This window comes from Castor canadensis, chromosome 13 (genome assembly GCF_047511655.1).
Source record: "Castor canadensis chromosome 13, mCasCan1.hap1v2, whole genome shotgun sequence".
NCBI classification, from domain to species: domain Eukaryota; kingdom Metazoa; phylum Chordata; class Mammalia; order Rodentia; family Castoridae; genus Castor; species Castor canadensis.
The window spans coordinates 72,679,847-73,833,279 of record NC_133398.1 but is presented as its reverse complement, the minus strand read 5'-3'; the positions used below and the strand labels follow the sequence as shown (position 1 = coordinate 73,833,279).

Below are 1,153,433 nucleotides of genomic sequence, written 5' to 3'. Positions count from 1 at the left end.
AATTTGCATTTCCTTTATTGCTAGAGATGGTGAGCATTTTATCATGTGTTTTTTGGCCATTTGAATTTCTTCTTTTGAGAAAGTTCTATTTAGTTCACTTGCCCATTTCTTTATTGGTTCATTAGTTTTGGGAGAATTTAGTTTTTTAAGTTCCCTGTATATTCTGGTTATCAGTCCTTTGTCTGATGTACAGCTGGCAAATATTTTCTCCCACTCTGTGGGTGTTCTCTTCAGTTTAGAGACCATTTGTTTTGATGAACAGAAGCTTTTTAGTTTTATGAGGTCCCATTTATCTATGCTGTCTCTTAGTTGCTGTGCTGCTGGGGTTCCATTGAGAAAGTTCTTACCTATATCTACTAACTCCAGAGTATTTCCTTCTCTTTCCTGTATCAACTTCAGAGTTTGTGGTCTGATATTAAGATCCTTGATCCATTTTGAGTTAATATTGGTATAGGGTGATATACACGGATCTAGTTTCAGTTTTTTGCAGACTGCTAATCAGTTTTCCCAGCAGTTTTTGTTGAAGAGGCTGCTATTTCTCCATCGTATATTTTTAGCACCTTTGTCAAAGACAAGTTTGGTTATAGTTGTGTGGCTTCATATCTGGATCCTCTATTCTGTTCCACTGGTCTTCATGTCTGTTTTTGTGCCAGTACCATGCTGTTTTTATTGTTATTGCTTTGTAATATAGTTTGAAGTCAGGTATCGTGATACCTCCAGCATTGTTCTTTTGACTGAGTATTGCCTTGGCTATTCGTGGCCTCTTGTGTTTCCATATAAATTTCACGGTAGATTTTTCGATCTCTTTAATGAATGTCATTGGAATTTTGATGGGAATTGCATTAAACATGTAGATTACTTTTGGGAGTATCGACATTTTTACTATGTTGATTCTACCAATCCATGAGCATGGGAGATTTCTCCACTTTCTATAGTCTTCCTCAATCTCTTTCTTCAGAAGTTTAGTTTTCCTTGTAGAGGTCTTTCACATCTTTTGTTAGGTTTACACCTAGGTATTTGATTTTGTTTGAGGCTATTGTAAATGGAATTGTTTTCATACATTCTTTTTCGGTTTGCTCATTGTTAGTGTATAGAAATGCTAATGATTTTTTTATGTTGATTAATAATCTTTCATCTTAAAAAAATCCCCCATGATTCTCTATCACCCTCTCATTTTTATTACATCCATTTTTCCCATAACAACCTCAATTCATTTTTGGAAATTGCTAAATTAAAAGCCATTAAATAAAACAATTCCATTTTAATGGAAAATTTATGATAAATTCCATCTAAACCCACAACACTCAACCTTCATAGATAGTAAATATATATATTTAATGATGAAAGTAAGTTTATTTTTCTTTTTGTAGTGCTGGGATCGAACCCACAGCCTCACACATGTAAGGCGACTGCTCTACCACTGTGCTACATTCCCAATTCCCAAAACAAGTTTTTCTAAGTGATAAATAACATCTTGAAAGTCAATAATCTGTGCATTGCGTGTGATATGATAAAAATTTGTTAAGTTAAATATTTTTCTTTACAATATTTTCTTCAACAATTTTTTAACCTGTTTGAGTCTCATGGTATCTCCACACAAATTACTGTGAATGGCATAGCACAGAAACCCACTTTAATACAGAATAAAATGTAGACAGAGAGTGTTCAGAAATGTGGAAATGGTCTATATGAAAAAAAGAGTCTTAAAAAGTGCCATCTTCTAGCTGGGCATCAGTGGCTCACACCAGTAACCTTAGCTACTTGGGATATTGAGATCAGGAAGATTGTGGTTCAAGACCAACCAGGGCAAAAAGTTTGTAAGACTCCTATCTCGACTGATAGCTGGGCATGGCGGCACATGCCTGTCATCCCAGTGATGGTGGGAAGTGTAAATAGAAGGCTCATGATCCAGACTGGCCTGGGCAAAAAAGTGAGTCCCATCTCCAGAATAAACAGGAAAAAATGCCTACAGGCAAGGCTCAAGTGATAGAGCACCTGCCTAGCAAGTGTGAAACCATGAGTTCAAACCCCAGTTCTGCCAAAAAAAAAAAAAGTGCCATCTCCTTAACCTCTTTCTAGTCATATGCAAGGTGAATCATTTGGATTTGGGGCTTTTTTTTTTTTTTCTTGCGGTCCTGGAGTTTGAACTCAGGGCTTCATACTCTACCACTTGAGCTGCACCTCCAATCTCATTTGGGTTTGTATAAACTTGAGTGTAATTCAAATTTATATGACAGTATCTTGACAAGAAGCTGTTGGATCAAATTGGTGAGAGTCACTTTTTCTGGACTCAAAATGTCACTTCTTATACAGGATGTGTTTAGTGTTTTAGGTTGAAAAAGTCAGTTTAGTAAAACATAAGGAATTGCCTTCAAAGTGATATAATTTTTCAAGAACCATCATGTGAAAATCCTTGCCTATTAGTTATTATATGGGGTAACATAACTTTTCATTGCTAAACTTCTTTTTTTTTGCAGTGCTGGGATTTGAACTCAGGGCGTACACTTTGAGCCACTCTACCAGCCCCCCCCCTTTTTTTGTGATTGGTTTTTTTGAGATAGGATTTCAAGTACTATTTGCCCAAGCTGACTTTGAACCCTGGCCTCCTGATCTCTGCCTCCTGCGTAGCTAGGATTTCAGGCATGAGTCACTGGTGCCTGGCTACTGCTAAATGTCTTAAAACAGAAATGTAATTTAACTTTTCTCCCTTCTCAACCTACTTCTGTGGTTTCTTGGTTTCTGCTTCTCTTAGTTCACTAAATTCTCTAGTCAAGAACAATTGGCCATCTTGTTTTTAAGTACAATGTTTTGACTTGGCTTCTGGGAAATAATTCATACAACCAATCATTTTTTTCTTCTTTGAATGCCTTTCCTTTCTTCTATTTTGTTGAATAAGCATTTGCTGATGAACTATGCTAGAAATACAGGGATGTGTAAAACTTGGGCTCTGCCTTTGACAGTTTTACAGACTGATACTTAAGGATGGAGAGGAAACAGGTAAGTATGACTTCAGTAGAATGTCATGGTTTCTGGGCTATTACTATGCTTAAGAGCAAAAAGTAAAAAGCAGTTTGATGTGGTGGCATAAGGAGAGACCTAGACAAAGCTATTCTGGAGAAAGTGGTATCTGAACTGAGTATTAATCCTAAGTACTAATCTGGTTGTCAACTGATTATAGATTCTTTCTAGCTCATTGGCTTTTTCTTTTTGCTATTTTTGTTTTTGTACTTAAGTTCTCCAACCTTCTGTCATTGACTCTTTATTCTACTCTCTTTTTACATGTATCTTTAGTGTTGACTTCTCCAGGTATCTGCCTTTATCCACCTCTGAAACTCCCACTAGATCTATTGCATCACTCTTGATCACTTCTAGATATTTCAAAGGCAATGCAAGTTAAGGCATCGAGAACGGATAACACTTTAACACCTCTGTTCTTCATCCTGTGTGTTCTGTCAGCGAATGCCACCATTGTCCATCTAGATGCCCAGGTCAACTATTTGGGAGTTGACTCTACTTTTCCTTATATATCATATCTATTCGCTCACCAAGAGCTATAGCTTTTGATATTCTGTATCTCTTGGAAATATCTACTTATCAAAATTTCCTTTGCTCCATTCTTAATTTAGTCCTTCCTCATTTTTTGCCTTTTGCATCCACTAGTTTGTATCTTCATCTTCAGGCTTTCTCCCTTTTTAGACTTTCCATCTCACTATAGCAGTGACATATCAAAACACAAATTGGGTCTCTTCACTATTCCGATTTAAAACCTCTGACTATTCTCCTCTAATATCAGAAAGTAAGGTAAGCAGGTTGACTAGCACATGTGGCCTCTTTTCTGGAACCTCCCTACCATCTTTATGATTTCTAATAAGTAAGACTATGTATGGCTGCCAGTAGAGCAGGCAAATGCATACATTGTTCTATCTGGCTGGGATTTCTTTGTCTCCTTTCTTAGTTGGCTATAACTCAATCTTCCCTCTCCCAATTTATCTTACTTTGACCCCGGGATCCCATAACCTTGAATAAATTCTTGGATTTAGCATTTATCACACTATCTTGTGCATTACTTGTCTGTGTTTTCCATTCAGTCTCTGGGGTCATTGAACCCAGAAACTGTGTTTTTGCTGTCTGTGGCCTCAGCTCTTAGGGTAATCTCTACTTCAGCATGCAATTTGTTCTCCACAAATGTGTGTGGAATGAATAAATGCATCCGGCCTTCCCTAAGAACTCTCCCCATGGCCATGAGCCCAGCACTGATTCCTTTTCAGGCTGCATTGCAAAAATCAAGAGAATGAAATAGAAAGAAGATAAAAAGATTTCTCAATAAATACTAAACACATATCTGCTGAGCAAATGAATCCTATGTAAGGCCTTTTGTAAAAGTCTAACTTGTTAAATAAAGTAAAATCACACAGAAACTTTCCTATCAAGCAAGGTGACATAAAGAATTACAAAAGATCTTTTGGACACATGAAAATTATCCACACAATGAAAGAAGTCCTAAATACTGAGTTTGAGATTTAGTGAAGGATACATGATTTAAGAAAGACAAACATCAGGTTTCTCAAAGACTGGAAAGAAATCCTTAGGCTGATATACTCTGTGGTAATTATTTTAGCTAAAATAAGCACCATAGTGGGTATTTTACAAGCATTATGTGCATTAATGTTACATAATATTGGAGCATTTATAATTAATACATACTGAATGCTGATAAGGAAACTGAACACTTTGTATCAGGGTCAGCTGAATGGAAACCCAGCACCTTCTGCTTTCTAATTAGGAGGTTTCTCCTCAGGGTACATAGCCCACCTCTCCAGGTCCTGCACAGGACTGTCCTCCATGGGCCACAGCAGCGCTTGGACAAGCCAGAGTCACACTCACGGCCCATTTCCATCTTGTCTTTCTGGTTACTTTTTGTAGACTTCCCTGTGTGGGAGCCTCAGGAGAGAGAGATTGGCAGGGTCACATATAACAGTGGATCAGAGGCTATGGAGGAAGCTGAACATTTTTACTTAAGGACACCTTTCATTTACCTGTGTGGTGTGTGGCTGTGAGTGTGAGAATGCACTTCTCCTGCAGAATGAGGAAGTAGCAGGGCTAAGTGCCAGATTAATGGATGACAACTCCCTAAGGAAGTGGGGCTAAAGTAAGAGACAGAGCCTGTACCACCGGACACACAGTGGCTTAAAATGGACATGTGTGTGAGAAAGGAGTGAGAGATAGGAAATGCAATCTTGTGAATGAATTACATAGAGAGCAAGTACATAACCTGTCTTCATTTATCTGGAGGTGTTTTAAAATCTCAAATTCAGAACTCAGCTCACAATAGATGCCCAATGGATATCCTCAATGACATTGGAAGATTTTATGAACTAAATATTATTAGATTTAACCAGTATAAATTTGTTTCATTATATGTTTTTGATCCTTTTATAAATATGAAAATATGGAGACAAAGAGAAGCTGAATATCTTGTTCAAGGTCACTCCGAAAATAATCAGTGGACCTTGAGTTCCAGAGAAGCAGCTTTACTGGAGACAGGCTAAAAAGCATGGCTTCTGCTATCTTTTATTAGTTCACAAGAGTCCAATGCAAAATAGGTAGGAGTCCTCCAGTTGGTTACCACTGGTGGCTTGAAATCAGCATGAAATCTCAGCTGAGCAGCAAAGTGTTAACAAAGCCTACCTTGCATCTTGCCAGAGCAAAGAGAAATTCTGGTTAGTTTTCAATCTTAAACTTGTATACATACAAAAACATAAAAGCTATGGTGCTAGATAAATTGAGAGGGAGAGAAGAAAGAAAAGATGGAAGGAAAGGAGGGAGTGATGAAAAGAAATTTGAGGGAAGGGAAGAAGGGAAGGAGGTAGGAAGGACTGGAAGAAAAAGTAAAGTGAAGTAAGATGAAAGAGGAGAGAAAGGAGGAATGGGAAGAAGAAGGAATGAGGGAAGAGAGAACATAGAAAGGACAGAAGCAGACTAAGAGAGAGGGAAGGAGGGATGAATGAAGGAAGAATGGGGAGGGAAAGAGGGGGCAAAGGAAGGAAAGAAAGGGAACACCATAGGCAAAACATGAATAGCTCAGTCCACATTTCCATGGGTGCTTTGGGTCATAAAAGAATTGTGAACAAGAATTCCTTATTAAGAACAGATATGTATAAAATAAGAACACAAAGAGAGAATTGTAAAAACAAAAACAACAGAACAAAATGAAAAATGAGCCTTCAGAGCTAAGGGAACAACTTAAGAAACAAAACAATGTCATTATAAAACTTAATTAGAAACAACAGAAAAGAGAGTACACACAGCTGAAAATCAAATTATTCACATAGAGGAAATGCTGAAGATAACATAGTGAACAGAGAGGGAAAATGCAAGGGTTGAAAGCAATTAGAATTCAGGGTCACCACTACTGGTTTCCTGGCTCACTCTCAGGTCCCCACCCTATCAATTCTTCTGCTTCATTGGGATTTACAGTTTATGGTCATTACTACTTTTCACTATTCATCAAACTTTCTAGCCTCACTCTGTCTTTATTCAGCTTAGGCAAAAACACTTCTTGAAAATCTGAATGGTACTTTTTATTTTGTTTTTGCTTTTGCAAAAACACGCAAATGCTACCTTGAGCAATAGTTTTTCTGGTATGGACGCGTTTGATTCAGAGCAGAAAATTTTCTGCACTTAAGGCAGAAAATGGTCCATCGTCCAGGGTAATCAACCCCTGAGAAACTAGGAGGTTTAATTTAACTTGCTTTCCCCTTCATTGTACTTGGCAAAACAAATGCACAAACAAAAACTAAAGCCCCAAATAAAAGCACAACAATGTTTTTGAAGCAAGATTATTTGAAGCAACCGAATGGGGTTGGAATAACTAATACAAAAGGAGTTTCTAATCCCACTTTAAATTTAAGCCCATAATTTCCAAGGGTATTTGATACTTCCTGACTTTCCTTGTATGTTGCTTTCCTCTGGGTCTTCAAAATGATATTTTCATACTTTCTCTTTTCTTGGCTTTACGCATTACTTTCCCTACATTGATAATTTCCTTTCATATGGCAAAGCAAACAGTTGGTAAACTTGATTAACTTCCTTCTCTGTGTTGCCATTACTTGGCCCTCATCTTTCTTAATAACTGCAGCAAAGTGACCTCTCCATTCTTCACCAAACACTTTCTTGTCTTGAGTTTTAGAATAGCTGAGGATGACTTTCCTACTTCTTCTTCTGCTTCCTTGGTTACTTCTTTTTGGCTTTTTTACTTGATTCTCCTCTTTATGACCTCTACATATAAAACAAAGTCAATCTACTAACCAGCCAACCAACCAACCAACCAACCAAATACACACTAAGATTTGCCCTTGGTTCCATTTTTTCATCTCAAACTGTTAGCAAGTCCCATACATTCTTGTTATGCATAGTCCAATTTTGTTATTCTGTATCCTTACTGTTTTCCCTCTAGTCCAAGATACCATCATCTCTTGCTTGCATTACTTCAATAATGTCCTAAACAGACTGACTTCCTGCTTCTAGTTTTTCACTCTAACATCTCTTTTAACTCATTTTTTACACAGGAGTCCATGTGGTCATCTACAAATGTAAATTACTACATATTCCTCTGTCCCTTCTTACCTACATTGACTCTGTATTGCTGTTGAATAAGGTCACAATTCCATGTCTTGGCCCGGAATTCCCTGTGTGAGATGACTTCTGTCTACCTCTATAATCACTTATCTTCTCTCTACTCACCTGCTGAGCTCAGACATGTTCTTTTATTCAAACCATTCAAGTTCATTTCTGCCTTAAGCATCTTCTATGCCTTGTATGTAGAATATCCCCCTTCTCCCCACAAAACCTTTTCTTGACTGGCTCTTTTAAATCCTTCAGGACTCAGCCCACATGTTATATCAAAAGAGAAGTCTTGACTAAAATAGCCTTTTCTCACCATAGTCACCATGTGTCCTTATACAGACGGTAGTTACCACACACAGTATAAACTTTATCTTGACTTCTCTTCTTTATTTTCTTTCTCCTCCTCTAGAATGTACACTCCATGAACACAAGGACGTTACCTGTTTTTTTTTTTTCATACTCCTGTCCAGTGTCTAGATGCTCTAATATAATCATTAAATTGGCTCAGGAATGGAAAACCTATGGTAACAATGGTCAGTGTTCAGCATTAGATACATTTAAGTAGTGATCTAGGGCTAAATACTGTAGGATTGCCATTACAATTTTTAATAGATGATAACTATTAAAAATCTTGACACAGTTCAAATAGCAATGTAACAAAAAAATGTGAAAAGTTGGGAACCAGTGGGTCACACCTGTAATCCTAGCTACTCAGGAGGCAGAGATCAGGAGGACCATGGTTTAAAGCCAGACCATGGGCAAATAAATCTTGAGACCCTATCTTGAAAAAAACCCAGCAAAAATGGGCTGGTGGAGTGTCTCAAGGTGTAGGCCCCGAATTCAAGCCCCAGTATCGAGAGAGAGAGAGAGAGAGAGAGAAGAATGTGAAAAGAATTCTAATTTTCTTGTTGTTCAGAGGAAGTAGTTGTATCCTAATTTGACTTTTCAAACTTCTACTGTTAAATTCAAGTATACATTGTATGCACATATGAATAAAAAATTCAAGTATAATTAAGTTTTATGTTTAAAAACATAGCATGTAGAGTAATATCTTATTTTCCATTTTTCTCTTCATCTACTCATCTTGCTTTTGGTATATATTAATAGAAAAAGAGATGTTATATAAAGTGAAAAGAGATGACTATTTCTGGTGGTATTTTTCTTCATTTAATCTTTTTTTCTATTGCTTAAATTAGAAAAGAAAGAGCATATGACAATTTATAAAAACAAATGAAGTAAGAAAAATAGTAAATGGAAGATGAAAAAATAAAGATCACATGTATAAGGAGCACACTCTTCCAAGAAGCTACTGTGAAGGAGAGAGGTGCAAAAGAAAAAGTTTTCCCTGAAGTTTTGCTTGTTTGCTTCTTTCTTTAGAAAGGAGGTAGCAGGATACAAGTGGCTGCTGATGAAATAGATCTGGATGTAAGGATGTGTGCATGGGCATATTTAGAAAGCGAGTACATGATCCATGGAGCAAAATCCTTTCCTGAGACAAGACAGTAGATAGTTTCACAGGATCTGTTATAAACTGACTTTTGCCAGGAGGTGGGTATTTTATCTATTGTGAGAGGGTAGAAAGGAAAAGATGGGTGCAGGCTGATGCAAGAGGGTATTTAGACTTAGTACCAGTCAAGGGAAGTTGAAGAGTTTAATAGCTAATTACTTTTATTATCTCTGGAGTTACAGACAAGTCATTAATTGAGAACTGGTGGTGGGAATTTTAACAACATGGGAAAAGGAATAAAATCGTGGAAAAGCTACTACTAGAGAAAAACAGTAGGATCATTGGGCTGCCAAGGGCTCATGGAAGTCACTGATAGTGAAGTGAAGTGAAAGCAATTTGTGTGGTTGAATGACTTTGCTCCAGCATGGTTCAGCTGTTGGGTACAGATATGAAGAAATGGGTGGGTGACTTTATTCATGGTGGGTGCTTACTTTGCTCAGGGTGTGTAGCACAGTGAGAAAAGGGTTCGTGGGGAGTTCAGGGACTTGCAGGATGAAAATTGCAATGGAATCTGGGATGGATGGGAAGAGAAGTGAGGAGGCTCTGAAGAATGAGAAATTGGTGGGACCTAGGCTGATGAGGACGACAAATACCCTGGGGTATTTGAGCAGCCAGTCTTCCTTTCCTGCCCAGAGGAAGGAGACTAGTGGGAGGGTTAATAGTAAGCATCTAGTTCCAGTTCCTCTGAGGTATGGCTTTGTGGTTTGGTACAAGCCACTTACTTGAGACTCACTTTTCTGGAAACAGAAGGATTGAACTAGATCAATGTATCTCAAAACTTGAGCATGCATGTGAATTATTGAGGATCTTGTTAAAATGCAGAGGTTTTGTATTAGTACCAAGCTCCCAAGTCATTCCAATACTTCTGGCCCATAAACTGTACTTTGATGGACAAGGAAGAGATGGATTCTACAGATTTCAACATTCTGCTTGTGAAATATGTTTCCTCTTCCTTCTCATCTTCTTTTCTCTGAGATTTGCTAAATCATCTTAAAACCAAATCTTTGGACATTCTGTAGATTTCCCTTAACTGGAAGGAAGTAAATACAGAAAGATGCAAACCCTGCAGAATGAAAAACCCCCAGCAACGGAAACAGAGAAGGTTCTGATGACGTCTTATAGCTTGTGCTTGCCTGGGTGGCGGTAAGTGATACTGACTTTTCCCAGGAATGGTGTGTCAGACAGGAATGATTATCGTGCAGGAAATGGCTCCAATACAAACAGGGACACCAGAGATCAGGGTTGGATGAAAACTCTGATCATAGCAAGTGGCATGTTACTGACACTCAGATCAATTTCCTTCCTTTGTTGTGTCAAAAGGTTTCTCTGTGTCAAGCTTCCTTTGGTTAAAAAACATATGTTCCCAATCTAATACATTTGATGCTGACCACCACAAATCCTTTTTTACTCAGTCAACTTTAGGTTTCATTTTGTCGTAAGGCCAAAGACTACCAGAAGATCATTTGGTACTGACTTAGAGAAACCTACTTAAACTGTTTCTATATTGTTTGTTTCCCATATGTAAACTTTTACATTTCAAAAGGTCCCAACTACAAAGATGTGTTTTTCTGACCTGAACATGTTTTTCACAGGGAATAAATACATGTTTCAATTATTAGACAAATAATAAGTGCTTTATAAGGCTGGATCTGATATATTAAATCCAAAGGGCAAATTTGTTATGAAGAGAAATAAATGAAAGAAGGGAGCATAAAATTTCTGTAACAGTTATAAGTGTCTGCGGCTGTTTTCATTTAATGCGATGTGTGTTGGTGATGGTTAGGAAATGCTGATATGAGTATTTGGAGTCAACGCTTCCTTTCAGGATGTTTCAATGGAGGAGGAAATCATTCCGAGAACTACTTATTGGCTTGATATTGCACTTGAAAATGCCTACAGGCCAAGTTGAGAAAAAACTGTCAAAGACCCAGGGTCTGAATGCTAGCCCTAGTTTTTCATCCTGTGGGTACCCCACTTTTTTAAAGACAGAGCTTTACCACCCTAAAGAAAGGGTTGGTATTACCTAATGGCTCCCTCTTGCTTTCTGAGGTCAGTTGACCCCATGGTTAAGAATGGCAAATAACTAAATAAATAAATAAAAGAAAAAGAGCTATTTTATCTAAGGCCTGTATGCTAGGTTTTCTTTAAATATCCTGACTCCATCTAAGAAATGTCTTGGAATATGTTTTTCATTGTGTTGTAATCTAAGCCATCTTTTATCTCCAGGAAGTGGTAGTTGGGTCTCACAAATGAAAGTAAGTGTGTTTATTGATAGCAGCCATTTGCAATAGAACAAGCAATTTACCAAACTATGAAAAGAGCAGTTGCAAAAACTCACTTGCACAGGAAAAGAACACTGTATGCAATAAACACAAACGAACTCAATAAACACAAGTGAACTCCCTGCTTGCTCTCCTCCCCAATCTCATACTGTGCCTTCATACAGATTTGGATCCACCGGCCATGAAACAGATGACAGCATTGATTAATTAAGCCAAAGAATCATCCAAGGTCACTTTAATTATAAAGCCAGAGCTCACCAATGGAAGAAACAAGGAAGAAGCAACTGGAATAAACTTGCTTGAAATTCACTTAGCTTCCATTTTCCAAAGTCATGAAATTCTAAGCATTGTGGAAAAATTATTCTCCAAAGGGGCTGTATAGGGGGTGTGAACAGATTGTAAGACTACAAGTTGCTTTGAATAAAGGACAGATGTTTTTGTGGAAGGAGTTTCTACTATGTGTAGCAAGTTAGACTCCAGATGTTCATCACTACAAAATCTCTACCAGATGTCCAGACTCATGGTGGCTAGGGATCTTTATTGCAAGTGTGGCATTCAGTACCTGTTCTTCAGAGACCTCCCTCTTGCCTTTTCATCTGTACTAGCATGTTAATCATGCAGGAGTGATAAAATATTTAGGCATTATTTGATAATTAAGGAGACAAGGAAAAAGTTTAAATGGCTAATTACTCTAAAGGCCAGTTAAGTAAATGACTATAGTGCACCTGTTGGGACATTTTTGAAGACTTCAAAATCTGGGATCCGATTTTGGAAGCTAATTCAAAGTAGAAAAAAAAAAGACTTCAGGTCAAATAATTCATCTCAAAGGACAGACATTGACATTTGGTGTAGCTTCCTCATTTAAAAAACAAAAGCAATTGCTGCTATAGAATAACGCATTTGCTAAAGATTCATTTACAATAGCGTGTCGCTTTTATAAAACTTTGCTTCTTTCTTTTCTCCTACACAGAGCAGATGAACACTGCATCCCTGGCACTTTGCCAATCACCAGGACAGGACCTTTCCTTTAAGCAAGCTACTTCTCCCTTTGGTGCTACATTTCAGACCAAATATTGGTTTGACTTCTACAGTTTGGGATATATGTTAAAAAAAGAGTTAAGAAAAAAAATTTTTTTTTTCATTTACAAAATTGGAGAACAGGAGAGCAGAAGAGGTCTGACCTGAGGGGTTGGTGCCAGTGGGAGGGGGGATGAAGGGCATGGGAGGGTGAATATAGTACAAGTATTATGTACACATGTTTGTAAATGGAAAAATGATACCTGTTGAAACTATTCCAGGAATGGTGGGAGGGGTGATAAAGGAGGATAGTGGAGGGAGTGAATTCAAATATGATATATTTGATATATTGTAAGAACATTTGTAAATGCCACAATGTAACCCCACCCAGCACAACAAGAAAAATAAATAAAGACTGAGACTTAAAAAAAAAGAGTTAAGATTGCAGTCATTGCTACTTTTGACTGAATGCTTCAATTTCCACTAAATCAATGAGAATTGAACTAGTTTCTGGCATATGTAACGATAGTAACTGTCTCTGTAGCTTACTGGTAGGTAGGAAAGTTGCCAAGAGGAAGGAAACAATGTGACTTTTTTTTTTTTTTTGCGGTACTGGGGTTTGAACTCAAGGTTTACACCTTGAGCCACTCTATCAGCCCTTTTTTGTGAAGGATTTTTTTTTGAGATAGGGTCTTGTGAACTATTTGCCCAGGCTGGCCTTCAAACCGCAATCCTCCTGATCTCTGCTTCCTGAGTAGCTAGGATTATAGGTGTGAGCCACTGTGCCTAGCCAATGTGATTTTCTTTGAAGCTCATGCTACCATAGTACCCATCACAGACACATCGCCTCTTACTATTTATGGGCTGTTTGGATGGAAAGATAAGTCATTCGCCTTCTGAGGTCTGCTCTTATGATGGACTTAATCTAAATAAAAAATATTTTAAAATCCTGTTTTTCAGAGAAATGTAAGGTTAATAGCAAACTTAATCAGAAGGTCCAGGATCCCATGTGCTTCTGTTTCCACACATGCATAGACACCCCCTATCATGCCCCATAAATGTTTTGCACTAAGGTGGATGTTTGTTACAATAGATGAACCTACACTGACACATTGTTGTCACCTAATGCTGTGTCCCTGGAGTTTGCATCAGAGTTCATTCTTGCAATTATACATTCGGTAGGTTTTACAAATGCATAATAATATGTGTTTAGTTTCATAGTTTCACGCAGAAAACCCCTGTGTTTCTGTCTATTCATTCCTCTGTCCCTCTTAATCCTTGACCTTTTTATGTGACCATGGTTTTGCATTTTTCAGAACATTATTAATAGTTGTATTCATATGGTCTCTAGCCTTTTCAGATTGCCTTCTTTCACTTAGCAATGCACATTTAAATTTCCTCTATCTTTTCTTTCTTTTTTTAATTATTTTTTTATTCATATTTGCATACAATGTTTGGGTCATTTCTCCCCCTTCCCCTCCGCCCACTAACCATCTCCCACCTTCCCCCACCCCCTTGCTACCGGGCAGAAACTATTTTGCCCTTATCTCTAATTTTGTTGGTGAGAGAGTATAAGCAATAATAGGAAGGAACAAGGGTTTTTGCTGGTTGAGGTAAGGACAGCTATATAGGGCATTGACTCACATTAATTTCCTGTGCGTGTGTGATACCTTCTAGGTTAATTCTTTTTGATCTAACCTTTTCTCTAGTTCCTGGTCCCTTTCTCCTATTGGCCTCAGTTGCTTTTAAGGTATGTGCTTTAGTTTCTCAGGGTTGAGGACAACAAAAGCTAACTAATTTTTTAGGTGTCTTACCTATCCTCATATCTCCCTTGTGTGCTCTCTCTTTTATCATGTGCTCAAAGTCCAATACCATTGTTGTGTTTGCCCTTGATCTAATGTCCACATATGAGGGAGAACATACGATTTTTGGTCTTTTGGGCCAGGCTAACCTCACTCAGAATGATGTTCTCCAATTCCATCCATTTACCAGCGAATGATAACATTTCGTTCTTCTTCATGGCTGCATAAAATTCCATTGTGTATAGATACCACATTTTCTAGATCCATTCGTCAGTGGTGGGGCATCTTGGCTGTTTCCATAACTTGGCTATTGTGAATAGTGCTGCAGTAAACATGGATGTGCAGGTGCCTCTGGAGTAACCTGTGTCACAGTCTTTTGGGTATATCCCCAAGAGTGGTATTGCCGGATCATATGGTAGATCAATGTTTAGCTTTTTAAGTAGCCTCCACATTTTTTCCAGAGTTGTTGTACTAGTTTACATTCCCACCAACAGTGTAAGAGGGTTCCTTTTTCCCCGCATCCTCGCCAACACCTGTTGTTGGTGGTGTTGCTGATGATGGCTATTCTAACAGGGGTAAGGGGGAATCTTAGTGTGGTCTCTTCAGTTTAGAGACCATTTCTTTTGTTGAGCAGAAGCTTTTTAGTTTTATGAAGTCCCATTTATCTATGCTATCTCTTAGTTGTTGTGCTGCTGGGGTTCCATTGAGAAAGTTCCTGCCTATACCTACTAATTCCAGAGTGTTTCCTACTCTTTCCCGTATCAACTTAAGAGTTTGTGGTCTGATATTAAGATCCTTGATCCATTTTGAGTGAATATTGGTATATGGTGATATACATGGATCTAGTTTCAGTTTTTTGCAGACTGCTAACCAGTTTTCCCAGCAGTTTTTGTTGAAGAGGCTGCTTTTTCTCTATCGTGTATTTTTAACGCCTTTGTCAAAGACAAGTTTGGTTATAGTTGTGTGGTTTCATATCTGGGTCCTCTATTCTGTTCCACTGGTCTTCATGTCTGTTTTTGTGCCAGTACCATGCTGTTTTTATTGTTATTGCTTTGTAATATAGTTTTAAGTCAGGTATCGTGATACCTCCAGCATTATTCTTTTGACTGAGTATTGCCTTGGCTATTTGTGGCCTCTTGTGTTTCCATATAAATTTAATGGTAGATATTTCAATCTCTTTAATGAATGTCATTGGAATTTTGATGGGAATTGCATTAAACATGTAGATTACTTTGGGGAGTATCGACATTTTTACTATGTTGATTCTACCAATCCATGAGCATGGGAGATCTCTCCACTTTCTATAGTCTTCCTCAATCTCTTTCTTCAGAAGTGTATAGTTTTCCTTGTAGAGGTCTTTCACATCTTTTGTTAGGTTTACACCTAGGTATTTGATTTTGTTTGAGGCTATTGTAAATGGAATTGTTTTCATACATTCTTTTTCAGTTTGCTCATTGTTAGTGTATAGAAATGCTAATGACTTTTCTATGTTGATTTTATATCCTGCTACCTTGCTATAGCTATTGATGATGTCTAGAAGCTTCTGAGTAGAGTTTTTTGGGTCTTTAAGGTATAGGATCATGTCGTCTGCAAATAGGGATATTTTGACAGTTTCTTTACCTATTTGTATTCCTTTTATTCCTTCTTCTTGCCTAATTGCTCTGGCTAGGAATTCCAGTACTATGTTGAATAGGAGTGGAGATAGGGGGCATCCTTGTCTAGTTCCTGATTTTAGAGGGAATGGTTTCAGTTTTTCTCCATTAAGTATAATGCTGGCTGTAGGTTTGTCATATATAGCTTTTATAATGTTGAGGTACTTTCCTTCTATTCCTAGTTTTCTTAGAGCTTTTATCATGAAATGGTGTTGGATCTTATCAAAGGCTTTTTCTGCATCTGTTGAGATGATGAAGTGGTTTTTGTCTTTGCTTCCTTTAATGTGGTTTATTACGTTTATTGATTTTCTTATGTTGAACCACCCCTGCATTCCTGGGATGAAGCCAACTTGGCCGTGGTGAATGATGTTTTTGATGTGTTGTTGAATTAGGGTTGCCATTATTTTATTGAGGATTTTTGCATCAATGTTCATTAAGGAGATTGGCCTATAGTTCTCCTTTTTGGAGGTGTCTTTGCCTGGTTTGGGGATAAGTGTAATACTGGCTTCATAAAATGTGTTAGACAGTTTTCCTACCCTTTCTATTTTGTGGAACAGTTTAAGGAGGGTTGGTGTCAGTTCTTCTTTAAAGGTCTGATAGATTCAGCAGAGAATCCATCAGGTCCTGGACTTTTCTTTTTGGGGAGACTCTTGATTGCTGCTTCAATTTCATTTTGTGTTATAGATCTATTCAGGTGATTAATTTCCTCTTGGTTCAGTTTTGGATGATCATATGTATCTAGAAATCTGTCTATTTCTTTAAGATTTTCAAATTTATTTGAATATAGGTTTTCAAAGTAGTCTCTGATAATTTCCTGGACTTCCATGGTGTTTGTTACCTCCCCTTTTGCATTTCTGATTCTACTAATTTGGGTTTTTTCTCTCCTCATTTTAGTCAGGTTTGCTAGGGATCTGTCGATCTTCCTTATTTTTTCAAAGAACCAACTTTTTGTTTCATTAATTCTTTGTATGGTTTTTTTGGTTTCTATTTCATTGATTGCAGCTCTTATTTTTATTATTTCCTTCTATTTGTTTTGGGATTTGCTTGTTCTTATTTTTCTAGGAGTTTGAGATGTATCATTAGATCATTGATTTGGGATCTTTCATTCTTTTTAATATATGCCCTCATGGCTATAAACTTTCCTCTCAGGACTGCCTTTCCTGTGTCCCAAAGGTTCCAGTAGGTTGTGTTTTCATTTTCATTGACTTCCAGGAACTTTTCAATTTTCTCTTTATTTCATCAATGACCCATTGTTCATTAAGCAATGAGTTATTCAGTTTCCAGTTGTTTGCATGTTTTTTGTCTTTACTTTTGTTGTTGAGTTCTACTTTTATTGCATTGTGATCAGATAGAATGCATGGTATAATTTCTATATTCTTATATTTGCTTATGCTTGCTTTGTTCCCTAGGATATGATGTATTTTGGAGAAGGTTCTGTGAGCTGCTGAGAAGAATGCATATTGTGTAGAAGTTGGATGAAATGTTCTGTAGACATCAAGTATGTCCATTTGATCTATTGTATATTTTAGGTTTAGGATTTCTTTATTGATTTTTTTGTTTATGACCTATCTATTGATGATAATGGGGTGTTAAAGTCTCCCACAACCACTGTGTTGGAGTTAATATATGCTTTTAGGTCCTTCAGGGTATGTTTGATGAAATTGGATGCATTGACATTGGGTGCATACAGGTTGATAATTGTTATTTCCTTTTGGTCTATTTCCCCTTTTATTAGTATGGAGTGTCCTTCTTTATCTCATTTGATCAATGTAGGTTTGAAGTCTACTTTGTCAGAGATAAGTATTGCTACTCCTGCCTGTTTTCAGGGGCCATTGGCTTGGTAAATCTTCTTCCAGCCTTTCATCCTAAGCCTATGTTTGTTTCTGTCAGTGAGATGGGTCTCCTGTAAGCAACAAATTGTTGGATCTTCCTTTTTAATCCATTTCATCAAACAGTCCCTTTTGATGGGTGAATTAAGTCCATTAACATTAAGTGTTAGTACTGATAGGTATGTGGTGATTCCTGTCATTTAGTTGTCTTAGTTGTTTGAAGGTTTGATTGTGTGTACCTAACTTGATGTTACTCTCTACTGTGTTGCTTTTTCTTTTCCTGTAGTTTGGTGCTGCCTGCCCTTTCATGGTTATGTTGGGTTTCACTTTCTGTGTGCAGAATCCCTTGCAGAATCTTTTGTAGTGGTGGCTTTGTGGTCACATATCGTTTTAGTTTCTGCTTATCATGGAAGACTTTTATTGCTGCATCTATTTTGAATGATAGTTTTGCTGGGTAGAGTATCCTAGGGTTGAAGTTATTTTCATTCAGTTCCTGGAACATCTCACCCCAAGCTCTTCTTGCTTTTAATGTTTCTGTTGAGAAGTCTACTGTGATTTTGATGGATTTACTTTTGTATGTTATTTTTTTTCTCTCTTATAGCCTTCAATATTCTTTCCCTAGTTTCTGAACTTGTTGTTTTAATGATGATATGCCATGGGGTAGTTCTATTTTGATTTGGCCTGTTTGGTGTTCTGGAGGCCTCTTGCATCTTTATGGGAATATCTTTCTCTAGATTTGGGAAATTTTTTGTTATTATTTTTTTGAATATATTATGCATTCCCTTTGCTTGCACCTCTTCTCCTTCTTTAATGCCCATGATTCTCAGGTTTGGTCTTGTGATGGAATCGGTGAGTTCTTGCATTTTCTTTTTACAGGTCTTGAGTTGTTTAACTAATTGTTCTTCGGTTTTTCCTTTAATTACCATTTCATCTTCAAGTTCTGAGATTCTGTCTTCTGTTTGCTCTATTCTGCTGGATTGGCCTTCCATTTTGTTTTGCAATTCTGTTTTGTTCTTTTTTCTGAGGTTTTCTATATCCTGAGTCATTTACTCTTTAATGTTGTCTATTTTTGTCCTGAGTTCATTTATCTCTTTATTAATTGTATTCTTTGTTTCACTTTGGTGTTTATACAGTGCTTCTATGGTTTCTTTTATTTCTTCTTGTGCTTTTTTAAATTCTCTATTTTTGTCATCTTGGAATTTCTTGAGTGTCTCCTGTACATTTTGATTGACTATACCCAGTATCATCTGTATAAAATTCTCATTGATTACCCGTAGTATTTCTTCTTTTCGATTATTCTTGTGAACTTCATTGGGTTCTCTGTCATAGTTTATCTTCATTTTGTTGGAGTCTGGATCTGAGTATCTGTTTTCTTCATTTCCCTCTGGTTCCTGTACTAATTTTTTGCTGTGTGGAAACTGGTTTCCCTGTTTTATCTGTCTTCCCGTCATTGCCCTTGGTGTTGTTATTGTCCCTGTACTGTGTGCAATTAAGTATTTTCTAGCTTGTAATAATAATAGTGGTGATATTTAGAATGGAAGGGTGAGAGGAGATGGAAAGCAAAGAAGTTAAAGAAACAGGGAAAGACAAAGAAACAAATTAAAAAACAAAACAAAGAAAGAAACAAAAAAGTTTCAAAGATATAAGCAGGGAGAGATAGTGTACTAATCAACAGTAAGCTGAACAGGCATTAGAGACAGAGAGAGGATTGAAAAAAAAATAAATGAAAAAAAACCCTCCAAGTTCAAATGCAATAAAGTTTCAGTCTTAATAATTTTGTTGTTCGTCCCTCAGCCTCCAATCCTGGAGATGGTGTCTCAGAAGTAGTTCTGTCGTTGTCTAATGAAAGGGGAAAAAAACCAAACCAAACAAAACAACACAAAACAAAAAAAGCACCACAAAGTGTCCCAAGTTCAAATGCAATACGGTTTCAGTAAGTTTTTCAGCATGCAGGTGTAGTTTGATTGTTGTCTCATCAAAGGGAGAAAGAAAAAAAAGAGTCTGGAGACAGTTATGTGAATGGCTATCTGAGGTTGTGGCTCACCTGCCTGCTGCTGTCAGCCTGATGTTGTTGGAGGCTTTATTTATGGAGATCTCAGGAGTGAGCTTAGCACTCACCTGGCCCCACAGACTTTGTTTACTTAGAGTTCTCCTGGGCGAGACCACCACTGCTACAAGCTTTCCCCTTTCCAAGCACACTGGGGGAGTGACACTGCACCTGCTTTCTCAGGCCTGCGTGTTTATTTACAGTTCACATGGGAAGTAGATCTTCACCCCTCTCCTGTGGAGTTTTCCTCCCACTGCCACTTTTACAAGCTCTCCCGCTCCTGGTTGCTGGGCATGTGCTGCTGCTCCTGCCTTCTCCAGCCAGCTTGTTGCAAGGGATTTCCCCTCCCCACCTTCGGCACTCAGGGTGCCCCGCCCTCTTTGCTACATGTCTCCTATGTTGTTATTGCTTATTATTCAGTTTTTTTGTTTCTTTTTTCCCTGGGTGGGGGTTGGTCTGTCCAGGGGGCTGTGCTGATCTGGCCCAGGGTTGTCTGTGGGAGTACCACGTACCACTTAGCTCACCTTGTGGTCCACGTTCCCAAGCCGTCTGGGTGCTGCAGTCTGGTGGCGGCGTGGGAGCCCTCCTGGTTTCTCCGTTTGATGTGAAGTGGAGATTCTATGCGCAGGCTGGAGGTGTGGAGGGGTCAAAGTTTTGCCTCTTCTCAGTGGTTTTTCCTGAAAGCTGTATCTCCAGCGTCTCTCCAAGATTTTACTTTAGGAGGCATGCTTTCTGCTTCCTCCCTCTAGTCACCATCTTGGAATTCCCTCTCCTCTATCTTTTCATCACTGAATTTCTTTTTACAAACAAAAAAAGTTGAGATGAAGAGAGTGAAAGTAGGTAGTACCTTGCCAAGAGTTGAGTTCCAGTGTGTGGTCTTTCTATGATAAGGCCCCAGGCTAACATACCTTGGCTTTCAATACCCACCAATGTATCTGGAAAGTTTTTATCTGCTAGTTACTGTAAACCAGTTTTACCATTTCCATGTTCACATCTATTTGATGTTCCCCTCTTCTTTATTGCTTTCCATCTCAGAAAACTTGAGAATCTAATGAGGTTTTTGGTGGGTCATTGTTACAAAAGGAGAATATTTATTCATTTCTACAAATAACGAAGTATGGAGAAAGTGTGTTTCTGTTTTTCTACTCAGGCTAGCTTTTTCTTCTAATTCTGGCTTCCTGTTTCAGTAGAGGGCACTCCGACCTTACCTAGAGCTAGTGTTTTTTCATTTGACCAGTTGTGGAAAGTAGCTAGCTTGTCATAATCATACTTCAGTTTTACAGTGAACAGTGGGGACACAGTTGACATAGAAACCAGATGAGCCAAACCAGGGCTTAGTCCTACCCACAAAGGGCATGATCCTGAAGCTCTTTGTTCATCTCTTCTCTACAATGCCTACTGTTCTCTGTTGTAACTCATGCACTTACGCATAGCCTTTCTGACCAGTCTCTGAACTCTTTGGGGGTAGGATATATGTGTTTCACTCTTAGGGTGTAGCACAATTCCTGACACAGGTTGCATGCTCAAGGAATACCTGTTGATTGAAAAGAGAAAAAATGATAGCATCTGATCCGACTGTAACACACAAAGGGAAGCGAGATTTTGCCTTGTAGACTCAATAGTGTTTTGGTTGAGGTTATCCCCATGCTCCTCCGTATTACTATACATCCAGGGGCAAAAATGGCATCTGTCTTAGGTCCAGTCTGGCTGAAAGAGCCCACTGTGGTACCCCATTTCGCATGGGATTATGTTTGATGTTCATGATGGCCTGTCAGCCATGTAGCAATAAGTACTACCTTTCTTAGCAGAATTTAGGCCTACAGAAATACAAGAAAATCTAGCATGCTAATTTGCATCTCCCTTTTCCTCATTCTTAAAGCCCCATTCTTCATCTCTGAATCTCAAAATCTTAATAAACATTCAATTACTAGTTCACATGTCACCTCTTTCATAAAGGTCTGCCACAAGCCACCAATAACCTTTCTTTCAGGCCTAATGGAGAGATATGGAGAGATCACACCTTTGAAAAATTAATGGCACTTTTCAAATTCTCATTTCTTCTTCTTCTTTCTTCTTTCTTCTTCTTCTTCTTCTTCTTCTTCTTCTTCTTCTTCTTCTTCTTCTTCTTCTTCTCCTCCTCCTCCTCCTGCTCCTCTTCCTTCTTTTCTCTCTCTCTCTCTCTCTCTCTCTCTCACTCTCTGGCAGGGTATTACAAAAATCAGTCTGGCCTTGAACTTTCCATGTAGCCCAGGGCAGCCTTGAACTCATGATCCCCCTGCCTCTGCTTCCCTAGTGCCAGGGAGGAGGGGATTGCAGGTATGTGTTACCATGCTTAGCCTCATGTATCTTACCTTTTCTTCTGAGATTTTTGCTCCTTTAGGAAGGAACTTGTCATGTTTTGAATAGCTATTGCATGTTTTATTACATGTTATCCTTACAACATTTCATCTTGCTGACAGGAGACTGGAGCTCAGAGAAGTAAAATATCTTGACTATTATCACCCAGTTAGCAAAAAAGATTGTAGCAGATTTTAAAATCACAGTTTGGCCTGAAGCCAAAGCTCTCATTCTCTCTATTAGATTATGCTGCCTAAGAACAGGATCCCCTGTGCTGCTGAGAAGGTTGAGTCTTAAGCAAGTTGGGAAAACAGAGCCCATTTACTTTCTGTGTTTGTAGGCTTCCATTGTTATGTTTTTCTTGTTTAACTGCCTATCAACCTGCTCATGGAAGGGAATCTATGAGCCAGTAATTCACATTATAATATTAAAAAGTTTAAATTGATATACAATGCACATGCAGTAAAATACCAAAATCTAGTATATAGCTTTGTGAAGTTTTATGTATTGTGAAAAGTTAAAATGGCAGTCCTGACTGCTATCATTAGAGAAATTTGCTTGCAAGGTTGGCCCTTGGCCTATGTGTGGGAACTTGAATTTCAGGAGGGTTCCCAGCAAACCTCTGATAAGAACGGCTCATTTTGTATTCATGCCAACAATATGTTTTATACTGAACACTAGCTTTCAGTCTGGGAATCTGAAATTTTGGAACATTCTAGGCAGAGGCTGCCTACTTGACTGGCTTTCAATAAAAACCCTGGCATTGGGTCTGTAGCAAATTTGCCTGGGAGACAACATTTTTCAATGTTGTTACAATTCCTTGCTATAGGAATTAACACCCTGTGTGGGTTCATTGGGAGAGGATACTTGGAATCTTGCACCTGGTTTACTCGAAACTTGGCCCCAAGCACTTTTCTCTTTGCTGATTTTACTTTGCATTTCTTTTTTTTTTTAACAGTTAATCATAAATCATGCCATGTGTATGACTGTACACAAACATGTGAGTCCTCTGAGCCAACTATCAGACCTGGGAGAAATCTGGTATATTCCTGATATGGTTTGAATATGGTTTTCTCCTTAGAAACTCACATTGGAATTTAATCCTCATGGTGAGGTATTAAGAGGGTAGAAATTTAATCTGACTATGATGTTTAGAAATGGGGCTTTGGGGCAGGCTCCAGTAGCCCACACCTATAATTCTAGCAACTTGGGAGACTGATATTAGGAGGATAATGGTTCCAGATCAGACCAAAAAAAAAAAAAAAGCTTGGGAGACCCCATCTCAGTGGAAAAAAAGCTGTGTGTGTGCCTGTCATCACAGCAATGGTTAGAAGCAAAAAATAGGAGGCTCACAATCCAAAATGGTGTGGGCAAAAAAGCAAAACCCTGCCTCCAAAATAACCAGAGCAAAAAAGAGTTGGAAGTGCAGCTCAAGTGGTAGAGCACCTGCCTAACAAATTCAAAGCCTTGAGTTCAAACCCCTGTACCACCAAGGAAAAAAAAAAGTGAGGCCTTGGAATGTGGTTATGACTAGATAAGGCTATTAGAGTGGAGCCCTGTGATTGAATTCTGGTGGCTTTATAAAAAGAGGGAGTGAGACCAGAAGTCATATATAGATGTGTAGGTTCCCTGTTCTTCACCATGTGGTAAACTTACGCTGCTTGTGGATCTGCCAGCAAGGGGGCCATCACAAGATGTAGCCTCCTGAACTTTGACCAGAACTGTGAGCCAGACAGGAAGTGAGATAATAGAATCCCCAACACATATAAGTATACAACTGTGTAACCTCCAAGCAGATCTGGGTGTAGAACAATTCTGCTGTTCCAGGAAGTTCCATGAACTGGAGGTGAAGCTCAAGTGGTAGAGTACCTGCTTTGTGAGTTGAGTGTGAAGCCCTCCAGTTGCATCAAAATCAAAATAAAAATAAATAAAAGGACTGGAAAGTTCTTTTATGCTTCTTTTCAGTAAATAGTCTTATCTCCAAAGGAAGTTACTATTATTCAGACTTCTATTGCCAAAGAGTTTTTGTTTGTTTTTTTAATTTGTAGCCCAAACTGGCCCCCAATTCCTGATCTTCCTGAGTCAGCCTCCTGGGTACTAGGATTATGGAGTCTGTTGTCATGCTTGGTTCAAAGACCCCTTCTCCTTTTGTTGTGTGCTGGGGATTGAACCTAGGGACTTATGTATATGAGGTAAGTGCTCTGTCATGGAACTACACCCAACCCCCAAGAGATTGGGTTTTCCTGTTTTTGAATTTCAAATCAGTAGACTCATAAAAGTATCTTGTGTCTGATTTCTTTCACTCAACATATTTTAAAGATTAATCTGCATTATAGTATATCAGAAACTCATAAATATACAGAATTTATCTTTTCATTTCTTGATAGACATCCATTATGAATTATAGCTATAATGAGCATTCTTGTACAAACTTTTGCAAGGTCATATGCTCATTTCTCTGGAAAAATATCCAGAAGCCAAACTGTTGTATCATAAGGAAGATATGTTTACCTATATTAGAAACTGCCAGTTTTCTAACACAACCGTACCATTTTACATCCCCAACAGCAGTGTATAAGAGTTCCCATTGCTCATTAAACTTGCATATCCTTGTCATCAGTCTTTTCAACTTTTGCTGTTATATAGCAACAACACATGTGGTTAAGTTTTGTCCTTCTGATAATTACTGACATTCAACTCCTTTCTACATTCTTATTAATCATTTAAATATTTTCTTTCGTAAAGTAATTCATGTTATACTTTTAAATGACTTTTTTGAAAGATTTCTAACTTTGGCCTTAGTTTACTTCATGTCAGAATTTTTCTAATTCTGATTTATTTTGATCTTTCACATAATTTACCATTTAAAATTTCCATTAGTTTAAAAAAATATTAGGTTGCAATTTTCTTCTGTTCTGTGATCATTATTCTGGGGTACTGTCATTTTCTATACAGATATTTTCCTGTGCCTTGTTTTCTATTTTCTTAAAAAAAAAAACTCTTTAGAATTCAACTTCTTTTTCCCTTTAATTTCAGGAGGAAGAAATTGGTCACAATAGCATTTCTATCTATATGACTGTATAGTTCTGTCTTGGTTGTTTTACTGTTTTTGTTCAAAAACACGATCTCATACTTTCGGAGTTCTCCTGGTGTTGTTATTTTATCTGGATCTTCTCTTTCTTTTTCCTTGGTTGGTCAGTTTGAATCCTATTCCCTGAAGTTTTTCCCTAGCATAGGACTTTTTCCTGAAAGGACACTTGGGCAAATTTGTTTTCACAGCTCATAAGTCTCAGATTCAATCTGTTTCTTGAAATCTTACTGCCATACCATTATACTCACCTGCAAAAACCCTTCCAATTCAGCTGCTGTCTTCACATTGGTTGACCATATTTTCCAGCCAATACATTTTGTAGTTTTCTCATTTCTAGGTCTGTTAAGTGCCCCTGGCTTCCCTCAGTTTCCTCCTCTATAGATAGATGTTGATAATACATGGGTTTTGATGATTTGACCCACCTGCTCTTCTTCTGTGGCTTTTTGGTTTGGCTCTTTATGTTTTACAGACTACTTTAGAGAGATTAAAAAAAACTACACACTTTTACCACCATCTTTCCATACTATATTAAAAAAAAATAAATCAATATATCTTCCCCCCAAGAGTATTTATATTGTAAATATGATTTAAATAGGAGAATGCATCTTAAGGTTAGGAACTCTTAGGGAACAGATGCCTGAAGTCATACTCGGGTACCCTCTGGGCCATTGTACCAGGTTGTCTTGCGAGGAGGGGTACTATGGTTTGAGTATGGTTTGCCACTTCTGAAACTCATAGTTTATTCCTCATTATGAGACATTAAGAGGTGGATCCAGGTAGAAACTTTAATAGTTTATTATGTCTCTATCCTCATGGACCACGCACAGAATAATGGATTTTCAGAATAATTAGTGGATTAATGGATTAGTGGGTTAATGAATTAATGGGTTATCTTGAGAGTGGGTTTGCTATGAAAGCCAGTTTGACTAGGTCCTTTGTTCATTTTCCATCTCTCAACTTGTGATGTCTTTCACTGTCCCAGGACTGCCAGCAACAGGTCGTTGCCAGATGCAGCTCCTCCATTTTGGACCATAATTGTGAGCCAAAATAAATCTCTTTTTCAATCTGTGGCCTTGCATTATTACCAACAGGAAAGGACTGAGACAACGAGCAGGGAAAGAATATATAACTCTATGTTTAGTTCTTTTTCTCCCCTAAAAACAACTCCCCTTCTCCTCTGCTTGCTTTCTTTCTCCTAATTTAAATTCCTAAGAGTCTATTTTAATGGTTTCTTATGTAAGGAGTAGTTTAACAAAAAATACTTCTTAAACTCTTTTCCTACTTCCCAAAACAACTATTGACAAAGATTTAGCTCTCAGTCCAAACATACAGTGGAACTCAGGAGACTGGAATCTTTGCACAATGAAATTTTTCCATGGGATTCTTGCCTTCTTCCCTATCTTCTTAGGAGTCTTTCCCTACTGGATTTAGATAGTGAGCCTTCTGGGTAGAGATTTTTTCTTTTCCTTTTCTTTTTTGTTTCAGGTTTCATTATTTTAGTTATCTCCATGAAGGACATCCTAAATACTAGATTGAGACACAACAGAATATTTTTTCATCCAATATTAAAAAAATAATATCCAAAAACATTTTTAAGAAGCTCTTCTACATAATCTGGATGGTGATCTGGAATGAAAAACATCTCTAAGTAATCATGTTCTTGATGCAGATCATTTATAGTAAAATCACTTTCTGGCTATGATAAACATTGTATACAGGCTTTAAAAATGTCCCTAGATACCTAAATACACATTCATTAAAAAATCAGTCCAGTCAAACTTTTTTTTCTTAGATTTTGGTCAGAAACAATAATCCTGAAAGCTCCTGCAAAAATGCCAGTAAAAAGGTAAATACCTAGATTCTACAAATGTCTCAGAATTTGTCTTTAAATGGGAAAAATTCTGAAAGAACACATGGAGTTTTGTTTTTTTTTTTTTTAAAGATCTTTAAGAAGCTAACTTGGAATCTTGATTCAAAAATATAAGTTCATGTACTAAAATACTAAAATAAGTGTTTCAATGCAGCTCCAAAAATAAATACAGTGGTTTGGTAGGATGATCCTGTATCAGAAGTGTTAGTCCTTATGTATCTACATTATGTGCACATCTCATCTCATTTGCTGTAATTGTCTCTATAATTTCCTTAAGAGTAGCAATCATAACCACATTAGCTTCTGTCACTGTAGTCTCTGGACCACCCACATCCATATCTGTATCCTCCAGGTCAACTGTCACACTTGATGCTCTCATATCCTTGGTCCCCACCACCTATAGAGTAGCTATGACCATGCCCATGAGCCCTTCTAGTGCCCTAGACAGACTTGCCTGCATGGTCCACACTGATATAGTGACCATCCAGGGTCTTTCCATTCGTGGCTGTCATGTCATCTGAGACCTGCTCTGGGTTGGTGAAGGTGATGAACCAAAACCTCTGATTTTTGAGTCTCCAGGACCTTGACAACAACCACCTTAGAGATAGACCCAAAGCTGCTGAAGGGGTTGTCAAATGCCAGCTCATTGGTGCTGAAGTTCAGCCTTCCTGTGAAGAATTTCCCTTCTTCAGAAGATAGGATGGTGAATTTGAGTCTTGGAAATTTAAAGGTAAGAAGGCTGGAGAGATGACAAGATCTGAGGAGCAAGGAGAATAGGATAGGATTTTTTTTTTCCATTCTGTGGTTAGTGGCCACTTTTAGAGTGTCACAAATTTGGGCAATCACACAATACAGTGGTTCTCTAATTTGGTCTTTATAAAAATGACCTAGAATTTCTGGGTGCTACAAACCACAGATTAGGATTCAATATCTTAGAGAAGGTCTGAGAATCTGCACAGGATAGGTATATGTAGCTATATATATATAATTTATATGAATATGTATATATATATACATATATATAATCTATGCATATGATGCCAATGGTTGGTCCAGGAATCACACAGAAACATTAGCAAGTGACAAAAGTATTTTCAGAGACCAAAGAAAAATTAACTTTGATGGCTGCATTGTCTAAAATTGGCACTGAGGTTTCAGAAAGAAATTCTTTATTATGGACATTCATTCAGTTTTTTTCAGTTAACTTATTCAATTATCATTATGTGTCTGGACCTGTGCTTGGTACTGGAATTCTGAGCTGAATGAGGGGCTGGCCTAGATGTTATGGTTAATGAGACTAACATGCAAAGGAATTAATGCCAAAATAGTGAAAAAGGCAAAAGTACTGACCTTTGACATTTTCAAAGGAAACATCTGTAGCTTTCCAGTTTGCTATATTCTGCTTTCTACAATATGTTTGTAATCAAGAATGAAGAGCATCAGTTTCAGCAAGATTCAGAGTCTGGGCTGTTACATTGATTATTTCCTACTAAGTGACCCCTCCAGGATCTGTTCCAATGTTGTGCAGTAAAATTATAACTACTTGTTATTATTTTCTTCTACTTTGTTAAGATTGTTAAATTCACAATTGTCAAAGACTATCTGCAATTAAACTATTATAGACTAGTGCTTCTCAAACATTAGTAAGTTTATTAAAATCCAGGTACCAGGCACTAATACTATATTTCAAGTAGGTCAGGAGTAGGGCCTGTAAATGCTGATTTTTTTTCCAAGCAGTGCTAATGCTTTAAGGACCACAGTTTGGATAAAACAGTTTTAGAGGAGCTTGAGTGCTTTTCTAGCACTCAAGACCTAGAAAATTAATAACCTAGATTGAGAAGTGACTGGATAGGGAAATGAAGAGGTTTTTCACAAAGGACCATGGGGACTGGAGGTTAATGTGGGAAAGGGTGAATCATAGGTAGGGACAGGATATCTGGCAGATGGAGTTATATGAGCAAAGATAGAGCAGCAAAGACAGCACAGTGTGTACAATCTAGAAGTGTATGCTGAATCTGGAGACAATGGAAAACAGCTAAACTCCTACATGAGCAGCAGAGGAAATGAACACATTGGAAAAGCTCAGCTGTGATTGAGCCATGAAGGAAATGAAGACAATGGTATTTGAGCCTTAAGGAAGCAAATTGTGCCAGGAGATAGCAGGATGCACTGGTGATACAATGTCTCCTTCAGATAATTCTGAGAAAAGTTGGGTGGCTGGCTTCCAGGGATGAATTAAGCACAGTTATTCTTGCATAGGGCAGATAATGTTTAGCACTCCCATCCAATTCTCTGATTCTGTGATATTAAAAATATTTAGAATTTGGGGCATGGAAAGAAAAATACTTTATCTACATATATAAAATGTGTTTGGTTACACTTGAAACATAAAAAAGGTAGAATGCTAATTTTTGTGAGAGAGAAAACCAATCCGTTCAAAGTTCTCATAATAGCCCTGAAAAAATTCATTTGTAGCTGCAAGTTCAATTGAGGCCACAACTCCTCAAATGTATTCCTTGGCAAAGAATCCACGACCAGCCAGCTTTATTAAGAATGAGCTGCCAGGGAATGTAGTGCATTGGGCAGCAAAGAGCGGTGCTCCCAGTCAGGAGCTGTAATAATTGGGCATTCTCATTAGTGGTGTCTGGAGTTCACAGAAAGAAAACACACATGAGAAAGAACATCAGTGACTTTCATGTCACTGGGTCTTCATTTCTTTCCCCAGGAGGATTGATTTGCCTTTTATAAGATGAAATGACAAATAAGCCTAACAAAACCAAACAGCCTGTGTGTGTGTTTCTAAAGAGAAAAACAATATCCACTTTTACCACAAAATTTGTTTTTCTGATGACAGAAAAGTGAATGTTCTTATTATCCCCTCTCACAGCTGCTATATAATTCTGGATTCTGAAGTATTTTCGCGCTAGTAAAAAATTGAACCTTACCTCTCAGCAGTAGCTAATAGCAGAGTGTATGTAGTCAAATGTGAATAGCCTAACATACTCTCTGGTTGGTTCTTCAATAGTCACCACCCAGATCCACAGGCAAACTAGCACTGCAGGTTCAGTTGCAGAACAGAAGTCAGGGGCTCTTTATTTGCTACTTATTGGCTTGGTAAATTAATCTGCGACAGAAATCCTCTCTGAAAAGAACAACCCAAGTCTGTTGGCTTTTATTTATTTTTGGATTTGATGCTAGTTCTTGTTGAGAGACCACTGACAGCTCATGTATTCAGTCATTTATTCATTTATGAACAGATTGAACGTCTGCATGTACCAACTGCCATGCCAGGTACCTACTGTGAGCAGTAAGACATGGCTTTAAAACTTTCCTTCTGAAAGGGGAGTTAGAGAAGTAAGCTACTTTTCCCATTGTCTTGAGATGGAGGAGTATACTGGGGGAAGAACCACCAGTGGTGCAACATAGAAGCTGACTTCTTTGTTTACCTCACAGGTAAAGCGTTGTTGGTTAGGGTCAGGGGATGGTTCTGGGAAGGGGACTTTGGCATGCATAATAGCAAATGTAAAATCACACAAACTCTGTGGTCTTTGGAAAAGCATAGGGAATTTGGATTGAGTTTGGATTGGTTGAGATGGTGCCAGGAGTTGAAGATGGAGATGCAGGAGGGATCACACAGTAACCAATTTAATAAATGGTGTAAGAAAAAAATTATGGTGTGTCTTAAGGGTTTGGATCTATGTATGTGTCTTATGTAGTCCACATACCTCATCTGCATAATGAAATAAAGATTGTGCTTATATCACAGTATTGCTGTGAATATCAAATGAAGTAGCATGCATCCAGTTCTTAGCCTGCTTACTGGAAGTTTTTTGTTCTTTGTGAATTGTGGTACTATAGTAGCAGTTGCAATAGTGACAGGGCTGTTCTTGTTGGTTATGCAGATCATAACATTTCTGTAGAGACTCTTCCATCTAGGTCTGTGAACTGTCAAGAATCTGAAAAGGAAACATTAGAGAGCCTGTCGTCATCCTTCTGGGGCTGGAGTGGTAGATAAGGTACTGCTTGAAGAAAGCCAGAGAGTCCTGTGTTCCCTCCCTGAGTAAAGCTTGTGGAGAAGTTGGGAATAGCTCTGCATCTTTAGCTGAAGATGAACAAAACCTTGATCAGAACAGTGAGGATGAAAGGGTGAGTTTAGTAATAAATGTGTCCAAATCTCTACCCCAACTAGACTCTGCTCAACTTGATGCTGCTCTGATGGTGCTCTCTAGTGGCCCATCAGAAGAGAACATTTGCTATCAGCAAAGTAGGAAACAGGAACTTACACAATACATGTGCACCATAGAATACTATGCAGCTGTTGAAAAGAATCAACTAGAGTGATGCCAGTGAAGTTGGAGGAATTTCTATGAGGGGTTAAGGGAAAAAAGCAGCATGCAGAAAAGCATAAATAACAGGAACTTTCTTTGTAAGACAATGACTAAAAAAAGCTGATTTTATAATATGTAAATGTGTGTGCGGTGGTATAGGATTAAATTAAATGTATTATTCTGTGAACATAAATAATACATGTTAAAATGGATTCCCTTGGAGTGGGAGTAATGGCTGGTCTATGCATAAGGAAAATAAGAAATTGCAGATCCAACACCACTTCATGATAAAAGCTCTAAGAAAACTAGGACTAGAAGGAATGTACCTCAACATTGTAAAGGCTATATATGACAAACCTACAGCCAACATCATACTTAATGGAGAAAAACTGAAACCACTTCCCCTAAAATCAAGAATGACACAAGGGTGCCCACTACCCCCCTCTGGAATTCCTAGCCAGAGCAATTAGACAAGAAGAAGAAATAAAAGGAATACAAATAGGTAAAGAAACTGTCAAAATATCCCTATTTGCAGACGACATGATCCTATACCTGAAGACCCAAAAACTCTACCCCAAAACTCCTAGACACCATAAACAGCTACAGCAAGGTGGCAGGATTCAAAATCAATTTATAAAAATCATTAGATTTTCTATACACCAATAACAAACAAACTGAGAAACAATATATGGAAACAATTCCATTTACAATACCCTCAAAAAAAATCAAATACCTAGTAGTAAATTTAACAAAGGATGTGAATGATCTCTACAAGGAGAACTACAAACCCTTGAAGAAAGAGATCGAGGAAGACTACAGAAGATGAAAAGATCTCCCATGCTCATGGATTGGTAGAATCAACATAGTAAAAATGGCTATACTACCAAAAGCAATCTAAATGTTTAATGTGATTCCCATCAAAATCCCAATGACATTCATCACAGAGATTGAAAAAATCTATCCTAAAGTTCATTTAGAAACACAAGAAATCGTGAATAGCCAAGACAATACTCAGCAAAAAGAGCAATTGGAGGTATCCCAATACCTGACTTCAAACTATATTACAAAGCAATAGCAATAAAAACAGCATGGCACTGGTACAAAAACAGACATGAAGACCAGTGGAACAGAATAGAGGACCCAGATGTGAATCCACACAACTATGTCCACTTCATTTTTGACAAAGGTGCCAAAAACATACGATGGAGAAAAGACAGAGTCTTCAACAAATGTTGCTGGGAAAAGTGGTTATATGCCTGCAGAAAACCGAGAGTAGACCCATGTTTATCATCCTCTACTAGTATCAACTCACAATGGATCAAGGACCTTAGTATCAGACCCGAAACTGTGAAGTTAGTACAGGAAAGAGCAGGGAACACTCTGGAAGTAAAAGGTATAGGCAAGGACTTCCTCAGCAGAACCCCAGTAGCCCAGCAACTAAGAGAAAGGATGGACAAATGGGACCTTATAAAATTAAAAAGTTTCTGCACAACAAAAGAAATGGTCTCTAAACTGAAAAGACCACCCACAGAGTAGGAGAAAATATTTGCCAGGTATACATCAGACAAAGGACTGATGACCAGAATATACAGGGAACTTAAAAAACTAAACTCTCCCAAAATCAATGAACCAATAAAGAAATAAGCAACTGAACTAAACAGAACTTTCTCAAAAGAAGAAATTCAAATGACCAAAAAAACACATGAAAAAATGCTCACCATCTCTAGCCGTAAAGGAAATGCAAATCAAAACCACACTAAGAGTCCACTTCACCCCCATTAGAAAAGCTATCATCAAAAACACCACCAGCAACAGGTGTTGGTAAGGATGTGGGGAAAAAGGAACCCTGTACACTGCTGGTGGGAATGCAAGCTGGTGCAACCATGCTGGAAAATAATTTGGAGGCTTCTTAAAAATCTAAACATAGATCTACCATATGATCCAGCAATCCCGCTCCTGGGGATATACCCAAAGAAATGTGACTCAGGTTACTCCATAGGCACCTGAACACCCATGTTTATTGCAGTGCTATTCACAATAGCCAAGTTATGGAAAAAGCCAAGACGCCCCACTACTGACAAATGGATTAAGAAAATGTGCTATTTATACACAGTGGAATTTTACTTAGTCATGAAAAAGAATGAAATCTTATCATTCTCAAGTAAATGGATGGAACTAGAGAACATCATTCTGAGTGAGGTTAGTCAGGCTCAGAAGACCAAAAATCGTATGTTCTCCCTCATATGCAGACTTTAGATCTAGGGCAAATGCAGCAATGTTGTTGGATTTGGATCACGCGCTAAGGGGAGAGCAATATGGGAGGAATGGGGATAGGTAGGAAACCCAAAACTTGAAAGTATTTGATGTTCCCACTGTAGAGGAACTAATACAGAAACCTTAAAGCAACAGAGGTCAATATGGGAAGGGGGACTAGGGACTAGTGAAAAGATCAGGTAGAGGGAATCAATTCAGGTTGTAATACACTTGTGCATGGAAGCAATGCTAGGAATCTCTCTGTATAGCTATCCCTATCTCAACTAATAAAAATGCTTTGTCTTTCTTATTATTGCTTATGTCTACTCTTCAACAAAATTGGAGAAAAGGGCAGAACAGGCTCTGCCTGGAAGTGAGGTGGAGTGGGGGGGAGATGGAGGTGGTGGGGGCAGGGGGGAGAAATGGCCCAAACAATGTATGAACATGTGAATAAATGAACAAAGAAAAAAAAGAAAAGAAGAAAAGTTCCACATTTATGCATTTATGTAAATTATGCCTGAATATATATATATGTTTAAAAATAAAAGTCAATTTACAAGTAAGATAATCCAGATGATGAAATTTATGAAAAATTTTCTCAGAAAAGTAAAATCGTATGAAAGGCAATCTGTGAATATATTCTAGTTTTTAAGTGATTTTTTTCAAATACCTAAAATGACTACTTTGAAAAGTTACGGTATTAAAGAGTTCAGTGTGTATAGCAGGATTTATTGAGCCGTTTGTAAAGCTCTTAAGTGCAAAGGCTGTTTTCTGAATTCCCAGCTTTTGCTTCTTACCACAGAAGTGTGAAAAGAATCTCAAATCTACCCTGACACTGTGCTTCCTTCTATTTGTAGCAGCCATCAAACGTGGTCAAACTGTTTGTGAATGTTTGCTTGTCTTGCAGTGATTTCATGTTGTTCTTCAATGTTATGGAAGGACGATGAAAATCTGTCTGAGGATACTCACTGAAACATACAATGTCATGTTAGTCTGTTTTCTGTTGCCATAAATACCTGAGGCTGGATAATGTGTAATGAAAAGAGGTTTTTGTTTGTTTGTTTGTTTGTTTTTGTTTATTCAGCTCACAGTTCTGGACAGTTCAAGATCAGGCAGCCCTATTGTTCTGGTCTTTGGTGAGGGCCATCTGGCTACATCATAACATAGTGGACTGCATCACAGTGGGAGCACATGGGACAGGGAGAGGGCAGTCACATGTGGTGAGAAAGGAAGCAAGACAGACTCAGGAGTCATGCCTGTTCCTTTTATAAAAATTCCCTGTCAAGAGAACCAACTCACTCCAGGAGACCAGTATTAATCTCTTCCAAGAATGACGCCCCCATGACCTAATTACCTTGTGCTAGGCTCAGCCTCCTAAATGTTTCAGTACCACCACACCGGGGAGGAAGATTCCAAACCCTGAACCTTTGAGAGACACACTTAACCAATATCCAAACCATAGCACATGGTGATATGGTGCAGAGGACAGAACCCAGACTTGGATCTCAGTGCTGTCACTCACTAGGCATGTGTGTCTCGGCAGGCTGTTCTATTTCTGCTCTTCAGTTTCCTCACTTGCAAAGGGGAGATAAAAATAGCACATGACTCAGGTCTGTTGTGGGGATTGAAGAAGATCAAGTGCTTAGCACGATTGGAGGTAAGTTGTGTTCACTCGTTTACTCATTTCTTCATTCAAAAAAAGTTTATTGCGTTTCTGTGCTGGGCATAGGGGATAAGAAGGAGCAGATCTATATGGTCTCAGTTACCTGCAAGCTAGCAGGGGAGACAAAAACTTAAAGGCAATGCAATGAGTCGTTGAGAACTGTGATACATGCTGAGACCTCCTGATGTGGTTGGGAGTCAGGGATAGTTTCTCTGAGTAAGCAGTGTTTGGGCTGAGATCTAAAGGATGAGTAAATAGTAATTAGTTGAAATGGAGAATGCAGACTATTCTAAGCAGAGGAAGAGCTTGTGCAAAGCTTGAGGCAATAGGGAGAAGGATGTGTTCTAGGAATGGCATTTCAATAATGTTTATGGCTAATTGCTTAACCAGCTCCATTCTTCGGTTCTCAACAATGCCAACTTAATGGAATATGAATGCTCAATTATATCTACTTACTGATGTTATGCGAATTAAATAAGAACACATGTTTTTTATACATAGTAGGCACACAAGTAATGTTCTCCAATATATAGGCTTTGAAATTGAGATATTTAATGTAAATTAGCTGTCATTTTTTTTTTTTTTTTGGTGGTACTGGGGTTTGAACTAGAGCTTTGCTCTTTCTAGACAGGCACTGTACAAACTGAGTCATACTTCCAGCCCTTTCCGTTCTGGTTATTTCTGAGATAGGGTCTTGCTTTTTGCCCAGGCCAGCCTGGACCACGATCACCTATTTTACACTTCCTGCCATAGCTGAGATGACAGGCATGTACCACCATGCCCAGCTTTTTTTCCCACTGAGATGGGGTCTTACAAACTTTTTGCCTGGGCTGGCCTGGAACTACTGTGCTCTTAGTCTCAGTCTCTCAAGTAGCTAGGATTACAGGTGTGAATCACCAGAACATCTAAGTTAAGTATTTAATTATTAATGTAAATCAATTATTTCCAGTATCAGCCACTGTGTGAGTATCAGCCCTACCTCTGGCAACTGGCTTTGTTTGTGAAAGGTAAAATTTTCCACCAGTGAAATCTGCGTCTTCCCTTTTTGAGTTTCATTTCAAAAGCTATTTTACTATTAGCGTCCCTTGATCAAGTCCCCAAAGTTGGCTGGTATGGGGAAAAGAAAATTGTTATGATGACTATAGCATTCTCTAGCCATATATGCTTCAGGTAATAATCCACTCTATGTACGATAATAACAGGGCACTAATTTCAATTCACTGAAATTTAACATATGCTAACTCTGTACTAGATATTAAACTAGTTGCTGGGTAATCAAGAATTATTAAAACAGAGTCTGCATTCAGAAAGGGAGACTTTTATATAATAAAATGAGTGCTTATTGGTATTCTCATCTCCTTAAGGGCAGCAGTGTAGCCTGGATTGGCCCCCTATTCCCGGGCCAAGATGGATCCAGTGTAATTGCCCTCTGGTGTTGCTTTCTGCTCAACTCTAATAATATTAGGTACCATACAGAAAAGCTCTACCAGTTGAGCCCACTGCACTTGCCTAGCTGGCCACTGCCCTTAAGGAGTGATCTTCCCGCTTTATTTACTTCTCCTTTCAGGTTCTGTACAAATGTGTCTTCTTGGTGGAACATGGGTCACATGTGAAACCCCAGTTGGAAGGATTACTTCAAAATGAATTTTAACTTTTTAGCTTTTAGCTAAAAAGGGGTTTGGGTTACCTTCCACAGTCCACCTTTTTGACTGGATCTGCAAAAACCTATAATTAAAATTCAAAGCAACAATGGCAACAGAAACATTTTTCCTGCAAAATAAAGTTCAACTACCCCTCACTTTCTTTCAAGGGAAGAATCAACATCTCGACAGTCACTAAAACTTTCTTAGCTACATTTATCCTTTAATTTAGGAGTTAGCAAGCTACAGTTTCCAGGCCAAATCCAGCCTATAACCCATTTTTGAAGAATAAAATTTTATTGGAGCATAGCTATGCTAGTTTGTTTACATGTTGTCTTTGGCAGCTTTTGTAGCCCAATGACAGAGTTGAGTGATTGATACATATAGTATAGGACACACAAAGCCAAAAATATCCACCAATTGAGCTTTTTACAGAAAATGTTCACTGACCCCTATTCTGGTTAATCATAATTATGCCTTGATAGCCTACAAATAAACCTTTTTGTTAATCGCCATTAATATACTATGTAGGAAATAATGAGAAGCAAGGATTTTTTTTTTTGGCAATACTGGTAGTTGAACTTAGGGCCATGTTTTCTAGGTAGGTGCTCTACCACTTGAGCCATTCCAACAGCTTTTTGTGTTGATTATTTTTGAGAAAGGTCTCACTTTGTGCTTAGGCTGGCCTGGACTATGATAGTCCTATTTGTACTTTCTTGCATATAGTCATCGGTTGAGATGGGGTCTCGTGAACTTTTTGCCCAGGATGGCCTGGAACTGCTATCCACCCAATCTCCACCTCCCAAGTAGCTAGGATTATAGTCCCTGGAGCTACCATGCCCTGACAGGGACTTTTTCTTTTTTTTTAAAGAAAAGGTTAATACATTTCAATAATGAATAAATATGATTATACATTATGATAATTCTTTCTGCATTTGTGTCACTCCCCATTGAAGGTTCCCTTTCCCCTCTGTCAGGTTATAATATTCCTGGTAAGATAACCCAATTACTATAGTTTGAATATTGAGTGTTCCCCCAAAAGTCCATGTGTTTAAACCCTTGGTCCTTATGGTGGCACTTTTGGGAGGCAGTGAAATCTTTAGGAGGTGGGACCTAGTGGGAGAGCCTCAGGTCATTGGATGTCTGATCTAGAAGAGGGCTTTGTTTTCTTGCTCTCTTTGCTTCTTGGCTCATGATATAAGTATTTTTTTCTCTGTCATGCTCTCTTGTCATGGTGTGCTGCCTTGCCAGAGGCCCAAAGCAATAGGATATTTGATCATGGACAAGAATTCCCAGAACTGTAAACCAAAATAACCTTTTCCTTTTTATAAGTGAATTGCCTCAGGAATTTGAGTATAATGACAAAAAGCTGACTAATACACCACACTTTCACTCTTCTGTATCTGAGACTCGTAGTCCTGCCTTTGTGTGGTTGCTGCAGTTGCTAATTGACCATGACCTTGAATACGGCAGTACTAGGAGATGATCCACAGAAAGAATTGGCTTCCAGACATGTGATGTGCTCCTCTGCTCACTCTGTGGAGTTCAGACCTCTTTCTTCTTGATGGTTGTGATTAGGGCTGGAGTGTGACTCAAGTGGCAGAGTGCTTGTTTCTGTCCACATTTCCTCCTCTCATAACATTAGTCATATTGAACTAGTGTCCATCTTAATAACTTCATGTTAACTTGATTACCCTTATAAAGGCTTTATTTCCAAATATAGCCACATTCTGAAGTACTGGGACTTAAGGCTTCATCAAATGGGGGAAGAGTGTAATTCAGCCTGTAACAAGGCCCAAGAGGTGGGAATTGAAATGGCTTTTCTCAATAATACCATTAGTAAACTTTTTTTCAAGTTCTCTATTTCCATTCTGAGTACCTAATTTTTTCCTCTATTGTTATGATGGGTGGGGGTACATTGTGGCATTTACACAGGTTCTTTTTTTCTTAATTTTTATTTTTTTATTATTCATATGTGCATACAATTCTTGGGTCATTTCTCCCCCCTGCCCCCACCCCCTCCCTTACCACCCACTCCGCCCCCTCCCTCTGCCCCCCACCCCTAGATACCCGGCAGAAACTATTTTGCCCTTATCTCTAATTTTGTTGTAGAGAGAGTATAAGCAATAATCGGAAGGAACAAGGGTTTTTGCTAGTTGAGATAAGGATAGCTATACAGGGCATTGACTCACATTAATTTCCTGTGCGTGGGTGTTACCTTCTAGGTTAATTCTTTTTGATCTAACCTTTTCTCTAGTTCCTGGTCCCCTTTTCCTATTGGCCTCAGTTGCTTTTGAGGTATCTGCTTTAGTTTCTCTGCATTGGGGGCAACAAATGCTAGCTAATATTTTAGGTGTCTTACCTATCCTCATATCTCCCTTGTGTGTACTTGCTTTTATCTTGTGATCAAAGTTCAATCCCCTTGTTGTGTTTGCCCTTGATCTAATGTCCGCATATGAGGGAGAACATACGATTTTTGGTCTTTTGGGCCAGGCTAACCTCACTTAGAATGATGTTCTCCAATTCCATCCATTTACCAGCGAATGATAACATTTCGTTCTTCTTCATGGCTGCATAAAATTCCATTGTGTAAGATACCATGTTTTCTTGATCCATTCATCAGTAGTGAGGCATCTTGGCTGTTTCCATAACTTGGCTATTTACACAGGTTCTTAACAGTGTATCATATATGAAGTCATCTCAACTTCATCCCGCCTCCCAATTCCTGGAGTAGTTTCAACAGGTATCATTTTTGCACTTACTTTCATGTGTACACATTTTTTTGTGCCATATTAACGCTACTACACCCATTCCCCAATGCTTCCACCTTCCCAGTGGTGCCATCCCTCCCCAATGGCAGGACTTGTTCTGCCCTTCTGTTCTCTGATTTTGTAGAAGAAAAAGAGAAAAGAGAAAATGAACAACATAACATTTTAGCTTGTTTGAGATAAAGATAGCTACACAGTTTTCTTGTGCTATTTCCATGCATATGTGTATTATAACCCCAAATTGATTTATCTCTTCTAATTTTCTTCATTCTGTCTTAGTCCCTTTCTTATGGTAGTTTCAGTTGGTTTAAGATTTCTATATTCGTTCTTATATAGTTTCCCTACTTCTCCTGTGTGTGACCTCCCCTTAGTGTGACCAGTGTTTCATAATATTGCTGTATTTATATTGTCTATATTCTACATATGAGAGAGAATATGTGGCTTTTGGCCTTCTCAGCCTGGCTAATTTCACTTAAGATGATGTTCTCCAGTTTCATCCATTTACCTGCAAATGGCAAAATTTCATTTTTCTTTGTGGCTGAGTAAAATTCCATTGGATATAAATACCACATTACCTTAATCCATTTGTCAGTAGTGGGGCATCCTGGCTGTTTCCATAAGTTAGCTATTGTGAACAGTGTTGTAATAAATATCTACAGGTGCTTTTGTTGAAAGCTGACTACAATCCTTCAGATAGATCCCTAGGAGTGGGATTGCTGGGTCATATGGAAGATCCACGTGTAGTTTTTTAAGGAGCCTCCATACTACAGTGGTTGTACTAGCTTACATTCCCACCAGCAGTGTATGAAGGTTTCTTTTCCTTGTTATCCTTGCCAACATTTGTTGTCATTTGCATTCTTGATGGTAGCTATTCTAACAGGAGTAAAGTGGAATCTTAATATGGTTTTGATTTGCATTTTCTTTATGGCCAGGAATGCATTTTTTTAGTCATTTGGACTTCTTTCTTTGAAAAGGCTCTGTTCAGTTCATTTATCCATTCCTTCATTGGGTCATTGATTTTATTTTTGCATTTAGTTTTTTGAGCTCCCTGTATATTCTGGTTATGAACCCCTTGTAAAATGTATAGCTGGCAAAGATTTTCTCCCATTCTGTGGACACACTTTTCAATTTAGAGACCATTTCTTTTGTTGTGCAGAAGCTTTTTAATTTCATGTAGTCCCATTTGTCCATCCTTTCTCTTAGTTGCTGAGCTGCTTGAGTTTTACTGAGGAAGTCCTTGCCTATGCCTATTGCCTCCGGTGTATTCCAGCCTCTTTCCTGGACTAGCTTTAAGGTTTCAGGTCTTATATTAAGGTCTTCAATCCACTTTGAGTTGATACTTGTGCAGGGTGATAAACATGGATCTAGTTTTAGTTTTTTGCAGGCAGATATCCAGTTTTCCCAAAAACATTTGTTGAAGAGTCTGTCTTCTCTCCATCCTATGTTCTTGGTACCTTTGTCAAAAATCAGGTAGTATATAGCTGCATGGATTCATATCTGGGTCTTCTATTCTGTTCCACTAGTCTTCATATCTTTTTCTGTGTCAGTACCATGCTGTAGTAAACTGTTTTTGTTGTTGCTTTGTTTTATTTTATTTGTTTTGAGCCAGGGTCTGTCTATATAGCCCAGGCGGATCTTGAATACATTATGTAACACACGCCTGCCTCAGCCTCTTGAGTGCTAGGATCACAAATGTGTACACTACCACATCAGGCTATCACTGAAAACTCTTGACAATATTTTTATTTTCCATTCTGTTTGGGCTCTGTTTATTTAGAGCACTTACGGAAAGGAAAACTTGGCTGACAGAATAAAAGTTCCATTGATCTAGAAGATTAGAATGTATTGGGCACCGGTGGCTTACGCCTGTAACCTTAGGTATTTGGGAGACTGAGAGTGGGAGGATCACAGTTAGAGGCCAGCACCAGCAAATAGCTCTTGGGACCTATCTCCAAAATAACCAGAGCAAAGTAGACTAGAGTTGTGGCTAAAACCATAGAGTTCTTGCTTTGCAAATACAAAGCCCTGAGTTCAAACTCGAGTCCCACCAAAAAAACAGAAAACCCCCCAAAAGATTAGAATGCTACCTGATCATTTTGAGGTCTTTAACATCTTGAACATGTTGGTAATACAGGGGATGAAGTAATGCTTGAGGAGTTTAGGTGACTGATCATCTGATCATCATAATCTTTTTTCTCTTTTTAATGGTATTAGGGTTTGAACTCAGGGCCTTGCCTATGCAGAGGGAAGATGATATACAAACCAGTGAGTAGGCCTGGTGTAGAGACTTCTCTTATAGCCTTCAGAGGAAACCAACCCTGCTGACACCTTGCTTTTGGAAGTCTAGCCTCCAGAACTGTGAGAAAATAAATTTATACTGATTAAGCCATCCAGTTTTTTATTATGGCAGAAAACTATAGTCTTGGACCATATGTTTTGGCTATAGGAGAAACAGCACCATGTATTGTTACTTATTTAAGCAAATTATACAACAATCCAGATTTTCAGTTAAGCTTATGAGTTTTTAATAGGCAATTCCACTATTCAATAAAGTCAGCTGCTTTTGAGCAGTAGAACATATCCTAAGATCAGTGTCTTCTGTGAGTGGTCCCTAGTGCTTTAGTCAAGAGTAATATTTTGTGGCTTATGATAATGAGACTCCAAAGATGTAGATGGTATAAGCATGCCTGGCAGGATAGGCAAATCCATATCTGGGGTAAATGTCTATTCCAAAGAAGAAAACTTGTTTCATTGCTGGCTGATTTCAGTGGTGTGTGCTAACCACTGGTTTTTTGAGGTTGGAAATTTGGGCAGCCAACAATGGAATTATCTAGATAAGCCTTGGCACCATTATTCCAGTGCATACTTTCAATCCTGTTACTATTGTCACTTGATAAACAATTCCATTGAGAAATCCTTAATGTCTGGATAAAGATACCCAAATGACATCCACAAAATATGTCATCTCATCCACGTGATTATTGCTTAACGCTCTCAGGAGAACAGTTTGGATGAGTATTAGTATACAAATGTATTAATATTTGATTCATTCTGAAAAATTCACAAACTTATGTCTTCTCCAATATCTTGTCATAAATCCAAGTCCATGACCATCCAGACAAAGCACTAACCACTACCTTCTGTGAGTGATTGTAGCTGGGATTCTCTTGTCATTTTGCCCTTTGATATTTTCCTCTTGTTCTCCATATTGGTCACCCCAATTAAGGCTGTAATTATACAGTCATGTATTTAGTCTGTTACTGGTATTTAATACTTTCTCTCTATTTAATTGTATTCTAAAACATGACTTCCCATCAGGTCATATAAACAGAAATACAGAAGTAGAGATATAGGAGTATGTATATAATAGTGTATGTTCATGTAACTTATTTGTGCTTTTAGGTCTGAACTGAGCCTTATATTAAATATAAAACTTCCCTGGCTGCTGAGCACACTCTTGTTTAAGGTTTTGTGGATAAATAATCCCAGTTTATCATATGACCCTCAGATGTCATGTTACTTTGTATGCCATTGTCTGTCTTCTCAGGACAAGTTAGAAACTAATTTTTAGAAGAACAATGTTTTGCCAAGGAGGTTAGGGTTGTTTTCCAAATTCCAAAGAGCTTATTCTGTAATCCTACTATTTAGACTTGCTACAATGACCATAGAGTATCATGATTTGTGACAGATGTTTTAGACACCATTGAATTTGTTGGGTCATAAAGGTCAATTGGCAGAATTGTTTGTTTTGCAACTAGAGAGCTGGGAGCCTTCTCTCTCTGCTCATTATTTAAAGCAGACATCCTTATACATTACTCAAATGAACATAAGAAACATATCTAAATGAGGTATTGTTAACCCATCAGAAATTTTAACAAAGTGGCAAATAACTGCATATCCGTGCAGTTTATCTCCAACATTCTAGCATTTATATGTCTTATGGCATCTAATGTACCCTTTGTTTATAACATGCCATTGTCATGTCATCCAAGTAGTGCACCACTGTGATATTCTATAAAATAAGACAGTTAAAATCCCTGCAGAATAAATTACAACAAAACCCAGAGGTTAGACAAAAATCTATGGCAAAAGAATGCAGGCAATCTGTTGACCATATTTGGTGAAAACAAACTGCTTCTGGAGTTTTATAAAGAATGAAATAGAAAAAAAAAGAAAAAAGCATTTCCCAGGTAAATAGCTGCATATCACCTGCCATGTGCTGTGTGAGCATTCCAGTTAATAGTCTAAAGTGGAAACAGCAGCAATTTAAAAGTCATTGTTATTCGTCAAAAAAAAGAACCATGTTCTATGCAAGTTAGCCATGTTAAATAGAGATGCAATGATATTATCATCTTTATACATATAGTAAATTTTAAGTTTATTAGCAGGAGTTCTTTACTCAGTAAATCAGGAAGCCAATGTGAGGTGGTATATGTCCATTTCCAAATAAATTTATTTCAATTGTAAACTCAAGGATCATGGAAATGATGACAAAGTAGATTTAAAGATCCTTTGAGCCAACTCTGGCTTGCGTCAACACAAAATGAGTTTATCATCTGATCCACAGGGCCTCCCACAGTGGCAAGTAGATGATAGTACTATCCAGGACCTTCAGAGATCAGAATTACCATTATTTATTCCTCACAGTGTCAGAGTATGTGTCTTTCCACAGTGTACAGTTACTCTGATAGATGGCAACTGTCAATGTATCTTTGAGGGTTCATCAAGAGTACCAACTTCCTCTGCATCAAGGGGCCCTATGGTCATGAATGACATGAATTTAGGAATGGTTGATGGACCATAACTTTCTATTGTCAGACTGATAGCTTTTTGTTATACAGCTATATAAAATTAGTATACTGCCAATTTTATTAGCATACATTAATAGTACAATGGGGTTTCATTGTGATAATTCCACAGATGTTTATAGTATACTTTGAACAAGTTCACCCCTTGATTATATTCCCTTAACCCTCTCTCTACCTCCCCTCTTTTCAAAAAGTGTTAGATGAGATTTGTTATGTTATCTTTACACACACACACATATGTAACATACTTTGATCCTCTTCACCCCCTAGTCACATTTTTGTGAGTAAAATGGGAGAGTTTATTGAGATAGAAAAATAGAAGTCATCGAATGAAAGTCGCAGACCATGAGGTGAGCAAAAGAGCAGGTTTATTAAGTAGAGAGGAAAAATAGAACGTAGATCCTCAAATGGGGATCTCAGAAAGACTGAGTCCCTTTAGTCACATTTTTTTTTAGCTACTTTTTAATTGTTGTGCTGGCTGGGGTGGCATTTACAAAGGTTCTTACAATATATCAAATATATCATACTTGAATTCACCCCCTCCACCATTCTTCTTTATCCCCCCTCCCCTTTCCTGGAGTAGTTTCAACAGGTATCATTTTTCCATTTACATACATGCGTACACAGTATTTGCACCACATTCACCCGTCTTCCTCCCTGCTTCCACTGGTTTCAATCCCCCGCCTCCCCATCCCCGTCCCATGCAGGGCATGGCTGCCCTCCTCTTCTCCAATTTTTAATTTTAATTTTTATTTATTTATGTATTTTTGTTCATTTGTTCACACATGCATACATTGTTTGGGTCATTTCTCCACCCTGCCCCCCTCCCCAACTGACCCCCATCCCCCACTCAGTTCCAGGCAGGTCCTGTTCTGCCCTTATCACTAATTTTGTTGAAGAAAAGACATAAGCATAATAAAGAAAACAAAGCATTTTTGTTAGTTGAGTTAAGGATAGTTATACAGAGAGATTCCTACCATTGCTTTTGTGTACCCATATGTTATGACCCATGTTGATTCAACTCTAACTGATCTTTACATTGGTTCCTGATCCCCTGCTCCTGATAACCTTCATTTTAAGGTTTCTGTATTAGTTCCTCTGGAGTGGGGGCATCAAAGGCTTTCATGTTTTGGTTTTTCTACCTATTCCTGTATCTCCCATATGTGCTCTCCCCTTGTCATGTGATCCAAGTCCAACCACATTGCTGCATTTGTCCTAGATAAAGTCCGCATATGAGGGAGAACATACGATTTTTGGTCTTCTGAGCCTGGCTGACCTCGCTCAGAATGATGTTCTCCAGTTCCATCCATTTACCTGCAAGTGATAAGATTTCATTTTTCTTGGCTGAGTAAAATTACATTGTGTACAAGTACCACATTTTCTTGATCCATTCCTCAGTAGTGGAACATCTTGGTTGACTCCATAACTTGGCTATTATGAATAGTGCTGCAATAAACATGGGTGTGCAGGTGCCTCTGGAGTAACCTGAGTTGCATTCCTTTGGGTATATCCCCAGGAGTGGGATTGCTGGATCATATGGCAGGTCTGTGTTTAGATTTTTAAGAAGTCTCCAATTTTTTTTCCAGAGTGGTTGCACCAGCTTGCATTCCCACTGGCAGTGGTTATCTATTACTCCCTTGTCAGACATCACTTTTTAATCTGAGACTACAAGACTTGTAAATCAATGTCAGTGATCCTTGCAGATTATATGGTTCAGATGATCACTTAAGGCTTACTATCGATTACAGTAACCACTCTTACTGTGTTTCTTCTATATAGTTGGATGATGTTACTTGGCATTTGCTTCCCAGGAATTAGAAAAGATATTCTAATAGTCATTTCTGAACTATTGAAGACAGGTACTTTTTCATTGGTTGGTGAGTAGGCAACACCTAATAAATCCATTTTAACATTTCTATATCCTTGGATTCTTAAAATTTTTGTTTGTTTGTTTCAAGGTCTTGCTATGTGTCCCTGGCTGGCCTGGGACTCACTATGCTTCCCAGGCTGGCCTCAAACTTACAATCCTGCCTCTGCCTTTTAAGTACAGGAATTACAGGTGTTTACCACCATGCCTGGCAAGATTCTTTCATCAACATTTTAATAAGGAATTTCTGCCACCTCAACTTCAGTTCAGCCCAATTAAGGCTGAATTTTATCAATTAGTTAAACATTCAGAACCATTACTAATGTCAATCATCACTGTGAATCTGAAATCTTTTAAGTGCATTCATACAAAATCATCAGCATGATCTTCAATTACCTTTTCCTTAACACTGTTTATTATCCTCAGATTCAATTTCCATCCATAAACCTGAGTATATGTGGTATAAGTTTGTATTATCTTGTAGTTCTATTGGTATGTCAGGCTTTTCCTCCTGAAGCATGCTGGGATCTGACTTTGGTTATAAGTTTGGACATAATAAGGAGATGATGGGTAATAAAGAAGAGGAACTGACAGCTCTTTTGAAGTAACAATACCATGTCTTCAAGTGAGGCAGCAAAAGTCTTATTAAAGAGGGTGGCAAAGGTTACTCTTGCTAATAAGGGAGGTTCAGTAGATTTCAAGAGTAATTTGAAGTTTTCCAAATTCTACTAGTTTCCCTAATGCTATTTCCACTCTTTCCAAATTAATGTCCCATCTCTTAGTCAAAACTCTTAAACGGGACTAGAATTCAACTTATATGGTAACTTAGCAACCCATAAGACAAGACTCTGCAGAGATGTGTTATTAGAAAAGTCATGGTTCTCTAACTGCACCATTGGCCAAGAATTTAAAACCCCCAAGCTTGTCATTTTCTTTATTAAATCTCTCTAGCACTGTTAGAAGTAGGTACCCCCCTCCCACATAACCATTGCATTCTCCATGTTCTTCAAAATAGCTTTTCACAGCAGTAACTTGGTCCACAGAAGCCTTTATTCAAGGTCACAATAATTGAAATTTGACACTGAGCACCATGGAAATTTATTAAAGTCTTAGTGCCCCAAAATCTAGTGCTAACCTTCTCTGACTGCCTTCACACTCAGCCAGGATCTATAGCTGTATGGGCTCAATGTTTTGTGTCCCCCAAAATTTACATGTCGAAAACCTAACTTTTAATATGATAGCATTTGAAGGTTAGCCTTTAGAGATGGGTGATAATTAGGCTTAGATGAGGTTCCATGATGCATTCAGTGACCTTATAAGAAGAAGAGACAATGGAACTTCATCCCTCCAACAGGTGAGGCACAAGCCTACCATTGCAAGCCAGGAAGAGACAGGGTCCTTGCAAGTCACTGAATCTGCTGTCACCTCGATTTTGGCTTCAAATTGTGCAAATGAAAGACCAATGGGAGGTATTTTATTATAGAAGCCTGATCAGACCAATTTCAAGAATCAGCATTAAATTTCCATCTCCTAAAAGGGTGCAACTTTCACAAGCATTTCTGGTACAAATTCCTACATGGGCCAGGATTTTTAGTTGCAGACAACAGAATCTATTTCAGGTAGTCTGAGCATGAAGTGATTCATTTCAGGGTACTCAGTAGTAGAGTAAGTTTCCAGGAGGACTACAGAGTCAAGCTTGGATGCTATGCAACCAGAAATAACACAGTATAGAGAAAATTTAGATGCCCATGGAATTGTTTCAACAGACATGAGAGTAGAACCTCAGCCATAGTTGCCCCAGAAGATCCATACCTCTTCTTGTAAGAAAATCTGGGACAGGGAATATAGCTCAGTGGTAGAGTATGTGCTTAGCATACATGAGGCCCTGGGTTGAATTCTCTGTACTGGAACAAAATAAGATGTGATTTCTTCAGGTAGCTGCCACCTCTCATTATTTGGTTATGCATTACACATCTCTAGAAAGTATGTGTACAAGAGACCTAGAGTGTAGATATTAGCCTTTTAGTACAGGATGGCACACACTAGAGAGGGTCTGAAATAGGGTGTGAGTGAATCAATATGCATTATCCATCTCAACTTCCAAGGAGGCTAAATATTTGTGAAGACATCAATGCGGAAGATTCTCAGTCTGCTATTTTGTTATCTAGTGTAAATATTCAAGCTCACCATCTATTTTGGGAATGTAATCTACAGTTATTAACTGAGTCTCTGTTGGGAAACCACCCATCATTGCAATTCCATTTTATGGGAGACAAGGCACAAAAATGTATCATCCTACTGTTTTAATGAGCAGCCCATTAGAACCATGTTATTGGACCTGGATGCCTCATTTCCTGACTAAGTATAGCTGGCCTTTGTAAGGATGCTTTAGGGAAAACTGGCCATGGGGGAGAAAAGCAAGTTGAAACTCTAGCTCTTTTTTTATTTTTCAAGTATTATTTCCCATTCAAAGTCCAGCATGTGTACATTTCAACACTTCAGGTCTTTATTGTTGTTTTCACAGCAAGGAAAAAATCTTAACATAGATTGACAGGCTATGGACCACCTTTTCCCTCTGGGGTCCTCTTGGATTTTGCTCTTCCAATGGTATGTTGATTCCTTTTTAATCATCCTAACAATGTAGTATTCTTAGCAGAACATGCTGTTTCCTAGTATTCTTTCATCTGTGAAAAAGCAATTTGTCTTCTCAAAGAAACTACAGGAACTTATGCTCCAACATGTCATTTTCTCACATTCTTCTAAGGTCTGAGTGTTGAAAAAAAATCTATAATATTTCTATAAAAATACTACACAATGCATCTTTGAGAACATTTGTGTCTCTAATAGGAGCAGTGTGGCCGTTGGCTAAGGGCAGGAGCTAATGGGAGACTGGATAGTTCTAAGAGAACTTTTTGGGGGGTATGAAAAAGAAACATATATATATGTTATAAATATATATATATTTATATATATATTTAAAATATATATACTTTTATATATATATTTAAAATATATATATAAAACCCACTCAGGATACTTGTTCAGAAAGTGAAGAAAAACTGAATTCTATTGTAATGAGCAACACATTCTGCCTGAGAGAAATATTTGGGCCAAAACTGCTAAGAGGACAAGAGTAGTCAGGTTCACTTTACTAAGGAATGGAGTATGCATTCTTTTTTGAAAGGAAAAGAAATGGTCTTAGAAGAAAGAATTTTAGAACAAAGTCTTTTGAAGTGAGTCAGACCGAATCCAAGTTCTAGCTATTCCCCTTACTACCCATGTAAGTCTGGACAAACTTTCTCTTTGAAACTTAAGTTTTCATGTCAATATAGTGGGTATAAATAATATAAATAATAATAGTTGCTTATAGGAGTATTGTGAGGATTAAATGTAATAACGTATAAACAGTTTAGTGCCTGGACATGTGCAGTAGCTATTATTATTACTGGTGATTTTATAGGCATCATAAACAATCTAAGATGACATGGGAGTTTTCAACTGGTTTCAGGGCAAAATCTATCTACCTGCAGTTTTTGGTACATATATTTGATCTTTTAGTTAAGTTCATTTGCAAAGAATGATAACTCACATTTATTCAATCTTTATATAGCAGACACTACTTGTTGTCTGTACCATATCTTTTCTGCCATTTTTCCTAAGAAAAGCCTAAAGTGCCCAGTTAAAAAGTAGCATTTTTGCAGTAAGAAGTTGTTATGTGACACATTTTGTTTTTTTTTTTTCATTTTTCTTTTATTATTCATATGTGCATACAAGGCTTGGTTCATTTCTCCCCCCTGCCCCCACCCCCTCCCTTACCACCCACTCCACCCCCTCCCGCTCCCCCCCTCAATACCCAGCAGAAACTATTTTGCCCTTATCTCTAATTTTGTTGTAGAGAGAGTATAAGCAATAATAGGAAGGAACAAGGGGTTTTGCTGGTTGAGATAAGGATAGCTATACAGGGCATTGACTCACATTGATTTCCTGTGCGTGGGTGTTACCTTCTAGGTTAATTCTTTTTGATCTAACCTTTTCTCTAGTTCCTGGTCCCCTTTTCCTATTGGCCTCAGTTGCTTTAAGGTATCTGCTTTAGTTTCTCTGCGTTAAGGGCAACAAATGCTAGCTAGTTTTTTAGTGCCCAGTTAAAAAGTAGCATTTTTGCAGTAAGAAGTTGTTATGTGACACATTTTGACCAAGGAATAGAAAGCAGAAGTCCACTCATGATTTCTGGAAATTTTCCTAACAGCAGTGCTTGCTGTTCCTCCTTGTCACTTCCTTGTTCTTCTTGACTGGAAAATTAAGATGAGGAAAAAAGGAAGGTTTCCATTTGAGATGACACAAAGATACCATGAAAGTGCAGCACTATACCCTGCTTGACGTATTTTTGGTGTCTTGAGGTTACTTGTATTGGGGATTTAACCCAGGGCTTCACACATGCTAGGCAAGTGCTCTACAACTTGGTGCCTGCTCTCAGCCCTTTTGTTTGTATTTTGTTTTTGAGATAGGTTTCATTAACTTTGACCAGGCTCACCTCAAACTCATGAACCTCCTGCATCCTCTCCTGAGTAGGAGTGATTACAGGTACACGCCATCATGGCTGGCTTTTATTTTTATTAGTGTAAATTAGTTGTACAAAGGAGTTCCACTGTGTATTTCCATACATGTGTAAATTGTGTTCTATCAGATTATTTTTTAGAGTAGTTTCAGTTCACAGAAAAATTAAGCAGGTGTACAAAGGGTTCACATATACCTCATATCATCACACATGTACATCCTCCTCCATTATCAATATCCCTCACCAGTGGTTCATTGGTTACAATGAGTCTACACTGCCACATCGTCATTATCACCCTACATCCATGGTTTACATTAGAGTTTACTTTTGGTGATGTACATTCTATGGGTTTTGACAAATGTAAGTTGACATATATCCATCATTGTAATTTACAGAATAGTTTCATAACCTTAAAAATCCTTTGTGTTCCACCAACTTATCATTCCATCTTCCACTGGCCCATGGATACTCTCTCTATACTTTTGCCTTTTCCTGGATGTCATATAGCTATATACAGTGTAGCTTGCTAGGCAGGCACTCTGAAACTTGAGCCACACCTCCAGAACTTTTTGCTTTAGTTATTTTTGGAATAGGACCAGCCTGGACTGTGATCCTCCTATTTTAAAAAAATAATTCATTTATTCACACGTGCATACATTGTTTGGGTCATTTCTCCCCCCTGCCCCCCTTCCCCACCTTCTCCCCACCATTCCCCCTCAGTTACAGGCAGGTCCTGTTCTGCATTTATCACTAATTTTGTTGAAGAAAAGACACAAGCATAATAAGGAAGACAAAGCATTTTTGTTAGTTGAGTTGAGGACAGCTATCCAGAAATATTCCTAGCATTGCTTTCATGTACACATGTGTTATGACCCATGTTGATTCATCTCTAACTGACCTTTACACTGGTTACTGATCCCCTTCTCATGATAACCTCTGTCGCTTTAAGGTTTCTGTATTAGCTCCTCTGGAGTGGGGACATCAAATGCTTTCATGTTTTGGGTTTTCTACCTATTCCTGTATCTCCCATATGTGCTCTCCCCTTGTCATGTGATCCAAGTCCAACTACATTGCTGCATTTGCCCTAGATCTAAAGTCCGCATATGAGGGAGAACATATAATTCTTCTGAGCCTGGCTAACCTCACTCAGGATGATGTTCTCCAGTTCCATCCATTTAATTGCAAATGATAAGATTTCATTCTTCTTCATGACTGAGTAAAATTCCATTGTGTATAAATACCACATTTTCTTGATCCATTCTGAGGTAGTGGGACATCTTGGTTGATTCCATAACTTGGCTATTGTGAATTTGTGTTGCAATAAACATGGGTGTGCAGGTGCCTCTGGAGTAACCTGTATTGCATTCCTTTGGGTATATCCCCAAGAGTGGGATTGCTGGATCATATGGCAGGTCTATGTTTAGATTTTTAAGAAGTTTCCAAATTTTTTTCCAGAGTGGTTGCACTAGCTTGCATTCCCACCAGCAATGTACCAGGGTTCCTTTTTCCCCACATCCTTGCCAACACATGTTGGTGGTGGTGTTTTTGATGATGGTTATTCTAATGGGGGTGAGGTAGAATCTTAATGTGGTTTTGATTTGCATTTCCTTTATGGCTAGAGATGGCGAGCATTTTTTCGTGTGCTTTTTTTGCCATTTGAATTTCTTCTTTTGAGAAAGTTCTGTTTAGTTCAGTTTCCCATTTCTTTATTGGTTCATTGATTTTAGGAGAGTTTAGTTTCTTAAGTTCCCTGTATATTCTGGTTATCAGTCCCTTGTCTGATGTATAGTGGGAGAAAAATATTTTCTCCCACTCTGTGGGTAGTCTCTTCAGTTTAGAGACCATTTCTTTTGTTGTGCAGAAGCTTTTTAATTTTATGAAGTCCCATTTGTCCATCCTTTCTCTTAGTTGCTGGGCTGTTAGGTTCTATTGAGGAAGTCATTGCCTATACCTATTAGTTCCAGAATGTTTTCTGCTCCTTCCTATAGTAACCTCAGAGTATCAGGTCTGATATTTAGGTTCTTGATCCATTTTGAGTTGATACTAGTACAGGGTGATAGACATGGATCTAGTTTCAGTTTCTTGCAGATGGGTAACCACTTTTCCCAGCAACATTTGTTGAGGAGGCTGTCTTCTCTACATCGTATATTTTTGGCACCTTTGTCCAAAATTAGGTGGGCATAGTTGTGTGGCTTCATATCTGGGTCCTCTATTCTGTTCCACTGGTCTTCATGTCTGTTTTTGTGCCAGTACCATGCTGTTTTTATTGCTATGTCTCTGTAGCATTGTTTGAAGTAGGGCATTGTGATACCTCCAGTGTTGGTGCTTGGCTATTTGTGGTCTCTTGTGTTTCCAAATGAACTTTAGGGTAGATTTCTCAATCTCTGTGATGAATATCATTATAATTTTGATAAGAATTGCATTAAACATGTAGGTTGCTTTTGATAGTATAGCCATTTTTACTATGTTGAGTCTACTGATCCATGAGCATGGGAGATCCTTCCATCTTCTGTAGTCTTCTTCAATCTCTTTCTTCAGGAGTTTGTAATTCTCCTTGTAGAGGTTATTCACATCCTTTGTTAAATTTACTCCTAGGTATTTAATTTTTTTGCAGGCTATTGTGAATGGAATTGTTTCCATATATTCCTTCTCAGTTTGTTCATTGTTGGTGTATAGAAAAGCTAATGATTTTTGTAAGTTGATTTTGTATCCTGCCACCTTACTGTAGCTATTTATGGTGTCTAAGAGTTTTTGGGTAGAGTTTTTTGGGTCTTTAAGTTATAGGATCATATCATCTGCAAATAAGGATATTTTGACAGTTTCTTTACCTATTTGTATTCCTTTTATTTCTCTTCTTGCCTAATTGTTCTGGCTAGAAATTCCAGTATTTTGTTGAATAGGAGTGGGGATAGTGGGTGCCCTTGTCTCATTCCTGATTTTAGGGGAAATGGTTTCAGTTTTTCACCGTTAAGTATGATGTTGGCTGTAGGTTTGTCATATATAGCCTTTACAATGTTGAGGTACATTCCTAGTTTTCTTAGAGCTTTTATCATGAAGTGGTGTTGGATCTTGTCAAAGACTTTTTCTGCATCTATTGAAATGATCAAGTGGTTTTTGTCTTTGGTTCTATTGATGTGCTGTATTACATTTATAGATTTGCATATGTTGAACCACTCCTGCCTCCCTGGGATGAAGCTGACTTGGTCATGGTGTATGACCTTTCTGATGTGTTATTGGATTTGATTTGCCATTGTTTTATTAAGGATTTTTGCATCAATATTCATTAAGGAAATTGGCCTATAATTCTCCATTTTGGAGGTGTCTTTGTCTGGTTTTGGGAAGAAAGTAATATTGGCTTCATAAAATGAGTTAGGCAGTGTTCCTTCCCTTTCTATTTTGTGGAACAGTTTAAGGAAGGTTGGTATTAGTTCTTCTTTAAAAGTCTGATAGAATTCAGCAGTGAATCCATCAGGTCCTGGACTTTTCTTTCTTGGGAGACTCTTGATTTCTGCTTCAATTTCTTTTTGTGTTATAGATCTATTCAGGTGATTAATATCCTCTTGGTTCAGTTTTGGATGGTCATAAGTATCTAGAAATCTATCCATTTTTTTCAAGATTTCCAAATTTTTTTGAGTATAGGCACTTAATAGTCTCTGATGATTTCGTGGATTTCTGTGGTGTTTGTTGCTATCTTTTGCATTTCGGATTTTACTGATTTGGGTTTTTTCTCTCCTCATTTTAGTCAGGTTTGCCCCGGTTCTGTTAATCTTATTTATTTTTTCAAAGAACCAACTTTTTGTTTCATTGATTCTTTGTATTTTTTTTTGTTTCTATTTCATTGATTTCAGCCCTTATTTTAATTATTTCTTTCCTTCTGCTTATTTTGGGATTTGCTTGTTCTTATTTTTCTAGGAGTTTAGCTGTAGTATTAGGTCATTGATTTGAGATCTTTCTGTCCTTTTAATATATGCACTCATGGCTAAAAAACTTTCCTCTTAGGACTGCCTTTGCTGTGTCCCATAGGTTCTGGTAGGTCGTGTTTTCATTTTCATTAACTTCCAAGAAACTTTTAATTTTCTCTTTTATTTTATCAATGACACATTGATTATTGAGCAATGTATTGTTCAGCTTCCAATTGTTTGCATGTTTTTTACTGCTGTTTTTGTTGTTGATTTCTAGTTTTAATGCATTGTGGTTGGATAGAATGCATGGGATTATTCCTATTTTCTTATATTTGCTGAGGCTTGCTTTGTGCCCTAAGATACGATCAATTTTGGAGAAAGTTCCATGGGTTGCTGACAAGAATGTATATTGTGCAGAAGCTGGAATAAATATTTTGTAGACATCAGCTAGGTCCATTTGATCTATGGTGTGATTTATTTCTAGGATTCTTTACTGATTTTTTGTTTGGATGACCTATCTATTGGTGATAGGGGAGTATTAAGTTCTCCCTCTATCACTGTGTTGGAGTTTATATATGTTTTTAGGTCCTTCAGAGTATGTTTGATGAAATTGGGTGCATTGACATTGGGTGCATATAGGTTGATAATTATTATTTCCTTTTGGTGTACTTCCCCTTTTATTAGTATGGAGTGTCCATCTTTATCTTGTTTAATCAATGTAGGCTTGAAGTCTACCTTGTCTGAGATAAATATTGCTACCCTTGCCTATTTTGGGGGACCTTCAGCTTGGTAAATCTTCTTCTAGCCTTTCACTCTCAGCCAGTGCTTATTTCTGTCAGTGAGGTGGGTCTCCTTAGGCAGCAGATTGTTGGATCTTCCTTTTTAATCCAGTTTGCCAATTGGTGTCTTTTAATGGGGGAATTTAGTCCATTAACATTCAGTGTTAGTGTTGATAGGTGTGTGGTGATCCCTGTCATGTAGTTGTCTTTGTTGATTAAGGGTTTGATTGTGTGCAGCTGAATCAGTGTTACTCTTTGCTTTCTTGCCTTTTCTTCTCCTGTGGTTTGGTATTGTCTTCCCTTTCATGGTTTTGTTTGCTTTCATTTTCTGTGTGCAGAATTTCTTGGAGAATCTTTTGTAGTGGTGGCTTGGTGGTCATATATTGTTTTAGTTTCTGCTTATCATGGAAGACTTTTATTGTTCCATCTGTTTTGAATGATAGTTTTGCTGGGTAGAGTATTGTAGGATTGAAGTTATTTTCATGCAGTGCCTGGAAGACCTCACTCCATGTTCTTCTTGCTTTTAAGGCTTCCATTGAGAAATCTGCTGTGATTTTGATGGGTTCACCTTTGTATGTTATTTATTTTTTCTCTCTTACAACCTTCAATATTCTTTGTCTATTCTCTGTGCTTGTTGTTTTAATGATACTATGTCATGGGGTAGTTCTATTTTGGTCAGGACTGTTTCATGTTTTGGAGGTTTCCTGTACCTGAATTGCAGTCTTAGTTGTTCTGTTGTTACTCCTTTGGCATCCAGTCCTGTCTGTGTGTGTCTCTTAGGCAGGTTTGGAGCCCTCTAGTGGCAGCCCGAGCAGGAGCCTGGTGGAGTGGTTATCTGGAAAGCCTATAGAGCTGGGGCCAGCTATGCCTGAGGGGCGGGGATCCTGGCAGAGTGTGGGGATTGTGGCGGGGCATGGATTCATTCATCCCACACAGAGCTGGGGCCCAGCAGGGCCTGAGGGGTGGGGAGCTTGAGGGGCAGGGTTCCCAGTGGTGCATGGATCCAGTGAGGCCCAGGAGTTGGGGATCCCGGTGGTGCATGGATCTGGTGTGGAGCTGTGGCCCGGCACAGCTTGAGGGGCGGAGAGCCCAGCGGAGCAGAGCAGCAGTTCTGCGAGCCTATAGGGCGGGGACTTGGCAGGCCGGCTGTTCTTTTATTAGATTGTGGTGTGGAGAATCCTTCCAAGATCTAAGGGTTTAAAGTGCTGTATTTTTGACTCTCCCTTGTGCTTTACCTCAGCCAAGTGTTTCTCCAGCATTTCAACAGGGTCCCTGGTTCAGGAGCTCATGAGGACTGCAGCTCTGTCCCAGTTGCCATCTTGGATCTCCTCCTTGGGAGTTCTGGCCCTCCTATTTAGACTTCCTACAGAGATGGGATGACAGGCACATGCCACCATGTCCAGTTTTAATGGTTGAGATGCCCCCCATCTCAACCTTTTGCCTGGGTTGCTCAAAGTGTGATCCTTCTGATCTCCGCCTCCCAAGTAGCTGGGATTACAGGTGTGAGCCACCAATCCTGGCCTTTCAAGATTTGTTTCTTTTCCTTATTAATGTACATTTAATTTTCCTCTATGTATTTTTAAGGCTGAATAATATTTCATTATCTTGATGTGCTGCAGTTTTTTTTTTCCTACTTTCTCCTACTGAAGTACATCTCAGTTGTTCCAAGTTTTGGAGATTTCAGAGAGTTGTTGTAAACATTTATATGCAGTTTTCGCTTTACTGGTTTTCAGTTCATTTGGGTAAATACCAAAATATGATTGTTGGATCATATGGTAGGGGAATGTTTAGATTTGTAAGAAATTGCCTTGCTGTCTTCCAAAGTCAATATATCATATTGCATTCCTACCAGCAATGAATGAGGAGTCTTGCCTCATATTGGTGTTACCAATATTTCAAAGTTGGTCATTCTAATAGGATATAGTGGTATTTTGTTTGTTTGGCTTACAATTTGCTGATAACATGTGTTGAACATTTTTTCACGTGCTTACTTTTCATCTGTATATCTTCTTTGGTGAGATAGCTGTAAGACCACTTCCCATTTTCATTTTCTTGTTAATGTTTAAGAGGTTTTTGTCTTTTATTAAGTGTGTCTTTTGCAAGTATTTTCTTTCATTTTGTGGCTTGTCTTCTCATTCTCTTGACATTGTTTTCCACTTTGATGAGGTCCAGCTTGTCAATGACTTCTTTCCTGGATTATGCCTTTGGTGTTGTATCATGGCCTTATATGGAGTCACTCAAAATTTCTCCCACTTTATCTTTTAAAAGTTTCAAGTTTTGTGTTTTAGTCTACAATCTATTTCAAGTTAAGTCTCTTGAAGAATGTAAAGATCTGTGCCTTCATTCTTTCTTTTCACATAAATTTCTAGTTGTTTCACCATCATTTGTTGCGTCATTATATTGCCTTTGCTCTTTTATCAAGTATGAGTTGACTGTATGTTTTAATCTATTTCTCAGCTCTCAATTCTCCATTAGTCTCTTTATCTGTTCTTTTGAAAATATATCGTTTTCATTACCATAGCTTTATGGAAATTCTAAAAGTCAGGAGATAGCTGAGTTGGCTACTCTGAGAATTTTGCCTTTCCATATAAACTTTAGAATCAATATTCTAAAGTTTGTGAATATCCTTGTCAATATTCACAAGTTAAATTGCTGGGATTTGGTTGGGGTTGTCTTGAATCTATCAATCAAGTTTAGAAGAATGATATTTTGAAAATATGGAGTCTACATATCAATTAGTATGAAATAACATCCCCATTTATTTAGTTCTACTTTGGTTTTTTTTCAGACTTTTGAAGTTTTTCCCATGTAGATTATGTGTGTGTGTGTGTGTATAGGTATGTATATATATATATATGTATATATATGTGTGCATTTTACTTTTGTAGTTACTAATACAAACAGAAATGTGTTTTTAAATTTCAAAATACACTTGTTAATTACTGATATTTAGTAAAGCCATTGACTTTTTTATGTTACCTTCGTATACTAAAACCTTGCCATAGTGGTTTATTAGTTCCAGGATTGTTTTGTTGATTCTTTCAGATTTTCTACATAGATCATTTCATCTGTGAATAAAGGAAGTTTTTATTTCATCCTCCCTAATCAGCATATTTTTTATTTCTTGTTCTTATTGCATTAGCTAGGATTGCCAATACAAGGCTGAAGTGAGGAGAAGGGGCATCTTTGCTTTGTTCCTAATTTTAACAGGGAAATTGAGTTTTTCGCCATTAAATATGATATTACCAGTAGAATTTTTGCAGATATTCTTAGAGTCAAGAAAGTTCCCTTCTATTCCTAGTTTTCTGACAGTTTTAATGAAGACTAAGTGTTTGATATTATCAAACGCTTGTCCTGAATCAACTGATATGATCATATCATTTTTCTTCTTTGGGCTGTAGATGTGATATATTAAATGAATTGACAGCAAATGTAAAACCAGAGTTGCATATCTGGATAAAATCTACTTGGTCATGATGTACATATATAAATATAAATATATATATGTACAATGTTGTGTTTGAAAATATTTTGTTGAGGATTTTTATACTTATGTTCATGAGAGATATTAGTCTGTAGTTTTTCTTTCTGGTAATGTCTTTAGTTTTAGTAGTTGAGTAATGTTAGTTTCATAGAATTTTAGGAAGCATTTTCTCTGCTTCCATCTTCTGAAAGAGATTATAAAGAATTGGTATAATTTCTTCCTTGGATGTATGATAAAAGTCACTAGTCAACCCATCTAGGTCTAGTGTTTCCTTTGAAAGGTTATTGATTATTGTTTCGGTTAGGGCTAATTGTTTATTTCTTATCATGCAAGTTTTGACAGATTGTGTCGTTCATTGAATTGGGATATTTCATTTAGGTCAAATTGGCTAATAGTGTTAATATCTTCTGTAATCTTACTGACTTTTTTTTGTGGTACTGGGATTTGAACTCAGGATCTATACCTTGAGCCAGTCCACTAGACCATTTATGTGATAGTTTTTTTTTTGAGATAGGATCTCAAAAAAAGCCAGCCTGGGCTGGCTTTGAACTGTGATCCTCCTGATCTCTGCCTCCTGAATAGCTAGGATTACAGATGTGAACCACTGGCTTCTGGCTCTTACTGACTTTTTATCTTCTTATTCTCTCAATTATTGAGGGATAAATGGAAAGTCACCATCTGTGACTGTGGATATGTCTTTTGTTCCTTTTAATTTCATCAAGTTTTGTTATCTTCTTGGTGGATTGACCTGTTATTATTATGAAATTTCCATTTTTTATAGTTTCTTTCTCCTTTTCCTTCCTTCCTTCTTTCCTTCCTTCCTTTCTTCTTAAAGTTTACTTTGTCTAATATTAGTATCTGTTTGAGCTTTTATTGGTTAACATTTTTACAGTATGTCTTTTGTGTTTTATCTACATTCTTTAGTTAAGGTTTTTATTGAAAATAATGTAGTTAGGGCTTGGTTTATAACTAGACTAACAACTTTGAAATTTAATTGGATATACAGTTTGGTTTAAATCTATAATATTTTTTTCTTTTTCAGTCTGGGTTTTGCTGTACAGCCCAGGATGTCCTCAAATTCATGATTTTCCTGTCCGAGCCTCACAAGTGCTGGGATTGCAGTCATGAACCACCATGCCCTGTTTAAGTCTACAATCTTATCATCAATTTTTAAAATTTATCCTGCCATTGTACATTTCTTTTTCTCTTCTTTCTTTCCTTCTTTTGGGTTAATTAATATTTTTTATTGTCACATTTATCCTGTACTTTCTTCTTAGTAATATAGTCCTCTATTCTTAAAAGTTATCTCTAGATGATAACATGTGTTATTACATTCTAAAATAAACTATTACTTTTAATATATCCAGGAGAATGCAAGAAACATAGAAGACCTACTTCGTATTCTTTCCACCCAATGTTGGGCTGAAGCTGCCTTGTACCTTCTCCTGAAGTTTGTAAATTTTCAGAAATTTTTTAATTTTTATAACTTGTTTTTGATTCACCCAGAAGAAGCTTCTTCTTTTTTAACTTAAGAAGAGGTGTTTTACTATATTGACAAAGACATTTACCAATTCTTTTGTTCTACCTTCTCTCCTGAAATTTTGTCTCCATCTTTTATCATTTGTACCATTGTACTACATTACCTGTTGATGCTATTTTAAGAAAGGGAATGGGGTAGAAGGGAGAATAATGGAGGAGGTGAATCAAATCTGGTTATAATTATGTATATATGGAGATGTCACAACAAAATCCTATGTATAACTATCATATAATAATAGGATGTTTAAGAAAAAGAAAGAAGATCTATGTAGGTAAGATGATAAACCAAAAAAAAAAGAAAGTGGCTATGGTGGGAGTATTTTTACTAGAGAAACTGAAGATAATCAAAGGATATTTTTAAGTTTTTTGTGAACATGTTAAACATTTAGTGGCATATTGCTTGTCACCATCTCCATGTATGTTTCTGTTTTCATACAATATATATTTCAGACTTCACATACTTTATTAATATTATATTGTAGTTAGTAATCATATACAAATGGAATCAAAGATCTCTGACAAAACTGCCTAAGCACATGGCTTCTTTAAGATTAGCATGCATTCCTTATTATAGAGGATTGAAGTGCAAAGGAATATTTATTTAACCGGTGGAATTAAAATGCTTAAATTATAAGCACAGGCTTTGCCTGATTTTAACTTCCTTTCACATCAGCAAATTGAGTAATATTTTGATAGATGTCAGCTATCTTCTTAGACTCAATCTAGTGTTTGTTGAATAAATGCAAAAAATTAATAAACATGATATATAACTTTTTAGATAATATTATTTTTGATATTACTGTGATTGCTATTAGTAAAACAAAATTCAGGAGATTCCTTTCACTAGACACAGTGTGCATTCAATAAGCATTTGTGGAATTGGCAAATGAGTAGTAATAAGCCACAACCAAGCACCTACCCCCACCAACATAATCTTCTTTAAAACTGGGAAAGTTATTCGGGTTGATCTTGAAAATTCTGTTCATTTCAGGTTTCAGACGTCTCGATAGAAAGCTTTTCCTAGTTGTCCAAGTTCAAATCAGGTATCCATTTATGCCCCTATAGTATCCTGGGTTTCCTCTGTGTGCTGTATTGAAAATGCATTGCAATTGATTGTTTAATTATTGATCATTTGCATCATTTTTGTGCTCTGTGAAGGCAAGAGACATGGCTGTTTTCATATCATAAATACCATGTACATTTAGCTCAAATGCATGAATGGCAGATTTCCAAGGGCAGGTGGTAATTGCATCTACTTGTTATTACTTTACTTGCAGGCATAGTACTCCATTGCTACATGGTTTTTAATTAATACTTCTTATTTGAAACTAGTACTCCCCTTTAAATCATGAGCTCGGAGAATTGAATCTGCTTTTAATATTAACTTGAACAACACATAGAAAACTAAGCCTGGCTGAAACAGTTACATAATAATACCTGAAGTTATTTTCCATTTTAGCTTTCCAACTTTTGCTCAACTCCAACAATGTAGATGACTAAGCCCTGTTAGTATTTCAGAAAAGGGAAAATAGAGGAACCGAACACCTTAATTGGAGGATTCCCAATCACTTAAAATAATATTAGGTGGTGATATTTAGTCAAGCATAAGTAAGAATGAGTCAAATATGATATCAGAATTGAAGTCCAGAGTCTTGATTCCCAGTTTCATGGTTACATAACTTTGCTCATTTGCGTAGTAGACAGAATGCTGTAGAAATTATTGTGCCCTTTATAGTACTTGGGTCCATGTGTCCTACCCAAGCATTTAGAATCTACATATTTTGATCCAGACATCATTCTTCCGCAACCCTTGGGCTTCAAAGAATAATTACTTTAACCAGAATAAAAATTCTCTGTGTCTTTCCACTGTCACCACATGTTGTGAAAGCTTAAAATTATGCATTTGGCACTGCAGGAAGTTTACAGAACTCCCTGGATGTGGCCTTCGGCTCAGAACCAATTGGCAACACCAGCTGGTTAGAAGGGTCAATTACATTAGTAAAGGTTTTAGTTCTTAGAAAATCATATTCTAGGAATAATCAGAAAAACCCCCAAAACTCTCTGAGTTGGCTGGGATGAGGCTGATCGTGTCATTTGTCCTAAATTTAAATGTGTTGGGACTGAAGAAGACACAAGTTCTTTTAAAAATGATTATGGGTCATGATTTCCATCTCCTGACTGCCTTTGGCAACTTATTATTGTGTTAAATAGTACGTACAGTTTTCAAATCCAAATCATGAGATTTTCATCTTTTTTCTTTTTTTCTTTAGTTACTAATCACAGCCTGCTTTTTCTAGATCTTCTCTTTGGCTGCACTATTAGAGAATACTGATCAGAATTTCCATAGGGAAGATCTTTCTTTGGGCTCGTCACAGCACACATGTTTTCCTACTTACCAGGCCATGTTTGGTGAATAATTGAAAAACCAGTAGATGGGCTATTGTCTCATATAATTCAATTTCTCTTAGCAAAATATGGCCATGGCATTAAAGGGAGGATGGAGCCTCTACCTACTATGGGGGGAGAAGGAAGATTTCCTGCTAGATTAAGTTGGAAGAATGACTGCCATAAGTCACATGCCATGTCATTTATCTAATGTCTACTACTCTCACTTTTGCTGAGCAAGTGCTATTAACCCCCACCCCACACACACATGTGTGCACACACAACAATTGAGCGTTTGTGTGTATAGTGTATGGATACAATTGAGGAACATATATCTTTTACAACAGTGTGTTTACTTCCCATGCAGTACGTATTAAATCCAGAGAAAAACTGAGTAGTCAAGATTTTTAAAGGAAGCAGGGAAAAGTCCCTCTTCAGCATTCCCTTCAATTTACGTAGCAGACAGGGTCCCACTTTCTCACCTCCGAGTCACCAGCTGTGAGAGTCGAGGTCCTGGTAAACCTGAATTCTCTACCTTGTTTTCCTTTGGCTTCCTTTAACCACTGTTCTGAAAGGAGCAGCCTCCAGCTGGATTTATGCTATTGAAAGCAGTGTCCAGTCTCCATTCTGACTGAACCCATTAAAGACTCCTTAAGACCTTCCAACATGGATCTTGATACTGGAGACACAGGATGACTTGGACTATGGATTACTGAGAATGAAAATACAGATTTAATTAATCCCTCCTCCTCAAAAATAAAACTCATTGCATATATTATAAAACAGGGGCCATAATCAAATATTTTGTAAAATAAAAAAAATCATAGTCATCTTTCTATACCTCACATATAGATTTATCTTTTTAAAAACTCAACTCCATGTGTTCCACCATAGTTTATTTGACTTTCCTTTGCTAAATTAAAAAAAAAACTTAAATAGAACTCTTTTGTAGTAATTGTTGATCTCTTTCAGAACAAAAATGGTGCTACTTTTGTACTTTAGAATATTTCGTTCCAAGCAAATTAAAAAAATATTTCCAAGACTCTTAAGGTTTTTATTTTTTTTTTAAAAAATTCTAAATTTGATGCTCATATGAGCTGGTAAGAGTTCAATAATTGCTGATGAGACTTAAACTCCTACATAGATTAAAATGAATTTCAGAAAAATTCTCTAATTTTCAAGACCTGTTGATTAACAGAGCTTAGACACATATTTCTGACTCTAGCTGAGCCTAGGTCCTAGGAACATATGTAGCCCATTGTTATTCATGTGCTGTAGGAAGTGACTTTCTGCCTCAACATAGTTTGTTAACATTTGAATACTTTGATAGCTCACAATAACCTCATTATTTCATTTCATATTTTGATCCCATGGCATGAATTTTGTTGCTGTTGGAATACTTTATACTGTGGTATGAATGACTTTCAGAAGCCTGTTTTTTCCCTTTTTCTCAGCTCCCTTCTTGAAAAAAAAAATGAGAAGGAAAGAGAATAGGCATACGATATCTAGTACAGAAAAAGGGACTGATGTTTGCAGGGTTGAAGAGGGATGGGCTGGAACGTTCATGAACTTGGGGTTTGCAGGGCAGTTTGCCCAATCATACTTTTGCCCAGGACAATTTCTGGTGAGAGAATAGATGACAGTATAAATTTTGGGTCTCATGAGAACCCAAAGATAAAAGACCAGTTTCAGAAACTTGCAATGAGGAGAGATTCTTTTTATCATTCGACACAAGGCATAGGAACCAAACCAAGAGAGCCTGAAGATGACATGCAGGTCCTAATTTCCTGTCAGCATGGTGCCCCCTAGAGGATAGCAGGTAGAGAAGGAAGATGGTCCAAGTCCTGGAGGTTTGCCCACTTTTCACTTTTGGACAATTTGTAGGGGCAATGCTTGATGCTACTTGAGAATTAAAAGCTTTGAGACTCATAGTTATTCATAAAGGATCAATAATATTTCCTGCTATATTTATGTTCTGTGAATGTGAGAATCAAAGTAAGAGGCAGACTGTATAAATCATGAGTTGCCACATGGAAACTTACAGTAATCATTGTTACTATGACTGTTCCCTATAAGGCTGCCTGAGATCTTATTTCTCATAAACTGTAAGAAGAGGAGAGGGAAAGTATTTGAAATTTCCAAAATGGAAACTGCTTTGTTCTTGTCTGATTACAAAAAATGCCTATGTAGAATATAAGAAAAAAACATAAATATAACGAAGAAAAGGAAATACATCTTTAAAATCTTGATACATATCCTTCAAAAAAGATTTGATCAATAGTTATACTTACTAGAAGTGCGTGAGGGCTGCCCATTGCTTGCACACTTACAAATGCTGTTTTGCTCATCTTTTAAATCAGGGCCAATCTGTTGTTTATTTGCATTTCTTTGATTGCTAGTGAGGCTGAACATCTGTTCATATATTTACTGGTCCTATTTCTTTTTGAATTGTTTATGCATTCCCTTTACTCATTTTTCTCTTTTGTGCTGGTTTATAAGAATGTAATGTACTATAGATATTTACTCTTTTCTTAGCACATATGTTGCAAATCTTTTTCTCCAGGTGTTTTTTTAAACCTTAATTGTAATATTTTTGTTATTTTGAGAAAAGCTTTATATTTTATGTAGTTGAATACATGAATATTTTCATTTATGGTTTCTGGCTTTAGCATCATGCATAGAAAAACTTTCCTTTTCTAAAGATATAAAATTATTCACCAATATTGTCTCTGAAAATAGCAATTATTGAATATTTACATTGTAGAAGCTGAGTTTGGGTTATTATATGTAAGATTTCATTAAATTTTCACCAGTCTTATGATATAGATAGATGGTATATACCCTCCATTTTGCAAATAAAAACATTATGTGGCTGAGAACATAATTTATTCATTGTCACTTGGCTGAGAAATGGCCAGGTCTCTAATTGTTTAGAATATAAACTTTTCAGGTTTTCATACTGAAGAGATAACACTGTCTGCTGATATTTAATTTGAATAAACTCATAAATTAAGAGGCAATCTATTACAAATACTTTCCTCAGAAAAAAACCCAATCCTAAGAAGAATCATTTTAATAGCTTTATGCAGGTCAGATAATTTTTTTAAAAAAGTGTGAAATATGGCTGAGAATGTCAACCACTAGTTTTTAGAGCAAAATTTATTAATTTCCATGAGACACATGGATGGAATATTTTGGTTATTCAAATTTCTTAGTTAAAATAAAATGAAAAGCAATATCACCATGACCCACAGGATGAAGAGTCTGAGGTCCTTTGTGGGTCCTTTTCTAACAATCAGGAAAAAATGAATTAGGCCAGGTGAAGTGGCTCACACCTATAATCCAGCTACTCAGGAAGTGAAGATTGGGAGGGCTGCAGTTCAAGGTCATCCCAGGCACAAAAGGAAGCAAGATTCTATCTCAACAAAAAAGCTGGGCATGGTGGGATAAGCCTGTCATCCCAGCAACATAAGAAGTGTGAATAGAAGGATTGTGGTTTAGGCTATGTTGGGCAAAGATGTGAGACCCTATCTCCAAAATAACTAGAGCAAAAAGAGATGGGGACAGAGCTTAAGTGGTAGAACATCTGCCCAGCAAGTGTAAGATCCTGAGTTCACAAACCCAGTATTTCCAAAAAAAGAAAAGAAAAGAAAAGGAAAAGGAAAAAACAAAGAAAGAAAGAACAAAAGAAAAGAAGAGAAAATGAATGAACATTATGACTTCTTCTACAATAGTTGCTTACTAGGGACATTTTATTTCTACCTTCTTTGTGCATTTCATGTTTTAATTTATTTTTACAGTCTGGCCTTAGTTTTATATCTCTCACTTTCAATTTAGATCTTCTTCAGTGCCTTACATAATTATTTGCTTTGCATTCTGTGTTATATTATACATTTGTGAACCACTCGTAGCAAAATCAAACTGGTATACTACAATCAGCCTATGAGTGAGCTAGCCTGGCCTTGCTGGGGTGAGAACTGATTGACAAATTTAAAGAAAACATGAATAAAGAATGCTGAAGACATCACTGTTAATATGGAGCTCTCCTACTGATACTAAGAGTTTTTGCTAGTTTCATAGGATTTGTAGAGGAAATGAGATTTTTAAAAAAAATTGTATAGAAAGAAGTTAATATTCCTTTGAGAATTTCATACCATAGTCAAAATAGTACTTTTTCTTAATTGATAATTCAGTAGTTGAGGATGATTTCCAGTGCTCTAAGGCCAAGAAAAAAAATACATTGGATAAGTAGGCAAAAGGAAATAGTTTCAACTACTGTAATATTAGAAAGGGTTGCAGAAATACATTTTAATTTGCTTCTGAAATGAAGTGTGTGTAAGAAGTAATATGCAAAGAGAATTTTGTTGTTTTTCTGAAGGGGGGGGGTCTCGGGTTATAGTTTTAAAAAGGTAATTTCAAATATTTGGATTAATGATTTAAAAGTGTGAATCCGTAAGATGTGAAGAAAAAGGTTTGCAGACTGATATAGTGAAGGCAGTATATAAGAAGTGAGTCCAAAAGTTGTTCTTGGACATCAAAAGGCTAGATACATTCCATAGAATAAGCCAAAATTTCTCCTATTTCTCTTTAGAAATGAGAAAGGGCAGAGAGAAGGGGAGAGGGAAAAAAAGGAAGGCTCTGACTACTGAGTAATAAATCAATTTTCTTCTGGTGTGGTCCACACCTAGTGGAGGGAGAGGTATGCAGAGTTGGAAGAATACCATGACATGAGTAACAACATGGTTAATGGCTCAATTTACTATGATGGGAAATAGAAAGCAAGCCAAGAGAGAAGTGGAAATAGTAGATCTGGAGTTTGTGACAAGACTTTGGCTCTAGATTAGAGATACAGATCTGGAATTCAAAATTCATTTATGTAGCCTCTTTTGACTACAGAGTCAAAGTGAAAGAATCAGATAACACAGGAGAGATTATATTCTGAGGAGAGAAGAGAAGAAGAACTATCAGGATCATGGAAGAGGTGGCAGAACAGCAGAAAAGCATGGGGAAATAGAGATAATGGAGAAAAGCAGCAAACAGTTCCAAGCTTGTCCTGGTTCCTCAGGATGGGGAGAGGAAGCTGCAGATGTATTCACAAGGTAAAGCCAGATGACCCTGGTGACATACTGGCATTTCTCGCTGCAGGATAAGCCCACACCTCCTGTAAGCCTTAAGCACAGTGCAGGGATTTGGCAGACAGTGACTGAACTGGTATGGAAGGTGAGCCTCGGTGAAGAAAGATATTTTGTCACTCCACTTATTGCAGAGAGCTATAGTAAGGCACCATCTTGAGAGAAGGCCTGTTGTTTGAGACTGAGATGTTATGGGTGCTTGAAAATAAGGAACAATAGCAGCTTGGGACACCCTACCACAGTGTCTGGGTGGGAGATGGCTGTGAGAGGTGGTCAAGGAGAGGGAGATGGTCCGACATTGTCTTGCAGAGAAGTTCATGCAGCGAGGAGCTAAGGCAGCAAGGGCATGGTGATCAGAGGCTCCACACTCCCTCACAAGGAGAGAGGTCCTTCATCTGAGCCTTGCAGTGGAAACATAGCACCTAGCCTGTGGCTGCCTGGTATTGGGAATCAGGGCCTACCTCCAGGCTGTGTGTTCACTTGGCACTAAGTGGTTCACAGATTCCCCAGCTCAAGTCTGCTGAATCATATGATTTCTATAGTCTCTTCTTCCCAGCAGGGAGGTAAACTTCTAGACAGGGTCTGAAAGCACTGAGGGCCAAATCTAGGAAATGTATCCCAGTGTGCTCTTCCGGCCAGGCTTGTCTGAGGGCTCTAACTTCAGGCCTTCTGAATCACATGATTTACACAGCCCCCCCCAACCCAAGCCCCTCAGAGGTGAACTGATAGGCAGTCTCTACAAGCACTGAGGCCTACCTCTGGGAACTGCACCCCAGCATATGTTTGATGCCAAGCTGGTCTAAGAGCTCCCCAGCCTAGGCTTGCTGAATTACATGACTTTCATAGCCTCCTCCTCACCCCCATAGGGAGGTGAGCTGCTGGGTGGGTTCTGAAAGTACTGAAGCCAATGCCCAGGAATGGGATCCTGGTGTGTATTAGCTGTCAGGCTAGTCTGAGGTCCCCCCTACCCAAGCTCAGACCATCAAAATCATGTGACTTTACAGACTTCTCCCCCATACAAGGAGGGGAAATGCTGGGCAGGGTCTGTAAGCATGAAGACCAGCAGACAGAGTGACTAGGTCCCTCAGTTCTCCAGTGCAGAACTCAGTGTTCTGTTTGGTCCCCCAACTCTGATGCATTCAGGGATCACTCTAAGACTTGTACACTTGCTGCACCTGGGAACACAAACTGGGAGAGGGCTTATAGAGCAAATGAAAACCTTCCGAGCCCACAGGCTATAAAACTCCTGTTGCCACAGCAGGTCCCAGCACACAAAGATGGGAAGCTTCTGTAGTGAAAGCAGCCAGAAGCAGCCAATCAACCCTTCTATGAGAGACTTCAGCTAGTTGACCTCAATCTGAGCGAAGATGGAGATCAGGACCTGTGTCCTGAGGACATGGATTAAATCTAGATTATTGAGCCATACCCCTAGTTTAGTGGTGAGAAATAGCACCTCAACCCAGCTACTACATTGTCCTGCCTGATCATCAAGACTATTTCACTGGAAAGACTACAGGTGGTTAAAATTTCCAACCAACAACTTGGCTTCATCTTTGTAAATCCCAATGTAGAAACACAAGAAATATGAAACAAACAAACAAACCCGGAGTAACATTACTCCTCCAAAACTCAATAACTCCACAGTGACAAACACTAATAGTGGCGAAATGAATTAAATCTCAAAGAATTAAAAAAATGATGGTGAGAATGATCAATGAAATCACCGAGGATGTGAATAAATGCCTGAATGAAATCCAACAAAACTCAAATAAAAATCAAATGAAACAAAGAAGACAATGCAGGTCATGAAAGAGCAATTAAATAAATATATAGAAATTCTGAAAAAATATCAGGTTAAGATTCTAAAAATAAAAAACTCAATAAATAAAATAAAAAATACAGTTGAAATCTCTCCAGTAGGCTGGGTTAAATTGAAGATGGAATATCAGGGCTTGAAGACAAGGCATATGTGTTAGAACATGCAGATGAAGCTAGAGAAAACATTTAAGAGGTACAAATGAAACATTCATTGCCTATGGAACGCCATTAAAAGACCAAACCAAACTTATGAATCATGGGCATAGAAGAAGAAGCGATGCAAGCTAAAGGCACTGAAAACATATGCAATAAAATAGCAGTAAACCTCCCAAATTTTGGGAAAGAGATGGTAGTCCAGGTACAGAGACTTTTACGACTTCAAATAGACAAGACCAGAAGAGAATAGCCTCATGTCATATTGTAGTTAAAACATTGGACATAGAGAACAAAGAAAGAATACTCAAAGCTTTAAGAGAGAAGTACCAAGTAACATATAAAAGCAAACCCATGAGAATAATAACAGATTTGTCAACAGAAACTCTAAAAGCAAGAAGGGTGTGGGATGATGCGTAATAACTGCCAACCTAGATTACTATATCCAGAAAAGCTATCCTTCATGATTGAAGGAGAAATAAAAACCTTCCAGGATAAACAAAATTAAAGCAATTCATGACCACTAAACCAACACTACAGAAGATACTTAAAGGAATTCTACACACAAAAGAGGAAGAGAAATTCAACCATAAAAAACAGAAAAGAGTAAATCCATTAGATGACTAGATGAGCAAATGAGGAGTAAAGAAGAATCAAACACTACATAACCAATAAAGTGGCAGAAATTACTGCATACCTTTTAACAATAACTGTGTGTTCATGTTTTCAATTCTCCAATCAAAAGACACAGACTGGTGGATTGGATTATAAAACAAGACCCAGTCATTTGTTCCTACAAGAAACACTTCACTGGCAAAGATACACATAGGCTTACAGTCAAAGGTTGGCAAAAGATTTCCCAAGCAAATGGAGCTTGAAAGCAGACTGATGTATCTATATTCATATCAGACAAAGCATACTTCAAACCAAAATTAGTCAGAAGAAACAAAGAGGTCACTATATATTGACAAAGAAACAATCCAGCAGGAGGAGCTAACAATTGTAAACCTATGGTACTGAATGATAGCACACCCAGTTTCAGAAAGCAAACACTATAAGACATAAAAGCAGAGAGTGACCCAATACAATATAGTGGATGACTTTAATATCCCACTCTCACCAATACACAGATTTTCCAGAAAAAAATCAACAAGGAATCTTTAGAATTAAACAGCACCATAAACCAAATGGACTTCCACCCAACAGCTGCAAAATACACATTCTTCTCAACAGCCCAGAGAACTTTCTCCATAATATATCCTATCTTAGGATATAAAGCAAGTCTTAGCAAATACAAGAAAATTGAAATAAATTCTAGTATTTTATCAGACAAGAATGGAATAAAACTAGATCACAAGAGAAACTATAGGAAATATTCAAACAAAGGGAGACTGAACAGTTCACTCTTGAGTGGTCAGTGGGTCATCAAAAAGAAAAAGGGAAATCAGAAAATTCATTGAATCAAATGAAAGTGAAAACACAACTTAGCAGAACTTATGGGACACCACAAAAGCAGTGCTAACAGGGAAATTTATACCTATAAGTACCTTCATTAAAAAATAATCAGAGACATCAATAAGCAACCTAACAGTATATCTCAAACTCTCAGAAAACAAAAATGATTCAACAGTAGATGGGAAGAAATAATAAAAATCAGGGGACAAATGAGTGAAATGGAATTTAAAAAAAATACAATCAATGAAAAAAAATTGTTTCTTTGAAAAGATAAACAAGATTGACAAACCCTTAGCCAAACTAACCAAAAGAAAGAGGGAGAAGACCCAATTTACTAAAAGGGGATACCACAAAAAATCAATAAAATTCAGAAGATCATTAGGGATTACTTCAAAAGTTAATATTTTAATAAATTGGAAAATCTAGAAGAAATAAATTTCTACATATATACAACCTACCAAAATTGAATCAGGTGGATATATACCATCTAAAGAGTTTTATAACAAGCAATGACATTGAAGCACTAACAAAGAGTCTCCCAACAAAAAAAAGCCCAGGACCAAATGGATTCACTTTTAAATTCTACCAGATCTTTAAAGAACTAAGGTAGAAAGGGCAGGAATGCCATCAAATTCATTTTATTAATCCAATATTATCTTAATAATAATAATGTCCAGATAAGGACATGACAAAAAGGAAAATTACAGACCAATATTCTTGATGAACCCAGGTGCATAAATTTTCAATAAATACCTGTAAACCAAATTCAACAACACATTAAAAATATCATAAACCATGATCAAATTGGTTTCATTCCAGTGATGCAAGGATGATTCAGCATATGCAAATTAATAAACATAATACAGCAAGTAAATTGAATAAAGGATAATAATCACATGATCTTTACAATAGATGCAGAAAAGGCCTTCAACAAAATTCAACATCCTTTTATGAAAAGAGCTCTGAAGAAACTAGGAATAGACAGAACATACTTCAACATAGTAAAGGCTATATATGACAAACCTATAGCCAACATTGTACTAAATGTGGAAAAACTGAAGTCATTTCCACTAATGTCAGGAATGAGACAAGGATGTCTGTTCTCCCTACTCTTCTTCATGTAGTGCATGAATTCCTAGCTACATCAGTAAGACAAGAGAAAGAAATAAAATGTCTATAAATAGGAAAGGAAAAAAGTCAAATTGTCCCTATTTGCAGATGATATTATACTTAAAAGACCTAAAGAATCCCCAAAACTCTTAGATCTAATAAGCATTTTTGGCAAAGTAACAGGACACAAAATTAGCATATAAAAATCTGTAGCTTTTCTATATACCAATAATGAACAGGCTGAGAAAGAAATCCAGAAAATCTCATTCATAATAACCTTAAAAATTTAAACACCTAGGATGTAAACCTAACAAAAGATGTGAAAGACCTCTACAAGGAAAACTATACACTTCTGAAGAACGAGATTGAGGAAGACCATAGAAAGTGGAGAGATCTCCCATGCTCATGGATTGGTAAAATCAACATAGTAAAAATGTTGATACTCCCAAAAGTAATCTACATGTTTAATGCAATTCCCATCAAAATTCCAATGACATTCATTAAAGAGGTTGAAAAATCTACTGTTAAATTTATATGGAAACACAAGAGGCCACGAATAGCCAAGGCAATACTCAGTCAAAAGAACAATGCAGGAGGTATCACAATACCTGACTTCAAACTATATTACAAAGCAATAACAATAAAAACAGCATGGTACTGGCACAAAAACAGACATGAAGACCAGTGGAACAGAATAGAGGACCCAGATATAAAGCCACACAACTATAACCAACTTATCTTTGACAAAGGAGCTAAAAATGTACGATGGAGAAATAGCAGCCTCTTCAACAAAAACTGCTGGGAAAACTGGTTAGCAGTCTGCAAAAAACTGAAACTAGATCCATGTATATCACCCTATACCAAGATTACCTCAAAATGGATCAAGTATCTTAATATCAGACCCCAAACTCTTAAGTTGATACAAGAAAGAGTAGGAAATACTCTGAAGTTAGTAGGTATGGGTAAGAACTTTTTCAACGAAATCCCAGCAGCACAGCAACTAAGAGATAGCATAGATAAATGGGACCTCATAAAACTAAAAAGCTTCTGTTCATCAAAAGAAATGGTCTCTAAACTGAAGAGAACACCCACAGAGTGGGAGAAAATATTTGCCAACTATACATCAGACAAAGGACTGATAACCAGAATATACAGGGAACTTAAAAAACTAAATTCTCCCAAAACTAATGAACCAATAAAGAAATGGGCAAGTGAACTAAACAGAACTTTCTCAAAAGAAGAAATTCAAATGGCCAGAAGACACATGAAAAAATGCTCACCATCTCTAGCAATAAAGGAAATGCAAATTAAAACCACGCTAAGATTCCACCTCACCCCTGTTAGAATAGCCATCATCAGCAACACCACCAACAACAGGTGTTGGTGAGGATGTGGGGAAAAAGGAACCCTCTTACACTGTTGGTGGGAATGTAGACTAGTACAACCACTCTGGAAAAAAATTTGGAGGCTACTTAAAAAGCTGGACATCAATCTACCATTTGATCCAGCAATACCACTCTTGGGGATATACCCAAAAGACTGTTACTCCAGAGGCACCTGCACATCCATGTTTATTGCGGCACTATTCACAATAGCCAAGTTATGGAAACAGCCAAGATGCCCCACCACTGACGAATGGATTAAGAAAATGTGGTATCTATACACAATGGAATTCTATGCAGCCATGAAGAAGAACGAAATGTTATCATTCGCTGGTAAATGGATGGAATTGGAGAACATCATTCTGAGTGAGGTTAGCCTGGCCCAAAAGACCAAAAATCATATGTTCTCCCTCATATGTGGACATTAGATCAAGGGCAAACACAACAAGGGGATTGGACTATGAGCACATGATAAAAGCGAGAGCACACAAGGGAGGGGTGAGGATAGGTAAGACACCTAAAAAACTAGCTAGCAATTGTTGCCCTTAACGCAGAGAAACTAAAGCAGATACCTTAAAGCAACTGAGGCCAATAGGAAAAGGGGAGCAGGTACTAGAGAAAAGGTTAGATCAAAAAGAATTAACCAAGAAGGTAACACCCACACACAGGAAATCAATGTGAGTCAATGCCCTGTATAGCTATCCTTATCTCAACCAGCAAAAACCCTTGTTCCTTCCTCTTATTGCTCATACTCTCTCTACAACAAAATTAGAGATAAGGGCAAAATAGTTTCTGCTGGGTATTGGGGGGGGGGAGAGGGAGGGGGCGGTGTGGGTGGTAAGGGAGGGGTTGGGGGCAGGGGGGAGAAATGAACCAAGCCTTGTATGCACATATGAATAATAAAAGAAAAATGAAAAAAAAATTTAAACACCTAGGAATAAGCTTAACTGACGAGGTGAAAGATCTCTACAATAAAAACTATAAAATCTTGAAGAAAGAGATTGAAGAAGACACTTGAAGATTGAAAGTCCTTTCATGTTTATGAATTAGCAGAAATAATATTGTGAAAATGAATATATTACCAAAAGCAATCCACATATTCAGTGTAATTCCCATCAAAATCCTAATGTCATTCTTCACAGAAATAGAAAAATCAATTCTAAAATTCATATGAAAGAACAACAAAAGATCTCAATTAGCCAAAACAATCCTGAGCAAAAAGAGCAATAGTGGAGGTATCACAATAACTGACTTCAAATTATACTACAGAACCATAGTAGTAAAAACAGCTTGGTACTGGCCCCAAAACAGACATGTAATCTAATGGCATAGAATAGAAGATTCAGAAATAAGCCCACACAGTTAGAGCCATCTGATTTTTGACAACAGTGCCAAAAGATGTACATTGGAGAAAAGACACACTCTTCAAAAACTGGTGTTGGAAAAAGTGGACATCCACATATAGAAGACTGAATCTAGATTGTATAAAATTAAGCTATTAGAAGCCATTAGAAGAAAACATATAGAAGCTATTAGGGGAAAACATATAGAAGAGCTTTAAAAATACAGGCATAAGTAATGCCTTTCCAAATAAGACACAAATTGCTCAGGAAATAAGAGCAAGAATTGACAAGTGAGATTGTATCAAATTAAAAGTTTCTGTACAGCAAAGAAAACAATTACCAAAATCAAGAGACAATCTACAGAATGGGAGAAAATCTTTGCAAGCTATTTATCAGATAAAGCATTAATATCTAGAATATATAAAGAGCTCTAAAAACTAAACACCAAAAGAACAAAAAGTACAATTACTAAATGGGTAAATGAATTGAACCCATTTATTTTTGCAAAATAAATACAAATGGCCAATAAATACTTGAAGTGTTCAACATCCTTAGTATTGAAGGAATTACAAATCAAAAGTGCACCAAGATTCCATTCCACCCCAGTCAGAATGGGTATACTCAAGAAACTAGACAACAAATGTTCACAGAGATGCAAAGGGGAAAAGGAACCCTTATTTGCAGGAAAATGGATGGAACTGGAAATCATCATATTAAGTGAAATAAGATTAAGAAATACAAACATCTTATGTTCTCTCTCATATGCAGAATCTAGACCTAAAAAAATAGAACATGAATGCAAAATGGGGTAGGGAATAATTGGACTGAGAGCCAGTGGGAAAGGGGAGGGTGAAAGGAGAAGGTAAAGTGGGTTGTATATGCATGTATGGAAATAGAATAATGAAACCTATTAACATTGCTTTAAAAGAAAAGGATAACAAAGCGTAATGGAGTGAATTTGATCAAAGTACCACAATAGGACCCCTTTGTACAATTCATAGAAACTAATAAAAAAGAAAAATTTCTGTATTCACTCAATAAATAACTGTGGATTATCTATTGTTAACTCACATTGGGAAGTAGTATTCTTTCACTGCAGCTGTAACCCTTAGACAATTAGAGCAATTGGGGGATTGCTAAGGCTGGTGTGCTGTCTCTTCTCTCCATCCCCTCATTTTCTTCTTGCGAAGGGATGGAGACAAGGTTAATCAGTAGCCCAGAATCAAAATTAATGTGTTGCATTTTACTGTGTGCAAGGCTACCGTGTTAACTGTGAATGTCACATTAATGGCATGTCCTCTTTTTTAATTCCATTTTCCAGACCATACTGCTGGCAGGTTAAAAAGTCATGGTTATTTCTTTTCTTTGCTCTGTCTTCCTTGGTGGGTCGAACTGGCCCAGCCAGCTGGAGGCTGCAAAGCAAGTTCAGCTGGGAGCACAGCTTTGGAGGTAAGCCTTTCTCTGAGCTGGCTGCCTTTGTTGCTCTCTCTTGGCTGACCAGGCAGCCTTCTGGTTCTTGTCCATGTGTGTTGTTGCGTGGATGTGGGATTGCCCGTGCAGTGCTGGCCTTACTCTAGGTCTACTCAAGGCCCAAGACTGGGAATCTGGAAGTTCCACCATGACCTCAAGTCTAAGTTGTTTTTTTCAACCTAACCTTTATCAGAGTTCTGCTCTGCTAATGCCATTAATAAACAGTGCACTTTGTTTGGTGATATTATGTGCATACTCCATTGGCTATGGTATTGGAGTGGGTGAAGGGAAAATGGTTCAAACCTCCAAGGGCACTTAAATAACATGTAGGACACCTGAGGCCTTGGAGGTAAATGTGATATCCCAGGGAGAGTGTGTAAAATGAGAAAATAGGGAAAAGTATGACAGAATCCCCAGGGTTGGGGGGCGAAATTAACATTGAACAGGCAGGTATGGCATTATATGACTATACTGTGGAAGAAAAGGTAGAGTAAAAAGTCAGATGGAAACATACTAACTGTGACCATGAGGCCATTGACACTGTGGGAGATTGAATTATTCCTTTTGTTTTCAGTTTTATATCTTAAAATATTTTTATTAACAATGAGCAATAGCTACTTTATAATAATAGTTTTTTAATGTAGGAAAAATATAGAGGTTAGCAACATGAATTAGACAGAAAAAAACCCTTTTAGAATACTAAAGATTTAAGATGTTAAGCCAACTCTAAAATAATGCCATCACCTATGGCTTCAAGGAAAGAGATATCTTTCTTCCTCTTGGGTTGCAACAAACACACCCACTCCTTAACTGTATGCGTATCATAAGTGTACATCTCTGGCAGTTAACACATGTGTTGGATTTTTTGTTGTTGTGACAAGATGCCTAGCATAAACAACGTGAGAGGGGGAGGGCTTATTTCATCATGGTGGGGAGGTTGTAGCAGAGCAAGCAGGGAAGCTCACATCATGACTAACAGTGAGGGAGGGGGATGGGGTGGAGGAGGAGGAGGAGGAGGGGGGGAGAGAGAGAGAGAGAGAGAGAGAGAGAGAGAGAGAGAGAGAGAGAGAGAGAAAGAGAGAGAGAAAGAGAACCTGTACTGGCATGCTAGCATTCTAGCAAGCTTTCTCCTTTTTCCTTTAATTCCATCTGAGCCCCCAGGATGGTACTGACCACATTCAGAGCAGATCTTCTCTGGAAACACCCTTACAGACACTCCCACAGGTATGCTTTACTAATCTCCTAGGTATCTTAATCCAATCAAGTTGACAATCAAAATTAACCCTCACACAAGTATGAAACAAATACTGATTTTTAAGAACAATTCATGTTGTGAGGAACCAAAAACCATCCTATTCTCACTCATGTGAGAAATTGAGGCCAGAACAGGGCTGAGGGAGCCGGGTGCTAAGGGAAAGAAATAACCTGTCTGAATGAGAGTAGAAGAAAATTTATTTATCTACTCAGCAAATCCTCACAGAATGCCTATTAGGTGTGAAATTCCATATGAGCTATGGGAATCCCATGGTCAACCATGTCCTCACCAACCTTCCATGTTAGGGAGGAGACAGGCCAGTAAGAAGGGAGTTGCAACAGAGTGATAAATGCTGTGATAGGCCATTGGTACAGGGACACATGCAGGAGTCTGATACAGACCTTGATGAGAGATGAGGAGGTGGTGGTGTTGCAGGAGGACTCACACAGAGACTGAGAGGACACCAAAGCTTTCAGGAAGCAAGTTTATTAAGCAAGTCAGCATCGATTTAGCGAACTCATGTCCAAAGGCTGAGCCCCGAGAACAAAGGGGGCTTTTCTTATATACTATTTAGAACAGGTTACAGAAATGGGGGGGTACAGCTTGTCCCATACATAATGACATGCTATTTCATTGGTTGTTCTAACCTCTGGGGCGAGGTGACCCTTCTCTGGTCTCCAGGTAACATTTCTCAACTCTAGCTTTTCTTTGTTTCAGTGTAGCACTCATTAATCTCTCTTTCCCCACCGTCCTTCCTGCCACAGTGGCGGGGAGGTAGTGTGGAGGTGCGCATAGAACCTGGCTGTAGTCCTATACTCTTCCTAATGTGTAGTTAGAGGGCCCCTCTTGAACAAGAAAGTACATTTCCCCTTAATTACTGTGCATACAAAGTTTTAATGCTTTAGCATGTATGTGTAGATGTTTCTACAACTGCATAAAGATGTGACTACTGATCATTGCATCTGAATATGCTTTTTAGTTCTTCCTGGGAAGCCTCTTTCACTTCAGAAGCCATCTGGTTTCTATACCTAAACCCAGCTGAAAAGCTAATTTATGAACAGAAAATAGCGAAAATCAGAACAGACAGGCTGCTCAGTGGCAGCTGTAGCAGATTACAGCCTGCTAAGTTTATAAAGACACCTGTCATTGTGCCATGCTGCTTTCTGGAATGTTTGGGTCAGGTTTTCCCAAGGTTTCATCTCTGTGGTGCTGTGACACATTGATGTGCAAGAGGCAGGAACATCAGAACTGTATCTCCTACGTTTAAAATAGGGGGAAATTGCACAAGCAGGAAATTGAAACAGGTACTGAGAATAAAGTAAGTTGCCCAATGGTTTTGTTGCTATATGGCTCCAAGCCAAAGATCTGCCAAAAATTTCAATCCAATTTTTTGTAAGTTTTTCTTTAGTTAAATGTGCAATTGATGGGTATAAAATAACCAGGCTAGCTACTTGCAGGTTCCCCTCTGCTGTTTGGGTTTAGAGATTATGTTAGTTTTTTTGTCACTGTGACTAAAGTATCTGAGGTAATCAACTTTGTAAGAAGGAAAGGTTTATTTTGGTTTAGAGTTTTGGATATTTTTGTCCATGGCTGCTTGTCCCTGTTGACTTTGGGCCTGGGGTGAGGCAGAGGAAACTGCTCATCCCATGGTAGTCAAGAAGTCAAGAAAGAGAGGAAGGGGTCAGGCTTCCAATATTCTCATCAAGGATATGCCCCCAGTGATCTAACTTCCTCCCCCTTAGGCTGCCACCTCTCAAATGTACCACCATCTCCCAATAGTGCCAAATCTTTAATATATACTTTTGGAAGACACTTATCCAAACCGTAGCAGAGATGCAGGGAAGCTTATGGGAGAACAGAATGTGAGGCCTTAATCTGGGCCAGGTGGTATGAGAAGATGCTGGAACTGTGGAGCTGGGAGGATTTAATGAAAGAATGCTCATGAAAGCACTTAGAATATATAAAAAAGCACTCAATTAAAAATATTCTTTTCTTTTCCTTTCCTAAAATCCCTCTCCTCATCCTCTTGGCCCTCAGATGTGTCCAATTGTTCTGGAAACTTACTGGGGAACATGAAAGAACAAGCTCTGTGGAAATAGGATTGTGGTAACAGGACTACCATTTCTATTCTAGTGATCAGGGCAAGAACATAGTTTTCTCAGCCTAACTGATGGTTCTGGACTATCCTTCACCTTGAATAGAAGGATCTTCCAGGTAAGTTCAACTCTCACTTCGCATTTGGTCACCCTTTCAGGAACTGAAGACAGATAATTAGAATGGTGAGTGCAAAAGAGCAAGGCACTCATTCATTACAGAGTCTTCTTTCCCTCCTTCCTTCCTCTGTCCCTCCCTCCCTCCCTCCCTCCCTCCCTTCCTTCCTTCCTTCCTTCCTCCCACATCTGCTTGAATGCTGAGAATTAATTATACCTTGAAATGGATCTGCAGCTCTGGCATAATACAGATATGGTGTGTGCCAGGAAAATTTGCATTCTTATTGACAACATGATCTTACTGTAACCACAGGCTCATTCCACTGAGAGGCTCATACATTACTGTGGTTTGCACTGTGCTAGGTGTTCTCACAGGTCTCAAAACCTCACAGAGTCTTACATGGTATCTGCCACTTCCGATGCTCTTGCTCCTGGGTGCAAGGAGCTGCCCCAGCGAAGACTTTCTCAACCTGACCCCTTTTGCATCCTTTTAAGAACACAGAAAAATCTCTCACAACACTGTGGGCCTGTGCATAAATCTTAGGAAATAGCAATAGACTCTTTCTGGGAAATAGGTAGTGTCTTTTCTGCATTCAAAGCCCCACTGCAGTATGGAAGTTCACTCCCCCTCTCCTGAGACTTGTCCCAGGAGATGTGGACACTTAGCAGGACCTATCTTTCCAACTCTTCCTTTGCCCTTTTCAGCAAGTCTTAGGTCTCTGGATGGATCTTAAGTCATCTATTATTTAAAATAATAAATAAATATAATATAAATAAATATACACTTTATGAACTTTGTTTTTGGGTACCTAAAACTCAATTTTTGAGACTCAGAGATATTTTTTCTCAAGGTAGTACTCCTGCTGCAGGTTTCAGAATTCTGCATTCACAAAGCTGAGAAAGGACTGTTCTTTGTTGTTCTTCTGTGGTCTTTCTTCCCCAAGACATGAGGCAGAGTGCTCAATTGCAGCCTGCAAAGGAAGATACTAGTCACATGATGCACAGCACTGTGACCTGTTAACACTGTTAGAGAGAATGCTGAAGCTCAGACAGGAGATTGAAGGTGCTCTACATTCACACAGTTACACACCACACACGCACACACCATACACTGTACTCCCCACATGCACACTAACACACACCACACTCATAGAGATAGAACACTCACACTACATACACACCACACTTACAGAAAGAGAACACACACACACCACACACCACACACAAACCACATATGCCCATCCCTTCACAGACACACACACATACCACAGAGAGATAGAGAACATACACAGCACAGACAACCCCCCACATATACACTCACACCTACCACAGACACACATCACACATGCATATACCACACACACTCACACTCATATACATACAACACACAGAGAGAGAACACATGCAGAGAACATACACACCACTCATAAACACACCGCACATGCATACATATACCATACATACATACCACACACACCACATGCACACACGAACATATACTACAGAGAAAGGGAGAACACCCCCCCCCCACACACACATGCAACACATGAAAGAGAAAGGAAACAGTGTGAGGAAATGGATATAAACTTTCTTGACTGTAGTAATCATTTCACCATGTATATGAGTATCAATACATCATGTGTTACCTTAAATATATACAATAAAAAAAGTTTTAGCTGGGCACTGGTGGCTCACACCTATAATCCTAGCTACTCAGGAGGCAGAGATAAGGAGGATCGAAGTTTGAAGCCAATCTGGGCAAATAGTTTGTGAGACCCTATCTTGAAAAAAAAAACCTTAATTAAAAAGGGCTGGTGGAGTGGCTCAAGGTGTAGGCCATGAGTTCAAACCCCAATACCATACACAAAAAAAGTTTTACAAGCTCAATATAGGCTGGGCACAGTGGCTCACAACTGTAATCTTTGTTACTCAGGAAGCTGAGGTCAGAGGATCATGGTTTGAGGCCAATCCTGGACAAAAAGGTTGCAAGGCCCCATGTTAACCTATAAAAAGCTTGGCAGCAATCCTAAATAGGAGCTCACTGTCCAGGGTAGACCAGGCAAAACTTGAGACCTTATCCCAAAAAATTCTAAAGCAGAAAGGGCTGAGTGCATGGCTCAGTGGTAGACTATCTTCCTAACAAATGCCAGGCTCTGAGTTCAAACACCAGAATCTCCCAAAATAAATAAAGTAAATGAAAAAGCCCAAAGCAATTAATGAAAATATTGTCTGATACTTGTTAGGATGAAGACAAGATATGGACTGGGCTGGGCATGAGCAGATGGAGAGCAGGCCCGTGATCACCCACCATTAATAAACACTGAGCCCAGAAAATCGCCCCTGGACTTAGTGTGGGTAAAGAAATGGACTCCACACAAGGTCTAGGAAGAAGCTATCAGTACAAGAGAGGCAGTCACATCTGGCTGACTCAGAAGCAGGGCAGAACTGTGGAAAGTAACCTACTGTAGTATCCAGAGAAGAACTGTCCTCTTGACGAGAGTACGTGGAGAGTAAATACACCTTAAGTGGACAAGATCTCCAAGAGTCTTTCCCCTACCTAATCCTAGTTGAGGAAGGAGGTGGTGTGGATGGCCTCGGCTCCGTTCTGTGCAGTTGGGTGTCTCTTTATCCATCTTAGTGCCACAGCGGGATGGCAGTCAGTGTTTGGTTCTCTTCGCCGCCTCCAGAATTCTCTCTGCTTCTAGATACTGAGATGATTTTTGATATATTTTATTAACTGTGTAGATAATGCAAATATCTCTCAGACTTGGAGAAGCATTATATCAGAGTTAGATTTTAGAAATGGATTATGTTTTTATCTTTTCCTACTGCCAATAAAATTTTGTTGAAAAACTTGGGGCTGCCATCTGAAACTGGAGGCTCCATCCTAAATTTTTTTTTCTTTTCATTTTTTTATTAGGATATATTCATTGTACAGGGGGGATTCATCATGCTAATTCCAAGTAGGCTTATGTTGTACATTGGTTAGATCACCTCCACCATCTCTCTTCCCCTCAGCTCCCTCCCTGCCCCACTTGAAGCAAGTGCAGTTTTCATCTTTCTATTCCTTATACGTATATGAAGTCCATTAACCATATTCCCTCACCTTCATCTTCATTTACTCTCTCCCTCCCACAAATACCCCCCAACCCACACTATACCTATTTTACAGTCTCGTCTTTAGTTATTTGTTCCTAACTCAATGTTCAAAGGGGTTTCTCGATGTATCCCCACTCTGCATGTCCTTTATTTTGGTCCATTCAACTCCTTCCATTAACATTTAAGAATAGCAAAAATATTTTGTTGATAATTATCAAAGGCATTTAAAATATGTAAAAACAAATTAGTTGTTTTTATGGGCCAGTCATTAACATTGTTGGAGTTCAGTATCTCCCAATTTAGCATTTGGCTTAAAAATAGTTGAAGGTGAGAAAGAAAATGAAAATATGAACAATGAAAGACAAACCTACAATACCGCTGTGTATACTGTAGTTCACATAACTGTATGGGATGAATGGTGCTTTTGGAGTAGATTAACTCAACAGCTTTGATCAGACTAAAATCAACTCCACCATTTTGTAAATGCCATAAGATCATTAAAAGCTGAAGTTTGTCACAAGGGGATTGGACTTTGATCACATGATAAAGCGAGAGCACACAAGGGAGGTATGAGGATAGGTAAGACATCTAAAAAACTAGCTAGCATTTGTTGCCCTCAATGCAGAGAAACTAAAGCAGATACTTTAAAGCAACTGAGGCCAATAGGAGAAGGGGACCAGGAACTAGAGAAAAGGTTAGATCAAGAAGAATTAACCTAGAAGTTAACAGACATGCACAGGAAATCAATGCGAGTGAACTCCCTGTATAGCTATCCTTATCTCAACTAGCAAAAACCCTTGGTCCTTCCTATTATTGCTTATACTCTCTCTTCAACAAAATTAGAGATAAGGGCAAAATAGTTTCTGCCTGGTAGCAAGGGGTAATGGGGAGTAAGGCGGGGGTGGTGGGGAAAGGGAGGGGGTGGGGGGAAGGGGGGAGAAATGACCCAAGCATTGTAATGCACATATGAATAAAATAAAAATTAAAAAAAAGCTGAAGTTTGTATCAAATGTTGACATCCAAAGTCATATTTGATAAAAATATAAAGCAGGATTTGGCAAATAATTATTTTCATATGACTTACACTTGACAGTGGCTTCCTTAAGCCCTGTGTTAAAAAGAATTCTGATAGTATATCTAATCCCAGTGGAAAAAGGTGTTGGGACCCATTGTTTATGATTGTTCTAAGCATTGATAGAAGAGTAGCAATGCCTGTGCCATATCTTTATTATCTTTTGTATAAAATATGAGAAAAATACAAGTAAAGAAAAAGAAATTACAAGAACTTATGGATTCATTTTTTAAAAGTCAAAGATGATATTCTTCAATTTGATGTGTTAACAGTCTAACAGTGTGTGCAAAGCCCTATACTATGAGCTAAGGAGACAGAAAGCTATTAGATGCAGCTGAGAATAATTCAGACCTATGTCCACCCATGTCTGGAGCCTGAGTGCCACACTTTGACTTCTGTGCAAGCAGAAGAATATTGACGGTGTCCTAATGGGTATCTTGTACTGTGTTAAGTCCAGGTAACCTCATAATGATAAAAAAGGAAATTTCTACTGTTGGGTTCATTTAAAAAATGCTTTCTTCCATATTTGTTTAATGATTGTATTATTCTGCTTTCGTTGCCGTAACAAATTATCACAGGATGAGTGGCTTAAACAAATTAAATTTCCCATAGTTTTGAAGGTTGGAAGTCTGGAAGTCCAATATAAAGGTTGGTTTCTGGTACGGTTTTTATTTTCAGCTTGTAGATGGTAACTTCTTGCCTTGTCCTCCCATGGCCTTTTCTCTGTGCATGTGTGTTAATAGAGAGCCCTCTGGTGTCTCTTCCTCTTCTTATATAGGACTAGGGCTCTACCCTTAGGATCTGATTTAACCTTGATTATTTCCTGAAAGGCCCTATCTCCAAATACAGCCACTTTGGGAAGCACAGCTTAATGTGAATTTTGGGGGACTCCAATTCAGTCTACAACATTGATCCTCTGCCTTCAGCTGCATATGATTTCTTGGAGTGGATAGGCACATTGACTACCTCCCAGAGGACAGAAAGTGATCACCGAGATAAGGAAGAAAGGAAGTGGTCACGGAGAGTTAAGAGGCTACAGAAAGTAACAGCCACAGCCTTCTGCAATAGCTGAAGAGTTAGCTATTTCTCCCTAAACATCAATTCAATCTGTACCAACGGTGTTTACAAACTATTCTACAAAGCCTTAGTGTCTCATTGTTATATTTTAATGATTCTTTAAGTGTGTGGTTCAGATTTTGTTTAAAAATACATTTAAACTATTAAAGCTATAATAACCAACAGGATACATGAAATAACTCGTGTATTACATAACAAATTTTGACATAATTGTGTTACTTTTATGATTATTTAGGGTGTCAGGTTATCTTGATTTCCTGTAGACCCTGGCATAATATCTTTACCATTTCTGCCTAATTAAAGAATGGCTTTAGAACTCAGGCTAATCTGTGAAACCCATTTATCTGTACAAACAAACACAAAGTTATGGAAATAAATTGAATGCTGAAGTTACTGTATAATTCTTATTTAAATCTCTGATTTCTTTAATTTTCCTTTTCACAAAAACAAATTTGTTAACTTAATAAAATTGTTACATATATGAACTTATAAATTAAATTTACTCTAATAAATTTATGCTAGTAATAATGTCCTTTAAACCCGTTTATTTTAAAAGTTCACTTGAAGGTAGTGTAGTTGCTTAAGCAAGTTTGAAAGCCAGTTGTTTTTTTGCTTACAGGTATTGTGTGTTGCAGGTGCTATTAAACAGCTAAAAATTCCTTGTGCTGATTATATGGTGCAAACCAAGAAGTGAAGTATGTAATAAACCACCCAGTACAGATCGGGCACATGAAAGTCTAGGTGGGCAGAAGTACATGTCATTTAAGTGTCCTTGAATCATTGGTTTTACAGCCTGACAGTGAGTAGTCATTCATTATAAATCATTAGAATTTTAATTTAAAAAATTAGTGTAGGGAGCTGAGTTGGGGAGGGACATTAATATGAGTGTTTGGTATTAAGATGAGAGCAGCCCAGTAGGAAACTTCCTAATGGAAATGTCACTGATAGTAATTACCCCTTTCCAGTCAAGCAACTCTTTGATTTTCCTCCAGCATTAGGGGACCAGGCAGGCTGACAGATCCAGTGAAACAAGAGGGTGATTTAGAAAGCAGGAGAATCTGGAAAGCTGGCTAGGGAATTTAGAGCCATCCACATAATTTGATATTTGCATCATTTGAAGGGTACCTTGAGACACACTGTTTAATCACTAAACATAAATTCAATAGGGGAAAAATGGGTATGGAATGGGAGAAGTGGAGGCATGGAGAATCTCAGGAAGCAGACGCATAGATTGTATTGAGGGGTAGAAGACTGCAAGTTCACACTAGCTCTTTCAGTTCTCCCATGGTATTCTTCTAGTGCCCCCAAGGCCTAAGGGTGGTGTCAATGTCCCTTGGAAGAGTTTTTGGAAGATGTATAGTATCATCTTTCCTGGTTTATCATCAATCAGTGCTTATGAAATTTTATGTTAATTAAAATGAATATACAAAAGCCTCTAAATATAGTCCATGCACTAAAGTAGCTTTCTTTAGGTCTTCTCTTAAATAGTTCTAGAACTCCTTACACCTAGAATCAGCAACAGCCTCCTTCCAAAGTTGATGGGTGAAATTGCTGATGATTACATAGTCTCTTGCCAATAGATAAATGTGTTCGCTTATCACTCTTTGGTTTCTAGTGTTATTATTATCCCCTGTACTTCTATGATTTTCTCTGCCATAAGAAACAGCTTTGTAATCTCAAAATGAAGAGATTGAATTGAACACTGATCCTGGATATTTTTTTCCTACTTCAATGATGGAAAGTTTGTTTATGAAGAATGATGTCAGAGGGCTTACATTATCTATATTTGTACACGATGAGTTAATAATACTGAGTTCTCCTGCCTTCCTCTGGAATAAGCCTAATTTTTCTGAGAATCTATAACATACACAGAGAAATACACCTATGGTAGTATGTAAATATGGCAAATATACTTCAAGATTTCCATAGGTGAAGCTAAACAAATGCTTTTGATACACAAATTTTTGTTTCTCAATAAAGGAAATACTGCAGCTGTAAAGCTAGCCTGGCTGTCTGAGTTAACTGGCTGATGTAATGTTCAGAGTCTTTTTTGGTTGATTTCCTAGCAATCAGAGATAACATGGCGATTCACCCTGTTTGGTTTTTGTGGGTTGATAATGGTTCAAACGCATGGGAGTAATTCAAAGCTTTGCTTTTGCAAGTTCAATAATTCCATCTCCACTTAGAAATGAAATGATAGATTTTTTTAAAGCAACTAAATAATGCATGGTGTGATGGGATGAGGAGAGTATTGCTAAAATTCACATCAAAAAGCATACTCTATCACACCGCCAGTTCTCAGAGCTGTTCCATTAGTGCTCCTTTAACATGTAATATTTCCCAATTAACTGTGTTGGTAAGAATTATTCATTTTAATAATTAAAGAGCTTCCCTAGCTCCCTGAAGAGCGTTACCATGGAGGTCCAGCTCCACTGCTGGGAATAATCACAGCATGTTGATGTAAGGAGAGGGTGACAGTTGAAAGGTAGTCTTGCCAATGAGTGAGACTAACTTGAGGCTCCTTCTGATGGCTAGGCCTTGGGACACCCATGAAGTGACCTTTTACTGTACCAGGTTGTGATGTGTGTTAGTTTTGTGGCTATTGTTTAGCAAACAATTTATCAAACATTATGCATTGTCTATGTCTTGAAACACTCTAGGATGGCATGAGAAGGCTTTTGGCTGTCTTAATAATTTTTAACAAATAGGCAGTGATTCCCTTGGTTGGGTTTTGTGATGGCTTAGCACTGTCATGAAATTCTCCAAATTTTCTTACACTTTAAGTCAAAATAAATGCATGGCCTTGGAGCTTTTAAGAGGTGCTGATGTGAAAGGAAACTTTAAGAAGTGGCCATCACCAAATACAACAGTAATCACTGTTCTGTTGGCAACAGTTTTGTTGAATATGGGGCTGTGGGTGGTAGTAAGAGTGCCTTGTTGGGATAAAATGCTGGTAACTATAACCGCATCATTAGGGGACTGATAATTCCCAAACACTTAAGTTCGATTATAAGACAGTTATTATAGTATAATAAGACCAAAACCCCTACACCATTGCTGAAAATAATGGCAAGAATAAGGTAACAATACACTACCACTATTACCACTACCACTGTACTCCTCTTGGTCACCATCATCTAATAAAACAGCCCTTGCTTAGAGATTAATTTTCAAGGAGCACTGTTCTAAGTGCATTGGATAAATTGACTCATTTAACTATGATTGACAAAGATCAGGTCCTAGATTCAGATACTTTACTAACTATGTCAATGGCTATCATTATGTTGACAAACATTGGTATTATCCTTGTGATGATAATGCTTTGTGACTATTTAGTGCTACACACTTCAAACTGCTCTCATATTTATTCATTTGATCACTACAACAAACCACTGAGATAAATAAAGCTATTAGATATTAACTATAGAACTTTATGAGATTTTCCAATTTCTACAGCTCATCTCGAATTCCTAGAAGTTTTCTAATTCCAAGTATTTTAAAGGATATATATATATATATGTATTTTGCTGCTGCTGCTGCTGAGAAAACTGAATTACAGAGAGGTTTATGGTGTGCTTGGTCTTCAAAACTATCCTTCTTTAGCTGTCTTTGATAAGAGGCAGCTTTGCCTAAAGGTTAATAATCCAAGGAAAACAGCAGGGACAAAGTGGTCTCTCTAAAGCGTTTTCATTGCTTTCCATCTTGGGTTAACCTAGAAAATGAAAACAATGAAAAATAATAGAAAAGGGTTTGAAAACTGAAGGGAGGAATAGATGGCCTGTTGTTGTTTCTAATACCTTGCCTGGGACATGATAGAATGGAGTATTGTCTGTGTTCACAGGCAATGAGTGGACTAGTTGATGTACCCCACAAGACTCTGACCCATTTTGGGGTGGTTTGCTCAGAGTTTTTCATCCACACTTGGGAGTAATCATGTAGTTCTGATGTGTGAAAGGATGGCCAGAATCCTGGGCGATGGGAAGCAGATGCCCACTGCTACTCCCAGAGCAGATCTGATTCTCCATCTGTCAGCAGTCTTTGCCACCACCTTCTACACAATTCAGAGCCTATCTTGACAGATGGTTCTTACGTGGTACTATAATTGTTTTTGTTTTTCAGGAAGCTTTCTAGTCCCTCAACATATAGTTAACATTTTAGCTAAATCATTCTCTATTATTGTGATTCAATAAGAAATATGTGTTTGGTATTTGCTTTAGTTCCTGGCATAAAGATGCTAAACTCCTTGCAGTTTCTTGACTAATAGTATATCTTTTGTTGTTCTTAAGCCCCTTTCAACCATACTTGAGTTTATGCTTCTGAGATGACGTTTAGTAGATCCCAAGACAGGTTCAGAATGATGGCTAGTAGCCCGAGGAACCAACCATGCAATTAGAGGATTGGATCTTTCAGGTACCCTCCCCCCCAATCCCCTGACCTCTAAGGTTGGGGGAGGGGTTAGGGATTGAATTCATCACCAGTGTCAACGATTTATTCAACTATGCCTAAGTTATGGAGCCTCTGAAGCCCCCTTAAATGATGGATTTCAGAGAGCTTCTGGGTTGGTGAGTAAATCCACTGAGGTGGATAGCATACCCAGACTGGACATGGACTCTGCTTGCTCTTCTTCTATAACCTTGTCCAATGCATGATTTCCATTTGGTTGTTCCTGGGTTGTGTTCTTTATATTAAAAAGGCCAGTAAATGTATGTAATGTGTTTTCCTGAGTTTTTGAGTTACTGAAACAAATCATCAGATCTGAGGAGGAGGTCAGATTGGGAAGCTGTAACTTAGCCAATTGGTCAGAAGTATGAGTGGTTTGGATTTGTGGCTGGCTTCTAAAGTAGGCATAGTCTTGTGGGATTGAGCCCTTAATCTGTGAGGTCTGTACTAACTTTAGGTATTTAGTGTTAGAATTGAATTGAATTGGAGATATCCAATTGGTATCCAGAGAGTTGAATACTGATTAGTGTGGGGGAAAAACACCCACACATATTTGGTGTCAGAAGTGGAATTGAGAAACTAAAATCAGACCATAGTAATAGTCATATAGGCAGTATATAGACATAATCTAATGATTTTCATATGCAGAGTAGAAAAAATAACATTAATTAATAACTTTCAATGGGACAGCACATACTTAATGTTTGTAATACCCTGGACTGCAGGTAGAGTCACTCCTAAGTAGTAGAAAGGGAGAAGGATGCGTCTCATGGTTTGTCCCTTATGTCCCTCTGTGTCCCAGTCATGCTGCTTTTTATGAATCCTAGATAATTATATATTTTTTATTTATCTGGATAACTCGATCAGGACACATTTGGTTGTAAGGAATGAAATTATTTCTGAAATGAATAAAGCTTTAGCAAAAGTATGACTCATTTTAAGGATAAAATGAGGAAGGTCAAGGCAACTCACAGATAGGAAATGAAGTATAGCCTCTTCTCATGGGAATGAAACTTGGAAATATTAAGTCAGGTTATGGACACACTTACCTTTTCTTTACTGAGTTTCTTATATTTGGTGCTTGTTTTTCATGGCGCCTCTGTAGAATATCTCTTGCTACTGGCATGGCAAGTAGCATTTTCCCAAATTTCCCCTATCATATGGTTTGATTCTAGCAGTCAACTGACTTAGACTCTCAGTTTTTCTTATTAGTTGTAAAAAAACAGAAACTACCATTGCTAATTAGACACACAAGAAACCTACTAGAAGATATTGGCAAGTGCATAGAATTGTTGAAAAGTCTTGGAAAATAGGCAGAAAATAAAGGAAACTGCCCAACCAGAAGCACAGCCAAGGTCACAACACAAGGCTGGTCCTCTGAGGACTCACTCTTGATGAGTATTAGGGATCTACTGGACTCTGCTACTGATGCTTCCACCACAGTCCACTTCAATACTATTGAAATACACCTCTCTAGTGTCCTGACCACTGTGCATCACCAGGTTCCAATCTGAAGTCCAGGGCAGGTATTTCTGATTGGTCAAGGTGAGGTCATGTGCCACTTCCTTGGCTGCATAGGGTTCTGGAAAAGCAATTATTAAGCACTTTCATGTTCTATAGTGTAATGAGGAATATTTTTCTCACCAGGTCTCATGAGGTAAGAAATTCCTGAAAACTAAGAAGGGAAATTAGACTTTGAGTAGCCAAAAAACAACCAACTAACCAACCAACCAAACAAGCAGACAGACAAACAACTTCAAGCCCCAAAACAAACCAAAACCAGAACTCCAAAGTAAAAACAAGTGACTTTTAGATTCAGTGTCTTGTTTCCTAAAGACACTGTTTCCACAGTCCAATTGACTGTGGCACGTGTGGAAAAATGCCTTTCTTGATAGCGATGAGCTTTCTTGGATTGTAGATAGGTAAATTCTTCTCTAAGAAGTGGAATGTGTGAAATATGGCCAGGCAATCCTACTTGTTTTTATGATACCAGATTATAGTTGGTATCTGGAAGTGATACAGGTGCCTGTGGGTTCCTTCCGTGACTTGTATCCTATGCTACCCATATCATATTACTTGCTAACTTGACTTGATTCCATTAATAAATTTATATGTTTATATGCCTTCCTGGGACATCAGTGATTATTTTGAGCCATTTGGTAGCTCCATGACTGAGGTTTAATCCCTTTTCCTACTTAGATAATGGACATATTCAAGTCTACTCCTTAGCTGGACATCTGAAACTACAGTTTTTAATTGACCAAATTGTGCCCAATGAAACAACACTTTGGGGCTTTGACAAAGATCTGGAAAGTACAATCTTTGAGAACATTTACCCAGGTATCTCTGATAGGTACAATTTGAAAATAGGAGAAAGGCTTTGGAAAGTTAAAATACCACTGTGTTAGGTTTTCATTGCTGTGTCAAATACCTGAGAGGAACAATTTAAAAGAGGAAAGATTTATTGTGGCTCATACTTTCAGAGCTTTCAGTCCACGTCAGCTGGCCCTGTTGTTCCTGGGCCTGTGATGAGACAGGGCATTGTGGCAGAAAGGTATGATGGAGTAGAGCTCCTCATCTCATAATGACCAGGAAGCAGAGAGAGACAGAAAGAGGCTGGGGTGAAGGTGTATCTTTCCATGGCATGGACCCCTTCCCCAGTGACTCACTTCCTCCAACTATACCCCATCTCTAAAAGTTTCCATCACCTCCCAATAATGCCATCAAATTACATATCCCTCATGAATTAATCTATAGATTAGTTCAGAGCCATCATGATCTAATCACCTCTTAATTAGTGGATCCATTACCTGGGGACCAAGTCTTCAACATATGAGCCTTCTGGGGTCACTTCATGTTCAAACCATAGCAATCATCAATAATAATTTATCATAATTTCTTTTGCTCATTCAAACATGCATATATATGTTTTGGGATGCTAGGCACAGTGCTCATGGCTGTAATCATAGTTACTTGAGAGGCAGAGATCAGGATGATTGCAGTGTGAGGTCAGCCTGGGCAGAAAGTTTTTGAGACTTCATCTCAACCAATAAAAACTGGACATGGTGGAATGTGCCTGTCATCTCAGTAGGCAGGAAGAATAAATAGAAGGATTCCAGTATAGGCCGGCCCCTGGACCTGAACATGAGACCCTATTAGAAAAATCGCTAAAGTGATAGGGCTCAGGTTGTAGCTCAAGTATACAGTGTCTGCTTAACAAGCACAAGGCCCTGAGTCCACCCCCTCGTACTACAAAAACAAAACAAGGTTTTGTTTATATAGTTTCTATTATATGATCAGCACTGTATCAAATATCATCAAAGTTAGTTTTCTTAAAAATAAATCTCTCTCACTGGGAGACAAATAAATAACCAATAAAAACCATGCATGACAAAAGCCATAGATAGTTTATAGTTTTATAATTAGATAAAGAATATTTGAGATTCAAGTATAAGGATACTGGATATCTAGACCAAAATCGTAACCTATACCCCAAGAGTTAATTTTTTAAAAATTCATGAAGGATTCTGAAACTCTTCATGGAGTTTTTGTTTTGGCCTGAATTTTAACGAGCACAACTGTGTATTTGTTCTGAATTAAATAAATGGAACCAGGAGCAAAATTATCTTTAATGTTACTGTTATTTGAGCTTTAGAGGGGGAAAAAGAAAGCTCCTGGGAAATACCAAAGTTGATAGGGAATAAAAGGAAGTCTATAAGAAACAAAACACAAGCAAAAATGGATATTATATAAAAAAATGGATATTATATGGAAACCCCATCATGGTGAGGCGAGACTGCAGAAGGATTTTTTTAATTACATGCAGTCATATTTAAAAATTATGATGGTAGAATATTAGAAGTATTTGGACTTTGGAAGGAGAATACACAAGTTCAAACATGGTTGCAATTAGGTAAAGAGTTATTACTCATTTAGTCCATCATCATCTATTTTACTAATTCTTATGACCTGTGTCCACATGGACTCTCTTCTTCTGAAAGTCTGCTGAATATTAAAAAGATGTCGGACTAAGGTTGGTGATGTAACTCGGTGGTAGAGCACTTTCCCAGCGTGTGTGAGGTCCTGGATTCACTTTCCAGCACTGCCAAAAATGCTGAAATTGTTTGAAAAGTAGTGACATAATTGTGGCATGGAACAGATTTCTGGGGAGTTTGTTTGACAATGTGGTTGTATATGAGAAGTATCAAAATAAACCAAGCTCCTTTACTCCATGTAATAAAGAGGAAAAATGATCTAGTAATTTGTATACACGGTAGGACTAAAACAATTCACTATAAAATAATCTCATGAGATTTTAGGGGGACTGAGTTTTCTTCATAAGGGCAAATATACAGACAGAAATAGACATCACTGTAACTTGGAGCCACATATGTGGAATAGTGCATTATTCTGGAATAAAATCCTCCTGTAACCATTCATTTTTGACAAGAGGATACTGATGGATAAGGGAGGACCTTAATACATTGTAGGATTGAAATAAAGCAAACTTTTCCAATGGAATATTCAAAAGTAAAGATTGTCCAACTTTCCAAAAAGGCTAGAGAGTGAATCCTTTGGGCTCTGTGGGTGCAAACTCTGCTATCACAACTACTCACCTCTGCCTTTGGAGCTCAAAAGTATCCAAGAAAATGAAAGAATGTGACCGTGTTCACAAAAAATTTTGTTTATAGGTGTTGAAATTCAAATTCATGTAATTTCAAGTGTCACAAATATCATTTCTCTTTTGATTTTTTTTTCAGACACAAAAAAATATAAAACCCATTCCTAGATTTATGGGCTATACAAAAACAGGTGGTGGTCCAAATTTGGCGTGACTTACCAACTTGCTTTAAAGTTTCCTATGCTTTTCCTTCTTTCATAGTTCTCAAACTAATTAGGGTTAAATATATGTTTCATGGGGCATGTCACATCTTCTATTGCATCACAATTTTTCTTTAAGATTTTATGGTCTAATCTTTCACACCTCTTCCCCATTCAGGGGCCATGATCTCCAATTTGTAGTGTTAAGAATATGATATGCAGATAAGACTGGTCAGAGTTATAGATTCAGTACTTAACTATTCCCTTCTGCATTATTTAATTCTTCTTTTCCCAGTTTTGAAACATAATTCCTAATCCTTTCCTTTCCCTTTTCATTTCAAATCTAATTTGTATGTGACATATATAATCTTCTTTGGAAAATATATTTGCCATGACTCAAATAATTTCTCTGTTTGCTCTTGGTTTCTTACTCTTGAAATGAGAAAACATACATTTAGTCCCAGATGAATAAGAAGAAAAAAAAATAAATGGAGTTGATCATTAGCCAAAATACAGGCTTTGCATAAGATGCCCAACTAATTTCCTCTCACTTTGTTCGCTCTATTAATTTTCTGCCAGTTGCTTGTTTTCTCATAGATCTTACACATCCTCTACATGCAAAAGCAAGAGCAATGAAATTTGAACTAGATAAGCAGAAAGAACTCAGCTATTCTGACTATTGTAATAAAAAAGCATTTTCAATTAATTTTAACCAATAATGAGGGTATGTGCTTGCTTTTCCATAGACAGTGCTGTACACTCCAGGGAGTTTGCAATTAAAAAACACTCTCAAATACATTTAAATAAAGAATAATAAATATGCCTCCCTACCTGGCCTAGAGACAACACTGGTAGATAAAAATATCCTATATGCCTCTTTTATTTTTCTCCCTACTGCCCCCACCCCCTCCCTTACCACCCACTCCCCCTCCACCCCCTCAATACCCAGCAGAAACTATTTTGCCCTTATCTCTAATTTTGTTGTAGAGAGAGTATAAGCAATAATAGGAAGGAAAAAGGGTTTTTGCTGGTTGAGATAAGGATAGCTATACAGGGCATTGACTCACATTGATTTCCTGTGCGTGGGTGTTACCTTCTAGGTTAATTCTTCTTGAACTAACCTTTTCTCTAGTACCTGTTCCCCTTTTCCTATTGGCCTCAGTTGCTTTTAAGGTATCTGCTTTAGTTTCTCTGCGTTGAGGGCAACAAATGCTGGCTAATTTTTTAGGTGTCTTGCCTATCCTCACCCCTCCCTTGTGTGCTCTCACTTTTATCATGTGCTCATAGTCCAATCCCCTTGTTGTGTTTACCCTTGATCTAATGTCCACATATGAGGGAGAACATACGATTTTTGGTCTTTTGGGCCAGGCTAACCTCACTCAGAATGATGTTCTCCAATTCCATCCATTTACCAGCGAATGATAACATTTCGTTCTTCTTCATGGCTGCATAGAATTCCATCGTGTATAGATACCACATTTTCTTAATCCATTCGTCAGTGGTGGGGCATCTTGGCTGTTTCCATAACTTGGCTATTGTGAATAGTGCCGCAATAAACATGGGTGTGCAGGTGCCTCTGGAGTAACAGTCTTTTGGGTATATCCCCAAGAGTGGTATTACTGGATCAAATGGTAGATCGATGTCTAGCTTTTTAAGTAGCCTCCAAATTTTTTTCCAGAGTGGTTGTACTAGTCTACATTCCCACCAACAGTGTAAGAGGGTTTCTTTTTCCCCGCATCCTCGCCAACACCTGTTGTTGGTGGTGTTGCTGATGATGGCTATTCTAAGAGGGGTGAGGTGGAATCTTAGTGTGGTTTTAATTTGCATTTCCTTTATTGCTAGAGATGGTGAGCATTTTTTCATGTGTTTTCTGGCCATTTGAATTTCTTCTTTTGAGAAAGTTCTGTTTAGTTCAGCTGCCCATTTCTTTATTGTTTCATTAATTTTGGGAGAATTAGTTTTTTAAGTTCCCTATATATTCTGGTTATCAGCCCTTTGTCTGATGTATAGCTGGCAAATATTTTCTCCCACTCTGTGGGTGTTCTCTTCAGTTTAGAGACCATTTCTTTTGTTGAGCAGAAGCTTTTTAGTTTTATGAAGTCCCATTTGTCTATACTTTCTCTTAGTTGCTGAGCTGCTGAGGTTCCATTGAAGGAGTCCTTACCTATACCTATTAATTTGCCACATTTTTATTATCTTTTGCAAAGCAGTTTCTTTTTTACTCAAAGGTTTTTTTTATTAAATATATGATGCCATTCTTTTATTTTTTAAAAATGTTTATTGCAGCCCATTTCTTACCTTAGGACTCAGAAATTGATCTTTAGAGACTGTACTATGAATAATTTGAGGGTCATATACCAACATAAAATCATCTATTCCCTCTATAAAAATTTGACTTTGAAGCAAGCATATGCACCTTGATCCTCCCTTCTCTTATCACGAATTACTTTCCTTCACCTTTCACAAATACTCATTTATCTAGATTCTGGGCCAGACATACCCCATAAGACTCACTAAAGTGATCAGTGTCCACACATAGCTCAGGCTGCCATTCTGGGGCCCATGCAAACAGACACACTTAATAGTCTCATAGAGTTAGACAAATGACAGCAGTTGTAGAGAAGGGTTCACAGAAAAAACATGTTTATATGTGAGTTTTCAGACAAAAAGTCTAGAGGATCTAGGATTTGAAAAATGGATGTTCAATGTCTTTCTCCATTAGTGATCTGATGTACTTTTTAGGAGTTTAGTGTCCAAGGGTAGAGCTCATCTGGTTAGACCAATCATCAGGAGATAGATAATAGAACAGATGTTTCAAAAAAAAAACCATGAAGTAAATGAGTAAACAAATGTTTAGAAGTTGGTAGAGAAAGTCATTTCTTACATGTTAGCTGATGCATTTTAGGCTACATGTCAGAGTGTATACAATGCCCTATAGCATGTTTCAATTACATGTATATAAAATATGAGGGAATATGTTATGTGAAATGCTTCATGGAAAACACTGGGGTTTGAGAAGTTTCTGAGCACTTCACTGAAGGCTTAAAAGTCTCTAACCAGTTTAATTCATAATATTTGCAGGATAAAATTTCTTGAAACACCACGAAGACTAAACTTGGTGAATTTTTTTTGCCTTTGCTTTAACAGCTTTATATTAAGTGGAGTGTTTATATCCATCAGATGAGTTGGGTTTTTTGACTGAAAAAGAACATTCAAGACTGTGGTTTTCTAAAGTAGGAAAAATGGAGTACAAGTAATTTAATTCTTTGGTTATGATTTTCATAGTTAACTTTGTATTAAGCCAAAGACAAAGAAGGGACAGTGATTACATGTGGCAGAAGGAGAATTAGTAAGACTGGAAACTATAAAGGAGGTTACAGTTGCTCTTAAAGAAGGCTTGACTCAAGATCTTGTACCTCCTTGTGGTATGTGATACTTGTGATGTATGTCTCCCTGCCCCATTCATATGTTTAATCCCTAATCCTCATTATGATGGTATTTGGAGAAGGGATCTTTGGGAGATAGGTTTAGAAGAAGTTATGAAGATGTAGTCCTCATTATGGAATTAGTGTCCTCATAAGAAGAGGAGGAAACTGCAGAATTCCCTCCTTCTCTCTTCCATGTGAGGGCATTGTGGGAAAGTGACTGTAAAATAGAAAGAGCCCCTCACCAATATCTGAATTTCCCAGAGCCTTCATCTTGGACTTCTGGCTTCCAGAACTGTAGGAAATAAGTGTCTGCTATCTGAGCCACCCAGGCTCAGATATAGCAGGCTTAGTTATAGCAGTCTGCTTTGGTTTGAATGTCTGCTCATTTTCGTTGATTTCACAACAGTATGAAGAAATGGGATCTTTAGGCTTTGCCCTTATGAATGGATTAATGCTATTATCATGGGAGTGGGTTAATTATCATTGGAATGGGTTCTAGATTTTTGACATTTTTTTCTTCTCCCTCTCCCTCTTCTCGCCTTCCTCCTTCCCTCCTTTCCTTTCTTCCTTCCCTCTTTCCCTCCCTCCCTTCTTTCCTTCCTTCCTTCCTTTTGTTTTGATACAGGGTCTTACTACTTAGCCCAGGTTGGGCTCAACCTACAATCCTCCTGCTTTAGCCACCACTCCTGGCTGGGTTCAGCCTGTGTCACGTGAGCTTACTTGCCTTTCTGCCATGTTATAAAATAATATGAAGTCTTGCACTAGATACTGTCAACATGTTCTTGGACTGTCCACCTAAACTTCTATTGTCTATAAATTTCTCAGTCTATAGCAATGTTTTTAGTTGTAGAAACTAGACTAACACATAAAACTGGTACTGATAGTATTGAATACCAAACTATTGTTATATATAATATCTTTGAAAGATTTCAAGGACATTATGCTGAGTAAAAGAAAGCCAACCTCAAAAGGTGACATACTGTACGATTTTATTCACATAACATTCTGGAAACAACAAAATTATAGAGATGGAGAACTGACTAATGCCTGCAGGAGTTAGGGACAGAGGTGGGAGGGAATGAATATGGCTATAAAGGGGTTAATGAGAGGTTTGTAGTGATGGAATAGTCCCAGGCTGGCTTTGAACCAAACTCTTCCTGATCTCTGCCTCCTGAGTAGCCAGGATCACAGGTGCGAATCACCAGTGCCCTGCTAACCTATGACTTTTAAGCATAGTGTTTGTATTCCTTTCCTTTCTCCTCCCCTTCTATAATTCCCCTTACACATATTTGGCACACTGGCAGTGCCTTACAGGTTACTGAGATGCTGTTCATTTTTCTTCAGATTGGGTAATTTTCATGAACCAATCTGTAAATTCACTGAGTTTTTTCTTCTGACATCTCAGATATTTTCTTGAGCCTATTTACTAAGTGGTTAATTTTGGTCATTGTTCATTTCCACTCTAAAATCTCTATTTGTTTCTTTTTAATTGTTTCTACTTTTATACGGAGATTTCCTATATGTTGAGTTATTCTCATCATATTTTCCTTCAATTTTAAAAGCATTTTTTAACACTTTGAACATAATTAAAAGCTGCTTTGAAGTCTTAGTCTGCTAAATCTGATACCTGCCTCACTGACACTTAGTTTCTTTTGATTGTTCTTCATCTGTCTTGAGTATGGCTCACACTTTTCTGGGGTTTTGCATGTGTTTTATTTTGTTGAGAACTAGACACTTTAGATTATATATTATAATACATCTGGATTTTCTTTTTTTATTTTGATGGTTTTGTTTTATATCTTGTAATGATTTGGACTTGATCTGTAAAATCTCTGCTGCTGTTGGTGGCTACAATGCTTCTACTCAGTGTTTCAATGGTAAAACTATTATTTTGCCTTGGCTCTTATTTCCATCAGGCACCTCAAATTTCCCTTGCACATGTGTATAGTTTACCAGTTATACAGGGATATGTAGATCGTCTATCCAGCACTTATAAGGCTCTCTCATTTCCAGAATGTCCCTGTTAACTTTCTGGTTCATCCACTAGTTGTCCCAACTAGCACTCTGATCTCAAGGTAACAAAACTATGGATCTTCTGCATTCATTTTCTACTGAGTTTGCCTCTTTTACTGGCAACCTCACTGTGCGTGGCTCTTTATCTCCTGCTCCAAGTCTGTGTCTTCTGGCAGAAGACTGCTGGTTTTCATGGTCAACACTGCGTCTCATAGAAAACAACTTCCCTGACAAACTGTGAACAAGAAGTGTCCTGGGCAAAAGAGCATAGAATTCCACAGTTCTTACCCAAAGTCAATCTGATTTACATGAATAAGTGCTTCTCACTTTGTTGTCCATCTTTGGATGATTTTCAAAACCCTAAAGGTATTAGTTTGAACAATTTTGTCCATTTAAAAATTTTTTGGGGGAAGGAAGAGGAGTTGTGAAAGGATTTTTAACTTCTTATGATCCCATAGATGATTATATGTTTGTTTTAAAAAAATTTTATTAGAATATAATAGCTGTTATGATATTTATATATGTGCTTACAATACACCTTAGTTAGATTTACTCCCTCCATCATTTCCCTTTTTCTCCCTTGTCCCCTTCTTAAAAAAATTTCATTCTTCTATTTTCTTTTCTTTTTAAAATTAATTAATTTATTTACTCACATGTGCATACATTGTTTGGGCCACTCCTCTCCCCTACCCCCCCCAAAATATATCCACCGTATTCACTCTCATTCCCCCTTTCCTGTGCCCACCTGGTTCCCACTGGTATCCACCCCCAGAAAGGACTATTTTTCCCTCCTGCCCTTCATTTTCTTTTAAAAGTATGTTGATGGTCCAAGGAGGTTTTGACTTGTTACTTCAGGCCTGTATATATCGTGCTTTAATAAATTTACCCCCTCCATTACTTACTCTTTCTCTATCACCATGCTCCCCTAATATTCAAAAGCTTACACTGCATTATATTATATTCACATATAGATGGATGTTCTAAAGCATAAAGAATGCAGGTGTTTTATTTCCAAATCCAGTTTATGACCAGAGAGGAAAGAATCTGCTTCCCCAGGCAAATAGTTCCTCCTTGTCAGAAGTATCACATTAGAAGTGGTAATTTTGGTGACACAAAACTGAATCAATTTTTAAATGCAGTTTCTTTTTTCAGCAGTAATGAGGATGAGCATTCAACTCAGGGCTTTGCACATGCTAGTCAGGTGCTCTATCTACCATTTGAGCCATGCCTCCAGTCACAGGATCTATTTTTAAATGGAAAGAACCTGTGGATTTAATTTAATTCTTCCTCTTATCGTATGTGAGTGACTGTGTCTTATTAAATGTAAGACCATTTGTTTAGGAGGTTTGACTTGGTTAATACAATCCACAAAACTATTGATGAACAGGATGTATATTATTAAGTTCCTTATTTCAAAAAGGGATTTTAAAAATTGGACTTATTTTAAATCCAAACAAGATTTGAAAATTGCAAGCTCTTTGCAAATTTATAGATACTATAATTATCTATGTTAATGGAAATGAGCAAAAATGTGATGATATCCAAATATTGGGCAAAATGACAATCATATATGCTATTGTGGATTTTTGTATTTATATTTGAAAATAATCTTTGGTGGACAAACAGTAGGTGTTAGCTACCAAGTTTATACACTGTGAATGTATGCTTTAATTTAGTTTTGAAATTCCTTGAGTGGATTATATTACTACCATTTTACAGGTACTGAAACTGTGGCTAAGAGAAGTTGCTTGGGACAGACATATAAAAATTGATGTAATACAGATTAGAAACCCAGATGGTTTGACCCCCAAGACCATGTCATATGGTATGCTGCAAATTCACAGCATTATTTTCCATTAGAGGAATATGAATTTTTAAGGTGAGATTTCTTCATTTCCTTCGTTTCCTTTCCTGTTGAACTTGTAGCATTGCTCCTGAGACTGATTAAAAAAAAAAGTCCACTTTTAGCAGTTTTAACCTCTTCCACTTTGCTGGCCTACAGCATCCCTATAACAATATGGTAATTACTTTTAAATACTTTATAGCTCTTGCTTTACTTGAAAAGACAAAATATATATGCACAATTGAGCTTAAGTACAGGTAATCTTCTCTTTGCCTTCCAAATATCGGAACAGCTTAGGGAAATATCTACAATCTTAAACTTAGCTTTTTTAAAATTCATAACTTTTTCACTTCATATATTAACCCAGGATGATGCTCCTAATTTGGTGTGTTCTCTCTCTCCTTTATTATATATAGAATGTGTGATGATAATATGAAGAACATAAATGTAAACGTTATTTTTCCCTCTAGTAAAACTATTTGTAATAAACAAAGAAGTTATATATTACCCTTGAGTTTCGTTTATTTATTCCCAGGGTAAGATTCCCCCTTAAGATCACTCTTGAGTTCTATACTTGGAAAACACATGTTGCGTTTGAGTGGCATCTCAGACATACGTGAGCCTACTTTTTGCTAAAAATTCACTAAATATTTTTTTGAGAGTACCTGTGAAGATTGGACAGGGTGATCCGTAGCCTCTTTAGGAGGTGACCTGGAATGACACATGGGAAATGGACTGAGAATGCTAACTCTCAAAGAATGAATGTGACCCAAATAATTTTATTTATATTTGTTTGTTTATTTTTATTTGTTTTAAAAAATAACAGGTTATTAAGATATAATTCACATACTATAAATTTACCCTTTTAAAGTATGCAACTTAATGGCTTTTAGGATATTCACAGAATTTGGTGAATAGAGACTATTTTCATTGCCTTCGCCAAAGAAATCCCATACCTTTTAGCCCTTCCCTCCAAACCTTAGCTTTAGATAACTGCTATGTGTTTTCTATCTCTATATCTTTGCTCATGCTGGACATTTCATGAAAATGGAATCATAGAATATGTAGCCTTTTTATTAAATTAGGTTATAGCCATTGTACAGGAGGGATTCCTTGTGACAGTTCTGAATAGGCTTACACTGTACATTGGTTAGCTCACCCCTCCCTGTCCCACTTAAAGCATTTGGGTTTCATCATTCCATTTCGTACATGTGTGTGAAGCACATCAACCATATTCCCTCACCTTCTTCTCCTCTATTCACCTTCCCCCTCCATTAGTCGCCCTCACACACTGTACCTATTTGTCATTCCTGTTTTCATTATTAATTCTAAAGTCAGTGTTCAAAGGGGTTTCTGCTATGAGTATTCTTCACTTTGGTCAATTTAGCCCCTTCCAATACTCTCCTTTCCTCTCCCCATTATTCAACAGCTTTCAATTTATTTATTTATTTATTTTTGTGGTAGTGGAGATCAAACCCAAAAATTCCTGCATACCAGCCAAACACGCAACCACTGAGCTACATCTATAGCCCTCCAAGTAATTTTAATCTCTGATGTTTACAAAAGTGATGGAAAAGGTTTCATGAACAAGAAACATAAACTTCACCTTTGCAGAGGATGTTCTGAGTGTAGAGGGTGATTCTGAGTCCCAGGGAACAGAGGCACACATATAGCACTAGAAGCCAGACTCAGTGAAAGACGAGGAACTCATTTTTCCTTGCTGTTTTTCTTGAGGTTTTAATCAAGTTCACATCACTAGAGGTGATTTTTGCTCACAGCTTTACTTGCTCTTAGGTAGCTCAGCACTTGAACATATCAGAGCATTACTTTGCATTCACTGTGACTTAGGTTGATTTTTATATGGAGAAGAAAGCTCTAGAAGGTCCTTTGCTACTGAGGTTTGCCTGCAAATACCCTACACTTGTGGATAATCTCAGAACCCTGCGATGTGTTCATTTTTCTTAAAAAATCACCACCACAAGTATCTCATAAACCCCAGAATCCTCCTTTCCATATATCCTATCAAACATACAGTTTTAACCAACTACTACATACAGACCCATGGAATCAATGTAGTCCAGTGGTTTCTAATTATGAAATGCAAATGGTAATGGATGAATTAGGTCTTAACAGGAAAAATTATGCATTCAATGCTTCTGTAAACTTTTCTGTAAACACAGTTTCAGTGTGCCTCTCCAGGGAAATTGGGTTTTAAAACAAGACTGCAGGAAATTGCTTGAAAACACTAGGCATTTAAAGACTTTGTGATAAGAAGGAACATTCAAGGAAACGTTCTAACTGTGGCTATTGAATGCATAATAAAATATTCAGATTCCTATTTAGATGGCCTAGGATGTTAAGCAGCTAGGCTTGAGGCCCTGGGAAATGAACAAGAATGATTATGGCCAGGTAAGTAGCCTTTAGAAACACTCTGTATTTCAAATCAGTTGTAAGCCGGTTCAACTCCTAGTCTAGAAAATAAAGGAGTACTTTTTGGCATTAAGATGTAATTTTTCCATGAAGCTCCTTGGAATTCAGAATTGACTTGGTAGAATGTCAGCTATTGTTTATGATTATATATAAGTGTGACAATACAGTTTATTATATTATTTATATAATAAACATTTGCTTCCTTTTCTGAGTTTGGGATGCTGGAATGATCTTAGAAATAAGTGACTCCTATTGGGTGTTATTTGAAGATCTTTCTAAGCAATCAAGTTGGAAGTCAATATTTCTCACCATGAAGCACTAAATTCATGCTACTGGCTACAAGAAAGAAAAAAACTGACTTGCTATATTCTGATTTATTTGGAGGGTTCTTTACAATTCTTAGATGAAGCTTACATGTATGTACATAAAATACATGTAGATATTGTTTACCAACTATATCATTCCTGTGCTTGAGAGTGTATGATAATTGTATGTGAGTAGCAGGCACCCTCCAAATAGAAACTCCATTGGGTTTAAAACAGAGGAGATTAAATACCAGATTAGGTACACAGATGATTAAAAAAAAAACCCTAAGAAATCAAAAAGGGATATTGTAAGGATTAATAACAGCAGGAATCCACCCTGTATCAGTTATATAATGCTGTATAAAAATGTCCAAAACTTATTGGTTTAAAACAACAAAATATTATTCTATCACACAGAGTCTGAGGGTCAAGAATGTGGATATGGATCCTATGGACTCCTCTGGCTCAAAGTCTCTTACTAGTATTGACTGGTGCTGCAGCCTCACTTGTGGGTGCTTGTCTAGGGTAAAGGCTCCTTTTCCAAATTCATTCAGGTGATGATTGGTAGGTGCTGGTCCCTTGTCATTTGGTCTCTTGCCATGGGTAGCATTGTGTCATGGCAGCTCCAGAATCTAAGAGAGTGAGAGATGCTCAAAACAGACATTCATCTTTTTATATCTGAAGTGATGTCCTTCCACTTCTGCCATTTTGTTTATATTATAATAAGTTACTAAATCCAGCTCAAGGGAAGTGAATTACACAAGATGTACAAGAAGGCCATGAATATTACCTTTCTAAGGCTGCAGTAGCAAAGTACCACAGGCTGGGTGATTTAGGAGAAAGTTATTGTCTTAATTTTGGAGTTTACACGTTCAAGAGAAATATATTATAAGGATTATTTCCTTCCATTTGGTATGAGAGAGAATCTGTTCTGTGCCTTGCTCATAGCTTCTGGTGATTTACTGATAATATATTCCATGGTTTAGAGATACATTGCCCCAGTTTTTGTCCTCATCATCACACGGTATTCTCCCTGAATGTATATATGTTCTGTGTCTACATTACCCTGTATATGGATGGTAGTCTTATTGGATTAGAACCCATCCTAATGATCTTGCCTTGATTATATCTGCGAAGAGCCTATTTTCAAATCAGGTCACCTTCACAGACTCTGAAGGGGTTAGGAAATTAGGACTTCAGCATACATTTTGCTGCGAATTAGGACTTCAAAATATCTTTTTGGTGGCTGACAACTCAATCCATAACCACGAGCAGTATTGGAAGTCATCTTAGAGGATGGTGTCCATACACCATTAATCCGAAAGACAATGAGAGGAGATAGCATCTCCTGATGGAAAAGGCCATGGTAGGCTGCTGGCAGGAGATAGAGTCATAGAGAAGACTCAGTTGTTAAAAATGCTACATGAACAGAGAGTGAATGGGAGAATAACCTGGAATCCTTATTCCTCCACACCCCAAAGCACACAGTCCAATTTCCCTTGCTGGAAGTCATTCCCCCTACATAACTGGACAGAGCAGGGAAAAGTCAAGCAATGCATCTGAGGCCAAATGGAACCCAGGCTGAGACACATGCATTGCATAAGTTCTGCAGCAAAAAAGTCCTAGAGTGCTACAATGAACTTTCAGAGATACCACTAGTATTTTAAATTTTTTGAGGTTAACACAGTAATACTTTTTTAAAATTCATTTATTCACACGTGCATACATTGTTTGGGTCATTTCTCCCCGCTGCCCCCCCCCCCCCCCCCCCCCCCCGCCGTCCCTATCCTCTCTCCCCTTCCCCCACTCGCTTCCAGGCAGAACCCGTTCTGCCCCAATCTCTAATTTTGTTGAAGAGAAGACATAAGCATAATAAGGAAGACAAAATATTTTTGCTAGTTGAGTTAAAGATAGCTATACAGAGAGATTCCTAGCATTGCTTCCATGAACAAATGTATTACAACCCAAGTTGATTTCATCTCTAACTCATCTTTACACTGGTTCCTGATCCCCTTCTCATGTTGACCTCTGTTGCTGTAAGGTTTTTGTATTAATTCCTCTGGAGTGGGGACATCAAATGCTTTCATGTTTTGGGTTTACTAATTATCCCCATACCTCCCATATGTGCTCTACCCTTGTCATGTGACCCAAGTCCAACCACATTGCTGTATTAGCCCTAGATCTAAAGTCCACATATGAGGGAAAGCATACGATTTTGGTCTTCTGAGCCTGGCTAACCTCGCTCAAAATGATGTTCTCCAGTTCCATCCATTTACTTGTGAATGATAAGATTTCATTCGTCTTCATGGCTGAGTAAAATTCCACTGTGTATAAACACCACATTTTCTTGATCCATTTGTCAGCAATGGGGCATCTTGGTTGTTTCCATAACTTGGCTATTATGAATAGTGCTACAATAAACATGGGTGTGCAGGTGCCTCTGGAGTAATCTGTGTTGCATTCCTTTGGCTACATCCCCAGGAGTGGGATTGCTGGATCATATGGCAGATCTATGTTTAGATTTTTAAGAAGCCTCCAAATTATTTTCCAGAGTGGTTGCACTAGTTTGCATCCCCACCAGCAGTGTATAAGAGTTCCTTTTTCTCCACATCCTCACCAACACCTGTTGTTGGTGTTTTTGATGATGGCTATTCTAACAGGGGTGAGGTGGAATCTTAGTGTGGTTTTGATTTGCATTTCCTTTATGGCCAGAGATGGTGAGCATTTTTTCATGTGTTTTTGGCCATCTGAATTTCTTCTTTTGAGAAAGTTCTGTTTAGTTCAGTTGCCCATTTTCTTATTGGTTCATTGATTTTGGGAGAGTTTAGTTTCTTAAGTGCCCTATATATTCTGGTTATCAGTCCTTTGTCTGATGTGTAGCTGGCAAATATTTTCTCCACTTTTGTGGGTAGTCTTTTCAGTTTAGAGACCATTTCTTTTGTTGTACAGAAGCTTTTTAATTTTATGAAGTCCCATTTGTTCATTCTTTCTCTTAGTTGCTGAGCTCCTGGGGTTCTATTAAGGAAGTCCTTGCCTATACCTATTACTTCCAGAGTGTTTCCTACTCCATTCTGTACAAACTTCAGAGTTTTGGGAATGATATTAAGGTCTTTGATCCGTTTTGGAATGGTACTAGTACAGGGTGATAAACATGGATCTAGTTTCAGTCTCTTGCAGATGGATAGCCACTTTTCCCAACAACTTTTGTTGAAGAGGCTGTCTTTTCTCCATTGTATATTTTTGGTGCTTTTGTCAAAAATAAGGTGAATATAGTTGCGTGAATTCATATCTGGGTCCTCTATTCTATTCCACTGGTCTTCATGTCTGTTTTTGTGCCAGTACCATGCTGTTTTTATTGCTGTTGCTTGTAATATAGCTTGAAGTCAGGTATTGGGATACCTCCAGCATTGCTCTTTTTGCTGAGTATTTCCTTGGCTATTCACATTCTCTTGTGTTTCCAAATGAACTTTAGGGTAGATTTTTCAATCTCTGTGATGAAAATCATTGGGATTTTGATGAGAATTGCATTAAACATGAAGATTACTTTTGGTAGTATAGACATTTTTACTATGTTGATTCTACCAATCACCATGAGCACAGGAGATCTTTCCATCTTCTGTAGTTGTCCAAGATCTCTTTCTTGGGGGTTTTTAGTTCTCCTTGTAGAAGTCATTCACGTCCTTTGTTAAGTTTACTCCTAAGTATTGATTTTTTTGAGGCTATTGTGAATGGAATTGTTTCCATATATTCCTTCTTAGTTTGTTCGTTATTGGTGTATAGAAAAGCTAACGATTTTTGTAAGTTGATTTTGTATCCTTCCCCCTTGCTGTAGTTGTTTATGGTGTCTAGGAATTTTGGGGTAGAGTTTTTTGGGTCTTTAAGGTATAGGATCATATTGTGTGCAAATAAGGATATTTTGACAGTTTCTGTACCTATTTGTATTCCTTTTATTTCTCTTCTTGCCTAAATGCTCTGGCTAGGAATTCCATTACTTTGTTGAATAGGAGTGGGGATAGTGGGTGCCCTTGTCTCATTCTTGATTTTAGGGGAAATGGTTTCAGTTTTTCACCGTTAAGTATGATGTTGGCTGTAGGTTTGTCATATATAGCCTTTACAATGTTGAGGTACATTCCTAGTTTTCTTAGAGCTTTTATCATGAAGTGGTGTTGGATCTTGTCAAAGACTTTTTCTGCATCCATTGAGATGATCAAGTGGTTTTTGTCTTTGCTTCTATTAACGTGCTGTATTACATTTATGGATTTGCATATGTTGAACCACCCTGCATCCCTGTGATGAGCTGACTTGGTCCTGGTGTATGAGCTTTCTGATGTGTTTTTGGATTCTATTTGCATTATTTTATTGAGGATTTTTGCATTGATGTTCATTAAGGAAATTGGCCTATAGTTCTTTTTGGAGGTGTCTTTGTCTGGTTTAGGATGAGAGTAATATTGGCTTCATAAAATGAGTTAGGCAGTGTTCCTTCCATTTTTATTTTGTGGAACAGTTTAAGGAGTGTTGGTATTAGTTCTTCTTTAAAAGTCTGATAGAATTCAGCAGTGAATCCATCAGGTCCTGGACTTTTCTTTCTTGGGAGACTCTTTATTGCTACTTGAATTTCATTTTGTGTTATAGATCTACTCAGGTAATTAATAACCTCTGGGTTCAGTTTTGGATGGTCGTAAGTATCTAGAAATCTGTCCATTTCTTCAAGATTTTCAAATTTATTACAATGTAGGTTCTCAAAGTAGTCGCTGATGATTTCCTGGATTTCCATGGTGTTTGTTGTTATCTCCCCTTTTGCATTTCAGATTTTACTGATTTGGATTTTTTCTCTTCTCATTTTAGTCAGGTTTGCCAGAGGTCTGTCAATCTTTTTATTTTTTTCCAAGAATCAGCTTTTTGTTTCATTGATTCTTTGTATTTTTTTTGTTTTTATTTCATTGATTTCAGCCCTTATTTTAATTATTTCTCTTCTTCTGCTTGATTTGGGATTTTTTTGTTCTTGTTTTTCTAGGAGTTTGAGATGGAGCATTATGTCAGTGATTTGAGATCTTTCTGACCTTTTAATATATACACTCATAGCTATAAACTTTCCTCTTAGGACTGCCTTTGCTGTGTCCCATAGGTTCTGATAGGTCGTTTTCATTTTCATTAACATCCAGGAACCTTTCAATTCCCTTTTATTATATCAGTGACACATTGATCATTGAGCAATGTGTTGTTCAGCTTCCAATTGTATGCATGTTTTTTTACTGTTGTTTTTGTTGTGGATTTCTAGTTTTCATATGTGTGATCAGATAGAATGCATGGGATTATTTCTACTTTCTTATGTTTGCTGAAGCTTGCTTTGTGCCCTAAGATATTATCAGTTTTGGAGAAGGTTCCATGAGCTGCTGAGAAGAATGTATATTGTACAGAAGTTGGATGAAATATTCTGTAGACATCTGCTAGGTCCATTTGATCTATGGTGTGGTTTAGTTCTAGAATTTTTTTATGTATTTTTTTGTTTGGATGACCTATCTATTGGTGTTGGGAGGTATTAAAGTCTACCACTACCACTGTGTTGGAGTCGATATATATTTTTAGGTCCTTCAGAGTATGTTTGATGAAATTAGATGTATTGATGTTTGGTGCATATAGGTTGATAATTATTATTTCCTTTTGGTGTATTTCCCCTTTTATTAGTATGGAGTGTCCTTCTTTATCTCATTTGATCAATGTAAGTTTGAAGTCTATTTTGTCCAAGATAAGTATTGCTACCCCTGCCTGTTTTCGGGGGCCATTGGCTTGGTAAATCTTCCAGCCTTTCACCCTTAGCTAGTGCTTGTTTCTGTCAATGAGATAGTCTCCTGTAGGCAGCAGATTGTTGGATCTTGCTTTTTCATCCTATTTACCAAGTGGTGTCTTTTGATGAAGGAGTTGAGTCTGTTAACATTTAGTGTTAATATTGATAGGTATGTGGTGATTCCTGTCATTTAGTTGTTTTTGTTGTTTAAGTGTTTGATTGTTGCAACTGAATCAATGCTACTCTCTGATTCCTTGTCCTTTCTTCTCCTGTGGTTTGATACTGCCAGTCCTCTTGTGGTTTTGTTTGCTTTCATTTTCTGTGTGCAGAATTCCTAGGGCAATCTTTTATAGAGGTGGCTTGGTGGTTATATTTTGTTTTAGTTTCTGCTTATCATGGAAGGCTTTTATTGCTCCATCTACTTTGAATGATAGTTTTGCTGGGTAGAGTATCCTAGGGTTGAAATTATTTTCATTCAGTGCCTGGTAGACCTCACTCCATGCTCTTCTTGCTTTTAATGTTTCTGTTGAGAAATCTGCTGTGATTTTGATGGGTTTACCTATTTTGGTCAAGTCTGTTTGTCCTGGAGGCTTCTTGTACCTGAATGAGCATAGTTTTCTCTAGATTTGGGAAATTTTCTATTATTATTTTGTTGAATATATTACTAATTTGCTTGTACCTCTTCTCCTCTTCAATGCTCATGATTCTCAGGTTTGATCTTTTGATGGAGTCAGTGAGTTCTTGCATATTCCTTTCACAGGACTTGAGTTGTCTGACTAATAGTTCTTCAGTTTTTCCTTTAATTACTGTTTCATCTTCAAGTCTGAGATTCTATCTTCTGCTTGTTCTAGTCTGCTGGAGTGGCCTTTCCATTTTGTTTTGTATTTCTGTTTCATTCTTTTTTCTGAGGTTTCCATATCATGGGTCACTTCCTTTAATATTGTCAATTTTTGTCCTTAATTCATTTATGTCTCTATTTATGGTGTTTTCTGTTTCACTTTGTTGTTTATTTAGGGCCCCTATGATTTCATTTATTTGTTTTTGTGTTTTCTCATATTCTTTATTTTTGTTGTCTTGGAAATTGTTGAGTGCCTCCTGTACATTTTGGTTGACCATTGTCTAGTAACACCTCTTTGAAATTCTCACTGATTACTTGCAAAATTTCTTCTTTCAGAGTGTTCTCGTGGACTTTGTTGGGTTTCTTGGCATAGTTTATCTTTGTTTTGTTGGAGTCTGGATCTGGGTATCTGTTTTGTTCATTTCCCTCTGAATCCTGTACTAATTTATTTTTCATCTCTCCCTGGTGCTTTACCTCAGCCAAGCATGTCTCCAGTGTCTCAGAAAGGTCCTTGATTATTGTAGCTCACACAGTCTGCTTCTGTGTTGCCATTTTGGATCCTCACAGAGTAATACTTGATATCTGTTGGAAACCACATGAAATATGAGCTCAAGGTGGGTTGCAGATTTACTATTAGACTGTGGTACATTCTTTTTTGATATCTTGCAGTTTCTTTGACCTATCTACTTTAGTAAATGGAATTGGAGGGTATATCTATATCTGGTGGAGTATGGAAAATTTTCTATGACACTAAGTGAACTGAGAAAATTTGAAATTAAACATTATTTGTATTATTACTCAACACAGTCATATTTTTAGCGTATGCTGAGTAGGCTATTTTTTTTTTTTTTTGGTGGTACTGGGGTTATAGCTTAGGGTCTTATGGTTGCTAGTCAGGTGGTCTACCACTTGAGCCACATTCCCAGTCCTGTTTGCTTTACTTTATTTTTTCAGATAGGGTCTCATGCTTTTTGGTTGGGCCAGTCTCAGACCATAATCCTCCTACCTATGCTTCCTGTATGGCTGGGATCACAGGCACATGTATCATACCAGCCTTGTTGGTTAAGATGGGGATCTTGCTAACTTTTTGCCCCGGTGGGCTCCAACAACAATCCTCCCAATCTCTGCCTCCAGATCTCTGTCTCTTGAGTCTGAGTGTAATTCTTAAATGCCTTGGCAGCAAATGTCTATCTATTTTTCTGAGAAATACAAAATAACATTTGCATATCCTAGAAAGTGGCACTTCCTGGTTTTAGTGATTCATTGTAAAGGCAGCTATCCAAAAGGAAGGAAAATATGGAGGAGTAGATATGTATTGTTGGAGCCAAGCTAAACAGCTCTCAGCTCCTTACACATTGCACATTCATGGATAGCTCCAGCCTTTGCACCTGCCAACCTCACTGCCAAACAGATTTCCTCACCTCTCTACCTGTCTACCTCCACCGAGGGCTGATATTCCCTCAGGGCTTGGCCAAAGGCTCACTTCCTCCAGGAAGATTTCTTGTGTCCACGAGACAAGTTTGATGACCTTTCTTTGTTTCTTTAGCTGCTGTTGCCTTCCCATTACACTTACTGCACTGGACCGCAAATCATCTCTATGTCTCTTCTTCATTGCTTTGTAAGCTCTGTGAGAGAAGTGATGATTGCTGTCAATCACCACTGTATCTCCATGACCTACTACAGAGCCTGATGTATAGGGGCTCAGTAAATATTTAAAGGATAGTTGTGTGTTTATGAATCAGATTTAAAAAACAGAAGTCACTGCCTTAGGCAAATACTTCCATTATGACAAAATCCTTTGTTTATTCCTGAAAGACACTTCTACAGGACATGGTCTTTAATAGGAAAACAAGGTTAATAAGACACACATATGCACATTATGATTCAAATATGTTCAAGTAAAACTTTATTTGTAGAATACTGTTGCACCCTTACTTGTCTTTTCAAGGCCACTCAGCAGTTTCAAGTTTACAGCTTGGTCTCTTCCATGTTAACACTGTCTCTTTGGAGGGTAGTAAGGCTTTTCTTCTCCATGGAGTGGGCTGTTGAAGGTGGAGTGGTTGAAGTGTCTGTTGCCACAAGGAGGGGAGCACCTTTCCTGTGGCCATCATCTGACTCTGGTCATTGGACAGTAGTAGCTCTGGTGATGTCTGGGTGCTGCCACAACCTGTGGCTTGCAGACCTTACATTGTGCATGGCTGTCATGTCAAATGTGAGTCTCTCTGGCTCACAAAATCGGTTAGCCTCTAGAAAGGCCAAGAATTTTCAGCTGCCTCATCTGCACCATCTCAGAGTGTGTTTCTGAGCCTGTCAGGGCTGTTGCTGTCACCTAAACACTATGCCAGGTGCCCTTGGGGCAGCTCATGATCATTCCAGAATATTTCCTGGAAAACCAAGCCAAGCTTACTTTCTGTGTCATTCCGTCAAGCCCCAGAGAAATGGGGCTTGGAGCCTGTCTCAGTGACCCAGCTAGCAAGCTAACCTGGTCTCACACTCTCAAATTTCTTCTCTAGGACTTAATTTTATAAATTCACCCAACCCAGTCCTCTAAACTTAGTTATTTTGTGTGTGTGTGTGTGTGTGTGTGTGTGTGTGTGTGTGTGTGTGTGTAATACTGGAATTTGAACTCAGGGCCTCATGCTTGCAAGACAAGCACCCTATCACTTGAGCCACACACCCAGCCCTTTTTTGTGTTAGTTATTTTTCAGATAGGGTCTTGTGTTTTTGGCCAAGGCTAGCCTCTGATCTCAATCCTCCTATCTAGGTCTCCTGAGTAGTTGGGACTACAGACATGTAACACTATGCCTGGCTTATTTGTTGAAATGGGATCACGCTAATTTTTTGTTTGGGCTGGCCTTGAACTGTGATCTTCCAGATCTCTGCTTCCCAAGTAGATGGAATTATAGGGATAAGTCATGGCACAAGGTCCTTTCTTTTTGGAATTCAAAATATAATCCTCTTTCACCTTAGTGCCTACCTCTGACTAATCAAATGTGATTTGGCTTTTGGAGGATTATTTTTCCTCAGTGTATAAAAACATTGTATTTGAAACTCAAAGCTAAGCAATGACTTCTTTGTTTGGAAAGTATCTGCCCTTTACTTATTCAGGAAAGTGAGCTTCACAGTCATGGCCCATTTTTCCTGTTGGGAAGGACAACAAGTTCAAAACAGAGTGGTAGGTGAGGGCAGGTGGGGGAAAGCACATTTAATAGACTTTGGAGTAATAATTTATATTTGTGTTATATCTATAGAAGGTTCTATAATGTAGAAAACTTTAGCACATATTGTCTTAAAGCTGTATAGAATGATGGTTAGAAGCCCAAACTTTAGACCTGGGCTTTAATCATGACGTAGCTACACATTGGTGATGTGATGTTGGATGAGATCATTTAACTTTCCTTGCCTGTAAAATACAGATAAAGGGACCTAACATCAGAAGCATATTTATAAGTCTTCTATCGACATGAAATCAAGACCTCATCTATGTGAGGAATTTAGGATTGACACATGGCATTTGTTGTCATGACTTTGTTTCTTTCTTTCTTTTTGAGACAGGGTTTCCCTCTGTAGCCCAGGCTGGCCTCAAGCTTATCTCCTGAGTTCTAGGATTGCAAGTGTGCACCACCCCACCAGGCAGAAATGAAAACCTTTAACTGCTTAACTGCTAAAATATTTGAGAATTCATGTGAGCCACTATCCGTATGGTCATTCTTCATGGTGGGGATTTTGCTGACTCATGCTGAGATCATGGGAGTCTCCACCCCAGTTCTCAAGTCAGGGCAGGGAGTAGGGAGAGCTTCCAGCCTTCACCAAACCTTTAGGACTAGAGAAGCCTCTGTGCTCCACCTGCCACTCACTCCCACTCCTTCCTTCCCTCTCTGCCACCTACTATAACTTCCACAAGTAGTTCACACTTCAGAAGCAAAAGCCAGGAAGGAGCTTGCTAACTGGAGCATTACGTTCTGTGGTGTACTTCCTGTGTTAAGCAAAGCATGCCCTAATATCGCAATACCTTCTCCTGGTATTCACTGAATCAATGGGAGCTGTTATGATAATTATGTCATAATACAATGGAAAGGTAAAAAATTTTGAATTACACTTTATCATTTAGTCTAAAGCCAATGAAAGAGTTTTAGGAATGAATATTTTGGTATTAAAAATGAGCACAAACATCAAACTTAACCAGATTGTAATGTTTCTTAAAAAAAAAAATCAATCCCATGGAATACTTGGATGGTTTTAGGAATTTCACAAGTAATTATAGAATGAACTTAGAAATCTGAAGCTGGAATGACTCTAGAATTTGACATTATGTTTCTGCATCATTAAAGATAGAAATGCAAATAAATATGTCAACAAAAATTTGCAAGAAATCCTAGACAGTGTGTGGAGGTAGAGAACTTTATAATCCAAACTGGAAACTTAGAACCTTTAAATGAAACATAAAGATACATTTATTAAAAGTTAAAAATAATTATGATATGTAATATCTTAAAGTAAAAAATAAACGATAGATTTGAGAAAGGTTTTTAATACAAATGACGGGATTTATATGCATAGTCATACATAGAGCTCTTAAAATTGAAAAAGGCAAATAAGGCAGCACAAAATGGGAAAAATATATGCTCAATAAACACATGAAAAGTTGACAAGATAGGTCAATTTACTAACATTAGACTAATAAAATTAAAACAGACCTTTAACAAGCATAAAAGACTGTTGTGGGGAATACACGCATAAGTAAGTACCTTCAAACACCTACAATAGGTTTTGTTAGGTACATTTAGAAAGAGAAGTGGCAATGTTGACCTAATAATTTTACTTACACATATACTGTAGAAATAAAAAATCAACTGGAAATGCATACAAGAATATTTATTACCATATTGTCCTTGATGTTAAATAAATTGTGACACATGCACAGTATGGAAAGTTATAATCTCTTAAAAGGAATTAATTAGAGCTATATTAATCATCTAAAGTGATTTCCAAGAAATAATATTGAGTAGGCAAACAAAGATTTGGAAAAATGTATGTAATAAGATCCAATTTTTTTAAACAACAGCAACTCTTCCATATCAGTGTGTGTGTGTGTGTGTGTGTGTGTGTGTGTGTGTGTGTTAGTGAGATTAGAGAATAACATATGCTAACTTTAACATGGGTTACCTGGGGGTGATAGTCATATCACATGGATTACCTAGTGGTGAGAGCAAAGGAAATATGATAGATGGAAAGTAAGAAAAAAACAATTTGGATTAAAAAGCAGATATACAGTTAACAAATAAAAATACACACATACAAATTAGGGAAAAAAGATAAATGTGGTTTTATGTATGTCCATCTATATGAATGGCCCATTCATTGTCAAGTTTCAGTTTACAGAGTAAACTGTAATTTGTATAGTATGATAATCACTTAGATATCAAATATAGATTTGTATACATCTGCTTGTATAACTATATAGACATATATAACTATATAACATATATAGACATAATAACTATATAAACATATATAACTATGCACACACATAAGAGTAAGAGCAAGGATGTATAAACATGCACAATAGACTGGATATTGCATATTTTAGGCAGTAAGAATGGAGCAAGGACAGATGGCACCTGGGAGGGTTAATCATGATTTTCAACTTGATTGAATTAAGATGTGCCTAGGGGATTACACACCTCTAGGTGTGTTTGTGACAGCATTTGCAGAGGGGGATTAACTAAGGGAGAAGATGTACTCTGACTCTGTGTGACACCATCCTATAGACTGGGGTCTAGAAGGAATAAAAGGTTAAAAGGAAAAAGCCCACTAGCACAAGCATGGTCTCTCTGCTTCTTGACTGCTATGCTGTAAGCTGCTCTGCTCTGACACATCCTGCCCACCACGATGGACTGAAACCAATGAAACCATGAGCTTAAATAAATCCTTCTTTCTTGTCAATTGTTTCTTTCAGCAAAAGGACCATGACTAACATAGCATCTTTATTTTTTGTTATGCTTTGTCTTACTTGTTTATTAAATTCATATGGATTTCTACTATCCACAATAAATTTATTTACTTATTTATTTTTCATGGTACTGAAGTTTGAACTTAGGGCCTTGTGCTTGCTGGGCAAGGGCTCTGCCACTTCAGTCTTTCCTCCAACTCTTCACCAATACATTTAAATAATATTACCTTATAGATGTTCTGCTAGTCAGACTTTTCATTGTTGTGACAAGTACCTTAGAGAAACTATAGCAAGGAGGAGGGCCAAAAAAAGAAGCAAGCAAGTCTGTATTCTGATAATGTAGCAAGGGGAAGGGATGGCATAGCAGAGAGATAAAACTTAAAGAATCTAAACATGAAGAAGGTCACATAACATTGGGGGTGAAGTAGCCAATAGAGTTGCATGCAACCATATATAGGTTAAATCTTGCTTTTTGCTTCTGTAACCTGCTTGCAAGGGTATATAAAGTGAGACCCCTTTGTTCTTGGGGTGCAGCCTTTGGATATGAATCTGCTGAGCCACTGCCTACACACTAATAAATACTGCTTCCTGAAAAGCCATGGTGTCCCCTCTCTCTGTTCAAGATTCCCATAGTATTTCTGGGGGCTTGTCTGGGACTCAGAGATGGTGTTTTCTCATTGTCACTGGAACTCAGCATCCCTGGCTTGTCAGGAGAGCATCCCACCAGGCACCAGCAGACCTGTTGATTGGAAGGTGGGATCCCAGCATGCTGGAGAGCAAGTCTCAGTTCCACAAAGAAACCTGGAGAAGACTCAGGAACCAATTGGGTCTCAGTCAGTCTTACCCATCAGACTGGTAAGAACCAGTTGGAATAATAGGCCTGCCTTTAGGAGACAGAAGGTGAGCCTGATCACCTCCCAGCAGATACCCTAGTAACCCTGTCTGCAGTGAAACCAGGTCTCTCAAGTTTAGGGAGCAGGACAAAAGTGTGTGAGACACCTCTGCAAATTAGGGAGGTTGAGCACCTACTGGGTTTTCTCACTAGCAAGATAGACCAGGATAGGGAACAACACAAGTAAAAAGAAATCACTTTGGGTAAAATGCAAAAAACCTCCAATACTGGGGGGCAGGGGGTTTGAGCTTTTCCTGGGAAACAGCCACAGCTGAGGTTAAGGGATGGGTAACAAAAATTCAGTTCCAAAGAGGGAGACATGCAAGAGAACAGATGCATCATTCACCAGTCCACCAGATAGCCCTCTGGGTATAATTTAAAAGTTTTTTTTGAAAGTGCACTCTAATTTTTGTATGTGTGGTGTGTGTGAATTTGTTTAAAGCATCTGGCAAAATGTAATTTGCTCCTGGAATTCCAGTTCATCTTTTGCGTGCTTAATTTATAAAACATGTGTGTATGTGTGTGTGTGTATGTGTATGTATAAGCATCTTCAAAATGGTTCTTAAACTGCTGTTATAAAGTTAATGAGATAGTCAAGGTAACAAAAAACAAGGGAGTTTGTTTTAAAGATCTTTGTTATAAACTGCTTAAGCTGTTTACATATGAATATGTAAACAACTTGAGGATGGTTCTTATTATAGAGTCAATGTAAAAAAATTGTTATTCTGTTCTACTGCTACTTTAAAAAAAACAGTTTTTAATCAGGTCTCACTAGGATGCAGGCATTCAGAGGTTAACAGTCTGACTCAGACCAGAGGAGAAAAAAAAGGGGGGGGGGAGGGGCCACAGCCTACAGCAGGAATTTTAAGATTTGGGTAGTTAAAAAAATGACCTTAGCCTGTTTCATTCTGTAGTAAATAAACCTGGGATTTAATTCTCTTTTATAATACATGGGTCTATTAACAAATGGGATTTCTGTAAATTTTTTTATAAAAAAAATTTTAAGGTTGCTTTCTTTCTGATTTTTTCATGCAAACATAAAGCTCTAAGTTAAAAGGTTTTATGAGTTATTTTCAACTATATATATATATATATATATATGCACACACATGTAGTATTAAGGATATGTTTTTTTTTTTTAAATAAAAGGTTAACACTCTTGGGGATATACCCAAAAGACTGTTACTCCAGAGGCACCTGCACATCCATGTTTATTGCAGCACTATTCACAATAGCCAAGTTATGGAAACAGCCAAGATGCCCCACCACTGACGAATGGATTAAGAAAATGTGGTATCTATACACAATGGAATTCTATGCAGCCATGAAGAAGAACGAAATGTTATCATTTGCTGGTAAATGGATGGAATTGGAGAACATCATTCTGAGTGAGGTTAGCCTGGCCCAAAAGACCAAAAATCGTATGTTCTCCCTCATATGTGGACATTAGATCAAGGGCAAACACAACAAGGGGATTGGACTATGAGCACATGATAAAAGTGAGAGCACACAAGGAAGGGATGAGGATAGGTAAGACACCTAAAAAACTAGCTAGCATTTGTTGCCCTTAACGCAGAGAAACTAAAGCAGATACCTTAAAGCAACTGAGGCCAATAGGAAAAGGGGACCAGGTAGTAGAGAAAAGGTTAGATCAAAAAGAATTAACCTAGAAGGTAACACCCACGCACAGGAAATCAATGTGAGTCAATGCCCTGTATAGCTATCCTTATCTCAACCAGCAAAAACCCTTGTTCCTTCCTATTATTGCTTATACTCTCTCTACAACAAAATTAGAAATAAGGGCAAAATAGTTTCTGCTGGGTATTGGGGTGGGGAGAGGGAGGGGGCGGAGTGGGTGGTAAGGGAGGGGTTGGGAGCAGGGGTGAGAAATGAACCAAGCCTTGTATGCACAAATGAATAATAAAAGAAAAATGAAAATAAAATAAAATAAAAGGTTAAAAAATACTTTTAAATTAAAAAAAGGACAAAGACAAGCTCCCCCAGTGGATACAGAATAAGTTATCATAGAGGTACAGAGTAAGTTGTCATAAAAAGATGGAGCTTTTAAATGCTTATATAAGTGATTGAATTGATTAAAATCCAGTTACATTAAAGGTTTTGTAAGGCCAAAATTTAATGTACTGATGTTAAACTAAAATTACTTCTCCAAGCTCATAACAACAAGGCTATCTTAAAAGTATTGTATTTTTCTTGATAACATTTACAAAAAAACTGTGTGAAAATGGTTTTTGTTTTGTGAAGATAACTGTCAGGAATTTTGGTGCTACAGGTTAATCCATTAATTTATTAAGATATCAAGACTTTATTAAAACACAGAGAGGCAAGAGGCAGCTGAGCACAGGGAGTGCGGCTGCACTGATATGAGGATTGAGACAGATTTACTTATGTAAAGCAAAGCAAAAAAAAAAAGCCAAGTGCACCCTCCAGATAGGATAAAGAAAAAAAAAAAACCCCAAAAACTCAAAAAGGAACACTACACTGGAGTTCAAGACCTCCAGTTTTTATTGGAGTCAACAGAGGGGAGATGTTAGTCCTACTTCTTCCACATGTCAGGCAGAGGGAATTTTTGGCCTGGGATGGCCAGATTGGGCCTGTTATTTTAGGGGGCTCCATTGACTACAGATTGGTGGGATCCTGCTGTATGTCATGAGCCATCTGTTAAAGTCAACAATCTGGGATATGATCCCTTATCAACATCTAAGTCATGATTCTTGGTCATTAGATTTCCTAACTCCACACTTAGTCTAAATAAAAATTTACCTGTGTTCTCTGGTGATTTTCATAAGGGTTTTGACAACTAAGGTAACTAAGTCATAACTAAATAAAAGCTCTTTTAAGAGTTGGTTTATGTAAAATTTTCTAGATAACCTTATGGTTAAACAACTGTTGTCTTGGGTAATTCTAATGCAGCCAGTATCCTATGTGTCTGTGACTGGACTATTTAGGGTCACTGACACTGTTCTCACCCCTCCCCAACTGATGAGAAAAATCTCAGATTTTACTTCAAGAGCAACAACTAAACTAATATGTATATATAACCTCTATACAGCTGTGATGCTGTTACTGGTTCCTATATATTAAATATATTTATGTTTTTCAAGTATATTAGGCCTTCTAAAATACAAAATTTGACAAACATGGTAACAAAAAGTTAATGGTATACTGATGTACTGTTTTGTTAGATGCTAAATTGCCCATTAGAATTTTAAGCATGGCTCTTTTAAGTTTTTGTCATTACAATTCTGATCCTTCTGGGCATTTACAATCAAATCCATAAAAATGACTCTAATAAGTACTTATGTGTCAGGCAGGTTAGCTTTTTGGATGTCTGCTTTTGTTGAATTTTGTTTTGTATTGTTCTGGTCTAGAAGCCCACTGCCTAAGAGCCACTCCTTCTAAGCCTCTTTGTTGCTTAAATTTGGCCAAAAGGCTCTAGTTGGCATTGATTCCCATTTGATCTGCTTGTTACTTCCCCACTGATGTAAGACCAAAACCAAACAACAAACAAAAATCCAGGAAAGAGCAAATTCTCTTGATGAGAGGAAAAAATGACCAATTAAGAAAGTTCTTCAGTCTGTGGTTATGTCACCCTGAATGTGCCCAATCTCCTGGTCTCAGAGGCTAAGCAAGTTCGGGCCTGGTTAGTACTTGTATGGGAGAAAAATCTTCCAAAGAGACTGCTCAGAGGCAAGCACTTTGGAGACAAGCAGAGAATTCTGTCAAAGTTCAAATAGAGTTGCTTGTGCCAGACCTCTCAGAAATAACCAAGGCATAGAGGATTGAGGAAATGGTTCTTACACATTGGTGGCTATCTGGCATTAAATCCCTTCCAGACACAAACTCATATTTTTTAAACAGGGTCTTCTACTTAAATAGAGACAAAATGACTATTTTTACTGGCCTAAACATGTCCTTTGATAATTAAAGATGGTGTTTTTAACTTTTTTTAAACAATGCATTTTCTTGGACATATATACGGATAATATATTGTTGCCATGGTAATTCTACTCAGTAAAAACAAAACCCAGAAGGTACTGTCTGGGTAAAAGAATAAAATGTCCAACCACTAAAACCACATTCAAGGGGCACTTTTGTTGTTATCTTGTCTATCTCCACTGCAGTTAAAATTCAAAAATTGCTCCCTGGATCCACCACAGCCAAGTAAAGGCAGCGGCAGTACTTCCCTGACCCAGCCTCACCATGCAAGATCATCCTCCTGAACACCTGTGCCCTTGCTTGGCAGGACCCTGCTTCTCAGTAGACAACAGGGGACCATGAACAACTGGACCACAGCCCTGCTGTAGTCACTCTGGAATCTGACTAGTCTATGCATGGTGGAAGCTCCAACATGGGACGTACCCCTGTTCTCCTCTACACACTTGGACTCTTACCTTTTGGGTTGCCCCTTACAAGGTTTCCCCCATGTGCTGAATGTCATAAGAGAGCTGTTGTTGGGACCTCCGCACAGCCATACTTTGTATCAGGCACCCACCAACAGGTTGGGTGTTACATCGGCTCATATACTCCCCGGGTTTGTGAGGTTGCTGGTAAGTGATCCTAAAAGTCCCAGAGTAAAGAAAACAATGCAGGCTACATTTGTCGTGGAAAGCAGGGTGATGGGTCTTATATTGGAAACATGTTTGATGATACTCTGCCTGGTTCCCTTGGTATTGTGGTTCATCAGGACCATTACAGAGGCCACTACAGAGAGAAAAACAGCCACCCATGTAATGATGCTATGAAAATACAAGTCCCTAAATAAAATGATGCTCTTTGACCCTAGGTGAGTCTCTGAGCATCAAAGGGTGGAATAATATAACAGGGAGGAGGGCCAAAAAAAGAAACAGGCAAGACTGTGTTCTGATAATGTAGCAGGGGGAGGGGATGGCATAGCAGGGAGATAAAACTTAAAAAATCTAAACTTGAAGAAGGTCATGTAGCACGGGGGGGTGAAGTAGCCAATAGAGTTGCATGCAACTATATATGAGTTAAACCTTGCTTTTTGCTTCTGTAACCTGCTTGCAAGGGTATATAAGGTGAGACCCCCTTTGTTCTTGGGGCTCAGCCTTTGGGTATGAATCTGCTGAGCCACTGCTGGCATGCTAATAAATACTGCTTCCTGAAAAGCCTTGGTGTTCCGTGTCTCTGTTCCCATCACAAAACAATTTAAAAGGAGAAAAGATGTATTTCAGCTCATAGTGTCAGAGGTTTCAGTCTGTCGTTGGCTAGCTCCATTATTTCTGGGATGTGGTGGTACAGAACATCATGTTGGTGGGTGTGTGGTGGAGGAGGCTGCACAACTTTAACTCATAGCAGCAGGAAGGAAAGAGAGGAGACAAACAGGAGTGGGCCAGGCCAAGATGCCCTTCAAAGACATGTCCCTAGTGACCTATTTCTCCAAGCAGACCGTACCTACTACAGTTCTACCAGCTCCCAATGGTCTATACAAATTTTGAATCCATCAGTGGATTAATTCATTGATGAAGGCAATCATTTCCCCAAAGCTACACCTCTGAACACTGCTTGCATCAATGACCAAGCCTTCAACACATGAGTCTTTTGGGGGAACATGTCATATCTAAACTATAACATATGCAGAACTTATAGATTATACAAATATGTTGGATCAATCAAATCACATCAATCCTGGCCTTGAACAACATCACCTAAGACAAATTATGATCTTGTTCCAAGTGAAATTTACTCTCCTTACATTTAGAGGTTGGTAAGATGCATTGACCTGTACATTTATCTTATCTACTTCTTGCCAGCAGCCCAGAAGTTGTTATTAATCCCCTATTTACCTATATGAAAGAGGGAATCACAGGGCTTAAGTGAATTGCCAAAGTTCATAAGGATAAATCTCTATCTCCAAATTTCATGGTTTTCCTGTTATATCACAAATGCTGCTGCTAAGCAAGTGCTTTTCTACCTCCATCTAAAAACTCAACAAGCAACCACAGATGAACATGGTGGACACAGTGTTGCTCAAGCCACACAGTGAAATTTTCCACTCTGGTTGCCATTTATTTTCTCCCATCTCCAATGCCTTCTCTTATTTCTGCTTGACTAAATCCTAGCCATTTGTGAAAGCATTTGGGCACCTCTGTTGCGTGGCATCAAAAGAAGGCTCATGTAAGCTGCCGTCTGTTTCAGGCAAAATAGCTTGGTGGTTAGGCTAAACCACAGCCAAGGTTTTCTTGGCCGGAGTGCTAAAGAGATAAACAAAACAAAACCAATGGAGGTCTCATAGCTTCAGGCTACTAAAAAGAGGAAAATTAAACAACAACAAAAAAAGAACCAAAATAAAAGGTGTAACCATTAAAGAGAAACAACCGATTTGATTAGTCTTTGAGCAATTGGCTATGGAGAAGTGGTGGGACCTTTGTAATTTTATTTCTTAAATTGTACTTGTGGTATGACTGTTCATGGCCCTGAATGTAGGCAAAACTTGGGACTTGCTTCTCCTGTATAGAATATGGAGAAGGTGATGTTATAGTGAAACCCTAGATGGAATTATTGTGTGTAAGACTATTTTTAGCAGGGTAGAGAAAGAGATTCTCTTGCTGGCCTGGGTGAGAGGATCACATGGCAAGGAACCTCTAGGTGGCCTCTAGGACCAAGAGTAGTTCCTGACTGACAGCCAACAAGAAAAACAAGACCTCAGTCCTACAGCCCCAAAGAGAGTTTGGGAGAAGACCTTGAGCTCCATAGAGGATTATAGCTTGGCCAACAACTTCACTGTAGTCTTGTGAGGCTCTGAGTGGGACCCACATAGGCCATGCCTGTACTCTGACTCACTAAAAGTGAAATAAGAAATATGTGTTGTTTTAAGGAACTGAGTTTGTGGTAATTTATTATTCAGCATTAGAAAATAAATATAATAAATAATAAGAAGCAGGATGTCATGGAAAGAACACAGTTCTGGAACATAGGAGGCTTGAATTTTTTTCCTGTGTCTCAGTGAAAGTGCATCAAGCAAGTCACAAAACCTGTGGGAACACCAGTGACTTAATATGTGAGACAAGAACCTTTTCAAGATCTCTCCTTTTTATTAGCATTGTGATATTTCCATATGTGCTCATATATACTTAGATTGAATTTGCCCCCTCTATTGCTTCTTCTTGTCCACCCTCCGTACCCACTTTTAACCATTTTAATGGATTTCGTTATTCTGTTTTCATATAAGCATATAAAGTACTTCAATAACGATCACCCTTTCCTTTAGCCTTTCCCCCTCCTGAAGTTCCCCTCCGCCAAAAGTCCCTGTTTTACACATCACTTATTCCTCTGGTCTTGATTCTGCATATGAGAGAGAACATCCAAAATTTGTCTTTCTCAATCTGGCTTATTTTGCTTAACATGATGCTCTCTTTAAGATTTTGTTACTAACACTTTCTGATAATAGTGACATTGAATGTTATAGGACTTTTAGACATATCAGATATATTGTGATTTATTCTTATATATTTTAAACTAGCCAGACATTTTATCTATTTATTGTCATGATTCTCCAACCTTCCAACAAATTTAAAAGTCTGTTAAAGTCAGCATCTTCATGTTTTGACTGAACAGGCAGGAAAAGATATAAGGGCCAGATCAGAAAGATGCTTAAGAAAAAAAAATGTGTGACGCTCACCCTCACCTGCTGGAAATATCATTGTAAAAGTGAGAAGACAGACATAACTAAGATCAGTAGAAGAAGAAATGGGAATTTTACTTTCTGGAACATTTTTAGGAATGTGAAAGATGGTTTGCATGGGATCCTAGCCCTATTTCTGGAACATTACACAATGAAGGAAAACAGCAACCCTCTGTCATCTCTGGAGAGGACCATACACATTCCCAAGGTGAGGACTCTATGTCAGAGGCAGCGCCTTTGCATCACCATCAGGAGCTGGCTGTGCAGCTGATCAATCTTAACTGGTTCACTCACTGTGAAAAAACAAGCAAAGGAACCCACAATGGAGCCACCTTTGCTTCATTATATTTTGTCAGCCTTATGAAACATCATGTTTCATATTTAGTGTAGCAAGTCTCTGAGAGGCAAAGCCCCACGCTGTGCAGAGTAAATGGTATATTCCCTCTGGATCCCACGAGGGAGCTGTAAACAAAGGAGACTTTGGTTATAAATAGAACCTGGGTCAGGAAATGTTTCATGTAAGTATTAATAATCAATGCACTACCCAGACAGTGTAAGGTGAAGATTGGGGTAATTATCATCCAGTTAGAAAATCAATGAAATGTGGAAGAAATGAAGAGATGACTGACTTCCTTTTGGGTGGCAGTTGGTGTGACTGGGTGAAAAATTCACTATTAATTTAATTTTCCCCATTTGGGTTGATTTAACTCCACAGTTGACACAGAGGCACTGGGGCTTACTCTAAGAGTGAGCCAGCTTGGGGAGCACAGGAGTTAGCCATCATTTGCTAACTCACCACCAACTGGAGGCAAAGCTAGAAGACAGCTGCCAAAGCCAATCGCTGTAACCTGTGGCAGGTCCCCTGCCTGGTCTCTCTCTCTCTGCCCTGAGAGCAGGTGCCCTCCCCCTCAGTCCTGCTGGACTGCTCGGCTGGCTGCTGCTCCCCCTCACACCTGTCGCACCTCCGGGTTTTGGGGTTTTGGCAGAATGAAGTGAGGAGACAGCTGGAGTCATTAGAGTTCATCTGTTTGAAGATTGCCCAAATGAAAAACAAACAAACAAATCTGGTGAGTTTCTCGTTTCTTTTAAGTGTACAGCAATGCAGCTGTTAAGTTGTGTAGGAGATCAAAGGAGCCTTTTAAATTCAGGACACCAAAGTATTCTTTCTGGCTTGATCCTGGATGGAGATTTGTTAGCAGACTTTAGAAGGAAGTTGTAGAAGAGGATTAGGTCTAGTACACTGATTTGAATTGTGAAAAGTTCTTTGTAAAACTCATTAAGTGTTCTTGTCACTGATTTCTCTGGAGAATGTGACAGTGTAGTGCGCCCTGAGGTTGTATTTTGGGATCCTGGAGTCACAAGCATAGTTGAAAACATTTACTTAATAGAGTGAAGAGGTAATAGGATTGATTGTCTATGAATTGTCAGTTTCTTAGAGAAGGACAATGCTAACACATTCAATACTTTCAGCACTTGAGTGAAATGAAGTTTAATCTGAGCTCCCAAAATTGAAATTGTCTCTTAAAAATATTAAGGCATTATATAGACAAAATAACTGGCATCTTGTTTTTAATGTGATATTTTAAATAGATTTGGACTCCAACTGACTGTATCAAAGAAAACTTCTCTTAACATAAAAAATCTTGAACATTGTATATTTTAAAGTTATAATTTCAGTTTTATTTTGATCCAAATTGGTTACTAGACTAATTTGTACATGGTTCACACTTTAAAGTCATTTAAAAAATTTCAACTTGCTTTAATCTTGATCTACCTCTTTTACTTAGTAGTAGCAATTTAAGATGATTTTTTTTGGTGAGGCAGCACTGGGATTTGAACTCAGAGCCTCACACTTGCTAGGCAAGTGCTCTTACCACTTCAGCACTCAATCAGCCCAGCAGCAGTAATTTAAAAAATGCTACGTGAATAGAACTAACCCAATAAATGTGCCTTCTAACACATTTTGTTATTGTTCATGATATTTGTATGTCTGATAAAAACCAATCTTTGTTATTCTGTGATTTTTTTCTATTTGTCCCCCCAGTTCAGTTGCTTTCAGCTAGCTTTTTTTCCTAGCTGAAAAAATATATCTAAACAATTAATTTTGACCCAGTATTGTTTTAATCCACAATTCCTTTGAAAACTGTTTAATACCTACTTATTTGGTCAATTTTAAATCTTATTTTGACAGAGTTTAGGAAGCTTTCAAAGTGGAGAGAGAAAGTGAGTGTAAAGAGGCTCTTGAATTAAAAACGTATAAAGGTTAAACATCAAACGTGACTGCAATCATCATAATTCTAAATTACAGCTGATCATGGATAACTCATCTTTCCCTCCAATAAATTCTAACCTCCTTAATGCATTTTTCCCCTGTTGACATAATTTGCATTTTCTTAGCTTCTGGAACATTATTTTCATAAAAAGGTAGGTTTGTGAACACGATCTCCAAAAGGTAGGTTTTCCTTTTAGATCCATGCCAGACACCTTGCTGAATTCTTTATGGGGTGCTGGTTGAGGTACATGGCCCTGTCTCAAGGTTATCTCATCAAATTACTGAACTACTGCATTGGTTGGTTCTCAGATGGGGGACATACTAGTTTGTAAACTGTGTATGTAGAGTTTCTGTAAATGAAACTTTAAAAACAGTCTATAGTCATTCTTCAAAAAAGCTCTTTTAATTTGCTTCCCCCCAAATTTGAAAAGTAACTTGCAAACATTTTAATTTAGTGATGGGTTGTTTGATTATTGGAAAGGAACCCTGATTTTTCTGCTTTCTATGTAAAATGTTCCCAATTTTATTATTTTGGTATAACTTTAAGTTTTAATTTTTAAGTTTTTTAAATAACCACCATGTCTAAAATCCTTTAATATTTGTAGATTGACTTCACTAAGCATTTGACTATGGTTTGTGTTTCACAAGATACATGGGAGTTGAAAAGTAACTATATATTACTGAAAAAAATGAAATGTACATTGTAGATAAGTTAGAAGATACAGAAATGGTTATAAAAAAACCACTCAGTCCCAACAGACAGAGGCAGCTATTAATACCATGGTGTATTTGTTATTATGAATTACATATACTTTTTAAAAAAATTGGCATCATACAGTGTACAAACAAGGTTCTACTTTTAGTCACTAAAAGGTACTCTTTTAATGACTGTATACTGTTGTATTAAAGGAATAATCTATATTCTTTTAAATATTCATCCATATGTGTTTGTTTTGTCTTGCTTTGATTTTTGAGACAGGGTCTTGCTATGCAATCCAGGCTAGCCTCAAACTTACAATCAATCCTCTGACTGCAGCCTCCTGAGTGCTGTAATTACATATATGCACCATGCCACCATGCTTTTTATATTTTATATAAAATAGGTACAAGATATGCTTAGCACAATGTATTGTAGATGTTTAAAACACTGGTTCTTCCCTATTCACCAAAACTGGATGTATTCACTACCCCAGAATGGAATACCTCACTACAGTAATGGAGAAAGGAAGCTCTTCAAGGGATTTCTACATCTTTACTTTAATTTTAATGATAAACATTGCAAGCATCTTTCATTATAGTTAATGTTGGCTGAGTTTGACAGAGATTCATTTAAAAGGACTTAATAGGCCATGAATACATCAAGGGAACCAAAATAGGAATTTTGGCTTTATTAAAATTCTCAAGGTAATGTTGATACTACTACCTCTAGTATAACGGCGGTAGTGTCAACTGAGGACTGTAGTTTCAAGTTGGTTATAAAATTGGTAGGGCATTTGACTAGCTGTCCCCATCTCCTCAGTCTCCCACTTTAGGAGGGTGTTTTCAATTTGTAATACTTCCAAAGACCCCATAATATCATCCTTTTGCCAGTACCTGAGATATACTCACTGGTTTAGCATATAGCAGTGATTTAAGGTTCAATGTGATTAAAAAAAATAGGAAGAAATCCACTTTATACCTTTTCTTGTGCTAACTCTGAATCCAAATCCTTGCAGTCTATATTGAAAAGGGAACTGGAATTCTATCCCTTTACCTGGTCTGCTTTGAGGAGGTCCAAGTACTGTCTTTCTAGTACCTTCTAGACATAGCAGTCCTGTTCTGAAAGTGTCCAAGGTGGTAGACCACATATCCAACCTTGGAGGAAGACAAAGTGTACCTGAGTTAGGGCTCATTAGTTTGTGTTTTGTGCCAGATGAACAGGATAGCTGGGGCTGTTGCAAAGAGGAATAATGTCTTTTTGAAGTTGTGTGTGTGTCTCACACAAAGTCATTGCATATACTAGTGGTGACCTTGTTTTTAGAGTATGAGAAACCCAGACCAGACAGTGTAGGTAAGAGAAATACTCACCAAGGTCAAGGCCAGCAGACCATGGTATAAGTACTTCCTTCTAGACCCTAAGAATTGGTACTGCAGCTGTGCAGATCAGTCTACCAGCCAGTAGCATATCTGAGAAGGGAATGTGACCAGCAGCCAATGTGATGAAGAAGAGGCCAAGGGATATTCTCAATACCTCCGTTTGATGGCTAATACAGGGCTGAGCTTTTTTTAAATTTTGAAATCTAGTACAAGTCCATTAAAGAACAGACACATTTAAAAAATACTGGAGGAAGATAATATGGCTATCCTCTGAGACACTGGAGAATTATGAATGATTTTAATTGTACTTGTTTTTATTTTCAAAAATAATCTGAAGACAACATTTTAGTTTCAGATACATGAAGGTATGTGATATTCTTAACTAAGAAAAGAAAAACCACTAAAATAAGTTTTATATTTGTGTACTAATAATGTAATGGGAATTTTTCTTACCTCTCTTTTCACTTTTTTGAAATTTGTGAGGTGTCTAATAAGAGACATCAACATTTGTAATCCTTTTGAATTGAACACTCAGTGACAGTCACCTTTTGGCTTGTCACACACAAGCTGTTTAGGTACAATGGTGGGGGTGAGGTGGGGAGGACTGCTTGGTCATTCAGATTTTCTCCCTTCCTGGAGCAGCAACACCAGAAGCCACACCTGAAACAACTCTTTTCATCTCAACAATGACCCCCTTGCTCTTGTCAGAGAATGTCAGGGTGTGCTGGGCAACCCAGGTTATGTGATCTGGTGGGCCAGATCCAATTAATGTTTTTAATAGTGTTTTCAAGATGTAACACACCCAGGGAGATTTGTTCCAGATGGATGCAGTACGAGATGAAAAATAAAATAAAACCCCCTCCAAGCACAATATTGTTCTAAATATTTCTTTGAGGCATCAGCAGCTTTTAAATCATTGGAAGATAGACTGAAGGCATTCTCTACATCATTGTGCCTTTCCCAGTTATTTGAAATAATAGTTAATTTCAAAGGCTTTTCTGTGTAACTTTATTTTTGACCTGTCTTTGGAAATCTGACCCATTTATTAAAAAAACAGTATCAGGAAAAGATACATGACAAGTCATGATGTGAATAACAGTGACTTTTAAAAGTGTTTTGTGACACATCCAAAATTACTCTTGGTGCAAAAGAATTTCTGTGTGTGTTTATTGTATGCTTTAAAAGGTCAAAGTCAAAAGCTTTGTCTAAAAACCATTAAGAATGAAATGTGTATATAAATAGAGCAAAACAATTTTTTAGAGGCTAATGAAACAAATATATCTGACAGTATATATATATATATATGTATATATACACATACACACACACACATATATATATATATATATATATATACATAAGAGTTAGGCTATTTAACAATATTAAATCAGGAAATTTAATTAGGTGGTGATTTCTAAAAGTTATTAGGTTTCTTGTTTGATACAGCTTATAAAATAGAACTGAATAGTATATCATATGTCCCTTAAAGTTTGTAAACAAAAACAAATTTGGGAGGAGGATATTTTTGAAAGTCAAAAACTGGGACTTTGGTCAGTAAAGATACACACACATTGAGCTAACAAATTGGTTAGTTTCATCTTGATATTCTGGGTGAAATAACTAGTTTTACAATTTACAACTAAGTAAATATCTTTGCTTACTAACCTAAGGATTTTATTTCTTTTCAAGTGTACATTAACTTGTATTCTCTTCAAATTTAAGCAGCACCTTAGAAAAAGGTAAAAATCTTTAAACTCTCCCTTACAATTTAGAAAGAAGAAAAGGAATTCATCATAATCAGAGGTGTTAGGTGTTTGAGGAAGAAAACCTTGTTTGGAAAATTGGTTTAATGTTAAATAAGTAGAAAATTAATTGGGTTGCACATGGACTGTAGGATGTCCCTGCTCTGGATCAGCTAGTGGGAAAAGCTGCATCCACATACAAGGTGAAAACTTAAATCATAGATTTAACAGGTGCCCGCTAATAAACCTCAGGCAACTCACAGCAGGTCTCTGCGGTATGAAGCTGTACTGTTAGGTAATCAGAGAAGCAGTTTGCATGAAATCCTTCCTGCTAGAGATTCCATACTCTCTGAAACAAAAGAAATATTTCAAATGTTCGGGCTATTCACTAATTTTGAGGCTTTATTCCCAATTGAGGAATTTATAAAATTAACATAACAAACTTATAAAGATGTGAGCATGTTTGGTTAAATACCGCCACTATTCGAGCCTGGTGGGAGCAGTTGGCTTGATTATTGTGAACTCTTTGGCAGGAGAACAATTGACAGTGGCCTGCGGTAAGTGTGAGAGACCTCTGCAGCCTGGGCACTGACCCTCAGTCTTGTTGTAATAGCCACATTCCTCCTAACAGCCCCAAGGTTTGGGGGTACTGTTTCTTTACCTGGAATTCCTGAAGATCTCTCTGAAATCAACTTTTGCAGATGTGCATGTATTCAAAGAACAGGTATTTAAAAGCAATGATTCTTCAGGAAGCTAATAAATAGGAACTGTTTTAAATGCAATCTACATGTAGGGGCTAAAATGACAATTGAGTTTGGTTAGTACAGGATAATAAAACAATAAGCCATCTTTTCATTTTAAATTAGTGTTCAAAGGACTGGGTAAAACTTCCCAATGTACATTATTGAGAGGATTTAAGTTGTGTAGAGAAACCTCAGATTATGTACAGAGTTGAGGTGAAAATTTTGAGGGAATAGCTCTTTTCTCATTCCTGGATCAATGTTAGTCTGTTTGGACACAGTAGATGTATGTTGAGATTCACCAGAAAAAATCTTTCCCTGTAAATAGTGGGAGATCTTGCCAGTTTTAAACTGACAATTTGACAACTTCCCGAGATACCATAGAAAGGCTAATATTTCACAGGCAAACTATTTTCTGGGTGCCATTTGATCTGGTGATTTTTGAAGATATAATCCCTTTGGGATTATTAATTTACAGCAGAAACTGTTGGATGGGTGACATGTGATCTGACAAACTATGGATTCTGTTTTCTCCATACCCACTTTTCAGCCCTGGCTTTCCCTTTTAGAGAATTCATACCAAACAGGAAAGCTGAAGTCGAATATGGAACCGAAATACCTTTTCACATTTTTTTTTTTGTAAGGTGGCCATTTAGATTGATTTAAGTTTGTGATTTATGTAGGCTTCCTGTGACTCTCATTTCATTTTACAGCCTGTGCTGTCAGTGTTTATCAAAATGGGAGCAACATCATCATTTTTAGCCAGCATCCTCAGGTAAACTTTGTCATTGTGTGAGGTGTGTCAGGAGTCATCACTTCCTATTTTGGATTCCATGAAAGGAAGTGAAATATTCCCCTTTCTCACCCACCCAGCTCAATACACATTACACACCAGGGTTTTTAAACCTCACATTTGACCAAACTTTTCATGAGAAAGAAATTAACTCAGGTGGCTAAAATTAGATTACCAAGATTTTAGTTTACCCAGTATCCCCCAGACTCATGCAAAGTTGACATGCAGTATAACTTGTTTAAGTTAAGTGATTATAGGTATTTAATAGCTATGGAGGAAAATAATTCTCAGGATATCTCCAGAGATTTAAAAACAAAAGGTCAAGTCTTCAATATTATTGTCATCACTGTCATCATTAGCAATGACAGTTTTATTTATTTATTTTGCCTTTCTAGGGATTGAACCCTAGGCACCCCTGCCCTCATCCCCAGTCCAGAAATGGTAATTTAAAGAATTCTGCTTTTAGAGTTGATCTGAGAGGTCTGAAAGGTTTCCACAGGGTGGGGAAGACCATGACTCAAAGCCAATCATTTGTAGCAAAGAAATATACATATGTAAATGAGTCAGTGCTAAAACCTGGTCATATGAAATTTAGTCATTTGTGTCAATGTTGATTTTTTTTCACCTAAAGTTTTGGTTACTTAAATGTTGGCTTAAGAGGTACCATTGATTTTGTTTTTTTGAGACAGGAGCTCACCATGTGGCCCAACTTTGTCTAAAACTTGCTCTGTAGTCTGGAGTGGCCTCAAACTCATAAATCCTCCTGCTTCCACCTCTCCAGTACTGGGATTAACAAGTGTGTCACCATGCCTGGTGACTCACAAGCCAAGAGTCTCTTCACAAGCCCACAAGCCGAATGGATGTTTAAATATATATACATTCAAAAAGTAAACATAGCATCCGTCATCTTGATATGCTATTGAAGACAATAAAATGAGAAAAGCAATCTCTTGAAAGAAAGGCATAAACTACTAAAATCTATAGATTAGAGGCTTTAAAAAATAAGTAAGCCAAGTGTGGTGGCACACATCTGTAATCCTAATACTCAGGAAGTGAAGCAGGAGGATTTTGAGTTTGAAGTTAGCCTGGGCTACACAGTACAAGAGGTAAATAAATAAAATAAGTACATACATAAATTTATTAGTAAAATCATCTGTATGACTTAAAGCATATGTAGTTAGAGTGGTCATGATCTTGGGTTTCTTAATATCCAATTGCTCATAACTACAAGTAACTGCCCAGTTACAGCACCATGAGAAATGCCTTTTTATACACACAGATGTGGTACAAGAGAAGGAAGGCAGAGATCTTAACTTTGCCTGAGGAGGTTGTGGAAGCATTAGCAACTGATGACTCTTGAGTTGCTTAATGATACTACGTGCCCAGGAAATATTAGCACAACATCATTATTTTGGTGCTTATGGTAATTGATCTGGATGTCAGGATGTTTTAGGTGGTGTTCTCACTGGATTAAATTTAACCTTACTCTGTGGATTTGGATATCTTGATTTTCCATGTTCCTGCAAAATGCTAGAGAAGTAGCAGTGAAATCAATTTGGGGCTTTGATCAGAGGCCTCGAATTCTGTTCAACATGACCAGCTTCAGTCTTGAAATTCAGGGCCTTTAAGCAAGTAGCTGTGGAATTGGTGTTGAGTTCAGTCTCTTGGGAATGGGAAAGCCTGTCACAGAAGCGCTTAAAGGATCGTTTGGATTTTAAAACAAGTGGAATAGAGAAGGGGTATGTCTGCTAGCAAAGCTGTGCATCTTTCTATTAAGGAAAGCTAGTGGTGGTACTGAGGGGGCTTTGGTTGGGTCCTCTTACATTGTTTTCCTCATAGCCATTTCTTCTTCTGTAACTGAAAAAACAGTTCATAGAGGAAAGATAAGATGTTATATTTTAAGTAAATAACTTCAGTGAGGTGTATAGACATGTAGTTGATAATAGAAAGCTGGCTTACAATGGGAAGCAGCTTGAGGACAACCTGACGTTAAACCACACTGAAGCTTAGGGTAGGCCTCCTAGAAGAACATTTCCTGAGAGCTACAAACAGTTTGGGGGTGTGGTCAAAGGGAGTCTTATGAAAAACATATAGTTAACATCTTTAAAATTTGTTTTCTAACATAAACCTTAAAAATGATGCTCACTTAAGGAATAAATTTATTTAAATGTGTCAAATTTTACACTGTAAAAGTAGAAAGCCCTATGATTTTAAGAGGTAGATCTGTGTAGAATCTCCCACATCTGAGATGGAACACTTAGTATATAATTTGAATTGTGTGATGAGACAGCCCATCCACCTAATGTTGTCTCTTATATGTATGTGTGTGTATGTATACACATTATACACACACATACACACACACAATCTTCCTCAGGCATGAGAGGCATACACTCTATCACTGAGTTACAAACCCAGATTAATGTTATATTAAAATTGCAAATTTAATTTCAGTCGAAATGGGGTAAGAACTAAAAAATGCTAGATAACAAAAAAATTCCACAGTAGAGAAGTGACAGGAAATATTCCAATGTTATTTTTCCTTGAAAGATTCTATACAAGGCCAATGGTGAAAAATATCTTAAGTGGCTGGAAAGCAGGAGCTAGAAAATAACCACTTAATGGGCAAAATGTCTCCACCACTGAAGGAAGCTTCCTATTTTATGTAGAGCATTGAGCACTAAAAATTAAATGTCTCTCTTGAAAGTTAATTTGAGTGGAACTCAGTCAAAGCATTGCATGTGACATTTATTCATTCCTTCACAGGAAAAAAGAGATTGCTGATCACCTTCCTGTCAGTCACTGGAACAAAAATTTCTATATTTATCAATGATATGCCTTTCATACAACCACAAGAAGGCTGCTGACATTCTCAGCATAGGGGTGTATGACATGAGTCATATACTTTAGCAAGATATGAGTAATCCATATGACTATCTTCTGCATGCCCTTGCTTGGTCTTTCTTGCTGTTACTACTATTAGTGCATGTTTCCCTTCTAAGTTATTTTTATCATTAAAGATGGAATTTCTTTAAAAATGTTTTTTTACTTCATTTGTTTGCATTAATATCTGACAGTATTTTGGTCAATTTTCAGATTTCTCTTATCCAGTTTTAGATTTTGCCAAATTGCTTTTGCAATCAAAATAATTTTATTGCTTGGCTAAGGTATTCTACCTCACAGAACAGCCTAAAAATATTTTTTTATTAAATGAGTGTTGTAATTCTTATGCATAAGAATTAAATATTCCTACTTTCACTAATGCATTTGTAGTATTTGTTTTTTTCAGATTTTAAAATTTCATTATTTTTACATTTACTTACATGTGTATACATTGTTTGGGCCACCCCCCCACCCCTCCCACAATTGCCCCTGCCCCTCTGCTTTTGGGCAGAATCTGTTCTTCCCTCTTCTCTGATTTTGTTGAAGAGAAAACATAGGAGATAATAGGAAAGACATAGCATTTTTGCTAGTTTGAGGTAAAGATAGCTATACAGAGAGATTCCCAGCATTGCTTCCATGTACTTGTGTATTACAACCCACATTGGTTCATCTCTGCCAGACCTCTTCACTACTTCCTGGTCCCTTTCCCATAGTAGTCTCTGCCAGTTTAAGATTACTATATTCAGTTTTCTACAGTGAGCACATCAACCACATTCAAGTTTTAGCTTTCTTTCCATTTCCCTATTCTTTCCATGCACATTCTCCCCTTAGTGTGTGACCCATGTCCAATAATATTACTGCATTTGTTTTAGGTCTGTAATCCACACATGAGGGAGAACAAGTGATTTTTGGCCTTCTGAGTCTAGCTGACTTCACTTAAGGTGATGTTCTCCAGTTCCATCCATTTACTTGTGAATGGCAAAATTTCATTCTTCTTTGTGGCTGATTAAACTTCCATTGTGTATAAATACAATATTTTCTTAATCCACTCATTGGTGGTGGGGCATCTTGACTGTTTCCATAGCTTAGCTATTGTGAATAGTGCTGTAATAAACATGGGTGTGCAGGTGCCTTTGGAGTAACTTGAGTCGCATTCCTTCGGGTATATCCTTAGGAGTGGTATTGCTGGGCCATATAGCAGATCTATGTTTAGTTTTTAAAGAAGCCTCTATATTTTGTTTTCCAAAGTGGTTGTACTAGCTTACATTCCCACCAGCAGTGTATGAGGGTTCTTTTTTCCCGCAGCCTCACCATTTGTTGTTGATGGTGTTCTTGATGCTAGCTATTCTAATAGGAGTGAGTTGGAATCTTACTGTGGTCTTGATTTGCATTTCCTTTATGGCCAATGATGGTGAGCATTTTTTTCATGTGTTTTTTGGCCATTTGGACTTCTTCTTTTGAAAAAGTTCTGTTTAGTTCAGTTGCCTACTTCTTTATTGGGTCATTGATTTTTAGGAAGTTTAGTTTTTTGAGCTCCCTGTATATTCTGGTTATCAGTCCTTTGTCTGATGTATAGCTAACAAATATTTTCTCCTACTCTGTGAGTAGTCTCTTCAATTTAAAGACCAATTCTTTTGTTGTGCAGAAGCTTTTTAATTTCATGTAAGAATGGAATTTCTAATCAGCCAGACATAGCATCAGAATTGAAGATTAATTGTTGCTTTGACATCATGCTTATAGAAACTAAATTTCCTATAATTGACTTCAAGTATCCCCATAATTTGTTCCATTCATAAATCAAGTATTTTAGCAATCAAGTCATAAAATAACATAATCCTGTTGTCTTTCTGACTTATCTCATTATAAGAATTCCTTAATGAATTGAATGGGCTAGGAGGTATATTGTAGAAAAAATATTTTTGAGGGGTAAGCAAATAATTGCACCCTGAACTTTAGACATGTTGTTAGTGATTGATTGCTCCAGAATAATAAGAAACACTAGTTAAGAGTTGTCTTGTGTATATTTCAGGTACAGCCAATCCCTCCCATCATTTTCACAACTGAATCTTTTCACAGAAGTTCACCCTGGTAGGTTCTGCCTAGAGGTATTTTAGTGATGATTTTTAAACTTGTTCTGGTAGTAGAGAAGCTGAATATTAGAAAGTTCTTTGTGATATAGCATAATAATTATATAATAAGCTGAAAACTATGAAATACACATTTGGAACTCAATTATACATCATCCCATGCTAGATTCTGTTTCTTTATCCCATAAGCCAACCTTCCAAGATATATTTGTTACCTTGCCTCTTGTTGGCCTATTATGTGCCTTAATTCCTTTAAACCTGGATAGGTAGCATTGCCTAATGGACTGACTATAGGCAGTGAAGTCAGGCAGACTTTGTTAAAATTTTAACTCAACCACTAACATTTTGATACTTGACATGTTAAAGTTTGTTTCCTCATGTATATAGTGGGAGTTAAGTCAGTCATTGTATGTAAATCATACCTGCTGATTTATGTTATTCTTCATACCTTTGATCCACACTCACTTTTTAAATTTTTATTATTCATGTGTGCATACAATGCTTGGGTCATTTCTCCCCCCTGCCCCCACCCCCTCCCTTACCACCCACTCCGCCCCCTCCCTCTCCCCCCCACCCCCTCGATACCCGGCAGAAACTATTTTGCCCTTATCTCTAATTTTGTTGAAGAGAGAGTATAAGCAGAAATAGGAAGGAACAAGTGTTTTTGTTGGTTGAGATAAGGATAGGTATACAGGGAGTTGACTCACATTAATTTCCTGTGCATGCCACATTCACTTCTATATAGCAATAACAAGTACTAGTAGATATGTCATATTGCAAATATGTTTGCTTCATGATTGGTGGGACTGGAGATATGGCTGAAGTGGTAGAGCACCTGCTTTGCAATCCTGAAGCCTTGAGTTCAAACTCCAGTCCCACCAAAAAAAATTACACATGTGTTTGTAGTCTGGTCTCCAGCTACACACACACACACACACACACACACACACACACACACACACACAAACACACACAACCAGGGATTTCATTTCTTGGCCATTCCAATCCTCTTTTTATTGAATCTAACCCCAATGTTATGTATATTCCAATCTTTATACTGCTTATATTGCTATTTTCTTTCCTGATTTCAAAATGCTATAGACTTTCTAATGTAAATATTGAAATAAAATCACATGGAATTAAGTCTTCAGTAATGCAATTAATAAGCAGCATGGAGACAAATGGAAGACGTTTGAAATATAACATTTTGTAATAATTGTTTGATATCAAGTAAAAATCACCATTTTCCACCAAGATGCAGGCATAAAATGATTTTTTCATGTAAAACACATTTTCATTAATAATCAGAGGATGTATAATTATGTAAATGCATGCACACAATCAGAGAGTGTGTCAAGAATGATCAGCAGACAATTTTCATTTATTACTTCTTTCTAATGTAAAATTGGTTTCTGTGATATTTTTCTTTGAGCACGAATATGGCTTTGATTATATCTGGGGACTGCATCTTACTGGCCTCCAAGCTTTCACACTGTGATGGTAAGAGCAGATGGGAAAAGGTGCTATAATATTACAATACAATTCTGCAAATGGTGTGAAGAATCAAACTCCTAAAATTTCACAGGCTTGTGCTTCTGATGGCTGCACTTGTATGTTTGGTGCAAATTTGTAGTATAATGAACATTACTCCTATAGAGGCAGTCTTCCTTCCTTCCTTCCTTCCTTTCCTTCTTTCTTTCTTTTGTCCTTTCCCTTTGCCTTCCCTTCTCTTCCTTTCCCTTTCCCTTCCTTTTCTCTCTTCCCTTCCTTCTTTCCTTCCTTCCTTCCTTTCTTCTTTCCTTCTTTCCTTCCTTCCTTCCTTCTTGTTTCTTATCATAATGCTTTATTTGGGGTCTTGTCTATGGGATTGGGACAGATAGGAAGATGGCTCATGAAGTTGGGAGTAGGAGGGGCCTGAGGTTTTTTTAGTTGAGGCTGTGGTAACTTGCTGTGTGCTTTAGACTGAGGATGATGAGCTAAAATGTGTTGGGGAAGAAGAAAGGCAAGAGTACAAAATATATGTCCAACAATCAGTTTATTAAAATTAAAAACATTTGAGTGAGCCCATTGCCAGTGGCTCACACCTGTAATCCTAGCTACTCAGGAGGCAGAGATGAGGAGGATCACATTTTGAAGCCAGCCCTGGTCAAATAGTTTATGAGCTCCTACCTCAAAAAAACCCATCACACATATACACACACAAAAGGGCTGGTGGAATGGCTCATGCTGTAAGAGCATCTGCCTAACAAGAATGAAATCCTAAGTTCAAACTCCAGTGCCTCCCTCAAACAAACACATTTGAATGAATAAACAGGACCTTCATCATGTGTGCCAGATACAACCACTACACAAGCTCTAGAACTGTGCAGTGCATAACATGGACAACTATATCTGGTGGTCCAGAATATGTGATCTACTCTTCTTTTAAACAATACCTGAAGTTCAGAAAATATAGGTACAAAATTATGAAGGTTTCTCATTATTCAATACCAAGTCAGAGGGGTATGTGCAGTCATTTTTTAGGAAAAGCAGCAACTAGATAGCCATTCCTAGTATGTCGCTATCTCAACCCTGTTATGTTTGATGACCTCTGACCTTTCAGTAAGCACAAGATTGTGGCTTGACTTTTCCCCTCATGTGCTGCATTCTTACCGTAACTGATTTCAGCCACTCACCTGAAGTACGCGTTTCGGGGTGTCTATTTTAAGTGGCCATTTCTCAAAAGCAGTTTATCACCAAATTGCCTTGCATTAGGAATAAAGGGAGTATCTGTAAATTGTACAGATTCCTCATCTCCATTTCATGTTTCTAGAATAAAAAATTCTAAGGTAGAGCCTGGGATTTTAAAAAAACCCATCATAAGAGCATCTCCTGCTCAACCTCTGTGTTGACCAAGCTTGTAGCCTAAGCCAAGGTGCTGGGCCATGGATCTCCTTGCAGGGTCCTCACACCCGCACAGGTAGTGAAGGTTCTCATGGGCTGTTTGCAGATTATTCCATGGTATCATGTTCTTCAGTCTATCCTGTTTTGGTTACAGTTGTTCTAAAACACAAAGTCATACTCTAGCTAACAAAGAGGTCAGCAGCTGACTGGTGCCTGCCTGTCATTCTTCGAAGACAGGGCTTAGCACTTTTCCATGAAAGGAGTCATTGACATGAGTGAGAAGCTCCCTGCATTTCTGCCACCCTGCTGAGGCTGCAGAGTATTTGCCTGTGCGTTGTTTGATGGAAGCCACTCACCCCATGAAGTGAGCATAATATTATTAATGAGGAAACTAATAGTCAGGGAATCTGACTCAGTTTCTCAAGTCCACATAACCAGCAAGAGCTCCATTTTTCTGGGACTCCAGTTGAATAGTGTGTTTGCTTTCTTTTCTCTCCCTCCTTCCCTCTCTTCATTCCTTCCTTCCTTCACAACACTGCAGCACTCTTCTGTGAAGTATATGTCTTTTGGCAGTGGACTTCACCTAGCAGGAGTTGAAAAGCACATGTGTAGGGAATGCCTGTTTAACCATTATAGGTAATACTAATGGATGAATGGTATTTATGTTTTGAAAGACCCTGTGAATCTTGGATTCTGGCAAACATCTTTGGGTATTCTTTCATCACAGAGATGACAGCTCTAAGTTTTTTGAAACCCCCTCCTAATGATTCTAAATAAATAATTGACTGTGACATTTGCTTAGGTCATAGTTGTGCCACATCTGTAATTTTAGGCCCTGTGAAGGAAAGTTTCAAAGAAAAAGTTGTGATCAGGTACAATAATATTCAAAGGCATCTATCTTCACAGAAGGGCTAACACAAACACTGGAGGTACCTGAAGACGTCCCGTACTCTTAACATGTATATGTATCTTTCCCTTAAGCTGATGTACCCAAGGTCTGCTGTTTTCCATCCTTGATTGACTCTCTCTTGAAATGCTTTATTATTTATCATACAACTGCACCACTTGAAAGAGTAAATGATGATACTATTAATAATTATGCAAAGGCAACAGATGTAAACTGAGACTGTATTAAAGAAAACTACATTATATAGTTACCTTATACTTCTACTTTTACAAAAAGAAGGCAAACATTTTCTGCATCCTAAATTTTGTCATGATGAATGATCCTAATTGGGCAAACTTCTAGATGTCCAAAAAGGGACAATTGAAAATATATAACTCCTTAGGAATAACTAGCAATAGCAAGGTGAAGGAGGTTTTGATAAGAGCTATTGATGGGAGTGCATCGTAGGTCAACCATGCCATAAACTACTTGTGAGACCCTGTAACTTTTTTCTTCCTTTCTATCTTAGAATCAGAATTTACAAGTGAAATGGTTGTCACAGGAGTATAAATTATCACATTTATTTAAGATGAGACATGAAATCTGGCTTTTGGGAATGGAACATAAATTTGATTTGGTCAATGGGCTTAACAAGCACCAGTGTTACAAGTCAGGTTATATGACAGATATCTTTTCCAAATCCCAGAAGTAAAATGTTCAGGTATAGGGTTTTGAAAAAAATGTTTTTAGACTCATAAAATGTTTAACTTATACCTATAGTAGCTATCAAACATATAATTTTGAGTGTAAAATTTCTATGGGTGACACAGTCTTCCACAATTCTTTATCAAAAGTCATTGAAAACTATATAAAATACTTGCCCTGAAGCAGTCATGGTGTTTACTGGCCTCAAAGTGATAGTGACAACCACAACAGGGCCTAAAAATTTCTAAGTGCCACCCCCATTTCCAGAAACATGTAGAACCACTGTGGTTCTAGTCACTCCTCAAATGGATGATGAACTCCCATGCTGAGAAGATGGTCACATTGTGTGATCACACAGCTCAAATGTCCTGGTCTGGACACTTCATTTGTAATGGGGTCTGTCGAGGTATAAGTATGGTTATCACTGGGAACCTCATTAGAGTCAATTTATTCCAAAACATGTATACTTTTCTGTACTATTTGGCAACCATGAGGTAAATTTGTATTCACAGTGTACCAGAACATATACCAAGGTAATGATTTTCAATCTAATTAGCTCTTTATCAGACTGGCATTTTTTCCCCTTATACCCAATGAACTGTCATGTTGTCTTATTTTGTTCTTCAAGGGATCTTAGATAAGAATAGAAGCAAAAGGAACGTAATTGAAAAATTCTTTGAAGAAATTGGACAGTAGTCTCGTTGGTCCATGCATAAGGGTTGGGACAGTTATGGGAGAAGTTCCTGAAAAGGTGATACAATCATGTTTACACAGAAGAAAAAAAAATGATTGGAATGATCCCTTTATCTTTCTTTGTAAAACTTTAACTCAAATTAGATAAAATGGGATTGTTCACTTTTTCTAGTCCTGCCCAAGAGCATGGTGATAAAAATGCAGAAAAGGCTCAACTTTTCCTTGGAACAGGAGAGAGTAAAGAGGGCTTAATATGGAGCTTGCTGGCTTGCACAAGGACAATTATAAACAGCAGAATTACAAAAATATGGAGTCAGGATTGTTGGTGGGCAAATTGGTGTTCTTATAATTCTTAGTCTGCATCTCTGGATTGTTCTGAAAAAATCAGCTCTCTTCAAACAGCTCAGAAATATCAATGTACTTGTAGTATTGATCTACAAAAAGAAGTTTGTTTTTTAGATTCTTAGAATACCTACTCCATTCTGCTTGGCTTCGATACACGTGAGGCTGGTGCTCGTGATAAGGAAGACCACACTTCGAGCACTCTTGCAAGGCTGCAGGATCTATAAAAAGCATTTTCCAGAGCTGTTCGGTGCTGCTTGTATAAACTTTCTTCACATCGGCAAATTAGCCTGTGAAATAGTTGACTCATGCCTAATTAAAGAATGTCTCCTTATCCAAGATGAAAACAATTAAATGAGTAATTTACAAAATTATTTTTTAACATTTGACAGATCTAATTATGCCAACACTGCAACTGTAGGTAACCCAAAACTAACTGCATTGTAATTACAATGTATTTCACTTGCAAAGATCTAACCCGTGGCTTCCGGCTTCAAAGATTTTCTTTCTTTTGCTCCTAAACTAGCAATTTTCACAAAAGTCCATAAAACCTTCAAAATAATATATCATTAGAAAGCACTGGGTACAGTAAGTTCATGTTAGAAGACACAAATTACCACAATTTTGCTTGCTGTCAAGGCGTGAATAGTGTAAACAGTGTGATTCAATTGAAACAGAGAGATGAGCTGTAAATCAAAGATGAGTTGCCATATTGAATACTAACATTTGTGTAGTATTTCTTATTTGTTATTTTTATCTACCTATCTGATTTTTTTTGCTGTCAAGCAATTTAATAGTTAATCTTAATGGTTGGGATAAGGTTTTAACATACCGTATATCTCTCATGAAATCCTTAGTAAACTAAAATACTAGTCTAATATGTACAGAAGAAAATCATAGAAGATTGTTTTAACCATAACTCTTATTCCAAGTTTTCTTCCTATTTCTACTACCACCAGCCAGACTCCTATGCTTATTTCCTGCTTGAACTATTGTAATAGCATGTTAAGCTGTCTGTCTTCCTTTGTGTCTCTTCCATACACTTTTTTCTGCTCATATGGATTAATTGTCTTTGAATATCTTCTTTTTGTTTTTTCATTTTTCTTTTATTATTCATATGTGCATGAATATCTTCTTGATTATCTGTACCACTTCTATCACATCTGTATTGGAACAAGACACAATGAAACACACTGAAAATTGTTGAATAACACAGGATGGAGGAAAAGGGTGAGGAAGTACAGTGGAGAAGGATTAGATTGACTTATGCACAATACATTTATAGGTAAAATACCCAGGCAAAAATCCCACTGAACTGTGACCAGACAATGAAAGGCAAGAATGTAAAACAAGTCATGTTGAGGGGAGGGCCATAACTGGAGGGGTAGGATAAATGACAATGGTAAAAAGTGAATATGGTTGATCACTTTCCACATAAGTCTGAATATGGAACATTCAAACCTGTTGAAATCACCATAAGAAGGGGACTAAGGTGGAAAGAATAAATGGAGGGGATGAGCCAATTAGGGTATAATCACAGACATATATTTTTACAAATTAAAATGGTATCAACCTTTTTCTTTAAAAAATGAAATAAAATATATGGTGCTTGTAACAAGAAAGTAGTTACCATTTATTCAATATTTTAACAGATACTATGACCTATATCTGTACATTATGCTATTTAATCTTTACAACAAACCTGTTGATGTTAACCTTGTCCTTGTTTTTATAGATAAGGAAAGAGAAGCTCAGAGAGTTTGAGAAATGTTATCAAGATCACACAGCTCGTTAAATGGTGGAGCTAGCATTTAAACCTGGTCTACCTGATTCCAGTCATTAGTTTAATTTCCAGGCTAGACTTCCTCTAAAGAGATTCTAAAATATAAAAAATATAATCTTAGTTTACCTCTGAGCCTTAATGGCATGGTGTAGTAGCATATGAAATAGCATTTATTAATTATAATATTTAGGAAGCATCTACCATATGCTAGGATACTTCAGTTGGTAAGGAACCGTGCATGGTTTTGTAATGATGTTTGTGCTCCAGGGAACCTGATTAAATCCCTTTCCCTCTTCCATGGCATTTTTCCCTTCTTCCCTCCCTCCTTCCCTTTATTCTCCCTCCCTCCCTCCCTTCCTTCCTTGGACTGGGAACTGTACTTAGGGCATTTGCTAGGCAAGCACTCTACCATTTGAGTCACACTCTCAATTCTTTTGTTTTCCATCATCCTCTTACTTTGTCCTCCTGAGTAGCTGGAGCCATAGGCCTGCACCACCGTATCCAGCTTCCATGCTATTTTCTAATGCCTTCTTGGCAGATTCTGCTGTTCATTGGAGAGATATCTCATGTTTTCCCCTTTGGGTGTTTTCTAAACCACTCAAACCAGTGGGGATTTCTCTTTTCTCTGAATTTACAGCTCATGCTCTTTCTGTATATTCAAATACTAACTCTGTGAACTATGGAAAGATACTGTTCTGCACTTCAGTTTCCTCACCTATAAAATGGAATAATAATTGTATTTATTCTATAGAGTTGTGAGAATTTAGTGAACTTATTTATGTAAAGCACTAAGAACAGTAGCTGACACATGGTGTATGTTGCGTTAATAAAATTACTACATTACTATCTATTCTATTTAAAGAATGACATGATATTTCTGGTATGTGTGCAACTAATATTATATACTTTTATTATTATTTTAAACTGTTCATAGTTTTTTTTATAGTTCTATGATATTTACCAGAGTTCTTTGTCTTGCTTTAATTTTGTTCTTTTTCTTTGTAAGAGAATTTTCTTTTAGAAGGAACTCACTTTAATATTACTCTTATTTCTAACAATAATATTGCAAGGAATAAAACAATGGTGTTGTATTGAGGTCCAAATATTGGGTTGCTATTGTGAGTTAGCTTTTTTTAATGTTCTTATATTTTACTCAGAAATATAAATAAATCCAACATTTTCTGATGATTGCATGACTTTCTATTTTTGTATAATATACTTGTCTTAAAAATGAAGACTGGACTATTCCTAGTACTTTACATAAATAAGTTCACTTAATCATCAGGGTAACTCCATGGGATAGATACAGGACTGTCAAATATGTTTGGAAGATTTTTTGTACCTGTGTATATTAATTGTTGCTCAATCCTAGATTTTGCAACTATAAGTACGTATGGAACTTGTATCTCATTTACTTCAGGACAACAGCTATACAAATAATCTGACCAGAAAAATGCCTTTTTGGATCAAAGAAGTACTTGAAAAATTTGAAAAGTTAGAGGAAAACATGCATTATTGCTGTGAAAATGTGAAAGAGCATTTTGTTCAAGGACAGAATAGTCAGTTTTGTGCAGAATTCAGCTGATCATGTCCAAATGAAATCTACGTGAAATTCTGATGGAGTCAGAATTTATCACAAGCACGTAGATTTCATTTGGACATGATTGGCTGAATCCTACACAAAATTCCTAGAGAGAGGTGGGACTCCCCTTTAAAAATAATTTATTTTTGTTGTTTGTTGTTTTGCTTTGTGCACAAGAGAGTTATAAGCACAGGTATGTTATTGACAAAAGGATACCCTTAAGTTGAAAGAAAAGCAGACCTTTGGATTGTGGGGTTGGAGGAAGAAACTAATATAAGGTTCAGAAACTCTAGGCCAGATATTTTGTAGTTGTATTAGTCTTATTTTATTAGAATATACAATAGATTTTTTTTCTGGTAGCAGGTAACAAGAACCCAAACCACCTTAGTCTAAGCAAAAATGCGTGTGTATGTAGTGTGTCTTACTACGTAAGTAAGAAATCCAAGACGGAGGCTCAGTGGATTCAGTGATGCCACTGATGCCAGTAAAAAGTGGCCTCTCTTAGCTCTCTTTCCTCTGTGTTGGCTTCTTGTTCAAGAAGATGCTTGCCATGTAGATGCAATGGTGGCCACTGGTTGATCTAGTGTAAGTTAAGCAAACTTTAGTGTGGGAACTCTGATCACCATTATCTGGGTTTTGTGTTCATCCTTGAACAGTCATTTTGCCTATGGGGAGGGGTTAGATGATCCAACTGGCCAGACTGGGTCACATGTTTGCCCTCTTATGGGGGAAGCAAGGCCTTGTGACTTAGAGGACAAGCAATTTTCAAAATGTGAAAATAATAATGAACACACCAAAATAGAAATAAAAACATTAATGATATTCTGGGCTAAGAGGAATGGGAATGGTGAATGTTTGTAAAACAAACAATGATAAAGCTGTAGTGTCCTTTTTATCTCTCTGTTCTTAAATCCATCAAGCCTGGGAGGTTGACAACCTTTGGTGACATTTTTAAGTATGTCCCACTTAGGCTTTATATAGTAGATCTTGTCTTAGTCTTAGAAAGGTGAGGGTCACACAGGGAGCCTGGGTGGTTAATGTAGCAGCACGGCATCAAGTCAGTCTTCTCTCAGCCTCACTCAAAACTTGGCAGCCTAATTACCTGCATTTTAGTTTCCGGCTATGACTGCTGGGATGACTACTGGATTCACTTAGGAACAAATCCTTGCCTAGCTCTCCAGGGTGACATCAACCTGACCACTTGTAACGTTGTGCCACTTCCCTTTATTCCTGAGTTTCATGATGTCATTGTTAGACTGAATCCCTGTCTATTGTCCCAGCTCTGCCAAGGACTGGATTTTCTTTGCAAACTCTCCCATCGCAGAATTAGTTCCCAGTACTGGTTTCTTGATCTTTCTTGTCTGTGTTGTTTGCCATCTCACTGCAGAACTTCTTCCATTTTCTTTTCCTTTGGATTCAACCATTTATTTATCACCAACCTTTTCCATCCTTTAAAAAAAGTTACTTTTTTTCTTGATAAACATTAAGGTGGATCTGTTAGGTGCTTACTTCTGATTTAGAGCTAGAGGGAAAAAAAAGATGAATGCTTCCTACCTTTAAGATTTTGAGTTTAGTGGGAAAAGATTTTCAAGTAATCTCCAAATTTTAGAGAGCAGTTGGGGACTAATACACAAAAGCCAGACTTGGAAGGAAAATAGGATCAGGAAGGCCTTTCTGTGAATGTGTCTTATCTTTAAAAGTATGTTTATATTTAAAAGAAGTAGAGTTTTATGCATGGGTATTTTTATGGGGCCTGGGGCTATATCCTGTGTTTAAAGCCTTCAGTTCCTTCTGTACATGGGATGTCAACAATGCTGACCTCTGCCACATTCTAGAATGGCCTCAATTGCTGCTGGTTTTCTTTCAGGGCTCTATTAATGGAGGAGAAATAGTATTTAAAACAAATTGTGAATGCAACTATGTATATTTCTTATACTTTCCTGTTGGTTAACTCATCAAAGTTGCTTTCTATGTCAGGTAAATTGAGGAACTCTGTGAAGCTGAGTTTGTGCCATATGTTCTCTTCCATCAAAGGCTACATGGCTGAACTCATTATTCTTAAGGGTTATGGTTTTGGATAAAGAACTGGTCCCAAGAAAGCTATGTTAAATGAAATCTATACAGCTGTTACATCTGGGAAGAGTAATATGTGGTAAGGAGGACAAATACAAGATATGGTTGCTACTCAACTTCCACTACAGTGGCAGCCACTCCAAATCAACCATGGCACACTTTGCCACTGATTCTAAATAGGGTCTTAGAATCCTTGACAGTACAGGCCCAGGAGGCATGCTCATCAACTAGGCTTGGTACCTGGGATGAAATCAGCTTGCTCTCCATGCATGAATTGAGTAGCCTATAAAGTCGATGTAGTACATGCGCCTTTCAGTAAAGGGAGGGACTTCAAGAATGAGGGTGTTTCCCTAACTACAAAAGTGAAATGTTAAAAAAAAATTGATACATCATAAATGAGTATTGGGACAGTGGCAGACTTCATAATCTGCCTATTCACAAGTACCTTGTATTTTTCTATGCTCTAATTCCAATAGGAAGGGGAGCTGAAGGGTTATGCAATAACATTAATTAAAACTATTCACCACATTAGCTTCCAGTATTCTCTCACATTTTGGCTATATGGAAGTACTTTCTCGGTAGAACACTGGCATTTAAAAAATTCACATTGGAACTCTTAGTATCATGACTTCTGAATATACATACTGTTTAGAAAAATATCTATTTTTTGAGTTTCTCTGATCATCACTCTTTATAATCATTCCTAAGATATTTTAAAGGTTACCATTTCCTGTTTCTACCCTCTTGATGAGAGTTTCCAAGTGGGTGACCTCATTTCATCCAAAGAAAGTTTCTGTTAAGTAGAATGTTTTCATTTTCTCTCTTAGGTAAAAAGTGGTACACACAGTATACCAAAATATATCTTTCTAATTTAAAAGTGCATCTCTGTCACTTATAGATATATATCTGAATGGTTCAATCGGGTAACTCTTAGGGAGTTTAGCTCTGGAAAAATGTATTCAGAGAAATTAATAATTGTTGTCTGAGTGTCAAATAGATCCTGAGAAAACTGTTCAAAAGGAAGGTCCTGGAATCTAACCCATTTAATGTTTCCATATTGGCCCTGTCTCTTTGGACTGACTTGATGATTGAAGACTGTGATCTTGGGCAATTTTTGGATTGCTTTTTCTTTTGTTTTGCATCTATTGGACCTGTTTTGAAAGCTTTATACAATATACTTCATATATATATAATTCTTCTGAGTAATCTTTTCCCATGCTATTGTTCATATCTATGGCCTTGCCAAAAAGAACATAGGCTTCAAATTAATTTTTTCTACCCATCCTATTTTGTTTGTGCTCTGTTTTTATTTTTGGTTGTTGTAAGGTCACTAATTTTGTTTTCCCTTTGGTATCCAATATTCTTGGACAATTTTCTGTAGCCTCAGAGAGACTCAGAGGGAACAGATGTTGTATAAACTGTTTCCCCCGCATGTTTTCCTACTTATATTTTCCTTTTGAAAGAAACAAACCAGGATAGATGATGCATAGAACATTTCTTAAGTGCTCAGAAAGTATTTATTAAATCTATCCCACCCCTATTGTGGAAAAGAATGCTTCTTTTTGAATGAAATAACCAGTGAACTTTTCCAGCTGCTCAGACAAGTTAAGGGACATTTTCTAACAGCATCTATCACTCTAGATAACATATATAAGCAACTGGTTTACTTATTTTTTAATCCCCTTATGAGGAGATCTTTTCAAACACATATTAAGTTCCAGAAAAGTTATCTAGTCTAAGACCATAAGACAAAAATTTCAGCAGAGACTTACCACCCTATTTGGTTGAAAGACAAAGGTAATTTCAGTATTTGTGAACTTTAATATTTGGATGTTATTTCCAAGGGCTTGTTCAAATTTGCCAAATCAAATCAGAAATCCACGTCACAATTTTCATCCTTTTTCTCTGTGTAAATTTTGTGCCCCCTCCCCTGCAAATGTTTGAAATAAGCTGAATAAACAGAACACAGTGGGTAACCCAGGGAGTGTTCTAATCAGAAATATTTTCACTCATGGGGTAAGGCTTTACATAAGCCACTAAGAGCTGTGATTTGAACCACCCATTGCAAGTTAATAAAGCATCAAAATGAGAACATATTTTAGTCAGGTCTCCAGATCCATATTTATTTTTTCTCTCTCAACTGCTCATATAAAACTTCATCACGAATTGCACAACTGCATATATATAACCACCTATTGGACAGTGCATTCAAATGTCAACTTGTAGTCTCAGTTAATATTTTCTGTTATGTATTTTGCCTTTTGTCTTCCAAGTGTCAGAGATAATATAAAACCAGAAATCAGTGAAGACACTAATGCAAAATGAAATCTGCTCCTACACATCACACATTTCAATTTAGGTAGCTAACTTCAGCACACCACTGTGTACCAATCTAGCATTTTCTAAATAGTAATTTATTTCTACACAATCAACACATGAAGAAGACTTTATTTAGCTTTATAAAAACATGTTTTTCTATTAAGTGTAACCTATAAAGTTTGCATAATGTTTATGCGTAACATGTACAGCTTAGACTAATAATACATTGAACACCTGTGCATTCACCAAATAGATTTCTCTTCAAGACCATTGAGTGTCCTGCCCTTAATTCTATCCCTATCTGTCTACTCAGAGATAATTATTTGATTATCACCCTGAAAGTTATTAACATCCTTTGCTTTTCTTTAAAGTTTTACTTTATGTTTCCAGAAGTCATTCTTTAGCATATAGGATGCAAACTTTATACAAATCAACCTCCTTCCTCCCAGAGGGACTCAATGTTGAACTAAAACACTGTCCACAGAGGGTAGCTGTGACCTGACCATTGCCATCTAAAATAGGCAATAGATGGATCTAGGTTGCCACCTTTATAATAGCTGTCAATATGCTATGTTTTGTTTCTATGGTTGCTGCGTGTTTTCAGTACATTAAATTTGTAAACTTTACATTTCCTTTATGTTTTTATGATTCTTCTTAAATCCTATTAGCTTATCCATATATAGGAAACACTTTAAAAAGATGATTTTTAAAAACCAGTTTCTCTTTTGACTTCTCTTTCAGTAAAAGAATAATTTGATGTCTTTTGATCCTGATCTTGACAGCCTGTCAACTAAATTTCCTGCCAAATGAATTTCCCATGTCACCTCTTAATTAAGATAGGGAAACAACTTTTTGGTTCCCTTGTTAAATAGGGTTAACACAAATTTCAGTTTAGAAGCAGCTACAGAAAATGAACAATCAACCCTCAGCATTCCTTTTAAGATTCAAAGGGACCAAAGTCATTTAGGGGGATTGAGGAAAGATAGATGAGGATATAGGGAAATTAAAGTTAATAAATTTTAAAAGGGCCAGACTCAGACAGCAGTATCAGGAAATAAAAACTGAAAAACCAGAACAGCAAACTCCCCTCCCACTTCCTTTTAGAAGTTAAGTTACAAGAATAGCAGCTATCTTGAATCTCTCTTCTCCTTTGAGATGTTAAAATGATGCAAACTCTTCCACCAATGGGTAAAGAGACAAAAATCATGGCTAGACAAAAAAGAAAGCATGTCTGGTAACAGTCCTAAAATCGTACTTATTGTTCCTGTTTTTTGGGTAGGCCCACATCTCATCTGAAGGTTTTAGAATAATAGACAGCACCCATCTGAGTCACCCAGAACTATTGTCTAATGATTAGGGGCTTCAAGACCACATGACCACGTGTGTGCTCCCTGCTCACAAAGTAGAAAGACCACAGATGAGAACCGCTGCTTTACTCCCATTTCTTGTGTGGAGAGCAGGAAATGTTACTCTGTTCCCCAGTTCTTCTTATTTTTGTTTTATTTTCCTAAAATAAATCCTTTCTAAAACTTCAAAAAATGAATTATAGTTTGTTGTTTTGTTCAACATTATACTTTTAAGATCCATCTGTGTTAATGTATGTAGCTATAGTTTGGCTATTTTCACTACTCCATAATATCCCATATCAAAGCAAAAAAGACCCCTTACTCTTTATGTAGCCAGTCTCTTGTCAAGAGACATTTTGGGTTGGTCCTGACATTTTCCTTTTGCAAATTTCTAGTAGTTTTGGTGCTTCTATCTTTCCTCCTGCTCTGATCATCTGCAATTAGACTAGCCAAGGTTCCTTTCCCTAATTGGTGTGATACATGTTCCTTTGCTTACCCCTCCCTAAGGTCTTTTTCATTCATAATAGGATGAATCATCTTCCTTCCCATCTATAACTCTAGAGGCCTTTGATTGTTTTATCTGACTATGATCTTGTTCTTCTGAGAATAGTACTACCTCTTTTTAAATTAAAAAATTTTTTTTTGAATTTTAGTAAGAGGAAAAGCACAAGACCCTATCTGAAAAACAAACTAAATGCAAAAGGACTGAGGTTGTGGTTCAAGTGGCAGAGTGAAAACATTTATTTTCTTGCTATCTTCCTCTCTCTCTTTGTAGCTTCTCTTTTTTCTTTCTTTTTTTTCTTCTTTCTTTTAGTTTTGATAGTACTAGGGATTAAACTCAGAGCCTTTTGGTTGCTTTTAGTTTGTTTTTCAGATAAAGTCTTATACTTTGCCCCAGAGGGATAGTATTGTGAGAACTGCCTACATCTGGGAGTGTGTCAGATGTGTGCTTTAGCAACTGTGACAGGACATGCTTGAAAACTGACAATTACTAGACTATAAACTGTGTGTGGACTTGTGTTTTTCTCATTCCCCATTGTATGCTCAACAAGTAGCTTGGTTCCTGCTGGAAAATCAGTAAATATTGAGAGGTGACACTCTAAGAGACCACAGATAATCTGCTTATGGCATAGATACTACCATTTCATTCATGTACCAAGTAGGAAAGAATGTCTTTTGCTTACTTTTGTTTAGGCGTAAAAGATGATGCCCACATAGTTGTGGCCGATTTAAGTGTTAGAGTTGCTAAGTTGTTCTTTTGAGGCTTTATAGACAGTTTTGAACACAGAGGTGTTTATTACAGAGCCTATAATTACAAGGTGCTTCCTAATCTGTGCATTCTATGCCATGAGAGATTTATTTGATGCATTAAAGAAAATAATTTATTGAAAGAATATAAAAACCTCAGTGTAGAAGATGGTTCTGAGAATCTAAACCTTAGAAGTCTTCCTTTGTCTTGAAGAAAAAATAAAACTGGGTAAAATTATTAAACTACCCTGGTAAAAACATTAGGGATGAAAATTAAATTTCTCTAAGAATAAGATATAGAAGATGATGGTCAACCTATAAGTGGATCAGAAAATGAGATAAATGGCTATAATCAACTACTTTGGTTTTCAAATATTATTTCAGTTTTTAAAAGTTGGTAACAAATAGTAAAGTGATTTCCTGCGGTGTTGGCAGAGTGGGTGTTGGGGAAGAGAACAATTGCTCCTTTGAGGGAGCTTGTTGGGTGCTTGCCTCCTGCAGTTAGATATTTCTATTTAAGAGAGCCATCTGCTTCATTAAACTTTCCAAGATCAGGCATTATCTACAGGGAGTTCCACAGCATCTTAAACTGAGAACTGCAGTAAAGTTTTAAGTTAATGCCAGAAAACCAGATGTTAACCAGATTGTCAAGTTCTTTTTTTCCTTCCAGAACCAAAGATTTCAAGAGAGATTGAGTTAATGCAGATGTTGGATAACTCTTTGGGTGAGACTTTGGAGTCAACATGGATCTCTTATAGCCTCTGTTCATGGAACTCCTCTAAAGTTGGTCAAAGAGCTCTGTTTATGGTTTTAAATCCCTATAAACAAAAGGGAGAGAAATTCTGGCCTTCCACACTCCTTGTGCACATTCCTTACTGAAAAGATTGCACACACTACATGCTGGGGAAGTTAATAGATATCCCCAGTGCTGTTTTCTTTATCCAGCATGCATTTATTCACATTTTGGATAGGTTTGCATTTCTGATTATACCCTACAGACAGACTGCTGATCTCAAAAAAATAGTTGACTGAAGGAAAAAATATGCAATGGAAACTGAAAATGAAAATGACTTATTTCCATCTCCTCCAAGAGCTCACATTTGACTATCTGAATTATTTGGACTGGGACTCTTAGTAGAGATTTAGAGACACAAAAATAGGTATGCCATTTCTGGAAGTGCAGCGGGAAGCTGTGTGTCAAATGCTCTGATGGTAGAAGAGCAAAGCCTCCATTTTTGTTTTGACAAGTGCTAATTTATTCCCTGAGATTAAGGGGGTCAGAGGTTTTCCTAGTGCCATCAAACAAGGCAGTATTCATTGTTTTCAGGGACTCAAAACTCACATTTTTTCCTTTTAACCTCTTTTTAAATTATAGCAAATCAAAACAACCAAACACATAAACAACAACAAAACAAAACAAAACACAATCGTTTCTTGTCTCTAATTGGAGTTAACATTTTAAAAGTGCAGCAAATAAGTTTTAGGTGGAATCTAATATCATTAACCATTATTCTCTCATTTTATGAGACTAAAGTTAGGAAAATGCCATTATGTTTATAGGTTTTGTTTTTCTACCATGCATGACTTTCTACTTTAAAAAATTGTGTGGTCTAGTTAAGTAATGCTTATGAAAACCCACATGTCAACAGTGTTAAGTGAATTGAAATAGACTTGATATGCCAAATGTATAGGTGTTCCATGTGCACACCTAGGGTGCTTTTTGACCCATAAGTGGGACACCTGATCACTGTAAACAAGAAACATGGTTTCTCTTCTGTGACAAAGGCATGATTTTGCAGTCATAATTTGCAATCATATATGGAAAAATTCTTTAGACACGCATAGAGTTATGCTTTATATTGTGCAAGAATGTTTTAATCTATTTGCTCATTTCTGTCAGTAGAATTGTAAATATTTACACTGAAGTAGTGTTGTCAGGCAGTCCCGATAACAAAAGGAGAAACTGGCTTAACATGTCTCATAGATGTGCATATTCCACTTCTTAGTGACTCTTATTATTTTAAAATGTTTAGTATTCTGGTTTTTAATTGGCATATAATAAGTGTACATATTTGTGGGATACCATACAACAATTTAATATAATGTCTAATGATCACATCAGGGTAACTGGCATATCCATCACCTCAAATATTTACCACCTCTTTTTGTTGGGTATGTTTAAAATCCTCTTTGTGAGCTATTTGAAATATACATTTAAGGGATGTCAGTCATAGTTATCCCACTAAGCTGTAGAACACCAGAAATTATTCCTCCTATCCAACCACACTCCTGAACATGTTAAACTCTTCTCTCCAACTCTCTCTCCTCTCACCCTTCCCAGCCTCTGGTAAACACCATTGAACTCTCTAAGTGATCATCTCTTTTAGTTTCTGCATATAAGTTAGAACATGCAGTATTTGTCTCTATGCCTGACTTACTCTTCATCCACACCATACTCTCACCTCTGCTCATCCTCCTTGAGATGCCTGAGAGAGAATTGCATAAAATTGTCTCCCCCTTCCTAAGGAAATAAAAGCCTACCTTTCTTAATATCACCTCTCAACTCTGTAGGATTCTCCCTAGCTGCTTTTGTGAAAGCTATGGTATTTCACACCTTTCTCTCTTTAGCAAATATTATCCGATCAAATCAACATAGCTTTCTGTGGCCTTAGTGAGCAGCTGCTGCAGTAGAATTGTCTCTTGCAGTAACAGTAGTTAAAGGCTTTGCTGGCATGTGAATTTTTGATGTTTTGGTGGTGCTGGGGTTGGATCTCAGGGCCTTGTGCTTGCTAGGCAGGTGGTCTACCACTTGAGCCATAACCCCAGTCCAGCATGTGAGGTCCTATTAACACTGCAAAGAAGAAAACTCCTCATCTAGGTTGCACAACTCTTTAACTATATTTCCTTCTCCCAAAGTAGCAAATGTATTACTCTTTTACTCCCTAGAAACTACTAGGTTTCTGCTAGTGTAACAGAGAAAATCTAGATAGCTTTCTTAACAAATGAACTATGGGTTTTAAAACTGCCAGTTCAAAGCCATTTATAAGGTTTCAGTTGAAAAATGGAGGTATCTTCTCAAAGAATATTTTTAAACTAAAAAGTAGTCATAAAAATGTAATCATTATAATCCCTTTTCAAGAATCTCTTCACCCCTAGAATCTCCAAATGATGTGCACCAGATTTTCTTTACAAATCTAAAAGCAGTCTCATAGACTGTCTTTGGGTTTTGCGAACATGAGAGAGACTCCTTGGCTTTTTGCCTGTGTTCAGCAGCTTCTGCATTAGAAAACTGAGTTTATACCAATTTTATGCCAAGGCTGATCAGAGAGGAGGAGGACATGCAGAGATTTTAGCAACTAAATAGCAGCTTTTGGACCTTTGAAGGCTAAAACTAAATGTCTAGTTCCATTTTGGCAGAAACCATGCCTCCTGGTGTCATTGTGTGTCTCCAATTCTGTCTCACAAATTGACCATGTAGTAGATGCTCAATAAATACTGTGGGTAATTATGACTGCTTGCCAGTTCAAACCCAAGCTTATTAAACAACTTTAAGAAAAATGTAGGAAGAAGAAAAAACTCACAATCTCACAACCCAGATGGCAGTACAGTTAGGATTTAGGAAATATGTAGTTTGAGGCAGTTTGAAGTAAGACCTTTGTTGACTATGCTGTACCCAACTGTCAGTTCATTAGTCCAACCCACTCTTTCTCACTCCCTATACCCTAAAAATAGTTCTTAAATACCCTTATGTCTGGAAAATTCCCATCTGCCTCACCCACTATCATAGCTGGCAGAATGAAGATATCACATTCCTTCTAGTATACTCCTCTTGTAGTGTTTAAGGAAATTCAGGATTCTACAGACAGCAAATACCATCTGACTCTTCTTGTCCATCAATCCACTTATTTACCCATTCATTAGCTCAACAGATTCTAGCTCAGGGTTCAATATGGATCTGACTACTGCTGTAGTCTGAGAAAATAATGTGAACAAAACAGACCTGATGCCTTCTTGTCCTAGACCTTGCAGTCTAGTGGGAGAGAAAGGTAACGAACAGTAAGCAAGAAAGTGAGTAAATGTGGAATCCTCAGAAAACTGTAAAGCTAAGAGGAATAGATAAGAAGAAAAAAGTAGTTTATATAGCCAAATGCTTTTTTTTTTTTTTTTTTTTTTTTAGATTTTGGGGTTTGAACTAAGGGCTTCATGCTTGCTAGTCAATTGCTGTGACACTTGAGCCATACCTCCAGCCCTTTTTGCTCTGGTTAATTGAGATAGGGTCTCACTTTTTGCCCCAAGATCTGGACCAAGATCCTCTTATTTTAGTCGTCCCCCTGTAGTAGGGATGAGAGGGGCATGCCACCCAGCTGTTGGATGAGATGAGGACTTGTGAACTTTTTGCCCCGGCCTGGCCTTGAGTCACAATCTGTCACATTTCAGCCTCCTGAGTAGCTAGGATTACAATCATGAGCCACCAGTGTCCAAAAAACAGATGCTGTTTTCACTTAGCATATTTGAGTCTCAGTTCAACTATTCAGTGGTTATGCCAAAAAAAAAAAGTCACATAAAAGAAAAACAAGGATGCTTTGAAGCAAACTACTGTCAAGAGAGGCCTGCCTTCAAGTTGGATTAGAGAAGTATGAAACCAAAACCTAAAACCAAACAAATAAGACAAGCTGTATTAAATTTCATGTAGATTATATGCAGTAGATAAGTCATAAAGATGGAATATGGTACTTGATGTGTTTCAGAGACAAAAGGTGATGAAGATAAAAGGGAGCTTAATGCTGGTCCTAGAAGTACCCTGAACTTTTGGACAGTCAGAACTCTGGAGTGTTCCAGATTCTCTTTACCCCAGCTTTACCGTGTTCTGCATAATTTCTTCAAATCTTGCTTTAAACGGGGATTGTTGATGGGGAGCTGATGAATGAATAACACTTGTGTAGATGGAAAGGCAGGAGGGAGGTGGTTGGGAGTGGTGCTACATTATAGTTATTTTCTTTCTGTACTTAAAGTCTCATATACTATACTTGCAAAGGCACATTGATAGGAGTTGGGTCTCTATCTCTTTGTTTTTTATTTCAGTAGGGTTTTTTTTTTTGTGATTTCTTAATTCCTAAAGTTTTCCTTTGGACAAACTACCTACACATGTGCAGGTAGGAAGAAATAGATGTATGTTATGCATTTGAAAGTCATTAGCATCTTTCCACAATGCAAATGTAATTATTACTCATATTCTCTGAGCAAATTGGATCATGACCAAAAAGGACCTAAATATAGAATAGTTTTACTTCCCTTCAATTATGTGTATGATAAAGAACATTTCTAACAATAGGTAGCAATTTTCATACTATTTGAATGAAAAATCGTGGAAAAATTGGTCTAAATCTTAATTTGCATACTTATTAACAATATGATCTTCTGCATATTAACATCTCTGGAACTCAGTTTGCTCATCCATAAAATGGAGAAAATTCCTGCTTCATAGTTTTATTAAAAATATTGTATAAAATAAAGTATATGAAATTTTATGCCCAGAGCCTGGCATTTAATAGACATTCAATAAGTGTAAGCACTCTCATTCATTATGCATGATTGCAAGAACTTGTGCATTATTCAGTGTCTGGAATCTAAGAAGAATTTGAAAGGTTCCCTTTCAGCTCAAACACCACAGTTTGTTTTTTTTTTTAAGGATGTTAGATGGATATGAAGAACTTAACAACTTATACTTTAAGACTATTCAGAGATATAAATCCTACAGATCAGTAAAAAATAATAACAGTACAATAACAATAATAAAAACAAAAATAACAGCTAAAATTGGCGTGAGCATATTTTGTTCACAGAGACCAAGGTCTCATTTACTCTTGATTAAACACTAGGGTCTTATTCCCATCTTATGGACATGGATACTGAAACACAGAGAGGTTAAGTGAATTGTTGAAGGTCATATAAGTAGTAAGAAGAAGATCCAGAGCTGGGAATGTTTCTGTCTTAATTCAAAAGGGAGGAGGAGATAAAGAGAATGATGGAGGGGGTGAATCCAACTATGATATATTGTATCATATGTACCCCCAGTACAGCAATAATAGAAATAAACACACACACACAAATAAAATGTAATTCATATGTCAACTACAGAAGAATAGTAAAATCTCTGAATTTATTAAAAAAAAAAACCCAAGGCACTCTGCAACTTGTTCCATTTAATTTCTACCTAAAGGGACCCTCATCTTTTACCTTGTAGTTAAAAAGATTTATTCTGGTCCTCCTCTGATTTTGTCCTTTCCCAAGAGGCACAAGGAGTCATGCTCACCCAGAGCCTGTGACTCCTTCTGGACCACAGTTGGGGTGCTCATGGCCTTGGGGTTTCCTGCACTAAAATTTCCCCAGCAAGCTTCCCAGGCTTGCACTGATTTCCTCCCAGAGCGCCTTCCCGAGTATGAACCATCACAGTAGGTAGACTGGCAAGCTGACTGGTCTGCACTGGTACTGACTGGGTACCTAGAAGAATGCGATGAAATTGAGGGTGATAGGGAAGGAGCTTGCAAGAACATAGCCAAGAGCTGCCAGACTCCCCCAGCACTATCAATTCTAGTTTAGAACTTCAAGGAGTTCAAGAACTGGGCTTTTAAAATTTATTTTTAATTTAAAAATAAATGTTTCATATGCTTATGGTGTACAGTGTTTTGAGGTATGTTTATATTGCAAAATGGTTAAATCAAGCTAATTAACATATGCTTTACCTCACATGCTTATTTTTTGGGTATATATTTGGTGAGAACAAAATCTATTCAGTAATTTCAAGTATACAACATGTTATTATTATCTATAATAACTGTGTTGTAGAGTAGTTCTCCTGAACTTTTTCTTCCTTCAATTGAAATTTTTATATTCTTTAGCCAACATATCTCAAAATACTTCCCGGCTAACAACCAGCCCGTAGGAACCACCATTCTATTTTCTGCTTCTATGAATTTAATTTTTTTATATTCTACATAACTTGTGTGGTATTTGTTGTTCTGTGCGTAGCTTATTTCACTTAGCAGAATGTCCTTCAGTCTCATATTTCAGATCATGAATGACAAGATTTCCTTCTTTTTTTTTTTCCTTTTTCTTTTATTATTCATATGTGCATACAAGGCTTGGTTCATTTCTCCCCCCTGCCCCCACCCCCAGATTTCCTTCTTTTTAAGGCTAAACAATATTCTGTGTATATGTACCACATTATTTTTACTCTTTCATCCTTTGTTGGACATGTACATTGATACCATATCTTGGTTACTGTGAATAATGCTGCAATAAATATGGAAGTACAAATATCTCTTTGAGATACAGATTTCACCTCGTTTGGGTATATACCCAGTAGTGGGATAGCCAGATCAGATGGTAGTTACATTTTTAATTTTTTAAGGAAGACTCATGCTGTTTTCCACAATGTATATGATGTTCCAGTAATATGCGTGAATTTCCTTTCAAGAACTCTAAGTTTGAATCTGGCTTTTCAAGTCATTGTGAAGGCATTTTTTTGTCCTTAAGGCATGAGTATATATTTTATTTAAGTGTTTACTGATGTGATTTATGACTTGTAACTATGAAGCCTTTGAGGAGCTGCTTTAAAGTCTCTTTTTTGCTAAACTTAATATCTGGATTATTTAGAAATCAGTTTCAAGTGATTACTTTTTTCCTTGAATACGGGTCACATTTTTTGATTCTTCATATGTTTAGTAATTATGGATTATAAACTGATATGATTATGCATTGTAGAAACTGCACTGGGTTCTGCTTTGATGCAGCCTCCCCACCATTTTGTTTTAGCATGCAGTTAAATGAACCGAATTTAAACTCTCAATTCAAACCAATTAAAACTGTCAGTTTCCATCAGTCAACATGGTAATGGAAGGGCCTTGCCTTTACCTTAAAGACCTTCAAAAATCAGGAACTCCTATGTACTTTCCTTCTTGAAAGTGTTCATCCTCAACCTTTGCCCCAAGGTCTACTTTCATTTGTTATATACACAGGTGATTACTGAGTTCTTTGTCAATACTATTGTATTGTTAATTATTTTAGTATGACTTTTTTCCCTTGGTCATGAAAACTGCTCATTTTCAGATGACAAAATAGAATTTCATTTTATTTATAATATTTTGAGTCAGGGTCTGGTTCTGTAGTCCAGGATGGCCTTAAACTCATGATCTTCCTGCTTTAACCTCTGGAGTACTGGAATTATAGACGTGTGTCACCCTGCCCAGTTTAGTAAATTTTAATACTAAGGAAAAATAAGAAATAATTGAGTCTTGGCTATTTGGGTTTTCCTTTATTATTTTTCTCTTCTACCTAGGTATATATCTTACCAATAATGAATAGTAAAAGTCATTGTAATGTGTATATTACTTAGATAAATTTAATTTTTTAATGAAACAGGTATCTATTTGTTGATGGCAAGATTACACCATCATTTTTCATTTTGGTATAGCATTTTCACATTGGCACTTGAGCTTAAGTGACTCACAGAACATATTTTCCTTACTATTTTAATCTATTAAAATATAGTAGCATTCCACTTCCAGACTTAGCACATTCATGACCAAGTTTACCAGCTGCTTTTTGAATTAGAGAAAGTTCTTTTGGAGCCATCTAGGCAGTTGCAACAAGGTGTAGTAAAGAACAATAACAGAGATTCAGTATTTAAGGATCTTGCTAATAAAATATAATCCAAGTAGGGAAAAAAATCATAAAAATATTGTTTTTCATTCAATGTGCTACTTTTAAATTGACTAAGTAGAGCACACATTTGAATAGAAGATGGCTGAGCACTTGTTAAAACCAAGAATTTTTCATTTCAAAGAAAAGTTTTGAATGCATGCAATCCTTTATACCAAAATATACCAATATTGAATAATGAATGAAAGGGACTCAACTCTGGAGATACTGCTGCTTGTTTCTAATGAGCCAACACATCAGAGCAGATGAATTCTCTGCACTAGAGTCCGCAGTGATGAATGTTCCACATAATTTTCCTAAGTAGATGGGATTTGTATCTTTGGCTTATGTCTAAGTTAGCTTGTTCTATTTCCTGTAACCAAGGTGATGATTCAGGGCAATAATAAAAATGTCATTTGTACAAATGAGCTATTTTTGTTATTTGTCAGTACTATTGTTTGTCTCATTTCTCTGTCCCCCAAAATATATTTTATTAATTAATGTGAGACTATATATAGCAATTTCTCTGGAATGACATGGCTAAAAATATAAGTGGCTCTGCCACTCAAATACCTAGATTAATGGAACATATGTTATTCCAATTGGCTGCTCTTTGATGATTTGGAAGATAATTCAAAATGTCTATGTTTTCATGTCATTGCTATCATAAGCACCATTCTATCTATTCATTATCTTTTTCTAATGATTATTTGTTGATTGCTTTCAGCGTGCTGTGTTTTATATATATGTATAGAAATGTCCATCCCAATAACTGCCAGAAATCTGATTGGAACTCAAACATAAATATATCTACCTAAATTTGGGAGCATAAATCACACTTTGTTTAGTTTTTAAATCATTTTGTGTGTGTATGTGTGTGTATGTGTGTGTGTGTGTGTGTGTGTGTGTGTGTTTGACAAGATGGAAATCCCAAACAAAGATAAACAATGAACACTGTCTCCTGTTAAAATCTGCTGATGTGATTAAGATTTAGCATGCCTGGCCTTGATGTTTTCATCTCTGATGGAAAGGGTGTTTTGATGTTCCTCCTCTAAAATTATGTTCCTATTGGGAAAGACCCCTTCATCTGCCTATCTTTTTCTTTTCTTATTTTTTTAAAGCCCTTAATCTGTGAGTCAGAGATCTAGCAGGAAACATATGTAGGGCTCAAACTGAGTAATTGAAGGGCATTTAATAAAAGGAAAAGGTGTGGAAAGAGTTGGGGGAAAAATTAGGGGCCTTTATCTTCCCTAGAACTGAAGGAGCAATGAAGAGAGCATTTAATTGCTACCCAGACAAAGAAGCAATTTAGAGAGGGCTGGAACTGTGATCTCCAGAGGAGGGATACATTTAACCTTTGCCAGTGTACACAAGAAGGAGCCAGGGTGAGAAATTCCCTGACCTCACTTTCTTCCTATTTTTTATATATTTTCAATTGACTGAACCCAACCAGCAGCCAGAAGAAATGAAGCTTCCAAGGGCATAGAATAAACAGAAAAGTGCATTAATTGGATCTGAAGACACAGAAGAAAAATATTCAGCATGTTCTGCATTGTCTATTGTCAACTCAGTTATTACTATCACTTCCTTCTAGATACAGGGAGCCATGTTTCCCAGAACTCCTTCCCTGTAGTGTTCATACTTAGCATCAACCAAGAAGAGCCATTGAGAGACTTAGAAGACAGAGATGAGGAGAAACCATTATTTTCCTTAAGCAAGAGCAGACAAGCAGTTCAAAACAGCTTCCAGGAAAATCCTTGAGAAGCATCCATTTCACATATCCATTCAGCAACCTCCCTTTCTCTCTGTCCATCACATGTAATTAGTAGATGAAAATGGTTGAAGCCAAATCCCATTGTGCCTCTGCCTCAGGTAAAAGCCCATATTGTACACTTCTTACACTATCAAAATTCTGTATTTGTGCTGCATTTGCAAAGAATATAGGGGTTTCCTAATTTTTGCCTTTGCCTAGGATGTTCCTTTATCCTAAAACAGACTTTATCCAACCTATAATTATGAATTACCCACTGAACAGTTTTCAGTCTCATATATCTACTCCTTTTCAATTATTTGTGGTTGATCCAAACCATAGTCCATAAAAAGAATTCAACTTAAGTTTATTAACTTAGTCCACTTATTGTGTCTTAGACACAATTAATATGAAATATATCAATTAAAGCATAATTCACAAACCCACCGCCAACTTAATAGAAAGAACCTTCTTGATATTGTTGCATCTCTGGGTTCCTCCCTCTCCTGACTGCTCTGACCAAGGGTAAATGGTATTTAGAAATTTGTATTTATTATTTCATTACTTTTAAAATACAGTTTTATTTGATATACATAAACACACACATATATACTTCTCTACACTGTACATTGTGTAGCTTAATGGCATCTGTGCTTTGAAGATTGCATAATGTAAAAATCATCTGCAAGTTGCCTTTCTCGCTTAAGAATATATTTCTAAGATTCATTTGCATTATTGTGTATAGCTTTATTTCACTTATTTCTCATTGTGTTATTATGTTCTCTTTATTACAATTGATGCAGCTGTGAACCTTCTCCACAGGTCTCCAATTGTACTCTCCAAGAGAGCCTCTAGGTGGTATACTTTGGAATCTGATGGGTAGCAGGATATATGAACATTCAACTTTAAAAGATTATTGCCACCATATTTTCTAAAGGAACTAGCAATTTACACTCCCACCAGCAGACTGAAAGAATTGCTTTTACTAAATTTTTATTAACATCATGTGTTGCTTTGTCTAGTGGCTATAAAATTAGATCTCAATGTGATCTTATTTTGTATTGTTCAGGATACAAATAAGCCTGGGTAATATTTTTTAATTTTTAATCACTATTTTCCTTCTTTTGAGAAGTTCCAGGTTGGATTACACACAAATCACATTGGGATGGAATGAAATGAAACTCTATTTTATTTACGAGAAATCATTTTACCTACTAATATTAGCATAAGAGAAGTAATCTAGAAACAAAAAAATCCTTTAATACTAGGGATGCTTTTAGTAAACTTCACAAATGCAATGATGATATGTTTATAAAAGGCTGTGTGAGATCATAGTTAAAAATTGAAGTATGAGGAAGGTGTGAGACATCAGGGGACATCTAGTATAAATGGGTACAATGGGTACCTTGCATGAATTTTGGACAATTGTATTATTTGTGCATAGCAAGACCTTCTTCTGGGAGAAATAAAGGATCTGGAATGGATTTTATCCAGAGCATTAGGGAAGGGACATTGTTAGAAGGCCTCCTAGTTACTGGTCCCTATTTAATATGGCAAATTTTGCATTATGGCTCCTGATAGACCCAATGCCTAATATCCTGCCAAAATCTCTGCAAAATGGAAATGTTAGTCTACCTGCAATGAACATTTACCATGGCCTCTTTGTTTCAAAAAGTACTTTACAAAAGCATAGTAAGGAGTAATTACCATTGCACATACATTAAACAAAGTTTTCCCAAAATTAACCAGAATGGTCCTAAATGTAAAAGAAAATCATCCAATGAAATGAGTGGTCTTTTAACATTTCAACTGCAGAAGGGACCATTACAAAATTGAAACGTTTTAACTGCATACCAGAAAGGACAATTACAATGGAAGGAATTCATTTTCCTTTACTTGCTTTTGCCTTATTAATGTGCATTGGTATACATTTATTACTATTGTAATAAGAACTGATACACTTTTGTAAGCTATTTTGAAATTGCCTAGAAGATCTTTGTGTTTACACAAACATCTTTCAAAATCTGTAGGCTATTTCCAAAGCTTCTTATAAATAATTTTATAATTAATATTCTATTATTATTTGATCAATTGCATTACTATTTCAGTCTTCATAGATATTTTTTAAAAGGCTATTTTTTTCTAGGGCAATTTTAGGTTCACAGAAAAACTTAGAAGAAGGTACGGAGATTTCACATATACTCTGCCTGTACCTACACTTGCATAGCTTTCTTCATTATTTGTATCCCCTACCAGATTACTTCAGTTGTTACAACTGACAGCCAACATTGGCACATCAGTCATCACCCAAAGTCCAAAGTTTAATTAGGATTCACTCTTGGTGTTGTACATCCTGAGGTTTGGGCATTATAGTATACTGCAGAGTAGATTCACAGCCCTAAAATTCTTCTATATTCTGTCTATTCACTAGTCCCGGATCCTCCAATCCCTGACAACTACTAATCTCTTTACTATCTCCACAATTTTGCCCTTTCCAGAATAATATAATTGGAATCATATAGTCTGTATCCCTTTTTTAGACTGGCTTCTTTTACTTAGTAGTATGCATTTAAGGTTCTCTCTTTCATGGTTTGAGTGTTCATTTCTTTAGCATTGAATAATATTCCATTTTTTGTATATACCATCTTCTATCAATTTACCTACTGAAGAATATTTTGGGTTCTTCCACATTTTGGAAATTTGGAATAAGCTATCAATATATGTGGGAAAACTTTTTGTGTGGCCATAAATTTTCAATTCATTTTGGGCAAACACTCAGGAGTATAATTGTTTCATTGTATGTTAAGAGTATGTTTAGTTTTCTAGTACACTGCCACCTGGTCCTCCAAAGTAGCTGTACTGTTTTCTATTCTCACAGCAATGAATGAGAGTTCCTGTTGCCCCATATCCTAGTCAGTATTTGAAGTTATCAATGTTCTCTGGATTTTGGTCATTTTAATAGATGTGTAGTGATATCTCATAGTCGTTTTAGTTTGCATTTCTCTGATAATGTGGTATGGAGCATCTTTTCATGCATTTATTTGCTATTTGCAATTCTCTTTGGTGAGATGTCTGTTTAGGTTTTTTGTCCATTTTTAATTGGGTTTTTCATTTTCTTATCACTGATTTTTAAGAGTGGCTTTTGTATTTTAAATATTAGTTCTTTATCAGATATGTCTTTGCAAATATTTTCTCCCTGTCTATGACTGGAATTCTCATTCTCTTGACATTGTCTTTCACAAAGCAGAAAATTTTAATTTGAATGAAATTCAGTTTATTAGTTATTTCTGTCATGGATTGTGTCTTTGGTATTTGATCTAAGAAAGTCTTTGTTATAAAAAAGCCATCTGGATTTTCCCCTATCTTATTTTCTATGAGTTTTATAGTTGTATTTTATATTTCAGTCTATGATTAATTTTGGATTAATTATTATGAAAAGTGTAAAATCTGTCCTCAGATTCATTTTTTTGTTCTGCAGATGTTGGATTGTCCCAACACCATTTTTGAAAACTATTTTTCCAATCATTGTATTGCCTTTGATCCTTTGACAAAAATTAGTGTCATTGATCTAATTTTTATGTATAAGCATATATTAGCATATATATATATAAAACATATATAAGCATACATAGTTGAATACATTGTTGCTATTTTTGTTTTGTTTTGCTATGCTTTGAGACAGAGTCTCCTTGAAGTAGCTCAGACTGTCCTGGAATTAGCAATCCTCCTGCCCCTGACTCCTGTTATTGTCATTTTAAATAAACCATTATCTTTTAGATCAATTAAAAAGAGAAAAATTAATTTTACTCTTACTTATTTTTTCTTCAACAATTTTCCTTTCTTTGTTAAGTTTTGAGTTTCTGAACTATATTATTTTTCCTCTTTCTAAATCACTTATTTTTAACATTTCTTAGGGCTGGGAATGTAGCTCAGTAGCAGAGATTTGCCTAGTATGCATGAGTCCCTGGGTCAATCCCCAGCACTGAAAGAAAAAGTAACATTTCTTGCATGGTAGAACTACTGGCAACAAATTTCCTCAATCTTTGTTTGTAAGAGGAAATATTTCTATTTCAGTTTTGGAGGATAATCTCACAGGTACATAATTCTAGAATGATTTGTTTTCTCTGAACACTTTATTTAATTCTGTTCTTTTTGGTTGAATGGTTTTGGAGAAGTCAGATTAATTCTTATTTGCATTTGTTCCTTTATAGGTTGGGTGTTACTTTTCCTTTGGTTTCTTTTAGGACTTTTTCTGTGTTTATGTTTTCCCTAGTTTGAAAGTGATATGCCTAGATATAGTTTTTGGCTTTCATTTTGCTTAGTGTTCTCTGAACTTCCTGGATCTGTGGTTTGATGTCTGGCATTAATTTAGGGAAATTCTCAAGTCATTATTTTTTTCAAATACTTCTTCTGTCCCTCTTCATTTATTTTTTAATTTTATTTAATTATTTTTGCATTTACTTACATGTGTTTACATTACTTGGGCCACCCCACCCACCCCCACCAATTTCTGGGCAGAACTTGTTCCACCCTCTTTTTCTTTGATTTCTTTTTATCCCTTTTACATTTATTCACATGTGTATACATTGTTTGGGCCACCTCTCCCCCACCCCACTTCTGGGCAGAACCTGTTCTTCCCTCTTATTCTCCGATGTTGAAGAGAAAACAAGAGATCAGAAAGACATAGTGTTTTGCTAGTTTGAGATACAGATAGCTATGCAGAGAGTTCTTAGCATTGCTTCCATGCACATGTGTTTTGCAACCCACATTGGTTCATCTCTACCAGACCTCTTTACTACTTCCTGGTCCCCTTCCCATAGTGGCCTCTGCCAGTTTAAGATTACTATATTTGCTCCTTTACAGTAAGTGCATCAACTGCATTCAAGTTTTAGGTTTCCTTCCCTTTCCCTATTCCTCCTGTGTGCATTCTCCCCTTAATGTGTGACCCATGTCCAATAATATTTGTTTTAGGTCTATAATCTGCGTATGAAGGAGAACATGAGATTTTTGGCCTTCTGAGCCTAGCTAACTTCACTTAAGATGATGTTCTTCAGTTTCATTCATTTACTTGTGAATGACAAAATTTCATTCTTCTTTGTGACTGAAAAAAATTCCATTGTGCATAAATACCACATTTTCTTAATCCATTCATCAGTAGTGGGGCATCTTGGCTCTTTCCATAGCTTGGTTATTGTGAATAGTGCTGCAATAAAGATGGGTGTGCACCTGCCCTTGTAATAACCTGAGTCACATTCCTTTGGTTATATCCCTAGGAGTGGTATTGTTGGATCATATGGCAGATCTACCTTTAGTTTTTTAAGAAGCTTCCATATGTTTTTCAAAGTGGTTGTACTAGCTTGCATTCCCACCAGCAGTGTATGAGGGTTGCTTTTTCCCTGGATCCTCGTCAACATTTAATGATGTTGGTGTTCTTGATGCTAGCTATTCTAACAGGAGTGAGGTAAAATCTTAGTGTGGTTTTTGATTTGCATTTCCTTTATGGCCAGGGATGGCAAGAATTTTTTCATGTGTTTTTTGGCCATTTGGACTTCTTCATTTGAAAAAGTTCTGTTTAGTTCTCTAGCCCATTTCTTTATTGGGTCATTGATTTTGGGGGGAGTTTAGTTTTTTGAGCTCCCTGTATATTCTGGTTATCAGTCCTTTGATGTATAGCTAGCAAATATTTTCTCCTACTCTGTGGGTGGTCTCTTCAATTTAGAGACCATTTCTTTTGTTGTGCAGAAGCTTTTTAATTTCATGTAGTCCCATTTGTCCATCCTTTTTCTTAGTTACTGGGCTGCTGGAGTTCTACTAAGGAAGTCCTTTTCTCTCCCTATTGCTTCCAGTGTATTCCCCCTGCTCTTTCCTGTACTAACTGCAAGGTTTCTGGTCTGATATTAAGGTTCTTAATCCACTTTGACTTGATACTCTTACAGGATGACAGTCATGGATCCAGTTTCTGTTTTCTGCAGGCAGATAACCACTTTCCCCAGCAACATTTGTTGAAGAGGCTGTCTATTCTCCATCATATGTTTTTGGCACCATTGTCAAAAATAAAGTGGGTGTAGCTGTGTGGATTTATATCCAGATCTTCTGTTCCACTGGTCTTCATATCTGTTTTTGTGCCAGTACCATGCTGTTTTTACTGCTATTGCTTTGTAATATAGTTTGAAGTCAGTTATTGTGGTACTGCCAGCATTGCTCTTTTTGCTCAGTATTGCTTTGGCTATTTGCAGTCTTTTGTGTTTCCATATGAACTTTAGGGTAGATTTTTCAATTTCTCTGATGAATGTCATTGGGATTTTGATAGGAATTGCATTGAACATGAAGATTGCTTTTCGCAGTATAGCCATTGTTACTATGTTGATTCTGCCAATCCATGAGCACAGGAGATCTCTCCACCTTCTGTAGTCTTCCTCAATCTCTTTCTTCAGGGGTTTGTAGTTCTCCTTGTAGAGAGAGGTCATTCACATCCTTTGTTAAGTTTATTCCTAGGTATTTGATTTTTCGAGGCTATTGTTAATAGAATTGTTTCCATATATTCTTTCTCAATTTGCTCATTGTTGGTGTATAGAAAGGCTACTGATCATTACAAGCTGATTTTGTATCTTGCTACATTGCTAATGCTATTTATGGTCTCTAGGAGTTTTTGGGTGGAGTTTTTTGGGTCTTTGAAGTATAGGATCATGTCATCTGCAAATAGAGATACTTTGACTATTTCTTTACCTGTTTGTATTCTTTTTATTTCTTCTTCTTGCCTTATTGCTCTGTCTAGGAATTCCAGGACTATGTTGAATAGAAGTGGGGAGAGTGGGCATCCTTGTCTCAGTCCTGATTTTAGGGGAAATGGTTTCAGTTTTTCTCCATTAAGTATGATGTTGGCTCTAGGTTTTTCATATATAGCCTTTATAATGTTGAGGTACATTCCTTCTCTTCCTAGTTTTCTTAGAGCTTTTATCATGAAGTGGTGTTGAATCTTATCAAAAGCTTTTTCTGCATCTATTGAGATGATCAAATGGGTTTTGTCTTTGCTTCTAATAATGTGCTGTGTTACATTTATTGATTTGCATATGTTGAACCACCCCTGCATCCTAGGATGAAGTCAACTTGGTCATGGTGAATGATCTTTCTGATGTGTTGTTGGATTCAGTTTGCCATTATTTTATTGAGGATTTTTCATCAATGTTCATTAAAGAGATTGGCCTGTAGTTCTCCTTTTTTTACATGTGTCCTTGTCTAATTTTGGCATGAGTATAATACTGGCTTCATAGAATGAGTTAGGCAGTGTTCTTTCCCTTTCTATTCTGTGGAAGAGTTTAAGGAGTGTTGGTGTTAGTTCTTCTTTAAAGGTCTGGTAGAATTCAGTAGAGAGTCTGTCAGGTCCTGGACTTTTCTTTTCTGGGATACTATTGTTACTTCAGTTTTATTATGTGTTATAGATCTGTTTAGGTGGCTAATATCTTTCTGGTTTAGTTTAGGGTGGTCATAAGTATCTAGAAATTTGTCCATTTCTTGAAGATTTTTCAATTTATTGGAATATAGGCTCTCAAAGTAGTTTCTGATGATTTCCTTGGTATTTATTGTTATCTCCCCTTTTGCACTTCTGATTTTACTGATTTAGGTTTTTTCTCTCCTCATTTTAGTCAGATTTGCCAATGGCTTGTCAATCTTTTATTTTTCGAAAGAACCAGCTTTTTGTTTCATTGATTCTTTGTACGTTTTTTTGGTCTCTGTTTCATTAATTTCAGCTCTTATTTTTATTATGTCTCTCCTTCTGCTTGTTTTGGGTTCTGCTTGTTCTTGTTTTTCTAAGAATTTGAGATGTAGCATTACATCATTTATTTGAGATCTTTCTGCCCTTTTAATAGATACACTTATGGCTATAAAATTCCTCTTAGGACTGCCTTTGCTGTGTCCCACAGATTCTGATAGGTTGTGTTTTCATTTAATTCCAGGAAACTTTTGATTTCCTCTCTTATTTCATCTATGACCTACTGATCATTGAACAATGTGTTATTCAACCTCCAATTATTTGTGTATTTTCTACTGTTGCTTTTGTTGTTGGGTTCTAGTTTTAATGCATTGTAATCAGACAGAATGCAGGGGATTATTTTTGTTTCTTTTATTTGTTGAGGCTTGCTTTGTGCCCTCAGATATGATCTATTTTGGAGAAAATTCTATGGGCTGTGGAGAAGCATGTATATTGTGCTGTTGCCAGATGAAATATTCTGTAGGCATCTGTTAAGTCCATTTGATCTATGGTGTGATTTAGGTCTAGGATTTTTTATTGATTTTTTGTCTGGATGAACTATCTATTGATGATAGAGTGGTATTAAAGTCTCCTATTACCACTGAGTTGGAGTCGATATATGGTTTTAAGTCCTTTAGTGTATGTTTGATGAAATTATGTACATTGAATTTGGGTGCCTATACGTTGATAATTGTTATTTTTTTGATGTATTGCCTCTTTTATTAGTATGAAGTGTCCTTCTTTGTCTTATTTGACCAATGTAAGTTTGAAGTCTACTTTGTGTGGTATAAGCATTTCTACTCCTGCCTTTTTTCAGGGACCATTAACTTGGTAAATCTTTTTCCAGCCTTTCACCCTAAGCCAATATTTATTTCTTTCAATAAGGTAGGTCTCTTGTAAACAACAGATTGTTGGATCTTCCTTTGTAATACAGTTTGCCAAATGGTATCTTTTGATAGGGGAATTAAGTCCGTTAACATTTAGCGTTAGTATTGATAGGTATGTGGTGATTCCTGTCATTTAGTTGTCTTTATTGTTTAAGAGTTTGAACCAATGTTACTTTCTACCCTCTTGTCTTTTCTTCTCCTGTGTACTTCCTGTCCTCTCATGGTTTTGTTTGCTTTCATCTTATGTGTGCAGAATTCCTTGTAGAATCTTCTGTAGTGGTGGTTTGGTGGTCACATATTGTTTTAGTTTCTGTTTATTATGAAAGACTTTTATTCCTCCATCAATTTTGAATAGTAGTTTTGCTGGGTAGAATATCCTAGGGCTGAAGTTATTTTCATTCAGTGCCCAGTATACTTCACTCCATGCCATTCTTGCTTTTAAAGTTTCTGTTGAGAAATTTTCTGTTATTTTTATGGGTTTACCTTTATACATTATTTGTTTTTTCTCTCTTACAGCCTTCAATATTCTTTCTCTGTTCTCTGTGCTTGTTTTAATGATAATATGCCATGGAGAGGTTCTATTCTGGTCAAGTCTGTTTGGTGTCCTCAGGATTCCCATACCTGAATGGGCTGCTGGGTTTTGTGGCCCTTATGTGTGTTAGGATGTATTTCCACTGTTATAATAGAAGGTGCTTTTGTCAGGGATTGCAGGGGGTTGTGGGTGTGTACAGTTAGTACAGTAGGCTAGTCAGTGAATGGTGAGTATGTAGGGGAGTAATGTGGTGATAGGTTGGGGATGGATGGAGGGGGAGGGAAAGACAGGGGGAGAGAGTGGATGAGAAGAGGTAGAAAGAGTAGTAGGGAGGGAGAACAATGGATTGTAGAATAAGAAAAGAGGATAAAGTGAAGGTGGTAAGAATAGGGATAAGAAAATAGTGATGGTAAAGTTAATAATACAAAAAAAAAAACCCACAAAGTGCAGCAACAACAAAAATTTCAGTCTGCTTGGTAAATGTTCTGGAGTTATTCCTTCAGTGTCTAATCCTGGTATTGGTGCTTGGTATTCTGGGCTTTGTGGGGAATTGTGCTGCCTCTCTTGTTGGATAGCTTGGGGTGGAGATGGTGGGATTTTTTTTTCTTTTTTTCTGCTTTCCTTGGTCTCATAGGGTGTCTGTTACAAGTGGGAGCTCTGATGTGGTCTCAGCAGGTGACTGACTTGTGAATATTATTTGGTTCCTTCCGTCCACAGGGCAGTTTGCATTTGGAGACTGAGGTAACTCACTGCCAGTTCGTGCAAGGTATTCAGAGGTGTTTTTCACCAGGTGGCAGCTGTGTTGCCCTACAGCTGCAACTCTGTTGGGTCAGCTCCTCTCCCTGCAAGGTGGGGCAATTCAGTTTTGAGTATTGCCTTCAGTCCCAGGAGATCAGCTCAGGGATTCACCACTGGCCCTGCTTTGGAAGGTTGGCTTGTTGCTCCACCCCTGGTCTCAGCCTTTGCTCCTTTTCCCTCCTTTGTTCACTGAGAGTTTGGCTCCTCGCCCCACCCCCATTCTCCAGGGGTAGGTTTAGCATTCCAACCCACCCTCACCTGTCGGTAGGTGTTAGATTGCAATTCAATGTCTATGCTTTTCAGTTTTGTTGGGGTGGTGTATTCAATCTGCCCAGGGGCTGCACTGAGTAATGTTCCTAGTGGGTAAGTAGGGGAGTTGTGTGTGGTGTGTGTTGCTCACCTGTTCCTTCTGTGTTTATGCAAGCAACTTTGGAACCAGCTGGCGGGGAGAAACGGCGTGCAGCATGGCAGGGTGTAAGGAGGCTTTCCATGGTTTAGGGGTCCAGGATTTTGCAGAGTTTGAATCTGATTGATGTTCTGTCTTCCAAGTATAGCTCCCATGTCTCAAGGTGGTTTCTGGAGTCACAGAGGTCAGGAATTCTGATTCCCCTCTCTAACTGCTATCTTGGATCTCTCCATTCCATCTTTATTTTGTAGTACTATGATTAGGTCTCAATCTTTTCATGACTCTGCCTCTGGACTGTGAATTAGCTTCACATGTGCTTCTTCACTTTTGCAGGTCTCTGATAAAACGTTATCAGGTCTCTCTCTTTTTCTCTCTCTCCCTTTCTCTTAGTCCTATGTAATGTCAACATGGCTAAGTGCACCAACGAGGTCAGAATTGGTAACCATGGGGAACCACTATAAAGCTTCTCTTCAGAAAATGATTAAAGCCAAAATCAGACAGCATACCAAATACACTTGGTTCTTGTGCAGCAAAATCAAGACAAAGAGATGCACTGTGGGGATCCAGCACTGCGGTTCCTGCATGGAGGCCAAACCTGGCAGTGCCTGGACCTCTCCCACCATTTCTGCTGGAGAGCCAAGGAGACCAATGGAACTGCAAGACAAATAGATATTCTTGATATGCTTGAGACATCATTAGCTTACAATTCATGAGTTAACTTATTTAACAAAATTGCCTTATGGTATTTTTTGTTCATTTTATTGAAGTGCTGGGGATTAAATCCATGACCTTGTGCATGCTGGGCAAATGCTGTTCCCATGAGTTACATCCCTATCCCTTGGTTTCATGTTAATTGTATTAACTGGAAGACCAATGTATCGGAATAGAAGATCCAGACATAAGCCCATGCATCTATAGCCAGCTGATCTTCAAGAAAGGAGCCCAAACACATGATAGAGAAAAGACAGCCTCTTCAACAAATGCTGCTGGGAAATCTGGATATCCACATGCAGAAGACTGAAACTAGATCCCTGTAATTCACCCTCTACCAAAATCAATTCAAAGTGGATCAAAGACTTTAATATAAGTCCTGAAACTTTGAAACAACTCCAAGAAGCAGTAGGAAATACCCTAGAATAGATAGGTATAGGAAACGACTTCCTAAACAGAACTCCAAAGAGAGAAACAATCAACAAATCAGACTGCATTAAACTAAAGAGCTTCTGCGCAGCAAAAGAAACAATCACCAGACTGAAGAGACAGCCCACAGTATGGGAGAAAATCTTTGCCAGCTACTCATTTGACAAGGGTCTAATATCCAAAATTTACAGGGAACTCAAAAAACTCAGTCCCCAAAGAATCAACACCCCAGTGAAGAAATGGGCACATGAATTAAATAGGGAATTCTCAAATGAAAAGGTACAAATGGCCAGTAAATACACGAAGAAGTGTTCAAGTTCCCTGGTTATAAAAGAGATGCAAATCAAAATAACACTTAGATTTCATCTCACCCTAGTTAGAATGGCCAGAATCAAGAGTAATAACAACAACAAATGCTGATGAGGATGTAGCAAAACAGAAACCCGTTTTCACTGCTGGTGGGAATGCAAGTTAGCATAACCACTATGGAAAGCAGTGTGGAGATTCCTCAAAAAACTAGAGATAGAACTGCCATACGATCCAGTGACACCACTCCTGGGCATCTACCCAAAAGAATGTAAGACAGGATACAGAAGAAACAATGTACATCTATGTTCATTGCAGCTCTATTCACAATAGCTAAGCTCTGGAAAATACCCAGGTGCCCTACAAATGATGAATGGATCATGAAATTGTGGTATATATATACCATGGCATTCTAATCAGTCATAAGAAATAATTACATGGGGTTTGAAGGTAAATGGATACATTGGAGGTCATCATGTTAAGTAAAGTTAGCTAGGATCAGAAACACAAAACACATGTTTTCTCTCATACATTTACAATAAAGTAAAAGATAAACATATACACAAAAACAAACATGATCATATTCAAACTCAGTTGTAGAACATATTTGTAACAGTGTAACTATTCTATGGAACTCTGGGAAAGAGAAAAAAGGAAAGAGAATGATAGAGCAACAGTAATATTGCATACCACGAGATGTGAAGGTAGAGGATATGAGAATATGCATTGAAAGATGTTGAAAACGCGGGGGTGGGTGGGAGGTAAAGGGATAAGGGAGAGTATTCTAAGGGATTGAACAAACCAAAGAAAAGCACACCCACAGAGGGTATACATTGAGACACCCCTCTGAACGTCAACTCAATTATTATGAAAACCAAGACTGTAAAATAGGCATAGTGTGTGTGGAGGGGGGTTGATAATAGTGGGAGGGGAGAGGGTGAACTAAGGAGATTAAGGTAACAGTTATGGTAGATGGACTTCATATACCTGTATGAAACAGAACTAGAAAACCTCTTGCATTGCTTTAAGTGGGGTGGGGAGGGGGTTGAGAGGGAGATGTGATGGGGGCAATGCAACTAATGTACAATACAAGTCTAATTGGAATTGTCACTATGAACCCCTCTGTATTATGAATAAATCCTAACAAAAATTTATAAAAATTGTATTAACTGGGCATTTTGAGTTTTCATTACATTGATACTACTTTTTCAAAAAAGACTTAGAAATTGGAGTCCTTACTAAACTCTTATGTAATGGGTTGTAATAATCCGCTCTTTTTTTTGTAGTCAAATGATATGATATTACAGAAGAATATAAACCTTGAAGGCTAGGTATACATCTTAGCTTTTTATTAGTGTGTTCTTGCTGGTTTGACATTTAAGAGATACATTGATACAAATTTTGATTTTTAAAATCACAGCCAATATTTCTTAAAAATATTTCTAAAAGTAGAGATATACTAAAGGATAAAGTAAACAAAGTAGATATACTGTCTAAAAGCAAAACAACAACAAAAACTTCAGCAGATTAGGGACTGGTTAGTTTCCTCTAAAGGCAGCCTTTATTTAGGACAAAGTACTCTGTTTTATTTCAAGATGTTTTCTTTCCCCCCTCTTCCTCCTAGAAGAATAGAGAGATTTTTCTCTCTCAGATATTTGCTGTGAAAGCCTGGTTGAGCTCCTGAAGGTAAAACTCACAGAAGAGTGGGGCCCCTTGAGACTGATTCTCCCTGGGATTTTTTACTCTCAGGCCAGTCACACTGCACCTAACGCCTGGCAAGTTGTCAATTAAATTCAGGGTTTCCTATCTTAGCACAGGGTTCCTAAGGTAGTTTCTGCCTCTCTGTTTGGAGACTTTCACTACCCACAGACCTGCACTCTCAAAACCAGTTTCCCATGGGCTCCTTAATATAGAAATTCTCACTCTCCTTCTAGTCCTTCTTCTAGTATTGTTGCATAGAATGGGGACATACCAATGAGGGGTGTGCATGTAGAAAAGGAAGGGCTGAGACTCCATTTACGGATTCTCAGGTCAGACTTGGAAAAGATTCCATGTCATTGGAGCAGGATCATTGTGAGTAATTCATAGCTCTAATAGCACAATGTAGGGACTACTTATTCCCCATCTTAAACAATATCTTTAACTGAGCAGGGGAGAAACTTGTTAGACCTTTCATATTGCCCCTGAAGTCAACCAACAAAGTTGATGTTTGATATTTTCTTCTGGTGGCTTATCAATTTGAGGAAAAGAATTGCTTCAAAGTGATTGTAAAATATAATCTTTCCTTTAGAAGTCTGACTCACAGCCAGAGCAAATGGATGTTACAGATAAAAGGGAGCACAATTAATAACAAGGCAAGAAGTATGCAGTTACCTAGGAGATCTCTTCCAAGTCATCTATATGGGTTCATCTTTTCTTGCAAATGCAATGGATTGTATGAATTGTCAGCTGTAGGAGCTGTGGAACATAATTATGAAAACTTTATCAGCCAAATAAATAGCCTTTATCAAGTACACATTAGCAACAATGAAACTGTTCTTTTTGTAACATGAAGTCTCCATTTCTTGAAAAGATAATTCATTTCATGAAAGAAATGAGTAAGCAAACTCAATCTGTAGAACATTAGAGTTGAAGAAGTTTTCTAAAGTTCATCTGTTCAACTCTTTCACATAGATATGGAAACAAGACCTGAAAGATAGTAACTTTCTCAGACTTGTATGGTGATAGGCAGAACTCAGGTTGGATTAGAATCCAGAGCTTCAAAGATTTCTAAGATTGTCCTCCTTTTTCTGCATACCCTGGGACTAGAGCACTGATTCTCAACCACACATAATTTTGTCTCCCAGATATCCTCTTTGGAAATGTTTGGGGCACTTTTTGGTTCTCACAACTAGATTGAGAGCCATAACTGATATTTAGTGTGTTGGAGCCAGGGGTGCTGTTAGACATTAAGTGATGCACAGGACAGACCCCTGAAAGATTTATCTAATCCCAAATGTTAATAGCATTGAGGTTGATAAAGTCTGCTATAGAGCTATAGCAACAAATCTTACGGTATCCTTCATTAAGCCAGTGGATATAATTCAATCTAGATTTAAAAAGAAGCAAATAACTTACAAAGGGTTTCATTAATAATATATTCTAATGTGAGAATCTGAACTAAGTTTTAATCAATAACAGAAAAATATATATGTACTTCCAAAAGACTAACAGTTTTGTGTTAACAAAACATAGTAATATGTCATTTATAATACTCTAAAGGCTACGGAAGCAATTTCACAATTTTTTTTCTTACTCCTGGAGTTGTATAGCTGCCAAGTAAAGTGGGAATGGGAAGTATTCCTGTAAATTAAATAAAGCTCAGCAAACTCAAAATCTCTGTCACACAGCATTGGAGTTGGCACTCAAACTCCTAGTTTCTGTTTCCAACAATGTTCTCTCTACTTGATGTCCATACAATGTTTATAAATATTTGTATGTATATGTGTGTATATTAAGAAGCCATAATCTAGAAGAAGAACATGTAAAAGTTCTGTGTCTTGTTTTTTCTTCAAATATGATGCAGACAAGACATTTTTTAGCTTGCCCACCGGGAACCAGAAATGAAAAATAGCAATAATATTTTTCAGGCACATCTCTACCTCAAAGTGGATTAATTTTAAAAGTCACAACTTGAATAAAGCCTCTTTCCCAAGGATCATTAGGCCTGTGTGAAGATTAGGTGAAGGCCATGACCAAAACCCATGGAGGGCTTTGGTAAATGTTACAGATGATGCCCTCAGTTAGTTTCTTATGCATTTAGACATGGTTTTTCTGCTCGATGCCTTCAGTGCAGCTGTGGGTATGGCATAAAGGTGACAGGAGTTCACTGTGATATCGTGGACTCAAAGGCCACCATGATCAAAGGTATTGGCTCTGCTTCTTCAGAACTAAAATGTTCATTTTTCAATTTCTCTCTCAGTCTGAGTTTCTATCCTCACCTCTTCTGAAAGATTTTGCAAGAAACAGAATTCAGTAGCGTGATACTGACTGCTGTAGGATATCTCTGGTACATTCTAGATTTTTACTCTATTTTTTTTTTGAAGTTACAAGGTAATTGATTCTTCAGTTTTAAGGTATTGATTACTTGGGAACCTCATAATTTTGAACCTTTTAATATAGGTATTTATATAACATATAAACATTTGTTTATACACCAAGAACAAAATGAAACCAGAGATTTTTATTGGAATTCATTTTAATACTGTTTTAATCAGTTACCCCAATTCTGACTCTTTTCTATAGTCTATTTTGGGGGCCTCCAAAGCAAAGTGGTTTATTTTCAATCATTTTTCCATCTTTTAATCTCTTTGCCCCATGGGAAAATGAAGGCAGCTTTGTTTTCTACCTTTGCTTCCTCCTTTCTCTATTTTATACCCAAATTTCCTAAGTTGAAGGAAATTATTTCTTTGAAAGTACCAATCTCCTGAATGCCCCAGGGAGGAAGACATTTATGCCTGGCTTGTCCCTGGCACCCTGTGGCACAGAGATAGGAGTCAGGATTGCTCTGGATTTAGCTCCCATAGAATGCTCTGTGCTTCCTAAACCATTGCACACTTGTGTCTGATTTTAAGAAGGCAGGCATGACTGCAGAGGGTCTATGGGCTATTGCAAAAGTGAGGGCTCTGAGTCGCCATCCTGGGAGCCCCTGGATGAGTATTATGAAATGGCAGAATTGTTAGGACAAGTGCAAAAAAATAAACTATTTAAAGATATTTTCCAGAGAAGCCTCTAGCCATAGCAATAAACTCAGCTGCCAGGGTTCCAAGTACCCATTCATACAGTCTTAACTAATCCACTTAGCATTTGTTTAATCAAATAAACATTTTTTATTGATTGCAAATAATTCCTAGAACCACATTTTGGGAAATTAACTGGTCCAGTATTCTCAGGAAAGAATTACCTTAAACACAAATATATCCATGAACTGACTGCTCTGAGTAGAGGGACAGGACTATGCTATATTAGTTTCAGTGCTTATAAAAAAGATACCTGAATTCAAGACATCTAAGGTTTGCTTGTATGACAAACACACACACAAGCACACAACACAGGGAGGGGGAATTCCATAGAGACTTACGTGGCTATATGGAAACATAGGTGTGTACACATAGTACTTGTGACTTTGAGGTACTAAGGTTAATTTTACAGACAAGCATGAAACTTAGTCTCATCACTTTGGAGTTATGGTTTTGCATAGAAACATGCTATAAAATTAGTAAGAGCCAGAATCTGAGAAAGTGAAAAAGTTGGGAAAAAAGACATATATCTAAATATTCCAGAGCTAGGTTAAAGTAATGCATATTTGAGGACCATGGATAATAGTTGGGGAATTATGTTTTTATGAACTACAGATAATATTTGTGTTTCTGCACATAAAGATAAAAGTAGAGCTATAGATATAAAGAAATGACTCATCTCCACATTCTCCCAATGTCCTACCCTACCCTACTTCTCCTATTTACTGGAGAATAAATATCAATCTTTTCTTTAGTGAAACATTTGTTTGTCATATCATAAATAATACAGACCAGAAAGAATTAATACTTGGGAAAAGTAGCTGAATAAATAAGTGGAAAGGAACTTGAGAAAGAGAGAATTATTTTTGACGGTTTTTCCAGTTGTGATATTAGACCTGGGCAGCTCTGTGTTGGCCAGATCTGGGTGGGGGGTGGTGTTTGTAGCTCTAGATCCCTCCAACAGAGCCATCTTTGTATTTATTAAGAGTGTGGAATGTGGGGTGGGACAAAAAAGCCCCAAATTCATCCCAGTAAGGCTCCACGGGGGCAAATACATGTGTAAGAAGCATCAGGAGAAGTCCATTTAGCAACAGGAAGCTAATTGCTTCATTTTTATTCCACAGCAAAATCTAAACCAGGTGGTTGGCAGACAGCCCACACGTGAAGATATTTCTTAGAGTTCCTCCATCGTGGGCCATGGTTGCTGTCAGATGAACGTGGGAAGGCTAAAGCAGCCATCTGGTGGCCAGATTGTTGAACTCAGTGGTCTGGGCTCTATCACAGAGCTTTAAGTTAGGTCATCTGGTGGTCAGCATATCTTCTATCAAGAATTGACAGAGCCTTTAATATTAACCAGACAGACAAGGTGCATATGTCTCACCAGTTCACATGAATGTTTCTTCATTCTTTATGAGCATGGGACTCACATGGCAATGGCTCTTATACATCAGCATGCATCAGGATTTTCTGGACAGTTTGTTGCAACCTCAGAGATTCTGATCCAGGAGATCTGGAGTGGGCTGTCATAATTTGCATCCTAACAAATTCCTAGGAGATTCTGTTTCTCTGGTTTACTGTCATAGAAGAAATGATCTAATATGTTAGGTATAGATAAAACAAGAAGACAGCTACATGATAATACATTTTTCTCCCTTCCTGTTTGACTCAAAACTCTTAAATTTTTATTTTTGACAAAGTTATAATTCAGGGTTACCCGTGTTAACCTTTTCATATAAAGTACTCCCAATCACTGCTTCTAGGCAGTACACCTATTGTCACCCTCTCACTCTTAGAGATGTAAATAAATTAATGCTCTGACTTAGAATGACTCATTGCTTGGTCAAAAAATAAATTCACAGCCAATGTGGGCTGACCAGACTTGCAGGCTAGTTTCATAATAAATAAATAAGTAAATAAATAAATAAATTCTATTGTGTTTTCACACTAACAAGCACTTAATAAGAGGTAAGGTTTCTTTTTCTTTGCTTTTTTTCCTGGAGAACTATCCTGACCTCTACCTGGTACTCTGCAATGAAAGTTTTCCAGGGATTTCAGTAATAGAAGGATGAGAATAAGGCTGGGCTGCAGAGACATGGAGAGGTTAAAGAGGTGATTTACAATATCTGGAGATGTTTACTATTTTTTTTTATCAAAAATGACAAAGACAGGCTCTGCATGTATACTTTAGTCTAATTGACTAAAATAGAAGTTGGCTAGGTATATCAAAGGAAAGAAAAAAAACAATTTGTAGTATAAACCTTGAAAAAGAAGAACATATAATTCATCAGGATAGGCAAAATGGAGATGTAATTATTTAGAAGAGCCAGTGTATTTTGTGATTTAATGAAAATCTTGCCAGGGGCCACCAGTTTCCTTCCTGCTTTCCATTTTATCTTCTTCCTTTCTTTCCCATTATTCACTAGATTTTTACTTGGTCCCAATATGTACAAACAGCATTTAAGACTGTATGGGAGAAGACAGCTCAGGCACAGATCCTTTCCTCAAGGAAGTGCCGGTTGACAATGACACCATATTTAAATCTACTTGTACTGAAACTTGGTTAGCCCTCTATATATGGAAATTCCACATTACTGGATTCAATAAATCTAGGGTGGAAAATATTTTTTAAAAAATTGCAAAGGTTCTTAATATGTACAGAAATTTTTTCTTGTCATTTCATAAATAATGCAATATAACAGCTGCTAAGATAGCATTTACATTGTATTAGGAATTATAGGTAATCTAGAGGGAATTTGAAGTATAGGAGAGGGTGTGTGTAGGTTATATGCAAACACTACACTATTTTATATGAGGAACCTGGGTATCAGGGATTTTTTAATATCTACAGAGGGAGGGTATCCTGGAATTGATCCCTCATGGATACGGACAAATGACTGTATAATAATTTCACCCAGATCTTTAATATACAGTTATATTATGATAGATTCCTTTGAGAAGTGACTTAGTTGCCTCCTGCTCTCTATTACATTTGTCCTGGATAGTCCCTCATTTCATCTTGGATATTCTCAAACAGCCTATGTCCTTAGATTTGATTTGTGGTTATCTCTTCATAGGTGTAAATATTTGTAGCTTATAGCAGATGGGGCTGGGTATTTAGCACTCATAGGATTTGGGTGCTCAGGATGAAAAATTTCCACTCTTCCAGTTATTAAACTAGAGCATGTGGCCAAAGAGTCAGGAAGTATCCCAGAGTTCTGTTAATCAAGCAGTTACTATACTCATGATCCATATCTATGGCTAATACTGAATTTTATTGGATAACTTAATGGTTGGATTAGAGTCATCAAATTAAATGATTTACTTTGTGGACATGCTTGTTGGCCATTTTATTGACCTGGAAGTCCTGACGAGCAGAGACTGTTATAGCTTGAGTATGTCTTTGAGGCATGCTGAGACCTTGGCTGTACTAGTGGATAGGGAGAGAAGGAATAGGCAAGTGAGCAGGAGTTGAGGAACTGCTTTGGCTCCTGACTATAGTGTTGACCAGAAAAGAGTGGCTGAAGTGCAATAAACAGGGAAACATACATTGTAGTTGTTACAAAAGTGAGACCTGAGAAGTCAGAATCAACTCTATCATCTACATCCTGTGTAAATTTGCTAAAACAAAATTCTTTCCCTTCCCTCCCCTCCCCCTTCTCTTTTCCTGTTCCTCTCCTCTTCTCAAATACCAGCCATTCACAGGCTTCCTTCTATATTTAACTGATCTGGTCCTCTGCTTCAGAGGTTCTCAAAATGTCCTCAGACCAATATCATTGGAATCTTGTGTGAAGTGCAAATCTTCAAGCCCTACTCAGACTCACTGAATCAGAAACTTAGATGGATGAACACAGGAATCTGTGATTTTGCAAGCCTTCCAGGTGATCCTACTGAATACTGAACAATAAGAACCATTGCTCTAGGAAGACATAGTAGTCATTCTCAGCAAAGAAGTGATGCTCAAAGTCACAGTGATTGCATTGTGGTTCCAGGGACTGGCAAATACAGCAGAGGCTTTCATCCATTAGCAGAAGCAGTAGGAATAAGATCCAGTGCCCCAGAAAGGAAAGCTGGAGTAAGAGCTAGTGAGAAGGCAGGCTCCATTCTTTTCTTTCTTTCTCCATTCAAGTGAGGCCAAATGGCACTGAGGATAGGGAACGAGTCCTTTGAGGGAGAAGGATGGCTGATCATATCAAATTCTGCCATACATTTGGGCAAACTAAGTGGAGAGTGGGGTTAACTATGGTTCATTTCCTGCAGTAACCAGACTTATCTCCAACCAGGTGTGGATAGAGTCTGGAATTCTGGGGAACTGTTGCTAAAGAAAAACCATTCTTTTTTTTTTTTTTTTTACATATTTAAAAAATTATATTATTGTACTGGGGGTACATTGTGACCTTTACAAAAGTTCTTACAATATATCATAGTTAAAGTCTCACCTTTCATCATTCTCCTTTATTTCCCCTCCCCCCATTCTTAGAATAGTTTTAACAGGTCTCGTTTTTCCATTTACATACATGAGTACATAATAATTTTACTACATTCACCCTCCTGTACCCTTTCTTTATATCCTTCCCCTGCCTACTGGTACCAGCCCTCCAGACAGGACCTGTTTTACCTTCTTGTTCTCTGTTTAAGATAGATATACAGGGTGTTTCACTGTGATGAAAAAAGTCTTCATTTTTTTTGGTTTGATAAAGTTGCTCTGCTGCTCTGCAGGTTGCTCTGTGCTCCTGGCTGATGGATTCACAGGCATTTTGGAGAGATGCTTTCTCCTTTGCTTTAGCATTTGCTTTTAAAGGCTAGCAACAGGCTGTGGTTATAACATTTGTGCCTGGTGGCAGCTATATGAAGCCCCTGGGATTGCCTGCTTGTCCATAGACTGTGGCTCGAAAGTACTGGACTGGAACTCAGAAAAATGCCATTGTGCAGGTGTCCCCTGTAGTCAAGCGCAATGCTCTCTAGATTGTTCCTTGTGGAAACTTCAGGGGAGGAAATCATAGAATAATACAACTAAGAGGACCTCTGAGAAATCATTTGGCTTTATCCCTGTGGAAAACCCAGGACAGAGAAAACAAGAAGAAGAAGAAGGAAAAATCCCAAGTCCTGATTCTCTTCCCTCTTGATGACATACTATATAAACCCAGTGCTTCCTCCCCATGTCAGCAAAGGAAGTGAGGATCAGAGTCAGCTGGGTTGTTTTCTCTTCCCTCTGTCATTTGATCTCACACAGTGTGATATTCAACAGCTTGGAAGTATTAGCCCTAATAGGCAAAATATGGATTGAAATTCAGCCTCACAATTATGATTAGAAATGAAACCAAGTTAAACCTCTGAGTGTCACATTGTTATTGAATAGAAATTAGAACCTAAAATGTGAATGAGTTTAACAAATATTTATTAAGCTCTATTAAGGGAGTTCTCAAATGCCACATAGAAGAATCACCTGCAAGTGCCAGGACCTCACCTCCAGGATTTCTAATTTACTGTATTGAGAAAAAAAGAACAAGAGAGAAGGTAAATATGATCAAAGTACATTATATATATGTATGGAAGTGTCATGATGAAATCCATTACTACATACAATTTAATATATACCAATATATGAAGTCCAGAAATTTATATTTTTAAAAATAATCATCCTCAAGTAATACTAATGCTAGCACCCTAAAAAGCATGGAATGAGTAACAGTGTTTCAGGAAAATGATAAATATTTTGTGAGAAGTTACTATATTCTTTCCCTAGAATATCAGTTTCTGCTGGCAGAAACTCCAAGTTTTTTCCATCTACCACTAGATAATTTAGTCTCATGACTTTAAATTCTATCCATATACTCTAAACTTCAAATCTGTATCCTGAGCACAGACAAACCTCTCCTTGCTTGGGAAGCAAACACCCACCCAGTACCACCATACAGATGTCTAAGAGCCAGCTCCCACTTGTTGAAACTAGACTTCTGCTTTTTCCTAATCCTTCTCTACTTCCATTATCACTCATCTCAATGTACAGCAAATACCTCCCTCCAAACAAAAACACCTTTGGGAATCTTTGACTCCTCTCTTTTTTCATACCCCTCATCCAATCTGTTAGGAAATCCTGTTACCTGTATGCTTAAACTCTATTCAGAATCCGTGCTTCTTCATTCCTACCATCTGATCAAAGCTTCTCCATTCTTACCACCTGGCTTTGATTAGAAGGTCCCCAGTTGCCTACTAATTTGTCCCCATGCTTGTGCTCCTATCCCAGTCCATTTTCAACACAGCAGCCAGGGAGATCCTGCTAAAATTTTTATCAGGTGATGGGAATGCTTAACTTGTTATTTCTTGTGTCTTTCTATTTTATTCAGAGTAAAAGTATGAACAATGGATTATAAAGCCCCATAACTCACAATCTTACATTAACTTTCTCACCCATTTCTTGCTGTGCTCCTCCTTACTTATTTTGTCACATGACCGTGGGTCTCCTGCAATACCCTTGGCATACTTTCACTAGGTCCTTGTGTTTCTATTCATTTTACCTGAAATACTCTTCCTCTATATAGCCACATAGCTTACGCCATCTTGACTTCTTTGAGGCTTTGAGCAAATTGTCTTTTTTGCCCTCCCAAGATCTATCTTGGGTGTATACTGTAATGTATGACCACATCTTCCACCTACCCCTAGCATTTCTGAACCTCTTCCCTCCCAAATGCTGCTACTTTCTATAACATTTATTGTCAACCAACATACAGGGAAACTTAGCATTTTAAGTTTATCATCTCTTTCTCCACTAGAATGTAAGCTTTACAAGTGTGGGGATCATTGTCTATTTCGTTCACTTAACATTATAAGCACCCAGATTAGTGCCTGCTATGTGGTAGACACTATATTAGTGTTTGTTGCATAAATTAATGTTTGATATATAATTGTCAATATTTTTAATGACAGAGCATTGAAAAATATTAATTCATTTAACCTATAGCAGCCTTTCATCCTGATTTTATAAAAGAAAAAAATCTGAATGACAAATAACAAGTAACATGATCAAGACCAAACATTTAATGAGAAATGAGGTGGAACATGATCCATATATACCCGACATGAAATGTTTTCCCTTTCTTTCTCACCATCTATATACAGTGTACCAGGTACTACTCTAGCTCTTTAGAGGATACAAATGAAAGATACTCAGTTCTTACTTTAAGTTTCTCATTTGTTAGAGAAGACAGAACTATAGAAAAATATAACTAGAAGAAAATGACTACTCTACAAGGTACATATAATCTATTACAATCAAAAACATACAACAATTAAATATTCTCCAAAGCATAATGTGGCTTATATTATCAGAAATGTCATAGGAAAGAGAGTTAGCCACTGTAAGATAAGAGTTTGCATTTGTCAAAGGGAATATTGATTACTGAAAATGTGAGCAGACCTTGTAGCTAGTGGAATAGGACTTAACAGCTAAGATGGTAAGGACTAGTACTTCAGTATGAGCAAAAGAAATAGGCAGGACAGTGAAGATTAGGTGTAGTGAACATGGCACTTTCTAGAAACATAGTATATGAAATGTCATAAAAGCAACAGCCTGGGTAAGTTAGTTGGAAAGATTCTGTTAATGTGAAAGCTGAACATTTCAAGAATGATTCTGGTAGATGTGTGCTCATTTAGCATTAATATTGCATCCTTGCTACGTGTTTGATGAAGAGGTTAAAATAGAATTTAGGAAGCCCCTGTTTTTCACAGTTAGTACTCTGGCAGGGATGGTAGCTAACTGAACAGGCAGATACAACTCAGTGAAATATTTACAATGAAAGGAGGCATAGTCTGAGTTAGGGAAGATATCAGAGAAGATTTATGCAAGAAATGACATTTGAAGTAAGACTTGAGAGATGTGCACATACTACCAAAGCAAACAAGAGGAAGAAGAATGTTACAGTCAAGGAAGTGACCTGTGCATAGACCTAGAAGGGACTAATATCTTTCATTGGTTCCTCCATGACCTAGAAGTTCAGTGTAGCTGGGGCATAGAATCAAAAAGGAGCAAGTAGAAAGAAGCGATGTTAGATGAGTGATCAGAAGTCAGCCCATGGAGCACCTTATAGGCATGTTAAGTGTTTCAACTTTATCAGAAGGGAAAAGAATTATTTCAAGCAGGGAAATTATATGTTTATATTTGAATTTTAGAAGCTTTATCATTGCAGTGAATAGAAATATTTGGAAGGAATCAAGACTAGAAAGAAAGAGATATGCTCAGTGACTGTTGCAATGATCCAGTCCGGCGTGGATGGATTAAGGTAGAAGGGTGGTATTTTCAAGACTTGGGGGTTGATAGATTGTACTGGATAGAGAAAAGAAGGGGATCAAAGATGACTTGTGAGCTTTTAACTCATGCAAATGGATCATGGAAATCAATCATTGACATCTGATTGGATAGGAAGCTACTGCAATAGACCAGAAAAGTGACATAACAATAGTAATAATTAAAGTCAAGCAATTAGTCTTTCATCACATTTATGATCATTATAAAGTCATTGCTAACAAGCTGTATAGATTTAGACAGTGATGATGGTATAATTTTTATAATCCATTTGAAGTTTTCTAGATCATTAACGGGTATCCAATCTGTATCTTGAGTTGTTGAGATCACTTATTTAGTCAGGGCTTACATAGGGAGAGCCTCTAATCAGATGTAGTAAATGATTATGTAGGGAAATCATTGGAAACATTTATTTTGGTGGTACTGGGGCTTGATCTCAGGGCCTCACACTTATGAGGCAGACAACCTACCACTTGAGTCACTCTTCCAGACCAGTAAAATAAGTTTTATCTTATAAATTATATTATTTTAAAATATCAATCATTATGACTTTGTTATTTCATTTCTTTGATGTAAAGAAAGAATATATTATCCAAATAAAGTGTTTATTAGCCACAGTACAATAGAAGATGCTGCCTATACCTGAGAATTCTTTTTTTAGAAATGACAGTCTGGGAAGTGTTCAACTGTAAAGCTTTAAAAAGTAAGTAGAGGCAAGGAAAAGGAGTGACTTTTCAGGGAGTGACTTTCTTCAAACTTTAGCTGAATTCACATACTATACATTATTCATCAAGTGGCTCATTGCATCTGCAGAGAAAGCTTAATTCTGGACTGGAAAACAGTATTTTAAAAAAATTTTTATCTTAAATATTACTTTTGAAAGTACCAATATAGAAAATGAACCTTCAAAATATCCAGTCAGGACAGTAACTGACACAATGACAAACCTCACTAAGCTCAGAATGATGGTAACCAGAGTGTGCTTAGGCTATGTCCACACTCTTTGATGGGGATAGTCCTATGAAAATTCATCTTATGAAATAGATGGAATGATATATCTCTTTTTCACCATTTTGAGTAAGCAGAATCAATAGATCAATGAAAGAATAAATAATAAATGATTTATGGCTGGGCATATAGCTCAGTGAGAGACTGCTTCCCTAGCTTCCTGTGAGGTCCTGGGTTCAGTACCCTGCCTTGAAAAAAAAAAATAAAACAAAACAAAACAAAAAAATCTTATAACAATTTAGAAAGCAGACTTCCTGCATTTACTTCTCTGATTTGCTGCACAAGGGAATAATTGAGAAAGGGATTTTTTTTCCATAAAATACATTTCATTTAATTCTAGCACAATGCACAAATATTTAAATATCACCAGGCTACAGTTCAGCCTGGTGGAGTATCTTATTACTCAAATTATAGACTAAATCTCTTGGGTTTGAATTTGAACAAAAGAGGGATTGGCCTCAGTGTGCAGTGAAACACTCATTCTCCCACTTCAGTCTACCTTCTCTCAGTCACCTTCTCCCCAACTTCACCTTCTTGTTTGGGTCTCTAATACCTTTCATTTCCCCAAATCTATAAGTTTGCAGAAATGGAAAAAAATTATTATTCTCCCAATGGCTCTTACATTTAAAAGATTAGTTCTCAGAGTGAAACAAAAAAAATTTAATCTGATGAAAGTACTGTATTTTTCAAAACAGGCTCAGGTGAGTTGCTATAGAGGAAGAGTAGGAGAGTCTTCTCAACATCCACAATTAATCAAACCACATAAACACTGCCTTTGGTGTTCACAAGATTGGGCCGCTCTGTTTAAACATTTATCATCTGTATATTCATTCATTCATTCACACATTCAACATTTGAATGGTTAATATGTTTTTGGAGTTTATGAAGTGAACTATGAAGATGGAAATATACAGTGACAGAGATTCCAATTCAGAAGTAAAAGGCATATTATAAGTAAAAGGGAAACAATGAAGTTAATAGATGAAAGAAAAGACTAGAGTTGACTCAGAAAGCATAGAAACTAGTAGAGCGAATAGCTATCTTCTAATACCTTGACATGACTGATGCTTTGGTTGTACATGAGTATGGAATAGCACATGGAATTTCATACTTGAAAGCACATTGTAAAATATTTTAAAGCTCTAAATGGAGAAGAAGCAAGAAAACATTAAAAAACAAGGAAATGCCAAGACCTCTCTCTTGTGCTTTTGCAACTGACAACTCCAAGCTCCATTTCCCATGGCCACTTTTCTTCTTCATGACAGCCTTTCAATTTTGGCCTATCTGTATACTCTGTTTTTTGTTCCCCCATTTCCAGAGTACAAATTTCATGAAAGTCAGTTTGGCCTATCCTATCTGCTTGCAGTGGATTGGCTACATTTATGTCAGGTATGCATATCTTGATCTAATTTGGTCATCTATTAATGACTGTCCATAGATAAGAGTTTTTCTTTTCTAAGGAATGTGGAACATTGTAGACACCAAGTTGAAAATATAGGACATCGACTAGACTATCAGAACTAACTTCTTTGAGTGTTTGTTGTGTGCTACATATTGCTTTATATATTTTAACTTCTCTATCCTTTATAATAACTTTATCAAGTAGGTAGCACCATTATACTTATTAGACATATAGGTAACTGAGGAGCAGAGCTGTTCAGTAACTTGCCCATGTTGACTCAGACAACAAGCAGAAGAGTTGAGATTTGAACTCAAGCTGACTGCGCTATGTTCTGATGTTTATATTTAAATTCTGTTTTCTTATTTATTATTAGGTAGATGTTTCAGCAAATGATACAACTTCTTTAAATTTCAGTTTTTCCATACAGCCAATGAAGATAATACCTGCCTACATATCCTATAAGACTTTTCTTAGGATTAAGTAAGAGTAGATTTGAATAATCATTTTGATCTATAGCAAGGTACAAATATTTAAAATAACATCATCTATATAAAGATATGAATAAAACAAAGTACAGCTATTTTTGTTGAATTGTTCACTTTTTGCTAACTCCTTTTCAAATAATACACGTTCCCCCTTAAATTACCATTAGTTGTAATGTTTTATATTTTAACCTGACAATCTTTTGTTGGGGCTGATCAGATTACTGCTGTATCACCAAATAAATAATAACATTATCAAAAAGGGCAAATGTCCAGGGTTTGCATCTATTTTTCACCTTTTTCCTCCTCCCACCCATGTTTATTTGTTGGACAGATAAATTCGTAATGTACTTTATAAGCTTCAGATGAAAGGTGTTATAGGCAATTTAATAATAACATGTTGTCTTGCATTGTTTTTTTCTTGAGATGTTCAGCAACAAATCGCACAATGGAAAGTGGTTTTAACTTACTACTTATCTCTTTAGTTATACATCTCTTTTATTTTATCACACTCAGATTTTCCCAACATACATCTAAACAAAGGCGCTAAAAAGAAATTATTTCTTGATTTTTCTCATCTACAAGCCTTTAAAAATAAAACAACACAGGTTTGCAGAACAAGTAGGACTATTTTTAAGAGGAGATAATTGGGAATGGAGGCAGGTTTTCTTCTTCCAGGTTTCTCTATTAAAGTAGCAAGCACATTAAATGTCAAAACAGCATTAGCCCCAAGAACATATTAGCTTGCTCTGGGATACTTACAGCTCCATGGCAACAATTATTTGCAGAATTCACAAGATATACTTTTGGAATTAAAAGATGCCTATCTCTTTTTAGGAAAAATAACTTGCATAGATGAAGGGGAATAAGGGAAGATTTAAACTATACTATTTTTTTTTCAAGAACAGACTTTATCCATAATTAATCCTTTCCTGTGGATGAATTTATGTCCTTTCACTTTCTGTCCTTATATCTTTCATCTTCTTCCACACTGATAAAAGGTAGGCTGTGTGCTGCAGTATGTGAGAGATTGTGTGTATGGTTATGAGTTTGGGAATATGTTACATTTCACCTCATAAAGTTTGTTATATCCTTGGGGTATGTATAAAAATGAAATTGTCTTTATTTGTTTGCTTTGGAGTAAGATTCTTAGATAAATTACTTGTCTTCATTTTAATTAGGTTGATGACCATATTTCTTCTTTCATAATGTTCTTCTTATGTCTTTGTCCCTTGAGAAAAACCTTGTTTTCATAAACACAGAGACAGGAGTCTGGTGTAGTCATCTGCAGACATGGTGTTCAAGATGAGAGGTACCACCATTTCCTAGCAACACTGGCAGAAATTGTTATTATGGACACAGTTGAAAGGGTCAGGAAAATGTGAAGTAAGTATTATCATCGATTTCATCTGGTCATAGAAGCAACGAATTTTGTCAAAACAATTGACTAATAACAACTTCTCTTTCACCTGATTGTGGTCCCAGAGTCTTTTTTCCCACTTTGCTATAAAAATTTAACACAGAGATGGATCAGTTCATGAGACTCTATTTTAATTTCTAAATTTAGAGAACCAGATTTATAATAAGTTATAATGATTAGAGTCTATATGTTTACTGTAAACAAGTTATGTCCTCCACTGGCTGAAGAAATCACCTAAAAGTATACTTTCAGGGAGAATTCACTTGGGCAGAGCTTTATTTTCAGGCCTTGAGAGTTCCTTATTAAAATAAGAATTCCCAAAGTAGGAAACCATTACATGGGTGATATGAACCAAATTATTGTGAACCAGATTAAGATATAACTAGCTGAATGTAAACTTGAGTTTCCTGTTCTGGACCAAGGTAGAGTAGACTTATTTTGTCCTATTCCTCCTGTTAAACATAGCTAAAATGGTGGACTTTAAATATAAAAAATAGAGGAAGATTCTGGAAAGCAGAGAGAAGTAGGTAGACTGTCTTTGGAACTCAAGACCAATATGGCAACATGGGTTTTCTCTTGGCCTCATATATCCAAGACAAGATGTTGGAGAGGCAGGCAACCAGAAATGCTAATGTGAAGAAACAAACAAAAGCCTCAGGAAGAACTTGCTGTCTGTAGCCAAAGGACCAGGAAAGTAGCAACATAACAAGACAGAAAAGTTTTATGCAATGACAGTTTACTTCAGCCAAATGTCATGGGAAAAAAACCCACATAATAATCTGACTTCCACTCACATCATCAAAGGCTAAGTGGGGTGCCTAGACCTCCAGTCTTACTCAGCTGAATGAGGCTCCCCCCGTTCCCCTCACCTATGGAAGACTAACAGAAGTCAGGACTTTCATTCTTTCCTAGAGGACACTAAGTAGGGAACCTGGACTTTTGCTCCCACTTTGCAATGCTGAGGCTGCATGTTATGGGAGGAAGCTAGCTAGAACAGGAGATTTATATAATATTCATCATCTAATAATATGAGATGTCAAGGATGCTTTTCAAACATTGTATATCATATGAAAAAAACTCAACTTAAATGGAAAAAAGGCAATCAACAGAGAGTAAATTTAATGTGATATAGATGTTTTGAGTTACCCTGACAAGAATTTTAAAGCAGCCATTATAAAAATGGTTTGATGAGTGATTACAAATGTGCCTGAAACAAATGAAAGCATAAAAAGGCTCAGCAAATAAATGAACCAGTAAGAACCAAATGGAAATTTTAGAGCTCAAAAAGACAATAGTCAAAATAAAAGTTTTACTGAGGCACTCAACAGCAAAAGGAGATGACAGAGGAAAGAATCCATAAACTTAAAAATAGTGAGAAAATGAATTACCCAATCTGAACAACAGAAAAAAAATGGACTGAAAAAAAATGAATAGACCCCTGTGTCCTGTGGTACTGTAACATTAATGCTATCAGAGTCCCAAAAGGAGGGAAGAGGATGAGATGAAAAGATATTCAATAAAAATAACAGCAGAAAATTTCCAAAATTTAGCAAAACACATGTCTAAAGATTTAAGAAGAAGAGTAAAAATAAGGCAGATTTCTCAACACAGGAAAGGTGATATGAGAGACCAAAAACAGTTCATCATCCTGTCCATGAAGAATGGGGGTCACTTTGACAGAGAGGACCACTGTAGTTCCCATCTCTGGAGCAGTTGTTCAGGGATTCTCTAAGAGGGAGAGGCAAGTTATAAGAAAAGAAAGCTAAAATACCTCCCCAAGCAAACTGACTTTATTTGGCTCAGAATATGGGGAAATTCAGGCATTCTTGGGAAAAAAAAAAATCCTAAATTGTGGTGGTAAGTTATTAAAAGGAGGCTGCTTTGTAAACCTGCTAGAAGTTTACTAAAGAGAACCAGAAAAATGGATATCTAAGAGGAATCCTCCTGCAGTCAGCAAAACCCTGAAAGCCTGCCCTGAAAGATTACTATAGCAGAAGGACACAGATTTAATTGGATCACACTGTAGAGCAATTACCCCCCAGGTTATTTGGGGAAACAACAGAACAATCAAGCAGCAGTTAGTGGAGGCTACCAGCAGCTAGTGATACCAATAGAAGCAAACTGATTAGCAGATCAAGTAGAGACAGTCAAAGAGATCTTTGCTAAAAGCACTACTATGGCTGCTGCCATAAGGCCAAGAAAAAGGTAACTAATATCAAAATGCTACATTATATTTTCAAAAATGTCCAATTTTTAGGCTGAGTGCTTGGTTCAGGTGATAGAACACCTGCTTAGCAATCAGAAGGCCCTGAGTTCAAACCCCAGTACCATCAAGAAAAAAAAAAATCCAGTTTTTAAAAAGAAATGTGAAATATGAAAAGAAATGAAGTATGACCCATACACATGAAAATGGAGACATTAGAAGCTTCCTTTGATAGGTATCATGTTGTAGATAAAGACTTGAAAGTAGCTGTTATGAATATGATGAAAGAAACAGGCTTAAAGAAGTAAAAGTATAGCAATATTTCACTAATAAGAGAAAATATATAAAGAACTAGATGCAGACACTGGAATTAAAAGTATAATAACTTAAATGGAAAACATACTTAAGGGGTTTTATATCACATTTGAGTAAGGGAACTTGAAGACAGATATATAAAGATTAGGCAACCTGAAGGTGTATGTAGGGGAACCAAGAAAATAAACTGAGAAATGTGGGAAATCCTTAAGCACACTAATATAGGTGTAATGGTGATATCAAGAAAGAGAAAAAGGAAAAAAATGAAGAAATAATGACTTGAAAATTGCCAAGTTTGATGAAAAACAATCTACACAGACAGGAAGTTTGATGACCCAGATGCACCACAATAAAAACACTGAAATACAAGGAGAAAATCTTGAAAGTGGCAAAAGGAAAATGATCATTCACATTCAAAGAAACCACAATCTGAATCACACTTGATTTCTCATCAGTTTTAATATAGGCTGGATAGCAGTGGAATAACATACTGAAAACAAAACAAAACTATTAATCAAGAAATTTATACATCAGACAAGGGATTGATAACCAGAACATTCAGGGAGCTCAAAAACTAAACTCCTCAAAAATCAATGAAGAAATGAAGAAATGGGCAAATGAACTGAACAGAGCCTTTTCAAAGGAAGAAGTCCAAATGGCTAAAAAAACACAAGAAAAATGCTTGTCATCCCTGGCCATAAAGGAAATGCAAATTAAAACCACATTAAGATTCCTCCTCACTCTTGTTAGAATAGCTATCATCAAAAAGACAAACAACAACAAATGTTGGTGAATTGGGGGCGGGAAGAAACCCTCATGCACTGCTGGTAGGAATGTAAATTAGTACAACCACTATGGAAAACAATATGGAGGCTCCTTAAAAAACTAAAAATAGATCTGCCATACAATCTAGCAATACCACTCCCAAGGATATACCTGAAGGAATGTGGGTCAGCTTACAACAAAGGCACCTGCACACCCATGTTTATTGCAGAACTATTCATAATAGCCACACTATGGAAACAGCCAAGATGCCCCAATACCGATGGAATGGATCAAGATAATGTGGTATTTATATCCAAAGGAATTTTATTCAGCCACAAAGAGAAATGAAATCTGTTATTCCCAGGTAAATAGATGGAACTGGAGAACATCATCTTAAGTGAATTTAGCCAGGCTCAGAAGGTCAAAAGCTGCATGTTCTCTCTCATATGTGGAATATAGACCTAAAACAAATGCTGTAATATTGTGAAACACTGGTCAAACTAAGAGGAGGTTACACACAGGAGGGGTAGGGAAACTAAGAACTTGAATAGGGTTGATCTACTCTCTATACAAGAATAAATATAGAAATCTTAAACCAATTGAAACTATGATAAGAAAGGGAGTAAGGAAGAATGAAGAAAATTAGAGGAGATAAACCAATTGGGGGTTTAATACACAAATATATGGAAATATCACAAATAAACTCCCAATGTAGCTACTTTTATCTCAAACAAGGCAAAATGTCACATTTTTTCATTTTATCTTTTCTTGTTTTAATTTTACAAAATCAGAGAACAAGAGGGCGGAATAAGTCCTGCACCAGTGGAGGTGGGAAGTGTTGGGAAAAGGAAGAAGGAGGGTGAATATGGTGCAAAAAATGTGTACACAAGTATGTAAATGCAAAAATGATTCCTGTTAAGAGTACTGCAGGAATTGTGGGGGGATGAAGGAGAATGGTAGAGGGGGTGAATTCACCTATGACATATTTGATACATTGTTAGAACCATGTAAATGCCACAATGTGCCCACCCATCACAACAATAAAAAAAAGAATAATAATATATTTAAATGCAGCAGCAACAATAAAAAAAAGGATTAGAGGCAATGAACCAGATGGGGTTGTAATACATACGTGCATGGAAATAAATATCACAGGGAAACTTCCTGCACAGCTACCTTTATCTCAAACTAGCAAAAATGCCATGTTTTTCTTTTTATCTTTTATCTCTTTTCTTCTACAAAACCAGGGAACAGGAGGGCAGAACAGGTGCTGTGTGGATGGTGGGGGACAGTTTGCACCAGTGGGAGGAAGAGGTGCTGGGAAAAATGGGGTAGGAGGATGAATACAGTGCAAAAAATGTGGACATGCATGTAAATGCAAAAATTATACCTGTTGGAACTGTTCCAGGAATGAGGGAAAGGGATAAAGGAGAGCAGTGGAGGGGGTGAAGAGGGGTTATTCAAGTATGATATATTTGATATAGTCTAAGAACCTTTGTAAATGCCACAATGTACCTCCACCCAGCACAACAATAAAGGAGAAGAAAAGAGAAATGTGTAGCCAGAAAATTGTCTTTCAAAGATAAATATAAAATAAAAAGATTCCCAGATCAACAAAGATAGAGAATTTGTTGCTAGTAGACATGCCTCATAAAATATAATAGAGGAAATTCTTTAGGCTGAAAATAATGGCTCTTACCAGTAATTCAAACCCATATAACGAAACAAAAAGTATTAGTAAAGTTAACAATAATAAGTGAGATTTTTCAGTACTTTAGTGAGTAGAATAACTAGATAAAAGATTTACAAGGAAATGTAATACTCAAACAATTAGATCTAAAATACATCTATGGAATATTTCAATCCAGTGTCACTAGTGTACATGTGACATTCTTCAGGATTGTCCATTTACTAGATCACAGAATACAACTTAATACATTTAAAAGGATTTGGATTATACAAAATATTTTCTCTGAATGAGAAAACAGAAAAACATTTTGGATATTCACAAATACTTGGAACGTTGTAATACATTCGTAAACAACAGTGGAGCCAAAGAATAAATTATAAAAGAACTTAAAAATTACTTTGAGATTAGTAAAAATAAGGATACAACAAGCAGAAAATTATGAGATCCAGATAAAGCAATGGTTCCAGGAAATCTTATGTCTATAAACACCTGTGTTAAAAAATATTCCAAATTAATAGCAGTATTCCACCTTAAGATACAGGAACAAGAAGATCAAACAAACAAATAAATACCTAAAGCAAACACAAGGAAGAAAATAATAAGTAGTGGAACAGAGATTAATGAAATATAAAAATAATAGAAAAACTGAAATAAAATGTTGATTCTTTGGAAATATCAACAAAATTGCAAACATTTTGTTATACTGACCAACAACACAAAAAAGACTCAAATTACTATAATTAGGAATGAAAGAAGACAGTTCACTATTGACCATACAGAAATAAAGAGGATTTCAAGGGAATGCTATGAACAACTATATTCAAAAAGTAGATATCTAAAATGGATAAATTCTCAGAAAGACAAAAACCAGTGAAAATGAGTCAAGAATAAATAGAAAATTCAAATACACCTGTAGGTAAAGTGTTTGAATTAATGATTTAAAAAGTTAACACAAAGGGAAGGCAAGGTTCAGATAGCTTCATTGGTAAATCTACAGTATGTTTAATGGAGAATTAACAGTCATTTTTAAAGAGAGTCCATTCCTCAAAATAAACATTGTAGTGGAGAATATTTTCCATCTTGTTCTATGAAGCCAGTATTCTCCTTATACTGAAAGGAGACATGGACATCATAAGTTCATGAACTGTAGACCAATATCTTTTTTGAATAGGAATTAAAACTTCTCAACAAAATACTAGCAAACTCAATTAGAAATCATATAAGAAGGATTATGTACAATGTCCAATTATGATTTTCCTTAGACTGCAAGGTCAGTTCAGAATTTGAAAATTAGCTAATGTGATAAACCAAATCAGTGAAATAAAGTTTAAAAGTCATACAATCATCTCAATAGATATAGAAAAAGTATTTGACAGAATCCAATAACTTTTGTGATTAAAAATATCCAAGAGATTCCAAGATGGTGACTAGAGGGAGGAAGCAGAAAGCGTGCTTCCCAAAGTAAAATCTTGGCGAGACGCTGGAGATAGACCTTACAGGAAAAACCACCAAGAAGAGGCAACACTTTGACTCCTCCACAACCCCAGCCCAAACATAGCATCCCCACTCCATGTTAAATGGAGAAACCAGGAGGGCTTCTGTGCCACCAGACACCAGCTCTCAGACCGCTTGGGAGGATGCAGACCACAAGAGAAATCTATTCCCATACAGATGCAAGAGATCTCCAGAACACCAAACAGACCAGACCAAAATAGAACTACCCCACAGCATATTATCATTAAAACAACAAGTACAGAGACATGAGAAAGAATATTGAAGGCTGTACGAGAGAAAAAACAAATAACATACAAAGGTAAACTTATCAAAATCACAGCAGACTTCTCAACAGAAACATTAAAAGCAAGAAGAGCTGGGGGTGAGATCTTCCAGGCACTGAATGAAAATAACTTCAACCCTATGATACTCTCTACCCAGCAAAACTATCATTCAAAATAGATGGAGCAATAAAAATCTTCCATGATAAACAGAAACTAAAACAATATGTGACCACAAAGCCACCACTACAAAAGATTCTCGAAGGAATTCTGCACACAGAAAGTGAAACCCAACATAACCATGAAAGGACAGACAGCACCAAAGTACAGGAAAAAGAAAAAGCAAGAAAGTAGAGAATAACCTAGATTTAGGTACACACAAAAAACCTTCAAACAACTAAGACAACTAAATGACAGGAATCACCACATACATATCAGTACTAACACTTAATGTTAATGGAATTAATTCCCCCATCAAAAAGCACCATTTGATGAACTGGATTAAAAAGGAAGATCCAACAATTTGTTGCTTACAGGAGACTCATCTCACTGACACAAATAAGCATAGGCTTAGGATGAAAGGCTGGAAGAATATTTACCAAGCCAATGACCCCCGAAAACAGGCAGGAGTAGTAATACTTATCTCTGACAAAGTAGACTTCAAACCTACATTCATCAAATGAGATAAAGAAGGACATTCCATACTAATAAAAGGAGAAATAGACCAAAAGGAAATAATAATTATTAACCTATATGAACCCAATGTCAACACACCCAATTTCATCAAACATACCCTGAAGGACCTAAAAGCATATATTAACTCCAACACAGTGGTTGTAGGAGAGTTTAACACCCCATTATCATCAATAGATAGGTCATCCAAAAAAAATCAATAAAGAAATCCTAAATCTAAAATATACAATAGATCAAATGGACCTATTTCATGTCTACAGACCATTTCATCCAACTTCTACACAATATCCATTGTTCTCAGCAGCCCACAGAACCGTCTCCAAAATAGATCGTATCCTAGGGCACAAAGCAAGCCTCAGCAAATATAAGAAAATAGAAATTATACCGTGCATTCTATCTCATCACAATGCAATAAAACTAGAACTCAACAACAAATAAAGACAAAAAAAATGCAAACAGCTGGAAACTGAAATACTCATTGCTTAATGAACAATGGGCCATTGATGAAATAAAAGAGGAAATTAAAAAGTTCCTGGAAGTCAATGAAAATGAAAACACAACCTACTGGAACCCATGGGACACAGCAAAGGCAGTCCTGAGAGGAAAGTTTATAGCCATGAGTGCATATATTAAAAAGACTGTAAGATCCCAAATCAATGACCTAATGATACATCTCAAACTCCTAGAAAAACAAGAACAAGCAAATCCCAAAACAAATAGAAGGAGAGAAATAATAAAAATAAGAGCTGCAATCAATGAAATAGAAACAAAAAAAACCATACAAAGAATTCATGAAACAAGAAGTTGGTTGTTTGAAAAAATAAACAAGATCAACAGACCCCTGGCAAACCTGACTAAAATGAGGAGAGAAAAAAACCCAAATTAGTAGAATCAGGAATGCAAAAGGGGAGATAACAACAAACACCATGGAAGTCCAGGAAATCATCAGAGACTGCTTTGAGAACCTATATTCAAATGAATTCGAAAATCTTAAAGAAATGGATAGATTGCTAGATACATATGATCATCCAAAACTGAACCAAGAGGATATTAATTACCTAAATAGATCTATAACACAAAATGAAATTGAAGCAGCAATCAAGAGTCTCCCTAAAAAGAAAAGTCCAGGACCTGATGGATTCTCAGCTGAATTCTATCAGACTTTTAAAGAAGAACTGATACCACCCATCCTTAAACTGTTCCATGAAATAGAAAGGGAAGGAAAACTGCCTAACACATTTTATGAAGCCAGTATTACACTTATCCCCAAACCAGGCAAAGACACCTCCAAAAAGGAGAACTATAGGCCAATCTTCTTAATGAACATTGATGCAAAAATCCTCAATAAAATAATGGCGAGCCAAATTCAACAAAACATCAAAAAGATCATTCACCACGACCAAGCAGTCTTCATCCCAGGAATGCAGTGATGGTTCAACATATGAAAATCAATAAACATAATAAACCACATTAACAGAAGCAAAGACAAAAACCACTTTATCATCTCAATACAGAAAAAGCCTTTGATAAGATCCAACACCATTTCATGATAAAAGTTCTAAGAAAACTAGGAACAGAAGGAAAGTACCTCAACATTATAAAAGCTATATATGACAAACCTACAGCCAGCATTATACTTAATAGAGAAAAACTGAATCCATTCCCTCTAAAATCAGGAACCAGACAAGGATGCCCACTATCTCCACTCCTTTTCAACATAGTACTGGAATTCCTAGCCAGAGCAATTAGGCAAGAAGAAGGAATAAAAGGAATAGAAATAGGTAAAGAAGCTGTCAAATATTCCTGTTTCCAGATGATATGATCCTATACCTTACAGACCCAAAAAACTCTACTCAAAAGCTCCTAGACACCATCAATAGCTATAGCAAGGTAGCAGGATATAAAATCAACATAGAAAAATCATTAGCCTTTCTATGCACTAATAATGAACAAATTGAGAAAGAATATATGAAAACAATTCCATTTATAGTAGCCTCAAAAAAAATCAAATACCTAGGTGTAAACCTAACAAAAGATGTGAAAGACCTCTACAAGGAAAACTATAAACTTCTGAAGAAAGAGATTGAGGAAGACTATAGAAAGTGGAGAGATCTCCCATGCTCATGGATTGGTAGAATCAACATTGTAAAAATGTCTATACTCCCAAAAGCAATCTATATGTTTAATGCAATTCCCATCAAAATCCCAATGACATTCATTAAAGAGATTGAAATATCTACCATTAAATTTATGTGGAAACACAAGAGGCTACAAATAGCTAAGGCAATACTCAGTCAAAAGAACAACGATGGAGGTATCACGATACCTAACTTCAAACTATATTACAAAGCAATAACAATAAAAACAGCATGGTACTGGCACAAAAACAGACATGAAGACCAGTGGAACAGAATAGAGAACCCAGATATGAAGCCACACAACTATAACCAACTTGTTTTTGACAAAGGCACTAAAAATACATGATGGAGAAAAGACAGTCTGTTTAACAAAAACTGCTGGGAAAACTGGTTAGCATTCTGCAAAAAACTGAAAACTAGATCCATGTATATCACCTATACCAATATTAACTCAAAATGGATCAAGGATCTTAATATCAGACCACAAACTCTTAAGTTGGTATAAGAAAGAGTAGGAAATACTCTGGAATTAGTAAGTATAGGCAAGAACTTTCTCAATGGAACCCCAGCAGCTCAGCAACTAAGACAAAGTATAGATAAATGGGACTTCATAAAACTAAAAAGCTTCTGCTCAACAAAAGAAATGGTCTAAACTGAAGAGACCACCCACAGAGTGGGAGAAAATATTTGCCAGCTACACATCAGACAAAGAATGGATAACCAGAATATATGGGGAACTTAAAAAACTAAATTCTCCCAAAATTAATTAACCAATAAAGAAATGGGCAAGTGAACTAAACAGAACTTTCTCAAAAGAAGAAATTCAAATGGCAAAAAAACACATGAAAAAATGCTCACCATCTCTAGCCATAAAGGAAATGCAAATTAAAACCACACTAAGATTCCACCTCACCCCAGTTAGAGTAGCCATCATTAGCAACACCACGAACAACAGGTGTTGGCGAGGATGCGGGGAAAAAGGAACCCTCTTACACTGCTGGTGGGAATGTAAACTAGTACAAACACTCTGGAAAAAAATTTGGAGGCTACTTAAAAATCTAAACATTGATCTACCATATGATCCAGCAATACTACTCTTGGGGCTATACCCAAAAGAATGTGACACAGGTTACTCCAGAGGCACCTGCACACCCATGCTTATTGCGGCACTATTCACAATAGCCAAGTTATGGAAACAGCAAAGATGCCCCACCACTGACGAATGGATTAAGAAAATGTGGTATTTATACACAGTGGAATTTTATGCAGCCATGAAGAAGAACGAAATGTTATCATTCACAGGTAAATGGATGGAATTGGAGAACATCATTCTGAGTGAGGTTAGCCTGGCCCAAAAGACCAAAAATTGTATGTTCTCCCTCATATGCAGATATTAGATCAAGGGCAAACACAAGAAGGGGATTGAACTTTGATCACATGATAAAGTGAGAGCACACAAGGGAGGTATGAGGATAGGTAAGACACCCAAAAAACTAGATAGCATTTGTTGCCCTCAACGCAGAGAAAATAAAGCAGATACTTTAAAGCAACTGAGGCCAATATGAGAAGGGGATCAGGAACTAGAGAAAAGGTTAGTTCGAGAAGAATTAACTTAGAAGATAACACACATGTACAGGAAATCATTGAGAGTCAACTCCCTGTATAGCTATCCTTATCTCAACTAGAAAAAACCCTTGGTCCTTCCTATTATTGCTTATGCTCTCTCTTCAACAAAATTAGTGATAAGGGCAGAATAGTTTTTTTTCTGCTGGTAGCGAGGGGTAAGCGGGGTAAGGGATGGAGCGGGGGTGGGGGTTTGGGGGGTTGGGGGTTTGGGGGTTGGTAGGGAACGTGGGGAAGGGGGGAGAAATGACCCAAACGTTGTATGCACATATGAATAAAATAAAAATTAAAAAAAATACCCAAGAAACTAGTAATTGATGCGAACTTCCTCAAATTAGGTAATGTCAGATTTAATGCTGAAAAAGTGGATACTTTTCCCCTAAGATAAGCCAAAGTGCAAATATGTCAACTCTACCACTGCTATTCAAAAATGAAATACAAGATATCCAGATTTAAAAGAAAACAGTTAATGATCTTTATTTGCAAGTGACATGATCTTGTATATAGAAAATTCTAGAGAATCAATAGAGAAGAATAAATCTACAATATCAATATATAAAAATCAACTGTATTTCTATATACTAGTAATAAAGAATCCAAAAGTGGAATTAAGAAAACAATTCCATTTACAAATAACATCAAAATAATAAAATATTTATAATAAATTTAAGCAAGGACACTCAAAACTTGTACACTGAAAGCTATAAAACATTTAAAAGAAGTTAAAGAAAACCTAAATGAATAGAAGAAATCTCTTGCTCATCTATTAGTAATTTTAATATTACTGGTCAGCAAAATTTTTGAAATTGATCTTCAGACTGGATACAATTCACATAAAAATCTAATGCCTTTTTTAAATTCCAGAATGGAAAATTTAGCCCTAAAATTGAAGTGGAAATGCATAAGGCCAGGATAAATAAAAAAATCTTAAAATAAAAGAATAAAGTTCAAAGACTCACAGTCTGATGTGAAAACATTACACAGTGGCAATAGTCAAAATAGTCTGTTATTTACATGGGGATAGACAGAACAATGGAATAGAACTGAGTCTAGAAACAAGACCTTGCATTTGCATCAATTTATATTTTTAAAGGGTTACCAAGAAAATTCAATGTGGGAAAGAGTTACCTTTTCAATAAATGATACTGGGATAACTGCATTTCCACATGCAAAATTATGAAGTTGGAACACTTCCCACAACATATGCAAAAATAAATTGAAAATGCATCATCACTTAAATATAGAAGTTATTACACAGTATGCTGAAAGCATGAACGTAATCTTCATGATCTTGGATTAGGCAATGTTTAAAACATATGATGCAAAAGCCACAAGTAACCAAAGAAAAATTCATGACTTCATCATAATTAAATCTTTTGTGCTTCAAAGAATACTATCCCAAATTGAAAAGACAATCTGTACAATGGGAGAAAAGATTTACAAACCATATATCTGATGAGACCTATATTTAAAATATATAAAGTAGTCTTATAATTCAACTGAGAAAAGATATAAAGATTGACTAATTAAAATGGGCAAAAGATCTGAGTAGACAGCTCTCCAAAGAAGATATACTAATGACATCTAGCATTGTGGCACCCACCTATAAAGCCCCCACTCAGGACAGAGGTAGGAGGATTGTGGTTTGAGCCTAGCCTAGAGCAAGTTAGCATGAACCCCTGTGAAAAACAAACTAAAAGCGAAACTCAAGTCATAGCACACTTGCCTAGCAAGAGAAGGGCCTGAATTCCATCACCAATACTGCAAAAAAAAAAAAAAAAAAAAAACAGAAGAAGACATGCAAGTGACCAAAAAGCACATGTGAAAATGTTTAGCATCACTGGTCATCAACAAACTACAATTAAAAGTCCAAATGAAATATCACGTAGCTTCCAGTAGAATGTCACTGATGAAAAACACAGATAGTAACAAATGTTGGGATAGATGTAGGAAATTAGAATCTTTATTTTATACATTGCTGGTGACAAAGTAGAAAAGAATAGGCACTTTGGAGAACCATCTCTCACTTCCTCAAAATGTTAAATCTAGAGTTGTTATGTGAACTACAGATTCCATTCCTAGATATATATGCAACAGAAATGACAATGTACATAAATGTTTATAGCAGCCTTATTAATAATATCCTATAAATGGTAACAAATCAATACTTACCAACTGATGAATGGATAAATAATATGTGGTGTGTCCTTGCAATGGCATATGAAGAAACATGAAGTATGGGTATATGCTAAAATATGGATGACCCTTAAAAAACTTAAATGTTAAGTGAAAGCAGTTAAGCATAAAAGATCACCTGTAATTTTGTTCAATGAAATTCCCCCCAAAGACAAATCTATAGAGACAGAAAGTACTTTTGTAGTTTCCAGGGCTTGGGGGAGGTGAAGCAGGATGGGGAGTGATAGCTAATGGGTGTGGAATTTCTTTTTGAGATAATGAAATTATTCTAAAATTAGATTGAGGTGATGGGTGCACAAATTCATGTATATATTAAAACCATTTCTTATACATGTTAAATGGGTGAATATGATAATATATATGAAAATTATATCTTAATAAAGCTGATAAAAAAGAAGTTGAGCAAACCCCAAACAGGTTAAACCTAAAGAAACCCATGTTATATACATCACAATTAAACTTCTGAAAACCAAATACAAAGAAAAATCTTGAAAGCAATGAGAAAAATTCCCAAGGAACTTTGAAAAGAGTTCATATAGCATTAGACTTGTTGTCAGAAACCATGGAAGCCATGAGTTGTACAAATCTTTGCAAGTCTGAAAGTAAATAACCATCAACCTGAATTCTATGTCCCACAAAATTGTCTGTCAGGAATGAAGTAGAAATAAAGACATTATGAGACTTAGGTGAGACAAAAAGAATTTTCACCAGCAGGTGTATCCTAAAAAATAAAATGGCTAAGCGAAGTTTTTGAAAGAGGAAAGATAACTTGGAACATTAGAAAGAAGAAAGGATAATGGGAAGAGGCAACACAATAGACATTCCTTTTCAAATGCGTTTGATTGTCTAAGCAAAAATTTGCACATTGCCTAAGCTCAATGTGTTTAAAGGAAATATTTGAGATAGTTATTTTATAAATGAGATAGAGAGTAGGGAGGTTGAAAGAGATAAGTTTGTACTTTGGCAAAGTGTCAACATCAGTAGATTTTTTTTTGTGGTGCTGGAATAGTTCTGTATGTTGATTCTTGTGCTGATTATTATAATATACACATGTAAATGTTAAACATACATTTATTAATGTATTAATGACAATTGTCTGACTTTGATAGTTTTCTTTGGTTGCATAGATGTCACCATTGTGGGGAATCAGGTAAATGGTACATGGGACTATCTGGTAGCATATTAGCAAATTTAGTAAATCTATAAATATTTAGATCTACATTTAAAAAGTAATGATGATTGAATGACTAGAAAACACTCAGTGTGTGTGTGTGCATGAGAAAGAGAAAGAGAAAGAGAGCAGAGTTTGTATGTATTCAGTAGAATGGTGCTAGATGCAAAAGTGGGCAGAGATAGAAAGCAAATTTACCCAATTACTCAGCTTGTCATATGATAGTCCTCATATTTCCCTGTAGGATATTACCTTCCCACAGTTAATGTCACTTACTTTTATGACATTCTCTTCCCAGAGACAATGTAACTTCTGAAGCCATCGTTGCAATAAGGAAATTCAAAGCATTTACTTGGATCTTCTATCTCCAGGACTACCCCTTCATCATTCTCTCCTCATGTCCAGCCTTTGACTTTGTTCCCCATTTAAGTATGGTTTTGATGTTTCTTGTATCCTTCATGACTTTAACCATTAAGACTAAACAGTAAGCGTGTATCTGCTAAGTACAATCTGTGTATAAAGATTGGAGATTAGAAGACTAAATAGGGTGTTTGAGGGAATGAAGTAATGAAAGATGTTGTATCATGTATTTAAAAAATTGTTAACATGTATTAACTGTACAAAGGGGCTTTGGTTTGGGCTTTTTGTTTTGTTTTGTTTGGTTTGGTTTTGGTGGTACTAGGGTTTGAACTTGGGGCCTCATGCTTGCTAGGCAGGCACTCTACCACTTGAGCCATTTGTACAGCATACAAATGGGTTTCATTGTAATATTTACGTGCATATATAATGTACTTTGATCAAATTCATCCTCTCTATTACTCCCTTCCCCATTCACCCTTTATTTTGTAATTTTATTATTTTATTTTGTATTTTATTAGGTTTCTTTTTTGTAGTGAAAGAAATAGTAAAGCTTATTAGGAAAGGAATTTTGTGTAACAGGATAAAAGTGGGAGAAATGGGAAGAAATGGAGAAACATTCTCTGCTTCCCATGTAGGAGTAAAGGCTCTAGTGGTTTTTTAATGCTTACTTTCACACATGCATATCATGTACTCGGACCATATTCACCCTTCATCACCCTCTCCTTTCTCCTTACCCTCTCTCACTGGTTCCCTCCACAGTCCCTCTTTTATATTCATGTCATATCATTATTATTAGGTCTATCATATATTTCTGAACTTTATTTGCAGCAGCTTTAAACTATTAAGATAGATTAAACTAGAAATATATAATATAATAACCTTACCATCAAAGAAGCTAATTATAGTTAAATCAGACAGAAGGTGGGATCTCTTGCTGACAAAAGGAAAAATAAAAGCAATGATTAGGATAGTGGGAAGAGTTGAAATGGATTCATAATGGTTGCATTATGAATAAGCAACCCCTCTCTCAGAAAAGTTGTTAAAAAGTATAATTTTTGTTTCCTTAGAAGACAGGATGTATTCGAAACATAACCTGTAAAGCTCATTACATTCAATAAATATCCACCTGGTATGATGAATGACAAATGCTTCCTTGAGTTCTGTACCTTTGAACAAAGTGGCAGATTGATACATCTGAGGGGGAGCAAGGTGGGTGTGAAGATTAAAAAAATAGCAAGTGCCATAGATTTGCATTGCATTTCTTTTAATAAGCATATAAAACTAGTATGTAGAGGAGGATTTGAACATCATATCAGATCAAATAGTTTGTCTTCCACTAATTCCATGAATAAAACCAAGAGTTACTTAATAATATTCCCAGCCTCAAAAAGACGTCTTTGAAAGAAATTCCAAATATTTATTTTTCCATGTTTTCAGGGCAAGCTATGAATATTTACAACTAGATCTTGGAATTTAACCTCAATAGCATATAAGCAATATTTGTTATAATACACTCTCATTTATCAGAATATAAGTATCTGCTTTAGCATTATGATACCAGAAAGTAATAAAATCTAGGGATTCTAGCATTTGCTGGGGAGATAAAGAATACAAATCAACTATCATATGCATTCTCTCATCCCCTTCACTACAATATCAGAATGTAGAAAAATTCCAGCTAAAATAAATTTTAAAATGAAAAGAAGTGAAACAGGTGATGGACTCCACCATATTGGATTGATTATGGTGAAGGCAAGAAAATTGTAGAGTGAAGCTATAATAAAAGCCTTCAGTTATTTTAAAAAATAATCTCTGGTGGGTAGAGCTGCCACCTCCGAACCAACTGCCTTCATGACTCACTGCCCATTTTCCATCAGTCCTGAGAAGCATGGTGGGATTGGCTAAGGTGATAGACCTTTGATAGTGTTCAGTTATTAGCAGAAAAGTTTGGCTTGAAATCTGACTGGTGGGAAGTGTTTCCTGCAGCACTAAAATGCTTGATGACTTTATCCTGGATTAGACCTAAACCAAACAGTGTATAAATGGTCTTACCATATTTTGTAAGTAGTCAGAAATTTATACAAATCAGTATATCATCTTCATCATTCTTAATCTATCATCACCACATCATACTGGAGATCAAGAAATGGGTAGCTTTTCTCCATTAACGACCAAAAAATTTTGTCATCTTTTACAATAGAACAGTTTAATGTGTGAACTTGTATCTGTTAGTACAGTTTGCCTTCCCACTCTCACAAGGCTATTGGGAGGATCTAAAATTGATTGTGTAAGTTAAAATGGAAACAATTCACAAGAGTCAAATATTATTTTTATTATTTTAAAAGTGTCAGTTTTTTCATTTGTCCTACAAATAATTACCACTGTCAGTGTTGGTATTTTTGCATGCAATGAATAACACAAATTTTGAGGTATAATAAAATTATAATTTTTATTGCTCATTTTAAAAGGTAATCTTGATTAAAACAAAACTTAGATGTAAAGATTACATAATCAGTAAGTTAAGAATAGAGATTTTAAGTGCTTCTTTTATTAAGAGAAACTTCCTTATTTTTCTAAAAGGACAAAAAAACCCATGTTTTCACAAAATTACAGGCCAAATTGTTTAGATATATCGTGATAGGAGTTTAAAAAAGTTTTTCTTTTGAAACAACTACAGATCCTCAGGAGTCAGGAGAAATAAAGTATAGGGATGTCCCCAGCCTCCCTGATGGTAACATGTTATACACTATAACCAAGATCAAAGCCTTGGAAATTCATTGTTTCAGTCCATAAAGATATCTGGATTTTACTGATTATACATGCATCCATGTGTGTCTCTGTGTGCGTATGTAGCTCTCTGGAAGTGTGGCATGTATGTGGCCTTGTGTTACCACTATGACATTCCATATTCCAGGTTGTCAATGATTTTGTCACCACAAAACCCTTGTGATAAGAATTTGATTATAAGTATTTTTGTGATTTGTTTGTCACTGTACAAATACAGAGAAATAAACACATAATGCATATGAAAACCGACATAAATGAGAAAACATTATTTTTCCCAGTTTTTCTCTTGAAAATTCCATGTTGAACTGTCACATTGAAATGGTCTTAGAAAAAACGTGTACATGTATATACATAAATAGATAGACAGATAGATAGACAGACAAAGTAGCAGTTTAAATAACCCTAATAGCAAGCCAATTGGGCAACAGCATTACAAATAATAAGAATCAAAGTAATCATACATGAAATCGAATTTATGAAGAGAAAATGGGATTGTTTATTTGGGGCAGAAGGTCCTGCAGCTCTGCATGCTCTCCTTCCCCTTTTTTTGTACTTACAAAGAACTGTAAGAAATCAAGGAGTTCATAGAGACTTTCAAATCACTGTCTGAATAAAACCATTTTATTCTTTTTCAGTGATTTTCCAAAACAATGTTCTTGTACTCCTATATCTCAGAGAATTTCCTGAACAGCTCTATTTTTTTTGGGGGTAAACAGAATGTATTTCTTTGTGCATGATGCTAATTTGTGTTACACTCTAGTGTGCATTTTAAGGAGACGCCTGACTTTTGCTATTTCTTTGCTGTGGGTAATTTTACAGGGCCCAGAGCAGGCAGTACCTGTTCAAAGGCTTTTTTCCTTTTGTTCAACAAGCCCAAGCTTGTTCACCAAGGAGAAGGGTCTGGGTGTCCCATAGAAGGGGGGAACTGTGAATGCTTTTGAGGGCAGCAGGAAGAGAGAGTAGGGGTGCAGAACTCAAGGGCATGGGGTTCTGGAACAGCAGGGACCTGACTATTAGGTCATGGCACAGCATCACCGAGGCAGGCAACCTACAAGGAAATGAACCTACCAACTCTGATGCAGTTCTCTAAATGTGCAGGAGACACCATATCTGTTAAATTTTAGTGTAATCTAGGCAAGTGAAGAAAGTCTCACTAGAATTTCCTGGCAGAGACTGTTTGACATATGATAAAATCAGTGAAAGAAAAACAGAAAAATGCTCTTTTTTTTTTTTTTTTGTACACTTGAGATAATACACCGAGACTTACTTATCTCAGGGTTTTAGGTGTTCTCTCCCTGCTTCCCCTGCCCTGCCCTGGGTATGTCAGGCAAAAATCTGAACTTGTTTGCCTGTGAGTCCCCAGTACCTGGAAGACTGCCTATACATGTAGGGACTCAATAACTATTTGTTGAAAGATGGTGGAGCCTGGGTCAGGAAGACTACACCTTTCTTTAGTTACTAAATTTTTATGATTGGGTTAAGTTTTCATTAAACGTTTGCTTTAGAGACAGACTTCAAAATTCTTAAAAGTCTCTGGATAGATAAAACTTAGAATTCCATCAAAGTAAGACTTCTGTTTAACAAAAATTCTAGTTTCATATTAAAACAATTCTTAAATTATTTCTAAAGATTGGTCTGCTTGGCTCCACTAGCAGAATTTCTACTATATACTGTTTCCAAGTGGGGTTAATATTCCAGTATGAAGAAGGTCCTACCTCTCATAGAGTCTAGAATCTGGAGTTTTTGGACCCATCTGCTACTTATTTCCTTTATTATCTCCATGACATATTTTTCCTATGTCAAACATTAAATACCCACTTGAAATGGAAAGTAAGTGTCATAATTAGATAAGAAATGTGGGGGGATGGTTTAAAGGGGGTTCTCAGAGCAGGTGGGGTTTACATCCCAGCTTTGATGTTTACTTGATGTGTGACCAAAGGCAAGTCACCTGACCTTTTGTGCCTTAGTGTCCTCTTCTTAAACATGTGACATTTTGCTATTAAAAATAAATATGCGAGTCATAACATGGACATTTGTCTTTTAATGATTTCAATATAATTTCTTTTTTATTACTTTATTCATATGTGCATACATTGTTTGGGCCATTTTTCCCCCTGACTCCCATACCCTCCCTCTCCCCCCCAGTTCAATGTAATTTCATTCAATTCCCCTCTTTCCTGGAGCAGGAAGCTGCAGGCCCTATGGGTTCTTCCAGTGAGAAAAGTGGGTCCCATTTTCCCATCTTCACATGAATGAGTTCAGGGCACCCTCAGGGCCCAAATACCCTGACCTGAGAGGCAGGGAGAGTCTGATAAAGATGATAGGAAGTAATTTCTCTAGATTGTCACTTGATATTCCCTAATGTATAAGGTTCTGACAGCTCTCTTGTGCTTAAGTCATGCTCTGTTAACATTTTATTCCTGTCACAATTAAATATATGTAGTTTAAAATCTTTTCTTTTGATAGAACTCAAAATATAGGATATTTAAATCTCCTATCTAAATCTACCAACTTATACCTTTATTTATGTATTTATTTTTATTCTTTTTATTTAGCAATATGGGATTTATTGCAAAAATAATTGTTCAACAATAGGCAACAGTTAGAACAAACATAACATCTAATATATATGGATATATTTATTTTTAAATTTAATTTTATTTTTATTATCATATTATTGTTGTACTGGGGGTACATTGCCGCATTTACAAAAGTGTGACAATATATCTTAGCTAAATTCACCACTTCCATCATTCTCTTTAATTCCCATTTCACCTTCCTTCTTAGAACAGTTTCATTAGGTCTCATTTTTCCATTTTAATACATGAGTACATAATATTTTCACTATATTCACCCTTTCTTTATATTCTTCCCCCTCCCACTAGTACCAACCCCCAGACGGGACCTGTTTTACACTCCTGTCCTTCGTTTTTGAAAAAAAGACGTTTTGTTTGTTTAAGATCGCTATACAAGGAGTTTCATTATGACATTTCCATGTATTATTTTCCAAATTGGTTCATTCCCTCCATTTTTCTCCTTTCTACCTTAGTCCCCTTCTTATGGTGATTTCAACAGGTCTGAATATTCTATATTCATTCTTTTTTTTTATTGTTTTATTATTCATATGTGCATACAGGCTTGGGTCATTTCTCCCCCCTGCCCCCACCTCCTCCCTTACCACCCACTTCGCCCCCTCCCTCTCCCCCCCAACCCCTCAGTACCCAGCAGAAACTGGGTACTGTTTCTCTGTTTTGCCCTTATCTCTAATTTTGTTGAAGAGAGAGTATATGCAATAATAGGAAGGAACAAGGGTTTTTCCTGGTTGAGATAAGGATAGCCAAACAGGGAGTTGACTCACATTAATTTCCTGTGCGTGTGTGTTACCTTCTAGGTTAATTCTTTTTGATCTAACCTTTTCTCTAGTTCCTGGTCCCCTTTTCCTATTGGCCTCAGTTGCTTTAAGGTATCTGCTTTAGTTTCTCTGCGTGAAGGGCAACAAATGATCTAGTTTTTTAGGTGTCTTACCTATCCTCACCCCTCCCTGTGTGCTCTCGCTTTTATCATGTGCTCAAAGTCCAATCCCCTTGTTGTGTTTGCCCTTGATCTAATGTCCACATATGAGGGAGAACATACGATTTTTGGTCTTTTGGGCCAGGCTAACCTCACTCAGAATGATGTTCTCCAATCCCATCCATTTACCAGAGAATGATAATATTTCGTTCTTCTTCATGGCTGCATAAAATTCCATTGTTTATAGATACCACATTTTCTTAATCCATTCATCAGTGGTGGGGCATCTTGGCTGTTTCCATAACTTGGCTGTTGTGAATAGTGCCACAATAAACATGGGTGTGCAGGTGCCTCTGGAGTAACCTGTGTCACAGTCTTTTGGCTATATCCCCAAGAGTGGTATTGCTGGATCAAATGTAGATTAATGTTTAGCTTTTTAAGTAGCCTCCAAATTCTTTTCCAGAGTGGTTGTTCTAGTTTACATTCCCACCAACAATGTAAGAGGGTTCCTTTTTCCCTGTATCTTCACCAATACCTGTTGTTGTTGGTGTTGCTGATGATGGCTATTCTAACAGGGGTGAGGTGGAATCTTAGCGTGGTTTTAATTTGCATTTCCTTTATTGCTAGAGATGGTGAGCATTTTTTCATGTGTTTTTTGGCCATTTGAATTTCTTCTTTTGAGAAAGTTCTGTGTAGTTCACTTGTCCATTTCTTTATTGGTTCATTAGTTTTGGGAGAATTTAGTTTTTTAAGTTCCCTATATATTCTGGTTATCAGTCCTTTGTCTGATGTGTAGCTGGCAAATATTTTCTCCCACTCTGTGGGTGTTCTCTTCAGTTTAGAGACCATTTCTTTTGATGAACAGAAGCTTTTTAGTTTTATGAGGTCCTATTTATCTATACTATCTCTTAGTTGCTGTGCTGCTGAGGTTTCCTTGAGAAAGTTCTTACCTATACCTACTAACTCCAGATTATTTCCTACTCTTTCCTGTACCAACTTTAGAGTTTATGGTCTGATATTAAGATCCTTGATCCATTTTGAGTTAATATTGGTATAGGGTGATATACATGGATCTAGTTTCAGTTTTTTGCAGACTGCTAACCAGTTTTCCCAGCAGTTTTTGTTGAAGAGGCTGCTATTTCTCCATCGTATATTTTTAGCTCCTTTGTCAAAGATAAGTTGCTTATAGTTGTGTGGCTTCATATCTGGATCCTCTATTCTGTTCCACTGGTCTTCATGTCTGTTTTTGTGCCAGTACCATGCTGTTTTTATTGTTATTGCTTTGTAATATAGTTTGAAGTCAGGTATTGTGATACCTCCTGCATTGTTCTTTTGACTGAGTATTGCCTTGGCTATTCGTGGCCTCTTGTGTTTCCATACAAATTTCACAGGAGATTTTTCAATCTCTTTAATGAATGTCATTGGAATTTTGATGGGAATTGCATTAAATATGTAGATTACTTTTGGGAGTATAGACATTTTTACTATATTGATTCTACCAATCCATGAACATGGGAGATCTCTCCACTTTCTATAGTCTTCCTCAATCTCTTTCTTCTGAAATTTATAGTTTTCTTTGTAGAGGTCATTCACATCTATATTCATTCTTATGTAGAAAGTAAATCAACCATATTCACTTTCTTTAGTTCCTTCTTTTGCCTTCCCCCTCTTATTAGTACCCTCCCCTTAGTGTGACATGTTTTTCAGTCTTGTTCTTCATTATTCACGTGTCTATTGGTCAGCAGGATTTTTACCTTTACATACATTGTACTTAAGTCAATGAACCCCCCTCCACTGCATGTCCTCACCCTTTTCCTCTGTCCTATGTTATTTAACACTTTTCAGAGTTCTTCGTTGTGTCCTATTCCTACACAGATATGATGTATTTCAGTATCCTCTCTATCTTTCTCTCCTTCCCTCCTCCCTTGGTCTCCTCTAACTGCCCTACTTTTGGGTATATGTTATGTATATAATTGCTTATATTTGTATTGGGCCTATATTCCACATATGAGAGAAAACATGCATCTTTTGGCTTTCTGAACATGGCTTAACTTCATGTAAAATGATGTTCTTACCCATTTACCTGCAAGCTGAATAAAATTCCATTTCATGTATGTACCACATATTTATTTATGTTTAATAGAGAATATGTATTATCATCATTGCTGTTTCATTATTTTCAAAAAATCTGGTTTTAAAGCAAACCAATACAATATTCATATTGTCCTCAACTTCAAGAAATAGGAAGATTAGTGGCTCGCACCTATAATCTTAGCAACTGAAGAGGCAGAGATCAGGAGGATTGAGGCTGGAGGTCAGCCTGGGCAAATTGTTCACTGGATCCTATCTCAAAAATACCCAACATAAAACAGCTGGTGGAGTGGCTCAAGCAGTAGAGCACCTGCCTAGCAAATGTGTGACCCCAGTATGGAAGAGAGAGAGAGAGAGAGAGAGAGAGAGAGAGAGAGAGAGAGAGAGAGAGAGAGAGAGAGAACTTGTTTTGATGGACAGGACAGATGTATAGATTATAAGGACTTTCCCTTTTTTTTATTGTTGTGTTGGCTGAGGGTACATTTACAAAAATTCTTACAATGTATCAAGTGTATCATGCTTGAATTCACCTCCTCCACTGCTCTCCTTCATCCCTCCTCCCCCTACATCCTGGAATAATTTCAACAAGTATCATTTTTTCATGTATATACAGTTTTTACATTGTATTCACTCTCCTACTCCCTTTCACCAACACATCTGCCCTCCCCTTTCCCCACCCTTTATTCCCTCCTGTTCTCCAATTTTGAAGAAGAAAAAAGAAAAAAAACGATATTTTTGCTTGCTCGAGATAAAGGTAGCTAGCTACACAGGGAGTTTCTTTGTGATATTTCCATGTATATATGCATTATAACCCCAGTTGGTTCATCTTGATTTTTCTTCATTCTACTTTAGTCCCTTTCTTATGGAATACCACATTTTCTCAAACCATTCATCAGTTGTGGGACATCTTGACTATTACCATAGCTTAGTATTATGAATAATGCTGCAATAAACATGGTTGTGTACATCCTACACCCTTAAACATTACTATTTTCCTCCCTTATACACTGTTGAAACTATGTGCATTTAATGATTTTCCTGTTTTCCAAACCTCATTACTTATGTTTTATCTCTTTGGTATTTTCAATTTTTGTGGTTGCTTTTCTAAAAAGGTTGAACTACTTTTGCATTTGCTACTGATGTTTGTGCATGTGAGTATGTGTGCATATAAGTTTGGTGTGGCTGTGATCCATATTCTTTCCTTCATTTTGTTTAAGTCACAGTATTATGATACAACCAGGATCTTAACAAAATTCTTTATAGAAGCAGATAGCAATTTTGTGATCATCAAACCATTGTATCTATTGTATCGTGGCTTATTAACTCTGAAACAGATGCTTTAGATCACACACATATTCTGATAAACTTTTCAGAGTGCAAATAACAAGCAAATACATTTATTTCTAAGATAAAGGAAATCTTTTTAAAGGGAAAAGTGTTTGTTTGTCTTTGGAAGAATAACAATGAAATGATTGGGTCAGTTTCAAACAAATTAGAACAAAAAGAACACATAAAACTTTGGAAATATAAAACCCAGAATAAATAGTCCTTATAAAATTGGAAAGGGTAGATATCACTTAACCACCTTTTACCTTCTAGGCATTCACTCTGTCTTATAATGATTGTAACATTCCTGGTAGACAGGTATTGTTATGTCTACCTTGTACCATGCTGTACTCCAGGGACACTATTGATCAGATCACTTAGGTGGTAAAGATTGGTATTTGAGCCCAGATCTGTCTGTGCCCCAAATCATGCTCTCTGCAGTAATCTTTTTTTCTTCTCAGCATATATACAGCATTTTTTTTCAAAGATAGAACAGACATGAAGATCAAACTGCTTTTGGTCTCTTTTGAGTACAAGATTTAGCTACAAAAGAAGCATATCCTTCTTAAAAAAAATGTCATAGACAAGGGAAAGATCAGGAAGCAAACCTTTGTCATTTCCTGTAGGTAGACTTATTAAAAAAAACCCCTCATCAATTGCAGTGCCACATCCTTCATGGCTGTCATCTCACAGTGGGAGTATTTCTTCCAGAAACATCCAGAATTTAAGAGAAAGTTGTAAATAGACAATTGTCTATAAAGATGGGAATAATGTATTTTTAAATGATAAAACCATCCTCCATTGTATTTTGCAGTGAGCAGAAACTGCTTTAAAATGCTGGGTGTTTTATCATGGGGATAAGTACTAAGTACCACATGCTATCCCCACCTGGAAAGAAATGGTAGACCAATTTTTCATCCACAGACAATCACTGGGTATTAGACCAGACTGATATCATGAGATCATGGATCCAGGTGTACTAATAGGGGAGCTTGCCAGCCTCCTCTAACCCATCATGTGTGACCCTCCTGTCACCACCATTTTCAAAGGCAGGGAACATCTGGAAGATCCTTAAGTGAGGGAGACCAAGCAGGGAGAGACTCAAGCACAGTAGAGCTGAAAGGTCTTGTGAATTCTCAGGATGGTTCAGAGCAGGGGCCATGAGAGTGATCTATTCTGGTAAAACCCTAGAATATACCTATAGGGTAAGGAATTCCTGGGACTTCCTTGACTTTGGCTTCCCCATGAATTGTTCTAATCTCAAATTTCAGTTTGAGTTCTGGTCTCAAATTTCAGTTTGTCTTGAAACACAGGTTTTAAGAGACCAGAGGTGGACTGAAAGAATCCTTGATCAAACATTTCAATGGTTTGTGTTATTTATTACCCACTTTTGAGGTTGGAACACACACACATACATGCACACTCACTCATTCACTCACTAGGAACAACATACACACACCTCACAATCTTTTCCAATAGTTAAAGGATCTCTCTTTTTATTAAGATCACTATTTTTCTTAGCACTCTACATAAAGTTTTGTCTGTGGACTTGTACTGTCAGGAGGCATTAGAGAGTAAAGGAAATTAAATATATATGGAAAAATAGGGGAAACAGTGACTGAAATACTTGGATTTAAAAAGGAGATTTTATAATATTTTAAAGAAAGCCAAAGAATTCTAGTTTTGGCATTATCTGCAAGTATTACCTGTGGAAAGAGAAAGTTATCTCTCTCTCTGGGTCACACACACACACAAATGTGCATACATGCACATACTCAGAAAGAAAGTGACAGAGGTAGAGAGAGAGGCTTAATAAACTAAAATAGAAAGGAATACACTGGGAGTTTTAAATATTTTCTTTTTGTCTCCAAGTTATATTCTCATTAAATCACTGAAAATGCACCACCACACTTAGTGCAAAGTCTTTTGTAAACAGGGGAAGTCTCAGAGGTGCCTCTGCACTTAGAAATAGTCATTTGCTCTGTCAAATTAATAAGGAATTGATGGAAGGCAGATGCTACTGAGAAAGAATAAGTAAATATTTGATAGCTAGTTTGACAAATAGAATTAAATATCACACTATGTACCTATCTCTTTTTAAAAAAATAAGCAGAAATATAAAATAAGGATTCAGAGTATTTTAGGTTTTTGAATTATTTTATTCCAAAACTGATGAATGAGACCAAATGTTATATATGCAAAGGAAAAGTGAAAATAATGTAAGTCAGGATACAAAAAAGACCCTTGCATATGTATTGCAGCACTATTCACAATAGCCAAGCTATGGAAACAGCCTAGATGCCCTACAGATGATGAACTGGTTGAGAAAATGTGGTATGTATACACACACACAGACACACACACACACACACACACACAAAACCATGGAATATTATTCAACCATAAAGAAGAATAAAATTTTGTCATTTACAGATAAATGGATAGAACTGGAGAATATCACGTTAAGTGAAGTAAGCCAGGTTCAGGAAGACAAAGGCCATATGTTTTCTCTCATTTGTGGAAGATAGATTCAAACACAAATACAAGTATTATCATATATATGTATATCTATGTATAGAACATGTTTCCAATAGTGTGACTGTTAGAAGACTAGGGGAGGAGAGAAAGAAGAAAATGAATAATAGTGAATAATATTGAAATATATCTCATCTGTGTAGGAATGAGACACAATGAAATACTGAAAACTGTTAAACAATATAGGTAACAGAAAAGGCACAAGAAAGAGTGATAGAGGGGATTAGACTGACTAAAGTACAATATATTTACAGGTAAAATACTAAGGCAAAACCCCACTGAACAATGAATGGACACTTAAACAATGAAAGACAGGAATGTAAAACAGGTCATGTTAAGGTGAGGACACTAGTGGGAGGGGGAAGGTAAATAAAGAGAGGGAGGGTAAAAGAAGGTGAATATGGTTGAGGTATTTTATACAAATGAGTGAATATGGAACACTGAAACCTGCTGAAGTCATTTTAAGAAGGGGGAGGGGAAGAGGGAGAATTATGGAAGGAATGAATTAAATTGGCACATTGTACACATATATGGAAATGTCACAACAAACCCCCTATACAACTATTATACACTAAAAAAACATTATTTCAAAAAAAAGAGTACAAACAAGAGTTTAAAATTAGGCTTAGATTCTGATTCTATCACTCTTTTATAAACATTTACTGACCAAGATTTGGATATTTAGTCAGGTCTTGTATTGAAGCCTGCTAACCTTTAGGAAGAATTTAGAATGCTTTTAGGCTAAAACTCTAATGTAGGCCCTTGTGGCTCAAATAAAAAAGAATAATAAAATAAATTTTCTCACTCTTGCAGAGGATGCTAATATAGAGATAAAGTCTCCTTTGGAAATGAAGAAGAAAGTGATACCTGTTGTTTGTCCTCTTGACTTACTGTAAAAACTTCAGTGTAGCAAAGTCCCTCATTGACACTGTCGATCTGTATGGCAAGTCTTTTAATTCTGCCAAACTGCATGAACTCATGCAGCCAGTTGGGTACAAGGATGAGCTCCCAGGGCAGAAAGCCACAGTTTCTGCTCCTGTTTCAAATGACTCTATGCAAAGTCAGGAGTTAACTCACAATGTGAACAAATACCTTCGTCATTCTTTAGACGAGATTCAATTGGGAATAATCTCTCCCAAAAATCACGTGGAGTCAGTTCTTTCACCTGGGGTCTGGGCCTTCTAAAGTTGTATGCCAAAGTCTGGAATTGTGTACAGCTATGCTTCTCGTCTAGATAAGAACCCATAGTCTACCCCCTCCTCTGCTACATTTAGGCAAAAGACACATTTATCACTAAAGTTTTTTAGGAAAGAAGAGTTTAGGAGGACTATGGTATTTTCATTTTGGATAACTTTCTGTTTTAACTAGCTTGGTATCATTTTTCATCTTGTGACTCCAACATCCTGATGAGTTTTGTTTCCTTTGTCACTAACCTGGACATAAGACATTGCTAAACCTTCTTTGTTATCATAGCATAGACCATATTTCAGAAAATCATATGAGCTTTCATTTTAACTAAATTATAGTCAAAACTCTACATAATTTGGTACAATGTATTATGCTACATCTGAACTTAATATAAATCATTATTTAATACCCAAGTGTCATGGTAGATATCGAAATCTCTGCTGAATGTCCCAAGTCTCCATTCGAGAGACAAAGATAATCTCCATGAAATACAATGTGTTAATGGTAATAGCTTGTCTTATTTTTTTAAACATATTGTTGGATTTATTTCTTTTATAGAAGTCAAAGGAGACATGTGAAGCATTTGAATATTTTAGTTAGTTCACAAGTCTCCGCTTTCAGACTCTTTTAGGCTCCGATAATGATTTTGTAAGAGTTGGAGGAAATGAATTTTGAAAGTACATCAAAGATGAAAAGGTAACTAAGCTGCGACTTCTTGTTTAACTAATTGCTTTCACTTCATTCACCTTTATACTTTGTAGGGGGAAAATGCACAATTTTTTTAATGTTTTGAGCAGTGAAAAATACTTAATAGGATTCTAATTAATATGTTCAGATTCAATTGCACATAATTATTTTTCAGAGTTAATAGAAATTGTGACTCTAAGAAACATGGGAGCTTTGCACAGTAGCTTCCATGTTCCCTTTTCACTCTGTCTTACAAAAGACCAAATAATCTATTGTTACTTCAGCTCAAAATAATTATGCAAATGGACAATTTAAAATTTTAGTTTCATAAGATCATGTAATGCATTTACGTGTAGGAAACTAATCATGTCTAAGCACTGCATCTAACTATTTAAGTTAGCACCGAATTTCCTCCTTGACCTGTATGGTACTTTGATACTTTCATATTTTCTTAAAAATAAGAAAAGAAGAAAAAGTAATGAACTCCCTAATGTTCCTAAGACTGTATGTTAGTCTTTAAGATGACCTTTGATGTTTTCTTGCTGATTATACTTAAAACTAAAGTAATTGGACTTTAACACAAATGATTCCCTCATGTTCTATGTCATAACTCTTTTAACTTGAGAGCCAGAAGGAAACAGGAGTTTACTCTTAGAGACCTCCAGTCTCTGGATTCTGCACTTTTCTTGCCTTATCTGTGCTGTGTGTCCTTCTCAGTCAATCTACAGTTATTACCACATATGTAAAAAATTCTAACTGAAGGTAAGTGGCAGTGATAATACCTGAAATATTATTCACTGGAGAAGGAGTTGCATTGTTTTAAAGAAATGAAAGTAAGGAAATTGCAAAAGTGGATGTTCAGGTATCTATGATGTCTGAAAAGGAATTAGAAGGAAATTTTAGCTTTTCTGTTTCTTTTTTCTTTTGGCAGTACTAGTGTGGTTTGAACTTAGGATGTTGTACTTGCTAGGAAAGTGCTGTACCACTTTATCCTCAGACTCAACCCAAAATTTAGGTTTTCTGGAAGGCTGGAAACCAATGCCTTTGGCTGGTAATAAGACCAGTTCCTCCTGGGGATGACTGAGTCTTCTATTAGTTAAAAATCTGATTAATTTAAAACAACTTATTTTACTTAAAACAGATTGTACTTAATTACCATTTTTTGCTATAAGGGTAATCTTTTCTTTTCCTTGGGTATGTTATTAAACTTCTTCTATCTTTTTGTGTATAAACTACATCCATCATATAGGATCTATAATTTTCAGTTTTGCTTTTTAAGATAGAAAGACACCTTAATGATAACTGCAGAGAACTCTGAGGGAATTAACGTCTGTATTTTTTCTACTCTAGTCTTTTTCACTTCCTCCTCCTTTTCCTCTTCCTTCTGTTTACATTTGTCTGTTCATATCATGGTATGCCAGAATATTTTTTAAAATTGGGAATGTTTTTCTCTCCAAAACAATTTTTGTTTGCATAGAAATGATACCTTTTGTTCTCATCTTGCATTGTTTTTCATAATATTTGATTAAATTGAACATTTATGACCAATACAACTAAAACAGTCTTGTGAAGAAACACAGTATACCCTTGGAAAATATACAACTCAATAGAGAGGAACAGAAAGATGTAGGGACAGCAGAGAACAGCTAACTAGTTATTAATATTCCAAATATTGGGAAAAAGAGAGACCTTTTCTTTATAACAGTTGGGTAGAGGTTGGCTTTCTTCTTTCTGTGACAGCTTTGACTCAGCTCCCCAGAATTCTAATGACGGAATTCCTTGTGGCAGTTTTACAAATGGGCCTCTTTTTCTATAATCTCAGAGGAGGTTTTGCTGGTATTTCTAAGTTTTCCCCAAATGTTTGTTAATTGTAGGAAGAAACAAAGTTAGAAGATGTTGCTTAGAGTATCTACTTTTTGGGTGAGATATTTCCCACACATTTTATATTTAATAATGTCATATGTTGCATTATTCATAGATAAGTATATGTTATTTATTTATTTTGCATGTTTTATATGTATTATTTAAATTTATAATATTTAAATAAAGGCGAACACAACATAGACAGAAGAGAACTTGGAATTGAAAGCTAAAAATATGGAAGTCAAGGTTTAGACTTCTAAACAATAACTGGGAGATAGCAGGTAAGTCAGGCACTCAGTCTGTTTCCTCTACAAAAGAGGTAATAATATCAATCTTAAGAGGTAAACAATGAAAGTATTTTGGCATTTTAAATGTCATAGTTATATCAGAATACATGCATGGTGATATATCATGTTACATAAAAATATAAAGAGCAATTTATGTAAAGTGATATAAGGTAGGTCTTTCCTTTTTCTTTCCACTCTTCTTTTCTTGTAAACTTTCATTGAGGTGAAACACATATGCAAAAACCTACATTATTTACTACTGTGCCAGTCTATAAATTTTCCAAAATGAATGTGGCCTTGTTGCTGCCACCTAGCTTGAGAGTTACACATTATTCACCCTCCAGAAGCCCTACTCATCCTGCCTTCCATTTCTGCAGAATATCCCATTCCATGGTAACCATGTTTCTGACTTTATGAGTTGACATGATTTTTGTCTAATTTCAACTTTGTATTAATGGTATTTTTCAATATACATTATGTCTGTCTTCTTTTACTCAATATTGTCATTCCTTTACCAGGGCTTCACATGTAAGTCATTCATCATCCTTGTCACTGAATAGTGACAAGTTTCAACAACCATAATCTATTCATTTTGCTTTTGATAGAAAATTGTATAGTTCCTAGTTTGAGGCTTTTATAAAGAGTACTGCTATGAACATTATTGTAGTCTTTTATTAATCGCATGTATGTATTTCTGTTGGGTGTATACCTTGGAGTAGAGTTGCTGGGCCACAGGGAATAAACAGAATGAACTTCAGCAGACAGTTTCCCAAAGTGGCTGTACCACTGTGCACTCCCCACACCAGTATGTGAAGATTCCAGTTCTTCTACATCTTTGACAACACTTACTATTTTTTGTCCACTTAATTTCTGTCTGAATAATTTTTGCCATTCTGATGGGAGTGTTATTTCAATATTTATTTCATCTATCTTAGACATCATTCAACAATAGAAAGGAATTTTGGTCACTTATATGCTCCTTTCTTTGTTTCCTATTCTTTCTCTTCTGTCTCAAATTTTAATGGTTGTTTTAGTTTTAATTCTATTATTACTGACTTTTATAGCTCTTATACTGTTATCTTTAGTTGCTTTCATTACCCTTTAATCTTGAAATAAAATTTTAGAAAATGACTTACCTGTATATTGATAGAGAAAAACTGTTTATATATATATACATATATATGTAAGTTTATGCAAATGCATCAATGCAAAGCAAGGTTTATGCTAAAATTTCTTGTAAATAATATCTTTTAAAAAGGAAGTGTGAGTAATTGAAGGATTTGGTTTTCTTTTCAATGTTGAAGAAATGGTCTGTAGAAAAATGAAGAAGGAAAGGAAGGAGGGAGGGAGAGAGAAAGGCAGGGAAAGAGGGAGAGAGTCAGGGAGAGAGGCAGGAGGGAGAAAGGCAGGGAGGGAGAGAGGGAGGGAGAGAGGCAGGAAGAGAACAGTGCAGTTGGGTATCCAGTTCTCTGGCCTGCAATGCCTTCTGGGAGAACTTGAGGGGATGAATAGCCATTAGAAGTATTGTCAGCAGCTTCTGCAGGGGTGATATGCATTTTTTTTCCTAAGAAGGATGATAATTTTTCAGGAACTATCACTCAGAGAATTTCATCCACATTGATGGCCAATTTACATAAACCAGGATAACCCTACTGTTCCTTTTCTTGATTAATAGACATGGGGTTTGGGAGATTTTTTTGCTTGGGTTACAGGGATAATTGTTTCAACTCTCACATTTGTTTGGCATATATGAGACTTAGCCTTCAGGTCTGCTGAAGGGAATCTAATCATGACTAAATACGAATTCTACATCCTGTCTCCTGCTTCATGGGTATTGACTAATCTTACTTCACTGACAGTCTAGTCATAGTGATTAAGCTTTTAGTGAACTCACAAAGCAGTTGTCCCAAATTCATTTAACACCATTCTCAAATTTCTCTTAGTATGTGAGAGTGCTGATTCTGACTTTTTTCCTGTGATGCATGGAAGAAAGGGCATTACAGAAGGAAGTGAACATTGTTTGGTTAGAAGAGAAATTATAGAGGACATGTCAAAACTATCTTTAAATACTTGATGGTTATCCTGAGGAAAAGGATATTTTCTAAATAAATGTAACTTCAAAACTTAAAATAAGGTAGCTTAACATATAAAGATGGGCTTCCTAATTCTTAAAGCTGTTTAATAGAGAAATGTTCTGCTTAGGAGAAAAAAAGTACTTAATGCTAAAGACTGAATGTTTAGGCAGAAGGTGAATGATAGATTGTCAAATTTTCAGTTAGACCTCTTAACATCTATCTCCCTCTGAGATGATTCACAAATCAATACACTGTATTACACAGAATCTGAGATTCCATCTATTATAAAAAGCAACCTGATTTCAGAGAGGTTAAAATGTGAAAATTTGAAGGTATTAAAACTGATGAACTGTGGTTCACATTCTCTTATTTTTTGAGGAGAGTTTTTGGATCAGACGTGGCTTGGTAATTTCTTGCACTTTATCTGTGCTTGCCCTCCCCTCTAATACTTTTCTTGGTCTAGTTAGTCCCTGGGTATGCCTGTGGGTTCACACAGCCAGGAAATAACCAAAGGAAAAGATATTTCCTATTAACTCTCTTGCAATAAAGTGCATAACCATGTGACCTAAAGTGAATGAGTTTTGGAGAAAGTTTCTTCTCATTATAGACTTATGAAAAGTCTTGAATAACCATCTAAACCTCAGATTAGGGAGGCCCTAGGAATACTGGAGGACTGTTAGTATTTCATATTTCCTTGGGAATTTTTTGTTTGTTTTTTTGAGACCAGGTTTTGCTGTGAGTCCAGGCTGGCCTGAAACTTGCTACGTAGACCAGGCTGATGATCCTCCTGCCTCCACCTCTTGAGTGCTGGGAGGAAATTTTTTTGTGACTGCTACTTAATGTTCACTTTCCAAAACATTGCAAAATGTTTTATTTTGATGGGTACATCCATAAAAAAATATATATATATTTATATAGAATATCTATTGTTGAACAATATAAGTAATTTTAGCTTTAATCTTAGCCTATTTGTACATTCTTTAAAGACTAGAAACCACAAGGAAAAATGTTTATCATACTTCCCATTTGCCATTTAAATTTTATTAACATTCACTTTTTGTGATTGCAATGACTTTTCCAATAAAGCTAGATCACTGTGGAAATGGCTTCAACATAGTCTTATCTTTGACACTACCATTCTCTGCAAACTTCTTAAGAAATACGACAGACTTTCAATCTACTTTTCCAGTTCCTGGCTGCTAGGAACTTTGGAAAGACAATTCACATCTAATATGGCCTCTTGTACAGTTTCAAGACATTTTTGGCACTTGTCAGGTGCAAAAAAGAAATGCAGAGATCAACTTTAAAAGGGCCTCTAAAAACAGTGCTCTATGATAAGGGCAATTGAAAGCTCATTTTTAGAGCAAACAGCTAAAAAGTGCCATGTGCAATCAGTTCTCATTATTAAGTTTTTCTAAAAAAAAAAAAAAACCTCATAGCTGCTCTGAGTGCTTGTTGATGGTCTTTCATGACAGCTACTCTTGATGGCAGGGTCATTTTCCCCTTAATGGGCTGGTGTGGTCTTGGGGACTCTGTGAGGTGAATGTTCTCAGAGGGTATGCAGGCCTTGCTTAGCTCCTTTTCAGAGATGTTATCCTTTATGCCTCATGAGGAAATATTCAAGTTATCCAGGTTAGAACACAGGGTTTTCATCTTTTAGGGAATCATACAAGTATGTATCTTTGTATGCAAGTAAAGGCAGAAAAAAAGGTAAATATTTACTTTCTCTTAATTTTTGATTTTTATTCTGTCTCCCAATTGGTATTTAGTTCCTCATTGCACAAACTATGCACAGTCATTTTGTTTTATTTTTGTGAGGGGGAAGAATATGGAATATGAACTTAATAGTTGTATTTTCTTTTTTCTTTTTTTTGGTGTTGAGGACTGAACCCAGGGCTTTATACATGTTAGGAAAGCTCTTTACTAGCCCTTCATCATTATTCATTTTGTTTTGAGACAGGGTCTCACTGATACCTTTGACTGGGCTGGCCTTGAACTCATGATAATCTGCCTCCATCTCCTGAATACCTGGAATTACAGGTGCCTACCACCGTGCCTGGTTTGAGTGGTTGTAATTTCATGAAATGTCCCTAATAATGTTGAATCTGTGAACTTTAGATAAGGAAGAAGAAAATGAAAAATGGAGCCTGTGATTTTTCTCACTAAATGCCCTTGGATGTTGCAAATACTGTATAAAGCCACATGTTGTTTAAGATGAATATGTGGCTTCTGGACAAAAAGGGATGTTGGAAAAGGTAGGCAGGTGTTCTGTGAGTCCTTTTGCTTAAATTGACAAGATTAATATTGTTGTAGCACTATAATAGGTGCACAGCTGTGAGATTTTAGAGCTCTGTATTCCATTTCTATAAACTAGGTAACTCCAAAACCTGAGTTTAATCAGACTGACCCCTGACAACTCAGACTGTAATTTTCACAACTAGTACTATAGCAGGGAGGAGGATCAGAAGAAAACAGTCTAGGCCTGAGTCCTGAGGCAGTAGCAGGGAGGTAGGGATGGCATAGCAGAGAGATAAAACCTGAGAAATTTGAACATGAGGAAGGTCAGGTGGCACTGAGGAGGGGAAAAGTCACATAGCACCAGGGTAAAGTAGCCAATAAAATTAAATATAATCATATATGGAGTAGACCTTGCTTTTTGCTTCTGTAACCTGCTTGCAAGGGTATATAAGGTGAAACCCGTTTGTTCTCGGGGCTCAACCTTTGGACATGAGTCCACTGGGTCTGTGCTGGCACAATAAAACGTTGCTTCCTGATAATTGTCTCAGAGTCCCATATCTCAGCTAGCGCTACTACACCAGTTCCCCTCCCCCCCCCACAATTCTTCCCTTCTCTCCTCTCTTCTTAATCCCTCTTCAGCTTTTCCCCTTGAGAGGACCAGGCAATATTCAAGAGGGATAATGCTTGATTTCAGAAAGAAAGGAAACTGTATCTGCTGCTTGTGTAACAGAGAAGCAACCAGACAGCCCTTTTCAACAGGGATTCATTTTAGGCCTTACTCCTTTTAATAACGAGAAAGGTCTTTGTTTCGCTTTTGTAAATTTGTGATTATGCCTCCAACTTCCTCTCTCATCTGACCAAGGTATCCCTGAATATGAGGACAGCTTAGCCTGATAAAATAGCTGACATGAGACTCATGAGAGTCTCCTTGCCTTTCTTCTAATAAGCATAAGGCAAATATATGAGAGGATGACAAAGTGGAGGTGACAAAGTGGAGGTGACAACATACAACACACAGAAGTTCAAACACGAATGCACTCATGTCATCCTCAACGAACTGCTGTACACATTCTTGCTTAGGGAGGGAAAGGGTAAATGAAAAGCCATCCACACCCCTGAGAGGAAAATCAGTTGATATAAGGAATATTAACCTTCTCTTCCTTTCTCAGAACCCTCCTCTGCCTCGCCCTCACAGTACAGGCCCTTGGATTTAATTGTGGATGGAGAAGCGAGAATCTCTTGGGAGGTTTGTTTAATTTTTTGCAGTACTGGGAATCAAGCCTAGGTCTTCACGCATGCCAGGCAAGTGTTTGGTCACTGAGGTACATCTCCAGTCCCCTGGGGGGAAGTTTAAATATCCCGATTCCCAGGCCACTGCCAGGCCAATTAAATTAGACTCTCTAAGGAATATGAGCTTTTAAAATTATATGAAATGAAAAGCCATCCAGGTAACTTCAATATGCACTCAAGTCTGAGACCCAGTGGGCTAGTCTGAACAAGCTGGAGAGTTAATTAGCATGCCATGTGACACGGAGATGAGGGGGGACCTTCCCCAAGGATACTTAGAAGATAGTTGTTACAAAGAAAGGGAAGAAAGAGAAAGGGAAGAGCGACAAAGTTGCACACTTCCTGTCTTTGTCTAAGTCCAGTGCAGTCTCCACTCACCCACTGTGGGTGACCCAGGCTTCTACCCACAGCTCTGGGTGGGATGAGGTTGGTGTCCAGGTCTGGGGGACTGGGTGATGCTAGGGTGATTACACGTAACTACCCAGCAGCGCAGCAATCGCCCCAGGCGTGGGCCGTGCTCCCCAGGGAAGGAGGAGGCTGCCGGGTGGAAAGCAATTCGGGGGCGCAAAAAGAAGCTGGCTCGAGCTGGCGCAGGTGGCGCTCGCAGCCCCAGCCCACAGTTTAGCCAATCGCGGGCGCAAGCGCAGCCTGCTCGAGGCGATAACTGAGCGCCGGGCCCTGGCAGCAGCCCGCGGAGGCAAAGGCTGCGCCAACTGAGAGCTGCGCGCAGGCTGGAGTTAGCCCCTCGCCAAGAGGTCGTTCTCTGGAGAAGCCAGGCCAATTTAGCATGGGGAAGAAGTGGAGGGACGCGGCTGAGATGGAGCGGGGCTGTTCCGACCGCGAGGACAGCGCGGAGAGCCGCAGGCGCAGCCGGAGCGCCAGCCGGGGCAGGTTTGCCGAGTCGTGGAAAAGGTTAAGTTCCAAGCAGGGGTCCACCAAGCGCTCGGGGCTGCCATCGCAGCAGACGCCGGTGAGTGACCCGGAGAGAGCCCAGAGGCTCCTTTCCCTTTGGCCCTCCGCGCGCGACTCGAGCCCTTTCCATGGTGCTGAACTTGCCTCGTTCTGCGCTCCAGCCAGGGAACTTGTGGAGCCGCTTCTAATGAAAGTGTTGGGGCTGTGAGGAGGGGCGAGAGGGAAAGCCTTTCCTCTCTTCAGTCTGGGGAGAGTCTCAGTCTCCTTGTGTCTTTGCAAAAATGGAAAACATATTTGAGAGGAGAGGGGCTCTCTGTCAGATCATTAGCGTTTGTAATTAACAGAGCGTGTGAGATGTTTGTCTAATGCATTGTTGTGACTCCTGTGTATGTCTCCAAGGGTCTTTCTGTGCCCCATGTTCCAAGGTGCTTGGCATCCGCGGATTGAGGGCAGAATAGGAAGGGCATGCCATATTCTTACTCTCTTAACACTTTGCTTTTTCCATCTCACACCCCCACTCTTTTATTGGGGTGGGTTTAATTGTTTGCAAAATGTCATTTGCATTCAGAGAATAGCAAGAACATCCCAGGTGCTTATAATCCACTATTTATCATACACAGCATTCAGAAAACCGTTTTCCCATGTGTCACCTCCTCTTCAATGTCTAATTAGTACAATAAAAGCACTCAAGTGAAATTAATATAGGCACTGTCTGTGTGTAGAGAAGTACAGTTGATAAAAAAAACTTCAGCTGCATTTGGGGTATTTAAATATCTGTTTTTCTTCATCTTGGAAGGAGGGAATTCTGTTTTGAAAGAGAGTTGTGTAGCTGGGCAAGGAGGGTATATGACATTTAACTTCTGAAACAGCATTAAGAATATCAGTGTGTGTGTGTGTGTGTGTGTGTGTGTGTGTGTGTGGTACTTATTATGCTTTACATCCAGAGGAGCTGCATGCATGGTGAAGAGAATCTGAATTAATTACCACAACGAGGGGGCACATCAGCATTGCTACCCATACTGTGAATAGTGTTAACCTTGTTCTGCTTTTGAGGGCTTGTCACTGAACGATACAAATTAATCAATAAAAGTAGGGTGTTTAAAAATTACTTCAAAAGGATGAAATATAAAAATTTTAGCATATTTATTTTGTTTGCTCATTTAGAAAAATTACTAGCAGGTAGTGTTATTAAGTTTCAGAATTTCAAATATTCAATGTATTTTGTAGGCAAGCTTTTCATCTAAATATGGGCATAGTACACTTAAAACGTGATTAATTTTATTTCAGACATAGAAATATTATTTGTTTAGAAATGCAGAATTGAAAATATCTTAAAAAGAAGAATACTAATCTGAGGACAGGTTTTTTGAAATGAATTCTGTAGAAAATGGAAAAATGATTACATTTGGTTCTTATCAATTGTGGGAACTAAGAATTTTATTCCCTTTAAAAAGTCCATGCATTATTCTAAGGAACTTCTACCACTTTCTGCTCAACAGGTGTTTGAACAGTCTATATCAGGAACATATAAAATCTCCTTTTGACTTTGTTATGAATTAGAGTAAATAGCTTGCAGGTTTGTTACCTAGAAGAAAATATGTGTGTGTGAGAGGGCATAAGAGGATACCATGGCAACCAGAAACATCTGGAAAAGTAACTGTGTCCTCCTGTTTCCCAAGGGTGATGATGGTGCTGTATTTCTCTGTATTACTTGTTAATTAAAAATTATTAATTCAGTTAAAAAAACATAACAAAAACCTATGCTTATTCTCACACTGCATGACAAGTTTGACATTGATTTTGCTCTAAAAATCCAAAGATAAGACTCGTAGGTATGATTTTAATGAGCAGATTTTAAAGTAAAAACAAAGATAAAGATGTTTTGTAAATCTTAGACTTGGGGTCTTAGTTTTTAGCCAGCATTTGAGTCTATTAGTTGTTATAAAGACTTTAGACTTCATTAGTGAGACATTTATTTATGCAAACAGGCAAACAGTAATAATAATGATTGTAGCAGATATGCTTTTGTAAAAGTTTGTACCTTTAAAGTCAGAATTTCTCTTCTATTTCAGGTGAATTAGTGCTGTTTTCAACTTTCATTGTATTTGATATCAGAAAACGTAGCTTAAACTATAGAGGTTAAAATTCTTAGTATGAATATTGCTGGGTTTTATTTGTTCTTCTAAATAAATAAGAATTCTGTGATGTAACTGTGGAACTTATGTATTGTGTATTATTCTCAGAAGTATCATGGCATACATCCTGATAAAAATCGCATGAGCATTTTACTCTTTAAAAACAAAAATAGGTAAATGTGAAGAAATTTAGTTAATAATTAAACATAGGTGTTTTCTTATATCTCTTTTTTGAGACTATAAAATGGCTATATAGTGGTTTTATAAAATAATCTTTGTTACTGTCTTCTGTGCTTTATGTACAATGTTTGAAGTCACTTCCAGTTGAAGTTATTCCCAGGGAATGACATAGCCCGTGACTCTGTCCCCGGTGGAAATGGTTGCATTATTTTTCATTTTCACTCATGAAAAAACAAACATACATCATGGTAAATGGAAGCTCTTTACTCCATCAAGGAGAGTTCTGTCACATTCTTGGTTATTCAGAGTACTTTCTTCTAGGATTTGAGTCATGGTATTTTTGTGTGTGAATGTGTAGGGGAGGTAATTAGATTTCCTATCTACTTAGCATTAAATGTGTAGGGATTTTTCTTAGAGAGGATGAGTCCATGATTTTGATGCCAACAAGGAGTTACATTTCTGGCAATTTCTTTTGTGTTCAGAAAGTGGTCTCCTTATGTTCTCTTATGGAGTACAACAGGCCTGCAGTAGCATAGTGTATGCCGTCCCTGGCCACAGTTCTGTGGGATCTGCTTCTACTCTGGTGCCAGCAGAAATAGCTCTGCCCTGTGTAGGAGCTGGAGTGGGAGGCTGTTCAGAGTCCTCACAGACACAGCATTTAAAGGGTGTGTTCGTAAGTTCTGGGCCACGATAGTGGGTGTGTCTAGCAAATCAATCCTTGTTGATTAGAAAAGATCTTTTCCCATTTTTGTAATGTAAGAAACGCTTTTCTCTCCTCTTACTTTTAGGTTTCAGGATTTTCTGTGGAAGTTCTGTGAATTCTTTTGCTTTGATACTCATATTATACCCAAATCATAAAATTCTGATATGGTAAAGTAAGATTTACCAATATTAATTCCTTAGAAATTGTTCCTCTTTAAGATAAGTTCATGTATTATTTTTCAAATCCAAAAGGTTTTTTAAAATAAATGTGGATGAATTTTATATCAATTTGTCTTGTTAACAGAAAAGCCATATATTTGAATTTTGGATATCAGATTAAGTTTCTGGATGTTAGTGTTTTAGATAATATTTCTGATGAATTAATCAACAGGCATGAAAATAATTGAAAACTTCTTTGTCTTCATTGTATAAGATCTAGATTTCATAGTTTTCCTTGAAGTAATATGTTTGTTCTTATTTGTTTTGATTCTAGCTGCTCAGAAATGCAGGGAAATCTATTGAAATGTGATTCAGCAGGTGCTGTCTGGCATTACAAGTATCAAATACTCACCTCAGGGTGTATGGATTTTTAATTTTAAGAGGCGACTTCCTCTAATCCCATAACTATTTTAAGGTTTGTTTCAAATAGATGTAGATTTAATTTAATCTCTGAGTAAGCTCTGTGTAAGAGGGAAAAAAGAAACAGTTCTAAGGGAGTGAAATAATGGAGTAGTTGAAATTAGAGTTGTTTTTCAACCTTGGATAGCATGCTCACTTCCACTAATGCTATAATTACCTTTATCAGCAGGTGCCAAGCACAGACTATCACACCTTGCACAGACTATCACACCTTGAGCAGACAAGTGGGCATTTAAGAGTGTCTAGAAGCAGCAACAAGTGTATAAAACCAGCAAAGTTCCCCAGGAGGCAAGTCCATTTCAACTGGGTACCAAATCCACTCTTCCCATCACTGTTTGAGAAGCTATGTGTGCAAGGGAGAATCCATGACCAAACCTGGTTTCATTTCTGATACAAGCTCCCCCCCACCCCCCACTCTGCTTTTGGGCATAGTAGGTGATTTCCATTTCTTCCTACCAAAAGCTGGATCCTTCTAGGTCTTAAGATAAATAAGGAAAAGCTGAGTCAAATGCAGGACTAAAGTCAGAAAAACTCATCTCTCAACCAACTGCACATTTGAGGATTATGTGGATGGTAGGTCACGTGGTAACTATGGTAGAAACTGCAACTTGATGAAAAGAATCCTTGTTTCCCTTTTCTGCTAGTGCAGTGTCATTAAACCCTTAATAGTTTGTTCTTGTTACACAAAGGGCTCTCCTGGTGAAAGCAGAATGAATCTCCTGCAGTGCCAGTCCATTACTAAATAAACCATTTCTTGACAGGTTGATACTCACTATGTTAAAAAAAAAAACAAAAAAGAGACATTAATTACAGTATTGTTCAGGAATACACTTGTGCTTTCTTGTGATTGTGATTTCTTTTGATGAAGAAAGAACCATTTTCTGATAATGGTCCATTTTGTTTAAGCATTTATGAAATATTAATTAACAAGAAACAAGTTTTTTTCTCATCATCATCATAATGAATACAAAATTTAATTTAGTTTCATCTTTAATTGGACCAGGAATATATTGGGAAACTAGTAATTCAAATAGTTTTGGAGGAGTAAAATATCCTTGCATGGTGATGGTTTCAAATTTGTTTTCAATTATTCTAAAATATATTAGAACAGTTCTTTCTGCCATTATTTACTGAGATCTTAAAATAAAGTTGAATTATTAAAAATAACTTATAAATAGCAACAAAACATTATATTCATTTGGTTAGACCAGCTGTGATGGTCTATGTGTTGGTTTCAGTTTTTGTTTCTTTCATTGCAAAGCCAAAGGAGGGCCTGTAGATAAAAAATGGAAGGATTCTAGAGGAAAAAGTATTTAAAGAAATTTGTTCTAACATTTGTAGGAAGGGTCAGCCATGATAGGTATTGGACAGCTTCTCTAATAGAACTGAAAGTTTAGCAGAAGAGAGTGATATGCAAAGCTTTAAGATGGAGATTGTAGTCTAGCTTTATGAACAGAGTACATTGGAACAAAGATGACTGTAATCAATGCCACTCTACACATGATGTTGGGAGGTTAGAATATAAGCTAGCCTCAAGAGAAGTGGGGAAAAAATTGCTTTGATTTGGAAATTTGTGTGGTTTTTTAAAAATTTTAAATGAATTTGACAATGTGGAAAGAAGGAAATGGCACCCTTTTAAGAGTAATTTTAACTGAGTCAAGAAGGTAGAGTTTGAATGCAGTGAATAGGTGGCAAAGCAGATGGGGAAGAAAAATAAGACCAAACACTTATGTAGTCCTCGCTGTGTGCCAGGCATTCATTTAAGCAGATAACATGTGTAATTGTCTATTTCCTGACTTCCCATTAAAGGATTTCCATTATTTATTACAGCTAGAATGTAATCTCCCCAAAGACAGAGATTCTTGTTTTGTTCACTAATAGATCCAAAAGCTTTGAACAGTGTCTGACACATATTAATCACTCCATATTTGCTTAATGAATTAACGAATCAATTAAAATGTACATTAATAAAAATAATACCTTTTTAGGTAGATTTTAGGTTTGGGGCTATGGAAGAGAAATAGAGGCAAAATATTTTTTTCAAGATAGGAGAGCTTTGAGTATATTACTTTGCTGAGGGAAGAACTTACTAAGGAATACTTCAAATAGGAGAATAAAGAGCAATGAAGCTAGTCCATAGATGGGGAAAGTGAGATTGGTTTTATAGGGGCGTTGAAGATCTATTTTTTCTTGTGTTACATTCTGGGCATGATCTCTCCCTATGCATTTATAGACTCATCTGGTGGGAATTTGGCCTATATATTGATTCTTTTGCAGATTTTACTTAGCACATATTTGGTCTAGAATGTTAATAATTTCACAAGTTATTGTGCAATAAAATGTGTATTTTATGGAAACTTTTGTTAATAATTCAGAGATTGTGAAATATTATTTCATAACTTTCTTTGACTTCTCCATCTCCAAATACCTCAAAAGACGTGGGAAATTTCCCAATCTTTAATAAGTCGGGAACCATGTTGGGTGTTCTGAAGATGGTTATCTATGTTCACAGCTGACATGACAAACTGCCAGTTCAGGCACTCAGTGTCATTGGATTGGATATTCATTAAAAATGCCTTGCTAAAACACCAGAATTTCAGCCATAAAATTATCCACAAAAGGGAGGACATTTATGGTAATAGCCAGGTAGTTTGTTTTCTTTTCCTTCTTGAAGGCTGATTTGTTTTAGGACTTTTTTGAGAATGAGCTTTATAATGGTGAGATTTTTAGATAGAAGGCTCTATTGAATAATAATGTTCCCAAAGGGTACAGTTTGAACACAGTCATTTCTACTTTGGCAGTTCTATTGAAGATCTGAATTTATTTTAGAAAACAGTACAGTAGCTTTGGAATTAAGATCTAGATAGCAATTCTGGTCTGTCCATTGTTAGCTGTGTAGTCTTAGGCAAATTATAGTTCTATGACCTTTCTCACAGATTCCATTAAGTTAGTTCCTTCTTTCCCACTGAGTTTAAGATTCACTCAAATATTCTTTCTTTTGTTAACAAAGGAGTGTTTGTTATATTTTTAATTTAAAATTTAAATGGTACCCATATATAAGCCTAAGAGGAAATATATAGAGTCCTCATAATTCAAATACACATTAAACAAAGTTAGCAATTTGCTACTTTTCTTCATCTTTTTAAAAGAAAATGTTGCAGATATAGCTAAAATCTCCTTCCTATTTTATTGATTACTTTTCCAAAGGTAAGAAATACTCTGAAATTGAGGTTCATTCCTATTATACAATTCTAAAAAATACCTTTAATACATATTTATATCCTAATAAAGATGTATAACTATTAATGGATCGGTGTGCTTAAAATTTCTACAAAAGTTGTGTTATGCAGTGTGTATTCTTTTGCAATTTTCTTTTCCATTCAACACTGTGCTTTTTTGATATATATCAAGGTGTTACATGTAGCTGTTGCATATTTCCTGGTATGTGTTTGAAATGTTGGTCATTTATTCATTTCACTCTCCTACTGGCAAAGTTTTTATTTTAATTTAATTAATGATCTGATTATTTAATTTTACTATTATAAACCACATTCAATAAAAATCCTTTTACTTGATTCTTGGTATTCTTACAAATACCTTTAAAATTTGATTGAGTTTTTCATTTCTAACATTTCCATTTTTTTTTCAGTCTCATTTTCCTTGCTGAATTTCTTATCTATGTGGCTGATTTTCATTCAGGATTTGAATTGACCTCCTTATATCATTTAGCTGTTTATTTAAATTCCCTTTGAGATCACTGATAATCTTTTAAGCTAGGTTTTAGAATATTTTGACATCTCAACCATGTCAGTATCTTCAATTTTGGTTATTGAGGAGTTAGGAGTTTTGAAGGAGTCATACTGTCTTGCTTTTTCATATTTCTTGTGTTTCTGTGCTGTGAATTGCCCATCTGTTGGGATGAATCAATCTTTCTCTCAATTTTGTGGATGTTTTCTTAATAGGCCTTCTCTTGAGTTTATAATCTCCACTACCACTCAGAGGAGAGATTGCATACAGCAGAAGCAAAAGCATCAATTCAAAAACAAACCGGATATTTAAATGTAGTTAAAAAACAACAACAACAAACAAACATCAACTACACTTCCAATAAGGTTAGAAAAGAAAGGAACCAAGAAGCATATAGGGTAAGTTAGAGATTTGAAATTTATTAAAGCTAAAGGTATTAATAATGAAATTATGAAAAGAAAGGATGGGAAAAGGGAAAAGAGAAGAAACAAGATAGGGAAGAGTGGAAAAGTACATGGGATAAAGGTATAAGAAATAATAAAGAGAACACAATACAATAAGTAGATAGAAAAACAAAACAGTAAAACAAATAAAAAACAATCTGTCAGTTAATATTTCTTCCTTGCTGAGAAGAGGGTGGATTTCCCCACAATCCCAGGATTATTTATTTTGTATATTTGTGGCAATTGTTTTTTTCTCTGAAGTCCAAACATGTTAGACCAGAAGGGCTGTTTTCAGAGTGGACCCTATATTGCCTTTGCTGCTGGATTGAATTCATGTGCAGGAGTAGCTATTGAACTGCTCCCACCAGATAGCCAAAGCAACCTCACCCCTCATGCCTCCTCGCATCAGAGCAGTCTGCCTGTGTGGATTGGCATGAGAAATTCCCAAGCAGGCTGCTTTCCACCAATCTCTCCAGTTCTCTGGGAGTGTACAAAGCAGTCAAACAAAAGCAATCTGCACTGACTGAACAAGGTATTGGGCTCTGATGGATCCTGTGTTCCTTGACCTTGCAATTCTCTGTCCTAACACACTGCTCATATTCATGCAAAGCTTGTTTCTTTCCTATTACCAGAGTTTCACTTTCAACTTCCTTCTATGGCATGATCTGTGTCTAGCACTTTTCCACCCAAGTAAATTTGTGCCCGTGAATCTGAGTCCAAGTACAATCAGGTTCTTGGGTCCACACTGATTCTCAGGGTGGTTGCTTGCCTAGCTGTGGCAGTGGGGAGAGGCCTTTGAGATTTGGAGATTTAAAAATTAAGGGTCTTCTGTTTACCTAGACTGAAAGATTTGGCTGTAGGACCTCTCCTAAGATGATTCCCTTATATGCCACCAATAAGCATGGTAGGAAGTACAGGAGCTCCCTGTACTGCTGATGCATTATTTCTTTTATAAATCTGATCTTATAGTTCAGACTTGTGGAGATGCAGGGAAGTGCTGGGTGTCTCTTATCTACCATCTTTCCTCCTGAGAATACTTTTGACAGGACACATACTCAGTAACTAATTTGCTCTTAGGAAATTGTACAGATCAGCACTTATCCTTCTTTATATTTGTTTTGCACTAGAGAAAGGTGACATATGTCCAGATCCTAACCCCTCAATTGAGCCAAAATTTTTGCAAGAGGTACTAGTCTGTTGTAAGACTAAGATTTAAGACCACTGTAAGATTAACATTCAATTTATCCAGAACTGATTTCCAGTCCGACTCAATTCTTTCACTGGTTTTGCAACTTGATCTTTCTGTTTCTTTGTTTTTTATATAAAATGGGCATGGAAATATCCTTAGATATATTTCATGCTCCCAGAATGAAGTATGAAGGATACATGTATTAATGAGTTCTGCAAGTTCAGCCCAGTCAGTTTTACTCACTAGATGGTGAAAGTTGTCTAATTCTCAGTGTTGGCTGAAGGCATTATAGAAAAATAGCAAAAGGAGCAAGTGTCCTTACTTAGTGGGGAAGTGTTGTTCATAGTTGTAATTCTTCTGAAAGTTTAGTGTTGTTGGGTATGCGCAAGATGTAATGTGATGCTAATGATTGTTTGGGCCTCTGGTTTTGAAAGTGCTTTAGAAAATTAGATCAACTTGTCACCTCCAAGATGATTGTTTTCCTCATCAGATCCTATTTGCTCAAATATCCACTCTTCTGAATTTTTCTTTGACTATATCCATGGAAAGTCTTAATGATAAATTCTTAGAGAGCTGATTCAAAGGATAAGGAAAACTTCATGGCTTTTAATATATTCTCAGTTTAAGATGATAAACTGAGAGGCAAGACTACGGTGTAGCTCAAGTAATAGAGTGCCCGACTAGCAAGCACAGACCCTGATTTCAAGCCCCAGGATGGCCAAAAATAAATAAATAAATAAAGAGAGAAAGAAAGAAAAAGAAAAGAATGGTAGAAACAAACAAATAAACCAAGAAGTGGTTACATCCTTCACTCACAAGGCTTGAGTGTACAAGTGACCCACTGTTGTCATGCTTACAAGATTTACTCCACAGTCCTGTAGCAGACGTCTATATTTTTATAAAAGGTGAATTTATTGACATTTTTTGCAATTAAAATGTGAAATCTGTACTATACTGAAGTGTAAAATACTCTTTGCTTTTGGTATTTTTGTTATTGGTTTTTTTATGTGTTGAAACAAATTGCAGTTATGAAGTTATTATCTTCACAAAGGTCAAGACCTTTGGGAAATAATGCTTTTAAAAATACTCTCACCAAGAGAAATTTCAAAAGTAGAGGGAATATTTTAACATACCATTTGCTCAGCTTCAGTTTATATTCTTCCTTTTCATATCTTCCTTCTTTAGTAATTTTCAAGCAAATCAAGATGTTGTATTACTTTATCAACAATATCTGAACAATAAAGGTTCCATTTTATTTATTTGTTTGTGTGGGTGCAGGGGATTGAACCAGGGCTTTGTGCATGGTAAATATTTTTTTCTTTTCCTACTAAGCTATACCCCCCAGTACCTAAAGGCCCCTTATTAAAACAAAGCTAACATCATTATGAAATTTAAGTGAATTAAAAATTTCTTAATATCCACAGAAATGATTCCTTGATTATCTCATGATTCTGTTTTTAACTATCCTTTTTGTTTGTATCAGAATCAAACTGCAATTGACAGAATATAATTGTCTTTATCTGTTTTCTCTTGGAAATTATTTGTTAGAGAAGATACTTTTATCCTGTAAAATTTCCCATATTCTGTATTTTTAAAAAATCCATCCCAGTTCTGTCACCTTATAGTATCCTCTGGCCATTGTATATCCTATGAACTGGTAGTTTTATAAGGACTTTTGATCACAGATATTTTGGTTGCCTTTTATTTTGAGTATTAGTTATCATTGATGATCATTGATTAGAGCAGGAGTCAGCACATTTTTTTCCACAAAAGGCCAAATAGTAAACATTTTAGGGTATAGGTACCATAAGATTTTTTCCACTACTCAATTCTATTTCAGGGCAAAAACAATCATCAACATTTTGTAACTAAACGAGCATGGTTGTATTCCAATAAGACATTATTTTTAAAACTGAAGTCTAAACTTCATAGAATTTTTATTGTCATGAAATATTCTTCTTTTGATTTTTAAAAACCAGTTAAAAATTAAAAAAAAAAAAAAAAACCTCTTAGCTCCCAGGCAAACAAAACCATCAATGAACTGTGTCTGGCCTTGGCTGAAATTTGCTGATTCCTGACCAGTATCCATTATTTAATCGTGACACTGCCAGAAGGTGATATAATACTATCTTTTCTTTTAAAATTATTAGCTGAAATAGTTTTATAAACGGGAACTTCCCTCACCAACTGTTTGCTTATACTTTAATTCTTAAAAAAAGTCAAGATAAATCCTTGAGCAAGATGGTTTGTAAAAAGTAGAACTAGTAACAATATGAGTTGTGTGATAGCATTGATATTTTACTTAGATTTTAATTGGGTCATTTGTGTCCAGTTAACTGACAAAAAATATTTGGTCTATTAATTATGTAGGCCAATTAAAGTGTCATTAAGAAATGGAATATGTAAAAATATGTTGTCAAATTTTTTCTTTATTAAAGTTTTTGCTTTTAGGATTTAAAGAAATGTTGAGCATCATTTTATATTTCTACCACTGCAATGAATTTCGTATAAACTTACTGGCTTAATGCAGCATGAATTTACTACTTTACAGTGATACAATTCAGAAATGTGATGGCTTTCACTGGACTGAAAATCAAGGTGTCAGCAGGGCCCCTTTCCTTTCTGTGATGTCTGGAAGAAAATCCATTGACTTGCCTTTTCTAGTTTCTAGAAGATTCTAGAAGGCCTGTGCCTGCCTTTCCAAACACCCCATTTTTTTTTTGTAAGACAGGAAAGTTCCATCTCTTCCTACTCCCATCCCATTGCTTTCTCTGACCCTGCGTTCCACATTTAAGATGAATTGCAAACAAATATCAGATATCATATCACTTGCTCAGGAATCAACCTCAATTCCCTATTGCCATGTAAAGTAATATATTCCAGGTTCTGGGGACTAGAATAGCCCCCTTTGGGAAGGCATTATTCTACCTATTACAGGCATTATGATATAACTTTTTGTTTGGTTAAGTTTTTACTCAAGAATGATATGAAGATGGTGGTGAAAGATCCTCTTAAAGTGCCTTTAAGTTCATGACAAGTGCTCATCTCTTTGGAAAACAGGAGAACAAGGGCAATGAGCCTTTTGTTTTCTAAGTGTTGGATTCATAGTGACATTTGTAGAAGTAGAAATTACCTCCATCTACTCAGTAGATTTAGATACATGAATGTTTTGTTTTGTTGTGACATATACCCATTCTGTATTGCCTCAAATATAAAGCCTCAAATAGTATAGCAGAATAAAATGTGAAAAAGACTTCCAAAAGACTTACTTGCTATAGAGGGAGGGATAAAACTATAATTTTGAATATAATGTTATATAAGCATGTTGGAGAGTTAGAAATTATACATACATTATATTATAACTATATTGTTCATATCATACATGTACTGACCTTCTCTTACTTATATTATTAGTTTGCTAAAAGTTTGGTAAACACTGGTCAAATGAGAGAAAATTCAATTGACTGGACTCACAAACAAAGGATATTATTTTCAGGTTTTGATTCACTGAATTGAAACTGCAATAAAACAACTTTGGATATTTTTATTCAATATTCTTTACATAGATATTACAATGTGGAATTTTTACCAGTTTGTAAATATTTTACTATTTTTTTCTTCTTAAAGAATGAAATAACCCTTAATGTGAAATTTTGAATCACAGCTATTTTTAAATAGAGCTCTTATTGGTTTTTCCTGTTAATTCAGGACATCTGATTTTTCATAGATGTACTTGCTTCCTTTACTCAACAGATGATTATAACAACAAATAGTTATTATAAATCACCCTTTATAGGAAATAAAGAAGGGTGAAAAATTAGCACTGAGGACATAGAAATAGATTGTCTTAAAAATTCTGTGCTCCATGATAAAAGCTTTAGCACACAAGGGAGGGGTGAGGATAGGTAAGACACCTAAAAAATTAGTTAGCATTTGTTGCCCTTAACGCAGAGAAACTAAAGCAGATACCTTAAAAGCAACTGAGGCCAATAGGAAAAGGGGACCAGGAACTAGAGAAAAGGTGAGATCAAAAAGAATTAACCTAGAAGAATTTCCTAGGCACAGGAAATTAATGTGAGTCAACTCCCTGTATAGCTATCCTTATCTCAACCAGCAAAAACCCTTGTTCCTTCCTATTATGGCTTATACTCTCTCTACAACAAAATTAGAAATAAGGGCAAAATAGTTTCTGCTGGGTATTGAGGGGGTGGGGGGAGAGTGAGGGGGCGGAGTGGGTGGTAAGGGAGGGGGTGGGGGCAGGGGGGAGAAATGACCCAAGCCTTGTATGCACATATGAATAATAATAATAAAAAAAATTCTGTGCTCAAATAAGAAGAGGAGTCTCCCTTCCTATTTAAACATGTGCCATTTCAAGGAAGTATAGTTTTATAAAGAAGTGTTGGAAATTCTGTCCTGAAAAACAAATTACTAAAATATATATCTGAAAAACTATTCATCCCAAGGAAGTATTATATCTTTAAAACATTAGTTGATAATAATTTTCAGATTATATATGATCCCCTAAACTATACCACATTGGGCATGAAACAGTTAAACTACAAAAATCATAGAATGGCAAGAAGATTGCATTCCCTAGAATGTCTTTCATGGAGAATGCATTTTCTTTTCAATATGTTATATCAAAATGCCATAGACTGAGAAACGTATGAACTGTAAGAAAAAAAATTATATTCTAGGAGGCTGGAAAGTCTCAGATCAAGGCATTCCTAGATTTGGTGGCTGGTGAGGGAAACCCTTCCTAGGCAATAATTATTTTGCTGTAACTTCATATGGTAGAAAAGTTAAAGCATCTCTTTGGTTTCTTTCTTATAACAGCACTAACTGTTTGAGGGTTCTATACTCATGATATAATCACCTTCTAAAGGCCCCACTTCTAAGTACACATATTTGGCATTAAGCTTCAGCATATAAATTTCTGGGGACACCTTCACAATACAGCAGGATGACATTTCTAAGGTGCCTGAGGCCTTCAAGTTGGGAGAGTTCTGGCTTAGAGCTGCTATCATCCTGTCCAAAGTCAAGGAGAGAAAACCCTGTTTTTAGAGCATTTGTAGCAGGCATGGTTGTATATTTACAACAGTCAGTTGTACATCTGGAGAACATTTTAAACTTGAAATCCTAGCATTTGTCAAGAATTAGGGAAAAATAAACTGATAAATGTGGAAATACACAGCTGATAAAAACTCTATGCAGGTGACTGGATGTGAACGCTTGAAAATTTGACAGTTGGTTACTTGTGGCTGCAAAGCAGTGCCAGTAAAGTGTAGAGCAGGAACTAGAGAAAGCTGAATGTGAGATTCACAGCAGGGCCACAGAATTGAGATGAAGGCAGAAGACCTGGACCTTGACCCAAGATTGTGACATTTCCCTTTATTGCTCCTGACTAGCAGTTATAGCAATGCATTATTAGTATAGTAATACAATTAGGCTTAAGGTAGTTGGTGTGTTAATTGTAGTTCTTCATCATTGTTGTCTTTATTAAGACTTTCCTAAAAGAAGCCCTTCCAGATTTACTGAAAGGAAATAGTAGAATTGGACTTGACATTTGTTGTCAGCAAATGGTACCCATTACCCAGTAATGGGCAACTGTTACCCATTACTTAGAGTGGGTACCAGTTTCAGAAAAAGCTCTATTCCCACTTGCTTTGGCTTTGTATCACAAAGTCATCCTTCCATATAGAAATATTTCAAACAAAAAGATAGACTTTAAATTCTTTTCCTATGAATGGTTGTCAACCATTTTGTGGGAAAGAAATAGGAGTTCTTAAGCATTTAAAAGTGTTTGGTATTCCAGCACTAAATGAAATTAGTTTTGTTAGGAGATCAGCAATGATGATTCACATTACCAGAGCCTGTGATAAAGTAAAAATGATTTGGGTTGCAGATACAAAAAGAGCTCATTGTTTAAAAGGTTCATCATGTTATTGGATGTAACTATAGAATGCAGTGGTAACAGTAACTAAAACAAGAGCTTAATTTATGTTCTGAGCCCAAACTCTCCAAATGAATAGACTATGAAAAGTGAATACAGAAGGAACCAGAGATAAGCCATGGGGAAGTCTAACTTTTGTCTCGTTACCTATTACATGTAGTTGGGGGAGGGAAAACATTTTTGCAATAATACTATATTTTATGTAACTGGTGCCTTTGGGTCTTCTGATAGAGACAGACTACTGGCTGGTAGGATAACATCACAATATTGATCTGACCAGTGAGGTAATTCACAGGATATTGTATTACTGCATGGTTAGTGAATCACACAAATTGTAGAAAGCTGGCCATTATTTCTTGTTCTTGGGGAAAATGTCTGATTGTCAAACATAACCTTGTATATACCTAGAGTATAATCTAGTCCTTTAGTTTAGAGTCTGCTTCAGGAAATTGTATTTTCTTTATCAATATATTCCCCATATCTTGCTTGGTGTCTAGCATGTGGGAACTCAGTAGTTGTGTGTGAAGTAAATGACAAAACAGTGGAAATGATCTGAGTTAGGTGTTTCTCATGTCCTGGACAGAGAGGATGAAGGGAGGGAGGGCAAAGAGCATAATTTTGGCATTTCTAAATACCCATCATTTTCAATGACCTCTTATATAATTTTGACCTCATTTCAAGCTAGGTTTTATTTAGATGCTTAAATTACAGTTTAAGAAACTGAATTTCAAAGAAGTGAAGTAATTTCTAACCAAGGTCACTGGGAAGGTAGAGATTTTACTAAAGTGTAACCATCCTTTAATTTTTCAATAGCCTGCTGACTTGTGAGTTAGGAACAAAATGTAGGGGTTTAGGGGGGTTTTGGTGGTAGTACTGGAGTTTAAACTTAGGGCTGCACACTTGTTAGGCAGGAGCTCCTATAAAGCCATAGCTCCAGCCCTGAATTAGGAGTAAAATGATTAAAAGAGCACAAAGTTCACTTACATGTTTTCCCTCACAAAGGTAATTTGTTATTGAAGATGGCTTTAAGGATATATAGAGGTGAGACCAAGTCAGGGCAGTGCTAAGTAATGAAAGCAATGAAACTGTCTTGTTAACAGTCTTGCAAACAAGCTTAGTTTCAGGGGAAAAAGACCATTGCATGGAAAAAAAAGCATTTCATATTAAAAATACTTCATTACTATCATTGGATGAGAATAGGGTAACAAGACTGTATTTATGTGCTCTTAAGCCTTTGTTTCATTTATAAGTTTTAATATGCTAAATCATTTGCTTTTCAAGTTTTAGATAAACACGGTTATTTCTTTATGTGATATGAATCAAAACCAGATCTAAAAAGCTTTTAAGTTATAAAGTTAAACTTAACATTGTCAAATAAGTTTTGTGTGTATGTGTGTGCATGTAATATCTATTATTAAAAACTGTGACAAATAAAAGCCTCCACTGGGACTTTAGGAAAGTAATTGCCTTGGTTTGTCTTGATGTTAAAATAGCATTAGGCCAATAATCTGTATCTTTTTTTATTTGTTTATTCATATGTGCATGCATTGTTTGGGCCACTTCTCCCCCCTCCCCCCTCCCCCCTTCCCCCCACCCCCTTGCTTCCAGACAGAATCTGTTCTGCCCTTATCTCTAATTTTGTTGGAGAGAGAGTATAAACAATAATAAGAAAGACAAAGCATTTTTACTAGTTGAGTTAAGGATAGCTATACAGAGAGATTCCTAGCATTGCTTCCATGTACAAATGTGTTACATCCCAAGTTGATTTATCTCTACCTGATCTTTTCTCTAGTTCCTGATCCCCTTCTCATATTGACCTCTGTAGCTTTAAAGTTTCTGTATTAGTTCCTCTGCAGTGAGGACATCAAATACTATCAAGTTTTGGGTTTCTTACCTTTCCCCATACCTCCCGTGTATGCTTTCCCCTTAGGATGTGACCCAAGTCCAACCACATTGATGCATTTGCTCTAGATCTAAAGTCCACATATGAGGGAGAACATATGATTTTTGGTCTGACCCTGGCTAACTTCACTCAGAATGATGTTCTCCAGTTCCATCCATTTACTTGCAAATGATAAGATTTCATTCTTCTTCATGGCTGAGTAGAATTCCATTGTGTATAAATACCACATTTTCTTAATCCATTCATCAGTAGTGGGGCATCTTGGTTGTTTCCATGATAACATGGCTATTGAGAATAGCACTGCAATAAACATGGGTGTGCAGGTGCCTCTGGAGTAACCTGTGTTGCATTTCTTTGGGTATATCCCCAGGAGTGGGATTGCTGGCTCATATGGCAGCTCTATGTTTAGATTTTTAAGAAGCCTTCAATTTTTTTTCCAGAGTTGTTGCACCAGCTTGCATTCCCACCAGCAGTGTACCAGGGTTCCTTTTTCCCCACATCCCTACCAACACCTGTTGCTGGTGGTGTTTTTGATGATAGCTTTTCTAATGGGGGTGAAGTGGACTCAGTGTGGTTTTGATTTGCATTTCCTTTATGGCTAGAGATGGTGAGCATTTTTCATGTGTTTTTTTGGCCATTTGAATTTCTTCTTTTGAGAAAGTTCAGTTGCCCATTTCTTTATTGGTTCATTGATTTTGGGAGAGTTTAGATTTTTGAGTTCCCTGTATATTCTGGTTATCAGTCCTTTGTCTGATGAATAACTGGCAAATATTTTCTCCCACTCTGTGGGTGGTCTCTTCAGTTTAAAGACCATTTCTTTTGTTGTACAGAAGCTTTTTAGTTTTATGAAGTTCCATTTGTCTATACTTTCTCTTAGTTGCTGAGCTTCTGGGATTCTATGAGGAAGTCCTTGCCTACACCTATTACTTCCAGAGTGTTTCCTGCTCTTTCCTGTACCAACTTTAGAGTTTCGGGTCTGATATGAAGGTCCTTGATCTATTTTGAGTTGATACTAGTACAGGGTGATAAACATGGATCCACTTTCAGTTTTATGCAGGTGGTTAACCACATTTCCACATAACATTTGTTGAGGATGTCTTTTCTCCATCATATATATGTAGCACCTTTGTCAAAAATAAGTTGAGCATAGTTGTGTGGATTCATATCCATGTCCTCTATTCTGTTCCACTGAACTTCATGTCTGTTTTTGTGCCAGTGCCATGCTGTTTTTATTGTTATTGCTTTGTAATATAGTTTGAAGTCAGTTATTGTGATACCTCCAGCATTGCTCTTTTTGCTGAGTATTGCTGTGGCTATTTGCGGTCTCTTGTGTTTCTTAATGAATTTGAGGGTAGATTTTTCAGTCTCTGTGGTGAATGTCATTGGGATTTTGATGGGAGTTGCATTAAACATGTAGATTGATTTTGGTAGTATAGCCATTTTTACTATGTTGCTTCTACCAATCCATGAGCATGGGAGATCTGTCCACCTTCTGTAGTCTTCTTTGATCTCTTTCTTCAGGGGTTTGTAGTTCTCCTTGTAGAGGTCATTCACATCCTTTGTTAAGTTTACTCCTAGGTATTTGATTTGTTTTGAAGCTATTGTAGATGGAATTGTTTCCATATATTCTTTCTCAGTTTGTTCATTAATATAATCTGTATCTTTAATATTATCAATTATATATCAAATGGGAACTGGTGCTCATAACAATGACCCAAAGTTAAGATTTTATACTCAGTTATAAGAGAAATATGGGTTTATGTTCTGTGCTTCCTACTGACTAAGGTAAAAAACTACATTATGATCAGGAAGAAAAATGTTCAACAGCAGTGAGTGAAAGAAAGTAAGTTGGTAATTAATTGGAAAAATCACTTCATTGAAAATATTCCCTTCAGGGACCAGGAACTAGAGAAAAGTTTAGATCAAGAAGAATTAACCCAGAAGGTAACACACATGCATAGGAAATTAATGTGAGTCAACTCCCTGTATAGCTATTCTTATCTCAACTAGCAAAAACCCTTGTTCCTTCCTGTTATTGCTTATACTCTCTCTTCAACAAAATTAGAGAGAAGGGCAAAATAGTTTCTGCCAGGTATTGAGGGGGTGGGGGAAGAGGGATGAGGCAGGGTGGGTGGTAAGGGAGGTGAGAGAAATGACCCAAGCATTGTATGCACATATGAATAATAATAAAAAAAGAAAATATTCCCTTCAAAAGTACCCTATGTCCTATGTAATCACACTCTTTGTCCCCATAAGAAGTATATTTCTACATCTTCATAATGACATATTTTAAAGCTATAGTTAAGAAATACCTTTTGCTGCTAATCCAAGTAGTCACCTTAACATTAAGGGTACTCCATCCGTACTTCTCAGGTTTTTGGAACACTGATTGTGGGGGTGATTGGTGGTAGGGATACAGGAAAAGCAAAACCCTCCTGGTTTGTTATGAGAATAAGGAGAAAATTAACATTTTCTCAGAATTTTCTGAATCTTTTTTAGATTTGCAAGGATTTAATTTCTTTAGACGTTATATCATCTCAGCAGTCTGATTAAGCAGGCATCATTCCCATTTTAACTATAGCCCCTTTGGAATTTATATCCTAGTTAGGGTTGTCTGAAGATACACTGATCAGCCAATAAATATATAATATATGATGAACTGTCTGGAGGTTGTATGTGGTATGAGGAAAATAAAGCAAGGCAGAGAAGAAGGGGATGAGAGAAGTCATTACCTTAGCTGAAGGGAAAGACTGATTGGTGCTATAAAGCAGATGTCGGAATGAAATGTGGGACATGTCATGGAGACCAGTCCAGAGAGAATAGTAAGTACAAGTGTCCTGTGGCAGAAGAGTGGTTGGTGTGCTTGAGGAAAAAGAATAAGGTCAAAGAGACTGGAGTAGAGTGAGTGTAGAGGAAAGGGGTGAGAGAGTAAGATGTGACTCAAAACCTATATGCTCAATGTTCCACTAACACCATGAACTGGGGGGCTGTGAAGCCAGTGGAGAATGACACAAGGCATTAAATCCATCCTAGGCTGGCTTTGTAATAGACTAGCCTGTAAGTATTGTAAAAAATGATGAACAGGACCACAATTTTTTATTTTTGTGGTAGTGGGGTTTGAACTCAGGGCCTACAACTTGAGCCACTTTACCAGCCCTTTTTTGTGATGGACCACTTTGGACCAAGAGCCTCCTGATCTTTGCCTCCTGAATAGCTAGGATTACAGGTGTGAGCCACCAGCACCTAGCCACAAAATGTCTTGATGAAGGTAGGACAACATAGTTTGTGGTCTGGGAGCTTTGTCTTTGCAGATTCAGACTGCAAAGAATCAGTTAAATGAAAAAGAGCAGCGACATAGGAATGCTAATCCTATTTACATCTTTCAAAGTTCATGTATCAGAAGTTGTTCTGTAAAACTGACATAAATTGAATCATTCACTCCATGTAACTAGATCCTCCTACCCATTTAATAGATAAGGACTTTCCCCATTGCCATAGAGTGGGTTTGAAATTAGGTGGCTTGGCTGCACATTCTAGCCTTTAAAGAATACATTGCAAAAAATGTGTACACGTGTATGCAAATGCAAAAACAATACCTGTTGAAACTGTTCCAGGAATTCGGGAGGGGGGATAAAGGAGAATGGTGGAGGAGGGTGAATTCAATGTATACAACAAATACATTGTATAAACCTTTGTAAATGCCACAGTGTACCTCCACCCATCATAAGAATAAAAGAAAAAAATAAAAGATGAGATCTAAGACCTATATTATCCAATTAAAAAAATAAAGAGTATAGAGAATGAAGGAAATGTAGAGGGATATTTATTTTTATACTTCACTTTTCTGAAATATAGAACAGAGACTTACAAATGAGCTATCAAAAAAGATACTTTTTTTCTGCAGAGTCTATAAGGAAGTTGGGTAGAATGAAGAAGGTGTATTTTTAGTCTTTTGTCATTTCAGTTTCCCTTTGGCCCAGAACCAGGACAAAAATGGGATTAACCAATGAGGCACAGCATTGGGTAAACATTGGGCTGTCAAATAAGAACTCTAAATCCGCTTTAAAAGTTTATTTCTATTAAACTGAGAAGTTGATTCTTAGAACCTGGAGCAACTTGATGATTATAAGCTATTCAGTATGTGCTCAAGGATTAGAAGGAACAAGGTGAGAGTATAAATCTGTTTTGTTGTTGCTACTAGGTTTTGTTTGTGTTTTTCACTATGTAAGGTCCTTTGGCTAGTGTCATAATAAGACTGCTGAAACATTCCACAAGCATCATAGCAGGTTGTTTTAGATTAAGCTTGTCAAGCTCTGTAAAGATTCATCAACCCAGCTGGGCACCAGTGATTCACACCTGTAATCCCAGCTACTAGGCAGGTGGAGATCAGGAGGACTGAAATTTGAGGCTAGCAAAAAGTTAAGAGACCCCCATCTCAACAAATAAGCTAGACATAGTGGTGGGTGCCTGCCATCCTAGCAATGTGGAAGGTATAAATAGCATTGCATGCCAGGCTGCCTTGAGCATACATTTGAGTCTCTTCCCAAAATAATGAAAGCAAAAAGGGGAATAGGGCTAGAGGCATGGCTTAAATGGTAGAATGCCTGTCTAGAAGTGTTAGGTCCTGAATTCAATCCTCAGTACCACAAAAAAAAAAAAACCCACCAGAAACAAATCAATTTAAAACCAAAAAGATTCATTAATCAGATATAAACCTACATAAACAACAATAAAATAACAACAAAAAATAACTATCCAGGACCTTTGAAGGGATTCAAAGGTGATGTGGCCAAACTGTTCATCAAAATGTATGACCAACTTCAAACAGCAACTTCTCTGGAGAAAGGACTGCCAAACCTCCTGGCTATTTAAGTCATCTGGGAAACTTTAAAAATTCCAACTCCTGGATGGACTAAAGCATACCTGTGGACTTTCTACAATGCTGGGAACACTGTTGCTTGACAAGATGCCCACTGATGAGATGATAACCCTAATTTGGATACCATTATTTTAATGACTGTCATCTGTCATGGTGGTTTACAAAGTTAGCAGTTATCAGAATCATCTGGAGGTCTTGTTAAATGAGGTTGCTGGGCTCCAACCTCGGAGTTTCTAGGTGAATAAACTTTAAGAGTGGTCTGAGAGTTTTCACATCAGATATGTACCTAAGTAATGATGAGTCGTTTGCTCTTTGGGAACCACAGATTTATAAGAATTTCAGCATATGATTTGGGAGGCTACAGGACAGATGATTATCACCACTTTTATTAACACCATCTAGGAGATTCTGCAGTATGGGATGGAATCATTGAGCACTGTAGAAAAATGTTACCATAAGACCATTATTTCTCTAAGGTGCACTTAATCCTTTCAGGGTTGTTCATGTTTTAGTGGTTTTGTGAATAATAGGCTAACCAGGGGACAATCCGATGCTATACAAACCTTTTTTGGTATCTATGGAGTTTTTACAATCTTGTTTCATGTGACTAGAAAAAGGAGTTCGGAAGGTAATTTTTTATTCAAGAATTAGATCAGATTTAATGATGCATAGAAAGGAGACACCCAGACATCTCTCAAGATAATGGGAAAGAGATAGCAAATTACTTCTGGGATTAGGTCTGGAAATGTTTTTTCCTTAACACTTTGGTAAATGCTTTTCAACTATGGATATGGTGGTAGATCACTCAGTGTAGTTAGATCTTAAATTATTCCAAGAAAGAAAATGCCCTGCTAGTAGGAATACAATTTAGGAAGCTCTTCACAACAAAACTTGTGAAGTAGCTACATAATTTGTGAGGCTCAATGCAAAATGAAAGGCCCCATGTTCAGAAATTAAGAATTTCAACATGGCAACAGCAAAACATTAAGCAAAGCATGGAAACTCTGCAGTTAAATGAGTCTCATGACTATCAGCTCAGCCCAGAGAATATAATAACAAAGACTTTTGAAACATTTGGAGTAAGAGCTAGATTTGAATTCCATTCCTGATATTCCCACCTCACCTCCTTGCTCCTCAGTTTCTTTATACGTACATTTTAGAGAATAATCATTGCCTAGAAAACTTGTGAAGAACAATGCTAGGTAGTTTGTGAACTTCCTAATGGCAATTCATGAGTTACCTAGTGGTAACTTATGACAAATAATGAAAAGAAAACCTCAGAAAACGCTATGTGGAAAAAGAGTTTGCGGGGCTGAAGAGATTATTGCCTACCCCGTATGGGTAGTTCTCATATTCTTTTTTTTCTTTTGTGATACTGGGGATTGTACTCATGACTTCATGCTTTGCTCTACCACCTGAGCCTTGCCCGTAGTCCTTTTGCTTTTAGTTTGTTTTTCAGATAGGATCATGATTCTCCTTCCCTTGCCTACTGATTAGCTGGGATTATTTCATAGTTTTATAAAGCTGATTAATCCATTAAACAAATATTTGTTTAGTGTTTATAATGTGCTAAAAATATTGTCCTGGGTGCGGACTCACTGCTGTCTTTGTGCAGATCATTCTAGTGGGAGATACAGCCAACAAATAAGCAGATGAAAATATAATTGTAAAATACAAGGTGCCATGGCACAAAACAACTAGCAGAAGGGGTGTGATCTTAGTGGGAGGCAAGGAAAAGCTTGTCTGAAGAAGTGACATTGAAGCTGTTATTATCTAAGGGTAAAGGAAAATCCAGATATAGGAAGTGCATCTCAGGTGGAGAGAACAGCATGTGTAGTGTCTTAAATAGGAAAGGCAGTCACTTGTCTGAGGAATTAAGAGAAGACCAGTTGGCAGGAGCCAGGGAATGAGGTGGAATGGGAGGAGATGATTTTGAGGAGGAGCACAGGATCAGATCATATAGCCCTTTCCAGACCTAATTCCAGAATTAAGTAACCCCAGAGGTCACAGTAAGCAGTCCTGATTTTATTCTAAGCATGGTGGGAAGTAATTGAAGAGTTTTAAGCAGAAAAATGATGTTAGCTAATGGATATTGTAAAAATCTCTCCAGATGCTTTGTGCAGAATAGTTGGGAGAGGGAAAAACGAGGAAGTAAGAGGTTATTATGGGGGAAAAATACCTGGTGAGAAATGATGAGGTGGCTGTTGGTTGACTATGGAGATGGGAAGAAATAGAACAATTTTCTTAAAGTATTTTGGTAGTGGCAGCAATTGGGTTGGCTATTAGGGTGTATGTGACTGTTAAGAGAGGCAGATGAATGGAGAATGGATAGAAATTTCTGACTTGAACAACTGAGTAGATCAAAATATTTACAGAAATCATGAAGACCTGAGGGATGAGCAGACTTTGGAGGACTGTCAAAAGCCCAATTTTGAACATGCTGATTTTAAGATGGTGGTATTAAGTTGGTTAGTTGAATATATGTGACTGGAGTCAGGTTAGAAATAGCACAGAGATTTTCTTAAATGAAGTAGGCAAGACTGCTAACTCTATCATGTTCATATCCTGAAGTATTCTTTCAAATTTCTTTGAAATGTATATACTTCTCAAATTTCACTGGCCCCAAAACATAAATTGGTTTTTATTTCTAAAAGAATATAGACAATGTTTTCTACCCACAAAAGTTCAGTAATGAGCGTAAAATATTGAGGGGGTAAAAACAAACAAAAAAAGAACTGCTTGCTTGTTACTAGAGTTTAGGCTGGAAGATTTTTTTGTAGAAAACAGTGATAGTAAATTACTCTCAGAAAATGAAGGAATGGTTACTCAGAAAATGCCAGCTTTCTTCATTGCTTGATGGGGTGTTTGCTTTTCCTATATGCAGGTCACATTACAAAATAATCTCAAAAAGGATGAACCTTGAGAACAAAAATGGTGAAACTTTCTGTTTATGGACTTTCTGACCTTCAATGGATCTTTCCCGTTTATTTCTTCTAATATTGTCAAGTTAAAGCTATCCATCAAAAAAGTGAAAATCTGCTACAAATCTGAGAAGTGAATTTAATGTTAATGAACCAAAGCAACTTGTTTAGGGCAGGAAATGGAGTTTTGCTCCAGGTTTTTGTTTTGGGGAATGAACAATGTTAGGCTGAAATGAAAATGCTGGGAACTGAGCAAAACTCTTAATTATCAGCTACACAGAACATTGTCATAGAATACATTTGTCAGGTTACTGGGCTGTGGTGTAGGTTTTGCTTTGTACGTATTACATCTTGATCTGGTAATATGAGAGTATGGGGCTCTTAAAGGTCACCTATCCTACAGGTGTGGGTGGTGAGTTGGCAAAGTCAAAGGTTTACAAATTATTCTTAAATATCTACTGTGTGAAAAGGCATCTGAGTTGCTATAACGTAGAGTTGTCTTGAAGGGTCAGAGATACTGGAAAATATCAAATAATGTGTGTGCTTTAGTTACTAGCTGAAAAAAGAATTTAAAGACCAATTCAAAGAAATCAAGCATAACAATATGACACACATTGAGCCAAATGTGTCTTACTTAAATCCTTTTGTAATTTCACTGATCCTGGAAATGTTTTTAGCTCCTTTGGAAGTCTTTTGATGTATTCTGTCAGAAATATCTATCAATAAGTTATAGTATCATCGAAGTATAAGGGGGCAGGGTTTTTTAAACTATACTTGGTGAAAGTCCAGGTCTTAAAAAAATGTCTCTTAGGGTTCCTTGGGAAATGAGGCATGTGGTCAAGGGGTTATAGCCATGACTGCTAGGTTCTACCCTAGCATTGAGTAAAGAGTGAAAGGTCTCCAACAAAGTTCTCTGGAGTCAAAGGAGAAAACATTGTCCTAAATAACCCAAGCAGATGACATTACGTGCAGTATCTATTAACTATATAGACAGTCTGCCACATTTCCTTCATCATACATGACACTGACTTTTTTCCTATTGTCTTTTCAGTATGTCAGCACAGCCATGCCTTTTTCCTGAGTTGCTAATCATAGTACTATACTTCTGTGACAGTTGCTACTGCAGAGGAGGGAAAATCATTTTCTCTCTTCTCTTCTAAATTCTCATCTGAGATTCCTATAGCAAAAGACAGATTAACAAGAGAAAAACAAACAGTATTTTATTGACCTGCATTTTTCATAAATACAGGGGAGAAAACTCTGGGAAGAGCATCTCTCAAAGAGCTTGCTCATACCCTCTTATGTCTTACCTTCCACAAAGACCATTATATTTCAGGGAAGTAACAAGACAAAAAAAGAGTATCTTGACTCTCCAGGGGTGGCAAACTTGGGGAAGGTAAATATGTGGGAAACCAGTGGAAAATAAAGGCTGGCTGGTGCCTTTGGTTATGTGGGTTCCTGTGTCTAGGCTGATAAGGATTGAAATTCATCTCCAGGGAGGGATTTCTGTCTTTCCTGAAAGAGAAGGCAGAACACCTGTGTGAATTTGTCATCTTTTTAGCCAAATGGGGGAGGAGAACTTTTCAGAGAACTTTTCTTATATGTACTTCTCTGGTTTCTGTAGCTCAAAACAATCCTTGTGCCAAAGTGATAAATTTTAAGGTGGAATATTCTGCTACTCTTCACTACATGATTCCCTTTGGAGGATGTACCTTACATAGTCCCTAAACATCATCCCGAAAGAAGGGGAACTTACAGAAGACAAATTCATTCACGGTTAATTAGGTGGCACTTGAGAGAGGAAGAGGTCAGAAGAGAAAATCCATTTAGTATTCCTGCCCAAACATTTTTCTTCTCATTCTCTTCTGTTCCCTCCATTCCAGACTTGCCATCCGCATGACCCATGCATGATGTTTTAGAATCCTAATTTTCCTCTCATAAAAGTAACGCGACACAAGGAAGGTGACTAATGTTAATGAAGGCTTTAAATATGGAAACTATGAAAATTATTTAAAGAGTTGTAGCAGAAAATTGTAAAGTCAACTGGATAGTGATTGGTTGACTATTAATACCTTAATTTATAGTTTGATTTAAAAGAATAATTTTGTCAGATTTCATTGAATAAACCTCAAGAGCTTTAATCTCAGAGTGTCAGAATTATAAATACACATCTGAACTAAGATATGAGTGTGTTATCATTATTCTGACTCAATCTTGAATAGAAATCATTAGTCTCCCATATTATCAGAAGGAAATAAGCTGTATTGAAATAATTTATATTGGAACTTTTTACAGTGTATTTCAAGCTTTTATTATAAAATATGATAGCATGAAATTGACTATTATAACCATCTTAAGTGCACTATCCCATGGTGCTAGTCCATTCATATTGCTTTTATAATACAACCTAAAATGTATGAATTGTGTTATGTATCTCTGTTTACAAATTTTTATTAAACACATTTTTGTTTTTCTATTTTGCCAGTACCCAATTATGAAAGTTAAATTTAAAAAAATTAAGACTTATGACCGAAAGAAATTAACAGACAACTTGCTTAGGAATAAATTATATCAAAACACTATTCCTCAGGCAGAGGTACCTATTGATTTGCAAATATACAAACTAGCAAAAATGCTAATAAAATATGGTGTCTTCTAAATATTTGAATAAATTTCTCATTCTTGAATCATCTGAACAGCCATTTGTTTTCTTGATCTTTTGGGGGAAAATCTTGCTTGTTTATGCCAAAAAAAAGATCTTCAGAAAAAAACATGTTACTCACACACTACTACTGTGATAGTTACCATACTGCATTGAATCCTAAGTAGCGGATGTTTAATAGTCCTTGAAGTGATTTTGGAAGAAAAATTGCCCTAGAAAGTAGATGCTATATTACAGTGAGCAAAATCATAAATGCTCAACATTTTATATTCTATGCTGGCTTTTAAATTTTATTTTCTTCAGGTTACATTCTCTAGTGCATGTTTTCATACTTCCCCTTTAAGGCCAAATCATTGTTAAGTTCCTAACACTTGCTAGATGCCTATGGTTTTCAAAGTATTTATGCATATATATTACATGGTTATAGTCTTTTAGGAATCTTTTTAAGTTGAGAAAGGGAGGGGGTGAGGGAATCTCAGTTGAGTTTTATAGACTGAGTTATTTAACTTACTTCCCTGAGGTTATTATGGAAACTGTTTCCTGACTGTGTAGTACCTTTTCCCCTTCCCAACAATACACTAATACCTTTTCCTTCAGGTATTATCTGCTAGGTCTGTTGTAAGCATTCACAGATACCTAGTTATGAAAGCAGTTATGAGACTGCTAGCAATCTCATTGCAACTCAGCAGGGGCATATGCAGATGAGTCTGTTACTACTGAGAGGACCATTGAACATGTAGCTTCCCCAATCCAGGGTGGCTTTGGTTCCAGTCTTTTCCAAGTCTTTGAACTTCTGGAGATTCTGTGAGTTCCTCATATCCTCTCAATAAACTCCCTTTTGTTAGAGTTTGCCAGAATCTGTGGCTCGGCACCCCAAAACCAACACAAAGATGTTCCCATTGTCAGCATGGTAAAAATTGATGCTTGGACCCAGATCTTCCAGGGCTCATTTTGTTGCATCATGCTGCTAACAAATGTGGTTCTTTTAAAACATAGTATTAAAGCAGAATTAAAGGCAACAACTGCCCATCTTCTTGAAAAAGGATTTCTACTTATTTTAATACTCATCCTATCCTTTTTAAATGTACCCTTTTATGAAAGTAAAGTTTTTAAGAAGACTAAAAACTTAAAAAAGAATGAAGTGTAAAAATTTATTTTCACCAGATTTTTTTTTGTAGTGAAAGAGCATGACAAAGAGGAATAGTTCAAGGACAGGCAAATCATTTAAGAGAAAATAAACAACTTTTGTGGTAAGTCAGTAGTGTTTAGAGAAAGATGAATGTGGAATTGTTTGATGTTTGCCTTTCAGAGTAATCATGTCTCCTCTTATGTTATAAAGTCATTTTCTTAGAAATATAATATTTCTAGTTTATATCTAGGTGATAAAAGGGCCTGGAATAGCATGTTCTCTATTTCCATTTTGTTGGTACTTCACTGAGGATTTTTGTAAAATCCTCAGATATCTGTTTGTAATCATTATTTTTTGCAGATTCTTTGTATACTAGATTAGATTAGGGCACTAATGTCCTGGGATTGTGACATCGCATTTTGGAGTGCCAGCAGTCATTCATTTACTTACTGTTGCAGTGGGCACTGGGGTAGGGTATGGGTTGATATCTTTCAACAAAGTGAATAGTCACCATTCTTCTCAAGATTTGAGTAGGAACTTCAGAAAGAAGTTACATATGATCAATATGCATATGAAAAATTGCTCAGTATCACTATTTTATCAGAAAAATGCAAATTAAGTTCATAATTACATATTACTTTTACACATTCAACAGTATGGCTAAAATAAAAACATTAACAATGTCAGTATTGGCAAGGATGAAGAGCAAGTGAAACTCACATATGTTGGAAGTCAGAATATAAACAGGTACAAACCCAGCAGAATACATAAACACTGTGATAGGTTTTTATAAAATTAAACATATGCTTACGTTACAGCCCTGTGAGCCCAAAGAAAATATATGCCTACACAAAGACTATCACATCAATGTTAATGTATAGATAGTGGAATCCTCAGCAACAAAAAGGAATTAACTGATACATACAGCTACATTGTTAAATCTTTAAAATATGCTGAGTGAAAGGAGTCAGGCAAGAGTACATACTGTATGCTTCTATTTAGATTAAACTCCAGAAAAGACCAATGTAATCTAAAGTGACAGCAGACTGATCAGTGATTGTGTAGGGATGAGAGTAGGTGTTAAATTGCCTGGAAAATAGCAAAAGGAAGCTTTTTGGGGTGATACAAATATTCTGTGTCTTGTAGAAGTTTTAAAACTTATTTAAATGAACACTTAAAATGAGAACATTTTATCCTGTGAAGTTATATCCTAATAGGGTTACAAAAACCATAGGTGAATACTGTCCTCAAAATGCTTAATAAGCCTTATCTTAAGTATGATTATAATTAAAATTAAAACATTGTAATGCACTTAATAGTTATATTTTTAAAGAGTATAGTGCTCTTTTGAAAAATTTAAGTATAAATTTTTTTATCTATCAACAATGATATATTTATGGAGAAATTTCCCGGGAAAACAAATATATTTTCACTTATGATAAACAATATTTTAACTTAGGTATGGAAAGATAGGCACATTCATTTAACCAACTTGTGCTACTAGTTTGGGGAAAAAAATGTTAAAACAGCAAAACAATCACCTTACATAATGAAAAATTTCCAACAAGTCCAAACAAGTTATCAAATTTAATCATAATTTAAAATTATTCATTCATATTTGGTTATAAATAATAAAATTTGTGGAAACCACATTAATGTATTAAATACTTGCTTTAAATGATTTTAAATATTAGCTATTTAGTTACAACTTTTAACAGGTGCCAGATAAATCCCAAACAATGTTTCAATTCTGTAGGTTTCTTACTTTCTTTTGTGAAAGAAAAGAATATTGGGGACTGGGGATATAGTTTAGTGGTAGAGTGCTTGCCTGGCATGCCTGAGGCCCTGAGTTCCATCCCCTGTACCACACACACAGAGAAATTAAACATACATTTCTTGAGAAAGGGATTTGTCAGACTTATTATCCACTATAATGACATGTTTTTAAAAATCATTGGAATATTACTGTAGGATTATTTTTTAAATGTTGTTTTCCTAAGACCCTAGGCAATAGTAAAAATTCAGTATTTTTCTACTATCCACTTTTTTCAGAGTAATTTTTTGAGATAATCTTGACATTTTCTTCAGTGTTCGTTTAGTTTTGTTTCATTCTTAGTGTTTATATTTTATAAAAAGATAATCCTGGCACCATAAATCTAGAAAGACTGCTAGTGATGGAGACTCCACTAAGATTATCTTGGTTTTTCCACATTAAGAATTTACTGATCATACACAGCAGCTGAGGTTTACAATTTCATGAAGTCTGTTTATAATTTTTTATTTCCCTGATAGCATTTTCAGTGTCACTCTGAATACTGTTTCTTTTTATAATATATGAAAAAGAGTTGTTTTTAATAGGTCTAGATAGAAAAGTATGTGTATTTGAAGAATTTTACTACACTTTTGATACAATTGTACTATATTTAAATCTAATCAATTTGTATCATTCTCCTGTGGCTAATATAACAAGGAACCACAAACTGGGTGGGTTAAGAACTGAAAATCTATTCTTTCACACATCTAGAGTCCAGAAGTCTGAATTAGAATCATAGGTTGAAATTCAGATATGTGGAGGACAGCAGTCCCCCAAAGGGTCCAGGGGAGACTCTGAAGCTTGTATCTCCCAGTTTCTGCTGGGCTTTCAGCATTCCTTGGCTGGTGGTCATATCACTATCTTCTCATTGCCTGTTGTTGCCTTCTCTTTTGCATGGATCTGATCTCTCTCTGCTTGCTCTTTATAAGGATACTGTGATTGTACTTGTTGGCCCATCCAAATAATCTAAGACAAAGTTCCTATCTAAAGATCCTTAATTCAATTACACTAGCAAGCACTCTTTTTCCTCAACTAAGGTACCATTTCCAGGTTCCAGGGATGAGGACCTCAGATCTTTGGGGACCCTTATTTAGGCTACTATAATGGCTTAAAAAATGAGTCTTGCTGTCTAATTGCATTATTCTTTTCCTGTCACTTTAAGGCACATATGGTCTTTCTTACATTGTATTTTATCTATATTATTCAAAAAGACTGAGTATGCTGTTTATGCCAGTGTCTGTTGTCATTTATTATAATAATAAAAGTCTTGGTTTTCTTTACTTCATTAGTTAGTATTTTGTCTCTTTAGTAAGATAGTAAAGATTTTGAACACAAGATATGTGTGTGTTACACTGCATAATATGTAACTTGAGATTTTCCTGAAGGCATCAATCAAAAATACTTGATCCTGTTAACCATCGTACCCATTACATACTATGTTCAGAAAGTGTGATTACCATATATGGACCATTGGATAGAATAAGCATTTTCACAGTATCTGTTCAAGAGAATAATGGCATTTCATCTTTTTTCAAGCTAGTTCATTGTATTTCACTTCTGTTTTTCCTTCTGTGAAAGGAAATAAGGAGATAATCAATGAATAAGCTGTTAAGAGAGTGGTGATATCAAGTCTGTTTTACAACATCAAATTATGACAAACTATTATTGTTATGATGGGACTAATTCTTGTAATAAAGCATTGATGTAGGAGAAGTAAGATCCATCATATTAAAATTTCATTTCCATGGTCTCACTTAGATGCTGACTTCTGCCCTCAAATGGTGTAATCTTTTTTCATCTTAATAGTCTCTCTCAGAGTTGCAGACCACAGAACATGAAGCCTGCATATGAGAAAGGCTCAAGTTTCCATATATTACAAAGAATGGTGCTACAATAAGTGCAACGTAATGGTACAGATAAAATTTATTTTTACACAGCACAGTTAAAAGGTTGTGGTTCAATTTTAACTTTTTGAGTATGACAAGATGAAAGGTCATGCTTGGGAAGCCATTTTTAGATGAATGTCAATAGATGTGGTAGGAACTGGTCAGGGGATCAACATGCTTCATGTCTCAGTCTGTTTTGTTCTGGTAGAACAGAAGATCTGTTATGGGTGATTTGTAAAGAACAATTTGTAACTCAGTCCTAGAGGCTAGGAAACCCAAGATGGAGACATTTGTAGGTTTGGGACTCTGTTTCTTTGCTTTTAAGAGGTGTCTTCAGTGCTGAGGGGAGAACACCATGTCCTCACTTGGTAACAGAGCAAATGAAGGGGAATATACCTATCTTATGAGGACATTAATCCAGTTATAGGGGTAGAGTGCTCATGACCTAAATACCTCCCCCAAAATTATAGCTGTCAAGATTATTGCAGTGGGGATTAAGTTTTCAACACATGAATCTTGGAAGATTGATCTGAGGATAAATTCAGTAAGCATTATTCATTCATTGAACACAAACAAAGAGTCTAAACAATATAAAAGCATGTTAAGGATGTAGTTTTGGGGTCCTGGTTGCTGGTGTACAAATTCCATTGCCACTACATACTAATTTTATGATAGAAATTAGCTAATTTCAGTTAGCAAAGTCTTTTTACTTCTCATTTATGTAAAAGTGGGATAATAAAAACTGTATCATAATGTTGAAGGTTAAATTAGATGAAGCATGGAATATACTTAAGACTGGTACATGCTTAATGTTCAGTAAATATGAGTTGTAATTGATCTTCAGATTCTGAGCTTGATACAGAATATGAAAGTCACATAGGAGAAAATAGTTTCACATATTTAAGCCATGTCCTCCATCTATATTAACAAGTGGGTTATATTCAATGTACATACTTAAACTCACCTAACAATTTTTTCCTTCAGTGTGGATTGGAGCTTCTTTTGAGCCTCCGTACTGGCCCCTGATCTTCCCTATTGATCCTAATCATTGCTCTCAACCTATACCTCTAAACTTCAAGTCTTATCTGGAGTTCAATCCTAGATCCATCAAGCAATACAATTATTTCCACTTTCTAATAGTACTCAACAACCCAAATAAATTCTCCAAATTCAGTTGAAACTACTTGCTATTGTTTATAAAGGTAGTGATACAGATGTCATGAGTATAATAAAGGTGGCTAAACAAAGCAAAGAGATGCCATTGGGTTGATTTCTGGTCACTTGATCTCTGGAGAAATTTTAGCCACATTACTTTTTCCATGAATAAAATTTGCATTTTCTCTATTAATGAAAAAGGACACATTGTGTGTGTGTGTGTGTGTGTGTGTGTGTGTGTATTGTATTTTTCTCTTGGTAAACTGATACAAATGGGAACAAATGAATTCCTTATTTAGGAAGACTGGCTCTAACTGAACACAGGTTGGAAAGGTAATTTGAGTTAGCTTTTGGACTTTCTGTTTACTTGGAGTGTTCTCCTTCCCAATTTATCCTTGGGGAGAGCTTTGTTTAACTTTTTATTTACTTATATTTCCATTTTTATTGATTATATTTCTAAGGATAGAGGTAGTAGTTTGCTTCATTTTGCATTGCTCCTCATTCATCTCTTTATTCTTTCATTCAACAAGTATTTATTAAGCACTCCCTATAGCTAAGTACTGTGCTAGGCACTAGAAATAAAGGAGTAAACACAGCAGACAGCATTGGGTCTTTTCATCTTTTCATTTGCTAATTTTTTGTAGTTTAAAAAGATCACTACATTCAATGATGGGAGGCTTTCTTTCTTGCTTTTGTTCTATTGCCTTTGACTATTTCTGCACTTAGATGTGAAGCAATGAAGAAGAAGTACATAGACGCTTTCTTAGCCTTTGGCATCCTTTAAAATATAATTTTGTCTTGAATATGTATTAGTTGTCATCTTCCAAATATTAATCACTGCTTTTTGAAACAGCGTTGTGCAGGAAATAAAGACAAATAGAGTTGATAATTTTACACAGCACCATGAAAAAAGAGAATCATCAGGAGGAGACAGAATTCATAAAATGACATTTTGTTATAAAGCAATTATAATTATAACTTGATATGTTAAAAACAAACAAAATATTCCATTAGGATGCTCTGAACTCATGGTTATAAGTTAAGCTTACTTTTGTCTCCTCATATTCCTATAGGAAAAGACATACATCTATTTGCATAACATTAAAGAAAAGAAAAAACCAGTTATGAGGTTAAAGTTTCTGAATAAAATCTGGTTATATGTGAAGAAAACCTAGCAGTTACCTGTTAGTGTTGTAATACCTTTGGGAGAGTTGAGGGAGGATGTGAGCAGCTGGTTTATCTCTACCAGATAAAAACCCAATGTCAATGAACATTTGTGCCCCTTTCCAAATTCCCAGAGGAATGATCTTGGTTCTGTTTAACTTTGTATGTGCCATTGTGGACAGGACATACAGTAACTAAGTTCAAAACTCTAATTGACTTAGAATAAAGTTTTTTTCTATGCTGGTAGAATATATTAAGACAGTTATACCAAGAATAGTTATTGTTTAGTTACCAGTTGGCAAACATTTACTGATAATTAGTATAAGTCAAGAAATGTGCAATATGTTAAGGATATGAAGTCATGTGAGACAGAATCCATGACTTAGTGGTCTCCATAGTTCATATGTGATACCTGCATGCTAGTCACAATACAATATAGGATAGTGAAATGTAGACAGGTACAAAGTACTGCAGGAGCTGAGGGCTCATGGACCAACCAATGCTTTCTGGGTAAGTTAGTGAATTGTACAAAATGTGGCAGGAATTTGATTTCGATCAAGAAAGATTTTTCTAGGTGTTGAGAAGACAAGTGTATACCATGCAGATTGAATAGCTTGTGCAAAGCCACAAGAGTATAAGAGAACCTGGTTTGTGGAAAAGAGGAAGAAATCGAACCATGGGACTTAGAGATGGACGCCAACTGGGGATGGTTCTTGTGTGTTGTGCAAAGTTCAGGCTTCATTCTCTAAGCAACAGTGACCATTGGAAGTTGGAACCAAACTAATGACAGTTTACAGTACCACCAGCCAGACTTGAGAATAGGATGGAGGAGGATAAATGACTAGAGGCAGGAAAGCAGTTGGAAGGTGACAATATTAGTCCAGCCAAAAGATGACTGGGGTCTTCCTGACATAACACAGAGGACAAAATGGGGAAGGAGAGATGTAAGATTTTGTAAGGTAGATATTTTTTATTTGGTGGTACTGGGATTTGAATTCAGGGCCTTCTACTTAGTAGCCAAGTGCTCTATTACTTGAGGCACACCACAGCCCTTCTTTGCTTTAGTTATTTTTCAGATAGGTTCTCATGCTTTTTGCCTGGGCTGGCCTCAGACCATGAGCCACCTACCTACGTCTCCTGCATAGCTGAGATTACAGGTGTGCATCACCACATCCAGTTCATTTGTTGAGAAAGGCTGACTTTGGACTGCTATCCTACCAATTTTTTCCTCTTGAGTAGCTGAGTTTACAGACTTGAGCCACCATACCTAGTACTGTAAAATAAATTCGAAAGACCTTGATGAGTAATGGAATTGCAGGAAAGAAAGAGATTAAAACTGAGTTAGAGAGAGATATCTTGGAAGATTTTAAATCCTAAAAAGATTCCCATGGTATGGAATGTTGTTCAGGTAGAAATGTACCTGATTAATATTGGTATTCACTAAATTTTTTTCCTAATGAAAATTTGTTAAGGCAATAAACAGTTATTGAGCACCCAATTACTTCTCTAAGTGTTGGACATTTGTTTCTCCTTAAAAAGTCAATCAAAGTAGCTAGCATTATTGAGCTGCTTCTTTGTGTTAAACATGATGCCAAGGACTTAGACATTTTAGCACCCACACCATCATACTGGGATGTGTGCATTAGAGCCCTCGTTTTATAGATGAGTAACTCATTTCACATGGAACTTGCTGAACTTGTAGCTGATTGCATTAGTAGGCCAAAGTTGGACATTTCTGATTCTAAAACTGCTTTTTTAGCTTATTCTATGTCTGTATGTCAGGGTTTCATAAATTCTGTTTTCAGGATTTTTAAAGGGTAAATATTAGTTAGCAATTAGAAAGCACCAACTTATTGGCATACTCTGAATTAGTTGAGTTTAAAGTTGGTTGCTGTGGATCCTTAATTCTCCTTAGGGAGATACGCATATTCTTTATCTTACCACCAGCGATGGCATCTCCTGAAGACTTTGTTAATGATAACAGCTTCATAATTGCCTTAAAAGTGGTAGAAAGCATAGGAGTCACACTGCCTGGGCTCAGACACCTCCTTTGTCATTTATTATTAGCTGTGTAACTTCATTTCAATTCTCTATACATCTGTTTGTTCAATCATTAAATGAAAATTAAGTTTTCTTTCAGGATTGTGGTGAAGCATTACAGTGAGATGTTTAGCATCACTGTACCTGAAATAGAGCAAACATTCAAGATTTGTAGCCATTATTAATATTCTTTTCTTAACCATCTAAGCTCGAAGTGCTTTGTTATCTGGTCCACAGTTATCCCTTCAGTCACATTTCTCCCTACTCTGGGCTGCAAACAATTCCCAGAAACAACCATTCTCTTGTTTGTTTCCTAGTTTGCTGTGTTTCCACATAGTTCCCTAGTTGGAATGTATAAACCCTGCCTAAATCTCAGGTGGCCTTTTTCTCTTGAACAGCTATTGCCACACTTTCCCTGCCCAGGGCCAGATAGATAGTAACTCTTTTAGGCTTTGAGGTTCACATGGTACATGTAACAATTACTCAATGCTACTATTGTAGCATGAAGGAAGTCATAGATGGTACTTAAAGGAGTAATTGTTCTGTGTTCCAATAAAACTTTAATTACAAAAACCAATGTCTGACTGGATGTGACCTGCAGGCATCATTTGCCAATCCTTTTTCTACAAAGTTTTCTTGAGGCTCCTAGACTTGGTTAAACTTCCAGGTGCGCCTTTACTTATTTACCTGTAACTGAGTGCTGTTCACAATCAGGAAATTATTTGTATCTTTCTTTCACAAGACTGAGTACTTTGAGAACAGGGATTGTATCTTATCTTTTTAATCTCTGTATAATTTTTTCAAGGGTGGAGAAGGTTCTTTAAGTTTCTTGAATGGATAGATGGATTTCATTAACAGAATGGTGTGCACTGGCTCTGTGATTCAATTGCTCTTTTAAAAATCTGGTTTAAACTGATAAGATTAGTAGAAGGTTCAAATTGAGGCCAAATCAGCATGGATCATAGTCGGAAAAGGTGTGGCCTCCTTGCTTTACAGATAACACAAAATAGGCACACACCACTCTTTTAAGTTTGATTTAAAATATTTTCCTTACCAAAGAATATAACTTTTAATGCTGCTGTTAAAGTGAAACAATTCAATATAAACTATTCTTCCATGTCTTAGATATGGGATGACTCAGATAAATGCAATTTTAAATTAAGTGCTGCAGGGAGAAATATTTTGGGAAAGAGCTATTGATTACTTGTCGGCTTTGAAAATACCTGCCAATAAATTACTGAAATATGCAGGAAAAGTGCTAGAGACCTTTGATGCATCTATGGCAAGACCTTCGTGCATTCTTAGCTGGTAAGTGTTACCAAAACTCAAAGAATTGATTTGGAATGCACAACAACCCAGCTGATAGAAACTGATTACATCTAAGAAACCCTTTCTGCAACTTCAGATTATTGTGCTTACTATACTTCTTAATATAGACTATGAAAGCAATAAGGTTTCATACTGTATTTTCACCTTTTTGTTCATTACATTATCTTCATAAATAAAAGTGCATTAAATATCTAAAATAGCTTGGAATTTCTATTTATTTTTTGCATAAGTAAACAACAAAGTAACAGGTTAGTAGGTTGGATGCCGATTCTGATTTCTGGTAAGAAACTAAGGGCAATTTGTTTGAATGCTCACTTCTTTCTTCATTTCAACCTTGGTGACTGAAAATTGGAAGAAACAATTTTGATATGAAGACCAGCCATCCCTTTACTACTTATGCACTGGTCATGTGCAGTGTGCTTTTTAGAACTGACTTTCCCCAGTAATTCATAAGAGTGACTTGAAGGGGTAATATCAACTTCTGAAGTTTCAGTTTTTGCCTTTGCTTGGAGGCTGTTCACTGGATAAATCATTTATATTGAAAGAATTCCTCAATTATTCAATAGCCCATGGTCATATCTGAGGATCAACTTTTTTTGGCATAGCTTTAGAAACCTCAGAGGCTGATGCCCTTTGAAATGGCAAGTAGGCATTTTGCTTCCTTTCCATTCAAGTTACTACTGTTCAAGTTGAGCTCTTTCATACCTCAGCCTCGTAGCTTATTTCCATTCTCTAGTTACTCTCTTCTTTAATGACCCTGTGTATTAATTTTCCTAGAACTCTGCTTTCAGAAAATCATTTTTCCCTAACCATGCCATGAATCCTTGCTATCTGCCTCATCAAAAGCAAAATCTCAAACTTGGCTTTTTAGGTATCTAGTCTAGTATCATCCTGTCTATACAACCCTTGGTTTTCTTTGATCTTATATTCCTAACAGGGGGTTTTATTCACCATCATTCCTGCCCCAGTCCTGCAAAAACCATGCTTCTCATCTACATGGACTTTCTCAGTGGTCTTCTCAGATGAATCTTGGTCTTTGAAACTCTCCAGTTCCCTGAATCCTCTCATTACCCCAGTTTTCCCTGGTTTGGTCTTTCTCTCATCATCCTTTCACACTGTGATCGTTTCAGATAGAAGGAGCCCTGAGTTTCTTGAAAGCAGATTACAGGCCACATCATTCTTGGTAAATGTGTGTCTGGTTTTATTGATGAAAATTAGACTGCCTCTCTTTGAGTATATTTTTATAGTTATTTTTTCTATCTTATCAAAACTTCTAAATTCTGAAAATGATTGAAATAAGAACTAGTAATAATGTCTTGCTATGGATTTAAAAATTGGACCAAAACCTGTTTTTTGGGGGGGAGCACAATATTAATATTTTGGCATTAGATGGTAATTTTTTTTCAGTAATGGTCAACTATGGTAGACCCTTGGTTTTAAATATTAGCAATGATTTAAGAAATTAGGTTTGAAAATTGAAAAAGTTATAATTAAAAAGTCAAAATGTAAAAAAGTTAAGAAATAAAAAAACTATTATTATTCCTCTCAATAAAAAAACTTTATCCAATATTTCTCTTTCTTTCCTTCATGTTCTTGTTTTGCTACCCAGTTGAGGAGAGAGCAGAGTTTTGGGTTTTCAACAATAAGAGAGTTAAATAAGGACATAGTAGGCAACAAAAATCTCTTTAGACCATCACAGTGAATATCAAAGTAAACTTTGGGTGTAATGTAAACATATCTCAATCATGTTTTTGTGAAAGAGCCATGTACTTATGACTAGCCCCTGCAAGTATAAAAAAAAAAACTCTCAGCAACTATAAAGTAAGCATTAGAAAAACTCCAGCACCAAAACTATATTTACATGATTCTGTAGTGGTAGTCAGTCTTCATAATGATAACCAAGAAGAACTGTGCAATTTTTTGACTCAGTGCTTCAATCAGATTTGAAACTGACCTTAGTGGTTATTCAATACAACTTCCTTACTTTATGCCTGAGGAAATTGGGGTCCAGAAAGACTAAATAACTTGGTTAAGACCATTGAGCCTTGAGATCAACAGAATCTGAGCTTCTGACTATAGGCTAGTATATATTTTTAGTTTTTTCATACCATATCCAAGAAAATAAATAATGTTCATCCAAAAATTTCCAGAAAATAAAGTAGAAGGACTAAAGTTAGCATTTTACTTCTGATTATCCAAAGGTAACTTGTTCTCATTTTATATTTTATTTGAACTTAACTATAGCCACATACAATCTATACTTTTCTATATAATTATTTACAACTTAGATTCTAACCTTCTGAGAAGCAGGGAGTTTGTCCATTTACTTCTCACTTTCCTCCTAGTGCCTGGAACATTTCCTGGCCTTTGCTGGGCTGAACAAAATCATCTACTTATTTTCCCTTCAGTCTTCCTAGTAATGACTTCTAATAGCTTCATTGAATTTCATCTTACAATTATAATATGTTAGTTTAAACCTTCCCCTAGTTTTGCACCCTTAGGTTGTTGCCATATTTTCCCTACAAATAATGCTCCTGAAAAGATTTTGAATACAAATCTTTCAGTAAATGTTTGGTTGGTCTTTTTTAAAAGGTACATATTGTCGATTTAGAATTACTGGGGCAAAGCATGTGCCCAAAATTATTCTTTTTAAAATGATCTATAGAGTTAATGTATACACTTATTCACTGTAATAACCTTGTGGTAGAAATGAAGTAGTGTATGACCTCTGTTTTATATATGAGGAGAAACTTTAGAAGTTGTTACTTGCTTATGGTAATTGGCTGACAAAGAGGATACCAGACTGGGCTTTTTATTATTACCCTAAATTTTTTTCTTTTACAATGTCCTTTTTTACACAAAACAAAACAAAACCAAACCCTCCAACAGAGAGTTTCTTGGAACTGTAAGATAAAGGGGAAAGTAAAGCTACTTGAGAGTAGCAGGTAAAATTAAAGTGAGGTGAGTTGGACCTTAACAGGGAGCAACCAGTGTTGAGCAGATTATCAGTGCTTGTGTTAGTCCAGTTTGTTTCCATAACACAGCATGTGCTGCTGAGTAACACATTAAGAAAAAAAAAAGAGGTTAATTTAGCTCACAGTTTTGGAGGCTGAAAGTCCCACATTGGGAAGCCCCACTCATTTGGCCTCTAGTGAGGGAGGGGTGTCAATACAGATGACATCACTTGGTGAGAAAGGAAGTAAGAGGGATTCAGGGACCAGGCTCACTCTTTTTATAATACAATGCTCTTGGCAGAATCAACCAGGGTCCCAAAAGAAATACATGAATCTCTTCTAAAAGCTGTGCTTCCAATGGTCTGATCACCTTGCACTAGATCCAGTCTTTAAAGGGCCACCACCTTAACACTGCACACTGAGGAGCAAGCTTCCAGTATGTGAATCTTTGAGGCACCTACTCAAATGATAGCTGTGTATATGCTGATACCTGACACAGGCCTCAGGACTCAGTTCATGGTGGCTGAGCAAATCAATGGACACAGTCTCAACTGGATGAAGTTGCTAGGAGGTATGTGCTATGTTTGAAATTCCAAAACAATTGGGTGGAATTTGGCTTAAAAAACTGTCTATTTTATTCACCATGCAAGGGTCAGAGCTACATCTGAAAACAAATTCTGCCAACCTGAATCCCTAATGGGAATTTAATGAAGTTTGAATGTACATACTCAATATTTCGCTTACGCCTTCCCTCTCTCTGTCTTTCTCTTCTTGTAGCATCAGACTCATGGGAGGTTATGTCACCACATTTTAAATTGGATAGTGTCACCTGAAATTTCATCTCAAATTCCTCTGACTTAGGAGGTCAGAGAATTCATGCAGAGTTTGTTTTCTGCATTCCTTTGCTTTGGAAAGAATATATCCAAAGAGAACCTTGTGTGTATTGTTGGGGAAAACTCCAGCAGTTGCCTGGTAAAGTTTCTGTTATTTTAGGGTTAATCTAGAAAACAGTTTATGCCATTGTGGTGCTGTAAATAATATTTGCAGACTATAGATTATCAAGAATCACAGTTATTAAGATATGATTCATGAGATTATCTGATTTCAGTAACCATAGTTATTAAGATATAGTTCATAAGATTATCTGATTTCAAAAAGACATTCTATTCTTTAGGGTAAAAATGCAATGCAAAGATTGAGAAGTGAGAGTATACTTAAAGGCCTTTTTTAAAAAAAAAGTAGGCATTAGAATAGTATTAGGAAATACATGCTTTAGAAACAAAAATCTATTACCCCTAGTATTACTAAACTCCAGATAAAGTGTCTGCTGTGCTGGCTTTAAAATGGTGTTAATTCTAGCCATGAAAATGATTGCCTAAATGAACATGCCTCTCATCATTAGCAAGCCATGATTTTACCTGATTGCTATCTATGCTATTTTTATTTAAAATTATTTTGTCCTATTATGTTGATGTTGCTAAATTAATTCTCTATGTTGGAAATACATTTTCTCTTTTATTTGTGGCATGAGACTTTTTTCTTTTGCTTCACAAAGTAGCATACTTAGGTATAAATATAAACATTAACCTTTACATGGCCAAAAAGATTGAACATGTTTTCCTTCAACTGTATATAAAGCTTTTTTTTTTTCTTATAGGGGAACTTAATTACAAAGATTGACCTCAATTTTTAGACTTAGTTTTTGGAAACATCATTCTCCTGAGAAGATAGTCCTGTGTTTGGAATTTCTCAAGTGTAAAAATATTAACAGAATGAGTCACATCTAAAGAATTGGCCTTCTGATTTTTCAATACTCTATTCTATAGTAATGAATTTATCACTTAAAATGAAAATTTAAAAAGTTTCTGAAAATTGTAATTACTTTACAGTTGTTTAAGACTGTGTCACTCTTTAGACTTAAAATTAGTTTGTTAAGTAAAATTGTGAGTTGATAATCATTATTGAATTCAACCTTTGCACATTAAGAGTATTGTAGAACAACAGTTTTTAAAAGCAAAGTTTACAAACTGAAGGTAGAAAATGTATATTTGATGAATAGCCTGTGATCATTTCTAAATATTATAAGCCAGAGCAGTGCACAATTAAAATTGTTCCTTTCACCTGTCAGCTGAAATCCCTTTTATAGTCTTAATAGCTTTTCCCATTGGTCATGGAATTAATAGGAATTTCCCAAATTATTCTTCAAAGTACTCCTTTCATTTTTATTACTACTGTTCTCATTTATTTCTACTTTAGCTTTTCTGGGTGGCTTTCCTGAACAGTGTCTTCACTTGATTTTTGTCCCCATCTCTTCTTGTGTATTTCCCAAATTCACATCAATGAAATGGTTCTGATTTGAGATTGTTAGTGTCTAAAATTCTGCAGTTCCGTCTCTTTCACTAATCTTTATTCCCATTATTGATGAAAGAGGAAGTATTTCCCACCCTCAGCTATAACTTTCCCAAAGCATTCGATCTCTTCTTTGTTCTTTTTGCTTCAAGCTTCCTCCTCTCTCCCACTTCCTCCCTTGCTGTCCCTCCCTGTCTCTCGCCTTCTTTATTCCTTTCTTCCTCCCATTCCCTCCTTCTCTCTCCCCATCTTTCTCCCTCTTTCCCTCCTTTCACCTATCTTTTTCTCCCTTCTTTCTCCTCATATCTCTTCTCTCTCCTTCTCTGACTCCATCATCCTAACCCCCATAAAATTCAGTCCTTTATTTCCACATGTGGTAAAATTTTACTTGTCTTTTTATTAGTAACTTGATGGAAAATTACTAACAGATAAACTTTAGGCCAAGTTTAGTAATTGATAAGAAGTTTGTCCAGTACAGTTATATGTATCTGGTAAGAGCTTTGATCATGATGATAATGAATTAAATAAGCTACAGTTTAGGACTTTAGTCAAGATTTTTGGGGTCTAATCAAAATCTAGATATAAGCTTTCCTTAGATTGTTTACAACTAGAAAAATTATAAAGGAAAATAATTAATGATGTTTGATCCTTTATTTTTATACCAACAATTCCTTAGTATAATACTGCTGCTCTCAGGTAACCAACCCATGGGCAGCTTAGCATCTGATTATTTCTTTTAAAAAACATTCTTTCCAGAAAGTTTAAAGTTTGTAATATATGATGTTTTTAATGTTCTGATTCATTTGGATAGTCTTTAGAATTTCCTAGATGGTAATATTTATCATTTTCCTAATGCTTCAGGAACTCACAGTTCTGTTGAGGAAGGCAAAGCATTTATATATAAAGCTGTTAAATCCTTTTATAGGAAACCATATAATTAAGTACCAAATTGAGTACAAGGGATAGAAATACAGATAAGGGATGTGTTGAAATGTTTTTTGGGGGAGGTATTGTCAAGAAGACAGATCTGGACTGGAGCCCTGCAGGAGAGGAGGAAAGGCTAAGAAGAGCACTGGCAAAGTGAGGCTCAGTGATCCTCACTGGAGGAACTCTTGGTATTGTGGCAGCATAGGTCTTCATTTTAAGGAGTTGCTCAGTCAGTGCAAAAGGTGTGGCACACCTGCCCCTTGAGCAGTAGATGACAGTCCCAAATGCAGTGGCAATCAAATCTCACATGGGTCCAAAACACTTGTCCTGCCCTTGGTTGGAAACCATTGATGGCACATGAGAACTTCCTTGGGCAGTCCTATTTTTCCTTCCCAGATAGAGTTCATGATGCTAAGAAGTAGGAGGTGAATTATTTATTGTCAGTGTAATATATTTAGAAGGGAATATGTTGATCAAGAGCTTTTAAGGGACAGGTAGGATTTTCTTCCTGGTATTATTTCTAAATCAGTTTTTCAGATAGCCAGGGAAAACTTAATTTTGGACTAAAAAAAATCTGTGAAATAGCCACATCATATGTCATCAAAAAGGCTGGGCTGTGTTGGGGCAACAGAAACACCAACAAAATACAATTTACTCAAATTGATGAGCCTCCAGAAAAATCTGAGAATGGGTCATTTTTGACGGACATATACCTACACAGGGAAAACACTTTCACTGAGTCTTGGAAACCTGTAGTCTCTGTGTATCATTAAAAATTATAAGTAATTATAAACCAATATATGCTTATTTATGAAAAATTGGAGAATACCAAGTATTTGGGAAAAGTAACTAAAAATAGTTGAATAGCAAGGGATCCTTTTTTGAAATATGTTTTCTATGGTCAAAAATCACACTATGCATAAATTTAGTTTCTTGCTTTTACGTTTAAAATCATGAAAATATTTTATGTATAAATTAAGCTCCATATAAACATTTATGATTCATCAATGATCAAATATTTTATATGAGTGGTTAAGTCAATTGTAGTAATTTTTCATTTATCAGTTCTATGTAACATCTTATGTTAAATGAACCCTGATGCATAGGCATCATTAATGTTCTTATCTTTTAATGGTAGTTCTTAATCTCTTGCATTCCTGCATCTCTTTCAGGGCCTAAGGAAATCAGTGAATTTCTCCTTAGAAAATGGCACAAATGCAAAATCATAGAGAAAATTTTCAGTATTATCAGGCAGTTACCAGACCTCCTAAAGATTATCTTGGATCCCTTAAAGGAATATAGATCTTGAGTTATGAATTGCTATTTTCAGCATAAATTTTCTTTCAAATGTGGGAAAAGTCAGGAGAGAAATGAATTATAGTGCTGAGATTTCTGTCACTTGTTAGTCTCAGTGGAACTTAATGATCTGAGTGTGCTGTGTAGTGTACTGTTGCTAAATGTTAAGCATCCTAAGGCCATCTTTAGAGTTTGTTTATTCCAGGCTATTGTACCAGAACCTTCTTATTGATGGAATTGTTGTATGGTGTTGGAAGGGTATGAAGAGTCTCTAAGTTATTAATTGGCCAAAACTGTGCAATCCAGTTTCAGGGTTTGGAGTTAAGTCTCTCTGTGGACACTGTTGACTTGGTGCACACCTGGGAAATAGCCACATATTTTCATTGGTGATTTACCACTTTTTCTTAGAGTGTTTTCATCTTTAAGATGAAAAGATAATTTGATATTATATCCTCAAGTGAAAATTTACCACATTGTCCCTCATAGACTAAAGTAGCATCTATTAGCATTTCATTTTCATTCCATGCTCAATCATTGTCTTATCTACTTCAGTCTTTTCATCTTGGTGAGGTACTTACTGTTCTGGGACATGAAGTAGAAATCTACGTTTTCTCAATATATGATACATTTTACATTATGCTCTTTAATTCAAACACTTATAAAAAGGATAATCACTCTTCAAATTTTAATTCTGTGTATCCCCTTTGCTGTTTAATTGCAGTAGAAACTTCAACAGATATAAAACTTAATTGGCAATTCACTTTTCTCACTCTTTTGGCCTAAATCCATTTCTCCTTTTTTTCTACATAACCCCAATCCCTCCAAATTTATAACATGCAGCCATCATTGACATCCTCATCTTACGGGTCAATTATAACCATAGTATCTAATTCTTCCTATGACATACACATTGTATTATTCATTTATTCTTTGTAATTCATATTGTTATAGGCCAAACAGTTTATAACTTAGGCTTCTTGTTTGCTTTCTATATTGGTCCATATTCCTACCAGATTACTTTCTAAAACATTATTTTGATTACAGTACACATGTACTCTAAAACATTTAAGGATTTCCCATTTCCAGAGGGAAGTGTTCTCAGTTGAGTCATTATTGAGCTAACATATTTTAAACACCATTCTCCATGGTGTATATGGTACTGATTTGATTTAGTTGGGACCTCTCGAGAAACTCATAGTATAGTAGGAAAATCAAGATGCACATAGTTAACTATAGTATTAGTAGAAGACACTGTAAGTCTTGAGAAATATACAGAAAGTTCTACTGCATTTGAGAGAGTGCTGGTAATACCTTCTGACTGAGAGACATAGAAAGGCTTGTTAGAAGATAGAACTTTACAGCATATCTCAAAGAGTAAGTAGAATTTAGACAATGAGAGAAATGGGGCAATAGGTTTTGAAAATGGAGAGGCTAATATGATCAAAGAACAATATAGAGCCATGGTGTACTTGAGAAAATTTAAGTCATCCAGTTGAAATTTGCTAGGCAGCTTTCTTTCTGGACTTTTCTCCTACCATCTCCTGGTCACATTGGCCCAGGCTTTCTCATCTAGTGGTAACTTGATTTCCATTTCTCCATCTCTTTCCTTTGATTTTCTGCCAGTGGAATTCACTAAATTTTCACTCTAATTTAAGTTCGTGGATATCTGTCTGATATCCCAATTCACTTCTCAATATTTTTTTGTTTCTTTTAATAGTATACTGTCTGTTTTTAAATTAAATTTGGTCAAGTGTGGTGGCTTATTCCTGCAGTATCAACTACTCAAAGGAGGAGATTGGGAGGATCATGGTTTGAAGCCAGCTGGAGCAAAAAATTAGACCCCATTTCAATCAATAAGCCATTGTGGCACATTCCTGTGGTCCCAGATGTGGGAGGGTAAAGGTAGGAGATAAAAACACCCTAGGCAAAAATGCAAGACCCTACCTGAAAAATAATTAAACCAAAAAAGGGCTTGAGGTGTGGCTCAAGTGGTAGAGCATCTGCCTAGCAAGCATGAGCTTAATTCAAACCTCAGTATTATCAAAATAATTAAAAAATTCATTAAGTTTAAATGCCTGAAAGTGGGGGCACAGACTCTCCAGTTCACTACAGGCCCCCTCATTACTGTTGTTGAACTCTTTTCATTGGCTTTCTCCTTTTAGTTCCCACCCAAGCCTTGTAAACATCTGGATTTGCAATCCCTATGAGTACATTCACATCCAGCTGCACTTTTCCTTTAATGAAGTCTGTATCAGCCACTCTGGCCTATGGAGATGACCTCGGTCTTCAAGTTCCTTTGTTTTACAAAGCATACTGCTTCATGCCCTTTGTTTGGAAATTATTGTTTTATCCATGATATTTTGTCTCTTTGGCAAGCTGAAGGAGGTAGAAATGTTCAGAACTCATAAGACTGTCTTACATTCTGCAGGAGTGCCACAAATATTAGCTTGAACCATAAGAGATCATTGCTTTCATTAGTCCAAATGATTTAATATCAGCAACTTCAGAAGGTTTGACAAAATAGTCAGATGAATTTTTCAAATTTGCAAATCTATGAAGCTTTCTGAGATGGAACTTTCATTTTATGATTTAAGATGACTTAGCATTCTTTATGTAGAAAATTCCAGTCATATTTAATAAAGCTTGATCATTGTATGCACAAATTAGGATTTTAAAAAGTAATTTTCATCTGAGTATATGAATAGTAAACATTATTAAACTATAGTGAAAATAGGGAGAATAATTTTTTTGAAAAAAGGTAATTACTTTATGTATTTTTTCCAATAATTTTTCCACCAAGACATAAGAGAAGTAGATAGCTGTAGATATTTGAGTATCATTGTGGAGTCAGCTCTCTGAACTTGAATTCTGTTTCTAGACAAGTTACTATATCTTTTTTAGTTATAGTTTCTTCTGTGAAACAGAAATCGTGGTAATGATATCCTTCTCACAGGTTTGCTGGGAGGGTCAAATAAGATAACACATGTAGCAATCCCGTGATAGTACCTACTGCATAGAGGACACTCATGTTGGCTTCCTTCCCTTTTTGTATCCAGGCAAGGAGAGTCTGATGGGGAATGTTAGTGACAAATGATGGTAATTTGTAATTATCAAAGATATAGAGAGTGTTTGCTTTTTAAATTCGTGCTCTATTCATTCAGTTCTGCCTAATATCTCTGCCTCATGTCTCAACACCTTTGTCTCTTCATTCTGTTGTTGCTTCCTTTTTTTATTTTTTGGTGGTACTGAGGATTGAATTTAGGGCCCATGTTCACTTGAACCTCGTCTCCAGTCTTTTTGATTTTAATTTATTTTTCAGATAGGGTCTCACACTTCTTTCTGCCTGGCCTCACACTGATTTTCCTACCCTGCTTCCTGAATAACTGGAATTATATGCCTTTGCTTCTGTATGCAGTTTGTTTTTGAAATAGGATCTTGATTAACTTTTTGCCTGGGCTGGCCTTGAACCACAATCCTCCTGCCTGTCCTCCTGCATAGCTGGGATTATAGGCTGGGGTTACATTACCATCATGTCTGGGCCTTTGTTGCTTTCTTTGTTCCAGTCAACTCCTAGTCTTCTTTTAATATTTGAAATGTAATTTTCCTCACAGTTCCATTTGTGCTTTCCCAGTACCATTTGTGCTTTATAGTGCTTGTGACACTTGCAATGAAAAGTCATTGTGCAGTTGAGTGTTAATACCTCCTACTGCACTAGATTTTAAAGTCCAGTACAGTGATCATGTTGGTTTTATCCCCTACTGCCACTCCGTTACCAAGTCTAGGACCTGGTTCCTAGGGTAGTGTTTAATGAGTATTTGCAGAATCAATAACTGATTGACAGACTTAACTAGTGCATTTCTAGATAGGACCTAGGGTGGTGCATGCACTATCAGGATTGAGTAGGAATCTGTTCAGTCATCTCCACAAGGTACTTTTCTAGCTATAAACTGTCTAAAAGAAGGGCTATTCTATTTATTTATGGAGATGGTAGAAAGGAGAAACCTGTCTTTAGCCAAGCCAGGGACATTAGCTATGCATTTAGAACAGCGAGAATATAAAGATTTGTAAGTGATATAGCTGAAATTTGGAGAACTTTTCAAAATATAAGTGCGATTCAGATTATAAGAACCAAGTTCTGTTGTTGAGTCAGATGAGGAAACCACAGCTTTAGTTGTTATACTCAATTCATTATTATTAAGATTCCCTTGTTCATGTGTATAATAAACTTGACAAAGTAAATTTATTGCTCCTCACCCCTTTCCTTCCTCACTCCCTGTCCTTTCTTCCATTAAATAAATAGAATTCATTTTATTATCCTAACAGTTTTGCCTCTTACTTTCTTCTATGTGCCAATGAGAGTGATCTAATAAGCTCCATCCATATTTGTTTATTGATACTGGTATCTATATATCTATCTGTACCTATGGAACATATACATGCATGTATATGTGTGTGAGTATATGAAGTTGTATGTTTATCGCTATGTATGTGTGTGTGCATATATGAATGTAGTTTTCCAGTGTTTTTTCCAAAATGTTTCATTACATTCCTAGATAGTCTATTTGAATTTCAGGTGGGCATGAGACCATTTCATATTTTTATAATATAACATTTTTTTCTTATCTCTTTTTTTGCTGTAAGAAGCTGTTGCTTTGCTGTGATTTGACAGCAGGATCTGATATCTTTCAAGTGGCTAAACCTGTTCACATTAGACAAGTCCCCAGATTTCTCATTTTGATTTCTCTGAAAAACGGCAGACTTGATCCCTGGGCTCTGGACTGCAAATGTGTGTTTCCTCATACTGTTAGGGCAATCTCTCCTGGGGCCTAAAGCCACATCGGGGAAAATGAAGACAAAAATTCTTTTTTATTATCATGTTTTAAATGACTTTGTTCTGAAACTAAAGTCTCCCTAGACTGTGAGATAATACAGTAACCTCTTCTATATACTTTAAGGTTCTGTCTCAGAAATTTAATGAGGAAGGATATGTTATAAATTTTTCTTCTCATTTTTTCAATTTTTATTTTCAAATATTTGTCATAACCCAGGCTTAGTTTGACACTCTTAGGCAGAAGTGATTAAATAGCCAGATTTTTTTTTTTTGTACTTTTCTTGAAAGCTGAACTGATGTTCTTTGGATTTTTTTTGTTGTTGTTCCGCCTAAACTTTATGTGCCTAGGTAAATCCTCATATAAAATTGTAGAAAGAAAAGGTGTGAAAGGCAAGCAGGAGTGTAAGGTGTCATGCTCCCCTGCTCTTTCTTCATCAAGTAACTAGTTGCTCCTTTTTCTCTTGTCTAACTAGATGCAATGGCTGCTGTCAAGATCTTCCTGACAGTGGTACAGAAATCCCAGACTAACAAGCCTTTGATTACTGTGGTTTCTTTGAAGACAGGAAAAGATCCCTTCAACTTCTGAGAACCAGGGCTGTCCAAAGAATATTATTTGGCAATGGAAAAGTGATTGGAGAATATAGATGAATATGCATTTTGATGTGGAAATACATTCACAATATGTGCTTGAGTAGAAAAGCAAGTTACAGTGTGTAAAATATGATCGTGTTTTGATCCGGAGAGAGGAGTTTTGTATGTTTGCATATATATGTACCTGAGTCATTGAGTGTCCTGATGAATATGGATTTTATCCTACTACTAGTTGTTTCTGGAGATGGAATTTTGAGGTTTTTTTTTTATGTTACTTTTGCTAAAAGAAAAAGTTACAATGGAGATAAACTTTTTTTTTTGGCTATACTGGGATTTGAACTCAGGGCTTTACATTTGTTATACAGGTAGTCTACCCCTGGAGTCATGCCTCTATCTGTTTTGCTCTGGCTATTCTGGTTATTTAGGAGATAGGGTCTTAACTTTTGCTCAGGCAGGCCTGGACCTCAATCCTATTATACTTCCTGCCATTGCTGGAATGACATGTGCATAGTATTATACTCACCTTTTCTCTGTTGAGATGGGGTCTCACACTTTTTTGCCTGCATTGGCATGGAAATGCAGTCCTCACAATTTCAGCTTCCCACGTGCCTAGTATTACAGGTGTGCACCACTGGTGCCCAGCTGAGATAACCTTTCTTGAGTGCTTACTATGTATTAGGTATTTTGAAGGTCTTATTTGAATTATTTCACTTCTCATATTATTTAATATTACACATATTTTAATAATCAAGTAATTTTAATTGAAATGATAAAGAACATTGATGTTTCAAAAGAATGGTAACTTTGTCTTAATCCCTCTTTGCCAACTACACTAAAAGTAAGGTACATAGACAACACATTTAAATTTGAGAAACTGTGATACTAACACTTCTTTTCATGAAGGTAAAATTCCTCTTTTCCTTTTATGTTTCAAGAAATCTTTTCATTGGCCTAATTTATAGATGTAAAACAGCACTGCACGTGGTTTAAATTAAGTTGTGATATTTAGGGTCCTGTCACTTTTGACCATCTGTAGAGCTGCGCAAACTAGCTCCTTCCCTGAGAGAGATCCTATAGATAATTTCCTGCTACCAAATTAAAGATCAGGTCATGATATTTGGTTTTATTTGAACATAATGATTTAGAATCCAGACACTATTATGTTTGAAAATCAGTAGCTTTGATGGTCTATGGACTTAAATTCAGAGTTTCCCATGACTGTTGAGGAAGCTTCTGATCTGGCTTTGTATCCATAGTGAGGAAAACCTTGCCCCACCCCCAGAGATCTGAAGTTGCAACTTGATTCTAATTTGTCCCCTTGTAAACTCATAGATCATTGATACTTTTGTTCTGTTTCTCTCACAGAAGAATTTGATCATCTGAGTGGCTGCTGTCTATGGGAAAAGCAGCACACAAGCACATTTCCCAATATTGTGACTGTCACTCAGCATAGGTTCTCTGCCACTGGAAGATCACATACTTGAGCAGGCAAGGAAGTATTTGTATTTGTGCATATGCCTGCACACATGGTAAAGAAGAATGAAACTTAGTTTTATGGAATAATATCACTTTTTCCAAAAATTTTATAATGCATGCCCTGGTTTAAGAATATTAGGTTATTCAGCAAAAACCCTTGTTCCTTCCTATTATTGCTTATACTCTCTCTACAACAAAATTAGAAATAAGGGCAAAATAGTTTCTGCTGGGTATTGAGGGGTGGAGCGGGAGGGGGCAGAGTGGGTGGTAAGGGAGGGGGTGGGGGCAGGGGGGAGAAATGAACCAAGCCTTGTATGCACATATGAATAATAAAAGAAAAATGAAAAAAAAAAGAAGTGTTTACACACACAAAAAAAAAAGAATATTAGTTATTGCTGTACATTAACATTTTGAGGCCTTATCCCTGGATTAAACTATAAGCCAAGTATATAATGATGAATCTAGTTCTGTAATGAATAATATTGTACAGTATTGATTTTGTAGGGATTACTATTTTTAACAGCATGGAAATCAATACAAGTTATTTACACACTCTGATATCCAACTGATTACCAAGTGCCTAACCAATCACTATTTTTGTTGATTCTATGCCTATTGATTCTAAGAATCACTGAAAAATAACAGACAATCTATGAATGTCATTGTAGTGAGTGATATACTTTTCTTTAGATGAGGGCTAGTTATTTAATTTGATTAAGTACCATAGTCTGTAGCATGACTGGGAATGGCAATGATTATAGAAGAGTAGCCATCTGGAAGCTCAGGCTCATTGCTTTCAGATCTTCAGTATTTTGTGAGAAGTTAGAAATCTGGATCTTTGTGTAGCTCCTGATTTTTAAGTGTAAGCCTCTAATTCAAATAAAGACTATGCCGGGCCTATTATAAAATCTCAGATTTGCCCTGTGGGTTGCTAAATTTAGAACTATGCATATAGATCATGTTGGTTGCCAAGTTTTAAACAAATTTGTGTTTTTCTAAAGTAATTATCAAAGAAGTAATTATACATAAATGATTTTCTACATTGTTATTTTGAATATAATAATCTGGGAACATTTTCCAGGACCTCAAGAACAAACTCCTGTGCCCTAAATTTAGGGCTCTCCATGTGCTACCCAAAGCTTTAAAACTTTTCTTAATCCTTTATCTATGTATCTCATTCCAAGGAATAAGTTTATTTTTATTACTCCAGTGGGATGTAATATAAATGTCTCCATTGAGTTATCGCAGGAGACTTAACATTTTGCAATTTCTTAGTTACATTTTGCCAGAAGGGACAGACTTCAAAGTCTATTACATTCAGCGTTTTTCTTCTATTTGAAAGATTTTTATTAACTGGGAAATTAATGATGCCTTTTATGACTTAACTCTTTTTATATGGTGTTAGAAACGATCCCTTATTTTAAACTCTTAGGAGCACCTACACAAAAACACCTGGGGTCTGCCAAAATAAATTATCCCTAATACTGTGTCAATTTCTCAGAGTTTGGTGGCTAAAGTAAATTGTTACGTTTAGGTACACGGTTCTCAGAGTTTTGTTTTCTTTTGTGTTCCTCCTTACATAGCCCTAAGATTGTTAGAGACTAGGAAAATCATAACTGAAATGTCACTGGTGTCTATGGGAGCGTCAAGGAATAGAAAGGCTAGTGACTGGCGGTTTCCATGACAACAACGGAATTTTCGGGCTAGAAAGATGTGTAGGTTACACCATCAAATGTGCCAGAGATTGGTCTCCATGACGACAGCAGTGTGAATGGGGAAATGTATGCTCATGAGATTTTCTATTTAGAAGTTTATTGGGTTATTGTAGTAGAAAATCCTTCCCAAATCAATATCTTCTCTGTTATATTTACTTAAAAAATACATAGTCAAAGTAAGGGATTCCATTTGTTTTAATATCTTCGAGAAAGCAATATTCTAAATATTTGTATTGCAAAAGAAGTCATTGATTTACGAATAATTCCTTTGGCAGCATTTTTAAATAATACAAAGAATGAAAAGTTTCAAAATTATTTACTTTGAATTTTTAACATTTATTTTAGGGAGAAGTGCTTCTAAATACAAACACAACTGCAGAGTTATTTAAACTTCTTAATGTTTCCAAACATAAATCATTTACTAGAATGCATAATATATTAGAGATTTACTCCTCTTGCATCAAGAAAACAGGATTCAGTACAGCAATCATAAAATAAAAGAATACTTAAAACAAATTACCACTCAAGTTCTTCCTATGCTTTAATTTATAACAGATTTTGGTAAATTTTCCTTGTTGCCATGTTTGGAAATTTCTAACATTGATATAAGAAAGGAACCTGGCATTTAGTGTGCTGTGTCCATAATCAAAGATGCATATATTATACCTGAGTGAACTTAACCATAGAAACAAACACTTATGTGTACTGTGTGAACCCATTTTGTTTTTATTTCATGGGCAGATGCTTATATAATCATTTTTTGGTAACTGTTCTGTAAGATTTGTTTGTGGTAGTGAGGAAATGTAAAATTTACAAAATTATGAGCTGGCTTTAGGAAAAGAAAAGGTCCAGCCCAGGGCTCATAAAGACTGGGACAGTTAGAATTCTTTGACTAAAAGGGACAAGGGGAAAGAGGCCATCTCCAAAGATGGAAAGGGTAGCTATGGGAAAGGACCACCTGATAGGAACTGCCACATTTTGTTGTGGAACCATGAAACTAATGTGCAACAGTCATAGTACAGGAACTGAGAGCAAATACCCCAGCCACTTGTCTTGCCATCTCAGTCTACTTTTGGTGTTTGCCATTGGCTAAACCGAACAGAAGTTACAGGGCAAAGACAAAAGTAGATGTAGTCTCTAAAAGTCAATTTAGAAGGGCACAGACAGAGAGAAAAAGGGGTGGGAAGTAGACCTGGAAGAGAAAACACAAGTCATGAAGCACACCAGAAATGACACATACTCCAAAGTGTCAAGAATGAAATCACATATGTATGTATACATGTATCTGTGTTTATATGAATAGGTGTGGATTAATAACAGTCATTTAAATGTAAAGTATTAGAGAAATAATTGCTTTTCTACTCTCTCAGAAAAGCAAAGTTGAATGTTACTAATGTGGAATATTGATTAAGGCCTTTTAAAAATAATGAGTTCCACTTCCTTATTATGTATTTCTTCATATATTTTCCAGTAACAGTTCAGGAAGTTTGACCATTTGAGCTCTTTCCCTGCTAGATTATAAAGTCGTTGAGGGCAGGTTGTGTGTGATTTATAAATGTGTACACAAGCTTATGCTTTTCAATAAAAATAATTTAACCAAGTATTTAATTGCTTAAAAATCCAAATCCAATTCTGGGAAAGAAAGAAAATTCTGTAGACTGTTGATTCCCAGTCATGAATGTCCAAGAAGGAATTGCATCTAGGGCTCACACCAGATCAATTAAATAGGTTTGATTATTTTAGATGTTTTTTTTAGAAACTACCCAAGTGATTTTCATCTGCAGCTAGAATTAAGAGACACTGATGGAAAGACAAATGCTGCATGTTTTCTATCATATGTGGAATATAGACATACTACAAATACAGCAATATTATGAAAAACAGGTCACACAAAGGGGAGGTCACGTATGACAGAGGGAGGGTAGAAGAAACAAGTTAAGAAGATGAATGTGGTTGATGTATTTCCTATACAAGAATAAATATAGAATTTTTTAACCTATCAAAATTACCATAAGAAGGGGACTAAGGTAGAAAGGAGAAAAATATAGGAAATGTCACAATGAAACACCCGGCATAGCTACCTTAAACAAAAATGTCATATTTTAAAATGACAACAGAGAACAAGAAGGCAGGACTGGTCTTGTCTAGGGAGTTGGTACCAGAAGGAGAGGGGAGGACATGAAGAACGGGTGTAGGAGGGTGAACATGGTAGAAATATTATGTATTCATGTACTCATGTTGAAACTATTCTGGGAATAGGGAAGGGCGATAGGGGAGAATGACGGAGGGGGTGAATTCAACTTTGATACATTGTAAGAACTTTGGTAAATGTCACGTTGTACCCTCAGTACAACAGCAATAAAAAATAAAAAGCAGACACGGCTGTGGTAGTGGCACTAAAATTTATCCATCATAATAGAAAAACTCAAAACCTGGCAATCAGAAAGAATGTCTAATTTCTCTCAAAAGCCAACAAATACTTAGAATCTGTGAGAGTTTTGGTATTTCCCAAATCAGATATGTTGTTTAGTTTGTATTGCATATTTAGCTTTTAGGACATCCATGATAAATATGTATATTTATCATGTAACCTTACATATTGATAATAAGGTCTGGTGGAGAATAAAACAGATGCTGTTTTTAAAACACCGTACTTCTCTTTATTAATGAGATGATTTTAGCTGGTAAAAGAATCTGTGATTGGTAGGGTCTATCTGTAATTAGTTGATTGGGATTCCAAAAAATGGTGTTGGAAGATATGAAGGGACTTTTGGAAAGTGTGTTAGGACATATATGGAAATGAAAGAATATTGTGGAGAGGTAGAAGGGGAGAGAGAAAGCATTAGCTGTTTTTTTCTTAAGGGAAATTTATCTAGAAAAGATTTAAAATGATTGTTTAAATTATCCTTTATACTTTGAATTAACATACAGAATCAAAGAAAATATCCATAACTGACATTACAAATTGCTAAAATTAGCAGAGATATAGGCACCAACTAGTCTTCCAATAAAAAATTGCTGAGTTGAATTTGAATTAGACATTGGGCTAATACTTGAAAATTAAAAGGAGTGCCATGTTCATACACTGAGAGTGAATGATATGTGAAGGATGATATACAAAGACACCAAAGCAGACAATATTCAATTCTGAATATATTAAATTTTCAGATAACAGTTGTGATCCTATGGTACCAGGGAAAATAGGGGGAAGAGATCTTAGGATGACGGAAATGTAAGACGAGAATTTAAAGAAACTTAAGCATTATGAATCTTCCTTAAAAATTTGTACAGATCAACCTAATAGTTTAGCAAATCTTTTTACTCATTTTTTTGGCAGTAGTTTGAGTTCAGAGACTTGTACTTGCCAGACAGGTGCTCTTTGACTTAAGCCATGCCCTCAGCCTATTTAGTAATTCTTTAAAAATGCAGGAGCATACTATATAATTTAACTTAAGTAAATACATTAATTTAAACTACTTTAATTGGTTAACTTTTCATGACTAAACACTTTTACTATTAAATCTGTTTGAGTAAGCATTTCAACCCACCATATTTCTAATACTTTAAAAAAACTTACTTAGATCAGAATTTATACTTATCAATTCTTAGGAAAGTTTTATCAGTGAGAAAACTACACTATCTTCAAAGTATGTGTATTGTCAAACTATATTATTTCATGTGTTTATTTAGAATATATGTATTGATCAGGATTTATTGAATTGTAGTCCTATGTGCTTAATTTTGAATTATTTCTTGCAGGGAAATAGCTTAGAAACAATAACAGGTTCAGTGGAGGATGTCAGATTACACCAATAACCATCTAGTCAAGAAACTCAGAAGTTTTTTTTTATAATTTTTATTTTTTTATTAGTCATATGTGCATACAATGCTTGGGTCATTTCTCCCCCCTGCCCCAACCCCCTCCCTTACCACCCACTCCGCCCCCTCTCTCTCCCCCCCACCCCTCAATACCCAGCAGAAACTATTTTGCCCTTATCTCTAATTTTGTTGAAGAGAGAGTATAAGCAATAATAGGAAGGAACAAGGGTTTTTGCTGGTTGAGATAAGGATAGCTATACAGGGAGTTGACTCACATTGATTTCCTGTGCATGTGTGTTACCTTCTAGGTTAATTCTTCTTGATCTAACCTTTTCTCTAGTTCCTGGTCCCCTTCTCCTATTGACCTCAGTTGCTTTTAAGGTATCTGCTTTAGTTTCTCTGCATTGAGGGCAACAAATGCTAGCTAGTTTTTTAGGTGTCTTACCTATCCTCACCCCTCCCTTGTGTGCTCTCGCTTTTATCATGTGATCAAAGTTCAATCCCCTTGTTGGGTTTGCCCTTGATCTAATGTCTGCATATGAGGGAGAACATATGATTTTTGGTCTTTTAGGCCAGGCTAACCTCACTCAGAATGATGTTCTCCAATTCCATCCATTTACCAGTGAATGATAACATTTCGTTCTTCATGGCTGCATAAAATTCCATTGTGTATAGATACCACATTTTCTTTTTTTTTTATTATTCGTATGTGCATACAAGGCTTGGGTCATTTCTCCCCCCTGCCCCCTCCCTCTCCCCCCCACCCCCTCAATACCCAACAGAAACTATTTTGCCCTTATCTCTAATTTTGTTGAAGAGAGAGTATAAGAAATAATAGGAAGGAACAAGGGTTTTCACTGGTTGAGATAAGGATAGCTATACAGGGAGTTGACTCACATTAATTTCCTGTGTGTGTGTGTGTTACCTTCTAGGTTAATTCTTTTTGATCTATCCTTTTCTCTAGTTCCTGGTCCCCTTTTCCTATTGGCCTCAGTTGCTTTTAAGGTATCTGCTTTAGTTTCTCTGCGTTAAGGGCAACAAATGCTAGCTAAATTTTTTAGGTGTCTTACCTATCCTCACCCCTCCCGATACACATTTTCTTGATCCATTCGTCAGTAGTGAGGCATCTTGGCTGTTTCCATAACTTGGCTATTGTGAATAGTGCTGCAGTAAACATGGATGTGCAGGTGCCTCTGGAGTAACCTGTGTCATAGTCTTTTGGGTATATCCCCAAGAGTGGTATTGCTGGATCAAATGGTAGATCAATGTTTAGCTTTTTAAATAGCCTCCAAATTTTTTTTCCAGAGTGGTTGTACTAGTTTACATTCCCAGCAACAGTGTAAGAGGGTTCCTTTTTCCCCGAATCCTTGCCAACACCTGTTGTTTGTGGTATTGCTAATGATGGCTATTCTAACAGGGGCGAGGTGGAATCTTAGTGTGGTTTTAATTTGCATTTCCTTTATTGCTAGAGATGGTGAGCATTTTTTCATGTGTTTTTTTGCCATGTGAATTTCTTCTTTTGAGAAAGTTCTGTTTAGTTCACTTGCCCATTTCTTTATTGGTTCATTAGTTTTGGGAGAATTTAGTTTTTTAAGTTCCCTGTATATTCTGGTTATCAGTCCTTTGTCGGATGTGCAGAAGTTTTTCTTGTCTGCTAGATGACTTCTTTTGATTATAATTATCTTGATAGTTGACTGTTGTGGGCAGGTATGATAGTCAATGGTAATCCTCTTCACTGTACAATTATTGTCAGGCATCCAGTAGATGGATTTAAAAACACAAGTTAAAATGATATAACCGTTACAGGTATTTTTCATGAGAGGTTTGAATACAGATAAATGCCAAAACGTCAGCTGATTATATTGAAGATTATGGAGGCAGTGGAAATTAATGCATGCTTTTGTGATCTTGAGAAACCATTATCTCAAGAAACTGATAGGATTTAAAGTAAGTCCCACATAAAGATCTTCAGTATTTTATATCTGTGTAAGACATACTTGAACATGCAAATCCATTCTGTTAGGCATCATAAAGATATAATTAAGCATCAGTGTTGTCCTAATGTAAAATTTACACTTGATGTTTTACACTTCAATAAAGAGGAAATGAGATTATTTAAATACTTAGTGAACAATAAACATAGTAGTCTTGTTTCCAGTCAAGTATAGTTACAAATTTCTATGTGCAATATTCTATCTAAAATAGAGACAATACTGATTTTTTCTACTTAAAAATTTGTCTTTTCTTAGTAGTTACATCTCCAAACTCATAAACATATCATTCTAATTTTACTATTTCTAGATTTTAAGAAGAAGCTACAAATCCAAATTTTAGTAATGAGTGTGTTTCAGTGATAAATGTTATAAATAACATATCAAGTAATATAGAATTAATATGAATAATATATATGATTATTCAATAATATAAAATATTGCAAAGGTATATAATATAAACACTAGGTTTGTTTGAATTCTATCCAACTTTAATGTTTAATTAGCAAACATTATTCACTAGAAAGATATTTTTCTTGAGGTATTTGAAGATATTAACTCAAGAAGGCATTATTAAAATTATAGTCTAGTGTTTTGATAAGTTGGAATAATAACAACATAGAAGCATCCTGAAAAATTCCAAAGGGCAACCAAATGAAACAACGTTGAGTGAAAATGCTAGGAGGAACTCAGTTGTAGCCCTTTATATCCTACAACCTGCTATGACATCTGTGAACAATAATTCTGTATTCTGAAAGTGATTATTGACTTAATAGCACTTTAATTTTGTCAGAATCAGGAAAATTATAGCACTATCAGATGAGACACATTACAGATGGAGCTGTGATGAACATTTTTGCTAAAAGCTTTCTCAAAGTGGTTGCACCAGTTTACAAAGTGGTTCTGTCAGCAGAGTAAAGTTCTACTTGCTCTAAGTTCTGCTAGCACTTGGTGTTTTCAGTCATTTTCCCTTTAGCCATTCTAGGATGTGTATTGTAATTTATTGGTATCACCATGAAGACTAATGAGAAAAGACAGGTGCATGCCACTGTGCCCAGCCTTTAGTTGAGATAGCATCCCACTATCTGTTTTGCCTAAGCTGGCATTGAACCACAATCCCCCTGATGTCTGCCTCCCAAGGAGCTAGGATTACAGGTAAATACCACTGCACCAGGCCTCTTAAATCCACCTTAATACATTTATTTACTATTTGTACATTCTCTCTTTTGAAATGCTTTTTTCATATCTTTTATTCATTTTTATGTTGGGTTGGGTGTCTTTTATTCCTGATATCTGAGTTGGTTAATTATAGATATCTTCTCCCACTCTATGACTTGCTATATATTCTTACTCTTTAAATGGTGTCATTTGCTAATTTAAGTGTCCATCAGTACTAGAAAGCATAAATAAATTGTGGTATATTTATGCAGTTGTGTGCCATCTAGCCATGAGAAAAATAAGCTACATAAACAACATAGATGGATCCCGTAATCATAATGTTGATCAAAAGAAGCCAAATACAAAAAATTACTTATTATGTGTCTTTTACATAATTGCAAAGAGGCAAAAGTAGCCTATGGAAAGCTACTAATTCCTTATTTTTTTACTGGTGCTATTCACATGATGTTGGTTACATTGGTATGTTTATTTGGTAAAATACAACAAGTCATTTATGTTTTTTTAATTTTCTGTATCTATATATACTTTTCTATGTGTATGTTACATTTCAATAGAAATGTTACATACAAAATATATAGAGAGTCATCATACTTGGAAAAGAATAAGGTATCAAAGTCAATAACTCTCTAAGAGAACATTAAAAGTAGTAGGCATGATGATTTAACTCCCTTGGAGAGAACTGGTCCACATCAGACATTTAAATAAGAGCACTATAACCAGGCCAATAATGATATTTCATATTAAAGCTAAAGTCGAGATTTAAATTAAAGAAACTTAGTTGTGAATGTCCATGTGGTTGATCCCTTCTTTTTGTAAAATGACTCAAGTTATTGTCCTTGAGTAATGACTCATATTCCATCTCTGAGGTTGAAGGATAACTTATTAGGTGTTTCAAAATGTCTTTGTATTCCAGATTTATTAACAGTATTATATACTGTTATCAAAGTATGTTTGTTTAGTAGGAATTGTTAATGAATAGCCTAAGTTTAAATCTTTTATCCACTTAATGAACTATAGTATGGTGGGGAAACAAATGAACAAGGCATCTTACTATGTATCCACCTTTGCATTTGTATAAATTCTTTACTTTCAGAGTCATTTCTCATTTGTAAGCTAAAATAGCAAAACTTTCATGGCACATTGTAGCTACATAATAATTGTTACCTATGATTAGAATCTTCAGTCAATTTTTGTAGCCTTTCACATTCCAAATTTTATTCTTTGAATTTAAAGTGCAGTAACTGAGATGAAAACTAAACTTTGTATTTAGCATAAAAAGTGGAAAACACTTTTAAATTCAACTTAAATATTCAGTAGAAATGTAAGTCTGTTTTACTTTTAATCCGTGCTTCATTATGTTTTTGTGAATCGAAACAGAATTTCCACCTTTGCGCAGTAGCAGTATCATAGTCAATGAGGTTTATTTGAGATGTGAATTTCCAGTTTTTCAGTTTTCTTAGTGTGTTACTAAATTAGAATTTAATGTAAAACATATTGCCTATTTTGATGAATATGACCTGGATGTATGTATTTAACGTGGAGAAAAGGAAGGGATATGGTTCTAATGATGAAGGGGATGTTGATGATGATACTGTTGCCAGTGATTATCAAACCCTTACACATGCAGACTCTGCTATATTAGTTTTATATCACTTTCCTAGTCAATGTTAACAATTGGGTAAAAAAACACTTATATTCCTATTATACTAACTTGGAAAAGAAAAGGTTAATACATCATTTCAAATGTGCTATAAATACAGAACTCATAAAATTACTTGAGTTACATATCCATTTACTGATAATGAAGAAACACAATGATATATATTAAAGTCTTATTCTATTAGAAGATTCCATGTGAATCAGTTGCAAGAGGAAGAACATTTTCTATAAAATTTTAAGAGTTGGTCTTAAAATTTTTAAACTGTGTTACATTTCATCTGATTTCCATTAATCCTAAATGAAAATGATGAAATATGAAAGTCAGTTTCTTCCCAATTTTTTCTAGGTGAATCCAGGTGAATTTGAAATATCATCCTCTTTCCTCACTACCCAATATTAGAAATTATACTCATGTGCTTGGGGACAGAGATTGTAGTCTTGTCAGAGACTGCTTCTTATCTAGATGGATGATTTAATTTTCTGAAAGGAATATTTTATTGCAGTATAACATATATGCAAAGAAGTGCACAAATTATAAGTGTAGACATTGATGACTATTTAAAAAGAAAACACACCTGTGTAACTAAATCCCAATCAAGAAAATGACCATTGCCAGCAAGGCCAGCAAATCAGAACCCCGCCCCCTCCCCAACCATTTCCCAGTTCATATCTATTTAAATATCAATGTTTTCATAATATTTCCTATTTTAACACAATGGAGTAATCTTTTTGAAATTCCTGGCATTAGAATTAATAATTTTCCTCTTCACCCCCTTCTTTATCAGTATTAGTAGGAGTTAATTTTACTAATTCTCTCAGGTAAACAGATTTCATTGTTAACTTCTGTTGTATATTTGTCTTCTATTTTATGTATCTCTGTTCTCTGCAGTATTTTCATTATTTTGTTCCTTCTACTTTTAGGGATTCAATTTGTCGGTTCTTTTTGTAAATCCTTAAGGTAGATAGTCAGATTATTGATTTTTGCTGTTCTTTGATAATATATGTATTTAAGACTATCCTTTCTAAACATGGTTTTTCTGCATCCTACATGTCATAGTATTTCTTGTTTTTCATTATTCAGTTTACTTATTTTCTGATTTCCATTGTGATTTTTTTATTGACCTATGTGTTATTTGGAGGATTTTCTATTTGTCGTATATTTCATTTTTGCTTAATATTTTTATTCAGTTAAATTGAGTGGATTAAGAAACTTATAGATTGTCTAGTTTACTTGCTACTATTTGTCTAGTTATTCATAAAGATTTGTTTTTTTATGAACCAAAGGCAAAACATTCTTTATTATCTAAGCTTAGGTGGGAGAACAAACATTTCAGAATAGTAAATCACCAAACCATAATATGCAATTGCCTAAAAGCCAGAAATATTTGTATATACAAAGTGGTATAATACTATATGTTAAACATATCTTGATTTATTGTTTAAAAAAACTCGTAACCCAAACTCATCCAATAACAGAATAGTAAACTCTTTTTAGCCTGGCATAGAAACTACTGAATATTCAGAGTTCTGCTTAGGGTGATAGTCAAATCCGATTTATAAGAGACTAGGAAGGAATTTGTTTTCAATGTCGTCAACACAATCAATAAAATTAATAGATATGGGGTCTTAAAACCTCTGTTTAAATTTTACTAATCAAGTGAAACTTCTGGTCTGAAAAGGCAAAAATGATGTCCATTACATTGAATACTCTGGAGCAATAATGAATAATTATTAATTAATCAGTGAGTCATTAATTCTGTATTTCTACATAACAAAGGATGGTTTAATAATTTTTAAAACACGGTAGAATTAATCCACCATTTAATATTGTAAAGTAAGAAAAATCTTTCTTATTAGAGTAATTAATTCAATCCAAAATTTTGACTAAAGATCTAGTATCATTATATATTTTGACATAAAGCATACAGTGCCTATAATGAAGGTTAACTTCATTGTTAGGCAGGAAAATTATTGCTATCCTGAAACAGGGCAAAGTGGTAAGAATTTAAAAGTAGGTATGGGTATCCATATAACTATGAGTAGAGTATTTTATACTTTCCTGTGAGGAATTGGTAAATATTCTCAAAGCAGTGCTCTAGGTGTATAAGACAATAAAGTATATGAGACATTTTAAGTTATCATTTGAATAAATGCAATTCCTTATCTTTAAAAGTGTGATTGATGTTTATTTGTGTTACAATACCAAACTGCATCTATCTAGGATTTCTGGTAATTATGCCTTTATTCTCTTTTTTCTCTACTCCAAAATTGAAAGAGCAATGTTTTGATATAGTTTTGATGGGATTTCCTACTGTGGCTATGCCTGATGCACTATAGGTTCAGTGGGGGGTTTTGGGGTGGGGAAAAAAGAAGAGAGTAATCTGAAACAAGGAGAAAATCCAAAGTATGATATATTAGATACATGTAAGAACTTTTGTAAATCCCACAATGTACTGCCACCCAGCACAACATAAAAAAAAAAACACTCAAAAAAGAAGAACAGGGGAGAAGGGGAGAAGGGAGAAGGTAGAGGGTACAAATTCAAGTATGAACCCAGTGCAACAAGAAAAAACAAAAATTATTGACCACAAAAGAAAAACAGATGTCTCCTGGTAGAGTGGCTCAAGTGGTAGAGTGCCTGGCTAGCAAGTGTGAAGCCCTGAGTTCAAATCCCAGTAACGCAAAAAAACCACAAAAAAACCCCAGATGTCTCCAGTGAAATACAACCCTTTAGCCTCTATTTACCACATATGAAGTGGGTGCAAGTTTATAACTCTTCTACCATGGTACCTTTTCTAAAGCACTTCTCAGGTGTGACCAGCAATTGTGACCTCTTGATGGTTTCCTCTTGATGAAGTGGCTTTGGTGAATGAGCAAATTGAACTTGTGATTCTTAAGCTTCTTTTAGCTTTAAATTTTCCCTCCTAAGATTCTGGAAACTTAAAAAAAAGAATTCTGTCTTGAACATCTTCTTTTCAAAAGGACTATGGACTATTGATGAATGCTACCTATGTTTACAAATAGGAAAAAAGTTTATGTAGGTGAGGCTATGATTATAAATATGGTTACATAGGTTATCATTCTTATCATTCTCTGACTACTGCTAGATCTTTTTTTTTTTTTTTTTTGGTGGGACTGGTGCTTGAGCCACCTTCCTTTCCATTTTGCTCTGGTTAATTTGGAGATGGGGGTCTCACAAACTATTTGCCTGGGCTGGTTTTGAACTGCAATCCTCCCAACTCAGCATCCCAAGAAGCTAGGATTACAGGTGTGAGCTACAGGCACCCAGCACCTGTAAGATCAAATTTTGTGGCTTCTGCAAGTAGATACTAACTAGCTAACCAATTAGCTTGCATCCTAATAAATTAATCAGCAAACTTATTATTGAATTAACAATTTTTCCTTTCAACAGAAAGGAAAAAGGAAAGTGAAAGTGAAGAGAAAAAGAAGAAAGTGAACTGGCTGGATCAATATTGTAGTCTGAAACATACAAGGCCACACCTCTTAATTAGTATATGCTATCTGAAGATGCTGACCATATTCACTATAGTAATGTAAATACGTACTCATTGTAGTATATTATAAACAGTATGTGATTTGGTGAATACTATTCAGCAGGAAAGTCCAGGATATATAGAACCACCTATAGCATATTGACTTGTAGAAAATCCTGTAATTTATGTATCCAGATTTAATGGAAAAAGCCATGGCATAAATAATGATAAACACACTCAAGTATTTTTTTCCTGAATTTCCCTGGAGAGAATGTGGGACCCTAACCATAAAAATTTCTTTGTTTTCTTTCCTACATTTATGTTTGTTTGTTAGCTCACACTTAATTTATGAACTTTCAGCACTCATTTTATTGCAAGGCCATCCATTCATTTAACATTTTTCAGAGCACATCATGTCACAATGTGCTAGCTCTTCGGCTCCCCACCAGGAAGACAGGATTGAACAAGATAGACATAGACCCTGTTCTGAGAGGCCTTTCTATCTACTGTAGGGCACTGCTCTCCAACCTTAGTGAAAAAAATTCATTGGTTAAATATTTTCCCCTTTAATCCTTGGGATAAAAGCTTCCTTGCTATCACTAGGACTTAGGCCTAGAATTTGGTCAGCTTTTAGAGAATTTTCCAAGTTACTCAGTTTGTCAGCAAAAGATTCAGGGTAGCAGTAGCTCCTCTAGGTTAATGGATAAAATCTGCAGCTGTCAAACAAGTAGTCAGATAGTCCAAATCAGCTTCTACAATTTTGTCACAATCAGAGGAAATAGCACCACTGGAAGTCTCATTATATCACACCAAAAAAAAGAATTTATTTTAAAGTCACTGTGGCACATTTAAAATCATGGTCTTGTAAAAAGCCCTGAGTTCAACACCCAGTACCACCAAACAACAACAACAAAAAAAACCCCACAGAACTTGGCTAATAAAAGCTCAATATAAAAATAATATATGCAAAAGCTAGATATGATCATCATTAGTGCTTATATTCTCCTTGCTAGGTGTCAAGTATTATCTTAAGTATTGGTCTCATATTGCAAATGAGAGGACTGAGGGGTGGCTCAGGGGATAGAGCGCCTGCTTTGCAAACACAAAGTCCTGAGTTCAAACCCCAGTCCTACCAAATAACAACAACAACAACAAAACACAAATGAAAAAGCAGGCACAGAAATGTGGACTGTCTTAATGAGGGCCACACAGCTACTCGGTGTCAAAGCTGGTATTTACACCCCGGGTAGTCCAGTTCTAGAAACTGGATTCTTACCTATCTATTGTATATTAATGCGTTCTCACAATAAGAAGACTTTTAATATCAGTTCAAATGAATTGACCAATTCAAAACTTTTATTAAGCACCTTTTATGTGTAAAGCACCAAATTAGAGAGATAGTAAAGAAAATACTTGTATTAAACTTACCTTAGGAGCCCCCTCAAACTCTATTGGCCTCATTTGTCTCTGGTACTTTCAGTTACTATAGGGATTCACTCTCTGTTCCTCCCACCAGCCCTAGACATTGCAAGAGTAAAGAGATAGTCCACAGATTGAGAGAAAATATTTGCAAGTGATACATCTGATAAGGGGCTACTAATCAAAATAAATAAGGGAGTCACCCAACCAAAAATAAATAAATAAAATAAAATAAAATCCTGGTCTTTTCTTTAACGGTTAGGTACAACCCTGGATGCTGATACTTCTTCAGTTAATGAACCTAAATATCTCTGTCTATCTATCTACCTCTAATTCTATCTATGATCTCTCTCTCTCCCTCTCTCATCTATCATCTACCTACCTTCCTACCTATGCACCTATTGTTTTCTCTTAGGAAAACACTAGAGTACCAAGTTGGAAGACTGACAAAGACATTTGAAATAGGAGAAAATATCTGTTAGGAGAATTGCAAAAAAGCAACTTTCCTAGGAGTAATTAATTAAGCATTTGCCCAGGGACTGTGTAGAAACTAACTACAGATATTCCCAAGGGAGTTACTCCCAGGGATATTCTGCCAGTAACCTACCAACATGGAGAAATTGCTAATTCTTCATGCCTTGTTCTTGTTAGTTTATGGAGCACTTTTGCCTTTATCATATTCTTTGGTGGTAAGCTTGGAGTTAGACAAGATCTTTTTGGGTGAGAAAACTTGGATGAGAAAACCAAGATTGGGAAGATTGGTTTGAAATAGTGAAAACATAGCTAGAACTCAGGGCTTTGTTCTCTTCCTATGATTATTCTTTTCATACTACAATTTTATCCCTAATCAAAAAGGAATTAAAAAGAAAAAAGTGTACAAAATGTTATACTGACAAATTTGCCTTTTACTGGTAAATTTTAACTTGGTGAACTTTCCAAATCTTTTTCTCTACCTACAGAAAGGATATAATAAAAATCTTTCTCATCAAGTTCTCCTGAGGATAAATGGTCTTATCCCTAGCATTTAGGACACAAACCAATATTCTAGGATGGCCAACTGTTATTATGCAGGCCTTTTCCAAACATTTGTGTGTATGTGGTCTCTTTTGATTATTCATATACTTTCCTTTCAAAATGTGACCTTCACCTGGAGTAAAGCATTGTCGGTATCTTCATAATTTTCAAACTATTGTTTTAAGGAGGAAAATTAGATTTTGAGATTGCATTGAATGTTTTTTTTCAGAATGATTTTGTTTTATTTTCTTATTGGAATAAGACAGTTCCAAAAACCCAAAACAAAACTGTAAGAGATTCCTTATTAGTTCTATTCATCATACACAAGTTAATGTCTCTGTCTGCCTGACACTTTAAAACAGTCAATTAAATAGGCTCATTTGCCTTATGAAGATCTTCAATTTCTTTCAGTTGGTTGATTTTTTACCCTTAAGAAATCCATTTGAATTTGTTATGACCTTTAAATTTGTGAATGTACAGATTCACCCCTGCCAAGTTATTTCTATTACAGAGTAATCTGCATTGAAATTATGGAGTTCATTTTAAGCAGACCTCCTATAGAATAAGAATAAAAAAATATTTTAAATATCCAAACAGAAAGAAGTTCTTCTTTTCATGATCCACTGCCCCATGAAACATTAGTAGTAGAAGATCCTTTGGGGAGATCTTTTAAGACAGCAATTGAATGGATCCTTAATAGACAGAGATGATTGTAGTGGATCTACAAGAGCAAGTCAAAAGCAAACTGGCTATTTGGTAGCTTAGGCATGGAGATCATATTTTCTTCTCTTCTCTCCACACTACCTTGATTTCTTCACATTTGTGCCATGAAACCTAGGCTCTCTACAGGGCTTCTGACAACCCAGCATGGCTCCTCCCAAGTTCCATACATATCCCACTCTGTTCCCTGATGCCATCACAAAGTTGTCCTTTCATGTTACCTAACTCCATTTCTCTTGCGTTCTAAGGGATGAGGAATGGGATAAAGTCATCTGTGGTAAGTTGTTTGGGGTGGGGGAGGGAGGATGCTCTTTTACACATAATAAGGCACTTGTATTTTAATATTGTGGTCCTAATGTTAGAAGAGAAATGAACTCAAATGTTTAAGTTACATTACTACCTTTGAGTGCTTACTCTGTGTAAGAAGTTGTTGTACTAGATCCTTTATCTGTAAATTTCCTGTGAGGACCATCTTTGAAAAACTTGTTTTTTAACAGCCTTCACCTCATTTATTCACATTTTAGTCCAAGTGGGACTTCAGAAAGGCCTTTCTGTTTAACATAGTACCCATTCCTTTTAATTCTTCTTTCTCCATTTCATTTTGTTTTATATCACTTACCACACTGGCACTGCGTTGACTTATTTATCTGCCACATTAACTGAAATGGTAGCCCCATGGTAGCTTATTTGCTGACTCCTTTTCTGTAGTCAAGGAAGCAAACCAGATATTGAATGATGAGCTCCAAACCACCTAGATGGAAAGTGGTAGAAATGGATGTGATCCAGGCTTGTTTGGCTGCAGATCTTTCCATCTTTCATTAGATCAGACTGCAACTCCCAATACAATAAGGAGGCATCCTAATGAAATAAATTTCTCATGATAGAACTGTACAGTCTTTTGCTAAATCACACCTTTCAGAATCTATAAAAGAAGCATTAGTATACAATGAGAAATAATATCAAGATCAGTCCAATATGTGAGGTAGATTTTGGAAAATGGTAAAAATATGAACAAATAATTTTTTATCTTAATCTTACATGGGGTATGGAGTTTTCTTAGGAAGACAAAACTTACCCAAAACATGCTATTATGTAATTTGATATAAGAAAGCAATTCATTATGAACTAGTGTCACTTATTCCAGGTACAGGGTCACAGAATGGCAGAAGTGGGAGTTTTGCTTGCTGTCTATCTTGAACTAAGAAGAAATGAGTTCTGCTGCTCTTAAGTTCCTTGTTGGCTAACTTATTTCCTTCTGTACCTTTCCTTTTTCTTTATTTCTACCTGACCTGGTGCCACTATCCCTGGGTCTTTCATTTTGTCTGTAGGTCTATATTGTTATAAATGAATAGATTCTAGTGAGAAATAAGATTGTGTCTTATTATTTTATTTCCTTTCTGAAAAAGAATAGTCTTTTCCCCTAGGCAAATGCTTATGAACATTCATGTGGTTATTCAGTTAAAAAGAAAAGGGATATATTCTTGTGTCTGAGTAAATATTTAGTGATTCACAATTACTGCTTCACTTAATTGTGGACATCTCTGTCATCATGGGTCAGTAAGTTCCCTGGATGGTAAAAGATGTTTTACTTAATGAGACATGTACTTTCATGCTGTTAGTTATAAATATTCTTTTACTGTCTTGTCCATTGGATCCTTTCTACCTCTGCCTCCTAGGGTTGAAGATTTAAAAATCATTTCTTTGCTCCAGTTTAACTCTGAACCTCACATTAAACTCTTAAGAGGATTTATAATCCTTTAAGTCATTTGGAATAACCAGTTGGGTTTGGTGATAAGCAAACAAATTAGCCAACCTTCTTCTAATGAGTCTTTCTCCTTGAGACTGCTGAAGGCAGATGTGTAAGGTAATCTGCCCAGCACATACATATTTCACCCTGGCCAATTAGTGGCTGAAATGTGTAGGAGAAAATCCTACTTAATTAGGCATAGACAAATGATGACACATGTGTCTCATACTATCTGTGAATGTTCAAGTGCCCTTAAATGCTTCAAGAATTCATTTCCAATATTGTTTTGGAACTCAAACATCTTAATAGTGGTGAGCTATTGAGGTTATCCAAGGAACAATAAGGCTTTTTGGCTTTGTTTTATTTTTTTTATAAATGGGAATTCAGCTCATTTGTTTCGTTTTCTTATTTCAGATACTTCATTATTTGCTTTCCTGTTTTTTCTTTTTCTTTTTGTTTAAGTATAAATGTCTCATCATTTTATTGTGAGACAGCCCTAAATCTTTTTGCCAGTTTTATTATTTATTATGGTTGGCATTAACAGCTTTCAAAAGCCAAATGAACCCCAATACCTCAAGTTTAGTATGTTAATTCTTCCATTTATTTTATAAATATTTTTTGTACATTATACACTAGGCTTGGGGACACAGTGGGATATATATAGGATCAGATCTATCCTTACAGAACTTATAGACCCAGTGGGGTGATAAGCTTCAGTAAGCTCTTAAACATAGAAGGATGTGTTATGGAAGCACCAGGGACCTATGGGAACTTGTACCCAGGGAGCAGGAACAATTCACAAAGGAAGTGCACTGTTAAGCTGAGATTTCATGGGTGAGAATGAGTTAGCTTAGAAAAATAATTTTACAGAGCATAGTTTTACTCCTCTGGTGCTATGAGCTTCTACTTCCAATAAATGTGTTTTATATAGATGTCTAGTCACAGAGTTATTACAAACAAAAAACAACCTACTGAGTTGAACATGAAAATTAATGTAAAATTCAAACCATATAGGGCAATATGGTGACATGTAAATGGATGGGGACTTGGGTACAAATCTCACCTCTACTATTTAGTAACTGTGTCCTTAGAGACATTTTAACTATGCCAATCTTTGGTTTCTTCTTTCATATCAAGGTTTTGATTTGGTTAAGTGACACATAAGATATCTTGTGTAAGTACTACCAGTATGTTGTTGATTCAGGACTCTTAAACAGTATCTGACAGGCATTCATCACATTATACATTTACAGTCCAGTCAGAAAGTTAGCCTACTGAGAGACGTTAGAATTGAGAGATAGGTTTTGCTCCCTTACCATAACGTGGCATGGGTATTTTTTTCAAGGTCATCTTTGGCTGCCAACAAAGATGGTGACCATTACAATTTTGTTGTACTTAGTAGGACTCTAAATGATACTACTGTTCCAAATATATATATATTTACACACACACATATACTTTATGGGCTCAAGAACCTATGGCAACCTTTTTTGGAATGATCCGAACTATACAGTTTTTTGGCATGTACTTTTGGAGATCTGTTTCATTCCTTTATTAAAAAAATGAATTTAGTGGAACTAAGAGTATATTATTAACAGCTTGTCAGTCTTTATTCTGTGGAAAACAGTTCCATGGCAAACCATATTTAAGCAGCATGTATATGAGAAGCTATCACTGTTGAGGTTGGAAATTCAGATCTCAGATTTTGTCCTGATTCTGCCACATGATAACTTGGATGAGGTAATATCTCCATTCCTCTACTTCCTCATCTCTACACTGGGAAAAATAACCAAAAGACGATGATTTCAGGGTCAATTAAGATAATGACTATAAACTATATCCTATATGTTAAGATCAGATCATCGTCTAATTAAAAGTAACTATAAGTTCTCAATTTGGAAAAAAATGTACAACTCCAGATCTCTTGGAAGATGGTCTACTTATTTAACTAGTATAGGCAGGACTTAAGACCAAAAATTCTATTGCCACACCATATGAAAATTGTATCAAAATGATCCTTTAGTAGTACTTGTACTAGTAAAATAAATGCAGAGAATAGCTCTCATTTCTCAACTTTAGCATTAGCAAGGTTACTTATTTTCTAAGAATTGTTCTGAAGATGATTTTACTGTTTTAAATGAAAAAAAAAATCATTCTTTATGTTCTGAAGCAGTACTAATGAAATGCTTCAAGACTTTCCCAGGACTTTGCTTACTAAACTTTAAAACCGAAGTGATTTATTTTTACCTTTTGTCTTTAAAGATTCTGGACCAAATTACATGGAATCAGTAGGTAGAGTCATAATCTATGTTCCTGAATCCCTCATCTTTAGTAGCTGCAGATACTGTTTAATTTGAAACTTTCTATCTATGCCATTATGTTAGAAGAAAATGTTTTTAATTATAACCTTAAAGACTCGTTATCTATTATGTTCAGAAGGTTTACCTGTAGTCATAGAGATAGGCAGCAATGTTAAATAGAATAGATTATTTTGATGATTGGTAGTTTGAAACTTTAATTTCAACTCTTGTATTTTTAGAATGTCAAGTATACTGGCTACCCTGTTGGAATGTTAGTACTGTCATTCAGAGTTCATACATGGGAAATAGTCAAGGAGACAGAGTCTGTCTTTGTTTTAATTCAGTTACAGCTTCTGATACTACAACCCTCCTTTGCTGGTATGAGCACCTTAACGTGAGCATCATTGACTATTCCTAGACCTTGCTATTCCTGAAGTCAATCTCTTTAGGTCTGGGCTATTAATGTGTACAGGTGCATTACCTCCACCAGGGAATTTGTTTTGTAATTAACTGTTCCTGAATTAAGAAGCCATAAAAATCTTTTGAAATGAGAGATAGTTAGGTCACATGAAGAGATCTAGATAGGAGACAGAGGATCTTTGGTTGAAGTCTCTTCAATTACTTGTGGGTCTCATCTTTGGTCATGATTAACATTGCAGAGAGAGAACAATCTGGGAGTTAGTAGCACAAGGTTCCCCATGCATGTAGCACTAAGTAGTGTATGATCTTAGAGCAAATCTCCTAGCTGAGCCTTAGTTCTGTTGCCTATGGAATGCAGGGGCTTTGACACAAACATTCTGTGATTCTATAATCTCTTTTGCACACTTTCTTCCATTAGACTGCAAGCTAAAAATGGCAAGGTTTTATTTTTCAAATATATTTGAAACTGATCAGGGAGAAATGATTAGTTCTCCAACCCTGTAATGAATCCAGATTAATTAAATTAGTGTCAGCTTTTTGGTGCCAGTTGTATAGTCTAGACTCTGAAAAATCTAGAGCAATTTCATACAGAATAATTCATAGGCACTAGAAACAATGAAAGCCATGTTCACTTGCCAGAAGTTTCTCCACTGCTGAAAAAGCTTCAGGGGCATCACCACTAAATATGCAGTCTACTCAAAACAGGAAGTTTTGAAATGAAAACAGACACAAGAGAACAACTCCTGCTCTTCCTTTCAGCCAGTTTCCCATACCTGAACCTCTCCTATGCAAAGTTCCTATAGCTGCTATTCTCTAATCGAAGGGTTTGATTGTGGTCAGCCATGAGGACAATGTATGAAGCAATCCATTTAAAAATTCTATTTTGGAGATCAATTATTATAGTCCCCTGTCTTCATTTTTCCCACTTGTATCCTTTTGATTTTTCTAAAACATGAGAATTAAAATATTTTTATGCTATATATTTCAAAAACTCATTAAGACATTTAGTGTTATATATTTATTAGTCTTTGGAATTAAAAAAAGTCATTTAAGAACTAGATGATAGTCAAGATTTGTCAATATATAATTTTTAAGTTTATGAAAAATTTCTACATACAAAGGAGAGAATAAGATAAACCACTCTGTCTATTATCTAGCTCCCATAATTTCAACATTTTGGCAATATTATTTCTTGATTATTTTTCTGGAGCATTTTAATGCAAATACTACTATTATAATTATTAAAAACTGTTGCCTCAATGGTCTGTGTGCTGATTACTAAATCTTCTCTTGAAAAAATTCAGTTCACTATGAAGAGAACTGCAAATAAGCTGTCTTACTTGATTCCAAAGAGAGATGACTCTATGCAATCAGATACTAAGAGATGGTGTGTGGCACCATTTATTCACCAATCACCTACATTTTAGGATTTCTCACTTAATATTTAAACTATTTTCAGTGTAAAGATTAGAATAATTTAGAAATGGAATATTACCCTTTTATCCTCAACTGTATACCCATTTCAGTGCCTTATAATGAAATATCTGATTTATTTTAAATCTGATTTCAATGAAATTAATGTATTTTCTTGATATGCTGTTGTTTAGCTCTCATCTTTGTACTCAAAATTAACAAAATAATTATATTTAAAATCCCATTAATTCAAGTCATGAACTGATTACCAAAATTGAACAATTGCACTTCTTTGAGTTAGAATCAGACTTCTGACTTTGAGGCCAGGACATTTCCCATTATCTTGCAGTGCTTTCTAAAATTCAAAGGAAACATAGGAATAGCTTTCTTAAAGTTACACAGCTAGAAAGTAAAGATTATGACAATACTGATACAAATGGTAATTGTACAAATCAAATAATAATCAGTAACACTTAGTGTAGCTATCTGCCAGCCACTTTACCACAGCACTGTTCAGTCTTTCTCCTTTAGGTAATAAATGTTCACTGGATTCCTACTAAATGCCAGGTACTGTCTGTGGTGCTGGGATGTAGCAAGAAGCAAAACCCCAATTCCTGCTCTTCTGCATCCTCTCTTACAGCAGTGGTTTATATAGGTCATCCAATTTTTGGAATATATACAACTTTATGGATAGCTACTATTGTTATCTCCATTTTGTAGTTGACGAAATTGAGTTACATTTTAAGTCTCTTAAACCAAAGAACACAAAGGTAGGATATAATACCCAGAATTTGAACCCAGGTGGACTGGCTTTAGGAACCATATCATAAACACAATGTTATACTGTTTCCATATCAAATTCCAAAACTACACTTGACAAAACAGGTTTCATAGCCACATGTTTCAGCCCATCTCCAGGGAACCTCAGATGGAGTCAAGGGATCATGTTTTCTCCACACAGTCATTGGGATGTTAGCTAAGATTCTCAGTTGTGATAGTCATCTTTTGGGTGGCAACAGAGTGTTGTTTACTCATGCCAAAATGTGAGCAGCTAATTCTTCGAGATTGTTTTTTGAGCTGCCCAGCTGATGTGCCTTAGGGCAGCCAATGTGAAATTGGATTAAGAGGGAACAAACACATTTAAGCATTCTCGTTTGTGTGTGCGTGTGTGTAGTATGTGTGTGGCTGGAGATTGAACTCAGAACCTTACACATCTTAAACAGATCTCTACCACTTGAACTACATCTCTTGTCCTTTTGTGCTTGTTTTGTTTTGGAGACAGGGTCTTAATAATTTTGCCCAGGCTGGTCTCCAAATTATGATCTTTTTCCACTGTTATAACAAGAATGTGCCATACATTGGCTAATTTTTATTTTTAAAAAATAACTTTCCTCTGGTAGGGAAAAAGTAGGAAATGATACAAAACTTAGCCCATTTTCATTACTAAGTGACCAAGAGTACAGTAGAATGTAAGATAAGTAGGTACCTGCCACATAAATGGATTAAAGCAGTGAGAAATAAACATGGAAATAAGTAATATATTACTTTTAAAGACAAAAGATTTCTCTTTGTTTCATAGAAATTATGTCAACTGATTGGATTTTTAAGTTCAAAAGGTAAATAAAGGCATTCAGAATCTGAAGTTAGATTTGTTTCTCCTTTCAGAGGCTCCCCTCCTTACTGTGAACTATTAAACAAGAGTGTTGAGAGTATTATAAAATTGGGTCTTGAAGGTTCTAAATGGTGAAGTCTTCTATGGAAGAAATTAATATATAGAAACAGCAACGAAGAATTCTGAAACGAAGCCAGTAAGGCATTGTAGGCATTTGTTTTGTGATCAAAATCTAGGGTGATGCTTAATTAGGTGTGTTGGTCTCACTCAGAAACCATTTTGGCACTCTTGCTTGAGAATCAAGAAAACCACCTGTGTGATCCTCTCATTAGCCTGAGTCCTGAAAATAATTGAAGTTTTCTGCTTAATGTGAACTCCAAGAACATCTTGAAATTTTGGATGTAAACATGAGCCCAAGGAGAAAACTTAAAATGTGGACATAATAAAAGCTATGGGAGGTTAACCACAATATTTTTCACTAGTTTTTAAAATGAAAAATTCATTCAGTGGGTTTAAAATTACTTGTGTTTTAGAATAAAAAGATCAGTGACTTAGTAGCATAAGTCTTAACTATGGGTTTAAATTTTGTTGGTTTAATTTAATTTGAGATGAATTAAGTCAACTTGAGGCATTTTTTGAGGCATATTTGAAATTTTTCTGTTAAGATTTCAGTGACTTCTATTCACAATTTTCTTTTTTATCCCAAAGTGACTTTCTCCTATTTTTTTTAAGTTTATGTTTTTCTTTTTTTGGTGGGGGGTGGGTACTGGAGTTTTAACTCAAGGTCTTTCTTGCTAGGCCAATGCTCTATGATTTGAGCACTTTTTTTTTTGCTTTGGTTTTTTTTCAGATAGGCTCTCATGCTTTTGCTTAGAGCTGGCTTCAGATAAAAATCCTCCTATCTCTATCTCCTGCATAGCTTGGATGCAGATGGGTGCCACCATGTCTGGTCCAAGTTTTAGTTTATTTTTAATTGATATATAATTTTATAAATTCATGGGGGTACAGTGTGATGTTTCTACACATTTTTATGTTGTGCCATTGTGTAATGATCAAGTCAGGTTCATTACCATCCTCATCTACTACCTCAAACACTTTTTCTTTGTGGTAAGAATATTCCTAATACTTTCATAAAGCTGTCTTCAAATATACACTGTATTATTCTTAGCTATTGTCAGTCACCTGTGCAGTGGAACATTAAAGTTCCACTTATTCTTCCTATCTGGGTCTTTGTACTTATTGATAAATACTCTCTTAATTTCTCACTCTCCACTATACTTTCTAGCTTCTGGTGAAGCTAAATCTTCATATTCTATGAGATAAACTTTTTAGACTCCACATATGAGTGAGATTGTGTGGTATTTGTGCAACCTCTCCCCCCTTTTAAATAATGGAATCCTGTCATTTATAACACTATAGATGAACTTGGAAATTTCCTTTTTTCAAGGATCCAGCCATGTTTGATCATCTCAGTTACAGCTCAGAAAAGCAAACTCATTTCCCCTTTTACCTTATTAACCATTACTTAACTCTTCAATAAATGGATTGTGCTAATTCCAATAGATTCACTGCCTCACATTCAAGCTAGAAACTTCTTCTTCTTTTTTTTTTTAATCATATTGATTCCTATCCCCTGATTCTTACTCTTTGGGAAGGGTAGTGAAATTGCTATAGTCTTTCCCAAATCATCCTGGTACTTAATGCTTACATAAAGGACACCTAGATTTGGTTTCAAGAAACTTAGGCACTATATCATCAAAAGAAGCATGATTAAATTCTTAAATAAATGGTGAATTATTTAGATTTATTTTGATGTGTAAAAAGACATCTACTGTTTTTGGAAAAATTTCAAAGGTCATGGGTATGATTGCAGCTTGTAGAAAGTTGGGGCATTATAGACTAGACTTGCTCACTTCTTTGCCAATAGCATCTGTGCTGCAGCCCTGGTAAACAACTTTGATAAAGCCATATTTTTGAAACAATTAATTTTGAATATTTCCCTCATCATGTTTTCTACTCTTTTTTTTGTTTTGTTTTCTGGCTACACCCTATCTTATATTCTTTCTACCACCTTTATGTTTAAGGTTTGACATTGGAAGCATGTTCTTAGAAGGCTTGTTATAATAGATCCTTTGGGCTCTAGCCTCATTCAACCTGAAGTTCATAGAAAGGTTGAGCAAATATGCTTACAGCTCTTGATTCTGGAGATTATATCCTAGCCAATCAGCATGGTGACCCCTTGAGTTGTTTTTCCAGTACTGGTGTTGTATTCATCCAGTGGCATCTTACTTGGCTTTGTTTGACAGGACTCATTTTCCAAAAGTTTTTCTAAAGATTGTAAGTGTATAATTTTGAAATTGATAGAGTTAACATATCCACGTGGCAACTGAGCCTATAACCTTGTATTCATTAATTGCCTAGCAATAAGTGCATTATTGACAGATAGAAAAAAGAACAGCAATAAAACACTGTTGAGAATGATAATGTTTGATGACAAAGAAACCTGATATTCTGGTAGTTACTAAATTTTCACACTATTTTGGCGAAAGTGAGAAATGAACCAGAGCTTATCAAAATTTTTGAAGGTATAATGACTGTTAACTATTTTTCAGCTAGCAAGTTCTGTTGAAGAAGTATAATGTACTTTTAAAATACAGTAAAATTACTTCTACTACATTGTTCATTCATTTCTTCACTTTTCCAATTTCCCAGGGTCAAAGTTACATTAAGACCTGGGACAGAAAAGTAGGGTGAGTAGTAATCTAACGCTTTTCAACAAACTGAAATTTGTTTACAAGATGGAAGTTTGTCTTTCATAGTGCTTTGCAATTGCTTTTGGAATCACTGTCCTTTATAACAGATTCATGGGGAAAGCTATAGAAATTAATAGTTATTTTGCTCTAGGTATCTCTGTATAATGATTAAGATAAGGAAGAGAAAGGAAAGAAATAAAGAAAAGACTGCATTTCTTTTGTGGATAGTGTGTTACTTGAGTGTGAAGCAATTAGACGTAATCACAACATTGAGCAGAGGGCATGATTTGTAGTACAGAGAAGGCCAGTTAATTTTGGTGTGTGACATGACTACAGACAGTGTTCTCAATTCCTGCAAAACATCTGGCAAATGCATGCTGTTGTTAATTAGATGCTGGACCAGAAAATGTTGATGGATGCAAATCCGTGCCAATGCGAGAGCTCCATAGTGCTATCTTTGTATGCAGTTGAGAGTATTGCTGTGAATAATACAATATGGCATGTCTGCTTGCACTTGAATTGGAACTTCTTGAGCTTTGGTTCTTCGTCAAGTTAAGCACATGTCACTTTTTGAGGTAGTGACACTTGAATAATGTAAACATGCTTTTTAGTAACTATTACTCCTTTGGTTTGATGATAAATGCCATGAAATTATATCTTTAAACATAGTAACTTTTGCTTCTTTAGAAATAGCAAACTACACAGGAAGTATTGATAAGGCAACAGGAAGTAATGCTTTCAATGTTTGAAAATGAGTTATAGATAAATTGCAATTAAGTAGCTTTTTTTTTAGAAATTTTCTTCCATAGAGAATAAATGCAGCATTGAGGGTGACCCTGAGTGCCATGGTCGGCTGGATGGTGGGCTGTCTTCAAATACATCCTTCTGGTAGAGAAATGACCCAAACAATGTATGCACATGTGAATAAATGAACAAATATAAATAAATAAAACACAAGCTTTAACCAAAACAACAACAAAAAAATACATCCTGCTGTCCTTTCCCTCTATTTTGTTTTTCATGGACTTCATCAAGCATCAACCTAATGGCTTGCCAAGAACTGCCCTGGGAGAGCTTTCTCATTTCCATTTACTGTACTCATGTTGTTAGCTCTGCTTCTTACGACCTCTTTCTTTGACTTTAAATTGGAGAAGGGAATAAGAAATATTCAGAGCTGAATATAATATAATAAAAAGAAAATGGCAGAAGCCTCTCTGGTGTGTGCTACTATGCCGACTAGTTATACTGTTCACAATAATAATTTCTAACATTGGTTGAGAGCTAACTGTGCTAGAAGCCAACCCAGGTAGTTCCCATGGATTATCTGATTTTGTTTCTATGGTAACCTAATGAAATTATTTCCCCTGTTCTATAGTTGTAAAAAGTGAGGCTTAGCCAAGTGAAGGAGCAAGCCCAGAAATGTAAGAAGGAGCTGAGATTTGAATTCAAATCATCCTTCTAGCTACTTATCTATTTTACTATCCCATACTATAGAGACATGAGCTTCTGGGTTAATGGTGTAGGTGAAAGCACAGGCTGTCACCACTGTAGCTTGTTCTATTGGCCAAAATAAGTCACCTCTCTGGCTTGATCCCACCCAGTTGTTGTTTAGAGTCTGACTTTGTAAACACAGAGTAGCTAGTTAATAGATCCAAATAAATCCATAATAATTCCAAAGCTATGGTTGTATCCCATAATCCAGTACTTCCTAGCTCCAGTGAGTTCATTACAGGGGACAAATACATTGGTAGCTATCTATAGGTAAAAAAGATGACATTAACTTTTTTAGGACTACTTAGCAAGTTCACCTTTAAAAGGATTATTTATTAAGAAAAGGTCAGCCAATCCGATCCTATCACACTCTTGGCTTTTTCAGCCTTCAATTCAAAATCAAAAAAGTTTTCATTTTACTCTTTCCTAATTTCTAGAAAGTTTGAGAGATATGTGCTTTATAAGTATGGAGGTAGTAATCATTATGGCCTAATCACCAGGATATGTATCAAATGATGATCTTTTTCCAAAATATCTTCCATGAGTTATCCTTGATGTTTCAAATGTTCTCATCAGAAGACACATTGTTTCTGTAGTCTGACTGAAGATGATGCCTATTAAATTTGCAGTGACACAAAGCTTGGCAAATTACTTGAAGTTAGATGACAGAGTTGCCAACTTCATATGATAGAAGATGAAAGAAATCCTAAATCAATAAACTGAACTTGTGCAAGTATAATTTCAAAGTAAAGGAAGTAGTAATCAGCCAATTGTAAGTTCAGGGAGTAGTCAGGCAATATGTGGAGATTTCTTTGCAGTTCTAGATCTGCACTGTCATCAAAAAATTGATAAACTAAAGATCCAGAAACTGGCCAGAGTATCAGAAAGTTTGGAAGTGGTACCACTGATAAAAACTTTTAGCGAAAAGTAATTTCCTTGTCATTAACCACAATTCTGTTGTCATGAATAACCAGTGCTTGACATGAGCTGCTTTTAACATACTGAATTGAAACTGTAAACCTTTTCAGAACTATATAAACTATTTGCTCATTTATTTTAGATATATCTCATTACAATTTCTCCAAATAAGGACAAATCATAAATAAGAAGATTAAAAACAAGAGTCAATTTGATATATTCTCCAATATGTTGATAGAGTGGATAATTATTAGTACAAGAGAGTAGATGTTAATTCTTTTAGCTTGCATGCAAGTTATTTTTGAGGCATCCGCATCTGCGTTCCTCAATTTGAATGCTGTTAGGATATGGCGATGGTCTGTGGGATCCTCTGCTTCCCCTCTCAGAGGCAAGCTCAGGAGTGGAGGAGTGGGTAGTCTGCTTAGGGGGAATGGAGCACATCCTGGTTCTTCATCCATGTAAGAGTCACATGGGGAGGACTCTACATGTGCAAATAGCTGCTGAGGCTCCCACCACACACATTCTCACTTTGGTCAAAAGAAAAGAATAAGTTGATTGTAATCAAATGCTTAAATGAACCTATGCAAAAAGCATTCATTAATTTTAAGTGATTTATGTTGTTTTGTTTTTGGCAAATTTGCAAAGTCAATATATTATAGCAATGTTTAATGTGTTGAGTTTTAAAATCATAAAGTCAGTCTCTGTGAAAGGAAATCATTTTCTGGCTGTTATGCTGAGGTCTCCTTAATGTGATTTTTTCCTCACTGGCTTTCTGTTATGTGAGTTGCTCTGAGTCTTAATCTTCTCAACATTGGTGAAGCCTCTAGAAATGTCTTTTTCCATTGTGTTTTAAGGTGGGATTCCCGTTCTCTCTACTACATGACCTGTACTCTATTGAGCTGTCAAAAGAATATGAAGTCCTGGTATTGAAAACATACAGTTTTATAATTTTAGTCTGTCAGAATACTGCTATGAATTTTATTTGGATTCTCAGAGAATAGAGAGGTAATTTCAGAGTCAATAACACTGACTTTAGATGTCTTGGATTTGTATTATTTCCACTTTTTTTCTAGCTTTTAATTCTGAAGCACTGTTGGAACATGCTTTTAAGAAATGAAGTGCTTTTCTGAAGTCCTTTTCCTCGAATAGAATATGTTTTGGAAGACCAGGAAGGCAGCGTTTAAAGCGTAAGATGTTTTGTTTCATTTCACATGTTGGCTAGATTAACTATTCTCCAACAGCTTTATTTAGGAAATAGCACCAAAAAAGATCCAGTGATCATTCCAGGAATAACATATTCTTTATCATTTTGTCAGAAATAATAATTGTTTCCAGAAAAAGTCAACTATTAAACTAATAATCAAATAACTACTTGAACTGAAGAATCTTTGAAAACAGTTTTTGAAAATGGTAAAGGTAATGCTGTTCTTTGAGGTTATTTAGAGGATGAAATGAATTATGTTTGTGAAAGTGCTTAACACAGTAACAATTATCTGAGAAAATATAGAGAAGTAACAGAATTTTGCTGCCTTAAGATAATGAAAAACAAAACTCAAAAAAAAAAAAGATACTTATTTAACAGACAGAGCAATGGTTAATAAACTGCAATGATTTACAAGTAAGTCAAGAAACTTTTTCTGGTAATCTCTGCCTAATCATTAACACATATTTGACTCCTTATTGCCGCTGCTCACTGAAGTGTGCTTATGTGTTTAACTTATAAATCCTTACCATTAGGACAATTTTAAAAAGTAATTTTTCTCACCGGTGCCAGTGGCTCACGCCTATAATCTTAGCTACTCAGAAGATTGTGGTCTAAGACAGCTAGGGCAAATAGTTCCATGAGACCCTATCTTGAACACACCCATCACAAAAAACAGCTGGTAGAATGGCTCAAGGCGTAGGCCCTGAATTCAAACCATAATCCATCAAAAAAAGGAAAAGAAAAAATTTTTTCTTTTGAAAGGTTTAAACATTAACTTCCTTGTCAATAATCATAGTAAGTAGTACATTTTCTTTATTACTATTTATAAGTTACTTGAGACTTTTGTAGAAAAAAGATCCCACAAAGTTCACAAGGATCATTCATTTTGACTTTTTCCTCGGCCAAAGGGGAACAGACTGTTTCTTGGTGAAAATGGGTCTCAATCAGCTCTATTTTGTAGGAAATCTATAACGCTTGTTAAACTTTTGAAGAAATAAATGATCAATAACAATATTATCCTTAAATATAACCTGCTAAAACATAATACAATTATTTTTAAATGTTGTCTTAGTGTTAGTTTCTTTGAAATGTCATGTTAATCTGAAGGTGATGAGTTTATTGTCTAGTGGGCAAAATTAAACTAGTTAATCCAAAATACACATATTGGGAATTTATAACTGTATAACCAAAATATCCATGTGAAAGTTAGAAAAATTCAAGAATCAATAGTTCTCTCTCCTTTGGTAAATGTCACAAAGTACCCCCAGTACAACAATAATAAAAAAAGATTAAAAAAAATAGTTCCCTCCTATACATTTTAGTAGCATATTTCAATAATGACAAGTGAGTTAACTAAATAAAATTAGCAGACCTAAGTAAAATTCATGGAAAAAGACTTTGTTAGTGCTCAGGCAGAAAACAAAACTCTCTTTTCAGAGAAAGAAAAAATACAGATACTTTCAGGGCACTAATGAGGAAAAAGAGCATTTCAAGGAGAGTTACATAAACATCTGATGCTAACTGAATGCCTGTTGTATATCAGGCATTTGTTCATCCATCATGCTTAATCTTCCTAGTAACATCATGCTTGAGTGAGCAGATACCTTATTGTCTACATAGGAATACCTTTCAGCCACTAAAATGCTAAACCAGCTGTGATGCTGGTACAAAAGGAAGACATGGGGGCTGTAAGTAATAAACAGAACATACAGTTACCACACTCACCTTTTTCTTTATGGATTTGCTCCCTATTCACACTTTCAGGGATTTGCTTAATAAGCAAGCTTCCCAACACATATCAGAGTTCACTCAAGTTCTTCCACATCTCTTTGCTAAGTGATGGGAGCAATACTATTTCCCAGGCATTCGTGCCCAGAAAATGAAAATAGAAAGTAGTCTCTGTCTTAACAGCAACATCCCCCCAGCAGTTTTCCTAAAGCAGACAAGTACTCCCACACTCCCACCTGATCCCTCTGCATGCAGCTGTCTCTTTGTGTTCTCTTTTTAACCCACACGCCAGAATGGAGATGTCTTTGTCCAGTGATCTTAACTTGTACCTGTGAGGCCAACTCCTCTTTCTGCCCCCTGCTTCCTTTGGCTCATGGTGAGTGGCTGCACTTTTTCCCAGAAGGTACTGTTTCCTAATTAAAACTTTTTCCTTATATTTCTCTATTTTTCAACAAGTGATAGTGACACTCTCTCCCTTTGGAAAGAGTTGGAGCTACCTGTAGGTAATCAGAAATGAGTTTACCATGAAGCTGTTGGAGGTTAATTGGCAACTAGATCAAACTTTGTATGTGTTTTGTTGTATTCCTTTTCTTAAAGTATACTTCTAAAGTGTAGAAGGATCAGATAAGCTCTTAAAATGTGGTCTTACTCTTGTAAAAGTTTATAGACCAAAGAGACATGCAGGGAATGTAGAAAAAAATGGACATAATAGAAAGGACTAAGACTTGCTTTGCTTTGAATTTTTAAAAAGTGGAATTTAATTTGTATGGATGAAAATACACAGATTAAAACTACACAGTTTGATATTCAAGAGATTCACTCTTGTTTTATATATCAATAATTCATTTTTTTATTGATGCATATATTCTGCTGTATGAATATGCCGTGTAATTTGTATACCCACATACCTATTGATAGACATTGTTTGGGTATATTATGAGCAAAACTGCTTATGAATATTCTTGTGCAATTCTTTCTAAGAATATAGACTTTAATTTATTTTGAAAATAAGTGCGCAAATTCTAAATCTTTTGATAATTATTTTCAGGCAAATGTGCTGACATCTTTAAAGTATACTGCTGATAGTTGTTCACATCTTTGCCAACTTTTCATCTCGTCAGTGTTTCCAATGTGAGCTGTTCTTGTGAGTTCTTACAATTGATTGCTTTTTTAACTTTTGTTTTTGCAGGGCTTTGAGGTGCTAGGCAGGCCTCTGCCATTTGAGCCATGCCTCCAGCATTTTTTGCTCTATTTTATTTTTTTATGATTTTAAGATAGGGTCTCCCTTTTTGCCCAGGCATGCCTGGACTATGATCCTCCCATCGTAAGCTTCTTGCCATGACTGGGATGACAAATGGGTACTACCATGACCAGCTGTTTTTCATTGAGTTGAAGTCTCACAAACATTTTGCCTGGGCTGGGCTGGAACCCTGATCTTTTGGATCTCAGCCTCCCAACTAACAAGTGTTACAGGCATGAGCCACTAGTACCCAGCTCATATCTTTTTTTGTGATGTATCTATCCACATCTATTGTCATTTTAAAACCTGGGCATTTGTTTTCTTGTTGTTGAATGGTATGATTATGCCATTTTTTTAGATATATTTATTGTGCTGATTTTCTCCCAGTCTGGTTTCCTTTTCATTTTCTAATAACCTTTTCTGAGAAGGAGAAGTTTTTTTCTGTTTTTTTCCTTTTTCTGTACCAGAGTTTGAATTCAGAGCCTCATGCTTGTTAGTCAGGTGCTCTACAACTTGAGCCAGGCACCTAGTCCTTTTTCCTTTGGTTATATTTTGAATAGGATCTTGCATTTATACCTTGCTGGCCTGGACCACAGTTCTCCAATTTACGCTTCCTATGTAGATGGGATGTGCATGCCACTGCATCCAGCTTTATTGATTGAGAATGGGCCTCATGGACTTTCAGCCCAGGCAGGATTTGAACCGTAATCCTTCCAATCTCTGCTTTCTGCGTAGCTAAGATTATATGTGCGAGCCACTGTACCAAGCTAGTTTTGATGAAATCTAATTTATAATTTTTAAGTTAGTGCATTCTCAGTCCTATTTAAGAAATCTCTGCCAATCCCAATGGTGTGACAATATTCTTCTGTGTTTTCTTCTGAAAGTTTTATGATTTTAACTTTTATATTTCTCCACTATTATAGCTACTATTTTCTCCTTGCAGCTAACAAGCAACTTGTAAAAGATATGCTAAGGCTATGGGAAATATTCCACATTTAACCAAATTTTTCCTAGTAGATTTAGTACCCACTGATATTTCTTGCTGCAATTTTTTCTGTGATGCCTTATAAGTGGCAGGTTTTTAACTGTGCCACATTTATCAGTGTTTATTGTATGTCAGAAGAATCTTTCCACTCTTACCTAGCTAACTATGTGTGTATCTAATCAACATGGAACAAAAAATTCCTGTTTTATTCAGTGAGTCATAATAAATTGTTTTCATTTATTTTAATTCTCAAATTGTCCCTAATATGACCAGTAAGTGCCCTTTCAAGTTGAGCCTTCTTTTCTTTTCATCTACCTCCATCATTTTTAAAAAGGCTCTTTTGTATCTTTCTTCTATGTGAGTGTACTACAAATAATTTTTTCTCAATTTGTCATTTATATATTTTTATTATTATAAATTTTTATTAGGATATATTTACTATACAGGGGGGATTCATAGTGATGATTTCAATTAGACTTATATTGTACATTATTTAGATTGACCCCATTGTTTCTCCCCCTCAACTCCCTGCCCATCCTACTTAAAGCAATTGCAAGAGGTTATTTAGTTCTGTTCATATAGGTATCTGAAGTCCATCAACCACATACAGTCACCTTAGTCTCCTTCCTTCACCCTCCCTCCTACTGGTACCCCCCACACACACATACTGTGCCTGTTTTTCAGTCCTGATTTTCATTATTAATATTTAAGTTGGTGTTCAAAGGGGTGTTCCAATGTATGCCCTTGTGGGTGTGCTTTACTTCTGTTTGTTCAATCCCTTGAAATACTCTCTTCCTTACTCCTTTACCTTCCTCCCCACCATTTTTTCAATATGCATCCTTAGATCCTCTAACATCATATATTATGTTATGTGATATTACTGAAGCTCTATCATTTTCTTTTCCTTTCCCTCTTTTCCTGAGTTCCATAGAGTAGTTCCACTATATAAACATGTTCTACTTTTGAGTTTGTATATGATGATGCTTGTTTTTGTGTATATGTTTATCTTAGGTCTACCTTCCCCATATGAAGGAAAACATGTGTCTTTTGTGTTTTGGATCCTGGCTAACTTCACTTAGCATGATGTCCTCCAATTACATCTGTTTACCTTCAAACCTCATATTTCCTTGTGACTGAATAATACTCCTCTGTGTATATATACCAAATTTTCTTGATTCATTCATCAGTTTTAGGGCGCATAGGTTGTTTCTAAACCTTGGCTATTGTGAATAGTACTGCAATGAAAATCAATATACATGCGTTTCTGTTGTATCCTGTCTTATGTTCCTTTAGGTAGATGCACAGAATCAGTATCACTGGATCATATGGCAGATGTGTCTTTAGCTTTTTGAGGAATCTTCCTACTGCTTTCCATAGTGGTTGTACTAATTCTCATTCCCACCAGCAATATATAAGGGTCATTTGTATTTTGACATTGTTTTTTAATGCATAATAGATGTAAATGTAATGCAATGTTTCCATATATCCTTTTCTCAACTTCCTCTTCAGTTGACATCCTACATATACATTGCCCAAACTAAGAAATTAACATTGATATATACTACTAACTGAATTATATCTTCCATTCAAATTTTATGTTTCTTTAGTGTCTGTCTTCTTTTCCAAGATCCAACCTAGGACTCAGTATTGTATTTAGTATAACATCTCCCTGTCTTCTCCAATCTTTGATGAGTTAATGTCTTTCCTTGTCCTTTGTAACCTTGGTAGTTGGGAAAGGTACATTGTCTTTTGGGAGCTCTTTCGTGTTAGCTTTGGTGTACTTTTGACATGAACCCATGTTTTGGGGTGTTACTTTTTTTTTTTGAAACTTTACTATTTGTCACCACAAATCTTCCAGGTTACTCTCTTTCTCTCCCCCCACCCCCATTTTTTGTATCTTCCCTTGTATGAAATCACCACTTCTATGAGGATCCTAGTTCCTTTTATTGGAAAATGGTAGCTAGAAATAAAGATCTAGTTGCTAAGTGTGCTTAGTGTGCTAAGAAATAGATGTATGTGTACCACCCCATGCTTTCTTCATACACATGCTCATTTCTGTATTTGTGTATGTGAGAAAGCCTTCAGTTCATACAGATGCACCTACAGTCAGCACTACTAGTTTTATTCTAGCCTTCCCCATTTCTTTATTTTTTTTCTCTGCCAAAGATAAACCTAGTTCTCATTCTGCACAATGCATTATACATTTGTTCAATCATATCATGCATATAGTTTCAGAAATGCTAAATCATGCCCTTAAGAGAATCAGATTTACCAACTAAAGTACAGTGTTGTGTAGACTTCTGTCTTTAGCCTTCTAGTGTTCAGACAAAACACAGTTTTCAAAGCTACTTAGGAGAGTTTTATTACTTAATCTCTTCCTTGTAATTGTGGTTCATTTATAACACTGAATTTCATCTTTCCCTATAACCTGTTTTTGTTCTAATTCACACGTGCAGAGAACATTGTGGTGCATAGTTCAGTGAGGTTTTTTGAATTCACAGAGCTGTGTATCTGCTGTCACAGTCCCAACACCTATAATGCCTCCAGCCACCCTGATAGAATCAGCTTCTGCCCCATCACTTAGCCTATAGCAACCACAGGTCTCTTGTCTAACCCTCTAGTTTTGCCTTTTCCAGGGTAACTCACAAATTATCATACAATAATTATCTTTTCAAATCCAGCTTTTTTCACTTGACACAATTCATCTAATACTCATCTTTGTTACTAGGTGAATCAATGGTTTGTTACTTTATATCTTTGACTAATAGTTCATGGATGTGCACAGTTTCTGTTCAGTGTCTAAAGGACTTTTAGGTTGTTTCCAATATTTAATGATTTTGAACAAAGCTGCTATTAAAATGTAAGATTTATGTAACCCAAAACTCATTTTTTCTTAGGTAAAAACCTAGAGGTAGGATTGCCAGATCACATGACAGATCTCTCCCTTTATAAGAAACTGACAGACTGTTTCCCACATGGACTTTCCATTTTGAATTCACACTATCAGATACACATGCTTCATATCCTTATCAGCCCCTGACTTGGTATTCTTCCTTCTCTTTTTTCTGTCATGATAATGGGAGGAGAGGGTTAACTCTTTGCCTGTTTGTTTTTACTGGCTTGTTGGTTTTCATATGAGTTTTGAACATAGTTTATATGATCTTTGTCAGAAACATGACTTGCAAGTATTTGCTGTCAGTCTATGAGCCATCTTTTAATTCTCTAACTATTGTGTTTTTGTTATTCAAAGTGTTTTATTTACATGTAATCAAAGTTACAATCTATAATTTTATTAAATGTAGACTTTATGTCATATTTGGAAAGCCATATCCTATGTACAGGTTACAGAAGAATTCACTCATTTATTTCTTTCTAGTATCCACATTTCATTTTTAAAATTTATCTCTCCTGCATTTTGAGTTTATTTTAATATATGGTGTGGAGAATAAATCCAATATTATCTCTTTCCAGATGGTAGTACAATGATCCCATCATTATTTAAGGATGTGTCTTTGCCCCAGCAGTTTGAAATGCCACCTTTATCATATGTTAAATTTACAAAAGTTTTTTGGTTTATTTCAAGACTTACTATTATGTTCCACTGGTTTGTCTATTCATGCACATAACCACACTTCTTTAATTTTGAATTATATTAAAGGAGGCTTTGTAGTATATTTAAATGTTAAGTAGAACTACTTTCCCTTATAGCTCTTTTTTTTTTTTTTTTTTTTTTTTTGCTGTTTTCCTAGTTATTCTCGCATGATTACTTTTTCCGTTGACTGCAGCAGCATCAACTTGTCTAGCTCTGGCAAAAAGATTTTTATTGTGATTAGATTAAATTAATAAATTAACTTTGAGAGATCTTAGATCTTGATGGTATTTGAGACCTCAAAAACATTGATAATGGATGTTTTGAATTTATTCAAGTCTCCATTTATATCCTTTAATGGTGTTTTTGTAATTTTGCATAAAGGTTTAGAAGTTAAGTTCATTTCTGAATATTTATCTTTATTGTTGTTATTATGAATTGAGTTTTCTTTTCCATTTAACCTTCTAACTTATTCTACAAAGGATATTAATTTTACATGACAATTTTATATCTACGACATTCTAATTCTTTTATCATTTGAGTTAGTCATTATTTTGTAGGCATTTCTAGGTATTCATTATCATGTTATCTACAAATAGAGATAGATTTCTCTTTACTTCTCATGTCTAATTGCTTCGTTAGTAGCTTCAGTACAATGTTAAATAACATTGTAATAATGGATATTGGGCATTCTTGCCTTCTTCGTGGTTAGAAGTATTAGCTATTTTTCTCTGTGAAGATGCTGACTCTGAGTCTGACAGAGAGAGAGAGAGAGAGAGAGAGAGAGAGAGAGACAGGGAATGTGTTCTAAGGAAGTATCCATCTATTTCACTTTATCAAGGGTTTTTAAAATTAGAAATGGGTGTTAATTTTGTCAAAAGCTTTTGTGTGTGTTCATCTTTTAATTGTCACATATTAATCATATATAATAATCATACATAATAATGGATTTCATTGTGACATTTTCATAGTGTATAATGCATATAACACACTTTGATTATATTCACCATCCACTACCTTCTCTTATTTCCTCTCTCCTCAATCCTCTTCCTTTTCCAAATAGTCTCCATTCTACTTTCATGCTTTTTTCCTTCTAGATTCCACATATGAGTGAAAACACATGGTATTTGTCTTTCTGAGTCTGGCTAATTTCACTAAACATAATGCTCTCCAGATCTATACATTTTCCTGCACAAGACATAATTTCATTCTTCTTTATGACTTCATCCATTAATCCATTGATGGACACCTTAGCTATTATTAACACTGCTGTAATAAACAATGTATGCTGACTTACATTCCTTTGGGTGTATACTCAAGAGTGGTATAGCTGGATTATAAGACAATTTTAGTTTTAGTTTTCTGAGGACTCTCCATACTGATTTCCATAATGTCTGCACTAATTTACATTCCCACCAACAGTGTATAAGGGTTCCTTTTCCCCCACATCCTCGCCAGCATTTTTGTTTGTTTTCTTGATGATAGTCATTCTGACTGGGGTGAGATAGAGTTTTGTTTTGTATTTTCCAAAGGGCTAAAGATGTCACATACTTTTTTGACAGTTGGTTTTCTTCAGATTTTTTTTTGTTAATTTTAGACTTTTTCATTACTTTCCTTTAGTTTTCATGACTCTCCCAAACTCTCCATCTCTTTCCTCACATATTCATCTTTACTTACAGTTTAACATTTGGTTAAATAGAGGTTAACATGAGAAGGGGATCAGGAACCAGTGTAAAGATCAGTTAGAGATGTTGTAATACATGTGTACATGAAAGCAATGCTATAGGGGGAAGGGTGGGAAATGGGAGCGGGCTGGAGAAATGACCCAATGTATGCACATGTGAATAAACGAACAAACAAACAAAAAAGAAAGCAATGCTAGGAATCTTTCTGTATAGCTATCCTTAACTCAGCCAGCAAAAACGCTTTGTCTTCCTTATTATGCTTATGTCTTCTCTTCAACAAAATTAGAGTTAAGGACAGAACAGGTTCTGCCTGGAAGTGATGGGGGGAGATGGGGGAAAGGGTGGGGTAGGGGAGCAGGAGGGAGAAATGATCCAAACAATGTATGCACATGTGAATAAATGAATAAAAAATAAAGAAAGAAAAAAAAATTTTTTAAAGATACTTGTGCATAAATTCAAAAATCATAAATTAAAAAATATGCCTCATAACCAGGTCTGTTTCTATTGACTTATTTTGGGGGGCCACAAATCATATTTTCTCTATTTTTACTAATATGCTTGACATTAAGGATGATACTGAGGAGACTCTGGATTTTATTATTTCCCTCAGAAGGGAGATGAGTGTTCTTACAGGCAGTTCTGTTGCTGGCAGATCACCTTGGTCTTATGGAGGCTTGGTCTCAGGTTTTGTTGGAGTGGTCCTAAATCAGGTTTACCCTCAGCCTAAGGAATATGTCTTAGTCATGGGATGTGAATTTTTTTTATCCTTCAAGTAAATGGGGATTTAAAAAAAAATGGCTGAGTTATTTACCAAGCCTCTCTGACTTCCTGTGCAGCTGCTGAAGTTTCTGGTCAGCCCTTTCTGTATCCCATCTGGGTTTTTTGTTTTTTGTTTATTTGGTTGGTTGGTTGGTTTTGTTTTCTGGTTACTTGGAGTTTTGGTATGAAAATGTGAAATTAAGGGTCATTCAGATATTTTGAAAGTAAATTTTATGTAGATTTTTTGGGGTTTTCCACTTTGTGTTGCCCTTCTTTCAGGGAGTTTAATACCAGATTTATAGTTTCCCTGGCAACTCCAGACTGACATCTGAGTCCTCAGTCCATTAAGACTGTCACTTTCTGTGTGAGTTCTAGCCCTTCTCCTGGAAGGAATGGGTGGTATCCTCAGAGGAACAGCTACAGACATGTGGATCTTACTCTGTTGCTTCCTTGTTCAAAGGATGAATCCTTTACAGTTCCTTTTAACTTTTAGTCACTTTCCAATACCTCTTAACACTTGAAACATTTTTCCTTAGCACTTTTTTATTATTATTGGCAGGAAGTTTAGTCTGGTACAAATGGCTTTGCCATTACTTGGGTCCAGAAGGCCAGCACAAAAACTAATCTCAGTGGAATTAATTCCAAAGCAGTACCTCTCCACATTGTGCCATACTGCTTGTTTTACCTCTTCTGATTGGTACTTGCTAGATGTGTGAAATGAATTTTACTATTTTCTGATCATTTTTCAAAATAGCTGGTAGATAAGGGAGAAGAGTGGAAGAGGTGAATTCAAATATGATATGTCTGATATATTCTAAGAACCTTTCAAATGTCACAACATATCCCTACCCAACACAACAATTAAAATAAAAAGGTAATAGTTTGACTATTTTTGAAAGTGGTGGAGTAACCACTTTTGAATATTTTCTTCTGGACTGATCAGTCTCATAAATCTCATGATGACTTTTCTGACTTTGGTGAACCTGTCTGTTGCTCATATCCAGCCAGTTGGCAAAGACCATAGTCTCTTCTCACTTTTCACATGGCTAAAGAACATTTAATATTGAAGCCCCACACCTGGTTTCCAAATGAATGGACTTTACTTGATATTAGAACTCACCTGACAGTCCTTACAATTCACAAAATGAATTTGAACGTTTTGAATCTATAAGAAAGAACTAATTTTTAAAAAGGCTATTTGCTTGTTTTTTTCAAATAATCTAGCTTATTGGTCTCAGAGGCAATGCCTTAGACTTATTTATGATTTCTTTCTTATGTTATTTCAAACAGAAAAATGGTGAACTTAATTTTGGCTACTGTCTTCAGAAGTATTTCCTATGAGTGGTACAGATACTTTGATCTATAGTGTCACCAAGTTATAAAGTGTTTGGTGTGAATCATAGAATAGGAAATCGCAAAAGTTCCTTCTGTTTTGAGAACACCCAGTATATGAGAATTTAACTACTAGTTGTTAGGTTTAAGAATTGCTATTCAGTTTACGAAGAGTGTTATCTCCTAAATATTGGTTTTGTCTAAGTGGTCTTCCAGTATGCTGAAATAAAATTGACTCTAAAAACATTTGATTTGCCAAGTTGCTATCCAGGATTTTAAGAGAAGGTCTGGGTTTACCACAATGTAGGATAATTAGTCTACACGAAAGAGCAAATCTTATCAAGGACAAGATTGACCCCAGGTTGCCAGTGAGTGTTGAGCATACTCATGTCTATAGACTTATCAGTATGCTTTTATTAAAATTGCTTATAGTTTTAATCTATACTTTTTTGGTTATTGACAATCTCCTTACTAGTCAGTATTAGTTCACTTCATTCCACATGGTGGTTCAAATGTAAGAGGTGATCAAATTTTGTAATGTGGGAGAAAATTCTATTATAGGTTATCACCCATAATTGATATTTTATTGAGTGATATTTTAAGAAGCCCAATATTTGGGTTTCTGTATACACGCAGAATAAATGAATAATGGGGCAAATAGTTGGAAAAGAGAAGATGAAGAGAGCAAAAGAACATGGCAATTGGGTGTTAGCTGGCAAAGTCTTGAAGCTGTCATTCTTGTAGAAATATAAAGGAAGTAATATTTAAGATAATTGAAGGAATAAAATTAAAGAATATATAATCAGATTTGGTAACTGGATGAAACTGGCAGTGGTGGAATGGTGCAGCAGGAGGCAATTTGGGGAGAAAGATGGTTGTTGAATAAGAAGTAGGAAAGCTAAGAGAAAATACAATTTGAGATAAAGGATTATAGCTTAAGGATATGGCCAGGGGTAGAAATGCCTATTTGGGATTCATTCTCATAGAAGTGACAGATGGACTGTTGAGAGTGAATGAGACAGGAGTAGCTATCATCATAATAGAGCAGACGATGCTATGGTAATTCTGTGGCACAAATTTATAGAAACATTTTGCCTTAAAATGTTTTAGTATGACTTATATCCCTGAATGCATTTCTGTATTAGAAATTTGCCTCTTTTTGCAAGCAGTTTGAAACTCATGTATATTAACCATAGTATAGTCTTTCAAATTTAAAAAGGAAAAAATAATCCCTTGGGTTTTCTCTGCTGCTTGCTTATTACCGTTCTAAAGAAACATACAAGCAAAATGTTAAGCAGGGTTAATATAAGAGCTTTGATTGATTTTAGGCTTCTCTCTGGTGAATTGCTCAGTTATTTATTTTTTCTTTTTCAATTTTATTACTGATTGTCAAACTGACTTGCAACAGGAAATTCTTACTTTTCAATATACCATCTCTGTTGGCATGTATTAGACTTTGTAACTAGAAGGAAAGAGTTTTGTTTAAGGGACTTTGTCTCATTCCCACTTGTCAGTGAACCCACTCACCTTTGGTCATCTTTGGATTTTCCCTTGTTGGTGTTCCAGTGGAAAACTGGAAGAACCCCCTTTAGCCTTCAGATGTGTTATATCCCTCCAAGCTACATATTCATCTTTTGAATGAATTGGTTTTCAACTTAAAAAAAAAATTAGATTTCACACATCTGAATCTGGATTTCTGTCTGTTTTTGAAAAATTGCAAAATCTGGTGACACTATATTAGGTGACTACTGTTTAAAACAGCATTAGTTACTGTCTTAGTTTCTGCAGTCAAGAATCTGGGTACAGCTTTCCTAGGTCTTCTGGCTCCAGACATCTTCTCACCTCTGCTGGGGTCAAACTCATCTCAACTCTGTACTGGAAGAGAGGCAATTCCAGCTCACTCCTGTGGTTGTTGGAAGGTTGAGTTCCCCAGAGGAGATTGGGCAAAGGCCTCCCTCCATTTCCTTATCATGTAGGCCTCTCTACAGAACAGCCTCTGACATTAACTTGCTTCATCAGAGCACAAATGAGAAGAGGAAGAGAGAATGATATCAGGACAGATGTCATTGTCGTTGTCTTGCTGTCCAATTTTTTTTCATGGGAAGCACATCACTAGGTCCAGCCCCTTTGAGGGGGAGAGGATTACCCATAGCATTCATGCTGTTGAGAGCCATATTGGAGGCCCTCAATTGCTCAACACTTGAGTTTTCACAACCAGACATTTGTTAGAGCTCAATTCTGACTGGCTTCCTATAAGTAGATCACGAACTCTCTGGCTCAGAGCCGACCTCGTCCAGTCCCTTTCACAAAACAATGTTCCCTGCTGGGATTTTATGTATAATTAAGTTTGTAATCTCTGTTCAGCGTCATTGCTACTATCTTTTGCTGTAGAAATATTTAATCCACAGTTTGAAATTCTTCTCTTTTCTAGGAAGACAAAACCACATGGAATCAGTGTAGTAGATCTGAGAGAGATCAGATTTAATATGGACCAGTTGTTTAACATATACCATTTCATTTTTTAAAAATTCTCTAGGAAGTCCCAAATTTGATTCAAATTTTATTAACCTAGACACTCAATTTAAGAAAAATGTCTAAAGAAAATCTACTAGACTGTATTACATGAAAGTTGGATATCAACAATGATTAATTTGTGCCTTTCTGGGTAAAGCTACTTTTCACGTATGTTTTAAATGAGTTGTTAATTAGAAGCTTATACCACTGCATTGTCCTGTTAAAAAATTTTAAAATATAAAACATGAATTACTCAGTGGTGTGAAGCAAGATCTTCATGCAATTATACAACTAAAGTTAAATATATGAATAAATTGGTAACAAAGCAGATATAACTGAAACTTTTTGTTGGTACTGGGGTTTGAACTAAGGGATTCATGCTTGCTACAGAGGCACTCTACTGCTCGAGTCACACTTGCAGTCCAATAATTTAGTAACTTTTGAAAAATATGAACTCATTTATATTAATAAAATATAAATGGGTTTTAGTTAACTTGCCCCATTGTTTAAGATTTCACTAGACCAAAGGAGTATGCTACTAAAAAAACCAAATATTGAAAATCATTGATCTGTATTAGTTTTCCTTTGAGTTAGATAAGGAGGTTTTAGCAAAAGATATCTATAAGCCAGGTATGGTGGTACATGTCTATAATCCCAGCTACTTGGAAGATAGAGGCAGGAGGATCAAGATTTTTGAAGCCAGCACAGGCAAAGATAGTGAAACCATGTTTCAAAGACAAAATAAAAACAAAAGGGCTGGGGTGTGCCTAAAGTGGTACAAGTGTTTTTAGCATGTGAGAGGCACTGGATTCAATCCCTAGTACTTTAATATACTAGATATATATCTTTTTAATTTTTAAAACAATTTTTTATTCGTATGTGCATACAATGTTTGGGTTATTTCTTCCCCCTTCCCCCCACCCCCTCCCACTCTCCCCCTACCCCTCACTACCAGGCAGAAACTATTCTGCCCTTATCTCTAGTTTTGTTGAAGAGAGAGTATAAACAATAATAGGAAGGAACAAGGGTTTTTGCTAGTTGAGATAAGGACAGTTATACAGGGAGTTGCTTTCCTGTACATGTGTGTTACCTTCTAAATTAATTCTTCTCGAACCAACCTTTTCTCTAGTTCCTGGTCTTCTTCTCCTATTGACCTCTGTCACTTTAAAGTATCTGCTTTAGTTTCTCTGCATTGAGGGCAACAAATGCTATCCAGTTTTTTGTGTGTCTTACCTATCCTCATATCTCCCTTGTGTGCTCTCGCTTTTATCATGTGATCAAAGTCCAATCCCCTTGTTGTGTTTGCCCTTGATCTAATGTCCGCATATGAAGGAGAACATACGATTTTTGGTCTTTTGGGTCAGGCTAACCTCGCTCAGAATGATGCTCTCCAGTTCCATCCATTTACTTGCGAATGATAAGATTTCATTCTTCTTCATGGCTGCATAAAATTCCATTGTGTATAAATGCCACATTTTCTTAATCCATTCGTCAGTAGTGGGGCATTTTGGCTGTTTCCATAACTTGGCTATTGTGAATAGTGCTGCAGTAAACATGGGTGTGCAAGTGCCTCTGGAGTAACCTGTGTCACATTTTTTTGGGTACATCCCCAAGAGTGGTATTGCTGGATCATATGGTAGATCTATGTTTAGATTTTTAAGAAGCCTCCAAATTTTTTTCCAGAGTGGTTGTACTAGTTTGCATTCCCATCCACAGTGTAAGAGGGTTCCTTTTTCCTCGCATCCTCGCCAACACCTGTTGTTAGTGGTGTTGCTAATGATGGCTATTCTAACAGGGGTGAGGTGGAATCTTAGTGTGGTTTTAATTTGCATTTCCTTTATGGCTGGATATGATGAGAATTTTCTAGATATATATCTAACTGAAGCTTTATTATTCCCAACTAAAAATTATGAAACAGCCAGTTAGTTATAAATAAAAGCTTGGTTTTCTATGATATCTAAAATAAAAACTGCTAGATGCAGCAGGATTCTGAAGTATCTTTTTAAGTGTCCAAGATCCAAATATGCGTAGTAAGGTTTGAAGAAAAGGGGTTATCAGTTATCCAGGTGTGTTGGTTGTGCTATCTGACCACTATATGTTCAATTAAATAGAACCTTCTATTCTCCAACCACTGCTAGACAACAGAGAATTTATTTCATAGGTGTTCTATCTGTGCGATATTCTGTGCAAATACTTATTTACCATGATTCTTTTTTATTACTTTTTTTAGTATATTAATTAGATGAAAAGAAATACAAAATTTATGCTTAGTGTCAGGTGCAGGTAGCTCACGCCTGTAACCCTGGCTACTCAGGAAGCAGAGATCAGGAGGATCGAGGTTTGAAGTCAGCCCAGGCAAATAGTTCACAAGACCCTATCTCTAAAATACCCATCACATAAGGGCAAAATAGTTTCTGCCTGGTAGTGAGGGGGTCGGGGGGAGAGGGAGGGGACAAAGGGGTAAGGGAGGAAGTGGGAGGAAGGGGGGAGAAATGACCCAAACATTGTATGCACATATGAATAAAATAAAAAATAAAATAAAATACCTATCACAAAAAGCACTGGCAAAGTGGTTCAAGGTGAAGGGCCTGAGTTCAAGCCATAGTATTGCAAAAAAAAAAAAAAATTATGCTTAGTAAAAATATTGAAGCTTCTCTTGTTAGAATATAGTAGAATATAGACTATAGTAGGGTGGCAGCTATATAGAGTTAACTATGTCAGGAAATCCAATATTTAGCATTTGGACATTTATTATGAGTGTACGTTATAACTTAGAAGAATATGAAGTATATTTTTGAGACAAAATTAATATATGGCTACTTAATATGAACAGTAATGAAAATTTTATTACGCCTTTAAACATACATTTTAAGAGTTCACAATCTAACTTTTTTGATGAGCTTCTATTACATAATATTTGTTTTCATAAGAAATTTTAAACGTTCATCTGAAAATTGCCTAATCTAGGATTATTTTATTGTGGAATAATTAGCACACACTGAGGATTAAATAATCTTTCAGATAATTTATTAGTATTCTGTAAGATCAATTATATGAAATTATGCAAGCTACTTTCAATTGTAACTTGTCCTGTTAAAGACATTCAGTCTTTTTTTTTTTTTTTCTGAGTCCCAGGCTAGTCAGGAAAACGGGAGACTTACTCAGTCCAGGTCAGCACCTCTCTTAGCTCCTGCCACACCCAAGGCTACAGAAACCTTACCAGGAAAGACTGGTTCCCCACTGACTCTAGAAATTTTTGTAGGCTCTGCTTCTCATTACCTATTTGGACCTTCTTCACCGTCAGGATCCTTGCGTCTTATCGTGCTGTTTCCATGTATTTGGATTCTGACTTTCTTTTCCAGGGCAGATACTCAGACTTCTCAGACTCTGTGCTGCATCTCTTCAAGGATGTGTCACTCACAAAGACAACAACGTGAAGGAGGTTCCCAACAGCGCATGTGTGGAACTTGCACAGCTGCATAGTGCTATCATCCATTAGTCTGTAAGGACGGACCAGCTCTTGGGATAGTTTGTCACCTACTTCCCCTTCCTTGTCTCCACTGCAACCTTTAGTATGTGTCTTAGCATTAGCCTTCAAAACGTCTATCATCTTGTCCCTGATTCTCTGAGAAGGAGAAATCAGAAAGGAATTCTGTGCTCTTGCCACTGTACTATACTGAAAACCTATTCATTACTATTAGAAAAATATTGCCAATAATAGGTTCTAACATTTCACAGATATTGTTAACTAGTAGGTAGCTGGCATTTAATAAGTGATACTCATTATTCTTTGTGTAATTTAAATAATTAGTATAAGATTCTGAATTTTAACAATTACATTCATGTATGAACATATACAATGATTGTAAGAATATTTTCTCTCACTAAAGCAGAACCCACAAGAACTAGAACTTTTTGTTAGCCTAATTAAGTTACTGTGTCTTGAAAGTAATTAAACTGTATAACCTTAAAAACAATCTGCAATTGAGTTTTATGTGATTCTAGACTGCATTTTATGCTCTAATTACCCAAGATGAGTGAACTGTTCCTATGTGTGCTCTTACAGACCCAGGGAGTAACCTGCATGAAGGATGGAATAGGCCTTTTCCTAAGGAGGATGCTTTTTGGTATTATGTTGGGAATATGCTACAAGTGCTACCAGACTGAGATTCTAGTGGATTGGCTCCTTCTAATGTCTTGCTAAATTTTGTCCCTTTTTTCCTCTCACTCATTTTTTCTACTCTGCCAACTTACATCCCACAAAGCTTTCAAATTAAAACTCAAAATATGATGTTTTCAAGAAATTTTCTACATTTAGTTTTTACAAAGGTTCAGGAGGACTTATGTTTGAGTTATTGGATGCTCTGCCTATAGAATGTGCACAGTAGAGTTGTCCTCATAGAATTTGGGACCCATAAATACATTTTACCTTGTTGCAGGGAAACAATACCTGAAAATTCTGGGGCCATGGATACATTTCATTTCCTTGGGATAAAGAATGCAGGAAGAGTGTGGAAGATCATTCTAGACTCTAGACTCTTGGTTTGATGCAAGACATTTATGTCATATTGATTTATATTTATGGTTTCAGATTATTTTGATTACCCATGGCAATGGTTTTTAACCCATTTTTGAAGTCTCATTGTTCAATTTTGCATATGTATATGAAGTACATCTATCGTGTTCCCTCGACTTCATCTCCTCCATTCCTCCTCCCCCCATAAATACCCTCCCCTCATGGTACCTATTTTACAGTTCTGTCTTTTGTTATTAATCCCAAAGTCAATGTTCAAAGGGATTTCTCTATGTATCCTCACTGTGAGTACACTTTACTCACAGTTAAATCTCTCCCCTTACTTTCCCTTACCCCCTCCTTACCATCCCTATTATTCAAAGCTTTCAGTACATATTGTTGTATCCTTTACCTGCACAGATGTTATGTATTTTAATGCTATTGATTCTCTATCATTCTCTTTTCCTTTCCTTTCTCCCCCAAATTCCATAGGATAGTTCCACTATTATAAACATGTTCTTCATAAAAGTTTACATGTAATATATTTGTTTTTATTTTTATGTTTATCTTTTGGGTCCATCCTCCACATATGAGAGAAAACAAGTAGACTTTGTCTTTCTGAACCTGGCTTTACTTCACTTAACATGATGTCCTCCAATTGTATACATTTACCTTCAAACCATATGGTTTCATTCTTCCTTATGGCTGAATAAAACTCCATTGTGTGTGTGTATGTGTATATGTGTATGTATATATATATATATATATACATATATAATGGATTATGAAATTGTGATATATATGTATATGTATATATACATATTTCACAATATATATACATATTTCACAATTAATCCATTCATCAGTTGTAGGGCGTCTGGTTTCTTTCCTTGCATAACTTGGCTATTGTGAACAGTGCTGGAATAAACATTGGTGTACAGTATCTCTATTGTATCTTGATTTATATTCCATTGAATGTATGCCTAGAAGTGTTACTACTGGATCATATGGCAGTTCTATTTTTAACTTTTTAAGAATTCTCCATACTGCTTTCCATAGTGGTTGTACTAATTTGCATTCTTACCAACAGTGCATAGGATTCCTGTTTTACCACATCCTCACCAGAATTTGTTGTTTTTCTCTTGAAGATGGCAATTCTAACTGGGTTGAGATGAAATCTTAGTGTGGTTTTGATTTGCATCTTTTTTATAACCAAGAAAGTTGGACACTTCTTCATATATTTATTGGCCATTTGCAGCTTTTCCTTTGAAGATTCTCTATCAATTCATGTGCCCATTTTTTCTCTGGGATGTTGATTCCTCAGGATTGAGTTTTTAGAGCTCCCTGTAGATTCTGAACATTAGTCCTTTACCAGATAAATAACTGTCAAAAATTTTTTCCCATTCTGTGGGTAATCTCTTAAGTCTAGTGATGGTTTCTTTTGCTATGCAGAAGCTTTTTGTTTGATACAGTCCCTATTGCTCATTTTTTCTCTTAGTTGCTGAGTACATTGGACTTCTATTTAGGCAGTCATTGCCTATGCCTGTGTGTTCCAGTGTATTCCCTACTACGTCTTGTAGGGGTTTTTTTTGTAAGTTTTAGACCTTATATTAAGGTGTTTAATTAACTTTGAGTTGATATTGTTACAATGTGACAGACAGGGATCTAGCTTCAGTCTCTTGCATGGGGGTATCCAGTTTTCCAAGAAACATTTGTTGAAGAGGCTGTCATTTCTCCATCATGTATTTTGGTTGCCTTTGTCATGTCAGTTGGCTGTAGTGGTATAAATTTTTGTCTGGGTCTTCTATTCTGTTCCATTGTTAACCCATTTTTTGCCCTTCTCCTTTTATTGAATTTTCATTTAGGTGTCTAATTTATAAACCATATAAAGTAGAGCTCTTTTAGTTGAAGTGGCCCCTTTGAGACTTTTTCAGTATCCTGAAGGCTTAGATCACTTATATGACAAGTCTTCTTGATCAATTAAAATATCAATTGGATGTATTGGCTCACATCTGAAATCCCAGGAGGGATACACATAGGAGGTAAAGATTAGGAGGATCACAGTTTTAGGCCAGCATGGGTAAAACATTAGCAAGACCCCATCTCAACAACAACAACAAAAAATGGTATCCATTCCAGCTATGAGGGAGGTGTAGGTAGGAGGATCACAGTCCAGGCTGGCCCACACAAAAATATATGAGCCCATACCTGAAAAATAACTAAAGCAAGCAGGACCTGGGGACATGACTCAAGTGTAGTGTCCCTGCCAAGCAAGCATAAAGCTCTGTGTAAATATACATATAGACATATGTATGTGTGCATGTGTATGTCATCAGATAATTAAAACTATTTTATTCTGACATCTACTGAGTGCTTGGAGTTACATTAGATACTGTACAAAACAAAGAAGGTTAATCAGCTAATCAATTATCTCCAGGTACTAATTTCAGATACAAAATAAACAAACATGAAGTAAGAGTGAATAATCAAGGCACTTGATAATTAGGTAGAACCACATTGCTGTTCTGGGGGTTGTTGCTATTGTTAGTGTTTGTGCATGCTGCAAACCTAACAAGTATCAGTTAGCATTTACTCAATACAATAGAGCCCCCTTTATCCACAAGCTATATCCTAAGACCCCTAGTGGATGCTGAAACCACAGATGGGACTGAACCCTGTGCATACTATACTTTTTCCTAAGCAAACAAACCCAAAATAAAGTTTATCTATTAGGCACTGTAAGAAATTAACAAAAACTAATTATTAAATAAAACAATCATAACCTAACATATAGCAATATACTGTAAAACATACCATAATAAGTTATATGAATGTGGTCTTACTGTCTCTCAAAATGTCTTATTATACTGTATGGACCACAGTTGACTACAGATAACACAGGATTAAGAGGGGAGCACTGTAGTGTCAGGCACTTTTCTTGCTTTCCATTTTATTTTCATAATAGCTCTATTGCCAATCTTCTTTTATGAAAGGGAAACTAAGGCTCAGATTTAGTCCACACTCTTGATTATTACTCTTAACTACATTTGGGGTTTCTATATGTGAGCATGGAAGGTATTGGGCTCTGAAGCATAGTTATAGGAATGCATTTCTTTCTGGGACAGCATTGAAAGTAACAGTTGCAACACAAGTGAGACCTGTACTATACCACAAGATATAATAAAAATAACGAATATGTTGAATGATCTTTTACATTTTAAAAGCATCTCCATATACATCACCATTGATGTGAATTTATTATAAACTATAGTGTTGTTATATGTATTACTAAGCCCTTTAGAAAGGATGAAGAAATCCACCAAAAGATACCAAATGACTTGCTCTGTGCTACAGGGTTAGAAACAGATCTGAGAATAGAGCTCAGTCTTCCAGGCCCCTTTCCATTAAGATTTATTGTTTTGTTTTGTCTTACTTTCAGAATTAGAAGCCATAGTAAAAATGGATATTTTTGTGGGCTGTCTGAATATATTTGCTAATATTAATTTTAAAAATTATAATAATCCATGCTTGTCAAAACACTATTGGATAAGAATTTAACACTAAGCACTTGCACATGGAGAGTTGACTCATGTTTATTGTTTTACTTTTTAGTGGTATTTGAAATGCAGTTAGAATTACTTGACCTTAGTTGGCCATTATATTCTGCTCTACTATTTGTGTAAGAATTCAAACCTTCTTGCTTAACACCTGGTGGCACTCATTTAATAATAGTGAAAAGCAGTCTTTAGATCACTCTTGCCAGTTCTTGGGTGTTATCTAGTTAAAAATATTCTCCTCCTTTGTTCAAAATTTCAGAGACTTTACCTCAGTCCATGGTGATTTTTTTGGTCACTATACCCCAGCCTGAAAAGAAGGGAGAGGATGAGGGAAAGGATCAGGAAGAGACATGAGGTGGTGTAGTAAGACACATCAGTGACAAATGTAGGTAGGTTGAGCTTCCAAGGATATGGCAGGGATGAAAGAGAAGTCAGAGACTACAGACAGAGGACTGAGGATCCTCTGATGTTTTTTACTCTGGTCCCTCGAACATTTTTCTTTTTTCCTCAGAAGGCTGATCTGTTTCTTTGACTAATGCCATTTGTAGTCATTCCCACTTTTTTTCTTTTGATCTCCAGGATGAACCCAGCCCAGCAGTTGTGCAGAGCAGCCAGTACAACCTCCAGGCAGGCAGGCAGACCATGTGCAGAATTGCCTTTCCCCTTGTTCCACTTCGTGTTAGGGGCTACACAGGCAAGCACTCACAAAGCTATCCCTCTAACATACTTTCTGGAAGCAATAATTAATACATCACAACATTTTTTTAAAACGGTGACAGAGGCTCTCAGGAAGATGTTAATAGGCGCAGATTTCTTCTGTGGCAAAGATGACTTCTGAAGGAAGCTCAGAGGATGTTGGAGGGGGAAAAGAAAGGATTGAGGGAACACAAGAATAGTGTGTGTTTTGTTCTTGATACACAGGGTTAAAAAACAACCTATATCATTTAAACCTTTTAAAAGACTGGTTCACTCACTGCAAACTTTTTGGTTGAAAACCAATAAATGCCTTGTACTGTGCTGCTCCATTTGTTCATTGTATTTATCTCATATTTCACATTTACCTAGTGAATTTTATCTCAAAGGCACTCAATGTAACATAATGGACATATAATCCTTCTCTATACCTCTGGAAAGGCACTTCCTCTTTTCTGAAGGGAATGTTACCCAGGGAGACAAAGAGTATGTGGCATGGCTGATCAGTCTGTAGCATAAAGGTGCTTGGATATTCCCAGGAATGCTAGGATATTAAGTGAAAGCACAAAGGTATCGGCCAGCTGCCCATTGCGCTCTATAGCTTACCCTTTTCACTCTTTCTTAATCCTTATAATATGTGAACAAAATTCCAATTTGATATCAAATCTTTAGCACCTCTTTAGTATAATCTAAGACATTGAGCCTTAATTCAACAGGAAGGTAGATGGTTTGATCCAAGGAAGGCAAAGATGGAGAAAGAGCATAATTCCAAATAGAAGATCCTATATATAAACTAGTCCTAATTGGATCCTTTGTACTTGTCTGTGTCTATACACCGAGGAGAGTTTTCTGAAAGAGTTGGGGCTGTGAAAATAGTGCACATGATTAGCTAGTCCATGTAGTCTTATTTAGACATACCATTCTGATGACCTTAACAGGTGAATTCCTTACTGTGCACACTAAGTAGGACTAGAGCTTGGGAGCTGCATAGGGATATTAGCTTTGTTTCTTATCTCCGGGTCAGAGGTTATGAATGGTAGCCTCATTCATTAGCAAGACTTCAGAGTTATTGAGGATGTTAAAAGTGTGGACCTGGATAAGTTCCAGTGGCTCTTCTCTTTCCTTTCCATCTTCCCTGTCACAGAAGGATGTTCCGAGTTTCTTTGAAAGCCCATCAAGGATGGTAAGTGGCAGTGTCAGTGAAGGTAAAGATTGCATTATCAAAACAGCAATCAACTTTCCAGCCTTTATTATATCTCATATTTGAAAAGTCTTAATTGAATTTTCTGAATTTTACTCATTCAACCAACACTAAATAGCACACACATGCTGATTGTGGTAAGCTATTGGGTATTACCTATGTGAAGATCAGTAAAATATATATTCCGTGCCCTCCAAGAGCTCATAGTCTGATAAATGAATACTTGTAATATAAAAAGCACCTTATAAATGTTGCACCTACCTGAGAAAAATTTAGTTTCCCCATTTGAAAATGGAGATATTGCATGCAGTGGTCCTTTAGCTTTTCTCCAGGTCTGATGTTTTCTGATTCATTCTGAACTATTATCAATAAGTTCTTAGGAATGCACTCTATTTTGTTGGGTATAAAATGGCATTATTTTATCAATTCATCACTGCATATGTCATTTTCCACAGTCACCAAATGCTTAACCATCAATGCTAGGTCATTATATTCAATGACTATATTTTAAGATTTTAAACCTAACAAGTCAAGCTATTTTCTGATATGGGCAAATATTACTGCACTGGGTGAAATATGTAAGTCAGACACATTGCAATGTTTAGGACATTGCTGAATTCCATTCTTTAGATGGAACTTACACTGTAGTGGAAACTTCTAAATGATAGTCCTAGACTCTGGTCAGGAATACCACAAATGTGTAAAATCTTTGCGAATCCAGTAATGATTAGCAATGTTCTTATAAAGCAGAGTAGAAAAGTAAAGCCCCGACAGTAAAATCATTACCAAATTTCCATTCTCATTTAATAATCTATGTGGCAATTTGTGTGTGTGTGTGTGTGTGTGTGTGTGTGTGTGTGTGTGTGTTGGGGGTGGGAGGTGGAGAGTGGAAAGGGGGGAAGAAGAGAAGAAGAGAGAGGAAGAAAAAAATATACTCAGCAATTTTGAGAAAAAAGGAGGAAAATTGCATTTTTTGCATACTTGTGCATGTGTCGACTTGGTCATACCTTCTTTCTCTCTGCTTAAGCAATTCTTTTAATCTATAACAAATTAGTCACCTCATGTGAAAGACTATTTTTAAAATTTATCCTGGTCTCTCTTGCCTCTGGACAAAAGTAGATTTTATAATTTATAATCTCTGTCAAGTCTACTTGGCACTTAGTGTCTCTCAGCCTGTGGAATGGGGTAACACTTATGAAATGGGGTAACACTGTATTCACAAGGTTTTTGGGAAGATTTAATAAGAATGTATGTGAAGATGTCATAAATACAGCATCAGTTCTTCAGGGATGGTATGTGATAATACACCAGTGCTTGAAGACATGTGTGCAGCTTCTGCTTATCATATTGACTCGAAATGTAGAACTTGACTTCTGTTGACGTTGCTTTTGTTTCACAGTGATGTGGATGTGTGTTTTAATATTTGAAGCTACAGAAGGTCTGCTTTTTGGTTTGGGTGCCAAAGATACTGAAATTATTACATCAGTTGCTCAGGAGACCTGTGGTTTTTAAGACTCTTCATTTGTATATCATTCCTAAATACTGCTTCGTAATTACTTTTCCTACTTATTAATTTCCTAATTGTGGCTATTTTCCTAATTATAACAATAGTAATGATTCTATTAAACATGTTAATAAAACAATATATTTAATTTATCCATCTCTAGATGTTTTAGAAACTCATGCAGATGAGCACATTCTGGCACTCACTCTATTTAAAGTATCTCATGAATGTATTCCAAAAGAAAGAAAAAGTTCAGAATTTTGTGCATGGCAAGGAGTTTTGGGAATAAAGTGAAGAGCCTGATGATTCACATGAGTATCTACCATTGTTTTGCAGTCAAGGCAGCTTTGGTATGACACACACACCCCCAAGGTAGCATAAGCCAAGGATTCAGTATGAGTCTCCAGTAGTCAATTCCATTGTCATACAAAATCAGAGAAATAAGTGTAGCCAGTTTTTCTGGGGTTCTCAAAGAAAAAGCAACGAAGTCCCTTTCTTTCTGTAAGCTTTCCCTCGTGTTACCTTTGCACTGATTTTAGTGTGTCAATATCATTTTATTTTCTTTTGCTTAATTATACTGGTTATAAGTTAGAAAAGTCATTTATTAGCCCTTCAGACTAGAGTGGCCTTTCATTTCCATTGCCTACATCCAACTGACTATAGTCTGTGGGTTTTGGTTCAAATTCTCAAGACAATCACATTTGGTGTTGGTTGGTTTGGAGTCAATTATCCCTTCCTGATACATTTAGCAGTTTTTTGGTGGGAAAGAAGCTAGTATATAGTAGAATTCTTGCTACTTTGGTGAGTGTGGATAACATTGATATCAATCCACTCAACTGAAAAAATGTAGACAACATCTCTTCCTTTTATTTGATTTATTTATTTATTTTGGTGGCACTGGGGTTTGAACTCAGTGCTTCACGCTTGCTTCCCAGGTGCTTTTACCGCTTGAGCCATTCTGCCAGTCTCATCACTACCTTTAAAGCATAATCTAAGGATCAAATAAAAATAAAGTCATGTATGTGAGGATTGTTGAGTAAAATACAGAGTTTCTGGAAGCAAGAAAGGACTGCTGTAGGGAACAGTAGTTAGGGAGCAACTTGAAGCATTTAACAACTAATATTCTGGAGACTAGAGCTATTTCCTTTCCATTTAATTCAGCCCATTTTAAAGACTTTAGCCTCAATTATACTGTAAGGCATGGAGGCTGATGAAATATCACCTTTGAGGAATGAACAGAGACTATACTGCCTAAATTACTAGAATATGAGAACAGACTAATTTTTATGAACTGTAGAGGTGGGGGAAGGAAGGGATTCATGTTCTCAAATGTTGAGATGTTTAATATATCACCTAATCTTGACATTTAAAATGTTATCATTCTTTTTATTATAAAAAACAAAAAATACCTAGAAATATTGCAAAAATAAGAATGAAAGTGGCTGATCCTTTGTGAGCAAACAGACTTTATAGCTGAATGATTACCCTTGAACTAATTATTACTTGAATTAACTACTTTTTCTCAAGTCAATGCACTAAATTTAGGGTTTATCTTAAGAAAACTAAACTCAATTTTTACTTTGCAAATGCTGGCATCTGGGGAGAATTGCTTAACTATGCCATGCGTTATTTTGAAAATAAAACTTAAAAGAGTCAGGCAAAAAGTAAGTTACCCAGTCAATAATACTTTTTCATGAAATTCTGGATTAAATGTCTACCTAATATAGCTTATTTTTAAAATTATCTCTGTTTACAATATAAAATATAAATTGGAACAAAGCCAGCTGACTCACCCTTGCTCCTAAAACGTTCATGATACAGGATTTGACATTTTCCTCACAACCACCTCACTCACCCAGAACATGCTGGCATAGTCTAACTCTGCTGTACCCTGAAGCAGTATGACTGGCTGATATGTCATTTCTGGGGTAATATACCAGTTCAGATGGCTAGTGACATAGGAAGATGCTTAATGAATTTTTATTTAAGAGCATTTACTAAAATCATATAAGGAATATTTTGAAAAACAATATTTTATAGCATCCTCATTAGTGGACGGCCCTTCTATTGGATTGGGTAGTTTGTCTAGCATTGATTTATTTGTACAAAATTCAAAAGTTAACATTCACTTAACATATCAGTGAAGTGTCTCTTGATTTCCAAGATGGCTTATGGTCAAATGAATAGTAGAGTTTAATGATCTAAAATCTTTATGGAATTAAGGCCATTATTATACTTATGATGGAAACTCCAACTATATTAAATTTTATTGCACACCTCCATTCCTCATCATCATCACAAAAAAATCCATGTTTTTGATGAAGGCTTCCCCATAGCCATTTATAAGCTACTTCATCTAAAAAAATTTTTTTTTTGGCAAGACTGGGGTTTGCCCTCAGGGATTCCCACTTGCTAGATAGGTGCTCTACTACCATTTGAATCCCTTCTTGCTTTAGTCATTTTTTGAATAGGGTCTCGTGTCTTTCCCTGTTGTGGTCTGGCCTGCTTACTCCTGATCTCTGCCTCAAAGGCAACTAGAATTATAGGTGTGAGCCACCTGGCCATATCAACAACTTATTAAATATTTAGCTTTCTTCCTTGTTTATTTATAACATGCAAATCTTTTATGCATCTATAAATCTCTCTTTCCTCTTACCTCACATTTATTTTCTTTGGTTATATCTTCTGATAATATGCTTTCTTATATATTCTGCTTGTCTCTCAACAAGACTGTAATTCCCTTGATGTTAGGGACAATTTATTATACTCTTTTTGTGCTAAAAGTTGCTCACTATATTAATATGCCTATATAGGCTGCTCAGAAAATGCTTACTGATGGGTTAAGACTTTTCTCTTTACAGGTGTGAGCAAGTTTAGTCCCCTTGGCAACTCATAGGCACTTTTCATCTCCCATGTCTCAATTATGTTTACTGGGAGGTTCTTTTCACAGAAACTGTTATAATTTTATCAATGAAACAATCCTCTAATACTTTGCATCTTGTCAGCATAAGCATTCAGTTTTTAATCCTGTTTATTCTTTTTTTGTGGTATGGGGTTTGAACTCAGGGCCTCATACTTGCTAGGCAAGTGTCCTACCACTTGCCATACCTACAGCCCTTTTTGCCTCAGTTATTTTTTGAAGAGTCTTATGTTTTTGCCTGGGTCAACCTGGATGTTGATCCTCCTGTTTATGCTTCCTGCATAGCTAGGATGACAGGCACATGCCACCATGCCCAGCTTTTATTGGTTGAGATGGGATCTGGCTACCTTTTGCCTAGGCTGACCTCAACTTGTAGCCTCCCTAATTCTGCAGCCTGAGTGTCTGGAATAACCTGCATGAGCCAGGTAATTCTGTTTATTCTTGTGGGTTTTTTTATCTGATGATAATTTCCAGAAATAGGAGTCTCATATCTGAAGTGAAAGTGAATTTTATATATTCTCATAATGTCATGCCATTGATTTCTCTATTTGGTTGATTTTTACTAAGTTGTTTAAGTGAAGGAAATATGTAGCCTTTTGCGTTAAACAGTCACTTTGGCTTCCCATTTAAAAAAGGTTTGAGAGGTAAGGAGACAAGCTTCAAAGAAGTTGGTGTCATGTAGATAAGAGTTGACACGGGGTCTATTTGAGTGGCTTTGGGATTGGAGGAAGATGGAATAGATTCAATAGATATGCAGTAAGTAGAATTTTTAAAGATGATTGAATTTCAGACATATTGAAGAGTAAGAAGGAATAGTCTGTTTTGAAAGATCTCTCTGGCTACATTTCAGAGAATAAGTACAGGGAAACAGAAGAAACTTGTTGCTGAGTAGTTGTAGTTGTTCATAGGCAGATAAATAATTTTCTGGGAAAAAGAAGTATGAAACAGCATTTTGTTCGGGAGGTAGATTGAAAGTACTTTTCTGACATGTCCATTTAGAGATGGCATTGTAATATTTGAAATGAGTTTTAGGTAGGTGTGTGGATATGCATGTCTGGAGTGGTGAGGAAACACTTGGAATGGAGATTCACAACTGTGAGTCATCATGTACAGGTGGGAATGCAAGGCATGAGGCTCGATTCCCAGAGAGAGAAGAGAGGAGAGGAGAGAAGGGGAGGGGAGGGGAGGGGAGCGTCAGGGAGAGGTGAGGAGAGCAGAGGAGAGGAGAAGAGAGCAGAGGAGAGAAGAGGAGAGAGAAGAATGAATTAAAGGAGGCAGAGAGAGAGAGAGAGAAAACACTAGCTTTGAGGTGAGAAAAACTCTAGCATTTACACGCTAAGTGGAGGAAGTTAAACTTGCAGAGATAGAGAGGTGGCTGGAGCAGTAAAAGTACAAGTGATGAAGAGAACACAGGATACTGACAATAGGAGTTTTCTCTCTTGTGTCTCACCAACACTGATATTCTTACTTCCATACTAATTGCTATTTGTCTGATTCCTTCCCAGAGAATCTTCTGATGAACAGAGAACTCTGTCTCATGAGCATTTACTTGGTGTTTAGATCATCGGATATATATTTGTTTTTCTTTTTAGTGAACATTGTTAATGTGTTTGCAACACCAGAATTGTAGGCAGTATAATTCTAGAATTAGTTCCATTCTCTGTTGTTGTTCTTTCTATTAGACCTTTGATTCTTTAGGGAAAATAAATAATATCTTCTGAAATGGTTGTGATCCAGAAGACGTTTCTACTTCTTCCTTAAATCTCTTTCTTCCTTTTAGCTCCTTTATTGGAAGTTGCACTTTTAACTGTTCCTTGACCATAAGTCCTGATTATAGTTGAGCTCGGTCCTTAAAATAATAAGGTACAAAAGATCTAAAGTCTTTCCATATTACAGTTTTGTAATTTCTGTTTTCAGGCATCTTAGAGACCAAAAATAATGGTAAGGGAGTTTTTGCTTTTCCCTCTCAAAATGATTTTCCCATTTTATGCAGTAATAGCTATGACCCTAAAACCCACTTGCCTGTTGCCTAAGTGGAATTTATTGGACTGAGGTCAACATTTTAAATTAATAATATTAATTTAATACTATCTCATAAAGCATCCTGTGATACTGAATTCTGCATGTCAAGCAGAGCTGAGAGACAGTGGATGTGTCTGAGAGGATGTTTCCAGAAAATGAGCATTGGACCTAAAAGAATGAGGAAAGAAGATGCCCTCACCATCGTGGAGGCATTATCCAAAGCATTAAGGACCTGAACACAACGAAACAGTAGAGAAGGATGAATTCATTCTTGAATTATGACTTCCCTCTTCTCCTACCCTTGGGCATTGAAGCTTCTGATTCTTGGGCCTTTAAATTTGATCTGGGATGTACACCACTGGCTCTACTAGTTCTTAGGACTTCATGTTTGGACTAGAACAATGCCAGTGGCTTTGGATGGCAGATCATGGAAACTTTCAGTCTTCACAATTGTTTCATCCAGTCCCTCATACTACATCTCTCTCTATGTATCTACTTATCTCCATATTTGTTCTGTTTCTCTGGGGACCCCTGACTAATATATGCACAAAATATGTGGCCATGGAAGTAACTGTGAATCATAATTCATCAATTTTCCCACTGTGGGACCTTGTAGAAATTTTTAAATTAGTTTTAGGAACACTAAGAAATAAGAAAGAAAATACTATTAATATATGCAACAAAATAGATGAATCTCAAAATTGTTATTTTAAATGAAAGAGGTCAGACAAAAAGAGTATCTACCATATGGTTTTATTTATTTGAGAACTTAGAAAATGCACATTTACTTATAGTAACAGTTTCTCCACAATTGCATATAGCTGAGAATTAGGGGGATGAGGGAGAGGCCTGGGGTAGATTACCAAGGGGCACTAAGAAATTTTGGCAGCTAGTACAAATGTTCCGTATCTTGATTATAGTGCTGACTTCTAATGGCAAAACTAGTCAAATAGAAAAACTAAATTTTATAAAATTTATTTTACTTTAAGTATACTTTAATGAAGTTAAAAAATACTGTGACTAAAGAAGAAAACAAAATTTTAAAGTCCCTTCCAAGTCTCAACATTTTGTGATTCTTTTGTTTCAGAGGTGAGGGAACAAAACTCTTAGAGTTATATCTGTACCTAGTGTTAAGAGTCAGGGGGTTTTGACTACTGATTACTTGCTCCCAGCAACCAACTTCATAACAGAAGAAGTTTTCCTCCTTCTCAGAACCTTATCTAGTAATGGATTCTGTAAATGTTGCAATGCCTATTAGTTGAAGGAGAACTATATATGTGTGGATACACTTATTGAAAAATAAAACACATTATTTGCCACTCAGTTGTCTCCAAATCATATGTACATCACCACATGTATAATTGTGGAAATCCTGCCAAATGCGTCAGTAATAAGTCAAATTTTTAGAATTTTAAAGAAACACCATTTTAGTTGTCAAAAATAGTGATATATTCATAGAATATGATTATAGATGATGAAGTTAAGCCTCGATTACATGTGTCTTATATTTTAAAATTCTTGATTTTAGCTTTTATTAAAATGAACTCAATAGTGATCAAATACATCATTTAACTTACCACAAACTGAATTAGTAGACATTACTTACAAAATTTCATTTTTCCCACTCCATTTTAAATGTTGAAGCCCAATGTTCTGTCTATACTTTTTCTAGAATATATTAAAATATAAGTTTTCATTTGTGTTTCAAGTATTTGGACATAAATAGGCCAAAATTTAGTGAGTATGATTAATACTATTTTTGATAATTTCTGAATCCTTTCTTATAAGTAAGAGAATATTTTATTTGATGAAAATATGATAACAGTAGCGGTTTAAAATATAAATAGAGTAAAGTGATAGGGTTTTTATTGTTCTGTACTTTGAGCAATTTATTATCACGACGTTATAGAAAACACAAAGATTGTTTCTGTTTAACTTGCAGTACTGGGTTTTAATTTCAGGGCCTTGCACTTGCTAGACAGCTCCCTGCCACCCGAGCCATGTACCAAGCCATTTTTTCTTTAGGTATGTTTTGGTAGGATCTTGCACTTTTTTTTTTCTTGCCTGGTTTGTGATCCTCTTACATACTGTCTCCTGTGTAACCGGGACAATAAGTACACATTCCCATGCCCAGTTATTGACTGAGATGGGGTCTCCCTAAATTTTTGCTCCAACTGGCCTTAAACCACAATCCTAGTGATCTCTGTCTCCAGTGAAGCGGGCACTACAGATGTAAGCAACCACATCTGGCCTCAGTCTACATTGTTTACTTAATAAAACATCGTTATCATGCTGGCCAAAATATTCCTTTTCCATTAGAAGTACTTGGTTACTCCCTTTTGCACACATTCATTTTTTGAGCATTTAATCTCAGCATTCACATGTGCACTGAGAGAGGTGTGAATGTAATATGGCTGGTCATAACTGTGTGCTGGTTGTGAGAGTATGTACTTCCCATCTTGTAGAGAGGAAGGCAACAAAGAATGGTAGGAGCCAGAAAGTAGCAAGGGACTTAGGTATAACCGCAAATCTTCCATGCTTCAACAAGTTGAGGAATCAATATGTATAAATTAGACAAATAGAAAAGAATTAAACATGGTATGGTAGATTGTGAATGACATTATCCATTTGAAAGGGGTGGTTAGAAAAAAAAGATGGCTTACGGGGTATTTTTTCTTTTATGAGAGTATTATTTGAGGGTTTGTATTTTTCTATTTTTGTTTTGACTAATTCCTACCATCTTAGTGGCTAAAGCAATGAAAATGTTACATTAGATTTCTATGGGTCTCACAGGGGAAAAAAAGTGGGAACAGTCTGTGTTCCTTCTGGAGACTATAGAGTAGACCCATTTCCTTGTCACTTTCAGCTTTTAAAAGGCACCCTGCTTTTCTCATCTCCTGCCTTCTTTTCTCCATCTTCAAAGACAGCAATGTTTTACCTGTATCCTCTCTCTGACTCTCAAACATAAAGTTCCTTTTTTAAACTCATGTGATTAGTTGGGTCTACTTGCCTAATCCAGGATACTATCTCAATGTCAAGGTCCTTAAAATTATTCACATTGCCTTTGCAAGGCAAAGTAACATAGTCACAGTTTCCAAGGATTAAGACTGGGTATCTTTGGGAGGTCATTATTCTGCCTACCATTTGAATAAAATACTAGAAAATTTGGGGAATGAAACAAGGTCAAGGGAAATTGAATTACTGGGTAGGTTTTGGAGAGTGTTTGTTGGCATGGTTTTCAATAGAAGGATCAATAAAGGAAAGAGAGAAGTATCAACAGCAAGAAAAGCAGGCCTTTGGGTAACACTTTGTCACTTGTCCCACTTTGCACACAGAGCTATCCTTTCTGTTCATTCAGTATTTAAACAAACTAATTACACAAATGGGCCTGTTCTGTCATCTGCTTCTCAGTCTGGGAAGCAGATGGAACTCCATCCTTTAGGTACTTGAAGTTCTACCACAAACATTTAACTGAATTCATTGGAAATTATTAAGGTAAAAGAAATAAGTTTGTAGTTTTTAAACTTAGAGTTTTTGTTTAGAGTATATCTAAGATTCATGGGAGTAGAAAAATAAGTAAATACCAAATAAACAATAAACCAAATTGTCTTATCAGAAAAATATATATGTATCTGTATGTTTATGTATATATATATGAATATGTATATATATGTATGTATATTGTATACATAATAGGAAGGAAGGGGAAGATTTAATTCTAGTTTTAAATTAACAAAATTTAAATTTCTAGTTGTCAAATAACATAATTTATAAGGAAAAAGGCAAATTACACATTTAAAAATTGATTAAAATATTGCTGTGTCATATATTCATTGTTTTAGTTAATTAAATGCCTTTACTGTCTTACAGAATCCATTTAGACTGAATTTTTCTAACTGAAACTGATTTTAATAAACTTGCAGGATAAAATTAATATACATATGATTTAATAGATAGCTACAAGTATAACTGGATTTGATAGCCTTAAAATTAATTGTAGTTTGACATTTAGAGCACAAGCCATAAAATTAATCACAGTTGAATAAAGGAGAGACCCAAGCAGGGTAGGAAAACAATTTATGCATGTCCTGGGAAATTCTTCTTTTGTGGGGGGTACAACTCTTTTGGAATTCTTTTATTTGGATATGGAACTCAGGGCTTTGCATTTGCAGAGCGGTCATTCTACTGCTTGAGCCACACTTCAGTCTACTTTGCTCTGGTTATTCTGGAGATGAGGTCTTGAAAACCATTGGCCCCGGGTGGTCTTGAACCATAATCCTCATGATCTCACCCTCTCAAGTAGGTGGATTGCAAGCATGAGCCACCAGCTCTAGGCTTGTCTTAGGAAATTCTTCAATTTCAAATATACAGAGAGTTTGAAAAACTTCTCTCCCTAATGATCTCTATAAAACTAGTTTTGCAAACAATGAATATTTGAATTATGCAATAGAATTATTTGTTCTGTTTCTAGAAGTTATTTCATATGTGAATGTAAATTAATATCACATTTACTTGTAAAATTATTTTAGCCCACTTGATCTCACTCTTCCTTCAGTCTTGGCTGAAATGGGAAGGACTGAAGCAAGAAGATGGAATTTGGATGCAGGAAAGGGATCATTAAAAACTACCATGTAGCAATGTATAGGTTTATGCTTTATATGCATTGCCTCACTTTTTAAATTATTACCCAGGAGAGAAAATTGAGATTTAGTGTGGCCAAATACATAAGAAGCATTGATGAAGGCTTGAATTCTAGAAGGCTTGACTCCAAAGCCATCATGATTATTACCTGAACATTGAGCACCCCCTTTTTTGTGCTTCCTCTTCTCAAACAGAATGTACTGCCTGATGAAAAGAAAAGTAAACTGAGCCCCTCAAAACATCTGGTATTGACCTATTTATAGGATTTCCCAAAGCAGCCACAAATCAGAAATGACTTTAAGCCATGGAGCTTTTCTTGTTTTCCTAGCTGTGTGATTGGTTTGCTCTTCTAACCTGTGACCTTACTCCTAAGTTATGAATCTCCTCTGGAAATTTGTGAAATGTGGCACATGATATGCTCTCTGTATGGAGATGGGGTGTGGTAATACTTCAGCTAAGTTGTCCCTGTCTTGTCCAGCCTGCCTGCCTCAGATTTCTCTGAGGACTCCTCCTTCCCTTCCCATTCCTCTCCTCCTTAGATTCACCAGGGGCTAATGCAGTAGGTGTGGCCAAAATATATAGTCCTGATTTTAAAGAACTTCTCCAGTAATGCTGACCATAGCCGAAACTAGAGAACAAAAGGTATTATTACACAGGCTTCCAAAGAGGAAGAAACGCTTATGTTAGAGAAACAAGGAAGGTAAGAATATTTGGAAAATATGTTTGGTAAAAATGATAAACACAGAGCTATATGATTTGTTTTTGATAAATAATGAGAATTGTGTTCATGGCGTAGCTATCACAATTATCTTTAAGGCCAACAGGGTAACATTTTGAAAATCCCCTGTAAGGCATATTAAGAATGTAGGCTGTTTTTGCTATGAAAAGATATTCACTGCAACATTGTAATGCTTGGTAGGAGGACAATGGTTCAACAAATTCCTGACTTTTCATGTGACAGCCTCAACCTTTAATAATGGCTTTTATAAAGAATTATAATGATTATAAAGAATTTATGATTTATAATTACAAAGATAAGGGAAACTGAATGATATTTTTAAAGGTCAAAAATTAGGAATATGGTTTTTTTATAATTATAAAAATTCATAAAAATTCTAAACAAATCTACTGAAATGTTAACAGTATTTGCCTGGAGAGTCTGGTCTATTTCTGATTTTTTTTCAGCATCATCATATTCTCCCAATATTTACAACTATAAAAACAAAGAGATAAAAAGAGAGTTATAAGCATTTTCAAGTGGCCAAGGAGCAAACAAGTATCTTTCTGGCCAGATGGGACTTACTGTTGCAAGTTAAATTAATTCTATGATCTTAAAGTTGAGAATAAAGTCACTGGAACTCAGTAATGACTATAGACCTAAGCACAATGTCATCTCAATAAAAGGAAAAAAATAATTAGACAAGTTATGCAACAAAAATTCTTCTACTGTGATAAGTTGAGATATGGAATATCAAGAGTCATGTAATGCACATGTTTTGAACATTAAACTATGACGTGATTTACTTGTGGTACCAAGTATATGTTAATTAAATAATCTTGATTTGAAATGTGAATAGCATCTTAATGCATTTACTGTGGTCTTCCTTTTTATAATTTCCTTTAACATAAGATTGCATCTGTCTAAAAAACCCAGACAGGTCACATAGAAACTTAGGAACCAGCTATCAGACATTGGTTAATTATTTTTAAAGCTATTACAGTACTAGATTTGGGTATCCACATCAGTGAGCAATGACATAGGTTATGTAAATTCATAAAGATATTTCTTTTCAAATTTTTCATGTCGAATGCTTAGATTTTTAAGGGAAGTTTTAGATTCGTTGCAAAATTGTGCAGGAAGTGCTGAGAGTCTCAATTGTTCCATGTTTTCCTTGTCCCCATCCCCAGCCTCCCCAAATACCAGTATCCTGCACCACAGGGATGTATTGGTTGCTACTGATGAACCTACATTAACACATAATCATGTGAAATCCATAGTTTATAATCAGAATTCACTTTTCATGTTGCACATTCTATGAGTTTTAATAAATATAATGACACATATCTTCCATCATAGTACCTTACAGAATAGTTTTGCCATTCTAAAAATCTTCTGTACTCTGCCTGTTAATCACTCCCTTCCTTTAACCCTTAGCAACCACTGTTCTTTTTACTGTTTCCACAATTTTATCTTTTTCAGAATATTATATAATTGGGATCATTTAATGTATAGCCTTTTCAGATTGATTATTCTTATTTAATGTGGGTTTGAGGTTCCTCCATGTCTGTTCATGTTTTGAAAGCTCATTTGTTTTTCCACTAGCTAATGCTCCACTGTCTAGATGTTCCACAGTTTATTTTTTCATTAACCTAATGAAGAGCATCTTGGTTGATTCTAAGTTTTAGCAATTGTGAATAAAGCTGCTATAAACATCTGTACATAGTTTTTTAATATAGATACAAGTTTTCAATTCATTTAGGTAAATGCTAATGTGTTAGTCAGTTTTTCATTGCTGTGACAAAATATCTGAGCAAAACAACTTAGGGAGGCTTCAGTCCAACATAGCAGGTAGGACATGGTGGAATAGAACTGTTCACCTCATGGCAGCCAGGCAGAAAAGCAAAGACAGAAAGTGGCCAAGGCAAGAAATGCTCTTCTAAAACATGACCCAGTAATCAACTTCCTCCAATCAGGTCCAATCTTTCTATCTCTTCCAATAATCTACTCAACTGTGAAGTCCATCAATGGATTAAGCCACTGAGTAAGTCAGGGCCATCAAGGCCCTCGTGATCTAATGATTTCTGAAAATGCCTTCACAGAAACATCCATAAGTGTGCTTTACTCATCTCCTAAGCATCTCTCAATTCAATCAAATTTATGATTAAGATTAACCATTACAATCAAGGAGCCAAATTACTAGGCTGTATGGTAAGACTATTCAGTTTAGTAAGAAATGCCAGCTGGAAGAGATGCAGTCATTGGTGGTGCAGTTGCCAAGCATGCACTCTTTTCAAGAAAAGAAAACGAAGAAGAAATTGCCAAACTATCTTTCAAAGTAGCTGTGCCTTTTATATTTCCACAGTCAATGAATAAAAGCTACACATTTTTGTTAGCACTTGGTATTGTCAGTTCTTTGGTCATTCTAATAAATGTAAAGGGATATCCCATTCTTGTTTTAATTTGTATTTCCCTTATGGTATATGATGTGAAATATCTTTTTTTTTTTGAGATACTTTTATTGTTGTGCTTTGGGTACACTGTGGCATTTACAAAAGTTCTTACAATATATCAAATATGTCATACTTGAATTCACCCCTTCCATAGTTCTCCTTTATCCCCCTCCCCTGCCAACTTTTTCTTTTCTTTTTCTTTCTCTGGCAGTATTGGGACTTGAACTCAGGGCCTCATACTTGCTAGGCTTGCTAAGCAGGTGCCCTACCATGTGAGGCACTCCACCAGCCCTGTGAGGCACATTTTTGCGTGTGTAAAAGCTCCCCTGTACATCTTCTCAGGGGAGCTGACTGTTCACGTGTTTTGCCCATTTTTAACTGTGTTGTTTTTTACTATAATGTTTTAAGAATTTATATATATTTTGTATTATTAGTAGTATGTCTTTTGCAGATATTTTCTTGACTTGTCTTCTGATTCTCTCAACTATGTATTTCATAGAGAAGATTTTAATTTTAATGAATTCCAGCCAACTAAGTTTTTATCAGTTATGTCATCTTTGGTTTATCTGCATGCCCCAAATCATCTTGATTTTTTTCCTATGTTATCTTGTAGAATTCTTATAGTTTTACCTTTTCTTTTAAGACTATGAATTATGCTGAGTTTGTGAGTTTATTTTTGTGATTCAGTTTCCTTTTCTTCTTTTTAATTTTAATTGCTTTTTTTTTTTTTTTTTTGCTTGTGGCTCCATTTACTGGAAAGACTCTTTTCTCAATTGTATTGCCTTTGTTCCTTTGTCAAAGATCAGTTTGCTTATTTATGTGCATCTACTTCTGGACTCTCTATTCCATTCCATGGATTAAACTGTCTGTTCTCTTGCCAATATTACACTGATTTGAAGAGATTACTTTTAAAACTCATGGGAAGTAGAATTCCTCTGTCAGGATTCAACATATATTTTCTTCAGAATAATTGTACTCTTGTAGAACATTTCTCTAATGATGAAATTAGTTCTAATGTCCTTGAAGACTTAAATAGTGATAGTCGAAAAGAATTTACAGAAAAAAATACTTTCTTAGTGACATTTTTGTTCTTCCTTATCTATTTTTGTATAAGGTTTAAGTCACTGATTTCTACAGGAATGAATGTGAAGTACATTATCAGGGTGCTATAAGATTCTGTTCTTAGTGTTTTTTCTTTAAAATTTCCTTCCAGAAGTTAGGTAGAAAAGAAGAGAGGAAGAAGTAATCTTAGTATAGATTATAATAATAAAATAATCTTTCTAATAATCTTTGGTAATTATATTCAAGAATAAAACTCAATAGATATCAGATTATAAACCTCTCTACTTTGTTCATTTCTTCTTGACTTGGTGTCTTCTTCTCTACATTATCTTGTAGAATTTTTAACTGTGGTAAAAAGGAAAACATCAGTCTATTTCAGTTAGAGTCTCATTTGATGTCTAGGTAATGGTGAATGGTTATTGGGAGTGTTGTCCTATGCTTGAAACATGAGAGCACATCTGGTCAGCTAGAGGTGATAAAGTCTTAGAGATTGATTCATGGTTGCTGAAGTCACAAGAGACGATTTTATTCATTGCAATGCCCACTCATTAATTGACAGTGGTAGAAGCATTTAATACAATAACTGGATCAGTCAGCTGTATAGGACACTCCCTTTGGGTAAATAGATGTACTCTGGTGGCCAAATTATAAATAGGAAACTTGCTTTAGAGGATATGAAATTAGAGCAATGGGAATTGAATATTAACAGATATTTCTTTCTAGCTAAGGGAGCTTGATAATTTATCCTTGGACCCTCCAGGGATTTTCCTATTACAATAACTAGAGATGTGGCCTAGAACTCTCCTTAAAAATTTACTTCTTCATTCTTTTCTCTAGGATTAAAGTGACTATAACATACTGTTATTGAATCATCTGTCATGAAGTATTGGTTTCAGTTTCCAAGATTATGGTAGATTTAAGATTAGTTTTATGTTTTACTATAGATTCTTCTGACTGAAAGACATCTTCCTCTAAAGGATAAACTAAAAAATAAGTTCCAATGAACTCCAGCTATCATGTACTGATTTCTTTACTTCATTTAATTTGAAAGCTTGCTACACTTGCAAGATTGTGTTTTAATTCTTAGCTTATTCTTTCTTTCCCCATAACATTGAATAATATAATTCCTAAGATCAACATTTTAATTTTATATTCATTTTATTTTGATAGTTTACAAATATTAATATTTTGGCAGTTTTGTAGTCCACCTTAATGTGTGCTATACCTGTTTCCTTTATGAAAGATTAGTTCTTTCTAAAGGTTTGCCATCTACTAAAGTTCTTTCCTAATCCAGTTTATGGGCTGAATAAAAATAATAGAAATCATTCATCTGATTTTGAATCCCAAAAATCACCATTAGAAAATAAAAAGAAAATATGTTGTGTGGATCTTTTCTTTTTCTTTTCATTTTTATCAATTCTACCATGATATTTTTATGGCATTTTGATGAAAATGAATATGTATGCATTTGTAGTAAATTAACATATCAGCATATTGGTTGCAGGAAGTATGTCGTTCTAAAAAATGGAAAGAATGAATTCAGCATTTAAGTTGTGTTTTTCCCTGCAATGTTTTACTAAGTACAGAGTGTTATTCTATGCCCATTATTTCAGAATTACACCAACATTATAAGTGCAAGGAAATAACCAAAGATCCAGCATTAGAAAATGCAATCATGATAAATCTTGCTAAATATACTACTTCATTTTGGGGTGATATGTGGTTATATTGATGGCTTGTATCCTTTGCATGTGTCTACAGAGTAACTAAAACACTTCTGCCTTTAATGATCTTTATTGGTAGATGTCCATTTTGTTTGGGTAAAATATGAGACTTGCATTGGTATTTTTCTGAAAAAAATACAAGACATGCTTATATATACATGGAATTTATTTATATTAATAATATTCATGAAGCAAATGGAGTTTTGTCATGAATACAATACACAACATTATAGCTGTAAGGAAATGGGCAATAGATAAGTTGCTATGGGTCTTTTTGGAAAGAAACAGCCTGGAGAAGCTACACTATTCAATGTACATTAAAAGAGTAAAAGTAAATTTCAGATGGTGATATCTTTATATCTCATACTGTGAACTGTTTCTTTAGGTAGCTTCTATGAGACTTTGGGACATGTAGTGACACCTTCAAATATTAACCAAAGATAGGTGTCTAGCTAATGGAAAACTCTGAGTCTATTAATCTTATGACAACCAAACAACCTAAAGCGATGAGGTTCTTTAATGCTTGAATGATACCCTCTCAGGTGTCATTGAAAAGCAACGTTAGGGAGGAATGTGATTTAATGCCAATGCAAGATCCAAATGCATTAGAACTGACTCCACAATCACATGTTCGTAAAGATTGGGCATCACTCTTAAGCAGAAGCACTGTTGTCTTTTATTTATTTTTTTTTTCATTAAAAGTTTACTCTGTATCTGCTTCGATGATTTCAGGTCCAACTTTGAGCTTCAGTTACAGAGCACAGCTGTATTACTTACATCAAAACCCCTATTAGTTTGTTTTCTGAGATGTAAAATAACTTTGACTCCAATCAGAAAAAGTCCTACCTAGCCTCCAACTGGTCCTGCAAATAGAAAATGATTAGTTCCATTAATTTAAGTGTGTTAAATACTACATTTAAGATAGGCATTTTAATGAAGTGATAACTGATCACTAAATAGTTATGAAAACTAGATTCTGCTTGAATTACTAATAAGAGCAGATAAATGGTAGTAGTCACAAATTGATATTTAAATTAGATGTACAAACATCCCTATTAACCTCCCCTTAGTTCTTCTGGGTTCATGCTGAGACAAGTGCAAATAACCCTCTATACTTAGGCAGTGACAATGTGTACAAATAAGGAGAGTCAGTTTTTTTTAAAGAGATAAACATTTCTCAATGATCAAAAATACTTTCATATAGACTACAAAATATATTACTGGTACAAGAATGTTAAAGGACAGGTAACATAGATAAGCTTAAATGTTTAATTATTGAAGTTCAGATACAACTGCAGGAAACCAATAGCTATGATTATAGAGGGGAAAAGGCATTTAATAAACATTAACCTAAATGTATTAAGCCACTCAAAGTTTAATTGTAAGGGTATTTCCCTCACATAGTTATAATGTGTTCTAAAGCAGTATTAATTATGTCTAGCTAAAAACATTTCTATTTATATAAAATGTAGAACATGTTAGTCCTAATTATTTTAGCACAATACTTTTAATATTTGGGTAGTTTAATAAATGCAACGTAATGCTGACTCCAAAATATCAGTATTAGAAGAACCAGGAAATTTAATTGTAATCAGTTAAAAATAAGTCTTAGTAAAAAGCTCCTGGCTGGGGTAGCATGCACGGAATTTAGCATGCATGAGGCCCCGGGTTTGATCCCCAGTACCAAAGAGGAAAAAGAAAGGTTCCATAAAATAGATAAATGAAAGGTAAATAATTTTAAAAACAAATAAAATAAATATCTTAATAGGAAGAAGCAGATAGAAATTATAATTACAATATAGATTCATCATTGCAGCCAATATGTATGAAATAAAGAAATCAGCAAAGGTAACACACGTTTCTTATAAAACTTGATTGAAATAATAAAAAGCAAATGTGAATAAACACATATTTTTCTAGTGGGAAAACTGAAGGTCATAAGCAAGCAAGTGTACTTAAAGTCATGCTTTTACCCAAGAAAAGATATGCATGATTGTAACAGAATAGATAACTGCAGACTAAAACCAGTTACAGTACACATAGTCCTCCTCCCTTACAAAAGGAGAGAATCAGGGCAGGCTGAGTGGGTCACATGGTAGAGTGCCTGGCTACCAAGTGGGGGGCCCTGAGTTCAAAACCCAGTACTGCCAAAAAAAGGGGGAGAATCAAAGGGGGAAAGAAATAGACTATAAAAATAGTTTTAAATAAATGGTTAATAGTTTTTCTTAAAATTTACTTAGATGTAACTTACTTTCCTAAATTTACTTAAATGTACATTTTATGCAACAGTTTTCAAAATTACAATAAATATGTCAATAAATAAGAGAAAACTAAAATATAATTAAATGTGAGCTCTTAGATAAAAATGTAAATTTGAAGGTGCTAGTAGGAATTGAAAGAAAAAGATGAAAAAATTTAATTATATAATCAATAAATAAAGATGAAGATAAGAAAAGATCAGAGAACCTATTACATTAGGAAAGAAATAAGAATGATCAGAGAAAAGAGAAAGAAAAAGAAAAAGAAAATGACCTTAGTTGATGAGGTTGCCAGGAAGCCACTACTCACATGTGTTGCTGCATTGGTTCACATAAAATTAAATTTGGAGCTAATCAGTACTTACGAACATGTTCATGGCCTTTGACCCTTAATCTACTCCAACATTCCAGGTTAAGAAGAAATCTAAGAGCTGATGGATCTTAACTGGTAGAGCCCCTCCCTTGCAAGTGTGAGACCTTAAGTTCAAAACCTAGTACCAACTGGTGGAGTGACTCAAGTGGTACAGCACCTGTCTAGCAAGTATGAGACCCTGAGTTCAAACTCCAAAAATGCAGAACAAAACCCAGTACCACCAAAAAAAAAAAAAAAGAAAGAAAAGAAGAAATAATCTAAGAGAGGTGAAGTCAAAATAATTAGTCCTAATGCATAAAATTCTCAGCAGAGCAGTGCTTATTGTAGCAAAAAATTGGAAGCAAACTAAACAGGGAATAATATAAATAATTGTTTCATAGTGTCATCAAAGACAGTTAACATTGACATATAAGGAGCAATATGGGAATATCTTTGAACAGATAACTTCCCAGATAAATATTTACTAATTTTTGTGTGTGTGTGTAGTACTGAGGTTTGAAATCAGGGTCTCACACTTGCTAGGCTCTACCACTTGAGCCATGGCCCCAGCCCTCTTTACACTGTGTACTGTTGAGATAGGATCTCTCTTCATGTCCAGGTCACCCTGGACTGTGATCTTCCTATTTGTGCTGACATGACAAGAATGTGCCATCACACCCAATCATTGTTTCATGGGAGGTCTTGCAAACTTTTTGCTCAAGCTGACCTTGGACCATTATCTCCTGAGCTCTATCTCCCAAGTAGCTAGGATTATAGACTTGAGCCACTATGCCTGGCTCAAGAAGTTTTAAAACTATATTTGAAAAAAATACATAGAAGACTAATAGATATTTTATTAAAAACTGTAAATAACCTATCTTCTAAATGTATTTGATTTTTAATATAGAAAAGAATAAACTCAGAATTAAACTGACAGTAGAAGAAAACTTTCTATATTGACCATATCTATGAGTTACAAAATATAATATTATGAGAAGAAAATGCAAAATAAGAAAGGTCATAGAGATACTATTTTTTAATTCAGGCAGCATTTTTCTGCAGAGAGACCCCAGTTACCAATGGAAACTTTGTAAGGCAATCTGAGTCGTTTGCTTACAGAGCTAGCAAGATTTTGTGTGTGACAGAAGAACTGTTCAGGTTACATTACCAAAAAGTTATCAAATCTTCAGGGATTTCCTGTTCAGTCTAGAATGTAGACTACAAGATTATGATTTGATCTCAGTAACCTAAATGTTTCTTCTCCCATTTGCTAAACTACAATCAGCTAAATAAGCTTGTGGTGATAGTTACCAAGTAGCAAAGCCATGTCCCCTCTGCATTTGTGCTTCAGAGACTGCATGTTAAACACTATGTCTGTGCATGACTGCCACACATCCTTTTTCTTCATGGCAGTTGTCAAACTCTGTAGGAGGATTTAACTGTCAACTTGAATTGCAGAATGGAGAAGTTTAGTGTATACAAGCACCTTTTAAAGATACCTTCCTTGCATTTAGAATTATAAAGGAAAGCCCTGATCAGGAAAAACAAAATCCTTGATCTTGTAAAGAAACAGGCAGAAGGAGAGGGACAAAAGAGGAAGAGGGAAAGAATGTACAACATTTCCAAAACTTTTAAACATACTCTAAGACCTCCCATCTAACAACCTCCTCAGGTAGAGTGATTCTCAGCCCTCGTTATGTATTAGCACCAAATTAGAGTGCTGAAAAAATCCCGATGTCTGGGCCACAGCAGAAACCCATTAAAATAGAATATCTGGGGGAGGAACCCTAGCATCAGTATTTTTTTAATCTCGCCAAGTAATAGTGATGTTGGGAACCAGTACCTTAGTGAAATATCCATCATTAGAGAGACTTACTTCATAAACTAGGTGTTTTACAGGCCAAGGGTTTGTGGAGTCCTGACAAGTATTGCCAGTGGGTGAAGCTGGCCATATTTTTTTTTTATAATAATGCCTTCGGTGGTTTCATTTCAAAACAAATGCTTTGCTTACATATTTAACATCTAGGAATAAGGAATAATTTGTACTTCTACAAAAAGGAATTTCATCTTTCTTAAAACACAGCCAAATGAGCCTATCCATTATTTGCCCAATTCTGACAGAGACTTTGGTAAAAGAAATATCTTGATTTCTATTTTACTGCATGTAAGCATCAGCACTAGTATGATAATACAAGTTAAAATTTGTAGGTTACATGGATGGCAGTCTTCTTCATCCTCAGTATGGTTCTCACATGGGAATACAGACCTCATCACTGCCATATATTCTGATAGTTCAAATGAAAGCAAAGATTCAGATTTGCATGTGAAACCATTCTCTTACTACATATTGAAGAATTATTTTAAGTTTAAAAAATTTAGTGTGGATCAACAGTGCAAGTCAACCAACACATCTGTATTCATAGGCTAAATGTGACTGTCAGGGATGGTTTATATTCTGTGGTATAACAGGTACATGTTTTAGGCTCCATGATCAATTGACCTTATTGTATAATTTGAGAAAGAACCAGTCATTGGATGTATGGTGGTTAACAGGATGGGGGTTTAGTCATAGAAGTTACCTGGTCTCAGAAATAAGGTCCAAATGGAGTTAAGGCACATGGTCAGAGTTAGACCAAAGTGATTTAATTACAAATAGTGACATTAAATTATCTCTTACTAGAGACAAAGCAAGTTCCAAAGACCCACAGGGATCAGTTAGAGGGAGGATGAGATCTCTAAGAACAAAAGAAACATCAGTCTACTTTATGGCCTTGGAGAAATCTTGACGTTGTTGGGCATAAGTGGTTCTATTGATCTGGAAACCATGTCTGAGTCCTGTAAGCTACCTGCTCCAGAAAGATGACTTGATTTGTCATGTCTCCTTCTCACTGGGTTGGTTCTTGGGAAGAATTTAGAGACAAAAAGGGAAATGAAAAAGTACTCCTCTGGCTAGGTAGACAAAGATAGAATGTCTCATTATTGGCTCCAAAATCCCAGCAGACATCAGATGCCCTGGAGGGACTGTGAAAACAGATTTTCTGAGCCCTAGCCACAGTGATAGTAATCAGAAGAACTGGAGTGGGACTGAGAGTCTGTATTTTTTTTTTTTTTTACCAGTTAAAGTATATTTGTAATGAGACAAAACACTAATACCTGTTCAACATGGAGCTGGATGCTGCAGTGATTAGGGGGCAGGAGGGAGAGAAGCGCAGGGCAAGGGCTCTGAGCTGGATTATGAATGTCCAAAGCAGAACCTTCTGGGAAAATTTTCCCTGACCACATGGAACAGAAATAAAAATCACATGATTACCATTGATTGAGAGGAGAGAGACACAGAGCTGGGACTTCTGCCCCGTCAGCATGATATGGGATGCTGCTGGCCATTATTGTTGAGGAAGAGGGACACTCCTGGCCATCATTGTTTAAGGAGGGGGGATACTTTTCTTGCCGGGCCTGCCTTCCTTGAGAGGACCCTTCGCCTCTGTAGAGCCAGTGGAAACCTTGAGATGGCTCCAGCTCCCTGAAAGCCATGAATCAGGAGATACTCCGGAAAGCAAATGTTCAGTCACTGACAGTCCAGCTACCAAAGTGTTCCTCCCTCCTCCTGAGGCTGGTGGAGTTAGGGCTTTTGTGACGCTGCAGTAGTGCTGAGCAGGACTGGCAGCAAGTAGTTTGAGGGTGCAGGGTGAAGGGATGTTAGAAATGTGACACATGCGTGCTGCATGTGTGTGTTGCATTCTGATGCAACCTCTGCCTCAGAAGCTAACGGGTCTCAGACATGGACCGCCTGCTGTCCCCAAGGCCAGGCCTCATGGGCCCATGACAGCAGTGATGCTTGATGTGGAGCTCAGCCTCCTCCTGTCTGCATCTGGCCAAGCCTCAGCGCTTCAGCTCCCAAAACGATAGGCAGCAGAGAACCCTGGGCACCTCAGCAGTGCTTCTCCTCATTCCAGCTCTGAAGGGCAGGTCAGCTTCATGGAGCACACCATGATCTGATGGGCAGGAAAATCTCTCCAGAGAGTAGGACGTATGCAGCAGGAAATCACTGAGGAGAAGGGAATTATCTCACTGTCTATCCTCCTGTGCCAGGAGCCAAGTGCTGGAGCGCTGTGCTCCAAAGTCAGCCTCTTGTGGAGGGATGGAGACTGCTCCCACCCTCTAGGCTTCTTCAAACTGGTTCTGCACAAAGACCTGACATTCCCTTTACTGCACTCCCTGTTCTGATGTTCCCTGATCTTCAGGGTTAAAAATATCCAGGGCACTTATATTTTTCCTTCACAGCAGGAAATTCAGTCCATTTTGAAGGAAGAAAACTGAAGGTCCAGGCAGAGGAGTGGGAGAGGTCCAGAGAGGGAAGCCCCTTCGTAGCGAGCACAGCAGCAGCTTCTGGGCCATGGGTTGGTGAGAACGAGTGGAGGGAGAAGTTGTCATAAGCAGGAAGGAGAACTAAGGAGCTCCTGAGCCCACACAGCACTAGATCTGCAGCTGGGGCAGGCTGACTGGCTAGAAGGTAGCCACCCACTCCCTGAAGAGGACAGCAGAGGTCAGACAGGAAGATGGGTTCCACAGGGTGCAGAGGGAGAGGAACTGGTAGAGGCTGCTCAGCAGGCCTCACATGATGCAGCTGTACTCATTGCTGCCCTTGATAGAGATACTGTACCATGGCTGGAAACCACAGAGCAGGCTGTGGGACTGGTGGTAGATCCCTTCCAGGATTGGGCAGGGGCTCGGGTTGCCTAGCACTGAGTCCAGGTGCTAGATGTAGTCCAAGTTGGTCCAGGCAGGGTGATGGCCACTGATGTAGATAGGTGAGGCCATCCCTTTGAGGACCCCTGGAATGGAGTAATAATAAGGCAGATAGTGATGCTGCCTAAAGCCTATTTTCATAGAAGTTTATCACTGTGTTGTTGATAGTGAAGATGTGCAGGTAGATGGCTTTGCAGTAGTCCTGAGCTGTAGTTTTAGGTAAAAGGGAACCCTGATATGCTTTCTGAATTCTTTCACTACTCCTAGACTTAGAATGTGCACAACTCGTTGTCAACAGAGAAGTTAGAGGCCAGAATTTCTCTGTCCTCCTTATGTTTTTTGGTCCTGCTCTTAATTGCAACTACTATCATTCCAGTGATGGATTCTTAGACATGACATCCTGATTCCATGAGTCAAGGTACTTCTGGTAGGAGTCGGAGGCAGATGAGGGCATCCTGGGGAAGCAGGGAGCTGGGAAATCAAGTCTGTATTTGTAATAATTTCCCAGGCAATGCTGCTGCTCGTAGGCTGGAAATAACACTTTTAGATCCTTGGGTCTTGGATCTTTAATTCTCATATTCCCAATGATCTGGTTTGTAAACTTTGTCTCTGAGTCATCAGGAAATGATGATCGTCAGATGTACTTGTAAGTGTGAGTCTTAGAGTAAAATAAAATACCAATACTGAATAAAAATGGTAAAGACCGATAGTTACCCCCCTTATCTGCTGTTTCAGTTGCCTGTGCTTAATTGTGGTCATAAAATATTAAATGAGAAATTTCCAGAATTTTACAATTTGAGGGTTTTTTAACTTATTTATTTATTTTTAATTTTATTTTATCATTTTTATATTTACTTAAATATGTATACATTACTTGGGACACCCTCCCCCACCTCTGCTTCCAGGCCGAACTTAGTCTGCTCTCTTGTTCTCTGACTTTGTTGAAGAGAAAACATAAGAGATAATAAGAAAAACATGTTTTTGCTAGTTTGGGATAAAGATAGCTATACAGAGAGATTCCTAGTGTTGTTACCATGCATATGTGCATAACAACCCATATTGGTTCATCTCTACCAGACCTCTTCACTACTTCCTAGTCTCTTTCCCATAGTGGTCTCTGCCAGTTTAAGATTGCTATATTTTCTCCTGTACAGTGAGCACATCAACCACATTCAAATTTTAGGTTTCCTTCCCTTTCCCTATTCCTCCCCTGCACTGTCTCCCCTTAGTGTGTGACTCATGTGCAATAATATTTCTGCATTTGTTTTAGGTCTACACTCTGCATATGAGGGAGAACATGCAATATTTGGCCTTCTAAGCTTAACTAACTTCACTTAAGATGATGTTCTCTATAGTAAACCCAAAACATGAAAGCATTTGATGTCCCCACTCCAGAGGAACTAATACAGAAACCTTAAAGCAACAGAGGTCAACATGAGAAGGGGATCAAGAACCAGTGTAAAGATCAGTTAGAGATGAATCAACTTGGGTTATAACACACTTGCACATGAAAGCAATGCTAGGAATCTCTGTATAGCTATCCTTAACTCAACTAGCAAAAACACTTTGTCTTTCTTATTATGCTTATGTCTTCTCTTCAACAAAATTAGAGAAGTGAGGGGGGAAGGGGGACAGAGGGGGAGAAACGACCCAAACAAAGTACGCACATGTGAACAAATGAATTAAATAAATAAATAAGAAAATGTTAAAAATACAAAAAAAAAAAAAAAGATGATGCTCTCCAGTTCCATCCATTTACTTGTGAATGACAAAATTTCATTCTTCTTTGTGGCTGAATAAAATTCCATTGTGTGTAAATACCACATTTTCTTAATCCATTTGTTGGTAGTGGGGCACCTTGGCTGTTTTCATAGCTCGGCTGTTGTGAATAGGGCTGCAAGGAACATGGGTGTTCAGGTGCCTTTGTAATAACCTGAGTCGCATTACTTTGGGTACGTCACTAGGAATGGTATTGCTGGATCATAAGGCAAATCTGTGTTTTGTTTTTTAAGAAGCCTCCATATTGTTTTCCATAATGGTTGTACTAGCTTACATTCCCACCAACAGTGTATAAGGGTTCATTTTTCCCTGCATCCTCACAAACATTTGTTGTTGGTGGTGTTCTTGATGGTAGCTATTCTAACAGGAGTGAGGTGGAGTCTTAGTGTGGTTTTGATTTGCATTTCCTTTCTGGCCAGGGAAGGTGAGCATTTTTCATGTGTTTTTTTGCCGTTTGGACTTCTTCCTTTGAAAAAGTTCAATTTAGTTCATTTCCCCACTTCTTTATTGGGTCACTGATTTTTGAGGAGTTTAGATTTTTGAGCTCCCTGTATATTCTGGTTATCAGTCCCTTGTCTGATGTATAGCTAGCAAAGTTTTTCTCTCATTCTGTGGGTGGTCTTTTCAATTTGGAGACCATTTCTTTTGTTGTGTAGATTTCTTGTGTTTTTTTTCTTTAATTTCTATTTTATCTTTGAGCCCTGAGATTCTGTCTTCCATTTGTTCTAGTCTGCTGGAGTGGCCTTCCACTGTGTTTTTTGTTTGGCTAAAGAGACTTTTTATTTCCAGGATTTCTGTTTGATTCTTTTTTCTGTGGTTTTCCATGTCTTTGTTCAACTCTTCTTTTATATTTTGTGTTGTCTTTAATTTATTTATCTTTTTTTATAGCATCCTAATTGTATTCCATTCTGGGTAGTGTTATAATTACCTGGTTACATCCCACTCTATCTTAATCCAGGATATGAATCATCCCTTCATCCATTGTGTATCCAACTTGTATATGCTACTGCCCCATTAGTCACTTAGTGGCTAACATGGTTATCAAATCAACTGTTGCAGTATTGAAATGCTTGTATTCAAGTTACTCTTATTTTACTTAATAATGGCTCCAAGGTACAAAGTTATTGATGCTGGCAATTCAGATATGCTGCACACAAAAAAAGCCAAAATATGCTTCTTTTAAGAAAAAAAAGATGAAAATTCTCTGCTTAAGTAAAGAAAAAAATCATGTTGAGGTGGAAGATCTGTGGAAGAATGGATTTTCTACCTATGAAATTATGAAGGAAAAAGAAATTCAGGCTAATTTTGCTATCACACCTCAAACTGCAAAAGTAAGGGCCACTTTTGCATGATAAATGCTTAGTTAAGTTAGAAAAGGTGATAAGTTGTATGACTTGGTACTATGGCTGTCTCAGTGTAACTGGGCATCTTGGAACATATCCCCCACACCATGAGTAAAAAGAACTACTGTGTATCCCAACAAGGTTTCTACTGATCTTTGTGTTTTACTAATTGGCAATTTTAGGAACCATCTGATTTTTTTACATGCACAATATTGCTACCATGTGTTTCATAACAGCCAATGGATGCTGATTTTACACTTCCAAATTGCCTGGCTTGTTGATGGAGCTGGTGAGCCTGTGAGCCACAAAGCTCATACATATGTTTGGATTGTCTGGTTGAAAGTTGGGGGTCTGTCTTTTTCTTATGTCTTTATATATCTGGTGATGTTTCTAAAGACAGTTGGATCAGTGAGGCACATCCTGGAAGCTGTTTATGATTTCCTTGTTGTTATGATGTTAGCTAGTGGAGATCCATTTGTCAGGGTGGAATGGACCCAGTAATTGAACTCTCTGGAGATCAAAATTACTGAGAGAGGGAAAGCATTAGTGTATCCAGTTCAGCCAGATTGTTTTTTGCTTTTGTATTGTTTTCCAGGGTGGATACTATGTGTATTAGGACAGCTTGGAACAAACCTTATAAGAAAAAGGCCAGTACTCCTCAACTCTTAGCAGAGACATTAAAGTCTCCTGGCAACTTCCAGGGGAAGAAAAATACCTGACCTCACCCCTGATTCATTAAGGGTGATGCTTCCAGGATGGAACCTCACATTGTTGCATTTTCAAATCTCCCTAGATCAGTGACACCCAAACTTTGCCCCATGTGAGACCCACCTGGAGGGCTTATTAGAATGTAGAATGCTGGGCCACATGCCTAGGGATTAAAATTGAGTGGGTCTGGGTGGGGGCCTAAGATTCTGCATCGTTTGACAAGTTCCCATGTGGTGCTAATGCTATTGGTGCTGAGACCATGCTTTGAGGATCACTGTGCTCAGTGATGTCGATGTGAACTGCAGACAGCACTGCTGCTGGGGACAGAGGTTGCCTTTTCTCTAAGCTATCTGTTAGTGACTCTGTTTGCCCAGCTTTCCTAACAGGCTAAAAATTAATCTTAAATCCACCATGAACCTTTCCTTACAAACTAAAGTAATTTTGTGAGTTGTGCTCCTACTTAAATTGGAACCCATTTAATTATCTGGCAACTCAGTTTTATATAAGCAAAATTATAATATTTATCTCAAAATTTGTCACTTTAGCACTTCTAGCTGCATCAATCACTTTCAAAGAGCTCTATCTGCACTGATATGTTCCACTCATTTTCTTATAATTTTATTTACCCAACCCTTAGGTTGCAGAAAAACAACAGCAATAGCATCAGGAGGCTTGAAATAAATTAGATCTGCCTGGGTAATTCTCTGTATTACCTTGTGTGTGATATGATGAATTCAGTCATTTTATGAGGTGTGCCATTCCTGAAAAGGTTTTTTTTTACCAGGATGTCTAGGGATTAGCTTCCATCTTAGTTAACCTTTGAACTTTTTGAATCTTGGCCTTCTTCTGCTTCTGTGGCATTCCAAATGCATTTTGATGGTAATTAAACTTTGAAAATCATATATGTACAATGGACTGCACCAAATGTCCATGCCTCTCTTGCTAGTGTAATGAGGAGATGTGCTTTTTACTGGCCCATTCATACCTGTATTCGTATTGTTAGCTGTACAGCTTCCAGGAAATTACTTTTAATCACTCCCAAAGGAACAAATGTAATGAAGACAGCCAAGTCCTCTGTTTGGTGACCTCCAAAAAGTGCTCAGTAAGTGAAAACAATTTTTAGTGGTGGTGATGGCATTTGAGAAGCTCTTGCAATCCTAAGCCACAATTAAAATTAGAGATTCTCTCAAGTTACAAAAGCAAACTAAACTAGTTACCAGTAATATTGATCCTGTTCTAGGATACCTGACTTCACAGAGTGTCTCCATTACTCTTGTCCTGTGTTCTGAAGTATTTAATTGTGCCTCGAGAGACAGCATTATAGGCCAGGTCCTTACTCTAAAAAAACAACTTCTGCAACTATAATTGCTAACCTATTTTTTAGTACTGTATATTTGCATGGGGCATATATGTCTATGAGGAACTGTTTGAAATGTTGAGTCTTGGGAATAGTTCATTTAGGCTTAATTAAAAATGGAACTTGACTTAATTAAAGGATTATCTTCGTAATACAAGCTAGGTTGAGCTTCTTTGAAGTTAGTAAATCTTCACCTAATCATTATGTGGCCCGTACCTTGTTAGAATATGTTTATTCACAGCATAAACCAGTTCTTACAAAACAGACTTCTTATCCCACTGAACAAGAAGGGTTTTGGAACTCTGCCCTCCCATTGATGAGCAGCCTCCTGACTCTTTTTAAAGCTGGAACTAGTTTGGAAGACGCAATATTTCTGTGGAAAATAAAACTAAAATGAAAATCTCACTTGGAGAACTCTAGTTACTCATCTTGGCGTAGTCATTTAACATGGAAGCAAAAGCCTCTATAATTATATAACATTGTGTAACTACATGTGAAGCTACATAGATGATTTAAGCACATTGAGTTCCTTTATTGTATCAATTATGTGTACAGTTTCTTTAAACTAGGAATTTTCTACATTGGTCCTCAGGATACATGTTTCTTAGTGTCCACGCTGTGTGTTTATAAATGTTTTGTATAGGACCGAAACATTTCTTTTCATTTTTTGTAGTTCACACAAGAAACCTTAAGTAATCATTGCAATATTATAAACACAAAACATTTTTATTTTCTTAACTATGTCTAAAACCTATTTAGAATAATATAAAAACCTTTATATTCCATCTTTTCTCTTGAGGTTCTGATAATAGAATTTTATTTTCTGTTCCTTTATAAGCTTTATGAGCCAGTGAAACAAGTTTGGTAATTAGGTTTAATTTTGCCTAACTCCAGGCATGACTTGAGCCTTCTCTATGGAGTTTCCCACTCCACTCTCCTCACTGTCCTCCCCCTCCGGGAGCTAATCCCTTCTTCTCACTAATGAGCTAAAAATGTAGGAATGGCGAATTGCCGAGAAGTGCTCAGGATCTTAGCTGCTGGTGCGAGAGTGGCTCTTACCCCTTCTTCCTTAGTCTACCGATTTCTTACTCTGTCTCTAGTTCTCTAACTTGAGATTCTTTCCGGTGTTTCTGCTTCTCCATTTTCCATTCTAAAGCCAACATCTAGAAAAACACTGTAGGATGCCAATAAACAGAAAGATAACCTTGTTTTCTATAATTAAGCTCAGTTTGGTTATAAGCTACCATTTCAGCTGTTGGTGGGGGAAATAGGCTTTATCTGATCTTTTCAAAGTGGTTCATTCTCTTTCTTTACACAGTTCAGGCTTTTTATAAGGGAGTAAGTCCAGGAATATTGCCTATCGTTCCTCTCTTATTTCCTTCTGTTTGGCAAGTTGGGGAAACTTCAACCTACCGTGGTGGTGGAATGGGGTAGGGTGGGGTGGAGTGTGCAGGATATCCTAGGGGCTTCTCTCTGGACACTGAGGGTGAGAAAACTAGATTGACTCAGTCCCTGAGTTTTGGTGAGTACTCATGAGTGTCCCTGGAGTATATGATGGCCTCAGGTGTCAAAGTTGTGGAACCTCTGCTTCAATGTCACTGTAGCCATCAGATAGTCTCTCACAGCTCCAAATTCGAGCTAGGGAATAAGTTCCCTCACTTTTAAGCTTCTCTTAATCTAGCTGGAGTTTATACAATTTCCTCTTGGGCCTTTTCCTCTCTTTGGCCTTTCTCAATGACACGGTACTATTTTTTTTTTATTAATTCTTAATTTTTCTCTTTCTAATCTTTTCAGCCCATACTATAGCATACAAAAGGCTTGCTTATCCTTCTCCCTTTCCTTCTTCCTTCCTTCCTTTCTCTTCTTTAAAAATTTTTGTTTTTAACAACAATGGGATTAGACTATGAGCACATGATAAAAGCGAGAGCACACAAGGGAGGGGTGAGGATAGGTAAGACACCTAAAAAATTAGCTAGCATTTGTTGCCCTTAACGCAGAGAAACTAAAGCAGATACCTTAAATGCAACTGAGGCCAATAGGAAAAGGGGACCAGGTACTAGAGAAAAGGTTAGATCAAAAAGAATTAACCTAGAAGGTAACACCCACGCACAGGAAATCAATGTGAGTCAATACCCTGTATAGCTATCCTTATCTCAACCAGCAAAAACCCTTGTCCCTTCCTGTTATTGCTTATACTCTCTCTACAACAAAATTAGAAATAAGGGCAAAATAGTTTCTGCTGGGTATTGAGGGGGTGGGGGGAGAGGGAGGAGGCGGAGTGGGTGGTAAGGGAGGGGGTGGGGGCAGGGGGGAGAAATGAACCAAGCCTTGTATGCACATATGAATAATAAAAGAAAAAAAATTTTGTTTTTAAGAAATCTTATTGTATATTCTGTGGTTGAGGTCAATCATCTATGCACTGAATCTTGCAGCCTTGATTCATTGGGTCTCTTATACCCATCATCTGAACAGAGCCAGCCTCTTACAAATAAAAGCTTTGACTCCAAGTGTTGTCTATGAAGTGGAGGTTAAGAGCCCATTTTGGAATTCAAAGTAGAATATATTTTTATGGGCTTTTTTTTTCGGATGAATTCTCCTTTTTTCCTGAAACAAGAATTCCTCAACTTCAGGTGTGTGGATGAAGGGTTATCAAGAATTAGAGAAATGAAGTTATATCAAATGGTATTTCAGAATTCAAATAAGCTTATGTATTTTACAACTTGTATATTAATTTTGTTCAATATTGCTCCATATAGTATTTGGGTGGTTTGGGACTTTTGAATTCCAATGGTCTGTTTACCTTTCAATCTGATTTTAAAGTAGTAGGTAATAAGGATGCACACAATAGTTACTAATATTTATTGGTAATTTTTATGATCTCATACATATTAAAGAGCATAACCTTTATTCTAACTGTGAATAAGATAAATGTAGCTGATTTTTCAACTATGTAGATTGTTTTAAACTACAGTTATATAGAAAGTAAATTTAAAATCTACAGTGTAGGAGTTGATTTGTGACATTAAATTGTACATGTTTTTTGTTTTATATTGACATTTGGAGTTCTATTATTCCCAAAGCTGTGGCAATTATCTCTAATGGTTCAGAGTAAAAAGGGCATAAACACAAAAGCTATTTCATTCAGTATAGAATTGGTAAGAGGAACAATTTATCAGTTTTCTAAATATCAAGAAAACCCCTTGAGGGACCATCAATGTTTCCACATAAATATATAGGGAAAAATATTTATGAAGCATCACCTGTATTCCAAGTACAACATTAATAACTGTGCATATGTTTTAATGTTTTATTTAGTTCCTATTAGGTAGGTAGTTCTTACCATAAGAAAGAGCACTTTATGCTGAACAATTGGAAGATAGCCAAGGCAGAATTTACAAACGAGGCCTCTCCCTGTACCTCCTTGATAAACACAAAAATATCCTTATATAATCTTTTCCTTCATCAGAGGGGCAACAGGTAAATTTGCAAAAGGTGATATATTTAGAAGATAAGTCATTCATAGAAAGAAGGTGACTATATAATCAGGAAAACAGTTGATCAATGAAATAAAATTGTATAATATTTTATCTTACCATAAAATATGAAAATTTAGTCTGACTCTTCTTACATCTTGACTTGATATGTGTCTTTGAAACCAGGGATAGGTAAGTGATTTTGATAATCATTAAGTACAATAATTTGGCACTGATTCTTGGGAGTTGGGAATGATAGTAATTAATAGGAAAAACATCCATTGTCCTCCTGGGAATTATTTTAGAAACAGTAAGATTTTTCCTTCTAATGCTTGTCCTATCCATAAAAGTGAAAAATTGCCAATTATATATTTGAAGTCCCCAAACATTTCACTGGTGCTTTAGAAAGGATTTTAGTCTCAATCAACTGATCAGAAAACAAAGATGAAAAAGGCATCCCCTCTTATATCTAGTCAGGTGATAACACCAAATTAAAACCTTTCTGGTACATGTTGCCATGAGGCCAGTTTCCTGAGGGCAGGTATTCTGTTTTCTATATTTCCTTTTATATTGGAAAATGATGTATACATAGGAAGTGCCATAAACCTGTTCACAGGAGAATAATGGAGTGAAAGCACAGTAAAATGAAGCTTCAGTTTAGTAGCATAGAACCTAGCTTGTATTTGTTACTGAATGTATATCAATAGCTAATTATATATAGTATATATAACAGGAATCTATATATACAGGTAGATAGATACATAGTCATATTAATCATTTTGTTGTTCCGTGCACTGAAGTGCATTTCATGGTGCTACTGAAGACTTGATTGAAGGTCCAGTCTGCTCCTGAGAACATTAAGTCAGTAGCAGGTGTCCTAAATGCTGAATCCTATATATATATCATGTCAAATTCCATCATTGGTTCTAGGTTCTTCTTTTATTTCAATCCCATAATTAAAGGGAACTTTAAAATAGAACATCTAGGAATTAATTATATTCTTTGTAAAAAAAAAAACTGGCAGACTGTTTTGATTAGTGAACTTCTATATTACAAAGCCTGATCTTGAGTTAGGAACCTAAATTGGGAAATGTGAGAAAGTTACTTATTTAGAGCCAAATTTAAACTTTAAACTAACATTATTTTTAAAAACAAATACATAAAAGCCTATTTTCACCATCTGCACTGATCTGTATTGAGTTGACAAGAACTTGAATGTCAAAAGTTGTGGTTAAGTATGGCACTTTACATTTTGACAAAAGAGAGTTCTTAGGAAGGTATTAAGATATCTTATGTAAGCTAAGAAATGCAGCTATTTTACAAGTCAGTGGAGAGAAGAATTCAATTAAATAATTTGCTAACCCATTAATAGGCAGGCATCCCAGTTCTGAGCTTCCATGATAGGGCCATTAAAAGGAGCTCACAACTTCACACATTTCAAAACTGTGCCTTGACCACTAGTAAGAATATAGGAAAATTTTTTATAAAGTTAATGTTTAAGTTACTGTTTCTTTGGTTGTCTTATGAATAATTTTTCCCCATAATAGAGTTCCTTTTATCTTTAAGAACCATGAAACGGAGAACAGTGCCCATGATGTCTGATTCTTTATATCTCTAAGCACAGAGACAAATTTCAATTAGAAATTCCATTTCCTGTTTACATATGGGATACATTACATGAGGCAGATGAGACCGTCCTAGTTTGCTTCATTAGACTTTACTAAGGCAGCCTCTGCTACCAAATTTCTCCTGTGTAAATATACCTTTCTTGTGAATTTTTATTCCATTTGCTCTCTCTTTCATTTCAGTCTGATGTAGCTATTTAAACTTGGAGAGCCTTTGCTTGTTTATCTAGACTAGGTTCCTTAATAGTCATATATATATTTTTTTTCTGTACTAGGATTTGAAATCAGGGCCTTCACCTTGAGCCACTCCACCAACCCTATTTTTGTATTGGGTATTTTTCAAGACAGGGTCTCATGAACTATTTGCCTGTGCTGGCTTTGAACCTCCTAATCTCTGCCTCCTGAGTAGCTAGGATTATAGGTGTGAGTTAACAGTGCCTCATTTTAAGGGGAAGTGTACAATCTTAGTCACCCAGTGGAAAAATGACATATGAGTGAAGTTCTTTTTTTGCCAACCCCAACAATTTTCTGGATGGGCAGTGTTCTCTGATAATTCTGAGAACTGAGAGGCACATTTCTGAATACAGCTAATAGTTAAACAATGATAAAGTTGATAAATGAGTGTCTCCATTATCCCAATATTTCTCTTCAGTCTTCCTTCATTCCTCCTGTCCTTTCCTCCCTTCTTCCTCCTAATTTTCCAAGTCTTCTCTTTCTTCTTCCTTTCCATTCCTTTCTTCTTTTCATTTATATCTATTATTTTTTCATTTTAAACTTTTATTTTGACTTTTTTTATAGATGAGTTTAAAGATAGTACAGTGTTTGCACATATCACTCATATAATTGCCCCAAAGTTAGTATCTTACATAATGATGGTACATTTATCAGAACACTTAACTTGTGCATCATTTATCCACTCTAGCCCTCTATTCTAACACCTGGTAAATCACATTATAAAACAGAAACTACTTGTATTGATGATAATAATGAATAGTTCACAAGGATATAAAGAAATAACTTCAGTTTACATCTTCCCTTTTGATTTTCCTCTGTCTTTCTTTCATATTTATATACTCTAATAGTATATTTTATGAATGACTTTCTAAAGAAAATTCTTCTCACAAGTAATAACCTAATTGAGGAAGTTGTGTTTAGAGCCTCACAGTGGTTTACTATTACCCAGATTTACTCGTAGACACCATATGCTGCTGAAACCATTGCAGAAATATAATAAATATAATAAGCCTTGAAACTTCCATCCTTTCTCCAGTCAGCTGCAGGATAGTCTTTTCAGATCATACATCTGATTTTGTCCTCCTGCATCAGTCCTCATTGACAAGAATTGTGTGCTAAGGTGCACAACACTGTAGTGAATTCACACACAAGTACATGAGGTATTTTAAATGTTTCAGGGAAGCAACGCAATGCTTGGCATCTGTTGCACACCTTATACAGGCTCAAGGCAGCTCAATTTCAACATTAGATTGTGCTCCTTTCAATGATGTCATAGTTTACGAAGCTGGATTTTCAGTGGTTGCAATGACAAAACAAGTATTACATGAAAAACAAAGTTAATGGAGAGTGTCACTATCCTACATGACTCCAAATCTATGAAGAAGAGCAGTATCCACTCCATACATCCCAGTGATAAGGGTGATAAGTAACGTGGCTACATAAAAGTGAAAGAAAGTTCTTCCAATTTATGCGGATTTTTTTTGGAAATCAGTGATAAATTTTTTAACATTTATTTAGTTCTGTGCCCCTAGCTACTCAAAGAAAAGAGCATTGTGTTTCATTTAGTGTGGAGTCTCAGTGAAAATTATTGAGGCTCAGAGAGCCTGTTCTGCCCTCTTCTCCAATTCTGTTGAGGAGAGGACGTAAGCAATAATAGGAAGGACATAGCGTTTTTGCTGGTTTGAGATAGGGAAAGCTATACAGAGAGATTCCTAGCATTGCTTCCATGCACAAGTGTATTACAACCTGAATGGATTCAGCTCTACCAGACCTCTTCACTACTTCCCGGTCACCTTCCCATAGTGACCTCTGTCGTTTTAAGGTTACTGTATTAGGTCCTCTGCAGTGGGCACATCAAATACTTTCAAGTTTTGGTTTCCTACCTTTCCCTATTCCTCCTGTATATGTCCTCCCCTTAGCGTGTGGCCCATGTCTAATAATATTACTGTATTTGTTTTAGATCTAAAGTCCGCATATGAGAGAGAACGTATATATACGATTTTTGGCTTTCTGAGCCTGGCTAACTTCACTCAAGATGATGTTCTTTACACAAGGGAGGGGTGAGGATAGGTAAGACACCCAAAAAACTAGATAGCATTTGTTGCCCTCAATGCAGAGAAACTAAAGCAGATACTTTAGAGCAGCTGAGGCCAATAGGAGAAGGGGACCAGGACTAGAAAAAAGGTTAGTTCGAGAAAAATTAACTTAGAAGGTAACACACATGCACAGGAAATCAATATGAGTCAACTCCCTGTATAGCTATCCTTGTCTCAGGTAGTAGAGGCCCTTGGTCCTTCCTGTTATTGCTTGTACTCTCTTCAACAGAATTGGAGACAAGGGCGGAATAGTTTCTGCCTGGTAACAAGGGGTAAGGGGTGGGGTGGTAAGGGAGGGAGCAAGGGGCGGGTAAGGAAGGGGGCAGGGGGAAGGGAGGAGAAACGACCCAAACAATGTATGCACATATGAATAAAATAAAAATTAAAAAAAAAGAAAAAAAATTAAATCTGGAGTGCAGAATAAAATTCAAACTCCATGGCAATGACTGCATGCAGCATCCTTTGAAATTAGTTTTATCAGCCAAAATGAGGGAATTGTACCATTCATATGTGATTTCTTGGCTTTGATTTCCTTATGTCTAAGTAGGAGAGTATCTATAAAGCAGGAGAGTGGCTAACCCTGAAAGACGAACATGAGCAGTACTTAACACAGCACCAGGCAGAACAATTATGTGTGGTTAAGTAGATGATTTTTGTTCTTAAAGTTAATATTATTTCAATCAAATAATAGTATAATATAATATTCAATCAAATACTGGAAGTGTTAGACTCTGAGAGCCCCAATAGTGCAGAGTCCTAGTGGTGGGCTGGGTTGATAGCTCAGAGTTCAAGCGTTTACCCAGCATGTCCAACATGCCGTCCCCAGCACCCCCCCCACACACATGCACACACATGCACACACACACACGCACACACGCACACACACGCACAATCCTCGTGTTCTTTCACTTGCTTAATGCATCTCAGCATTTCAGCTAGGTAGTACAAAAAGAGAACTCGAAGTCCTCTCGCTTCCGCTCCTATCAGCCACTCTTCTACTCTGTAAGCCAAATCAATGTTTTAAAGTTCTTCATGTGTGCACTAGAAAGTTCTAGGCTTGACTAGAGGAAAAGTATTCAGAATTCAAAAGGTACCTTAGGAAATCAAATCCAGTAGTGCTTTTTTGTTTTATTCTTTACTCTTTTTATTTTCTGGATAGAGATTGTCTGCTTTACCTAGAAAAGTAGGATGGGGTGGGCTATGAGATGAACTGTTTCAGATTCCCAGATTCTTTTGATTCTGACTTCTTTTTCCTTAAATTGGAAGGTCCCACAAAAATACTCAGGCTTATTCTGCAGGTGAGAGCACATTTGTCTAGTGACGCAGGTTCCCTGAAGGAGGCCTGTTTTGAACTAGAGAGAGCTAGAGAAAGATTGTAGAAGTGACATTAGAAGGTCTTTCCTGTGTTGCTACCTGCAGTTTGCTCTTGGGCCCTGGCCAAGCAGTAATGGGGCATCTGTTTAGGTTCTGAATTCCTGTTATTGAGAAAACAAAACCAAAAACAGGAGTGTATGTTACTATAATAAATGGGATTAGTAAAGTGCGATATTGCTCAAATATGTTGCTGAACAAACTTAAAACCATCACTCCTTATATCCTCATGTTCACAAGTATCCTCATGTTCATAAGGAAAAGACAGCCTCATTATTTTGAAAGTACTTTCTGGTTCCATGATAATCTCGGGGATTGAATTGTACTATGTGTAGGACCATAAATTCATATTCTAGCCCTATATCTTAGACAAGTCACTTATCACAGGGCATGAATATCCTTACCTGCAAAGTGAAGAAGGGTTGGGTTGATTCAGCTGGCTCTATGGGTTGTGATTTCAAGAAAAACACAAACCTTAAAGATTTCTAGGTCAAATAAAGTTAGGGTACAATACATCCTATAGTCCTCTTAAGTATTCCTAATGTGCATTACTATATTCAAGAGTCAAGATTTCCTGCAGTAAGAATCATGTCTAGGCCAGGCATGATGGTACACATCTGTAATCCCAGCACTCATGAGGCAGAGATAGGAAGATTAGGAATTTGAGGACAGCATGGGGTATATAGTAAACACCCTCTTTCAATGAATCAAGACCCCCAAAAGAAAAATGTTTAGGTTTATTTGACTCAATTTCACAAAAGAATTTTGGTTTTGCCTTGGGTGACACAGTTTACTGACATAAATGACAGACTATACATTGTAGTTCCTCTAAATTCCAACTATGAATATTTTGATGATTTGTTTCTGAAAAAGAATTAAAGAGATCAGAAAAGTTGGTAATTTGTTCTCGAAGTCTGCTGTGCTATTCCATTCACCTTTTGTCACATACGAGGGCCAATTACATCACAGGTATGCTAAGGAAAGTATGCCGCTGTGCATGATGTGATCAAGAGTGATGAACACAGAGCCAGACTGTCTAGACGCAAGCTCTGTTCCTGCTAGCCATGAGAGCTGGAGCAAATCAATAAAGTTGGTGCTTCATTTTCTACCATCAGTTAAACGAATAAGAACCTGAATCTTAGGGATCACATCAGGCACAGAGCTCAGGACATTAGGGTAATTGCTCCACAAATGTTACGAAACTACTATTACTAAAGGTGCCAGCTGCCTCCTACTATTACTAAAGGAGATTCTGAGAAAGGAATAGAAAGATTCTCATCCTATGCTTGTCCATCTGTTGTCCAATTTTCATCTCCTTGAGTTGCTTCTCCACAGTGTTTCTCATCTTTGTAAATGGCATTACCTGTTAGCCCAGAATGCAGGAACCCAATCAACATCTCCAAACCAGCTTTCTTGAGACATTTATTGCTACCATCCCTAGGCAAGCCACCAGAATCTCTTTCCTTGGTGTTCGACAATAACCTTCCAATGACTAATGGCTTCCCATAGTTCTTTTATCAGTAGCAACTAGAGTGATAACTTAAAACATGTAATTAGATAATTGGCTTATACTCTGGTGCATTAGCACAAATTCCAAACATCAAAGTCTCCACCTTCTTTCTTAGTCCCATCCCTTTTTTAGCATTTCACAAAAATGCAATCATATTGTATATATTGTTTTGTGATTTGTTTTTCACTTTATGCGTTTGAAACTCATCCATGATGAATATAACTGATCAAGCCATGCTCACTTTGGCACACAATTGCACTGTGGAGTAAATCACAATGTTTACTTGCTGTCATCTTTGTGATAGATCTTTGAGTCATTCAGAGTTTTTTGCTATATAAACAATATTGCTGTGGACAGACATCTTCTTATGTTTCCTTCTTATGCAAGAGTTTTCCTAAGGTTTATAGTTAGAACTGGTGTTACATAGGCATAAAATATTCTCCTATTCAACTCTACCATGCAATATCAGCTTGTTTTCCAAAGTGGTATCAAATTATATTCCCTTCCAGTGGTACATGAAAATTCATGGGGCTTTTTATCCTCCTGCACATGTCAAGAAGATTGTCACCCTTTTTAAGTCTTGCCAGTCTGGCAGGTGTAAAATGGTATCTCCTTGAGATTTCCATCTGCATTTCCTTGCTTAGTAAACAGACTGAGCATCTTTTCATATGTTTATTTGGCATTCACATTTCTGCATCTGGGAAATGGTTGTTCATGTTTTTTCTATTGGGTTGTTTGTCTTTATTTTATTGATTTATGGGAGTTCTTTTTACATATTCTAGACACCTTTTTTTTTTTTTTTTTTTTGCTTTTCATATATACAGTAAATATTTTCTCGCAGTTTTTGGATTCTCATTTCATTTCATGGTTCCTCTAGATAAAAAGAAGTTTTAAATTTTAATATAGTTGAATATATAATGTCTTTTTAAAAATTGGTACATAAAACATTTTTCATGTCAAAGATTTTCTAGTTTTTCTCAAATGTACCTGCTCTTTGCATTAAGATCCTGAAATAGATTTTCATGCATATTCCAAGGAAGGAACTGACTTTCATTGCTTCTATATAGACTTATGGTTATTGCACATAATTTACTTTAAAATGTACCCACTCCCCATAGATGGGCAATACCTGTTCTATCATAGAGGAAGTCTCCATATAAGTATGAGTTGGTTTCTAGGCTCCCCCATTTCATCAGTGTATTTATCAAACCCTGAGACAGTCTTGTAGTTTTAAAACTGTTACAGCTTTCTAATAGATCTTACTAGATGATCAGGTAATTTTTAAATTATATTCTTAATCCTTGCTCTTGCATGAAAATATTTAATAACATTCTGTTAAATTCTATGCAACATCCCATTAAGACTTTTACTGGAATTGCATTGAAAGTATAGTTGAATTTTGAGAGAGGGCTTACATCTTGAATATTGGACATTTCTAACCACATATTGTATCTCTTCACTTATTTCTTCTCCTTTAGGGTCTTTTGATAAAATTTTATACTTTGTATACAAAGGATTTGCATATCTTAGTTATTCCTAGATACCTCCCCTTTTTAGATTTTTAAAGGATATATTTTTTACATTGTACTTTCATTTTTTCTATTAAAAAGCAATGTGTTTTTATTAATTTCAATAATTTGAAAATGTTTAAATTTTATGCACATAATACTATTATCCATGAATGATAGTAATTTTATTTCTTCATTTACAAACCATTGTTGCTATCTTTTTTTGACTTAGTGACTTGTAACATCAAGGTAAGGTACAGAAATGATAATAGGCATTTTTTGCATAATTTAAAAAGGAATGATTTTCAGGTTTCACCATTAAGTAAGATGTTTGCTATTTAAATTTTTCTAGATAAAGTTAAAAAGTTGTCTTTGATTCCTAGTTTAAAAATGTTTTTCTTACAAAAGGATGATGAATTTTCTAGAATGGTTTAACCAAGAAAATTGAGATAAACATGTAGATTTAACTCCTGTGAACTGTCAATGTAGCAAATTACATTTTGTATTTTTCTGAGGCTGAGGTATCTAAGTTTTGATCTCCATGTTCAAGCAACTTCACATTATTTTAGATAAATACAATGTGATCATTCATGTATTTTCTTTTGGAGGCATTGCTGTGTTTTAGTTGAAATGTATATAAATAATTAATTCATGAGTATAACTAGCCTTTTTTTCCCCCTAATCTCTCTTTGGTGTTACTATCCAAAGTTAGATGTATCAAATACTTGTGAGAGTGTTTCTTCCCCTTCTGTTCCTTACAAGTGAAATAATAAATTAAGACTATTGAGTCTGGAAGATTTCTAAGAACTTGCTTATAAAATGCTGCTCTGGCTGTGATCTTTTCTTTGAAAGAAGATTTTAAACAACCATCTTGCTTTTTAAAGGTTAATAAGAATACTCAATTTTCTGTCTTCAAGTAAACACTAATGATTTACTAGTAAATCATTAATATGTGTAAATGATTTATATATTTCTAAGAATTTGTCCTTTTTACCTTGTTTTTAAGGTTGGCTGTACTTTATTGTTTATAATCTGTTATATTTGAAATTGTTTATTTTTATTCCTTATATTTCTGTCTTTTAATTATTCCTTTATTTACATTTGTACATTGTTTGGGTCATTTCTCCCTCCCGCCCCCTGCCCCCACCCTTTCCCTCCAACCCCCCTCGCTTCCAGGCAGAACCTTTTCTGCCTTTATCTCTAATTTTGTTGAAGAGAAGACATAAGCATAATAAGAAAGCCAATGTGTTTTTGCTAGCTGAGTTAAGGATAGCTATACAGAGAGATTCCTAGCATTGCTTTCATGTACAAATGTGTTATAACCCAAGTTGATTAATCTCTAACTGATCTTTACACTGGTTCCTGATCCTCTTCTCATGTTGACCTCTGTCACTTTAAAGTTTCTGTATTAGTTCCTTTGGAGTGGAGACATCAAACGCTTTCATGTTTTGGGTTTTCTACCTATCCCAATACCTCCCATTTATGCTCTCCTCTTGTCATGTGATCCAAGTCCAACCACATTGCTGTATTTGCCCCAGATCTAAAGTCCACATATGAGGGAGAACATACGATTCTCCTGAGCCTGGCTAACCTCACTCAGAATGATGTTCTCCAGTTTCATCCATTTACTTGCAAATGATAAGATTTCATTCTTCTTCACGGCTGAGTAAAATTCCATTGTGTATAAATAACTCATTTTCTTGATCTATTCATCAGTAGTGGGGCATCTTAGTTGTTTCCATAACTTGGCTATTGTGAGTAGTGCTGCAATAAACATGGGTATGCAGGTGCCTTTGGAGTAACCTGTATTGCATTCTTTTGGGTATATCCCTTGGAGTGGGATTGCTGGATCATATGGCAGATCTATGCTTAGTTTTTTAAGAAGCCTCCACGATTTTTTCCAAAGTGGTTGCACCAGCTTGCATTCCCACCAGCAGTGTATAAGGGTTCCTTTTTCCCCACATCCTCACCAATACCTGTTATTGGTGGTGTTTCTAATTATGGCTATTCTAACAGGGGTGAAGTGGAATCTTAGTGTGATTTTGATTTGCATTTCCTTTATGGCTAGAGATGGTGAGCATTTTTTCATATGTCTTTTTTTTTGGCCATTTGAATTTCTTCTTTTGAGAAAGTTCTGTTTAGTTCAGTTGCTCATTTCTTTATTGGTTCATTGATTTTGGGAGAGTTTAGTTTCTTAAGTTCCCTATATATTGTTGTTATCAGCCCTTTGTCTGATGTATAACTGGCAAATATTTTCTCCCACTCTGTGGATGATCTCTTCAGTTTAGAGACCATTTCCTTTGTTGTGTAGAAGGTTTTTAATTTTATGAAGTCCCATTTGTCCATTCTTTCTTTTAGTTGTTGGGCTGCTGGTGTTCTATTGAGGAAGTCCTTGCCTATACCTATTATTTCCAGAATGTTTCCTGCTCTTTCCTGTATCAACTTTAGAGTTTCAGGTCTGATATTAAGGTCCTTGATCCATTTTGAGTTGATATTAGTACAGGATGATAGACATGTATCTAATTTCAGTTTCTTGCAGATGGATAACCACTTTTCCCAGCAACATTTGTTGAAGAGGCTGTCTTTTTTCCATTGTATATTTTTGGCCCCTTTGTCAAAAATAAGGTGGCTATAGTTGTTTGGATTCATATCCAGAACCTCTATTCTGTTCCACTGGTCTTCATGTCTGTTTTTGTGCCAGTACTAATATTTCTGTCTTTTTAATTGGTATTTTTTAGAGATTGCCCAATCATTTATTAAAAACAGATTTTGACTTTGTTAATGTTTTCTGCTATATCTTTTTTGTTTTGTATTCTTTTTTCTCATCTACTTCTGCTTTTAATTATATTATTTTCTTCTGCCAACTTTACAAAAAAACAATTCTCCTTAAATTATTTCCTCAGAATATTTTAGTCCTGTGAGTGTGTGCATGGGCATTATAATGGTTTTCATTCTAAGAGTTTTAATTTGCTGCTCTTTTAATTATCATGCATCAAGACTTCAGCATTTATTCTTTTTCTCCTTTGTTTTTCTGAGACAAGGTCTCTCTATGCAACCCAGGCTGGCCTTGAATTCAGTGCTACTCCTGCCTCTTCCTCCTAATTACTGGTATTACAGGTGTGTACTACCTCACTAGGCTCATCATTTCCTCTTTATTTCCATTATGTTTTATTTTTACATGTGCTTGTAAGCCTTTAATTTCTATTTTTGCTATCTTTTTTCTCCTTATTCAGCCTGTTCTGTCTTTCTCCTCTTTGTTGACACTTTCTTTGTTTCTAACTTAAACATGGTTATAAGAGAGGATGATTATCTGAAGCATGCTGAAACTTGCTTTATATCCTAAACTGTGGTCGGTTTCCTAAATGCCCCAAATGTTCCTAAGTATTTCAAGTGTATTATTCAATGGTTAGTTTCAGGATGAATTTGTCGATTAGCTTAAGCTTCTAATTATGTTGTTCAAATCTTTGTTCTTTTTATTAGTCTTTTTGATTATTTTATGATATCAATTATTCAATGCAGTATATCACAGCCTCCCACTTCAGAGGAAAGTTTGTCATTTTTTTTCTTGTATTTGTATTGATTTCTCCTTTGTCTGTTTTCAAAGTTATGTTATTAGAGGTACTAAAATTTGGAATTATTTGTTGTCTATAAATTAAACAGTTTTTCATAGCTGGTAACATTCTACCTCTGCTAAGATTTTAGGCTTAGAATCTATTTTAATTGGTAATAATACAGTGCTTTAGTTTGGTTCAACTAGTATTTAATTTTTTTACTATTATGAAAGGACAAATTTCAATAAAATTAAAGATCTATTTGGCTTTTACTAGCAATTCAAAAATCACGCAGCATCATATCTACAGAATATAAGGAACTCCACTGGGCCTGACAAACGGTTGGTTTTATAAGGTAACTTGAATAGGAACAAGGAAATAGCATAATTCCAAAATATAGATTGGTTAGCATTGGGTTACTTCAGCTTGCTTTCTTTTCAAGGGTGAAAGCAAAGGGGACTTCCTGTGTCAGCTCAAGAAGCTCAGGCTACTGACTGGTTGCTGTGGCTCTCCTGGTTTGGAGGAACTGGCATATTCAGGGATTTTCCTACTTTTTAATGTTGCACTTTTATTATGTGGTTTGGTCTGTTGGGGCCTTCTGCAGAAGCTCAGTCCAAAACAATGGCCTCACATAAATTATGTTTAACACTATTTTCCTTTTACATTTTTGTCTGTGTAAATAGCACATATTTCGACTTTATCTTTTTTTAAATCAAATCAGATGATCTGTGTTCTTATAGTGTTTATTTCATTTACATGGATTATTGTGAATATGTACCTTTATTTAACATATATTTGTGCTTCCTGTTTTCATTTTTTTGTTGCCTTTTCAGAGTTCTGTCTTTATTATCTTCTAACTTTAGGATTTATGCATTCTGTGTCCATTCTTTTAAGTCCTTGGTATTTTAATAATCATACTGAATTTGGCAAAGTCTAACCCATATTTTATTTTCTCTCAAATAATAGAAGGATTTTTAGAATGATTTAACTTCAGTTACTTCCTGATTTGTATATTTGTCTTGAATTTAGGTATAATCATCCTTGCTTTAACTCTATAAATGTATATATTATGTTGTTTTTGTACATTTCTACTCATATGTTTGCAAATGTCCCCTGTTCATCATTTGTAGAATCCAATATAGTCACTGAGAGATCATTTTTATGACATATATTCTTTAAGAACATCTTTTAGAGAGAGTCTCCTGATTTTAAACTCTCTGAATTGTTGCCATGAAAATATCTTTGTTTCACCCTCATCCTATTGGATATATAATTGTTGATTGTCCTTTTCTCCCTGTGCTTTGAAAGTATCATTCCAACTATAAATTTCAGCTATTGCAGGTAAGACACCATCATTTAATATTATCCTCTTTCATTTGTCAGTCTTTTTTTAAATCATTTTTAGTATCTTAGCTTTTGGAACTATATGGCTTCAATATATACTATATGTGTGTGTATATATATATGTATAGTTTTATATTTAAGCATGAGTTTCTCTTCATTCTCACTCTATCTTGGACTTCTAAGATGTATGACACAGTGTCTGTCCAGTTCTGAGAACTGTAAACTCATTACCTTTTCCAACATTTCTCTTTCCTGTCTTTTGTGAATTTGAATAGATCGTCATTGCACTTTCTTAGTCTGTCCTACAATCTCTTAGCCTCTCTTACATTTTCCTCTCCTTGCTCCTCAGTGTTGCATTTAATTTCTTCAGATCTATCTTGAAGTGCCAAATTCTTCTTCAGGTGTGCCTAATCTGTTAAATGCATATGTGGAAGTTTGGGTTTATATTATAAAGTTTATCTCCAAAAGTGTTATTGGTTGCCTTTTCAAAACATTGTGGTCAATTTTGATGGTCTTTTTTTTTCCTCTCTGACATACTCACAGTATTATCTTGTATGTCTTTCATCCTCATTCATCTTGTATTTCTTACCATCTGAAGATATTAAATTTGAGGGTTTTGTAGAACTGATATCATAGTTTGCATCTTCTGCTGATTCTCACTATTTTCTTACTGTTTTGTGATTTTTTTTACTCCATTGTTAACTTTTCTTTCAGAGAGTGTTCAGATTAACTTTGTGTGTTGCACCAGAGGCACTACCTATCCACCATCTCTTTAAAATACATTGAACTTTGGGGATGCTTGACTCTCAGGTTGTACAGTTGGGCTTGAGGTTAGAAAGTCTGAATGGCAAGTACTTTTCCATTGCCACCTACAGTGAAGAAGACAAAAAAGACATGAATGCCTCACTGTCTCCTCCTGCAGGAAGTTCGCTAAGTCAACCACTTGGAGGATTCCAGCTTCATAGCTGCAGGTGACAATCCCATCAACTGAGTTAAGCATTTTTATCTTCTATTTTCTGCTCACACAGCCTTCAAAAAACTAGGCTCTGTGTCTCTGTGGATGAGCCAGTTCCCTAGAGTAAATTCTGGTTTCTATGCTGCTCTGTCATTTTTGCCCTCCAAGGCATTCTTTTCATTTCTCCTCTAGCTCAGCCCTAACTGGAATGTTTTGCTTTGTTTTTAAAATTTATCATTGTTAGTTCTCTTGCATCACTGAGTTGTGTGTGTGTATGTGAAACTAGTCTGCTGTACTGCTGGAAGCTAAATGTGAATTTCATTTTTTATCCAGAGAACTTCCTGTGAGAATGAGCCTTACTGTTATTATCTCTGTGTATTTGTCCCTCTGTGTATCATCATGTGTGTAAGAGTGTGTGTATACACACACCCATGAAAAAATAATGTAATACTATGTATAAATAGTATCAATAAATTTTAATTTTGTTAGTAATCAAACATTTGTAGCTTCACATACAGAAAATAGCATATACTACAGACCACATTATGGGGTTCAGAACTGTCTTCACAGTAGCACACCCTTCTCCTTCTATCTCCAAGATATTTCTTTTATTTTTTATGTCATTATTTGAGTAAAATATCAGGGATTTAAAGTGGGAGAGTGGAACAAACTTCACTTTAAGGAAGCAACAAGTGTTAAGAAATTTCCATGTGGCCATTAAGAATACGCTTTACTTCAGCAAACACTTGGGATTGAATTTGTAAGAAACAAGACAGTTAGGGTAGACCTGCTATCTTCTAGGTAATTTAAGTTTAAATCCATTGGAACCTGTATCTGACAGACCTATAAATGGGGAACCTGGCCTAGAATGTCCCAGAATTGCAACTTTGCTTGCAGAGTGACTTCTTTCATAGTTTAAATCTCTGTTCTGAGTATGTATATGATATTGGCTGCATTGCTTAAAATCTGTGCCATTTCCTCACTTATTAAGTGGATCAATGAAAGTAATGGATGTACCTATCTTATGTTGCTGCTGTGAGAAATACAATCTTATTCAGTTGCCACATGGTACATGGTGAGTGTAAATACCAGTTGGCAGCACCTTTAGCTTTCTGAGTATGATTCTGAAGTTTTAGCCTTTTGTAACATTGAATGTCAGCCAGTCCCATGAGCAGACCTTCCTCTCCACCCCCACTGAGAACCCATGCTTCCTGAAGTTGCTCAGAATCTTGTCTATTACCTTGAGCATATATAGATTTTCGTGCCCAGATTAATGCTTTTCTTTTTCCTTAAATAAGATGGATTTTTATGTGCCAACCTCATAGTGATTGCCAGTATAAAAATCTGATATGCAGCCATGAAAGTTCATTAAGGTATATTCTGAGATTCCTGAAATTCAGGAAGAAAAGCCAAGTCATTGATTTTTCCATGAGTCCTTATAATTTGCCTGTACTTGGCATTTGTGCAATACATCTCGATATTGTTTTTCTTACACACTGTATTTCTCAAATCAGATGGTAAATCACCAGAGGATGGAACTCCAGATATAATTTTCATACATTAATTGTCTAATTTATATTGCTAAGTTTTTGAGAATAATCTTTTTATTTATTGATTATCTAATAGAAGATACCCTACAAAGAGTAGTTTTTAGGTTTCTGGGTATACTTGAGTGAACAAGAGATGCAATACTTGGTTGTCATGGAATGTACATTGGCATCAAGGAGACAGAAAATAAATGAGTAAATGAACAAGATTGTCAATACTGGCTAGGGAAAGCTTCTGTGAGAGGTAGCATTTGAGTTTTGAATTAAACAATGTGCAGCATCTGAGGATGTAAGAGGAACAATCCAGGAGTGGGAAGAGGTTGGCATTTTGAAGACCAGGAAGAAGACCAGTGGAGCTGGAACAGAACTAGATGAAGTCTGAGAAGCAGACAATATCTAGCTTACTTAATATGATTTCTATTACCAGCTTTCCATGTGGGTTTGAGTAGAATTTCATTTTGTCTCTTTCCTTTGGAAGCTTATTACTATTTCCTGTTCCTAAACTATGATTCCAGGTACTACTCTTTTTGCTATACCAGTCTTCCATTATCATGGAAACTCCTTTGGGTACCAATGACCAACAAAGCTAGTTTAATCCATGATGTCTTAAAGAATAAATGTGTTAATGCTCTAGATTCTCTGGGTAGAGATTTTCCTTCTTTATGGAAGATGGATTCTGAAAAGCCAGCTTTGCATATGAAGGGCAGATCACAGCAAGATTCTGGCTTCTTGCAATAAACAGATTGCAAATCTGAATAAATTACATGCCCTCCCTTGGTTTAGCTTAATTTGAATTACTGTTGTCTAATTTGAGTTTCCTGAGCTGTTAATCATGACTTATCAACAAGTTGGTTGGGAAATTATAAAACTATTATCCTCGATCTGATGGTCTGATGACACCTTACCAAGTTGCAGGACCAGCACAAGTCTTTCCTCTACCAGGGGCTTATGGAAGGGAGTTCGCATAACTACATGGGAAGTAGTCAAGCTTTCTGATAAATAGACATGGTCCTTGATCTCATGGGCCACAGATCTCCAGGAATGGTTACTTGTTTGTGAAAGTCACGTGACATTTTGCACTGGAAACTATAAGCAATGAAGGAAAGAAGGATTTCGAGGTAAGTTATAGACAAATGTGAATAATATCTTTTTGCTGTAGCATTATCAATCTTCTGTTTTTGTAAAATGAATATGACACTATTTGGAAATTATCGAGCACCATGGGTTAATTTGGATTTGCAGAGTGATTGACAGGGAGATTCTAGTGGACAATCATCAGTGAGGCTTGATTTGGAAGTTTGGTAGGAAATTAAACTGGGAAATGAGGCGAGAGATACCAGTAGGATCAAACTTGATGTGAGTAGTAGTCAGTGGTATTGGTGCTTATCCTCAGCAAAGAAAACCTTGCATGGTGTCTGAGCACTTGAGATGACTTGGGCCAAACAGTTTAGTCATTATTTGATTTGCATTAGACAGCCCTGAGATGAAATAGCCTCTCATTCAACTTTGTTAAACAGAAACATGCTGGGCCTGGCTTCATTCTGAGTTTGCCAAGTAAAAGGATTGGTACCCTCAGAGCAGTGCAAGACATTTGCACCACATCAGTCTCTCAATGGCAGCTGTTGGAGCTAATAGGCAGCTTTTCAACTCTGAGAGGTATACTGTTTGCCCAGTGTTTCCTCATTTGTCTGGGTACACAGAAAGGAATAAAAACAGAAAGAGACTTAGAGCCATCTCTTCATAGCATGCACCTGGCACCCTCTAGTGGGATATGGCAAGAATGCAGGCAATTTGAACTGCCAGTCCAGAAAGATTATTTCCTATTCTAATACCCATTTTTAACGTTACTACTGCAGAGCAGTGTGGTCTGAGTACCCAGGTACTCCACGCACTGGCAGATTTTCTTCCACATACATCCATCATGTTCCTCCCTGTCCTAAAACCCATCACTCAGTTAACATCTATGTCTGTTTTCCCTCACGTGTAACTATTTGGTTCATTTATAAATGCTTATTATAACACATACACACACACACACACACACACACACACACACACACACACACACACACACACAAATACATGATGCCTACCCACAGTAATTCTGACCTTAACTTTAGGTTGTTGCTGGATGAAGAATGTAAAATATCTTACTTACTTTTATTTTTCAAAAATATATAAATATGATTTGATGTATAATACATACATATGTGGATATGTCACAAGGAAACTCCCTGTAGAGCCATCATAAACAAAAATACCTTTTTTCAAAAATGGGGAACAGGAAGGTAAAACAGGTCCTGTCTTGGATTTGGTACCAGTGGGAGGATATAAAAAAAAGGTGTAGGAGGGTGAATGTGGTGGAAATATTTGGTACTCATGTATGAAAATGGAAAAATGAGACCTGTTGAAACATTGTAAGAGTAGGGGGAGGGAGGATAAAGGAGAATGATGGAGGGGGTGAATTCATCTATGACATATTGTAAGAACTTTTATAAATATCACAATGTACCCCCAATAAAATAATAATATAATTTAGAAAAACATGTAAACATATAAAACCATTACAAGGCTTTCTGCCTATTTCCTGAGCCTTGCAAACTTGGAAAATCCACCTCTAGGTTTACCTATTACATACTTACTGATTTTAAATAAAATTAAAACTGCAGAAAATTTACTTTTAAAATGTTTGTGAATTTCATGTTTTTACTCTATGAAAGTTACTTTGGACAAAATTTTTAATACACTTTGTAAATGCAATACAAAATTATTACTTGATTCTCAATTCTTTCTTCCTTACTAGAAGTTAATCTACTTTTTATATCACTTCCCAGAGGGAGTATGATTTTTATTTTCTGGTGTGTGTGCTAATAAATATGTAGCTCATTAGTCTTTAACCCATAAAATCTTCATGGTAAAGGTTAGTAAATAACAGTAACCTGAGCTCAACATGTTCAATTCTGCTGCAGACATGTTGAGTTAACTGTAGAAATAGGTGAATTTCATAATTAGTAACTCTTGAGTTTGCATCTAGGGCTGCAGATCTGCAAAGTGGGAGACAAAATCTGTCCAGTAGAGAAAGAAAGGTGATTCAGTCTTGATATTAAAAACATTAACTGAAAGATACTTTCTTCCCCACACTAGGGTATTAAAAAGGTCAATTTTGAAGCAAAAGTAATCAGTTTTTAAAATATTTTCTTTGAATTAAAAGAGTCAAAAGCTTTGTAACGTATATTCAGTTATAAACTTTTCCATAAATGTGAAAGCTCTGAGTTACTTAAGTCACACTGTTTCCTGTACCCAGGAAGCTTGAGTGATGATGTGTACATAAGTTTCCTTTTTCAAATGGTTTACCTATTGATGGGATCCTTTGCAGCTGTGTGTTTCCTTGTCATCTGCAATGTGCTGTCTGACTGCTCAAAAGTATGACATGTTACTGTTACCTTACAGAGTTCAGTAGACTCAGATTTTGACAGGTGTTGGAAGACAACTGATCAGGCCACCTGGACTAGTTCCCTCTGCCATTAGATAAGCCTAGAGTTGTGTTTCACATGTTTTCTTCATATAGAGGATTTCTGATTTTAAAGAAAAGTTATGGTGAACTTCATAATCTTCACCAAAATTGAAGCAAGCTACCTAAAGTATTAAAATCATTGAACTATTAACCTGAATCATCAGCTGTCTTTTATAAAGAAATACAAACTAATTTTATTTTTGTATCACTTGTTTCAATTTAAAATCTAATATAATAATAGCTAACTTTTTGATCTGGTTTTATGATATATCAGGCACTGGTCCATGTATCATTGCAGTATTTACACTTTCTATGTATTATTTTTCTAATAAGCCATTGAAGTTGGTACAAAAGATGAGAAAACTAGGGACCGTGGAGGATAAGTAAGTTTCCCAGTGTCATTTGGCTAGCAAGTGCCAAATGTCTCCCTGACATTTTGCCTGCCTATGAGCAGGTCCTGAGCTAACCCATTCATGATTGAGCATGACAGATTGGTGCAGTTTTTTTAAAAAAGGGACATAGACCCAATTATAAAACCCAGTTATCAGAAGACAATATCTGAATTCATATAGATTTTGATACATTGCAAATGCTCTTGATGTGGAGTCTTAAAATACTGAATACTAGTGGTTGTTAAAAGTTTGAGAGTAGAGCTGGGTACAGATCCAAAAGAACTGAAAGGTTTTTGAAGAGATATTTTCACACTCATATTCACAGCAGTATTATTCGTATTAGCCAAGAGAGTGAAGCAACCAAAGTGTCTATCAACAGATAAATGGAAAAAAGGAACTATGGTATATATACATAGTGGACTATTTTTTTGCCTTAAAAAGGAAGGAAATTTTGACACATACTATCACAAGGATGAATTGTGAGAACATTATGTGAAGTAAAAAATAGTCACAGAAAGTCAAAGACTGCATGACTCCATTTATGTGACATTTCTAGAGTACTCAGATTCACAGCAATGGGACCTAGAGCACTGATCTCCAGGAGTTTGGGAGAGGAAATAATGGGGAATTATTAATAGATGTAGTGTTTCCATTTTACAGGCAGAAAACATTCTGGAGATTTGTTGTATAACAGTGTGAATGTACTCAACCCTATTGAATAGTATGCTTAAAAGAGATAAAGATGGTAAATTTTGTTTTGTGTACTTCACCACAGTATAAAGTATGGGAGTGGATAAAAGCCTAGGGAAGGAATTAGGGGCAAAAGAGGAAGGATCAGAAGATAGAATCTTGGGGAGAAGCAGAGAAGAGGAAAGGTAGCCTGAAAGCGAGATTAAGAGAAAGTAGTCAGTGAGGTTGAAAGCTGCCATCTGACCGTGCCCCAGGACTGGAGACTGAAGTTCTTTCTGGAGCAGCTGGTAACTCTGTAGCATGTACATGAATGAATCCCTTGGACAAGAACACTGCACCTTGACCTAAAGATGTCTGGTCACATCAGCCACAGTGGAGTCTGGATATATTTCAGCAAGCTAGTAAATGACTAACTTCAGTGTGGGAGGATGGTAATGATCCTCCAGGAAGAACCCTGACAGGACAGATTTAAGTTCTGAGGGTGAGTCTCATACAAGAAAGAGTCTCATTTTGGCTTTGATTTCCTATGCATATGCTGCCATTATATATTTCCGAACCACAGACTTCTAAACATCAAAATTCTACATAAATACATGCGGCCACTGTTGTGCTTTGGCATACCTCTTGTTTTAAACAACAGTGCCATGCTTTCAACAACTTGGGTGATGAAGCCTTTGTTTAGCTACAGTTTTCCATGTGTATGGACCTTACATTGCTGAGCATATGAATGCTCCCCTATATGTGGCTTTTTCCTGCTAATTTCATGATTTTAGTAAAAAGATAATATAATAGAGCATAGCAAGTCAGCAAATTCTAAAATAGTAGGAAAAGCACACCTCCTCAGTTTAGGAGGACTACACCTAAAAAGATGTAAATAGCAATAAAAGTGACAATAAAGATAGAGTTGGCTCTAAACCTCCACCCTCAGACTTCACTCAACTGTAAAATATGTTCTGAATTCTTACTACATAGATGTGGATACAGCAGTGGGCAAAATGCATCCCCATGGAGTCTTATTCAAGAAAATAAACAAAAGCGTTAATGAAATAGACAGTAGTAGGGAGAATTCCGAGATGGCAGTTAGAGGGAGGAAGCAGAAAGTGAGCCTCCTATAGTGAAATCTTGGAGAGATGCTGGAGACACAATCTGCAAGCAAAATCACTGAGAAGAGGCAAAACTTTGACCCCTCCACACCTCCAGCCATCGCAGAGAATCTCCACTTCACGTTAAACAGAGAAGCCAGGAAGGCCCCTGGGCCGCCAGATGCCCATGCCCAGATGGCTTGGGAAGACGCGGACAAGGTGAGCTAAGAGGTACATGGTACTCCCACAGACAATCCTGGGCCAGAAGAGCATAGCCCCCTGGACAGACCGACCTCCACCTGGGGGAAAAAGAGAAACTGAGTAATAAGCAATAAGAACAATAAAGACACGTTGCAAAGAGGGTGGGGTGCACTGAACACCGAAGTGCAGGGAGGGAAATCCTTCCCAGAACTGTAAATAAACAAGCCGGGCCTGGCTGGAGAGGCTCTGACGGGAGCCGGGGTGTGCGCCCAGCAACCAGGAGTGGGAAAGTTTGTGAGAGTGGCAAAGGGAGGAAAACTCCACAGGAGAGGGGGGAGGACCCACCTCCCACATGAGCTGTAAATAAACATGCCATCTGGCAGGAGCAGCAGCACATGCCCAGCAAGCAGGAGTGGGAAAGCTAGTAAAAGTGGCAGTGGGAGGAAAACTCCACAGGAGAGGGAGGAAGACCCACTTCCCACGTGAGCTGTAAACAAACACGCAGGCCAGAGAAAGTGGGTGCAGTGTCTCATCCCCCAGTGTGCTTGGAAAGGGGAAAGCTTGTAGCAGTGTCTCACGCTCAGGAGAACTCTGAGTAAACAAAGCCTCCAGGGACAGGTGAGTGTTAAGTTCACCCCAGAGATCTGCATAAATAAAGCCTCCAGCAACAGCAGGCTGACAGCAGTGGACAGGCAAGCCACAGTCACAGATAGCCATTCACAGACCTGTCTCCAGACTCTTTTTTTTCTCTCTCCCTACCTTTGATGAGACAACAACCAAACTACACCTGCATGCTGAAAAACTTACTGAAACTGTATTGCATTTGAACTTGGGACACTTTGTGGGGGCTTTTTTGTGTGTGTATGCAGTTTTGTTCTACTGTATGCATCCCCTTTGATGAGACAACTACAGAACAACAACTGAGGCACCATCTCCAGGACTGGAGGCTGAGATGGACACCAAAATTATTAAGACTGAAACTTCATTGCATTTGAACTTTGAGGTTTTTTTTTCTATTTTTCATTTTGTTTTATTTTATTTTATTTATATATATTTTTTTCTTTCATATAATTATTTTTTATTTTTATTCTTGTCTTTATTCTTTTTAATTTTTATTTTCAATCCTCTCTCTGTCTCTCTAATGCCTTTTCAGCTTACGGTTGATAAGTACACTGTCTTTCCCTGTTTATATCTTTGAAACTTTTTTTGTTTGTTTCTTTGTCTTGTTTTTTTTCTTTCTACTTGATTATTTGTTCTTCTCTTTTCCTTTAACTTATTTGCTTTCCATCCCCTCTCACCCTTCCATTCTAAATATCACTAGTGCTATTATTATAAGACAGAAAATACTTAATTGCACACAGTACAGGGACATAAAAACAATAACAACACCAAGGGCAATGATGGGAAGACAGAAGAAACAGGGAAACTAGTTTCCCCACAGCAAAAAATTAATACAGGAACCAGAGGGAAATGAAGAAAACAGATACTCAGATCCAGACTCCAACAAAATGAAGATAAACTATGCCAAAGAACCCAATGAAGCCCACAAGAATAATTTAAAAGAAGACATACTACAGATACTCAATGAGAATTTTATAGAGATGATACTGGATAGGGTCAACCAAAATGTACAGGAGACACTCAAGAAATTCCAAGACAACAAAAATAGAGAATTTGAATAAGCAAAAGAAGAAATAAAGGAAACCATAGAAGCAATGTATAAACACCAAAGTGAAACAGAGAACATGACTGATAAACAGATAAATGAACTCAGGACAAAAATAGACAACATTAAAGAGGAAACCACCCAGGATATGGAAAACCTCAGAAAAAAGAATGAAACAGAACTGCAAAACAAAACAGAAGGCCAATCCAGCAGAATAGAACAAACAGAAGACAGAACTCAGAACTCAAAGATGAAATGGTAATTAAAGGAAAAACCGAAGAACTATTAATTAAACAACTCAAGACCTGTGAAAAGAAAATTCAAGAACTCACCGACCATCAAAAGACCAACATGAGAATCATGGGCATCGAAAAAGGAGAAGAGGTGCAAGCAAAGAGAATGCATAATATATTCAACAAAATAATAACAGAAAATTTCCCAAATCTAGAGAAAGATATTCCCATATAGATGCAAGAGGCCTCCAGGACACCAAACAGACCAGATCAAAATAGAACTACCCCACGACATATCATCATTAAAACAACAAGTTCAGAAACTAGGGAAAAAATATTGAAGGCTGTAAGAGAGAAAAAACAAATAACATACAAAGGTAAACCCACCAAACTCATACCAGACTTCTCAACAGAAACATTAAAAGCAAGAAGAGCGTGGGGTGAGATCTTCTGGGCACTGAATGAAAATAACTTCAACCCCAGGATACTCTATCCAGCAAAACTATCATTGAAAATAGATGGAGCAATAAAAGTCTTCCATGATAAACAGAAGCTAAAACAATATGTGACCACAAAGTCACCACTACAAAAGATTCTTCAAGGGATTCTGCACACAGAAAGTGAAACACAACATAACCATGAAAGGGCAGGCAGCACCAAACCACAGGAAAAGAAAAAGCAAGAAAGTAGAGAGTAACCTCAACTTAAGTACACACAATCAAACCTTCAAACAACTAAGACAACTAAATGACAGGAATCACCACATACCTATCAGTACCAACGCTTAATGTTAACGGACTTAATTCACCCATCAAAAGGCACCTCTTGATGAAATGGATTAAAAAGGAAGATCCAACAATTTGTTGCTTACAGGAGACCCATCTCGCCTACAGAAATAAGTGTAGGCTTAGGATGAAAGGCTGGAAGAAGATTTACCAAGCCAATAGCCCCCCAAAACAGGCAGGAAGTAGCAATACTTATCTCTGACAAAGTAGACTTCAAACCTACATTGATCAAATGAGATAAAGAAGGACATTCCATACTAATAAAAGGGAAAATAGACCAAAAGGAAATAATATCTATCAATATATATGCACCCAATGTCAATGCACCCAATTTTATCAAACATACCCTGAAAGACCTAAAAGCATATATTAACTCCAACACAGTGGTTGTGGGAGACTTTAAAACCCCCTTATCATTAATAGATAGGTCATCCAAACAAAAAAATCAATAAAGAAATCCAAGATCTAAAATATATAATAGATCAAATGGACCTGCTTGATGTCTACAGAACATTTCATCCAACTTCTACACAATATACATTCTTCTCAGCAGCCCATGTAACCTTCTCCAAAATAGATCATATCCTAGGGCACAAAGCAAGCCTCAGCAAATATAAGAAAATAGAAATTATACTGTGCCTACTATCTGAGCACAATGCAGTAAAACTAGAACTCAACAACAAAAGTAAAGACAAAAAACATGCAAACAGCTGGGAACTAAATAACTCATTACTTAATGAACAATGGATCATTGATGAAATAAAAGAGGAAATTAAAAAGTTCCTGGAAATCAATGAAAATGAAACTGGAACCTATGGGACACAGCAAAGGCAGTCCTGAGAGGAAAGTTTATAGCCATGAGTGCATATATTAAAAAGATTGAAAGATCCCAAATCAATGACCTAATGATACATCTCAAACTCCTAGAAAAACAAGAACAAGCAAATCCCAAAACAAATAGGAGAGAAATAATAAAAATAAGAGCTGAAATCAACGAAATAGAAACCCAAAAAACCATACAAAGAATTAATGAAACAAAAAGTTGATTCTTTGAAAAAATAAACAAGATTGACAGATCCCTGGCAAACCTGACTAAAATGAAGAGAGAAAAAACCCAAATTAGTAGTACAGGAATGCAAAAGGGGAGATAACAGCAAACACCATGGAAGTCCAGGATATCATCAGAGACTACTTTGAGAACCTATATTCAAATAAATTTGAAAATCTTAAAGAAATGGACAGATTTCTAGATACATATGATCATCCAAAACTGAGCCAAGAGGAAATTAATCACCTGAATAGATCTATAACACAAAATGAAATTGAAGCAGCAATCAAGAGTCTCCCCAAAAAGAAAAGTCCAGAACCTGATGGATTCTCTGCTGAATTCTAGCAGACCTTTAAAGAAGAACTGACACCAACACTCCTTAAACTGTTCCACAAAATAGAAAGGGAAGGAAAACTGCCTAACACATTTTATGAAGCCAGTATTACACTTATCCCAAAACCAGGCAAAGACTACTCCACAAAAGAGAACTATAGGCCAATCTCCTTAATCAACATGGATGCAAAAATCCTCAACAAAATAATGGCAAACCGAATTCAACAACACATCAAAAAGATTATTCACCACAACCAAGTAGGCTTCATCCCAGGATTGCAGGGGTGGTTCAACATATGGAAATCAATAAACATAATAAACCACATTAACAGAAGCAAAGACAAAAACTACTTGATCATCTCAATAGATGCAGAAAAAGCCTTTGATAAGATCCAACACCATTTCATGATAAAAGCTCTAAGAAAACTAGGAATAGAAGGAAAGTACAACATTATAAAAGCTATACATGACAAACCTACAGCCAGCATTATACTTAACGGAGAAAAACTGAAACCATTCCCTCTAAAATCAGGAACCAGACAAGGTGCCCACTATCTCCACTCCTATTCAACATAGTACTGGAATTCCTAGCCAGAGCAATTAGACAAGAAGAAGGAATAAAAGGAATACAAATAGGTAAAGAAACTGTCAAAATATCCCTATTTGCAGAAGACATGATCCTATACCTTAAAGACCCAAAAAACTCTACTCAGAAGCTTCTAGACATCATCAATAGCTATAGCAAGGTAGCAGGATATAAAATCAACATAGAAAAATCATTAGCATTTCTATACACTAATAATGAACAAACTGAGAAAGAATGTATGAAAACAATTCCATTTACAATAACCTCAAAAAAAATCAAATTCCTAGGTGTAAACCTAACAAAAGATGTGAATGACCTCTACAAGGAAAACTATACACTTCTGAAGAAAGAGATTGAGGAAGACTATAGAAAGTGGAGAGATCTCCCATGCTCATGGATTGGTAGAATCAACATAGTAAAAATGTCGATACTCCCAAAAGTAATCTACATGTTTAATGCAATTCCCATCAAAATTCCAATGACATTCATTAAAGAGATTGAAAAATCTACTGTGAAATTTATATGGAAACACAAGAGACCATGAATAGCCAAGGCAATACTCAGTCAAAAGAACAATGCTGGAGGTATCACAATACCTGACTTCAAACTATATTACAAAGCAATAACAATAAAAACAGCATGGTACTGGCACAAAAACAGACATGAAGACCAGTGGAACAGAATAGAGGACCCAGATATGAAGCCACACAACTATAACCAACTTGTCTTTGACAAAGGAGCTAAAAATATACGATGGAGAAATAGCCTCTTCAACAGAAACTGCTGGGAAAACTGGTTAGCAGTCTGCAAAAAACTGAAACTAGATCCATGTATATCACCCTATACCAATATTAACTCAAAATGGATCAAGGATCTTAATATCAGACTACAAACTCTGAAGTTGATACAAGAAAGAGTAGGAAATACTCTGGAGTTAGTAGGTATAGGTAAGAAGTTTCTCAACGGAACCCCAGCAGCACAGCAACTAAGAGATAGCATAGATAAATGGGACCTCATAAAACTAAAAAGCTTCTGTTCATCAAAAGAAATGGTCTCTAAACTGAAGAGAACACCCACAGAGTGGGAGAAAATATTTGCCAGCTATACATCAGACAAAGGACTGATAACCAGAATATATAGGGAACTTAAAAAACTAAATTCTCCCAAAACCAATGAGGCAATAAAGAAATGGGCAAGTGAACTAAACAGAACTTTCTCTAAAGAAGAAATTCAAATGGCCAAAAAACACATGAAAAAATGCTCACCATCTCTAGCAATAAAGGAAATGCAAATTAAAATCACGCTGAGATTCCACCTCACCCCTGTTATAATAGCCATCATTAGCAACACCACTAACAACAGGTGTTGGCGAGGATGCGGGGTTAAAGGAACCCTCTTACACTGTTGGCGGGAATGTAAACTAGTACAACCACTCTGGAAAAAAGTGTGGAGGCTACTTAAAAAGCTAGACATTGATCTACCATTTGATCCAGCAATACCACTCTTGGGGATGTACCCAAAAGATTGTGACACAGGTTACTTCAGAGGCACCTGCACATCCATGTTTATTGCAGCACTATTTACAATAACCAAGTTATGGAAACAGCCAAGATGCTCCACTACTGACGAATGGATTAAGAAAATGTGGTATCTATACACAATGGAATTTTATGTAGCCATGAAGAAGAACGAAATGTTATCATTTGCTGGTAAATGGATGGAATTGGAGAACATCATTCTGAGTGAGGTTAGCCTGGCCCAAAAGACCAAAAATCGTATGTTCTCCCTCATATGCAGACATTAGATCAAGGGCAAACACAACAAGGGGATTGGACTATGAGCACATGACAAAAGCGAGAGCACACAAGGGAGGGGTGAGGATAGGTAAGACACCTAAAAAATTAGCTAGCATTTGTTGCCCTCAACGCAGAGAAACTAAAGCAGATACCTTAAAAGCAACTGAGGCCAATAGGAAAAGGGGAGCAGGAACTAGAGAAAAGGTGAGATCAAAAAGAATTAACCTAGAAAGTAACACCCATGCACAGGAAATCAATGTGAGTCAATGCCCTGTATAGCTATCCTTATCTCAACCAGCAAAAACCCTTGTTCCTTCCTATTATTGCTTATACTCTCTCTACAACAAAATTAAAAATAAGGGCAAAATAGTTTCTGCTGGGTATTGAGCGGGGGGAAGGAAGGGGGCGGAGTGGGTGGTAAGGGAGGGGGTGGGGGCATGGGGGAGAAATGCCAAGCATTGTATGTACATATGAATAATAAAACAATAAAAAAAAAAGAAACAGTAGTAGATCGGGTAAGTGTTTTGAAGGAATGGTGACCCAAGCTTGATCCTTTAAGTATCTCAGGGAGCCATGGATTCTTTCTAATGGTCACTTGAGTTCTGTTAGCATACCTATGGAGTTTGCCTCTCCTGTGTTCCTTGTGACCTGAGTTGCTGCTTTATTCTTGGTTTCATCCATGATGGAGTAACCTGGACTGGTAAGCATAGGTCTGCATCATATTGACACATCTCCAAGCTTCATTTTTGTGGTCATGACTTTATGGCAGTGTGCCAGCTCCTGTGTGTTCACTGGCATCTATTTACTGAGAAGGTGTCAGATGTTGGGCACTGTTCCAGGTTCTGGGGCACAATGGTGAACAAGACAAATATAGTCCCTGTCTACACAAAGCTTATCCCCTTTATATAGAGAACAACAATGACAAAACACCGAAGCAATCAAGTGAATCCAATAAGTATTATGAAGGAAGTAAAAAGGAGGCTAAAAAAAGAAAATAATAAGATTAAACAACTTCAGGTATGGCAATCGTGGACTTCTGGCTAATGTGTCCTTTAGACTTGATCTGAAAGAAGGAATCCACATTTTAATTTTATTATTGTGTATGTCTGTGTATGTTTATGTGAACTGAAACCCATGAGGATACCATGTGCAAAGACCCTTAGCTTAAGGGACAAGCCTCAGCACCTTTACGAATTTACACTAGCAGGCATGGAGTTGGGGTTGGAATACAGAATGACCTGAATCTGTTCCTTAAAGCAAACCTGTTGAAGTTTTGACCCTGTTACTTATTTTACTCCCCACGAATCCTCTTAAGAACATAGGAATCATTTTGATTCAAACTGAGGATTGGTACTTTTAACAAAGCACAAATCAGCATTGTTCCCTGAATTTTGTCTGCCTGTCTATACTGAGCCCCACTGCCTAGACAGACTCTTTTATCCTGAGTTTGCTCTCTGTGTACGCCCGTGAGGACAGTAGCTCCAAGGGTTCCTACACTGTTCTTTCTGCGATGTCCTAGAGACCCTAACTGTCCTCCCTGTCATGCTAGACCCTCCTTCAGTGGCTCAGCACCCTCTTACTCCACACAAGTGCATGCTTGGTAAAAAGGTACAATTGTAATTTTCATCATTTTGTTGAAAAAATTTTCCTTTTAAGGCTAGAGTTAGTTTTTCTTTTAAAAAATACTTTATCTTTCATAAGGGCCAGATGGACAGATATTTAACTGCACTCTCTATTGGCCTGGGAGAACCTCAGTAAGCCAGCATACCTTTGAGCTCTGTTGTGTAATAGTCCATATTTGAAGATCTATTATTCATAGTGTATTTTTTACACAATGGATGTCACCCCAATGTGTTGATACTGTCACAGGAAGGGGTGGCCCTCTCCTGCCTTGTGTGCACATTTTGGGCTTAGGAGCTGAGCCAAAGGAAATATTTGTAGTAAAGGCCAGTCTGTTGAGGACACCAGTTACTTCTTTTCATTTCCACTATGGAATGTTTTTCAACAATTTTGCTAGAAGAAAATAGCATAAATTGTCTCTTTTTTGTGTCTCAACACAATGAGTTTGAAGAGGAGAGAACTTGAGAAATAACCAGGACCTTTGCCAATTTAATGACCAAAAAATATTATCTTATTATTGCTTTAACCTGCGATTTCTTGGTTATTATTGTAATGGACCATTTCTGCTTATTATCCTTGGCCATTAGTATTTCCTTGTGCATTGCCTTGTGTCTCTTACTTGTTTTTCTTTTGTAATTTGACTTTTCTCATTAAGAGTAAGATATTTATATAATCATGTTTCCAGGTTATTTTTGGTCAAATATGTCAATTTATTTCCTTCTATCAGGTTGCACTTTCTGCCATCAAGGAAAGCTAGAGTCTGGGTATGGTGATACACATCTGTAATCTCAAGATTACTGGAGGCAGAGATCAGGGGGATTGTGGGTCCAGACTGGGCAAAAAGTTAGGGAGCCCCTGCTTCTCAACAAAAAAGCCAGGTATGGTGGTTCATATCTGAAGTCCCAGCTACTTGGGAGGAAGAGTTAGGACAATTACAGTCTAGGGCCATCAGTGCAAAAGCACCAAGGTCCTATCTGAAAAACAACTAAAGCAAAAAGAACTGGGAACATGCCTTAAATGATTAAGTGATTGTAAGCATGAGGCCTTAGGTTCCAAACCTCATACCACCAAAAATAAAAAGAAAAGGAAGGAAGGCAAAAGGGAGGGAGGAAAGAGAAGGATGGAGGAAAGGAAAGGGAAGGGAAGAAAAACAATAATTAGATACAGTTCAACCTAAATATGCCTTTGATGTCAAACCTAGAGTGTTCATACTCATCCTATATTAGTTTCATGTGTTCTTTTCTCTCATGCCTAATAATAGCATGAGAAATAATATAGCATGAAAAGATAATTATTTTTTCATTTAAGGATTGTGTTTCTTCAGCACCTTATTCTTCCTTATAGTATTTAAAATATTGTCTGACACAGCCTGGGCTCATCTGACTTGGTGTCTCTTGCTGTTGTTCTATTCTAACATTTTATTATTTGGAGCTTCCCCTAACTCGTTTTAGATTCCACTCACACCTGCCTTGTGTGGAGTCTCCTTGACCCCCTAGCCTTGGCAGGTGCTAACACTGTACTTCTGTGGGACCCTGCGCCCCTTTCTTTCATGGAACTTGCCACTTCTGCAGGGATTTTTGATTTCTCAACTCCACACTGACACCGGTTTACTTCAAGTCATAGGATCTAGGTCGGTAGTCTTCTCATAAAAGATGCTCAGTTCTTCTTCCTTTCACCCAAATTGAGTTAACTGAGCAGGGCTTTCCCATGCCCCAGGGGACAAAACAATCATTTCTTATGCTTAATGCAATGCAATAATACATCCACATTATGTCCCCAGCACCAGCGTGGACACAAGTACAACAGTTCCAGAACAAATTGTGTTGACGCATTGCATGGTTACCCTGCACTCTACAATGAAGTTCCCATTTGTCCTTGTTCTCTTTCTGCTTTAAAATTCTAGTGTCTCACCTTGTCTCTGTAACCTATTTTCCTGAAGCCCATCTGTGGAGTCTGCTGCTTAATTATTTCATGTGTGTGAGGGTTATACATAGATGAAGTATTTCCAATGTCTGAACATTTTCTTTTCATGATATTTGAATACATGACATCTATTTGTTGACAGTGCCATTGGAAGAGTCATATTGTGTTATTCAAGTTGTATTACAGACATTCTCTATGACTTGTTGTGTGCTTCATCATCCACCTTCTGCTGCAAATCAGTCTAAAAATCACCACGTCCACTCATGTTCTTTCATTTGTCATACTGTTTTCCCCAAAACATTCACCTGATACCTGTTATCTTTTGCATCAAGGATAAATAGTGAATGATGAAGGAGATGAATTCAACTATGATATATTATAGAAACTTTTGTAAATGTCACATTGTATCATCAGTTCAAAAATTAATAAGCATAAATGACTCATGATAAACTCTTTTTAAAGAGAAACCAATAAAATATAAAAACCCAAACTAGGGGTTGTTTTTAGTACCATAGGCTGCATATGAAAAAAACATAGTAAACATGCAGTTTCAGAAAATGAAGAAATGTGTATCTGTGTATACTTTACCCAGAGAAAGAAATGCTTTCCTCATTCCCATTTTTCAATCTCATCTTCTTTCCTATGCAGCCTTAATAAGTGACTACTATTCTGAATATCATGTCAGTTTTTCCCAAGACTTTGTATGAGTTCCTAAATACTGCTTAATTTTATCTATTTTGCAATTTATATAATAAAATTTTATGAATTCTTAACTAACGATGCAACCGTTCAGCATTACATCTTAACACCTCTGTTTTGATGATTATAACTTCAGTTCATTCATTTTCATGACAATATAGCACTCCATGATGTGGATGTTTCACAACTTATTTTTTTTATTTTCCTTATGAGGTACACACAGGGGTGTTCTAATTTCATGATTATTGTAAGTAACATAATTATAATATTCTTGTGTATGTCTTTTAGTGCACATGGCTAAACTATTTTCTAGGATAAATATCTAGTATCATAAAATTCCTGATTCACAGACCAGCACGTGTCTAATGTGCCTATATAATTTTCTAAAGAGGTTTTACTCATTTATGCATCCACTGTCAATGGATGAGATTCTTCTTTATCCTATACTCACGGCAACACTTGATACTACTCTATCTTTACATTTTTGTGACCCTCATTGTCATAAATTGTATCTCATGATTTTAATGTATACTATCTTGACTATTAAAAGACTAATATCTTTTAATATTCTTTTTTTTTCTTTTATTATTCATATGTGCATACAAGGCTTGGGTCATTTCTCCCCCCTGCCCCCACCCCCTCCCTTACCACCCACTCCGCCCCCTCCTATCTTTTAATATTCTTGTCCTTTATTCCTTCTTTTTTATAAAACTCACATTCATTTCTTTCCCTCATTTTTCAATAGTGTTAATTTTGTCTTACTGATTCAGAGAATTCTTTGTATTTAACATCTTGTAGTTTTACTTGTCTATGTGCTGTCTTATTCAAGTGTATAGCTCATATTTTTGCTTCATAATAGCCCTTAAGAATAAAAGTTCTTTTATACTTAATCACATTTACCAATATTTTCCTTTATAATTTGCCTACTCTTGTGCTTTGTTTAAGAAATCATTTTCTATCCACTCCAAATGTAAAAACATTCCCAAAATAAGTTCTAAAATTTTGTCTTTCACATTTGGATAATTGAATCATCAATTATGATTCTGTGTGTATTGTTGAGGGAGGGATTTTCCCCCTATGCGTGTAGTTCATTGGCCTCGTACAACTTATTTTTAAAAGTTTATCTTTTTCCACTAGCATACATTATAAATTCATTCATATTTTATCTACGCATTTATTATTCTCTTTTTGGGCTGTGTGTTTTGTTTATTTCGATTTGTCAGTTACTACTCCAAAATGTGATTATATATTAACATGGACTTAAAACAAATTTTGACAACTGGTAGCCACGTCTCAGGACTTGATTTCTGTTTTTAATTGTATACATAGTTATTGAAGCTTTGCAATTCCATGTCTGTTTTAGAATCAGTTTGTTAGGTTACATACAATATATACACACACACAGAGTTCAAATTTTGACTGAAATTGATCCATACATCAACTTGTGATCAAATAACATTTTTGCAATATTGAATATTTCGATCCACTAATATAGTGTTTCTGCTAATTAAACTCTTTTTTCATGTCCTAGAACAAATGTCATTAATTTTCACTAGAGGGAACATGCACATTATTTTAATATTCTAAACGATATCTCATTTTGTTTCTGGTGAATGGAAATTCAAGTGAATTTTATGGACTTATTTTATACCTAGTCTTGCTAATTGTGTTAATGGTCATAACAGTTTTTTGGAACATTATTTATTATCTATAAGCATCTTATCGTTTGGATATGAAGTGTGTCCCCTGTTCCTCCCCCCAAAAGATCAAGTGTTGAAGCAGCTGGTGGTGCTATTCTCAGAGGTTCTGGAAACTTTAGGAGGTGGAACATAGCTACAGGAAGTAGCCACCGAGAGCAGGTCCTTTGGGACTGCATTTTTGTTCTGAGCCCCTTTGTCTTTCTCTCTTTGCTTCCTGTCTGCCATTAGCATTCACATGCTCCCTGCCATGACGTTCTGCCTCACCATAAGCCAAAAATCAATAGTGTCAAGGACCATAGACTGAAATCTCGAACCAAAATAAATCCTTCCTCCTTTTAAATTGTTCTCCCAGATGTTTTGGTCATGGTGATGATAATATTAATACAGAGTATAACTATATCATGGTAAAGATTATTTATTATACTCTTATTTATTATTTTTCTTCACCTAACTAAGGGAACTACAAAGCAAAGATGATCAAAAGTGGAGATGGCAAGTATCTTTGACTTTCTTTGCAAACTCAAAGCAATTCTTTTCATACTTCAATGATGCAAATCAAAGGGCTCCCTATGTCTATAACTAGGCCTTGACATCATTGAGGCCCCTAAGAAGGGTGGTAAATCACTGAAGGTGAAGGAAAGGATGCCAAGCTATATCCAGAAACTATACTAGGATTTTAAAGCAAAATTAATTTTCATTATGATAAAATACAGTGATATGACTTGTACACCTAAATTTGTAGACTGGTATATGTGCCCTTGTTACAAGAATCTGAGCATATTATACTTATTCTGGTTTATAAAGCATTTTACTCTGTTTCACATGAGTATTTTCTGGCTTGCTCAGTGGATGGTTTCTTAAAGAATTTTTTTTGTGTGTGAAAATTCTCCCTATCTGAAAGCAAGGCAGTGGTTTACAGATTAACCAGTCTTTGCAGCATTTTCTGGAGGAAGGGCATGTGGCTGCTTGCTCCATATAAGTGCATGAAGGACCTGGTGTGCTCTTTCATCAGTACCTTACTAGGTATGTGTATATGATAAAAAGAAAGCAGAACAATAGTTTTCTAGAGCTTAGCCACTGCAAGGGAAACAGGGCCCTCTTCAGTGTCATTGAGTAAAGCCACCTCAGTTCCATCACACAGAATTTTCTGTGAGGCCTGGCATAGAGGCATGACATTTTTAATGTCAGTAATGGAAATGGGAAATTCATAGTTAGCCGTAATTATACCTTCTTAAGTTATCACTTCTTTTTATTTTCAGTGCCTTTTTAAAATTTAGTTTTTTATTTTTATTAGCATATATCCTTTGTACAGGGGGGATTCATCGTGCCAATTCCCAATAGCCTTACATTGTACATTGGTTAGATCACCCCCACTATCTCCCCACAACCATCCCCCACTTAAAGCAATTGGAAGAGGGTCCATCATTCTGTTTCATATATGTATGTGAAGTCCATCAACCATGTTCCCTCACCTTCATCCCTTCATTCACCTCCCCCTCCCACATGTACCGCCCCCCCCTGCATTGTACCTACTTTGTAGTTCTGTCTTTGATTTTTAATTCTGATATCAACTTGGCCTGCTAATGTCATCTCAATCTTCCTATCCCAAAGGATGAAGGAGAAGACAGGATTCATGTTGAGAGGTCAGGTGGCAGGGCTATCGTTTGTTTCTTCTAACATTACCATGTTTCTTATCAGTACCTCAATGTAATAATTATGACTTTGCTGTTGTAATCATTGTTTACAACAGTGTAAGATATACAGATGGAGCTAAATGTATATCCAAGGAAGAAAGGGAACGTGGAACATGTCAAGGTTTGATTTCTCCTTTCACCTTCTAGAGTCTAGTCCTTTACAATTATTGTTAGAGAATTAACATCCTCATATCATGCATTCCTGCACATTTTTAGATTCTGGCTCCTGATTCTTCTAACTATAATCATACATCTGATCCTTTTAACACAGGGCATAATTATGAGTAAATAGCACAGTAGTAAATATATAATAATATTAAGCTAGATAAAAGTATAAATAACAAATGTACTTCCTATTCAGATTGCTCCGATCACAAATGAGCTAATTTCACAGTCTAAACTATGCACAGGCATGTAAACCTCTTCTACTGGATACAGCTGGGTTAAATCTTTCATTATAGATTATAAACCTCTGAGTCTGTTTCATCTTTGTATCACCAAGCTCTTTAAGTTCTTATCAAATTAATAAATACATCAATGACTGAATAAGTTTAAAAATGAGCTAATGTATAAGTACATGAATATATCCATACCTGGTATTTCTCTTGAAAAAGAAGTTAGTACATGCTGGTTTATTTGGGTTTTGTGCAGTATATTGACAAGTGAACTTTCACTTTTTTGTACCCTTTATGCTAATGTTCACATTTAAAAATTTTTAACTTTAAAAAATTATTTTCATCATTACTTAGCTATGTGAAATTATAATCACCTTTAGCCTAGTGTCAATATATCTTTGTGTTGTTTCTGTTTTCTTGGTGCCTTAATCATTGAAGAAAAAGGTAAGAAAAAAAAATACAATAGTTGTATCTCATGCCTAGATGCTGTTTGAACATGATGCATTCTCATTTCAGCTTACTACCTGTGGGCTCATTTGCCAAGATTTCTTTCTAGCACAACTCTCATTTTTCTAAATTTTGAATTGAAAAGTTCCCTCTTTTACCCCAAATTATGTCTGAGACTATCCAGCTGGTACAACAAGGATGGAGTAAGTGGTACTAAATCAGCTTTTCTGAAGAGGTAAGACAAGAGCCACTCATTTGGCACCCTGGGAATACAGAATGAATAGATCTTTATCTGTTTTGTCCTCTCATCACACCCTTGAGCACCCCTTTCTTTCATGCCTTTTGAGTCAAGAAGACAGCTTCTGTTACTGTTCATCCAGTGGAAAAGTGGTTCAGCTCCATGTGGTGTGGTTGGGACTTTGTGTCTGGGGCTGTTGGGGGCGGTAGTGTCACCTCCCATGGAGAATTCCACAGAAGTGTGATTGCCAGTCTAGGCATTACCCAGATCAAACCAGGCCCCCCACAGGAGCCTTTGGTATCTCTTTTATATTTTGGGTGTTTATTTTTATCACAGCCAGACACTCCTTAGCTCCGTAAGAGGATTTTGTGTTCCTCAGTGAGCATGGCTTCCTAGAAGTACATGTACCTCTTTTCCTTATTGTTAAAATGTCTACATGTCCTGTACTAATGGACTTGATGAACTGTTGCCAACTTTGCATCCATAGTGGAGAAATTCTGAAAATGTGTAAAGTCAAAAAATAGGAAACCCTTTCTTTTTTTTTCTTACTAAGTTGGTTTTTTTTTTTTTATTGTTTTGCTGGGGGTACATTGTGACATTTATAAAAGTTTTTATAATATATCAGATATATCATAGTTGAAATCATCTCCTCCATCATTCTCCTTAATTCCTCCTCTCCCATTCCTGGAATAGTTTCAATGGTTTTCATTTTTCCATTTTCATACATGTATACACAGTTCCTCCTGTTCTTCAATTTTGTTTAAAAAAAAAGGCATTTTTGTTTAAGGAGACTCTTTCTAACCTGGGATTTTCTGAATACAAAAGTAAAATCTTAGAACTGAAATAAGCTTAATAATTTTAAATATAGAGAAGTTATTTTCCAGTGTTAACTTTGGATTTAAGGGTAAGTAAAGGGCAAACACACCCCACTCTTTTTCATGTTTGTCAATCAAGACTCATTTTGTTACTAGTACTTACTGAAAATCATAGGACTCACAAGCTTACTAAAGTCCTTTGTGACTCAACACCCTACAACATTTACCCATATGGAAAACACACATTTAGAAGAGCTGTCTTTTATTTTAAATTAGTATTTTAAAAATGTTGATTGGGACCTGGTGTGGTGGTGCACACCTGCAATTCTAGCACTTGGCAGACTGAGGCAGGAGAATTGTAAGTTTAAGGTCAGCCTGGGCTACATACATAGTAAGACCCACTGTAAAACTTTTTTTATTGGAACTTGGCATATTGAATAGCTTATGTTTTTATAAGTCCATGAATACCACTGTATTCTCAGTGTAACATAATCGAAATATCATACTATACAGGAATTCAGTGAGAGTCTATGAGGGTATGTGGTGGTAAAACATTGCTTTATTATTGAGAACTGTTGATTAAAAGGTGCTTTATGCAATTCTGACTTTGTATAGACAGCATAATCTAAGCCAGAGAGTCTGAAAGAGCTTTCTGGAATGAGGTCAAGAAACAGATCTAGTTTTCTCCAATGAGCTGTTGAAAGAACCCACCTGAAAGTACACTGTGGGAATAGAATGCATGTATGTGTGTAGACAGTTTAACTCCTTTTTGGTCATTTGATTGGATATACTTACTATCCCTTACTGTATGTTTGTGAAGTCTGAAATAATGTGCCTGAGTAGAATTTTAAAAGACGTATATTTTACTTAACAGAGAGATGGGGGTCTCACTAACTTTTTGCTTGGGCTGGTCTCAAACCACAATCCCCGCCCCCCAGTCTCTGCCATCTTATTAGCTGGGATTACAGTCATGAGCCACCATGTCTAGCCTCAATGGTACTTTATTGAGCATTTACTCCAGATGACCCAAGTCTGAGCAGAATCATTGATTACACAGGCAGACAGAATTGTTGCATTCAAGAAGCTTTTATATTCTGGTGGAGGGAGACAGGAATAACCGCCAAATAAATAAACAACAGTAAAAATAAGATAACAAGCTTTGTACAAGTGTGAGAAAGAAAAATAAAGTGGGATAGTTTCATAAAATGTGACAGAGTAGAGTCACCTTAGATTGGGTAGCAATCTATATGATTATGAATCTATATGAATCTTGTGTCTTCTATATGAGAAGACATAAAATTATTGCTGTATAATAAATTACCCCCTCCCCAATTAGCATCTTGAAAAACAATAATCATTTATTCTGTCACATGGTTTTTGTCAGACAAATTTCGGGAATGACTTAAGTGGTTAGTTTTCTTAGCATCTTAGGTTGCTGTTATCCGAAAGCTTAATTGGGCTAGAGAATCTGCCACCAAGATAGCACACTTCGTGACTGTTGGCAAGAAGGCTCAGTTCCTCCTCTCATGGATCTTTTCATTATGCCTCAGGGCTGTCTTTATGACATGTTGGCTGGAGTCTCCCAAAATAAAATATCCAAAGCAGAGCAACAATGTATCTTATGTATTAGCCTTGAAGGCCACCTGATATAACTCCATATTCTGTTGGTTACATAGATTGATGCTGATGCTGGAGGAGGAAACTATTACAGGGTGTGAATATCAGGAGATGTATATCCTTAGGAGCCATCTTGAATGCTGGCTACCATAGGAAGGGAGACCAAAATTACAAGGAATCTATTAAGTAAGTATAATAGTTAGGGAGGAGGGCATTCTAGTTAAAGGAAGCAGCAATTTCTAGGACACTGAGATAAAGGAAGCTTGGTGTTGCCAAGAAATAGACCTAACACTAGCTGGAACAAGCAGGAGAGTTGTATGGGATAAGTCCAGTGAGCAGGGGCCAGATTACACAGACCTTGCAGGGTTTGGAACATATTCTGAGTGTGAGGTGGAAATTTTGGAGGGCTTTAAGCAAAGCAGTGACATAAACTACATGACTATATGTTGAGAAAAACTATAATTCCTAGAAAAGAACAGAATTAGACCTGTAAAATTATAATACTGGACAAAATGAGATGGGCTAAGACTCTTGGCTTTTGCCCTGCATAGTTATACTATGCGAACTCATGGAAAATGAGACAAACAAATATTTACTCTGTTGAAAGATAGAATAAAAGTGAATAAATGTGATTTTTGAATCAGTCCTGGCCTCCTGTTCTGCCATCATAAAAGTTCTGTTGAGCATTCATAGGAACCAAAACCAAAAGGGAATTTCAGACAAGAATATAACCATGGGATGTTTTATAAATGTTTGCAGGACCAGTTGCGGTTTTGTTCAAACAGTTGGGGGCTTTCCCTACTGTTTATCAGATAGAACATTGCTTACTCCAATTTCTCAAGATCTTTTTACGTTATTAGAAGGCAGGATTTAACTCATTAAAGAACTCAATTTCAACATAAAAAAAGAGCTCTTTGTTCTTTTTACTCCATGTCCGTGTCTCCCAGTTCACTGGCCAGTGGTGAGTGTAACTTTTTCTAAGGTAGCTTTATCCTGCAGAGAAAATTCAGATTTTAATTTCAATGAGATTATTCTGCTCTGTTGCTTTGGGCAGGTGCTGGGATTCTATTCATGGTTCACTGACTTGGAGAAGGAAGTTTTTCTCTTAAACTGAACATAATTACCATGTCGCTACCATGCCTCTAAAATATTCTAATGGCAATAGAATGTACCAGATAAAATCATAATCTTTGATCCCAACTGTGTGCACAAAATAAACCTTTTTACCAGTCTAATACTTTGAAGCAACATTCTTATCTTTCTCCTACTTAACTACATTTCTTTCTTTTTTATTTAAGAACAGGAATAGCTGTGCTTTTTAGAGCCTTAAATATAATGTGTCAGCTCTTCAAATATGAATCTACTCAATGTTTTGTTTTTTTATTCAAAATACTTTTTGCAAAGTATTTCTAATCATCAGAATATTCCTCCATTTTATAGCCCAAAACCCATACCTTGGTTCTTTCTCCATCCGTGCCTGCTCCCTAGCCCACTCATTTCTGTTATTCACCCATCATTAAGAATACCATGTACTTTCCTGATTTCACTTTGTACATGTGGTTTTTCTCTGAAATATTCTGTAGACTAACTTCTCTTGTGAATTTATAATTCTCTTCAAAACTCAGTGCAAGTATCACTTTCTGTAAGAAGATGGCTCTGGTTCCTACAAGTAGAACTAGCATTCAGGCCTCCTTCACAGCATTCATTTCTAGTGCCATCTTTGTTTAATTCTATCATCAGTTCAGTGTCCCTGATATATAGACTCAAGAAAGATTATAATCTGATCCAATAGCTCAAAGCCATTTTATTTAAAAATTTTTTCCTTATATAGTTGTGCTGGGTGGGGGTACATTGTGGCATTTACAAAGGTTCTTAAAATGTATCAACTATATCATACTTGAATTCACCCCTTCTACTACTCCCCTTTGTTTCCCCTCCCCCAATTCATGGAACAGTTTCAACATGTATCATTTTTACATTGGTGTGCATGTGTACCCAGTTTTGTACCATATTCACTCTCCTAACCCCTTTCCCTGCCACCTGCCCCCTCTACTGTCGCCAACCCTCTTCCCTGGGCAGGACCTATTCCACCCTCCTGCTCTCCAATTTTGCAGAAGAGAAAAGATAAAAAGAAAAATATGACATTTTTGTTAGTTTGAGATAAAGATAGCTGCACAAGGAGTTTCCTTGTGATATTTCTATGCATGTATGTGTTACATTCCTAATTGGTTAATTTCCTCTAATTATCTACCTTCTACCTTAGTCCCTTTCTTATGGTGGTTTCAGCCAGTTTAAAATTTCTATATTAATTCTTGTATAGAGAGTGTGTCACCCATATTCAAGTTTTTAGTTTCCTTCTTTTACTCTGCTCCTCCCATGCGTGACCTCCCCTTAGTGTGACCAGTGTTTCATAATATCGCTGCATTTGTATTAAGTCTATATTCTGCATATGAGAGAGAACATGCTGCTTTTGGCCTTAAGACGATGTTCTCCAGGTCCAACCATTAACCTGCAAATGACAAAATTTCATTCTTCCCAAAGCCATTTTAAGTAATCAATGTAAATATTTTTTCCTTTGTCATTTGTTCATCAGAATCCTGTAGCAGCTTCAAAGAACAGGAATAATGTCAGGATGGCTGATCTCTCAAACTCTCAAGTGCATTAAGATGGAAAGTAATCCTTGTCTTTTCTCATGTACCTTAAAAGCTATGGTTACAGCAGTCATGGAGAGAGAGTTGAGGCTTGTTTTATTTACATGGTGATTGCTGTGATCATTTAGCACTCTCTGGGAATATTAGCAAAAATGATGTTGACAAGTCCATCATCTGTTATGTCCTTTTAGATTATGCGAAAGCAAGCAAATGCCTATTTGTATCTCTGGCATTTTGAAAAGAGTAGCCTTAGCACTTACAGTTGAGAAGTGGGCTGTGGGTGTCTTCTGAGGGGAGTGGCAGAGAACAGAGATTGGTGTAGATTGAGTGAAGAGCCTGTATGTATGACAAGAAGGGGCTGCAATTCAGAGTACTTAGGGAACTAATATCCATGCATTTATGCATAACCATCAACCAAGAGCTCCCTGGGGGGAGCCATTTGCTAAGTGTTGGAGCTATAGTGACAAATGAAACAGAAGGAACTCTTACTCCTTCTGGTGCTCCTGGTCTGGAAAGGAGGGTAAACATGATCTTATAAATAACTTCTTTGCTACAGTTTTGATAAATTCTGCAAAGTAAAATAACATACATACAATACTATACCTAATATGTACTATATAATGTATAACACTATATGTATGTTGTAAAAGCATATAATAGTGGAAGTGGGGGTTAACTAAACTGAGGTCTCAGAAATCTTTTCTAAGGAGGTAACCCTAAAGCTGAGACCTAAAGGGTTAAGGCAAGGAGGCAAGGCATTGGGCCATGGTGAGGAGAAGGAAGACAGGTAAAGGGAGATCCAATGTTCCAGGTAGAGAGAATTGCTTCTAGAATATTCTCCATGAATTTATTATAGATGACTAACAGGATTAGCTTTTTTTTTTTTAAAGATTGAGTCATGTGGTGTTAAAATAATTTTTGTCTTTTGGCATGATGTCTTTTTCTGTGAGAGAAAGATATGGCATTCAAAGGATTAAAACTTTGATTATTAATAGAAATACAGAATATTATACTAAGGGAAATAAGCCAGTCACAGACAAATACTGCAGGATTCCAAGCATATGAGGTATCTAAAATGGTCAAATTCATAGTAAAAGAGCAGAATGGTGTTTATACTATGGGTCAGGGGGAGTGAAAACTACGAAGTTACTAACAATTGGTATAAAGTTTCAGTTTAGCAAGATAAATAAATGATCATCTATACGATATCATGCCCGTGGCCTATAAAACTGTATCATAGTCTTAAAATTTTAGGAAGGTTGATCTCATGTCAATTGTTCTTACTGAATAAATAAAATATCAAAGTAAAAGTAAAAACACAGAACACACTAAAATTACTTTTATTTATGCATTTGTACTTATTTGATCACTAGTGGAAAGAGGAAGGAAGGGAAACAAAGACAAAGAAGTAAAAGGAAGGAGAAGATTGCCAGAAAGATTTACTAGAGGGATGAAGGTATAGAAAGAGAAAACAGGCAGAATAAAATGTAAATAGTACAAAATACTAGATACTAGAAAAATGACTTTGTCCTTTTTTGCTGAAGTTTCAAGATTCAGACCACTATCTTTTATCATCCCCTCACAATATAAAAATTACTAGTTTAGTTCATGATCACAGCCTTTAATTCTTTATTTTGACATTTTCAAATAAAATTTTCTCCAGGTTTCAATGCTCAGAATTATATAACAGTGAGGACTGGATAAGAGGCAAGGAAGGGCCCGTACAAGCTTCCATTCCCTGATTCTACACCATGACATGCAAAGGGTTGAGCCAGAAAACAAAAAGAACCAAGAAAGTTCAGGACTTACATAAGATTCTGGCTGGGCTGCAGTGAACTCTTTACCTTTGAGAGGTTGGTAAACTCAGTTGCTTGTGGTGTTGAAACTGGTGACAGATACCAATTCCTTTTCTCTAGTCAGAGAGGGGACAACATAAAATACATTCTCATACTCAAAGAGCATTAACGATTTGATGTCAGTTGATAATAGCAGGGACAGGGTTGGATTTCATTTGAATGGGTCCCTTGAATTTAAAATATGAGAGGAAAAATAGGGGGAGAGAAAGAATATAATCATTGGTTAGGTGAAGTGACAATATGAGGAAGAATGATTACAGTAAATACTCAAATAATACAGTCAAGTGTTGGATGTTAGAAAAAAATGTGAAAGCAGAAGACATTGCTGCTATTAATATCAAGGATATTCTTCTGTGATGCTCTACATTCATGGTAGACTTATGAATAGTTCTCAGCTTCATAGCTTAAAGCGTCAAATAAATTAAATTAAAGGAAACTTGAGCAACTTTTGAAAAGAGATGTTTGAAAATGATGGGGTGAGAAGGTATGGGAAATAAAGTTAGTGAAACTAAAATCAGGTATCTTCAGCTTTAATTAGTGTGGTGAAATAATAACACAGTATCTATTTAGTACACAGGTTCACTCATGTATCCTCAAAGATTTACTATTTTCAAAATCAATTTTATTAATTTATTGTTCCATCTCTTATCCAAATGATTTCTTCTTTTAAAGAATATGAGATACAACAAGTTAAATAAGCTTCATGAGGAATTTAACTTCCTGCCAGAAAGGTAACTCATATTCTGATAATCTCTTTGACTGCTATAGCAATTTAGTAATATGCTCAAAGATAATTTAAAATAATTTTGATATTTTAAAAATGTATAACATATTTTGTAAGTAACATGAGAGTAGCTTTATTAACCTTTGTAATTTTGTCTTTGTGTCATGAACATTCTAATTCATCTTTTCCATTAATTCTTATTAAGATATCAAAGCTCCCACACTTACATTTAAGAAAATCAAGTGGGTGTTTCTTACTTATAAAAGTATCTTTCTTTGAAATCATCCAAATTAAGCACATTTCTTTGTTAAAACACCTTGTGGTAAGATTTCAAATATTATTTCTGTAGTGAGAAATGATACACCCATGTGCAACTAACACAGTTCTAAACTTTTTTAAATTTGGCATTAAACAGATTTTCAAAATATATCTTAAGATCGAAGTGGTCTTTTGAGGATGTAGAGGATTAAGAATGAAATGTTTTTATAATGCAGGAAGAAATGAAAGCAGAAACGAGGCTTCTGGGAAGGGAGGGTGGTGTAATGAATCCATGTGCCGCTTTGAAATACACCTGTTGGGATTCTTCCTCAGACCCTGCTCAAGGGCGGCTTGAGCAAGTTACCCACCACTCCTTACCTTGGCTTTCTCACCTACAAAGCAGGTACTAGTTTTGTACTAGGAATTTTGTAAGGATCAAGAAGGGAAGACTACACCTGGTGCAGTCTCCCTGATTAAGTAGAATCTATTATTTTCTTTTAAAACGAAGCTGTTCCTATGCTGATTGGGGAACTTTTGTTTGAACAAAAATTTTTTGTTTGAACTTTTATTCCACTTACTGCAAGTGAAACATTCCCACCATATCCATTAGCTTTATTGAAATATAGTTTGCAAATCAAAATTGTATAGTGTTCCCATCATTCACATTTGTCACCTGGTTGATCACATGGCATAGATGGTAAGAGTATGTAATTTGCTTTGTCAGTATGTATTCTCTCCACTTTCCAAGAGGGGGCACACCATTCCATAATGTGTTTTTTCTTTCTGAGCTCTTTTTTAAATGTTGTGTTGGGTGGGGGTACATTGTGGCATTTACAGAAGTGCTTAGAGTATGTTGAATGTATTATGCTTGAATTCACCTCCTCCACCATTTTTCCTTTACTCTTCTTTTCCCCTCATTCCTGGAATAGTTTGAACAGGTATCATTTTTCCATTTGCATATATGTGTACACAGTATTTTCACCATATTCACCCTCCTATGCCCTTTCCCTACCTTCTCCCCACTCCCACTGGTACCAACCCTTTTTGTTATGTTCCTCCCTGCCCACCTCCTACTTAAGATTTTAACAGTTGGGTCAGTCAATCACACTAAGTACTGTCAATCACACTAATTACTAGGCATGAGAACAGATAAGAGTGCTTGCATAGTTGAGATTTATGGTGGTTATTTCGTCAGTTAATTTTGTGGCCCACATGTATCCTCCTGACTTGTATCTGGACTTTATTCTTAAAAGTGTGCAAATAAGACAGGCTCTCTTATGCCTAAGGAAAATCCTGTAAACATGCATGATGTTAACTGAGATATGTGATAAATACTACTCAAGGAATTAGAAAAGGAAAGATGCTGTTGGAGACTCAGAAGTCCTCATGAAAATTATTTTTTGGAGAATTTTCTTTCTTTTGTTTTGAAGATAAATTTCAAGTAAAGTAAACAGTCTTTGGCTATACAGTCCTCTCCTCGCTTATAGCGAGGGTGAATTTAAGATATATTGTAAGAACCCATGTTTTTTGCAGTACTATTCACAATAACCAAGTTATGGAAACAGCCAAGATGCCCCACTACTGATGAATGGATCAAGAAAATGTGGTATCTATACACAATAAAATTTTATGCAGTCATGAAGAAGAACGAAATGTTATCACTCACTGGTAAATGGATGGAATTGGAGAACATCATTCTGAGTGAGGTTAGCCTGGCCCAAAAGACCAAAAATTGTTTGTTCTCCCCCATATGCGGACATTAGATCAAAGGCAAACACAACAAGGGGATTGGACTTTGAGCACATGATAAAAGCGAGAGCACACAAGGGAGGGGTGAGGATAGGTAAGACACCTAAAAAACTAGATAACATTTGTTGCCCTCAACGCAGAGAAACTAAAGCAGATACCTTAAAGCAACTGAGGCCAATAGGAGAAGGGGACCAGGAGCTAGAGAAAAGGTTAGATCAAGAAGAATTAACCTAGAAAGTAACACATATGCACAGGAAATCTATGCGAGTCAAATCCCTGTATAACTATCCTTATCTCAACTAGCAAAAATCCTTGGTCCTTCCTATTATTGCTTATACTCTCTCTACAACAAAATTAGAGATAAGGGCAAAATAGTTTCTGCTGGGTATCAAGGCGGTGGGGGAGAGAGGGAGGGAACAAGGTGGCAAAGGAGAGGGTGGGGGAAGGGGGGAAAATGACCCAAACATTGTATGTACATATGAATAAAAAATAAATAAATAAATAAAATTTTAATTTGTAAAATAAAAAAATAAGATATATTGTAAGAACTTTTGTAAATATCACAATTTATCCCAATACAACAATAACAAAAAAAAAAGTGGAAAAAATCAGGATGATACTAGTGGTAGCAGAAGACAAGAGACTTTAAAATGATGGTAGTCAGAGGGTATCATGAAATTATTGATTTTTAGTTTTTTTCAATTTTCCTTAAAGCCATTGCAGTGGTTATAAGTGTAGTATTAAGATAAAATACAAACGGTTAGGTACCCAACTGTAATTATTACCACTACCAGGAAATTAATGTTACAAATTTGTCATGATACCCCAGATAATAAAGTCTTTAATTTTTAAGAGCACAATTTTTAGAATGTTAAAACTAGGGTAAGCTTCTTTGTCTCTTTGTGTCTCAGATATTCTGTATATGTTGGGAAGATTAAATATGATAATGCATATAAACCAACACAGTCACACAAGAAAATACTAATTTTATATACTAGTATATTTTAAAGTTTGACATAGTAAGTAAAAATGATAAGAGCATTTCTTTCTGGGTAGAAATTCAAAATGAAAATTCTACAAGGTAAATACCAAGTTATGACTATCATGTAAGGGATCTGTTTTTAATAGGAAAATAATAAAAAGTAAGACAAAACTTGTTCTCTATCATATATAAAATCTCGATGATGGATAGGTTGTGCTTCCTATAAGAAGCAGAATTCCTGAGAACAATGCAAGCACTAAGTTAAAAGGTTACTGCTGAGCAAATCAGATGACATGGTTAGGGGGTCAGGAGCTCAGATTCGAGCTAAGCTACCTGGTTTTAAATTCCAACTTTGCCACCAGCTACATAAACTTGAACATCCTTTTTTCCAGTTTCCCCATCTGTAAAATGGAATTAATGACAGCACCCTCAGTTACTGCATGAACTGAGTTAATATGTGCAATGAGCTGAGAGCATTGCTAGTAATAAATGATTACCATGCAGCTTACCTAGAAAATGTGTGGATGATCATATGCCTTTGAATATTGTCGCTTTCATAATTTTAGCTTTGTATCCAATTTTGATTTGCTAAGCAACACTATTTATATTGTTAATAAAACAACATAAAGTTCTTCGAAATACAGGTCCTGATGCTTTTAGATGGCAAAAATCTTTAAGCATATATTCTTGAGTCATAAATACATTTTGAATGAGTAGAGCATACCATTTTACAGAGCAATTTAACACATAGATACCAAAATTCTCTCACCCCCCCATTTTATGTATCTAAACATAAAACAGTTATCTAAATATCAACTATAATGGAGGAGTATTAACTGTCAGAGGGTACTATCAAAAGACCCACCAGCACTCTGTTTCAGGCCCTGCCCAGGGGAGAGAGCTGGCACCAGTGGGAGCGGGGAGGTGTTGGGGAAAAGGAGTAGGAGGGTAACTACTGTGCAATAAAATGTGTACACATGTAAATTAATGCAAAAATGATACCTGTTGAAACTACTTCAGGAATCTGGAGGGGTGGGGGAATGGAGGAGAATGATTGAGTGGTGAATTCAGGTATGATATATTTGATACATTGTAAGAACCTGTGTAAATGCCACAGTGTACCCCCACCCAGCACAACAACAAAGGAAAAAAAAAAAACAGTGTACAAAGAGCTGGGGATTAAGCTTAATGTTAGAGTGTCTAGCATGTGCAAGTCCCTGAGTACTGGAAAAAATTAATTAATTACAAAATCCAGTGTGCAGAGATGTATAAACTTATTACAAAGATAGGTTCATCTGTGATTACCAGGTTTAGGAAGATATTTCCCTTAGGAGTGAGTGCTATAAATACACAATTTCTCATAATGTAAGTCAATTCACTTTATGTATATTGAATATATAAATATTTAAAGAAAATGTGTCTTAAATAGCTGAATTTGACTTATACCAATCTATTATATTGAAGATATTTTGTTTCAGACTTCACTGAACATAATTTTTATGGACCAGCTATTGAACTATGGCACAGAGAGTTTCACTTGCACCAGCACTAGTGTTATTTCTATCCCAACCTGCACTTCCTTGTCTTTTCTCTCTTCTGGCAAGTGATTCCCCAACCCACTGAGTTTCCCTGCTTCATCTGGAGCCTCCCTCTTACCTGTGTCTGCCTCCCACGTTCTTCGCCATGTTCTCTTATGTCTTTCCCCTAGGGGCTTATTGCTTTTGTTTGCCTACCACTTTCAGGCCTCATCATCTTCATCCATACTGTGACAGCCCTTTCCTAACTGGTTTACCTTCCAGTCCATCTGCAACATTAATTTAGAAGGATCACCTTAAATCAACTCTTTCAACACGCCAATCTAATTTCTTTTCTGTCATTTCCCAGAGTGTTCTACACACACTCATTCTGCACAGTGTTAATGAAGGTACATTTGGGAAAGGCTGGGTTCACAAGATTCTTCGTTATAAGAATTCCCAGAGATTTTAGGACTTATACATTACAAATATACAAGATGTTATAATACCTAAGTTTTCCTAAATTTTACTGACCAACTTGCATTGTTTTTGGAAGAGTACAGAAAGGACTGGTGCTCTGTGGAATATACTTTTATTTGCTTCTTCAAACTCTAAAATTCACATTAACCTATGAGACAAAGCATAAGTTTAACATTTCTGACAAGGGCCTACATGGTCACTGTCTACTAGCACCCTAGCCTTGTATGCTGGCACACGACTTTTGTTTGGGTCCCTTCAAGCTGTATCTAGATCCTATGTCAGGTATATTGTCATGCACTAAATACAGTGCTCTCTCTACTCAACCTCTTTCTCTTACTTTGCCTACGAGGTGAACTCTTCATTCTTCAAAGTGGGGTCCAAATAGTACCTTCTTTATAAAACTTATCCTGATCCACACATACAGTCTCTTCCTCCTCCACACCCCTGATGACTTGTCTCTTGTAGGTCTCATCACATTTTATTAAAACTATTTGTATATAGTCTTCCTCCTGTACAGACATGGGGACTCCTAAATGGCCAGTGATCTTCAACCTATGTGCCTGGCACCTTTCAAATTAGTGCTGAGTAAGCAAAGAAATACTTTGCCATTGTGATAAATGGACACACTGTTGTCAGACAAGTGAGCTGCTGTGCACGAAAGTTAGCACTGTAATAAAATAACAGAGGCAGGTCTATTTTTGCTAATACATGGAGACTTCAGCCATGAAAATATTATCAGCAGAAACAATACATGAGTTTCAAATCAATTGCCTACCAAACAGATGTCCTCAAATCACATGCTGGGCATTTTAAACTTTGAAGTTACTACCTGCTTTCTGTCTTTTCTGCTTTCATGGGCTCCATACCTCTAATAAAAGACAAAAAAGACAGAATGGTCTTCAAAAGAGCTGAAATCCCTATTGAATATGTCACATCTCAGATCTTGGAAGAACAAAGGAGAAGCAGTAGTATTTTTTTTTCTTTTGATTTAATCAGTCACTCTTGACTGGCTGTAGATCATTCATTTTTGAAAACAAGATCATTGTGGCAACAGCTGTCTGTAAAAATCAAGTGTCAGAGTTGCCTTTGTTCCAGGAGAAAGGAAATTCAGATAATTAATTCAGAATAATAACCTTATAGCATTTTTATAATTAAAATGGGCATATAGAGTCTATATGACATATGGGAAATGGATGGGTCACAGAATAAAAGACTTATTTCAGTTTACAGTAGCTAGAAAGTTACATTTTGTAGGCTGTGAATACATGCTTTTACTCATGTTTAAAAGTGTAGTTCAAAAAGACTCAAAAAAGATTCAGAGAAGACTTTAAGATCCCCAGACAAAACCATATTGTCAAGATTTTGTCTCCTTTTACCTTTCATTTGTGGAAAGCATAGTTCTTTTACTCTAATGATGTTTCTTGTTAATGGGTTGTTTGGGCAAAGATACTTGAGCCTGCTGGGTCAAGGAATGATTTAGCAAGATGTTGCAAATGCGAGCAGGGTAGCTGACTACTTGGCTAGTCAATGGGTATTATTATGCATCACTGTTGTGAGATTTTTAAAAGAAGAATTTGGAGCATTCTTCTTTAATTTTCATTTGCTTTTGTTTCTTAGGAGACCCCCAATTGTGACTAAATATTCAGCTCTCTCTTTAAAGTGAGAAAAAGTTAATAGGGAAAAACACAACCCAAACCAAACAAACAAAAAGCTTTTTTTTTTTTTTTAATATAGAAGCACACAGTAGTTTAGACAGACGTGAGGTAATGGAAGTGAATTGCATAGCAGCAGGCTCTGAGCATGCTTACTTAGAGCAGGCATGGCGATAGACTGGTGACAGCTCAAAGATTTAGACACCATACTTTTGTGGCTGCTGGTGACAGCTTCATGGCTACGAATCACTAGGATCTAAAAGTAGGTGTGGCTTTGCTGAAATGAGGGCTATCTATGAAAGAAGTAGGGGCTTCCTTTTTTTGGAGAATGGATCTTGTGATATAGCCAAGGCTGGTCTGGAACTCAGGATCCTCTTGCCTCAGCCTCTGGAGTGCTGGAATTCCAGGGGTGCACCACCACACGTAGATGGGGGCTTCCTTTTGATATTTGGAAAACTTCAGCCATCCTTATGTGGGTGGAAAGTGAAGAAGTCACTGCTGTCTTCATTGTGGTCATCTTTATAGTTTGGAGCGCTTTCTTTTCTCTCTTTGCTTTTATTGTCTCTTTACTTTAGAGGCTTCATAACATTCGATCTTATCATATACACATTAACTTTTTACAAACTATCTAAATATGTACAATATCAGATTGCAAAATGTGCTTAGCAGATTGCATTAAACCTTAAAAAATAATCTTGTAGGTCATAATAATTTGTGTAATACCAAGCAGCTTTTTTTGTAAAAATAATCTTTTAAATAGTCAAACAAAAATGTATATATTTATCATGTGCAGTGTGGTGTTTTTGAAATATGTATACATTCTGGGATGACTGAGTTGAGCTAATTAACATATTCATTATCTCACATATTTTTTTTTTACAGTGAGAACTCTTAAACCTTTCAGCAATTTTCAACATTGCTATTAACTGTACTCACCATTTTGTATAGTAGATCTCCTTCACTTACTCTTCCTAATTGAAATTTTGTGGGCTTTGATCAACATTTCCCCAACATACCCACCCCTGGGACCTGGTAACCACCATTATATTCTCTGCTTCTTTGAGTTCAATATTTGTAGATTCTATATATACTAGTGAGATCCTGCAATGCTTATCATTCTGTGCCTGACTTGTTTCATCTGACATAATGACCTCCAGTTTCAACCATGGTATCACACATGACATATTTTTCTTTTAAAGAATAGATAATATCCCATTAGCTATATGTATCACATGTTTTTATCCACTCATCTGTTGATAGACATAGGTTGAGTTCATATCTTAGCTATTGGGAATAATGCTGCAATGAACTTGGGAATGTAGATGTGTCTTTGACATACTGTTTTCTCTTTCTTCAGATATATATCCACTAATGGGATAAGTGGATCATCTGATAGTTCTGTTTTAAATTTTTTGAGAAACCTCTATATTGCTTTCCATGATGGTCAAAGCAGTTTCTAGTAGAATAAATATTGGTGCAGTTGTTTAATTTTAATATATGCAAAGAGTAATTGAAGCTTAAGCTGAAATCCAGCCTGGGCACTATTGACATTTTCACCATACAATGCTCTGTTATAAGTAACTGTCTTGTGTTTGTATGGTAGCTGGCAGTATTTCTATCTTTGAATATCTAGATAACAGGAGCACAGACACACACACACACACACACACACACACACACACACACAATTATGACAACCAAAAATGTTCCCAGATATTTCCAGTACCCACAGGATAGCAACATTGTCCCTGCTTGAGAATTACTGGCCTAAAGTATAATGTGTGGTTTCTTGCTTACTATAAAATAAAAACTAAACTTTGAGTCAGCAAAACTTTTCAGCTAACACTAAATCTCTTTTTCTTTATCCATCAAACATGTGTTAAACATCTTACAATAAATCAGATGAAGGATGAAAAATAAATAAGAAACTGCCCTCACAGACTTACATTTTAATAAGGAAAACAGATATGTATGAATCATAACTCTGTAGGGTGCAAGTGCAAGTATGTCAAGGTTAAGTCCATTGTGCTTTGGGAGCCCAAAGGATGTAGAATCAAATTTGCAGTGAAGAATTCAGGGAAGTTGCATAGTGAGTGGACTCTGCATTGTTTTCAGCAGTGTTTCTCCTGGGTTAGATCTACTCCCTGGGATATTTCACTCCTCTTAGACTCATGGAACACAAAAGAGTCATTAATTTGACTTACTAAAAACTGTTCCAAGTAAAACTTGTACAGTTTTGTGCAGAAAGAAGTTATCCCCAGAGGGTAACTTTCACAGCACTGTTCTGAATTGATGTGGGAATGCATTAGACCTGAGAGGGTTATTATGACAAATGATCATTTTCAGAAATATGAAGAAAGCAAAATCAGCATCAGGTGAACAGTGTTGTAGATTTAAAGGAAATGAACAGATGCCAGAATGTAGGATAAAAATCAAAGAAAAACTATTCAATTACTGTAGTATGCTCTGACATCCTTCTCTAAAGAACTGAGCACCAGGTTTATGAGAAACTATATCTTCTACCTCAATTGATCTTAATTCAAAACCTAAAAGAAAGAATAAATTCAAAATAATTTTTCCTACATCTAAATTTCCATTTCACGAAGTGATTCAAATTTCAAAATTAAAAACCTGCAGTTCAATGAGTTAACCTTAAGTTTCAGTTTTCATTCAGTTAAACAGACATTCATTATAAATCTCCTAACTATAAAGGACAGCATTGTGGGACTGCAAAAAAATGAAGATATGTACATCTACAGTCTTGTAAAGATGATGTATATAAAAGAACCCAAGAGATCAGCGCTGTTAATGGGGGAGGATGAATGACACAATACGAGCACCAACTCTTGCTATTTCTTATCTCCTAAATATAAGAAGATAGATCAGGAATACTTGCAGATCAAAATGTATCCACTAGTATTATGGAAGCCAACTGCAGGCTGGAAATGGCTTCAGTAAATGGTTACCAAATACATTTTCCTCTGAGGAAAGCAACAAAAGGAAACTTTAACTAGGAGTGCAACAATGCTGTCTCTTTTCATTTCTTCCATCCATCCAACTATCCTTCAAACAGAAATTGTGCTCATCTTCTTAGGATGGTACAAATAATTTTACTTCTGTACATTATACCTGTCAGTGGTTACCGATTGATTTTACACTGAGTCAGGCTTCTTTACATGACCCCCATCTTACCACTCTCCTCATTGTTCATTTTCATCCAGCTACTCTGCCTTTTTATCCATCTTGGTATTTTTTTTATGCATCCCAAATTCTCTTCCCTTTGCTTCTCTTTTCCTTCCATCTGCAGGCTCTACTCAAGTTTCACACAAAAGCTTAAATGTCACTTCCCTAAAAAAGGTTACTATTATGACTTTTGTTCACTTCGAAGATCTTCTTGAAAGTAGAATCCTTATCCATTTTGTTCACTAATGTATACCTGAACAAGGCATAAGAGGTAGTGTATTCTCAGTACATATATTTTTAATAAATGAGCAAATATATTTTTGAGCATTTATCACCTAGGGTAGATTACAAGCTTCTTAAAGTCAAAGGCTATGTGTATTTTGCATAACCAGTAACTTGATCAGTGTCCAGTTCAGCATATATCTTCAAAAAACATTTTTGAAGATGGAACTAAATGACTGAGCCACTCAGATGATTTACAAGGTGTAATTCAGGTTAAAAAAAAAAACAAAACAGAAACATATGGTCCTACCATTAGCCTATATGTGGATATGGGAAAAAATAAAAATTTGATGAGCCAATTAAAAAATATGGCATCAAGATTAGACACAGTCATAAAAATCTACTCAATTTGATTTAATTATGGAAAAAAAATTCCCTAAAATTATTTACTAAACTGGGTAAGTTTAAAAATACTTTCCCTCTCCTATAAAATTATGACTGATACTCCACTATTAATATTTCCTATGATTCTGTGACTGCTTTTAGTGGTGTTATAAAAGTTGTTAATGGTGTTTACTCTGTCAATGGCAACGGGGAGCTTTCAAGCCTTAAATTATGGACCACATGAAAGACCAATATTCACATTGTGCAATGCTAAGGAGTCTAAAATGATTCCCCATATTGGCCACCAGATGGCACTGTCTGAGGAAACCATTCCTCTCTCGAAGAATTCTTTCTTCAGCCACTTGAGGGCATCTCTCCATTGTTTTCAAAAACTCTTAACCAACTCATTGTGATTCCTTTAGTGTTCCCTAACTGCATGGCTTTCTATTCTGCAGTTCATCCCTGTCACATAGGATGTCACACACAGTTCCCATTATGTGTAATGTTTCCTAAAAGAGAGGTACTTGGGACACGTCTTTGAAAGATATTTATTGTGAAAAATTTTAATTCTAATTATTTAAATTATACTTTGTACCAAAAGGCGTTTTTCCTCTGCTATATTTAAAGGAAATGGAAAGATGTAAAGGCTTCTTTAAAATTTATGGGAAAATTATTATGCATGTATATCAATAAAAAAAGTTATTAGTGTGTGCACATATGTGATGTTTTTGCTTTAAGGTTTTATAATTAGCTTGCACAGTAGCTAATATTGCTAAATTATATTATAATGTCACAGAGACCTTCAAGCTGAACTCTTTGTATTCTTGCTTTATGGCAACCTTCTCTGACTTAATTATTTCATGTGTGTGTGTGTTAGCAGGGTTTGAATTCAATGCTTCACACTTGCTAGGCAGGTGCTGTACTGCTTGAGCCACACTCTGTCAGCTCTGATTCTTTAAAATAATATTTAGGTTAAAATATACAAATACATCAAGCTGAAGTGTGTTTTAGACTTTGAATTTTTATAGTATTTGAAGGCAAATGAATGTTCTAAGTATATACATTTTTGAGAGACAACCTTTCTTCTAAGTTTAGTTATATCTTCATTAATTTATTTGATTTGGCCATAACAAGATTATTGGCTGGCATTTTAAAAACAAAATAAAGGTTTAGGTGATAATAGTTTCAGGAACTGCTCTTTCAGAGAATTTTAAAGATGTTCCCTATGAGTTTTGCTATTAGCAGTCTGCCAATGAAATGAGCAAGTTTTACAAGTGTTATTTCTAAGTCAGAGAACATATTTCACATGAAATATTATCTTCATTGCCCATTGTTTAATTTCAAGGCAAATCATGGATCTTAATCTTGAAGCTTATTCTTAAAGCTCATAAGAAATGATGTATTTTGAATTATATTTGTTTTTCTATTTTCGTACATGAAAATTTTTATCTGTGCATCTTCAGATGGCTTTTCTTTGTATTTTTTGCTATAAGACTCTCTTCTTTCAAAGCTATTGCTTCCAAAATGCACAAGAGAGTCTTCCAAAATGTTGATGAGGTTGACAATCATAGGCAGCTGTATAATTTTGCAACAATAACTGGGGCATACATTAATAATACTTATAACAGAATTCTGTAGAAAAGGTCTTGGTTAAATGGATAATCAAGTGGACAAAAAGAGAAAGTTGCACTTCCAGGATAGAATTAAGAGACCAAACCTATGAATCTGTGGTGTAAAAGAGGGGACTGAGATACCGACTGAAAACATGGAATACTTAATAAAATTTTAGCAGAGAACTTCCCAAATCTAGGGAACCAAATGAATATTCAAGTCCATAAAACATTTAAAACCCCAAATAAGCACACCCAGAAAAGGACTTCTCTGGGCCATATCATATTTAAAATGCCAAGAGCACAAAACAAAGATTCATTAAAGATATGAAAGAAGTGCCAAGTTACTTACAAATGCAAACCTACCAGAATAATAACAGACATCTCAGCAGAAACCCAAAAGGCCAGAAGGGTATGGACTGATACATTTCAAGCCCTAAAACAAAATAACTGCCTTCTAAGACTACTATATTCAGCAAAGTTACCCTTTAAAATTGAAGGAGAATTGAAGACCTTGCCACAATAATCATAAACGAAAGCAATTCATGACACTTAAGCCAACATTTCAGATGATACTTAAAAGAATGCTACATAATATAGAGGAACAAAGATATACACAAGCACAAGAGCTCAGGAAAGAATAAATCTCATTAGGAACATAGATAAACTAATGAGGAATGGGAAAGAAGCAAACATCATTTGTTTTTGGCATCACTGGGGTTTGAACTCAGGGAATCATGCTTACTAGGCAGATGCTCTTACTACTTGAGCCGCTCTGCAAGTCCTCAAACATTGTTAACTCAGTACATCAGCAAACCTCTAAGATGAAGAAGGGAGACATTAGTATGTATATCTCAATAATAACCCTAAATGTAAATGGTCTTAATTCTCCAATTGAAAGATGCAGACTGGCTGAATGGATTTAAAAACAAGATCTGTTTTCTGTCTATGAGAACCTTACCTTACTGGGAAAAACATACACAGACTGAAAGAGGTAAGATGGGAAACAATATCCTAAGCAATCAGAATCTGAAAGCAAGAGTGAGTAGGTATCTCATACTCATCACTACCTACTAATAAAGGGAACATACCATGAAGAAGATGTAATAATTATAAATATGCATGCACCAAATATTGTCACCCCAATTTCATAAAGCAAACATGCAGGGACATACAGATCCAGATAAAATATAATGGGTAACTTCAACACTCCATTTTCATCAATAGGTTGATCATCCAGACACAAATCAACAAAGAAATTTCAAAGTGCTCTGTAGATCAGAAGGACTTTATAAACAACCACAAAATATACCATCCAACAACTGTAGAATACACATTCTTCTAAACAGTTCAAGGAACTTTCTTCAAAATAGATTACATTTAGGCTACAAAGCAACTCCTAAAAATATAAAAAAATTGAAATAATTTTTTGGATGTTATAAGATCATAATGGAAGACAATTAGAAATAAATAGCAAGAGAAATTACAGAAACTACACAAATACAGAGAGATCTAATACTGCAATTTTGAAGTATCAGTGAGTCATTAAGGAAATCAGGTCAGGAGGAATTTTGCAAAGTCCTAGAATCAGATAAAAATGAAAACACAACTTAGCAGAACTTTGGGATACATCAAAGATAGCTATAAGAGAAGCTTACAGCTATGAGTGCCTACATTAAAAAGTCAGATATCAAATAAGTAATCTAAAGATGCATTTCAAGTTCTCAGAAACAAAAATAAGCCAAAGCAAAATTAGTAGATGGAAAAAAATAATAAAGATCAGAATAATTTCATCAGTTAATGAAATGGAGACTAAAGGAACAATTTAAAGGGTTAATGAAACAAAGAGTTGGTTCTCTTAAAAGATAAACAAGATTGACAAGCCTTTAAAAGATAAGCAGACACTTAGCCAAACTGACCAAAATAAAAAAGAAAACACCCAAATTAACAAAATTAAAGATGAAAATGGGGACAGTATAATAGATATCATTGAAATCCAAAGGATAATTAGGGAATATTTTGAACCTATATTCTAATAAATTGGAAAAACTAGAAGAAATGGGTACATCTAGACACATATGACTTTCCAGAATTGAATCAAGACTCTCTGAACAACTGAAACACTTATTATGAACAATTAAAGCAGTAATAATCTCCCAAAAAAGAAAAGCTATAGACCAGATGGCTTCACTGCTGAATTCTCTCAGCCCTCCAAAGAAGAACCAACACCAGTGCTCCTCAAACTATTTCATGAAGTTGAAAGATAAGGAACACTTCCACACTAATCTGTAAAGCCAGTATTATCCTGATATAAAAAACTGGAAAAGGAAACAAAAAAAAAAGAAAGCTGTATAACAGTATCATTGATGAACATAGACACACAAATACTCAATAAAATGCTTGCAAACCTAATTCAGCAATACAATAAAAAGATCATACACTGTGACCAATCAAGTTGGCTTTATTCCAGAGATTTAAAGATAGGTCAGCATATGCAAATCAATAAACCTAATTCAGCACAGAAATAGAATCAAGGACAAAAATCACATGATTATCTCAATAGATGCAGAAAAAGTCTTTGACAAAGTTCAACATTCCCATTATGAGATGATCCCTAAAGAAACTAGAAATACAAGGATCATACCCCAACATAGTAAAGACTACATATGACAAATCTATAACCAAAATTCTGAGCAGGGGAAAACTGAAAACATTATCTCTAAAATCAGGAACAAGACAAGGGTGTCTACTTTCTCTACTATTATTCAATATAGTGCTTGAATTCTTACCCAGAGCAGTAAGGTTAGAGAAAGAAATAAAAGGGATACTAATAGGAAAGGAAGAAATCAAATCATCTCTACTTACAGATGATGTGATCCTATACTTAAAAGACCATAAAGACTCTAACAGAAAATTCTTTGATCTGAAAACCACTTTCAGCAAGATAACAGTATGCAAAAATCATCATATAAATATCAATAGCTTTTCTACAAACTAATAACAAACATGCTGAAAAAGAAATTGGGAAAAGTCTCCATTCACAATAGCCTCAAAAATACTCCTAGTATAAACTAAAAACTAAAAGACACTGAGAAAAAATTGAAAAACATCTTAGAAGATGGAAAGACCTTCAATGTTTGTGGATCAGTAGAATTAATATTGCAAAAATGACTATATTACTGAAAGTGATCTACAAATTCAGTGTAATCCCCATCAAAATTCCAATGACATTTTTCACAGAACTAGAAAAAAAAAATCCTATAATTCATATGGAAGCACAAAAGGCCAAGGCAATTCTGAACAAAAAGATCAATGCTGGAGATATCATAATATCTGATTTCATATTATACTACAGAGCCATAGAACAAAAACAGCATGGTACTGGCAAGAGACATGTAGAAGAGTGGAAAAGAATGGAGGACCCTGAAACAAATCCATGCAACTACAACCACCTGATCTGACACCTGCTAAAGGTGTCAAAAACATACATTGGAAAAAAGACAGTCTTTTCAATATTGACATGTCAAACACTGAAACTAGATCCCTCTCCATCCTGTATAAAATTCTATTCAAAATGGAACTAAAACCTTAATGTAAGACCTGAAACTTTGAAACTACTAGAGGAAAACATAGAGGAAATCTTTGAAGATATAGGCATAGGCAATGACTTTCTGAATAGGACTCTAATAGCTCAGGAAATAAGAGGAATAATTGACAAACTGGATTGCAGGAAATCAAAAATCTGCACAGCAAATGAAACAATTACCAAAGTGAAGAGATAATCTACAGAATGGGAGAAAATTTTTGCCAGCTATCCATCTGGCAAGAGATTAACATACAGAATATACAAAAAAAAAAAAAACCTCAAAAAAATAAACACCAAAAGAACAAATAATCCAGTCAATAAATGGGAAAAATGAATTGAACAGATGGCTCTCAACGAAGTACAAATGACTAATAAATACACAAACAAATGTTGAACATCCTTAGTCATAAAGGAAATGCAAATCAAAATGACACTGAGATTCCATCTAACCCCAGTCATAATGGTTATCATCAAGAAAACAAACAACAAATGTTGGTAAGGATACAGTAATAGGAACCCTTATTATCTGTTAGTCGGAATGTAAGTGAGTGCAGGCACTAATTAAATCAGTGTGGACTTGCCTCACAAAACTTAAATGAGAACTACCTATGAACCAGCAATATCCCTCCTAGGTTATGTGAGATGGATTACAAAGGAATCTAAGTCAGCATACAATAGAGATACCTGCATTTCCATGTTTATTGTGGCACTGTTCACAATAATAAAGTTATGTAAATAGCCTAGGTGCCTACCAGCAAATGAATGGATAAGGAAAATGTGGCATATGTGTACAGTGGAGTTTCATTCAGCCATAAAGAAGAATAAAATTGTATCATTTGCAAGAAAATAGATAGACTTGGATATCATCATGTCAGGCAAAATAAGCCAGACTCAGAAAAACAAATATCACCTGTCTTTTCTCATTTATGGAATTCAGATTTTGTTTTTTTAATGTGAAAGTAGAAGGGAGACTATTTGGGAAGAGGAATGGGACCAGCAGGATCAAGGAATGGGGACAAGAGAGGGAATGGGTTGAAAATAATCAACATATACAAATGTATGAAAATGTCATAATGAAACCCATTATTTTGTATAATTAATATATGCTAATAAAAACAATGAGTGGAAAAACAACTCCACCCCCCAAAAAGACTGAAAAAAATAGGACATTGTAATTAGTTGGGAATAGGGAGTTTATCTCTTATATTGACTTTTAAATCAGTTAAGTTGGGATTAGCAATAAGCAACAAAATAAACAAAGAAACTACTCAACTAAATCAAAATACAAGAAAAATGTGTTCTCTCACATCAAAAGAGGGACTGAGGTGTGATCATCTTAGATTGGTTTATACACAGCAAAAAAGATACCCATTCTGACTTTCCCTGCTATCATCCCCAGTCTGCCAGCTTTGTTTTCTAGCTTGTCTCTTCATGGTCACTACGTAATTATATATTTCCAGGAGAAAAGACTAGAATCTCCAGTGGAAGAAGAAACCATCTAACTATACCCAGTGGTCCAGTAGCCAACTCCTTCAGGTCAGCTTGGCCAGCAATGGTTATGCACTCCTTTCTAAATCAATCAATACCAGAGGAATTTGATTTCCATCACTGCTTAGACTATTCAATTTACCTCTGATTCACTTAGAGGGGAGAATTTCCCAATGAAAAACACCCAAGAAGAGTGAATGATTTTTGGTTGACAACTACCAATTTCTGATTCCTTATCTTTTTCTTGAAATTGAAGGTTTCAGAGAGCTTGAACAAATTCTGTACGTAGAGAAGAATGAGCAAGTGTTGAATTCAAGCATGTGCTTGAATTCAATGTTCTTGAATCCTGTGCTCTTTGGAAAGGATACTCTATTTCTTATTTTAAAACATAGTTCATGAATTTCAAGTATAACATTTCTGCCTGGGACGGTGATCCTAAGTCATTAGAAAGTAGAGTCTATCCTGGTATGCTACTCTTATATGCTTCTGTCAGCTTTCCATCTGACAGAGTACCTGATATCATCAACTTAAAATGAGGAAAGGTTTATTTTGGCTCACAGTTTTCAGAGGTTCTATTCTATAACCAATTTGTACTTTCCTTTTGGGCCTTTGGTAAGCTAGAGTATCATGCTGGGAGCAAGTAGCAGAGGAGGATGTTCACATCATGGCAGCTGGGAAGTAGAGAGAGAGAGAGGCTGTGATCCCAACATCCTCTTCAAGAGCAAGCACATATGCAGTGACCTAACTTTCTTCCATTTGAGCCCACAACTTAAAGGTTTTGCCATCTCCCAGTAGCGACACAGGCTGGGGATGAAGCTTTCAACACATGGAACTTCAGGAGACATTCAAGATCCCAACTGTAGCACCATAGCAGTGCTTTCCTTGCTCTGAATTGGTTACCTAGTATTACTGAGAAAACAAAGTCCCTTAAAATGAAAACAGTCTTTTCTCCTTCCCTCCTGTTATTGAGAATGGAATACTCCTCCTCTCCTCCAATGCTAATTCCTTTCTTAGTGTATTTGGTTCTTCCTGACTTTGTCTTCTGACCCCTTGAGCCTTGTAGTCTCAGTTCTTTTCCAAGGCATGCAGACCAGTTACTGTGGACTTATCTTTGACCCTTTCCTTGACCCCACATGTAATGAGATGCCAACTCCTACTGATTCTCTCTCGGGTATTATTTTTTCCCTTTGTGTTACCAATGTTATTTCTTTCTCAAGTAATTTTAGATTCTTGGATCTCTGTAGACTATGTTCACTGAATCTAGTGTTTCAACAGTCTGGCATTTGAAATAGAGTTTTTATTTTGCTTTTTTTTTTTTAACTTTATCAAATATTCTAAGATGTAACCTTTTGGTAGTCTATATTTGCCTTTCAGTACACTAGAATTACATGGTGCACATAAAACCTGAACAGGCTAAAATGGTAGTAACTAACTTCCAAGTACAGAGAAAGCACTAATTAAAGTGTCTTACAACTAAATCTTCGTGATATTAGGGTAGATAAATTAGAACTGTGAAGTTACTGAGGCCAATTTTGAGATGGCAAAATAAATCCCATTATTATTCATACCCTGAAAGTAGGTTGATATAATTATAGGCAAATGTCGGTTAATTTTGTGAAACCAGTTATTTACATAAATGGCTATAAAACAGGGCCAATTCAATTCTGGATGCTGTTCGTTAAAGCTATTGTTTGCTTTTATTTTCCTCCCCCTCATTTAGTTAAATATCTCAATTAATTCATTTTATATAATAGCAAAGACTGAAGGACTTGATTTCCAGAATCATGTGCTACCATATGTGAAGAGCAGCCCCTTACATCACGTCATTCTCTCCTTTTCATTGATTCTGTCCATTCACAAATCCAAAGTGTGATCAGTTTTGTTTGCAGACTTGACAAATGTCCCTTTTCTTTTCTAATTATTTTCTAAAAGATAAATATTTTAATAATTTAAAAATTAAAATCTAGCAATTCATAGGAGGAGCATAAAATCGTCTTGATAGTGTTAGAAATCATTTTCATTGAATTACTTTTCTATCCATTGACTAATCACATGAATGTTGATTAGACAACCAAATAATCCAAATGATCCACCAATCTATCTCTCAAACCTTCACCTAAGGCACATTAAGTAATTTTTAAAATTTTAAAACATTACTTACAACATCATCTTAAGGGATATCCCTATCCCTTCTTCATCCACTGACGATTTGGGGTTCTGATTTCACTGAGAAAACAAAAGTCAGTCTCATTGGGTTGGTGAAATATCCTCCCCTCTGCTTTTTATGCTATAAACATCTCTTCTGTTTGTCCCCTCCTCGGGCATTTGTGTCCTCTCTCTTCCAATATGAGTTCCAAACTCTGTGTATTCCACGGGTGTTCTTATTTCCTGAGCTTTTAAGCCCCCATTCTTCTTGTTACTCAAGCTAGACACTTTTAAATCACTCTTGGCCCTTTTTGGGGGCTCCTCATCAAGTGACTATTCATTCCTGTTCCTTCAACTTCTTCACAGTTCTTTTGTCCAGTTCTTTCTATTTCCACCACTCCTTCTCTGGGTAAAACCTACCTCATTTGTATATCCTTCTTATTACCAATTTGTTCTTAAAAATTGTTCTTAAACAGTTGGAATTATATTACTCCTGGCCTCACAAACTACCATTCAGTGCCTCCTGTGGTCAGAAAAATAACACTCAGGTGTCTTCACATTTCATTTGTACTTCTTGGTCTGGAAAAAAGCTTCCTTTCCAAACTCTTCTTCCAGAAGATTTTTTTGATGTGCTGATGCTGTGACAATCATTGACATCACCATCATTGTCATGCCTCCAAAACTCATGATGTTCTAACAGCCCAGAATGTCTTCCCTACTGACCTGAGATTATTAAAGGCTTGCTCATCTTTCAGGATTGATGCATTTTGAATACCATCTGAATCCTTTCAGATACTTTCTTATAATCCAGATATGTTCTTTTCTACTAAACTACTTTCCTTATGGTGTTATTATATTATTCCACTTAACCTGCTTTTCATTGGGTTCACTTGTTTATTTGCATTTTCCCCATTATAGGATATACCCTTCCCACTTCCTTGCCCAAAGCACTTAGTAGAGGGTGGTATTCATAACAGGAGCTCAGCAGCATTTGTTGGAATAACATTACCTGTTATTCAAATAGTCTGACTTATGTGATTTTTATAATTTAATGAAATTTATCATGAAAAATAAAGCCCAGTGCACAACTTTTTAGTGTTCAATGAACTGATTGACCACAAATGGAGTTTTGATGTGTCTAGTTGTTGATTCCTTTACCCCTCAAGACAACATGACTGAGCCTGGGGTGACTTAGATGATTCACTCCAATAGGCATTGCAAATATTATTATGTTCTGTGTTGACTGTGTTGTGAAAAAGTCAGCAGAATGAGTAAAAATGTGAGTTCTGGAATCAGATGGACTGGATTCAGAATCCCACTCTGCTACCCACTCTTTTGAGGCTCAAACTTTGAACCTTAGTTTTACTTTTAGACTCAGTAAAGGGCCTCTATCCAGGGTCCCAAGGTTTTAAAAACCTCTACTCTGTCTTTCCTCTGACATCACAAAGTGTGGATTTTATGTTACTCAGGGGATGTGCTTCCCTTAAGCCTGCATCTTCACCTTTACAACACGTTCTGGATTCCTGGAACCTTCTGCCCTAAAGTACTTGCATGTACTTCAGGATCGGTCAGGTCTCCTTTCTCAGCTTGAATTCCTGTGGCTAGATCACAGGCACCACGCATTTTCTTGCCATAGCTGCTTGAGGTGGTCTGATCTGAGCTTAGACATGTGACTCCATAGCCTGTGTGCAGGCTTTCCTTCATACCATGGAACACAGCCTGGGGTGGGAGATAAGAGGATGGGTCTAGGACAAAATTATATTTTCTTTTATCATGGTGATCCTGTCTGAAATTAGAGGAATTCAAAGTTTTAAATTCAAACCTGATTTTATGTGTTTTTATGAGGGTGTGTTGCCAAGATGAGAGTAGTGCATACAGTGAACTCTCTCTAACCATAACCCTCTTCCCCATATCCTATTTCTACAGATTCAGCCAATCTCAGATAGAGAATGTTTTAAAAACTTGAACATGAAAAGGCTTTTTATTGTTCATATTCCTTAAATAATGCAATGTATAGTAACTATTAAAATAGTGTCTACATTGCATTAGGTATTTTTAAAATGTAGAGATTATTTAAAGTATACAGGAGGTTAAGTGTAGGTTGTATGCAAATACTTTTGATAAATAATTTGAGTTTTCTTAAATTTTGGTATCTGTGGGGGTTCTGGACCCAATTACCCATGCATTCTGAGGGGTATCTGTGTTTTAGAGTATATATTTTATATAAGAGCTTATTAGGTTTGTTTATAACTTCTGAGTATTTAGACTTAAGGTATGGTGGTCTCCATTTGTCTTCTTCCTTAAGCTCTACACATGTTATAGACTATCAGATGGAGATAATTAACACTTGTCTCCTTTACAGGTTGAGAGTATAGATTAGTTATGTTAATGTGATCACAATCCATTGTCTTTCTTTTAAATAACTGATCAATAAATATGAATTCTCAATAATAATAAGTTATTTCCCCAATTATTTGTTCAAAATATATCTGTCAGGTTCCTATAATGCATCAAGTGTGATTTTTATGTGAAAAAGACAGGACTCCTGCCCTCCTGAAGGTTACATCTTAGAGACACAGACAATGAAGACTGAAAGAATTAGGAAAATTGCAAATAATGTCAAAGGCAGTAAAAAAAGATGACATGACATACTAGAGACTGATAGAGTAGCACTTGTAGCACTGTGAAGGACACTTTCACAGGGCAAATGAGACAATACAGCTGACATGTCAGGCACCTTTCTGTTGCTGTAACAAATACCTTAGCTAATCAACTTATAAAAAGAAAAGGTTTACATCGGCTCATGGTTTTAGAGGTTTCAGTCCATAATCCATTGCTTCCATTGCTTTTGGGCATATGGTGAGGCAGCACATCCTTGTAAGAGTGTTTGGAGAAAAAAAGCACTCTCTCATGGCTTGTATGCAAACAAAGAATAAAAAAATAAAAAGGAAGAGGAATACGTAAGGGTCCCACAGTCCTGTTTGGGGCATGCCGCCAGTGACTCAAGATCTCTCACTAGGCTGTATCTTTTAAAGGTTCCACAACCTCCAGATAGTGCTGCTCTGAGGAACAAATCTTTAACACATGAGGGATACTTAATATATAAATGATAGCAATGACAATAGCTGGAAGGAGCCTCCATATGAAGGCTGGAACCCGAGAAATCCAGACAGTGAGTATAGCTGGCACAAAAACGGTCAGTGTGACTGGGGGCGGTGATGGTCCACATATGGTGGGCAGCACTACACTGGTTTGGTATAATATCAGGTAAACAGGAGCAAGACTACTTATGTTTGACAGGATCCAAGGTTTTCATTTTCCTTTGAGGCATGGAGGAATGAGTGGACGATTTCAAGCAAGGGAGTGATAAGACGTCATTCATGCTTTTTAAAAGCTTTATTTGGTTGCAATATGGAGAATAAATGATGAAAAGTGATGCAGGCAAAAAATGGATGACAAAAAGCAAGAGTCAAAGTAGGGAGAGTAGAAGGAAGGCTCTTCCAGAAAGCCTTGGCAAGAAATAGTGCCAGCAAGGATGACAATGGGCACAGTAGCAAGGGTACTAATAATTCTAAAAGTAGTATTGATGTCCAGATCGGGAATAATAGCAATACTAGTAATAGCAATAAATAGGCTATCTTTCTTTGCCAGATTCTAAGTTTTAGAGAGACAGTTTAAGTTATATCCTTGCATCATCATCAAAATTCCTTCATTAGAATTTCATTCTGTTCACAAAAGCCAAGCCTGTATAGATAGATTATATTCCCCATTTCATTTGGTAATGACTGAGACTTTTCAGAGTGGTGCTATGAGGTGATATAGGGTATTGGGCTGTGGGGAATGAGGCATATCCTCAGTTAACCAGCCATCCCCAAGACTCAGCCACTTAGAGCTGGAAGTCCTCCTGTAGATCATGTAATATTTTGCCAGTGCAGAAATTGTGAAGTTAGTGATGTAAGCTGGAGGTGCCAGTTTTCTTATGGCTCCTTGTCTGTATTACAGCCAGGCTTTGTGCATAGCCCAGTACTGAAGGGCAGTAGAAACTCTTGCCTAAAATATTGCTTTCTACAACTGTCAGCTATTAAAAAAATCTTTAAAGCTGCTAAGAGGCAGTGATCTCTCAAGTTGATATATATACAAGTGTGAGTAATGTTTATGTCTTAAAAAATCTCCTTCCAAAAGCAATAATACATCTGAGTAATTCTAATTCTCTGTGCCCAGTGAGCATCACTGCTAGATGTCTGATAAAATGGATATCCTGAATAATGTCATGTGAGCTAAATTTTTGCCTTAAATATTTTCAATCAATACTAATCTGCACAATTCCAAATTCACCTATTTAAGACTTTAATTTTAAAGTGAGTTTGTGTATTACACTCAGTGTGTATCTTCTCTGATTTCTTTAGACAAAATGAGTTTATCCAATCACTAAGTTTATGAAGCATTAATATGTTACATAATAGAATTCCAATATATTGCATAAGTTTATTATATGAATTCAGATTTCAGCCCAGAGTTACTTTTTATGTTGAACCAACTGAAGTTTTGGCTAGATATAGTTAAGAAAAGCTACCAGTACCGTAGTGAAAGGAGTTACCAAGAGCAGAAGCTCTGGAAACTTTGTCTAAGTACTTGTAGAAGATTTTAAATTCAAAGGTGTGAAACCAGAGAGCTGGTGAGTGTGTAGCTGCTTGATGTTCAAGGTTTTTTTGAAGGCTGTTACAGTTACAGGAAATTATCTATTGAGCCATTAAAGCTCTACAAAGAAGTGATAATTCTGAGGTATTTCCCTGTATTTCCATTTCTCTGGGAAAGCTGGAAGTAACTCAGAGCATTTTAAAGGCTATTTATATCTTTGGAAAGAAAAGAAATAATTTAAATAGAACACAATGTTCATAGAAGATCTAAAGATCAATGGGTAAGATAAAGCACAGGTACATCACAGGAAATTTTCAACATAGGAAATTTGTATTCTACCAGGAACCAAAAAGTTCAATTAAAATGTTATCCCTAGCATGATCTAGACACCACCACTTTATGAATTTTTTTGGCAGACTAATTCTAAAATGGGTAGACTACAGACTCTTCTATCATATCTTGTTTTGCTTTGCTTTTTCCCCCAAAATATTGATATTACCCTCTTCTCATCAAAACTGATTTTTGCAAAAATCTTCAATTAAAGAAATTGATTTTTAAAATTCCTATCCTTGTTCCAAATGAGAGAAGATATATTTGTTGGTTTTAAATTTTTTATCTTGGGTGTTTAATCCAATCATTTAAAGTTGTATTGTGTATTACAGTTGATAGACACTTGGATAAAAGATGGCAAACCAAGTAAAGCTATATGGTAATGATGTTGACTAACAGTCATGCCTAGAGTTACAATACATTAACTCTTTCATAGTCTAAGACAATACTTATCTAATCCTTATTTGAATAAAGGCAACACTGGATTGAAACACAGATACAACATTTTCCCTACCCTTGAATGATCTAGCCAATCTCTCTTCTCCTAATAGTCATTTTGAAAAAAATATAACACTAAAATAAAGTTTCCCTGAAAGAATGGAAACTTTTTAATGGTAAAGTAGAAAATTATTTCAAAATTTATAAAACATAATTTCAATAGTGAATTGGGCACAGGCACAAAGAGTGGTACATATCAGGCTTATCCAGTTCCACAGGGGAATTTCATATTTAAGTAATGAATTTTAAGAAGCACACATTATTCCTCTGAACTATATATAGATGCCATCAAGGTTTCTTCTGTTAGTCACTGACAAGAGAACATAGCCTTTCAAGTAAATAAATTTTTATGTTGCAAATGTTGTGAATAAATTCCACAGGCTGCCCTCATTATTTCCATCTTTTACATACAATGAAATTCCTTTTTTAAAACAAACACATAAGTAGGCAAAGCAATCTTTGAGAATTCCAATTTATGAAGTTCTGTCATTGCTGATATAAATTAGTTTCATGCACACTTTTCATATTTAGTACACTTAAGGACGTGTAGTTGATAAAATGCATGGCAGTATCATTTCATCATCACTATTTAACTAAAAAGAAAAAAACCAGACCATCAATATATTACCCATTCTAAGAAATGCAAAGTGCATTGCTGATCTAAGGGATGAATACTATATTGAATTTACTGTTGAATTAATTCTGAGCTTGTATCAAAAACAGCAGGAAAATATTTCTTGTAACCAATCCCTGTTTTGACTCATGACTTGATGTAGAGAGGTGGTTTTATTTTTAAAAATTGCTAACATTTTTAGGGAAGTTTATTTTTTAAAAAAAATACTCATTTTATCATTTTTGAATGATAAATTCATGGATCAATATGGTTGTATACTTTACTATAAAATATTGAACTATAGGGAATATAACAATATTTTCAGGAATTCAGATATATTCTAAAACTAATAAAATTGTAAGAACTATGTCTTTTGAGGTGTTTAGATGTGAGAAACTCTTCAAGACATATCAACAATTGAGGTACTAAACCTCTTTTGCTATTCTGATATTGAGAATGCAGTCAATAAAAATGGACTAGACTTATAAATTTCACTGCATGAAATGTTAAATATTCTGCATTTGGATTTTTAAAATGCTTTTATCCTTTTATCCTTTACTGCTTCAAGAGAAGGAGGTAAGGACAGATATCTTGAGAGAGCTGTGTTGATCTGACACAGTCAAATGCATCTTTGGAGCAGTCCAACCTGAGATCTTAGGGATCACATTGTATTTTGGTGACCATAGGTTCAGTTGGTGGAAGGCTGAATCCAAGAGAATATTGACACCTCTTGGAAAGGGCTATTCAAGAGTGCTATTCAAAAATAGCATTAATACTCTTGAGGTGTATTAATTAAGAGACCCCAATTACCTCCCATAGAGAGAGTGGGTGGTTGTGTGAGATGATTTAAGTAGCACCAAGATGATTTCCCTTATTCTTAAAAGCATTCCTAAATGTTCTTAGCCACTTTTATAGGATCTCATTTCTTAAAGTTTTTTTTTTGCTGTTTTTTTTGGGTTGTTTTGGATGATACTGGGGATTCAACTCAGCCTTGCCCCTGTAAGGCAGGTACTCTACCACTTAAGCCCCAGCCCCAGCCCTTTTTTGCTTTATTTAATTTTTCAATAGGGTCTCATACTTTTTCCCCAGGTAGGCTAGGCACATGACCCTTCTATTTATGCCTTCCACAGAACTGGTATTATAGGCGTGCACCATCACATCCAGGTTATTAGCTGAAATGGGGTCTGACTAACATTTTGCCCAGTCTGGCCTTAAACCATGATCCTCCTGGTCTCCACTTCCCCTTGCATAACTGGGATTATAGATGTGAGCTATGGTATCCAGCCTTTCTTTTGGCAGAACTTGGATTTGAACTCAGGGCCTCAAGCTTGGTAGGTGGGTGCTGTACCACTTGAGCCATGTCCCCATTCCCTTTTAACTTTATTTTTTTGGATAAGATCTTGTGTTCTTGCCAAGGTCATCCTTGGACCATAATCCTCTTACCTATGCCTCTTAGTAGCTAGGGTCACGTGTGCATGCCCCCACACCAGGCTTGTTGGTTGAGATGAGGCCTTAATAACTTCTTACCAGGCCTTGCCTTGAGCCATGATCCTCTCAATACTCGTCTCCTGAGTAGTTAAGATTACAGGCACAAGCCACCACCCCTAGCCCTCATTGCTTAAAGTATACCAGTTAGAGATGTATTGAGTTTGTAGAGTCCCATTGACAAGTAAATAGCCCTTGAAGGATAAAAATTTACCGTATTAAATTTTGTATTGATAATATTTAAACATGGAAACAACAGAGAGAGGACACCCTTACTTAGCTCATAGAAATGGATGGAAAAAAAAGGAGATTCACTTTGGAGCAGTCAGGACTTGAGAAATGAGACCAGGAGGTATAGAGGAGAGAGATAACCACACTTGAGGACTCCACAAAAGTAAGTAGGAGGACAGGACGCCATAATCTAGTTTGACTTTGAATTTTGTCCAGAAGTTGGGTTGAGTTGATAACTTATCTTCCATTATTGTGTGACACTTGAATCTGAGAGAAAGTTATAAGTCCACCTGAGTAGGAGAATATGCAGAAAAGGAAACCAGAGCAAATTCTTGAAAAATCAGGTATCATGTTTGGCAGGCATTATTCATGATCTATGTGAGATGAAATAAAAGTAGAATTACTAAGAATAAAAATTAATATAAAAATTTAATTCTATTGCTCTTTTTTCATTGAAATGCATTGAGATGCTTTATGAGAGTGATGAAAGGGCATGTCTTTGCAAAACATGGTGGATTTCTGCTAATCACAATTTGATAGGTGCATCTTACTCCTTCCATGTTGAACCACTTTGTGGGAGTCTTCTGTCTCTTGCTTGGGAGATTTATGTTTATGTTGAAAATGTTATCAAAAGTAAAGAAAACAAAATAAATCTGGTCAGAAATGTGCAGAATTTTAAGAATGGAATTCATCTACCAGAATACCTAATAAATTTAAGTGTAAAATTTGGGTCTTCTTTGCTGTCCACACTCCCTTAACCTAGGCACCTTGTAAGAAAATTAAACAAGTTTCTGAAACAATGCATATGGATAAAGAAAGACTACTTAAAATCCCAAGAGGAAAATATTTCCAAAATATATATCTAGGAAAATTTTGAGACCATATTGAATATTCACTAAAACTATATTTATATTATCATCCTCTCATTTAGACAGAACTAAAGAATATTTGATTTAAGAGGATACTTAGAAGACTGAGTAGGTCAGTAATATGAATTGGGAGCTGTCAAAACCATAGTCTAATTATGCCCATTTTTTGTACATGTCAGCACCAAGATATTTCAGTATGTATCTGACTCAAGTCTAGCAGATGCATTTATTTAGCAGAATGGTGCATAATTTCCTCCAGTTTGGACATAACTAGATGTACATCTTATAAGTTCCAATGATCTGAAGTATGATAAGTTAATTCACCCCCAGAGGAGTCTCTGGAGGTTTGAAGAATAGCAATTGTAGAGGAAAGAATAGTAAAGAAACTTTCCTTTGAGTTTTATTAAGTGAAATAAGATTACATATTTATATACCTTTGCTTAAAAGACTTTTCAAGCCACTTCTTTTTATTTCCTTCTTCAAATCTAGGGGGTTGGGCAGAGAAAGGTGGAGTGAGGAAGAGGAGTAAATGATAGAACTTTAGAAAGAAGCAGTATAGATTGAACCATCACACCACAGTTTATAGAAAAGGAAGGTGATGTCTGGAGATTTTAAATGGCCACAATCGCAAGTGGAAATGGTTGTGGATCTAACACTAGAAATCAGGTGCTCCTAGCTTCAGTCAAGAGACATTCCCATAACAAGGAATACAGAACAAATTTACGAATGGTGACAGATAATTCTTGTGTCTTTTGAAGTTTTTTCCTAAGTTATGCCTATTAACTTATTCCATAGCACCTGTATAACATTGAAAGTTGCTGTGTCATCTCTACTTTTGTTACACGATAGGTCACATTATCTTACAAGCAAATCATTTGCTTTTTAAGTTAAAAAAATCTAGTGTGCAATGCAAACAGAAAGTTATGAAGCATTTTGTAAGCTCAATCCTAGATATAATAGCTTATTAGTAAAAAATCACTTTCTGTCTTCATGTATTCATTTTGGGAGAGGTACAGAACCGATAGGCCTCAACAGGGAGTCCTTTGCAGGTCTAGGAATTAGACATTTTCAATATTGGGAACTTCTGGGAAGCATATACAGATTGGCATCCATTGTGTTTCACTGTTAAACATTGCAGATGTAATATCCAAATCTCTGAGTCCCATCTATAAGGAAAACAAACACTTACTGGCAATTTCCAAGTAATTAAGTAATTTTCTGAAATTATATAATCAGAGCCACAAATGTATCCTATTAGTGATTGAAAACCCTGGAAAATATAAATCATAAACCATAGATACCACCTTAATTCTTCTTTCTGTGTTCCATCTGTCAGTCATACTGCTCAAAGTAGCCTAATTGATATAGTCATTTGTTCATTTATTTAATAAATATATTGATTGGGTACTATACACTATGGCACTGGGGCTTTATAGTGAAAAGAACAAATGAAGTCCCTATGATAATGGATTTCATAGTCTAATATGGAAGACAAATAAGAGTTAAAAACTTAACATGACAAACAGGGCAAAGTTTTGGAGAATGACTGGGAGGAGGAGGAAGGTCTTAAAAGAATGGAGAGTCAAGCAAAGTCTCTCTGAAGAGAGACCATTTGAACTGAGTGAAGCAGCAGTAGAATCACCCAAAGCCCAATAGAGGTCTCCCATAGAAATAAGCAAGGTGTGTCGGAGGAGCAACCAGGGGACAGAAGCGGAGGAGGCAGCAGGTGGAATGGCAGGGAATTAGGATGGAGCTCTCATCAGGTGCCAGATCACACAAGGAAAGCCACAGTTCATGATAAGGAATTTGAAGTTAATACATTACTTCTCAGAACTTTCTCTTTGAACCCATGACATGTATGTAGATTGATGGGAAATGGTTAATTGTTCACTAATTGTGAAAGAGTACATGGAATTTCTGAGTTGGAGTTGAATACTTGCATTTACAAGTCCATAAATAAAGGATATCTACTGTCAAGAAAGTGAGTAACAAGCGAGTGTTATGTCCTGAATTGTATCCTTTCAGATTCTTATGTTGCTGTCCTAACTTTCAGAGCCTCGGAATGTGGTTGCATGGGAGATACAATCTTTATTTTTTTTTCATTATTCATTTATTCACATGTGCATACATTGTTTGGGTCATTTCTCCCCCCTGCCACTTCCACCACCCACTCTCCCACCCTTGCTTCGAGGCAGAACCTGTTCTGCCCTTATCTCTAATTTTGTTGAAGAGAAGACATAAGCATAATAAGGAAGACAAAGTGTTTTTGCTACTTGAGTTAAGATAGCTGTACAGAGAGATTCCTAGCATTGCTTCCATGTACAAATGTGTTACAACCCTAGTTGATGCATCTCTAACTGATCTTTACACGGTTTCTTGATCCCCTTCTTGTGTTGACCTCTCTCGGTTTAAGGTTTCTGTATTAGTTTCTCTGGAGTGGGGACATCAAACTCTTTCATGTTTTGGGTTTTCTACCTATCCCAATACCTCCCATTTGTGCTCTCCCCTTGTCATGTGAGATGCGATCTTTAAAGAGGTAATGAAGTTAAAATGAGAACATGAAGGTAGGCACTAATCCAGTATGACTTGTGTTATTTAACAAGAAAAGGAAAACAGGACATGGATATCTACAGAGGGAAGACCTTATGGAAACATTGGAAGAAGACAACTACCTGCAAGCTAAGGAGATAAACTCCATAGGAAGCTAACATGGCCATCACCTTGAACTCCAACTTCTATCCTTCAGAATTATGAAAAAAAACAATTATGGCAGCCTGAGTAGACTAATACACATGGGTAGTCAGAATCTTATAATGTGATAGCCACAACAACTGACCTCTATACTGGTCCCTGCCTCCTGGCCTCTCCATCCTTGCACAGTTCCCTTACACACTGAATTAAACTTATCTGTGCAACCAATAGAAAATGATGGGGCTCCCAAAGCAGTCATAAGTGACTCTGTGGCTTCTGCCTTGCTTTTGTTTGGACCCCTCACTCTGGGGAAAAGCCAGCTTCCCTATTGTAGAACACTTAAGCCCTGGAGGGAGGTTCATATAGCAGGGATTTGTGACCCTGGCACCCACTCAGACATGTGAGCAAGTAACCTTGAGAAGCTACGGCTTTGCTAACACCTCACCTTGACTGCAGCCTCTGTACAAATCTTGAGTCATACCCACCCAGCTAAACTGAATGCATATTCCTGACCTACAGGGATTGTGAAATAATAAGTGTGTGTTGCTGCTGTAAACCACTCAGTCTGGGGGTAATTTGTTACATAGCAACTGATTAGTAGTATAATAATTAAAGAGGAAAGGGCCTCAGCAATATAGCACATTTCTTCTGCTGAATCTGAAAGTAGGTCAACAGGATTGCATTCAGTCTGAATTAAAGAACAGGACTTTTGAGCTTTACTGAAGACAAATCCCAAGCCTGAAAGATGTTTTAAAGGCCTAGCTGAATTTTTAGCTAGAGGATCTTTGAAAATTTGGCCTTTTGAAAAACTCTGAAAGATTTCTAATGCTATTAACAGCACTGACAATTTATTTAACTGAGTTAAAGCATATTTTCACATAAATTCTTTGTTCAATTTAGTTTAGAAGATGGTAATTCTTTATGTGGCTTGATACAATATACACTGCTACTTTTCTAAGATTATCAAAGGTGTTCACCATGGAATGATGTATAAGATGATGATTTGTAATTTTATGGCATGCATGATGCCTTTTCAAAGCAAATTGTACTCCCACCTCGATATGCCTTTTAATTTTTTAAATACTACTTATGTCAACAATTAAACAATTGAAAATATCACGAGAGAATTAAAATTGCTATCAACTGGAAGATAAATATTTGGTACTGAAACTTTAATCATCAGATTGTAATTTGGAGATGAATGTCTGTTGGCTGTGATTATAGCTTTTACAAAATGAAAAAGTCTTTGATATAGTAGGATTTGTCATTTTCCTTTTGAATTTTAAAGAAAGGATATGGGATGTATGGAAAAAAGTTGATCACTGGGTACTAAGTTGTAGTACTAATTTACTGTACATTTTAAACAGCTAGACAAAAGGAATTTGGAAGTTTTTACTTTAAAGAAATGATAAATGTATAAGGAGACCAATGTGTTGTTCAACCTGACTGAAACATTATGCAGCATATACGTGTTTCAAAACATTTCATGGTACCCTACAAATAGATACAATTTTCACATTTTTATTTATCAGTTAAAATACATTTTTTAAAAGGACGTAAGATTTATTTAATTTGTAAAGGACATTATCTCTTATCTCTTCTAGGTTCCTGAGTTCAATTGCTCTATGCTAGTTTAGACAAGCATAATGCCTATTGTTGATCAGGATAACAGGCAGGGTAACAAAATGAAGACCCCAGATTGCCTTTCCCTAGCTACATGTGGCATTTTCAGTCTCATCCTAAAAGGAGTCTGGGGCTTAGAGAAGGTCACTGCTAGATAGAAGCTACGGACAGATGCAGAAATGAGCCAGCTCATGGAAAGAAGGTGATGTATATTGCTCCAGTGGGAGCTGGTGAGGTACTTCATCATAGCACAGGTAAGGAAAGAAACACACTATATGGAGGAGAGGTACAAAGTTAAATGTAGACCAGTGAGGGAGAAGGATACAAGTTCAAGAGTGGATACCGTCACACTGAACCTGATTTATACATAGACTAGATTATTGTCAGGGAGTAGACAGGGAAAGGAGAACAAACACAGAATGTTCCTGTAATGGAGATCAGAGGCTGAATGGTTCAACAGCAGTATTCTGTGCACTGGATCAGTTTGGCTTTGGTTTAACTTCTGCTTCTACTATTTATTAATAACAGTATGACCCTGGCAGGTTGTTAAGATGTTACAAGATACCAGCCCAGGGTGAACTAGTGTGTTGTAGGTACAACTGGTGCCCATCCATTGTTAGACTGGAAGTCTAGATTCCCTCCAGCTGCTATACCCTCTTCCTTCTTAGAATCTGCCTATTGCTAACAACATCTGATCTCATCTTGCTCTCTGACACATCTCCATTTTTACCTTTTAGAAGATGGTAGCTTAAAGCTGGCAGGTATCTTTAAATCTCCAAAACAAACATAATGCCTTTGGAATCTGTTGAGTTCAATTCCTTGAAGGGAATAATAGAAATGTGGCACTCAGTATCCTGATTTTTTAAATCTATTTTTCAGATTTTTATATATGTATGTGTGTGTATTTGTAAATATAATATACATGTGTTTGTTTGATTTCTATTGGTACTCTAACAAATGACCACCAACTAAGAGGCCCAAAAAAAGCACAAATCAATTTTCTTAAAATTCTGGATGTCAGAAGTCCTAAAATGGATTTGGAGGCCTGCATTACCTTGAAGGAGCTAGAAGAGAATTGGTACTTTCACTTTCCAGTTTTAAGAGGCCAACTCTTCCTTTATTCCTTACTGGCAGTGTAGCATCTTCCAGTCTCTCTCTGTGTCTCTTACCCTCTGCTCTGTAGTAACATTTCATTGTCTGACTCTAACCCTTCTGCTGCTTTCTTATAAGACCTCTAGGGATTACATTGGGTCACCCAGATAATCCAAGATTACCTCTTCATCTCAATTTAATTACATCTGCAAAGCCTTTTTTTTTTTTTTTTTGCCATGTAGGATAACATACAGGGTTAGGATATGGACATCTTTGGATGTGGCTATTACTTAGCCTGCCATAATGTGTACGTTATATGCAGATTGTTTCTCAAGTAGCTTGCTACAGTCCATGAAATAAAGCTACTTTATTTCCTGTGCCATTTCTGGGAATTTTATCTATGTTCAAATTGTGGCCATGAAACCTAGAGTAATGACAACAGCATATTCTTGCACAGGATAGAATATGACAAATGTTAAAACAAAGTGCTAAGAGAGCATGGAAGGATGTGGATAGACAGGGCATAGTGCCAATAAGCTAGTTGGCTTTACCTTGTGATCACATTTTTATTTTTAATTTTTATTTTTTTATTATTCATATGTGCATACAAGGCTTGGGTCATTTCTCCCCCCTGCCCCCACCCCCTCCCTTACCACCCACTCCACCCCCTCCCTCTCCCCCCCATCCCCTCAATACCTAGCAGAAAATATTTTGCCCTTATCTCTAATTTTGTTGAAGAGAGAGTATAAGCAATAATAGGAAGGAACAAGGGTTTTTGTTAGTTGAGATAAGGATAGCTATACAGGGAGTTGACTCAGGAAATTAATGTGATCACATTTTGATTGGAAAGTAGACGTATATTTTCGTGTAATGCCGTTTACCGAAGGAACCTGGGTGACCAAAGCCAGAAGAGATGAGGGGACTACTGAGTCCTGCTCAATAGCCACTTTAGTGAAGTATACATTGCTTTTTATAAACTCCTTTTACAGAGAGCATTTGGTCAGAAAAAACATACCAAATATTATGTGTCAAGGTTACATTAGCACAGGGAAGCATGGTTAAAATTAACTCTTTGTTATGTCTCCTTTAAAATGGGAACAGAGAAGCAGGAGAAGCACATGGTCAACATAACTTTCTTATTTACATCTGAAGGACATGAAGCCATCTGGGAACCTTGAATATTGTTTTTCTGGATGTCTGGTTTTCTCACAAGGCTAGATACAAACTCACATAGGCACAGTCTGATCTGAGACTTTTGCCCCAGTTCCTTGGAGCTTTCTCACAAGGCCAGATGCTGACTCATACAGGCAAGGTCCCACTGCTAGCTTCGACAATAATGGCATATTCTTGCACAGTATAGAATATGACAAATGTTAAAACAAAGTGCTAAGAGAGCATGGAAGGATGTGGATGGACAGGGCATAGTGCCAATAAGCTAGTTGGCTTTACCTTGTGATCACATTTTGATTGGAAGGTAGACATATATTTTCGTGTGTGAACCCCATGTCAAACACAAGTTCTCTCTCATGTGCTCTTCCAAATTTTTAGTGTTACTAAATCCCTTTTATAGGTAGACAGTGACCTAGAAAAGGCAAGTAAAGAACATGGCTTGCCAGGGGATAGAGTTGGGATTAGAGCTGGGGCCTACCAAGATGAAGTTCATATCTCTTTACTAAATTGTTTGGCTTGTCATGAAGGTCCTGGCTGTCTGAAGGGATAAGTTGGAACCCTAGAACAAGGCAAGAATAAGAAAATTATACTTGGTTCTTGGGTTAGTTAATAAATTAAAGTCTATTGGGAGCACATGGTCTGGAGTTAGCTTTTGTTCCCTAACTCACCTATTTAGGTCAATTGGTAAACCAAGCACAAAAAACAGGCTTTCCAAAATTAAAAGGCACTAGTTATTAATGTCAAGTAAAGTGGTCAAAGAAGGAAGTAATGATTATTCTTATAATATCCATAAGGTAAAATTTTTATATATTACGGTCTAGGTATTGCCTTTGCAGAAAGTTACTGGTATCAATGTGGGCTCAGTAGTTCTTCTTCAAGCATAGTTGACTCCCTTGAGTCCAAACATTAATAACAAATACTGGAGTATTTGTTATTAAAATAAATATGTATATTTTATTATATAGTTCACCAGGTATTGACATCTGAAACCAACTTCTCTCTAGTGAAAACTCTCAGTCTGATGGTTTTAAACATTTTTTCTTTTGGGTGAGGGAGTATGGGAGAATACAAATAATTTTGAAATTATAGTAAAACAAATCCCACACTTTCTTTATCTACTCATCCATTGATGGTTTGCCTGTGCTGATTCCATAAGTTGGCTAATGTGAATAGTATCTCAATAGACATGGGTACACAGGTAAAGCTATAGTAAGCTGACTTTGAGTCTTTTGGGAAGTGATATGGCTAGGTCATATGGAACTTCTATTTTTTAGTTTTTTTGTGGAACTTCCATACTGATTTCCATAGTAGCTTAATGTCTTAATGTGGAGTTTTAAGAAGAATGAATGAAATTATGTTGTTTGTAAGGAAATGAGTATAATAAGTGAAATAAACCAGTCCCACAAAGACAAGTATCGTGTGCTTCCTCTCATATGCGGAATTTAGGGGGGGTTAAAAAAAGGACATGAGAAAGGGAGGAGGACGGAGGAAGATGGAGGGGGTGTGGGGGGTAGAGAAGAGAAATGGCCCAAACAATGTATGCACATATGAATAAATGAGAAAAAAAAAAGGACATGAAAGTAAAAGAAAACCTACTAACAATGTAGAAGCGGGAGGGAAGGGGGATATAATATTGAGTAATAGAGGGGTAAACATGATCAAAATACATGATGTGCATGTAAGGAAATGTCATAATGAATAATGTATAATTAATGTGGACTAATAAAAATAAAATAATTTTAAATTCAAAAATAAAAATAAATCACAGAGAAATGTAGCTTTGAACACAGATTTTTTTAGTCAGTTATCAGGTGGTTTCTGGATCCTTGGAGGCTACTCATAAATTATGTTTTATGACCCTACTGAGTTGTATGCACTATCCACATCTCTATTGATGCCCTCATTGGGCAATCTAATTTCCCAAAGCCAACCAGATTTTCCTGGTTTCTAGCTTTAAGACTAATGTTATTCTTACTGTGCTATGATCTAAGACACAGTTTCTGAAACTCTGGAAAGACATCTGATGTCCTGTGTCAAGATTCCTGGTGGAATGTGAAGTATGCAAGAGTGTATAGTGCTTAGTTCTCCCAAATGGAAACAATTTCTTTTTTTCTGAATTCAAGACATTTTATTGCCACTTTTTCCTATTAATGATCTAAATGTTTTAAGAGTAATGGGCTGATCCTATCCCTTAAGAATTTAAGTTGTTCATTTAAATAGCACAATAAGTCACTGAAACATTCTGTAGATGATTAAGAACATCAGTATATGTGTACTGCTTAAAGAGCTTAGTCAATACACTGATGTGTGCTATTGTGTCAATCTGCCATGTTGTACACATGTCTTACATACAATAGCAATTGGCATCCCGAAGAAAAAAGCCCCCCACTTCATCCCAAATCTTTATACAAAGTTTGCTTAGTCTAAATAGATCCACTGCAGAGAAATAGAAATACAGACTTTTTTTCTCTGGAAGATTTTGTGTACAGTCACAATACAGTTATGAAACCACCAGTCAATATGTTTCTTATCCTTTTAAATATGGTTAAATTATTATTCACTGTGTGAAATATTTTATTACTTGCTAACCAATTAGTCTGCCAGTCTTTTGTACTCCTAGAGAATTTTGAATCGATTATATGGGATTCATTGGAACTTGAGCTTGTCTTTCATAGTAGATTTTAACCTTGGTCATATTCTTCTTTTATCCTTAACTCTAAGCACAGTCACTTGTACATAGTAGGTGTTTAATAAACGAGTGTCAGTTGGATGAGTGAATGAATGAATGGCTATACAAAACATCAAAAAAGCATGGTTATATCATGTAGCCAAATGAAGGACTGCACTTTCTGTGATGGAAAATGAAAATTCACTTTTGGCAATCAATATTATTTGATAAGTTTCATAGATAATTAACAGGTTTAGGGTATAATTTAATGGATATTAACAGGGGGGCTTGGGAGCTAGAATTTCTGAGTTCAAATCCCAATACCACTGTTTACTAGCCGTGTGACCTCAGGTTAGTTATTTAAGTTATACTAATGCACTACTTACCCATCTGAAAATAGTTGCGAAAATAGATCTACCCAATTCAGTATGTTGATTGTTACTGTTATGATTCAGTGAATTAATATAAAGAACCTGACATGTACTGTGTTATATGACAGTGTATTACTATTGTTGCTTTTGAATATCGTATATTTCAGATAAAGGAGACTTATTGGGAGAGATGAATTTCAGTCCAGACTTAAAAAACATTATTTTAAAACCTTAGCTGTCACAGTCCTTCTGTTTACCATTAGGCCAGTATTTCATTACATGACATTAACCAATCAGTACATTTTATTGTGCACAATATAAGCATGATGCTGTGCTAACAGCCATTGACATAAATTCTGGCTCCACAGGATGTGATTAAGGGAGCAAAACAAGAAGTCTATGGTTAACCCTTTACTTGTTCACAGAAGATAAATATCAAGCATCTCCCTGTCCTTGCCACACACCTCTGACACGCACATACCTAGTGCCTGCAAAAGATGGCAAGATAACTTGCATGACGGATCTTAGGTAAACATGGCCATGAACCCATGGGTGCCTAAAGCTCGTAGGGAAGAAAAGTATTGTAAGGGAGCACCACTGAATGAACATGCTTGCACAAAGCTGATTTCACAGGTTACTGCTGTGTGGATATTTTCAGAAAAGTTTTCTTAAGGGGCAGTATGAAAGTATTTGATCCTTCCCATGGGATGATGCTAAAAAGCAGGTATTTAATTCAATGCTATAAACTTGTATTGAGCACCTCATGTGTGCACAGTGCTACTAATGTACAGAGTTGACTAAGTTACAAATCCTTCCCTTCTTTAAAGGAGTTTAGAGAAGAGGATCTAACTAAATATGAAAATTCTCCACAGTGTACTGAATTCAAAGCAATAGTGTTGTCTGTTTAGTTCTTCCCTTTCCATTCAGTTTCACTTGAAGGAATAATTAACAAGTTATTTACCTTTCTCTCCTAGTATGTGTCTAAAAGTCACTGTGGAATGTGCTGATATGTGTACTCAAAGGCTCAAGGTAAAATTCTTATTGATCTTCCAAAGAAAATAGCTATACTTTATTGTTTTATTCAGATTAAAGTATAATAACTGTATTAGTCTTTTAGGTAAGTGCAATGTGAAGGTTATTTATATTTTTTGAGGCTTTTACCTCTTTCAAACAACCAGGCACATATGAGGGAGAAATAAGCATAAAGACCTGTGAATCTATTTTATCTGCTTGACAGGTATCTATGAGATCAGCTCATTCTAAATATGCAAAAATTAGGAGAACAATGATTAATATTTCTACTACTTAGAAACCTGTTTACAATTTAATTGTTTGAGCTGATTCTCCTGCTTTTAATAAACTCACATCTGTTCACGAGCAACAAAGAGTTTTTATAGGTCCCCTTAGATGTGATCAAGAACCTGTCAGCAATTTCATACTTGGTTACAATTAAGGTGTAGTTTCATACTTATGCCATCAAGCACTTAGTTTTTGTAACAGACATGCACTGGACTAGTTTTTATTTTGTTTTATTTTAAACTATGTTTGCTCCGGGCTGTTAGCTACTGATCCATCTTTAGCTATCACATGTTCCTCTATCCTCCTCTGCTGTGAGCCCACTAGGGAAGACATTCCCATGTGCTGTAAGTAACTTTGAAGCTCTCCTTGCTACTTGGTAATATTGCTTCCTCCCTATCTTCTGCACTGAAATGCCTGCACATCCTGGAATTAAAAACAAACAAACAAAAGCCACGGAACACCCTTTCAAACAGTAAATGAGCAAGTGCCTTAGACAATTAAATTCCAAGTGAAGAAGATCTTCAGTTCCTCCCCAAAGTGGAACTGAGTTCTCTAGAGATTTTATCCAATTTTATTTCACACGTAAGTGAATCTGCCTCCGAAATTTGCCAGTTTCTTAATAGTAGTCTTACTTTTGGTTCCCAAGGATGTCAAAAGAATTTAGTGTGTTCATTGGTAGTGATCCAAAAAATGCATTTAGTTAAGACAAGTTCACAGCAAATTAAATTAAAGTCTGGAGGCTTCTGGAAAGAATCTCTGAAATTATAAAGTAAGAGGAGCTGAGGAAGTTCTATAATGCCATGGATCCTAAAATTAAACTTGTATTTTGAGCAAGAGGGAATGACAAAACACCACTTTCAACTAATTTCACAGTCATTCCCTCATAAGGCTGGGGATGCCTTTTACAATCTGACACATCTCATGAAATATTGCTCTGTCTTGTCTATTGTCTTGCATGCTTTGAAATGAGTGTTCTTCAACATTTCTTCCATATGCAAGCCAAACTCAATGCCTTATTAAGACACATTAAGAAGTGAATTTAAAAAAAATAAATCTGGTTTATAGTGGGAATAACAGTAATGTTCTGGGATAAATCATTTAACAAATACATTAATTACTACTTTTTGTTAAGTACTTATGCTGAGAAAGAATAAGTCATTTCTGCTGTCCTCATAGACCTTAGTTTTGAGTTGTTTCTTGTTGGGGGAGGGTGGACATCTAATCTGTAACAAAGTTTCAAAAAGGTGACAACAGTATAAAAATACAGAATTATGATAGTGGTGAAGCAACTGCTGGATACAACATGATAGGAGGATTCCTGGGAAAGGTGATTTCTTTTGATCTGGAAAGATGAGTTTTCAGGTGAACAAGATGAGAAAGGAAGGTACAGGCAGAGGTATGGAATTATGGAAGTGTGTGGAATATTCAGGGCTTGTTGGTCCCATGTGACTGGAATTCAGAGTGCTTTATAGATAGTAATATCTATAAAGAAGGTTAGGTAGTGAATTGTTTTTAGATAATTTACAGTATATCCTGACAATAATAGGGATCCATCAAAGATCCAAAAGGGAGGTAACATGACATGACAAAAACTTTAGAATGATGAATATACTCATCTTAGAGAAAAGATTGGAAAATTTGATATCTTTATCAAGTGTGTCTAGAGCAATTGGTGAGCATTTAGGTTCTTTCTTCTCTTTGGCTTGTACGAGTAATGCTATGATCAATATTTGCGTGCAAGTTTTTGTGTGGATTTACATTTTCATTACTTTCTGGTAGATATCCAGGAGTGGAACTGCTGAGTTGTATGATAAATATATTATTAACATTTAAGAAAGATCCAAACTATTTTCTTACTACTAACATTTTTTAGGGGGGGATACCTGGATATTGTGATACATTCACAATATTAAGCTGTGATTTAGATTCCATTCCTTCAACAGCTGCTCCTTTTCAAACAAACCCTTTTTCTGTCCTCAGTTGCCTCATTCTGGGAACAATGGCAGCTTGCCTTAGATGTTGTTTATAAAAGTCAAATGAGTGGAAGGGGGTTTTCTCCAACCAACACTATAACATAATTACTCCTCTTTTAAAAAATTATGAGTTTTGAGACAGTGGTTGAAGAAAGCACTTCATCCCTCAGGTAAAATTACTTTGCTGTGAAACTCAGAGGCAGAAAAGGAAGCATTTGAAAAAAAGACAAAATAGATTGCAACATAAGAAGCTTTAGAGCACATGATAAAAGCGAGAGCACACAAGGGAGGGGTGAAGATAGGTAAGACACCTAAAAAACTAGCTAGCATTTGTTGCCCTTAACGCAGAGAAACTAAAGCAGATACCTTAAAGCAACTGAGGCCAATAGGAAAAGGGGAACAGGTACTAGAGAAAAGGTTAGATCAAAAAGAATTAACCTAGAAGGTAACACCCACGCACAGGAAATCAGTGTGAGTCAATGCCCTGTATAGCTATCCTTATCTCAACCAGCAAAAACCCTTGTTCCTTCCTATTATTGCTTATACTCTCTCTACAACAAAATTAGAAATAAGGGCAAAATAGTTTCTGCTGGGTATTGAGGGGGGGGAGAGGAAGGGGGCGGAGTGGGTGGTAAGGGAGGGGGTGGGGGCAAGGGGGAGAAATGAACCAAGCCTTGTATGCACATATGAATAATAAAAGAAAAATGAAAAAAAAAAAAAAGAAGCTTTAGACTTCAGCTTTCAAAGTAACTGAGTTTGCACCAGGCTCTGCTGTGACAGACAGGTTCTGTTATGTGTTTCTTGTACCAGAAAGAACTCTTAATGACTCTTCTTTTGGTGTTTTTAGAGTCAATGGATGCTATCATTTATTTATACAAAAATACTTATAGACCACATGGGATATATGAACCATGCCTTAGCTTTTTGGTCAGAATTTTAAAGTTGGGGATCTTTGTAAAATCTTCTGAAACCACCCACCCACCACCTGGTGCCCTGAAGAACTGATATTTTTCATTTCTGTCATTCCTCATCCTTAGAACGATGAAGTAAAAAAAGACAAAACAGGTGTGTGGCAGTTGATGACATCATCTAAGTCTACAGAGAATTTCTGAACTTATTTATTCAGAGTCTAAATGTGACAAAATTAGTATAGAGTTATGGCCAAAAATGTGGTTCAAAGATTGACAAACTAAGGCCCATGGGTAAAATCCAGCCTGTTGGTCATTTTACACATTGTACAAGCATGTAATAGTATTTTGCATTTTAAATGAGTGAAGAAAATTAGAAGGAGAATAATTTGTGACACATGAAAATTGTATAAAATTTAAATGTCAGCAGCCTCCAAGAAAATTTTATTGGAACAGGTTCTGTTATGTGCTTGTTGGACTAGAAAAAATTAAGTGGAATCCAAATGACAGTTCAATATATCAGCTGTATTACAAGGTCCAGGCATCTCCCCAAAATATTAGTAGTAAGAAAACAGTTCGGAAATTTCTTAAAAGTTAATAATATATTTATAACACAACCTAGCATTTCCACTCCTGGTGTACTTATTCCTGTACTGTGGCTATGTTCTTGCTACAATGTCATAGGGAAATAGTCACAACAGACAGCACAAGGTCTGCAGAGCTTAAAATATTTGCTTGCTGGACTTTAGCATAAAATGTTTGCAGGCACCTGATCTGTATATTCAGCTATAAACTGAATATACAGTTTTATGTATTTTATTAAAAATAAGTATATTATTTGATTTTGATTTCTTGGGGAATTTGCTTGTTTTATTTAGTTTTAAGCAGTAACTAGGGTTTTGAACTCAGAGCCTCACACTTGCTATGCAGTCACTCTACACTTGAGCCACACACCCAGTCCATATTTTGCCTTCAGTTAATTTTCAGATAGGGTCTCACGTTTCACGTTTATGCCCTGAGCCAGTCCCAGACTGTGTTCCTCCTACTTATGGCCTTCTGCCTAGCTGGAACTACCACCATGCCCACCTTGAACACCTGGGATTGAAGGTGTGAGCCACCGTGATCAGTCAGTTTCTGGTTTATTTTTAATCTTTACCACCACCTTGGTTCTCCACCGCCCACAATGTGTGCTTGTAAACTTTAAACGTTTCATCCATACTTGCTGAAACTGATTGTAAACAGACATGCACATTAAAGCTGACATTGACCATTCTTAGCGTGTTATGAAATCTCTGTATCATCAGGAAAAGTATCTGAATGATGTTACTATTAAAGGTTTTTCTCTTAGCCATTTTCCTCCTAGAAAATTTTTCTACTAGTAATTTCAATTAACCTAGTGTACATTCACATTTTCCTTTAGTGAACTCCAAAAGCTTTATTTTGAAGGCGTGTTCCTTCCACAAGGCACTTTATTACTGCATGCTAGTCTCAAAGGCGTGCAACTCCTAAATGAGTTCAGCAATCAAGTATGTTTGGGGAGCAACTGTGGCCTGTTCTCCATCCACAGCACACATTTGTGTATTAACGACTTTGAGAATTCCCATGGTAAAGACATTCCTTGAAGTTATTTGACTCCGTGTTTTCCCTTGGAGATTTTTCTCACATAAAACTTATCAATAATAAACTCAGGAAAACTCTAATAGCACAATGACTCTTCATATTTATTTACTTTATTAGGATAATTAAATTAGAAACCCAGTGTTATGTAGACCAATATAAGAAACAAACTAAATCAGCTCTGTTTAAGCTAAAGCTTGTAAGGAGGGGGCTGAGCCCATTTTTCTGTCCTCCCAGCTAAACCCTCCTAAGTCAATCTCATAGGGCCCTGTGGAATCCATTGTATTTAGGATCTACAGTTTACAAAGTAATACTACAGGATGGGCTTTCAAGATTATTTCATATAAAAGGTATTATGGACTGAATTATGTCTACTAAAAAAGATGTAATTATGTTTAAGTCCTAATCCCCAGTACCTAAAAATGTGACCATACTTGGAAATAGGATCATATGTAATTAGTGAAGTAAAGATTATGTCACACAGGAGTAGGATGAGCCCTTAGTTCATGATTATTGGCATCCTTATAAAAAAAAGACAAACTTGGATACAGACACACATACAAGGAGAATGTCATGTGATGATGAAGGCAGAGATCAGAGTGCTGCTCTTAAAAGCTAAAGACTGCCAGCAATCCTGCAGAAAGTAGGGAATGCCTGGGCCAGATTCTTTCTCACAATCCTCTAAAGGAGTCAACTCTGCAGAGGCCTTGGTCTTGTACTGCCGGCCTCCAGAACTATGAGACAATAAATTCCTATTATTTTAAGCTGCACAGTTTGCAGCATTTTTTATGTGAACCCTAGGAAACTAAAACACAGGGCATGTAACTCTTTTAATTGGTGTGGCAATAAATTTTAGGACAGGCCCCATGGAGAAAGATGCTACTATTTCCATTAAGGACCACAATTACAGAGAGAACTATAGCAAATTGAAGGAAGGAAAGAAAGAAGGAGTTTCAAAGTGTTCTACCTTCTGGAATAGAAGAGGAAAGTAGGAGACCAGTGAACCTTGTAGGACCCATTTAGAAAGAAGACTGTGAGATTCCTCTAAGACTTTGGGACCAGCTTGAGTTTCTGTATTTTTTTCTACCTGTCTGGTTCTTTGCCATGAATAGAAACAATGCTGTTTCTAAAAACTTAGTGTATATTATTGTACAAAGGGGTTTCATTGTTTTATTTCCATACATCTACATAATGTACTTTGATCTTATTCACTCCCTCTATTACTCTTAGAAACAACACTCTTAAAAAGAGAAAGTCTACCACAGAATTAATTTTGTCTCCTCAAAATTCATCTACTCTAGCTCCAAACACAATGTGACTGAAGATAGAGATTGTGAAGAGCTGAGAGGGTACACGGGGTCACAAGGGTGGCTTCCAATCTGAGTGAGTTTGCACTCATGTAAGAGAAAGAGACACTAGTGTGTTCTCACTCTCTTTACCATGTGAAGGCACAAGAAGATGGTCTTCTACATGGTAGGAAGGGAGCTTTAACCGCACACTGAATTGTCTTGACACCTTTGTCTTGGACCTTCTGGCCTCTAGAACTGTGAGAAGTAGACTTGTTGAAGTCATCCAGTCTGTGACATCTGTATAATAGCCATGTATTCAGTGTATATAATGAGCCATCATATCCCACTCTTGGGCAATTGTATTTTCCTTGTGAGGTAGTTTGATAAGGGAAAGATCTCCTTATGAGATCTCAGTAGAACAAATCCCTAGGGTTCCTTGGAAGTAAGTAAAGGGACCAGAGGATCAGTCTAGGGTTTAGAAATGTCCTGAGGTATTTACTCATAGGATTCCCTAAAGTAAGGGTTAGTAGACATTTTCTGTAAGCCCAGTCAGGAAATGTTGTTGGCTTCATGTGCCACCTAGTGTGTGTCACAGCTTCTCAATTCTGTCATTACAACTCAAAAGCATCCACAGACAAATGTAAATGAATGATCATGCCTGTATTCTAATAAAACTTTATTGTTAGACATTGACATTTAAATGTCATATGGTTTCCATGTGCCACGAGTTATTCTTTGGATTTTTTTCAACTATTAATAATGTAAAACTTAGCTCAGGCAGTGAGCTGGATTTGGCCTGTGGGCAAGAGTTTGCCAGCCCTGTTGTAGATAGAGCCCCCCTCTCTCTACACAGCAGGTACTCTTGGCCTACACCTGAAATTTTACCAGGCTTACTGCTGTTCATTATGTATCAGCAATATTTGGCAGATATTATAGAGCAAATCACATGGGCACCAATACCTCCTATTGCTTTGAGATTATTTTGATTTTTTTATTTTGCCTTTTAGTCTAAATTGATTTGATTTTCATGTCAGAGATGAACTATCTCTCTCTCTCTCTCTCTCTCTCCTTTGCTTGGTTATGTGTTTTAACTCATAAAATCATTTTTTGGAGTTAGTTTCCTCATCTGAGAGTTAAGATTTAAGAAATATAGTTTTGCTTAGACAAATGTTCATTTGAACATTCACTTCCTAGGATTTGCATAGAAATTACAAGCTTATTCCTTAAAAAGCAAGCAGTTCGTTTTGGCAATAATGATGCAGAATAGAAACACGTTCCTCCTCTAACATCAGCCAGAACTCAGTATCTAGTTATGACATATGAATAATTAAAAGGACTGAAGTCTCATGATTTAAATTGTACCTGGATGAGCTAAGATGTCTCTATTCAGTCTTATTGTCCAACAGAAAATAGTTTTATTGCCACAATTAAAGTTTGAAAACTTAAAGAGGGGAGATATTTTAGGTTTACTATAATTTCCAAGATTTTCAATAAAAACTTTATACTAATTTTTAAATTAGAGGGTTACATTTATGTTTATGTCCCTGACTATCTCAATTGTTACTATGGAAATTGGGAACAGCAAAAGGGAGAATTATAATGTATAGTTTAGCAGACATCATAAAAGTACTTAGAGATATTATTTTTGGCTATGAGAACAACTCTTGTGATAGCATGCACTTATAATGAGATAACTTAGGACATTTTTTGATTTTTCTAAGTGTTGACAATATTGACACAAAATAGGATACTGTATTTTGCTTGACTTCAAAGGCCTAAGTAAACCCTTGGTTCTTTCTTGGAAACTGATCTCACATGTGGCCATTGTTAATTAATTCAAACCAAAGTAAGCCCCTGTAGAGCAATTTGAATTAGTTTTCCCTCAAAATCTGAGAAGAGTGTTTCCAGAATCCATGAATGGTCAAGTCCCTTCTATAAAGTGACACTGTATAAACACATAATCCATGTACATCCTACTGTGTACCTTAAGTCATTTCTAGATTATTTAGAATACCTAATAAGGCATAAATACTATGTAAATTATTGTTATACTATATTGTTTTGTGAATACATATAAGTCTGTACATGTTCAGTACAATTGCAATTCTTGTTTTTTTCAAATAACTTTCAATCCATGGTTGATTGAATTTGTGGATATGGAACCCACAGATACAGAGGACTGACTGTTTTTTCTCTTTTTCTCTCTCTGCTTTTTGAAATAGGGTCTTGCTATGTAGCCCTGATTAGCCAGGAACTCACTATGTAGGTGGCTTCAAACTCATAAACCTCCCACTGCCTTCCACCAACTGGGATTACAAGCATGTATGCACATGCCCAGCTTACATTTATTCTGTTTTTCTCTCCTTACTATCCCCAAAATTTTGTCTTCCACTACAAAAGTATTTTCCTCTGACTTCTATTCCTAGATTTGAGGTAAAGGATTAAAATCAAGGTCTAACATTTCACTCAGTGTTTCATATGCACTTCACTGCCTAAATTGTTGAAATTTTTACTGAATGTTTTGCTTAAACTCAAGTTTTAAAACTGCAACAAGCTGTATTCTTGCTGTTTCTATTACCCCTGCATTATTATTCTACACTTTTATTCAGCCATCAGTTCCAGCTAAGGTGAATGCCAATTATTGGGTAGGTAGGCATGCCAGATAAAACAACTGGCTTCAATGCTAACAGCATTCTGTCTACTTTGTTCTGTGGCAAAACACCAGAATAAAGTGAATTACCTTTTAGCCATCTCTTTCCTCTTCCAATTGAAGAGTAGAAATGGAAAAACAAAATTGAAATAATCCCACTTTTCTGTAGCTTGTCAGTGCCCTCTCTTCTCTACTTTCTTCTGATTTAAGATGCCTTATTCCACTGGTCAAGTGTGGAACTAAGAATATGGAGGTGAGCTCAAGTGGTAGAGCACCTGCCTAGTGAGCATTATGTCCTGAGTTCAAATGTTATTTCCTCCTCCGCCAAAACCTGTGGAACCAAAACAAGAGGGTTTGGGGGATGTGCAAGAAATTCACACCAAAGAATAGGTCAGTGTAATTTTGGAGCAGTGAAAGAAAAAAGAAAGATAAAATTAACAATTGGGGAACTGATGAAAATATAAAAGTTTGAAATATATCAACTCTTTATGCATATCGATTTTTACAAAGGACAATGAAGAGCTGTTAAAAAGTATTAAAAAGACCAACTGGCTTCATGTGATATTAAAAATACTTTAAAGTTCATCCTAAATTTGAATAAATTTGGATCTGCAGAGTTTCTGTGGTTACACTATTCAGTACTGTATAGAAAATTTATAGTACTACACTATAAAGTACCAAGTTTTCCCCTGGTGAAGAATGAGCCAAATGGTGTGTAATATCTATTACAAGATGTATTCAGGACATCTCACATTTCTCTCTTTATTTCTTCTACCAAAACCTACGTGATAATGGCCAATTTGATTTAATGGGGCACACTATCAAAGAATCTCAAAATGTTCTTTAATTTTGGTTTGTGATAGCTATTACCTTGTTATAAAGTGATAGTCTAACATTCAAATTGTCATATCTTTGGTAACATTAAATGAGAATATGGCCAGGAATTATAGTGAAAAGTAACTTTAATGAAAAAAATTGAATATAATTATTTGAAACTAAAAAAATACTCAATTAAAAGAGAAAGAGTAGATAAGGAATGTGTTATTTATTCCATGAACTAGGTCTGTAATTGTTAGCAGCATGTTAGATATTTTTATAGTGATGTAATCCTTTCATTAAATAAAAAGGAATTTTTGTAGAAATTGGCTGTTAGAGTTTCCAAATTCTCATTCTTAATCACTGTTTCCAGGCATATAGCATTGTGACAAAGATCTATAGTTTAAAAGATTGTCAGGAGCACTTATGGTTCATTACCAATCGAGTAGGGGTAAGCAGTACTCAGGAGACTCTTTACTTCAGAGAACAGGATTTTATTCAAACAAATCCACATGGCACTCTCACATGGATCCTAATGTCCTGTCCTCCAGCATCCCAGCCAGCCAGGAACTTATGCAGGCCTTCCCCAAGCCTCGCTCACCGTGCCACGTCTTCTTACACGATAAGGGGAGTCCAGCCGAGCTCCGGGGAATCCTTACAGCTGATATTAATTGCAGGTTGATCTCGGGTCAGCTGGCGACACCCGGTCATCAGGAGAAGGGGCAGCACTGTCGAGTGGCTGCTGCCTCTGCATGGGAGCTTCGGACAGGCTCCGACATTGCGATCTCCAGCGTTCGGGAGGCAAGCGATGAATGGTAGCAAGGTTTGGGTTTTTAGACTTGGTGGTGACCTCATAGTTGGTGTTATCGGCTTAATCACCTTAGGGTTGGCTTAATTGCATTATGGAGCCAGACACCTTGGCTCATTTACATATCGGCCTGTCATTCTCTGGCTTGGTTTCTTAGTCCTAACACATGCTAGCTAATAATTCTTATTACAACAATTCTCCATACTTTAACACAATACAATTAATCAATACAACAGCAATCTTATATGTGTTCACCACAAAGATCAATGTTTTAATACTAGAAACTTCTTTTTTTTTTTTTTCATTTTTCTTTTATTATTCATATGTGCATACAAGGCTTGGTTCATTTCTCCCCCCTGCCCCCACCCCCTCCCTTACCACCCACTCCGCCTCCTCCCTCTACCCCCACCCCTCAATACCCAGCAGAAACTATTTTGCCCTTATTTCTAATTTTGTTGTAGAGAGAGTATAAGCAATAATAGGAAGGAACAAGGATTTTTGCTGGTTGAGATAAGGATAGCTATACAGGGCATTGACTCACACTGATTTCCTGTGCGTGGGTGTTACCTTCTAGGTTAATTCTTTTTGATCTAACCTTTTCTCTAGTAACTGTTCCCCTTTTCCTATTGGCCTCAGTTGCTTTAAGGTATCTGCTTTAGTTTCTCTGCGTTAAGGGCAACAAATGCTAGCTATAATACTAGAAACTTCTTAGTCTCCTTTCTTGACTCTGGGCCCAACTCAACTGCAGTAAGAGGACATCCCATGAGTTCTGTCTGAGAGCCTTGTGTTCAAGAACAAGTCCTTGAAGTAAGGTAAAGAAACCTTTTGGTGCATTATAAAACATTTGTCTTCTGCAGAGCATTTTTGAAAACCTATATATTTTTGTCACTTGGTAACCTGTCTCATTCCTCTGGCCATCTAATATCCCTCATCTTTAAGTGCATTTTCCTTTCAAATTCTTGAAGAGTGTTGTTGGAATGGGAGCCAAGGTTTCTTGTGCTTATTTTCTTCCTGAGGTGGCTCTTTCACACTTTCATTTGTACTAAAACCACAGTGTGAAAACAGGATTTATGTCATTTCTCATGGAAACCAGCAGTAGACAGTTCAATCTGTTCATTCTGATGATAGTTGTAAGGTGGGAGACATTTAGTAATTCGTGTGAATGAGTCACCTCTACTAGTATATGAACTGTGAATTTAGGGAAGTTGAGTAATTACTTCTTGAACTGATATCTTTCTGACTGTGTAGCACATAGTTTAAAATGCATCAGCATGTGTTTATAGAAAAGAGAATAATTAGTATAGCTTTTATTTTGTCTGTGTCCTCAAACAACTCCTAAGTGTTTTAACACTTCATACAATATTGCATATAATTTTATTTAAAAAGCTTTTGGCCAGAAAGCTTGGTATGGACGCCATTCCATCCCCTCTCCAGCTTCATTCCTTTCCACCTGTTCTCTATTCGACTACATTCAGGAAGCACACCTAGGCACGGACACTCAAAAAACTCAATCAAGTTCAGAGAAGAGCATCTGAAATACATTTGGTGCTCAATGAAAAGCTGATTTTGAAGTTTTAAGAGTAAAATTAGAAAGTTGCACTTATTTTAACAGAAGCAATCCTTTCTTCCTCTCTTTACACTCGAATCTGTTAAATGGGATTATTAGCAATTGCATTGCTTTATGTGGCACTGAATTGAAGGTGATAAAGGAGTGGGATAGTAGTGATGACAGTCAATGCTTATATGAAGTGCCTGATACCATGCATTATCTAAAGTACTATACATGTAGTAACTTATTTAATCTTCACAGCAAACCTAAGAAATATATACAAGTATAATCACAATTCTTCAGAAGAGGAAACTGAGACACAGAGGGATCAAGTCACATGATGAAGGTCACACAGCTCTTTGACAGCAGAGCTGGAGTTTTAAATACAGATAATCTGTCTCTAAGGCAATTTGACCTTTCTAATATCATTATTCATTTTTTCCTGTCCCCTGTTAGGTCCTAATGATGTGTTGGCTCAATAAACAAATGAACAAATAAAAGTTCAACACAGGCTGGAATATACCTCTATTATGTTTTGGTACAACTAAGCACATTGGAGTTGACTATACCTAACTGAGACGCGTTAAGGGGCAATGGAGAACAGTAATCATACTGTATATATGTTATGAGTGAGACATGATTAGCCTGTGAAGAGGATAGTTTGTGGATTTTCAACCAAGGAAGAATTTAGTAAATGTGCTCAAGGTGACATTTTAAGTGGTAAAAACAGCTTTGCAAACAAATCTGTCCTGCTCCAAAGCTGCTCTGTATTCCTGGAACTAGATCTTCTTCAAAGAGTCACTAGGTATGAACCACAGAAGCAATCCAGCTTCATACTGTATGCTGGCCAACGCAGATGCTATGGGTGCCAGCCTGCGGCCACCACTTTGCAGCCTTGCTTTAAATAATTGATTATGTTTTCATGCAGTCACTGCAGTGGGCATATTACAGTTACTTGCCAATTTAGGGGTTCTATTTTACTAGAAGAAATGAATTATTTAGTATATATAATGTTCTTGTTTAGAAGACTTTTCCCTTAATACCTGCTGTGTAACAGGCACTGTTTTAAGCTATTTACTTTAAAATTTTCATTTGATCTTCTCAGTACTGGTATGAGGTTAATTATACTATTGGGTTTATCTTATTGAGAAGGATACAAAGGTAAAGGGCATTATAAATGACACTTGACATACAAAGCTGGAAAGTCTAGCTCTATAGTCTGGGCTCTTAAAAACTTATGCTTCACTAAAATGTCATGGCCAAAATACTAGTTTATTAACTGACATGTGTACAAGCCAGTATTGTGCTTCTTAGTATGTGTGTCCATCAGTCTTCTGCATGAGGTTTATATGTTGCTGCCACTTCATACCTGGGAAACTCAGAACAAACACAAAATAAAGGCAGGAAGCATTAAAATAATTTTTAATGCTCTAATTTTTCCAATGAGTCTATACCAGAGAACCTTATAGCAATGTCTTATTAAAATATTAGTAATTAAGTGCTTTCATAACATGTACAGAAAAACTCAACTGATAATCCATTCAGCTTTATAACAAACAGTGTTCTGTGGTAGCACCTATGTATATAAACAATGGCTCAAAGTCCTGTTCATATGGTAATTCTTTGAAAATAAATAGAAATCCTACAAATATTGCAAAATAAAATTTAAAAAGAAGAAAAAGAAGCTCTCTTTTACTAGATCTGAATTTAGTTTACTAGACATTTAACTCTTAGGTGCCTATTAGTAAACTAAGTATTGGATTTTGATTAGGGAATAGAAGTAGAGAAAGAGGACAAAATCAGGAGGGAGAGTAGAGGGGAACATGGCAAAATACACATAGCATCATGTTAGCAGAAAATGTAGTCTGTAAAATTCCATACATGTTATTAAATTAGAAATGAAAATATTGAATATACATATGGATGAGGACCAGAAGGTGACACAAATAAAGAAGGGAATATGGATTCTTTTTGGCTTTCTGTTATTTTAATGTTACATGAAATAAATTATGAAAAGAGAAAGAAAAATAATTAAGACCAAGATGTTAGGAAATCATGTAAGTATTTCACAAATACAGAAAATAAAATACAAACACTAGTTGCTAGCATGTATCACAGTATTATTTAAAATTATAGTGCCTATTCTAAATTTTTTTCTTATAGGTACTACAATGAAACCAGAGACATGACGTAAGTATTTCTATGTGCTGTGATCCTTGATTAATTACCTACTCTACTGCAGGCAGTAACTCAGGGATCCAGGCTGTTTCTACCTTGTGTTGTTGTCATTCTCAGTTTATGATGTCCAGGCTCATCTGGACATCTGGGGACCACATGTAGGAGGTTTCATGGACCAATTGGATTGTAAAATGGAATATGTCCTTTTGTCAAATTACATTGGCTAGGATTTAGCAACAGGGCCTAATTTAAAGAAATGTTGGGAAACAGTCTATCTATGTACCAAGGAAAAAGAAACAAGGATTAGGGAACACATAATCTCTGTCACAGTTGATTCTGTTGGCTACCATAGATTTATTTCATTCATCCCCTCAAACATGAACATTCTCACCTCTTCCAGAGAGAAGCCCAAAACTCGAAAGAGCCAACAAACATGGAATAAAAATTTCAGTGATCTGTAATTGTGAAGTGGAATTCACAAAAGGACAGAAGGGAAGCCTAATTCAATACACATTGTGGTAACAAATTGCAAACCCGTAGACAATGTAACCTTCTTAACAATAAGAAACAATTTTCATATCACCTATGCTTATAAAATGATTATTTTTTATTTTGAAACTTTTGTGTGAATGTATTTATTTGTTTTAGCTTTACCTAAATTTGGTGGTTTGGGTATACACTGAGTGTTCATTAATAGGTGTCTTCTTTTTTGTTTGTTTTTTATTGTTGTGTTGGGTGGGGGTATATTGTGACATTTACAAAAGTTCTTAATATATATCAAATATATCATACTTGAATTCACCCTCTCCACCATTCCACCATTCTCCTTTATCCTCCCCTCTCCCTCCATTGCTGGAATAGTTTCAACAGGTATTATTTTTCCATTTACATACATGTGCTTACAGTCTTTGCACTATATTCACCATCCCACACCCTTTCCCCACCTCCTCTCCGCTCCCACTGGTACCAACCCACTCCTCAGTCAGGACCTGTTCCACCCTCCTGTTCTCTGATTTTGTAAAAGAAAACAATGAAATTTTGCTTGATTATGATAGCGACACAGGGAGTTTCCTTATGGCACTTCTATGTATATATTTATTATAACCCAAATTGGTTCATCTCCTCAATTTTTCTTCTTTCTACTTAGTCTCTTTATTATAATGCTTTCAACAGGTTCAAAAATTCTATATTCATTCTTGTATAGAGAGTATATCACCCATATTCACCTTCTTAACTTCCTTCTTTTACCCTCTCCCTCTCGCATTTGACCTCCCCTCAGTATGATATTAATATTAATATTACACTGATATTAATATTATCATAATATTTCTGTGTTTGTATTAGGTCTATATTCTACATATGAGAAAGAATATGCAGCTTTTGGCCATCTGAACCTGGCTAACTTCACTTAAGATGATGTTTTCCAGTTCCATCCATTTACCTGCAAATGACAAAATTTAATTCTTCTTTGTGGCTGAATTCCACAATTCCATTGTGTACAAATACATTTTCTTAATCCATTCATCAGTAGTGGGGCACCTTGGCTGTTTCTATAGTTTATTTATTGTGAATAATGCTGCAATAAACATGGGTGTGCAGGTGCCTTTATTGTAACCTGATTTACATTCCTTTTGATAAATCCCTAAGAGTGGCATTGGTGGATCATATGGCAGTTCTATTTTTAGTTTATTGAGAAGCCTCCATGCTGTTTCCCACAGTGGTTTTACTAGTTTACATTCCCACCAGCAGTGTATGAGGGTTCTTTTCCCCCCACATTCTCACCAACATTTGTTGTTTTTTGTGTTCTTGATGGTAGCTATTCTAACAGGAGTGAGGTGAAATCTTAATGTGGTTTTTATTTACATTTCCTTTATGGCCAGGGATGTTGACCATTTCTTCATGTGATTTTTGTTAGCCATTTGGACTTCTTCCTTTGAAAAGGTTCTGTTCAGTTCATTTGCCTATTTCTTCATTGGGTCATTGATTTTTGGGGAGTTTAGTTTTTGAGCTCCCTGTATATTCTGGTTATCAATCCCTTGTCGGATATATAATTGACAAAGATTTTCTCCCATTCTGTGGGCAGCCTCTTCAATTTAGAGACTATTTCTTTTGCTGTGCAGAAGCTTTTTAATTTCAGGTAGTCCCATTTGTTAATCCTTTCTCTTAGTTGCTGATCCATTTGAGTTCTACTTAGGAAGTCATTACCTATGCCTATTGCTTCCAGTGTATTCCCTGCTATTTACTGCACTAGCTTCAAAGTTTCAGGTCTTACATTAAGATCCTTAGTTCTCTCTGAGTTGACACTTGTACTGGGTGAAAAACATGGATTTAGTTTTGGGTTTCTACATGCAGATATACAGTTTTCCCACCAGTATTTGTTGAAGAGGCTTTTTCCATTTTATATTTTTGGTGCCTTTATCAAAAATTAGGTGAGGGTAGCTCCATAGACTCATTTCTGGGTCTTCTGTTCTGTTATGCTGGACTTCATGTCTGTTTCAGTGCTAGTACCATGCCATTTTTATTGTTATGGCTCTGTAGTATAGTCTGAAGCCAAGTATTGTGATACCTCTACCATTGCTCTTTTTGCTCAGTATTGCCTTGGCTGTTCATGGTCATCTGTGTTTCCAAATGAACTTTAGGGCAGATTTTTTAATCTCTGTGATGAATGTCACTGGAATTTTGATGGGAATTGCATTGACATGTAGATTGCTTTTAGTAATATAGCCATTTTCACTATGTTTCTTCTACCAATCCAGGAGCATGGGATATCATTCCATATTCTGTAGTCTTCTTTGATTTCTTTCTTCATTGTTTTATAGTTCTCCTTATAGAGGTATTTCACATACTTGGTTAAGTTTATTCCTAGATATTTTTCTTGAGGCTACTGTAAATAGAATTATTTTCCTATATTGTTTCTCAATCTTCATTGTTGATGGATAGAAAGACTACTGATTTTTGTACTTTGACTTTGTATCCTGCTACTTTGCTGAAGCTGTTTGTGGTATCTAGAAGTTTTTTGGTGGAGTTTTTCAGGTCTTTTAGGTATAAGATCATGTCATTTGCAAATAGGGATAGTTTGACTACTTCTTTTCCCATTTGTATTCCTTTTATTTCTTCTTCCTGCCTTATTGCTCTGTCTAGGAATTCCAAGACTGTTGAATAAGAGTGGAGAGAGTGCACACCCTTGTCTCATTCCTGACTTTGCAGAAAATAGTTTCAGTTTTTCTCCATTTAGTATGGTGGCAGGTGTATGCTTGTCATATATAGCCTTTATTATGTTGAGATACATTGCTTCTATTCTTAGTTTCATCAGAGCTTTTATCATGAAAGGATGTTGAATTTTATCAAAGACTTTTTCTGCATCTGTTGAGCTGATCAAGTGGTTTTTGTCTTTGCTTCTTTTAATATGCTGTAATACATTTAATGATTCATATATGTTGAATCATCCCTGAAACCCTTGAATGAAACCAACTTGATCATGGTGTATGATCTTTTTGATACGCTGTTGCATTCAGTTTGCCAATATTTTATTGAGGATTTTTGCATCTGTGTTCATTAAAGAGATTGGCCTGTAATTCTTTTTTAAAATCATGTCCTTGTCTGGTTTTGAGATAAGTGTAGTACTGGCTTCATAGAGTGTATTTGGCAATGTTCCTTCCTTTTCTATTTCATGGGAATGTTTAAAGAGTATTGGTATTAGTTCTTTAAAGATCTGGTAGAATTTAGCAGTAAATCTGTCAGGTCCTGGACTTTTCTCTTTTGGGAGACTCTTTATTGCTGCTTCAGTTTCCTTTTGTGTTATAGATCTGTTTAGGTGATTAATATCCTCTTGGTTCAATTTTGGATGATCATATGTATCTAGAAATTTGTCCATTTCTTTGTGATTTTCCAATTTATTTGAATACAGGTTTTCAAAGTAGTCCCTAATGATTCCCTGGATTTCCTTGATGTTTATTGTTATCTCCCCTCTTTCATTTCTAATTTTATTAATTTGGGTCTTTTCCCTCCTCATTTTAGTCAGATTTGCCACAGGTTTGTCATTCTTTTACTTGATGTCTTAATGAACGCCGAAAATGTAACAAACACAGAGCCATTTTTATCTTATGAATGGTAACAAATTGAACTCTAATTAGAGCCAGTGACTTCTTCACATCAAGCCAATTGTTAGTAGTTATTTTCTATAGTACACACTGACCTTTTACATTTAGATTTCTTACTAAAATGTCTACTTTGTCATCCACTGACTTTGGGAACACAAGAGCATAAAAATGCTTGAGGACTAAAAGGATCAGTTTTCTGTTTTGTTTTGTACTTACAGAGTTTGTAGTGATGGTGAGATACTTTGTGGACAGATTTAATAGATTACTTAAATTTCAGGTTGGGAGATGAGTAGAAGTATAACTAGCACAATAGTGTCCCTTTAACTTAATTTTGAGAGAAATAGATACTTTAGGAAAAGAAAGAGGAGGATGAGGAATGAGGGGGAGATTTGGGGATTTGAATCATTCTTGGGAAGAGTTTGGAAGAGTAGCAGGGAGTAGAATCATGGGAAATAATAATAATGAAAAGAGACTATGGGATGGGCAGCAGCGTGAATCTTACTCAGAATCCAAGGAGGGCACTAGAGACCTTTTAAAGATATTTTCAAGAAAATAAAGGATGTGGAAGACTTTTAAGTGGAGTGAGAAACAAACAAAGCTGGGAAGATAAGAAAGTGATGGCCAGATGGGAGATGAAAGAGAAAGATGATGCCACATCAGAATAGTGACAGTGGGGTGAGGGAAAAACTTCCTGTAGAAATGGAGTTGTTTGATGAGGAAATCCAAAAATTCTCTCCCCTTTAGGGAGGTGTCTCTAGTGTCATAAATGACTTCTAACTGACCAGTATTATTGTCTCCTTTAAGATAATTTATAACTAAAACTGCAAACATATAATTCATTTTTCTCAGCTTTATTCAGATAAAATTAACAAATAAAATTATATATATTCAAGGTATACTACATGATGTTTTTAACCTACATTGTGATATCCATCAAGCTTACTAATTTATCCATGCAAATCTCCAAGAAGAAAACCCAAGGAGAAAGCCCCATGACATTGATCCTGGCAATAAGTTTTTTTTTTAAGGAATACAACACAAAAAGCACAAAAACAAAAATAAAATAAAGGGGCAATATCCACACAAAAAGTGTCTGCTCAGCAAGGAAAACAATCTACAAACTCAACAGACAACCTACAAAATGAAAAATATTTGCAAAGCATATGTCCACTTCAGGGGCTGCTACCTGTGAACTATGTAAGGAAGTCACAGTACTAAATAGCAAAATTAAAAGTAGCACAACTAAAAATAGGACAAAACTTGAATACATATTTTTCCAAAAAGGACGTACAAATTACCAAATTATGATAAGGTGTTCAGTATCACTAATCAACAGGGAAATGAATATCAACACCTTGATGAGATACAACCTCAAATCTGTTAAAATGGTTATTAGTAAAAAGATGAAAATAAGTGCTGGCAAGGCTACAAAGAAAAGGAATCCTTGTGTGCTATTGCTGGGAATGCAAATTAACACAGCCAGTACAGAAAACAGTGTAGTGAGTCCTCAGAAAACTAAAAATAGAATTGCTATGCAATCCAGTAATGCCACTTTGGGGTATATATCCAAAGGGACCGAAATTGGCATGCTGAAGAGATATTTTCACTCCCACTTTTATTCTAGCATTATTCCCAGTAGCCATACTATGAAAGCAACCTAGGTGCCCATCATCAGATGAATGGATAAAGAAAATGTGATACGTATGCACAATAAAATACTGTACAGACTTAAGGAGAAAATTCTATCATCTGTGACAACATGGATAAATCTAGACAACATTATGCTTATTGAAAGAAGCTGGACACAGAATGACAAATACTGATGATCACAAATGTGGAATTTAAAGAGTTGAATTCAGAGAAGCAGAGAGTAGTATGATTTCCAGACAGTGAGGGAGGGAAGTAGATGGGGAATGAAGAGATGTTAATCAGTGGTTACAAAATTTCAGGATAAAGGAGGAAAAAGCTTTAGTTTCTATAGCACAAAGTGTTGAGTATAATAAAAAATAATGCATTGTACATTTAAATATGTTCATCACAAAACATAATTCAGTATGTGAATGGATGGGTTTACTAGCTTGATTTAATCACCCACAGTGTAAGCATATATCAGAACATTATGTTGTATACTATACACACAAGTAAAATTATTATTTGTCCCTTGAAAACAAATAAATTATAAAACATACAGTTCTTCATTTTAAATTTCTTTGGAGGAATTCCCATTCATTTCTTAGTGTCTTCAGGCTAGGTCCTTAAATTGCCAAATTGCTTTCAGAGAGCAAAGCCTCATGCCCCAACGCTGAAGCCTAGATTCAGAAGAGAACATTAAATATGTTATCTAAAGGAGAGAACCCAGTGATGTCTTTTGCTCTTCTTCAATAATTAGTGTGTTTGCTTTATGTACATAAAGACTGAAGATGGTGGCTTCCTGAAGCTCTGAATAAAGGTCACTGTATATGACAAACATTTTCCTCTTCTTTTTTTTATTCCAAGACTGGAAAGGGAGAGTAGAAAAGCAGTGTGTCTATGAGAACATTCGATGTACTTCCCCACGAGGCGGTGAAGTATTCAGTCACTTGCAGTGCTGACCTGACCTGCTCCCAGGTCAGCAGAGAGTAAGGTCATTCTCCTCAGAAATACTGCATTACCCTGAGGCAGAAGCTCCCAGGGGCTGGAACTCACACTTCAATGTTTTGATTCTTGATGATGTTGGTGGGTTCAAAAAAAAATCACTGTTCCATTGTTTCTTAAGGCAATATAAACAGAGTGAAAAAAAATAATTTCTTCCACAAGAAAAGAGACAGTTCTTATATGAGAAAGAATTGATCCAAACTGGCAAATAGCAATACTCAAAAATAGTTTTTATTTCACAGCCTTGCAGGTGAGTAGCATATTGCACAGCACAGAAATCAGCTCTTTTCCAGGTCCACAGTTTATCTAGGTAGTATAAAGAATTCAAAGTTTAAAATACAAAACCACATGAACAAAAATAAATGAAAAAGGACAGCACAGACATAAATGTTGTAAGGATACAGAGCATTAATTGGCAATTTCAAGCACAGATCATGAGTTAAGGAGAGATGGAAGTGGGCTGGAGAGGCCAGTCATGGGGATCATTGTAGAAGAGTGTGAACTTCAAAAGGGGTTGAAGGAAGAGTGACTGAGCTTTGTCAAGATAACCAGAAAGCAAACAAATAAAGTCACAGGCTACTGTCTCAATCAACAAAAGTTTATAGCTACTATCTATACCCAGTCCCACACTGGCCACTAAAGAGAGATGAGTTTAAGTTAGAAGTTGTAGTCCTGTCCAATGCAGCTGTGGCTTTAAGAGAACTCAAATGCAGGTTACATTGTTTTTCAGGTGTGTGGCTTTAGAAAAGTTGTATTATCATTCTAGACAACAGTCTTATCTCTAAATGGCTCTTTGGCAGGGCTGTTGGAAGGAGTCTTATGGAACAATATATCAAAACAAACACAATGCCTGTGAATACAGTAAAGGCTCAGAAAATGGGTATTGCTTTTCTGGATTGGAGCTTACAGCTTACAGTGGAATAGAAAGGAATTTTTTTCCAGTGTGCCTAGTTGGGAGACAACCTGTGAATAGTCTTCTGTGCTGGTGTAGGAGTGTCACAGAATCCTTACAGGCTCCTGGATAGGGGAGTGTCATGATCAGAGTGATCACATGACAGGGACTAAGAGGATGAGTCAGCCAGTTGGGGACTGTTAAAGTTGACATCCTAGAATAACTCATTGAGATTCTCTGTATTTAGGAAGACAGAGAGACTTACTTCACACAGAAACGTGTGTTGTAACTTCAGGCTGTTTTGACATAATCCCCAGGAGTTAATAAAGTATCTGTGCAAAATTAAACATTCCCTTTGCTCCATTCCTCATTATGATGCCCATCCCTCCTTATAGACAGGCCTCAGATACCTGGAAGATTTGTATGTTTTCAGATATTTTATAAATTAAATCAAATTATTGAATGTGGAAAAAGATTCTTGTCTTTATGCTAATTGTGACTAATTATCCATGCAAACATTTCAGTATCATACTTGGATATTAATGGGAGAATTTTAACTGGTATTGATATAAAAAGTTCTGGTATCCACTCAGCAAATATAAATTGAAGGCCTATTATTTAGTTAAGTATTAGTGCAATTTTTTTAGAGGGAGGAAGGACTGACCTGCTTTGTTTAGCATGTTAGATGCATGTAGATCTCATCTCAAATGGGGGATTCTAGCACCATTACTGCCTTATCTCCTTTGAAGTAAAATGGCTTGGACCTGGGATGGCTCATACCTTGTTCACTAAACTGTTAACACAACTAAGCTGATACACTTTAAGCATGAAAATCGAGACAAGAAGCAAGCATTTGATTTGCTCTTTCACATCTTCACGTCTCTAAAGGCCACTGGGGAAAAAACAAAATCAAGTTACAAAACTTGAAATGTATAAAATGACACCAAAATCAATCAAGAGATTAAAAAATATCCTCTGCTGATTTCTCAAAATCTTTCTAGTTACTGTGGGCTACAGATGACTTTTTATATGAATAGTGAATGTAAGTATAGTAGTGCATGTAGACTGTGTGTGCCTGTTAATATGTAAAGTCCTGCAGATAAAAGACTTAAAAAGCACGTCATGGGCATACATTCTCAAGAGATGTATAATGTTAATGGAGAGGGAGACATAAGAGCTGACTGAAGAGATTAACAGTGTTATGAGGGAAGAAGGGGTGGAAGAAGGACAAAGCGGTAGAAGAGCCAGTTGAGTTGGGCCTTTAAGGATGAATAGGAGCTTGATAATTGAGTGATTATGTGGGGAGGATGAAACAGCCCTAGGTAGAAGGGACAGCTTGCTCACTAATGCATGATACATGAAAAAGTAGTAGCTATCAGGAAGTCATGATGGGCCAGGTAGAATAGAGTTTAGGAGTAGGAAGAACATAATTAAGGTACAAAAGCCAGGAGAATGCAAATTATGTTATTTTTAGGGCTAAGGAATTTGTACATCTACTGAATGAGCAATTATAGACAGCAGCTTAAGGGTATATATGTGTATGTGTGCAATATCTAGTGCATCAGCAGATAATTCTTTGAAACAGAATGTATTCAGCTAGACCAAAATCAGATCTACATTCTTGTCTTGATTGATTAATATGGCAGAAACAGCTGACTTTCATATTAACTGATCTAGATTGATCCTACACTGCAAAATAGAGTTTTCTTTTTTCCTCGGGATATGGTAAAATTTGAGAAAGCTATAAGCTTCATTTCTCATTTCTCAAGATAGCTTCCTTTGATTATACCTAGCTATGCTGGAAATTGAAACTTTGATGGGGAAAGGGGAAGGGGGTGGAGTTTCATGTATCAAATAAGGGAGTATGTCAGCCTTACTGTTTCTTATCCAAATATACCACATGGGCTGCTGCAGAAAGAGCCCACCACTTGCTACTGGAGACAGAAAGCTGAATACGTTGCTGGTTAGGCAAAGAGAAGCTGTATTTCTAAAGAACAGTGAATAAAGAAGGTGGATGATCTTATATAGAATTTTGAGGCCTTTGGAGGTAGAGTTTAAAGGACTTTTAGAAGTGAGAGAAGAGGGACTGGATGACCTTTATTCTCAAATCCTGGGCACCAGAGAGAGACTGTTGCTATTGACTGACTTTCAGAAGCATCCCTACTTACTGAAGTGATGTTGGCAAGAATTCAAAGTATATTTAAGACTCAAGGATGAGAATAGTGTCATCCCTTCTTTTATTTGTAAAGCAGGTCCTTTTTCTGCAAGGACATGTTCACAAACAAACAGTAACATAAAGATACCAATGCTACACGTTTACTGCATGCCTGACATTCATTGCTTCATTATGTATCATCTATTTAATCCTTATTTCCATCTTAAGAAATAGGTTTTATTTACCTCCTTTTGGTAAGAGAAAAAAAAAGAAACTTAGAGAGGTAGAATCACTTGGTCACTGTCACCAAGCTATGAGTACTTATTTCTATTTATCTGTCATTGGAGGGGGGCATGGTGGCGCCAGAGTCATTATAAATATAGCTGGCTGGCGATGCTTGGAGTTCTGCCTTAAGGCAATTCTAATGTAGGAAGACATATAAGCTCTCTCCTTGACTCCTGGGCTACTGTTAGACCAAGACTGCCAGAGCTCCTCAAACGCTATGGTTCAGTATTGATGTGATGCAAAGTTGTTATCATAAATACAACATGAAAGTTTGATAAGTATTAAATAATAGAGTAAACAAAAAGAGAAAATATAAGCTTGCTTGAACTGTAATTATATAATATAAACCTATAGAGATAGGCATGTAGTCAGGCTGTAAGTAGCAACTCCCTAAACAAGCATTACCGTTGCGCCTATGTAGTACTTTCAGTTAAAAGCTTCCATTTTTCCTGACCAGATTAGGAAAGGGTAGGGTGTTCAATGATATGTGGTGTTGGCGACTATGTGGGGAAGCTTGCAGTCTCACACAGTGTGCAAAGTGGCTTAGACTTTCAGGACAGCAATTGGACATTTCCCACTAAAGTTTATTTTACTTTATTTTTCTATTTATTTATTATTGCTGTATTGGGGGTACATTGTGACATTTGCAAAAATTCTTACAACATATCATAGTTGAATTCATCTCCTCCATAATTCTCCTTTATCCTCTCCCCCAATTCCTGGGATACTTTCAACAGCTCATTTTCCATTTTCATACATAATTACATACTATTTCCACTATATTCACCTCCTACACCCTTTCCTTATATCCTCCCCCCCCCTGCTGCTACTAACCCCCCCATACAGGACCTATTTTACCTTCTTCTTCTTCATTTTTCTAAAAGAAAAATAAAAAATGACATTTTTGTTTGTTTAAGATAGTTATTGTGACATTTTCATGAGTATATGTATTAGAACTTGAGTTGGTTCAGCCCCTCAATTTTTCTCCTTTCTACCTTATTCCCCTTGATTTCAACAGGTTTAAAAGTTCCATATCCATTCTTGGAATGAATAGGAAGTACATCAACCATATTTACCTTTTTAACTTTCTTCTTTCCATCTCTTATAAGTGACCTTCCCTTAGTGTGACCTGTTTTTCATAATATTGTTTGCATTTGTATTGTGTCTATATTCCACATATGAGAGAAAACATGCAGACTTTGACTTTCTGAATCTGGCTAACTCCATTTAAGATGACGTTCTCTAGTTCCATTCATTTACTTGCAAACTACAAGATTTCATTCTTCTTTATGACTGAATGAAATTCCTTTGTATTTAAATACCACATTTTCTTAGTCCATTCATCAGTATTCCCACTAAAATTTTAAATATGTGGAAATTCCATACAGCTTTTTTCTTTCTACAAATCTATTTTAGAATGAAAGAGGTAGACTTGCACTTGTGTCTAAACTAAGGTATTCAAGGATGTACAGTATAAATGTTTAGTAGAGAAAGTGAAAACAACCTAAGTGTTTATTAAGAGAAGAATGTTAAATAAATTGTGATATAGTTATATAATTGAATACTGCTTAAATTTTTATAAATACATGAGATCTATCTATCTCTGCATCCATCCTCTGTTTTGAAGTGAAAAGAGGATAAGATATGTTCAGAGAAAAGAGTATTGTAAAATAATATGAAGAGTATATTTCCTTTTGTGTTGTGAAAAGTATGTGCCGATCTCTGATCATATACTCTTGGAGAATAGAGAAATAACAAATTAAGAGTAGCTAGCTATGGGTAAGGTAGTAGGTATTTTATATATTGGATAACACTTTGTTTTATTATTCGAATTTTTATCTTATAAAAAGTATGGATTTTACTTATAAAAATTAAAATTGGGTTTAAACATGCTCACTTGATTTTGTTGTAGTTTATCCAGGTGAATCTGTGTTTTCTAGTTTCGTTCATCCTCCTTCCCATTCCAGTTTTTCCAGAACTTTCTTGATGGAATAAGTAGTGGAATGTGCACAGCCTGGGTAAGAGGACCATGTGGGGGAACTTGCCCCCATTGTTCCCTTCACCTCTCCTTGCAGCCTATAGACTTTTGCTTAGTATGCTGAGCTTCCAGGGGGATGCTATGGAATAAGAGGTAGGCAGACTCTACTGTTACAGTGACTAGGAATTCCCTAGAGAGATGAGAAAACTTTAAGCTATGCATTAAAAAGGTTGTTCTGTGGGAGAAAACTATGTGGAAACAGAGACTTTTATGGTGGCATACCACCTCTGGAGTATTGACTGACCAATTAGAAATGAGGGGCTAATTAGACCTATGTTGACCTGAAGTTTAATTTTACCAGATCCATGAAAAAAACTTTTGCCAAGCTCAATAGTACTGTTATGAAGATACCCAAAGGCTTATTTAATCTGCGTGATAGAACTCCTATTAAAGATGAAGTGACCTAATTGTTGGTATTCAAACATATGAGTAATTATAAATCAGATTTATCTGTTAATTAAAACTGACCCAGAGTTATGTATGCCCACAGGATAAAGCATGAAGTTTCACTCTAAATTATTTTTAAGATGATTTTTTTAAGTAATAGGGGAAAATGTTTATGAAATACTTTAGAAACCTCACAGCATCAGATTTGTTGTTAGAGTTGATAGATAGTGAGATAGATTTTTATTAGTTTATCTTCATGTTTAAAGCATCAGTCGGACACCAATATGTGTAAGACAAATATAAAGGTCTTGTAGTATTCAATCCTATTCTTTTTAAGGAATAAAATACAACAGCTAATAGCTCCCACTATATTTCTAATAATTCCTATATATTATGTCCTAATAATTAATATTTCAAATTACTTTTTTTGTAAAATCCTAACAGATGTCATCCCTAATCTTGGGTCTGGACTGAACTCATATTGCCAAGTTTCATTTATGCATTTTTGTCAGAGGCAATTCATCTTTAGACATTAATCAATTTCTTTCATGGAGGTTATTTCAAAAATTAAATGCCCTTGGAGACAGGACATTAAAGTAGACATAGAACTTGCCATTAAAAAGCGTATGTTATAATGGCAGAGCAGAAAGGGCATGAAATAGGGGGTTGGGTAGCCTTTATTATATGGTTATTTAGATGTTTATAATTTTACAGTCTGCAAATAGCTTAAAAGCATTGATTAGTTGATCTGCAAAATGTTTTTAAAGTAGTAATTAATCTAGGAACTAAAACATTTAATTATGAATGACTTTCCCATGTGTTATGGGTTGAATTGTATTTGTACCTCTCCCCCTGCCACACACAGTAAGAAATGTTGAAGTCATAATCCCCAGTACCCTAGAATGTGACCTTATTTGGAAATAGGCACATTGTAAGTGATAATAAGGTTGCACTTGAGTAGGGTGAACTCCTAGTCCTTATAAGAAGACAAAACCATGTGAATAAAGAGATACATTGGTTAAATGCCATGTGATGTTGAAGGCACAGATGATATTTACAGTTATTCTGCTGCAAGCCAAGGAACGACAAAGATTGCCAGAAATTCACCAGAAGGTAGGATGAGGCAGGACGGATTCCTCAGAGGAGTCAAAGAGCACGGTCCTGTTGACAACACCTTCATTTTGGACTTTTGGTCTCTGTACTACGGGACAATAGGTTTCTGCCACTCAGTTTGTGGTACTTTGTTAAGGTAGCCCTAAGAATAGCTTCTTAGGGCTCAGTGAATGTGATGTGATGCTGCTTTTCACATGCATAGCTCCATTCTCTGTAAAGTGTTCTTGGTACTCAGAACGGTCATGAGTGCAAGGGTTATTGCCTTGCTTCTGTGGGCCGCAGTTTTCTGGCCTGTAAAATATTTAAACTACACCTAATATCAGTGTTTTATGTAGTGAGACCACACAGAAAAACGGCACAGAGCCTGGATGAAATTGATGCATAATAAATAAATGTGAGGTCTCTTGCATTACCTCTCTTGAATGGGGCAGAATAAAAGATTGCTTCTGGAGAAACTATGTGCAAAGGCCAGTCTAATTAGTCCTTGAAAAAGTCTTGAAATTAGTCCTTCAAAAATAAAGGTTTTGCTTTGTTGTTGTTTTTGTGTGTGTGTGTGTTATTTTGGTTTTTAGCCACTTCATGTGAAAATAGTGTATAGATATTTGTGGGATTTTTACAAGTTTAATACTGTAATTTTATATCAATGTCTGGGATTATGCTTTTCCATGGTTAGAATCAGGATGAAAAGGTAGGAATGAAGTGGCTGTGGTTGTACCATAGTTTTATACCCAAGATATCTCTGAATTGATTTTTTTCCTAATGTCTTCTCTTTCTTTTCGTGCATCAGTTACACACTAGATTTTTATAACAAAGAGTTTGTGGCTTCCCTTTCAGCAATTTTTCTACCTTTAGGAGTTCTTTCCAGTTCACTCAAGAGTCTGATCTTTGAAAGGTACTTGGTTTCTCTGAGGATGCACTTAGCTCACCTATGAATGCACTTTCATATCTGCTTGTTAACAGAAGACTCATAAATCTTAGGCTGCACATCCTGTGTCTTGCCACCTGCTCCTCTAATTGTGTATGTGTGTATGTATGAGTGTGTGTTGTGTGTGTTGTGTGTACAGCTTATTTCTTATATTTTCTCACTCTCCTTTTTATTAAGAGTGAAACAAACCTCCTCATCAGTTTTAAGTGGAATCTAGATGAAAAGGCTTCTGGTCTAAGCAATACATGGAATGATTTTGAGTGAGCATGTGAAATTGTTGTCAGGCCTGTGCTAAGGCTGAAGGGAGTGTAAGGACAAGGAGTGGAGCAACAAACAGAAGAAAAGGCAAAGAGGGAGACTGCTATGGAGAACTTTTGCCTCATCCATAACATTGTCCAAGGCTGGTTCTAGGTGGGAACTTCACAACAAAATCATCTGCATATTCCATGAAGACACGGAACCTACCCAAATAATGTCATTACAGAGAATAGCTATGGAAGGAGTCAAGGACTAGCAGAAATTAAGAAAGACCTGGGTTATTTCCATTTTCATAGTTTTGGCAATATTGAAGATAATATTAAATATTACCTATTTGATGAGACAAAATCAGGCCACAATAATTATAGTGTGCTTTATATGTTTACATTCAAGGGGTTAATCCTTCTTTCTTAAAAAAAAAACCCACAATTTAATACTTCCTTCTTCTAGCCAGAAGTCTAGATTTGAGGCCCTTTTAAAAAATTATTGGGTCAAGTGGTGCTCTTAGAACACCTGTCTAGGGTATTGGTTAATACCATTAGTTATGCTTTGACCTGTTTCCATGTGACTGGTCGTAATAGTGCTACCTCATTGTGGGAGGTACTCCTCACTTCTCTGATACCTGCACACTGGTGACATTTGGAAGAGCAGCCCCAAGAGCTGTGCATAGACATTTGTGCTAAAAAGCTGTCTGTCTGGAATTTTAGCTGGACTGATAGTGGAACTTGACATTTCCTGACAATGGTGTGAGAAAGGACATGGCAGAGCTGAGATATCATTGGCTACTATTAGTCCAGAGGGCCCCCGAATGAATTGCTGTTGAATTTTCTACACTCTCTATAACATAAGTATATGAGTGAGGCCTGAAAGGTGCTTATTTTGTTTTCTTCTTCTACTCTTTAGCCTGCATTTCCATAAAGGAAATTTCCCATTGCTTTTTATTTCAAATGCCCCTGAAGGTTAAACTGGTATAGACATACATATTCAAGAACTGAAGACAATGAGAAAATTATGCCACCCTTATCATTCATGTTATTAATGTGCTCAGAAGGCAGCTGCAACAATATGATAGAGACTCAAAAGGGGAAGATATTCCAAGCTGTGTGTGTTTGGATGTGAAAGTGGTCTAAATAAATTACCTTTAATATCAATTGTGAAATTAGCATGAAATTAATAAAGCTTGGAAAAGAATAAGTTAGTATATAATAAACATATGCAATGTAGCTGTGCTTGGCTAGAACTGCAGTCATGGTGGTTTTCAGGAGAAGGAGCCAATAATTGTAGTAAGAGAGGAAATTAAAGAGCACAAGAGAAAAAAACATTTTCAAAGGGGCTTGATGGCTAGTGGGAGAAATGCTTCCAGCTTTCTTCAAGAGAAAGATCTGATTCAAGTGAGAGTCTTTCTTCTCTATTCTTCCACTTTTGGCATCCTTAGAGAACCTAGCAGGGAGTGAACTGGCTGTGGTGAGAACCAAACCCACAGTAAATGGCATGGCCTTGACCTTGAAAAGTTCATCAGATATGCTAATGTACTAGGGCACATGTTTGCTCTACATCACAGACATTTATTTGATTTCAAGTCTTAACTCAGTGTTAGGTGATAGATAACCTCATAAAGTATGTTTTTCTATGCACCAAAATAAGAATTACTTTGTATATTTTCTGGTATGTTCTGTCTACTGACAAATTACTTAATTTGTTTTGGTATACCATTTGGAGAATGAGTGAAGTCATTTTATTCATTTATGTGCTTTGAAAACTTTCAACAATGAGCATTTTAATAGCATAATTAAGCCCTTACACCATTTTATGTTTTACTCTGTTGAATTCAACCAAACAAGATTCAAAATTAAGCTGGGCATGGTGATACATATCTCTAATTCCAGAATTCATGAGGCTAAGTCAGGAGGCTCATGAGTTCCAGCCAGCCTGAACTACACAGCAAGACTCTGTCTGAAAAAAAAAACCCAAAAGTAAAACTCAAAATTTCTCTAAAAAATTATTTTAGGGAAAATTGTCTCTTTTCTTTTTTATAGACACTTAAATTGTCTCTTTTTTTTTTTGTAGATACATGAGAAGTTAAGACCATTTTCTTCTGTGATTTCTATCCGCCAAACAAGTGAATTAAAATGGAAATTATTTTGCTTGGCCACTAGACTGTTTTCTAAGGCCTTAAAACAACTCAGTTCCTTCCATAGATATGGAATCCTAGAGGGTCACTCTTCCTTCTGAGGCCCTCAGTTGAGAGGGAAATTCAATGGGATGAGATCTATGCGCAACTCTAGTAAGACAGGGTCGATGGTTTAATAGTATTTCATGCACACACATGCACACATGTGCACACACACCCCAAACTGTTCCATTTCCTATTCTGTACTGTGACTTAAACAAAAGAAACTTATCTGAACAACTAGTACCAAATACATGCTTACTAAAGAAAAAAATTATGAACCATTTATTAAACAGACATTTCAAATGTTTTTATGTTTGTTTGGGTCTGATTATATATTCTGTATAAAAAATTAAGCAAGATATCTGAGTATGAGGTCCAAGGTGGGGAAAAGTGTTTTGGGCATGAGTCATGTAGAAGCCTTGCTTCTGTCATTCAGTGTGTGTAATCATGGCATGGAGAGCTTGTGAAGCATACAGATTCTCTGGTCATCCTGGTGACCTGATTAAGCATTTATAGAGTGGCCCACGAATTTGTTTAACAAACACACCAGGTGGTCATGTGCAGGTAGTCCGGTGAACACTAAGAGGATGTTCTTATGCTGACTGAGATGACTGTTACTTAGGACTAGACTTTTGAGCAAAGGTGCTGTCTAAGGGTCACTCCCCAGTTATTCTATCCTAACAGTCCCATGCAAGGGAATGTGGATGGATGGCAGGCATAAGAAAAGTGGAAAAGGGTTTCTCTGTTGCTGAAGGACAATAGTAAACTTTACATCATTCCTTCTCAGAACTGACTTTTTTATTTTGTATTAGCATTTTTGTTAGCATATATTAATTGTACCAAGGGGTTTCATTGGGATATTTCTATACATGCATATAATATACTCTGCTAACCCTTTTTATTACTCTCTCTCCCCCTTCTTAAAACAACTTCAACAGATTTCATTGTTTTATTTTCATACATGTGTATAATGTACTTAGATACTGTTCACACGCCTTTTACTCTCTCCTTTTGTCCTCTCCTTCTCACAGGTACTCACCCCCATCAAAGCTTGTTTGGCTTGACTTGATATGTAGTTGCATCCATTTACCTACAAACAACGTAATTTCATTCTTCTTAATAACTGGATAATACTTCATTGTATGTATATACCATATTTTCTATAGCCCTTCATTGGATGACAGGTATCTAGGGTGATTGCATATTTTGACTGTTGTGAATAGTGCTGCTATAAACATGGGTGTGCAGGCATCCTAAATGTATGTTGACTTACATTCCTTTGGATATATGCCCAGGAGTGATATATCATTTTTATAAGGTTCAAAAAGAAAAATCTAATTATAGATTTTTAATTTGACAATAATTATATCTCAAAGTGAGCATTCAATAAAGTGGTGATTGTAAAATATTTCACATAGCCTTCCATATACTGTCTGATAATAAGATGTTTAAACATCATTCATTCATCATATAATCATCAGGTATTATTTAATCTACATCTTTCCTATTTGCTACTTGAGCTTTAGGAGAATAAGTTGACCTAAGGCCTTGGGTTATTATTGTGTTTTATCATTTTGTAGTTTGAAGAACTAAGCAGTCTCCTAATCAAAAGAAAATATCACTTTCCTACACTATTATTCTTTTTAAAAACAAATATTTGATTAAAATTAAAGTTAGAGTTAAAAGAAAAAGACACACACACATACTTTTCTGTGTAGGGCTGAAAGTTGTAGGGGGCTGTGGTAATACAGGATCAGTTTCCATACAACTTATAAGAGAACTTGATAAGTCAGGATGGTGAGTGATGGGAATAATTTCTTTGTTCAGAGGAAGAGCACAGATTTTCCTTGCTTTATAAAGAAGGAGTGTTAAAAATAAGCAGTTAAATTAATTTTAATAAAATGAATCCAACTTCTGAAGTATCTGGGTCCTCAAATAAGGGCAGTCTTTTCAACCCCCTGTGACTAAATTATCATGAAGAAAATAAACACAAGATTTTTCATGAACTGTTGTTTCCTTTTAATCTAGCAACTTAATTCTCATAGGACTGAAAACCCCAATCTTTAAATAGTACTTTTATTCTGTAATTAGAACATCTAATATCCTAGAACTTAGAGGGAAAGCAAGGACCCTCTTTTGAAAAACTCTTAACCTTTCATTTACTCTAATTGCTTGATCTTGTGATTCAGATGTTTTAACTAGAATCAGAAAGTCTCAAATCTTATTTTATACAAGAGAGAAATCCATTATGATATGTCTAGTCTTTCTTCTTTTGGATAAAAATATTAAGAATTTCTCTGGCAGCAGAGATAAAGAATTTCTCTGTCACATAACCTCACAGCTGCTCAGTATAGATGCAGTGGGAACAGTGTATACACTGTGCCTCCTTCTCTGATATCCAAAATGACACATTTTCAGACATCAGTTTGACCTTGGACTGTCTGTTATAGATTCCCATAAGCATTAAAGAATTACAATTTACCTTTCTCACAAATACAGAACTTACAAAGTATAGTCTTCTTTCTAAAAATGGGGAAAGACCATGGCCCACGCCTTAAGAAATTATATCCAGCTTAAATTCCTTTTCAGAACTAAATTTGAAATACATTGGGAAAGATGTATCTTTCTAAGAATGATTAGATGCTAAGACTCTCTCCTGTCATTGTGTAATGAAAAGTCTATTGCATTCAACTGAGAGCTACACAGTTTCCAAGATGGCAGTTCAACTCAGCAGTTTCTTCCATGATGAGCACTAGCATCTCAGAGATGTTAATGCCACATGGTGGGTCCTGCTAGCATAGTCAGGTTAAGCCACTGAAATTCACTTCCTGGTTTGGGAGGCAGATTTGATTAGAGAAGTCTCATTATTAATTAAAATTTTGTGTCACAGAAAACATTCCCTAAGTGGAAAATTCCCCAAAAGGGATTATGGGCAGTTTAAGTTTCATTGATATGACAAGTAAAGCACTTCTAGAACACAAAAGTCACTCATTGACTAAATAAGCATCCTGCCTCTTCAGAAAAAGTATGGAGTCTGATTTCCTCATTGCCTGGCTTCATTCAGGACCATTCTGTTTTGTATTTTGAATTTCTACTGAGTAGGTGTCATTTTTAAAAGAACTGACTTGTTCAGAATTATCTAACCTTGATTCATAAGAAACTAGTGGATCTTACATTTTGCTTTATGTAGCATGTATTTAGATTTGGTTTCTAGAAAAGCAAAGTGAAGTGCAGACAGGAACAAGTGTGTGGGGAGACTGTATGCTTGAAACCTTAGAGGTAGAGCAGACTTTGCTCTTTTGCCAGACAAATGGATGACTGCTTGATGACTCTAACTCTCTTTCAGGTTCATGAGTGGTGAGGGTATGGCCTTTCCTGGCTCATGTAATTATCAGCTAGTTTTCTCAGTTCTTTCAGAGCCACTCTGACCAGTCTAGCCCAGTCTCTCACATGGGAACCAACAATGCATGTGTAGTTGGCCTAGGGCCTTTTGCACCTGTTTCAGGTTATGTTCCCTTTTTCTCCCAAATGGGTTATTGATTCCTCAAAGGCAGGAGAAATGCCTGGAATATAAGAACCAAGGAAAAGCAAGGTTCAACACCTTCTGCAAGTTTTGTTTCAAAACTTCATAGTACATGAAATTTTGATTTAATAAAAGTTTAAACTATTTTCTAAAATGTTAAAAATGTTTAAAAATAAAAGTTAATTTTGAGAATCTCAGTTCTATGGTGGCTGGAGTGTCACTGAGGGAATAAAATAGGTTAATTACCTTGGCTTCACAGAATAACTCCTTGGATATAAGTAGAGCATCCTTGCCTGTCAGAGTAAAGGAGGCCAGCATTTTCAACAGCAGATTGGAATGACAAGAATAAAGAGCTCATGACTATGAAATAGACATGGCTGTTATAACATTTGCGCCTTTTATTTACTTGGAATAGATTCTTAGAAATGGAATGAATCTTGTGAAATTGCCACTTTCTCTTCAAGTATATTATTCATTTTCTCAGGAGTTGCCTGACAATTAGTGATTATTTTTAAAATAATATCTTCTAACTAGCAGTGTCATAAAGATCATATCCAAAGGAAATATGATCCTAGATGTTTCCACAATGTAAAATACATCATGTTTTCTAAATAATTATTTGCAGATGTCATGTGTCAATCATAGATTTGTTGAATCTTAAGTCTTTGATATGGAGATGCCCCAAATCTTCTTTGATGGGGATTTTATTGAGTAATAATAAATAATGATTAATTTGAACAAAAACTACATTGCCTGAGATCTTAAAGAAGTGAGAGCAATTATATTTTGTTTTTCCTTATCCTTTTTTAAAAAAATTTCTTGGGTGTATGACTTACTCTATTCAAAAGTTTTTATAGTAAAATATGGTGAGAAATACTTTAATACTTCCTAAACAAATAACACTGAATTTATGTACCTACTTTCTATATCATGCTCTATTCTTTTTTATTTTAAGTTATGAAATACATATGTACACAAGTATTTCTCCTTGAAGTGTATTCTTGTCAATATAAATACAATGGTAAGCTATATCTTACGTTACATATTGCTATACTTGCCATTGTGAAGGTTTACAGGTTTATTACAGCCTGCCAGTGCAACTCTGTGATAAAATTTTTATCTAGAAGAAAATAAATCTCAGTACCTACCAAGCTGAATAATGTTTATATTTGTCCTCAGTTTAAGATTATATCTCATCTTAATATAAAACATCTTCTGTTATCAAAGGAAGGCTCCTTAGAAGCATTTTTTGTCTTTATCCTTCCTGTTGTGTTATAAAAAATAGAACATTCTTGTAATTTAAGGAGGTAAGCAACATAAGGAGTAAATTAAAATTTCATAAAAGTGTATGTATGACAACCCTATATGTTATTCCCATAGGACTAAGTTCTAAGCCTTAATGTATTGGTCCTAGAGCCAAGGAAAACAAAAGCTAAAAATCTAAAAATGAAGCAAAGTCTGGGGCTGAATTGGGTATATTATGTAATATTTATTATTAGTTGGGTCTTCCTTAAGTTGAATTTGAGTGTGGAACAAGTTAAGTTAACCAAATGCATGAATGTCAAGAGTCTGTCTATGTGAAAACTTAGGTATTCAGTGTGTTCTAGAAATATTTTTCCATTGCACATCACAGAATCACTGATGGTACTCTACACTTGCCAACATTTTTGTTCCTGGCTTATGTTTTTAATGGTAAAGTATACCATTAGGTGATTTTGATTTCTAGGTTGAGGACCTATCCAATTCCTTCGTTACTTGCTTATGCCTTTGTTAATGGCACAGATTTCCACCAGTGACCCAGGCACTAGACCTGGTCATGGCTTTGCTTTGGAGATCTCTCCCAAGGCCTCTTTCTTTCCTTCTCACTCTGTCTTTGCTACATACCATCACTGAGACTATACCCACTCCAGCCTGTCTTTACATCGACATTGCTGGCTTCCTTCTAGCCTATCATATGCTTCCCTGTCTTTGACCTCCAGTATTTGTGATATTAAAGATTTATTTTCACACTCAAACTTCCCCTGTCTCTTGACCTGCCTTGCACAATCCCATATGCGCTGACAAGCCTTGAGACAGTCTCAACTCAGCTTTTCTCTTTTTCTGTTCCTCAACTACTTGGCTTCATGGGAGAGAAGTGTGGAATTAGACAAACTGAGACCGTTAAAGGGCCATGCATATTTAGTCCAGACATTGATGAAGCTCCACAAGCCATCTACTTATCTTGTGAGCAACCCTAAGCTCACTCCCACAGAAGTAACTTGTGATCTGCTTTTTCTTCTCTAACTGTCAATTCTGCTTTCTCTTACTTCTCAATTTATTGCAGATTGTTACAGTTTGTTGGGAAATGCTTTCCATGTTTGGCCATGTTTATGTCCATCTGTCATTTCCTTCCTCCTAGTCCTCCTCTCCCTATACTTCATGACTATGGAATTCTGTCTTCCTCCTGTTTCCTTATCAATGCACAAAGACCTTTAGTCTCTCATTCCGTTTCAATAGCTCCAAGTCCTCATTTTCTTTTTTAAGCAGCATTAGCGCTCATTATCTGAAAACAGAACAACCAAACAACCTTTGGTTGACTTCTTGGTGCTCTTACGTGTAGCTCTGTCTCTTCTGTAGAGCTACAGGGTGTGTGTGATCCTCATCTGATTATCACATCTTCAAATCAGCTTGTTATTGTGTCCTTGGACTCTGGCTTCAAGTAACACTGAATCCACACTTCTGATTCTTCTTCACTTACCTGCTGGCTTCTTTTTATGCTCAGATTCTAAGAATGAATATTTTAAAAGGGTGTCCTTGATCATTTTCATTCCTGGTTCTTTTCTTGGCTTTTCTCAGTTTTAGCTATCAACTCTATCTTCTCAAAGCTCCAAAATAATCCTCCCTACAAACCTCTCTCTAAAATTACTTCTCCATTTTCCAAGGTCTACTGGACATTTCAACTTATTTTTCCTGTGAAAATTTAACTTATCTGAGATTTAACCAGCTATCTTTCTTCAGGACTTTTCCCCTTTGACATTCTTTTCATGAATAATTTTGCATTTCCAAATTTGTTTTAATTTTTGAGAGAAAAATATAAGCACTTGTAGAGACATATTTCTTTAGCTTGGTGTTCAACTAATCATATGCAGCTTCAGTTATCACTTCAGATTTTGAAATACTTTTCCTTCTTAGAAAGTACACTGTATTGCAGATGATTATCACTGTGATTGGGTTTATCATTGAGTGCAGTGAATGTGGAATGACTTTATTTTTATCAATTTACAATGCAAAGCAATGCCCAGATCATGTCAATTATTTGCTAATCAAATTCATTGTCCATTTTACAAGTAAAAGCTCACAAGTAAATATAGTTATTTCAAGAAATAAATTGGTCTTCCTAGATAATAAATCTGAAAACAAATTAAAAGTTGGCTTAAGCAGTTCTACAGTAATTTCAACATCATTATTATGTTAGATGAATCCAGAAAAAACCATTTGGACAATTCCTGATATGCTCACCTCCAAGGCTCCTTTATGATGATAGTGATCCACTTCTTCTTATCCCCCTGCCCCCCCACCCCGTGAAATTTTCCATAAGGACCACATTCACCTCCATCAATGTTACAGATCTTTCTTCTGCTAAATACACTTTCAACTACATTTTTTGGAGTGGTGGTGGGGCTAGAGTTTGAACTCAGGACTTCACACTTTTAAAGCAGACTTTCTCAGAGAAGGCACTCTACCTCTTGAACCACACCTCCAGTTCATTTTGGTGTGGTTATTTTGGAGATAGAGTCTTGCAAACTATTTTCTGGGCTTGGCCTTAAACCACAATTCTCCTGACCTCAGACTTCCAAGTATGTAGGATTACAGGCATACACCTCAGGAACCCATCTGTACCTACATGTTAAGGAACACTGATCTTGCAGAGTGGAACCCATTTCTTTCATCCCCACCAAAGGTATATAGTGAATATATTGCCTCTTCATGTATGTTTACATTTTACCACTTGGAGTTTTGCTTCTCTCATTGCGCTTTTTATTTTTTAATTAGGAAAAGTTCATTGTAATACCCATGAAGGACAATGGGTGTTTGGAATGGGAGAGTCTTTTGGGTAATGAGTCGCTAAGTGTGTGTGAGGAGGTTTGGGGAGCCTGGAGCAAAGTTTATCTGTTATGCATAGGAGGTGGAATTATTGGAGACATGGAATATTAGGACAAATGGGAAAGAACTGAAATGGGAAGCTCAGGTGGGAAGCTGAGTGAAGGGACTAAAGGAAAAGGAACATATCAAAAATTGGTATTTAAGAGTGATCTGTGCAGAGGAACATGCAAGTACCATTTTACAATTAGGCTATAAAATATTCAGGAAAATTATCTTTGCTCATCAATGCTGGGATTCACAAAAGGTCCTCTATACTAGTGACACTCACCAGTAATGGCTACTTACATGGTGGCAGTTGCACATGGTGGTGTTACAATTCCCATACCAAAAGCAGTTAGTTATACAGTTGTTGCCCTTTTCTTACTTACACTCAATCATCTCATTCTCTGCTATATTCTTAGTCATTGGCCCATATCTCCTCATTTTCCTGACTAATTAACTTCATAACAGTAATACTAGAGAATCTTTTCAAAGTTCTACCACCTCCAACTTCTCTTTCCAGGTGTCTTCCTATTTTTCCCCATGTGACTCATGCCGTTCTCCTCCCTACTTGTCACTAGAAATTAGAAAGTAAGCAATAGAAATTGAATTTGGATGTGCAATCTCCTTGCTTGGATATAAACATCCAAATAAAATTTGAGAGTTCTGATAAGGCCAATCTTGACAACCCCTAATCTCCTTCATTTAGTACCCAGTGCTGTCATGCTGTCTTGTCCTTTCCATCCAAGAGCAACATTGGGGCTGGGTTCAGAGAGGAAAGATTGTGTTAGATCTGTCCTGATTTGCTCTCTAATGGTAAGAAGTAGAAAAGAATTACAACTAGACTGTAAAGGAAGACAGCAGATAAGTTATACATTCAAAAAAATCATTTCAGTGTGCATGCCCTTTGAAACAGAAGTGACTAGTGGCTTCAAAACAGTACAAACAATGCCACGAAATATGATATGATGAATAGTGGTAGGTTTTTAATTTGATTTGATTTCTCATTAAAGTAACGTTTTTGTTTTCTCCAAGAGGTGATAGCAATAGTTCTTACTCTAAATGAGGAGTATCATAATATACTTATTTTCAGCTCCAGCAAAAACAATTGTTTCAACAGTTTATTTCTCATAGTATTATTTAGCTATTGGCAATGTAACTGTGTGCCTAATAAAAACTATGGTTTTATTTCCTCTGTTCTCCCACCTCCTGCCCTCTATTTGCCCCTTTTTATTTCCCAAGTTTTTCTTCTATAGACTATAAGTAGAAAGCTATCATATTTTTTAAAAATGCCGTCATAATTCCTTCAATAATTGGTTTATTTAAAAAGACTGGGCATGTAACTTAGCAGGAAGAATATTTTTAAAAAAGAGGGTGGGATCTCTCTTAGTGGTGGAGAGCTTGCTTAGCATGTGTGAAGGCCTAGGTTCAGTTGGGCGGCACTGGAATGGAAGGAAGGAGAGAAGGAAGGGGAAGGGGAAGGAAAGGGAAGAGCTGTCAAGTGATGACATCATTAAGGAGTTTTAGTTGGAACCTTAGCCATGAACATATTGTTCTCAGAATTCTGGAGGTGCTAATAGGTACCAAATTAACTTCTGAATGGGTATAAGAGACTATTGAATTTGGAAGATGCTGTCACTATGTGGAAGAGTGATATTTATAAAGATCCCATATAAAATGTATCATGGGAGAAGGTAGTGCTTTTTTTGGGGGGGGTGATATTTGGTTGTTTTGATAATTTTATGGATGAAACAAATATTATTCCATTGAACTCCCTCTGTTCACAAAATCTACAGTATAATTTTGCAATAGAAGATGAAAATAACAGAATTTTAATGAGAAGATATCAGTGTTTTCAGAACATGGATACTGGTCTTAAGAGAAATCATAGGAAAGGAATAAAATAAATAAATGAGGAAATCATCCATGTAGGTCTGCTAAAAAGAAATGCAGCATTTTAAGAATGACCTAGATGTTGTCTATTGGTTTTAAACCAACTACTGATTAGCTCAAATACTCATTTAAGTCATAATATCTGACATATTTCATTTGGTTCAAATTTTAGAATCTTATCTGTTAGGAATTTAAGAAAATTACAACCTATTTTATGTTTTCTGTGGACCAAATACATTTTAGAGACCATCTCCATTAATGTTTCCTCTGTATGAGACACAATGGTATCTAAGGCAAATCGAAGTCTTGTGACATTGCTGTTATAGAGAGAAAGAAGAAAACTGGTCAACACAAACACATCGCAAGTTTTCACAAGCTGTTAAACCTTGTCATTCTAATACACATTTCTGTAACCATTTCGAATAGTTAAAAGAAACAAGTACACTCAATGAACTAGTTGATGAACTGGATTTTAGAAAACTGACTCTGAATGAAATGCTTGTCCAGCTAGCTTGTCCTTAAGATACTGCTCTTAAAGTATCTCAGTTGTTCAGCCACTTCTTTAATGCCAGGAATCATCGTACCATCTTTTGTTCTTAATCTTGTTCTAAGAATAGTTCTTGATTCCTCCTTCCTTCTTGCCTCCTCTTTTCCCTTCCTCCACATCCCCTTCCTTACAGAGTGTTTCTCCTGCCCCAATGTAGTTCTGCATCTATTCTCTCACAAACCTCCAACAACTGCTCTTCAGTTTTATTTTCCTTCTGACCTTAACTCTCTCCAATCTGTTCTTTGCACTGTGGCCTTGGAGGGAGGCTCTAAACTGTGATTCTAATCTGTTACCTTTTGGGGTTAAAATTGTCTTTATATGGCTACTCCTTTCAGAGCAAACAGTCATCTCATTAGCATGCATGAAGGCCATTGTAAATTGGTCCCTGTTTAGGTCCAGAACATTTATTCTTTCACTTTCTGACCTGAATCCATTACTCTAGGTAACACATTTTCTCCATACACTAAGCAGATCTGAGCTGTCAAGCCTCTGCCCTTGTTCTCTGTTCTTGTTTGTTGCTTCCCACAGCAAACCCTCTCTGCCTCCCCAATCCTATAACCCTCACAGCAAACCTTCTCTGCCTCCCCAACCCCACATCATACTTCTTTTTTGTGTTCCCAGAGCATCTCATACACATCTCTACCTTACCCTTCTAGAATAATCTTCTTGCATTTCTGTACCTCATTAAAGTCCAAATTCTATTTACTTTATCTCCCTAGAAACTAGCCCAGTACATCATAGCTTATCAATGAATGTTTAGCGAATGAATGATATGTAAGTGAATAAATGAAATACAGAAAATTAAGATACTAGCAGAGCTGTTCTTAATTAAAAAATTCAATGATTCCTCAAAACAATTCTATATATGTAATTTCATTTCAATTTTCAAATCTTCCTACATATTTTGAGGATAGTTGCATTCTTGCCAATTACATAGTTTAATTAATGAGTGAATGTAAAACACCAATTTTAAATAAGAATATAATGAAATACATGGTATGAAAATCGTGGTTTTCTTATTTTTGTCTTTGTCATGTCTCATTAGTTGCTGTGACTGTCGATGATTATTTTATAGTAGATGTAAGAACTGTAGGTTATCAGAAACCAGAAATGTTGTATTTTATTACAAACTAATCTTTTCTAATCTCCAGTTAAGCAATTTTCTTTTCATGAGATTGTTTTAACAGGTCTTCTGGCATCTGCAGTAACTGAATAATATATACGTCGTAATCTTTTAAGTTTTTTTCACTTACCCCTGTACAAAGCTTTAAATTATTAAGAATATCTTGAAATAATTTTCCTGGAATGTAGCATCTTTCTTAAAGTCTAAGCCATTCTCCTAAAATAACTTCTGTCTAGGGTTGGAGTCATGAGAGGTTCCTCCACTCACCTCCTCTTTAGCATGGTGCCAGATGCTCAGCAGGTTCTCAGTAACTGTATCTCGAATCCACATTCTTGAAGCTATTCTTCCTGTTAGTTATGCCATATTCAGAGGAGTTTTAGCTCACCGAAGTCCCTAAGGTAGTCTCTGGAAAGCTTCAAGGTTATAACACAGATTAAAAGTTTGAGTAAATGTTTCTTAATCTCTTTTGGATTGTGGACCCATTGAGATTGTGATGTAGGTCCTCTCTCAAGGAAATGCATATACTTATATGCTTGCAAATGCTGACTGTAAGCTCAGAGGATCATAGCTCCCTAAAAATCTTTCATTGACCTTCTTAGTTCCACAGAGCTCAGGTTAGTTCTGGAGTCAGGTATGGTTATCACTCAGAGAATGGTATTATGTTGGTACATTAATACCGAACAAGCAGCAAACAAAAGATGGAGAATGGCATGAAAACGGCCAAAACTTCCCCTAAAGAAACATTTTAAACCTTCAGAAACTGCTGGAAGGATATTTACAAAACCAAGATTAACACATCCAACAATAATATCTTTATTTGCTTGATAGAGAAGCTTGATATAATTTTGGAAAAGCTTTGAAGGGAATACTGAGATTTCAGGGTTGCCTAAAAAAATGTTAGGCACTGTGCTGGGCACTAAGAAAATAAAGATGCTTTTAAAGATCATAGCTTGGAAAATTTGAGAAAGAGACAAATGCATAGTTGTGGAAAATTCTTTAACTGAAGTCCAGCTGTGATGGGAAAGAAGAAGGAGGATTTGATCCTGCCTACTGGCATCTACGAAGTCCTCAAATGGTGATAAAACTTAAGTGGGTTTTGAAGACAGGATGGTTTTTAACAGGTAAAAGTTAGGCACAGAGACCATTTTAAATATAAATAGGTTGTGATAAAAACATGGAAGTGAACTAGGTGTGTAGCTCAGTGATAGAGCACTTGCTTAGCATGTGCAAGGCCTTGAATTCAATCCCTAGCACCACAAAAATAAAATAAAATAAAAACAAATAAACAGCAACAAGTTGTGGAGGTTAGGAAAAGCAAGGATGTTGGTAAGTCGTCTTCTTGAGTTGAGGGAGAGGTGCTCTGATGTGAAGCAAGGAAAATATTCTATGTCATAACTTGCTGTGAATTAAACATTCAGCAAGTACTGTGCACTTAGTGTGTACAATTGGAAAGAAGCAAGCAATAAACAATAATTAAAACAGAAAAATTATAAATTGGTAAGTGACTATGTGCTATAAAATAAAAGAACAATAAAGCAGGTAAGGGGTATTGTGAGTGACTTGTAGGATGCAAGCTAACATTTTTAAGTGGGTGGGCCAAGCATAATTTACTAGGAAGGCGATATTGCAAAGGTTTGAAGGTGATGAAGGAAAGAATCATTCAGATGTCTTAAGGAAGAACGTTACAGGGAAAGGTTGCAAGTGTGCCTGGCATGTTGAAGGCATGACATATAAACCAGTATTATAATTCAAGCTGTGTATGGGAGTGGAAGATAAATCAAAGAGCTAAACTGGTGTGTGGCAGGCCAGGGGATAGGTATGCAGAGTTTAAAAGTTTAAGGACTTTCTTGCTCCCTCTTCCCCCAAATACTTAATAGTGCCACAGTTTTGCTCTCTCATAGAAAGCTGTGTTCTGCCACAGCTTTCCCCTGGAAGGGATGTTATGATTCATCTATTTATGCCAGCAGATGGAATCAACATAGTCTCTACAATCTTTCAAATTTTTATTCAACCTCATAAATCTCTAAAATGGAGGTGATTTTAATAGACTTCAGAAAGTAAGGAAGCAATATTTCATGTTGTTAAATGTTCCCTCTTGAAACATACCTATGTTGCATTAGACACAATATGTGTAAGTTATTTTTTCACTGAAAGAGTTTGTACTCCAAGGATATTCAAAAGAAATTCGTTAGAAGTAAAGAAGGTAGTTATATAATGAGTTTCCTAAAAACAGAAGATGGGGAGATAAAAGGATATGTTTATAGGTTTTAAGATTTTTTAAGGTATGTTGATTTGGCCAAACATTGAATTATGTATGTTTGATACCACATACTGACATTTGGATTTCCTTTCCTAACTCACACAGATGGTACAGTCAAGACTTATTTTTCCACATGATTCTGCATAGAAACATGCTTGCATGTGCCTGAGTATATTAATGCATTTTCTGATCCATTGTGATCAGTACTGTTTATACTATATTTATTCTCACAGTGGCTCTGTAGTAGTTCCAAACAAACAGGGCCAATTGTGCATATATATATATATATATATATATGCATGTTATATATAATGCATATATTTGTAGAACATATATAATACAATATATATACAATAATATATGATTGGCTCACAGAATTATGGGGGCTAAGTCATCCCATGACCTGCTGTCTACAAACTGGAGATCCAGGAAAGCCAAGATCCAGATTGCTGGTAACGCAGACACATCAGTCTGAATCTGAAGGCCTGAAAATGAGCATGAGAAGATCAGTGTCTCATCTCCAATGTCAGACAGGAAAAGAAGTCAGTGTTTCTACTCCTTCTGCTCTTTGGATGCTCAGTGGATAGGATGATGCCCACCTACTTTGAGGAAGATCATCTGCTCTAATTAGTCCACAAATTCACATGCTAATCTCTTCTGGAAGCTCCTTACAGACATATGCAGAAAATATTTTAGCCAGCTATGTGTCTTCCCATGGCCCCATCAAATTGACACATACAATTTACCATCATAAACTTTATAAAAAAGAGATTTGCATTCTAATTTTGAAGAAACATTACCTGAAGCCAACAGAGGCTAGACAGCTTTGCCCAAGTTTCACTGCTTAAGCATGGGGTGGCATTGTGATAATATTTGAACTATCAGTTCACATTTCTACAACTCTAAACCCTTTGTAATGGCCATTTAATTGAATTGTTGTCTTCTTTTAAACTCTCTTTGAGTAGTGTATAAGTGGAGTCAAATAGAAGGAACAAATTGTTAATAGGTACTGCTTGTTTATCTTTCCTGGATATGATGTCCTAGAGTAGTAGAGAGAATATTGATTTAAAAGTCATGGGTTCACATCCTCACGTTGCTGCACATTGATCAAATTATTTTACAGTGTTGAGCTTTCATTTCTTGATCTGTAAAATGAGAATGATCATATCTGCATTGCAGAGTTGGAAGAATTAAATAGAGGCATATTTTGGGCTGCATCAGTCTCAATTTTTGTCAGTTGAGTATTTATATGCTCAAAGAATGTTTCTATATCAAGAATTAATAGTCTAAGATATGTCACAACTTTAAGATTGCATGTAATATGTCTTACTGTATAATATTATAATTAGGCTTTCAATAAGAAAAGTTCATAACAGTTCTTTCATGGCAAGTTGTATTAACCTCATTTAACCCAGTCAAGTATTCTGTAGTGCCAAACTCAGAATTTTTTGACAATCTGTCCTCTTAGGTTTTGCATAATTTAATTATTTCAGTTTCAACAATCTGTGTGCTCGTCAGCTTATATCTTCTCTTCCTAAACTACTTGATTCCTCCTACCTACCAAAGAAAAACTAAAACCAGCCTATCTTTAACCCATTTTAATTATATAGCATTCATCTGTAGTCAAATAGTGTCAATTAAAAGTTAGGCCATCAAAACCTTATGTTTTCATTTCCTTATAATCCTTACAAACAATATTGATATAGAAAAGCCTTTATGTCTAATAGTGTGGTCAATATTCCAACTTTAATCAAAATTTTTGAATTTGAGTGTCTTTCTCTCTCTCTCTGTATGTATGTATATATACACATATGTGTGTGTCATCAAAATGACCTTGGTCAAACTAGCAAAAACGCCATGTTTCTCTATGTTTTTTCTTTTATAAAATCAGAGGACAGGAGGGCAGAATACGTTCTGCCTGGGGGGGGGGACGTTGGCACCTGTGGGATGGCAAAGGTGGTGGGGAAAGAGTAGGAGCGTGAATATGGTGCAAATAATGTGTACACATGTATGTAAATGCAAAAATGATCCCTGTTGAAGCTGTTGCAGGAATTAGGGGGTGGGATGAAAGGCAGCAGTGGAGGGGGTGAATTCAAGTATGATATATTTGATATATTGCAAGAACCTTTGTAAATACTAAAATATAACCCCACCAAGCACAACAATAATAAAAAAATTGACCTTAAGACTTGAGGATTTAGATCTTTATAGTTAATGATTCTTCAGAGTACCACTGGTTTGATTTCATCCCATTCTTGCTGAAGAAGAGATGGATTAGATAAAACTAGATGTATGTTAAGGTTCCTTTGGATACAAAACTATTAGACACTATCATCTTTTCAAATTGAGAGCTGTAACTTTAAAACTTTTTGAAGTCAAAGTAATGCTTTAAAAGATGTTTAAATAGCATTATAGACACATTTGTGGTAATTTGCTTCTTTTTTTAAGTTGTGAGACTTTGGTATTTATTTAGCAAAAATTTTCATTGCCTTCAGAACTGTAACATTTGTTAGTTCAGCAAACTAAAATGTTCTTCAGCATTGTGTAGGTGTTCTGCTTTTTGTTGATAATGTACTGTTATTCACTTTCTACCAATGTTTGGAAAATAAACACAGAGTTTAAGAAAGTCATGGTGTTTTAATGAAGCTTATTACAGCCGGGGAAGCCCTCACAGACCCGTATATGTAGAACGTGGCAGAAGTAGAGCTTCTAAATATTTGATAATGTGTGTGCTAAGGAAATTACGCTTGGACTTTGATATTCTTAGACACAATTCCTGTTGAAGCTTCATTATCACAGGATGACAGCTTAAAGCACCTTCAAGTGGTTTGGTTTGTTAGATGGTTGTCATGAGGTTGCCCATTCTTGCTTCAAACTCTCCTCATTTGCCTTTCCACTCCACTTTGGAATGTGTCCACATGACACTGAGCATTTTTCTATAAGAATTTACAAATTCTAAGAGGGTAAAATTTTTCCTATAGTATATTATTTCTTAAGATTCCTGAAGAATATTTATAGCAAATTTACCTAAGCATGGTGATGAATAATTTAGGAATATAAACACATTTTGTCTTACTCGTAACTTGACATTTATTAAAATAATCATATGTGGTTATATTGATAGCAACTTAGCCATAATAAGTTCTCATTTCAAATATTTGAAGTTAATCCTAAGAGCAAGAAACCATTTTTTATTTTCTCAAGTAGGCAAAAAGACTCTCGGATGTTCATTTAATTATTAATAACTATAGCTTGTATTTATTGCTCAGTTACCATGTACCTGATGCAGTCATAAGCCTGCATATACATTACTTAATGAATAATGAGATACATACAAAGGTCTAAAGGATTTAATGACATGCCCAAGCCTGTACAGCTGAGGAGCATTGGTATTCAATACAGGAATGATCTTACACCAGAACTCACCCTCCAACACCACACTCCATGGCCTTTCTCAAACTCTCACTGCACCTGAGCTAACACAGGCCCACCTATGAGAGAAAAGAATGCCATCACACAATCTGGTTTCTAGAATTGGACAATTTATAGATTAATTTACATTGTAGCTTTCAGCTCTCATTGTACATCAGAATTATCTGGAAAAATTTTAAAACAGAATTCTCGTTCCACTGGTTTCAGGTGGGGCCTTGCTACTGGCATTTTTAAAATGGCTAAATTGATACTAATGTATAGACAAAGTTTTGGTGCATTTTTAGAGCAGACTGTCTTGTGGGACATTCAAAGGACATGCCCTAAGAATTTTTCTAGTTTAATTTTTAATACACTTGAACTATTAAATAATTATAATAAAATACATTTGCATGTATTAATTTTTAAGCAAAAGTTTAATTCCAAGTGGACTACCCTCACTCCAGTCTCAGTCTTTTCAGTTGGCCTAAAATACTTTAAAGTTTTGCCTGAATGGTTTCTTCTCTTTATTCAAGTTTTCATTCTAGTACTCCTTCAAAGACATTGTCTGAATGTTCCCCAAAGGAACTCCCTGAACATTCTTTATCACTAACATGTAAGCAACATATGAGTAGAGAGCTTGTCTGCCGCCTTATTTAAGCAGGTGTGTATCCTTGTATAAGGAGTAGAGTTTGGCACATGGCTAAGTTTTCAATAATTATCTGTTGACTGACTGAACGATCAACAAAATTTGAATAGAGTTTTAGTTAGTCTACCTGATTATAAAATAAGCTGACTATCTTAACTTTAGATACAAAGTCTTGGTGCTTCATTGTTTCTCAGATAACAGGGGAAGAATATAGTGGGGGTATAAATGAGGTATTCGGGATTCAGCATTAAATTATTTGATAAATCATTTATAACTAGGATAGTGACTCTTATTGGAAGATAAAACAGTATTTCTGGAAAGAATTAGTTGGGTTTTCCAATATAGTGACAATATTAATAAATCTTATATATGTGGGAAAGCTAATTTTTCAGACCATCCATCAACAGAAGCCCAAGATAATGGATGTATATCATTAACAACGCTAGACAAGCTCTATAGTTTGTATCACTTTAAAGGGAATCTTGGGCTTTGAATTTTACCCAAATAATAGAATTTCAAGGTTAAAAGGCATTGGCAACAAAGAGAAGTATGACAAGCTAAAATTCCTTTTATAGAGAGGAGAAGTTGGACAGTTAAGGGTGATTAAATATCTCCTAAGAGACATTCTTGGCCTTGGTCTGCTTGCTCAGAATGGCATTTTCTAGAATCTATCAGATCCAGGAATAAATTCTTAGAATGATTTAAAGAAAACTCATTCCTAGAGTAAAATTGACTTAGTACCTATAGAGGGAGAGGGAAGCCTTCTGTTAAATTATGTTGAAGAAGAGAGAGGTCAGTTGGATTTTACTACATTCAAATAGATTTTGATATGCTGCCATTTGAAGTTTGCTATCTTGGAGAAGAACAATACAGTGAAGGCAGCTTTTGTTTTTATATACATGTGTATGCATTATTTGCACCATATTTATCCTCCTATCCTTTTCCCTGTAACCTTCCCCTCCCCCTTGCAGAACCTGTTATGCCCTCCTGGTCTCCAATTTTGTAGAAGAAAAACCATAGACAATAATAAGAGAAACATGGTGTTTTTACTAGTTGGAGAGAAGGCATCTTTAAATGGAAGGAATGTTGCAGATCACTTAATTCAATCATATCATTTTACCTCTAAGGAAACTGAGTCAGAAAGAAGTAAATCTTGACCTCTGCCTGCCTGGGGCTGTCGTAGTTTAGCTACATGTTCTGGTGTTCATTCTAGAAGAATGTTTTGCTTTGTGCTTATAGACCTGGCAAATCCTTGTTTTTAATATAAGCAAATATGGGTATTATAAGTAGAAAGTGTCACTGGGTAATAGATCTAAAGTGTAAGTGGTATTTAAGGTGACAATTTGAAACTAAAGTTTTCCATGTGTATACCTAAAATAGATGTTCCTTTATTTGGATAACTACAGGGTCATAAACTATGAAGTATTTGCTATTTAAAGTTTGAACTTTGCCATTGCAGCTCCCTATAGTTTCACTTTCACAGGACCAAACTTACTATGGACATTTTAATATTGACCTCACTTAAACATGGCCACGGTCACTTCAAATTATAAAACACCATAGAAGTTTAAAAGGAAATGTCCTAAATTAGACTATGTCTGACTGAGTCAGACAGCTAAGTTCTAGGGAAAAATGAAGGTGCTCATTGTACTCATTGGTCCCATTTCAGGGATATAGAATTCCCTTTCCCCCTTGAGAGATTTTGTCTTTAAAAAGCAGAGTTTTCCAGGTTGTATCATTAAAGGTCCACGTCTCACTGTACGGCTTATGAGCCAGGGACTTAGCGCAAATGACAGGATTTCTTGTCCTCCTTTGACTCAGGTAAATAATTATCCTAATATAAATAGAGAGTGAAATGACCAGAGGTATGTCCCAAGGCAGCAACATTAAGGTTACAAACATTTTTCAATGCTTATAATAAAATTTTAATGATGCCATTTAAAACGTGACACATGTTGACAGTATATTCATTGAGCTTAGCAAGTAATTAGTAAGAAAGAGTAATTAAGCTAGAAAGCTACCAGGTGACCTCACAGTTACTAATACCTACCCATGAAGTACATTATCAAAATAATCTGATGATATTGCTTTCCATGGAGCAAGCATGATCTGAGTCTACTCTGACAATGCCAGCCTCACAGGGGTGTCATGAAATTAAGGAGATAGAACTTGAAATAAAATGCTGCTCTGGATGTATAAATGGTACTCATTGGACACTGTGATAGCCAGAGGCACCTTCTTACATCTCCAAATTTGACATCACGTCAACTTTGCTTACCAACTCACCAGCCATTGTGCTTATTAGATTTTCAGCAGGGTAAAGTCACTGTTGTTTTATCCTTTCTGCCAAGCTCAATGGCTGATGTGGAGGAGGTCTTCTTTAAAGACTCAAAATGAACTTATACAGTCATTCAGAATTTACTTAATTGGGGATGTTGTTGTCATTTTGCACGCTAAACTGTTTCCCTGGTAGAAGGATGAGCTACCAGGGAGGGGTAAGGTACTGATTCTACTCCCTGATGGCCAGGAGAGCCAGTGGTGACTTTTGCAATATGGGAATAAATCATATCCGTGTACTGCCTCCCACTGGATATCCTCTCTGTATTTCATTTGAAATATAATGTTTAATAATAATAATAAAATTCTTCCATATTTAGCCTATTTGCACTAAACATTAGTGATCCAGTTAAATAGAAAATAGAATTCTTTTCTGTAAAATCCTGAGGTGTATTTGCACCTCTGCTTAAAGATTTCTTTGGATTTGAAACCTTGCAATAATGATGATTTACTTGCAGAAGAATTACTATAAGGAAATTTGTCAGGTTATCAAGTCTTCAGAAACAAGGTATAAGGCAATCAACATTCAACACTTTTCTTGAGGATACATAACAGGTACTTTCTACAGTGACTTGGTTTTCAGCAGTGGCATTGACTTGAAAAATAAATCTCTAAGTTACTGTGTAGTAAATCGCAAAATCATTCCTCTTATATTTAATAGTAGAGCAAGTTGAAGGTGATAAAATTCTTATCAACAAAGGAGTTCACAGTTTTTTATGTGACTAAGGACATACCCTTCTGGCTGTTCTAACATGTGTCTATATCTTAAAAACCCTCATTATCACAAAATCAACTCTGACATATAAATTGATTGGAAAACAAGCCATGGTCCTAATATATATTCTGAAACGGAAAGGCAGACATCTTAGTATGATTTTGTAAGGTACATTTTTCATTTGTTGATGGAAGATAGTTGAAGTAAAAAACTCAGAACTTTCACAGAAGAGGTCAGCAAATGCTTTTGCCAAAATGGAAACATGAAATATTCACTGTCGCCCCCTTTTCTTTTTTCCTTGAACCACAATCTGTATAAGTACATATATAAACACCTCATTCTTTTAAAATAACTGCTTAGTGTCACTTTACTTTGATATATGGAAAGTAGTTAACCATTGTTCTGTGGTTGAAAATGTATACTGTTTCTTAACTTTTGCTGACATACAGTGATGTAAATAACATCCTTGCACATGTGTCCCTGAGCTGACACTGTAGAATGAAATGCAATGTGTCATTGAGTACACTATAGAATAAATTCCTAATAGTAAAATTGCAAGGCCCTTGCATCTATGCATTTTTTATTCCTGATGAGATAGCCAAAAATGCCCTTCATAGAAGTTGTATAAATTTATACTCCCACCATGAATGTAAGATGACACATAATTCTTTACGTAATGTGTATCACACTTCTAAATCTTCCCCATTTAATAGATGAAAAATAGTTATCTGTGACATTTTAATTTCCACAACTGTTTTTACAAGCAGGAACAATTTAAGTTCTCTCTTTTCATTATCTATGAATTTTATGGTGTTTATTCATTTTTCTTCTCTTGGATTGTAGGTCATTTGCTGATTTGTTAAACCTCTTTCCATATTGGAAAAATCTGTCTCTTGGTGATAGAATTAGAAAATAATAGTTTTCCTTGTTTGTCATTTTTCCTTTGCCAAAAGGAAATTTAGATATTTTAATCTATTGAATCAATGAATCTTTTTTTATTCTTTCTCAGAGAACACAAACACACACACACACACACACACACACACACACACACACTTCTAATTCTTCCTAGTGTTTGTAGCTGGAATGTATTTTGACATGTGATAGTGCTCCAGTCTTAAGTTTTCCCAGATGGCTTCCCAGTTGTCTTAACACCATTTAATCCATTATTCCCTGCCACTCAACATACCACTTACATCATAAAGTCCTATATTTGTGTCTAGAATCTGTTCTGTTCCATTGATTTTTTATGCAATAAAACCAGAATATTTTAATTGCAGTAGACGTATAATATAACTATTCTTTACTGTACCAACATCATCAAAATTCTCTTATAAAAACTTCCTATTTGTGTAGTTATTTTTCTATGTGAGTTAAATCAATATCTTTGATATAGGCATCCAACAAAAGTTGCGATTATAGTTAATATTTGTGCATCAGTTTTCTCAAGTACTAGTTACTTATGGTGTTAGGGGAATCCAATACTGTTGGATTTTGTCATTCATGTTGTATTGGCTTCATATAAATAATTTGACAGGTTTTTTTCTTTTCCTATGCTTTGGATCTGTTTCAACAGTATTAGAGAGATCTTATTGGAGCTATTTACTTCTTTTTTTTTTCTTTTATTATTCAATTCTGAATACAAGGCTTGGGTCATTTCTCTCCCCTGCCCCCACCCCCTCCCTTACCACCCACTCCGCCCCCTCCCTCTCCGCCCCACCCCCTCAATACCCAGTAGAAACTATTTTGCCCTTATTTCTAATTTTGTTGTAGAGAGAGTATAAGACATAATACGAAGGAACAAGGGTTTTTGCTGGTTGAGATAAGGATAGCTATACAGGGAGTTGACTCACATTAATTTCCTGTGCATGTGTGTTACCTTCTAGGTTAATTTTTGATCTAACCTTTTCTCTAGTACCTGTTCCCCTTCTCCTATTGGCCTCAGTTTCTTTTAAGGTATCTGCTTTAGTTTCTCTGCATTAACGGCAACAAATGCTAGCTAATTTTTTAGGTGTCTTACCTATCCTCGCCCCTCCCTTGTGTGCTCTCACTTTTATCATGTGCTCAAAGTCCAATCCCATTGTTGTGTTTGCCCTTGATCTAATGTCCACATATGAGGAAGAACATATGATTTTTGGTCTTTTGGGCCAGGCTAACCTCACTCAGAATGATGTTCTCCAATTCCATCCATTTACCAGCGAATGATAACATTTCGTTCTTCTTCATGGCTGCATAAAATTCCATTGTGTATAGATACCACATTTTCTTAATCCATTCATCAGTGGTGGGGCATCTTGGCTATTTCCATAACTTGGCTATTGTGAATAGTGCCGCAATAAACATGGGTGTGCAGATGCCTCTGGAGTAACCTGTGTCACAGTCTTTTGGGTATATCCCCAAGAGTGGTATTGCTGGATCAAATAGTAGATTAATGTCTAGCTTTTTAAGTAGCCTCCAAATTTTTTTCCAGAGTGGTTGTACTAGTTTACATTCCCTCCAACAGTGTAAGAGGGTTCCTTTTTCCTCGCATCCTCGCCAACACCTGTTGGTGGTGGTTTTGCTGATGATGGCTATTCTAACAGGGGTGAGGTGGAATCTTAGCGTGGTTTTAATTTGCATTTCCTTTATTGCTAGAGATGATGAGCATTTTTTCATGTGTTTTTTGGCCATTTGAATTTCTTCTTTTGAGAAAGTTCTGTTTAGTTCACTTGCCCATTTCTTTATTGGTTCATCAGTTTTGGGAGAATTTAGTTTTTTAAGTTCCCTATATATTCTGATTATCAGTCCTTTGTCTGATGTATAGCTGGCAAATATTTTCTCCCACTCTGTGGGTGTTCTGTTCAGTTTAGAGACCATTTCTTTTGATGAACAAAGCTTTTTAGCTTTATGAGGTCCCATTTATCTATGCTATCTCTTAGTTGCTGTGTTGCTGGGGTTTCGTTGAGAAAGTTCTTATCTATACCTACTAACTCCAGAGTATTTCCTACTCTTTCTTGTATCAACTTAAGAGTTTGGGGTCTGATATTAAGATCCTTGATCCATTTTGAGTTAATCTTGGTATAGGGTGATATACATGGATCTAGTTTCAGTTTTTTGCAGACTGCTAACCAGTTTTCCCAGCAGTTTTTGTTGAAGAGGCTGCTATTTCTCCATCATATATTTTTAGCTCCTTTGTCAAAGACAAGTTGGTTATAGTTGTGTGGCTTCATATCTGGGTCCTGTATTCTGTTCCACTGGTCTTCATGTCTGTTTTTGTGTCAGTACCATGCTGTTTTTATTGTTATTGCTTTGTAATATAGTTTGAAGTCAGGTATTGTGATACCTCCTGCATTGTTCTTTTGACTGAGTATTGCCTTGGCTATTCGTGGCCTCTGTGTTTCCATATAAATTTAACAGTAGATTTTTCAACCTCTTTAATGAATGTCATTGGAATTTTGATGGGAATTGCATTAAAAATATAGATTACTTTTGGGAGTATAGACATTTTTACTCTGTTGATTCTACCAATCCATGAGCATGGGAGATCTCTCCACTTTCTATAGTCTTCCTCAATCTCTTTCTTCAGAAGTGTATAGTTTTCCTTGTAGAGGTCTTTTATATCTTTTGTTAGGTTTACACCTAGGTATTTGATTTTTTTTGAGGCTATCGTAAATGGAATTGTTTTCATACAGTCTTTTTCTGTTTGCTCATTGTTAGTGTATAGAAATGCTAATGATTTTTCTATGTTGATTTTATATCCTGCTACCTTGCTATAAACTATTGATGATATCTAGAAGCTTCTGAGTAGAGTTTTTTGGGTCTTTAAGGTATAGGATCATGTCATCTGCAAATAGGGATATTTTGACAGTTTCTTTACCTATTTGTATTCCTTTTATTCCTTCTTCTTGCCTAATTGCTCTGGCTAGGAATTCCAGTACTATGTTGAATAGGAGTGGAGATAGTGGGCATCCTTGTCTCATTCCTGATTTTAGAGGGAATGGTTTCAGTTTTTCACTGTTAAGTATAATGCTGGCTGTAGGTTTGTCATATATAGCTTTTATAATGTTGAGGTACTTTCCTTCTATTCCTAGTTTTCTTAGAGCTTTTATCATGAAATGGTGTTGGATCTTATCAAAGGCTTTTTCTGCATCTATTGAGATGATCAAGTGGTTTTTGTCTTTGCTTCTGTTAATGTGGTTTATTACATTTATTGATTTTCGTATGTTGAACCACCCCTGCATCCCTGGGATGAAGCCTACTTGGTCATGGGGAATACTCTTTTTGATGTGTTGTTGAATTCGGTTTGCCATTATTTTGTTGAGGATTTTTGCATCAATGTTCGTTAAGGAGATTGGCCTATAGTTCTCCTTTTTGGAGATGTCTTTGCCTGGTTTTGGGATAAGTGTAATACTGGCTTCATAAAACGTGTTTGGCAGTTTTCCTTCCCTTTCTATTTTGTGGAACAGTTTAATGAGGGTTGGTATCAGTTCTTCTTTAAAGGTCTGCTAGAATTCAGCAGAGAATCCATCAGGTCCTAGACTTTTCTTTTTGGGGAGACTCTTGATTGCTGCTTCAATTTCATTTTGTGTTATAGGTCTATTCAGGTGATTAATTTCCTCTTCGTTCAGTTTTGGATGATCATATGTATCTAGAAATCTGTCCATTTCTTTAAGATTTTCAAATTTATTTGAATATAGGTTCTCAAAGTAGTCTCTGATGATTTCCTGGACTTCCATGGTGTTTGTTGTTATCTCCCGTTTTGCATTCCTGATTCTACTAATTTGGGTTTTTTCTCTCCTCATTTTAGTCAGGTTTGCCAGGGGACTATCGATCTTGTTTATTTTTTCAAAGAACCAACTTTTTGTTTCATTAATTCTTTGTATGGTTTTTTTGGTTTCTATTTCGTTGATTTCAGCTCTTATTTTTATTATTTCTCTCCTTCTATTTGTTTTGGGATTTGCTTGTTCTTGTTTTTCTAGGAGTTTGAGATGTATTATTAGGTCATTGATTTGGGATCTTTCAGTCTTTTTAATATATGCACTCATGGCTATAAACTTTCCTCTCAAGACTGCCTTAGCTGTGTCCCATAGGTTCCGGTTGGTTGTGTTTTCATTTTCATTGACTTCCAGGAACTGTTTAATTTCCTCTTTTATTTCATCGATGATCCATTCTTCATTAAGTAATGAGTTATTTAGTTTCCAGCTGTTTGTATGTTTTTTGTCTTTACTTTTGTTGTTGAGTTCTACTTTTACTGCATTGTGATCAGATAGTATGCATGGTATAGTTTCTATTTTCTTACATTTGCTGAGACTTGATTTGTGCCCTAGGATATGATCTATTTTGGAGAAGGTTCCATGGGCTGCTGAGAAGAATGTATATTGTGTAGAGGTTGGATGAAATGTTCTGTAGACATCTACTAGGTCCTTTTGATCTATTGCATATTTTAGATCTTGGATTTCTTTATTGATTTTTTGTTTGGATGACCTATCTATTGATGCTAATGAGGTGTTAAAGTCTCCCAAAACCACTGTGTTGGCATTTGTATATGCTTTTAGGTCTTTCAGGGTATGTTTGATGAAATTGGGTGCATTGACATTGGGTGCATACAGGTTGATAATTATTATTTCCTTTTGGTCTATTTCCCCTTTTATTAGTATGGAATGTCCTTCTTTATCTCATTTGACCAATGTAGGTTTGAAGTCTACTTTGTCAGAGATAAGTATTGCTACTCCTGCCTGTTTTCAGGGGCCATTGGCTTGGTAAATCTTCTTCCAGCCTTTCATCCTAAGCCTGTGCTTATTTCTGTCGGTGAGATGAGTCTCCTGTAAGCAACAAATTGTTGGATCTTCCTTTTTAGTCCACTTTGTCAAGCAGTGCCTTTTGATGGTTGAATTAAGTCCGTTAACATTAAGCGTTAGTACTGGTAGGTGTGTGGTGATTCCTGTCATTTAGTTGTCTTAGTTGTTTGACAGTTTGATTGTGTATACCTAAGTTGAGGTTACTCTCTACTTTCTTGCTTTTTCTTTTCCTTTGGTATGGTGCTGCCTGTCTTTTCATGGTTAAATTGGGTTTCACTTTCTGTGTGCAGAATCCCTTGCAGAATCTTTTGTAGTGGTGGCTTTGTGGTCACATATTGTTTTAGTTTCTGCTTATCATGGAAGACTTTTATTGCTCCATCTATTTTCAATGATAGTTTTGCTGGATAGAGTATCCTGGGGTTGAAGTTATTTTCATTCAGTGCCTGGAAGATCTCACCCCATGCTTTTCTTGCTTTTAATGTTTCTGTTGAGACATCTGCTGTGATTTTGATGGGTTTACCCTTTGTATGTTACTTGTTTTTTCTCTCTTACAGCCTTCAATATTCTTTCCTTATTTTCTGAACTCGTTGTTTTAATGATGATATGTCGTGGGGTAGTTCTATTTTGATCTGGTCTGTTTGGTGTTCTGGAGGCCTCTTGCATCTGTATGGGAATATCTTTCTCTAGATTTGGGAAATTTTCCGTTATTATTTTGTTGAATAGATTACGCATTCCCTTTGCTTGCACCTCTTCTTCTTCTTCGATGCCCATGATTCTCAAGTTTGGTCTTTTGATGGAGTCGGTGAGTTCTTGCATTTTCTTTTCACAGGTCTTGTGTTGTTTAACTAATAGTTATTCGGTTTTTCCTTTCATTACCATTTCATCTTCAAGTTCTGAGATTCTGTCTTCTGTTTGTTGTATTCTGCTGGATTGTCCTTCCGTTTTGTTTTGCAGTTCTGTTTCATTCTTTTTTCTGAGGTTTTCCATATCCTGGGTGGTTTCCTCTTTAATGTTGTCTATTTTTGTCCTGAGTTCATTTATCTGTTTATTCATCATGTTCTCTGTTTCACTTTGGTATTTATACAGTGCTTCTATGGTTTCCTTTATTTCTTCTTTTGCTTTTTCAAATTCTCTACTTTTGTTGTCTTGGAATTTCTTGAGTGTCTCCTGTACATTTTGGTATCATCTCTATAAAATTCTCATTGAGTACTTGTAGTATGTCTTCTTTTAAATTATTTTTGTGGGCTTCATTGGGTCCTTTGGCATAGTTTATCTTCATTTTATTGGAGTCCGGATCTGAGTTTCTGTTTTCTTCATTCCCCTCTGTTTCCTGTACTAATTTTTTGCTGTGGGGAAACTGGTTTCCCTGTTTTTTCTGTCTTCCCGTCATTGTCTTTGGTGTTGTTACTGTCCCTGTACTGTGTGCAATTAAGTGTTTTCTAGCTTGTAATAATAACAATAGTAAATATTAGAATGGAAGGGTGAGCTGAGATGGAAAGCAAGAAGTTAAAAAAAAGGGGAAAACAAATACACAGACAAGAGGGAGAAAACAGAACAAGGTTTCAGACAAGAAAGTTTCAAAGGTATAAACAGGGGGCGTTAGTGTACTAATTGTCAGTAAGCTGAACAGACATTAGAGAGAGAGAGAGGATTGAAAATCAAAAATAAAAAAAAATAAGAATAAAAATAATAAATAAGTAAATGAAAGAAATATCTGTTTATAAAAATGAATTAAAATAAAGTGGAAAATAGAAAATTAAAAAAAAAAAAAAAAAACCAAAAAACCTCCAAGTTCAAATGCAATGAAGTTTCAATCTTAATAATTTGGGTGTCCGTCTCAGTCTCCAATCCTGGAGATGGTGCCTCAGATGTTGTTCTGTAGTTGTCTCATCAAAGGGGATGCATAAAGTAGAGCAAAACTACACACACACACACACACACACACACACACAAACCCCACCAAGTGTCCCAAGTTCAAATGCAATACAGTTTCAGTAAGTTTTTCAGCATGCAGGTGTAATTCGGTTGTTCTCTCATCAAGGGTAGGGAGAAAAAGAAAAAAAAAGAGTCTGGAGACAGTTCTGAGAATGGTACCTGCAGTTGTGGCTTGCCTGCCGGCTGCTGTCAGCCTGCTGTTGCTGGAGGCGTTATTTTTGCAGATCTCTGGGGTAAGCTTAGCACTTACCTGGCCCCGCAGGCTTTGTTTGCTCAGAGTTCTCCTGTGCGGGAGCCTCTGCTACAAGGTTTCCCCTTTCCAAGCACTGGGAAAGTTGACATTGCACCCGCATTGTCAGGTCTGTGTGTTTATTTACAGTTCATGTGGGAGGTGGGTCTTCCCCACTCTCCTGTGCAGTTTTCCTCCCACTGCCACTTTCACAAGCTTCCCTGCTCCTGGTTGCTGGGCGCGCACCCGCCTCCTGCCGAGCCTCTCTGGCCCACCAGGCTTGTTTATTTACAGTCCCAGGAAGGATTCCCCACCCTCTTTTCCATGTGTCTTAATTGTTTTTATTGCTTTTTAGTCAGTTTCTCTTTTTTCCCCAGGTGGAGGTCAGTCTGTCCAGGGGGCTATGCTGCTCTGGCCCAGGCTTGTCTGTGGGAGAACCGTGGTACCGTGAAGCTCACCTGGTCCGCGTCTTCCCAAGCCGTCTGGGCCGCTATTTACTTCTTATAGTTTTATTTCACTTGGGACATTTCCATCAGTTACTCTATGAATTTTGGTTGTTTAATGCTATATTTTATTCACAGATATCATAACTTAAATGTTTAGTCAATCAACTTTTACTCACCATTCTTAGTATACCACATACATTTACATTTTACTATCAGGAATCTTTTTCTTTCAATTGGTAAGGATATCATTTTACATAGATGAGACTAATGTGTTTGGGTAATTCTGTCTCCATGTTTTGTGGTATGTGTGTCCCTTCTATTTATTGGATAAAATTTCTGTGCCCTCCTCTCTATGTGGTGTTTTAATTAGTATTTTTATTGCCTCTCACCTTCCTTCCCTCTTGTCTTCCCTTTTGCAATTTTGGTTGATTACCTTTTATTAGTTTTCATCTTTTTATTTAACATTTTTATTATACCTCTATTTCTGTTCTTTAGCTTGTGAGGTATATTATAATCCTTTTAAATCTCTAGCTCTAAAAAGAAAGGAAATCAGCATACATCCATGACCATCACCTTCTTCCTAATTTTACTTTCAGTATTTATTTTATTATACTTTATTTTGAACATATTGGCCATAAGTTTGGTTCTAGAATTAGATGGATGGCTTCACTAGCCACTGCCATTTGCTATTCTTACTATAACACTTCAAAATTATTCAACTGAAATTCATTCTCTTTCAAGAAATTTTAAGCTCTTTCAAAAACACTTTCTAGGAACAATATTCCCACCAGAAGTGTATTAGGGTTCCTTTTTCCCCACATCCTCACCAGCATTTGTTGTTGTCAGTGTTTTTGATGATAGCTATTCTAACAGGGATGAGGTGGAAACTTAGTGTGGTTTTGATTTGCATTTCCTTTATGGCCAGGGATGGTGAGCATTTTTTCATGTGTTTTTAGCCAGAAAATTCTTATTTTGTAAACACAAAAAAATGTTTGTTTGTTCACATGGGAGAATAAGTACATAACGACCAAGAAGATTTTTTCAACTTAAGACAATTCTGTTCTACCACTCTGTTTTCCTCATTTGAGAATTAATAATTAAGTACCAAACAAGGTATGCTAATGTGGGAGGGAGCAGAGAGTTGTATTGGTCAGATTCCTCAATTTATGCTTCTTTGTGAGGTGGCTTTTGAGCTGGATAGATTTTTGTCAAGGTAGAAAAGAAAGATAGAATGTTTCTAGCTTCCCTGGAAAATTCTATATTGCTCTGAAGGTGCCATGTAATAATTACCCTTCATGAGGCCTTTGCTTATGGAATTAATGCTTCTTCCATCATTCTGAGATATGAGCTGTACACCTGCCTTTGTCCAGAGGCAGCATTTTTATTTATGAGATCTTGAATTAACAGGATTGGCAGCAAATGAAGTTGTTTCTTCAGTCTGTTATGTGATTAGAGAACTTGAAGTGGGCTGAATTCCAAAATACTATCTTAACCTGATTTCCATTCTGACTGGAGTTTGGTTTAAAAGAATCACTCAATATCCAACACAGATCTCTTGAGAGTTCTGTCACATATCTGCCTAGGACTTCAAAAAGCTCAGGTCAGAATTCTGTCATGAGGAAGAATGGTTGAGTTTGATTTCCATTCACCTTTCTCAATCAGGATATATTATTATCCTGGTATATTTGGGAGAGGATAGGTAATTAATGCTGGGTATGTGTATTTTGCTTAAATATTATGGAGAAATAATTATCTGAATTGTGTTACAGATATATTTTTATATAGTTCCAATATAAATATAGTTCTAACAACACCAAGATCTATTTTTAACACAGAGCTATTTTAAAACAGTATCAAATTAACACATGCTTTTCAATGCACTATGAAACCTCACAGTAACTTCCAGGCTTTTCTGCTTCCTAAAATATAGATAAAGGAATGTTACACATTTTCATTCTTTTTTTTAAATTCATCAGTTGAGAGAAACACAGGTACATAAAATACTACCTGTGCATTCTGAGCATCAGTGGAAGCAGTGGTGTATGGAGACCAAATCCATGGGACATTGGAATGCACACAACACTGGGACTCTATGATGTGTTTGGAAATTCCTGGCTTTGGATTTTACAAACATCCAATTTGATTCTCCCAAATTCAGTGGGATTCTTGTGTAGATCAGACAAACCTGTGGCATGTCCTTCCTTTTACCTCTTTCTCTCCTAATCAGTTCTCACTCAATATCAGAAAAATTAAATTGTTGATTTATTCCACATACAGTCTGTGAAATGTTTATAAACCTGGGATTTGTAGAGAAAAATTGGTGTCAAATAGCATCCCTGAGCTGTATTAACTATGTGACATTAGACAAGCTCTTAATCAGATCTGTAAAACACAAATGATGTGAAAGATTCTCATGAGGACTGAAAGCAGTAGTGTAGGTAATGGACTTGGTGAAGTGTCTGACACAGAATAATTGCCAATAATTGTATATATATGGCCTAGATTCATTTCATAATTACTGTTTGTGTTAAATTGTGAACTTCTTAAAGACAGGGACTGAGTTTGTTCAATTTTTCTTCCTGTGGATTAGGGACAGTGATTTGCATGAGATAGTATTTTAACAAATGTTTGTTCAATGAGGGAATGTTAATAAATTATGAAAGGATACCAGATGCTAAGATATTCAGGAACTAGTATGTGTTTTCAAATTGCCAAAGAGATGGGTGTTGCCTTATTTCCTACACTAAGCATTGCCCTCTAGGGCACAAGTAAGTCAAGTGCTGAGTGAGATTTACTGAACAAGAAACATATGCAATTGATTGCCCTCAGATAGAATGATTGCATTTCCAGAAATATGGTTGTAGTTTAGGACCAAATAACTGTTTAGGACAAAATGACCATTACCATTTCTGAAAATCTGTATGGAGCAAATGGAACTCTAAGAGGAACCTGCATCATCTCCACAGATGGCTGTGATGGAGAGAAATGGTTTTTAGACACTTATGGCAGAAAAACACTAGCATTAGGAGAACAGACTCCCAGGTTGGTGGCTAACAGATTGGGACAAATTGCTTCTTGAAGATTCAAAATTTTGTCTTTGACATCTGGTGGATTGTTTACTATGCTGGGTACATAGGGAGCTCCTAGAATGCATATGGCAGCCTGGCAAACTGCAGGCTTTGGCCAGAAGTTCAAGGAATACCACAGTGGTTCAGAAGCTCATTCATTTTCCTCAGCTACAAGTTTATGAAAGCTGATTTTTTCTATCTTCACATTTTGTAGGTGCACTTAAAAATGAAGGGACATTCATGGAGGTTTCTAAAAGATGAAAAGTAGCTTGGTAACATTTTCTTCCATCCTCCCCAATACACAAAAGTGAGAAGTATTAGTTCATTTTGACTGCAAGTGGAGAATTGATCTAAAACAGCAAACATATGCCTAAAAAGGTATAAACATACATCTAACTCAGAAGCATAGAGTACATTATTCTGCTTTCCAATGATGTCATAAAAAACAATGTTATTAAGCAGGTTTTATTTCTTAGTCCTTTGGAATTTTTCTCCAAACATAATGAGCTGAAAAATACAATTTAGTAATAGGAGTAATTTTAATATTTAATTTTGTGCTATGAGATTCTGCCCTCCATTCTAAGTTTTTGGGCAGACTGGGGTTTGAACTCAGGAATTCATGCTTGCAGAGCAGATGCTCTACTGCTAGAGCCACACCTCCAGTCCCATTCTCATATTTTATTCTAATTAGTATTACAAGTGTTTTTTTGTTGTTGTTACAAGAAAATTTTAGATATTATTGAAAATCTAATCTGGAATTTAAATCACATGTTTTAAAACAAGCATACTTCAAGGCTTTTCTCTGCATATTAGAATTAGAATAATATATTAACAGAAGTATAATTTCCTTATTGATTATGCAAAGGCAAATTAGGGTTCTACATGTGAAAAAAAGATACTAGAAATGCCTGCATTTTCTGTTCTTCTTATCTGTGTTTTGTTCTTCCCAGGAGTTAAAATTATCCCTGCAAAGCAAATCTAGGCTTCCAAACAGTTTATTAGGACTTTCAGAGAGCTCTGAGTAAATGGTATACAATGGTATGGTATTGCTGCTTTCTCACAGAGTATTTCAGAATCCATTCTCAAACTCTTGTGTATATTTAGGAAGTTACAATCACTGGAAGAAGAAAATGGTGCAAAAGACCTTGGCAGAATGCCCATGTCTTTCTTTTATTGTCACTTGACTTTGTATGTGTCAGCTCTGGGGAAGCTACCATGTTAGACTTCTAATGGAGTTTCATCCAGTATTTAAGTAGCATGTGCATTTTTCTCTTATTTTCTTATCCTTGCTGATTTCATGACAGAATGAAGGTCATGTGAGTCTTGATTCTTTTCTCTTAATTATAATGATAAACAACTTTTTAGTCTTGCTAAAAATAATATTCAAAACATTTCATAATTTGTATTTGCTGTGAAGTTTTTGTTGGGCTATTAGCTCACAAATATTTATGGACACAAATAATTTTATCTTACTATAACATTTAAGAGAATTTACATATTTCTGGTGGCACAGTATTTACAACTAAAAAATATAAACCGGGGTTGTCATGGATACATGCATGCAGAAGCTTACTTCATCAATTTATTATAGAACCTACTATTTATTTTTAGTATGTAGTATAGTTTAACCAAAAACACTGATACTGTTCATTTTTATTCCCACTAGGATTATTTTATTAAGCACATTATTACTATTTTTTTCTTCTTTAATTTTTTTCTCTTAAAAAGATTTTATTGCCAAAGGGCACAGTTTAAGCGATATGTCAAAGTGATCAGCTGTCTCTGGGTTGACTTTTGCAGTCTTCCTTCCTGCTGCTGATATGCCAAGTAGAGTTTAAATATAACCCTCAGAATAATGCTCATTATAATGTGTTACAAAAGCCCCCAGGGAGTTCATAGAAAGCTGATTGACCCAGAAGGGGAAAAAGTGAAGCCTTAACTCCACCTAAGAAAAGTCCCTAAGTTTCATGGTATTCTACCTGTTCTGTGGATATAACAGCAATTACTAAAAACAGACTAGAAGCAAAGATTTCTGCTAAGAAAGAAGGAAAAAGAATGAAATGAATGAATACATAGAACCAGACATAAGTCAGGTTGTTTGTGAGCAAAGAGTTGGAGAAAAGGAATTAGGAAACTGTATTTTTGGGTAAATTATGATTGGGTGAGATCACATTAAAGTGATGTGATGAGCTTTTAAAAGCAACTTGTGTAGATTAAATAACCTACCCCAAGTATGCAAGATCACACCTGAGTAATGGAGAAGTCTGAAAATCAGGATCCTTAAGAGATTTGAAGCTCTCTTATTCACTTTTTTTTGCTTATAGGGTTGACCATAAAGGAAGGGCTATATAATATAGGGAAGTCATTTCATTAAAACATATCAGAGAAAAATTCTGGATTTAAGAACTAATAAATGTGAAAATAAATGATGGTTTTATATATATATATTTAGCTAGCTTCATTAATGAAAAGAATACTGAATGGGGAAAATTCTACCAATGGAAAAATACAGAACTCCTTTGAACTGTATACTGTTTGTATAGCATAACAGAACCTGACAAGTTGCATGAAAAAATGCATCTTTACATAATCAGAAAAGACAGATTCAGTAAAAATTGCCAGACAATCTTTTTATAAAGTATCAGAGTAAAGTAAATCTGAGGATATTTGTTAGCCATTCAAATTTTGTTGGTTGATGTTTTTGCTAATGGGATTTCAATATTAAAATTTAAACATTACATTTGATCTCAGGTTAAACTGGTGCCTGAGTGTATATGTGAATGAAAGTGGACAGAATAATGGAAAAGACTCATAAGTGGTACAGTACATTGAAGAATTTGGGTATTCAGGATATGCTTGTTGGAGCAGCTACTGCTGAGTGAGTTTTCAAACATCATGATTCACCAAGTTTTTTAGTGTTATGAATTTAATAGAAACATTAAAATATCAGCATAAGCTACTCCACTATTTTAGATGTCTAAATAGTTTAATAATCACAGACAAGGATAGCTATTTGGCATAAACAGTACAGTAATTTATGCATGCTCTGTTTCCTTTGAGAAATAGGAGCCAGCTTGGTGAATGTTTGCAAAAGAACCACAAGCTTATCCACAGCATCGATCAAACAGGCATAGGTGAACTACTAGGCCAAAGACTGAAAGAACATGAGCTTAGTGGGGAGATAGGTATGTAATGTAATATTACTGTAATGGGAGAGTATGGGATGACAGAGTTAGGGAGCTGATTAGAAGATGTATCACTTCAGCTTATCTGGAGAATGATCAAGTATCTGCCAGACAGATTCAGAGGGGTAGTGGGAAGGGGGTAATATCACTGTCAGAACCCCATTCATATTCCTTCAGCTCATTTCAGTGCATATAGAGCCAATTTATAACGCCTTCTATTTTCATCTATTTGCTTGAGAACTTCCTCTGACTGGAGAGTTCTATGTGGTTTGCTATAAGTACATGCTCTATAACAATGACTGGCTAATATTGATATACAAATTTCCAAGCTGCCATAGCATCTGGATGGGATAACTCCAAGAATCAGTTTATACATCAGACACCAAAGTATCCAATGTTAGAAAATCCAGGGGCTCATTTACTGAAAACTGATAACATTCTCCCTCATGCCTCTTTTCTAGTCTTAACCTCCCACTTCTCTAGTACATTTCCTAAAGTAACTGCCAAATGAGTTACTTGTATGCAAACCCTTGCTTTAGGGTTTGTTTTGGGAAAACACACCCAAAACAGGTGGATGCCATTGCAGAGAGACTGGTCACCTTGTGAAGAAGGGTTTTGGAGATGTTCTGTCAAGAAATGACCCAGTGCAAACCACTGTCTTGAGAAATAGAAAGCCAGAGAACCAAAAAGATTGAATCCCAGTCCAGGGTCACAAACAGAACAGACAGAGTAAGAATTCTACCTTCTTCCTTTCAAATTTAGTATTCTTAACTATACTAAACATTTCAAAAATTTTTATATAACGGAGATAAAGATTAAAACTGAAACACTGCCATTTTGACAAAACCCTTTCAACTTTGTTGCAAAGACATTCAGGTGTTATGTACCTGTGTTTTATATGATGTTCCTTGGGTATATTATAGACACAGTGAATGAAATTTCAGAAACGATCAAAACATATCAAGTGCAGTGACAAAATATTGAAGATGATCTTTCTTATAGAAAAGAACAACTTCATTTCATGGGAAATCAAAAAGGCATACCAAAGAAATTGATATTTTGCAACACAGCAACTAACAAAACTACAGACATAAGTAGTGAAAGTGGTATTTGAAAAATGTAGTCACCCTAAAATGTAATAAACATTATTGTAAATAGTAGTAATGTCATTAATTTCTTTGTTTAGGGCCTCAGAGATCTGCTTCAAGCAGTGCCATATTTTGTTTCAGAATCAGACAGTGTTATACATGTAATCTCATTAGTTCAAAATATGTGTGTTTGAGAATCCTCTCTGACTTAATAAATGATACATGGAAAAATAGTATTGGGTTGCTAAGCGCTTGCAAATAAAATTCAACTTTAAATTCTCAAAAAAGAATAGTATCAGAGTCAGTGGTTAGAAAGTGGAGTTATATTCATCTCCCATTTAAAAACTAAAAGTATGTGGCTTGTTACAGTCATTTTGAATTCTAGATATTGCCTGTGAACATCAAAGCCCAGCTTATACATACATTTCAGCATTTTATATTTATCTTAAATGCTCAAATTGATATAAATTATTTGAGGATATTAGCACCCCACTCAATTAGATAGTATTTATAATGATCTCTGAAGTTGAGTATATTGATTACAATAGGAATTCTTTTTTAATGTTTTAACATAGCTAATTAAATTACTGGTGTCATCAGAGTGAGAAACAAAATTTAAGAAAATGCTGTCTAGCTTTCTTATTTTTTATGAAATTTTATTTTGGTACAACTGGGGTTTGAACTCAGGCCTTCACGCTTGCAAAGTAGGTGCTATATGATGTGAGCCACACATGCAATTTATTTTGCTCTGATTATTTTAGAGATGGGAGTCTCTCAAACTATTTTTTGGGCTGACCTCAAACTGTTATCCTCCAGATTTTAGCCTCCCAAGTAACTAGAATTACAGGTATGAGCCACCAGCACCTGACATTTTGTGGGAATTTTTATTTTACATGTCATAGTTAGATACATTCTGCTCAACAGACTTGATTAGAGTTCTTGTAGACATAAATAATAAAAATGTGTTATGCATAATTTTCATACTTCAGCGTGAATGAACACACAACAAACTAGTCATCAAGGTTCTTATCTGGATAATTTCAAGTACAGAACTAAATTTGGGTGTAATAGTACCTCTGTGAAACCCCCAAGATGCTTAGACAAAGTCAGTTGTTTTATTCTTCTCTTCTAAAATCATAGCTTGCTTACACTTATATTATTGTTCTTTTTACTGTAGAATACTTATATAGTCTATAGTCTGTTAATATGCAGTATTTTCCTGTGTATCTGTGACTTAACTTTTAAGAATGAGTGAGTAAATAAATACATCAATTTAGAGCCATCTTTGAGGAAAGAAATATGTCTATTGCCTTTAAAGATACCATGGCATTAAAATATTTTCAAACATTATTCTTGGATGGGAAAAACAACCAAATTTGAGGAGATGTCTGGATGTCATATCAAGAGAAGGTAGGTGATAAGAGGGGGTAGACCTGGAGTAGATAAGGAGAATGAAGAAAGGAAGAGAATAAACTATTCTTTCAAGCTCAGACTATATCCTTTAGAACTGAAAGACTGGGTTGGGATTTAAAACACTGGAGACATGGAGTTTGGATCCAAATCATTTCTCTGTTACTTCATAGCTACATGAATTTGAGGGGATTAACTTTTTTGTCCTGTATTCTCTTCATGCATACTTTGTTTCATAGAGCCATTTGATTTTTAAAAGATGTTTTATAAGTTTTTAATAGTTATACAGGGGTTTCCTTGTGACATTTCCATGTATGAATATAATGTATCCTATTTGGTTCATCATTTCCATTATTCTCCTTTTCTCCTCCCTCTTCTTAAAATGTTTTTGACAAGTTTCAATGTTCCTTGCTCACATGTATAGAAAATACATCAATCATATTCACCATTCTTTACCCTCTTCATTTATCCCCCCTCTAGTACCCTCCCTTTAACATGACCTGTTCTATATTCCTGTCCTACACTGTTTAAGTGTCTATTCATTGTTCAGTGGAGTTTTGCCTTCATATTTTTTGCCTATAAATATATTGTACTTTAATCATTTTAATTTCCTTTATTATTATTCCTTACCCTTCTCTCCTTACCCCACCCATATTGTTCAACTGTTTTCTGTGCATTTTGTTGTGTCTTTTTCCTACACAGATACAATATATTTTAACATTATTCACTCTGTATCATTCTCCTCTTCTTTCTCTTCTCCTGTATCTCCTCAAACAAGTCTACTATTGGAAAATATACATTATAATGCTTGTGTATGTATCTATCTTCCACATATGAGAGAAAACATTTGACCTTTGCCTTTCTGGACCTGGCTTACCTCACTCAACATGATATTCTCTAATTCCATCCATTTACATGCAAATGACAAAATTTCATTCTTTCATTTGTGCTGAATCATTCAGCAGCAAGTAACAGAAAACTTATTGTCTCTTAAATAAAACACTTGATTATCTTATATAACTAAGAAATTTTGGAGGTACATGATTCTAGGTTGGTTCAAGATTGCAGATGGCTGGCGACTAAGATGGTGTAGCTTTTCTCCCTCTTGGTATCAAGACAAATGCTATAATGTCACAATAGGAAGTGATCACCATTAGGAAGTGATACTGAGGGTATCACTTCCTCAGATAGTACAGTTGCAAAGGGAGGGAAGAATAGAGGGTCAGAAAGTGGCATAACAAGGGCTGTAAGAGAGCTTGGGGGCTTTTTGTGGTTTTCAAGAAGGGAAGATCTTTCCCCTAATCCCTACATCATTATTTTTCCCTTACTGATCAAAACTAACTTAAAGGAGGCTTAGGGAAAGCAGCCTTGGGGAAAACAGGAGAACGACAGTATGAAAGAGATTCAGATGCAGATGAATAGCTAGCCAAAAGTATATATTACTGTTGTTATCAGGATTATTACTGTTTAGCACCATTCTTGGCACTTGGTAGGTATTTAATAAGTATCACTATTTTTATTATTAACTACTCAAGACTGTGGTAAACAAAATAATTTTAACACAACTTAAAGTTCTTACCAACTGAAATTTGTCTTAGAAATTATTTATAAAAATCATATATTGCTGGGTTGTCAGAGTGGTTCAAGTGGTAAGAGTACTGGCCTAGCAAGTGTGAGGCCCTGAGTTCCAATCCCAGTGCCACCAAAAATCCCTGCTATTATTGCTAATCCTTTTAACATTATCTTTATCCCTACCACCACTGTGAGAAATAGCTTGTTCCTGTTTCTAAGGCTGAAGTGCAAACAGTGATTTTACTAAAATATAAATTAAGATGAGTAGGGATTTTTGTTTTAATTATGTTTAATACAACCTCAAGAGTTAGAGTTGAATTTTGCCTCAGAGCTTCATAAGTTATAAATTTTTCATAGCAGAAAACCTCTTGAGATAATACCCTGCCACTCAGCCATTTCAATGTGGACTCTAGCTAATAGGAAAATTCATCTAATATGCTCTTACCATCAATTTAATCTTTAAGGACACTTTTTATTTCAGTTACAACATGAATTATGGTGAGAGAAAACAGCCAGCAATTTGGGAAGATAAAATAACATGTATGTGGGGAGTCAAGTAAGAATAAGAAAAGGTAAACAAAACAAAAATAAAGCAAAAGAACCTCTAGAGATAAAAGGATGAAAGCAATGAAGTCCACAATCAACTTCATTATGCTAGGTAATTAAGAGGACTTTTTAAAAGCACCAATCACAGGACTTTATGTTGTATGTATTCCATGTAAGCAGAACCTGCAAGTCAATAGCCTTGAACAACTATCTTTAAAAAAATGAATTTATATATCAGAACAACCAAAGAGGTACATTATTGTCTGAAATCTATGTCATCAATGTACTGAGGGACCAAAGAGCCATTTAAAAACACACACACTCCCCAAGAAAGCCTGACGTCATTTCTCCCTTAACTAGTTGAAATATTGGGAAAATGGGATTAAATTCAGACCTACCATTCATCTGTTTCATTTTAAAATCACCTATATTGAAATATAAATTATGCACCATAAAGTTTACCTACTATTTTAAAGGTGAACAAACTGGAAAAAAAAACATAAAAAAGGAAAGAGTGCTTAAAAAGTAATGATTTCCCACCAGAAACTGCACAGAAATATGAAAATAATCCTCTGGAGGTTAAAGTTTTCATCTAAAACCCAAAAGCAAATTAGAAGAATATTTATATACTGCACTGTTCTCTGTGTCCTGAGTTCAGGTATCCATGGTGTGGGCACATGATTACTTCCACCTGAAAAAATTCCAGCTTTTCTCCAGAAATACTAGGGACCAAATATGAACAAAGACAGAGAGGGAAAGTAGAGTGGAGGAAGATGTCAGGGAGGCATTTGACATGGGCACAAGTATGCAGGCTTAAGAAAGGGCCTATGGCTAGGATGATTTTCAATTTTTCAAGATTTCTAGTATTTCTTCTCCCCATTTTCAACTCTTTTTTCCTTTGGTGGGACTGTGGTTTGAACTCAGGGCTTCACACTTGCAAAGCAGGCACACTATTTCTTGAGTCACACCTCCAGTTCTTTTTACTCTGCTTATTTTGGTGATGTGGATCTTTTGAACTATTTACCTAGATTGTCCTCAAACCTCAATCCTCTCAACCTATGCCTCCAAAGTAACTAGAATTACAGGAGTGAGCCACTGGCACCTGGCTCATTTTCAATTTTTAATTGTAAAAGTTCCTCCAACATATATTTTGTGCTGTTTAAATAGGGTAAAATTTGAGTTTCTAAGAAGAATACTTGAAATGCCTCATCCCAGCCTAAAACTCCCTTTTGGACATTTTCCAGAACTTTAAAATCTCCAGCATGAGTCACTCAGTATCATATCAAAATCAAGAACTGATGAGGATTCAAGTTCAAAGTCATGTGCTTTTCCATTTGGAAAATTAAAAAGAAATAAGAGAACCACCTTTTTTTTTTTTTAAAGGAAACAGATTAAGATAATTGGAATTGCTCAGTCAACCTACCAGAGTTTATACTGACCCAATTGCCAAATATATTGTCTATAATCCCACTAATGGATTGCCAAAATTTCATGTTTGCAGGTTTGATTTCTCAATGCTATGCTTAAGTGAGCTTGTCTTAAGTATTAAGTACTTAAATTAATCTGTTCACTTGATATCTGTTTGACTATTGGATTTTTATTTGATGTTTTTTATACCAGATGATAACCTATCAAAAGTAAGAGATTTGTGCCTTGTATAAGGCCATGAAAATGGTGGCACTTGATCTTTGTTTCTTTAAAGTAGTACCTTTGCTTCTTTATCCCTTTTGTATGAGTTTAAATGCTTTTTTATGAGTTTTAAGAAAAAGCCACGAGGTAAAATTTACTCTTCTGCATTATTTTAGCATACATTGAGAGATTATGTTGACCTTAACTGTAAAAAAAACAACTCTACCTTTGAGTCTATAGGTTAAAGAAAAAATAATTTTAATGACTGAAAGCTGAAGCAATAATGTTTATTTTTGACAGTTGACAAGGTTTGCTTTCTTTGCTGTAGTCTTAACCACTCCACTTCCTTTTCTACACAGATAGTAAAGACATCTTCTTTTTTCTTTTCCTGACTTTTTTTCTTCAATGCGAGGATAGAGCCCAAGGTCGCAGCATTCCTTAGGCAAGATCTCTACCACTGAGCTACACCCCCAGACCTAAAGTCATTTTCAAACACAATTCCGATCACATTTAACTCCCACACTTAGAAACCTCAATGATTCCTCCACCTCCACTCTATCTACTTTAATGAACCATTTCAAACATCCACCCTCCTACACTTTTGCCGTACAAATCCACTTATTGGCTTCAAAATGTACCTGGGCTCTCTTATTTCTTTGCCTTTACCAGGCCTGTTCTATTATCTCCCACTTAAATGGCTGAATTTGCTAAATTCTTGTGCTTCCAGAAGCAGCTTGTATTTAGGAAACGAATATTACATTTGTTAGCACTGTATACCAGGAAACTTAGGTTTGTGGCTGGGAAGAATTGATTGGAAAGTTAGTAGGGTTGACAAGTGAAAATCCTTAGGAGCTAGGTTCTAGTCACAGGATGGTGCTGGCCCTATCTGTTTTACAGGTGGATCAGTTGGGTTACCTATGCAGTTTTGTTCTGCCAGATGGAGTGTCTAATGTTTGATATCAAAGCTGAATGACTTGGGGCAATAGAGGACAGGCTGAACCTATCAATCTTCATTGTTTTCCACGTGTCACTCAATCCTTCCTCCAAAATCATATTTAAAGCATTAAGCCTTCTTGATACACTGGCTAAAGATTTTATTTGTATCTTCTCTAGATGGCCAACTGTCTTACCCAATCTGTCTTTGAATTTGCATTTACCATACTGTGTGAATTTCCTGTTTCTTCAACCAAATTTTCTTAGTGTTAGATTCTTGTGTGCACTATATACTAATCACTTTCTGTCCCCAGCACTTGGCCCAGTGCTGGATACATAGAAGCTATTCAGAAGGAGTTGGGTAGATTAACAAATTTGTCTAGCTGGTCCAGTCAATGTAAATTTAATCACATTAAAATTCATAAAATTTCTAAAATCTTAAATTGATGGTCATGCTGCAAGTGTGGCATCAAATAAGTTCTATACCTGGAGATATATATTTATGTAATTCCTTAACAAATAATAGTGTTTATATTATATATTAATAGTGCTGGAAATAGGAATGTATTTCACTCTACTGAGAAAATGAAAGAGACTATAATTTGCTGGTGTTTTCTTTTTGTCTAAAGAAGCATATGCTCTGATGTTTCTAGTCCAGATGTTTCACAGCATAAATTCCCATAGTATTCCAAGACTCTTCTTAAATCTGTGATTCCACCATGCTCTGGTTAAATTTATCCTCATAAGGGTGTCCATTGTGTGGATCCTGTACCATGTATTAGGGAATATTCACTTTCTATTCAAAATAGGTAATGCTGAAAATGCTTTATTTGTGGATCACTGAAAATAGATGGGAAAAATCTGTGGAATTAGTCTTAAAATCTAAAATGTTAGTTCTGTTAAAAGCATAAGAGGGCATCAATATCACTTATTTTATACCATTATCCCAAGTCTCAGAGGAGCAAGGTGCCCTGACAGAGATCCCATTACACAGCCTAGAGAATTCAATTGCCTTGACTTCCATAGTATGTTCATGGTTCTGCTTCTTACTCTCCTTTATATTTCCCTCCCCCCAAATATGTGGAAGTAACAGATGTCAGGATTTGTATAAAAAGAAGGGGACTAGAGAACTTAAAGATTGTGGAAAATTTGTGGTAAGTGGATGGATAAGATTCCAACAGACAATGACATTACAAGAATCCCTGCCAAAGGTACCTATGAATTTTGGCTCCAAGTGAATTCTTGAGGAGTCACTAACATTATTCAAGTATGGTGAAAATTATCATAATTGATAATCTAGGATTTGGGGGATTTATGTAGGTATGTTCCTATAAGGTTGTGTTTATAAGAATTCCTCTTGTTGACTCTTTTTTTGTCTGTTAACCTCTTATCCATCTTTCCTGTTGGGAGAGGTTAGTGAGTTCTCAAATTGGATTTGTCTCCAACTGGTTTGATGCCAGGTTGACAGCTCTTTTCTGGCTATAGTCCACAGAGCTTAGTTCAAGGTACTGGCTCTGATCTTCAAAGTCTCTAGTGGCTTAGATTCTGACAAACTCAGAAATTTATGTTACATTTATTCAGCAATAGGCCAATAGGATAGCATTCAATTCACTCATTGCTTTTGCCAGTCAATTTTGTGGCAGAGATCACATTGAATGATGCAGGATTAAATCTGAGACTGAGATGAAGGGATTTAAAGGCATGTGGATTCTTTAATTTATGGAGATAGTGTTTGTGAGAAAAAAAACCTTAATAATATTTGATAATGTGAAGCAATGGTCTCATTTAGAACAGACTGTGGATTTTATCACACAACAGAAGATTTTTGTATCCACGATTGCTGTTTAGGAAATTGTATAACATAATTTTGATGGGCCTATTATAAAGAAGAAGAATGTGAGATTGCAGTTTGGTCAACTGTCAGAAAGGAAATGTTAATATTTAAAATGTAATGAAAGAAATTAAGAGAAATACACACCCATATACAGATTTCATATATAATAGAGAAAATAGTAAGGTCCATGAAGAAGGAAAATGCATCAGAGACTGCATTAAGAGCAGATGATTGCCATAAGACTCTGTATTGGCTGGGTGCTGGTGGCTCATGTCTGTAATCTTAGCTGCCCAGGAGACAGAGATCAGTAGTATTGTGATTTAAAGCCAGCCTGGGCAAATAGTCCATGAGGTCCTATTTCAAAAATATCCAACACAAAAAAGGGCCAGCAGAATGGCTCAAGTGATAGAGTGCCCACCTAGCAAGAGTGAAGCCCTGAGTTCAAACCCAAGTACTGCAAAAAAAAAGAAGAATCCATATTGGTGAGTATTTGAGCTTATGTGGGGGATCAGAGTTCTCTAGCATGACATCTGTGATGAACAGTAGGTTGAATGTATAAAAATAAACATTTCTTTTACCATCAAAAGGAATATAAAAATTTTAAAATAGGTGGAAAAATGTAAAACTACTACCAACTCACATAACAATGGATTAATGTAAAAAGAGCATATATGAGTTAATAAGAAAAAATAAAACTCTAATAGAAAGAAGAAACAATTGATAGACTTACAAATGGCCATAGGAAAAATGGACACTTAGAAGTTATCCAGGAAATGTACATACACATCATTTTCTGTGATCAACTTGGCCAAAAATTAAATTAATTATATGCTCAGTTTTATCAAATATTCACTAGAAAAGACATTCTTACACTTAAAATAGATTTCTGGATTGCAATGGGAAAATATCTATCAAGAGCCTAGAAAAATTGTGCCTTAAGAAAACAATCAGAGATGTGTGCAAAAATGCATCAAGAATAGTCATCATAATATCTATAATGTTAAGAATGAAAGCAAGGTGATTATCTTCTAAGTAATAACACAATAGTACCCTATATAACCATTAAAAATTATGTTTTCTAAGAATATTGAAAAACATATCAATTTATGATGTAATAAGCTATATATGAATCATGGTAACAAAAATCAAATTTTTAAAAATCACGTCAGTAGTTATTGATGAGCAGTAGAACTGTAGGTTGTGTTAGCCAGTTTTCTATTACTGAAAGAAATTCCTGAGATAATCAACTTATAAAGAGAAAAGGTTTATCTTGACTCACAGTCTTAGATGTTTCAGTCCATGATCTATTGACCCTGTGCTGCTTTGAGCCTGTGGCAGTTCACCATGGTGGGAGCACCTGGCAGAGCAAAGCTGCTCACCTCATGTCCAGGACAAAAAAAAAAGAGAGAGGGGACCTGGGGTCTGCTATCCTCTCAAGAATATGCCTCAGTGTCTTAAAAACCTCCTGCTAGGCCTGTCTTAGAGATTTTACCACTTCCCAATAATGCCACTCTAGGGAACAACTTTTAAAACAGGTTTTTTGGGGGGTAATCCCAATCCACATTATAGCATAGGTAATTTTTATTTTGCATACATCTATGAATTTTCAACATTTCCTATAATGAAAAATTGTGTTTTATAATTTGGGAAAAACAAATATTTTCCTCCAACTTACTGTGTACAAAGTCACCATTATTTGAATGTACAGTTTGGTAAATTTCAGCAATGATTCACAGTTGAGTAACTGCAACTGAGTTCAAGAATTAAAGATACAAAATGTTGCCATCACCCTGAAATTTCCCTCATGTCCCTGTGTAGTTGATTCCATTACCCAAATAATTGCTGGCGACCACTGCTCTGCTTTCTGTAACTCTTGGTTTGTCTTTTTTTAGAATTTCATGAGTTTGAGATTTATCCATATTGCTATGTGTGCCAATATTTTCTTCTAAAGATTATATTTTGAAAGAATCTTCAGTATGTGGCTTGCTCCAAGAATTAATGGAAAGAACAAGAAATACTGAAGGTAGAGTTTTAGGGCAAGTCTCTGATTCTCAGTTTCCTCATTTGTAAAATAAGAACAGTGTTGATGCATTTCTCGCTACTATATCAGCATAATTGTGGGCTGATGAATCAGAATATGCTCATTCAGCCCCTTTGGGAGGCATCAACATCAGCTTCTGTTGTTATTCTTCTTCTTATTATTATTGTGAATCTGATTGACATTGCTAATGTGTGAGTTACTGTTCCTACACCCTTCAAAATGAGATTTACCTTTATATAAAATAGAGAATTGCTTCATAAAGTATATCCTAATGCTAAATTCTTAATGACTTGTCACTGTGGAAGAAGTTTGAGGATGGGTCATACTGTCATGGGAGGTCAATGACTGAGTTCTTTAACATGAGTTATTTTCAGATTCAATTTCTGATATCTACACGTCTCCCTTTTTAAAATCTGATCTTCTTTACCAAATTTGTGTTTAGAACTTACCCAGTAATTACAGATTACAATCTGAGAAATTTCTCTTTTTATCAATTTTTACAGCAGTTCTTAGACTTTTCAAGACTATGGAGTTAAATATGGGGGAAAAAGAAAAATAGAGGGGGTTAATCTAATTAGAGTTCAATACATGCATGTGTGAGATACATGGCAAAACACCTTTGAACAACTAATATGCGCTTAAAATAATGAATATCAAGAAGGTAAATCAGGTCCTGTTCAAGGGTGGTACTATTGGAAAGGGGAGGAGGGGAAACACAGAGGGTGAATATGGTCAATGTACTTCTATAAAAATAGAGAAAAATCAAACTTGTTGAAATTGTTTTAAGAAGGGTAGGAGGATAGGATGAGGAAGAATGATAGGAAGAATAAATCTAACCAAGGTATAATGAAAAGACATATGGAAATGTCATAATGAAATCCCCTGAACAAATTATATATACTAATAAAATGTTTTTTAAAAAAGACTTGGGGAGGTCAAAAGGCCTTGAAGAATCAGTAAGTCTTAAAATCAGTTTGTAGATAAATAGTAGGCACCTGAGATTTCTCTACTGACTTGAGAGAAATGATTATCACAAACATGTCTAGTTCATTCTTCATTTATTCATTCTGCAGTCAACAGAGATTTGTTGAGTTTCTACCATGTTCCAGACATTTTGCTAGTATCTGGGACCATTGCCCTATAGAAATTACATTTAGGTAGGAGATGGAGATAAAAAATTTAGTCAATCAATTAAATAGTTGCAAATTCTTAGAAGTGTAAGAATTAAAAGAGATCTTCAATGAGTGTTGAAAGATGGCTAGAGAAACCAAGAAAGGACACCCTGGGGAGATTATACTCAAGTTGAGTTCTGAATCATGAGAATGAGCTAATAACAAATGAGAAGGAGATAATCTTGTAAATATCTGGAGGAAGGAGCAATAGAAGAGGGAACAACATACATAAATGTCTTGTGACAGGAAATCCAGCAATGATAAGAAATAAATGTGGCTGAAGCATGATGACTGTGAGAAAGGTTTCGGGTTGAAGCTAGAGAGATGGCAGTCAATTGAGTCACAACATTGAAAATCAGGATGAAGAGTTTGGATTTTCTCCAAACTCCATGGAGAGAAATAGATGGCTTTACTCACAGGGTAACTTTGATCTATTTTTATCCTGGATATTTTCATAAAATTGAATTGATCATGCTTTCATTTCATCTGTAGCCAGCAGTTTACTTATAAAGAATTTAATTAAGATAGAAGGAAAAACATATACATTATAACTTTAGCTACCTGTACTTTACTAAAGTAATAATTCCTCAAGGTTTCTCCTCCCCCTTGGGATAATGTTGGGAGCTATTGAATACTATAATTCTTCTTCTATTATCATTCCTCTACTTCCTTGTTGTGGAAGATTTCAGGGCAAGTGTGGATCCCATTCAGTCAACTAGGTTCCCTGTGCCAGTGCATGTGCCATTTAAGCTTCTGTGGATGGCACTATCTAGATTTACAGTAACAGCCAGTCATAATGTAATCTATTATCCAATTTATAGGCTATTATAAATCAAATTATGGGGCATCTTCATTTGCTAGCTTAATAGCTTCAGGTTGGTAGGGGAATTTTGAAAATGTTTGTTTTCCAGCCAAGATGCCCCACCACTGAAGAATGGACTAAGAAAATGTGGTATTTATACACCATGGATTTTTATGCAGCCACGAAGAAGAACGAAATGTTATCATTCGCAGGTAAATGGATGGAATTGGAGAACATCATTCTGAGTGAGGTTAGCCTGGCCCAAAAGACCAAAAATCATATGTTCTCCCTCATATTCAGACATTAGATCAAGGGCAAACACAACAAGGGGATTGGACTTTGATCACAAGATAAAGCGAGAACACACAAGGAAGGTATGAGGATAGGTAAGACACCTAAAAAACTAGATAGCATTTGTTGACCTCAATGCAGAGAAACTAAAGCAGATACTTCAAAGCAACTGAGGCCATTAGGAGAAGAGGACCAGGAACTAGAGAAAAGGTTAGTTCAAGAAGAATTAACTTAGAAGGTAACACATATGCATAGGAAATCAATGCGAGTCAACTCCCTGTATAGCTATCCTTACCTCAACTAGTAAAAACCCTTGGTCCTTCCTATTATTGCTTATACTCTCCTCAACAAAATTAGAGATAAGGGCAAAATAGTTTCTGCTGGGTAGCAAGGGGTAAGGGGGGGTAAGTGAGGGGGCGGGGGGGAGGGGGGAAAATGACCCAAACATTCTATGCACATATGAATAAAATAAAAAATAAAAGAAAATGTTTTCTTCCAAATTCTTTGTACATTTCATATAAAGATCAATTAGACTTGAATAATCATCAGAATTGTATTTATATGTGATTGCCCAGATACCATGGTTTTTACTTGCTAAAAGTATCAAATCTTCTGTCAAAGTGCATCTGGATGTGACTGAAATTTCCAGTTGATGTGCTAAGTATTAAGAATGAGATAATCTCACTTAAATATATGAGGCTAATTCAGTTGCCTTAAAATGGGTTTTTATTTTTTGTTTATATATCATCAAACCTTATTATCAAGTTGATGTTTCAATTTCAACCATGTCTTTGAAACTCACTGGGTAAACATAGGTAAATATTTAACCCTTATGTGCTTCAGCTTCCTCAGCTACAAAATATAGATGGATCTTCTAGGTGGATAGTAGAAAGAATTAAACAACTCTGTATGCCTATAACAAACTTATCCTACCACAGGAGCCCTTAGAAACATTCATTTTCCATTTAATAAACCCTGTGTCCCAGGGGAGGTGTTAAATATTGGCCATGCCACTCTGAGTAGAGACAATTCTTGTCTCACCAGAGAAATCAGTCACATGGAACTAGGTAGAAGTTGCAGAAGGGATGTGGCAGTCAGCAGTGAAAACAAAAGAAAGCCAGAGCCGTTGGAAGAGCATTTGGTCCTTCTGTGCTTTGTGCTCTGCAGGATTCTCGTGTTAATGTTAGATCTAGTGCACTGCTTTTACTCTTTTCAGGTTTATTAGATGAAATACTGACTTCTTTTTGGAAAGCCAATGGAACCTCACATAAATCCCCTCCCCATTGGACAAGATCGGGCGGTGGTAAAGCCATACACTCCCCTCCCCATTGGAAGTGGTGCATTGTAGTGAGTAAAAGCACAGATTATAGAATCAGATTGAGTTGGATTCCAGTTCACTTGCAAGTCATGTGACCTTCCATGACACTACTTCCTTGTCTTTAATATTGGAATAGTAATGCTGCAATCTTTATAGGTTTGTTATGAAAACTAAATTAACTTAGAAGAGTTAATATATTTTGTAGCATATATTAGGAGCTCAAAAAGTTATCAAACATTTTAACATCATAATCAGACACTATCTCTTTTAAAGACGAAGACTCATAAAAGTTATATTAATTTCCCAATTATATAATATGAATTCAAACCCAGTTTCCTGACTTCAAAATCCATATGATTTGCATGGATTATATTCCTCTTCATGAGAAAAACAGAACAAAACTGGACAATTGTCTCTCAAAAACTGAAACCACGTAATTCCTAAACTACTATTAACAAAAATAAATATGAAAGGCCCATGGTTGTTAAAATACGACTGAAAGAAGTCAACAATGATACATTTTCTGGAAGAATGACAAAAATAGATATCAAGTACAATTTTCATTAGCTTTCTTCATTAAAATCCTCTACCAAGCAGAGTTACAGCTTTGAGGATTTTCCAGATCACAGTATGTCTCTGTTTCCCAGGTGAGCAGACCTTATGGTCCAATTCAGCACTGGTTATTAGTGTCAGAAAGCCAGATGCACAAGGCAGGGTGTGTTGCCAAGGCAGACTCTCAGCTCTGGTGTGGATCAGGTGGTGTTTGTGAAAGAATGTGTGAGGGCTGAACTTGAACTTGTGTATTATTTCAGCATCCATTAGCCAATAAATTTATCTTAAGCTGAACTATTAACAACGCAATGCTGATCTTCCCTCCAACTCATACAGTTTATTCAAGTAACAATTAGAGATTCACTGCTTAAATATCCCCTTCCAAAAGGTATTAATTCAAGAGTTCTTTACCAACTAGGTCATATTTATGACTTTCATAATGGAAATGTTTCTGAGACACTTAAATTCCATGTGTGTGTGTGTGTGTTTATGTATGTGTGTTACAGATATCTAAGCACAGAGTACAGAAAGAGAAAATTTATGATAATAAGTATCATTGCCAATATTAAGAAACTGTGAATATTAAGTGGTTAGGAATGAACCTCTCAAATTCTTATATTTTTAACAAGCCTCTATGGACTCATTAAAATTTTAGAATCGTACCAAAAATTCATCTCCCTTGTTGAATAGAAGAAATAGGATTTCAAAGGTGAATGAGAATATTTTTAGCACTTGACCTTTGAATACTTGTTATACATTGTGTGTGTGTGTGTGTGTGTGTGTGTGTGTGTGTGTGTGTGTGTGTGTTTAGGAGTTTTAGTTTGGGAGAGACAGAAGCTGCTTATATACTGTTTTGTTTTTCAAAGTGAAACAGTTTTACATATTAAAATTGTGTAGGGCTTAGGGGCATGGCTCAAGTGGTAGAGCACTTGCAAAGCAAGCACAATACCCTACATGCGAACCCCAGTACCACCAAAATAAAGTGATTTTTTGCACTGCATTATAGAATGTGTGGTCCTCTGCCAGTTGCAGACAGAAGCACTAAGGAAAGTCAGGTGTGCCTCCTCCTGTGTTTTCTGCAGCTGCTCATTTTACTAGAATAAGAGAAGGGAGAAACAATGGTGTTTTACTTATCTGTTTTTAAATGTCCTTTCCTTTATTTCTCTTTTTATCTATTATGCTTACTCATGAATGGCCCCCACGTAAAATCCTAAACATCTTGCCATCCTGAGGGGTATTACTTTACTTTGCTTTCTTAGAGCAAAGACTATGGAATGGACAGCACATGTGACTTCAACTGGGATAATCATAAATTACTAATATTTTTGACTTTTAGCACATATGGGGTCATCTTTGAAGGTCTCTGCACATATTCACTCTTTAATTTCACAATATTCATTTGACATAAGTAGCATTATTATTTCCAATTTGCAGACAAGAAAATAAGATTAGGTAACTTTCCCAAAGTATCATGTAAATGGTAAAGCTGGCCACTATTGTGTGTAGGTCCATGCTCTTAAGCACCAGGTAGAATTGCCAACAAAGTCAGCTAAAGATAGTGATCATATTAGTAATAACATTTATATGTGTTTCCACATCTATCATTGCTCTTAATCTTCCCCAAAATCTCAAGGTGGAAACTATTGTGGATCCTGTTTTTACAAGTGGGAAACTAAGGCTCTTATAAGCTACACAGCAGATAAGAGGTGGGACTTAAGTTTGAACTGAGTGTCTTGTGTCAAAGCTATAAGATAAAGATTCGGCGAGCCCTGCTTTCCTAATATGAGAATGGGATTCCCATTAGCCCACCACTACCTTTGTTAAAAACCAGGGTCCAAAAAAACCAAGAAGTTACACATATCAATTCAGGCTTTATTGAGAGAGAGAGAGATACAATGAGAGACAGAGACCCAGAGAAACAGACTGTCTGTCCATGTGGTCAGCTATTATTTACCATCTATGTTGAATAGACTTATTCATGAAGTAACTTTTTACCTTTTTTTTAGGGTTTTTTTATTTCTTTTATTCATATGTGCCTACAATGAATATTATAGGTAATATTATCGCTAATTTTGTTGACGAGAGAGTATAAGCAATAATAGGAAGGACCAAGGGTTTTTGCTAGTTGAGATAAGGATACAGGAGTTGACTCACATTGCTTTCCTGTACATGTGTGTTACCTTCTAAGTTAATTCTTCTCAAACTAACCTTTTCTGTAGTTCCTGGTCCCTTCTTCTACTGGCCTCTGTCACTTTAAAGTTTCTGCATTAGTTCCTTTGCATTGAGGACATCAAATGCTATCTTGTTTTTTGGGTTTCTTGCCTATCCTCATACCTCCCTTGTGTGCTCTCGCCTCATCATGTGATCAAAGTCCAATCCCCTTGTTGTGTTTGCCCTTGATCTAAAGTCCACATATGAGGGAGAACATATGATTTGATGATGTTCTCCAATTCCATCCATTTACCTGCAAATGATAAGATTTCATTCTTCTTCGTGGCTGAGTAGTATTCCATTGTGTATAAATACCACATTTTCTTAATCCATTCATCAATAGTGGGGCATCTTGGCTGTTTCCATAACTTGGCTGTTGTGAATAGTGCTGCAATGAACATGGGTGTGCAGGTGCCTCTGGAGTAACCTGAGTCGCTTTCCTTTGGGTACATCCCCAAGAGTACTATTGCTGGATCATATGGCAGATCTATGTTTAGATTTTTAAGAAGCCTCCAAATTTTTTCCAGAGTAGTTGTACTAGTTTGCATTCCCACCAGCAGTGTAAGAGGGTTCCTTTTTCCCCACATCCCCACAACACCTGTTGTTGGTGGTGTTGCTAATGATGGCTATTCTAACAGGGGTGAGGTGGAATCTTAGTGTGGTTTTAATTTGCATTTCCTTTATTGCTAGAGATGGTGAGCATTTTTTCATGTGTTTTCTGGCCATTTGAATTTCTTCTTTTGAGAAAGTTCTGTTTAGTTCACTAGCCCATTTCTTTATTGGTTCATTAATTTGGGGAGAGTTTAGTTTTTTGAGTTCCCTGTAGATTCTGGTTATCAGTCCTTTGTCTGATGTGTAGCTGGCAAATATTTTCTCCCACTCTGTGGGTGTTCTCTTCAGTTTAGAGATCATTTCTTTTGTTGAGCAAAAGCTTTTTAGTTTTATGAAGTACAATTTATCTATGCCATCTCTTAGTTGCTGAGCTGCTGGGGTTCCACTGAGAAAGTCCTTGCCTGTACCTGTTAGTTCCAAAGTATTTCCTACTCTTTCCTGTACCAACTTCAGAGTTTGGGATCTGATATTAAGGTCCTTGATCCAGTTAATACTGGTATAGGGTGATAAGCATGGATCTAGTTTCAGTTTTTTGCAGACTGCTAACCAGTTTTCCCAGCAGTTTTTGTTGAAGAGGCTGTCTTTTCTCCATCATATATTGTTAGCGCCTTTGTCAAAGATAAGTTGATTATAGTTGTGTGGCTTCATATCGGGTCCTCCATGCTGTTTTTATTGCTATTGCTTGTAATATAGTTTGAAGTCAGGTATTGTGATACCTCCAGCATTGTTCTTTTGACTGAGTATTGCCTTGGTTATTCATGGTCTCTTGTGTTTCCAAATAAATTTAACGGTAGATTTTTCAATCTCTTTGATGAATGTCATTGGGATTTTGATGGGAATTGCATTAAACGTGTAGATTGCTTTTGGGAGTAAAGACATTTTTACTATGTTGATTCTACCAATCCATGAGCATGGGAGATCTCTCCACTTTCTATAGTCTTCTTCAATCTCTTTCTTCAGGAGTTTATAGTTTTCCTTGTAGAGGTCATTCACATCCTTTGTTAAGTTAGCCCTATGTATTTGATTTTTTTGAGGCTATTGTAAATGGAATTATTTTCATATATTCTTTCTCAGTTTGTTCATTATTAGTGTATAGAAATGCTAGTGATTTTTCTAGGTTGATTTTATGTCCTGCTACCTTGCTATAGCTATTGATGGTGTCTAGGAGCTTTTGAGTAGAGTTTTTTGGGTCTTTAAGGTATAGGATCATATCGTCTGCAAATAGGAATATTTTTGACAGTTTCTTTACCTATTTGTATTCCTTTTATTCCTTCTTCTTGCCTAATTGCTCTGGCTAGGAATTCCAGTACTATGTTGCATAAGAGTGGGGATTGTGGGCATCCTTGTTTCGTTCCTGATTTTAGAGGGAATGGTTTCAGTTTTTCATCATTAAGTATAATGCTGGCTGTAGGTTTGTCATATATAGCTTTTATAATGCTGAGGTATGAAGGAACATTTTAAAGACACTAAATTATTAGTGAATTTCCCCTCAAAGCTCCCTAAAAGACGTTTAGGAGAAATAATCCAAGGAACTTAAAAGGACTTAGACATTATTTTATTTAAAGTTTGCTTATAATACTGAATACATCCCCAAAGAGTCTTTATCCCTATAACTCTCAAGAGGGTTTTCTACTAAAACCTACATCTCATCACTTGAAGGATGAATGGTCCAAGATATCCACTATGGAGAAGAAGAGGTTTGAGTAGAGCTTGTTAGCTATCTTGATGTATTTGGAGAACTGTTCTCAGAAAGAAAGCTTGACTTGAAGGTTAAAGGGAAGCACATTTCACCTCAGCTTAGAAAGAACTTTTTGTCAGCTAGAGCTGTCCAACCATGGAATGAACTGTCTCAAACACCTCACCTCTCCCTGTCACTACAGGCATCCATGCAGAGGTGGATGGCAGTCAGGGATGCCAGAAAGTGATCCCAATGTTGAAGGAGAATGGAGGCCATCGTCATTCTAATTCTTAGATCTCTATTTTACAGGAAATAAATGCTGCTTAGGCTAATTAACAAAGTGAGAAATGTATTTTAATATGTTTTAATCTATTTCAGATCTATAAAGGATGCCCAAAGAAGGAAATAACTTTAAATGGAAAAAATTGTTGAATCTATTTGAAGAAAATGCATTTGGAAATAACTAAGAACAGTTCTATAGGACAGTGTAATATAGAAAGGGATGTAATATTTTGGAAAATATTGTAAAAGCTTCAGAAAATTATTTAAAAATTATAACTTTTAGTGAAGTTAAAAAAAGGAGAAACAGAAAAGCATGTTTTTGACAAAAATGATCAATTGTCATAAAGCTCACAACACAAATGATTTTCTGACAAAAATAGTAAACTAGCAAAGCACAACATTGCTATTAACTTAGGCCAACCATAGAGCAAGCAGGATGTTAAGATCATATTACATTGGGGCAAATGAAGACTTACCATCGGCTGGTTCCCAGTATTTTCTTTGAGCGCTTGACTGTCATCTGTACTATGTAAGCTACATTCGTATATTACGGTCTGAAAATATATGTTTGATTCAGTCCAGATACCTAAAAATTTCAATGGTCTAATACCATTGGACTTTGAATACTATGAACAACCTGGTAACTGTGCCTTTTACTTCTTGTTTTCCTGGCGTTTCATCAGTAGCTCTTTTTTTAAGATCTAAGGAATATTAAGACTGAGCAAAGTAATATAATGCTATGTCAGGGTGTCATGATTTTCCAAAAGTGAGGGAACTTGGACTTTTGAAGGAAGAAATGTAGAATATCTATAGCTGTGGCTCATTGTCAGCATACAGACTTGCCAGGATTCTTAAATTTAGCATCATTTATGAGGAGATTAGAGTGGGAGGACAATCAATAGGAAGGGGGCTTTGTATAGCATGGGAGGAAGTTGGGGTTTGTTGAAAGGTACACTTTGGAGTGCAGAAATTTGATACGCCTAATTGTTTTTAGGATACTGAAAAGTAATATGACTATGTCAGAGTTTTAAGCCTGCTAGTGTTTATTTATTTTGCCGATTTGTAAACATCTACATTATAAATTTAAAAACCAGCATTGTGGATTTGCTAACTTCTGGGGCCTGGCTTGCTTCTTTCTGCTTTTTCTTTCTTAGGTTTCCCCTGTAAAACTAGGGAAGTCATCATTCCCTGTGAAAATTATTCCTTCAAAGTGAGAAAGGGAGTCCTGAATACCCCACTTTACATATTTTGATAGCAAACAATTCTAGCCCACATTATCCCAATGATGCGACAAGAGCCTCTTCTCATTTACCGGCATCTTCTTGATCTTCATCTCTTCTGCTGTGTAGTCTCCAAATCCATTCCCTGGAGGTTTTGTGCTTCCCTCCTCTAATTGTTATTAGAGAGGCTGTGAATCCATCCACTTCCTAGTTCCCCATAGTTGCTATTTTCTTTGACCAAAGTTATTCTTAAAAATTAAAGGGGATAGCAGTATCAAAGGCTTTGTGGGTTCAGAAGATTGGTGTCATTTGTGTGGGGTTCTTAACATTTTAGAACAGTGAAGAGCAGGGATGGGCTAGTGTTCCTGCCTTTTCATGGAACAGACTTCTCCTAACCACAAAGAACCACTTAAAGGAATTCAACGGCCTAGAAAGGCTGGAACCTTACAGCCACACTAGAGAGCTATCTTGCGATCTGATGAATAACACTGCACTAAAGCTGGAGGAAACCCCTACTGCCTCTTCAGTCTTCTAACTTCTTTTTTTACTCATTTTTAAAAGTCATGGTGTTTCATAAGAAGCATTCAGGTTTAATTTGTCTGTCTTGCTTGATTTCATTATCTAGTATTATAAGTCTGCACACTGTGCATTCTTTTTATTTATTTATTTTTATTGTTACTGTGCATTCTTAATGGAAAATATTAGTGCTACTCACCCCAAATCAACACTTGCTGACCAGAAGATGAGTCATAGTAGAGGGGACTTAGAAGATGCCAGGCACTATCTAAGTGCTTCATTGGTGGTAGCCCATTTGGTCCTCCTAAGAACCCTAGGTATATGGTTTTATGCTCATATCCTTTTTATAGATAAAAGACTCCAAGGCACAGGAAAAATGAGCAAATTGCTCAAGGCCAGGGAGAATCAGAATTTAAACCATGCAGCCTGATCTCAAAATCCATGCTGTTAATCTCTACCTCAATGTCATGCCATAGTGATAATCTGAAAGACATGCTGAGCATGTCTTCAGTATTTTGGCTCACTCTTATATAAGACCAGAGAACTGAAGCAATTATTGTTGTGATCTACTAATTATGAAAGAAATAGAAGAGAGAACTCATCTTGACAGCATAGTAAGCTGGCTTTACTCCAGCCTCTAATTTTACTAGTTATCTTAGACTTATTACTAATTTCTCAGGCCTCACTTGCTTAATCCATGAAATAGGGATGTGACGATAGCATCTGTTATGTAGGGTTGTCATTGATAAGAGTTTACGGAATGCATTTATGATGCTCACCACCACATCTGACACATTCATGCTTGCTGTTAATATTTTAAAACTGCCTTCAACCCTTTGTGGAAATAGAATGATAACAGAAAATGAGCCAACTGTGTGTGAGTTCTATTAAAGTGGTATTGCTGTAATAGGAAATAATTAGATACATAGATTTTATGTGCAAGATGCTGTCTGTGTTCCACCAATGGACTAGCCTTTCTGCTATGTTCTTCAATTATGACTCAGGAGCATTGCTGTCATGCAGGGTGTCAGGTCAGGTATTGATTCCATCTAGGGAGGATCTGGACCATCCTCAATTCTGAATTACAGCAGTGTATCACATCTGCTCTAACCCCTCCCTATCCTGCCTCAGAAAACACAGTAGTAATGGACCAGGGATTGTCCCATTTTTTCCAGTTAATTAGAAATGGAAAATCCATGAAGTCACAGGGAGATAAGTGGAAACGTAAGTCTCATGGCAGTGCGCTGAGGACATGGGAATTTTCCTGAGTAGACTCCTTTGGTCGACTGCTCTCACTGAGGTCTAAGGCTTGGGGAAGGTGGGTAGTCTGAATGGGGTTTGTGACATGAACTCCCACTCCTCTGAACCATCCCTAACTTCCCTTCTCTAAATGAAATTGTCCAATTTCTACCTTCAAATTGGAAAGTTCACCTTTATTCTCTCTCACCACAAGAGCCTTAAAAACTATTCCTTCCAATGCAGCTACTCTTTCTGAAAGCCTCCTTAGAAAATGACTGAGGTGGGAGGAGTTGGAATCCCCACTTAAGTAAACTCCATTTTTTGAAGACAGCATCCCACGTGGCACCTTAAGGGTTAAACTTTCATTTCAGAGAAAGGGTATCAAGTAGCTTTCCAGGGGGAAATAACCCCCAATTTAGAAACTGTCATCTGTAAAATGTAAGCCACATATGCATTCCTTCACACAGCTTTCTATGAAAGGAATAACTCAGTGTTCCCTGTGTGTATGTGTGAGTTTGATTCTGTTTGCCAGTGTTCCTATCCATCATCTATATAATGCATGTATCAGGATGAGGACTGTCAATCACAGTTAATAAAAGCCCCAGAACATGACCGAAATCTCTCTTACTATAGATCCATTTTATGATATCTCTCAACTTATTATGTCACATAAATCAAAAAGGAAGCATTTATCTTATCATTCAGAGGCATCCCCTTCTCCCTCTGTGTCCTAGCCCCTCCCCCTGTGCCAGTTTCCAGCCCCTCAAAGATGCTTTGTGCAAGAAAGTGCAAGTTCCCATTCTGGCTTGATTTTTGTTCTCTTTTTGCTCTCCTCTTGGCTCTCCCCCTACCAAATAAGCTAGCAAAGCAAATGGCCCGGGTTCCCCCCCAACGCCTGACCTGCGTTTGCTGGGAGGAGAGCGGGAGAGGGAGCGCGCATTCCGGAGCAGGCTGCTCTGATTCCGACCACAGGCTGTTTTGTGCAGGCTGTCCCTTTCCTTCAAAACCTAGCATCCCCTCCCCGAAGCAGCAGGCAGTGTGCCTCCATTCAGCCACATTTGGTATGCATGAGCACGGCTGCAGGGAGAGGGGAGGTGGCTTTCTTAAGAAGGTTCAGGGACTCAGGCATCGCCACTTGACCAGTCTCTCAAGTTCCAGGAAGCCTCTGCCCTGATGGAATTTGCAGGTGTGGAGATGACCATGGGATGCCAGGGCCGTGGGGGACTGTTTATTTTCTAGGTTTGCAGTTTCTTGTTTTCCCAGTGGAATTTGGAAGGGGTCATGAATCAAACTGATGCTTCTCGACCCCTAAACTGGACCATCCGGAAGCTGTGCCACGCAGCCTTTCTCCCATCAGTCAGACTTCTTAAGGTACTGTAACTTGCTGCTTTGAATGGCTCTTGTTATGCTTTTCAGGTCTAAATACCCAACTTCTCACTTGGGCTGGGACGCACGTTCTGGGGAGTACAAATGCATGCGTTTCTGTCTCTGTTGCCCATGGATGGAGACAGCACCCCTTCTCAGCACCCTTCAACCCCCACCCCACCCAGAGGATAGAGTGAACCACACTTGAGAATGAGATGATGGTCTCAGAGATGGGGCTACCTGAGTGTACCCCCACTTTTCTCAACCATCCTCCAAACAGAATTAATTAACTTCTTTGGGAGGGTGGGAATATATTAGTGGGCGTGAAATCTCTTACTCCCCTGTGCTTGGCTCTTGAGCTTTTTTTCCCTCCCTGGGGAAGCCCTCGACCTACTTTCCCTTAAATGGAGCCTGAGAGAACAAAGGATTCTCCTCATTATTTTAAAAGCTCCATTGTGAGGTGGTCTAGTCAGGTAAAGACAAAGAAAGAATGAACCTTATCCCATAGTGACTTTTTTGGTGTCCCTGTTTTGTTTTGTTTTGTTTTAAAGCATGGTAATTTCTATCTCGCAAGTGAAGTCAGTAGTGGGAAAGTATGGTTTGACATACATTGAATGAAAGCTCTATCTCTGAGTCACACAAAAGATCCCTACTACACCTGAGCTGGAATTGCCACCTTGTGTCCACAGAGCTCCTCTTTCAAGAAGCAGATATATTAAAGATACTGAAAAAGGTCCCCACAACTCCATGACAATCCATCCTTAGGATCTGTTGAATAGGAAGGAAATACAAATAAAATGCTAAGGGGGCAGAAAAGATATATTTTTGCCTAGAAAAGAGAATAGGCTAACCCTTTTTTTTGGGAAAGTGCTTATCTCTGAATGTTCTACACCTATTTAAAGTTAAAAAAGCAAGGCAAAGTTCTTAATTCTCTTTTTCACATTATATTTGGTCTTCTGATTTAAGTAGATATTAAGTGAATTGACTACAACAGATTAACAGATTATTATCAATAATTAATAAATTAGCCCTGAATAAATCACACTTGCAGAATTATTTTCTGAGGCTGTATTCTGGTTAGGTTAAGTTTGATGTGGACAATTAATTTCATGTAGCTAAGTGGCTCCTCAAGACAGAGTGCTACTCATTGTCTGAGTTTTTCTGACCCTGTTAAACACAAACCGATATTAACTTTCACAAAAGCTGCCCCTAAGTGCTGTTCCAACCCCCATCTTAGGGTTGTCATGGTGATGGCTTGCTTTCCAAAAGGAATATTTAGGAGGAAAAGCAGGTTTGGGTGTGGGGAGAGAGAGAAGCTTCCTATTATTATGCATGCTTTTGCTGTATTGGAACATGTGTGATAGGGCATGAAAAAGAATGAGGCCAGAGAATTAAGAAATGAATGTAAATTTCCCTCCAGAATCACTAGTGGATCAAGAATCTGGGACAAAGAATGTTTTGGCAAACCTAAATATGAAGGTAGATTCCAATAATTTCGTGTGCAGTGAAAAATATTTTTTTAGCTGAAGTCATTCATTGGCTTCCCCCCAAATAATGATCTTTAACTCTTCATGACTATATATTCATATATATATTACTATTGAACACTTAATATCTTATGAATTAATATTATAGTTTTTAATGGAAAATATTATTTATTAGTCACAAAACCAGTAGAGAAATACTGATGTGAAGTAGTTTCACTTATTTTTAGAACACTCATTTTAACTGAAAAAAATATGTACTATATGCAAGGAGACATTATCAGCGCTATGCCAATGCTTTCACTGACAAACAGCTCCATCCTTTGATCCCTTATTGACATGGTACTTGGCAACAATTCATCTAATAAAGTGAGTGTCTTTCCAATATTTTCAATATCTGAAGGATAGGATGCATTTTACTGAGAAGTTTCTTTCCAAATGACATGTGTGTTGGAAAGATCATAGCTAACCTGTGAGACTTCAGATGAGCACGTTTCAAACTCTTATAAGGAAAATAAGGTGATGCCAAATTCCTTCAGCAATACTTAGGAAGGAATAAAAGCTATTTTGAATATGAGCAGTTGTATTTTCCACATGAATACAAAGGCTGTGTTTTCCCTCTGGATTGTTGCTATCCTGTTTTTGCTTTGCTTAGTGTCTATGCATTCTTGTGCTGCATTTAACTTTCAAATGAAATAGGATTTCCTGAGGAATAATTTACATCTTTTGGCAAATGTTCTTCCTGGCTTAGTCTAAACATTAAATATTTAATAACAGTTATTCTTACTGTTTCTTCCTTACTTTCTGCTCCCTGTCATTCTCCCCTCTCAGACTGTCACCCTCCTTCTACCATACCAGCACCACCATGTTAATTTGATGGATGGGTTCTCTGGGCATCCAGAGTCTATTGAAATTTTAGCTAATAAAGCCAATTCTGCTATTCAACAAGTAATTTTTGTTCTTTTTTGCAACTATTGTGATGTGATATGCCTTCTTTACTGCCCTGACTTGTCAGTAAATGCAGTGTAGGGCAGGATGGCCTGATTAGATTTAGCTAATGCAAATTACTCACCATTTCTGACAGATTGGACTCAAGCCAATCTCCCTCCCATCCTTTTCGTTGAAAATGTGTGTTTCTCAGCTAACTTACTTTGGAACCATATTAACAGTTAGAAGTGGCTTCATAATCTAATTGCCCATGTTTCCCATTTCCTAAATAGAAAAAGAATAGTAAAGAATCCAAAAGTCAAGGCCAGTCTGTAAAACATGAATTCAACCCAGTAAGCATTGCAATATACTGATTATTTCTTCTAAAAACATCTCATTTGTTGTTTGGTCCAGCCCACAGCAAATTTTATACATGCCAACCAACTTGAATTTTGAATTTGGGGCCACATTTGGAAATAGCACTTGAAAATGAATTTCTGGACAGGCACATGGTGATGATAGCCAGGAGACAGAGGCTGTTTTCATACGGATAAATTTCAAGTGGGACGTTTTCCAAACTGTTTCTGCTCTGTTATAATTTGCTACATTCTTACATGGTTCAAGATTTCATCTTACCATTAATCACAAAAAATTCAAGTTTGCTTCAGTGGCAGAATGTTCTTAGCATATTTCATATTCATTATCAGGTCTGTCTCTGCCATTGTTTTATTTGGGAGACTTTATTTTGGTAACTTGTGTTGAATTTGGAGATTATTTTTAGGACAGTGAGCTTTCTTAGTAGTGAAGTCTTGGCAGGCTTTCTAAAGGGAAGGCTTCTGGAAAATGGGTTGCATTGGGGAAAAGGGAGGCTCTGTGTATATAGAAGACTTTGGATAGACACATGCAAGTTAGTTTGTTAGCAAAGATGGATGACCAGTATTACGTTAAGAGAATGGTGTCTAACTTTGCCCACTTTAAGCAATATCAGAAATAGAATAAAGAAATTATATTTCAGAAAGTAGTTCTAAACACTGGTTCCTAATTCCATTGTTCCTAATAAGTTCTGTGACCTTGGGTAAGTTATGTTGGCTTTCTATAACTTGGAGCTGTTTTTAAAATAAAGGTTTTGAGTCTTGATTTAGGTCCAATACTGGTTCTCTGTGGTAAATGCTCCATGACAGAGAAAAGCACAGTTAATCTGGGCTGAAAGGATTGAATATTAAGATAGAAAAAATAAAGGTACAGAAAATAGCAGTGTTAAATCATATAAGGCCTTGTCTACTAAGGTGAGGCATTTGATCATTATCCTGAAACTGAGGGGTGAAACTAAAGTTACATTTGCCATGAGGTAACCACCAGATTCAAAGATTGTGTAATTGATCTGGTTTCAGTGTCTGGAATGAGTAAGGTGGTACAACTGGAAGCCAAATGATTACATCAGAGGCCTGGAGAATTTATAAGAACCTGGGCTAAGGCAAAAGTACCAACAGCAAATTAAATAGGGGCTTGTTACATTGATTAGTTGTGGCTGAAGGAAGGTTCCAAGATGACTTCTGAGTTTCTATCTTTGCTGGGTGGTAGTCCCAGTGTCTGAGAATAAAGGCCCTGAGAAGGAAGGGGAAACCACCTGTGGTTCCTTCCTGCAGAGCTAAAAAGGGTTAACTTACTGACTCTAATGAGACTGAGAAAAAAGTAAACAAAGTGGTTCTTTTTCTTACTCATCTTATTAATTAGTATGGTCCCCACTGAATGCCCAACAGCAGAATTCTTTCAAGTAAATGATATACAATCAGTAGTAGTATCATTTCTAATTTTCTTAGACTATATCTTTGTAATAAACTCTTCCTTTAACACTATATCTAGTTTTACGTAGAAAACTACCCCTCTATACCACTTTTTTTGGGGGTGGAAATCCAATCAAAGTTCAGATTTTTGTTTTATTTTTTTCTCCTTTCTGTCTTTCATACAATACAGAAGGATCCGTGAAAGTAAATTGAGTAACTCAATGGAATTACTTGAAAGAACCATGATCAAGTTAGAGGATCAGAGCAGCCTCAATTCTCCACAAGTGCTAATGTTTATACTTCTATAGTTCCATGAAGTGGTAACTAATTTCATTATACTGTCCCTGAAGCACAGCCGTATACTGACAGCCAGGTGAATTTGGTCTGTCTTCTACAGTTGAAGCTAGACCTTTCAGAAACGAATTTCCTTCGTTGCTCTCAAACTCCTCAAGAAACAGTTCTGTTGAGATTCGTTTCAGTTCCTGTTTTAAATTTATGACTTTTAAGGTCTCCTATTCACATCTAAAATTCAGAGTCTTCTAAAGAAGGTAGGAAAATACCAAATCAAAACATTTCTTTGTAAGGATGGCATATTCCTGAAACATACAGTAGTGAGCAGAGTTGATTTCCACAGCCAGAAAGGAAACACACACCTGTTATATCTATATATATTGGCAAATCATGATGAGTGAGGTCAGGAAAGTTGTTATGGACCAATGCCACTAAGAGCCTTGAAATTGAGAAACTTGAAGAGAAAAATTGTTTTTAGGAAAACAAGGGGTATTTTTAGGCAGAATTTTAAGGACTGCAAATAAAGAAACTTCTGTATTTCCATCTCTCAGCATGTCAGCTTCTTGATTCTCTTGAGAAAAAGAAGTAAGAAAGAAAAGGAGAAAAGGAAAGAAAATGTGACCAATCTAAAACCCAGGAGAGAAGGGAAACTGCCTGGTGTGTTTCAAATGGTGGCTTCCACTCTGACTGCTGAATAGTGAACCATGTGACTTGTCTTTTGTGAAATGTTTTCAGGACACTTGAGGAGAATTTCTGAGGCTATAAGAAACCTTCCTGTCTCTCTGAAAAGTTCTGTGTTCTCTGTTGTGGAGGCAAGAATGAAAATGTGTGGTTAATGGGGTATTAGAGAACAAATGGTTGGGGTATAAAAGTCCAAGGCTAACTCAATCAGGAATACCTGGAGTCACAGCAATGTCCCTGCCAAGGTCTGTCTCTGCCTTTTTTGATGACATTTGGCCTCTCCAGTGTGGTATCAGATCTTACCTCCTCCCATCTGTTGGTACAACCTCAAGTGGCTCCAGATCATCAGACAGCTAAATCACATCCTTTCTGCCTTTCTGTTATCTAACATGAAAGTGAGTTTTATGACTATGACTAACACAATATTCAATAAATATTTATTGAATGAATAGATAAACAAACAAACGTGAAAAATATGTGAAATCCTAAGAATGTTTAAAAATCACTTGAGTTGCTATAAGAAAAGTAAATACTGAACCCCCACTCCTGGTAGTGTTGATTCAGTAGGAGGCATGGGCCCAGGAATTAGCATTTTAATCACCTCTTGATCCAGGAATCTTCACTTTAGCCAGCTCTACTAGCGAGCTGTTTGCTGCAGTTCTTGCAAGACCCTCACGTTGAGAAAAACTGTGGTAAATTTAGCAGAGCTGGAGGGAGGCTAAATTCAATGGTCTCTTACCCTGGCATCTGGGTAGAACAGATTTTGTGTTAGTCGGCAGTGGGAGCAAAAGGTTTGAAGTAAACAGTTCATGATCATGAAAGATCATGTACAGAGAAAAGTAAATTGAGTTCAGCAGCCTTGACTTGGATTGAAGATAATATAATAGCATAATCTGAAGAAATGTTTGTACTTATTCCTTTAATTTTCTGCTTATTTATGTGATCATTTCTCTGAGTCTTTCATGAAATTTTTAAGTCAGATAATGAAAATTTCACCTTTTTCTATCCTTTTGAATTTATGTGAGATACAGTTGTGATACCAAGCTCCCAAAATATAGTATCCATAAGTCAAGATTCTAGAGCATTTTACACATATCCCCCTTGTATTCCCCTGTGGTATTGGAATTGCAGTGTCACTTAGTAGATACCCCTTAATTGAAATTGTATTCAATAGCACCAAATCAGAGGTGGCCAGTTTACTTGTGGGACAAAACCAAAGCAGCCGTAGCTGATGCCCATAGTGCTAGATCCCCTAACCCCCTACCAGATCTATGCTACAACCTTCGAAGATCACCTAGAGATTTTAGACAGGGAAGGGAAAAAAGACACCATTTAGGGCTTTTGTTTGGAAATGCATATTCATATTTAAAATTAATTGCATACTTATAAGTTTTTAGAAAGAGAGGCTTAATCTAAATATTATAGGGGAAAAATAGAGCTGAACGAAATTGTCATGGCTCCTGCGCAAATGGTAATGAAACAGTGCTGTGACTTCAGTGGTGGGAGGGGACAAATGTAACCATAATGTCTGGGAGGGGGACATTTAAGTTTTATGTTTATTGCACGTGAAATTTGTGTTTAAGAGCATTTGTTAATTCTCCAATCATTGACTTTTCTATACTTCATTTTCAGAGTCATGTACCTTGGAAATGTTTAGGGATGACATTGACCAATTTTATTTCTTTTCCCCCCAAGTAAAGATTCTTTAGATTTAACATGTATATACATGATCGATAATAGATAAATAAGAGGTGGTAGATAGATATATTGATAGACAGGTAAATGAAGAGAGGGAGGAAGAAGAGGAGGGAAGAAGGCAGGTAGGATGGAAGTGTGGAGGGAGGGCAGAAGGTAGGAAGGATCCTTTCTATTATGTATAAATCTGTAAAAGCAACATATTACATATTGAAGGGTCTCACATGAGGGAGGTTTATCCATCACAATGAGCCCTTGAAGGACTGTTTCTCTAAGTGTGGTCCAAGATGGCCTGTCATAGAATAAGATTCTGGGACTTCTACTCAGCCTCTCCCCCACACCAGTAAGTCACATCCCAGGGAAGATCTTGAGAATCTCCATTTAACCAGTAATTTAGGGGAACTTTATGCATAGTACCATTTGAGAATCTTCTAAATTATGATATTTCAGTAAAGAAACATTGGCTTATTAAAATTATGCCTCTGGTATGACTACACCTCCATATCTGATTTTTATTAAAAATCGAGCACTTACTATCTAATCTCAAAATGTACCTGCGTCTTGAAATTTCCCATTCTCACAGAGGATTGAGTGATTTTTGTATTGTATCTTAAGAGATCATGTATGAAGCATAATTTAGATGCCAGAAATATATAGTCCATAGGTAACATCATGGTTGAGAAGAAAAGATGGCATATTAACATTATTCTTGTTTAGTTAGAATACTACACACTTTCATGGATGGACACAGAAATTTTGCAGTGGAGAAAGAACACTGAGTGTAATTTCTGTCCTAATCATTTGTCCATTACTGAGCTAAGCAAGCTGTCCCCAAGTGTGTTCCTTTTCTTATTTACTTCCTCCTATTTGCTGGAGACACCTGTTCACCCGGTCACTCAAACTGGAAAACCTGGGTTTATGCCCTTTGCCATATTCTTCTCATTCCTTACGTAATCAGCCAATCCATCCTGCCAAATTTTCTCATATATATGACTCTGACACACCCCCTCTGTCTATTCCTAGTTCTCAAAGCCTCCGGTCTTGTCTACCTCAAATCAGTCCTTCCCACGGCCACCAGAACATTCCATTTAAAATGCAAGTGAGATTAAGCTGTGACTGTGTTTGGCTTTCTTCAGATAACTCTCCATCTCCTGCAGAATACAATATGAACTCCTTGGCATGATGTATAAGATCTTCAGTGAGCTCCCTTCTATCTACTTCTTTGCCTTCATATCTCAAATTTTCCCTTGCTCAAATTGTGGAATTCTTTACAGCTGGCCTAATTGCACATGTGGTTTCTACACCTGGAAAATCTGAGCCCCATTTGCTCTTTGCCAACTCCTGCCCATCTTTTAATTCTCAACTTAGGTGAGTAGAACAAGTTCAGGAAGAGAATTTCTGGATACCCAAAGCAAGATTAGGCTCTTCTCTTTTGCATGCCCATAAAAGTTGGGTATTTCCAACTAAGCTGATAGTATGTTTTGGTATTATTAGCCCTTCTTCCCACTGTGTAGATTTTCTTGATGTCAGGAATTCTATCTTATCATGTGGTGGGTGTAGCAATTAGCAGAGACCTTGGACATTTGAGATGTTAAATGAATTATGCTTGAATAGATAAATCTTGGGGAAAATGGATAACTATGTTTTGTTCTTGATTTAGTGCACTGAAAATTGCCACTTAGAAGAACCAAATGGTATTACAGAGTCATAGTATTTTTATATGATTAAAAAAACTTGAGCTTGAGGTTATTTACTTCATATGTTCCTCAAATTGGAGGATTTATTAAATAACTAAATGACATAGTATTAAGTAAAAGTGATGCATAATGAAATGTATACTTAATGAAGAAACTGAGTAGGTAGGACCAGATGCCTGCCTGCTTTGATAATATTTATTGAAAGAGAAAGTGAGAGATTAAAATTTCCTCATCTATTAATTATGTAAAAGGTGTTCCTTCATTTAGTGATCTAATAGACTTTAATATATCTCCTTTAATAATGTTGTTCCCTGAGTTAAACTGTGAAATACAGAAACTACTCTTAAAGAAAAAATATACTGTTATACCTTCTGGGATCACTCCTGCTTTACAAATATCTAGAGATATATGTAGATACTATCTTACTGAAATATTTTCTATTTCCATTAAAAGGTAATGGAAATCATTAAGTTTTCCATTTCTGAAATCATTAAGTTATTTTACTACATCACTAATCATAGATCAAAGTAAAATAGAAATTGAGGGAAAATTGATCAAATTAACTCCCTTACAGAAGAGATCAGAATTGCTAGAAATTTATCCTACAGCTGTGGGTTCAGATCAGTAACACATGTGGCTGGAAAGAAGGTAAATAATTGTTATCACAGTCTCTATGATTGTGCATCTCCTTGCTATAAGAAAATGTTACAAAGAATGAGCTGTTATTTAAGCTTCTCTAAGACTTATTTGCTCTGTAGTGGTAGCCCACAAATAAATGATGGCTTGACCATTTAGACTATGGCAGTTTAATTTGCAGAGCTGTTGAATGCTTCAAGCTAGCCTGATGATGTTTCTTTAAGAGAGAATTACTCATCCTCAGCACTACTGGCATGCTGGACTTTCTGTCCTGTGCATCGTAAGACATTGAGCAGTATTAGCTGTTACCCACTCTTTATAAGAGACAACCCCCTATTGTGACAACCAAAAATGTCTCAGCATTGCCAAATATTCTTTGAGGGGGAAAATCACCCCAAGTTAATAATAACTGCTTTAAACATTCCTCCTTGAAGTCAGGTATTTTAAGGGGTAGGTAGGTAATTGATTTTTTCTATACTCTCAAGAGATTCTTCTTAGTGATATGAAGGGAGTGTGTTAGCTTTACACATACTTTCCTATTTTGCAGAAGACTGAAGATTAGTTTACATTTGAGAAACTGACTGGTTGTTTTTTACTCACTAAATATAAAAAGGCGAAATAATTATTTTCTTATCTTTTTGTCAATCACCTTTTACATGAAAATCGAATGTGGCAAATTTGTCTAGAAGTAAACATTCCATATATGTTGCTTTGAGAATTAAAAACAGAGCATAATTTGTCAGTCTGATTGATGGCATCAAGTAATAATACCATTATTTTGTTGTATCATAATGTCTACTTAAAATTGTTTAAGAAAGTGCAATTCAAAGTCCATTTCAATAAATAAATGAGGACATTTCACTTCATCAATATAAATTTTTTACATATCATTAGCTCATGTGAGCAAAGATTTGAGATTAATCCAGTGATTTACAGAAGGAGGCTATCTAAATTAACTTAAATATGAGTATAAACAGCTAATTTTTAGTCACTGATTTCAACATAATCAAATGGATAAAAAACCTGGATTTCAGCCCTAATTCCGTATTAGTTAATATTCCAACTGAATCACCAAGAGCAGTTTTGTCTTTCAATGCCTTAGTTTTGTCATCTGTATAGTAAGAGGACTGGGTTCGATCAGGCCCAGTCAACTTTTTCTATAAAAAGCCAGATCATAAATATTGTAGGTTTGTAGATCAGTCTCTGGTACAAATACTCATCCAGTCACTGTTAAAACAACTCTGTGGGGTGTCCAGTCTCTATTGCAATACTGAACTCTGTTGTTTGTAGCACAAAAGCAGTCCTAGATACTACACAACAAATGAGTGGCTTTTTATGAACACTGAAACTTGAATTTCATATAGTTGTTGAATGTCATAAAATATCAATCTTATTTTCATTGTTTTCAACCATTTTTCTTTCTTTTTTTCTTTTACCATTTTTACTCACATGTGCATACATTGTTTGGGCCACCTGCCCCCCCCACCCCACTGTGCTGCATCTGAGCCACAGCCTGTTCCACCCTCTTGTTCTCCAACTTTGTTGAAGAGAAAACATAAGAGATAAAAGAAAGACATAGTGGTTTTGCTAGTTTGAGATAAAGATAGCTATACAAAGCGATTTCTAGTGTTGCTTCCATACTCATATATATTGCAAACCACATTGGTTCTTCTCTATCAGACCTCTTCACTATTTCCAAGCCCCCTTCCCACAGTGGCCTCTGCCAATTTAAGATTACTATATTTGCTCCTCTACAGTGAGCACATCGACCACATTCAACTTTTAGGTTTCCTTCCCTTTCCCTGCTCCTCCCATGTACATTCTCCCCTTAGTGTGTGACCCATGTCCAATAATATTACTGCATTTGTTTTACATCTATAATCCTCATATGAGGGAGAACATGTGATTTTTGACCTCCTGAGCCTGGCTAACTTCATTTAAGATGATGTTCTCCAGTTCTATCCATTTATTTACAAATGACAAAATTTCATTCTTCTTTGTGGCTGGAAAAAAATCCATCGTGTATAAATACCACATTTTCTTAATCCATTCATTGATAACAGGGCATCTTGGCTGTTTCCATAGTTTGACTACTGTCAATAGTGTTGCAATAAACATGGGTGTTCAGTTGCCTTTGTAATGAGGTGTATTCCTTTGGGTATATCCCTAGGAGTGGTATTGCTGGATCATATGGCAAATCTATGTTTAGTTTTTTAAGAAACCTCCATATTGTTTTCCAAAGTGGTTACATTCCCACCAATATATGATGGTTCCTTTGTCCCCACACACTCACCAACATTTGTTGTTGTTGGTGTTCTTGATGGTAACTATTCTAACAGGAGTGAGGTGTAATCTTAATGTGGTTTTGATTTGCATTTCCTTTATGGCAAGTGGTGGTGAGCATTTTTTCATGTGTTTTTTGGCCATTTGGAGTTCTTCCTTTGAAAAAATTCTATTTAGTTCAGTTGCCCACTTCCTTATTGGTTCATTGATTTTTGGGGAGTTTAGTTTTTGAGCTCCCTGTATATTCTGGTTTTCAGTCCCTTGTCTGATGTATAGCTAGCAAATATTTTCTCCCACTCTGTGAGTGGTCTCTTCAATTTAGAGACCATTTCTTTTGTTGTGCAGAAGATTTTGGTTTCATGTAGTTCTATTTGTCCATCCTTTTCTTAGTTACTAAGGCTGCTGGAGTTCTACTGAGGAAGTCCTTGCCTATACCTATTGCTTCCAGTGTCTTCCCTGCTCTTTTCTGTACTAAAATCAAGGTTTCGGCTCTGATATTAAGGTTCTTAATCCACTTTGAGTTGATACTAGTCCAGGGTGATAGGCATAGATCTAGTTTCAGTTTGCTGCAGATAGATAACTACTTTTCCCAGCAACATTTGTTGAAGAGGCTGTTTTTTCTCTAACATATGCTTTTGGTACCTTTGTCAAAAAAAAAAGGTGGATGTAGCTGTGTGGATTCATATCCAGGTCCTCTATTCTGTTCTACTGGTCTCCATATCTGTTTTTGTTTGTTTGTTTGTTTTTTGCCAGTACCATGCTGTTTTTGTTGCTATGGCTCTGTAGTATAGATTGAAGTCAAATATCACAATACCTCCAGCATTGCTCTTTTTGCTCAGTATTGCTTTGGCTATTTGTGGTCTTTTGTGTTTCCAAATGAACTTTAGGGTAGATTTTTTTAATCTCTGTGATGAACGTCATTGGGATTTTGTTGGGAATTACGTTACACATGCAGATTACATTTGGTAGTATAGCTATATTTACAATGTTGACTATGCCAATACATGAGCATGGGAGATCTCTGCAACTTCTGGAGTCTTCTTCAGTCTCTTTCTTCAGTGTCAACCATTTTTAAATGTAAAAAACATTTTTAGCATACCAGTCAAACACAAACAGGACAGGTGGGACTTGTCCTGATTGTTAAGGTTCATTCAGCTCTAACGTTCTTGAATTTACAGAATGAAAGACAAGAATTTACAAAATGCGTGCCCTCTTCTGAAGGAAGCTGAGAGCCAAGCATTTGTTCATGGTAGGGCTGTCATATGCTCATTTGGGGAGCAGTATGTGGTGGCTTACTATCTCACGATAGGTAGAATACTTGTTCCCTCTCTCAAAAAATGAATGTAGTCTCAGTTGTTCATAAGATATCATTATTCAAAGACTATTTAAATTTCCAGGGACTGAAAGTGAAATGATATTAAAAACTTAACATTGAAAAGTCCTTTTCAATTTGCAAGGTACTTTGCTTTATATCAAATGAAATGAACTTCATAGCAGTCTCGTGAACAAGAGTAGTAGTTATAGTTACTCCCCTTTTTACAAGAAAAAATTATGGCCTACCTAGATTATGCCACAGATTAGTCAGCTTTCTGATTCCAAACTCAGAAATCTTTCCATGTACTCTTCTGCATCTTACACGAACCCCCTTCACTCTGTCCCTTCATCTGTGACCCAACTAGACCACCGAGTTATCTTATGCACTGATAAGAGAAACAGATAGATTGTTTGGGTACTTGACAACAAAAAGAATTAAAAGCATATTTCAAAATGATATTTAGCAAGATACAAACTTATCTGAGCTACAATTTTCTTAGTTATAAATTTAAAAAATAAGAATAATATATAATTCCAAAATTAATACACATTTGGTATTAGCATAGATAAGTCAGTAAGAAATGGTTGAATGAAAATTAACAGAATTAAAGATTTTTTTGTAATTTTGACTGGGGAACACATGTTATATGTGTGCAACTGTTTGCACCTTATAATTACTGGAGATTGTATTAGTCAATGTTAGAGAGCCAAACCAATAGGATTAGTATATATATATATAGAAGAAGCCTTATTTTAATGATTTGGGTTCATGGAATTTTGGAGGCATGGTAAATCCAAAACCTGATAAGGAGGCCAGAAGCCTACAAATTCAGGAGATATGCAGCTTGAGTATGCTTTAGTAGAAAGAAGTTGCTGCTTGAGTCTGCTGTAGATCCAGGAAGAACTGATGTCGCAGATGAAGTTTGAAGGCAGTCTACTGGAAAATTCCTCTTCTTGGAAGAGGTCAGCTCATTTTTGTTGTCAGGCTTCAACTCCATCTTATTGAGAGCAATATGCTTTACTCAAAGTCCACCAGTTTTAATGTAAAGCTGTCTGAGAACACCTTCCTAAAAATAGCCAGAATAATGTTTGATCAAATATCTGGACACCATGGCCCAGACAAATTGACACACAAAATTAACCATCACCTATGTCATCGTTACTCAACTCATGATAATGTAAACAAATTTTTACTCACAAAGTTAATCTAAAGGTTACTCCACGATTAGAATGGGAGCATAGTCAAATCAGGGGTGTAACTGGAGAAGCACGCTAAAATCATGAAGAAATGCTTTCATTTTTTTTTTGGTGTCCTGGGGTTTGAACTCAGGGTCTCACGCTTGTGTTGCTCTACCACTTGAGCCACTTCGCCAGCCCAAGAAATACTTTTACCACAAGAGGATCAAATGCCCTTTGCATGCCTCCTTGAGCTGCTGCCTAAAGGTGCAATGGAACGTTTAATGAGCATTATCAAATGCTTCTGTCTGACTGAAATTACACCATTCCAAATTTATATCCCTGAAAAAAATAGAAAGCAAAATAGCACACTGTTTAGAAGTGATGTGATAGCATACTGAGTATGCATAAGAGGAGTTTATTCTATATTTAATTAACCATGCATGGAGGAGTTCAACATAAAAGAGTATTTGTTTTAAAATCAGAATATTCCTATTTTCATTGACATTCTTTTCAAGGACAAAAGTTCATGCAAATTTAATGCATTCAAAATGATTATTATTTTTGTTTTCACACATATAGTAATTCACACATCAAAACAAGGCTATATAAAATTAGCTTTTCTCCTCTGTTCATTTATTCTTCCCACCCTTATTCATTCTATAATAATCTATTGTTATATGTCAGAAATTGTGCTAGTATTAGAAATTCAAAGATGAAAAGTACTAACCCCTTGATCAAAAAGAACTAATAATGGCACTTGGGAGACAGACAAGGACATTGGCTTGATATATGTTTTTGTATTGGGGAGTTCATATAAGGGACACGAAATAAAACAAGAAGGATAGAGGGGGTTTCTAGAAAAGGTAACTTATAAACTGAGTATCAAAGTTTATGCCTGTAGGAAAATGGGATACAAAAAACTTTCTGGATAAGTAGAGTGACATGGCATTTACAAAGGCAAGGAGGCTTCCTGTAGAGTCCACCCCATGAGGGCAACAGAAGTGCAAAGTAGAAAGAGAAGCCTGGTGGTGAGGGAGTGACATGAAGCTTGGGTAGGGAGCGTATGTATATTGTTCTGGTGTACAACTCGTACTCACTTAACAGGCTGCTCAAGTTGCAGTTCAATATTGCCACCTCCTCACCCTCTGCCTGGAAGCTCTGTAGATAGCACCGCTGCCCCCAGCTGTGCAAATGCAGAGGCGAACCCAAATTCATTAGTCATTAAATGTGGGAGATGTTGAGCAGCAGCAGGATGCTCTATTCAAGAGGGTTACACTGTAGGAGGGATTCTTCGCTTTCCTTTCTTTTTTTCTATGCCCCTAGCAAATTCATTTTCCATATCCAAACAACTTTGCAAACTGCCTTATCATAGAGAAACATTTTATTCTGTTTTATACATTTTAAAGATGTATCTGTCCAGAGCGATAATGGCCTTGAGAGAATTATAGTAAACAAGTGTTATACCAAGAATGCCTGCCTTTTTCTCTTGGACAGCTATAAAATGTTAGCAAGGGGAATGTGAGTTTGCTGGCATTAGTCATTAATGCTGTATCCCTGAGTAGGAGGGACAGGTGTGACCTCAGATGTGTCTTTACAAGCAAGTGAATTTTAGACTTCCAGACTGTTGAAGTCTGAACTCATCTTCTAGGACGGCTGTTTTCTACCATCTTATGAACACTGCCAACAGGTGGAACAAACCAAGAAAACTTCCTTGAACTGACATATAACTTACATCAATGAATTTTAATTGTGAGCTCAATTGTTTCTTATAGATATAATCACCTAGATGACCTCCACCACTATTACATAACTTTTATCACATCTGTATGTGTGTGTGTGTACTTTTTTTTTCTTGCTGTACAAAGCTATAACTCAGGGCCTACATCTTGAGCCACTCCACCAGCCCTTTTTATGTTAGGTAATTTTGAGATAGAGTCTCATGAAGCATTTGCCCAGGCTGGCTTTGAACTGTGATCCTCCTGATTTCTGCCTCCTGAGTAGCTAGGATTACAGGCGTGAGCCACCAGCACTTGGCAACGTTTTTAATGTTCTGTATAGTATGACACACTGACATTTTAAAGGAAAATCTTTCTGGCTGGAAAGAGACTGCCACTCCCAGGACTTGCCAATTCTTAGAGCTCACCCAGGAGCAGCCTTTGATAGATAAATTAATAATCCAAAGCTAGACCTCCTGTTCCTGACCTGACCACCCCAGGAGGCAGAATTACTCTCTTTTAATCATCCTAGGGCCAGGTATGTGCCTCTTCTAGAATTTGGGCATATAATAAACCCTTTCCTTGATACTCCTGTGTCTCTTCTTGGGGTTTTACATAGAACTACCATACAAAACACACTCGGTATTAGGTTTACTTGATCTTTGATTTTCATATAAGTCAAATCATACAAAATGTATTCTCGTATCTGGCTTCTTCCACTCAGCATGGTATTTCTGGGATCTGTCTATTTTGTTTTATTGCACTGAGTGTACGTAGTTGGACTGTATCCTATCTGGCTTATCTTTTTTCCTATTGTTGGACATTTAGGCTATTTCCTATTTTAGAATCCTGTCACTGAAGGTGCTATAGACATTCATTTGTCTTAGTGCAGAGTGCCAGAAATGGAATTGCTGGGTTTTAGAGCAGGCATATGTTTGACCTTGTAAAACCTACCAAGGAGGTTTTCAAAATGGTCATATCATTTTATACTCCTATGATGCACTTGCTACACACTCCTGCCCAATGTCAGTGTTTAATGTTTTAGCCATCTGCCTAGCTACAGCTCATTGTGACGATAATTTGCATTCTCCTAATGAATGATGTGATACTAAATTCTACATGTAAAAAAAACTTTTTATCCAGCAACAACAGAAAAAAAAAGGCCTTTATAGGTAAAAATTGAGGAAAGGGGAGAAATAAACATTTATTCAATTATTGTGCCTAGACACACTAAGATGCATGATTTATACCTTATGTAATCCTCAAAATAAAATCTTATCATCTCCAGTTTCCAGATGAAGAATTATGAGATGGAGAGAGGTTAAATGAAGTAGGCATATTAAGAATAATTAATACTTTTTCATACTGCATACTAGGAGAAATAAATGAGTGAATATAAAGTTCTGAGAATAACATCTGACCATGAGAAGTATAGAAAATTTCAATATGATTTTAGTTTTAAAGAAATGCTAAAATTATAAATAAAACAAGTTGGCAGTAGCTTTTAAGGAATACCAGGATATGGTGGGCAATAGATTTATTTCGCTGAAGTTAGCATAAAGAAATTTTACAAAATATTGGCTGTACCACTACAGATGCATCCATATTAGTAAAAATAGTCACCCATGAAGAATTGCCAAATAGGTCTGACTGTTCTTAGCTGAAATTATTTCATGGAACTGATTTCCATGGAAAGTGGTCACATTTCCACAAAAGGATACAACCTGCCATCAATTGATTGATAGATTCACATGTCTACCAACCTCATCAGGTACATCTTTTGCATGCGATGTCATATTATGTGCTAGAAATAAACACTGGTGTAGTAATTGTCGTTAGTGTTCACAGAGTAGAATTGGAGAAAAGGCAGTACTTGGAAGGTGCTCTATCTCCATATCCCCGTCACATCTACTTCCTTTATCAAGTATACTTTCACTGTTTTGATGGCTTCTGGAGACTTACTGCGTCATTTTTCCTCATCTTCATTCCAGGTCTCTATAGTAGGAAGATCTTTGTGTTTAGGATACATTTTGTTTAAAAGTCCCCTATAAATATATTTAAAATATCTCAAATTACTGTGCCAGTGCTTGGTTCTCAATTCTAGCTTTTGGAGTTCCATACCTTCTTTGGCAGACTTCTGAAGTAGATAGTCATATTTTGACCTCTGTGGGGTAAAAGACAAGTTTTCATAGAATAGTTAGGTGATAAGAGAAAAGACATACACCACTTTGATCTAAGGGTCCTATTTCACATTTTTCTTTATAATAACTTTCATTTTATCAAAGAAAATACAATACAGGCCTTTACTTTGGTTATAATCAGTAAACAAAAATCAGTTATAATCATTGGAGAAAAATAGTACAGCTGTTTGACAAAACTTCAAACACTGCAAATTCAGCATGTGATTTATAAGGAGTGGGTATTTTATCCACTTTATTGATTTGCAGTACTTTTATGTCAAACAGGGTTTGAGGTAATATTTCTTACTTGAAACTAAAAGGCAACTTTGATTAATTTAAACTTTTTAAAACTGTACCTTGAAATTATGTTAAAACACAAACATTTGGGAAGGGGTACATTTGTACAGTCCTTCCTCAGTGTGTGTGAAGGATTTATTTCAGGACCCTGCCAGATACTAAAATATGTGGATTGTCAAGTCACTTATATAAAATAAACTATTTATATATAACCAATACAATACTCTCATATACTTAAAATCAGCTCTAAGTTACTTAGTGCAATGTAAATACTTTATAAATAGTGCTGTACTGTATTTCTTAGAAGATAATGACAAGAGAAAATGTCTTTACATGTTCCGAAAACACACACATTTTTCCCTAAATATTTTAAACCTGTGCTTGGTTGAGTCTGTGTGGTAGTTATCCTTAGATAAAGTTTACTGGGAAAGGACAAATCATATAGGCCAGTGTCAGAACTAGAAATCAAATGAATCCAATAAATATTTCTTAGCTCCTCCTATGTTCACACAAAGATGAAAATGACATATTTAAGTTCTGCAACCTGACCAGCTAATGGAAGAAATTGACATGAACTGTTAATCATAATGCTTTTTAATAAAAACTTGTAATAGAAGAATATGCCAGATATGAGAGTACTGTGTTAACTAATTTTGCTTAAGGAATAAAGTTACTCTTACAGGAAATATATTAGGATTGGATAAATCTTAAAGGATGATTAAAATATCAACAGGAATAGGAGAGTAGAGCCATTCCTGGTAGAGGAAAAGAAGATATGCAAAAGCATTATGATGTGAACAAACATGGCCCCCTGGGTGACTTCAAGTCAATCATCATGGCTGAGCAAAGTAGACTAGAGGAGAAACTACAGAGTGTGGTAGGAGCTAGGACAGGAAATGGGAAGGGTCTCATATGCAAAGCTCAGTAGTTTGGACTTCCCATTTTAAAAACATCCTTAAAATGTTCTTGCAGCAAAATGTGTTCAACAAATACTTATGTAAATCTGCCATATCTGGACTAGGCACTAGAATCATAATAATAAATAAAAATTCACCCCTACCTTTCAGAAATCTCAAGGAAGTTAGACAAATATAGAAGCAAAGGCAATTCAAGGACAGGTGGTTCCCTTTACTTAATGCAATAGGAATTAGAAGCATAAAGGATGGCTTTGCTTGCTGTGTCTGTGATAAAACATTTCATTTACTACTAAGGCAAAAATGATTATGCTGATAGACAAAAATTAATGTATCTGTATGTTGTTTCTGATTTTACTGTAGAGAAAATGTTTAAAATATATTTGAAGAGAAAAACTTACACCTGTACTGTACCTTCAAAGATTTAGTGTTCAAATCACAGGTATATTACCCTAAAAGGAAAACTACTGGAATAGAGTTTTGGATTTATTGCTTCTTCTGAATGACCTAGAGAGAAAGCTGTTGGACTTTGCAGGCCTTTACCTGTTTTGTTATTAATAATACAAGAGATAGACGCTTAAATGTAGCTTCCTCACAGGGAAAATGCTGTCACAGAAGCCAATGACCTAAATTGTCTTTAAACATCAAACTTTCTGAAGTGAAGAGGACACATCTACCCTTTGAATATTAAACTAGTCACTAAACTGGGTCAGAAGGCCTACAAAGAGCTCTTTGACAGTGTTTCTTCTCTTCTTCTCAGTTAGTGTTATCTTGGGTGTTCATTACCTTGAAGAAATTAATTATATTTCCTGTGTAGATTGCTCCCAATGGAGAGCTCTTTTATGACAGTCACGTTTGACAACATAATTGTGTGTCAATTTCTAGCATTCCTTAAACTGAATTTGAATCTACTTCTTTGGGAATTACTCACTCCACCTTAGTTATACTTCCCACTTTCTTTTTCTATCACTGTCTTTCATTATACCTACATATAAAATTCAGTCTTCATTCACTAGAATATTATTAATAATTTCTGTAAACTATTTCATCATATATTCCCACATAAGTTTTCATGAAAAGAGGAAGTCAGTGAAGACCTAAACGGACTCTATGCTGAGTAATTTGGATGGACATCACAGGTGACTGATTGATGAGGTATGGTAGGAGCTCAAGGAAAAATAAAGCGCCAACAACAATCCCAAGGTACCATGTCTTACCCAGCTTATCCATAGTTCATTCCATAACACCTACACTGAAATCACAGATGCTTATATGCTTCCTTAATATATGAGTAAATCAAGTATATAGGAAGAAGAAGCAGTGGCTAGATGAGCAGTAGAAAAGAGATTATCTAACAGGTGGGCTTCAGGGGAGTTTATGGCCCAGAGAAAAGGTAAATTTAGAATGTAGGCACAAAAGAAAAAGCAAGCAGGCAAAAAGAGATTTAAAATTCAAGCATGACTTGGAAGAAGAACAAATGAGTCGTGTCACATGCTAGAATAGAAAATGTAACTTAGGCTCAGTCTAAGATCTATGTTGCATTTGTGTTATGATTCTATGCTCCCTTTCACTCATCAATATCAAATAACAATAGGTAATTTTTATCATGCATTTATTTTGTCTAAAGCAAGGGGTTTTCCTTAGAGAAGAGAAGGCTAAGCGTAAGCACACAGTGAACACTATTGAATAAGTTAATGGACAAGGAATGTCAAGTTTATCTTGTAAGAAAAAATGATTAGCTAAAGCTGTAAAGATTTTGATGGGGAAGAAAGGGAAATTGAAGATTCTTGTGCATTAATTATCCAAGATAATTGTAGTTAAGACTTAGGAAATAATTGCTATATGTCAGTGGTTTATTATATACATATATTATTTCATTTAATTCTTATAAACTATCATGTGAGCAGACATTAATATTGTTGTCATTTGTGGTTAAGAGAATGAGACTTATTCTTACAGTTAATTAGCCCCCAAGAACTGTCTCAGTGGAGCTAGAATTTGAACTTGAACTCTGCCTCCAAGGGCCTTCTCTTCCTGATGGTGAAGGAATGAGGCTGGAAGTTTGAGCATCCTTTACTTCTAATTGTCTAATAGCAGCTTATCTTCTCATGATCAGATATCTATTGCCATATGGTTTATATACTCAAGGCTGATGACATTGACTTGGTGTCTTACCCTCCCTTGGTGACTAACAAAATTAGCCTTGTTGGTCATAATCAATTGAATATTTCTTTATGAAGTGATTTGTTAATCAAGATAATTAAAAATTTGGGTATTAAAATTAGGAATTGAAAATCAGAAAAGAATCAATTTTTGCAAAACATAATGAAGCAGAAATATATCTATCCCTTGAAGTGTGGCCAATGAAGATCTGAAGCCCTCTGTGTCATGGAAAATTGCTAAAATAAAGACATATTCAACTTCTTGTAGTGGAAAAATATTGGAAGAGACTATAACACCAACACATAAAATAATCAGTGTACAACAATATACAGGGACAGTGACAAAAATATCATAGACATTAGAGTCAGACTGCATATGTTCAAATTTCATCTCTATTACTGTTAACATTGACTGAATCTCTTGGCACCTCACTTTTCTCATTTGTAAAGAGAACGATGTCAGGTTTTGTATTAAGATCCAATAGTGCAATGCACGTTAAGAGCTTAACTTTGAATGAATGAAAGGGAGCACAGAATCCTAACAATCCTAGCATGAATCTCAGGTTGAGTCTAGGTTATATTGTCTATTCTGGCATGTGAATGATTTGCCCCAGGTTTCTTGGGGGAAAAAACTCATCTAAAAGTAAAGTCTTTGGTCCACTGAAAGTACCCACACCAAAGAAGAGGGGAAAGATGGCATATAACATCCTACCTACCCTGTGCTCTTTAAGATGACAGGGATCATGAGTTAAATTCAGTGGGGAGAAGAGGAAGAACTGCTTTTCTCTACAGTAGTTTTCTCTAGAAGTACCAGCTGTTGTGGTTTGAATGGTTGGTCTACCCAAGATTAAATATGGAAATCCTAACCCTAGAGGCTATAGTTTTAGGAGGTGAGGCTTTGGGGGCTGTAACTAGGTTATAAGGGCAACATTTTCATGAGTGGAATTAGTGCCCTTATCAAAGAGGATAAGGGAGCTGCCCTGCCTCTTCAACCATGTAAAGACATAACGAAAGAGCACCATCTATGAACTAAAAAGTAGAGATTACCAGACACCGAATCTATAGGACCTTAACCTTGGACTTCCAGAATGTGTGAAATAACATGTGTCATGGTGTGAGGCCTAAGGAATGGAAAACTACCAATTTTGCCCTCACCTGAGTAGCCTAGCCTGACACTAGCATCAGCACCAGTGCCAGCACCATGCTAACGGCTTTGGTAAAGAAGGACGTGAAGATGCCTAGAGAGGCACTAGTATAAATTCCCAAACAGTGGCCCTAAAGGTAATGACACTTATGAAATGCTATCATAGGTTTCTAGTCCGGGAAATTTCCTGGGGACTCCAAGAGATTTTTGGTTAACACCTAAAGAGGGCTATCAATCTTTTGTTTAAAATTACAGTCAGATAATTATGCTATAGTTACCACTTCCAGGCCAGCATGGGCAGAGGAATGAAAATTATACAGAATTTTAGACCTGGAAAGAATGGAACTGGTCATCTCAGTCCACTTTTATCCTTTAACCCAAGGCATAGACAAGTTGAGAGATTTTGAAAGATTGCTTATTAATGAGAATGTGATTAATAAAGCTTGGGTGACAGAGGCGTATTCACCACTGCAGACACCCATTGCTTACTATCAGTGTGTGTGGTGGTAATCCAGCTGAATAGTATATAGAAGTAGTTACATTTAAACCAGAGAAAACCAGTATGAATGTTCAGGCATACTGACTTGATTTATTTTCCCATATGTATCTGCTCCATTAAGTCTCTTTAAAGATTTCTGGGTGGCTAATAATGTAAAAACAAGCTTCTCCAATTTCTTACAAAATGAATTAACATTGAAGTGCCACGAGATTCCCATTGAGACACGGTTTCTATTACTTATTTTGAGCTGTTACTTTCACTTTCATTAGTTTGGTTTGGGGTTGTGTCAGTAGAGGGAAGGCATCAGGTATTATCCATGATCCTAAAAAAGAGGCTAATAGGAGATAAGTAAACAAATTACTAATGCCCCACTTTTGATCACAAAGCCATCATCACCTGGTGACATTCTCATGACATGAGGATATAGTAAAGAAGCCATGCTGGATGGCTTCTAGCAGGGTGTATTTGGGAATCCTGGATGGCTTTGAGGCTTTACTATCTGTGTCATTCCCTTACTAGACTCATTTAATCATAGATCCTGTCCTTGCTACATGTCTCCAACATTGGGCCATCTGTGCTATTTGGCTGCTAGTTATATATGAAGTCCCTCTTGGCCCCAACATCTATTGGTATGACTGAAGCTGAAAATATTTCATCTGTTGGCAATGTCTTTTCAAACCATTTATTGGTCATTTTGTCACAGATAATATTGATTTAATCATGTCCCTCCTATATTATATTGGACACTTAGACTACCATTGCATCTATTTTAGGTCCTAACATGCAGAGACACATAAGCTTAGGATAATTTTGTTTTTCCCTGATGGAAAATATATTTGATTCTAGGAAATATTCAATGATGCTAAGGAGAATAATAAGAATACAGGGTTGGAAATCACAGAAAGTTCTCAGTTGTGAGTTTCAAGCTCAGAAGTTTGGGAGAACCCAAAAGCTAAAACATATGTATTTTAAATGTGCATAATATTAAATATAAATAAATACAACATAAATGTAAATTATACTACATGAACATGTACATATGTGTATAAAATGTTGGCCAAATTATATACACATGTATGTATACACATATACATATACACACATATATGTAGAATGCAAAATATTAACTATCATCTTCTTCTTCTTACATATTTTCTTCCTCTTATATATTTTCTTATTATTATATATTTCCTTAGGTTTTCAATTTTTTTCCATGAGCATGGAATTCTTTTATGAAAGTATAAATGTAAAGCAAGCCCATCCTTTAATCTTTTTGATACAAATCATGAAAGCTCCTAGAGTAGAAAAGACATAGGAAATTGTTAGAGTTGCCTGGGCTCTGGCCAAGTAGGTCACAGGAATTGGTTTCTCCCTCGCCTTCTCTGAAGCACCAGCTATTCTGAGCCACAAGGATATATGAAGTCAATGAAATGACTGCTATGGCATGACCAGAGTGCTCCAGCAATTGGTCTGTTATATTTGAAGTATAAATGTTTACTTTCTTTCACAGTGCCAGATAGTCTCTTCCTACTTATTCACAAAATAGCAGAAACATGAGTTGACCACCAGCTGATCTGGAAATTAATACTTAATTGCGAAGGACTATTTATTTATGGATAATGATTACAGTACCCTAGGTAAATAAAGCTGCCAGTCCCATGCTAGGTTCTTGTACTTCCTTCATCATTTTATTTGAGTGTGTGTATGCTTGTGGGGTGTGTGCATAGGTATGTATGTACAGAAGATAGGAGCTTCCAATAGTCTGTGAAAGAGTCTATAAAATTTTCAACGACTGAATCCATATATTCTTCCTAGAAGGGTTCCACAGCACCCACAGGCAGTATAGCCTGTGGTCTTCACTTTCTCTCTGAGTTCCAGTGACTTTCAATTAAGTAAGAGGAGTGCCTGAGGAAACAGTATCATCAAAGTAGATGCATGAAGATGTCACAATGAAACCCATTATTTTCTTCAATTATTATACACTGTAATTTTTTTAAAATTAGCCATACTATGATTGCTTTATTCTTTCAGATCCTAGCAAAGTAATTCCAGCAATTTTTAGCAAAGAGAAAGGCAACTAGCTGAAAAATTGAACTAAGAAGAAACCACATTCTATGCTGTTTTGATTGGGGATAGAAGCATAGCATTTATAACATTCTTCTGAACTTACATTTTTTTCCCTGATCACTAGTTCACTTTTAGATGGAAGCCAATGAACTTTTTTTTTTTTTTGAAACACCAACTTCACACAAAATCAGACTTGGTCCTCTAGAAGCAGAAAGCTAATCTTGGAAAGTTACCCTGTTTGAATGAACACCTATGTTTAACTTGTAACTGGAAACCATGGTTGTCTCCAGAAAGACACAAACCAACTTCAGTTTTTACAGGTGATATCTCTGATCATGGAAGAGCAAAATTCCAGGAGAAGTTATTCTGAAGAAAATCTCAAGTATCCACTCCATATTTACATCTGTGTCAGAAAAGAAAAAGTCCTTATAGGTTAGAAGATAATACACTGAAATGGATAAAGTCTCAAATTCTCCTGGATTGGAAGAGTTCACTTTGTCGTCTTCTTATTTAAGGTTGTGGTTAAGATCTCATAAGAAACAATTCAAAAGCTTAAATGGAGGAATCTCCTTCTATGCCCTACCTCATCCTCCAACCCCATTTTTTTTCAGGAAATATGGAAAATAGTTTCATCTCTTATATATGACAATTAGTGAGACCCCTTCTGTTTCCATTTAATAGGTAAATCTTTTGTTAGTGAAACAAGATAGGTTTTGTTCACATAAATTTAAATAGTCAAAGTGTTAGACACTCAGAAGTCCAACAAGCAAAGGGGAACCAGTTGTATATATCCTTTGAGCCCTACTCTAGGTAAAAGCTCAGGCATTTCCCAGGGCTTGGATTATAGTCCATTTTGTAAATAGTATCTGTGGGGCACATAGGCTTCCTTTTCTGAATACAAAGTAGTTGTTTTGGATGGAATGTGTCTTAAGGGCTTCCTGGAGCATTGTGTGTACTGGAGAGCTTTGTGGCCATCTCTTTCCTGGTCCATAAGATCAATGCTATATGACCGAATTGAATGCTGATATTTTATTATGACGATGGATTTTCCCTTAATGATGTGATTAAGCTGGAAGCAAAGTTTGATTTTTTAGTACATACCTTTATAATAATATCCAATGCATCAGAGCAGTCACTCTGTGACAGGCTGAGTACCTTTCATGCAGTTAATACATTCGGTTTTTTCATCAGCCCTATGAATTAAGATAGTCCTTTCTACAACCTACAAGAAAACTAAGGTTATGGATATAGATGTTACACTGCTTTTGAATTGTGGAGCTGAAGTATGAACCTGGTCTGTTCCTGCAACCCCTTATTGATTTCTTCCACCATATTATCCTCTTGTTAAGCTTTCCTATATCTCATGGGATAATAGGGACAGACCACTGCATATGGAAATTTAAGAAACACAGAGAAAGAGTAAAGCTAATAAAATAAAAATATTCAGGACTAGAAGATTTGTTTTTTTGATTCTAATGTCTGTCAGAAATAATTTCCACAAGAGGAAGAACTTTGTCCATTCTGTTAATTCTTACATCCCCAGTACCTAACCTAGTGATTGGCAAGTGGAGGCAACTGAATATTTTTAAACAAATGAATGTCTATATTTTACCATCTATAAATGTACTATAACATTGAATGTAAGAACCTACATTATGGGCCAGACATGGTGGCACATGCCTGTGGTCCCAGCTACTTAGCAGGGGAAGATAGGACAATCCTGATCCAAGGCTAGCCAGAGAAAAAGTGAAATAGCCTATCTGAAAATAAACTGAAAGCAAAAGGACTGGGGGCATGGTTCAAGTGGTAGACCATTTGCCTAGCAAGTGTGAGGCTCTGAATTCAAACCCTAGTATTGCCAAAAAAAAGTTATGTTATTATAACAATCAAACAGTAGAGGTCATTAATTTTATCAATTTAAAGCAATATCCATTGGTCATAAAAATTGAGAAATTTAGAATCACAGCCATAAGAAATCAAATATATAATTGAGCTTGTCTTCATTATTCTTAATGTAATAATGCAATTCTAAGAAATATAACTAATATCACCTGAAAATACCTTTTTAACAATGTTCTGGATGTCCAAATTCAGTGTATTTTATAATTTATGACATTTTAAGAAGGAAAGTCAGAAAAATTTATACTTGGTAAATTGAAGAAATTAATCTTACTGCTATTAGGAAAACAAATTTGTGAGAAACCACATTTAAATTTTAACAAATCTATATCCCTTCATACACACCATGAAAATAGATAATCAGTGTTGGTTATTTTTTCTATAGTTTAAAAAAGCTGTCCAAGTTGTTTACTGAACAACTTTGGAGGGTACTACTCATACTGCAGTCAGCTTACATGAACGGACTCCTGAGGTTGGGGTGCTTCCACTTCACAACCATCAACAGTCCTGCTTTTCTCTCTGTACAGAATATTTAGACCAAAGCAATAGACTCCTGTTTGAAGAAAATAAGGAAATCAAGGTATCTAGGGAATTATTTTTCATATTGAGGTGATAATTTGTTTTGTTTTAGCATTTATTGAGTACCTGTGTCCAATTCTGGAATAGAAGCTTGCAAGCAGGAGAGCTATGACCCTGAAAATGGACTCCCTATCCATCAGACTGAAGAATACTAAGTTGATGTGGCTGTATCTTTGTCTATAGACAGATGATGTGGTTGATGACCTAGGGATATAGGTACATAGATGATACAGTGATATAAACAATGCATTCTTATGCTCATAAAGCTGGAACCCAAGGTTGTTATAATATTTTAAATTTGGGCCATCCAAACAAAATTCCTTAACCCCCTTGCCTTTCACAATAGCACAAAGTCCCCCTTTCTGTGGGCTTTCGAATCCTAGGATATGCTTAGAAACTAGACTTTTCCGGGTTTATATCCTTGATTGTCTATCCTTTATATCCTTGATTACTATTCATGTGACCAGTGATTTCATTTGTTTCAGCTGTGGCTCTTTGCAAACTAAAAGGGACAGCAACTTCAATCCCAATCAATTTAAAGCACAGAAAAAATTTATTGGGTCCCATAGCAAGAAACCCCAGGAGCTGCCTGGCTTCAGGTAGACACCGTTTCCCTTGCTCCATCTTTTTATGATTCCTCCCCTGGCTTATATCCATTCTCAGGCAGCATCTCCTCCTGTGACCCAAGATGACTACAACAACCCTGGATTTACAATGTTATGTTCCAAAGGCTTTGATTAGATCCTACAGCAAATCTAAACTAGATTTGTGTGTGGGGAGGAGGTGTTCTTACCAACTCAAGTTTATACTTCATGTTTTAGCCCTGAACTTGGGTGGATTTCCCAACTGAAGAACGGTAGCAAAGGCTGAGAGTGAGGTAGTTTCTCAGAAGTTTGAGGTTCAGTTACCGAAAGTAGGGTAAGAGGAATTCTGGACAGTAGAGATAATATACATCAACTACAGAGACCATAAAGAGACCCTTATCTATCCTTTAATCCCATCACTACAACTTGTGCCATAAAAACTGTCAACATAGCCAAGAATGAAATATCCTATCTGCAAGAAAGTGCCAAGTATAGCATTTTTCAAGCTTTGATATTTCAAGTTGTTTCTTACTGAGTTAGAGTCAAAAGGTGAATTCATCAGCCATTAATTTAAAAATTAGCTTACAAAGGAGAAAATTACAGTAAATTTTTATGAATCTTATTTTTTAAAAAGAAATGGGGATAGTAAGAATAATAATTCTTATTATAGCTACGAATTAAGAGTCTATTTGAGTATTAAAAAATCACATCACATGTTTACAGTGTTACTAATAGTACCGAACATTTATTAAGCATTTCTTGTGTTTCTGGCAATATACTAAATACTTTTAATACTAATTTAGTCCTCAAGGTTATCTCATAAATCAAGTAGTCATTAGTCTCATCTGGTACTGAGGCCTGAAGTTCAGTAAATTGTGTGAGATAAGTAGAACAAATGGGAAATGGAGTCAGCCTTGAACCTAAGTTCAAGGTGCAGTTTGAGAGACAATGACTTAACCTTTGCCATTAGATTGCTCCAAAAACTAACAATTCAAAGCAAGGAAAGCAGTGCTCCCATTGCTTCTGAATTGATCAGGGAAGATGGGAAGAGTGGAGTACCAGTCTGGGAAGCACACTTCGGGCAAGACCATGATAAACATGAAGCAAGGGTTAGGGAAACAGCAAGATGGTGATGGTTTCAAAGCTAGTGAATGAGAAGATTTTTTTTATTCATTTATTCACATGTGCATACACTGTTTGGGTCATTTCTTCCCCCTCCCAACCTCCACCCCCACTCTCTCCCCACACTCCTCTTCGCTTCCAGGCAGAACCTGTTCTGCCCTTATCTCTAATTTTGTTGAAGAGAAGACATTAGCATAATAAGAAAGACATAGCGTTTTTGCTAGTTGAGTTAAGGATAGCTATACAGAGAGATTCCCAGCATTGCTTCCATGTACAAATGTATTACAACCCAAGTTGATTCATCTCTAACTGATCTTTGGACTAGTTCCTGATCCCCTTCTCATGTTGACCTCTGTCGCTTTAAGGTTTCTGTATTAGTTCCTCTGGAGGGGGGACATCAAACGCTTTCGTGTTTTGGGTTTGCTACCTATCCCCATACCTCCCGTATATGCTCTCCCCTTAGCATGTGACCCAAGTCCAACAACATTGCGGTATTTGCCGTAGATATTAAGTCCGCATATGAGGGAGAACATATGATTTTTGGTCTTCTGAGCCTGGCTAACATCACTCAGAATGATTGTCACAGCTTCCTCCACTGTGATGTCTTCTGCTATAAGGCCCTCACCAGAGACTAAACAGATGGGGCCACCCAATCTTAGACTTTCAGCCTCCAAAATGATTATCTAAATAAACACTTTCCTTATAAATTAAAATTAAAAAAAAAGAATGATGTTCTCCAGTTCCATTCATTTACTTGCAAATGATAAGATTTCATTCTTCTTCATGGCTGAGTAAAATTCCATTGTGTATAAATACCACATTTTCTTGAAATCATAGGAATGAGAAGATTTTTATCAAGGGAAAGGGATATTATCACCTTACCTACTTGTGAGAACTTTCTTGTAAATACAGGAATATATTTATCCTATATGAAATGGTTTCTGGATGTTTCAAATAGCCAGTACACAGCCAAGTCTTCTTAGCAATTTCCCTTCGGCATAGTGCCATTCTTTCCATCCAAAATCCATTTCCACTCTCTTCTCAACCTGTCCTTGAAACCTGGAAGTACCATTTACCTCCATGAGGTCTTCCTTGATTCTTTTCATCATTGCCATTAAATTAGGCGTGTCCTCCCAGGAACTCCAGATCACTGTCGGTACTGTACAAAACATGCTCACTACCCTGCCACTGAGTTGCCCTTTAGAAATTAAGACCTCTCATCTCTGACACCAGCCCATCCATAAGCTCTTTGGTATCACATCAAACATGAACATTAGGATGCTCAAGACACTTGCTGTGGTGGCCTTCCTGGCAAGACATGGAGCTCCGGTCCCTAGGCATGGTCTTGAAGACCATGGTTACAGTGGTTAGCTCTTATATTAAATGGAAGATGTATTATAATTTCCAAGATCCCATTTCACACTAAGATTCTTTGACATTTATGATATAATTTTAATACTACTGTGTATTTTTGACATTAATTTCCAGATATTACTTTATATGTCTGACCAAAAAACAAAATCCTAAATGAATCTCTGACTACAGTCTCTAGATGTTTCTAGCTGGAGAAAACTACTTTTGTGTGAAATGAAGAAAGGTACAGATGATAACAATTTACTGTCTATTATGACTTTTTATCTGTCCCTCACTAGGCCATCTGTACAAGTTATAGAGGAATGGAAATGCTATTTGAAGAAAAATATGTGTTATGTATATAATCTCTTGTAGATGGTCTATCTTTGTATGGTATATTTAGAGTCTAAAGAGCACTTTTGTAAAAAGTATCTCACTTTGTAGTGATATGGAAACTATATATATTTATAACCAAATGCACAAATATATATAACGATGCACCTAAAATACATACATACATATATCTATATATATGTATGCATACATATATGTGTGTGTGTGCATATATACAATGCATATATTTATTTTACAATTTTGAAGTAGCCTTTTACCCAGGAAAATGGTTAAGATAGTGCATGGATTAATTTTGAGAGAAAATGAACAAAAGAAAGAAGAGAAAAGTCACCCAGAAGCTGTCTCCTTCCCCAAGCCCCACCTCAAATCTCTTTTACACCTTCTTCCCACTCCCTTTCTGCCTTTTTGCTTATATATGCTACTTGATGTCAGTAAGTATAAATAAAAGGTTAGAATGGGGTGACTTCCAAGATCAGAGAAGCATAAAGAATATTTTAAAGAGAAGAAAATGGGTGAAACAATTTTATAGAGTTTTAGAGATGAAAAAGACCTTACCTACATCAACATACTATTTTACCTTGCAACAGTTAAGAATGGGGAACTCTCAACATACCTTCAAAACCCTACAGCTTATACCTAGAGATGACAGTTGGCTTCTGGGTTAACACAGGCAATTTTGGAACTTCTAAAACTTAGTGATGTTATTTAACTTGAATCTAAAGCCAGAGAGAAGCAGTTTGATATGTTTGGAAACAGTTTGGTAACAGTAGAAACAGTTCTGTTTGTGCAATAAATTATCATCATTTTATGTCTATAGATTATATTGGCCCTCAAAGGTATCTTATATCAATCTTTAAAAGCATCATATACTGGACTTGAGAACACATTAAGCTGATTATGACTTCCATTTATTTTTCTGTGCTATTTCCACTTAATAGAATGCAATTCCTCCCTTGCTGCCTGGAGAACTACTCAGTCTTCAGAATCTGAAATCCCTTTTCTCTTTGTGGTATAATTAAGCATTCTGCTCTCTGCGTGGTTTGGTTTTTACACACTTCCCTTTCCCAGTGCTTGTTGTGGTACCTTTCCTTCCACAGTTGTCTATGAACTTTCTGTAACCTGAAATGACAGTAGTTCACTGTTGACAAGATCTCATTAAGGAACCAGGTTTTAGCTGAGTGTGGTGGTACACACCTGTTATCCCAGCACTCTGGAGGCTGAGGCAGAAGGACTGAGAATTTGAGGTCAGCCTTAGCTACATAATGAGACCCTGTCTCAAAACAAATGAGCAGAGGTTTGTGTCTTCATTGTATTTCTAGTAAATAGCTCAGCATCAATAACAATGGAGACACAATAAATACTTGGCGAAAGAAGAAATCACAGTGTGAAGGGTAAGACAGATGGACTGCCGTGGATGCGATTTCTTCCTGTCAACATTTGAATCCAAAGAACATCATGTTCACATTTTTTTTGAGCATTTCAAATATTTGAGTTCTTAATACTTATTTTCTTTGTATTCTTGCAGATTATAATTTTCAAAATACAATTATGCCATGTACTCATGTTAAAGTCATGTATTAGTTATAAGTATTTTCTTAGTCTTTATACTCAGTTGAATTGGCCTAAATGTGCAATAGCCTATGTTTAAAACCCACTTTGCTGATTGAAAGAAGGAAATGAGTTTGCACTTGCTTGCTGGCTGGTGCTCTCTTTCTCTCTCCCCCCTTTCTTCCCTCCCTCATTCCCTACTCCCATAAAAGCTCATTAATCCAAGTGCACTTTGAATCATTAAAGATCATACCCAGTCCTATAGTGAGGTGCAAATATACTGAGGGACCACCAAATGCAATTTTACTGCTGGGTTCTACAAAGGTACCAAGAAAAATAAAAGAGACTCTTCCCTTCAGGAGTCCAATGGGGAGTTGTGGAGCAGACATAAATGGAAATAACTTTGCTTTTTAAACAAAAGGTACACCAAGATACATGCTCTCTCAATATTGTGAACAAAAAGCAGAGATAGAACAGGAAGGAAAGCATTAATTCCTGGTGGGGTATGAAAGGCGTTACCTAAGAACTGCACCTGAACTGAGCTTTGAAGTTTACAACAGAAGCAGTATACAGTGTGCAGAGCAAAGAGGAGGAAATTTCCAAGAGGAATCACAACTTATGCTCAGGAATGAAAGCAACTGCAAGGTTAGAAGATATTTGTTGGCCTGGCTGGATGCAGAAATAGTAATACAACATGAGATCAGGCTACTATGTTAGCTTTCTGTTAATGTAACAAAATACTTGAGATAATCAGTTTAAAAAGAGGAAAAGTTTATTTTGGCTCACAGTTTTGTAGGTTTCAGACCAGGTCTGGTTAGTCTGTTGATTGTGAGCTGAGGCAAGGCAGCATACCATCGTGGGAGAAAGATGCACATGGTAGAGAAAGATGCTCACTTCATGGCAGCTAGGAAGCACAGTCAAAGCAAAAGAGACCCAGGACCCACAATTCCCTTTGAAGGAACACTGTCCCTAAAACCTCCCACCAGGCCCCACCTCTTAAAGGTTTCCATTATCCACCAATAACACCAAGCCAAGGTCCAAGTCTTTAGCACATGGGCCTTTGTGGGATATTCAAGATCCAAACTTACAGCAGCTGGAAAGTAAGATTTGGATCACAGCTTCTTGATGAGAGAGAAATATCTGGCCTTCATTTTTTAGCCACCAAGGAGGTATGAAAGTTTTTGAGGCAAGGAAAAGAAAAGAACTCCAATGTTCAAAAGTTTTCAAGAATAAGAGAGTTCAAAGTCAATGGAAAGTGAGATAATAAATAGTAAGAAACTTTTAAATTTCATAAATGAAATCCTTAACTCCAATTGGGGCCAATGTAAAGTGCCTCAGGTATAAATCAGAAAGCACTCATTGCCAGGGCCAGGTCAGTGAATGAAATGGTTTCTCACTCATTTTACTTTACTTCTGGCTCTGCCCATATTAGGAAGGTAGCATCACCTTAAAAGATGTTCATCATATCTCTTTTTCCAGTGAGTAGGAAGGTGATGAGCTAGGATCTTTCCTTGGACAGAGCCACCATTTTCCTTTCATGCAAGGCATGATTTATCTGGGCAGATTCTACAGTAATGAGATACAACAACAACAAAAAAACCAGACAATTAGAAAAAAAACTTTAGGTCTGAGGGTGTAGTTCAGTGGTAGAGCTCTTGCCCAGCAAAGACAAGACCTTGTGTTCAATATATGGCATGTCCCCCAAAAAAGGCTTTACACTCCATCAGCCTGTAGCAACCACTTCTTCTGGAAGTCTATACATACTTCTAGATCTTTGTCTTCTTTCAGTAAGATTTTAGGTCTGACTAGAGAAAAGGACACCCTCAGTTGATTTGGTGAGGAGCATTTATGCCTGAGCAATGGATTTGTGTCAGTGGTCCTTCATGGTAATCCAGACTTAGCCCTCATTTCTAAGGTTGCTGAGAAAAGGAGAAAAAAATAGGATGAATTCCTTCTTTATTTAAAGTCAAGCAGTAGGTGTAATTTGCTAATTGCTGGCCAAGACAACTTACTAATTCACTACTGATTGCCTATTTGAAGCCGTGTACAATCACAGATTCTTTATGAATATATAGCATGTTAAAACCACTGCACATTATATGTGACTGCCAAACCAAGAATATTCAGCTGTACTCAGCCAGCGTATTTCTCAAGAGTGCCAAGAAAATCAAAGGAGAGGTTCAGGAAGTTCCTAGCAGAGCATTGACACTGTGTAGGCCCTTGGCATCAAAGACTGGCTCACTCTCTCCCCTTCTTTCAAAAATCTCCTTCCTCTACAGAATCTCCATCTCACTCATAGACTGGGTTCTCACCAGTCCACATCCCTTCCAAGTTTCAGTTCCAAGATTATTCTTCTAAAACGTTATTTGGATGTCCTATGGTAAGAAATTTAATTCTTTTAATGTATTTGCAACTACTTGGAAGGAAAAATTGTAATAGGATAAACATGTATTTTTATATGTTATGTATTGGGTATATGCATATGTATATATGTAGAGAGAAAGAGAATAGTAGTAGTAGTAATAAAAATTTGGACTTGTATGCAACATTAGTTACAAATATATGCCCTTCAGCATATAAGTCTACTAATGATAAAAACAAAGTAATAGTTATTGAAAATAAGGACTACATTTATCCCTTTCCTTTGAACTTTCTTATCCATACAAGCCATTTCAGAATGTAGAATATATCATTGTGGACTTTGCAGTTTGGAACTATAGTTATTAAAATTGGCTCATTCAGTAAAATATAGGGAAAGACAGGGTGGAGGGTGGACAGGAGGCTTGGAATCAATTGGATTTGTGCTTTGTTTCCCCCTTTTTTTACAATTCTGTTTCCTTGGGCAGATTTCTTGCCTTTATGAATATTGTTTCAGAAAGTAAATCGTCCCACTGTGCTTTTGTAAGCATTTCATGAAATGATAAATGTAAATCATATAGTGTAGCTCCCGATCCATGGTAGGTACTGAATAAATGGTAATTATTCGGTTCACATCAATTATATTTTATGAAATTATTTCTATCTCACACAATCACTCAGCCACTTCAATCCCTATATATTCTATGAGATTCCCTCCAAATTCAGACCTACACCTCCTTAAGTGCTTAATGGATTCTGTGAAATACATTATATCACCTTGTATCATCTAAATGAAGGTTGTTCTTTAGAATATAGACATAGAGATATTTGAGATTTTTGCTATTTGGAAAAGCTATATCCATCTAAATACTTTAAAAAATTATCTTCTAAGATATTTTTGTTCTGTTCTTGCCTATTTAATTACTTGTTGCTATTCCAAAGTCTCATAACAGAAATAAAATTCAGTGTCTTACTATGTTTTCGCTTGAAATTTCTTGCCTCCACCACCAAAATACCCTGTTCCTGGTAAGGCCACTATCATTGATTTTGATTTATTTTCCCTGACATTGATCTCTTTAGCTCCAATAAAAATCTGTTCTCTCTTTCTTGATTTGACAGGAGGTCAGGCCATGTAAGATTTAATTCCCTAATAATAGAATCATCAACTGTTAGAGCTGGAAGACATTTACTTAAAGCATCTAGTTCCTTCTTTAGAATATACTTCCTTTTGTGTTCACAGGAAAAGATGTAAGTTCTAAAATATTAAGGTCTCTGGTGACCTTTCATTTAACAGTGTCTGTGACTTATGTCTTAAAACCAAACATAGATTCCCTTTATTTACCCAGAACATGACTAGAACACAGTTCTGACTTCCCTTTGGTCATCCTCCCTTTACTCCTATGTTAGTATGTTTTACATGAGAAGATACCGCCTTGTTCAGAGGATAACACCCTGTGAGCATCAAGAAAATTAGCATTACTAGAATGATTTCCCACACTTTCAGTATCTACTCTTTGGCTTTATATGCATAAAATATTATCAATTATCACAATGTAATTAAATCCAAAGCAATTTAAATTTAAAGCAAAACAAATGATCATCAGTAACTACCAGGGAAAATGCCCATAACACATTTGATTTATTTCCACGACCTTTAAGATTGGTGGTAGGGTCAGTTGTCTCACTCCTTTAGTCCATTAAACACACAGAGGACTAATTTGATAATTTACGAGCTTGTCCTGCTACATGTAAACACTCAGAACCAGAAGGATACACTTTTCTGCATGCTTTACAGTATGGATATCATTAAAAACCTCAACTGAGATGGTTATATCTGTGAAGAGACATAAATCTCTGCTAGTAGAAAAATTAAAAGATTGGTGGGTAGGCAGATGAAGATTTCATCTCACTTGGAATTATCCTAAATTGTCACTCTGATGAGTCAGTGTAGTTAAGGAAGGATCCAGAATACAAGACAGATGTTTGCACACTTTCGTTAGAACTGCTTACTACTTGAACAAAACTGTGAGATTGGAAAAACCAGTGGTAATCATTTCAGAAACAAAACAGAAAGCATGTAGTTAAGTCTCTTCTTTCTAAATGCTCCCCTGTGTGTGTGCTTATTTACAAACAATGGCAAAAAGCATTTTCATCTAGTTATTCTCCCAAAATTAAATTCACAGTTGCTTTCTTAGCAAAACTATAAATATTTTCACGAAGGGATTCTTGCCTTGGTACTTTGGAAGACTTTCCTTGGTTATTCTAAGTCTTTCAAAAAAGTTCCTTGAACCCTTTTAGCTAACATTGTTTATTTAATCCCCTCAATAGTTACTTAGGTAGCTACTCATACTATCCCATTTTTAAAAGACAAGCACATTTAAAGAAAGGGCACATGAGCAAAATCACACAGGTAGTGAGCCAAGAGCTAGGAGCGGAATCCAGGTAAATGTGTTTGAGTGCTCATCATCCTGGTTACTTCCACAGATTGTCTCATATGTCCACCATCAATGCCCATTTGGTGATACTACCTCTTATCTCTCTCCAGGTGGTTTGTTAATGCACTATGGCCATTATTTCTCTCTTAAAGACTGAGTAAACTTTGATCTGTTAATGAGCAATTCAGCTTTAAAAATTTTTTTGGTGATCCTAGGATTTGAACTCAGGACCTCATGCTTGCTAGGCAGGTGTTGTGTACTTGAGCCTTGCATCTAACCCATTTGTTCTGGTTACTTTGGAGATAGAATCTAGCTTTATGCTCAGGCCATTCTGGACTTTAACCTTCCAATTTTAAGCTTTTTGCCATAGCTAGGGATGTCAGGCACATGCCACTGTGCCCAGCTCTTAGTTGAAATGGGGTCTTGTGAACTCCCTGTCTGGATTGACCTCCAACCATGATCCTCCTGATCTCAGTTTCCCAAGTAGCTAGGATTACACGGTATAAGCCACTGTCACCTGGCTCAGCTTTATGGGAAGAAAGCTGAGGCAGAAGTAGGTATCCTGGACTTGCTGAGGCCAGTGCTGTGAGGTGTAGTTCTACCTCCAAAGTGACTGGTATTTTCATTCTCTGCCTCATTTTCTCCTAATGTTTGCTTCTGTCCTTGTCAAGTGCATGTTGACTCCAGAATGTGGAGACAGGAGAGAGTTAGCATTAGGCATTCCAGTGGAAAGGGAGACTTTCAGTGCTTACTATATATACATGACCAGCTATATAATTTGCCAGGTCAGTACAAGAAAAAAATTCAGGAGCCATTGTTTAAAAAGCAGGAAAAATGTATTTGTTTTGTAGTCTGTCAACTTGTCATGGCTTTTGAATTTGCTATTTAATCTTGTGCTCCCTCAAACGTGGGGATACTCACTAGACAAATATATTTAGTTGCCATAGATGGAGTGGGAGAGAGGACAAGTGCTAGGAGGATTAGGGGTGGGGAATCTTTGAGTCCGTCCTAAGAAGGCAGTGGGAAATGGGACTGCCATGGAACCTGGGCTCCACAGCCCTGACACTTACTCCATTGTCCCATCAGACCACACTTAGAAATACACACCAAGAGTAAAATTACTAAGAATTACAAGATGACACCTGCAGTCTGTCAATCCCCAAGGGCAGACCCTCCCTTCTGAGTGTGGTGGTCTGGGCAGCTGCACTGGTGACATGCCCATGAAGCATACTGATTTGGCTTGGCTCTTCTATACTACTTCTTGTTCCTGCTACCATTGTGGTAATAGCATCTTTTGACATAATTATTATCTCATTCCCATGACTACTTTGGGAACCCAAGAAGGCAATGTATCTCTTTCATGTCCTTATGGATCTTCCCAAGGTGACAGGAAGGCCACTGGGGGCAATGTGCATGGTGTGGAAAGACCATTTCAGGATGGACCAGCCTTCTCAACACATCCCAATCCCAGCACTACTTCACAGTGGACTCACTGACAAACTCTGTTGACTCCCAAGCACACTGGAGAGGGAGCAGATGGATGCCACTTGCATAACTGAGCAGTGCATTCCATTGGGAAGACTCACATGCATTTTTAATAGAGAACTATTTACTCTCCAGCTTGGTTTCAAAGGGTACAATTCTGCATGTGCAAACTGAGCGGGACTTTAGAAGTCACCCCTTCCCAACCAGGCATTTCACCAAACAGAAAAATTACTCCCTAGGTGATTGACTTAACCAAAGTTTATGTACCTCCTACAGGTTTCATATAGCCTGGCTTTTATTACACAGAACACTCTCCTTGGAAGGTTGGCTCAAGTTTCTTGGAATAGAATCCAACCTGAGAAAACAGTGCAGAAAGTCCCCCTCATAATCCCTCCTTCATTCCAGACCACAACTTTCCATTACTTGTAGACCAAACCAGTGTGCTTTTTCCTTCTCCAGAGAGTGCATTCAGTTTTCATTGTATATTGCTCTCATGGTTTTCCCAAGTTCCAGCTACCAACTCTGATGGACATGATGCACACAGATCCCTTGCTTCACACAGTGGTTTCTCATCTGCTTTCCCAAGAATTCAAGGCTGGTTTAAGGGTAGAACTTATGTTTCCAAATGGAAAAAGTAGTTCTCATTCTACTCAGCTGACAGAGAGTTCCTTGAGAAGGACTCTGAAGTTGTATCCACATTCAGTAGGACATGGGGTAGCAGGGTGGGAAGGGTGTCAATTGTGCCACCTATAATCTTTGTACCAGCTTAGGCATTTGCTCTGGATTTCTTCTGCATTTATTCAGGCTCATACACTGAATTTTGTCATGGACTCTCCTGTTAGGCCCTGCCATGGACATACTGTCATGGTAGTATTTAAAGGAGCAAGACAGTTAGGGGAAGGTACATTGGTTGATCATTTTTAACCTTGCAAATGCTTATTTAACAAGATAGTATGCTATAGCTGCATCTATGCATTGAAGTCTAAATACCTTAAAACTTTTTGTTGTTTTGTTTTGTTTTTATTTTTTGTCAGTACTGGGATTTGAACTCAGGGCTTTGTGCTTGCTAGCAGATATTCTACCACTTGAATCATACCTCTAGCCCTTTTTTCTCTGATTATGTTTGCCCAGGTCAGTCTGGATCACGACCCTCCTATTTTATGCTTCCTGTCATAACTGGGATGACAGGTGTGCACTTTACCTGGCTTTTCTCCATTGAGATGGGTCTTACAAACTTTTTTGCCTAGTCTGGCCTGGAACTGCAATCCTCCTCATCTCAGCCTCCTTTGTAGCTTGGAATGACTGGCGCATGCCACTGCACCCAGGTATTGATTGAGATATGGTCTCACTAATGTTTTTCCTGCGCTGGCCTTGAACTGCAATCCTGGTCTCAGCCTCCCAAGTATCTATGATTACAGGCCCAAGTCAGTAGGACCCAGCATAAAACTCTTTATTTTTCGTAACAATGATTTCTAAATTTTTTTAACATTAGTTGAAGAAGTAATACAGATTACAGCAAAAATTTTTAAAAGCACAATAAAGCATTCAATGAAAATGACATCCCATCACCATAATTCCAAATTCTCCCTTTCAAAAGGCAATTCCTACTTAAAATTTCCCTTTGTGTCTTTCTAGAAATTGACTGTGTAGATCCCAGTGCAGGCAGAGCTGTGGGTAAACAGGTGACACAGGAACACAAGTGAGAAGTTTTAAGTTTAGAGTGGTGTTGCTGGAGAGGCACTCATATACCTCTTTGTCTCTCAGACATCTTTCTGCTTTAACCTGTAGTATTTCTGTACAACTAAGGACAAAGTGACAAACAGGCTATTTGCTGTGTAGTCCTGAGATGAACTGCAAACATTGGTTAAGTCCATTTGGAGCTCAGAGTACTTCTCCCCACAAAAACATTGCTGCACGTTATTTTGATCCCTAAAACATCATTTAAAAGCCTATGTTACTCCTAATGAGAACTGTGTGCCTGTGGTTAAAGAAGACAACTGTGTTGTGGTATAGCCAGGTGATGAAGCAAGAGGCAAAAATAATACTTTTAAACAAGTAGCTTATCAACACCTTCACTTTAAGACTCCCAAGGTTAGTTGGAGGAAGATAGAGAAGTCTGAATACTCTGCAGGACTGTTTCTCTGAAGAGGCTTGGGAGTCACTTCATCTCTCCTACTTTCTGTCTGTTTATTGCTTGAATTCCCTTTCCTCTGTGATTCATGGAAAGGGACCAGAGCCAGAGGTTTCTTGAGGTGGAAAGGAATGAGTTAGAGGAAAGTGTAAAAAGAGAATTCAAATAGGGTGTTCATTTCTCTGTGAGAAAAAGATAACCCAAAATAGGCCAAATGATGACACCTAGAGTCAGACAGTATTGATACTTGTCCTCAATCCCTCTGTTGGTCTTTGGAGGGAGGGTGAGCTTTGGTAGTGCTTGTTTTAAATCTGAAAGTACTCCCAGTTCATTTGAAAACCTGGGAAATGTAGACACTTGGAGTTTAATACAAGAGAGTTGATTCAGGAAGTTGGAGGCAGAGCCCAGCAATCTGGATTTTCCTTTTAAGCAATGAAGATAATCACTAAAAATTTACTCTGTGCTATTCTACTATGGCTGTGCATGTTTCTGCAGTCTATGAAAGTATCATCTCTATTAATCCTTATAATAAACCCTGTGAAGTAGAAGCACCTCTGATCGCCACCTAAGATGTGAGGGAAGTGCAGCGGAAGGATGGAAAATAGCTTGCCAAAGAGGAGCAACGGAATGACTGGTGCTGGGATCCACCGTCAGTGTTCACCCCTGACACAAAAGGGCCAAGAAATACCAAAATTCGCAACTCCTCAAAGTCTGATGGTGAAGTAACTAAAAGTTACGGTCTTCTCCTTTGAAACACAAAATGAATATTATACAAACAGGAATAAGCAAATCTCTATCTTGGGAAATTGTCTTCCTAGTAACTGGCTTATTTACATACCAGTCAGAGTAGCAAACACTGCAAAAACTGACTGCCCAGGTTGCTTGTCCCATGTGCAGGAAATCATTGTACAATATTTGGACAATAACTTAAATAAGAGCTAACCATATACACTTACCTGTTCTGATAGTTACTAAAATAGAATTGAAGACCTTTGAACTGCATTGTTAGCAATAGTCACAGGGCTGCTGGGCTCTGTTAATCAGATAGAGAACAAAAGCTTGGCATAACTCAGCAAATTATTTATTATTATTATCTTAAAGCCCCAAATCAATAGAATCAAAAGATGTATTCTTTACAGAGATGAAAATAGTCCAGCAATGGAAATTTAAATTTGAACAATTTTGTATGATAGAATCATATTTGTTTCCTTAGATTAGTGTTTTTCAAGCTTTTTTTCCATAGCTACCTAAAGAAATAAAATAAAGATAATCGTAAATGACATTGTGCCACTCTAAAATGCAGCATTCCCTTTTTGGCATTATCTCTTACAGTATTTTTCTGTTTTATTAAATAATATTTAATGTGTGCATTATAAGAGTACTTGCCGTATTTTTGCTGTCAGTTTGAAAAGGCAAGGCTATCTGCTGTAATATTATGCAACATAAGAAATAAATTTTTTCTAATCAAAGTGGTTTATTGTTCACTGATAATGTGTGGAATGGAATGGGAAAAGCTGTTATAGCTTGCTTTCAAATCTTATTCAAGAAAATATCAATGGGCGCTTTGGAATATGAGCTGTAGTTGAAGCTACATCTCTGGCCAAGAAAATTAAAGCAATTAGACAATGTCAGGAGCTAAACACTGATGAGACCACTGTCCTTTCTCAAGCTCAGAATTGAGAATTTAAATGAAAGGATGAGAAGGATTCAGTATGCTTCTTTTTGAGAATTAGTTACAGATACTTTCCTATATGGGGAGAACAGGAGCCATGTCACATATCCTATTTTGGTTTTCTTGTTGTTTGTTTTTGACTTCAACTGCCTCTCAGTAATAAGATTTTGGCTTAAATCCAGAATCTTGCATTACATCTAAATTTCTGACTGTTAAGTCTCCCCTTTCATCCACCTCTTCATCCTCATCCTCATTGCTGGACTTCCCCCTTTAAGTTTTCTATTTATACTTACGGTTTTTCCTTAGTTTCTGTTCATGGTCTTGTGTATGATTTCAGTTTTTGAAAATCATTTTGAGTTCTTGAACAAACAGTGTAACTGGAATGTCTTGGTTCACAACTTGATTTTGCCACTCAAATGCTGTGTAATCTTGAACCAACAACTGAATATACTTTCCTCACATGAGAATGGGATAAGAATGCTACTTACCTACTAGAGTTATTGTGAGGATTAAACTGATTAATGTACATTAGTGTTTTGGAATGGGGTCTGGCATTAGGGTAAGTGATCAACAAGTATTAACTCTTGAAGAGATGGAAAAATGGATAGACATGCTCAGGGAAATACAAATAGGCAAATTCAAGATAAAATTATTTGTAGAAATAATGGTAAGTTCCCTAAGTATTTTTTAAATTAACTGATGGCCACATTGAAAGAAAATTGTGATCCTGATTCCAATTAACCATAACAAGAGATCAAGTGCCAAACAAGCCAAATCCCATTGCTCACTCTTTTCTCTTACCTCTTACCTCCTTTCTTACTCTCCTGTCACTAAACTTTCTGGGATGTCTCTGCCAAAGGATAAGAGGAGCGATAGGTATGCTGGACAGTGGTTGATTCCCTCTGTATGAATCAGGTTCTGTTCTAGAAGTTCTACCCAAATTCTGCTGCCACAGGTAGGTTTTACTATCTCTATTTATACTGCACAGTCAGAAGAGTTAAATGAATCTCCAACCATCTTATAGTTAAGAGTGGCAGAATCAAAGACAAGCTCAAGTCTACATGACGCAAGAGTCTTTTCTCTTCCTATTCTGTATCTCTAATGGCCCTACCACAAAGTCTATAGACAAAGATGTATTAACTAATGTATTAATTTGGTTTTGCTTAACTAGGAGTCTGTAGTTGTGGATATAGTGTCTGTGTCATAATTCTGGCTGCAAATTTCCTGTTCTTGAAGGTTATACTGGCTAGTCTTCTCTTATTTGTTTCATTGTCATTTTTGTAGTGCTGTGACTTTAACCTTCTAACAATCTTTAATCCTTTATTCTTTGTGACTTATCCATTCTTGATTACTCATGACTAAGCTAATTTCCTAGAACACTTACCTCTATCAAGTCGTCTTTATTAGTTGTGGTATGGGCTATGCTTTTGTTATTAAAAGACCCAAAATATAGAGGCTCAAATAAGAGAGAAGTTTCTTTCTTTTTTGATAACAGCCCAGGACTGTTCTGTCATGACTGTCCTGTCATCCTTAAAACATGACCTTATGTCATGGTATCCAAAGCAAGGAGTTGGCCCAGAAATATGTTATTGTCACTCACATTTTCTTGGCCCAAACTACCTCATATGTACATATGGGGAACCAGTGAGTAGTCTTTGACTGACTAATCACTTGTTAAGTCTAAAAACTAAAGCTACTGTAAGACTCCCCATCATCTTTCATATCAGAGCCAACCAAACTAATGACCTCTATGAAGTCCAACTTTATCCATTCAAGTTTTCTGTAGAAATTCACCAGTATACAGTTACATCAATTTTGGAAGAGAAAATATATCTTTTACAGCAGGAATTATGATCTTGGAATATATAACACCCTGTATATTACAAGCCCATCAGTTGATATGGAAAAGTCTCTAGCCCTCCTAGGATGGAGAATGTTATAGATATGATGAGGAAAATGAGATTTCTGTTCATACTAGCTATGAAGACAGTGTTTGATATTTTTATCTTAAAAAGGCAATCACTGCACTAAAATATAATTGCAATAATTAAATATTCTTCTTACCCTCTCTCTCTCTCTCTCTCTCTCTAAATCTCATCATTTAAAATTTTAAAAGTGGATATGTTGTTATTTGCATGAGTATCAGTTGACAGTGAATAGTCTGTAACTCAGAGTTTTGCAATATGTCCTTCCAAAATACCTTGCTACGGCTTTGTGTTGTTTTGACTTGAAAAAAAAAAAGGAAAAGGAAAAGAAAATACATCTGGTAAGAAATCTGAAAAGAAAACTCAAAAAAAAAAAAAGAAATCTGGCCCAAGAGATTTTCAGGAATAAAGCTTACAGAAATTGGAGTGGATTTGTTCCACAAACTAGTGCGAAGCTAAAAGCAAAGCAAAGGTATGCTTTCTCTGCTCCCTCATAGTCCGCTCTGTTTCCATCAGCAGCAGAGAGCTGTATAGCTGAATGTCGTGTTGCACCATGCATTAGTCATGACCTGATGGAGTGGACAGAGTACATAACAGTCGACACAGAAACCTTGCCACACAGATAAGTTCACCAGCAGGTTGCTGATTTCTCCAATCTTGTTTTCTGCTGATCTAAGATATTTTCTCCTTCCATTTCAGAAACAAATTACTGATATATTTTGATAACAACACTTCATCCAGATATTTCCTCCTGAATTTGCAAACTGATTTGGGTGATGAGAGTTTTGGCAAGTGTTAGAGTGAAATATAATAATTTTATGGTCAGCACTTATTAAAATCTAAACTAAGCAGAAGAATGATAACTTGGCAGGTTAAATTATTAGATGGTGACTTTAAATTCACTTTTCCTTGCTCAGAATAGATTAGTATTAGGAGAAGGGGCTAAAAACCATATTGGTTTTGTATTTCATTTTGACATATAGGCCCTGCTGTTCCTACTCACCCTGTCTGTCTCCACAATCCTACCCCCATAGTAACCACTTTTATTAGTTGCTTTATATACATACAAATAAAATACAAATACATATCACCTTGCTTTTCTTATATAAAAAGTAGAAAGTGAAGTACTGTATTTAGTGCTGAGCTCTTTTTCTCTCATATTCCAGAGTTTTTGAAATGAGAACATAAGCAGCCTCCTCATTCTTTTATAGAATTACATATTTCTCTGTTATGTGGATACATAACATATTTAACTAGTCAAAGGGTCATTGTTCAATGAAAACCTGAACTACCCTGGAAGACAGGCATTACTATTCTGAACTTACAGAGAAAACCAAAGCTCTGAAAACTTACACAGTATTTCTATGGTAGTCTCTATCTTATAGGGTCTGATAGATTGGCTCATGTTATACCAGCACAATAGAAACACTTATATAAGTTCTTAAGTATGGGATAGTCTTAGTAAAAATCTCTTTCCTTATATGCTTACAAGTAAGTTTTTCTATGCCAAAGGTTCTAAACTTCAGAAAATCATTTCATGCCTTTGAAAACACAAATTCCTAGGCTCCATGCCCCTGTGTTCTCATCAGTATGTCTGGGATGAGTCACAGGAACTCTCCCAGGTTTCCCAAATCCATGGCCTGTCACAAAGAGTGTAACATAAAAGTCCTTCTTAGCAATCTTCATTTTGAACTTGCACCCAGGGGCAGTGATCCCTGTGCCACACCATAAGACACACAGCTGCAGACAGTCTCTAGGGACACATATCAGTTATCCAGCATCTTGTTTAGGAGTCAGCAGCATGCCTGATCCCATGCTGCTTGGTTCAGTGTGGCACTCTGTGACAGGCTGCCTTGAACTCCAGTGGATGCAGCAAAGCATGAGGCTAGATATCTCTTGTTCCTTTGGGACAGAGAATGTGCACAATTATCTGTAGCACATTAGCATATAAATAAGTGCTGTTGGAGTCCCAAATCCTGAGTGCATCAGAAGTTGAAAGTATTGTAAGAGATTTAGTTAGGAAAGTCAGTAAGATGGAAGAGAAGGAAATCTTCCATGAGGAAGAGCTGCTTCCTGAACTTCTCTTTCAGCTTTTCCTTGTTTCTACAATAGTCAGGTCAGAAATCATAAGAATAGGACCATCTCCATGAAAATGAGCACCTTATAAAGTCAGAACTTGAGGAACCATGAAAGAGCCTATACAAGGAAACTATTAACCTGGAGCCCTTTAGAAGAGCTTCCAGGTCAGTAGAAGCTCTGAAATCATGAATAAAGTGCTATAGCAGAAGAATTTCTGATCTCAGAATTATTAGGAACCAACAACAGAGCATTGTACCCTCATTTTGCCAAAGAAACAATGATCTTACCAAGGTTACACAATAATTGGTAGTGGGAATAGGGCCAGCACATGGCAATCTTAACATCTGGTAATTGATAGAACTTTGAAAATAATATATAAAGGTAGCCTAGCAAGAGCCCTTGGCAATGAACACTCCATTGCCAGAACCTGCAATCTTCATAAAAGGAAATATTAACTGAGCACTTAACTTATGTTGGGCACTATTCTAAGTACTTTGCAACAACACTAAGTACAGTGTTGTTGTTGTTATTTTTATCATCATCATTATTTTATGTATAAGGAAAATAAAGTGTGAAAAGACTCACTTATTTGTTGGGATTCAAACTACAGCAGTCTGCCTCCACAATCTGTGCTCTTCAGCCTTCTGCTATGCCATTTATATGTCTGAATTGATAACTAACTTCAACTAGGAGAATAACAATCAAAGCTTTTCTGGATTCACATTTCATGAAAATCCACATTTCAAGAAAGTAATGTTCACTCTCTTCCTGTTAATTTCTGAGCCTGAAAATGAGTCCCCAAGTGAAAAAACACCATTGATAATGTTTTTCATGATAAAAGGTTAGGTGATTATATACTAAAATACCAAGAGCAGTTATCTCTGGGTCATGTAATAGAAGAATTTAATTTTTTCTTGGTGCTTTTCTGTTTTCCAAATCTTCCACAAAGTATTCTGTTAACTTGGTAGGCAAAAAGAAAATGCTGTTTTCAAAATACTACCCATAGTGTAAGAAATCTAAGATCATTGCCACAAACCATTTAAAAGATCCTTGATCTCTATAGACATTTACTGCCAGGTTGCAGGCCTCTAGGTGTCTGTCTTCAGAGTGCTTTTATATGAGTAATGATGTCAAGGACTGACAGAACTGCTTTAATGCTCTCATGAATTGAAAGATGGCACCATAGCACCATCCCCTAAAATCAATAGAAAGAACCAGATTTTCTCCAAACATTTATCTCTAAAACTTGAAAATGATGAACTGATGTGGACTATGAATGAATGGATGATAGGATTCAATTTTGGGGTATGGAGAGAAGAACAAAAAGTGGATATAGGGTTGACAATAAATGAAATGAGAAAACAGGAGCCAACGGAGGCCGGTGAGGGGGTAGAAAATCACATAGGAAAAGATGGTCTGGAGAATAAATTATCTTCAGCTATGATTTCTGCCATCTCATAAAAAAAGAGTAATTTAATATTCAAGAGCCTTCAGTTCTAGTCAACAATGATTTATCAGTGTGTGTCTTGATGTGCAAAACTCAAGAGTTGGTAAATGTAGCCCCACTTTGCATATTAAGTCAGTGTAGTCCCCTCCCTGTTCTATTTTGTCAAAAAACACACAACTTAAAGATTCTCCCCCCCCCCATCTGCCAAAACCCAATTTCCAAAATGTTTTAGGATCTATTATTTTGGTCTGGGAAAGACTATATCATGAAATCTGTTACAAATTCAAGTCTGAAGCACCTCCTTGGAAAGTCTGAATAGAATCCATTCCTTAGGATTTTCTCTTTTGATATGAAAATCAGACTATACCTCAGTTTCTTAGGAAACTTAGCATTTCTCAAGTATAAAACTATGCCAAAGGAAGTTTTCCCAATATTTTAATAATAAAGTTCAGTAAATTATTTTATTTGGATATTATTGTCATCTGATATAAATCATTTCACTTTAGTGAATCTTTTCCAATGACTGAATTTTATAACTGTAAAATGTTGGGAAGCTTAACTTCTCTAACTTTAAACATATAGGTAGGGACATATCTCAAATGTGTGATGACTTTCTGTCCCATTTGGAACAAAGCACTCTAGGTAGCCAGGTGTCACCATTATATTTCAACTAGTTATTCTCAAAAAAACATTGAGAGTTAGCTGATGGATACAGCGGTTTTCCACTACAGTTAAGTCCCAGACTGATGTGTTGGTTTGGTTTACATGTCCACATTTTTTGGGCTTTTGATCTCTTCTCTATCTCTCTTCCAGATGTTATTACTTGCTTTTTGCAATGAACCAGTCTCTAGAAATGCCCAACTTTGCATATGTTGTGCTTCTTTGCCTCTAGTTTGGAATTACAAAACTGATAGGTAGCACACAGTTTTGGCTCTGTGTGAAGATTGGCATGTGTTCTGTGAAAGGCCTAGGTTTCAGTGCAGACACATTTGATTTAAATTTTGGTCATTTCTCTTGATCTCATGAGTTCTACGATTGCTTTAGATAATTAGAGGTGAAGAGATGAATGTTTCTTAGGTAATATTTTGCCTTGAGTATTAATAGAATTTTAAATTTTTTAATGAATTCATTTAGCTTAGTAATATGCCCTTAAAGTACTTAAAACCATTACTTAGAAAAGTGGGATGAGTTACAGAATTTTGTGACTGGAATTTGACCATATTACTTAGCTAATCAGCAGTAACCAGTCAGTAGCTACACAGAGGGTCTTCTAAATCCCCCATTGTGCACAGTTCTCATTCATTCATTCATTCATTCACTCACTCATTAAAGTGGTATTTGTGAATGAATAGTTTTGTTTTCATATGCATAATGATTTCAACGTTAGGAAGAAACAGAGCTTATGATCCCTTCATAATGCTGAAAGAACTTTAAGCCAGTTAGAGGCGTTTTCAGTAACTTAACACAAAAGTCATGTTTACTTGCTAGCCCTACTTGAGCATGTTTTTATCCACCTATCAGTTTTGAGATTGTTAAGTGACTGTTACCACTACATTAAAACCCAATTCGATGGCAGTGTCCATTACAGAGGGATTTGAACAGATGTCATTCATAAAAGATTATGAAAGCTCTGATAGACCAATTGCTTACAAGTTGTATCACCTAGTTACAGTAAAGTATTTTGCAAAATAAGCAACTATGGCTAGATATCCATCTCTAATTTACTTTGCTTAAACTTCTCTTACATGCCTACATATTAATTACATTTTTTGAGCAATTGTATTGTGACAAGACTTACCCTAGGCACTTGAGACACAATCTCAGCATGCAAGGCTAGATGGGCTAAGAAGAGGATAACAATAAAGCATTAATGGCTCTGATAATTACTTTATTATCGTTATGTTGCATTATAAGAGTATATTATGAAAACAAGCTTTTTGAGCATTTCTTTTTAGAAGCTCCATACATAACAGTTTCCTGTGCTATTGACTATTACCTCATATTGCCTATCATACACATTTCTTTTTTTCTCTCCAAGTGTTTCCAATCTAATTTGATCTCATTTCAGTAGGCATGACATGTTGCCCTTCAGTTCCATGTCCTTTTTCAGGTCTCTGTTTCAAATGGTGTACAGCCTCTTCTATACCTTCCTTTCTATACCTATCGCCAGGAATGTCACTATGAAAAGGAAAGACTTCTGCTCCACAGTCATCATTGGCAGGCTTTCATTAGCAGCAAGAGAAATGCTAATTTTAGACTGTATTTTGGGTCATTCCCAACCTTCCGTTTCAGACTTATCTTGCATTATTTCCCTGAACACACCCTCCCCTCAATCATCTTCATCTGTGCGCAGTCTCCTGAGTGTACATTTGTGCTCAATAGCTGCTCCATCAGAAATGTTGTATTTCCTCTGACCATCACTTCCCTCAGTGCTCATATTTCAGTACACATCTCTCCTGTAAAGACTTTTATAGCCCACAGAGGGTCCTGCCTTTTTTGATCTTATTATATTAATTTATATCTGTTGCTTATAGCACAGTCCTATCGTATTGCCACACACTCAGGTCTCATAATTCTAAATACTAAAGGCTGTGTCACCTTCAGCAGATTATACATGCCTTATGAAGTAGATGTCCCATAAATATTTATCAACTCATAAAAATTCTAATTGTACTCAATAAAGGTAAAGACATTTTATTGATCCACATCGATGAGAACCTCCTTGAGAATACTGTTCCAGGTTCCTCAGAGATGCCAGGTCTCAGAGTTTTCTGGCTTTCCCAAGTGGTAGCTTATGGGAGGAGGGTGATATAAATTCAGATCTGCTTCAACAATGCAGCCATAATGGCTGGGTCTTAGAGATAGAAGACACAGTAGTGTTGCTTGGTTGTTTCTTCAGAAGCAAGATTGTTTTCCATGCCAGTTCTCATCTCATCAATCTTTTATTGCCTTTTTCTCTCCTGGGAATGTAAGAGTAAATATATTAAATTTGCATTTGTGCAAAGAAAGCATTTAGTAAGTAAAATCAGCAGTTTTAAGCTTTGCTACATTTGCTATACTGAAATTCGTGTATGTTTTATTTTTGTGTGTTTTTCTAGTATGTTTACATTGATAGCTTTTGTAACTAACAATAGAAAGTGCAAAGATATGAATCATTTTTCTTAGTCTTGAATAATAAATTAAAACAATAAAAAAGAGAGCATTTAGACAGTAACATTGGCTGGCTTAATATAAAGACATAAAATTGAAATGCCCAAATGAACACCTTATTACACTTATTGGTACATCCTGCATTTTAATAAAGAGCAGATAGGTTAGAACTATAGAGCATTACTAAATGGGCCTTCTGAATTCCTAAAGGGAACATGTTCCTAGAAAATCTGGGGCAGTGGCACTGGGGATTGCAAGTGGTTGTTTAATATTTATTATGAATCTTCATTGGAAGTTGGTGTATGTCTTTAAATTTTCATCACCCAGCTGTGGATCACTGCAGACATTTCTAGAGCCTAGAGTGGCAAAGCAACTGAGGCTAGAGTTCTTCAGAGCAGCCAGGCCATTCCAGTCACCTCATCTAAGCTCTGCTATGGCCATAAAGGAAGCTTTGATTCCATTCTCACTATGGGCTTTTAGATCAGTGGGATCACACACCTTGTGCGACCACATATTTGTCCTAGTATTAGGAGCTCCTAATACTACCTCCCCCAGGTTCAGTAATTCATTAGAAGTACTCACAGGTGTCATGTGGTCATACTCATGGCTAAGATTTCTGAGAGAGAAAGGATACAAAGAAATATCCCTAAAGGGAAAAAACACATGAGGTAAAATCTGAAGAAAATCAAGCACAAGCTTCTAAAAGTCCTCCCAGTGGAATCTCACAGGATGTCTTTCATCTCTCTGGCAAGGAATTGTGATAGCACACATGAAATGATGTCTGCCAGAGAAGGATACTAACAACTCAATATCCAGGATTTCTACTGGGGACTGCTCATATAGACAATCTCTGCCTGGTACATCCTAAAATTCCAGATTCCCAGAAGGCAAACAGATGTTCAGCATAAACCACATTGTTTGCACAAATGTTTAGGCACCTTGAGACTCTCTTATCTGTTCTGGAAATGGTGAGAACCTACCCAGTGTCCATGTTTCCTGATGCTGCCTAAAGGCCAACCTTTCAAATAGGACTTCTCTAAGGATAACAGTCTCAGGCTTTTGTTTTAGTAGCCTTTAACATAGCCTTTTCCCATTCCCTCCAAGCAGTTAGGTTCCTAGCTACCACCTAAAGACTACAACCACAGACTACTACCATTAAAATAGTAACTGTTTCAAGTTGACAGTGGTTAAACTCAGGAGGTAAACTGCAAGTTCAAAGTTAATCTGGGCTACATAGTAAGACTCTGTCCCCCCAAAAAGAAAAAGAAAGATAAACTTTAGACTAACTAGATTCAGAGAGTTTATAAGAAAAAAAGGATAATTCATGACTTGAACATTACCTCAAACCAGTGAAAATTCAGAAGAGTGTGAACAGCCAGCATTTATAGGCTGGACAAAGAAGCATTGTAGAGAAATCACCAAATTAGCTAGCCTAGGCATGATAAATTGCTGCCTATGATTGACTAAAACCTCCTAGTTGTGATTGGCTAAAGCTGGGCTGTGTGTTATACTCCTGATTAGGTTTCTGTTTCTTTATATATTAAATTAGGTTGGAGTTTGTTACATAGTGACTTAAGGTATGATGATGGTGTCAGGAAGCCAATTTAAGTTAATTTACCATGGCTTATAGTATTTTATGCCTCCTACAGATTATTTACAGTCTCATAGATGATTCTTGAAATTTGAAAACCATATTATAGAAATGTATTTATTGCAGCAGAATTTTCAACTCCAAAGACAGGCAGGAAGGAAGATAATTTTGGAAAGTGACACAAGATTCACCAGGTGGACCAGCTGTGTCCTGCTCTCCATTTCTGAAATCTGTCCACTGTCCCTGTCAAGAGGGAAACCTCTCTAAGAAGCACATCCACTTGATTATTCTACAGAGCTATCTCCTCTACATCTATGCAGTATGTAGACTGTCACTGGTTTGGTTCCCTAATTCCATATTAATACCAACAGAACCTGAGCAGCTGATAGAATCAGGAGAAAACAAGAAAATGGAGCATGTTGTCTCAAAAATACTGTCTCCAATAGCTATCAATCAAAGCTAGATTTTATGCAACTACCAGATGGCCGCACAACTTGCTTAAAACATATATCTGGTGTTATTTGGGACAACGTCAAGGTTTGTGTTGTGTGATACCTGGGATTCATTCTATTGCTGAAGCGGTAGCAATTCTGAGGGAGGTGTTTCGCAGAATACAATATCCATACAATTAGTGACACACAAGATAACGCTAAGTGTTCCATGGGTGGTCATTTCTACTCTTCATTTGTTTCTTTTAATGCAAATTCTTGTAAAGTGTGGTATAAGGTTGTATTTATTTTAATGTACATTTTTAAATATAGCTATTGTATCAACTGCATATTTTTAAGACAATGCAAAGGTAAAGATTTGAGTTTATTTAAAAAGAAATATTAAGTAAATGATAGTACAAACAGTATATAAGCATAGTAAAAGTTAGGACAGTTACATGAAAATGACAAAAATTTAAAAAAACATGGACTACTGAGAAATTGCTAGGCTTTATCATAAGATAAAATTGGTTCAAACTTCAACCTCATTATGGTCTCTTTAAAACCATTTCTTACCTATGAAAATGGTAAGAAATATAACCTCTGTCACCTAACTTTTATGATAGGTTGCAAGATTAGAGCTAATAATACAGTGTCATATAAATCATGATCACTCCCCAAACAGATACTGCTATTAATATTTTAGATATGTTGGAAGAAAATGGCACATGTAAAAAATGAGAAAATAGTAGAGCTCTAGCAGCAAAACTAAAGACAAAGTTTTTTTTTTTTGAATCTGGGAGGGTACATTAATATAACTACTTGGCATTCTAGCTAACCTTATTTAGAGTAATTAATTATCCAGCACTAGTTTAATGTAAAAAAGCAGATGGAAAATGCAGCAATCAGAAAGCCGAGGCTAGATCTTCTGCAAAAGTAGACTCAGTGGCACAGCCACTCTCATTAGAGATTCACCTAAGGATACAGAGAGGAAGGACTGGTCAGCCTGTGGCCTGTCAGAAGAAAGGAAGGAAATGAGCACCAACCCCCTCAATAAGTAGAGAAGCACTGAGACAGAGCATGGAAATCTAGAGCGTTGTGAGCAGATTGCTTGGGTGTCTAGAGACTTAAAAATGAAACTAATACTACAGACTACATCTTTCACACCTTCATCTATTTATTAAAATCTAAAAGAGAGCACTCAGGTCTTATTACTTAGTACTGTCTGTACTTCCAAAGTATTGTTTTTTACTACCTTGTCTATTTAGTCAATAAATTCATGGATAGACATTTTCTCATAAGGCAAACCATGTTCTAAAGCATGAGTGGATCCAAGCATGCTATATCAATTATTTTGATTGAGGTACCATACAAAGTACCACAGACGTGGTGACCTAAACAAAAGAATTTGTTTTCTCACTATTCTGGAAGCTAGAATTCTGAGATCAAGGTGTCAGCAGGGTTGGTTGATCTCCTTGACTTGTAAATGGTCATCTTCTCCATGTACTTTTACAGAGTGTTCCTTGTTCTCATAAGGATACCAGTCATATCAAATTACAATAATCAGTTAATTTTAACTTAATTACTTCTATAAGTCCTTATCTCCAAATACAGTCTTCCAGTCTATTATAGTTTAAATTTGAATGATCTCCAAAGGTCCAGGATTTAAAGGCTTGGTTTCCCAGGGAGCACTGTTGTAAGGTGCTGTGAACCTTTAAGAGGTTGTGGGAAATCCTTAGATCACTGGAGACATGTCCTTAAAGAGTATTTGGGGACTATCATTCCATTCTTCTTCTTCTCTGTTGTTTCCTGGCCATGAGATGAGCAATTTGCTCTACCATGCACTCCCTGACATTGCCACCTGACACCCCCATCAGAGGCCCAAACCATGGGGTCCATTTGATCTTGACTTGGAAACTCCAAAATCATGAGACAAAATAAACCTTTTCTCCTTACAAGTTAATTACCTCAGGATATCATTATATAACAGAAAGCTAACTAATACATAATTATTCTGTGTTATTATTGTTACAACTTAAACATGGGAATTTTAGTGACCATAACTCAGCCCATAACAATTGCATATTAACCACTCCCATGAAGGAAGAATTCATAGTAACTGCATCACCAGTCTCATCTTCATTTCAGTGTAACCTAAGCATCAGTCAAGCACTCACCCTTCTCTGAAATTTAAATTAATAGAATTAGATTTCCGTTGGACATATTGAAAACAAGAGGTAGCATGCTATGATTGGTATGTAAATTCCCATTGATAGTTAATGAGTGCCTTGTAGATTAAAAATATATTCTTCACTTTCAGTAATTCAAATTTTGCTCTCAATCATATTCTTTTAATGCTCCTTTAAGCTTGTTTTGAATCATGCTCTACAACCAGGTACTTGAATGGCCTTGTGAAATTTCCAGGTCTAAGTGTCAGTTCAGTCATGTGTAAAATTAGGATAATAATTACCTGATAAGGAAGCTAAAGCGATAAGAGCAGAATAGCTCTAAAGTCCTTTGTACAATTCCTGACAAAGAGCAGGTACTCAAGGCATGACAGGTAAAGCTTTAGGGGTTATTTCTATGCAAAGTATTTGGGAAAGAGAATGAATGGACTTCAAGGTGTAGGGTTAAGGAGACAACAAAAAAGTATATTCATTCTATGTTTTCTGTTGATATCAGAAAGTCTTCTGGTTTTACTTCCAAATCATTCTTTCTAATGAACATTCAATTATGAACCAAGAGGAACACACTGGCATTGAAGTACAGCAGCCACAGCACATGTAATGTTGTCTTTAAGGAACTGTCATGAAGGTCTGCATCCTGTGACTTCCACCTACATCACGAATGTAATCATGGGACATGAGAGTCTATAGTAGGTATTAGAGCAAGTCTCATGGGGCAGTAAGAGATATTGCCCAGAAGTAAGTGCATTTGAATTCTGAGAGCCGAAGCTGACCTTCTTGGAAAAAAATATTCCAATTGAATAAAGGAAAGGATGTATACTGAATATTTTCAAGTCCTGGTTATAAAAATGTGTGCTGACATCTGGGAAATGAGACACATTGCCTTTCTCCTTTTGATTTTGTTACTCATCCTGAATCCTCTACTTTTCTAGGCTTGTGTGAAATCTTAGATACTTGTAATTTCCTCCATTTTATTCTCTATCTCCAACAGTGCCTCATTATCTTCAGACAGCATCTTTGTTGTTTCTGTAGTCAGATACACCAACTAAACTTGTATTTTCACTGATTCTAGCCCAGATTATTATTTTTATAACTAGTCTCCTTAACTTTATCCATTCTCCTATCTAATCAATCTCACCTGCCTAAGTATTTTAAAGTATTACTATTCAAGCTGGCACTTGAAATTACAAATATTCAGTCACCAAGCAGGCTGCTTTTCAAATAGTTTAAATATGACCTAAGCTCTGGCCTTACCCAAACTAAATAGTACCTTACCTCCTCACTTGTTTTAAGCCTCCAAATCTACTTTGATCTTACTGCTTGAACTTAACATAGCTAATATTCATTGAGGCTACCAGGCATTGGGTGGAATGCTTTATGTATTTTATATTCTTTAAGTTCTTACAGTATACTCTTATGATCTTCATTTTATAGACTAGAAGTAAGCACTGAGGAGTTAAGGGTTTTTCAGGGGTACAAAACTAGCAGTGATCAAACTGGGTTTTCCTGACTCCAAAGGCATCCTTCTGCCCTACTCCCTGCTTGCAGTTTGCCAGGAAGTCATTCATGGTACATCTGAAGTTTTCCCTTAGTAAACTTTTCAGCTTCTTTTGATTGACACTAAGGAGATGCCAACTATGTATCTTTCATCACTCATGAGCTCTAACATAGTGTTAGCCTTACAGCAGCTACTCCATAAATGTTTGATGGCTGAGTAGATAGAACAGGTTTTCAGATAAGCCAGAAAATGAAAGTAGAAAGCAAAGCAGCACCTACTGCCCCTGTATAGACTTACAAAACAGAAGCTGAGCTGAATTAAATTGCATTTCACTTCACAACTACCTTGGTAGTCTGCCTCAAGGGCTGAATAAACAAGTACTATGAACTTTATGAGTTCATACTTATGAAAGACTATCGCAGACATGTCCTCCTACAAGGGGAAATAGAGTTACATACCAGGCATCCTGAATGATAACTAAAGGTGAAGAACCTTACATATGGAAAACATTTTAAGCCAGTCAACAAATTCAGGCTTCCTGAGACCAATTTTTTGCTTAGTATTGACACAACTGACTGGACCTGCTGGGGTAATCCATTTCACCTGTCTGAACCAAGTTCTTCATCTGTAATGTGAAAAGGCTATCCTTCTGCCTCAATCTCACTTGCCATTTTTCATGGGTCACACTTCATGCTAAAAGTGTACCTACGTCAGTAGTAGATGGCACAGATAGCATGTGTCAAAGCCAGCATTTAATCCCACAGAGTCTAACTAAATTTATGCCCTCAATTCTGCCATTTTTAAAGCCTCTTCCAGCACTAAGATCCAATGATTCTCCCAAAAGTTCTCTTGTTCTGAAGCTCTTGAGTTGGCTAGAGTCATCTGCAAGATAGTATCTAAGGGTGTCCCCCTCCTGTTTTGTGATAGTTGACCAATAATGTATATTGGTAATTTTTGCACCTTCAGCATTTGGAATATCTGCTAGAGAAATCTTAGCCATTGTGTAAGCTGGCCTGGATTTGCTGATCAGAAATTGTGAGGAATATGGCAAGGAACCAGCAATAGACTTCTACAGCCAAGTCCATATCACTAAGAGGTAATCCAATCCTTAAACAGAAATTTTATAAACTACTTAAAGTTGTTTGACCTATGATTTTTCTACTTTATGATGGCATGAAAGCATCCCATACAATCATTCTATTTTTCACTTTCAGTTCAGTATTGAATGAATTTCATAAGATAGTAAACTCCTAAAATAGGTTTTGTGTTAAATGAATTCGTCTGACTGATGGTTAATAAAAGTGCTTCATTGATTGTTAGCTTAGGCTATAGTATGATATTCATTAGGTTAGGCATATTATACACTTTTTTGACCTACGATATTTTCGACTTATGATGAGTTTATTGGGATAACCCCTTTGTAGGCTAAAAAGCATCTGCCTTTTCAAATTGTCAGAACACTTCTCTAACCCCTAAGAGCACTGAAAAGTAACACATACTTTTCAAAATTGAGCAGTTGAATTTTAGGTGGAATCTGTACCTCCTACAAAATCTTGTGTTTCATACACAATGGGCAAGTTAACACACATCCTCTGCCACAGATTTTCTGGGTGACCTAGGGAAAGGATCTCAACTTCTCAGGACCACAAGTTCTTTGTGTGTTTTAACAGTAAATCCTTTCCCTTCTGAGGAACTTTCCCTTCAGAATCCACCTGAAGCTGGAATGACAGAGGCTTGTAAAAGCAGGTATTGGGAAGTGAGGTGAACAGCGCTGTACAGATGAAAATGAGGCAGAGTGAGTTAGCGAAGAAGGTACAGCGTGGCAATGTCTTTCACAGCATCAGTGTGGCTCCCAGCTTCAACCACATTTTTCCTCGGGAAGGAGTTACAACACATGATCCTGAAGACCCTTTTAGGTAGTTGATCACAAGATTGTGAACATCTATTTCAGACTTTAGAGACAATTTTCCTTTCTCTTCCTTTTCTTTCTTTCTTTTCTGTGTTTCTTTCTTTCTTCCTTCCTTTCTTTCTTTCTGTTTCTCCTTCATCAGACTGCTTTTTTAAAAAAAGGTATATTTACTGATTATGAAATTCTATAAGCAACATTGGTACTAAAAGAGTTATTGAAATCCATTTTGCATGGTTGTAAAAAGTATCTTTGTTACTGTATTTTCTGTGATAGTAATATCATATTTTATCTGCCATAAAAATGTTATTTCACATGGATTCCCCTACTTTGACTTTTGGGAATTCACTTGGTAAAAGTGAGATGTGCTTTGTTTCCATGCTGAAGACAGTGATGGTATCTTGGCCATTTGTTGCAAACTTCTAGATAGAGCTCTATGGTTGTATGTTTTTTGTTTGTTTATCTTGTGAATAGTGTTGATAGAAAGTTATATTACTACTAGATAAAACCCAATCCCATACTTCATCCCTTGTGGATCTTCAAGATACAGTTGTTTCTCAGGCTTTGTTCCCCAAATTCTAGAATTCAAGCAGATCCCAACCTATTTATGGTAGGATTTGGCACACATTTGCTTGGGACAGATACAGGTTCTAAGAACAACAAATTTAATTCTGCCTTGTTTAGCTTAATAAGCTCATATCTCTTTACTGTAGCTTTATTTTAACTCTATCTCAAAAAAATACATTGAAGACACCAGGATGTGACTCTTTGACCTACCATTTTGCTGGCTGTATTACTTTGGCCAGGTTCCTTAATTCATGTGAACTTAAAGGACAACAGATGTGCGCCATGCTCTCTCGAACATGATTTGTGCCAAATCACATCCTCAGTTTTTATTTTTTCCCAATGATATAGGACCCAACACTAATGATAACATAGCATTGTTTCTATGCTCTCTTCTCTGCCGGCCCCGTTTTCTTCTCCCTCTGGCTTGGTTATTCTGATACCAGGAACATTTAATGAAAGATGTTGATGCAGTGCAGAAGTAGGCTCAAGTTTATGCCAGACGTGAACACTAATTGGAACAAACTTAAATGATAATTAATTCTTCTTTGTATCCCCTGGATGAGACTGAAATGAACAACACAACCATGTTCTGCAATAATCCATAGTGACAGAAAAGAGAGACAGCTAAATAAAATGTTGTCCTGAATATTCGGAGCACATTTAGAATGTAAAATAAGACTACACAATCTCTTATTTTCCCTTTCCCTACCTCATTTTTACAGTATAGCTGGGGACAGGAGAGCCCCTTATGTGGGTGTGGCAGTGTGGCTCAGGGGAGACCACTGGTTTTGTCTCTGAATCTGTATGTTACGTGTTAACTTCAACACTGACCAGCTGGTATCTTTGGATACATGGCTCCCTCTGAGTCTCAGCTTTTCACTATCTTTAAAATGGAGAAGAATTATGTTGACCTTGGGAAATGATGAATGAGATGTAAATGCCACAAGGTATCCCCAGCACAACAATAAACATAAATAAGTAAGTAAATAGGTTGAATGAATGTAAAACAGTGAAGTCATAGAGGCTGAGACCACCAACTTAATAGATTTGTATAGTCTAATGTTTTGTTCAAAGGAAACCTTACTATGGAAAGTCAAAATAGAGAAAAAAAGGAAGCTACCCAGGTAGAAGAAGAGAAGCAGACCCACTGCCCAGTCCCCTCATGACCCCTTTACCCCTGGAACTCCTTAGAGACCAGGAGATACCATTTTCAAAACACTGACAAGGTCTGAATCTCTCATTTTACAGATAAGAAAAACAAAAATCTATGTGTGAGGGGACTTATATCTTGTGAGCTGAAGTCTTGAGGTTTCCATGGGCCATGGCTAGGTAATCTATATGCAAGGCCTTCTCCCATCCATTATTCCAGGCTCCCACACTGCCTGAAATGTACTAGGAGTAAGGAGAACCCTCTTCTAAAAGCGATATCCAGAGACACTAGAAGGAAGGTCAAGAACGTTGTAAACTGTGAGCTCCTTTGGTGTGGTAGACATACCTTCCCTCAGCATGGGCCCTTCTGCAGTTGTGGATGAGGAAAAATTCTCTGAAACAAATGAGTACACACCAGAACTGTGGTACACTAGAAAGTGATACTCCTAGTCAAAAGAGTAATATATTAAGATACACTTTCTATTGTGGTAAAATATAAACATCAAATAAGATACAATTGTTAGTTATGAAATAATAATTGTATTTCAGTAACCCAAGAGACAGCCTTTGTGCTCCATTTCTACCCCCTCTTGCCCCCATTACTGTTTTCTTGTTTGACATGGTAGGCCTTCAAAATTAGTCTGAGCAATACTTCCATTTCTATAAACAGCACTGTATCTTATCTATGTTTTATTTAATGTTACAAATTGTACTTCTTTATATTTATTTTTAATTCTCTGTTGCTGGGACCTACATGAGTCTCACAAAAAGTAACTGGCAAGTATCATTCATGCACGTAATTATTAGTTGAAATCTCTCTGTGCCTCAAGCACCATGCTCCTTACCAGCAAAACACAGTAAAAGTCATAACTCCCACTGAACAGTTTCCTGTACATACCGTTTCCTACTATGTACATGATACTGAGAGATACACTTGGTGGAATACAATTAAGGCTTTTGAGCACCTCTGTTTTCCAGGTTCAGTTGCTATTTCATCTTATATTATTCCACAATAACCTGGAAAAAGACTATTATTGTGTGTGTGTGTGTGTTAAGAACACTTAATATAGGATCAACTCTCTTAACAAATTTTAAATGTAAAATATTATTGACTATAAGTACAATGTTGCATAACAGATGTAGTGGGAGGTTACTGTTAACCCTTGGATCACAAGCAAGGGAACTAAACCTTAGAGAGCAAGGAAGGTTTTTTAGACTCACACAACTGGAAAATGGAGGAAATAGGATTTTTGTCTAAGTCCCTGAGACTCAGAGCCTGTGGTCTTTTATACTATGCCATGGCACTTCCTCTGCTCTAAAAGATTTTCAGTCCATAACAAACATACCTACCTGAGATGAATAGGCAGGATAGAAATGAGCAGGTGTTCCAAGAACCTTCTCATTTGCCCATTTCTTCACTTCCTCCCTCAAACCTAGGAAGTACATATGCCCTCTTACTGTCATGGGCTCCTTGGAACCACTTTTTTCCCATCCCTTCATGACCTTGTTTAATTTGCTTTATGTACAATTATAAAATGATATTTCAGGATCCAAAACTCACTTTTCAGATGTGGATAATATCAGAGCAGTGTTAAAACAGTATCTGAGAATATAGCACACTGTAACTGTGTCTATATAATATGTATACATGTATATATATATATCCCAAATATTTTGAAGAAATTTCAAATACCCTGAAAGATGAGTACTTAACTCTCTGAATATGACTTTGAGTATTTTGGCTGATGTAACCTTTTTTGGGTGAAAGGTAGGAGTTATGTGTATGGAGGGGAATCAAGACATGTCAGAACAGACTTTTGGTAACAGACTCAGGGTGTTTCTCCTGATAATAAAGATAGGTGAAGTGGAGTCACTTATTTTGTACTTATTTATTTATTTTATTTATTTGTTTGTTATTTTTATTATTGTTGCACTGGAGATACATTTTGACATTTACCAAAGTACTTACAATATATCATGATTAAAGTCTCCCCTTCCATCATTCTCCTTTATTCTCCTTCCCCACATTCCTGTAATAGGTGCAAAAAAATGGAAAGTCTCATTTTTCCATTTTCATACATGAATACATAATATTTCCACCATTTTCACCCTCCTGTACCCTGTCCGTATGCTCTCCCCACTTTTATTGGTGCCAACCCCTAGACAGGACCTATTTTTACCTTCCTATTAGGTGGAGTCACTTACAATGCCTGTCAATTCTTGAGCAAGGATGGTACCAAAAACGATAGTACAACAAGGATGTGCTGAAGAAATGAGGGTCCTCAGCCTGCTCCAAGGAAGGACTCATTTCTCATATTCCCTGAAAGATCATGGCAAAGCTACTTTATAAGATGGCATTTTAAGATGTGAGTTAGAAGGGAATGAGTAATTTCCATCTGCTTTCATCTCATAATGGTTAAGGCAGGCCAGAATGGAGCCATAGCTCAAGCTCCTGATGAAAAATTGTATGTCTCCTCTACCTTAGGTATGAGTGGTTTCCAGAACTGTGAGTAATGTAATACCTCACAGCAATCTGTCTTGACATTCCTCTCACATCAGCATCAAGGTGCGGCTATGGTTTTCCGAGGCAGTCTCAAAAACTGGGCCCTGTTTTCAGTTCCTTGCAGTTTCTAGACTGAAATGTGAATGTCTGCAATTTTGTCCCTGTTTCCTAATGCATGACATAGATTCTAACCTACATAGCGAGCACAGTGATTCAAATCACAGAATCAAGTGGGATGAGTAAGACTAAGTCCTCTCCCCTGGTCAGAGCAATAAAGAAAGTACCTAGAGAAAAAAATAATCAGTTGGGGATTCTTCTGATTTAGGTAGTAAATGAGAACTGTAGCATTGTTGAAAGCACATACTACCTCAATAGGCCTGGTTGGGGAAGACAGACCAACTCTATGAATGAAGAGTTCCTAGAGACAAGGATTTGAGGCTAGATCTCCTATAGCTAAGTAAGGACTGAATGATTGGGCAGTTTAGGTGAGGGCATAAAGTGAGGGAAGTAATTGAAAACCTAAGTGTTCTAAAAGCTTAAAAGATAATTTAGCTATCCTTTCATTTAACAAATATATTGAACACCTATCCTGAGCAGGACACCAATCTACTCTGTGTAGGGGATGGGATGATGAAAATGCATTCTGCCTAACTTTAACAAAAGTGACAATAACTTACTAGATTGAATTTCTATACTAAATTCAAATTGTGATGTGATAGTTATAAAGTACCTACTGTGTGCTAAGCACTCTATGATAAGACCCTATTCTTATCATGCTTTATGTTTTAATTTGTGGGGCATAGTCAGTAGACTTGCATCTTGAAAATGATTTTTCTATGGCAATTATTTACGCATTAATTTACAGCTTTTTATTACTATATATTAATTATATAAGATGATATAATGATGTTTCATTGTGACATTTTCATACACGCATAGTAAGAGAGGGGAAAGAGGGGTGCATATGATCAATCTGCAGTCTTAGAGTTCTTACTATAGGGCAGATTTCACTAGCTTTCATGGACAATAAAAGAAAGTTCTTTCATGTGCTGAACCAGGTTATGTCTTGTCCATATACTCTCTAAAGGAAATAATTTAAAAAGTCAGTATGTTTATTTTATCTAGAGGACACCCTAAATTGAAGGCTTGTTTCAGCCAGAAGATTTCAATTCCTGTACAAAAACAATTTATTGGCTGGATTTTCTCCAACACTATGTGTGATGTGCCTAGATTCTAAATGATGGATCCTGATTCTGAGATATTCAAATAAAATGCTTCATAAGAATTCCAGATTTTGATACTTGATAATAATTGATGACCCTCTCCATTTACTGGAAAAACATTCTATTAAGCTGATTTTATATACCCTTTTCCTTCTCTAATGGTCCTGAGGAAATCATCTTCATAAAATATTACAAAAACAGCTTTTAGTTTGCCTTCAGGATATCTCAGGGGGCAGTTCTTAAGGACTGGGAGGGTAAAAGTATTTTGGCATATGTGTGAAGCTCTATGACTGGTGTATGTGATATTTAATGCTTATTACTTTAAAGAATAATTCTGAACATTTCTTAAATAAATGTCATGGCATTTAGGGAAAGAAAAAAGGACCATAACTAGGAAATACCAAAGACCACAGAGACTGTTAACTCCATTTCTTATTGACTAGTCTTTTATTCTGTTCCCCCACAAATTATCTGTCTGATGCAATGTTGCTTTAGCAACATTTTCAAATTATGGCAAGTCCACTTAAATGATAAGGCTTTAAGATTTGTATAGTTACTTTCATTTTCACCTCCTTTCTTGAATTGCTAAGAATATTCTAGAAATAGTGCTGCTTTTCCGAGTGAGAATAGAGACGGAGGGTGGCTGATGGTGGAAGACAGCTCTAGAAACAGGCAACAAATAACTGATGATCTGTGAACTCCTCTTAGGAGAGGGAACCATGAAGCAGATAACAATATTTGGATACTTGAAAGAGCAGCATCCTTTTCCTTGCCACTTTATGTACCTGCTAATTAATTATTCAATTGCTGAGGTACTCAGTGTTAAAATTGCCTTTAGATTCTTGTTTAAAAACTTACAAAATGTCAAGTTGCAAAGAGTGATTCATGCAGTGTTTCCTAGCATGAGTTCTTCCCATGTGCTGCTCCTGTAGGCTGCTCTGTAATAAAAGAGTATGGTGGTCATATAAGTGGAAGAAATACCACTGACTATGCCCCTCCTGGAAAGTCACATGGTGACCAAGAGAGAGGCCTGGGATGTGGTACAGCAAAGAATCCTATTTGATTTTGTCAGGTTTTTTCCAAGTTATTTGGCCCTAGAATCCCAATTTTATGGACTAGCAGCTATTCATTTCCTTCAGAGCTCATGTTACACAATAACAATACACTAAACTGTGTGGAGTGCCCTGTTAAGGATTGTTCCTTTAGTGCCCATTAGCCTGTACTTAGAACATCATAAGTGAAAATAAACTCCCATTCCTTTCTTAAGTTTCTACTCCAAGAAAACTCTAGTATGTCTTTTTTCAAGTAAAAACTTTCTTGACTACATCCTTTATGTCCTAACTGTCTTCCTTGTACCTTTACTTTGGCTAGTTATTTTGCAAGACCTATCAATTATCTCATAAGCCACCTGTGAGCAGAAATTATACAACTATTTATTAAGCATCTATAATATGATAAATTGTGTTCTAGATACTCACATAAGAATGAAAAATTTAGAGGCCAGCTCAATTTAACTCCAAAGGGTTTACATCTTAGCCAAGAAAAGAAGCCATTGTGTACCTTGTTATAACTCACAGATGTGTCACCTACTATAACAAGGGAATAAAGGAGTTGCCACAGGAGAAAAATGATGTCCAAATGGAGACAAAGATGACATGGAGGAGATTGAGGTAGCATTCTATGTTGGGTAAAAGCATTAAAAAATAAAATTATAGCAATATTAATAATAAAGTCCAGAAACTCCTCAGTGGAGAGCTTCCTGGCTCAACTAGAGTATAGGAACAGTGTCAGCTTATCCTGAAGATGAAATCTGGAGTCATAGAATAGATAATCTTAAATGAAGACTTTATGTGGAAGATAGCAGAAGGTATTAGAGGCTCTTCTAATGATGCAATAAAAACGCTGGAATAATACATTAACTAAAAAGCAATTACTAGAAAAAAACTAAAATAAAAGGTGATTAGAAGTTGAATCTATTGGAAAGTTGGAGAAAATGCAAAGAATATAAGCAGACTGAATGAGACTTGGCAAGTAATTGGTCAGGAAGTGAATAGAAAAACAAAGATGAGCCTGAGTCTTTGAGGTTTCTTGTCTGAGAGTCTGGTGACACACATAAGAGCAGCTGCTTTGGGGGTGGCAGGGACTGGGTGTTTGGGTTTTGGTTTATTCCTTTCAGGAATGAACCATGGAATACAGAGATGGCATTTCCAGACAATTGGAAATGCAAACTTGATGATTAATAAGAGAGACTTGGATAAAAAGCACAATTTAAAAAGTCCTGTGGCTGAAACTAATAACTGAAAATATAGAGATACATTAGCTTCTCATGGGATAAAGTACAAAGAGAGAGGAGATGAGATTTAATGGTGGAAAGCTCCAGATCATCGTAGGGGGGAAGTCAAAGAAGAGATAAAGAATAGTGTGATATAAAAAGAGAATTAGGATATTACAAATGCACTGGAAGCAAGGGATGGGAAAGTCTCGAGGAGGGATGACACTTGGAACAGAGGTGAGGGAGGAGGTAATAACTGAGCTCTGGGACAGTGGTTCCCAGAAGGCAGAGGATACTCAGACTGTAGTTTGCTTTGGCTTCTTTAGATAGCTTGAAAAAAAACAGAGATCACTGGTCATTTCTTTCCTCCTACCCTAGATTTCTGATTTAGTAGATCTATAGTGAAGCCACAAAATATCCACTTCTAATAGATTCCTAACTGATCCTAATATTGCTGGACCAGAGACCACACCCAGAGAAAAGTACTTCAATCAGGCGACAAAAGACTGTAATAGATGCTAGAGAATATAAAAATAACTGATTTACATGCTCACATGGCAAACAGAGGCAACTTTAAAATATTTGCTTATGAAAAGAAGATGAGAGAGAGAAGGCTGTAGTTCTGAGGACTAATTTTCCCTTCCATAGAACCCAGTACTGAAGCTTATATTACTTACTCAGTGACTGTGTATGTATTGAAGATAAGCAAAAGTCATTTACTTCTATTTGCTCTGGTAGGCAAGACTTCTTAAATGTAGCCTTAATTGAAGTTAACTTTTCCATGCTCCTCTATTTCTTCTCCCCAGAAACTGTCCAAAAATTCTACCTCATATCCAAAATATACCAAATGAATGACAATTCCCCTAACTGCCACAGTTGGAATGTAGCAAAATTTGATGCCCTCTGCAAGGATTTTGGTTACTGTTGAGTCGGGAGAAAATATGTCAGACTTCATTTTAGCCTAGAAAGTGCAGAAATGTGTCATTCTGATGTTTATGTGCTTAAATGCTCAAGATCTGTATTGCAAAGATACCGAAATTTTAGCGCTACTCATAAAACTGCAAGTACTTGGCCAAGAGTGTGTGCTTGCTTTCCTCCAAATGCAATCATGCTCCTGTGTAATCCCAGGAAATAGGAATTAACACAACTCTTGCAGTTTACAAAAGTCATTTCAAAATCTGTGCAGAGGTTTCCTTCATGACTCTATGATTTTATTACCTATAATTTAACACAGCATGGTGCTTCCTGATGAACTGTTTATAGCTCTTTCATTTTTCCAAACTGCCAGGTATGTAATGTTCATTTAAATTAAATTTTTCCTTTCTTATTCAAAACCTTTTAAGGACTCTGCTCTTTGAAAAATTGACTTACCTAGGGAAGAAAAGAATAAGGAGTTTACACAATTGTAATCAAAGACTGTCAGAAGGCTGAGGCTTTTATTAATTAGAAGCCAGGTTCAGGACATCCAAAGGTCACTTAATTTACATGTAAATCTTAGCTTGAGTACAGGAAATTGGAAGAGTGAAAATTGAAGAATTACTAAAAATACTGTTAGAAGAAAAGACATGGTGCAGGCAGGTTAGTGTGTCCCTGCCAGTTATTATGCCACCCTTGTGCAACAGCCAACTGTGTGCACAACACGGGAAGGAAATGGATATATAAGGCACAACCCATTCTTAACATAAATTCCATCTATTCCTTTGACAAGATGACTTAATATAAGATAGTAACAAGCTGCTGTTTTAAAGTGACTTTGAATAGCATGGTACACATTAAGGGGAGACTGTTGCACAATGCACAAACAGCAACACAAATTAGCACAGTAGAGGCCAAGTTAGTTGGTTAACTTAATTAAGTGCAATGTATCCAAATTAATTTGACAATTGCCCCCTCACATTTTTTTCAAATAACAGCTTCAACATTTTAGGAAATGGAAATGGAAATGAAAAGGACACACCCAACCAAGCTAAAAATTGCCCGAACTTTTGATCTCTAGTTTTTTGAGATGTAAAAAATGGGAATAGTATGTTTATTCCATAGAAGATTTAAAGATTAAGTTAGATTCCATATGTATACATATTATTTAAAATAATATCTTACATGAAATTAGTATTCAGTATTATTATCTATATTTTAGATAGAGTGGAAGTTGTAAGATAAGGTAAAGAGATAGAAGTGAGTGATTTGAAAAGAAATGGTCTCTAAACTGAAGAGAACACCCACAGAATGGGAGAAAATATTTGCCAACTATACATCAGACAAAGGACTAATAACCAGAATATATAGGGAACTTAAAAAACTAAATTCTCCCAAAACTAATGAACCAATAAAGAAATGGGCAAGTGAACTAAACAGAACATTCTCAAAAGAAGAAATTCAAATGGCCAAAAAACACATGAAAAAATGCTCACCATCCCTAGCAATAAAGGAAATGCAAATTAAAACCACGCTAAGATTCCACCTCACCCCTGTTAGAATAGCCATCATCAGCAACACCACCAACAACAGGTGTTGGCAAGGATGCGGGGAAAAAGGAACCCTCATACACTGTTGGTGGGAATGTAAACTAGTACAACCACTTTGGAAAAAAATTTGGAGGCTACTTAAAAAGCTAGACATTCATCTACCATTTGATCCAGCAATACCACTCTTGGGGATATACCCAAAAGACTGTGACACAGGTTACTCCAGAGGCACCTGCACACCCATGTTTATTGCGACACTATTCACAATAGCCAAGTTATGGAAATAGCCAAGATGCCCCACCACCGACGAATGGATTAAGAAAATGTGGTATCTATACACAATGGAATTTTATGCAGCCATGAAGAAGAATGAAATGTTATCATTTGCTGGTAAATGGATGGAATTGGAGAACATCATTCTGAGAGAGGTTAGCCTGGCCCAAAAGACCAAAAATCATATGTTCTCCCTCATATGTGGACATTAGATCAAGGGCAAACACAACAATGGGATTGGACTATGAGCACATGATAAAAGCGAGAGCACACAAGGGAGGGGTGAGGATAGGTAAGACACCTAAAAAATTAGCTAGCATTTGTTGCCCTTAACACAGAGAAACTAAAGCAGATACCTTAAAGCAACTGAGGCCAATAGGAAAAGGGGACCAGGAACTAGAGAAAAGGTTAGATCAAAAAGAATTAACCTAGAAGGTAACACCCACGCACAGGAAATTAATGTGAGTCAACTCCCTGTATAGCTATCCTTATCTCAACCACCAAAACCCCTTGTTCCTTCCTATTATTGCTTATACTCTCTCTACAACAAAATTAGAAATAAGGGCAAAATAGTTTCTGCTGGGTATTGAGGGGGTAGGGGGGAGAGGGAGGGGCGGAGTGGGTGGTAAGGGAGGGAGTGGGGGCAGGGAGGAGAAATGACCCAAGCCTTGTACGCACATGTGAATAATAAAAGAAAAAAAAAAAGAAGTGAGTGATTTGGAGTCAGTGAGGAGATTGGTCTGTCCAGGGAAAAGCATTCTGTTTTGAATGTAGAGAGAATTAAGTTGGCTAAATCTTGGGCTAAATAGCTATAGACTAAATACAATGGGGAGAGGAACACTAGGGATAAAGGAGAAGAAATGGAGATGGGTGTGGTGCTACATGCCTTTAATCCCAGCACTTGAAAATAAATGGCAAAAGGATGGTGACTTTTGCCAATCTGGGCTACATAATAAGACTCTGTCTCACAAGAACTAACTAAATAAATAAGAAGAAAAGGTATAAATAAAAAGGGTCTGGGAATATAAATATGAAAACCAGTAGCAAGTGACTGTTAACCCATCTCAAGTCTATCAGTTAAGACTTTCTGATGGCTAGTACCTGAATCCAGTCTTTTCTCTGAGCTGGGGCTTTCAGTTGTCACACTTGCCTATTAAGCTCAGAGAGATAACAACACCCTTTTGCTGTGCAATGATTTGGGATTGCCTAGAACCCATCAATTAGAGTTAGGCAGAAGATACATATACATATGGGTTAGGGACAAGTTTGCTTTCCTTTCCCATCATCTCTGATACCTTGGGTCTTTCCAATGAGCTATTTATAATAAAATCCAATACCCTAAAAAATTAGAAAGAAGCTATGTCACACTAGAAAGGGTTTTGGTGGTTTCAAAGCAAAACACTTATTTTATATTTCTCAATGTTGACATAATTTGATATTTTCCAAATACATGCAAAATATTATAAAACTCCCCATGTACTTCATCTAAATTCCCTAAATTTTGACATTTTAACACCACTTTACTTTCTGCCCTTTCCCACTGTACACACACACACACACACACACACACACACACACACACTATTTCCTTTTGTAATACTGAAGAACATAATATCTCTATTCTTAAATTCTTCAGTGTTTCCTCAAACCAGGAATGTTCTCTTTTATGAAAACAACAGTGTAGTGATAGAATTCAGGAGCTTTACGTGAATGAACTGTCTGATGAACATACCTTATTCATATTTTGCCAATTGTCCCACAATGTCTTTATAATAAAGTTTTGGATTACATGTTGCCTCCCATTGTTAAGTCTTCTCTTCATTTTGTTTTTGTTTTGTTTGTTTGTTTGGTGTTTGGTTTTTTGAGACAGGATCTCACTATATAGCTAGGCTGGTCTCAAACTTGTGGTCTTCCTGCCTCAGTCCCCTGAATGGTGGTTATTATAGATATGTGCCCATCACACCTGACTTCTTCAGTTTCTTTTCAGCCTGGGGAAGTAGCTCAGTCTTTCCTCATCTTTCATGACCTTGATGCTTTTGAAGAGTAGAGACGATTACTTTGGCACCTCTCTCAATACTGGGTTGTCTGACGTCTCCTCCCCTCATGTTTATATTCAGGTTATGTGTTTTTGTTCCAGTGTGCCTCCCAGCCTCTGTATCTGGAAACCCAATATCAGGTCCTCATTGCTACTTGCATACCTGTTCATCACTAGGTTGAGGTGGTGTGAGCCTCACCCAGGTTGCACCTCTTTTCTTCTGCTTCATTTGGCTATGATGTATATGCCTATTAGTGATCAAAGTTATAACACTTGCTTAGCAGCCACTGGAAATTCTCTCTGATTCATTTATAACCAAATGGTGAATTTTCTAATCCTAAGTCATAGGCATTTTAAAGATGCCTTTATGTATTCAAAGCTGCTACTCTATGTGAACTACTCTAAATTACAAAATTCTACTCTGAAAGAAAAAATGATTTATTTCTTTTTTTCAAAACATAAATGGAATAAGATGAAGTCAGAGACTTAATGTGTTTATTTATTTTTTTTCCTTTAGAAAAAATGATTTATATACAGCATGAGAAAATATCTTTAACCCCCAGCTGTGGCAGTCAGTGTCATGGGGATAGCACAGCTTAGAAGGTTGAGAAGGAAGGCAATAGCAGGTTGATGAACAGCTATGCATTTAAAGCTTCTGTTGTAGAGAAAGCTTTGTTCACTAATGTTTACTTTTAAACATATTGAGGAATATTATATGCTTCAGGGTAAACTGTTTATATGAAGAATTTCAGCTCTGGCCACCAAGATTTCTTTCTGCTTGAAGTCATAAAGAAGAATTTTGTTTTCACCTTTCTCAAGCGATAGACTTATTTGTGTAAGATTGAAAGTAGATTTGAAGTCTTTAAAGTCTTGTTGGAAAAAGCCACAGGCTTCTTCTTCCCTACATAAGGATTCTAACTCTTTTTTACCCTTTGAAAATTATGGCAAAGTACAGATTTCCATCAAACCTGTGAGGTGTATTGGCCAAAGAAAAAGTTTAGTCACTTTTTTATTATTGCCCTTAAAATCAAATTAAGAAATGTTATCATTTCAGATTATAAATAAGATTATAAAATGAACCAATGTGGGTTGCAATACACACGTGCATGGAAGCAACTCTAGGAATCTCTCTGTATAGCTGTCTTTATCCCAAACTATCAAAAACAATATGTCTTTCTTATTATCTCTTACATTTTCTCTTTAACAAAATTGGAGAAGAGGGTGGAACAGGTTCTGCCTGGAACAGGGTGGGGATGGGAGAGTAAGGGGGAGGTGGCACAAGCAATATATATGCATGTAAGTAAATATAAAAATGATAAAAGGAAAAAGAAAAAATTAAAAATGAAATAGAAGAGTCTAAAAATTAAGTAAGACTATAAACTAAGACCATATTACATAAATTAAAAAAGCACAGTATCTACTGAGCAATTTTATACCCCAGATATAGGGAATAATATTAGTATTTTTCTCTTTCTCTGTTTCTCTCCCTCTCCCCCTTTTCCTCTCCCTCTCCCCCTTTTCTTCTCCCTCTCCCTCTCACCATTTAATACAAAACTACCCTAGGAGGTATTGCCCCACTAGTAGAATATAAAACTGAGACATACAAGAGTGAAGTCTCTTCACCTCATTTCAGTGATTGAGTCATCAGTCCATGAATGCTGAGAGTTGTAAACAGTTTTTGTTTACCTGCATTAGTTAGAATAATCTTAAGATGAATTGACTATGTTTATGACCCAAGGGGCACATTAAACTTCTCTATTTTGTGGTCACATGTGACATTTCCAGACCTAATATGCTCTCTTGAAAATGTGTATTTTTTTCATCCTTGGCAGTAGGTAAACAGGATAGATTTTTACACTTCTGTAAATTCATGGTTTCTGTTAAACAGTATCTACTAATGTGCTTAAAACTTTTGAAATGGCATGAACCTTTTACCCACTTACTGAATGTCTACTGCATACTTGCTGTGCCTGCCACTCCATCGGGCTCTACCTGTAACCATCTGGATAGCAGTTTTGAATTCTGATTCTGCATAGAGAAAGCAGCAGAAAGATTTGCTCAGAGCAAAGCACTAAGAAGTCAGAGGTAGGATTAAATTTCATGATTCACCCAATGTCCAAGTCCACACCCATACACCATACTGAGCACAGTGGCTTTCATGAATGTACCAGAATCTGTGGTACAAAGGAGACTGACACACATGGTTATAGTGACATTGGCTTACTCACATTACTCTTTATAAAAATCTTAGTTCAAAATATTCTTCCTAATTTACTAATTGAAAGTTTAAAAACTATATAGAAATGACATACGTTAGAATTTGGGCCTGAGAATTAGAGCTTTCACTTCGAGGACTCAGTCTAATAATAATAATAATAATAGTGTTTTACTGCTACCTGGTGTTATTTCTGCCAAGACCTACTAAGCCCTTGGCTCATCTTAGAACTATCTGAGCAGCTTTCTGCTGTGGGATATTAGCACATCCTGGTTTCTCTCCCTAGAACGCTATCCCCCTTTTCTGTAACAGGCTGTCTCTTACTCATCTTTCAGGTGTCAGTATAAATATGACTTCCTTGGAAAGTTTTTCCCAACCTGTTTCATCCATGTGTCCTGTTAGACTCTGAGTCCCATAAGGCCAGGGACCCATCTGAATTCTTACTCCCTAACATGATGCCTGGCACATAACAACACTCAGCAAATAATTGTTAAAGTAGATGGATGAGTGGGTGAAGGAATCAGAAAGTGACTAAAGAAAGGGGAGTAGAAAAGGAGAGGAAAGGAAATAGGGAGGTATGTTGTGAGGAGATAGAGGAGAGACAAAAGAAAAAAGGAAGGAAGGAAGGAGAGAGAGAAAGAAAAAAGGGAAAGATTGATTTTCAGCCAGATTATTCAATGAATACATTATAATGGAAAAAAATTACCAAATTTAAGACCAATAAAATAAGTTCAAGTGTAAGTTCTTGCATTCATCTCTTCTATGGCCCTGAATAAATTGTTTTCCCTCCCCTGACCTCCATTTCCTTATCAGTAAAATTAAGGTTTGAACTTGAAGACAAGAGGCATCCCAGATTTCTTTAAATTCTATCATTCTTCAGATCCACAGTTGTTAGTGGGCAAGTGTTCTCAAATGTCTAATATGTACTTTTTCACTTGCCTTCCAAGTCCCCAAAGTACAAAACAACCGTGGCCTTGAACAATGCAAATGTGTTTGAAAACACTTTACACTCTGTCACTCCAGCTTTTATCCCACTAAGCTGTCTAAGACTGTTGAAAATTCAGTAGGATCATTAAAATCAATTCTTAGACCTCTGTTCCTTTGTAATCAGTAAGCACTCTGTTTTGACTGATGAAGAGAATAAAAGCACATAAAAGCCTTAGCCGCAAGTGGGGCTAGGCTGGGCCACTTATTTGTATGTATAAAATGTCATTTTCTAGAGGACCAATATTGTTATCCAGGCTTTACTTGATTAGGGCTCTCTTGTGGTATCCATGCTTGATAGAATGGCAAGTGCACAGGAAGGAAGAATGGCAGAGTGGCTTTTATTTTTCAACTAGTGGGCTCTTATACATTAGTGACTAGATATGGTGTGATACATTTCTCTGAGAGACTTCTGCATACTTCTGCATATTCTTGCCATATCATACCATGTTGAACAGGCTGTTAGTCAAGAAATATAGTGAACCATGCAGTTAGCCACACTGCATAAGGCCTGGAGTAAACACAAAATACTCCATTTTGTAAGAGTTTTGCTGAGTGGATGGTTAAGGGATTGGCCTCTTTTCTGTATATGCCTATGTGTATGAGTGTGTGCACCCCCCAAACACATACCTGTGTATAAGCTTGTCTCACCCAAAGCTACACATTACACACACACCTCACATATTTGCATATAAATGTTCAAGGCAACATGTAACCCCCTGAGTTACTGAGTTTGAGGATACTCTTGGATTCCACCCAGGAATCTAAGGCCAATCAAAACATTGAATTTATATTATGTATTCAAACTTTAAATGTGACAGTTTCCTAGATACCAAGGTTTCATATACTCTGAGGTTCCAGGCATAACTCCTGATTGGTTAAAGAAGGCTAGCCTTACATACCTAAGTATCCAAATGTTGAAGTTTTCCTCTGTCATGCAAGTTAGAAATAACCATAGTAAGAAATGATCAAAATTGAAAAATCAAGATCCAGTTAATTCTCAATTAAGAGGGAAGGAAGTTATGTATTGTTCACAATGGTATATACTTCATATGGGATGGTTTTCTGTAGTTGCGTGTTGCTGCTTAAACCTTTGTGATTGCTGTTTGTGGATGTTCACTCTTTTCAGCATGGCAACTACATCTTTTATTTCTTCTTATTTCAATCATAGCTTCCTAAAATCACATCATGGTTGGTTGTATTAAATGTGGGATGGTTTTAAAACCATCATTTTGCATCTGTTTTTGAAATGTGAGTTTTCACTCATATTTGAGTACTGTATCTGATGATTCTCAACTCCCATTGAGCCAACTAGTGACACTCCAAGGCACAAAGGGGTTTTCCAGCTCCCATGTCGTCATTTGTACAACTCTGTCTTGAATGTTGTATTATGATGATAGGGAGCTACTTTTCTCCAAACTAATGCAAACTTAGCCTTCTTTCAAAATCTTAATCTGGGCAGGAGACCAAAAGCTTCTGTTTCAGAGTTCTCCTTATGCAAAATAAATTGAGGGAGTACCTTCATGCCTTTGCCTGTTTCTTCAAAAATATTGTGCCAACAAAGGGATCATGAGGCTTCTTCACTGTTAATGTTTCAGTTAATACCCAGAAAGTTAAAGTAAATAATTAAATGAACTTGGGGCTGTGGGAAAACCAGAAGGCAGTAACAATAATATACCCCTAAATAAGTGAGATCTGGTGACACTGAGTTTATATGGTCTCACTAAAAACCATGCCACAGTTCCTGAGACAGAAGGACTTTCTCAAGAAAATGAAGAGGTGTAATTTACAGAGCTTTGTGACCTGAAGGTCTATGTTTCATGCATCCTAATTAAGAAAAACAGTCTCTAAAATTGCTTTCTGTCATCTGGGTAAGAAGCAATTACAGTTATACTTCAGGTTGCTAGTTCTATTAGGGAATAAGGTATATTTAGCTGAGTCTTCTAATCAACTCAGGGTTAATAAATTAACACCCATACTTGTCAAAATGTAATGTGGCAAAGGGGGAAATCTCTTTAACTGCTTAGAAGATGGAGATTTATCTGAAATCTTCCATTTCCATATCGTAAAGTTAAGGTTGGTAATAATTTTCATTTTGTTTCATACTAAAACTAGGGAGCAAATCCCCAAAGTGTACAACAACAAAGAAAAAGCCCCTTAAACCTACATTTGTGTAACTAAATTGAGTTTTAACATGGCATATAATAAGTTCAGTTGGAATATTTTTTTTTCTTGGCAGTACTGGGTTTGAACTCAGGGCCTCATGCTTGGAAGGCTCTATCCCTTGAGCCACTCTGTCAGCCCCTTTTTGTATTGGGTATTTTGAGATAGGGCCTTGCTAACTATTTGCCCAGGATTGGCCTTGAACTTCGATCCTCCTGACCTCTGCCTTCTAAGTAGATAGGATTATAGGTGTGAATCACTGATATCTGGCTGGAATATTCTTCTTTAGATAGCATCCCCTATTAGTATATATATTACACCCCTCACTACATGGTAAACTCATTAGGGGTAGTGACTATGAGCTTTTTGTTTGAGAGGTCCTAATTATAGCAAATCTTCAATAAAAGTTTGATGAAAGAGTAAACTTTTATATTCTGCTTTTTTATTATTGTTGGTCGGGGGTACATTGTGACATTCACAAAAGTTCTTACAATATATCACAGTTGAATTCACCCCCTCCACCATTCTCCTTTATTCCCTCCTTCCCCCACTTCTGGAATAGTTTCAACAGGTCTCATTGTTCCATTTTCATACATGACTACATAATATTTCTACCACATTCACCCTCCTGCACCCTTTCCTTATATCCTCCCCTCCCACTGGTGCTAACCCCCAGACAGGAACTGTTTTACCCTCCTGTTCTCTGTTTTTGAGAAAAAGACATTTTTGTTTGTATAAGTTAGCTGTACAAGGAGTTTCATTGTGACATTTCCATGTATATATGTATTATAACTTGAATTGGTTCATCTTGACTATTTTTCTCCTTTCTACCTCCATCCCCTTCTTATGGTGATTAAAACAGGTTTAAAAATTCTATATTCATTCATATATAGGAAGTACATCAACCATATTCACCTCAACTTCCTTCTTTTACCCTCCCTTTCCCATTAGTGGACTCCCTTTAGCGTGACCTTTTTTCACAATATTGCTTGTATTTGTATTGGGCCTATATTCCACATGTAAGAGAAAACATGTGGCCTTTGGATTTCTGAACCTGGCTAATTTCACTTAAGATGATATTCCCCACTTCCATCCATTTACCAGCCAATGACAAAATTTCATTCTTCTTTATAGCTGAATAAAATTCCATTGTATATAAATACCACATTTTCTTAATCCATTCATCACTAGTGGGTCAATCTTGGCTATTTCCATAGCTTGCTTAGCTATTGTGAATAATGCTACAATAAACATAAATAGCCAAAGGTATGACTCCTGGTACTTGTTCTAAAGCTACATTAAGTATCTAAAAAAGTAGCTTCTGGATTTGGGAGTTTGTTGTTATTAGAAGATTTTTTGGAGGAATGCAAAGTTTGCATCCATTGGTCTTTGTCTTAGTCTGATTTCTGTTGCCATAACAGAATACTTGAGATTGAGAATCTTTCAAGGAAAGGAGTTTATTTTGCTCATGGTTCTGGAGGCTGGAAGACAAAGAGCAAATTAGCAGTATCTAAGAGGATGTAATTACATGACAGAATACAAAGGGAAAAGTGATTGCATGCAAAAGAGGCAAAACAAAAGAAGTGACCTTGCCTAATAATCCACTCTCAGGGTAACTAATCCAGTCCCTCTTAAATTTATTTAATCCCTCTTAATGACCTAATTATCTCTGAAAGGCCCCACCTCCCAACACAGTCACACTGGCCATCACATTTCAACATGAGTTTTCAAGGGGACAAACAGTATTCAAATCACAGCAGTCTTTTTGGCAATTTCATCTTTATTACTGAACAACCTAAAGTCTATAAATTATTGATTCCTTGACAGGTACAGTTAGCTGAATAGTTGTCACCCAAATTTTTTAATCAAGAAAAACCAATTCAAAAAAGAAAAAAAACAATGAATTTAAGGGGGAAAACTTTCTGGAGTAATACTAATTAATCACAACAAAGGTGTTAAAGAAAAGAATTGGGCTGGAATTACCAACAAATGTGGGCTAGTTACCCACTGTTTAAAAAAGAATAAGCTTGCAGAAACAGTATTAAGAGATATTTTAGGGCGGAAGGAGTGACTCAAGTGGTAGAGTGCCTACTTAACAAGTGTGAAGCCTTGAGTTCAAACCTCAGTCCACCAATAAATAAATAAATAAAGATAGGGAGATTTTAGCAGCTAAAATAAATCTTGACCACATTTTTAATTGCATGAGTGAAGTAAAGCAAGATTTAAAGTTATTGTCAGTTAATTTTTCAGAAATTAAATTTCTGGAATGCATGTATAATATGTATTGATAGGAAAAAAACAAACAAACAGTAAAAGCCCTGATTTATAGCAATGTTGACTTCCATGATAAGCCTTGGCTGATTTCAAGATACCAAGGTGCTATTATTGAGTGCACAACTGAACAGAGATGGACACAATCCGCTATCATACTGAAGCAAGCCAGCTCAAGTAAACGCCTGCACACCCATCCCAACACATCACTTCACCTTGACTATTTCAGATATTGGGTCCTATGAATCATACATCAAAGTGACTTAAAACCATGAAATTATCTAAACTTAAATGAATGAAATATTCATCTCTCTTTTCCCAACTCAGTAGGAGTGAGACTTACCTCTCCTTAGATACATGCTCAGTTTAATGAAACATATTTGATATATGCTAGCTATAACTATGAAACATCTGCCAGTCCTGCTATGATTTTGTCAGTGACCCACACTTACTGACCAAGCTAAATGCTGTCCAAATCTCACTATTCCAAGCAGAGTTGAGGCATGGAAGTCATGACAAGCAGAAAGGGCAACTCTGATGTACTGGTTTGTATATATTAAAGGTAGCTGTGTCCCAGGACCTTGCTTTCAGCATAACTCGCAACTTAAAACACTTCAGACTGGCTTTTGATTTCCCAATGGTGTTGGATCCCTTTTCTGTATTTCCTATGTTCCATCTTGCTCAGAGACTACAAGCCCCAATCTACTTAAGATGGGGAAATGATTTGTCAATGGAATATCAGATGAGTGCCAAGAGAATGAGATGGAAATAGGATTATTTAACTCTGCTTATAATCAATAATTGGCAGTAAGTTAAAGCAGGGAGTTTTAATCAAGGTAAATGGAACTATGATGAATAAGTAGCTAGCTAAACAGACTCTGGGAAATACTAGCATATAATTCAAACACAAAAGTGATATTTTATCCAAATACATAATATGTGTCTGATAGGAAAGGTTACTTCTTTGCAAATTCTGAAAATTCAGTTGATCAATATTTATTAAGAACACACAGTGGTGTACATAACCAGGTATTACACAAAGTAACATGGCCAAAACTGACACTCTAGAAATTGTCTACAACGAATCAGTGAATATTTTCCAAAGTCTACCCAATTAAGTCCTTATTAAAGCAGTTTAAAACTTAGAGATGTACCCTTGACCCTGGAGAAATTTTGTAATGAAAAAAATCAATGACTCAGTAATCTAGTATTTTTTGTGATAAAGAAATGCTTTGTAACCTCAAAATCTATTGGCACAGTGCTAAAACCAACAGCAAAGATTATGAGTGAAAAACTATAAGATATTTAAAACAATATACATATCCTTCAGTATTGTATTAAAATAATTAAGTAAATATATATATGTTTTTTCAGGCTTAAGTTCAATTGGACACAGAAAACAATTTTCAAACTGCCAGTTCAAATCTTTTCACCATGTACATGTTTGTATCAGCTCTGGTTCATGCAATGTTAGTACATTATGCAAACTATTCAGCTTTTTATCCTTCCCTGCACTTCTGCAATCTTTCCTTTTTTTCTCTCTTGCCCTACTGATTTTCTTCATTTCTGCAATATTCAAACTGTATTTCAATAATATAGTGAGTTTTCTGATGGGTTTATAACCTGCTTCTTATAAATATAACCTAGTATTAGCAAGTACATAGTGAATTGGTCTCAATGTGTTCCCTGTAGGTCAATAAATAGGAAGTGTCATATTTCGATGGTTTCAAATTATAGTCCATGAAATATATTTTGTAAAAAAATCACTGGGAAAACACATTTATTGTGGGATTGGTCCTTAGACTACAGTCTTGATTTTGAAGTTGAGATTTTTACATATGAAAGGAGAATATGTAACTCTCCTATGATCTTAGAAACTGACAATTCCAAGACTCTAGTGAAGTATAAATTAGTGTGATATTTTTAATATTACTAAAATACTATCAATGGCAAACACAAAATTAATAGTGGTTATTATTTCTTCAGTATCTACATAAGGCCAGGTACCTGACTTTGGTAAATACTATGTGCTGATTACTACACTAGGTATGCATCTAAATTACATCCATTCTTTGTAGCAATATGACAAAAGAGTTCTCCCTATTATGAAGTAAGCAAAGCTTAGGAAAGTTCAGAGACAAAGATGAGTTAGAAACAATATTGAAACTCCAATCAGGTTAACCACAATTCTGTTCCCTTATTACTATGGCAATCTAATTGTAGGCTCTGAAAGGGCAGAGACTGGTTGGTCTTGCAAATCTATTTCTAGCACCTAAGAATTTTCTTGGCACTCAATGTATATGTGTGAGTTGAAAGAATAAATGAAAATTTTTCCTAAATTCTTGTTAGCTCTCTGGGTTTTTTTTTTAATCATCTGTCAAGTGAGATTTATAATGTTAAAATTTTTTGGTAAATTTTTAAACATTTAATGAGATCTTGAGACTTAATGTGCACATAGCATTTTATTGCTTCACTGTGAAGCAATAAACAGCAGCAGCAGCCCAAGATGTAATCTAGGAAAGGCTAAAATATACATGTTGAAATAAATCCCAAATCCCATGAATTCGATACTTCAACATTTGATTTTGAATAATTTTATTGATCACCAATAAACATAATTACTTATGTAATGCCAAGTGTCTCATGTTAATATTAGCACAATAAATGCAGAAATTAATGTGAAAAGCTATCTGGGAAATATCATTAAGTTCAATATTTCTTTGTAGCCCAGGTAAAATTGCCAAATAGCAAGAACTACATCCCATGTGTTGAATTCATGAGCATGCTATTACAAATTAATATTTATTCATTATGCCCCAACTAACATTGTTGCACCAAATTACCAAATGAATAATCTTGTTTATACCAAATAATATTTTATGCTCTTAAAATATCATATAGCCTGAGTGATTAAAGAAAAACTAGTTGCAATTTTAGTGATCTTTGGGCTTTATTAAAACTTAGCATTCCGTCATAACAGAAAGCTGGAACCAAAACAATGGCAAATTATTTTTAACTACTTTGAACAACTTTCCCTAACTATAAAAGTAGCATATTTTCATTGGACAAACTTTAAAAAATATAATCAAAAGAAACTAAATATATCTCCTGAACTTAGGATAACTATAATGAACACTTGCTAACATTTGTATGTGTGTACTCAGAGGTCTTTTACTTTATTTATAGATATGTGAGTCATAGAAAAAGAGCATGCATCTTCCTTCATGTCTTTATAGAAATCCTCAGCTTGTCATTTGCGGTGTTTGGATCCCTGGAGTTACTCCTTTTAGCTAAGGGATCATTATTTATTCTGGTGTGTGACTCAAATAAGAGCAGCCCACCGTAACAATGTAGTTGCCATAATTCAACCCCAATTTTCCTATTTAATATTTTCACATAAATTCATCTTATCTGCCTGGCTATGGTTTGTTACAATATCTATTTGATACCCATATTTATATAAATATCTGAGGTGACTTAACAAGATGTCTTGCTGACTGTCTATCATATCACTATATATCTTGATTTATAAAGATTTTATAATGCCTGAAGGATTGTTCTCAAGGACACATGTATTGAAATATCTTTTGACTGTCTTTTTTTCATCCTGAGTAGACCACTGAAACTTTACTAAGGCATTTCTCTTCCTTTATGATATTGTCAGCTAGTAGTTGAATTTTCAGTGGATAAATCTTGAATATTTCAGTGGAAAAATATTTCCTAATTTAGTGTCATTTAATATTTTGGTCATCTTTCAGAACACTGCTTTTACTCTGTACTGAATTTTCTGTGTCTTTAGCATTAGAAATCTGTGATACACAGACAACACTAAACAACTTTTAATAAGTTGATTTCTATTGGTATGTTATCTTTTACTTCTTTTCATATGAATACTTTGGTATTATTATAGATCAGGAGTTCTCTATCTGGAATCTGCAAACATCCAAAGGAAACAAGGATTGAATGCAGAAGGTCTGCAAATTTGAATAAGAAAAAAATACATCATTATATTTGTAAACCTGTACCCAAAATTTAGTAGTTTCTTCAATTATAAATATTTACAACAGACTACACAATGTTAGCAATATCTATAACTTTACTACTGATACTATTTGTAGATATTTTGCTATCATCTTATAGTCATTATAAATATCTTAAAATACAATTTCTATTCATCTCTATTTTGAAATTATGATAGTTATGAGACTTATTAGATCTTGGCATAATATTATATTATAGTAGCAAATTTCTAATTTTAATATTTAAACAACTTTATTTCACTATAATTGATTTTCTTTGTAAAAAGATATAGTTTATTTTATGCATAAAATCTGTTTTCAGAATAAGGGCCTCATCTACCAATTTATTTTAATACCCTAAAGATTAGGATAATGTATCAATACACAATAATAATAACAATTATAGTAATAGTGTCACAACTGTGAACATTAAGAACTTTCTGAGAATAAAGTTAGATGACCATTAAGGTCCAATTCAACACTTAGATATTTTTATTGAAAACACATTATTTAAAAGTGCATACTTACAATAAAAAAGTGCATACTTTAAGCCACACTGCCTTCAACCTGATTTTCTTTGATTTATATATATAGACAACTCTTTCTCACACAAAAGTAGCTACTTATTATTTGATATCTATTATGGTAATATTTTTCTTGGGCACATAACTATACTTTAAAATAATGGATGATAACATGCATAGAGTTTTACAATCTGCCATTTTGGTTTATAACATACCAGAAGATCTTGTCAGCCAGGCACGTTGGTGCACGTCTGTAATCCCAGCTACTTCCAGGCTAATCCAGGCAAAAGTAAGTGAGACTATCTCAAAAATAAAATACAAAAAGAAATCTTGCTTTCTTGTTAAATACATTGTACACATTATCTTGATTTTTTTCATAATATTCTTTTGATAAATGTAGCACATAAAGCCAATCATTCCCGATACTTCAAAAGTATGTTTTCATTAATTTCCACAGTTTCCATTTCACATATTTTCCTTTAGTGAAAAATACAAAGATGATTCCCAAACTTGGAATAACTGGATAGAAATTTGACTTCAAATAAACAAAAGGGAAGGACCGAAAATGGAGAAAAGTAAACAACGGTAATCTCAAATGATGTAAAGGGAATATGTCAAATCTTTCTATTTATAAATGATGTTAATCTCATCTAGGAAATGAGTTGCCAGATTACTATGGATTATTTCAAAAGGGTCTAGTAAAGCATGACAGATATATTTCACAAGCAAAGGTAAAAAATTTGCAAGAACAATTCTAGAAAAAAAAGACTATTGGGTTTTTATCAGTCATATTTCCCAAACAATAGAGCTTTGTAGGCAAAAATGCTTCCCCTTTCCACCTGTTTCCATCCCTGCATCCAAGAAAAAACAATAAAAATTTTGTTCTGAGTATATGCCCATTCCTTATATAGCCGTGTCAGAGGTATATTTCTGGTTTTTGTACTTCCACAAAAATAGGAACAATATGGAGGAAGTTTAGTGAGTGGTCACTATACGGATTAGGGGACAGATTCATGCTTGACTTGAGAAGATGAAGCCTAAACAAACTCAAAGTCTATACAATTATGGACAACATAAGTAAGATAGAGATGAATATATTAACTAAATTCTGGAACATAGAACTTTTCTTAAAATAGAATTTATAAACCTGCTGAAATCACCATCAGAAAGGTACTAAGGTAGAAAGGAGAAAAATAGAGGGAATGAACCAATTTGGTATATAACACATACATGGAAGTACCACGATGAACTCTCTGGATAACTATCTTAAACAAACAAAAATGTCTTTTTCCAAAAACAGAGAACAGGAAGGTAAAACAGGTCCTGCCTGGGGGTTGGTAACCAGTGGTTGTGTGGAGGATATAAGGTAAGGGTGAAGGAGGTTGAATGTAGTGGAAATAGTATGTACTCATGTATGAAAATGGAAAAATGAGATCTGTTGAAACTATTCTAGGAATGGGGGAAAGAGGTGAAAAAAGAGAATGATGGAGGAAGTGAATTCAACCATGGTACAATGAAAGAACTTTGGTAAATTACCACTGTCACAATGTACCCCCAGTACCACAATAATATGATAACAAAAATGTAAAAAAAGTTAATTTAAAAAAATTAAAAGTAAATTATAGTTAACAATACACAGCAAGCAGTGACCATATGGAACTAGTTATGTTCAAAGTTGATGTCTGTCGATAAGAAAAAGAGACATAAAGCAGTTGAGTGAATGGATTGTGATGGGGTTTACAGAAAGCCCTACAGGTACTGAGAAAGGACCACCACTTCCCATGACTACATATCCTTAAGTGGCAATAACAGAAGTCACATGATGAGCTGCACTCTGGTGTTCCCATCATGCAGCTTTTGTTTCCAAGGTTACATATTGTGTACACCGCGCCAACTGCCATGGCTGCCAAGTCAATGCTTGTCCTTGTTAGAGAAGAGAAGTTGTTATTTTTCCCAGGAGAGACCTTATTATTTATGCTCCTTTAAAAAGTGAGTCTTGTGTATCTCCTAATCATAAGTTTGAGAAAATATTTATTGCTTGTCTATGACTCATATCTTCCTCGCCAGTAAATCTCAGGCTCTCATGCAGTGACATTCTCACAGTTGTCATTCTGCAGGCTTTGGAGCTACGTCCACACCACTCTGACAAGGACAACAAGTGTCCATAGGGAATTCAAAGCCACTAACATCAATCTATGTCATTACTCTCTGTCAATCTTCATCAGCAAAAGTTGCAAAATAAGAAAAATGTTAGTAAGTTTGGCTGAAAAATGATCATTACGGTTTCTCTCTGGAGAGTGAATGCTGTATTACCTTAGGTGCACTTGTGCTTTGGCAAGGAATAAATATATCACTTGGTGCTGAGAGGGTGAAGAAACTGCAGAATGACTCTCTGACTTTTGCTGAGTTCAAATAACAAAGAGATTTTGGAAATCAAAGCCAGGTAAAGGAACAGAGTTTAGTGAATATTGACGAATCCATCTTCCTCTCCAAGCAACACTGTGTGTACCTGGATAGGTAAGCAGGCACTTATACAATGCTGTGTTTCTTTGGCCTATTTGCAGTGGACTTTAGAAATTAGAGATGCAGACTGGTGGAGAGGCTCAACTGGTAAGAGTGCCTTCCTGGACATTAGAGATGCAGAGTTCACTTCCCCTAGACATAGTGGAATGAAATCAGACAGTCAAAGCATCAAAATGCAATAAATGATAAGAAGGAAGTAGGAACATTATTGCTTTTGTTGTCATACATGACAAATGCCCTGCTGTTAGGTAATACAATTAGTTAAGACTAATGGAAAATACTAGGCACTGTTCTAAGCTTTTTATCTGTATTACCATATTTAGTCCTCATAACAGTCCTGTGGACTCATGTTTTGTGGAAGCCAAGGCATAGAGAAGTTTCAACAACTTTCACAAGGTCAGACTGTTAACGATTGGCAGATCTGATGTTGAATCTCAGGAAGTTAATTTCAGAACTTACTCTTATAACACCATACTCCACTGCATATTTGTGATCATGGTATATTCTGCTCAAGAAGGCACCAAGATATTTCTTCTCTGGACTTTCATCCCCGGTTAAGTACAACTTTGCCACCTCCTCATTACTACTGTGTCCTCCTTGTCTTTCTTTTCCAGAATCTGGCTTAGTTCTTGATATTCTGTCAGTCTGTTCTAATGTGTGTGCACACACACACACACGCAATTCTGTCTTTGAGTTTATTGAGGAGCTATTTTTGTGTTTAACTAGTTAGTTAATTAAAATATTATTTTGAGCCAAATGTAATTTACATACAGTTATAAGAAATAATATAAAGGAATCTTATGGCTCTTGGATCTAGTTTCTCCTTGATGGTAACATTTTGCAAAGCAATAGCATATCCATAACCAGGACATTGTACAGTATCTAGTCAGATATTCAGATTGCCTTTGTACACTCAGCATCATCCCCTGGAGACTTCTAAGTTGTTGCATGAATCAAAACGCCATTCCTGTTTGTCATTGAATAGTATTCCACAGTTGGTTTAACATTTTACTTATTGTAGAACAGCTGGATTGTCCACTTTGGGGCAAAGAGCAATAAAATTACTACGAACATTCACATTTTTTTGTGTGAATGTAAGTTTTCATTTGTCTAGGGAAGAGGACCAGATGTGCATTTGCTGGGTTAAGCCTGTTTTGTCTGGTATTGTGATGTATTTCTTTGCTTCATGTTTTCATGGTGTGTATTTTCTATCTTTTTTATAATAAACAATGGTTAATGTATTTTATGATGACACTTCCAAACATAAATATATAATTGCTGATCAAACATTTAAAAGCCATACAAATTTTGCCACACTCATTTCAGAAATATATTTTTAAATTATAAGTTTAGGAGTTTAGGAATATCTGTAATCAAAATCTTACATCATCCCTTTGTCTTCTCTCCAGTACCAGAAATGTTTAAAAAAATCTCTCTCATAGTTTTCTAGGTATTTGATGCATATGTTAATAACTATAAACAATGCATAACTGTTCTGAGTGTCCTTTTTATTTTTTAAATTTTATCATTTTTATATTTAGTTATATGTGTATATATTATTTGGGGCACCTCCTTCTCCCCCTTGCCCCCCTCCAAGGCCAGAATTTGTTCTGCTCCCCCTTGTTCTCTGATTTTGTTGAAGAAAGAACATAAAAGACAATAAGAGAAACATGATATTTTGCTAATTTGAAACAAAGATAGCTAGCTATACAGAGAGATTCCTAGCATTGCTTCCATGCACTTGTGTATTACAACCCACATTGGTTCATCTCTACCAGACCTCTTCACTACTTTCTAATCCCCTTCCTGTAGTGGCCTCTGCCAGTTTAAGATTACTTTATTCACTCCTCTACAGTGACCACATCAACCACATTCAAATTCTAGGTTTCCTTCCTTTTCTTTATCCCTCCCATGTGTGGTCTCCCCTTAGTGTGTGACCCATGTCCAAAAATATTACTGCATTTGTTTTAGGTCTATAATCCATATATGAGGGAGAACATGAGATTTTTGGCCTTCTGAAATTGACTAACTTTGCTTAAGATGATATTCTCCAGTTCCGCCCATTTACTTGAGACTGACAAAATTTCATTCTTCTTTGCTGCTATCTTTTATTTTAAAATTCTTATATCTTTATATTTATCATGTTTCATCCAATCTCAGTTTTGGGGAAAGTTTTTTGTTTTATTTTTAGTTTGTTTGCTTGGTTGATTTTTATCTGATCCAGGATAGTAATCTTGATCTTTTAATTATTGTCCATTAATGTTTTGTGTAATTATTTGCATATTTTAGTTAAAATATATCATCATACTATTTATTTTCTGCTTATCCCATATGTTCTATGCTTCTTTTATACTTTTCTTACTTTCTTTTATTTAGAAGGTTAATCAGTTTAATTACAAAGTTGGGATAGCATAGCAAAGCAGATATAGAAAATAGCTCCACTTTCTATGCATAGTAAGTATGAAAATATTTGTATGAGCACATAACACAGTATTTAGCACACGACAAGTAAACCTATGTCTGGCCAATTTGTTAAATGTGAATCTTGTCTTAATAACTTAGTGTTATAATATAAAATACAAACCCCAAAGGCTTCCATAACACAATTCCACTTAATACCTATTTCTATTTTAATGAGAAAATAAAAATTATTCATGAGTCTATAGAGAAATTAGAAGCCTTGCAAATTTTAATGGCAGCATAAAATGGTTCAACCACTGTGGTAAACAGAAGGTCAATTCCTCAAAAACTAAAAATAGAATTACTATATGACCTGTCAATTCCACTTCTTGGTATACACGCAAAAGAAGTGAAAATATTAGAGATATTTATACACCTTTGCTCACAGTAATGTTATTTGGAGTAACCAAACAAAGGAAGCAAACCAGATGTCACTGGACAGATAAATGAACAGAAAAAAAATGTGGTACATACACAATGGAATATTACTCAGCCTTAAAAAGAATGGAGGGTGATGGAGTGGCTCAAGCAGTAGCATGCCTGCCTATCAAGTATGAGGCTCTCAAGCTATGAAAACAACCAAGATGCCCCACTACTGGTGAATGGATCAAGAAAATGTGGTATCTATACACAATGGAATTTTACTCAGCCATGAAGAAGAATGAAATTATATCATTTGCAGGTAAATGGATGGAACTGGAGAACATCATTCTGAGCGAGGTCAGCGAGGCTCAGAAGACCAAAAATTGTATGTTCTCCCTCATATGCGGACATTAGATCTAGGGCAAATGCAGCAATGTGGTTGGACTTGGATCACATGACAAGGGGAGAGCACATATGGGAGATATAGGAATAGGTAGAAAACCCAAAACATGAAACTGTTTGATGTCCCCACTCCAGAGGAACTGATACAGAAACCTTAAAATGACAGAGGTTATCATGAGCAGGGGATCAGGAACCAATGTAAAGATCAGTTAGAGTTGAATTAACATGGGTCGTAACACATGGGTGCATGAAAGCAATAGTAGGAATCTCTCTGTATAGCTATCCTTAACTAGCAAAAATGCTTTGTCTTCCTTATTATGCTTATGTCATTTCTTCAACAAAATTAGTGATAAGGGCAGAACAGGACCTGCCTGGAACTGAGGGGGAGAGGTGGGGAAAGATGGGGGAAGGGGGAAGGGTGGAGAAATGACCCAAACAATGTATGCACATGTGAATAAATGGAAAAAAAATAAGGATTTAAAGCAAAAAAAAAAAAAATAGAAAATGCACTTAAAACCAATTACCTTCCTAAAGTATTATTTAATATTTCTACCTTGTTATTTTTATAACTAGCTGTTGGTTAGATGAGCCTCCATGGAATAGTCACATACTTTTAGGACTTATTCTTCCTAATTATTTTTCTTAGAGCTTTTTCCACATCCTTATTTCTTAGGGTATAAGCAAGGGAATTTATTGACATGGGAGTAACTGCTCAATAAAATATTAAGAAAAAAAAGTGTGAGGGTCTGAGTTCAAACCCCAGTTACCACCAAAAAAAAGAATGAAAGTTCTGACAGATTCTGTAACATGTATGGACCTTGAAGACATTATGGTGATTGCACAAATATCAATGTATTTAAAATCATTGAACTGTAAGATTTAAAATAATATATAATAACAACTTTTTAACAGAATACTATAGAGATCTGTAATATAGTCAGGTGTGGTAATATGTTCAGAATTTGTTTTCTTCTCTGGTGACTTGTGATTACTAATCTAAAGAACACTGTCTAGGGAATTGCCTGACACCTGTTCTTCAGTGGCACATGAAAATTCCATTCAAAACAAAAAACTGTTCCCAGTCTTTCATAAATTAAATTAAACAACTCTGGTTCGTTGATTTTCTTTTTGCTTAATCTATTTTTTATGAGAAAAGCTTTGGTTTGTCAATTAAAAATACAGAACAGTTATGAGATGCCTCAAATGATAAAATTCAAAGTGTGATGATAAAGGAGATACTCTTTAAATGTCATTAAAACCAAATAATTACAGAATTTCTATAGCTCTTATTTTACTTAAAATAAAATACAACTAAGTTTCATGCCATTACTAACATAGGCACTTTCCCAGAGCAATATAGACTAATTTCTACCTGGTATAACCACTTCATAAGCTTGAGACCATCCTGTGCTATATAGCAAGACCGTGTGTTAAAAAACAAAAGAAAGAATGATGGTATAATAGTGAATTCCAAGCCATAGGAAATTAGAGATTGCTATCCTGATATTAGTCAGTGTAGAGTTCAGACCCCACAAGAATCATGTGTCATGCTAAGCGTTGCAATCTACAGTAAAAGGCATCAAGACGTAACCCACTTCATAAAACAGAAATGCAAGGAAAAATAGAAATACTAATAATAGAAGATATTCATTTACCACTTTAGGCTCAGACAAGTCAATGACAAAAAAAATAAAAGTTCTGTGTGATGCACAGTAAATCTCTTACCTGCATATCAAAGTTTGCATCACACTAATAAAGCTTACACATGGAACATTCTCAAAAGTTATCATCCATTCAGTCATGACACTGAAAGAAATAAAGTGGAAGAAATACAAAAATATATTAAATAATGATATTTTCTGACCACCAGTAAAATAAGAAATTAATAACAAAACGCCCTTTCACCTGGAGATTCAAATATAGAACTCTCTGTTAAACCACTCTTAAAATAAAATGATACTTGTAAGCCAAAATTTCAGAATTTCCATAAAATATCATAGTGAAAACATTTCATATAAATCTGTGAAAACAGCTAAAGCAATGGTTAAGAAGAAAAGCCTTAAATATTTTTACCATTAAAAATTATGGTAAATGGATGGAATTGGAGAACATCACTCTGAGTGAGGTTAGCCTGGCCCAAAAGACCAAAAATCGTATGTTCTCTCTCATATGTGGACATTAGATCAAGGGCAAACACAACAATGGGATTGGACTTTGATCACGGGATAAAAGCTAGAGCACACAAGGGAGGTGTGAGGATAGGTAAGACACCTAAAAAACTAGATAGCATTTGTTGCCCCCAATGCAGAGAAACTAAAGCAGATACCTTAAAAGCAACTGAGGCCAATAGGAGAAGGGGACCAGGAACTAGAGAAAAGGTTAGATCAAAAAGAATTAACCTAGAAGGTGACACACATGCACAGGAAATTAATGTGAGTCAACTCCCTGTATAGCTATCCTTATCTCAACTAGCAAAAACCCTTGTTCCTTCCTATTATTGCTTATACTTTTTCTTCAACAAAATTAGAGATAAGGGCAAAATAGTTTCTGCCAGGTATCGAGCGCGTGGTGGGGAGAGGGAGGGAGCGGGGTGGGGGGGATAAGGGAGTGGGTGGGGGGAGAGGGGAGAAATGACCCAAACATTGTATGCACATATGAATAAAAAATAAAATAAAAATTAAAGAATAAAATAATTGAATTCTCAACCCCAAATATTCCAGGGGGAAACTAAGTCAAGAGAAAGAATATGAAAGAAAATAACTGTAGAAGCAGGAATTAATGCTTCTCTAGAAGTATATTAATAGAAACCAGAAAAACAGACATAAAGAAATAAGTGAAAATACTACTTCTTTTTTTTAAAGTCAATAACTAGACAAATCATTACCAAACCTAATTAAGGGGGAAAAACTGTGAATTTGTGGAAAAATTGCAAATGTATAAAATAAGAAATGACCATGTGAAACAAAGGAACTTTAAGAACCATTAAAGTTCCTTTGTACTACCAAATGTAAATAAGTTTGAAAATCTAACTGTAATAATTTCCTAAGATAATAAAATTCATTAAATTTAACCTTAAGAGATAAAAAGCTTAAATACAGCAATTTCTGCAGAATACAGTTAGTTATCAAAGAACTACCTCATAATAAAGCCCTCCTGTGGATATTTTCTCAAGCAAATGCTATCAAAACTTCAAAAACTTAATCATCCCAAATGTACTTAAATTGTTCCACAGACACAGAAATACAGAAAAAAAAAAAACCTTCCAAACTGTTCTCATAAGATAAACAGACACCAAATCCTAAATATTATAAAGATAGCACAAAAAGAAAATAATACCCTGATCTCACACATGACTATAACTGTAAAAATCATAAATAAAATTTAACATGTATTATAAAACATTTTATGAGAAATAAAATTTTATTTCAAAAACTCAAGGACAGAATAATAATAGAAGTTCACCAATAATTTTACCATAGCAATATACCTGAGGAGAAAAATCATATTATATCCATATAGAAGGACATTTAGGGGAAGGGGTGATAAAAGAGAATGGTGGAAGGGGTGAATTCAAGTATGATAAATTTGATATATTGTAAGGACTTTTGTAAATGGCACAGTGTACTCTCAGCACAGTGATTAAAAAAATCATTATTTCTCAAACCTTAAAAAAGGACATTAACTCCCCCTTTCTCTCAGAGGGACCTTTTCTTAAGGTGACTTAGAGGGAAGGGAGAGAGACAGAGAGAAGAGAGACAGAAAAACTGGAAAAATAGCCATCTACCTACTTGATGGTGGGAATGTAAAATGATACCACCCATGATGATGAGTTTATCAATGTCTAATTAAATACATATTCATTTACTTTTGAATTCTTTAGTCTGCATTCTAGAAATTTACTCTAAAAACACACCTTAACAAATTCAAAATAACATACACACAAAATTACTCATTGCACCATTATTTGTAAACCTAACTGGCTATCCATAAAAGAATGACTGCATGAACTTTGTACAATAAATTATATGAACCAAAGACACAGATAACATGAGGAAAATGTCCTTGAACTACTATGCAGTGGTCTCCATGATACACTGTTAAGTGAAAAAATAAAATAAAAACTGGTTCAAAGAACTCAAGCTGGTTAAAATAAATATTCTTGAAGTAAGAACCATACAAGTCAGATAGTCAGATTGTGGAAAAACTGTAGAAGACACCTGGTTCCAGGACACTTAAAAATATTATTGCAGTGAGTAAGAAGAAAAGGGGAAATATAAAAGGCAGTGGACCTTGTCTCAATTAAAGGCTACTGAACAGATTTGAAAACCAAATGCAGTGAAGAATCCAACAATAAAAACTATTAAGGACAATATTTGAAAACTGAATATGGACTGGTCATATTTATCAATATTGTACTTCATTGCAGTTACTATTGTGGTCATACAGAGGAATGTACTTGTCCTTAAGAAGCATGTGCTTATGTATGTAGGGATGAAGTGTCACATCTACAAATTTGAGTTCAAATAGTTCAGAAAAATAAGGTCTAGCTGTCATCAGAGGATCTAGCTGAAGGTACACAGGAGCTCATTGTTAATTTAACTTATTATTAGTTTAACCTCTCTGCAGATCTGAAATTAGTCAAATAAAAATTTGAGACAAAAAAGGATGTTCAAAATAAAAGATAATTTAGCTTAGAGCAGTGTCTTTTATTTACTTTGTAATTCATAGAATTTGGATTTGCATTTTAATAATGATAAAAACTAGTACACTGGTCATCTTACCCAAATAAATATGCATTGGGTGTCTATTATACTATCTTTGTGATAGAACACAAAAAAACCTAGTAGAGTTACTAGAGAATAGACAAATAGAGTAGAACAGAACAGAGGTAAAGAATGAGCCCCATGCTGGATGAAGTTTAAGTGACAACATCAATGTGGAATAATTGTATTGTGTGTCCAAAGTCAGTCAGTCTATGCTTCTGAGAGCTCTTCCATGAAAAAGTGATGTGAAAGAAGACTGCTGAAGAATGAATTAATTAGGTAAAAGGGTAGATGAGAGAGTGCTCCAAGCAAATGGAACAATATTAGCAAGAAAAAAGAAGGGAACATGACACAAAGGGTTGTAAGGCTGATGCACAGAAAGGGAAAGAAGAATAACAAAAAACAAGGCTAAAGAGGTAGACAGCAAACGTTTCAGGTACCAGATGGCTCAGTGTGGTTCCTCCATCTGTATTAACATATTAACCACAAGGGGGCGCGCAAGACCTAGTCCCGGCTCTGTGGCATGCCTGCCATCCCAACTCCATTTCCTTTCTTCCTTAGGGTTAGTCCCGAGCTCTTTCACACACTCCTCTGCTAACTAAACAACAGAGGCAAAACTGAAGTGACTAAGTTCCAAGTCCCTACCATCACACAATAGATGCCTTATGTGTCTCCCTTCCCTCTTGGAACAGAAAGCAAAATAGGTCCCTGGACACAGGTGGATGAACAGTACCATCCTTCTGTTAGAACGCTTGGGGTTTTATTTCCTCTCTTTGGATTCAGCAACAGAAAGGCTCATTTTCAAGGCTAGGGAATTGTTTATTAGAGAGGGATAAAAGGAAAGTGTTTGGTTTTGTTTTTACAATGCCTGTATTGTTCCCAGCTTTTTTTTTTTTTTTTTTTTTTTTTTGCTTAATGGTCTCTGTGTGGCTCCAAGACATTGAGAAGTAAACTCTGAATGCTTGTGCAGAATGTATTTGGATTAACAGGAGCTTTACAACTTCTGGTAGTAGAACTATGAGTACTAGGAATCTTAGGTATTTTCCCACCCTTAGAGACAAGGTCTCACTAAGTAGCTCAAACTGGCCTCAAACTTATGATTCACCTGCCTCAGCCTTTCAAATGCTGGGCTTAAAGACATATGCCACCATGCCAAACCTCATTAAAGCTTTCTAAATAACCTAAATAGGAAGAACCTGAGGAAAAATGATACCTGTGTGTTTTAATACACCTTTATGTTTATTAATGACCCCAGAGTTTATAAACTGAAAGACACAGACACTACTGAATTTGTTATATAGGTAACCCCACGGTGGGCTTACCTTGTGTAGACTTAAGGGTTCTCAGGCTATACCAGTGAGCCAAGCTAAACTCCTCATCCTTATGACTGTTGACACATAAAACTGGTTTTGGATTCCAAAAGCACTAATAATCAGAGTTCACACACTCACTCATTGACAAATAACCACATAAACATGTTCTGCACAATATTTCATCTATTAGGACTGAAGACAATAACATAGTACTGAAGACATTTAGAAGGCCTAACTATCCTTTTGTGTTGTGCATTTAACTTATTGAAAGCTCTCTAGTAAGGAAATGATGTTTGGTTGTTGTCGAGTTAGCATTATGTTTATAGAAACAAATGTATCAAGGATTAGTATCTGTTCCTACTATAGACATGGTAGACTAATGGATTGGAAGACAGTGATTGTGGTTTAGCTTGACTAAAAAATAAAAATAGAAATAAAAAATAAAATATTTGTGAATATTTTATTCTATGCATACTAATAAAAAAGTAGAAAAGTATCCCACCTCCATTCTCAGAGTGAGATAACCTTGTCTACTAAATAGCAGATATACATGTTGTTAGTTTCTTGTGTAACTGTGAAGGGTCTTGGTTATTTTGGTAGGTGACTATTATTTAAACAGCAAACTGTGTTAACTCTAAAAGTAATAAATCCAGATAAATTTGTTAACAACTAAAGAAAATAATTTAAAAAGGGAAATCTAAATTTCTCTTCGTTCTCACCTGGAATTATTTTGCACCTAGAATTATTTTTGCACCTGGGGATCCTGGTAGTGGATCTGAAAACTGCTACAGTACTTTATTTCCAAAACTTAGCAGAACTTTGGAATGGCTAAAGAAAAACGAATAACTAAAATGAGGTGGAATTTAACACTTCAACATAAGTATTCAGCCAAACAGAATCTTCAGGCTCTGAGTTGTAAACTCATTCTATTTGACTTGATTTTAGGGACACACTGAGCCAAAACTAACTTATGTGTCTGGAATTCACTGCTTTGAACTGAAAAGCAAACTGTTTACTTGTTCCCAATGGGAATACAGTATGCTGAGAAATCTCTTCCTCTTTGTCCTGAAGGGGCTTCCTTTCCCTGAAAGAAGTCACAATTTGGGTCACTTGTCTCTGCAGGGGCCATTCTTGACAGCTTTCTCAGGATAAGTGAGATATGAAACACCAGGCTGTCATAATACATGAAACTAAAGGCTTGGCACGTACCCCTCATTTGGAGAGGATTCTGGCTTTGAAAATGGCCTCAGTGTTGAAGTCATTTGCCCCAGTGACTCCTGCTGCGCCACGCTGTGAAGAGGCTCACATGCTGCTAAAAACCACAGGAACGCTCATGCCCCCCACGTGGATATTTTAGATGGTCTGTGGGAGGGCTGCCCAGAAAGAGCTGCATCTTCTTCTGGGGAGATAGTGGAAGGTGCTGAAGAACAAAACTAATCCTGGCTCAAAATATGAGTCAATCTCTGTATTTATCCATTGTGCTGTTAGGGAAGAAAAACTTTAAGTGCTGCCTTTCTGAAAATAATGGGCAATGAAAGAATTGCCCGTAACGTTACACGTGGTAGCCGAGTGTTCTCAAGAAGCACCACTATGGAGGAATAAGGACATTGGAATTTCCCTTTCCTGTTACCTCCTGAACTCTGTACCTTTTGCATTTGAAAAGAATGGATTTGTCTAGGATAATAGAACTATTGCTTGTTATTTCTGGTTACCTTCGAAGAAGGAATGACTGTCTTGTCCTGCTAAAGCCTGCATATGATGCTAAATTCTGGGATGAGCTGTTGCCTGCGGGAATTGGACTGAGAAAATGTGGCTCTCCAGTGACTACCCCATTCACCCACCTGGGAAAATCAATCTGATTGAAAACACACCTGCAGTCTTCTTCACCGCGATGGACAGCTTACCAACAGGTCACTGCCTTCATAATTCTTGCTTTCTGGTGAGACCCTGTGAGGGACAGACAGGTACTCTGACTCATCTTTACCAAGTGTTTTCATCCCAATGTGCTCCCTTCTCTCAAAGACACCTGGAATTGAAGAAAAATGGAAACTTCACCTTGTAGTGAAATTGAAAGAGGCCAGAAGCTCAAAGAAGGTAATTATTGTCACAAATAAGGGGTTTGCTAGAAGAGGCCTGGTAAATGTTCCTGTCCTCAGCCACAGGGCCATATATACAGGAGGAGGAATGCATTAAAATTAGGGCAAGTATGAAAATGGCGAGTTTGCTGTGGAGACTTGTAGGAGGGGGGAAAATAAAGACTATGATAAAATAAAAGTAAACTCAGTTCTAGGACCTCTAAACTACAATAGTGGTTGTGCATTTCACAGACCTGTACTCTGAGTTCCAAGAGTAAGAAATACATCCTTCTCTTAGGAATAATCAAATAGCAGAAGGGGTAGGAAGAGGGAGAAAGCAAACAGACTAGAAAACAACTAAAAACAGTGATGGGGGAAGGACAAATAAGCAGAGCACAAAGGAATTTTAGGGCAGAGAAACTACTCTTATGATACTGTAATGGTTGATACATGTCCTTCTGCATTGTCTAAACCCAAAGAATGTACAATTCTAAGAGTGAGCCCTGATGTGAACCATATATTTTGGGTAATAATGGTATGTTATTACAGATTCATCAGTTATAACAAATGTCCTGCTGTGGTAGGGCGTATTTGTCCTGGGGAAGGCAGTGAATGTGTATGGGAAATTTCTGTATCTTCCTCTCAATTTTACTTGACTCTAAAATTGTTCTAAAAAGAAAATCCTTAATTAAAAATAGTATTAGTGAAGGATCCAATGTGTTGGTTCATGCCTGTAATCCCAGCTACTTGGGAGGCAAAGATCAAGAGGATTATGGCTCAAAGCCATCTTGGGCAAAAAGATAGCAAGATTCAATCTCAAACAACAAACTGGGTACTCTCTTATAATCCCAGCTATGCAGGAGGTATAGGTAGGAGGATTATGGTTCAAGGCCAGCCATGGGCAAAAATGTGAGACCATATATGGAAAATAACTAAAGCCACAAAGGATGTAGCTCAGGTGGTAGAGCACCTGCCTAGCAAGCAAGTGTGAGGCCCTGAGTTCAAACTCCAGTGGTAAAAAAAAATTATATATGCAACATTCAGTAAAAGAGTGTGCATCATACATCAGGTCAGGAAAACTAAAAAATAATTGAAGCATAATATATGGAGTATATATAGAGAGAATCAAATTTGAAACAGAATCTTTTAGCAACAATCTTAACCCAAGAACAATAGGATCAGGCTCGAAGGCATATGGGCAAGGAATTTCTTGTTACTGTGTGAACTACAGAATGTGGAACATTCTTTTGTGCCACTTCGGGCAATCTTCTTAGGTGCTAGAAAAGCAGGTATGAGAAGGGTGATGAGGTGTATAGACACCGCTATCAATTCACAGAAGATAGACACACAATCACAGCAGGAATGGTATTTTTGTATTTCATGGTTTGGCCATGAAAATAGTGAAATTTCCTGTAGAAATTTACAGTGGTTTATAATTTACATTAGTATCCAGGAACCTTGCACACTGAGGACTCTGTCACCTTAGCTACAGAGAGGGCTTTGAAGATCATTTGGCACTAGACATCAATTGTGTGCTCTGTAAAGCATGCCAGTCTCCTTTCTTAAGGGGAAGGAGATGGGGACTGGGAATTGGTCTCAGATTTACTAGATGCCACCCCATCCCCAAAATCGGAAATAACAGTTAAACAGGAAAAAGTCAGAATTTGAAAAGGTGGAAGGTAATTAAATAATTAAGATCAATGAATAGAAAAATGTGCTGCAGGGTGTGGGGACAAAAAAGAATACATTTTGAGGTAATAAGTCAGTGTTGAGCTCTGTTTTTGGAAAGTTATGTAGAAAGCCTTTCTTTATCAGCTTCCCAGGACCTCCAACTACAGCACTGAATGAATTGAGTGCATGCTCCCGTAGCACCTACGCCTTCTCCCTCCAGACTGATTGAGCAAGGTGAGTTCACATGTATAGATCAAGGTTTTCAACCCCTAAAAATAGCATGCAGAATTCTTGTTCTATGGTGATGTGCTCTGTTTTTCTGCAGAAAGGGTATCATTTATTGGGCATTCACATTCACATGGGCCTGCCTGAAAAGGTTAAGAAAGGCCTTTCAGTAATTCAACAATGTAGTGCCTTCCATGGATGAAACACTAGATTATGTGGTTATAGAAGTGAATGAGACACCGTAATTGCCCTTAAGCTCTTCTCTGTCCACTGGGGAAAACAAGCGTACACCAATTTCAAAAAATGAATTCTGCATTACAGTGAAAAGACACATAGGGATAATGGATACAGAAGGAAAAGTGATAGGATTAAAGTTTCTTCCTGAAATTGTCAGAAATGGTGGCAATTGGGACAGCGAGAAAAAATAGTCAAGGAAATTTAAGTTAAGAGTTAGGCAACTATGAATGTCTGTGAATCTGTATGTATAGGGGAGAAGCAATTAGGTTTTGCAGGGCTTTATTTTTTGAGCAATTTTTTAAGAGCCTGGAATGCTGAGTTTATTTCATCATCTGGAAGGATGTGAGGAACTTCTGATATAGCTAATTAAAATAAATGGCTGTTGTGGCAATATGAAGAGAGAGACAGGCAACATCTCACTCTTCGTTAATAGATTCTGCCACAGCCTAATGAGAAAAGAAGGTCAAAAAAATCCTCCCAGATATTTTCCCTAATTCTTACAAGGACACTAGATGTGCAGGAATGTCGGATACCAAAACAAAAGGAGGTTAAAAACTAAATTCAGTGTGTGGGGTTTAGAGATTAAACTGATGAGAATTTGTTTGAAAGTAATCATCTAACATGCACACTTATAGACAAGAGTTAAAACCAGGAAGCAATCTATCTCTCTTCCAGTTTTCATCTGCCCTGATCTAGAGAAAATTTGCTTAAACTGCTGATTTAAATGTATTCTTGAATAAATCCTAACCCATAAGGACAGTTCAGAGAGAATTAATTAGATCCTCTAACCTTAGGAATTGCTGACTTAAAAAAAATAGCACCCAGGTGTTATACTGTAGGGACCCCTAGGCTAATTTCCAACCAAGTGTAAGGCAGGAAAATGCTGATGAGATTTTGAGGTCTTACACACACAGGAGGGAGGGAGAGAAGGAGAGAGAGAGAAAGAGAGAGAGCCCAAGAATTATGGATGTCTATGTGCTCTGATTTTAGAAAGTGTCCTGTGCTCCTTTGTGATTGTTGATCATTATGAGTGTCCCCATAGATCCAATGAATCACCTGTGCAAATACTAAACAAAGAGAGGATGCTCTGCAGGAAACCAGAAATAGAGTTTTAGAGATGACTGCCCTGGGTTGGCTCTATGCTTCCTATTGATCATCTGGGATAAATAAATTGTCTGCCATTTCTTTGTTTCTCACATGCAAAGTGGCTGGAGTGTATTAAGTAGGATGCACAGTGAAAGCCGACTCAGCAGGAATTTAGCTAATGCCTGTGTTTAATGGCAGGTTGTGAAAAGAGCAGTGCTTATGCCTTGCTAGAGAGGCCAGGATGCTGAGTAAGCTGGTGACGTTTCCCTGAGGACTGAGGTGGGCTGGGAAGAAGAAAGGGGCAAATAATGAAGGGGAAATTTTCCCCTGAGCTTGTATTTGAATGGGAACATTTAAAAGCATGTATTTGTCTGCCAGAGAGCAGAAGATAGAGCTGAACTCAGGAAGCAGCATAGACCTACTTCCAACTTTAAAAAGTAAATTACATTCGCAATTATTTGTGAGCAGCTTTGGAGAAATATAGAAGAGAAATGAGGAATCGGACCAAACTCAGGTAATTCTCAAAGACTGCAGTCATGCCTTGGTGAAAGATCACAGGCTTTCCTGTTGCCCACACCTGGATAAATTCCCTGTGCCCTAACAACCTGGATGATTGATTCTGCCCAAGACATTTCATATGAATAGCTAACATGTGGTGAGCATTTCTTAGGTATTGGGCTTTTATGTATTATTTTACTTAATTCTCTCTTCAGTTTCATTTTATCGATGAAGTTTGAGAACCATTTAACTATCTTGCCAAAAGAGTGGAGTCAGGATTTTAACTCAGGCCTATTTGACTTTGCATTTGCATTCCAATAATGTTCCCTGTGAAATACAGATGCTATGATTTATCTCCCAGGGCTTGTGAGTAAACCATGACAGTTGGTAGCTGATGATTTTCTCCCTCCTGACTCCCTACCTATTTGTGTGGTGCAGCAATCAGAGTAGCCGCTGTGGACAGAGTACATATTGGGACTCTGATGGTTAAGTTGTTGGAATTTGCCCATGTTGCCCCAAGGAGAGAAGGCTTTCATTCTGAAGAAAACAACCAGTCTACTCAGGTGCTGGATAGCATCTGCAGCCTGCCTGAAGCCCTTTCTCTTTCCTGCCTGTGCCTAATCCACAAATGCCCTCCACCCCTCACACACTTCTTCAAAAGACCACCTCTGCGGAAGCTCTCAGATCCAAGTTCTCCATCCAGATCTTTGTTTAGACAGTTCCAGTAGGATGTCTAATGGATAATTTATATGTGGCATGTCTAAAACCAACCTCCTGATTTTCTACTCTAAACCATTCCCTTTCTTAATTATTATCGCAGCCAGTAGCATGAACCATCTAATATATTGAATTCTCAAATCTAGAAACTGTTCTTAAGCTCTCTTTGTCTTTTTTTGTCACCCCTGACAATCAGTCCCTTAGGAAATTTTGCAGACTTTACCTCTAGACTATGTATTGATCTCACACCCTACTATTAGCAAGAAAATAGTACAAAATTGCCATCTCTTCATACCTAAACTCCTGCAATCATTCTGACTTGACTCCCTGAGTTTTAGGAAATTTAGAAAAAATCATACTGTCCTGTTGAAAACCCAAATGACATCCCACTAAACTCAAGTGAAAAAGTCCAAGCTCCTTATTTTGACTTCCAGAGCCCTACTATATGGCTCCAGCTCTCCTATGACCTCATGTCCTACTTATACCCTTATCTACTGAACTGCACGGACATAGGCCTTTATACTTCTCACATAAGCCAGTACCTAGCTCTCTGGGAGGTCTCTACATGTTTCTGTTACCTCTGCTTAGAATTGTCGTCTTTCATTTCTTCCCATAGTAGGACCTCTCTTGATCTTTAAACTAAAGCTTAAAGGAACATTCCTTGATACACAGTGACTGTACCAGTCTACATAATTCTTTGCATTTGCACTTTTCAAGCACTGAGATTTTTCTTTTCCTGCTATCTTGTTATTTTCTTATTTATTCACTTACTCATTTCTATCACACACCCTCTAGAATTGCACTGTCAATATGGTACTCACTGCCAACTTATGGCTATATAAGGTAAATGAATTAAATTAAAAATTCAGTCACAAATAGTTACATCATGAGTGCTCCATATCCACATATGGCTAGCAGCAGCTGTATGGAACAATATAGATCAACCCCATCATTGTAGAAAGTTCTGCTGGACAGTGCAGTTCTATTCTGGAAACTTCCTGAGAGCAAGACAGGGTTTATTTATGGCTGAGTCTCTAGTGAGACTCTCAGAGATATTTGCTGAATGATGAACAAGTAGTATATGTAAAGAGGGCATAATTTTTCATGTGAACATAACTATTTAGAGATATCATAGAAAGGCAAGCTATTGACTTACAGTGGCTCTTCTATCACAAGCAATTATTTTTCACAAGGATTATTTTGAAGGTATAAATTAACCCATTCAGAAGGACCAGCAGTATTCAGCACTAATATTTGGAATGCAGAAAACCTGCCTCTCAAAAAAATAAAGGTCTCAGTGAAGCAAATTAAATAGTTCAAGTGACAATACAGTTAAGAGTACTACACTGACTACAAAAACAACTTTTGGGCCAACTCAAAATCTACTTCTTTAGTATTTCTGGTCAATAGTTGAGTCCATCTGCACAAAAGATGTTGTTTACAAAAGGTACAATGGAATCCACAGTGTGCTGGGTACCATTGTAGCACAAATAGTGCAAGAAACACCCAGACTCACAATCCCTTAAAAATAGACTTATAAATACATAACTGGGGTGTTCTGTGTCCAGGCAGAGTATACAGGAGGGAGCAAAGAAACCACTGGTTGTACCAAGTCTGGAGTAGATGAAGGGTTGTCATATTAGACAGAGTGTCACAGTGAGGTGACCTTGAGCTGGGTTCCACAGGATGAGTAGAACTTACCAGCAGTAAGTCAGGGAAAGAAATTTTAATCAGAGGGAACAGTGTACCCAGGTGTTAAGAGAGATTAAGGTGGCTCAGTGCATCTGGGAACTTGAAACAGATTAGAACAGATGGATTACAGAGTGTGGGATGAACACAGGGGTATTGAGGCAGCCAAGAGAAACACATAGATCTTGGAAGGCCTTCTATGAGCCACAAAGAATTTGGACACTAATTGCAGGATTTCTTGTAGCTGCTGGGGTAGCTACAAGTTAAGTTAAGTTAAGGAAGGAACATAACGGAACTTTATTTTAGGAAGATCTCCATATAGGAGTTCTAATTCTCGCGCATGAACCACGGGCCTCTTCAAGAGTCTAGGAAAGTCTATGGATCCCTTCTCAGGATTTAAAAAAAATAGACATAGGATTTCAAGGGAGACCAACTACATTGAAATACAGTTATTAAAAGAAAAAAAAATTGTGATATAGCAATATCTGTGCTTCTTATTAATGCATTAAATAACAAGATCTAAAAGCAAGTCTAATAACTACCATAATTTTGGATGGTGGTGAACATAAGTGACATTTAGGGATATTTGCTGCCACTATAATGAGACACAAAAGTGTCTATTATTTTGTTTGGTGACAAGGTCACGATGACTACATATAATATTAAAGTCTGTCTCCATTTCTGATGGGAGGAAATGATAGATTTCAATTAGAGATTAGTAAAATAAAGACAATTTCTTTCATCCAAGTTTATGGAGCAGTAAATTCTATATTGCATCCAGATCAAGAGATGCAATACAAAGAATGAACTTGGTGTGGGAACAAATGAGGGCAGATATTGTGGGACTGAAGACAGGGAAAATAGTTAGAGAGGTATCACCATAGTTCTGATAAAAAAAAAAGAACAGTGAAATCTAAACTAAGTAGTACCTTTAAATCCAATGTAGCATGTATTAACTTTCAAAATAGATACTTTGTATTAGCAAAATTCATTACAAGTCTCATGTAAATGAACATCCCCTTTACTTTATGGAAGGTAAATTTAATTGGCAGAACTTCAAGATAGTCTTGCTTCTGAAACACAGAATGCCAAAAGACAGACAGTTGTTCTGATTTTGTTTCCAAAGCCCATTTGGAACAGGTTGAGAAGAAAACTATGTAATTCTAAAGTCTGTTTCGCCAAGGACAAACTCTCTTTTGTGTATTTTATGTATTTTTAACCACGTGCACATGTATGCACCCACAGGGTTTAAGCTTGTGACACCATGACAGTAATGCACATATCAACAAAAATTTCAACACAAACATTTCATCCACAGGGTGTTTTGGATCCAAGAACATGTTATAAAGGAATGGGGATTCAGGGAATCACCTTTTAAGACCCGCTTATCTCATAACTTGAAGTGAAAGCTTCTATCTTGTTATAAACTCTTAAACTGTGTTGTCTGTTTTATGGTGCCTTATTGGATTTTCTAAGCTGTAGGCAGAAGTTTTAAAGCAGGCTCTCTCATTCCTCATTTTTATCGCCAATAGCAGTGATGAGGGAGAGGGAATGTCTGGAGAGGGAAATGTTTGGACTCAATTACTGGATTTAGGTGTTGTGTTGTTTCATGATTGTGTGTTTGTCTCTCCATGCAAAGGCAATGTACCCTGACATGAGGGTCCTACATCTTCGGCTGAACACTGCACTTTGTATACAGCATATTTTTGGACTGATAGAAATCATGTATTTCATCTCAGAATAGAAAAGACATTAAGTACACAAACTGAAAATCCTAATTTCTGGGTTCTAAACTCCTCCACTTATTAGCTGTGTGATTTGTGGTTTTCACAAATACGTGTATTTATCTAAATACTTTATAGTTTTATTGTAAAAAAAGGCATAAGGTTAGACTTACAGTAGTTTTCTCAAAGAGATGCTCTGACAGTTAAACAAATCAGGACACATAGAGTGCCCACACACAGTCTGGCATATAAGTAAGTGCTTAATAAATGTTAGGTTTCATTATTTCTATCAACAAGGGAAATGCACACATCCTTATACAGAGAGATTACTAAAAATCCTTGCTTTAGTTATAAAAAGGGGAGGTGGCTCATCATGTTTTTATTAGAGCTGACTTCATTAAGCTTGGAGGTCTGATATTATAAAATAGAATTTGGAAGAACGTCCAAGTTCCTTGTCAAAACTATCCAAACCAATAGGGATTTAGCTTGGGCAACATATGAAGATTGTTATTCTTATTGAAGTCTCAAGATTTAAAAAAAAAAGTTCTTCATCTATACCAGAAGGACAAAAGGTTCTCAGACTTATCCCCTGCACCATAGTGAAGGGCTAAAAGAAAAAAAAGAAAAGTCAACAACAGTAATAAGGAAGAAGCTCTTCACATTTGTAAACCTTTGGGAATTACTGTTTGACCAAGTTAAAAGCTTAGTTGTTGTCTGTAGATTCTTAGCTAAGCCTGTGGGCAGGATGGGAGGTTGTTTCACTGTAGGGCATCTATAGCAAACTGAAGGAGAAGGAGTCTTTAGTGATACTCCAGAGTAGTGGAAATGCTATTTTTACTTGCATTTGTCCCTTGGAAGATAAGAACTGTCACTTCATATTTGTTATAGATAGGAGCTTGGGTATGTTGTGAAAAAGCCAAGAAGAGGAATTTCTTTTCCAGATAAAAACAGAAATAATTCTATTATATAATACATATGTCCTATATTTGTGTAACAGATTATCACAAATTTAGGAACTTAAAACAACAGCTACTTATTGTCTTATAGTTCTGTAGGTCAGAAGTCTGGCAGGACTGCATTCTGCACAGGGTGTTGCAGAATTAAAATATCAGCAAGCTGCGCCCTCATCTGGAGGATCAACTAAGCAAAGATTCTCTCTCTCTCTCTCTCTCTCTCTCTCTCTCTCTCTCTCTCTCTCTCTCCCTCTCCTCTATTAGATTTTTCAAAATTAATTTCCTTTTGGCTGTAGGACTGAGATACCTTTGTCTGGCTGGTTTTCAGTCCGGGACTTATCTTGTGACTGAAGGCTATGGCCCCTGGAGGCAGTTTACAAAGAAATGTTGGCATTCTTCCAGGCTTGTCTAAGTGTATCTCTCTTCCTTTTATGCAACCAGCAAGAAAAAAAAATGCTGCTTTTGAATGGCTTGTGTGATTAAATCACATCTACAAGAATAATCTTCCTATCTTAAGAGCAACTGCTTTGAAATTTGAACTGCGTGAGCAAAATTCTTTCACAGAACTGCCTAACTTCATGTTTCATTGAATAACCAGTGGCTAAGAATTGTAGGATTTGACTTAAAATTCTGCTTGCCAAAAATATTCATATGAAAGGTAAATAGAGGGGAATGGTAGAGGACTAATGGTCTTGAGTTTCAATTATAGACTAGTTACTGTTAGAAACTTTCATGCTTCTAACCTTTCCATTTTACATGTGAGACAAGGAACATAAGTACAAAATACAAGATAATTTTTATTCCCTTATTTTTCTCATTTCTTCATAGAATGTAAACAGATTTGCACAGAGTGCAATAATTCCAGATCAGACATTTTGGACCCACTATTCATTCCACAATTGGAATGTTTTATAATGATTAACATAATATGCATGGTTTATTAATTGGCCATAAAATAAAACTTTAATATAAATTTAAATGTATAAATACATTATATTTTAATATAATGTAAAAAAGTTGAAAACTGGAGACATTCCAAGGTCCATCACATGATTTATCTCTTTCCCTTCATGTGCAGAAGTATCAGTTCATAGAAAGTTGCAGCTGATAGATTACTAGGTTAATGACATTTGTAACATATGTATGACGAGGTTCTCAGAAGGAGAACCGTGGCAGTAACAAACTTGTTGATCTTTATTCTTACAAGTTATATTCTCAAAAAGAGTTTTCATTGTTCATAAAATTCAAGTACTGATGCAGGTGTGCTTCCCAAATATAACCACATACATGGGAATATGTATATTCTGATTCGCTACTGGTAGCTGTTGTATGACATATCCTTATCTCTGGCCTTTACATTTCAAAAAAATAGCCAGAATTCAACATTTGAACATAATCACTATGGCAATAAAGTAATTACTTCACATTGCAAAATAGATTGGTTTGTAAAATATTGGGGAATATTATAAGTTCTAAAGACCTTAGAGATAAAAACAACATAAGAAATGGGAAAATACAGAACAATTTCCCAAATGTTCAGCATGTTTCAATTACTATGTACATCAAATAGAATACATAGAAGTTGTATCTCACTCAGAGCCTGTCTGCAAAATTCAGAAGAAAATTAAAAATTTACATAAAGCTAAAATGATCTTTGTAAACTGGATAAAAGTATAGAACATATCTCACTTTCCTCAGTTTTTTAATCACTAGATCCAATACTTAGCTTGACTTTGAGTGCTATTTTGTATTTTAAATATACACATTAGTAGCTGGGGTGGTGGTACATGCTTGTAATCCCAACATTTGAGAAGCAAAAGCAAGATGCTCGCAGGTTTGAGGTCAGTCTGGGCTACAAAGTGAGTTCCAGGCCAGTCAATTTTTCCAACCCCCTGCCAAAAAAATGCACATTGATTTTGCTTGTGTCAGTCACTGTTGCTGTAGTTATGTCATCATTGGGTTGATTTTGCTGAGTCCATAGATTTCCATTTAGTGGACATATGATATTGTTCAAGAGGTCATATTGAAAGGGAATAATTATACTTATCATATATTCCTGTACTTTTCAATACACTTAACATAAATAAAAATTAAAATTAAATGAAATTAAAAAAATTCAGTGCCCTGTCACCCTAGACACATTCCAAGTGCCCACTTGTGGGGAGAGGCTACCATATTAGATAGCTACAGAGCATATATAAAACTACTCCATCATTCAGAAAGTTTTGTTGAAAAGTACTGATCAACCATTGGCTAAGTGGTGTTCCCTGAAAGATAACCAATAATAATAGGTAATAATCAGGATGCTTTTATGATTTTCTATTGCTTTTATCTGTGTATGAGAGTGGTATAAGGAAATGCATTTAAAAGTGTTGAAAAATAGTGGCATAGGATGGATAAAGAAAGAGAAAGCAATAATACAGGAGTTTAATGTGATTAAAGTGATCCAGACTCTGTGATAAATGTTTTCCAAATGTATTATTTTGTTTTCTGTTGCTATAATGAAATACTTGAGGCTAGAGGTATGGGAAAAAAGTTTACTTTACAGCTTTAGAGTCTGAAAGACAAAAAACAGCATAGGCTCCCCTAGCCTCCCCTATGACAAGGGCCCCCTTGGTGATGTCACATCATGATGGAAGGCATCATGACAGTTCATGCAAGAGGAAGTAATCACATGGTGAGACCAGAATCCAGAGTGAGGGGAAGAACCAATCTTGCCTTTTTATAAACCCCTTTCAAGAAAACTGAGGGTTCTATTAGAACTATCTTCATTTCTTCTAGAAGGCGCCCTGAATGACTCAGTGATTTTCTACTAACCACATCTTTTAAAGGTCCCATCACCTGTTAACATCATCACACTGGGAACCAAGTTTGCAACATATGAACCCTGGGAGACAAGTCAAGCCACAATCAAACCATAGCACCAACACTACCCTGTCTCATCTTCTCAACACCCATATGACCAAAGTACCATTGTTATCCCCATGTTATAGTCAAAACACCAAGATATAGAGACGCTAGAAGGCTTGCTAAAGATGCCCCTGCTGGGATGTGATGGTTAGGACCAGAATCCAAGACCTGCATAGGCAATACTGTGATGCCAGTAAAAGTGACCGTCAGGGACATCTCAGTTCTCTACAATTGTTTCTCTTTAAGCTCTATTTGCTTAGAGCTTTCCTGACACCCCCTTCCCAAAATGATACATCTATCTCTTTTTCAGCTGAGGCAATAAAGCAATCCTTGCTAATGGGTTAATCATGTACTCTCAGACATTGTATTCATAATTTATTAGGAAACTTTTTAGAGACAGTGTCCTAAGTCAAAGAGATTGCTCTAATGGTGCTTTTACTCTTCTGTTTTCAAACTAGTCTGTGTATAAGACTGCAGAAGTAAAGAAAGCTGTTTTAATATACTGTGCATCTCAAATAAAAACTTGCGAAGCTCTGGACCAAATCATGTTGTCCTCTTCTGCAGTGAGAGTAAGCAGGTCTATGGGGATGGTGAACAGAGAGTTGGCACAGATCGTTGGTTCATCAAACCTCATGCTAATCAGAGATCAACTATTTTGGTCTGAATGTTGAGCTTTCTAGTACCAAGAAAACACATTCTTGTGTATAGGGTGCAGGTGTATTTGCATGTGTACATGCATGTATTGAAATCACTCTAGATTCCTTAAATATAATTCACTTCCTAGACTCTAAAACATAGGAGAAGAAGAATAAGAAGAGTACATAATAATGTACCTGTCTCTATAGTACAACAACATGCATCACACTTAGAAGTTCACAAAGAGCACTAATGACCCAAAGACAGGGTTTCTTTGTTTTTTTTTTTTTTTAATTATTGTTGTACTGGGGTTACATTGTGACATTTACAAAAGTTCTTACAATATATCATAGCTGAATTCATCCCCTTCATTCTCCTGGATTTTGATATTTGAAAAAAAGTTCAACTGATTTACCTTTGTCCCTCTTTTTTTTTTTTTTTTTTGGCAATATGTGGCCTTGTGCTTGCAAGCACTTTTACCACTTACTACATGTCTCAGTCCTTTTCACTTTCAGTTTATTTTTCAAATAGGGTATCTTAGTTTTGCCCAGGCTGGCCTCAGACTTCAATCCTCCTCCCTCTGCTTCCTGAGTTGCTAGGATTATAGGCACGATCTACCATACCCTTTCTCTGCCCCCTCTTTAGAGAGAAGTTCAAGATAAAGTAGTTGAAGGAATACTGAGTTAACAGGGGCTAAAAAGCTACTGATCAAATAAATGGGGGGGGGTCAGAAGTTAAGGAGATGGAAATAAGAAGAGTGAGTACAGAGGATGAGTAAATCAGATTTGACAGAGATGGGAGTGAAACCAGAACATGGAGCAGATGCCTTAGAACCCCAAGGAGCGACAAACAGAAGTGAGTAGAGGGAGCCAGAAAAAGGAACACCTACACACAGCCGGCATTGATTAGCTCCCTACATCAGAAACACAAAGGAAAACAACATTAAAAACCATTTTAGAAAAGCAAAGGAAAAATGTGAATACTCTCCCAGCCTGCCCCCTTCATTTATCACTCTTACTTCCAGCTCAGATACCTCACCTACTGCCCTTATCATCCTCACTGTTATCAGGCAAATCTTTCTTTCTCCCTTCCAAGGATCTCTGCAAATCCCAGGACCTCCAAAAAGCCTTTCTTGGCTAAATGAGAAGAGGCAAGGCTGACTCTTTCTCCTAGCAGGCTTTCTCACACCTTTCTGCACATACCACAACACCTGACTCAAACATGTAATCCTCAGTGTAAATATTTCTCAACTAGGGCTCTCTCCAACTGTGCCAGCTCTTGGCTTAGTGTGCCACTGTGTGTATGCACAGGGACTAAGGACTGAATTGTGTTCTCTCAAAACTACTAAATCTAAACCCTAGTTCCCAATGAGACTATCTGGAGATTGTCTTCTAGAGATAATTAAGGCTGATAAGGTCATAAGAGATAGAGCTCTAATCTGATAGGACTAAGGTCCCTGCTCTTTCCTCCCTTTTTCCAATGTGAGGACCTAGTATAAAGGCGACCATCTGCAAGCCAAGAAAAAGCCCTCATCAGGAAGCAAACCCTGCCAGAACCTTGATTTTGAACTTATCCAGAACTGTAAGAAAATATTTTTCTCTTATTTAAGCGTCCAAGTCTATATTTTATTATGGCAGCCTGAGCAGACTATAGCAGCTTATATGGGTATGGGTGGGGGCAGTTATGAAGAGTGCTTGTTGAATTTAGGTCACCTATGTTAGAATAAAACTCCCACAGGCATGTGTTGTCAATTTAACTTACTTTATTTACACCAAGAAGCAGAGTATTTATATAAAGCAAGTACCTAACGAATACCAGTAAATTCTACTCTTTCTTTTTTTTTTTGAGGAAAGTAAGGATATTTAATTACTGAAAATAGGGGTTTACTGCATTTTTCTCAGTGATAGAGAATTCTCTTCTATCAAGAAATCCCTTAATCACAAAGAAAGGGAGTACAAATGATAATATATCTTGACAGTGAACATATTTTTAATTTTTTTTTTAATTTTATTTTATCATTTTTACATTTACTCACATCTGTATACATTGTTTGGGCCACCTCTCCTGCCCCCCTTCCCACCCCCACTTCAGAGCAGACCCTGTTCCTCCCTCTTGTTCTCTAATTTTGTTGAAGAGAAAACATAAGGGCATTTTTGCTAGTTTGAGATAAAGATAGCTATACAGAGAGATTCCTAACATTTCTTCATGCACATGTGTATTACAACCGACATTGGTTCATCTCTGCCTCTTCACTACTTCTTAGTCCCCTTTCCATAGTGGCCTCAGTTTAAAATTACTATATTCACTGTAGAGGTACAGAGAGCTCATCAGCCACATTCAAGTCTTGGGTTTCCTTTCCTTTCCCTATTCCTCCCATGTATGGTCTCTCCAATAATATTTTTGTACTTGTTTTAGATCTATAATCTGCATATGAGGGAGAACATGTGATTTTTGGCCTTCTGAGCCTGGCTAACTTCACTTAAGTTGATGTTCTCTAGTTCTATCCATTTACTTGTGAGTGACAAAATTTCATTCCATTGTGTATAAATACCACATTTTCTTAATCCATTTGTTGGTGGTGGGGCATCTTGGCTGTTTCCATAGCTTGGCTATTGTGAATAGCGCTGCAATAAACATGGGTGTGCAGATGCCTTTGTAATAACCTCAGTTGCATTCCTTTGGGTATATCCCTAAGAGTGGGATTGCTGGATCAGATGTCAGATCTATGTTTAGTTTTTTAAGGAGCCTCCATATTGTTTTCCAAAGTGGTTATACTGGCTTACGTTCCTACCAGCAGTGTATGAGTGTTCCTTTTCACTGTGTCCTCACCAACATTTGTTGTTGGTGCTGTTCTTGATGGTAGTAATTCTAACAAGAGTGAGGTGAAATCATATAGTGGTTTTGGTTTGCATTTCCTTTATGGCCAGGTTTGGTGAGCATATTTTGCCATTTGGACTTCTTCCTTTGAGAAAGTTCTGTTTAGTTCAGTTGCCCATTTCTTTATTGGTTCATTGATTTGGGGGAATTTAGTTTTTTAAGCTCCCTTTATATTCTATCAGTCACTTGTCTGATGTATAGCTAGCAAAGATTTCTCCTATTCTGTGCGTGGTCTCTTCAATTTAGAGACCATTTCTTTTGTTGTGCAGAAGCTTTTTAATTTCATGTAGTCCCATTTGTCAATCCTTTCTTTTAGTTGATGGGCCCATTGAGTTCTGCTGAGGAAGTCCTTGCCTATACCTATTGCTTCCAGTGAATTCCCAGCTCTTTCCTGTACTTACCTCAAGGTTTCAGGTCTGATATTCAGGTCCTTAATCCACTTTGAATTGACACTAATACAGGTTGACAAACATGGATCTAATTTCAATTTTCTGAAGATAACCACTTTTCCCAGCAACATTTGTTGAAGAGGCTGTCTTTTCACCATTGTATGTTTTTGGCACCTTTGTTGAAAATAAGATGGTCATAGCTGCGTGGATTCATATCTGAGACTTCTGTTCTGTTCCACTGGTCTTCATGACTGTTTTTGTGCCAGTACCATGCAGTTTTTATTACTAAGGCTCTGTAGTATAGTTTGAAATCTGGTACTGTGATACTGCCAGTGTTGCTCTTTTTGCTCAGTATTGCCTTAGCTATTCGCAATCTTTTCTATTTCCAAATGAATTTTAGACTAGATTTTTCAATCTCTGTGATGAATGTCATTGAGATTTTGATGGAAATTGCGCTGAACATGTTGATTGCTTTTGGTAGCATAGCCATTTTTACTATGTTGATTCTGTCGATCCATGAGCATGGGAGATATTTACACCTTCTGTATTAGTCTTCAATCACTTTCTTCAGGGGCTTGTAATTCTCCTTGTAGAGGTCATTCACATCTTTTGTTAAATTTACTCCTAGGTATTTGATTTTTTGAGGCTATTGTAAATGGAATTGTTTTCCTATATTCTTTCTCAATTTGTTCATTGTTGGTGTATAGAAAGGCAACTGATTTTTGTAACTTGATTTTGTATCCTGCTACATTGCTGAAGCAGTTTATGAAGTCTAAGAGTTTGGGGATAAAGTTTTATGGGTCTTTGAGGTATAGGATCATGTCATCTGCAAATAGGGATATTTTGACAGTTTCTTTACCTATTTGTATTCCTTTTATTTCTTCTTCTTGCCTTATTGCTCTGGCTAGAAATTCTAGGACTATGTTGAATAAGAGTGGGGAGAGTGGGCAGCCTTGTCTCATTTCTGACTTCAAGGGAAATCTTTTCAGTTTTACCCATTAAATATGATGTTGGCTATAGTTTTGTCATATACAGCCTTTATAATGTTGAGGTACATTTCTCCTATCCCTTGTTTTCTTAGAGCTTTTATCATGAAATGGGTTGAATCTTATTGAAAGCATTTTTTGCATCTATTGACATAATCAAGTGATTTTTGTCTTTGCTTCTATTAATGTGCTGTATTACGTTTATAGATTTGTGTATGTTGAACCATCCCTGCATCCCTCAGATAAAGCTGAGGTGAATGATCTTTCTGATATGTTGTTGCATTTGGTTTGCCGTTATTTTATTGAGGATTTTTGTATCAATATTTATTAAGGCTATTGGCCTGTAGTTTTCCTTTTAGGATGTGTCCTTGTCCAGTTTTGGGATAAGTGTAATACTGGCTTCATAAAGTGAGTTAGGCAGTGTTCCTTCCTTTTATATTTCGTGGAACAGTTTAAGAAGGGTTAGTATCAGTTCTTCTTTAAAGGTCTGGTAGAATTCAGCAGAGAATCCATCAGGTCCTGCACTTTTCTTTTTTGGGAGACTCTTTTTGCTTCTTCAACTTCATTACATGTTATAGATCTGTTTAGTTGGTTAATATCCTCTTGGTTCAGTTTTAGATGGTTACAAGTATCTAGAAATTTGTCCATTTCTTCAAGATTTTACAATTTATTGGAATATAAGTTCACAAAGTAGTTTCTGATGATTCCTTGAATTTCCTTGGTGTTTCTTTTTATCCTCCCCTTTTCATTTCTAATTTTATTAATTTGGGTCATTTCCCTCATCATTTTAGTCACATTTTCCAGAGGATTTCCAATCTTGTTTATTCTTTCAAAAAACCAGCTTTTTGTTTCATTGATTCTTTGTATTTCATTATTTTCAGGCCTTATTTTTATTATTTCTCTCCTTCCACTCGTTTCAGGTTCTGCTTGTTCTTATTTTCCTAGGAATTTGAGATGTAGTATTAGGCCATGTATTTGAGATCTTTCTGTCCTTTTAATATATGTACTAATGGCTATAAACTTTCCTCTTAGGACTGCCTTTGCTATGGCCCATAGGTTCTGATAGGCTGTGTTTTCATTTTCATTAAATTCCAGGAATCTTTTGATTTCCTCTCTTATTTCTTCTCTGACCTACTGATGGTTGAACAATGCATTATTCAGCCTCTAATTGTTTGTGTATTTTCTGCTCTGGCTTTTGTTGGTGAGTTCTAGTTTTATTGCATTGTGATCAGACAGTATGCAGGAGGTAATTTCCATTATATTTGTTGAAACTTGATTTGTGCCCTGTGATATGATCTATTTTGGACAAAGTTCCATGGACTTCTGAGAAGAATGTTTATTGTGCTGTTGCCAGATGAAATATTCTGTAGACATCAGTTCAGTCCATTTGATTTATGGTGCCATTTAGGTCTAGAATTTCTTTGTAGATTTTTTGTCTGTTTGACCTATCAATTGGTGATAGAGGAATATTAAAGTCTCCCACTGCCATGTGATGGAGTCTATATGTACTTTTAAGTTCTTTAGTGTATGTTTGATGAAATTGGGTGGATTGACATTGGGTTTATATAGGTTGGTAATTGTTATTTCCTTTTGATATGTTGTCCCTTTTCTTAGTAAGAAGTGACTCTTCTTTGTCTTGTTTGACCAATGCAAGTTTGAAATCTACTTTGTCTGACATAAGTATTGCTACTCCTGCCTGTTTTCAGGGGCCATTAACTTGGTAAATCTTCTTCAAGCCTTTCACCCTAAGACAGTGTTTATTTCTGACAATAAGTGGGTCTCTCGTAAACAACAGATTGTCAGATCTTCCTTTTTGATCCAGTATGCCAAACAGTACCTTTTGATGGGGGAATTGAGTCCATTGACATTCAGTGTTAATATTGATAGGTATGTGGTGATTCCTGTCATTTAGTTGTTTTTGTTGTTTAAGGATTTGATTGTGTGCAGCTGAATCAATGCTACTCTCTTATTACTTGTCTTTTTCTTCTCCTGCACTTTGATACTTCCTGTCCTCTCATGGTTTTGTTTGCTTTCATTTTCTGTGTGCAGAATTCCTTGTGGAATCTTCTGTAGTGGTGGCTTGGTGGTCATATATTGTTTAGTTTCTGTTTATCATGGAAGATTTATTGCTCTGTGGAGTGGTTCTATTTTGGTCAAGTCTGTTTGGTGTCATTGAGGTTTCCTGTATCTTAATGGGTAAAACTTTCTCAAGATTTGGGAAATTTTCTGTTATTATTTAATTGACTATATTACGTATCACTCTGGCTTGCACCTCTTCTCCTTCTTCAATGCCCATGATTCTCAGGTTTGGTCTTTTGATGGAATTACTGAGTGCTTGCATATTCCTTTCACAGCTATTGAGTTGCTTGATCAAGAGCTCTGATTTTTCTTTAATTTCTATTTCATCTTCGAGCTCTGAGATTCTGTCTTCCATTTGTTCTAGTCTGGTGGAGTGGCTTTCCACTGTTTTTTGTTTGACTAAAGAGATGTTTTATTTCCATGATTTCTATTTGATTCTTTTTTTCCTGAGGTTTTTCATATCTTTGTTCAACTCCTCTTTTATATTGTGTGTTGTCTTCTTTAATTCATATATCTCTTTTTTGATAATATCATTTGTTTCACTTTGGTGTTTGTTGAATTCCTCTCTGAGTTCACTTATTTGTTTCTGTGCCTTCTCATGTTCTTTATTTTTGGTCTCTTGATATTGATTGAGTGCATCTTGTACTTTCTGGTTAACTTTATTTAGTATCTTCTCCATGAGTTTCTCAGTGATTTCTCGCATGATTTCCTCTTTGAGGGATTTTTTTTGTGGGCATCATTGGGCTCATTAGTGACATTTATCATTGTTTGTTGGGGTCAGGAACTGGATATCCATTTTCTTCATTTCCCACCAAATCCTCTATTGAATTATTTTTTTCACAGTGTGGTTTCCATCCCTCCTTCTTCTCCCCATCGCTCCACTTGGTGCTGTGCAACTATGCACTTGATAGGCTAGTTTGGTGGTTTTAATTGCCTGCTTTCTTTCCCTTGATTTAATTTTTGTGTTGTGACTGACTTGGTTGTTAGCTAGGTTGATGTGCTCTTTCTGTCCCTGCCCTAAGGTGTAAATTAGCAATAACAAATCACAGGCTCAATGCCAGACCAGTTGTTTACATATCATATAGAAAACCCCTTGGTGATGATATCCTTAAACAGTGGGAGTTTGGGGTGGGTAATGGTTATTAGGCTAGAGATAGAAACTTGAGTGATTGGTAAAGGTGGCACTAAAAAGCGGAAGCAGAAAAGGGGTGGGTGGTTGGGGGAAGAAATGTGGGGGCTGCTGGATTTGGTGGCCTTTATGTGTGTTAGGGTATAATTCCACTGTTGTAATAGAGGGTGCTTTTGTCAGGGATTACAGGGAGCTGGGGTGTGTATAGTTGGTACAGAAAGCTAGTCAGTAGGTAGTGAGTATGTAGGAGGGAGGGATAGTGTGGTGACAGGTTGGGGATGAATAAGAGGGGGAAGCAAAGGCAAAGGGAGAGAGTGGATAAAAAGGAACAGAAAGAGTAGTTGCAAGGGAGAACAGTGGATTGTAGTATAAGAAAATGGGGGGAAATGAAGGAGATAAGAACAGGGATAAGAAAATAGTGATAGTAAAGTTAATAATACAAAAAAAAAAACCCCACCAGATACAGCAACAACAAAAAATTCAGTCTGCTTGGTAAAGGTTCTGGAGTTATTCCTTTGGTGTCTAATCTTGGTATTGATGCTTGGTATTCTGGGCTTTGTGGGGAAGGGTGCTGCCCCTCTTGACAGACAACTTGAGGTGGAGATGGCTGGAGGGTTTTTTTCTTTTCTTTTTTTCCAATTTCCTTGGTCTTGTGGGCCATCCATTACAAGTGGGAGCTCTGATGTGGTCTCAACAGGTGACTAGCTTGTGAGTAGTATTGATTCCTTTTGTCCACAGGACAGGCTGCTATTGGAGCCTGAGGTAACTCACTGCCAGTTCATGCAAGGTGTTCACAGCTGTTGTTGTTTTCACCAGGCAGCAGCTGCAGTTGCCCTATAGCTGCAACTCTGTCTGGTCAGCTCCTTCCCCAGAAAGGTGGGTCAATTCAGTTTTGAGTACTGTCTCCAGTCCCAGGAGACCAGCTCAGGGATCCAGCACTGGCTCTGCTTTGGGAGGTTAACTTGTCACCCCATCCCCATTCTCAGCCTTTATGCCTTGCCTCACCTCTGCCAGGTGCTAGTTCTGTTCCTCTGGGAGGTTGGTTTGTCACCACACCCTTCTTCTCAGCCTTTGTTGCTTTTCCCACATTCATTCACTAAGAGTTCAGCACTGATAGTTTGGCTCTTTGCCCCTTCCCCATTCTCCTAGGCAGGTTGAGCATTCTACCCCATCCCTATTGTCAGTGTTAGATTACCATTTGCTGTTTATGCTTTTTGGTTTGTTGAGGGGTGGGGGAAGACAACTTGAGATTCAATCTGCCCAGGGGCTGTGCTGGATTATGTTCCTGGGGATGGGGGTAGTGTTGTCACACATGGTGTTTGCAGCTCCCCTGTTCATTCTGCAGGGTTACACAAGCAGCTTTGGAACCAGCCAGGCAGGAGAAACGGTGTGCCACTTTTCTCAGTATGGCAGGGCCTAGGGAGGTTTTCCACCAGTTAGGGGTCCAGGATGTTGCAGAGTTTGATTCTGATTGATGCCCTATCTTCTGCTTACTGAGAGAGGAAAAAAAAAGAGAGAGAAAGAAATGGCCATGGAGCTTTTTTCCCAGGGTAGACACACCCTGCTGGCTGTACTACATTAGGATTTTCCCAGCTATTAGGTGCAATTAAAAGCTGTCTTAAGGGTCAGTCCTTGAATTGTATGTGCACCTAATATTATGGTGGTTATTATTCTAGCTATAAGCAATCAGAATTACCCAAGTGTACCTCTCATGTCTCAAGGTGGTTTCTGAAGTCTCAGGGTTCAGGAATTCTGATTCCCTACCCTAACCACCATCTTGGATCCTCCCTCTACTCTTCTTTCAATTTGCAGGCTGACAAACATCTTCTGCCTTTTTAATTTTATGCATACCACTGTCTCTCTCCATCATGTTCCCCTCAGCCTCTCTTAAACTTCTATTTATCTGAAACCAGGGGCCTAGGAAGACCAAAACTGAGAGCTCTGGATTATTCAAGACAAGCCTGGGGTAAAGTTATCTAATAACTCAGAGAGTTGAAAGGCTATGCCAATCAAGCATGGATCTTTTACACTTGGCAGCATTCCTGTACTAAAACCTAGTCAGCTGTATATAACTTTAGGTGGAGAGCTTATCAGGTAGTTTCAAGTACAGGCAACTGCAGCTATCAAAAACCAGTAGCTATGAGAGCCTGGCTGGAAAAGAAAACACTTTCCCACTGTTTTCATCAATGTGCTGACAAATTCAAGAAGGCTGGAAGGAGTTAATGCTGTTACAAGGAGGACAGAAGGACAATGCCTCATCCTCCACCTTGGGCCAACACACTTGCACTTCGTAATTGACATCAAATAGTTCTTGCCTGGAAGATAATAATTCCCTATGGGGCTTCCTCAGGCAGGAAGCAAAAGTGCCCCTACAGACTTACTCTCTTTAAAACCACTAGATATACCAATTTGGCAACAAGGGCCTCAGAAAAGAGTATTTGAAAGGTTGGCAAAAGCATGTATTTGCCCTCTATAAGGCCTCAGAGCCAACTCAATCAAATGGCTTCATTATCTGGAATATTAGTTCTGGCTCTTTTCCACTCTTGGAGAGAGAACCCTTATTGAGATCTTCAGTTTTCTTACAATCAATGTTTTAAACATTATTCATCAGCACCCCAAGAACCTTTGTTGTACCATATTTTGTGTTGCATAAATCAACTTAGCAAGGCTGATTCCTTACTCTTGTAAGTACTGGACAATTAGGACAAGGGGAAGGGAGATCAGGCTCTACACCCATCCCCTCCAGTTCCATTCCTACCCCTCTCTACCTCTCACTGATCCCTATGAAAATGATAAAGCATCCAAAGTCAAGAACCAGAGCCACTGATCCACCTCAACCGTATCCCCAAACAGCCTCTTACCTAAAGCTGCATTCTGGCTAGAATTAATAACATTGAGTCCCCAATCCCTGAAACCATTATGTAATCATTTCCTATATGTAAATCAAGATTCTAAACAAGTCTAAATGGTATTCCCATATAATTTATCTTCCAATGATGGACACTTTTAAGAATGAAAGGAGAAGTGATTGACACTGGCCCAAGCAACTAGAATAAACCAGGAGGTTCTGAGGCATATGAGGATCCGTGATTACCTTAGTTCAAAACCATCAAAGAAATATAAAATGTTATTTTTCCATGGTGGTTTATATGGTATTATTTTGTAAATATTCTTTAAAAAACCATTATTTCTGTAAGTATTAGTTACTTTTATGGTCACTGTGACAAAATACTTGACATAAATAACTTAAGACAGGAGGGATTTGTTTTTGCTCACGGTTTCGGAGGGTTAAGTCCATGGTCACTTGACTCCATGTTTCTGGGCCCATTGTGAGGTAGAACATCATGGCAGTGAGAAGTGTGGCAGGGTAACATCTTTACCGCATAGCAGGCAGAAAGCAGAGAGAGAGAGAGAGAGAGAGAGAGAGAGAGAGGAGAGTGACATACTAGGGACAAGATACCCCCAAGGTCCTTCTCCTAGCTACATTCTACCTCCTAAAGTTTCCAGCACCTTACAAAATAGCATCACTAGGTATGGAACAAGCTCCCGACATATGAGATTTTTGAAGGGACTTCCTATCCAAACCTCAAAAATAAGTTTTTTTCTTTATCAGTGGGGTTGACACTTGATCTTCTTATCATCAAATCAATGGTTTGCAAAGTGTAGTATCTGAACAAATAGCATCAGAATCATCTGAAAACTTGTAGGAAATGTATATCCTCAGGACCACTCACACCTACTGGGGTTAGAGCCTGGCAGCTCATTTTTTAAACAAACTCTCCAGATGATTGTGATACACACTAAAGTTTGAAAACCACTCAGGTTAATCAATTCGGCTCTGATGGTAACTTGCTGGGGAGATTTACTAAAAACTAGCTTGAAGTGGTTTCTTACTCAGTGAAAATGGAAAATATTGGGGTGGGTTGATTATCCTTTGGGGATAACTGAAAAACCCTGTTGATAGTCATTTTCCCCAAGCCCTTTTTCCATCAAAAATCTTGTTGGCTGGCTAGTTCCCTGACTCTCGAGAGGCAGCATCTTTACAGGCACATGTTTTACAAAATGCCTTTGTTTCTGGAGAATGGGCCTCAGTTTAAAGTATACTAATACGTTGTTTGACTTTCAGACCATGATGTTTCCAACACATTTTCAGAAACACTTTATGTGTGATAATAGAGGATTGTCAGCATTTCCTGGCTATGTGATGTTTGGCGTCATGTCACCATCCTCCCCATATGTCAGCAGAGTAGGTTGGACATGGTGTGCTTTGGACTTGCTCCCAAATCTCTGTGGTTTAAGATAGCAAAATCATGTTTCATGCTCATGCTTAGTGTCTATCACAGTTTGACAAGGTGGAAGAACGGGAGGGTCCTTGCCTCTGGAGACCCCCCCAGGACCAAAGTTGCCATCCGCCAACATTGTTGATCTCCACATAGAAGAGAGTCCTAAGGTGTCATACATTAGCAATTAATTCTCTAATCTAGAAATGACACATTTCACTTCTGCTCACAACTCATTGGAAAGAACTAGTGACATGGCACAATTATGGGGTCATCAGATATTAAACAGAAAGCCTAAGACATAAGTTACATAATATTTAATAAAGTGATAAGTGCCATAGGAAAACATAGAACAGGAAAGGAGTGGAGATGCTGGGATGAGCAGGGAAGGGGAAAAGTTGCAATTTGAGATAGGTGGTAGACCTCATGAAGAGGGTGACTTTTGAGCAAAGACTTGAAGTAAGTGAAGGAATTAGCTGTATTGATACCAAGGGGATGACATTCTAGGCAAATCAATAAAGGAACTGCTAATGTGTCTTAGCTTGGAAACTCCCTGACATGTTTAAGGCCAATAAAGATGCCAACAGTATAACAGAGTGGAGTAGTGAGTGCTTAGAGATAAAGCTGGAGAGGCAAAGAGTTTATGAGAACTTGACTTTATTCTGAATTCAATGGTTGTGACCTGCTGTAGGTATTTTGGAAGAAGGACAGCATGACCAAACGTACATTTTAAAGTGATCACTCTCATGTCCTTACTGAACAGTCTCCAGGAGGCCAAAGGGAGGAAGGGGAGGAGAACCTCATAGGAAGCTACTGTTATCTGGGCATGAATGGGTAGTCTGGGCCAGGAAGGGTTTGCTGACAGATTGAATGTGAGATGTAAGACAAAGAGTCAAGGACCACTTTAAAAGGTTTTGGTCTGAGAAAGAGAAAAAATAGAGACCATCACTGAAAGTGAAGAAGGCTGTAGGGAGATCAGCTTTCTGGAGGGAAGACCAAGGCTTCAGATACAGTATGAGATGGAAAAAAGAATGCCTCTTAACAACTGACACTGAAGTTTGGACCATTCTTCCACCAAAAGTAAGAGAATTTGAGAATCTTGCACTTTAAGCCTATGCTGGCTTCCCTAATTTCACCAATCCAGTAAGAAATTAGAGGGAACTGGGGCAATTCTTCAGACGAAAAAAAAAAGGCTATGATGATTTTACTAGCTGTTATGTGTTTTATAAAGATGCTTCAGAATGCAGTGGGATGACTGGAGTTAAAATTAGATATCTAGAGCACATCATATTCATATTTGGAGTCATATTTGTGGCATATATGGGTAAACAGAAGATACTTGATAAATGAAAGAAAAATTTTCCCTCATAGGATGTAGAGAGAGGAGGATTACGGTACAAGTCCAGCCCTAGCAAAAGTTAACAAGATCCTATCTCAAAAGTAAGCCAGGCACACTGGTCCAACCAATAGTGTGAGATCTTATCTAAAGATCTAAAAGTGAAAAGGACTTGATAGATCGTTTGTCTAGCAAGTGCAAGGCCCTGAGCTGAATACTCAGAACCACATGCACACATACACACACACACACACACACACACACACACACACACACACACAAAAGCTACCTCCATGTCTCTCCAGGTCTGTAAGTTTTGATGGTCAATGAAATGGCAGATGGAGAGGTATAACAGGACACAAGAAAAAGCAATCAATCAAAAGGCATGGGGTTGAAAAGATGCATCATTGACCAACCACTGGAATTGTGTCATTGTACAGTCTAATACTAGAAATTGTTATACCAGTTGGAAATCCTTTCCTGTCATAGAAAATCTGTTCCCTTGAGATGATTCATCTCAAGATAGCTACCAGGACAAGAGCCACAAATCTTCTGATTTTCTTTCTTCTCTAGAAAATAAAAACTCATTTTTTAACATGTTTCTCTCTGGCATTTATGGAAAACGTTATCAGTGTGATGTTTCAAAATAACTGTGTTCATTTCCCTATAATATGGGTGGTGTCCAACATGGATGTTTTGTATTGAATCTGGAAGGGGATCAGTTAGCCTGTAGCCATGACAGAAACTTGTTCACATAAAACTGAGCTGTTTGGCACCAAAGGTAATTTGTCTCCATTTTGTGCCATTTATGTTTTGGGGAAGATTTAAATTGTATGAATGGAAAATTAACACCCAGTGAAATGCTTACCCCATGGTAGGAACTACAGCACATTTCACATGAAGGCATTGTTTTAGGAATTGGAAACAAAGGCACTGGAAATAATTTTCAGTGGCTGGTATCTCTAAGTACTCAAAGCATCTCTGTTGCAGGTGCACTAAACAACGAGGATTAGTGCTGAAGAGAAGGGACAAAAGTTTTGAGAAGGGGAAACCCTTAAGGAATTTTTGGAGTAATATTAACTGACAGGAAAAGAGTAAAATATACTGTATTAAGGAGTGTGGATCATCATGGGCTTTTTTTTTCTTTCACTCAACTGGCTGAATCGCTTTTGCTTTGGTCATTAGACCTAAGTGTATTAGCTGGCAGTGATCCTGAAAAGTATCGGAGACATTTTTCATTTTACATGTGCAGATCAGTCATAGCTGCGCCATGGCTAGCATTGGTGACTATGATTATAATAAATTTCTTTTGAGGCTTTGGCCCTAGTTTCTGACACTGAGTTTCTAAAGCCTTAGAATTTCCTGGGTGACAGCAGTATCTTTTGTTTTAGTGAGGCCACTCTCCGTGAGGCCCTAGATATCTTCAGGATGGAGGTCAGAAATGCCAAAATTCAATTACAGGGTTATTTGTAACTTTTAGCCCCATCTTTGACCTCCACAGAAGGGAGAGGAGCTGGAATCTAAGTTAATCACCAATAATTCAATCAATGTTTCTTATGTGATAAAGCCTCCATAAAACCCCTCAACAATAAGGTTTAAAGAATCTCTGGAATGGGGAACACAAAGAGGTGTTGGCTTTCCCAGAAAGGGCATGGAAGCACCCCTTCACACATGCCTTGCCCTGTTCATCTCTTAGTTGTTCCTAAACTGTATCCTTTGTAATAAATCAGTAATAGTGAATACGGTGCTTTCCTGAGTTCTGTGACCTGGTGGCAAGTTACTGAGCCTGAGGAAAGAATTGTGTGAAGCCCCCAGCTTCACAGGAAGTTGTTCACTCAGCAATCCAGCTGACTCAGAATGTGTAATTGGCATCTGAAGTGGGCAGTCTTGTGGGACTTAGCTCTTAACCCATGGGGTCTGTGCTAACTCCAGCTAGTTAATGTCAGAATTGAATAACAGGACACCCAGCTTGTGTCCAGAGAGTTGAGAATTGGTTTGTGTGGGAAGAAACCCACACATTTGGTGTCAGAAGTGAGTAGAAGAGTTCATATTAATGCACCTGGTTTTTACCCTATCACAATAAAAAAATGTCTTAGAGTCTTTGTAAGCACAAATATTTCTTAAATATTTTTGCCCTTTATAAAGTTATCTTATAAAAATAAATCCCCAGAATTAGAGGGAAATCACATGGTGATTGACACATGAGGAACTTGAAACTCTCATGCATCATTCAGAGACTTGCCATAGCCCATCAGTGGCAGCATCTAATGTCTTCCCTCTCAGGTAAGGACTCCATTATTAATCACTGCTATTCATGAAACTTCCCCAGATACCATTTCAGTGTTGCATTGTCTCATTTAATGCTTACAATAATCCACCTATGCAGTGGCTTGCCCAGGGTGGCACAGGTACCAAAACAAGGATCCAGGCATTTAAGGTAAGCAGTCTGGGTGCCCATATCCATTCCCTGAAACTCATGTACTAGGCTGCTTTTTAAAACACAGAAGCACTTGCAAAGAAATGAGCTACTTTGAAAGGTGTTCTCATTTCTCAGTGTGTGTGAGCATCTCGGAGCTGCCTGATGCAGTAGATCTTGGCTGAGGCCCTGAAACCCTCAATAGATCAGCCATCTGTGGCTGGGCCCCACACTTTTGAATACCTCTCTTGTCTAGCTAGATGCTGTCTGAAATGGGCCAGGGACCTTTTGAATCTTTTGACTTTAGCACTTACTTTGGATACTTGCCCAGTGTTGTCATGAGAAAGCCCTCCTTTCTTGTGTGGATGTTGGTACATCCAGTCTAGAAATCACAAGCTTCAGATCTACTCATAGGAGAAGTTGAGCTCCAATGTTCTGTGTTTTCCTTCACAGTGAAGGAATCCTTCACTCCCTGAGATTTTGGCTCTTAAGATGTTGCTCAATTCACCTTGCACCTTCTTGACCCAAGTCTTTCTCTGACTTGCTCTGTACCAGAAATGAGAGCACATCCCTGCTCTCCTTGCTGACTGTCCAGGGACTCTCACCATGGATAGAGTTCCTTACACTGGAAGGAGGCTCATTCTTATAGGATAATTTCACTGAAAAGTATTCTAGATAGAGTTAAGTGAAATCGACCTTGGATTCTGTCTCAGACTAGGAATGGAGACTGGGGCTAGTTGAGGAGGGATGGGGTATTAAAATTTGTGTCCTAACACATTGCTTGACCACCCTTAGTAATTTATCTAATGAAGTTCCTTATAGCAACTATCCAAGGGATTATTATCTGCATCATTACAGGTTAGGCCTCTGAACTCAGAGAAGTTAGGCAATGTACCGAACGTTTCACAGCTAATAGATGATAGACTTGAAATTTAACTCTGGCTTGTGTGATTCCAAAGAGTGTGTTACTTCCTTAATATCTTTGCATGTACTGAGAGGAAGACGGGCCAAGACAGAGCAGGGGGTAGTTGCAGTGAGTTGCTAACACTTTAGAATAAAAATTGAGCTGTAACTGCCTTCAAGCAAGTAATGAGTTATAAGAGGTTTCCTGAGAGGTTCACAAGTTTACATGGTGTTTATCCAATGCAACTACTTTAGAGAAACTTCTGCAGAAACTGTGACTATGCAATGTGATATAAGTGTATATAACCACCTACTTTTACTGTTACAAATAAAATGCAGTTTGACTTAAGGCCCTGGGCAATCTGATGAATGTGTTCTCAGAGGCACATGACACCAGGTGTTTCCCAGAAATGGCTGTGGCTTAACAAGCTCCCTTTCTTTAAAGAATCCTGTGATCTCACTGTGTATCTCTTTGGTTGAGTGAAAAAGAAAAAAATCCTGAGAAACCACTCATTTCTTATTCTTAAGGAGATACTTAGAAGTTGTAGGAGTAATGTGATACAGATTAAGTAGTCCTTATGTGAAGTTTGGGACTAGAAGTGTTTTAGATTTTTGATTCTTTTTTTAGATTTGGGAATCTTTGAAGGAATATTATGAGATATCTTGGGGTTAGGACCCAATTCTAACATGAGACTCATTTATGTTGCATCTATATCTCATACTCACAGAGTGAAGATAGTTTTATACAACGTTTCTAGTGTATCTGCATTGTGATGCTGGCCTGTCACATGAGGTCAAGTGTGGAATTTTCTATCTATGTCATTATGTTGGTGCTCAGAAAGTTTTGGGTTTTGGAACAGTTTGGATTTCAGATGTTCACATTAAGGTGTACTGAGCAATGGCTCAAGGCAACAGCTCCTTCACTGAAGTTATCTTTAGCATCTTAAAGAAATTGATAATCTTTCATTCTTGTGGAACCATTGTCAATTTTGGTTTTTGTTTTTGTCTTTGTGAAAATTACTGAAGCTTTCCTCAATTTCACATTTCTCCCTTTTAGGAATAAATAAAAATATTTCTCACTTATATCTGCAAACAGTTCTATCAAAGAAAAGTAATGCATGTGAAAATGCATTTATTATGGCATGCAAAAAGAAAGGATTTTCTTCAAACCATGATGAATGGATTACTTTTCAGGAGTAGCCTACTAAATTCTTTGGTCAGTAAATAGTTAACAACATTTGTGAGGTGTTATTTCTTTTTATGTAATGTGTACATATACTGCGATTACTAGGTATTTTATCAATAGCAATTCATTTAATTTATTGGAAGATTGTCCTAATTAGCATCAACTGCTTTATGAAATTATCTGTCCACAGGTGAGGAATTTTGTCAAGTGTTTGAAACTGATCGTTTCTATGCCATGTGATTTACAGAGTTTTAAAAAGAATTGTGTTCCTTGTGACTTTTTGTTGAAACATGTAGTCCCTTTCCAATGGCTTCAATTTGAAATTTTTCTTTCTTTCCAATGTGAGATACTTGCCTTCTGGTAAATATTTAATCACCAGATGGGTGAATGTTTAATAAGTAATCAGGTCAGAAGAGGGCACAGAGACTGGTTCATAGCATTTGCCAACTTCTATGATGCAAATCTTCTCACTATCACAGAGTTAATTCTACCAACAGGAAGTCCCATTGTGGAGTGGGGAAGAGATGTTAATAGTCAGTTCCCCTAAGGGTCATCTTTCTATTTCTTAAAGATGCTTTAATTCAAATTCAGTGAGAATGACCTAAATACCTAGTACACTTGGAAACAATATTTTATGAAGTGTAGGGTATTAGTGTTCTGGCAGTCACTACTTACCTATGATAGTTGATGAAGTTTAAACTCTCATATAAACACAAACCAAGAGGAAGACTACGTAAGCATGAGTACACTCTCATGGATCGCTTTTACTAGACACTAAATGTGATCACAAACACACGAGGCCTTGGATTTGTGCTGACTCAGCCAAAGTTGACAGAACACAAAGTAGTCCTATCAGTATGATAAGGAAGACTAAGACAAAAAGATACAAAAGGCAATCATTTCAGTTAAATGGTAGTACATGGGAAGCGATAAGGATGACTATGCTACAATTCAGTAGGCCAAAATTCCACAGTTGCTTCCCATTTTTTTTTCTTTTTTGGCAGTACTGGGATTTTTAAAAAAATTTTTTTATTCATTTATTCATATGTGTATACATTGTTTGGGCCATTTCTCCCTCCCCCACCTTCACACTCCCCTCCTCCCGCCCTCACACTCCCCCCACCCCTGCTCCACCCCACTTCCAAGCAGAACCTGTTCTGTCCTTTTCTCTAATTTTGTTGAAGAGAAGACATAAGCATAATAAGAAAGACAAAGTGTTTTTGCTAGTTTAGATAAGGATAGCTATACAGAGAGAATCCTAGCATTGCTTCCATGCAAAGTATATTACAACTCAAGTTGATTCATCTCTACCTGACATTTTCACTAGTTCCTGATCCCCTTCCCATATTGAACTCTGTCACCCTAAGGTTTCTGTATTAGCTCCTCTGCAGTGGGGACATCCAACACTTTCATGTTTTGGGTTCCTTACCTATCCCCATACCTCCCGAATGTGCTCTCCCCTTAGCATGTGACCCAAGTCCAATGACATTGCTGCATTTGTCCTAGATCTAAAGTCCACATGTGAGGGAGAACACATGATTTTTGGTCTTCTGAACCTGGTTAACCTCGCTCAGAACGATGTTCTCTAGTTCCATCCATTTACTTGAGAATGATAAGATTTCATTCTTCTTCATGGCTGAGTAGTATTCCATTGTGTATAAATACCCCATTTTCTTCATCCATTCATCAGTAGTGGAACATCTTGGCTGTTTCCATAACTTGGCTATTGTGAATAGTGCTGCAATAAACATGGGTGTGCAGGTGCCTCTGGAGTAACCTGAGTCACATTTCTTTGGGTATATCCCCAGGAGTGGGATTGCTGGATCATATGGCAGATCTATGTTTAGATTTTTAAGAAGCCTCCATATTTTTTTTCAGAGTGGTTGTTTTTCAGAGTGGTGCATTCCCACCAGCAGTGTATGAGGGTTGCTTTTTCCCCACATCCTTGCAACACCTGTTGTTGGTGGTGTTTCTAATGATGGCTATTCTAACAGGGTGAAGTTTTGATTTGCATTTCCTTTATGGCTAGAAATGGTGAGCATTTTTTCATGCATTTTTTAGTCATTTGAATTTCTTCTTTTGAGAAAGTTCTGTTTAGTTCAGTTGCCCATTTCTTTATTGGTTCATTGATTTTGGGAGAGTTTAGTTTTTTGAGTTCCCTATATATTCTGGTATCAGTCCTTTGTCTGATGTATAGATGGCAAAAGCTTTTTAATTTTATGAAGTCCCATTTGTCCATCCTTTCTCTTAGTTGCTGAGTTGCTTCCCATTTATGTCACTTAAAGAAACATAGCCCTTGCTATGTTGGAAGTAATAATAATTATTGAAAACATGAATATCATAATGCTTAAAAGCCAAATACAATATAAAATATCATATATGAATATCAAGGTATTAATGGTATAGTTTTGTTCTCTGTAGGGTTAAGTTCCAAAGTGAGGACAGGAGAAGGCAGAGATCATGTTTAACCTCAATCCATACTTCTGATGCCTTAGATATGCCATCTTTTCTGGAAAATAAAAATAATGGTTGGTCAAACTAGACACTCAGCTGGAAAATACTTACTGAATGAAACCTTGCAAGTATTGCAAGTCAGACACACACCATCTACCATCTGGGGCCTCTTTGTCCCTAGAGAGGTAGAGAAAAAAAATCTGCAACAATTCATGTCCAAAGGCTACTTAAAAAGCTAAACATTGATCTACCATTTGATCCAGCAATACAACTCTTGGGGATATAACCAAAAGACTGTGACACAGGTTACTCCAGAGGCACCTGCACACCCATGTTTATTGCGGCACTATTCACAATAGCCAAGTTATGGAAACAGCCAAGATGCCCCACCACTGACGAATGGATTAAGAAAATGTGGTATCTATACACAATGGAATTTTATGCAGCCATGAAGAAGAATGAAATGTTATCATTCGCTGGTAAATGGATGAAATTGGAGAACATCATTCTGAGTGAGGTTAGCCTGGCCCAAAAGACCAAAAATCGTATGTTTCTCCCTCATATGTGCACATTAGATCAAGGGCAAACACAACAAGGGGATTGGACTTTGAGCACATGATAAAAGCTTTAGCACACAACGGAGGGGTGAGGATAGGTAAGACACCTAAAAAATTAGCTAGCATTTGTTGCCCTTAACGCAGAGAAACTAAAGCAGATACCTTAAAAGCAACTGAGACCAATTGGAAAAGGGGACCAGCAACTAGAGAAAAGGTTAGATCAAAAAGAATTAACCTAGAAGGTAACACACATGCACAGGAAATTAATGTGAGTCAACTCCCTGTATAGCTATTCTTATCTCAACTAGCAAAAACCCTTGTTCCTTCCTATTATTGCTTATACTCTCTCTTCAACAAAATTAGAGACAAGGGCAAAATAGTTTCTGCCGGGTATTGAGGGGGTGGGGGGGAGAGGGAGGGGGCGGAGTGGGTGGTAAGGGAGGGGGTGGGGGCAGGGGGGGAGAAATGACCCAAGCCTTGTATGCACATATGAATAATAAAACAATAAAAAGAAAAATTCATGTCCAAAGCCTTCTTTACCATCTTAAAAAAATCCTGCAACAGTGACTCTTTCTTTTTATTAAGTAGTAGATTTGTTGAGATAAAATTCAAGTTCATCATTTTAAAGTATATGATTTAGTAGATTTTAATACATTCCCAGACTTGTACATCCATGGCTACTCTAATTCCAGAGCATCTTCATTCTCCCAAAAAGAAACCTCTTGCCCATATGCAGTCCCTCCTTATTATCCCTCATCCCAACCTCTGGCAAACACTAATCTACTTTATGTCTCTATAGATTTGCCTGTTCTGAACATTGCATATAAATGGAATCATACTCAATTGTGACCTTTTGTGTCTGACTTCTCTTACTTTGCATAATACTTTCAAGATGCATCAGTGTTGTATTAGTTATCACAACTTCTTTCCTTTGTAAGGGATGGATAATATTCCATTGTACATTGTACTACATTGATTGGTAGACACTTGGATTGTTGCTGTTTTTGCCATGAGTAATGCCACCATGAATATCCACAATCAGAAGTTTTATGTGAACATATATTTTCAGTTCTTGGACATATACCCAGGAAAGGAATTACCATGTCATATGTTTACCATTTTGAGGAAATACCAGACTATTCTCTGAAGTAGCTCCACCATTTTATATTCCCACTAACCATAGGTTAGGGTTCCAGTTTCTCCACTTCAGGGCCATCAGTTGTTATTGTCTGCCTCTTTTCATTGTAACCATCCTAGTAGGTGTGAAGTAAAATTTCATTAATGCTTTTTTTATGTTCCCTAATGACTAATCATATTAAGTATCTTTTCATGTGCTTATGGGCAATTTGTACATCTCCTTCGGAGAAATTTCTATTCAAATCTTCTCTCATTTTAAAGTTGTCTTTTTATTTATTGAGTTAAAAGAGTGCTTTATATATTATGCATAGGAGTTCCTTATCAAATATTTGATCTTTCCACTTTTTAATTTTTAATTAATACACAGTAATTGTACATATTTATGAAGTAGGAAGTAATGTTAATACTTGCATACAATGTGTGATGACTAAATCAAGGTAATTGGTGTATCTATCACCTCAGATGAACATCATTTCTCTGTGTTGGAAGTAATCAAAATTCTCTCTATGTGCTGCCTTAAAATGCTTAATTAAATTTGGTCAACCATAGTTATCCTACTGTGCTATGGAACATTAGAAGTTATTCCTCCTAATAAATTCCTCTGCTCTATCCATCAACCAGCCTCTCTCCATCCCTCCCTCCCAAACCTTCCCAGTATGTTTTCCATTGTCTCAATGGCAGTCTTTGCACAAAAGTTTTTCACTTTAATAAAGTCCAGTTTATGTCTTTTTTCACTTAGGCTTTAGTTATATCTAAGAGACTAGTGCTAATCAAGGTTAAAAGATTTACTTCCATTTTTAAAGTTTTCTAGTTGTAGTTCTTACATTTAGGTTTTGATCCATTTAATTAACTTTTCCATATGCTATAGTGCTAATATTGTTATGGTTGCCTCTACCTTTGGCTTCTCATATCTGTACATGTTACTTCTGTTTTCACAGGAAGAACCAGGAATTATCTTAACTCACATACACACACACACACACGGGCACATGTGTGTGCATGCCTGAGCACACATATGTACATCTGCTGAGACCCTTCTTCTATTTTAGTAGTCAATTATATCATAATCAGAATGAACAACCTAAAATAAAACTCTTGACATCTCTGACCTTCAGTGCTCTTTGAGGCACAAGATATTTAACTGGACTTGTCCTTAATATAATCAACTTCCTAAGTCATTCTTTCTGCTCAGTCCTTCTATCTCCCTCCCCCCATTCTTCTCTCCAGGTCCTCTTAATATCCAACACACAAGCTTGTCTCATTTTCTCACATAGCACAGCGTAACTTTCTCATTTCTTTCTTGAATCCCTGCAAACTCTCATACTCTCAGGATTTCTAATTTTCTCCATCTGAAGAATGTATTTTCCCCAAAAGGACAGTTCCTGCCCTAACAGGAATTCTACTGCCATTTTTCACACCATTATTCTAAGTTTTTATAAGATGGTGAGTGGAGAGTGATCCTTGCAGTGAGTAGAAAGCTTAGGTACCTGAGTAGCAAAAAAAAAAAAAAGAGAGAGAGAGAGAATGAACAGAAGTTGCAAAAAGGGGAGACAAAAACCACTTATGTTGATGACCTTCAGCTATTTCTACATGTTGCCAGTAGTTGAGGTAGCAGAAAGAATCTTATAAGTGAGCGCAATGTGGTATGTAAGGTGGGGGACATTTCATGGAGAGATTACTTAATGGAAAAAGAAAGAAACCAACTTTGAAATATACAAATTTATGGATTTTTTTCCTACAGAGATACACAATCCTTTGGAGCTGGTCTTTCATAAGTCAGTATTTTTTAGATTTTAGGAAAGTGAATCAGTAGACATGCCATATATTATATATGCCCTTGTAGGATCTGAGGCACAACATCAGATGTACATAACAATAAGCGAGATTTTAAAACTGAATAGCATTATATCACTGTAAGTCTGGTGTGGTTGCCAAATGAGTTATGAAAAAAAGATTTCTGTTCTCAGTTTTCAGTTTTCTTTTTCCTTTTTAAATGCTGTGTGTCATGTTGTAGAACTGTATCTTGCAAATACACAATCTGTAAGTGACAGGCTGGTCTTTAATGTTCGTTTTGCTGAGATCTCCAGCAAGCTGGATGAGGATGTGGATGAGGGTGAGGACAGGGATGCATCCTAAGTACCAATCTTCTTTCCAGCTGGTGCATCGTATTAAGTCAGTGGTGTGCCACACAGATAAGCTTTGGGCGAGAAGTGCTCATTTTATCCTATCTTTCCTTTTAGCTTGTCTTTTACAGTTTACTGCAGTGAACATATTGGAAACACAAAATGATAAACAAATGCTATTCAGGACAATAATGTGACACTCAAAAGGGAAAATTTACTTCAGAGGGAGTAGCAGGGAAGAAAAGAGACCAGAGAGTACCAGGGAAGAACAATGCTCAGAAAATAGCTTTCTTCACCCCCAAAGGCCCATCACTTGTACCAGTTTCCTCCTTGGAATATCTTGAATGATAATAACTGAGTACAGGGCTCTAGAAGGAGCTCTTTAAGCAGCCTTTAAGCAGACCTAATTGAGAAATTAGTCTTAATTTGCCTTTTGTTGTTGAAGCACTCTAAAGAGATTCCGATACAGCTTTAGTGTAGTGGGACACTCTCAGGATTTAGATTCAGAATATTGAACTTCCTCCTCAATGTGACCCTAACAGACATCATTTGTTTTAATTTTTTATGAATGTTGTTATTTTGTAAGAGTCACATTAGCTTTAATATTCTTAAAAACCTTGTAACACAGACTCTAACACTCCCTTATCATCAACAAGGAAATCTAGGTTTAGAGAGGTTAGCTAATGTACCCAGGTTGTACCCCAAATAATCTTTTTCACTGGGATTCAGACATAGATGTCTGAGGCTAAGGTTCTTGCTCTTCCTACTTCTTATGAAGCCTCATTAATTGGTGCCTTGATTTTGTCATTGCCCACATGGATACTGATTTTGCTGTACAGTGTAAAGAACCACAGACTCTTTTCAAATGCTAGTTTTACCATGTACTAACTACAAATCCTGGAATAGTAACATTAGCTGTTGTAAAAATAGTTACCATTCACCATAAATATCAAGGTACTATTCTAAGAAATTCATGTATGTAATCTTCATAGCATCTTGCAGTATGGAGGATTATAATGCTGTCTATAGGTGAGGATATTGAGGCACAAAGAGGTTAATTGACAAAATTTTTAAGAAGCAGATTTCAAAACAGTGGTCTAACTGCAGAATCCATAATTTCAACCATTTTACTATAATGCCTGAGAAGTTCCTTAAACTCTTTGAGGCTTCATTTCCTTATGTGCAAAACAGAATACTATCTATTTTATAGTATTACCATTACTATTATTATCAAGATCAAATGATAAAATGTATGCAAAAGACTTCTCACAATCCCTGGCAAATAATAGACATGCAACAGTGTTAGTGGTTCTTTCCCTTTGCTCTGAAGCCAACATGTTTTACTAACAGTATTTAATATTTGCTACACTAATGATCAGGACTACTTTTAAGAGTCAGAATGATCTGGAGCAATCCAACACACTCTTGAAATAGACCTGAATCCCAGCATAGCGGAGTTAAGACTCCAGGGCTAGATTTGAACTAAGAACTCATACTTAGGAATGAAAGAAGGAATCCCCCTGTGTTATACCCACAATGTGATTCAGCCAGTTCCAGAGGAATCTTCAGTACCTATTCAGTGAAAAGGTAATTTAAGGGCAGCACACAGCCTTGCCTGTTATAGAGACAGATCTGGATTCACATTAATTTTGAAGTATTTTTACATACTGTAAAGAAATAAGCCCTTTATCTATCAATGTTAAGCATGTTGAATACCTATCACACATTCACAGATCATGGTTCTATCAGAGATACAATGTATATAAAAACATAGCACCACTCTGGTTCTCAGGGTAATTACTAATGCAATGTTATATAGAAAAGGATTTGTTTGTGAAGTAAATCTTTACCATTAACAAAATGAAAGCAAAGACCCAGAACTTGGATGGCCTGGAGAAATTTCATGGAAGAGAAGAGATGTGAGCAGAGCTCCAGGGGACCTATCGGTGCTTCATAGTTCCCATATATATATAATGGGGATAATAACTCCAGCTTGATTTCCATGGCATTCACATGAGAGAACATGAATCAATTTTATCCCTAGTGCACTATAGACACCACTAGACCCTTGAAGTATCCTGAGAAAGCGTCTGTGATAAAATAAACTGGCAAAACCCTACATACATCCCCTTTTTAGAGATTCTCAGTGCATATTCAATGTGCTGAAATATTTTTAAAGCTAAAAATAAGTTGTTGAACCTGTTTAACTCTGAAGTTTCCTAAATATTTTGATCACAGAACACCTGTATTCAGAGTTTATCCATTAACATTGTACAGGTTCCATGAAGCATGATTTGAGAAATCAAGTCTGTTGTACACTTTTATAAAGACCTACTAGGACTCATATCATTTTGTACAACTATAGTTTATGTTCACAAAGTAAACATGGAATTTCTTTGGCCCAGAAAATGAATCTAACTTTAGCTCTCACTCTACCCATGGACTTTTCTCACTTTAATTTTTTTTAAATAAAGAAAAATATATTTAAAGTTTATGTCTTACCATTCAAACACAACCCATTCAAATATGGGTCAGGATTTTCCTCTTTAACAAAATCTCTCTTACCTGCCCTCTCCTCCTACCCACAGGGATTTCTCTGTTCTCTGATCTGTCTCAGTACTGACTGTCCTCAAGAAACTGAGGCTTTGGAGTCGTCTCTAAGGAAGTGAAATTATGCAGAATTGAAGTGTCCCACATTTGATGAAGTTGAATAGGATTAGAGTGAAATTTGTGAGAAAAACCAGTTTCAAAAGAAAAGGTAGCATTTCCTCAAGTTCCAGAACAAATTGCTCGGAGGAACTGCTTCATTGCTTTTTGCTTTGTAATTCCATTCTGAGTTCACAATTACAAAAATTTCATTTACTCAAAACATGTTAAGTTTAGGTCTACTAAACTCGGACATGGATTTCCATTTAAATTTCTCATACTTCTTTATTTAAAGGAAACTGCAAAGCTAATGAATGTTCCCTTCTCTGGGTGACTTCTTGGTTATTCTAAACTTTCAGCAATTGTCAGGTATCTTGAAATCTGTGAAGTTATATTCAAAAATCACTTTTTTTAAAAAAGTGATGGAAATGAAGCTTAGCTCATCATTTATTACTGAAACCTTTTTTGTGAGGTTTTAAAATCAAAATAACATTATTCAGCTTAAAATGTAGTTATATCAGCGCTGTTCCTACAACGAAGACATCCTTGGACTTAAAACACCAATGGAGATGCATATGTGTGAAAGGAAAATGCTCACCAGCTACTTTTACTGTAAACTTCAAAGAATAGAAGATGGTTGAAGGGTGTTCTAAGAGAAATTAGGATTTAGTTGGGAGAGAATGAGGGAGTTGGAGAAGTACAATACAGTTGTAATGTCAGCAGCAGTAGGGTATAAACGCAAAGGTATCCTGTAACATTCTTGCTTATTGTATTCAATTTTTAAAAAGGGAAATGTGGTCCTCGATCTATAGAGAATGATAATGAGGAAGAGAAATACACACCAATGTTTGTATTTGCATGTAATATGCTTGATATAATAAAAGTCAGAAAAGGTGCAATTTTTTTTAATTCTCATGACTTGCTAAAATGGAATGAGACACCTAAGCACAATATTTAGAAAGCAAAAGATGATTTATCTGACACCTTGTGGTTAGTTAAAATATCCATTACTCAAACACAAATTATGACTTATGAAAATTAGTCAAGGACAGGGGTCATGCCTGAGGCTGTAATTCAAACGAGTTATTAATAATAATTCACGTCAGGTCAGGATACAACTGGAAGTTCTTCTGAGAGTGCCTCAACCAGAAGGGTAGTAGGCTATTTCCAGCCCCATGCACAGGGCCTGGGATTAGTTACCGCCCAGTGACTGCTTGTTGTCCAGAGTACACAGTAGGTGGAAAAACAGAATGAGTAGCCATGAGGAAAACACAACAAAGGAAGCAAGATTGTTGCTTTAACTTGAGTAACGTGCTCTGTCACTTACTAAAATGCCTCATTGTTTTTAAAGTCTCATTATCCTGTTTCCATTTCATTAATTCATTCATTAATTTAGACATTAATTCTTTCACTTGAAATCTTTTCCTTGGGCTTATTATATGTGGTAGGCACTAACTAGGTGTGCACTGAAATAAAGAGCTTAATCTCTATTCTCCCAGAGTTTATGATCTAGGAGGAAGGGCAGATTATAAACATGTAGAAAAATACATCTAATCACAACTGTGATAACTGAAAAGAATAAAGATAATGTTTACAAATACCCAGCCAAGGTAATGACTGTTCTAGTTGAACAGAAAATTTACCTTTTCTTTGGGAAATCATTTATTAAATTACTTTCTATTCACTGATTTGCCAAAAAAAAAAAAAAAACCCACTAAAACCGAGATTATAAACATCTAACTCAAAGAAGATACCACCAGGGAAAACACAGTTTTCAGGGGAAAACATAAGAGCTATAGGATCTTCAATGCCATAACTGACCTTCATAACTGTAATTTTTAAATTTTTTCTGACCCTAGCAGAACTTTCCTAGATCAAAGCTTGAGCTACTTTTGATGCAAAAGACCCATCATTTTATTCACCCTCTTTCAAGGCAACAGATCTTAGGGAGGGCTATAGATTTTGGTGCCCATTTTGAAAAACACAGTTATATGAATCCATACTTCTAGAAGTTTCCACTGTGAACTTAGACATGCTATTTAACCCCTCCAAGCCTCATTTGTATAAACATGTTAGCACAAATATACTTATTAAAATGCACAAAATATCAATGTATAGCTTATAATTATCACCAAAACAAATCTAGGTAGCCACCTCCCAAGAGAAGATATGAAACATTACCAGCCCCTACCGTGTCTTCTTGGGCTCCTCTGTATCTCTTGCCTTTTCTCCTCTCAAGAGTGACCACTCTTTTGACTTCTAACCTGGCAATTTAGTGTTGTATCTTAAAAAAAAAAAAACTGTATACATACAGAGTTACATTGTACATACAGTTTGACATCAAGCTTCTTTTACTGAGCCACATTTCCGTATCTTGGGGAAATGATGTCTTCCTTGTCCTGTGATTATTTGTGATAATGATGTTGGAACTGTGCAGCATATAAGGTACCTGCCTTCCATCTAGTTGTCAGCAAAACAGGAGTGTTTTATCTTCCCTAGTTTTATTTTTTTAAACATTTTTATTCATATATGACAGTTATTCAGGGGGTTTCATTGTAATGTTTCCATACTCAGATTCGGTTCATCCCCTTCATTTTATTCCCTTCCCCCCACACCCTTTCTTAAAATGACTTTGACAGGTTTCAATGTCTCGTACTCAATGGCTCGACAATACTCATCCTCTCTTATCCGTTTCATTTACCCTTTCCCTCCCTCTAATACCCCTCCTTAACATGACCTGTTTTACCTTCCTTCCAGTCATTGTTAAAGTGTTTGTTCATTGTTCAGTGGGATTTTGCCTTGATATTTTACATGTAAATGTATTATACTTCAGTCAATCAAACCCTCTCTGTTTCTATAACTCATTTTCCCCTATCTAGTTTTATTTTCTTCACAAGCAGGATGTATACACATGGGGTGGATGTGAAAACATTTGATAGACCTTACCTGGCCTTGATGCCTCCTGTGCACACATTGGCCATAAACCTACCAATTAATTCTCCTCTTCTTATGCCATGTCTTCCTATGGAGTAGCTGTTACCTGTCCATCCATCTCTCAGCAGGTTCAGTTGGTTTGCACTCTGAAAGATAATATAAGTAACCCAAAGGGAATTTCAGAGATGACAATAATTACAACTTATCTTTTGTGACGATTCATTATATGCAGAGCTTTCTACTGATAACTGTGCATGCATTATCTCATTTCATTCCTCCCAGCTGAATAAAGGAGGTACCATATTACCCTCATTTAAGAGATGAGTTACTGAGGCTAGAGAGATGTAAAATTTTACCCAGCCACTGAGAGAGAAGTAGGATTTCAATCTGGGCAGTTTATTAAGAGCCTGGCTCTTAGCTGCTGAGGTTCACCCCCCTAAAATTTAAGGATATAAGGAGATCCTAAAATGTCTTACTACAATCCTTTAAGAAAAGTTACCATCTACAGATTTCAAATTGTCATTGAAAGGTTTTGATTAAAAAAATAATGGGATAGATATTATAGTCTACCCTTTAACTTTACTAAAAATATCCTTGGTTCAAGCAATGAATTGACCTTGGAGGGCATAAGCCACATAAATGCCTCATTAAAAGCTCTAAAATTTAAATCCCAAATCCATTTTTATAGTATCACATCTTCACTAGAACATATTATAGTTTATCTGGAGACATGTCTCTGGGGATTTCAGTGCCTTCTCTTGATGACCATTTCCTTCTTATTATCTTTATACTATTTTTTATTTTCCACTACTGATCAGTAATAATAACCCTATACAGTCATTCTATGATACTGCTTCAAGGATGAGGGAGTCTCTGTGAAAATCCACTGGCAATTATAATCCTATGAAGTTGGTGGGAGGAGGTTCTACTTGGAAATTTTATAATAAACTCTTACAAAATTATGTAATATGTCTCAGTTTATAAAAACTAAACAGAAAAATATCTCATTAGTTAATTTTGGTCCATGATATCATGTTAGGGAGTCTGAGTAACCCAAGAAATTAATATGCTGCAGAGAAGTTAAAATTTATTTGGGGAAGTAGTTAAAACTAGAGTCACAAAAAGTTAAATATCAGTTCAAAGTAATTGTAGAAATGTAATGTGCAGCCATAAGTAAGAGAACCTCTATCGTAGTCTCAAAAAAAATATTAGAGATGTTCAAGAAAACAGGATTCACTTTAGAATGAATATGAGCTACAGACAGAAGCTCTGAAAAGTAAGCAGACTGAACAAACATGGCTTTACCCAAGACCTCAGGAAGATGAGGAGAGACAGGGTAGAAAGTAGGTGTTAGTTTCCTATTGCTGCTATAACAAATGAACCCAAACTTCATAGCTTTGTATAGATCAGAAGTCCAAAATGGGTTTTACTGGTTAAAACAAAGGTGTTGGCAGAGCTGTGTTCCTTTTGGAAGCTGTAGGGGAGAATCTGTTCCTTGCCTTTTCCAGCTTCAAGAGATCACCTCCATTTCTTGGTTTGTGGCTTCATCTTCCATCTTTAGAGCACATCAGTCTACTCTCTGTTTATAGCATCACATCTCCTCTCTGATACCCACTTTCCTTCTTCTGTAAGGACTTTTGTGATTCCATTGGTCCCCCTGGCATCATCTAATCTTTAGGTTAACTTCATCACATCTGCATGGAAAATAACATATTCCCAGGTTCCAAGAGTTCAGATGAATGTGGACATCTGTGAGTGAGTGTTCATTATTCTGTCTCCTGTATGTCAGTAACACCATATTAAGGAGGACTTTTTTGTTTTGTTTGTTTTTTATTTATTTATTTTTGTTCATTTATTCATATGTGCATACATTGTTTGGCCCATTTCTCATTTCTCCTCCCTGCTTCCCCCACCCCCTCGCTTCCAGGCAGAACCTGTTCTGCCCTTTTATCCAATTTTGTTGAAGAGTAGACATAAGCAATAATAAGAAAGACTAGTGTTTTTGCTAGTTTGAGATAAGGAGAGCTATACAGAGAGATTCCTAGCATGGCTTCCATGCACCTATGTATTACAACCCAAATTGATTCAGCCACTCTACCAACCCAAGGAGGACTTTAACAGTTAGGCTTCCATATTTATCCTACACAGCATAAAACCATTGGCTATTTTGATCTGGGGAGAGGCAAGAACAAAACACAGAGAACAAGTCAGTGCAGTAGTCAGACACACATGGAGATAAGGAGACCAGTGTAGAATATTGAATTTATCCCTGTATAGTCAGCATGTAGCATGTTTGTGTGCTAGTGTGTACTTGAGAAAGAATCCACACAGGTGTCCACTCACACTTGTGCTTGTAAATAGAGCTTATTCCAAGTGTATATTTGCTTAGTTATGGGAAAGCAGCCATCTGAGGAACCTAGGACTCTTCTGTCTACCAATATTTCTGGTAGAACATGGTAATTTGTTAGTATTCTGCTTTCTAAGGCATCATTGTCATCCTTCAAAATATGGGATATTTAGACAGTTGAGGACTGCCTCTCCAGTGTAACTTCGAGGTGTCTCAAAGGGTTGTCCAATCATAAGGCAATTTTCGTAAGGCAATCTGTCTGTGATGAGCACACATATACACTGCAGTATCTTCCATTGTTTTGATGAATGGCAGAGACCATCACATGAGGGGCCCAGAAGTGATTTGATTAAATGGTGTTCACAGCAGAGATGCTCTGTAGTAACTCCTCTCTGTTTTCTCTTTTGAATCACATTGTCTAGAATCTGAAATGAGTTGATACACACAGTGAGTTTTGTTTCAGAAACTTACTTTATTGGAATTAATGACAGTTATTGTTCCATGCAGGTGTGAAACTAGAAGAAGGTGGAGGGTATAAAACAAAAACTCAATGGATAGCAGATTTGCAATGGACCTAGAGAATGTTAGGGAAGTTCTCAAGAGCTGAAGTTGCCTCTGTGGTGAAACAAATTCAGAGTTAAAAGAATAAGCCCAAATCGATATTAACTATATCATCAGTATAGTTGCTTATCTAGGGTATAGCAATTAAGATTGGGTCAGATAGCTCTACTCTACTGCCTGGTATGACTTGATAACAGGGAATTTTCAGAACACAAATCTGTGTTTTCAGAAATGGAAGAGAAAATTATAATATTAGTGTTCAGACTTTGAGGAATTACAGTACAATCTTAAAAGGATGGATGTTATGAAACAAAAACTTATCCCCATCCAAGGCAGAAAGCTACAGCAGTTATTTTGGTGGTATTTAACAGTTATGATGTGCAGTAGTGAAGAAAGATTCTCAGAAATAAACCCAGAAGTCTGAGAAGGAAAACACAAATATTCAGCTGTGCTTTTAAAGACTTGCTATGTTCTTTCTTAATTGTGTTTACCTTTAAAACAACAACAAACAGAAGCCAAAACACTTGGCAGAGGGTTGTTTTTTAAGGAGAATGTGTTCCCAACTGCCAAACAAATATGCCTTTCTTTCCTAGTTGGTTTTTTTTTCTTCAAGAAAACAAAAGTGATGCTTTTCCACGCCCTTCATTTGAGAACATGTTGCCCTCACCCAGTACTCAGACTTCAGAATGTGGGAGGCCTAACAAAAACAAGAGAAGAGTATGTTTATTATTGTCATCATCTTCATTGTTATGTTACTGAATTAAGTCGTAATCCATTAAGACCTAGGATATTGAGCAGTAGAGATATAACAAGAGACATGCATACATAAACAAATAATTCAAATATAATAAAACATTTGTGCTTATAAATTACTATGAGTGTTATTATTATCATCACCATCAAGAGAAAACCTCCAGTGAATTCATGTATATATTTGCTGTCTTTAAAGAGTTTCTTACCCATACAGAGCAAATTAAACAAATTATGCCAGTAGTAGGTAGCCTACCCCCTTTTTAAACTTTTTTTGGTGGCACTGGGTAGTAGGTTAATTTTTAACATCTTTACCTCTACTTTGAGAGCTGTGTACAACTATTCTATTTGCTTTACTGACTTATTGCATATTGCATATCTGTCCTCATTTTTCCTATTTAAAATTTACTATATTTGGGTGGAAAGTTTACATTAATAGAAGCCATTGCTTTCTAAGACAGAAAATTTGCATTTCTCCTGCAAACTACAGGAGAAATGACTACATTTATTTATATGATTCTTTTTTAAAAGATTATTCCTTAGCAGTGTCAGCATTCTACATTTATTCATATGATAAGTATAGCCTGTAGTCTGTTACTCCCAACTTTGCTCAGTGCCTTTATCCTTATTCTGAAAAACTTATTGAATAAGCAAGCACTTAAATCCCTGTGATGCTCAGCTGGGTGTCCTTCAAGTGACATTGCCAAATAGCCCAATTAGAGTCTTAGAAGATCCTCTGATGTGATAGTCATTCATTAGATAGTGGACCTCTGGCTAATTGGCACTGGCCACTGAAAGGTTGTCAGTGATAATTATATCTTGTCATTCTCATTACTAGTCTATTTTCTCCATATACCAAACATATTAAGTACCAATTACTGATCATAGAGCTGTCCCCAGTGATCCTGCAGTGACCATGGAGCTTGTTGTGTTAATTTGAAGAGTAGCAATCTAATCATTGACAAAGATTAGAATTCTATTTGCTAGGGAAACCTAAAGTATGTGGACCTTATGCTACAAGACACTTTGCAGGTCCAGAAAGTTACATCCTATGAGTTGCTATCTTATTTGGTGAGCTACTAAAACACTATTAGTGGTCAGAAATATGAAATTCTAGTCCTAATGCCAGAAATATGAAGTTCTAGTCCTAATGCCTTCCTAAACTTTCTATGTGACCTTGAGTAAATCACTTTATCCTCTCTGGGCATCAAGTTTCTCATGTATAAAATAGGAACTAATAACACCATTCCTCTTGAGTTTTAAAATTATTGTAAAGATCAAGTAAATGAATCTCATATACACATGAGGTTATACATATGTTCGTCTATATATAAGCATGAATTAAAAAGTATTAAGAGCTAGAGACATGCTAACTTTTATACATATTATTGTTACGAAGTCATGTGGAGTAGAGAGGAATATCTATACACAGGATCATGAAGTAGAAATGCAATGAAAGTAATTAGATGAGACAAAAGAACTAAACAAGGTTAAAAAGTACTCATCAGTTTTCCTGTATTCTGTTCCCTAACACAAACATAGCTGCCAAACACATACATCCTCATGCTTAAAATGTGTTTGTTAGCTATAGGCAGAGGTATGTTTTGTAGACAAATGAGGAATATGATTGCTACTTGATTTCAGTCACTCTAAAAGCTTTGAGCAGATAGGACTATGGGAAAATAGAGGTTGATGTAACAGTTGAAAGGCTGTAGGAAAAAAGGTCAGGAAAAAAGTGCCCCCAGTTTTCAGGAACTCTGGAAGTGCAACACACATGAAGAGCTATGCTGATGATCTGAACTATCTGCCACACTAAAGTCAGTGGCTAAATGTAACTCCTCTGGACAGCCTCTCCCCTACCATTACCTAGGCACCTGCCAGGTGCTCCTTGACGGCTGCTAGAGCAAGAAGCTTCTCCTCTTCTGCCTTCCAGATCTCCTGGACATGATGCCATTGCATAATTCAGATTGGGACTCAGCTGGTCAAGGATCCCAGGAAGTGTGGGGCCCAGGCTTCTCCCAAGGGTGAGAGGTGCCACATAGTCAACAGCAGATAAGCTTGCACAGCATTGCTCCTCCAAACTATTTCTTTACTCATACTTGTATGGAAAGACTAAAGTTATAAACCACAGATGGTTTCAAATGATTAGCCAGAGTTTTTTTAAACGAGTTAAGTTTATTCCTGTACCCTCATATGTTACCCTATTACAATTTTAAGATTCCAGTGATTAGGAGTTGTACCATTGGCTGAACATGGTGACACATGCCTGTTAACCCCCAGCTGCTCAGGAGATGGAGATCAGGAGGACTGCAATTTAGGATCAACCCAGGCAAAAAATTCTCAAGACCCCATCTCAACCAATAATACAGGTGTGGTGGTACTCAAATGTAATCCCAGCTACAGGGAGGTGTAAGTAGAGGATCACAATCTGAGGCTGGCCCCAATCAAAAACTTGAGAATGTATCTGAAAAATAACTAAAGCCAAAAAAGACTAGAGCTGTGGTTCAGGGGTAGAGTGCCTTCTTAGCAAGCACAAAGCCCTGAGTTCAAACTCCAGTACCATCAAAGAAAGGGGGGAGTTGCACCATTAATTAATTAATTGTTTTAAAGGAAACAAGCATTGTGCATCAAATACATGAAATGTGCCCCCAAGCCACTGATGTTGATATTGTTAACAATAAGTCTTGAAGACAGAAATAGTATACTATTGCAATATCAAAGGCTCCAGTGGGAGGAAGCTGGAAGTCCCTTATTCTTTTTTATACACTTTTACACATTGATTCCAGTCCTGTCACAAAACCATTTTAGGGTCAAGGCATTTCACAGTGGTGGACATGCTGAAGAAGTTTCATTGACTACTGGGCTAGAGGAGTAATGGAGAAAGCCTGTAATTGTCCTGAGCAGCAAAGGAACAGGGAAGACAAACTGCCCCTGTCCCTCTGTACATAGACTCCCTCATGGCACACCAGAGAGAAGTAGCTAGTTCCTTCTCATTCTCCTTGGTTTCCCTCTGTTCCTGTCTGACCTTCACCCTATTGGACCAGAGTGGAGGTGTCCTATTTCTTCCCAGAGTTCTGCTCTCTGTATTGCTTTTTTGAGTATAGTTTCTTGAGAATTATTCCTGATGCCCAACCACAGAAGACCTGCTAAAGTTTCTTTAGACAAGATCTGCAGTGGGCATTGTAGAAAATGTTCCCTTAAGATTCCTCTTTGAATTTTTAGAGGTTAGCTCTGGTTGAGAGCTTTTGTCCTGCTATGGTCAGGTATAAGATTTGGGAATAGCTTGGTGGTACCAGGGCAAGGTGGCTCCTTCAGTGTGATTTGGTTCTTGGTCTTTTCACCCTATCCTGTTTAGGCCATAGGAATTTGACCTGAGGTAACTCCTGGTTCTCTTGAGCATTCTGCATTAAAGTTTTGGGGTTAATGTCCTTTGGAACCTGATGGCAAGTTTATGGCCCACATTTTTGGATTCTTAACCATATTCCATAATAATCTTACCTGTATTGTTTTTGAGTAATGTCATTTTGTAGTCTACAAAATAATTTCTTTTTTTTTTCCTTTTGTTTTTCTTTGTGTTGCTGGAGATGCTTATACTATACAGGTGATAATTTCTAAGCATTATAATATATAAGCAAAATTCTCAAAAAATTTTCCTGTTTTCTAAAGACAGTATGTGTGTGCTTATGATGAAACAGTTAAAAGTGTTTGACAATATCGCATACTTTTCTACAAATGCTGTGCTCTTACTTTAACTGATCTGTTTTTTGTTGCTTATTTGAGACCAAAGGAAAATGCTGCCCGCAATAATCTTCCCAGAACTGAGTGGTACATTCTGAGCGGTTCATTCTGAGCTAGTTTTCAGTTTAAAAGAATGTTCATGGACACAGACCCCCAAACATAAATCCTAACACTTGACAGCCTTATCCTCAGAATTTCAAATGGTCAGGTGACTGAAAAAGAAAAGCATTTTGTACCTGGATGATCATTGCACGGAACATTCTCAGGAACCGCCCGCCCCTCCCCAGGGGAGAAGAAAAGAGGCTCTGAAGCATGTCAGACCCTGATTTTCATTTGTGCCATAGAAATTTTTCTAAATAACACTGACATGTATTAGATCCCACTGCTATAGGCCACCATCCAACTTTAGCCAATGTTCCCTTTCATCTAGAAAGAGTGCACCTGTTTTATTTCACACAATTTCTAAGTTATTTGGGTCAGTAGAGAAACTATTTTTTCAACATTTGGCATAGTTGTGGAAAAATGGTTTGAATGCTTTCCTATGTCTTTGATGAGTCAAATTCAATTTTTTCACTTCCTTGCTTAAACATTACTTCAGTGACTCTCTCTTATTTTCTGAGTTAAATACAGAAACTTTCACCTGGCTTTATTAGACCTTTCAGCAACTGATTCCTTCTCATCTATCAATACTCACCTCCCAAAGATACCCCACAGTCTCTCTTCACTACAGCCTCAATGGATTTTATTCACTTCCCCCAACACTCATGCTCAGCTGCCAAACCCTGTCTGGCTTCCATTCTTTCTCTCTCTTTCTTATTGAATCTTTGAGATGAATGTCTACTGCACCTTCAGAAATCTAGACTTTAAGCTCCTCCAAAAATTCATCATATTTTAATGACCTCCAAATTCTAGTTTCCTATCAGAAAAGTTGTTACTTCAGAGGGGCTCAAAATAAGTCATTGAGCCCAAAATGAGCTATATAATTGCACATTCTCTAAACTCTGTTTACCCCGATCTCAAGAGCCTTCTACTTATGTAATATAAACAATTACTAGAGTTTGCTCCTTTAATTTTGTCAGTGCCTCATTAGCAAGGGTCCTTGGAATCATTACAAAAAAAAAAAACTCTATTCAGAGCTGTATGAGGCATTTCGTATCTAAAATCATGTGCTAAGGGCTGGCAGTGTGGCTTCAGTGGTAGAGTGCCTGTCTAGCAAGCCTGAGGCCTTGAGTTCAGACCCCAGTACATAATTGCCCTCATAGTAGCAAGACAATCCCCAGGCTATGGATTCAGCCATAGTCTGAATGAGTGATAATACTTGTTGACGAGGAAAATTGTGTTTCCATTAGTGTAGTAGATTCATGAAATAATGGGGTCTGAGTTGAAAGGCGGTGAGCAGAATTTCTTAAAACAGAAAAATTGGGCTCATTGATGGTTCAGATAATATTGCTCTTCAATCCAGGATATTGCATTTGTTTTCTGGGAGTAGAATTGGGGCTTCTCAGATTAGGGATTGCAGGAGAATCTTCATCTCAGTCTAGTCCAAGTCTTTGGTCTACATTTTGGGCTGCCCTACAAAGGCCATTTTTGCCATAGAGCAAGCCATGAGGTTCAAGTGAATCTCTGTCCAAATTTTGATCAATAATTCTAGAGAAGTAAATAGGCAGACGCTATGGATTCTTTGTCAGAAGGCTGTTAGTTCACTCCTCTGGCTCATAATTGGATTACTTTTAGTATAAGAGATCGGCATCACAACACACACTTAAAATTTACCCTGATCACATGGTTTGCAGAGTTAAGATCCTGAACAGGAAAGTATGTTCCTGAAGTTCATCATCATTAGTTTTTAACACTCCTGTTTTTTAACTCTACCTATTCAAGCATAATTATCTTTAGGGCATCGACTAAGGATGGATGCTGAAAAGCTGAATTCAGTAACTGTTTACCACAAGTTAAGTTGATTAAATCAAAATGTTTTCCTACAAGAGATCAGGAAAGCTTGAAGTCTAAATAATTGTAAAGCAAATTTTTAAAAAATAACAAAATAGATGTGCTGTAAGAAGAGAGCTTGATGCAGTCTGGAGAAACAGGATAAGATCTAACAGGCCTTTCAGGTTCTTAATCTCAGTGAATTCATAGGTCCTGATGTTGAGTTTCTCCTCTTCATTTTGGTTATTTAAATGTAGAGTGAACTCTATTCAAGTATCATAATTTAACAAACCCTGTTCCACAAAAGGGATGCATTTTCCAAAGATTTATGCTAGTTCCCACATTATCTGTGCAATACTAGGAAATGATAATTTTGTTTATTCTCAACTGTCTTATTTTTTCTTATGTGTACTGTCAGGAACAATTATTATGTCATTCTAGCCTATGAAAATACTGTGTGGGTTCATCTATCTAGTTTTAATGGATCAAGTTAAAAATGTACTGTAGCCTCTTGAAAAATAACACCATGAACACAGAACAGCTCTTTATTAAGAGCGAATAAAGATTTCTTCGAAAGATTTTTTTGAGGCCACAAGACACATACTGCTATGAGGTTAAATGCATCTGTGTTGCTTAAAATAAGACTACTTAAAGAGTTTCTAAATTGCTTAAATAAGGCAGCTTTAGAAGATCTTACTAGAAATTGCAATACTTTATAAACTTTGCAGTCTCAATCTGAGAGCAAGATCATGACCACACAGGGAGCCTTCAGATCATTTTTTCTCAAATCTTAGGAAACAAGGTAGAAACATCTCATCAGTCATGCCAAAGCAATTGCATTAGCAATTCTTCCGAACCACAATGCCTAATTAGCATTCAGGAAGCTTCCAAGTTTCACAGGCACTCCAACAGAAATCAGTTTTCCTTGTAGCTCAGGAAAGTAAAGCAGATCTGGCTTATCCAGGCAGTGACTCCATGTTTCAGAGTGAGATGAATTGTACCACTGGAAAGAGTCTTGACTTTCTTCCAGAAACTTTGTTCTGGAAGAAACAAAGTTCTTCCAGAACTTTGCATCATTCTTGTTAATAACTCATGTGAATACACACCTGAAAACCATTCTTTGGTTCCCCATTCATTACCTTGAAGATTATGTCCAAACTCCCTGGCAAACAGGAGAAGTGTTCCCAGGATTTCACCCCTGCCAACCTTTCTAGTCTCATTTCCTCCCTTTACAGAAACACAGCTTATCTCAAAGTCCTTGTGACCCTTCTTAATTCTGGCTTCTGCCTCCATGCATCCTACACACAGTCATGTCTATGTAGAATACTGTGCCATCCATTCCACTCACACCCCATTCCATCCACCTCTACCTATGCCTCAAGAATCATCTGATTAGTAACTTTCTCTGTGAAGCCTTTTGAACAATTGGATCACTCTTAAAGTCATATGGGGCTTTAAGTTCCTGTTACTTATTTGTTTATTTCAGTCTATGTCTCACATATAGACTATAAACTGTTTAAATGAAGAAATCTCATCGTATTTACCACTGTATTTATACCCAGCCCATTGCAGTGCTGAGCACTTTAGGAAGTATGAACAGGCTAGCCATTAAAAGAGCTTGTGATACTACCTCTTAATTCTTAAGTTTCTGAAATTACTTTGTTATAAGCCTTTGGAGGTGAAGGAAATCTGTTTGTATAAAAAGGGAATTATTTCTAGAATTTTACCTGACTATAAAAGTAATGGAAGCTAATTACAAATATGTAATACAAACCATGTATAAAAATGAAGAAAATTAAAATCATCACCCAGAGAAAGCCACCTTAATTTTCTCTATTATATTCTATTATCTTAATGCAAAAGTATTTTTAATGAATATGCTAGACATACTATTTGATAATTGTATAACCTACATTTTAGATTTCACAATGGCCAGCTTTCTCTGTCAGTAAATATAGATTACAACTACTATACAGAAAGGACACTTTCTAAGTCCTTTATATAAAATAGCTCATGTAAATTTCAAAACATGTGTAGCTGAGATTATTATCTTCATTTTACAGAAAAGTAGAGTGCAGAGAAGTTATGTAACTTGCCCAATGTCATACAGTCACTGAGCGGCTGGAGCTCTAGTTGAACCTTGCAAGTTTTGCCCCAAAATCAATATTCAGAATCATCAATGGCACATCATTCACCTTCAGTCTCATTTTTAGTGTCTGTATGGTTTTAGGTATAAGCGTAAGCCTTTATTTAACAAGCCCCTTACTGTTAGACATTCAGGCTGTGTCCAAACTTTTTGTATGGTGAACAGGGCCATGATAAATAGCATGATACAAGCACCTCTGCACGATTGTACAGCTGTGTCCTTCTGATGAACCCTTATTTTCAGTTTGTTTTCTTCCCTTCAGACGCTGTACTTCCTCCACACATGCCTCTTGTCAGTTCTACAAACTCACCAAGCCTGTTCCTGCCTGTGCTTGGAACATTCTAACTGTTCCCATGGCTGACTCTTTTGTCTATCAAGTGTGAGCTCCTCAGAAAGCCCTCCCTTCCCACTGTCTCTAAATCCCCACTTCTCTCATTCAACATCATTGCGTGCAATTTATTTAATAGCATCAGAGTTCCAACAAAAGATGTATCGAACAGATAGCTATCTATCACCTTCTGCTTTACTCCTAGTGTCTTGTGAGCTTCATGAGTACACAGATCATGACTACTTTATAGAACACAGTTTGCCCAAGGCTTATTTCCATGCCCAGTCTGTAATAATAGGTATTCAGATGCTAACGAATCAACAAATACATTTAGGTATAATTGCTGAGATGTCATGAGAACATAAGTTGAAGGCACTGACTTTCTCTTTCTCAAAACACAATGTCAAGAAAAATGCCAGAATCAGCAAAACCGCAAGTCTGTCTGTAGTAAGGGTATAATAGGATCAAACTTTTAAAGCAAGCATTTAGAGTTTTATTGTACTAACTACTGTCATTGGTAACAAGGCAAATGGTGTCAGTAGTTCAGGAAAATCTGTGTCAGAAATGACTCTGGATTCAGGGTCATGATGTGAATTACAAAGACGCAATAGACTCACTTTGAACTTGCCAGTGACAGAGGTTACAATCAGCATGAATAGGGGCTGGAATATCAACTGCTGGGGCAGCAGAAATTATGCTTGCCTCTCGTAAATTCCTAATGTGAATTGTGCTTTTTTAATAGCCTTTCTACAAACCAAGCCACGCTTTTACAAACAGGCTGTCCACTTGTTGATAGAATTACTCATCTTAATCTGTAATCCAGTCTGTGGATCATAGTCTAAACATTTTACAGATATATCCCAAGCCAGGGGGCATAGCACTATGAAAATGTACAGTCATCAAAAGACTATTTTCCAAGTTTAGTGCTTCATTAGACTGGAAGACATAAAAAGATCAGAATAGAGCTGAATGCATAAAGCTGGAAAAATTAGTGTATTTGTTTTCAGTAATGTAAAAATTGACACAGGTGACTCACAATGTACTGCCCTACTCAAGTTTTCAAAGCTAACAAATTTATTGTAAATAATTTACGGGAGTTCTTGAGAAAGACATTTCTTTTAAGTCCAGGAGGGGCAAAACTATGTGTGATTTAAATGGAAACGAGTATATTATTGGGTGGAACCATTTTATGAAAATCAAGAGCACTTTAGTGTTCTATCCAAAAGGCAAAAAACCAAAAATATAATGCTTTGTGAATGAAAATAAAAATGTAGAACTGTATCCTGGATAATACTAGGGCTGGTGTTTATTAAATCCTTTTACATTAAAGATCAGGAGGACTCATTTATGTGCATCCTCATAAATGTACAAAAAAAAGAAGGAACAAGTTCAGTGTTTTACAAGTTTTATATCATAAAATAGGTTTTCCTTATTTCACTTCCCTGCAAAAATATTTGGAAACTTAGGTATACCTGTGCATATGTTAACAGTGAAAGTAAACCTTGAAACTCAAAGCTGCTGTCACATTTCCCTGCAAAGTAAACTGACTATCTATGTTATTATTCTCAACAAACACCCAGCCTTCTTCCCTCACCCACACATACCTGGCTCTTACAGCACCATGCAATCACCAAAAATGGTGTCATGAAGTTTCTAGAAGTAGGTCAGCTTCCCTATTGTCTTCCCCTTCCCCCTCCTCTGAGCTGGCCTGCAGAGCTGAGATAATTTTAAAATTCCACTTCAATAGCAACAAAAGGAAAAGAAAAAAATGTGTTCTATAGAAGACCCCATCTCTCCTCTATTACCAGAGGATAATTCTCTAAATTTCAAAAGAAAAAAATAAAAGGATAATCCTCTAAATTCCCAAATAAAAATAGTGACAACATTTGGTTTCAAAATAGGACTTATCTTTCTCTGCAAAGCTTTGGTGAGGAACAGTTATTAAAGAGAAAAAGTGGGGAGAAAGAGAACTCAGGCTTTCAACCTAAAAAAAATCTAAGTATTGATAGCCAAATACAGGTATTCAGTTTCATCAGTAATCAGGGAAATGCAAATTAAAACCACAAGGAGATGCCAGTCTAGCCCCATTGAAAAAGACAAAGTAAAATTCTCACACCATGGTGATGGAAGTTTTTATTGTACAACCATTTTCTGTTTTCCAGTATATCATAAAAGTGATCGTATTTGTGCATTATAAGCCAGAAATTCCACTTTCATACTAAAAAAACTTATATACATATTCACCAAAAAGTGTGAAAGGAATGGCTATCAGTTTTATTTATAACATCTTAAATCTAGAAATTATTTAAATATCTATCAAGTAATGTATATCAATACATATTCAAATTGCAGTGCATTTACGAATAGAAAATTATAGCAGTGAGAATAATTATTGCCTATACACAGCAACATAAATCAATCTTATAAGATAAAATGTTGAGTGGAAGAGACGAGACACAAAAGGTTACACAGAGTATGATTATTTTTATACAAGCACAAAAATCATCAAGACCTTTCTGTGTTAGAAGTCAGGATGTTGGTTATTTTGCAGGGGAAGACTGGAAGGCAGCACAAAGGGAGTTTTGGGGACGAGGTAACATTGTTTCCTGATTTGGGTGCTGGTTACCTGAATATATTCATTGTGTGAAAATCAATCAAGATACAAATTCAAAAAGTTTAACATAATCCTGATGGTCCCCCAATTGCTAGCTGTATATATTCCTATATATAATTATATCCAGTACCTACTGTATGCCACATGCTAATTAACTTGTTAGTATTCATCGTCATGACAGCTCTGTAATACAATTACAATGATTATTATTTCCAAACGAGGAAACTGATACACAGAGACTTAAGTCACTTGTCCACACTCCATGGCAGGTGCATGTTGGATCTTGGTTTTTGACTCAGCCTCTTCTCTAAGGATTTGGGGTCCTTAGCCACTAAACTGTGTGGTCTCTTTAGAAACTTAACACCTTTGACTACCGTTTTACATTTTATAAACTCAAGACAGGAATACCTCAAGATTTACCCTAAGAATTAAATGTATGGCAGTTGTCTGGTACACAAAATTGTCATGGCTGCTTGCTTCAGTTTTTTGACCAAAGCTAACAGTAGCTCTCCCTAATTCAGGGTCAATAAAGTTAGTCAATACATACTTCTTTCTCCCCTTGGGACTCAGTGTCCTCAACATCCTACCACATTACAGTTTCTTCCTTTTTAATCCTTTCTTTTACACATTTCAGTTCATGATTCTGACAAGGAGTTTCGGAGGCTACAGCAAAGTGTCAACGGGTTCCATGACACCAAAAGGCTGAAGAAGCCTCTGCTCTGTATCCTTATTTCTATCTAGCTCTTTGCAGAGACAGCTTTTTTAAGCAAACCACCCTGCTTTTGCTGGGTTGCCGGCTGTTGAGGGAAGAGTCTTGCCTACATGTGAGCCAGCTGTCACATTTAAGTGGACAAGAATACGGCCTGCCCCTCACTGTCCACCTTGGTGTGAGACCCTCCCAATGGGAAACTGAATCTGGAAGAAGAGGGAATGGTAGAGGCCACTGGTCTTCTGCCCCACATGACACAGAGAATCTGTTGCAGAAATCATTTTATAAAAGATTTGATTTTGTATTAAGGGAGGGCACTACTTTCACCATATGCCTTCACATTGCTCTCAGTAGTTCAGTGTGGCTGGTTTCCCTGGTCAGATTTTCTTTTTTCTTTTTTTTCCTTTAATGCGACCCTACTGTATTTCTAATTTCCTCTCCATCCAGTTAGCTCTTCCTGCTAACTAGGACTTCCCTGTCTGAATAGCTACAACTTCCCTAAATTTCAAAATCAACTCACTCTACATTTTAAAATTGCTAATGGTTGCTTGGTGACAAGAACTGATCTAATTAACATTCTTCCACCCAGGCAAGCAATTTACATTTTAACAATAGCTAAAAACAAATAAAGGAAAATTCAAGCTATAAAACATTTGGGGAGACATTTTGGGTAGGATAATGTCTTGTCATCATTACAATGGCACTTCTCAGTTTCACACCACCCTCATTATGTCACATGACTATACTTTGCTTGAGCCATCAGGACAATCTAGCAAAGTAGGTGGTAGTAAGCTTTTGCTCATTGTACAAATGAGGAAGCTGATGTTTAAATAGATTTAAATTCATTTTTTTGGCAAATATGTAATAGAGCAACTACCCTGAACCAAATACAGTCCTGGGTTCATAGAAGATTATGTTCTTAAGAGAAGAGATTGGCCATACATAAACAACACGAAGTATATCCAGATAATTTCATATAGCAGTCAATGTTGTGAAATAAGTAATACAGATATGATGGGACAAAAAGTGATCGGCAGGGCACAAGTAAGAAGTCTATTCTGTCCTGAGAGAATCAGGGTAGGATGTTGTAGGATGTCTCACTTGCTCCTGAACACTTCTTCTCTACATAGGAGAGATTGTAAAAAATACCTTTGTGCAGGCTTCTGTGCCTGGAAGACTTTTAAAGTAGGCATACTACTTTTAAATTAAAAAAATCAAATATGGCCCAAAAAATAATAGCACTTGCTTCAGCTGATGACTTATGCTTAATGTAATATATGAGCAAGTTTACAATGATCTCTGATCACTCATTGAGTTTTATGGAGGCTTTTCTTAGAGGTTTTGCTCTGTAATCTGTCTCTATACAATGGAAAATGATAAAACTTTTTAAACATAAGTGAAGAAAATATTTCCTTATAAATTACAAAAGATCACTTTATAAATTTTAAGTTATGCCATTAATGTCCTTCTGGCCATATTAATCAAGAAATCCTGGGAAAGACGGAAGGGAAGTATAAAGTTCTATTTTCTATTTTCCATTGAGTGTCCCTAAATCAAGTGTCTTTTCCTGGTATAAGTTGTCAGCATGGAGGAGTTTGAATTCGTGTCGAATGACATTAGGGCGTATCCTTTGCCCATTGAGGTAAGAGGGGCATTTGTCAAGAAGAAAAGATCTTTACAGAGAGAATATAAAAGAGCCCTTCAGTCATGATTTTGTTATTGGAGGAAACAAGATCAGAGCAAAGGAAGGTGACAGGAAGGAAAGGAATGAAAAAATAAGAGAAAATGAAGAGTATGGAAATGGAGAGGGATGTGGTCTAAAGCAGTTGAGCCCACTGATAAGTCAAAGAACAAAACAAAGGGAAACTCAGGCCTTGCTCCAAGACTGATTCTCACTTAAGCTTGTGACTTACTTTTTGCTTGTTGAAGGAGGGATTGTTCCAGAAGGGTGGTTATTAAAGTGGTTGCTGCTCATTTCTCTGGTTTCCATTCATCCACATCCAGCCCTCCAACTACTTCCTTGCTTGTACTGCCAGCTGGAGCAGAGGCCAGCCTGAATTGGCTTCTGTTACTTGTATAACTCTGTGTTGAAATTATTTTAAAATAATCATCATAACTAATACATTACAAAATAGTATATAGGATCAGATTTTTTGAAGAAATAATTTTGAGGAAATCTTTTATCCAGATGGTAGGTTTTTTATTTTTAGCAATAAAGTTAGAGAATGGCTAAACATGGAAGCATAGTTTAGCAACTATAACCTACCTATATTTGTGAGTAGCTAGAATATTGGTCATAAATTAAGAAGGTTTGCACATAGTCAATAAAAACTACTTCTAACTCAGTAAGGCACAGTCTTTTAGGAAAAGTCAATTCGGGTTATTGAATAAATTGAGAAATGATGGAAGGTTTAAACGTGAGGGCGCACAGGAACAATATGTGATCAAAACATTTTATGAAAAAAGCACATCGACAATAATGACAGTAACAGGCATACATTCAATTCCTGTGTTCAAGAGATACATAATGTATTAGAAAAATCTCAAGACAGTTTTTATGGAGTCAAATTCACATGAGTTTTGTGACTAGGAGTTTCTAGACAAGAACAAATTGTACTTTGGTCAATAACAATCCGTAACCTCTTGTGAGCTGCCTTATGCATTAAACCCATGACCTTTAGAGGTAGACATTATTGGCCCTATTTAATAAGTGAGGACAATATAGGTCATACAAGGTAAATGACATAAGCCGAACTCTGACAGCAAGTGATAGAACCCATGTAGGAATTCAGATCCTGGGATCCTCTTTCTGTTTTAACACAGGATCCCAGTTGGGAAACATTTATTGATGGCCAGGTGCTTGTAACATTGTTTCATCTTTAACCCACAAAAGCAGTGGTTGTCAAAATTAGTAGGTAGCAGAAACACCTGGGGGATTTGACAAACCTATAAAGGCCCATGCCCTGTTCTTTAAGCTAGTTAATTTGTTAATGACTTGTGCAATGTACCTGGTACATATGGCCACAGATGGTTTAGATGCTCATCTCTTCTTTATGTGTCTTACAAACTTTTCTTCTTGAATATACCCTTGGACTCCCATGAATTTTGGGCTAAATGTATGAGTCAATCTCTCCTTTGCCTGAGACTCATTCCTGTACCCAAATAGTTATCTCATCAGCATATGGGCATGTGTATGCATCCATGTATAACAGTTTGTTTGAGACTCCCAAAATTAGTTCTAAAAAAGATACTAGAAAGTGGTCCTGGGGTGGACATTTGAGAAAGAAAATTGTCTCTACACTTTAAAAGTACTGTTTCTGGAAAATATTTCAGCTAAAGGATAGCCAGTTGTTCTGCTAGTTCCTTCTGATATGAACAGTATGATTCATTTGTCTCACAGATAAAAATCAAAGGACATTGAAAAGGAAATTGAAAAGAGTATATAGTACAGTTTTATGGGGAAGAATCTACAAGTTAAAATCAAAATGCATTCTAGTATATTCTGACTAATTCTTTTGGGAATAATTTTTTTTTCAAATAGCAGATTTTGGGATAGAAACTACTTGCTGAATTGAGAAGTCAAGCCAAACAGTAATCATATCTATTATCCAAACAGTGCAATGAGTTCTCAATAGGTACCTGAAATTCATGGTAATAAACTGGATCCAGATGCCCATTCGGCATCCTTCACAGAGTAAATAGAACATTGACAGTTGGTCACCTTTAATAAAAATACTTCTTGCTTTTCTTCAGCATCAGCTTATGCATCATCAACAGAATCTTCTGGACATGGGATTACTCCCAGCCCAGGGCAGATACTCCACGGATGCCCCTCAAGTACTCTGCACATTACGCAGTGATTTTCAAATCCCACACTTGCATTCTTCATCTGCAAACTGCAGAAATCATAAAATGCTCATCCTCTTACAGAGGAATCTCAATTATTTTGGCTAAAATGTTAGGAAAGAGAGCAGCAGTTTTGTCCCTCATCAAGACAACCACTCCAAATTTGCCTCAGTTACCAAATATGCTCCTCCTCTCCTCAAACCCTCCACACAAAGCATTTCCCTTCCCCCCATCTCTGTCATCCAACTCCTAGTGTCTTTAGCAGGAATGCCATCTCCTCCAACAAGCTTTGGTTGAACACCTTATGGAAACAGATCTGTACCTTGGCAATCAATTTGCTTCTTGATTGTCTCACACCATTTATATTGTACATTATTGTGCATTTATATACTCTGTGGATTACTTCCTCATTGTCTGTTTCCCCACCATATTATAAGTCTCCTAGGGCAAGGAGCATCCATCACCTAGCAGAGCCCTATCACTTAGGAGATGCTTAAGAAATTGATGGGCTAGAAAGAGCAAGGACTTAAGATTGACCCATTTTCTTATCTTCTTACCTGTTATCCTCCAGTCTTGCTGTCTTTGTTGTCCAGTGAAATCCTAACATACTTTCAAAGAAGCATAGAATATATCTGATGATGAGAAACATAAGGTCCAATCCCAACTTTGCCACCTTGTTGCTATGTGAATCTGGGCAAAATATTTTACCTTTATATATCTAGGTTTCCTCATCTATAAATTGGAGATAATTGTATAGACTTAAAAAGTCTGTAACTAGGCTTAAATTATTTAACACAGCTTTTCACAGAGGCTGGTATGTAAATGTTGGCTGGAAACAATTTGAAAAGCTCCATACAGGGATGCAAGCACCTTCACAAACACTAAGTTCACAATAGTAAGGTTGAAACCACTCAACTGACAACCAAAGTTGTTTGTTTCAAATATGGAGACATGTACTCCTCATGTTAACTTCTTAACTTTAGCTAGAATGTAGCTTACTGTAATTCTGCAGAGTCTGACTCATCATGTGGAATTCTAAAGGAATGTGTATTTCCTTGCCAGTTTCATACTTCAAGGAATAATGTCTTATGTCATTAGCAGATTAGTTAATTTTGCCAATGGATGAGTAGACTGAGTAGAATGGACTTCCCCAGCGCCAGAGAATGAGTGGATAATAAAGATGCTTGGGAAAGGTTGTAGCTAATATATTTCATAACTCAGCACATCATTTAAAAGATTGAGCTGTCTCCCCTATTCTGTCTCTCAGTGTAAATTTGAATTGGATTTATCTTAGGAAATTTCTCTTTTCAATTTTTCACTTGCAGAATCAACCCTTGTGGGTATCTGATCACTATAACACAATTAGGAATTTGTTGATTTATCTCAGGAAACTGTCTGCTAAAGCATTAAGGTAAATAACACCATCATTCTGCAGATCCTACATTACTTGAAGCAGTTAGGCTGACTAATATTTGTGCTCTGGCTGAAATGAGAGCGATTTCATTAGTCCTACTGAATAATTAACACATATGTGAAAAGAAGAAGAAGAACTATTGACATCTGAGAGAATTTCAGGGGCTGTCAGGTATTTAGCAGCAATAATGTATAGAACCTCTTGCTCTCTTTGGAAAGTTCTGTTATAAATAAAGACAATAACTTTGGTAAGAGTTCTGAGAAAACTTAAGTGAAACTGTAAGCAAAGCTTATTCTTGGTGTTACTTAACACTCTTTCAGTCTTCTCTTCCCCTCTTTCTCTAGTTGCTTTGAAATTGAGAGCCATCAGCTGCTATGTCCCACCTTTCACAGAGGACATTGGCTCTAGGAAGTATGCATACTTCAACACAGTACTCATTTAGTATGATAGTCCTTACACAAGATATTGCACTGTACAATGTGAACTGCAAAGAAATGAATGCATGATGGTAAAATTTCAGTTGCTGAGACAACTTGGTAGAAGGAGAAGGAAATAATATTACTGATAATTGGTAACATTTCATGATGAAACTGGCATCACTATTTAAATAATGTTTAGAAGACAAATCTGCAAGAAAACTGAGCAAGAATCAGCAGAGATAGAAGAAAAAAAAATAGGATTAAATGGAGACACAGTCCCCAAATGTAGAAATACCATCAAAAAGAAAGGTACACATAGTGTGTTAGTTATTCATCCCTGTAACAAAGTACCAGACATAATCAATTTACAGGAAGAAGGATTTATTTTGACTCATTGTTTCAGAAGTCACAGTTCATGGATTGATGGTTCTGTTGTTTCTGAGTTTGTGGTGAGTTAGAACATCATTATGGGAGGATATAGTTGATCAGAGCTGTTCATCTCATGGTGCCCAGGAAGCAGAGAGAGCCAGGAATAAACCTGCAACAAGGTTTACCTTTCCACGGCACACCCCCAGTGACCTGTTTTCCCCCAACTAGGCCCCACTTCTACCTCCCACCATCTCTATTGTACTATGAATGCATCAAGGGATCATACCACTGATTAGGTCAGAGTTGTTGTGATCCAATCACCTCTAAATGATTGGATCTACCTGGGGACCAAGCCTTAAGCACATAAGTCTTTTGGGGGGAACTCTTCATATTAGCAAGATAATACTTAAAGACAATATAACTGGAAAGAACTGTCAACCATGAGTCAGTGGTTAGCTTAAAGTAAGGAGGGACAAGAGTCAGCAAAGTGGGAAGGAATATGACCTGAGGATGTGGAGAGAACATGGCGACTATGTGATCTGAATTTGTTCTGTGGTATCTATCCAGACCTCCCGTTATCAAAGCAAGCTCACCCAAAATCTCAAAACTCAGAACAAAAATCACTGAACACTCTAACTCCCTCTGTTCCAGCCCCAGACACCCAGCACTTCCCCTACCATAATAGTGATGTAACCCCAGATCATAATCACATCCTAGCAGAGTTAGAAGTTTTACACTATTCCTCCAACTTCTGCTTATTTATTAAACAGAATGTGCTGAAATACTGTAAAAGGAGATGGAGGTTCTCATAGGAGAGTCACAAATAAGAGAATAAATCTTCAGAAATCAACTCAAGATAAGAATCAGATAACAATCATTTGTTAGAAGGTATGCCCCCACCACCAGTCCCTCATACCCTGCTTAATTTTAAGTCTGAGAATCTAATCAGAGTGTCAGTTCATTGCTGTGGCACCTGTGGGAGTCACAAGGCATTACTGGTATCCATTGCTGGTGCTCTCCTGCTCCAGGAATCTGTAAAGAAGATTTCACAGCCCACCCTATAGACATCCATTTCTCTGTCCAGTGAGAGCTCCATTTCTAGTCAATTTCAAAGCTGTTTTTCTGGTGAAGTTCTCTCACAAAAGGGTCAATGAAATATATGCTACTTGCCAATATATTTTATTTATTTTAACTCAAGAATGGCAGTCAATTAAAAAACATTCTCTTACTGCCCACAAGAAAATTTGTATTGCCTTAGTAACTTTGGACATTCTTGTCTATAATATCTTGCAAGGATATGTTGGCAAGAATGAAATCAAATATTTGAAAACATTGCCATATTTTCGGTTTCCAGTGTAGTAGTGTATAATTTAAACCCCGAAAATTCTGCATTTAAAGTAATAAATCTCGTTTGTGAGTGAGAAGTTGCAAATAAGTCTCATTTACTGATGGAAAGGTAGATTAAAAAATTGCCCAAGGGTGATAGTTTGTGAAGAGCTATGAAGGGAAGCTAGAGAACAGACTAGAACCTAACTCTAATTCTATATTCCATACCTATTTCTATACTACCTGCCTCTATAACTGATTACTTTTGAAACATTATTTCATTTTGAAACATTCAATTATAAAAAGATGCTATCTCATTGCCTCTTACCATGTCATGAAGCTGCACTGAAATGATAACAAAGTTCATGAATTCCTGTAAAACTACTTTCAAGCACATTCCCTTATTGTGTCAATGTAAAATAAAAGTATGAGCTATCTATGTAGTAGGCTGAGTTTGCTTCTGGAGAATTTTCTGATGGCAGAGATTAAAAATTGGTGATAAATCTTATAATCCTTGTATGGTCTGAGGAGCTAAAGAGTATGGAAGTTCTTACCAGATATGAGTAGTAGTAGAGATGTTATTGAATTGCCAATTTGATTCCAAAGACTGAAGTCAGCTGAGCTATATCCAAGTGAGCATGATCCAAGTTCCCTTCACCTACAGTGATAGTACTACAGAATTTAATAAATGGAATCAAGTGAAGGTTTTTGTTTTATTTTATAATCCCCTAAAAGTTGAATCAAAATGAAGCAATGCTATTGTTCATAACCAAGGAGTGGTGCATTTAGTTATTTGTTTGCTTATTCATTAACTGAAATTATGGTACATTTGTGACATGGCAATCAAGTTTATAAACATTGGATACTGAAGCCTGTAAATTGAAATTTACTTCCAAAAAAAAATCATTCCCAAGAAAGCTGTCTCTCTTACATTTTGTTGCCATAACTAATCGGACTGTTCAGCCAATGCCAGAGGCCTTTGGCATCATCAGAAAGCATTTGAAGGAAGAAAAGTGTGTAAATTCACAAATATTCAAAGGGCTTTTTGTTCTGTCAGTAACCAGATCACTAATATTCCTCTTTCTAAGCCTTAAAGCCTTATAGCACAATGCAGCAAATGTAGGGATGGGTAATCTGTTTGAGTGAACAGCATATCAAAAGGTATCAGTTTATAGAATACTTATCATGCCTGGGGAAAAGCTCTATCACTTCTTTGAAAAGTTTTGAAAATATAAACAGGATTCTGTTCAAGCTTATCCAGAACGCATAATTTAAGTGCCTATGTATTCTTTGAATCAGATATAGTTACTTTTTTCAGGGTTCCCGGTATCCAGTGACCCAGACAAATATATAAGTCACATATCAGGGAGGAAAGGAGAAGGCAGATGCCAAAAGGTATTACATAATATATGTTTTCAATATGTTCAGGCCAGAGGCTACATATATTTGAAGGCTTCTTATAATGTGTGACCAGTTTTTAGGAGATTAACATGTTAGGTAATCATGCAAGTTAGTCTTGTTATTTAAAATACCCCCAGTGCTCATTCTTTAATTTAGTATTTATTAAATACCATAACACTCTAGCCACAGAGTAGGCACTGATGTGGTGCCAAAAGCAAGTTGTGTCTTTTGACCCTTAGTTGCTTAAAATCTGATGGGAGCAACAAAGTGATTAACAAACTAGTTAAGTCCAATTCAGTAAGTATTACAAAGGAAGAATGTTCAAAAGTTTAGAGAGTTGTAAGCCTAGAGAAGAGAGACAAAACAATTGCCTAAAATATTGGGGACATCCTTTCAGAACAGGGAGCTCACAGGGTGGGAGAGAGAAGCATCCAATAGATGTGCACTGGGTTATGGTGCATTTGCAAAGGAAACCCAGGGAAGGGTGGAAGATGAGGTTGAGAAGTAGCACGAGGTCTGACAAACATTAATCCATTCATTAGGGCTCCACCCCCTTGATACAACCACCTCCCATTGGGCTTTACCTCTCAATACTGTCGCATGGAGGAATTAAGCCTCAATGTAAATTTTTGTGAGGACAAACTATATTCAAACCAAAGCGCTCTATGCTCTTACATTTATAATAAAACTTCAGAAAGCCTTGTCTACTCCTGCCCTTTCTTTTTTCACCTCTACTTACTCTTTAAAATCCATTGCAATCTGGTTTCCACTCCCCTGGCCAGCTCTTAGCCTGACTCTCCATGTTACTGACCCTGTCAAATGTTCTCAGCCTTCATCTCACCTTCTTGAAATACTCTCTTCCCTTGGCTTCTATTTTCTACACTCTCCTGGTTTTCTTCCTACTTCTCTGGACACTTCACTTCACCACTTTTGAAGGCTAATCCTTAAATGTTAGAGTTCTTTAATCTCAGTCCAGTCCTCTTCTCCTCCCTCTTCTCCTTCATTCTTACCATCACATCAACTTGGTTTCTTTCAGGTTCTTTATCCCACCTGCTACAGAACCTTTGTACGTACATTTGGTCTGTTAATATCTTATTTCTTCTTTTGGTGTAACTTTTTTGAGAGACTGAGTTAGTGTAGGTCAGGATTCATAATTCAGTCTTACTTCCTTTGCTCAGAGCATTTTATTACATATCTGAGACTATGAAAATTTATATACTTATCTCTATCATGAGTCTGTAAGTCCTAGGCAAGCACGGAATGTAGCTATCGTTGCTCATTGTATTTCTAGGAGTAGTACAGTGCCTAGAACATAAATATGCTCAATAAAGGCTTGAGCAAAGCAGAAAGGCAGGTAGACAAGCAGGAGAGCATTAGACTATGTTTATGCAACCCCCTTCCTCACTCCCTCACCTTACTTCCATCACACACAGTCCAAAGAAAGAACAGTGAATCCAACAGGAATGTTAGCAATGAGGAAATGATAAAGCAGGAAAGAAAAGTAAGGCTTCCAAAGCAAATCTAAAATCCTTTGTTTTTCCCCAGACCTAATACAGAATCATCAAATGCTATGTTTTTCCTGCTTAATCCTCCAGTTCTCCTTCCATATCATCTTAGATGATAGATGACTTGTCACCTGTGCCCTTCTTTGTTATTCCTGAGTCAACCTACAACTCAGAACCCACTGATGCTGTCCTGTGCACTCCAAGGATGTTGGTATACTTATAAAAAGATTTTGTCAACATGTGTTTGGGACAGCCAAGAGGAAACCCTATAGCCTTCAGCATGTGGATAAAGCAGGAAAGGTCAGAAAATGCAGCTGTATGACTTCTGCAACTCAGGGACTGAGTTTAGAAAAGAGTTTATGCACTGGGTAGGATATTCACACATGAGCTCATTATTCTAGAAAGACACCCACATCTGTGATAGGCAGTTTAAGATTGATTACAAAACTTTAACCTTAAAGTTTTGCACTAATCCAAAAAGCTTGAGTGAAATATTAAAAGTTTTGTCATTTGGAGAAAATACCATCTTTCTTCAAACAGCTCATTTTTCCATTTCTTTCTGTCATTCTTCTATGCTGTAAAAGAATAATAGTAGGGAAAACAAAAAAAGTGAAATGGTGATCAATCCTGCCTTTTACTTCTTTAAATGGAATGTTTTCTTCAAACTTTATCTTACTGTTCTTTTATCTGAAGCCTGGTGAGTATACATCTTTGGATACAGCTGTATTTTCTATGTTTTGACTCCAATTTCAGGCTTCCAGACCTCATATTTATGAAGTCATCTTATTTCTTAATTGTGGAGATATGTTCCTTGAAATGTGTTCTGAATAAACAGCTCTTAAAATTATGTAACCTATGCATATTTTATTCTTGTTTATTAAATGAACTCAGAAAACAGAATGTTTTCAAATTTACTCTTGTGTTTTCTCTAAATGCAAATTGCACTTTTCAAATTAATTTTAAAATCTTATGGCTTACATGCATATGTAAATGCATTTGCTATACAGAATATTGCCTTTGTACCAGAACCCCCACCAAATGCAATTCCTGCAGATTCTGATCATTGCCTACCCAAAGTTGCATTGCTTACTATCACTCTTAAATAACTCATAAAAGGTAGGAAATACCTTATTACTTTTCAAAACTAAAGAAATCAATTTTGGAAGAAAGTAAATATTATGCTCTTCTAACCAATCCAAAATTTGGAGGATACCTTTTTTGGAACACCTATATTCTAACTTATCGGCATCTTCTCACCTTTGACTATTGCACTTGATAAATATGAGTGTATCCATTATATTTTCTTCCTCAGCTACTTTCCTCTACTATGCTTTTCTCTGAAGCCCCATATCTCAACAAAACTGTCTGGCAAGGTTTTTCCCTTATTTTCAGTGGACATTTAAAATAAACAGTTTTCTTGCGCTTGTCAAAAATATTGAAGGATATTGAAATAATTAAGCTATGATCATATTTCATTTCAAGAAAACAGCCCCTGCACCTGTGTTCCAGGATATCCACTGCTTGTTAGCAACCCTACATTTCATATCCTAGCACCTCCTAATGGATCATCAATAAGACTACGTAGTACTCATCTCTATCCTTAAATTTGAGGATGTGTCTATTTTTATGGGCTCAACTATTAAAATACAGTGGCTTAAATTTTAAGACCTTGTAAAATAGGTCTAGGGATGTAGCACAGTGGTAAGAGTACTTCCCTAGCATATTCAAGGCCCTGGGCTCAATCCCTAGCACTGTAATAAGCAAACAAACAAAAATAAACTAAACAAAATTGGTCAGTAATATGCATACTGCATTTTTCATGCTCAAAAGTCAATTAAAAGAAAAAGATAATGAAAGATTATTAAAGGAAGTATAAAAATCGATCCAGAGAAACAATTTTTATGGCACTGACAAAATCCTAACAATGGCTCTTATGTAATCTCCATTAAGTGACAGGATAAGCAATTTCTTAAACTTTTGAGAAAGATGAGAATGGTCACCACTTATTGCATATTCTCAGTGTAGGGCATTACAAATGTGTCTAGATTTCTAAGTACTAAAGTGCATTTTTCCCATACCACCCTCACCCTCCACCACTCCCAAACAATGGAATGTAGAAAATGAAAGAGTGGGAAGCCCAAGACATTGCTTCCCAACTCTATCACTTACCACCTGTGGGATTTGTACTTCTCTGAGCCTCAGTTGTTGTATAGGGAAAATGGGAGCAAAAATATCTACCTCATAAAAATGGCTCCAAGTAAAGCTAATGGTTAAGATCTGCATGCTATGCCAGGAAGGGTAGGATAAGTCATTTTTTCCTGACAGTCAGCTATAAAGTGACTAACCAGGACACATTAGAACCTCTGATTTCAGGTAGGGCTATCTCAAGAACATGTGACTTGGGGAAACACAATGGATTATGTGGCTTGGGCTCCAAAGACATGAGGAACTATGAGGGAGAATTATACAGTGGTTCCAACTGATCTATGGCTTTGCTTTGTGCAGATTTAGTTACCTATAGTTGTGATCTGCTAACCTTAAAATGGGAAATTCCAAAGACAAATATCCATAAGCCTTAAATAACTTTTATTACAGTATCCTATTTTAATTGTCCCATTTTATTATTGTTAATCCCCTACTGTGCCTAATTTAAAAACTGTACCTCAACATAGGAAAAAAATATATATATATATTTGTATATACACAGCTTAATACTATCCACCAGGGGTCTTAGAATGGAATCCACGTGGATAAGAGGGGACTACTGAATTTAAGAGATTAGGCCAAAAAAAAAAGGAAGAAGTCAGTGTTTTAAGACTGTTGAAACTTAGCCATCAACTAAATAAACCAAGAGGCTTTATTCCACCACTATTAAGGATGGCTAGAAAAATCGTAAGCATGTAGAATCCTTTCTTGTCTGAACATTTACTGAGTCTTCTTGGGCTAAGGAGGAAGAAGCAATGGCTGGTTGGCAGAATTGGAATCATAGCAATTCTCATCACAAGTCAGACATCATGCTATGTCAGAGCAGTAACCAAGGGCTTTTCAGAATGACAGTTTGATTGTAAGCAACAGGAACCCATTCAAGTTGATTCTACAGGTAGCTAAATGTCAGGGCAGTTTCTCAGATATCCAGGGGCAAGGAGTAGAGGTCATCTAGGCTCTCATGAGGCTGCATGATTCCAGCTCTGTCTTCTGTCCATACACCTGATTTATTCTCTCACATCTCTCTGCAGTATATGTTTTTTAAAGGCTGCTGGTTTCCATTCCTTCATGCCATCAGTGACTCATGTTTACCATGGTGTTTCCTTTGCATCCCATTGAAAATGTTTAGCTCCCATCACAATGATGAAAACAAGCCATTCCAAACAGGGTTGCACTGATAGCATCACAAGAAATCCAGTGCTCCATATTGTCTTAGCTATATTTTGTGCATGCTTCTTATATTAAATTATCAAGAAATATGCCACAGTTATCTATAGTTCATCTGTAGCTTGATTCCCTTAGTTTCAAGTTTCCATACTGACCTATCATTGAGACCAGAAGGTCTGGATCACCTGTATAAAATATGACTCTTCCTAGGATCTCTCCTTTGGAAGAACTTGAGAGAAGACAAGTTTTAGCAAGGAGGGGCCATAGTGTGTTCAAACAAGGTCAACTGTCTCTAGGAGAGCTCTATAGCTTGCAACCATATGGTCTGTAAACAACATGGCATTATCTGTATGTAAGATAGAAAGAAACAGAGGCCCCAACATGTTAAAGCTCCTACCCTATGTGGCATACTTAGTAAGTCACAGAGACAGAATTTGACCTCAGATCTAGCTCTCTGTCCCCAAGTCTGTGCTTTTTCCATGTTTCCCTACCATAGGAACTCAGAATTAAAATATCAAAATAGCCTCTCTACTTCTAAGCACTATATGTATTGATTTGGAAGTAAGATATATCTCAGGAAAGCTTTTAATAAAAATAATGTTTACCTATTGGCAATGTTAGAAATGCTTAATTGGTAAGAAGTAAGAAAGCTGCATTGGACCTGAGACTAGACAGGAAGCAGCCTAAATTAGGGAGGAACAGCTAATACCTAAAAGGAAAAAGAGAGGTCCAAGTTGATTGTGTCTGCCTCTTAGTTTTGCCATAAATCTCCAAGCTGACAGAGCCTGTTAGAAGCTCTGATTTTACCAAATCTCCCTCTTTATGCTCAAAATGGGGCACCCCAGCTCTGTGCCCAGTCCTAAGAGAAATACTGAAAGAATACAGAATAGAAACATTCAGAAGTCCTTGCAAGTAGCAAAGATCATTAACTAACCATAGGAAACTGGCAATTTAAGAAAGCATATGGAACATACATATTTTCCACATTCTCTGTCTGTGAGAAAATGTTAGTGTACTTTTAAAATTTATAAAATTAAATTGGGAGAGTTGGATGTCTTTAATTTTTTGCTAGTGGCATTGAAATTCCTTTACTTTTTTTATGCTATGAAATTTCCTGAAACTTTGCCCATTGGTCTACATAGTTGTGTATATTGCTTTGTGAATAGCATTTACTAACATCATTCAAGAAATATTGTTGTGTTTCATCCATGGTTTAATGCATTTGCACATCGTATGTGCAAAACATGACAGTATGAAAGTAAATTTAAATTTCCATTAAAATGTAAGGAAATATGTCCTCTCAATCTTCCATAAAAGATGACTTTTCTCTAGCCCCCTCATCTTCCCATAGAAAGAGAACTAGAGTTAAAAAATTCATATGTGGAGCACTGATAAATGGGAAAACATTTCAGTATGTTGTTTATATAGTATAAAAACTTGATAAGTAAGACTGAACTCTCCAACTATGACAGTCATGGAGATTTCTAAAATAACTTTTTGTGTCGGCTTGAAACAGAATTTTCTTAGATACGATGCCTTTTCAGGTTAGCATTCAACCTTTAAGCTAGAAATTTTCTTTTTTTTTTATTTTATTATTCATATGTGCATACAAGGCTTGGGTCATTTCACCCTCCTACCCCCACTCCCTCCCTCACCACCCACTCTGCCGCCTCCTCAATACCCAGCAGAAACTATTTTGCCCTTATTTCTAATTTTGTTGTAGAGAGAGTATAAGCCATAATAGGAAGGAACAAGGGTTTTTGCTGGTTGAGGTAAGGATAACTATACAGGGAGTTGACTCACATTTCCTGTGCGTGTGTGTTACCTTCTAGGTTAATTCTTTTTGATCTCAACTTTTCTCTAGTTCCTGTTCTCCTTTTCCTATTGGCCTCAGTTGCTTTTAAGGTATCTGCTTTAGTTTCTCTGCATTAAGGGCAACAAATGCTAGCTAATGTTTTAGGTGTCTTACCTATCCTCACCCCTCCCTTGTGTGCTCTCGCTTTTACCATGTGCTCAAAGTCCAATCCCCTTGTTGTGTTTGCCCTTGATCTAATGTCCACATATGAGGGAGAACATACCATTTTTGGTCTTTTGGGCCAGGCAAACCTCACTCAGAATGATGTTCTCCAATTCCATCCATTTACCAGCGAATGATAATATTTCATTCTTCTTCATGGCTGCATAAAATTCCATTGTGTATAGATACCACATTTTCTTAATCCATTCGTCGGTGGTGGGGCATCTTGGCTGTTTCCATAACTTGGCTATTGTGAATAGTGCCTCAATAAACATGGGTATGCAGGTGCCTCTGGAGTAACCTGTGTCACAGTCTTTTGGGTATATCCCCAAGAGTGGTATTGCTGGATCAAATGGTAGATCAATGTTTAGCTTTTTAAGTAGCCTCCAAATTTTTTTCCAGAGTGGTTGTACTAGTTTACATTCCCACCAACAGTGTAAGAGGGTTCCTTTTTCCCCGCATCCTCGCCAACACCTGTTGTTCGTGGTGTTGCTAATGATGGCTATTCTAACAGGGGTGAGGTGGAATCTTAGCATGGTTTTAATTTGCATTTCCTTTATTGCTAGAGATGGTGAGCATTTTTTCATGTGTTTTCTGGCCATTTGAATTTCTTCTTTTGAGAAAGTTCTGTTTAGTTCACTTGCCCATTTCTTTATTGGTTCATTAGTTTTGGGAGAATTTAGTTTTTTAAGTTCCCTGCATATTCTGGTTATCAGTCCTTTGTCTGATGTGTAGCTGGCAAATATTTTCTCCCACTCTGTGGGTGTTCTCTTCAGTTTAGAGACCATTTCTTTTGATGAACAGAAGCTTTTTAGCTTTATGAGGTCCCATTTATCTATGCTATCTCTTAGTTGCTGTGCTGCTGGGGTTTCATTGAGAAAGTTCTTACCTATACCTACTAACTCCAGAGTATTTCCTACTCTTTCCTGTATCAACTTTAGAGTTTGTGGTCTGATATTAAGATCCTTGATTCATTTTGAGTTAATCTTGGTATAGGGTGATATACATGGATCTAGTTTCAGTTTTTTGCAGACTGCTAACCAGTTTTCCCAGCAGGTTTTGTTGAAGAGGCTGCTATTTCTCCATCGTATATTTTTAGCTCCTTTGTCAAAGATAAGTTGCTCATAGTTGTGTGGCTTCATATCTGGGTCCTCTATTCTGTTCCACTGGTCTTCATGTCTGTTTTTGTGCCAGTACCATGCTGTTTTTATTGTTATTGCTTTGTAATATAGTTTGAAGTCAGGTATTGTGATACCTCCTGCATTGTGCTTTTGACTGAGTATTGCCTTGGCTATTCGTGGCCTCTTGTGTTTCCATATAAATTTCACGGTAGATTTTTCGATCTCTTTAATGAATGTCATTGGAATTTTGATGGGAATTGCATTAAACATGTAGATTACTTTTGTGAGTATCGACATTTTTACTATGTTGATTCTACCAATCCACGAGCATGGGAGATCTCTCTTTCTTCAGAAGTATGTAGTTTTCCTTGTAGAGGTCTTTCACATCTTTTGTTAGGTTTACACCTAGGTATTTGATTTTTTTTGAGGCTATTGTAAATGAAATTGTTTTCATACAGTCTTTTTCCATTTGCTCATTGTTAGTGTATAGAAATGCTAATGATTTTTCTATGTTGATTTTATATCTGGCTACCTTGCTATAAACTATTGATGATGTCTAGAAGCTTCTAAGTAGAGTCTTTTGGGTCTTTAAGGTATAGGATCATGTCATCTGCAAATAGGGATATTTTGACAGTTTCTTTACCTATTTGTATTCCTTTTATTCCTTCTTCTTGCCTAATTGCTCTGGCTAGGAATTCCAGTACTATGTTGAATAGGAGTGGAGATAGTGGGCAGCCTTGTCTGGTTCCTGATTTTAAAGGGAATGGTTTCAGTTTTTCTCTGTTAAGTATAAAGCTGGCTGTAGGTTTGTCATATAGCTTTTATAATGTTGAGGTACTTTCCTTCTATTCCTAGTTTTCTTAGAGCTTTTATCATGAAATGGTGTTGGATCTTATCAAAGGCTTTTTCTGCATATATTGAGATGATCAAGTGGTTTTTGTTTTTGGTTCTGTTAATGTGGTTTATTACATTTATTGATTTTCATATGTTGAACCACCCTTGCATTCCTAGGATGAAGCCTACTTGGTCATGGCGAATAATCTTTTTGATGTGTTGCTGAATTCGGTTTGCCATTATTTTGTTGAGGATTTTTGTGTCAACGTTCATTAAGGAGATTGGCCTATAGTTCTCCTTTTTGGAGGTGTCTTTGCCTGGTTTTGGGATAAGTGTAATACTGGCTTCATAAAATGTGTTTGGCAGTTTTCCTTCCCTTTCTATTTTGTGGAACAGTTTAAGGAGGGTTGGTATCAGTTCTTCTTTAAAGGTCTGCTAGAATTCAGCAGAGAATCCATCAGGTCCTGGACTTTTCTTTTTGGGGAGACTCTTGATTGCTGCTTCAATTTCATTTTGTTTTATAGATCTCTTCAGGTGATTAATTTCCTCTTGGTTCAGTTTTGTATGATCATATGTATCTAGAAATCTGTCCATTTCTTTAAGATTTTCAAATTTATTTGAATATAGGTTCTCGAAGTAGTCTCTGATGATTTCCTGGACTTCCATGGTGTTTGTTGTTATCTCCCCTTTTGCATTCCTAATTCTACTAATTTGGGTTTTTTCTCTCCTCATTTTAGTCAGGTTTGCCAGGGGTCTATCGATCTTGTTTATTTTTTCAAAGAACCAACTTTTTGTTTCATTAATTCTTTGTATGGTTTTTTTGGTTTCTATTTCGTTGATTTCAGCACTATTTTTATTATTTCTCTCCTTCTATTTGTTTTGGGATTTGCTTGTTCTTGTTTTTCTAGGAGTTTGAGATGTATCATTAGGTCATTGATTTGGGATCTTTCAGTCTTTTTAATATATGCACTCATGGCTATAAACTTTCCTCTCAGGACTGTCTTAGCTGTGTCCCATAGGTTCCGGTATGTTGTGTTTTCATTTTCATGGACTTCCAGGAACTTTTTAATTTCCTTTTATTTCATCAATGATCCATTCTTCATTAAGTAATGAGTTATTTAGTTTCCAGCTGTTTGCATGTCTTTTGTCTTTACTTTTGTTGTTGAGTTCTACTTTTACTGCATTGTGATCAGATAGTATGCATGGTATAATTTCTATTTTCTTATATTTCTTATGCTTGCTTTGTTCCCTAGGATAGGATCTATTTTGGAGAAGGTTCCATGGGCTGCTGAGAAGAATGTATATTGTGTAGAAGTTGGATGAAATGTCTGTAGACATCAACTAGGTCCATTTGATCTATTGCATATTTTAGATCTTGGATTTCTTTATTGATTTTTTGTTTGGATGACCTATCTATTGATGATAATGGGGTGTTAAAGTCTACCACAACCACTGTGTTGGTGTTTATATATGCTTTTAGGTCTTTCAGGGTATGTTTGATGAAATTGGGTGTGTTGAGTGCATACAGGTTGATAATTATTATTTCCTTTTGGTCTATTTCCCCTTTTATTAGTATGGAATGTCCTTCTTTATCTCGTTTGATGAATGTAGGTTTGAAGTCTACTTTGTCAGAGATAAGTATTGCTACTCCTGCCTGTTTTCGTGGGCCATTGGCTTGGTAAATCTTCTTCCACCCTTTCATCCTAAGCCTATGCTTATTTCTGTCAGTGAGATGGGTCTCCTGTAAGCAACAAATTGTTGGATCTTCCTTTTTAATCCATTTCGTCAAGCGGTGCCTTTTGATGGGTGAATTAAGTCCGTTAACATTAAGCATTAGTACTGATAGGTATGTGGTGATTCCTGCCATTTAGTTGTCTTAGTTGTTTGAAGGTTTGATTGTGTGTACCTAAGTTGAGGTTAGTCTCTACTGTCTTGCTTTTTCTTTTCCTGTGGTTTGGTGCTGCCTGCCTTTTCATGGTTAAGTTGGGTTTCACTTTCTGTGTGCAGAATCCCTTGCAGAATCTTTTGTAGTGGTGGCTTTTGGGTCACATATTGTTTCAGTTTCTGCTTATCATGGAAGACTTTTATTGCTCCATCTATTTTGAATGATTATTTTGCTGGGTACAGTATCCTTGGGTTGAAGGTATTTTCATTCAATGCCCAGAAGATCTCACCCCATGCTCTTCTTGCTTTTAATGATTCTGTTGAGAAGTCTGCCGTGATTTTGATGGGTTTACCTTTGTATGTTACTTGTTTTTTCTCTCTTACAGCCTTTAATATTCTTTCCCTAGTTTCTGAACTTGTTGTTTTAATGATGATATGTCGTGGGGTAGTTCTATTTTGATCTGGTCTGTTTGGTGTCCTGGAGGCCTCTTGCATCTGTATAGGAATAACTTTCTCTAGATTTGGGAAATTTTCTGTTATTATTTTGTTGAATATATTATGCATTCCCTTCGCTTGCACCTCTTCTCCTTCTTCGATGCCCATGATTCTCAAGTTTGGTCTTTTGATGGAGTCGGTGAGTTCTTGCATTTTCTTTTCACAGGTCTTGAGTTGTTTAATTAATAGTTATTCGGTTTTTCCTTTCATTACCATTTCATCTTCAAGTTCTGAGATTCTGTCTTCTGTTTGTTTTATTCTGCTCAATTGGCCTTCCGTTTTGTTTTGCAGTTCTGTTTCATTCTTTTTTCTGAGATTTTCCATATCCTGGGTGGTTTCCTCTTTAATGTCGTCTATTTTTGTCCTGAGTTCATTTACCTGTTTATTCATTGTGTTCTCTGTTTCACTTTGGTGTTTATACAGTGCTTCTATGGTTTCCTTTATTTCTTCTTTTGCTTTTTCAAATTCTCTATTTTTGTTGTCTTGGAATTTCTTGAGTGTCTCCTGTACATTTTGGTTTACCCTATCCAGTATCATCTCTATAAAATTCTCATTGAGTACCTGTAGTATGTCTTCTTTTAAATGATTCTTATGGGCTTCATTGGGTCCTTTGGCATAGTTTATCTTCATTTTGTTGGAGTCTGGATCTGAGTTTCTGTTTTCTTCATTCCCCTCTGTTTCCTGTACTAATTTTTTGCTGTGGGGAAACTGGTTTCCTGTTTTTTCTGTCTTCCCGTCATTGTCATTGGTGTTGTTACTGTCCCTGTACTGTGTGCAATTAAGTATTTTCTAGCTTGTAATAATAACAATGGTGATATTTAGAATGGAAGAGTGAGCTGAGATGGAAAGCAAGAAGTTAAAGAAAAGAGAAAAACAAATACACAGACAAGAAGGAGAAAACAGAACAAGTTTCAGACAAGAAAGTTTCAAAGGTATAAACCGGGAGTATTAGTGTACTAATCGACAGTAAGCTGAACAGACATTAGAGAGACAGAGAGAGGATTGAAAATCAAAAATAAAAGCAATAAAGATAAGAATAAAAATAAAAAATAAGTAAATGAAAGAAATATCTATATATAAAAATGAATTAAAACAAATGAAAAATAGAAAATTAAAAAAAAAACCAAAAAATCAAAAAACCTCCAAGTTTATATGCAATGAAGTTTCAGTCTTAATAATTTGGGTGTCTGTCTCAATCTCCAGTCCTGGAGATGGTGCCTCAGATGTTGTTCTGTAGTTGTCTCATCAAAGGGGATGCATAAAGTAGAACAAAACTACACTCACACACACACAGAAGATAAAAAAAAAAAAAAAGTCCCACCAAGTGTCCCCAGTTCAAATGCAATACAGTTTCAGTAAGTTTTTCAGCTTGCAGGTGTAATTCAGTTGTTCTCTCATCAAAGGTAGGGAGAAAAAGAAAAAAAAAGCGTCTGGAGGCAGTTCTGAGAGTGGTATCTGCAACTGTGGCCTGCCTGCCTGCTGCTCTCCGCCTGTAGCTGGTGGCGTTATTTATGCAGATCTCTGGGGTGAGCTAGCACTCACCTGGCCCTGCAGGCTTTGTTTGCTCAGAGTTCTCCTGTACGGGAACCTTTGCTACAGGCTTTCCCCTTTCCAAGCACACTGGAAAAGGTGACTCTGCACCCACGTTCTCAGGCCTGTGTGTTTATTTACAGTTCATGTGGGAGGTGGGTCTTCCCCCTTCTCCTGTGGAGTTTTCCTACTCTGCCACTCTCACAAGCTTTCCCGCTCCTGGTTGCAGGGCGCGTGCCCCCGCTCACGCTAGAGCCTCTCCGGCCTGCCCAGCTTGTTTATTTACAGTCCCGGGAAAGATTCCCTTTCCCCAATCTTCGGTGCTCAGTGCGCCCCACCTTCTTTCCCGCGTGTCTTTATTGTTCTTATTGCTTATTACTCAGTTTCTCTTTTTTCCCTGGGTGGAGGTCAGTCTGTCCAGGGGGTTATGCTGCTCTGGCCCAGGCTTGTCTGTGGGAGTACCACGGTACCGCAAAGCTCACCTGGTCCATGTCTTCCCAAGCTCTCTGGGCGTGGGCGCAGGTGATTGGCAGCCCGGGGGCCCTCCTGGTTTCTCCGTTTAACGTGAAGTGGAGATTCTCTGTGCTGGCTGGAGATGTGGAGGGATCAAAGTTATGCCTTTTCTCGGTGATTATGCCTGCAAAGTGTGTCTCCAGCATCTCTCCAAGATTTCACTATAGGAGGCCTGCTTTCTGCTTCCTCCCTCTAGCTGCCATCTTGGAATCTCCTAGAATTTTTCTAATTAAATCTTGGGGAGAGTTATCAACACAGGTCTCCTCCGATTCTAAGATTTAAATGTTTTGGTTTTGCCATGTGGATATTTAGGATCTCAAATCTGCAAGGTAACTGATACCTTTGAAATGTTAGTTTTTTAAATGTCTTCCCAAACCATACCCAGGAATGAGATTGTTCACCAGTTACAGTATATTCAAGGAGCAAAACAGCCAAGCCCATCAGATGGAGCATATATAGACAGAAGACTAGCTATTGCAACAAATTTCAAAACCTGCTGAGAAACAGTGGACTACAGATAAACAGTTTCATTTGTTTATTTCCATTATTTAAGGCCAAGGATGTAAGTTGAGTTAAAAACTGTCTGTTTTTCCATTTTTCTTTTATTATTCATATGTGCATACAAGGCTTGGTTCATTTCTCCCCCCTGCCCCCACCCCCTCCCTTACCACCCACTCCACCCCCTCCCGCTCCCCCCCTCGATACCCAGCAGAAACTATTTTGCCCTTATCTCTAATTTTGTTGTAGAGAGAGTATAAGCAATAATAGGAAGGAACAAGGAGTTTTGCTGGTTGAGATAAGGATAGCTATACAGGGCATTGACTCACATTGATTTCCTGTGCATGGGTGTTACCTTCTAGGTTAATTCTTTTTGATCTAACCTTTTCTCTAGTTCCTGGTCCCCTTTTCCTATTGGCCTCAGTTGCTTTAAGGTATCTGCTTTAGTTTCTCTGCATTAAGGGCATCAAATGCTAGCTAGTTTTTTAGGTGTCTTACCTATCCTCACCCCTCCCTTGTGTGCTCTCGCTTTTATCATGTGCTCATAGTCCAATCCCCTTGTTGTGTTTGCCCTTGATCTAATGTCCACATATGAGGGAGAACATACAATTTTTGGTCTTTTGGGCCAGGCTAACCTCACTCAGAATGATGTTCTCCAATTCCATCCATTTACCAGCGAATGATAACATTTTGTTCTTCTTCATGGCTGCATAAAATTCCATTGTGTATAGATACCACATTTTCTTAATCCATTCATCAGTGGTGGGGCATCTTGGCTGTTTCCATAACTTGGCTATTGTGAATAGTGCCGCAATAAACATGGATGTGCAGGTGCCTCTGGAGTAACAGTCTTTTGGGTATATCCCCAAGAGTGGTATTGCTGGATCAAATGGTAGATCGATATCCAGCTTTTTAAGTAGCCTCCAAATTTTTTTCCAGAGTGGTTGTACTAGTCTACATTCCCACCAACAGTGTAAGAGGGTTCCTTTTTCCCCGCATCCTCACCAACACCTGTTGGTGGTGGTGTTGCTGATGATGGCTATTCTAACAGGGGTGAGGTGGAATCTTAGTGTGGTTTTAATTTGCATTTCCTTTATTGCTAGAGATGGTGAGCATTTTTTCATGTGTTTTCTGGCCATTTGAATTTCTTCTTTTGAGAAAGTTCTGTTTAGTTCACTTGCCCATTTCTTTATTGGTTCATTAGTTTTGGGAGAATTTAGTTTTTTAAGTTCCCTGTATATTCTGGTTATCAGTCCTTTGTCTGATGTATAATTGGCAAATATTTTCTCCCACTCTGTGGGTGTTCTCTTCAGTTTAGAGACCATTTCTTTTGATGAACAGAAGCTTTTTAGTTTTATGAGGTCCCATTTATCTATGCTATCTCTTAGTTGCTGTGCTGCTGGGGTTTCATTGAGAAAGTTCTTACCTATACCTACTAACTCCAGAGTATTTCCTACTCTTTCTTGTATCAACTTAAGAGTTTGTGGTCTGATATTAAGATCCTTGATCCATTTTGAGTTAATCTTGGTATAGGGTGATATACATGGATCTAGTTTCAGTTTTTTGCAGACTGCTAACCAGTTTTCCCAGCAGGTTTTGTTGAAGAGGCTGCTATTTCTCCATCATATATTTTTAGCTCCTTTGTCAAAGATAAGTTGCTCATAGTTGTGTGGCTTCATATCTGGATCCTCTATTCTGTTCCACTGCTCTTCATGTCTGTTTTTGTGCCAGTACCATGCTGTTTTTATTTTTATTGCTTTGTAATATAGTTTGAAGTCAGGTATTGTGATACCTCCTGCATTGTTCTTTTGACTGAGTATTGCCTTGGCTATTCGTGGCCTCTTGTGTTTCCATATAAATTTAACAGTAGATTTTTCAATCTCTTTAATGAACGTCATTGGAATTTTGATGGGAATTGCATTAAACATGTAGATTACTTTTGTGAGTATCGACATTTTTACTATGTTGATTCTACCAATCCATGAGCATGGGAGATCTCTCCACTTTCTATAGTCTTCCTCAATCTCTTTCTTCAGAAGTGTATAGTTTTCCTTGTAGAGGTCTTTCACATCTTTTGTTAGGTTTACACCTAGGTATTTGATTTTGTTTGAGGCTATCGTAAATGGAATTGTTTTCATACAGTCTTTTTCAGTTTGCTCATTGTTAGTGTATAGAAATGCTAATGATTTTTCTATGTTGATTTTATATCCTGCTACCTTGCTATAGCTATTAATGATGTGTAGAAGCTTCTGAGTAGAGTTTTTTGGGTCTTTAAGGTATAGGATCATGTCGTCTGCAAATAGGGATATTTTGACAGTTTCTTTACCTATTTGTATTCCTTTTATTCCTTCTTCTTGCCTAATTGCTCTGGCTAGGAATTCCAGTACTATGTTGAATAGGAGTGGAGATAGTGGGCAGCCTTGTCTGGTTCCTGATTTTAGAGGGAATGGTTTTAATTTTTCTCCGTTAAGTATAATGCTGGCTGTAGGTTTGTCATATATAGCTTTTATAATGTTGAGGAACTTTCCTTCTATTCCTAGTTTTCTTAGAGCTTTTATCATGAAATGATGTTGGATCTTATCAAAGGCTTTTTCTGCATCTATTGAGATGATCAAGTGGTTTTTGTCTTTGCTTCTGTTAATGTGGTTTATTACATTTATTGATTTTCATATGTTGAACCACCCCTGCATCCCTGGGATGAAGCCTACCTGGTCGTGGTGAATAATCTTTTTGATGTGTTGCTGAATTCGATTTGCCATTATTTTGTTGAGGATTTTTGCGTCAACGTTCATTAAGGAGATTGGCCTATAGTTCTCCTTTTTGGAGGTGTCTTTGCCTGGTTTTGGGATAAGTGTAATACTAGCTTCACAAAATGTGTTTGGCAGTTTTCCTTCCCTTTCTATTTCATGGAACAGTTTAAGGAGAGTTGGTATCAGTTCTTCTTTAAAGGTCTGATAGAATTCAGCAGAGAATTATGAGATGTTTTTAACATCTAAAAAGTCCAATCTTTGTTCCCTGCCTCTTTATCAAATGCCCAACACCTCCTTTGGGGAGAACCTACCTTTAAGAGTTTTTTGTTTATGAGTCTATGAAATTACATGGATTCACGTGATATTACAAAATATGTTAATATCTCTGAGTTTTATAACCAAGATCATTACAAATAGATAACTTCATAGATAAATACACTAGTTTTGGGTAGACCTGAAATATTTTACAAATGCTTTTCTTACTTTGGTTTTGGATGTACCCCATGCTGAAGTTTACACAAACTCTCAATCCCAAATTCATAATTTATTTTTATTTCTTGTCAAACTACAAATTTGGGAAGAAACTATTATAATTCATCTACTTTGCAAACTCATGAATCAATCTTTTTACCAGTAGCCTATGCATCATTTCTGGTCTTCTTGAAACATGAGTGACTTTTTTATATGGATCAGTGATCATTGTTTGAGATAAATATATTGTGCACTAATTTTAAAGGTGAGTTGTTTTTCTGCTTCTTTGGTTTTGGTCTTCAGTGTTTCCAAACAGAGCTTTTGCTCCCTAGTCAAGAATGAATGACAAGGTACCTTACTGAAGCTTAACCCTCACCTTGACTGACACTGTTTTCATAAAAGTTGCATTGGCCTACTTTCCTCATTGTAGACATTCTTAACCCAGGAAAGAGGCTGCTTTCCTCCAAGTCTAAAAGAAGACTTCTAACCTGTATTGACAGTGTGAAATTTATCTCTACTTGTGCTGGCTGAAAGGAGATATTTGTGCTGCCTCTTCCATCTGAACATCAAATTATTTTGGAGAATGAATCACTGCTAATACTTCAGCCATCTAATACATTGTCCACCAACACTCATCCTATGACATGTTCCATAGAAGCAAAATAAAAACCTGCATAATGATTCATAATCTTTGATAACTATTCTGTTCAAGACCCACCTCTGAATCCCACAGCATCCAAGTGCATTTTCTTCTATGTCTCTTAGAAAAAAGTCTAGTTTAATGTATCATTTTTACTGTAGGGTGATGATTCATCATTTACTTGCCTCAGTACTTTTAAAACACATTTTTTCATCAATACTGAGTAGACTTATGTCTGAGGTATGCTGCCTCATTCTCAGATTCGATTTGGGGGCCTGTGAGCAATTTCAATAATATCAGTGTGCAAAATAGACTTCGTTAAATACCCTTGAACAACCCTGCACAAATCAATCGTAAGTTATAATTTGCTGTGCAGCAAATTTAAACACTGGAAAAACAGCACCATCTGCTGGAAAGGGGCAGGTAGGGACATATATTGTTAGCCACGTGAATACTGGGAAGTCTGGAGACTAAAACTCTTGACTGACTGAAGCATGTTGTTACTCATCTGCATTTATGTAATTCATGCCATGTGAAGGCCCCGGTGTTAATTCACTGGTAATTAGGCAGTATGGTTCAATGCCAAGGACACAGAATGAAGTTGGCTCCTCCTCCTGGTTCCAGTGTCATATTTTTTCCCTTTATTCCTTTTCCCCTCACCACATCCTCCCTCTTTCTTCATATCATTAACTTGAAGAAATCATTTGTTTAAAATTAGAGGTGCTTGTTTGGATGTTGTGTTGAGGTGTGTATAATACCTGAACTTAGCACCTGACATCAGTCAGCTAAGAGATAATTCTTAAAGGACTTTATACCCTTTAGGTCATATTAGGGTTATAAGGTGCAAGCATGGATGTTAGCATGTCAAGCTTTAACTCTCAAGGTATGATAGGAACAGAGAAGGCTTGATGAGTACTTCAATATACTTCCAGAGAGACTCTTCATTGGGAAAGTAATTTGGCAACAAGAGAAAGAGCTTTAAAAACATTCATTTTCTTTGACTTAGTAATCGTACTTCTAGGAATCCATCCAAAGAAAGTCATTAGAGAAGTGGAAATAGACTTATGGTCAAGAATGCTCAGACTAACATTATTTATGATATCGAAATACTGGAAATAGAACTGATGATCATCAGTAAGGAATAATAGTTCAATCACAAGATAGACATGTTGTGAAGATTAGCAGTGTGGGGAAATACAATTTAATGTAACCTTAAAAATATAGGACATGAAAAAAGTTTATAGCTTGCATGATTACAATTTTGAAAGGAATCAAAGAAGGAAAAGATACATGGATACATAAGGAATATTTATAGTGGTTATCTGTGTTAACACTATCAGCACTGTTAACATTTGGTGTTTTATAATTCTTAACTGTGTATGTTGTGCTATCCTGGGCGTTGGAAGATGTCTACCAACATCTCTGGCCTCTACCCCCTATGTAACCAAAAGCACATTTCACTCAGATTTAACAACCTAAAATGCTGCCAGAAGTTGCCAAATGACCCAGGATGGGGGAGGGAGCAAAAAATCACTCTTAGTTGAGTGGTTTAATAGAAATTAGAGGAAAACCAGGTATGAAAGTATTCATGTGCTTACATTACTAAACCATGCTGAATCAATAAGCTGGCTGTAGAAATCAAATGGAGAACTTTGAGAGAAACTCACTAGCTCTCCAGTTCTTCTGGCTCTTACCTAAAGGAAATCCGTGGGAAGTGGATTTGGCATGTGACAACACAAAAAAGGAAAATAAAAAACACCCTCTTTGGAGATACATATGTATGCACAGATAGAAAAGAAAGATTTTATAACACATGATGCTTAGGAACTTAAATACCTTTTCTTTTGTACTAAGGACATGGCTTTATACCCATTTCTTGGAAAAAGAGATTCAGTTCTCATCACTGACAGGTGATGATGGGTAACTTTTTTCTTTGTGCTTTCTACATTTTCTAAAGTCTTCTACAAATAGCAAATTAATTTATAGAAAAATTTTAATTAATTTTAAGAGCCCACAGATACTATGATCCTGGCTGTGTTCTCTTGATGTGATCCTGATGAATTTCATCTTGTATGTCCCTTACATCATCTTAAAATAAGACAAAGCATGTATAATTGCAATAGTACATGTGAACATATATTGAAAAGTGTAAAACATCATGTAAATGAAAACTCATAGCTATTTTTAAGTACCATTTACCTACAAATGTGCTAGGCTTCTTTCTCATTAGCTATTTTATCAAAATTATTAAAGAAAGTCACAATCCAAACAACTTATGAGATACCCTTAATTGTCCCTGGATAAGTACCATATGTTAACATTGGCCCAATAGTCTACTCCAGTTAGAAAAGCCAGAGTCAGAAAGACCAATAATTTTAACTCTAGGTAGACATAACTTTTGATAAGTGGATCAATTGCACCACTTCAGATGGGCTCATGACAGAGGAGCTTTTGTGTAGCATGTTTACAGTAACTTCCCTTTCCTCAAATATTACATTCTATGTAACATGCTGGTTACCTGCAAAAATCTCCTCTTGAAAAATAACTCCTTTGAAGATCCAAGCTCAATATGTGGAAAGAAAATGAGCCTGAGACCACTTAGCGGCACTTCAATAACTGAAATCAAATAAAAATGAGCAAGCCGTTTCCCTTTCCAATTTTTGGAAATGAAATTTTCTCACCAGTGGAGTATCAGAGTGTGAGGGTTTAGCCACAAGCTAAGTTAAAGGAGCTGTAATAAATTCTGAAAGCAATGATTTAGTAGGAAAATTATAATCAAAGGGAAATGTTATATGTCATCAAATAACAGCGGGGTGAATATATGCAGAAGACCCATAAAAGCACAGAAATCTCAAGGCTACCTTCTGTTCAAACTTCAAGAAAATATAAGAAGATATAATTTATATAACATTAAATTAATTCATTATAAGAGAGTAATTCAATAATTTTTAGGAAATTTACGGAACTATATTTGAATTGAAATTGTTCAAGTCAAAGCTTACTGATACAATGCATAGAGACCTGCATGTGGTTGAGGTTAGGATTTGGGAAGATTTACTCAAAATTGAGTATCTTAAGCCATGAAATGACCATAAAGGGAAATAATTATCACAAAAAGAACAACAACTAGGTTCCTGCTGTGATATGAACTTTTCCCCCAAAGTTCATGTGTTGGAAACTTACTTCTCAATTTCATATGTTAGTGTCATTTATACACAGCGCCTTCAGGAGGTAAGTAGGGTTAGATGTGGTTATGAAGGTGAGGCCCCCATGATGACATCAGTGGCTTTATAAGAAGAGGAAGAGACACCTGAGTGCACATACTAGCTCACTCTTGCCGTGTGATCCCTCCCTCTGCCATGTTATGAGGGCACAACAAGAAGACACTTAGCAAACACTGATAGATACTCTTACTTGCCTATAGAACTTTTAGGAATAAATTTCTGTTGTTTATTATTTATAAATTACCCAGTCTCTAGTAGTCTATCATAGCAGCAGAAATGAGCTAAGACAGACTCTACAGGTCATATGTTGGAAAGATCTCTGTTCTATCTGTGCACAGATACCTCCTACTTGATATCAAATCCACTTCCCAAGAACTTTCTTCAGGAAGACCATGGAGAACCTGTGATTTTCTCTCATTGTTCCCCGTTTGATTCCTATAACGAGGTTTTTGATCCAGGGTGGTTTAGTAATTAACAAACACAAAAATAACGCTTCAATTCTGTTTTACTATGTTTCTTTGAACCAGTGATTCTCAACCAATGCCAACCCTTCACCGCCCCCCCACCTCAGAGAACATTTAGCATTGTCTGGAGGTATTTCTGACTGACTCTAATGAGAGATAATAGTGGTATGTAGTGGGCAGAAGTCAGGGATGAGATGCTACTGGCCATCTTCCAATGCACAGGATATCTCCAAACATACACAAAGAACTGTATATACACCAAGTTGAACATACACCAAAATGTCAGGTGCTGGTTGAGATACCCATATAAACTCACCTCATACATTTGTTAGTGCCCACTAGGGACAAAGTGTCAGGCAGAAGCTATATTTTCTCTAGTCATTTCAAGATAACAAAAAGGCCTATATTCAATCTCATTTAAGGATCTACATTAGGAAAATCATCAAATAATTTGTGTCATCTGGTCAAATACCAGAACTACAAACTTATCAGGAAGGAATGTGTTTTCCTTCACCTACCTCAGACCTGCTGGACACCTAGAGCAAGGAAAAGCACGGCAAACTGATCCTCTTTGCTTGCCTTGCTTTGCTATCATGTCACTGGGATGCCAATCCCAGGTGGCCAAGGGATTGCATGACCAGTAAGGTTGTAATTTAGCCTCAGAACTCTCTGGGCATACTGCATGGACAAAACAAATGTTTTCATTCATGGGATACATTTGCTACTTCCTCAGAGATTCTCCTATCCACTCCCCAACATTCATCCTCAGAACATTCTCCATCCAAATCCCTTGATTCAGGCAATGTCTCCCCTCCTCTGACTTCCCAGGTAATACTCACCCTTTAGGGATCTTGTCCATCCGTTGACATCATTGTTTTGAAGAATTATCACCACCACTCCAGGGGCTCCTCTGTGAGGAGATCCTTTTTAAGACATCCTTAGGTCAACACCCATTCATGAGGTCTAGAGTTGGTTCCCAGGTGGATTTGCTATCTATGGCTTTGTAACAAATTCCCCCAAACAACATATTTTGGTGCTTTCAGGACCTAGGTATAACCCACCTGGATCATCTGGTTCAGGATCTCTTAGAAGACTTCAAAGTGTTGACTGGGCCTGCCAACTCATTTTAAAGCTCTGCCTGGAAATAATTCTCTACTAGGCTCATTCATATGGTTATTGGCAGGGTTCTGTTTTCTGATGCCAGTTGTGAAATGGCCACTCTTTCTTCTCTTCGCCATGTGTTTTTTCCATGTAGTAACTCACAACATGGCAGCTTGCTTCATCAATGTAAGCAACAGAAAAGAGCCAGAGGCGGGGGGAAGAGATGTATGGAGGGAAAGAAAGAGATAGACAAACAGAGGCCTTTGCCCTGCCTGTGTTGTAGTCTCTCTCTGCAACCTCCCTTTCAAGAGACACAGATCAGGCTCCCTAAGTGGCCACTTAGAGACCAACTTGAGTGTGTTGCTTCCCAGAGGGAGAAACAACCTCCTCCTCCCATTAGAGAAATGTCAGGGCACCTCAGCACTCTCCCCCAAAATATGCTGTCTCTTGGAGTGTTCACAGTTGTGGGAGTTGGAGACCTGGATAATGGTGACAGCACCAACTTAGAGCTTTCATCTTGGTGATTCCTACATGAATGAACTAAAATTTCACTATACAATATGAAGGGACTCAGCAATTATAGTCAAACCTTTGGGCCTCAGCAAAACTGAGGCAGAAAGTAATTGCCTTTTAATATCTCTTTAAAAGGACTTTAATCTTGAGGCAATGTAGAACAGAGCAGCAAATTATAAAATTTTAAGTACACATTGGAAAACAGAATTAAATGAGAACTATGGCGAAACTGGAAGGGGGAGAATAGAAAACCTGTGTATAGAAATATAATTGTTTGGTGATGAATAAAATGGGCAAAGAATGAAGAGGACACATACATGAGACAAATGCATCTACTTGTTAACAAAATTGTGAGATACAATTGAACAAGTTTTGAAGGTTAGCAAAAGGCAGTTTATAGCTAGAATTTCAGAGTAAAAAAGAGACATAGATACCAAAAAAAAAAAAAAAACTATATTTTCTTGCAACACTTGGTTGAACATAGTGAACAAGAATATTTAATTAAGAACATGCAACATGTATTTGAAGAATCTGCTAAAATGAATGCCTAATTTTGATTTATAACCAAATTTTCATCAACTTAATTTGAAATAAGGATAATACAATAAGCTTTTTATATTGATTCAGTTTAAAGTACTAACTTTTTCTGGTAACTATCCTATTTGTGAATTTCACTATTTTCTTTTATTGATGAAATAATATAGAGGGTAGATATACAATTGGGAATTTCGTTTTTCCCTCTTTATCTTCAGGTAACTTTTTCAAATGGTATTTTCATCACTTTCTGGTAATAGTAAGTATGAAGTTTTCAGAAAATACAGAGCAGTCAGAATCAGTTGCTTTTGTTTCACACTAAAGAGTTCTAGATAAGTGTGAAGGAGGAGACTTGAAAATGATGAAGTTATTGATATTTTAAAATGGTCTTTCATTTTTTATTATTTTTCATTTCTATTTTTATTAGTGTTTCAAATACTTCCATTAGTATTTCATTCACAGCAAAAATTTACTAGACTTTTTAAAGGATTGGCCCCACCTAGTAACTTACTAATTAAACAAAATTTTATCATGCACTTACTACAGGCACTGCACACAGGCATCCTGAGAAGCACAATCATTGTTTGTAGTCAAATAAGGAAAAAAGGCTTTTATTCCAAAAATGGTTTAATAAATTCCTATTACATAGAGTGTACTAGGGGTAAAGGAATGAAAAAAAAGACATATGTATGGTATTTACACTGTTGAGTAATCAGATCATGAGCACAGAATAATTATCTACAATAAATATCTTTGTCTTTTATGCCAGTTTCCTTTTCATCTTTGCCTATCTTTTTTGGTTTTTCTATTTTTTATTTATTATTATACTGGGGGTACGTCGTGACATTTACAAAATTTTTAAAAATATATCATAGATGAATTCACTCCCTCCATCATTCTTTATCCCCCATCTCCGCATTCCTGGAATAGTTTCAAAGGTCTCATTTTTCCATTTACATACATGTGTACTTATATGTGAAACATATAAACATTTGTTTTTGTTTGTGTTTTTATGGTAGCCATTCTAACAGGAGTGATGCTGAATCTTTTTTTTTTTTATTCATATGTGCATACAATGCTTGGGTCATTTCTTCCCCCTGCCCCCACCCCCTCCCTTACCACCCACCCCACCCCCTCCTTCTCCTCCCCACCCCCTCAATACCCAGCAGAAACTATTTTGCCCTTATCTCTAATTTTGTTGTAGAGAGAGTATAAGCCATAATAGGAAGGAACAAGGGTTTTTGCTAGTTGAGATAAGGATAGCTATACAGGGAGTTGACTCACATTAATTTCCTGTGCACGTGTGTTACCTTCTAGGTGGATCTTAACATGGTTTTGATTTTCACTTCCTTTACAGCCAGGAATGTTAAGCATTTCTTCACATGTTTTTTGGCCAATTTGGACTTCTTCCTTTGAAAAAGCTCTGTTCAGTTCATTTGCCCATTTCTTCATTGGGTTGTTGATTTTTTGGGAGTTTAGTTTTTTGAGTTCCATGTATATTCTGGTTATTAACCCTTGTCAGATGTACATCTGGCAAAGGTTTTCTCCCACTATGTGGATTGACTCTTCAATCTGGTATATGTCAGTTTTCTTTATGTGGGCTCTCATTGTACCTGATGGCCCAGATGAGAGGAAGTTAACTCCATTCCTGAAGGCCAATTTAGCAAAACTCAGGGAGAGCCTGTTCTGTATGCTTAACTCCATTTATACAAGGAATTATGCAATAATTGATGCACAAATGAACAAGTGAGACCTTCACAAATAAACCCTAGTCAGAGACATACAAAAATCAAAGCTAAGGTAGCTTAGCTTAGCTTTCCTAATAATAAGGAAATGAGCAAAATATCATGGGAATAAAGAGAAATACAAGATTAATACTGGCTGAGGAAAGGGATGAAAACTACATTTGAGCTAAACTTCAAGAAACTACGAAACAGGCATTGAGAGGTTCGGGTGCTGTAAAGAGGCCCTTCCAAAGGGACAGATTTTTCCCCTGGTAAAGCACTTGCTGAGGCAAGATGTGTTTCTAGAACAGGGTTGTTCAACTCCAGCATTAGATGTCTAACAAAGAGAAGTGAACCACCTACTTGGAACAGGAAATGCCACACAGATAACAGAAACTTGATTTCCATGCTAGGAAGTTTGAAATTTGTTTCTTAGCAACTGAGCAACTATTAAGGATTTTTCCCTGAGTGTCATAACCTAGTACTTTAGAAAAACTACTTTAGCAAGATAGACTAGAATCAGTTTGAAATGGTAAAGAAAGACAGAGAGAGACACTTTCATTGAGTATAACCACCAAAGAACAAGGTCCTGAAGACTCCTGATGATCACCAACAGTGGAAACGGAACGGAGGAGAGACATTGAGTGGAGACTGGGTTGATCTCCTGTATGATTTTTAAGTAGTGTGTAGAAAATGCTGTATTAGTTTGGGTGAGCCAACATATGCCTGTTTCATATAAAAACACGAGCATCATCTTCCCATAAAGGTGCCATCTTGTCACCTTTATTAGCCCCTGTTATTTTTATATGGAAATCTAGGAAATTTATTTTTTAAACTCATAACCACAAAATGAATCATCTTTGTAACCAAAACCAACTTGTCTGCTGAAACATTTTATTTTCTCCTTATCCAGGGGGTGCCCCTTTGGTAGCATCACTCCAGTTGGCTTCATTTTGTGTCTGCAAAATGTCCAGCCTAGTATTCTCCTTCATTAGCTCAAGATTAATGGTTTTTCTTCAGTGCTGTTTTTTTTTTTAATTACCTATTTTTATGTTGCTCCAGAGAGATGAGGGAAGGAAGGAAATCTACACAAGGAGGAAGAACCACAGGCTCATCCACATCTAAAACAAAACATGTAACAGTCACTGAAGTTCACAATTAGATGGATGGTCAGTTCCAACACAATGGTACGATGATTTCAAAGCAAAAGCCAGCACCATTTATCTCAAAAGAGAAATGGTGTAGATACGCCATTTCCCTTAAGACCACAAATCATCAAAGTAATATACTGTAATGACACTTCCTTTCCTGAGAGTTGGAATGGTTGGAATGGCCCAAAGAAATGTTTTGAGTTGTTATTATCAACTTTAAAAAATGTAGACATCATCCAGTTGTACCTATTGCACAGGTCATGCCCCTTTGTTATCATATGACATACATCCATTATGCTTCAGCATCCATCACTATATTAACTTTATTTTGACCTATCACTTTGCTTCTCATTACACCTCAGTGATTAAGATGGGGATGTTTCAAACATGATCATATATACATATACATAGAGAACATGTCTGCAATAATAGGACTGTTTGAGATTCAGGGGAGAAGGAAAAGGAAAAGAGAGTGAACAATAAATACCAAAATACATCACATCTGTGAAGAAAGATGCCATAATGAAACACACTGAAAGTTATTGAATAACAGGGGTTAGGAAAGAAAGGATAAAAGAGAGTAATAAAGGGGTTAATCTGATTAAAGTACAGCATATTCACAGGGGAAGTACCATGGTGGAACCCCTTTGAACAATGAATATACACTTAAGGACAGGATTATAAAGTAGGTACTATTAGGGAGTAGAAGGGAAGAGGATGAATGGTAAAGGAGTGTGACTATGATTGATATACTTTATATACTTATATAGAAATAAAATTATTTCAACAGGTTTCATTCTAAGTAGAGGGGAGGAGATGAGGGAGTGTGATGGTGAGAATGAAAATAACTAAGGTACATTGCAAGCATATACGGTGAGGTGAAAATAACTAAGATATATTGCAAGCATATATGGAAAAGTCACAATGAAACTCCATTGTACAACTAATAAAAATGTTAAACTAAAGAAAAAAAAGCTGCCATGAAACTCAGTACATAACTAATGAGAAGATGGAATGAATATTAACTCTAAAATGTAAATAAGTCCTGTTATAAAAGGTTCTTACTAAAATGGTATTTTATGTGATTATCAGTAATCATATTGAGGCAGAATAGACAGATGAGGAGACAGGGAAATTATACTATTTTAATAAATATTTAAAGAGACAGACTCAGATATTAAACAAGAAAGTAAAAACTGAAAAGCCAGAGCTGCTAGTCACCTCCCATCTCCTTTTAGATGTTAAATTACAGAAAATGGGGGCTACCTGCAACTGCCTTCCTCTTTGAGATGCTAACAAGCTGCAAGAAGCCTTAAATAGGAAGAGATTAACACTAAAAATAAAATAGAACAATTATAAAATATACTTTAATAAAAGTTATGTGAAAGTGGTCAAAAAAACAAGATGGGGGTGTTTGTCATCACTGAAGACTGTTTGGGAGCAAGGTAAGCTGTACCTTCATTACTCTATCCTTTGGAATTTTCTACAATCAATAGAACAACTTTGTTGATTGTGGTCTAAGTGTAATCTATAGCCATTCACGTAGGGCAATGCAAGAACCTATGAAGGCTTGCCAAATTTTATGTTTCAAGACTTTGATGTGCAAATCAATGTTTTATACCTGAGAGAATTTACAGAGCTATAGTGAGTTGCTCTGAGTGTCACACAGACTTAGGAGTTTAGATGTAAAGCCACAAGAACCTAATTCATCATCCATCTAGCACGACTTGCTGCCTTTTTGCTGGTAATACTAGACATCACAGTTAGTACTTGAAAACACTAAGCTACTCACTCATTTCAGTCATTACTTATTAACAGTTTTGTCTTTTTCTGCTATGTAAAGTCTTACAAATTTTAGTGTCAGCAATTTTCTCTCTACCAGTTTTGAACTTGGATGTTGAAAACTTAATGACCTTTCTTTTCTCTTTCATGCCTCTCTCTAAAAGACTCTTAGTCATAGTGGTGTGAAAATTATGAAACCTAAGGAATAATGACCTGGCCACTGCAATGAAAAAAAGTTCACTCCATTCTACACTGGTTAGAGGGCCAATTTTTGATCCCCAGTGGCTGTGAGAGTGTAGTAAATCATTTCTGAGTGAACAAAATAAAACTGTTTGAATATCTGTGTATGAAGGTGGAATTCAGATATCATAACTCTGAATCATGCCAGAGAAACAGAGACCTGAAAAACATTAGGGAAGATGACTCACTAGCAAATTATGAAATGGAAAATAAAATATCTGTTTGTATTGTTTTGGATAGAATTGGTTTTAACAATGTCACCATTAGAGAGGGTTATGTGCAAGCCATCCTTTATATTTATAAGTTTCCAAATTTTATTTTAGTTTATAGGAATTCATCTCATAGGTTGGGAACCTATGAATTCCAGTAGTTTCTTTGGAAAAGGCTAATTTGCAAAGAGGGGAAAGAAAACTTTTGGTAATGGCATAAATATATGTTATCATAATTGTAGTGATGATTTCATGCTTTTATATATATGTATGCTAAATCTCATCAAAATATACATTTTAAGTATGGATGGTCTATCAAACATTAATCATACCTCAATAACATTGTAGAAAGAATGAGAGAGAAAGTAACATTGTAGAAAGAATGAGAGAGAAAAGGATGGAAGGAGGCAAAATAAAATACCACATACTGTGCCTGAACACATAGTTGGTGCCCAATATAGTTTAGATTTCTTCTCTTTCCCATCATTTCTTGTTTTTTTCCAGGCTTTCTCTCCAAGTCTCTTCCCTCAAAGACTTGTTAGGGGTAATGTCCACATTTGCTTTGGCTTGCCATGGGCTGCTCCTTTCACTGTGCAGTGTTTTCAAAGCACTTTTGTTGGTTTTAAGATAAGCTACCCAAACATGTTTTCACATTCTCTCTGCTGGGCCACCACACTCTCTTCTCAGTCTCCTTGCCTCTTCTCCCCACTGTCTGAGAAACTACACCAAGAAATTCCAATTTGTTTTAACTGGTTAGGTTTACCTAGCTTTTTCAAGCCCATGAAGCAGCTCCTCAGAACATCTTAGGAGAGGAGTGTTTAATGTTTTATAAGGTGACAAAATGATCTTCCCAACAAAATATTTGGCTCATAAAAGTGTTTTTTGTTTTACAATTTTAACTCTGAGAAACTGTTCAATCTCTAGCAGTATTCTTAACTTCATACCTTTGGGATAAAAAACAAAACCCACTAAGTGAGAGTTACAAAGTGCCTGAAAATCAATATAATGATTTTCAGAGATTACATTAATCCCTTTAAATATTTATTTGCCCTTTCTTCTTTTTTTTTTTTTTTTTTTACTTTCTCTGTCTATACTGGCCACAAAGAGTGGCTTCAACCATGAGCCACCAATTGAGACAATCATGAGGGAATCCACTTTGATTATATGAGGCTTAGGGTGACAGTGGTTTTATAAGACAGCCAGAGAGAAGAAGGGATGAACAGAAACTGTCGTATTGGCAATGAGGACAGAGAAAGATTCAAGACATAAGAAAAATAGAATCAAAAGGACTAGGTGACATTTAGATAGCGAGTGGGGATGTGAGTTATTGAAGGAAGACTATGATACCCAAGGTTCTATTTAATCTGATAGACTTGTGATATGATGATCCATAATTGAAAAAATATCAGGGAGGTTTTAGTAGAATCTCATGAGTTCATGTTTGGGTTCTCAAATTAAAGATGCCTTTGAAGCATCTCATTGAAATCACCTACTGGATAGTTTAGTACACAGACCCAGAATATAGAAGAGAGATCTAGGTTCATGTTGGCATCATCAAACTTTAGATAGCAACTGAGGCTTGGTTTTGCATGAAGTTAGCTGGGAAGGGAGTATAGAATAACGTTAATGAAAGAACATCTATATGAAGGCTTGGAGAATCACTAGGATTTTAAAAGTGGTCAAAAAAATAGGACCTTAGAAAGGAGAACAAGCATAGCCGGAAGTGGTGGAGTAAAATCAAGTGTCATAACAGATGGGGTAAAATTCTTCCCAAAGTATGATCTGTGAGATGTTACTCCTAGGATTTGATCTCCTAATGGGGTTCATTGCTCAAACAAGTTTGGGAAATGCTGCATGTCTTATTCCGTTTACCTACACTGCCCCCATCTGAGAAGTCCTCTGGTAAGTGAAATTGTTTATGTAATCTAGGGATTTCCCACAGAGCACTTTTCAGGCACAGAAAGCCTCATTAATGTCTGATAAGACTACTATTCCTAACCATATATCACAAAGAACTAGTGTAGTCTAAGTCAAGGTACTGGATATTCAAGAAGGACAACATCATCGTCAATTGCTGCAGCAAACTCAAGGATAAATTGGATTGAAAGCCAAATATTGCACTGGGCCCTGCTTAACAATGGTTGAGGTGCAGACAGTAATGCTAATTACCTCACAGGACTTCTGCAAGGATGAAAATAATAACTGTATGTAAACTGCACAGAGAAATATCTGTCCCATGGTAAATGCTCTGAAATATCATCAGGTAACTTAGTCGGAACTTGTCAATAGTTGTTGGTTGTTGTAGCCAAAACTTTAGAGGCTGAAAAATGAAGAGAGAGTGTTACATAATAATCAAGGATTCAGCTTCCACTGCATATCTTTGAATTTACTGTATATTTTTACAATGTTATTTTTATTTTCAATAAACTTTTTAAAGTATAACAAATAAAAATGTTCATAAATCATTAAGTATATAGTTCAGTAGATTGACATAAAGTGAACACAGCCATGTAAATAGGTCCAGATAACACCTTAAACACCCAACTCGTTTCCTCTCATTCACTGTCTGCATTCTCCTCCCCAAAGATAAACATATTCTGATTTTCATGCTTAATTTTGCTTGTTTTCATATGGTAAATGCTTTTTATGTTCTTTTACATCTGACTTATTTTGCTTAATATTAGGTTGGTGAGACTCACCCATGTTCTTGTATGTAGCAGAAGTGTGTTCTTTTTAACTGCTGCATAGTATTCCATTATGTGAGTGAATCATAATTTATTGATCTGCTCTACTATTGATAGAAATCCATCTCTAATTTGGACTGTCATGAATAATGCTACTGTTAGCATTTATGTACATGTCTTTTGGTGAACATATGTATGCATTTCTATTGGCCTAGGAGAAGAATTTTGGATCATAGGATATGGATATGTTCAACATTAGCAGAAATTCCAAGTAGTTGCATCAAATTATGCTGCAAACCACAGCAATTTCCACTCCACCCAGCATTCACGTTCCAGCCCTGCATTCTCATCAACACTACACATTTTACCTTCAGCCATTAGGATGGGATCCACTAGAGTTTCGTTGTGGTTTTAATTTTTATTTTCCTGATTACAAATGACGTCGTGTATTGGTTATGTGTATGGCCCTTCCAACAACTTCAAAGAACTTCATCTGGTCCTGTGGCAACACTCCCATGAGATGGAGTATTGGACCCAGTGTATACTTCTTCCTCATTAGCTTCTTTGAACAGCAGCTCTGAGCCTTTGGATAATCATTGAATGGACAGCGCAGTTCCCCAGGCTGTTGACTCTTTTCCTAATACTGCAGACTGCCTGCAGCTCCCCAGAGTAAGGTTAGTCTGGGCTTCTGCATGGCATCCTTCATGCCTGTGTGACTGGAGCTAGAGTAACTGTACCTCCTAAGCACAACCCTACAACACTGTGGAGGCCTCCATCTCCCTAGAGGCCACTTGGAAAGCCCAGAAACCAAATCTAGAAATCTATAACTCTAAAATAGCTCGTGCTTTATGTGGGCAGCATTGACAATGAGAGCTAGGAGCTAGAAACAAATCACTCTGCAAATTCTTCTTCCATCCCTTTCCCCTCAACCCACATACTCTTCTGAGTTAGATGACTTTTTATATCCTACCTGGAAACTGAGCAATCAGCTATTTCTATTTCAACTCTTATAATGGAGTTATTTGGTGAATAAAAATTCACTTTTTTAAGGTGCTACAATGGCTCAATCATTTTTGCCTACGGTTCACGCTATTGTGTGCTATCTAGGAAATCTTTGCCTATTCCGAGGTATAAAGATTCTTCAGTATCTTCTAGAAGTCTCATTTCACATTTCTCATTCATATTACAATGCAACTGGTATTATCATTTGGCAGTATGAGATAGGGGTAATTTTCTCTTTTCTGTATGGATATTTAATTAACACAACACCATTTATCCTTTACCTACTAAAGTGTCACTTTGGGCGTGTACCAAGGGTCAATGTATGTGTGAATCTGTTCCTTGACTGCGTTCTGTTCCATTGGTCTGTTCATCTCTTTTGCCTTAATTACCTCAGCTTTATAAGTGCTCCCATGTGCTAGTGGGAATACTCAAAATTTGGTTTTCTTCAAGCAGCAATACTTTAGCTATTTGGATCCCAGAAATTTTAATTGCAGTTACATTGACTCTACACTTCAGAGGGCTCACTCTTCCAGTCCTTGAGGTTATATATCCCTCCACTGGTTTAGGTCTTCTTCAGTTCCTTTCAGTATTGTTTGATAACCTCTGCGTGCTTCCCTTCTGTCCTGGATTTTGGCTCACAAGTTCTTGCTGCCTTCATAGTTCCCAGAATCTCCAACAGTTTTACATATACTTTTCCAATTCTTGGTCAGAAGACTGGCCTGAAACAAACTACTCTGCCATTAACTAAAATGGAACTCTACTTTTCTATTTACATAACTCAATATTAGTTAATTAAGTAGTTGATACTTATTTTTCACAATAATTATGTTCTATAAAGTCACTGTGAACACTTAACCACCAAAACAAGTATAAGATTAGATTCCTCAAACCCTTTGCTCACATTTTCCGCTATCAATGCATAACATTGTTTTATCTGTATTCCTGTTTTTAAAACACCACTTTTTTAAAAACAGGGTCTTACTGTGTAGTCCAGGCTGGCCTCTATCATGATCCTTCTGCCTCAGACACATAAGTGCTGGGAGTATAGGCATGTACCAACATGGAACATTAGGTGAATAGCATGAGAATTCATTCCCGAACAAAGCTCATCTAGCTTGCATTTCCTCCCTCAAGCACACCATAACTGCTTTGCACTTAGGAGCACGCTACAGCACTTGAGCACTATGCTTGGGAAACATTTTAACAGCAAAATCACCAATAAAAAGCCCAATAATGTGAAAACTTGGCACTAAATAGAGCATGAGAAGTTTATAAGAAAGCAGCGCGATGCCCGTTCTACTTCGCCTGGGGACACGCATGTGGGGTGACTTGAATTTTTTGCTACTCTCCACATGTTTATGAATGACCATGAAAGTGCCACCAGTATTAATTATTATTGTCATTATTATTTTAGACAGGTACCCTAACACTTCAGTCACACCCCCTGATCTTTTTGCTTTAGTTATTGTTCAGGTAGAGACTCCTCATATTTTTGCCCCGGGTCATCCTCAGACCTCAAATCCTCTTGCTTACAGCCAACTTTGGAGCTGGTATGACAGGCACACACCATCACGTGAAGTTCATTGGTTGATGATGGCCTCAAACCACGATCCTCCAAATCTCTGTCTCCCTAGTAGTTGAGATTACAGGCATGAGGCACTGCAGCTGGTCATAAATTTTTATTTTGATGTTACAAATATAATTTAGGAAATAGGCAAACATACAAATTTATGAAAAATAAGAATTCACTATATTGTTCAAATAAAATCATACTGTTTTCAACACACTGCTATAAATTAAGGAACCATAAATCTCAAGAGTAAATTATATATGTACATATAAATATATATGTATATAATTTGCATACATATATAATTTACATATATTACATGCAATTTACATATATACACATATTCACATTTGAATTTGTCCTACTGCAGTTTAACTTCTTATTTATCTCAGACCTTAAATACCTTTCCTACTTCATATCCCAACTTCTTTTTAAAGACATCATGGGATTGGACTTTGAGCACATGATAAAAGCGAGAGCACACAAGGGAGGGGTGAGAATAGGTAAGACACCTAAAAAATTAGCTAGCATTTGTTGCCCTCAATGCAGAGAAACTAAAGCAGATACCTTAAAAGCATCTGAGGCCAATAGGAGAAGGGAACCAGGAACTAGAGAAAAGGTTAGATCAAAAAGAATTAACCTAGAAGGTAACACACATGCACAGGAAATTAATGTGAGTCAACTCCCTGTATAGCTATCCTTATCTCAACCAGCAAAAACCCTTGTTCCTTTCTATTATTGCTTATACTCTCTCTTCAACAAAATTAGAGATAAGGGCAAAATAGTTTCTGCCGGGTATTAGAGGGTGGGAGAGAGAGGGAGGGGGCGGAGTGGGTGGCAAGGGAGGGGGTGGGGGCAGGGGAGAGAAATGACCCAAGCATTGTATGCACATATGAATAATAAAACAATAAAAATTAAAATAATAATAATAATAATAAAAATAAATAAAGACATCATGCTTTTCCACTCTGGTAAGATTTAAAATCCCCATCTAGATACTCTGTTAAGTATGAAGGATTCTTCTCCAAACTTCCAAGAATTCCCTAAACTTTCCTGGTGTTTACTTCCCCATATAATTTTGCAAAGGATGGCACTCACCTAACCTGCTAGAAGCCCCCAGAGTTCTCCTCCATTGACTTCAGCCCTCTCTGTCAGAGCCAGGCTGAATGAAGGATCATCTAGGATCATTCAGCTGATCAATAAAAAATGAAAGCTGTGTGCCAACACAATGTTGAACACGTTGTCTTGACATAATTGTTCAACTCAATAAAGAACACAAATGTTCTTTTATACTTCATTTCTTTTCTGTGATTGATATAAACTTGAAAATTCCTAGGTACTACCTGGGGTCCTTCATATACAATAAGAAATAACTGGTGCCCCACAAAACAGCTTCTCTTAAAGAATATTGCAAAAATTAAGAATCAATAAAGTAGGCTTAAGTTTTTGAGAAAGACCAAAGTCATAATTTTATTGAGTTTAATTTGGTTCTACGGTCAGCTATTATCAAATAAGAAATGAATTCCTTATCAGAATCCAGGTCCTAGACATGTGGGATTATGATGATCAACAGATCATCTTTGGGGTAGATTTATTACCTGCAGAAACAACAAAAGTTGATTCAATACATATCTAATTTCCAAGTATTTATGAAGTATCATTGCTTCTATTTATGGCCAGAAATTTGTTGCCTGTCTGTACAGTGGTATGCTATTCTTCAGAGTAATTTACTATCCACTATTGAGGGAAAAGATAGTGTAATAATGGAGTTACAAATAGAGGCTATTCCCCTCAGTTTTAATGATACTTGGTAAAAATTCTAATAAGCAATTTAGTACCTCTTACAAAATGTTTACTGTTGTGACTGGTCTCTAAAGAAAGGGTAGATGTACTTTTAATTAAACAGTTTGGGGAATTTCACCATTAACAAAGTTAGCCAGTTTGCACATGTGTGGTGTTTGATATGTTGACGTGTATTGATTGGTATCTCAGAAGACTGCAGTCTGTTGCAATCTCTAAGATGCTTCAGAATCCTTTAAAGCAATATCTTGAAGGAATTGTGCATTAAAAGATACAGATTTAGGAAATACTACTCTAGAATATGATCTATTTGAGGCTCAGAAAGTCAAGTGGGTAAAAATGGATAATTAATGATTGATGGGAGCCATATCTAATTGTTATTGATGCCTGAGGGTGGCCCATCAGGATTACTGGCATCTCATGGGGAATCTGCTAAAACATTTAAGTTCTTGCTTACCTACTTCATTATACCATAACCACAAATAAAGCAGATGTCATGAGATTCAGAGATCATTATAAGGAAAGCAATCCCAGCCATAGGGTAAATAAAAGTTTTGAAATAAAAAAAATTAAGAAAAGCCTGTTTCAGATTTTGTTACTATCCAAAGAAACCACTGTTAAATGAAAAGACTGTCCAGCAAGACTTTTAAGATGCTTTTAAAGGAGCATATTTTATTTTAACACTTTTGAAAATAAAATATTCTACATGATTACCTGAGCTTCATAAAAAGAATATAGTAACCCTAATTTAGCTCTTCCTGACAGGCTCCATCATTTAGCAACCATTAGGGACTGTGTGGTGTTAAAGTCAGGTTGCTCTCCCCACATTAGGATGTGTTGCAGTTTAACCCAAATGGCCCCAGCATGCGCTGCACTCTCAAGTTACTTCCTACTTCCTAGCCGCCTCTGGGGCCCTTCCTTTTTATCTCTGCCCCTCCTGCAGACACTTCTCCAAGCTGTTTCTATGTGCTGAGGTTTTGGAAACCTCATTAATACACTTGTTGGAATAGGCCGTGATTAGAGGAATGGCCCAGAATGAGCACCTGTGTTGGGCTTCTTTGACTAGAAATAAGTAATTTCTTGGAAGTCTTTGTTTTTTCTTACTGTCCAAATTACTATGGCTTGTGGCTTGTTTTGAATGGTTAGATTTGTCAGAAAAATGAGTTATCTTTACATTTTTATTAATTATTTACAAAAAACAAGAACAGTCTCTGACAGCTTCAAATCTTACACAATTCTACATTTCAGAGAAAACATTTTCTCCTTTAATTCTTGATTATTTGCAATGAACTCTTAACTAACACCATTTAAATAAGCTCATTCATGTGTACTTCTTGTATATGAGGAACTCCACTACCTGCAAGCAATACAACCAAAACCATGACAAACTAAAGCCCTGTTCTTAGTGTTTTTTGGTTTTAACTAATAAAATTAAATAATATCCTACAAGTAACATCTAACTAGAATCACTCCAATGTTTCATATGCAGAATTTTGCTTCTACATTTTCTTTATGATAGCTAAACTCAACAAAAAGGCAAATTTCCTATCTTTCAGTTCCCTTATTAAGAAAAAGTATTCTGACCCAAGCCCATGTCTTCACCCAAAAAAAATCCTCACTACTTTGCTATCTCTCTTTGTTTCTTGCCTTTTAACTCTTTAATCAGTGGGGGGAAAACCCACCTCAGCCTTTAGATGTTACCATCTTTGGCACCCAAACAGGGACACCCTAGGAGACCCCAAGACCACTGACTCAAGGTCTCTTATCTCTTATAAGAAAGAAGAAAAATCTCCCATCTTTTCTCTTAACACAATTGCAAGTACTGAGAACATGAGCATCTATGACATTATCAACACGATGTGCTACAAAATTACCAAGCGTACAATTCCTTAAGGTATCCCCATCAGTAAACAGAGGGCCAGGATGATAGCATGGACAACGCCAAAAATTGATTTTGACATTCAACCACACCCACCAAGCTGTCATCATGAAAGAGTTGGTTGAAATTCTCTGGAGCTGCCACTCTGGATTAATGAAAATCAAGTTCCATTCTCAGACAAGAGGTAAAGCAGGAAAATTCAGCAAGCTGATGTTGTTTTTAGCTGTACTGCTGTCTTTATCAGAAGAAACTTGGTCCATTGTTTGAATAACTAAAGGCAGCAGATGTTTGTAAATTACATTATAAGAAGCAACTTAACAATAAGAAAAAAAAAGAAAATTCCTCTCTATATAGGTCATATATTTTATTATTTTCTTTCATTTCTTTCATGCAAAAACTCAAACTGTCAAAGTTGGATTACATCTTTATTTGTTATTTACTTATTTGTTGACCTTACTGGGATTCGAACTAAGGGCCTCACACTTGCTAGGCAGGTTCTCTACTACTTGAGCCACTCTGCCAGCCCTGATTACATCTTTAAATTGCTTGTTAGGTTATTTACTATGGCTGACCATCTTTCACATTAAAGGAGAATATCTTAGTGTTGCCCTTTTTTGGGAGGGCGGTGGAAGCAGTACTGGGGTTTGAACTCATGGCCTCATAGGCACTGTACCACTTGCACCATGCCACGCCCCCAGCCCTATTTTGCTTCAGTTATTTTTCAAACAGGGTCTGGCATTTTTGCCTGAGGCTGGCCTCCAACCTTATTCTCTATCCTATGCCTCCCACATAGCTAGGATTATGAGTGTGAACCACAATGCCTGGCCCCCCTTTGCTTGCCCATTGACAAAAAGAACAACTTGCCTTGGCAAGGAATTCTCTGTTTGTATTTAAGGTAAGAAATATTTAAGAAGACAAGTTTAAGAGAAAAATAAGCCTGATTACAGTTCATTTTATGAAACTGATTTATTTTACCATTATGTGTTTCTCTTACTCCTTATAATGAAAAGCCTTGACAGCATCTGACTAGGGTATCTCACTAATTTCATTCACTGTGCCATATGTTCATTTGAACTACAGAGTCAGGCCCTTTTTTAGACAAGGGCAACTTCTTCCATATCACCAACAGCACTTGTTTCCATTCATAGAATTTATGTTTATTCCTTTAGAACAACTGAAAATTTAAGCTTGACCTTCAATAGCTGTCTTCCACATCTATCATTCTTTTCATCTTTGTGACTTTCTTCTTCATTCTGGGATAGTTCCTTTTTTCAATTCATAATTGATACTATGTAATTTATTTTATATTATGTCAATTCAGCACTCTTAAGAGTTTCATGTCCATTTACCTGCTCTGTTGAATTTCAGTTTCCTTGAACTGTTTTTTATTTAGCCAAATTTCCTTTACATCAATGCCTCAATACTATCCTTTTTTGTATCATGATTTCCTTTATCCCTATTACAAATAGCCTCTTGGAAGTTTTTGAGAACACTAAATAATGTTTTTAATAATTATTTCTTTGAGTGAAAAAAGGAACATCAATTTTTTTGGCAGTACTGGGATTTTGAACTTGGAACACTGAACTTGCTAAGCAAGCACTCTACCACTTGTGTCACACCTCCAGACTTCCTTTTGCTTTAGGTATTTATCAAACAGGGTCTCACACTTTTAGGTCTTAGAATGCAATCCTCCCATGTAGCTGGAGTTACAGACATGCTCGACCATGCCTGACTTGTTCTTTGCCACAGGATCTTACTAACTTTTTTCCTGGGCTGGTCCTCGAACTGCAATCCTCCCATCTCTGCCTTCCAAGTCACTGGAATTACAGGCATGAACTCCTGTAAGAAGCATCGCTTTTAACAATATTGTTTTCCTTAGAATCTATGGGGTCTCAGATTATATGTTATTACATTATAATGTATTTTATAGAGCCTATAGTAACTTTTCAACTTCACAGAATTATCATTTATACATAATGCAATTGTCTATTTTAAATGTTCAAATGGATTTTGGTCATTGAATACAAGTCAGTATCTTCACCCCAATAAAAATATAGAAGATTTATAGTTGAATGTCCCCCTATGTGTGAAAGTCCTGGTCCCCAGGATGGCACTATTAGGAGGTGGTGGAACTTTTAAGAGGTTAGGCCTAATATGAGGTCTTTAGGTTACTGGACGTATGTCCATGAAGGGGATAATGGGACCTCAGCCCCTTCCTTTTGTTCTTTGCTTCCTGGCTAATGAGTGAACAGTTCCCACCCTGAAGTCAATGGGGTCAAAACAATCATGGACTGAACCTCTAAAACTGTGAGCCAAAATAAACGTTTCTCTTTATAAGTTGATTCTTTCAGATATTTCCTATACAATAGAAAGCTGAGCAACACAAAGACCATCCTGTAATGTTTTCTCCCACTCCTCTTTTCTGTCTCCTTCACCAACTCTTGTCCCTAGGAAGCCACAGATCTGATTCCCGTGCCTATATATTTGCCTTTTCTGGTCTACAAGTATTCTGATTCCTAACTGTCATTTCTTATTTTTTACTGACTTTTCTTTCCTTATTTTTCTGAATGGTACCCCCAAAATATTTTTAATAGAATAAGGGAAATTTCCCATAACAGAAGTAGGGAGAATCCCCCATTCACTTTTTAAGACAAGCATAATGTGAGTGTGAGGTGCCAACGTGGCATTTCCATGCAATGGAGCTAATCCCCACAACCAAACATGTCAGTCATCTGTCTATGTATTCATGTCCCAGCTCTCACTCAAACAGCCAGAAAAATCCAGACCTTTGTTTTAAGTGCAAAGCCTTCTGTTGGGCCAACTTTTTACAGGCCCCCAGTACATTGTCTCTGCTTGGTGACCTGGAAAAAAAGGCCCATTATATCTGAAAATGTTAATGTTTCAACACAGGAAAGAACAGTGAGGTACAAACTGGCACAGATCATCTTTCCTTTGTACTGGATTTGGTTTCTGAATTCCTTCCTGGGAAAGAGTTCCGGCTATAATTTTTCCCTTGCCAACTAAGTGGATAACATCTTCACATCCCCTATCCACTTTGCCTTCTCTTTTACATTTACAGTAAAACACATGATGCCTTGTATTACAGTATCTTATGTACTGGTGGCAGCCCTGCTGGTGGCAAAAGTAGGATCAGGGCTATGACTGCTCAGTTATCTATGACACAATGCCATGGGCTCTTTCAGCAGGATCTGTTATCTATTACGAGATTCATGCCAACAACTTTCTTTTTTCCTAAAACATTACTATATTCAAGTCACAGATCATCCATTTGTTCATAAAGGATGCATTAGGCACCAAGACCTCAGACTTGGCCATCAAGGATCCCAGACACTTATTGCAATGCCTGGGACCAAATATATCCTCAAGAACCAAGTCCTTGAGGATATCCTGTGTTTTGCTCACCGTAGCCTCTCTTAAAGAAGAAAAACAAAAGGTAGTTGACATGATTCTTATTCAAATAGTAGGTGAAAATTTGAAAGGTAAACCAACTCACATGAATATAATGACTCTATCTCTTACACAAATTCCTTGCTGTATCCTCCCCCAAATGAATATGTCACCCTCACAGTAATGAAATAATCTTAACCAGTTCCCTCTCAGTTGTCAGCATTTATTGAACATGTATAATATCAGACACAAAGAAATGAGGCCTTCCAGATCTCATATAAAGTGAGGTCAAGTGAAACCACAGCTCTGCTGAGTATGAAGTGTGAATAAAGAAAGGGACGTGCCTGAACAGGGACTGGAGCCATGACAGACCTTGCAAGAGAATGCTTCTTTCACCTTGGATGGCTTTGATCTTACCCTTGCTGTGTGGCATTTGCACAGCTAGACATGGTGGAGAGGAGATTGTTGTGTATTCCTGAGTAGATATTCAGTCTTGACCCTCACATTGTGTATGACCCCACTCTCAACCACCAAGCTTGCCTCCTGTAGCAAAGTGACTGCCGTCTCATCTTATCTCCAGTGCAGCAACAAGCTCAATATGTGGCATTTCATAAAAGTGTCATGGTGACCATTACCAGCTGGCTACCCTTCACAAAGCGCTTTCACATATGTGCTTTCAAGCACCCTCACATCACGAATTAGCCTTTGGAGTCCTTAATCCATAATTAATAACTTGTAAATTAATAAATTGGAAGCAGCAAAAACCTGTCTCTCTCTCTACTTTTGTACCATGAACAAAACTTTAATGCTTTTTTGAATGTTTTAAAGTTTCAAAAACTAGTGATTGTTCAGTCTCTGTGCTAGCTGCTCCTCCCCCATCATAAACAAATAGATTTTTTATTTTTGAATACTTAAATTTTATCCGAAATTCATTTGCAAATTTATTCCTTGAACTTTTTCTGGATACAAAATAAAGTTTCTGAGAATGTTCTTTCTCCCAGTGTATTTCAAATTTCATAAAATATTTCACCACCATGGACGCAAAGTTGCTAAGAAAATCACATCTAACTTATCTATCTTAAGATAAATTTACTCTCTCTTCAACAAAATTAGAGATAAGGGCAAAATAGTTTCTGCCAGATATCGAGGGGGTGGGTGGGAAAGGGAGGGGGTGGGGTGGGTGGTAAGGGAGGGGGTCGGGGTCGGGGTGAGAAATGACCTAAACATTGTATGCATATATGAATAAAAAAAAAAAGATAAGTTTTGCTCATACAAAATAAAACATTGGGCTAGGAACAAGCCTCCAGAATAAACTGCTTCATATTATCAGTTGTCCAATAGTCTCCATGGGGAATTAATTCTAGGAACCCCTGTGGATACCAGGTCCCTTGTGTAAGTTGTCATAACAGTTGCATACAACCTGTAAACATCTTCTTGTATACTTTAAATCACCTCCAGATTACATATAATATCTAATACAATGTAAATCCTATGTAAATAGTTATATTGTTTAAGGAAAAAGGGAAAAATCTGTACATGTTCTGTGCAGATGCAATATTTTATTACTATATATTAAATTTTACAAAGTAAGGGATTTCATCATGACACTTCCATACATGTATATAATGTTTTTTGGTCATACTCATCTCTCGTACCTATTTCTTTTTTAAAAAGTAGTTTTGATCAGCAGTTAGCTGAATCCATGCATGTAGACCCTGTGGATATGGAGGACCTGCTGTACTTGGAAATGTCTGGACCTGCCTGAAGGGAATCTTTGCCCCTAGCTCTAATTCCATGTTACCTGGAAATGCTTCAAGACTCACTAACATAGAGGTTATAGCTAATGCATAGCTAAGAACTCAATGAGCAAGCTTTTTTGGCTCTCACTTGTATTATCAAAATCGCACCCAATAACCATCCTGCAGGTCCTTTCTACAAATATTTTTACCTAATTTCTGGTGGCATGTGAGGTCCCCACCCTGATTTTTCTTTATTTTTTATGCTGATTTTTTTTTTTTTTTTCATTTTAGGCTATCTGACAAGGCAATATATAAATAGTACTGAAAGAAGTGATTATGTAGAGGCAAACCAACCAGAGATTTCTGCTGAAAGCATGGAAGAAAGTCACTATATTCTACTGAGAAAACGGTGTGGAAGTTCTTTATGAACCTCAAAGGCATGTCTTTTTTAGTGTCTTAGGCCCAGAAGAAAATGCTGTGACTGCCTTCAGATGAGGCCAGGAACAGAGTCTTCCTCTAGACTGGCCTTCTTACCCCATTGCAGTCCCCGGAACCTGAAACTAAAGGTGGAGCTGGACTGTCACCATGATTTAGAGCAGAACCAGAAGTCCTGCTCAACAGTCAGGTTATTCAGTGACTTTGGCTGGGAGAAAGTTAGAAAAGCATATGCATAAGGGTCATCCAGTGAACCAGCTGTTCCTAGTAGAAAAAGACAAGGAATTCTTATTAAAAGACCCTTATCGGTGCTTACTGGTTTGGTGCTATGATTTACAGAATGCCTTTTGATGTAATTATTTGGTGCTGTTTTAATTTGAGGAATCTACTTCTATAGTGCTCTGATCTATTCATTTTCTTAGGTTTTTCCTATTTGTGACTTAAACTCCAAATTTCATTACTATTTTTTCTTTTTTACTGCTTCCTTATTCTCTGCAATAAGTCTTGAAAACTATGACCCATGCTTGTATCTTATTTAGTTGATTTTCTAGACAGTTATTTCTTGACCTTTAATAATTTTGATTGTATCTATATCAACAAAGTTCTGACCCACATAGTTAGAGGATGATTTTTCTTTTTCAATGAGCTTATTTTAAGGGTTTCTAACCCTGACAGTCTCTTAAATGTTTATTCTTTCCAAGCAAGAAAAAGGTATAGTATATGCAGTGTTTGTTCTAATACTCCTTAAAGATATTTTAAACTATGCTGCAACAGTAAAATTATGTTCAATCACATCAAGTATTTATCTAGTGATTGGCTGACTGATCCATTCACTCATTCTTCAAACATTAGATGACTTCTCTTTGCAAACATGATGCTAAGAACTATATCTGCAATGATAAAACAGAGTGTGTTTCTAACCCAAAGAAGTTCATAGTCTAGAAGAGCCAGATACACAAATAAGCAAATGCTTTAAGGTGAAATTGTTCCTATGATACAAGCATCCATGGAATGTTTTGGGGGACAAAGCAGTGAGTGGCCAGTTCTCCCTGATATGCAAGGTAGGAAAAGCTTCATAGATGACATCATCATTCAGTTGAGTATGTAAGACAAAAGATTCAAAAGAAGCCAGGGGAAGGGACCAAAGGAGCATGTGGAGGCAAAGGGAAGGGCACAAGGAAAACCAATGAACCTGAGCTAAAATTAGCAGTTCTAAAACTGGCCAAGGCTTCTGTGCTCAAATTTGGGGTGTGAAGGAGGAGCATACTAGGAGATAAACAAGGAACAAATGGAAAAGGGTTCAGAATGCCATAGGAAGTTTGGAAGAATCTCTTAAACAATGGTAATGGGTAAGATCAAGTTTGCCAGAAAGACCCTCTTTTAATAAAATAAACAGTGACTGTAAGATTACTTCCAGAAATGACAAGTCATCTGATAAGGCTATACCAAAAGTGGTGACAGGTGTACAGTCAGTGATGATAGTTTGTATCCCTCTATAAACTGATATGTCTCCTCTCTTCCCTCTGTAAATTGTGGTTTGCCTATTACTTTCTATTCCAGAAGCATTCTGCTTCTTTTTCTAGCAACATAAATTTCAGGTTCTCTGAACACATAAGGTAGGCACTGGCTTTGGCTTCAGGTTCCTTCACTGATTGTACATTATTTTCATAGTTCAAGCTTTATATTGGCACAAAGTTGCCAATGAGGCAAAGTTTCCTCCAAAAGGTTCCCTCTTGAACCACCTTTGTTTCCACTAAGGGTTCAAATTTTAGAGACTCATTCTGTCCAAATTTTATCAGCAGTCTCTGGTATCTTCAGACAGGTTTTAAATTGATAGAAATAGAACAAAACCAAGATAATTGGCCACAGGAGGGAGGGCTGGGGGAATGGCTCAAGCAGTAGAGCACCTGTCTAGCAGTTGTGAGGCCCTAAGTTCAAATCCCAGTACCAACAAATTTTCATAAACATCTACTTTTAAACTTGTGCGCACCTTAGTGAGAATTTAGGCACCTACAATACCAAAATAAAGACTGTTCTTATAAGTCACTTAGTATGTAGCTCTTGTCAGGGATCTTATTCAATCAAGGGGATCCCCAGAGCTTGGCAAGTTCTAGAAATTGAAGTTAATGCTTTACTTTGTCCTGAGCTGTTAATTAACTGTGATTTAATGTCAACTGCATAGACACCGTGGGCCTTGCTAGAATTTGCCAGTCTGAATCTCCTTGAATTTTTCTAGAAATCCTATCAATGGCTAGTGAGTTTATGGTGGCCTGGAACCATAATAAACAGACTTTTCTTTGAAGTTATCAGCATGATGGAGAAGTCACTGTTTCTTTAATCTCTCAGGCTAATAGCATACCATGTTTCTCCCTCCCCTAAATGAACTTAGTTCCTTCTCCCAATTGGGGACATCTAAGTACAGGTTTTTATTATTTTTCTAGGAATTTGCCTCTGGGAAAACAATTTTCTCTTCAAAACTCAGCCTAAATTTTTGTGTAACATTTGCAACTGTCCAATATAATAAAAAATATCCAAATGGAATTGCTGGGAAATCAGAGTCCAGCTCCATCCTTAATATTCAGTATCCCTTAGATACTTCACCTTTCTCAACTATCAAAAAGATTGTTTCTAAACTCTGCTTAGCTTCTAAATGTTCTGTGATATTAGCCAGTTCTTTTTACCACTCTGACACATAGAAAGTTCCTGCAACCTAGGGAAATTCACTTTAATAATGCATATATCTCCCAGTTCCAGCATTAGTTCCTACAAATTCATCATTGTTATTTGTTAGTGGTAATCTTTTAATTAAAATCTGCCTAGTTCAATCCAAGAGTGGTATACAATGAACATGATAGGTTTTATTAATAAGGGTTAAAATATCTTGACTGCACAATGAGTATCAGTTGGGATTAAATAGCTCATTTTTTTCATTTCTTTTGTTGTTGAAAATGCTCTTTGGCTCTACAAATTGATTTCAATTTGAAATTGATTCACAAATTGATTTGTACTTTTTGTATAATAATTCACACACATTCATTTCTGAGTTCTTTTTGTCTTCCAGCACCTGGCTTTCTGTTTTCTGGCATCATCTGTATCTCATAAATGAAATGGAAGATGTGGTTATCTGTTTGATGTAATCAGTATGTATAGCTGAAGTAGGAAATTCATCCAGATCCAGATCCAGTGATCTTCCATTTAACTAAGTAAACTTGTGAGGTTAAATCACCATTCCCGCAGCTGTGGAAATGTGCTGTATGGTCTACTGTAGGCAAGCAGAAGTGAAATTTCCACCATGACTAGCCACCCGGCCACTGTGTAGACAGAGTGAGTACACAACCTGCACCCAAAAAAACTATTTTTATGAATTTTACTGCTCTTGCCAAAATTTCTTTGTCGAGGAAGTTGCCTTCATCACATATTTCTGTCCAAAGTTTCTCTTTTTGCTCTTTTCTTCCTGAAACCCATTTTAGGGAACTAAATTTATTTCTTTTTTTCATTAATTTTTTTGTTTTGTACTGAAGTTTAAACTCATGGCTTCATGCTTGCTATGCAGGCACTCTATTGCTTTGAGCTATGCCTCCAGCCCTTTTTGCTCTGGTTATTCTGGAGATAGGGTCTCACTTTTTACCCAGACTATCCTGGACTACAATCTTCCTATTTTATGCTCCCTGTCATTGCTGGGACAACAAGCATGTGCCACCACATCCAGCTTTGTTCCATTGAGATGGGGGTCTCACAAACTGTTTTGCCTGGGTTGGCCCAGAATTGTGAACTTTTAGATTTCACCCTCCAAAGTAGCTAAGATTAGCAATGGGTTAGGAACCCCATCCAGCTACTGATTCAGATGGGGGTCTTTCAAACTTTCTGCCTGGGCTAGGCTCAAACCATGATCCTCCTGAACTCAGCCTCCCAAGAGCTAGGATTACAATCATGAGCCAACAGTGTTTGGCTCAATTTTATTATTTGACTGATTTATATTTATGGGAATGCAGTGTGATAGTTTCTTACATATTTTATATATATATATATATATATATATAATGTGCAATGAACAAATCAAGTAAGCATTTCCCTCTTTTTTGTCTCCTTTTGTAAGTTATGAAGATAGTTTAACCTTCTGAGGGCTTTCACTGTCAACAAAATATATGCTCACTACAGGTGCACCTCAAATATTTTGTAGTATAGTAAATTCATTGACAATGGTGTTTTATATAAAACAAAATAGACAATTATATTAAAATCTCTTTGCTCATAAATACTGGGGATTTTTAATATTCCATTTGACTTATCATAGGACATTGAAATTGTCCTTCTATTAGATAATTCTAATTAAATATCAGATGTGAAGGAAAAGAAAAAGTAGGGATTCTATCCAGATGTTAATTATCCAGTTTCATTTCAAATAGTTCAGGTGGCTATGTGGTTCCTCTAGCTTCAGCACACAGCAGTGTGAGCTATTTTACAGACAATTGTGCCTGTGTGAATGGCTCAGCTGATCCTTCCTGTTATAGAAAATATTAAGGGTCTTTAAAAAACATTGTACAAAGTTAATCATTAAACACAAAGCTTAGTTCACTTGAGAATTCTGTCAAGAACAGCTTTGGGTGCCTTCACAGCCCAACTCGTCATCTTGGAGTGGCAAATGGACTCACATTTGATAGCATTTGGCACTTTGCAAAATGCTTTTGTGTGTAATAGCTCACTTGATGTTCAGTGCACCTGGAAGATAGGTGGATTATATTTGTCATCCCCTTGGGCTGATGAGGAAATTGAGGCTCAGAATAGATAAAAGAATCATGGCACTTGCACAACAGAGTCAGCACTCTTAACTAGTGTTGTCTGGCTACAAAACTTGTACCTTTCCTGTTTTCCTTCTCCTTTCCTATTCACAAACTTCCCACCAGGGACCCAGTCCTGTTATAAACGTCCTCAAAAAGGTCTATAGTAAGTAGTATTGTCAGGATGCTACCTTTATGTAGCAAACTGTGAAGTGCTGTCTAAGTGTCATAACTACCAAGTTATGACACAATTCGGTATGAAAGCCAAATGTGATACATATCTGAACCCTGGAGAGACTCTGTGTTACATTCTCTGTTCTTTACACAGTTTGCAAGTACACAACACCTTGTATTTCATCCTTATGTTCAATGCTCTCTTATTGCTGAACTCCCAAGTACCTAAAACTGAGCCTGGTACTTGGTTAGTGCTAATGGTCATTTGTTGAATACATGAATGGATGAAATATGGGAGCAGTATCCTTGGCGTCTGTACCAAAGGCATGGATTTTGATTTATAAGGAGCAATTTCATGAGGAATAAATGATGAATGGTGCAGTCCCGGAAATCCTATGTGATGCTTTGATTTATCATACCTCAGTATCAATTTATCCTGGACCCCAGAGTGAACCTCTGCTGGGCCTAAGCTTGACTCTGCCCTCACTGGCAAGGTCACTGAGGAGCCCCATTGACAAGAATTCCTTTTGTTTGTTCATGTAATGTTACAGTTGTTCATTTCTACTGCATTTGTACATAGTACCACATGTGAAAACTTGTACCTTGTAGCTCAACAAGAGGCACGTCTTGATGCTGAAATTTGGTGGCATGGGTCATGGCCCCTTTTCATTCTGACTGTAGTGCATGCTCTCTGTCAACAGTATTCAAAATAATGTTCCCAAATTCCAAACAAGATTTCCAAATTCCTGGATATCTGTGACCCAATTTGTCCTCTGGTGCAATGTTGTTTCCTTTATGTGGAACAAAAACCTTAAGCATATTAGAACTTCTGGCATTTTCCAGAAGAGTAAATTTATGCTTACCTCTTCATAATTTTCAGCTTCTTTTCAAGTAACTGAGAGGCTTAGAATGTTTTGCATAAGACTTCTTTCTTGTTCCAGGCCTTCTGTGGGGGAAAAGAGAAAGAATCCTTTGATGTAAATCTTTTTTGATGTAATCCTTTTCTAATATTAATCTTGTTCACTCAGTGTCAATCCTTAATTACTATTAGCTCTTTAATCTGGCCACATGTGGCCAGATTTGCTTCCACAGAAATGTGACTCTGATTCCATGAATTACAATTTTTCCCTTTCCAGTAAAGGTATAGAACCCCAACTTTTCCAGGACTATGAGGTCTACTTTCCATCTCAAAAATCATCAAGATGCCACTGAAAATATGTGTAGTATACCATACCTTTGTTGTTTACCACAGGGATACTTAGGAGTACACTTAAGTTATACTCTAATTTATATCAGCACCTACATGTTATAATAGCAATACCATTCAAGAGATGCTCCACTGGAGAAATAGCTCATTTTTAAAAATATGCTATAGATAAATAAGGCTTTGTACTATTTAAAATACCATCTCCCATTGTAGGATATTAGCAACATTATAAAGTAGCTAGAATGGGTTGTGTTTTCTCAATTTTATTTATGGGAATATTTGGTGATATAGAAATTAAGTACACATGAAGGTAAGTAACACCAGAACAGGAAGCCTATAGTATTCTTCTCGTTAATATTTTTTATTATACCCACACACTGTGGTGAGAATATCAATGACCAATTCTAACCTTTACATCCATGTATTTTGACTGAAAACTCTTGACCAGTATGCAGAAACAAATTCTCTTAGCATTGCTCTTAACCATGCATGAACATGAGAGATTCTCAGAAATGCTTATAGATTGGTTAATTTGTTAATCCTTTTTGTTTTGTTTTGTAGGGGTGGAAAGATCAAATAGGTAAAAACAAAGCTCAAATCCTTTAAGAAACAATGCATTAATTTGATATTTTTCATCCCCAAAGCCTAATTGAACTATAGTCATTCTTTCAAAATAATTCTTTGAAAATATAAAGTTCTATTGCCTCAGATAGTAAGCTAAAACTATTCTGCAGAAAATAATCAAATGCTATAAATTGACTTTATGTGCAGTCTCAAAATTCTGGATCTCACCCCATTAATGTCAAGGCAGAGAGATGTTAATCTTGGGGAATTACCCTTATTTCTAGGTATTTCTACCAATTCATAGATGCCTTATATCATGTTCTGAAAATAAAAGAGGAGTCTTTCTCTGAAAGTTATTAAATATTGTTAACTCATCCTAATTTTAGTGGTAAATTTCAGAATAATTAATTGCTATAATCTTTTAAAACTTCAAGACACAAGATGTAGACATAGGGTTAGCAAGTCATTCTGAGAATGAAAACTCTCAGATCTTGCTTTCCATTTTTCTTCTTTGTAAATTCCTCATCCTCCCCCAAAACATACTGAAGTTATAACCCAAACACCCCCATTGTTCTGGACCTGTAAGAGGGCTAGGAAAAACATGGTGGTCCATAAGTTTTAAAGTCAAAATTCTTTATGTAATGAAATGAAACTTTAGAATATAGTAAGAGCATGAAATCTGGTTGGAAAAAGCTTAAGGTGAAATCTGGCTTTGGTAGCCCTGTAACCTTAGGCAAGCAAATTCCGACCCTGAGTTCTCTGTCTTAGATGTGGGGACAAAAACTCTTGCCTCTTTGGGTTGTCATTGGAACAGTAGCTTCATTATATGTTCACTTTACATAACAACTCAGGAGAAGTTAGAAAAATGAGTAATGGTCTAACGTCACACTCAAATTTTGTTACTGATAGCAATTATTTTACATAGTTTTATTATATAGGTTAAAAAGTCAATTCATACCCCAAGGCCTTTAACTAATAACATAGTCTCTTACCTATCCATCCTCACCCCACATTGGTGTTTTGCATACACTTTGAGCTTTTTTAGTGTATTTTTCTGGAATTTAGCTCTCTGTTCATAAATAGCATGGTTATGATTCTACTTCTTAAATTTTTCATAGTGGTATTTTCAGTATGAACTATGGGATTTAGCCATTTTACTCTTCTCCTCCAACAAACTGACTTTTCCTCCTTATTCCCAATATAGATTTAACAGTATTTATTTTTTATAACTATAACAATTTTGTTCACAGTTGAGCTCTTTCCCAAAGAATGTTATTTGTGTGTTTTCTTTTGTTGTCATTTTCATGCACATGGTTATCTCTCCCTCTCTAGTAAGGTTATCCCATACCTCCACATCTCTTTTAAACATTTCTGGATCTGGTTTTCCCATTGATTCTCTACACTCCAGTCTAGACCTGGGTCTATTGCAGAGCTGCCTGGTCTATCTGGCACTTTGCTTTTCCATACTGCTATGGATTCCCTCTGCTTCAATCTTGGTTCCCCATTCCTTGGATATAATACTTTCTCACGTTTATGGAATATATTTTCCAATAACCTCCCAAGAAAGGGTGCATATGGAGTTAAATTTTGAGGTATTTTAGGTCCTACAGTCGATCTTATTCTCGTAGTTGATTGAAAATTACCCTCAGAATTTCAAGTTATCTCCATTGCTTTCCAAAGACCTTGATCTTATTTATGAAACCTGTTTTTCCTCTGTGTGGAAGCCTTAGAATTTTCTCTTTGTCTCAATCTTGTAAAATTCTGCCATTTTATTCTTTGGTGTAGGTTTGTCTTCATCCAATTGCATTGAACACTCTGTGCTCAATTTCCCCTTCAATTTGGAAACTTATTTCCTGCGATTCAGGAATTCTTCTTGAATCAATTTTGGCTTTAATTAATTTTTTGTAATGCTGGGAATAGAACCAGTGGTCTCATGCTAGGCAACTACTCTACCATTGAGTCACATAGCTAGCCCCTGTATCATTTTTTTATACTCTCTCTTGGTATTATCTTTTCATTCTCTTTTTCTGCAGATATTTACTACTGATCCTCTAATATTTTTTATACATGCTTCCTCCTATGTTTTCCTTTTTCTAGTTTCCAAAGTTTCTAGCGTTCCTGCCTTCTGGCACTTCTATTTAGTTTTCTTTTTTTGTTGTTTGCTTGTATGTTTTTCCTGTCCTATCTTTAATTTTCTAGTATTCTCTTACTGTTTTTGAAATGCCCTTTGTCACACAGTCTCTCTTCTTCCTTGCCTGGGCTTTCCTTACCTCTCAAATGTTTCTGGTCATATTCTTCCCCTGGATTTCTGCACTGTTTGTTTACTGTTGATTTTGAGGATTTCTGTCTTTCATGAAAGAGGTTTGTCTCATTTCTAGTGACTCTTGGCTGTTATTATATTTATTATAGTAAAGAGTGAGGCACTAATATACAATTTTCAAATTCTTTGTCCTTGAGTGGAATTTATTGGCTGATGTTCTTTTCTACAGATACCCAACATTTTGTTTGAAGAATCCCAAAAGTCAAGATCATTAGGTCTCTGGTGCTACACTGAAAAGCTTTCCGGTATCTATGTGAAAGCATGTACAGGGTAGGATAGGTATGGACAAGGGCTCATGGGAAAGATATTCATCCAAACTGATGATGGCCTAGCTGAGAGAGGTAAGTATCCTGGAGGATTCACAAGTGATTTTGTAGAGTTTCACTCAGGTTTTTGTTTTCTTTATGGTGCCCCATGTCTTCTTTCAGCTATGCTTCAGGACCCAATCTAAGATTTAGTTTCTCAAAAGAAAAACCTCTGGACTTCCTCCTGGGTGGGAGGAGGGCAATTTCCTGACTGAATGGAGTGAAGGAGAAAATTTGACTTCTTTTAAAGACTTTCAACCAAGTGTGAGTCTGCACTTACAACCCCATGGATTCTCTAGCCTTTAGAAGTACCTGATGCCTCTAATTCTTAAGCCTGTCAGAGTTCAGTGGAGTGGATCAGCTTGTTTCTCACTGGCTCATGCCCCTCCACACTCTTAGTTTAGCACATTCTCTAGTTGACTATATCACTTACCCTCATCCATTCAGTCTGACTGACATTCCCACAAAATTTGTTGACATCTCTCATGTTTTCAGATCTTCTCTTCCATGTTCTCATCCTTGGAGTTATCATGCCTTTTGTTGTTCTTCTTCCTTTACTATCATTTTAGAATAATATTTGAGAGGAACAAGGAAAACTACAAATGTTCAGTCTTCCGTGGATGATCAGATGTGCTTCTGAATCAGTCCCTTCCCATTCCAGAGTGGACACACTCACCCCTTAATTAGGCAAAGGTTAGCCTGAGGGGCACCTTGTCCCCTCCCTCTTCTCATCACAGGTCTGGAGTCATCAGTGCCTCAGCTGAGCCAAAGTAGGTAACTGAACACAGTGAATAAAGATACACTAATTAGCACTGAAAGTCTAAAAAGTGGAATTCGATACATATTTAGAATAGAGGTTAGACAATAAGCAAATAGGAAAAGCAAAATGTACCTGTTAATACAAAATAAATTCAAAAATGAAATTTCCCGATGAGTAAGAGATAAACTTTTCTAAGAAAAGTCCTAGGAAACAAAATACCTGATAATTTCTAAATTTACCTGAATTATCTGGAAAATTTTATATCTGAAGTTAAATAAATACACCCCCCAAAAGAAAAACTGGAGTAAAAATTACTCATAATTCCCATTAACCAAAGAAAGAAAAAGTGAATATATTGCCATAAAAAGTCACATTTTCAGGGACCTCCTCTATGTTCAGTGGTGTAGTGGTGTTTAGTACAGACTGAGGCCAAACCTCATTCAGTCATGTAAAATTCCATCGTTACAGTGACATGGGGATAGCTAAATCCAGTTAATATGCCTTCTTGGTTCTATGGAGCATGTCCCAATCTGTGGCAGATGCAATTAAAGAATGGTTCAAAAGGCAATCTGTAGAGCTTTGAAGAGATCCGTGGGAAATGGGTTGCTTGGCTGTTCATTGCTGTTGTAATAGATTAGAAGTGACATTGGTTTGAAAAAAAAAAAAAACACCTCATCATTCTGGTCCAATTGACCAATTAGGGCATTCACACTTGTCATACTGCTGTTGCACAATTGTTGACATTATTTTTCTTCATATGATGGTTTAGGGAGAGATATGTAGCACATTATAGACTTGTAATGTCTCTGCTTCTGCCAAAATTAAAGTCTTGAGTATATGAAAGAGTATACTTATGTGCAAAGTCAAAAAGGAGCAAACCATTCTCTGGTGGTAAAGATGAAATGTGTTGGTGTTTGAAAAGCAAATGTTGAAGCCCACAGATACCCAGATCTCTAGAAAACATGAGATTTGTATGGGCTGCATTCTCCCAACTGTGACATAAAGGAGAAGAATCATACTACTGCAATATAAAATGCTCCACATTTTCTTATGCATATGGATTGTACAATTGTGTAATTTCAATGACATTTCCACACATGCATGCACCATATTTGATCATATTCACCCCATCACTCTCTTATTCTCCTCCCTCCACCCCAAGTTCTACTTTCTTGCAACTTTTAAACAAGAGTCATTATGACATTTTCATACATGCATACATTGCACTTTGATCATATTCTCCTCCCCTTGCTCTTCTGTTTTTTGTTCCCACCTCCTGCTTTCTTCTCCCCCATTTTTGGTCATGTCCATTTTTTTCTTTAGAACTAACTTCTCCATATGAGAGAAAACATACAGTATTTGTCTTTTGGAGTCTGATTTATTTTATTCCACTTAACATAATGACCTCTGGTACCATCCATTCTCCTGTAAATAACATAATTTCATTCATCTTTATAACAATAATACTCTACATATTCCACATTTTCTTTACTCATTCATCTGTTGATGGGCATTTAGGCTGATTCTATAATGGCTATTGTGAATAAACATGAGTGTACAGGTATCTTCATTGTATACTAACTTTCATTCCTTGTAGATAACAAATTAATACGGTACTTTTATTTTGATTTTTTGAGGAACCTCGATATTTCCATAGTGGTTGCACTAATTTACATTACATTCTTACCAGTAGTGTATAAGGTTCCTTTTCCCCTGCACATCCTCAGCAGCACTTGTTTTCTTGATGAGAGCCATTCTGCCTGGGGTGGAATGCAATCTCAGTATCATTTTGATTTGCATTTCCTTTATGGCTAAGGATATTGAATGCTTCTTCATGTATTTATTGGATATTTATAATGTATTTTGAGAACTCTGTTCAATTCATTTGCCCATTTATTAGACTATTTGTTCTTTGATGTTTAATTTTTTGAGCTGTTTATATATTCTAGATATGAACCCCTTTTCTGAAGAATTCTGGCAAAGATTTTGTCAAATCCTGTAGGCTATCTCTTCATTCTAGTAATTGTTTCCTTTGATATGCAGAAGCTTCTTAAGGTGATGCAATCATTTGTCAATTCTTGCTCTTATTTCCTGGGTTATTAGAGTCTTATTCAGAAAGCTGTTGCTTGTGCTGTATCTTCAAGTGTTTTCCATACTGGTTTCAGAGTTTCAGGTTTTACATTAAAATCTTTGATGAATTTTGAGTTAGTTTTTATACAGTGACAGATAGGGACCTAGTTTAAGTCTTCTACCTGAAAATGTCCAGTTTTCTCAACACCATTTGTTGAAGAGTCTGTCTTTTATCCAACATGTTTTAGACAGTTGTTGAAAATTGGATGGCTGTAGCTGTACAGCCTTATTTCTGGCTCTTCTACTCCACTCCATTGGTCCACATATCTATGTGTCAGCATCATGCTGTTTTTTTACTATAGATCTATAGTATAACTTAAAGACTGATATTGTGATTCCTGCAGCAGAAACTTGTAATTGCCTGCCAGACATCTGTCTGTGTCATTCCAGATTGCCAGGAAAAATTCTTTTCTATAATAATTCATAAAAGGAAGACATTATGTTGTCATCAGTATCATAACACAAAATTTCTAATAAGCTCTAAAAATGAACAAAGCAGATTTATATTTATATTTTTATAGTGTTTACCACTTGGTTTTATTAGCACTTTAGATGAGTAACATTATAGTTAGGAATCAATTTTGTCATTGAACAATTCACTCTTTGAACGTATTTCCAGAATTCAAATAAATTTCAGTTTTTCTTTTGTAACTTCAACAATGAGGCTGGGAAGGATACTGTGTGGAGACATGACACAATTTGGACTCAGTAAGACCTAAGTCACCTGAACTCAATACCTCTGCATTCTTTCTGAGCAGGCATCCAATCCACCATGCATAGGTGATATTGTTGAAAGAAATCCAAATGACTTAAGGGTTAATAGTTTATGTTGGTAACTATAGGCAGAATGTTATTACAGTTTTCAATGGATAACAACTTTCTTTCCAACTCAGTCTTTGTCATGGTTTCATTTCCTCCCAACTATGAATTATCAACGTTGATACTTCATAAATAAAAAAAGACATCCCCCCACAAACCTCCAATATCACCAACATTTATTCCTCAAAAGTCCTCACTATACCTCCAAATCCCTGACTCCACCTCTTTCTTTTCAACTCAGGGTCACTAAGATTGTACAGATTAAGTGCTTCAAACTCAGGGCTAAAGATTGAAAGATTATGATCACTGGGTACATTTATTATACAACACAGGGCACTGAGGGGAAAATTGAGACAAATTAATTGCTTTAATTATTATAATTGTTAAAGCAAAATAGAGTAATATCTACAGCCTTGATACAGATGCTAGAGCAGTACCTACTGGATCCATGCTTTCAAAATCTATTAAACAAAGTGAATGTGGCTCATGGGTTTGTTGGGGGGTTGTTTTGTTTAGTTTGATCTGCTTTGAGTAGTTTAGTCACTTATTCTTAGTAATTTTAAGTTAACTCTACCTAAAGACTTCATGCATAATGCTAGTACAATTTTCTGAAATGTTGATGGTTAAAATCCTGGGTAAAGTATAAGTCTGTAACATGCACATACATGCTGTAAGTTTGTAACATACACATTTAATTTTATTTTCACTAACTTGGTGAGTCTGTTACAACATATTGCTGAAAAAAATACTATGGCATGCTTTAAATGCCAAATTTTTACTCATGTGCATAGATAATATTAAATGCAATTTATGGTATCCTTGTGCTAGACGCCAAAGACTTGGGCAGAAATAAGTTATAGACTTTGACATCCAGGGAACATGGGATGGAGAAAATATTGGTTGCAAAAGAAGTCTGAATGATAAGCTCTAGGTAAGGCAGAAGTAAACATATAATGCACAAGGAAGTAGAGATATTTAGAAAAATCATGAAAACCTTTGGGAAAAGCAAATTTTTAGCTAAGACTTGGAGGAGTCATTTTTCCTGGAAAAGCAAGCAAGAGAAAAAAAATAGAAGCAAATATACAAAAGAGTAAATGCCTGTGGTAGTTGAAGGAATGACCTAGTTTGGTAAAGAACTAGAATCAATGAGAAGTTTAGTAGTAGACAAGTCTGGGAATAGGGCTTAGAGGCAAATCACATAGATATTTGAAAACTTTGGTAGTGTTTAGACAATTGAGGAAGATATTAACTCATTCATCCTTAAGGTTTAAGAACAATAATAATGATTTTTTTAAATAACCAGGAGCAATTTTGCCCCCCAAGAGACATTTGGCAATGGCTGAAGACAACTTGGGTTGTCCTAATAGGGAATAGGGGTGCTACTGGTATGTAGTGGATACAAACTATGGATATTGCTGAATATCCTGGAAGGCATGTGCTGCCCACAACAAGGAATTACTCAGTAGTCAACAGTAGCAAAATGTCAATTGTAGCAAGGCTGAAGAAGATCATTCTTGATGTATTAAGAAGGATAGAATGGGGACAGACCCTGTGCTAGGGGCACAAGGGCCTCTTAGAAACTGCAGCTCAAATGATGACGGGAAGAGGACCTGGAACAATACAGCAGCAATGGTTTGACACATTGCAGTAAATCAGCAAGTAGACCACCTGGAGGAACTCCAATGCAGAAGAAAAAATATTAACAGTGTTGCTCAGTGAGTAGTTCACAGAATTATCTGCGGACATTATTTAAAAGTTATGTTTCCAGAGACGTGCCCTTACCTTCAGATTCAGAATCTGTAAGCAAGGGGCCATAATACATATTTTTCACAAACTCCTGAGATGATTTTTAGCAGAAATTCTGCCTGAAGTTTTTAGCTCCTAAAGCTGTTTTCTTATAGGCTAGAATGCTTTTGATTATTTTTTAGATGATCATAATTGAGTTTTAATCACTTGAATTACAAGGATATCTGTGCCTTAACTCTGTGAAGCAGAGAGATAAGTAGGTATAGAATGTTGCAATGATAGATGTGACTTTTGTATATGGGAATTGTTGGGGTATTTGCACAAAATGTCGTACCCCTCCTGTAATGAGGAACAACTTCCCATGTGCTGCCTGCACACTTTGCCCCATGCTGGGGCTGTTGCCACTTCTGCCCCGACTTGCCTGGTTAGCACTTTCTCAGATGAATGGTTAATTCAGTTCTGCATGCTTTCACCAGGTCACTGCATCTCAGGGAGAAACCTGACATTTGCTCTGCAGGCTGGGAGAGGATTCTATAGTTTTCTACCAAAAACAAATGCCAACAGGTTACCAGAGTTCTTTCTGAGTGGGAAGCAGGGTTAGAAGCAATAATCATTTTCCTCTTATTACTTAATGATTTTCCAAAAGGTCCTCAATGAATTAGCGTGACTTTTGTCATACAGAAAAAGCAAACAAAATAATTTTAAAAAATAAAAAGAGAAGCCACTGAAGAGTTTGCATTTGGGTCCTATTGGTGCAAGGGACCATTGTAAACCATACTCTAACACAGCAGATGTCCTAGGAAGCCCTTCACTGTGAATGACAAAGGATAGAAGTAGAGATGAATCACACTGTAAATATATGTCCCTGTATGACTTGAGATACCTAAGTGCTTTTTAATACATTCAACTACTCAAATGCTAAAAATCAAATTCCTTAAATGAATTACATTAGGTGAAACTTTAGAACATCCAAGACCCAAGAATATTCAGAGCTAAAACTGCAACCAGTGTGAAGTACAAAATAACTCCTTGCACCCTGCCCCGGTGTTCCAGGGACTGTTTCAGCTCTCTGTACTCTTCCTATAAGTCTGGCCCCTTGCCAGAAATGAAAATACCCTATCTTAGAAGCCAAGTAACTCTGCCTTCCACACACAGGACTGAGTGTGATGTGTTTGGGTGCAGAGTCTTCCAGGTAGGAAGAGCTAGCTTTAAGTCCTGACTTTGCACAACTCACATCCCCTCTCTGAGTATCAGTTTCTTCCACCATCAGGGTCAAGTAGAGCAAATGAAATGCTCACTTGAAAACTAGATCCATGAACTCTGAAGAAATACTTCTTGGTATCTTTTGCCTCATATGAGTGCACCATTACTCTTCCTAGATGTACTGATGAGAATCATTCAAGCCACTTCAGGGAACAATAAATCATTGTGAGCCCAGGAATTGAGAAGAATGGGAAAGGGAAAAGCAACTGAAAGCAGGATATTATCTCTCTGTCTCTCACAAGTTACCTGATTTCTCTCTCTTATACACAGCATTTCTGCTTCTAACTGTACAGGTGCCATGGAGCACTCTGACCAATACCTGTGCTCTTTGCATCATCCCTGCTAATTCTTATAAGTGTTTTCAATTTGGAACTTTTTCTACCTCAAGACTTCTCTACATTAGTTCCCTATGCTTTCTGGCTTATTTTCTCTCAGTTTTGAAGTTCAAATTTCCAAGAAATAGAATATGATTGGTCAGCTTCTCTCTAGGGGCAGTCTATAAGTCCAAAGTAGTGGCTAGACTGTGATTTTTTTGTTTTCCTCTTGAATTAGGCACTACCACTGATTCACTGGTCAATTCAGTCATGAGCATTGTAGTGTCATTGCAAAATAGAGTCTGCATTCCTCTGGGACTCCTTGCCTAGCAAATTCACAAATCAGACAGTGAAAAATGCTAAGATAGCTGAACAGCCAATGAAAACAGAAACCAGCATTTCTGGGGTCTAAGTCTGTATACCTGCTATTTCAATAGTACTTTAACATCCAGGAATAGAACCAAGATTGACCATAGAAATTGATTCCCTGCCACTATAAATGGCTGGCATTTAAGAGGCAAAATTTATGGTAGTTCTCAAAATAGCATTTTTCACTGTCTGACTTGTGATTTTGCTAGGTGAAGAGTCCCAGAGAAATACAGACTCTTTATTTTGCAATGACAGTATGGAAACATAACCAAATCAACAAAGATGAGGACCCAGTCATACCAATATACTACAATTGTGTGTTCACTCTACCAGCCTGTGTTAAGTATTCTGTGTGGTCACATCTATGAAATAATAATATCATCATTTTACTCATTGTATGATTTCTTTAATATGCTAACTCTGAACTTTTGGCTAACATAGTTACTTTACTTTTTGGCTAAAAGTAACTTCATAGAACTAACTTGGTGATAATGTTATTTTCAGAGCATTCTTTATGGTTATCTAAGATAATTCATTAATCTGTTGTGCTAAAACCAACAGCCTTTATGCCAGTTCTCTACTAATCACTTAGGAGTGAGATGAGAAACACAGTCTCCAGCCTCAGAGTAGCTATAATCTAGACAAGGATATGGAAATTTTCAGGAAACAGTAGAAAAGTTAGGACAATGCTAGACACAACTCAATCGTTCATGGCTTACGTTTCATCTGACTATATATTCAACTTCCCCCTAAACCATGCAATTTACAGGTGATGGACTTTGGAATCACTTGAGGGAGAGGAGGAAATTCTAAGACTCATAGTCTAAAGGAATCTGCACAAATGTAGAAATGGCCAGAAACCCCATCACACTGTCGCCTTTTATTAGCCCATAGAGGAGATGTAATTATTCAAGTAAGTCTTCATTTGCTATTTGAGAGCAACAAATTAAACCCCACTAATCTACCTTACTGGATGGTACTTACCAAACCTAAGAGGCTTCAATTATCAACAGCTTAATAAATGTACTAATCTGCATTAAATGAAATCCTTTGCAAAATCACATTGAAACAATGCTTAAGTTGTAATCAGCCTGCCTGGTACCCACGGCCTGCTGTGGCTGAGCCCCAGAATGTACTGTGTAATCAAATTCCATGCTACTTAAATCTCAGAAAATTCCTAATAGGTTTTTTTTAAGGGGGGAGAAGGGTCAGACTAATTCATGTGGTACTTATTTAATCAAAGAAAAAGTTGATATTTAGGTATAAGTCAGACAAGAATGTAATTTAAAACTGCTTAAGTACAGCCATCTACTAGTATAAAAAGAAAACTTAAAAGAATATTTTAGTCTATTGGCAAGCTAGTGATGAGTCCTCAGGTGACACTCTTTAAGGAATCCAGGGTTTTTATTGTTTTTATTGTTTTTATCAGGACTCAACCACTGTCCCTTGTGAGGTAACAAGATGGACAATATTCTTTATATCTGCAAAGGAGAAACCGAGACAACAGATCAATTTGACCCCTGTCATAGTTGAGAGCATAAGCAAACTACCAGCTCACCCCTTTGTTCAGTTCTAAGTAGTCCAGGCACGAGAGGACTGGAAGGACAGTCACTGACTGAGTAGCGTAGGATTCTCAAGTGTGTTCTCCACATTACTTACATTGATATTTGACGCAAAAGCCCAGGCTGGCAGTAACAATGTGCTGGGGATTTGATCAGTTAGGTTGTGCATGTTAAAATATGAGCAGAGCAGTACAGATGAGAGTAGAAATGGGTATTTAAGAACATGAAGAAAAGGAGCTGCGAAATTCAGCTGAACAAAACATTTCAGGATTTTGTCCTCAAACTTATAGAGTGAATTAAGCATTTAAACATATCCAGGCCACACAACTATACATGCCCATGCAAACAGAAACTAAAATCCATCCATTTAAGATTCTGTTGACACAGTTTTATTTTTTAACACAGAATATGTGGAATTTCCTATTTGGATAAGTCAAAACCTGCAAAAACCATCATTTAAAAGTTTCCTATGTGGAGGGGGTGAATTCAAGTATGATATATTTGATCTGTTGTAGGAATTTTTGTAAATACCACAATGTACCCCCACCCAGCACAATAAAAAAGAAGAGAAAAACTACCTATGAAATAAAATCTACTCTTCTCCATTATTTTGAATAATTTAAACTTGTATTATCTAAGGCTTGAAAATTTGGAGCAAAGGCGAAATACAACATAAAATAAATTGTGGGAACCCATAACTGATGAGTGATTACACCATCTAACAAGTGGCTGGAAAAGAATTTCTGTACCCCCAAAATAGCATTTGATCATCAAGAGCCTTCCTAAGATCTTTTCCTCAGACCACGAAATACTAATTTGAAGGACTAGACATTCAAGACTGGTGGCAGGGACCCAATATCCATCCAATGAGTTAATAAACTATAATGCCAACAAAAGGAATGGTAGAAATTTAACATATTTTTATATATTACTCTTTTTTCCAATGTTTTCCAGCATGTTATCTGTATTTTAAAATTGGCAAACACAAAACTTACAGTATGTCTGCAAGATTCAAACAAAATAATAATCAAATGGACAAGTGTATGTATGTGTGTGTGCATCCTACATATGCAATTCAGTATAATCACTTGTCAATTCAATACTTTAAGATTGGCAGTTACATTTCCCCTGATATTTTAAGGCTCAACAGTCCTATTTGTGCAGTAAAATAGAAGAACAAATTGTTCCATCAATGAATATCTTAAGGAATGTTCCATCCACAATTGAGTGATCTATTTTCTTGGTAAGTGTATAATATTATTCATTATTTTAACAAACATTGGGTTCTACCCAATGCCAGACACTTGGAATCAAGGTAGGGGATAGAAAGGTAAATAGATATTGTCCCTGCCCTAAAGGAGTGCAGAGAATAGCATGAAAATCTGCACAGTATGAATTATGATAGATTTTCCTCCTCAGAGGAGGAAACAAACACGTTCCATTATAAAGATTTAGAAGAAATGTGAAGAGAAAGAATTTAAGCTAAATCTTAAAAACGAAGAGTGTATGAGAAGAATATGAACAGTTGAAACCATCTCCCTGAAGTTATGGAAATAAGAAGGACAAGTTATTTAATTCAGTAAAATGCAACAAAAATCATTTAAGTGCCTCCTCTCTGCTACCAGCATCAGCCATGTGCCAGACCAGTTCACATAGTTCTCCTGCCTACCACTGGCTCTTCCCTGATCTGAGTGCTCCTGGTATATGTCTCTACTTCTGTGTGTCACTTCAGATATTATTCTATATCCCTGCTTTCTAACTGAATGGCATTTAACCTGTAGTTTACCCTCTAATGCCTCAGTATTCCTTCCTGCAAAATAAGCATAATAAAAGCACTTGCTTTATAGGTTTGTGGTGAGGTTCAAATTAGCTAAGATGTGAAAATAATCAGACTACTAGATGGCCTTTTGCAGGTCAGTAAAACTATTATTGTTGCTGGTATTATATGTTATTGTTATCTTTACTGCATCTGGTTTCCCTCTGGAACAGTGCTTTCCCAACTTGTAATGTGAAGGACCTTATTAACAGGCCAGAAAAAGTTCAGTAGCTCTGGAGTGGAGCCTGAGACTTCACATCTGACAAGTTCCCAAATGCTGCCCATGAATTGGGGCTGACCTGTGAGCCACTTGGGAATAATGAGAGCACAAAAAAAAAAAAAAAAAAAAAAGTGAGAATACACATTTAGAAACTTCTATAGCAGTTGCCCATTGCCATAAGAGTCAAGTATATGGACATTTTATGGCATTTTACAAAACTGTTGGTTTGTAATGGATTAAAAAAAAATTCAAATGATCTTTTATCATATGTCATTTAAGAAGCATTATTCTCAAACACAGAATAAACTTAAAAGCGGAGGAGCTCTTTATAAACTTTTTTACCTCCTCAGAAACTAAAAGAGCTTTCCAGAGTGAGTGTTCAGTGGATATTTTTGAGTGCGTGAATAAATGAAGTAAAACAACTAAGCACAGCTCTGATTGCCTGTTTTCAAATTCTCCAGATAATGACTCCAGTCCAAGCTACAGGTTGCATCAACTTTAATGAAGTATGCACAATTAACAATTCTATAGCTGAACTTCTGTTTGCATTTTCTTCTTAGTGATTATTTAAAGATTTCTGTACTAGAACTGTAAGCACAGAGAAGTGTTTCCTCTACCTGGGTCTCTCCTGTGTTACTTGCACGCTTGTAGAAATGAATGTCCACTTTCACAGTAACTCACTTTCAAGCATTTAGTATTGGACCCTGAAGTGGGACAAGAGCCATGGAAATATGTGTTGTTCTTCATCTACTCTGGCCTCACATAGAGTCATTACTTAACCGTGTTAATACATGTATCCGTGTGCCATGTGATACTCAAAGAAAGAAGGAATAGGGGAAAATTAACTCAAACAACAGAAACATATTATTTAGGGTATCATCTATCACGATAGTATAAGCCTTTACCACTAGTGACAGTTTTAATGAATGGTCACAAATAGTGCTATAATGTAAATAGCATCCCAGAGTCAGGAATGTTAGGGGAGTGTGTGTGTGTGTGTGTGTGTGTGTGTTTTCCCTGTGCAATTTATCACCAGCTAGCAACACGGCATTTTTTATCAGAAAGAACTTAGTGGTCTGCTAAATATTGAAGAAGGGTTTTTAAGATATCTTACAAACTTAAGAAATTGAGGTTTTAAATTTATAAATGAACTAAGATGCTTTGTCTCTGACTTTCCAGTGATTGATAACTTTATAATTATCATACTTGCAAAGTAGTTTCATGCTTATTCCTTGTGTGTCAAACAAGAATCTTAGAATAAGTCACAATATCAAATAAAACAAATCTGTAGAGAACTTCAAGTTCCTAGTCCTGAAACTGCTGCATATGAAATTTGATTTTTGGAATACCAAGTTGCACCCGATCCCACAACCTTCACCACCACCACAGGTCATGAAAAATGTTTCTTTTCAAAAAGTAGTCTTCATATTAAATTCTGGCTTATAATGTATTTTTTTCTCATATCTATTTTGAGCAGCTGGGAATCTAAAAGAAGGCTAATATTACTGGAGATAGTGAGAAGGGCAAGTCTGGCGTATAAAGGGTTTGGAAAAGTGAGATGGGATATAACAAGCATGGACTCTGAGACCTACTAGGAATCTGGAGTTTACTCTAGAAATAATAGGAAATCACTGAATGATTTTGGGGTGTAGGAAATGGAGTTCTATGAGCTACATTATTTTAAAAGATCCTCAGTTAGATTCTTCTATATGTAGTGGAATAATAGAAACCTGACATTATACATTTTGCAAAACCCATAGACCTGTTACAACACTAACAGTGAACCTGATCATGGTTTAAACTATGGATTATAGATAATAATAATACAGCAATGTAATAATAACTTATCAATAATTTTCTCAAGTATGCTACACGAATGCAAAATACTAATACGGGGAATTGTGGAAGATCAATTTTTCTGGAAACATAAAATTGCTCTTTTAAATGTCTATTAATTAGGGAAGGAAAGATTATTTATCACTGGGTGAAGAGTAGATTGGGCAACCAATTAGGAAACCAGCATATGCTTTTTTAAAATAGCATAGCTTCTCTCAGAAAACTCTTGCTATCAGAAATTAAATTGGGCATCAAATTTTCAGAAATTGGAGCTCTACAGTACAGTAAGGATGAGGTGGTAGGAAAACAGAAGAGAGAAGAAATCATATTGCCATCCCTTGGAACACAAATTGGAGATTAACTCTGTGTTTTTATGGTACTTACTTTTTAATTCATGCTCGTTTCTATGTGTATCAAATTGAAATTATTATTTTTACAGAAAGGTAATACATAGATCACTATCTCCTGGAACCTAAAATTTTCCAAAAAGATTTTATATTAATATATGAAGGTAGGAATAATCAGTAAGTTACAGATGTTGGCAGGGAGTATGTAAGGAAAGACAATGACAGTGTTTGGAGCAAGGCCTTGATCAACCTTAAAGCTGTCACATTACAATATTTGCAGAGACTGAATCTATGTGGATGTCTTTATTTTCTAACTAGTAATCCAGTAATGTGACAAAGAACATTGACTATTACATGGAAATACATTCTTGCTGCATTAACTTATACGATACTTTTTCATTTCCAAATAACAGGAATAGCATTACATTTGTATTGCTAGACCTGTCTGCTTATAAGTTGCTGCTTCTGATGATACAAATGAAACTGATTTAGCTTTAGTTCCTCCAGTTAAATCTTGATTGTTAGATTAAAAAAAAAGTATCTACATAGTTTGACTTGAGTGATTGTTGAGATTTGATTTATCCTTTGGTAGTAGATAAGGGAAAGAAAATACCAGGTTCTGTTCTTAAAGAACCCAAGTTAAAATTTTATGTATGTGCTGAATTGCTAACTAGGGGCATTCTTGAGAATGCTTAGGGCCTAGTGAGAATTCTTTCAAAGATTATTGATAAATTCAAATCTCCTTATGTACTTTGTGCTCAATAGGCATAAAACCTTCTGCTCTGCAACATTTTGACTTGCTTAGTTATGAAAAGAATAACAATTCTATGAATTTGTAGAGGATTTTTTAAATCTCTTATTTTAAAAAAGTCTATGAATCTACTTTGTGTGCATTAATGAGGGACTAACAAAAGCTCCAACATTTTGAGTCCCAGAATACTCAGCTCTAACAGCTGGAGGTGACCTTGAAGATCCGCAAGATTAAGTCACTCTCCTCCAAGGTCACATGCCTCCTTGTCAACAAGTCATGGCTAGGATACTTATCTTGAGACTCCTAATCAGTCAGTTATACTTCCAACAGACTCTGTCTTAGTACTGCTTTGAATGGACAAAGAAAAATAAGGATTTCAGAAATAAAATCCTATAACCAAATTAAGTCTGTACCCTTGTGATAATAAAGACTTTGACCCTAAGAGTGAAATTAGACTAAATCAGTATCTCTACCTAGAATAATTTTAAGGTACTATGACTAATGATAAAATAAAAGTTTATACACACACATGAGAGAGAAAGAGAGAAAGAAACAGACACACAGAAACAGTCATTTCTTTAGTAGTTAATCCTAATATGACAATTTTACTACAAATACTATTTCAGTGATTTATCCATCCACACCCTCTGATTTTCTTAGCATCTTCAACCTTCCAGGGCAGCAGAGTTAAACAAAATTGAAATCAGCCTCTGAATCTGACATGGCTTGTCACACAAATTCCACAGTTCTACTTAACATAAAATGTTCTAATTTTATGACTCAGCACATTTTTTGACTCCTAACAAAACCAGAATGGTACAGGAATGAGCTGTGAAAACTGAACAGAATTAAGGATAAAAGGTGACATGGTTCTGCTCAAGCTGTGCCTTTACTTGATATAAAATATAGTTCCCAAGTGGGAAGATGAGGCACAGCCTTCCGTGAGTACAGAAGACCCTCCTGGTCACAGGTGTACACTGACATCATCACAGGGATGTTTTCTAACAAATAGTCCATTATTTTTAAGTTTCTGAGGAGGATGTCAAACCTCAGTCTCATGGTGTTTTTATAATTTTTGGTCATAATCTTGTCTTTCATTTTAGCTTTCTTGGGGTGAAGTTAATCCTATTACTACTTTTTTAAAGATGTGTACCATTTTATAGCACAAACACTACTGTTATTATTTGCTTTTAACCCAGAAAAGCAGTAAGTTCCCAAGTGTGTGGGCATGGAATGTGAATGCTTAAGTATGGCAATGACTTATTGAACTGATGGATAACCCGTTATCATATAAAGGATAATTTTGAAGTAGAGGTCTACATCTTCATTTCAGTTTTCATCAGTCTTTTAGCTTGATGACTATGTATATTTTAATAAACTCAGAATGACTAAAGTGCACTTATGCCACCACAGCAAGAAGAAAAGCATTATTCAACATCCCTAAAATCAGAGACAGTAGATGAAGGGTGCAGAGCTCTCTGTGTTCTAACTAAACAGCTCAGGCCTTTGGTTCCATTGGGCTAAATCAGTAACTGACATATAACTTTGGCATGACTTTTAACCTCTGTAGGCCCCAGTTTCTAATTTGTATAATGAAATTTTACAGTGTTTCCACTGCAGACTTATAAAGGTTGTAGGAAATGCCACATGCAAAAGCATTTCTGTGAACAATAGAATGCTTTATCATGTGTTATTGTCAGGCAATGATTAATTGCTTCATAATGAAGAAACAAATTTCCAAAGCAACATGAAAAGATACTTAAAAACGTTTATTAAAATGACTGTAGAATGACCATTCTACCTAGAAAATCTGGATATATTTAAGTATAATTTACACAACAGGACCTACTGATAAAAGATGAGTTTAATTTATAATTCATTTAATTTAATTTATGATTATAAAGTATAATTTATTGAATCTTTTCCCAATCAAGTGATAAAAACACAATCTAACTTTACTACATCAAGGGATACATGATGTAAGTTGAGATACTATGAATTAAATTTTATTAAAAATAATTTCAGTCCACAAAGAGATTATTCCTCAAAGGTAAATTCTAGGAATGAGGAATTAATATCACCCTAAAAACTGGTAAAAAAAAAAATAGGAGAAGGAAGAAAAGAAAATGAGGCATGTATGTTAAGTGCAAAAATGATACCTGTTGAAACTGTTCCAGGAATCAGGGGAGGGGGGATGAAAGAGAGCAGTGGGGAGGGGTGAATTCAAGTATGATACATTGTAAGAACCTTGGTAAATGCTCACTGTACCTCCACGCAGCACAACAATAAAAAAAAAGAAGCGGCTACAAAACCCTAGATATGCCACAATAGATAGAATACTGTATAAATACAGTGGAAATTGGAAGAAAATGGTTACACTTATTGAAATGAAAATCATAATTAGAATGTCACATGCTCTTCCCCTAATGGAGGTATGAGTAAGTTATAGAAGTGGTGCAATGATCATGGAGCAAGCCTCTCAAAGAATGTCAGATTTTATGCAGTGTTTTGAAGAACAGAAAGGCATTTACCAAAAAGGAAAGTAAGAACTTCACCATTCAGATGAAGGAACACATGGTCAAAGGTTTAGAAGTATAGAACTGGATGGTACATTACGGGCACAACCAGTAATTTGGTTTGCCAAAACATAAAGTATGCAGAGGTTTGCAGGGAAAATGAAAGATTTGAATCTGATACTTCCAGAGTCAGGTCCTGCAGGTTTTTAAATGCTGAGCTGATCAAATCTGATCGGCCAATGGCATAATCCAGTGCTGTAGGAAGAACATGGTGAAGGCATGCTCTGGAAGTAGCTGATTTTGCCTTGGTCCTCTGGTATTGTTGATAAGTCAATGGCAACTCATATGGTAAAAAACACAGTACATTTATTTTCATGCATTACAATAAAAGCAAGGAGTTTAAGGGACATTTAAGAGAGACTGATCCTTTTTCCTAAACTTCAGTTACCTTCAGATACCTTTGTGATTTTTCTCTTATCTACAAATCATTTTACTCCAGTTTATTAAATATTTTGATGAATTCATTTTTTCATAGCTTTAAGGAAGGAGGGGAATGGGGGGAGGTGACTCAAACAATGTATACACGTGAGTAAATGTAAATACAATAAAATAAAAATTATTTTTTATCCATAAAAAAGAAGAAAAATTATATTCTCAGGCAATTGTATTTGTTAAGTCACAAGTTTAGCCATTGCTTGTATATTATATAATGATGTAAGGCCAAATATTAAAAGAAAATGTCTAACTGGGTACCACCTTTAAATCCCTTTATGGTAAACAGTAGTCCATCTGATGCCATCACTTTTCAGGGGAAGAACTGACTATCAAATGACTTTCCTAAATCCTGTATGTGCTTACTATGTGCCACAGTTCTATGTGTAGTAACAAAACAAAACCACTGCCCTCAGGAACTTACCTTCTAGTGGAGGACACAGACAAACAACAGACAGACACATAGAGGCATGGCATAAGGCACGAAACATGAAGAGTTAAGAGGGAAGTAAAAGAACAGAGAATGGCACAGTATACTTTCAGATAAAACCATCACTAAGGACTTCTGAGAGCATAGATGCATGGAGGGAGTGAGTTATGGGACATCTGAGGGTAGTACTGTCCAGGTTTTAGGAACAACAGGAACAAAAGCTCCTGGAAAGAACTTGCCTGACATGCTTGAAGAAAAGCAAAGACAAGTGAGGGATGGTACCACAAAAGCCTGTATTTTAAGACCACTACTACCCTCCCTGGACACCCTATCATATAGACATCTTTTTTTTTTTTGTACCAGGGATTGACCAGCACACACCAATTGTGGCACACCTCATTTCATTAGAACAAAGAAAGTGTTGTCCACGGCTGTTTTTGTGCCACGGTGACAGAATTGAGTATAATGAGAGAGACAGTATTGTTCCCAAAGACCCTAAAACATGTACCATCTGGTCCTTTTCAGAAAATGCTGTGTCATGCTCTTTTCTTATTATTATTAATGGGGGCACCATATAAAAATGCTTTGCACATCTTTAAAATAATGGAACATGTTTTCCATGTCAAAATCTAGAGTCTTCTGGTAGACAATCTGTCTCACTTTTTAAAAATTGTGCTGTGTGCCAATAGTTCTCTTCAAGTGTACTGTTTTGTTAATGGTGAATTGGGAAAAAGAGGTATCCTGCTCATGCTTGAAGACAGGAGTGAAGAATAACCAGTTTATATTGTACTTGTAGTTTTCTCTTTCTCTTCAGGTTACATTCTCTCTAAACTACATGTGAAACAAGCTGGTAGGATACCCTTCTGGGAGGTACATTATGGGTGATACATAAGATTTTACAGAGGTCCACATGCACAGTGTGGCCTTGAGCTACAAGTCTCTTTGAAACTAATTACCTTCTTGAACCAAAGGGTCCTCAGCATCATCTACTACCTAATAGGAAAAAATTTCTATGGGGCTACCTTTTGCACTTACACAAAATTTCCAGGACTCTGGTAGCAATATTTTTGCTTTTGGTGTAAATTTCATGGGAAGTGCCTCATATTCTGTTTTCAATTGAATATTTATGTCTCTTTAGGAAGGAAAATAAGCAAAAAGCAAATAAGGCTAGAGAGATTAGAGTATAAACATACATGGGCAATATATTTAGAACTCAGTATACATGTGATTGAACTCAAGATTAAAGTAGTAAGATGAAGGATGAAGTAGTGTCCAGTGAAGAAGGTAGCTGAATTATTAAACTGATTTACATTGCAAAGATTGTCTACAACCAATACATTTAGGCTCACAGCTTCACGATGACTCAGTAGGTCTTTCAGGCATTTTCCTGCCTCTTCCTGTCCCTCAACAACCTTTATCACCCTCCTCCCCTCTCCTTTTCTTTCCTTCTTTCCTCTCTCCAGAAAACTCACCCTGCACATTATAAAACGTCCCTAGTCTTCCTGCTCTGAGCCCTTCTCGTTTTTCATGGAAGTCTCCATCCTAAGTCAAGTCCTAAGCTTCATTTTCTCATTAACTTCCTTTTAGCATAAAGATAAAACTTGACAGTTAAAAAAACTTCTGAGAACACAAAATAAAGTTTTCTGACTAGACATACATGATTACAGAGGAAGCATTGGAAAATATGAAAAAAGCAAATGGAATAAAAAACTAGCCATACGTACCACCTCTAAATGTTTCCTATCAGCTGTGTATCTGTTTAAAATGAGTAATTTTTCACACTGTTTTATGGCCGACTCTTTTCACATTCTGAAACCAGACTGTGATCACCAAGTGGCATAAACTCTGTATAATTTATTTATTTAGTCTCCTATTGATGAACTTAATTGGTTCCCACATTTTTGTATTCTAAACAATGCAATACAGTGAACATCTTTGTGCTCAAATCTCTGATGATTGCTTTAGTATGATTGCCTAGGAGTGTTACAGGTTTCCCAAGGAGCGGAATATATGTTATTAAGGCTTATAGCTGACTCCTGAAGATAGGCAAAGGCCTTCCTCCCTGGTGCGTTTAATGCGAAAGCACAGCCCCATTTCCATTTGGGTTTTGCTTATTGCAATGTTTCTCCAGTTGAAAGTCACAAGATGGCTTATTATCCCTTGTCTCTGGGGAAACTTTGCTAAGCGAGAGACCAGAAAATGTGGGAATTTGGAGATCAGTCCTGAAAAAAGCAGAGAGTTGAGGAAATGACTCAGGACCCAATCCAGGTGTGAAATAAGTCATTCAGTTATTATTTTTATTAAGTGTCCACATGTTCATCACTTTGGCACAAGATCATATAAAAATGAAAATCAAAACCCCACTGCAGTCACAGATTTAAAGCCATCACAGTCCTTACAAGTGAAGGATGCCACCTTTCAATTCATACTTTTGTCAGTGAGAAATCTTTGGAGAGGAAGTGCTCATTCTTTTAAAAATATTTTTGCCTTGTTGAAATCTGAACCCTTTCAAATAGGAAAACTCCTATTACCCTATTCAAAGAGGAGAAACTCCTATTATCTTAAAAACATTCCTTCTTAGATGACCTTTGAAAGAATCTTTCCTGTGTGACTAAATGCCAGGTGCTGGAATCTCTGAGTTGGGACACACCAGATAAGCACATCACAGTGTCATCACTCTGAATCTTCATCCATATGCTATGGAGGTCACAGCTCATCCTTTTTTAATAAATGGAGAGTGTAGGTTTCTAACGATAAATTTGCAACCATTAAGGAAGGGCAGCAGGGTGAGACTTGTGATCAGGCAGGCTTAATTATTGACATTCTAGAAGGGGTAGAAGGTCTAACTTTTTTCTACTTAGGCTTATGTTTGTGGACTACAGTATTCTTTTGCAGCACTGAGTTTTAGCAGTTCCTCTTTAAAGAAATGCTATCATTCCATCCTTTGCAGCCAGTGGAACAATACTGCTTGTGTGTTCAAACTACTTGGAGAAATAATACACTGTTTCTTTAGAAGGATTTGCTTTCCAAAGTTGAACTTTCAGAACTCAGAACACCTTATCACACTTTCACAAGCTTTCTCTCTGAAAATGGAAAAAGAAAGGGGGAGAGGGAGCCTGTTAGGACTTGTGCCAGTTAAATCCGATCTCTCTGGGGATTTGTTTTTCTTCTGGCGTCAGATTAGATGCTCAAATCAAGCAGTGTTTGAGGACTGGGATGGAATGTTCATGGGATTCTTAGTGAGGCTAATCCTGAAGCAGCAGCACATTCCAAGGGGCTAATCTGCCCAAGTTCATTGCTTACTTGAAACGTCTCTTGGGGGAAGAGCCCAGCAAGTGACTTTTTTCTAGTGGGCGGTCATAAGAGCATTAGTAACAGGATGACCAGCCTCAGCCACAGCAAAATGAAAGCCACAGGAGCCGCTCCCGGGACTGCCTTTGCCACCAGCCAGAATCAGTGTGCAGGTAAAATGATTTCAGCTAACTTTTCTCTTGTTCAACTTCTCAGTGTTGGATCTGGGGACCTAGAAGAAAACCAAAGGATTACCCAGAGGGCTGTTGAGGGAAAGCAAAAGGCAAAAGTGAACAAATACATTCAGTCCCTCTAGGTCTTTGGTGTTTTGCTCTAATGAAGACAGTGTGTCCCTCTGAAACAGGAGAATGTGGCAGGCAAAGCCATGGTGAAATTTCCCTTATATTTCTTTCTAGAAACTTACTGTACTGTTTTTTTAATTTTGTGATTACTGGTCTGGGTTATTGTCCTGTTAAGTTTCTCTGTTAAAAAGTACATTATGATAGCACTTTCAAAGACTTTCTCAAGAGGGATTTAATACATGCCCTATGTTTATATTCCTAAACCATTCCCTCCTGGAGAAGGTCTCGATTCTATAGCTAGCAGGGAGTGCAAAGGAAAAAGATTCAAAATAATTTGGAGTCTAATGTTGGTAGCACAGCCTTTGTGAAAAAGAGGTAAAACCTGTGTAACTGAAATGACTTAGTTTTTCTTTTTTAGGCAATAAAGAAATGGGTGGCCATACATTATTATTATTATTTTAGACCCAAATAGGAGTATTAGGAGGAGCATAAAAAGGTGTGTGCTAAGGGACTGCATACCTAGAGATCTAAATTTATAAAATCCTGTAACTCCCAAGAAAGCTGTAAGCTGCCTTATGGTATGGGGGGAAGGAAACAGAAGATTGGGTTGATGTACTCATGACTCATTACAGCTTTGGGGGGTTTCTATCACTTTTGAGGCCTTTCTACTGTACATGTAATTTTCAAATTAACATTTGCTTTATTCTTTGATGGTAATCATTAATACTTTGTTCAAAATGTGGATGTCCTTATTTTGTTTTGAATAAAGTATCCTTTAATTATTAGCCTTGGAAAGCACTACCCTATTACACATCACACATGACTGATAATGCAGAAAAACCAGAAAGAAAATAGCCCTTCACAAACTCAGCCATGGTTGTGTGTACATGTTACCTTTAGAAAAGAACATATAAAAGTGATTTTCCAAGAGTTGATACCACCTTTTCTAAAAGGACAGGAGACTTCTGGAACATATTTAAAAAGAAAAGACATTAGGACAAACTGTCCATTGAAATTTTACAGTAGAAGAGAATTAAAAGGTCAGCTAGAAGGGTGGCACGTCAAAATTATTTCATGCTTTCTAACAAGGAAGCTAATCATTCCACACTAACTTCTTTGGAGGTTGGAGCAAAGTATAAAGCTTCATGCAGAGTACTTCAAAGCCTTTGAACAAAGAAAAGGGAATTAGTTTAGGGAACAAGTAAAACCATGAGTATTCAAATATGCCCTTCCCAAGAAAATGACTTTAAAAATCTAATATCTGTCCACACTAAAGACCCAAATAAAAGCCCAATAAAGCAAATCCCACAATAGAGAATAGTACATTATGCATGATATTTTGTAGAATTCCCAACTCATGTGTTATGTGTGTATTCTTTTATGATGTATTACACTGTTCTTCTCAAAAGCAGAAAGAATCTAATTCAATTATGAGAGATGAGAAGATCTTTTCCCTTATATTTCTGTTTTCCTCTCTGTTGTCTATACCTTGACAAGGGAAATGCTTAATCCACTAATAATAAGAAATAGAAACAGATCCTCAATGCTTTTGCTAACAATAGTGCAGCTTTTCACCTTTGAGAAAGTAATTAAGTTGCTAAACTGCACACAAGCCATCTGACTTTATACTGAAGGTCTAAAAAAAACACATTGACAATCCATATGTAGTAATTTTTGCCACACATCATCTTACAGAAACTTCCAGGACCTTCCAAATTGGAATTGAGACCTAGGAGAGAAAAAGTAAAGATGGTGTCTTTGAAAAGTGTAATCCATTTGTCAAGGTCCGCTGGATTCCTAACAATCATGCTGTGATTTAATTTCCTTCTATTGCCATGATAATGACTTCACCTTCCTTCTCATATTCTGAGGTCCTCTTAGTGTCCCACCCACATGCTTTACCCCAAGGAGAAAGGGCAGAACAGACAGCAAAGTGTTCCTTACTCCATATGTGAGGACAGGAAAATGTTGGTGAGACAGCAAAAGTTCAAGTCTGACTGGTTCTAGGTGTATCACTAGACGTCCAGCTTGGTCCCAAGGCAAAAGCACTCCCAGGCATGTCCAGGTGACCACTGCCCACATCAAGGATGTTTAGTGTCAATAGTCTCTCCTTTGGAGAGGCAGTGTAGCAACATGGGTGAAAGTGTGAGCTCTGAAGTCAAGCTGCTCAAGTTCAAGCCCTGGCTTTAAAACTCAATTGTTGCATTTCTGTCTTAATTTCTTCAGTGGTAAAATGCTAGAATATTAGTACTTCTTCAGTTGTCCGTGCATAAGCATATGGATTTTTAATTTATTTTCTTCATAAAGTAAACACTTAAGTATTGCATATTCATTTGGTTTTTAATAAAAAACAGTACTCTTAATTTCATGTATTCCTAAGAAGTTGGGACTCTAAATATACAATGAGCACTATATTTAGTAAAGTTAAACATAAACTAAAAAAAAAATGTTAGTACTTCCCTTATAGAGTTCTTCTGAAGATCTAGGCTAAGCACATAATGAGTCCTTAAAAAATATCAGCCATTGTTAGGACGTAGTGAACTCTTATTGTATGCCAGGTGTTTTATCTGAATTGCCTGGTTTGATTATCAGAAAACTCTACAAAGTAGCTGATGATCCACATGTTACACCTTAGTCATGGCCAACTAGGTATTCTACCATCCCCAGTCCAAGTGAGGTCAACCTTGGTCCTTGCTATGGGAATTTCATAGTACCCTCATCTGAACTTCCATCTGAACTTTTAGTACCAGATCAACCCAAAACTGGCCCATCTCCTTGAAATGAAATCATGATATTCCCCAAATTGTGCTATCAACCCTGTGTGTCAAGCATTCCTGCTGTGCCCATTTTATAGATGAAAAAACTGAGGATCAAAGAAATCATGTCAACTCCTACTCATACCACTCTTTCCAACCACAAACCTCACATTCTACCCATAATACTGCTTTTTTAAATGCCTCTCAAGGATGCCCTAGATTTCACAGATGCTTTCTCCAAAAGATCCTTTGAAAGCTTGTCAGAATAGAGTGAACCCTTACCAAAAAAAAAAGCTCTTTCTCCCTTTTCTGTTTCCCGAGGTGTAGGGTAAGTGGGTTTCAAATGTCCACTGAGGAACATTTTACCATCTTCCTGCCAAGAGATATTATCAATGAAAGTATTCAGTGTCTAGGGAAAATTGTGGCCTATGAATAGTTTACCTTACAGGCTTTTTGCAAAGATAAAGCCTGGTTATCTTTACTATTTAAGCTCGTTTCTGTTGCAAAGATGGAGCCACTCTTTTTTCCTATGTGTTTGAGAAATCTTTGAGAATAGGCTGTTTTCATGGCCAGCTGACAAACAAAACTGAAAATATTACCTTTGTGGCGTGAGGGTACAGAGGTCTATCTGGACTTACGGATCTCTGTACATCTTTACATGCACACCATGTAAGGACACCCATTGTGATCAATTGTGACCATCACTAAAACAGGATGCACTTCGTTGGTGGCCCTCAACCATCCCTCATGTTGCCACTGGTAAAATGAGCATTGTCACAAAGATAAAAGAACTACTGTCATCCATGCAACCTGCTTGAGTCAACCTCCATTGTGCGAGATCAAGGGCGTGGGGGCAAGTCAGACTCAACACAGCTCTTATAGACATTGGAGTCCAGGCAGAATTAAGATTAATTACAACCAACATATGGGAGCTGGTAACAGTTCACATCAGTGATTGAGACAGGCCAAGTAAACAGCTCAGTTGTGCTTTAACCCTGCATATTTTAAGAATATGAATTTAGAACTGATGCTGGGTTACAGGGAAGATGATACCATAAGGAAATAACTTTACAGGTTGATCTAGCAATTCCCATCTTAAATGCTTAGAAAAGGAATTTTCTGAAGAGCTTCTTGTATTTCAAGGGAGACTTATCTACTATTTCAAATGGTGGGAAAGAAAGGGGTGGAGGGATGCAGGACAGACAGTCTGCTTTGGAACAATGATTCTACAGTTTGCTGGAATAGCCTTTGTCCATCTGGGAACCCAATCTCAGTCGTAGTACTTCAGAGTGGACAGTCCCAACAATGCCCATTCTGAGAAGCTATATTTGCTCTATGTGCTTAACGGCATGTGGGAGGAAAGAAAAGTAGATGAAAAAGTGTTATGTCTTTCCCAAGTCATTACCTGTGACATTTAGGACTATGATGAAAGCATTCATCTTCCTCATGTTTTCATTTCCTTTTCCCTCTCTGTGTTTAAGCATTACTAATTTGGATTTTAGAAAAAGCATGGTGATGGATTAGGACTTTTGAGTTGTATAATTCCCCCACCATTTTTCTTTCCTTCTGTAAAGAAAATCTAATGGGTGATTAGCCATGAAAATCTTATTCTCATTTAGATGTATTTCTTCCTACCACTGAAAATTTGACTTCTGTAAATTTGCAAACATAACACTCTACCCTTCCAAATTCATTTTCCCTGACCTTCAGACCTCATTATGAAGGGCTGGAGATGTAGCAGAGATCTTGCCTAGAATGTGCAAGGCCATGAGTTCAGTCCTCAGCACCACAAAAAAATTATGAATTTTTATGTTTCCATTAACATTTTTAGCTTGGCTATTTCCCTTAGCTCTCAAAATTATTATGTTAACCTAATTAGCAGGATCTAGGAGTCATGGATTTTATTATATGCAGTGTTGTTGTGCAAAATATCCCTAATTTTGATTCCATTTATGATATACCAGTCTACCATGTAATTGATTATGAAATTTTGCTTCCTAGTCAAAAGCATTTAAAGATTATGCTCATCTTTCTTCTCTGTCTCTTTTTCAGGCTCAGAAATCTTGGATAGAAAGAGCATTTTATAAAAGAGAATGTGTTCACATCATACCCAGCACCAAAGACCCCCATAGGTAATCTTGCTGTTCTAATGCATCAAGAATGTGAAGTAATAATATAGGAATGAACTATAATAACAGTCACTACCCTTGCAAGGCAACCACTGTCAAATTAAAGATCTCTGAGTTTTATACTGCAGGACATTTTTTAAACAAATATATATATATGTATACATATATAGAACATGAGATGCTATATCCACAGTTAATTCTTAGTTTAAGAGTCTCTACAGAATAACAGATCTGATATTGCAGAAGGAACTAATCACTGTATATAACACTGGGTCATATATTTGTTATGATTATAATCTTTCCTTATCAGTATTTTACCAAAATGCTTAGTCTATACCAACATGCTATGCAATTATGAAAAAGATATTTAAAAAAAAACTCCTAGCAGATTAGTAATGACACTTCAGACCCTCAGATTCCACCGCACAATTTTGCACTTGACTTACCTTCCATAAGATCCACAGTACATAAAATACAAATCATTTGGGATAAAGTAGCACATCTATATCTGGAAATGCCTTTATAAATGGGCAATTTAATAAAGCAGTTTCAAATATAGATTATATAGTCAAACGGACCAGCTCTATACCCTGGGAAAAATTACCTAATCTTCAGAACTGTAATATTTCATCATAAAATAAATCCTAAGTTTTAGTGTCTTAAAAAAGGGTAACTGTGTTATAACTATCATTACTAATGATTGTAATAGTGAAAGTAGTAATTTATGAAGGATATAGTCATGATGGAAGAAACAAATTTTAAGTTTTCAAATATCTTATGTTTTTTCACCATTCCTTCAAGAATACTTAAGCTTGCAAATTTTTATTCTCAGAATTGGGTATTTGACAGCAAACGTCAATTGGAAAATGACAAGTTAGGTTGTGACTCACGTTTAAGCAAGACTGCTCATTTAAATGAGCATATTAAAATTCTTCCTCCAAAGTTCTTCAGTATCCTTCATGCAAGATTTGACAGACAGGAGAGTGAGAAGTAGAACAATCTAAAGAACTTTGACTCACAGGTGTCCTGCTTTGAACAAGATACCACGTGCAAAAGGTATGGATGGCGAGGGGCAGGAGACTTGCTGTAGCTTATGCAGCTAAAAGAAAATGGCAGAGGAGAAAAGAAGAGCAGATATGTATGTCACAGAAAGCCTGAGTTCACCATTTGCCTCATTCTCCACTTTATGGGAGCTCACCTGAGAAGTGATTGACATGGGTCACATGAATTGTAGGTTTCTACCATAGGCTGGCTGAAGTGTGTATTCCAGTAGTGCTGATCCAAAAGGTTCACTTTTAACCTCTTATGTTACAGGTGTTGCTGTGGTCGTCTAATAGGCCAGCATGTTGGACTCACTCCCAGTATCTCTGTGCTTCAGAATGAGAAAAATGAAAGTCGCCTCTCCCGAAATGACATCCAGTCTGAGAAGTGGTCCATCAGCAAACATACTCAGCTCAGCCCAACGGATGCTTTTGGGACCATTGAGTTCCAAGGAGGTGGCCATTCCAACAAAGCCATGGTAATCACAAAATCCATCATTCATTCCCAGATGCCACCTCCTGTCCTGCAGAGGAGTGGCTAAGAACCTGGGATTTGGTCCTTGGGCCTAGCCTCAACTCTGACACTTCCTGATGTGGTGTGTCTTACCTCTTATCTTCTCTTGTGTGTCTTACCTCTTACTGTATAAAGTAGATAAAGTACTTCCTCCTGGGATTTAAAAAAGTATGAGGTCACAGTAACCACTGTAATTAGTAATAAGACAAATCACTTTTAGTATTTTTAATTTTTGATTAACATGATTAATTGTAATATAAAAGGGTCCGTGTGGTATTTCCAAACATATACACAGCATTCAAATTCAGCCATTCCTCACACACACACACATTCTTCCTAATCTCTTACTAATCTTTATTCTACATTCAGGTCAACTTTTTTAGCTTCCAGATGAAAGACAGGTCATGCGGTACATGTCTGTGTGCGTCTGGCTCATTTTCTACAGTTATTCACTGTTTACTAGGTTATTTCCTGTGTCTCATCCATTTAGGTTTTTTTCTAAATCCATTTTCCGCCCTTTGGTTTCTGTTTTGTTCTATTAGTAAGTACCATTTCTCTCCATTTAAGACAGAAATGATCATCCCAGACTATTTCCTTCCTAATTCTAACAAGAGACCTTGCCATCCATATCAAATGCTTTTTTTGTCAAAGAAGCTATGTTCAGTAATGTTCTCTATGGAAAGGAATTTTTAATAGAGATGAGGAAGGATACAAATTTTACTTTTAGGAGTTGTCCCTTTTAAATTTCAGTTCTCATCACAGGCCACTTCCTACTTGTCTGACAGATTGTGCAAGGAGTGAAGTAAAGCACGTATTTGGAAAAGCCTAGAAATGGCATAGTACAACAAGCTTGCTTTTAACTGTTAAGAGAGCTTGCTGAGGGTGAAGCAGTTGAAAGTACCTTTTCTTAGGAACACCATAGTGTTCTGAGTTTGGAGAGGAGGATTTCAGCACACTACAAAATTCAAGGGGTGCCACCTCACAGAATTACAGTTTAAAATTTTGCAATGAAGTCTCCTCTCTCTTCTTTCCTCTATCCTCCCCTCTCTTTCTCCTCTTCTCCCTCCCCTACTGCAGTAACTTCTTTACCAGCATGGCTAACTGAGGTGTTCTTACAGTTCTTCCTTAAGAAAATTAATTTTGAGTTATATATTAAGTTAAAACCAATTTTGAGTTATTTATTGGAAAGAAAGGACGCTATATGTAACCTCCAACAAGGCCTGGAAAAGCAAAGAATAGGTTATTAGTTAGTCTTCACCTACACAAAACTATGGAAAGTGAAGATTGTCAGCTTTCTCACCCACTGAAGGGATATATTTGCCCACAGATGGTCACCAAGGATCCCCTAATCAGCACGTTCCCATATGGGACTGAACTATATACACTGAGGGTCCTCTGGAGTCATGCATTAAAAGTCATACATGTTCTCCCTGTAAGAAAAGTGCTGAAGTGAAGAAGTAGCTAATTGGGCAGTAACCATAATGGACTGGGACTCCCCCTGTCTTCACAGGGTGCTTGAATGTGCTCGCACGTATCATGCTGCAAATCCAGTAGGCACGTGGGATGTATGTGGTCACCATTTCCACTGTGAACACTCAGTGTCAAATATTCCATAATATTATGCTGAAGTATAAATATGCCCGTGAGTAAATGTCCCTCCAAAGTCAAGAATCTGTGCTTGCCATGAGGATGCCATTGTCCAGTCATGTGTTGATCTGTCCTTTGGGAAATGACATTAGATAATCTATAAATCCACAAGAGAAAAAGTACTCTGTATTTTCATCAAATGATAGTTTTAACTGAAAACAAATCTCAAGTACATAAAATTCAGCGCTTCATCCATTTAACTTCTGCCAACTACAACTCCAGTCTATTCTCTGAAGATAAAGTTTACCACTATTAAAAATATCTAAAAGAACAGCGTGCTAGTTTAATAGTAAAGAGTGTGGGTTCTGAACTCAGACCAAGTTCATTCCAGAACCATCACGTAAGTGCTGTGTGACATGGAGCAGACTACTTAAATTTTCTTGACCTCAGTAATTCAATCTGTTCCATAGATTGTTGATATTCTCATATGCATTAAACAAGATGGCATATGTAAAACAGTGACACAGTGACAGGCAACTAAATCAATGAAAGCTAATTTAGCTGCTATTACTATTAGTACCATCATTATTTGCACAGGATCTGAAATTGCAAAAACATTTTTTAGGGGTGCAACTGGGGTTTGAACTCAGGGCTTCCCACTTGCACAGCAGGTGCTTCACTGATTGAGCCATGCCTAGTCCATTTTGCTCTGGTTATTTTAAAGATAAGGACTTGTGAACTATTTTTTTAGGGCTGGCTACAAACCACAGCCTCCCAAGTAGCTAATACTTTGAAGGACATTCATCTGGACATATGTCTTCATATATTATCTTAGAAAATTAAATTGTACTTTTATAGTTAATACTTTTATACAGTTCTGACTATGTAGCCTATTGTTTGACCTTGAATCTGAAGCCACATTGAATTTTATTTATTTTCTGACTCTCATTTACTGGCTGAATGACTGTCCAGTTTATTTAACCTAATGCCTCAGTTTCCTCCTGTGTAAAATGCCTCAGCTTCCTCCTACTTCCTAGGGCTGTCGAAAGGATTGAGTTAACATACATTCAGTGCTCAGAAGTCACCCAAGTATTTACTCTTGTAATTACTCTTACAAAGAGTACTTTACTTATTCTGAGAGAGAAGTTTTGGGGTTGATTAAAATAAGATGCAGGATCTTGAAGTCAGGTAAAACTGGATCGAAACTCTAACTGGAAAGTCTTGGTTAAACCATTTAATTCAGCTGAGCCTTGAGATTTCCTACCTCTAAAGTGGGCGTGGCTGCCTTGTTTGATGCTTATAAGGAGAAGATTAAAAAACATACATAGCTAGTGCTCATGATGTTTATGAAAATAATAACTACTTGTGAAAAGAATAGAGATGGGCCAAATAGCTTCCTTTACTTTCTGGGAATGCAAAGAGTACTCGAGTATTTCCACAGGAGCACCAAGCTGTGTAAGTTCAGCAGCCTGCTTTGTTCTGTGAATAAAGCATTAGTGATGACCACCAGCAGGAGGTTAGTGCTGTGAGAAGTGCCCATCCCTGACTACAGAGAGTGGTTCAGGTCTGCACATTGCATACTTTGACTTCCACATTCAGTCTTCTGCTTTCTATCATTCCAGCAAAACAGTGAGTAAGTATCTGTCACCTGGAGTGCTCTCTTATTCCTTGCACAACTTCACCATTAAGCAGCTACTGTGGAGGTGCTATTAGGATGGACACAACCAAGGCCTATTCTCCTGATATAATTTTCTTCTACCAGAGCTCTTTTCCTCTCCTGAAAATTTCTAGCAAATTTGAGAGCCCCCCTACAAATCCCTGGAGACTGAAATTCCAAATGAGTTTATTAGAATGTGTGCCCTTGAAAGTATTATCCAAAATCCTTTGGCAGCTGCTTTCAGAATCTGCAATGAATTATAATCATAATATAGCAACTAAAATGTATTTAACAGCTACTAGTCTCTGGCACTGTTCTGAGTACTTACCTATGTTCTCATTTTAGGTTTATGACAGGGGTCTTATTATTCCTAAATGACAGAATAATGTACTGAGACCCAGAAAAGTTAAGTAATTTGTCTACATAACACAGAAAATAGATTCTTTATGTATGTTGTGGTACTTAACGCTAGAAGGAAAGACTTTGAGGGACAGACAGATCTTTGCACTGTTCCAGAACAGAGTTCTGTTCTGTCATGGTTTGTTCCATAGACACTGAACTCTGATTTCCCTCTTCAGGGCACCCCTAACTCTGTAGGATGCTGACCTATCTAATGCTGAGCAGATTAAGCCAGTTCAACTACATAATATGTGGGGCCCCATGAAAACTGAAAATGGAGGGCCCTTATGGAAAAGGGAAACCTATTCCCACTTCCATGGCCTCTCAGCAGACTCTCAGCAGACAGTTGACAAGACCCAGTGGATTACCACTTCTACACTGGGAAGTGCTCAATATTCAAGGTGGGTAAATTTCTCACCAAGTCACCCATGACACACACCATGGCTCTGCCAGCCCCGGGCAGGGATGGCTGCTTCATTTCCTTGCCACAAAACTGCAGTGCACAAACCCAATATAGGAAGGCAGCAAGGAAGTGAAACCTGGGACCTCGTGGGAGCTGATGCACCCCTCCCCCATATGTGCTCCTCTGTCCCCCCACGTTTCACTTATCCAAAAATAATTCAAGTTGTTTTTTGATTGTTGAGCCTTTATTTTTTCCTTTTTTGTTTGTTTGTTTTGTGGTGCTAGGGATTGAACCTTGGGCCTTGCACATACTGGGCAAGCACTCTCCCACTGAGCTACATCTGCAGCCCTTAAGTTGTTAGGAATTTGAAGACAACAGTACAGAGCAATAGACCACAAGCAATGTGCCCTTCTGAGCAGTGTGATGGTGCTGGTCACAAGAGATGCCAGCCCTGAGGTTGGGGCTGTTCTAGGTGGTCTCAGAGCAGTCACTCCAAGGACAAAGCTTTCTTTCTTTCTTTCTGAGTCTAATCAGACATATGAAGACCAATTTTCCTTCTTATTACTTACTACTGGATGCTTAGCAAGTGGAAGTCCCAGCTATTCATCCAGATACAAATGAGTATTTTGTCTACTTTGAAAACTTGCCCTTGAGTTATTCTGATTCTCCTATCTAGACAAAGAAGTAGAATTATGCAGATGTCAGAGGTTTCATTTTATGAATCAGTGTTGTGGGTTGGTGCCAACCTGGACCTTCTTCCTTTCATTCTCTTGAGCAAACTGGCATGCAGTTTGGACATTGGGATCAGCAGCCATCGCCTGTGAACGAGTTCAATTTACACAGGCAGGGCGTGGTTAATTATTCATCAAGACTGCAGTGAGACAGAACAACTAACCTAATGTGCTCTGGTCTCCTGCTTCTGACAGGAGTACTTGAAAGTTTAAATGATTTTAGCAAAGTAGTCAAAAAACTCTAGAGGCAGGTTGACTTTTATTAATTTTTTTTTTTGCAGTACTAGAATTTGAACTCAGGGCCTACGCCTTGAGCCATTCCACCAGCCCTTTTTTGGGAAGGGTTTTTCTTTTTTTTTTAATAGGGTGTCATGAACTATTTTCCCAGGCTGGCTTCGAACCACTATACTCCTGATCTCTGTGTCCTCAGTAGTTAGGATTACAGGCATAAGCCACAGGTGCCCAGCGACTTTTGTTAATTTTTTAAAAGTATGCGGTAATATTAACTTCTTCCTTTAAGGCAGCCCAGGATGAAGCTCTGGTGTCTTTAAACTGAAATGAGCACAGTATGAGGCAGTCTGCAGGAGTTTGGGCAAAGGATATAGATGGAGGAAAAGATTCATTATTAAAATGCTGCATGTCATGTGAGAGCCATATCTCTGCTCAGGAATGCTATGTATCTGTCCTACCATGCAGGCAAAACGGCAATATGTCACAGATGTTTAGCCACGGAAGACATTTGAGGGATCTCACACAGTGACTCCAGGTAGCCTGTGAGGCTATCACAAATGCCCTCATCCAAGACTCACTTCTGGAGTCTCATTCATTAGCCTGCAATAGAACTTGGACATCCAAAGGTTTTTGAAAGTTACCAAGGTTATTCCTCTGTTCAGCCGGCTTAAAAAAATACTAATCAATCCCAATCCCTCTACCAGAATTATACATGAGTCAAATGGAGCCCAAGAAGTTAAATTACTTTTCCAGAATTATTTAACAACAAAATTCTGGAACCCAGCTTCCTAAGGGTACTCTGTTTATCCTGTCTCTTTTCTGTCATGTGTGCCTGGAGCAGATGACATTCAATATTTTGTTTGAGAAGAAGTAATTGAAAGGAAGCTAATTGCTATTATGTTTCTAGCTCTTTTATAAGGGTTTTGAAAGTTTTTGTAGTCAAATTATAAAATCACTATTATTTAATGAGGTTAAACTCAAAAGCTGTGAAGAAGGAGAGGTCCTTGCAAAATTACATCCTAGGTTAATGGAACAATTTTCCAAGTACTCTATGGTGTTTGGTCCCAATTTCCAGTCTCCACAAGCCCTAGTGAAAAAGCAATGAAGCCAGAACTTTTCAGAGAAATTGTGACACAGGAAGGAGACATTCAAAGCAGATAGTAAGTGAAGAATTCTGACTTCCTTCTTAATACAAGTTCCATCCTCCCAGACTGCAAATCCAAAAAAGCCAGTCCTGGATTATCAGAGGACTTGGCAGTTCATTAAGACATCTCGTAACTTTTTAAATCTGTCATTAAGAGGAACAAGATGGTTGTCAGCAGACATCATGTGTTTTCTCAAAGACCCTCTTTCATCTAGGTCTCCACATTTTATTTAGAAAAGGAAACAGTGCTGAGCTTGAATACAGACTGAATCTTACTTGCTTACTAATCATCTCTTCCAATTAATGCTGAGCTGACTTGTGGGCCAGGTAAAGTATAAACCTAATTAAGGATGTATACTTAAATCTCTCAAGCCATCAAACAATTCTCTTCAGGTTTTCCCTTGCTATTTACTCTGCATATTAGAACAGGTTTAGACACTTATTATAGTTTTCATATAATTTAGATAATTATTCCTAGCCCTCATTTTCACACTTACAGCTCTAAGTATTGAGTCTGTCAGGATGAAATCCTTACTCTGAGTATTGTGGGTGGAGGAGAGGGGGCTAAGAGTGACTGAGGAGGCTGACAGCAGCTCCATGTCTACAACCACATACTCTTAAAATGCTTCAGGGGTTGGTCTTGAGATTTTAAAAATTGTCTATCTTTGCATTGTGCAAATTTGATCTGGGAATCATTGGCTAACATACACCAAACAGGAAATTAAATGAATCTTCCTTTGCAAAAAAAAACAAAAAAAAGAAAGAAAGAAAGAAAAAAGATAATCATTAGATTGTGCTAACCGAGTAGCTTTACATATGCATGGTAAGGCTTCTGGGAGGTTTTGTAATTGGTCCATTGATTTCCAATTTCCACCTTGTAATCTCAAGGCCACTGAACTGGCAGTGCCTTTGGATGGTCTTTTTGCAACTGAGAAAACTAGAATCTATCCCTTATATTTCCAATCCTAACCGTAGATCTATAAAGAAGGAAAAATTGACCCTCATCCAAGAAAATATCCCATCTCCTTACCTTTAGAAAAATTCATGCTAAATAATTCTGGCAGAAATTTCATGGAGTACCTCCTATGATTTGTTCATATGCTTGGTGAAGTTTTAGATTACTTCTGAATCTTTAGTTGTGGGTACTCATCAACCATCCCCTATGCATATCTGAAAACTAACTTTGGAGCATTGCAAAAACAATATGGTTCTTTCACTATTAAAGTTTTGTGGGTCATCAAACCAGGAATTTATTTGGAGTGAATGCAACTCCAAATATTTTCCTTCTAGGGAGATTTTATATCTGTTAAACCATCAAAAGCATTAAAACCTGTCTGCAAAACAAAGGGTCCCATGGACTTGGAAAGCTGGTATCAGCAGACTTATCTCAGCTGTCTGATGTGACATATTCTTCTTGGCCACAGCTTTAATTACAAATAACCCCCTTTAGATGTGGCTACAAAGAATTAGGAAATGAATGATGCTTGTCACATTTCTCAAAAGAAAGGAGAATGGAACAAATTTCCCACTACCGGAGAAAGGCTTTAAAGATACTGCTAAAATAGATTTAGCAAAGGTAGGTCCATTATTCAGAACAAACACTACTTAACAAATGCCAAGTGGTTATTTCCAAAAATTAATGATGGCTTTGCAGTATAAGGAGAGGATTTGCATTTAACATTTCCAAGAATAAGCCAGATTTATTGTCCCACTGCTCTTTTCTATTTCCATTAAACAATTTTCGTTAAAACAGCTGGGCAAAGTTACATGGGTAAAAATTTAGGGCCAAAGATGTGACTGATGAATTATCAGAGCCAAATTACTCTACAAAAACTCAAGTTCAAAATGCCAAAGGAAGGGCTTTTTTGTTTGTTTGTTTTTTAAAGGAAACACTCCCCATCTGTTCTAAGTAGTAACAGCTGCTTTTGCCCACTGTGGGTGTGATAAAAGAGAAAGGACACTGTCTGCTATTTGTGACACCTCTGTGAGCTCCAGTAACACTGATAAGTGAATAGCAACATTTCTAATGAGGAAGCAGCAAGAGTGGATTTTTTATGCAAAAATGTAGGAAAACCTCCTGCTAGCAAAAAAGAACCTCAGCACCAGGCAGGGCAAAATGAGATTTATTTACCAAAGCTCTCTGCCATTCAAATGAAAGAAAATCACTAGTTTTCTACTATAGTCTGACTTACAGAATTTCATTTCTAGGTTTGTTTTTGGGACTCAAAGTACATTTCCTCTTAAAAAATAATGCTGGATGCATTGATGTCCACAGCCTGAGAATGGACCAAATAATATGATTTGAACTAAGCCTAAGTTCTGTCTTACACAGAATATTTCGTACGTCCTTCACTTATCATGTGTGGGCATTCCTGTTGCCATGCAAAGGGACTAATGATAGGAAGGGAAAAGATTAGATAATCCCAGACATGGATAGCTTATTTGATCTCAGCTTCTCTCTTTAAATGATAAATTGGGGAACTGAGGGCCTCTAGTAAAGGGAGGGTTTTAGGCACCCCAGGACAGATACTTTTAGGAATACCTACTGAACACTGGAGTTGAGAAACAAGGGTTATTTTAAAAGGTATACTGGTTAAGGAGCTAAAGACAAGTTTAGGCAAGTTGTGCACATAATACAGGTATGGATTTAGCCTTAATTTTCACTTTGGGCCATATATATTCCATAATTTAATTCACACAGTATCCTGTGAGGTGGCCAGGATCAGCCCCATTTTCAAAAAACAGGATGCCCAGAGTAACTAGATGACTGTAGTGCAGGATCTGATGCTGGAGTATCATTGCAAAGCTCTGAGAGATCTCTAAATCAGAGCATTATGTCAGAGTAATGCCCAGGTAACCAAATTTAATATGCACATTAGGAAGTCTTCTTGTTATTTGTAAGGTGATCTGTTATCAATTAATAGGCTGACAAATGGACAGAATTGCTTATCTTGATAACCAAAATAGCTTTGAGTTTCAAATCGAATTGACCATTGATTTATTGCCCTGGGCACAACCATTTATGAGTGTGAAGCTGCTGATTTAGCACATGAGGTAACTGTTATATTATAAGCACCTGGGAAGCTTACTGCATAGCCTGATTTTTATGGCTATTTTATTTTATAAAGAATATAATTTAAAAGTTGAAATCTTCAGATGACCTCAAAATGTTTTATCTCTGATTTTAAATGACCTTATCCCCAAAAGCATTTACTTGAGTTGCTAAAGAGTAACAACCAAAAATGAGAAAAAGTAACAAACTAATTCGTTTAAATTCTTTATCTTGCCTTTGTTCTCCAAGAGAAGGGCACAATAAATCTCAAACAATGGGCCAGAGTGTCAGTGTATTTGCTGATCTTCGCCAACTTCTGAATAGCTAGGTGTGGCCTAACAGTTAATCACATTGTCCTATGTGGAAGAATTAGTCCTGGCCAAAAAAAGTTAGGTTTTATCCTGAGTAGCTTGTCAATGGTTGCACTTTTATATTTATTGTGACTTAATTCCTTCAGTATTTCCTCCATCTTCTCTGATTTTCATGTGAAAATGCTGAATGTTCTTTTCTTCTTTTTGGCCCAATGACAGATGCCAGATACATCGTCTTGGTCCTCTTTTGTGTCGCTATAATGGGATATGTGAGACTGGGTAATTTATAAAGAACAGAGATGTATTTCTTACAGTTCTAGAGACTAGGAAATCCAAGGTCTAGAAATTCGCTGCTGGCAAGGACTACCTTACCGCGCCATTGTAGAAGGTGGTATGGCAAGAGGATGTGTGTACAATATTGAAAATTACATAATATTTTTCCTAATTCTAGGTTTATAAATTATAATATTTGCATATTCATATGCTATCACACTTATGCGTTGAAGATCATTTGCGTTTCTTTTAATGGGTATTTGATGGACACAGAAATGGATGTTTTTCCCATAAAAAGAAATCTATTGGACTGTTTTACTCTATTTCTAGGTAAGAGGATAGATCTTTACATGATTACAGGATAAATGTTCAATCCTGCTCAAAAAAAAAAACCATACACATGCACACATTCACGTGAAGAGTAGAGGACAGAGGAAACTTATCCTTTTATCATGAATCCATTGGGGGGGCAGAGCCCTCATGACCTAATAACTCTTAAAGGTCCTATTTCTCAATACTACTGCATTGTACATTAAGTTCTAATACATAAACTTTGAAAGGCACATTCAAACCATAGTACATACCACTTGGAAATTTTTGTCTGGAGAAGGAAGAATTATATTCCTTGATTTACATGTGGTCCCCAAGGAGAGGTTAGAAATCTCAAGCCCCACCCAGACTTTTTTTTTATTTCCTTTATTCATATGTGCATACAATGATTGAGTCATTACTCCCCCCTTCCCCCCACCCCCTCCCTTTTTCCCGACCCCCTCGTTCTCCCCCCTACCCCCCTCGCTTCCAAGCAGATTCTGTTTTGCCCTTATCTCAATTTTGTTGAAGAGAGAATAAATATTAATGAGGACCAGGGGTTTTTGTTAGTTGAGGTGAGGATAGCTATACAGGGAGATTCCTAGTATTGCTTCCATGTACATATGTGTTACTTTCTGAATTGATTCTTCTCGAACTAACCTTTTCTCTAGTTCCTAGTCCCCTTCTCCTATTGGCCTCTGTTGCTTTCAAGTTTCTGCTTTAGTTCCTTTGCATTGAAGACATCAGATGCTATCTTTTTTTTGGGAGGGGGGCGGTTACCTACCTATTTTCATACCTCCCTTGTGTGCACTCGCTTTATCATGTGATCAAAGTTCAATCCCCTTGTTGTGTTTGCCCTTGATCTAATGTCCGCATATGAGGGAGAACATACAATTTTTGGTCTTCTGGGCCTGGCTAACCTCGCTTAGGATAATGTTCTCCAGTTCCATCCATTTACTTGAGAATGATAACATTTCATTCTTCTTCATGGCTGTGTAAAATTCCATTGCGTATAAATACCACATTTTCTTTATCCATTTGTCAGTAGTGGAGCATCTTGGCTGTGCCCATAACTTGGCTATTGTGAATAGTGCTGCAATAAATATGGGTGTGCAAGTACCTCTGGAGTAACCTGTGTCACATTCTTTTGGGTATATCCCCAAGAGTGGTATTGCTGGATCAAATGGTAGATCAATGTCTAGCTTTTTAAGTAGCCTCCAAATTTTTTTCCAGAGTGATTGTACTAGTTTGCATTCCCACCAGCAGTGTACAAGGATTCCTTTTTCCCCACATCCTCGCCAACACCTGTTGTTGGTGGTGTTGCTGATGATGGCTATTCTAACAGGGGTGAGGTGGAATCTTAGTGTAGCTTTGATTTGCATTTCCTTTATGGCTAGAGATGGTGAGCATTTTTTCATGTGTTTTTTGGCCATTTGAATTTCTTCTTTTGAGAAAGTTCTGTTTAGTTCACTTGCCCATTTCTTTATTGGTTCATTAATTTTGGGAGAGTTTAGTTTTTTGAGTTCCCTGTATATTCTGGTTATCGGTCCTTTGTCTGATGTGTTGCTGGAGAATGTTTTCTCTCACTCATCCACCCTGACTTCTTGTATCAGAACCTGCATTTTTGATAAGGTCATTGGTGAGTGATGTGCATGTTATAAATTGAGAAAAACAGCCCAACCTAGAGCCTCTGATGTTAGTAGTAGCTGTAATGACAAGGCTTGAGTAATGGATGAAATGATTATTGGGTAATTAGCTCTGGGATTCCACCCTTCCCTGGATCTCTGTGTCCTTGTCTATGAAGCAGAAGAATTGAACTGGATGATCTCTAGGGTTTCATGATGCTGAGCTGTCTCTCAGCTTTCTTTTATTTCTAAGACTGTAACTACATCACAACCAACACTGAAAGGCTTACCAAAAAATGTGATCAGATCCAACAAAATCCTTCTCTCAAAGGTCTTGTAACATGGAGATAAGATGGCATATGGAATAAGCAACCAGAAAACAATATCACATTGGTTGGGTTGAGAGTCATATTGCATCTGCATCGGCATGGACTTGTATTTTCAGGACAATTCATTGTGAATGAAGCAAAGACTTTGAAAGATATGAATGATTTCTGGCAGTGAAAGAGCAGAGACTGCATTACCTAAGACTTGAGGAATAGCCAAGTTGCACAATGAAATGGGGGGAACACCTTGCCAAATTATGGTGGACCCCTAACTGCCAGAAAGGGAAATTTATATGTGATGTAAAGACTGAAATTGAAAATACTATGATTAAAAAAGTAATTGGACAAAGAAATCTGCCTATTTGTTTCTCATAGAAAGATTAGGGCTAGAGAAGCCAGTATTACCACAGCCCAAACTGACATCCTTAAAGAATGTACTGTTAAAATTAGAGATAAGGGCAAAATAGTTTCTGCCTGGAAGCAAGGGGGTGGGGGGGTAGAAATGACCCAAAAGTTGTATGCACATATGAATAAAAGAAAAGAAAAGAATGTATTGTTAAAATGGCACCTGAAGGAATAGAGGGAAGGAATAGGAATAGAGGGATTCATTTTGAGAAATGGATAATTATGAGTTAGAGACTAGTTGGTTGTAGGTAAATGAAGAGAAGTATGAAAAGAGGGCATTTATAACTTAACAGTTAAGAGAAAAGGCTCTGTATTCAGACCTATGGTATGAATGTCATCACTCCCCACTAATAATGTGAACTGGGAAATCTGGTGGATCCTTTCCTTTTCCACTGGTACAATGTGGATGTTTGTTGTTAGATGAGTTTATGAGATGGAACCCCCAAAACATTATGGATCTTTACTGTGGAACGCTGTGCCTGGACCACAGTAAAATATGATCCACATGCTGCATAATGACATTTCGGTCAACAATGAAGCACACATATTATGGTGGTTCCGTAAGAAAATGGAGCTGAAAAACACCATCTGGTGACATTATAGAAGTCTAAATGTTGTAGCACAACACATTGTTCACCTGTTTGTGGTGATAGTAGAGTAAACAAAATGGCTACGCTGCCAGTCCTATACAGGTATAGCACATAAAATTACATACAATGCATAATACTTACTAGTAAATGACTGCAACTGGCTTATGCAATTACTCTGTTATACTTTTTATCATTTTAGAGTGTAGTCCATCTACTTACAAAAAAAGTTTACTGTAAAGCAGTATGTGATTTAATGTATGCACATGTAAGCCCAGGTACTAACTTCACAAAAGCGTGTTTGTGCATGTAATTGGTCAAAAGTTAATACCTTTCTTTTCTCTCCCACGCAACATATAGATCTAAGAATACTACAATTTTGACTACTTCTAATACTGTATTGTCTAGAGTTTTAGTTCTACCATAACTTATACATAATTATGTCATAGTATTCAACCAATTTTGGTTTTTTTTTAATTTACCATATAACTACTAATATCTAAGTTATCATCCCATATTATTCTGGATCATGTAATTTTTGTCTATTGTATATATTTTAAATTTTCCTTCAGTGAAGTCTGTTAGAGCTCACCTCTCTCAGTTTTGATAGTCATAAAATGCCTATAATTTGCAGGCATTTTTGAAAGATATTTTTGCCAAATGTGGAATTTTAGACAGATCACTTCACTTGGCTCATTGAAGATGCTGGCTTTTGGCATCCATTGCCGGTGTTGAGGACGAGGGCTCCTATCTAATGACTATTTCTTCATGGTGATCCTTGTTCCTACCTGATTTTGAAGGGATTTCCCCTCCCTTGTGGTGTTCTCTATGATTTGCCTGTGAATGAAATTTCCTTTCATTTATCCTGCTTAGATTTCATTGAGGTTCTTAGACGTGAGGCTTGGTACATTTCAATAATTCTGAGAAATACCCCACCAATGCCTCTCTCCCATTCTTTCTTTTATTTTGGTCTAGCATTCTAATTATGTCCTCAAAGGTTCTTCACTTTTCTTTTATGTTTTAAATTCCTTTGTCTTTCTAGGCTGCCTTGGTTATTAGTTTCCTGAACCTATTGTCAGTGTGTCTACGGTGTAGTTTAATTTATGCATTGGAATTTTCACTTACGTCATATTTTGATTTCTATAAGTGCTGCTTTTTTTTCAAATTCCTTATCGTTTCTTGTTCCTTACTCATATATTCACTCATCTCATTTGTTTTTTAATGTGGTAAATATAGCTTTTTTATATTCTATAATCGATGTCTGAAGTTCTTACACTGCTGTCTGTTGTTTCCCCTGGTTCTTATTCATGCTGCTTTATTTCCTTGTGTACTTTATTACTAAGGAATGCTTATTTCCCCATGAGTGTTAATTCAGTCCTGTATTGATGAGACATTCCTCCACGGAAGATTTGCACTTGCCTTTTCCAGTTATCTGCAGCCATTACTCAATCAGAACCACTCAAATTAATACTCTGTTTGGTATATCTTAAGCCACACTGGTGGTACCAATGTGAACCAACACCTGTGGGATGGTCTGCTTGTGTTTAAAAATAATCAGAAGGGAATTTGTTTCCCCATCTATCCAGAGTCAAGGTTGAGGTAGACAAGTTTCCTTACTGCTATTTTCTGTTCAGAGTTACTTATGTTTTACTTCCTTATGTGGGTGGAGTCCTTTGAAGTAGAAGTATACCAGCTTTCTTCAAGACCCAGTCAACTCTCCCATACTGCGTAAAGCCATTAAATCATATGTTCAAGATCCGCAGGGTTTAGGAGAGACCCTCAAGGCCAACACTGTTTTGGTACTCCCTTCTCTCTTGAGGGTCCAGGTTCTACTTTATTAAGAGTTGAATATTCTTTCTTTTCATGCCATTTCAATAATACACTTCCAAGGACTTACACTTTCTTTACCTAGTATTTTAGTTGTTTCCAGCTAAAAAACAGAACTCTTTATGTAATTAAACTAAGACCTTAATGAGTATCATGTATATGGTCCAATAGACGACTATCATTGTATTTATAGCACTTCATTTATATGTGCCTCTAACTTCACTGCCATTTGCATTGAGTAAAACCTTGATTTCTGCTATAAACTTTAATTTTCCAACTATTCTATAGGAATAGTGCCTCTTGTCACTTTAAAAGAAAAATAATTGGGGTACTATTATAAACATAAATATAATCTGCTACTTTAAACTTTTAATTGCACTATGTTGAACTATAGAATCTTTTACAGCCTGTCAAAATAATAGGGTCATGAAACACAGCTATATCTGCCTCTAGTTTATTTGAAGGGATGGCTCACACTGAATATGTTGGAAACATTTGAACTGTTGCACAAGTATAAACAATGGTAAAATATAAACATGGTTTCTTTGGAGCAAAGAACTCATTCCAGGAAAATTGTGCTTAAACTACATTTAAAAAATCAAATAATTTTCAAGTTTGAAGTAATGCAAAATTTCAAGCAAACCTTTAAAAATGGTGAGGCTTTTGGGGTAAAGGAAAGGACCACCCCCTTTTAAAATATCTGATTTCTCATGAGGCATTGTGTTCAAGTAGGGACACATATAATTTCAATCAGTAAAGAATAACAGCCTCAAGCAGTCCTGCCTGTCTCCCTAATTGATAGCCTTTCTTTTTCTAGTATGTGCGCGTATCTTTTGATACAAAACCTGATCTCCTCCTGCACCTCATGACCAAGGAATGGCAATTGGAGCTTCCCAAGCTTCTCATCTCTGTCCACGGGGGCCTGCAGAACTTTGAACTCCAGCCCAAACTCAAGCAAGTCTTCGGGAAAGGGCTCATCAAAGCTGCCATGACAACTGGAGCATGGATATTCACTGGAGGGGTTAACACAGGTAATTGGAGTGGGGCAGAGAAAGGAGAATAGGGTCATGAGAATCTTGTGCATAAGACAATTTTCTCCTAAGGTCGAGTATATTTATATTTCCCACCTCACCCTTACCCATGTGTATATACCCTCCCTGGCTATCCCTCCTTTTCATAAATGATAACTATACAGTTATTTCTCAACTAAGAAGAATTTCACACAAGTAACAGGTATGTTATTCATTGTTGACTGTGCAAAGTTTGTAAACATGACTAATGGGATTTCAGAGGATGTTTCCAATAGCTGAAATTGTCACATAAACATCCAATATTTTTATTTTGACAGTACTGGTGTTTGAACTCAGGGCCTTACACTTGTAGGCACTTGCTCTACCACTTGAACCATGTCCTCAGCCCAATATCCAATAATATTTTTAAAGAATAGTTTCTGCTGTAAATTGGAAACTATGCCTCTACTCTTTAAGTGATTTCAAGTTTGGTGCCAAATAGCTTCAATATTTATAAAATATACCATATCTATCTGGGATATAAATTGTGATGGAAAGTCTAAGTTACTGTGTGTTTATTGTTTTAAATACTTCATTAAAGCATTTTGTAGATGACAAACCTCACTCTGAATTTCAAACATCTTTTCCTACCTGCCAAATGAGTTTCTATATTGTGATACGGGCACCCTGCCAAATCAATTCTTACAAGCCCTCTTACAGTTAAGTGCTTATCTACAAGCATTATAATTAATTGATTGGATGCCTGGAAACTTTCTTGCTATTTTTCCCCAGCCTGAGTCAGAAGTTCCAATTAGAATTGCACAAGTAATATTATAGTAAATTAGTGCAAACTCATCACAAGCCTCACACTATATATGTCTTCAGGTGGACACATGGAGTTAGTGGGACATCCTGAACATATCTCTGGAAAAACTAGATTTAAATACTATGTTATCTCAATGTTATTTGTATTTTTGGCTTACATGCTTAAGAGCTGTACTGCAAAATCTCCATCATGTCTACAATTCACGAACAGTCAGCACACACAGGCACGTTTCAGCAGTGGACTAGGCGTACTGCCCATGCCCAGAGTTGCTGTATGAAATTCAGTCCATAAACTGCCCTGATCTTATATGGACCAGCTCAGTCAGCTCTTTACTTTTTATTCTACAGTAATTGAATATTCAAAGAATACTTCTTCTTGCAATGACTGCTCAGATTTTAAGCTTCACATTTTACTCTGCACTATGTAGAAATTACTTGCTTGTAACTTAGTCTTTTGCTCTATTGACAAAGACCAACCCAATGGATTCCAAAGGTTCAAAAGAAATTCTAACCAATAGTCTATTGTTAGGAAATCGAGACATTGCTTATTGTTTTTCTTCTCTTATCAACTGTATTCAACGGCAAATGAATTTACAGCTCACTTATAAACCAAAGAGATTATCTCTGGCCCAAAATATGAGGTACTAATCATGGAGCAAAAGCTAGGTATGAGGTAATAAGAAAATTGTGGCAGACAGAGGGACATAACATGAACTTAAACTTCTTATTCAGGCCTGGTCCTTCTATGTTTTGCATATTAACGTTAATATACACAGATTTACTTTCATTTTTTGTAGATTTGTTTGAGTGGTAGTCTTACTTAGAAAATCTAAAATGAAAATGGCATTCTCCTCAATACTCCCAGCATAGCCAACCTGGATTAGTGGCCATTTAAACTATTTTACTTGATTTTTTAAAGGGAAGCTCTTTTTGTTTGACCTTATGACTATTTTACAATTGAGTTACTGAAACATGTATGTTCTCTTCCATAATTAAATTGTCTGGTGTGTTCTGTATGTTTAGTTAGTTCAGCTCAGTTTCTTAGCCCTTAATTTGAGCTAGACTATTCCTTTAGGCACACGAAGTTGAGTAATATGCTGATTGTCCAGTCTTTTAGAAGATACATCCTCATGTGTGATTATGAATAACTGCAGGATGTGTTAGGTGACATATTGAGCTGTTCAAATGCAATAAGTGCAAGTAAAAGAGCAATCAAATCCCATGTTCATATAGGAGATGACACTGGGTATGAGTTTTTCCTTGTGGAATGCATAAGTTTTGATAATTAGAAACATCTTTTCTTAGAAAATAGAAGTGATTATTAGAGAGATGTTAAGAGATGATAAATTAAATCTCTTTAAATGGTTTATAAAAAGTCAAGAGAGAAGTTCCCTACCATTTATAAACTGAATTTCTTCACTTTTAACTATGAGGGGGTAATAGTTAGAATGATGAAAATTACAGGTGTATTTATACATTTTAACATATTTTCCACAGAATAAGCCAACATTTTCTTTCTAACTAGGCTTTCTACATCATATGTTATAAATATGAAGGTAAAATTAAGGTTAATAAAATCTGAGCTAAGTAATAAAGAATATGACCCTGATTCATTTACAAACTGTAGTAGAGATTTAAGATCATGTTGCATATGGTACTTTCTTCTGGGTTACAAAGTTGATTCTTAGTAATACTAACAAGTGATTATGCTTATAAGAAAGATTCTCTAAGTTCAAAGAGTTGTTTTATTTTTTTCATAGATACTGACTGCTTTTTATTTGCCCATATAAATTAGAATAAGAAATGCATTGCTGGAGTTTGTATCAAGTCTGGCAAATATTCCTAGCATTATAGCCACAATTTTATGTAGTCTGTCCTACATATGTATGGCTTATATGGAAATGATTATATTCAATTCATTTCACCTTGGGAGAAATAATCACAATATCCTATAGGGTGATGGAAAGGTCATTACTGAAAAAGACAATATTAATACTCCTCTCTCTGTTCATAGGTGTTATTCGTCATGTTGGAGATGCCTTGAAGGATCATGCATCTAAATCTCGAGGGAAGATATGCACCATAGGTATTGCCCCCTGGGGAATTGTGGAAAACCAGGAGGACCTGATTGGAAGAGATGTAAGTCCTGGGGGCTGCCCCCTTTACATAATTTTCCTGGATGAGCTATCATAAGAATAAAATTTAAGTATTCACATAATGCACAAGATAGTACCCTTTTTGTCCCTACCTCCCAAAGTCAAACTTATATTAGGGAATAACTACTTGGTTTTCAAAATCTAGCTAGGAAAACTATGTCAACTCCTCCAATCAAGAAGTGTCAAAAGTAAATCTTATCAACCACCCCCTCTTTGCTTGAACCATGTGCTCCTGGAACGATTATGTAAAAAATCACTTACAGCATGTAACATTTACCAATGTTAACTGACTGATACTTGAAAAGAAGATTCTCCTTACCCCAGGCTCCAGCTTCAATATGAATGCCCCTCACCCAGCTCAGGAGAGATTCTTTCCACTTCCACTTCTGGCTTTCTTTGTCAGTAATTCTTTTCTAAATACTTGGTTACGGTGTGGACACAGCCAGCTTTTTACTTATTCCACTCTTAATGTAAGAGTAAGCCGCCAGCCTCTATTATCTGTTCTGATGTCCAGGGTCACTCACTGACCCATCAGTCAACAAATTTGCCAGAAATTTAGAGCACTTGGTCCCATTTTTTTTCCTGAGTCACCATCTTATTTCTGTTCCTTCCAGAGATTTCCTTACAAAATACAACCAGTCTCCAGCCAACTGCCAGACTTTTTCTTTTACCTAACACTTTTCAAAAGACCATTGGTAAGAATTGTAGTTATACTATATAAATAGAGAGGCATACTTTGACACTTACTGGCCCTTCCAGTAAGTTTAGCAATTGATTATCATTGTTTTGTACATCAGATAAATTCACTCCTTTGTTTCCAATCAAGGCCTGTCATACAGTATGACAAACATGCTAGTGTCATGAAGTCTGTCTGAGCCACACCAAAAAAAAAAAAAAAAAAAAAATCAGAGTTTAAGAACTAACTGGTTTAAAATGGATTATTTTATTGTGATGTAATACAGCACAACTATCTCATTTTAATCCAAAATAAAATAGTATGTGATGAAACACAAGCAGGAAATCAATTCCCAAGGTGGTAAGTAAACAGAATTGACTAGAAAAGTGTTATTAATTTTCTTCAGAGTTTTTGGGACTAGTGTTTCATAGAATATACTTGGGTTAATACTTGCCTTTGATTCCAAGTAGGCTTTTAAGCAAATTTTGATTTTGAACCAGAACAAATACATTTATTGGATATGCTAACAGACCTGAACATCCTAAGCATTAAATAGTACATTTTATTAACATATAAATTATTTCAAATGTTAGAATGATTTAGAAGTCATTTTGAAATATTTATATCTTCAGGATCTCTATTATAAACTTGAATTATTCAACTTAAGGGTGCTATTTTACAGTTTCTCATTCAATTAAAATATGAATAAATTTCTGTTTTCAAGATAGAATAATGAAGTGATAACCTCTAAGCACTTGCAGAGAATACTGGCCTACCACATAATGTGTTCATCTTGTGAATTTCATATGATTACAGGAAAGCAATACTTCTATTACATTTACTTGCCTGAGTTAGAAGAATCACTCCCAATTCTTTTCCATCCAACTTCAACTTTTTCTTTGATTTCATGTCCTTCTTGTGTTCTTTTCCTTTCCCCATCACTTCTTCCCACTGTATGCCAGTAGGCTTAGAGATTTTTTTTTGCTGTCCCTATTAAAGGGGACTTAATCCTAGCACAGAGGGTAGAAAAACCACTTGTATACCCAATAAATGTGTTCATGCTCCCAGGGGTCTAATAAAAGCAAACCATGGCTCACAAAGGACCAAAACAGCAGGAATTTTGAAGTGAGTAACCATGGGAGAGCACTGGAATCAACAAGAGAGAGACTAGAACCTTGTGAGATTCAGAGGCTTTAAAAGACTGCATGGAAAGAGAAGCAAAACACCCCAGCATTTGCTATGCTAACTCCATAGCCACAGGACTCTTCCCTTTCCAGTGGTAAGACTGAAAAAGAGTCCCAGCAAACACCCAGGTGGCCTGGAGCCATCTTCAGAAGTGAGCTACTTTTTGAGTTCAAACTGCACTGAGGGTTAGAAATTCCCATGTATTCCCATCTCTGGGACCTCACAGACATTCCACTACATTGGGTAAGTGGTAGCTGCCTCACCAGCCTGACTGTGACCTAATCCTAGTGGATTCATGACTGAATCCTCAAGGACTGAAGGTAGGTGACCATGTGGTTCCCACAGCGACAGTGCCACATTCAGGTGCCTGTTACTGACAGGGTGGGGAGTGAATGCCATGGTTCTATGGTTGCCTTGTGCCCAATGCATGCTGAAGAAGAAGTGGGAGGAACCCCAGTCATAAATGGTAAAAGACAGTTGCAAGGAAAATTTACCATCCCCAATTTTTGGCATGCACTGTCACCAGGAGAAAGAAATACCACCATTTGTGCTGCCACCCCGTCTCCCAACCTTGTCTGACATGTACTACTGTCAGGACTGGGTGTGAGCAACACAAAGGCAGTGTTGCAGTTCCCACCACTGCCTCATGAAGGACAAGTGCTTCAGGCCTTTCATCACTCCCAGGCCCTTGCTAGTAGCTGAGCTCACATAAACAGTACCTAAAGAAATCTCCATCACTATACTTCTACATTACAGCTTCGTGAACTGCTACAGTGTCCCAACTTATGCATGGCCTGCAGAGACAGTGAGTCTCTCCAAGTCTACCACATACACAAAGTCATTAATCACAGTCAAAGAAGCTATAGAGAATCAACACTATGGTTTCCAGCTGGAAATAAAGCCAACCTTGTATAATAAACCAACACCCCAAGAAACATCTTCATGAGAAACACACTAAGAAGACCACCCTATAAAAGAGATACCTGCTCCAACAGATGTGCTAATATCAATGAAGGAACTCAAGAAATAAGAAAAACAAGGTAATATGGTACCTCACAAAAAAACACAACTCTCTAGCAACAGATCTAAAAGAAATAAATGTGGATGAAATGCCTGATAAAGAATTTAAAAGAATTATTATTTTTAAAAAGCACAATAAGATCCCAGAGAATACAAGGAAACATTGACAGATTTTGAAAGAGACCCAAACAAAAGTTTTGGGAAGTGAAGAATGAATAAAAAATTCAATTGAAAGCCTCAATGGACTAGATCAAGCAGACAAAAAGAATATCTCAACTTGAAGACAGGTCTTTTGAAATAGCCCCATCAGATGAAAAAAGATTAAAGAGAGTTTTCAAACCATTAAGTGAACAAATATCCACATTTTCAGAATACCCAAAGTGAAGGGAAAAGTTAATGAAATAGAAAACATATTATGTGAAATAATAGCAGAAAACTTCCCTAGTCTTGGGAAAGATAGGGCCATCTATGCACAGGCAGCTTATGGGACCCCTAAATAATGACCAAGAAATAGCTTTACCAGAGCTTTACAAGACAAAGAAATAATTCTCAAATCTGCAAGAGAAAAGTGCCAAGTTCCATTTAAGGATATCTCCATTAGCTTAAAAACTGATTACTCAACAGATACCCAATAGAAATCCTACATTTCCAGGAGGAAATGGAATGATATATGCCAAGTCCTGAAACAATAATTGTCAACCAAGAATACTATACACAGTAATTCTGTCCTCTAGAGATTAATTAGAAACAGTCTTTCTAAGATAAGCAAAAAATAATATAATTTGTGACCACCAAACCAGCCTTATAAAAGATGCATAAGGGAGTCTGACATCCAGGAGTGAAACAGATAACTACCATCATGAAAGCAAGTGAAAATATGAAAGTCACTAGAAGAATGGATACAAAAAAGAGAAATTGAAAAGACTCAAATATTATCAATGCAGTAAATCATCAAACTACAAAGATAAACAAGAGAAGAAAAACAAAAATATTCAAAACACCTAGAAAAAGAGCAATAAAATGACAAGAGTAAGTTCTTACTATCAATAACTGTGAATGTAGATGGACTAAATTCTCCAATTAAAAGATACAGACTGGCTCAATGGATGAAAACCAAATCAACATTATACTGCCTGCAAGAAATTTGCTTTATCAGTCAAGACAGAAATTGAAGACACAAAACATGGAAACGCCTCCGATGTTCATGAATTGGAAGAATCAATATTGTTAAAATGTCCATACTACCCAAAGTGATCTACAGATTAAATGCAAGCATCCTCAAAATACCAATGACATTCTTCACAGAACTAGAAATAACAATCCTAAACTTTATATGGAAGCACAAAATACCCTAAATAGCTGAAGCAATCTTGAGTAAAAAAACAAATGGAAGTCATCCCACCACCTAATTTGAAGACATATTGCAGAGACCTAAAAAGCAAAACAACATGAAAATTAAAACAGGTTCATGATACAATGGAACAAATAGAGATCTCAGAAATAAACTCACATCTAGAGCCAACTGATTTTCAACAAAGGCATCAAAAATATACATTGGAGAAGGGATACCCTCTTCAACAAATGCTGCTAGGAAAAATGGAATTCACATGCCTGTGACCCCAGCCTCTCTCCAAGTGCAAAAATCAAGACCTAAATGTATGATCTGAAATTACTAAGATAAAATATCAGGGATATACTTCAAGACATTGGTAGAGGCAGTGATTTTCTATACAAGACCTAAAAGCACAGGGGAAAAATGACTAATGGGATTACATCAAACTAAAAAGCTTGCACATGACAAAGAAAATAATTAACAGAGTAAAGAGACAATCTACACACTGAGACAAAATATTCACCAACTATTCATCTTTTGTGTACTCTTCAGAACACAAAAGTAGTTTAAAAAATTTTAAAATAATTAAACCAATTAAAATGGGTAAATTATCTGAATAGACACTTCTCAAATATACTCATGTATGAAAATGGAAAACAAGACCTGTTAAATGAGACCTTATTCTAAGGGGGGGCAAGGGGAATAAAGGAGAATGATAGAGGGAGTGAATTTAACTAAGATCTATTGTAGGACCTTTTGTAAATGTCACAATGTACTCCCAGTACAACAATAATATGATTTTTCAAAAAAGCTTTTAAAAAAGAAACATAAATGGCCAACAAATACACTCAGTATCATTAACCAGAGAAATGTAAATCAAAACTACAATGATGTTTCATGTCACCTCAGAATGGCTATTCCAGAAATAAAATGAAATAAAAATAAATTCTGAAAATAGGTATGAAGGAAAAGTAACACTTCTATATTTTTCATGAGAATGTGAATTAGTCTAGAGGCTTCTCAAAAATCTAAAACTACATCTACCATATGATCCAGCTATCCCACTTTTGGGTATGTATACTAAAGAAATTAAATCAGCAAACCAAAGTGTACCTGCGTACCCATGTTTGCCATACTATTCAAAATAGCTTAGATACGGAATCAGTCCAAGTGCCCATCAACAGATGGACAAAGAAAATGTAGTATATATACAAAATGAAGGATTATCCATCGCTTTGCACAAAAATATATGGAATGGGGAGCCTTTTGTTAGGTGAAACAAGCCAAACAAAGACAAATTCTACATGTTCTTTTTCATATGTGGAAGCTAAAAATTGTTGATCTGAAAGTAGCACAGTAGCATAACAATTTCTAGAGATTGGGAAGAGCGAGGGGTGATTGGAAGAGAGGATGGATTTGATAGACTTGATAGATTTGATAAATTGGATTTTATACATGCTACACACATATATGAAAATATCACATTAACCTCAGTAAAATAATATAAATAACATATATTATTGTATATTATAATAATTATAATTATATAATTACAAATAATTATATATTTAGGTATAATTATATATATTGTAATATATTTATACATTTAATTATATTAATTATAATTATAATACAATAATATAAATGTAAATATAAATAATTTTTAAAAGGTATTTACTGTTAAAAACAAAACATTTAGCTCTTCAGAAAATAGGAATCAAAAGTAGCAGGTTATTGAGTGCCCAAGAAAAACAGTTGTATTCTAGTTTTTCAGTAAATCTATAACCAAGATTATTAATTGAATTTCAACCACTCTAGTACCTTTTTTCCCAAAAACTGGTAAACTGGAATACACATAAGATTTCTTAGGTTCTTAAGTGACAATAGACTTTGTTTTTCAAGTTTCATATTAGAATAAAAGTGCTTTTATTGGTGTACAATATTTATGACAATACGGTAAATTTGTGTTTCCCTATTCTAATTCTGATCACTAAAAAGTAATATATTTCTAGGTCATCATAAAAAGAATTTGAATAAAAGGTAGGTAATCACTGCTGAAAATCCCCCAAAAGTCAGCCAATCAGAAATGTGGCCTGATAAACATAAGTATAATGATTTTCATAGCCAGCTAACTATAGTGTTTCTATTGTATAATTCAACTTGTAAATATACTCAGTGAATCATCAGAGAATTTTTGCCTGGGTAAATGATTATGAAAGTATCACCAATGGAAAGTCAAAAAAGAACTTCCAATGAATTGTAATTTTCAAGTTGCACCTTTAAAACTTAGATTCCTCACTTTAGAAAACAATTAGATCAGAATTATGTCAGATGTTTGAACAGTCCCTAAAGCCTTATCATTTTTCTTTTCCTAAAATCACATTAATCAGATACATGCCAAATTAAAAATCCAGTCATAATCACAACTAAACGTACTTTTTATCTTAACTTGAAGATAGACGTCACATTAGGCTAGACTTTCCAACACATCATCCTTTGTGTTTATTATCTTTCCACTTAATCTTTTTCTACTTTCCCTGAAGTATTGGTTTATCTCCCTGAGTTTTATGACCTTTAAGAGGTCCTATGTTTAATCAAAAAATATTCTTTTGATTCAAAACTTTGTATTTCAAGCCAAGAAACACCAAGGTCAATAACATGATTGATTGCTGATTTGGATGTAGTTATCAACTCAGTATATTTTCCACTTGTTTTTGAGGCAAGCCAATATGACTTCATATTGTAAGTTCAAAAAACTTCTCACCAGTGCTCTCAGCATAAGGTTTGTTGGATTTCTTTGACTAGATTAGATTAGATGGACCCAGCGGATATGAGAGGAAAAGATCAGAGACAAGAAAACCCACTCAAATAAATCTCTTAGTTATAGGACAGAGCCAAAACTTGCTGAGCCTGGGCCACACTCAAGTTCTGGGCTATCTGCCAAAGCTACAGTTATAGTCTTTACATGGGAAATGCAATTTTGGTGAAGACAATAATAGGTTTGAACTTGGGAATGCTCATTTTTAATTTCCTTTGAGATAGCTACATGGAAGTGTCTGGCAGGCCTAGTGAGTATGCAACACGAAGCCTAGGAGAAAGATCTGGCTACACACTTAGATTTGGCAGGCATCTCACACAGATGGCAATTAAACCCATCTTGGTGGATGGCATCACCCTGGGAGAGTATGTAGAGTGAGGAAAAGAAGACCTATGACTGGGTCTTGATGATCTCCAAATTTAATGTCTGAGCAAAGGAAAAGCATCCTGCAAAGGAAATCAAAGAAATGTCTGAGACATAAGATCAAAACAAGAAAGAGTTGTGGAAGCCAAGGGAAAAGTGCACTTCAGACAGAGTAAAGGATCATGTTGGAAGAGTCCATCCCCTTTGAGAAAGACAGCATTAGCATATTGGTTGAAACTCTTTCAGACAAATGATGAAGGAACAAGCACTTTTCAGTGGGTTGAGGATTGAGAGGGAATGAAGCAGAGATGGCAAAGACCTTTTAGAGATTTGGCTGTGATGTGGAGAGAAGATGGGGATGGCCAAAAGGAATCATAATTTGAGGGTTTTTTTCTTCAAGATGAGATGGATTTGGGTTTGCTTCTGTGTTGATGGGAGAAGATAATTAATGAAGTAAGTCCTGGAGGTATCAAGAGGTGATAGAGTCCAGAGCTGAGAAGAGAGAAGAAACAGCTATATACTTGTACCTGAAGGAATAGAGGGAAGAATTCACATGCAGGGAGGGTTGGTGTCAGGATATTGAAGGTGTTTTAGGCTGGAGGTTATCATTTATCACTGAAATCACAGCATCACAATAATAGTTTTATAGAGCTTACTAAGAGTCAGCACCCTTCCAGGCACTTTTTAGGTAAACCCATTTAATTCTCACAATGGCATTCAAGTTATTTTAGCATCACTGTTATCCTCTTCTTGTACTAATAATAAAACAAAACACTAAGAGATTAAGTCACTTTCCCAGTGTTCCATGACTAGTAAAGTATGGTGATAGTCATCAAGAACATAACTTACCCACTACAAGTACTGATTCTCTGTCACCTCAGTTATCATTGATTTGCATTTATATGTGCACTATTCTTTGAATTCTTATCTCAGTTTATTGGCTTATAATGAGGTTTTGCCTCATAAACCTATTGTAAGCCAAGAACATAAGCATCATAGCTTATCCTAGCCTATCTTAAATGTGCTCAGATCACTTATGTTAGCCCACAGTTGAGAAGAATAATCTAACAAAGAGCCTGTTTTATAGTAAAGAATAGCTCATATAGTTTATTGAACACAGTACACTTTACAGTATAGGATTGGCTCCTTACTTTTCTAATTGTGTGGCCTACTGGAAGCTGTGGATGGCTTCCACTACCCAGCATCATGACAGGGAGGAAAAAGTCAGACTTTGAAGTACAGTTTCTCAAAACTATGTATCACCTTTTGTATTGTCATGAAGTTGAATATCCTAAGATGTCATTGTAAGTTGGAGATGATCTATATCTCAACAAGGTGATTATTAGTCTTCATTTAGATATGGTGACACAGAAGATAATAATTTGCTTAGGGTCACCCACCTGGCTAGAGTATAGGAACAGGAGTCAGATTGTCTGCCAAATAGCAGGGCTGGTGTTCAGGACAGAGATGTAAGGAGCCCGAAGATGTTAGCTGCCACCCTTGTGGAATAGGAACCAGAACTCAGTAGAGCCCAAAGAAGGGATGCCAGGCAGGACAGAGGTAAAGGGAGTAGAGCTCATGAAATTTTACGTATCAGTTAGCCCAAAATAGAGGGAGAGGACATATTTTAAAGTCTCAAAGAACATAATGATAGAAATACACAATTGTATATGTGATCTATTGATATATAAAAATTACCCCAAAATTTAATGACTTCAACAAGCATTGATTGTCTTACAGTTTGAGTGGGGAATTTATAATGATTTTCCTGGGTGGTTCTGGTTGTGGATCTCTCTTGAGATAACAGCCAAGATGGCAGTTGAGCAGCAGCCACTGAAGAATTGAATGGAGATGTAGTACCCTCTTCAAAGATGACTAACGGACAGAATGCTGGTAGGAGTTCCTGGTCATATGGACCTCTTCAGAGGGCTGCTTTATTGTCTTCACAATATGGCACTGGTTTCCTCTACAGTAAGTGATCTGACAAAAAGCTAAGAGAAACAATTATGATCTAGTTTGAGATGTCACATACTACCACTGTTTTATTCTACCCCTTAGAGGTGAGTCACTGAATCCATCCTAAACTAAGACAAGAGTTCCAAAGAACTTCTGAATACAATTAAAATCACCCCCACTGGATTGCTAAAGAAAGTAACCCTTTTCAGTACTCAAGAGCCTTTCTCATCACCAGTAGCTAAATAACACATGGCTTCCCCAAGGATGGGCCAAACGGAATTGAGTCTATTCAAGTGGAAAGCATGAAATAAGGGTCATGGAACTCCCTGTAGGGCACACATTGAGGGACATGCTTTCAAAGTGTTACAGAAAGATGAAATTGGTGCTCCTGTGGATTTTAGTGGGAGTCACACAGCTAGAGTATCTGGGTGCTCTATGGAAATGGGTCCATGTGTTTACTGGTTTCCTATGTGCACTGCTGAGCTGAGATGCAGCATCTAGGTTTCAGTGTGACCTGCTTTATACTTAAACTTACAGCTGTGCTGCATGAAGAGGAAATTCCTAGCCAGTGTCCTGCTGGCTCAGGCCTCTCTGTGATTAAGAGGACATACTGAGCCTTTCTTTTTCTCTTTTCATTCTCTCAGTACCCATCATCTTTTATCTCTGAGGCTGTTTTCCACATCTCAGCAGCATCCCCTCTTCCCTAGCAGAAACTGATGCCTGATCCTGACAAAATTTCAACACTCCTTTTGTTTCTCTCTTGCCTAAGTGCAACCCCATTTTGCTGCCTGCTAGTGCCTTTCCTGACCTCTCTCTATACATACAGTTCTAGATGATTCAACTGGAAATATGATAAGCTGTCAGAAGGATTCCAAAGCACAACTGAGTCACTAGTGAAAATGTTCATCAGCAAAACCAACCATAATATACCCTATGAATTGAAAAAAGACTAGGTCCTCTACCCTCCCTCTTAATGTGTCCTAGCTTATAAACGAACCTCAAATCTATATGTAGTCACCTCACTTCTCTGGGTCCTTATAGCTCCCCCTATAAAATAAATACAAACTGTATTGCTCCGTGGGAACTTCTCTTCCCAAGGCCTGGCATGCAGGATGTGGACAATGAATGCTTATTTTCTTCTAGTCTAAATTAAAACCATGGTGCTATTAGGAGGGAAAAGATGACTCTTCAAGCTTTATGTCCCCTAGCCTGTTGCTTGGGTGGGGGCATATTTGCAGAAGGCCTGTGACTGATAGCACAAAAACTTAGTTTAGCCCAACTCAATCCTGTTTGGGAAAGGAATCCCAGGTGAGCAACTGCCATTCCATCATAGAAAGCACTATAAAATGGAAGAGACTCAGGACATGAGACAATGACTTCAGTTTTGTAGCCAACACACATGGAAGGTCACTGTTATACACTAACTTGAAAAAAGCAACTACACTTTTTAACGCAGTCTATTGAAACTCAATTTTAGAGGTAGGGAGCCTTCAGAAATTATAGTAAAGTTCTCTATGGATTAGAAAACTATTGCCTTCAAAACTTTTTTAAATACATATATTTTGAACATTTATTGAGAGATAGGATTTATGCACACTATTATGTATCTCCTCAAAGTCAATGCAATGCTTTTCCCACACTGTATTTCCTCAAGAAATTCGAAATGAGTAAATGAATGAATAAATTCAGATACTTGCCCAAAGTCACAAGTTGGTACCTATAAGAACTACAATCCCCATATTCTGATTTCCTGCTAAGTTATCCTGGGTAAGATCAGAACACGCCTGAAAATAACTAGCAAGTGTCTTAGACCAGTCTCTGAATGACTTATTTTAGCCCATTCAAGAACATAAATGTAGCACTCTGTTTATCAGCACAGAGAGGATGTTCAATTTTTCTACAGTGTCTAAGTCAATCCTTCCTGACTATGATGATGTATTACTAATGTCTTATATAAAGGGGCTTTTTATCTCCATCAACATATCATACATCCCCCATTTCTTAGGTCCTATTTTACAGTCAAGGTATACAGAGGCCTTGGAACCAGAAATGTATCGATCAGCCAGTACAGTAGTAAATGGTATATGATGTATTAGTGAGTGAAGAATGTTCTCATTTACAATTGAGAGATAAGAAAGCAAAAATTGCCATTTCTTGCAAGTGTTCTGGTCTGTGACACCCCGAGAATAGAATAGATCTAAAATTCATTTCTAAGTAGATTTCTATTCACGGTATAGATACTTCTGTATTTACCAATCTGAAAACTCACCTGATTTGAAAGTCTTTAGACACCACTTAACCTTTCTCCATACAGGTTCTTTATCTGAACTATGAAACATAGAAAATTATTTGAGTGCCTGTTTTCTGAATTCTTCTAAAGGGCAGTACATAATCTAGTCCTTTCTTTATTCCTAGGAAAGAAAGTGATCTATTATATGCAACAGAAGCTGTAGGGTGTTAGGACTTAACAGAATTTTCACAAAATTCTGGCTAAGAAACATGCTACAGTAATGCAGTGTACCTACGGGCTATGAACATGTCACAGTCATTTTCACCAACATACAATTCCAAAAAAGCTGCCCTCTTTTTATAAGCCCTTAATGATTAAAGTGACCTTATTACCTCTGAAACTTCATCAGAAGGGAATGGTCATTTATATTCATGTTATTAAAAAAACATTTATTTTTTCTATTTGTCAAACAGAAAGATCAGCAAATCTTTTGTACTTATGTAAAATGTAATTCAAACAAAAATAGACTGGGGCATGTTTATAATGAAGACTATTAGGTGGATTTTGTAGGCAAGTTAGATCAAAATGCAATCCTCTAAAGTGCTTGAGAAATTATTTCCAACTTTTCAGCTAATCAACAAATACTCCTTCATAGATGCTTGGAAGGGTATGACAAAGAAAACACACTTGCATATTTTCCCAAGAAATGGTTATTTTTCTTTCCTTACATTGATTTAAATCTCTTACATAAAACAGAGTTAATGATTTGTCTCATATTACATTTTGATCACTGGCTTACAATTGGAAACTCAGCTTAGAGTTGGTAAGATACAGAAGAGCTGGAGAATGGGTTAACATTTATAGAATGCTTGCTAGGAGCCAGGCATAGTGCTAGGTACTTTGCACATATAATCTCAACTATTCCCCATAAGGTAAGTGACTTTATCATTTCCTTTTTACAGATTAAAAAAGTGAGACTCAGTTTCACATAGCCATTAACAGAACTGGGATTCCAACAGATTTCCATGATTTATGTTAAGGGTTGTTCCAGGACTCAGTGCATCTTCCTCCAAAGAAGACTGAAAAATGAATTAGGGCATTTCACTTATTTTCAGATTTATATCACCTATTGTTCAGCAGACAAATTCTCTGTCAAAATATGGCCAGCTGTAGCTTGCCTACACATCAGATCAAAAGGAACAGGGTTCAATACATTAAAGAAATTAAAATCCATGAATGCCCCTATAAATTTGACTGTCTTGACATGACAGATTCAGACATACAGTATTCCAAAAAAAAACTGCTGAGCAACATTTCACAAGAAAAGAGGGTGGAAAGTCAGCAGGCTGAATCATCAATGTCCTTAGGTACAGTAATAGAGGAAATAAAAAACAGAACGAGGCAGATGACTTAATTAACTTCTTTTATTCTCAATGTGGTGAGTACATTGACCTGAAAATTTCACTTTTATTCACAGTCTTTAAGTTGATTCCCAGGAATTAAAAACTGTGTGTGTATATGTGTGTATGTCTTGGCCACAGAAATGTCTGAGGTTACTGTTACACACAATTTAACTTCTAGAAAATCCTCCCTCTCACAGAATTGCTTTGGATTTTTCCCTTCCTCAAATGGAGTCTTCAGGAGCTGCATCTAGAAAAGAGAGAACAGTAACTAAAGGATTTTCTTTTGTCTGAAAGCACAATGCAGAGGCACTTTCAGAATAGGAGAAAGTCTTTCTGCTAAGCCTCTTTCAACCAAGCATTAATATTTATTAACTTGCACGCCACTGCAAAATGAATGTTTTATGATCAAAAATGCATAGCAACAAAATGGGAGTTTCAACCACAAGCAACTTACCTTCCAGAGAAAACGAACTCAGGGTGGAGTTAGCAATCCACCTCCTCAGTATTTTGGAGGACATCCATTCACTCATGTCTCCATGTGATTACTAGAGATAATAATCAAAAAGTTATGGGATTTCCTTATCAATAAGAGATAACTACAATAAAGTTATCAATTAACATTACATTAATGTTACATTTTAAAACAGGGCCTATAATAATAGGACCGAAGGCTATTTCAAAAGTTCAGAATTATATATACCACATTTTAAATTTAAATTAAATCAATTTCTAAGCAATTCAGAAAACAGGGGAAGTTTTTTCCACATTAGAACAAAAGAATGCCTGTCTCAAGTTTGCCTACTCATTTACTCACTATTTATTGAGTACATTTTATTTTCCAGGCACTGGAAAACTGGGGTTTTGAATCAGCATCAAGGTTGAAAAATGAGTTACATGAGATCTTCACTATTGAAAACTGCCCTTACTAAATCACTTTGTAATTCTTTTAACAAACTACTCAATCTTATTATAGCTTTGCATGGTGAGTTATTACATACTGAAAAAGAACAAGAGCATCTCATCTCTATAATTAATGTACATACTACACAAAGGCACAGAAATAAAAACCCAGTAGCATCTATTTTGTCCTATCAATTACAGTGATTCAGTACAATGACAGCTTTACTAAGACCATGTAACAATGAGCTTGTTGAATGTTCCCCTTTCATAGTCTTGCATGAAGTTCCTACCTAAATATTTTAGTAATTGATTTCCAGAACATCATCTTATGTCTTCATTGTGTCTAAGCAGTGTCAAAAAGGGGAAGAAGCATGCATTTTGAAATCAGGAAGACTTGGGTATGAATTCCAGTTGTGTGTGCAGTAAATTTTTCCATGACTTACTTTACCTGTCCATTTCTCAGCTTCACCTACCAAACTGGAAGCATTGTTACAAGAAATACAAATAATGTATACAAAGCAACTATCTCATAATAGATACTGTTTCTATACCCAAAATGTAGTATTGCAGTGTAGTACCCAAAATGCAGTGTAGTCTTTAAAAGACTACATTGAAATTGCTCTGTTTTAGGTAGTATAATTCTCCATGAAAGTAAAATAACATAAATGATAGACTAGGACAGAGATGAATATTTTAGGCCTGAGTTGTTTTTGTCTCATGAGACAGTCATTTTACATATAAATTATTTCACACTTACATAAGGTGTCTAGTAAGAGTAATGTTAATTTTAAATATCATGTCTTCAGATTTTGAATGGGATTGTTAGAAAGTCTACATTCTCCTGACTCATAATCAACCTTCTGTGCCTATTAAAGTATAGACATGCTAACAGAGTCAAGAAAAGAAGCAAATTAATCAAAGTTTAAAATTATTTTTGGTTCGCTAGCAAATAAAGTATCAACTTCAAAATGAAACAATCCAATGAAAACACTAAATCTTATTCCTGTAAGAATTTAGTAAATAAATACTTCTTTAAGCATAGCTTTGCTTTGAATGAAACTTTTACCATAAATCTTGCTTCTACCTAAAGCAATTCTAGGAAGAGTAGATAGACTCTACTTTCACTATACAAAAGAAGTGATCTTTCTCTCTCCTCCTCCTCACATCTTATTTTCTTTTCTCTGACATCTGCCTCTTCCTTTTGATACTTGCAGGTGGTCCGGCCATACCAGACCATGTCTAACCCCATGAGCAAGCTCACTGTTCTCAACAGCATGCATTCTCATTTCATCCTGGCTGACAATGGGACCACGGGAAAATACGGAGCAGAAGTGAAACTTCGGAGACAACTGGAAAAGCATATTTCACTCCAGAAGATAAACACAAGTAAGTAGGCCACTGCTCTCACTATCAGACCTTATAGAAAATATGCCAAAAAGAGTAACTTTAAATACACCATGCAACAATATTGTAAAAATATGTTGTAAAAGTGGGGCATCCTTTCTCCCGGGCCAGTGGTAGAATCAGAGAAAGTCATCCAGAAGAGGACAATTAGAAGCACAGACCTGATGATACAACTAGTGGGTTCAAACTCATTGATCACTTGTGAAAAATTTAATCCCATTAGGGCTTTGGGAATGCAGATAAGCTTTCTCCTCAAGCTGTTTCTACATCCTTTTCACAGTACTCCGTGGAGGATGCCTTTTTACCCTAGAGAAAATGTTTCTATTTATTAAGCTTTTTTTGGTGGCTAAAAAAAGAAAAATGAGTTTTGATCTTAGCACAGATCTGACTTGTAAACGCATCTCAAGGGAACTGAATATTCTCTAAGCTAAAGCATGATGGGAAACCATATTGATGAAACTTAAACTGTCTCTTAATTTTATGTATATATTCATTACTTCTAGTTACATATGTATTTAGGTATGTGTATACTGTGTGATCATATAATACACATCAGATGACTATATTAACAATATTAACATTACCTCATAAGTACTTATAAACTCTAAGCTGTATTTATTGTACAAATATTTAACTGTGAAAAGAAACATTGCTCCTCAAATCACTAAGCAGCTTGCATTTAAAAGTGATCAGGTATAAAAACTGGCCACACAAAATAAAATTTTTTCTTTCACAAAGTAACAAGTGAGGCTTTGTGGCAAGCTGTAGACTTTGTGGTAATTATATATCCCACCAAGGAAACTTGGATCTAATTGATTGAAATTCCAAAGAACAAAAGACTTTCTTTGGCTAGATTACTTTTCATAAGTCCAGGGTAGATATGACTTTTCTTGTCCAAATGACTTTTCTTTGGTCTTTTTTTCTGAATCTGTCCCAAATGGGTCTTCTTACTATAGCTGTTTTCCTCCCAGAGTTGGGATGTTAGACCACTCTTCTCCTTCCTATTCACTCTTCTCTGGTTTCAGCTCTTAAAGGGACTACTTCTACTTATGTAGCCAAGTCTCTGCTTTCATTCTTTCACAGTGAAGTATAGAATAATAAGTTTTATTCTAGATCTGAAGTAAAAATTACATTAGGCACCTCCCTTTCTGAACTGTCTTTGGGAAGAACCAGAGTTCAGGGATGTTACCCAGAGTGAACATTTTCTGAAAAAAAAAAAAAAAGTAGAAAAGACTAGAAAACTAATCCAGAAGCCAGCAAAGATAAAATTTAATACAGCATTGTTATCAATGGGTGGTAGGTTTTGCTGAAAATACTAAAACTAAACTTCATTACAATATTTGAAAGAATGGACAAGTGCTATGTAATTAGTGTTATTTCTTTAGATTTTTACAGACTGTGGCATTACTTTTTTATGTAAGAATGAGAGCTTAAAAAAGGATTGTGCTGGAATATGAAAGACATATTGAGCAGAGTAACAAGGAATAAATTCAGGGTCAAGTTCAGTACTCATCAATGAGAAAATCTGTCTCTACTCTCGTGTCATTGTGCTAGGCCCTGGTGGCAGCAGGGCTGACTTGTCAGTAGTGTGGAGAGCAGAGCTGAGCTTATATAAATTGAGCATCCAGCAAAAGGGAATGCAGGCTAGAGTGAAAATCCAGCCAAAGTCATTAGTCAAACCTTATGCCTTACAGGTGCCCGGAGGAAAGGGTTCCTTTTTCTAATTGATCACCTTTTGTAATGGAATTTATGTGGTTGGAAGGGTGCCTTTCTCCAAAGCTTGCAGAGGTTCTGAATGTATGGGTGGCCTCCAGAGAGACTCCTGGATAGCAGCCTGACCTCAGTGAGCCCAGCAGAGCCCAGCAGTGTGGGGCATGGAGAGCAGGCCACAGCAAATGGTCTGAGATGCTGGAGGAACAACACCAGATGCTAGTCTGTGGGTAGAGAGGTCATCAGTAACACATCATATCCATTTGTGGAGACACTAAGCTCTCACTTATCTGTCAGGACAGGTAACAGCATATGGGCACATTGACAAGTGGGCACCCGGTCAGGATCTAGAGTATAAAGAAAGGGAGAGGCATGAACCAGAGTACTTGCTTTGCTGACTGAGGGACATCCTAGGAACCCACAAGCTCCCGTTCTGTGAATATGATCGAATGGTAAGAGGAGGATTACAGAAGCCCAGCAGAGAACTCTGAAATCACAGGAATTATAAGATACAGGTAAAGGAATCTGTCTGTAGGTTATAATGACTGATGTCAAGAGTTACTTCCTTAAAACTGTTCTAACAGTGGTAGGGTAAGCAACTTGTCAAGGTTTGCCTGGGACTGTTTCAGGTTTAGCACTGGAAATCTCTCGTCCCTGGGTCTTGGAAAAACTGAGATGATAGGTCACTCTATGAGTGAATGACTCATCTCCTAAGGTCTACTTCCTTTATTATTATACTCAGCCCCCAAGGCAGGGAGAGATCAGCAAGCTCAGATATAAGGGGTGACCAGGCTTACTGACATAGAGGTCTCCATTCAGTTAGAAGCAAGGAAAATTGCCAATGGAGATCATTAAAGCCCCAGAACAGAACTAAGAAGTAGGCAAAAAGTCATAACTTGAAACAACATAAGAATACAAACATTTAATGCAATGCTCCTCTCTAATTTGGCATGCTTTTTTACATTATAATTATCAATGTCATTCTTCCTTTCATTAATTAAATTTTATTGTATAAGTTCATTTGAAAAATTCCATTCAAAATGCATTTTCATCTTCTGCTCAAAATCTAAACTATAACTGTGGAACCCAGTTTCCAGAAAATTAAACATTCTGACATAGTAACACTGCCTACTGGCTCTTCCACTCAGGATGGCCCAGCGATGTCTGCAAACCCTCAGCTCTTTGCTCACTAAAGAGCCAGACCTCCTCCTCACTCGGAGTTGACCTGTATCTGGTGGTAACCTATCCATAGGCCTGTTTTCTTACATAAATGACAATCTTCTAATTGTCCCCTGAATATAAAGCTCAGACACCAGTAAGCCCTTTCTCACCACCATGCCCATTATAACTAACATATCATAAGCACCATCTCGTCTTCCCCCTTTCCTACTCTCAGCTTTCAGTAGAGACGTAGTGTCAGAGATTATTGATGGGCTCTGCCCATAAAAACAAACAAACAAAAAGAATCCGTTTAGACATGAGCAGTTATCTGCCTTAGAACACTCTTTTATGAATTTTTAAACTTCAAATTTAATACAAATTTATGACTGTTATGTACCAGTCATAGCTAAGGTATGGAAAAGCAGCAGTAAACAATTCACTGAGCTTAAGTCGAGGACAAACAGTAAATAAGTAAATAAGCAAATGTGCTGTCTGATAGTAAAGCACGCTATTAATAAAAATAAAGCAGAGGCAGGCATTTGTCTTTATGCATGCAAGTGTGTGTGTCAGGAGGATCGTTTGAGTTAGGTGGTCAGGAATGGCACTGAAGCAGAAACCTGACTGGGGTGAGGAACTGCTGTGGACAGAGCATGCTGGGGACTGTGACAGCAGGGATAAAAATTTCAGGGCACTGAACAAAGAGCAACATAACCCTAGTAAAGTCTTGGATTTTATTCTAATGAGTTGGGGTCTGAACAATTTATAGGCTCTCCTTTATACTTTAAGATGCAATTGCGTGTGGAGTTTACACTGAGGTCAAGGGCAGATCATAAGCAAGGAGATGCTCTTAGGAGGCTCCTGCAATATTACAGGAGAGGATGGCAGTCTGAATAAGGCTGGCGGCAGGAAAGGTAGCAAAATGGACTATGTCTATATAGTCTCACTACCATTAGGTTCTAACCTGAGACCTAGACCCTCTCACCTATGGCCCACCAGAGTCCAGGGCGTTCATTAAATTTCTTTACTGCAAATCAGAACCTGGCTCTGCTTGTTAAATTACGTACCTCTTTAGTTACAGAGAGGATCCAAAGGAAAAATGGAGGCTTCCAATTTTATCTTGGAACATATCATCAAAGTATCTTACAGAAGACTAATTGATATTATTTATTGGTCACTAAAGTAATAATCAGAAAATGTTTATTTTTTTTCTACATTGTTGAAAAGACAGTTGTCACTCAGGCCTGAATAAACAGAATAATAGAAAAAAATTAAGCTGTCTTTGGAGATCTAAGCTATTTCACAAGTAATTGTGAATAGCAGTTCGATTGTTGAGTGTTCTACTGATTGCAGGTGTAAGAATGTGGGCTGAATATGAATTGGCCCAGAATATGTCTTAAAAATTTAGATTTGAGCCAATATAAGATTTTCTTATTGTAATTTATCATTTATTCAAAAAAGGCATTGCAAAGAAAAGGCAGAATTCAAGTTCTCTTTGGACTCTGTTTCATTAAGAAACCAACATACAGTTGGTTGTATGGAATGGTATTTTCAGTTTGGCCAAGTGGAAATTTTATTTGGATTGTACATCTAATTGTATTGTAAACATCAAACTTGGGTAGAAGAAGTTCCACTACGAGGCCAGAATTTTTTGACTTTACCTCTCTGCTTCAACAAGAATTGTTTCTCCATGGCCTACTTTACAGATATACCTATTTTGTGATATTAGTTGATGGGAGTATCTGGGTAGGTTTAAATTTCCATATTCAGTACTCCTTCTACTTTTTAAATTTGAATGGAAGAGAATTTGATGCTCTTCTCTTTGCACCAGAGTAGCATCTGACACTTAAGGGGGCCTCATCGAAAGCACTTTTCTCTAAAGCAGCAATTTAAAATGGGCTTGCAGCAGAAATAATTGCGGAATGCATAAAATTTTGTATTTGAGAATATTGGTATTTAGAAGTCTTTGGAAAAATGTTCTAAGCCAACACACCTATTCATATAATTGTGTGCTTATTCACACAAACTACTAAAAATAATGATAATAATTATGCTTCCCAGGACAGAATGTCATCTCTAGTAAGTTACGGGGTTTTGGTGGGGAATAAGTATTTCTCCTTTGAACTGAGATGTATGATATGTGAACACCATGAACATGCTGGTGCACAAGGTAAGTCAAAGCTGGTAAAGTCCAATTGGTTAAAACTAAATTGGACTTTAAGTTGGTGTGTGTCTATAAGACACACCATGGTTGCAGTGATGTTTCTAGAATCAGAAATAAGCACTCAAGACTGCATCATTTCTATCCTGGATCTTTCACCACCTTTCTTTGTAACTCCACACCATTGCTGTTGTACAGTTTTCAATGAGAGTGGCAAAGTCTCCCCTAGGAGGCACTTAAAAATATGAAAGGGGATTGTCACAATTTCTGGTGCTTATTAATTGCATGGGAGAGGGGACAGAAATATTAACAGTCTGTGATCTGCAGGACAACTACACACCAAGAACTGTCTGGCCCAAATACTAATAACGTGCCTTACAAAATGCTACTTGGAGTGTGTCCATGTTTAAAGACATATGTAGAAGATGCATCACTAAGGAGTGGCGGTGAGGTTCAGAATATGTAACAACCTCTGAAGACTTTGAACCCTAAATCCATAATAAAGTTAGATGTCAGCTCTGGTACTTTCTTCAGCATCATCTAACTTCATTTGTTCTTTCATGGGTGAGAACCAAATGCACTGTCTGCATTAGCGTTCTCAGCATATTGAAAACAGTAACTGGACTTGAGCTGACCTTTCTGCCATACTAGCTATAAGGAAGCTGTTTTTCATTTGAAGAGACACACCAACCCGCTTAACAGACAGAACTAACTCATGAAATAAATCAGCTCAGATTTTCCAATTCTGCAGCACCCACTGTTAGTATCACTGTTTTCTGTGTTTCAAGCTCAGTGATTCCAGAAATGTGCTCAAGTCTGGGAGCTTTCCTGTCAGAGTCCTTGATGTACAGAGAAATCCTAGAGACCAATTAAGAGGGAAGAAATAAGGACCCAGAAAAACAGTCGATTTTCCCATGAGCCCCTGGCAAGCCCACTCCCCCGATGACATTGCTCAGGAATAGTCTAATAAACCGAGGTTCTACTGGAATAAAGTTCAGTAATGAATGCCAAGAAAATGCTAATTTCTGATCTATAAATTACTGAGAATTATTTTGGAAAAGGCACGGCAGTCATAGAAATCTTAAGTGAATGAGTAAAATCATAAAGCAAACACCATGAAGTGTTTTTTTTAATCAAAACTTTGCATTTCATATATAGTACATGTCTTTCATATCCCTGGTGTACTACAGTATACATTGTATATGTATTATCATTTTTCTATTATTAAATTATGAAGTCATTATTATCCTGGAAATTTGATACAGGTTAAAAGGCATCATTGGCATACTGAAAAGTAGATGTATCTGACACCAGTACTGACATTGATGTTGTGCGTAACCAGTCTTCAATAAAGAGTTGCTGCTTAGACATGAAAGAAATATACCAATTTACGGTTTAAAAAAATCCCCAAGTTGGTTTGAGCAAATGCAACATAACTGAAATAAATATGGCCTATGATTGCAAACTCACCTGAAACTTTTTCTTCTGAGCCTTGATATAGTTCAGAACCATTTTGTCTTAGTTGGGAGCCAGAGTTGGCTGCTGGATCTCAGATTCCTCCTATTTATTTATTTTTTAGTTTTTGCTGTGCATCACTGTTTATGTGGCTAATGGATGCTCATCACCGCGTCTATATTCTGGCCAAAAGGAATAAGGAGAAAGGAGCAACTAAGAGGCATAGCCCTTCCCTTTAACAACAAGGGAGACACATTCTCTATGCCAATATGTTGTCACGTGTTAACATCCACCCAGAAGGGGGTTAGAAAATGTAATCTTTATCCTAGATAAACACATACCTAACTAAAATTCTACCTCTGGGAAGGGAGGAAAAGACATTGGTGACAGCTGGATAAGACACATCTGTTATTCATAAATAAGATACATCTATCTGTTCCAATATTCTCATTTGGGAACCTTACCCATAAATAGCTCCTGTGCCATAGCGTGCCCTTTCACTACTCACCTGTGAACTTTATTATGTAGTTGAAATGTCTATCATCAGCTCTGGGAATCAGATTGAGACAAATTGCCTAAAATGATATTATTTTAGACCATCATACTACTACTGAGTATACCCCAGCCCTGGTTTAGTTAACTAACCCAAACAAATCCCCTTAGCCTCAAAATAATCATGTTATGCATAAGGCATGTGTATTCCATAATGGATCCTTCCTCACACATTTTATTACACATCATTTAGTAACATTTTAAATTGTAAAATTAAAAATAGGAGGACAGATTCTATGTTCCTATGGCATTATACTCCTGAAATGAATGTTTCAAAGATAAATCCTAGAAACAATTTTCATGTGACTTACTCATGACTATAATCCTTGCAACAGGCAGTAGAATGGAGGTTGGTTGGCCCCTCAAATCCATCCTGAACAGGAAAGGCCGTGGCCCCATTGTAGGAAGGACAAGAGACCCATCTTAGGGAAGAGCAGTCCATCCTTGACTCAATAGAAGGAGTGTTTGGGAAAACTGAAGGGTAGATGAGAGTATGGGAGATTTAAAGCCTTCTTATACCAATCTGGCATTTCTACATTTTAATTATTCCTAAGTGATTACTAGTGATTGACAAGATGTGACTGATGCTGGATGGCTGTGGAAGCCTTCTGAGTCAGTAAACATAAGATTGAGTGAGCTCACTAATGACCACCATAAAAAGATTGATTTTTAGTATTTTTCTTTATAAATGATTCATTGAGTCACCTTGTTTTAGAAATCAAGATACTTGTGTTATCATTAATTCAATCCTAGCTAGTTTTTCTGTTTATTTTAGCTTGTGTTATTCAGTCAAACCTAAATGGTAGATCTATAGACAGATGTGGTTTCCCTTCTATCTTGTTAAATAAGCAAAGCCTAGGTGTACGTATTGCCTTATTGATTTGATGAAGCCACAAACAGAAACTATGAAAATAAATCTTGGTTTCCTCTTTGCATTTTCTATGTGCATAACACTTTCTCTGCTGTGCTTCTAGATTAGTATCTTTCACCTTCATCATTCTATAAAATAGGTTGGTTATTTCTTATCTAAAATGCTTGGAACCCAATGTTTCAGTTTTGGAACTTTTTGAGTGTCAAATTTTGAGATTAGGGATGCTCAACCTATTATGACTTTTCCATTCATACAAGTTTCTGTAGAAAATAAATGTTTAGAAGTCCCATTAGAAAACACAATAAATAAATTAAAAAGACAAATAGTCAAGTGAAGAAAACATTAGTAACTATGACAAATGGCTAATTTACGTAATATGCAGAGGATGCACAAGTCAAAAAGAAAAATGTGAACAGCCCCATGGGAAAACGGACAAAATATATCAATTGGAAGATCACAGGGAAGAAAAATACAAATGCACAACCTCATTTAGCAAAAAATGACATTTAAACTTATAAAATTGGCCAAAACCCAAGACTTAAAATGTCTAATGTTAATAAATATATATGGAAATATATACTTGTACATCTTTAGTAGGTTTGAAAATATGGGCAACCTTATTTGGAAGATAGTTTGCCTGTCCCTGTTAAATTTTAAATGTGCATACCACTTATACCTATAAGTTTATGTCTAGGAATTTATTCTTTGCATATTTACTATGATATTAATTTACAGTAATAAACAGAAATAATTTTAACATTTATCAATAAATAATATGCTGATACAATGCAATACTCTGAAATTATTATGAATAACTTAGTTGTTTTGTTTAAGATCAGATGGGAAGATATCTAAAGGTATTTTTTTCTTAAGTTACAAGCCCATTGGACAACCATACAACTGTAGGCTTAGTATAATCACATTTATATTTAATTATATATTTATGTGCTTATAAAATGCTCAACAGAGCTCAAGTGAACAAATAGTTTTTATAGTAAGAGTTAATGTGGGGGGAGAGAAAACAGGATGTGACATTTTTCCCTTTAAAAACTTCTTGATATTTTTATGGTGAGCAGATAATTGTTTTTGTGAGAGAGGGAATGACAGAGAGAACAAACCTTTGGAAGTAGCCTATCAGTGTAACATAGGATCTTGGTTTCTTCCTCCCTCATGAGTACATGTGCTATTTTTTTAATTGTGTATATTTAAGGTATACAAATTGTTTAAAGACACATATGTAGTAAAATGGTACTATACAAATTAATATGTTAGTCATTTCATGGTTGTCCATCTCCCTGTAACAGTAGCCATAATCCACTCATCTAGCAAAAATACTGAATACACCACACTACTGTTTACCACAGTCCTTGTGTTGTATATTGTACATTAGTTTTCCCAAGTTATTCTTCCTCCTACTGCATGCTTTGACACACATTTCCTTGTTTCCTTTCCCCACCCATACCCTACAATGACCTCTGACATTCTTTACCTGCAGGTAAGAACACAGCCCAACTATGTTCAACATATCTTCATCCCTGGTTCACTCAGTCTTCAGAAAATTCTTCACTCCTAAGACAAAACAAAAGAGTAAAGTCAGGAAATCAAAGGGAAGAGAGGCTGGTTAGGGACATATGGGAAGCTATATTCTCATGTCATTTATAAAGGATATGTATAAAAAAATGAGACCAATGTAACAAATTCTATGCTTGGATTTGATAGTGACTAGAATCAGAACCTAACGTGACAGAATAGCCTAAATGTCTTCCTAATCTTTAACTGTAACTAGATACTCTTTTATTACAACAGAGAGACTAAAAGTGCCCTACATTTATGAAGCAGACCTACAACTGTTCATTTTCAGTTCATCACACTCCTGGGTACCCCAAAGTCCAAGTCCCTTCCCTCATTGTGGTGTGACTCATTCAATAGCTGTTTCATGTTGAATTCTGTCCATATGCTCATTGTGGAGAAGCATCTCCTGTACACTCTTCACCCCCACTATACCTGTAAGATGCTTCCTATGCAGAAAAAATGCACACCGAATTTCTCTAGGTTTTCCAAATGTGGCAAAAACGAGAACTGGAAATATCTGACATTAAAAATAAATAGTGATTGCTCCCTCTCTTACATTTCCCCTTAACAATACTTCCTTTAAGCTCTTTTCATTAAAAGTATTTGCTTTGTGTCTATAATATACAAAGTACTGTAGGGGTTGCAATACAAATAAGGCATGGCTGTATACTTGAATAACGTAGTCTTACAAATAGGTTAACAACTATTGCTATTCTAAATAATTTACAAGAAATTGCTGATTTACTTCTTACAAGACTGAAGAGGGAACCATTATTTTTCTCATTTACCAGTAAGAAAAGTAAGGTACAAAGAGGCAAAAGAAAAAAATAGGCCCCAAGGTCAGACTGCTACTAAAGTGACAGACTCAAGAAGTCTGTGGCTGAGTGCACATCTGTACCACTCATCTCTCTACAGCCTCTCTGTATTCAAAGAGCTGCACTATAGAACAGCAAGTGTTAAATAGCCTTTAATGATACAAAGCACAATGGGAACTCATACAAAAAAATCTGTATAGAATATTCATGGGAATTACCTGTCAGAGATTATTTCAAGTTAAGATTGGACAGGCAGAATAGGGGCAATGTATTGTAAGCCAAAGCCACCCAGGTGAAAGCCTTCAGTGGTCAGAAATTTAGTACATTCAAGTAGTATAAACTTATTTTGCTTTTGTTATTTTTTTTATCTTCTATTAGTCTAGCAAAATTTCAGCGCAAGGATGAATAAACTAGAGTTAGTTTTCCATAAAATACAATCATCAAAATTATAAGGAAGCCAGGCAGGTGGCTCACAGCTGTAATCCTAGCTACTTGGGAGGCAGAGATCAGGAGGGTCAAGGTTCAAGATCAGCCTCAGCAAAGAAGTTATGAGATCCCACATCAATGGAAAAAACTGGGCATGGTAGTGCACACCTGTCATCCCAACTAAGGCAGGAAGCTTAAAATAGGAGGATTCAGGTACAGGCCAGCCTAAGTAAAAAGCAAGACCCTATCCTAAAAATAACCACAGTAAAAAGGGCTAGTGGTATGGCTCAAGTGGTAGAGGGTCTAGCAAGCCCAAAGTCCTGAGTTAAAACCCCAGCATCACCAAAAACAAAAAAAAAATGACAAGTGTTCTACCAAAATTCATGCAGTGAGTTATTTTAGCAGAGAATTTACCTGAGCCAAAACTGCAAACTGTAAGCCCCTATTCTGCTGTTCCTTGCTCAGCTTCAGGTCACTGCCTTACTTTGAGAGGTATTGCTTTTTCACTACTTGGTACAACACCCTAAATATTCAGAGAAGAACAACCTGAGCAACATACAGAAGCTCAGTACTTATGGCATTGATCACACACACCCTAGAACATTTTCCCTACTGGGTCCTGAAGGGTAAATAAAGAAATGGGAAGAAGACAGCTGGGGACACAGGTAATACATACCTGTCATATAAACTTTTACATTTTTAATTCTGCTATCTATCTTAGTCTGGTTGATCATTACTAGTGTCATTTAATCTTTTGTTCATTAGAGTTTGATAACTAGGGAAAGAATAAACTGAAAATACCATCCTGTCATTCATTCTTCAAGAAAGATGTAGCTAAGTCAATTTTTTGTTGTTGTTTTGCTTGGTTTCATCAACAAACGCTTGTGTTATATTTCTGGGATGGTTTGTGTGGTTGCTATTTATTTGAGGTTTTGCTCATAGTATTTAGCAAGTTGTCTAATTGCCATGCATAGTAGTGGAAAGGCCTGGGAAGAGTGTGTGTGTGTGTGTGTGTGTGTGTGTGTGTAAGCTGAATTTGTGTTCTCAGAAACACACCACTTACGAACTTTCTGGGAAATGTACAGAAGTTACTCTTACTTTGTTATTTATGAACTGTGGAGCATCCAGACGAACCAATCCCTACACCTTGTGAAACAGGGAAATCTTTGTGGTTTTCTTAATGAGTACATCTTATGAAAAGCCAGCTTTGCCCAGTCATGGGCACAGAGCAATAGCCAAGTGACATTCCATGAAAGAGTGGGTACTATTTCTCTCACCAGTCAGCCACCCCTGCCAAACTCCTACCTCCCAAAAACTCCCACAAGTTGAGGCTGCTTAGAAGTCTAGGTCAGTCCTAGGAAGGCAGGATCTGGGTCTTTTCTAAATGCTGTTTATAGAGAGACAACAGAAAGAAGGCAGGAGAGCTAATCACAGGCATGGGATTCTCCTTTAAGGCCTAGATTTGAAATAGGATGTTGTGTAAGCCATCTGGCTAAGAGTTAACTGTTTAATAAGTTAGCAATGCCAGACACATGATATTAACACTGAATTCACCTCCCAGTTTGGGGTAGAAGAACCACATTGGTAGGAAACATTGTCTAAAATGGTTTTGATAACTTTTTTTGAAGATACATACATGCACACACACACACATCATGTGTGTGTGCTTGGTCAATGAGAGAAAGAAAGCAGAATATAGAGAATCTGTCCAGTAAATATCAATGTTGTATTAATGATTCATTAGCATTTCTTTTCACTCCTCTTTAAAAAGAAAACAGTCTAGCAGATTAGCCTCTGATAGGATAGCGTTTTAGACCATATATCTCTAAGAATGGAATGTTTATTTCCATTGTTTTTAAAAAGGAAGGAAAAGGATGAATCTAATTCCTGTCCCATTTTGTCCTGATAGACATAGAACTGAAAGATTTGTAATTATAATTAATATAACAGCAACTAACATTTCTTAAGGATTTCCTTGGTGCTAAGCTTTGGTACAGGCACTTAGGTGAATTAATTTCAGCTTTTCACCATCCTGTAGCTATCCTAGAACTGAAAGAGAATAGGGAAGTATACATCCTCCAGCAAAGAGAATATTGCTTTTAAGAACCGGTTTATCTTTGGTTTCAAGAAATGCTGTGTGATGCTTTGCATAGATCTGAATGTGCAACGTTGGTTGCGGTCACACATAAAAATTTATACAAATTTGGTAATCCGTCTGCTTTAATAAAATGTGTATCCAACCATTGGATTTTAGAAATTTCAAAGATTTTATTTTTTGACAGGATGCCTGCCGTTTTTCTCTCTTGACTCCCGCTTGTTTTATTCATTTTGGGGTAGTTGCCAATTAGAACCAATTGGTAAGTATAATTAATGGACAACTTGAATTACCTCTTAAACCCCAGCCAAGAAAATTAACCATAGAACACTTCATTTCCTCTAAAGATTCCTAACAACATCAATTCCTATGACTTTATTTGTCTCTATCTCTTCTAAGACATCCAGCTGTATCAGAGATTAGGGACTCCCTATTTGTCACCTGAAGATCCCACATAGGACAGCTTGGTAGCACTGCTAGAATACTATTAAGAGGATAGAAGTATTTATTTGTCTTCCAGGCACTTTGCAAGACATTTTCATATGTATTGTCTCTTTTGATACACTCAAAAACCCTTCAAGGTGGGAATTACCTTCCTTTCATATAGTTGATGAATTGACAGCTCAGAGATGTTACATCCTTGTTTTACATCCCACTAGTGAGAAAGGTAGGTGAAAATCTAGGCTGATGTGATCCCAAACTTTTGCTCCTTCCAACCACATATGGAAATAATATCCCATTCAAAAAAAGACTCCCTAAATTTTTGTTACCTTGGAAAGCTTAGGGGTCATTCTTTCATTCAACAATATTTGAGTATCAGCTCTGTGCCAGACTCAGTTTAAGCATTGGTTTGTTTGGAGTGGGTCATCAAGCAGGACTCTGAAGAGGATGGAGAAACAACATAAGCAGGAAATGGGCAGGGTGATGGAGAGGAGGGGGAATGTGGAGCCAACAGAGGAGCTCCTGATCGTATACCCATGGCTACAGTCTTTCTTCATGTGACTCGTGGACTTCCCTTTGTCATCCTATGCCTGAGAATATATGAAGGAGGCTGGGAAGGCAAAGGGACGTTCAATTGTCATCACTGGCATCTTTTTTGATCATTGCACCATCATCAAATGCATTGGGATAACCATAACACGAAATTTTCCATCATTGAGTCCATAACAGTCCCATGACAGGGATAATAACCCCACATTAAAGATCATCATAGAACTTTTCCCAGGGAGCTCAGAAAGTACAAAGGACTTACAGATTAGAAAGTAGGAAGGAGTCACAGATTAACAGCACCAAATTCAAACCACATGACTTGAAAAGGAAGGTATGCTTTCTCTGATCACATTACATGTAAATGAAGAACACTTTATTGCTTTCTGTGGATTCTCTAATCTGTTCAGCCCCAATCATGCAGACTTTCTCCTACCTCAATAAACCAGGGAAAACATAAAATATGAAATTATAAATGGCAAAGACATGATCAATTCACTTGAGACTGACGATTTGCCATTTTTTAGATGTTCTCAACTGATCATGTGTTCAAAATCTCCTCCTTTTAAAGGGTCTTCCCTCTAAAGAATAATTTGCGTGAAGAAAATAATACAGCCTCAATCTCTTCCTTCTCTCCACTTGGTGAAATAACTTCACGCAAATTGACTGTCTGTCTGAAATTTGTCAATCAAGATAAGTCAAAATAATTTTGGGAGCCAGGCACCAGTGGCTTATACCTATAATCCTAGCTATTTGGGAGGTTAAGAATGGGAGGATCACAGTTCAAAGCTAACCCAGGTAAATAGTTTATGAGACTCCCATCTCCAAAAAGTAACCAGGGCAAAACAGACTAGAGGTGTGACTCCAGTGATGGAGCACCTGCTTTGTAAGTGGGAAGCCCTGAGTATAAACCCCATGGGGGCAACAGAACTAATTTTAGGGAAACCTGTTTATTGGTGTTTGCCTGTCTTTTAATTGAAGCTGGGAGCCCTCTCTTTTTCCCTGTTCAGGGACTAGGACAGTTTTTATAAGCAAATAAATCTTAGCAGGGGAACTGTCCACTATTCTGACAAAATCTCTTAGGCTCTTTTACATGTAGGGAAGAAGTTTGAGATCTCTTTGAAGGGTAGAATGATTTAGGTTGCAAATGTTTGGTTGGCATTATGGTCTCATGATCAGCGAAATTTGCTGTTGCTGGTCAGATATAATAGATTGCTTTATGATAACAGTCCTTCTTGATGGGACCGTGTTATATTGCTAAGTGAAGGGCCTTATATGTTTTTCATCTGTTGCTTTGCTAGCTCATTTTTCTCCCATAATACCATGTTGACATTCTGCCCTACCCACTCAAGAACAGTACAGTTCTGATTAGATAACACATCTGGTTGTCCCTCTTTGATATTTGCTAAAATATCACCCTTTCCCATCTCTACCTATCTGACCACAATCTATACTCCCTCTAAATCTCAGGTCAAAACTCTGCTTTCTCTCCATCCTAATCCCTTTCCTCTATGACCTCATAGGCCCCCATTCACAACATACCCCATATTCCTACATCACTGTCTAAACCTCTGTCATAGCGCCACTTCTTCTGGCAGAGAAGAAGTGTTCTGTTCTGTTCTGTCCCTCAACATCTATAGATTGTGAGCTCCTACAGAGTAGAGCCTGTGCCTTATCCATTTTTTGTCATCCTGAAAACTTAGCACAGTGCCTGGCACATACAACCTCAATAAATTGCTATTATAACTATCAATACTTGGCTTTCCTGGCATTATTTTTAGCTTTGCTTCTTAGCTTGACATAGAAATGTGACAAAAGGACTTAAGATATTCAAAACTAGAAAGAAAGAATAAAATAACAGACTAAAGGGAAAAAATGAATGGGAACATGTATAGGCAAAGACCATTATGAATACCTCTGACTCATGTATGAAAGCATTTAGTCTAGGAAATTTGACTGCGTTCCTGTTAACTTGTGATTACTGTCAAACTATTTCCAACTTACGAATTTAGAGCATCTTAAGAATACATTTTTCTGTTACTACAGATGCTATCATGATTTCAGTATTTCCATTTACACCAAAAAAGAAAGAACTATTGATTTCCCCCAACTTACTCAAAGTGATAATTGCCCATGGGTGCTTTTCAGTCTATATAAGGATCAATACACAGCTAACTTTAGAAAGTTAGATAAACATAAAATAAATTGGAAAACTTGTGCCGACTGAGTACCTTTCTGCCATAATCAACAATTTTGCAGTTATATACAGTTAGAAAAGATACAGTATCTCATTCCCTGAGGGTCTTCAAGAAAAGTAGGTTGAGATTTTTTTTTTTTGAGGTTGCTTAAGATAGTTGACGCCAGAGGATTTTTCAGAGGACCCTTCAGAATTCCTTCCTAGGATTTATAAAACTTTGTCAGTCCCTTCTACACGTTATTTGGAACATTCTAAGCCCTTGAAAGTACTACACATGAAAGTGAAAGGTGTTTTATATAGGCTTGAAAAATGACTCAAAACTGCTCCTGGATGTCACTAATCAAGTTGTCATAGTTTAAATAGAATAGAAACCAGTTAGCCTTGAACACAGATCATAAACCCATGGAAAAAAATGAGAAAAAATAAAGATTTTCTGCCTTAATCATGGCCAAATAAGCAAATAGCTTATTTTTTTCTCTCTCTACTTTGGCACCAATGGCTAAAACAAATAAGCAGCTCTTCCCCTCACTGAACAGGCTGTCCCTTTTTTGCACTGGAGGCCAGATTTCAAAAGCTCTGCAGAATTCTGCATGCCACAACCCAGCAGGCAAACACTGGAGTCCTACAGCCCAGGCAAGGGGAATCGACAACTCTAACAAGCTTTGGCGTCTCTGGGTCCACATGGGGTTCTGTGGGCAATTCCTGCTGGCAAGAGGCAGAGTGAAAAAATAGGAGCACCTCTGCCAAAACAGGGAGGTGAGGACTGAAGAGTCAGCTTTCCTGGCCATCAAACAAATCGAAGCTGAACCCTCCCTCATTAGCAGCATTTCTTCTACCCAGAAGGAGAACACAGGAAGCATGCACTGGCTCTGAGGCACATTAGGATTTATTAAGAAGTCCTGGGGGAGGCTGTGAAACAAGCAGCAATTGCACATGGCATGTCCACATGAAAAGTTTGGGCAGAATTAGAAAGCTCATTTCACTCGTGTATTTTCAGTCTCACATTCTGTTTTGTTGGCTTGTATGCAACAGGGTTTGTTTTGTTCTGTTGACTTATTTATCCCCATTATTCAAGCAATAAGAATTGTTGTAGTGAGTACAAATTATTATTCATAAACTTATGTAGGAAATGTCCTTAATTCAAATAAATCTAATTCCAAGATTCTCTCTATGTAGTTTTTGTTGTTTTGCTTTTGTAAATTCAATTTTTTATTAGGTTTCTCCATCCTCACCCCTATCACTCAGCTTTCCATCACTACAAGAAACATTGAGCTCACAGGACAGCAACTCCAGCACTTCAAAGGCTGAGGCAGAAGGATTGCAAGTTTCAGGCCAGCCTGGGCTACATAACAAAACCCTGTCTCAAAAACAAAACGTGAGGTAATCAATGTATAAAGAGAAAGGGTTATTTTGTCTAACAGTTAAGAGGTGAATGTTTATGATTGAGTGGCCACCTTGCTTTAGAAGCTGTGGTCAAGCAGCACTTCATGGTTGGACTGTGTGGTAGATCAAAACTGCTCACCTCAAGGCCAGAAAGAAAGAGAGAGAGGAGGAGCCCAGGATCCCACAATCCCTTTCAAGAGCAAGCCTACAGTGACCTAAAAACCTCCTGCGAGGCCCTACCTCTTAAAGGTTTCACCTCCTCCCAATTATGCCATTTTGGGGACTAAGATTTTCTCACATAGTAAGATCCAAATTACAGCATTCCCACACTGCCTTGCTCTCACCTTCCCATGCTTACAGAGTATTTAGAAAACTGAGAAGGTCCTCTTCACTTCCTTCAGCCAAAGTTAATACTGATACAGTAGTTGTCCAAGCCTGCTTCATTCTCCAAGGTGGGCAGCTCTGGGCTCCCATGCCAGGTAAAGCCATTTGGATTTTTGCTGTCATTGAATCAGTACTCTCAGGATTCAGCAGCCTAAGATTCAACATTCCATGGTTTATTTTACAGCATCCCCCTCAGACAAGGTGACTGTGGTAATTCCCCACCATTATGGAGCTTGTATATGGGGAACAAGACAAAAAATATGGAAAACAGGTAAAAGTGTATTGAATAATGATAAGTGCTAAGGAGAGAAGCAAAGAAGGCAGAAAAAGAGGTACAGGGAAGAGGCTGCAATTTTAAATAGAGTGGTGGGGAAGACATGAAGAGACAAAATGAGAAGAAACGACAAGAGATGAGAAAAGAGCTCAGAATTGAGTCTTAGCTCATCAGGGGCCAGGTGGATGATGCGGAACCAGCAAAGGAGGTGAGACAGAGCCAGGAGAGTAGACTATCTAGATGTTGAGTATTTCTAAGAGGAAGGAATAGCCAACTGTGTCAAATGCGGCTGGCAGGTCAAGTAAGAAGAAACTTAAGAACTGTCCATTAGGGATGTTGTAAATTTCTTCTCCCCGTTCCAGCCATGGATCTTTTCTTCCCCATCTCATCTGCTCCCAACCTTTCCTCCATCAAAGACACTGTCTTTCTCTTTTCCCTCTTCAGGACATTAGTGAGTTTTCCTTCCTTCCTTCCTTCCTTCCCTCCCTTTCTTTCTTTCTTTCAACAAAGGCTATTCAGAGAGCTTATCTTCAGGCAACCTCTGCTTTTTATCAACTCTGGCAAGCAACACAAACCTCCCACAAGCTGGGAAGAAAAGGACACACCAACGGCCCTCTTTGAAATCTGGAGAGGGAAAAACAAATGTGGAGTAAAAATCTAATTAGTAACTCAAACTATCCTAGATAATAAAAAATGTATTATTAAGTCTGTTCTTTACTTAAGGGCAAGTACCAAGTATAAAACTGAACATATACATAGACATTTTTCACTACTGCAGTAAAAATCTCCTGTCGACACAGGGTAAAGTATAGCACATGTGATTTTAAATAGTCCCAAATAGCCAGGTTTTTTAGATGAATGCAAAAGTATTTATCTGCTAATAAGGGCAATACATCAATCACCTACAACTAAAATGAATGTCAATGTTTGGCTCACATTCAGAATCCCACTCTGCTAGTTTCTCATTGTTCACAGGCACTCTGAGACTTAACAAACTAACAGATATTGCCTTCTGTGAATCATTTTTAACACATTGCTTAGGCGTAGAGGTGGGCAAACTGACCCACAAGCCAGATCCAGCTGACCATCTATTTTTTGTAAGTAAAACTTTATTGTAACACAGCTGTGTCCCTGCTTAATATCATGTCTCTGGGTGTTTTTTGCTCTAACCACAAAGCTGAATAATTATGAGAAAGGTCTGCAAAGCTGAAAATATTTACTTATCTGACCTTTCCAGAAATAGTTTGCTGATGCCTGGCTTAGACTTTTAAATAGATGTGTGGAAGCATATTGTTGATGTGTTTCAATCTCGCTCCATGAACTTTTGTCTTTATTTTGCTCCAAGAGGCACATCTTAGATTTCACTTTTTTAAAAATGGCAAAAATCTTCTACCCTCAGCTTTATGCTAGGGTACTGGTTCTAAAAGTGTGGTCCCTAAACCAGCAGCAGGATCATCACCTGAAATCTCCTTTGCACTAAAAATTCTCAGGTCTCCTTCCACACCTACTGATCAGGTCTTGGGGCCCAGCAGTGTGTATTCTTCCTGGTGATTCTGATGGGTACTACAATTGAGAGCCATTGTTCTAGACAAGACAAGACAGACAAGAAGAGCTGATAATTTGAAATGAGGATTTCTACCCACCTCTTCTCATAATGTTCAAACTAGTTTGAATCACGGTTTTAAGAGCACGCCTTTTAAGTGTTACTTTCTTATTGATAACCTTAGGATAGCCCATCTTCTAGATAATAGTATTAGCACTTATTATTGCAGTCAAATAGATTTTTGGCTCCAGCTGTAGGAAAAAACCAAATAGCTGTTTCTCATAGATAGAACAGAGTAGGACAATGAGGTTAAATACTCCAGTAATTAAGGACCCACAGCATCCCACAGCCCATGCAGTGGCATGCCTCTGGCCATGACTGTCTTCAGATTCCTTACTATTAGACTGGATGTGTTCAAGAGACAGAATGTAATGAGACATTTAACTCACGAGAAAAAAGTAGAAGGGATTTACTTACAACACCATCAAGGATATGCCAGAACTTGGGAAAAAATTGTAATTGCTATTTTCCCCTGAACATAATTTATGCAGGTGCTTGCTGTGTTGTTGCTGTTTTTCTTTGCTTAATGATCTAAACCTTCCCCCGAGCTTCATCCTTCCATGTATCCAGAGAAAGCAATAGCTCTGATAAGGAACAGCTGTGATTTAGGTGGAGCGGAGAAACCCAATCACAGGAAACACAAAAGGCAACAGTGACCAAACTAAGGCCCCTTATTAAACGTCTGAGATTGGCATTTATTTTTAAAAACTATCAGCAATGAGTTTGAGACCCTACAATGTAAGCAAGGTAGAGTAACTGTGCATACTGCTTTGTCCAAGATTAAATAGTTCAGGTTTATACCTGCCCTACCAAATATCAATGATGACCTCCACACACTTGTAAATGTGTCCTGCCTGATTGCACAATAAATTATATGGCTTCCTTAGTGCGAAACAACCAAGCAGACTTCACTACAATAAGTCATTCACTGTAAAGTAGTTTAAAACAACCTTGTTTTGCCTCCACTTGTGGTTAGTTTTGGTAACATGCTACCATTGTTGTTTTCTCTTAAGGAGCTATAAAAATATCAAGGAAAAAAAAAACACTGTCTTTCAGAGAAAGCCATATTTGCACATTAAAAATAAGTTAATGTTCCCAAAGTGGAACCAGAGGCTCAGGCTTGATAGATGATGCAGCAAAGTGAATGCCAGAAACAGAAATGGCAGTATTGTCATTCACAGCATTGGAGCTCCAGGAAGCCGAAAATACTATCCTCCTCTCTTGACAAGAATCAGACTGAAGATTAAGCACTGCAGCCAGGCAGATGGAGAGAAAAGTTTGTGTTTTGTTTTGTTTTTTGGTGATACTGGTTTGAACTCACAGCCTCACACTTGCTAGACAAGGTGCTCTACCACTTGAGCCACTCCACCAGCCCTTTTTACATTGGTTATTTTTGAGATAGGGTCTTGCTTTGCACCCAGACCAGCATGAACCACTATCCTCCTGTTTGTACTTCAGATAACTAGGATGACAGGCGCACAACCCCACACCCAGCCATTGGTTGAGATGAGGGATCTCTCAGCCTAAAACCATGATCCTCCCAATCTCCACCTCCCAAGTAGCTAGGATTACAGGCTTGAACCACCTTTCCTGGCCTGCAAAATATTATTTTTATCAAATTGTTGGAGATAATGACTTAGTGTGAAGGTCAAATGGGTTTGCCTGTCCACCTGAGCCTCCAGACACAGAGAAGAAATATGGTCTTCAAAAGACACTTTCACCAAGATGACTAACATTTGTTTCTGGAGGAGAAAGAAGTTTAATCTTCCTCACTCTTACTAACTAGCTCTCTCCAGTCAAGAAACAGATGATATTCACCATAATCAGTTATTCAATTTATATGCAGAAAGCGGAAAAGGATTATCAGAGGCTAGCTGTGTAACACTAATGGAGCTCCCTCCACATGGAAATGTAAAACCAGCAGAAAGAAGGTTCCCAGCAACATTGCCACCCATATTTCTCAGTGAGGATTTAGTCACAGTAACAATCACACTGAACATGACAAGTTATGTTTGGAAAAGACACCCAGATGCCCAGATGAAAACAATTTATCACCTTTCTTGGCATAGGTCAGAAGTTAGACTCACACTATGACATGTAAAATAATCCAAATAATAATTTATTCAAATAACCAGTGCTAACTTGGCATGGTGGGGTATGCCTGTCACCCCAGCACTGGAGAGGCTGAGGCAGGAAGATTTCGAGTTCAAGACCAGCCTGGGCTACATAATGAAACCCTGTCCAACCTAAAAAAGAAAAGAAAACAACAATAAACTTAATGATGATGATACCTTTCCTTAGTCTTATGTATAGTAACAGTAGTGAGTTATTTTAGTTGTTTTCATAAACTTGGTGGTAAATGAAGGCCATCCCTAGCCTACCTCACCTTAGCTGCTAAAAACTATCAATCAGCTCAGTGGGAACAGAATTTGGTTTCCATTTCACTGCAAAGAAATAATAGTTTGGTGGGCATCCTTCCAGCAAAGGGAAGAATGGAAACCTTTGTTTACATCTGTCTCCCCAGGGTCTGAAACATTTTGTCCCTCTAGCTGGGTCCAATTCTGAAAACAGCACAGCTATAATTTGGAAGTACAGGCAGTTGAACTGAAACTGGCTCTTCAGTCCCTAAGAATCTGGGCTTTTCCAGATGTAATCTAGATGGACAGGTGCAAAGAAAGCATCTAACCAGGTCATTCAGCGTGTTCTCCTCCAGGCTCTGACCACTACCATGGCCTGGTAATTGAGGACTATGAAAGGATGTCACCTGAGGACTATGAAAGGATGTCACCTGGTAGACTGTTATCTTCACTTTCTGCAAGACACAGCCATAGTGTTGAGGTGTGACAGTCAGTCCCTTTGTAACAATCTACATGTTCCTGTATCCTCAGCTGTACTATGCCAAGGAATGGATCCTAGCTTTGTGTGTTTTATATTTGTTGTATTTCACAGGCATTTGTTGTCTAAGAGGAGTGGAGAATCTGTCAGAAGCAGCTTACAATTTAGTGGAAAAAAATCTTTCATTGAAGCAAGACAGAGTAACTGCCCAAAGATATTTTTAAAATGAACAATGGGACCACAAAGGAATGAAAAATTAATGCTGCCTGAGAGAGATGGGTAGGGCCTTAGAAACTGGTAACACTTGAACTAGACTTCAAATCGAGTTGGAGTCTCCGAGGAGCTAAAATAAATAGTAGCCCTCTTCCTCAGCCAAGCTGTAAACAATTTGAGAACAAAAACTAGTCCTGGGTAGAACACAAAATACCACTTTTACTGCTTCTAGAGGACAAGTGGCCAAAGATGGCTTTAGGTCTATTGGCCAAGTAAGCTTATAATGACACGCAGAATGAGGTTGAAACCCATGGCAAGCCTTCACCTCCTCACCCTCGTGAACATCTTCAGGACAGGGCCCCTAGAGGAACTCACAGATCCCAGACTCTGTCCAGACCGGCAGTTGCCAGCAGGAAAAGTGCCAGGCTGAGCTGACCAACCCAGTATTCCTTTCAAGTTTACCAAGGGGCCACACAAGAAAAGGGACAGAGAAAACCCAAAGTTGTGCTCAGGAAAATCTCCTCTCCTGCAGACAAGATGTAGGAAATGATTCTCTTTCTAAAGACCAGGATGGCTGAGGAGAAACCTAAAAATAATCCTACACAGAGGGTCGTGAGGATAGTTTGGAGAGAGCTGAGTGGGTGTGAAAAGAGAGCTCTGGGGAAAGATGGGATGCAAAGGAAGTCTAGACCCTGAACAAGGACAGTCTTGGATTTCACACTGAAGGATTTGGGCTTTTTTTGCATTTGCTAGGTAGGTTCTCTACCACTTGAACCACACCCCACAGCCCTTTTTTGCTTTACTTATTTTTCAGATAGGGCCTCATGTTTTTTTGCCCAGGACTGGCTTTGGACAGTGATCCTACTACCTGTGCCTCCCACACAGACAGGGTTACAGACACATACTACAGCCCGGGCTCTTTAGTTGAAATGGGTATTGCTAACATTTCTTTTTTGGTTGCACTGGGATTTGAACTCAGGGCCCCATGCTTGCTAGGCAAGAATTCTATCATTTGAGCCACACCTGCAGTCCTTTTTGCTTTAGGTTGTTTTCAGATAGTGTTTTGCTTTTTGCCTGGGATCAGCCTCAAGCCTTGACTCTTACTATACCTCTTGTGTAGCTGGGATTACAGGCATGAGCCGCCTGGCCTGTATTTTGACTTTTATCTACGAGTAATGAAAATCCACTGGATTTTTACAGAAAGATTGTGCTTATGAGTGATAATTAGCAATTATGTGAAAATTTTTACAGAGGCAGGGAAATTAGCCAGGAAGTGTTTTCAGTAGTCCACAGGAAAACCAATGAGCAGAGACCTTGAACATTTGGCATTCCTGGAATTTGGGGGAATTTGATGCACTTTCTATACAAGAATGAACTTACAATGTTTAAGTTGAAATCACCATAAGAAGAGGACTAAGATAGAGAGAAGAAAAATAGAGGGCATGAATCAATTCATGTTATAATACATGGAAGTGTCACAAGGAAACTCCCTGTATAGCTATCTTAAACAAACAAAAATGCCTTTCTTTCAAAAATGGAGAACATGGAGGTAAAACAGGTCCTGTCTGGGGTTGGTACCAATGGGAGGATAAATGGAAAGAGTGAAGGAGGCTGAATGTAGTGGAAATATTATGTACTTATGTATGAAAATGGAAAAATGTTGAAACTATTCCAGGAATGAGGGAAGGAAGGAGGATAAAGAAGAATGATTGGGGAGTAGGGGTGAATCCAACTATGATATAAGAACTTTTATAAGTATCACAATGTACCCCCTGTACAATAATAATAATAATAATAATCATATCTGAGTGCCTTGGGCCACAGGTCAGTTGACTGATTGAGGAAAAATTGCTCATGTCATAAGACACTTTACAATTTCTATGGAAATAATTACATTGTCACTTAACCTATGAGAAATCTATATGTACTGATAGAAATTCAATAGCCCACCTTCCTGTCCTTCTTTTACACCCAAAATTTTAGTGGGCCACTAAAATTTTGCACTACATTATGTGCTGGAATTTAAAGATAAGTCTGCCTAACAAGGAAAAGAGATGTGCAAATGTGGAACTAATAAGGTTAAACTTCAAAAGCGATATGAAAGGTGCTATGTTTTTTTTAGATCATCATAGTTGTTTGGAAAATTTATAAAGCATATTCAATGGCATTTTTTTTAAATAATGCTATAAGATCACACAAGCAAAAATGGTTAACTCTGCCTAATGGAGGTGAAAGGAAGGAAGCTGTGGGAGACTTGTCTTTAAACCTGGAAAAAGAAGGATGAGTATGTTATTCATGGAGAAGAAGTCAAAAAAAAAAGCGTGCCTTAAAAAGAGAGAACTTTTTACTCTTGAGGCAGGAGAAAGTAATTGTGGTCTCCTTTACAAATGCAAAGGAAAAAATGTAATTTGGGAAGGGCAAATTAATACACATTAGCAGCAATACCGCCCTCATTCCTTCCACCTCCCTCCCTACCAGCTCTTCTCTGAATCACAGGCTAGTCTTCCCAGGTTTTTGCAGTCCATAATCCCACCCCCCCCACATCCCACCCCAACCTGGCTGCTTTGCTTCTTATCAATTTTGCCAAAAAGCCAAGGAACTTGCATGAGCTGTTGACTTAGATCCCGGCATGCTTGTAAGGGAATATGGGCAAAATATTACAAAGTAAAATGAGTTAGAATCACTCCAGTTACCTTACATTAGAGAAGGCAAGGTCAGCTTTTTGATGTGGGTTTTGAACACAACAGAGACTAAGATGATCGCTTTGTTTGGGAGAGCTTTCTTGTAGACTTAGATCAATTACATGAAAACATTCATTCTTTAGACAATGGCCCCAAAGAAAATAATGCTGCCTTTTTCCTCCTATGAAAATAATACTTGCCTTGCAGCCCATGGGATTGGACACTTTCTATTGAAATTATTCACAGGAATGCTGCTTGGATGGCCTAGTAGTGTATTGACATTAGGAGCAGAATATTTCAATCAGAGCTGTCTAGCCATAAGGGAGTAACTTTTCCCATTAAGTCAAAAGCTAAGTTAGTTTGTAAGCATATACTATCTCAGAGTTGGTTTCTGGATTTTATTTGCATCTCCTTTCAACCCATAGAACTCAAAAGACTTAATAAGCAGAATAAAGCACTAAGGAGAATGCATTTGGGGATTGCTACAAGAGGTCAGCTACCAGAAGCAGAACGTTTTAGCCTTTTGGATACAAGCCAAAGGCATTTGGCATTCTCAGCACATTGGCAGTCTGAATGAGAGGGTATTCAAACTTTAGAAAGGCATGTTTCAAAGGATTTTGTCTGTCAGAACATCCTTGTCACTTCAACATATAAAATGCATTCATTCTTGCATCCATCTTTATGAATCATTTATACATTTAAAGCAGAAATCTTTTATAAACTTAATAAATATAAATAAGCATCTTTATATTTGTCTCTTTTTTTGTGGTCCTGGGGATTAAACCAAGAGCCTCATGCATGCTAGGCAAACAACCACTGAGCTACCTCCCCAGCTATATTTATCTTTGTTTATCCATAAAGTTTGTATTGAGTGCCAGGCTGTAAGTGCTTTATATCTAATAACTCATTTATTACCCAAATAACCCCATGATTCACATACCTGCTCTGTGTGCTATATGCTATGTAAGTTATCAAAATATATTTTTGACATATCGGTATATATCGAGCTGAATTTCTGCACTTCTAGGACAGGTATGGTTCCAGCTAATTTGATATTCGTTTTATGAAATCTAACCATGCTTTCAGGGCTTCCATTAGCAGAGAGGTAAAATAGACTAGAGACAGATGTACTGAAAGTCGCTAAATGGAAACAGGGGTCCACAGGAAGCCTGAGATGGATGGAGATAGAACGGATTACAAGGAGGTAACAGATTCTGTACTATTCTAGGCAGGCAGCCTACAGTCAAGGAAAAGCCTGATCCATGAGAGTGAGACAGGTCAGCCTTCCAGAGTATGAAGTACAGACGATAGTGATGGGGGGCAAAGTCCCTCCAGGGAAACCCACTAAAGTAAAGGCAAGATCCAGCTTGGGGTCACTTGCCAGAAAGGGAACTGGCATTCTAGCCTCTGCAAGATGTGGAAAATGGTGCTACTCAGTGGGAACTAAGGCTATTCAGAGATGAGGCATTGATCTCCTTGCCTTTGGGCTTAGACCATGGGAGGACAGAGTCCAATTTCCCACGCAGCTGTTAGGGTGCAGTTTCTTGACGTGCAACATAGTTGACTTCTTTAGGTAAGAGAAGCAGAGCCACTCCCCATGACTAGTAAACAAGATTCCCTCATGATCATTGGTTATGCTCCAAAATAAAGCCTCTCCTGACACAGCAGAGACACCAGGCACATACCGAGCGTTGACATGAATATTCCTCTTACAGCCCACTTATTAAAAAACAACCTCACTATCCTGAATTCTTTGTATGCAGAAATTATACTCTCGGTCTACTGGGTTTTTCTGCTTAGAAAAATGCCCACCAGAAGGACCTTCTTGGTATTTAAGGGTGGGTGATGACTGCCACAGACAGAGCAGAGGTGAGATAGGAGTAGAATGTTATTAGCAATAAACAGGAGAAAGAAAGCAATCTACAGAGAAAGGAACATGTCTGTATGAAGGGTTGGCACACTACAGCCCTCTTTCCCTGCTCCTCCACTCCCTCCTCTTTCCACACCTACACGTCTTCCCTTCCTCTCATTTGAGTTATATGATCTCTCCTTCAGGATGCCTCTGCTCCCGTTTTCTTCCTGCAAACAGACTTCTTTGCTCATTGGTTCACCTTCTCAGGGTGCCATCAGAACACCACTAGCAGAGCCTTCACTCCTCAAATGGGCGTGGTCACACCTATTCTCCCAGTCATCCACCTGAGCCTCAGGATCTACATTCCAGTTCTAGGAGGGTAGATCAAGCCCACTGCAGGTCTGGGATGGACCTCCAATTCACCTAGGTTTGAAAGAAGCCAAGCCACTCCTCCAGTGCTATGTGCAGGCCAGTTCTGTGACAGGGGCATATGAGAGTTGTGGGGGAGGAGGGAGAGCAGACACGTGAAGAGTGTTTCCAGTGCACCTTCCACAGTGACCTCTTGGGCTGGCTTATAAGATTTCTCTTTCAACCACTCCCCCATTCCTCCAGTTCTGTCCTTCTGCCTTCGATTACTCAACAGAAAAGTAGGAAGACAATACCCAGTGAAAGCCTCCAGTAGGGGCTAGTGTAGGGTTCCTATGAAAGTGCTGGGAGCTCCAGCAATGTACAGATTAATTAGCTAAACAGTATTGAGAACAAACAGGAGAGCATGAGTTTACCATATTAATTCAATAGATTTTTACATTCCCAGTCTGATGGACAAGAAATGCTATGCGCCATTAGTTTTCCATTTTTATCACTGTCAGAGGCAATGCCATTAATTGAAACCCTATATCTTCAGTATCTTGACAACTCCTTATCTCCAGCCAAATTTGCTGATATGTCACATGCCCGGATAAAATATACAAGCATATTTATTCTGGTAGATTGATATTAACTTTAAATGTGGAAGGACTGTATATGGAAAAACTCCATTAAGTTAAATACCAGTATGAGAATTTGTCATAGACATAATGACAAGAAAAGACGTTGATGAAATTCACATTATTTTTACCCCTACTTAGTCCTAAAGTGGGCTGGAAACATAGGTCTTGGAAAATTGCCAACTCAGGTACAGATCCCAGCCACCTTTCAAGCAATTTCTTCCCAACTAAGAAAAAAAAAAGAGAGAGAAAGAAAAACATATCTAGAAATGAGGTATCCTATTGCATGCAGTTTTATTTTGACTCCTTAAGAGTTTATGTGGTACTTTGTATTTCCAAATGCTTTCCAAGTGCAGTAACTCACACCTATAATTTCTAGCTACTCAGGAGGCACAGATCAGGAAGATTGTGGCTTGAGGTCAGCCTGAGCAAAAAGTTGGCGGGAACCCATGTTGACAAACAAGCCAAGTGTGGTGGCGCATGCCTTCCCAGCTGCATGGGAGGCATAGGTTAAGAAAACAGTGCTCTGAGGTCAGCCCCTGTCAAAAACATGAGTCCTTATCTAAACAATAATCAAAGCAAAAAGCTAAGATGTGGCTCAAATAGTAGAGCACCTGCGTAGCAAGTGCAAGGCCCTGAGTTCAAAACCTGGTACCCAAAGTGTAGTAATAGCACATAGTTTAGTTTACATTGGATTTGACCTTCAGCAATTGAATATATTAGCAAGATTCACTAAAATTAGTTCACTTTAGTACCCATTTCAAAGTAAAGTCAGACATATTCCAATTATTGTTACACAAGTCTTGAACAGATAATGTATCCTACCTCCAAAACTGAAAGCAATATCTAAAACATCTGCTTCCATGGAAGACTTAAGAGAAATTCTACCTAAACTAGGCAGTTTTTTTTTCTTTTGCTGCCCCTGAGTATTTTCTTAGGCTTACTTTTCTCCAAAATAGCTCAGAGATTTTATTTTCCTATTACAAAAATATAGCATACTAGAATATTCTCTTTCTGTACAGCATTTCCATAACTGGAGCCGAATATTCATGTATTCACAACTGAGAATCTTCTTAACTTGTAAGAAGCACCTTCAACAGGCTGAGAAAGAGAATAAGCTTTTGAGTATTGTCAGCTAGATACAACTGATCACCTGCTTTATTTAATTTTCCTACTTCCATCTCATAGTTTGCGACCATAGAAGTGATGGCCTAATTAGTTAAGGGTACCAAGAATCTAATTCTGAAACAAAATTTGTTAAAAATCTGTGATATTGTGCCCATCCACATGAGGGGAATAAGTTGTCTACCTTCTACCCTTCCATCACTACAGGAATAGCTAATGTCCCCCAAGTTTGTGGAAAGTTTTGTTTGAAAAATGCAATATTTAGAGAGTTATTTAGTCTTTATGGCCCCAATATGTAATCTATAGGAGATGATGATCATGTTTTAATTGGCAAGATCAACCACCAAACCAAAGCCTAGGTTATTTGAGTAAGAGGGTGTGTGAAGAAGACATGTTCAATTCTTTTTAATGTTATGTAAGTTATAATTATGCAAATTTAAGGCTGTGCAACATAAAATTGGAGTCTCAAATATACACCATTTCCAAGCACAGGAATAATACAAACGTTTTAAAACATTAAGAATCACCTTATTCCAGATCTAGTATGGCCAGGAATTAATTATTTTGTAATTGTTACAAGGCTTTTGCTGGTAAACAGAAATATCTCCTTACTGATGACAGGCTTAGTCTTGGATTGGGCAAGGTCTTCAGGAAGTCATCTCACCCAGAGTGCAAACCCACTTTCTGAATGACACATACTTTAAGAATCATGATCTAGGATTGGTCATTGAGACTTAGGTAGAGAACAGTCTTCCCTCAGAAGCACACAGGTAAATACGAGCCATTTTTAACAGCAAATAAATGATCCCCAAGGACCATAGCACTTTAGATCATATCTGGTGATCTTGACATAAATCCAAGGTGTTAGTTGAACAAAATCCTCAGTAATCCAGACATTTCTCTACAATACCAAATATTTTCATGACTGCCTGAACTGATCATAGATTAGGGTTTTATGTCAGAAGAAAGAAAAATGCTTGAAAATAACAAAAAAAAAAAAAAAAAGAAAACCTGCCTAGAATTTTGAATCATTTTTTCTCTGCCACCTGTCTCCCTCACAACACCCAACAGTCTTTCCTTAACCAATTTAGATACTTTCCACTTTTGAGGGAGCCCTGGCTGAATTGCACAGCAGACAGAATGAGATGTGACAAAAATCTAAGAGGTTATCTTATACAAATAATTAGGGTTTTGAATGCAATTAGAAAGCCCTAGGTCAACCTGGAATCCTGTAAACTATAGCTGTTAAAGGCTATCTTGATTCTAATTGAAGAGTGTGGCAAATATCTTGCCTCTTGTTGCTTAAGACAACTTAAATTTTATTCCCAAGTTAAATTCTAGTAGAAATCTCTAAGCACTACTACAAGTCTTTGTTTATGGAAGAAAATAAAAAATGACTACAGTCAACTAAGGAATTAATCTACTTTCCCCCAAAACCAAAAGAACAAGAATTCACACAAAAAATGCCCCAGAGAATTCTAGACAAGCTTTTTCCTAAATAATACATATTTTTCAGTGTAAATCTAAATAACTTTTATTTGAGTGGGAGGTTAATAGCCAGTAGGTCTAAGCTGAGTAATACAGAGCCACGAGAATCTTCAAATGAACTGGTATTAATTTTTGGTTGAGCATAAAAAAGATGGGAGCAAGCCTTGTGGATCCAGTCCAGCTCCAGAGGCAGAGGGTTCCAAAAACATTTTGTTGTATCACTAATAAGAAAAAAAGTTTTAAAAGTTGCTTCTTTTCTATGAGGTCATATCCTGCAGATCCCAATTTGTTAATTTTTCTAGAGATTTTTCTAACTATTCTATATCCCAAATCTAACTTAGAAAACAAAGTGTGGACAGAAAAAAAATTTTATTAAATAGGGAAGAAAAGGAAAGGAATGGAAGAAGGGTAGTATATAGAACTGTACCTTGGAAGGCTTAGCCAATCAATACAACTAAGTAGTATTAAGGAGATATAATTCCCTTGGATACAGAATTTTGCTTGAAAACCCATCCTAGAACTTATCTCAGTAAGATTCATAAGATAACACAAACTTGTGCCTGAATGTGTCAATGTGCTTAAATTAGGGTGAAATTTCGAAAGGTTCGTTATCATGGTATTCATGGATAAGCCTCAGGGATCTGTGAATCCCTTGAAATTGAATAGAAATATCTTTGTGTCTGTCTGGATATGCATTTACTTTTCTAGAAAAAGGGTCATTAGCTTTAATCAGAATCATAAAAGTATTCTAAGATTCTTGCCTCCAAAAATAGGATAAGAACCATTGCTTTAAGTCATTATTAATTATTTAATATCAGAATAATGGTTTGTGTGGGGTGTGCGTATGTGTACACAGACAGAAAGGCTTAATGATACCATATCTTGGAAAGTTCAATTTATACTAAGCATAGTATTTTTAAGCATAGACTGGTTCTGTACCAACTTTAAGAAATTCAAAAATGCTTTTAATTTAGGATATAATGCTTTTATTGTCTATGAAAAACATTCTGTTTTCTATCACTGAAGGAAATAGAGAAGTTGTAAGTATAGATATATTCAATATTTTTAAAAGGGAGACTCTGCTCCATCCAGTTTTCAGCACTGAACTTGGTCTGACTTAATCATCTTGATTAAACATATGAAATCCTATCCTATTTCTGTATTTCTAGAGGCTATGTTTTGATACATTGACAAATATATTAGCAAGATATAAATTCAGTTTATTACTCTCAAATAAATCAGCCTATTAAAACCAATTCTTTATACCTATGTATCCTATCAAACGGAAGTGATTTCCAGCCATATTGCCTATTGTCCTGTAGACACCAGAACGTTGGAACATTCTAGAAGGTCCACTCTAGGTCTTCTCCCTCCATTAAGTAGATCACACTTAGTCTATGAGCTGGAGTAAAAATGTCCCACTGATAGAATTCATGCTTGAGAGTAGAATTTATTCTACCTGGAAGCGAGAAGGCTGGGAGCGGGGGGAGGATGGGGTGAGAGGTGGCACAAACAATGTATACACATATGAATAAATGTATAACCAATTTTTTAAAAGTTCACAAAGATGAATTTCATCAGTTATAGTTAGAACACTTTATTGACCCAATCTAACAAAGAGTTGAATATAAAATGCATGACTGTCAACCAAAAAAAAAAAAAAGAGTTAGAATTTGGCAAATTATAGGATCTCTTAGACAATCCTGCAGTGAGTCTAGCTATATTCTTTGATATAAAACAGAAGGAAGGGCATTTTGTTTCTTGATATAAATTCAGTAATAATGGGAGTATGTGCTAAAGCAAAGCAAAGGGGAAAAGTAAAGCAAAGTACTTTAAGAAATACCTCATAAAATAACTCTAAAACAGGCTATCTTTTCCAAGTCATATCAAAATACAGATCCCTATAGAGGTACACGTTTTTGATAGGACAGCAAATTCTAAATAAAAGAAGATGATGTGTTAGCTTCCCAAGTTAGCCTCAATCTTTAAAAGGCCTTTCAATGGAACTTAACGGTTTTAGTTGGCAGCAATGGGAAAGTGTCTCCTTCACAGGAACCCAACAGGCTTGAAAAAGACCCGCTGTTCAAGTCTGTAAGGGGTCCTAGGTCAGAGAGCATGGAGACCTTAAACTTCTCTGTCCTTGGATTTTAAGGAGTAATTGTCAAAACCTCCCCATCCACAGAAAGTTAGTGGGACCCTAGGTCACGTCTCTCTCCCAACTCTCTCTAGAGAACATGAAGAAATCTTGACATCTTATCTTGATCAACAATCATTCTTTATATTTTTAAATGTTAGCTTTAAAACAGCACTCATTTTATGTAACTGGGATTTTGAATGACTCCTTTAAGATGAAAATTGAACTATGAAAATCTATCTTTTCTGAGTTCAAAGCAGTAAGGCTCCATGAGACTGAAGTACTCATGTTATAGAAGTAAATAAGGTCACATAAGTCAAAACTTCTTGATAATAAAGCATAAAACAAACCCCAGACTATTATTTGTCAGTGGGAAGCCAGCTTCCTGATACAAAATAAAACCATAGCAAAAGGAATGAGAAAGAGAACTCAAATGATCAAAGGTTGTTTGTTTATGGTTTTTATAGGTTCATCTTTACAGACGTGACATAGAATTTTGGTTACATTTTTTAGATAACTATTTTGTATACTCTATAAAACTATCCCATTGTTAAGATATTGCTCAACTTCCTAACTATTCTGAGGAGGTAGGGAGAGAGAATACAGTGTGATATCAAATTGAACAAAAGGAAGTTGTTATATGGACATTGATAAGACTTAAAATGTCACATGAAAATGAATTTAATAAACAAATCTCTCATGGGCACTCAATACTTCTTTTATGTCTCAGGTTGAACTATACATACAGTGCTGATAATTGAGCAATTTTTACCTGAAAACATCAGTATCTTCTGACTTGTAATCAATAACTTTAATATTTTAGGATAAATCTGTGAAACCGCTTAATCCAACTGATTTCAAAGGCTGAACACCAGCCTTTGGTGAGTAGTGAGGGATGCAATTAAAGCACATGCCAGGTGTCCTGGGTAACCTACTATGACTACTATGTTGTTAAGAACCAATAATCAAGTGGATCATCTATAGTCAGAATACAGAGCTCCTTAACGTAGCCAATAGTTGATTCAACAAGCCCCCCACTGATTTTGATAGACTTTAATAAAAATACCTATTTCTTACCACTGTGATAACCAGGGATGTGGAAATTTTTTTACTTCCTATTTTCTCATATAGGAAACTGAACAATGGTATAGATAAGAGACTTAATGAAGATCACATTTATCTTTCAATCTTTTAGCTGCCAGCCCAGCGCTTTCTCTGTTAACCAATTCCTTTCTCTTCCCTCATCCTAGGCTCTCCACTATAAAGTAGGGTAATCACTAGGGAACACTATACACTGACTATTGTGGGGAGAGGGCGAAGTCAAATAGACTACCTGGGGTGAGGAAAATTATTTTTAATGCGTTTTCTATAAATTTTTCACTCAGTATTTTATCCCCTCATATGTTGTTACCTCCCCATGCTCAGTAATTTTAGTTTGTGCTTTTTGTTTCTCTTTTTGTTTCTTTGGTTTGCTGGCTTTGTGTTCTTTTCTCTTTTTTTTCCTTTTCTTTTCCTTTTTTAATGCAGGAATCGGTCAAGGTGTTCCAGTGGTGGCCCTCATTGTGGAAGGAGGACCCAATGTGATCTCGATCGTTTTGGAGTACCTTCGAGACACCCCTCCTGTGCCGGTCGTTGTCTGTGATGGCAGTGGACGGGCATCCGACATCCTGGCATTTGGGCATAAATATTCAGAAGAAGGCGGGTAGGTAATCTGCCAGGGCCATGGTAGACCCCTGAGGACAAAGCTTGTACTCTAAGCTTGGAAAAGAAGATATGAGATAAGTATGCTCTCAGCAACTCAAAGACCTCATGTCAGAAGTAGCTGTGGACAAATTGTCCAAACATTTATTGTGGAAGGGTGTTTGCGAAGAGTGTAGGAAGATATCTTAAATGTCCCATGAAGTGGGAAATTCCATGAAGTCTATATTAGACCACACTAGTAATTTCTAAAAGAATGAGCGGAAGAAAGGAGGTCGATGTGATATCTTATTCCCTTCATTTCTCCTTCTCTCTTTTCATCTTTCCAGTGGGGAAAAGCAGGAATTGGGTTAAAACGGATGAAGCAGGGTTAATGTGGACCAAATAGCACAGGTTAGACCTGAGAGATGCTTGAAGAGGTGTGCCCCCTAAACACCAGGATCAAAGATGCAGTCAAAGAGTTGGGTGGACTGTGCTGTCAGGTCCCTCTAGATTGGCCTGGACAGTGAAGTCTCTGCAATGGTAACCACTCTGGTCCTTTGCAAACTCCTCTTGAACTTCCCATGCACATTCCTTAGGCTACCATCCCTCTAATGCTTCCCTCAATAGTCCAAATCCCTAGCCCCAAGAGGACTGTGCTCCCTCACCTCCAATCTGACACCCCACTGAGGGCACAATGACATCAAGCACTACTGCAAATTATTAGATCAAAGTAATTTGTCCCAAGGTGTGAATGGTTTAAGGAAGAAAACTGGCCTGGGAATGTACTTCAGTGGTAGAGTGCTTGCCTAGCATATGTAAGGCCCTTGGTTTGATCCCAGTGGGATCAAGAAGAAAACTCAGGAGAGACTAAGTTTTTAAAGAAATAACTTCTTAACCCAATCAATTTTCCTAACACATGAAATTAATGGAAGAAAGAAGCTCCACACAGATGGAGTCTTCTTTTCATATACGGGTGTCCTATACCATGCTGAACACTGAGGTGTAACAACAAGCAATTGTAAATCTAGTAAGTAGACAAGGATATAATTGTACTAATAAAAAATGACATGTTATAGTTAAATTAGTGCTCACTGCAAGACACTCCTTCCTCTACCTCTCTTACCCAGCCTTTCTTAAAGAGACTCTGCATGTTAGCTCAACACCATCTCTTCTCTCCCCATCCCAATCCTAGTTATTGTCACTAGTCCTGTTCTACAGGTGAGACATTAAAACACCAGGTTTACTGGATAGTACAAGGGCCTACATATGTGAAATGAGGAGTAATGTTAATCATGGTGGTCAGATGTCTTTGTAGTAACATTGCAAACCTTGACAGTGATATTAGGCCTAAAAATTTGATATCAAAAATAATCTCTAAAACTGAGAGTGATGCCATGAGCTGTAATCCTAGCACTCAAGATGCTGAGGCAAGAGAATCTAGAGTTCAAGGCTAGCCTGAGCTATGCAGTGAGACCCAGTCTCAGTGAGAAGGGTGCAGGATAATAAATGGAAGTTGGAGCTTGCTTACTAACAAAATCTAATTCTTGTTACCATCATCTTCAATAATAAATACTTCTTCATTGTATAGCATAGGACCTAAGAAGAGAACATCTGTTCATGGGTCTTCACGGTGACCACCAACTGGAGTTCAAGATCCTTAATTGTACTTTATTTTTATTAAAAATTTAACTATTATCCATATTTCCTTAAACATAGCAGTATGTACTTTTTCTGAAGTTTGAGAATTTATGCAGTGTTTAGCTTTGGCTTATTTCTTGTCCTCTATTGTTTGAAATTATTTTACTCTAGTGCTACAAAGTAGATACAAGTTCACATTCAGAATGCAGGCTTACTTTCCATAAAACCAAGAATCTTCTTATAGCATTTCAGGTTTTCTGATCTATACACAATGAAAGCTAGGACCCAATGCCTATTATTTATCATTAACTTGGGTCTGTACCTCAAAAATGTTTGAAGTCTTTCATAAGGTTGCCCTTGCTATTTCTATTTTTATAAGGAAGAAAAGTTACACATTTTAGAACTCAGTCAGAGAAGTTAAGTGCTTTGCCCAAGTCTGCACAACCCATAATCCCAAACTAAGATTCTTTCGGATATATTCAGAAAATTCGCTAAAATGTGATATGTGATTTCATGTTTCTCACACAGTATTTCAGTAATACCATCTTTTAAATATCTAAGTTCACTTAAGTTACTCTCAGCTTCGTTTTTGCATAACTTAAAAATTTTTATTATTCTGTGTATTTCAAAAGTCAATGCATTCCCAGTTACATCCAATGTTCAAACTGATGATCCCTGTCATGTAATTTTTTTCCTTCCTTCACCAAGACCATTCCACCAGAACCCCAAAATTTAGACTCAAAACTACCATGCACTTTTAACTTCATTTGGCAGTCTTAGTTGCAACACTACAACTTGTATGGGGTCTACACAAGCATATGACCCATGCTGATTAACAAAGAATATGAAGTACTGTATATAACTAGTGTGGAGATAAAGAATTAAGTATCATTTTGTATTTGAGGACTTTTAAAAATTATTATGGAGCATTTGCAATGCTTAATGGAAGCCTAATGAGACTTCTATACTTACATAGTCACACTCACAGATGTACAATCTATAGTGTTATAATAAAAATGTTCTTGCTCCAGGAAAGCAATGATAAATTTATCATGATAAAATGAAGTCAGAATGTTTCCATGTGCCATCTGAATAACTGCCAGAATTAATCATGTTTACTTAGCTTGATAAGAAATTGTCTAGCCACACATGTGCAGCCAATTTAAAAAATCATTTCCAAAGGACATTATTTTGCAGTAGTGTGCTTTCATTATGCTAAAAATGAATTGTTCCACCTACACTTTATTCTCCTCTGGGAAAGATTTCTTCTTTGATTTCCAGCAGAGCTAGACATATTTCACTATAAATATAAAATTATAACTATGTTCTTATAAACAAACCTATATAAACAAATGTGTCACTGTACATATAAGATTAGATATACAGAACACACCCTATTTGTGAAATCTTTAGTTCAAAACTGAATTAGTATGTTTTCAGTTACTTTGATCATTTAAATATGATTAAAAAGTTAATTACAGGTCCAAGGAATATAAACATAGTCAGGTATATAGCTTTACATTTTATAATCTTAAAATGAGTGAAATTTTCATATATTTTAATCTTGATGACCTTTTTGTCTTTCAGTTCCTTTCCAAGAACATAAATTTGAAAGAGAATCACTCTTGAAGCAAATTCTATTTGACAAAACTGATTAGCTTTTGTAGATGAGAATATCTGAGGTAGAAAGAGAGACTGTATCACAATACAAATGGGTCTAAATAAACAAAGAGACAATTAGAATTAAATTTTGTGTTTGTGCTAAAGATCAAATTAAATTCTTATTTTTGTCTTTTTCTCCCCATCACTCCTTTGTGTTATATACCACCTGAAAGAAATAGTCAAACTCCATTGTTTCTTGTTGTCATAACGGATTTTCTATTTCTAATCTGTCATAGTTTAGAAGGAGCCAGTAATTATTATCCGCAACTACTTCCATTGCTTTGTAAATATTATCAAGTTTATTTCTTAATCACAAATGACTAAATACTACAAAGAGATTGATGCTACCCAAGTAGTGCTAGATTTAATTACCTAAGGTATTAAATTTGAAGATCCCACACTGTTGTATTTGACTAATCAAGATGAATAGCACTACCCAAAGTTGGGAACACCTTTCAAGATGTAGGCTCCTGATGTTGGATGCAGAGACTCCTTTGCCTGATAATTGTCAACCTCAAGTCTCAGATTGCAGAGAAATGTGGCCCCTCATCTATCATTCAGTGAGCGAGTATTTCACCAATGAAAAAATGTCAGCATGAGAAAGGCATCTAAACACATGTGAGCTGAGACAATGCTCCTCCTTCATCACAATTTTATTACTAGTGCTCTCTTTAGTGTCGTTGTCCCCAAAATAATCTACATTTACCATTTTTAGACACCCTGGATAAGAAGCAGAACCAGCTGGTGGCAGCAAAAAGCCTTAAAGTTTTGTAATAGTCTGTCCATAACTTTTAAAAAATGATCAATGAGGCAAACACCAAAAGACTTTCACTGTCTTATGGTCTCATGGAATTTGTAGTAGATACTGTGAATATATGAGCAATGTCTTCCTCTTGGAAAAAGAATATATATTTTAAATAACATTATGACTTTTGTGTTTAAAGGGAACTTAATAAGAGCCCTTACATTTTTGATCAGCTGAGGCAATGGCATAAGTGGAATACAAAGTAGAGATGGAAAAAGAAAAATACATTGCATTCATCTAATTGTATAACTACATATTACTAACAGATCTTCTAACTATATAGCTATACATTACAAACAGAGCTATGGGGAAAGTTTGTTTCTCTCCAATACACATCAAATTGACTAAATATAGGAGAGCATAACAGAAAATTAAACATTTTAGAAACCCATGTGTAGTCCATTTTCCATTGGGCATGTTATTTTGTGCAATGATCACAAATATTTCCTCCTGCTGTTCCAGAGATTTTCAGTAAAGCTGAGGGATGTCAAAGCCCTATCATTTGTCCCTATAAAATCTTCAGAAAGTAACTGATTTTGATGGCTTATGCTCCAGCATGATTTAGATGTAATTGGAATGTCAAGTAAGAAAGAAGGAAACATGTATCAAGCATGTTGACATGAAGTGTCCACTTTAGTTTTAATAATTTCATTTTACCTTGTCTCTTTTCTAAAGAATATTCTATAAGAAATATCAAAGCTTATTCTTTCTTGTAACTTTCTTGAAAGGAACAAGGAATCTGGGAAACATCTTGTACAGACAAAGAACACCAATGCCTTCATTCATAAAAGTGCTATTTTGTGAACGTTTTTCCCAGTTAACATTTATGGAGTGCCTACTATGTTCATAGAACAGGTAGAAGATGAGCAAGACATGGCCCTGACCATATTGTAATGGATATTCAAACACAGATAGCAATACATTAGTAGGTCACATGGGCTGTGATAAAGACATTGTCCCAAGAGCACAGACAATAGGGCTATGGATACAGCTCAGTAACAGAATGTTTGCATAGCCAGTACAAGGCCAGGATTTTGATTTCCAGCACCACATACATGTGCACACGCATGCACATACACACAAAAGTACAGAGGATAAAACACTTGCATGAGGCATGACCCACAAAAATCCTCTCAATGGAAAAATGTATGTCAATTATCAATAAAATGCCAATATAACCAATCTATTTCTCCTCTGTCCCCTTTCCATCAAAATCTGGATCTACACTGAGATTCAATCTAAATACCAAAAGGAAAACTAGTATTTTGGTTTTTTATTTTTAAAGATTTTAGAAAGTTTTATTTTGCTCCTTAATCCATCTCTCAATGGGTCTAAAAGGGAGTTTCCAAAATATCATAGCTGCTGAATTAAATCCAATAAATTGCTTTGGACATTTTATCAGCAATAGCTCCCAAGAGTAACTGTGCTTTTATTATTTTTTTTTTATTGTTGTGTTGGGTGGGGATACATTGTGGCATTTACAAAAGTTCTTACAATATATCAAATATATCATACTTGAATTCATCCCCCTCCACCATTCCTGGAATAGTTTCATTTCTGTGTAACTCAACACAGAAAAAAAATTCAATTTGAATAGGATCGAAGAAAATTGATAAAACAAATTCTTTGACATGGTAATGATAGCATTTTGTGTATCTGTTTATGTACACTATATTATTAAATTGAATTTACGTATTTAAGTTAATGAAATAAGATTAGCTTAATCCAATTAAAATCATATATAACAAATCAATAATCACATGCAATTAAGTATATGTAAATGATTATACCCATACACAAACATGTGTTTAAAATTTAACTGAAGACAGACAGGATTGATGATATGACTTTTAGAATCAGTCAGCCACAAGGTATTTTTTTTTGAATGCTTGCTTGCTCTGGTCACCACACGCACTACGAAAAGTAGTACAACTTTTAACAAAGGATATATATATATATATATATATATTCTCATTTGAACTAATATAATTAATAATTTTTTAATTTAATGTTAATTGCTGAGTTCTGAGGAGGCAGAAAGGCCTAGATTGCACTATACTGCAGTCTTTGTCTGTGTGGAATATATAATGATACAAATACATAGATATCTATGTCATTGTCTCCAAATTCCACAAGTTCAGAGTAATTCCACTTATTTAGGAAAGTATAAAGTGCAATAAATACTTTATCTTATAGTTTTTTATTTAATCCCCCCATATTGCATCAACATAAGGAGAATGAAGCATTGACTTAAAAAAAAAAAAAACTCAGGAGTTTAGGGAAGAAAGTACCATGAAAAGAAAAGTTTTTATTGATCTAAATTGGCCAATCTATTCTCTACATTGATTAAATTTTGCGTTAGAATTGCTCAACTCCCAGCTCATTGAGAAAGTGTGTCTTTGAACATGAAGAATAAATATCAGAAAAAAATATAACTAGATGGTCCATTATGATAGAGAAGTCCTTTGTAGAGAAGTCCATTAAATGCCAGGTGAGACTCCATTCTTCTGAGATTTGCTTAGCCAACGCTTGGCTACTTGTTTTACAGGAAATAGTCATAATAATTATGTGGTGAAAAAACTTCAGCATACTTTAAAAATCACCTGGAAAGCTTTAAAACACAGATTCCCCATATGTATATCCTGATTTCGATGGACCTGGGATGAGCCCAAGAAGTTATTTAAAACCAAAAGCCCACCCATATGATTCCCATGAGAGTAATCCATGGACCACACTTTCAGAAATTCTTTTTTAAATTTTATAAAAATTAGATTTCTCTTTTTACTTCTCTGATGTTTCCAAAAATAGCTTCTTTACTTTCTGTGCCTTAGGTGTATCCTCCTCAGAAGTCACTGTCCTGTTACCTCAGGCACTGTATACCTTCTGTCACATTTAGTCTTTGGAACCAAATTGACTTGCAAAGTGTATTTAGCATGAATCACCTCATTTCCTTCTTTATCATTGCTGAGCCTGGCTCAAATATCTGGCAGACTTGAAAATTCTTGCCTGAAGAGCAAGCGATACCATAAAAACACTCATTTTGACAGGAATAACAGTCTTAGCTATTTTTATTTTATGGATTTCTTAAGAGCAGTCAGTTCATTTTCTTCTTTCTTTTGCCAATTATTTTCTAACTAGTAAAAACACATGACCAATTAAAAAGGAGAAAGACAGGGGGACTGGAAGTATGGCTCAAGTGGTAGGGGTTTGAATTCAAACCCCAGTCTCACCAAAAAAAAAAAAAAAAATGGAGAAAGGGAAGAGGTGAGAAAAAGCAGAGTGGAGCAGTGTAAGTTGGTTTAAAAGAGGACTCTCTCAGCCGTTTGGGAGATACAGTCATCAGGGCCAAAATTAGAAGCTCAGCATGGAACTCTCCTAACCACTCTCCTGTGACTTCATTTTCACTGAAAACCTTTAGAGTCGCAAGCTCCCATGTGCCTGATTTTTGCTTTTTTAAAATCTCTGGACTTTTTTTTTCCAAATGAAATATCAGATAGAATTATAATCTTTAAACAAAATAGAGGTTCTATTGAAACCAGGGTAGAGGCCTACACTTGTGATTCTCAAACTTTATCTTGCATCAGAATCACACAGAGGACTTCGTAAAACAAACCAATAGACAGGAGGTGCAAGTTCAAGAGATTGATTGTACACAATGGTAGCTACAATTAATAACAACATACTATTGCTTGAAAATAACTAATGGGATAGAAAAGTGTCCTCGCCATGAAAAAATGGGTTAATTCATATGTTAGTTAGCTTGATTTAGCCATTCGCAATATATACATATGTTAAATGCTTAACTATGCATTACTATTTACATAAATATTTTTATTTGTCTATTCAATATAAATTCTAAAATACAAGGGAAAAACAAAATACCCACAAATTGCTGAGTCACATTTTGTAATTTAATAAATCTGTTTGGGGTACCAAGAGAGGTTGATGCTATTGGTTCAGGGACCATGCTTTGAGACCCACTTTCCTAAAGCCTTCTTCTCTCCTCCTGGTTCCCAGCTACTAAAGGCATACCTAAGGCAGCTTTAGAACTCTTCAAAATTCCAATGACTTCATAAAAGCCAAAGACCACTAAGCTACAGGTCAGCTCCACTTTCTTTTGCATGGGCTCAAGTCCCTCTGCAACCTGGCCCCTCTGTAGAGCATGTCTCACTCCATTTATGCTGTAACTCAGTTAAGCTGCTCCCCACTGCTCTTGAGTACATCTGCTGACAAATACATTTATTTACTCCTCTCACTTCTAAAAACTTTTTCTCTGAAGTTCTACAGAATGTCTCATGACATTATGAAGGTGTTATGAAGGTGTTAAAATCCACAAACACATTTAAAACTTATCTGAATGAGGTACAGATAATGAAATGTCCTTGAATTTAATCCCTTTCCTTTAGATGAAATAAATTCTGATCCAGTCTGACATTAGAACCTGCAGCTGCAACAAATACAGTGGATTAACATCACCCACTGTAGTACCATTAATAATAAATAATGTTTGGAATGCTCTTAATAGATTTTGTACTAGATTCCCTTTGCAATTCTCAGATATGGATCATGGACCACAGTACTTGTGAAAACTATATACTTCATTGACCACCTCATGCAAAACTTTCTTCAATGAGAAAGACATAAATGCATTAAAGTGGGATTCCAAAGATAACTCAAAACTATACTGTTTTTGTCTAGAAAAGTCTCCATTTAGTTTCAATAAAGCCTTTTTATTATGGTAATAACTGGACATCTGTCCTACACTTGATACGTTTATTATGTGTTCTGTGGATATTCAATGCAAAATAAGTGTCCATCTATAAGCAGAAACCCTTAAAGGTCTTGAATAAGCAGTCAAGAATTATTCCTGTATATGCATGGAAACCACAATTTAGCATCTAAGAGACAGACTTAAAATTTGGAGTTCTTTAAGCCTAAGCTCTCCTTAGTTTTCATGATTTGATACTATATTTAAGATTTTATCTTCTCTGGTGCAGAAATGACAAGTCATTTTTTCTTGGATGCCAGCTCAAATCAATTGGTAGTGGCTTTCTGGAATGTGCTGAGAAGGATTCTAAGGCCATATCTGGGCTCAGAGGAAAGAGTAGATGGAGTGATAAACTGACAAAGTCAACTGAGGCAAAGAAAGGAATTCACAATTAACATGCCTTGAATGTCTATTCTTACATGGGAATGAAACCAAAATCTTACAGATACCTCATATCTGTAAAACTACCAGGAAATCATTAAGTGTTATAATGAATTATGAAGCCAATGGGAAAAATGAAAACCCTGGTTATCTTAGAAATATTCAAGGATAAAGGAATCAAAATGCTTTTGATCAATAATGTGAAACACATTCATGTAGAAGTTAATTGGTGATAATAAGGCTTTCCACATAAGCATAAGACATGGTAGATGAGGTACAATAAGCTCTTCATTGTAGAATACTATTTGGATCTGAACTGAGGGACAAGCTAACTGAACAACTGCTTATGAGACAAGCTAACTGAACAACTGCTTATGGATGAACTTTAGGAAATATTTTTTTAAAAACTAGAAACTAATCCATCACAGAATATGTAACAAAAATAAAGTTTTTCCCAAGTATCTGAGGATAGTATATGGGGTTAAAAGGAATAATTTGACAAAGTAGTTTGAGAGAAAATGTACATTTCCTCTTCCATTTTCTCCACACTGTGGATCCTCTCTCCAACAGCACACTTGAGGCATTGGAATTACTTTTTAAAAGCTTCTACTTGCAAGAGCCTGATTTAAATGCATTATTTCATAAATTATGAAAGAGCTATAATTATCATCCCCTTTTATAAATGAAGAAATTGGGGACAGAAGAGTCACATCATTTGCTAAACATCTCACAGCTAAATAGTGGTCAACCCAGACAAATTGGGGCTAGAACTATGCTCTTTGCACCTATACCATCTTGCCTCCTAGGAAGATGGACCCCTAACTGCAGGAGGTTTATTCTGCTTGCTCCTGAGCTGAATTATCACAGACAACAGAGGAGACTGCACCCATCTAGGTTCCATCTTCTCTAACACATTACTTACCTTGTTCTCTGAATAAATATTGAAATATTTAAAGCAAATTCATTAAAGAAGGGTCCATATTTTGCCTGCCTAGCAATTCCACACATCTCAGTCCAGTTCTGATCCTGTCTTTTATGCAGGGCCTAAAACAATTTAAAAAAAAGTTTGTACTCATCTGGCTATGGGAAGTATTCACTGATGGGATTTTACTTGGAATGCACTCAGAAGATGTGCTTGGCTTAGAATTTTGGCAGGAAATCTACTTGACCATGTGGCAGTCCCTGTATTCTTTGGCAACACTTTACTTTCTACTCTTGGGCACATTCATAACCAAAGGCAAAAGAAAGAAGAGAAACTGCAGACAGAACCAGCACTGTTTGGGATTTTGTACCTAAATGTTCTGTTAGTCCCAGCCCAAGGTGCAGTGATTGGCAGCCCTATCAGGCTCAAGAGCATCACTGTCCAGTAGAATTTTCTGTACAGACAGAATCTGCACCTGTGCTGTCCTAGCACACAAACCCTAAGCACTTGAGTTGTGGCTAAGAAACTGAATTTTAATTTTATTTCATTATAATTAAATTTAAATGGTCCCATATGGCTAATATCTATCACATCAGATAACACAGCTCTTCTAGTTCTGCAATTGGTTTCCACCAAACTGGAAACACTTGAACATCTGATACATTTCTAGTATTATTTGATATTGCTGCCATCGTTTTTTTTTTTTTTTTTTTTGGCAGTACAGGGGTTTGAACTCAGGGCCTCATGCTTGCTAGGCACGCACTGTACCACTTGAACCACTTGGCCAGCCCTTTTTTGGGTAGGATATTTTTTGAGATGAGTCTCACAAACTATTTGCCTAGGCTGGTTTCGAACCATGATCCTCCTGAACTCTGTCTCCCTATAGTTAGGATTACAGGCAGGAGCCACCAGCACCCAGCTTATCTTCATACCTTTAATAACATATATTCATCCAACATTGCATATTAAGTCATTTAACAATTTTTTGAACGACAATTATACTCTAAAGCCTTGTTCTAGTCACTGGCAAAAAACATACCTATGAAGACAAAAATCCCTGCAGTAGTGGGGCTTAAACTTTAGCAAGTTAGAAAGACAATAAATACAAATATTTTAGAAGGTGAGATGCTATGGGGAATGAACATAAGGGGCAGTGGAAAAGCCTTCTGTCTTCAGCAACTTGCTTAGCACAGAGTGAAGGTGAGAAGAGAGTACATAGTAATATAGTGTACAGTCCGTGCATCCAAGGACTTGACAGTGTAGTTAGCTATTTTAGATTAATTTATTTTATGAAATGCCATATGGAAAATGCAAAGCACAAGACTGTCTTACAGTAAGTACTAAGTGCCTAGTTTACCACTCTCAATCCCACCATATCACCCAGTTTGTATTTGTGCCTTCTGTTTTACCATAACTGGCTCAGGATGTTACATTGGGGAGCAAAGTTAACAAACATCAGAAATGATCAGTCCATGGGAAACAGTAATGAAATTTGTCAAAGAACAGAGTGTACCATCAATGTGTATACAACCTGCCACATTAGGGGCAGTTTCTCTAAGATCTTTCTAACTACCTCATTTTGCCAAATGCAATGCTCAGGAAAAACCCAGGTGAAAAACTTTTCTAGACGAGATACTAAAGCAAGATCAGACCTACTGTTTCTCTCTCACAGGCCTTAACTGATATAGGCTATTTATACCTAGAGTTGACCTTCAGTGACAAGTTCAGTAAAACCATCTAACTAGCCCATGTCTGTGTTCTAGTCAAACTTTCCTGACTTTCTATAAAACCACTGTTTTCTGAAGAACATCCATAATCACTTCTAGTTAAGTGTGATTTTACCATGTATCACTTATCCTAACAGTTGCTCTTAGGGCTTCTGATTTTTTTCCCTTTTTTGATTATATTGTTGTACTGGGGGTACATTGTGACACTTACAAAAGTTCTTAAAATATATCATAGTTGAATTCACATCTTCCATCATTTTGCATCACCCCCTTACTCCCATTCCTGGAATAGTTTCAGCAGGTCTCATTTTTCCATTTTCATACATGAGTACACAATATTTCCACCACATTCACACTCCTACCTCCTTTTGTTATATCCCCCCTTTCCACTGGCACCAACCCCCAGACAGGATCTGTTTTACCTTTCCATTCTCCATTATTAAAAGAGGTGTTTTTGTTTGTTGAAGATAGCTCTACAGGGAGTTTCCTTGTGACATTTCAATGCATGTATGTATTATAAAGGGCTTCTGATTGTTTAACAAGGTATTTACATATCTTGATTAATTAAAAGTAACTTTAGGCATCTGATAAAGTAAGGTAATGGCTCTGGGAAACTAGTGGATCCCTGAAATAACATTACCGAGTCTTCTTACACATACGGGACATAACATCATATCTTAGGTTTGAAATAAAATTCATTTCTACTTGTATCCAATCATTTAAACAAGTCCCTAATTTTACATTACTATTCTGAGTTGAGCCTATGAATTAGGTTAGCGAATTTATTATTAGATTCTTCCCTCCTGATTCTCTCATCCTCTAAGTCCAGTTCTGACTCCTACTAGCTACAGAATCTTAAATCAGGTCACCTGTGCAGGCCTTGAACTGTTCACCCATAAAAGCATTGCTCTAAAGTTATATCACTCCTTTATCCTGAAATTCAAATTCCTCAATAGTTTTCCAATTAGTTCCTTCCCTAGAAAATAGACTTCAGAAATATCAAAGTCAAAACACCAGGAGGTGGTAACAATTAAGTAAGGGTTCCAATCCCAACAACTGTTTGACTTCAAGATTGCATAAAATTGTCTAAGAGGTATGGTTTCAAGGCATCTCAGTATCACCAGTTTGTTCTTCATTACCTCATGAATATGATCCAAGAGCTAATGGGCTCTCTTCATTGACAGCCTGGCTGAATGGTTTTGAATTGTGGCTTTTCTACCCCATTCAAACACCCACTTCATCCAACATTCATGGAAATTCTTGTATCTGTCTCTTCTCCATAGGGATAGTCTTCAGATGATTTGCATATAGGTTACCCTGCTTCAGCTCTGGGCTAGGCATCATTGGGATTCCTTTCAGATGTGACAGAATTTAAGATTGCTTAACAAAAAACTACCAATCATTCAACACCTTATGTTACAGGGACAGTTTCAAGGTGTGTTTCATTACAGGGACAGTTCAAGTTGTGTTTCGTACATGGTCTTTGTTTTTCTTTAAATACGTCAACCAGCAAAGACATATTAGTTTCATTAACAGATAAGGAGATGAAGTCGTAAAAGGATTGAATACCAAGTCCTTCTTTAGTAAATAACTATATTTCAACAAGAGACAACATATAATGCTTGAATTATGTCATTCCATCTTCTATAGCAGACTGCAAAGACTACCTCACCCCTTCTGTGTATGACATGGAATTAGTTGAAAAAACTTTGATGTTGTGTTGACTTTTATGCAATCTAACTACTTCCAATTGTCAAACCCACAAAGATCTTTGTAAGGAAATTATCTTGGAATCACTGAAATCCTTAAAGTCTTCAAAGTTATTGAGCATTTTGGTGAGCAATTGCCCTGGCATTATTGAGGAAACTCAAGAAAATAACACTGTTCCTGACAAAAACTACAAAGAAATTCAAAAGGGGGATTAAAGTAATATTCAAAATAGAACTAAATATAGACTTCTGAGCCGAGTGATCAATTCATTTCTAAACATTCTGTGAGTTTAAAAAAAAAGATAGGCAGAGACTAAGAATATTTTTTAGAATGAATCTAATTAACAGAAAGGATCAAGAAAAATTGTTAGAGAGTAAAACTTTATGCCACTTCTCCCATTTTCCTGAACAGGCTTGAAATCTTTCCCGCCATAAAGACACAGGGAATTGGGAAAGACCACCCTTTACCCAACACAAAGCAGGCAGCTATTCATTTACTTGGTCAATCCACAAACATTCCTCTAGAGCCAACCTTGAACCATACATTCTTCTATAACTTAAGGTACTGCAGAATAAAGACACAATCAGAGACTTCATAATCTACAGGAGGACAAACATGCAATATAGTTCCGTGCAATAATTATAAGAATATATGTCAAATGCTTTCGGAACATCAAGGGAGTAGTAACAAGTGAGTTTTCACATAGGAGGTAGGGCTTGAACTGAGTTTTAAATCCTTTGAGTGATGAGTTTATTCCAAGCAGTAGATACAGTAAATGGAAGGCTATAAAGGCATGCAAGAGACTAGTGAGCTTGGGAGATTCACTGTTCATGGGATACATGTTAGAAAAAAGCAGAGGAGAGCCTAACTAAGGAGAAAGATGAGGACAAACCTTAAATGCTATATATAATTGAGATGTTATCTTGCTGGGATTGGAAGCTATTGCAGGGATTTAAGAAGGGTGTGATAGAATAATAATGTTTGTTTTATAGAAACACTGATCTACACCATGGGGAAGGGACTGGAGGAGGACACAGAAGAAGTCAATTAGTCTTTTGATAATATCTGAGTAAGATAGAATGAGAACCAAAACCAAGGTTGATAAAGAATGAGGAAAATTGGAAAAATGTTCTACAAAGATAAATTTCTCTGTAATCTACTTTCTAACAGGAGTTGCCAAAACCAACAAGTGGTGTCATTGCTTAAATCTCCAAACAGACCCCAATGTGAAATAAAGACATCAAAAAAGAAAAATCAGTTTTGGGTAGTTACTTAACTTTGTCATTAAAGTCTCATTCAAATATGCACAGATTTTACTGAAAGTGTCCCTTAAACATGATAGGTACAAAATATTCCTATCATGAAAAAACAGGCTCTGATTAGGTCCCAAGGTCTAAAAGAAATATCTGATATGCAGCTAGTACCAAGTAGATTTATATAGGCAACTGAATCAAAAGGAAAAAATATTTGTAGGTTCTATGCACAAATCAGTAATATTTTAGAAATATGTACGAGTTGCTAGATAATCACTTTTAAGAATAATGTTGTTTCTCAACATAATGAGACCGTTTATCACTGAAATGTGGGAAAAATTGCTTTACAATGTCTAATCTGAACAGTCACTGACTATAGCTGTTTGTCTCCAAGATGATCCCATCAATACATTCCTCCTTGGTGTAGCCATGCCTTTCTCCCATCAAGAGATGGGGTATATTACTTTCCTTCTCCTGAATCCAGGCTACTTAGTGACTTCTCTCATTAATCAAATACAAGAAATGGCATCCTGGGACTTCTGAGGCTAAGTCATAAGAAGCCTTGTAGTTTCTGCCTATCTTCTTTGAACACTCCCTCTTGGAAGCCTCACTTGGGAGAGGCCTGCTTTCATTTAAGTTTACCTACAACCACAAAAGAGAGAGCAAGTAAAGAAACTGTCTTGAGTATTACAGTTCCAGAACATGAAACGTAGGGAAGAACTGAGGCCCCAGACATATGAACCATTTGAACCATTGTAGGCTTCTTCAGCCATTCCAACCACTCCAGCTGAGTTGCCAGATATCATAGGGCAAAGAAAGGTCATCCCCACTATGCCCTGTCTAACCCATAAGATAATGAAAACAATGGGTAAATGTTGTTTTACACAGCCAAGTTTCAGGGTATACAACCTGTTCCAAGTCACCAGAATACATGCCATACAACTCTGTATGCTGATGCTAGAACTGAATATAATTCAGCTCTCAAACAAGATTTGACATTAGTGCTTAGCACATAGTAGACATCAGTGTGATTTATTGAATAAATAAGTATGCAGGTGTCTACATAGGGTATTTATAAAATTTCACTGTAATTAAGCTTCCCTAAATTTAAGTACCTTCATTTCCTAAATGTAAGAAATGTAGTCTCTAATTTCTCTGAAGTGGGACAGTTATTTCTCCATCCCTAAATCATTGAGCATTCAACAATGCAGAACACTGAATCTCAGGAGAGAGCTCTGCTTGTACACTAAGGCCCCAACCATAGGTCATGCTCCTTACAAAAAGGATGCTTTCTTCTAGAAAGCATCATAGCATCTGAAGAACAGCAAATGCTTACATAGGACTTGGTACGTGCCATGTATTTTCTAAGCCCTTTACAAAGATGAACTCATTTAACCTTCACAAGTCTATGATTTAAGTACTATTGTAGCTTCCATTTTGCATACATGGAAAAGGCAGCCAAATAACTCGCACAAGATTACACAGCCAGCAAGTTATAGCTTACATCCAGACAGGCTGGTCCTGGGGCCCATGGTGCTTTCGTTAGCAGTGCTGTCCTGCCTCTCTGGGAAGAATCATACTATTACTTGTGGCCCTAGAGTTATGGCATCTTAGAGGAAGTGTAACTTTTACAAAGAGGAGGGAGAAGGAAAAGGAAAGAGGAGGGTGAAAAACAGTACAGAAAGACATTCTCTGTGACTCCAGTCAAGACCTGTAACCTGCCATTCCCTTTACAGAACATGTAGTAATTTGCTTTGGCTTCAAATTATAAATTTCCTTTTTCCTTAGAGAATTGGAGATTCCATGGGAAATGGTGTCTTTTAAGTACAAAATTGTGGTATTAACCATTTTTTATTTATATAAGTAAATTCTTCTCATAGTATGTGTGAAGAAACCAATAGGGATCATCTATGGGGGTCACAGAAAGGATTCCTCACCTTGGAAGTCATTAATTAACCTAAAACTAGCTCAGACAGTCTCATTGAATTCTAAATGTATTTTCTAATTTTCAAATCTTGGAACAAAAATCTGATATTACAGATAATTAAATTTATTCTGAGAATTGTATTTCTACATGTGGTCTGTATTACCAGCACTGGAACAGAATACTAATTGCAGTGTGAGGAGTTTTGTTGGTTTTCCTGAGCCCTGGATAAACATTGACCTATTTTAAATTACTAAGTGACTCATCTAAAAAGCCCCAGGTCACAAGTACAGCATTTAAATGAAGGCACAAATGCCATAGAGTGGAGATTTTCTTCACTTAAATGACTATGCTTCCTATTACAAAACCCTCTAATTTGAGGTATACCAAAAATAACATTGATACATACGGAGCCACAAATTAACAGTCTCCATAAATAAGATCACTTTGCCAAGGACCCAGTCCTAAAACTGAAGTTTCATATAATGCTATGACCATGTTTAAATGTCAAGAAATTTTCAATCACTAGCCTAGTGACATTAAAAGAAATCTAAAATGAGCTTATCTCTAATCTTGTTGCTGATTAAAAATCAATTTTTAAAAATCACTCCAATGTTGTATAGAAAATAGTGGGAAGAATTAGAAAACCATAATTTGAAAGAGCAGGCTTCCTAAAACCATAAGGAATATGACCACAAAATAAGAAAGGGTCTTTGGGAAAAAAGCCTTTGTACGGAAGACATATATGTCAACAGAACAAGGATTTGGAAGAAAAAGTCAGGAGCAAACAATCTTTAAACTACTAAATGCTTTTTGCCATCGAACTCATTTACCAGTTTCTCCTCATTTTCCCTAAACTTGTCTGATTTCCTTCTAATATTCTCTATATATACATCAAGGAAAAGCATTTTCCTACAACAAATTAAGCTTAATTTTCTACCTGCAATGCAGACAATTAAGAAATTGAAAGACAAGCTGATAGAACAGACAGAAAAAGTGGCACCATGGGGACAAGGCTGAAGTCAATAGACTCAGCTCAAACACTGAAGCCATCAAACTATGTGACATGACACAAATCACTTAACCTCTTTAGGTCACTTTCCTCTTCTGCAAAATGGAATTCACACCTGCTTGCCTTGAAGATTGTTATGAGATTATCCCATCCAACCCATTGTGTGTGACAAACCATGACATGCTATGGACACCCAAAATGTTATGTGAGATTTCACTTTTTAAAGCATTATTAAACTCCTTCTGCCAAAGGCATGAGACCTAATATCTTGTAGCTCTTTGTTTAGAGGGGAGATGTGCAAATGTAGGGGAGCTGCTAAAGACAGAAGAGCACCAAAAAAATGATATTTTCCTATTTATATACTCAGAAGGATAGAAAACAGAACTGAACCATGAGAGGCAGTTATTTAAAGTTTAATGAGCATATCACAATGTGTGGAGGACCAATTCATGTTTGTTCCACCTCAAATCATTTCTATTCCATCAGTGATAAGCATCTCCACTTTAGAAAGACCAACCTACTTCTCACGTTCTATGGTTCTTGTTGCTAAATGATTTAGCCAAAGCTACAAATTCAGTCACATATGAGACTGGGCTCAAAAGTACAGGACACTTAATGTCTTTAAGCACTCCTAACCAGTGCAAGCCATGATTGGGTAAATTGCACATAGCATTTCTCTATTTTTGCAAAGTAACAGACTGCATGCAAGCAAAACACAGATCCCTCAAATAGTTAATAACCTCGGGGAATTCAGATTTCATTTTAGATGGTTGGCAACAGAAAACGAATTTTGAGTTATCAAAATTAAACAGCTGCAGATGAATGATTGGACCTATCAAGTAGCTAATCAGGAGGGTCCCGTCTGTTGTTAATCGTGTACATCATTTATGCACACTTTAATGTATGAAAACCTCTGTAGATTCTTCAACATGGGTTGCCTGACAATTAGACATATGCCCAGGGATCAGTGCTCATGTCTTGACTCTTAAGAAAATTAACTGGCAACACAAATGCAATCATGTCATTCTACTGCTTAAATCCTTCAATGGCTTCTTATTACCTTTGGTAAAAAACCTTAAATCTTCTTTTCTCGTTTTCATTAATCTTTTCATTATTGTTATCCTGGGATTACATTGACATTTATCAAAGTTTTTACAATATATCAAAGTTGAATTTACCCCCTCCATCATTCTTCTTTACCCCTTTCCCCCCCATTCCTGGAATAGTACCTCAACAGGTCTCGTTTTTCCATTTTTATACATGAGCATATAAAGTTTCCACTACATTCACCCTCCTCCACCCTGTCCTTATGTCCTTCCCCCTTCCACTGGCGACAAACCTCCAGATAGGACCTGCTTTACCTACTTGTCCTCTGTTTTTGAAAAAAGACACTTGTTTGCATAAGATAGCTATATAAGGAGTTTCACTGTGACATTTCCATGCATATATGTATTATAACCCAAATTAGTACATCCCCTCTATTTTTTGCCTTTTTACCTTAGTCTGCTTCTTATGGTCATGTCCACAAGGTTTAAAAATTCTATTTTCATTCTTGTATAGAAAGTACATCAACCATATTCACATTCTTTACTTCCTTCTTTTACCCTCCCTCTCCCATTAGTGAGCTCACCTTAGCATGTCCTGTTTTTCATTATATTTCTTATATTGGGCCTATATACCACATATGAAAGAAAACATGTGGCCTTTAAAACCCAAAATCTTGATGTACATGATGGTACACATCTCTAATCCCAGCATGCGGAAAGCTAGCAAATTCAAGGCCAGCTTGAATAAATCACCACATAAGAAAAGGTTTACTTTGGTTCAGTTTGGAGGCTTCAGTCTATGACCAGTTGGCCTTAATTCTTTGAGTCTGTGGTGGTACATCACGGCATGAGGCAGAACAAAGTCACTCACCTCATGGATGGGACATGAAAAAGACAAAGCAAGCAGAAATGGCCTGATCCCACAACACCTTTGAAAGGGTCTCAGTGACTCCTTCACTAGAAGTCTCTTACTAGACCCCACTTCTTAGTTTCCACCACATCCCAATATTACCAACCTGGGGGCCAAACCTTTACCACACAGGCCTTTGGGGGACATTCAGGATCCAACGTGCAGTACTCACCATGTATCACTCCAGCAGCACTGACTCTTTTACTATCTCTAAACTAGGCCTATTTGAACTGTTTTGACTGCCCTTACCCAATCCTACCACCTCTGATCCTGCTAATGCTCACTCACAACCCAAGTCTCAAATTAAAACAGCACTTCCTCAAAGGAATCTTCCCTGGACCCCTTAGATTAGCTGTTACAGGCTTCTCTACTTCTCCACACTAACAGTCACGGTTGAATTGCCAGTGCGTGTCTTCCTACTCCACTGGCATGTAATCCATCAAGGGTTGTATGTGTCTTATCTATCCTTGTATTCCTAGCATGTACCACTGTGTCTAGCACTAATTAGATTTTCACACGCACTTGCTAAATGAATAAATGATTGGTTTCAGGCTAGTCCACAGCTAAGGCTACAGAGTCATCCAGAATAGCTTAGATAATCTTGAGAGAAGACCTGGCACCCTATTTTTCAACCTATCTGGACCATTCTCTTTTTCTAAATGTATATATTCTCTTTTTTTATTGTTGAGCTGGATGGGTACATTGTGGCATTTACAAAAGTTGTTACAATATATCATTCTTGAATTCGCCCCCTCCACCATTCTCCTTTAACCCCCCTCCCCCATTCCTGGAATAGTTTCAGCGGGTATCATTTTTCCATGAATATACATGTATATATTCTTGATACAGATCTGTCTAGGGGAGAATGGAATCCTCCGTTCAGATGAATGACTTTCAGAATCTTTGGTATGGTTCTGTCAGGGGGAATACTACCCTTTTCAAAGTGGGTCCACCATAACACTCAACCACAACCGTCTGCTCCAGCAGCCACAGTGATGAGAGCCTGTTGTATGAAAAAGAGGCAGCATGGTGGAGTGGAAGGAGTCGGAAGATCTAGGTTTTCTAACATCTGTTTGCATTTCCTCTTTCTGGCTAAAAGGCCCTTCCTGTGAAATTGGACAAATCTCTTGTCATGTAAGCACCAAATAGTTTACTATTTTATCTAGAAGCTGATGATACTTCAATAATAAAAGCAATAGGTAAATTGTAAAATACTAGGCAAATTATGTTAATTTTGGCCCTGGTCCTTGGGAACTTCTGAATATTACCTGTTAATAAAGAGTATTCTTTCCCTGCCATTTGATGACTGATAAAGACATCCTCTTCTCACTAGGCTAGTAAGGACTTAAAGTCCTGATCCATATTCAGAATATAATCGTGCATTGGTTGGATATGATTCATCTCCCCTCCTTTTATTCATTCTTCTGTAGTATAAAAACTAACTTTTAATAAAGTAGCCAATACAACACTTCCTTATGAATTAGACTTTTGTCTGTTGTAACCAAGTAAAACCTTGACATAAATAGCAGTGACCTGAACCATCAGCTAAGCTGGTTGCTCCCTTCTAGAGCAGTCATAACCCCTATTTTTGCTTACTGGTGGTCATGTAATCTTTCTTCCCACAATTGGGGATGACTTTACAATTTACAAGGGAAGGATACAATAGATTCTTTCCAAGAAGCAGATAATTGAAGGCATTTCTGATAATGGAATTTCAAGAGGGCAGTAAATGCTTATCACACTTTAAAAAGATAAAGAATAACAAAAGAGAACTAAATTTTCATACTTGGTTAGATTCTGAGAACTTTAAATGTATTTTAAGTGGTCTTTTTAAAATTATCACAGTCACAATATGTATTTTGAGAATATATAAAGAAGTAACTCCTATTTAAAATAAGTCCTCAGTCCTTTATTGTGTTCTCTCATCTTCCTATTGCACAGTAGGGTGGCTATGTTTAACAATGCTGCATTGAATTTTATCAAATATTTCAAAATAACTAAGAAAGGATTTTGAATGTTATCACCACAAAGAAATGATGAATGTGCGAGGTGCTGGATATGCTAAATACTTTGATTTGATTACACAGTGTATCATGTATTGAAACATCACACCTATGCCCCGTATCTATGACAATTATGTGTCAATTAAAGAAAAAAGAAATATGTATTGAATAGGAGCTGGGTTGACCTGTTTGGTATTGGTTTTCATTACAGACTTATCAATGAGTCTTTGAGGGACCAGCTATTGGTGACTATACAGAAGACCTTCACATACACCCGAACCCAAGCTCAGCACCTATTCATCATCCTTATGGAGTGCATGAAGAAGAAGGAATTGGTATGTAACTCCCCGTGACTGTCAGGGTCCCTCAATATTCTCTACTGTGTTTTTCACTCACGCACCATCTTGTTTTTCTGGCTGAGCTTTTATAATCCTCCTTGGACTCCACTGGTTCCAGTAGTTTCTTTCTGAAATAGCTAGTCTGTTTTTTCTGCCTTGATTCTAATGAAATGTGTGCAGCAGGGCATTAGCATCATTTCCTTTTGGAGCCCATCCAAATGCTTCTGATTGCCTCAACCAAATGAGTTGAAGAGGAAAAAATAGGTTTCCTCTTGGGAAATGCTTTGGTTGATCTTCTTTTAGGTTTGGGGTTTTACTTTGCTTATGAGCAATAAATCACTGATGTGCTTTGTGTCAAGTGTCTTTAGTGACACAGCATCCAGGCTAATATGCTAGTCTGTACAGATGGAAAATGGAGAGACATACCCAAGAAATGCTGGAAACATCTGAATAGTCTCTGAAGTGTCCTCCAATAGCTACTGGATTATTTTTTTTATATCAGAGCAAAATTTCTTACTTGTGTGATAAGGGGCCCTATGTTGGAATATAGCTAACATTTAACCAGCACTTGATTTATGCTAGGTAGGTAACTAAATCTCTATATATCTGTAATCTCATGTGATCTCTGCAACTGTTCTGATAAAGGATATAATGATTACCTTCACCTTACACATGAGGAAACTCAGACTCAATTATTAAGCAAGGATGAGGACTCAAAACCAGTGATAGTTAATCTCCGTGGGAAATATTTTTCTTTAGAATTTGTCTCATTGAAGGCGATGTAGTGAATCACCCACTCTGGGTAGATTCCCATCAGGCCTTGTCAAGCAGAAACTGTTCTCAAAGGTCAGTTAAGCCCAGCTGCTCACAGGAGTTGCCAAACATTTAAGGAATTAATTAGATTAAGCAAGCCACTCTCCAGAGACCATCCACTCAGCCTTTGTGAGAAGTCTTCCTACAGCTTCCAGATTTCAGAGAAGAAGGGGATGCCTCTAACCACTGAGTGTCCATAGACCCTTGTACATAACTTGACTAAAGAGGCCAAGCAAGTAGTTAGAGCACACAGTCATATGTGCTGTCATCCCAGGGAGCCTCCATCACTACCAAATGTGGTTAGCTCACAGCATTTCAGCTCATGTTTTCTCCATCCATGGAGGTGCTGAAACTTGAGCTTCCACAAGTTACAGGACAGATTGTCTTCCAAGTACTGATGGTTTGCCAACAGTGAGGCCAGCGTTAACTATGAAACCTCACCGAATTAGACATTTCAAGCAACCTTGCAAATTTCCTAGAAAGGCAGTTCTAGCATAATTCTAGGAACCAGATGAAGGTCATAAAACCAAATGAGGCTGAACTGTGGGTATTTCATGGGACTGTTCTGCAGGACTCTGGCCTGATAATTGTCATGTGACTTATTCATGGCCCTTGCTGAAAAGGTCAACTACATCTTAATGTAAGTTAGGAAATGTGAAGTTTTCCTAGCACCAGGCTAAGGAAATGCATTCTGAGTAAGGAGTAAGTTATCTTTTCTCCATATCTGGGCAGAAATGTTAGGAATTTTTAGTCATAATTTAAAATGATTTCAATTTCTGAGGTACTACTTATATGTGCAGGACAGTACTGGATGCTTTACTAATCAGGTGGACTCCAGGTACCATTTTCTTTTTTTTACCAAGGCATCACCTCATTTGCAGGGGAGGAGTCACATAACCAAGGAAGAGCCAGTTAGGACTGTCTTGCTACAGAGGACAATGGGGTCACCAGGCTGTATAACATAGCAGGACAAGGAAGCACTACACAGTGGAATTTCTTCTTCCATATGCCCCTCAGGTTTCCTTTGATCTTCTTTACTAACTGCATGGGATATAATATTTTGAGGCCAATCAACTATTGCCAAGTTCAGCTGAGGGATTTTTTTTTCAATGGCTAATGTGGCATCTTCCTCCTGTTAGCACCTTGTTAATTTACATAGTGAAGACCTGCACTACAGATACATATTCAGTTTGTAAAACACAAGTCTGAGGGCTATGTGGCCTTATGGAAAACATGCCTTGCTGGATCCTTGGTGGGGCTGTAGTAGCTGAGGCAGTCTGTGACAGCATCACATGGATGTATTCCTGTACTTCCCACTCCCTTCATAGAGTTTGGGGAAAAGTTCATTTCCCTGCTTACTCAAAACTTATCACCTAGTCACATACTGGTGGCTCATGCCTGTAATCCTAGCTACTTGGAAAATTGAGATTGTGAGGATCACAGTTCAAAATGAACCCAAAGTTTACAAGACCCCCATCTCTACAGAAAAAAGCTAGGAGTGGTGGCATGTGCCTGTCATCCCAGCTATAACAGGAAGCGTAAAATAGGAGGATCAAGGTCCGGGCCAGTCTGGGCAAAAAGCAAGACACTATCTCCAAAGTAACCAAAGAAAAAGGGCTATAAGCATGGCTCAAGGGAAAGAGCACCTGTCGCTCAAGCACAAGGTCCTGAGATGAAGCCCCAGTACTGCCAACAACGAAAAGTTACCTTCCATGAAGACAATATCCTTTCTAGGATCTAACCTGTGAGCTAATCCCATCAGTGTTTTTGCATAAAAAAATAAAAACTGTCTACAACAGCATATTAATTTGGGGACAAACTTAAGGCATCAGAACTCAGTGTTCCTCCACCTTCTTCCTCAAGAGTCATCTGACTATAGAGAATATCAAGATCAGGAAAAGAGGGCCCACATGGCAATGCACCCCTTGAGGTTAATTTTGTTATAGAAACTACAGAGCCTCTTCCTTTTAGAGGGTAGTGCCAGCACCTCCTCTCAGTGTCTGCCTGCCCTCTGTGCTCCAACAGAGCCCCCTTTGTCACCACTGTCAATCTGCCGGCTACATGTGGGCGTTATAGGTTTACTTTTATTACCCTGAAGTGAACAAAGATTAATTGGACTCATCATTGTACACCCCATGGTACATATGGCCCTCAAGAAGTCTTTGTGACCAAAAGTAGTGATTTACCACCTTCGAGGTCCATACTGATGATTCATAATTCACTATCCTCCTCTGCCAGCTACTGAGCCTCCCATGATCCCATTATTGTGACCAAATACCTGACAAATAGTTTAAGGAAAGATTTATTTTGACTCACAGTTTCAGAGGGTTCAGTGCATGGTTGTTTGGCCCCATGTGCTTGGGAAGAAAATCATGGTGGCAGGAGTGTGTGATGGAGATGTGCCTTCACCTTATGGCAGACAGGAAGCAGAGAGAGAGAGAAAGGGAACAGAGACTATAAGTATAACCTTCAAAGGCACACCCCTAGTGACCCAGTTCCTCCAGCTAAGCCCCACCTCTCCCAAAGTTTCCACTACCTCCCAAAATGCACCACCAGCTGGAGACCAAGTATTCAACACATGTGCTAGTGGGGCACGTTTCATAAATCTAATCATGACACTGGTCATCTTTCCATCACTTCCCAGCCACATTTAAGAATCGTGTAAATCCAAGGCTTTACAATCTGTTCCTCCCTCCAAACACAACTGCCCTGTGTGTACCCTACCTACCACCACCACTTCATTCATATTGAACCTGAACTTGGATGCCAAGCTTTATAACTGATTAGCTTGAGATCAAATGCCCAAGTAACCTAGGTGGAAACTTGTTTCAAACTGTAGTTTTCATTTACCTGTGACTTCAAGAGTCCATGCTCTTCCTCACTTGGGTTCTCTCACCTTTCCAGTCCTCCTCTCTGTGTGCCCAGGGCTTCTCTGTACCAATCCCAAAGCTGAACCATTTGGTTCTAATTCACCTACACTTTAACAATGTTGGGTAATCTTGTGTTACCCCTGAGTTCACAGCTGCTCCTGTTCCATATAGTTGTTCTAAGCCTTTTGTATCCTTTTCAAGTTTTAAACCACACCCACTTCCTCTTATTTTTATATATTTCTAATGATAACCCTTTTTTGGTTAGGTTCTTTCAGTTTAGGGTTTATTTCTGTACTACATATGTGGTTTCCTTTGATAAACAGAAATTCTCCAATTTAATATAAATTCATTAGCCTTTTTGTTTCGTACATTTTGCTTCTTGTTAAACTCTTTCCTAACCTGATATCAGAAAGGTTCTTCTATATTTTCTTCTAAAAAACAGATCTAATTTCATGTTTCACATGAAATGTGTACCCCCATCTAGAACTGACTTTTTTGTATATGATATGAAGTAGAAGTCCATGTGAATAACTAATTAACCCTATTATCATTTACTGACTGATTCATCCTTATCACAAAATGCCATCTCTGTCATAGATCGAGTTTCCATATATAAATGAGTCTTTTTGATTTTCCTAATTGATATAGATTTATAAAGCTCTGATGTTGATGGGGCAAGTCACCCTTTTTGCTATCTTTCTCCAGGATTGGCAACTATTTTACCCCTCTGCTCACACATAAATTTTAAAGTCAGCTTGTCAAATTACACACACACATTTTTTGGATGGGAACTGAAAACATAATAAACTTATAGATTCATTCCCTACATGTTCAACAGAAGACCTGTCCTTGAAATGAAAGGCAATAAACTTAAGCTCCCTTACTCTCTTACCTGTCCATACCAGTAGGACTGTTATCATGACCCATGTTTTTTTTTCCTTCTACTTGAAATCAGAGGAAGTAGTACCCTTCTTCTTCTAAGATCATTTTCCAAACTTGAGCTACACATCCCATCACTTCCCCTGTGATCTTGAGCTAGAAAGGATGTTTTTGAACAGTAGCCCTCTTCACTACTCCATCTGCTTCAGGATGCAGATGGATCCTAAAACTTAATGACACTGTATTCTGCTGCTCATCATTCAACTTTTGTTTCCCTTCCTCTTTCCTTTCCTTTCTCATTGCTTTCATCCATAAATGCAGACATTACCTAAAACTTTGTTCTCAGTTTTTCTTCTTTATGTCATGTTTTAGAGAATTTTAAATCTTCCACCATGAGATATTGTATCAGTTTCTCCTTGAAACTCTGTCAAGTTTTCCCTCCAGGTATTTTGAGATTGTGTTACTAGGCTCATAAACTTTTAAAACTGACAATATTTCCCATTGAGTTCTTTCTAACATTATTCAGTGATTTATTTATTCCTAACAATACCTCTATCTTGCATTTCAGTACATCAGATATTAATGCACAGACATCAGCTTCTTTTAGTACTACTTCCAATAATTTTCTTTTTCTATTTCCAACTTTCCTGTACCTTATGTGGAGGGGAAGAGGGATTCCTAATCATATATAGGTTTTACTTATAATATATTAGAGGGTTCTGTTTTCAAATGGTAAGCTCGGTCTATTTGCATGTATTCTGTGCTATTTATCTTAATCTTTTTACATTTTATTTATTCAGTAAGATAGTCTTACTTCTGAATCTCCTCTAAGTATTTCACTATAATACCTTTTTTTTCATGGTAGTACAATATACTTCCTGTTAGTTTCAACAATGACCTCTTTGGAAATTATTCAAAAACCTTTTGCCATGGCCCTGACCTTTCTCTTAGGTCTCCACAAGGACAACTAGAACTTGCAAGTGAAAATCTCACTTGTTTTTCCTGTGTTACTTTTACGTATTTTACATGTCCAGAAACAGACAAAAAACAGTCTTTCCAGTACCCTCAGATGCCTCCCAACCTTACAACTCCACAGTGCTCCCCTTCTTGTTTTATTTCCTCCATCTTGAAAGCTTTGGCTCTTCCCTTTTTCTTACTCCACTGCCAATGAATCATTACCAAGATATTTTTATTTTCTTTTGGAAATCTCTCTGGTATTTGCTTCCTCTACTTTGATACCAGTAGCCAATATTCTCATTTTTTCTTCACTGGGACCATTATGATTGGTTCCTACTTGATATCAGGAATGAAACCATGTTCTCCTCCAAGCTTTCTATATACTGTTTCAGGCTTGATGGTTTAGTCACTTCCTTGCTCAGATAGACTAAAGGACTTTCTCTTGCTACTAATGTCCAAACTACTTGGTGTGGCTTTTGAGGCCTTCCCCATCTGATTGCAGCCTGGAATTTCATTCCTACACTCTTACTTCACTTTACCATCCTGTTCCCCAGTCAAATAATTCAGGTATTCCAAATTCTCATGCTGTACTCAATCTAAACATCATTCCCTTCTGTTGCCATTTCCAGTTGTTCAAATTGTATGTGACTGCAAGCATCCAGCTGTGACATCTCATAATTGTTTACTATGATTTTCAGCAAAAAAAGTACATGGTACAATTTTACAGCTGCCTAATAGGCTATGTCTAAGCTGTCATGCATCATTGTTCACATAGGGCTATGACACAGTTTATTATATGTGTAACCTCTGCTAGGATTAGTGGTTATAATAACCTGGATTAAACAGTTATTATTTTCAATGAGATAGCTGGCAGTAGCTAACAAAAGAGGAGACAGATTTCAATAATTGCCCATTGAATCTACATCTGGAGTGAATGGATTTTGTGCATTATATTTCTGTATACAAATGAAATATTCATATGCCAGATTTTTCCCCACAAAGGGAAATGTGAGCTCATATAATCATGTTAGGATCTAAAAATTAAACAAAACAACAGTTTTGAACTTACTGCCTTTTCCAATATGACTTACAATTACAACTTGATAGGAAATACAGAAAAAAAATCTGAGTTTTATTCTTTTTACCTCATAAATCTAGACTAGTTTGTAGTTTTTGGCAAGTTGCTTCAAAAATAATAACTAAGCTAATATTATTTCTTAACCCTATTTTGTAGTTTCTAAAATAAGATAGTTATCCAATGGTTTGTTTTGGATTTGTGCTATATATCGAGTATTTATTGAAGCACTCATGGCCTGAATGGAAAAGGGGGTTAAATGCTTTCCAATCAAAATTTATCATAAACTTAATATCTTAATCTTCTGGTTTGTTGGGGACTTCTGTAATTTATTTCATGACCTGTTTGGTATGGTAACATGGCCATCCTAGTTACTTTCCTATATGTAACTGTCATTTGCTGTGAGAGCTCCAAAATCAAAAGCAAACATTGCAACAAGTGTATTGCATATGTTCCTCCATTCCTTCAACTCAGGACACAGAGGAATAAAAAGGAACTGATTTTTCTCAAACCCCATTAATTAAGAGGTTTCCAAGGACTGAGGTGTTACTTCATTTGAGCTGAAAAAAATACTGTAAACTGGGTAGTTTATAAACCACAGAAATTCATCGCTGGAAGTTCTAGAGTCTGGGAAGTCCAAGTTCAAGGTGCCAGCAGGTTCAGTGCCTGGTGAGGGCTTTCTCATAAATGATGTCTTATTGCTGCATCTTCACATGGTAGAAGAGGCAAGTAAGCTCCTTCAGACATCTTTTATAGAGACACTAATTCCATTCCTAAGAGTAAAGACTTCATGATCTAATCACTTTCCCAAATCTCTTACCTCCTAATACCATCACCTTGGTGATTTAGCTTCAGCATATGAATTTGGGGAGACACAGATATTAAGACCACAGCAATAATATAAACATCCACCAGTAGACATGGAGAAGAGATAGTTTGGGAGACATATGGGGACTTGGTGTCTATCTTTACTTAGAATATAACGGATACACAACCTACGAAGCTGAGCTTCTGGGCTAGGTGACTGTTGCACTCTAGCAGTTGAAGCTCTAATACCTCATTATCATCACATTCTCTTTTGGGTGGGCATCTTCAGGCAAGGAAAAGCTAAAGACATAAAATGTGCTAATGGAATAAATGAAAGCAAAGACATTAGATCATCACTTCTGCATCCTTTTTAGTAACTTCTCTGCAGCATTTGACACTGACAACCTCCTCTTCACTCTTAAACTTACTTTCCAATGGATTCCATTTAGACTCTTGGTTTTCTATTTGCTTGTCACTTCTTACAGTGCACTTTCTCTTTCCATTATTTCCTCTTCTTCTTCCTCATGCTGCATAAGACATTTAAAGATCAAGTCTTGGCTCTTTTCCCTTTCATTTGCTGTTATGACTTCTGCTACTATTTTAAATGAGACAAATCATCGAAGCACAAATATCCAGTTTTGTCTTCCTGCAAGCTCCTGCTGTCACTCACACTGCCATTTTTCCTTTCCTAAACTATTGCTAGTCTGTACACTAACCTGACTTTCTATAACCACATATTCTACCATCAATTCATCCTATATGCTGCAGGGGTTGGTGAACTTTTTTGTAAAGAGGCAGACGGTAAGTACTTAGTTTTATATCCTGGACATACCTTCCGTAACATTTTTCTTTGTTTTTAAACAACCCTGTAAAATGTAAAAGCTATTCTGAACTTACTAGTCACAGAAAAAGAGGCCATGATTGAAAACTTGATCTGCTTGCTATAGTAATGCCAGATACTTCTTGCAGAAGTACAGAGCCAATCACATCCCTCATTTGAACGTAAAGTATAATATTTTGCCTATGGTTCCAGCCTTAAATTCCATTTCTTCTTCATGGACCCTTCATTGCCAAACTGACTTCCTTGCACGCACACACACACACACCTGAAATAAATTTAACTCCTTTATTTGTAACTCTTAAGGTGCTTAACATTTATACTTTAAGCTACTGATGTATATCTCTAACTTTCCATGTAAGCTCTTAAAAACTGAATGTGTCTAATTCATTATTCATTTTCCCCTACACTCACTTTTGTCTCATTGTGCTTAGTACCACAGCATACGCATAGCAGTCACTCAAATTTTCATTTAATGGATGAGTGAGTGAATGAATAAATTCAGATGAATATACATTATCAGAAAATGATATATATTCAGTAGCCATAAATTTCATTAAAAACTCTACTAACAGTAGCATATTTCCGTAGGGAGTTACAGATTTGGTTTATGAACTTAGATTTGACTCAGAGTCATCTTTTTAAGTCTTTGGACCTGTGGGAATCTATCTAGTCAACAATTATGAGGAATCAGCTTATAAGCAGGCAAACCTGGATTCCAATTCTGGCTTCTTCACTCTAGTTGCTTACCTGTGCTAATTCCCAGAATCCTCAGATTTAAAATAGAATGATAATATCCGTGGGTTCTAGGATTTGCCATACCTAAGACTTCCTCCTTTTTGGTCTAGACTAAGCTTTGATTTTTTTTTTCAACCCCAATAAGCTGAACATCCATATACCAAAAGTTTAAGACTGGTTAGACAGTTTCATATGTCCTATATTCCCTACTGAATGCAAGGCTAAGAAAATCTATATGTTAAGACAGCTTCCCATTCTGTGCAAAAGGGCTCTGGGCTCTGGAGAAGATGAGTCTCCCTTAAACACAAGGCTGGTGTCTGTGCCCTCCAATGAGCTTGCGGAGGCCCAACTCCACTACAATCCGTGCAGGGAGAGTTATCATGTCTGTGGGCAGACTGGAAGACTATGCTGGTGTCCAAGCACAACTTTTACTACATTTAGGAAAATGAGGGCACCTCCTTTCATCGATTCATAAAAGACAAGCAAGTATGACTTTTAAATAAAGAGGTTTCAGATACAGGCATTCTATAGCTGAAAAACAAATGCAAAGCCCAGTGTTTCTTACTTAGAAACATCGTCTCACTCTTAACATCACGAGCAGGGTTGGTTAATGTCACCTGGCAGGCTGAAGTCTCAGCACCAAGTTGGAGCCATCTCTAATGATGGCCTAATACATCTCCACCTTACACTGCTGGGAGAGTTAAGCATCTTAGCATGAATAAGAACGTTAGCAAAGTGTGTGGTTCCTAGAAAGCACTTGGTTGTTAATTACATTATGTTATTCTACAAGTAACTGCAGGTCTAATCAGAGAATAAGGGCAGATATTTTCTTTTTCCCTTGTATTTTTCCCAGTCATAGCTAAAGTCGTCAATGAGTTATACTTTGACCCAGTGACCATTTCCCATCTTCAGGTTACATCTTCCCTCCTTAGTGGACAAGAGTACAATAAAAAAAAAAAAAATGGAGCCGTGTGCCAGTGGCACACACCTGTAATCTTAGCTTCTCGGGAGGCAACAATCAGAAGGATCATGGCTCAAAGCCAGCCCCACACAAATAGTTAATCAGACCCTATCTCAAAAATACCCAACACAAAAAAGGGCTGGCAGAATGGCTCAAGTAGTAGAATGCCTGCCTTGCAAGCATGATGCACTGAGTTCAAACCAAGTACCACTGGAAAAAAAATATGTAACCCCTCAGATAACAAAGGAGCAAGCCAAAGCCTTCTTTAGAAAAGAATCAAAACAATAACTAAATGACAACCATGACTATGGTTAGAGATCTGACCATGGTTCCCTAAAATAATAATACAACTGACAAGGATATTCAGTCACCTCTATTGCATTCCATACTTTAACCAGAGTTATGACCAGTAGAATTGCTCCACACGTCAGATGTCTTAAGTATTTCATACAATTCCAGCAACACATTTCAATAATACATCTGTACTAATATAGCCTAAAAATGTAGAATTATTTGACAATGTTGCCCACATAAATTAATACATCAAATAAGTATAATTCATTTAATATATATCTCTTTCAGGTACTCTAAGGATTCCTCTGGAATGTCCCAAAATTAGTTCAAAGTCGAAAGACTTAATCTAGAACCTAATATTAGTAAGTTTGTCAAAACAAAGGTGTAAAACTCTTGATCAAAATAGAATCACAGGTCACTGTGAAATAATCATCATTCATTTAACCAAAGTGACAACCTCAGTGACAAAAGACTTCAAAACAAATACAAAAAAAAAAAAAAGAAAAAAACACAGGCATGGAAAAAGTCCCTGCTTTTCAATAGAGAAGATTCAGTGATCAAAGGACCCAGAAAAGCTCCATTTTTCTATTAAGAGCACAGCAGTTCTCTAAGAAAACTGCCGATTTAAAAACAAAATAGGGAACCAAATTCTAACTTTTCATATGCTTTTAACAATAATGATAAATTCTTAGAAGAACTTATAATTCCCTTTTAATTTTAGCCAGCCTGGTCACATATAAAATTCTTTTTTTAAGAGTCAGCTTCCATAAACCTTCTGCTCTTAACCATTTGGTTTAGTTAATCATTACTTCCTTCATTCTGAAATAACTTTGAGCAATCTTCAAACTAGATAAAATTGCTCTTTTCCTCACAATAACAATAAATACACCCACCTTTCATACTTCCCTTAAAAAAAGGATTATTTCTAGTTTTAACTGATATATGTTGGAATTTTTAACTCTCAGTAATGTTTAATTTCTACTGAACACCTGAGAAGTAACCAAATTTGAACTTATTTGTATGGGCATTTTGTTGATGAACACCATTTAATTTATTCATTATTAAACAGTAAACTGTGAGACTAGCTCTATGTCTGGTACAAAGTGGCAACAAAAATGGCTGACATGAGGTGCTAAATTCAGCCACTTATCTATTACAGATATTAGTACAGGTAATAGTAAGTGAACAATCCTTTCTTTTCATAGTACTTAATACAATTACTAATTATATTTTTTATGCTGTGGAATGCATGTCTTTGTTTCTATAATAACACTCCAGGAGAGAAACAACTACACCTACATTGGCTGTCATTCTACCCTTGACCCTACTAGAATGTGTTATATATAGGAGACAGTCAATATCTACTAAGTGAATATATTCATTTTCAAAATTTCAAAATTCCATATTTTCTCAATGAAATCAGTGAACAGCATTTTATCTTCAGAACATTTTCTAATAAACAATCATTAAGAGAAACTGGGGGCATCTCCTACTAGTTAGAATCATATTTATCCTGTCTTTGTCAGACTCCTCCTCCAACAAAGAAGATAAGCAGAATGAGGAGCAAGTTTTATTATTTTTATTATTTAAATGACTGACATTTAAGTCTCATCCACTTAATTCACCACATCACTCCAAGACTTCAAGCCTCTGATAAAGACTCATGAAACCATGAGTTCATCTACAAACTTCCATCACACTTATATTCACTGAATTTATTTTAACAATTGTGCTTGAATTGTTCATTAAACAATGCTAGCCATTGAAGTAGTTCAGGACTATATTGCTTTCTTATATTGATTAGGGCACTCAAAAAAAAAAAAAGCAAAATGCAAGACTTTCTAAGTTTTCTTCCTTTTTCTTACAGACAGATCCAACAAAGAAACAACCTTTGCCAGTACCCTGCAAATGAACTCTGATCAAGACGTTAGAGACTTTCACTACACCCAGGCAGACTTTGTGACAAATCATCTTCTATTCTAACAGTAGAACACCCATGCATCTTCCCCGCCCCTCCACCAAAAAAAAAAAAATCTACTCTGAGGATTTATCTTTTTCTCAATCCCCTGACCATTTCAGCAAAGGGTCTAGCCAAAGGACCCTTGTCCATTTCTTGATGAACCTGCCTGATTATTGTCCTAGAGGTTTGTAAGCTAGGTACTCATCATAATCAAATTTCAGGCCTAAATTTCATTACCTGCCCAGACAAAGCAAAGCATAAGTAAGAAACCTATTAAGTTAGATCAGTTAACATGGGGGCTTGTTATACAGACTCAACCCTTTCTTTTGCCTTCTCTAAACACTTCTAATGACTTCACCCTTCTCCAGGTACATAGAAGACCCTCAGTAAATGCAGACTTCCTCCACCAACATAAATGTCCTTCACTAAAAATATGTATGAAAAATCACAAAAATAGGTGGCTTACCAAGCCAGCAGTATTCTCTTACCTAAATTACTGAGGACAGTGCAGAGCTCATTAACAAAACCAGCATAGTTGTAGTAGTTGGTATAGCTCAGTGGATAGGCACTTAATTCCCTAACACTGGGGAAAAAAAAAAAAGTCATCTTCCATGCCAGACTAGTATACCTTTCATTCTAGTTCTAAGCTAAAGATTTCAAGCAAGGCATAAAGAGAATTAAAGTGCAAACTCCACTGACCTAATGTCTAAACTTTTCTAAACATTTTTTTGCAACATTTAGCCTCTGTGTACTGATTTTTTTTTAATGCGTGTGTTGCTTCTATGTATGTTTTATCTTTATGCCCAAAAAAGACTCCAAGTTAAAACTTCCCCCTGGTGGTCACAGAAATTCCAAGTTATTCCAGGTAAGATTCCCTAAAAATAAAGTACAGTTTCTAAGAATTTTATACACAAAATTGGCTAGAATTCCAAATGCTGGACACAGTTCAGTTCCTTTATGACCTAGGCAAATATCACAAGCCCCCTCAACCTCAAAAAAAGGTCATATGCCCTCTCAGAGTGCAAACTGACCTCTAGTGCCTGCACCAAGGTTTTACCTTCTCTCTACATCCAACTCTAGATGGAGTTCCAGAAGGTGGAGTTCTAGACTCTGTGGATCCAGAGGAACCCCTCATCTCCTATCTTCCAGTAACCTTACCTACTTGTATTGAACACCAGTTAGGTTTTTTTTCATCTGACCCAGTCCTCTACTACAGGACCCAGTCCTGTTTCAGTTGTAACTTCCAAACCCCATCCAGATCAAAAATTTGCTCAAACAAGCTCAGAGACCTCAGAATACAATCCATGGGACTTTAAAATCCAAAGAGAGAGAACTTACCCATGATCCCCAACGCAACCAGAAAATAGTAGTCCAGAGGTCTTGCCAGGTACCTGCACTGTGGCAGGAGGGGTAGGGGCTGCTAAAGCTCTGCCTTGGATGGGGCTTAGTATGTCAAATGTGTTAAGAGGAAAAATTCCTTAGACCAATTAAGGTTAGTAGCATTTGAGTAAAGGAAAACAAAATACAGCAAGTAAACAAACAACAACTCACAAATAGGGCAACTCCCAGAACTATAGAAGGTTCTAGGAACTTCAGTTAGCAACATATCAGACAGCATTTATAGGATAACAGAAGTATGGCATAGAAACAACCTAACTGGCTACAGCTTAGTCAGTCAACCAGTAAATTTGTCATAGCTTAACTTATTGATTGGCTATAGAGACTCCTGTAATCAATCAAAGCTCAGTTACTATGATTAAATTACATAAGGTTTGGTCTTCTGGGGCCAAGGACAGGTGCTCAGCCCAAATCTGTGGCCTCTTGCAAATTTTATTTAATACATGTGAAAAACAAGCTCAACAGGCCTCCAATGAGAAGAAGAAAACTTTTACAGCTGAAAAAGGATTTATGGTCATCAAGTCATGGATCAAGTTTAGAAGCTGGTTTTCTCCAGCACAGTGTTGCTCTTTGAGATAGATACTGAATTATTCTTAAACTACTTAAATTTTATCTGAATATTATCTTAGAAATATAACTTAAGTCCAAACATTTTTAATGAGGTAAAGTGTGTTTTGATGGCCCCAACCTAAGTTGGGGTTCCAGTAGCAAAGCAACTAGCAACCCTGCCCTGTGACTCTTCCATGAGAAACATGTTTATGCTAGCAAATACTCTTGGTGGCTTTTGTCTGAGCTGTTTACACCTTTCTGAGCATTGCTGTGGTGTCAGGAGCCTGACTTGTGACTCTCCACCTCACCATCCGAGGGAAAAACTTAACCTAGGCCCCTAGTTCTTCCAATAAAAGACACAAATTCAATACACCATCATAACAGGTAACAAGTTTAAAGGTTGTATTTACAGATAATTGGAAGGGTGGTCCTCCATCATAGAAAGAGGGAGAAGCACAGCATACATAGCAACCAGTAGTATATATAAGGGAACAGGGTCTGGGGTCACTTTAAACTCATCAGCAAATGCCTGGGGACTCTTTAAAGGAAGCAGGGGAATTTGGGAACCTAGTTGGCTAGGCAGGAGAGATGCTTCAAAGTTCCCAACTCTTACCAATAGCTTGAGTCATTCTTATAAGATATAAACCTGGACTGTCAACAGTGACTGAGCTCTGCTTTCAGAATGAAAAAGTTAAACTTGTGTTCCAAATGGATGAAAAGGCACAAGTATTCACTACATAGAGTACTGAAGGAATATAGCTCCCTTAAAAATATTTCCCAGAATATGATGACTTACTGTTAAGTTTTTCGAGGTTCTGAAACTTTCGGATAAATAAGACTGTTACACACCTGAAAGTCTATTTGCCCGCTACAAATCCTCAATCTTTCATGTAAGGAATAATATTGGGGAAGCTATTTGGGCAAGTTTCCACAGGCCTTAGTTTTATACTCCAGGAAAGTGAAATAATAATATCTAAATTATGAGATTAATTACAAGGACTAAATGAATGAACATATGCAGAGAACATAAGCACTCAAATGTTTTATTGTAACTGATGAATGGTGGTGATGTTTATACAGTACTTTAAACTCAACAAAGATCATTTTTACCTTATTTGATACTAAAATCAACCTCATTGAGGTCAGTATTCATATCTGTATTTTAAGCTGGACACTTTTGCTCATGCCTATAATCCTAGCTACTTAGGAGGCAAAGGAGGATTGCTGTTCGAGATCAGCCTGATCAGAAAGTTCTTGAGACCCCATCTCAACTAATAGCTGGGCCTGATGGCACACGCCTGTCATCCAAGTTATGCAAGAAGCATAAATAGGATAGCTGCCCAGACATAAATGCAAGACTCTACCTTATAAACAACCAATGCTCAAAAATAACCAAAGAAATAAAAGGGTTGAAGTGGCGTCAGTGGTTGAGTGCTTGCTTGGCAAGCATGAGGCCCTGAGTATAAATCCTGGCACTGCAAAACAAAACAAATAAATAAATGTGTGTGTGTCCATTTTACAGAGGGAAACAAAGATGGAGATCACTCTGAGGAACCCAAGGAAACTTCTGGCAGGCTGTGAAAGATGGGACTAGACTAGAGATAACACAACAGTGTGGAACATGCTCACAAAAGGACTGTCTTTCAGGAGTTCTAATTTAATTGATTCACTCACTGGTTTGAGTTAATAGTCCATAAAGAACACGAATAGGACAGTGAATGTAGCTCAGTGGTACAGTGTTTTCCTAGCATGTGACATGGCCTTAGGTTCAATTTGTATGCACACACATGCACACAAACAATAACCCAAATAAATGTCAGATATTAAGAAGTAATTATCCCTCCATCCTCTAAATTCAAAAACCACTTTTTCTCCTCTGAGTATCCATAATGCTAATCACAGCAGGTAAAATTTATCCATCCCCGTGTGTTGCCTCATGTAATCTTTAGAACCATTTTCATACTCAAGGAAGATGTGTCATGTGTCTTGTTCACCCAAAATAGTCCAGCTCATGCTTGTGGCCCATGTGACTATTAATGGCACCTCTTTCATTTTCATAAGTGTCCTGACATGGACAACAAATTGCACGGTCACCCTGAGTATGACCTGCACTTTAAAGATGAGGAAACCAAGGCACAGTGACTTCCCCAGCCTTGCACAGCTGAAGGACAAATGTGGACTTGAACCTATACAAAATAAGACCAGAACATGTTCTCTCAAATCCTATATTGTTAGGCTGCTAAAAAAAACCAGCATGTAACTTTAAAAAAAAAGACCAGGTCATATACATCTTTGTATTCCCTAAAAGTCCTAACACAATGTCTTTCCACATAATTAGTGTTCAATAAATAAGAATGAATACAAAGAAATGGTCATTTCCTAAATCCTTCACTAAGCAAGAATGTTATAGGGTTGTTCCATCATGGAGCGCCCCATGTTTTCCAGCACTATAGATGTTTGATGGATTCCCTAATGTACAGAGGCAGAACACATACTCTTCAGCATTTTTATTTGTATTATACAGGAGAGATGAAAACCTTTGAATCCTCATATAGATATTAAATGCACTGGGTCCTACAAGCACCAGGAAGTCTTTAGGGAGTTCTGTGAACTCTCTGAAAATGTATGCAAGATTTTGTGTATATGCTTTTCATGGGGAGAATACACACAATGTTCAGATTTCACAAGATATCAATAAATCCCAAAAGTTAAGAACCATGTATTAGGGACTTCTCCATGACAGCAAGTAAGAAGTATAGAAGCTGTAAATGTTTCTTAAACTCCTTGCAGTCTTCACAGGTGCCATGTTCTCTGAGCAAGTTTCAAGTCTATGAATCTCCACATTTTTCATTAACAGTTTTTGTAGAAATAATCTCTTTAATACTAAATATTCAATCATGAATTTCAGAGTGATCAGCTTATCCATGGACATATTTACACATCAGAATCTATTATCTTATAAAAAGTAATTAAGCAAAATTCTCCTTTCTTATAAAGAGACAGGTAACAAGAAAGCAGAAAATAGAGTACGAAAGAAGGAAGCACTTGCAGCTCCCTTCCTTGTGATAGCATTGACTCTAGACAAAAATTTTGAACAAAGTTTGTTTTTAGTATTTATTCCCTCCTCTGTAGCATTGCTCCCAGGAGCCCTCCAAATCCCATTTTGATTCCGTAAGAGAACTTTCCCCTCTTCCTCCTCCACCTTTATCCATCTCCTACCTCCAACAATTCCACTTCCTCACAAAGAAGAAACCCCTCCTGGGTGGAGGCCAGAGGTATTATTGAGTGTGGGGGACTGATAGGTCTTTGACCTTTCTAACATATGTGAACTTTCAACAGAAGACACATGTTGTTCCAAAGTAACCACTAATTAGAGTTTGCAGTAATGGGACAAAATGGAGGGGAAAATGCAGGAGTAAGGATGCCACATAGATTATGTCTTCTGAGACATCTCCTTCTGATGTCAATTCTTATATTCAAATCATTTCCAAACTCACCATGAGTAAAATGGATATTGTACATGAAACTCTAGATCACTCTCTCTGTTTGAAATTTGTTTTGGTTCCCTAACACTTTCCAGTAAGACTTCATTTGACTAAAGGCCAGGGGACTTAAATCTAGAAGTTTCTTTTACAAAACAGATATTTCCTAGGTTGTTGCCTTCTTCCACACTCCAGTTTCACAAAAGTTGCTGAAATTTTGCATTTGTATGAATTTTATCATGTTTTCAACCTGAAGTGTTTTGAGACAGTGAAGGGTTCAGGGGGAAATAGACAGGAAGGAGATGTAGAAGTCATTTATACAACTAGGTTATTTGTAAATTAGAGGTCTTAAAACCAGATGCCTATTCCTTTCTCTTCCATGTTTAACAGTGCATAAAAAACACCTGCCATCATTTGAACCCCCTCATACTTCCTTCTATATCACTATTCATGCTTCCTCTTACTAAAAGTGATGCTTTTAAATGAATACATTCATCAAATTCCAAGGTTGCAGCCAAGGCCATTACCCCTGATGCTGACCACATGTTGCCCAATATATCATTCCCCTAATTTGTCATCTGCCTTCACCGAACCTGAACTTGAGAAAAGCATCCAAATGGACATACACTACCCAAACACTATTGTTTTTCCCATTATCTCTCTATCATCTATCTTAGGGTTGTTTCTGCTTTTTTCCTTGGGCGTCCTCTGCTTTGAAGGGAATTTAAGTATTTTGCTTCCTTTATGTTTAATAGCATTTTCCTTCTTTTTACTTGTCACCTGCCCTCTTCTCTATATTTTCAAGAAAATCAAGTAGAATCAAATTCTACTGCCCAATTCCACTATTGGCTAGTCAGCTGTGGTGGTCAGTGCTCATGCCTCACTCTGGCTTCCATTGTGATCATCACACCTTGACCAACACCTTGTCTACCTCTGTCCCTGTAGGCCACAACATTATCCTTGGTAGCCACATGGTTGTAGTTATCTCCCTTTTTTTAATTCATAGAAACATTGAAGTATCCAGAGGTTTGGTTGTTAAGAAATCATTCATCTGTGGTTCTCAGTTTTGACTGCACGTATCAATCACCTGGATAGCTTAAAAACTAACCCTGCCTGGGTCCAACCCCCACCCCCCAGAGAATATGATGTAATCTATGTTCTGAATGTGAAAGATGGTAGAAGCACCCCCATTTGGGACTTTCTGGTGGAAGGAAATTCTGGTCTCCATCCCAATACCACTTATGTACTCTATTTCCCATCATGCCTTTGGGCCTAAACAGGGCCTGCCATCATCTACCATCATTTGCTTCATTTTTCTGGAAAAAAATATAGAAGCTCACTGATAGGAAACCCTTCATCTTCCAAGTGTACCACTAAATGAAGCATCAGGTCAAGGCTGAAGCACAGAGACAGGACAATTAAGTAAAATTGGCTCCAACTGACTTGATTTTTCATGTTGCTATCATGTCCTTCTTCAAGCACTTGACTATGACTTATAATAAGTGGTGAGAATGACTGTTTGGGTTTTACTACCATACTCCAGGATTTTTGCATACACTGTGGATGAGCCATTCAGTAACAAGACCAAAAAAGAGGGAGGAGGAATCGCTGGTTGAGGGAGGAGGTTGGAAGAGGAGAAGGGAAGAGTCAATACCTAAAGTACAGATTATTTTTTGTCCTTTTTGTCATCCCCACAGTGCCACAAGATGGAAATGTTGATCCTATTTTTATATTTAAAAACTCTTTAGTGCAAGTAAGGGATGTGCTTAAGGTCATTCAGGTCACTCAAATCAACCATGATTTAGCTCCTTCCTACCACTCAAGCACCACCCCTTGTTTTGCAGGTGAAACCAGTAGCACAGAGCTTAGGGGATCAGAAATGGGTGGAATCAAATTCTCAGGCTGTTTCCTGCCAACCTGGCTCCAGGTGGGAGGAAGGTCAGGTCCCTAAGCAAGGGAGAGAAGGAATTTCCAGTCTTAAACCTCCCAGGTCAGACAGGCTGACTGGAACTGAAGTGAAGCAGGAAGAGAGGCAGGAAGTGGAGCTGGAGTTTTATAATAAATAAAGCCTAAGTACCATAAGCTATATTTTCTACCCCCATCCCCTTTTTAAAACTACTGTTTGTAGACTCCGATAGGCAGCTGAACATATTCTTTCAAGACTCAAAACAATCCCATGTAATAGGTGTTTTTTCTGTAATTTTATAGATCAAGGAACCAGGGGTTGAGAATTTAGGTTTCTTGCCTAAGCCAAAACCATAAATAAAACAAGCAATATCAAAGCATAGATATGTCTCATTCAAATATTTTGCTCTTTTCACTTTGATGCTCTCTAAGGAAAAAGAGAGCATATTAGGAAGGAAGGATAATCACAAGGAGAAAGAATTGAATAGCAATGCTCCTCATTAATGCTCTTTTTCTTATTTGTTCATTTCTTTTCCCCATGCCTCCATTTCAGATTGTCAAAGACAAGCATGTTCACAGAAAACTTAAGAAATGAGCCATTGAAGACAGCACTTTCTAGAAACACTGTGCTCAGAAAGTCACCTTCAGTGACTAGCTTCTTTTCCATGAGTCCCATGGAAATTGTCTCTCAATACCTGAATTTCCAGTGCCTCACTATACCAGGTCCTGGCCCACCACACCCAGCCCTGAATCAGAGAGAGACACCCTGGATGGACTGAGTGCTCTGAGGGAGAGGTACAGTGCCCAGATAACACACCTCCACTATCCCAACCTCAGGCCTCACAAGGACAACTTACAAGTTCCATTATGGGAAAAAAAAAATAAGGGCAGAGTGATGGAATGTACCCCAGTCCTGACACAGAGAGAGCTTCAGATTGCCAGGACTTGTCATCAGCTTTAAATGCCAATGTTCCAGCTCTGGCTAAGACAAAATGTTTCTTGACAACCCAATTTCTAACCAGACCTCAACCATCTGCCATCCATGAGCTTTAAACTCTTTGTCTTCCTCTATCATCAGTCCTCTGAAGCTCTCCCTCCCCAGTGCAGCTGTCTTATCTCCTTGTGTGGGTTGATTTTTTCACTCTCCCAATTTAGCCAAGCTTAGTAGTTTTCTCAGTCTCAATAGGATAAGCCAAAGAGCTCAGAAAGGAGGATTATCCAAGCCACCTATAACATGACTACAAACTCCCAGATGCCCCAGGGGCACAGGCTCACAGAAGGGCAGAAAGCAGAGCAGATGCCAGGCACAGCACACACTGTACACAAATAAACATGGACATATGCAACTAACACTCACTGCAAAAACATCCAAGTAGAAAATGCACCCCTTTTGAAAGCCAAGTCATCAGTCATAGCAAATTATAAAACACTGAGTGGAAGTCCAGGATGTACTCAGGAATTGCTCATGGCATCTGTGGAGCAGGCCTCAACTTGGAGAACTCATTCATATTCCACTTAGAGTGCCCATCCAAGTCACACATGGCAAAGTGATGCCTCTGCCTGCTGCCTGCTGCCTGCAGTTGTCTTCTGTTCACCAACCCACTTTTGCAATCATTCATCCAGAAACATTTATAACAGCCTACCACCTGCCAGGTACTATTCCAGGAGCTGGAGATATAACACAGTACTTGTCATTTCTCCCACATTCTAGTTGGGGAGAGATAGTAAAGATGAAAGAAAAATGTATGGGAAAGTCCCAGGTTGTGTTGGCTACAATTTTAAAAGTTAAAAAGCAGGATTAGTAGATAGAGAGTAATGAGGTAGGAAGGGATAGAATGGGGGTGGGTAAACTCCTGAGGGAGGTGGGTTTAATTCATTGTTGTCCCCAAGCACCTAATATAGTGACCAGCACAGAGCTAGTGATTATATACAAAGGAGCATTGGAGAGTCCCTCCTTGAAGATATGCTACTTAAGATGAGAACATTGTGAAGTGAGGGAGCCAGCTGCCAAGCAAAGACCTTTAAGACAGAATATTTCAGGAAGAAGGAAGAGTAAGTGCAAAGGCACAGAGGCAGGAGTGTGCCTATCAGGTCTGAGATAAAGCAAGAAGACTGGTATGCCTGGTCAAAAATTAGTTAAGAACCTAGTGTTAGGAGACATTATTGGAGAAGCAGTCTGGGGAGAAAGTATGGGGCCTAACACAACATGGCAAAGAGTTTGGGCTTTTTTCTTTGTTTTTGAGACAGGATCTCCCTATGTAGTTCAAGCTGAACTTGAACTCAGGATCCTCCTGCCTCAGCCTCCCAAGTACTGGGATTATACTCATGCAATACCATACCAGACTTAGACTTTATTCTTAGTGTGATGGGAATCCACTGGATGGTTTTTGAACAGGGTGATAACTTGATCTAATTTAGGTTTTCAAGGATCATTCTGTCACCTGCCAAACATGGAAGCCAAGAGATCATTTAAGACTATATCAAGTAAAATTCAGGCAAAATAAAGATTAAAAATCTGCCACCACATGCAGCAAGATGGAGCAGTTTCAATGGTGTTAGGGGAAAAAACCCTGAATGTAGCACATTCACAAGAGAATGAGGTTGGAGGGAGCAGAGCATGAGAAGACAAAATGCTTTTAAGGAATCTTGCAATAAATCAAAAGAAAAAATGAGGAAGAAGCTGGAGAAGAATAGACAGCAAAGAATGCTAACACAACTCTTGCCCATCAAAAAAAGCATGCCACAATCTTAACTATTTACCCTCCCTCATACTGGAAGACACAGACTTTGACAAATCTAAAATAGTCAAACTCATAGAAGCAGAGAAATAAGAGTTGTAGTTGCCAGAGGCAGGAGGAAGGAGAAACCGGAAGTTGTGAAACTCCATGTTCTAGAGATCTGTGCCTATAGTTAAAGATACTGTATTATACACTTAAAAATCTGCTAAGAAAGAAGAAAAATAGAGGGGATGACCCAATTTAGGTTATAATACATATATACATGGAAATTTCACAAGGAAACTCCCTGTATAGCTACTTTAAACAAACAAAAATGTCTTTTTTTTTAGTTTTACAAAATCAAAGAACAGAAAGGCAGAACAGATCCTGTCTGGGGAGGGTGGTACCAGTGGGAGGGTGGAGGAGTTGGAGAAAGAGTGTGGAAGGTTGATACAGTGCAAATACTGTGTACACATGCATGTAAATGGAAAAATGAGACCTGTTGAAACTGTTCCAGGAATGGGAGAGGAAAGATAAAGAAAAATGATGGAGGGGGTGAATTCAAGGATGATATATTTGATATATTGTAAATGCCACAATGTACCCTCAGCACAATAAAAAAAATCTCTAAGAGAGTAGATCTCATGTTAAATGTGCTTACCACATTATAAAAAAAAAAAAAGGACAGTAATCATTCTCTTCTTTAAAGAGAAATGGCATCAAAATACTTCTGGCCCCAGGTCCACCAAGGAATCATAGCAATAATAGTAATGCTAAAAGCTTTATTTATTGGGTAACTACTAGGTACTAGACAGTTATATATAATTAATACATAAATAATTATGTATCTGTTTACATATACATATATTCTCTCTTTCTTATTCACCTCTTTTATTTATATCTAAAAATTACTTTAAGTAGATATTACTGTTATCTTTCCTTTCTAAACTTTGTCAGTGTAATTTGCCCAAAGGTCACAGAGAGTTAAGAAACAGCATCAAAATGTGAATCCAGGCTTATTTGAATAAAAAAAAAAGTCTGTAAGTCTGTGTTCTTTCCACACCTCTCTTCTTTAACTCTCCAGCTCAGAAATCTCATCTTCAAATGACCTAGTTAAATGGAATGCAGCTAGATGATGCCTAAGTCCCATCCAGTGCTGCCTTTCTTGGATTCTGTGGTTCATTTCCATAATAAGAATTTCCTTTCATATTCCAAATTAATTTCACATTTCTCAGTAAACAATCATCTTGAACTTGAATATAGCTTTGATAGAGTTCATTTCTTCCATGGTGAAAGTAATACAGGTTGATAAAAATATGTTGATTATAAAAGTTTTTAAACTGTAAACATATAAAAAGAGGAAAAATATAACCCACAATCTCACAAGCACTAACTACTTGAATTTCTTCCTAAGGTGTTTTAGATATATCTACAGTTAGGTTAGGTTTATTTTGTTTTGTTTAAACATAGTTGTAATCATGCAGTAGACATTTTTACAGTGAGAGTTTTCACACAGCAATAAAATATTTGTATCTTTTCATTCTATTCATAAAAGAATGTTTTTTCCATACTTTTGTTGTTAGTGGTGGTGTTTTTTCCCTTTTTTATTATATTATTAATGTGTTTGGAGTACATTGTGACATTTACAAAAGTTCTTAACATATATCATAGTTGGATTCACTCCCTCCATCATTCTCCTTTACCCCCCACACCCCATTCCTGAAATAGCCTCAACAGGTCTCATTTTTCCATTTTCATACATGAGTACATAATATTCCCACCACATTCACACTCCTACACCCTTCCTTATATATTCCTCCCTCCCATTGGTACCAACTCCCAATAGGACTCTCAATAAGACCTATTATATCTTCCTGTTCTCAGTTTTTGAAGAAAAAAAAAAGGTGTTTTTGTTTGTTTAAGATAGCTCTAAGCTGGGTGCCAGTGAGTCAGTGGCTCACGTTTGTAATCCTAGCTACTCAGAAGGCAGAGATCAGGAGGATCGTGGTTCAAGGCCAGGCTGGGCAAATAGTTCACGAGATCCTATCTCGAAAAATTCTTCACAAAAATAGAGCTGATGGAGTGGCTCAAGGTGAAGGTCCTGAGTTCAAGCCCCAGTACCACAAAAAAAAGATAGCTCTACAGGAAGTTGCCTTGTGGCATTTTCATGTATATATGTATTAGAACGCTAAGTGGTTCATGTTTCTACTTTCTACCTTAGTCCCCTTCTTGTGGACTGATTTCAACAGATTTAAAGATTCTATATTCATTCTTATATAGAAAGTACATCACCCATATTCATCTTCTTAACTTCCTTCTTTTATCCTCCCTTTCCTGCTGGTGACACACCCCCCCCCCTTAGAGTAACTTGTTTTTCATAATATTGCTGTATTTGCTTTAGGTCTATATTCCACATATGAGAGAAAGCATGCAGCCTTTGGCTTTCCAAACCTTAAGATTTCACTGTTCTCCAGTTCCACCTATTTACCTGCAAATGACAAAAATTTCATTCTTCTTTATGGCTGAATACAATTCCATTGTATATAAATACCACATTTTCTTAATCCCTTGATCAGTAGTGGGGCATCTTGGCTACTTCCATAGCTTAGCTATTGTGAATAGTGCTGCAATAAACATGGATGTGCAGGTGAGTTTATTGTAATCTGACATACATTCCTTTGGGTATATCCCTAGGAGGGAATTGCTGGATCATATGGCAAATCTATTTTTAATTTTTTGAGGAACTTCCATACTGTTTTCCATAGTGGTTATACTAATATACATTCCTACCAGCAGTGTATGAGAGTTCCTTTTTCCCCACATCCTCACCAATATCTGTTGTTGTTTGTGTTCTTGATGGTAGCCATTCTAAAAGAAGTGAGATGGAATCTTAATGTGGTTTTGATTTGCATTTCCTTTATGGCCAGGGTTGTTGAGCATTTCTTCATGTGTTTTTTAGCCATTTGGACTTCTTCCTTTGAAAAGGTTCTGTTCAGTTCATTTGCCCATTTCTTCATTGGGTCACTAATTTTGGGGGGAGTTTAGTTTTTTGAGTTCCCTGTATGTTCTGGTTATTAATCCCTTGTCAGATGTATAGCAGGTAAAGATTTTCTCCCATTCTGTGGGCTCCCTCTTCAATCTTCTTTTTTTGTGTAGAAGCTTTTTTTTTTTTACATAGTCCCATTTGTTGATCCTTTCTCTTAGTTGCTGAGCCATTTGTGTTCTATTTAGAAACTCATTGCCTCTGCCTATGTGACCCAGTGTAATTCCCTGCTATTCCCTGCACTAGTTCAGGGAATTACATTGAGGTCAAAGTTTCAGGTCTTACATTAAGGTCCTTAATCTACTTTGAGTTGATTCTTGTACAAGGTGAAAGACATGGATCTAGTTTCAGTTTTCTACATGCAGATATCCAGTTTTCCCAGCAACATTTGTTGAATTTTCTCCATTGTATGTTTTGGGTGCCTTTGTTAAAAATCAAGTGGGCATGGCTATGTGGATTCATATCTGGGTCCTCTATTCTGTTCCACTGGTCTTCATGTCTGTTTTTCTGCCAGTACCATGCTGTAACATATATTTTTAAGGCTGACCATTATTTTGCAGAATGATATCCCTCCATTGAAAACATGTGGCTGAATATATAAATATAAATATACCTTGAACATGTACCCAAAAGTGGAACTGGTAGAGGAGACTTAAGGAAGAGGAAAAGAAGGAAAGATAGTGAACAATAATGAAATACATCACATCTGTGTAGGAGCAAGACACAAGGAAATGTACTGAAAACTGTTCGACAACGCAGGATAGGGGAAAGGGTGATGAAGTGCAGAGGAGGGGGTTTCGATTGACTTAAGCACAATCCATTTACTGGTAAAATACCAAGGCAATAATCCCACTGAACAACAAACAGAGACCTAAATAATGACAAGAAGATAAAGCTGGTCACACTAAGGGGGTAGGGTACTAATGGTGGGGAGGAGAATCAATAAAGAAAGAAGGTAAATATGGTTGATATATTTTCTATACAAATATGAATATGAAACAGTCAAACCTATTGAAATCACCATAAAAAGAGGACTAAGTTAGAAAGGAAAATAATGGAGGAGATGAACCAATTCGGGGTGTAATACATATATATAAGGAAATAACAATGAAATGTCCTGTATAACCATCATAAACCAAAACATCTTTTTAAAGCAACTGAGGCCAATAGGAGGAGGGGACCAGGAACTAGAGAAAAGGTGAGATCAAAAAGAATTAACCTAGAAAGTAACACACATGCACAGGAAATCAATGCGAGTCAACTCCCTGTATAGCTATCCTTATCTCAACTAGCAAAAACCCTTGGTCCAAAAAAGAAAAAAAAAAAAGAATGAAGAACACGAAAGCAAAATAAGTCCTATCCAGGGAAGCAGGATATAAGGAGAGGGTGATGTAGGGCAAATATGGTGGAAGTACTGTATATTCATGTATAAAAATGGAAGTTCTAAGAAGCAGGGAGGGGAGATAAATGAGAAAGATGGAGGGATGAATCTAGCTAAGATATATTACAAGCACTTTTGAAAATGTCACAATGTACTCCCAGTTCAACTATAATATTCTAATAAATAAAAAAAGTTTAAAAGAAAACTTGTGGCTAAGTTTTAAACTAGGGGAAGGAACTGAGGTTATAGCACAATGGTTAGAGCCCATGCCTATCATGCACAGGACCCTGGGTTTGATCCCCACCAAGCAAAAAATAAAGAAAATAAGCTAAGGGAAAATACCAAGTGTACAACTTAGCTCTTCCAGCCATGGTTTTAGAAGTGAGTAGTGTCTGGTTCTAAGGAAACACAAGTTAAAACAACTAGTTAACATCTACTCTCATGTTCATGATATTCTCAAAACTTCTTTCTGCAAGGTATCTCTTTTGCAAGAATTAATGCTGGGGTCACCCTAACATTGAGGCCATGACCCTATTGAGAACATTTGGAAAACCACAGGACTAACTGGCATGTGGACCCTCCATCTGCTTAGCAGAGCCATGTGGAATCATTAGCGTTGTATGGGAACACTACTTATGCACATCTCTTGAAGACTGCATAATTCTGTAGCATTTGAACAGGGGTAATTGTTAAACATTATAATGAAAAGATGACCCTTACTACTTGCCCTTCCCACTCATGAATTTCATACAATAAAATTAATTTTAAATTCATTGAATGTGCACTCACTTTGTTGGGCAATTTCCTGAGTCAGAGAGTGGCATAGCCTGGTAGGCATCATGAGTTTGACCTTACTCAAAGCCTACTGGAGAAGCTTTGTTCCCTGAACACACAGTCCCAGTGAAGGAGCAGGGATAAGAAGTGATTGCATGACCAAAAAAAAAAAAAAAACATGAAGATTCAGACTGTACTTGACATCTGTGATGAATGCCTTTCCCTGATGAACTGCCAGTCCCACCTCCATTGGAATTCAGAGTCTCCATTAATGTGAATATAATACTGGCCCTGGTTAAAAAAAACTATTGAAAGTCTCCTGTTTCCTGAGTACAATACAATCAGTGAGGTTGCTTATACACCCTGTAGACTAGAAAACAGTGACCTATTACTGAAGAGGGCTTGGTACAGCATATTCTTTACATGGAACCAAATCTTTGCTGGGTACAATACTGGAAATCAATTATAACCACCAAAGAGAATACTCTTTCATTCTTTCTCTCTTGTACATGCTCTATTTCTCTCTCTTTGACTGTCTTCTTTTGAATAGTTTGCAAGCAACTTGATCAGAAGTGGTTTACTTTGAAATTGGACTGTTGGTAACTACAAAAACTGTATCTACCTTACTGCTTGGACACTCATCTGTGTTCAGATTTTTTTTAATTAAAAAGTACTTTTTCTATGCATTCAAGAGCAAGTAATATAGCCCCTGGATTTGGGCAGAGCAAAAATACTGGGAAATACACAGTAAAAAAAATGTCTTTTGGGGGGATAGGACACACTCACTAGCTCAATGCCTAATTTTAAGCAGTTTACAGCTCCCATGACTGGCATTTACTATGTGCAGGAAAAAGGGTTTTGAGAAAGAGCAACTATTTGGGGAATGAAGGATTTACAATAGCAGTTGTTAAAACAACTGGCCCTTAGCCTGTGCAAACATTCTCCCAGATTTATAACCTAGAATTATTATATCAGAATGAGCCTCCAGGGAACTCAACCAACAAATTGACAAGCTGTTCTGCTCCTATTAGGACTGGGCTGCATCTCTTTCCTTCTGGATCCCAAAGCATTCCAAGCTAGGCCAAGTTTTTATACCTTGAGGGAAATGACCTGCTTACTATCAGTCCATCTTTCTAGCAATATTACAAAACAAGAAAAGAAAAATAACACACACAGAAGTTGTTTGCATGGAGCAAGACAAAACAGTTATACTTCTGTTTGCTACTATGGCCTCTTAACATCTCAGGATAAATTTAAATTTGTATTGAATGTTAATCTGATCCATTCATCTATGATGTGGGTCATTTCACAAGAAGCTATTATATAGTAATTATTATAGTAAACTTATGTTATAGTAATATGCAATAAGGAGTAATAGTAATAAGTAATAAATATGTAATGTGTGTTTAACATGTATGTATATTCATATATATACATATGTATGTATGTGTATATTTTGGGGGGAGGTGGTTCTTGAGACAGGTTTAGACTACATAATCCAAGGTAGCCTTGAGCTCATAATCCTCCTGCCTCAGCTTCTGAATGCTGGAATTACACATGGGTACCACCATACCCAGCTATGATATATTTTTAAATTATGTCATGTATACAATATAAAGTAATATTAAGAAGTAACAAATATATAACTTATGTTTTGACATATAATTAGTATTTTTTATTTTCAAAAAATCCATTATCTATAAGGTTGTATGCATTGACAATTTTATTTTTAAAATATTGTACTAAGTCCATTATATGTTAGCAAGAAAAAATATAACATATCTCATGTAGTAAAGGTTCTCTGATTTCACAGATATTGAATTAAAACACCAACCCAGTATCAAAAGAAGATATTAGAAAACTATCTATTGATACAATATCAATCATAATCTAAATTTCACTCTTATAGTAAATAGATTATCTGGGCCCAATGATCCTGTTTTGAAAACTAAAAATCTAGACTAGATGGTCTTGGATAGTATATAACAACAAGACCAAATATTTGAAACATGTACTATTCTGGAAATTTTCATTTGTGTAGTTGGTGTGTGTGTGCTTAATGAGTGCATGCTGTGTGTGTATATATGTGTGTATGTGGTATGTGTGTCTGTGATGTAAATGTGTCTATGTGTATGTGTGCGTGTGGTGTATATGTATGCATGGGTAGTATGTGTGCATGTGTGTGTGGTGTATGAGTATGTATAGGATGTAGAATGATTTTAACTCCTTTACCTAGCAAAATATTTATAAAATTTTTAAAACCTGATCATTTCAGAAACTGTGGGTAAAGCCCAATAAAAATTTGGAGTAAGAGAGCAGAAATTCCAATATTGTGTTACAGTAATGTACATAAGTACATTACTGAAGAGGAGAAATTAGGTTCCTCCCTGGTTTTATCTCTGTTCCAGAAATGTCCTCTTTCCAAATTCATCCCAGAAAGTATAAATCAGTCACATGGGGAGGTATGTTTAGCTTATTACTGCACTATTCACAACCGTCAAGATATGAAACCAACCTAGGTCTCCATCAACAGATGAATATGGCAGATATACACAAGGAATATTATTCTACCATAAAAAGAATGGAATTCTGTCATTTGCAGCAACATTGATAGAATCAGAGGACATTATGTTAAGTGAAATAAATCAGACACAGAAAGACATGTTCTTCACACATGTTTTTAATTACAGTTGTGAGGAGAAAAGTTGATCTCACAGAAGGAGAGAGAATCATAGTGGCTACTCAAGTAGCCTGGGAAAAATATGGAGGACAGGGATGGAGAATGATGGTTAATATGCGCAGCAGTGCACTTGGATAGGAGGAATCACTTCTGATGTTCTAGAGCACAGGAGAGTATACTTGAAAATAATTAATGTATATTTCAAAATACCTGAGAGGATTTTGAATGTTCCCAACACCACAAAAATAATAAATGTTTGAGGTGATGCCAACTACCTTTAGCTCATTATTACACATTGTATACCTATATCAAAAGATCACATCATACCTTATAAATATGTATAATTATTATGCCTCAATTAATTTTTCTTAATTTCTAAAAAGGGAAATGACAAGAAAAGGACATGTAGAACAGTTGTTTCAGAAAGCTGCTAGAATAGGTTTTTCCTTTCAATGGCTTTTGAGTTCTTTCTGCCTTCGCCACAGTGGTCCTGACAGTTCTGTGGCTGCTGTGTGTGTTCAATGACGCAGTACTTGAAAAGCAATTGAAACCTCCAGTTGATTGAGCATGGAACAGTAGCCAATCTGCTTGAAATTACAAGCTGGGCTCAAACTTGTCTTGCAAAGCCATTGATTTCCTGTCATATGAAGGAATTCTTGGAAGAATTGAACTTGCCTAACAGATAGACAGGCTCATAAACCAAACCAAGGCTTGGAAACTCTTCTCAAGCCTTCCCCTCCTTGGAAGCATCAGGAATGCTGACAGCTGTGGGTTATCCTCCTTGTCAGTTCTTGATGACATAGTGTTATGCTTTAGGTGACCATCAGAAGGAAAATGAGATACTTAGTAATACAATACTGCAAATAATTACAAGACTTACCATTCTCATCCTTCTCCTTTGGGGAAAAAATTTTTCTCCAGTTGCCTAATTTCCTTCCTTTAGTGATTATCTCACTTCCATCAAGCCTTAAGCCCATGGAGTTAGCATATCCGTAGATGGCTTGAACTTGGCCTTAGTTCTTCTTTTAGATTTACCTCATAATTGTGAAGAGCCACTCATGGTGGTGTTCTTTTGAACAGATTCTGCTATCTCATAAAGGTTGGGTTTTTCACTTCTAAAAAGTGAATAAGATAAAACCTGGCTTCCTTTTCAAGGAATTAGAATTGTCCATTACACCTGGCACAAATTCATTAATTTTCTTTTCATTCAGAATCTCAAGGACCCATGTGATTTTTGTAATTTTTTCCCACTGCTAAATTTAGCTTCATTTAGTTCACAATATCCTATTGTTTCTTATTTTAAACAATCCTAGCCAAAAAAAAAAGTCTCTATTAGGCACACTTACTCATCATCTAAAAACAATAGTTGCTCTTTTACATAAAATTGCTCTAATGATGAAGTTTTGATGATATAAACTGAGCATCACCTAGCTTTAGTTCCTATTATGTAAAAACAAAGACTCATAGTGTCCTTAAAGTTTAGTTAAAATGGGAGTTGATTAAATTATCTGCCCACTTCTTCCCAACTATGCAAAATGTGAGATAAAGGACACAAGTGATCCTAAAGTCAGGTATATAATATGTACATATACGTGTAATAATGCACATGTACACACATGTAAGTAAATGTAAAAACAATAAAAGGAGAAAAGAAAAAAAAACTTTCTTTAGCAGCTTGCCTAGTTCTAGTCCATGCTAGAATTCTCTATTTAAGAAGCAAAGTTTAAAAGGGATAATGACTAATGATAAAATACATTTGGATAATTCAACCAATTGGGAAGTGCTCTTGCCAAAGCAGTGGAGAGGAGGCTCATAGAGTAAGCTTGTCTCTTTCTTTATAACCAACGCCCTTTTGACCTGCCCTATAAGCTGATGGTTTTCCAGGAAATGAAAAGTGACTAGGAAATCAGAGCAAAAGAAAGAATGGTCAATAGACATGATTTTTTGATGTGTAATTCTTTATTTTTTCCCAAATATTTTATTAGAGTAAATTAATTATACAAAGGGGTTTCATGGTTATATGTCCACAAATACATATAATTCACCCCCTCTATTACTTTCTCAATCCCTCTTCCTCATCCCATCCCTTCTTAACAGATTTTAGTGAGTTCCATTACGCTATTTTCATATATGCATATGATGTACTTTGATCATATTCCACCACCATCACCCTCTCCTACTGGTTCCCTTTTATTATTCCACATGACTGAAAATATGCAGTATTTATCTTTGTGAGCTTGGCTTATCTCAACTTAACATCATGATCCCAAGTTCTATCCATTTTTCTGCAAACAGCATAAACCCATTCTTCATCATTGAATGAAACTCCATTGGGTATACGTACATTTTCTTTATTCATTCATTAGTTGTTAGGCACCTGGGCTAATTCCTTAGCTTGACTATTGTAAATAGTGCTGCGATTAACATGGGTGTGCAGGTGTCTCTATTGTATGCTGACTTCCATTCCTTCAACTATATGCCCAAGAGAAGTATAGCTGGATCATATAGTAGTTCTATTTTTATTTTTTTCAGAAACTTCCAATAGCAGCTGAACTAATATGCATTTCCACCAACAGTGTACAAGGGTTCCCTTTTTCTCTGCATCTTTACTAGCATTTGTTGTTGTTTGTTTACTTTTTTATAGTAATGGGGTTTTAAACTTGGGGACTTGTGCTTGCTACCACTTAAGCAACACCCCCAACTTTAGTTACTTTTCACAAAGGGTCTCTCACTTTTTGTCCAGGATGGCCTTAGACTATGATCCTTCTACCTATGCCTCTCATGTAGCTGGGATTACAGGTATGGGTCGCCACTCCTGGCCATTGTTTGTTTTCTTAATTATAGGCATTCTGAATGGGAGAAGATGGAATCTCAGTACAGTTTTGATTTGCATTGCCTTTTGGGCTAGATATGTTGAACATTTACTCATGTGTTAATTTTCCATTTGTACTTTTTTGGAGAACTGTCTGCTCAAATCATTTGTTTATTTATTAATTTGATTATTTGTCCTTTTGGTTGTTAATTTTTTGAGCTCTTTATATATTCTGGATATTAATCCTTTATCTTATGAATGGCTTGCAAAGACTTTTTTTCCCCATTCTGTGGGCTGTGTCTACATTTTTGTAATAATTTCTTTTGATGTGCATAAGCTTTTTTGATGCAGCCCCATTTGTCAATTCTTGCTCTTGTTTCTTTAGCAATTGGAGTCCTATTCACAAAGTTATTACCTATGACTATAGCTTCAAGTATTTTTCTGGTACTTTCCTGTAGTAGTTTTAATGTTCACATCTCACATCAATATCTTTGATCCATTTTGTATTGATTTTTGTACAGTGTGTAAAACTCCCCACTGCCTTAACTTCTCAGGGGGGTCCAAGCAGCTCAGCTCCAAACCTTATCTTTGTAGCAAACCCCCATAGGCAACCTACAGCTTCCAGAGCCTGAAAACTCTACCAGACATAGGCTTGGCTCTCTGTTTCCACAGTGATGCTCAGGCAATAGGACTGCTCTGTCACTGAAGCTGCTTTTCCCCTTTTTTTGGTGCACTCTTCACTTAATGGTACCCTGAAAGAAAAGCCCACTAGCTATGAGAGGAAAAGAATCATGCCTGTAGAAAAGGGTCTGATATGGACAAGCTGAGAAGTTTAAGCACCTGAGAGCTAGGGCAGTGAAGGGTGTGGTGTCAATGGCCTAAACCTTCATGGTGAGAACAGTATTGAAGCAGAAGCAAATCTCAAAGGAATCTGGGGGCAGGCAACTTAACCAAGCAGTCAAGTGCTCCAAATTCCCAGGTCATGGGCACTTTTATGGATAAGATTTAATTATTATGCTAAAAATATGTACATAATTGTGGGCATTTCTAAGAAATGGGAGGGCATTTCCAATGACTGGGGAATAGTGAGTGGTTTACCCAATAAGGTGTCCTCAAAACCAAGATGGCAGTTTGAGGGGAGATGTTATAATGAGATGCTTATAAGGCCTCTGTCTAACCTATAGGTTTAGAAAAGTCCCTATTGAGATCCATTTCTGGGGACTGCCAGCTACTGCACCAAGAAGTAGCCTTAACCATGGCTACTTATAAGAAGTAACCATTTACCAGAACAATGGCTGAGCAGTGGCCAAATGTACCCAGATATGGTGCTACAAATGTTCTCTGACTCCACTGTGTTTTTGTTCCTTTCTACCTGCTTATCCCATATCAACACAATTCACAAAATCACTGTATGCATGTGTGTGTGTGCACAGACAAACCTTATTTCTGTGCCAGCCCAGTAGATATGTGTAAAACCTCCCTCCAGTTTTGTTCTCCAAAACTTTTTCTGATGAAAAGTTCTGTTTGCTTCATCTGCTGTGCACACACATTGCTCTGTGGAAGCTCTAAGAAGCTGGTGGCATCCTCTAAGTTTAGCCACATCTTCCCCTTTCCTCACTCTTCAGAACCTCCCTGGGCTTGTGGTGCAGCTCTAGGCACAAGTATTTTAACAAAGAGCACATTCTTTGTGCTCATTAGTACAAAACAGGGCTTCCAGGACTCATGGTAGTAGAGATGCTATTTATTTTGTTTTCACTGCAGGGCATGGCACTCTTGAATTAGCCACCTCCATCACCACCACCACCACCACCATTTTCCAGGGTCCTTTCCAGGGGCCACCCTTAACTTGAGGCAAAAAGGATGGAAGTTCTAGGTAAACCTCTCACTTCCCCCAAGTCACCCTGGCTTCCCTGTTTCTGTGAAAGCAGCCCCAAGCTCCCAGCACCAAGGCTCAAAAATTTGGAGTTATCTTGGACTCTTCCCTTTCTTTCTGTGAAATCAACCCACCTGGTGACTCTTCTTCAAATCCCTCACTCAGTGTCCTCCTGGCCATCACACAGCCACTCCTAACTCACTTGCACCTGTAATCCAGCTCCTCGTTACCTCATTAAGCCTGCTTGCCACAGTCCTGAAGCCAGGCTTTGCCCCAAGAGCTTCAGTTGTCTCCATCAGAGTTTGGCTTTAGCAACATAGCTTTGAGTGTAATCGCTAGACAGATCTGAGACCAAATCTTGAGTATGTCATTTATCAGCTAAGTGATCTTGGACAATAATTTAATCCTTGAGCCTCATAAAGTTGATAAGAGGATTAATAAGGTAACATATATAAAGTACTTGGCACAGGTCTGAGAAATACTGAATTATGACCAAATACCTTGCCACTAAAGATCATCTACAGCTTGTCCCCAACTTCCCTTCCCAGCCTTACTTCCCAAGTTGTCTTCCCTTTACCCATAGACCCAGCCTAATAGATAAAAACATAAGGTTTTTACTGTGCATTTTTCTTTTATTTCACTTACTTCTTCCTCCACACAGCCAAACTTGCATATTGAAAAATCTAATATAGTCTAGAAAGTCCAGATCAAATCTTTGTCTTCAACATGAAATCTTGTGTCACACCAGCCAGAAATGGCCTTTGTCTCCCTAGCGCTTACATTCTTTCTCTAGCTACAATTTTTGCATGATTTTTTTTATCACAGCTTCCTAATTTTGATTATGTATTTATGCACCACACAATGTCTCCATCAATGACGGACCATATATAATAGTGGTACCATAAAATTATAATGAAGCTGAAATATTCCTATTTCTTGAAGATATAGTTGTCATGATGTGGTAGGACTGCATTCCTCTCATATTTGTATCAATACTCCTGTGAAGAAACCTACAGTGCTGCCACTGTATCAAAGTATAGCACATTCAATTTTGTACAGGATGTAGTGGTTGAAAATGATAATACATTACTATGTTGCTGATTTATTTGTTTACTGTGCTATACTTTGCATCATTATTGTAGAGCACACTGTTCTACCTGCATAAAAATGTGCTCTGTAAAACAACATGCCACGTTACACTGGCAGCAGCCTCGTGCCTCTTCTGTTCAGTGTCCTGACTACATTAAAAAGAATTAACCTAGAAGGTAACACACATGCACAGGAAATCAATGTGAGTCAATTCCTGTATAGCTATCCTTATCTCAAGCAGCAAAAACCCTTGTTCCTTCCTATTATTGCTTATACTCTCTCTTCAACAAAATTAGAGATAAGGGCAAAATAGTTTCTGCTGGGTATTGGGGGGGGAGAGGGAGGGAGCGGAGTGGGTGGTAAGGGAGGGGGTGGGGGCAGGGGGGAGAAATGACCCAAGCCTTGTATGCACATATGAATAATGAAAGAAAAAAAAAAGGCCAAGTTAAGTGATTATAGTGACCGTGACATAGGGTTGTTTACACAATGATGAAATCGCCTAACACCACAGTTCTCAGAACTTGACTCTGTTGTAATGAATGAATATATTTGTACTTCTATTCCTCCCCAAACATTTTTAAACTGCTTTAGGACAGGGGCCATATTGGCTACCACTAAATGCACACAGGAGTCTCCACAGACTATTCATCTTTGAACAGGCCTTTAATTCTGTGAAAGAAATAAACTACATCATTTCCCCTTTTTTCTTTAAGTACTTACTCCTGGCCTTTCTGTTTCTACTGGAAGTCTCGAAACCAAAGAGAGTTGATGCTGAAGATCTATTCTTTTGTTTGTTTTCTTTATTTTTTCTTTTTGCCATGCTGGGGATCGAACCCAAGACCTCACACAATCTAATTCTCTACCACTGAGCTATATCCCCAGCTGGACATGTGTTTTCTATGTATAAGATCTATATTTTCTTCATGCAGATCTTTCTACAGAACTTTTATCAAATCAAAACACCTCATTTTGTGAAGGAGGCTGAATGTAGTGGAAATATTACGTATTCATGTATAAAAATGGAAAAATGAGACCTGTTGAAACTATTCCAGGAATGGAGAAATAGGATAAAGGAGAATGATGGCGGGGGTGAATTCAACTATGATACATTGTAAGAACTTTTGCAAATGTCACAATGTACCTCCAGTACAACAATAACATAATTAAAAAACTCACCCCATTTTACTCTATAATTCAGTAATAAAAAACATTAGCACACATGTGTTAGGGTTATACCAAATACTTATTGTGCATTATCTCTTTTAACCTTTAACAGAAAATAATTAGAATGAGAACTATTATTACTTCCCATTTTCCAGGTGAGGAAACTGAGGTTTCAAGATGGCAGTCAGCTTGCCAAGGGCAAATATAGCTAGTAAGAACAAAACGTCACACACAAGCACCCTGACTCCAGAAACTGCTTGCTTCAATAGTCTGATGTTATGTAGAAAATCAGCTTGAAGCAGAGGCAAGGGACGAAGCAAGTAAACTCCTTAATGTGGCTTTTGCAATAATCTGGGAGAAAGGACTGTCGCTTAGACCTGGGGATGGTGGGAAGTGCCCAGATTCTGGACTCAGTGTAAAGGAGGTGCCAATAGGATTTGCTGAAGGACCAAACACCATTAGTTATATTTACTACTAATAATAATTAAACAGACTAATATTCTTCTTGAAACTTTCTAACAAGTTTTCAGAGATGTTCAGTTCATTTCTTACAAGAGGCATAGAAAGCAAAAGCAATCCGAAAAGGAATGGAGAAGGGAAAATTGCTTCTCTTGAAGAACTGCTATTGATCTTAAACAGTTATTCTCAAAAATTATTAATAATCCAAAGGCCAGGTGCAGTAGCTTAAGCCTGAAATCCTAGCTGCTCCACTGGAGGCAGAGAGTAAGAGGATTGCAGTTTGAGGTGAGACCAGGCAAAAAGTTAGTGAGACCCCATGTCAGCTCATAGTTGGCACAGTAGTGCATATCTGTATTCCCCACTACTCTCCTCAGGGAAGCACAGATAGGACTGTGGTCCAGACTAACTCAGGCATAAAGTGAGACCCTAATTCCAAAATAATGAGAGCAAAAGGGGTTGGGAGGATGACTTAACTGGTAGAGCATCTACCTAGCAAATGTGAAACCCTGAGTTCAATCCTACTACTGCCACAAAAAAATTAATAATCCTGAAATCTTACCTTGCAATTTTTATACATAGATTTTTGACCTTTGAACAGTTAACAACTGTTGCTCATGCACTGTGAGTTTGGAGAGAAACAATACAGTTGATAAACCAAATTTTTCTTTCTTTGACTCAAATTCAACTGAGCTTGAAAGAATAGAAAACTTTTCAAGATGAGGTTCATTGTAGGATGGGATAATATGGGCCCTAGACTAATAGTCCTTTTTACCATTTAACAAATGTCATGTTGTTCCATTGTCAGGTCAGAAAATGCAGTTTCATGTGAAGACTTCGTTCCCCCACCAGCTTTCTTTTTAATTTGCCAAGCTGGTTGAAGGAGGAAATCAACCAGGACTATGTTTTGTTTCCCTTTGTATTTTCATTCTTGTCATATGACAAAGGACATGGTTTGCTTCTTATTCTTCTCCAGAGGCCCTAGAAAAAGGCTGTGAAGGAAGCCAAATTGAAATGAAAAACTACAAAAAGGAAGAGAAAAACAACAGTGTCTCCAGACACAGCATTGTGTAAATAAACAAGGGACTTTCTCTGCCCCTGGGACTGAAGCCAGGCATGCAGGAACAAGGACAGGAGGACAACCCCTGGCAGGCCTGCAAACTTAAAGGCAGGGGAGGGCCCTGGGTGAATTTGATTTCCAGTAAATGGCCTTTATGATTTTCTCTTTCATTTGCTCTCCTCTATTTGCTTTTGTTTAAGACAATAATATCATACTACAGTTCATACTAAAGTATAATCTTATATCTCTATTTACAAATGTTATCAAATGTATTAAATCAAACAAAAAAAAATTCAGGATTATCTTGGGTCAGATACAAACTTCACAATGTGCTGGCATTGGCCTGGCATGTCCTTCGAACATGGTTTGTGCAATCCACAAGGCAGCCTGGAAGGTTTTTTCTTTACTATCTCTCAGACTAAGAATTTTAATACTCTTCTTGCAACCATGTGGCAACAATCCTGACCAAACAGAATGTCTGTTTAGCTTATGATTAACCTGCAAGTCTACCAGAAAAGTGAGTTCTGGGTCACTGGGATTTGAGTGACCCTGGAATGTAGCACCTAGTCTGTCCTGTCTTTACTGGTGAGACTGGGGATATTGAGGACACCTGAGTGGCCTCTGGATGAAAGCAATGCAGAGGCACATCTACACTAGAACCCAGACATAGGCATCCAGACCCTGGATATCCCTGCCGCACCCTGTCAGGACTGCTCAGTTTCAGTGACATTCTCCATCTGAAAAGTACAGGCCAGATTTGGACTGGGAATAGAGAATTCATATCACAAACATTCACTAACTCATCCACATTGTGCCAAACACGCAGATGGGTAGTGGAGATGTGGAGATAGAAGAGGTCTCCTTGCCCTCTCAGGCTGTGAATGAAAACAGAAAGGCAAACAAGAAAATGGGCCCTCCAGCCAGGTGGTCTAGGCTCAAATGCACATACCTGCGTTTCCTCACTACATGCTATCAAGGTTTTCAGCTGTGAAAAGAAACTAATAACAGTAACTAGTGGTAGATACTTGTGAGGGTCACCTGAGTCACGATTATGAAGTGCTTGCATAGTGCTTCGTACATTGCAAATAAACAACCATTAGTAATACTGTTGTCAAGATGTCAACACCATCTGTGCTGGGACAGAAGTATCCTCACGTATCTCTTAGGAAGCACTGAGCCAGGTACCAAGTTAGGGTTACAACTGTTGACACTTGAACTGTGCCTCAGAGGACAAAGAACTGATAGCCAGCAGAGCTTCAGGGATGAGACACACTAACCAAGAGAAGAGACAGGGCAAATCCATCATGATGGGCGAAAGAGAGAGAGAGCTAGGGAGCATGTGAGGATCACAAATGAGAAGGGAATTGCAATGACTGAGCCTATACTTGACACTAGAAACTAATTTTAAAAAGTGATCCCACAGGACAGGAAGGTAAAACAGGTTGTCTGGGGGTTGGTACCAGTTAGAGGTGGGGAGGATGTAAGGAAAGGATGTAGGAGGATGAATACGGTAGAAATCTTATATATTCATGTATGAAAACAGAAAAATGAGACCTGTTGAAATTGCTCTAACAATGAGGGTTAGAGGGATAAAGGAGAATGATGGAGGGGGCTAATTTAGCTAAGATATACTGTAAGAACTTTGTAAATGTCACAATGTACCTTAGTATAACAATATGATAATAAGTTTTAAAAAGTGATCCCACACAAAACTTCACAATAATCCTGAGACAGAGTTACTCCTATTTCACATAGTAAGTAACCAAAGGTTACAAATCAAGAAACTGACAGGATTCCCTTCTGAGTCTACCTGATTCTAAAGTCCACGTTCCGTACACAGTCTGTCCACTTCAAGCCAGAGCATAACATGTGTCTGGGTATCAGGAGGGGTATAGGGACTAGCCCAGGGTCCATGCCAGTGTTTGCAGTTGGGAGCCCTGGGCCAGGGACTCTGATGGATTAGTATAAGCCAACCCAAAGAGAGATGAGTTTTCCTGAATGGGGGAAGGGTCATCAAGTGCCACTTACTTAACTTCATAGGCATAAGAGCTGGGTGTACAATAGATTAAGCATCAATAATGTAGTTTTGTGGCAGAGAACAGATTACAGTACAGTACCCTAAGAGGGAAATATTTTTATATGGTAATTTGCCCTAAGCTAATACCTAAGACAGCAAATGGAAATGAGATTTTCATGTGTTACCACCTATCAAAATCAAGATTCTTTCTTGTGCTATTGTTTAGAAATTAATGTGTCATGTAGGAGGTCAGATCCATTAGATACTCTAATACTGAATTTTCTGCCATTCTGAGAATAAAGAAAGAAAATCTGTAGCCCCAAGAGCTAAAAACAAAAAGCCCAATGATCACCTCCTCAAACTTATTATTTTTTTTGTAAATGGTAAAACCAAAATCCTGAAAACATTAGGCAAGATCCTTTATACATGGAGCACCTGCCATACTAACTTCATCCTGCAAGTCATACAAAAGAAAACTCAGGAACTTGAAGGCAGAGGTACAGACTGAATTGAGCTTTCCTTCCCTAACTTTCCACCTGACCCTCCATTGTAGAATCTCTCAGAGGCCGTGAAGTGAGTGTCATTTAAGCAATTCTCCTTCACTGTTCCACCAGGCAAGGTGCAGAAGGCTAGGCTGGAAGAAGGCAGACCCTTTGAGAGCTACCTTCTGTTCTTTATAATTAGACAGGAAGAGAAGGATAAAAATAATGTATCTTTTCCTAAGGTGATAAACCAATCCAAAATGTTGTCCTCAAAGGTTTCTCACTGGCTTAGTCTCAGGGTTGCCCTGTCCAAATTCAGGAAGATGAGATTGGCCCAGTAACAGGTGGAATGACCTCTTGGTGGGTAGGTTCCCAGGGAGGTAAACCAAGGACATCTTGTCTACCAACCTTGGCAACTGTTAATATTGTCACCAAGGGAACTGGAGTGGCTTGAGTAGGAAAATAAGAAAACTTCTATCTATAGCAATTCACAGTGCCTTCCTGCCATGTCTCCCCTGGTGGTAGTTTCTCAAAGAAGTGCTTTGGTTATGGAAGTATGTGGTGTCTGGCTAAATATGACAGGGAAGTAAAAAATATATATAGTTTTATCTTGTGATGAAAAAAACTACCAAAGGAAAAAAATTTACAACCCAATAAGAAGCCCATATGGTGTTAGCCTAGAAGTACCATCTGTGGTCCTGGGAATTACTCCTCAGAGAGATGTCAACTTTTTTTTTTTAAATATATGGAATAATGCACATGAATCTAGCAATGTTTTTCCCAACATAGAAAATACTACCTTGGGTCAAATTGAATTTCCACCCATCTGGTTGGCTGACAAGTTGGTAGGTGACAAATATTCTTATTTCTGTGACCAAAGCCATGAGCTATCTAATGAAGCTTCTGGAAATGTTACCACTGGACCTATGTCATCTGTCATATTGGCATCCAGTGAGGTACATTATTACAGTTATATAATAAATGAAAAAGGTAACATCAATTGTCAGGAAAAGAACTGAAAGCAGGAGACAGTAGATGACAGGTTGTCATCTAGTTCCAACCCTCTCAAAAGTCCCAATGAAATTTCTCCATACAATCACTACATGAAGAGTTTTAGCCTATTCTTATTTTTTGCCCTCATCCCAAAATCAACCAGGCAGCTTTGTCCTATCCTCCCTACATGTCACCTTAGGATCACAAAGTTCCTTTTAATGACCAAGGATACATCAATCATGGGTCCAGGAAGTCTTAGTTGAATTTCTGACCCATGTTTTGAATTTTCCTCACTGTAATATGACTTGCATACTTTTTTTTAAAAGTACCCAAACCTCAGGTTCACTGAAAGACTTCATCTGCACGTGTCCATTTATACAAGCCAACATGGCTTGGAAACCTATCAAACATTCAGGGTCAAAGGAAAAATCAAGAAAGTGGTACTGAGGGAGACCACATGGTCAATCTGTTTCCAAGAACACTTTTCCAAGAGACAAAGAGTTTAAGCTCACCCTGGTGGTCAGTAATAGTGAAGACAAATTGGGCAAGAGCTGATCTTTCTCAGGACTCCTTGGCCTGCAACTGTAAAGGTTGTATTCTCTCAGCAGAGGCACAGGACTGTTTTCCACCATTTTAGAGCCATTGGCTCTCCCCCAGAGCTTTTGTTAGTGTGCTTGAAATGCTATCACAGCAAATCCAGTTCAAGGACAACACAAGCTTCCTTTTACTTTAGCTCACTTTGATATGCTAAAAGATTCATTTCCAGCTATGAGGAGATTTGTGATAAAAGTCCCAAACTTCTAGGAATTTATCCCAAGGACTGAATGCTAAATACAGGATAGGATTCATATGCAAAAATGTTCATCACATCTTTATTCACATCAAGCATTTAAAAATAGTGTGTATGTCCGATAATAGGGGTATTGATTAAGTGAACTATAACATATCTATTAGATAAAATATTTTGCAAATATTAAAAATTATTTTTGAAGCGTTCTCAGTATTACAAAAAACAACATTAATGCTAATGGAAAGATAAGAATGAAAAATAGTGTTTCAAAATAGGCTCCCCCTTCCTATCTACATATACTCTGCCAACAAAGGAAAAAAAGGAAGGAAGGGAGAGAAGGAGGGAGGGAGGGAGAAAGGAAAGAAGGAAGGAAGGAAGGAAGGAAGGAAGGAAGGAAGGAAGGAAGGAAGGAAGGAAGTCTTGAAGGAAATATACCAAAATATCATCTATAATTGTCTTTGAATATGAGTAGGGATATTGTAAAAATATTTTTTATCTGACTTTTTGTAAGCTTTCTAAATTGGGGTGGGAAGGCTGCTGAGACAAGGTCTTATTTTGTAGCCTAAGCTGCCCTTGAACTCTCTGCAGTCCAGACTGGTCTTGAACTCATGACCCTCCTGCTTCTGCCTATCAGGTATTGACACTGGGCCTTACAGGCATGCACCAGCATTCTACAGATTTTAGTCACAAGCAAGTGTTGCCTTTATAATAAGAAAGAAAAAACTGGCTAGGTATGGTGTCACACATCTGTAATTCCAGTACTTGGGAGATAAAGGCAGCTTGATCTACATGGAGATACCTTGTCTCCTAAAACAAAACAAAGCTTGTATTAAATCCAGTAGACCTCTGGCATTTTGTGGAGGGAGGAGCAAACGCTAATATTTCGAGATTACAGCAGGATTAAAAGAAGGGGGAAGGAATCTATTGTTAGAGTCAAAAGTAAAACCTCTAACATTCTCTGGCACTGTTGATGAATTTTCAGGTTGCTCATATGAGGGTCCCTTGAAAGAACTTGAAATTAAATGGTGACATGAATGTGCTGCATTCTATAAGACAGTCTATTACTAAAAGTAACTTAAACTGTGTGCCAAAGGTGGTACACAAACTGGCAAATCCATTATATAATGAAATATCATTTTGAAATTCAAATACTCAGGCAGAAACAGGAGGATCATGGTCTGAGGCCAACGTGAAGAAGGTTAACATGAGACCCTATCTGAAAAACAAACTAAAAGTGAAAGGACTGAGAGTGTGGCTCAAGGGGTAGAACCATTCGCCTAACAAATTCAAGGCCATGATTCAATCCCTACTGTCACAATCAGATAGTCATTTATTTTATGTAATGTATAAATTCATACATGAAATTCTTATAGGACATTCTGAAATTATATTAATTTCACCCAATTTCTGTCTCCATAGCATCACTTTTTATTCACCCAGTTCAACATGAAACTGTGAGATGTGTTCAAAAATATTCCATGGAAAGTTAACAATCATGGATCTTGTATCCACAGGTTCTGCATTCACAACTTCAATCAGCCACAGATCAAAAATACTTTTTAAAAAATTGCATCTGTACTGAATCCTTACAGACTGTTTGCTTGTCATTATTTCACAATTATTTACATGCATTTACTTTTTCCTAGGTGTTATAAGTAAATGAATTAACATGTATGGAAGGATGGCGAGGGAGGTTAAATACAACTACTACAGTGTTGTCTGTAAAGGATTTGAGCTTCCCCTAATTTTGGTGTCCACAGGGCATTCTAGAACCAATCCTCCATGGATAGTAAGGGACAACTAGAGTTTATATGGAGCCTGGTGGCAGATAATTGAACTTATTTGATATTAATTGTCTAATCAAATTTTGTACATCTCTCTCCAATGCTTTTGTTTTTTGCTTCATTGTAGGTATATTTTAATTCCCTCTTTTTTTCCTTCCATATGAATCTGAATGTTCATTTCTAGGAGTTAATATCTTTGGCAAAATGATAGATACCATTAAAGAATTTAACCAACCAAAGAAAGTTCATTTTTCCAAAGACTGGAAAAAAATGGGTATGTTTTACGTGCCTAGTGTTCTTTCTTTTATTGTTGTCCTGAGGGTACATTGTGGCATTTACAAAAGTTTTTATAATACATCAAATATATCATACTTGAATTCACACACTCCATTTTTTTTCTTTATCCTCCCCTCTTCACATTCCTGCAGTGGTTTCAACAGGTATCATTTTTCATTTACATAATGTGTACATAGAATTTGCACCATATTGACCTTCCTATGCACTTTCCCATCTTCCCCCCTCCCACTGATAACAGCTACCTCCCCACACACAGAAGCTGTTCCACCCTCCTGTTCTCTAATTTTGTAAAAGGAAAAAAGGACATTTTTGTTTGTTTAAGATAGCTACTGATCAAGTTTCATTGTTTCTTCTTTGTACCAAGTCATTGATTACACCAGAGAGAAAACTGAAGCTAGTGGCTACTCAGACACCTTTTATTGCCAATCAGAACTCTTGTCTGCATCCTTCTTGTATCATTCCGTATCTTGATGAAGATAGATTTTTGCATTTCCTATTAATTATTTCAAATGTCAGTGAATCTTCAGAGAAGTATTATGCTGAACTGGTGGTTTATAAAAGCCATTGTACTGCGGTGACTGAATTACTTACTGAGTCTAATTCTTTCCACCTCCCCTGCTCCTGTCCCTGGGTAACATGTGTCCTAATTTTATTAAGAAATTGAACAGGAAACTAGGAAACCTTTCAGAAATATTTCCTCTATGGAAGCTCTAGATAGAGCATTCTTAGTGTTCTTGGTTTATTGGTTAACATTATTATAGTTGGGCTTTTCTAAATTCCTAGAAGATTATAAGAACTTTCCATGCTGATTACCTACTGTATAGTTACAGTATTTCTTTCAAATTTCTCAGCAAGTTAGTAACAATTTGTCAGGCTCAGATATCTTATCTAAAAGAATCTAATACAGCATGAAATGATCATAGAATGTTTCTTTCTATTTCTGATAGATTGAGCCAAATTGTCCTTGTAGCTTATAGATGGTTTTCAGCCTCATATCATGGTTATTTTCATTTTCAAAAGCTCTATTCAATCTCCATGTCTATTTTCTCAGATTCATTGCTCACTGTGACATAAATATAAATCAGAAATTAAACTAATTAATAAATACTTTGAAAGTGAGTCAGTTTAATTTTCCCAATGTATTTTTCCATACTCTAATCTTGTTCAACCACAAGACCTGCTGGGTTTTAGAAATGAAAAGTCCAGAATTAATTCAGCCACATATGCTCTGTTTTGTTGTCTATGTAATGAGCATGTTTGTTTGCTTCCCAGAAAATGAACAAAACATCCACCAAACATAAAGTTACTTCTCTCAAATAATTTCCAAGTTTATTTCATTTTCTGTAATGCATTCTCTCTTTGAGTCTTTTCTATACTATGACTTAATCTTCATGGAGCTAAAGATTCAAATGTCTTGCTGAAACACCCTTTTGGAAGTCAGGTGTGCTAGTGCACACCTATAGTTCTAGGACTAGGGAGGCTGAGGCAGAAGGAGCTCATGTTCAAGGTAACCTGGGCTACAGAGCAAGTTCAAGTTCAGCCTGGGATAAAAGAGAAGCCCAACCTCAAAAAAAGAGAAAGAGACACATTTTTTTTATTATTTTATGCTGCCTATATCTCAAAAATATAAAATTAATACTATGTCCCAGTAAATAATATGTATAAGCAGGCATCCCACTTCCCTACACATAATGCTTGACTAAAAGTATTTAATCTCTAAACAATAATACAGTATCTAGTAGACTCTGTGTTAAAATTGTTAACACTAGTAACAAACCCTTTCTCTGAACACCATTCATTGAGTTATATTATCATTTTTGTGCGGAACAGCTTGTATTTAACTTTTGTTTTCTTAAAATCAGTCTTTTAAACATAACCATTTGGTGATAATTCATCCACATGGCAAATATTTACTGATGAAGGACTGAGACTTCTGTTTGCAAATGAACCTCTTCTTTATTAAAAGAAACTTGCATGCAAGTAGGATCAAATAATTTCCTTGCATGCAAGGGTTGAAAGTGGTGTCCTAGAAATCTTTAGAGAATAATAGGGACAAAAAGAAAAAGTAAGGCTTTCACTTGAGTTATACAGAAAATGGCCTGTGTCGAATGAAAGTCAGGGTGTACCAGGAAGAAGGAACTGAATGGACAAAAGCAGAGAGACCAAAAGCAGCATCTGGAACTGTGGTAAGAGCAAGTTGTCCAACACAAGAGGGATATCAGGTGTGTGGGGATGAGTTGTGGCTGCATTGGTGGAAATGTCTGCAAGAGGCATGGCAGTGAGGGTGCAAGAGATGAGAATAAAGAATGAGCTGGAAGTACAATGCCAGCTGTTTTTGAATGGCCAGTGAAGAATTTCTAGCTTTATGCCATAGTAAATAGAAGCCACTAACACATTTTAATAAGAAAGATTGTACAAACAGCTGCATGGGGAGAAGAGGAGATGGGAAAGACAGGACCAGAACCAGGACAAAAAATAAACAGACTACTGCAGAAGTAGTAGACACTACTGGCCGAACAAACACTATGATGATGAGAAAGAGAGAAGTCAACTGGAGACATAAGCAATGCTGTAGAACATTCTTCTCAACCTGACATCATACACTTTTACTTCCTCTCCAGACTGTAGGCTCCATGAAGGCAGGAATCTTTTTCAGTTTGGTTTATTGCTCCATCCTCAGCACTCAAGCAATGACCAGGCACAGAAAAGATAATAAATGAGCTCAATGAATCAATTTCATGCATGGTAGGGGGTAGGTATGAGGGGTGAGTGTGACAAGTATGATATCCAGATTTTTTACTTTTAAGGGGCTTTAAAATGAGAGCAAAAACATAAGCAAAGAGGCTGGTTGGCAGATAAGGTGAGGGGGTAGAAAATAAGGGAATGATGTCATTTTGAAAATTTTTATTTCCTCCTAATATGAGAATCAGATTTTCATGCAAGCTAAGATAATTTGTTCACAAGAGAGTAGAAGATATAAGATATCTAACTGAATTTGGGGAAAAGTATTTTGGTAGCAAAACATTTTCACATTTGTTCTTTTGGATCTGCAAAAACATGTTAATCAGCAAATACACATAATGCTTTGACAAGAAGTTAACAAAATCTGAACGTTCCTTTTAGCATGCATATTGAAAATACGAATTTTATAGAAAATAAGAATTGGGCTTTTCTACTCACCTCTCAGAGTATAGGGGACAAGAAATTCCATCTCTACAAGTTTTATTCTATAGACACACTCACCCATGTGCACACAAATATATTCTAATGCTTATTAGAATACCAGTTAAATAAATTATAATACATGCATATGGTGAAAGATTAGATGGTCAAAAAGAATCATGCATATCTCTGTGTGGCTGAAGGCAGTCGTCCCTAGGTTAAACTGTCAAGTGAAAATTGTGGGATATAAAATAGAATGCGAAGTTTGCTAGCACTGAGTAAAAGGGACAAATATACATTTCTGTTTATTTATGTGTAGAATGTCTCTAAAACTGCTAGTGCTGATTGTCTTTGATGAGGGGTGCTGGAGAACTGGGGACAGAAGACGTGCTTAATGTTCACCATAAATCTCTTTATTCTGCTTTTCAGCCATGTATATATTGCCTATTCAAATAAATTTTTAAAGCAAGAAATGGCCTAATATATAAATGATGAGAAAGTCTAGAAAACAAAAAGCATAAAATAAGGTGGAAGAAATACAACAAAAAATTAGTTATAATAAATGTAGCTAAATTCTTTTCTCTGATTAAGAGAGAATCTGATTTGATTTTAGAAAAAATCTAACCCTGCTGTTTATGCACTAACAGAAAGAATAAGAGTAAATTGACTAAAAATCAGCTTATGTTTCTAAAAAAAACAAGTATCGAAGGAAACAAAAGTAGAAGAAATGATAAAAGCAGAAAATAGTTACTTTTTAAAGTTAATACTAACTGTATAAATTAATGGACTTTATTATGGCATTTCCATATATGCATATAGCATGCATTATCATCTCTACCTTCCCCTTTGCCCTCTGTTGCCTTCTCCCTTATCAGCCCCTATCAGTTCCTTTTCTACTCTCAGGTCAACTTTTCTTTTTAGTTTCCACATATGAGAGAAAATACATGAATATTTTCATACTTGTCTGGCTTATTTACCTAACTATAATGTCCTTCAATTCCATCCATTTTCCTGCAAAGACAGGATTCCTTTCTTCTTTATGGTTGAATAAACTCCATTTTACACCAAAAAATGTATCATATTTTCTTTGTCTATGCATTTAGTGATGAGCACTTATGCTGATCCCTTAGCGTGGCTATTGTGAACAGTACCACTATAAACACAGGTGCGCAGGTGTCTCTGTTGTATGCTGACTTTGACTCCTTTAAGTAGATAACCAGGAGTGGTATAGCTGAATCATATGGTAGTTCTATTTGTAATTTTTTGAGGACCTTTCATACTGTTTTCCATGGTTGCTCTACTAATCTATATTTCTACCAATAGTATGTAAGGGTTCTTTTTTCTTACTAGCATTTGTTTTAAAAAATTGTAACTTTAAATTATAAATAATAATCAATCCAATATTACCAAGAATACCTAGCTCCTTGAAATGACCATAATTTCGAGCTAGTGAAAAACAGAGGAAAAATTTCCATATAATTCTAGATACAAAGGAGATTTTAAAAATAATAAGTGAATTCTATGTACAACAGCATACCAATAAATTTGAAATTCTGGAAGAAATACTTGATTTTCTAGGAAAATATATGAAACATGAGTCTTCTAAATAAGTCAAAGAAAGACAGAAAATATAAATGATCAATAACCCTTGAAGAAGTTACAACTGGCAATCTATCCCTAAAAATGTTCCCAGTGTCAACTAGTTTATAAAAAACCTACTCAATCTTCCAGAAGCTGGTGCGTTCCTTCATCATGTAAACTACCCTGAGGAATAAATACATCAGGAAAGCTTCCTAACTCATACTGAATGATCAAGGTAACTCTAATTCCCAAACCAGGAAAGACTGAGACATGGGCCAACCATCATGGCAAAGATCCTCAAAAAAAAAGTGTTAGGAAATAAAATCCAGTGTTAATAAAGAATAGTACATCAAAACCAAGGAAATTTATATTGACATGTCCTACTCCAAAACTACCATTTTGATCACATCACCACCAAGAATATTTCAGAATATCCTTTTTTTTTTTTTGTATCTCTCTCAACACTTGGGGTATAGAAGATAGCACTGGTTTTCTCCTTGTTATAAATTCTGTGGTTAATTTTTAACATTTTAGTTCCAAATAAAAAATCTTTGAGAGTAGTGATAAAGGCAAAATATCTCAGGCCAGTCAAAGCAAAATTCTAAAATAAAATTCTGTCTTTAGAGGCCCCAGCCTTCCCTTAGTGCTCCTTTGTCCTCTTAAGACACCCTTGCTCTCGCCCAGTTCCAGTCTGAGGTCCTTGGGTTCTTCAAGTCAAGTATACCAGGAGGGGGCATAGACATAACTGCCCCATATTTCCAAGAATATTTGAAAGCTCTGGCATACCATTGCCATTTCAAGCTCTTTGAAGCACATGGCTCCATGAGTCTTCTCCCAGAAATCCTTTAGAAACTCTTCAGTCATTCATCTTTCTTTCCCCAACTTCACATCTACATCTGTTGTTAGGAAAGCCTGATAATGATATATTTCAGAGTAAATTTAATGTGTCTATTTGTGGCCTCAGAAGAATTTCCATCTGAAATGTGATCTTTAATTATGTAGTAAGGTTTAGGCACCAGAAGAACAAGTAAGTCAGATGTTTAAGGACTTTCATTTGATGCCAAGTTTCTTAATTCTTCCAATGACTTCAGATTTTACCTTGATCCTCCTCAACTTGCTACCAACTAAGTGCACGGTACATGATAATATCTTTCAGGCTATAACCAACCCTGGCAGAGAGTTAAAGAGTTAGCCCAAATGCCACCTCTGCCCCTGGGCTCTTTCTCCAATGGACTTCAAATTTTCTTTTCAATTCAGAGCACAAAATAGCTGATATAAGCTTCTAAGATTAGTCTTTGGGAGCATCAGTAACTGTTTGGAACAATGTCCACATGACACCTTGGCAGATCTATGGTTATGCAGAAGCAAACCTTTGTGCAAATCTAATTGAGTTGGGGCATACCTCCACCTGACGGTCTTACCAGAGATCACAACTGTTACCTGTAATCCAAATATATTGAACAGATGGATTTTGTTTGGTTCTATTCTTTATTAGAATAGAATAATTTTTTAGTTCAAATGTCTATGAAGATGTGTTAGTTTTATATCACTGTGACAAATACCTGAGAAAAACAACTTAAATGAAGAAAAATTTGTTTTGGCTCATGGTTTCAGTCCATGGTCAGCTTGCCACATTGTGGTAGGCCTGAGGTGAAACAGAACATCATAGCCACAGGGAACACATGGTAGAGGAGGCAGCTCACCTCATGGCAGCTAGAAAGCAGGGGAAGGGAGAGACAGAGAGACAAGAAAGGGCCAGAGAAAGCTGTAGCTCTCAAGGACATGACTCTAGTGACCTAATTCCTTCAACTAGACCCCATCAACAGCAGTTTCTAGCATCTCCCAAAATAGTGCCACCATCTGGGGACTAAGCCTTCATATGGGGGACATTTCATATTCAAACTATAACAGAAGCATTTCAGTTTATACTCTCTGCCTCACACTCATTCCAGGCTCTGGCCTCCGGACATAAACAACTACAAAAGAGTCAAGTACTACTACTATCTTCTTCCCTCCCCTCATATCTTCTCAATATTTAAACAAGATGAAAAGGTAAGAACTACAATTCCAATCACAGCTGTACTTCTAGCTTGTTCTGTGACCTTCCACAAGTTGTCTCTAGCTAATGGACTAAAAGATACTTGCAAGATACTTTCAACTCCAAGGTCACATGGATAATCATTATATGGTATACATTATATAACATTATATAATATATTGTAAAATGTCATACAATATAATGGATAACGTACAATGGATAACCATTATACATTGACTGCATATTAAAATGACAAAATGGCAGCCTGTTATGTCTGCCATCCTCTATAGGCATTAGTCAATGCATTGCTTTGTGATAATCACATTTGCCTAGGACTGAGCCAAATTCTTACAAAACTGTAAAGTGCTTTTAACATTTGTTTTGTTCAAAACTATCTTCTGCTCTAGTAAATAAATCTATGACCCTCTGTGCTGAGCTATTTAGGAGTTCTAGACCTAGATAACTAAGTCTTAATTTTTCCATATGCATTTAATGTAAATGTTCATATACATGGTTTGGTGGTTACACATTTATATATATTCATCCTTATTTATATTATATTTATTTTACACATTTACATAAAACTAGAAAGAGTGGAAAATAATGTATGTGAAAAGGTGAATCACTATGTCTGATACATAGGAAGGACCCTAAAATCACAACTGTTTTAATTGGAAATGTCTCTCTTAGTCTACTTTGGATGCAATAACAAGACAACATAAATTGGGTGTCTTATAAACAGAAGAAATTTATTTTCCCACAGTTGTAGAGGCTATGAAGTCCATGATCAAGATGCCACATACTTTGTGTCAAGTGAGGGACTGCTTTCTAGCTCATAAGTGGCACCTTCTATCTGCGTCCTCACATGAAAAAGGGCAAGGCAACTCTCTGAGATCTGCTTTATGATGGCACTAATTTTATAATAATCACTAATCAAGACCCACTTCAACATATAAATTGTGGAGGGGACAGAATTGATCAAATAACAGATGGAGCTGATGGAGGAGGGTTAATGTAGTTAATGTATAACACACTCAGACAAAAAGAAGCCCCAATACAGTGGCATTTTCTGCAAGGGCAAAAATGTTGCATAGACTCTGGGCACAAAAATCAAGTAGGGTATACCTAATCAAGGTATATAACAAGTAGAAAGGGTAGGATTTTTAAGAAGATATATTAAAAGTACAGGTAACATGAAAATAATACTGTGAACATGTGTTATCTGTACTTTTTTATATCTTATTTTTAACCTAAATTCAAGAATTCCATTACATTAAAAAAGGAAGAAATAAATCTCCTTTTGTATATTCTCCAATATTTTGTTTTAACTTTACTAGCTCTTGAATCCTTGAGGAATTTGTATATGCGATTTGTGAGGTAGCAGAACAATTTGGGTTTTTAATATAGAAAGGTAAATTGTCCCAACAACACTTATTGAAAAATCATCTTGCTGGTTGTGATGGCAATGCACCTGTAGTTCCAGCTATTCAGGAGGCTGAGGCAGGTGGATGGTGAGTTTGAAAGTGGCCTAGGTAATGGATGTAGCAAGACCCTGTCTCTTATATTACAAAGAAGGAAGAAAGAAAAGAATGAAAGAAGGAAGGAGGAGGGAGGGAGGGAGGGAAAATCGTCTTTCTTGCTACAGAGTTTCAATGTCCTTTTGGTCTTATTTCAAATATTCATATGTACTCAGGGATGTCTCTGGGTTCTACTCTCATTTATTAATTTATTCATTGATTCCAATACCAATACTATACTATTTTTTAACTGTGGTTTTATAAGTCACTATAACTGGTAAAACAAATTCTCCCTTCTTGCTCTCCTTTTCCTTTTGGTTTTTTTTTTTTTTTTTTTTAGTGATTATAAGAATGTGACCCTTATATATGAATTTCAGAATCAGCCTATTAAAAACCACAAAAATATTTTTGGAATTTTTATTGAAATTATAATTCACTCTCTATTCATTAGTGAAGACTGACCTATTTAACACATTGCATTTTCCCATCAGTATTTGACTCCACTTAGTGTTCTTTCCTGTTTTTCAGCCAAGTTTTATACCTTTTATGATAAGGTTCTTTATTAAGTCATTATGAAGATGACAAAATGATTCTTTGAAACAGATTAAGTCTGTTAATCTTAATTAACATTAAGATTAAGTCTTAATCTATAATGCAGATTCATTACATTTATTATTAGGCAACCTTTTTACTCCAAAATCATTTTGTAGCTTGTTCTTGACTGGGAACTAATGATAGGAACCCACATTGCTTTTGCCCTATACAATTTGAACTAGGAAGAGATGTCCCTTGCCTGTGTCAGGTACTCATTAATGAGTGTGGAACATGTCCCCAACCCTTCCTTCCATTCTGACCCTTTTCCTGTTAAACTCTTCTTCCAAAATTCTGCCTGTGCACATATGCTGGTTCTCTTTGTCTCTCAAACCTGAACACTCTTCCTCTCTACAAAGAAACATTCTATAAAATGGGAAAGGGAGGAGCATAACCCTTTTGATGTGAAGATTCACTTCTTACTTAGAACACAAGATAAAAATGAATCTTCTGCAGCACATCAATTCAGATGCCATAGTACTAAAGATCTCTCCAAGAAACATAAGCTCAAGTCTTTGGCAACCAGTAGTGAGTGCATTCAAATAACATTTCTCATGACTTTCTCTTAATGGCAGCAAATTTTAAGGTTATAAGGGGAATTCTCTAGTGTCATAAAAGTAAAGATTATTCCTAACAGTGAGTTCATGGTAGTGGTATTAATTGTTAGTAACAACACCTTCTCTAGTATGAGTCTGCCGGCTCTCTTTATCTTTCTCTTGTCAACAGCCAAGTCTCCTGTAAGTATTAATTCTTCACTTCTATCTCGTCACTCCCCTCACTGTTATCCTCCCCTAGAGAATACTTTTCTCCCCTAGATTACCAAGAGGAAAGATGTCATTATATTGTCTCATTTCTACTTCTTTCAACCAAATGTACTGCTAAGTTATTCTAAAGGAACTTCAAGGACATTGACAGGACAGAAGGGTCAGAAGCATCACAATTTTGACACCATAGGGTAGCTATGACTGAGGAGTGAGTGTGGTGATACTAATATTGTACTTGTGTACACACACAGTGGGACTATTTGCTACAGAGAACACTAGATGTTTTTAATAATTTCTCAACTCATAGTTTATAGAATGGGTTACATATTTTTATTAATCCTGCAAGTTTTGATTTTAAAACTGAAGTTGATAGAAAAGGACATTTTCCTCGGTCTCTAGTTTCTCATCAGTGCACCATAATTGATGCAATTATCTAAGGTGGTCTCTGTTGGAAGGCTACTGAGACATCTCCCTCTTAATTAATCGCAGCACCCTCTCATTGAATCCTTGCTATGTGTTTGCCCTGTGGTTAAGAATCTACTTTGTAGATATTAACATAGTCTCTGCTCAGATGTGGTCTCATTGATTTAATTTCACTTGGGGGAAAAAATGCTTTGCTAATGGTCACCTTGTCTCAAATTACAGATTACGGTATTCCGGATGGGATCAGAAGGACACCAGGACATTGATTTAGCTATCCTGACAGCTTTACTTAAAGGTAAAAAAAAAGCTTCTATGTCCATAGAGTGCAAAAATAATTTAAATGGATTAACACTCCAACCTTATGTTTCATATTAGTGAGTATAATCCCAAATGATACCATGACATATCCAATTATTGAACTCTCCTCTAAAATACTGTTACTGCTACTAAATTATTCTAGACTAGATCTGCAGTAGTGTGATTTAATTTCATAAGATTTAAACACACTACAACTCATGCCCATAGACTCATTAAACTTTATAAAGAAAAATGTTGACAAATAGGTAAGACATTAAGTTACCTGAATTTATTTAATAATTATTACCTTAACTATTTTTGAAAACCATTTTCTATGGCATCTATGTATATGTGGGGGTATGTACAATAAATATTGAAAATCAAAAAAACATCAAGAAGGAGAAAGAAATAAACCAAAAAAAATGAGGCTACTGAACTTGTCATAATTGGGCAGTAAATTTAGCTCTAAACTCACTATAAATCAAGCCAAAAACAGAAATACCTAAGTTGTGGGCTTGTAATTTATAAGGTGGGAATTTGTCCTATTTTTTAGTCCCAATGTTTCAAAGATATCGCCTCACCCTTGGAGCCACATCCAAGAGAAGAGCGCTTTCCTCTGGGCTCTGTTTATCAAATTCCTTCCTTAAAGTACCTTAAGTATTTTACATTTTACTAATAATTTTCAATGTTACAACTAGGAAAGAAAGTTGTCCCTGATCAGTTCTAAAATTTAAACTGTCAGTGTAAGACAAAATAAAACCACAAATCTTGTTGGATGTGGTTCTTGGTTAGAAATGTCTCCTACATTCTCCTTAAGCTCCATAGTTCATCTATTGCAGTATTTATCTATCACCTGGCTGGTCATTACCTGCTGTAGTCTCCATAGATTATAAACTACAAAGTAGAGAATGTATCTTGCTCATTACCACGTTCCTAGCACCTCACACAATCCCCAAATCATGGTAGCATTCAATCAACTTTCATTGCATAAATAGAGGAATAACTGGAATACTTGGAAATTCAGTGATATTCAGCTTTCCAAAATTAATACTCAGCAAAACAACCATTTCCTTCTATTTCTCAGTCTACCTACTCTTCTTCCACTATTAATATTTTCTTGAGGACCTATCGTGGTAGCCACTATGCTGAACTCTTGACAACTATTGTAAACATTAACTATATGATATAAGAGCTTACTTTTTTTACTTACTTTTTTGTAAGTAAAAGTTACAGTGGTTAACTAACTTGCTAAAGACTACACTGCTATTAGCCTGGACTTAGGTTGAAGTATATAACACTTCACTATGCTACATGTGACCTCTTAGACAATAGTGGTTGTGAATTCTCTCCACCCACTCTCCGATCACACTTCAGGAGATTTATAATCCCAGGTAGCATATCATGTATCCCAGGCTGATACCTTCTGCTCTAAAACATTTCACTTTATGAACTACAAATACAAACACTGGGTAGAAGAATTAAGAGACAAGGGACCATGTATGAGCTCAACCACAAACATACTCTGGACCTCACTCTTCCTTTGTCAGTCAAAACTAAAAGTGTGAAACAAATAACTCTCTGATATTTTCTATTCTCATACAAAGATAAGAAAAGTAATAATATTGATAACTAACAATTATTGAAGACTTGCTGTGTGCCAAACATTGTGTTAGTACATTCTATGTATAGATTCATTTATTCTTTACAATAGTTTAACTATCCATTTACTACAAGCTCCATGCTATAGATAAGGAAATTGAGGAAAAGAACAAAAAAGAAACATGCCAAAGATGAGCTGGTCAACAAACGGTACAGGCAGGTTGAGCCTACAGAACTCACTTATGTATGTTGTCATCACATTAGTAGACGTACTATCCCATGCTATCAAGAAGAAATGAACTACATTATGACCTTAAACTGAACTTAGAGCAAATGAGCAAGTGATCCAATTACCAGTAAAAAATATAGTGGCCATCATCTTCCCCAAAAAATACTTTCTTTCTCTTTTTACTAATTTGTGAGACTTTAAATTGTGCTTCACCCTTAAGCCAATCCTAGAATTCATTTGTCATATTATAGGATAGCTTTTCTTTCCAACTTTTTTGAACATGGCATTTCATAAAATGAAATACGTTTTGTGTCATAACCAAATAATCACACATATGCACTAAGAAACTGTAAGTAAAGGACTTGAAATAATATTTACATGGATGATATGCAATGAAATTAAATATTTTTACTCTAATCTATTTTTGTTCTTTTGAATGTTGATTGCATCCCACTAAATTGATTTCATGACCCACTAATGGATCATAACCTACAGTTTAAAAATACTGCCATAGAAGATGAAAGGAGATTATGATTGCGCTAAGAAATTAAGATTTCTAATCACTTTAATGAACATTATTTATGCAGCAGTTGATGCTAATGGGAGTTTGTGCCATTAAAAGATTTTAATGTATCAATCCTATTTTGCAAAGGCTTTTTAATGCTCAGATCCTAACCCAGTGCCTTGTGAAGGGTGTCAGGCCCCACTTTCTGGAGGTCAAGAGCAGTTTCAAATTCTTGTTTGTTATATTCTTCCCATGTGTTTTACCAGAGCCTGTAACATGGTCTAGCACTTACTGTTTATAATTATATTTAATTTTTCAATTATTGAATGCAAAGGAATATTTGTAAAGTCCAATTTTTATTCTGAGGAATCTGAAAATTTTCTGAGGAAACCAAAAGTTAAATAGGAGGAAGAGAGAGTTACAAAACTAAGCACTGGTCCATAAATTTACAGGCAAAAAAAAAAAGAGAGAGAGATGGGAAACCAGTTGGTTGTAGGAAATATGTACCTTTGCTTGCCTTGTTTCTGATCTGATGAATTGATTTTTCTGGAATCTATTCTTATATGTTATAGAATACCATTTATATTATAGACTTATCAAGTATCTGTTCAAAATGAAGAGGAAAAAAAGGAAGCAAAAAGAATGCTGCTTTGGAGATACAAGAAGCCCAGAGTTCCTTAAAGTGGTGACATAGGGTACTTTTGAGAATAAGGGACATCATATTTGTCCATCACATTAAGAGGACTGCTCCTCTCTAGGTGTAGTGACTCATACCTGTAATCCTAGCTACTCAGGAGGCAGAGATGTGGAGAACAGCAATTCAAAGCCAGACATGTGGAGAACAGCAATTCAAAGCCAGACCAGGCAAAAAGTTCTCAAGACCCTATCTCAACCAATAAAAGCTGGATATGGTAGAGTGCACTTGTCATCTCAGGAAGCATAAACAGGAAGATCACAGATCCTATATCAAAAATAACAAAATCAAAAGAGGCGGAGGGACATGGCTCAAGTAGTAGAGTTCCTGCCTAGCCAGACAGGCCCTGGGTTCAAACCCCAGTACCACCAAATGAGAGAGAGAGAGAGAGAGGGAGAGAGAGAGAGAGAAAGCGCTGCTCCTGAGAGTGGTGGTCTGAGCCCAGATGTATCCTTTCCTCCCTTCTGTAGCCTCCCCACCCCACCCCACCCCCCCCACCCCCCCCACACACACGGGGGTGGGGGGTAGGGCAAGATACAACATGTCCAATTAGTGTTCAGATAAGCAACAGACTAATTTTTTTGCATAAGTATGTCTGCAAGTGGGGCATGCATATACTAAAAAATAATAATAATAATAACAGTTTGCTATTTACCTCAAATTTATCCTTAACTGGGAATCTTTTATTTTTGTTTGCTAAATCAAGCTATCCTTCAGACACAATCTGACATCATTAATACTGCCGGACTTCAGACAACTTGAGAGCTTCTATGAGCAGAGTAATTCAAAAATCTAGGGAGGTCCCCTCAGCCCTTTATCTGCCTCCTCCTCTCCAGTGGCCCTTCCTAAATCAACACCCAGAAAAGGCTCCAATGGAGAGGACCCTAAACTTGCCTTAATAAGCTATTGGGTGCTCGCCAGTCTGCTCTCTCAGCAGCCCCATCCTGTCCACACCAGTAAAACAGCAGCATAAACCTCTTGCTCCAGGCTCAGAACAGCCAGAACACATCCACGCACAGCAGATGGAGGGCCCCTGGACCTTTCTGTAATAAAGTTACCCCAGTGTTTTCATCTTCTCTTGAAACCTTGGATTCAATAAATGAAATCAAACCATGTGAGAAGCTACTCTTTTGTTCATCTACATGCTCAAAAGTGTAATCTGTGATGATTTCTGTTGAAATTAAGAGATTCTTTTGCATTATCTAATCTTCATTTGTAAAGAAGACCATTTGAGGCAGAAGGAGAAAGTATGTTTATTGCTTCCTTCTTTCTCTGTAAAGTATTTTTAAAACCTAAAGAGAGTGAAAAAATTGTGTGTTTCTCCTCAAAACTGTCAAGGTCATCATGGGAAGACTGAAAAATTTTCACAGCCTCATAGAGTCCAAGGAGACGTGACCACTAAATGTAAGGTCATTTCCTGAAGCAGTGTTGTTTAAAAAAAGATAACAAGTCAAAAGTTAAGAAAATCTGAAGTATGAATAGAGGGTTTTTTTTTTAAGTGTTAAAGGGAAAAATGAGAAAAATACACTATTAAACATCATGAATCTAAGCATGGATCACATATTAGGACCAAAGCCCTCTATAATCCTTTCATGTTAAAAAGACAAAAAATTATAAAGATAAAGTACACATAGATTGAAAGAATCATGACAAGCACAAGCAGTATCTACATTTTGTTTTGTGCTTTTCTTCCTCAGACATAATTAATGCTATCAATAATTAGCTAATTAATTACTGATAGATATATGAAAGACAACTTCTTCCTAAGATAGGCATTGGTAAGTCTGTTCCAAATGTAAAGAGAATGTGAGATAAAGGAGAATGATGCAGGGGTGAATTCAACTATGATAAATTGTTAGGAACTTTTGTAAGTGTCACAATGTACCCCCAGTACAACAATAGTAAAAAAAATTAAAAATTGAAAAGGAAAAATAAAGCCAATATGTTCTGCATCACTTTAGAAAAACTTCAAGAAAGCCTACTGTCAATTTGATTAGATTAACAGGAAGGAAAATCACTACATTCTGACCCATGTTCTGTTCAAATTGTATTAGTAGGAGGAAAAGGCTAACCTTAATATATAAGTGGATAAAATCTTTTAAAATAAAATACAGCATATTTTAATATTTTGAGACTACTTCTGAATGCATGTTCTCCAACTCTATTAAAGAGAAAATGCAAGAGTATTATCACAAAGTAGTCCTGACATCAATTGGCAATTACTCTTACTACCTAACTCATTTTACTTTTTAAAATGTCCTAATCAAACTCTTATTAAAAAACACTCTGGATATATGTTCAGAACTAGTCCATATCCAATAATTCTATGCATTAGGCAGATTTCATAAGCAGCCAACATATTCCAGAGTATTTACTAAGAAGCTACCTTGCTTAGATGATTCATGAATAGGTTTTATGGGAACTTATTATGGCTCTGCCTTGAAAATAAAAGCTCTTTCTAATTATCTGTACAGCCTTTCCACACCTCTTTCCATTAGGGGGGCAGTTTAATAAACACATGCATGGTTGCTTTTTTATTAATGTTATTATTTTCTTAACCTAGTAGTATGTAAATATCCTTAATAAGGAAAAAAAGAAAAATCCAGGTTGACATTTTTATTACTTGTATGAGATGCAAAGTTACTATAGTTCTCAAATGTTACACAAATAGAAGTAGAAGAAATTTTGTCCAAAAGAGACCTACAAAATCAAAATTTGGTATTTTCCATCTATTTTGGGCTCAAAGGGGCTGGGCCGTTCCCCTGTGGGATAAATTCTGTGTGAATAGTGAAGTACTTCTGCTAGGAACTCAACTCACCCAGTTCAGGATTACAATGTAAAGTTTTCCAACAGTATTTTTAAAGCCTTTCTCTCTGTCAGACCACTTTTAGTCTTCTTTGTATCCTTGGACTTGTAAATCAGGCTTCCTCAAATGTGCTTGTTTCTTAGTGCTCCATTTAATCCCTTTATTCAAATCATATTGCGGTAGGTGTCACAGAGCATATTGGTCATGTTGGAGCATAGGATGCCCCGCCCCAAAATGAATGCCTTCCATGACCCCTTATCCCAAAGCCACCCTGAAACCACAATACCCATCTCACTTTGCTGCTCCCATGCCTATTACAGACTAGCAAATTGAGGCCAAAGTCATTTAAGATCATTTGGCAAATTAGTGGCAGAACCAAAGCTTTACATTGATACTCCTAGTTATTTAGTATGGCACCTTCTACAGTGAAATCACATGGACAAAGGTGTGTGATACCTTTTAACAGTGAGTAACAGTGAGATTCTTGGCCCTATTCAAAGCATCACTTCTTGACTAGAAAACTTGTTTGACCTCATTGAGCCTCAGTCTCCCAATCTATAAAATTAAGATAATAGTATCTCTCTCACAGCCATTGTGACAATTTTGATAGTGTAAGTAAGGTACTTAACATAGTATCTGGAAAAATCTATTAAGAAATAGTGACCTGACTGAAGATAATGATGGTGATGATACTGTCAAGTAGAAGTAAGGGACTGTGGCAGTGTACACATGAACACAATGTCTATCACATAGATGGAAATCAATATATATTTGCTAAACTCATGAATCAATGATCAACAGGCTTTGGGATCAGATTAAATCTACTCTTAAATCCTTGCCTTTTGCTGCCTGTGGCCAATTAACCAAGTTATTTAATCTCTGTATATTTCAGCTCCTCCCCCAACAAGGGTGTCAGTGCTTTCTCATGTGGGCTGACATAAGACACTCTGAGAAATTAGTCCAGAAGTTCTTTGAAAGCAAACACTGTTTCTTTATGCCAAACACTTATCACATCATAGTTTCATATCCTTTCCCTCTAAAACAAGCTTTAAAAATTCCTAGGGCACTGGAACATTCCCTATATTCAAAATCCATATGAATCATAACATTTTAAAATTAAAAAGATCAATTGGTTTAAATTTTAAGGGAAAAAAACCCAGAAAACTTCTCTCACACGTGTGAAGATCCAGAACAGAACACAAGAAAGAAGTTTAATATAGAAAATTGTTGATCACCTTAAAATAAAATTAATTTTATGACAAACTTATTTTTATGCAAATCCAATCAGATCTCAGAGCAATAACACAGGCTAAGATAGATGCAATTTCAGACGTTTTGTTTGTCTCTACCAGGAGAATGCAATAAAAAATTTAAATCTCTTAAGTCCTTTTCATTTATATAATGCTTTACAAAGCACTTTTCATGGAAGTTTTATCATCGAATCTTTGCAGTGACTCTGTGGAATGGTTACCACATAATTACCTCCAAACTGGCACTTTCTTATGAAAGTGGGCAGAATTAATAATTATGCCAGAGCAACTAGAACAAACCAAGAGTGTCCAGGCAAACTGGGAGGGATGCTTACCCTGCCTACAACCTGCCTTCTAATGAGGAAGTTTCTGGAGGATGAGGGCTTCTTTGTCCATGTATCAAAGCAACCAGCAAAATTCCCAATAAATAAATAGCAGGAATATAATAAATAGCATTTATTGATAGAATTGAATCAACCACTAGTCAAATTCACAGAGACCACCCAGATTTAACCTGGGGCCTCCTAACCTCTTGTGATATCAGTGAGGGAAAATCTACCATCTCGTGTCAATAGTTCACAGAATGGCAAACCCTAATACCCTCCTCAGGATTTCTACAAACTCTTGAATGATTTCCATTCTCTTGGTCACTCCTACCTTCAGGTTCTTGATTCCATGTGTGTTATTTCTTTTCCTCATCATGGATAGAAGTCAAAATGTAAAACTCAGCTATTCTACAGTTTCCAAAGTACTTAATACGTTTTTACTAAACATTTAATAAATGGCAGACTTTTCTAAAAAGAGAGGCAGGGATAGAAAAGAGGTTTACTTCTCAGTAATGCAAATAACTTCTAACTCAACAGCTGGCATCTCCATCATTGACATCCTCGGCTACCTCAAACAGGTGACTTCCCATGTATATTTCCCCATGACTTCCTCAGTGTCACACACCTTATAGGTTCTACCACCACCACCACAACCTCTTCTCCCATTATTTGCTTCTTTTTTATGCTTCCCTTCCAGAATGAAACAAACTTCTCCTCTGAAATTTTTTGGATAATCAATAACTAAACTTTTCTTGGTATATGACAGAGTACACACAGGCTGCCAGATAAAAATGGCCCACTGAACACAAGAATTTACTATGATTTTCCTCTGAACCCCTCTAAAATAAGAGTATGAGTTCTTTATAAAAGCACTGGGCAGGAAAAATACTTCATCCTCACCACACTGATTTCTTGTCTTGCATACTGGACTAAATATCCCAGGCTACCTTTCAGAGAACTGGGGACCATGTGACTTTGCTGCAGCCAATGAGATGTGAACAGAACTGATGCATGCCATGTCTAGACTTGGAAGATGAGAAGTAGATGGAAGAAAGGAAAATAGCAGGAAAAAAACCTGAATACTAAGCTGGTATCAAACTGACTTACACTTCAAAATTGCCCAAAAGGCCCAGAAATTGGGCCATCCAGAAACTCAAAAGGGGAGACTTATGGGAGAACAAATATAAAAGAATTTGTTAAGTCTTTTTTAAGAAGCATCCAGAATTCCATGTCTTCTTCCACATTCTTCAAAGTCCTCTATAACCAAAAACAAAAGATTTATTATCTGAAGAGGACAAAACAGATCTTCTGGTCTAGGGAACACTGGGTGCTAAGTAAAGGATGAGCTACAGTTCTAAGAGGGGCTTGGGGAGAGATGACAAAATAAATTAATGCATCGTGGATGCTGAGATCCAGACCTCTTCCCCCACTTGGTTCCCAGTGTGCTTGCAGCTAATTCTTTACATCCCCCAAGGAAGAGACTGGAAGAAACTTAATAGATAATTTATAGATAGATAAATACATACATACATACATACATACAGGCAGACAAATAGACACACATAACACACACACACACCCGTGTGGGTGGGGAAGAAAGAGAACTGGTGACATTCAAAGGACCAGCAGTTAAAATACTTTAAACTTCTGAACAACAATCCATCATGCAAATTTGCAGTGCCTTCAAAATTCTGAAGAACATTTGTTTACAATCTGGACTTCTATACTTAATCTATCAGCCACTTGCGAAGGCAGGATAAGAATATTATCAGACTTGAGGTGTCAAAAGATCTCTCTGTGAGAACAATTTCTTCAGAAATTACTGAAGGATGCTCTCCACAAAAAAGGGAATATCAAAACAAACAACAAAGCAAACAGAAAACATGAACACAAGAAACATCAATGTGGTAATTCCAGAACACATCCCAGAACACCACAACATAGGTTTCTACAGAATCCTGCTGAAAAATAACAATATGAAAGACATAGATATCTCACTCACCCGGTTATATAAATGAATTCCTATCACAAGTAAGCCATATAACCCAGTAGAATAGTTTTTTCCCTTAGACCCCCAATCTTACATTAATTACACGTTTCTTGGCTTTGCATTTTGTGCATAAAACAGGAACACTTTTATAAAGTTCTTTGTTAACAAATGAAAGGGTTGTGAAGTATTGGCTTCTTTTATTACAGAAAGGGCACAATAAAAAGGAAACATCCATTAGGTATGTCGACAAAAAGAAGGAAATAGCATGGTGCTTTACAATGCTATTAATCATAAACTATATAATTTCATTTGTCCTTTCTGCTTGCATGTATTGCTAGGACATAAGGAAATAGTGGCAATATTTACTATAGAAACTCTTGGCAAATATCACCAGGGAGAGAAGGTTCATATTTAAATACCTGACTCTGTGAGGTTTTTGTATAGCTTTGATCCATAAAAGTCTAATATACTAGCTCTGAAAATGAAATGCAAAATAATTCTTCAAAGTGAATAGGGCTTACACAGAAAAGGCAGACCCAATAAATAAAAGGAAAATCAAGACAAAGCTTAATTACTGCCTCCTACTCTCCATAGCCCCAGTAGCTAGGAAGTAAAGAGACCCTAGGGAGGATAGGAGCCCATTTCTCTCCAGGTAGGGGACAATAATGAGAGAAGTGTCCTGTAGTCTCTGAGGAACCATCAGCAGCCCTAACAGGTCAGGACAAGTGACCACTCACAACAGGTGCAACTGTTCCATTGGCTGTTTTCATCAGGTGCCACCAAAGAACACCAGAGTAATGCCCTACTTCGTCAGGCATCCTTGAGAGTGCCAGGGTCCTAATTAGCGTGGTTATGGCTCATTTGGGGAATACCCAGTATCCATGGGCTAGGCTGCCAGGCATAAATCCATACCCAGCCTCCTCTCAAATTACATTCCTCCAAAGCAATCATATTCTTAGAATAAAGCATAGCATCTATATATAAATTAAGACTCTTGCATCACAACAAATTTACATCATCTTGGATATATCTCAGCCCCTATAAGCTTCAACTCACTTTGGGGAGCATAGAAAGAAAAAAAAAAAAACTCACAAAAAGGTGCATTTGATTGACTCCCAAGTTCTGACAGAGAACCAATTCTAGCACCAATGGGCAATTCTAACAAGTATAACAGCCTTGGGGAAATTAGGGACTGACTGTACTTAATTTTGAAAAGTACTGTTTCTCTACATAGTGTCACTTTAGGAAAATTCAATGATAACTAATTCACATCAACCACAGAGGAAACCATAATAATGGTCGAGCTGGTAACTTTTCTCTCCAGGAGTGGTCTGCAAGTTAATGGTGTTATTCGCTTGCTATTTTTACTAGATTACTATTATTAATCTAGTAATTTGTTGTCAAGAATACATAAGACATTTAAAACATTTACACAGTACTTCAACAAACCATCGTTATTCTTTTATTATCCTTTTTAACCTGCAAAGCCATCTTTTCAGGCATTACTGACTTGGTTTTACATATTAAGAAACTAAGCTTTGGAGAGGTTAAGTAACTTTCCCAAGTCACCACACATAATAAATAAGCTTACTGCTCTTTGTCTTTGGCCCCAAGAAGGTGTTACAGCCCATATGTAAATCACTACCTGCCTGCTATACATTCATTACAACCTGACAGGGATCCAAGCTGAGTCCAGCAGCTCTCATTTGTCTAGAATGTCATTCAGTTCTCCAAGAGGCCAGTGTATATCAGGTCCCAAATCAGGAATTGTGTTCCAATCCCTACAGCACCTACTGCATGTGAGGCATTGTGTTAAGTGCTGCAGTCTTCTTAGATGGCTACAACAGACTTAAGATATGCTAGAACAGACCATAAAGTGCAAACAAAATAGTCCAAAGGCTCCAGTGGAAGAGACTATTGGGCTTGGGAGAAATGTCATAATGGAAGCAACATTTGAAATGCACTGGTATGGTTCAGAATGCCTTTACAAGGCCACATACAAATCCAAGACTGTTATACCTATAAATAAATAGCCTGGGGAATTACAAAATAAGTAATACGTTAATTACTTTCTCAAAGCAATTTAAAATTAAGAATATGCATTTTAAAAATCTCATTAATACTGAAAATCACTACTTTCAGAAAGCAGTATATAACAATGTCCAAACAGGATCCTTTTGCCCATACAATTGTACATCAATTTATCTAAACAATAACCTCCTTAAAATGTATTTATAATCTACATTGTTTGAACTACATTGTATTTTGTATCCATGTACAAGTTCCTAATTTAAAAAGGAGTGAAAAATAATTTTGTAAAGGAGAATCCTTTTATAAAATAAATGTTACCTAGAGTTCTGTTTTGAAAGTATTCTTTTTTATGAATACTTTAGTAAAAAATGGAAAAGTGTACTTATGATTATCAGTGAGGGATGAAATGGAGATGGGATGATAGAGATGAATGGGGCTGCTAGGGATGGGTAGAAGCCAACTTGTAAGTAGTATTTGTTATTCCAAAGGAAATGAATGCTGAGCTCATTTTGAGTCATTTCAGAAGCTGTCATAATATTAAATAGACTTTCAGTGGATTCTATCCAAAAGAGAAACTCACTAATAGAGCCCAAAGGACAAAGGAAAAATATATGTATGTGTGTATATTTTGGAGCCCTTTCTCTCCTTTGAGAGTAGGGAGTTTGGTTCAACCCCATTTCCCCAGTGCCTATTTGTTGAGTAAATGAAACCAGCTAAGAATCCAGTCTCTTTCTTAAAGTCTGCCTCTATTCCCTGTCCCAACTCCAGTGACAGTGACATGGAGATGTCAGGAATTTCAGCTGTAAAGCCAAGTGTGGTGGTGTGAGCCTGTAATTCTAGCACTTGGGAGGCTGAGGCAGGAAAATCTTGAGTTCAAGGCCAGCCTCAATTACATAATAATATCCTATCTCAAAAAAAAGAGAGGGGAGGGAAGGAGAGAAGAAGATTACAGAGGACAGAAAAAAAGAGAGGGGAGGGGAGGGGAGAAAAGAGAAGAGGAGGGAAGAGAAGAAAAAAGAAGAGAAATAAAGAGAGAAGAAATGAAAAGAGAAAAGAAAAGAATTCAGCTATGAAAACAGACTGAGTTTGAATCTCATCTCTGACACTTCCTGGCTACTTCAATTTGGACAAATTTCTGTGCCTTGGTTTCCTCATGTGTGAAATGGGTTTAATGGAACCTTCTGGTTTGTTGTGAAATTTCAGTTTATGAACACTTATAAACACTGCCTGGCACAAACTAAGCATGAAAGAAATGTTAGTTATTACCTTTCTTATTTACTAAAAATAAGCCAAGAAAGACAACCCCAACTTCCTGAATATAGCTTCTTTCATTCAGCTCCTGTTTTGTTTGTCTCTGACAAGCCAACAGGAATGTCTCAGTTAAAGTTAATTCAGTTTTCTTGATTCCTTTCAACTTTCTCCTGGGACTCACCTAAAATTACCTTTACCAAGAGGAGATAGCTATTATTCAGGGCAAGAAAACAGAGCAAAGAATAAATTGTATACAGATCTCACCTATTTTTTTGAGTATATGTTTCCAGCCTTTAATTTGGGTTTTCTTTATGTAGCAGCCACGTTCCTGAGGGAGGCTGCTGGGGGAGACAGTGTCTCTACTCTGGGAGATGAATGAAGGTGTATCCTAGCAACCCAAGTCATATGATGCATTTCAGCTGGTTTCCTCCCACCTGCTGATCTTCATATAGGTAGGGTATCTGATGTCTTTTAATGAAAGGACAGATGGATGCCCATTGACTGAGACCCTGTTGCATTTAGTGGCAACATTTACACGCAAAGTAAATGAATAGAAATGAATTGATTCCTAGGAAGAATATTTAACCAGATATAACTCTTTAGATAAGACCCCTGCAAAAAAAGGCATCTCCTCAGCATTACTGTAGATTACTATAAATCACAGGATCATGGCATTGTATGAGCATTGCAAAGTCAGTCCATCCTGACCCTCCTCCATCCCAGACTATCAAGAGCTATATCTACGCTAACTGTGCCAAATGAGACACCCTTTTTATTTAGCATCTCTCCCAAAGAGTGTCCATAGCCTCCACTTACAAGGGTTTAGCTGCCCTCAGGGTATTTTTTTAAATCCTCACAAACACTGATGCTCAAGTCCCCAAATAAATATTCCCAACAACATTTGCCCAGAAGTGGCATGGCATATTCTTGATATCACCTCAATTTGGCCCAAATTCTGTCTTGCAGCTGCTTTGTTCTTTAAATCATATCCTCTGACACCTTCCCTGCCTTCCTCTAGTCCCTTCAATTCCCCAGTCCTCTCACCACCTCTCATGGTGCAGATGCACCATGCATAATAGTCAGGTTCATCAAGCTATCTTCTTTCTCCATCATAAATACTAACTTCTTCACCCTCTCTGCTCTTGCTGTCTAAAGTCCTCTGTTCTTGGCTAAAACCAAACCCTGTCTGGCCTTCATCCTTCCGGATCTCACCCATCCTACTCCTGTCCTCTCTTTTTTCTATATGCAGTGTCTTCTTCCCCAAGGGCTCTTTCCTTTGTTAGGAACACATTCAGGTCCCCTGTCACCCAAGACGACCCTGGTCCTGTCCAGGTACCTTCGAAGTTCCCTTCTCTTAACCATCAAACTTTGAAAGGTCGTATGCCTTTTAACAGGATTCTTCTTCTACACACTCTAAATTCTTGACTCACTCTCTACAAATTTCACTTTCCAGATTCTACTCCACCCTTTTTAGTCACAAGGCTTTCTGTACCCCTGAAGTCTTCACATGGTTTTCTATCCTCAATGGCATTCTTCCTGAACTTCATGCTACATGTTGATTTTGTCTACTTTTTACTGCAGTCTTTGCTACTTTGAAGGAAGACTCAATTAAAGCTTGCTTCTTTTTTTTTAATTGTTTTATTATTCATATGTGCATACAAGGCTTGGGTCATTTCTCCCCACTGCCCCCACCCCCTCCCTTACCACCTACTCCGCCCCCTCCCTCTCCCCCCCACCCCCTCCCTCTCCCCCCTACCCCCTCGATACCCAGAAGAAACTATTTAGCCCTTATCTCTAATTTTGTTGAAGAGAGAGTATAAGCAATAATAGGAAGGAACAAGAGTTTTTGCTGGTTGAGATAAGGATAGCTATACAGGGCATTGACTTGCATTAATTTCCTGTGCATGGGTGTTACCTTCTAGGTTAATTCTTTTTGATCTAACCTTTTCTCTAGTTCCTGGTCCCCTTCTCCTATTGGCCTCAGTTGCTTTTAAGGTATCTGCTTTAGTTTCTTTGCGTTAAGGGCAACAAATGCTAGCTAATTTTTTAGGTGTCTTACCTATCCTCACCCCTCCCTTGTGTGCTCTCGCTTTTGTCATGTGCTCAAAATCCAATCCCCTTGTTGTGTTTGCCCTTGATCTAATGTCTGCATATGAGGGAGAACATATGATTTTTGGTCTTTTGGGCCAGGCTAACCTCACTCAGAATGATGTTCTCCAATTCCATCCATTTACCAGCAAATGATAACATTTCGTTCTTCTTCATGGCTGCATAAAATTCCATTGTGTATAGAAACCACATTTTCTTGATTCATTCATCAGTGGTGGGGCATCTTGGCTGTTTCCATAACTTGGCTATTGTGAATAGTGCTGCAATAAACATGGATGTGCAGGTGCCTCTGGAGTAACCTGTGTCACAGTCTTTTGGGTTAAAGCTTGCTTCTTAAGTTACTCCACTGTCCTGAGTCTGTTTTCTGATTGTCGAAGTGGATAAAAGGTATGCACTGTACAGAATTTTTGTAATTATTAAATGAGAATGTACTTATAAAATGCCTAGCATGTAATTGACTCTCATGGTGTGTCAGTTGTATTTCTTTTTACCTTTCCCTGATGTCAGAGATACTAACCTTCTGCCTTTCTGACCACTTCTTTGTATCCTTCATTGACCCCTCTCATTGCTGTACTTGGTCTCCTGCCACACTTATAAGGTACCTCATCTGCTTCAATCCTGACTTCCCTCCCTGCCCCTCTGTCCCACTTGCCGTCTCTACAACTTCCTTGGGGGTCACTAGGCTGCTCAAGTTCAATCAAATTAACAGTCTAAAAAATGAAATAAATAAAAACAAATTTCTTTCCTCCAAAAAGCTGATTTTTATCTGAGTTTCCATTTTTGTTCATCAAGTCACTGTTCCTCCTGTTATCCAGACTTAAAGCCTTCATTAAATTCTTCCTCCCTTTGTCCAAGAGAGCTCACTATTTCTGGGGTTTTCGTTTTCTTTTTTTGCATCCATATTATCTAGGCTATCTATCTCTTCTTTTCTTTCCTTGTTCAGCACCATTGGGCCTGAGGCTTTCTTATTTGATGGATTGCAATAGCATCTTGGGAGATCTTTCTGCTCCTCACTGAGCATGCCCATCCTTCCTCCAGACTTAAGTTAGAGGAACACTACTAATGCAAAGTTCTGTTGAAGACAGTCTCCTTCCCACGCAACCCTTCAGACTTTATGACTACATAAATTCATCATTCTCTTCTCCTGGAAAGCTTTAAGACCTAACAAAGACAAGGAGTGGAGGAGAAAACAAGCAAGCTATGCTTTTGGCGAAATGAGAAAATATGTTGCAAAATATTTGTGTGTAGGAGCTATGTGGGTAGAGGGGGTAGAGGCTGAGGAAAGAGAAACGAGCAGTCCTCCAAATCACCAGCACAAACATCATCCCTGTGGGTGAAGAGTGCCCTGAGATGCAACGATCTCTCCTTTGTCTGTAACAGCGTCTGCAAGAACAAGCATGAATGGGAAGGTGGCAGGAGTACCTCCTGACCCTGACTCAGGGCATAGAAATAGAGGAGGTGGGCTGCATACAGGATTATGCAGATCAGCTATGCTTGTAGGAGGAAGTTTGATTTTGTCATAGCTTAGAATAAAGCCCTCCAGTTGTGAATAATAACTAGCTTGGAATGCTACCCAGGGCCCATTATAACCCAACTCATTAAATGATAAATAATAAAAAAGGGATTAGCATGGACTGCATATGGAGATATTTTAAGGAAAATAACAAAAGAGCAAAATGTACTAACAGAAGAATAATATTCTTTATAAAATGTTTCTGGGGAACAGATGAACACTGAATATAGCAGGCCTCCCCTCATCTGTGGGGGATTTGTTCCAAGACCCCCAGTGGATGCCTGAAACCACAGATAGCACCAAACCCCACATGTACCCTGCTTCTTTCTGTACATACATATCTATGAGAAAGTTTAATTTAGAAATTAGGCATGGAACAGATTAACAATAACTAATAATAGAAGACGAATTATAATAGTATATGAACGTTGTAAGAATGTGATCTCTTCGCTTTCAGAATATCTTACTTGCGGTGCACATCCTTCCTGTGACAGTATGAGGACTTAACACTTAACACACACTGTGGATGTACATTTGTGGCTTGAGGTACAACAGCAATTTCACACAGGAAAGATTTGTTCTTACTATAGATCTTAGCAGCTTCAGCATATTTTTTCTTTCCTCATTAAATCGAGAACTTTCACCTTTCACTTAGAGGAAGCACTCCACAGCTTCTCTTTGGCATGTCCCAGTTGCCAGCATCACTAATCTTTTGGTTTGGGGCCAACATATATTTCTAACATATATATCTTTTCCCTTCCAATAATAGGGACACAGTGAGAAGCATTGTCTATGAACTAGAAATGGGAGGGGGGCTCACCAGATATCCAATTGGCTGGCATCTTGATCTTGGGCTTCCCAGCCTCCAGAACTGTGAGAAATAAATTTCTATCACTTTACGGCATTTTCTTAAAGCAGACTAAAACACACCCATTATGTACCAACCACTGCTCAACCTACTGTACAACAGTAGATAATGTAGACTAAACCACTAACCTCCTGAAGTTTACATTCTAGTAAGAGAGGGGGGAAATTAGCCAATAGATACATGAGCTGGTGCAAAGCAATGTGCAGAGCTGTAAGAAGGAAGATGAACCTCTTTTTTGTTGTTGCTTTCATCAACAACAAAATTTTTAAAAATTTATTTTATTTTATCATTTTTACATTTTCTTACATGTGTATACATTATTTGGGTGACAAACCTCTTTTACTTGCTGTGCTAGGCAAGTAAAAGTTTTCCATGACTATAACAAAATACTTAAAAAGTTAACTTAAAAGGAGAATAGAGTTATTTTGGTTCATGGCTTTAGAGTTCCAGTTCATGATCTGGTTGACCTGTTGCTTTTATGCCTCAGGTAGGGTGCCAAAAGAAAATGCAGGGAACACTTAGCAGAAAAACATGCCCACCCATTGGCAGGAAGCAAAATTTGAAGAGGTCATGAGCCCACAATCTACTTCAAGGGCACATGCCCAAAGATCTAAGGACCTCCCAGAAGGTCCCATCCCCTAAATGTCCATAGTGCCTCCTGATATCATCACCTTAGGGACCAAGCCCTTAACACATGGACCTTTTCAGGACACCCATCCGAACTAGAGCATTTGTCCTCTTTGTAATCTTTGCTCTGGTGGCAACTTCCTCTTTCTTGAAAATCTCTCTTCCCATAGTTCAGGGTTTTATGACTTGGGTTCTCTTCCATGACTCTGTTTTTTATGGCCCATTTCTAATGATTTGTTTTCAAACCTTTTCAGATATTGGTGTTATTCAACCATCCACCCTTTGTCCTCCTCTTGTCACATTCATGCTAATGTTTTTCAAATCCCCACCTCCAATCCTGACTGCTCCAATGCTCCAGACCTCAGTATCCAAAGAGATTCCAGGGGTAGACAATGGTCAACTCAAGCTCCATGTAGTTAGGAATGAAATTCTGCTGCTCCAAAAGCCTTGTTTGTATCTTGTATTGCCAGTCTCAGGTAGTCATTATGTACCCAGATCTGAACTAGAAACTTAGGGATCCCTTTTGACTTCTTTTTCTCCCTTGCTCCCCACTGTAAATCTACTGCCCAGGGCTACCAATTTTGCTCTCTAAATACCCTACATCCCAGCTGCTCCTTTAGGTCTTCATTATTCTCTTCCTAAAATATTGCAAAACCTTCCCAGCTACTCCTTCCCTTCTGTCCAATTAACCCTCCAATCCATACTTTTACTAAGACACAAATGTGACTGTACTGTTTTGAAGACAGTGCGTAATGGTCTCTATAAGCCTTCAGGAAAAAGGGGGGAACGTCCCATCATTTAGAAGTCCCCCAGGACTAGCTTGATCTCTCTCTGTTTCTATACCTCAAACATATATTCAACATCTTGCCATGAATTTCCCAAATGCACTTCACTATTTCACTTCCCCAGTCTGCATAGTCTGTTCCCTTTGCTAGAATGTCTTTCCTCATCCCTTTCTTCCAGTAAATTAATTCCTTAAAACTCCATGTGTTCATTATTTATGGTCTTAGATCTTTCCTGACCTCCTGCAGAAAGACAAATTAGCAAAACCATAATTTTTATGCCTTACACCTACTTGTATTCATTCCTGCTTTAGAGTCTGCACTTAATCTTTCCTCTTCCTGGGATGCTTTTCCCCAGTTCCTCACATATTAGCTGTGTCTAATCATTTAGGTCTCAGCTCAAATATTACTCTCAGCAGGCCTTCTGTCCACTTGTAATAAGCAAACAACTCCACCATCACCCTTGTCATTATCATCACCACCCTTCTATCAGAGTTTAGAAGGACCTTCCTCAAAGGTACCAAGTCCCCACACCCACTCTGGATCAGACATAAGCTCAGGAAGCAGCGCCATATGGGTGGGCTTCCTGAGCCCACGCCACACAGAGTTCAGACCCATCAAGGAATTTCCAACCCTCTGCTTCCAATACAGGATCAACTAGATACCCTAAAAAACTCAGATGCTTGTGCATCTGATGACTCTGTTTCTGGTCCTCATCTCAGGGAGCGGCCTGGCAAATAGATTGCTCCAGCTAACTGGCTTGATATTGTCATGAGAACATGAAAGACTGGGTGGCCAGAACAGTGCTCAATTTACTTGTGTAGACACAGATCCCCCATACCCTGGCAGTGGAACTATTCCTTCACAGAACCACATAATCTGAAAGTGCACTATTTATTTGTTGATTTTCTGAATGCTGACCCACTACAAGTTGAATGTAAACCCTATGAAGAGAGTGACCAGAGTCATCTCAATCACCATTGGATGTGCAATGCCCAAAGAGTTCCTGGAACAGAAAGAATTCAATAAATATCTGTTGAGCAGGTAAATGAATTATTGCTTTGGTTGGTATGTTAAATCACAAAGCTCTCTCATCCTCTAGGCTGTAAATTTCCAGGACAAAGGATCCTGTCTTATTCATGTTTGTCCTCATGATGGCATAGTGTCTGTCATATTAGAAGGCATGAAATCAGTGTCTTTCAATGAATAAATAGATGAATGAACAGATAGATAAGTAAGCAAATGAATTAGCATATATTATCTAGACTAGAGCTTCTTCAGACAGGGTGCCCAGCCATCCAGGCTCACTCGGGGTACAGGCATCTCCCAGGATGCAGGAATTTCTGTGCTAAAATGGATGGTCCTAGGCAAACCAGGATGGTTAGTCACCCTGTGCTGATCCAAACTGTCTCTCAGAGCCATTCTTAAGTGACATATTTCCAATTTTTGAAGTCAAGACTTATTAGCTTCATGTTTTCATTTGACACTTCCCTTATTACATTCAGGCCTGTAGCTCACCTTGACCTCGATCACTGCATCCTGCTATACATTCTTGATCAGGTTTGTGCTGCTATTATTGACTTGGGTAACAGACAAATTTGTGACATTCAAACAGCAAATGGAATGAGCAAATCATTACAGTATGCCAGCAGTAACCAAAGGATCTGCTGAGGAACCAAAGGAGAACTCTCATACAGGATTGGTGGGGGTGCAAATTAGTTAATCTTGGATGGAAAACAGTAGGGAGGTTCCTCAAGAAATAGAACTACCATATAATCCAGAAATCCCATTAGTAGGCAGAGATCACAAAGACAAGAAATGAGAATGTCAAAGAAACATCACATCTGTTGCAGCACTAGTCATAATAATCAAGACATGGAATTACTCTAGATATCTGCCAAAAGATAAATGGATAAAAATATATTATATATTGTACATAATGAAATTTCATTCAGAAAAGAATGGAATCATGTCATTTGCAGCAACAGGGATAAAATTGAAGACATAACGGTAAGTGAAATAAGTCAGGCACAAAAAGATAGATATTGCATGTTCACTTATGTTTGAAAGCTAAAAAGTGGACTTCACATAACTAGAATAGAATAGTAGTTATGAGAGAGTGAAACAGATATGAGGGAGAGAGGAAAGAGGGTATGATTAGTGGACAGGAGTGTGCAGTTGGATAGGAGGGCTAACTTCTCATGTTCTCTAGCATAGTTGCATAACTATGGTTGACAGCAATTAGTGCTATATTTCAAAAGAGCTAGTAGAGAGGATTTTAAACATTCTCAACCCCTCCCCCCAAAAATGATACGTGTGAGGTGATGGGTATGCCAGTTACCTCAATCTGATCACTGCACATTGTGCATTTGTATCTAAATGTCACACTCCACTCCATAAATGTGTACAATTGTTATGTGTTAATTGAACTAAAAATGCATTCTAAAAGGAAAAGTAAAGAAGCAAAGGGAAAGACAGAGCACCAGCTTTTCAAAAGGCAATCCCAATGAGCCTTTACTTTTCTCTCTCTCTCTCTGTCTCTAAATTAATCACAGCACATTTTGACACAGTCCTGTTCATCACTGGTTAATGCCAGTTGCCCTGGTATGAGTTTTTGGGTCCCTGGTATTTTCTGAGAAGATAATCTCAGATAATTTTCTGAGAAATAATTTTCTGAGTGGAAAATTCCCTATGGAAACTGAATTCATCATTCCAAACACTGATCAATTTACTCCAAGTGTGTGGTTTATATACTAAACCCATCAGTGTTTGACACCATAATCAGGAATATTCTTCCACTCATGAAGGGAACATGGCCCCACAGCTCCCCAGGGCCTTGTTATGCAAAGCATGGTCCCAGGTTAGCAGCAGTGGCATCACCTGGCAGCCTGTTAGAAATTCAGAAAACAGGCTTCACCCTAGAGCTACTGTGACACAGAATTTGTGTTCTAGAACATTCTCCAGGTGAGACTTACTCATGCTCAAATTTGAGAAGTGCCCATCTAGCAAACACCTGGCTTACCCAATTCCCCACTGCAGAGCCCACAGGGCAGAGGCTGGGTGAGCAGGAAAAGAGGCTCATGGCATTCCCAGCCTCTGCTGCATGTTAGAAACTCTCCCATGCAGCGTGATTTAATTGGTATGGGTAATCCAAGCTTAGGGATGGCTTCACATCTCCCCAGATGATTCTTTGTGTGGCAAAGTTTAGAGTCACTGATATGTTTATACCTAAGTCAGCAGGAACCCTGGCCCTACCTCATTGCTCCCAGTCTCCACTGCTGATGAGCCCAGAGGGAGGGGCAGGACACACAAGGCTGTCCCTCCTTCCTTCATGCACATACCAGAAGCAACAGTGAGCAGAAGAGGAGAAGCTCGCCAGGTCTGAATCTCACCTCTGACATGATGAACACTGCTGTGGACCCTCTATTAGTACTTATTTTGTCTTTTATTATTCACTCCAGCTCAATTACCAGGATTGTTTGAGTCACCGCATATGGCAACAGGTAGAAACATCTAATAGTTTGCCAAACTCATGTTAGATGTTCAAAATATCTGAACCAGGGAAGATTATTTTCTCTTTGTCTTCCTCCCTTACTCGTGGGACATTCAACAGCAAGATGTCTCTTCCCCTGTACACCAAGGGTGTTAATAAATTGTGAAAAACCTGCTCACATGTTAATTCACTTATGTGACCCGTTTCAGTCTCTCGATATCTCAGCCAGGCAAAATAGGATAATTCTTCCTGTCTCCATTTCACTGATGATAAAACAAAGGCTCAGAGTTCAGTCTCACACAGTGGTGAAATTACAGGTCTGGGTGGCCAGTGTTTGCTCTGCTCATTGCTGCCTCCATTCTCAGTCACACATCCAGCTGCCTGCCAGGTTGTATTTATGGAGCATAGGATATTCTCGTATAATAGAAATGTCCTCCTGATTGTGGCTCAAGACCAACTTGGACAAAAGTTTGCAAGAGCCTACCTCAAAAACAAGCTGAGTGTGTGATACAAGTCTACATCCCAACAACCCAGGAGGCAGAGATAAGAGGATCATCTGAGGCCAGCTCAGGCAAAAGCAGGACACCCTATCTAAAAAACAAAAGAATTGAGGACATGGCTCAAGTGATAGAGCAGTTGCCCTGGTTTCAATACCTATTACTTGAACAAAAGAAAAAGAAAAAAGCACTGTCCTCTGCCTGTACACACCAATTCAACAGCAGCTACCCACAGCTACTGAGCCTTGAAATGCCACTAATGTGACTGAGGAGCTAAAGTTTCAACTTTAATTAAGCTAAATTTTAATGACCTAACAGCCACATTTGAACAGCACAGATTTAGAGGGTGTGGAGAATGAGGATCTGGAAAAGTGACCCAGTGGTGTCCATCCACAAATGAAAGTAGACGAAGACCACTGTGTGGCTCAGCAATGGTTTTTGTTGTCATTTTCGGTTTTTCAGTGCTAGGCATGAAACACAGAGCCTCATACACACTAGGCAAGGGCTCTACCTCACATCCCCGCCCCCTGCCTTTCTCTTAGATGTCTCACCTCTTTTTTTAGTGCAATGGCAACATTAGCCCATTAGTTGATGAGGATGCCCATCACGCAAAATACAGTTCCAAAGTCACCTTGAAACCAGACTGGCCAGCAGCAGCAAAATGTGCTGGAGAGAAGAGCTTCTCAAGCCATATGTGCACACAACAGGCCTGGGACTGTGTTAAAATGCAGACTCTGACTTAGCGGATCTGGCTTAGGGCCTGAGGTTTGTAGTTCTAGTAAGTTCTCTGGTAATGCTGATGCAAGGCCAACTTTGACAAGCCAGGCTGTAGAGCAGTGGCCCTCAACAGACTGCCTTTGTCTCCCTTGGTACCTGGGGGCATTTGGCACAGTCCAGAGACACTTTTGATTGCCATGACTGAGAGGATGAGGGTGGGAGGTATTGATGGCACCTACTAGGTTGAATCCAGGGATGCTATTAAACGATCTACAACATACAGTAGAAGTATTACTGTACATTCTGCTCTTCAGGAAGAGGGGATCAATGGCAGGGTGATGGAGTGGATCTTCTCGGCATAATGACTGACCATTGATTTGTCTCTCCTGCTCTTTTCTCCCACTTGTCTATGCACAGGAGCCAATGCCTCGGCCCCAGACCAACTGAGCTTAGCGTTAGCCTGGAACAGAGTGGACATCGCTCGCAGCCAGATCTTTATTTATGGGCAACAGTGGCCGGTAGAGTATATGTCATCACCCCGAAAAGCCCACTTGCTTGGGCAAGGGTATTTGTTTAAGGAGCCTTTGAGAGTGGCTATGGAAACTACTGCATTTTCTTTAGGATGAAAAACCTTCCTTTGTGTAGCACTGTCCCTGATCTAGGCACCCCTTCTCATAGTTGAGGAAATGCTGCCCCCTGGTGGAAGTTAGAGCTAACACAACACCAAACATTCCACACGTTTTCCTTTCTGAGCAGCTTGATAGCAACTTTCAGCTGCAAAAATAGCCTTTAGTATGTCTTTAAAGACACATATGAAATTGTATGGATTAAAATTAGGGAAGGAGTGGAATTCATTTGTTTCTGATTGCCTTTGAGGCAGGCAAAAAAGAAGAGGTGGCAGCTTCCAAGTGCAGACCCCATGCTGCTTTGTGGCTGGGTCATGCCTCAGGATGCAGAATTAGCAAGCCTCCTTATGCAGGTGCCATCTGGTCTTGGTGGCTCAGCCCAGGTCCTCCCATTCCCAAAGAACAGCATGAGGGAACCAAAGCTTTATATAATTGTTCTTGGTTTATTTCCCTCAATTCACTCTACCAAAAATGAAGACTTAGGGAATTCACCATTGGGTGGTATACGCACACATCTACAGGAGTCAACCAGCAACCTGGAATTTGAGTTCTGTGCTTAGAATCACACTGCTAGTGGGCAGGTCTTTCTTAGTTCTTCCATTCCCCAACAGCTTCTTTCTGGCTGTGGTTGAGCACCTGTATTCATCATTGCTAGTGGATTGCTAGCATGGAAATATTTGTCAAGGAATCTGGACATTAGGAAATTTTAATAAAAGGAATTGCATAAAAATGCTAGCCAGTGGAAAATCCAGAAATTAGGTTGTTCTTCTAGTGAAGCAACACCAGTTGGCCTCTGTCTTGCCCATTTCTCCCCAGAGGTTGGGTTCTATTTTGGCCCTCTGGTCTCCTTGGGTTCCTCTTCTCAAGTCAGCTGGGGTCTCATTCAGAGCCCAAGGAAGATGAAAACAGAAACAGTGGGAAATATCCACTTCAGCACTTCAATTGCATTGGTAAGAGAATTGGGGCGGGGGGGTGGACCTTGTAAACCCTTGCATCATCTCAGTATCCAGAACAAGAAAGAGATGTAGAGAAGAAGCAACTTCTGGGCCAAGAAATCCTTGACTTCAATTTCCCATGACAGGTCCCCAAACACAGAGGGGGACAGAGTGGAGCTGTGAGCAGACTCTCTAGCATGTACTTGGATGTGCTAAAGTTTTATTGATACCAAGGCATCCATTTTTAAGCTGTTTTTAAGCATTTTTAAGCTGTTCGGGTGAATACTGAGGAACCGCAACCCCTAGAACCTGGGGCAGACTAACTCAATGACTTGATTTGCAGGTGGGGTCCCTGGAGCAAGCCATGTTGGATGCCCTAGTTTTGGACAGGGTGGATTTTGTGAAATTGCTCATAGAGAATGGAGTAAGCATGCATCGTTTTCTCACCATCTCCAGACTAGAGGAATTGTACAATACGGTAGGGCCGAGCTAAGGCACTTTTTACTTTCTATGTGTATTTTTTTTTCCTTCTCCTGTCCTCTACATGCCTGTGATTCTCTTCCCCGCTCCCCTTAAATGCATGGATCATTCTTCACAACTACTCCCTTAGACCTATGTAGACAACAAACATCAAGTCACCAAGATTCCACTTGTTTTAACTGCTCAGTTGTCAATATCTAAGGCAAAGTTACCTTATGACCGAGGGGTTTTGTCCTCAGATTTTTAAACAAAGCCAAGGTTCTAGAAATCAGAGCACAGTTTATTCTATAAGCCCAGAGGGGGCTTGAGGCAACTGGCAAAGGATGATTGAGATTGATTTAACTCCAACCACCCAATGAGGCCAATTAAGTATCCTGTACTATTTTGTTATCTTCAAAACTATGAAGTTCATGCTTTTTCCATACTAGTGAAGTAAGATGTAAAATACCTCTTGTTTGGAATTACCCAAAAAAAGAGATTTTTATTCTGTTTACAGCTGATATTCTCTAAAAGTCAACGAAGTTTAAAGAACTGAAGTTTTTCACCATTTGTGCCGCTATAACAGAATGCCTGAGGCTGGGTGACTTATAAAGAATAGACATTTATTTCTCACTGTTCTGGAGGCTGTAAGTCCAAGATCAAGGTGCCAGTGGGCTCAGTGTCCAGTGAGAGCTTCTGTTTGTTTCTAGGATAGCACCTGTGGTTTTATCCTCTGGAGGGGACAAATGCTGTGTCCTCTCATGGCAGAATTATAAAAGGGCCAACTGTATGAAAACTCTTCTGTATTGGCCTTAATTCCATTTTCAAGGAAGGAGCCCTCATGACCTAATCACCTCATTATGACCCCACCTGCCAATATTTTTGCACTGATGATTAAGTTGAATTTTGCACTGATGATTAAGTTGAATTTTGCAGAGGCACAAAAATTCAAACCATTGAATTCAAACCATTGATGAAGGCCAAGAAGTGATTTCTTCAAGGTCACAGAACTTCTAAGAAAGAAGCCAATAAACAACCTAAGCTTCTATTTCAGAAATGACTTCCCCCTCACTGGACACAGTATCACTTCCCCCAATAAGAGAGGGCTTATTGCTCTGTCCCCAGCCAGTGGTTGGCTTTCGATGGTGACACCTCAGCTCTATCTCATTCCACTACAGGAAGTAAGCAAGTAGCAGCGTAGTTTCCGTGTCTGTGCTCTCTGCAGAATTACTCCAACACATGGAGACTCATGGACATAAATAAATGTCAGAGTTGAACAGATCACCAGTCAGACAGCTAAGGGAATAGACAGAAAAAGAAAGAAGTAGGAAAGCTCTAGACTGAGAAAGGCCAGTCAATTTCATTATGCTTAGCAGCTGGTGGAGGTTACCTGAAATATTCTGTGGAAAGAGATTATGTGACAGTGAATGGCCCCAATGATAATAATAATAATAATAATAATACATAGTATTTATTGAGTGCCAAGCACAGGCTTTAATATCCTTATAAACATGTCATCATTTAATCTTCAAACAACCCTATCAAAAGAAATTGTATTATTATTCCCATTTTAGATAAAACTGAGTCACAGTTAAGTTCAGAGCCAGGTTTGGAGCCAGGAACCTGACACCAGAGCTTGTGTGTTCAGTCACTTCAGAGCACATCACTCTGTTGGAAAAGAGATCTGATATGTGCTTCACAGAATAGGTAGGTGGTCAAGACAGCACACAGGCATCGCTCAGTACTTAATGTGTAACGACACGTTTACTTAAGGATTTGCCATCACTATTTTAGACCCTTCAATCAGGTTGCCAGGTTGACCAAGTAAAAATAAAAGATACCTCGTTAAATTTGAATTTCAGTAAATAATAAGTAATTTTTAGTGTGAGTTCAGTTCCCCTCCATACCTGCATGGGATTGGGTCCAGAAGTTTTGCAGATAATGAAGTCCAAATCCTTATGCATAATGGCATAAAACCTGTTCAATATATGTTAAATCATCTTTATATTACTACTAACATCCAACACAAAGTAAATGCTATTTTAGTAGTTGCCATATTGTTGCATTTAGGGAGGGATGACAAAGGGGACAAAGTCTATTCATATAAAGTATGCACACTTCTTTTCTTTTCTTCTCTTTATTTTTTGCTTTTTTGAGAGAGTCTCACCATGTAGCTCAGGCCAGCCTCAAACTATTGATGCTCCTGTGCCAGTTTCCCAAGTGCAGGATTGCGGACGTGCACCACCACGCCTGGCTACAATTGTCTCCCTAGAATATTTTCCAACCACAGTTGATTGCATATGCAGATGCAGAACTCATGGACATAAAGAGCCAACCCTATATTCCAAGTTGTAGATGGAATATATTTAAGTTAAAAAATTGTCCATTGACTATCATCTGAAATTCAAATTTAATTGGTCAACCTATAGTTTATCTACTCCAGAAAGACAACTCATTTCACGTCATTCTTACTTTAAGCACACATACGTACTTTCCCCCAGTCTCTCTTTTCCCCAAAAAGAATTCAGCTTTTTCTTTAAACCTGGTTTCAGCAACTTATCATCCAAAATTCAAATCTAGCCTAATTCCTGTTTCTCTATAACTGAAAGCTAAGAATGGCTTTTTAAGATTTTTCAATAGTTGAAACATTCAAAAGAAGGATATTTTATAACAGATTAAAATTATATGAAATTTATCTGGCATGGCAGCACATGCCTGTAATCCCAGCACTCAGGAGGCTGAGGCAGGAGGATCGTGAGTTCCAGGCCAACCTGGACTACATGTAAAGGGGCTGGAGGTGTGGCTCAAGTGGTAGAGTGCTTTCCTAGCAAGCACAAAGTCCTGAGCTCAAAACTCTAGTACCACTACCAAAAAAAAAAAAAAAAAAGAACCAAAAAACAAAAACAAACAAAAAAAACTGTCTTCATAAATAAATAAAAAGAAGAAATTTGAGTTCTGTGTCCATAAAGTTTTCCTGAAACTTAGCCTACCTCTCTTACATAAAACCTATGGCTGCTTTCCCAATATAATAGCAGTTAAACAGACTTGATAAAACTCTGTAGTCCACAAAGTCTAAGATATTTACTATCTGTCCTTTTACAAAAAAAGTTGCCCAGCCCCTTTTTGCAATAATTTCTCATTCATTAGGTGAAACAAACATGTTGTGATGACAATTTGCCAAAAGAGTTTTTCCTGTGGGATAAATTGACCCCTCTGTTTCCCCCACTGCAAAACTAGCTCCTTCAATGCTGCTGGACCCAGCTGTCACCAGAGTTGACAATCTCCCTTATAAAGTTTGAAACTAAAACCTCAAACACACTTTCTGGAGCAAATACAATCCAAAATTGTGCCAGTGTGTTTGTTTAGAAAAGACAGGTACAACTGAGCAACTAGAACAAGGTCCATCGTGATGACCTGTCCCCACCAGCCAGACCCTTCCTTCTAGATCCTTCTTCTCTTGCCATTTAGAGCCCCTGACCAGCAAAACTGTTTGATTCTTCTTTATTGTTTTCAGAGACATGGGCCCTCAAATACATTGTACCACTTGGTCAGGGATGTCAAAAAGGTAAGAACCCTCTCGACTGCAGGTCGGAGGTCCTGTCCTGACTGCTTCCTGTGATTAGACAGCGTCTCTGTTTTGCATGTGTTACCAGAGTATTCCTGTCCCTGCCGGTCCCTTCAGTCCAACAGTGTGTGCGTGTCTGTCTTGTAACTCGGACTCCTCTGCTTACAATGCAGCTGTAGACTCATCTCCAGTTGCCGTGGTTTAGATGCTGTCGTTGGACGTAATGCTTTTGGTTTGTGGGCTTTTCCCCATGCCATGTGGATTTATGCCATTTCCTGTCTTTTCTATATGCCCTTGACTGTTTGAAGCTACTTTCACGGTGCCTAACTGACATAAGAAGTGCCTTCACTTGCTGGTTCCTGATGTAAGATCACTTCCCGCCTCGTACAAAATACAAAAGCCTCAGAGAAGCCGGGACTATAACACATATATGCATTCCATTCTCCTAGCACTTTATTTTTCCAGAACATATTTTCATATTCATCATCTCATTTGATTTTTTTAAAAGCCGGTAGGTTAAGTCATGCAAATTATTCACATTTTACAGATATGGAGGCTGAAAGGCAAGGAAGTAAGAACTAGATTCAGTATTTAGTGAAGAGTAGCAGCATTAGAACTCAGATCCTTTAATTAATAATAAAATAACAATAGCTGTGATTTAATGATGATTAGGATCACTGCATTAATACAAACTTTCTATGTATCTTAATTCATCTAATCTTTACAACAATTACAAGTAGAATTATTAGTATTGTCTTATTATTAGGTAGTATTACCAATTGAAAGATGAGAAGCCTAAGGTGTAGGAAGATGGTGTTGGATGTTAACCAAGTGTTTAGTCTCTGCCCAGTCTCCATAAGTGGTAGGTTGGTTTCTGAACTCTTTACTCCAAAGAACAAAATCTATGGGCCCCCCCAAACACATGCACAGGTGTGCACACGTACACACATATATCTACTGCTACTAACACTTTGTAGTAATTCTTTACCCAAGTCCACAGGACACACTAGAGAAACCTGCAAGATGAGATCAACACTAAAGGAAAATTTCTTCCTCTCATAAGAAGTCATTGCCTAGAATGGGCCTTTAGGTGAACTGTAGCAAGTGAAGCAAAGACCCAGAGGCTGATTATAGCCTATTTTAGCCTACTGGACTTTTGATAATAATAAGTAAAGCATATAAAAATAAAAACCACCAAGAAAAAAAACTCACTCCTTTTCTTTGTGTTTTGTTGTTGCTGTTTGGTTTTTTGTTTTGCTCTTGCAAACTCCCACCTCCATGCAAACTTAATGAAGGAATTTTTCATCTGTGTGAGTGAGGGAAGCCTGGATCTCTTTCAAAGCAAGGAAGGGAAACAGATGCTACATAGACCCAACTCAATGACCACTCTACCAAGAGCACAGCTTTCCTTGGTCTGCTCATTCCATGCCACGGTAGCATGGCTACACTCAGCAAACCCATCTCTCTTCCCTTCATACCTTTTCTACCTTTGTTTAATTTATCCTGGCTTAAAATTGCCTGGAAACTAAACCCAGAATATTAGGGGTGTTCATACTCCATGTTCTCTTTGCCATGCTAATTGTTGCTCGTGTTCACCAGTATATTTTGAGCTTTTCTAAACTAATAAATCGGGTACTATTCCCTCACCTTAGCTAGATTGTGAGGCTTTCTGATGAGACCCACCATTGACCAGCCCAAGCCTTTGAACAAGTCACCCATTTATTTCCACCACCCATTCTTCCCACAGTAAGGTCTTGCCAGAAGAATTTTGTAGTTTTTGCTGAGCATAAATGATCAAAATCCCTCCTGTTAGCTTCTCTTCCCCACAGGACTCGGCTTTGCAAGAGCATTTTCTCTTTTCTGAAATGCCTTGAGCTGCCTCGTGCATTTGCTCGTATCACTGGTATTATTAGGAGGCCTGTAAAATATCCTTAGGGTGAGTTTTTCCCCTTTTTAAGCTTTGTATCTAAAAATATCAGCCAAAAATAATACATTTTAACAGAATGAACAGGATGGTAAGAACTTGGGAAGAGGAAGTATTAGCTAAGAACAGACCTTTTTTTGTTGTTGTTTTAAGTGTGACCCAAATATTGGAGCAACAAGATAGTTACATAAGCATTCATTTACTTACTAATTTAGTAACTGGAAAAAAAACCACCCAGAATAGTACTGAACTGGCCTAGCAAATCATCTTTTTACCTGGGAAAAGAGACCACTGGCAAAGTAGTGAAAACAGAAAGGCTGTGTTAAGTTTTTTCCCTTGGAAGAAGTAGTGATAGGAATGCAGGTTCCAGTTATTTCTATGATAAAGGTGAGTGTCTGTTATTTCTATGATAAAGGTGAGGTTATTATGGATAATAAGGAAAAGCCATGGTGATCAAAGGAGCCAAAAGTGTCTACAGTTTTTGTTATATGGATGAAGGGAGCAGAAAATGAAACTTTTTATTTTGTGTTTCTTAAAGTAGAGAATGAGAGACAAATTAACATTGCTGCACATATTTCTCACATGGTTCCAGATGACTTCCACCAATTTAGGTCAATCAGATATTCAGACGCTACAAAAACTAGGTTTAAAATACTGAAAGTGCTGGGAAGTTTCAGCAATTTTCAAAATTAAGGAGCACAATAACAGGTAACATGGGCTTTCTTCTATACAATACATATATATATATATATATACACACACATACAATCTGTAAAAAATCATCAGTAAATTATAAACTCTAGTACAAAATGTTGTTCATGAGTTAGTAACACAGTTCTGGACCTTAAACATAGTATTTGATAATCTGACTGTAAAATTAAATATAAATAACTCCTGTAAGCCTAGGAATACATTTAGGAATTGCCAGACTGTCGTAAGTCAACCAGCATGGTATTTCCACATCGAATTATTCTTTAAACCAACAGAACTGAATGTGGAAAATGGCTCCTCAGCCAGTTCCAACATCCAAATTATTTCTATCAAGGGAGCAATCTAGGTGCAATGAGGTAAAGAATTGCTATTCAACATCAATCAGAAATTTGAATAGATATAAGCCAATCCAATTCCACGAACTGTTCCATGCATAAATCCATTGAATGTATCAATGCTCTCATAGTAACCCAGAGTGGCCCAAGTCTGTCTGCTTTTCTGTGAAATAAAACCTGCCATTTTAGTAGCTGTCTGCTCAATTTGTGCCTCTGTATGTTTTAAAGTAGTAGTTTTTTTTTCTTAAATTAAATGTGCTAATAGTTCAGATTACTTATACTATCCTTCCCCACCAAGAAAGGATGATGGATGTTTTAATATTATATAGAGGTAGTGGTGAAATTATAATAATTTAAAGTTCATTTACATATACACTTACTTGGGTCTTAATTAGACCCAAGTCTTACAGAATGCAAGAAACAGAGGGAGAGAAATAAAAAGATATGTCTAAAATTTTGGATAAGGAAAGGACATTTTCATAAGCCCTTCTGCTAAATTCATGCAAATTTGCAAAAGCATTCTTATTTTTTTTAAACTACCCCAATTTTTGACCTTGCTAATGTACCAAACATTGGGTAGTGTCCTTTGACACTTTCCCTGCGTTTTCCTGGTGATTACAGGTACCAACTCAGCCTGTCTTTCCTTATTATAGAAACTGTCTGAGGAGAGGTCTATTCCTGCCTCTCCCTTGGCAAACCTGCAAACCAGCAGTCATTTTCCACTTTTCACACATCAGTAGGAAACAGTCTTGTTTTGAAGTCTTATTATGAGTTTCAAAAAAATGTTCCTAAACAACTGAAATATAATAGCAGTAACATAAGCCAACATTTGAAAAACAGTTCATTTTGAAGAGGAGATGTAATATGTGAACTTGAACTTTCTTTAATTAGGATACCCTTAAGCACAGCATGGGTTAAACCTTACCTTTAGAGTAGCTGATCATAGCATGAAAAAAAGGGAGACCACATTTTCAAGTTGTCAGATTGTACCTTCCCAAAGCCCCAAGCCTCTCTATCAAATTATTTGAATTATATGACCTACAGTGTTGTTAAGGCATGAAATGGGGAATCACTCTTCAGGCTTTCACAGTTACCAAAGTAATGACCAAAAGGGTGGGGGAGGGTATCAGAAACAGCAGGCAGAATAAGTGCATCATTTTTTTGACTTCTGATTTGAAAGAGCCCTAAGTAAAGGAAGACTCCTCCAGAAGTTTTGACATTACCTGTTGGTATGCGAGTACCCTTCACCTTCTCTGCCTTCTCCAGAGAAGATGGATATAATGAATGCAGCACCCATCCCTGCCTATGCTTTTCCAGTCCATTGCCTCCTAGTCCCTAGTTGCACTAAGCAAACTTCAGGCAATAGCTGGAAGCTGCATCAACCCTGGAAGCTCTGGACAAGGGTCTTTGCCCAATGGCCTGGCAGCATAGAAATAAGAGCAGCTGCCAGGTATTGACCATACAACTGGACTTCGAGAAACAGTCAGGACCAAAACACCTATTTTCAGAGCATAAGCTGAGGTACAGAGGAAGACAGAGCTCTTTCCATAGTCACGTGGACAGAGTCAATTCCACAGCCCTGCCCATTGCTATTTGTACTAGGGAGCCGTATCTCTGGCTGTTCTCTGCATGAGTGTCCAAAATGTCCCTGTCTGCCCAGCAATGGTCATCCTAGGAGAAGCAATGCAAATGCTTCACCTGTAACATCTGCAAGCCATAGAAGGTCAAGGCCATCAGCCTACCACTTCAACATTTACCATTGCCATCCCCTTCAGAGTCCACCCAAGACATGCTTATCCCAAGACCCCTACACTGTACCCAATTTTATTCATTTTATGAAATATATTTTTTCTTCCTTAAAAGAGTTCTACTCTTCCTATGTAAAGCTGATTTCCCCTCAACTTCTCTGCCCCCAAAAGTCTCTGGAAAGAAACAGATCTAATCAGCCTTACAAGCAGAGTTCAGACACATTACTTGATGAAGTAAGCTTTCCCTCCTCCAGATATCATTTCAACAAGAACATCTGACTCCCTCCTTATCTTCCAGTCCTTCCACCCACTTTGTATTCCTTTTATTCCGGTACTACACAAATAAAACAGAACAGGCAGATAAATACTGGTGAGGGAGAAATCTCAATGGCATTGGTTATGTGAACATCGCCCCCTTGTGGTCAAACAAACTCACTTGAATGGTCAGAATCCTTTCTTCATCTTCAGATCTGACTGCATATAAATCAATCTGAAATAATCAGCCTTACTTTGAGAAAATTCCATCAGCTATATATATCCCTAATGAACCTTTTTGGGTAAAATCATTTGTTAAAAATTTTTTCTTTGCCCTTACATTTTTATTTGAATTTTACTGCTACAATCACTTTCCTGACAATTCCTCTACTCTTACAGACAAATCAAACACACAAATATTGCCATTCAGCATTGTCTTCAGGCAATATTGCTGTCTCATTCTGAGAACTTAAGCTAATGCTCATACCTAAGTCTCTCAAAACAAAATACATATGTATTATTCTCACTATTACCTGTGTCTTAAGTTTAGAAGATTCTTACAAGATTAAAAGTGGGCATAAGTTGCTATACTTGTTTTGAGTTAAATTGCCCAGTGAACCAGGGCTATCCCAACCAAGGATAACTAAGACATTGTAGCTAGTTAGTTCTGTTCCTGAGAACATAATACCAAAAGCCTAAACCTAGACTGGATCCCAACCACATCAATTAATTTCATGGTTTTATTGGTTTATAGTTTCAACATAAAAACATTCTAAGCGCCTACTACACCCCAAGCACTATAAAAGGCATAGGAAATGCAAAGGTTTTTAAAAATTAAGAAAACTCTAAAGCTATAGGTTTAATGATATGATACATGCTCACCCCTAACTTGAATCCCAAAACCTTCAAATGGATGCCATTGTCCACAGGAAAGCTAAGCAAGGATGACTGAAAACCTGCATTCAGCGCAGCAAAAGAGTTGAGTGAATTTCCTGTTGACAAGGATTCCCATTTCACACTCTTAATGCCCATTTGGGCTGTCATCACCCCCGAACCTTATTTAGTAAAGAGGCGTTTCACAGACTGGTGGATAGCAGAACCAGTGGGAGTTGCTAATAAGGCACACAGAGGCCTAACATGCTATACTAGGCAGGACAACTGCCAGTCCTCTACATTGTCATCAAGTTCCCCAGGTGATTCTGATAACACCAAAGTTGGAAAACCATCACTCTAGATTGGGAGTCTTTTCCATAAAGAGACAGAAATCCTTGATGAGTCCTCCACTAGGGACAAAATGAACCAAGACCCTGGTGACTCTGAAATCTCAGGACATGATGCCCCAGGCTTCCTACACAATGTGATGTGGGCCATTCCTGCTACAGAATGCTCTCCTGCATGAAGGAACTAAGCCACATGGTAAGAGCTGAACAACAGCACCTTCTAGAAGTCACTGTGCACTCAGAATTCCCCACAAATGGAACTACTTTTTCCCTGACTTAACAGAGCAAGGATTTCCCCAGAGCCTAAAAGAGTTCTCTTTTGAAGGGCAAAGCAGTAATAAGTAGGTAACAAAAACTTTTCTGACTTTGCCTCTTTATATGGTAAGCCACTAAAAGATGCACCATGTTTGAGGCCCTGGGTTTGGTTCCCAGCACTGAAAAAAAAAAAAAAAGAAAAGAAGAAGAAGAAATAATTAAAAGTATACCATAACTCTAAGATCTTGATGAACTGCTGTTCTCTTTGAAAGATAAGCTGAAAATTCTCCTTAATTCTGGGAAGATATTCCATTGATAAAATGTCCTCTCCTCTTCTTCCCCACTTCTCTTTAAACACAAGGGATGTTCACATACAACTCCAGCCTGACACCTTAAGTCCCCTCCTCCACACCTGTCTCCTTTATGAAAAACATGCCAATCTTTTAAATAGATAATAGAGGTTTTGTGTTAGAGACCTGAACTTAAGCCTTGCTGCCCTGGTAATGACATTCATCTTCAAAGAAGAGCCTTCCTTTAGTGAGTGGGAAGAAAATCAATGATCTGCAAGACGGTGGTGAGGGGTGTGGGTCAGAGACAGCGAGGGGGCTCAGGGACATTTGGGGAACCTTGCTCCTGGTGGCAGGGAATGATGGCATTTTCCATGTCTGGCCTGTTGTGTTTCTTTCTGCTACACTGGTGTTTTTTTCTCCCCAGCTGAAGACCTGAATAAATATTTTGATTTTCTGTTATTGCCAACGGTTACTGCATCTTCTTATTTAACTTATGTCTTCTTTCCAAGCGAGAATATCCAGGTTTCGGTTGGATCTATTTTAAGGTGAATTAATTAACCAGCATAATAATACATTCATATGTTTCTTTTTTTTTTTTACATTATATTTTTTTACTCTAAAATACTTGCAGAACACATGCGATGGAATCCCTAGTAAACCACTCTGTCTCTTGGATGTTTGTTTGTTCAATTCGTCCCTGACAGGGGAACCTGCCCCCGGACTACAGAATCAGCCTCATTGACATCGGCCTGGTCATCGAGTACCTGATGGGCGGGGCTTACCGCTGCAACTACACTCGCAAGCGTTTCAGGACCCTCTACCACAACCTCTTTGGCCCCAAGAGGGTGAGGCTTCTTGAAAATTCCTGGGCCCCCTCCTGGGATGACTAGGGTGTGAGAGGTTTGGGGTGTGGCTTCTTTGTCTTCAAATGCAAGACCAGTGGAGAAGGCGATAACTTCTCCACTTCCCTCTTTCATCCAATGGGTGAACAATTTAATTAAGTTTAAAATGTGGCAACAAACACTGTTAGTTACTTTCCTTGAAACGGCAGTCTCACTTGGGTCATTTCAAGAATGCCTATCCAATGTCCAAGTCTATCTCCAATCTGTCTGCCAGGCGCTAGTTCAAGTAAAAATGATATCCCATGAAAAAATTTGACCCAAACAATTGCATAAGTGTTTTTTTGCAGGACATTCCTCACAGGGCACAGTGGCAAAAGTACTATAAGGGCAGTTTTTTTTGTCCACAAGACAGTATGGGACATGGAGTCAAGGGGGAAGATTTAACCAAGTTAGTGATTATATAGGGCTTCTAGAACATTCTGAAATGAAACTTTTGGGTTTTGGTAGGCTGATTGCGTTTTTTCTCTTCAAATGCCTAGCAGGGGGGTCTAATGGCAGTAGTAAAGTTGGGTACCACTGCCTTTACTCCCCACAGTTTTGTGCCACCTGTGCTACTGTGAAATGTCAGATCTCAGTTACATCTTAGTATTACAGTACTATGAAACTTGGACGTCATTCACCCTTTGAAAGGGTATCAGGGACCCTCGCCATACATGGGTGAAAACTGTGTCTCCAGCTGGTGGTGGGCATGATTTTTCTTTCTTTTCTTTTCTTCCCCCCCGCTTTCAAAAAATTTTAATGGTATTTTATTTTTGTGGTTTTTATTTTGGGTGGCTATTTTAGAAGCTGAAAGTGAAAGGGAGAGAGGCTAGGTCAAGTTATTCCAACTTGCATAGTCACATAAAATTTGGAGGAATTTAACTTCCAAGATGGCATCCAACCATTCTGTAATACTGAGAAGCACAGACATGGTACTCCTGACCCCTGAGATGTAATTTTCTATCTCCCCTTGTTAAATAGAAACCAAGCTTGGTAATTTGCTGAGTTGCTTTCTCTGCCAGCCTCAGTCTGTGCCTGATTTGCACATCCCCAGCCCGGCCATGATGCTAGCTGGTATGAGGACATTTTCCATGCCAATTGCACTTTTACCACCCTCAGCACCTGCCCTGTGGCCCACTCAAGCTTGCTCTGAGATTTTTCAGAGGGGAGAGATATCTGATTGAGCTGTTTGATTGAATGTTTCCCTGCTTGTCTTAGTCTGTTCAGGCTGCTGTAACAAAATACCATAAGCAAGATAAATCTGTTTCTCACAGCTCAGAAGGCTGGGAAGTTCAAGATAAAGTACCAACAGATTCAGTTTCTGGGGAAGGCCCATTTTCTGGTTCATAGATGGGAACTTCTCACTGTGTCCTAAAATGGGAGAAACAGCAAATCAGCCCCATGAGTCTCTGTCATAAGGACGCTAACCTTAATGAGGAGATCTTCATCTAATAACTTCCCAAAATGTCTACTGTACTATCATTACCTCAGGGGTTAGGATTTTGATGCATGTATCTCGGGGAAGGGACAAACATTCAGATGATAGCACTCATTCAGGTACCAGATGGCATGGAGGAATCAGCCAGGCACGATGGTTATTGGAAGCTGAGAGAAATCTTAGTCCACAAAACACGTCATAAACCTTCAGGTTCCAACCTTGAGCAACCTCATATTTCTCCAGTTTCCCAATTTTCTGTAGTTCACCAAAATCATGAAATCCCAAATTGTCCTAGAATTTCTATAAATTGATTCTTCTTGCAGTATTTTATTCAGTGAAATAAAATTAATGCTATATGGTATGATAGAATTTTTATATTACCTTTTTATAATATAGTAGAGTTCTTTTCTTAGCTTAATGAAAGAAAGATCTAACTTTACTCACTTTTTTTAACAGCCTAAAGCCTTGAAACTGCTGGGAATGGAAGTAAGTGTTTGCTTAAATTATCAGTGTCAATTACTCTCTTAATTACACATTAAAAAAATGTGAGTTCATTTCCATGGTAGAGATTAATACATGATTCTAAAACAAGGAAATAAATATTTTCCAAATGTCATGGGCCCAACTCACAGTAGCTTTGACAATTCCACCATAAGGTTATGTTAGCCTTGCTTACAAACAAAAAATAAATCCTATTTGAAATACTAACTTGAAAAACAAGCACATAAATTCCAGTAAGCAAAATCTATTCATGGTTGTTTATGAATAGTCACAGATCCAATGGCCAGAATTACTTCATGGATGCATCTAATAGGTGTGTAGAAACTCACAACAGATGATCTTTCAGGTCTTTTGTTCAAAAAGCTATTGTCATATAGGCAAACTTGAGTATAGAATATCCTCATTCTTTCAGCAAAAAAAAAAAAAAGGGTAGGGCTGTCTATCATGTGGGACAAAAAACCCTAGAAGAGGAAAAAAAATGAACAAAAGTAAACAAAAAAAAGGAAATGGCTCATAAAATTTTTTTTCTAATTTTTGAGATACGGTGTCACTAGGTAGCCTAGGCTGGCCTCAAGCTCGACATTCCCCTACATCTGCCTCCCAAATGCTGAGATTATAAGTGCACGCCTGGCTTTAAAATAATATTTAAAGTATAAACTAATATGTACATGCATTTACTTAGTATACCTTATTTTAAAATTAGCCATGGATGAGCTTTTGAGTTCTTTTAGAATAGGAGCTGGCCTGGTTCGTTTCAGTATTGATCCCAGAGCTAAGCCAGTGGAAGATGTACAGTAACTATGTAGTGAATTGAGCTGATTCATTTCCAGCTGAGCCTGTATGTTTTTTCTACAATTACAGGATGATATTCCCTTGAGACGAGGAAGAAAGACAACCAAGAAGCGTGAAGAAGAAGTGGACATCGACTTGGATGACCCTGAGATCAACCATTTCCCTTTCCCTTTCCACGAGCTGATGGTGTGGGCTGTCCTCATGAAGAGACAGAAGATGGCACTGTTCTTCTGGCAGCATGGCGAGGAGGCCATGGCCAAGGCCCTGGTGGCCTGTAAGCTCTGCAAAGCCATGGCTCATGAGGCCTCTGAGAATGACATGGTTGATGACATTTCCCAGGAGCTGAACCACAACTCCAGGTTGGCCCGCCCAGCAAATGGGGAGATCGGGGGAGAGAAGGGAAGGTGGATGCCACAATACTTTGGGATGTTACCCCGGTAGTGCATCCAGACAGTGGCATGATTCACCTTTACTGCACACAGTACACACATGGAGGCATGTACAGATACACAGACTTCACTTTATCCTCTCATCTACCCACAGTCTTGGGCAAGGTCGCACATTTGTGATTGACAAGGCTGGGAGTCGAACTTCAGGTCTGTCACATTTAAAAGATACTCTGCACTATAATCAATCGTAGGTTGATGGATCTGCCTCTCCTATTTATATATCTTAACTTTGGGGTCTTTAGTACAGGGATCATGCCTTGTTTGACTTACTCCTCTCTTTAAACATGGTATCTGACACAGTGAATGCTTACTGGATGAACTTAGGAATAGACCAGACCTGACACAAAAAAAACCTACTCCACACAGAACCACCTTTCACGGTTGGCCATTGGGTCCCCCGCTTTTGTCATATAAGCCCCAAAGTTGGCCTAACAGACTCTTCCAAACATTCTATCTTTCAGGGACTTTGGCCAGCTGGCTGTGGAGCTCTTGGACCAGTCCTACAAGCAGGATGAGCAGCTGGCCATGAAACTGCTGACATATGAGTTGAAGAATTGGAGCAATGCCACATGCCTGCAGCTGGCCGTGGCTGCCAAGCACCGGGACTTCATTGCACACACGTGCAGCCAGATGTTGCTCACCGACATGTGGATGGGTCGTCTTCGAATGCGCAAGAACTCAGGCCTCAAGGTCAGCACACCCAAGAAGGCCCTGTCGCTATGAGAGCCTCAGGGTTGGTTGGAGTGAGTTTTCCAAACCAGCTCTGCAGTGGGATCGGGTGTTCTCTTGCCTCAGAAGAGAGGTGCTAAACACTGTTCATCAGAATCACCTGAAAATCAAGACCTGGGTAGCGTCTTGATTTTCATATAGAGCCTAGGGCCTCTGCAAGACCTGCTAAATCAGAACCTCCAAAGATGGAGCCTACACATTACTACTATTTTTCAGAAGACTCATGCATAGGTTCCATAGAGGGCTCCATTCTCTCTAACACGAGCTGTACTGCAGCAGGACTCCACCCAGACCACCTTTCACTCTGTGGGAGCCTGACCCCTCGCTATCTTGCATCATGCCAAAGAGACATTGGCTCGTACCAGATGGGCTTAAGAAATTCTTTTAACTGAACTAAAAATGAGATAGATTTGTAGGTCAAGACATTGCTGTATAATTCTGATCTGTTCTTTTTTTTAATGATGCTAGGGAAGCAAACCTCATACCTGCCACTGAGCTACATGCCCTGAGCCCCTGATCATTTTTCAAGTAAAGAAAATTGAATTCTCAACCACATTGTATAACCCAAGACCATTTGTAAGGGTGTATGTGTAGTTAAGATAAATAAATTTAATTGAGAAAAAACAGGATGGATACATAGCAAATTTTTTGTAGAGGTTACTTCTGGGGTTGAGACGACCATATGAGGGACTTGCTTTTAAGAGTAATAGGATGCTGCAGAGCTATTACTTTGTTTTCAGTGCTGGGGTTAGAACCTCATACTCTAGGCAAGCATTCTACCACTGAGCTACATTCTGGTCCTGCCTTTACATTCTCTAGTGCTTTTTTCAAAGAAAAGAATGGAAAAATGTAAAACAATGGGAGACTCATGATCTGAAGAGCGTGGGGGGATTTTTTTAGTTTTTGTTTTCATTTTTGGGATGACAGGTTTTAGATAGATAGATATTTAAGATGTATGACGTGATACACTTTTACGTAGTGAAATGGTTACTCAAGTAAGTGAATTGATACACCCATTGTCTCACACAGTTAACTCTTTTTTTGTTTGCATGTGGCAAGAACACCTAAAATCTATTCTCTTAACACATTCCCAGTGTAGCACAAAATGTTAGAACTGTGGTCTTTGTGCTGTACACTAGAGCTCCAGAGTTAGTCACTCTACATATCTGCAACTTTGTACCCTTTAACCACCATTTTATTGGACCAGCCCTCTCTCTTCCATTCTACCCTTCCCATGGGCTCTTGACCCACCGTCACAGAAGGGTTCCATGAAGTCAGCCATACTGGTAGTGACTGCCAAGCCTGGTCTTGGGCAGAGAACCAAGCCAGCTCTCTTCTCCAAGGACAGGATGTCACATCCCCCAAAGAGCTGCCAGCATACCACTAAGCCTCCCCAGACCTGCCAGGTACCCCGAATTCAGGTTCATTGCTGTCTTTTTTTCCCTGACTGCTCTTGAGTCCCCATGGGCATTTGGGGCCCCGGCTGTGTCTGCCTCATGACTCAAGCATCATTATTACTGATCCTTCAGGATCTCTCTGAGCCCCTCGCCTTAGTGTACTTTCTTTGAGGAGGCTTATCTTTAAAAGGCTTGTGCTCCAGGATCATTTTAGTATTGAGAGAGGCCGGAGAAGACATGGAACACAAGTCAGATGTTGGTATTATCATTCAGAAATGCACTGTGTTCTCTGACAATGGAGAATGAGTTTGCTCTCTTACAGAAAGGGCTGTGTAATTAGTACCTGCACATAGAGATGTACTGCTGGACCCTCCTGGGGCATTTGTGCAAGGGGACATTCCTGATGAACACATATCTCCCAGGACAGGGATGGGAAGGAGAGGGCATTTCTGTTGCATAGTAGCAATTGCTTTCAGAATGTTCTACAACGAATAAAGTGCTTTCCTATGTGTACTCTCTCGGGTCAATTTAGAATAACATTAATTTACAGAGATAATCAGATAACACATCAACTCTACTTGATATATTAGCAAATAAATGCCAATGAACAGATGTATGAATTGATTCTACAAAGCCAAAATGCTATCTAATGGTTAAATGGAAATCTTAATTCCTTCCTACTTTTGCTTCGGATAGGGCTTCTCTTTTTTCCTCAGTTTTCCCCCAAACAAGTGGGTGATAATAGGGTTAAATGTATTTGAGCAAAATAAATATTTCTCATATGGAACAAAAAAGTGACCCATTTTACATTAATGTGTTTAGATATTCAGATGTCCAAGTCCTCACACAGGCCATGCAACGCCCATAGGTACACACACACACACACACCACACTCCAGGGCCTCTGATTCTTAGCAACCTAATCTTAACCCTTTAAATGTGATTATTATTATTATCATTATTATTACTTTAGGTAATTCTGGGAATTCTACTTCCTCCTTCAATTCTCAGCTTGGAGTTCAAGAACAAAGACGACATGCCCTATATGACTCAGGCCCAAGAAATCCATCTCCAAGAGAAGGAGCCAGAAGAACCAGAGAAGCCTACAAAGGAAAAAGAGGAAGAGGACATGGAACTGACAGTAAGACAAAACCTATGCAGTTATCCTCTGTAGGCAGAATCTCTAATTCACTCGTCCTGCTGAAATGGCTAAGGGTTTAATAACTTCTGAGGTCAGACAGCTGCTCCCTGGGCTCCCACCAGGTTTAATCCAGGGCACATTCATGTAAGTATTGAAATGAGGGTATCATAAAAATGTCTTCTTTATACACAAATAGGATGACTGTTGGATCTAATTGTATGTGAAGTCCTTCAGCCAGCCAGTGGTTCAGGACAAACCAATGAAATTCAAAGCAAGCCTCCCTAAATTTTGCAGGCAAGCCAAGGTTTATAAGCAAGCAGATGATGAGGCAGTCTTAGCACATGAAAAAGAAAAGGAATCCATGACTTGGGAGCAGCCGGCTTCATTGAACTGGAACTGTTTTGCTGATCAGTAGCTAAATTTGTGTCAGTCTTCAGGGTCAAACTCACAAATACAGCACTAATTGAATTTTGAGGTTTGTATGGAAAGCTTTTATTAGCTTTTTTCAGTGTAATTATAGAACATAGATGCTTTGTTCTGCAGAGGGAACAGGGCAACTGCGCATGGGACAGCTTCCCACAACCTCCACCCTAGCAGTGTGACTGCCACTGGCTTGTGTCCAAAGGCTAAAAATATCCTGTTCTATTAAAGGGACACACAGGGCTTCATAGCTTGGGAGACATCAAGCAACAACTCTAGAAAGACTGTCTTGATATGCCTCACCCTTCCTCACCACCCTGTCCAGGGGCCTCAGTGGTAATGAACCAGAAGGAACTGTGAAAGGAAAAAAATGAAAATTGCTTTTGCTCAGGTGACAAAAGACCTTTGCATTATTCACCTGGTGGGACCACCGTGAGAATTGTTCTTCCTCCAGATGCACAGATTTCTTTCCTACAGATCTATTTATGGACACAACTCCTGACTCATTAAATGAGAAGCCAGCTTTTGTTTCAGTTTCGTGATCTTCATAGAAATCTTTGTAAGGGCCTGCTCACCTCTGCCATAGCATCAGGACTGCCTTCCCTAAAGATCTCACCATAATGTTGGCCTCTGATCCCCTTCACAAATGAGAAATGATATTTTAAGCATAGCAGAAACATGGGTAGCAATAATACTGAATAATTATTGACTGTTAGCTGAGAGGGGTAAAGGATGAGTGCTCTGGAGTCAGAATCCTCCTGTCCCATTACCTACTTGCTATGTGACCTTGATTACAGTTTCATAACCACTAGCATGGGACTAATAACTTTGTCTGCCTCACAGGTGGTTGTATGTACATGTAAACTACTTAAAGTGGCAGCAGGTACACCATAACCATGAATAAATGCACTAAGCCCTCGATATACACTTACTCTTGGAATCCTGCTCAGTGTTATTCCTATTTTACAGATAAAGAATCTGAGACTCAGAAGTAAAATTGTTCAAATTTACTCAGCTAATTAGCTGCAAAGCTAGGATTAGAACCCAGGCATAGGGACTCCATTAAGTAGCTTTGTTAGCCAATAGTTAAAGGGACAGAGAGAATTTCTTCCTAATCTCGCATGCAGACACTCAGCAGGTTAGGTTCACCACATGGTAGAGAAAAATTCAAAAGTGATGCCCAAGCCTCCTAAGTCAAGTGTGGTGTGGCCTTGGCACTGAGGCATACATCCTAGGAAGACGGCCAGGAGCAGAATTCACTTCTCTGTGGTTGGGTCTTAAGGAAGAAAGCGAAAGGAGGCACTTCCCCTGATCAGCCCAAAGCCACAGTAAAAGATGTCTCTCTAGACTGAGAGCACAATTGCTTACCAGAGAATAAGCCTGAGTTCAGTGGGAGCCTGAGTAGGAGACAGGGCTATCACATTACTGTCTGAGCTAATTCTCCCCAGAGAAAGGAGAAGACTTATGGGCTGCAAGCTTGGGATGGGACAGCAGTTGACTTTAAAGTGGAACTTCCTTTGACCTGCCAAATCTCTCCCTGCGTGGTCTCTGGTCAGCAGCTCACCCTGACAGAGTTGTTGAGAGCAGCTTGTTGACAACTCCACTTCCTTCATAGGATTGACATTTGAGCTTCTGATAAAACCAACATCTCCTCTCTTAGAGTGGGACATCTTTTAGCTCTTCCAAAACCATACACAAAAACATCGAGCTCAGCTTGCTAGTTCACCTCAGAGGCTCTTTCTCCACTTTGGAACCTGTGTCCAGCCAGCAAAGTTCTTAAGTCCATCCTGTGCAGTTTTGTTTCCATCTGACCCTGTTAAATTCTGCTTTAAGGCATTTCAAAGGAAATGTTTGACTACAGGAAAAAGAAATCAACAAAATCATCAAGTTAAGCTGCCAAGGCTGGACTTAATGAAATGGCAAAAATTGCTTTGCTTAAACCCATGAAAGACAAGTCCTTGGTTAACACATTCACTTCAGAATATCTATAAATGTTTTTTTAAGTTGTGGTGGTTTTTTTTTAATTTGTGTTTACCTACTTGGCCAAGTAATTGATCCACCTTGCACTTTGCTTAGTAAAAGTCCTGACATGTTCAAAGCTCCAGAGCAGCCCCTAGCTTTGCTGGGGAAGCCAGTGTCCCTAGTTGTTGTTACCCCAAGATGCCTAAAAGTCCTCAACCTGTCTTTGCTTTCACCTCATTGTATCCCCAAATAGTATTGCATAGGAATCAGTAGAACAGAAACATGACAATTAAGTTGCATAAACTATAAACTATAAACTATAGAAGGTCAAATAGAATGTACCTTCAGGGTATCTTGAGGTCAAAGATCAATGTTTATAAAATTCTGTTGGGATCTACTGTACTGTATCCATCGTGCAGACTAACTCAGCTCACTGGTAAATACAAATTCTTAGATAGGCCTTAAGGTGAAATCTTTTCTATTCATTAACTCAGAGTACTTTTCTAGCTGGATGGTCACAAAAGAATAGGAATTACCTTCTCTAAAAATCCTGTGATAAAAGATAAATCATTTGTGATTGTCACATATTTGAGTGCAGTGGTTATTTGAGGTAAGGATCGAAGTAGTTGAAACTAAGATTTGTATATTTTAGGTAAGGTGGTTTGAAAATAGAGTTATATAGTATTTATCTCTATTCTCAACTTCAAGACAAACTTAAATTATTGCTATAATTAGATCTCTCAACTTGAAACTGGTATCCAGCCCTCTGTCCTATCCCAAACCCCTGTCAGTCATGGTAAGTTGTGATATCTTGCTTTCTCACATAAGAAAATTTTCATTTCCCAATGTTGTTGAGCTAATCTTGTCTTGGCACAATATTGAAGCATTAAAGTCAAGAAATTACGCTGTTATAGACTCTAATACCACCCTTTTTTTTCCAGTGAGTGATTCCAACTACAGTATCCAAGAATGTCTCAGTTCACTTTAAAAGACTAGCTAATAGTTACTGAGCAGAAATTAAGGGCCAAATGCTAATTGATTAGCAGATCAACCCTATAACAGGGACTCTTAATTGCCCCATTCTAATAGTTAAACTAAGTCTCAGAGAGGTTAAAATAACTTGCCCAAGGTGCTGCAGATTCTAAGTGCCCAAGTTAGTACTCAGTCTCCCATTTGAGTGGCCCAAAGCCTGGAAGTTTTCACTGTTAGAATCTTCAGCCGTATTTGGGATATCCTGTTACTTGCTACCAAATAGGTATGTATCTGCCTTTTCTCAGATTCAGCCTTTCTGGCAATATTAAGTCATTATTGATACTGCTGCGTTGCCCAGTATTTGTTTCACTTTTTTGTTTTTGTTTTGGGGGGTTGTTTTGAGACAAGGTCTCACTATGTATATAGCCCAGGCTGGCCTGGAACTCATGATCCTCCTGCCTTAGCCTCCCAAGTGCTGGGATTGATTACAGGGTTGTGCCTGTCAATAATTCCATTATTAAGGAGATCTCCAGCACTGGAGACAAGGACCTCTGCAGGTTAAGCCTGCCTGGGATCCTTTCCCTAGCCCTGCCTCATTGCCGAGGAAGGCAGTGCACACAGGAATTGGCAATAAACTGATGCCAGCAGTAACTCAAGTTTTATAAGGATTGAAACCAAGATACCAGTCTGTGGGGTTGAAGAGGTGGTCATAGCTCCAGACACTTCTTGGGTACCTTTGATAAACAAGGGGACTCTGGTCTGATTTGCCTTTCACTTAAGAATCATCAGCATGAATGGAGACAGAATTTGAACCTGTCTCACAATATTTATGGGGAGAGAGAAAAGCAGTGTGGATTCCTGTAGCCTGGCATTCCCAGACAACACTCATTCTCCTACTTGGAACTCTGGGTATCTTCTGAGTATCCAGAGTAGAAGAGAAGAGAATGGTCAACAAATATCCCTAAGGCCTTCCATTCCAGGTAAAGGAAATACTCAGATTATGTACACATATACTTACACTTAGGGAAGGCATGCCCTTTAAATATCCAGGGGGGCCTTGTGTTCTTGGGTTCTGTGAGCATCCTTTCCTCATCTATAAAAATGAGAACACTGAACTACACTCTCTGCAGAGCCCTGCCATCATGGTATCCATTCTCTCCCACTGTAGGCAATGTTGGGAAGAAACAACGGGGAGTCTTCCAGGAAGAAGGATGAAGAAGAAGCTCAGAGCAGGCACCGGCTAATTCCCCTGGGCAGGAAAATCTATGAATTCTACAATGCACCCATCGTGAAGTTCTGGTTCTACACTGTAAGCATCCTTCTTTTCCTCTTTCCTCTTGGTTGGCCACAGGCACCTATGTTCATTTCTCGTGCTCCTGTGTGGTTTTCTCTGCTAATCATAAGCACCACACATACAGAAATGAAAGCTCTGTGACTGCTTTTCCAATAGCTCTGAAAGATTTGTGAACTTGGTTATGTAGCTTCCACAGACTACCTTTCTCCTCTTCACAGAAAGTAAAGAAAATGGTAAAAGTGAGAATGGATAGAAATAGACATGAGATGAGCATGAGTTTAGTGTAGCAGGAACACAGATGTCTTTTTCCAAACACTTCCGTGTTCTGGGTGAGTGAGGACTAAGTCAGGGGTGCCTATTTTAGATGCCAATTCTGGGCTTAAGAGGACATTTGGTGGCTCAGGGATAAGTACAGGGTAGCAGTAGCACCATTAGACAAGGGTAGCATATGGATGTAATTACTCCAGTTGTACAGCCACCAGATACACTTTCTTACTCAGTCACAATTGAACAACATGCAAACCAAAACAGCAAAAGTCACTCAAAGCAACTACCATCCTGGCAGACAGGATTCAGTCTACAAACCATATACACATGTCGTCTCTACAACACCACAGCTGTCCCTGACGTGGCCTCTGAGATGTAGGACAGGGCTGCTGGTTTCGTCTTCTCCTTTCAATGATATTTTAACTTTAAGGCGGGCCTTTGGCTCATATCATCTCCAATTCTCTCAGTTAGTGAGCTGCATCAGATGAGAGCATCTGTATCTTTAGGCTTTTTCACAGCCAGCTACAGAGCAGTCATTTGAGTCAACAACAGGGCAAGCCAGACCTGAGGCCAAGACAACTCAAATGATAGCACGAGGCACTTTTTGGTGTGGTTGGGCTAACAGTTAGCACTGACTTTAAAGCAAGGTTTTGCAACCTCAGCACTATTGGTATTTTAGGCAGGATAATTATTTGTTGTAGGGTGCTGTCCCCCACCTGTGGCATGTTTAGCAGATGCTAAGAGCACTTGCCATCCTCCAAGGATGACAGCTAACATGTCTCCAGACACTGTCAAATATGTGGGATGAAATCGCCACCAGTTGAAAGCCATTACTTTAAAATATGGTCTTAAAAGAAGATTGGAGATTATCAAGCAGGCACTCTACCACTTGAGCCATGCCCCTCGGTCCAAGATTATCAAAATATAAATATTACATTTATTTTTAGTAAAGCACAAATTCAAATTTACCTTGTGGAAAGCACAGTGGCCTGGAGTCTGCAGTGAGACAGCAAGCTGGGAACCTCATCTATGACTCTTTGTATCATGTGACCTCAAACAAGTTACTTTCCCATTCTGTCCACACTTTGCTTAAAATGGGGTTCTTTGTGGGGTTTAGTGAAGAGCTACGTGTTAAAGTGCGGAAGGCATGACGTCAGTGTAACTATTGCTATGGCTTAGCCTGTGACATTGCCGTTCCATAGATAATCATCTACATTCATCTGTCCTCCACAATAATATCATTTATTGAGTACCTACTGCATTTGAGGCAATGTTTCCAGGTGCTTGTTTTTGTTTATTTGTTGGAATTTGCTTTTGTTTTATTTTGTGACACAGTCTCACTAAGTAGCCCAGGATGGCCTCAAATGCTACATCTTCTGGCCTCAGCCTCCTGAGTGCTGGAATTACAGGTGTGCACCACCATGGCCAGCTCCAGGTGCTCTAAATACTCTCTTTGATCCTAACAATTTTATCAAGATAATATTGGCACTGCAATTTTAAACCCATGTCTGTTTTTCCTCTTACATTATGCGGCCTCAATTTTCACAACATAGAACAGGGCTTGGCAAACTACAACTTTTGGGCCAAATTCAGCCGCACGGCCTATTATTGTGACCTATAAACTGATAATCCTTCTTATATTTTTATTTTATTTGGCAGTGCTAGGGATTGAATCTCCAAGGCCTCAAGCATGCTAGGCAAACACTATCACTGAGCTATACTCTCTGCCCCTGTTTTATTTTTTTACATTTTTAAAGGGTTGAAATTAAATTATATAATATTTTGAAACACATGAAAATTATATGAAATTTGAATTTCAGTGTCCATAAATACACAATTATTGGAACACAGCCATGCCTCTATTCTCAGCTACTTGGGAGGGAAAGATGGGAGGGTCACAGTTTGAAGCCAGCCTGGGCAAAAAAGTTAGCAGACGCCATCTCAACAAATAAACCAGATACATGGTATTGCATATCTGAAATCCCAGCTCTGCCAGAGGAATAGGTAGAAGGATCACAGTCTGAGGCTGGCCTGGATAAAAATAAATAAAGCCCAAGACCATATCTGAAAAATAACTAACGCAATAGGGCCGGGGGCATGGCTCAAATGGTAGAGCACTTGCCTAGCAAGGCCATGAATTCAGACTCCACTACTGCCAAATACATATGAACACAAACTCACCTGTTTACCAACAGCCTGGCCATTCCTGTGCCCCAACATTAAAGTTGATTCCTGGCAATAGAGACCTCTTGGCCTGCAAAGCCTTAAATGGTAACTCTGGCCCTTTGCAGAAGAAGTCTGCAGACTCCTTATGTAAAGCATAAAAGGAATCAGTACAGGTGATTTTATCAACAACGTTCTATCACTTACATGAAGGGAGGACTCGCCTCTCTTATTCTCCCACGCCATCTCCAATCCATGGTCAGAATCACAGTAATTACAGTTCCTTGACTCCCTAGGTACCCATTTCCTTGTCTCAGGCAGTTGTCAGCCACAAACGCTTTTTCATCACAATTTCAGTGATGTCAGACTCAGCTCCATATTGGATTGACCTGGAGTAGTTTTGGAGTTGTGGGTGTTTTTGGTTTTTGTTTCTTCTTTTTGTGAGACAGGTCTCTCTACGTATCCTAGGCTCACCTTAAACTCATCACAATTCTCCTGCCTCCATCTCCAAAGTTCTGGGATTACAGGTGCATAGGCCATGCCAGCCCCTGGAGTACTGCTAATGCTGACACCTGGGCTCCATTTCCTTAGCTTTGATGCCACTGGTCTGGGCACACTCTGGGCATTTCAGAGCTCCCAGGTACTTGTCAGAAGCAGTCAGGGCTGAGAACCACTGGCCCTGGACACAGAGAAGTGAGATTTTGGCCCGATAGTTCTAAAACACCTAGGATGAAAAGAGGTTTTCTTAGGATTGCCAGTTCCTGGCCCCATCATAGACCCAGCTGAGTCAAATCTCCAGGAAGAAACCTGGAAGGCTGTGTGTTTAACAGACTTCCACATATGTCCACAATGAGGGAAGCTGGGACACACTGCTCTAACAACAGCATTTGCTGCATGTTAGGAAACTGCCTCTGTGAGGACCAGGCCTGGAGTCCAGCTCCCTCTTGCATGACTGACTGGGTTGGCCTCGGCAAACCCATTACACTGGATCCCTGTTGCATTCAATTGTGTTTAAATAACAATTCTCAGACATCCACAACCATGTTTTGAAAACCCAGGCCTCAAGGAAGTGAGTGGAGATGAGACATAGCAGGCTTTTAAGTCCCCAGAAATGCTTAACCAGAAAATTCGACGTTAGATTAAATGCCCCATTCTCACTCTGATTTCCAGAAGCATCACCCTTTCTCCCCTTGACGATGTTCTGAGAGGAAGGACAGCCTCACTTCCCCAGGACCTCAGCTCCCCATCTCAGCAAGTTTCCCAAGGAGCAGACTGGGTTCTCTTTAGTTCCAAGATGAAGGGAGGCAGGGATCCAATTGGCTCCCAGATCCTGACTGTGTTGAGAGCCTGTTTCAAGTGTCCAGCTGGAGAGGACTCAAATTCAAGGTGCAAAGTGGCTACAGGTCAGAGAACATGATGTGCACTCTGGGTTTCTCCAGCAGTGATGGGCTCTTTCCCAGAGGCCCCAGCAGGTTTGCTGACTTACACAAGATGAAGTACACGAGCTGGCATTTAAATCTAAGTCTCACTCCAAGTCTCTCTGCTACAAGAGAGACACCAAGCACACTATACCTGTATTCAGAAAGTGAACCAGGTTACAGGAGTCACTTAAGCACTAAAATGCAGAACTGTGTGCTAATGTCCCTGGATAAAACCAGGGTAGTTAGCAAGATTCATTTCACCTAGAAGCAATAGAATTTGACCTGAAAAGAGAAGGAAGCATCCAGTTATGGTTGCTTACACCTGTAATTCCAGCACTTGTGAGGCTGAGGAAGGTCTCAAGTTCAAAGCCAACCTGACTTACATAGGGAGCTCCTGTCTCAAAAAAACAAAAGAGAGAGAGAAACCAGGAAGAAAGAAGGATTTCAAGGCAGAAAGAGGCACAAAATAAATTGTAGTTTTAACAGCTGGATTCCTTTCTTTGCAACTGGTAAAATACAGTACTCACAGGACTACAGAGTGAAAGCCAGTGTGTTATGATGGTAAATTGAAGCCATGTGAACCAAATTATGTCTTGAACTAATTTTTAAACAGTGCCCTGCATGGTTATGAGAAAACACTTTCATGAAGGTTTTCAAGATTTCCTAATGATCTTGAAGGTGAGGAGGGGTGGGACCTAGGCATGTATTAACATGACAGTGGGGGGTGTGGCTTGAGGGGGGTTGCAAAACTAAATCACCTGGGTGAAGAGTGGGCCCAGATGACTTTCAATGGCTGCATAACCTATTCTGTCCTCTGCTGTGATCTGTTTCCACATGTGACATCATTTAACTCTGACATAATTTCACCCTTTAAGAGATGAGGAAAGAGAGTAATAGAGAGCTTGCCTAGCATTCACAAGGCCCTGGGTTCCATCCCTAACACAAAAACAGAGGTGAAGGAATTACATGCCAGTGTGTCTGCAAATATGTTGTGGATGTAATGTGTCAGAGATCCCTTCGATTGATACTAAGAATCTATTCACTTACAACAAAGGAAAGGAGGAAGAAACCCCATTACTAGATAAGCAGCGCCTCTGCAGTTCCCATCTGTCTCCCAGCCAGGCTGTAGCTTCCTCCACAGTCCCAAAGTCACTGTCTTCACAACACTCAAGGCCTCACAATTGTTCACACAGTGTCCTATTCTTTGCCACGTTGTCCTGGAAAAGAGTGCAGACTCCAGTAAACTCACTTTGAGTTCCTACTCACAGTCCTGAAGCCAGTAAGTGCCTTGCTCACTTGAGGCACTGCCTAAAGAGGATTTAACTGATCTGTCATCGCCCTTTAGTGAGTTTTCTTATGCAAGAGGCCCAACAGTCTCCCCTCCTCTCACCCTGACACTGATGAATCTTCCAGTGACAGGCTCCAAACCTGATTTCTGAGGAGTTTTTCCCAATGTCCAGCTCTTCAGCCAGTCACGTCAGCCCTGATCAACCCCAAGGTGCTAGAGCTCTGTGAGAAGTAAATCCCACTCTGGCCCATGCAGGCCACTATAGACCCATGCCTTTCTATAATTTGTTTTGTCTTCTCTCGTTTTGTTACAAAGAAGCAGAAACAACAACAAAAAAATTCCAACTTGGGTAGAGCAGGCAGGTTTACAATAAAAATAGGTAATACCCTCACAGAGCACTAGCAAGGCACGCACTTTAAGGTGGGAGAGAAAAGGAAGACATTAACTCAGTGGAGAATTGAAGTGTGGCCTTAAGATAAAGTCATACTGGGTGGACCAAGTTACAGTTATTACATATGTCTTCCTTGCCTTCTCATGGACATTTAATCTGCCCACCACTCAGGCAAAATACTGTGCTACCCTTGGATGGGAATGTAAGATCATCCATACCTGAGCAGGAGCAGCCCTTACAGATACGGTTCCCTTTCTAATCAGGAAGACACAAGAACGTGGGTAATGGCAAAACAAAATCGTGCATAATAACACAAAGTTACAAAGAAAGTCATCGGGCTCCAGAGACACATGTAATGGTCAAAGGGAAGATTGCATGTTAAATTATTTCATATCTTACAGTCTTTTAAATTTTTTTATTTGGATAGTTTGAAGCTTTTATGTACATTTTGTCATGAATTCCCTGTCCCACTTACTGACCTTGTTCTGTCCTGCTGTGTGGTGGCCTTGCCTGAGGCCAGGGTTCCTGGGCCTCCACAGCCAGAGCACTGAATTGTATTTCCTTACAGCTGGCGTACATCGGATACCTGATGCTCTTCAACTATATCGTGTTAGTGAAGATGGAGCGCTGGCCTTCCACCCAGGAATGGATCGTCATTTCCTACATTTTCACCCTGGGAATAGAAAAGATGAGAGAGGTAACTGCTTCATAAAAGAAAACACAGCAGCAAGATGATGGTTTATTATATTTGTGGATGGGGGGGATGGGATGCTTGGGGTCCAAATTAAGGTGGAAACAATTTTCTCTATTGCTGCTAAGGACTGTTCCTTTCCTTTTTGACAAACCTTAAGAGATTTCACAAAGTGATTTCATCTATTTTCTCCTCACATAGCTTCTTCCCCAGGACATTCTCCAGTTGTCCTCCACATCATTTTCACCTCTCTTTACTTGTTCCTATAAACAAGACTTTTTAAATTTTGCTATTTTTATCTCCCATTTCAACGCCTTACTCTGAGTCTCTCTGGACACAGTCCACCAGTACAATATCATTTCTCCAAATGTGTTTCAGCAGCTCCAGGAGGGGATCTACTTTCATTCGTTTATTTAATTTCTTCTCTAGTTGATTCCTTCTCAACATTTGCCATGTACCAGATGGGCACTTGCCACCCAAATAGGTGAATGGAACACAGTTCTGTTTCCCTCTTTTATTCCCTCATATGGCCTAAAATACCACACCTAAATCCCACCCTTATATTATTTATTTGAAATCAACACTAATCCTCCAGCTTTAATATTATCCAATGCTAAAAGGAAATGAGTTATGAAGCCATGAGAAAACATGGAGGAATCTTAGATGTGTGTTACTAAGTGAAAAAAGCCAGTCTTAAAAGACTACCATATGATCAGAACTATATGGCATTCTGTAAAAGGCAAAACTATGGAGATGTAAAAAAACAAATCAATGGTTTCCCAGGGTTGAGAGGTAGGAAGGATGACTAGGAGGAGCACGGAGGCCGTTTAGGATATGAAAATACTCTGTATGATACCATAACGTGGAGACTTGTCCTTACACACTTGTCTAAGCCCATAGGAAAATACAGCACCAACAGAAAGCATGATGTCCACTTTAGATTCTGGGTGAGAAGTGTGTTGATGGAAGTTCATCCCAGTTGTAACAAGTGTGCTACTGTGATGGAAGACATTGATAATGAGGACTTAATGCCTGTGTTGGTGACAGAGGACATATGGGAATTATCTGTACCTCCCTCTTGATTGGCTTGTGGTTCTAAAACTGCTCTGAAAAGTAAAGAGAGAAAGAGAAGGGAAACAGGGAAGGAAGATGGAAGGAAGGAAGGAAGAAAGGAAGGAAGGAGGGAGGGAGGGAGGGAGGGAGGGAGGAAGAAAAGGAAAGGGCTCTTTAGATTACTAGAGCTTCTAAAATGAATGTGATCAAGCAAAAATCCACAAGAGGGCTCTGCAACCCTGCTCAATGCTCTCCACAAACTACTGTTTCACCAGGGAAACTAGCCAGGGAAGGCAGATTTGTGAGGTGGTATGGATTTCTCTGCATCCTCCCTGGAACTGCAGTGAACAGGCTTTTTTTTTGGAAGAAAGGCTACAGTCATGTCTGCTGTACCTCTACTCTCAAGAGCTCGGAAATAACCATGGTTGCTGCACTACAGTGAGTGAGCAAAAAGAAGATTCCTACCACCCACAGACCTACCCTTGCCTGAATCACTAAGACAGGTTCAAAGGTCCCTACCTTCTTGAATGTCAGCTCTAGAATGTTCTCCAGAGGAAAAAAGATGCAGTATCTTTTAGGTGTACTTGCATTGGTATTACTACAAACAAAACAAAACTCTTCCTCTGTATTCAGAGCCCTTCTCTTGGGATTTTAAACTGTTTGGGAATGTTTTAGTTCTAACTAGCATGTCCCCATCCTGAGAATTTAGGAATGTACTATCCCTTTTCTTTTTCTTTGCAGTTTCAGGGATAGAACCCAGGACCATGCTCATGTTAGGCAAGCACTCTGTCACTGAGATACACACCCCAGGTTCCATTCCCATTTTATAAGGGATTGGATTAAATTAAACACAAACAAAAGCAGTGGAATGCTTTGTGTTGCTCCAACCAGTTGTCTACACTGCAGTCTTCCCATTTGTAGTGCCTTCTGTTTCTTGACCAGTGCTGAGGGTTTCCTGTTTGTAAACTGAAAAACAGTAATAAATTTGCTTAGGTCTTTGTATAGCTCTCTGAGAAGTGAGCCTCCTCCTGCTAGGATCCCTGTCATTATGCAGTGCCAGCTGGCACCCTTGCAACTTGACGCCCAGATGCATATTCCTTCCCCATGATAAGCAGAAGAGGGAAAGACTGGAGCACAGAGATTGGAGGCTCTCCAGGGACTAGGCTGGAAGAAGACAGGGAGCAGCCTGTACTCCATGGACTGTTCTGGTGGAGGCTGCCAAGCAGGCGGGCTGCCAGGAACCTCCAGGCCTAGCTATCCATTTCTCCTGAGGCGGCATGTCATGGCAGGGAAGGCAGGGCTTCTGAGGTTGGGGTCAGAAAGGGGTCAACTGAAGAGTCCTTGCTTCTGAGGAAGCCATGGGGAGTAAGGTGGTGTCGACTCTTAGGCCTGACCTTTCCCTCTGCAGCCTGGTGAAGTCACCTCTCACCCCTTGTCCCTGTCCTGAACTCAGTAGAAGAGGCTCCACTACCAAGGAGGTGAGGACCCCACAGGGCCCAACCTTCCTGTCTCATCCCAGTTGGCACACAGCCTTCAGAAGCTCAGACGCAAGATCCTGGAAACATGGAAAAGTTTGCACACTTCCGTGCCTTCTGAGGACACACAAGGCAGGCTTTGTGGTTTCTCGTGCTGCCCTCCTGTTCCCATCACCACATACTTCTGCCTGTGGTCACTAGAGCCAGCCGTGATAATCCCTTAATAACGAGGCACTGTTTACCATGTTTTAGTAGACGTTATCTCATCCAGGTTCTCCTCCCCATAACTCTGAGGTCAAGGCCAACTTCACAGGTCTGGGAATGCAGACTCAGGGGATTAAGCAATTTTTTGTAGCCCACAGCCTGAAAGGAGGTGTAGGTCTGAAACCTACTGGACCATCTGAAACTCGCTGCTCTGTTCACTGTCCTGTGATGCTCCACAGGGTCCCAGGATGCTAAGACAGGTGCCAAAGGGCTGGCTCAGAAGTGAGGGGCAGAGAGGGGGACTCTTAACCTTTCAATTCTACTTCATCATCAGCTGCTCTACTTTAATCTCTATTTTTAATGTTAAGACTCCATGGGAAAAAAAATGTTTTCCCTATTTAGAAAGTATACTCTAAACCTCTGTGGTTAGCATTTTCAGCAAACCGTGAGCAAAAGTTTAGAAAAGCTCTAAGACATTGCCATACCCTCCCTACCCTTCTTCCCCCATCTAGACACAGATTTTTGCCTACTCAAGTTAAGCCAGAGAGTAAGAAGCCATCAGGATACCACCGCCTGCAGGAATTGCAGGTGGACAGTGGTTCTCACACTGTGATCATCATCATGACCCAGGAACTTGTTAGAATCCTCAGCCCCACTCCTGGCCTGCTGAATCAGGAGCTCAGTGGCGGGGTCCAACCACCTGTGTTTTGCCAGCTTTGCAGGTGATTTTGATGTACTATAGCATTTATGAAACCCTGGGCTAGGCCTCAGAGAGGGGACCCCATAGAGGGTGGAGAATGAAGCTACCAAGTGGCTCTTGGTATCTTGTTCAGCCTTCTAAGGCCCAGTCCTGACTTACTAAAACCTCCCTGGTTTTAGTGGACATGAGGGTTTAACAAAGAGATGCACATAGTCCTATCCCCAGTCTTCTCTCCTGTCCTTTGAGAAGTCTTAAGTGGGAGGACAGTGGGTCGTGGTTTGAAGAGATGGAACCTCAGAGGTAAACACAAGAGATTCGTAAAGCTAGCCCTGCTGTACAGCATCGCTAAGTGGAGTTCCCAACTCCTCATATGCTGGGGCAGAATATGGGGCAGAACGGGTGCACCTTCTGATTCTGATGCCAGAGCTAGAGTAGAGAACAAAGGAGAATATGGCAGGATATGAAGTGAGGCCATAGTAAGGAGTTTGGGTTTTTCTCTTTTTATAACAGAAACCATCAGAAAGTTTAGTATGTGGTTATCCTAATATGCTTTAGTTGCTCTCCAGCTAGCTGTGAGTTTCCTAGAGCTCATTTATGGTTGCTCCCCTAGGCTTATGGTAAATTAAGAGTTCTATGCAGGCCAGCCACTGTGGTTCACATCTATAGTCCCAGCTACTCGAGAGACTGAAGCAGGAAGATTGCAAGTTCAAGGCCAGCCTAAGCAATGTGGCTTAGCAAGACCCTGTCTCGAAATTTAAAAATAAAAAAATTAAAGGATATGGATGTAGCTTAGTGGTAGAGTACTTATATAGCTTGTATGAAGTCCTGGGTTCAGTCCTCAATATTGCTAAATAAAATGAAATAAAATAATTCTACCCAAAAGTTAGGATATGTAAGAGACTGGAGAATTGCTGTCAGATATTGACAAATATTTATTGAGTGTCCATTATGTAATAGGCCTTGGTTACAGAGAGTCTGCCCTCAGGGTTTTTAATCTAGAGAAAAGAGATGGGTGGACGGATGGATAGATGAGTGAATGGATAGAAAAATAGACACGACACACATATTCATAGAAACATACATATGCATACATAGGAAAGATAATTTCACATAGTAATAAAGACTTCGAAAAACTTAAACAGGGTAATAGCAACTCAGAGACATGGAGGCTACTATAGCTAGGATGGTCAAAAAGGCCTTCCTAAGAAGAGGACATTGGAGCAGACACCTTAAGAATGAGGTGAACACAAACATAAAACTGGGTTTTTAGTTTCCCCTTTTTAAAACCAAGATCTAATTTACCTGTAACAAAATGAACACGTTCTCAGGCTGCAACTTGATGAGTTTTTATCTATACATACAACTGTGTGATCACCAGTCATGGCCTAGGTCTCCAAAGAGCATTCTGTATGTCTCTTAAAGAATGGATTACAGTCCGCTAGGCATAGTGACAACAGGGATACCAATTAGAAGATGGCTGCAGTTGTGTCCCAGATGTAACAGAACTTGGAATTTGGCAGCTGCAATAAAGGTAGCAAGAAATGGTTGATTAGGTTGTACATAGAGATTTGTTGATGTAAGAGAGAATGAAAGAGTCCTTACACAGGAGTGGCCACAGTAACCTAATATGGCAGAGTTGTTTCTTGCAATGGAGGAAGAGTTGGAGGAAGATCTGCAGTGTGTTAAGTCAGCAAGACCCCAATTACGTCTCCCAAAGGATCAAACTTACTGCTTGTATCTGCCTCTGCACTATGCACATCTGTATCACCGAAGCTTAGCTCAGTTTGTACATTCACATCCCACGTAAGCATTCAAGTAGACACAGGTAGACACAACAGCTTCTGATGCCAGCTAACAGACCAAACACTTTCCAACTGGGCTGAAAGCGTAAGAAGAAACCACACCTCACCCCCACTCTCTGTCCTGCCTTATAGATTCTGATGTCAGAGCCAGGCAAGCTGCTGCAGAAAGTGAAAGTGTGGCTGCAGGAGTACTGGAATGTCACAGACCTCATAGCTATCCTTCTGTTCTCCGTTGGAATGATCCTTCGTCTTCAAGACCAGCCTTTCAGGAGTGATGGGAGGGTCATCTATTGTGTGAACATCATTTATTGGTATATTCGTTTACTAGACATCTTCGGCGTGAACAAGTATCTGGGCCCTTATGTAATGATGATTGGAAAAATGGTAAGCAAGATCCCCTGATTCCATGTTGTAAGTTCTCAGGAAAAGGTGTTAATAATTGGAAGAGGGATATAATTCATTTGGATGTGTTACTGAGGTCTACAGGACATGGCCCCAGCAGTGTTTTATTTTTTTCATTCCTTTTGAGTGTTTGAGAGTTAGGCTACATCTACATTCAAAACCTGGGGAGTTTGATCATTAGCCACTCATTTGCAAGCTGAAAAATATGTAAAGATTATCTTTTTTGTGCCAGGCAGTGGCCTAAGAACTTGACTATACAAATGTTCTTTCCATGAGATTGAAATATACAGAAAGAGAGAAAAAAAGTAATTGACACACAGGGTGAAAAGCTGTAACTGAGATATGTATAAAGTACAAAAGGAACGTAGGAGCTGGGCATATAACCCCAGCTCCTTGAGAGGTAGAGGCAAGAAGATGGTGAGTTTGAGTCCAGCTTAGCAAAGTTAGTGAGATCCTATCTCAAAGACAAAATTAAAACAAACAAACAAACAAAAACAGAATGTAAGGTGGGGTGTTGCTCAAGTGGTAGAATAAGGTCCTGGGTTCAATCAGAAGTACCATAGAAAAGGTGTGGGGGTGGAGCATAGGTCAGGAAAGGATTTACACAGAGGTTACATTTTAGCTGAACTTGGAGGAATGGGTCTCCACTACAAATTTTTTAAATTCTTAAAAGATGTTCTTTTAAAATGAGATTCTAGAAAGATTTCTTTCCCTACACAAAGGGAAGAAAAGCACAGTTGAGTCGAGTTGAGTTAGGTTGAATTTAAAAAGACTGATACCTGTTTAAAAAAAAAAAAAAAAAACTAGGTTCCAGATCGATGCAGCTACTTATCTAATTCTTTGAAAAAGAATCCCGAGTGACAAGCTAATATATGTCTGTACAAATGATAGAGGACTTACTTATTCCAATACCTCTGAACCCCACTCCAGTTCCCTGTTTTCGTGAAGGCTGAGCCCTAGGAGGACAGTACCAGTGTAAACCTGGGGGTGCAAGAGTAGATGATCTCCCTCACTAACTCACCAGAGGACACAAGAGAACCTGAGGGCACATTTGTCAGTTCCCCTGCTCCTCCAGGTTTCTCCACTTCCTCACCTTTATAGGAAAAGCTAGATACATCCATCCTACCTGGGCAAACATCTCCTAATGAAAACCCTCTTTGCTAATAATTTTCATTTACATTGAAGCAAACAAGTGGTGGATAGATGCCCTTTTTCATTATCACTTAGGTTTCACTATATGCATCACTACTAGCTCAATATTTATTAAACATCTATGTATGTGCAGCTCTGCTGAAATGAGTCGTAAATAACCAAAACTGCCTACAAAGAAGCACTGACAAACTCATGCAAAGAGAGGGAGAATTTGAATTCAAAATTAATGGAGTAGGAGACATGGAGCAATTTGCTTAACCTCTTTGAGATTCAGTTTACTCATTTTTAAAGTAGTAATGAATATTAAATGTGTATCTGGTAGGGTGGTTGTAGTGGATTTCAAGATCACATGCTAAATAGCTAACCCTGCCTGGCTCCTAGTTCAGTGGTTGATAAATTGTATCTGTTGTCATTATGTTTCTATTGTTTTATAAAGTACAATGAAAATAGGAAAATTGATGAGCATACATAGTCTGCTATCTACCTAACCTTGTGTACACAAGCTTGGTATTTATCAATACCAGCAAGTATAACCAAACCATTTTAGAGTGGAAACACTGGAATTCTCAAGTTGAGTTACCCAAAGCTGAACCTCAATTCAATTGGGTATTTTTTGAGTAGGAAAAAAAATGTGTATATTACTCCATTATTCTGTCTGTTGTATCTTCTTCTTTGTACTTTAACAAAGAATTTGAGATTGTGGTGAAAATTCCTGTGTAAGGCAGAGTCTGTAGATGGGGCAGAGGATCTGTGGGCACCCACTCCCAATTTGTACATAAAAAGTATGTGTGTGAATTTCCTGAACAGAGAGGACGAACCTTTATGATATTCTCAAATGTATTCTCAAATGGACACAATGAAAATGAAAAACTCTAACAGCTATAAAATTAGGCCAAGTTTTCATAACTTTGACACTCTTGATGCTTTGAACTGAGTAATTGTTTTTATTTTCTTGAGACAGGGGATTGCTACGTAGCCCAGGCTGTCCTGGAGCCTAAGATTCAGACATACAGCACCACACTTGGCTTGGGCTGGGCAATTCTTTGTTGTGTGGTGCTGTCCTATGCATCACGGGCTATTTAACAGTGTCCTTGGCCTCTGTTCACTAGATGTCAGTAATGCGTGGGCACATACACGCACACCCAGAGTTATGACAGCAAAAATGTCTCCAGACATTGCTAAATGTCTGCTAAGGGACAAAATTGCCCTCTGTTGAGAACCACTGCATTAGGGAATCATTCAATTGGATTGGTGATTTTATACTCATTGCTATCTTATTTGATTTTAACAAATAGAATCTGCAAGAGCCAAACAAACCGATTCTATTATTTTTAAAAGTCTAGGTGGCATTTAAAATACTTGAAATAACAAAAGTCACACTAGTGAAGCAAGATTATTTTAAAATCCATGTCTGTCATTTTAATGATGGCATAATTATCCCCAGTTTTGATAAGAATGAAGCCTTACTAAGGAGTGAGCAAAAGGGATGTACTGCATTTTCCCTACTCTCTAACTTGTGAATGACTTCATTTATTAGTCAAGAATAAGCAGAAAATGAGGATATTTGGGACTTTGCGTCTCCTTCGTGGGGCTTTTAAGATAATTAGCTCAATAATTGACTCATTGATCCAGAAGGTAGATAAAATATGCCTGTAGAATATATCAGTGAGCCAGATGGGCTGCCAGGATGGAAGCTTAACAGAGTCTGCCCAGATGTGTTTATACAGAAAGCCCTCAACATTAAAGAGTCCCTTGTCAGTACTACACACCCAGGTAACCCACTGTGCCCTAAGGTCTAGGGACAGATAGCTAATATGATTCCTGACAGAGGATGACCAGGTGTTCATTTTGAAATTGGTTCAATGTATCTTTGCATTATAGAAGAAAGCTTTGCACCAAATGCCTAACGGGGTGGAAAACCTGAATCTCCAGGATGATTCCAGTTGATCTGCAGGTCTAGGATCCCTTGAAACCCTCACCCAGTTCTTTCATATACCACTTCTTGAGGGAAGTCTCTAAGCCCCGTACTGAGCTCACTTGTACAAAGCAGAATATAAACCATAATAAGGACTATCACTTACTGTGTGCCAGATACCATGTGAGACAGTCTTGGGTCTCACCCCATGAGACAGGTTTTAATGTCCTTGTTTAACAATTGAATAAACTGATACTCAGCCAAGAACAGTGACAAGATTCAAGCTTCTAACTCCACAGCCAAACCTCCTCTCAACTCTAATGATAATACATTAGCATTCGTGGAGTACTTACCATATCAAGTTTTCACATGCTATCCTCTTCATCCTTCTAAAAGTAACATGCATTATTATTATTATCCCCATTTTTTAAATTAAAAAATAAGACTAAGCAATTCACCTCAAGCCACTTAACTATCTTACTTTTCCTTTCTCTTTTTTAGTGATCAGGAAAACCTTCATTTTTTTGTAGTCATTTTTTTTTTTTTTGGTGGATTTTCTTTCCATGTAGCTATTTTTACTAGCAGAGCCAAAATCAAAATTCAGGTTGTCTGACACCTGAGAGCACATGCTTCATCACTCCAGAATACACTGAAAGATGCTTACGAGAAAAGGACAGGGTCTTAATATTGAACTAACTGGATATGTTAATCTTGAAAACAAAGGAAGCCAGCCCCTATCTCACACTAAACCTCAGACTTTGGTATTTATATGGAAGTGAAGACTTTGAAATAGATGCAACTAACCATTGAGAAGAATGTTTCTTCTCTTTGATTATTTTGACCTTGTGGATAGATATCAGAATAAATCTGAATAAAAACAGTACTTAGAAATTAAATTAATACAGTTTCCATATTTACTGACTTTATTTTTTTGGTCAAACTGCCTCCTAAATTTTCTGAGTACACACCTTCCTTTCCCATCCATCTTTTAATCAATGTAAACAAGCATAACATGAATGCCTATGGGTACTCGTTCATTGAAAGAACTTTCTGTACATAGTAATGCAAGAATTTTATGAAACAAGAAAGAAAAAGAGATGATGAACAATAATCCATGTTTCCTATGAAACTGTTTCAGCTCAGTCAGCTTGCTCTCTTAGAGAGTGTTCTGAAGCCACTGAACTGTGGAAGGAATAAGGACGATGACACACAAGAAGTTTGGAGAGATTTCTATTTAGTTTGAAAATCACCTCTGTCCTAAGGCATACAGGAAGACTGTAATGTTCAAATTCTAAGAATAAATGACATAGAATATACTCTCTTAAAATAAAAACTTAAAATGAATTTAGAGGGCCACAGGTGTCACTCAGTGATAGAGTATGTGCTTAGCATGCATTGGGCCCTTGGTTCAGTCCCTGATATTAAATTTTTTTAATAAAATAATTTTTAGCCTTCATTATCATTGATAAAAGTAGCATTTGTCATTCTTTTAAAATGGGTCTCCCTTCTGGAAGTATTATGTCCAATAAAAGGTAGTATTTTGTATCAGGCAGTTTGATGCAAAAGGTAGAAAGAAATATCCAATAGCTAAAACCTAGAAGGGACATGATAACATAGAAGGCCTGGATAGAACTGTCCTTAACAGCTACTGCAAGCTGCAACTCAACCACTGTTAGGACTCACTCTCTTTGCCTTGCATATCTGTTTCACTCACTCTGATCCATTTGCGGGGGGGGGGTATGCTGAAGTATAAAGAAGGAAGCATTATAAAGAAGAAAAGAACTTCTCCCTCCCAGCTTCAGTTACAAAAAATGGCAGTGACTGCTTGTAATATCAGTACCTGAGATATGATGCTAGCCTGATTGCATAGTTAGTTCAAAGACAGCCTGGCTTTATAATGAGACCCTGTCTCAAAAGATAAAAAAAAAAAAAAAAAAGATTGGGCTGTCTTCTGTCACAGTCCTTACCTCCCACCACCGTTGCCAGGTGATTAACCTTGCCTGGAAGACACACCTTCCTTGTGGCCAAATGGGTGGGAACTATTTCTAAAAGGGATTTCTAAAAGAAAGGTTCTGAGACAGGCAAAATCAATAGTTATTGCATCCTCATCTTTTTCGGATGAAAAAAGGAAAGCAGTTTGCCATATAAGAAACATCATAAATAACATATATCATTGGAACAAACAAGGAAGAAAGAGGTAATATTGTATTCGAATTTAGGCAGGAAGATTTTATAAACATGTCATGGAGAAAATCCATTATTTCAGTAGCAGGAACAGGTATGGGTTGTTGGCCACATGATTCTAATACCAAAAAGATACCCTCCATAACTTAATAGGGTACCTGCAGGAGAAGTATAGAGAGTCATGCTCTGAGAGACTGGTATGTGGTAGAATATCATATTATTGGATGTCACAGACATAAGAATATTATGGCCATCTGGTTTATCCTGGTTTTATTTGTAAGAAATTATTTTCTTGAGCTTTCCAGTTCTTTGTTAGCTTTTCAGAACTCAGAAAGGGAATGGACTGCATTGTACTAGTTCTTAAAATAGTTCAACTATCCCAATTCCGATTTTGCTAAGAAGAAAGAAACGCAAAGAGGACATCTACCTCTGCTAACAAAATCATCTGTGTTATATAATTCTGTGCCTGGGCTTAACTATGCCCCATAGACATCCATGGAAAACAAAAGGGATCCATTGAGTGTGCTTTTTTTTAAAATGTTTTTTGATTCCGTACATATTGGCTTAAGTAGACCAACTGTCCTCTTATCTGGACACAACTCCCTATGTAAGCATTTCTTATCAGCAGTCTAGAAAGTGAATCTCCTTCAAAGCTTTCCATCCTTGTTGGCATCCATAGGAACACTCAATCACTTGGGTTTTCTTTGTTTCTCCCTCTACTTCTCCACCCTTCCAGATGATAGATATGATGTACTTTGTCATCATTATGCTGGTGGTGCTGATGAGCTTCGGGGTCGCCAGGCAAGCTATCCTCTTTCCCAATGAGGAACCATCATGGAAACTGGCCAAGAACATATTCTACATGCCCTATTGGATGATTTATGGGGAAGTGTTTGCAGACCAGATAGACCGTAAGCAAGTTTATGATTCTCATACACCAAAGTCAGGTATTTAACTTCAATTGGGTTGTGTCTTTTCCAAGTTCATTTGTTTGTTCTCAATAAATGGCTCAAGATAGAGGACTGATTCCTAGCTTGCTATCTTGGTGGAAACAAACAATTATGGAAGGTGAATATATAATTTTAACAAAGTATTCCTCAGGTATATCTTCAGGTATGTCCTTTCTGTGACACAAATTGATATCTAGTGTGCCAAATTTGATCCAAAAAGGAACCATTTAAAAAGATCTACTTTTTTGTGATTCAAATTCTTAAGGCCATGTGTTGGGTATTTCAGTATTGGGAATATATAATGTCACAACTCCCCACCTCTACCCCAACCCTTAGTCCCAGCCTTTAGAAAATAAATTCCTTGAGTTTGACTTCAGAACAAATAAATAATTCACAATTTCACCATCAGAATTTAAGAGTAAAGGCAAACATCTGTATGGTGTTTTCCCTGCACTGGAAACTATTCTCCAGCTCCCTTTCCCGCTGTCTTAAATTATGTGTTATTGAGACTCATAGGAAGCTAGAATTCATTGCCAAGAAGTATGGAAAATGCCTTAGGTCATAGGCTGAGTTGCTTCCTGTAAATGCTAGGGGGAAAAAAAAATAGTGTCTATATCATGAAGTGATTCAGTGTGGGGACTGAGAGCCAGAAGGCCCCCAATGTTTCAAGCCCTCATAGATGTTGATCTCTGTAATAAACACTCCTTTTGTGTGGAGTTTGAAGATAGTTTTAACCCCGGAGTCTGTTCCAGGATTTTATTTGGACCAAATGTCAGGGTTCACCAGGCACTGGGAAATTACTTGGGAAGAAAACATGAGTAAAGAATACATCTTTCAGTGTGGAGGAGTGGAATCCCAGGAGCAACTCTTTCTCATTTTCCCTGAGGAGTTTAGCTCTGGAAATAACATCCTTCCAACATTGTTGAATTAACATTTTTCAGACATTTTTGCTGACAGGACAGCCATCTGAGCCCTGGATTGTGAACATGGATTAGGATTACATAATCAGGTAGGATAGCTTATTAAGAGCAGGAGCAGGGACAAGTCAATACCCCAACCCACACACATATCTATCCCACGTAGGACTGAGACTAAGAACTTAAAGACAAAGCACCAAAGAGTGCGAGTCCTTTAGCCTGAGAAGAGTATGTGTATACAGTACACACCAGTGCATCATTTCCCCTCCATGACAGATTTTGAACAATTACCTTTTTCTTCTCAAAATACGTTATCTGAGGCAAGCAAGACTTTCAAGAACACCTAATTGGAAGAAATGTTTCTTCCATGAGACTTAGCCAACTCACTGTGGAAGAATTTTAACTCCGTCCCCTCACTTTACTGTCTTTTGTTGACAATGTGCAAACTTCATGAAGATGGTTTCCAGGGAACTGGAGAAAATCCTTTTGAGAGCCTCCTTTCAAATGGTCCCTTCAGGCAAAACAACACTCAAAAAGCCCACCTATCATCATTCTCCTCAGAGATTAAATGTGTTATTTCCTCCCAGAAATTTCTTTTCCAGTTTAGTTATATTATTTTGCCTTTTCTAGTTTTCTTTTCTTCCCCAAAATGAGATGAAGCCCCCAGGGGTTTTTTGACAATACAGAATGGAAGGAGGGAGGTGCAGATGTTTTTTATAAATGGGATTCTGTCTGTCCCTCTACAAGTGGCCATTTATTGATGTTGTACTATGAACCCAGCCTAGTGCAACAAACACCACCATCTGGCTGAATAAGAAGAGTTATTATTGCTATTTTAAAAGAAGGGCTGATTGTAGTTTAGAACTTGAACACCCCGGAGACGGAAGAGAGGTGTTTTGTGTGAGTGAAGTATGAAAATAGATTTGCCACACTGTGAATTAGATCTGTGGTGCTCTACGTGTGTGAGAATAAATTTCTACCCCAAATCCCAATATATAACTGACCCAACCTTAGATGAGTACAACCTTGGTGACCCCCCTTCCCTCAACCACTTACCTTCCCATGTGATGTTCTGAAATTGGCTGCAATGGTAGCCACTGTTCTAAGCTAAATCAGCCAGTTGTCTGTGTAGAGTGCTAAAAAGTAGTTGTCCTTTCTCAAATGGATATACAAGGCTGTCCCTAAATCTTTCATTACCTTTGGCCAAGGTCACTGAACATCCCTGTCCTCTAAATGATTTGATATCTGTGCTATGGCACTGGTGGGCCCAATGAGGATTGGATGACTGACCCACCTGATTATTCAGAACTGCCAAGGAGAATTAAGTACCAAGCTGTTTGAGAAAGGTACAAATCATTTATGCTGCCCTACAGTGTCTTGCCTCTTCTCTGTGCTGTGTCCAGGTTGGTTTGTGAAGCATGTAATCAGGCTGATTGGATCTCATATCCACCTGGACCCATGGCCCTGCCCAGGGCCTACCAGTCCCATTCTGTGAATGTGCCCCGTGTGGCTCTCTCCAAGTGCTGCTCATGCAAATGCACCTTCTTTGAGGGACTTGTTCTAACGTGATGCACGTGCTCCATATCTAACTCTTGTTATCTTTGACTCCAAAAATTGCTGGACCCATTTCATGTTTGGGGAAATAACCTCTTTCTTAACTGAGATGGATATTGGTGGATGTGCAATGGGACCCTTGGGATGGCTTTCTAACACACACTTCAGAATGGAGGATGGCTTTAATTCCCTCACTTCTAGAAGACAGTGTTATCTAAGTGTAGATTTTTTGTACACATTTCATCTTTTTTCCTATCATTCACCCCAAACACAGAAACTACCAATAGGGCTAAGGACTCTAGAATGACACTTGTAAGGTTACTTTCCAAATGTGCTTAAAAACTAAAATCAAGACAAAAAATGGAGTCATATAAAATCACAAAATAAGTGCTTGCCACCTCTCAGCCATCTTAGACTAACACAAATAATAGTTCAGCCCTAATCTAAATTATCTGTGGAGGCTGAAATATTTGCTTTGGTGTTGGAAGCAGAGAGGCGTACAAAACAAGACTGGAATCAGAAGATGGACAGTGATGATCTGCTTTTCCCTGAAACTAGGCCTAATACTCTGATTTAGTTCATGGGAATTAAACCTGATGATGTTTGATTGGCTGGCATTTTGTTTTCATTCTATTTTGTCTTTTCATATAGTCCAAAATTGGCTTAAGAACTTGTGCTATATGAAATACCAGCACTCAAAGACCCAACTAAGGAATTCCATGAAGTGACTTGGACTCTGGGTTGTCAAATACACTGCTACAAATCATGACATTCTTTTGGGTATTCTCATTAGGTTAACCCATGTTGTGTGGTCTCTGAGCTTTGGTCAGGATCCCACTAGAGCTTGAGGGGGAAATGTCACTGAGAGGAACAACAGAATAAATTTCCAGCAGTATCCATGGCCAGACCAGAGCAAAGTTAAAATTCAATGGGTTCTTACAAACTGAGAAATGTAGTTCTACTGTTTCGTGGTAGGAGAGTGGGGAAACTTTCAGGAGCACCTTAAACTTCACCTTTCTTTGCAGAGAAAATGGAGTGTCTCTGGCTTTCTCTACCTCTGAATGAGGTAGAGACATCCATATGCTTGCTGTATATTCAGATTTTCCAGGCTGTACCAAGACAGGAGGAAAATGAATCATGCTATTGAATGCATTAAATGAGGCTCTAAATTTAGTCCTTCTTTCTGCCTTGCTGAGTTTTTTTTTTAACAAGTTTAGATAGTACTGTGAAAGCAGAATGTCCAAAACTTACTTTCTACCATGACAACTTAATATTATCTAGCCATTTCCACTCACTCCAAATTAACTATCCAATCTACTTAATGCATGGGTCAATTTTTTTTCTTACTGCCTAGGGCTTTTCCATCTGAAATTAATAAGTAATCTGGAGTAGAAGTGATTTTTTCTTTTGTTTTTGATTGATAGCTTTAGCACAAAGGTTTGCTATTTAATAAAACAGATCCCTTGCTCTGGTATCCATGTTATCTCTGTGATGTTGACTGCAAACAAAGATCATGTATGTACAGTTAACACAGTCTCCTGGATTATTTTTCTGCCTCAAATTAATTGCTCCTCACCTCAGGTATGGAAATTAGGACAGCTCAAGAAGCCGGTCTCTGAAATATGCCTGCTTATAGCGAAGCTTAGCAGCATGAGCAGAGAGGATACCAATTGTTATGCATCTCAATCGTAGACTCCAGTTCTCAAAACTCAGGGCTATGCATCTGCTTAGTATTCCAGACTGACCTTCTTTAACGAATTCAGAACACACAAATGCCTAACAGCTATGGCGTGGAGAGGGTTGCCTGACCAAAGTTTTCTGGAAAACAAAAACTGGAGCCAGTGCCAACTTTGGGGAAAAGGGGAATTGTTTATTTGGGGTTTCTTTTCACAAGTTGCTGAGGAAACAAGTCAATATCAGGTGTCACTGTGCCAATTTTCTGTCCCTGAAAGTTGCCTCATAACATGGGCAATGCCCATGACTCGTTTACTAAGGCAAACTGAGGCTTTATGGATTTACAGATACCAGAGCTATCTGCAACAGGCCTCTGTGGTGATTCAAAGCATCATTGTGATCAGCATGTGTTCCATTATCATGACATTCACTTAACATTTGCTCACAGTTTGGAGTCCATTTTGAATTCATTTATTCTTCATCCAGTGGGTATTTATCTTGCTCCTACTATGAGCTCGAAACAGAAACAGAGATGCACATGACAGAGATACTGTCTTTAAGGAGCTTACAGTCCAGGAGAGGCACACTGGCCTTGACAATCTATGTGTACAGATAGAGTCCAAAGAAGACAAAAAGTCTTTTCTACCTTGGGTAAGAGTAAGAGTGTGATATTTGAAGCCTTGAAAAGATAAAGGAAGGTTGACTTGAGCCCTGAAATATGAACAGATATTTGCTAGGCACATGAGAGCAAGAGGTGTAAAGAAGGAAGATGGCATTCCAAACTGAGACTTTGTACAGAAAGCTTCAAGAATAGCAAATAATTTAATATAGCTGACTATAGAATGAGAGGCAAGAAGCTGGAAGATGGACAGATGAGTCTGAAGAAATATACAGGAGACTAGATCATGGAGGACTTATACACCAAGCTCAGGCTATGACCATAATCAAAGATATGATTATCTTTGGTTAACCAGAGTGCTCAATCAAAACTGTGGTGGTCCACAAAAAGGGTTGAGATGGGTCCACAAGATAAGGAATGAGATGACATTGCTAACATAATAACAGCTGGAATGGAGAAGAAGCATGAAACTTGAGGACAGAAAGATCAGAAGCACCTGAGCAGAAATCAAATGGCAGAGAGGATGTAGTGGGGGAAGTGGGTGGGGGTTTAAAATAGAAATGAAGAGCACTGTGAGTTTTCTGACTTAGTCTAAAGGGCAATGTCATTTACTGAGATAGAACCTGAGAAGGATTTAGGAAAGGAAAGGAGTGTTTCATTGGGATGGAACTGAGTTTGAGGTTCCTACAGGAATTCCAGAAAAACCATGAAAAAGGCTATGTGTGTATAGAACTCTGACACTCAATTTAAAGAGCTGGACTGGAGCTAGAGAGGTAGGGATTTAGACTAAAGCTACCAATGAATGCCATGATGACCAGCTTTCTAGGGAGCACAAGCAGAGAAAGGAGAGAAAGCTAGAGTAGAATACAGAGAATGAAGTAGTCAGCAGTACAACATGCAAGAGAAAAAGTCCAATTGGGTGAATATTTAAAAGAGCCCATTCAATTAGACCTTTAGGAAGTCAATGGCAACTTTTTGCCAAGAATTTTTATTTCAGTGTTGAATGCAAAACCCAATTGTAGCAATCAATTTAAGGGTAAATAAGTAGCAAGGTCAAGCATTTACTGTTGTGTATGTATTAGGCAGGGCAAGAGGGTAAGAGAAACTATCAATGAAGTAGAGCTTTGAAAAGAAGTGTGCTATCTTGTAATAATCACCACTAGGGAATATGACAGATGTCACTAACTTGATGCCTATCACAGCATTGCTCAGGATCACCTGTTGACATGCATGATTAGGTTGTGTGTTGTGTTGAGGGAGAACAAAGTAAAGGCATAATTTTTGGTAAGTGTCTGGGAGAAAAAAAGAATGTTCTAAAGTCTAGCCTGAGCCACAAGTACATTGTGAACTAAGGATCTTGAGTTGTGGTGCTGCTAAAATGTGGTAAGAAAATAGAAAATTTGCATTTAGAATTAAGAGGTGCAGTAATTTAGAATAATGATAAGGTCTGGGGGTACCTATGAAAATGGGCTCTATGATATGCTGGAAATGGGGTCAAGCATCATGAAGCTAGGTTCTTTTGTATTTGCTAACACAGGAATCAAAGTTGTCCATAATGATAGGAAAGGATATAGACAGGAAATCTTTAATCCAGATGATCTAAAACTCAAATGAAGAAAGAACTCTGCACAGAAGTGGGAAACAACCATTGAGAAGAGGCAAAGAGCACAATGAGACTGCAGACATTAATTTAGGACCACAATGGTGGATATAGGAAAATGTATAGGTTCTACTTGAGATGGCTATAGGGAGGTAGTGTCTTTCTGCAAAGCAGGCTTAATTAAGTCAAGAAAATGAGAGAGTGGGTTCATGAAAATGAGAAAACAGAAATGTAGCCTAGAGGAGGGTGGGTGACTGGAGGAGAGTAGCTCACACTGAGGTCATAGAGGATGGCAAGGAGAAGTAGTTTATCCAGAGATTTGAGATACCGAAGAGTAGAGTCCTAGTAGTATAAGAGGCCAGATGAGGCTAATGACCTAAAAGGACGGGGCTGGGGTCTTTGTGTCATAGTGCAGAGTAACCACAAAGAGGAATTCTCCATCTCAGAGGAGGCTCTTCTTTTGAAGCCAGTAGTGCCCTTTCAGGCTAGAGAAGCATCATTCATTCCCTTTCACAAAACTTAGCTCAACAGGATCTTGGAATATTCCTTTTTCAAGACTTGCTAATACCTTGCCTATACTTAAATTTAGCGTTTGGCCCCTTCTGGCCATTTTCAGCCCTTTCTGTCACTCTGCCTTTTAGCAGAGTACTTTTAATCCACACAATGTCTGCACCACTGCGAAGCCCACACGCTATCAGGTCTACCATGGACACTCCAGGTAAGTCCTAGGTAACCTTGTGGGGAAAAAAAAGCATCAGCATATGATATATTTAAAATTCTCAAAACTTTCTTAAACACACTCTAAACTGTACTTGGGGAGGAAAGTTTAGTTCCCATCTGGTTGTTGGCACTATTTTGTCACCTAAAAGGATCTAACTTACCACTAGGGATAGTGACATATAAAGTGTTTATCCCTCTGTTTCTTTAAGTGTGGAGTTTGAACTCAGAGTCCCACGTTGCTAGGCAGAAACTCTACCACTTGAGCCACACTCCCAGCCCTTTTTGCTTTGTTTATTTTTTGAGATAGAGTCGTGTTTTTGACCAGGCTGGCCTGGATCACAATCCTCCTACTTATGCTTCCTGCATAAGCTGGGATGACAGATACATGCCGCCACCACACTCAGCTTTCTTTTTCTGTTGAGATACAGTCTCTCAAATTCTCCGTCCTTCCCCCGACTCCTACCCTGATGGCCTCAAACCGTGATCCTTTCCATCTCTGTCTTCCATGTAGCTGGAATTACAGGTTTCAGCCAGTGTGCCTAGCTCACGTTTGTCCTTAGTAGAGATAAATCAGAAGGATTCCTTAAAAGCTATATTGGAATCTATTCTCTTTAACATGTGCAAAAGTGATCTAAAAAAATGGGAGTATGCAAGATTTGGAGAAGAATCTAGAGTCTGTGGCAATGCTAAAAACTAAACCAAAGTGAAGGGCTTCAAAAAGTATTTGTGTGTTCGTAAAAAAGTAGCTCATAAGGTTTACTAGGATCATTTTGGGATAAAATTAGTCATTAAAAAACAGTGATACTCCATATTCTGGGTACGTGCAATTGGTTACAAGTAAGGAAGATAATCTCTCTAGGTTGAAAACTAAAGACACCTGCATGGATTATAACTCAACCCAAAATTAAGTTAAGCATGGTACCATCTGGAATAGTATAAAAACAAAATAAAAGGGATTATCTTTACCTAACCAAGCTGTGGTGTCTCTCTGCCTGAGATGTCACACAAAATTCTAGTCACTGCCCTCAAGGAAGACATAAATGCCTGAGCCAGAGAAGAGCAACCCAACTAATCAAGAGATAAATGAAGACCCTCAATGTGAGAACAAAGCAGGATTTGAACCCTTCACTCTGGAAAGATGAAAGCAATATGCCTAAAGTATATGAACTCCTAAAGAGAAGCCCTATGGATACAGTGAACATGACAGGGACCCTCAAATATCAGTGTACTTCAGCTAAGAATCCCTTGAAGTATGAAAGTGTTAGACTTCAGACAAATAAGGAAAATACCATTCTACAGAGAACTTGTGGAATTTATTTCCCCCCAAGAGATGTTATAGGAAAAAGCATATGTACTCAAAGAGAAATTTGAAACTTTTATCATTGTAATAATAAAAAAGAAGACCCTTCCAAAAAGAGATGATTTTTTTCCCCAGAGAAATCATTCACTTTTGAAGGAAACCTAAGAAGCTGAAGGGAAAGAAAACGATTCTGCCATACAGTGGAAAACCCCTGTTATAAAATTTACATGGGTAGGGCTGGGGATGTAGCTCAGAGGTAGAGCACTTGCCTGGATCCCCCTTTATCAATGTTTTCTATCTAACCTCCAGTTTCCCTGTGTTTTAATGCTGGGGCTCACCTGCAGTCTTCTTCAGATAATTGTCTTGGATGGTTTGGAGCCTTTTCCCACCTAGGGAGCTTAAGGGGGCCTGAGCATTTTGGTGCCTCCAGGGTATTTGCCATCATGTTTCTGTTGGGAAGAAAGGAATGTAGAAAATTTTAAAATCTAGTTCCCTTTGCTCTTGACTTTTGGTTTTGATTTTGTTTGCTTGCTTGGTTTGTTGGTTTTTTGAAACAGAGTCTCACTATACGTAGCTCCAGGCTAGATTGAACTTTCGATCTTCCTGCCTCTGCCTTCCAAGTGCTAGCATTATAAGCGTTTACTGCCATGCCCTGCTCAAAATTTATATCTTGTTTTTTGTTATTGTTGATGGTGTTTGGTTGTTTTTTGTTTTGTTTTGTTTTGTTTTGCAAGTTTTGTTTTGTTGTTTGTTTTGGGTGTGGAACCCAGAGCTTTGGGCATGCTAGGCAAGTGCCCTACCACTGAACTATATTCACAGCTTTGGCTCTTGCTTAAGTGTAAAAAGCAAATATCTTCAGGCCTGCAGAATACCTTCCTGAATGTGATTCTTCCAATTCATACTCTGGAGATGGCTGTGAGATCAGGCTATACCTCAGACTTCCTCTGAAATTGCACCTTTTCTAGTTTTTTGTCTTTCCTTATTCTGTTTCCTCTTCTTTCTATACAGTTTCTCTTTGGAGCTTGTCCTTAACAAACCACTTTTCATTTGAATCCTTGCTTAAGGTTGCTTCTGGAAGAATCCACCCTGAACTGTATTACTGGGCTCCAAGTCTCCTCAGATACAACCTGACATTGCTCACATTGGAGTCTCCTTTCAGGGCAGGCTAGGGAGCCATGGCATCCTCCAATTATATAGATTATATAAAGCAATGGATGGTCTAGTTATCTGTAACTAATAAGGTGACAGCATAAGGTCATCTCTCACATTACAAGTCTTTGTCTTAGTTTTCTGTTGGTAGAGCAAAATTTTTTAGTGTAGGTACTTTATAAAGAAAAAGTTTTATTTGGCACAAAATTTTGAAGATTTGAGAGCATGGTCCCAGCATGTGCTCCATTCTGATGAAGGCTCCATGATGAATGCATTATAACGGGAAAGAGCATGTGCAGAAGAGTTCACAGGTCAATGCAAGAAGCAAGAAACGGGAGGAGTCAGGCTCACCTTTTTTATAAAAACCCACTCTCGAGGGAACTAATCCACTCTACAAAACCAGCATTACTCCTTTCTGGGGGTGCCCCATGACCTAATTGCTTTTGTCTGGGCCCCACCTCTAAAGGTCCTGCCACCTCAATACCGCCTCACTGGGGATCAAGCTCCTCATATGTGAACTTTTGTGTGCCCACAAACCACATTCACACTATATCCCTACATTGAACAGACTCTTAATTGCACCATCTTTAATACCTAGGGTTACTGGCTGTAACTTGAAGTATTATGTTCCCAGGAGTCTCTGAAAGAAGTCATCCCTGAAGATGGAAATTTCAGTTCAGCCTTGGGATCTTTTTTTTATTCCACCATATTTCTCAAATTCCTGCTCTTCACCTATCAGGGCCTTTGAAGAAATAGGAAGGTATTTAGACACGGATCTTGTCTTTAAGGAATTTTTAATCTAGGCCAGGTGTCAGCCAACTTTTTCTAAAAAAGTCCAGATGCTGTCGTAGGGCCATATGGTCCCTGCCATAGCTGTACGTCTCCATTGTACCACAAAAGCAATCACAGACAATAAGTAAACCAATGAGTGTGGCTGTGTGCCAGTAAAATTGTATTTACAAAACCAGAAGGGGCTCTGTCCCCACAGACTGCACTTTTGACCTGAATCACCCAGTCACTTGACTATGTTGGCTTCCTTCACACAGCATTCAGTTGATGTTGTGGTTTGAATATGACTCATCCTCCATGGGCTCATGCATTGAATGCTTGGTTCCCAGCTGGTGGTACTATTCTGGGAGGTTCTGGAAAACATTAGCAAGTGGGAGAACTGGAGGAAGTAAGTAATTGGAGGGGGTGGGGTGTCTTTGGGAACTGTATCTTGTCCCAGGCTCCTCTCTCTGTCTCTCTGTTTCCATCCTCTGAGATGGAAGTAGCCTCTCTCACATGTTCTTGCACCATGATGTTCTCATCAAGCCCATGGGCAACCATGGACTGAAACCTCTGAAATCAGGAGCTTATGTAAACCTTTTCTTCTTGAAGTTGCTCTCTCAGGTTTTTTGCCACAGCTAGGCCACAGTAACTAACACAGTTGAGGAAAGTGTGAAACCAGAGGCCAGGAAGGAGCATTTTCTTAGCTATATTAGATGACGCTACTTTGTGCTTTTACTTCCCAGGAAAAGTGTTATTCTACTGATTTTACTAAAATGGACAAAGGAAAAGATGATGTGAGTTGTTGAGTTAGTGTGTAGAGAATGAAACCACAGTGCTTCTGGAGTGGGTATGGCCTCGCAGGCCACAAATACAGAGACTACCAGAAAACCACTCTTTTAATTGTAATTCTACTTACTTCTATTTTGACACCCATCTCTGTAAACTGGGGGAAAATCACTGTCTCTTTTTAGTTTCCTTGAAGGTGGAATTAAGGTAGGGTTGGGGCAGGATGCAGTGTTGAGTCATCTGTCCACATGACTGCCGAAATGTCATTGTCACCCTTCTGGTCCTTTGGAGTTATGAGTCCCAAATTCTTGATGCATTCTGTCTTGAGGACTATGCCACACACTACAAAACTTCCAGGACCACACAGCCTGAGCAAACACAGTAAAGCCCACAGAGCACGTGCAAGCTGGCACTCACTCTTGTGCAAGCTCATACATGTGCAAATTCATACCGCTCTCTTTATTATCTTCTCCAGCCCTTCTTCCAGGTCATCTTAAACTACTCCATAAACTTTCCTTTCTATTATCCCTTCAACAAACACTCTAGGGGCCCTGAGAATCCATATGAAAGCAGACAGAGAGACTCACGGATTATTTCTGGATTCTGCCCAATAACTTTCCTTTCTCAAGATGGAGTGTACAAACCAATATTTGCTCAAAAGTCAAGATGGGAAAATGAATGACTCAGTCATTCAACAAGGAGTTGGTATCCACCCTGACCCCAGGGATACCAAAATTCATAGATGCTCAGGTCCCTTATATAAAATGACATAGTACTGCACATAATTTATGCACATCCTCCTGTATACTTTATGTTGTCTTTAGGTTACTGATAACTAAAGCAGTACAAATGCTATGTAAATAGTTACGCTGTATTGTTTAGGGAACTGAATGACAAGAAAAAAAGGTTTGTACCTGTTTAGTACAGACAATTTTTTGCAAATATTTTCCATCTGTTGTTGGTTGAATCCACTGATGCAGAGCCCATAGAAATGGAAAGTCAACTGTATTTTAAAATCTTATCCCACTATATTAACTTACTTATGTTATAAATAAAAACAGGATCCCCCCCCAAAAAAAACCCTATGGTTCCAGGCATATTGTACATAACCTACTTGCTTCAAAGGGAGGATTGCATATGAAGTAATTATGATCTGGTATCATCATAAATCATCTCACATATGGTTATAGGGCTTCTTAGACTCCCAGAATGGTGGTAGTTCTCACAAATTCCTCTAGAACAACCCTGTCCAGAGGACTCTTCTGTGATGGAATTAGTCTTAGATTTGTACTGTTCGATACCATGGCTGCTAGTTGCTTAGGGCTAGAGGATCTGAATTTTTAATTTTATTCCATTTTAATTAATTGAAATTTGAATTTAAACAGTTGCATGTCACTAGTGGGTACCATATTGAACAGCTCAGTTCTAGAATATAAAAGTCCTTTAGAGTGCCAGCTGCATCAGAGGGGACCATATCAGTCTTGCTCATTGCTTGTATCCTCAGCATCTCAAACTGTGTCTGGCACAAAGTATATACTCAGAAAATAGCCAGTGCATGAATTAAACTCTTGAAGCAAAGCACAGAAAAAAAGTGACACTGTTGTCTGCTTTAAATAATCAAATAAAAATATTTCAGCAGCTACACATAAGGAACTAAAAAAGGCAAAGTGCCCAAAATGTTAATGATAATGATGAAAAGGAATTAAGTTTATCATAAAGGAATTTTAAGTTGGGGTTAAACTAAAGGTAGGGATCATGATTCATAACATGCACATGCATGGGGAGTGAAGGAAAAGAAGTGAAATCAAAGGGGAATCCTAGAGTTCATAATGTCCTGAAATTTAGATAAATTTATATTTAAGAAAATTACAGCCAAGTTTAAGAAGTATCTATTGAGCAAGCCATCATTCTATTATATGCATGGAGATTAATTACGGGACAGGTATCAGGAAGAGAGGGAAGAAAAGAAGGAAGAGGAAAAGAGGAAGGGAGAGAGGAAAAGGAGAAAAAGAGGGAGGGATGGAGAGAAAAAGAGAGGAAGGGAAAGAGGAAGGGAGGGATAGAAGGAAGAAGGAAGCGAGGAAGGCAGAAAGCCCAGCCCGTGGTTATTGAGGGCAGCAAAAGAGGGAAAAGAGGGCTATGTGAGTCCAGCCTAGGGATGGATGGGGTCCAGGGAGAGCCCTGCCAACTCAGAGCTGCACCACGCTGGAGGTGGTTGCCATGCAGCCTGTAAATACAGCCTTTCCAAAGGCTCAGTGTTCTGACCAAATGCCGCGAGGCAGATGGTTGATTTCCACTGAAAGCAGAGCTGGGTAGCCCCTTCTAAATAACCTGGCAAGATTGTTAATTGATCTGTATTAACAGCAACCAACAAGTAGACTGATCTGCACACAGGTTAACTACTAGTAGATAATTCCAGCAAGGCTCACACATTAATTGTTTTCCTCAAATGTGACAGAGTTCAAATAAGCCTGCAACCTCAATGTGTAGAGGGGAAGGAAGGTGCTAGAGATCTTTTGAAAGATACTGTCCAGTGGAGCGAAGAGCTTCCTACATCTAGATTTCAGACCACGTCTTCCAAGTGGTGTTTGACTGAATTGCTTGACTTTGAGCCAGATAGTATCTAGAATATCAGACCTAAGGTTCAAGATGAGTTCTTGCTTGGAAGAAAACCCCAGTAGCTTCAGGTCAAATACAAAATTTCATATCTTCATCTTTGTGACAACCTCAATTCAAGTAGATGACATCCACTATGAGTTAAAAACAGAGGGGTTATTTCTTGACCTGGGTTGTGGTTACATGGGTTTTCATTTGGGGGGGTGGGATTTGTTTTGTTTTGTTTTGTTTTTTGCTTTTTTTTTTTTAACTAACATGTATTTAAGTTTTCATTTTACACTGGACATATATATTTTATGGTCTGTTCTGTAACTATGATGTATATACAAGCAAAAATACAGGAGCTATGCTGCAAGCACCAGTATGAATTGGTTCAAGGATATTTTCTGAGCACTTCTACATGTCAGACACTGGGATAGGGTTAAAAAAGAAACACTTTATTGCCTTAGCTTTGAGGAAAGTTTAATGGGGAAGATTGACACATGAATAGAGCATTACAGATTGCTGTAATAAATATTTCCATAGAGGTGATTCCTAAGGATTAACCCAAAGAAATGAGGAGCACACTTTAATCTGACAATACAAAACAGAAGAAAACAGGAAGAGCTAAGTATGGTTAGAGAAATTCCCCTGAAGGTAGCAGTTAAGCTGCATTATAAAGGGTATTAGGAGTTTTCAAGCAGATAATGAGAAGGCATTGGAGAGAGGGACTGTCATATCCAAACTCAGAGCTGGATAACAAAGCATGCTGGGTAGGCATGATGTCGGCAGAGGGGGCTGGAGAGTGCAGAGGCATGAGTCGTCCTCCGCATACAAGGTGCTCCCAAGTCTCCTGTTCTTTCCCTGAGCAGTACCGCATGGCACCATCTTGTTTTTGTCTGGGTTCTTGTGTATATCTCCCACTGGACTACACACATATGGTTTTTTTTGGGGGGGAGGGGAGTTGAGGCATGTCTGTGTCTGTCTTTTCCACTATTATTTGGGTAAATGAATAGAGAAGAAATTAGAAGGGCACATTTTTCTAAGGGGCTTTGTAAGTCAGGGTAAGGGATTTGATCCTTCCACACGTTACCTGTGGGGAGCCTCTTTCTAAGTGAAGTCTCTAGTTTATAGAATCCGTAGATGTGACTGAGGCTGCACTGTGGCTGGGAAATATTAAGACCACAATGCTTATTTCAGGGACATTTGATAAACCACACAAGGTCCTTTGTTCCAAAATATCTCCTAAAAGAGGAGTAACATACTTCTCTTTTAAGAGTCAGTACTAAAGTAGAATGATGGAGGGTGAATTCAACTGTGATTATATTTGATATATTGTAAAAAGTTTTGTAAATGCCATGAGGTACTCCCAGCACAACAATGAAAGGAAGGAAGGGAGGGAGGGAGGAAAGAGAGAGAGTCAGTAATCCCATGAATAGATTAAACCTGCCGACTCCCCTCGTGTGAAATATTTGAATCTTTAATCTTAACTCTCCAAATAGCAGAAATCAGCATTCAGGGAAGGAGAGCTGGATGGGAGCCTGGAACACTGCAGCAGTTGGCTCAGACCGGGTGCGGTGGACTTTGAGCAGCCAGAGGGCAGCACGAGGCACCAGGTCTCTTCGGGGCAGGAAGAGGGAGACAGGGTGGGGAAACGTCAGAAAGAGAGGTGATAGCAAGAAATTGCCCATTGTGATTTTGCCAAGGGCCCCTGGCAGATGCTCAGCTTGCTCCAAGACCCATCTTTGTACTGCCTGCAATAAATTGCCAATTCCTGGATTCAAATATCAGAACTACTTGAAGCTTTAAAAGCCCCAGGCACCACACTTCCCAAATGTAGCTTTTCCAGTTTATCCTCATCTCTCTTCCCTTGGGGAAGACTAACCAAGGTGTAAAGGGAAGAAGGGAAGACAGGGAAGAGGAGCCTTTTTCTTTATTTATTATTAGTTCATCCTTTGCCTGCCTCCAAATACATCAAAAAAAATCTCTCCTCCGGGAAACTCAAAGGTCAAAAAAGTCCCAAGCACAGCCAAAAAAAAAAAAAAAAAAAAGTTGGAATAAACTCAAAGAGGCTTTCTTGTGACTACAAAATAATCTCCCAGGGGCTGGGGTGTAGCTCAGTGGTGGAGAACTTACATAGTTTGCAGGAGGTCCTAGGTTCTGTCCTAATAAGATCCCACAGTTAAGATCCACTTCACTGGTCCTTGACCAGGGGCAACTGTGCCCACTCCTACCCTCACTCCCACTTGGAGAGTGGTGCTGGCATCGGAGGAGGAGGCCAGAGATGTGCTCCACATCCTCCAATGCACAGGACAGCCTCTCCAAACAAAGAATTCACCAACCCAAAGTGGCAGCAGTGCCATGTTGAGAAAACCTGGCCTACCAGATTCTAAAATTCAACTCCTAACTGTTGCATCTCAAATAAAACGGACACATTTTTCTGGGTGTGGTGATGCAGGCATGGAATCCCAGCCCTCAGCAGGAGGACAGTGAGTTCAAGGTTAGTCTAAGCTGCATTGTGAGATCCTGTCTGAGAGAGTGTGAGCAGAGAAAGACAGAATACAATGCAGTTGCCTTGACACCCAGAAAGTCCTCAAAGACAAATCTGAAAAGGCTCCAAGTTCTGACAAATTGAAGCCAGGCATACAGTGCCATGATTTTCTGTTTACCATCCACTAGAGTTTTGTGACACCTCCCTCTGCTCTGCTCAATCTTATCTTCAGAGCAAAAACCAAGTTAGGACACCACACCAGAATGATGTCTGAATGACCACTGGGACAAACCACTTTTGACAAACTCCAATGGAACATTCCAATAGTGTGCTCTTCTCTTGAGCACCACTTTTGGATAGAATAAATCCAGTCATTATTGCCGTGAAGAATGAGAAGAACCAGGGACCTTTACCCATCATGCAAAATCCAGGTGAAGTCTAGCAAACTTCAGCACTTCCCTTCCTGAGTTTGTATCTGAGAGACCTTGGTCATTTCATGTGTAAGATCAAAAAGCACCATCATGTATTCACAGAGAAGGTGGGTGGAATGAGCTCAGAATTCCTGGTGGAATTGTCCAGTTCAGTCAGCACAGCTCTTCACTTGGGATAAAGCAGAAAGGAAAAACACACTCCCTGTGATCACAGTCTGTCATTATATTACTGGGCAACTTAACACCATTGAACCAAATTCAAAACAGTGTTTAACCATTCACTGGAGCCAGTGATTCTATCCTGTGTAGAAAATGGGGTCTGTTTTTGTGAAATCACAGTCCTTAAAGCAAAGGAACCAAGGCTGCCACGTGCCCTTTTTAATATTCTGAACAAGGGCTTCAAAAGTAAAATGCCACTGCGAACTGAATGGTTACAGCAGCACAGCAAAGCCAGCAGCTGACAAGTACTTCAGAGTCACTCATGCCACCTGAGAAACATAACGTTCACTTACCAAAGGAACTATATATGATGCATGCAGTTCTATCATACAGCCAGTAATTGAACATAAGGGGCAGGGTTCACCCCTACCAAACAAGTCATGCACTAAATGACTGGGTTCTTTTCAGTGGATTTAAGATTATAACCCTATCAGGAGTCTACATGGGACACTCAAGTGTCAAAATGCATTGCTTTTAAAAATGTACAGTACTTGTTCTTAAGCAGATCGGAATGCCTGTGTTCTCTGTTAACCATTAGGTATATTCAAAGGCAGTACAGTGGGTTTCATGGGCTTCTGGCATTTCTAAGGAAAGGGAAGTCAACCAGCATTTGTTGAGATCCTGTTACAGTGGCTGGCACCAGGTACATGTACATAAAGAGCCAAGGTTAAATAAGGACACATAGCCAGGAAGTGGCAGAGGCTGAGTTGGAACCCAGGCCTATCTAACTCCTACGTCTGTGCTTCTAATTTCTGCATGATCACAGAAAGCTGCTTCCATCTGATTCCAGAGTCCTTGTCTTTCCCCTGCACCTCACTGCAGTGGCTGGATTGTATTATGCATTTATTTATTTATTTCACAATCATTTGTCTAGAGCCCTACTCAACACTAGAGAAAGGGTGGCAAACAAGAGAAGTCCTGGCATTCTGTTCATGGGAGTTATGTTCTACTGAGGGGCAGGAGGAAGTATTTTGGAAGATGATCAAAATACTTTTAGGTAGTAATGGTTCCATGAAGAAATGAAACCCAACACTGGGGTAAGGAGTCAGGAGCAGTTTTATGTGGGATGGTCAGCAAAAGACCTTGAAGAGATAACATTGACTTGGAATGTGAAAAGAACATTCCAGAGTCTGAAAAATGCCATTATAACTGGAGTTTAAGTTCTAAAACTTAAGGTATAATAACATGTCATGGTGAAATTCCTGTATTCACATATGTAGCTTAATTTTAAATTGGGGACTGGATGTAGGGATGGAAACAACTCTACAACCTTTTGGAAATAACACACTGCCATATGCTGACTGTCAAGAGGATGGAGAAAATCCCCAAAGCCAATGGCTTCCTCCATCAGGAAGGCAGCTGCCGCCAATATAGGGGCCATCCTGTGACTTCCGGGAAAGGTTACTATGGCCCTGGGGTAGATGCAGAAGCCTTTGTCATGGATGAATTAGAGACTCTAGCATGAAAAATACATTGTAATTCCCAAAAGGAGCTTTACCTGTCTTTACAGGGATATAAAATAGCATCTGCCATCAAAACTATGAACATCCTGGTAATGCCAACAAGAATGCAGCATTTGTAAAGGAGACCTGGCTCAAAGAGGGATCAAAATATTACAGCTGGAGCAACTAAAAGCTATGGCCATGAGGTACCAGCAACACTGCACTGAATGTAACACATTCAGGAACAAAACTCTATAGAAAAGATTGCTTTGGGAAGGCATCATTAGCCCCATATCAGTTCACACATCTGAACAGCAGGGGCGGGGCAAGGGGGAACCAGCAACAAATAGTTTGTATTAGTGTAATAGGGACACACAGACCCACACTCTGAACCCCAGTTCTGCAACCTCCACTAACTCTGTGACCTTAGGCAAGTTACTGAAATGCTACTCTTGACTATTAGCAGATTGGAGACAGAACAGTAAGGAAGTCTGCCTTAGTGCTCCTCCCTCACAGGAACACTGCTAAGAAGAGTTCTTCCTAAATGACTATAATAAGCCCACAAATACAGGAGTTCATGCACATTACTTTTGATGAATATCTGATTGGACATCAGATGTGATGCATTCAAAGCAAACCATTCATGAATAATAGCACTGATGATTTGCAGATGTGCCAAATGAATGAAAATGATGCCCAAAGACCAAAGTTTGGAAAGAATAAACAAAAGGCACAATATCAAGGACTATGTGGAGATGAGATGCTGTTAGAATAACAGTGAAAGGATGAAGCAGGTGCTTGTGCCATGAAGTTGAAGTTTGCAAAGCTGCTGTTTCCTGCTGTCCCTTCCAGTAGAGAAGCCAGATGCAGCAGCCTTGATATGGTCAAAGTCAGGTGCCTCTACTCCATTGTGTTCCTTTAAAAACAAGCCATGAAAACAACTAAACCAAAACATGCAGCCTCAAAAAGCATGCTTCTCTCTCTTCGAGGCAAAGAGCAAACGTATTACAATGCTGTTCATCTTGAAAAACCATGACTGTTTCTCCCACTGTGTATACCTTGCAGCCAGCCCGAAAGTCACTCTGGGCAGCTAACCCAATTCTCCATCCATTCATGGCTTCAGTAAATGTTTGGAACCTATGCTGTTCCAGGCTGTGTGCTGTGGCTGGGAGTTTAGTAACAAGTGAAACCAATAAAGCTGCTACCTCCTCGGGAGCTCACATCCTAGTGGGGGTGTCAGATACCAAAGGGAGAATCACACAAATAAATGCTTAATCATAAGTTCTGGGAAGTGTGTGATCAAGAAACACAGAGTGCTATGAAAACATCTAACAAGGAGACAGAATTGGGGCTCAGGGAAAGGCTCTCAGAGACAGCAACTTTAAGGCAAGTTATACAGAATATGTAGAAGTTTGCTGGGCAAAGACTGGGAGAAGAGCCTAGAAAGGAAGGAATAGTCTATGCTAAGGTCCTGAGGCAGGAAGGAGGTTAACTTCTGCCAGTAACTGAGAGCAGACCGGCAGGGTGGAAGGGAGAAAATGGTATGAAATAAAGCTGGAGAGTCAAAGAAGGGCTAAGTTGTACAGAGCTTTTAGGCCATAAGGATTTGAATTTTCTCCTCCATTCAATACATTCATAGGTGTGAAGGATTTGTGTAGGGTTTGAGTTGGTGATGGCTATGGTGGTGTTGGTAGGGGGATGTGCACATGCTGTTTCTGTGTGTGTGTGTGTGTGTGTGTGTGTGTGTGTGCATGCATGACATGAATTGCATGATTCATTTCAGCCTCAATTCAGGGGTTTCTAGTAAGTTTTGGGGGGTTTTTTGTTTTGTTTTGCTGGGGGTGAGACAGGATCTCAGTGATCTCAAGGTGAGCCCAGGCTGGCCTTGAACTTTTGCTCCTGCCTCAGTCTCCCAAGTGCTGAAACTATAGGTGTGTGCAACCACTTCTGGCCCTAGCAAGTATTTTTGAGGTTCAGCAAGCACCAAATTCTGCAGACCAGAAGCAGGCAAACTTGACTTCTAGGTTCAGCTTTTCCCTAATGTGTGGGTACATGAACCTGAGCCTAGCTCCAGGTAAGTGACTGGATATGACTTTACCAGTGTGGTCTCAACTTGGGTGGCATGGCCTCCATATTATGGAAATTTGTTAAAAATTCAAGGGGTGCTTTTGCTTGCCCTTCCTTATTAGGGGGCACCACTGCCCCCTAATTTTATGGCAATAATGCATTATTCTGTGTACACACAGCTTTCCTATGTTTCAGCAGATATTCCTGGAGATGAAAAACCTGATTATAATTACATGAGCTTTGCCAGGCACACTGGCTCATGCCTGAAATCATAGCTACTTAAGAGACAGATTATGATTAAGGCCAACTCAGGCAAAAAGTTATTGAGATACTACCTCAAAGAATAAGCTTGGTATGGTGGTGCATACCTGTAATCCCACATATTTGGGAGCTGCACGTAGGAGAATTGAAATTCAAAGCCAGCCCAGGAAAGAAAATGTGAGACCCTATCTGAAAAATAACTAAAGCTAAAAGGACAGGAAGGATGGCTCAAGTGGTAGAGTCCCTGCCTAACAAATGTAAGGCCCTGAGTTTAAACTCCAGTACCACTAAAAATATAGATAGATAGATAGATAGATAGATAGATAGACAGACAGATAGATAGATAGTTATCTGAGCCTAACTCCATCTTATACTTAAATATATATTATTTTTGCATGATCTTTCCAGTAATGAAACCACCATGAAAAACTATGAAGTGGTATTTTGTTTGCTTTGGAACTTTCCCAAGGGTTGCTCACCATTTTGGAAAACCAACTCAGTGTCAACCAATGACAGTTCCTCATTGTATTTGAGCCTTATGTCCATCTTCTTTTGTGTCTCTCATCCATTGAATCACTTCATGATGGCTTCCAGAGTAATCATGAGCATTTATGGGTTGAAAAATCTATTATTCTATAATAGATCATGTGCATTTCTCCTATATAAAAATTAAGACATAATATTGATTTTCTGTGATTATATATACAGAGAAATTGTATCATACATAAGTCCCATTTTAGAAGAGTAAAGGAGGCAGTAGAAAAAAATTATTATTTAAGATGAGGTATAGCCAATGTAGTGGCAGATGCCTTTAATCCCAGCACTCAGTAGACTGAGGCAGGAAGAATGAGAGTTTCTGGACTACATAATACCCTGTTTCAAAAAGAATTAGGCATTAGGTCTGATAAGGTTGGGAACAAGCCTGTTCAGTGTTTTGGAACACTGAGAATTTAGAAACTTAGCTACTTACTACTTTTAGAAGGCCTCTTGGCAACTTTAGCATGTGAGAATTCCATGTAAAAATTGTATTTTGTTAAATGATATAAAGTTACCAATGTTAATGTCACCAGAGAAGGTCTGAGGATCTAGTTCAGTGGTAGAGTATTGCCTGGCATGTGAGAGGACCTGGGTTCCATCTCCATGACTTAAAAAAAAAAAAAATCACTGGTGAGATGTCATCTTGGTACCATTTTCCTTTTATACGATAGGCTGAGAAAGTCAGTTTACCTTTGTGATATTCTTCCCAAAAATCCATAATTCCAGTCTAGTCATGAGAAGAAAAAAAATATATGCACACTCAAATTGAGTGACACTTTACAAAATCCCTCATCAGTAATCCTCAAGACCCTCCGGATCACTGGAAGAAGGAAAAATTGAGAAAGTGCCACAAACCAGGAGACGAAGGAGATATAACTGACAAACTGTACTATATTAGCATCCTGAGTGGGTCCCTGGAGAAAGGAGGGTATTAGAGGAAAACTGATGAAATTTGCATCAAGTCAGGTGATGGCTTCTTAAGGTGGAAGGGTAGCTTACAAATGTAAGTTTCTTTGTTTTGGCAAATGGGCAATGGTTATGTGAGACTCCACAGGCTGGGTATGGAGTATGCAGAAATTCCCTGTACTATCTTCGCAAACTTTTCTATAAACGTAAGGTTACTCTAATTTTTAAAGTCTGTTTAAAAATAAGAGCACATCAGAGATTCTACATGTGAACACAACTTAAGGACTTTTTATTGTTAATCTTCTTAGTGTATAAGTTATACGAAGGGATTTCACCATGGTACTTCTTTGATCAGGTAAACTCCCGAATTGCCCTTTCTTTTTCCTGTCTTCCCTCCCCCCCATTTTTTAACAGTTTTAGTGGGTTTCCTTATGCCATCTTCACACATAGACATAATGTACCTTGATATCATTCAACCATCATTCTCTTTCCCTCTGCCCCTCCTGCTAGTCCCCCAAACACCCACATACTAGACATGAATGTTCATATGTGTGTGGTCTAGATTCCACACGTGAGAGAAAATGTGATAATTGGGTTTTATAACCTAGCTAGTTCACTTAATAGGATGATCTCCAGTTCCACCCATCTTCCTGAAAACAACATAACTTCATTTTTCTACATGGCTGAATAATACTCCATTGGGTACATATACCACACTTTCTTTATCCGTTCATCTGTTGAAGGGCACCTAGGCTGATTTCATGCTTGGCTGTTATGAATAGTGTTGCATTAAATATGGGCACACAAGTGTTTCTGTTGTATCCTGACTTACATTCCTTTAGCTATATGTCCAAGAATAGCATCACCAGATCATATGGTAGTACTATTTTTAGATTTTTGAGGAACCTCTGTACTTATTTCCATAGTGGCTGCACTAATTTACATTCCCATCAACAGTGTATAAGAGCTTTGCCAGTATTTCTTGTTTGTGTTTTTGAGGAGAGACATTCTGATTGGGGTAAGATGAAATCTTAATGTCATTTTGATTTGCATTTCCTTTATGGCCAGGGATGTTAAACATTTCCTCATAAATTTATTGGCTATTTGTAATCATTCTTTCAAGAATTGTCTGTTCAATTCACTTGCCAATTTATTAATTGGATTATTGGATTTGGGGAAGTTTGGTTTTTGAGCTCTAGTTGTTAATCCTTTGTCAGATGACTAGCTATTCAAAGATTTTCTACCATTCTGTATGCTGTCACTTAATTCTAGTGACTTTTCTTTCCTGTTCCAAAGCTTTTTGGTTTGATGCAATGCAAGATACCATAAGCTATCCGGTCCTTGGTGACTACAGATGCTAAAGGTAGTACAAGTGGAAGAAGTAAGGGAGATGGGTCAATCAGATGTATTGAGATCACGTTTTGAAGAGCAGAGGAATTTTGAAGGCAATACAGGAAGGCAGATTGGCAGAAGAGAGATTTTAAAATAACAGAGGGTTTAAGAAGGCTATTCTTGAGAAATGTCTGTGTCAGGCAATAATGATATGCGAGGGTAATGAAAATGACAATATCAAATACTTAAGTGGTACTTATGCAGTGTTCTGAACAGTTAACATAGGCTTACTCATTTAATCCCCATCCAGAGCCTATGGGATAGAATTATTGTGCCTATTTTTAATGGGTAAGGAAACTGAGGCATAGAGGTTAGTGCTTATGTAGTGGGTTGAACACAAGGAAATGGCCATTTTTCTTGGTCAAACATGGTCTCTTCTCAGAAAATTCACATCTGCTTGATCAGTAATTTGCCTATTGTGCACAGCTATTTGAAGGCTGAGGTGGACTTTGAACCTTGGCAGCTGGCTCAAATGCTTGGGCTGTTAGCCTCTACGTTCTCAGAAATGGCTAGTATTTAATGAGTGCTTGCTGAGTGCCAGGCCCTGTGTTAAAGCTTTGCACAGATCACCAACAATTAGCTAGAACACTCTTGAGGTAGTTCTGATTATCACCCAATTGATAGCTGAAGAAACAGACTCTGAGAGAGCTTCAGTGTCACAGGCCACACAGCTAATAAATGGCAGAGCTAGGATTTGAACCCACATAAGCTGGCCCCAGAGCCTGGATCTTGTGCTCTTTGTCTCTTGTGTGTTTGTAGGTTGGCATTTGGACTGACACAGGCTTTCACTGTGGATAGATAGTCTGGAAAGGAGAGGCTTTTTCTGTCACATCTCCAAGCAGTTGCTAAGCACCTTATATTTGGTGGGACTCATAGGAGGAAGACATAATTTCTGGCCAGCTCAAAATAACTGATAATGTTATGCTGGTGGAATAGGAAATTACTTCATAATGTCTTTGAAAATAAGCAAGTAAATGCAAGAGAGAATGAAAGAAAATAGAATAAAAAGAAACAGAAAATGAACAATTGATAGACTATAAAAGGTATTCCAAGTGTTCTCATTCTGGAGATACTTGGAATTGACTAGCTTCTCCCTAGCCTAAAATGATTCTCTAGTCAGTCATAGGATATTTGGTGCTTAGATATGCTTTCTCTAGTACTTAAGGAACCGTGTTGTAATGGGCCAATATTTGATCTACCTAATTTACACCAAGATTCTCTTGGGTAGAAAAGAAAAAATAGCTGAATGTTGATAATTAAGAAATACACTTTTAAAATATTGTTTAATATTATGTCCCAAAACTTAACTAATTCTAATTATTAGGCAAATTTGAATTAACAAAACTTTTGAATTATAGAGTATTTTTAAATACAGCTCCATTATTTTTATATGCATACAGCATCTTAAATTAGGCTAGCTATGGATTGTCTAGAAGAAGATTCTCCACAATACAGTCTCAAAATCCAAAGTGGCTCCAATCTTGAGCATGAAGTAATTCAGACCAAATCCACAGAACGATGTAAACAACCTGAAATTTATCTCTTTAAATCTCAGAATAGAGCAAATTAGTCCTATTGCTCACAGATCAATATTCTAAGTCAGTTCCATGGAGGCATCACTTGGATCAGATACAGACCTAAACAAGGTATAAGCAACATTTATATAATTTGCATATATTAATTAACTAATTAAATATGAAGAACAGTACCAGAAGATCTTACTGGCACTGCTGTGCTTGGTTGACCCTGCATTCCTACCATTATTCCTAGCATTCTGTACAGCAACTCCATCTCTTGGGTTTTGAAATCCGTTATCATGATTGTGAGCATATTGACTGGTTTCATATACTGACACACAGACTCCCACCCATTGACAAAGTCAAATCCCTTTGCTTGATGTTCCTAAACTCCATTCCTATTATTATCTGGGGCCAGTTGGGGCAGTGCATATCCATGGCAACCAGCAATGTAACAGTTCCTTCAATCACCTAGTAACATGAAATAATAAACTGTTCTACAGGACATGCAGCAAAACAAGATTTTGCTTTGTTCATTTCTTATAGAATGCTTACTTTAGATGGTTCTTAAGCTCTTCTCAACAAAGATCCTACTACAAACCCAACCCCACAAAATGAAGCTATCAGTCAAGGTGGGAGCAAATAGCTTTGCCCACACAGGTCACTTGTTCTTGGGCCCCATTACTCTGTCTAGTGAAGTGAATAGGTCTCTGGTCCCATGGATTAGAAAAAGATTTAGGGTAAACAAGACTAAAAACAGTCTTTGAGCTGGTGGTATGAATCTCTTTGTCTAACAACTATAAACAATACTTCCTAACCTGAAATTGTTTATGTTCTTACCAAACAGTATCAGTGCTCTCATTTCCAAAGGAATTATTAGACAATAAGTAAAATGAAAACTGGACTTTTGGGTTTCTTTTGTTATATTTTTGGTGATAAGTTTTCCATTTGCATCAGATGTATTTTTTATATAGATGTGGTTCGAAATCAAGCATGCTCACGCAAATCTCTGTGGTCAAACTTATTCTCAAAAGTCATTATATATCATAACCACACCCATTATTTTGTACAATTCATATATACCTATAAATGAATGCAAAAAGAATTAATTATAATGTGAAGAAAGTATTACTTGTGAACATCATGACCTGATGTCACTGACTGAGATACAGCATGAAGCATGGAAAATCTAAATGCAGATATTTGAGCATCAACCCATCCTGCCCTTAAAATGACTCCCCACATTCATTGTGCCATGGAAATGGCACAATGCAGTAGTTAAGATGATGGAGCCTAGTGTGGCAATGCACACCTATAACACCCAGCACATGGGAGGCTGAGAAGGGAGGATCATGAGTTTTTTGAGACCAGCCTGGGCTCCATAGTGAGACCTTGTCCCCCAGAACAAACAATAGAAAGATGATGAGTTCTTTGCTTTGTATCCAGGTTCTGCCTTTTACAAGCTATGATCATTGGGCAATCTTTTTCCTATTTGTACCTCTATTACTTATCTGTAAAATGGACATAATAATAGTACCTGTCTCATATTTTTCCTCCTGTTTTTGTGAGTTAAAATTTTACAAAGCATGCAGAATAATGCCTGAAATATAGCAAGTGCTTGATAAGGATTTGTTAAACAAAAATTTTAAAAAGTAAACAAATGGGTCAGAAATCTACAGTATTCCCTGATAGATTTGTGTCATTTCATCTTAATGATCAGCCTCTCTAACCTTAATACCTTTGTGAAAACACGTGTGTTATTATGACAATCAAATGAGGTAATATATGGGAAAGCTCCTGACGTGGAACCTGATGTGTGCTTCTCTTGAATGGTTGCAACCAGAATTGCTTGCTAGATAATTATGTTTGCTGTACTTGAGTCTGAGGCTTATTTGGTCAGACCCATATTAATCCTGCTCCTTGAAAAATTGTAGCAAAAAGCTTAGCCATCTTCCTGTACCTGTGCAGATTAGCATATCCTATTGTGGCCCCAGTGAGCAATTATCACACTCTTTCCACTGGACATTGGTTTAATGTCACCTGACACAGGGATGTGATTGCATGCATGAATCCCTTCTTCTATATCCTGTGAGCAAAATTAGCAGTCAAGCTGAACTTGACCTTCTTAACTTTCTTTCCTTTTGCTCTCCTCATTGCTCTTTCTTCTTGTCTCTCACTCTCTTCTCTCTCTATGTGTGTGTTCATGTAGTGTGTCTGTATCATCACTGAGAATGCAGCACAGAGCCTGAACATAAGCCACTCTCCTTTTACTAAACAGTTGCACGAGTTGTAGAGAAAGGGACAGAACATTCTTTTATAATCTCCCCAAGTTTGTACTCCATGAGTACTGGTCTATCAGAGCCCAGTGAACAGCTTTTATTTTACAATTAGGCAAGGATATAAGTAGAAAAAGACTGACTTGTTTCCTTTCTATGTACAACCTAGAAACAAGCCAATTTTTATGCTGCTGTGGTTTAGTTTTAGGATTTTTCCCACAGGCCTATTCAAAGCAATTTGGCTGAAGGAAATACTGTTCACACGCCATTGTTCAGAATGGAACTGCATGAAGTGTTAGCTTATTAAAAATGTGGTGGCCATATTCTTACAGAACAAATGTAGGTCAGCTTTCACTTCATACACTGGAGTGTATCCACAATGGTAAGGTGAAAGCATCTTATTTTCAAACACATGTCTTATATGATCAACTGAGTTGATGGGAAAGAGGGTACCAGACTTAAGAGAAATAGATAATTTCTAGAAAGCATCTCTTTCACTTTTCATTTTTCTAGTTAAAACCTTCCTATTTTCACAACAAACAGAATGAGCACTTAAATCTATCCCTTCTCACATATTTTTATGTTGGATATGCTCACTGTTGAGTAAAGTTGCTTATAAATTTTCAGATCCCCCCACCCCCCGCTGGCTACACTGTGGACTGGGTTTCCTCCCTCAGGAAAGAGGCCATCATTTAGGAATGGAGGGTTTTGCCTGAACCTAGGTGTATTGTTCTCAAAGCCAGCAAGTGCAGTGAACAGTGTGTCGTGAGCAGCACCTATAGTGGAGTTCAGCTGCAGTGACAAAAGCTGGGCTTGGGCCCCAAAGCCATCCATAAGAACCATGTTCCCTTTCCCAAGCCTCATGCTGGGAGGTTTTTATCTATCTATGAAAGTTGCTTTTGCTCAAATAAGATTAGAAATCAGCTTTCCCTCAGTGGATTGCTGTTTGACCAACAAAAGCAGGATAGCTGCAGGAGTATGGGGAACTGAGAGACCTGTGCTAGCCCTGGCACTTATCTTGTGTTTTGCTGGGGGAGAGGAGAGTTTCTTTGATTTAGTTTAGTTTGTTTTTGGAGACAGCACCTCCTTTGTAGCCCAGGCTGACCTGAACTCACCGTCCTCCTGCCTCAGCCCTCAAATGCTGGGATTATAGGTGTGCATCACCACAGCCAGATGTTACCTATCTTCATTAGTCCTCCACTTCTTTCTGGTAAGTAGACATGCAGCAACCCACTTGATTTGCTCATTCATTGTCTGCTGTCTCTCTTCCATCCACTTCCCCTCACTGCCGCCCCTAACCACCACCATCACTTCCCCAGTACAGACTGTGGAAAGGCAGGGGTCTTGAATGCTTTGTTCACTGGTGTGTCACAGCACCTGACTCCTTGTGGGAACTCCACAAATACTTGTTGGATGAACAAGGGAAGTTAGGAATGATTTGTCATCATTATTAGTAATATTATTTCTATTATCGTTATTATATCAGGCTTTGAGATGAGGAAGTTGAGGTTCTGACCTATCAATGGATGGACCCAAAGGTACACATATGGCAAAATGTCACACCTAATTCTCACATTAAACCTGTCCAAATTAGTGCCTGAGACTAGTGACTTCGAGGAATAATTAGTAAGATGGATAATGTGATTTTTTTTAAATATCCAGACTACAAGCAGCCAAATGCCTTTTCCATCCTTTCCCTCTTTCTTTCCCCACTTCTCCCAACTTGATGGGCCTTTGAGTCTATTATTTTCAACAGATAAATCTATCAAGATGAAAATGTTTACTTTTTTTGACTGGCTTAGGTCAGTGTTAGTCCACAGTACAAGAGTATCCCATCACTTTTTATTATGACAGTAGTGATGTTTCTACTCAGCACAGAATTGAAACTGTTTTCACAACACAAGAGCAAGTGCTAGGCACTGGCATGTGAGCCTGCTCCCAGCTGTTTAGGTTCTGAGCAGAATGTGGGCTGCATGTTCTCTGGACTCTTTAGTGTTTCAGGATCAATTGAAAGGTGAAAAAATCAAGTTTAAGAGTAAACAAAGGCAGGCAAGGCAAAGACAGCTTGGGATCTGGAGAGCAGAAAAGGGAATAGAGTACTGAGAGGTAAGTGTGTGAGTAGATCAGAGCTAGGAGCATGAGCTGTGAGTACAAATGGATTTCTTGCCTTGTCACTTATCAGGGAATTTGTAAATAATGTCAGCAGGAATTTGTGTTTGCTTACATACACATACCTGAAAATTAGGGACCATGCTGATTGCTTCTGTGAATGTCACTTCTTCCCCAAGCAAAATCCAATGAGAGTCATCAGAGCCATAGATCATTTCTGTGGACTGGCATAGCCCCCTGTCCCCTAAGGTGCATCTAGGTACCTGTTGGGCTCACCAACTAATCCCTCCAAGCACAAGCAGCCCTGATGTGATATTGCTGCTTTCTTCATCATAGGACATTATTGGACAGCCCCTCATCTTACTGGGGATTGACTCGGGGCCTCCCACTTGCTAGGCAAGCATTCTACCACTTGAGCCACATCCCCAGTCCTTTTGCTTTTAGTTTATTTTTCAGGTAGGATCTCATGCTTTTTGCCCCACCTAGTCTCAGACCTCAATCATCTACCTCCACCTCCCCTGTAGATGGAATTACAGGCATGCACCATCACACAGACTCATTTTTGAGATAGTCTGGCTGACTTTTACCCATTCTTGTCTCCACCTCCCAGAGGACAGCCCCTCTTTGAAGAGGGCACTGGCTTGTCCCTTTTCAAACATCCTAAAGAACACAGAACAGGTACCCTTAAAAAGCATGCAATCCCATTTTAAACAAAGCAACAAGCACGTTCCTCTCTGAGCAGCACAGAGGCTGAGGTAGTGTAGCCCCTAAAGAGAAGCCCTCCACAGCCAGAGCAGTGGGAGCCTTTTTCTGCCCCACAGCTATGTGACAGCATTGTCACGAGAGCACCACAGGCAAGACTTACTATGGAGGTAGCAGCAGCACAAAAGTCTAGAAGAGTGGCTCATTTATTTCATTTGTTCTCTGAACTTTTTTGTTGTTTTGGTCTGAAGAAAAATAAAAACTTATCCAATTCTATTTTGTTTAGGCAAATATTAGAGGGGATGTGTAATGATGATGAAGTGCAGTAAAACTGTGAGTTAAACATTTTTTATTGCCATCCTTTAGCCTTTCCAGGAGCACCTTTCCCATCTCAGTGGCCCAGTCCCTAATCCAGAGTTCCCAGTGCACGGGATCTTCGCCCCTCTCATAAATTAGCAGTTTAAAGCTGCTTCTCTGTGAGGTGCTAATGATGCAAATAGAGAAAACATAGATTGCAGGAAGACAAAGCCATGCAAAGTCAGTTAAATAAAGATGGACTGTGAGTGTAAAAGAGGAAACCACAGAGGCACTCAATGACAGGAAACAAAGCATGACGTGAGCTGGTTGGAAATGAAACCGGAAGTGGTTTTGGAAAGTCAGCGTTGGAAGACATGGTCTCTCTCACCTGCACTTCTCTCTACTTCTCTCCAGTCAGCCTATCACTCATCTTTTTCATTCTCTCTCTCTCTCTCTCTCTCTCTCTCTCTCTCTCTCTCTCTCTCTCTCTTTCTCTCTCTCTCTCACTCCCTGTCCCTTCTTCCCTCCCCTCACCTTCCTTCCTTCCCCTCTCCCTCTCTCAAATAACTTGCTTTGTTTTACTTTCATGTGACCAATCTGGCTCTGTATGACTTTTCATTTAAGAACTTGTCATCATTTAACTGAAGTCTTTGAACTTCAGATTAACTTCTAAAGACAGAGAGTCTGATTAGCCACTAGTCATTCAATGAAATCCTTCCTTCTTGGGTAATGATGGGATATGCTCCGATCAGCCGTGACTTGAATTGAGAGTGAGAATATAAAGAAATGAGGAAAGGGCTTTGTCATCCTGAAGGAACTAGGGCTGCTTCTTCCAGATGTGAGCAGAGCAAGGGAGTGGAGTATGTGCATCAGGTATCTGCTGACACAATGGCACTGTAGGGCAAACCACCTCAATCACTATGGCTGAAAGCCAAGAGCATTTATTGAGCTCTCTCAGGCCGGTGGGTTGGCTAGATGATCTTCTGGTCTTGGCTAGGCTCATCATAGGCCAGGGAGTCAGCTGGCTATCAGCTGATCCAGAACAGACAACAGAAACAACTGGGAGCAAAGGCTGCAGCTGGCTAGTGCAGGCATGTCTGTCATGGTTATGGCCAAGGTGGAAGAGTAGAAACAGACACTCAAAGACTTCCTCAAGATTCTGTATGGCTCACTTTTGCCAATATCCCATTAACCAAAGCAATCAGCATGGCCAAATTCAGACACAAGGAGAGAAGAGAAACTGGGACTATTAATGCAGTCAATCTCCTATATTATGTCAGCAAACTTAAAAACACATACCATAGTCTTGTTTCCATATATATCCTTCCCCAGCAAGATGTGTACAGAATCCTTCTGAAATGAATCCCTGAAACAAAATAATGAGTTACCAAGATTGGAATTTTGAAGCTTTTTTTAAGTAACAGCAAATAAATGAAAATTTTACCTCTAAGAAAAGCTAGCTATATAGAATAGCAAGAACATAAAACTGAAATAACAGAGGGGATCAAGTTCCCGCCTCTCCTTCTTCAGATTACCCTCCAACATGAACACAACATACCTGGCTTGTGACATCCTGTTTTCTAAATTCACTAGATTAGAAAATGAATAGCTTGAAACTAAAACTGAGCACATAGCAGGTAACTGCAAGACAAAATGGCCCTAAAGAGTTAGAGGTTGTGGCATTGGTCCCCAGGTTAGGGATTATTTAAGACTTCTATCCTCTTCTTGGAATCATGGAGTAATAGAATGTTAGCAAAAGATGAAGGTTGGAGACTATCTAATTTAGTGTTTCTCAACATTTAATACGTCATATATCTCATTCACTATTTTGTAACCTCTGTTTTATTCTTTGAAGTTTTTTAATTGACTCTTTTTCGAAAAAACTCAATTTATTTAAAAAATTATATCATGGCCACAAGTTGAAAAACAGTATGATTTGACATAAATAGAAGAAAACCATAATATAAACAGAATGAAGACACCCACTATTACGAAATTCTTGCCAGATGCCTGAACATCTAAAGCTTTCCCAGACTTTACCAAAAAGGGAGGCTAACAACTGTGAGAGAAGTGTTAAAGAAACATTATCCTCACAGTGACAGTGCTATTCTGATGGAGTCAGGAAGATCAGAAGAGTCTTGAAAAGGTCATCACTTTCTTACTATCTGAGTCAATGCTATTTAATGCCCTATTCACAGGTCTTGAAATCATCTTGGACTTCATGATCTACAGATGCCCCACCCTGTAGGAGACATCAATAGTCCAACTAACTTCACGGAGAACCAGAGGCCTCCTGTTAATTTCCAGTGGCTGCCATGTCACCCCCCCTGGGCTAAGGGAAAATAAAGGAAGCCACAGAAGTAAAAAAGGGGGGGATCTGATTAATGGTGTTTTTAATTGTACAGAATTGGGATTTACCTGGTTTTCACCTACCTCTGCTCTTCCTGACCTCCATTACTAATAGACATTCACAGTCACATGTTGAAAGAAATGGAAAGTCCCCATGTTTCCACAGAGAAAACTTCTGCCTGGATCTACTACCATCTAAGATCTCAGATTAGGAAACTTCTGGAAAGATGAAGCCATACAAAGAGAGGTATCTCCAATTGTGTCACCAAGGGAAGTATTGTGTCAGGAAAAGACCAAAGAGCAGATTTATCTAAATGGAATTCATCCAGAGTAAGCCACCAGGGTAGTGTAATGCCATTCTAAATCCTCCATGGCAAACTGTGTAGATTTTCAAAAGAACGAAGAAATCCTCTTGGTCTCATTATCTTTCAAAGATGGATTTTAGTTGTAAATCCTTCCTTAAAAAAATGAAATAGGATAAATGTAGTCAAATACTCAACTAAGCTCTTTATTCCATTGTCTGTGATTTGGAGAAAGCTTTGGGGACATTTCTTCAGACAGGAGAGGAAGGGACAATCTTCAAGAAATAACCTCCTTCATCTTACTTTTAAGGCTACACTGATTATATCAAACATTGGTCAGTGTCTAATTTTCAATTCCTCTCACTTTTAGGAAACAAGGTGGTATGCACATTAAATAAACATTTACTTTTCTTGAGTAATATAAGATGAAGTGAAAAGAGCAAATGTGTTAATTCGGGGGAACATTCTTGCCTATACCTAATACCTATTACACCAACCTAATTCCTTTCTCCATACCCTGAACTTTAAAGTGTACCATACATCTGTTACTTCATCTGAACAGCTCAGGCCACATTATTTGTGTCAATGAAACAATACAAACTCAGGTCTATTGAACTATCTTTACATCTTTCCATAATTGAGAGTTTCCTCTCAATCTTATTTGGGCTGTTTTCTTCAGAGGCACAGGAAGAAACTTTGTGGTCTACCAGGCTTGTGTGGACATCCTGACTCTCTTCTTCCTGTTATTTCTCTAAGTTACTGGCAAAGCTAAAACTTCCTAGCATCAATTCTGCATTTGCAAAATGAGGATAAAAGCTGAGTATGGCTTGCCTGTCATCCCAGCAATGGTGGTAAGCATAAAACAGGAAAATCATGGTCTGGGCCTGTCCTGACTAAAACCCATCTTCAAAATAACCAGAGCAAAAAGGACTGGAGGCATGGCTCAAGTAGTAGAGTGTCTGCTTAGCAACCTTGAGGTCCTGAGTTCAAATCCCAATGCCACCAAAAAATGAGGGTAATAATATCTGTCATATCAAAATATTGTAAAGGTTTATATGTAAAGCTTGGGGCCTTACACTGAAGCATGCAAGAGGTGGCCACTAGTGCTGTCACATTGGAAAAACCACATCAAGTAGAGTGGACTTCATACTTGTTTCAGGGGGCAGAGAGAGGTCAGCCCCATTTCTGCTGCATTTGTAATTGTATCTCCAGTGCCAAATGCTACTGGCACATAGCAAGAAGTCAGAATTTTGGGGGTAAATGGAGTGATTCTGGCATTATCCATTTTTAGCTATGTGAACCTGAGTAAGGCATTCCATCCTGGACATGTGATTCCTTGACTGTAAAACAAAGGCAATTCATTTCTCACAGTGTTGCTAGGAAGCTTAAATTCAATGGCACCCAGCTCACAGATTATCATACACTATACTTTTTACTGATTGTTATTCCCAAATTTCTGCTGTCCTCTACTTTTGAGGATCCCAGATACAGCAAGAACTAGGATCAGCACTTTCTGAGGATGCACCCATTTTTAAAGCTATTTTAAAAAAAGGCAGTAGAAAGGGTCCAGGGGCCCAGGGTCCAGGACATCTGTGGGGAAAATCCACAGTACTGAGTGGTCCCTCATCAGAAATGTCAGCATATAGGATAGGCAGAGTGTCTGAATCTCACCTTTGTGGTTTCAGGGCAACTATGAGGCACTATAGGTCAATGTCAGCCAAGCCATGTGGACTTGAGGGGGAGCCTGAAGAGGGACAGAAATGATTTTCACCATAATCCCATTTTTAAAGGGGTGAAGAGAATGGTCTCATGTCTTGTATCGATTTGAGTTGGTTGAACCTTCAGGAGTTTTATCTGGAGAAGGATCCCAAGGTCACATTTTGGCTCAAAGAGAAAGAATATGAGGATTAACAAGCAATATCTGTCACGGATGCAGGATGGGGTGTTGTGGTGGGTTTGCTGTGGAGATTTACACAATCGGGGGAGATTTTCTATTGAGGCAAAGTGTGTGGCTTTCATCTTGGTAATCGCTGAAAAAGAAATGTTTTTACCTCTGTCAGTTTTTTGCTGTCACAGGAGCCATCTTATACTGGCAGCTCATGGTGGCACTTGATGAGGTCCTAGGGTAAATAGGAAAATAGACACTGACCTGATGAAATGTATCAGGTGTGACTCTTATCGAAACGCCTGGCCCCGCCAGCCAGGTACACAGTATGTGATATTCTGCCTGCAACCATTCACCAGCTATTTGTTGAGAACCTGCTACGTGCCAGGCAGTGTCCTAGAGGCTGTGTTCTAGTATTTAGTGGATAAAAGAGACAAAAATCTTGTGTCACCTCCCCCCAGACCCAGAGTTCAGAGTCTAGTAAAGATGTTGCTACCCTTTATTTTAGGAGGTTGTTTTGGTTTTGCTTGGGAGGAAGTTGTTTTATTTTGCTTTGTGGGGTTTTTGTTTTGTTTGCGGTGCAGGGATGAACGTAAGATCTTGCATATGCTAGTCAAGTGCTGTACCACCGAACTACACCCCCAGCCTCTCTAGTTATTGCAAAAGTTTATAAAGAAAATTCCAAGGCTATACTCCAAATCCTCCACATCATGTGCGGAAAAGGGAGGGTGTTCTTCCACCATTCACGTACTCTGGCCAGACTGTGAGTACAAACCCACCAGTGTGTTCCAAAGCCCAATTGTCCGTTTCTACCTGTGAATGCATAATTAGCAGAACCAGCACTTCCAGCTTCCCCTCCATGTGATGTGTCTGTGTGACCCACATAAATAGACCATAGGGAACCTGAGCCTCTGAATGCTGGATTCCTTTGAATTTGACTGCAACTGCATAGAAGTCGGCTTCCCTCTGTGTCTCTCCCCCACCTTGATGCTCCTGTGACTTAATTTATCTAGGATCAGATTCTAGAACAAGTTGTCTTCATTTTAGGGGTATATGGCTGTGGCCAGGTGCTTGACCAAAGTTCCCCAGCTACATTTTCCCTCTTGATTTTATAATAGGCCAAGTCTCTGTTGTTAGTTTCTGAGTCCAAGGCTCTAGTTGGACAAAAATTGAGCTTTCTCAGTGTAGACACCTTGGGTTATTTTATGCTTTGGGAAGAAGGGGAGCAACGTAGCCTCTGGATCAAAATTCAGAGGCTGATTCAATGGTGGTATTAGGTAAGACTCAGTATCCCTAATTGCTCCTTCCAAACTTTCCAAACTATTCCAAGACTACAAATGAGGCCTCTCAGGAGTAACGTACCCAAAATATGAACATCTTTTATTACTGGCCTATGGATAGGAAGTGGAGCTGGAGGGTGTCTTTATTCATTGAGAATCGTAATTGCAGGTGATACAGATTCAATTCAAACTGACTTAGAAAATAATGAATTGTATGGTTTGTGTAACTGGAGAGGGCTGGTTTCCAGCACCCCAGGGTCAGGAATTAGTTCTCTTCTCTGCAGGTCTTTCTACTTGAGAGCCTTTCATTGCATTGTAAAAGGAAAGCTTCTCTTTTGAACTAGCTACAATGGCTAGTACAAGACTGATGCTCATTGGTTGTGTTTGGGTCACATGTCCAGTCCTGCACTAATAACTGCAAGCAGAGGATAAAACATAATGATTAATAATCTCATAGAAATGGAATTGGAGTTCATTTCACCCATCATGCTCTAAGCATGGAGTGGGGTGAATCCATAATGGGAATCCAGGATGATCTTAGCAGAAGAAGCGGCAATGTATCCTGGGCAGGTAGAACCCACAAACATCTACTACAGAGACTCTGTACCAATCATCAGCAATAAAGAGGATGAAAACAACATGCCACCTGATATTAAGGTGGTGGTGACTATGCCCTTACTTTTATAAGAGGACTGGGACAAAAAAACACTCAAGTGCCAAGTCTTAAAGATAGGAAAATACTGTGCTGTCTCCGGTTCATGTGTCTCGGGTAGTCCCTGGGAACTACGTGGTACCATATGACCATCCATCCTGTTAACTTATCCTCCATCCTAAAATCTGCTGCTTGTCAGGGCTGCAAAGCACTCAGTTCATCCTCATCAGTGGTAGACATCTGAGTTTGAGTCATAGGACTTCCAACTGCAGACAAATGCCCAGAACATCAATAGGTGCCATTATAGAGCAATGTTTTGCACCAACAGCTGCATGTAGTGTTCGTGGCTCTTTGCTGGTATAACTGAATGAAGGCTGCTTCTTAATGATTCACTTTTGTTATCATTATCACTGTCACAAGGATCATCTGATTCATTTATGCTGCACTTCTTGCTGGAGACTCTAGATGATGTTCCTCAGGCTATCCCTGCCACCAGACTGCTCTGTGTAATCCAAGGTAGTGGACTACAAGCAGTTCAAGCACAAGCACCACCTTGCCAGAGTTCATCCCATACAACAGTATAGCACTTGGTTCCTTCTCTGTGCCCTCTACTGAACTGTGAGTTCCTTGGCAGGAATTGTCTCTTCCACAGTATGCCTTGTATGTAGCATATTATAACCATCCAACAAATGTTGCAGAACAGAGAGAAACAGGACTTGAACCTGAAAATCCTAAAGTCCATTAATTACAAAAATAACAATAATAATGGTGACATAATCCAATGTTCATTGGGTGCTATGTGCTAGACACTGAATCACGGACTTTGCATGAATTATCCCTTGTAATGATCTATTCCCATTTCATAGATGAGGAGGGTGAGCTTTATGGAATAAGCTAGTCAGGTCACTTCAGGACAGTAGAGCCAGGGTTTGAACCCAGGTCCTGATTATAATGCATGTTCCTAGATACTAAATTAATGCTACCTCTATAAGGTGGAAGGAAAGTTGGAATAGACTAATTCCTAAGAGATCAGCAGGGCCAATCACTGTCTTATATAAAGATAAGCTAGTCTAGTGACAGGCTTTGAGGAGTCAAATAGAGGGACACAAAAGACCTAGCTATGCCAATGACACCCCTTGCAGGCCCATGGAAATGCACCTGCTCTTCTCCCTGGTTCCTCTCTTGGCAGAAAGTAGGAACTGTTTGCATGTACGTCACTACAGCTGGGGTCAAAAGAGCAACCTGGGTGAGTTCTGCCTCTCCCTAGTTTGTTTCACATTCTCTCAGAATGGAGTCAAGACATGGAAACCGGGGATGCATTTGTAAACACTGTATGAGTGTTGAGACTTACCCCTGGGAGTTATTTCTGCTACTGTTTGTCCCTTTCCCATAGAGATCTGTGCAGAAGCCAGAGGAAAGGGCAGTGTACGGAAGTGACCATTCCGTCAGACTCTCAGACCAGGAGGAAGCAGGTAGAGTAGTTGGGAGGAGCTTCACAGAGACGAGTCTAGCAAATGCAAGTTGCACAAAGCTTGTGACCAAGAGCACAACAGAGATCCCAGAGTCTGGTTGAGTGTGAGAAGCCTTTTACCAAGCCCAGGAGAGACCTAAGGAAGGAGCCAACAGCCATCCAGAGTTCAGACTATGGCCCATGAGTGGGTCTGTGGAATGTGGAGAATGTCTTACTGCTCAACAACCAAATTGTGTCCACATGATTTCTTTTATTCATTCAACAAATACTGATCGTGTATGGGGGCATGCCATAATCTATGTGTAAATACTGAGCCAGGAGATGGAAACCCTGAAGAGTAATGTCCTGCTTGGAATTTCCTGAATGATATAAATCCATAAATTGGTAGTGCATTACAAATGCCCCCATTGGCAAGAAGAGGATGGACTGGTGTTCTGAGGAAGCACCTGTTCCATCCAGGCTGGAAGGGGTAGAAAGTGAGTGAGGGTGGGCTTCAGAAAGCCGGATGAGCACTAAGGAATGAATGGGACCATGAGAGTGAAAAATAAGTAAAACCCGGGTGTCCATGGGCCTCTTGGAAGCAAGAGAAACCGCTTGGCTCACAATCAATAAGAGGGAGTGTGGCATTTCCCCAAACTGCAAGAAATTCAGTCCAGGTTGTACCCACAGGGAGAGATGGGAATTGACAAGAGATGGCCCTGGGCTAGCCACCCTCAGAGTCTGGACTCCATCCTGAAGTCAGTGTGGCCACTGTCACCAGGTTTTCCTTCCAAGGGAGGAAATGATGAGGACCTCTTAGAGATCTGTCTTAGGTGGTCAGTAACACAATTGCCAATAAACAAAGACACCAGCTCCTCGAAAACACTCCAATCACACATCCAGAGGCGGGGGAACACTTTAACCATCCTATTCTGGCCAGAAAAACATGATCTTGATGGCCTGATATGATTAAAACCCTTGTAGACTGAAAAGGTACATTTTGGTGTTAAGAGCATGTCAAAAATCATGTAAATTTTCCAGCCTAATTCAAGCTTTATGAGCTCAGCAGCAGCTGACAATTACCTGAGAAGTTTTAAAAGAAATGCCAGTGCCTGGGGCCTCTCAGGGATTCTGGTTCGATTGTCTGAGGCAGAGCTACCACTGGCATTTTTTTTTTCAGGCTCCCAGGTGAACCTTGGGCAGCCAGGGTTGAGAATTCCTGCAGAGCATACATCCCAGCAGGGGGAACTCTGGAGAAAGGAGCAGGTCCCCTTGCCAGTACTTCAGGCATGGTAGATTCTGAGTCCCTTTGCAAACCTTCCTGGCCATTCATCAACAGCAGCCTGTGGCCACTATCCCCAACCCAACTCCCTTTCACAGGTAGATACAAAAGGACACAATTCCAAGGCCCCATAAGAGAACTGGAGAGGGAGGACCACACCACCTACCCTAGGGCAAGGCACCATCTTGTTCTTGAGGCACACTGTATAATGCTTCATTAAGGATATCTTTTTCCCTTAATTTACCTGCAAACTCATTAGCACATTACTCACGCTTTACCCAGTCCCACACATCACCTTCTTCCTCACCCCGCACCCACACCTTCTCCCTGCCCCCCACTTGCCTATTTATTCACCGTAGTTAGGTTTTGTTCCCTGCACCCTGAGAAGCACATATTTAGAATGAAAATGATGCTGGAAACAAAGCAGGTAGCTGTGGACTTCATGGTCCCAGGACCATCACCCCGCATTGCCTTCCTTCCAGGTGAAATCCTGTCCATCAGGAGCACCAAATACAGGCCCTCGAAATACTTCCCAAGGCGCTGCCCAGTGTTGCTCCTTCTGTACTGAGACAGCAAATCGTTAGCTCCAAGCCCTTGGGTTGTTTCTTGAAGCAATTAACAGCTGCCCAGTGTTAATTTCTGATCAATAGCCCGCCAGCCAGGCTGCTGCTCTGAGCTGTCCGCTGCCAGCCTCCACAGCACATTTTGAAAGTAACTTGTTGGGTGTTGGGACTCCTCCCCTAGGGCAATCCCCGGGACAGCCCTCCCTGGGCTTCTAGGAACAACAAGTGCCCTCCACCAGTGCCAGGGGCCAAAGGATGAGATGATCAAGCAGGCAACTCCAGCCACCTCTTCCAGCCAGATGACAGCTTGGGGACACAGATGGAACTGCCTGCCCTCTGGAGTGGTGGCCCTTTGCAATATTCATGAAACTCTCATTTTTCTGTTTTGGCTTTTTTGGATCTTTTTTTTTCTGTTTGAAATGGCTGTATTCTCCTTCCGTCCAAACCCCCTCATTCAAACTAGTGTTTGGGGTTTTGTTATTTTTTAGAATCAAGTAGCCACAGTTTCTCATCCCTGGCCTGTGTTGCTTCCTCCAGCTCCCTGCGGACAGAATGAGACCCGAGAGGATGGCAAGGTAATCCAGCTGCCTCCCTGTAAGACAGGAGCATGGATTGTGCCAGCCATCATGGCCTGCTACCTCTTAGTGGCAAACATCCTACTGGTCAACCTCCTCATCGCTGTCTTTAAGTGAGTGGACCCTTATTCAGGGCTCAAGAAAGGATGGCTGGGGGAGGCTGTCGGGAGGGGGGCGGGGGGCTGAGAAGCTGGGTAAAGGAAGCCAGCGTTTCAGAAAGTAAAGGATTTTCTCACATGGTTCTCCCTGGTTTATTTCAGCAATACATTTTTTGAGGTAAAGTCAATATCCAACCAAGTGTGGAAGTTTCAGAGGTATCAACTCATCATGACTTTCCATGAGAGGCCAGTTCTGCCTCCACCTCTGATCATTTTCAGCCACATGACTATGATATTCCAGCACCTGTGCTGCCGATGGAGGAAACACGAGAGCGATCCAGATGAGAGGGACTACGGCCTGAGTAAGCTTTAAGCCACAGCCTGGAAACTGCCATGGGAAATCCCTACCAGTTCTTATACGCAGTCATGTGGGATCACCTGTCTGCCTGCACCGTCCTGCCTCTTGCAGACTTAGGGGAATGTGAGGCATAGGGAACGTGTTAGAAGGCAGGCAGTAGAAGCTGAACTTGAGTGTTCTTAGCCTCCTATCCTTTTCAGTGAGCTAAAAAGTGGTCTCCAGTAAGTTGTTTTAGCACCTTTGTAGGTCCTAAGCTTCTTACCTTCCAGGGGTTCCACCACAAAATCTATCAACCACCTTAATACGCACCCAGTGCTGCGTTACATATCATCATTAAGCTGAGTTTCAGTGACTGTCTGATTTTCCATGCCCATTGCTGGATCTATCATTTTTTTTTCAAGTCTTAAACATTTCCTTAAGCCCTAGGGCTTGTCCCTATGTGAGTTCATGAAGAAATGAGCCTTGCTTTCCATTATTCAAAGCACAAAATGGAAGAGTTTCCACCTCCTGCCTTCTAGCCATTGTTTCTAAGAGGAAATTCATTGTCACTGGGCTAGAATAGACCCTCACTGTGTAAAATTGTGCTACCCATTGCAGGAGTAGCTATCCACCTCCACAAATTAAGTACCAGCCTCCTGCAAATTTCTGAATGCCCCTGGAGCACCAACTCTCAGTTAGGGACCACTGGAATTTAGCTCCATACCTATAAGTTACTGTGGTATATCCGAGTGTGTCAAGTCAACTACTACATTAAACCTACAAACAAGAGCTTCTGGGATTGTGGCCCAGGAACCTACTTCCCTCAGTGGGATACCAGTATATCTAAGGTTTAAAACCAAAGCCCCCTAATCAACTGCTTCTCTAAGGCTGAAGTTCCTAACAGTCTCCCTGAATAGCATTGCCTGGCTTCGTTCTAAGCATTAACAGCGGAGAGCTAGAAAGAGCTAGTAATTATAAAATGACTGTTTCCATCTGATAAATCCAGGCAAATAGAAAGCTGTGGGGTCAGTGTGGCGAGTGAGTTAAACCCTGAGATTTTATTCTTAGAACCTCAGCCAGCATGGAGGAACACGGACTGCCAAGTCAGGGGCAAAGGAGTGCTATAATGAATGATAGCCTGCAGTGGATACTGCTCTGAGTGTTAACTTCAGGGCCCAGAGTCAACTTTAATAAAGCATCAGTCATTTGCGCTAGGAGAAACTCACTTATTCAGAGAGCTTAAGAAGAGGGGACTGTCCAAGACCTAGTTCCACTTTGCAAGCCAGGAAACCTGAGTAGCCAGGCATTGGTGGGTGGGTGCCAACTCCATCTACAGCCCTAGCTCGTGGTTTTCTTTTTGCTCTCACCCACAATAGCAATAAAAGCATCACCAGATCTCTAGACACATGGAGCGGAAGGGAGGAACTAAGTGTCAGGTTTCAGAGAGGGAAGATTTCTCTTCACCCTTTCTGGGTCAGGAAGCATAAAGAAGAGAGAGGAGAGCCCTACATTACATGTATCAGTTGGAGGAAAGTGAGCTTTTCCCCATCTGTCTGTGTAGCCTTGTGCATAGAGGAATATTTCAGAGAAAAGGATGATCAGTTCAGCTTGTCCAATGAGTTAAAGGATCCCAGCGCACTGCCAAGTTCTTCAAGAGTCTCAGATAAAAGTACTCTGAAGTATAAAATTTAAGTTACATTGTAAAATTTGACACATTGATGGATTTTTTAAAAATAATATAAAAAAGAGCATTACATATAGCCAAAGAAGTCAAATGGGACACTGTTTAAGATGCCGAAAGCGTAAGTGTTCTGTTTACTCCTGATCTCAAATACAGCAGTAGCAGAAAGGAATCTGTACTTTGGGGGTCTCTATATGTGGTCTCTCTGCATTCTTTTTCCTCCAACCCAACTTTCCACGTAATTTTAAGTGTGCCTTCCTGATAGTTCTCCACCTCAAGAGCCTGCCATATTTTGAGAAGAGTGGTCTGACTTCTGGCAATTTCTTCACTCTCATCTGCTTTTGCCCCCAGCAAATTAAAACTAGTGCCTCAAAGCAAGGAAGAGCAACTTCGGGAAACAAAAGCACCAAGGGTCTAAGACTCAGAGCTCCAAACATTTGAGACAATCTCAGGGGCACAGAATAAGAGGACTTGCCCATTTATGGTTTTCCCAAAGCAGCTCTCACCCTAACCCTGACTCATAAACCATTTAACCCAAAACATTTCCACTGGGCTCTTTCTACTGCTGCAATCGGTTATAAATAAATTTGCCTTCTATTAACAGAGAACCAAAATAACAATAGCACAAATAAATAAAGCTTTCTTTTTCTTACATAACAAAAAGTGAGGAGATGATAAATAGCCCAGAACTCAACAATGCCTCATTGAAGTCAAAGACCAGAGTCCTTCTATTTTTAGGCTCAGCTATTCTTTATTGTGCTATCTTGTTTCATGGTCACAAAGTAATTGCAGAACCTCTAGTCATCACATTTTTGTACAAGATAGAAAAAAGAAAGGAAGGTGAGGTGGGTGCCTAGAATCCCAGTGCTGGGAGGGTTCAAGGCCAACCTAGGCAACATAATGAAAAAGAAGAGAAGGTGAAAAAAATGTAGGAAGAAGCAACTATGTCTTTTTTTATTTTATCAGGAATGCAGAACATCTTCCACCTGTGTGTCTTGGCCCAAGCTTCAAGGAAAACTCTAAATAAATAAGTGTATTTGGCTTTCCTGCCTCAGAAACAGGAGAATGGGATTGCGAAAAGGTTGTCAATCAACAGTCACACCCCTCAGTCAAGAAATTTTTGAACCTTTATGAAACGTCCATTCTCTGAGTCTCTTCCCTTTCCCTGAGTTAGCTAGGTTTTCGCTCTTATCACTTTGTTTATTTCTAACCTGCTCCTGTGGTATGCCTTGTGTACTCAGGTGAACCTCTGAGTAGTAGTGACTCTGATGTTCAGAGCGGAAATGGTACGCATAGGAGTTGCCTCACTGGGTTTGGATTCCGTTTGTGACTTATGAAAGAATCTGGAACCCTTTTCCTAACTTTGATTTATATGAATAATGTCATCAGGTCCACAATTCAGATGCCGTCGCTTTTAGTGCTCTGCCTGATGGCTCTCTTTTGTTGGTTTTTTTCACAGAACTCTTCATAACAGATGATGAGCTCAAAAAAGTGCACGATTTCGAAGAACAATGCATAGAGGAATATTTCAGAGAAAAGGACGATCGGTTCAACTCATCCAATGATGAGAGGATACGGGTGACGTCAGAAAGGTGGGTTTCCTGGGCATATGCCTCCCACACATGCCTTATGCCACAGCCTGCCTTGCAGTTTGAATTTGTGCTCATGGTCCCCAAATAGAGACCCCCTGTGCTTATTTTTATTGTCCAAGAGATCATGCAGTTTCTGAGGCAACAGAACATTGCCTCATGTGTCAGACAAAGTTCCAGATCCTAGACTTCTCCAACAGCCAGTAGTAACTGTACTCCTGGACATTTGGGATTGGTGAGTCCAGGACAGGGCTGAGGATGCTGGCTCACATCTGAAAGTGGAAAATGCTGACCCAGACACAAAGCAAAAGAGATCTAGTCTGACTCTAGGTTCCCTAACAGGTTTGTGTTTTATGCAGACCTCTCAGTCTTAGAGAGGTCTTAGAGATGTAGACTAGTCCTATAGCCTGACTTTTATGGGTGCTCAATATTTCCCAAATAAACAACAGTAAGAGACTTGTAAATCAGTGGAAATTATGATCAGATGCTTTCTTCCCCCAAGTTATTTTGTTTTTCTCTTTCTATAGAACAAGAAGTAGATTTTTCTATCCAGTGGTTAGATACTTTTTAGAACTCATTGACCTAATAGTTTTTTTGACACAGCATTGTGATTCTAATTCTATCCCTAACCAGGAGGGCCTTGAATCCAGTAGGTGCTCAGTTGCATGCATGTTATTAAGAATAGCAATAACAATCTTGCTCGTAGCAATGGACAGTATCAATAGTGATAGGTGCTATGAATAGATACATAGCCAGGTAGCCAGAGTAGTCCTCTCCGTGTCAGTGATATCAGAGCAGGGAATGAAGACGTATATAACGCTGGAATTTTGGAGTGGTGAGGTTCCTTGTTCCGTGCTTAGATGGAAATCAAAGATGAACTCGAGCAGCAAAGGTCAGAAAAGTTTTATTTGTGGAGAAGAGAAAGGAAAGACCATATAGGATCATGCAGGGACCCAGAAACTGGTGGTCCCTGGGTCAGTTTAGAAATCGGGTTTTATAGCTTTCTTTATTGTCCAAGGGCAGAGATTTTTGGCATGGATGGATGACGAAGGAGAGTTGTCTCTCTGGCATGAACAGATGTTTCTTAGGAAGGAGAAGGGCCGTTTTTCACCTGGCTAATTGACACCTGTTGGGAATATTTAGACCTCCCGCAGTCCCCCCTCTCAATGATCACCCTAACTGCTGTTAGGAACAGGGACAACAAAGTCTTTTCAGTGACTGTTTCCTGCTGAAAGGGGGCAACAAAGGGGCCCACAGCATCAGGGCTGACCATGAGAGGGGTTATCGAGGGGATAGCAATACTAGGTCGTTTTATTTCCATTAGGGTAGTTTGATGGATTCTAGGCAAGAGGAAACAAACTTGACAAGTAAGTTTAAAATGCAAGGCCCAAACACAAGTAAGAGAATAATGGCAACTATAAGCCCCAGAAAGGGTAGGAACCATGTCATCCAGATGACTGGGGATGCAAGGCACAGTGGAGTTGGTATTTTATGCCTAGTGCCCCATAAAGTCCCTGAGTTACTTCTGTCTTAAATGTAGGCCCATTATCACTTTGAAGGTTTTTGGGGAAACTGAAGCGAGGAATTATTTTTGTGATTAAAGCTCGGACCACCTCCCTAGCACATTCTGTACTGCAAGGAAAGGCCTCTACCCATCCAGTGAACATGTCAACCAATACTAACAGTAGTTTTGATTTTGGTCCCCTGGTAATTGCCAGTCTTCCCCAGGGTAAGACCCCTGCCTCTGTGCCCCTGGCACCTGGTATCTTTTATTATTGGGATTATTATTTTTTTTTTTGGCATGTTTCACATCCCTTTCAACTTGCTTGGCCGTGTCCCTTAATTTAGTCCTCCCAAACATTTTCTTGACCAAAACCAAAATATTGTCTAAGCCCAAATGATAAAGTTGGTGGAGGGTCTTAAGAATTTTCCATTGGATTGCCTCAGGGAGCCATAGTTTCCCTTCAGGGGACACCCTCCAGCCCTGGTGATCCAACTGCTTGGTCTGAGGCTTATTTACTTTCCTCTGATCGATACTGTGGTCTCTTTGGGAGAAGGAGAGAACCCTCCCAGAGGAGAGGGCCAGATATATATTCTTGTATGGCTGTCAGTTTAGCTGCCTTGTCAGACGCTTTGTTTTTCTTTATTATCTTATTTTCCCCTATTTTGGTGACCTTTACAATGAATCACTGAGACCTCTTTAGGCAACAGAACAGCATCTAAGAGAGCTAGTATGTTGCGAGCATGTCTAATGGAAGATCCTGTTGTAGTTAGCATTTCCCTTTCCTTCCAGATCCTACATGAGCATGCAAGATCAGGAAGGCATTACTTAGAATCTGTATAGATATTGACTCTCTGTTCTTTTGACAGTTTTAGGACTTCTGTTAGGGCCACTAATTTTGCCAATTGAGCACTTGTATTAGGAGGAAGAGGACCTGATCTGAGGATGCCAAATTCTGTCACAACTGCAAACCCTGAATGTCTGACATCATTTTTGACAAAGGAGCTGCCATTGTAGTATAATTCTAGATCTGGGCTTTTTAAGGGCCAATCAGTTAAGTCATGTCAGGCAACATAATTTTCCATCAGTACCTCCTCACATGAGTGTCCAGGATTTTCCTCTGTCTCTGGTAGAAGGGATGCAGGGTTTAGGCTCTAACAGGTCCTTAAAGTTATTTTTGTCCCTCCCAGCAGCTGGGCTTGGTATTTAAGTAGACAGCTGTAGGACAGCCAAAGAAGTCCTCCTTTTGAGTTTAAAATTCCCCATAGGTCATGTGGAGTGTAAATTTTCAGAGGCCGGTTTAGGACAAGTTTTTGAGCTTCAGGCACTAGAATGCTAACTGCAGCAACTACTCAAAGACATCCTGGCCATCCTTGGCTACCTGATCTAATTTACTTAAGTAGCCCACTGGCTGGGGAGTGATGCCCTGGGGCTGAGTCACCACTCCCAGGGCCAGTCCTCCCTTTTCATAGACATATAATTGAAACTTGTCCTGTACCTGGAGACCCAGGGCTGGAGCTGTCATAGTGCCTTTTTTAACTGGTGGAATGCACTTTTTGACTTGTCATCCCATTTAAGAAAAGGCTGGGGATCCTTCTGTGCTTCTTTAAGAATGTAATATAAGGGCCTGGCTAGGTCTGCATATCCCGGGATCCAAATTTTACAGTATCCTGTCACCCCCAAAAAAGCCCTCAATTGTTTTAGAGTCATAGGTGGAGTATGGATCCTATCTTCTCCTAAAGCCCTCATTTCCTTCTCGAGGACAAGACCTAAATATGTAACTCTAGACCGACACAATTGGGCTTTTTTGTTTTTAGAGATTTTATAACCTCTATCTGCTAGGAAGTTTAGTAAGGATTCAGTGGCTCGTGAAGTGACAGGCTCAGTTGGTCCACAGAGGAGGAGGTCATCTACATATTGTAGCAGAGTAGCTTGTGGATATTGCCACTCTGCCAAGTCTTGGGTTAGCACCAACCCAAAGAGATGGGGACTGTCTCTTAATCCCTGGGGAAGTTAGTCCTTGTGACCTGTCCAGCCTTTCATGTGGGGTCCTCAAAGGCAAAGATAGCTTGACTTTCAGGGTGTAAGGGAATATAAAAGAAGGTATCCTTCAAGTCCAGGACAGAGTAGTAAGCAGTACCCAGGGATATTTGGCTAGAAGCATATAAGGATTTGGAACTATAGGGTGGAGAGGCACTACTGCTTCATTGATCAGGCGGAGATCCTGGACTAGTCTCCATTTGTCAGGTTCCTTCCTGACACCAAGAATAAGAATATTATATGGGCTGGAGCTTTCTATTTGCAGTCCCTGTCTCTTTAAGTCTTTGATTATGGGAATTAGCCCCTCCTTAACTTCTGGTTTTAAAGGGTATTGTTTTTGATGGGGAAACTGAAAGGGATCCTTGATATGAATTAGGACTGGGATCGCTGTTTGTGCCCATCCCATGGTCTGTCCTTTTGTCCACACCATGGGGTCAACTTGTTCCTCTACCAGAGGCAAGCAAAAGTACTCCCCTGGGGGTAAAAGGAGCTATGTCTCCAATTTAGATAGAAGGTCTCACCCTAGTAGAGGAGCAGGCTAGATGCTGAGTGAAATAATGCTGTAGGTGCTGCCCTGATAAACCCTGAACAGTAATTTTTTTGGAAGACCTGGGTCCAGGAGACAAAGGAATAGCTGAAATGCTGACTCCAGTATCAATAAGCAGGCTGACCTTGTGCTTTTCAATTTTAAGTATCACCTGGGGCTCCTCTGATTTTATGGTGGTCACAAGAGCCTGGATGGAAGGCCCTGGGACCTGTCATTGGGTGGGAGGCTCTGTCCTTAAGGACAGTATGCCTTTCAATGATCATGGGAGGCCTCTCCATGTCAGTGGCATCAGAGCAGGGAATGAAGACAGGGAGCAAGCCATGGGCTCTCTAGAGTATCTGGGGGAGGGGCAGCAGGTGCAGTGGTGCTCAGGTGAGAATGGGAGGTGTGTGCTAGAGAAGTGGACATGAAGAAGAAGAGAAGGCTGAGTAATGGGGTGGACTGTGTGGGCCTGGCAAGGACTTTTTACTCTGAGTAAATTGGGGAGGAGGCCCCTTGACAGGAGGCAGAAAAGGAGTTGTAAAATAAACTTCAAAGTGGCCCCTCTAGACATCACTAGGAGTCTCTCACTCTGCCATTCCATTCTTCCTTTTTTCTATGGCACAGAGTCCAAGACCTTCTCCAGGCTCCCTCAAGACCACTGTGTAACTTCAGAGGCAGGAAAGAAACTTATTTCCAACAATTCCAAGAAGTAGCCCTTAGGGTGAAGCTCACTGGGGATACTTGGGTTGTTTGCCTATCCCTGAGCCAACCATTGTGTGTGAGAAAGGATACAGTGTTCTGGTTGGCTAGGCTTGGGACACATACCTACCCCAGAGCCTGGAAGTGAAATCAAGTCTAAGGAGGTATAAGAACTCAACTTGGGGAGGGGTCCTCCCAGAAAAAATCAGGGCTCTTTACAGAGGCAACTGGAGATTGAAGTATAACATCATGGTGTTGTCCCACACACCATGTGTGGAGTCATCACACAGAGTCCAGAGGCTTTATATTAGTGCACGATGGCAGCCCTTGACTTGGAGTCTGAGGCAACAGAAATTATTTCACAGTTCTAGAGGCTGGAAGTTTAAGCTCAAGGTGTTAGTAGAGCCTTGCTCCCTCTGAAACCTGTGGAAGATCCCTTCCTTGCCTCTTGTGCTGGTGTTCGGTGATTCTTGGCACTCCTCAGCTTGTGCATGCATTACTCCAGGCTCTGCCCCATGTTACACGACCATCTTCATGTACATCTCTGTGTCTTTTCCCTTCTTCACTTCTGGAAGCCATTGTCTGAGGGGCTGCCTCTTATGGGAGGGTGTTTGGGGTGAGGTGGCCCCCACTGACCAGGGACAATTCTCAGAGAGGCACATCTGTGCTCTTTAGCAGTCACCATTTGCAGCAGCTGGAGGATGAATACATCAGCCCATCCAGGGAATGTAGGTAGAGCACCCACAGCATTCAGACAGACACACTGTTTCACTTCAATATACCTCAGTTTCCTCATTTGGAAAACAGAATCTGTAGAGTACCTGCTTTTGATGGCATCTTCAGCTTCCCCTGCCCCTCCCAGGAAGCTGGGGTTGGGCTTGGAACTGTTTGCTGTTTTTCTCTGTTGCCAGGGTTTCTCTGCACTTTTCTGCCTTCCTGCTATCTCTTCCATGATTCCCAATGCTCTTCCTCTCCTTCACTCTTCAGATTATAGTTTTGAGAGTCAGTAGGACTACAAGAAAAATCTTCAAATAAAAAAGGATGAGAATCCTTTAAATCTAAAAACTTTAGCTTTATGCAAATGATCTTACATTTTCTTATTTTTCATATTTTACTAGCATCATTCCAGGCTAGTATATTCAGTGGGGACTACTGTTCAAAAGAACACTTGGTGTGACAAAGCATTGATGTAACTTTACATTTTAACTATCTACAATATAAGATGGCAGAAGCACATTGTAAGTAGAAAATATAAATATAATGTATTAATGACTGCAGTCAATATGACTCAGGCTTCTAAGATTCAAGACAAGTCTCTAATTTTCATGAAATGATATTTTGTTTACATATCCACTTCAGACATTTCTATAAATGGCAAAAAAAAAAAAAGTTGTCCCTGGTCCTTTATTTCTTTAAAAACTGCAGCCCAGGTAAATAGGTGTATTCACATATGCCACTGAATGATTGCATCCATAGGTACCAAGCCAATATTAATAAGGTTTACAGCTATGCACAAATTTTAGACACATCTGTCACCACAAAATAGAGCATTTTATGATATGATATAACATAATTTTCTGGCAAACAGAAGAAGGAACTGCAAATCTGAAGATCTCTATCATTCTGAGGACTGGAAAAGCTATTTATTAATGGACATACAGCCATGTGGTTCCCAGGAAATTGTGCCAGGTGGACTCATTACAATTGTTCAGACAGACACATTTCCAAAATATATGTCTATAGGCCTTTGAAATGCTTTTTGAATTTGGAAACGACATAGACCTGGGAGGAAAGAAATGTAGAGAGAAAGATGTTAAGCTACCAGGAAGGCTTTGCCTATCTGGAAAACCAGAATGAGGAAAGGCAGTTACCAGCACATGTGACCATACCATGACCATGTCACCAACTCCTTCTGGAAAAACCAGGAACTATGGCGTTCCCAACAGACCCTCATCCCATGTCTGCAAACCCTCAGGACTACTCCCTTGCCAAGGCCTTGTTCTGCTCTTGGTGGATACAGGAGCCCATCTTCAAAGGGGGTGAGCAAAGTGACCATTCCCAGAGACCCAGAACAGAGTGTAGACACCCCCTTCCTGCTTTCTGATCATTAGCCTGACCCTCTAGGGTAACAGAACCCTGAGAACCAACATGACTTCATGACCAAGCCAGGGGCCTAAGCCTAGGCCTCAGTCTTCTTCTGTCATTTCTACCTATATTTGTGGTGGAAGGAGGATGGTCATTGTTGGAGATTTTGCATTTGTAAGTGCATCAAAAAATAGTATCTTTTAACACTGGAATTGTACCCAATACAACAGAAACAACATGGTCACATGGGCAAATAGAGACCAACCGAGAGACAAGGGGTCCATACGGCCCATCTCACACATCCTCCAGGACATGTCCTTCCTGAGGGTGTGGCAGATGATATCACCTGTCCTATTCATAATCTTTTGATGGAGAGAGAGAAGGAGAAAGAGGGAGAGAGAGAGAGAGAGAAGGACAGATGTCAATGTGTACATACACACATTTGGATAGATACATAGGTTAAATTTATCTAAGAATATTACATAACTCTTCCTTTATGTTAGCCTCAATACAGAGATTTGATATCAGACATACTAAGAGATTGTTCCCTCTTATTGACACCTGCCATCTCTCATCTTCCAAGGATGCTGTTGTGATCATCTCCTGTGTTATTCTGAAATGAGCCACTCCCTGTCTGAAGATGTAAGAGAGGGAAAACCAAATGAGGGTTCCTCCCATAGATTATCTTATTTCCCACAATGACTTTTTCTTTTAACTTTGTCACTATATCTTTCTATGTCCTTGGAGATTCCTATTGATCCATAAATTCTTATCATCCATGTCTCCATTTTATCTCCTGAATTATTGAGTACCCACAATCATGACCCAAAACTCTTGGTTGGCTCTTCAAGCCTATTTATACCTAGGGTGAATGCCCATTCACAATGAAATTTTCAAGAAAAAAAGTTAAAGACTAAGGGAAATGATCTAGTTAAGGAACTAATGTGTAAATTTGACTCTAGGACCTTTCATTTTTTTAATATCCCATATTTTTAAATATTTTTTGTATATGTTAGCTATACAGAGAGATTCTTCATGACATTTCCACATATACATATATTATAACCAGGTTTGGTTCATCCCCTCTATTATTCTCCCTCCTACTCTCATTCCCTTTCTTAAAATAACTTCGACAGGTTTCAGTGGTCCATACTCATACATGTGTAGAAAATACATTACCATATTCACCCTCTCTTACCCTCTTCATTTACGGTCCCCCTCCACTAGTGCCATCCCCTTAACATGACCTGTTTTACATTTCTGTCCTTCATTGTAAGTGTCTGCTCATTGTTCAGTGGGGATTTTGCCTTGGTATTTTTACACGTAAATATATTGTGCTTAAGTCAGTCTAACCCCTCCACTGTACTTCCTTCCCCTTTTCCCCTACCTTGTATTGTTCAACAGTTTTCAGTGTGTTTCATTGTGTCTTGGTCCTACATCGATATGAGGTATTTCATTATTATTCACTCTCTATCTTTATTTTCTTCTTTTTCACCTCCCTTAGTCTCCTCTAACAGTCTTGCTTTTGGAAACATGTTTGGTATATATTTATATGTATATATGATAAAGCTTGTATTTGTATTGGATCTATCTCCACATATGAGTGAAAACATGCAAATTTTGTCTTTCTGAACTAGCTAACTTCACTTAAGATGATGTTCTCCAGTTCTATCCATTTACCTGTGAATGACAAAATTTCATTTTTTATGGCTTAATAAAATTCCATTGTATATAAATACCACATTTTCTTAATCCATTCATTAGTTGTGGGGCATCAGGGCTGTTTTCATAGTTTGACTATTGTGAATAATTCTGCAATAAACATGGGTGTGCAGGTGCCTTTATTATATCCTGACTTACTTTAGATATATGCCTTGGAGAGGTATTGCTGGATCATATGGCAGTTCTATTTTTAGAGAAGCCTCCATACTGTTTTTCCAAAGTGGTTGTACTAATTTACATTCCCACTAACAGTATATGAGGGTTCCTTTTTCCCTGTCTCCTCATCAGCATTTGTTGGTTGGTGGTGGTGTTCTTGATGGTGGCTATCCCACTGAACATGGTTTTAATTTGCATTTCCTTTATGACCAGGGATGTTGAGAATTTCTTTGTGTGGTTGGTTGTTTTTTTGTTTGTTTGATTGGTTGGTTTTGTTTTTTTGGTTTTTTTTTTGGTGATTTGGACTTCTTCCTTTGAAAAATCTCAGTTCATTTAATTTGCCCATTTCTTCACTGGGTCATTGATTCTTTGGATAACTTCCAAAGACAGTTGGAAAAAAGAAAAAAAAATGTAAAGTTTTCTTTTCTTTTTTTTTTCAGCACTATGATTTTATCATTATACAGATTTATGCTTTAGATGAATGCTATAGATATAAAAAGTGATGGATTTCTTAATCAGAAGCATAGCAGACAAGGTTTGAGAACTAAAGTTGGTTGCATGTGGCACAAGTGAGTGTGAGGCAGAGCTCAGTAGTGTGTGCCCTGCCCTTGACAGTTTGAGACAGTTAAGTGCGTCCAAGAAAAGTGTTCTCCTAATCACTGAATAGATACCCATAGCTTTTAAATTCCAAGGGGTTAAGATAAAAACTTGAAATTTTACTAGGCAAATAAACTAGCCTGATTTGTATATCTGTCATATAAACAGTACCAGCATAGATCAAAATTTTTCTAAGATATATTTCTTTGGGGATTTCCTCAAATGTTTCAGCAAAAGTTCTACTGAAATTCCATAGTTGTGTTCCAGAAAGCAGAGAACAGTTGATCTTGGCCTAGAAAGCTTTGCTGGTTGGAGTGACCTATAAACTAAGGTCAAAGTAAAAACTGCTACATTTCTCATAAACAGATTAATTTTTGAGCAAGAATTTGATTGAAGTATGAAATAACATTACGTAAAGTTATTTAGAATTACCCATACAAAGACTAACATTATGTCTGTTTAAACAATGATTTATATTTTAATATCTTTCATATTAAAATCTTGTTTCTTTTGTTTGATCTCTTTTTAATTGTTGTGTGGGGTGGGGGTACATTGGAGTATTTACAAAAGTTCTTACAATGTATCAAATATATCACACTTGAATTCACCCCCTCTTCTGCTCTCTTTCATTCCCCCTATTCCTGGAACAATTTCAATAGGTATCATTTTTGCATTTACTTACATGTGTATACATTATTTGTACCACCTCTCCCCTCCCCCTGCCCTGTACCACCCCTGTCCTGTTCTCCCCCACCTCCTGTTCCCCCTCCTGTTCTCCAACTTTGAAGAAGAAAAATGTAAACGATAATAAGAAAAACATGGTGTTTTTGCTAGTTTGAGATAAAGACAGCTATACAGGGAGATTCTTTGTGTGTTTCCATGCAATGTGTATTGCAACCCACATTGGTTCATCTCTACCAGTCCTCTTCACTACTCCCTAGTCCCCTTCCCATAGTGGCCTCTACCACTTTAAGATTACTATATTTGTTCCTATACAGTGAACACATCAACCACATTCAAGTTTTTTGTTTCCTTGCCTTTCCCCGTTCATCCCCTGCATGGCCTCCCCTTAGTGTCCCCCTGTCCAATAATATTGCTGCATTTGTTTTAGGTGTATAATCTGCATATGAGGGAGAACATGTGATTTTTGACCTTCTGAACCTGGCTAACTTCGTTTAAGATGATGTTTTCCAGTTCCATCCATTTACCTGTGAATGACAAAATTTCATTCTTCTTTGTGGCTGAGTGAAATTCCATTGTGTATAAATACCACATTTTATTGATCCATTCATCAGTAGTGGGGCATCATGGCTGTTTCCATAGCTTGGCTATTGTCAATAGTGCTGCAATAAACATGGGAGTGCAGGTGCAGGTGCCTTTGTTGAAACCTGATTTAAATTCCTTTGGGTATATCCCTAGGAGTGGTATTATTGGATCATATGGCAGATTATTTTTAGTTTTTTAAGGAGCCTCTAGATTGTTTTCCATAGTGGTTGTACTAGCTTATGTTCCCACCAGCAGTGTGTGAGAGTTCTTCCCCAACCCTCCATCCTCACCAATATTTATTGTTGGTGGTGTTCTTGATGGTAGCTATCCTAACAAGAGTGAGGTGGAGTCTTAATGTGGTTTTGATTTGCATCTCCTTTATAGCCAGGGATGGTGAGCATTTTCTTATGTGTTTTTTAGCCATTTGGACTTCTTCCTTTGAAAAAAAGCTCTGCTCAGTTTTTTTTTTTTTTTTTTTTTTTTTTTTTTTTTTGGAGTTTAGTTTTTTGAGCTCCCTATACATTCTGGTTATCAGTCCTTTGTCTGATGTATAGCTGGCAAATATTTTCTCCCATTCTGTGGGTGGCCTCTTCAATTTACAGACCATTTCTTTTGTTGTGCAGAAGTTTTTTAATGTGATGTAGTCCCATTTGTCCATCCTTTCTCTGAGTTGCTGAGCCCTTGAGTTCTACTGAGGAAGAACTTGCCTGTCCGTACTGGGAAGTTTTCTAAGCTCTATATATATTCTGGTTACTAATCCCTTATTAAATGTATAGCTGGCAAAGATTTTCCTTCATCTTGTGGGCTGCCTATTCAGTCTGGTAACTGTTTCCTTTGCTGTGAAGACCGTTTTTTTAGTTTCATGTAGTCCCATTTGTCAATACTTTCTCTTAGTTGTTGAGCCATTGGAGTTCTAGTAGGAAGTTATTGACTATTCCTAAATATTCCAGTATATTTTCTACTCTTTCCTGCACTAGTTTCAACATTTCCGACTTCCATTAAGGTCTTTGATCTACCTTGAATTGATATTTGTGTAGGGTACATGGATCTAGTTTCAGTCTTCTGCATGCAGATATCCAATTTTCCCAGAAACATTTGCTGAAGAAGCCATCTTTTCTCCATCATATGTTTTGGGTGCCTTTGTCAAAAATCAGGTGGGCGTAGCTGTGTGGATTTATGTCTGGGTCTTCTATTCTGTTTCATTGGTCTTCATATTTGCCGTGCTGGTAACATGCTATTTTCATTGCTATGGCTCTGTAATATAGTTTGAAGTCAGGTGTTGTAATACCTCCAGCATTGCTCTTTTTGCTTAGTATTGCCTTGGCTATTCGCAGTCTTTTGTACTTCCACATGAATTTTAGGGTTGATTTTTTTTCAATCTCTGTGATAAATGTCATTGGATCTTGGTGGGGATTGCACTAAAAATATAGATGGCTTTTGGTAGTACAGGCATTTTCGTGACATTATTTCTGTTGATCCATGAGCATGGGAGATCTTTCCATCTTCTGTAGGCTTCAATTTCTTTCTTCAGTGGTTGATAGTTTTCACTGGAGAGCTCTTTCACTTTTTTTAAGTTTGTTCCTATGTACTTTTGAGGCTATTGTAAGTAAAATTGTCTTCCTAAATTCTTTTTCAGTCTGTTCGTTGTTGGCATATAGATAAGCTATTGATTTTTTTGTGTATTGATTTTGTATCCTGCTACTTTGCTGAAGCTGTTTATGATGTCTAGGAGTTTTTAGATGGAGTTTTTTTTGGGGCGGGGAGAGGAGAGCTCTTTTAGGTATAAGATCATCTTCAAATAAGATCATCTGCAAATAGGGAATTTGACTTTTTCCTTTCCTATTTGAATTCCTTTTATTTCTTCTTCTTGTCTTGTTGATCTGGCTATGAATTCCAAAACTATGTTGAATAAGAGTAGACAGAGTGGACACTCTTGTCTCACTCATGACTTTAGAAGAAATGGTTTCAGTTTTTCCCCATTTAGTATGATATTAGCTATAGGTCTGTCACATAGCCTTTATTATGTTGAGGTACATTCCTTCTATTACTAGTTTTATCAGAGCTTTTATCAAGAAAGGATGTTGTATTTTTGTCAAAAGGTTTTTCTGCATCTATTGAGATAATCTTGTGGTTTCTGTCCCTGCTTCTGTTTATATGCTGTATTACATTCAATGATTTGTGTATGTTGAACCATCCCTGCATCCCTGGAATGAAACCAAGTTGATCATGGTGTATGATCATTTTGATATGTTGTTGAATTCAGTTTACCAGTACTTTATTGAGAATTTTACATCTATGTTAAAGAGATTGGCCTATAATTCTTTTTTTTTATGTTGTTGTCTTTGTTTGGTTTGGGGATGAATATAATACTGGCTTCATAGATTGAGTGTGATAGTGTTCCTTCCTTTTCTATTTCATGGAAAAATTTAAGGAATGTTGGTATTAATTATTCTTTAACGATCTGGTAGAATTCAGCAGTGAATCTGCCAAGTCCTGGGCTTTTCTTTTGAGGGTGGGGGAGAAATTCTTTATTGCTGCTTCAATTTCAGTACTTATTATACATCTATTTAGGTAATTTATATCCTCTTGGTTCAATTTAGGTTAGTCATATGTTTCTAGAAATTTATTTCTTCTGAATTTTCCAATTTATTTGAATATAGCTTTTAAACTATTCTCTAATGATCCTCTGAATTTCATTGGTATTTGTGATGAATACCTCCTATTTAAGCCCCTGTCAATTAGGTCCTTGATTTAAATAATCAGACACTTAAGAAATTAGATGATTAAACACACCCAGAATTCTGCAAGAAAATGAATAACACAGTTCATTATTGTTTGGAGAAAGATTTGTATTCTACTCCACCTCCAAGAACATAGAAAGAGTTAAGAGTTGGACAAGAATAGTTTCTCAGACTTGGTGTGGTGGCACATGCCTGTAATTCCAGTGCTCAGGAGTCTGAGGCAGGAGGACTGCAAGTTGTAGCCTGGGCTACATAGTGAGTTTGAGGCTAGCCTGTGCTATATAGCAAAACCCTGTCTCAAAAAACAAAATAGTTCTGTGGCCCTATCACAGTCGGCTTCCCTCCCCTGATTCCATTTCCTGGGATATGTTTCTTTACTCTTGGTGGGGGGGGTCCTACCTGGCCCCACCTGGTTTTCCCTGAAGACTCCCTTCCTCCCAATTCCCCCATTTTCCATCCAACTTGGGCTCCTCAGCCTGTGTCCAGCTTACTGCTCACAATGGGTCCTGAGTCTTCTGTTACCTGCTGTGCCTCAGGTCTGCCTCTCATCTGCTAGTTTCCTCTATGACACTGGATCTTAGGCCTGATGAGAGCTGGGATGTGGGGAGAAAGGCTCTATAGCACAGGCTGTGGCAAGGAGATATTTTACAGTTCTTGGACCAGTGATCACACACAGTGATGCCAAAAAAGCATTGTTGTCTCTTTCAAATACCAACCTGTCTATAATGGGCTCCAGAAAAATCAGGAAGAAGAATAGAACTGTTCGGCCCTTTATTACTCTTCCTGAACTCAAAAGCTGCCAGTGCCCAGTACCTAGGGTATGCTAAACAGAAAGTTAAAAACCACTGGATTGGGCCAGGCATGGACACAAATGCCTGAAGTTCCACATTACCCAGGAGGCTGAGTCAGGAGGATCACTTGAGCCCAAGAGTTCAAGACCAGCATGTGCAACACAGCAAGATTCTTCAGAAGAAAAATAAGTGGTAAAGTGCCTGCTTAGTAAGCATAAGACCTTGAGTTCAAACCTCAGTACTAAAAACACACACACACAAGATTAGATCATCTCTGAAATTTCTCCCAGCACAAATGGGTTTGGATTCTGTGACTCATGGTAATAGTATCAGTGCCACTCTCTCCTCCCCAGCCTGTCTCACTACTCATATACCTCAGTTTCCCTCCAGAAGAGCTGTAATTACACCAGGTCTGAACCTAAATGCCCTATAGAGGTACCCTAGGACCCAAGTGATTCTTGCTCTCTCCTCCTCACACAGGGTGGAGAACATGTCCATGAGGCTGGAAGAAGTCAATGAGAGAGAGCACTCCATGAAGGCTTCGCTCCAGACCGTGGACATCCGACTGGCACAGCTTGAGGACCTCATCGGGCGCATGGCCGCAGCCCTGGAGCGCCTGACAGGTCTGGAGCGGACTGAATCCAACAAAATCCGCTCCAGGACCTCCTCAGACTGCACAGACGCAGCCTACATTGTCCGCCAAAGCAGCTTCAACAGCCAGGAGGGGAACACTTTCAAGCTCCAAGAGAGTATAGACCCTGCAGGTGAGGAGACCATGTCCCCAACTTCTCCAACCTTAATGCCCCGTATGCGAAGCCATTCTTTCTATTCAGTCAATATGAAAGACAAAGGTGGTATAGACAAGTTGGAAAGTATTTTTAAAGAAAGGTCCCTGAGTCTGCATCGGGCTACTAGTTCCCACTCAGTAACAAAAGAATCCAAAGCTCCCATAGCACCTACAAACACCTTGGCCATTGTTCCAGACTCCAGAAGACCGTCGTCGTGCATCGACATCTATGTCTCTGCCATGGATGAGCTCCACTGTGACATAGACCCTCTGGACAATTCCATGAACATCCTGGGGCTGGGTGAGCCAAGCTATTCAGCTCCAGCACCTTCCACAGCCCCTTCAAGTAGTGCCTATGCAACCCTTGCACCCACAGACAGACCTCCAAGCCGGAGCATCGATTTTGAAGACATCACCTCCATGGACACTAGATCTTTTTCTTCAGACTACACCCACCTCCCAGAATGCCAAAACCCCTGGGACTCAGACCCTCCAATGTACCACACCATTGAGCGTTCTAAAAGTAGCCGCTACCTAGCCACCACACCTTTTCTTCTAGAAGAGGCCCCCATTGTGAAATCTCATAGCTTTATGTTTTCTCCTTCAAGGAGTTATTATGCCAACTTTGGGGTGCCTATGAAAACAGCAGAATATACAAGTATTACAGACTGTATTGACACAAGGTGTGTCAATGCCCCTCAAGTGATTGCTGACAGAGCCACCTTCCCTGGAGGTCTTGGAGACAAAGTGGAGGACTTATCTTGCTGCCATCCTGAACGAGAAGCAGAACTGAGTCACCCTAGCTCTGACAGTGAGGAGAATGAGGCCCGAGGCCGGAGAGCTGCCATTGCCATATCCTCCCAAGAGGGTGACAACTCAGACAGAACCTTATCCAACAACATCACGGTTCCCAAAATAGAGCGCGCCAACAGCTACTCGGCAGAGGAGCCAAGCGCGCCATATGCACACACCAGGAAGAGCTTCTCCATCAGTGACAAGCTCGACAGGCAGCGGAACACAGCAAGCCTGCGAAACCCCTTCCAGAGAAGTAAGTCCTCCAAGCCAGAAGGCCGAGGGGACAGCCTGTCCATGAGGAGACTATCCAGAATGTCGGCCTTCCACAGCTTTGAAAGCAAGCACAACTAAACCATCTTACTGTGCATTGCAGGAGGCTCAATAACCCAGTCCTAAAAGTCTCCTCAAACTCCACCCCCACCCCCCCACACACACACTTCCTTAAATCCTACCTACTTTATTCTTAGCTGAGCAAAACAAGCAATGCATTGGGAGATGTTAATTCAAAGGTGACTTCTGGGCCACAGATCAAGAAAGTATTTGATCTGACCCAGTGCCAAACACAGGGGAGCTAAAGCATGTTCATGCTTGCTGGGTAGGGAGGGGAAAGGGGGAAAAGAAGGGTTAGAGATGAATGTGTATTGCCAGTCACTGCAGAAAGCCATGAGCTCTGGGGACCAAGGGGGCTTCAAGCATTCTCCATGCCAGGAGGCATCTTGTGATTTTTGTCCATTATCAAGAATTGAGAACTAAATTGCAAAATAAAGTAAAATAGCCAGCATACAAAATGAGATATTCTAAACTTCAATTCTGTTTTCTTTTCGCATTGGCTCCATCACTGGTGACTGATGAAGAGCATCCTTTTTATTCAGTATAAGCCGGCAGCAAGCAGTTCTACCTAACGTCCCACATTCTTCTCATGCCTCCACTTCTGTAATTGGTCATTATAAAGAAAAAACAAGGTAACAGTCATAGTTCACCTGTCTCTTATCTATTCACTTCTGGTGCCACAACTGTTTATCTTTTTTGAAGAAAATAAGGGAACAGAAATGCCTTTGTGTCTTGCAATCAAAATGAAAGAAGAGTTGATGTTAAAAACAAAAGTCACGTGATTTATTACATAGAGTGGGCATTCAAGTAGAGTCAAGCAAGCTCAGGATGAATGTGATTAAATAATTTTATATTTTAAAGTTTATTTTGTATCTCACCTGTCATCAGTGAAGTCACTCATGAGTATATAATATTGAACTTTAAAAAAAAAGTGGGCAAAACTAACCTAAAACTGCCATGTGGGATATTGCTATAGTCTCACCATTCATAACGTGTTATGATGCTGTGTGATCTTCATCATTTGCATGACTCCACCGTGTCCTCTGAACACTTCCAAGAAGAAACTGCCAATTTTTCACACCACTCATCACATGACCATTTTGTATACGAACACATGGTTATATGTGGATATTTTCATACCTAGAGTTTGCCATCTAATCTGAGCTCAGCATAAATTTAATTGGAGTTTTTCAAGGGCTGGTATCTTTTTTTTTTTCATGGAAATGTTCCAAAGTACTTTTTAGGAAGTTTCAAAACCATAAATAACCTTAGAATTGACTGGGAGTTTGGTATCAACCCAAAGCCATCAGTGGCAGGCATACCATGAATGTTTTTCTTATATACAGAGCTATTTTTTAAAAAAAAAGATACAGTAGACCACAATAGAAAGCAAATAAACCATATAAAGAGTCCTATAGTGTATGCTGCTTATATACATATGTATGCATTTACACAGAGACACGTGTTTATATATAGTATATAAACAGACATAAAGAGCTTTCTTAAGAGGCTTGGACTTTTCTATCACCTGGAAGTATTATCAAGATTTTTTAATATCCAAGGAGTTCCACTGAGAGAGTTCATTATGCTATTAAACCAACTGCTGAAATTATGACTTTTCAAAATCCCTATCATCTTAACTTTTCCTGATACCACGAGTTATCAAAATGACTCACCATCTGCCTGCTCTCTGCCCCTTTTTGTCCAAAAGCACACTGCTGTGACATCGCCATTATTCTGGCTTCTCTTACACAAAGCTATTACACCAAGTACCATTTGAATAAACATGTTATTCTGAACCAGATAGTATCATGGACTCTAGAATGGAGGCAGCAGCTTCCAGATCAGAATCTGGATTTGAAGTGGGATAAAGAAATCTTGGCTGCCAAATCTTTGGATTCCTATTTGGATCATGGAAATTAAAAGAATTTTTAAATGACTTATGTTCCTGATCCAAGATACTACCTGGTTCTTTTGTTTAATTGTAGCTATAAACACCAATTAATAGCTCATTCTGTGAAATCAAGCAAATCCATTGTAAAACTTCTGGCCTTTATATATATTTTTTTAATGGAACAAGCTTTTCAGTATAATAAGAGTGACATCACATAGGTGAAGAATTCCTTTTTCACCCCTTGGTATGTTATGAATTAGTAACACCCAAGCCCTCCATTTTATAATTGTTCTAGAGTCACTTTTACTTTATTGGGTTCCACATTGTGATTTCCCTCTCAGCAGACATGCATTTAATCTGAGAATAAATCAGTTGTCTTTAAACTTCGCTGAGCCAAGAGTTCCTATGAAGATCTGAGGAATACTCTGAGCCATCCCCACCAAAAAATGTGCATGTATGTGACATTGCAACATAACTTTAAAAGGTTCACAACCCCCTGGTTCCATATTGATTGATAATGAGGAAAAGGAACCATCTTTGTTCATTATCAGTATGATAGGCACTTTACATTTTAAGACCATTTCTCTGTGATTCTCAGGAAGGCCAAGTCTAAGCACCAGACTTTGAACCAAGGTGTTGTTATTTTCATTCCTTAGATTAGATATGGCAAGTTCAATGCCCTTCTATCCTAATGTTTTGATGATTTTTAAATAGCAAGAATATTCAAAAAGCCAAAGGCTCCCTAAGGGAGTCTATGGAAGAACCCAAGAAAGAGGTGAAACCATTATCATTTGACCATAGAACAGGACGTCAAGCACCTCCGGGCCTCATTTTGGAACAGATTAAAAGTGGAGGGAAGGAAATGATGAGTGTGAATGTTTCTATCAGTCCTGGTTTGGGGAGAGAAAAGAACACAACCAGGGAAACTACTTAACAGTCCTCTCTTGTGACGACCTGGTTTTTTTTGTGCATGAAAATTGAGTGCTAACATCTTTGGTGACATGTGTGCAGTATATAAGCCAAACTAAATGACTTTAGACACAAACTGTGTAACTCTCACTAAGCCATCTCTTTTCTGTACACATACATGTGTGTTATTTTTCAATCCCATCTCTTTCCATTTTCTGGGTTCTCTGTGCACCAGTGTGGCATTGATTCTGTGGCCTTGTATAGTCAGCTTATGCCTGCTCATTAATTCCACCATGTTCCTGATCAAGGGGATGTTAATTACCTGTCTCTGTGAATTAAGCAGCTCATGAGCAGTGAGTTATTGAGGACTGTAAATAAAGTTGTAGCGCTCAAGGAAGTCACAGCTTCGTTTTATCATCTGCTTCAGAGGTGCCAATTTTTATATACTACTATATGTAATGATTTGTTCTAAATTGCTTATTCCTTTTGGGAAAATATTAAGGCTGTTTTATGGAAATGACCATGGAGGCTGATTAACTAACATATTTTATATTTATAGTTAGAAACCCTCTCTTTGATGGCTTTGAACAGAGCTAGAAAGCTGAGTGCCCTCATCATGGCTAGTCTGAGTATTTCTGCAAGCCAAGCTGTGGGTTATCAGTCAGAATGCAGCACTTTACAGAACTGGATTTCTTTTTTACGTCTAAGCTCCCAGGGCCAGGCTATTGTTTAGCACTTTGTAAGTTCCCTTTTTAAGATATATATATAAGAATAATTAAATGAGAAAATGTACTTGTAAAAACACAAATTGTGTTTCTTCTGAATGTTGCAAATGTATTCTAAAATATGGTTTCTATAGATATTATGGTAGATAACTGGATAGTACCTTTGTCTTTCTGTCTAAGGCCGTACAGTCTAATCTTCCTGAATGTTTGGGCTGTTTGATTTCGCTAAAGATACTAAATATTATCCAGTCATCCATCATGCTATATCTGTAGGCTATAATATATGATATGATGGGCAATGCTGTATTATATGACACATGTAAACATATATGTAACCCATGTTTAACCCAGCCTAGTTGTAGCATGTGGTTGTATTAATGAACGTTACAGGACAGCTTTATAATCATTTATAAATCTGTAACATTCAATAAAGCACATGTTGCAAGGGATTAATTATGTTTGCAATTCCATGTTATTTGGCACCCTTGTGAAAAGGGCATTTTTGTTCCTGATCTACTTTATGTCTTTTACATTCCTTCAGACCACTGTAAGATATTTGTACAAGCTGATACACATCTCTACCAAGCCCTGCGAGCCATAGTAGGCAAGTTGTGATTTTATGAAAGACAGACTGGCATGTTATGCAAAAGACTCTATGACAGATCCGAACTTAAAGTAACATTTTAAACTCCAGCTGTCTTAGTTGTTTGTTTACATCTGCTAACCCAATATGGAAGCAGTGTACAGTATTTTATTTATAAATGTGCGCATTTAGTGACACTCTGTCATTTCTAGATAAAGTGATGTTAGTGTAGGTGGTTATATACTTGGGCCTAGATATTGCACTATAATTCACTATCCTTCAACAATAATGATGTGACTTAAATGAATCCCTCTCCAAACCCAGTCTTAATTTTGTGTCAGCAAAATGCATGCACTGCTTTATGCATTTCTTTTGACTTTTCTAAGGCATTTAACATTTTACTGTTGCCTGCTATGATGCTTAAACCAGTTAGGAACTCACTCAAATTATTGGGCTTCTTATACTGTGAATTATGTTCAATTTTTAAAAATTAACAACAAGTAATCAAGGGGTTTTTTCCAACCTTTTTAAAGCTCTGAACAAATAATATGAATAAAATATTCACTGTGGGTTTCATAGCTCTGGGACCCAGAGAAGGCAAACCCAGAACCACTCGGGAGTTCCAAGGTCTAGGTGTTGGAGCATCTGTAATATGCAAAAGACAGGTTTTGGATTCTTTAATGCTAGTGGGTGGAAATTGCTAAACCCGACAAGAAAGTGAAAGGTCCATTTGTGGCAGGGCAAAAGTGGGCAGATCACCACGTGTGCTCCCATGATATAGCATGTAACCTCCCTCCTGATCTTGTGGCTTTCTTCCCCTGTGGGTGAGCCTGGCCTGGGGGTGAGAGGTGTGTAATTGAGAGTCTGATAGAGCACTGGATGGCTCCAAAGAGTTTATTCTTTAAAGAAATCACCCTCTCATTATTAGAAACCATTCAACATCTGAAAAGGAGCAGAGCCTTTGCAGTGGAGTAAGCAACTGTTCCTAAAATAGGTGGGGAAAACCTTCCCTCGGTCTGCTTTGACTTAAGTTTTCTCTTATGTTGACAAGACAAACATTCTCTCAGATTCGAGTCAACCAAAGAAGGGGTTAGTTCTGATGTAAGAAAAACAAGATTGTTTTCTTTTTTTAAACTTATTTCAGAGGGTATTTGTGGTACCTTTGCTCTGATGATTTCCTTGCACTTAGCACTGCTCATAAGATCAGGATATAACAATTTCTATATGCTGTTTGAGAGAGAATTTAAGTGACCAGGTAATAAAATGGAATAAAAGTGAGGTGAATATTCCTTTCCTAACTTACATAGAATAACTGGCCACCTGCAGCCTGCACACTGTCATGCATTTGCAACGTTTGTGTGCTGGAAAGTGAAAAGGACATGCAACTATCTGGAGCTCACTGGCCTGAGGAGCATCAGTACAGCCATGACATCAGCCTTTCTCCTTCCATAACCACAGTCCTCAGGCTAGGACTGTGGGATACAAAAAATACAGCTTTGGGCCTGAGGGTGCAAGCTTCTTCATCCTGTTTGCTTATTTCATTTCTTAGTTCAAGGCTAGCTCCTTTCTTCATGAGACCAATAGACACCTACTTCCATTACCTCAGTACCCTGTGGACCTTGACAAGTAACCAGAATTAGCAACTACTTGGAAAAAGCCACATATTCAGACTTTGACCTAGGCCTAATCTTCCCAGTAACTTAGCCTTCTTCTAACTCCACCCTGTGCTCCTAACTTGGCTAGTGTTTATCTCTTCCTCATCGAAATCTTTGCCTATCTAAATCCCAAAAGAATTACTTGCTTCTTCACCAGCTTCCCACACATCATCAGAACCAGCCAGGTGCATCTAGATTGAGGGGTTGCAAACTCAACCTAGGGGCCAGATATAGAACACAAAGATGGGAAGGGGCTTGGTTAATGACAGCAGAGAAAATACACATCCCAGCATAAAGACATTCAAATTCAGGTTTTCAAGCCCTGTGATAGCTACACAAATGTGTCTGCCAGCAACATTCCTAAAGGCAATAGTTGGAGGCCTCTGATTCAGAGCCAACCAGGATCAGTTTCTTGATTCTAACTTAGTGAGCACACACATTAAATGCATCAGGAACTGAGAATGAGAAAAAGGAAATCACCCTATTCAGGTTTATGCTGATTCTTCTGAATGATACATGTATGGATATTTACTAGTCACATAATTCTGGGCACAAATACAGGATCATTGTGAAGGAGACTCAGAGGAAGGCTATGGTAGCCTTGTATGAAGACTTACCTGCTTCCTGTCACTACACCACCTGACCTAGGTTTATATTGCTGCTACCACTGTGTAAAACCATCCATGCAGTATATTATACTCAGCATAGCCATTTCATAAAATATAACACTTAGACTTTCTCATTTGTAAATGTTCTAATCATAGTTTATAATGGGGGGAGGGAATTACTCAGATATCATTTTTAAATGAATTCGTATAAATACAATGATTTTGAATTTGGGTTTGCTAAAAATATATTCATCTTTTCCTTTTTTGCATATGGATAGACAGCAGTTTGCACATCTACTAACACTAAGAATATATATAAATCCTTAGAGAAATTGTTGTTTTATAAAGGTCTGTTATTGGATTCACAATGCACTTTAAGCTTGTTTGTTCGGATATATAATTCAAAGCAGAAGTTGGCAGATACTACAGGAAAAACTTTCTGAAATTTCTGTAACAAATGTTTTGCAATAAAAAAAAAACTCAGTAGTTTAAAACATGACTTGGACTTCCTTGTGCATTTATTTGTCTCCATCCTCAGGGTAAGAACTTTGAAGTCTCTAAATGATTGCCTAACTAAGGTAGAAAGGAGAATAATGGAGGGAGGAACCAATTCAGGATATAATACATATATGCATAGAATGTCACAATGAAACTCTCAGTATAGTTGGCTGAAACAAACAAAAAAGTGTCTTTTTTTTTTTCTCAAAAACATAGAGCAGGAAGGTAAACCAGTTCCTGTCTGGGAGTCGGTACCAATGGGAGGGGGAAGGATATAAAGAAAGTGTGTAGGAAGGTGAATATGGTGGGAATATTATGTACTCATATATGAAAATGGAAAAATGAGACCTGCTGAAACTACTCTAAGAAGGAGGGAGAGAGGATGAAGGAGAATGATGGAGGGGTAAATTTAACTGGCAAATATCATAAGCACATTTGTAAATGTCACAATGTACAACTTTTATTATCCTATGATAAAAATTCTTTTAAAGAAATTATGGTCTAGGGCCCCATAAAATTGGTTATTTTGGTAGAGCAGAGGTCTCAAACTGGTGCCTCTGGGTCATATCTAACCAGTAGAGAATGGGTGTGATGGGCCAGCACAATGTTTTGTATTTTTATTGAAATATTTTTAAATTGACAGATTCACATCTAGTTCCAAACTTCTGGCATCTCCTGAGAAAATCTGAAGATCTGGCAATATGAGGCCTGTATTCCCACATAACTACAATCTGCCGAATCATAGCACCTTGGGTGACCCTTATTCTCCAAAATACCACAGTCCCCACCACTCCTCCTTCTCTTACCTCTGGTTTCCTTCACTGGTTAACACTCCCTGGAATGCCCCTATTTGTACTGAAGGCTTGGACTCCCTGTACTAAAGGATGTAAAAAAGTAGTGGCAGCCCTGGCTAGCAATTGCTTAAGCTAGCAACTTGGTTGGAAGAGAGAAACACGGGATATTTGCCTTCACGCTAAAGGTGTACAGTAAGCATGTTCTCATTATCCATTTTAAAGTGTATTATGATTTTTCATAACCTTGTTGTAGCTTCTATTAAGAAAAATAGCCAATAGCCTCTACTCTTAAAATTTCAATTTCAAATAGTATAAGAAAAGAAATTGTAAAACATACTTTTTTTTTCAAAGCAAGGTATCACTATGTTGTCCAGGCTGGCCTAGAACTCCTGGACTTAGCACTCCTCCTGCCTCCGTCTCCCAAGTTTCTGGGACTACAGGCATGTATCACTAAACCCAACTAATCCTTTATTCAAAAAAAAAAAAATGTTGTTAAGTGGCTACTAAGTGCTTGGGGATGTGCCAAGGTAAGTAAGTCCCTGCCCCTGTGAAGTTTTCAATCTAGCTATAATGAAAATGTAATCTTATAGCGTCTTATCGTTATCATTTAGTTGCCTAAGATAGAGAGCATGAAAAATGTGAGTCTAGAAGTGTAGAGATGTGAAAATGCTTGGCGATTCAGGAAAGTAAAGGCTCTGTGAAGAAGGTTATGCTGGAATGTGCCCTGAAGAAGCAGAAGTTTTCACTAATCACATAAAGGAGGACAATCCCAGTAAGAATAATATTAATTTAATAAGAACCCAAATGTTACAGTGTTTCATCCTGGTTAGAGCTCCCTGGTAGCCCCAGCTTCATGAACTGCATCACCAGCATGGACTCCAGTATAGAGAATGGGGTTTGGCTCCAAATCCTACTGTTTATCTGAGGTCAAAGTGTGGGTTAGGTTGTCTCTTTTTGAGGGCTCTGAGAGAGAATCAGCCCCATGCTCTTTCTTCGCTTCTGGAGTTTGCTGGCAATCTTTGGCATCCTCAACTTGTAGAAGCATCTCTCTGAGCTCTACCTTCAGGCGGCTGATATTCTCCCTGTGCACTGTCTCAAATGCCCCCTTTTTATAAGGACACAAATCAAATTAGATTAGAGGTCACCCCATTCCAGTTTGACTTTGTCTTCACTAATTATAGCTATAATGATCTTATTTCCAAATAAGGTCACATTCTGACATACTTGGGGCTAGGATTTCAGCATATGAGTTTGGGGGAGACAAAACTACTCATAACACTGAGTGAATTTGAGAGGAGGTGTATAATATTTATCTTTTTAATATCTTTTTTTTGCAGTACTGGGGTTTGAACTCAGGGCCTACAACTTGAACCACTCCACCAGTCCTTTTTTTGTGAAGGTTTTTTCCAAGGTAGGGTCTTGTGCACTATTTGCCCTGGCTGGCTTCGAACTGCGATTCTCCTGATCTTTGCTTCCTGACAGAGAATTGCCATTGCTAGGATGACAGGCACATACCATCACTCCTAGCTTTATTACATTGATATGGGGTCTCAAACATTTTTTTTTTGACCTGGGCCGGCCTGAAATGGTGAACATCCTGATCTCAGCTTCCCACATAGATTGAGATGACAAGCACATACAACTGCACCCAACTGTTAGTTGAGATGGGTGCATCACTAACTTTTTGCCTGGGTTGGCCTGTAACTGTGACCCTCCAAATCTCAGACTCATAAGTTGCTAGGGTTAGAAACATGAGTCACCAGTGCCTCTGTTTAATATCTTTTGAGGTAAAGGCATCAGAATTCAAAGATCAATTGGAAACAAGAGACGAGTTATCAATAGGAGAAAAATATAAACTATACCACACCATGGAGTTATTAAAAATATTAAATCTTTGTATAATCACATGAAAAGATGTCAAGATATCATTGGTATAGTTTTAAGTCTTTTTAATAAGAAATATAGAGCAACAATATGGTCTAATCTCAATTTTTTAAAATCCAGACCAGACATATAGATATTTGCACATGAATAGTAAAAGACTGGAAGAATATCTCAAAAGGTAATAAAAGTTTTTCAACACAACTTTTTTTCCCAAAAATTCAAATGCTGTAAAAGTAACCTAAAGTGACCTGAGTAAAGTAGTGTCAAATATCAAGAGACGTCAACCAGAAGGGTTTTCATTGCTTCTGATCCAAAGACTGTTGCAAGCATTATCTCAATAACTATGAGCCCAGAATGGCAAGCCATCTCCTCCAATGAATGGTGAAGTCAGAAAAAAAGAGCATAAAATGATAGGAATGGTTTAACTGCTAATGTCATGAAATTATAATTTTAGGCATAAATATAATAAATGCCTTTCAAGTAGCTACTTTGTTCCTGTGGAAGAACTGAAAATTTTATAAAAAAGGCAAGACAGTCATGACTAAAAAGATAATTGCATGTTTTCATTATTTAATTAGAGCTGTTGAAAAAATGGGAATGAACAGCCTAAGTTTAGCTCATCAACATTAAAACTGTTCAAGTAGAAGCAAAATGGCCCCCAGGAAGGCACTGTATGGATGGTTTCCCACATTTGGGTAGGAAATTGGACTAAATAATCTACTCTGAGACTCTGTATAGAGCAGGACTAGAAATTCTCTTAGAATTAAGTGGAAAGAATGAATATTTGTAGCATGGCAGGGCTGAAAGAAGTAGAGAAGACTCTACCCTAAAGAGGGTAGAGTCAGGTAAATACAAGGCCAGAGTCTTGGGTGAAACAATGGTTCAGCAATGAGAATAACTGAGACAAATTCCTCAGGAACAGCAGAAAATCAACATGACCATGGCAGAGGACTTGCCCTGAGGCGTCACTGAAAAGTATAAGACTCCTTTAAACTCACCTAATCATTTCAACACAGTGACAACATTGGCAATATTATTCTCCTGTCTCTGATGGAGAAAAAAAGAATTAATCTTTTTATTATTATTATTTGCTTTGGGGAGGACAGGGTCTTGATATGCAGCCCCGGCTGGGCTCAATCTCACAGTCTTCCTGCCTAAGCCTCCCAAGTGCTGGGATTGTAGGCGTATAATACCTCACCCAACAGGATTCATTATTTTGTACACCAATGGCAGGCTAAAGTTTTAACTTTATTCTGTGATAAGAAGGTAACCGAAGAATTCTGGGCAAAAAATGTGGCATCTAAAAGGGTGAGAGGTGCAGTGAGACTGATTTCAGAATTCCAGGCAAAAGTGATAAAAATCCAATGCACGAAAAGACATTTTGAAAAAACTTAACAATTGAACTGATTAAATATTTTTTGGCAGGATGTCATCATTTGGATACGTAGTATCCCTCCAAAAGGCTCATGTATTGAAAGCTTGGTCCCCAGCTAATGATGATATTTTTGGGAGGTTCTGGAAACTTTAGGAAGTAGAGTCTAGCTGGAGGCACATTCTTCAGGGTTCTATTATCCCTGGTCTCTCTCTGTTGGCTCTCTGTCATTTCTCTCTCTCTCTCTCTCTCTCTCCCGCTCTCTCTCTCTTTCTCTCCCACCCACCCCCCGCCCCTTCGCAGCCACCATGAGGTTTACAGTCTATGCCAAGAGCTCCCACCACCATGATGTTCAGCTTCACTCTAGGCCCAGAAACACAGAGCCAAGAGACCACAGACTGAACCCTATGAAAGCATGAGTCAAAATAAGTTCTCCCTTAAGTTGCTTTTCTTGGGCATTTGAACACAGCAATGTAAAGCTAAATAACAACATCAGGTATGGTGGTGCACCCCTATAATCTCAGCATTTGGAAGGCTGAGACAGGAGGATCTCAAATTCAAAGCCAGCCTGGATTATATAGTGAGAACCTGTCTCACTATATGGATGGAATTGGAGAACATCATTCTGAGCGAGGTTAGTCTGGCTCAAAAGACCAAAAATCGTATGTTCTCCCTCATATGTGGACATTAGATCAAGGGCAAACACAACAAGGGGATTGGACTATGAGCACATGATAAAAGCGAGAGCACACAAGGGAGGGGTGAGGATAGGTAAGACACCTAAAAAACTAGCTAGCATTTGTTGCCCTTAATGCAGAGAAACTAAAGCAGATACCTTAAAGCAACTGAGGCCAATAGGAAAAGGAGACCAGGAACTAGAGAAAAGGTTAGATTAAAAAGAATTAACCTAGAAGGTAACACCCACGCACAGGAAATCAATGTGAGTCAATGCCCTGTATAGCTATCCTTATCTCAACCAGCAAAACCCCTTGTTCCTTCCTATTATTGCTTATACTCTCTCTACAACAAAATTAGAGATAAGGGCAAAATAGTTTCTGCTGGGTATTGAGGGGGGGAGCGGGAGGGGGTGGAGTGGGTGGTAAGGGAGGGGTTGGGGGCAGGGGGGAGAAATAAACCAAGCCTTGTATGTACATATGAATAATAAAAGAAAAATGAAAAAAAAAAAGAAAAAAAGAAATCCCAAAAAAAAAAAAAAAAAAAATTTTTTCTTGGATTTCCACTATTTGAAAGTACTAGTACACTCTGCATTCTACCTGAAACATCACCCTCTTATTCCATTTCCTAGTAAGCAAATAGTCATTTTTTTTTAGTAGTACAGGGGTTTGAACTTAGTGCCTCAGGCTTGCTTGGCAAGCTCTCTAACACTTGAGCCACTCTACCAATTCTGTTTTGTGTTGGGTGTTTTCAAGATAGGATCTCAAGAACTGTTAGCCCGGGGTACTCTATCCTTTGGTTACAGCTATAAGTTTGGCTACATTCTCAGTGAAGGTAGCATTTGTCCAGCATGCCAATCAAGTTTTTTCCCTTGGGAATTCAGACTAGAGCTGGGAGAGGAGCAATCTCTGGTTGGTAAAAGCATAACTCATAGCTTCAGAAATTGCCAGCAATCGTGTTCCTAGATATTGGCTGAGCTGTAGACGAGGTCAGTCTGCCAAGAAGGGGAGAAAAGAATATAGACACAGAGACAGGAGCAGATATAGGACACTGAACAATTCTAGATTCTTCCTGGGACATAGCTATAGTCCCACCTTTAGGCTCTTAAGACATATCAGTGTCCTTAAAATAAATTCCCCCTGTGATAGGCTGAATAATGTCTCCTCAAAGATGTCCCTGTCCTAAGCCCCAGAACCTGTGAATGCTACCTTATTTGGCAAAAGGGATTCTGTCAGTGCAATTAAGTTAAGGATGCTGAGATAAGAAGATGATCCAGATGGGTCTGATGGAATCGTTGAGGTCCTTGTAAGAGGGAGGCAGGAGGGCTAGACTCTGAGCAGGCCAAGTAACAACAGAAGCAGAGACCAGAGCAATGCACTTCAAACACAGAGGAGGGGGCCACTGCCAGATGTGCAGAAGACCTCTGGGAGCTGGAAAAGACAAGGACAACTTTCCTTCTCTCAAGTCCCCAGAAGGAACCAAACCTGCTGGCATCTTGATTTTAGTTCCTTTAGACTCGTTTTGGGTTTCTGACTTCTAGAACTGCAAGAGAGTAATTTGTGTTATTTTAATCTACTATGTTGTGGTGGTTTATTATGGCAGCAATAGGGAGCTAATATACCTCCTCCCCACTCCCAACTTTAAAAAAAAAAAGTTCATTTATCTATTATGTGCAACGACAAAAATCTAAATACCATAGTCTTCATAGTAAGATACCATACACTTTATTTAGTAGACACACTGCCAGGTTTGGGGTGGGAGAAAAACATTGTCACATTAAATGTATACATTGATTTAAACACACGGCTTTGGGAAGTGAAAAAAGATGCATGGTTAGACTTATTAAAATGAGGCAATATACCCTGCAAGTCACAACTCAACCATCTCTGTCTCTGTGAAGCATTCTCTTATTCATCACAATAATGAGCTATCTCCTTTTAAGCTCATGCTTCAAGCCTTGCATCATCCTCTATTGCAGCAATTGTCACCCTGTGTAATACTTGTAATTTTACCTATTTTTCCCCCAGGCAGACTGTGAGAGCCTTGTCACACATGTGGTACATCACTTGGTACCTGCACATAGATGAAGAAATAAATGTACATCCAATTCCTGTCCTCAGCAAATTCCCACGAAGTAGAAACACATATGTTACTATACAAATCAAACTTTTCAAAGTACCATAATAAATTATATAAACAAATGTCCCTAAAGTACAGGGTATGTTTTCTATACATCAAAATTTGCAATAACAGGAGAGCAGAGTTGAAGGAAAGTTTGGGAGGGTTCTCATAAGAGGTAGTATTCAAACTCAAACATCTCAGTCTTGAAGAATGAGTGGAATGTGAAGAGGCAGGGAAGAGGGAGAGGGAGAAGATTCAAGGAAAAGAAGTATAACACAATCAGAAAAAATCACCATGGAAAGCAGATACAACAAGCACTAGAAAACAAGCAAGGGGTCCACTGCAGCTATAGTATATGCCAGGATGTCGGGACTCACTAGTGAGGTAAAAGGCCATAGGATGGGTTACACATGGAAGGATCACTTAGGTAGATATAATAGGGTGAGAGTAGATACAAGCCAATGCAAAGGGAAGAATTGTAGATGACTCCAAGGTCATGAGTCACAAATGTAGATTCCAGAAATATTCTGGTATTATATGCAAATTGCAATCCAATAAACATTTTTCAAGTGGATAAATGAACAAGTAAATGATCTATGAAACAAATGAGTGATGAATGAATAAATCAATAAATAAGTTTTTGGCCCAAACAGTGACAAGTGGACACAAGATTAAAGTTAAAGATACATAGAACCTTTTACCCAGAATTGGATCTGGGCCGAAAAATGTTTAGGGAACTGAGGTCGAAGATGCTTTTCCCACCAAGGTATTCGCCTCAGTACAATGTGCCTGCCCTCCGTGAGCTTCAAATCTAGTAGCAACAGATAAATGCTTAAAATCCAACAGATGTCCCTTACGGGGTATTTAAAACATGTCAGGTGAGCTGACTCAGTGCCAATAGAGTATTCTGTAGAAGACTCCTGAGTCACTGGGTGCTCATAAGCCGCTGATAGCAAGAAACAGTGACAGAGAGACGCTGGAAGTCAGAGCAGCAAGACACACAATACAGAGCCTCTCACACTGGGAGCAAAGACAGCCTCTAGGGCCTCCCATTCAGCACCCAGATGCTTGAGGCCTTTCCAACATTACTAAAATGGTTTCGTTCTTGGCTATAATTCCCCACCCCGCCCCCACCACATACATCCCTCAGTCTCAACTTTAATTTAAAGAATCTGTTCTGTCTTGTCTTACTTATTTGGTAAACACAACGATGCTTCATCAAATAGAGTGCTTTCTCTGTTTCAGGAAGAAAACTAAGCCATCTCTGTTAGTCCTACCAAGAGACCCATTTTCTTTGTTATTTTGAAACATGGTAGAAGAGCTAAGTGAATGAAAGGATGCAGTATGTTGACACACATATTTTGCAAAGATTTTTTTTCTCAAAGCTCAAATGTAGTCTAGGCAGAAGGACCTATCTGAGCTCTCTGATGTTCCTGGCTTCTGGGGCTCCTTCTCAATTTGTTTCCCTTCTTGGGGATTTCAGCCAGACTCATGTCTGCTATTTGGGGTTTCTATACTGACAGCGAAAGCTCCCCGGTGGCTGTTTCATTCAACCACTTTTACTGGGGCATTAGCTCAGTCTGCAGTGGTAGAAAACCAGGTCAGTTCTATAATACTAAACAGACATTCCCACAATTTCAGAAGAGGATCTTTTGTCCAATCTGCTCCCTCAGTTTCTCTGTCTGTTAACTAGGACTTACAGGCTGGACTACATCAATGGCTCCTACATTTCTTTGAACTATAACCATTTACCAGAATCTTCTGAGAGACAGGAAATTTGGGGGGTAAGGCAGGGAGGTGCTAAGATTTGGAAGACTTTATAGAGTTCATGGAATCCCTGAAACTCATCCACAGTCACCAAGATAAAGGTCTAGGAACCCCAAATTAAGAACCAATTGCTCTAACACCCTGAGACTCCATGCAGGCTGTCAAAGTGGGAAGCACACACAGTCACTTTGGAGCCTCTGTCTGCAGAAGAGATCAGGCTGACAGCTGTCTGAACCACGGTTCTGTGAGCAGCAGGTGTGCGCTCATCCCCCTCTGTAGCTGCTGAACAAATGCACCAAAGTCAAGACAGATCTTGAATTAAGCGAGTCAAACTATTCCAGACTCAGACAATGGGAACACTCTGTGCACCTTCCAAGTGTCCTGCAAACCAGAGATTGTCTAGCCTCCAATGGTAAGTTCCACGTGCAAATGAAGAAGCTGTCAGTCACCTCCGTTTGTCTGGAGATCAGCCTCCCACCTTATCATGAAGCACTGACTGTCTGCTGATGAGAACATCACCCATGTTCAAGCAAGTGGCCTTTCTCATCCCAGTTCCATGGGATTGACACATAACTCTGTCATGCTCAGATTTATCTGCTGTTTTTCTAACCATGAGCTGCTGTTCCACAAGCACACAGCCAGACAATTGTCTCAGTTTTTCCAGCAAATCCTTTGAATCCTCACATCTTGTCGCCAAAGCGGACTCACTCCTCTGGAGTCTCCCTCCTCCCTCTTTTTTCTCTCTCAATTATGAAATTATCAAACATGCGCAAACATGGAAAGAATAGGCAAACAAGCCTGTGTCCCCTCATCTATCCAACAATTATTGACATTATGCTCAATTCATTTCTCACTCCCTCCATATGTATATTTCCCACCGAAATATAAAGAAGTAAGCTACAATGATGAGTGCACTTCACTTGTGTATACTTTAACATCTATCTCCTAAAAATAATGATATTCTCCTAACTACAATGCTATAGTCATGCGTAAGACAATTAACAGTCATTCTTAATGTTATCTCATATCTGGCCCAAAATCAAATTCCACAGTGGTTTCCAAATTTACATTTGTGATTTTTGTTTTCTAAATCATCACTTTTGGTTGACACAGTTTTTCAGTCCTTTAGACTACAGCAATCCGCAGAGCACACTCTTTTCATGACATTGACTTTGTAAAGACTTCAGGCCAACCGTCCTTTTGGCTGTCCCACATTCTGAATTTGTGCAACTATTTCTTGTTGTCCTATTCATGCTCCTCTGTCCCCTGTATATCCTATAGATGTTAAGTTTGGTCTGAAGCCTTTATCAATCTCAAGTTAATACATCTGGCAGGAATATGTCACAAATACCTCGCATACATTTGTATCACAGCAGGAGTACACAATGCTTCCGTTAGTAGTTATATTTTCTTTGACTAGGTGGGTAGGGTGGACGCCTCCAGTTTTCACTAATGCAAAGACACATCTGACCCTTATAACTCATAAGAAAACTGTGAAAGTGATACTTAGGCCACATGACTATACTGTTTCCCCAAGAATTTTGCACCTACTGGTTTAGTATCCATTTATACAGCCCTGACTGAATCAATTACTACAAAATGTATCACCTCCCTTCTGGAGTTACCCAATGCAAAGGGTCAGTCCTCCTCTCACATTCAAATGAGGTGAGACTGACATTAGATCTATTCTCCATTGCCATTGCTTCCTGTTGTCACACAATGTCACTGCTGAAGTCTGCCCCTGCCCAGTTCTGGTGGTTCTGGTCCAACTTGGGATACTACCTGTATCTGCTGAATAGGCTGCTGTGTTCCACAAAGAAGACCAGCTCCAGCCCAGCAGAGCCAAGTGAAGTAGGCATGCCCCTCTCCTATCTTCTCCTCTCTGGTTCTGGTTCACACTCTTATCTCGGCACTTAACCCCAATTCTCAGTCAGTTCTTGCGTCTGCCACCTTACAAACCTCATGACAAAACTGACACAACTCTGTTCCCAAAGACAAATGCTATAGGGCAGGCAAGTCATCCTTTTTCACTAAACAAAATGGTTCTGTTGACTCTACCTTTCCTCATGCACCCTTTTATTTTTACTGAAACAGGTTCTTATTGGCCTTGAACCTGTGATCCTCCTGCTTTTACCTCCCTGGTGCTAGGTTTACAGAAATGCACCATGACATCTAGCCTCTTCTTTTCAAAATTAATTTATTTTTCATGTCTTATTGCATTTATTTTAGGTCCTTGAAAAAGCATACTACTATGATATATAACACATATTGGAAAATTAAAGCTCTGTCATCTGAGAAGACCCAAATCTGCCTATCCTAATGTTCTCCAAAGAGAACATTATTAGGACTCTTATGCAGTGGTGTGCTGGTAAATGTTTAAGAACTCTCTCCCAAGTGGGGAAAGGTCTTTAGATTTGTACAGTTCGCTGATTTCCATCACAAACTGATTCCTACTACAAACAGATTTGGGGTTTGCCACCACAATTGGCTGTCCTGACAGAGCACTTGCAACTCCAGCAGACAACTGTGTTTACCATAATCACCACCTTTTTCTTCATGCCTTTGCTGCTTAAATATACATGCGGGAAAACCTAAGGTTTAATTGAGTCACCATTCTTTATGAAGTAATAATACCAAAGGTGTTTGTTTGTTTTGTTGTTTTGTTTTAGTTTTTGCTTAATACTATGTGCATGAATGTCATCAGTGTTGTTCAGAGTAACCATAGTGACAATTTCCATGGAAGTATAAAGCATCAGTGTGTAAATACCACAGGTCACTTGGACATTTGGATCATTAATGAATATCCTGTTGGGTCTGTATTTCTGGGGTTTTTTCTTTTGGTTTTTTTTGGGGGGAGGCGGGATTGGTGGTACTGGGGTTTGAACTCAGGGCCTCACACTTGCTAGGCAGGCACTTTACCACTGAGCCACTCCACCAGCTGGGTCTGTATTTCTGATCTGAGTTTTTGGTTAGTAGAATAAGTGTATCTTCAACTTTTGGTGATACAAACTTTCAGAACAGTTTACCAAATTATCTTCCCTCCCACTGTGCATGACATTTTGCTCTACTCCGTGTTGTCAGTTGTTACTGCCAGTCTATTTAACATTAGCCTTTGCAGAGAATGCATAAAGATGTTTCATTGTGTTTTAAAGTTTATTTTTCTGATTACTAATTAGCATATTGTATATTGTTTCGGACATTTGAATTTCCTCTGAGTTTCAACATCTATCTCTCTCTTACATTTGTTTGTAGGAGGTATTGTCACACAATTTTTATTCGAGTCCTCGGCTACCTATATGAATTGCCAGTCTCTTCTTCCTCAGTCACTTGGCTTTGAAAATGCTGTGTCTTTTGTGAATATACATTTATAACTTTCCTCTCATGATTAGGGCTTTTGTATTCTTTAAAAAAATTCTACTCCCAATTAAAACAACAAAATTCATAGTAGAAACTGGAAAATGATATTGGAAATTTGAAAAAAGGGTGACTTGTCTTATGTAAGAGTGGCCTCATGCACCTTTCTAAGGGAAGCCAGGCTCAGTAACATTGTGCCCTTCTGACATTGTCTCCTCCAAGTGATTTTAAGGCATCTGAACCACTCCTAGAGAAGCCACCTTCAATGATCCAAAGTTATCTCTGGGTCCTATAGGAAGAGAAAAACACATGCATGGATTTAACCTCTATTGGGCCCTTCAGTGTGCTCTCCATTATATAGTGCCTGCAATTGATGTCATGCTTACGTGATGTGCACACGTTCATATGCTGCTCTTTTAGCTATTAATGTACCTTCTTCATAAGGTTACTTATGAACCTTATGACTATATATGTTAAGCCAGTCAACCAATGAATTAACCTTCCCCTGAAACTTAGTAATTTTCAGTCATATTAGAGAATAAAATGCAAAAGCTGTGTGTAAAGCTCACTTTCAGGCAATTCTACAGAGTAAATAAGCTCTGGTTTAACTAGACATAGTGAATTTTTCTGCACAGACAGCATCATCATCATCAGAGCTACCATTTATTGGGTTTCTATAATTGCAACGCGCTTTACATACATTATACCTGATCTTCAAAACAGCTCTACAAGGTAGGTTCTATTATCTCCAACTTTATGAGAAAACTAAAGCTCAGCATGATTCAATTGTATGTCCAAGGTCACACATCTAGTAAAAAGTGGAACCCAAAGTCAACCCAGATCTCTTGAGCTCCAAAGCCTATGCTTTTTTCCCCTATTCTGCCTTTCCAAATAGATGTAAAGCCTAGGTTTGGGTTTCTGTAACTCGTTGGACTCTGGGCTGCCAAAGAGTTACTCTTCAATTGGTCTTCATTTAGTGGAACTAGCCTGGGGACTCCAACACCACCTTCTCAAATCTCTGTCTCCCATCTTTATTTATACAAAGTAATCTTTAATTTCAACCTCTGTTTATTTTCTCCAACTATGTTTATGCCAAGAAAACAGTAAAAAAAAATTAATAAGGCACTTTTTGGTGATAACTTTAAAACCTGTAAGATAGATATAGGAAGGAGGATCCAGAACCATGAATGCCCATTTCCTGGGCTTGCCATCAATCAAACTTGAAATGTTTAACTGTTCCCCACTGTGTACTACAAGAGAATGATCACAATATCCCATTGCTTTCTGTTTTGACAACATATAATCCATCTCATCCAACTCACCTGTTGGAAGCAATGGTTCCACTAAGCAAGCCAGGAGATAATAAATACAGAACAAAACCCTTCCTGGACGTGGTTCATTCATCATGTCTCCGAGAGGAGCAGGTATGAGTACGGAATTATTCCATGTAACCGCCAGGAAGGGACAGTCCACCAGATTGGCTTCTCCATATCTCTTTAGTTTCAGGCTACAGAATTATAAATTTCTTTCTCTTCTATTGAGCATGTAAGTGCTAAAACCTTCTCACTCTGAGTCAGTACTCCCTCTCATCAAGAGGTACCCCAAAAGACAGAATTTTCACATATGTCTTTCAAGTTGTTTATTTGCCTACTTTGAAAAAAGAGAAGGCAACCAACATTTACTGAGCACTGGGTAGGACATCTGTTTCCTCATTTAACAGCTATAATAGCCCTAAGAGGTGAGCATTGCAGTCCTGTTTTTACAGAGGGATTATATCTTTTGCTTAAGAACATACAAGGATCATGTGGCAGAGTTGAAAAGTAATCCCAGGTTTGTATGACCCTCCTTCTAAAAATGTCTCTTCTTTCTCCTTGAGAGCAGGAATCTACAGTCTAGGAACTGAATATCATTTTAGACCTCTAGAGATTTTGAGCTAAAAAAGAGCCTTATCAAATTATCTACTTCCTTTATCTCTCCTATTAGCCACAATGACTTATTCTTCCTAGGCCAAGCCCTTTGTGCTAGCAGTAGTCCTACTTAAGAAAGTACATCAAAACTCAAATATAGGAGCTGGTGAAAAGGCTCTAGTGGTACAGGGCCTGCCTAGCAAGCATGAATCCCTGAGTTCAAAACCCTAGTACCAAAAAAACCTCAAATATGGGACTGGCATGGTGGTACATACCTGTAATCTTAAGTAGAAGCAGGAGAATCATGAATTTGAGGCCAGTGAGCTCCAAGTCAGCCTCAGCTATAGAGTAAGATCCTGTCTCACAAAAAAAAAAAAATTAAGCATGTAGAGTGATATTATGATTACAAATTTTGTATCTTATCTATTATTTTATCTTTAATTACTACTATAAGTATTATTTCTATTATCTATCACTATATTAGTTTGAAAATTCTAACGTAGTCCAATCTACTTGATTCACAGCTAAAAAGAATCAAGCCTAGCAAGGGTGAGCAATTTGTCCAGGTCACACCATGTCTAAGTGATTTTGGTAAAGCAACTTTTGGTCCCATAATGTTCAATTACCAGTCCTGGGCTGGGAGAAAGATTTGCTCCTAGTATCTCCGGAATTATCTCCTCTACCTGAAAATCTTCGTGCTACCTTATTTCCTAAGTCTACATTTTCCATGGGTAGAGACCACTTCTATCCCCACCCTACTGAGGGCCTCTCTTCCCAGTTACCTCAAGGACAAAGGAGTTCCAACCTCACTCAGATGAAAATGCCTAGGCACAAAAGTTAGCTGCAGAAGAATAGTCATTCCCAAATAGCTTGTTCTCAGGATTCTTTATATTCTTCAAAATTACTGAGAACCGAAAGATCGCCAAACAAAACAAACAAAACATTAGTGAGAAGAATGGCATTGTGTTGTGTGTTTGCAAACCTCTTTACAGTTTGCCATAATAGAAGACAGCTGGATCCTCATAACTGCTTCTCATTCTATTCATTGTGACATCACATGTCCCGAAACCTCTGGAAAGGTAACCTGCACAGTCATGAAAGAGTGAGAGTAAAAAAGCTAGCAGTGCTTTAGGATTATTAGATAATCCTAATTCTGACTTTACAGATCCACTGAAAAGGTCTCCCTCTCCTCAAAGTGTCCCTGGTCACACATCGCAAACCACCGCTATAAGAGCACTAAACTTGAAGTCAGAGGATCTCAAATCCTGGTGACCACTGTCTAGCCAGGTAACCTTAGACATGAAAACATACATAAGAAAGAGCTTATCACAGACAGTAAATGTTCTCTAAAAATCTTTTTTAAAACTTCCCCCCAAAACATTGATGTTAAAAAAAATTTAAAGAGGATATGCTTAAGGATAATGCCTGGATACAAAGCAATTATTTCTAATGATGGAATAAGAGGCAGGTTAAGAAGCAGAGACTGGAAGTGAATTGTGAAAACTTTGGGCGGTGGTGTGTATCCCTAAGGTCATCCCTTCCCGGCACTCTTTGGTTCACATCTTGCATGTGGCCACTGTATGGAAGAATTCCAGCTAGGGCTACATGTGTTCTACTTGCACAATATTTACTTCCAGCAATATCTGAGTTTCCATCCTCACTGACTCATCTGAGCCACCACTTCCCATGGCATTGAACAGTAGGACCTCTGAGACGCTTCTTTGCAGACATGAGTCCTTTGGCTTAAGATTCTATTAGAACCTGCTCTTGGGGCTCTCACTTTCCTCCTCCTGACAGAGACCAGCTGGGGAGTCCTCACTCTCCCAGTTCCACCCCATGCCACAGGCATGGATTGGGACCTGGAACTCATCCCAATCTATTGCCAAACTAGATAATGAGCAGGAAATCTTAATTAGACTTAGTTCTTGGGGAATTGTTGCTGTGGATGTTCTAAATAATAAAGTATGGTCTGCATTCAGAATTGTAAAAATTAATTTTACAATTAATTTTGGCTTCCTGGTACACTCTACCTTTCCTACTCAGTCATATTTTATGGCCACCTAGGACCAAGAATAAGCACTAAGGCCACATTTCTGCTGCCAAGACAGCAGGGTTTTGAGGAACTTCTATTGATAATTTTAATTGAGTGATACTGCCCAACCCCTGTGCGAGGCAGAGCTCTGAGGAAGAATAGTGGGGCCAAGACATCGCTGACTTGCAAGTCCTCTGAGATTCAATTTGAGTATTGTTAGAAACACATGTCTGAAATATTTGGAGAAAGGAAAGGTTGTTAGCAGCAAGAAATGCAAATTCCATTATTTGCTGCCCTCATCGAGGCATCATCCATCCCAGAGTCAAGCAGGTAATATAAATAAGCAAGTGTGATGAGTAGGAGAGCACTCATCTCCCCTGAAGGGGGCAGCACCACTCACTGGTGCCAGGCTGGACAGTGGGCCCACAGTGGCCAAAATTGATTTTCAAGAGAACCCAGACCCCTGCAGTTTTTAAAGGTGAAGACTCCCATATTTAAATGTTTCAAAATTTTTAGGGCAGACACTGCTCACACCTGTAATCCTTGCTATTTGCATGATTGAGGTTCTGAGTATTATGCTTTGAGGCCAGCCTGAGCAATAGTTCACAGGACCCCATCTCCAAAAAAATCAGAGCAAAATGTACTGGAGGTATGGCTCAAGTTGTAGAGCACTTGCTTGGCAAGCATGAAACCCTGAGTTCAAATCCCAGTTCTACCAAAAAAAGAAATAAATAATGTGTGTATATAATGTATACATATGTGTGTACATATAAAAATTCGATTTAAAAGTCTGATAATTTCCAACAAAAATATCTGTGGGATGCCAGTTTTCCTATGGCTCCATATCTAGTTTCTAGTAATGTACAATCTCAACCCAAAACATTGTGGCTCTCTATACTGCCTAGGACTCAAATTTTCTTTGGTTTTTTTCTCCTATTGTGATGAAAATTTGCACATTACATGGTCACAGGACACAAAACTGTAACCCATATTTTGTAGTTTCAAAAGCTAATACCAAGTCTATACTTTTGACAGATGTAACAGGTTTTCACAAGACTGTTCTTCCTTCTGGCAAGCTGCAGAGATCAAATAACTTTATCCTTGGAGTTCTCTTGGTCTACCACGTCTGCCTCTATCCTGGTCCCTCAGGGAGCGTGGCTACTCAGTATACTCAAAACTTACTTCTTGGTATATCTTGGCAAGGATAAGTCAAAATGGAAATAGAGAAAGAGATCAATCCTAGGGGAAAACCAACAGGTGAGGCAGAACATCGAGCAGAGAAACAGAGAGAACACTATAAAAATGGTTCATTTACAAAGCCCTACTCTGTTCTCACCATAGTGAGTTAGAAGAAGACCTGTGGTGGTATCTGTCCTGTTTGTATTTTAGTACTGCTGCTATCAATTTATATAGCCAGAAACAATCCATGATACTGTTTCACAGGATTAAATTTTACATAAATGTTACTATGTGCGTTCTACAATCTCTTTTTTGTTTTAAATTATGTTTTTGAAATCTATATTGCTATATATTGATCTAATTCATTCATTTTAATTGTTGTATAGTATTCTGTCATTTAAATGTACCACAACTTAATCTATCCATACTTCATGTGATAAAAATTTAGGATTTTTTAATTTCCATGATTATGATGTTGTATATCTTCAACATTAAGAGTTTCCCTAGTAAACGAATTATTGGATTATAGAAAATACACATTTATCCTTCCCACATTTTACCTAAGCGACTTTCAAAGTGGTTGTTCAATTGTTCCCACCAATAGTATGTGAGCAGGCTGGTGAAGTGGCTCAAATGGTAGAGCACCTGCGTGAGGCCTTGAGTTCAAACCCCAGTGCCACCAAAAAAAAAGAAAAAACACAGTATGTGAGCAGTTCTTCTAAAGGGTCTTGCTTTCACTATATGGTCCTAAAGACAGTTAAGATCTGGATAGTACATGAACATAGTTGAAAATATACACATTTAGGGATAAGAATTTCTCTCTCACTATAAATATATACTTCTAAGGAGTAATCTTAAAAACAAAAAAGCAAGCCAGGGCCAGTGGTACATGGCTATAATTCCAACACTTGGGAGGCTGTGACAGGAAGATTGCAAATGTGAGGCCAGTTTGGGTTACATAATGAGAACCTGTCTCAAAAAAAAGTAGCCAGGCGCCAGTGGCTGGTACCTATAATCATAACTACTCAGAGGCAGAGATCAGGAGGATCATGTTCAAAGTCAGTCAGGGCAAAAAAGTTCACGAGACACTATCTTAAAAAAACACATCACAAAAAAGGGCTAGTGGAGTGGCTCAAGGTGTAGGCCCTGAGTTCAAGCCCTCATACCACAAAAAAAAAAAGTGATAAAAGTGCATATGACATACTGATATTTACCTAAGAGAAGAATATAAGTATATAAAGACATTTGCTTACATTTTTATTTATTATTTATTTTTACTTGTCTATTTTTGTGGTGCTAGAGATGAAATCCAGGACCTCTCACCTACTAGGCAAGTGCCTCACCACTAAACTACATCCTCAATCACTACATTTTTTAGATGGAGTAGTAAGCCATCTTTTTTCAAATTACCTATACAGAGAGGAAGAAGTAGGTCAGGAAACAGAGAAGGAACTAGTCTTCTTCCAATATGCCTTGTTCTGACAATTTAATTATGGAAATACTATTTTGCATAATTATACCAGTCAATTTAATACAAAAATAACCCTAAAAGTCAGAACCAAGACAATGCCAGAAACCTAATGATGTGTGTCCAGTGGTGGCATAACCACCCAGGGATGAACCATTCCATATCATTTTGAATATATATTTGAACTACAAATGTGTGTGCATATATATATATAGTAATTATAGTAATGGTTATGATATTGATATGGTTATTTGGTTTTGTGCATATTGCAGAATAAAACAATTTAGAATTAGAAATTTTGCCTTGAATTCATGATATATATTTTATCTTTAAAAAGTAAATAGCTGGGCATGGTGGTACATATCTGTAATCCCAGCACTCAGGTGGCTAAGGCAGGAGAAACAAGATTTCAAGGCCAGCCTGAGCTACATAGCAAGACTCTGTATCAAAAAAAAAATGAAAGAAAACAAAACAAAGTAAAAATAAGTAAATAAAATTTGGGAGCTGGGCATGTAACTCAGTGATGGAGTGAGTGCTTAGCATGTAGAAAGTCCTGGGTTCTATTCCAAGTACTGAAAAAAAAAAGCAAATAAAAATGTCTAGTTCTGTCTCCTAAAAACCTAGAAACAAAGACTAACCCAGTACCAATGAGCTCCTCAGGCAGCCTGATTGTGGTGTCTAAATAGCATTTTCCACTACAAGGAAGTGGATCTGCTTGAAGAAATGTTGATTCTAAGCCTAAAGCCAAAAAAAAAAAAAAAAAAAGAACAAGATGAACACAGAACATCTTATACCCAAAGATCACTAGGATCACAATCAAAGACTTAGGAACCAACCTATTGATCTGAAGATGGGATAATTTGACCATCAGTAAAGATAAAAGCTACAGTAGATTGAAACACGAGTATGTGTCTATTTATATGCTCATAGTGATTTTTTAAACACCATCATTGGTTTCATTTAGTGAATACTAGGGAACCAAATTATGATCTTAAACAGTGATATTCAGAAGGAAAGAGTCAAGCATTTATTTTTACTTTCCAAAGAAACCACTTGTCAAGGCAATCAAATAGTTTGTATGAAAAAGTTTCTCTTCATAGAAGCATTCCAGCAAATAAAGCATGGTAAAATTAGAATGCTATCATTTTGTAGTCCCAATGAGTTAATGCATCTAGACAATGAATGTCAGTGGCTGCTCACACCCCAAGAGAAAGACAACAATGTGGACAGATAGCACACCAGTGCTAACATCTCAAGAAAAAAATAAAAAAGAAGAATCTTACTACAACTCTAGGTCTAACTACCAGTTTGCATAGACCACAAGCAACAGAGAAACATGTTATATGGTACTGGGGAAGATGCAAAAAAGTTAGGAAAACTGTACGTTTCCAGGACACTCCTGGATCAATACCACTGCAGCCAAACTACTACAGGTCTTAATGAATCCTGAACACCCCTGAACAGGTAAGCCATCTAACTAGTCACCTCTTCTGCCTTCTATCATCATATCATTAAAATAAACTCTGTTAACTAAAGTTCCTCACTATATCTACCTCTTCATAAAAACCATCACCCACTCATAAGGAAGTACAAAATTCCTCCCTAGCCTTTGTACACAATTACTTTCTACTAGTTCCACTGACATCCATGCTGACTTTGGATAATACTAAGAACCTGCTTTCGATGGGGACCAAGGAAAGGATTAAGAAGTTGTTTTCACATAGCACATGGAGGGAGAGGATGTAAGGATATGTATTAAAAGTTGTTGGAAAGGGGGGGATGGGAGGCAAAGGGGTAAGGGAGAATAATGGAAGGGGTTGAACAGACCAAAATAAAGTATATCTAGAGTGGGGATACATAGCGAAACCTATGAACATCAGCTCAAATATTAATCTTTGAATATCAACTCAATATTAATAATGAAAGATAGGACTGTAAAATAGGTACATTGGGGGGGTAGGGGAATGAAGGAAATTAAGATGAGGGTGTATGGCAGATGGACTTAATATACTTACATGAAATAGAACAAAGAAACCTCTTGCAATTGCTTTAAGTGAGGTGGTTAGGGGGTTGGGCGGAGAGGATGAGGGTGATCTAACCAATGTACAATATAAGCCTAATCAGAATTGTCACTATGAATCCTCCTTGTATAACGAATATATCCCAACAAAAAAAATTGATAAAAAAAAAAAGAAGGGGTTTTCATCTGGGCATGATGATGCATGCCTATAACCACAGCACTCAGGTGCTGAGGCAGGAAGATTGTGAATTTGAGGCCAACCTAGGCTACGTAGTGAGATCCTGTCTCAAAAACAAATAAAGTGCAGCTGAAATGTCCATTGCTATCATTTCCATACTGTGGATAACATTCAGACCACTAGAAAATATAAATTAAAATTTGAGAGCTTTATTCTTTATATAAAAATGAAAGCTTAAATAACATCTTCAGAAACTTATTCAGAGACTGACTTTTCAACAGGGAGGTGATTTTGAATATGTTGTTAATATAGCATGAAAAAGGATGAAACAACTTCTTAAAAGAAGGTCTGAAAAAGGCAGAACAGCTCTGCTGCTTTTCATAATGTCTCAATCTTTTCCATATTTAGTAAGCAAGAGTCAAAAATATCAAAACTCCTGGGAAATTCTCAGTAAAAGAATTTATTTTTGTTCAGCATCATTTAGCTCCATTTGTGGCTTCCTCACGCAGGGCTCAGGATTCTGTATACTTGAAAGAGGGAGTGATTCAAGACATGACTATCAATCAATGGTCCATTTCCTTTGGCATTTGGCCATTTTCTAACACTCAGTATGAAATTAAGAAATGTTGTCAACAAGGGGATTGGACTTTGATCACAAGATAAAAGCGAGAGCACACAAGGGACGGGTGAGGATAGGTAAGACACCTAAAAAATTAGTTAGCATTTGTTGCCCTTAACGCAGAGAAACTAAAGCAGATACCTTAAAGCAACTGAGGCCAATAGGAAAAGGGGAACAGGTACTAGAGAAAAGGTTAGATCAAAAAGAATTAACCTAGAAGGTAACACACACGCACAGGAAATCAATGTGAGTCAACTCCCTGTATAGCTATCCTTATCTCAACCAGCAAAAACCCTTGTTCCTTCCTATTATTGCCTATACTCTCTCTTCAACAAAATTAGAGACAAGGACAAAATAGTTTTTGCGGGGTGTTGAGGGGATGCGGGGGAGAGGGAGGGGGCGGAGTGGGTGGTAAGGGAGGGGGGAGGCAGGAGGGAGAAATGACCCAAGCCTTGTATGCACGTATGAATAATAAAACAAAAAAAAATGTTGTCAAAAAGACTCATGATAGCCTTAAATTAACAAAAAAATGTTGTTAAAAAGACTCATGATAGCCTTAAATTAACAAATAATCCTTAAATGAAGAATCCTAAACTGGGACATCGCCATCTTCTAGGTGAATGGTGATAGAGGTGGATCTCATATCATCTATGACCTAGTTTCGAAGCAAACTTAGGATAAACAATGCCATGCAGAGAGCAGGACGTCAATTTTACTTGCTCTTAATTTATACCACAAGACAAAGAAACGGCAGGACTTTGGAGAAAGTACTGATTTTTTGAAAACCAAAAACCCTAGTGTTCATGAGACTACAGAGCTGGAGTCTGTTAGAGCCATTCTCTAAGGCTAGGGACATTTTCCCTTTCCCCATCACCTTTTTTCATCTACTTTCCCATCACCTTGGCCCATGTACAATGTTGAACCTAGAACAATTCTTATGATTATCAACTGTGAGCACTTGAAATATCAGTTAAGGAGTAAATCTAGTGCAGTATAACTGAAGCAACTGGATTTTTTAGAAGGCATAATATTTGCTCTAGGTGTTTTCTGTGTTCTATTTTTGGTTTCTATTAGCAAAGGTTGATTTAAAATTAGTACCATCCAAACTGAAATGAATCTTGAGAATGAAGACTATCCCCAAATGACCTACCTGATATATTTTTAGTTTTTAGACAGATCAAAATCCATCATATCCAATGATCTCAGATTGCTGATGTAGTATACAATACGCAATTTGAGAATTTTTGAATTTCACAAAAATCTTTCAAAAAAATCATCTAGTCCTGGGTTGCCTTGTGTCATGTCATTGGGGATCTATGTCTGGGGCAGTGTTTTAAGGACTCTGGCTATGGTTGGACTTAATGAGAAAAGTTAATTCAGGGTGCTAGGATCCTGGACTGTGTGTTGGGCAGAGGATGCAGGGACAAAAAGGGACACATCAACACAGAGAGGCTACAGATTGGCCTCCCTGCTCAAGGCCAGCCTTCCATCTGGAGGCAAAGGACTCAGATCTATTTCTAAACTCTTCCACTGGATAGTCTAGGACAGTGACATTAGAAAACTAAAGTAAGTCACCTAAAATTTTAGAGCTTGGGTTTGTTTGCACATCAGTAGTCAGGTGAGAATGGTAATCAGTAATACCTTCTTCTGCACTCAGACAAGGCAATTGACCAGACTGCAGAAGATAATGCTTAGGCAAGGACTTTGTAAACCCAGAGCACTACATAAATATCAGTTTGATTTAATTAATTAGAAAGTAATAAATTATCCTTCACAGATGGCTGCTTACCTTTGAGCTAAGTGGAACCACTTCTGGCTGTAATCCATACATGGATGTTCCAATCTGATTAGGAAGTAAAACCAGAGGGAGCCATGGTGCTGGTGATGATATTTTTGTATTTTTCTTTAAAGCAGTGAATACTTTGAGAAGTTTCCAGTTATTAATTATATGTATTTAAGCATCCCCTCTTTGCACCAAGAGCTCAAGGCAATGTACAAATGATATAAAAGTACATGCAATAAACAATATTAGAACCAAGAGAAAAGGGCACGAAACTGTCAGACAAGATAGAAATTTTGGATCTGAGCTTCCTGGCAACCAGGGAAAAAAATAAAGCAACACAGTTATGTAATTCTCACTTTTAGACAGGAGAGACAAGGTTTACTTAAGAATTGTAATGAAAAGAAATTGTCTTTATCCACGCTGAAGAGAGCCACACCATCCCATCCAACCCTTCATTTGCCCAGGTAAATGTGGACCAAGCTGGCAGAATTTTCCCAGGAAACTTTAAAGGTAAAAAGAGTCATGTCACCCAGCATGAGACCACACTTTGATTCTAGCATGATTTCAAATTCTTAGAATGTAACCGAGAACACCAGTTTCCCCTCTTTTTTTTTTTGTTTGTTTGCAGTACTGGGGCTTGAACTCAGGGCCTACATGAGCCACTCCACCAGCCCTTTTTGTGTTAGGTATTTTCAAGATAGAGTCTTTTGAACTATTTACCGGAGCTTGCTCTGAACCCGATCCTCCTGATCTTTGCCTCCTGAGTAGCTAGGATTACAGGTGTGAGCCACCAGCACCCAGCCAGTCTCCGCTTCTGTTGCTCTTGTGATCATGGGAAAATATCTTCATTCTCTGAGTCCCAGTCCTCTCAGCTATCAAAAGGAATGAGGATACCTACTTTGGAGAATTATAATAAGGAAAAACAAACCTCTTTGGCAAACACGTTATCTGTAAAGCACTAACAGCATGTTTGTTATTATTCATCCTAATGTTTTAGAGTCCATGAATGTGTCTAACATAGCAATGCACGTTAACCCCATATGTGGCATCTTGGAGATTTTTAAAGTGTACATCAGGAGCTAGGGATGTAGCTCAGTGGTAGAGCACACATTTAGCACATATAAGGACCTGGGTTCAATCCCCAGCATCTAAGCTCCTGCACTATGCCTCAACAGACCAGTCTGAAAATGAAAAGGGAGGGTTGAGGCCTTGACTCAAATGGTAAAACGCCTGCCTAGCATGCTAGAGGTCCTGAGTTCAAACCCTAGTATCACCAAAAAATAAAATAAAATAGAGTCACTCATGCTAAAGTTCCATTTCACCAAGCTGAAACTAAACTGTTTATCTGACTTTCTGAGAAGTAAGGATTAGACAGCTAACAGGCAAATGTCCCAAACAGCACAGTCTCAGTCTGCATGATAATGAAGGTCCCTCTGCATTAATCCTTACACCAAAGAAGTAACCTGAAATAACCTGATGTTAACTGATCAGTAATTTTCCTATTATGCCGTCCCCCACATCTTCCCAACCTTTGAAATGTCCAATCCACTTTTTGATTTTTTTTCTCCTTTCTTCAGTCCTTTTCTGTCTGTAAAACCAACCTCTGCCCTGGTCACTGAGACACTCATTTGATTTTATGGAATGTCACCATTTCAGAACTCCAGAAAAATTAAAGCCAATTAAGCTGTACATCGTGGCACATGCCTGCAATCCCAGTAGTCTGGAGGCTGAGGTAGAAGGATCATGAGTTCAAGGCAAGCCTAGGCTACTATATAGATAGACTCTGCCTCAAATAAAAAAAGAAAAGAAAAATCTTTAAAGTATTGTAATTTTTGTCCTTTGACAGCTATTTTAGCCAGCTCAGGTTAATATATAACAAAATATCATAGACTACTCAGGCTTATAAGCAACAGAAATGTATTTCTCATAGTTCAGAAGGCTGGAAGAGCCAAGATTAAAGGGCTGGAAGACTTGGTCTGGTCATAGATACCCATTCTTTTCTGTGTCCTTACATGATAGAAAGAATAAATGAGCTCCCCGGGGTCTCTTATACAGGCACTAATCCCAATCAAAAGGGCATCACTCCCATGACTTATCACCTGTCAAAAGCTCCACCTCCTAACACCATCAACTTGGTATTTAGAATTTCAACAAATGAATTTGTGGAGGGGGAAGGGACACAAACATTCAGTCCACAGCATTGGCATATTGCAAACCTGAGATGTCCTAAAGATAAAATACCCTTATTTGTTTTAACTGCCTTTCCAGACTTGTTCGACTACTGACCTCACCTTCTATTTGCATGACCCTGTTCTGACCCTCTCTGGGAACATTACATTAGCCTAGTGTTTCTCAATTAGAGGTGATTTTGCTACCCTCCCCTTGGAGGCACACAGCTATTTGATCACGTACTAGGTTATCAGGACTGGGATCTGGGCAGAGGATGAGATGCTGCTGTCATTGAATGATAGAAGTCGAAGATGCTGCTAGACATCTCACAATGCACAAGACAGCCCCACAACAAACATTATCTATCCTGAAATCCAGGAATATTAAGGCTACAGAAACCCCAAACTCACACCTCTGTAAAATATATAAATTCCCATGGATAGAGAGGTAGTTCAATGGTAGAGCACTTGCCTTGCATATGTAAGCCCTGGTTTTGATCTCTAGCATCAAGGGAAAAAAATTGTTTTTCCAACCTACAGGTTATTAGAGGGTTAATGGCCCTAGAGATAGATGATCTTTGTGAGCCAAACATTCAGCATGACCTAGTTTATACATCTGTAGTGCTCTAGAACTTCATGAACAACCCCAACCTTCATTCTTACCACTGTGGGAGTGAAAGGAAAACCTCCCCTTGGTCCTCTGAAGCTTTGCTGTGATGAACTGCCAATTGAAACAGGAGAAAAGCTACACAGATTAGTGTGCACTGGAGAAAAGCTCACTGCACAGGCCAGTTGGTTGAGCCTTCAATAACTTCCCAAGCTAGAGAGGGAAACAGAAGCTTTCCTAGGGAAGACTTGATGTATCGTGGAAAGTGGTTAAAAAAAAAAAAAAAGCTATGGGAGGTATAAGGGGAAGAGATCTGTGGTCTCTTCTTTCTGGTGAATCTGTCATTCCTGGTTAATGAAATTTCACAATAATTGCATTCTACCCGGAAGGGAGCTTGGGAGGAAGCCCTACTCAAGATTTATTTTAGGTTACGAGGAAAAGGGGTAAGAAATAAGGGCATGGGGTAGGAGGAGGCGGAGGGACACCTTGAGGTTGCTCCTTTACTTCAGCCATCATTCTTTGGGTTTGGCAGTTTTGTTTTCTGAGCCCCAACATCAACTTTGACTAAATCTCTTACCATATTTGTGTATTCTAGACAGAATCATAATCTCTTAACTAGACCACATGTCCCCACTGACTTCCTCTTCTCTCAGGACTCCATCTTTGAATCGTCTACAGAAACAGTGGTTCCTTTCTGAAGGCCAATGACCTGCTCCACACCTGGTTTGTTTGCATCATTCCTAAAAGAAACCCCCAGCATACTTCCCAGACCATGATAAACAGCTAGAAAGTGTCACTTCATGGTCATTGATTGGATAATTTCTATGTGGAATGCATATAAATGCCAGCTAAAATGTGCCTCAAATGTACCTTTCATTAGCCAGGCATGGTGGTACATGCCTGTAATTCCAGCACTTGGGTGGTTGAGGAAGGAGGATTGTGAGTTCCAGGCCAGACTGGGCTACATAGCAAGACCCCATCTCAAAATAAAATAAATCTCTTATTACTTCCCTTCCAGTTCTAATTAAATTCCCTCCAGTTCTAATTCTGCTCAATAGCAGAAATTTAGCCTCAAAAAATTCAGGATTTTCATAGACCCCCATTTCCTTAGGGTTCCCATAGTGTCCTAGAAAGGGATCACGGGTTTTCAGTCTTCTGCCATGTTTTTATGGCTCCTCTTCAGGTCCATACTCTATGTGTGTGTGTCATCCGTGCCACTGCCAGGTCCTCTCTGTCCTCAGCTTCCCAAACCCACCTGGGCTTCCACCATTCCTCATCCAGACTTCACCTAGGGACATGTGGCGAACAGGAACCTGTATTTTTCCTTCCCACTCCAGCTTCCTCTCAGACAGCTCTTCCCAACCTGCTTTTGTTTTCGTTCTACTCATTACATATGCTCTATGCCCTGCGTCCCCTTAGGAGCCAGGCTTTTGAAGCTCCAAGCCTTAGCTTTTGAACCTTCAAAGCTTTTTATTCCCCTCAAATTACCATCTCTGCCAGCAATTCCATAAGTCTATTTCAACTCAGCTCTCTGTGCATTCATGCTGAGACATTCATTCACCAATAGGATAAACGCAGAATAATCGCTGCACACCCCGTACTCCAAAGGCTGAGGCAGGAGGACCTCAAGATGAGGACCAGCCTGGGCTCCATAGCATCCTGGCCTTAAACCTGTCTCAAAAAACAAACACAAACAAACAAAAAACAACCTGGACATGATGATACATGCCTATAACCCCAGTTACTTTGGAAGCAGGAGGCAGAGATCAGGAGGATCTGAGTTCTAGACCAGCCTTAGCAAAGTTAGCAAGACCCTGTCTCAAGAACAAAGGGGCTGAGTATGTACTCAAGTGGTAGAGCACTTGCCTGGCATATGTGAGGCCCTAGCTTCAATCCCCAGTATCGAGAAAAAGAAAACACATGTGTGCACACACATATGAATGTCCTTAGCCTGGACAGGGTTAGGGGTGGAAGGAAATGAGGGGAGAAATTTTGGTTAATCCCGTAATTGGATAATTTTACCACAGTCAGCATCCCCGCCACTTTTGGGTACACTTCTGTGGCCTGTCCATGACTTCTCGTATCCAATTTCAACAAGGTTTAACATTTCACTCGAGTTAGGCTCAGGAATAACAAATGAATTTCATCTCATGGGCCAAATTCAATTGACTGGTAGTAGCTGCCTGTTGAAAGGATTTTTGAGGCCTCAGCTGGACTGAGTGGGCAAAAATGGATGTCACAATGGCCGCAGGTGTGGGAAGAGAGGTAATCTCATGCATGCCAAGCAGTGCCATCACTGGCTTATTGTTATTACAGACTGGGAGATTCACCTAGAATCTTCTTTTCACAGATCACATGAGCAAATATTGTCAGAGGGTCTGATGGATAAGCCTATGAAAAAAGGAAAGTCCAGGTAAAATGGGATGCTAAAAGTCAGGGTCACCTCTGGGCCAGCACTCTAAGCAGCACACTCTGGAATAGCAGGTGAGAGGGGCAGGTGATGAAGTCCTTAGCATAGTGCCCTTCCCTTCTCCCTTGTCCTCAGGGAAGGGTGGAAGATTTTATGGAGTTTGTACCTTCTGGACTGAGCAGAAACTGACTGCAGTAACTAATCATGTATTCCACAGGCAATGGGAATCACTGGTATGCATTTTTGTTTGAGAGAGAGAGTTGCTGGGGATTGAACCTAGGGCTTCATGCATGCTATGTAAGTGCTATAACCCCCACCTTTCCCCACTTAACATATTTTTGCTTGGTATTTTCATTTTGTTTTATTAAACTTTTGTTTGTTTGTTTTTGGTGATCCTGGGGTTTGAACTCAGGACCTTGTGATTGCTAGGCAAGTGCTTCAGCCACAGGAGGATTGGCAACATAAAAGAGGGCCTTTAACAAAATTAATGCAGCAGCTACAAATACAATGGATTGGAGGGGATGGTTTAATGTCCAGGATACTTCTTGGAAAGTCCAGGTGAGAAGTGTTCCTGAACGGGATGAGAATGAGTGCAGAATTGATGTGGAAACATCAGGCCACCTTCACCTGAATGCAGCCAGATCACAGGCCTTATACAAGAACAAGAATTAGGACTGTTTCGATGCCTTGTGCCTGTAGCCTTGGCCTCCTCTTTTAGAGCAGTGAAGCCAGAATGCCTCAAAACAGAAGGCTGCCAGCCTGGCCTGACTTAGGAAGGCCTGGAGGGGGTTGGGGGTAGGGGGTGGGGGCAGCAACAGAAAACATGCCCTCTTCCTCTGGCCCAGGGGAGCTTCTGGTGCCAGGGTGGCTCTGGACCACTGTGAGAAAGGTCAGCCTGCTCTGCAGATGTGGCAGGAGCTCTGGCCCTGTGGGCATTCCACCAGGGCTTGGAATAATTCCTCCAAGGCATAAGTCAGTGCCTCCCACTAAAACAAACTAAGCCAGAACAAAGAACAAAGCAAACGGCACCTTACAGCACAAGTGAGATTGCCAAGGAAGATGCACCCTGGCCTAGGGATGCTTTTGACCTGTCCACCCAGGCACAGGAGGCCTGGGGATGCTGTGTATCTTGGTGAGGGTCATAGAAATAGTCAGGGCCATTTAAGGGAACAGAGTTTCCTTAAAAAGAGGGATCCTGCTTCTTCTCACCCAAAGTTTGGGGTCCCTAAATCCACCCCCCCCACACACACACACATTGACTTGACTTTTTGTTTCAGTCTCATCTTCCCTTTCAGTGTGCCTTTCTCTAGCTCCTTTCCTTTTCTTTCTTTTTCCCATCCCTCCACACAAACATGGTGACAACAAAATGTACTCACATAACCTGAAATAGCTCTTGGCAGACAAGGCACAGCCATGTCTTCCAGATCCTAAGTCCTGCCAGATCCAGGCAGGTATCCCTAGGAGACAGCTGAGCTACCCAGAGTGCTCCTTCCCACATTCCTGACACCTATTCACCAATCAGAAAAGGTTTGCCTTGCCTTGTGGGTTCCAGCAGCTCACTCCTATAATCCTAGCTATTTAGGAGGCAGAGATCAGGAGGATCACAGCTGCCCTGAGTTCAAACTCCAATCTGAGGAGGGGAGGGGAGGGGAGGAGAAGGAAGAAGAGGGAAGGGGAGGGGAGGGGAGGGAAGGGAAGGGAAGTTTACCTTCTATAGTCCCAGCTTAGCATCCTGCTGCCTGGCTCCGATAGTTCCCCAACAGAGAACACATAGTCTGGGGGCAGGCAGGTGAGCCTCAGGCTGGCTCCAGTCAACCAATTGACAACTACCTCTGCTCCTGGCGCAGAACTAGACATTAACAACGTGCAGGGTAAAGACCAAAAATCGTATGTTCTCCCTCATATGCAGACATTAGATCAAGGGCAAACACAACAATGGGATTGGACTTTGAGCACATGATAAAATCAAGAACACACAAGGGAGGGGTGAGGATAGGTGAGACACCTAAAAAATTAGCTAGCATTTGTTGCCCTTAACGCAGAGAAACTAAAGCAGATACCTTAAAAGCAACTGAGGCCAATAGGAAAAGGGGAACAGGAACTTAGAGAAAAGGTGAGATCAAAAAGAATTAACCTAGAAGGTAATACCCACGCACAGGAAATCAATGTGAGTCAATGCCCTGTATAGCTATCCTTATCTTAACCAGCAAAACCCCTTGTTCCTTCCTATTATGGCTTATACTCTCTCTACAACAAAATTAGAAATAAGGGCAAAATAGTTTCTGCTGGGCATTGAGGGGGGGAGAGGGAGGGGGCGGAGTGGGTGGTAAGGGAGGGGGTGGGGGCAGGGGGGAGAAATAACTCAAGCCTTGTATGCACATATGAATAATAAAAGAAAAAAAAAGAAACATTAAAAAAAAACAAAACAAAAACAAAAAAACAACGTGCAGGGTCACCAATCACAGGAAGCATCAGGACACACATCCAAGGGTATGGACCAGGTATGGAGTGCCATGGGGAAGGGGAGTCAGGAACCAGGAAGACTGGGAGAAAATAATAGGGGAAAGTCTAATAGGCAGGAAGAGACAGTGCCATCCATATGGGAATGGGTAAGTGAAGGTCCCCAACCAAAACTGAGGAAGGCCATTTGGGAAGCAGGGAACATGTAGGCCAACTGAAGAGAGCAATGAATGTATGCTGAAGTGCTCAGAGAAAAAGCTAGAAAGCTAAACTGCAGCCACTGTGTGGAGGGCCTGGAATGCCAGGATGAGAGTTTGGAATTTATCCCACTCATAAGAGATAAGAGGGAAGTCATTGAGCCAGAAAGGAACATCATCAAAATGACATAGAGTATTACAAAAATGTCAAGTAAGACCTTTCTTGTTGCAGCATAATTGGCACTCAGGGCCACAGCTGAAAATAATAGCAGCTAAAGAACTGGTAAAGCTAAAGAACTCATAGCAGAGATACATGGAGAAACCCCTTGAACATTGACTTAGAAATTAATGAAAGACAGGACTATAAAAACAGGTACAGTGTGTGGGGGGGGAGTACTTGCGGGAGAGGGGAGGGTGAATGAAGGAGATTAAGGAGAGGGTATATAGTTGCTGGACTTCATGTATTTATATGAAATAGAACAATGAGACCTCTTGCAACTGCTTGAAATGGGGCAGGGAGGGAGTTGAGGGGAAGAGATGGTGGGAACAATCTAACCAATGTATAATATAAGCCTATTTAGAATTGTCACAATGAATCCCCCCTGCACAGCAAATATAGCCTAATAAAACAAATTTTAAAAAATATTAAACACCAACAAAAAAAGAACTGGTAAAGAACACAGGCATACAACACACCCCCAAAAAAGTGAGCCAGATACCACACTCCCTATCCTTGTTAACTATGGTTCTCTATCATTTAATCACCACCGCCTAAGCTACATAAGCATTTCTCCTGGGGAGGGAGGGGGAGTCAAGAGAAATGAACCCAGGGCAGCGTGGTGCCTCTCCCTCCTCTGAACAGCAAGAATACACCCATCTTCTTCCCTATCCCAGCCCCTACAGGTGCAGCCCCCAGTTTGGCAAGCCAATCTCACCAGGGTCAGGGACCTCAGGAGATTCCCCCATGGAGACAGAGAATCTGAAAGAAGGAGAGGTTGGCAATCCATGCCCTGCTTAGGAAGTGGGGTGCTGAGCCCCTTCTGAGCCAGGAGAAAAGAAATCCGGAGCCACAGCAGGTGGGGAGAAAGGGCTCCTTGGTAGTCCCTGCATTGCCACCATTTGGTAGGACATTGTGTGGGCTTCCCGTGGGTCACCCACAAGGACACCTCAAAATAGCTGGGATTAAAAACACAAAGGACCTTATATTATATAATTCCACTTATATGAAATATCCAGAATAGAGATCGCTAGAGAGAGCAAATTAATGGTTGTGGGGGTGGGGAAGGAATGATTGCTTCATGTATTGTTTTCTTTTGTGGTGATAAAAATGTTCAAAAACTACATAGTAGAGAGGGCTGCAAAACACTGAATGCACAAAATGTTACTGAATTGTACACTTTAAAATGATTGAATTCTGGGTCAATTTCATGTTAAATGTATTTTCCCATAATCATTTTCCTAAAAAAAAAAAAAAAAGTTGGACTTCAACCATCACTCACAGTCTACCTTCAAGTAGTAGAGATCCAGCAGAAAGACAGCATGGGGTGGACTTTAGTAATGTGAGGGAGTGGGGAAGAGGCCATCAGATGTGTCCAGAGCCCCTTTGCCAGAGAGAATGAGGCCTGCGGTAGTCATCAGCACTTTTCCCATGATTTTCCAAAGTGCCCCCTTCTGGGCACATGGCAATATTGTACTCCCTGATTACCTTCTATGTGAGTGGAACCACATAGCTGGTTCTGGTCAGTGAAATGAAAACCTAAGTCACTGCCTGCCACATTAAGTCCTGATGCCAGGTCTTTTGGGAGCTCCTATTCCCTCAGATACAGAGTCTGTCCCATGAGCCTGAGTCCCTAAGTCTGAGTCCGGTGTCCTGCAAGGGACACATAGCACAAACAAGAAGTAGGACTGTGCTGTTCTAAGTTAATCAAATTTGGGGGTGGCTTGTTACCCCAGCATAGCACCTAGTCTATCCTTGAAGAATCAGCATTTGGACTGGCCCCATGCCAGATTCAATGAGTCTCAGTGTTGGCCAGAAACAAGAAAGACAAAACTACTTCAGCAGCTCATTAGGAAATAGAAATGTGTCCTTTCCTCTTTCCTCCTGCTTCCCTTAGCACACAGGAGATGCCTGCCAGAAGGAGCAGGTGGTAAGAGAGTACACCATGCTCTCCTCCTCAGGTCCCTCTTCCTGATCAAAGGAAAGCAGATGAGCATCAAATCAGACAAGAGATGAAAATTTTAACCCCACCAGGCTATGTCATAATAAATTGGAATGCATAGACATCCAGGGGAGCTCCCTCAGTGATGGGAAAGACTAAGTCCATAGGCCTCGACCACAGGCACAGTTGAGGCCCAGGACTAGTCCAGCAAGAAACAGATGGCACCTTCATGTGGGAGCAAAAGTTTAATAGTGCAGGACTATTTACAAAGTGGTGGGCAGGTTAAAGAAACCACAGGGCTTGCAGCAGAAGGAAGCACTAATATCCATGGGCCTGAAAGGAGAAAGTTTCTAGAGCTGGAACACAGGGCCCACCTAAGTCTCCAGGAGAGAAACACAGCCATATCCAACTGTCAGAGTTGGAATATGAAATGCCTCCTACAGGTTTATGTGTTGGATGTTTGATCCCCAGCTGGTGGTGCTATTTTCGAAGATTCTGGAAACTTTAGGAGGTGGGGCCTAGATGGAGGAAACAGAAGGTTATGACTGATCCCTGGAATGTCTTCTCTCTCTTTCTGCTTCCTGCCTGCCAGACAGAAGTGAACAGCCTTCTCCTGCCATCATGATTGTTCTACCTCACCACAGCGCCAGAAATACAGAGCCAAGTGACCATGGAATGAAACCTCTAAAACTATGAGCTGTAATAAATCTTTTCTCCTATAAGTTGTTTCTGTCAAATATTTTGGTCACAGCTATGCAAAGCAACTAATACATCAACTCTGTACCTATCTGGTGGGGCAATACCTCGATCTCATCTTTCCCTGACCTGTGTTTCCAGCCAGTACTCCCTAACTGGAAGTGCTTCCCAACAGGAAGCTAGAGGTCAAGCAAATCCTGTGATATTCAAATAATAGTCTGTCTCCCAGAGCTCAGAGCATGGTGGAAAAGGATGGAGATTGCATCAAAAGGAGCAAATGAAGGCAATGTAGGGCCTATCTCTACTGAATTGAGACTGCTCCATAATTGGTTCCAGCTGTATCGGGAAGATTATTATTTTATGGGTAATGTTTCAAGGGGCACAGGATGCAGTGGGTAGAACAGGGCCAGTAAAATACAACAGTTCTTGCCAGAGAATGAGTGAAAAGATAGAAGAAAATGGGTGGAATAGCATCTAGAAGACTAAAGGAGTGGAGAGGATAAAGAGGACAAAGTGATGTGAACTTGAATGGCTAAGGAGAAAAAAGGATGGGAAGTTTCCTTGGGTACCATCTTGGATGTCTCTGATGAACCTCCAGGGAGTTCCTGGTGAGGATGAATGCTGCATCAGTTGGCATCCAGACAGGACACAGACAGACACTTCAAACAGACTAATTGGAAAGAATTTAATGAAGGGACCATAAAGGGTATGGGCAGGGGTAAAAGAACCAGCAAGAGCTGATGAGGCTGCCCAGCGTAATGGCTCATGCTTGTGATCCCAGCTACTTGGGAGGCAGAGATCAAGAGGATCTTGATTCAAGGCCAGCCCAGGCAAAAAGTTAGTAAGACCCCATCTCAACCAGCAAGCTGGGCATGGTGACATGCACCTGTGATCCCAACTAAACAGAAGGCTGTAGGTAGGAGGATTGGGATCCAAGCCAGTCGGGAAAAAAAAAATAAGCTAAAAAAAAAAAAAAAGACTAGGGTCATGGCTCAAACAGTAGAGCACCTGTCTAGCAAGCATCAGACCCTGAACTCAAACCCACACCCAAAGAAAAAGTTAAGTCACCAGGAGACCCATCTTGTGAGGAAGCTGCCACCATATTTATGCCTAAAGAGACAAATGAGGTAGTGGTGATTTTGGAGCCATGAAGAAGCCACTCTCCACCAGAAAATGCTGTGGAGGACATAGTCTCCCTGTCATGGAAGGTCAGAGGCAGCAACTAACCCAGCTCACCTTCCAGTCCTGCGCTGTGCCTTGAATTAGGTGATCATCTAGGCAAGATGGCAGAGAATGAATGGGGGGACAGACACAAGCAACTCAGCCAATTTGAAGGAAGCAGAAGCAAGTACATAGTGAGAAAGTGAAAGCCAAGGCAGGAAACTATAGTTTGTGTAATGAAGAGAGATAGACTGGGGATATAGTTCAGTGGTAGAGGGCTTGCCAAGAATGTGCAAGGTCCTGGGTTCAATTCCCAGCACTGCAAAAAAAAAGAGAGAGAGAGAAGGAGGGAACATACCAATAGCAGTATCAAGTCAAGGTGTTTTCTAGGCAAAAGAGACTACACATGCTTTAAAGTGACACCCAATTCACCTAAGCCACCACTGATGTCATGTGACCAATAATCCTGGCTAAAGTCATTTTGAAAAGTTTGTCAGAGCTATGTATTTCAGATGACCCCAAAGATTCCAAGTACAAAGTGAAAGGGGCAACTTGGTCGCAGCATAACAATGCTAGTGGCTTTTTACTCTTCCTATCCATTTGTCACAAAAGAGCAGGGAAATCTTTTAAAAACAGGAAAACTTTCTGTTGTAAAATTAAGGATGCTGGCTCCCTGGAGACTGACTGGATCTAGTTCAAATAATTTCCTTCCACACCTGCTGTTGCCAGGAGGATTTAGAAGAGTGAAGAGCAGTGGTCAATCTAAGTGCAGTCTCCTGCATTTCTCATTGCATTTGCCTGGGCATTTGGGAGAATTCCATCCCTGGCTTTCCACAGTAACTAACTGTGGTCAACCAATGCATCATGTTCACTTTAAAGGCTGAATCTGCAGAATCACTCATCAACACAGTTTAAAAGGAAGCACTGATTCCCCACCTTGCATGTGGAATGGTGTATAGGTGAGCGCTAGAAAAGGCCAGCAGAATCTGGACCACTCGCTCATGGGTGGTTACCTGAGAGACAACACACACAGCTATATTCAGCACAAAATGAAAAGGCTCAAAAAAGGGTACAGGGGTAAATGGTCCTAGTGGGTTTGGTGGACTTTGCCAGGAAAATGAGGAGTAAGCCTTCAAGTGGTCAACCATTCAATGGTCCATACCAAGATCATGATGGCAGAGCACAACTACCACAAACCTACCCCCCAACCTCCTCACTATCTTCTAAACACCAGTCTCCAGCATGGACCAACTATTCAACGTGCAGGGAATCCTGGCATGCAGGCAGATGTCTAGAGAGAGAAGTACCTTTTTCCTTTCACATAGATGCTCTCCAGGGCCAGGTGTGGTGGTACACAACTGTAATCCCAGCTTCTCTGGAGGTGGAAACAAGATTATCCAGATTCAAGGCCAGCCTGGGAAAAAGTTAGTGTGAGACCCTATGTGAAAAACAAACCGAAAGCAAAAGAACTGGGGGCATGGCTTAAGTAGTGGTGGGCTTGCCTAGCAAGTGTGAGGCCCTGAGTTCAAGCCCCAGTACCATAAGAAAAATAATTTTTTTTAAAGTACACTATTGTTCCCTAGGGATTTGCCCTGTCCAGTGGTGGAAGGAAAGGTGTATTTCTGGTTCTTCCGAAGATGCTACATATGCTTACAGAAACCCTGGCCAAATTCTTTCTAGTTACTGATGATGCTTTCACTCTTGTGTCTTGTCTGAACCTTGAACCGCAGTCAGAATATGAGTGGAAGAAACTCAAAAACCTAAGAGTACTAATAATGTTAATAACAACAATCCTTCATTTTAGTTCAGTCCTTCACATTTTAAAATCTCATTCAAGCCTCAGAGGAACAACAGAAAGATGATTAGATGAGGTATTCTTTCTCATCTAACTGTTTTGGTGCTGAGATTCAATGAATCAGGACTGAAAGCTCAGTTTCTAATTTCAAATTCTCTGTTCTTTACAAAATGCAAACCAAAAGAATAAAAATCTACCCAGTTAGAGAAGCTGCTAGATATTGAGTTGGACAGCCAGCACCAATTCGCCTGTCTCCTGGTTAACAACAGAGCAATGATTTTCCTTTGGGGACCTCCTGCAAATCTTAGTCTACACACTTCAGACCAGGAAGAGACATGCTGCTCAGACCTGGCCCTTCTGAATACTGTCACAACAGCTGGTCCAGGAACATGCATGTGACCCAGCCACAGCCAATGAGGGGCCAGGAGATGTGTACCACATGAGGGAGAGGAAGAGGCCCACCTCTTCTCTCTTGGTCTTGAGCGTGGAAGAGGGTATGCCTGGAGTAACTGACTACCGTCTTTCCTCCATGTGGAATGTGAGAGCAAAGTCCATGTGAACAACAGGGAAGCCAAGCAGTGACTAAGGCAGGGTTCTGGTGACATTATTTGAACCTCTGGACTGACTCACATGCTTAAGTACTTTTTCATTAGTTGAGTCTATTATTTCTCCCCACCCCCAACCCCGTGCTGGGAATTGAACCCAGAGCCTCCTAAATGCTAAGTATGTACTGTATCACCGAGCTGTCCCCTAAGCCAGAGTCTTGTTTTTTCTTTTTTTTTTTTATGGTTTCAGCAGCTTGAATTGCATCATTTGTCACTTGAAACTAAAATATCTTGCTGGTTCAGGTAATTTCTTTCTCCTCTGTCTCATTAGCAATATGCTGATGAAAGTGATGAAATTTGCAGCACAGGGGACCAGCAGAAGATCCAGTCGCCAAAGACAGAGCCACAGAACTCCAATCAGGGCCATTCTCTGGCTAATCATTATATGGCCTGGAAGAGTCATAAAAGTTCTCTTGGCCACATGTCCAGTGGAGTAACCTAGCAGCTGGGCATTGTGAAGTCACTGTACAGTGTAACGAAAAGTACCCTGCACTTAAAGAAATGGAACTGTGCTCTTATTGTGCTGGACACCTGCATCAGACCCCCAGTGATGAGAAGATGGCTCCCAATAGTAATGGAGATTACACGAAGAGAGAGAAAGACAATCTTCTGCCCCAAGCATGGAATATAACTCCTCCCTTTCAGTCTGATTGGGCCATCTTAGGTCATGTACTGGACCAATAACAGCTGTCAAAAGAAAATCATGTACTGATTGGCTTACACGTTCACCAGGATCTATCCTGGAACCAGAAGTGGGATCAAGTCTTCTGAGTCATAATGGAGAGGGACAGAGTCCTAAACTTGAATGTTGTGGAGAAAAAAGAAGTGGGGATTAGATGTTGAGTGAGATCAAGAATGACATAGTCCCCATTTGAGCATGTGGCCCTGAGCATATCCCTCTAACTCTTTGGGCTTTGGTTCCTTGTTTGCAAATTGAAGAGGACAGAATTAAAGATATCAACCTTCCCTTCCTATTCTAATATGCCATGACTCTATTAACGCCTAGCACAAAACAGGAAAACCAAGTGGATAGTATGATAAAGAAGGGGAAATTGATGATGGTAGTAATTACTCTTGCTCATTCATTCCAAGCTTGCTTCACTTTGGGGGAGAGGTCTTGATGGGACTCAGATGTGTCCTACTTTAAGAAAATCTGAAAACACAAGACCTACAACACACATAAACTGAAGTGGGATGATACATACTACATTAAGATTTAGCATAGTTCTCTTTTCTGTTTTCTATCTATTTCCAAATACTAAGATGCTACGGTGTTGTAAGTTTGGAAAAATTGCTCTTGCAATCTTTTGGTGTTTCTTTTTTTTTCCATTTGTTTGAGGAATTCTGTTCCTCACATTTGAAAGGGCATTACAATCTGTATTGTGTAATGGTTAGGAGAAGGAACTAAGGATTCCTTCCAAGAAAGTATGGGAAAACAAACTTAGGATGCAACAGTATTCAGCATAAATCAATTTTGCCTCCTGGTGTTTTAATAGTTTCCCTTATCACTTCTGGACTCTATTAAGGATACTTGTATCCAAACAATGGCTTTTTTTCATTTCCTCTGATGTTTCTTCTTCTTCTTTGACATGCTCTAGAGTGGTAAGAATGAGGAAGCAGCACAGCAAATATATCCACTGGTTCCACAGCCAGAATTTCATCCCAAAATCTAGCAGTTTCTAAAAGTCTCTGTAGAAAGCAGAGCCAAATCCAGCCTGACTCTCAGCACCTCCTTCTCTCATTTCCAAACTTCCCTCAGGAGCCCTTCTGCCTCCCACCTGACCTTGTGCCATCCTTGCTGCACAAAAGCAGGGCCACTGTGTACCAGGAACTCTGTCAACATCTGAATTCCGCCACAATGTTTCTTCCCCTGATGTGGGTCCACACAGACCTCACACACTCCAACACTGGCCTACCACCTGAGGCCAGAGAGTTTGCCAGTCTCAAAACTACATAATGGAACAGATAAACTTAGCGTGATTTCCCAGACCATCTTCCCACTCAGCATTTTAACTCCTTGAAGCTTAAGAAACTCCAAAAGAATAGACACGGTCTCTAGTCCTCTGAGGTAGAGAACTCTTCTTTTTCTTAGCAGAGCAGCTCTGAGGGGAGAGTCGATGCATGAAACAGTGAGCATAAAGCAAAACGTAGAAATGGAAAGATTTATTAATCTTTAGCTTATAATCCTAGCTACTTGAGAGGCTGAGATCAGAAGGATCATGGTTTGAAGACAGCCCAGGCAAATAGTTTGTGAGACCCAATCTCCAAAATAACCAAAGCAAAGTGGACTGGAGGTGTGGCTCAAGCAGTAGAGCACCTGCTCAGCAAGTGCAAAGCTCTGAGTTCAAATCCCAGTCCCACCAAAAAAATAAGCTTGATTTAAATAGGTCTCACCTCCATACAATTTTTAGAATTCACAAAATGGTGGTCCTTGGGTCTATTCTTTAAACATGCTTCTTGGCACTTAAAATTGAGAGATTCTGCATACAAATCCTAAATGCACCCCTTCTCCCTCTCAAAAAATGGAAAGTTCTGGCAACATTAAGAAAAATTCATTTAGCAACCACCAGCCAGATCTAGGTCCATAGTACCCACTGAGACAGAGATTCCTGCCTGGTTCTAGTCCCTACTGCTTCTTGTCCTTGTCATGTGTCCTGCCTGTCTCCTCCAGCACTTACCAGCCTGGTCCCTTGCTGGTGTGTGTGGTTGCAAATCCTGATTTACAATGCACTCATTCATGTATGAAAATGGAAAAACGAGACATGTTGAAACTACTTCAGGAATGGGGAGAGAGGAGATAAAGAGGAATGATGGAGGGGGTGAATTCAACTATGACATAGTGTAAGAACTTTGGTAAATGTCACAACATATCCCCCAGTACAACAATAATAATAAAAATAAAAATAATAATAAAAAGCCCTCTTCCTCCTCCCACCCCCACCACTGTCCAGGATCTTATTAAGGTTACATCAACCCCTAGAGCAGACAAGGTGTTAACTGAGTTTCCCCAATTCCAATCAAAACAAGAAGAAAAAGACTTCCCCAAATTGCTTTATAACAAAAATAACAAGGTTGAGGATGTAGCTCAGTGGTAGAGTACTTGCGTAGCATACGGCAAGGCCTGGGTTCTATCACCCAACATCATAAGAAAAAGAACAGCAACTGAAGAAGAAGAAGAAGAAGAACAAGAAGAAGAAGAAGAAGAACAAGAAGAAGCATTTTCTGTAGCATGTAGAAAGTCAGTTTTAGGTAATGATGGCCTGTTCAAGCAAAGTCTGCTTTTTTTCCCCCCAGACCTGGTCAGATCATACAACTACAACACATTTTAAATACTTGGGGAAGATTTTTACCTCTTGATGCCAGGATATACCCAGACCACATAAACCCTAACTTCCAGAGGTAAGCCCCAGGTTTCAGGAGTGTTTTCAACACCCAGGTGATTCTGTTGTGCACCTGAGGCTGAAAACTGCCCTTGAGTATGCCCTAAAATCAATAGCTGCTGAAGCCAGTACAGGGAAGGGAGGCAAGCTCAACATCTCTCCATTCCTGACTAGAGGAAAAATAAAATTGCTGCCGGATCTTTAACGTCTAATGCTTCCTCCTGGGAGGAAGGAAAAGGTGTTGTTCTGCCTGAGATGGAATCCTGAGTTTTATTTATAGAAACAAGTAGGAATGGGAAATCTACTGACAGGTTTTAATTAAATCATACTCTCGTGTTCTCTTGTAAGATAGCCTTTTGGTTTTGTTTCATTTTTTTATCTTTTTGAGGCAGGGTCTCACTATATAACCCAGGTTGGCCTTGAACTCCTATGTATATAGTCCAAGCTGGCCTTGAACTCTCAATCTTCCTGCCTCCGTCTCCCAAGCACTGGGATTACAGACATGAATCACCACACCCAACTGTAAAATGACCCATTTATCTGAAAGTGCCTCTGAAACCAGAACTGTTTAAAGTGCTCCTTAGCAGAAGGTCACTGCTGAAATTATTTTATTATGAAATAAGACTACCTAAAAGGAGGCAGAGAGGATACAGAAAATGTCGCAAATAATCCCCAGACAGAAGCAGCACTTAAGCAAGACACCTTCAGCTGGAGAAACTCCAACTAGGGAGTGTCCATGTGTGGCCTTAGCCAGGACTAAATGCAGGCATAGCAAGTCATCTCAGACAGCCTTGGGACATTTAAGGTGAGGCAGTGATTTAGTTCAAGGCATAACCTGTTCTGTTCAAAGCATTTTAAGATGTTCCCCAACCTCTGATTTTTGAGATTCGTAATCCAAGGCTAAATGTTAGAGGAAAGGAAAATATTCCTACGACTAGCTTTAGAAATATTTGGTCATTTGAGCCTGGGGTGGAGGTGAATACTGTATTAAGATCCCAGATTCCTCCATGTAGTTTAGGATTATTATTTGGTCATTTCTTGAATCAAGGGTGAAGATGAAGTCATATATTGGGAATCAAGAAGGTGTTCTCTGATCATATCCTGATGTAATTTCAAGGCTGTTAAGCACTATTCATCACCAAAAGTATTTATTAAGTAGCTACTGGCTTAGTGCTGTGCAAGGTGAATAAAAAGTTTAGGTGTCTAGTTTCTAGTTGGTACTTATTAAATGTATGCCAATTGATTGATAGACTGATTCATTTGTGAGAATTAGTCAGAGAGCAGATAAAGGACACACTTAGCAGCTACCACCCACACACAGGCATTATTAAACGGAGCATGACATTCAGTTTTCCTTTCCTTGTTGTCACCTAATCACCACCAAGCACTTAGGGTTTATAAGTCCACTACAGGATGATACACATTACCATAAATCTTGCTCAGCATGAGGGTCTAATTTCCTTTTAAGCAAAGATGCAAAGCAGACTACTTGTACCAAACAGCTGACATGTGCTAACAGGGATGCACCAGGTTATACACTGAACATTTGGAGGACGTTGGCACCAGACAAGATACCATGGACAGGACATAATTCAAAGCAGGGAAAAAGTAATGCTCATCTGTGACCTGGGAAACCAGTTGGCTCCCTTTAACTTTGACCTTCAACCCAACGTGGGCTGGATTAAGAATCCATCTACACCAGTTAGGGTAGGAGAACGGCTTCAGGACAGGTGCTAGAGAGCTGTTCTTTGAGTTGTTATTCATTTGCAATTAAGCATGGAGCATGGAGCATGAAGCCTGACCCAATAGCTCAAATTCTTTGACTTATGGGTTAGAGAAGCTGACTTAAACCAAAAGGGATTTAACTGGCTTCAGGGTACAATAATGAGTGGATCAAAGTGCTCAAAAGATGCTACATAGAATTAGTTGCTTTCCATCCCTCAACTCTAGGTTCCTCCATGTTGGCTTCATCCTCAGACAGGCCCTCTCCAAAGATGGCACTAATACTTGCCAGAAGCTCCAGGCTCACAGGCTACCAACTTAGCAGCCCCAGATTGTTCCAGCAAGAAAAACACTAGGGCTGGTTCTGATGGGTCTGGCTGCAATCACATCCACATCTCTCAAAAGCTGTGACCAGGGGACTGCCAAACTCTCTCTGGCCAGGCCTCTGGTGCATGCCCTCTTTTCACTCATAGACTTCTCCCTCATTGACTGCTCAGGGCATAAGGACTCAAATTTAAGGTAAGAGTTGCCCAGTAGAAAATTAGGAAGCTGGGGATGTGGCTCAGTGGAAGAATGCTTGCCTACCACAGGCAATGCCCTGGGTTTTATCCCTAGCACTAAAAAAAAAAAAAAGGGATATTTTCCTAGAAGGTAAATGAAATTGTCAAGAACAATAGCTCTCCACCACACTGACAGCGCTGATCCAGTCTGTGGATCTTGGATCTTAGAGATCATGGCTCCTGTTCTTATCTTCATTGCCATTGAATTTCCTGTGTCTGAAACCTGACAGGCAATTTGAGAAATCATTTTTAAGTAAACCAACAAGTGAATGGATTAATTAATTAATCTAGTTAAGAACATAAGACATGAACATTTAGCTATTCTACATTATTTGGTTATGTTGCTAAATGCAAAAATAAAGAGATCTAGTCATAGGGAGAGACCAGACCTGATCTGCATCTTGAAGGATGGGCAGGGGTGGAGGGGGAGGGGAGCAGGGGTGTGTTCCAGGGACAGACACAACATAGGCACAGCACTGAGACCAGACAAGTGTCACTCATCCAGGGACAGAGAGAAAACTTGCCAGCCTGAGCTTCATGTGGGAAAACTGGGAGAGGAGTGAGAGAGGTGGGGCGGGGCATTGGGATCTGGGATGGTCATCTGATGAGCTAGAACTTTATCCTGTAGGCACTGGGGTGGGGCTGGGGGGACAGGGAAGGATTTGACATTGAAGGGAGAGGCAAAGAGCTGTGCTTAGGACTGGAGGAGTCTGCAGTGTCAGCAGGAAGCATGAAACAGAGAGTAATGATGCCAACGTGTCTTGGAAAGAAAAGCCTGGGGAGACCTGGAGGCTGGCTGGAGTGTTGGCTAAAGATGGAAGCAGAGAGTGTGTCAAGAAACGGTTGCCAGTCTCTTCCATCCAAGCCCCAGAAGCCTATTTATCAACTCCCTCTCCATGATTCTTTCTCTCTCCTATTTCTTTTCTTGCCTTCACTTCCTACCCACCTCTCCTCTGCCCTTTGGTCTAGGGCTCAGACCCTGGGGCTTATGCTTACATGTGCTCTTACCACTGAGCTACAGCCCCAACCCTTGGTTTTTATGAGACAGGGGCTCACTATGTAGCCCACACTGGTCTTGAACTCTCTCTTTATTTTTATTTATATATATATTTATTCATTGGCAGCCCTGGGTTTGAACTCAGGACCTCACACTTGCTAGGCAGACACATTACCACTTGAGCCACTCTGTGTCCTTAAACTTTGATCCTCCTGCCTCAGCCTCCTGAGTGCTGGGATTATAGGCATACACCACCATACCTGGCTGCCTCCTCTTACTGAAAGCATGTCAGATATTTGGTGACATCCAGGAAGCTTGTAATAAACTCAAGGAGGCTCCCCTGAGAGAGCTTATAAAGAATACCACGGGACAAGACCAAGCCTTGTTAAGAGACAGGTGATGGGGATGGCACAGGGTCCCAGGTAGACCAAGGAAAATACAGTTCACCAGCCCAACTCTTTGAAATGTTTTCTGAATAGCATTAACTAAGCACCTGAATTCTACAAGCCAACTTATTGGGTTTGAATTCTCCATTTACTGGTTTGTGTGATCATGGGCAAGTTTTCTCTCCTAGCCTTCATATTTCCAATCTGGAAAATGGCAATAATAACAACTTCCTTCAGAGATTTCTTATGAAAATCAGTTGTGTAAATAGTGTATGTAAGGTACCTAACTCAATAAATATCCATTTTATGTTGAGGAGTCCTTTTCTAAAATGCTTGGAACAGAAGTGTTTCAGATTTTGGAGATTTTCAGGTTTTGGAATATTTGCATAGACTTTACTGGTTGAGCATCACTAATCTAAAATCCAAAATGAAATTCTTTAGTATCATCAGATTAGAGCTACTCAACCTGTATTATTACTGTTGTTTGCATATAGGAACAACACAAGCAACCCTGCTAAGAGGACCTACATAGACTGGCTCCCAAAACTAAAAATGGCCACATGTAGGAGAGAGCTATGGTGCAGGGCTACACTCTCCAGGGCTCCTCACACTGAGCTGACACAAGCTCTATTCTCTCCTGAAAGATTCTGACCACTAGAGGGAGAGTGGAGTGCCAGAAACCAGAGTCCTTTAAACCAGTGTCTTTCAAAATTCTTTGAAACACATTAGTTGTTATGATACCAATCTAGTGGAACCAACTAACATTTTCTTTCTTTCTTTCCTTCTTTAATAATAAAACAGACTACAAAGTACTCTACAAAGATACAGGTACTTACTGTTTCAGAAGGCCTTTTGTTTTAGTCACATAATTACCTATATATGTGTCCTGGGTCCCAAGACAAAATGTGTTTCTCACTGTGGTTCATGTCAACTATCAAAAGTTGGAGAAACACTGCCTTACAGGATATGGAGGAGAAAACTGCATGTTTCCTTTAATTCTCAGACAGACACCAACAGGTCCTATTCAAGTGATTCATCGTATTAAACAAAAATCAGACAGGAGCAGAGGGCTAAATTTAACAAATGACATCCCATATTGTTGAGAGCTTGCATTATTTTTCAGCTTCTCTTCCTTTGGTGTTCATTAAATATAGTCACCTCTCAAGGTCAAACATGGCCCTCCTTTTCCAAGCCTATATGTGACCTGCAAGGTTCTCTTCCCAGAAGACAGCATTTACCACCCCCCACCATCACCATCATTGGTTCCTCCCCATGACTGAATCCTGAATTACTTTAGTTCCAAACTTAAGATCTGTCTTTCCAAATAACAGCTGGGATTCTCTCCATGGTCTGAAACTCAGCTCATCTTGTCTTTATAAAAAAAAGACCAAGTGGTCTTTCTCCCTCTGCCATTGCCAAGTCCCATAACTCCTCTCTCCCTCCTTGCCTCATCTAGGCAACTTGCTTTACCCTCCCACTCACACCATCCTAGATGATTCCTGTAGACTTTTAATCTCCTCATTTTCAGCCTTCCACCTTCCCATGCATCCTTCCTGTGGCTGTCAGCTTCCTTGCTGAGACAAAGGTTGACTCCTCTCCTTCTGATTCTTAGAAATATGCAACAACTCCTCCAGAACAATCAAATAAAATACAAATATGTGAACATGAGATTTAAGATGCAAGCCAGGAATAACAAATGATTTCATTTCAAGTATCAATCTTAAGTCATTCCTAGTGCCTCTTGGAGAACTGTATTGAGAATTCTGAGGCTTCATAGAAACTCAGCAGAAAAGGGTAGCAAAGGGCACAAGAGTGGGAAGTAAACATTCCTGATCTATGCTCACTCTGTTTTTGTCACTTCTTCCAACATCCTCCAGCATCAACCACTTAGCCACAAAAGCTACTTATCATGGCCCAAATATACCATACAATTCTATTCACCACAAAGATCATCTTTGTTCATGGTTCCTTCCCTTCACTGACTCGAATACTCATGCCTCAACCTCCTGTTGTGAGAATCTTCATCTTGTTCTAGAACTACCCTACCTCCACAGTTGACTACCTTTACCTCCACTGAGCATGTATGAAACCCTTTGCATTACAAATCTTATATGTGGATCTTACACATTAAGTATGAGTTTTTGCCTCTCCTGCTGGACGATGAACTCTTTGACGGCCATGAGCAACCTTCTTCATCTCCCAACTGATAGATCCCTCCCAGCCTCTAACTTAAACATAACAAGCATTCACTGGAAGTTTATAGAATGAATGAACTATTTAACCAATCTTGTGATGGTATGCTAATATGTGATGTTGCAAATAATAATAATAATAATAATAATAATGTCACAGGGAGTCTCTTGGAACTGGAGCCATCTCAGAAGATAAATTTTTAGAAATCTCCAGGCATGACAGTGCACACCTATAATCTCAGCACTTGGGAGAGACAATTTCAGGTAAGTCTGGGCTACATAGTGAAACCCTGTCTCAAAAAAAAACCTTTTTCTTGTTGCCAACAGCAAGCAAAATGCACATGTCAGCAGCCCTCAAATCATGAGGTAGATGGTAGAATTGTGAATTCAAGAGAAGAATGTCTCATGTGTACAGTGGCAAGACAGTCATATTTATAAATCACTCTGCCTGTATATATGACTATTTTTATACCCCTTTCACCAATGAGTTTTAGAACATGGCATTACCAATATTACATGAGCTCCCATGAGCAGGAAATTCAAACCTACTGCTACACAGAGTTGTGCTTTTCCTTTACCAGTGAATTTTTGGTAAATTTTAGTATAAGGAAAGAAATCTACTACTATAAAAATAATAGTTAGGGCTGGGCTTGATGTCTTATGCCTGCAATCCCAGCTACTTGGGAGGTGGAGATAGGAGGATCTGGATTTAAGGCCAGCCCAGATGAAGTTATCAAGCCCCATCTCAAAACATAAGCTGTGGGCTGGGGTGAGGCTCAAGTGGGGTGGAGTGTTTACCTAACAAATGGAGGCCCTGAATCCAAACCCCAGTACCACTAGGAAAAAAAAGATCAAGTTGAGCATAGTGGTGCACACCTGTCATCCAAGCTGCTCAGGAGGCAGAGGTAGGAAGATCGAAGTTCAAGGCTGGTCTGCACCAAAGCATGAGACCCTATCAGAAAAAGAAACTAAAGCAAAGAGGGCTAGGATCATTGCTCAAGTGGTAGAGCACTTGCCTAACAGGTGAGAGGTCCTGAGTACCCCAGTATCACCAAAAAATTAATTAATAATAATATTAATATTTACCAGCTAGGTATGGTAGTATACACCTATAGTCCCAGCTACCTGGGAGGTTAAGATAGGAGGACTGTTTGAGCCCCCAGAAGGTTCAAGGCCAGTGTGGGCAACACACTGGAAACTTGTGTCTTAATAATTATTGTCATGAGTTGGAAAACCACTACACTGAACCATGCTGCTACCCTACAGGAGTCTCACCCCCAGACCACCCATGTGGCACCCTAAACTATTTGTGCCCTCAAATTGGAGACTCAACCCTAAGACCAGGTGAAGACTTTGTCTAGAGAAATACCAAACATTAACCACTTCCCTCATTGGTCATTTATATGAAAGCCGATGGCCGAAAGCCTTCATTATCAATTCTCTTCAGGCATAACAGCAAATTGGGTATACTGTTTATGATGTTGTGATAGCTCAAACGATGAGAAGTCATAAGCACTGGGTGCCTTATCTTGCCTTTATAGGAAAACAGCTTTTATTGTTGGTGCTCCTTGAATGCCTAAGAGGAAAAAAAGAAATTGAAGAGAGACAGTGACAGACTTGTTAATTTCCAAAGTTGATGCCAAGTCCTGTCTTAGAGGAAGGACATCACAGGCATTTTGTTCTTCCAAGAAGGGTAACGCTTGGGATTTTTCACTTCAAGCAGTGAAAAGCAAGTGGCCTGAGCGCAAATCACAGAGAATACCAAGATTTCAATGATTTGGGGGTTATCTTCCCCATCTTTTCCCTCCGTGTCTGTGTGGCTCCTCAAACAAAGTGGGATGGAAAAGTTCAAGCTCAGTTCACAGAAGAGAACATTCTGTACTCGGCACAACAGGCTGGGCTGCTCTCTGTAAAACAAGATCAGCAGCGTGATCTCAGCCCCAGCCCAGAAGCAGCAGCAGGCACCACTGCCAATCCCGGCCCCAGCCTTTGAATCCACCACTGTCAGAGGTCATCTATGGACAGTGTGCTGCAAAGGTGGGACACACGTGTGCCCACACACACAAGGCACGTCAGCAATGGCTTTCTGCCCCCTTATAGTTCACTTGCTGCAACTTCCTCCCAGAGGGTCAAGGAAGTTGTTTAGCTATCTCTCTTTGGAAGTTAATTACAACTGAAGCATTTCCAAGGAAACAGCCCCCTTCGTGTGCACTCCTGCTCTGGCATTGACTGGAGCTTTTCAATGTGTTTGGATTTTACTGTAATCAGATGACAGCAGTAATACTAAATATGCAGTGACTGCCTCTCCTGGCCTAAGGGGGTGGGGGAAAGAAGGGAAAGAGGACAGAAGAGCAGATGTAATGCAGTCAAGTTCACTGTTACCCATACACACACACACACCAGCCCACCTCTAGCTTTTCTGTCTCCTAGATCCAAAGCTTTTTTATTCTTTGTCTGATATTTAGCATGCAATTCCATACATATTTATTGAATGCTTATTTTGTGCCAGGGCCTGTCCATAAAATAATACCTGAAGCAAGGTTTCTCTAGCGAAATAAAAAAAACCTGGCCTTGCAGTCAGAGGACAGAAGAGGATAGAAAGAAAGAGAAAAGCTTTGTATGTCCAGAGGTGGAGGAGCTTGGAGGAGCCGGTGGCCATATTGAAATCTGGAAGGTCCTGCACCCAGGTGGGAGTTTTGAAGTATGACAAAGCAGATGACTGCCCTGGGGCTGTTTCTCCATTGTTGGGTCTGGGTCAAATTCAAGCCTATTTGCAAAATGAAGAAATGATGAATAAAAAATCATATGTACAAGAGCCCACAAGGGAAGTGGAATGGGCCTCATGCCTCCTTTATTTTTGTTTGTTTTGTTTTTTGAGATAGGGTCTTGCTATGTATCCCAAGCTGGCCTCAAACTCTCCATGCTCCTAATTCAGCCTGCCAAATGCTGGGATCACAGTTGTGTACCACTGTACCTGGCTATCTCAGGCCTCCTATAAAAGTTAACTCCATCCTGCCCTTTTGTGTGGCATGGAGACCAGCAGGGGTCGGGGGCAGTGTGGAGAAACACAAAGTGCTCTGTGCACGTGGCTTACTGCACCTGTACAGAGGCAAGGTCCTCAGACTTTGTGCCCATGAGTCCCTGTGCTCTCTGCTATTAACTAGGAAGAGACTACCTATTTGTAGAAGTATTGCCTAATGTGGATTTAAGAAATAATATGTGCCGTAGCTTGGCACCAACTAGGTATTTAATAGTCACTATTGTTATTATTAACACCAGTACTGGTCAGAGAAACTCTCAACCAGCTATCAGTTAAGAACTTCCACCAGCGTGTCCTCTGGAAGGTTTTCTTGCCCACACATTTTCACAATTTATTTGCTTAGTGAATGTCTACTGAGCAGCTGCACCTGGTGCCATTCTCTGTGCCAGACATGAGGCCTGGGGGCAGCAAAGTCTTGTCCTAGAGAAGTTTCTTCACCTTCCTGATGAGGGTAGTTGACACGCAGTAAACATGGAGCAGGTGGCAAAGCTTCCTGGAAGTCTGCCCGTTTTTGTGCCCATGCTTGTTTCTTCTAGATCCAAGATGAGCTCTGTGGCTATGATAAGCCATTCCAGAGGAAAAGAAGGTGTTGGGCCTGCTGGGGAGCAAGGGGTAGTCAGGGGCAGCCTGATGCAAGACGTTCTCAGGACTGCTCTTCTAGAATGTAAACACTCCTTCTCACTTCAGGACCAGAGCTCCTGCCAAGATTTGGAAAAACAAGTTACACAAGCACCTTTGGGGTGGGTGATTGGGCATGCCACATCACAACTGCTGCTACCCAGGGAGGTGCGTGGATGATGGCCTCGGCGAGGATTCAGTCAGTAAGAATATACCCACCCACAAACAAAATGCTCACTGGGCCAGGAGTCCAATCAAACACAAGCCTTTGGGCCACCACCACAAGATTATTTCACAACTTCCCCTCTGCCATCACTGATATGATTCTAGAATTAAGGAGAGGAACCAATCATGTTTCGTTAGCATTGAGACCCGGGCCAAGGTAGGGCTTCCTTGGAACTAGTCTCCCAGTGACCAGAATATCCCAGTCATTCTGAAGTCTTTGTGGAGATCACCTCCCTTCACTTCCCTGGCTCTATTCACTTCTCTCTGAGGACCCTATTTAAATTTTTGTCAGCAGAGAGCCTGCCTCAAAAACATTGTGCCCCCAGCAGGAGTCCTTTGCCAAGGGCTACTGTCAACTCCAGCCAGTTACAGATAAATCATGAAGGCCCACAGAGTATGAGTAGTACAGTAAAACCTGAAGGATCTGAAGTAGATTATGATGCATAAATCCAAGGACTATGCAAGTAACTGAGATCTCTGAGGGAGTAAATGAAGGGAAGGAGTTCCTAGAGGATTAAACAAGATTTCACACCAACCCACACACATCTGGTGGTGAAGAGAGACCTGAGAGAGCACCATTTGTTGACCATTCATTATGTGCCAAGTGCTTTAAATACATTCTCTCATTTAATCCCCACAATAATCCTGTGTGGTAGGTGGTGATATCCCCATCAGAGACAAGGAAACCAAGACTCAAGGATTTTAAATAATTGGCCCAAAGTCATGGCTCAAGTACATGGCTTGCACTTGAACCCAGATCTACCCAGTTTGAAAACCCAGACTCTTCTGTCTTCTTGTATATAAGAATCTCATTAGAATACTGTTTATTTTGGTTATTCAGAGACTGAAATCTCAAGTTTTTATATCAAGTCCTATTTTTCAGTCTCATATATTTTGCCCTATTTTAGTTTACATCATCAATCAGTAATGGTTATTGAATATTCATGAGGTGCTGGACTATGTTCTATAGGAGATGGAAAGGTGAGTTAGCATAAATTCTGCCTTTGAGGAACTTCTAGTCTGTCCGAAGAGGATAGGTTGTACTGTAGTAACAAATAACCTTGGAATCCTAATGGATCAACACAATAAAGATTATTTCCTGCTCATACCATATACCCATTGTGAATCAACTGAGTCCTCACTCAAGAACTCGGGCTAATGGACAGTCTTAAACATTGCCAGTCACCATGCCAGGGGAAAAAGGGTGATTGGTCATTCAACAGCTCTTAACACTTCTTCCTCTGAAAGCTTCTCCCCCAAAGGTGCTCATTGGCCAAAAGAAATCAGCCGCATTTAACTTCAAGAGGTTAAGAAGTGCAAACTTGTAGCGCTAATAATGACCACAGTCTGGGAAGAAGAATGACCCTCAAACCTCAAATCCCACATTCCACAATAGCGCAAGGCCAAATGATTAAATGTCCTAACATGGACACATTCAAAGCTTATGCTTAACAATTTAACAGAGAAAGAGTCATGCCTGGGCTAGAGTACTCCACTTCCTAAGCAAATGAAGACCTTTGTTGCGCCTAAAAGAGTGGGAAGAACTTGAATGGACCTACAAGACCAAATAAGTTGCATCCACCTTGGCCTTCAATAGGGTGATGGACACCTACCATCAATCAGCCTCATGGTTGATGTGGATTATTCCAGGTCTGGAAACACGACTGAATGAACACTAGAAGGTAAGAATATGCACCATGGACTTGAGGGAAAGAGTGGTCCACAACTGAGAAGAGTGCTAGAGTCAGGGAGAAATGGCAGCTAGCCAGCCACCATATGAGTTGAAAGGATATGGAAGATCTTTAAACAGGAGAAAACTGACTACAGTTTAGGGACAGTAATTAGTGGCTTTGTTCTTTGATGTATTCCTTCATTTCTTAAATATTTTAATGTTTTGTATAGGAGGTGCAAAGATGTAGGAGTCTTAGCTCCTGCTCTTAATTTGCTTGAGTGGAGATTTTTACTGGGGATTTTTGTGAAGTTTGGCTATGTGGTGTTCACTGTAAGCCCTCCACTTGTCTCCCTTGTGAGCATTTCAGTAAAACCTACATTACTGAAATGCTTTGGGAGGTGACTTGAGAGGTTACAAATGGGTAAGTGGATTGCAATGAAGTGTTGACTATGACCTCAAAGTGGATTTAGGGAGTGAGCAGAGACGTCCCAAGAGAGCCAAGTCATGTTTTGTTAAATAGATCTTGTAATCGTATTTATATAAGATAAAATGGCTCATCCTAAGAGCAGGAGAGTTCATCTTCATAAATAAGATGAAAGACGATCCTGATATCAGGTATTGACAAGTCAGAAAATGACCCCATCCCACTTCGATGAATGGAACACATTTTCAGTCCAGGCTCTATGAGCCACAATTTCAAAGGTACTGGGTGTGGAAAAGCCTGGTTTGATTGAACAACTGAAGCAAACACTGCTAGACAGGAATATGAGGGATAAAGTAATCTAATTGAACAATTAGGATTTGCGGAAACAAGAAACATGTTTACTTTCAAAATTACTCATTCAACATTTATTGACCCCCAAATATCCTCCAGCTTTTCTATTGTACAAAAATAATTTGCTGTAATTTGACCAAAAACCTGGTACATTCATTGATGTCCTATTACCCTATTGGTTAGAAAAGTGGTGGATCCAGAGAGGAACTTTTCTACATATGTCCTGACTTATTTCTAGTCACCTCTCACACACAGCATACTAATATTTACCTTGCTGCTAAGCACCACCTCTCCCTGTGCCAAGATCCTTAAGGTCCTGCATTCCAGCAGGTGAAGGATTGCCTAAGACAGCCGCAAACAGAAGCAGAAAGCTGGTGACTATTAAAATACACTTGTTGACCTACAAGGCAACTGTCAGGTAGGAAAATTTATCTCTGCTGATCAGAGCCAAAGGTATCCTGAGAGTGAAGTATAAGCATCTCTGTGTGCCTATGTATACTGTAACCATTCACTGGGGAACTCTCTCAATCAGCATTTATTTCAATAATCTCATACACATCCATGACTCCTTTCTCCACAAATGCTTCCAAGGCAGTTTGTAAATTTTATATAGCTAGAAAATTACCATGGCAAGAATAGAAGGAAATAGATACCATCAGCCTCCCAGTGAGAATGCGGGACTAAGTGTACTTTTGTTGAAAAGTAGTGCGATCCAAGAAAAACTATTTCATTCAGACTGTGAGTGAGTTTAAACTTTTTGTTCATTAACATGCTATTCATATTTCCTTCTAATGATTTGTTTAGATTCTACCCACCTTTTTCCTGCTTCAACTCTACCATAGACACTGTATTTCCGTCCCCTGGAGCAATACTGTCACGTTGACCTGGATATTACTTTTCCCTAAATACCCAGAAGAATGGCAGTGGGTGAGAGACATCGTGTCACTCTCAGGGGTCATGTATTATGCATTTCTGGCCCATAGGTGCTGAAAAATACCTAGGAGGCCAGTGAGCACTGGTGAGGAAATTGAAGGAACTTCAAGTCATTTCTTCAGCCAGTAAATATTGACTGAGCAATTACTGTGTTCTAAAAAAAACTATGCCAATGTGCCAGGGATATGACTAAGAGCAAAAAAGACTTGGCCCCTGACACCCTGGAGCCAGCCATCTAGAAGGGGACATGGTTGTCAATCTAATAATCACACAGATCATTACAAACTTAGCACTGACATTAGGGTGACAAAGGATGACTCTGAGAACATAAGCAGGATTTTTGGCCTAGATTGGGGGGTGGGGTCAGTGAAGGTCAAGTACTCATCTGAAGGGTGAGCAGGAGTTAGCTAGATGTGTGTGTGCGCTGCGTGTGTGTGTGTGCGCACGTGCCCGCGCGCACATGAGTGTGTGGGAAGTGAGGGAGGCAGGTGATTTACAAGGAAGTGACCCTGAGGAAAACTGGTGCAGAAGTAGGAAGTGTAACTGGGAAGGGAGAGGGACCAAGCAAGGTTGAGTACTGAGCAGAGTCTCATGCAAGAGGCAAGCTGGAGATAATATAGGTCATACGGGGAGCTGGGAGCATATTTTTTGGTCAGGACACCCTTCTGTGACAGGTGAAGTCTCAAGTACTTTTGCTGTCTGGAATGAATGCAAAGTGGCTCTATAAACTCAAGCCCTGTCTTCTACCCAGAGAGAGGCAAGGTGCTGACTGTCAGAAGTCCAGACAAGGTAATGACAGTGTGCAGGAAGAAGGTAAACAGGATGTGAGGGACTGCAGACAGACAGGTTGCTACCTAGGGTACATAGAGGTTAAATCAAACAGTGCATGCAATGAGCCAAGCACAGAGGCACACACAGTAAGCATCCAATAAATAGTGCTCTCATTGTAATTTTTATTTACCATCAGCATGGCCTGGGATAGGCTCTACTTTGCTCAGTTATCTCTGCCTACTCAGTCCTGTAGGAAATCCTCCCCACCACTCCCTGTCAGGTCTCCTGAGACAAATGCACGCATAAATAGAGCAATATATATTTTTATTTCCCAGGATTGTCACATTTTGCTGAGCTCATAACAGAGCTGAGCAAATAGCCCTGTCATCCCCCGTAATATATTCTATCATTCACCAGAGCTCCATCTCTCCCTGTCCTCCTGGCTCCTGGAGCTCAGAAATTCATGTGCTTGGCTCCTTCATAAATGTGATCTGTACTAACCTGATGTAATTCTCAGGCCCTCATTTCCTGGGCAAGTTGATAGAATTTTTTAGCCAGGGGGATTTCCTTCATCTGCTTGTCTTGCTAAGCAATTGAACAATTGTTTGCTACTTCAAAAAAATCAGCATTTTAAATAAAAACAAATGAATTAAGAATATTCACAAACGTGAATCTCAAAAACATTTATCCTGAGCAAAAACCCAGGCTTCAAAGAATACATGTGATGTGATTCCATATATCAGAACTTCTAACGCAGGCAAAATTAATCTATGGTGACAGACAGCAGGTCAGTAGATGCCTGAGGCCATGGTTGAGGGCAACTGCTAAAAAGGCACAAGGAACTTTCAAGAGTTGAATATGTTCATGTCTTGGTTATGGAGATTAAAATTTACATTTGTCAAAATTGATGGAACTGTATGCTTAAAATGAGTGTATTTTATTGTATATAAATTATACCTCAAAAAGTGAGGTGTTTTAAAAATAAATAAATAGGCATTTTATTATCTGCCTAAGAGATCAAAATTAATCTGACTAATCACAAGAAACTAATTACACAGACACAGAAGCTTTTGTATTTTTTCTCATTCCCACCTCCTATTTTTTTCTTTTGGCAAAAAGTTAGTCTTTATTTTTTGCACTAATGGAGGGGAATGATGACAAGGAGAATCAGAAAAAGAATAAATAATCCACAAGTCATTTACATCTAGTGGTACTGGAATGTGTTCTGCTGTTTATATGGAATTTAAATAGAATCGTGTCCACTTGACATCCAAAAATACACTTCAAGTAAAATAATGAAGTTCCCCAGAAAGACCTGGCTTGTAAGGAGCCAGGAAGTACTCCACTTTTCTTGCCTGACTTCACTTCTCCCTTCTCTTCATTCCAAATAGGAAGGACAAAGATTTACCCAGTCTCAAAATGTTCCTTCAAGCAAGCTACCTTGATTGGTGCCTCTGCCTTCCTGAAATTTGGTGTCTCTCCGTTAACTTGCAGTGAAAATAGAAATAGCGATGCATTACCCATTGCAAAAAGGCTTGGGAGAAAAGCTTTCTTGCAAATTAACTAGAATAATCTACTTGCAGATAATTAAAAACAGATTCTATAAAACCCAGGTTCTTATATGGAACATGCAGAGTAGTTGGCTCAGCTCTGGGAAGTTTTTCTTGGCACACAGCACCCCAACCCCAAGCCCTGCCACTTGTGGGGTTGGATTCACCCTACCTTCCACCCCCAACATGCTGTACTTTGTCCTTCATGGCACTTACCACGTGAAAGGCAAATGCCTGTTTACTAATCTGTGTCCTGGACCAGACTGAGGGCTCTTTGAGAGCAGGGGCCACTGAGGTCACTATTTCTATCCCCAGCTGCTAGGACAGTGGCAGGCTCAAATAGATGCTTAATAAAGAGTTGTTGAGTTGTTATTGTTCTGAACACATAACAACAGAGTTTATTTGAGGTTTTGAAAACCAACTGCACAAACAGGAAAGCTCTGATGCTTCCAGTGGGAACTCCACCCAAACAAGGCTCCAGCAGGAAATTCCAAAAAGTCAGTATCTAGCACAGAAATCACTGTGTGTGTGTGTTTCAAGCAAACTCTCCTGAACTGATCTCCAAGAGACTATGGAACACTCTGGAAATTCCAAGGATTTAAGAGCTATCCATAGAATTCTCCTTCAAAGCAGGTGACAGTGTCCAAGTGAGAGCAAAGGAAAGGTGGAAGCTCCTTGTTGTCTCAGTACCCTGGGGCAGTTAGAGTGGCACTGAACTTGGATCTCCACAGTCCATGTAAATAGAATGCTAATGTTGTCTGAGAGAGTGAGTGGTTGCCAAGCTCCACCTGTACATTCCTAAGGGCGAGGCACATTTAGCTGCTTACATTATCAGGAACAACGATAGCAAAATATACCTGGGACTCTAAAGTAGACAGTACACGAGGGGGAGGAATGAGAGAATTCTGCATAATAATCACCAGTTACTGGTCATGATTCAAGCATGATGGGCTTCCAAGGTATGAATCATCCCAATTCCTCTTTTCCTTCTGTGGCCTTTTGAGGTTCATCTTTGACCCTTTTGCCCAGTGTTGAGTGAGGAGAGAGCTCAGAGAGCTTAAGTCCACTTGGCATTGCCTCCTTATTAACACTAGAATAGGGAAATAAATGATTGGCTAAAGTGCACATTTGCAACAATCTGCATCCCAGCTTTCCTGGAGTCTCCTTGTTGGGGATCTAGGTATTCACATATAAAACCCAGACATTGGTTAATTGATTGATGATGTCTCTTTCTTTACTAAAAGATTTAGTTAATTAAGAAGTGACCTGGGAGTTGGGCCTGGTGGAGCACACCTGTAATTCCAGTTCTTGGGAGGCATAAGCAAGAGAATCCCAAATTTGAGACAGACCTGGGATACATAGTGATATTCTGTCTCAAAAAAAAAAAAAAGTGACCAGGGGACTATAGATGTAACTCGGTAATAGAATGTTTGTGTAGTATGCATGAGGCGCTAGATTTGACCCTCAGCACCACAAAATAATAATTAAAAATATATTTAAAAAAGAAGTGATCTGGTGAATTTAACATACTTACTCTGAATTTAGATAATTAATCTCGCCAATACTTGGAGGAAGCACAAAAATTTGAGAACATCAACAATCATATCTCCTGATGAAAGTTCAGCGTGTACTCTCCATTGTCATATCATCAGTCAGTCAGTCATTCAACAAAAAGGAAAGAACTTTGGAGTCTGGTTTGAATCCTGGTTCTGCCTTTTGCGATAGGTATAACCTTAGTCAAATCACATATCTTTTTCTTTGTAAATTACAAAGAAATTTACAAATCTTGCTTGGAGATTTGCCAGGAAGACTAAGTGAGTAGATTTTAATGATTAATAATACTAGTAGTAACAAGGATTGCTCAGAGCCTAACACAGGCATTTAGCTTTCTTCAAGAGTACCTGTCTGTGAAGGGGTTGGTGGTTCTTATTTGTAATCCCAGCACTTGGATCTAGAGTTCAAGGACAGCCTAAGCTACATAGTGAGACCCCCTCTGAAAAAAGAAAAGAAAGTAAAACAAAGATATCCCATCAAAATGTGGTGACAGAGCACACAGCTGCTCACTTGGTGCTTTGCACTTCGAGAATGTGCTTTCCAGCCTGAAGGCCTTTGAGGATGTGCTTGTCCTCACATTGATGCCACATGTAGACAGTGAAGGGCATCTGATGCAAGCCAAGCTCAGCAAACTGCTGTGTTCCATTAGGCCAAGCCCTCTGACTGGTTTTGGAAGAAGAGAAAGGGTTCGAATGAGTAAGAACTGGAAAGAAAAAAGAAAACACAAAGGGCCAAGGTCAATACTTAGGAAATACAATTTAAGAACCTCACATCAGATTCTTCCTAGCATGGAGTTGTGGTAAGCACAACAGCTTCTCTAGACATGTCTCTCCCTAACCACAATTCAATGACAATGGTTTATAAATACTGCAGTGGGTACCGATACAGCTAACAAATTTTTAGCATACCTTGCCTGGGATAGGCATGATTTACCAAATGTAAGTCATACGGGGGCCTCCTCTGAAGGAACTTGGTAAATGTTTGAGGGCTTAAATAGAAAGTTTGAAAGAATAGTTCTAGGTCTACTTGACCTGTCCCACTCTTAGGGAACAGTTTCTCCCAAGCCTGCAGCTGACCTCTCTTGCCACAGATGTCAAACAAGGGTGTGTTGGGAAGGGTGTGCAGCTGGCCCACAGGTGTGTAGCTCCTACTGCCCAACACAGTGCCATGTACATTGTGCAGGCTCCACAGACATACTGCGCGCTCAGGTCACAGGGCACATACGTTCTCAGAGGAACATCCTGCACGCTACTTAACACACTGGGCCACTCAGGCAGAGGAAGAAGTATGAGGTGCTCCAAGTCAGGGATCTGAAGATGTGGTCAGGAAAAGGACTCAGGTCTTTAACTTCCTGCTTTCATATACTCTTTTCCCAATGAAATTAAATCCCTAGTTGGAAGACAGAGTCTGATTCAAAGAATAACCTTGTGGACAGGAGAAATGTGGAAACAGTCTCTCTTTCCCTTCTCCTCCTACTCTCCTTTCTCTTCCCTCCCTCTTTTTCCCTCCCCCATCTCCCCAAAAAGATGCAAAGCACAAGCAAAAATATTCTAAAAATCCCATACTTCACATTACTCTTCAGAGCTAGAAAGGAATTGTGGTATAATAGAAGCACATTTGGTCGCAGTTTCTGTCACAGAGCTCCTAAAACCCTTGGAATTTCCTGAGTGACAGGAATGTTTTTTAGTCCCTTTTGATCACATCTGACTTTATGCTAAGGAGGTGACAGGATGGATCCCCTAGACAGCCCCTGGATGTGGCAGTTAATCATGAAAGACCAAGTGATTAGAAGGTTGAAACATTCGGCCCCACCCACCAGTCTCTGGAGAGGAGGAGAGGGACAGGAGATTAAGTTATGTAAAATCTCTTGAACACTAAAATTTTGTGGAGGTTTCTGGAGTGTAGTAGGTCATGGAAGGCATAGAGGCTTTATGTCCCTTCCCACATACTTTACCCTCTGTATGTCTTCCATCCCACTATCATTTATATTCTTCGTAGTATCCTTTACAATAAACCAATGGATATGAGGAGTTTCCCTGAGTTCTATGAGACATCCTAGCAAATTAATCAAACTCAAGAAAGGATAATGAGAATGCCCATATAAAGTGATTAGTCAGAAGAATAGGTGACAACCTGCTATTTATAATTGGCATTTGAAGTGGAGACAGTCTCGTAGGACTGAGCCCTTAGCCTATGAAATCAGCCACTATCTCCAAGTAGATAGGATCAGAATTCAGCTGAATTAGTGGACACCCAACTAGACTCTGCTAGAGAATTGTTTGGTGGGTGGGAACCCCTTTTCCTTCACACACACACATCATCACAGAATTGTGCCATGTGGAGTGTTAGTTAAGAGGGGGGAATTGTTTTCTCTTTTGAGAAAACAACCCTAGAGCTCAGCCTTTCCCCAGTTATATTCACCAGAGCATTCAGTCAATAAACGTCTTCATTGAGCATGTACAAAGGAGGAGGTTTGTGCTAGGTGCTAGGGACACAAGACACAATCCCTAATAGGATTTATAAGAATCCATGAGTTAAGTCAGGCTTGGTGGTACACGCCTGTAATCCCAGAACTAGGGAGACAGAGAGAGGTAGGAGGACCATGAGTTTGAGGCCAGCCTGGGCTACATAGCAAGATCCTGCTTCTGAAAAAAAAAAATCTGTGAGTCGAACAAAAATTTGCTGGTCATCTGTTCTGTACCCTATGTCATTGCTCAGTGAAAACCTCTGAGACTTTCCCCCTCTAACCTGCTAAATGCAACAGTGGAAGATTGAGGCCAAAACTCCTAACTTGGAAGAGAGATTTCTTCCTCACACATTGTGTGGGGTGGCAGGCAGTATAGAAAAACAAAATAAATGGCTGATTCGATTAACTAAAATTATCTGTTTCTCATGGAACATGGTACAAATTCCGAAGGGATGGTGACAGGGAAAAACCAACCTGAAAAAAATAATAACCTTCAGTGGCCTTAATAATGTAAAAGGGGTGAGAATCTGCCCCCTGCATTTATGGGGCATGACTGCTGACCCCCAACATCTCCTAGAGAGATGGGTCTGTACATTTTTAGATTCCATAGAAAGATTTCTTTCTGCCAGGGCTTCTTCAGAGCATTGTACATTCTGATAAAATTTTAAAACAACACAGCAGGCAAAAGAATAAAGGCTCTTCCCTCCTTTCGTCTCAATATAACTGCGTTTGAAGGGCAGAGAGCCAAAAAGTTCATGTCCAGAGACTTGGGTGCTATTTGTAGCTCCATAATGAGCAAAACTTTCTTTGCCATTTACTCATCCAGTCATTTTATCTCAAATCCTCAAGAAACAGAGTTAGACACATAGTAGGGTGCTCAGCAAGGACTTCTTGAATGAATTGATGAATAAATAAAATATCCGAGATCAGTCCACAGTCCTTCCAACTTCCCTTAAACATAGAGTGACTTCAGGACTGTCAGCAGTAACCATCTTGCCTGTGCCCCACCAGAGTCAGGCAGCAGAGACTCCCTAAAAGGAAGAAAATGAATAGAGAAAGAATGAACTCATTTAAAAAGACTGTTCAAGTCAAGAAGCAGAACTAGTGAGCTGAGAAGCTCAATCCCTCTAAGACCCATCCTCAGCTCAACAATTATCCCACAAATATCCATTGAACTTTTTACTAGGTACCAGGAACTGAGGGTCCCCAGGAGAATCAGGCTCAACACTCCTGTTCTTCCAGACCCACTGTTGATCCTCTGGTCCCACCATCTTGCCTCTTTCAATGGCCCATTCCTCCTTCAATTTCATGTCAACAATGTTAGAGTCCCCAGTTCAACATTATGCTGAGCCTTTCCTTACCATACCTGTCTCCCTTGCCCTGTCTTTGTGTCTCATACACCTGGCAAACGTTCACCTGTCAATGGAACCTAAGATCCAACTCCTCAGTTCCAGCCCCAGCATTGCAGGGAAAGTTCCACAACCATGCCAACTGGTGTCATTTATAATGCATGACCCAAACCCAACCCCCTCCTGATTTTTCCGCTTCAGTAAATGGCACTTCAGCCTGCTCAGACACTAAAGCCAGAAATTCCTTTTGAATTTCCCTTCTCTCTCATGCCCCATATTCAATCCAATGACAATGACAACATACAAATGCAGTGCCCAGCATGAATCTGAAGTCTTCCTCTTCTCTTCATCTCCTTCAGTCACCATTTCATCCGCCTCTCACCTGAACCACTAAAATTGTCCCTGAATTTCTTGCCTTTCACTGTGGTCTGCTTCTAGTTTATTCACTGAAAGAACCAGAGAACTGTTAACTCCTAACCTGGATCACCTGCCCATATACTCAATACCCTTACACTTCAGTGCTCACTCACCTCACTTCCAACTTCCAGAACCCGTATGTCTTTGCAAGAAGATTTTCTCTGGTTATGAAGCTGCTTTGCCTACCCTTGCTACCCACAGGCACATCTTCACTCCCCATCAGACCTTGAGCAATAGGCTAAAAGGATAGGGTGCATAAAAATCCCAGTTCAGAACCCCTCAAATGGGGTAACTTAAGGGACATATTCTAGAATAGCCCCTGAGCTCCCCAGAGGAATTAAACTCCAGTTGTCCATAGTGAAATCTGAAATACAATTCATCCTTTATTGGATACCATTCCTTCTCTGCCTTAATTTTCCACTTTTTTATTGGTGCTTCCTTATATGACCTCCTGATAAACTACTTTGACTTAGTCTTCTGGGGAAACCAGACTAAGGCAATGTCTCTTCTGTGCCTACAGTCCTTACCACAACACTACTGATTTTAGGATGAACTTCAAGGGCCTAAACTTGTCCTAGAAAGTCCTACACAGTGTTCCTGTACACCTCTCTAGCTTTTACCTCCCATCATGCTGCCTCTTTCTTACAATGCTCGTGCCATGTTGTCTCCTTTCAGTTCCTTAAACATTCTAAGAAATGTATCACCTTTACTACCTCAATTTTTTTTGAGACAAAGTCTTAGTATGTAGTCCAGGCTCTTCTGGTACTCACTATGTAGAGTATGAGGCTGGCCTCAAACTCACAATCTTCCTGTCTCAGCCTCCCATGTGCTATTATACACTAAGTATACTTGTACAATACAAGTATCAAACTTGTATTTATTTTTAATATTTATATATGAAATCTCACTAGTCCCTCTCCCTCCCCCCATAAAGTTCTATTTCTAAAGCTGGTTTACATATTTATTCACTTCACTTCAACATGACTCATCCTTTCATTAGAAACTGAGGTATGAAAAAATCAAATACCTAGGTGTAAACCTAACAAAGGATGTGAATGACCTTTACAAGGAAAACTATAAACTTCTGAAGAAAGAGATTGAGGAAGACTATAGAAAGTGGAGAGATCTCCCATGCTCATGGATTGGTAGAATCAACATAGTAAAAATGTCTATATTCCCAAAAGTAATCTACATGTTTAATGCAATTCCCATCAAAATTCCAATGACATTCATTAAAAAGATCGAAAAATCTACCATGAAATTTATATGGAAACACAAGAGGCCACGAATAGCCAAGGCAATACTCAGTCAAAAGAACAATGCTGGAGGTATCACAATACCTGACTTCAAACTATATTACAAAGCAATAACAATAAAAACAGCATGGTACTGGCACAAAAACAGACATGAAGACCAGTGGAACAGAATAGAGGACCCAAATATGAAGCCACACAACTATAACCAACTTGTCTTTGACAAAGGAGCTAAAAGTATATGATGGAGAAATAGCAGCCTCTTCAACAAAAACTGCTGGGAAAACTGGTTAGCAGTCTGCAAAAAACTGAAACTAGATCCATGTATATCACCCTATACCAATATTAACTCAAAATGGATCAAGGATCTTAATATCAGACCCCGAACTCTAAAGTTGATACAGGAAAGAGCAGGAAATACTCTGGAATTAGTAGGTATAGGTAAGAACTTTCTCAATGGAACCCCAGCAGCACAGCAACTAAGAGATAGCATAGACAAAATGGACTTCATAAAACTAAAAAGCTTCTGCTCAACAAAAGAAATGATCTCTAAACTGAAGAGAACACCCACAGAGTGGGAGAAACTATTTGCCAGCTACACATCAGACTAAGGACTGATAACCAGAATATATAGGGAACTTAAAACACTAAATTCTCCCAAAACTAATGAACCAATAAAGAAATGGGCAAGTGAACTAAACAGAACTTTCTCAAAAGAAGAAATTCAAATGGCCAAAAAACACATGAGGGGGAGGGGTGGGGGAAAAAAAAAACACATGAAAAAATGCTCACCATCTCTAGCAATAAAGGAAATGCGAATTAAAACCACACTAAGATTCCACCTCACTCGTTAGAATAGCCTCACTACTGACGAATGGATCAAGAAAATGTGGTATCTATACACAATGAATTTTATGCAGCCATGAAGAAGAATGAAATGTTATCATTTTCTGGCAAATGGATGGAATTGGAGAACATCATTCTGAGTGAGGTTAGCCTGGCCCAAAAACCAAAAATCATATGTTCTCCCTTATATGTGGACATTAGATCAAGGGCAAACACAACAAGGTGATGGTTCTTTGATCACAAGATAAAAGCGAGAGCACACAAGGGAGATATGAGGATAGGTAAGACACCTAAAAAATTAGTTAGCATTTGTTGCCCTCAACGCAGAGAAACTAAAGCAGATACCTTAACAGCAACTGAGGCCAATAGGAGAAGGGGACCAGGAACTAGAGAAAAGGTTAGATCAAGAGGAATTAACTTAGAAGGTAACACACACGCACAGGAAATTAATGGAGTCAACTCTGTGTATAGCTATCCTTATCTCAACCAGCAAAAACCCTTGTTCCTTCCTATTATTGCTTATACTCTCTCTTCAACAAAATTAGAAATAAGGGCAAAATAGTTTCTGCTGGGTATTGAGGGGGTGGGGGGGAGAGGGAGGGGGCAGAGTGGGTGGTAAGGGAGGGGGTGGGGGCAGGGGGGAGAAATGACCCAAGCATTGTATGCACATATGAATAATAAATAAATAAATAAATAAATAAAAGAAACTGAGGTATGTATTCTAATGTATGAACCACAAATGACTCCTAGGCCTTGTTTTTCAAGAATGAAGAGAATTAAATCTTGAAAAGATTGTTATGGTAGGCAACATTCAAGATGGTCCCCAATGACCCCCACCTCTTGGTATTCACAGCCTTGTGTAATTCCCTCTTTTCAAGTATAGAATGGCTTGAGGTTGAGAGACCATGTTGGTTTGTAAGGCTTCAGAGGGTTCCTAAGACCTGAAACTTCAATGCTAGCAGCAACCAACCTGGCAAGATATTGTGACTCCCTTCTGAATAATAGAATACAGCAGAAGAGAGGAGTCATCCTTCAAATGTTGCTATAACAGACTGGGGCTTCTATGTGTTGCTTGTTCTTGGCTCTCTTCACTGGGTGAAGCCACCTACCACGGCATGAAGCAGCCCTGTGGAGACACCTACATGAGCAGCCTTGGAAGCTTTTTTTTTCTTTTATTATTCATATGTGCATACAAGGCTTGGGTCATTTCTCCCCCCTGCCCCCACCCCCTCCCTTACCACCCACTCTGTCCCCTTCCTGTCCCCCCTACCCCCTCAATACCCAGCAGAAACTATTTTGCCCTTATTTCTAATTTTGTTGTAGAGAGAGTATAAGCAATAATAGGAAGGAACAAGGGTTTTTGCTGGTTGAGATAAGGATAGCTATACAAGGCATTGACTCACATTGATTTCCTGTGCATGGGTGTTACCTTCTAGGTTAATTCTTTTTTATCTCACCTTTTCTCTAGTTCCTGTTCCCCTTTTCCTATTGGCCTCAGTTGCTTTTAAGGTATCTGCTTTAGTTTCTCTGCGTTAAGGGCAACAAATGCTAGTTAATTTTTTAGGTGTAGGGGTGAGGATAGGTAAGACACCTTGGAAGCTTTTGAGGCCTGTTGATGGCCACATGGATGAAACTGGAAGAGGATTCTCCCCAGTTGAGCCTTCAGATGACTACAGCCCCAAATGACAATTTGATTGCAACCTTGTGAGATACTCTGACCAGATGCACCCTGCTAAGGCATGCCCAGATCCCTGATCCTAGAGACTGTGAGTAGTAAATGTGTGATTTTCAGCCACTGAATTTTATTGTATTGGGTTTTTGTTGTTGTTTTGTTTCCTTTTTAAATTATTATTGTTATACTAGGGGTACATTGTGACATTTACCAAAGTTCTTACAATGTATCCTTGTTGAATTCACCCCCTCCATCTTTATCCTCCCTCCCCCAATTCCTGGAATAGTTTGAACAGGTCTCATTTTTCTATTTTCATGCATGAGTACATAATATTTCTACCACATTCACCCTCCTGCACCCTTTCCTTATATCCTCTCCCCTCCCACTGGTGCCAACCCCCAGATGGAACCTGTTTTACCTTCCCATCCTCTGTTTTTGAGAAAAGGCATTTCTGTTTGTATAAGATAGCTATACAGGGAGTTTCATTGTGACATTTCCATGTATATATGATTATATCCCAAACTGGTTCATCTCCTCTAATTTTTTCCTTTCTACTTAGTCCCCTTCTTATGATTTCAACAGATTTAAAAAATTGTATATTCATCTTGTATAGGAAGCACATCAACCATAGTCACCTTCTTAACTTCCTCCTTTTACCTTCCCACTCCCATTAGTGACTTCCCCTTAGCATGACCTACTTTTCACAATATTGCTTATATTTGTATCAGTCACTGAATTTTGGGATTATTTGTTACACAGCATCTATAGCCAATACAGTTGTATTAGTTAAAACTAATCAGAAGTTCAACCGAAAGTATGAACTATTTTTGAGTCTACAACATAACCTATTTAAAATAAGCTTTACCGTCACTACCCTCCTCACCCACATTTATACAAGTTTCAGAAGCATAGCATTCTGTTGTCCCCATCCAATTGCAGATAGTCAGATGATATCTCTGCCTTTGTATAAGTATCTGTATAAGTAAAAAACCAGCAAAGGGTCCCTTCCTTTTCCACCTCGTCTAACCCCAATGTGAGAATGACAAGGATAATTGTTATGATTAGTGTATCAATCTCACAGAATCCTATCATTAAAGAATCATAAAATTAGAGAGAGCCCAATAACATTACTCTGATGATAAATTTAATAAAGGTAAAAGCTGTAAACTCAACTAGAGAGGAAATTGTTAGTACCTTTTCTTCTCCCACCAAAGACAGTTACCAGAGGTGAGAGCCCATTTAAGAGTTTTGTTTCAACACAGAGAAGAGAAATATACTGAAGCCATCACTCTTGCACCCATTATCCATCAACAATAGTCATCAAACTCAAGGATAATTTTACTTCATCTCTTACCCTCCCTTTCCACCCCGCCAGCTATATACTTAACTCCCATCCTGACCCTTTGCATTATTTTGAAACAAATTTCAGACATCATATCATCTCATCTATTAAAAACTTTGTAATACACATCCCTAAAAGATAAAAATAAAGGCACAACTAGGTGTGGTGCAGTGTGCCTGTAATCCCAGCACTCTAGAGGCTGAGGCAGGAAGATCTGGAGTTGGAAGCCAGCCTGGGTTACATGGCAAGATCCTGTCTCCAAAAAACAAAACAAAACAAAAATAAACAACCAAAACAAAAAAAAGGAAAAAGAAAAAAAACTACATAACCACAGTAACATTCTTACACCTAAATTTTTAAAATAATTACTGTCATCGAATATCCAGCACTGCTCTTATTTCCCTAATTGTCTCATGGCATGTTTGATTTGTTTTATAGTTGACTTGTATAAGTCAGTGTCCAAATAAGGTCTGCACTTGCATGTGGTTGATATATTCTTTAAATCTGTTTTAATTTCTGACTTCTCCCTCCATCTGCCACCACACCCTGCACTTGGGTTACATTTCGATACAGTCTTTCCAAGCCTTGTGAGTACACTGTTTTCTGATATCTACTAATGACTCATCTCCCCTGCTAAATAAATAACATACTGGACCCCTGATTTTATTTACCTGTTTATTAAAAAGCTAAAGCCAGGCATTGTAGTGTATACTTACACTGAAAAAACAAATCAAAAAAATGTTATTTATTTACCTAGACTTTTTGAGACAGGGTCTTACTATGTAGCCAAGACTGGCTTCAAACTCAAGATCCTCCTGCCTCAGCCTCCCAGTGCTGTTTTCACTTATTTTGCAGTTCTAGGGATTGTGACAGAACTGCAGAGTACTAAGCAAGCACTCTACCACTGAGCTATATCCCCAGTCCCGGACCTCTGTCTTTAAATAACTTTTAGAGGTACGCTTAGCCTTGTATCCATTTTAAACTATTAAAATTTATCACGGAAAGTCTGGTGACAACTTATACTGGAGGAGATAGGTCAATTTCACATGACAGTTGATACAACACTTTAAAAAAATAATGACTCTACTATTGGGGGATGTTTCACAAAAGTCAGTAAATATTTTGCTCTGTTATGCTGCCTTTGTCATAACTCTTAAATAATAAACACGAAACAAAAAAGTGTTTCAACAGCAATACACATCAGTTACATCTGATGATGCTGCCGGTTTCCTTATTCTTTCTTTCATATTCTTCTCTCTGTGAAGTGGGGTAAAGCTAATAGCTTCACAGGAAAAATCTCAGTGAGACCTCTTGTCAAGCTTCTCCCAAACAAAGCTGCATCTGGTGTGAAGTGAAAACACAGGGAGTCACAGATACCTGTGAATAAATTTGGGCCATCAGGATGCTAGTAACTGCAGGAGCCCAGCCTGGCTTCCTCACCTAGGACCCAGGAGGAAGTACCTTCTCAGGGTCTGTTTACTCTTCAGACTTGGATCCCCCAGCTTGCATCTCACCCCTGCACTTAACGCCTCAACAGACAAGTTCTGCCCTGTAGAGTTGGAAGTGTGAGCCTCATTACTGCTTTTCCTATGGCGCCTGCCTGGGATTTGTCCAGCAATGGAACAGGCAAGAGTTCAAAGCAACCTTGATGTCGCCTTTTCAAGACTTGAGTCAATTAATAAGGGATTCCAAGCTGACCTGGAAGGCCTGTCTGCCAGAAAGTCCCTGGAGCAACAGCTGGAGTAAGATTAATAAAAACAACTATAGAGCAATTTGTGAAAATGTCAAGTGTAGCACAAACGCACTGACCCTCGTAAACCTCAACATGAACTTGGAGAGGTTGGATCCAGCCTGCCTTCAGGATGGCAGAAGTGACTGGCTGCTGCCTTCTTGCCAATGCTCTGATCTTTCCAAATCTTTATCACACCTGGCTCCACTGTCCACTCAACCTCTCCTACATGGCCTGCTGTAGCTGGTCAGACATCTGGGCCATCCACTCCTTCATCTAAGCAGACCGTTTCTCCATACAACTCCCTTCTTCTGTCAATGGAAGTGGCACCTGTATCCGAGGTAGCTGAGCCAGCGAATCTAGCCACATATTAAAAGACAGCAGCTTTAGGAAGAGGAATTACAAAAAAGCTCCTGAAGCCTTTGCAGATACCCAGAACGAACATACATAAGGCAGCGTGAAGATGCCAGGCTTAACAGTTCAACCCTTTCTCCTCTCTGCCTTACCTTTACATGGCTGGGTGAGTACCCATCACTGTTTACACAAAAGCAAATGCTTCTCTTAAGATAGATGAACTTTCTGGAAGCTCACAGCTGTATATACAGAAACTTACAGAGGTGATTCATTGATAAACCACCACAGCTCAGCTTATACAGACACAATGAAAGCAAGGGACAGCCCAGATCACAATTTTGTTACTACCATACTACATAGGTTAAATCAAATGACTCCTTTAGGACTTCTAAATTCATAAGAAGGTCAGGGCGAAAGAAAATCTAAATTGAGAAGGAGGTAAATAAAGGAATTTTGCTTTATATTCACTTGCAAATTGTTTTTTAAGTACTTTCATCAGGATAGTGATTTTCCTGGGGGATGGGCAAGGACAGGACACGAGGGGAGTGGACAGGAAGGTAATGGCCAACAAGGGGACATAAAGAGAGCTTCTGGGGTGCTAGCAATGTTCCCCATTTCTGGGTCTATACAATGGTTATATAGATGTTTGCCTTATGATCAATCACTGAGCTATACATTTCTATTTTGCACATTTTTTCACTGTGTGGGCAATGTTTCACAATGTTACAGACATATATATTCCCCCCTGAAGGTTAGCAGACAGTCCATAAATAATACACACCACGCAGTCCCTAAAAGAGTTTTGCAAAAATCTTACTTCTGAGCACTCATGGAGACCTCTGAAAACTTGCTGTTCCTTAGTTTGCCCTGTCCACAAGTTTCTGAGTTGTTTTGCATATTTTTTTTCAGGCAGACAGCTAAATCCTGCCCAGCCCAACTGAGGCAGACTCAGGGGAGAGGAGGGGAAGGTGGGAATTGAGGGAGAGGTACCTGAAGCTTAGCTAAACTTGAAAAACAAGCATGACCCTTCCTTCCTTTCTTTCAAGAACTGTCTCCAGACAACTACCAGATCCATTCTATGATGTCTCCAGATAACTACCAGATCCATTCTGTGATGTCTCCAGACAACTACCAGATCCATTCTGTGATGTCTCCAGGTAACTACCAGATCCATTCTGTGATGTCTCCAGGTAACTACCAGATCCATTCTGTGATGTCTCCAGACAACTACCAGATCCATTCTGTGATGTCTCCAGACAACTACCAGATCCATTCTGTGATGTCTCCAGACAACTACCAGATCCATTCTGTGATGTCTCCAGACAACTACCAGATCCATTCTGTGATGTCTCCAGACAACTACCAGATCCATTCTGTGATGTCTCCAGGTAACTACCAGATCCATTCTATGATGTCTCCAGATAACTACCAGATCCATTCTATGATGGCTGCTGCAATGTATGCCCCAGCTTTCTGCCTCAGCCATTCCTCCTTGACCTAACATATGTTACAGTTCTGTTCTCGCTCTTTGCCCGCCTATCCTCCACACTGCTTCTAGAACAATATTTCTAAAGTGCCACGTGGCTATTTAATAGGAGCTTCCTTTATCACCCTCTCTGTTCACCTGCACACCATCAAGCCCAGCTACTGAGCACTATGCAGAGTCTTACCTCTCCCAGAGGGCTCCAGTCGTTCCTCTGCACAGCTCCACCCTGCTTTCTGCTTCCCAAACACACCCTGCACTTCCATGTGCTCTAACACACTTTATTGCCTTCTTGCCCTTGCTAATTTTGTGTCCTCTGCCTGGAAGACCTGTCCCTTCTTCTCCTACAAAGTCATGCTCAAATGCCAAGCTAAGCCCACACCAAATGTCACTTCAACTGCCTTCCCTTGCTATACTCTCCCCACTAGAATAAATATTTAGAGTCTGTTTTTATGAAGAATTTCCCTACTCATATTATCAGACCTAAAGAAAAGGACCAGGCCTTTCTGAGTTCCTAAAGCCTTCCATAGTTTTTGACTCAGAGTAGGGGCTCAAAAATATTTCCTCTTTTGATTTTTTAAAAATATTTTTTATTGTCATACTGGGTATGGGTACATTGCAGCATTTACAAAGGTTCTTACAATGTACCAACTATATTATACTTGAATTCATTCCCTTCATTGAGGTTTTTTTATTGTTGCTGTTGTTTTGAAACAGGATCTCACTATGAAATTCAAACTGACCTTGAACTCACTAGACAGCCTAGGCTGGTCTTGAACTTGAGATCCTACAGGGCTGTACCATAATTCCCTGCCCTTCTTTGAATTTGACTCTAATAAATAAATAAACAAATAAGCCTTCATTAAATTCCACTGCTTGGGCCCTAGCCACGGGAGAAAGTACCTAAACCCTTCCCTTTTGGTTCCTTTCCAGGGGTGGTGAACACTTGTTCCTGTCTAGCCACAGAAATGATGCTATAGGTCATCTTTCCTTGCTAAGCCTCCTCTCACTGACCAGGCTTGGGTCTGAGCTGTCAGCCCTGGTGCCAGCAACTATAACCACTACACGCGCCTCCTGCCAACAGCGGCCATGACCCAGGAGCAAGGTGAGCACAGTAACTGGAAAACGTTCAGTCTTTGCCAGTTGCTGGAGCCTTCTTTGGTCACCTTCTGAAATGGCAGTCAGCATATAGAATTACCCTCACCCAGACCAGAGATGTCTGGCAGGACACTTAACTCCCTCCAAACCAAACAAACCACCTTTTCTTCTTCCAAACCCTTTTGCAATCCAGACTTCTACCCCCTTTCCTTGGAGGTTGCTTTTTCACCCCAAGATGACAGAGAGTCATCTTGAAATGATCTGAGTTCTCTGGGCAAGTTGCACTGACTCTGGGCCCTGGCCCAGCATTCACACTGCTCAGGAAGGCTTGTAGCTGAAAACAGGTTCCACAGGACAAGCACCAGGCCCATCATTGTTGGGTCATAGCATGATAAAACATTAAGATAGTGAACAGACTTTTGGATTACAGCATGTTTACATGGAAAAAGACATTTGCTAAATGTCAAAGTAGCACAGAAGCCACTTAGAGATCAACAAGCCTACACCCTCATTTTACAGATGAGGAAGCTGAGGCATAGGTGGGGAGGGGTGGGAACAGCTGGCCCAAGATTACACAGCTGGTCAACACTGGGCCTGACTCCATTTGGGGTTCTTTCCAGCTGCCATAATATGCCCTAGAACATATTGCCTAAAACAAAGTGCAGGCATTCCCAACACCAACTCCCAGCCCACCTCCCATCTGCTCAATTGCTTTGAAGGGTGTTATGTTATATTTCTGACTCCATCACCTGTTAATTTAAATGTACCCCTGACCCCTCAACAGTTTCAAAGGACATCCCAGCTCCCATGCACTCAGAATGACTCCACATAAGCTAGGTTTCTAAGCCTGGGCAAGCTCTTTCTTTCTTTTCTTTCTTTCTTTCTTCCTTCCTTCCTTTCTTCAGCAAGGTCTCCCTGTATATCCCAGACTGGCCTCTAATTCATGAACCTCTCCACCTTCTGAGAGCTGGGATTACAAGCATGCACCACCACAGTCAGCTTCCAAAGGGATCTTTTAAAATACTCACTCCTAGTCTTTATTTCCATTTCAGTCAGTCAAGGATTGGGAGCTAGAATCTACATATTTTTTGACTCCTTCACTAATTCCCCTGTAAGGCCAAATTAGGGCAGCTGCCTTTTCAGATCCTTTCTAACCTACAGACTCTATGCCTCCAGATAATATGGAACCCCTCTCCTCTGACTCAATGTTGATTCATCATTCCTAACTTAAAAAAACAAAAACAAAACATATAATCAGAAGTATGGGTTATCCGGAGTTAAAGCAAGAAAACAGGCATCCAGAAAGAATGTGAGTCTTTCAAGGTCACCAGCAGCTTGCCTCCGTCCTCAGTGGAGCCCAGAAGTTTTAACTCAAAGGCCACAAGGTGAAGCTGTCCTAGAGAATAAGCAGCAAAAAGGAGACCTGTGACCCTAAATGACTCAGCCATTGCCCTGCAAGGTGAAAGTCGATTAATGTCAGTGCACTACCTCTCCATCCGTGACACGACAGTGATAATGCTTGCCCCCATCTCAGGCGACCAAGACACTTCTAAAACACTGAAAGGATAAAAGTGTGATGGGAAGCCAGAACCTTTCTAAAATAACTCAGCCATGATATTTCCCATTAAGTGTAAAGTTTCCATTTAGATCCAGCATGGCCATATGAAATACGAGAGCAGTGACATCTTAAACCCCTGTTCATATAACTTGAGTTGGAAGGGTGGCCTCCCTTGGTGTGGCTACTTCAATTTATAATTTATTGAAACTAGCCTAACACCAAGACACAACATTCTAAAGTCACTGGATTCACATAGTTTCTGACTAATCCAAAACCCCAGTATAGACTTTGCAATAAGGAAGGTTCCTCCGTGCGAAGGGTCCTAAGACTTTTAAGTGTAAACTCTGGGCTCTAGGGGCTAGAAGCTGGAGACCATTGAATAATGCTCTTGGATGATCACACAGCCTTGAGAGAACCTGTATTTCAGCTATTCTTGGACCATCTTTTCCCAATCCAGACTAACCTATAAGCTAATGGGAAATAGTCCTATTGAGTGGAATGTCTCAGATAGGACTGACAGCTTGATAATGTCTTGAATGAAATTCTACTGAGATGTATATGATTTTGATGGCTGCCTGGGATTGCAGGTCCTAAATAATGGTAAGGCTGCTTTTGCAATTCATTATGTTTTTCCACTAACACTGTCCATATAATGCTTACACTCAGAATTCTCTATGGTTTTCCCACTGGTTTGCAGGATGGGAAGGTCTAACTGATCTTCACACATACTCAGTGGAAAGCCACAGTAGGCAGAAATACAGTGAAAAAATAGTCAGCTGGAAAAAAAAAAATGGAGCCCGGGAACAGACCAGAGAGAGAAAGAAGCAAAAACCAGAGAAGCAAACGCAAAAAGAAGAGAAGAGGGGAGAATAAGGTATCTACCTTCTATGGTGGATGGTAAATTCAAGAAACAGTTCTCAACTCTGGATCGTTTTGAGTTGAGGCAGTAGGAATAGAGGTAATGGGTGATGGGTTTGTCAGCTGCACAGGAGCAGAAGTTCATGTCATTCCATGTGCTTACTGTACTTAGGACAAGGAAGATACAGCTGAAGAGGCCACAGTGAGGTCAGGCTGGCCCGACAGACTAAAATCACATGTCAGTGTGGCTGCACAGGAGGCACCTGTCATTCTGGTTGTCAAGTCCACAGGGAATGCTAGGGACTGACCTAACCTAGGCAGGTCTTAGGGGAAGACAGAGACACTCCAGTGGGCAAAACAAATAAGGAATGAGAAACTGGAAACTCAAAGAGATCCTCATTTTGCCCAACCTGTATAGATTCCAACAGTGGTCTTTGATGGCTAGCATGCAAAGCAAGTACCTCCTCTCTCTCTCTCTTCCCCACCCCCCATCTCTCTTCCTCTCATTATGTAGCCCAAGCTAGCCTTGAACTCTTGATCCTCCTTCCTCAGCATCCCAAGTGCTGGGATTGCAAGCATGCTCCACCACTCCCAGCTCATGTCTCTTCTTATAAGGGCACTAATTCTACCCTTGTGACATAATCACCTTCCAAAGTCCCCACTTCCAAATATAATCACACTGGGAATTAGGACTTTAACATACGAATGGATGAGGGTGGCACAAATACTCAAGTCACTACTAGTAGTTGCTTTTCTCTTTTTGTATTGTGAAAAAATTTCACTCATGACCAGGCATAGTGGTACATACCTGCAGTCCAGGCACTTGGGAGGCTGAGGCAGAAGGATTGAGAGTTTAAAGTCAGCCTGGGTTATATAGTGAGACCCTGTCTCAAAACAAAACAAAACAAGTCAGCTGACAGAAATGAATAACATAAGTCAGTTTCCACTCTGCAGATTTAGCAGATGTTAATATTTTGCTACATTAGCTCTGCATGTTTATTATAAGTGTTACATCTATACTTGAACCTTACATGTGCCCTTCTTGGTCCTGTTTCCTGAGAAATAAGCATGATTGTGAAATTCACATTGACCCTTTAAATGCATCTGATTTGTTTTTATTTTCTTACCACTTATACATATGTCCATAAACAATCTTTGTCATTATTTGGAGGTATTTTTAAAGTTTGTTTACAGGGTAATAAAGCTAGGCGCCAGTGGCTTGCACCGGAAATCCTACCTACTCAGGAGGCAGAGATCAAGAGGATTGCAGTTCAAAGTCAGCCTGAGCAAATAGTTTGAGAGGCCCTATCTCAAAAATACCCAACACACACACACAAAGGGCTGGTGGAATGGCTCAAGCAGTAGAGGTGTGAGACCCTGATTTCAAAGCCCAGTACCACCAAGAAACAACAACAAAAAAGTACTATATATGATCCTGAAACCTAGTTTTTAAAATTTAAATATTCTGTTTTTGAGATTTATCCATACTGCTCCATATAGGTACAATTCATTCATTTAATTATTGCGTGCTTTTCTTTTATATGAATAGCCCTCAATTTATTTATTTGTTCTCCTTTTGACATATTTTTGGTTTTAATTTTGCTGTTACAATACAGCAATGAAATCCTAGCAAGAGTTTCTCTAGGGCATATGGCTGGTGATAGGGCATGTATATCTTCAGCTGCCACAGATTTTACCTGACTCTCCCGTCTTATGCTTACCGAAAACGTGTGTGATTTCCTTATTCCTTCACACTTTCACTAATACTGTTCACCTTTAGTTTTCACTAATCTCACTTTCATTTTAATTTGCATTTCTATGATTACTATAAAGACTAGTAACTGTACCTATTTTTTCCTCTTCCATCTGCCTTTTCTGTCAATTGCCTGTTTTAAATCTTTTCTCCTTTTTCCTTTTTTTGGTTAATAGGCTGTTTCTCAATGCTTTGTAGTTCTTTGTATATTCTGTACACTAACTCTTTGTTGATTATGTGTAATACAAGTCTTCTAAAATGTGATTTGTATTTTAATTCTGGGGTTTTTTTTTGTTCCTTTTATCATTAGGAGTTTTTTTTTCCTTTCTTTTAATATACTCAAATATATCTTTTCATTTGTGGTTGCAATTTTTGTGTTTTGTGTAGAAATTCTTCCCTTTCTTGAGTGATAGTCTCCTATAATTTATTTAGAGTTTTATTTTTCATATTTAGAGCTTTAATTATTCTACAATGTATTTTTGTGTATGACAGAGTGTAGGCATATCAACTAATTTTTGCTCATCTAGAGATCCAATTGCCACAGTTGGGTTTATTGAACAGTCCATCATTTTCCCTATTGATTTGGAATGCCCTTTCTGCCATACATCATTATTTGTTTGGGTGTCTTGATGAACTCTATGCTCTTTTCTATTAGCCTTTTTACTTTATTAATCCTCCAGTATCACCCTGCCTGATTAAGTAAGTACATAATAAGTCAAGTTATCTGCCAAGGCAAATCTCCTCCCTACCCTCCTCCACTCTTCTATTTTTTCAAAATTCTCTTTGCTCGTTCTTGGTCTCTTTATCTTCCAAATTAATTTTGGAGTCAACCTGTGAATTTCTATGAGATGATTCTTTAAGGTGTGTTAATTGAGGATTGATTAGAACCATAAGACCACTATGAGCAATACCAAATTCAGAGTTTATGTTAGGACTTAAACATTGTGGAGGTAATCAAACATTTTTGTGTCTGGTGTCAGATCTGACAGCAGCAGAGCCAGCAAGGAATGAAGATGAATGGGCGGAGAGCAGAAACAATCAGGAACCCAAAAGGGCAAGCCTGTGGCTGTCTCTCACTGCCTTTGACCTTGACAATTCCACATGTGACCTTGAGGATGAGCCAGCCCCCTTCATCACCTAGTTGCCACCCAACTCATTCAGCTGCATTGTATGAGCTATGGCAGGGCTCGTTCCTATACTGTGCTGAACTTCGCAACATAAAAATAGCCACCCCTTTCACCTCCACTTCTGACCCTCATGCAGAATTGTCTTATGGCTCAACCTAACTCATAACCTTCCAATGATTGGGGAGTTTAGGTAACAAAGCCCCTGCTTAGCTAAGTTGACAGTGACTAAAGCTATCTAGAGATTTTATTTGGAATAGTTTAAAGGAATACATTAATTTAGATTAATTGACAACTTTAAGATATTGACTCATTCCATCTATGAAATTAGTTTGCATCTTCTTTTACTTAGGTCTTCTTTCATTTCCCTTGAAATAGTTTATAAGTTTCTCAGGACATTCTTGCATCTATTTTGAAGGGGATCTTTTTAAATTATGTATTCTAATTGGTTACCAATAATTGGTAGCAAAAGTCTGATTTCTATAAGTCTGCTGAAAGTGTACCTACAACTGTGAACTATCATTAGCTCTAATTGTATGCTTGGATTTTTCTATTTAAACAGTACTATAATCAGCAATGTTGAGAAAGTTACCTCTTCCTTCCCAGTCCTATGTGTTTGGTTTCTTTTTTCTTGTCTTATTGCATTAGCTAAAACTTACTCTACAATCCTGTCTAGTTGTGGTAAAGGGAGCATTCTTGGCTTGATTCTGACATCAATTAGGAAGCTTCTAGAATTATATCATTAAGTGTCATGTTTCTTACATATTCTTGGACATTGTATATTAGTGTAAAACCTTTTTCTTCTAGTCTTTAAATTTTAGAGTATTGGATTTGAATTTAGGGCCTCATGCTATAAATAGTTTGTTTTAAATGATTGATTTAAACTTTTTCCTTTTTCTTCTCTCTTTCTTCCTTCCTTCTTTCCTTTCCTTCCTTCCTTCCTTTCCTTTCCTTCCTTCCTTTCTTTCTTTTCTTCTTTCTCTCTTTCTTTTCTTTTCCTGTTTGTCAAAGGAAGGGTCTCACTATAGAGCCCCAGCTAGCCTCAAATTCGCTCTGTATCCCAAGCTGGTTTTCAACTTCTGATTCTCCTAACTTATCCTCCAGAGTGCTGAGATTATAGGAACGCACCACCATACCTTGCTAAGAACTGATTTATTGACTGCATTCATCTGATTATTGGACCCAGAAAGGCCCAGAAGACCTGCTGTTCCAACCCTACTTACTTTTGTCTTTCTACTCCATGTCTGATTATCAAATGCTTGTCCTGTTTTTGGACATAGCTATGACTGCTTTGCTTTCTCATTTTATATTTTGAATCTTTCTTTTTGGCAATACAGGGGTTTGAACTCAGGGTCTCATACTTGCTAGGCAAGGCACTCTACCACTTGAGCAACTCCACCATTTTATATTTTGCCTATCATTGAAGTGAAGACAGTAATAGGAGCATAAACTTAGAATATGATCTGGACAGAAGTCTTATGGTAATTCTTGTACCAGATATTATGATGCAAAGTCTGTCTGCATAGAAAAAAATTAGCATTCACGGAAGGGGCAGGGCTGTGACAAATGTTAAATCAAAGCCTGTATTTTGTAGGATCACAGTGTTCAATGTTGGTCCACACTTAGGCTCTCCCTAAGTGTAGGGGGGAGGGCATTTTTCTCAGCCTTTCCACTAATTATGTAGCTGACCAAAGGAAGTGGTGGTGGCCAGCCACCATCACAGCCTTGACCCCCAAGTGACCCGCTGCTTAATAATTCCTTTGAGTCAAGCCCTTAGCATCTCAGAAATTCACTTTTCCAAACTATTAGGATATTTTGGTGGAAAAGTTAGAGAGGAATCATTGTGAATAAAGTAAGATATCAAGCCTGGCTGGTGGAGTGGCTCAAGTGACAGAATGCCTGCCTAGTAAATGTGAGACCTTGAGTTCAAACTCCAGTACTCAAGCCATTCTCCCACCTCAGCTTCCAGAGTGCTGGGACTACAGGTATGTACCACTGTGCCCAGCCACCTATTGCTCTTCAATTTGCCCTGTACATGCCCTGTCTCCATCTATTTTGAAACACTGAATCTTTAGATTTTATGTTGACCTAGAAGTATTTTTCAAGCTATGAGTTTATTTTTAGTTCACTGTGAGTACAAAAGTCATCAAAAGGTTGAGAAACTGAAAAAGAAAAAAAAAGTAAGGATGATAAATCTTTAACATGTCTGGTTTATGTATAAACTGTATTTAACTTTCAATTTGCTATTTATTACTGAAATAAGTTGTTTTCATTGCTCAGTTATATTTTCATTTTCTTTCTTTCTTTCTTTTTTTTTTTTTGTGGTACTTTGGGTTGAACTCAGGTCTTCATGCTTGCAAGGTAGGTGCTCCACACTCCGGCTATTTTTGAGATAAAGTCTTGCTTTATACCAGGTTAGCCTTGACCACTATCTTTCCTGCAGTAATTGGAGTGACAGGCATATGTTACCATGCTCTGCCATTGGTTGTGATGGGGTGTTGCCTCCCAAGGAGCTAGGATTATAAACTTGAGCCACTACTCCCATCCTGAGCCCAGGGTTGCTCAGGCTGGCTTTGAACTCATGATCCTCCTGCCTCAGTCCTACAGAGTACTGGGATTACAGGTTTGCACCACCGCACCCAACTAGATATATTTTTCTATCTGTAAAAATTGTTGGCTATAATGGGGTGGCGTACAGCATAATTTTCCCATTAAAATGAGTAGAATTGTTTTTACTTCCATGCACAGCTTTTTACTTAGTAGCAGAATTTTAAGATATAAATTGGAGTCATTAGTGGGAGATTTGTCTACTGTGCTCAAGGCATCCTATGAGGCTGGAAATAGATGAACTGAGCAGAAATCCTGCCTGGAACTCATAATCTAATCTAATCTAATTTCTAAATTGGCTAAATAGACAACTTGGAACACAATGAGACAGATGCTCGACTACAGACACAAGGGGGAAGTTTCAGACAGCTGGAAAGAGGATGAATTTGAGGTGGGGATATGGATTTGACTAAGGCGAGATGGTCCAAGATTTTGCTTAATCTTCTCTCCTTCAGCAAAACAAAAGGATTTGTATCTGACTCCTGTAGGATTTGCAAATTAACTAGGTTGCTAATCTGTAACAATGTAACTTAAAGTGACTAGAAGGTATCCAGCTGAGCACTAGGTGCACTTGATGGCCCCAGAGACCTCAAACTCAACTCATCTAAAACGCAGTTCCTCATCCTTGCCCAAAAAATATGTTTTCCACAGTTGTCCAACCCAGAAACCTCGGAGACATCCTCAGCCCCTGCCTTCCCTTGCCCACCAAATCTGATTCCCAAATTTTTCATTCTAACTTTGTCTAGAATCTGCCTACTTCTCTGCATCCCTCTGTCGCTATTCTGCTCCAAACTATTTCCATCTCTGCCCTAGACTCTTACCTCTCTTCCCTGGTTCCCAGCCATTCATTTTTTAAGATAGAGTAGCATTTCTCAAATAGAAATCTTATGCTGTCCTCCTGTTTATTGTTGTTGCTTGTTTGTGTGTTTGTTCTGAGACAGGGTCTCACTGTGTAGCCCTGGCTGGCCTGGAACCTCTAGGTGCTGAGGCTATAGGCGTGTATCACCATGCCTGGCTCATGTCTTCTTCTTGACTGAAGACCTCAATGACTTGCCATTACCCTTAGGTAAAGGTCATGGTTATTCAGAATCCTTTAAGATCTAACCTGTGTCTGCCTTCTCAGCCTCCTCCACTCCACCACTTCTTTCCCACACCACTTCTTTCAGTGCCTACAAGTCAACTAATCTGTCACCTCAGGAACCTTGTACTTGCTGCTCTCTCTTCCTGGGATGCCGTCCACCCCTTAACCCCCCTTGCTTGGCTGACTCCTACTCAGCTGAGCTCCTGGTCTCTCCCTGTTGTTCTGACAAGGTATGATGTTTTCTTCCCAGCACCCTTTATGTCACTGCACTGGGTTGTCACTAGTTATTTTCCTCCCTTTTCACACTGCCGGGTCTGTGAAGGCCATACTTGTGTGTGCTCTGTTCACCATCATGTCACACTCACTGGGGTGACACTCCCTACAGTACAAAGACATTCAAGTTGGTATAAGCTGTGAAGAGCAATTGGTAACATATAGTTGCCTAGCATTTTCCTGTGCTCTCAGCTCCATCTCTTACCTTCCATTCTCTGGCTTGCAGAGCTCATTTGCAGGGCCAGTGCGAAAGAATAGCCTAAGACTCCTAGTTCAAAAAGTGTTCAGAATTTCAAGGCAGTGACAGGGGGACATTAATCCAAGCACAGCGCTCTTCTAAGCTTGGGGACTTGGGAGACTGTGCAGCTAAAATGCCCGTGAAGCAGCCTGTGTTTTGAACCATCAGAAGCCAGACCCTGCAAACTCCTTCTCCAGTCATCTTGCTTTTGGCTAGGTTCAGCCAATGGGAGGCACCGATGCAGGGGAGCAGTGAGTAGAAGGCAGGAAGGAAGAAGTGTTTTCATCCCACTCTGTTTTTGGCTGACCATCCTTTGTAGATCCATCCAACCCTGCAGCGAGGGATGGCTATGTTTCCAGCACCCTGCAGTGATTCGGGCAAGTCATCTGTAGCTTAATGACAGGGACACATTCTCAGAACTGTCTTTAGTTGATTTCACATTGTGTAAGCATCAGAGAATGTTCTTATACATCACTGGGCTATATGAGATATGTATGGCACAGCCTGTTGCTCCTAACTCTAGAGTAAAGAAAACAAGACAAGATTTGGTCAACACAAAGACACAGGAAGGACAAGATGATAAAGCCACTGTTGTGCCATCCTGTTTTTTACACTAAACTTTTAAGTAGAAGGAGCCCATTCTAAAACAATGATAAAAGTACAGTACAGTAAATATATAAAGCAGTAACAGACTTATTATCATGATTAAGTGTTACATAGTATCCAGAATTTCATGTCCTAAGCTTTTATATATGATTAGCAGCACAGTAACTTTTTTTTTTTTAACCCCAGCATTACCACAAACACACGAGGAGTACATTGCCCTGTGATGATGCTCTGATGGCTACAAGGTCACTAGCACAGGGATTTTTCAGCTTCATTCTTGGGGACCCTAAGGAGGATATGGTCTGTCATTGACCAGGATGTTCTTCTGCGCACATGACTGTACAGTACAGCATCAGTGGTTTCAACAGCAGGCACCGTCTTCTACATTTGTCAGCAGTGAGCATGCTCTGGACTCTGCGAACACCACCTCCTCCTGCTTCTTCCTACGGTCCTAAGCCTAATAGTGGCTCCTGCAGTTGCTACTCTAGGGGTTGTCTCACCTTCTCTTTTTGCTCCTTCAGCTCTTGCAACAATAGCAGTCATTCCTTAAATTAAGCCCCCTAGCTGGAACAATCAGTATTGCTTCTATTTTCCTGACGAGACACTGGCTGCCAGAATAGCTGAATCACTAAAAGTATGGTTTCCGCATTGACTCGGCTACTCAACTTTGAAGGACCTATGCTAAGGATATGGTTGTAGGGTGGGAGGAGATATAAACAAAATACTGTCGACTGCAGTCTTGCCTGGAATAGCAAGAGACTAGAAACAACCTAATTCCTCCGGCAATGCAATCTGTGATAAGATGGGAAAGACAAGCACCACCAGAACAGAACATAATATGAAATGCAGAAAGGGAATTTAGTATATGACTAAAGTGATCTCTCAAGTAAACACATAGCAAGGACAGTACGAGAAATGAAAGTTACCGACTGGGGGTGTGGCTCAAGTGGTAGAGCTTCTGCCTAGCAAAAGCAAGGCTCTGAGTTCAAACACTAATATTAGCAAGGTGCCAGTGACACACCTGTAATCTTACCTACTCAGGAGGCAGAGATCAGAAGGATCATTGTTTGAAGCCAGTCTGGGCCAACAGTTCATGAGACCGTATCTCAAAAATACCCAACACACACAAAAAAAGCTGGCAGGGTGACTAAAGTGGTAGAGTGCCTACCTAGAAAGTACAAGACCCTGAGATCAACCCTAGTACCACCAAAAAAGAACAACAACAACAAAAAAAAACAGTATTTCAAAAAAGAAAAGAAAGTTACAGACAAATATTTCTCATAAACAAAATATAAGGTTCCTTAAAAAATATTAGCAAAAAGAATCGAGCACTATGTAAAAAGGATAATAAATCATTACCAGCTGGGTTTTCTCCCCAAAACACAAGGTGGATTTAATTTTCAAAAATAAATTGATATAATTTACCACATTAACAGAATAAAGGCCAAAAAGCATACAGTCATTCCACAGATATGGAAAAGCACTTGTCAAAATTCATGATCAATATTCTCAACAAAATAGGAATAGGAGGGTACTTTCTACAAAAGATATCTACAAAAAAATCTGCAGCTAACATCATAGTTACTATTTATGGTTTCCTAGGCAACTCCACACACTGCAGAGTAGTTCATTCAAACTGGTATAAACTGGGGGAAAAAAATTGCACCTGCTTGCTCTCTGATCAAATAGAGAACAAGGCAAAAATGCCCACTCACCCTACTTCGAGTCAACATCTTACTGGAGTTCTTAGCAATTTCAATGAGATGAGAAGGAAGGAAGGGAGGGAGGGAGGAGGGAAGAAGGGAGGGAATAAAGCTGAAAAGAGATTCTTCTTCAGAGATGATTTTATTATATATGTGAAAAACATAATGAACACAGTTGAGCATTTGGAGAAAAGTAAGTTGGGCACACCTCACAAATCACAACGAAAAAGTATATTTAATGGATCAATTAAATCAAAAACAGTAAAAGAAATCATGGGACAATTTTAATCTGAATGTGAGGTCTTTCTAATTATGAAATAATATCCAAAATCATAATAAACAACAATGAATAACTTCCCACCCAGGTGCCAGTGGCTCACACCTGTAATCCCAGCTACTTGGGAAGCTGAGATCAAGAGGATTGTGGTTCAAGGCCAGTCCAGGCAAATAGTTCAAGAGACCCCTTCTCCAAAATGGACTGGAGGCATGGCTCAAGTTGTAGAGTGCCAGCTTTGCAAGTGGAAAGCCCTGAGTTCAAACCCCAATCCCACAAAAAAAAACCTTAAAATGCCAATAAATTGGAAAAAAATATATGTGACCCATATCACAGACAAAGGGCTGCTGTGCTAATATAAAGAGACACTATAGAGGGAAATGGGCAAAAGAAATGAACAAAAGAGAAAATAATACATGCTCTCAAACGTCTCTCCTAACCTCACCTGCCCATAATGAGAGAACGAAAATTAAAAGCACCCTGAAATATCAACCAGATTGACCAGAGATTAATCACACTTTAACATACTCAGTGATGTGGATGCAAAAACAGGCACTATTATACATAGCTAGTAAGACTATAAACAGATACAAACCCTAAGGAAGGCAATTTGACATCTGTGAAATTATAAACACACATAACTTTTAACCCAGCAATTAGATTTCAAGAACTTTACCTCAGGGTTGTATTGGCCCAATGCAAACAACTATTCACTGCAGTGTTTTTTGAAATTCCAAAAGATTCAGAGTAACCCAAATACTGAGCAAGAGGGAACTTGTTAAATAAATTAAGATATATTTACATGGAAGTTCTGTGGCAGCCCTTTAACATATTGAAAGTCGATTTTGGCTGGCAGAGTGGCTCAAGTGGTAGAGTGCCTGCTTAGCAAGTGTGAAGTCCAGAGTTCAAATCCCAGTACCACTTAGGTAAAGGCAGTCAATACTCCTGTCAATATTGTGACCTTCAAGATTTATTAATGTTTAAAAAGTAAGGTGTAATAGTAACTATTTTTGTATAAATGTAGGAAAAATAATACATGCATATATACTTCTTGAATATGCATAAAATATCTTGGGAAGGATATACAAAAACAGTACTCGGTTGCTTCTAGAAAGGTAACTAATTAGCTAAGAGACAAGGTCAGAAGGAAATTTTTTGATACTTACAACATGTGAATGTATACTTATATAAAAGATAATGTATTTTTAAAATATTGAGGTACAAGAACATAAAATAATGTAGAAAATATTCAGAGAAAATTGATAGATAGGACTGAGGATGTATCTCAGTGGTAGAATGCTTGTTAGCAGTATGTGTAAGGTCCTAGGTTTGATCTCCAGCACTGTGAAAAAAGAAAAGGAAGGCAGGAAGGGAGGGAGGGAAGAAGAGAGGGAGAGAAAGGAAAAGAAAGGGAAGGGAAGAGAAAGAAGAAGAGGGGAGGAGAAGGGAGAACAGAGAAGAGAAGGGAGGGAAAGAAAAGGTGAGATTAGAAGGATCATAGTTTGAGGCCAGCCCAGGCAAAAAGTTAATGAGTTGCCATCTCAACCAATAAGCTGGGCATAGCATCACACCTCTGTAGTCTCAGCCACAGGAGATGCCATAAGTAGAAGGATCATTATCTAAGGCTGGGTGGGAAATGCAAGACCTTATCTAAAACAATAACCTAAAAGCACAAAGGACTGGAGGCATAGCTCAGGTGGCAGAGCACTTGCCTAGCAAGTGCAAGACCCTGAGTTCAAACCCCAGAACCACCAAAAAAACAAGAGAAAGATGAGGCCTTCAGGAAATGATGCAGTCATGAAGCTGTGTCGTCAAAGATGGGATGATGGTGTTTATAAAAGGACTGAGGGGATGGGTTCGTCAGTTTTTCTCCTTTCATTCCCTCCACCATATGAGGACACAGAATTCAAAGCCCCATCTTGGAAGCAGAGATGGGGGCCCTGACCAGACACTGAACCTGCCGCACCTTGATCTTCTACTTCCTGACCTCAAGCACTGTGAGAAACAAGTGTTGGCTGCTCATAGCTCACCCAGTGCACCATGCTTTCTCTTAGCACCATGAATTCTGGATGGGTTCAGGGTTCCTGCTACTTGCAGAGGCCAGGCTCAATAACTCTTGGTGCCCAGCACACATTCGGCACCATTCACTCTCACGCCTTTCCTCAAGCTCCTTGCCCAGAGTGGGAGACCTTTCTTCTCCTTCCCATCTTCTAATCAGCCTCACAGCACAGCTCAAATCTAACTTCCACTTCCTGCCCCCAAACAGATTC

At 37.5% G+C, this 1,153,433-nt stretch overlaps 1 protein-coding gene, 3 long non-coding RNA genes and 2 pseudogenes across 18 annotated transcripts; 2 read left to right on the top strand and 4 right to left on the bottom strand.

The window, feature by feature from the left end:
• Positions 1–27,302: 27,302 nt before the first annotated feature.
• On the bottom strand, positions 27,303–27,858 carry LOC109702769 (RNA-binding protein 3 pseudogene; annotated as a pseudogene).
• Positions 27,859–34,629: 6,771 nt separating this feature from the next.
• Positions 34,630–123,502, top strand: LOC141415443 (uncharacterized). The gene is made up of 4 exons (XR_012440470.1): positions 34,630–35,298; positions 98,922–99,006; positions 119,505–119,748; positions 122,498–123,502. It is a non-coding gene; the product is annotated as an uncharacterized lncRNA (long non-coding RNA).
• Positions 123,503–231,556: 108,054 nt separating this feature from the next.
• Positions 231,557–1,067,293, top strand: Trpm3 (transient receptor potential cation channel subfamily M member 3). Of its 15 annotated transcripts, none has more exons than XM_074052023.1 (28): positions 231,557–231,902; positions 786,540–786,619; positions 787,931–788,135; positions 803,855–804,068; positions 806,887–807,011; positions 822,127–822,298; positions 835,319–835,393; positions 856,801–856,975; positions 878,926–879,049; positions 934,289–934,361; positions 958,068–958,168; positions 959,555–959,689; positions 963,185–963,235; positions 970,483–970,518; positions 970,678–970,818; positions 972,749–972,778; positions 973,655–973,944; positions 974,496–974,724; positions 977,133–977,300; positions 981,823–981,963; positions 988,047–988,175; positions 993,536–993,787; positions 999,793–1,000,003; positions 1,040,639–1,040,789; positions 1,040,937–1,041,136; positions 1,044,252–1,044,384; positions 1,058,989–1,060,343; positions 1,060,945–1,067,293. In XM_074052023.1, the coding sequence occupies exons 1-28, from the start codon at positions 231,720–231,722 to the stop codon at positions 1,060,965–1,060,967; spliced, it is 5,202 nt and encodes a 1,733-aa protein (XP_073908124.1). In that variant the 5' UTR covers positions 231,557–231,719; the 3' UTR covers positions 1,060,968–1,067,293. The 15 variants fall into 15 exon arrangements, 14 of the variants coding, with proteins under 14 accessions (XP_073908124.1, XP_073908120.1, XP_073908125.1 ...); XM_074052029.1 differs by having other exon boundaries at positions 231,565–231,902; positions 1,058,989–1,059,272; XM_074052030.1 differs by having other exon boundaries at positions 231,568–231,902; positions 999,793–999,967; positions 1,058,989–1,059,272.
• LOC109702768 (N-alpha-acetyltransferase 60 pseudogene) lies at positions 363,067–363,668 on the bottom strand (annotated as a pseudogene).
• On the bottom strand, positions 820,037–830,049 carry LOC141415441 (uncharacterized). The gene is made up of 3 exons (XR_012440468.1): positions 828,816–830,049; positions 820,467–820,557; positions 820,037–820,259 (listed from the first exon to the last, which is right to left on the bottom strand). It is a non-coding gene; the product is annotated as an uncharacterized lncRNA (long non-coding RNA).
• On the bottom strand, positions 831,175–1,031,793 carry LOC141415442 (uncharacterized). The gene is made up of 3 exons (XR_012440469.1): positions 1,031,638–1,031,793; positions 987,958–988,151; positions 831,175–831,792 (listed from the first exon to the last, which is right to left on the bottom strand). It is a non-coding gene; the product is annotated as an uncharacterized lncRNA (long non-coding RNA).
• Positions 1,067,294–1,153,433: the final 86,140 nt, after the last annotated feature.

Coding starts and splice junctions, on each gene's coding strand:
- Trpm3 (XM_074052019.1), top strand. CDS start 231,720: ATGGGGAAGAAGTGGAGGGACGCGGCTGAGATGGAGCGGGGCTGTTCC. Junction 856,976..878,925: donor AAATATTCAGAAGAAGGCGG/GTAGGTAATCTG, acceptor TTTTCATTACAG/ACTTATCAATGAGTCTTTGA. Junction 959,690..963,184: donor TAGAGGAATTGTACAATACG/GTAGGGCCGAGC, acceptor TATTGTTTTCAG/AGACATGGGCCCTCAAATAC.